The sequence below is a fragment of the Lynx rufus genome, unplaced genomic scaffold (genome assembly GCF_022079265.1).
Source record: "Lynx rufus isolate CCGP_SWC_20201006 ecotype Redwood Valley unplaced genomic scaffold, mLynRuf1.p SCAF_21, whole genome shotgun sequence".
In the NCBI taxonomy this organism is placed as follows: Eukaryota; Metazoa; Chordata; class Mammalia; order Carnivora; family Felidae; genus Lynx; species Lynx rufus.
In genome coordinates, this window is record NW_025814836.1 from 24,999,812 (window position 1) to 26,153,244 (window position 1,153,433).

The 1,153,433-nt window shown below is 47.6% G+C and overlaps 5 protein-coding genes, 1 long non-coding RNA gene and 1 other non-coding gene across 9 annotated transcripts; 6 read left to right on the plus strand and 1 right to left on the minus strand.

Moving 5' to 3' along the window:
* The first annotated feature begins 218,423 nt into the window (after positions 1–218,423).
* On the plus strand, positions 218,424–261,176 carry SH3GL3 (SH3 domain containing GRB2 like 3, endophilin A3). The gene is made up of 6 exons (XM_047086828.1): positions 218,424–218,562; positions 222,397–222,530; positions 226,137–226,295; positions 232,770–232,873; positions 234,021–234,130; positions 260,971–261,176. The coding sequence occupies exons 1-6, from the start codon at positions 218,439–218,441 to the stop codon at positions 261,174–261,176; spliced, it is 837 nt and encodes a 278-aa protein (XP_046942784.1). The 5' UTR covers positions 218,424–218,438.
* An 18,935-nt stretch (positions 261,177–280,111) lies between these two features.
* Positions 280,112–627,389, plus strand: ADAMTSL3 (ADAMTS like 3). Its single transcript, XM_047086812.1, has 29 exons — positions 280,112–280,180; positions 326,683–326,802; positions 383,518–383,645; positions 410,719–410,764; positions 420,054–420,290; positions 433,383–433,509; positions 462,398–462,472; positions 469,468–469,625; positions 488,313–488,424; positions 493,438–493,576; positions 494,665–494,715; positions 495,185–495,389; positions 500,164–500,311; positions 501,905–501,989; positions 515,712–515,998; positions 528,364–528,493; positions 542,839–543,031; positions 543,111–543,290; positions 554,657–554,810; positions 564,680–565,751; positions 571,197–571,324; positions 573,294–573,422; positions 601,512–601,694; positions 604,990–605,106; positions 611,664–611,847; positions 615,318–615,522; positions 620,743–620,843; positions 625,314–625,532; positions 627,311–627,389. The coding sequence occupies exons 1-29, from the start codon at positions 280,112–280,114 to the stop codon at positions 627,387–627,389; spliced, it is 5,061 nt and encodes a 1,686-aa protein (XP_046942768.1).
* A 4,828-nt stretch (positions 627,390–632,217) lies between these two features.
* SAXO2 (stabilizer of axonemal microtubules 2) lies at positions 632,218–649,575 on the minus strand. Its single transcript, XM_047086808.1, has 4 exons — positions 649,496–649,575; positions 646,640–646,819; positions 641,312–641,514; positions 632,218–633,161 (listed from the first exon to the last, which is right to left on the minus strand). The coding sequence occupies exons 1-4, from the start codon at positions 649,531–649,533 to the stop codon at positions 632,218–632,220; spliced, it is 1,365 nt and encodes a 454-aa protein (XP_046942764.1). The 5' UTR covers positions 649,534–649,575.
* A 147-nt stretch (positions 649,576–649,722) lies between these two features.
* On the plus strand, positions 649,723–773,409 carry EFL1 (elongation factor like GTPase 1). Its single transcript, XM_047086699.1, has 20 exons — positions 649,723–649,802; positions 650,557–650,666; positions 653,763–653,830; positions 655,375–655,459; positions 665,902–666,035; positions 667,664–667,801; positions 669,286–669,500; positions 678,423–678,546; positions 679,825–679,901; positions 680,877–681,013; positions 682,965–683,087; positions 685,040–685,139; positions 692,238–692,389; positions 692,624–692,790; positions 697,763–697,901; positions 744,121–744,252; positions 748,785–748,932; positions 757,173–758,155; positions 765,670–765,854; positions 773,105–773,409. The coding sequence occupies exons 2-20, from the start codon at positions 650,576–650,578 to the stop codon at positions 773,291–773,293; spliced, it is 3,387 nt and encodes a 1,128-aa protein (XP_046942655.1). The 5' UTR covers positions 649,723–649,802; positions 650,557–650,575; the 3' UTR covers positions 773,294–773,409.
* On the plus strand, positions 770,471–770,555 carry TRNAP-UGG (transfer RNA proline (anticodon UGG)). Its single transcript has one exon. It is a non-coding gene; the product is annotated as a tRNA-Pro (tRNA).
* Positions 773,410–789,813: 16,404 nt separating the features above from the next.
* On the plus strand, positions 789,814–817,736 carry LOC124517397 (uncharacterized). 3 transcript variants are annotated; one of them, XR_006963438.1, is made up of 4 exons: positions 789,814–789,915; positions 791,630–791,735; positions 807,985–808,314; positions 816,777–817,736. It is a non-coding gene; the product is annotated as an uncharacterized LOC124517397 (long non-coding RNA). The 3 variants fall into 3 exon arrangements; XR_006963439.1 differs by lacking the exon at positions 816,777–817,736 and adding an exon at positions 811,204–812,931; XR_006963440.1 differs by lacking the exons at positions 789,814–789,915; positions 791,630–791,735 and adding an exon at positions 795,922–796,068.
* Positions 817,737–837,368: 19,632 nt separating this feature from the next.
* On the plus strand, positions 837,369–840,265 carry MEX3B (mex-3 RNA binding family member B). The gene is given in 3 exon segments (XM_047086739.1): positions 837,369–837,957; positions 838,787–839,628; positions 839,630–840,265. Coding segments are annotated over 3 exon segments (1,734 nt in total). The 5' UTR covers positions 837,369–837,671; the 3' UTR covers positions 840,236–840,265.
* Positions 840,266–1,153,433: the final 313,168 nt, after the last annotated feature.

Sequence of the window (1,153,433 nt, forward strand, 5' to 3'; positions counted from 1 at the left end):
TTAGTGCCACAGAAGTTTTTGCAGGTCCCATGCTCCTTTGCGTTTTTCTAGAAGTCTTTAGTGTGTCTGTCTGGAAGACTAGAGGGACTGGATTGCTAAAAAAACCCCACATGCCATGATTCATTTGAACATGGAGAGCTCTCCCTGGGATTGGCGCCAAGGGTTCAACCGAAAGACTGCCAACGACTCCCTTGGGAAGCTCCCGGATCTGAAAACGAAGGATAGACCAGGAATAGCTTCAGGTTAGCTAACCTAAGTCTTTCTTGGAAGAAGACTGGAGTATAAATCAATCAGTAGGTGCAGATCACTGATCCCTCCTCTGCCGGATGGTTGAACAAAGATCTCGAGCAGACTAAGGAGTTTCTTATTCACACTGGTGAATTCTTTCTTTGTCTTGGCTCATGTTTCCACATTTCCTCCTTATCTGAAGCATCTTCGAGGTAACTTCTCGCCCAAATTTACGGTCCACAAGTGTATCTACCAATATATGGTCTCCCTAGTTAGAGCTTTCTTTGTTCACACACCATTCTAGCCCCTGGTGTTCACTTTTCTTCTTGCTGAAGTAAGTCCTTTGGTAGTCTTTTCCGTGAGGATCTGTGAACGGCGAATACTCTGAGACTTTGCAGACCTTAAAAGATTGTAGTTTGGTCTTACTTGCCAATGATAGTTTAGCTGTGTGAAGAATTTTGAATGGTGGTTTTTTTTTTTTTTTTTCCCTTTCAGCACATGGACCATGTTTTCCTACGAGAAATCTCTCGGCTTCTGAGACCGCTGAGTGAGTGAGTGACCCCTGTTGGTCTAACATTCTGTTGCAAGAATAGGTCTTGCCTCTGGCGTAGCTTTGATCTTTTTTTCCTTTTTATCCTTGGTTTTCTGCAGCTTCCTAACGATGGGTCTAGGGAGGACTTATTTTTTAGTTATCCGGTTCGGTATTCGGTATGTTTATTCTTTCGACATGAGGAAAAATTCTCGTCCAACATTTCCAACTATTATTCTACCTCATTTACTATAGGCTCTTCCTCCAGACTACCATTAGGCCTATCCTGGAACCTGCTGGAACCTCTCTCTCCATCCAACCATGATGATGGAGAGATCATTCACAAAGATCTCTCTGTTATCTATCTTTACTTTGCTGTGCTCACTTCTGTGTAAATTCCTGGTGCTACCTCTCAATTTGCTACTTTTCTTTTTGTGCCCAACACAGAGGCATGTTTTTTTACCCTAGTGATTATAGTTTTCAATTCTAAAATTTATTATAAGTTCTTTTTCATAGTCCCCTGTTCTTGTTTCATTTCTACCTATTCTGTGTCATAGCTTTTTTAAATGCTTGTATGGATTCTTCATTTACCCCTTGGAAGACCCTCAGATAGTCATTTAAAGTCATTTCCAGGCAGCTTTCTCACGGTCATGTCAGCTGGAATGAATTCACCTACTCACCGTTGACTTAAAACTTAAAACATGCAAGAGTCATGACCAGATCTAGGATCACTGTATAAAAAGTGAGATCAACATGGGACTCCCTTACCCATTAAAGAAGGCTGAAGAAAAACAAATATGGCCTTTCGGGCGGTGACGAGCTCCCCATGAGAACGTGCCCCTCGTGCAGGACCTCTTCCACACGTCCCCAGCAGAGGAGAAGAGGAAGTGGAAGGAAGGAGCGTCTAGTGCAGGGCCCCAACTCCTACTCCATGGATGTGAAGAGCCCGGGAGGCTATGAAACCACCACCGTCTTGAGACATGCACCACCAGCAGGAAGGAAGGCAGGCTTACAGAAGGATGCTCCTTCAGACGGAAGCAGCACTAAAAGCACCCTGAACCAGAGTGGGTGGGAAACCACTCCAATAAACACATTTTGGATAAAACAAATACGCTACGACTGTCACCTGGCCCCCTGGCTCTTAAAAAGCCACGTATCTCTGGAGGTGGGAGACATCCCACCTGGTATCCAGGGCCTGAGAGAAGCCACCTCATTGCTCAGGGTTTGAATCTGTGCTGTTTTGCAGTAATCGTGGGTTTTGGTTTCCTGTCTCTCATGGAGTACTTTTGAACCCGTCAACTCTGCTTACCGCTTGTAAACTAGTATTTTTGATAAATTTATAGTCCATGGAAGTATTTCTTTTCTTTTTTGAGCTTGGCTATATATTTTTATTATTATGTATGTATGTATGTATTTATAAAGCTTATTTATTTGAGAGAGAGAGCACACATGCAAGTGGAGTAAGGGCAGAGAGAGAGAGAGAGAGAGAGAGAGAATCCCAAGCAGGCTCTGCATTGTCAGCACCGAGCCCGATGTGGGGCTCCAACTCAAAAAGCATGAGATCATGACCTGAGCCGAAATCAAGAGTCAGATGTTAAACTGACTGAGCCACCCACACATTCTAAGCTTGGCTACATGTTTCTAGTATTCTGTTTTTACATTTTATCTCATCGTCACCTGCAGAGGTAGAGAGGAACTCAAAGTGCGAACCCAATTTTGACTGAGTCCTGCTTCCAAATGTATAATTTCTATTGGAAGTTCGGTACGCATTCACATCTTCAGTGTCTCTACATCTTAATAAGGCATTCTGACTTCCAGGAACAAGTTAATTAATTAATTAATTAATTACAAGTTTATTTATTTATTTTGAGAGAGAGAGAGAGAGAGAGAGAGACCAAGAGAGCACATGGGGGAGGTGCAGACAGTGGATCCCTAGCAGGCTCTGCACTGTCAGTGTGGAGCCCGATGCGAGACTCAAACCCACAAACCGTGAGATCATGACCTGAGCCAAAACCAGGAGCCGGACGCTTAACCGACTGAGCCACCCACGTGCTCCACCAGGAACAATTTTAAAGTTCACTTACGACACGCAAGTGTTCGATATGGTTCTTTCATTTTGAATTTCTATTTTTATCACCTATATTGAAAAGCAGCATAACCACATGACACGTTATCGTCCCAACCACACCCTAAATGCCTTATGGATCTCTGGACTGTAGATTTATGGCAAGGGACGTGGACGTTCTACTAAACAACTCCCAGTGTAAGCTATTTCCAGCTCACAGGTCTTGTTTATACAGATTCGGTTGGTTCTCCCAGACAGAGGTATTTATTGATGACTTTGTGCTCTGGCTCAAGGGCAGTACCGGGGCCTGGGGACAATGAAGTACACCAGACATAGGTCAGCAGGGGCCCTGGACCTCAGCGCACACTTGCCTCATTAAACATCTGTGTAATAGCCACAACAAAGCGATAGCATGGTGGGGGCGGCGGTGATGTCCCTGCTGATGACTAGGGAGAAGATCTGAGATGATGGTTACCCCCATATCCTCTCCTTTCCATCCCACAGTCACCAAAGTATCGCTGCAACCTCTCTCCTTTGCTTCTTTGTCCCCAGGGTGCGTGTGTGGGAGTACAGACACAGGTATGTGCCCCCTCACGCTTTGTAGCTGCAGGGTATAAACTTTTCAGATGGCTGTCTTAGCTCCCCATTGTCCCGCCCGGAAGGGAGGACTCCTGTGCAGGGTTTAATATTTGGTGCTAGGAGCACAAAACGGAAGGGCATTGAGAGGGAAAGGGCTCAGGGCTCCTATCAGGAGCCAAATCCAGACTCCAGGGGCCAGGACTGCATCCTGGTTCTGTGGGAGCCTCTAGGATCATGCACCTAGCAGGTGACAGCTACTCAGCCCGCCCACGTGTATTCCCACCCAGAGAGTGCCACAGAATGGGGAATGCCGGGGAGACTGTGGCTCGGAGAACTTGCTCATTCGCTCATTCTGCCGGTTTCAGGTGAGAAAAGTCAGACGCATAAAGTCATTAATACCCACCCGGACACTTGCGCTGTTACGTCCAAGACAAAGGAGGGATTTTTTCATGTTCCTCAAATCTGGGGATATGATATAAATTTTGTTTCCCATCTTGTTATATAGGAGCTCTGATAAGTGACTCTTGTCCCAATCCATACCCTTATTACAAGAATGCACTCCCATATTTTTATTTTGTTCTGTTTTATTTTATTCTATCAGAGTCCATTTTATTTAAACACAAAAAGTCAAGTGTTCATGAACGGATGAATGGGTAAACAAAATATGGTATCTCTCTCTCTCCCTATAGATATATAGATATCTCCCTTATGGATATTTATGGAACGAAATACTATTTCACCTTAAAAACGATGGAAATCCTAGGAGTGCCTGGGTGGCTTACGCAGTTAAGTGTCTGACTCTTGGTTTCAGCTCAGGTCACGATCTCTCATTTTGTGAGTTTGGGCCCCAGGTCGGGATCTGCACTGGCAGCACAGAGCCTGCGTGGGATTCTCTCTCTCCCTCTCTCTCTGCCCCTCCCCTGCTTGCACTTTCTGTGTCTCTCAAAATAAATAAATAAGGTCTTAAAAAAAAAAAAAAGGATAAAAATCCCGTCATGTGCTATCACATGGATGAATCTTGAGGACATTACACTAAGTGAAATAACCAGTATTTGAATAGTAAATACTAGAAGGCAAACACTGTATGATTCTACTTATTATATGGGGTACCTAAGAGTAGTCAAATTTCGACAAAGAAAGGGGAAGGGTGGTCGCCAGGGGGTGGGGGAGAGGGAAGAGGGGAGCTGTTGATGGATACAGAGGTTTAGTTTTACAAGATAAAAGAGTTTTGGAGATGAATGGTGGTGCCATTTGCACAAAATGGCGACTATTCTTCGCATGATTGTTATGTGGTATTTGTTGTTGTTTCAACCACACACAAAACGCAATGAGGTAATTATGACAAAGCAAGTGGGTTTTGACGGACCCCCAAAACTCTGGGGTCAGTCAGGGAGGTGTCCCCAGAAGAAGTGGCATTTAAGCCCAGACTTGAGGGATGCGAAGTTAACCGTGAAAAGGGGTGGGGGGGGGACAGGCTGAAGAAGGCTCTAGACTGTGACCAGGTGAAGCAGGCCTTATCAAATCCCGCGTGGGTTACTACCATCAACTGGCTTCCTGTTTTCAGTCTCTTTCCACGTACACGTGGATACCAGATTAATTTTCTAGAACACTACCTGGATCATGGCACCCTGCCACCTTCCTGGCTAATCCTTTCAGAATGTTTCCTTTTTGCCTGCTGCATACCGCCCCTGCCTGGCCCTGCAGGCCTTCTTCTCCTGGCCCCACCCTGACCATTCGGCCTCCCTCTTCCATCGCCAGCCCCCACGTGTGAACCCTACACCAGCCACGTCCCTCGGCCACGGTTCCGTGGACACACCTCTGCTTATGGCATTTCTCCTGCCAGGAATACCCTCCCTCCCTGCCCCCCCCCCCATGTCCTGGTCCCTTTTGTTCCTTCAAGCACCCCCTCAGCTCCCTTTCTGGATTCTGTAACATGTTATTTCAGCATTTGCTTTCTTATCTTTTAACTCTGCCCCTCCGTCCCGTGAATGAGCCTTACTCACGCGTGGGTCCCTAGTGCTGAGCGCCATGTCCTGGAGACTGACCACACTTCTCAGTGCCTAACCGTCATCCTGAGAGTGAGTCCTGACTCGGGGGCTGTGGCCCGCCCAGGGAGCTGCGGGACCCCAGGCTGCTCTGCACCAGGGGGCCACCTGCTTCCCTCGGGCCCCAAGCCCGGCTCCCGCACACTTCCATCTGCGCCTGGCATTCTGGGCATCTCCCCAGCAGGCCCTCCAGATGCTTCCCGGGGTGATCTGCCCAACAGCACGGCCCTCCCAGGCGGGCGATTCTACCCAGGGAGAAGCGAGGGCAGGAGCAAGCACAGAGGCACACTTTCGCCAAGGCCAGAGGGCACCCTCTGGGGCTGGTGTGGCGGCCAGGGGCACCGGGGGAGGCGGGGGCGGCCCTCCTGTCCTCAGAAGCCACGCCAGTGGTTCAACTAGGGAGAAATGCCACTTCCCGCAAACTGCAGATTTGCACGGTTTGCACAGTGCACCACGCGGCCAGCCGCGGCTGCGGGCGGCAGGGGAGAAGCGGGCCGGGGGAGGAGGCGCGGGGGTTGGGAAATCCACCTGGACGCCATCAGTCTTGCCAGAGTAAACAATGCTGACAGGAGTGCTTGCCGGCAGCCTGGTACAGGTTAGGGGGGGGTCACGGAAGCGGCCTGGTGACCCGCCTGCCTTAAGGTGGAGACGCTCTGGAATCTGTCACAAAGGACAGAGCTGAAAGCTAACGCCTGGTGGAATGATCCCGTTTCCTGGCATTCCGCACAACCTGGGAGTGCACACTCTCAACATGTCTTAAATGTAAATCTGAGCTGGGATCAAATACACACATTGGAAGCCAAACAGAAAGATCCACCCCCAGCGACCTCCGAGCGGGATCCATAGCCTACGTGGCACTAGCAATAAAAAAATATATATATGTATATATATATTTTAAAAGCTGTTTCTCGGGTTTTCTTGAAGCTCGAGGGTCTAGAAAGAATTGCTGGAGTTATAAGGAGAATCTACCACCTAATTATCTAGAACTCTCCAACACAACGGCAGAGCCTAACTCGATCGAGCAAAGGTCTTTTGTTAACATCCTAGAATACGGGAGGTGGAAATCCCTCTGTTCCTCTTCCTCAGAGCCGAACCCTGCAAACCCCTTCTTAGTGCAAATGTGAAAGTGACAGCAGCGACACGTTTGGGATACTCAGGGGGAGAGAAACTGTGAGCCAAGGGGTTTGGGTAGCTCATAAGGGATTCTGAATCGGAAGCACCAGCATTATCCCTCCCTTCAGCCGACAGGCACCGAGGGCCTGTTACGTGCCTCAACTGTGTCAGAGTGGGTGTGTGTGTGGGGGGCATCCAGACACTGCAAGTCACGGCCAAGGTCCTTTAGCTGAAATGACACACAAATGGTTTCTTCTGAAGAAACCCTGTAAGATGTCTGGCTAATCTGTCTTGTGACCTTGGGCAAGTCACTTTACCAGCCCGGGTCTTGTTTCTTCACCTATAAAACACAGATAGTAAAACCATGGTGCCTTCGGGGTATTCCTGGCACTAATGAAGGCTCATAAAGTGCTTTGAGATCCTTAGGATGAAAGTCTCTTCAGAACAGTAAAGCCTGATTATTACGCTTCGAACATGACATTCCCATGAAATCCCTGGTCAGGCTCGTAGCCCGCCTCTCAGTGAAGATTTAATAGCAGAGACTTGTCGTAAGTTCGTAAAGGACAGAGACCTCCATTACTGATACAAAATATGCCGCAGCGAACTAGTATATTAAGGGCTATTATCATGAATAATTAAGGCCAGGTTCTACTTACAGATTAATGAACCAAGTCTATGTTGTGATGTAGTGGGTTTTCATTGTGGCTTCCTCAACCAGCTCATGTCATGATATTTACTTATTCTCAGCGGATCGTCCAAGGTTGCACGGATTAGCAGGTTTATCCCACAATATAGGTTGGCAAAGTAAACTTCTGAAGGATACTTACGTGCCCGCTGTAAGAAATAAACCCAATTAGAGGTCTCTTAGTGCAGATGAAGAAGGTTCATTAATGATAATGAAGGGCTGACCTACCCCGGGCCCCTAAGTTTGTAATTAATCTTGTACAGACCTTGCAGCTTGACTGTATTGAAGAATATCAAAGTCATGTACGTTACTCCAGGCTAACACACACGCACGTGGAAAGGAGAACTCAGGCTCCTGCGCACTTTGGACAAGGTAATGTTACGTCTGATGACGCATTCACTTGAGAAGGTAGAGCCTTATTAATTACATCAAATAAAAGCCTTTAGATAACTCTCAGAGTTTGAATACAAAAATCCGTAATTTCTGGGGCGCCTGGGTGGCTCAGTCGCTTAAGCACCCGACTTCAGCTCAGGTCATGATCTCGCTGTTTGTGGGTTTGAACCCCGCGTCGGGCTCTGTGCTGACAGCTCGGACTGGAGCCCGCTTCGGATTCTGTGTCTCCCTCTCTCTCTGCCCCTCCCCTGCTCGCACTCTGTCTCTCTTTCAAAAAGTAAATAAATACCTTAAAAAAATCCATAATTTCTGAATTCAACAGCATTAAGGAAGGGATGTCCAGGGTAAGGGGTAGAGTGTGGATTTTAAACGACCTGGCAAAGAGGAATCATAGACAGTAATGTGAATGTACTGATTAGTGGCATGACGTAGGCTAGAACTGTCCCAAGACGAGTTAAAGCAAATATCTAAAGTATTAGTGTTTATATCACGTGCTCCTTTTCTCTGATTGCCATCTTCTCCTGTGATTTGTAAAATCATGCTGCTATTGGAATTGGCCAGCGGAAAGTAATCAGCAACATCAGTGTGCCTGTGACTGCATACAGTGAGAGAGAAAACGAGATTACTTTCTGCTGGAGATAAGGGTCACTTTTAGAATTCTGGAATGTTATTTGAGAAGGAAAGGAGCTGGGTCACAGAAGAGGATGTTACAGCAGGGGGACTCACCCGCAGCCCACCTGGATGGGCCCAACACTGAAAAACATAGTTAACGCCATTCGGAACCATTAGGTTTCTAGATAAGCAGGGTAAACTAACTTTCAAGGGAATCTGGAATTCTTTTCCTGACTCAAAGCCGAGTTTTCCAAACATGCTGGGCAGTGGTATGCCTTTGTGCCTTTGCTCAGCAAGGACCTCCACCCACTCACCTCCTCCTCTGCCGGGGAGACTCCTACTCGTCCTTCCAGATGCAGGTCTAAATACCTCTTGCTCTGCCCAAGCCTTCCTTGGTGTTTGCAGATAGAAGTATACGCGTCCCTCTTGCTGCTGTCTCAGACTCCGCTTATGCGTACGTCTTCTTCGCGCAACTATCCTATTGGAAGGACTTCAGTGCTGAATTCCCCCTCGAGGCCTGAGCCTTCAAGCACCGGGGCCACTTCTTAATCACCTTTGTTGTGGATCTAGCAACAGCAACGACAAGACAGAGTGCCTGGTGCCTAATACGAGTCCATTGATTCTAAACGCCAATGTTTACAAACCAACATGGCACGGGCTGACCCAATCAGAGTAAATTCTGGCTGTCATCAGTTGTTCGGGCTGTTCTGGAATACAGCCCTCCACAGACTGCACAGCAGACACTGGATGTTTATTAAAATAAGTTCAGGGGCACCTGGGTGGCGCAGTCGGTTAAGCGTCCGACTTCAGCCAGGTCACGATCTCACGGTCCGTGAGTTCGAGCCCCGCGTCAGGCTCTGGGCTGATGGCTCGGAGCCTGCAGCCTGTTTCGGATTCTGTGTCTCCCTCTCTCTCTGCCCCTCCCCTGTTCATGCTCTGTCTCTCTCTGTCCCAAAAATAAATAAACATTGGAAAAAAAAAATTAAAAAAAAAAAAATAAGTTCAGCTGCAGCCGGAGTTACAAAGCAGAGCTTTTACAGCACCAGGGCTGGGTGTCACCCTTCTCCCACCTGTGACGGGAGAGCAATGCCTTCTCCACGATGTCGTTATCAATCCGAGATGAGAAATCCAACGAGAAAGTGCTTCGTGCCTAATACGGGCTGACTGGTTCCGAATGGGTCTGTGCTTAAGTCGCCAAGTATTAGAAGCTCTGGAAGAGTGGCCCTAAATTCATCATTTCGAAAGAGATCGTTATCTTCCTAGTCGTGAGGGATCCTTTGGGGAGTCTGGCCTGGACCCCTTTCAGAGAAGGTCAGATTCAAGGGTCTGGGTGAGGTTGGTGGTTCTATGACCAGGAGGCCCAGCTCTAGGTGAAGCAGACCAGTCAATCTGGGGATAAGCAGTGCCTGGTGGAAAATGCCCTGGGTCAGAGCTCTCCAGCCACTCTGCTTCCCCAAGAGCGGCGGTTCTCAAATTTTGCTGCACATTAGAATCACCTGGGAAGTGTTAGAAACTGCCCTCCAGGCTGTACTCCAGGTAAATTAAATCAGAATCTCTGGGGGGGGGGGGGGTGGGACCCAAATACGGGTATTTTCCAAAGCCCGCTTGCATTATTCCAACGGGCGGCCAAGGTTGAGAACTGGAGTCCAGGGCATCATGGCCACAGAGGCCTGGCAGGTCAGGTGACAATTGTGTAAGACAATTGGGAGCAGTGAGGACCGCGGTAAACTGGAAAGCACACGTCCTATTTGCAGATTTTCCACTTTTAGAAAACAAACACGCCACTGAAGCCAACGAAACACAGCTGTGGGCCGTGAATACGGGTTTGCAAACCCCACCTGTGCTAACATTGCCTGCGAGGCCGCGGAAGGTTCTCAGAAGATGTCAAAGCCGGGCCTCAGGAAGCCATCGGCTGTGTACTTCCCAAGGATTTCCCCTACGTTCCCCTCTCTTTTTCCCCAAGCGGTGTCTCCCCAGATGCTATTGTTAATTGGCTTTTATTTATTTTACCTGCGTTTACATTTCAGGCGCCTAGAAAACGTATTTTTAAATGCCGCCGCAGCGCACGCCTGTGGAGGTTCAGTTCCGTCCTGGCAGAAAACGGATTCCCTCTGATTCCTGCTGACACAGCTCTAGCGGGTCAGCCAGTCCCGGTTCCTCTGTTTCAAGGGGAGGAAGCAGATCAGGCCGGCAGGCTGTTCCTCCAGTAGAACAGTCAGGTGTCTGCAGGACGGGGCTCCTTTTCAGGACCAGCCTGGCCACGTGGGGCATTTCTCTTCTGGAACAGAACGGGATTGGGCCACACTCGCAGGAGCGCGTTGACATTTTTATTTCAAAGCCCTCGGTCCAAGCTCCACTGTGTTCCTTTACCTTCTCCGGGTTCAGAAGTCGTTGACTAAACTGGGTGTGGCCTGGACAAGGCTGAACGAGTCCTATCACGTTTTCCTCCCAGCCCATCCCCACCCGTTATTAGTAAGTACTTCCCTTACTACGCCGAGGCCCCGACCGGGCCCTGATGGCGGCCAGCCTCGGTGGGGTGGCTGGGACGCAGCCCTTCCCAGGAGGTTCGGCCCTTCTGCACATCGGCAGGTTCCGTTCCTTCAGCAGGTCTCCGTAGACGCCACAGAGCGAACGGACCGCGCTAGCTTCCCGTGTGGAATGTCTGAATCTCCTTCCAGAACCGTCCCCGCTTTGCACGGAGTTGCCATCCCTCTGTCAGCTCTGCCGTTTAACGCCTTTCACAAATGAACTCGCTCAGGTCAAGGACTGTAAAGAAAAACAAACGTCACTTTACCGTAATGATAATTGCATAAGAATAAACCAGCACACGCGGAACAAATGAATGAACGACGGCCTCACCCTAGCCCGTATTTATTGCAGACCCGTAGCGGACAGGTTTCACGGGGAAAGAGGAAGACAGCGTGTGATTCTCTTCTCGGTGTCACTGAGCAGTTTTGAGCCTCTGCTCTGTGTCCGTCCCTCTGTTAGAACTGGGGGGACAGAGACGAACTAGGAAGCGCCTGCCCTCAGGTAGCTCCCCACAGAGTGGGGTGATCTAAGCGCACAAGCCAGCGAGCCCAGTGCTCTAACAAAGGGGTGTACAGAAGTTCCTCCAGAAGGAAGTGACTAACCCTGCCTTGGGGCACAGGGAATGTCTTGCAGAAGCTGGGACATCAGGGCTGGGTCTCAGAGGCACGCCCTTTCCCAGCATGAGCCTGACTCCAAGTTGGGGACAATGTCTGCCCTCAAGGGAAAGTCGAAGTTGGGCCCCATGCCTGGTTCCCCAGCTCCGGTGTCCCAGATGCCTTCGCAGGGGCGGACAGGGCAGACACAGCCTTTAAAGGCCAGTCCCCTCCCCCTCTCCCATCACCCATTTCCCTCACCCACCCTCCTCACCCACCACTTGGGGGACAAAGAACCCCAGTGAAGAGGGAGGGCATTGGGGGTTGATGACTCACAAATAAAATGGCAGAAAGCTGGGAATGAAAGCTGGTATGCAGTATGCCCAGGTGTGTGTGTTTGGGGGGGGCTGGTGGGAGAGACCCAGATTGGGGTCCTTTATCACTGAAATTGTTTGGAATTGCTGGTGCATGGAGATGATAAAAAATAGATAGACTTTGTGTCAACCATCCTTCAAAAACAGACAAATGAGCAGGTCTGGTTCTGTTATTGTTTTGAATTTCTCTAGAGACAACGTGCTCCCTTATTCCATGCACTCCAGGTGGACTCCTCCCATGCTCCCGGCCCCATTTGTCACGGAATAAAATAACTTCCTGAAAATTCAGAAAAAACCCTGAAAATTCCAGAGCACTGCCCACGCCTCGGGATTTCAAACAGGATCCGGCTCTTGGTGTGCCCGGCATGTCACAGCCGGCAGGAGGGACCCGGGACGTGACTTACAAGTCCTGAACCCCCTGAGGATAAGGTGTTATGAGGATCCATCATGCCAACAGCCCAATGGTTGCCCCCCCCCCATCTTGAACCCATGGGGCAACGGGATTGGGGAGCAGGGAAGGGCCTAGGGGGTCCAAGGAACGCTGCCTCTCCGGGATCCAGAGTGGGTGGATGTGAGATGATGCAAAATGTGTCTACGATTACTCTGATCCTCTCTGGAAGAGACATCAGAGCCTCGTGGGGAGGTAAAGAAACTTTCCCAAATGACAGCAGCAAGAAGTTTGTTTGGACCCAGAAGCATAAACTTACTGTTTTTTTTCAATATTAAAAAACATTTTTTAATGTTTATTTTTGAGAGAGAGAGAGAGAGAGACAGCGAGCGAGCAGGGAGAGGCAGAGAGAGAGGGAGACACAACATCCGAAGCAGGCTCCAGGCTCTCAGCTGTCAGCACGGAGCCCGATGTGGGGCTCGAACCCACCAACGGTGAGATCGAGGTCTGAGCCGAAGTCAGACGCTCACCCGACTGAGCCCCCCTCCCCCCTGGGGCCCCTGGATGTATAAAGCTATTGTTAAAAAGTCTTATAAAGACTCTACAGGCAGAATGTTTAGATTTGAACACTGTGAGCTTGGGCAAGTTACCTCATCTCTGGGTGCCTCAGGTTCTCATTCTAACATGGGGATAATAATAGTACCTAGAGCATTGGGTTGCCGGGAAGATTAAATGAGTTAATACGTGGAAAACACTTGGCTCGGAGCCTGGCAAGTAGGAAGTGTTGAACGACGGTAACCATTCTCGCTAGTGAAGGTGACCCGCTAAGGTGTTCAAGTCTGATGTCCTTACCTTCCCAGTGATCTGGGGTCTCTGACTTCTCTCCCACAGGAAATATTTAGGGAAATAAAGATTTCTCCAAGAACACAGGGTACTCTTCAAGAAGCACCGTCTCCCTGAAGTTAGCAAGTGGCCTCGAGAGCAGAGCACCTCTGGTTAGCAGAATCCTGTACTTCCGTGGTAGGAATCCGGCAGAAAGAGAGGGGCCCCTAAGGCATCTCTGCCTTGTCCTTCAGTGGACGCATGGCCCCTGGTTTCCATTTCCTGTCCATCAGAGTGTCATCGGAGAGAATGGAGTGTCCCCCTCAATTGTACGTCACATTGCTTTCAAAAGTGAAAATTGTTTCCTTATTACACGAGCACTGCAAAGCGCTTGCAGAAAAAAACAGCTTGAAAGAAAAAAATCCCCCATCTATGCTCCTCACCTAGACACCTTCTGGAACGCCAGGTGTATGACTTTTTGGATCTTCTACATCACATACACAGCGTAAAAAAAAAAAAAAAAAACCCAAAATGTTGGCTCAGTATATATATAATTTTGTAACCTGTATTTTCCATTTGAGAGTATAGCATGAGCATTTTTCCATGGCAGTAAATATTAATTCTACAACAACATTTTTTTTTTAATTTTTTTTTCAACGTTTATTTATTTTTGGGACAGAGAGAGACAGAGCATGAACGGGGGAGGGGCAGAGAGAGAGGGAGACACAGAATCGGAAACAGGCTCCAGGCTCCGAGCCATCAGCCCAGAGCCTGACGCGGGGCTCGAACTCACGGACCGCGAGATCGTGACCTGGCTGAAGTCGGACGCTTAACCGACTGCGCCACCCAGGCGCCCCAACAACAACATTTTTTAATGGCTGAAGAGCATTTCATGTAACAGTCTTTCGATACAACTCTTACTGTTTCACGCACAGCTCCTTTCTGATTTTGAAATCTTTTGTTGTTTAATGTTTATGCATTTTTTGAGAGAGAAAGAGGAACAGAGCCTGAGCAGGGGAGGGACAAAGAGAGAGGGAGACACAGAATCCGAAGCAGGCTCCAGGCTCTGAGCTGTCAGCACAGAGCCTGACGTGGGGCTCGAACTCACAAACCGTGAGATCGTGACCTGAGCCAAATTTGGACGCTTAGCCGACTGAGCCACCCAGGTGCCCCTGGTTATATTTCAAAACTGAGATCTAGACCATATAATTCACCATTTTAAAATGCAGAATTCAATTGGGTTTTAGTATCTTTACAAGGTCACGTGACTATCACCGCTGTCTAATTTCTAAACGTTTTCATCACCACCCCGCGATAGAAACCCTGTACCCATTGCTCTGCTTTCCTCCTTATCCCAACCCTCGAAAACCGTGAATCTGCTTTTTGTCTCTGTGGATTTGCCTGTCTGTGGATATTTTGTAGAAAGGAAACCATACGCTATGTGGCCTTTTGTGTCTGACTCCTTTCATTCAGCGTCATGTTCCCAAGGTTCATCTATGTGCTAGGATGAATCAGTGTTTTGTTCCTTTTTTATAGTTTTCATCGTACAGATATGCATTTTCTTTATCCATTCATCAGTTGTTGTAATTTTATAACACGTTTTCTAGTACCTCAGTGGTTCTTATAGTCCTCAGGCACTCAGCATCACCTGGGAACTTGTTCAAAATGCCAATTTTCAGGTCTCACCCAGACCCACTGGAATTATAAGCCTCTTGGGGGTGGGGCTTAGCAAACTGTTTTAGCAAGTTTTTCACGTGATCCTGACGCCTACTTGTTTGAGAACCACTAGCATACCTTATTACACTTCTTAAACACTTTCTTGGCTTTTCTGGGTGTATTAATTCCTCTGGCCAAAGTCACTAGTGTTTTGGAACATATATCCAGGTTCAACTTTCATAAGCTGTTAAAGTTCCGAAATCTTTCATCCATCTTCTTTCATTGTTAGGGTCAATAGTTACCTGATACTTAAATTCTCCTCTCCTCTGTTTCTCTTGTTTCTAAATCCAGTCTGGGGTATTAGATCCAGATTATTATATATTTTTTCGAAATGTAGATTGTCTTCAAGAAAAAGATGTTCACCTTTGTATTCGATTGTGTGTTATTTAGAAGATCGTCTGTTTTAGCTGGTGTTGGGGGCCCACTGTAATTTCTCTGTTCTTGGGCTCTTTCTTTGATACTCTGAGTTGCTATCGGGCACAAAAACTACAATTCCCAGAATGCACTGCGACCAGGGTTCTTATGTCTCCATTGCCTCACTTGTGGAGACCACATCTCAGGATAGCCAGTGTGTGTCACCCATTTGCCTGCCTTCTCTGTGTAGAGAAAGTTATACTGGGTGGGGTGGGGTGGGGCAGGCATAGTGCCCAAAAGGCAGAAGGCTAGTGGCCTGGTTTTCTGGCAATGATAAGGAAGCTACAGATATCATCCTTTCTTTTCTTCTTCTGTTGGTCTCTGTTTTGAGACCCGAAACAAGATCATTCCACGAACTAAAAACAACAGTACGTTTATAACGTTTTTGCTCTGTCCACCTTATTGTTTAGTATCAGTTTCTCCAAGATTCTGTCTGTTTCTTGAAGCAAGGGTGTCTTCGTTTTCAGCAATGAGAATTAAAAAAGATATACTTCCCTATGTTTTCATGGGCACGTTGAGAGAGATTGGTTGGATATGGCGGCCACACGCTTGTTTGAAATAGGGCAGCACATTCACCTCAGAGCCTGTGTCTCAGGTTCACTTTGGTTTAAAAAAAAAATCACATTTGGACTGAAAGGGAAAGAGATAGTACAAAATGAAAAGAAGTCTTTGGACTCCCAGAATTCTATTGGTGAGAAGCAAGCAAAATTATGCAGCTGCAAACACAGGTCACCTTTCATGGAAAAGGAAGAAAAACTCAGACGTGGAAATGAGAGCCATGAGAATCACTCCTGAGCAGATATGGGACTGAATCCTAGACAAGGAACTTCCAACATTTGCCCAGCTGGATTTTAGGACTCCTACCAGCCAGTGGCTTTGGTGTACCTCTCGGTTTCTTACCCCCTTTTGAACAGGTGCATCTATGGTGGTTACTCTGTGCCTGTCCTGTCATCATATGTTTGGGGGGGGGTGGTTTGGTGCAGATAACGTGTATCTTTAGTTCATAGTGAGGGGAAGTGTATGTAAGGAGCTGCACTCAAAGAACTCTGCCCAAGGAGCTTCAGCTGCCTCTGAACTTGATTCAGACAATGAGATTCTGGGCTTTGAGCTGATGTTCAAATGGGTGAGAATTCTGGTGGCCTTGGAAGGGGATGACGGACTTTTTACATATGGGAAGGATGTAAATAATTTGTGGTTTGGAGGGGGACTCTGATGGTTTTAAAGATATATCCACAAGAGGATATACTGTGATACTTCTCCTTCAAGAGGTGGACTTTAATTCCCCTCCCCTTGAGTGTGGGCTGGACTTAATGACTTGTTTCTGATGAACAGATATGGTAGGAAAGATGATGTGGGACTTCTGAGACTAAGTGATAAGAAACACTGAGGCTGTTCCTTCCGCTCCTTCTCACCGGCTCTGGAGGATGCCAGCCGCCATATTGTGAGGACACTCAAGCAGTCCACTGGAGAGACTCACATGGTGAAGAACTTAGGCCTCCTTCCCACAGGCATAAGTCATACTGGACGTGAATCCTACAGACTTAGGTAAGCCTTCAGGTGACGGCAGCCCCTGCCAACAGCTTGCTGCAACCTCCTGAGAGAATCTGAGTAGGACTGCCTGGCTAAATTGTTCCTCGACTTCTGACCTACAGAAGCTCAGAGATAATAAATGTCTGCTCTTTAAAACCACTAAGGTTTTTTTTTTGGGGGGGCGCGGTAATTTGTTACACAGCAATAGATAAACTAACACACTACATTGTAGCAGAACTTGAATCCTGATACCTTTTGATTCTTGACATGGAAAGAAGGATCCAGGCCAAGAGCTCTCCAGGGACAGTACATGTAGCAGAGAAAGGTACCCGTGTCATAGGCATAAAACTCAATAAATCTCTGTACAAACTGAAAACCTGTGCAATCAGCACCTAAACTCAAGAAGCGGTTTATTGTCAGCACCCTGGAGCCACATCTCATGTCCCCTTCCAGTCCTTATGCTCCCAAGGGAAGTTACTATCTTGACCTCTAACAGCAAAGACAAGGGTTGCCTGTTACTGTACCTAACATACATGAAATTATATATTTTTTTGTCTGACTCCTTTTACTCAACATCGTGTTAATGAGCTATGCCCAAATCGTTGTCTATAGTTGTGGATTGCTCATTATAATTGCCCTGTAGTATTCCATTGTGTGAAATCCTACAGTGTATTATCCATTCTGTTTGTGATGGGCATCTGGATGGTTTCCAGCCTTTGGCTATTATAAATAGTCCAACTACGAACATGTAAAGATAGGTTTTATGATGGATATGTCTAAAGATTGACAAGTAGATAGGCAGATGACTTTCCATATCTTAATCTTTGGATACGCAAAAGAGGAAACTGAAGGTTGTCATAATCGGAATCCGTGTTCCCAAAAGCTAGTTTGAATTACTTCTGAATCACAAAAGGGTTTCCATTGGGACTGTTCATTCCTGCACATTCACGCTGCCTACCGTGTGCAAAACTCTTGATAATGCTCTATGTCAATGATACCTTAATTAAAAAAAGATCTCTTGGGGGAGAGCCTGGTCCTACTCTCCAGGAGTTTTCTACGTGGCACAGATTAAGGGGATTGGGCAAGGAGCCACGTGGCTGCAGGGCAGGGCAGAACTCCGTAAAAGCCACAGAGATACTTTAATGAAGGGAGTCAGGGAGATTAAGGGGGGCTTCTTGGAGTGTGGGTCTTGGATAATAGACATAATTAGATACTCAGAGTTGGGGATGGGGTGGATGAAAGGACATTTCAGGGGGAGGAAACGGGAGGAGAAGAGTCACAGAAGTTGACATTATTTATAGATCACCCACCTCATTAAAAACGATTTGAAGAATCTCAAGGGTGGGAAACATATCTTCATTCCAGTGCCCGCCTCCCCCCTCCGCTCTCCCTCCCCCCGCTTCTCCGTCGTTAAAATGCACGCAAGCCATTTTGTTTCCTCCTGTAAAGAAACCTTAAATCAGATGCAGCTTCCTTTTGAACCAAAGCTTACTTTATCAGAGATGGGTAGGTCTGAAAGATGCCAAGTTCATCCGTTCGTCCACTGAACATCACTTGCGTGTCTGAGTCACGGTTCCCGGCCACCGGGGGTGCAGGTGGGTAAGGGATGGCTCCAGACAAAGCAATCCCCAGCCATGCAGTGGCTGTAAAATAACTAAGCAGCAAATTCCTGGCCAGGCCTTGCCACAGGGAGCTCGCTGAAATGGATGATGATATCTGCACGGTGGGGGAGACATTCTTCCCTTCACCGAACAAAAAAAAAAACAAACCCACAAAAAAACAACCCAACCCTCTTGGCTGCAGTGGCGGTCAGAGAGGCAGACTGCTGAACGGAACGAGCTTCTGGACAAGGTGTGCATGGCACAAAGATAAGGCACTGCTAGAGCCTTGCAGGGGCGTCCGCACTGTGTGTGCAGAACTCACGGCGTGTGCCATTGCCAGCGGGGGAGGGCTACCCGGAGCCATGTGAATTGTGTTCACGACGATGTGCTTCCTGCGTGAGCTCTGAGCGGCCGTGGGTGCAGAGATGCAGCCATCGCTATCGATACGGGAACAACAACCAGGAAGGGGGGACCTCCCCGTCTAATCTGTGTTGAAGACGGCACAGGACGTGGAAAAGGACACCGGGCTGACGTAAGTCCCAGACGAGGACCAAAGAAGGGGTTCAAACAGTGTGTGAGAGGCCTTTCCACACAGAGCTGAGGGCCTCAGCGTGCAGAAGCGGACGCGGACATCGGAGCCCCGATGTGGTAGGGCATCGCGTCACGGTAACACACGTACGCACACACCTGGCGATGGTTCCGGAAGCTGTGCGTGGCGCATTTTGTACGATAAGTCCAATTCTCAGTAACGTGAGGTGCCTGGATGAGACCAGCCCAAGACGCAAAAAGACCAAACACAGTATAATTCTTCATACTGTCTTTAAAGTCCTGAAAAAAAGCCTTCTCAGTATATTTCCGGACAAGGTGGACTGCACCCCAGCGACTAGAGTCCATCGCGCGGAAGGGCTGGGCCGCACGGGCTGCTCCGGCCAGACAGTGAGGGTCCCATGATTCGGGTGTTCTCCCTGGGGAATGTCTTCTAGTTCCGCCTCAAGACCGGCTCTCAAAACACTGTTGAGTCCGTGCAAAGTCGTTGTGCTGGCAATCGGCATAAACTAGACAGCGAACTTGGCCACCAAGAGGGAAAAGTCCACCCTCCTCACGTGGAAAGCACTCTATCGCCCTCCTACCTGGGGTTTTCAAAGTTATCCGCCGAGCCCCACCTCGCCCAAGCCCTGTGAGCGAGGGAGCGGTGACCCATCAGACGTGCCCTCGGCTCGGAGCGCTCTCGGAAGGAGCCTCTACTCGGGGGGCCGTTGAAGGGCCTCCTGTCATCAGCGTGGCCAAACGCCCAGGGGGGCCCTTGGGGGAGCGTGAGGGAACGCAACTCCTCACACTAGAGTTACAGAAGCTAAGGGAGGCGCTCGTTCAAGAACCCACGTTCCCAGTGGGCCTCCCCCACCCCCCACCCCTGCTCTAAGCAAAACAGCTGTGTGTTTAGGCTTTCTTATAATCGGCCTGCATGGTGCAGATGGGGAGCAGAGGGCAGAGATGCTGTGGCCTGTCCAGGTCCCGCTGACGGTCAGTGTCGTACCCAGGCAGAAACAGCCCTTGTTCTGGACTCCTTCTCCAAGATCCTTGATCCTTCCATTAGCACCTCCGCTGTCTTGCGCCCAGAGCCGCCTTCTCCTGCTTCCCCCCAAACCTAACTGAAAACCCCTCCAAGCGGTTGCCCTCAAATCTAAAAATAAAAGGAAAGCTGTGTCTGTGTTGCCGAGGCCGCTCCACCCCAGGTCAGGTCCTTGTGGCTGTGGCTGCTTCTGGCAGAGGACGACGGGTCAGGCGAATGGACACGTCCACCCGCCTAATGACAACGGCTGCTGAACTGAGATACGGGGTTCTGGAATACTCAGAAGGGCTTAATCCTCTCTCCTGCGGCCTTTTCTCCTGGTATTTCCTGAGGACAGTTTGAGTCCTGCAGCGACTTGCTTTGGGTCTGACTAAGCGTTTTCTCTGGAGAGGAGCAAGCTACAACGAGGGCCTCATTCCTGGACGGGAGCAAGGCCCAGGAGAGGCCCAGTGAGGAAGAGAGCCGGGGCTCTGGGCCTGCGGCCTGGCTGTCCCTCGCAGAGGGGAGAACGTGTGTAGCGTGTGGCTCTACATTCGCAAGGGCAGGAGCTTAGCTGCAAGATCCCCTTGGTTTTTTCTGAAACGAGAGCAAACCGCGAATTCTCCCCCAGGGCCAAAGACAAAGTTTTCCTCCGGGGGAGCACTTCTTCCTCCATCGTGGAACATCGGGTCCAGGAGGACCCCTGTGTGCGGTGACACACGGGCGGCACGAGATCCTTTGATCTGAGCCTCGACTTGGCCCTCCCGGGCACCTTTGTGGCAATTCACAAAACTGCTGTCGTTTGCGTATGCTGAGATGTTTGTTAAGCGGCAAGACCCCGAAAAGAAAAGGGCCCTTTTCACTACTCCGTGGTGACAGAGAGACCGGAACGGGGGGGGGGGGACCTTCACGGGTGGGCTGGTGACAGGGAGGGGTACAAGGGAACCTTCTGGAGAGCTGGGAAGGTCCTAAACCCTCGGCCTCCGTGGTGGCACTGGGGGGCACGTGCATGTGTGAAAATTAAAAAGTCACCACGGTGTATGCTTCAGATCTGTGCCTTTTGGTCGGTGTGAGTTATGCCTCAACGCAAAAGAGAAATGCCGTTTTCATTGCTTGGATACGCCGGTAGTTTGGGAAGGGGACTTCTATGTCCAAAAGCTAAAACATGCGTAACTTCCATATTTCAAGCCATCCCTGGGCTCCCTCCTACGATACCTTCTGTGCCCAAGCTCTTACCTCATAAAACATGACCGACTTTCAAGGGTCAAAGATGATTTTTCCCCATCTGTCATTCTTGTCCGTGGCGAATGTGGACATGTCACTTGGAATGTAGCACGGAGGCCCTGATGAAATTGGAAAAGCATGTGGAGATAAAAATCATCCTGGGATGAATCCAGACACTTCCTGCCACTCTCCAGATGTCACGGAGCTGGGAGCCACCCTCCCGGGGGGGAAGTGATTCAGCCCGCCCCGGCCAGATGTGTAGGAAGCCGCCTCGGCCCCGCGTGCTAACACTGTCCTGATTGTGCGGAGCATATGTGTTCGGTCAAGAGTGAAAAAATGCAGGCAGGGGCACACGCCAGGAGTCTTTCAAGCATGGCCCACCAGTCAGCCTACAGCGCGAGGCCCCGATCCGTCCAGTCAGCAGATGTGTGTCACCGGGACGCAGGCTGAGGCCGGTCAGACGGTAACAGAGCTCAGTGACCTCATGCACACACTCAGCCCTTCCTGAGAACCTCACGCTGCAGTTGTCATGCCGTGGGACGCGTGTCAGCTTGATTCCGAGGCTGCCTGCCACATCCACGCTCGAACGGCACCGAGTGGCAGAAACGCCCTTTCCTGCACCCAGCAGCGTGCCGGGGACTTCCACCGGCGGGCGGACGGGACCAGCACCCCCGGGTGCCCCAGCGCGGACTGCCGACTCCGGGCCACTTTGAGCCGTCTCGAATGCAGCCGCATGCAGGCTGTTTGGGGGAAAAAATGTCCCATCGCCAGGTTGTCTCTCCCTCCTGGTCTGGCCGGGGGCCCAGGCTGCCCGCGACACCCCTGCCCTGGTCCCCCGGCGAGCCTTCAGGGCTCCCACCGGCCCGGCCCGTCTACAGCCCGCCCCGAATGTGGAGTTTCTCCAAATGTTCTACACTCACTGAGAAAGCCTTTGCAAGAGCCCTGTCTGCTCTCACGAAAGAGGGTTAAACGTGCGTGCACTCTCGCACAGGCACACGTGCACACACACACACACACACACACACACATTCCTCGGGAAGAAACAGGGAACCACATACGATGTCACTCAGAGAGAGGTGGACAAAGGGCAAGGCCAGAGACACTCTGGACGAAGCCAGAAGGCCTCGTCAGGAAAGCCTCTGTGTGCCCACAACCCCTCAGTTGGCCAGCAGCGGGGGATACTGTTCCGAAACAGAAGTCACGGTATGTAGTCCTCGTGGGCGAACATGGCTGGGCAGATGTAGAAACATTTCTCAACGCTTGTTCCCACCAACTGCTTAGAAACCAGGTCTTGGAGAGATCTGCACCCGCCCCCCCACGGCTTTCACCCGCAGACCTCCCAGCCTCTGAGGAATTCACGGCCGGCACAGAAGGACTCTGTTCCCGGGGCATCCATAGTCCTCGTGGGCTGTCATTTTTGGCAAAGGCACACACCTGTTCTCTTTCCACCCAGACACCAGGAAAGCCAAAAGGACTTCAATCATCACGTCAGCTCATCCAAAAACTATTGCCTTCCTGTCCACACAAAGATCTCCCTTTACAATCATGGCTCTGGTTGCTGAAAAGCTGACCCTCAGGACGGCAAGGCCAGAGGGCCCCCCTCGTCCACAGCACACCCCCTTCCTGCAGGGAAGTGAACCCTTCTGGACTGTGCAAACCGACCTATCTGCCAGGCCCCGTTTCAGTTCCAGGCACCGAAAGCGGTTGCTGAAAAGCTGACGGAACATCACACCTGTGGGGTGGATCCCCTCCCCTCGCAGGGAGAATTCTCCGGGAAAAGCAATGGTCGTGATAATACATACCTGTGGCTCATCCCCAGTCATTTACTTGGCTTTAGAATTTGTTTTTGTGCTTACGTTGGAATATGGGTCTGCCCGAGGCTGTGGGAATTCACAGCACTTTAGATAAACTCCGCGTCCTTCCCCTTAAAGCTCTGGCTCAGGCAGAAGCAGACTGGGCCAGTCTGCTGTGCTGCCTCCCCGCTCAGAACCAGACATCACGACGACCTCCCGAGGCCATCTTTGGCTGCCACTGTGCTCCAGGAGGTGACCGACCTTCCCTGTCCCGCCACCTGCCTCTGTGCTCCCAGGTCACCGCCTCCCTCCGACATCTAGTCTCCTAAAAAGCTTCTCACGGAACGGCAGGGACTTAAGCGGGCCACCCTGGGCATTTCTGCTTATCTGCTGGACACGGTTTAGATGGCTCATTGCCTTTAGGGAAAAGGACTAGAGAGGCGAATAGTGAGCAGGAAATTATGGGGGAGAAGAATATCGTGTCCAGAATGTGAGCGTCCCGAGGGCAGGGGGTTTTTCTGTGGCCGCTTCTCCAGCACCTAAAACAGCACTAGCAACATCACGGAGAGTCAACAGACATCTGTCAAGCCAATGAGAAGGATCAAGGACTTCCCATCTCTAGAAATTCTGTGACACTGTTTTCTTTTTTTTTTTTTTAATTTTTTTTTCAACGTTTATTTATTTTTGGGACAGAGAGAGACAGAGCATGAATGGGGGAGGGGCAGAGAGAGAGGGAGACACAGAATCGGAAGCAGGCTCCAGGCTCCGAGCCATCAGCCCAGAGCCTGACGCGGGGCTCAAACTCACGGACCGCGAGATCGTGACCTGGCTGAAGTCGGACGCTTAACCGACTGCGCCACCCAGGCGCCCCATGACACTGTTTTCTTAAAAACCACGAGCAGGGGCGCCTGGGTGGCGCAGTCGGTTAAGCGTCCGACTTCAGCCAGGTCACGATCTCACGGTCCGTGAGTTCGAGCCCCGCGTCAGGCTCTGGGCTGATGGCTCGGAGCCTGGAGCCTGTTTCTGATTCTGTGTCTCCCTCTCTCTCTGCCCCTCCCCCGTTCATGCTCTGTCTCTCTCTGTCCCAAAAATAAATAAACGTTGAAAAAAAAAATTAAAAAAAAAAAAACAAAAAACAAACAAAAAAAAAAAACCACGAGCAAATGAGCCCCGGGAAAACTCCAGACAAAAATCCCCTCAAAGCATTAACTCCTGATTTTCTGGGGAAATGGTAAAGCAGGTCTACTCGGGTTTATTTGCGCCACGCAGCACACATTTCTCACCCCCAGTCACGTGCCCAGGCCGGGGCCCAGACGTGTGGGGCTGGAGCTCTAGGAAGGCCGGCAGCCCCCCTCCCCACCCCTCCCCGCCCCCGCCCCGCACCGGCCGACAGACGGGGCCTGGTGATCCCGCGCCACACGGTGTGCCGAGTGCTTCTCAGTGCTGGAGACGGGCTCTGGCAGCCAGGGAGGGAGTGACTAACTTCTCACTTTGCCCGGGGGCCTTGGGGAAGGCTGGGACTTGAAGCCTCAACAGGAGTTCACATGCCTGGCAAGGGGCAGAGAGAGAGGGAAGGAGTCCAAATTCTCATCTTGGACCATGGTTCCATCAGATTACACATTTACCAGAGTCGCTGACGAGGAGCCAAACGGACAAGCAAAGGTTGGCTCTTCTCTCCTTTTCTCTCTTCTCCGGAGAGGGATGCTAAGAATGAACAACGGTGGCCCAGAGGCAGGTGAAGGGCGAGGAAGACACGGGGAGAACGGGCCGCCTGGACAGCCAGCCCCTCGGAGTCACTGGGGCCCGGCCGTATGTGATGTTCGCCACGCAGACGGGGGTCTGAGAGCCACATGGCTTCCCCATCAGGCTGGGCCCTCGGAGGTCCCCGCCACGCCGTGCACCTGCCTGGCACCTTGCAGAGAGCCGGCCGCCGGGGGGGCTGCTGCATCGGGACGACGGACAACAGGACAGACAGGCAGTCCTGAGACAAAGGGCGCTCTCAGGAGAGTGAGTGCTGCTGAAAACCTGCTGCCCGTTAATTGCCGGGGAGTGAAGGATGCCAAGGTATCTTAATTCAAATCTTACCTCACCGTCCCAGGGACCTTTTGTTGCTGTAAGTAAGGATGGTCCTCGGTTCCAAGAAGAAAATTAAAGGCTGCTCCCGAGATGAGCACAGTCATTTGGATGAAAGAAAACACACAGTTGCATTTAGAGATCAGATCTCAACAAGACGGGGCACCACCTCCCGCCCAGGGAGGACCGGGCCACAGGAGGCAAAACTGGAACTCATGCGAGAATCCTTTGCCCCTATTACAGCACCTCTCGCCGGGGATCTTGACACACATTTCAGGCGCTAATTAGTTCTTGCGGCTATTGCCACGGGTGCATATTACACATGCCCATTTTCCTGATGGGAAAACTGACAAGGACATGGACAGGAGAGATGTTCTTGGAAGGAAACCATCCTACGTCTGCTGAACCGGGTTTGCCCAGGGAGAGCTGTGGCCTTGTCGCTCTGGCCTGGGGGCACTGTTTGCTGCGGAGCTCAGAGGCTCTGCCCTCCTGGGTCTGGTGCCACCATCTGTCCCCGAATGGGGAATAAAAATGGCAAAGGCCTATTCTGGAAGCTGAATGCTCACGGGAGTGCTGCCCGCGAAGAATAATGCCGTGGCGAAGGGCATGACCTCCGGAGCCAGCTTCCGTGGGTTTTTCTTTTTCTTCTTCTCCTCCTTTTCCTTTTTCCTAGCTTCCGTGGGTTTAAACTCAGGCTCTGGCACCTACCAGCTACGTGACGTTGCTAAGTTTCTCCAGTAAGAAACCGGGCCCAGGTTTCCTCAGCTGGAACACAGCCTTGATGGCAATAATAATTCTTTCCTCACAAGATCCATGAGCCTTCACGGAGTATTTGTGGAGGTTTTGAAACAATACCTGAGCCACAGAAAAAGTGAAGCATTGGGTTGACACATATGGAGTCACCGGCATCTTGAGCACAAGAGCCCCAGCTCCAAGCCACGGCTCATTCTAATTTAATAACAGAGAAAGGGCTTTATTAAAAAAAATTTTTTTTTCAACGTTTTTTATTTATTTTTGGGACAGAGAGAGACAGAGCATGAACGGGGGAGGGGCAGAGAGAGAGGGAGACACAGAATCAGAAACAGGCTCCAGGCTCCGAGCCATCAGCCCAGAGCCCTACGCGGGGCTCGAACTCACGGACCGCGAGATCATGACCTGGCTGAAGTCGGACGCTCAACCGACTGCGCCACCCAGGCGCCCCGAAAGGGCTTTATTTAAATATCATTCACAAAACAATTAGATTTCTCGTATTTTCATATCTCATTGGTATTCTATTAGTTACTGCCAATTTATTACTGTATTTATAATATTGGTTTGTAGTATGCTTTTTTAAATGTTTTTTGTTCACTCACTTATTCAAATACACTTAAAACTAAAAGAATTTTTTTTAATGTCTATTTACTTTTTGAGAGAGAGAGAGAGAGAGAGAGAGAGAGCGAGGGGCAGAGAGAGAGGGAGACACAGAATCCAAAGCAGGCTCCAGGCTCTGAGCTGTCGGCACAGAGCCGGACATGGGGCTCGAACTCACAGACTGCGAGATCATGACCTGAGCTGACGCTCAACCGGCTGAGCCACCCAGGCTCCCCCAAATATACTTCAAAAGCAATGTGTAATACCCCCCCTTTTATTTTATATTCATCATGATGCATCACAGGACGGTGTTGGGTATCATGTGCCTGAATTGGTAAGCCAAGTTGCAGGTAGGAAATGAAGGGATCAAGGGGCCCGCATTCTCGGTTAGAGAACCATGGCCTGGGGCTGCTGGGGGAAACACTGTGGCAGGAAGCGTGAGCATCACCCCCACTTCCCCCAGCCGCAACCCCCCAACAATGGCTATAGAGACCGCCAGGCTCTGCAGGTGTGCCCGGGGAGCGGGGAATGGAGAAACTTCTGTCTTTGAAGTGGGGGAAGGAGGCTCGGGGAAACCTCTGTCACACTGGTGGGGTGGGGGTTCGGTGCGCTCCTGGCTCACGCAGGGACCAATGGGCGCCCTGACCCAGCCTGTCACCGCGGTGCCCGGGGTGTGTAGGAGCAACGCTGGGGGCAGCTGCGTGTTGGGAGCCGTGGGTGGAGACCGGGGGCGGGACCCACCCCCCCATCTGTTGGCCCCTGATCTGGAGTTTCCATCCCAGCTGGAACATGAGATTGATTCTACATGTGCCCACGGGTCTAAGAGTTGGCCTGCTGAGGGTACGTGTGTTTGGGAGCCCGTGACCACACTGAGGGGAGCGTCGGCTCTGCATCGGGATGCTGTGAACTGGCCAGGAAGATACAGGCCCAAAACCTAAAGGGACCATCGAAGGGGGGCTGCCTGGAAGGGAGCCCTCCTCTGGGGCCTCCTGAAGGCACCACCGGCCAGCATCAAGGCCATGTAGAGTACAGTGTTGCTGGGTGGGAATTATGTCCCCCTTGCTGGGCCAAGGGAGATGACAGCTGTCTTCCACTTCTTCCTCTAGGCCCCAACGCCGGCTTTGTCGTGAAAAGCCGGAATGAGAACGAAGGAGGATGAGAGAGATCACCGGAACAGCCAGCAGACACAACCACTGGCCCCGCAGAAGGAGAGGAACTCTGGGCTGGGTATAATAATAGCCAAAGTTACACCATGTTTCCTTTGCGAGCTTGGCACTCTTCTTTGAGAGCTTTAATTGTAGCGACTCACTTACCCCTGGCAGTACTCCTTCCTGAGAGGCAGGTACCATCATCATCCCCATTTAACAGATGAGGAAACTAGGGGGCACAGAGAGGTGAAGTAACTCGCCCAAGGCGCTCAGCTCGTTAAGTGCAGAGTTGGATTCAACCCTGGCAGCTGGCTCCAGACTCCACAGTTTTTCACTGAACAACACTGAATCTTAAAAAATAAATAAGACCGTTGGGAGCAATCACAACCAAAAAAAGAGGATGAACCAAAAATAGCCAAGAAGTTATAGAACTGGAATGACATACCATCATGGCTGCTACTCCCCGACAGGAAAGGAGGGTTTGACAGAACATGCCTAATGGCGAGCTTTAGATGAATAAAACAATTCCTTGTTTACTCACCCCCGTGAGTTGAGATTCCCTGATAAACTGCCTTCCCACAGCCTTCTCTGTTCCTTCCTGCAGGCCTGTGAGGCAGGCACTGCCAGGATTCTCACTTTACAGACAGGGAGACCAAGGTTCAGAGGGGTTAAATGAGCTCCCAGGGTCACCCAGCTACAAGGTGGGTGTTTGAAACTAGTTCTCACTGGCTTTAGAACCTGAGCTCTGGGGAGCCTGGGTGGCTCAGTCGGTTGAGTGTCTGCGTGTTAATTTTGGCTCAGGTCACGATCCCACGGTCATGGAATGGAGCCCGGCGTTGGGCCCTGCACTGACCACGGAGCCTGCCTGGGATTCTCTCTCTCTCTGCCCCTCTCCCTGGCTCGTGTGCTCTCTCTCTCTCTCTCTCTCTCTCAAATTAAAACAAAACCAAACCTGGGCTTTGAACGTCTTTGGTGCTGTGGAGGATACCAACATGAAGCCAACGTGGATGGTGCCATGTTTCCGGTCTAGTTATGTGAGGGAGAAGGCACAGACAGGTGGTGAGAGTGACACGTGGGGCATCCGGTTGGGCCGAGGGAAAAGGAACTCCAAGTGGCACTTCCCCAAAGGACTCAGAAATGACAGGACTAAGGACACTGCGGGACAGTGCCAGTGATGGCTGACATTTTGAGCCCTTTACACTAGATACATATGGCTTCACGGTGACCTGAGGACAGAGGGAGTGTCCACCCCATGCTGTGCATGAAAACCCAAGGCTCAGTGGTGCACCCAAGGTCACACAGGCAGAGGCAGGGCCAGACGGAAGCCAGGCCACTGCAGTTTCCCTGACTTGACCATCCACAGGGACTGGAGGCAGAGGAGACCCTGTTATTCCCACCGTGCGGGGCGGGCGGCGCTGGACCTCTCTCTGGCCGAACCTCTTTCTGGAGCTCGTGCCTGCACGTGCAATGACCCGCTGGACATCCTCCACCCGGATGCCCCCTGCAGCTGCCTTCCGCCCACCACAACCTGACACGTCAACTCGTCTTCCTCCCAAACTATTCTTTCATTTTCCCATTTTCTCGTTGACCTGGTCAACAAATGCTCTCCTCCCCAGGCTCTGGAGGAAACAGCGAACATCTCTGTGGCCAGCAATACTTTCCGCCTGGTTGCCTTAGCCACGAACATGGAGACGTTCCTGCACACTCCACCCGCCAACCCTCCACAGCCAATTATTCACAAGTTCTTGTACTGCTCCTACGAGATGTCTCTGCAATCCATCCATACCTCCCCAGCCTCAGTCACCCTCTCCCTCCCCGGGCAATTTCCACCGGGTTATGCTGCACTTGTTTTCTTGTTTTGGTTTCTGGAGCTTTGTCACAGCACTCTTGCCCCCCCCAGGGTTTCACACATCCTGTCCCCTCTGGCAGAACACTCCTCTGACTTCTTCACCTGGCTGATAGCCGTGTGTTCGTCTGATTTCGGTTTAAACATCTCCTTCTCAGGGAGTCTTCCTGGACCCCGTGTATTGGCTGTCCAAGTACCCTGTATATTTCCTATCCTGCCGGCCATCACTCATTAATGTGTTAACTTATTCAGCACATCTTCTCTGCAAAGACCGTTGTCCTGCCCACCAGGGGATCCTTAATGATGGAATGAATGCATGAATGAATGGATCAATGAGTGGATGGATGAAGGCCCAGGCTCGTTAAGATCCATGGCAAAGTCAGGACAGAGGAAGGATCTCTGGGGGCTCCGGCAGGGAATCTGGGGGGAGGGGCAGAAATGCCAGGTGAGGATGGAGAAGTAAGCAGGAGCTGGAATAGGGTGGTCCTTGTCAAGGGTTTGAACATCATCTTGCAGACAGGAGCGTTCTGTTCACCGGAATAGATGCTCGCTCTGGAGACAGATCTGCCTTCCTCGTAGGCAACACTTCCACCAAAATTACCATCTGTGGACTCACAGGATGCCTCATCCACCGTCGTGGTATTTCACGCGGCATGGTTTCTGAACAAGAAACTCGCTTCATAGCGAATGAAGTATGGTAATGGCTCATGCTCGTGAAATTCACTGGTTTTGTCACGTCCCCCACCATCCCGAGGTGGCTGGGAGACAGTGGAAAGGCCTTTCTAAGACTCGGGTAGAGCATCAGCATGGTGGCAGTACCTTGGAGGCCGTGGGCCAGGTTCTCCAGAAGGCTAGATAGCCTCTGAATTAGTGCGCAATATATGGTGGTGTTTCTCCCCTGGCCAGGATTCACGGGTCCAGGAAGCAAGGGATGGAAATATGAAAGGCACCATTTACCCAAGCGTCACTACTATGGCCCAGACCCTTCGCAAATGAAGGGTTGAGTCTTCCCACCAGATAAAAAACCATGACCGACAGAGGTGCTTGCAAAGGCATATGCAATGGGTAGAGGAAGAAGGTGTTATATATAACTACCAGCTATGACCATGTAACCAGTGACAGAAATGAGTATTTCTTTCCTATTCTGTTATGAATAGGAGTGTGTGTGTATCATGTAACATAAGATGGATATATTGACTGTATAGGATAGTATTTAAGTATTAACAATTTTTCCCAGTCTTATTCAGATATAATTGACATAAAACATTGTGTAAGTTAAGTCTTGCTAACTTTACATCACAGTATTTACGATATAAGATATCAAGAAGAAGAGTAAACATCACTCAAAGAGTTTGTGCCCTCTTCTGGGGAAAGGGTTAGTTCTTTTTTTATGTTTATTTATTCTTGAGAGCAAGCAGGGGAGGGGCAGAGGGGGGGGGGCAGAGGAAGTGGGCTTTATGCTGATAGGAGTGAGCCTGATGTGGGGCTTGAACTCACCAACAGCAAAATAATGACCTGAAACTGACTGAGTCACCCAGGTGCCCCCAAGGGTTAGTGTGATTTTGGTTGAATGAAGGATAGTTATATTATGATAGGCATAAGTGTGACCTTGTTATTGTCTTTATTCAGAGATTATTTTTTTAATCCTTTTAAGTTTATTTATTTACTTTTGAGAGAGAGAGAGAGAGAGAGAGCGCAAAGGAGGGGCAGAGAGAGGGAGGGAGAGAAGGAGACAGAGAGAGAGAGAGATTAAGTAGGGTTTAATGAGATGTGTATGCCAAGTTGACAAGGGGTTAATTTCATGTGTCAGTTAGGCTGGGTCATGGTGCCATGGTATTTTTTCAGACATCATTCTGGATGGTTCTGTGAGGATGTTTCTGGATGAGAATAATGGTTAAATCAGTGGGCTTTGAGTAAAACGTATTTCCCTCTATGATGTGGGTGGACCTCATCCAATCAGTTGAAAGCCTCAACAAAACAAAGACTAGCCTCCCCTGAGCAAGAAGTAATTCTGCCAGCAGACGGACTTTTGGACTTGAACTATAGCAGTGGCTCTTCCTTGAGTCTCCGGCCTGCTGGCCAACCCTGCAGATTTTGGACGTGTTGGCCTCCATAATTGCGTGAGCCAATTCCCTAAAATCTCTCTCTCTCTCTCTCTCTCTCTCTCTCTCTCTCTCTCTCGCTCTCTCTCTCTCTCTATATATAAACACATACACATCTTCTGTGTCTCTGGAGAACCTTGACTTACACAGTTGTCCCTTCAGACTGTGGGACAAGCTGATCCTCTCCGCACCTACTTGACTCATCATTCTCAATCCCCCAATCTGTCCACATAAGTCCCAACAAAGTACCTTTGGGAGCCCCTTGTCCGTGGGGCCAGCTCTAGTGACCGAGTCCCTGCTGCTTCCTGCATGAACAGAAGATGTGTCCTGATGTGTAGCTCAGGTAGGCTCCTCCCTAAGAGATCACCTGGACCGTCACTGTCAGTTCTCAGATGGGGAAACTGAGGCCCAGAAGAGGAGACTTACCCAAGGTCACAAGTCAATGACATGCAAAGCTAAGTGAATTACGTGTTAGAAGCAAAACCTCCTTGCCAGGTTCTTGCTCTAGGGCAGGTGACATGAATACATCATACTGTTCATCTGTTTTATCTCAGTTTATTTATTGTTTCCTTCAGAACAGGCCCCCTACACAGAAAAGCACAGAGCTAGACAGGAGCAAGTCCAGTCCTTTGCACTCAAAAGGTGAGATTTGAAAATAGTCAAGGGATGGTTACTGATCGAAAATACTTCACTGTCTCAGCACGGTAAACACTTAGATTAACAGTGTGATAATGGGTTGTAATTCATAATGTCACAAGGTGGTTAACAAGAACTTGGAAACATAATCCATGACAAGTGCTCTTTAAATGGTTGTAAATCTAAACTGGGTTTCCTTTTGTGTTCTAATTGCAGGGGTGTTCAAAGTTAGTCACACAGCACAGTAAAGATTTAATGCCACTTGGGCTATATCACCAGAAATACATACAAAAAATTAAAAGGTTGTACTGACATTTTAATTGATGATAGTGGAAGTTTCTCTTAAATATTATTTAATAATAATATTGAACAAAGAATATTAAAAGATACGGGTGCCTGGGTGGCTCAGTCGGTTAAGTGTACGATGTCGGCTCAGGTCATGATCTTGTGATTCGTGAGTTCGGGCCCTGCATGGGGCTCTGTGCTGACAGCTCGGAGCCTGGAGCCTGCTTCGGATTCTGTGTCTCCCTCTCTTTCTACCCCACCCCTGCTTGCACTTGGTCTCTGTCTTTCAAAAAGGAATAAACATTAAGAAAACTTAAAATAAATATTAAAATAAAAATAAATAAAGATAAAATAAAAATAAATAAAAAATAAATATTAAAAAATAATAAAAAATTATTTAAGTTTCTCTTAAATATTTTCAGGCATAGCCACCTTACAGTTGAGGTCCAGGTAAGAGCCTCTCTTGAGAGTATCAGGCTCTTGTATTGAATAATTCTGGAGATTTTCTATTTTCCCTAAAATCTAACTGCGGAAATTCTACGTTTACCAGACAGGATATGCTGTGAGAACTGTATTGAATATTTGATCAAGTCAGGGTTAATGAGATAAAACGAAAACTTACCTATGTCAGGTTCCACCTTAGAATAGGACAAAAGCTGTTAAGATCTTCCAGCAGTCCTACCATTTTTATTGCTATTGAAAATGTTTTAAATTTTAGCATTTTTATTATATATCTTTCGATTAAGAGGTATCTTTGTTGAGAATTTTCATGCCTGTGGGGACTGTAGTGATGTACCCTTTTTCATTCCCAATATTGGTTATTTGTGCCTTTTCTCTTTTCTCCTTGATGAATATTGCCGAGGGTTTATCGGTTTTGTTGTTCTTTGTGCGGACTCAACTTTGGGCTCCACTGGCACTCTCAACTGTCCTTCAAATCCTTATTTTACTAATTTGTGCTCTTATCTGAATTCTTTCCATAATTTAGTTCTCCAGCTTCCCACAATAAATACTCAAATAACTGACCTCCTGCTCTCCTAATAGGTGCATGTAAAGCTATCAATTCCCTTCTGAACCTAGCATTACTGGCATCCCATGCACTGTGATGTCAGATGTGACTTATCTTTTAATTCAAAATATTTTACAATTGCTATTGCTATTTCTTCTCTGACCTATGGGTCATTTAGAAGTATACTACTTAATTTCCAAACATTTAGGGGATTAAAAAAATTTTTTTTAACATTTATTTTTGAGAGACCGAGAGAGAGCATGAGTGGGGAAGGAACAGAGAGAGAGGGAGACACAGAATCCGAAGCAGGCCCCAGCCTCTGAGCTGTCAGCACAGAGCCCCATGCGGGGCTCAAACTCACAGACTGTGAGATCAGGATGTGAACCGAAGTCGGAAGCTTAACCAAGTGAGCCACCCAGGTGCCCCATATTTGGGGGATTTTTTTAAAAGCTATATTTGTGTTACTGATGTATAGGTACTTTTACTGTGATCTTACAACAGATCCCGTATAATTTAAAAACCTTGAAATTTGTTGAGAGTTAATTTTTGACCCAACAGAATATGGTCAGTTTTGGTAAATGTTCCCAGGTATACTTAAAAAAGAGTGTGCCCTCTGCATGTAATAGGTAATGTGTACGTTGTGTTGTGTTGTGTATAACAAGATCAACTTTGTCCAGTTCTTTCCACATCATATCTTCTGTCCGCTCATCATCAGTTACTACCAGAAGCATGTTGATATCCCTTACCACGAGGCAAAGCTGGGCTGGCTTTAGGGCTGGTGAGTGCTGGTCTATCCCTGGTTCTTCCTTATTCCTAGAGCTCCAGTCCTCCAGGAGCCCCGGATGAAAGCCTGGATGCTGACCACAGCCTGTCCTCCTTAGTGGGCCCTGAACATTTGTTCCTGGCCAGCCCCGTGAGGCTGCTAAAGGTTCTGCTCACCTTCCCAGCTGCCCTGCCCTGCCCCAGCTTTCTGCTCTGCTCACAGCTCCCCGGCGGCTGCCTTCCAGGTGACAGATGCCTCATGGGGGGAAAAGTGTGCTTGCTTCTCTTCTCACCAGGATCCTGCCCCACCTCCACTCCACCCCCCACGCCACCCCCCAGCTCGGCTGCCTGCACAGCTCTTGGGTGACTCCAGAGAGGTTGTATCTTCTTAGTATTTATCTGGCTGATGTCGATGGAAGGTCGGGGGGCAACAACCACATATTGCTGGAAGGAGACCTCCTTTTTCAGAGAGTTTTTATCTTTTGGAAACAAATATGAGGATATGAGATTCAAAAGATTAAGAGGAAGCTGACCCCACGTGGGAAACAGTGCCATCTTGACATCGTTCAACTAAGAGCCTAAATCTCGGGCGTGATAACTGATAACTGATTTTTTGCTTTGGGTTCCTCCTCCCCAGTTTTATTCATTACAGAACGAATAGTAACAAAGAAAAGCAATCAATTACCCACAATCTCATGCTCCCAACACGCTGCTATTTTAATTCTTATTTTTGAGTATGTATGCTTATAATCTGTACTTGTGCATAAATTCTACCTACAGTGTCCTAACCTATATATTTTTTCACTCAACATCACTTCATAAAGATACCATAGCAGCTTATGCAATCCTAACTTTAATAGCTATGTACTCAAGCTGAGTTGCTTTAAGTGTTTTGTTTTTTTTTAATGTTTATTTATTTTTGAGAGACAGACAGAGTGTGAGCAGGGGAGGGGCAGAGAGAGAGGGAGACACGGAATCCAGGCTCTGAGCTGTCAGCACAGAACCTGATGTGGCGCTCGAACTCACGAACCATGAGATCACGACCTGAGCCGAAGTTGATGCTTAACGGACTGAGCCACCCAGGCGCCCCTCAAATGGCTTTCTTTTAAAATCCACGCTATTTTATTTACCAAGGTGTTTATTTTTTTTTTCTTCGCTTAGTTAAATCTGTCAATATGTTTCCCTGGTGATTTGATTACAGAGAAACCAAACCCTAGCTGGCCCCCTGCATTTGCTGAGGATATACTTTAGAGTCCCCCCCCTCCCCCCGACTTTACAAGAAACTCTACGGGTATTGCACTAGTCCCCTCCTAGTATAATAAGGAAGAAACAGGTGTAGGTGCACAGAGGAGACAAGGGTGGAGACAGGCTCTTGCCAGGGACAGGCTTGCCCTCCAGGCAGGAGGGCAGGGATGGTAAATATTCTTCGCACACAGCTACTCATGCTAATCCAGTTGTGATGACGATGTAACAGAGGCGTCAAGAAAGTAGCTGGGAAACAGTGGAAGAAGTTAGGGGAAAACAAGGTGAGTGTTTTGCTTTCTTACGGTCCTTCACACTGGAGGAATCAGGGCAGACTTAGCTGAGAAGGTGAGTGAAGTAGGAATGGTCAGTAGAGAAATAGAGGGGATTCTAGGCAGATAAGGAGCTCATGCCAGGACACGGAAGCCTGTGACTACATCAAGGAGTTTATGGTAAGTCCAGGAGCGGCGAGCGAGGCACACTTCACACCCAAGGCCAACGCGGGAAAGTGGTGGCCGACGCGGCCACAAGGATAGGCTGAAGCCTCTCTTACTTCTTTGCCCAACAAAATTCCTCTTCTCCAGGTGCTGACATCAGCAGGGATTGACTGCAATGAGGTTTGACGCTAAGGGCTTTTGAATTGTCATCCAGATTAATCTAATTGGTGGAGAGCATATGGAAAATGTTTTCTTGAGCAGGGCACCTCCTGTACCTATTCCAGACGACCATCCCCTCCTCTCTGGGGGAAACCATTCCTACCCTTTCCTTTGCAATTTGGACTCCGGAAAAATAAATATTTATTGCTTAAAGTTGGCACAGGGAGCCATGGACATTTTCATCCGTCGGTTAATGAGAATTTCCGAGTAACTCTTTATGAAGAGACCCGGAATTAAATGTTAACTCAGATCACTGTTTTCAAGAACTCAACCATACGCCTATCTACACCATTACACTGGATTGGGTGGTCACAGAGAAGTCCTTCGGTTACTCTTGGCAACTCTAAATCAGCATTAGGATAGCAGAACACAATTTATTTGTTTGTTCTTCAAGGAGAAAAACTGGAAAGAAAACGACACCACAGTCTTCACCCTACTGACAAACTTTTGTCATGCTTAATTCTCGCTTCTTTCCTGTTGGCATTGTACTACGTGTGTCTCCATTCTCCCTCCCTGCGTCCTGGCAGACGTCACCGGTTGATCTTGAGGACTTCCCAGCCGAGCCACAGTGTGGCCTCAGACGCTTCACAACCTTACTCCCAAACATCACAGTCGTCGGATGCTAGGTGTTTGTGACATGAAACTTAACGTGCTACCCTAGCATCGTCTCTGCTCTCTGACACAGGGAACCGGTACACTTAGAACACGAGTCTCCAGCTCTGTGACATGCATGCGTCCTACCCCGGCTCTGGCTACATTCATAATTTAATTTCCCTCTCATTCTCTGACCACAGTAAGAGTCTCCTAACATCCACGTGACAGAAACATCGACAGCAGAACAGCCAGGTTGGGAACTTCTACACCAGCAATGAATCACCCACATAGCAATCTCTTCTAAATCCCAGGAGAGTTCATTCTAAACAAGAACACGAAGAAACCAGTCTCTTTCCCAAAATATTCCTAGCAGTGAGATTCCCTGAAAAGACTTTTTTTTTTTTTTAAGTGTAAATGATGGTAAAGAGATGGCCCTGAAACAGCCCCAACTTTCTGGCACAGAAGGCTTTTCTTTATGCAGCTTCTGTCTGAACTCACACCAGACTATTTACATGACAAAAACAGTGCAGATGTGTTTATTGTAAAAACAGCCACAAAATATAAAGGAAAATGCAAAAGTCCCCACTCTCCTTTCCAATTCCCTAAGGGTAATTACTGTTCAAAGATCTTTAAGGCAGTCTTCTATGCACATATAAATATATCCCTATGTGTACTGAGAACAGTTTTTTTTATTTAAAAAATTTTTTAAAAATATTTTTTTAACATTTATTTATTTTTGATATGGAGACACAGTGCGAGCGGGGGAAGGGCAGAGAGCGAGGGAGACACAGAATCTGAAGCAGGCTCCAGGCTCCGAGCTATCAGCACAGAGCCTGATTCGGGGCTCGAAATGTGAGATCATGACCTGAGCCGAAGTCGGACGCTTAACCAACTGAGCCACCCAGGCGCCCTGAACAGTTTTTTTTTTTTCCAACAAGAATGAGAATATATCATATATTATTCTGAAATTTGCTTTATTTCCTCCACATGATCAATATGTGTGTGTATAGAAACATATTTTTCCACGTCAATACTTATATCTTCCCCACTCTTTTAATAGCTGAATAGTTTTCCATATATAGACGTACCACAATTACTGAACTACTCAGTAACGACTGGACTTTCACACTATTGCATATTGTGCTGTGAGACCAGCTTTATGTACTTGAGTGTAAATACTTTCCTACTTATGTGATCGTTTCTATAGGACAGATAACCAGAAATGACATTTCTGGATCTCAGGATACGTGGCAGATTTTATGAGAATGTGCCCTCCACTTTTACTAACACTAGGTATTATCAGTCTTTTTGATCTTTGCCAAAATAGTAATCTTTAAAGAAAAATCTTTACATTTCCCTGATCACTAGCGAGGTTAAACATTTCGCCACACATTTATTAGCCATCTGCATTTCTTCTGTTTCTACCTGTTCTATGTGCTCTGCCCATTCTTCTATGAGGTTGTCTTTTTATTGTTTTGAGTGTGCTTCACTGTGTTGAGCCCAGGGGTTCTGGGTCGCAGCTGCCTGGTGGAATCCCCTAGGACACTTCTCGATCCAGGTCCCCCTTGAGGAATATTCTTTTTTTCTTTTTAAGATTTTTTTAATGTTTATTTTTGAGACAGAGAGACAGAGTGTGAGTGGGGGAGGGGCAGAGAGAGAGGGAGACACAGAATCTGAAGCAGGCTCCAGGCTTTGGGCTGTCAGCACAGAGCCTGATGTGGGGCTCAAACTCACAAACCACGAGATCATGACCTGAGCCATAGTTAGACCTCAACCGACTGAGCCACCCAGGTGCCCCTGGAATATTCTGATTCTAATGGGTTGTGGTGAAGTCCAGGCTTCCCAGGTGAGTCTGAAATGCAGTCAGGGCTGAGAGTCACGGGCCCAAGGTGTGGCCACAGCAGTGGGTGGTTTAGGCATGGAGTTCAAGGTCACAGGAAACAAGAGGTCAAGGCACTGAGAGGCCAGAATGTTGTGTGTGGGGTTGGAAGTCTCCTCTGTTAAGGTACCACAGCACAGTACCACAGACTGGGTGACTTAAACAATTGTGGAGGCCCAGGTCTGAGATTCACACTCCCGGAGGCCAAGGTCCGAGATTCACACTCCCGGAGGCCGAAGGTCTGAGATTCACATTCCCGGAGGCCGAAGGTCCGAGATTCACACTCCCGGAGGCCAAGGTCCGAGACTCACACTCCCGGAGGCCAAGGTCCGAGATTCACACTCCCGGAGGCCAAGGTCTGAGATTCACACTCCCGGAGGCCAAGGTCCGAGATTCACACTCCCGGAGGCCAAGGTCCGAGATTCACACTCCCGGAGGCCAAAGGTCTGAGATTCACACTCCCGGAGGCCAAGGTCCGAGATTCACACTCCTGGAGGCCAAGGTCCGAGATTCACACTCCTGGAGGCCAAGGTCCGAGATTCACACTCCTGGAGGCCAAGGTCCGAGATTCACATTCCCGGAGGCCAAGGTCCGAGATTCACACTCCTGGAGGCCAAGGTCCGAGATTCACACTCCTGGAGGCCAAGGTCTGAGATTCACATTCCCGGAGGCCAAGGTCTAAGATTCACACTCCCGGAGGCCGAAGGTCCGAGATTCACACTCCCGGAGGCCAAGGTCCGAGATTCACATTCCCGGAGGCCAAGGTCTAAGATTCACACTCCTGGAGGCTGAAGGTCCGAGATTCACACTCCTGGAGGCTGAAGGTCCGAGATTCACACTTCCAGAGGCCAAGGTCCGAGATTCACACTCCTGGAGGCCAAGGTCTGAGATTCACACTCCTGGAGGCCAAGGTCCGAGATTCACACTCCTGGAGGCCAAGGTCCGAGATTCACACTCCTGGAGGCCAAAGGTCTGAGATTCACACTCCTGGAGGCCGAAGGTCCGAGATTCACACTCCTGGAGGCCAAGGTCCGAGATCACACTCCCTGAGGCCAAGGTCTGGCAGGGCTCGGCATCTGGCGAAGGGTCTCCTTCCCGTTGCAGACTGCTGCCTTCCTGTTGAGCCCACACAAGGTGGGGAGAGAGCTCTGTTTCTCTTTTCCTTCTTCCAGAAGGCAAATTTCAAGGGGGGGGGGGCTGCATCCTCACGACCTCATCTAAACCTACTCACCTCCCAAAGGCCCCGCCCCCACATACTGTCACACTGGGCTTCAGCGCACGCCTTTGGGGGGACACAGACATTCAGTCCATCGCAGGGCATGGCGGTGTCCGTTAGTGCATTACTTACGTTACTTTGAGTTTACTGTCTCTTTTTTGCGAGACTAGGTAAGTTTTCTACGTCAGTGGTCTGGTCTTTGCATCCTTATTCCCTACATCCCCTCCGTTGCAACGCGCTTCTGTTCCCACAGTCACGCTGAGACGAAGTTCAGGTGGCAGCCAGTTTGGAAGGTCTCGTTCTTCAGCGTTTACCCCGACGTTCAGATAAATAAAAATGCTGGTGAGTGGAGATTAGTGGGTAAAAACGCTCTTGTACTGTTTATTCTCAGCCACCCTCAGTAGACCTAGACGGTACCTAATTTTGAGGAGAGTTCTGGGGGGCAGAGTGACGTAGGAGCGACCAGGTTTGGACTGGAGGTAGGAACACATGCCTGCAGCCACGTGGAATCCTTACACCTGATACATGGTTTCAGTTTGATCAAAAACGCCCTCAGGGGCCCCTGGGTGGCGGAATCAGTCAAGCGTCCAACTTCAGCTCAGGTCAGGGTCTCACAGTTCGTGAGTGCGAGCCCCGCGTAGGGCTCTGCGCTGACAGCTCAGAGCCTGGAGCCTGCTTCAGATTCTGTGTCTCCTTCTCTCTCTGCCCCTCCCCCGCTCATGCTCTGTCTCTTTCTCTCTCAATAAACAGTACAAAAAAAAAAAAAAAAAACCCTCGGCTGAAGGCAAGAAGGCCAATAGCAGCGAAAATAAAAGGGAAAGTCAACAGGGAGATGTGAGATGCTTGCTACACAGGAAGTCAGGAGGGTGGTCCCAGACTGGCCCCGTCCCTAACTGCTCCCACTGGTAACAGAAGGGGCTAGCGGGATCTCCAGGGTCTCTTCCAGGCCTATGTGCCTTTGGCCTGGAAAACCACATCCGTCACAATTCTGCGTTTGGAATCCAGTTGTGCTGTGATACAGGCTATAATGAGATTTGCACGGTACCTTCTCCCCACTTTACAGGGCTTTCTCAGAATGAAATCCTTCAGTCGAGAGGAAAGAATTGGGATGATGTGGTCTAATGACATCCAATGACATCTTTCCATCTGTCCGTGGTCCTAGCAGGGGCAATGTTTGACAAGTACTGGCCGCTTGGTATGGGGCCATTTTATCCCATGGTGGTGTTGAAAGTGAAGAGGAGTGGCTTTCAAATATGAATATTAAAATGTTTATAATACGTACGTGTAGGTCTATTTTTAGAAAATTTAAAGGAAAGAGGGTTTTGTGGCACCAAAATTTTTTCCTGATTTCCTTGCCTGCCTTCCTTCTATGCACAAATACATGAGTGTCTTCTATGTGCCCGCAGGGTGACTAATCCCCCCAGGTTTCCCTGGACAGTCCCCCTGTTAGCACCACATCCCACGAACACCCTCCTTCTCAAACAAATGGGGCAGCTGTTCAGGCACTCTACAAGGCACCGGGTATCCAGCGGTAAAGGGACAAACCCGAGCAACTATAATTGTTCCTATATCCCAGCCATTATTTCAAGATAAAATCTGTATGAGGGAGAGAAATCACTTGCACCAGACCACCTACTTTCCCACGGAGAGCTCCTAAGCTCTACTTCCAGTGCAAGTCTGCAGATTACCGAAAGGTGGATCTCTTGTATTTGGCCACGGTAGCATGAAAACACCGAGATTATGAAGGAATAATTAACACAACGTGGAGTCGTCCCTGGGCACCGACACGGCCAGGTCCCACATGAACTCAACATCTATTCAAGACCGTGTTAACGACTCACGGCCAACTTGACTGCGTTCTTTCATCTTTTTCCTCAACGAACAGTTTAATAACGATACCGCTGGCCATGTCTGTACAGAGCGTTAACTTATAAGGAGTTTTATAGATAGATGTGTGATAGATACACACAGGTACCGTGCAGCTTGGAGAATTGGGCACAGTGAACACACTGGGGTGACCCTTTGAAAGCAGGTGCACCTACGTCATCTCATTCACCTGTCACAGCCACCCTGCAGGCAGGCAAGACAGATACTATTATTTCTGGTCCACGACCGAGCCACCTGAACTTGGTGCAGGGTCTCCCCGCTGGGATTTGACCCCTGGTCTCCCTGATTCTTGCTGTCAACCCATGGTCTCCATTTCCTGTGTTGGATAATATATATGCGGCAGAAAGAAAGAGGGAGAGGAAAGACGGAGAGACCTTACCAAATCACATTTCTGGGCAATGGGGCCCCAAGGGGAATAACCGCTCATTTGCTTTCGGGAAAGAGAAAATTCAGATATTCAGCACAATCGGACTTAAGATTAAGACCTCTTTCCTTAAATCTCACCAGAGTCTATAAACAATAATTTGTCCTCAAATGTTCCCAGGGTGGGACCGACACGGAACGGGCACACACGGAGCCTGTCTTCAGTGTGAAGAAGACAGTGGACACGAAAAGATTAAGGACGCACGGGGACTCCTTGGGGACGCGGAAACTCGTAGGTGACACATCACCCAAATGGCCGCGTCTCAAGAGCGGCGAGGGCAGCTCCAGCAAAGTGGGCTAGCGGGTGAGCCGGGCCTGGGAGGCATTTAGTTTGAGAAGGGGCGGGGGCGGGGGGAGTGGTTCAGGAGACGGGCCCCGGGTGGGTGAAGGCCGGGGAAGAGAAAAGCAAAGCACCTGTTGGGAAACAGTGCCTCCGTTGAGCTGGGGGGGCCGGGCCAGAGGAAGACGGTGCTTTGGTTCCTCAGCACATCCCGGCGCTTTGCCGGGACACTTGGGCCGGAGCTGTCCCTGCACACACCTCTGCTGACGCAATTTACCTTCTCCCACGGGGCTAGCTGAGGAAGCCTGTGGATTCATATACCTGGCCGTTGGAGAACGAAGGGCAGACACAGCCTGAGGTCACAGAGTGAGCTGGTAGTAACATCGCAGATTCCCAAAGGGAAGGGCAGTCGGGCTGCAGCTGCGAACCCCCCAGGGCAGGAGGCAGGCGCTAGCTTGGCCTCCAACACGCGCCCCTGAACACGCTTTTTCTGACCGGAGCAGCCAGAGGGCTCGGTACACGGGGCAGTCCTTCCGTGTGGCCTGATCCGACGTGCTTCTCAGTCAAGAATCAAACCCACAAGGGTGTGCCTCCCAGGGGACACCTACAAACGGCCAGTGCCGTGGGCAAAAGGCTTCCTTCCCCGGCTTCACGGGTCTTGAAACGGTTGCTAATTCTGGCTGCCTTTCGGAGATCACGGCCCGCCTGGACCGCACCGGAGAGCGTCGGTACAGATGTGGACGGATTTAAGTGGCCACGCGCGAAAGGGAGACAACCGTGCCCGGGCCTGCTAGGCAACGGGCGTTTTGTTTTAAAAACAGAAACCCATTTAGAAGCCAGAATTCAGCCCCGTGGCCCATGACCGAATGTCAACAGGTGGGGACCTGGTTCCCTGCCATTATCCCCGACGCCCAGAATAGGCGCTCAGCTGTGCCGTGAACTACTGACTCGTTCTGAGCAGTGGAAATGACCGAGGGCACTCTGGTCCTTTCTTGACCGCCGACGCTGAAGTTTTCGCTTCAGGTTAGAACACATCCCCTGATCCTCCTCGAACATGTTGTGGTCCACGAGCTTCTCCAGGAGAAAGTGGGTGTTTTAGGAACAGAAGCGTGTCCGCACCCAGACAGACACGCATCCCCTCGGTCTCCCCGACACGGTTCAGAGACGGGCGCCCTGTGGGGTGCCCTGCCTGCAGATTTACCTCCGATTCTCGGCTGCCCCGGCGGGGGGGTGCTGGTCGGGATTCTTGCAGGCGCTCTCTGCGGTCAGAGCCTGCCCCACAGGGTGACAAGAGCGGAGTCCCTCTGGGCTCCGTCCTGGGGCCTCCGGGACCCAGGTGCTAATTCACAGGCCCAAGATGTAAGTGCTCTGCTCTCCTATTTTACAATAGTCCCCCCAAAAAAAAAATACACTTCGCATAGTACTTTTCTCTCACGTCATCCTGCAATTGGAATCAGTGCACACAGCTCAACTCAGGAGAATTAAATGCACAGTCAGGCCCTGCCTGAAAGTCAGCCTCGTTGCTGAGCCATCGGCCCCCCGCGCAGCCTGCAGACCTTCCCGGGGCGCACGGCCGGCTGCCGGGGAGGGCTGAGGCGGGACGTGGGAACGCGGAGCCTGCTTAGAGCCTCACAATCAGAGTGTGAGCCTCTCCTCTCCCCTCCCCTCCCCTCCCCCCCACCCCCTTCCCCGTTCTCTTTGGGGCTCTCTTAAAGCAGTCATGTCTTCTACGAAAGGCAAGGCCTGTCTGGACACGAAGCAGCCACGGAAGGTCCTCCAGGCAAGGCTTCCCATAGACAATTTGGCCAAATTCATAAATTAAGTTGAAAATTTGATCCTGCTTTTGCTGCCAAGCGGGGCTAATTAATTTCTGTAGAGACTGACGAACAGGAAGCACACTATTCATATTATTTCATCAACAATTAATTCACTAAGCTCGGATTCATTAGTTTCTTGGCATTCGCCATCCTAAACAGTGTTGGAAGGTGTTTGTGGAGGGAGCCCGGCTATTTTAAGCCTCCCGGAGAACACCTGAGGCTTAGCTGCCTCCTTGCAGGTGACTTCACCCTCCCCTGGAGAGGACTCATTAAGGATTGTTTTGCAGCCCCGGGAGGCAGGCCTGGGTGGTGCTTCATTCCTCCCTGGGACGTTCTGGAACTTTGCGGCCTCCCTGGCAGGAGGAAAGTCATGCCCTGGGCCTCATAGTAATCGCTGCCTCGCTAATGAGCCTCACAAAGGCCCCAGGGTGCTCCCAAGGACAGGAAGCTGGGGGGAGTGGCACTGTGGCCCAGTCTGCTTCAGGTTGGTCTCCTCAGCCCCTTCGGCCCTCCTCAGGCTCCCTGCGTTCTAGAGCAAAAGGTCCCCAAGTCAGAGCCATCATCAGTCCATCAGGAGGCACCAGATGCAATCATGGCTGCAGCCCGGGAAGACAGAGGAAGAACAACATAAATGCTCCGTAAGAAAGTAAGCGCCACCTGGGTAGGGACCCCATCTGTTTTACACCTGTACGTCCAGCTCCTAGCCCAGGTCCTGATGTATGGTAGGTGCTCAACAAATATGAGGGACCGGAGGAAAGGGAGGGAAGTAGGAAAGGAGGAAGGACAGAAAGAAAGAAGAAAACATAATGATGAAGCCAAAAACTGAGATGACTATGAGCTACCCCCAGGCAGGAGAAATGGGGTGGAGATGACAGCCAAAGCCATGCTGTACAGTTGTATAGGCTGTGCACTGCATATTTCTAAGGGTACCACTCACACCTCTGTTAATCTAGAATTATGCAGTCTGCAACCTGCACAACTGTTCACAGCAGTCTTAGCAACATGGGGATAAAGAGAGCATTTCAGGAGCACCTGGATGGCTCAGTCAGTTAAGTGTCTGACTCTTGATTTCAGCTCAGGTCATGATCTCATGGTTCATGAGCTTAAGCCCCTCCACACTGACAGCATGGAGCCTGCTTGGGATTCTCTCTCTCTCCCTCTCTCTCTGCCCCTTCCTCACTTGCACTCTCCCTCTCTCTCTCTCTCTCAAAATAAATAAGTTAAAACGAGAGACAGAGAGAGAGCACGCACATTTCAGGCCGAGGGCACTGCGTGTGCAAAGGCCTGGAAGTAAACAAGAGAAAACAAGAGGGTTGAGCGACTAACAGAAGCTCAGATTAGCTAGAAAAAGCCTTGAGGGTGGAGATTGGATTTTCTACTTCCCTGGTCTTCCTCACGGTACCTGTCACACAGTGGCAGGTGAGGGATGGTTCCTGAATTTCAGTAAACCTCAGGGTTCCTGCCAGCACGAAGAGATCCTAAAACTCCATACTGAGGTCCAGCCCTGTGATCCTTCCCAGCACCACAAAGGGGATGCTCCCTCTACCGGGGACCTCCCGCAAGGGAGAAGAGAGGTATCTCACATCTAGGCATTGTGCTACGGCCCTAGGAGGAGAAAGAGAACTTTCGGGGTTCCCTGCCTTCCCTCTCTCCTTTGGCACAGTGACTTTTAGGGACCCACGGTCTGGGTTTATGCTGTACTATCTCAGTGTGTTAGAGCCATAAAGGGCCGTGGAAATGGTCTCGTCCAGTCCCCATTTCACTCTGCAGGAGACAGTAGCCTGGAGGGGGAAAGTCCCCAGAGCCACCCTGTTAGTTAACAAAGGAATCAGAGCTCCAACCTTGTCCTTTGGAAGTTCCCATATATCACAGCCTCAGCAAACATTCCTCCCCTCCAGCGCCCGCCTCCCCCAAACAGGCATGGCCAGCCTGAGGCGGGTAAGGTGTGGCCATCTGTCTTCATCTGCTCTAAGTCAGGAGGGGCTTGTCTTTTCTTGGGTCCTGAGTGACACCGTGAAGGCCCATCCCAGTCACGTGCCCCCTAGAGCAAGCCTCTTGACCTCAAAAAGCATATGCGAGACTGGCTGGCCGAGTGGGCCTTGTAGGAGAAAGGAAGGTGACGAGGTGTGGACAGAGTCACAGCCGGCCCCTCCCAACCCCCAGTCCCCAGGAGGCTGCACAGGACAGGCAAACCTGGCTTGGTGACCACGGGCATCCTCATTCAGGCTGGGGAGTAGCCGTAAACAGCCCTGCAGAGACACGCTTCCGTTGGCCGGCCACGGGCTTGCACACAGACAGCTGGTCAGGTTGGTTTACCCGCTGGGGCTCCACCCTTGTCAATGAGGAAGATTCTGGCTCTGCCTCTCGGAAGCAGCCGTCCACCATACCCTTGACCTCCTCTCTGCTCATGGGTTTCCTCTGGAGTCTGTGCACAGTAGAGTGGTGTGGCTGCAGCGGGCTTGGGCCCACCGGGCGGGCAAGTCCGAGCCCTTGATGGTGGCTTTGCACAGAAGCCCTGACTTGCTCAGACCCTGCATCGCTGCGGAGAAACCACTCACATTTCGCCCTCCTGGGCTCTTTTTTTTTTTTTTCCCCCGGGAGGCTTTCTCTCACCCCTGCTTCCCCATTTCCCCCGGGTGGTGCCAGAAACAGCATTTTACTGAGGCTCCGATATTTGAAACATTTTGCAAGAAATATTAAATACCGCCCTCTCTCTCCCATCTCAAGCAGGGAAGACAGGTTGCGTTGCAAAGCTGAAATACTTCAGAAAGATTTCGGGTTGAACAAGCAAAACACGGCACCCTCAGCTTTACGGGTAACACGGCCCCTCTTCACAACTGGAAAATTATGGAAGAGCCATAAAAATGGGGGGGGGGGAGGAGTCTGGATTCATGCTCGTAGCTGGGTACAGGGTGCCAAACGAGTATCAAAAAGTCTCAAGGGGTTTCTGTTAGGTTGAGAATAAGTGGTACAAAATGAAAAGTTCACCCTGTAACCAACCGAGTTTCCCGATACAGGAGCAAAACTTCGGGGGAGAAGGGGGGCAGGTCCTGGACCTCGTGAAATGTCTTCTAGTTTAAAGGGGTAAAAGGTGGAGGGAGAGGAAGACCCAGGGGGGAGCCCAGGCTCAGAAGCAGCACAAAGCTGGAGGCTTGGGGGATGGGGAGGGGTGTGTGTGGGGGGGGCGGTGAAAGGTACAGCAAATGTCCCAGGAGCGGCCCCCCCAGAGGCAAATGAGCTGCCGAGCTTGAAGAGGGAGTATAAGGCGGCCTTGCTCCGCCTCAGGCCCCCGGAGACAGGGGGTGCTGTGGAAGCTGCCAGCCCAGGCCCAGGGTTGGGGGGCCACCGAGCAGAGAGGCTCACAGTGACGGCAGGAAGGGAGGGCTGTCTATGCACGGAGCCCAGGGTCCCGGTGGAGAATCTGGTAGCAGAAACATGCAGTTTCAAGAATCCCTCCTCTCTCTCCCTCCATATACTCCGGCGGCTGGGCCCCTGTTCTAAGATCAAACAGCACACCACGTCAAATGGCAATACTGAGGCCAAGGGGACGGGAGGGAGTATTCTGGAATCACCAAACACCAGGTTTGGTTTATGTTTCGTGGGAAGAGGGGAAACAGGTCTGAAGAAAACTCTGTGCAAGGGTGAGAAATACCCAAAGCAGAGGGAGTCTACGAAGAATCTATAAAATAAGGAAGGTGATGCTACTCCTGAAATCATTATGATACTATATGTTAATTACTATGGATTTAAATAAAATACAAAAACAAGAAAGCAAAGATGATCGTAACAATAATAATTCTAGCAGCGGCAGCTAACACTTGTTACAAGTTACTAAATGCCAGATACGACATTCTAAGTGTTTTAGTCCTCAAGAAAAACCCTATGGGGGTGCCTGGTTAAGCATCCGACTTCCGCTCAGGTCATGATCTCACGGTTCAGGGGTTCGAGCCCCGCGTCGGGCTCTGTGCTGACAGCTCAGAGTCTGGAGCCTGCTTCCGATTCTGTGTCTCTCTCTTTCTGACCCTCCCCCCCACCAACTCACACTCTGTTTCTCTCTCTCTCTCAAAAATAAATATCAAAAAAAAGCCCTATGAGACTTCTTAGTGTCGCTCTCCCCATTTTATGGATGGGCAAATAGAGGCTCAGAGAGGTCAAGGAACTTGTAGGAGGTGGCGGGGAAGGACTCACTTCTGAAAAAATATTCGCGGCAAAAAAAAAATAATACATCTCACATGGCATCCGCTTTATTCTCTCTATAAAATTCAGGAATGCCTTCAAGACACAAAACCTGAATTAAGATGAAAGAAAACATAGGAAGGAAGTCGGATGACATAACAATAAAACAATGTGAATCTCAAATGTTACAGTGGAATTTGGAGCCTTAGAAGCAGGAAAGAACAGAATTTATCCCGGAGAAAATGAAAATAGAATCCATTTCATCCTCTGCTGACGGCCTGGACAGAAGGAGGGGCGAGGGGGCCAGGCTAAGGTTTAGGATCATTAGAGGCTCGGGCCCACGACTTGATTCTTTCACTGGAAACATTTACACACTTTCATCCGCCTGGAAGGATCTGGAATTGATCCTGCCCAAAGAAAGAGGGTCAAACTAGGTGACTCGGGTTGCTTTCCAGCCCTTCTAGTCCGTGAGTTTTTCTATCAAGTCGGGTAAATGGGTCCTATCAAAAGTTAGGTTTGAGGTCCAGTGATGTTTGGGGGGTGGGACTCTTTACCTTTCTTAGATTAAGTAAGAAGTCCGGTACCTTGCTCTTTCGATGGGTGCTCTGCCTGGCCTACTCTGTCTGTGGTTTGGGTGGGCCTCCCTCCCCACCTTCCCCTGGCTCCCAGGGTGGACACAAGCGTCTTCAGTTCTCTCTTTCCCGAGGGCTGCAGTACATGTCTTTTGACCCCCCCCGCAGGAGACCCTGTCTGAGAACAAAGTCAGCACACCTTGAGAACAGAACCGGGCTGAGTCAAACACAGCGTTTGGACCCTGCCTGCTTGACGGTCAGCTCACCACTGAGCCCAACTACGCCAGGACTGTCCAGTTAGCACAGGCCAACAAATCCCCTTTCTGCTCGAGCCAGCTTGAGTTGGGGTTTCTAGCACTCGTAGCTCCAAGAGTTCCAACCGGTTCCCCCGGGGCACAAGAAATCAATCCTGGAGTCTAAAGGTAACCTTACTTTTCTGAGAGCCTGCAGGGTCCGATGTAGCATTAATCCTGACGTCCGTGCGCGTGACAGCACTCCATCTGAAGATACTTTTTAAGAACGATCCACGGACGGAAAATCAATGAGCTGGACAGAAATGGCACGCACAGAAACACCACTCCACTCATGTGTGCTTTTAGTATTTCAACGGTCCCCAGGGGCGGCCTTCCTAACCAGGTTACCGACCCTCAGGGCCTCCAAGACCAAAGGAAGTAAGAGGCTGGATGAATTGAAAGTGACACGTCCCCCTTCCCCAGCACCAAGCCCACCCGGTCTGCAGAGGGGGCTGGTGGGTTTCCGAGTGGGCAGAAACAATCTCTCTCGAGCTACGCGTGGCCGTGCCCAGAGAGCGCAGAGGGACAGGGGAGACAATGTCTTCTGTTCGTGGACCCAACATTCTCCCACCCTGTCACGGTGCTCCGGCCTCACCACCTCCTTCCCCTCCAGGGTCCTTAAATTTTCCCTGCTTTTTTCTGCTTTCTCCTCCACATCCGTGTCCCTTCACAACGTCAGCCTCTACTCTAATCTCAGAGGGTAGCCTAACAACAAAGCACCTGTTGAATAAAGCCACGTAGGAATCTGTGCTTTTTTCCTTCTTTGGGGTTAAGGAGGATGAAGGAGAGCGTTTCTTCGTACATTATTTTTGAACTGAGATTTTTTTTTTTTTTCCTGCTAAAAAGCTTTTCTTTACTGAAAGGGTGCTATACTATCAACTGATCTTGATCTTCTGTTTCTTCGGAGGAGGGGAAGGGAGGTAGGCGTGCTCGGAGCCGAGCGGAGGAAGGAAATAGGGACCGGGTGCCGCCTAGAAACAGGGTCTGTGAGTTTATCTTTGTCTGGATGCTTGGGTGGCCTGTTTGGAGGAGGAAACAAGAACCATGTGGATCCTACTTCTGGAAGGGAGTCTGACCTCTGCGGCCGGAAGTCAGGTGGTGGGTTCTGGTCGTCGGTTCGAATTCTGATTTGGAATAAAAGAACGTTAATCCATTTGCCCTGCTTAGAATCTTCCCGTTTGCCACTCTCCCAAGGCCCTGGAGAACTACGAAGAGAGAAGAATGTGCAGGAGAGAAAAACAAGCCCTCTCTCTCTCCTTTAAAAAGTTTTTTTTTGGGGGCGCCTGGGTGGCGCAGTCGGTTAAGCGTCCGACTTCAGCCAGGTCACGATCTCGCGGTCCGTGGGTTCGAGCCCCACGTCGGGCTCTGGGCTGATGGCTCAGAGCCTGGAGCCTGTTTCCGATTCTGTGTCTCCCTCTCTCTCTGCCCCTCCCCCGTTCATGCTCTGTCTCTCTCTGTCCCAAAAATAAATAAACGTTGAAAAAAAAAATTTAAAAAAAAAAAAAGTTTTTTTTTTTTAATGTTTTTATTTATTTTTGAGAGAGAGAAAGAGAGAGCAATAGAGCACGAGCTGGCAGAGAGAGAGGGAGACAGAGAATGTGAAGCAGGCTCCAGGCTCTGAGCTGGCAGCACAGAGCCCAACGTGGGGCTCGAACCCACGATCCGTGAGATCACGACCTGAGCCGAAGTCAGACGCCCAACTGACTGAGCCACCCAGGCCCCCATCTCCTTTTATTTTATTTTATTTTATTTTATTTTATTTTATTTTATTTTATTTTATTTTATTTTTTATTTTTTTTAGAGAGAGGGAGAGGGGCAGAGGAAGGAAGAGAGAGAGAGAGAGAGAGAGAGAGAGAATCCCAAGCAGGTCCCGGGCTGTCAGCAGAGCCCAAGATGTGGCTGGATCTCACAACCATGAGATCATGACTTGAGCCGAAGTCAACAGCCAGACGCTCGACTGACTGAACCACCCAGGTGCCCCTCTCTTTCTCCTTTTAAATAAAGTAAATGATGCCTCATCAATTGGGGGAATATTATAGATCCATTGAAATAGTTGATAAAAATGTGAAACACGATCATGCTATAGAATTAAATCCGAAAACAGAAACAGAAGTGGGACCCAATCTTTTAGCTACAGAACAGTGCACGGCAGGGCCTGGCTTACCACCCCTCCTCCTGGGGGCCCTGCCCTCTGCCTCCACCTTCTACACCCACATTTCACTCACGCCTTCCCCCCAGGACTACCTCCCTCCCCATCATGCACAGCTGCCCTCGATGCTGCAGGCCTCGCCTTAAACATCTCTCCCGCCGGAAACCGTCTGCTATACCCAGGGCCTGAGGAGGTGCCCGAGGTCAGGTGCCTTCCCTATGTGACTTCAGGCCACCACACTGGACAAGGGTCCCCCTTTCTCTCCATCTGTGACTTCAGTCAGGGAGCACAGAATCCTTCACTGGCCTAGCCCCCAGCACCGTGCCTGGCACAGGGTCTCAGGAAGTATTTGTGGAACACAGACCGGAGGGAAACAGCCCAGAATGTGGCCAGTGGCTGCCTCCAAAGCGGGGCAACTCACACCGGTTTATGTTCCTTCTTTATCCTTGTCTGTATTCTCCAAATTTCCTACGATAAGCATGCATTACATCTGGGATCGAAAACAACAGCCGCTCTTTGATTGTAAAATATCTGGGGAGTACGTGAATAGGGGGCAGTATTGAGAGCGTTTTCTATTTTCACGGGACGGTGGGGTTTAGGTCCCATCTAGGAAAAACACACACACCCGTGAGCGAGAGTAATGGAGCCGGCGGGCTCAGTGAGGACATTCTCCCAGGGAGCTGCATACACTGGCAAGCCCCACCCTGGCAAGAACAGGGGCTTCCTCTCTGTTCCTCCAGCACCCGACTCAGGGTCTGGAACAGAGCAGGCGCTCACACACGTTTGCCGAATTCCCTGATACCAGTTTTAGGGACAAAACGAACTCAGGCGATGCAAAGAAACACACCGTGTGTTTTGTGCCGTCTTTCTGGAAGTCTGGGCTACACGACAGGGAAAGTTCCCTCTGCCACAGAAATACCAGCACGACGGGCAGGTGTGTAAATGCAATTACACTCCACTCACCTAGAAGTAAGATTTAGGGAACCTCAATCGTCCAGACGATGACTGAAAACAAAAACAAGCAAAAAAAAAAAAGAAAAAAAGAAAGAAAGAAAGAAAGAAAGAAAGAAGGAAGGAAAGAAAGAAAGAAAGAAAGAAGGAAAGAAAAAGGGTACAAGAAAAGAGGATAAAAAAAAAACAGAGAAAAAGGAAAGAAAAAATAACAAAAAAAGGTCACAAGGGCATGGTTCATGCCCTGGAAATGCCCAAGAGCTTTGCAGAGCCTCCTTCTGGGACTATGTGTGGGGACCTTGGGTTCCACTGTGAAAGCAGGAGTCCCAAGGGGTCCCAAATCGTCACACCCTGCAGATGTTGCCACAGGGGACACCGCCTTCCGCTGCAGAGGTGTGCAAGGACTGTACGGAAAGCACAGTCTTCTTCAAATCACACGGCCGAAGCAGTAAAACTGTGCTGTACAACTAACAGACCAAAACATCACAGGCTCCCAGCTCCCTGTGCCAAGGAGGGAGCTGAGGGTCGGCAGGACCGAGTGAGGTCAAGGACGGCAGGGGAGCGAGCCCTGTGTCGTAGGGTGATTCCCAGCAAACATTCTTCTCATAGTTTCTTAATTGGTTCCGAAGGTTGGTTACCCTCAGTCGTCTGAAGTTCTGACTTCTGGGCAGAGTCCCACTGCCCAACGTTGCTGGACAGAAAAAGTACTCCTTAATAGTCATGTTCTCCAACCGTTGTTGCAAAATGGGTTCAGAACAATCCCTCGCCCCCACCACACCCCCCCCCCCACACACACACGTTTTCGATGTCAGCCCATTGGGCAGACTGGGTGCTTTCTGAAGGCAGGGTCCGACACGCCTATTTCCATACAGTGTGCCCGGGGCAGTGCTTTTCCGGTTCATTCCTGGGTGAGTGAACAGATGAGTGAACAAATGAATGAACAGTGAAGTCTTAGTCGTCCATGCAGCACGCCCATGTCTCGGGGCCAATTCTTAAAATCCACAATGTAGACGCATTGGGTATGACAGGAAGTAATTAACACAAACCCTAAGCACTGAGGGGGAAGGTTGTCAACGCTCATTTCTTTAACCAACGAACAAAGTGGAAACTGCATTTTTCCCTGTAAACGGGGCGGGGGGGGGGGCATGCTGACAAGCAGAAACGCGGAAAAACCCTAACACGGTATGTAAAATCTAGTCGGGAAGAAAGAAACCACACACGGTGGGGATCGTCTGTATTTTCAACGCAAGATTTACAACCATGCAGTGTTTTGGGGTTTTTTTTGGGGGGGGGAGGGAGGAATTTTAGGCTCTTTATTACATGACCTTTATTTCATTCCTTCAGTCATTGTTCTATCTTTCCAAATAACTTTTCTCAGGTACAAAGACATCCACGGCAACCATCTGCAACACACATGCACGTGCGCGCGTGCGCACACATGCACACACACACACACACACACACACACACAGACGTAATTTTGCGTTTCTTTTGCTAACTCACCTTTCTCTCCACGTGTAACTGTTAAAACCATTCTCCTCCCTAGGTCCCTTATTTAGCACGTCCTTAAACGTCAAGCTATTATTTCTTTTAATGAGCAAAATTTGGGGATATTATCCCACTCATCTGCTCTTTTCTGAGACTACAAATTATCAGGACGCACCTCATGTCTAGACATCCACAGGTGTCATTTGAATCACTGATTTAAACTGTTTACACCCCACATGGTTTTATTTATCCTTCAACATCAGGTCTCTGTTTAATTAAAATTTTGCTTTGGTCCTCCCGGCGAATGCCGGCACCTTCTCCATCACGGTGCCCTCCTGAATTCCAGCTTTGCCTCTGTGTGTTCTAGAAGGTTCCCCGAGCTTGCTTCCCCCGAGTGCCCAGAGTCCTGAAAACCACAGGCACTTGGCCAAGGATGCCTCCCATTTACAAGCTGTTCTCCAGCTAACGCTGATCTTCCCCAGACGCTAAATCATAATCTTCATGTTTTTCGTATTTCACATTCTAGCCACAATTTCAACATCCCATCCCCGTGACATTAGGGAATGATAAATCAGCAGGCGGGACAGTTCCCCTGCACAGACTGGTACGGGCGGACCGGGCTGTGCCAACGCCCTCGCTCCCGCCAGATGTCGGCGCCCGCGGGGTTAACCCTTTCCCGGAGCTCTGCCTCGGCCAGCCAGCCAGCCCCCCGGGAGCTACCCCGGGCGGCTGTTTTTAACAACATGCGATAGCTTTTCTCTCTTTTCTTTTTAAACTTGCCTCTTTTTCTCCCCTTCCCTCCTCTCCTTGCCTTGCTAAACCTCGAGGTACTTTTAAGGCAGATAAAAATGCTCTCAAACCACAGGCAACGTAAACATAGTGTTTTCTTACACGGGTCCGTCTGTATTAACATCTGTCTGCTCCGCTCTCTCCTCTTCACCGAAGGGGAGGAGGGTGGATAAAGCGTATTTGAAGGTGGGGAAATGCCTAATGCTAATAGTTGGCTGATGGTGTTGCTTTTTAAGGAGCTTTACTCAAGTATGACTTACCGACCGTGGAATTCATCCATTTTACGGGACAATTCAATGGTGTGGGGGCATATTTATAGAAGCGTACAACCGTAACCATAATCTAACTGTAGAACATTTCTACCACCCCCCCCCAGCACAAACCCCCCATTTTCAGTACTTGCCACCCCCCTCCCTAACCTCAGGTAACAGCTAATTTACCTTCTATCTCTATGGGCATTTCGTACAAATGGAGGCATACACGAGATGCTCTTTTGTGCCTGTGTTCTCTCATTTAGCCTAATGCTTTTGAAGTTCAGCGCTAATGGCTTTTATTAGTTGGCAAAGCCGTTTGGACCGGCCAAACTGTCCCAGAAGACTACATAATCTAGTGTGTACATGCTAAAGTGTGTTCTCAGAACACATGCTGCATACATGTGTCCCATGCAACAGAGTGAGAAGCTCCCTTTTTCTGTGTAGGGTCAAGTTCTAAGGTGCTGCAGGGGAGGACGGCCAGCCAAAGGGCCGTATGCAAATAGAGAGCGTCTCAATTACCAGCTGGTATGGGTTTTGACTTAGAGAGAGAAAAATCCAAACCATTTGATTCACCTGTTGCTTAAATGACGGATCAGGGCCCAGGGACTTCTAAGATAGATCTAAGGGCCTTTAAGCTTTCTCCTTTTCATACTCTCTAGTGAGATTCTATGTTAAAGTACTTTGTATACAGCAACGATATGCTCATGGGGAGAGTCTTTTTTTTTTTTTTAATGTTAGCTAAGATCATATATCTTTGGAGCAGTGAGAAAGAGAAAGTAAAGACAGAATGAGAAGTCAAAGGCAAGCAGAAGGAAGAGGGAGGGGTGGGAGGGAGGCAGGTCTGGGGGCAAGCAAGAGAGCAACCTTGTCTGTCCCTGCCCCAGCGGCTCTCAGCAGCGAGACTTTGTAGCTTTTTGGCTGCTGTTTCAAACTTTCACCATGGAATGTTCACAGCAGGTGCCCTGACAAGGAGCCCTTCTCCTACCTGGAGCTTATGGCTCTGAGCGCTGGCTTCCAGCCACAGCTGCACATGAGAACCCCTTGGAGAGCTTTTAAAGTACACCCAGGCCCAGTCTCACCCTAAATCTGTTCAATCAAAGTCTCTGGAGGTAGGGCCTGGGCATAGGTATTTTTGAAATCTCCCCAGGTACTTCTAACTCAGGGCCAGGGCTGAGAGCCTGTAGGCTACACCGCTTACCAAACTTATACGCATACGTGTCACCTAAGGATCTTGTTAAACTGCAGATCCTGATTCAACAGGTCTGGGGTGGCTTTGAGAACATGCTCTCGGGTAATGTTGATGCTGTTGGCCCCCAGAGCACACTCTGAAAGGTGGGGAGCTAGAGAAAATCCAAGGTTTTGCATGTACAGGGCGTCCTATCATCTACTTCTGTTCCCGACCAGCAAGCAGGATCAGTATCACCTGAGAACTTGTTAGAAACGCAACTCCTTGGGCCTTACCCCAGATTCATTGAAGCAGAACTCTGGGGGCAGGACCCAGCAGCAAACCTGTTTTCATCAGCTCTCCAGGTGATTCTGATGCACGTTACGGTTTGAGAGCCACTGATCCGCTTGTATTTCCTAAACACGAAATGCCCCTATTCGTGTATCCCTTCTGGCTAGATGACTTTTCTTCCTCCCGATCCTCCCTCCACCAAACTCCTATTCATCCTTCAACACCCATCTCTTCTGGGATACTGTCTATCTAGTGCCGCACCAGTAAAGTGTTTAACGATCGGCTCTCAGAACCCGCTTTTGGAGCCTTTGTCAGTTTCAAGCTATCAGTTGAAGATTCAGAAGGCAGAACTGGGATGAGACTTGCTAGCAAGACATGGGCTCTGGCCAGCGGCCTCCAGCACACCACTCCCTCGGTCCTATTCATACTTAACCCACTGCAGTAAGTATCTGGCTGGGCCGGCTGACTTCTTGCTGGACGGTGAACTCCTTGAAGGCTGGTTCCATGCTTTTCCTCTGCCTCCCTCCGTCATCCTCAAATGGAGGGGGGGGGAATACATATAGAAAGTCCTTCATGAACCTTTCCCGAACTGAACCCAACCTCTGTTGTGACAACAGCATATACCCATCCCCCCCCCCCACACAACTGAAAATTTCAAAATGCAAATTGCTCATTGGTGGAACGCCTCGGGGGCTTTAAAGCGTCCGACTTCGGCTCAGATAGTGATCTCACGGTTCGTGGGTTTGAGCCCCGCGTCGGGGTCTGTGCTGACAGAGCAGAGCCTGCTTGGGATTCTCACTCTCACCTCTTACACTCTGCCCCTCCCCTACTTGCACTTTTCTTCTCTCTCTGTCTCTTAAAATAAATAAACTAAAAAAACTTAAAAAATTAAATAATTTTAGATTGAGCATAGTAACAGGTACCATCTATAATTTATTCCAGGATTTGGGCACATGATGTATAATTAACTATGATGGTGTTCACTAGAAGTCTCCTGAATTAGAAGCACTGCTTTGGTGTAAAAGTGTGCACAGAAGTTCGGGGCTGTGCATGGTGTCCTTATGTGGTGGAGGGACCTTGGGGCCAGGAGACATATCCCAGGCTCTGCCACTGACCTGGTCTCAGGGCTCCCCGCCCTGCTTTCCATCTGCGAAGGGAGTTGCCTCACCCGATTACTAGCTCTCAAGATCTGTCTCTAGATGTTAAATAAACAATTTAGGACTCAAATGCTTTTTACGTAGAGAAGAAAGTCTGAATTCAGAAATGTTTTCCCCATTAAAAAAAATAATAAAACTTCCTATTTTTTGGAAAGGGTTAAGTACCTAATATGCCCTCAAGCATTAAGGGCTTGGCATCTTGTCTTTCCTCCTGATGAATTGCCTGACACTTCCCTGATCCCGCAGATCTTTTCCTTAGAAAATAACATTTGGCTCCCGTCATGGCAGAAGCCTGGGCTTTGCTGATTTAATGCTATAAAGGAATGTGACAGCAAATTTAAATACTTTCCTATCTACAAAAGCATGGGGTCCTGAAACACACACGTTAGCAGAAAACACTCTGTTGGTTTGTTACGCACAATAGAGTTATCTCCAATCGCCAGTGGTTCATTTGTCACTTGCACGCCTGTCATTCTCGTCAGCAACGGCGCAACTTGAGTTCGGGGATCGTTTTCTGTATTGCTAGACCATGTTAAGACTGGACTGTAATTTCCGAGCTCAGATCTCAATGGACTGACTTTACAGCATGAACGACGAGGAAACACGTTTTCTCTTTTTACTACGGCCCTGCATCTCAAGAGTGATCACAGCACGGGTTCTGTAGAGAAAGAATTTATCGATACACTGTGTTGTGGTGTTTGAAGGCACAAGTAAGCTGTGCTGATAGAAGAGACTAGTTTCCAAAGATTCTCCGAGGAGGCTTCAATGTGTTTGGCAAGTGGGAGGCGGGAGTTTAGGGATAACTATTCCCCCTGCAACTTAAAAACATAAATTAGGATCCTTGTTCTGGAAAACAGAGAAGGAGATGTGCTGATAAGTTTGAGCTCCAATTAAATAGTGTCTTTTTCAGCTCACGCTTTGACTCTAGCTACGTCTCCCTTTTGGGAGTTAACACTGTCCCAAGACCCACCGACTTCAAGATCATTTGTCTTATCCCTTCCTCTGGGTTGACAACTCGGGTGTCCTCGTTAGGTAGAGGAGAACAGAAGATGGTTCTGAACTGAAACAAATAGTGACTTTCAGAAAAATGCCGCCGCAATGGGTTTACTCATTTCCTACTGGGGTCTCCTTAATGTGTCAAACTGAAGGTGTGACAACTGAATTATCTAGCTCACGCACGAAAACCAGGTCAGGGTTTCTGCAGTTCACTGGGATGCCACTTTCCGTTTCACATTCCAGAGGGCTTTGCTTTCTTCCCTCTCCCACCTTCCATATCCAGACCATCATTAAATCCTGGCCAGCTATTGCTTGTAATGCGTCTAGAATAGACCCTCTCATTTTTTTGTTCCTTCTCAGTGTGAGAGTGCATCATAATCGTCTAGGGAGCTTCGTAAAAATGTACGACTCCGGGACATCCCCCCAAGATTCTGATTCAGGACGTCCAAGCAAGGTCCCGAGAAGTATTTGTAACAGTGCAGACAGGTGACTTGGGGGGCCGGGGAGGGCGAGTAGTGGCAGCCAGATTCGGAGGGAAGAAGCATGTTCCAGACAGTGAGGCCAGGAGTGAGAGCCCTGGGCGGAAGGGGGGGGCAGGAAGGAGGGACAGTACGGACAGAAGGCAGGGAGTAGCCTGACGGTGACCTCCCATGCGGGGGCCTCCCAGACCATGTGAAACAGGCCTAAACAGTGATGGGGGTGGTTGGTTCCTGGGTGGCTCAGTCGCTGAAGCATCCGACTTCGGCTCAGGTCATGATCTCACGGCTCGTGGGTTCGAGCCCCGCTTCGGGCTCTGTGCCGACAGCTCGGAGCCTGGAGCCCGCTTCCGATTCTGTGTCTCTCTGCCCTTCCACCGCTCGCACACTCTCTCTCAAAAATAAATAAAAAACGTTAAAAAATTAAAAAAGAAAATAGCGATTGGGGAAGGTGAGCCAGCAGACGGTACAGGAGGAAGAGAGAAAAGTACTGTAAAAACCAGGAAATCAAAGAGAAAGTGGTTAACTATGTGACCGTCTCTCTAGCATTTCTCTGTGCCCTAAATCGAGCAGGTATATGAAAAAAAGTTTTCTGAACGGACTGGAGAGGCTTCCAGATCTCAGCAAGGTAAGAACTATGGGGAGGTTGTTGAATAGAGCACTTAGAGGGTCCCTGGGCACCCCCCCCCGCCAACCCAGGCAAGGGCAGCCTCAGTGGAAGGGGGGTGAGCGGCTCATAGGTGGTCATGGAGGAACGGAGTAGTAGGGTGTATGGACGGCAAGTGTAGACGCAGAATAAGCCTCTGAACAAGGGGAGGAGAGGGGACGGCAGCCGGGTGCGGAAGCGGAAATGAAGGCTGTTCGATTTTTCCCTGGATGGGTGACCCCGTTCCATCTGGGGTACCTGGGCTTTTGACCCCTGAGCTAACGAGAGACCTTCCCTTACAGGCCTCCCATCTTTGTCCTCACTTGCGGGCTGTTCAAATCCTATCGTCAGGACTTCCTGCGTCGAAGAAACAGTTCCTTAAATGGCCACGACCTCTGCTTTCCTGACCCACGGGACCCCTGACCTAATGTCGTCTGACCGGGATGCGTGTGTGAGGCGCCTCTTCGGCAGGGCCCTCCCCTGCCATCCCCCGAGGGGGCGGGCTCTTGTTCTCACTCCTCCAGGAGGAAGGTGGCCTGCAATGTCCCTCCTCCAAGAGGTGGTCAGGCTGGGATCCCAGCCGGGCTCTGTCTGACTCAGAGGCCTCGTCACCGCGCCGGGCCTGTCCCGGCTTCGACTGGGTGCACGTTCCACAATGACACCACCGCCGTTCCTCCAGAGTCCCAGACCTTGTTGCATTCCAGACAGTTCTCCGCGATGGAGGTGGGGTTTCTCCCCCTCCGTCTGCCTCACCCCTGCACACACCACACAGGGCCCCGGCCGAGGGGAGCTATCTACCGCTCCCCGCGCAGAAGCACACGGCCGGCCCGCACCGCCCCGCCCCTGCCTCACCCCTGCCTCGCCAGCGCAGCGTGCCCAGGCCAGCCTCGTGTGTGGTCCCACGGCGCTCACAAAGCCCCTCCCGTCTTCAAGAGAAATCGCTTCCATGTAGTACCCTTGTCAAGTTGCCTGGAGGAGGGCATCTCGCTGCGCCTGCCTCCTGCCTCGAGCTAGATGCTGGCACGTCCATCCAACATCCGAGGCGATTACACCTGCGAGGGGGGAAGTCACTTCCAGGGACACCTACCCAGGGGGGCAGAGCTCGGACTCAATTCTTGCATCTTTTTTTTTTTAATGTTTAGTTTTGAGAAAGAGAGAGAGAGAGACAGTGAGAGTGCATGCACGGTGGAGGGGCAGAGAGAGAGGGGGGCAGAGGATCCCAAGTGGATTCTGTGCTGACAGCAGGGAGCCTGATGTGGGGCTCGAACCCACAAGCCGTGAGATCATGACCTGAGCTGAAGTCAGACACTTAACGGACTGAGCCACCCAGGCACCTTCAAAATATATCCTTTTTTTTTTTTTTTTTGAGCAGAAGATATTTTTATTTTTATTTTTATTTTTTTAATTAATAATTTATTTATTTTTAAATTTACATCCAAGTTAGTTAGCATATGGTGCAACAATGATTTCAGGAGTAGATTTCTTAGTGCCCCTTCCCCATTTAGCCCATCCCCCCTCCCACACCCTCTCCAGTAACCCTCTGTTTGTTCTCTATATTTAAGAGTCTCTTAGGTTTTGTCCCCATCCTTGTTTTTATATTATTTCTGCTTCCCTTCCCTTATGTTCATCTGTTCTGTGTCTTAAAGTCCTCATATGAGTGAAGTCATATGATTTTTGTCTTTCTCTGACTAATTTCACTTAGCATAATACCCTCCAGTTCATCCACGTAGTTGCAAATGGCAAGATTTCATTCTTTTCACTTGCGGAGTAATACTCCATTGTATACACCACATTTTCTTTATCCATTCATCCATTGATGGACATTTAGGCTCTTTCCAAACCTTGGCTATTGTTGATAGTGCTGCTATAAACATTGGGGTTCATGTGCCCCTTAGAAACAGCACACCTGTATCCCTTGGATAAATACCGAGTAGTGCAACTGCTGGGTTGTAGGGTAGTTCTATTTTTAATATTTTAAGGAATCTCCATACTGTTTTTTCCAGAGTGGCTGCACCAGTTTGCATTCCCACCAGCAGTGCAAAAGGGATCCTCTTTCTCCGCATCCTCGCCAACATCTGTTGTTGCCTGAGTTGTTAATGTGAGTCATTCTGACAGGGGTAAGGTGGTATCTCATTGAGGTTTTGATTTGTATTTCCCTGATGATGAGTCATGTTGAGCATTTTTTCATGTGTCTGTTCACCATCTGGATGTCTTCTTTGGAGAAGTGTCAATTCCTGTTTTTTGCCCATTTCTTCACTGGATTATTTGTTTCTTTTGGGGTGTTGAGTTTAATAAGTTCTCTATAGATTTTGGATACTAACCCCTTATCTGATAGGTCGTTTGCAAATATCTTCTCCCATTCTGTCGGTTGCCTTTTAGTTTTGCTGATTGTTTCCTTCGCTGTGCAGCAGATTTTTATTTTGATGAGGTCCCAGTAGTTCATTTTTGCTTTTGTTTCCCTTGCTTCCGGAGACGTGTTGAGTAAGAAGTTGCTGAGGCCAAGGTCAAAGAAGTTTTTGCCTGCTTTCTCCTCAAGGGTTTTGATGGTTTCCAGTCTTACATTTAGGTCTTTCATCCATTTTGAGTTTATTTTTATGTCTGGTGTAAGAAAGTGGTCCAGGTTCATTCTTCTGCATGTCGCTGTCCAGTTTTCCCAGCACCATTTGCTGAAGAGACTGTCTTGATTCCATTGGATATTCTTTCCTGCTGTGTCAAATATTAGGTGGCCATACGTCTGTGAGTCCATTTATGGGTTCTCTATTCTGTTCCATTGATCTGAGTGTCTGTTTTTGCGTCAGTACCATACTGTCTTGATGAGGACAGCTTTGTAGTACAGCTTGAAGTCTGGGATTGTGATGCTTCCAGCTATGGTTTTCTTTTTCAAGACTGCTTTGGCTATTCAGGGTCTTTTCTGGTTCCATACAAATTTTAGGATTGTTGTTCGAGCTCTATAAAGAATGCTGGTGTTATTTTTTATAGGTATTGTATTGAGTATGTAGATTGCTTTGGGTAGTATCGACATTTTAACAATATTTGTTCTTCCTATCCAGGAGTATGGAATATTTTTCCATTTTTTTGTGTCTTCTTCAATTTCTTTCATATGCTTTCTATAGTTTTCAGTGTATAGATTTTTCACCTCTTTGGTTAGATTTATTCCTAGGTATTTTATGGTTTTTGGTGCAACTGTAAATGGGATCATTTCCTTGATTTCTCTTTCTGTTGTTTCGTTGTTGGTGTATAGGAATGCAACCGATTTCTGTGCATTGATTTTATATCCTGCAACTTTGCTGAATTCATGGATCAGTTCTAGCAGTTTCTCGGTGGAATCTTTTGGGTTTTCCATATAGAGTATCATGTCATCTGCGAAGAGTGAAAGTTTGACCTCCTCCTGGCCGATTTAGATGTCTTTTATTTCTTTGTGTTGTCTGATTGCTGAGGTGAAGACTTCCAATACTGTGTTGAATAACAGTGGCTTCAACAGTGGCTTGAATAAGGGTGGCTATCCTTGTCTTGTTCCTGACCTTAGCTTAGGGGGAAAGCTCTGTTTTTTCCCATTGAGGATGATATTAGTGTTGGGTCATTCATATATGGCTTTTATGATCTTGAGGTACGCCCCTTCTATCCCTACTTTCTTGAAGATTTTTATCAAGAAAGGATGCTGCATTTTGTCAAATGCTTTCTCTGCATCTACTAAGAGGATCATATGGTTCTTATCCTTTCTTTTACTGCTGTGATGAATCATATTGGTTGTTTTGTGGGTATTGAACCAGCCCTGCATCCCAGGTATAAATCCCACTTGGTTGTGGTAATTCTTTTAATGTATTGTTGGATCCTGTTGGTTAATATCTTGTTGAGGATTTTTACATCCATGTTCATCAGGGAAATTGGTCTTTGGCTCTCGTTGCTAGTGGGGTCTCTGTCTGGTTTTGGTATCAAGGTAATGCTGGCTTCACAGAATGAGTTTGGAAGTTTTCCTTCCATTTCTATTTTTTGGAACAGCTTCGAGAGAATAGGTGTTAACCCTTCTTTAAATGTTTGGGTAGCATTCTCCTGGAAAGCCATCTGGTCCTGGACTCTTGTTTTTTGGGAGATTTTTGATTACTAATTCCATTTCTTTACTGGTCATGGGTGAAAACATATTCTAATCGGAGATGTTACCAGGTGGCTTTCACTGCCAGATGTGAAGCCACTGATCCAAAGACCAGGAAGATTTAGCTTGAAGAGAGGACAGAGAAGAACCACTGGGGGGGGGGGTTGGGGAGCAGAAATGTTCAGGTCAACAACACTCATCTGCTGGGCCACCCTCAGCCTCACTCATTCTGGAATTCCAGCGGAGCTGCACAGTCCACAGCCTCACAAACATTCAGTGAAGGTGTGGCTTAGGGTGCCCACACCCCCTTCTCTGGAGTGGGGGGTGCCAGCGTACTTGGTCTCAGGACCTGTGGAGCCTCCAGCTGGGAGGTGTGCAGCTGCCCAGGACCACAGCCCGGACTCCAGCAACCTGGTCGGCCAGGGAGCCTCCCTTCGGCCAGAAGAGCAGATGCTGTGCAGAGCATTCAGCACCCTGGCTGCTGGAAGGGTCTGGAAGGGTCTGGAAGGGTCTGGAAGGGCTGGAGGGAATCCTCCGTCATCTCCACTCCCCTTGCCAAGATGGGGGCAGAGGAGGGACGAGCCACAGCACACCTGTGCCCAGCTGGAAGGAATTCCCAAACATTTCTCTCCCATGTGGAACCCCTCTGGATTTTCTCAAGTGGAAAGCAGAGTAAATTTATGAAAATTTATAGAGCTTTCCTAGTCTTTTGGTCAAGCAGTGAAGGGGTTCCTCAGGAGTCTCCCAGGCAGTGTGTAGTAAGATGCCCCTGGAAACAGGGCCCGAGACACCCTCTTTCTTGAGTTGTTCTGGAGTCATGGATCCTAGCCGGCCATCCAGCCCCGAGGTAGAGATCTAGACCTGAGATTCACGACACAGTACTGTGGGCTTCTGGAGCTCTGGGGACCCTCCTCGAGCATATGTAGTATGTTATACACATTCTTTTCTCTGTAACCATCACCGGAGTCTCAAGGGACCCACGGACGAAGAGGCCAAGTGCTATTTGCCTTGTGTTTTGTTTTTTATTATTATTTTTTTAACGTTTATTTATTTTTGAGACAGAGAGAGACGGAGCATGAACGGGGGAGGGTCAGAGAGAGAGGGAGACACAGAATCCGAAACAGGCTCCAGGCTCTGAGCCGTCAGCACCGAGCCCGACGCAGGGCTCGAACTCACGGACCGCGAGATCGTGACCTGAGCCGAAGTCGGCCGCCCAACCGACTGAGCCACCCAGGCGCCCATTGCCTTGTGTTTTTGAGACAGTGGTCAGTGGGGCTGTTTACAGATGGGAAAGAGAAGGCTGTCAAAAGACTTGGATTTTATTGCATTAAAAATTTTTTTTTCTAATGTTTATTTTTGAGAGAGAGAGAGAGAGAGACAGAGAGCGAGTGGTGGTGGGGGGGAGGGGTGGCAGAGACACACGCACACAGAATCTGAAGCAGGCTCCAGGCCCCGAGCTGTCAGCCCAGAGTCTCACGGGGGGCTCAAACCCATGAATCATGAGATCATGACCTGCGCCGAAGTTGGACGCTTAACCAACTGAGCCACCCAGGCGCCCCTATTTTTATTTTGAGGACCCTCCATACTCTTTTCCAGAATGGCTGCACCAGTTTGCATTCCCACCAACTGTGCAGGAGGGCTTCCCTTTCTCCTTCCTCACCAACATCTGTTGTTTCTTCAGGGTGTGCTTTGATAAGCTGATTTTATTTCTGTTCTTCCTGGTACTGGGGGGGGGGGGGAGGGGAAGTCAAAAAAATCCCCTGAGAAATCCTGCCTCCTTCATAACCAAGCTTCTTTAAAGAATTGCCTATCCTGGATTCTCTCCATTTGTTCCCTCATTCATCCCTTAAACCTCAGTGATTTGACCTCCTCTCACCTGTGTCCCGAAATCGCCCACTCCAGGTCACCAATCCCACTTTGCACCTAACTGTCCTTAAGATGCTTTCCAAGTCCTGCCCTACCTGCCTTGCTTGTAGTTCTTTCTATGGACTTAAATAATTAATCTGTATCTATCTTTCTCAAAGCATGCACTGTCTACAACACTATCAGCCATCATTCACAAACTCCCTAGAAAAAACAAAGATTCTTAACTAAATTTAACCACAAATTCTGACCCTGCTAAATGAACTTGATATCAGTATTCATCCATTCCTTAAATAATTGTTGAGGACCTATTGGGCGCCCGTCACTGTGCTGGGTCCTGATGATGTAATGCTGGCCCACCCTGTGCCAGCAAAGTAGCATTCTAGAAGCTTTCTAGAAGGAGTGAGTGACGTCTGGGTGCTCTTAGGAGAATTGCTCTGTGGTTGGGATCTCAGCTGCTCCTACTGGAACTACATCATTCATCTGGGCTGGTCTAGGCTCCCTGGAGTGTTTAGTCCTCACAAAGTTAAGACAATCAAAAAGTACTTTTCCATTACACACACACACACACACACACACACACACACACACACGCACACACACACACAGACACGAGTCAGCAACAGTTCAATAGTTGGGCTAAAGCGACCAACAAGGCATCAGTTTTCTAAAGTACTCAAGGGACCCCAAAACAGATATAGATTAGATATAGATATAGATATAGATATAGATATAGATATAGATATACATATACATATACATATAGATACACACACACACACACACACACACACACACACACACACACACACAAAGAGAAGTTTGGCCTGAACTACTTAAAGACTCAGAAAATACAGCATAGTTGCACCTCCAACTTGAGAAGTTTCCAATCCGTCAGCAAGAGAAGGCTCAACGTGTTGCCACTGTGGATGTGAATGCAGGGACAGTGGATGACTAATCAGGCAGTAACAGGATGAGAGAGGGATTTTCCTGTTGTCTTGGAATCACAGTGAAGTCAGCAGCTGAATCTCGAGAGGATCCAAGGTCTTCCAGGGAGAGTGGCCATTATCAGCAAGGCTTGCTGGGAGGTGCAAGGACCAATCCCACTTTCAGAGACTCACTTGCTCTCCCACCCCCAACAGAAAGGGCCACGAGAAGGTTTCTGGCCTCAAGGGGGTTGTAATGTATGGGCTATTCCTCCCCTTCTCCATGTGGAAGGGGGGAGAATGGAGGTACTCCCCTAAAGCCAAGTGATGGAGACTCTAAGAGAATGACCACTGAAGACCGCAGGGTCTAGGCAAAGGGGGCTGGGGTGAGGGATGGTGGTGGAGAGGGGCTTCAGTTCCTGCTGGCTGAAGCAGCAGAACCTGCAGGTGGTCTGTGGAGGAGAAGCACAGGGGTGTGGGGGGTGGGGGTGGAAGTCCCATGGGAAGAGAATCCTGGGAACATAGGCACTTCAAGAATTGTCTTTTTTGTCTTTTCAGGTCCTATCTACCCACTTTTCCAAGTCCTCAAGACCTCCAGACCCGTTTCCCAGGCTACCAACCCTCCCCAGCTGACTAGAGGCCACACTACATGACCCCTGGGGCATTTCCACTAGACCACAATGCGAGCTGTGCAAATGGCGGCCCTGCCCATTGTGCCCGCTACGATGTGCTCAGCTGCAAGTAACAATAAACCACAAATGGCTTCATCCAAAATGGCGTTTACTGTTCCTTAACAAGAAGTCTGGAGCTAAGCATACTAGCCATACTCTGTCATTCTCAACATGTTGGCTTTTTAGCCATTGCCTGTCTCCTTGGGGTTGCAAACGGGACTGCGGTGGCTCCAGATATTATATTTTGACACCAGTGGCTCAAGGTGGAAGGAGAGGGGCAGGGAGAGAAAGCTACGTCTTCTGACAGAAAAGGGCTGTGGTCCAGAGTTCCTTTCTGTCTCATTGACCAAAACAGAAGAGAATAGAATTGCTCTAAATGGTTCAGGCCAACCATGGTGCTTGCCCTGAGGTCAAGGACCCACGAGCATCCTTTTATCAGTAGTCAATAGGTTGAGTAAATTGGTTGAACAGGCAATGACCAGACCCCTGTTTCTGCCTTCAGTTGTTTTCTTCATGAAGCCGGAACACAGGCTCATTTCAGGCATTGCCTCCTTCACTCATGAATTCGACGACTGTTCATGGGATAACGTCCACATGGCGGGCTCTGTGCTAGCCAGGTCCTGGAATCATGGGTCAGTCTCTTTAATGACACACTCAGGAGTTCCCTCGGTCTCTTGGTCCTATCTTCTTCTTCTTCACCACCTCCTGACCCATGTCAATTCCAGTCGAGCCTCCTCGGTTCTCACTCCCGGCTGGAGCCTTGCTGACCGGTCCATTGAAATACTAGATGTTCAGCCTCATAACTGGATTCCTGACACATCCCAGCAGCTCTTACACCCACCCCCAAGGCGGCCATTCCAAATGTCCCCCATTGCCCACCAAACCCTACCCTACTCTTCTCATCAGATATTTTCTAGTTCCTTCCTGGGCAAGCTGAGGTCACGAATGTGTTCTTTCATCTTTACTCCCCTCGAGAGGCACACTTAGTTACTATAAGTTCACTCGGTCTCACCTGGAGCTACCCTTTCTTTTCTGGACCTTCCTTTAAACCCCAGCTCAAAGGTCACCTCCTTTTTTATGTTTATTTATTTATTTTGAGAAGAGAGAGAGGAGGAGAGGGGCAGAGAGAGAGAGAGAGAGAGAGAGAGAGAGAGAGAGAGAGAGATTGAATCCCAGGCAGGCTCTTCACCGTCAGCAGAACCTGATGCGGGGCTCGATCTCACGAATCATGAGCTCATGACCTGAGCCGAAATGAAGAGTGAGATGCTCAACCGAGCCGCCCAGGCGCCCTGGTTACTTCCTTTTCAAAACCTTAATAGGAATAATCCCATCACTAGCATTTACTGCATATCTGACCCTGGGCTGAGCATTTGGCATGAATTACCTCAATTTTATCCTCGCATGAAACTACGAGGAGGGGGGGGGCATCATGTCCATTAGGGAGACAAGAAACGGAAGCTTAGATTAAGTTATTCCAGGGTGGGGCTGGGATTCAAGCCCGGATCTGCCTGGAACTCGAAAAGTCCTGCTCCTCAGCACTGAGCGGAATCTCCTCGGGCTCACCCAGTCCCTGTCACTTGTGTCCGCCCTGCACATGCACACGCATCCTCTCCGCAAACAATCACCCCACTGATGACACCTGTCTCTCTTCTTGTCTGTTTCCCACCCTGGACTGGGAGTGGCCCCGGGGGCGCAGAGATCCTGTCTGATTCACAGTGTCCTCCCCGACACCTGCCATTCCTGTTACGCGGCAGCCACCGGTGGAGCCTCAGTCATGACCGAGGGGGCTGAGTGACGCCAGCGGAGACCTGGGCTGAATCAGGACTGGTTCCCAGCAAAAGGGGTGCTCTGCCACGAGGCGCACCTCCCTGCATCATTCACTCAGCAAATATGTGCTGGGTGTCTTCTGCGTGCCGGGCACTATTTTAGGTGCTGGAGACAGAAAAGCAGATAAAGATCCCCGCCCCTCGGCAAGCTGACAGCCCAGGGGGGTGTGGGCTCAGGCTTTCTCCAGGCACCGTGCCCAGCTTTCTACTGCCCTGTTTCTCCATTTCCCCTCAACGCTGGGACACTCACAGCGTTTACTGTCAACCTGTCGTGTATCTCCTAAGACTTCTATCTTCTAAGTTCATCACTCAGGCTAAGCGGCTGAAGGACCTTCAGTAAAAGCAAGTACCAAAGGGACAAAAGCTGGAGGCTTAAAAGAACCACCCTGCCCCGGCCGAACTGCCACCCTCCACAGGGCTCCTTCTCTAGCCGCTGTCTGTGATCGTGAGTCGTCCACTGAGCTCCCCGGGAGGGCACGGGGTGCAGCTGCTGCCTTTCCCTATGACATCAGGTCCCCTTCCACCATCCCTCTTGAGGATCAGATCACCTCCGTTCTGGAGCGCACCCATTTCCCACCCGCCCCCCCCGCTCTGGGGGTGAGAATTTGCCCTTCAGGACTGGGTGAGACGAGGGGCTGCTTGCAAACCCCCCAGACCTGGACCAGAGACGGCCCCGATGGTCATTCCACCAAGACATCCGTCCGTCTGCAGCCTGACCGTCAGGTACATTCTCGCCACGTGTCTTCAGGAGAGACCGCAGACAAGGAATCCAAGTCCCCACGGGGTAGCTGACCCCCCAAGCTCTTGGCTCTGGGTCACACCATCCAATGCACCCGGTGCACCTCCCTGGGGGTGCAGAGACGGAGGTGCACACGGCAGAGGGCTCCGTCCGTGAGCGCTGAGGTCACCCACCTCTCCATGCCGCTCGTGGCTTGACAGCCAGAGGCAGGGGGCACGGAGCTCAGAGTCTCTGCCTCTCCCAGGAGCCCCTGTTCCCGCCGAGGAGGACGACTCCAGGGCCGGGAGCCGTGGGCTCCACCAGTGATGGCGTGTCTCAGGCCGAGCCACCTCCGCCCGGAGCGTCCAACCCCGCCCTTGGCCCTGGCCCAGGAGTCCCTGCCACGGTCTGCCCGCTTCTCGCCCCGCTTTTCGCGGAAGGGACGTTCCCACGCTGGGGATGTCCTGATTGCTGATTCCAGAGTTACGGGTCCAGGGCAGGGCTGGGGGTGAGCTGAGCCACCGACATGTGCCCAGGGCCGCCCAGGTGTGACCGGACAGGCATTGGTGCTCCTCCTGTTCTACTTTTTTTTAATTTTAATTTTTGTAATGTTTATTTTATTTTTGAGGGAGAGAGAAAGAGACAGCATGAGCAGGGGAGGGGCAGAGAGCGAGGGAGACACAGAATCGGAAGCAGGCTCCAGGCTCCGAGCTGCCAGCACAGAGCCCGATGCGGGGCTCGAACCCGCGAACCGCGAGATCATGACCTGAGCCAAAGTTGGACACTTAACTGGCTGACCCACCCAGGCGCCCCAAGTTCCCCCTGTTCTAAATAGGGCAGTCCTGAGCCTAATTCTCCTGCCAGGCCACCCTTGTCACCTCCCACCTCCACCCCCTGCCTCCAACACCCCTGTAGCCCCGTCCAGGGGTCCGGAGTGAGCAGGCCCACCGAACCCAGGCTCCAGTGGAAGGAGCTGGTTTTGCAGCCACATGGCGGGGGGTGGGGGGCGGTGTCTGGGTTTCCCAAGGCACCGCAAGAGGGCCCAACCTCACAGGAGGGGACGCAGGAAGGGTTTGGATGGGCAGCGGCCTGCACGCCCGATCCAGGCTCCGGAGTCCGCAAGGACATTAAGCCTCCAGGATGCATCCTCCTGGGAAGAACCTGCAGGCGGTGGCCTCGGCACGTCCCGGGACAGGCCACTGTGCCTCTCCCAGACTAAGCCCCGGGCAGACGCTCCCCAGCCCCGTCAGCATGAGGTCACCCTGCCGGTAGGAATTTCCTGTCCCCCAAACACTGAGTGGAGACGGTCCCGCCCTCCACCCCATCCGTGGGCTCCCGGACTCACCAACCACCTCGGGCATTCATTGCCAGGCAGCGCTGGACCCTGGCCTCCGGGCCTCATCGAGGCTGGAGACAGGACAGGGTCCACCGTCCACGGCAGAAAGCAGAGCCAAGGGGGCGGGCCTGTTCCGTGGCCGGTGCTCTGTGCACCAGACAAGCCCGCTTTCCTGAGCAGCAGACCCACCGAGCCCCATCGTGATTGCACCCTCCCGGTACTTAGCACGGTGGGTGGTGTGGGATCCCGGGTCTCTGGGGAAACTGAGACCTAAGCGACAAGGTACACGATCGGGTGAATCCTAGTCAGATGACGGTGACAGAAACCTTTCCCGGCTGGGACGCGAGCCCAGGCGTGCACTTTGCCACACGCTCCGCGAACCCCGCGAACCCGCGAACCCACCCCAGTGTCCGCTGCGAGGAGGGGGGAGATGGCCTCAGAAGCAGCAGGCCGTGGTGGCTGGGCTGGGCCAGGACTCGGCGTGAGGTTCCCCGAAAGCAGGACCGAAGGCAGAAGTGGAGGGGCTGTTTGCGTGCGTGGGTGGAGACGCCGGGGGACAAGGGGGCCCAGCTCTCAAAACGTGACCAGAACAGGAGAGAGAGGCCGCTGTTCACTCTGGAAGGGGCTTGGCGTGTGAGGACACCAGGCGCCCGGGCCTCACGAGGGCCTGCTGTTTGCACTCCCGGGACGCAGAGTCCTCGGATGGGCGGGCGTCCTGTCCAGACAGGTCCCTCCGGTCACAGAATCAGTCACAGGCGCCCTCAAGTGGATTCGTAGCGGCAAGAGGAGGAGGGCGGACAGGACGGTGAGCATCTGTCACACCCTCCCCCCCTTCCGGAAATAACCTAGCGGGGCTTCCAGGCGGCCAAGAGCGGCCCGAGATGGGTCACGAGACACTGACACAGAATGACCTCTGATGGGGTGCCCACATTTGTGTCCACAGGCCGGAGAGATCGGAGAGAATCGGAATATTTAAGCAGATGGGGTTTTAGTCCTTAGAGTTCTCATTTGTCCCCCAATAGAATACCACTCGCTGCGTGTCTTCGGATTACAACTCAGTATTTGCTCGTGAAGGACATGTGGACGATACAGAGGAACCAGGAGAGGACAACAAAGGTTACTTGGAAGCGTTTCTCCACAGGTAAATACTCTTCACTTTCCGTGTTACGTAAACACACCGCGTTGTGATTCACTCTATCCCCTTAAAAGTACACTATGAGTCGCTTCTCGTGTCAACAAACGCTCTTTGACATTCTTTTCTTTTTTTTTTTCATTTTTTTTAACATTTATTTACTTTTGAGAGGAAGAGACAGAGCATGAGTGGGAGAGGGGCGGAGAGAGAAGGAGACAGAACTGGAAACAGGCTCCAGGCTCTGAGCCATCAGCCCTGAGCCTGACGCGGGGCTCGAACTCACGGACCGCGAGATCGTGACCTGGCTGAAGTCGGACGCTTAACCGACTGCGCCACCCAGGCGCCCCTCTTTGACATTATTTTCTAATGTCACTTCAGCATGCCTTTCCTATAAGCCTGACAGAAATTGTGTAACCAATTCTCCTATTGGCCACTAAGGCGGCCTACAACCATGAGCTGTACAATTAAAAGCTGTGTTGGCCAGCCAGAGAAATCTCCACACACACACACACACACACACACACACACACACACACACACCCCCTCATTCTGAGGATGAATTCCTAGGAAGATACTTGCTGGGCAGGTGGTATGCACATTTTTAAGGCTTTGATACACATTGGCGAGTTGTCTTCCAGAAAGGTTGTTTCAATTTACATTCCCACCTACAAAGCCGGAGAATGTCTATAGCTCCCCAGCCTCCCCCACAATCCCCTCCGGGCCTCCCCCCCGCACCCCACAAATGGGTATTATCCATCTTTTATAATCTTTGTCAACTTGCAAGTAGAAAGTGGTCATTTTTAGCTGTTTACCCATTTCTTTGATTTTTAGTAAGGGCAATCAGAGCATCTTTTGACTATTTTCATTTCTTCCTATGAAATTTGCCTGTTTACATAAATTATTTTATTACTGGATGCTTATTACGTCCCAGACATTGGGCATTCTCTACTTGGTGTGTTCACCTTTTCCTTACCAACCTTTAGGAGCTCTTTATAGGATATTAATATTAGGCTTTTGCTTGTCATGCTATAAAGACTTCATCCCTCTTTGTCTTTTCTTTCTCTTTTTTAAAAATCTTTATTTGTTTTTGAAAGAGAGAAAGAGAGAGACAGAGACAGAGTGGGAGCAGGGGAGGGGCAGAGAGAGAGGGAGACACAGAATTCGAAGCAGGCTCCAGGCTCCCAGCTGTCAGCCCAGAGCCCGACGCGGGGCTCGAACCCACGGACTGCGAGATCATGACCTGAGCCGAAGCCGGACGCTTAACCGACTGAGCCAGCCAGGTGCCCCAATCCTGTTTCTCTTTTAATTTGGATTTTTTGGTCTTATGTAAATCTTAAATGTTAATGTAGTCAAAACTGTCAACTTTGGTGTTACACCAAGAAGGGTTTTCTCCTTATCAACAATATAAAAAACATAATTTTCTATACTCCCTCATTTATAATTTTCTTATTTACTTTTATATTTTTAATTCCTCTTGCATTTATTTTGATGTCCGAATTAAACTGAGGAGCTAATTAACTTTACTTTTTCAAAACTTTGGCCAATTTTTCCGACTTTATTGATGGAGCACTCTTTTCTTTTCTTTTCTTTCCAAAGATTTAAGCCAGGATTAATAGTTTCTTGGTTTTTCATGTTTGTTATATTTGCATTTCTTCCTCAGTAAATGCCCACGCATAGGTCCTTGTCTGTTTTTCTCTGTGCCTTCCTCTCTTGTGGACTCAAATCCAGGACACTCATTTTGAAGACGCAACTCCTTTTTTCCTCATTGATATTGCAAATCCTTTCCCCAGTGTGAACTCAGAGAATTAATTTTCATAAAGCTTTCTGGCTTAGAGAGAGGCTTTACATTTCCTCTGCCCATATTAATCTTCTCATTGATGGCTTCTGACTTGGTTGCTGGGCTTGGGAAAGCCTTCCCCTTGCCAAGATCACATACATTGTCACCTCAAGTTTCTTTGGTTTTCCTCCTCCTTCTTACCTCACTGTCTTCTGCATTCCCCTCTGATTTATTTACAATTTGTTTGGATACATTATTATTTTTTAAATTTTTTCTAACGTTTTATTTATTTTTGAGACAGGGAGAGACAGAGCATGAACAGGGGAGGGGCAGAGAGAGAGGGAGACACAGAATCTGAAGCAGGGTCCAGGCTCTGAGCTGTCAGCACAGAGCCCGACGCGGGGCTCAAACCCATGAACCGTGAGATCGTGACCTGAACCAAAGTCGGAGGCTCAACCGACTGAGCCACCCAGGCGCCCCTATTTGGATATATTAGGCAAAAATCTAACTTTGCCTTTTCCCCAAAGAGTTACCCAATGGCCCCCAGTAGTGTTTATGGAGTAATCTTTTCCTTTCTTATTGGAACGGTCACTTTTATCACACACTAAATTCCTACAGGTACCAGGTTCTGTTCGTTGGCGATATTCTGCCTCTGCCCTGCTTTTAACTCTGAGATTTCCACCCTACAAAACCACAGTCCTGGACCGGTCCAACCTCCGTCTTCCCTGCCGAGGTCCAACCTCCTCTGGCTGCCGAGGGCTGATGGGAAGTTGCTCGATTCCACTGGTTGGTGCTGTCCCGTGTCCACAGTGTCCAGCCTCAGCTGGGCCCCAGCTCTGCCTTGCAGTCAGGCCGCCTCCCACTCCCAATCCCAGAACAGCCATTTCACACCCCCATCTCCTTCCTCCTCCACCCCATCGCCAAGATAACCTTCCCTTCTAGCTCAAGAAACAATGTAAGCCCTGTTGGATCTTTCTCAACTTCTGTACCCACCAACCTTCCCTCCTTGAGGAAAAACAATCGCCAACGTTTGCTGAGTCCTCACCGTGTTGCCAGGCACTGTTTTAGCCACTATACGTGCGGTCCGTCCTCACAACAACTTTGTGGAGCTGGTCCTCTTATCCCCAGATAACAGCAAAAGAAACCGGAAGCCAGGTTACGTAGTTTGTCCAAAGTCACACTGCTAATAATGGCGGAAAAGGGTGACTGGACTCCCGGGCAGTGCCTTGAGAGTTCAAGTTCCTGACCACTCACTCTCGTGTGTGACTCTTTTCAGTCTTGCTGTGCGTTAGCACGTGGGGAGCGCGGATTACCGCGGCTTTAATCTTTGTTCTCTGGTGTGGTAGGAAAATCATTCCCTTTTTCATTTATTCCCCAAATACTGGAGCCCCTCCTATGTGCCAGCCACGGTGCTGGGGATCCAGCAGGAGGCGAAAACAGACACAATCTCCATCCTCCCGAAGCTGATGGTCTGTTGGGGCCAACAGACATTGACCAAAGGATCGCATCGCCAACAAGCACAAAACCACATCCCAAGCAGATATCCCAAAGGACGGGAACGTGGCTCTGTGGGAGTGGCCAGTCAAGGCTTGAGCAGCGGGGGTGGGGCGCAGGGGGAGAGCCTTCCTGAGAAAACGGCCAATGAGCTAAGGACCTAAGACCGAAGGTGAGGAGGAATCAACAGGCAGGATCCAGGCGAGGGCAGGGTATGTCCCAGTGTTCCCTCCACGTTTAGTGACATGCCGGGAGAGGCCTCCAGGCAGACGCAGACACAGGACTGTCTGGGACCCCCCACCAGGCTCAGCCCACGGCTGCCCCAAGCCGTGGTCAGGAGTCATGAGTCGGATTTGCAAGGTGTGGGACGAGGAGGTGATCTCCCTGTCCAGTAGTGTCATTAGTGACTGCAGCTGTCGGCCCCGTGACTTGTACCCGTATACGATGCCACATGACCTCATCTGTCCACAGACTCTCCTGACTTCCAAAATGTTAACTGTTAAATTTTTTAAAAATGTTGGTTTAATTTTGAGAGAGAGAAAGAGAGAGAGAGAGCACACACAAGTGGGGGAGGGACAGAGACAGAGGGAGACGCAGAACCGGAAGCAGGCTCCAGGCTCCGAGCTGTCAGCCCGGAGCCCAACGCGGGGCTCGAACTCACGGACCGCGAGATCATGACCTGAGCTGAAGTTGGATGCTTAACCGACGGAGCCCCCAGGTGCCCCAAAATGCTAAGAACTCTTATCAGAGAGTCATGATGATTCTCTGTGGGGGGAGGAGGGATGTCAGGGTCTAAAGCAAACCTGGCTTTCATCCACGTTTGGGGAAGACCATCCATTCCCTTGTTGTCATGTTTTCTAGTGCAGGAACTTCTTGCCTCTAATCCTGATCCTTACTCTCTTCATAGGGATGGACCGAGTTACTGGATGAAAAAGAGGCTGACAGGGGCGCCTGGGTGGCGCAGTCGGTTAAGCGTCCGACTTCAGCCAGGTCACGATCTCGCGGTCCGTGGGTTCGAGCCCCGCGTCGGGTTCTGTGCTTACAGCTCAGAGCCTGGAGCCTGCTTTGGATTCTTTCTCTCCCTCTCTCTGTCCCTCCTCTGCTCACACTCTGTCTCTCTCTCCCTCTCCTTTAAAAATAAGCATTAATGGGGCGCCTGGGTGGCTTGGTCGGTTGAGCATCCAACTTCGGCTCGGGTGGTGATCTCACGGTCCGTGAGTTCGAGCCCCGCGTCAGGCTCTGGGCTGATGGCTCAGAGCCTGGAGCCTGTTTCCGATTCTGTGTCTCCCTCTCTCTCTGCCCCTCCCCCGTTCATGCTCTGTCTCTCTCTGTCAAAAATAAACGTTGAAAAAAAAATTAAAAAAAAAAAAAAGAGGCTGACATACGCTGGTTCACATTTGGAGGAACCAATCTTTCAAAGGCCCGTTACTCTCCTTCCCTCTACCTGGGACAGGTGCCAGGCTGCCATCCTGGGTGAGTATACGTCGATTACTGACCTGAACTTTCCCCACGTGCGCTGTCCCGACGCCTGTCCAGGGGCAACACGGAGGGGCACGTACGTAGCCAGGGCTGGTGAGCCCTTTTGGCCAGGCGTCTCAAGACGCATTTTCCAATCAGCTCGTTAATTACAAAGCTGATGGGTTAAATCTCCACCCATCTGTTTCACATGTCTTCTATTTATCAATTGGTTCCATATTTGGGAGAGGGAAAAAAAAAAAAGGAGTATTATTTATCCATCGCCCTCCCCACCCCAACCCACCTGTAGGACACATATTGAGAGTATTTTCCCCGTTTAAGGCTCTGGGGTCCTAAATCAACTTCTGTAACGAAATGCAGGTGAAGATCTCTTAGAACCCAAGGATCAATGCCCACTCCCCTTCGTCCACCCCCTGCTTGGGAGGTGATGGGGGATCTGAGATGGGAAACCCCGAGACAACAGTTCAAGCCTCCGACGTTACGTCTGAAGCTATTTTCCAGGGCACCCTCAGTCACCACCACCAGCAACACACAGGCCGTCTCCCATGATTCACGATGTTGGATCATCTGGGCCTCTATCAGCACAACTACTTGGGAGATGTTTCCTGGGGCCAAGAGACCAAACCAAAGGCGTCCCAGGGTCCCTCGAGGGAACTGGAGGTGGGGGGAGACCCTTGCCCTCGTCGCGGGTCCTGCCTCGCATCTGTCAGTAGGCGGCAGAGTTCTCACAGGTCATCTGGTCCCACGGCAGAGGGAGGGGCTGGCGCTAGGGTCAGCCGCTGTTCTGGGGACAGCGGCGGCCGGGGGAGGAGAACAAGGGGTGACCCCTGAACAGAACCTTACGTAAGGGAGTAGGCACTCAGGGGGTGCTGTGGAGAGACAAAGGGCAGTTGTCCATCATCAGAGTCACCAGGTGGAGACAGGGTCGTCGGCTAGGGGGTGGGAACGGTACAGAAACCTCGAAAGGGGCTGGTTGACATCACTGTCTCTGGGCCCCCCTTTGCCAGTCTGCATTTTGCCAGTGGGAGAGGTGGCGGGGGGGGACTGAAGAGAGGTGGAGGGCGGGCGCTGAAGACGACTGACCTGAGTCGGGGCTGCCTGTCTGGGAAAACCCGTCAACGTGGAAGTGGATTCTTGGTGATCTTTAAAGGCTTTGTGTTTGCACAGCTGGCAAGGGCGGGCCCATAGCAGCAACGGCGGCTGGCATTTTTGAGACCTTAAAAGTATGCTGAGCATCATGCTAAGCCATTACATTCCGGAACGCTTCCCCTGGGGAATAGCAGAGGGAGAGAAGGGGCGAGGCTAAGGTTTGGCTGAAAGCGCACTTTTAGGAGGAAGGTCTGGCCTCTGCCGAGGGTGCCAGGGGCAGCCCGTCACGAACTCATGAGAAACAGCCTAACAGCCACTGTCTGAGGCTGCATGGCAGCCTGGGGACTGTCTGGCAGCGAGGTGTGACCGGAGGACACCAGGTGGTGAGTGGGCGGGTAGAGGCATCCACGGAGGCCTGCCAGCCCTCTGCTCCACCATCCCGGGGGCCCCGGCATCTCCTCTACCCCGTGCCCTCCCACACGGGCCAGGGGGCTCGCTGCCACCTCCTGGCCTCAGCTTGGGGCAGCTCTCCCATCTCAGAGGAAGGGCAGCCCACCCCCACCCGTGTTTGCAAACGCAGACTTGAGAAGGAGCAGGCTCCTGAACCTCTCTGGACACCTCCCCTACCACGAGGCCGGCTGATAATCCCAGGCCTCCCACAGCCCGTGACCTCCTCTTCGCAAGAGAAACGGCAGCCCCTCTCTCCTGCCCCTGCTCTGGAGGAAACACGACCTGGTGTTTCTGGAATCCTAACAGGCACACGTAGGTCCAAGCTCAGGTTCAGGAATGGGCTCCTCCTCTCAGCCAGAGAAGATAAAAGAACCAAGACCTAGGGGGGGAAATATCCCTGTGGACGCTCACGTCTTCCCTCGGCTTTATTTATTTTAAGAATAGTTATCTCGGACCCCCAGAGTTTACAGTGTTTCAGTCGGCTGCAGGGCTCTGACGCGGAGCCTGGTGTGCAAAGCACACACACGAGGGGGGAGGCTGCCTGCAGAGGGGGGAGGTCATTTTAAGTTTTAGGGAAAAGGTAGAGCCTAAGCCTTCTGAAACCTTAATCGTCATTTACGGCTGGGATGCTGATGTGCCCGAGAAGCATCGGGGCTGCTGCTAGCAAACAAAACCAAATTTATAAGCAAACAGGGCACTGCCACGGCCGTGTCAAATACTGGGCAAATTAACGTATTGTTAAGTCTTGAATATCGCAGGCCTTAGCCAAGCCTCTCCCTCTTTTTCTCCGTCCCCCAGACTCCGTTCAGTCCCTTTACAGTATTTGAGAAGGAAGCACTCCTAAGCCCAGAGAGTCTGGGTTCTCTATTTTAGCTTCTTGAATTTAAAGTTAAGTATGTGATTTGTTTGCTCAGCAGTAGTCTTTGACGGGGATGTTTATCTTGTCTGAGAAATGTTTGGAAGTATGATATATCCTAGTCATACTCAAAAGTCAACTTGGCCTGCTTCTCTTCCAGGAAAGGAACCCCCTCTGTATAAGTTCTGTTCCAGGTTGAAACACAGAAAACCCAACTGAAAGCAGGCCAAACAATAAAGGGTTTTATTGGCTTTTATAACTGGAAGCCCAGAAGTAGTTGGGTGGGCTTCAGGGTTGGTTTGATCCAGCAGCTTAGTGAGGAACTTAAGGATGGTAATTTTTGCTATCTTTATGCTCTTGACTTCACCCTCTCTGAAAGCTTCATTCTAAAGCTGGTCTCCCTCATGATGACAGTTCCTGACTTCACAGGTGCACACCATGCCCTCCAGAAGATCAGAGAGTGTCCTTGCCTACAGTGCTCTTGGAAAGGTGAGCATTTTTGTTTTTTGGAAGTGCTTCATCTCATGGTCCAGAGAACTAAATTGGGTCACAAGCTCATGGGAGAGTGCTATGGACCGAGTAGTTCAGGCAATCATAATGACAAAGGATGTGTGACTGTCCTGGTTGGCTTAGACCAAAAAGAACTCGCTCTTGGAGCACTCATATCACACGTGCTACACCGTGGGGTGTGGGTAAGGGGTGGACGTTGCGGACATTACCACACAGTCCACCCCATTCTCCCTAGTATTGCCGCCATCTTTGGCAAGGACTTACTCAGCTTTCCGTCTCATGGGTGGAAAGCACATCACTGCTGGGACAGCTCATGCTGTGGTAGGTCAGTTGCGACATGGTCCCTTCTCGTGCAGAATATGGCTGCCTCAACCCTCTCGCATCTCTACCTTCTGGACCGTCAGAGAACAAAGCCAGCTCCCCATTTTCATCGGCCCTTCTTTCTTCTGAGCAGAGGAGCCGGGGAGATACTGATTTTTCAGGGACTAGGAGGAAAACGAGTTAACTGTCCTTCCTTCCACGCTTTTATCAGGGTTCTGCCTTAAGAAGGCAACTCTTGGGGCTGTGTCTTACACCAGCACCCGTGGCAAAGGAGGCATAGTAATGAGACCCTAAAAGAGGAGGGGGGAGATCTTGAAGATGCTTGCCTTGGGGTGATCTTGTGGGTTCCTCGAGCAGTAGCCCCGCTTCTGACATGTCTTGTCCATGTCTATGGATGGGATGCAGTTCCTCTCCCAGAGCCAGTTTGGGGAGCACAGAATGGGGTTCATTCAGAGACTACAATTACTCCTGATGGTCATGTTTCACCTGGCCTTGTGGGTGCCACACAGACAGGTCTTTGTAATATTCTCGTCACTACAATTTCAGCAATAAAATAAGTTACTTCTTGCCCTCCCCTATCGACCCACTGGCCTAAAAGCACATCTTGCCCCAGAGGCTAATACCGAAGACGGCAATGAAGCCACATGAAAATAATGACATGGGTAAACTTCTTTTCCAATCTTTGCTCCCCATTTCTTTTTCATGTCTTATTGCATAAAAGAACCTTTCTATATTAATAACGATGGTAACGACTAGACAGTAGGCTCCCTGAGAGCAGACATCACTTTTATACGGCTCTGTATGCCAGCACCAAGCACCTGGGATATACCTGAGACCGTGTGCACACAGACAATGATGAGACCAAGTATAAAAAACAGAACTGTGACTTCCATCCTGCAGCAACGTACCCAGGAAACCAATCATTCTATCTGCAGTAATTAGTCTAGGAAGCTGCTAGAAGCCAGACATGCAGGAGGCCAGACTGCTGTCTCTAGCAGCAATCCAGGAAGCTAAGCTCTTTCACAATCAGCCCCGAATGGCCAGACTTCACGAATAACTAAGAGCTTCCTTACATTTTGTCTTTGTTTCCAACTTAGGACCAACCAGAGCCAGCCAGATATGACCCCTAACCGATCACATCGGATGTCCTGCTTCTGGGGGGATGGACTCCCGTTCTACAGCGGGTTCAGAATAGACTTTTGCTTGTGTTATTTGGATTTGGTTTATTTCTACATAGTCGGTTCTCAATAATTGTTGCGTGGAGGAAGAAAAGGATTAAAGATATTGAGGAAATCTATATGGAATACAATTATCCCCAGCTTTACTGAGCTACAACTGCCACCACGTTGCGTAAGTTTAAGGTGATTTGCGACACGCACAGCTACCTAATTTTTATTCGCCAAGCACATGTAACGAAGCTGGGAAAAATCCACATTAAAAAAAAAAAGAACAAAGGAAGGAAGTAGGGAATCTGTTCTGTTTCTTTGTGTAGAGGGACTACTAGATTTTTGCCGTTTGACATAATTTTCTCCGTTAAAAACAATCAGGCTGAGAAAAGAAAAGAATTCAACATCTCACGTGACTGAACCATGAGGTTAAAACGTGGGTTCTGATCCAGTAGGTCTGGGGTGGGGCCTGAGGTCCTGCGTTGTGACAAGGTTCCGCAGGGAGCCAGTGCTGCTGGCTTATCCCGCACTCAACGTAGCCAGAGCTTCGAGGTCTGGGAGGTAACTCCAGGCGGACCGTGCCATTTCTGTCCCCAGCATCTCAAAACCAAGATGGAGAGCCTACGTCTCAGATAGAGAAACTGCACGTGACGGTCCCCGGTGGAAGTCAGTTCCTCTACAGGTTACCAAGAACACAGAAAACAATGTATATTTTGATTCCAATAAAAAAAGGAACTGATGTTCCCCGGCAGCCTTCCTGTTCAGAAACAAAAACTCCTCCTCATGCTTTGATTAAAGGTAAGGTGCTTTCTTAATCTGGACTTATTGACTGCGCAGCTGGGCAAATCCCGCTGCGGCAAATTATTGCCAAATGTTGCAGAATCTCCCTTGCCATGCTGGTTCGACGGTTTGGTTGGAATTCTGAGCTAGGGGGAGAAGGATATTTGGGAAATTTATTTTGCCTCGCTGACCGTGACAGACCCTGGGACTCGTGTGTGATGATTACCAAAACCAGTACTCACGAGCGCTTTCCCAAATTAGGACTCATTCCCCCGAGCCGACTCTTTACGACATGCGCTGAGCCCGACCCCTCCTGATTGCCCCGTTTTGTCATCTGACTTGCAGACGGGTGCCTGGTCTCCTTTGATATACTGTACATGACATCCTAACAAACCCTTCTCTCTAATCAAAGGGATCGGACATATGCCACCATCAGGAGCTGGGCGAGGGGAACACAGACCAGATGTGCTCCTATAGGTCCGACGGAATGAGTGGATTTGGTACATACACTTGGCATAGTCTTGAAATTAACCCTAGGATCTAATTTTAAAACAAAACCCCACATTTTTCCACAAGACGGAGACAACACAGCCAGCCAGCAGCTTTCAACAGCAGCAATACAGCAAAAGTCCTGGGATGACTTTTCAGGCATCCGCTTAGAAGTAAAGCATCATCTGTGAAAGTTCTTAGGCCAGACGGTCTCTAACGGGACTGTTTTAAAATATCTAACGGGAAAACACTTCCACAGTCAAACACCAATAGGCATATGTATCTACGGGTTTTAAACCAGCCTTGCAAATAAAGGTAACTATAATATTCGCTCACACGTATTGATTTTTAAAAATCTTTGAAAAAAAAATTAAAAAAAAAAAAGGGGCGCCTGGGTGGCGCAGTCGGTTAAGCGTCCGACTTCAGCCGGGTCACGATCTCGCGGTCCGTGAGTTCGAGCCCCGCGTCGGGCTCTGGGCTGATGGCTCAGAGCCTGGAGCCTGCTTCCGATTCTGTGTCTCCCTCTCTCTCTGCCCCTCCCCCGTTCATGCTCTGTCTCTCTCTGTCCCAAAAATAAATAAACGTTGAAAAAATAAATAAATAAATTAAAAAAAATCTTATTGCCGCATGGATGTCTACAATAGGATGAAAGTTAGTCTTTTCTAACAATTCTGTCAGACTGTTTTCTTTCAAAAGGGGAATGAGAGCTCAACAAGGAGGCTGTGCCAATGGATGTGGTCAAGGAGTGCCAGGATGAGAGGAGTCCCTGGGGGGGCTCAGTCGGTTGAGTGTCCGACTTCGGCTCAGATCACGATCTCACGGTTCGTGAGTTCGAGCCCCGTGTCAGGCTCTGTGCTGACAGCTCGGAGCCTGGAGCCTGCTGCGGATTCTGTGTCTCCTTCTCTTGCTGTGCCCCTCCCTGCTTGTACTCTCTCTCTCTTTATTTCTCTCTCAAAAATAAATACGCACACACACACACACACACACACACACACACACACACACACACAAAAGAAGTGCCGGGATGAGAGGCAGGTGGTGAACCAGAGGCTGGTTGAATTATCTAGAAGGGCCCTTGAAGCCAGAGATGTCTTGAGATTCTACGTCTGACATACCCACTCATTTCCTCCACTCCAACTCAAGACTGCTGCACGTGGCCAGGGAAGGGCCGTGCTGGCCCCTCGGTGTCATTTCTGGAAAGGGACAGACCAATCGAACCGCTTTCCTAGACCTTCTCTCCCTCACCCATCACTGTCACTTCTGGGAGGCAGAGCGAGAAAACAGTCTATATTCTTTGCTCACACAGATCTGAGTCCTAGCTCCCCACTTATCATCCGGCGGCCTCGAGAAGGTCGGCTACGGTTGCTCCAAGCTTCTCTAATCGTCTTGTTATTTCTGTACGTATTCAGTGCGTACTGAATGTTTACTGCATGTCAGGGTTGACTGTGCTGGGTTTGGGGAGTGTGGCAGTGAGGAAGACACCGCCCCCCGCCCCCACGCGGAGGAGATGGAAATAAGGAAGGGAACGGCAATGCGAGGGGTCGGTGACAGCACGGTCGGGGTGACAGGACGCAGGACGACAGCCAGCCTCCTCTTCTCTAAAGAGGCAGCTTCTGGTGGCAACGAAGCGTCAGTGCCAGTCGGACGAAGGATGGGGCGCGGCAGGCGGAGGGCACGTGGGGAGTCCGGGGGACGGCACACTGTCCGTCGTGGCCACGGCCCGGCGTCGGGGAGGGGATGCGGGAGGCAGGGAGACGAGGCGGAGAAACGCGGCTGGCAGAACAATCCGGAAGCAGAGCGTAGGCCTCGAGATGAGGACACGGGCTTGAGGCATCTCGTGGGGAGTGACAGGTCTTGGTTCCTCTCCTTCTCCGTCCTGCCTCGTCCACGTCCGCAGAAAGTCCCGTTTCTCTGCCTCCGCAACACACCCCAGACCCCGCTCCTCATACCCACGGCCTCCCGGTTCTGGCTGATGCGAGTCCAAACAAGCCCCAGCCCGGTTCCTTCGGCCCGGGTGACAGACCCTGCCGGTCCGAAGCAGTGCGGGGGGGGGGGGGCGGGGGCAAGGGGGTCCGCCCCCGGGGGGCAGGCAGCCTGCTACCACTGAGCTGGGCGCTGCAGGTGAGGAATCCGGACGCGGTCCCTGTTCTAGTGCACGTTACTGTCCTCTGGAGGAGGGAGGAATTAATAAGAAGCCACATAAGTAACCGTAAAGCTCCAACAGTGACAAGTGCTCTGAGGCACCTGCCAGGTACAGGTAGCATCTGGCCCAGTCAGAGCCTTTGACGGAGGATGTGTCCCTTCTAGACGGTCAGGGAGCGCTTCTCCAGGGAGGTGCCCAAGCTGGAAAGGGAAGGGGCGGTCATTCCAGGCAGGGGGACCTGGAGAGGAGGACACGGGAGCCCGGGGGGCCCAGAGCACGGCAGGGGCCGTGTGTGCGAGCCCGGGCTGGAGAGGCGCGTCGGGCTCGGGGGCCCAAAGGCGTTAGTCGTCCTCCAAGGAGCGTGTCACAGTGGCTGACGTGGTGGAGACGGCTCGACTTTTGACAGGCACACTGCTCCTGTGTGGACACCGGGTTCGGGGTCACTGGCGGGCAAAGGGGGTGCGGTGAGGAGGCTGTCGATGGGGTTTAGGGGAAGAATCACGGGGCCCTGGAGCAGAGGTGTGACGGGGGAGCTGAAGAGAGCGGATGGTGTCTTTGGGAGAAACTGAGGTAAACCCCACAGAACCTGGGGATGGAGAGAAGTGTCCACGGTGAGCCCCGGAGGTGCCTCCCAGACCCGCCATCTGATACGTGGAACCCGGTGCACCGAGCTACGGGGGGGTGGGCTGGGGAGGCCGTCCCCAGCTCTGCGGTCAAGTGTTCGGTCCACACGCATGAAGTTCTGTCACTGAAAGGAAGGAGAGAAGGGGTAATAGGGGACAGTCAGCGTTTTCCGTTGTAGGGAACCCACTAAACGAAAACACCACACTTGACTCCAGAGTGGTCCTCGAAGACCTTGTGGCCTTTCCCTGAAGAGTGGAAGAATCCGAACCCCGTGTCGGGGCCGAAGGAGGGCCACTGTGCTCCTAGAGGAGACGCCTGGGCTGGGCCTCCTGAGTCCCCTCATACCACGGCTAAACGTCTTCAGCACTTGAGCTGACCGGTGGTGGGTTTCTCGAATGAGGGTGGGAAGGGAAAGACTCCACTGGAGGAGAAAAACGGAGAGGATGAGGGGCGCCTGGGTGGCTCAGTCAGTTGAACGTCCGACTTCAGGTCAGGTCATGATCTCACGGTCTGTGAGTTCGAGCCCCGCATCGGGCTCTGTGCTGACAGCTCGGAGCCTGGAGCCTGCTTCGGATTCTGTGTCTCCCTCTCTCTCTGCCCCTTCCCCGCTCATGCTCTGTCTCTCTCTGTCTCAAAAATAAATAAAAACGTTAAAAAATAAAAATAAAAATAAAAAAAATGGAGAGGGTGGCATCTCTGATGAAACTTGCTTTGTGTTTTATGGCCGTCGTGTGCTGCTAATGCCCCGGGCAAGCTGCCGCGAGGTGGAGACAGGCCTTGCAGCGGGACAGGCAGTTCATCCAGACCGCGCCACCTCCTGGGCCTGCACGGGGACAGTATTTTATTTTATTAAAAAAATTTTTTTAACGTGGGGGAGGGGCAGAGAGTGAGGGAGACACAGAATCCAAGCAGGCTCCAGGCTCCGAGCTGTCAGCACAGAGCCCGACGCAGGGCTTGAACTCACAAACCACAAGATCGTGACCTGAGCCGAAGTCAGATGCCCAACCGACCGAGCCACCCGGGCGCTCCTGCAGAGGGACAGTCTTTACGCCACAAGAAACTATTCATTAAGCAACATTCACCATGAATACTGTTCAATGCCAGCCAAAGACACTAAACTGTGCCTTAATATTCCATGAGGACAGGTGCTCACACTAAGAAATATTTCAGGACCCCCCAAGATAAGAGCAACCTCAGGCAAGTGAACCCTCGTGACATTTAACTGCTGCATCTGGCCTGACATGCGTGCCGTCTCATACCCTGTGCCTTAGCTGTTTACGCACACGTCTTCATTTCCCGTTCTCAGCAACCTACTTGGACGAATGACATACTTGAGTAAATGAGTAAATGGCACATGAGTTGAACAGTTTTCTAGAGAGAGAACCACAGAATGCTCAGAGGTGTGGCCTGGCTGCTAAGACTGTAACATATACAACGTGCCATGGGGTTTTGGTAGAAGAAACCGAGAGAGGAGCAGTTGACCCTGAGGGAGGGAAGGCCTTTGCTGAGCTCACGTAGGGTCCCAGGCAAAGTAGCTGCTGGGCATATATTCATTTTTCTTCTCTAGGCAGAATTGAGGGGACAAACTGCCACCACATGGAAGCATTTCCACCTTGCAAAATTATTCCAAGGAAAGAAGAAATGGTTGGCCAAGAGCAAAATGCAATGTAGACTTTCAAACATTGCCAGAACCACAAAACCGGTCTGAAATTAAGAAGCGTCCCAACGATTTGAAAAAGAAAACCCATTCAGAATGGAAGTGAGGGGACAGAGATGGGACAACAGTCTTCCCACTATCCCTAGTCCAGAAGTCCACTTCCAGCAGCCACATCATGAACAACTGTCCAGTGAGCATCTCCGTGGGACTAAAATCACAAACGACGAATACAGACTCGTCACGTTCAACTGCTCTGTTTGTAGACAACACCTGAGGCTTTGAAATGGGGCGGGAGACCCAGCCATACTCATGCGAAAACAACACGCTTTTTCCAGAAGACCACAGTCAGTAATGGGAAATGCCTGCTAGCAGGAAGCTTTTAAATTACCGAGACCATTAGATGCAGTGGACATGACTTGAGCACACATACGTCTCTTGGAGTCAAAATATGAATGGATGATGGAATCTATGAAAGAAGGGATCAATGAAGCATTGCAATCTGCAAACAAAGGGAAGTGGACGGATGCCAGAGGAGACAGGTGAATGTTGGGATTACACCTCGCCCAGCTTTTTTTTTTTTTAAGTTTACTTATTTATTTTGAGAGGGAGAGATAGGGAGAGAGAGCAAGGCAGGGCAGTGAGAGAGAGGCAAAGAGAAAATCCCAAGCAGGCTCCAAGCTGTCAGCACAGAGCCCGATGCGGGGCTTGATCCCACGACTGTGAGATCATGGTTTAAGCCAAAATATGAGTTGGTGGCTTAACCAACTGAGCCACCCAGGCGCCCCATACCCAGCTTTTTTACAAAAGCCTTGAACTAGGAGTAAACAGACTGGCTGTAAAGAGTAGCAGTTATGAAACATTTGAAATCTTTTGTAAGGTTTCGGTTCAAGACAGTGTTTCTCAACCAGAGGCACTTCTGCCCCAAGGGGACGTCTGGCTCTATGTAGAGGGATTTATGGTTGTCACAACTGGGGGGCGGTGGGCTTCTGGTAGAAGCCAGGGATGCCGCTCAACATTGTACAATGGATGATTCTTCCATTCTCTGCCACAATGAATTATCCAGCCCCAAATGTCAATGATGTCAAGGCTGAGAAACCCTGGCCAAAGAGGAAAAAAAATGCATGCAAAATTTAAAAAGGGACAATAATCCATGATTCCTTGAAATAGGATGTGTATCTGACAATATGAAGTTGGACCCTACTAAGGATGAGGCAGGAAAGCTGCATTCATGCCCTAAAATTTCAGGACCAAGCAAGAGGCAAAGACTTCAAACCCCGGGCAGTCCCTGCAGTTAAATTACTTGGTTTTTTATTCCAGTCACACTTTTTGTTGCTACAAAAGTTGCTTTGGAGAATCTTGAGTACACAGTAAAGTAATAGAGACAATATGGTATTAAGAAACTATTAAAGGGGCACCTGGGTGGCTCAGTCTGTTAAGCGTCCAACTTCGGCTCAGGTCACGATCTCGCAGTTCGTGGGTTTGAGCCCCGTGTTGGGCTCTGTGCTGACAGCTCGGAGCCTGGAACCTGCTTCGGATTCTGTGTCTCCCTTTCTTTCTCTCTGCCCCTTCCCTGCTCACACTGTCTCTGTCTCTCAAAAAAAAAAAAATTAAAAAAATTAAAAAGAAAAAGAAGAAACCATAAAGAATGTTGCTTGTCAGTCATGTGGGCCACCTCAAGTCCCTTGGGTCCAGGTTCAAAGGCAGATGGGAAGTTTGGAGGGCCAGCTATTGCACGGTCCAGATTCCAGGATGGGTGGCAGGCGGGGCCACGGTGCTGGAAAGGCTCACTGTTGTGGCGCTGGGCTCAGGAGCCCCACCTGGGCATACTCTTCCACCAACAGACATCAGGGGGTCTGCTTTTACTGCGCTACCTAGCTCTTTACCGTGTCTTCTGCAGTATGTGAAAGAAACTCATCCGTGCTCACACATCACACGATAAACCAGGACTGGGAGCTACAGAGGATTTTGTCTCAACTCCTATTTCAAGTTTTTAGATGCCCATGAATGAGCTGTCTCATTTTCTTGCTTTCCTTACTCAAAAGTGACTCATCCTCACTTTCCTGTTAAGCTCAGAAGAAGTACACCACATCTTTCCAAGTCTGTTGTCACAAAGGATTCTGAACTGGGTCTCTCTTGGAGACTTGTATCAACTTTTCTCTTTTTACTAACTTCTCTTGTTCCATCTCCTTCCTTGGAGCTCATTCAATGACTGTTGATGCAGGGACATAAAGGGCCAGCCTCCTCATCTGAACTTGGAACATCTGGAAAGGGCCATCTGGGCTCTAGGGATCCCCATGGGAAGGACTGAGGCTTTTGTCAAGAGAGCATTATGGTTCATTTTCTTTCTTTGCCCAATCCTGCCTTCCTCCCCTCTCTTCCAGAGGTGTTGATAACCCTAGGAAGGTCCTGAACTCTCCACTCTGTCTCAGATTCTGCTTCCCAAAATACCCACTGGAGAAGCATATTCTGGCTCTCAGCAGGATTTCCTGTCTCCATCTAGATTTCGCAGATTTGGACAGCTTTGACCCATCAAAGATTACATCTTTTCTCTATTTTTTTCCCCATGAATTTTGAGGTACGGGAAAGGAATAAAAATACATTCATTCTTGCTGTGTAGTTCAAAAGAATACAGAATCAAAATAACTAACTCTTAAAACTTAATTTTGATACAATTTCAAACTTGAAAAGTTTGCAAAAATTGGACCAAGAACTGTATCCTTTACCCAGATTTATCAATTGCTTGTATATTGCCCCATTGTCTTCCTTATCATTCTCTGTGTGTGTGTATACATATGTGTGTGTGCCATATCTTTATGTATATTATTACTTGAACCATTTGAAAATAAATAACAGACATCAGCCTCTGTGATAAACTCAGTGTCTGTGCCCCCCCCCCCAAATTCATATGCTGAAGCCTAATCCCCACTTTGATGGCATTAGGTGGTGGGGCCTTTGGGAAGGGATGAGGTGATGAGGGTGGAACCTTCGTGAATGGGGTTAGTGCCCTTAGAAATGAGCTCCAGAGAGTTCCCTTGCCCCTTCTGTCGTGTGAGGACACAGTGGAAGGACGGCCATATATGTACTAAGAGGTCCTCCCCAGACACCAACTCTGCTGGTGCCTTTCTTGGACTTTCCAGCATCCAGAACTGTGAGAAATAAATTTCTGTTGCTTTTAAGTCGCCCACCATATAGTTTTCTACTATGGCAGCCCAAACTGATGAGGACAGCCCCCTTATCCCTGAATACTTGAGTGTGTATTTCCTGCGAACTAGGACATTCTCTTACGTAATCACAGTGTAATGATCCTAATTGGGAAGTTAACACGGATACAGTATTGTCAATCCAGGGTCCATATTCAATGTGTTCAATTGTCCCAATTATATCCGTTACAGCTATTTTTTTCTGGTCCAGAATCAATTTTTTTTTTTTTTTTGCATTTAGTTGTGAAGTTTTAGCCTTTTCAATCTGGAAGGGTTCCTCAGTCTTTGGTTTTGTTTTCGCCTTTTTTGACTTTGATGTTTTTCGAGAATACAGGTCAGTGATTTTATGGAATGCCCCCCCCATTTGAGTCTGTTCAGTGTTTCCTCATGATTAGATTTGGGTTTTTAGTTTTTGGCAGATATGGTGACAGTAGTGACTTGGGTCACTGTCTGTGTGTCATAGGAGGAGGGACAGGATGTCAGTTTGTCCCAGTGTTGGTGATGTGAATTTGCTCAGTCGGTTAAGGTGTCCACTAGGTTTCTTCTCTGCATTTAATATGCGATTTTATAATTAATTGTAATTAATATGCAATTTATGGCAGCTCCTTTGACATTATGTAAATATCCTGTTATTCATCAATTCTAGCATCCACTGGTGACTTTAAAGTTATTCCTACATTATTTTTCCCACGTGTAGGGAAGAGCGTCTATATATTTACTTACATCAGAGTGGACTAGTGGATTCTGACTTTATTCAGGGGGTTAGAATTCATTCACTGGGATGACATTGTTTCCTCATGATTATTTTATTTGATTCCCAAATGGTTTGAGATTTGGCCAGTGGCAGCCTCTTCAGGTAGGCTCAGGCTCTGTGTGCTGTAGACATGTTCCCACCATTGCTTGAACACATCTATATCTTCTAGTGGGACAAGACTTTTCAGGTTCATATCATACTTTCCCTTCCCTATCCCTGGAATCAGCCCTTTCTCCAAAAAGCCATTATCCTTTCGGGAAGAGCAGTATTTAGACATCAGATCTGGGCACTGGGTGGGTTCATTGCTACTGGTATCATGGCTTCTAGGCCCTCTCGGCTGTCAGGGCTAGGAAATACACACACATACATATTTCTATTTATATATCAATGTGTAAATTAAAAGCCATATATCGTAAACCATTCATACGATACCTCTCCATAACAACATTATTAAGATTTATTGTAGTCTTTCTTTTTCCATATTTTTAACTCCCTTCTTCAACAGTGAGAGATCTGGCTTCCATAATCCTCAAAAAATTTACTTATTTGTTCCAGCCTAGAATACACAGAAAGTGGCTTCTGAATTACTAACATACCCCACTGCGAAAAAGCGAACCCACTAACTAGAATGGAATATGTGTTTAAAGGTCTTTCACTTTGTTAGGTAAAATTTACACACAGTAAAATGCGTAGATCTTAAGTACACAGTTCGATGAGATTTGATCAGTGTGTATACCTATGGAACTCTCATTACGATCAAGACAAAAGATATTTCCACTGGCCCAGAAAGTTCCCCCATGACCCCTTTTAGTAAACCCTATGCCCCAAAGGCAATTACTGTCCTGAATTTTATCACCACAGATGAACTTTGCCTAGTCTTGAATTTCACAGAAATGTTAAAAAAAATTGTGATAAATGTGATAAGTGTTTGGCTTCTTTTACACAACTTTTTTTATTTTTGAGATTCACCCAGGAATCTCAAATTCATGTATAAATGAACTTACTTATTCATTCGTACACGTTGTGGCATGTTTCAGTCGTTACAAATAAGTTGGGATTGCTAAAAAGGAGCCCGTAGTGTGAATATATTACTCTTTGCTTATCTTTACTCCTCTTGATGGACATTGGTTGTTTTGGGCTATTACGAATAAAGTCACCATAAACATTCTTCTACAAGTCTCCTTGAGGAAAAATGTTTTCATTTTTCTTAATACCCTGCGTGTCTTACGACAGTTGTGTGCTTAACTTTGTGAGAGGTGGCCACACCATTTTCAAAGTAGTCATTTCTTTGTGTATCCCTACCGGCACTGTGGGAGAGAATTCCAGCAGCTCCACATGCTTGCCAATACTTAGTGTAAATAGTTTGCTTTAATTGTGGCCATTCTGGTGGATATAAGAGGGTGTCTCGTTATGGTCTGAACACCCACCTCCCTGATGACAGGTGATGATGAACATCTTTTCTTAGGCTTATTGGTCACCTGTAGACCTTCTTTTGTGAAATACCTGTTCAAGCGTTTTGCCCATTTTAAACAGAGTGCTTTGTCTTTCTATTATAGCTGTGTAGTTCTCCATATTGTCTAAATACAGTTTTGGGGGTTACATATGTGTATTGTGATTATATTCCTCCAGTCTGTGGTTCTCTTTCTCATTTTCTCAATGGTGTCATTTGCTAAGAAGAATATCTTGATTCTCATCTGGTTTATCAAAATCTTTTTTTTAATGTTAGTACCTTTTGTGTCCTTTATAAGAAACCTTTGCCTAGCTTGTTTTTATTCTAGAAGCTTCATACTCTTAGGTTTTTTATGTTTATATCTATAAATCCACCTCAAATTAATTTTTGTGTGTGGTATGCCTAAGAGGTCAAAGTTCGTGTTTTTTTTCCCCATGCCTGATTGTCCAGTCGTTCAACTCCATTTATTGAAGAACTTTCTTTCTCTCCACAGAATTGCCTGGGTGGCTCAGCTGAAAATCAATTGGCTTTATATGTGCAGACCTATTACTGGATTCTATTCTCTTCCATTAACTTATTTAGTTCTACGCAGATACCATATTCTCTTGATCACCAGGGCTTTATAATACATTTTGAAATCAGGTAGTGTCTTTGTTCTTCTTTTTTCAAGATTGCTCTGACCATTCTCTGGCCCTTTGCACTTCCATATATAATTTACAATTAACTCATCATTTTTCAACCAAAATCAGTGTTTCAACAAAAATCGTCCTTTGGGATTTTGACTGGAATTAATTTACAGGTTAATTTTGGGAGGGATTAAAGTCTTGACAGTAAGGTGTCTTCCGATGTTTGGACTTGGAGTGGACTTGATTTAGACGGTGACCCTTTGTATTTCTCTCTCACAAGGTATGTGCGCACGTACGCATGCATTTGTGCATAGGGCGGATGGTTCTACTCAATGGGGTTCCTTTAATCTTCTTCTACTGAGCTGAAAACGAATTCCAGCTGCTAGCACCTGTCTGCCTGGCTTGGAAGGAGGGATATTATGTATACAAGCTGATTCTGGGAAGAGTGGGCAGTAGGGATGATCGGGAGACAGGCACAGCTTCCTCTGAACTTGCAGGCATCGCAGTTTATGCGTAGCATGTAGCACTGGTGGGAAACAAATGGGTAGAAATGGGGCAAATGCTAATGTGATGGAATGCGCTCGGCGGGGGGAGAGAGAAATTGCGTACGTTCTGGCTGAAGTGACCGGTTATTTGAGGAAGTTGACGGAAACAGTAGCCGGCATAGGCAGATACACTCCCTGTAAATATATCTTCCTCAAAGGGGCTTGTATCCCATTTGAGGCAAGTCTGTCTTTGGGTCTGAAAGATAAGGAGACTTTGACTTCCCAGGGCCGGGCACCTGTGGGGATATTTCCCTGGAGCAGAGAATACCAATACTATAACATAATATAAAAATAGCTACTATTTATTGGGCACTCATTCTGTGCCAGGCCCAATACTGCCATTCTACATTTCCTTTTCACAACCCTTTGGGATGGGTACTATTAGCGGTCTATCTTACAGATGAAGAAACGAAGGATTCGAACGGTAAAGTGCACCCGGACCCCACAGTTAGCAAAACGGAGACCTGGCTCTCAGCCCCGACCTCCTGTCTCTCCGCACAGCTCAGCACTGATCTATATTATCGCTTTGAATCTCACAGTCCTGACGCCCCTGGGACCTCCTCATCCTGGGGGAAGCCCCGCTGATGTCTGACTCGCCTTCTTGGCAACTTCTCTTCTCCATAAATCTAGACCAAGGCCGGGGCGAGCTTCTCTGTCAGCTTCTGTCTCCGCCATATGCCTTAATTAGCCAGTGGATGTGGAGCACCACGGCCGTCAGGCCTGGAAATTGGACTTGGGGAATCCCTGGTGGTGTTTGGGCCACTATTACCCAGCCCGGGCTTGCTTCTGGGCTTTTAAGTGCATTAGCTGCTGGCTCGCCTGTCAAATTACCTCTCATTGGTACGGCTCACCTGATGCCGTTGGAGCACTTTCCTGGCAACGGGAGCTGCTGGTTCATCCTGAGGGATCTGGGGACCGGGCCTAGTTTTACAGACGGGGAAGCCGAGACGGGGCTGTATTGAGTGAGTGTGTTTTTGGTCTCCTTCCTACGCTTAATGTTTGCGACTGGAGTGATTTTTTTTTTTTTTCAGGTGGCTGGATCTAACGTTTCAATCTGGCAGTTTAATGAGCCTCTGAGCAAGGCTATGTTCGGAGTATCAAAGTGAAGCAGAGGGAACTGATTGATTACTGAATATGGGCCCTTGTAGACCACTCAAAAGAATACCTCGGGTTTGGGGGCTGACGGGCATTATCTCAGTTATCTGGATGCATGCGCTGGGGGTCTCAAGTTACCCAGCATACTCTAAATGGAAGCTGTTTCCCGGAGGCCGCCCAGGGGTGGTGGCACAATCAAGACAGCCCTGTGATCTTATGATGTCACCCGAGATCAATGCTACCTCTTTACTTGGTAGGAGAAGGGGCCGGAAGAAAGGGAAGGGACAATCTGTCTGTCCGTCTGTCCGTCCATCCATCCATCCTTGTAACCCTACAGTGTGCTAGCTTTGGCACCTGACAGACACCTGTGATGAGGCTGGTTGGCTGGCATCTGGAGAGAAGGGGCAACCAAGCAGAGTGCCCAGAAATGCTCCAGAAGCAACCAGCAACCGGGGCGAGGGCCTCAGTCCCCCAAAGCACTCGCAGTGACACTAAACACAGGGACAAAGCAGCGGGCCATCTGGGCTGGATCACATCTCGGAGGCGGAGCCAAGGTTGCTGGAAATGCCTCGTCCTGGTGACCCTACTCTACACCCTTATCCAGGGGAGGAGGGGAGCCTGCGGACTTCCTACCTCAAGTCTGCATTCTGGGGTATAGGAGTCAGGCTGAGCTTTTCAGTAGGGACACTAGGCCACCAGGAAAGGGAGTGCGGAACGGCCAACATCGGGGCATGAGATAAGGGCTGGTCAGTAAAACTTTCCGGATTGACCAAGTTGGAAAACTGCTGCTCTTGATTGCTATTCTGCTATCAAGAATGCCCCCCCCTTGCTAGCTGCACCCAGGTGCCCCCTCTGAAGGCACAAACCTCTACTTCAGTGAAGTTCTCAAAACTGAGGTTTGCAAAAATAATGGTGTGCGGCTGCTGTTAAAATGCTTTTATAATTAAAAAAATGTTTATTATTTTGAGAGAGAGAGAGAGTGAGAGTGCGCAAAAGTGGAGGGATAGGCAGAGAGAGAGAGGAAGGCACGGAATCCGAAGCAGGCTCCAGGCTCCGAGCTGTCAGCACAGAGTCCGACACAGGGCTCGAACTTGTGAACCGTAGTGAGATCATGACCTGAGCTGAAGTCAGACGCTCAACCGACTGAACCACTCAGGTGCCTCACGAATCTGTATTTTCAACAAGCCAAGCAGATTCAGGGGCGTATGGGGGAATCCATGGAGACATTTCTAGAAACACCACCAAATCCCACTGGCACTCAGCTCTGGCCAGGGCCAGAGGAGAAGGAGAAGCCCTCCGTGTGAAGTTTGGCTGCAACTAGTTACAAGTAAAACTTTGAAAATGAGAAACCTGTAAGAGCCAATGGTCTGGGAAGACAGCACTTTTGCACCCAATTCTGAATTGCTGGTGGAAAACAGAAGTTGAAGTTTCATGACGTTTCTCTGACTTTTTCTTCCGGGGAACACGGTTACATCACAGCAACAAGAGAAGGATAATTACAAAGAACTTGTGAATTTTGTTCCACAAACCTAGGACCCCGAGATTGGGTATCATCTGAATGAGACGTGCCCCTGTGTACGTCGAGTCTAAATTTCGCAGGAAAAGCTCTTTTCTCGGAACCCAGAGGCAGCCCCGGCAGGAGGTTTAAATCTGTGAAACTCATTTCTTGCCCCTCACTTCCTGCTCAGAACTATTGTCTGACTTTCCCACAATCTCTAGGACTCTCTGCTCATCTACAAACTAAATAAAGGAAGCAACCAAGAAATTAACAGCATGTCAACAATGAATTCAATGTGTAACCACTACCAGGAGCATGTAGGTTTTAAAAGAGGGTCCAGGCTCCTCCTTCTTCTTTTTTAAACGTGTATTCATTTTTGAGGAGGGGAAGGGACAGAGAGAGGGAGACACAGAATCTGAAGCAGCCTCCAGGCTCTGAGCTGTCAGCACAGAGCCTGATGTGGAGCTCAAACTCATGAACCGCGAGATCATGACCTGAGCCAAAGTCGGATGCTTAACCAACTGAGCCACCCAGGCGCCCAAGAGGCTCCAGCATCCTTCTAAATTTTCAGAGCCCACTGGTCAGTGTCTGCCTCATCTGTCATCCAGTGGTGACAGCTCAGGGTGACACTTTGGAAGGCAGTGACCATGGCAGGTAGCACCTATGGTTGAACGCGAGCATTGACGCCTCCTGCACCAATCATTCTACACCGTCCTCCTGGCCTCAAGTGACTGGTCGGTTGATGGAGACCTGACATACATTGGGGTGAATCAGAGCCCTTTGGTGGGGCCCCAAGCCTGCCAGTGATCATGTTTCCAGCTCCTTCGGGAAGCTGGGCTGAGAGAAGGAAGCCAACAATAGGGAGAATCATGAAGACAGAAGACGAGACAGAATCTTCCATGATCCTCTGGGCACAGAGCGACTTCAGGGCTGAATGAGTTTGCTAGGGCCACCATGACAAGGTACCACAGGCTGGGGCATCACCAGCAGGAATTATTTTCTCACAGTCCTAGAAGCTGGAAGTCCAAGATCAAGGTGTAGACAGGGTTGGTTTCTTCTGGAGCCTTCCCCTTGCTTTGTAGGCAGTCGCCTTATCCCTGTGGCTTCACGTGCACATCCTTTTGTGCATGCCTATGTCCAAATTTCCTCTTCCTCTAAGGACACGTGTCAATCAGAGTAGGGCCCAACCTAATCACTTCACTATAACTTAATTACTTCCTTAGAGACTCTACCGCCTGCGACACTCATGTTCTGAGGTCCCAGGATTTAGCACTTCAATATAAGAATTTTAGGGACACAATTTGGATCGTAACAAGGGTCCGGTGTCAAAGCGTAGCACGTTGACTCTTCCCACCTATATGTACACCCCAGCCTCTCTCTGGCACTCCAAGGGGTCAGTGGCTGCTACTAATGGTATTTTTTTTTCTTAGTATATTTCTACTTGGGTATTGTTAGTACGTAGAATTTTTTGCAAAGTTCGTCAAAGAAGGCCACTGTTTGTGACACAAATTGCAAATATTTTCCCAGTTTGTCATTGGAGCTTTGCTTTGTTCGTTGTTTATTTTTTATTCAATATAATTTGTTGTCAAATCGGTTTCCATACAACACCCAGTGCTCATCCCAACAGGTGCCCTCCTTCATGCCCATCACCCACTCTCCCCTCTCCCCCAACCCCCATCAACCCTCAGTTTGTTCTCAGTATTGAAGAGTCTCTTATGGTTTGCCTCCCTCCCTCTCTGTAACTTTTCCCCCTTCCCTTCCTCCATGGGCTTCTGTGATAAAAAGCTTCTGCACTGCAAAGGAAACAATCAACAAAACGAAAGGCAACCGACGGAATGGGAAAAGATATTTGCAAATGACGTATCGGATAAAGGGCTAGTATCCAAAATCTATAAAGAGCTCACCAAACTCCACACCCAAAAAACAAATAATTCCGTGAAGAAATGGGCAGAAGCTTTGCTCATTGTTTAAACCATACAATTAAAGAGAAATTATTGCTTCGGGTTTGAGCGAGAAAGGTAAATAAAAATAAGAAGGCAGAGAATGTCGGAAGATGGTTATAGCTGGGGTCTGGGAATACCAGACGGAGGAGGTCAGAGATGTGGCTGAAGCAAGTAAGCCTCTTGGGGCCTCAGTTTCCCTTCTTCTGGGATACATGCTTCTCCTTCCACCTTCCTATTCCCAAGCTCACCCTAGGAATAACCTTTGAAAAAAGTAGCTCTAAACTTTCCAGTGTCTGTTTGTTTCTGTCCAGGAATCTGGGGGAGGGGAACCTCAAACGAGTATATAGTTAACAACCTGTCAAATTTCTTTAGTTTTCCATCAAAACAAGTGTGGCCCAGAACACAGATCCTATCACGTCAGGAGTAGAAGAGGCAGGGTTCGAGGACCCAGACTGGAAAATCATTAGTTGCCCTCCTGCCTGCTGTCTGGGACTGTGAGATCCAAGCAAAACTGGCCAAGATGTGCTGTTCTCTGAAGCAGGCTCAGCTCGGGGAAAACTATTGATTCTGACCACAGCCATCCCTGTTTCAAAAGCTATTTCACGTTCGAAAGAAGTGATGTAGTTGATGAAAGGAGATGAAAATGTCTCTACGTGCCATGCAGTGTCCATGAAATTGTGTGCTTAAAAATAGAGCTTTCGTGACTGCTGCCTCTAAAGTTGTCCCTTGGGAGGGGACTGGACGTTTATCCCCAGAGGCTGCCTCATTTCTAAAACTCCTGCTTACGAGTGACGTCCTTCGAACGATGTCCACACCCTATGAGGGCAAAGCAGAGTTTGGGGAACAATCAGAAGGCCTTCGGGGGACAGGGAGGTCAGCGCTTCTCCTCTGTGGTGGCAGCGGTGGGCTGATGCTCAAGTTAATGCCCCTCACTTGCTGGGCCCCCCCCCCCAGCCCAGGATCTGCAGGTTCCCCTCCAGGACAAAGGAAAGAAAACAGTCAGCACAGCACATCTCCCCTCAGGGTGCTGCCTGAGCCGGGCTCCCTCCTCCACACGTGCCGCACCCCCAGGGCAGGCTGCTTCCTGCTAGGAGGCCACCTCTGTGTCCCCCCCACCCAACACCCAGCAACACCCAGACCCTCACTGAAGACAGTGGTGTGTGATTCCAGACGGAGCGTTAACACGAGGCTCTAAAGCTGATGCAGACTGTTCCTAAACTATCGATACTGAAAAAAGTACATTTCTATCAAGCATGCTTGAGGAAAGACTGACTTACTTTTCTATTCTCTCTAGAGAACACAACAGCACAAGATCGGCGTCATCCACCAGCCCAGATCACGGAGGGGATGTTTCCCAGCAGGAGGCAGTTAATCCGGAAGGTCACCAAATACCCACCAAGGAACTTCACCACCTCAGATTTGAATCTGTTCATGACAAAACTATACACCTTTTTTCAAAAATTAATAGGGGCCCCTGGGTGGCTCAGTCGGTTGAGCGTCCGACTTCGGCTCAGGTCACGATCTCGCGGTCCGTGAGTTCGAGCCCCGCGTCGGGCTCTGTGCTGATGGCTCGGAGCCTGTTTCAGATTCTGTGTCTCCCTCTCTCTCTGACCCTCCCCCATTCATGCTCTGTCTCTCTCTGTCTCAAAAATAAATTAGCATTAAAAAAAAATTAAAAAAAAAATTAATAATACACAAACGATTGCTCCTGAAGGTCGGATTTCCAAACGGGATAACATTTTGGAGAGGAGATTAAATGTGTCATGGAACGGTGTGCGAGTTGTTTTATTATCGACCGGTTTTGACTGCCAGTGAAAATATTTTCTATGGATGATCCATCCCGTCAAGAATTTGTCCACGGAGGGTGGAAGATTTATTTATTTATTTATTCAGCTTTTAATGCCTAAAACGCCAAGGATGAGAAGTATCCCAATGATCTTCTCCTTTAACCAAAAAGGATTTGATTACAAATGCATAGGGATCTGCATGAATGAATGAATCAGTGAATGAATGAATCCTGGGGGCACACGGAGGTATTTCGTGTCGGGAGTTTTCGAGGTTGGCCGATGAAAATGTTCGTGAGTTTCTTGTCTGTCTCTCCCCAAGAGAATGTGAAGATTTGGATCTGTTTTGTTCACGGTTTTATCTTCAGATGGTGCTGACATATAGTAACTACTTAGTACGTCCGTATTAAATGAAAACAAAACAACAAAACACGATCAGCGCATATTAAGAGGTATTTGAAGTGTATGAGGCCAAAAGAGGCAAGAGAGATATACAGTAGGGTTGTGCTGAGCTATTAATGGATAGCGACAATGACAATGGTGTAATTTTTCTAGATGTTGGCGTTGTGCCAGTTATCACTTCCTTGTCTCTCAGCTCCCACCCAGCGTCCCACGCACCAGAGACCCACGGTAAGTAGTGAAGAATGGCAGCGGCGAGATCTTGGAGGCAAAGAAAACCCCGAATGTGAGCTCAGCATTAGAGGCTGCCTCCCCCCCACCCCCCTCCGGGAATGTGCCTGTTCCAGAAGAGGCAGTTTGAGGAGAGAAGCCAAGCTCTTGTAGCCTCAAAGGCTAGAGGGTCATTGCCGAAACCTCCTTCCCTCACTCAGTCTGTCATCCAGTCAGGTCTCTGTTGCCCGAGGATGTCTCTGGAGTCCATTCACTTCCGGCTCGTCCCCCAGGGCCCCATGTCTCAAGAACTGCCTCCCTATCGGTGCCCCTCTGAGCTGTCATCCATGCCACGGCAACCCCACCAATGCAGCCAATGTGGTCAAGCCGCTCATCTGCTCACTGCTTTGAAAAATGTCAATTCCTCTCTATTTTCAGATTCAGACCCGGATCTTTAACAGCACCCACAAGGCCGCGTGCGGTCTCGCCTCACCTATGGCTCCAGCCTCATTTCACGTCATACTTCCTCTGACTTCAGACGTGGCCCAGCACCCTGGCTTCCTTTCAGGCCTGTGCCCTCTCCTCAGCCACAGGGCCTCTGCCCATGCTCTTACTTCTGTCTGGGAGGCTCTTCCCAATCTCTGGCCCTATCCCTGGAGGGCATCCTGAAGAGGAAAAGACGAGTATCCTCTCTTATCTAATCAGCTTCCAGGGATGGAAGAACCATCAGGACAAAGCAAAGGCTCCACCACTGACTGGTACAGGGTTATCTTGAGGGGCCTTAAAAGGGGAATACTCGGAGTGAAAGGGACCACGTGCCATAATCCGAAAGACAAGACACATTTGAAGTTGGCCTCTCCTTTTCCTGAGAGAGGTCCGGTATTTTCTCTGGAAGCCAATGGTTGTTGCTCTTACAGGGGCTCTTCCCTGCCCAGCTAACTCACCCCAACTGACTCGACTGGACCCTATCAGGCTGTACAGCGTAGAAACGGAGGAACGTTAAGGGAGAAAATGAGGTGACTTAAACACTGGTGGTCCTAGACCGTGCAGGCCAACAGTTTCCTCTAGTTGCCCTGGGAAACCAGGGGGCCACCGTTGCTGGGGGCAGGGAGGGGAGGCAAAAAAACCTCACAGGAGCGAATGGATCTTCTCCCCAAGCCTGAGAGGTGATCACGTGTGTTCCTGGGAGGGGGACACGCTAATTGGGGTCCGTGAACATTGGCATTTCCAGCATGGCCCACATGCACGTTGAGCATCCTTAACAGAAAGGTCACCTGTCTTACTTGCTCGCGCCTCTCTCAGGGAGACGACAGGAAGTACCCGAAATGGGGAAAAGCCGGGCTTGAGGGATTTCTAGGGGAGCGGGGCATTGACACAGCGCAGGGAAAGAAACGTGCCGTCTCTGAGAAAATTCACAATGGTTTCTAGATGCCAGATTTGCCGTTCCATCTAGAAAGGGGGGGGGGTCTGCACCGTGTCCCTGAGTCTACTGGGAGCGGCTGCACGTCTGAGCGAGCCCTATGAAACCAGTGCCGGCCCTCCACTCGCTCTTGGTGGGACATCACAGCCTCAGAGGCACGTGAGCCTGTACCCTCCCCACGGTCACAGCGTTGTACCGCCGCAGTCCAAGGGCAAGGGCCACGCGATCAACCACGAGGGTGACTGGCCCGCAGCACTGCAGATTTCAGTAACAGCCTCTTCCAACGGTGTTTCAACGCACATCCAGACTTTCATCTCTTCAAGTTCAGAGTCTAAGCCCAAGTTTTAGTTCACTATTTTCCACAGATCAAACTCTCTCATTGAAGCACTACCTGCCAAAGAGCCTGCACTGCCGGACTCCCCCAGATCAGGTGACACCAGATCCAAATGCTCCCACATGAACAACGCTCTAAGATTTTACTACATTGAGGGTGATGGACTCCTCAACCCGGTCCCGAGCCTTCTTTTCAGCGTTCTCTTCCTCTGATCTATTTCCTATTTTCTTTTCTTTCCTTTTATTTTTATTATAGTTTTATTCTTTTCAGGCTTTCTGTTACAGTTGACCCCTGCACAGCACAGGGGTTAGGGGTACCGAGCCTCCATGTTGTTGAAAACCTGAATATAATTTTTCGCTCCCCAAAACTTCACTAGTAATAGCTTACTGTTGACTGGAAACCCAACTGATAACATAAACAGTTGGTTAACACATATTTTGTGTGTTATACGCCTCATATACCGTCATCTTGCAGCAAAGGAGGCTAAAGAAAATGTTATTAAGAAAATCGTAAGGAGGGGCGACAGGACGGCTCAGTCGGTGAAGCATCTGACGCTTGATTTCAGCTTGGTCTTGGCCTCAAGGTCGTGAGTTCAAACCGCTCATTGGGCTCCATGCTGTGTGTGGAGCCTACTTAAAAAAGGTTGTAAGGAACAGAAAATACACATACAGCACTGTACTGTATTTATTGGGGAAAAAAAACCCCATATGAGTGAACCCGTTGTAGTTCAAACCCATGTTGTTCAAGGATCAACTGTACGTTTTCGTGGCAAGAATAGGTGAGAAGTACTCTCTTGGTGACTTCAGGGCACCATACAGGCACGCCTTGTTTTAGTGTGCTTTGCTTTTTCGGGCTTCGCAGATACCGCATTCTTTACAAATCGAAGCTCTGTGGCAACCCTGGGTCGAGCAAGTCTATTGGCGCCATTGTTTTTCAGCAGCATTTGCTCATTTTGTGTCTCTGGGTCACGTTTTGGTAATTCTCACACTACTTCAAACTTTGTCATTATTATTATATTTGTCATGGTGATCAGTCATCTCTGATGTCATGCAACGTTTTGTGTGTTCTGACTGCTCTGTCCACTAGTTGCCCCCCTGACCCGCCCCGCTCTCCCCCGTCCTCCAGTCTCCCTGATCCCTGAGACACAACAGTGTCGAAATGGGGCCAGTTGATAACCCAAAGCGGCCTCTACGTGTCCAAGGGAAAGGAAGAGTCACCCGTCTTTCACTTTAAATCAAAAGCCGGAAACGATTAAGCTCAGTGAGGAAGGCGTACTGAAAGCCGAGATAAGCCAAAACCTAGGCCTCTTGCCCCAAACAGGCGGGTCGTAAATGCAAAGGAAAAGTTCTTGGAGGACATTAAAAGTGCTACTCCAGTGAACACACACGTGGTAAGGGAAACAGCCTCTTTGCTGATGTGGAGGAAGTCTTAGAGGTCTGGACAGGAGATCAAACCAGCCACAACCTTCCCTTACGCTGAAGCCTAATCCAGAGCAAGGCCCTGACTCTCTTCACTTCCGTGAAGGCTGAGACAGGTGGGGAAGCCACAGAAGACAGGTTGGAAGCTAGCAGAGGTTTAAGGGAAGACACCGTCCCCATAATATAAAACTACAAGGCGAAGCAGCGAGTGCTGATGTAGAAGTTGCAGGAAGTTCTCCAGAAGCTCCAGCTGCGATCGTTAATGGAGGCGACTTCACTAAACAACAGGTTGTCGATGTGGATGAAACAGCCTTATCAGAAGAAGATGCCATCTAGGACCTTCAGAGCTGGAGAGAAGTCAATGTCCGGCTTCAAAGCTTCAAAGGACAGGTTGACTCCGTTGGTAGGGGCTAATGCAGCTGCTGGCTTTAAGTCGAAGCCTGTGCTCATGTGCCATTCTGAAAATGAAAACCCTAGGGCCTTTAAGAATTATGCTCAACCTACTCTGCCTGGACTCTGTCAAGGGAACAACAAAGTCTGGATGACAGCACATCTGTTTTTTTTTTTTAATTTTTTAATGTTTTATTTTTGAGGGGGGGGGGCAGAGAGAGAGAGGGAGACACAGAATCTGAAGCAGGCTCCAGGCTCTGAGCTGTCAGCACAGAGCCTGATGTGGGGCTCCAACTCACAAATGGTGAGATCACGACCAGAGCCGAGGTCAGACGCTCAACTGACTGAGCCACCCCGGCACCCTGAAAGCACATCTGTTTATGATGTGGTTTCCTGAATGTTTTAAGCCCACTGTTGAGGCCTGCTGCTCGGGAAAAAAAAGATTCCTCTCAAGGTACTACTGTTTATTGGCGATGCCTCTATCTGGTCACCCAAGAGTTCTGATGGAGATGTTTCGTGGCTGTAACACAACATCCATTCTGTAGCCCACGGATCAAGGAGTAATTTTGAATTTCAAGTCTTGTTATTGGATAAATATATTTCGTAAGGCTACAGCTCCCATAGACCGTGATTCCTCTGCTGGACCTGGGCAAGTAAAATGAAAACCTTCTGGAAAGGACTCACCATTCTGGATGCCTTTAAGGACATTTGTGATTCGTCACACGATGAAGGGATACCCATAGTTTCTATGGGCCACCTCCCCAGGCATATCCTCCGGGAGGTCTGCAAAGCATCTCCTATGTTGCAAAATCAGGTGTGATCCCAGTCCCCAGTTGACATATCCATTCCCAAACCAGGTGCCCTTTTAGAAATTGCTGCACAGGTTATCATTATCCCTTGGGCTGGGGCCACTTTTACTGCTGGTACCAAGGCAGATACATCTGGACTCAGTCTTATGGAATTCAAATGGGCGGGTCAGCGTACTGCACCATAGTTCCATGATCCTGGACACCCATGGTCTTTAGGTTGGAAGGAAGGCTGGAGCAGCTGACAACGGAAATCAGTCTTACTGGTCAGCTGCTAGGCTAGCTTCACGTTGGGGTCTCTTCAAATTCCTCTTGTCTATGCCGAAGAAATCCTCGCACCTGCTGGTGATTGGGGGAGCAGAGGGGTGGTCTAATCCTCTCCCAACCAAGAGCACACACACACCTAATTCTAAAGAATGTCCAACAAACTCTTTCTAAAAATGTCATTTAATTCTCACTAAAGCAAGATGTGTACATAATTTTAAAAGTCAAACGATACTCCATGACTTAAAGGAAAGTAAGCAGTTGTCCTGCCCCAGCTTCCGGAACCTCAGTTTCTGTTTCCCATCTCCACTGCTCACTGGAAATGCTTTAAAGTCTTTTAGCCTTCTCTTTCTTTCTCTTTAAACTTTGCTATTTCTATACAACACATTTATATTACTAATTGTGATTTGAAAAAATTTTAAGAAGTCACCTATTGACTTCTTACTTTTGAAATTCTGTTATGTTTTCGAGACAACCATACATCCCCTGTCCCCATCTTGCCAATTTACTTATAGCACAGGTTTTTTGGGTCAAGTTAATATTTTGTATTGTCATCATTATGGTTATGCAAATGTTCACAGAGACCATGCGCCATATTGTGAATTTACTTCCCTTGTTACACCATTTTTATTCATTGCCTTATTTTTTTGCTGACTTAGTTTTACAGCAATTACTTATCACTGATCCATTCCCAAGCATTCTTTTTTTAAATGTTTTTATTTATTTTTGAGAGAGAGAGAGAGAGAGCGAGCGAGCACAAGTAGGGGAGGGGCAGAGAGAGGGAGACACAGAATCGGAAGCAGGCTCCAGGCTCCGAGCTGTCAGCACAGAGCCTGACGCGGGGCTCGAACTCACGAGCCCTGAGATCATGCCCTGCGCCGAAGTCGGATGCTTCACCGACTGAGCCCCCCGGGCAGCCCCATCCCCAAGCATTCTAAAAGAACGACTGCTCTGTGTAGTCGAACATGCCTCCTAACCCATCGGCTGCATGGTTTTCCCTTTGAGCCAGCCCTTCGGGGGGCTGGCATTCGCGGGACTGAGTGGGGTGGCGGTCTCCCTGCACAGTCAGCTGACGTTCACTTCACGCTCAGCCAGCATTTCTCTGGTCCAGCCTCCCCGGAGACGAAGTCTTCTGTCTCCTGCAAAGACAGGCAGGGTCATTCCCGCAGCTGTGTGGGCTGGGCTTGGAATCCAGACGCCCAGCTCCTCTTTATTCAAGCTTCACCCCAGTTCTGCTTTCTGCCTGCGCCACGAACCCTGCTGTTCTCTCTCTGTGAGGGTGCTTGTGCCTCGGTTCCTGAAACTTCCCAGGCTTCTGTACTGGGAATCGGGGTTTTACCAGTTTTGTCTCCTCTGCCAGTAGTCAGAGTCCTGCTTTCACAGCTCGGCCAAGTCAGTGCCATTTATGCACTTTCTCCAAACTCGATTTGACGTCTCTGGTCTGTTGTCTCTTCTCATTCTCTTACTTAGTGTCCTTTGGTAAGACTTTGGGAGGAGGTGGAGATAAATGCCTTGCTCAGCCGAAAGCCTCCTTCCATTAATTCTTAACCTCATGTTCAGGTGATAGAATCAATCTGTTTGGCATCCAAAGGGGTGGTGGGGACAAATCTACTTGGTTCATCCGCACAGACCATTCAAGAGTAGCAGTTCTTGTTCCTAGCGTTTTAGAGCAACCCTACAGGCAATCACGCCTAGTTGTCTGCTCGGGATCTCTTCCACACTTGTTCTCAGTCTGCAAAAATCCAGCTCTGTGCATGAGCGGAAACAGATCCCTTTGGAACTCCTCCTGGCCACCTAGCATCCCCACCCCCCATCCCCCGTCCTTTTATCCCTCATCTCCCTAACGTGGCTGCTCTGGCCATGCATGGCCTTGGTGTACGTGGGGCCTTTGGAGTAAACGTCTCTGGTTTTCCCAGACCCGCTGCTGGAGACAGGGTGGGGGGAGCCTCAGATCCTGCTGGTGGGATGGAAAAAGGCCATTATGGTCATCTGGTCTCCAGGTGGATTATCTCAAAAATGTCAGCTACCTTGTGCTGTTGGCATATCTCCTGTATTTTATTATCCTGAAGCGTGTCTGCCTTTTCCCCAGACTTGGGTTATATTATGAACACTCTTCTCAGTTATCCTCCTTTTGGAAGGTGCAGGCTTTAGAGAGAACAGAGGACACACACAAAAAAAAAAATCCCACAAAAACATATCTTAAATTTGTACAAATAATTTTGGAAGTACTGATCAGTATTTTGTGATCCCCAATTCATTTATGTTTCTTTAGCTTTTTACTTTTGTTTTTTAAATGTTTACTTTTAATTTATTTTTTGAGAGAGAGAGAGAGAGAGAGAGAGCGAGCACACAAGGGGGGAGGGGCAGAGCAGAAAGAGAGGGAGACACAGAATCCTAAGTAGGGTCCAGGCTCTGCACTGACAGCAGCAAGTCTGATTTGGGGCTTGAACTCATGAACCGAGGTCATGACCTGAGCTGAAGTCAGACACTCAACCAACTGAGCCACCCAAGTGCCCCATTTTTTTTTTAGCTTTAAAAACAAAGTTTAGTGGAGCTTAACATACTTATGACTCTTCCTGCTTTTCATTTTAACCACTGGGCAGGCCTCACTAACTTGGCATAAATCCTCCATATGCTATAATTTACTTAATAATTCCCTATGGTGTACCAGGTTCTATAAAACTCGTATTTAAACAGTAAAGTAGAATTAAGACACTCCCCAAAGATAAATCTGATACTTTGGGTATCTAAGATTTCTGTCAATTTGTTAAATATGCACTAGGAACATGAAAGTAAAGTTGAAGAATCCTTAGAAGGAATGGTTAAGACCTAGTCACTGATATGATCGAAAGTAGAGTTAGACAAAAAGAGGAGACACAGAATATGTCCCAAATGAAGGAACAGGACAACCACAGCAAGAGACCTAAGAGAAATGGAGATAAGTAATATGCCTGATAGAGAATTCAAAGTAACGATCATAAGGATACTCACTGGACTTGAGAAAAGAGGACATCAGTGAGGTCCTTAACAAAGAGATTAAAAGGAACCTGTCAGAGATGAAGAACACAATAAATGAAATAAAAACTATGCTAGGTGGAATAAATAAGAGACTAGAGGAAGCAGAAGAACAGATTGATGACCCGGAGGACAGAGTAATGGAAATTAATCAAACTGAGTAGGTGAGAGAAAAAAGTTACGCAAAATGAGAATAGACTTAGGGAACTCAGTGACTCCATCGGGTGTAAGAACATTTAAATTATAGATATCCCAGAAGAAAAGAGAGAAAGTTTATTTGAAGAAATAATAGATGGAAAAATCCCCAAGTCCGGGGAAGGAAAGATATCCAGATTCAGAAGGCACGGCGATCCCCTTACAAAATCAACCCAAGGAGATCCACACCAACACACACAGTAATTCGAATGGCAAAAAGTAGTAATAAAGAGAATTTTAAAAGCAGCAAGAGGAAAGAAAACAGTTATAAATAAGAGAACCCCATAAGGCTATCGATGGATTTTTTAAAGTTTATTTGCTTATTTTGAGAGAGAGAAAACAAGCAGGGGAGGGGCAGAGAGGGAGAGAGAATCTCAGGCAGGCTCTGCACTGTCAGCACAGAGCCTGACGCAGGGCTTGATCCCACAAACTGTGAGATCATGACCTGAGCTGAAACCAAGAGTCGGATGCTTAACCAACTGAGCCACCCAGGCGCACCTATCAAGGGATTTTTCAGCACACACTTGGCCGACCAGAGGCAGTGGCATTCACAGTGCTGAAAGGAAAAAGACTGCAGCCAAGAATACTGTATGCGGGAAGGCTATCATTTAATATAGAAAGACAGACAAAAGAGTTTCCCAAACAAAACTTAAGAGTTCATGCCCACTAAACCAGTCCAACAAGAAATGTGAAAGGGGATTCTGAGTGGAAAGCAAAGACCATAAACAGGAGTAAGAAAAGTAGGAAACATAAAAGCCGTAAAAATCAGTCAAGGGACTCACAAAATAAAAGGTTGTAAAGTACGACACTTTATACCTCAACTGTGGGGGAAGAGAGGAGTAAAGAATGGGTTCCACCTTAAGCAACCAACAACTTAATATAGACGGTTATGTGAGTAAGATGTTGTATACAAACCTAATGGTAACCACAAATCAAAAACCAGTAACAGGGGCGCCTGGGTGGCGCAGTCGGTTAAGCGTCCGACTTCAGCCAGGTCACGATCTCGCGGTCCGGGAGTTCGAGCCCCGCGTCAGGCTCTGGGCTGATGGCTCAGAGCCTGGAGCCTGTTTCCGATTCTGTGTCTCCCTCTCTCTCTGCCCCTCCCCCGTTCATGCTCTGTCTCTCTCTGTCTTAAAAATAAATAAACGTTCGAAAAAAAAAAATTAAAAAAAAAATTAAAAAAAAAAAAAACCAGTAACAGATATGCAAAACATAAAGAGAAAGGAATCCAAGTCTATCACTAAAGAAAGCCAAATAATCATGAGAGAGCAAGAAAGGAACAGACAAGAACTACAAAAACAACCATAAAACAAGTAACAAAATGGCAATAAATATATACCTATCGATAATTACTTTCAGTGTAAATGGAGTAAACATTCCAATCAAAAGACACAGAGTGACGGAACAGATGAAAAAACAAGACCCATCTGTATGCTGCCCACAAAAGGCCCCTTTCAGACCTAAAGATACCTGCAGATCGAAAGTGAAGGAATAGAGGGCACCTGGGTGGTTCAGACGGTTAAGCATCCGACTTTGGCTCAGGTCATGACCTCATGGCTTGTGGGTTCGAGCCCTGTGTGGAGCTCTGTGCTGACAGCTCAGAGCCTGGAGCCTGCTTCGGATTCTGTGTCTCCCCCTCTTTCTGTCCCTTCCCCGCTCAGTCTCTCTCTCTCTCTCAAAAATAAATAAGAACATTTTTATTTTTTTTTTTTTAATTTTTTTTTTTCAACGTTTATTTATTTTTGGGACAGAGAGATACAGAGCATGAACGGGGGAGGGGCAGAGAGAGAGGGAGACACAGAATCGGAAACAGGCTCCAGGCTCCGAGCCATCAGCCCAGAGCCTGACGCGGGGCTCGAACTCACGGACCGCGAGATCGTGACCTGGCTGAAGTCGGACGCTTAACCGACTGCGCCACCCAGGCGCCCCTAAATAAGAACATTTTTAAAAAAAATAAAAAAAAAACAAAGTGAAGGAATGGAAAAGCATTTATCATGCAAATGAAAGTAAAAAAGACAGCCAAGGTAGCAATACTTATATTGGATAAAATAGCCTTTAAAACAAAGGCTGTAACAAGAACACAGAAAGACACTATATAATCATTAAGGGGATAATCCAACAAGATGGTAAATATTTATGTCTCCAACTGGAAAGCACACAAATACTTGAAATAGTTAATAATAAACATAAAGAAAGTGATTGATAGTATTACAATAATGGCAGTGGACTTTACCACCTACTTACATTAATGGACAGATCATCCAAACAGAAAATCGACAAGGAAAGAGTAGCTTTGAATGACATACTGGACCAGATGCATTTAACAGATATATTCAGAACATTCCATACTAAAACATCAGAATGCACATTCTTCTCAAATGCACATGGAGCATTCTCCAAAAAAATCACATATTAGGCCACAAAACAAGCCTCAACAAATTCAAAAAGATCAAAGTCATACCATGCATCTTTTCTGATTACAACACTCTGAAATTAGAAATCACACAAGGAAAAATCTGAAAAGAACACCAATACATGGCGGTTAAATACTATGCTACTAAACAATGAATGGGTCAACCAAGAAATCAAAGAGGAAATCAAAACACACATGCAGACAAATGACAATGAAAACAAAGTGGTCCAAAACCCATTTTGGGATGCAGCAAAAGCTGTTCTAAGAGGGAAGTTTACAGCAACACAGGCCTACCTTAAGAAGCAAGTAAAACCTCAAATAAACAACCTAAACTTACACCTAAAGGAGCTAGAAAAAGAACAAACAAAGCCCCAAATCAGTAGAAGGGAGGAAATAATAAAGATTAGAGCATAAATAAATGAAATAGAAAAGAAAAAAACCCCAAAAAAACAATAGAACAGATCAATGAAACCAGGAGCTGGTTCTTTGGAAAGATCAACAAAATGGATAAACCTTTAGCCAGACTCATCAAAAAAAAATCAGAAATGGAAGGGGAAAAATAACAGCCAACACCACAGAAATACAATAAGTAAATACTATGAAAAATTATATGCCAAAAAACTTGATAACCTAGAAGAAATGGATAAGTTCTTAGAAACATACAACCTCCCAAAACTGAATAAGGAAGAAATAGGAAATGTGAACACAGTGATTACCAGCAATGAAATTGAATCAGTCATCAAAAACTCCCAACACACTAAAGTCCAGGACCAGATGGCTCCAGGTGAATTCTTCCAAACATTTAAAGAAGAGTTAATATTTTTTCTTCTCAAACTATTCCAAAAAAAAGAAGAGAAAGGAAAATTTCCAAATTCATTCTGTGAGGCATGCCTTACCCTGATACCAAAACCAGATAAAGACACTACAAAAAAAGGGAACTACAGGCCAATATCTCTGATGAATATAAATGCAAGAATCCTCAATAAAATATTAGCCGGCTGAATCCAACAACACATTAAAAAAATCATTCACCATGATCAAGTGGGATTTACTCCTGGGAGGGCAAGAGTGGTTCAATATTTGCAAATCAATCCATGTGATACATTGCATCAGTAAGAGGAAGGGTAAAAACCATATGATCATTTCAATAGATGAAGAAAAAGCATTTGGCAAAGTACAACATCCATTCATGATAAAAACCCTCAACAAAGTAGGTGTAGAGGGAACATAACTCAACGTAATAAAGACCATATATGAAAAGCCTATCCTAACATCATACTCAATGGTGAAAAACTGAGAGCTTTCCCCGTAAGGTCAGGAACAAGACAAAGATGTCCACTGTCACCACTTTTACTCAACATAGTACTGAAGTCCTAGCCACAGCAATAAGAAACAAAAAAAGGAACAAAAGGCATCCAAATTGATAAGGAAGAAGTAAAACTTTCACTATTTTCAGACGACATGACACTCTGTATGGAGAACCCTGGAGACTCCATCAAAAAAGTATTAGAACTGATCATGAGTTCAGTAAGGTTGCTGAATACAAAATCATTGTACAGAAATACGTTGCATTTCTATAAACTCATAATGAAGCCATAGAAAGAAATTTAGAAAGCAATCCCAATTACAACTGCACCAAAAATAATAAAATATTATTAACCAATAAAATATTGTTAACCAAGAAGGTAAAAGACTTGTACACTGAAAACTATAAAATACTGATGAAAGACATTGAAGACACAAACTAATGGAAAGATATTCCATGCTCACGCACTGGAAGGCCACATATTGTTAAAATGTCCATACTACCCAACACAATCTACAGATTTAAATGGAATACCTATCAAAATACCAACAACATTTTTCACAGAACTAGAACAAATAATCCTAAAATTTGTATGAAACCACAAAGGACCCTGAGTAGCCAAAATAATCTTGAAAAAGAAAAACAAAGCTGGAGGTATTACGATACCAGATTTCAAGATATATTACAAAGCTGTCATAATCAAAACACTATGGTATTGGCAAAAAAAAAAAAATAGATGCACAGATCAACAGAACAGGATAGAAGGCTCAGAAACAAACCCATGATTATACGGTCAATTAGTCTTTGACAAAGCAGGAAAGAATATGCAATGGAAAAAAATACAGACTTTTCAACAAAGGGTGTTGGGCAAAATGGATAGCTACATGCGAAAGAATGAAACTGGACCACTTTCTTACACAATATACAAAAATAAACTCAGAATGGATTAAAGACCTAAATCGGAGACCTGAAACCATAAAAATCCTAGAAGAGAGCACAGGCAGTAATTTCTCTGACATTGGCCACATTTTTCTAGATAGGTCTCCTGAGGCAAGAGAAACAAACAAAAGTAAACTATTGGGACCTCATCAAAATAAAAAGCTTCTGCACAGCAAAGGAAACAGCCAACAAAACTAAAAGGCAACCTACTGAATGGGAGATGATATTTGCAAATGACATATCCAATAAAAGCTTAGCATCCAAAATATATAAAGAATTTATATAACTCAACACCCAAAGAGCAAATAATCCAAATACAAAATGGCAGAAGACATGGACAGACATTTTCCCAAAGAAGACATACAGATTTCCAACAGACACATGAAAAGATGCTCAAGTTGAGTCATCATCCGGAAAATGCAAATCAAACCTACAATAAGATATCACCTCACACCTGTCAGAATAGCTAAAATCAAAAACACAAAATACAGGGGCGCCTGGGTGGCTCAGTCGGTTGAGTGTCCGGCTTTGGCTCAGGTCACGATCTCACGGTTTGTGAGTTCGAGCCCCGTGTCAGGCTCTGTGCTGACCGCTCAGAGCCTGGAGCCTGTTTCAGATTCTGTGTCTCTCTCTCTCTCTGCTCCTCCCCCGCTCGTGCGCGCGCTCTCTCTCTCTCTCTCTCTCTCTCAAAAATAATTAAACATTAAAAAAAATTGAAAAACACAAAATACAAGTGTTGGCGAGGATGCGGAGAAAAAGGAACCCTCTTGCACTGTTAGCGGGATTACCAACTGGTGTAGCCACTCTGGAAAACAGTATGGAGATTCCTCAAAAAGTTAAAATAGAACCACGTTATGATCCAATGATTTCACTACTGGGTATTTACCTAAAGTACACAAAAGCACTAATTCAAAAGGATATATGCACCCGTATGTTCAGAGCAGCATTATTTCAACAGTCAAGATAGGGAGGCAGCCCAAGTGTCCATCAGTAGATGAACGGATAAAGAAGATGTGGTGTATACATGCAATGGAATATTACTCAGCCAAAACAAAGAATGAAATCTTGCCATTTGCAGCAACATGGATGGACCGGGCGAGTATTATGCTAAGGGAAGTCAGTCAGTCAGAGAAAGACAAATACCATGATTTCACTCATATGTGGAATTTAAGGAACACAAATGAACAAAGGGAAAAAAGAGAGAGACAGATGCATAAACAGACTCTTCACTATAGAGCACACCAGAGGGAAGGGGGTGGGGAGACGGGTGAAATAGGTGAGGGGACGAAGGCGTGCACTTGTTGTGATGAACACTTGGTGATGTATGGAACTATTGAATCACTATACTCAAATTACACTGTATGTTAACTATGCTCTAATTAAAATTTAAAAAATTAATAACAAAATTTAAATAATAAAATTTTAAAAAAATAATTAAAAAAATGCAGAGGAAGCAGAAAGCTGTCAAAAGTTACCCCAAATACCTCCCAGAGAGTGGGCAAGGGTTCCATGGACAGTTGTGCAGGTTGTGCCCTGGACAAGGTGTCCAGCTGTGGAAGCAAGCTTACACTCCCCTCCCCAGGTTAGGTAACCATGGGAATGCACAGATGCCGTCGGGGATAGAGGAAGTCCTGAGAGCAGAGGCTACTTCATCATATGTGAACCACAACAGATATACGACTATACATTTCGGGGAAATTTATCATTAGGGAATTGATGCTTTGGCTTTTGGGCTAATTGGGCTTCTGGGGGGCCCTCCAGCAGTTGGGGAACCGGATCGAGTGGTGCCTGGAGCTTCCCTGTTGGATGCTTTATCTCGCTCTTGTGGAGGACGGAAAGGCCAGGCTTGGACCTCCACCTCGCAAGGCTGCATAACAAAAGTGCCCCGTTTAGAGAGCTAAGAAGGTTCTAGGTACTCAGAAAACTCAAGTGTTTCGGTCCATTTAATTAAAGTGTTTTCAAGAGCTGAGCATCCAAACTTTCAAAAGCACTTAAAATTAGGTCCCATAAAAAAAAAAAAAAAAAAAAGGGGGCGCCTGGGTGGCGCAGTCGGTTAAGCGTCCGACTTCAGCCAGGTCACGATCTCGCGGTCCGTGAGTTCGAGCCCCGCGTCGGGCTCTGGGCTGATGGCTCAGAGCCTGGAGCCTGTTTCCCATTCTGTGTCTCCCTCTCTCTCTGGCCCTCCCCCGTTCATGCTCTGTCTCTCTCTCTGTCCCAAAAATAAATAAACGTTGAAAAAAAAAAAATTAGGTCCCATAGATGTCTGGAAGACTAGCAAATGCAAGGCAAAAAAATCAAACTGTCAAGACTATAGAAAAAGTGGCCTCACAGATCTCTGGGGAGGGTCCCGCCAATGTCCCAGAGGGGTGTGAAGGGAGTTCAAGTTATTTGCCCGAATTTAAAAGCCTTGGGAGTGAGTGGGAGTTGGGGGGGGGAGAGGGCAGGTCTGGGAGATCCTGAATTTGCTGTCTGTGGGGAGGGGCTGACCTTTCGGGAAGTTAGATGCAGAAAGGCAGAGAGGAGATGGGCTCCTTGCCCCCAGGCTCAGGGGGAAAGACGGGGGAAAACGGGGCTTCCCGGGATCGGATCGCATTCAGGTGGAGACGAGGGGGGCTGGAGGGAGCTAACACCACATGGACTCAATTTTCTATATAAAAATCAGGTGAGATCATCCAACGAGTGTCTGTGGGGGGAGGGCAACGCAGAATGGAAAACAGAGAGAAGACGGGCCGTTTTTGAAGTTTTTAGCCTTAAATGTGTTGCATGGGGGTGGCCAGGATTAGGTAATTGGTGATTTGTTTTGTTTTTAAGCAGAAGCATTGGGTCTGCCAAGGAGAGAATTCGGGGCATTTGTTCATCATCATTGACTTAAGCATTATGATTTCATTTCTGCTTTTAAAATTGCTGCTATATGTAGTCAAAACCTTTCAAAGTTATGAACTTCATGCATTTTTTTTTTTTTGCATCTAGAAAGTGCCCATATATTTTAGGAGGACAGCTTAACGTTTTCTCACAGCACACACCCTCTTACGTGCCCTGCACCGAGAATGAGAAATCCGACATCAGCAGCCCCCAGAAGCCTCATGGGTCTTTCCAGCCAGGACTGCTACTCCCAAGGGGAGCCAGCACCCCGATTTCTAACAGCATAGATCAGGTTTGCCTAAACCCAAATGAACTCTGAGGTCAACGCCTTCCTGTTCTTCAAAACCACAGGTCAGATCTTGAGTCATTCACTTACTTCTCCAACGTTGTGGGATAACAGAGTTTGGTGGGTTCTTGGCTAGTCAGAGTGGGTGTGGGTGGGCGTGTGTGTAAGGGTAGAAAGACACGCTTCTTCCAGAAGCTTGCTCCAGGCGAGCTCACATCACAGTCCGTGAGAAGGATGGGTGGCAGGTGGGTGCACAGCAGTATGCAAGGTGCAAGTCCCAAGGATGGGATAGTGCCAGTATTGACACATGCTTACTCAGACTTACTAAGACTTTTTTAAAATTCCAGCTCCGAGTTTCATAGGAGAATGAAGCCACAACTCAACACAATGAGATAAGGGTCACATTAGGGCGTAAAATAACCCAGACTCCAAATACACCATGCGATACCACGTGAATATTCCTGAGTTACCCTGCTCAGGGCAAACACCCCAAGGGGTCTGCGGCAGAGACACCCATCAGCCAGCTCCCTAGACTCTGGCTTTTCTCTCTCTCTCTCTCTCTCTAAAATTTATTGTCAGACTGGTTTCCATACAACACCCGTGCTCATCCCAACTCAGTGCCCTCCTCAATGCCCATCACCCACTTTCCCCTCTCCCCCAACCCCCATCAACCCTCAGTTTGTTCTCAGTGTTTAAGAGTCTCTCATGGTTTGCCTCCTTCCCTCTCTGTAACTTTTTTCCCCCTTCCCCTCCCCCCTGGTCTTCTGCTGAGTTTCTCAAGATCCACATATGAGTGAAAACATATGGTATCTGTCTTTCTCTGCCTGACTTATTTCACTCAGCATAATACCCTCCAGTTCCATCCACGTTGCTACAAATGGCAGGATTTCACTCTTTCTCATTGCCAAGTAGTATTCCATTGTGTATATAGACCACATCTTCTTTATCCATTCGTCAGTTGATGGGCATTTAGGATCTTTCCATAATTTGGCTATTGTTGAGAGTGCTGCTATAAACATTGGGGTACAAGTGCCTCTATGCATCAGCACTCCTGTATCCTTTGGGTAAATTCCTAGCAGTGCTATTGCTGGGTCATAGGGTAGATCTGTTGTTAATTTTGGGGGGAACCTCCACTCTGTTTTCCAGAGCGGCTGCACCAGTTTGCGTTCCCACCAACAGTGCGAGTAGACTCTGGCTTTTCTTAAGACTGTATGGGACTCTTCGTGGAAACCTGCCCACGCATTTCAAATATCAGCCCCCACAAGACAGATTCCGATTCATCTCTACTGGCTCAGCCCCCAGCATAAGGCCAGGTATACAGCAGGTGCTCAATAAATGTATGTTAAATGAATAAGCCCGAGTGATCTCAGAGCAAGGATATTCAAATACATCCAAGTCCTGATTCTCTCCAAGGCCAAAGCTTGAGAGGTGCATCAATTGCATCTTGTTGGGGGACAGTTCTCTCTCTGAGTGGGTCTCTACTCCCTGAATTGGAGACCACACCTATCTCACTTCTTTCCCCCCGGCACGTGTAGGGGCCGCCTAGGGCGTCTGCCACGGCAGGTGACTGAAGGCCACCAGTTCCAAGCTTCAGGGGTGAGGGCACATTCCACTCTTAGGGTAAAATCTGGCAAAATCAGGCTCAGCATTCTACACCTACAAGGGGATGACAAATAACATTAGCCTCTAAAGTTTACCAACAGCGTCGCCGAGCCACAAAGAAGAAAAGGGCACCCCCAAGGTCAAGGGAGAAGACACTGCTGAAACTCAGTTGTTCTCAATCCAGCCAGCTCATCAAACACAGGATCTGTTGGCCGTGCAAGTTCACGATTCACATGACAAATGTATGTAAAGAACACTGCACCCTGGCCCTACAAGACTGTCATTTACAGCCTTGCAAGTCAAAGTGTGGTCCCTGGCCCTGTAGCGCTGGCATTGCCTGGGAGTTCGTTAGAAATGCAGAATCTTGGGCTCCTGCAGACCCAGGGAATCAGCCCGCATGCTAACCAGATTCCCAGGGGACGTGCGCGCACCTTGAAGACGGAGGAGCACTGCTTTAGACAGCCAGGGAATCTCGTGTTTGACCATTCGGAGCTTCACGTTCTGCTGTTTCACTCTGAGGTTCCTACTGCCCCCTACAGACCATAATGACAATAGCAAAGGACTAACAAAAATAACAAATCAATCCAGGGATAGATGCTGTATGAACCTTTCTTTTATGATTAGAGGCACATATAGCACAAGTGGCAGATTCTTGAAATGCCACATGCTGAGTGCATGCTGTATCTGTAAACACAGCCAATCCTACGCTTACAGGGAACCACGATCTCTTAACGCAAGAGCAGCAAAAATAGGAATAGAAACCCCAATAGAAATAGGAAGTCAACCTGGGGATTGACTTTTCCCCAGAAAACGGGGGCTCACAGGAAAATAGGTGGACAAAAGTACTTTTTAATAGCCCAGAAAACATTCTTTTCTTTTTTTTTTTTTAAGTTTTATTTGTTTAATTAATCTCTATACCCAACACGGGGCTCGAACTCATGACCCTGAGATTAAGAGTCACACACCCCTCCAACCGAGCCAGCCAGGCACCCACAGATAGTCTTAAGATTGAATATCTGTGGGGGCACCTGGGTGGCTCAGTCGGTTAAGCATCTGACCTCGGCTCAGGTCATGATCTCACGGTCCGTGGGTTTGAGCCCCGTCGGGCTCTGTGCTGACAGCTCAGAGCCTGGAGCCTGTTTCAGATTCTGTGTCTCCCTCTCTCTCTTCCCCTTCCCTACTCGCACTCTTTCTCAAAAATAAATAAATGTTAAAAAAAGATTGAATGCGTCCTCTCTTTGGGTTTTCCTAGAATAAATCAGTGATCTACAATTCTATCACTATTATTGCTGAGTCTTGAGAATTGGTGGCTTTAATGTATTCATTCAGCACATTTTATAAAAGGAATGTGTTTTTTTTCCCCCTGGAGTAGAGACAGGTAGGGAACACAAGCGAGCCTGGACTGATGAGGTCTAGGGCCAGGATCCCCCTGGCCGGTGAGGGTGTCCGCACTTCTACACAGCCCGAGCAGTGACCAGGAGAGGAATCAAGCCATGAGTGATAATGATCCTGAGGAAAATGTCTCCCGTATTCAACAAAACTTCTGCAACACCTGTGAGAGCATTGCGATCAACCTCATGGTCCCCTTAAAGAGCTAGTCAGGGACAAGGTCACAACCAGATGGGAACTCCCCACCTCCAGGCTTCCTGTGCTCCCCACTCCGCGGGCCGTCCAGGCTCTGGCTGCAGAGTGTGTCCACACCGTTCCATGGAACAGCTCCCGTCACCTCGGCTACGCAGCGACACCTCACCGTGTCCTTGGCTCTCGGGGCCATCCACTTCCCACAACCCTTCCCTGACCACCACCCCAACTTCTTGCTGGTCTGCATCCTCAGTTTCCCTCCTCAGAATCATATTTGTTCCTGACACGAATGGTTATGTGTATTGAGCAGCTCCGAGAGGCTAGTGTGAAAGCAGTAATCACAGGGTTAACACGACTAATCACAGCTCTTGCCTAACAAGTGCAGCTGCAACTATTTACCCAGACCTTTTGCATTTGCCTTTTCCTTCCCCGACTCCACTCTCCTCCTTTGGGAGGAGGATTTGAGGCTTCCCCCCTCCCCCCGTGTCCTTGTCTGGCCGCCTTTAGAAGAAACACTTTCCTTGCTGCACACTCGCTATCTCAGTGACTGTCTTTTTTTTTTTTTTAAGTTTATTTATTTATTTATTTTTTGACACAGAGAGGGAGAGAACCCCAAGCAGGCCCCACATGGTCAGCGCAGAGCCCGGTGCGGGGCTCACAAACCGTGAGATCATGGCCTGAGCCAAAATCAAGAGTTGGACGCTTAACGACTGAGCCACCCAGAGGCCCTGAAACAGTTCTTGAGACTCATACAGTGAGACCCGTAAGAGATTTCTAATTCACGGAAGTCCCGGATGTGATCTGGAATCTCAAGGTAACCAAGCTGTAGCACATGTTTACATTTAATGCCATCCAGATGGGCTGCTGTGACCTGACTGGAGAGGTAGGAGTGTGCTTCCTAAAAGCTCTGAAATACAAGGAACTGGCAGGTATGGAACCGTTCACTGGCCACCATGCTCACGGCTCCCGAAGATTGACTTTGCCACTTCTCAGGAGCACCACAAGGTGGCAGGAGTAGTTTACAAAAGCCGCGGCTCCCATTCCCCGGCCCCAGGCGCAAACTGAACAATCCTTTATTAGAAGGGACAAATCAGTCCTCTGGGGCTAAGTGTGAACATGAAAATGGCATCTACGTAATTAACAAAGGCTAACTAGAAGAGCCGCATGACCCAGGATTCTAACTGAAGGTGCACAGAACCCAGAATAATGGAGTAATGTATTGGAGAGAACTGATATGCATTGATTCACTAGGTAATTATATTTGCTTTCATTGTTGAGAAGGTGCCCTTCACCCAGTTTCATTTTTGCAGAAATGAAAACACTTTGGGTTCCCCCGCTCCCCCACTCTACATTTAAAAATGAAAAGATTTCTTCGGCCTTTTCTTGACTGATCAGTTGGCTGTCCATTAGCTTTCTGTAAAACAATAAGTGAAGAAAATCTATACGTTTGTCCCCAGTTGTGATCTTGCAAGTTCAAGGCAAATTGCCATGTTCGACATGTGGGATTCATCATGTCTGCCGTTACCTCATCGACGGGCACATATCTTTCCCAGATGTGCGAAATAAAAGGCCTATGAAGTTACGAGGAGAGCAAAAACAGTATTCATGCTCTCAACATCCTGCTGCAGCCAGGTAGGTGGGGGTGGTGGTAGACTGGGGCAAGGATGCTTCTAGGTCTGGTTAATCCCAATACGTGACCTAACGAACAAACTCCGTAGAGTGGCCCAAAGCCGCTCAGTAATCCAGGATGCCTCTCTGGAAGGGTGAACGGGTGAGCGCTTTCTTTAGGGAAAAAGAGAGAGAGAGAGCAATGTGGAGATCGAGAGAGGTCATGGTTAGCCTAAGATCTGAGGATTATTTAATGTTTATTTATTTTTGAGAGAGAGAGAGAGAGAGAGAGAGAGACAAAGTGTGAGTGGGGGAGGGGCACAGAGAGGGGGAGACATAGAATCTGAAGCAGGATCCAGGCTCTGAGCTGATAGCACAGAGCCTGACGTGGGACCCGAACACATGAACTGTGAGATCGTGACCTAAGCCGAAGTCGGATGCTAAACCAACTGAGTCCCCCAGGTGCCCCTTGAGGATTATTTAAAACATCAGGATTTGAAGTCATCTCTCCAAGTTCTGCCTAGAAGTGCAGTCTGGGGCTTGCATCAGGCCATACATTTAAAAACATAAAGTTCAAGGCAAATGGAAGATAAAAATCCACACTTCTTTGTTCCCTCCCTCCCCCCCTAATTTTACAAGACTCTCCTCTCAATGACCTTGGATTAGGGAGCAGTATGTTATCAATTTGCACTTAGAACTGTTCCAGTCTTTCATGCACTAATTTTATATCTGGGAATCCATTCTAAGGAACTATCCCTAAATACAGAGAGAAATACTAATATGGAAAAAGATGTTTAACGTGGCATTTAGATGAAAAATTTGGGGGGAAAACTTTTAAACTGAGTAGTGACAGAAAATAATAAAATTTAATGATACGTCTACACAATCGGTTATTCAGCTGTCACGAAAATGCGTGAAGACTAGGCAGAATAAAAAGTTGCTCGTGTAATTAAGAGAACAAAGAAGAAAATAAGGTAGTTTGCACAGTTGTGACAGCATGTTTACATTTTGTGTCGGAAATCGACTGTAAAGGAAAAAGGTGCCAAAGTATTGAGAGTACTTGCTTCAACAGTGATTCCGAAGGTAAATTTGCCTCCCCTTTACTTTCCCGTAGTCTCCAATTTTTCTTTAGGTGTTACCATATGATGGAATATACATACTTACGGAAGCTTTTACTTTGGATTTAAAATAATTTCACAATGCGTCCATCTCAAAATTCTGTCCAAATTGTCTCCTACGCAGCTTTGCCTCCCTGACTTGGAACCAACACCTTGCAGCCCAGTCTTCAGTGGGTTGGTGTTCTGTTTCCCACGAAGGGAACTGGACCCCAGTCTCTGCTGGAGACTTCTCAGATGGCTGGGGTCGTTGCGGGAGCCAGCCTGAGTTGAAGGAGGAATGAGCAAGACACAGTCCAGGTGCCCCGGCTCATGGTCATCACGCTATGACTTTGACATAACGTTTGATTATTGATGTTGACCGAGACTGTAAGTTCAAATATTTTATAGAACAATGGTAACCACTGGTTGAGTGAAACTGGGTGTATAGTTTCTAAAAACAAAGGGGAAGAAGAAGTAAAACAGATACTAGTGATAGAAGCAACTATTTGAAGGGGGGGGGGGAAAGAAACCCGGATAACAAGCCATAAACTGACAAAACCGAGACCAAATATATCCTTTTCATAATAAATGTGAATGCTTGAAATCTTTCTAACAAAAGGCAAATACTCATTTTGGCCCGGAAGCAAAATTAAATTTTATTGTTTATAAGAACACATGCCCAGGGGCACCTGCGGCTCAGTCGGTTAAGCGGCCAACTTTGGCTCAGGTCACGATCTCGCGGTTCGTGGGTTCGAGTTCCACGTCAGGCTCTGTGCTGACAGCTCAGGGCCTGGAACTTGCTTTGGATTCTGTGTCTCCCTCTCTCTCTGCCCCTCCCCTGCTCATTCTCTCTCTCTCTCTCTGTCTTTCTCAAAAATAAATAAAAGCATTAAAAAGAGAACACATTCTTGAAACAGGCTGAAAGGTCAAAGGACCCACACTTGAAAGGTGTTAAGAGAGTAGGTCTTAAATGTTCTCACCATTAAAAAAAAAAAAAGATAATTATATGAGGTGATGGAAGTGTTTACTAATGTCATTGTGGTGATCATTTCATAATATATACACGTACCAAATAATCACATTGTATGTCTTACGTATACACAATGTCATAGATCAATTATACCTTAATAAAGCTGTTAAAAAAGAGGACAAAAAGAGGACCAGTTAAAACAGACGAAACACATATAAATAAAAAGTAACACAAAAATTGATATATGACAAAGTACAATGGAAGCAAAAAGTCATAAATGGAAAATAGGTTACTTTCTATGATAAAATTCATATACGTATACACAATGTCATAGATCAATTATACCTTAATAAAGCTGTTAAAAAAGAGGACAAAAAGAGGACCAGTTAAAACAGACGAAACACATATAAATAAAAAGTAACACAAAAATTGATATATGACAAAGTACAATGGAAGCAAAAAGTCATAAATGGAAAATAGGTTACTTTCTATGGATAAAATTCCAACCCACAAGGAAGACATAACAGTTATACACACCGACAGACTACCATAGCACTGAGAACCATTCAAAGCTCAACTCCCAAACATAAGGCACAACAGACACAATCCTAATCGGAGACTGCAGACAATGGCCCTCGGTCTTCCAGAAGTGAAGAAACCACTAATCAGGATACAGATCATTTGAACGGTAAGTCCAGAAGACCTGATTTATGGGCTACACACTGGGATACGCTATCCTGCTTCAGACAATCACTACGCCCCTCCCCCTCTGCCCCTACCCAGAGCTCTCCTGCTCCCATCCACGCACGATGGTTGTTCACCACAGGACCAGATACGAAGGTTGCAAATACTGGACTCAGAAGCGGGTCGAAGCACGAGAGAGAGAAAGGTCAGTGCATCCCAGCACAGCACTCTGTGCACCAGGGAAGGTACAGGGGGCGTGGGAAGCAAGGACCACAAGAAAAGGAACAGGAGAACACCTGTGCCACAACATGGGCCATCTATCCAGACTGCCAGAGACAGCCACGGCATCCCTCTTGTCGCTGACGCGTGAAGACCACCGAATGCCCCAAGATTCTTCAGTTTAGAGGCACCAAAGCTCTCCTACTCCCACGCAGGCAACGCCACCAAATAGCCCAAGACGTTTGTTTACGCCTCCCTAAACAGGTTGAGGAGCTGTGGCCCTTGGGTCATTGGAAGGTGACATAAAGACTAAGCCTTGAACTGGCCAGTGTGACTCCAGCTAGTATGAGTTTGAAATCTCCCCCTGAGCTAGGAGCTTCAGTGGAAGGTGTGCCCTGTTATGGATAAACAGAAAAACTATACCACAAAAACAGAATACACATTATTTCAAACTTCTATGGTACATTTATAACATATAACATTTAACGTAATAGGCTATGCAAAAAAAACCACTTTAAGATATGTTATTTGACAACTGTACGAGCCTAGAATACACAATGAATAAAAGAAATCAAACCACCTAGAAAAGATTTTAAAAATTTTTAATATTTATTTTTGAGAGAGATTTAAAAAATTCGAATATTTATGAGAGAGAGAGAGAGAGATTAAAAAAATTCTAATATTTATTTTTGAGAGAGAGGGAGGCACAGTGAGTGGGGAAGGGGCAGAGAGAGAGGGAGACACAGAATCCGAAGCAGGCTCCAGGCTCCGAGCCATCAGCACAGAGCCCGACGCGGGGCTCAAACCCACGATCCGCGGGACCGTGACCTGAGCAGAAGGTGAACACTTAACTGACAGAGCCACCCCGGTGCCCCCACCTAGAAAGGATTAAAAAAAAAAAAAAAGTCCTGAACATTTAGACCAAAGAGGACATTAAAGATGCAATCACAAGTCTATTTAGAAAACAATCAGAACTGTACCACATGATGAAAACAAGGTATGAAGCCAAAGCCATATGCAGGGAGAAAATCTGTAGCTTTGTATGTGCTGATTATCAAGACAGGAAAGAATAAAAACGAGTAAACCACATGGTCAACTGAAGAGGTGACAGGTCCCCAAAGAAAGGTTAGTGGGCGTTTGTGTTATTGTTGGTTTTTAGATCGTTGTTTCGGCTGCCTAGCCTGTGAAGCTGCTTCCCATATTAGGGAGTTCCACCATGGTGTACGTTTTGGACATCTAGAGCCGGGTATGTATATCATCGAGACTTAGCCAATCAGATGCTGCCCCCTGGAACTCTGAGTCTCCAGTGAGCGCCCAAAAGAAGCAGGGAGGAGCTTAGCCTTCCTTCTGGTAGCCACAGCCAGCATTTAGTGGCCGAGCCAGCACCTCCCAACAAACGTCCCCACTGGGCTTGCCGGGGATCTGACCACCGAGATTCCTCATTCCTGCTCATTCCCCGACCCGGTCCCCTAGGCCCCTCTAAATCTCTGGGCCACCTGATATCCTTCTCCAATAAATTCCTTTCCAGCTTACACTAATCAGGAACAGTTTCTGTTGTTAATAACCGTAACGTCCTGAGCAAAACAGAAGGAAACACTATATAAAAAAAGGAATTAATGAGAGAACAAAAATCTACGGCAATGATGAGTCAACTCAAGAACCATTTTAAGAGACCAATAAAACTGGCAAACCCTCTCATGAGCCTAAGTTACTGAAAACTTAAGATCGCAAACACTTTTACAAAGGAAAACATGTACATGAAAGATTCTGACGTTGAAACATTATGAGAATATGATGTACAGCTCTATACCTGATGAAATTAAGAGATAAATTACCAACATTAACTGGAGTAGTAAATGAATATACTATCAGCAGTGGAAGAAATGCCAAAAAGTTGTTTTAAAAAATCACTCCCTTCCCAAACGGCCAGAGTTGGATTGGGTTAAGGTAAATTCCTTCAAATCTGTGTTACTTAAACCATTCGGGGTCACGGAGAAAAAGGGCAGATGAGCATGCTCCCAGGCAGTCCTGAAGTAGCCCAGGACAAAGGGGACCCTGACTCCAGTCCCTGCCCCCAGCTGCCTTTGCCTCAGTGGGTGGAGCCTACTGTTGAGTGGGGTTCAACCCGCTGCCTAGACAGATCACCTTGCTATATTATTCTGATCCTGCTATGTTACTTGTCTGTGGCCGTAGGCCAGTGAAGCCTACGGCACTTACCTAAGTCATACTAAGTAATCCTTGGAGATGGCCACCTTTATCTCCCTCACTAAGTTCATTTTCTCCCCTATCAGAGAAAGGATGCTTCTGCTCACTCCTGTCCACACCCTCTAAGGGAAAGCGAGGAAACATTACCCACTAATCCTCACTGGCATGATGTCAGGGATAAGGGAGTCGAGAGCTAATGGCAAAGGACTTTTTCTGGAGAAGCGCAGGACGCCCACAGTGAACGCCAGGGCACAGCAGGTGTAAACCAGGAGGGTCCTGGGCACACCATGGCTCTTGGTCATCCCAGGTGGGGCCTGTTGAGGGTTCAGAGAAGAGGGACTCCTTTTTCTTAGGTGGAGCCTGCAGGGGGAAGATGTCTGTTTCATTCAGTGCTAAGCATGGCTAAGAGTGGGTTGCACGTCTTGGGAGCCCCCGGGGGTCCTTTGGAGGCAGGGCTCAGCTCAGACGCCGGCCTGTTGGGGGGCAGCTCAGGCGCAAGAACCCACAGGACGCTGCAGGCCGCGGACTGGGCCTCAGCTGTGCAAAATGACGCTCAGTAACCGACGACACAACTGGTAGGAATCACGGAGGGGGATGGGTCCCGCGTGCGCTGCACTCCCGAGGGAGGGTACGGAGCGCGCTGTTCACAGCTCCCTGGAGACAGGCGCTCTTCTGCAGTTGACAGTGGGCTTGGCGCTCCGTAGAGGCGAGCACCACATTTATTAGCAAATTACCCAAGTGTTGCCCCCGCTGTTGGCCAGAGTCATGTGGGCGGACTGCACCCAGGGCACCGCGCCCCGCCGCCCTCCTGCCGCAGGTCCGCCGTCCGGTCGCATTTCTGTCCCCCTAAGCTGACCTGGGAGCGTCCCTACCCAAATTGCGCCTGAGGGAGGCGATGTTGCCCGCGAGCAAAAGCAGGCTTCGCACCAAGTCCCAAAAGCGCGGAGAGGTGAACCCTCTCCCCGCACCCGTGGCCGCGGTACAGCCTCCACCCCGCAAGAGGCCCCGCGTGGGCCTGCCCCCCCACGCACCCGGGAGCTCCGCACGCCCAGCCCCCCAGCCCCGGGCCCCGCTTCCCGGTGGCCCGGCCCCCGGGTCTCCACGCAACAATGAGGCGTGGGCGGCCCCGGCGGCCTCATTTGCATACCGCCTCGGCTCGGCCAATGGGCTGCGCAGGGGCTTTGGAACGCCGTGTTGCCATCTGCGTGCGCGCGTGTGTGCGAGTGTGACAGCGGCGGTGGCCGTGGCCCTGGCCGTGGGAGGCGGGCCCGGCGGAGCCCAGCCGCGCGGGGACCGGCCCCGGCGCCCGCTCCCTCAGCGCGTCGCGGCCGCGCTGACCGGACGAGCCCGGAGACCGCCCCCACCCCCGGCCCCGGCCCCGGCCGGGCGCAGTCGCGATGTCGGTGGCGGGGCTGAAGAAGCAGTTCCACAAAGCCAGCCAGGTAGGGAGGCACGGGGGAGGGCGGGAGCGGGGGGAACCCGGGGCTGAGGTCCCCCGAGGCTTCGGGGCTTCTGTTGGGGGCGCGGACGTGCAGTGGGGGCCGCCTGCTCCCCCCGCCGCCGCCCCCCGCGGCCCTCCGGCTGTCACTCGGAGGGCTTCCGGGGACCGGGGGCAGCAGAGGTGGCGGGCCGAAGGGGCTCGCGCGCGGGAGAGGAGGCGTCCGGAGGCCTGCGCGCTGCGCTCTGCGCCGGCCCCCCCCCCCCACCCCCCCCGACCCGCGCTGGGCCGGGGCGCCCGGGCGCCGCCGGTCGCCTACCTGGAGGTTGGGAGTCCCCCGGGGTGCGTCCTGCAGCCTCGCTGTGGGTCCGGCGATGCTGGGCCCCGCGCGCTCCTGGAGGTGGACCCCGGCGGACCGCGCAGCGCTCCGGGGCTCCCCATGGCGGTGCCTCGCCCGCGCGCCGTCCTGGCGGCGCCCGCCCGGCTCCTGCCCCCGGAGAGCGGCGGTCTGGCGCGTAAACAAACAGCGTGAGACGCACCTCCGCGCGCAGAGCGCGGCAGACAGCGCGGCGGGGGCGTCCGGGAAAGCTTCCCGGAGGAGGAGACGCGTGGTTTGCGAATTAAGCACGAGCAGGAATTGTGGTTGGGGGTGGGTGTGGGAGGGGAGGGGGAAGGGCGCTCCGAGCCGAGGAGACAGGGAAACAAGAAAACAAGCGGTGGGGGTTGGCGGGGAGGCACGAAATTGCTGTGTGTGCGTGCGTGCGTGTATGTGTTGACAAGCACATTTGAATTCCAAGATTGCGGTCCCCTCCGGCCCCGAGAGAGCTCAGATCGTAGAACCTGTCCCCCACCTGCAGCCCTGGGTCTGTTGCTCTGTCCCTCCGTCCCCTCCAGGCCCCCAGTTTGGCAAGCACCAAGGTAGACACATTTCATTCACGACCCACATTTATGAGGAGATCTCATCCTGCTCCTCCCACAGATTGACAAGCAGCTGAAATTAGAGCGTTCTCTCCTTCTAGCCTCAGTCCCAGGCTGAGGGCACTGCTGTCCCCTCACACCCCTCCCATGAAGAAACTGGGCGATGCGCTAATTCAGGTCGGGGACACTGGGTGAACAGTGGTGCGCTGTTCAGGGGGATAAGGAGCCCTAGGGGAGGGGTCAGCTGGGTGTCTGGGGAGATGGTGTATTCCTCGCTGGCCATGGGCCCTTTGAGGGGTCTGTGTGACGTTGAGATGTCACTGGCCTGGGGGCAAGTGCATGTCCTGATCTGGGGCTCAGGGCATGAAGTCAAGATTGGAACTAGACTTTTGGGGTTGTAAGCCCTAAATGAACATGGAAACATGGAAGTACAAGAAAGTCAGTGCAGGATGAGCTAACTATAGACTCTAGGGAGCAGCCACATTTAGGGACAGTGTTTAACAGTGGCCACTCAATAAATATTTATTGAATAAAGGAAACTTTTGGGGTGGAGGAGCACAGGAAGGAAAGAGCTGGTGGAAGGCAGGAGGGAGAAGAATGTCATGGAAACCGGCGGGGGGGGGGGGCATTTAAAGGCAGGACCTTTCAACAGGTGCTGCTGTGAGCTAAGAGCTAAAGCAAGCTCTCAGCCTAGGCAGCGGGAAGGCTGGGTGCCCCTGTGGGCAGACCAGGGCCAGAGTAGTCTCAGGCTGTGCCTCCTTCACTGCCTTCCTTACCTCTGGCAAGGAACTGGCCTCCTTTTTTGAAGATTTTCATTTATTTGGTATGAACTTCATAGGAGCGCATCTCAGAGATGATGGAGACATAAGCCCTAGGATGATTCAAGTTGGTTTTGTTTTTTTTTTTTTAAGTTTATTTATTTATTTTGAAAGAGAGAGAGACGGAGGGAGGGAGGAGCAGAGAGGGAGAGAGAGAGAGCATTCCAAGCAGGCTCTGCACTGTCAGTGCAGAGCCTGATGCAGGGCTCGATCTCACCAACCGTGAGATCATGACCTGAGCCGAAATCAAGAGTCGGACGCTTAAACTGACTGAGCCGCTCAGGTGTCCCTCAAGTTGGTTTCTGACCACTAGCCAGAGTGAATGGTTGAAATCTTAGCAAGTTATTGGCATTGGAGAAATGTCATGCTAGCGATGAGGTCGTTTAGTTTCACCCCCTGTAAGCAGTCCATTAATAAAATGAGAGTGGGTCTAATTTAGGCTTTTTTTTTTTTTTTTTGGCATGAGCTGAGATCTTTTGTGCATTTATCTGAAAAGAAAGGCATCACAGATTCTCTGTGTGCTTTATAAAAACCACATTTTGTGGTCAGAGTGCCCAGTAGATACATTTTTAGCTGTTCTAGAAGTCTTTCTAAGAAATCTTGCAATGGGACAGATTTCGTGGAGAAATTACACTGGGTTTAATATAAGACGGAGCACGACATTAAAACATGCCAGACATTCATCTCAGGCAGCGTCGTAACAGCAGGTTTTAATTCGTATAGAACATTCCCAGGGCAAGGGAAAGGAGTCCCAGATGATGTCAGTGGCTTGATAATTCCCAGGGATCCAGGCCTGACTCTGCCACTGACCAGCTCTGTGACCTTGGGAACGTGACTTAACCCATCTAAACCTTCGTTTTGTCTGTACCTTGGATTAGAGGATTTGGAAGCTATGTCTCTTTTCTAAAATTGATGGCAGTTTTGTTTGCACAGCTCTGTGACTATTCCAAAACCATGCAATTGCATACTTCCAACGAGTGACGTGTATCGTATATGAATTGCATCTCAATAAATACCTCCCAGTTATGAAATTCTTAATTCACGTAAAGTATGTCAGAGAAAGATGATAAAGTGGATATTTTACAAGTAAGAGAAGAAGGACCGTGGTGAATGGAGATGATTTTACTCAACAATAGGCAAGGTAAAATAACATATAGCCTGCCGATGAACTGATCCTTCCTTCTCGGTGCCTCACCTATCTCCGGGGGAGAAAAATTCCCCTCATTTTACAGAGAATTAAGAACTGTAAACCCCAGGGATTATGCATCATTTTGGCAACACATGGAGACCAACAGGGAAGAAGGAGAAATAAATGGCAAGAGTTCAAGTCGAGTTGATCACAAAATGTAGTTAATTGTTTTCTTCGGCACTTGGGACTTAGAACCCAAGTGTCCCTAGTTCAAAATTAAATACATTTTTCCTGTTGGAAGGATTTTTTAATTTGCCCTTCTACTGGTAGGGGTATAGACTGAGTTATTAGAGAAAAAATACAAATTGCTTAGAGATGGCCTTATGGTTTCTTATTAAGCATGGTGCGTGACTAATAAAAATGCAGCTTAGAGTCCTTGCATTAGTGTTACTCCTGATTGACTTGTATCAGTTATGTTTATTTCATGGTAGTTTTCCTGACAGTGGTTATTGTTGGTGCAGGATGCTCAGGCCACACCTGTACTTCCTCTGGCCCAGACACTGTGCGAATAGCCATATTCTTTCTCTTTCTGGACTTCAGAAGACTTGTTCCTCATCCAAGGAAAGTCTAGAGAGCAGTTGTTTTTTTTAATGTTTATTTAATTTGGGGGGGAGGGGCAGAGAGAGAGGGAGACACAGAATCCGAAGCAGGCTCCAGGCTCTGAGCTGTCAGCACAGAGCCGGATGCGGGGCTTGAACTCCGGATCGTGAGATCATGACCTGAGCTGAAGTCGGACGCTCAACTGACTGAGCCACCCAGATGCCCCCTAGAGAGCAGTTTATCTTTCCTCTTTTGCTGCTTCTCTCCTCAAATTAACCTTATAGCGATGACCCTGGATGGTGGTGAATTTACTTCTTCTTGCCCTTGTGTGGTGGTGCCCTTTAACCTTTGTCCTGTGACCCAGCAGCAAGAGGGAATGTGTGGATGCAACACAGTGTTTTGGGGGTAACTCCCCCCTTTCTCTTTTAATGCATTAACCAGAAAAATGATGAGCGGTCATAAGGGGCCTAGACAGTTTTCGTTTGACAACTAACTGCACATATTGGCCATTTATGGGTAAACCCTTCAGAGAAGGATAGTCTTTGTAAATTATGAGAATCTCCAGGGAGGCAATGAATGTCTCTTGTTTCACTGTCTCATTAGAGAGAAAGATAAAAATGCACTTTACAAAATCCATAATGATTTATTTTTTTCTCTTAGATGCATCAGAAAATATATTGAGCTAAAACATTCTTGCTCCTTTCCACATAGACCGCTTGATAAATTCATCTACAAATTTTTGCAGTTTTTTTTTTTTTTAAGTCAGGGTGCTAGAATAGATGTCCAAGCCAAATTGATTTTGATTTTTTTAGACAATATAATCCAAACATTTCTTACCTCTGGTGACTTTTTTCCCTCTAAAATAAACGTAATTTAGGGGGCGCCTGGGTGGTGCAGTCGGTTAAGCGTCCGACTTCAGCCAGGTTATGATCTCGCGGTCCGTGAGTTCGAGCCCCGCGTCGGGCTCTGGGCTGATGGCTCAGAGCCTGGAGCCTGTGTCCGATTCTGTGTCTCCCTCTCTCTCTGCCCCTCGCCCGTTCATGCTTTGTCTCTCTCTGTCCCAAAAATAAATAAACGTTGAAAAAAAAATTAAAAAAAAAAAATAAAATAAACGTAATTTAGGATCTTACTTGGAATTTGGTTTAAAAAGGCACTTGCAAGCAGGGATCTATTTTGGCTGTTTTTTTCAGATTAATTTTTTAGCTTTATAAACAAATTGAATGTAAATTACATTTCTCAAAGTTAAGTGTGTGTGTTTTGGTGGCGGGGGGGATCTTGTGTATTTGGGGGAACTGTTATTGGCATATTTTATTTTTTATTTTTTTTAATGTTTTTATTTATTTTTGAGACAGAGAGAGACAGAGCATGAACAGGGGAGGGGCAGAGAGAGAGGGAGACACAGAATCCAAAGCAGTCTCCAGGCTCCGAGCTATCAGCACAGAGCCTGATGTGGGCTTGAACTCATGAACTGTGAGATCATGACCTGAGCCGAAGCTGGGTGCTCAACCGACTGAGCCACCCAGGCGCCCCTTGGCATACTTTACCCAGGAAACAAAACTGCTGGTAAATAAACACTACTCCATTTGGCTAAATAATAGACAAATGTATCCTGGAGATTCTACATCAACAAAACATGGACAGTTGGATTTTGTTTTTCAGTAGAAACCCAGGAAAGTGTTGAGTTGGGGAAAGGGTCTGGGGGAAGCACTGGGGATGGGATTAGGGAGGTTTTATTGCAATTCTAACCATTCTAGTTCTGTGAAACTTGCCTTCCCGTGCAATTCCCAGGGTATTCCCCACGTGTTTTTATCACCGCACCAGCGGCAGTGACCTTCCCGGGCCCGGTGTTGTTCCTTCCGGCTTTCTTTCTAGTCCATCAGATGGCAGCGCCTTGCCCCCTGGCCCTGGGTAAATCTTTCTCTACCGCTGACGCTCTCTTTGCCTGCGCAGAGCATTTGTCCCTGGCAGAAGCTGTTGTTGCTCCCGGCTGGATGAGATGATTTTCCTCTGGCCTCATCTTCCAGTCTCCACTGGTATTCTCATCCCCCTCTGGACCTGCCCGAGGGCCCCAGGGCTCTGGCTGGGGCACCTCTCCTTTTCCTCAGCCTCCACTCTGCCAACGTGTTTTATCCAGCCCCTCGGATGTATAGGCAATCTAGATGCCGATCACTCTGTAAATTGCATTCTCGTCCAGATGCTCCTTCTGAATACAGACTCCTGGCAAACTCACACGTCTCACCACCTACATCACCTCCCCCTCCTTGCATATTTAAAAGGCTGTCGAGCTTAAGATATCCGCACTTGAACCCTTAATTTTCTCCACCCCAACTTGTTCTGCTGGCGGTCTCTCTCTCAGTAAACCACGCCAGTGCGTGTGTGCTCAGCTGCTCAAGTAGAACAAAAGGCAAACTGAGAGTCCTCTTTGATTATTTTTTCTTTCCCCCCTTGGAAAGGAAGTTCATCCGAAAGTCCTTTCTCTTGGTTCTGTGTTCAGAATATACCTTAGTCCATTCATCTTTCTCGTATCTCCGCTGCCACTCTCCCCTCCTGGTCCTGGCCATGGCCTCCAGCCTTCCCTGCTGGAGCCTCCCGCCCAGCTCCCAGACCTTTATTCCTACCGGCTGCAATCCTACCCACCGTGGTCAGGACGCTCTTTTTAAATTGTGTCTCACACCATATCATTCTGCTTCTTGCAAATCTTTAGTCCTTCAGCGGCTTCCAGTTGCATTTAGAATAAAACCCAGACTTCCTCCTCTGGCCTGTGAAGCCACACACATCACTTGGCCTCCCGCTTCCCTCTCCTGCTGACGCTCAGACGCGCTGACCTCTCCGTTCCCTTAATGCGCTGAGGTTCTTCTGATCTTGGTGTTTCTGTGGGGTAGCTGTTTCCTCAACCTGGCATGCCTTTCCTTTTGTCTTTGCAAGGCATCTCCTTGTCACTGAGATCACAGCACAGATTACCGGGTCTGCCTCATCAGATGATTCTTCCCTGACCACCTGATTCAAATAGGTAATATACCTTTCCTATCACATCACCTGGGTTTGTTGTTTTTTTTAAAACACGCATTACAAATATTTTAATGTTTTGACAGTTGTATTCAGTATTATTGGTTTTCATTATAATCCCGTTTATTTTTAAACTTTTTATTTTGAGATGGTTACACGTTTATAAGCAGTCATGAGAAATAATGCCCCTATACCTTTACAGGTTTGTTTCCTCCCTAGGTGACATTTTGCAAAACTATAGCACAGATTATAAGCAAGCTACTTACCCTGATACAGTCAGGCTGCAGAACAGATCTGTCACTTTGAAGATGATGGCCAAACCCACTTCCCTCCTCCTCTCACTCCCCTTAATCCCTGGCAACCATTAATTTCTTCTCCTTACTTTAAATTTTGTCATTTTGGGGGTGAAATAAATGGAACCATGTGGTCTGTAACCTTTTGGGATTGGGTTTTATGTCAGCATAATTCTGAAATCTGGATTACATTAATTGACTTCTGAAAACTGAACCAACTCTGCATCCTTGGAATAAAATGCACCTGGTCATTGTGTATATTTCTTTTTCATACATAGAATACATTTAGAGGAATACAAGAATTTATTTGCTCATATTTTGTCATGGAATTTTTGGGTCTGTATTCATGAGGGATATTGGTATTTTGGTATTTTTTGGTACTGTGTATATATATATATATATATTTTTTTTTTATTTTTTTATTTTTTTTATTTTTTATTTTTTTTTTAATTAAAAGTAGGCCCTATGCCCAAGGTGGGGCTCGAACCCATGACCATGAGATCAAGAGTTGCATGCTGTACTGAGCCAGCCGGGAGCCCCTGTCTGTGTAGTTTTGTATCAGGCACTGGCTTAATAAAGTTACTGAATTGGGAAGTATTCTCTCCTGTTCTGTTGTCTAGAGGACACTGTGTAGAATTGGTGTTAATGTTTTTTTAGACTTTTGGTAGAATTTTCTAGTGAAACCATCTGGGATTAGAAATTTCTCGTTTGGGGGTTTTATTGGTTTGTGTTTTTCAAGGAGTTGGTCTGTTTTATTTAGGTTATCAGTTTTATGTGTGGAGAGTCAGTGTTCTCGTATTTTAATGTTTATTTTTGAGAGAGAGAGAGAGAGAGCATGAGCAGGGGAGGGGAAGAGAGAGAGGGAGACACAGAATCTGAAGCAGGTTCCAGTCTCGGAGGCATCAGCACAGAGCCTGACGCGGGGCCGGAACTCCGGAACCATGAGATCATGACCGGAGCCGAAGTCAGAGGTTTAACCGACCGAGCCACCTGGGTGCCCCTCTCGTATTATAATTTTGATGTCTGAAGGGTCCCTAGTAATACTAACATTGGTAGTATCCTCTCTCTTTTTCTACCAGAAGTTTGTCAGTTTTATTGATCTCTTCAAAGAACCAGGTCTTTGTTTTGTTTTCTCCATTGTTTGGCTGTTCTCCATTTCGTTGATTTTGACTTATTTCCTTCCTCTGCTTGCTTTGGCTTATTTTGTTATTTATTTTATTTTTCTGTGTTCTTGAGGGAAATCGAGTCATTGATTTTGAGATTTTTCCCTCTTTTCTAACATGCATCGGTGCTCCATATTTCCCCCTCGGCACGGCGTTAGCTATATCTCACTAGCTTTGGCATGTTGTATTTTAACTTTCATGCAATTCAGCGTACTTTAAGTTTACTTTTTATTTCTTTTGAGAGAGAGAGGTAGAGAGCAAGTGGGGGAGGGCCAGAGAGAGACGGAGAGAGAGAGAATCCCAAGGTGATAGCACAGAGCCTGACACGGGGCTTGAACTCGACGGAACCGTGAGATCATGACCTGAGCTGAAATCAAGAGCTGGATGCTTAGCTGACTGAGCCATCCAGGCGCCCCAGTTCAGTATACTTTTTGATTTCCCTTGAGACCTTCCCTTCAATCCGTTGGTTATTTAGAATCGTGCTTTTTAGTTCCTAAGTGCTTGGCATTTTCCTGTTACATTCCTGTTATTGATTCCTAGTTTGATTCCATTGTCATTAGAGAATGCACTCTGGGATTTCAACTTTTAAAAATTTTTTGAGGTTTATTTTCTGGCCCAGGATATGGTCCCTCTTAGTGTATGTTCTGTGGGCACTTGAAAATGACATGTATCTGCTCTTGTTGGGTGGAGTATTCTAAATATTGATTAGATCCCCTTGGTCAATAGTGTTGAATTCTTCTATATCCTTATTGATTTTCTTTCAAGTTCTACTAATTGTTGAGAGAAGTCTCCTTGCACCGAAGTGTAGATTTGTCTTTTTCCTCTTTCACTGCCCTCGGTTTTTGCTTTGTATAATTTGCATCTCCACTATTTGATATGTACACATTTAGGGTTGCTGTGCCTTCTGGGTGGATTTACCCTTTTAAATTGATTGTCACTATAAAATGTCCCTGTCTCTGGTAATATTCTTTGCCCTGAAGTTTCTTTTATCCGCTATTAATGTAGCCATTTCTGCTTTCTTTTGATTAATGTTTGCATCATACAAATTTTTTCCATCCTTTTACTTTCAACCTGCCTATACTGCGATATTTGAAATGTTTCTTGCAGACACCATATAATTAGGCCATGCTTTTTTTTTAAATGTTCATTTATTTTTGAGCGAGAGAGACAGAGCACCAGCAGGGGAGGGGCAGAGAGAGTGGGAGACACAGAATCTGAACCAGGGCCATGCTTTTTAATCCCGTCTTCCAGTCTGTCTTTTAATTGGTGTATTTAGACCATTTACATTTAATGTAATTATTTATATGTTAGGGCTAAAGGATACCATTTAATTGTTTTGTTTTTTTGTTTGTTCTTTTATTTCTTGCCTTTTTCCCCCCTGCCTTCCTTTGTGTTACTTGAAGATTTTTAGAATTTCATTCTGATTTATGTACAGTTGACCCTTGAATAATGCTGGGGTTAGGGGTATCCTCAGAGTTGAAAATCTGCATATAAGTTTTGACTCCCCTAAAACTCAATTACCGATAGCTTGCTGTTTACCAGAAGCCTTACCAATAACATAAGTCGATTAACGTATAATTTGTATGTTAAATGTATTATACACTGGAGTTTTACCAATAAAATAACCTAGAGAAAAAATGTTATGAAGAAAATCATGAAGAAGAGAAAATATGTTTATAGTACTGTATTTGTATTCACTGAAAAAAAATGTGTACAGGTAGGGGAGAGAGGTACACAGTGGTAGCAGGGACAGGTGCGATCCCAGGATGCTGGTCTTTCACAGCTTAGTGGCCTCAGCTAGGCAGTTGCAGCCCTGGGTGGCCCCTGGGCCGCATCATAGGGCTGGGCGTACAATACAGGAGTCCCATCTGCCTGGAGGTGTACCACTGGCTTGTGGCCGCTGGCGGCTACGGGCATGTGTGAATGTGCCAGCCTGGGGAAGGTGACATGGCTGGTGGGAGGGGTCTGCACCTGATGGGGAGGGGCTGAGGTGTGTGGCTTCCCCGGTACAGCCCTGGAGCCCAAGTGTGTGCAGAACTCTGGTGGCAGGAAGGCCAGGGAACCTTCTGGACCCAATCACCCCCTCAGCACACCAGGGGACCTGTAGCCATGCCTGGTTCTAGATCCACGGGGGAGCTGTTAATGGCCTCCACCAGGTCCCCCTACACTTAGGGCAGCAGGACCGACCTCTGCTCAGTCTCTTTGTTTAGGTCCCATGGAGAGTGGGGTGGAGAGTTCTCAGTAAACGTTCTGTGGCTTTTGCCGTCAAATCTGCATGTAAGTAGACCCCTTGCCGTTCAATCCGTGTCGTTCAAGAGTCAACTTTATAGTGTGTTTGAGTGTATCTCTTTGTATAGCGTTTTCAGTGGCTGCTCCTGGTATCATATTCTATCTACATAATTTATCAGTCTCCTGGTGTCATCATTTTACCAGTTTTAGTGAAACGTAGACTTAGCTCCCTTGATGTCCCATTATCCTCCTCCATTTGTAATATAATTGTGTTAAGTGTTTCCTCTGTGTTGACTATTTCCTGTGTATGTTTGGACGCACATCAGACAGTGTCCTGTGATTATAATTTAATTGTTGTGATGTAATGAGCATCAGTGATTGCTTTAATCGTCAATTGTAATTTAGAAAACTCAAGAGGAGGAGCCTATTCTAATTACTCATATTTTTGCTTACTATGTTCTTCCCTCCTTCTTGATGTTCTAGGGTTACTTTTATCATTTCCTTTCTGTTTCGAGAAATTCCTGTAGCCATTCTTTTAGGATAGGTCTGCTGGCAACAAATTCTCTTAGTTTTTATTCATCTGAGGATGTCTTGATTTCCCCTTCATTCCTGAAGAATATTACTCTGGTTATAGGATTCCTGGTTGACAGCTCCTTTTTGTGTCCAGCCCTGAAAATTGTGCCACTTTCTTCTGACCTCTGTGATTTTTGATGAGAAATCTATAATTTGAATGTTTTTTTCTTCTATACATTAGGTGTCATTTCTTTCTCAATGCTTTTAGAATTCTTTCTCTTGTGGTTTTTAGAAGTTTGACCATGTTGTGTCTTAGAGTGGGTTTCTTTTGCTTTATCCTGCTTGGGGTTCGGTGAGCTTCTTGAATCTGTAGGTTTATGTCTTTTGCCAAATTTGGAAGTTTTCAGCCCTTATTTCTTCTAGTATGTGTGTGTTTTGTTTGTTTTGTTTGGTTTTCAGCTCTGCCCTCTTTCCTCTCTCCTTTTGGGATTCTGATGACATGAATGTTAGATCTTTTGTGATAGCCCACCTGCCCCTGAGCTCTATTCTACCTCCCCCCACCCCCATTTATTTCCTCTCTTTTGTTCAGATTGGGTAATTTCTGTTGTTCTACCTTACAGGTCACTGATCATCTTTCCCCTCACTCTGTGGTTGAGTTGAGGGTTGAATCTTTTTATTTTAGTTATTGTGTTTTTCAGTTCTACAATTTCTGTTTTGTTCTTTATCTGTTTCTTTGCTAAAACCATTTATTTTGAGAGAGACAGAGATGGCGTGAGTGGGGGAGGGGCAGATAGAGAGGGAGAGAGAGAATCTCAAGCAGGCTCTGTGCTGCTGGCACGGAGCCCGACCTGAGGCTTGAACTCACCAAACTGCGAGACCAGGACCTGAGCTGAAATCCAGTCGGGACACTTAACTGACTGAGCCACCCAGGCGCCCCTGCTGGAACTTTCAATTTCTTTGCTGAGACTTTCCGTTTTTTCATTAGTTTCAAGCACTGTCTTAATTGCTTATTGGCTCTTTTAATACCTTTCTCACATAATTTTGATTGTTCTGTCATCTTGGTGGTGACATCTATCGATCGTCTTTTCTTACTCCGTTTGAAATCTTATTGGTTCTTGGCACAATGGTGATTTTTTACATTGAAACCTGCGCATTTTAAGTATTATTTTATGCGCCTAGGTCTTATTTAAATTGTCTGTTGCTACTGGCTTTCTTTTCCACTGCTCCAGCAGGGGAAGATGACGGCACTGCCTTGGTCCTTCCAAGTGGGGGTGGATACCCTGGTTCCCCACTCAGACTCTTTTTTTTTTTTTAATTTTTTTTTCAACGTTTTTTATTTATTTTTGGGAGAGAGACAGAGCATGAATGGGGGAGGGGCAGAGAGAGAGGGAGACACAGAATCGGAAACAGGCTCCAGGCTCCGAGCCGTCAGCCCAGAGCCCGACGCGGGGCTCGAACTCACGGACCGCGAGATCGTGACCTGGCTGAAGTCGGACGCCCAACCGACTGCGCCATCCAGACGCCCCATCCCACTCAGACTCTTGATATTCAGTGTAAGGGCTCCTCCTTCCTGTTGAGCAGGAGTTGGAGTTCTGGCTCCCCACGGGGCCTCTCACTGATACCTTCCTGGCTGGGACAGGTAGAAGGGCCTTGTGACTGCTCCCCAAGTGGCCTCAGCTAATGCCGTGAGAGTGGGTGGCCTCATTACCACTGGACGGTGGTGAAAGTCCTAACTCTCTACAGGTCTCCCAGCAGGGAGGGATGGGGCACCTCATTATAGCCTGGCAAAGGTCGAGGCTTCCCACTCACCCTATACTGGTGTGGATGTTGGCAGGGTCCTGGTTCTTTCTGTGTGTTTGGAATAGAGCTGGAATAGCACGGTTATTATCTAAACATTTTTTAAATGTTTATTTATTTATTTTTGAGAGAGAGAAAGACAGAGTGGGAGCAGGGGAGGGGCAGAGAGAGAGAGAGAGTGGGAGACACAGAATCCGAAGCAGGCTCCAGGCTCCGAGCCGTCAGCACAGAGCCCGACGCGGGGCTCGAACTCACGGACCGTCGGACGCTCAACCGACTGAGCCCCACAGCCTCCCCAAGAATCCAGATTTTGTATAAAATGTCCTACTTTTAAAATCTTGGCAATTTAAAAATTTAAAAAGCCGTGCAGGTCAAAAGGAAAATCATGTGTGTTGAATTAATTTGGTCTATTGCCAAACGGTTGGCAACTTTTCCTTAAAGGTCTTAGACCAGCGTATGTTGCTTGAAGGTTTCCTCTACAGGTCGGCTTTTTTCTTGTTTGACTAGGAGATGGGGTGATTCCTGGTTGCCCGTGCCGTTGCCGGGACTTGCTTAGGAGCTAAACGTGGTTTCTGTTAAGGCAGCTCTTGGCTTTTTGTCTGGGGATGTTCCTGGAAAGTTCGTTGGAAGGCGTACTGGATGGAGCTGAACTCAGCATTTGCCCATGTGCTGTCGCGTCAGGCTCTCCAAAGGAGCTTGGCTGGCATAGTGTGGGGACTGTGGAATGATCAGGTGCAAGGGCAGAGAGCTGTCGGGTCGTGGTACACATTTGACAGTGCTGAGTGGGCAGGGTGGCAGAAGGCAGGCTCCGCAACGAGCGGGCAGCCTCACGAGGCTGTGCAGACGCTGGCAAGAGATGAGGAGGAGCTAGTGCCTTGCTTGGAGTGACCTATTTAGGAATATTTTGAGAAGAGGATGCGAGAAAAGGTAGTTTCTAGAATGTTCTAAGGCAGATAAGCCCCCTCGTGTGGTGTCCTCGTTGAGCATTAGCGTGTCGTACGTAAAAGCCGTGTATCTCAGAACAGTGGTTCATACATGTTTTGTGACTCATAAAATTTGTTTTAAAAAAGTTAACCAGCTGGGGCACCCGGGTGGCTCGGCCGGTTGAGCGTCCGACTTCGGCTCAGGTCATGATCTCACAGCTTATGAGTTCGAGCCCCACATCCGGGCTCTGTGCTGACAGCTCGGAGCCTGGAGCCTGCTTTGCATTCTGTGTCTCCCTCTCTCTTTGCCCTGCTCAACGCTGTCTCTCTCTGTCTCTCAAAAAATAAAACGTGAAAAACAATTTAAAAAAGTTGACCAACAGCCCTGAACTTTATCCATCATTGGATCCCAACTATTCAAATTGATAACTTAGACCAAATGCTTTTTCCAAGTCTAAAACACACGATCATGTCTCATTAAGGGCTAATTTCTCAACATGATGGAATGACATCTGGGCCATGAGTGATGTTGTACAGTTAGCATAGAAGAAATTTTGGACGGTAAATAGCATATAAAATCCCATGGTTTTGGGCATAAATAACGAGGGTTTGGGCCCTTGGAAGCTCAAGAGCCAAGAATTCACTTCTTTTATTTCTCTTGCTTTTCAGCAGTGGCATCCTGTCCTGGGGACGGCGGGGGGTAGACCCAGCTTTGGGGACAGTGTGGGGAGACCCAGCTTTGCTTTGCCGGCGTAGTAGCGGGAGTGTGTGCGATTAGGAAAATAAAGGAATTTCTCTTTTCTTGCCTTTTTCCCCCTTGGTGGCCATTGTTCAATCAAGTATATTAATTGTGCCTTTCATTCAACTACATGCTACAGCATTTGGGGGCTAACCTTCCAGGGCAGAGTCTATGTTGATGTTGGTGGAAAAGCTTGGACGTGCAGAGGCCGGGTGTGTGTGTGTGTGGGGGGTCTGCCCTTGAGTAGCGGTTGTGCCAAGATGGAGGAGCTTCTGGCCCCCCAGCCTGGGAACCCTGTGAGGGGGGTGGGCCAGAGGGCAGCTAGCAGGGAGCCCCCAAAGAGGGTGGGATTTGGGGGCGGAGGGAACGGGTTTCCCCTGTTTTCTGGGAAGTGTGACTTCAGGGGAGAGTAACTTAACTCCCCTGGGGGTTTGAAGCCCTCATCCCTGGAAGGGAATAATGAGACCCTCTCTCAGAGTCTGTTTATTGAGTGATTTTTGTTTGCACGGACTCTAGGTAGGTACTCAACACACATACATAAGGTTCACAGCAACCTGTTCTAGTGGTTGCTAGTTTCACCATGTTAACCAATGAGAAAAGATGAACATCCTTTCCAGCGCGCCTGGACCTCCTTCCTCCCTGCGTCCCCACGTCTGCCCCGGGGTCTCGTCCGCCTACCAGATGAGTGAGGAGCCCAGAGAGGCGGAGGCGTGTTCTCAGACCCACAGAGCTGTCTCATCTTTGAGCAGGGGCTTGAACTCAGCACCTATGAAGGCCTCCGCGTGTGCTGCTTCTCTCCGTGTAAGGAATACGATCTCTTAAGAATGGATGAATTAATGCGCAGGCCCGATAAATGCGTTCTTCTGTGGGATAGGGAGAAAAGGTTTGCAGTATTTTTGTTTGCCGTCATAATTTTTTTGTTTATTTATTAAAAAAAACCTTTTTAATATTTGTTTTTGAGAGAGAGAGAGAGACACAGAATGTGAGCAGGTTAGGGGCAGAGAGAGAGGGAGACACAGAATCCAAAGCAGGCTCCAGGCTCTGAGCTGTCAGCACAGAGCCCGACGTGGGGCTTGAACCCATGAACCGTGAGATCATGACCTGAGCCGAAGTCAGATGCTTAACTGACTGAGCCACGCAGGTGCCCCTGCCGTCATAATTTTTAAAGTAACAGGTTAAGGGGCTCCTGGGTGGCTCAGTTGTTTGAGCATCCCACTCTTGATTTCGGCTCAGGTCACGATCTCACGGTTCATGAGATCGAGCCCCACATTGGGCTTTGTGCTGATAGTGCTGAGCCTGCTTGGGATTCTCTCTCTCTCTGTGTCTGTCTCTGTCTCTCTCAAATAACTAAGCTAAACTAAAATAATGGGTTAAGTGAAAAATTGAATCATTTATATGCATTTTATTGTCTGTGGCAAGGTTCCCAGGAGCTACGTAAGGAGCGTGTAGGGCATGTTCAGTGAGCGAGCGATACGACAGGGCGTCCGTGAACCGGCTGCTTTGGCTGATGGCCGTTGTTTCCCACTTACCTGCACATGCCTGGGAGGTGTGGTCTACGTGTGTGTTTTCCTTGCCTCTTTTCTTCTTGTTCCTTGGGTGTTCCTGGCTTCGAAGCTGGCATCCATCAACCCCCTCCACCCTACCCTGACCACACACACACACACACACACACACACAGTGATTATAGACCCGCAGAAAACGCCATCCGTCTCTTCTCCGTTACTTCCGTCTGGAACATTCCACTCCCATCTTTGTAGCCTGCATACCTTCACCTGGCCCGGCTTCCTCATACTCTTCTTGCGTCTCCAGAGCCCTTGCTTGCCTTTACGCTCCCCGAGCCCTGAGGCACGCTGCTCTGCTCCATAATGCCATGTTTATTGTGTTGAAATTATTTTGGTTACTTGTTGGGCCCCCGTTTTAGATACTGTAAACTGCTCTCACACAGAATTCTTCGGAGGTGCTGGCTGAGTGAATAAATGATTACTTATGTTGCATTCTTTTTCCACGAGTTCGAGCTCACAACTTTTCCAGAAATCTGAGGTTTCTAGATTCCCGAGAGCTGGATAACTGAGGTGTTGTACCAAACCAAAACGCCCTTGTATTGTGTTAGTTTTGTGTTGACCTCTGGCCATCTACTTTGTTTGGAGTTTTGGCTTTTATACATTAGGAGTCGGGATTGCTAAAAATCTTACCTTCGTATCCAGGAAAAACGATTTGCAGTCGACCAATCCATCATCGCATGAGTATTATTGTAATGCTCATTGAGACTGGCTTTTCTTTGCAGAGGGGCTGGGTGCTGGGCAAAGTATTTTTAGAGGCAGGATCTCACTTCATCGCTACTGTAACTCTGTCAAAAAGGTACTTTTGTTATCTCCCTTTTACACAGGAAGGAATGAAGGCTGGGCAAGTTTAAAACTTGTTCAAGGTCACACAGCTGGAAAGTGGTCCTTGCGGGCACTCAAGGTCAGGCCCGTGTGATTCCAAGACAGGACAATATTTGTCACCATCATATGAGATAAATCCATTGCTGTCCTCCACCCTCTTCCTCGTGATTTTTAATATCTGCGTAAATTCAAGCTGTTGTCGTCATCCTTCATTTGAAATAGATGCTGTCTCTTTAGACCCTGTGGGCTCAGTACAGCCCATCACCTATTTTTTTGGACAGATTGTGAACTAAGAATGATTTTTATATTTTTGTCACGGCCGAAGAAAATAAAAAGCAAGACAGTATTCTGCGACCCACGATAATTACATGCAGTCCGGACTTCAGTGCCCACAAATAAAGTTTTATTGGCACACGGCCACGCTCCTTGCATGCGTGTTGCCTGTGGCCACTTTTGCCCTCTCATGGCAGGGTGGGATAGTTGTGACTAGTGACAGCCCGCAGCAGAGAGCCTGAATTATTACTGTCTGGCCCTTTGCAGCAAAAGCTTGCCAACCTTGGCTCCGAACCGTTAAGTCTGGGGAATGTGCGTCTGCTGGTATGCATGTTTCTGAACACCTGGCCAGAGCATTAAAAACATTGTGTCCGCATCTGCAGTCGGGCTGTGCATCTGCAATGGGGCTGTGCGTTTTTTTTTTTTTTTTTTTTTTTTGGAGGCTCTCCAAGCACTTAGCAATTCCGATTCATCCCGGCGACCTGGGAAGGGGCTTCGCTCTGGAAATATATACTTACTGTGCAATTCAGGAGACTCCGGGGCCCAGAAGTCACCTGTGCTAATGCCTCCCCTGGTGTTACGCACCTCTCCCCAAAGTTTACGGCGCTGGAGAAGAATGACCACAGTATACTGGGACGGGGAAGCAGGGACCTCAACGTGTCTTCTGGTTACAGGCTGTTTGGCATTTTGTCGTGCAGCTCGTTGCGATTCCTCATACAGGGAGACCACACTTGCTCCCCTGGCCGGGCTCCCTCCACTGCCATCATTTCCTTCTTGTTTTAATTATTCCGACTTTCTTTTGCTCCTCCTTTGCTTCGTTTTGGAAGAGACCCAATTTGCTTTTCTTGCTCTCTCCTGACTTCTAGGGCTCAAAAATGATTCTCGAGAGGGATGTCATTTCCATGTTTCTCTTTCTTCTCTAGCACGACTTTGATTAAATATGTGTATTTTAATGGGTGAGCTGTGTTCTAAGGGAGTTGAACGCTGTATCTCCTCGCAGGGACCGTGGCCAGTCTTTGCCTCAGCTAACCTCAGTTGCTTTGTACAATAGCAGTGGAATGTTCTGGCTTCCGTTGCAGCAAGAGTGGATCATGTATGTTCCATAGGCTTTTCAGAAACCTCATGCAGAAATTATGTGAACCAGATGGTACCCTTTTGAGTTGCCAGACATGCATATTTTAAAGAAATATGGTGTATTTATTCTCCTTGGGAGACTTGGGGGGGGTTCTTTGGAGATGGAAGCCAGCTAAAATTGCCATAATTGAAGAATTTTTGGAGCTTGTCATCAAAACGAGGAGTGTAGTAATATCAGGAGGCCAGCACAGATTGTTAGGAAACAAATATTATTGGATTTATTTAATTTACTTCTCAGAACGAAAGCCCCGTAGACTTAGGTAAAAAAGGAGGATTAATCCATGATGTTTTTTCTTTGATAAGACTAATGATTTGCTCACTTCGAGCTCTTAGGGGGCTTTTGGGGGGGGCCCTGAGAGTAGGGGGTAGGAGGTGGGTTAGACTGTCTGGTTCCAGAGGGTAAGCGGGGAGGAAGGGCCAAGGCATTTAACTACAAGCTAATGGGGCAGGGTGAGGAGAGGTCGCTCTGAGACAAGACTTGGGAGAACTTGCAGGTTATGGAAGGGGCAGAGCTGATGGGAGGCCCGCCGGGGGTTTCCCTGTGAGCTGGCAGGAGAGGCAGATCAACCGGAGCCCCCCCTGAGCCCTGACTCTGAGCAGGGACCGCAGGGGAGGAAGCCGCATCCCTCTGCACACGGTATGAAGAGCGTAGTGGCCCAGCCAGCGAGGGAGAGCACAGCCTCCCTGGCTCTCTGCACCAGCACCTGCTGGGGAAATGTTTCCTGGTGCCTCAGTCTTCTTGCCTGTAAATCGGAGGTGATACTTGGTAGGGCGGATGTGTGTGTGAAGCTTACATTGTATCTGTTGTCATTCTAACTGGTAGGCTGTGGTGAGGCCCAGTCATTACTTATCTAAAGTGCTTTGCGTACAATACACGGTTCAATGGGAGGTGATTTTCTGATAATGATCACTGGGGCGGGGAGTTGTATAGCCTATTGGTGACGAATTTGGGTTCAGAGTCAGGGAGACCTGCTGGGCCTTCCAGCTCAGCCAGTTAGTAGCTGTCCGACCTTAGACCAGTCACTTCCCTTCCGCAAGCCTCAGTCTCCTTCTCTGTACAATGGGGTGAATAGCAGCTCCGGCCGGGAGGACTTGCTTAGAGGTGACCTAGTGACCTAGTGGACGTGGAGCGATGAGCACAGGGCTCGCACGTGATACACATGCCATGACACCAGCTGTGCGCTTTCTCTGCTGTTCTCTTGCCTGGGACAGAAAACCAAACTCCGCTCCTTCAAGCGAAGTTTGCCCAAGAGTCACCCTCGCAAGCTCCTTATCCCCCGCGAGAACCCTCTTCTGGGTTCTTGGGGAGCGGAAGACCTCCTTGGGTGACGACTCGGGGCTCTCAGCTCCTCCCAAGCCCTCCACGATGCCACATGTTTCATACTGCGTGTATTGAGTCCCGCACTCACCAGTTTATGATTTAAGGGCTAGGTGCATACTTTTGGGGTCCTTCAAAGGTGAGCACATTTGAGATCGACACTGAAGGAGCACTCCCTGTTGCTTCACTTAAATCGTAGGCAGTGTAGCCTGATGGTTAGAGAATTTGAGGGGGGGGGTGTCGGGGTAGTATATCGCTGGACTGTGTCTGTGGTTTCTCTTGGTTTGGAGGTCCCCAAAGGCAGACCTTGAGACCAACATTTCTGGAGAGGTCGTGCTTTTTTTTTTTTTTTTTTGGTTGTTGTTGGTTTTGAGGTGATCCCAGGAAAGCCAGCGGGAGAGTGGGGAGGAGAGACCACAGGGATAAATGGCTTCCAGTAGGAAGCCACCAAGTTAGTTGCCTGTGAGGGCGCCTGGGCTCGGTGCTGCTGGGGAGGGGACTCCCAGAGACGGCGTGGAAGCCACCGGAGAGGTACCCAGCCAGAGGGAGGAGGCTGGGGGCGTCGATCCCCGACCTGCCCTGGCCACCGTTGGCCGAGGGCTGCACGTGGGAGCACTGCCAGTTTGCCCGCCACGTGGGCTGATGCCGTTCACGTAGCTGGGAGAAAGCCCAACGAAAGCCAGCCGAAAAGTTGCAGGTGTTTAGGGGCGCCTGGGTGGCTTGGTCAGTGACGCGACCAACTCTTGGTTTCGGCTCAGGTCACGATCTCGCGGTTCCTGAGATCGAGCCCCGCATTGGGCTCTGTGCTGACAGCGTGGGGAGCCTGCTTGGGATTTTCTCTCTCTCCCTCTGTCTCTCTCTGCCCCTCCCCTGCTCTCATTGTCTGTATTTCTCTCAAAGTAAACATTTTTTAAAAAGTTAAAAAAATTCAGGTGCCTGCAGCAAACAGTCTGGAGCATCTAGAAGCGAGTCCTAGGACCGTGGGCAGGGCGCGCATGGCACAGCCCTCTGCCTGGGAGGCGGAATGTGCCTCTCCCAGCATCTGATCTTGGGTATGCTGTTGATTGTGCCTTGGTTTTTTCATCTGTGAAATGGGAGGCAGTAACAGTACCTCCTTCCTAGACTTGTGAAGAGAACAAATTGAATGGATATGTTCAAGGCGCTTGGTAGAATGCTTGCCATATAGTAATTGCTAATGAAATATTAGCTTGTATTATCGCGTGATTTTTCTCCAGGTTTCTCTGGGTTGTTTGTCGGTGTAATTAAATTGGCCACGTTCATTGTGATGTAAGATGAAAATCCTCTGAGGGAAAACTAATTTTTAGCTGTTTCCTTGGACATCTAAATAATTTCTCCAATTTTTGGGGCGCCTGGGTGGCTCAGTCGGTTAAGCGTCCGACTTCAGCCAGGTCACGATCTCGCGGTCCGTGAGTTCGAGCCCCGCGTCAGGCTCTGGGCTGATGGCTCGGAGCCTGGAGCCTGTTTCCGATTCTGTGTCTCCCTCTCTCTCTGCCCCTCCCCCATTCATGCTCTGTCTCTTTCTGTCCCAAAAATAAATAAACGTTGAAAAAAAAATTAAAAAAAAAATAATTTCTCCAATTTTTATTTTAACACTATTGCAACACCAATGAGAAAAATGTAAGGTAAAAAAAAAAAGCCTCTTTAATCCTATCACCCTTACGCTCCCATTTTTATCTTTCTGTTCCTCTGGAGTTTGTCAATATAAATCCACATATCTACACCATTGTAGCAATTAGGGACCCACTCCGTTTTTATCACTGATCTAATACTGAAATAACAACCATGTATTGGGCATACATTCCAGGCTTTATCTCATCAAGTTATAGCAACTCTATAAAGATGCCACCGCCCCCGTTTGACAGATGGGAAAACTGAGGCACACAGAGCTTATGCAGCTTTTTTCAAAACACACAGTTGGCATTTTGTGGGGCCCCTCATGTTGCGTGAAATAGAGCCTACATTAAAAGTGTGTATCTGGGGCACCTGGGTGGCTCAGTTGGTTAAGCATCTGACCCTTGATTTGACCTCGGGTTATGTCCCACAGTTCATGGGATTGAGCCCCACATTGGGCTCTGTGCTGGCAGCATGGAGCCTGCTTGGGATTCTTTCTCTCTCTCTCTTTCTCTCTCTCTCTCAAATAAATATTAAAATAAAAAAGAAGAGATAGTCACTAGGACATACTGCCTTTCGTGGTGCCTGTTTATTTGCTTGTTCTGTGTGGATTAAGGGAACTAAATCCTACCACAGAGAGTTGAAACACACTGAAATGACCTTTCAACAGCTGACTTTGCCCCTGACCGAGGCGACATGACACTAGGACATTAGGTGGGCATTGGATTTCCAGTAACTGGTCCGTTTTGCCCCACTCAGGTGGAGCTGTATTTTGACCACCTTTGATATAGTTCATTTGAGAAATGGCTTAATTTGTTGAGTTCCATTCAACCAGGCAAGCATATTTTCTAAGAACAGAAATCTCAGGCTGGAAAAAGAGAACAGTGCAACATTTTTCTTGAATCACACATTTGAAAGAGCACAATAGTGCATTCTGACGGCAGAACTTCATATCCTAGAGCTGTGTGCTGGAAGGTTCTGGGAGACTCAGGGGTTGATCGTTTTTTTTTTTCTGAAGTAAATAACCTCCTTCGACTCTTGCAGAGAAATCTGTGGTTTGAAATATGCGCAAGGAAAGAAAGCTGTCCTTGCCAAATCTGTCTGGCAGGAGTGTGCTCTCAGAGTTGCTGTTTTCTACCTGAGACCATCTGTCTGAGAGACAACACTTGCCCTTGGCAAGGCTCTGGGGTCTGGGGTGGGGGAACCCCCCCGGAGGGGTGCTGGGGTCGCCAGGGGGGAGCCCCCGGCGGGGCGCTGGAATCCAGGGTGCGGAGAACCCTTGGAGGGGTGCCAGAGTCCGGGGTGGGGGAGCCCCCGGGAGGGGCGCCGGGGTCGGGGTTGGGGGGAGCCCCTGGAGGGGTGCTGGGGTCTGGAGGGGGGAAGCAGTCGCTTTTCTTATTAAAAGAATAGGACAGGGGAGCCTGGGTGGCTCAGTCGGTTAAGCGTCTGACTTCAGCTCAGGTCACGATCTCGCGGTCCGTGAGTTCGAGCCCTGCATCGGGCTCTGGGCTGATGGCTCGGAGCCTGGAGCCTGCTTCCGATTCTGTGTCTCCCTCTCTCTCTGCCCCTCCCCCGTTCATGCTCTGTCTCTCTCTGTCTCAAAAATAAATAAACGTTAATAAAAAAAAAAAAAGAATAGGACATTAAAGAGGGGACAGTCATTTCCAATGTGTCAGCAAACCAAAAAGATGATTCTAGTGCATCTTGTCACTTCGTGATGTTTGAGAGGGCCTCGTTTGGCACATACCCTTGCTAACCTGGGTTCTGTTATTTCCTTCTTTAAATTTCGCCATGATGATCGATGTAAAAACACGTTACAGTGTTTGGATTTGGTATACTGATTTCATAGACGTGCTTTTCTTCTTTTACAAGTTACCTTTATAGTAAATCTTTAAGTGTTTGGTTTTTTTTAATGTTTGTTTATTTTTTTTAATGTTTATTTATTTTTGAGAGAGACAGAGAATGAGCAGGGGAGGGGCAGAGAGGAAGAGAGTGACACACAGAATCCGAAGCAGGCTCCGGGCTCCGAGCTGTCAGCACAGAGCCCGACACGGGGCTCGAACTCACGGACTGTGAGATCATGACCTGAGCCGAAGTCAGACGCCCAACCGACTGAGCCACCCAGGCGCCCCAATGTTTGTTTATTTTGAGGTGCTCCCATAGTAAATTTTTAAAGTCGGATACTGGGGTGCCTGGGGGGCTCAGTCAGTTAAGCGTCCGACTTGGGCTCAGGTCATGATCTCACAGTCAGTGGGTTCGAGCCCTGCCTCGGGCTCTGCGCTGACAGCTCAGAGCCCGGAGCCTGTTTCGGATTCTGTGTCTCCCTCTCCCTCTCTGCCCCTCCCCTGCTCATGCTCTGTCTCTCTCTCAAAAATGAATAAATGTTAAAAAAAATTTTTTTTTAAATAAATAAGTAAATAAAAAATAAAGTCGGATACTGTCAGCCCTCCAACTTTGTTCTCCTCCTTCAGTATTGTGTTGGCTCTTCGGGGTCCTTTGCCTTTCCAGAGAAAACGCTAGAATCCCTGGGTCGATATACCTCGGCCCCGTCACATACAATTAACACCATTAACACTTTGCCATCTTGGCTTCACTGCCTTTTTGTTTCCTGAGCTATTTTAACAAACATCGTAACATTTCATTCCCAAACCGTCCAGACTGCACGTCTCAGACGTTAGGGCATCTTTTCTGCTTAACTGCGCCGTGATCATACCTAACAGTGCTTCTTCGTATCATCCGACGCCCAGCCTGCATTCAGACCTCCCTTCGTGTCCCCAAACGTCTTTTCTAGCGGGCCTGAACACACGGCAGTCTAATCCAGGACCGCGTATTGTGTCCAGTCGTCGTGCCTCTTAAATCTCTCTCTTTGAAAGAGTCGGGGTGAGATTCACGTGGCACAATTCGCTGGCATTCACTACCTTCACAGGGTTGTGTTCTGTCTGGTTCCCAAGCAGTTCACTCCAAGATTCAGCTGCGTGCCCCCGAATGCCGTTACCCTCCAAGCCCTTCCTGCCCCTGGTCCCCGGTGACCGCTGATCCGCTTGCTTTCCTTATGGATTTGCCTATTCTAGATATTTCGCATAAGTGGAATTTTCCAATACGTGACCTCTTGTGTCTGCTTTTATTTGCCGTGATATTTTTGAAGCTCATGGCATGTCGCATCAGGGCTTGATTCCTTTTGATGCCTGCACAGTATTCCATGGTATGTATGTACGTTCGTTTATCCGTTTACTTATTGACGGACACTTGGGTTTTTCCACCTTGGGCCATCGTGAGTAGTGCTGCTGCGGACCCTTCTCTTTGTTAGCTTGGGCTGCTGGAACTAGATGCCATGGAGACTGGATGGTTTTCTTTTTTTTTTATAATTTTTGTTTGTTTGAGCGGGAAGGGTGGGAAGCAGGGGTGACAGGATCCGCCTTTTTAATTTTGTTTAATGTTTAGTTTTTTTGTTTTTTTTTTTAATGTTTATTTATTTTTGAGACAGAGAGAGACAGAGCACGAACGGGGGAGGGGCAGAGAGAGAGGGAGACACAGAATCGGAAGCAGGCTCCAGGCTCTGAGCCGTCAGCCCAGAGCCCGACGCGGGGCTTGAACTCACGGACCGCGAGATCGTGACCTGGGCTGAAGTCGGATGTCTAACCGACTGAGCCACCCAGGCGCCCCTAATATTTAGTTTTGAGAGAGAGAGAGAGAGAGAGAGAGCGAGAGCGCATGAACGGGGGAGTGGCAGGAAGAGAGGGAGACACGATCGGAAGCAGGCTCCAGGCTCTGAGCCGTCAGCAGAGCCCGACGTGGGGCTCAAACTCACAGACCGCCAGATCATGACCTGAGCTGAAGTCAGATGCTTAGTTGACTGAGTCACCCAGGCACCCCCTGAATGGTTTCAAGAACATTTATTTCTTCCAGTTCTAGAGGCTGGGACACCCATGGTGCCAGCAGGTCTGGTTTCTGGCGAGACCCCTTTCCTTCTTGCCGTGTCCCCACATGGTGAAGAGCCCGAGCTCTGGTTTTCCTCTTCCTCTAAGGGCACTAATCCCATGAGGAGGGCCCCACCCTCATGACCTCGGATAAACCCGATTACTTCCCCAAAGTTCCACCTCCAGATACCATCACACTGGGACTGGTGCTTCTGCATACAAATTTGGGGCGAGATGCAAACATTCAGTCTGTAGCATTCAGCTCCCTTGTGCCTTAAAAGTCGTGCCCCTTTGGTATGCAGAATCCATTCATGCCATCACAACAGCCCCAGAAGGCTTCATTGCATCGTCAACAAGTCTATAAAGTCCAAAGTCTCACGTAAATATCCTCCAAATCAGGTGTGGGTGAGACTCCAGATACGAGTTATCTTGGCGCAGAATTCCTTTCCAGCTGTGAGCCTCTGAAACCAGGTGCGTTGTGTGCTTCCAAGTTATGAAGTGACACAGAAGAGAGATTCCCAAAGGACGAGATCAGGAGGAGGGAGGGGGTGATGGGTCCCAAGCATGTCCCAAACCTAGCAAGGCAAATACCATTATATCTTAAGCCTTAAAAATAAGTCTCTTTGGTTAAGTGCTCTGTCTTTGGAAGCCACTTGGGTGCTGATCCCACCTTCAGGACCCCCAGGGTGGCCCCATCTCCCTCCATCCCTCTGTCAGTTAGAGTTGTGCCCCCAAGGCTCCGGGGACTCCCCCCACCATCCCACCCCACGTTGAAACTGAGCACCCAGCCCTCATCACTCTGAATTGCCTTTGGAATCATTCTTGGGTTGGCTTGCAGACCAGTGCATGTTCACAGCTAAAGAGCCCTATGGTCCAGTCCCGTAGGATCTAAGAAGCCCCTTCATTTTGACCTTACCCCACTTTGTTTCCAATTGGCAGTGCTCCTGCTGGGTGGCTGACTCGGTTCCTGGTTCACACCCACGCTGATCTCCTAATTAAATGGCTCTTCAGCCACACCGCTAGTGAGCTCTCAGAACGAGCTTTTTCTTTTCTCTTTTCTGTTCCTTTTCTTTTTCTGCTTCTTTTCTTTTTCTTCTCTTCTCTTTTCTTTTTTCAGTATGGATAGGCTGAGAATTGCCCAAATCTTTAGGTTCTGGTTCCTTTTTGCTTAACAATGCGTTCTTCAATCAATTTCTCTCCCCTCCCATTTTAACCATAAGCAGTCAGGAGAAACCAAGCTGCTCGTTCAATATTTTGTGTAGAAATGTCAGCCAAGAATCTGCTTTCTTCGCTTACGCGGGCTGCCTTCTACAAAACCCTGGAACGTAGTTTCAGCCCCATTTCCTACCACTTTCCGTCAAGGACCGCCTGTGCCCACTGCCCACTAACATGTTTCTTCTTTCCATCTGAGGCCTCCCCAGAGTGGCCTTTACTCTCGCTATTTCTGTCGACATTTTGTTCATGGTTATTTCTGTAGCTGTAAGAAGAAAGAACCAACCATCTTTTCTTTCTGAGCTCTTACCAGAATCGCCCGTACGCCCGCATTTCCAGTGGGCACCTCAGACTCCTTGAGCCTCGACCCGCCCAGTTCCAAACGTGCTTGCACGTCTCTAGGTATTTGTTACAGCAACACCCCACTTCTTGGTGCCACTGGCTTAGTCAGCTTGGGCCGCGTAACAAAATACCTGTCGACCCGATGGCTTAAACGTCCCTGGCTGGAAGTGCAAGACTCAGTTCCTGGTGAAAGCCCTGTACTGTTCGTCATCTTCCGTGTCTTCGGACGGAGGAGAGATAGAGCTCTGGACTCTCTGCATCATATGAGAATACCAGTCCCATCTTGGGGGGGGGGTGTCTCACCCTCATGACTTTATCTCAGTGTAATTATCTCTCCAAGGCTCCACCTCCAAATACCATCATTTGGGGATTAGTGCTTTTAGGTGTGAGTTTGGGTGCGGACAGAAACATTCAGGACACAACAGTACTCGAATGTACGATGTGTAAATGTTTGAGTACCTTTTCAGTTCTTTGGGTATACGCCTACGAGTGGAATTGCTGGGTCATTCTTAAATCTCATGATCCAGAAGAGTTCCCTTCACTTGATTTCTTTCTTTCCTCCTCCCTTCCTTCTTTCCTTCCTTCCCTCCTTCCTGCCTCCCTTCCTTTCTTCCTTCCTTCCTTCCTTCCTTCCTTCCTTCCTTCCTTCCTTCCTTCTTTCCTTCCTTCCTTCCCTCCTCCCTTCCTTCCTTCCTTCCTTCTTTCTTTCTTTCCTTCCTTCCTTCCTTCCTTCCTTCCTTCCTTCCCTCCTCCCTTCCTTCCTTCCTTCCCTCCCTCCTCCCTTCCTTCTTTCCCTCCTTCCTTCCTTCCCTCCTTCCTTCTTTCATTCATTCCTTCCCTCCTTCCTTCTTTCATTCAATCCTTCCCTCCTCCCTTCTTTCTTTCCTTCCTTCCCTCTTTCCTTCCCTCCTTCCTTCCTCCCTCCTTTCCTTCCTTCCTTCCTTCCTCCCTCCCTTCCTTCCTTCCTTCCTTCCTTCCTTCCTTCCCTCCTCCCTTCCTTCCCTCCTCCCTTCCTTCTTTCCTTCCTTCCCTCTTTCCTTCCCTCCTTCCTTCCTCCCTCCCTTCCTTCCTTCCCTCCTTCCTTCCTTCCCTCTTCCCTTCCTTCTTTCCTTCCTTCCTTCCCACCTCCCTTCCTTCCTTTCCTCCTCCCTCCCGTCCTTCTTTCCTTCCTTTCTTCCTCTCTCCTTCTTTCCTCTCTCTCTCTCTTTTACTCTCTCCAGTCTTTCCTCCTTCTTTCCTTTTTTTTTTTTTTTTTTGTTTTTCTTTTTTCCCTGTGACCTCACTTAATGGAAATGACCAGGCCAGCTGTCCCACCTTTCACCCTGGTCTAATAGTTTCCTCATGCTGCTTTTCAGCGTGCTCCTTGGGCGTCACATTTCCTGCTCTTTGACGACAGTGTTTTCATTTTCTCTGCCATCTCTGCTTTCCTCCCTCCATTCTGTTTGACAGACTTGAGCCTTCTATTTTGTCCGGGGCCCGTGTTTGGGGAGTGCGTCCTTGTTTCCTGCCGTGGACCCGGAGCAAATGCTGCAGTAAAGCTTTGTGCAAGGGGGCCTTTGCTCTCAGTCCTCGAGGGGCTATTTTTGTCCTCCTATGCTTCAGATTCTGGTCACAGGCCTCAGACTTGTGCTTGTATTACTTACCCGTGAATAGGCCCAGTGTCGGCTCGGGAACGTGACACACTGTTGGCTCACTGCACCTCCCTGTCCTCACTGACAGGCCACAGGCCGGGGTCTCCAATGGGACCGTTCTGGTCTGCGGCACGGCACGGGCAGGTCTTTCCTGGCTGACATGGTTTCTCTCACCGTCTGTTTTCTGACAAGTGATAACATGGATGTGGGCTGTGCGGGACCGGATGGGTCTTTCCTGCCGTGAAGATTTCCACCTGCTTGCAGGCGCTCCTTCCGGTGCGGAGGCCCCACGCCCGCCCAGGAACGCAGCCGGCCTGGTCACCTCCCTCCATGCTGCTCCCTCCACAAGAGCAGTAGATTCAGGATGGACGAGGGGTACGAGTTATTGACGAGACAGGGGCTCAGCCTCGTTGGAAGGTGGTTCCCAGCGGTGTTGGCCTGGGGGTGTGGCTTGGATCGAATCCCTTGGGACTTCTGTGTAGCGGGCAGCCGGCGAGGTAGGATGCTGACCCAAGTGGTGCTCTTTTTTGTGAATTAGACCTCAAGACCCTTTACTGGCACGAGGGGTGGGGCGGACACGGTCACGCTGGGCTGAATTTGTTAGAGCGGGTCTTTGCCATGGGCCACAGCGCACACAAACCTACATACAGTACCTGCGATGGAGGAGGCTGGCCCGTGTGGCCACAGTGCCACGTGCTCAGCTGCACACGGCAGCCACTTCGGGTTTGGTGGCTGGTGTGCGTGGTCAGTGACTGGATCCCCGTATTCCTTCCCATGAGTAGAAGACCTTCTGGTTTTGCCACGTGTTTTTGGATTCTTACCTTTTCCGGACCTGTTGCTACCCGGTTCTCTCCAAACTTTCATTCGTTTTCGCGAGGACATCGGTGAGCATCCTGGCACTGTTGGTCACCTGCTTCCCCTAACCCAGACGGACCGTGGCGGCTTCTTGACAGAGGTCCTGCCGAGCTCTGAGGCTGTAATGCCCTGTGGCAGGGATGAGCGGGGGGGCCCTGACCGTCCGGCGTTGTCTGTGCTGGTAGGCGGGTGCTGAGTCGGTCGCTGGTCTGTTTCGTGGCTTAGGAAGTGCTTCTTTTCCTCCCGAAACTGTTCTCCAGGCACACGTTACGTCCTGTATGACTCCCGGGAGCTGAGGCTGGCTTCTGAGCGGGTCTCCAGGAATCAGGCTCATCGGTCTACTTTCTCTGATTGTGACGATCCGTACTTATGCGTGAAGAAAATTGAAGCACACAGCAAAGCTGAAAGGAGAAGGCAAAAGACCCCCTCAGATTTCCACCATCCAGGGTCCACTGCTGTTACCTGCATTTGTCCGTCTCTGCCGCGTTCCTGGTTTCCAGGATGACTCCCGCTTCCTGTGATGGGCTGAGGCCTTTTCCTAACCGCCCCCTCCCCAAGTCAGTGCCCGCTTTCCTCTCACCCGGGCCTTAGCTGGCGTTTGATGGCCCAGGGGCAACCTCAGGTGTTGCAGTTTGCAATTCTCCCGCAGTCAGAAACACAAGGCTCCTTTAATGTGGAATGACTCTGGCGCTGGGGCACAACAGTGGTAGATGCCATTGCTGTGTGTTCTTGGGTGAGTGCCTTCACCCCTCTGGGTCTCCACCTCTCAAAATACCCTTTCCAGGCGAACTCAAGCACGGAGTTAGGCCTGTTTGAGAGAGAACAGCCTGTGGGGCACATTTATTCCCGTCGTCAGTGGAATCTGGTGGGAATTGTCTGAAGCCACGAGAGGGAGAGCTAGCCAGCTGGACAGACAGATCAAAGGGAACTGAACCGTGTCTCTGTGGCTTGGGCATTTCTTGACGGGCGGTGGGGATGGGATCACTGGGGACACGATTGTGTGGTTCACCGTCTGCTGAGATTACGGAGTCTGCTGAGACTGATGGCCTTGTGTGAGAAGCAACCTCCGGGAGAAGGACAAGGTCGGGCCTTCCGGAGGTCTCCCCGCTTGATATCTGGCCTGCCCTTCTCTGTGGGTCTAGGCTGCCTCCTGTCCACTGTGCTGTTATGTAAACACATGCCCGCTGGTGACCACTGCATGCTTCTTGTGTTGCTGTTATCTTCAGAGGACCTTCCTTAGCGGCTCCTTTGCTCTGCATATGTCCTGGGTGACTCTTTTCCTTTTTTTTTTTTAATTTTTTAAGTTTATTTATTTTGAGAGAGAAAGAGACAGTGTGAGCAGGGAAGGGGCAGAAAGAGAAAGAGAGAGAGAATCCCAAGCAGGTTCCGCACTGTCAGCGCAGAGCTAGACTAGCAGGGCTCGAACTCACGAAACCGTGAGATCGTGACCTGAGCTGAAACGAAGAGCCGTACGTTTAACCGAATGAACCACCCGGGTGTCCCCTGGGTGACTGTTAACATACTGGTCACTGGTGGACAAAGTCTAGAAGGACCCCGGCCAGTCATCAGGCTGGTTCGGTCTCCACATGGAGAGGAAGCCAAGGATATCTTTCAGGGAGTCTGTTGTGGATAACAGGTTTTTTTGTTTTTGTTTTTCCTGGTAAATGTATTGGGTAGAGAACGTAATTTATAGGTTCTGAAATATCCATAGGCATAGTGAGGAAGGGGACGGTGCTCTGGAGGCAACCAGGAAGCTAGTGGTCACTCCCTCAGCCCAGAAGTAATGTGCTGACTAACCCAGTTCTGCCTAAGGTATCTGTGTATACGAGTGCCCCTGGGTGTCTCTCTAGGGGGGCTGGCACCCAAATATCTCGGCAAACAGACCGAGCTCTCTTCAAGAGCAGTACCGGCCTCTGGAATTTGTTTGCCTTTAATTACAACTTAGCCAGGAGTTTTCATGTTAAGACGACCATCTTCCCGGGAAGGGCAGTGTCATATAATTGTGAAGGACTCTCTTGAATCAGACTGTGAACGAATGGACGACATCCCCACCGGGATAACGTGAGAACGGCTGGGCCTGCCGCCGGGTCACGAATGGATGGCCAGAGGTTGCGGGAGGTGTTGGGGAAGATGCATACCCTTCCAGAACCCATCTCGTCGGCCCAGAAGCACTGAAAGGAGAATGGACCCGCGGGCACACCTCACTTTCCCGTGCTCTGCCTCATTCTGCCGCACAGGCGTCGTGTGTCTTCCAGATCGAAGGTTTGCGGCCACCATGGCGTGAGCAAGGCTGTGGCACCTCCTCTCACTTCCTGTCTCTGTCAGTGTCTAGTAATTCTTGTAATACTTCATACCTTCCCATCGTTAGTTGTTTTGGTAATCGGTGATTAGCGATTATGACTTGCCGAAAGCTCAGGTGATGTAGTTTTTGTTTTTTGTTTTTGTTTTTGTTTTAGCAAGAAGTGTCTTTTAATTAAGTTTCGTACGTTGGTTTTTCAGATATAATGCCGTTGGGCACTTAATAAACCACAGGATCGCGTAAACATAACTTTTATCTGCGCCGGGAAACCAAAATTCGCGTTTGACCCGCTGTGTCACCGTATTGGTGATATTGCGGTGGTCTGGAATGGTTAACCCGCCCCGTCACGGGGGTGCACCTGTCCCTGCAGGCCTGTGTGGTGAACGGGGGCAGCCCTACATTAGCAGGGAGTGATGACAGAGCGAGAACTTAGTGTGCTGGGGCCCAGGCCCGCTGGAGACTGAGGAGAGCGAGAGGTGGTACCTGCCCTTGAGAGGTCGCCGTGTGGCTGTCAGGAGACAAAACCGGAAGTGGGCAATTACGGTGTGAGGGGAGTGCTGGGAGAAGATGGCAAGGGCTGTGGCGCTTGTCTAGAATGAGCCCGCTGCACCTGGGAAGGGGCTGTGTTTTGTATAGCAAGGCTTCTCTGTGACGTGACGTCATTGGACGTTCTGTAGAAGATAAGCAACACCCAGAGTGTCTACAATAAAATAAAATAAGGAAGTGTTTGATCTTTGTCCCTGGTTCCTGACACACAGCTCCTAAAACCCTTGGAATTTCCTGAGTGACAAGTGTCTTTTATACGCACTTGGTGAGCGGGGGCTGGGAACCCCCAGATAGCTTGAGGTGGGGCCGGTTGCCAGAAAGACCACAGTGTGATGACATGGTCGGGGGCCTTGAGCCCTACCTTTGACTTTGGCGGGGAGGGGGACAGAGGGGCTGGAGATGGAGTCAATCACCCATGGACCACAATTTAATCAATCATGCCTACCTGATGAAGCCTCCATAAAAACCCTGAAATGAAGATGTTTGGAGAGCTTCTAGGTTGGGGAACACATCGAGGGTGGAGTGGTCTGCCCACAGAGGGCATGGATGCTTCCGCCCCACGCATCTTTTCAATCGGGCTGTTCCTAAAGTGTATCCCTTAGAATAAACTAGTTAGTAATAGTAAAGTGCCTTCCTGAGATCTGTGAGCCATTCTAGAATTATCATACCTGAGGAAGAGACTTTGGGGAACTCCCAACTTATACGTAGCCAGCTCGGGCTGAAGCATGGGTACCCCGGTACCTGGGACTGGTGTCTGAAGTGGGGGGCTGAGCCCTCCAACCGTGGAGTCAGATGCTAACTCTAGGCCATTACTGTCAGAACTGGATGGAATTGTAGGACACTAGTTGGTGTTGGAATGTGGAGAAATGATTGGAGGAAAACCCCACACCTTTGGGGTCAGAGTGTTTTGAGTGAAAACAGATCAGTGTCTCTAATGGCTTTAAGACGTGGAGACTAGAACGCTGTTGGTCTGGAGTGACGTTGAAGGCGTTGGCCTCATCGGGGAGGTCAAGAAAAACTGTCCCACCGGAGGTCAGCATGGTTCCTAAGGTCATCAACACTTTAGTAGGTGTTTCTTGGATGAGTGACCTGGAGGCAGGTGGAAATGACGTTGGATCGTTAACCAAAGTAGAGTGAAGATCCTTCCCAGACCTCAGTGGCTGTGGATATTCCGGATCTTTCCCTTGTCGGGGTTGCATGAAGCACCGCATTGGACCAGATCATTCTCTGAGTTTAACGTTTGCATTCCTTCAAGAGCCTTAGTCTGTTTCTTTAGTGCGCACTCTGTGGCGTTGCAATCCGCCGGGCAGACTCTCCTTGTGAAATACTGTAGATAAGATTGAGAGGCTCGGACTGCCTCTGTGCTTCGGAATTTGTGGAAGCGACGGTGTAAACGGATTCACACGTCCCAGATTCAAAGTGAGAAATACGTACGGTGCTTGCACGGCTCTGGGGTGTGAATTGATCTCACAAGGAGCTTGATGTTTGAAAGGTGCTCTCAGGAGCGAGAGAATAAAGACACCTTCAGGTGAGTGCGCCAAGTCACGAGGACACCTGCTCGAAGTCCGCCCGCAAGGCATCTGGATGACGCCGGGCCTGATCTGTTCACGTTGGATTTGCCTGGCTTCCAGCACGGGGAGGTGGTTGGCCTGCTTGCGAATATGTCGAATGAACCAACCCAACCAACCAATGAAACAGGAGGCAAGCTCGTCTCAAGCGAGATGACATTTAATTGTTCGAGGACCTTCCTGGCGCGGTTGGAGGGAGGCAGCATCACCTATAGGTTTCCTCGTCAGAAGTTAGAATCAGGGTCTGATTGACCTTGTAATTATTCAGTTTACGGTAAATATGCAAGGGGACGCATGGAAACGACGCCAGTCTGGGGGTGCAATCTGCCAAATGTGGAGTGTGGAAATGATAAAGGATAGAGGACACATGTCTTCAGTAAGTGAGTAGCAAAGAGTCAGATGGGGAGGGAGATGGAGGGGAAGTCGACTTGCAGGACTTGGGCTCATGCAGCTGGTGCTGCCCCCACTCTGCACCTGGACGGCCTGGGGGCCTGCTGGCTGGGGACATGGCGACCCTCTGCCTGAGGGCTGTTCTCCAGCCTGGCAGAGCATGCCTGGCAAGCAGAGCAGAGCACCAGAGAATTAATGGCCTGGAGAGTTAACGTCCCTCAGCCTCAGCCCATGATGGACAGGGAGGTAGACAAATACCCCAGTGTCCTGTCCTTCCCCCCCTCCCGGGGTTGGGACACCCTCAGGGGCGCCCCACGCTTACTCCCGGACCTGTCCAGAGGAGCTGTGCTCCATTTGTCCCTGTGGCACACACCCTTTGTCGGCCTGCTTTCCCTCCCTGGCTCATGTCCCTATTCTCCCACCAGTTTTGCTGGTGTCCCCTCCCAAATGGACTGTTTGCAACCTAAGTCATTGCCTCGGGGCTGTTTTCCACAGGAACCAAACTAGGACAGAGGCATATCAATCCAGTGCAACCTGCAGACCTCATCTGCACCCCAAATTAAACAGACCATCTGTACAAAAGGGGAAATATGGACGCCAACCCGGATGTCAGATGATATTAAGGAATTATGGTTGAATTATTTTAGGTGTGAAAGTTATTTCTGCTGATGCTGAAAAAAGAGTACTTACCTCTTGGAGATACGGACTGAAGGATTTGCAAGTATTGGGATTTGCGCTGGAATAATCCAGTGGTGGAGGGAGGGGTACGGGGGGAGCTGGCGAAATAAAGACCATTTCGAACAGTTGTTGAAGCTGAGTGATGGCTCCGTGGCGGTTCATCACGCTGGTCTGTCTGCTTTGGTGATACGTGCAAAATTTTCCAGCATAAAATGTGAGGATGGAAGTGTGGGAACACCCTTGTGGCCCCCCCCTCCTCTGTGGCAAGTTTATGCTCTTCCAGTCTTGGCGTCATGACACAGAGGCTTTGGCTTGAGCAGGACGGGGGCTCATGAGCTCCCAGCATCTCTGTTCTAGGCCCTTCTCACACTGGCAATGCTCTTCCCCCGCTGCATTTCCGTAGCCAGAATAGAGACTGTGGCACCACTCAGACCTGCTTTATTCTGAAATCTTAAATCCCTTCCTACGAGCTTCTGCTCGAAAATCAACCTATTCCTGGGGCGCCTGGGTGGCTTAGTCGGTTGGGCGTCCGACTTTGGCCCAGGTCACGATCTCGTGGTTCATGGGTTCAAGCCCTGCCCTTGGGCTCTGTGCTGACAGCTCGGAGCCTGGAGCCTGCTTCGGATTCTGCGCCCCCCCCCCCCAACCCCTCCCCTGCTCGTACTCTGTCTCTCTCTCAAAAATAAAACAATAAAAAAACTAAAATCAACCCATCTCTCCGGTCCTGTTATGTCTACTTTCCAATCTGCAGGGCCCTCTCCCCCCGTGATGCACGCGGTCTTGACTGTTATATGCCAGAGCTGACAGGGTAGGTGGTTGGGTGTGGGTCTGGGGCCTGGGGGGGTCAGGCCAGGTTGTAGGGCTTCTCCTTTAAAGTGGCGGTCAGTAACTCCAATGGGATGTCCAGGAGGATATGATGAGTTTGACCTTGGCAGTAGTCCAGGAGAGTCATGGGGGAGGGACAGAAAAGGGGGGTGTGGCACCACGATCCTAAGAGACAGGATGGAAACCCCAGAGGTGGAGAAAGCGAGGGTTGCAGCCGGGGTATTAGCCAAGTGGCCTGGACTTTTCCAGAATGAAATAGCACAATCAGGAAACTGAAGCAGAGGTCTGATCTTGAGGACCGAGCACATGGGTCAAGTGGCGGGTCTGCTGCCCAGGGCTTGCCACAGGTAGTCTGTGCTTTGGGGAGCAAACAGAATGGTAGCACTCAGCGCCTGGACGGGTTGGTGCCAGTGCCCCGTGGGGCTCGTTTCTGATGGGCTTGGTCACTGGAGCAGGTGCGTTGAGGGTGGCCACGGAGAACACATATGGAGGCTGAAGGTCTTTTATGTTTGTCTTATTTACGGAGAGGTCTCAGCTCTGTACGTAAGTAGAAAGCAGCTCTATCTTTGTCCATCGCTGGTTTCCGCTGTGCTGAAGTGAATTCTTCTTTGCTTCTATGGAGGGACCCTGCGGATACCATGGACAGAGCCGTGGCTTTCCTGCAATGCTCAAGTTTTAAGACATTTTTCATTTCTGTAGTTGTGGCTTAGCCTGGTTAGAGGCAGGCTCCCAGCTGCTAAGGTGGACGAGGGGCCGTGGTCGGGCTTTCTGGTGCTGGGTGCAGGGGCACAGCTGGGGAGGCCGAGTTCCCAGTGTCTCCCACCTGGGATGGTGTGGGTGCAGGGTCCCTGGCCTTGCCCTGGGTGAGTGGCTTTGCCCTATTTCCTCAATTGCTGACGGCCCCCTCCTCCAGAGTGATAGCTGTGTCTTCTCCCCTTGGTCCCACCAGTGGTGTATAATCCCCCCTCTTCTCTGGTTTCATGTCCCATCACTCATCCCTGAAACTACCTGGAGAGCCCCATGGCCCCCCTTCTGCTGCTCCCTGCCTTGTGCCTTCTTGCGGAGTCAAGGGAACTCCTGGAATCTTCTCTCATACCCTCTGAGGACCACAGGGAACAGTACTCCTTCTTTGAAGGCATCTGCTGTCTTTGCACGTGGTTTTCCTGGGGTGCTCTCCTGACTGGCTTTGGGGAGTGGAAGGTGTTTCCATCAGGTTCCCACGAGAAGGGGAAGAAATAGGACAGTCAGCTAACACTTACATAGCGTAATTGATCTAATCATTGTGACAACCATACTGAGTAGGCGTTCTTACCTCCATTTGATAGACGAGAAGTCTGAGGACCAGAGTGGATATGTAATGTCCTAGGTCACCCAGCTTATGAGTCGCAGTTCTGGGACTTGAACCCAGCTTGTCTTGCTCAGCTGTTACATGTTGCTCTCACCCTGAAGGGCCCTTCTCCCCACAAGGCCGGCCGCCCCCTTCCTCTTGTGTGTCCTCTCCCTAGATTGATTTGTGGAGTGTTTGGGTGGGAGGCGGGGCAGTTGTCGGGGATGGGGCCGGGGCTGGCATTGCTTGGTGAGTGTGGTGTGGAGGCTTTGCTTGTGGCTGGAAGCTGGTTGGTAATGCTCCGAATGGGGATGTTATCAGCCTTTGATCTTCAGCTTTGACCTTAGCTGTGATTCCAGTCAATAGGAAAGTTCCACTCAGCTTGCCGTTTCTGATTTATCTCAGCAGCATGACGGCCCCTGCTCTTTTCCTGGAGCTCTTTCCCCAGAGCTGGGTACCTCATGGCTTCTCTTCCTCTCCTGCCTGCTTAACTGCCACGCGGGGCAGGCAGACCCCCCCGCTCACACCCCTGCAAACCCCTCCCTGCATCCCCTTTCGTGCTTCCTGCAACTCTTGAGCCCTGGAGTAGCCTGACATCTGTGTGCCCTCTTGCCAGGGGCTGCTAAACAGTGCCGGAGAGAATCTTGTAACCGTGCTGAGGTTCCAAACGTGTGGCTTCGACTTCAGGATGAGTCACTCATCCTTATTATGCCCCTGAATGGCTCCCTCTTCCGCTCTCCGTGGTGGCTCTTCCTGACCCCCTATAGCCCCGATACCTCTGGTCATCAGCCCTAGCCTCTCCTCCTCATCTTCACCCTCTACTGCACAACCCTTAGTCAACCCTTGCTTGACTTGGTCTCCCTCCAGCCCCTCCCAGCTCACTTCTTTCTTCATGCCAGACTTTTACAAAGTGGGTCTCCACCATTGGTTCCCCTTCCTTACCTTATTGTCACCATCAGCCCAATGCAGTCTACCTTTCCTTCCATGCTCGCTGGAGAAATGCCTCGGTTACGCTCACCACTGTCTCCCTAAGAGAACCCAGCAGTCATTTGTGTCTTTATCTTGTTTGCTTTATTGTGCACGTTGACGACTTCCTCCTTGAAACACCTTCTGCCGTGGTTCCCACTGCACCACCCTGCCGGCTAGACTCTTACAGCCCTGTCCACTACATTTTGTGGTTCCTCTTTCTCCGTCCATCTCTTTAACCTCCATGATCACTAGGAGTTGGCTCCTGGCCCTCTGTCCTCTCCCGTGGGTGATCCCGCCTACTGTCAAGGTGATCCATGTGACCTCCTTCTGATAATTCCCAAATCTGTATGCCTCCTGACATTTCTCCTGAGCTATAGACAGCCTTCCTAAACATCTCTGCCTGGGAGCCCCACGCACATCTCAAACTGTCCAAAATTGTGCTTTTTTATTCTCCCCCCACACAACCCTTTTCATCATTCCAGTTCTAGAAACCATGCAACTGTTGTTCCCCTTTGGAAGTTGATTACCCAGGTTTCAATCCTTCCTTCTCTCTTGAGTGGCTGGGTGAGCTCAGGCAAGTAATATAACCTCCTTGTGTCTTGATTTCCTCATCTACAAAATAAGCACAGTAAACATTAACCTGCCTCAGAGGATGCATGTAAAGATGAAATTAGGTAATAAAGGCAGACCTCTTGGCAAAGGTCTCAGTGTGTAGTGATGCCGTGTTTTGTTATTGTCGCCATGATTCTATTCATCATTCGACATTTGTTGATTGTCCTTATTTACTTGGCACTGTGTGGGGCACCCACTCCACACCTGCATTTCTCCATACTGTCCCCCTCCCCCGCATGCTGTAGATTTTACTTCCTAAGTATTCTAAGATCTGTTAACCCCTCTCTGTACCCATTACTGCCTCGCTGACTGTCACCTACATGGCTTATATACTTTGCTGTGTTTTCTTCTTCTCCAGACCATCTTCCTTCCCTATGCTTCCAGAAGGATCTTCTGAAAACACCAGTTATGCAATACACCACTAAAAATCCTCCAGCGGCCTCTCAGGGTAAACCTCTACCCTTCCCATTGCTTCCAGGACTTGCCCACCCTCTACCTGCATCTGCTGACCCAGCTCTGGTCATCCAGAACCACTTGCGGTTGGGTTGAGTTACCACTTTGGACCATATCCATGCTCTTCTCTCTACTGATAGATGCTTCCCTTCATCTCCCTTCATTGTCTGCCTGGTGATTGTCTTCTCTCCTTTCAGGAACTTATGGAAGCATCACCTACTGTTTTTGTCATTTTTGCCTCTGTTTTCTGCCCCCCTCCGTCACCCACTGGGGAAAGTTGGCTGCTCCATTGCCAGTGTTCTTACAGCACATCATGTGTATACATGGACACACCTGGCCTGTTGTGATCCAGGAGCTGTGACTTTCTTGTCCCCTGGTTTTTAATGTCTGAAGGTTCAGAAAGGGAGATTTATGCTGTCTGGTATTTTATCCAGTGTTTGATTCATTAATGTCATCAATGTAAAAACTGATGGTACGTTAAACTTTTAAAAACAGCTTACAAATGTTGTAAATGCATTTGTAAACCTAGTAATATTTGTGTTAAAAAGGAAAGCACTCATTTTATTTGCTCTTTGAATAATGCGCAATTTATAAATTTAACCAATTAAGCCATTCAAACAATTAACACCATTTATATGTTCCATTGGTTAATTTAATCATTTTACAGTATAGCTACAAGTTCAGTGTGTGTAACTTTCATAAGGCTTAAAACTCCGTAAAAGGTAGACGCACATACACATATAAAAATGCCTACAAACATTATTACTATTATTGTACCTTACTAATCATTATATCCAATTCAGAAGCATTCACACTAGAGATTTCTTTCTTTTAAAAAAATATTTTATTTATGTTTGAGAGAGAGAGAGAGACAGAGCACGAGCAGGGGAGGAACAGAGAGAGAGGGAGACGCAGAATCCGAAGCAGGCTCCAGGTCCTGAGCTGTCAGCACAGAGCCTGACGTGGGACTTGAACTCACAAACCATGAGATCATGGCCTGAGCCAAAGTCAGACGCCCAACCGACTGAGCCACCCAGGCACCCCTCCACCAGGGATTTCTTTATCCCAGTTGTGGCCCCCTGCATTTTGAACCCAAATGCAGTCAAGCTCCATGCTACCAGTTGGAGATTGGGGGGATCTGGCCAGAGATTGTGGGGTTTCCTTCTAGAAGGATTATCGAAGCTGGCATCTTTGCAGTGGGCGCCCCTCACTGGTGTCAAGTCAATATCAACAGTCAACAGGGCTTCCCCACCCTGTTCCTGTCAGTGGGATCTTGTCCAATTGTATATGTCAATTTTCAGCCAACGGTTACCTTTTCCTTAAATGACACATCTTCTAAATTATCAGGGACTTGCTGGGCTCTTGGATTCTTAATTTCATTTTCTAGAAGTTTTCTCAGATCTCCCCATTCTGTGCCCAGGCCCTGTTATGTCGTATAGTTGCCGTGTATTTGTTTGCACCTAAAGCCCTGAATACTGATGGGGTTTCATTTTTGTTACTCAGGTTGCAGTAACACTAGTTACAACACTGGTGATCGTTTGCTCAGGTTTATGATCAGTATCATTCTCATTGTTTATTCTGTGGTCGTTTTATTGATTCTTAATCACCGCATCTCTGGGCCCAGAGCAGTGTCTAGAGCACCTGCTAGGCTTTCAATCCACATTTGTCTAGGAATGACGTCATTCCTTGAGTCTACTCATTCCTTGAGTAGACTTGGATCTCTGTGAGGAGTGGGATTGTCTCATTGTTTCGCTGGAACCTAGTACAGACTGGGCTGCATCGTGGTAGCTCCTCATTACGTACACACACGTGAGCGAACGAGGCAGAACTTGCTGAGTGTGATTGCCGACAACATTAAAACAATAGGACAGGGGTGCCTGGGTGGCTCAGTCAGTTAAGCGTCCAACTCGGGCTCAGGTCATGATCTCATGGTTCGTGGGTTTGAGCCCCGCGTCGGGCTCTGAGCCTGCTTCGGATTCTGTGTCTCCCTCTCTCTCTGCCCCTCCCCTGCTCTCACTCTGTCTCTCTCAAAAATAAACATTAAAAATTTTTAAAAATAAATGAAACAGTCGGACAGAGTCTTATTCTTTTTGAAACACAGACCTCAAGCATCTCATGAGATTCCGTCCCTTGCTGGCTCCTTTTGACCCTCTCCTTCCGAGCACCTGACTGCTGCCTTGGCAGGCCCCCTGCAGAGCTCTCAAAGCAGGCTGGTGTTCGCAGGTGAAGCCCTGGGCCAGCGTGGCCCTTGGGCCCACAGGCTGACCTCTATCAAATGCCAAATCTCCCTCCACGTTTGGTCGTGGGTGAAATGCCACACTGCAGAACACGGGGCCTGCTTCCTGAGTGGCTGCTAATAAGGGCTGGATGGTGAAACCAAAAAGGTTGGGTCCTTGGCTTCCTGTGACGAGCCTTAACCAATGGGGCACGCTCAGAGGGAGCTGCACAAATAAATTTTCCTTTCTTTCTCCCTCCTGTGGGCTACTCTGAGGTACACCTGGGAAAGTCTCATTCCTGGGAAAGTCTCAAGCACCAGGTGGATAATACACCTGCCCAGTGGCCTGCTGCCTCTTCCCGGCTTATCTGGGAGACGCCCAGCACCATCACCTACTGCACTGCAGACCCCCTAGTATCTTCCCTGGTGACTCTCTCCCTTCTTCCTCAATCTCACAGTCCTGTGTTTGTGCCTCTCAAATAAACTTAACCCTTGCCTCAGGCTCTGCTTTCTGGAAGACACAAGCTAAGAGATACACTTTGGTAAAAGTTAATAGTCATGAATTTCAGAATATTTCCCTTTGCCTTCTCGCTGTCTCTGAAACTTAGCTCTCTGGGCGACTGGTTAATGCAGTCAATGACGAGAAAATGTTACCTTTTTTGTTGTTTTCATCTGATTTGTTTTTCGATGTTCTGAAATTGTTATATGCCGATCAGAAACAGGCAGGAGCTCTGCAGTTCTTTGAAAGCCAACAGTTTTTTACTCTGTTGTGGCACAGTTAACAATTTTATGAAGTTTGTGAAAGTAAATTGAATTATTTGAAATTGATGAATGGATAAAGAAGGTGTGTGTGTGTGTGTGTGTGTGTGTGTGTGAGTGTGTATAAATATAAATATTTGCAACGTGGATGGAGTTAGAATGTATTAGGCTAAGTGGAATAAGTCAGGCGGAGAAAGACAAATGTCAGATTTCACTCATATGTTAAGAAACACAATAGATGAACATAAGGGAAGAGAAGGAAAAATAAAATAAAAACAGAGAGGGAAGCAAACCATAGGAGACTCTTCATGATGGAGAACAAACTGAGGGTTGCCAGAGGGGAGGTGAGGGCGGATGGGATAGATGGATGATGGACATTGAGGAGGGCACCTGTTGGGATGAGCACTGGGCATCGTGTGTAAGCGATGAATCACTGGGTTCTACTCCCAAAACCAATACTACATTGTATGTTAACTAACTTGAATTTAAATAAATAAATTTAAGATAAAAAATGAAATTGTTTTCTGAAAAAAAAAAACCCTGTAGTTTTACATTCTATGAAACCTAACAGTGTAAGCAACCCAAGTTATAAAGGATATAGTTCATAACTTGAGATAAATTCTAACTTCATATTTGTAAAGTGCATCTTAAGAGTACTTTTTGACCTAATAATTGTTTTCTCCTCCTGACGTACAAATTAAAAAAATTTAATTTTGCTAATCTTGATCCCGTTGAATATTCTTGGAACAGTTAGAGGTGGTATTCAGAGTAGGACTATTGGTCACAAGGGGAAGAGACATTCAAAGGTCAGTTTACTCATTTTCTTATTTGAGTGCAAGATCTCAATTACTCATCCTGGACATGTGGGGATCTATTTTGCATTTAAGACTTAGCAGCCTCTTTCTGGACAGTTTGTAGGAGAGGAAGGAAACCCAATGACTCATTAGAAAAATAGGGGTTTTATAAATCATGTTAATTGCAGTATTTCACATGCAGACAACTCCTATAGAGACAAAATTCCTCTCTAAGAATAGTATAAATTTCTCATCTGTAGAATGAATTAACATCATCACCAGATGTGGTTAACTTTTTTTTTTTTTTTTAAATTTTTTTTTTTCAACGTTTATTTATTTTTGGGACAGAGAGAGACAGAGCATGAACGGGGGAGGGGCAGAGAGAGAGGGAGACACAGAATCGGAAACAGGCTCCAGGCTCTGAGCCATCAGCCCAGAGCGCGACGCGGGGCTCGAACTCACGGACCGCGAGATCGTGACCTGGCTGAAGTCGGACGCTTAACCGACTGCGCCACCCAGGCGCCCCTGTGGTTAACTTTTTAGATGGAGTGACAACTATGTGTCTAAGTTGTAGCTGTCTCTCCTAGAGTCTAATTTACTGTTTCAGGATGACCTTCTCCCGGGTAGGAGACATCTCTTTCACCAGTGTGCAGAAGTGGAAAACAGATCAGAATTGCAGAGCTAAGGTTGTAGAGCCTTTATAGGGCATGTGATGACCCTAGACAGGTCGTGGTGCTGCCTCAGAGGCGGTTCTGGTGCCCGGGGTGAGTGAGGTCTGTAACAGCTGCTATTATCGGGAATCTAGGTATAAACCGGTAGGGGAGAGGGTGAAGCCATGACCTCTGTGTTCAGCCACACCTGCTTCCTGAATTCAGTTGGGGTTGATTTTTCTTCTCCATACTCAGGACCGGGGCTTAACCCTTTCTGCTTTGTCTCCTGGAGCACAGGGCTCTGCACACTGGAGGTGACCTATACATGAATGAACGTGTGTGAACGACTGGCCTGAGGTTCTCTTACAGGTTGACCTGCTAATTGTCTTTCTCCTGGTATAACTCGTTCATGTTGTTTGTTCACCCGTTGAAGTCCTAAGCCAATTCGGATGAGCTCCCAATATGCATATCAGAGGCTTCTGTGACCGGAGGCTGGCAGGAACCTAACCTCTATTTCCACTAGGAGCAGTGGCCCGGTATTCACTAATTAGGGTTGGAGCTGACGTTGTAGAACATGACTGCTGAGAATAACGAGAATCCCCTGGGATTGGGCCTCAATGTCAGGGGCTGTGAGGGAGCCAAGGTTGTGTGAGATCCCACTGCTTCGATCAGTGGGCTGCGGTTAAATACACGTACTTAAAAAATGTGACCCTCTCTAACATGTGATGGGGCGCTGAGATTTTCAAACCTGTAGGTGACAACTTCATACCTCTTGATTTTTCTGTGTGCAGCATTTTGGATCTTTTAGTTTTTAAATTAATCATGTATTTCACACATATCTTGTTCATTGAAGAAAAATTATAAAACACAAGGAGAAAAGAAGAAAAAAGGCATCCGCATCTCATTACCATGCATTGATGTTAATCTTCATATTTGGTGTATATTCCGTATGATTACGTTTACATTTGTTTGTGAAAATATAAAAATAACATATACCAGTTTTAAGCCTGTTTTTTTTCTCTCACCTAACACGTTGTGACCATATTTATACCCTGATAAGTACAGATCCACATTGTAATTTTTAGTGGCTGTGTAATAGGGATGTCCTATAATTTATTGAAGCAGTTTCTTATTGTTGGATAGTAACTTTGTTTCCAATGTTTTGCTGATAATCAAAGTTGAGTGTGGTGTCAGGTGATGAATTAGGATGTTGCTATGTGTTGCAACCTCACGAGACCAGAGCCAGAACCCCCCAGCTAGGATGCTTCTGGATTCCTGAGCCTCAGAAACTTTGTGAGGTAATAACCATTTTCAGTGTTAAGTTGCTGAGTTTTGGAGTAATGTTACATAGCGATGGATAACAAATACAACTATTCTGACTTTTTATACTAATGATTTCCTGGCTTATAGTTTTACCAGCTATGTGTGTGTGTAAACAATACAGTTTAGTGTGGCATACTTTTAATTTTTATGCATGGGACATACTATATGTGTGTGTGTGTGTGTGTGTGTGTGTATAGTAATGTAATGTTTATTTAGTTTGAGAGAGAGTATGCAAGAGCAGGGGAGGGACAGAGAGGCAGAGAGAGAGGGAGACTGAGAGCGAGAGAGATTCTCAAGCAGACTCCATGCTGTCAGTGCAGAGCCCAATGCAGGGCTTGGTCTCATGAACCGTGAGATCGTGGCCTGAGCCGAAATCAAGAGTTGGTTGTTTGAGCCACCCAGGTGCCCCTCATACTATATATTTTAATTGGGTCTTCAATATTATGCATATATGTTTATCCACGTAGTTTCATTATTTTTTAAAATTATTTTATCTGCAGCCGAGAAATTCACCGTATTTAGGTATCTTTTCTCCCGTTGATGTTCATTTACATTGTTTTCCAGTTTGGTGGGCTGTTATTAACAGTGTGGCGGTGAATATTCTGGACACATTTCCCATGGCACATTTCACAGGTTTTCCTGGTGGTGCAATCGCTGGGCTGAAGGGTGTGGGTGCCTTCATCTTTTCCTCTAACTTTCCCAGATAATGCCAGATTATTCTAATGCACCCTTCCACCTTCAGGATACGAGAGTTCCCATCGTTTCGTGTCCTTGGCCACACTTGGTATTGTGAGACTTTCAGATTTTTGCCCATCATGTAGTGATGACTCATTGGGATTGCAATGCACATTTCCGTGGAAACCAAGAGGTTATAAACTCTATCGTTTATGTGGTGGCCACTTGAATTTTCTTTTTCGTGACCTGCTTGTCCAACTATTTTGTCCGTTTTAAAGTTGGCCGTCTTTTTCTCATATGCGGCAGTTCTTTATAGATACTAGATACTAGTTCCTTCTGTTGTATGTTGTGCGTATCTTTTCCTACTCCATAGCTTGCCTTTTCACTCTCTAAAGACAATGATGTCTTTTGATAAAAACATTTTTTTATTTTAATGTAGTAGGATTTTTTGTGCTCAATTTTATTAGTCTTTCCCATTATAGTTTCTGATTTTGAAATTATATTTAGAAAGGCCTTTCTGCTCAGATTACAGGATTACACAAATATTTACCTGTGTATGGTGGTTTTATTTTTGTAGTTTCATTTAAAAAATGTTTACACCATTAGTTCACCAGGAATCTTTTTGACGCTGGGTTGATGGCAATGTTGTTTTTTTTTTTTTTTTTTTTTTTTCCTCCAGGGTCATGAACATGGTTAGTGAGGTTATAGACTAATATGACCTCTTGCTACCAATCTTAAATGCTACTTGTATTGTAAAATTGCATCCTGGATGTATTGGCTTTATTTCTGAAGTTTCTGTTTTGTTTGGTGTCACTTTTGCTGACTTAGGCACTCTCTGCTTTTTAAAATTACTGTAGCTCTATGGTACATCTCTAGTAAAACCTGTTCCTATTCCTTGGTGTTGTTCTGCAGCATTCCTGACTTTTTTTTTTTTTTTTTACATACTTATTTTCAAGAAGAGTCCTAGGATCCTTTTGTCCATTTTCTCAAAATATTAACATCAGAATTATTGGGGTTGTTAATAGATGGATCTGTGGGAAAACGGACTTGTTGGGGATTTTGAATCTTCTTGCTTATGAATGTAGCATGAATCACCATTTACTTTCAAATTCTTTTATGTCCCTCGGTAGAAAATCTTGCAGGTTTTATTTCAACATGGGTCTGGCAAAGTCTTCTTCAGTATTCTAAGTATTCTTCAGTATTCTTAGTATTTTCTGCTGCTGGCATGAATAGCCCCTTTTCTTCTGAGTGTTTTCTTTTTTTAATTTTTTTTTAATGTTTATTTATTCTTGAGACAGAGAGAGACAGTGCATGAACCGGGGAGGGTCAGAGAGAGAGAGAGAAACACAGAATCCGAAGCAGGCGCCAGGCTCTGAGCTGTCAGCACAGAGCCCGACATGGGGCTTGAACTCACGGACCGTGAGATCATGACCTGAGCTGAAGTCGGACGCTTAATCGACTGGGCCACCCAGGCGCCCCTCTTATGAATGTTTGCTAATGCGTGGCTTTCCAACCCCTTCTCCCACCAAGACTGAGGGGTTCTGAGAACTGGCTGAGACGCTGGGCACCACCCCAGCTCTGCCCTTACCTGTTTGCCATAGTAGGTTTTATTTGTATAAACAATTCTGTTTAAAGCAATGTTTTCCTGACTGGTTATTGGTAATATTTTAAAATCTATTTTTGTGCATATTATTATTATTAATTTAAAGTTTATTTATTTACTTATTTTTAATTTTTTCATGTTTACTTTTTGAGAGAGAGAGCACGAGAAGGGGAGGGCCATAGAGACACAGAGACACAGAATCCGAAGCAGGCTCCAGGCTCTGAGCTGTCAGCACAGAACCCGACGTGGGGCTTGAACCCGCCACCCCTGAGATCATGACCTGAGCCGAAGGTGAATGCTTAACCGACTGAGCCACCCAGGTGCCCCACCTGTATATATATTATTTTTTAACAAATGACCTTTATTGATTTTATTTTTGTGTGTGTGTGAGACTCATCTTGGATATCTAGGTATTCATTCATTCATTCATTCATTCATTCATTTGAAGCGTATTTATTGAGTACCCACTGTATACCAGGACTGTTTTAGGTGCTCGGAATGTATCTGTGAACAAGACAGATGAGTGTATTGTGTGGTAAGTTCAAAAGCGATAAGGACTGTGGACAAAAAGAAAACGGAGGGAAGATGGATAGGAGCGTTAGAGGCAACTGTGGGGCAGTCGTATTTAAGATAGGGTGGTCAGCGTAGGTCCCATTGACAAGGTGAGGTCTGAACAAAGACTTGGAGGGAGGAAGTTGGCTGTGCAGGTATCTGCCGGAAGGGTGCCCTAGGCAGAGGGAACAGCCTGAGTGAAGGCCTTGGGGCAGGCGCGTACCCAAGGAGTTTGAGGACCAGGAATGAGAGCCGCTGGAGGAGACCGGTGATGGGAAGGAGGGTGGTCTGGGAGGATATGGGGGACTCTTCATGTGGGGCTCACTTTAAAGACTCTGATTTCACACCGAGTGGTAAGGGGAGGCTTCTGGAATATTGCAGGAACACAGTAGATTGACATTTTAAAAAGATCATTCTGGGGTATGTGGGTGGCTCAGTCGTTAAGCATCTGACTTCGGCTCAGGTCGTGATCTCACAGTTCGCAAGTTCAAGTCCTATACCAGGTGAGCATGAGCCCTGTTTCTGGTAAAACACGAGTCCCAGGTGAGCCTCAGTTCTCTCTCTCTCTCTCTCTCTCAAAAAGATCATTCTGGTTGCTCCATGAAAATAGACTTTACTGGGGCAAAGGTAGAAGCCAGGAAGCTGTTAGGAGGCTGCTGTTGCAAAGGCCCAGGATGTTCCTGTGAATCAAGCACTTGGCGAGCCTTTATAGAATGAACACTTTGATTTTTTATACGCATGGAGTATTTTAGTATGCTTTAAAAATGCCCACACATTAGGGGCGCCTGGGTGGCTCAGTCGGTTGAGCGGCCGACTTCGGCTGAGGTCGTGATCTCACGGTTTGTGAGTTCGAGCCCCGCGTCGGGCTCTGTGATGACAGCTGGGAGCCTGGAGCCTGCTTCGGATTCTGTGTCTCCCTCTCTCTCTGCCCCTCCCCCACTCGTGCTCTGTCTCTCTCTGTCTCAGAAATAAACATTAAAAAATTTTTTTTTTAAAAAAAGCCCACACAGGGGCGCCTGGGTGGCTCAGTCAGTTAAGCGTCCAACTTCAGCCAGGTCACGATCTCGCGGTCCGTCAGTTCGAGCCCCGCGTCAGGCTCTGGGCTGATGGCTCAGAGCCTGGAGCCTGCTTCCGATCGTGTCTCCCTCTCTTCCTGCCACTCCGCCGTTCATGCTCTCTCTCTCTCTCTCTCTCTCTCTCTCTCAAAACTAAATATTAGGGGCGCCTGGGTGGCGCAGTTGGTTAAGCGTCCGACTTCGGCTCAGGTCACGATCTCACAGTTCGTGGGTTCGAGCCCCGCATCGGGCTCTGTGCTGACAGCCCGGAGCCTGGAGCCTGCTTCGGATTCTGTGTCTCCCTCTCTCTCTGCCCCTCCCCCGTTCATGCTCTGTCTCTCTCTGTCCCAAAAATAAATAAACTTAAAAAAAAAAAGGCTGCTGAGGATTCAACTCAGTTAAAAAAAAAAAAATAAAAAAGCCCACACATTTAAGAAATATACATTTTTCTTTGTAAAGTTTTTATTGATTGATTCTGAGAGAGAAAGAGAGAGGGTGAGCCGGGGAGGGGCAGAGAGAGGGGGAGAGGGAATCCCAAGCAGGCTCTGTGCTGTCAGCGCAGAGCCCATCATGGGGCTCAGTCCCATGAACTGTGAGATCATGACCTGAACCGAAATCAAGAACCAGATGCTCAACTGACTGAGCCTCCCAGGTGCCCCAAGAAATACACATTTTTTTAAGGAAAGAGGTGGAACAGAAGAGTGAGGGTAGCAGGGTTGTCTGTGGAACAGGGCGTCGTGCTCGAGCCTTGTCTCGCATGGGGAAAAGTAGGGAAGGGAGCTCGACAGGCGTTGGAGGCCAGGAAGCAGGAGGCGTCCCCTGCGTGTGCTGGGATCAGAGCCCAGGGATGTTACTGGGGGGAAGTCCCTCTCCCCAGCCCCTCCTGGGGCATGCCAAGGACTTACTCTGAAGTCCGTGTTTTGCTACCAGATGATCCCTGGATATCAGCTTTAAATTAGTGTTTACTTTCTGCCATCTCACTTGTCTCGAGCAATTCACCCAGAAGCTCCGAACAGCTCGGTAATTTGTTGCTCAAGAGTGGGAGTAATGAAGAACTTTGTTTTTAAGTTAGGACGCCCTATTTCAAATCCAGTTTTGTTCGTGTGATAAAGGTTAGTTTCTGTTAAATCCAACAGGTTGGGTCCATGCTGGTGCCTGTTAAACTTAAGAACCGTATTTACGCTTTAAGAAGACGATTTAATCTTTTGGAGAAGGAAAGAGGGCCAACTTCTTTAAAGGAAATGCTGTTTTTATAATGCCTCTGAGATTACCAAGAAATATGAATAATTCAGGGGTTTAACCCTAGAATGAGTAGAAACTAGTTTTCACCGTCTTAGAGGAGCTCACCATCACTTTGGGGAGCTCACACTTTCCGCCCTCACCTCCAATTTTATTTCACACCCTTGGAAGATACTCAACCAAGAACAGCCTAGAAACATTTGGGGTGGAGTTTCTTTGCCTTGGTCCTTTTGCTGTGGGCCCACACACACTTTCTCCACCCTTCTGGGGCATGCCCCGTGCTAGGCTCGAAGTGAATGCATATGACGTATGGGTTCGCCAATTGGCCTTATGTTGAGGGAAAGACAGAAGAGAGTGTCATGGAAGGCTTAAGGATTTCTTTTCTTCTTTGGTAGTACAAAGTGCTTTTTGTTGTTAATGCATGTGCAATCAGACAGCTTCATCCACAATGCACAGCAATTCAGTAATATGGCTCTGCCTGGTGCAAAAATACCTCATTTTGTATAGAAATGCAGAATCGCTTCATGTAGATAGAATAGAAAGAATCTTTGCTTTATTCACATATGAATAAAACGTCTTTGTTCATGGGAAAGAAAAGTGCCTCTTATTGTTTAGAAGCTCTGTGAATTGTAAATTAAGCTGATGGCCCGCTATATTATATCTTTCAGGGAAAAAAATAGCTTTTCTTCATACGAGTTTGGGCCCTACTACCTAATATGGTGGCATAAAATGATTTTTGCTTTGCAGTTTGGTTATTACATAAAAAGGCCTTACGTTTGCCTCAGCTATCACCTCTCAGCGAATGGTTTTAGCAAAATTTTATAATTTGGACTCAAAAGTTATTTTTGTTTATATTCTCTGTCCCACGTAGGATTTGAAGGAGCTTGTAAGAAATTTAAAAAGTAAAATGTTAACTAGAATGATGAATCATGATCAGGGAAACTATAAATACATCGTGGTAAAGTCAAGGCTCGTGGGGGTCTGTGGGAGTCGATGTATATGTAAACACATCTGTAAAGAGGTCAACAGAGTTGCTATCGTTGATCCTCAGATTTGATGTTGAGCTTCCCATCAGCCAAAGGGAAAAGAGGGAAGCGGTCGGTTAATCCTCTCCCTGGCTCTGCAAAGGACTACTTTGCAGACAAAGTACAGACAAAAACAACCAAAAAACCCACCTTGGGTAAAATGTATTTAATCTTTGCTTTCTTAAAATTTTTTTTTTTCAACGTTTTTTATTTTTTATTTTTGGGACAGAGAGAGACAGAGCATGAACGGGGGAGGGGCAGAGAGAGAGGGAGACACAGAATCGGAAACAGGCTCCAGGCTCCGAGCCATCAGCCCAGAGCCTGACGCGGGGCTCGAACTGACGGACCGCGAGATCGTGACCTGGCTGAAGTCGGACGCTTAACCGACTGCGCCACCCAGGCGCCCCTAATCTTTGCTTTCTTAACAATTCTCTGTTTATTTAATATGAATCTAATTTCTTGCCTTCTCTGAGGTCCCCTGACTCTTGGAGTCAGAAGGCTTCTGGGAGGGGCGCCTGGGTGGCTCAGTCGGTTAAGCGTCTGACTTCGGCTGAGGTCACGATCTCATGGTTCGTGAGTTCAAGCCCCGCGTCGGGCTCTGTGCTGACAGCTCAGAGCCTGGAGCCTGTTTCAGATTCTGTGTCTCCCTCTCTCTCTGCCCCTCCCCTGTTAATGGTCTGTCTCTCTCTGTCTCAAAAATAAATAAACGTTAAAAAAAAAAAAAAAAAAAGAAGAAGGCTTCTGGGAATTTAGGTTCCAAAAAATTTACTTCCAGCAGCACACAGAGCGTGAAAGCGTGGTGCTTTTCTTGTCCCCGATGTCAGCAAAGCTGCTTCTGGTTCTGATGGAAGCTGCTTCGGTTCGGTTTTCAAAACCTGCAGATTGGAATTAGGAAGGTCTTCTGTCTCTCCGTTCCCATGAGGGCAGGCAAACTGTGGTCCTGTGCTGGCCGTCTTCTCCCTGACCTTGGCCGTCTTCTCCCTGACCTTGGCCGTCTCCTCCCTGACCTTCACGCCTCTCTCTCTCTCTCTCCCTCTCACACGCACACCCCGCAATCCTCCTGCTCCCCCGCTTCTGTCTGGCTGTCACCCTGCTCCGTTTCTCTCCCCACGAGCTCCCTCCAGACACGGTGTCCTTCTGCATGAACCCTTAGAGAATACTCATTACCTACACGAAGGAGCCACCAGCAGCATCTTTAAAAAGATTGTGTCTGGGGTGCCTGAGTGGCTCAGTCGGTTAAGCATCCGACTTTGGCTCTGGTCACGATCTCACGGTTCGTGAGTTCGAGCCCCGCGTCGGGCTCTGGGCTGACAGCTCAGAGCCTGGAGCCCGCTTCCGATTCTGTGTCTCCCTCTCTCTCTGCCCCTCCCCTGCTCACACTCTGCCTCTTTCTCTCTCAAGAGTAAATAAATGTTAAAAAAATAAATAGATAAGAACAAAAAGATTGTGTCTTTCTTCCTTCCAGAGCAATGTGAAAACAGTCCTCTTTAGAAAAACTTAGACACCACCGGGCCTTATGACACATCCACGTGCCCTTTCTCTCCAGTCAGGTCTCAATGGCCGTGTGATGAGGTAGAGTCCGCAGTACACAGAAGTTGTGCTTTTCCTGTCGTGTGTCTGTCTCTCTTCGAGGGGCGTGTTTGTGATGTCTTCCTTGGCCCGCCTCCTCCCGGTGGTCCCTTAATCCCAGCAGAGTTCAGAGGCATGCAGTTGGAGGGAACTTGGAGAAGTTGTTTAACTGAGATACGACTAGGTCAAGGTTTTGAATTTTAAACTTGTAGGGTGTGAGGCATGTGGGTGGCTCAGTCGGTTAAGCGTCCGGCTGTTGGTTTCCATGATCTCGCGGTTTTGTAAGTTCGAGCCCCATGTCAGGCTCTGCGTTGGTAGCACGGAGCCTGCTTGGGATTCTCTCTGTCCCTCTCACTCTGTCCCTCCCCCACTTGTGCTGTCTCTGTCTCTCACGAAATAAATAAACGTGAAAAACCTTACAGGGTGTTAATTACTTGGTGATGGGAAGGACATTTCTTTTTCTGAGAGAGCGATTGTGACTGTGGAATAAAGACCGTCAAGTAATACAACATGGCGTCACAGCTTTCCTGATCTACCCAAGCCCTCCATTGTTGAGCCACATCGGGTGTGTCACCTTCTGTGCCTAGACACGCGGCACCTGCATCCCGTGGTGCGTTGGCTCATGCTTTCCCTTCACTGGGAATTCCCTTCCCCCTCCTCTCAGCCTCCCCAAATGGCGCTCAGTCTCCAGGGCCTAATGGCCATCCTGCTCCCGCCCAGAGCGCTTCCCTCACCCTCTGCCCTAGACGTGACTTCCTGTCGCTGTGCTCTTTGGGGTTTGCACGTCTGTCTCTTCCAGTGTATGCTGACCCTGTGTTGATTTCTGCCTCCCACTCAACCCAGGGCACGATGAATCTTTGCCAACTGGAAGTTTTTCCACTTCATCCCCAAAGTGACCAAGAGCAGAAACGGTAAATGAGTAAGGATCAGAAGGGGTGATCGTCATCGTACGTGGATGGTTATGAGACGGACAGGAAGTACGGAGCGCTGTAGACGTGGTGGAATAGCTCTCATCCCAGAGGGGGTTTCAGTTTACTTAGGATTCGCACGTAGAGAAAATAATGTGAAACAACCCATCCCTGAGGGTTGTTTTCCGTCGTCGTTCCTTCTGTGGTGTTCGTAGGCGGCTTTGCTGAGCTCCTGGTAGTGGAGGGAGACGGTGCACTGCAGGGACCTGCTCATGAGAGGTCTGGGGACCCAGGGCGTGGGATGAAATAATGGGAAAAATGACTTTCTGTGATACAGTGAGGTGTGATCCTCCACTTTCCAGAACGATGGCTCATCTTCTTTGAATGTTGGGACCTGAAGAGACTATTTCCCTTGGAAAAGTTTTCCCACCGACATTTCAGCCCAGCAAACTCTTTTAAAAGCTAAAGTGCACGGGGGTATGTTTAGGGGCGAAGGGGGCATCACGTCTGCCTATGTGCTCAGAATGGCTTAGGGAAGAGAGAGAGGGAGGGAGACAGAGGGGCTTGGGGACTCAAAGGACATGAAGTGACATTTGGGAATTGGTGAGGGGTATTGGAGAGCTCTGTAGCACGGGGGAGCTCTCTGTAGGAGTCCCGCAGCTTCCCTGTAAGCCAGACGTTTATTTAAAAAAAAACTACTTTTAAAAATTGTTTTAGGGGCGCCTGGGTGGCGCAGTCGGTTAAGCGTCCGACTTCAGCCAGGTCACGATCTCGCGGTCTGTGAGTTCGAGCCCCACGTCAGGCTCTGGGCTGACGGCTCGGAGCCTGGAGCCTGTTTCCGATTCTGTGTCTCCCTCTCTCTCTGCCCCTCCCCCGTTCATGCTCTGTCTCTCTCTGTCCCAAAAATAAAAAAAATAAACGTTGAAAAATAAAAATTGTTTTAGTGAAGCAAAAGAGAGGGCCGCCCGGGTGGCTCTGTCGATTTTGCATCGGACTCTTGATTTGGGCTCGGGTCACGATCTCGCCGAGGTGAGATCGAGCCCCTTGTCGGGGGGCTCCATGCTGGAGGTGGAACCTGCTTGGGATTCTCTCTCTCTTCCTCGCCCTCAGCTAAATAAATAAATAAATAAATAAATAAATAAATAAATAAAAAAGCAAAAGAGAATTCTTTGAATTGTTTTCCAGTTAGAAAGAATGTGGCACTTGTAAAAATGGTGGTTGTTGTTGTTGTTTTTAATCTACGGTAGTGCATTGTAATTAAGATAGTTTTTCCAACATCACGAAGCAGTGAACTCAATTCTGACGCAGTCTACCTGCAGGCAGTGTCACACCCCACAGGTGAAGGGCTCGGGCCCACGTGACCGCCCCTCGCTCCTACTTCTGCCGCCAACTGCAAGTCCAGGCTGTCACCTGTGCTCCTGACTTACCAGCTGTACCTAGGAGGTTCCCACACCCCCTTCTTGGGCTCATGAATCTGCTAGAGCGGCTCACAGAACTCAGAGAAACTTTGTACTCACTAGATCACCAGCTCATTACGAAAGGATGTCACTCTGGAACGGCCAGATGGAAGAGATACTTGGGACAAGGTATATGGGGAGAGGAGAGGAGCTTCCGTGCTCTCTTAGAGAGCCACTGTCCCCAAATCTCCACGTGTTCATCAACCCAGAAGCTCTCCGAACCCTGTCCTCTTGCGTTACTATGGAGGCTTCATTAAGCAGGCTCGACTGATCACATCATTGGCATTTTGGCAACTGATTCTCCCCTCCCCTGGAGGTTGGGATTTGGACTAACAGTTCCAGCCGTCTGATCACTCGAGCTTTCTGGTGACCAGTCCCGTCCCAAGGCCCCCACCCTAAGTCCTTCATTGGCATAAACTCTGGTGTTGCTCTAGAGGCAGTCCTTATGAATGAATGGCCAAAGATGCTCCTATCGCTCAAGAAATTCTGAAGGTTTTCAGAGCTCTCTGCAGAAACCTGGGAGGAAGACCACACACATTTCTGCTACGTTCGTGCCTCTTGTTGTGTTTGTGCCTCTTGTGACCCTGTCTTAGGTCAGACCTCTGCTACCTGGGTGTGAGCCCCTAAAATGTCCGCGTCCTAATCCCTGGAACCTGTGAATGTTACTGTATATGGCAGGGGAATTTTGCAGACGCGATTAAATGAAATCAAAGTAATTAAATTTAATTAAATCAAATCTTGAGAGATGGGGCGATTATCCCAGATGACCTGGTCGGGGGTCTGATGTAGTCACAGGGTCGTTACAAAACACTGGAAGAACAGAGGAGAAGGTAATGTGAAGATGGAAACGAGAGGTTGGGGTGATGTGATTCAGGGGCCAGGGGCCAAGGGATGCGGTGGCTTCTAGAAGCTAGAAAAGGCGGGGAGAGGGATCGTCACCTGGAGCCCCCAGAAGGAACAAGAGGTGTGGACACCTTGATTTTCGCTCTGGGAGACACATTCAGACTTCTGACCTTTAGGACTGTGAGGAAATTCATTTGTGCTGGTTTAAGCTGCTAAATTGTGGTAATGTTTTATAGCAGCTGTAGAAAACAAGTATACTGGGTGAGGGCTTTTCTCCATGGGATCATAATTAAGCCAGGAGGACACCTAAACAGGAGCCTGAGCTTGGATAATCATCGTTAGCATTTCAAATACACTGTTCTCACACTTCACTTACTCCCTGTGCCTTAATTCGGTCCCCAGCTTTGATCACCTGTATGACACATGGAACTGGAATGAATTTCAGAGTCAACAGGCAGAGAGCCTGACATCACCACACGGAAATGATGTGGTTTATTTGGCAGGTGTTTTGCTTGAGGGGGCCTGGCTTTTGGTGGCAATTGTGGCCCCTGGGGACGACGTGGGGAGGGGGAGGTGGCAGAGCGAAAGCTGATTCCCAGGCAGGGTTTCTCAAACCCGTGTGAAGGAGGGACCCGGCTTATAAGGAATTCCTTGTGTTAAGTTTAGTTTTGTTACGAATATTGTTACTTAAAAATGTGTAAACATAAAAGTGAGTGTGAACTTACGGCTTTAAGGCAACTATGGAGTCCAAAGTTGTTTCGAATTAAATGCAAATAAAACTGCCAACCCAACTTTGCATTTATTTTATTTGCGGAGTCTAAATGGATGCTCTCGACGTGACCTCGCACACACTTGTGAGGTTCTAGCACGCTATCGTCGTTCCGGCGGGACCACGTTTAATTCTCTACAGAGATACTATGTTGGAAGAAGCGTATGCATCACGGTAATTCATTGATCCGTCAAGAGCAGTTTTCAAACCCAAATGCAAACATTAAATCGATTCCCATTTGTATACAGATCAAAACAGACTGAGGCGAACTGCCGTATTTGCTAGTGTCCACTTCGCGGGTTAAAGTCAGGAGAGTGGCAATCTTGGGGGCGGGGGGGAGATGGTTGTACCTCAAAGGGGTGCGTGGGGACCTTCTGGGTTGCTGGTGGTGTTCCGTGTCTTGACCTGGGTATTGTTTCTTTAGTAGTTTTTTTCCCCCCTATGCTATGTTTTTAGAGTATAAAACACACGCGTGCAGACCTTTGGATTATTATAAATTGAATAGTCAGAAATCAGAAATAGAACATTACAAGCACCCCCCAGAAAATGTACTCTGTACTCCTTCTATTTATAGCCTCCTCATTCCCCCTAAAAGTAGCTCCCATCCTGCCTTCAGTAGCGGTCACTGACTGCTTTTATTTATAGTTGTACAACCTAAGTGGGGACCCCCAAATACTATGGTTCCTTTTACCTAGTTTTGAACTTAAAGAAAACAAAGTTGTGGGCCGCAGGACAGCTGGCCGCTCCGAATCTGTGCCGTCTGTCTGTCCACGGTCTCTCAGGCGGTGGCGTACCCTGCGGAGGTGGGGCTGACGGGGCTCTGTGGATGGTGGGGGGAGGGGGGGTACCAAAGAGAGAGGGTCAGGAGGGGAGGAGTCGTCTTCTTCATCAGATCTTCAAATGTGTTGGTGTCCACCCAGAGAAAAAGCCACCATTTAAGACAGGCCCGCATTTCTCTTCACCTGTTAAATGTTCCGTATAAAGTTGACTTGAGAATCTGAAAGTTGAGTCATGGGGAGTGTGGGGCCCAGAATTAGCTGCCTGTCCGGCTGGCCTCTTTCTAAGGTTTTAGTTCCTTGTTACCGATACTGGTTCTTCCCTTTCCAGTCTGAAAACCAGTCTCCTTGGCAGAATAGATGGTAACCAAATGTCCAGACTTCTGCAGTGGAAAGGGAGGTTTTGTGAGTAAGACATGAAATCTGTAGCGGGAGTAAACAGACGATCGAGCGAAAGAGATCGTGTATCATAACTCACGGAGCAGGTAGGCTGTAGGAACCACGCTGAGTATTTCACGTACGAGGGGTTTCTGCTCAAATGGGGGTTGGGGGCTGAAGGAACCAGCATGGAAGCTGGAATCATCTAGAGGGTAGGAACTCAAGGAAGAGGGTACTGCCTGCAGGGGTGCGGGGCAGAAGGAAGGGGCGGTACTAAAAGCCCCATGCGGTCAGAGGAGAGGAGAGGAGAGGCTGTCCTGGGCCGTGCCCGCCTGCAGGGATGGTTTGAGCTGGGACACCAGGTGCCTGAGCTCCCGGAAGGGTGGAGGCAGGACGCAGCGACAGCACCCTTTTCTTCCCTCTGCCTTGGTTTCCGCTGTTGGAACATAACCAGAAGCCCGAGCGATGCAGATTTTGGAGTCCCGTCCCAGAGCCACCAAGCAGACGCAGAGGGTGGGGCTGGAGCGGAGACGAGGTCGTCGTCCTGCCTCAACACGAAGGCCGTAGTGCGCTTCGATTGCTGGTTCCAGAGCATGTGGCCTGGGGGTCGCTTTGGGGTGGTGGCCAGCTCTCTGGTGTGTGCGCACCAAGTAGTGGCTCCTGGCAGGGGCCGTGTCCGCACTGAGGCCGGTCTCCCGTGGTCAGCAACGGGGGCTCGGGGGCAACAGTTGCGTCTGAACATTTCCCAAAGGCAAGTTGGATTGGTTTGAGATTTTTGTGCCTTTTCCAGGTCAGAGCGACAGGTCACGACGTCCGAGGTCTTGTTCTGGGTCCTCTCCCAGCCCCCTGGGTCTGTGTGGGTCTGGAGCTGTCTGGGCACAAGGGGGCAGGGAGAACAGATGCCGGGTGGAAGGGGGGATCAGGGGTCTGGGGCATGTCGGCTTGGACATCCAGGAGCCAGCTGGGTGTGTGCATCTGGGTCTCAGGAGAGTGATTTGGGGCTGGAGCTGCTAATTTGGGTGCTTGGTGGTAAGTGAACCTTTGAGAGTGTGCAGAGGTTTCCAGGAGTGTGAGAAGAGGTGAGGGGAAAGTTGAAACCCGGCCTTGCAGGACCCCCAGCATTTTCTTTTTAAAAAAAAAAATTTTTTTTAATGTTTATTTATTTATTTATTTATTTATTTTTAAATTTTTTTTTTTAACGTTTATTTATTTTTGGGACAGAGAGAGACAGAGCATGAACGGGGGAGGGGCAGAGAGAGAGGGAGACACAGAATCGGAAACAGGCTCCAGGCTCCGAGCCATCAGCCCAGAGCCTGACGCGGGGCTCGAACTCACGGACCGCGAGATCGTGACCTGAGCCAAAGTCTGACGCTTAACTGACTGAGCCACCCAGGTGCCCCGAAAAACTATTTTTTACAGAGCTTAACTAATTACCTTTTCCCCTCAATCATAAGAGATGTTCAGCATTTTAAGAGAAGCGGATATACCCACATATGAATTTATATGACAAATAGAAGGGCGATTTTTGCACCATTAACACCCTTTCATTTTTTTTAGCAAAGGATTCTTCGATGACACTTTTAAGCCTCTAAAGTGAATTTAAAATGTGTTTTGAATGATGAAAACAAGGTTTACATGCAATTCAGGGACACATCCTGGAGAGGAAGTACAGTTGTGAAATGTTGAGCAAGGCCGCGGAAGTTTTCATAGGAAGGAAGAGAATGCAGTATTCATTTCTACCTTTCCTTTTCTCTTATCAGCATCTCAAAATAGACCGACCATACATTTTATTGTTACTGTTTCTTTGCTACTACATCAATGACAGTTCACTTGATTTTAGCCCTGTAGCCTTGGGCTAAGATGACATCATGAAAACAAATGAGTATTTATTAATTTATGTATATACTTATGTATTTATTTATAGAGCGTTTGCACGCCCAGGAGCGGGGGAGGGGCAGAGAGAGAGGGAGAGAGAAAATCTCAAGCAGGCTCCAGGCTGTCAACGCGGAGCCTGATGTGGGGCTTGATCTCATGAACCGTGAAGTCATGAGCTCAGCCAAAACCAAGGGTCCGACGCTCAACTGACCGAGCCATCCAGGCGCCCCCCCAGACAAAGGAGTATTTTAAGGTGCCCGTCCTTGGAGGAGTTTGGAAGGGCAGGGCTCATGGGAGGGTTTGCTGAGAGGTGTGGGGTGGGTGCCCAGGAGAGTGGCAGAACATGTTGGAATAGAGTTGGGAAGGAAGGTCCCGAATGGCACATGGTAGGACCCTAACTGAGGGTGCCCTGTGATGGGTGTGGACCCCAAGCCATTCCAGACAGCGCTGTTTCCTAACCCAAAGTTTGGAGTTAGGAATGAGTTCACATCCTTAGTTTTGGGGAAACTTCTACGAAATCCTGGAGATGTTCTGGCCTTCCTCACTAGGTGCAGACCCAGCCTTAATTTATGCATCTGGGATGGCCTATGTTTTGTTTTTGCCATTATTCTTCTCATCCCTCACTGGCCTCAAATCTCCAAAAACAGCTGACTGTGAAGTCCGAAAAGATTGTCTTCCCGGCTACGAGAGCCACGTGCTGGCAAAAGCAACAGCGGCCCCCAGAGATCACCAAAACCCTCCGGCAGTGAACCGGGAAGGCCAGAGTTGGTGCCCAGCAGTGTTAATGTAACCAAACAGCAGAGGTCAGAGGGCGTGACCAAGGCCATAGAAAGTGATCATACTACACAGATGATGTCTTCTCTGCTTGTTGGGAAGCTATACTTAAGTCGGCCTATTTTTTTTTTAATGTTTGTTTATTTTTGAGAGAGAGAGAGAGAGAGAGAGAGAGAGAGAGAGAGAATCCCAAGCAGGTGCTGCATTGCCCGCCCAGGGCCCAACTCACGGGGCTCAAACTCACGAACCGTTGAGATCATGAGCTGAGCCAAAGTCCGATGCTTCACTGACTGAGCCACCCACGTGCCCCAAGCCTGGCTTTTCTGAGAGTCTCGGGGAGTGAGGCAGGGGAAGGTGCCAGTGGGTCACACGCACCGGTCGGGAGCTCTGTAGGGCCTCTGTGGCCCCAGAGGCTTTCGTTTGCAAGGTGGCAGGTGAATCAGCTTTTTCTCCCCAAAGCTTCAACACATCCAAGTTCCTTCCCTACTGGCCGTTTTCTGTAAAAAAAATCTGGGTTCTGTATTCTTTGTCGTTCCGTTACGAGGGATGTCTCTTCCCATGTCCAAAGAGAAATTGTGTAGCTACGTGCCTTTCACTGGTTATTTCTGTTCAGCTGTTTTCTTTTCATAGGAGGAATTTTTCAAAAAGCTTTTTGGGATTACATCCCATATAACTCATGTATGCAGATAAAATCATAAATTACTAATTCTATGCTTTTTTCTTTTTTTTACTAAAGTTTACTAAAATGATAGGTTTGCTTTCCTTTAGTGAATAGTCATGATTTTCTCTTATTACCATCTAGCAACTCTGTGATGAGATTTTTTTTTTTTTTTTTTAATAATCTTTTTAACTTCACTGAAGGTCTCCAGGCCAGGAGACCACATGTTTTAGAGATCTTACGGTTATTTCCTTGCTATCATTCAGGGCCCGATTTCCCTGGACTTTAATTGGAGACAAGTGTCACTAATAGAAATTCAAACAATATCGTTAACGTGCCCTTGAGTGCATTTTGGGGCAGTGGTCTGTGGTCAGGAGTCAGGACAGACCTGTGTGGTATGCACTCTTCTGGTGGTGGGGACACCATGACGAATTAGGCAGGCACAGTCTTGTTTCCAGGGATCTCAGAGGCCATTGCGAGAGGCTAGCACGTCATAAACTGCTGCGTGGGGTGATAAGGGCTGCGTTAGCACTTACTGTATTTTGGTTTGGGTTTGTTTAAATCCAAGTTAGTTAACATATAGTGTAATAATAGTTTCAGGAGTAGAATTTAGTGATTCGTCACTTACATATAATGCCCAGTGGGGCGCCTGAATGGCCCAGTCGGTTAAGCGTCTGACTTCGGTTCAGGTCATGATCTCGCGGTTCGTGAGTTTGAGCCCCGCATTGGGGTCTCTGCTGACAGCTCGGAGCCTGGAACCTGCTTCGGATTCTGGGTCTCCCTCTCTCTCTGCCTCTCCCCCACTTGCGCTCTGTGTCTTTCTCTCTAAAAAATAAACATTAAAAAGTTTTTAACACCCGGTACTCCTCCTGACAGTTGCCCTCCTTAATGCCCATCCCCCAGCTAGCTCATCCCCCTACCCACCTCCCCTCCAGCAACCCTCTGTTTGTTCTGTTTGCCTCCCTCTCTGTTTTTATCTTATTTTTCCTTCCCTTCCCCTGCGTTTATCTGTTTTGTTTCTTAAATTCCACATATGAGTGAAGTCATATATTTGTCTTTCTCTGACTTATTTCACTTAGCACAATACACTCTGGTTCCATCCACATTGTTGAAATGGCAAGATCTCATTCTTTTTGATCGCCGAGTAGTATTCCATTGTGTATATACCACATTTTCTTTATCCATTCGTCACTTGTTGGACATTTGGGCTCTTTCCACAATTTGGCTATTGTTGATAGTGCTGCTATAAACATTGGGGTGCATGTGCTCCCTTCGAATCAGCATTTTTGTATCCTTTGGATAAACACCTAGTAGTGCAATTGCTGGGTCATAGGGAGCCCTTATTGTATTAAGGGGACCCACAGGAGGGGCCCCCAGCTAGGTCTCAGTGATGCAAGCTGGTTCAGTCCAAGAGCCCTGGGCCCTCAGGACCAGCCAAGAGGGTTCTTGGCTTTGCACAAGATAGAAATAAAGTGTGAGCTGAGGGGAAGTGAGGACAGGTTATTGAAGTCATAGAGAGAGTGTAGATATAGACAGGGCATCCGGGAGACTCAGAAAGACCAGAAGAAGGAGTGTCATCTTTGTGTGGGCTCTGGAGTTTTTATTGAGGACGTGGTCCTTCTCAGGCATCCACGAACAAAGATGTCCTCCGTAAGTCACTTGTGCCCTGGAACCAGGGGTCTTGGTGAGTCGGTGGTCTTGGAAAACCAAGAGTCGTCATGAAGTTCATGATGACTCTGCCCGGTCACTCCTTATATGTTACCTGTTGTGCTGGAGGACTGCAAAGAAGCTCCGTGACCTTTATGAGGAGGACATCCATATCTGTTCTGTGCGGCATGTGTGTGGCAGGGGCATAGTCCTAGCAAGAACAGAGCAGGAAAAGGAGAAACAAAAGCAGGTTTTCATGGGGTCCCTTTAGATTTCCCTGTCTTATCAGGAGGCAGGCCACACATGGCAGTGACACTTGAGCTGAGCCTTGAAGGTTCGCTGGGTGGGAAAAGGCTTGTGGATAATGGAAGCAGCACGTACAAAGGCAGGAAACAGCAGGCTACTTTGGGGCGCCAGGGTGGCTCGGTCGGTTGACTGTCCGACTTTGGCTCAGGTCGTCCTCTTGCGGTTCATGAATTTGAGCCCTGAATCAGGCTCTGCAGCTGGTGGTGTAGAGCCTGCTTGGGATTCTCTCTCTCTCTCCCTCTCTCTCTCTCTCCCTCTTCCCCTTCTTCGCTTGTGCCCTCTCTCTCGTTCTCTCTCAGACTTAAAAAGAACAGGGTGCTTCTATGTGACTCAGAGTTTAGGAATGGAGGAGTGTGGGGCGCTTATGGGCAGTGGCAGTGAATGAGAAGAGAGGTGGGTGGCGGCCAGATCACGGAGGTCATGGTATGGTGTGTTTAGGAGTATGGGTTTTCTTTTAAAGGCAACAGGGGCCACTGAATCCGTCTGGGGGGTGACATTACCTGGTTGGTGTTTTGGATATCTCACTGGCAGCCGGTGGAGGGGAAATGGAGGAGCCCGCTTAGGAGGCTGTTAGAATAGTTTGGGGGTGAGGTGATGGTGGCCTGACCGAGGATGCATTCAAGGGGATGGAGAGAAAGAAACGGAATTGGTGGCTGATTAAGCGGCAGGGTTGGGGGGAGAAAGCGTGGGACAAGTGAGAGGGAAGACAGATTGGTAGCATTTCGGCAGCTGCTCACTTTCATTTCTATGAGACACATGCGTGCACGCACACACACGCACGCTCGTTTTTCTGGGAGTCCCTTAGAGTTTCTGTAAAGTCTATGACAACTTTATCAGATTCCAGACTTTATCAACTGTGCGAATGGTGGTTCCACCAGTTGAGAAAGGGATATGGGCCAAGAAGTCAATTTGAAGAACAGAATGATGAGTCTGTTGATTTTTAAATTGTGTGTTTGAGGTGTCTTTGGAATATCCAGAGAAAATGTCTGGCAGACACTTGGGGTGTGAAAAGAATTGAAGTTTAGGAAAGAAGTTTGGGCTGGAGATACAGATTTCCAAGTCAGCAGCATATATAGGCTGATCTAGATGGGTAAATCCATGGGAATGGGTTGAAATACCTGGGGAGATCCTGTAGGGCAAGAGAGAGAGGGAAGGCCGAGGGTGTAATCACCGTCGAGTAACACAAAATCACGAAAGTACTTAAAGAGTGTCTGGGGAGTAAGGGGAGAACACTTAGGCCACGGAGGCCAAGAAAAGGGAGACTTTCCAACAAAGAACGGTCAGTAGGGTCCGAATGAAGGCAGGCCATGTAAGCGAAGCGCTGAGATTTATTTGGGGGATTTAGAAATGAGAAGATCCCTGAAGAGAACAGTTAAACTGTACCGATTAGGACAAGTTTGGCTGCAAGTAACCCCAACCACGTACAGATCTGGGTTCATTTTATTCAGATAACGCCAAGTCCAGAGGCGGGCGGCTGCTGGTGTGTGTGTTCAGCCGCTTAATGATACCACGGCTGCACTTCTTAAAGCCTTTTCCTTGTAGTCCCTACTGGCTGCTGCAGCCTCGGACACCAGGGCTCACACTCAAGGCCGGAAGAAGGAAGAGGGAGTGTCACCGCAACAGCTCACGTTTACACCAGAGTTTCCCGGAACCGCCCCCCCGCCAGCGCACGTCCGCTCGGGTCTCATTGGCCCTATCGGGTCACGTGATTAGCTGTGGTCGCGAGGGATGCTGGGAGAGCGGGGGGCCAGGACGGCACCTGCCGCCTAGCGATCCTCCTCCTGGCCTGGGCGCATTGCCACCTGGAGCGAAGCCCGGGCGCCGCGGGCACCGGCGACGGATGGAACCGAGCGGGCGGCCGGCAGCGCGGTGCTGGCCCTGGCGGGCGGGGACGGGACCGGCCCGTAGGAAGACGGGGATGATCCGCGTGAAGGCTCCCGAAGAAGCGGTTCTGAGAAGTAAGGGCTAGACTGGCAGCGTGCGGGGAATGCAGGGAAACGGTGCACGGTTCCGTGGTAGGACGCGAAAGGCGTGAGGACGGTGAACGTTGATTCCGGGGAGCGGGAGACGTTGAAGAGCCACGGTTGGTTTTCACAGCCTGGGCCGTCCGCCGTGAGATGGGGGTCGGGGGAGCCTGTCCTTTGCTTCACCTTTGTCCGGGGGCCTCAGCGGCCCAGGAAGGAGTGCACACAGGTTGCAGGTGTGGACGTGTATCCCCCTAAAGCTGTCCACCCCCAGCCTCCACGTGTTCCCCTGTGAAGGCCGCTGCTTACGCGTGGCACACGGGGTCAGCCTGGCCGAGAGATCTTGCAGGCCCCTGCGAGCATCGCAGCCCGAAGGGTGCCTGGAGCGGGGCTTCTCCCCTAGCCCGGCCGGGGCCGACCTCAGCCGGTCCATTGCCATCCGGGAGGGTGCGCCCCCGTTTTTCTCTCTGAGCCTCCTTCCCCAGAGCTGCTGGCCCCCAGGATTTGGAATGTGCGGTGGGAGAAGGGGACAGTGGGGCGGAGGAGCTTCTGGGTGTTGTGGACGATGCACATGCCTCTTGTGGGTCCTTGATGGGTGCTCAGAGCAGACTTGCTTCACTCTTGGGCCTCTCTGGTTGGTGTTTGCTTGACCCCTGCCAGGAATGAGTGCATTTTAATGCTGGTGGCACTAGCCCGCTTTTTCAAGATCCTCACAGGGAGGGTCCCTTAAAAATATATTTTTTTATGTTTGTTTATGTTTGAGAGAGATGGAGTGCGAGTGGGAGAGGCGCAGAGAGACACACACACACACACAGAATCCGAAGCAGGCTCCAGGCTCTGAGCTGTCAGCACAGAGCCTGACGTGGGGATTGAAGTCATGAACCGGGATATCATGACCGGAGCCGAAGTCGGACGCTTAACCGACGACTGAGCCACCCAGGTGCCAGGGAGGGTCCCTTTAATACCACCGGCCCCACTTCTGGCCCCAGGGTGTGCTGACCTTTGATCTGCCCTGAGTTTGGGGGTTCGGTTACTTCCCAGAACAGCAGTATCTCTTCTCTCTTCCTCATGTTGGCACAGGACAAGGGACTCTGGACCTTTTCTTCTGTCTCTGGGTTTTTAAAAAATCCATAAATTAGTTGACCTGCTAATGCAACTCGCAGGGGCTCCATGAAGACTAAGAAAAACCAACGGGGAAAAGCCACTTGACTTTATAAAAAGAAATTAATTTTTTTTCCAGGATAAAGAGTTCTAAACACGAGTATCAGAAAAAATCCTTCCCTTAGTCTTTCCTCAGTAACATTAAGTGCCAGAAAATACTATAGCTCGCAACATCTCCAAAGTATTGAGGAGGGAATAGATTGACCTCCAAATATTGTATGTAGCTTGGTGCCTAGAGGGCACTCCAGCGTTTTCTGTTGAATGAATTCCAGAATGCGAAGGTCTCTTCTTTGGGGTGGTTATAAATAAACATGTATAACTTATTGTTACTTTTGTAAACAGAAATGTGTGTGTGTGTGTGTGTGTGTGTGTGTGTGTGTGTGTGTGTGTTTAAATTAGGTAAGAGGTGGGAAAAACTATCCCTGCTGTTAACAGTGATTATACCTGGGAGTAGGGGGACTTTTGCCCCCTTAATTCTTGTACATAAGTCAGATTTCAATAATACTTGATAATGTTTTACATTTTGTATTTCTCATTATTGTTTTAATTTTACAAAATGCCATCTACATAAAAGAGCGCTATCATAGGTCAGGGCCTAGTTATGCAATTTTAAAATTCAAAACAAGGGGTTCCTACTTATTAAAAGAAACACACAGGTGTATCATTTGTGCCAGAACTCTCTTTAGACCGACATTTATTGGTGAGCGTTAGGAATAAAACATTCTCAGCATCAACTTCCTACCTCCTTTTGAAGGTGGTGAAATTTTCCTAGGATGACCCAGGTGGCTTGATAAGAATGAAATACCTTTTTTCCAGCCAGACTGTTTCATGTGGTTCAAAACGTATTATCTCATCTGATCTTTTGTAACTCCCCTCAAGAGCTATTTGATCCTGTCCTCATGAGGTCTTCGCCTACTTAGGTCAATGCAAAGGGTTCATAACAGAACAAATCAAAAGAAAGGAAAAAAGGAAAAAGAGTAACTTCCTCCCGAAGTCCCAGTGGAACTCTGGGCTCCAAAGTGGGCCTGTCTGTGGTCTGGACCCCACGCACAGGGCCCCAGAAAGAGAGCAGCCTTCTTGATTAATTACATTCCTGAAAGACTCTGCCTTAACCGTGCAGGGTCTTTTACAAAGGAAATCCTGCAAGATCGCGTTTTGCTCTGAAAGGGATCAAACACAGAATACAGGCTAGAATCCAACTTTTGAAAAGGTCAGGCTCCTAGAGCCCTGTAGCTAATGATCATTGGATTGGGTACATGTGAGCAAACTTTTAAAGAAACATAATGACATTTATGGGGAAAAAATGTCAATCTCATCCACCAGTCCTAATTGAAAATGGCCAAAGAAATATAAAAATGGATGGAAACCGGCATCAGTGCTGGAAATAGAGAAGTCCTCCATTTATATGTCTTCAGCTTGGAGGAAATTCTGCCCAACAGAATGCAGACTTTCTCGTTGGCCAAATCATAGCTGTCTCTTCTGAGAAAAAGCGAGGGTGTACAGAAAATGAGTAGAAGAGATTCTGGTACACTCTGCTCTTAGTGATAGCCTCCAATTTCTAGGTGTGGAGCTGACAGGGTCAGCCTCTGAACTTACTGGGACCATTTACTCCAGTCAGAACCCCTTTCCCTATGGTGGGTCCACAATGTAGAATCAGCTTCTGTAGGGAGCCCAAAGTCAAGCCTGGCCCGAGGACAGCAGGCCTTCCTGATAGAATGGGTGGGATGCCCAGAAGGGGGGTGGTCCTGGGCACACAGCTAAGAGGGGTCGAGCGAAACTTCTTTCCCCTTCCCATCTCTTGTTGGGTTTTGCTGTAGATTCTGGGACACATTTCCTTGACTCTGTCTTCTCAATAAGCAATTCATATTTCAGCTTTGTCTGTTCTGTGCTCACCCTTTTTTTTTGAGGGTTTTTTTTACCCCATTTTAATAGCTCCTTTTTTCATTGGAGCCTTTTCTTGTTTTATGTATACAGCAACTTCTCAAATATCTCTGTGGGTGTTAATGAGAAGTTTTAGAAGTTCCCCTCTGCACCTTGATCATCTCTGCTTCCTTTGGGTCATAAACTTTCTTCTTTGACACTTCCCCTCATGCTCCTAGTTTCCTTAAATTTCCATGATTCCTGGCCATTGGTTGATAAGAATGAGGGACACTGTCCAACACTTAGGTAGTTGGCTTAAGTTTTGTCTATTTGTATATTGGCAGACAGTGGAAGGACTGAGTGTTGGGTGGGTGTGGCAACGAGTGGGCTTCATGCTAGAGTGAGGGCCACAGGACAGCAGACAAGAAGGCTGGAGAAAAGGGTTTTACCCTGGAAATGGAGTTGTTCTATTCTTGGGCAGTACTGCCTCTCCATGTTTCCCCTGGTATCTGTTGGGATGTTTGGAAGGATGTCTTGCATCTCTCAGGTCTTTATACCCACTTTGGGGCCCAACGATTAGAGCAGTCCGCTCTCTTTAGGTTGCAGGTTCAGGACAAACACCCTAGCTGCCTGTTTTCTCAGTGGTAATATTAATGGTTCATGTTTAAGAAGACTTAACAATGTCAGATGCTTCCCGTGCATTGACCCTTATGAGATCGTTACTATTATTATTTTATCCGTATCTTGCAGATAAGGAACTGGAGACACAGAGAGCTTCCCTAAGTTGCCTGGAGTTACCTCTCTAGTTAGCAGTTTGAGCCAGGATGGTGTAACTTCAGATCCTGCCCTCGCGTATAGAGGTGGGCACAGAGATGGGGCTGGAGGGGCTCCATTGATCCTTATTGCTTTCTATAGAGTTCTTTTATTGTGTCTCTTGCTGGCCTCCCAGGGGCTCACTCTCTTCTTTTCATGTTTACGTTATTTAGAGTTGGAATTTCTCTGTACAGTAGTCCCCTTCCCTGCCCCCATCTGTCGTTTTACTTCCTGTGGTTTCAGTTACCCGTGGTTCGCCCTCCGTAATTTCAGTTACCCGCTGTTTCATTTATCCGTGGTCAGCCACGGTCCTCAAGCTGGTGATCTTCCTTCTGACATATTGTGAGCGGGTCACTAGTAGCCTGATGCTGTGTCAAGTGCCTACGTCATTCACCTCCCTTGATCTCATCATGTAGGCATTGTATCCTCTCACGTCATCACAAGAAGGGTGAGTACAGAACAGTGAGATACTTTGAGACAGAGAAACCACATTCACATAACTTTCATTACAGCTTAGTGTACCTGTTCTGTCTTATTATTAGTTGTTGTTAATCTCTTACTGTGCCTAGCTTATGAATTACATTTTACTGTAGGTATATACGTATAGGAAAAAGAGTAACATATATAGGTTTTGGTACTGTCTGTGGTTTCAGGCATCCACTGCGGGTCTTGGAATGTACCCCTTCAGAGAAGGGGAGACGACTGCATGGGCTTTGGGGCTTGGGAGCAGGTGTCTATGGCGTAAGTATTGCCCTGTTGCTTCCTAAGCTCTCTGGTCCCATCTGCTGTCTGTCTTCTGGGCATTTGTCACCATTTATGACCTACTGCTGGCACTGTTTTTGTTTCTCAGCCCTGTTATGTATGTGTCAGATGCCTCTCTCTCTTTCTGTATGTTTACAAGTTCATTTAAAGGTATTTGGTACAGGGGCGCCTGGGTGGCTCAGTCAGTTAAGCGTCCGACTTTGGATTAGGTCATGATCTCGCGGTTCGTGAGTTCGAGCCCCGCGTCAGGCTCTGCTGACAGCTCAGCCTGGAGCCTGCTTCAGATTCTGTGTCTCCCTCTCTCTCTGCCCCTCTCCTACTCATGCTCTGTCTCTGTCTCTCAAAAAGGAATAAACGTTAAAAAATAAAAATAAAAAAAAAGGTATTTGGTACAGTGGAGTGGAAGATGTATGTATTCAGTCCACGATCTTGATTCCATGTCTGATAGTTCCTTCCTGTATGTATTTTCTCTGCCTCCTTCCCCTTGGCGAGATGAATGAATTTATTATGCTGCCCTAATAATTAAATCTGAAGTAGCAGCATTTAGGGTACAGAGGACACAGTCACCATATAATAGCCCCTGGGGCTTTTTTTGTTCTTTTGAATATAGATTATTAGGTTCTGTATGGTTAAGTCATGATTTGACTGAGCAGAGACTTCCAGATGCGGATAGTCAGATGTGAATGTTATTTCTACTGGTCAGATGCAAGAGCAGGAAACAGGCCAGCATTGTTTGTTAAGCTTCCTTAGAGACAAATAAATCATGGGAAGTGTGATGGGTGCACGCATTGAGAACACCGAATGCAGGGTTCACGGGAGGGTGTGCTTCAACATTTTCTACTGAAATAAAAACACATGCAGGGAAGTGACAGGTCCTGTGGGTGCCACTTGCTCTGTTGTGACAAAGTGAGCACATTCATGTAACCAGTTCTAGACACAGAATATTACTAGCACCCCAGGGAGCCCTCTTTTATCATAACTTAAAGGTAACTGCTACACTCTTATTACCACGAATCAGCCTTTTCTGTGTTTAAATTTTATATGAATGGAATGATACAGGATGTTCCCTTTTATTTCTGAACGTTTCATAATCAGAATCACACGGAATTCACACAGAATCACACGAGAGTGTTCCATGAGAGTGTTCCGTGTTCCGTCTGAAATCTACCTATGTGTCGCACGCGGAAGGAGAACTTTCTCCTTTTTAATTGCAATACAGTATTGCATTTCTAGAAGTAGCTGTGATCTATTCACTCTACCATCATTTAGGTGGTTTTGGGTTATTGTGAGTAATACTGCTTGTATCTGAATTTTGGTTACTTATAAGGTGTTTCTTTCGGGCCTTTACCTAGGAATGGAATTACTGAGTCATAAGAGTATGGCTTTTTATATATTCAGTTATAGTAGACTACAGTAGACCATTTTCCCAAGTCGCGATACCAATGTAAACTCCCTCCAATGGCGTAGGAGTGTTCCTTCCGGTTGCCCCGTTAACCCTTGGAAAAACTTGTATTATTGTTGTTTTAAAATAATTTTAGTTACTCCGGTAACGATGAAATGTCATCTTCTTGTGGTTTAACTTGCATTTTCATGGATGATCGTGAGACGAAAATGTTTTCGTAGGCCTGTTGCCTGTTTGGATACCCGCCCCCCCCCCCCCCCTTTGTGAAGTTGCTTCCACAAGGCTTTTTTTTTTTTTTTGCCCATGCTAAAAAACAGGAGTATGCTGCCTTCCTCTTAGGGACCCATAGGAGTTCTTTTTAATATCTGAATGTGATTCTTTGTCAGGTAGATTTATGGAAAATATCTTTTTCTACTCAGTGATTTGATTTTTCACTCTCTCAGTCTTGAACGGAGTCTGATATATCCGGCTTTTCTTTATAGTTAGCGTTTGGGAATTGGTCAAGCTGTCTCCTGTCCCAAGGTAATGTTATCTTACAGAATCTTTCAAGTCTTACCTTTTGCATTTAAGGTCAACAAGGAATTGTTTTTGATATATGGTGTAAGGTAGGGGTCTTAAATTATTTTTAAGACTATCATGGGATCCTGAAATGAAAGAGTTTGAGAACTGGTGCTTTAGAGCTATAAGATCTCCTCCTAAGAAATAGCTCTAGAGGGGCACCTGGGTGGCTCAGTTGGGTAAGTGTCTGGCTCTTGATTTTGGCTCAGGTCATGATCTCATAGTTCATGAGTTTGAGCCCCGAGTTGGACTCTGTGCTGACAGTGTGGAGCCTGCTTAAGATTCTCTCTCTGTCTCTCTCTCTGTCTCTCTCTCTGTCTCTCTGCCCCCCCCCCCACTTCATGCACACGCATGGATGTTCTCATTCTCAAAAATAAATAAACATTTAAGAAAAAAATAGAAACAGCTTTAGCTACATCCCACAGTCTTAAATACATCTCTATATTTGGTATTATTCACTTATAAATATTTTCTAACCTTCAAGGTGACTTCATATTTGATTCAGTTAATTTTGACATGTTTAATTTTCAATAATTTGGGAAGTTTTTCAGGTATTGATTTCTGTGTTAATTTCACTGTGGCCAGAGATCATACTCCTAATGATTTTCGTCTTTGACATTGTTGGAGATGTGCTTCATGACTCAGCGTATGGTCTCTTTTGGCAAATGTGCCGTGTCTACTTTTGAAAACCATCATCATCGGGGCACCTGGGTGGCTCAATCTGGTGGGCATCTGACTCTTGATTTCAGCTCGGGTCATGGTCTCACAGTTCATGGGTTCGAGCCTTGTGTCAACCGCCCTCCTCCCCTCTCAAGATAAATAAATAAACTTTAAGAAAAAAAGAAAAGAAAACCACCTTTATTCTGCCCTGTTTGCTGTAGTATTCTCCATATGTAAATTAAATTGTTGAAGTCGAGTCAATCTAACTGGTGGTTTTTTTGTGTGTTTTATGGGTTGCAGAGAGATGTATAGAAAAATTAAAATATTTGGAATCATTTATTTATAGTTTTAGTTTTGTAAGGTTTTCCTTTATACATTGAAGCTATGCGATTAAATGCATACAGATTTAGGATTCTTATTTCTTAATTTTGGATTGACCTTGTATCATTTAAAAAATTTTTTTAATATTTATTATTTATTTTTGAGAGAAAGAGACAGAGCACAAGTGGGGGAGGGGCAGAGAGAGAGGGAGACACAGAATCCAAAGCAGGCTCCAGGCTCTGAGCTGTCAGCACAGAGCCCGACATGGGGCTCGAACTCATGGACCGTGAGATCATGACCTGAGCCGAAGTTGGACGTTTAACCGACTGAGCCACCCAGGCACCCCTACTTTTTATCATGTTGTAATGTCCTTCTTTATTCTAGTAATAATGTTTTTTGTCTAAAAGTATATTTTATATGTTAGTATGAATTTCTCAGTTTTTTTGTTGTAGATGTTAGTGTTTGATATAGTCCATCTCTTTATTTTCTTATTGTGTCATTATATTTAATGTGCATCTCTTATTGGCAGAAAATAGTATAGTTTAGTATTTTATGATCTTGGCTGATGCTTTTTATTTTTTACTTGAAATATTTAGTCCATATACATTTAAAGTAATTACTGACATTTTTGCATTAAATCTATTTTTTTATTTGTCCCGTTTATTCTTGCGTCTTCATTTCTCCTTTTTTAAACTTTCTTTTGAATTAATCATTTTTATTATTCCATTTTATTCTCTAGTGTCTTGCCTGTTATATATTTATGATTATTTAAAAGCAACCCTAGAGATTACAACATGCATTTTTTATGTGGTGGAGTCTTTCTTAAATTAGTACCTTAAAACTTCCAAGCAGTAAAAGACCCAGTAACAATTTATCTCTACCTCTTTAGTGGTGGCTTTTGTGTCATTGTTTTCATGTTTTAAAATTTTAGATATATTTAAAACCTCACAAGATAATTGTTTTAAGTTTTCAGTATTCATATAGATTCATCTTTCTGGTTCTCTTCATTTCTTGCCTTATTTCCTTGTTTCCATCAGGGATATTTTTCTTTTATTTGAAGAACTCCCTTGAGTGCTTCTTTTGGTGTGTGTCTGGGTCTGCCAATGAGAAATTGTCTCACTTTTGTCTGAATATTTTTATTTATTATTATTTTGTTAAGGTTTTTTTAAATGTTTATTTTTGAGAGAGAAAGACAGAGACAGAGTGTGAGCAGAGAGGGGCAGAGAGAGAGGGAGACACAGAATCCGAAGCAGGCTCCAGGCTTCGAGCTGTCGGCACACAGCCCGATGCGGGGCTCGAACTCACAAACCACAAGATCGTGATCTGAGGCATAGTCGGACGCCCAACTGACTGAGCCACCCAGGCACCCTCTTGTCTGAATGTTTTTAGAATTTTGCCTTCATTTATGAAGGGTATATTCGCCAAGAATGGCATTTTAAGTTGGCAGATGATTTCCATCAACATGAAAGGATGTGATTTCATTGTCTTGTGGCCGCGCTGTGTGACCATTGTCAGCTCACAATCTTTTTGTTGCTTTTTTGGTGCATTTTTTTTTTTTTTATTAAGTTTTCCTGTCTTTGGTCTTTGGTAAAAGACTTGTTCGGGGTATGTTTTTCTTCATATTTATCCTGCCTGAGAGTCATAGAAGAGCTTTAATTTGGAGCTTGATGTCTTTTGACAACATATATTGAGTAATTCTTGCCCATCTTCTCTTCAAATATTGCGTCTTCTCAATTATTCTGTCCTCTCATTCTGGAAATCAAAAATACCCATATGTTAGGTGTTTCCACTGTGTGTTCTATGTTTATAATATTTTTTTGGTGTTTTTAATCGTCTTTCTGTTTATGTTTCAATTTAGATACTTTCCAGTGGTTTATCTTCCAGTGCACACGTGCTCTCTTTGTCAGCATCTAATTGTTATTAAAGTTTGCTGTGGAACTCTGAACTTCAGTTATTGAATTATTCAACTACAGTTTTCATTTGTTCTCTTGAAATGTTTTGCAGTGGTATTTTACATTGTCATCTATTTTTAAACTTAGTTTAAGGGGCATCTGGCTGGCTCAGTTGGTAGAGCATGTGATGCTTGATCTTGGGGTTGTGGGCTCAAGCCCCATGTTGGGCACAGAGGTTACATCAAAAAAACATAAAGAAAATTTAGTTTCAGATTTTGTTGTTGTTGTGGAGTCACCTGGTATACCAGATGGGTTTCTTAAATTATTGTTTTAATGCCAGATACCTGTGTGCAAAGACTTGGCAGCAATTTAGGTGATGTCTCCCCCCAGGGCGGATTTAGTTTTATTCTGACAGATAACAAGGGGAAAGGCAGTCCTGAACTCCAGTTTTGTCTCTTGATCACTGTGATTCTGCAGAAATCTCTGCTTAGATGTTTAGCCTTCTAGCAGCCTCCTCACACTGGTATCTTAGCATCCTGCCTCGCATATGTGCAGCCTAGGAATTGTCAGAAACCTCTAAAGGAAGTTGCATGTAAACTGTCGTGTTCACTTCTTTATGGTCCTGGGATTTTGGCCTCTTAATGTCTTGGTTTCCTTGGTTACAGTGCACTCCAATTTTCCTCTCCCCAGCCTAGGGAGACTTCTGCAAGTTCTAGGCTGGTGCTTTCTGCTCAGCTTGTATGTTCTGTGTTGTAAGGCAGAAATTTTTCCAGAAGGAAAAAGCAGCTGTAAATGTCTGACTCTTCCCAGTGCATTTTTCTTCATCAGATCCTGACTGCCTTGTTTGCTGTCTGAAACCTTCAGAGATTAAAAAAAGAATTAATTTTGAAATAATTTAGACTCAGAAAAGTTACAAAACCAGTACAGAGAGCTCGCGTATACCCTTTTCTCATCTTCCCCTGATATTAAACTTACAAATAACAGTTCGTCATTGAGTAATGCCATATTTTCCAAGCTGATAAATTCAGAGCATGACTGCTAATTGTTTGAAAGAAAAAATAAAGGGAGCTAGAGGACAGGGTGACATTTTGGTGCAGGGCTTCTCAAAGTAGATTTCTCAGAAATCTTCTCTAAGATTTTTCCTTGTAAGAGACATCTCCCGTGACCAAACGAAGGTGGAGAATGCTACCTCTTATATGCCCCTCCCCTCCATGGAAATCCATGATGCCATTTTCATTTTAAAGTCTGTGAAAAATGTTTTGGTACAGAAATCTGCCAGTTCTGTTTATCCCAGCATTTCCAAACTAACATGACCAAGGAGCTCTTCTTTTGCTGTGCGCAGCCAGTGTTTTGTGGCCCACAAACTAGAAAGTACTGTCCTGGAGAAGTTTCTAATTTACCCTGGGGTATAAATTTGCTTTTTTACATTTTCTCCTAGGTTCTGGCTTTCTTGCTGTTTAATTTCTTGCTTCATTAAAGGGAAGAAGATGGAGAAGCCAAGGTTTCTTTGAAAACAGACATTTGCACAAGAAGGCGGCCAAGGCTGTGTTGACATTTACCACTAAAACCCCAGCGCCTCTAGCTGAAAAACCAAATGCGAAGGCTTTGTGCTTCCCAAATACACTTCTTTTACATCAGTGCTGTTGCTGTCTCTGAAAACGCCTTTTGTTTTCCGATCATCGATGAAATTGGAGGCTACCCAGAAGTAGAGGGCCAGTGAGGGTTCTCTCTGTTGCACGGAGGCACCGTGAGACAGGCCTCGTTTCCGGCATGATCTTTTTCACTGGGGCAAGACTACACGGGCCACCCTGACCTGGCCACACGACTGTATTTTAAATTTGCAGCTTCTATCTGGCGAGCCTGGGTCAGACGCGACGTTTGTGATGGGGACGCTGAATAGGTGAGGGCCGTTGGTGTTTGAAGTTGAAGAAGGTAGTCGGGAGAGTTTCGGAGTCGAATTTTGACACTCTTCCCTCGTCTGTCTAGTCTGCCCCTTCGTGTGGGCATCCCTTGTGATCCCCACATGGAATCTCCCCGTCCGCCCTCTGGTGGCTCTGCAGTGCCCTTCTCCTGTGGGCCACTGGCATGATCTTCCCGGATGAAAGGCGGACCTGTTCGTACCACTCACCTGCTTGAGCGTCTCCACGGCCTGCGTGATTGTGCGTTCGTGTTCTCCTGGGGTCAGTCTTTCGTATCAGTTACCCTTGTTGATTGCTGTTTCCCGAATGCCCTCATGTCTTGTGTCTGAGCTTATGCTGTTCTCTCTGCCAGAAATGCCACCCCTTCTCTGGTCTCCTGGGGTGCACACCATATATCCTTCTCGGCTCTGTTCTTGGCACCTTCTCGTCCATGTGCCTTGCCTCCTCTGTCTGAGTTCTAATAGCCAATTCCGCATCTGTGTTAAAGGAGGCTACTTCCCTCGTTGTGTTCTGGCCATCGGCTTCTGCTTCTCAGTGGCCCGTGAGCTCTGGCCTGGAGAGTGATCTTCGTATCTCTACCGCATGGATGTAGGCAGTGGACTGTCAGGTATCTGTTGAATTGGATTGAATGGCAGCGTGTCAGTTTGAGATGTTAAGCTGAAGTGGTTTTTTTGTTTTAATGAATTTAAAGTGATATGCTGATTTCTAAGTACTGACTTTGCTGTCTTCCCACACAGGTTTTGATGGATACGATTTTCATTGTTAAATTAAATAGTTTTTGAAATTTCTTCTAGGGCTTCCTCTTTTTTTTTTTTAATGTTTATATTTGAGACAGACAGAGAGAGAGAGCACAAGCAGGGGAGGGGCAGAGAGAGAGAGGGAGACACAGAATCCAAAGTGAGTTCCAGGCTCTGAGCTATCAGCGCAAAGCCTGATGTGGGGCTTGAACCCATGAACTGTGAGATCATGACCTGAACCGAAGTCTGACACTCAACGTACTGAGCCACCCGGGCACCCCCGATCTGTCAGTTTTCTGGTAGAGTGGTGGTGAAATCTATGATTGTGGACTTCACTGTTTTCTCTCAGTTTCTGTATTACTAGTTTTTTGAAGGTGTGCTGTTGGGTGCATCATTACTATAACAGAATTTTGGTGGAATGTCCCTTCTATTATTAGATCAATTCTCTATCCCTACTGATGTTTTGCCTTAAAGTCTTTTTTGTCTGATGCTATTGTTATCAGCTTTTTTTAAAATCAGTATTTCCCTAGTAGGTGTAATTTATCTCCTTATTTCCAGTTTTATTTTAGGTGTCTCTCTTAGAAGCTACATGTAGTTGGATTTAAAAAATCTACTCTGGGGGTGCCCGGGGGTGCCCGGCTGGCTCACTCAGAAAAGCATGTGACCCTTGATCTTGGGGTTGTGAGTTTGAGCACTACATTGGCTGTAGAGATTACTAAAAAAAAACAAAAAGAAAAAAAATTAAAAAAAAAATCCACTCTGTCAATTCATCCTTTAACATTTTCAATTTCATCATTTACGTAGATAATAATTACTGATGTATGTGGAGTTATTACTGTCTTATATTGTGGTTTCCATTTGTCATCCCTTTCGTTCTTCTCCCCCCACCCCCGCTTTGCCAACCTTTTTTTTTTTCTTGTTTTGTTTTATTTTGTTTGCCTGGATTGGAAAAACTCGATTTTCCACCAGTGTGCTAGCGTACGTGCTGTGTTGTAACATGCCTAGCATACATAACATATACGTTCATTATTGTTTTATACTTTTAGTCGTCACCATTAATTATGTAACCCAGACAATTCTTCTCTATTATTTCAGCAATGTTCAAGTTTGTCCATTTCCCACCTTCGCCTGAACACGGGAGAAACACTCTAGTGCTCAGAGTATCCACTCAACACCCTCCTTCCCATCTTGTTATTACTTAAGGTTGTAATTTTACCCTTTTTTAAACTCATATATTTGTTTTTATATATTTGTTTTAAGTAACAGTTGAGGGAGACACAAAATTCTGGATTTTTCACATTTCTAAACACCTTTGAAACTGATCTCTGGTATCTGCTGTTGCTGAAGAGAAATCTGCTGTTAATTTTCTTGTGGTTTTATTCTCCTGTGGGAGTTTTAGGATTTTTTATTCTTGAAATCTCAACATGTGAATTAATACCTTGCTTAGCACTTGAATGTACTTCCAAACTGTGGGCTCATACCTTCCCTCAGTTGTATACAAGAACACCCCCCCAAAAAAACCCCCAAAAACAGAGCTATTAACTCTTAAAATACTGAGTCCCCTATATTCTGTCCTTTTTTCTGGAGTGCCTGTCAGTTATAGCTCATCCTCTAAACCGTTTAACTGATACTTCATATTAAAAAAAAAAACAACCCTCTTTTTTCCTTTAAATATTTTTGTTCTTTCAGTATATTCCTTAGTAATATTTTCTAGTTTACTGGTTCTTTTTCCAATTGTGCCCAGTCTGGAGTTGATTCCAATTATTGGATTTTTCATTTTCATTTTTGTGGGTGTTTTATTTCCAAGGTTTCTAAATTTTAATAGCAATTAAAAAATGTCCATTTTGTGTAATTATTTGCCTTTTATTCATAGAGGTTATTCCTTCATTTATCATATTGATAATATCCTAAGCATACATATAAAGTTTCTGTCCTATTGTTTCAGAAGATTATTTTCACCAGAAGTGAATTCATGTTGCAGTCTGTGATTTTGTTGGCTTTCTTACTTGGTCTTGTATTTAGTCATGTGCCTTGGAATTTAGATTTCTGGGATTAATTTTTATTGGGGAGGATGTTTTTTCTCTTTAAAAAAAATTTAAAATTGTTTACTTATTTGAAAAAAAATTTAAAAAAAAAATTTTTTTTTTCAACGTTTTTATTTATTTTTGGGACAGAGAGAGACAGAGCATGAACGGGGGAGGGGCAGAGAGAGAGGGAGACACAGAATCGGAAACAGGCTCCAGGCTCTGAGCCATCAGCCCAGAGCCCGACGCGGGGCTCGAACTCACGGACCGCGAGATCGTGACCTGGCTGAAGTCGGACGCTTAACCGACTGCGCCACCCAGGCGCCCTGAAAGTGGGGATCTTTTTTTTTTTTTTTTAATTTTTTTTTTTCAACGTTTATTTATTTTTGGGACAGAGAGAGACAGAGCATGAACGGGGGAGGGGCAGAGAGAGAGGGAGACACAGAATCGGAAACAGGCTCCAGGCTCCGAGCCATCAGCCCAGAGCCCGACGCGGGGCTCGAACTCACGGACCGCGAGATCGTGACCTGGCTGAAGTCGGACGCTTAACCGACTGCGCCACCCAGGCGCCCCTGAAAAAAAAAAATTTTAATGTTTATTTATTTTTGAGACAGAGAGAGACAGAGCATGATCAGGGGAGGGGCAGAGAGAGAGGGGGACACAGAATCTGAAACAGGCTCCAGGCTCTGAGCTGTCATCACAGAGCCGGACGTGGGGCTGGAACTCACAGACTGTGAGATCATGACCTGAGCTGAAGTCAGACGCTTAACTGAGCCACCCAGGCGCCCCACTTATTATGTTTACTTACTTTTGAGAGAGAAAGACAGACACACACACCATATGAGCGGGGGAGGGGCAGAGAGAGAGGGAGACAGAATCCGAGGCAGGCTCCAGTCTCTGCACCATCAGCACAGAACCCAGCACAGGGCTCGAACTCACGAACCGCGAGATCAACCTGAGCTGAAGCTGGATGCTTAACTGACTGAGACACCTAGGCGCCACTTCCAAAGGGGTATTTTAAAACAGGGATCTTACACGTGGGCTTCTGCAGAGGGTTTCAGTAGCCGTTAGAAATTACAGGCAACTGAATCAATTTTTTGCTATGTAACAAACCACCTTAAACCATAACGACTTACGATGAAAAACCATTGATTCACAATTTTGTGGGTTGGTACTTTGGGCGGGGCTCACTGGGCTGTAGGGCTCACTGAGCCCAGCTGCTTACTCATATGTTGGTGGTGAGCTGCCGGGTGAGCTCAAGGCCTGGTGCTCTGAGATGAGTTACCTTGGAGGGTCATCTCTGCTCAGAGTGGGCATTCATCCTCCAACATGGTAGCTCAGGCTAATTCATGTGGGGATGGTTACAGTGGACCTCAGAGGGTAAAGTGTCTACACAGATACTTTGTAGCTATAAAGTATTTATAAGACCTGAACTCAGTACTCTCACAGTGTTGCTTGCATTCTGTTCTATTGAGCAAAGCTAGTCCCTGGGGAGAAAAATAGACTGCGTGTCCTAGTGGGAGGAGCGGCAAGGCATTGTGGCCATTTTTGCAATTTACCACGCAACAAAATGAGTGTCCCCCCCCCCCCCCGGGGTGTGGTTGTATAATTTTCATTAGATTCTCAGAATATCACCTCCAAAATTAAGAACTAATATTTTAAATTATTTCACATCCTATTTTGGCTCAGGTTGTGATCTCACGGTTTGTGAGTTTGAGTTCGAGCCCCGTGTAGGGCTCTGTGCTGACGGCTCGGAGATTCTCTGCCTCCCTCTCTCTCTGCCCCTCCCCTACTCACACTCAGTCTCTCTCTCTCTTCTCTCTCAAAAAATAAACATTAAAAAAATTAAAAAAAGAAATGATTTCACTATTTTTTAATGTTTATTTATTTTTGAGAGAGAGACAGTGTGCCAGTAAGGGAGGGGTAGAGAGAGAAGGAGACACAGGATCTGAAGCAGGCCCCAGGCTCCGAGCTATCGGCACAGAGCCCGATGTGGGGCTGGAGCTCACAAATCGTGATATCATGACCTGAGCCGAAGTCGGACGCTTAACCGACTGAGCCACCCAGGCGCCCCAAAATGATTTCACTATTGAACAAAAAGATATTTGGGGGACCTAACTGATGGATACTTCCATGTAAAGACCTTTGTGTATAGCAGTGGGATTACCAGTTGTTCCTGTTGAAGCTTATACCTTGTATGGAGGCCTTAGGACAGTCCTCTCTGACTTCTAGACAGAGCCTGAAAAACCAGAACTGTTGTCTAGTGTATCAGCCAGCTTCTGTCGAGTAACAAAGCATTCCAGTGTTTAGCGTCAGACCACCACCATTTATTCCACTCATGTTTCCACGGGTGAGCGGATTAGGCCGGGGGCTTTCTCATGTGCCTGCAGTCCCTTGCAGGTCAACCAGGGCCTCTGGTCCTGGAGAGTGACTGGTTGTCCTGATGGGGGTGTTTGGGCCACGTATCTCTCACCACCCAGCAAATCAGCCCAGGCCTGAATTCACTTGGGGGCAGCAGGGTTTCAAGAGAATGACTGAAAGCATGCAGAGTCTGCTAAGGCCTGGGCTTCCGTCTGTGGTTCAAAACAAGCATCAAGTCCGGCCCGGAATCGCTCGAGGGTAGACAGACTCCAGCTCTGGCCAGGAGGAACTACAGAGATCTAGCGACAAAGAGAGAAAGACTCGTGGCCACTCTAGTCATCTCCCCCGTCTCCTCTCAATTCTCTCACCTCACATTTAAGTTAGATTCTCTACACCTGGATTCCTCCTATTGACTAGTAATTCTGTGTTTGCAATAGTTGTGGTAATAGTAGCAGAAAGTCACTTACATTTAAAAGAACCTGCAATTTTTTTTTTATTAATTGGTGCTAACCGCCCCCCCTTACCACTGGTTTTTATGTTCATATAAGTATTTTATTTTATTTATTTTTTAATGTTTATTGTATTTTTGAGCGAGAGACAGAGCGTGAGTGGGGGAGGGCAGAGAGAGAGAGAGAGAGAGAGAGAGAGATTGGGAGACACAGAATCCGAAGCAGGCTCCAGGCTCCGAGCCGTCAGCACAGAGCCCGACGCGGGGCTCGAACCCATGAACCGTGAGATCATGACCTGAGCCGAAGTCGGACGCCCAACCGACGGAGCCACCCAGGCATCCCACACATAAATATTTTAAACATGTAAACAAATTATGTTGATGCGATTTTCTAAAGAAAACGATGTACTTGCCCCTTCCAGTCCTCTTCCGTGTTCTCTGATGCAACCCACTCTGCAGCCAGAGCTGCTTTGCTGAAGGTTTCTCTACACGGTGTTTGATCAGGGATCTTCAGGGGCTTCTCAGCCAGACCTGTTAGCTTGGCATTTGAGAATTTGTGTGATCTGGCCTCTCTCCCTTTCAGCTTTTATTTCCCCCCATTCTCCCTCGATCGCTATTCATTATAGTTAAGGCGAAGGACGCGTTTGCCCCGCGCAGTGACTCCTAAGCGTCCAGAGACCTTTTGCGGTTGTCAGCGTGTGGGTGCCTGTGCGCTACTGACGTTTAGTGGGTGGAGGCCAGGGATAATGTTCAACATCCTACAGGGCACAGGACAGCCTCCCACAACAAAGGATTATCTAGTCTAAATATCAGAGTGGCAAGGTGGCAAAACCCCATCCTACACGTTGCTGTCTCGGGGGGGTTTTCTAAGATATCTCATGCTGTAAGCAAGGCTCCTTTGGTGTTGCCTGTGGAAATGTCCCTTATCCTTAAATGGGCAGCTCAAATGCCAAGCCTTGTAGGAAACAGGTCCTGGGTGGGTCCTGGGTGTCTCCCCACCTCCCCTCCACTGCAGGCTCTCAGAATCATGTCTCTGAACCACTGAAATGTCTATTACTTGGTATGTTGACAGTCATTTGTATCCAGCACTATTTTGCTCGTATTTTTCCTCCCTTATATTGTAATCGAGTGTGTGTTTATTAACTCTTCTGCCGCGCTCTGGGTTCCCGGATGATAAGGATCTTATTTATCTGTGTTTCTGCTGGAGCACCTTCCGTGTGCTTTACATACAGTAGTTGCATAATTAATACCTGTTGCGCAGGTGAAAAATGTGTATCTTCCCATGTCCTTTGATAGGGTTACTCCTTCCAACGATTTTCTTAAAGGACTTGGTAAAAAAATAAAATGCAATGAGCTGAATGGAAGTTTTGTTGTTGTTGTTGTTGGTTTTGCTGGTAATAATTTGAGTCAGAAATTGTGGTAACAAATTATCATACAATGCAATTACTTTGTTTATTTCTGCAGCTATTTAGCGAAAAAATAAGTGGCGTTGAAGGAACGAAACTAGATGACGAATTTCTTGACATGGAGAGGGTAAGAGAGCACGCTGTTAATGTCAACTGTATTACAAACTTGATTTTCACTGTGATATGAGATGTACTGATACTGTAAAGGATATTAGAGCGGCAGCCAGGGATGTAAAGACCCGCTAAGGTGGCGATGGGATATGGGTAGTTGGTGCCCTCTAGTGGACAAAAGTCGGAATGCTCAAAAGACGGTCAATTTTGGCAAACCATTATTGCAAGGAAAAGACCGTAGTAATTGTGATGATTTTGATGATCTATCCTAGAAAATCAAAATATATTTCTGGGACGAGACCATTCAAATACATAAAGATTGATACACCCATGTGGTGTACCAGATTCTGACTCTGTTCCCATGTGTTGTAGTAGCTGTATAACAAATAACATTGATCTGGGTTCTGAGAACTGGCAGCGTGAACTTGGATAAGCTTTTTCCTCTTTTCTGACCAGTGACACAGGTGGATAATGTGTGCCCTGCTTGCCTTACATGGATTTGGGGATAATTATGCCTAAAAATTAATGAAAAATATGAAAGCACCTAGGAAATATGATGAGCTTGTCATAGAAATGATTGTAACAGTCTCCAAAGGAAGACTGTAGAGTCTGTGTCCTTTAACCTGTTTCCTGGTCAGCTGTGTGGAATAGCTCGGGTGGAGGTAGAACTGGGACCACTGATAGTTCAGCTTCCTCAGTTTCCTTCCCCTTCGTCTTGGGCCCTTTAACCGTAGCCTTGTTTTAATAATTAGACTCCCCAGATGAGAGAGGGCAGAGAGAAAGTGGAACATCTACCTTCAAGTGTAACATCAAGGATACAGGAGATTGAAGGTTGTAGAGCTATCAGCAGGTACAGGGGAAGAAGTCCAAGCCCAGGCTGTGGCTTGGGAGGTTCCTATCCTCCGGATACCTGGCCCTGGCCAGACTGTCTTCCAGGAAGCTCCTTACTTTCTGGATGAGCACTGCTAAGTTTCTAGAAGTGTTAGCACCTTGAGAGGAAAAAGCACGTTTTGTTTTGCTTTTGAAAAACATAATTTCTAAAAACTGAAAAACATGGAAATAGTTTAACATCATTGGCTACCTGAAATGACTTTTAAAAATCCCTTGGTATGTAAAGATATTATAGGTAACTTTATTACTAAGAAAATGATTCAGTTTAAATGTTAAATTTATAAACACATTTTAGCAATTTCAGTTTCAGTTGATGGACTGAGATCTCTCTTGTTTACTTCCTTTCCCTCCTAAAGCCCCAATGAATGACAGAAGAAATATAAAAGTAATATCTATTTATTTCCTTACAGCAGTGAAAAGCAGGGAAATATCTAACATGTGACCAGAAGTTTTAAGGACTTTCTGGAAGAGATGAGTTAGATGGTATCAGATCCACCTAAAACATGACATGGAAATGACAAAGGAATGGAGATATTTCTTGACAAATCCTAAGCACACAGAAGTAGAGGACGAATAGTAATGTCAAAGTAAAATTTGATGCAAAAAACACTAAGTGGAAAAGGTTATAAAAAAGTTAATAAAAAGATGCAGTCATGCAGTCTATCAGGAAATTGTAATGGTTATGAATCATTATGCACCATATAACATGGCATCTAAATACGTAAGGTAAAAGTTGTCCAAAATACATGGAAAATTGACAAAGTCCAGAGTAGAAGATTTCGCACACCTCTCATAAAATAACAAAGTTGACAATAGTAGATTGGCTCATAGATGATTAGTACAAAATATGATTAATAACTTTGTTTATAAATAGATACAGACCTCAAGTTGAGAATCTATATTGTTTTTAAGTCCATTTAGAACAATTAAAATAGTCAATCATAATTAGGCTCCAGAAAAACTAAAAAAATTACAAGGAAGGTATACTTTCCCAATTCTGGATGTTTGGAAATTGAAAAACATGTGATTATTCTTAGTTGAAAGAGGAAATGACAAGTAAAATCAAAGCTCATTTGGTCATGAGAGACCAAATTCTGTATGTTAGAACCTGCGGTATATGGCTACATCTTACGTACATTTAATAGAAAATATATGTTTGAAGGAAATGAATAAATCATTTAAGCCAGGAAGCTAGGAAAATAACAGCAAATGAAATCACTCTAGGTGGAAGGACAGAATTGTAGAGATCAATAAAATAGGAAACAATAACGACAAAACCAGGCACTATTTTGTTTTCAAAAAGCCACCTCTACCAAGTGTGACTAAGGAGCACAAACACATTACATAAGGAGTAAGAAGGAGATAATGACAGCTATGGATTCTTTTTATTTTTTTATTATTTTTTTTTTTATTTAAAAAAAAAAATTTTTTTTTTCAACGTTTATTTATTTTTGGGACAGAGAGAGACAGAGCATGAACGGTGGAGGGGCAGAGAGAGAGGGAGACACAGAATCGGAAACAGGCTCCAGGCTCTGAGCCATCAGCCCAGAGCCTGACGCGGGGCTCAAACTCACGGACCGTGAGATCGTGACCTGGCTGAAGTCGGACACTTAACCGACTGCGCCACCCAGGCGCCCCATTCTTTTTTAAAAAAATTTAAAAATAAACCAGCATTGCTAGCAGCCCTCTAGCTGAGGCTGAGGTCCGGGATAGTCCGTGGCGGAGGATTTGGGGCACCAACATTTGAAGGGAATTCCAGATTTAATCAGCCAACAGAGATGCCTTCACACCAGGTAGACATCACAAAAATAATTTTTACCTCTGCACTCCCACCTGTCTGTCACGATGGTTTGCAGAAGCCGTCATGTGGCATTTTGCCAGCTTGAACGACCCCCCCCCCCCCCCGACATTCTCAGTTATTCTGGAAGGGAAGTTTCTATTCATTCATTCATTCATTCACTCATTCACTCATTCATTCATTTTTTAAACCACATGGATTATTTTTCTAGTGTTCGTCTTGATTGCCCATGTTTGTCAAAGTGGTTAGTGGGTGGGCACATCAGGCTGTTAGTTTTTGTCCATTTGTTCCTTGGCTTTTTTTTTTTTTTTTTTTGCCCCCAAAGAGAGAAGGATCTGAAGTAGAAAGTACCCCTGCCCCAGATCTCACTGTCACCCTTCAGAGATGGCTCCTGGCTTCCTGGTACCTTTTCATGTCTGAAGAGGGTTGGATACATGGAAAGGAACGCTTAATTACTGCCGAATTTCTATAACTGTGGAAAGTTATCAATCTAAAACCTAGTTTTTCTTAAGCTTAAGCTGGACTTACGAATCTTATTTATAAATTTAGTAACTTCAACATAAAAATCACTTTCAGTTAATCTTAGTGTTAGTTTCCATTAAGTCACAGGCTTAACAGGTTAAATCCTTAAACATTTATCTCCAGTTACATAATTAAGCAAATTCCCTTAGACATTGCAAATTAGAATCACAAATGCGATGCATGGAACTCACCCCAACGTCACATCGGATTTAGAAAAGCGTTTTCCAGAGCACTTAAATTTCTCGAGACTGTAATAATACAAACGTTTGGGTGATCATATTCTCTTAAACATTTCAAAAATCTTCATAAACAATCGAACACACTGAAGAGAGTTCAGAGCTTACAAAACTCGCTACAAGGCCCGGTGCACGTACACACAGCTGGTGTGTGTGCATCAGTAATACAGGTGTGATTCGTTTCTTCATCATTTACGTGCTGTCTTTTTAAACCTTCCTGGGGCCCCAAATTTAGGCTCTCGGCTAATGGGAACAAATCCATTTTCAGGCTGGTTGAGCTCACTTGGTTGGAAGCTTCTGACCCTGACCAGATCATAGATTTTTGAATTACAAAAATGAATTTCTTGTATTATAAGTCACTCTACAACTTGCTTTCTTTCCTTGACAGTGTGCTGTGGGCATCTTCCCAGTACATATGGAGCTTCCCTTTTTTTTTTTTTTTTTTTTTTTTTTATCTTGTGACTCAAGAGAATTCCTTTATTTGGATGTCTCACAGTTTACCCAGCCAGTCTCTTATCGCTTATAATTCAAGTTGGTTTCAGTTTTTAATAGACCTAGAATGGCCTGACATCCTTTTACGTCATTGCAGTTGGCTGGTGTGTTTCCAGACGCTAGGTCCCTGGAGGTCTGCCCATTAAAAGGTTCTTGTCCCTTGATCTGTTTTGCACTCACAGTGTGTGTGAAAGTGCCCATCCCTCCATACCTGTATGACACCTAATATTGGGTCGGATTAATAAAAAAATATTTTTTTTTGTCAATCTGTTGAGTGGAAAGTATCTCCTTTTTGATTTACAGTCTTTCTGGATATTTTGTCAACTATTTGAACTTGTATTTTTCCCCGTTTGTTTTCTTGCCAGTTTATATTCTTGTCCTTTCCAATTGGGTTGTTTTATTTGCTGCTTTTTTTCTTAAATGGGAGTTTTGAGTATCATGGATGCTAAGCATGGGTCCTTCATACAGTTTCCTTTCTGTTTCATTTTGCCACTTTTGTCAAACTTGGTGTTATTACATCTATTCACTGTTCAGTCTTTAATTTTACAGGGTCAGAATTTTGGGTTTTGTGTTGTGCCTAGAAGATTCTTCCCACCCCTGTATTTCGGAATATTCTTCTGTGTAATTTAGTGCCTTTGTAGACTGTTTTTAGGTCTGTATTTGTGATCCAGTCTGTAGTATGAGGCGTGAACCTAAGTTTAATATTAATTTGCCAAATTGTAACCAAAAAAGAAAAAATTAAAAGGAACATAAGATTTGAATTAATTTTACGTGTTGATTTGGGGGAGGACTTACATCTTTGCACAGTTAAACTTTCCCGTGTAGGAACATGGCTCTTCAGATAGATGTTGTACATTTTCTCCTTATATTTATCCCTTATTGTTGTGTATTTTTATGTTGCTCTTATGAATGGGATCTCCTTCTCCTTTATATTTTCTTTCAGGCTGTGATGGTATGAAATGAAGCTATTGAAATGTGCCTGTCTAACTTGATTGTATATTCTCACATTCGGTGTTGGGCTACCCAGTAGCCAGTGTCCAGAAATGGTTTTGTGGGGGGAAAGATTCAGTCTCAACATAGAAAACCTTTGATATTAACATCTGCCCACAGGACACTTGGGTGTCGATTGTGAGTGGTAATGTTAGGGAGAATGATTCTTTCGTTGTTGGTTTACTGCCATGGTTTCTAATGTGAATTGCTATTAGGAGTCCTTATAAGCAGAGACACTCAAGTACGCCCAGCAAATAAGGAAAGTTGGGCTGAGACATGCCTGGTGTTGGCTGGAGAGGCCTTCAGGTATGTCCAGTAATCGAGTGGAGCATAGTAACTCGTCTGAGTTTTGTAAATAATACATGACCGCTCATTGTATGTTAAAAAGAAAATGAAATGAATGTTCTCCAACATCATGGGGAGGAAGAGCTGTCCCAAAATCATAGTGAGAAAAATAACTGCTTCTCCCCCAAAATGTTGAAATTCATTTGGATTAAAATCTGTTAATAGTATTATACATATTAAATTAACGCATATTACCTCTGTTTTCCTGTGAATTCGTTGTTTGTCATTTACCAACATCTTTATGTTTGTGTGTGTGTGTTGTTGTTGTTGTTTTTTTTTTTAAAGAAAATAGATGTTACCAATAAAGCTGTTGCAGAAATTCTTTCGAAAGCCACAGAGTATCTTCAGCCGAATCCAGGTAAAGTTAGAAAATGTCTCGACATAGTCTATTGTTCATTCACTGTCATAGACTAACAACCCATGTTTGCTTGGCATATGGCTGACATAACTTAGAAACAGTGTTTTCTGTGTCCAAATAATGAATTTCAGTTTTTTAAAGTCAAGCCGCCAGCGACCGAAGGTAGTTTCAGGGAGTCCTAGCTGATGAGAAACAAAGCGGATAATCCCGTGGTCTATGGTGACATCATGTGGATAGAGACTTGGTCTTAGCAGCAAGGCGCTGCTCAATAAAGACACATTTTAGGAGATGCCTCAGAGACCCACTGAATGTTTGGTATGTTTTCTTATTCAGGCATCTCCTCTTTTAGAAAAAAAATCTGTCATCCTGCTCTAAAGGTATAATTGAAATTGTAATTTCACTTTGTAGCTCAGATGCTAAAGAAATGAGGCAGGAAAAGCAGCATGAAAAGGTCCCTTGTTGCATCAGCTTCTCGACAGAAGGTTCTTAATTCCGTGGTTGTGAAGCAGCATCCCTTGATGGGTTTTTCCTGGGTTGTAAATGACAGAAACCAACAGGGGGCAGGGCACCCAAGCCTTGAATTCTGCAAATTTCCCAAACTGCCTTCCTTTTTAGGAACGTATTATTTGCAGGGAGTCGCTGTGACTCCCTTGGGCGTTAGGACTCCCCTACAGACCCAACCACCTGAAAATCTAGACAGGAACAATTTCAAAACATAAATTTTATAAAAACTGCGTCCAGGGAGGTTGGCGGGTATAGAATTCTTTGGAACTGTGTAGAGGTTTGTAATTTCAAGGGCCGCACTCCTGCCTCTCTTCTCTGGCCTCCTCAGTGTCTGAGATGAGCTATGTAAGTTCCTTTTCCCGATAAATCAGCACAGATTTAGCGAGGGCTTCCTCTTGGCAGAGGGGCTTTCCCGGTTCCTGGGACCCAGATCCCATCCTCAAAGAGCTGACGTTGGAATGGGGTAGGAGCGGGGTTGGCCAGCAAGGACAGAGGCCTCTGGCCGTTGCCAGTTTAGTGGATGTCAGCCACGTGCCTGCCACCTCCCAGTCCCCACCCTGGAACTGGGAAGGAAGAGCCACGTTTGCGTGTGGCTATTGGAGCACAGGGACCAGGAAGAAAGCTGCTTTGAAGCTGAGGCGGGCAGGATTCGAACAGGCTGGCACCAGAAGTGTCTGAAGCCTTGCTCCTCAGAGTGTGGTCCGCGAGCTAGCAGCCTCAGCCCCACCCGAGAGACTGGGGAACGCAGAGCCTTGAGCTCATCCCAAACAGACTGAACCAGACTTGGCGTTTTAACAGGATCCTCGGGTGATTTGTAGGCACCGTAAGAGTTTGAGAGGCACTGGCCTAGAACGCATGAAAGCAAGTGTGATTATTAAAGTAGAAGAAAATGAAAGCGTACCTCTTTACTTCCTGGAGTTATCACAGACGCCACAAGCTGGCACGTGATTCGCTCTGTAGCCTGGGGAATAAAAGCCCAGGTTCTTAGCTTGGTATTCAGTTCATAGTCGTATTTTCCCATAGATCTCTCCTGATTCATCCTGGTTTGGTTTTGTTTTGTTTTGTTTTGGGGGGGGGGGCACAAGTGAGCGAGGGGCAGAGAGAGGAAGAGAGAGAGAAGCGAGGTTCACTTAAAGCAGGCTCGTGCTTCCCTGATGGGGGACTTGGACTCACGAACCATGAGGTCATGACCTGAGCCGAAGTCAGATGCTTAACGACTGAGCCCCCCCCCCCCCAGGCGCCCCCCGATTCATCCTGTTTTAATTTCAGCTTAGGTCAGACTGGCCTCCTCTTTATCTGTTGGTTCTGTACCATAAACATCCCACCTTCTATACTGTTGACATGATATCTGCACTTTGTAGGCACATCTTGCTATCTGTATTCAGCATATTGTTATGGTCACACCACGCTTTATTTGCCCGGTGCATCTCGTATATTCTGTCCCGCAGCGACTAGCTCTGTGCTCCTGTAGGGCAGCCGCTGTCCTGGGTCCCTCTGGAGCCGGAGGAGTTAGCACTGTGTGTCACACAGAGCCGGGATCAGTAAACACTGATGGCCTGAGTCGGGGAAGAGAAGTTGAGAAGCAGTGGCCGCCCGTCCTTTCCCTCGGGGCAGGGGACCTGACCTGCACCGAGGAGCATCAACACAGACTCCTGTTCACTCAGCAGGAGTTCGTCTCCTCCCGTTGGCTCTGCTTCCTCAACAGGAGTGCGCCAAAGCCCTTCTTCAGGATATTGAATATAATCACTCCGAATAAATTCTTGGGACAGGGAGGGTGACAGGGGCCTTTTGGTGGTTTGAAACATCCACCTCAGCGATGCCGTCCTTGGTGTTCTCTTGGTCCCCGGGAAGGATCGCCTCCCCGGTACTGGCATCTGGCTCTGGGCGTGCGTGTTGCAGGCCCTGCTCGTGTGTCCCTGTGCAGCGGGGACACTTCTGATGTTCGGAGTCAACGGCGTGTGCGTCGTTTCCATTTTCCCTTGCTTAGCAACCCCCTCTTCCCCCCACCGCCCGGCCACTTGGAAAAAGAATCTGGAAAATCATGTGAGAGGTGAAATAGGTCACACAGTCCCTTTCAGATGCTCCAGGTGTCCCACGTTTTGCCCACCGGGGTGACCTCAGTTTTGCCGTCATTTGTTAAATGCGATGTACCTGTCACTCCGCCTTGTCATTTTAAGGAATTACAAATGACAATGTTTTTAAGCATACAGAGCTAAGCTAGGGATGCTGAACACTGTGTCGAAGATCCGAGGACAGGTGAAGACCACCGGGTACCCGCAGACGGAAGGCTTGCTGGGCGACTGTATGCTCAAGTACGGGAGGGAGCTCGGGGAAGGCTCCACCTTCGGTGAGTGTTTGCAGATCGCCTGGAGCGCTTTGTATGAGTGTGTGTGTGAGTGTGTGTGTGTGAATGAAGGGGGAGGGAAGGGGGGAGGGAAGGGGAGGGACAAAGAGAGGAGTGGGGAGGCTCCACCTTGGGTGACTGTTCGAAGATTGCCTGGGAGCTCTTTGTGTGTTGGGGGGGAGGGGGAGAGGCAAAGGGGGGAGGCTGCACCTTCGGTGACTGTTCACAGATCACCTGGGATCATTTTGCCCCGGGGGAGGGGGCAGGGAAGGGGGAGGGGCAGAGAGAGAAGGAGAGAGAGAAAGGGAAACCCAAGCAGGCTCTGTGTTGACAGCAGAGAGCCCGATGTGGGGCTTGAACCCACGACGCATGAGATCATGATCCAAGCTGAAATCAAGAGTCGGACACTCAACTGACTGAGCCACCCAAGCACCCCACAATACCTTCATGTTAACAAGCTTTATCATTATTATTTTTATATCACCCAAGTAATACACGTTCGTTGCAGAAGGCTTAGAAAATATAAGCTAGTGAAATACAAGAAAGGGAGTGCTGACATCACCCGCAATCACGTATCTGGTGATGGACCTTTTGTGTATTCTCATCCCTAGTCATGTACACCTTCACAGCCCTTTGTGTATTCTCATCCCTAGTCACATACACCTTCACAGCCCTTTGTGTATTCTCATCCCTAGTCACATACACCTTCACAAGGTTTATTCTCATCCCTAGTCACGTACACCTTCACAGCCCTTTGTGTATTCTCATCCCTAGTCACGTACACCTTCACAAGGTTTATTCTCATCCATAGTCACGTACACCTTTACAAAATTAAAATGGAGTTATGGTATCTCTACCTTTATACCCTTTTGTAACTTGCTTATTTCTATCGACTGAATCAAGATCCATGTCATAAAATGATTAATCTTCTATGATACTGTTTTTAACGGCAGTATAATAAATAACCCGTGTGTCATGGCAGACTTTGTTCAGTCAACCCTAGTTATTGGATATTTAGATACTTTTTTCTGTATGTAAAAAAATTTTACACAGCATTTATAACAACCATCTTCATAATCTTTAGGGATATCCAAGATTATGTTCGTGGATTGAAATCCATGGTAGTGAAATTGTTGGGTTGAGAATATGCGTGTTTTTTTCAGATTTTTGAACCATATTCCCAAAGGACCCTCCAGAAGGGGTGTGCCAGTTTGATACTCTCGCCAGGAGTATGTGAGAGTATGTTTCCCAGCACAGTTATTGATTGTGGGAATTACTTTTTTAGCTTACTTCTGAATCACAGGTACTTTGATACATAGCGTATAAAATTGATCTCTTAGTGCTGTGTTAACTTCACCTTTTGGATTATGTGTAAGGTAAATTTCTTTCCTGTTTGTCATCATTTTTGTGAAATGTATATTTGTATCTTTTGCCTATTTTTTCATTAATACGTTCATTTCCCCCCCTTACTGGTTGACGAGCTCTTTCAACGGTTAGGACATTTGCTCTTGGTCTGCCTTATATGTTAATGAAGTTATGCCCCATGTAGGCATTCGCCTTCTGACCTTGTGGACGGAGGCCACTGAAACGGAGGAGCTTTTGGTTTTCATATAGTGGGACTCCTAACTCTTCCTTTATGGTTTATGGCCCTGTTGCTTTGTTTAGAAAATCTTTTCCACCCACCCACCCCCACAAATCGTGTCAATGTTTATTCATACTTTTCTTTCGAAACATGTTTCCTTTTCTTCCCTTTAAGTTTCCAAGGTCCTGATTTTAACGGGCAGATACTGTGCAGTAGGGTCCTAATTTTGTTTTCTCCCAAGTAAGTAGCTGGTTGTCCTAATACTCCATTGAAAAGTTCAGCCTTTCCCCTCTGGAGAGAAATGTTTTGTTACAGACTAAATTTTTATATTTTAAGTTTGTTTCTGATCTTTTTTTTTTTTCTCCTGTTTTCTTGGTCTGTACCTTGTTTTTGCTCCAGTGTCGTATTTTAAGAATTGTAATTTAAAAGTATATTTCAATATGCTTAACTAAAATCTCCCTTGGTTATCTTACTGTAAACAATACACGGAGATGTTTCTGTCAAAGCCAAATTCGACACTCTGTGGCTTGGGCAGTGGTGGCCGAGGGTCAGAAACAGTACCCTCCGTTTCTAACCAGTTGGTCAGGAAAGAGTCCCCGGGCTAGGAAGGGATGTCTCCTCTTTACCTTGGGATGATTTAGAACCTGACAATGGAGAGCGAGTTAAGGAAACTTAGGAGGGATGAAGCTACCAGTGGAGTTGTGACCAGTGGTAATTTAGCGTAACTAAATTTCCACTTCTAGTTTTCTAGTTCATTTCTTAAAAAAAAAAAAAAAAAAAGGGAGGTGAGGTTTCATCGCTATTGCTGTGTTACAGGTGAATAAACTATGCGTGGCTGGACCAGTAGGTGTGACATCTTGAAGGTCAGAATTTGCTAGAAATGCGAATTCTTGGGCTGGCCCCTAAGGTCTTTTTCTAGCCTGGGAGTTGAGAGACCCCAAACTACATTTTCACGAGGTCGATTTGGAAAACTCCCAAACAGGAAAAATAGTTTGCTCTGGTGCCTCATGTCCCAGAGATGCCTCTTAGAGAAACGGCCTCTCGGTCTGCTCCGCTACCAGGACTCCTGCTTGCACATTACCGCGGGTCAGCGGACACTGAGATGTCAGAGTGCAGGCCAGCAACACCTGCCGGTCACAGCCCCCAAGGCCAAGCGCGGCTGGCTTGGGCCTCATCGCAAGAGCAGGCCTTGCCCATCCCGCTGAAAGGCCGTCCCATGTGACACGGCCAGGCTTTCTTTGACATCAGAAAGGGTGAGGAGCCTCGGAACCATCTGAAGGCTCTGGGGACTGACCTCAAGGTCTAGGAGCTAGAAGCTGACAAGAGGTTTTGTTCCCTTACTTCTATTGCAATCCTTATTGCCTGACACTTAGCCCTGATGAATGAATCCTTTTTAGAGTTTACAAAGAGCGATTTTGTTCTCCAGCTTCTAAGGAGCCCTAGGTGCCAGTTCACAAAACTACAGATTTCCCTGCTCTCCGAAAGTAGAGCACTGCCATTGTAAAGCCTTTTGTAAACCGAAACGGCGAAAAACAAAGAAGAAATTACCGTTAATTTATGTGAAAAATGTTTTGAGCATGACCAGACCCCCCAAAACAGGCTCTCTTACACTTTTCTGATATCTTAGGATACATCTTACTAATGCGTGCACAGAATAAAATCGAGGCAAAGCGCAGATGCTCACGGACGCAGTTCAAAGCTGCCGGGACGGGGGGCTGATGCCAATGTTCTGTACACAGTTCAGTTCTCACTCCTTGGGGTCCAGGCTGCCTCTAACGGCTCACTGCAAAACAGGGGCTGAATGTTTTCTCATTTTCGCCTTTTTTTTTCTTTTTTGGTGAACACAGAAATCCTCTTTGGATTTCTTCCAGTTAGCAAAAGCAGGTACTAGTTATTGTAGGTCTCCGGTAAACTGATGGGGTGCGACACAGACCTTCGAAAAGCAGTGGTGCCTGTCACCAGTTTGAAAAAGGAGCTTTATCCCCATCTAGTGGCCAAAAGGGTAAATGCTTCGGTCTGCCTGAGCCTCCTACCTTTATTTTGTAGCGGAGACTACAGAACGTAGGAAAATACAGAAAATAAGACGTTCAGAAAAAAAATTTTTTTTTTCTCTGAGTCAGGGTTCAGCAGTGTCAGGGTGATTCGCTTGTTTCCATGGCCCTCCACAAACGTTTGGGAAAGAATGAAGTCAATATCACCGCTAACCTCGAGGACCCTGCTGAAGACCCTTTTTTAATTTGTATTTTCTATTCAAGGTAGTGCATTAATAGAAGTCGGTGAATCCATGAAGCTCATGGCTGAGGTAAAAGACTCTCTTGACATTAACGTAAAGCAAACTTTTATTGATCCGCTTCAGTTACTACAAGACAAAGATTTGAAAGAGATTGGGGTAAGTCTTGCGGGCTCTAACTCTACCTGTTGCTACTTAAAGTGAAGTTCATATTTAAAACCATCAGAGTGTTTCTGTAGGGATTCCGTGAAAGCATCGTCTTGTGGGTGGTGAAAAAAATAACTCCTATTTACCTGGCTCACTGGGAAAGAGACCCGGGACCTCTTAGCTTTTTATTCTGTATCTTTTTTTTTTTTTTTTTTTTTACTTTTTTAGGGTTTTTATATATTTTTGAGAGAGAGAGAGAGAGAGAACATGAATGGGGAAAATGCAGAGAGGGAGAGAGACACAGAATCTGAAACAGGCTCCAGGCTCTGAGCTGTCAGCACAGAGCCCGACGTGGGGCTTGAACCCACGAGCTGTGAGATCATGACCTGAGCCGAAGTCGGACGCTTAACCGACAGAGCCACCCAGGCACCCCTGTTCTCTATCTTATTAAAGCCGGCTAGAAGCCAGGATAAAGGAGCGCATTTCCACAGCCACTTCTCACGTAACAAAATGATCCCATCACTTTGTAGTGGATTTTTGATAATGAAAATCACAACTGTGTCAGTCATATCTTTTGATACTTGACACCAGTAGTGATTATTTTGTGCTGCTTCTCAAGGAAACCAATAAACAGGAATTGACGTTTCATGTTTGGAAAACTGTTAGAAGTGGCCTTCCAGAGCGTACATGTGAGCTCTCAGGGACCTGTAGGTGATCATGTGCCTCTTGCTTAGTGGTGTTTGTGTGCATGTGCACAAACAGCGTTGAGATTCCTGCCTCACCGGACTTCTACTCTGGCGGGGCAGCCTGTGTTGACTTTACGCTGGCGGGGCAGCCAGCTGCCCTGAGGACCTGCCCCCAGGTATCTTCAAGAGTGATCTGAATGCAAGTCCAAGCCAGCTGGGAAGTCATTTGAAACTTGGCATACCCCCTTTCTTCCTTCCTTCCTTCCTTCCTTCCTTCCTTCCTTCCTTCCTTCCTTGTTAATGTTTATTTGGGGGTTGGGGGGATGAGGGGCAGAGAGAGAGGGAGAGACAGAGAATCCCAAGCAGGCTCCGTGCTGTCAGCACAGAGCCCAACACAGGGCTGGATCTCACGAACCCTGAGATCGTGACTTGAACTGAAATCGAGTCAGACGCCTTACCGAGTGAGCCACCCAGGTGCCCCGTCCGCTTTCCTCCCTCTCCTTTCTCTGGGCACGGTGCATCTCATGGGGTGGCCTCTGGACCGTCAGCGTCAGCATCACATTAGAAAGGCAGATGCTGGGGCCCTGTTCTAGGTTTCCCAAACGGAGAGTCCTGGATGCCTGGAATTCAGGAAGGTTGAATGAAAAACGAAAGCAACCATTCAGGGACTCCCAAGAACATTCTGCTGCCCCCCCCCTCCAGAATGCCCCCCTCAGCCCCTTACTCGTGGTCTCTGTCCCATCCATGTCAGGGAAAGCAGTGTCCTTCCTGACCTCCGAGGTCTGTCCTCCACCGGACACCGGAGTCTGTTGCCACATCCATTGTCCTCTCTCCTGAATCTGCATTCTCTTCCTTTCTGTCACCTCCTCTCAGTTAACATCTGGACACATCCACACAGCAGCGCTTGACTCCCGGCACCACACCCAGAGCAGGCTTCCTGAGACGCAGACTGTCGGCAGCTGCCCGCAGGGGAGGGGGACTGAAGATCCATTCCAGCCTCTCCTGCCCTCTGGGGCCCGATTCTCTGGCCTCTCCTGCCCTGTGGGGCCTGACCTCGGCCCCTTCCTACTGTTACCTTTAGCCCCCCGGGGTGTTTTGCTGTGTTCTGTCCCTCTGTTCCTGGCCTTTGTCCCCCTCCCCTCCCCTCCTGGCTAAGTCATGTCACCTCTCGGATCTCAGACGCTCTTCCCTTTGGGAAGCCCCTGCCCTCCCCTGACAAAATCAGGGGCTCCTGCGCTCCCCGCGTGATGGCACTAAGCGCCTCGGGGGTAAGGATCCTGCCTCGTCCACTTTTGTGGCCACGGTGTCCAGCATGGCATTCGTGCTTCCAAATTACTAAAGAACAGATGACTCTAGAGAAGGAGGGGTGTCCTGGGGACGGGGGGGACCAGAACAGCCTTTCCAAACGCAGAACCTTAAAACCAAATGCCCCCTTTGTTGAAAGACGTAATACGCCATTTCTTCTCGTGCTGTCGTCCTTGAGGAAAACCACAAGTCTGCCCCACAACGTAGGTCTTCCGTTTGACCTGCTTCAGAGCCGGCCGTGGACACAAACGTGGGTCGGACTTGTGTGCAAAATCCACCTGTACTTAAGTGTTGGCATTCCCCAAGCAGCAAAATAGTCTCTGAATGGCTTCCTCGTTACTCAGCTGCCATCTGATACAGAAACGCTATAAAGCTACACTTAAATCCTAGAACGATCGAGAGTTAAGAGTCTGCTACTCAGAAGCCATTCATAGTCTCGACTGTGCTGCTGCGTCTCAGACCTCAGGAGTGGGGAACCTGCCCATTTAACACACGGCTGACTTCTACCTGTAAGGGGTTTTGTGGGTTCGGTTCTTGGCCCGTCAGCAGCCGTCACCCCTGTTTTAGAGCCACACACGGAGGCACAGAGGGAGTCACAGATCTGCCCAGAGTCACGGAGCACATAGGAAAGATGCTTCTGGGTTTTTATCCCATATGCTCTCTTCCCCTCTTCATTATGGAAGTGGAACCAGTGTGTTTCATTCACTGAAGTGCTAAGTGATGTTACCTGCATACTTCGCCGGGATGGCCTGTTCTTGTGTGTACGTTTGATGTCAGATACCTGTTTTCCAAGGATTGTAGGCATAATGCCTTGCCCCATACAGCTGTCCTGCCGACAGTTTTTCTGACATGGGATCCCTCTGCTGGAATACAAACTGTGATGGGGGAACTTACTACCACACAAGGCAGCCCCTTCCGTGAATGCACACGTCTGATAGTTACGGTTGTTACATTTTGTTAGAGATTCTTTTTTTTTTCTTTTTTTCTTTTCTTTTTTTTTTTTTAAAGAAATTTCACCGTTCCAGAGGTTGTGAGTGTCTGTTTCTCAGTGTGTACAAGTTCACTGGTGGTATTTATTCAACTTGTTCTGTAATTGTTTGGGAACTTTATGGGAGACGCCTAAGTATTCTAGGGGCTACTAGAAATTTGTGCTTTTATAATCTCCTTTTTGGCAAGGACTTGACAGTTGTGCCAAAGGAAACGTGCTTGTTTTTGGCAGAGTTAATTGGCTGGAAATTATCTGGATGTTTTATTAGAGAACTGAAGTGAGGGGCCCTGTAGACAACTTTGGGAAATGGAATCTGAGTGCTGATACTGTGTCTTTATGTTCATATAGGTATTCATTCTGCCGTCCATTTATCCATGCATCCATTCACCCACCCTTTCCTCCGCCCACCTGTCCGTCCATCCATCCGTCCATCCGTCTAACCATTCCCCATGCCTTGAGGACCGTCAGTAAGGGTAGCCTCTAGTGGATGCTGGGGACACACAGACGTGTAAGATGTGTCCCTGCCCCTAGAATTTAGGTCACCCAAAAGCAGTGGCTGTGATCATGGAAATGACAAAAGTTTCTTTGCCCTGTCTTTTGAGTGTACAGTTCTCTGAAAGACTCCTTTGTCTTGTTCAGCACCACCTGAAAAAGCTGGAAGGCCGCCGCCTGGATTATGATTATAAAAAGAAGCGAGTAGGTAAGATACCAGACGAAGAAGTCAGACAAGCGGTAGAAAAGTTTGAAGAGTCAAAGGAGTTGGCTGAAAGAAGCATGTTTAATTTTTTAGAAAATGATGTAAGTATTTAAACCAACCAGGAGACTTTAATGTGAATGAAAACATTGACCATATGAGTAGGATCAACATGTTGAGAAGCTCTGGAGCCTTAGTTTACGAGAGCTTCCAGAATTTTCCATAACCATTATGTCCTGCCTCAGAAATAGCTTCAGACATTTGGCAAGTCCCAACTCAGACCTCAGATCTCAAGAGGGCCTGTTTATCCCAGGACTGTTCCGGAGACATGCTCCAGGTAGCCCCGGGGAGGGGGATGGTTTGGGGACTTGCATAGCAGACCGGCCTTTGTGTTTGAGGCCATAGCATTGTGACTTTGCAGTGGAACGCGGGGCCCGCGTCATGCGTAACGTGCGCTTTTGCTAAGACTGAGAGAAGCACGCTGTGAGGCAGGTGTGTGAGGAGGAGAGGCTCTGCGGTGCCCTGACTTGTCATCGCGAACATGCAGGCTGTAAAAGCGTGACCTGCGTTGTTCAGCTGTACCGTAGCGGTGCCTGTGGACTCGGGAATGATGAAGGTCTGGACACACATCCCTCAGAGACGCGAATACCCTGTTGTGCTGTAATTGCCACCACCAGCTTTTATTTTATTTGTTCAAGTGAAGTTAGATTCGGCGTCCCTGAGGGGCATGGCGATCCCCACCGGGGCACCACGAAGGCCGAAGGCCTCCCTTCTTTGCCTCACTGACGAGTCCTTGGGCGTTTGTCGTTACTGCCTTTTTCCACCTGCTTCTGTGTGGCGTCCCTGCCCTGACGTTGGCCTTGCTGATGCCCTGAGCCGTTTTGGCCCAGCCTTAGCTTTGGGCCCCATTTGCTGAACTTTCAAACCCATGGAGACAAGTCAGAGGATTTATTTATCTGCAAAACCATGTTCTACTTACAATAGTTTATCAAAAGGTACATCAAGGTCTTGCGCTTTTGAGTCAAGTCAGACAGGATGTATGGAGCATCTTTTTTATTTGCCGTGGTGACATGGGGGGCGGATTAGTATGTTCAGTATTAGCAAGACATTAGTCGCGGAGATAACAGTTTGAAAATCCCCGCGTCCATTAAACCTGAGTGCTGAAAAGCACCCTCTATTATGTTTCTCCTTTTAACGTTTTGTCAGGGCGCTTACATCTTACAGGAAGTGGGAAGAGGTCTACACAGTTGGCTCTTTTCCTTGTTTATTTATTTTCCCTTAAAAGTAGAACTTGCCTCTTGAGATTGTCCCCAGGCACTAGGCGATTTTGGTTTTGTCTCCGATTGCTGCATTTGATTCTTTGACGTGTTGAGAAAGTGGGTTTGAAGTGCGGCATGTCAGGTGCACGTCATCCTTACCAGGCCGTTGCCAGCGTTGCCCTTCCGGTCCTGTGCCTGTTTGTGGCGGATTTGAACTCTGAAGTTGAGTCTCGTGCATCAGGCGTGCTGCTCCCTCAGCTCAGGGCTGGGTCCACACCTCCGCCGACGGGCTGTGCTGGCTCATTTCGGGGACGGCCTTGCGCCTTCTGGCCTGTCCTTTGACAAGAGCTCCTGGAAACCAGCCGCGGAAGTGGGAGGAGACCGAACTCCTCGGCAGCTGGGGACTGTCCCGCCGCCTTGGGACTGGGCTCCTTCCCCTTCTCTGCCCTCCTGCCCGTGGCCGCCTTTAGCCGCGGCGGTGAGCCGGGTGCTCTGGTTGCTGACTCTTGCGGGAGTGGCGGTGGTAGTGCCCAAGAGGTGGCTGGTGATGGCGATGCCGACAGTGGCAAGGGGGCCATTTCTTGAGCACTCACGGTAGAGCGTATGGGGTCCTAGGGGTGGGCCCTGTGTGACAACACCCCTGCTTTTGCCTTTCCCCTTCCCAGGGTTATAGTTGAGGAAACCCGCAAGTTACTGACCGTGTGAGCCCCAGAAGGCTGCCTTCCTTCTGTTCGTGGGGCACCAGCGGGCAGACCCAGAAGGGGACCGCCCTGTCCTTTTCCGTGTCCGTGTGTCTGGGCAGTCCCTTTGATGAGACGAGGCGTGAAAAATCTTCCCCAGTTCAGCCCTTGGACCTGCCATGCTAATGCGGAGGTGGTTGTGTTTGGGGATCAACAGCGGGCGACTTGGTGGGGGAAGACGGGGAAACCGGTGCATGGAGGGAGGAGGCGTACGTACGTGGAGCTCTCGGCCCCGTCCTTGGCCCCTCTCTACAACCAGGCCAGGCCCAGCGGGTCTGCAGCCCTCAGGACCCTGACTTCCTGCTCTCTCTGGGTCATCAACCCCACGTCCAACCTTGCCACTTCACCCCTCGTACCTGTGTCTGCTCATCCCATAGGAGGTAGCGGGTTGTGCTAATAACGTCTCTGTGGTCAGATGAGTTTGGCGGACCATAGCGGAGACAAAATTCGCAGCCTTCTTTGTCACCAGACTTTTCATAGTCTTTATATGATAATGTGAAAAATTAATCTCTACAAGCTTGCTAAGGCAGGATACTCTGGGAAGTCTCTTAAACTTGTTTGGCCACAGAGCTTGTCCACAGCATCATCGTTATTGCTGTCATTTCAAGGGACGGGTGCCATGTGGAAATTCCGGACTCGCTGAAAGAAAGCTCCCAGCCAGGAGTGGACGACCTGAAATCTGGTTCCGGTCTCACTTCTGCTCAGCTGTTTGCCCCTGGAGAGTCGCTTCGACCTACAGGTATCGGGCCCGACGTGAACGAGTGCAGGCAAGACACCCTTTGGAAATATGAAGTGGGGAATAGAAGTGTAAGAGGCTGTTATGTAGGCTATCGCCGTCATTGGCTTGCTCAGACTTTCTCAGAAACTCTGAATAAAGCTCTTGCCCCATTGGAAAGGGCATCTGTTTGTGATCACACTCCTTCAGCTTCTCCGAGGAATCCAGAAAGAGTGGAGGTCTTTGAGACGACAGAGCAAGAAGTCACTTCGATGATAGCGATTCCTATCGAAGTTGGCCTCCCTTGGAAACGTGCCATTTCGGTCGTGAAAGGGGACGGCTTGTCACGTTCCAGAACAGGTGCCTTTCCCTCATTCAGGCATGCCAAGCACGCTGCAGACTCCAGAGATCTGGGCGCAGGGCATTACCTACTCATGCCCATTATCTCTCCTCGTGCTGTGGCCCTCAGAACGTGCCTCTCGGCCCACCTACCTGGCTGCTGACCAGTCCTGGCAACTGACTTCTGAAGATTCTGAGGAGGACAGTTCACAGCCCTGCTTCCATACCACCGCCCCCCCCCCCGCCCCGAGATAGAGAGCTGCCCTTATTACAGTCTGTAAGCCTTTGAGCCCTTCTTCCTTTGGGTCCAGCCCTAATCCTTTGCCCTTGGCCCACTGGCCAGCCAGTGGCTCAGAGCCCATTCAGGTTTCCACCACCCTGCCCCGCCCCGCCCGGGAACCCCTGTATTCCCAGTGCACAGTAGTATGGGGACATCTACACTCTGCCTCCATCCCCATGGCTCAGAACCCCCAGCAGCCTCATTGGCTTATAACCGGCCACTGGTTTGCAGCAAACAAGAGGGTTTTGAGGTAGAGTGCACTCACGGGCGACACCCAGTCGATGCACGGCCTCTCGCCCCTGGGAAGAGAGCGAGGAACCACGGCGCGGGGTGGAGTCAGCCGTGAAGTCCCCAGGCTCAGCCACGCGGGCACGTTCCCCACGGAGTTGGGTTCCTGTAAGTCTCAAGGCAGCGGCTCCCGTGCCCCGTGAACAGGGGACCCTGACCAGGGCTATTTCCATTGCTAGGTTTTGCTGCTTTTGAGAGGAGACTAAAGCAGCTCAGAAGTAGCAGTTTCCTCTTCCTCTTGTAGCAAATCACCGCACACGTGTGCCTTCAAACAACACAGATCTACCGCCTTCCAGACGGGAGGTCAGAAGTCCTCACGTCACGATATTGGCAGGGCTGAGTTCTGCCTGGAGGGTGTAAGGGAAGCAGCCATGTCTTTGCCTTTTCCACCCGCCAGAGTCACCTGCTTCTCCTTCAAAGCCCACCGTTTGGCATCTTCACACCTCTTACTCTCTTCCTCCGATCACCTTCTTTGACCCCCCTGCCGCCTTCTTCTAGGACCCTGTGATGACACCGGGCCCACCCAGATAATCCAGCTAATCCCCTAGTTCAAGACCCTAGTTCAAGGCCATTTTCCTGTCCACCACAAGCTCTTCCTGGTTCTGTTCTGGTTCCCCTGGTTGCTCGTGTGGCCTCCTCCTCCCTCACTGTCAGCTTACTGGGAAGTCTGGTCGAGTTTCCTGCCTCAGGTGCCTCACATGTGCCCCCATCTGGACGGCCAGGGAGTTTACTCTGAGAGTCAGCTGTCTGGAGGTTCTCCCCTGCGTGTGTCGTGCGAACCCTTCCACGGGATGAGGTCACACCTTACTCGCAAGGTGGCGCCAGCAAAGGGGTGGCACCGGTCTCAGCGGAAGCGGAATGAAGCCTCTTTTCTCATCCCAGTGACCTTCCCCGAGTCAACAGATGGAGTGGTGTGGCCCGTGGAAGAAACGCTCTACCTTCTGGACAGGCCCTCGCAGGGCCTGGCTTTATCGCTGCCATGTTTCTGCCTGTCCTGGTGTTTGATTCCAGCTGGGGACGGGAGGCAGAGGCCACCCGCAAAACACCTTTCCGCTTGTGGCCTGGAATCCTCCCTGTTCTGGCATAAAGGGGCAGATGGTCCCCTTGTGATACCGCGTGGCTTCGCTGTCAGCCTGAGACTTTGCAGCGGAGTCCCAGCTCTGCAGGAGTTGTGTTGAGCAGGTGCCGTACTGCACTGCGGTACCTCCCGGGTTCTGAGGGGCCTTGGGGTTCTCTTCCTTCCCGGAGTCAGCCAGAGAATGAATAGTTCCAAAGGCACCTCTAGATCGCCCAACCTCTTTTAGCCAGCCAGACGGGACAGCTGGTAGTCTTTCCGTCTGCACCTCCCTGCTCCCCACCCCCCTGATACGTTTCGAGGAATATTCACTTAGCTCTTCCGCTGTTCCTTTGAAAATGAGAAACGTCAAACATATTTCAAAGTGGGGATTAAAATAGAAACTAACTTTACTGAAGACGGGGAGGTGTGGCCCAGATTTGACCCAGATCGCAGCTCTCCCACCGTCGGGAGGAGAGTTCCTTCTGCCGCGAGTTCTGTGGTCGAGTTAGACTGAGGCACTGGACTTGTTTAAACGTCAAAGCCAAAGAGGTGAAACTTAAGAGATCCGTAGGATTTTGTAGGGGCCCGGCTGTCTTTGTTTTGTTTTTTGAGTTTGGGGAAATTTAAGGCCTGGCTTGTTGCTTTTCTAGCCACAGGGCGTGGTATGGTCAGCGTAACACAGCCAGATTTCCTCGTTCAGATGCTGATCACAGTGGGGCACAAGCGGAACGGATGGCTCAAGTGTGCATTTGAACCCATGTTTAAAGTGCTGGGCGCGGGTAAGGAAAGTGAACGAATAGGCAGCTGAAGCATGGTCTGGAACAACAGATGGGAGCAGCTGGGGTCTTTGAAGGTGAATGAATCCATGGCTGGTTTTATGGGGTGAGTATGTTGGGGTGAATGAGCAGGGCAGACTTTGCCCCAGAGCTACTTAGGACATGGAGGTGATACATCATTAGGCTTTGGGGAATCTTTGGAAGAGGGGGATTGATTTCGGTGTGTGTCCTTCTCTGGAGTTCATGGGACTCGTGCTGGGGTCCTCATCACCTCAACCCAGAGGTCCTGCCTCTGAGGCTGGCCAACATCAGCCTAAGGAACCCTGCTTTTGCATAGCAGCTGCTCAGACACGTTGGGGAAGCAGGGAAGCTCCCAGACCCCACAGGAGAAGTCTCTTCCTCGATTCATGCCTCCCCAGGTCTTCTGGGCTTTCTTACGTGACTTCGTTTTTTTGACATCCACTGTATTTTGGTCACTAACTTCATGAATGTCGTGATTCATGGGAACGAGAGATGCCAGAGGCTGTATGGTTCATTCCTTCTTGCTGTGTGTTTCAGGGCGATGATTTTGTGCTGATGGCAAAAAAACACAAACAAACAAACAAACAAAAAAAAAAAATCTAGGGAGCAGGCAAGCCTTTGCCCTGGTGCACACTCTGTCGCTGATTTCGCTTCTTACGTGAGAACAGTTTCATTTACTTAGTTTCTTGATTTGACTTAGCTAGAAAATGCCCGTAGAGACATTTCACTAAGAAAGCAGTTCATTTACTAAATGTTGGCCTCACTTGTAATTGGAAAAGCTTTATCTCTGTTTTCAGATCCATGAACATTAGAGCGCAAAGATCTCCTGGGAGTATCATCTAATTGGAAAAAACAAGCTTTTATCAAGTTAAATCAAGTTTTAATCACAAATAAGTTCGAACATGGTTTTCCAGAATATATAGCTTTATACCGTGACCTGGGTGATTATTATGCGGGGCTCCGAGATAAAAATGAAATGAAATGAAATGGACCAGAGCCGGGGAGGACACAGGGCTTCCCTGCAAAGCTGGCTCTCTGTTGCTGGTATCCCTTCTCTCTGAACACTACATAGGCTTTGGAATGATTTTCCACTTTCGCTGCAGGTAGAACAAGTCAGCCAGTTGGCTGTGTTTATAGAGGCGGCTTTAGACTATCACAAACAGTCCACAGAGATTCTGCAGGAGCTACAGAGCAAGCTACAGATGCGGTGAGAGCCTTTGTGTTCGTTACAAGCCCGGGCTGCAGGGTTGGACCCCATCAGAATCAATCCCTCTGTCTGTCCCTTCGTCTGCTCCTTCCCACCACACCATCCTGTTTTGAATTTTCTTTAGCTGGCTTCCATGCTTGGGTGTGGGATAGCACTGAGAGAATACGGGGCTCTGGCCAATGGGACAGAGCCGGGAAGAGCGGTCTGGCAGGCTTTCTCCCTTTTCGTGTTTCTAAAGCCCTTTCCTGTGTCCTGTGTTCAGGGCACCCAGACACAGTTGCTCACCCTACAGAACCGTCCTGGCTTCATGGCTGATTTGGGAACTTAAGCTGGGGATGGCGATGGCTCATACCTCCTTGCCAACATCTAGGGATGTGGAGAAGTGTGACACGATACTCAGAAAATATGTAAAAAGATGTGTTTTTACCTCACCAGTACAGATGTGAGGCCAAGTTCATACTACTGACTCTTAGAGGCGTTGAAAGAGTCCAAAATAACCTTCTGAATGATCAAAGAAAGACTGCTGTTTCTCTTAGCCTTTAATGATGCTGTGTTCTACACTTCTCTGAAAATTAGTAGTATCATACGTCATGTGCCCAGTGACCCTATTAATTAAAGTAATGGGTTAACAAATCTACCCTTTTTCTTGACCGGGTTTTGTAACAGAATATTGTTTTTGTATGAGATTATGATAATGGGAGAACTGGGAGGGATGTTTGCTTAAATCAGTGCCAGAATTCTAGAGGGAAGACACAAGGTGGGGTGGTCTCTGAAGCATCCAATTCGGTAGGCGGGGCGTGCGCGCAGCGCTCACGTGAGCCTGTTTGCGTAATCCTCTCTCTGTATGAGCAGAAGGAGAGAAAAGGCAGCCAACGCTGTGGAGTGTCCAGTGTAACCCTGGCGCCTGACCGATGCCTCAGAGACTCTTACGAGAGACACGCTCTTGCAGATACATAGTTGAAAAACTCCACTGGGCACCTACACCTATCACTTTGAGCTACTCACGAATCAGTGCGTAAAAACCACCCCCGTCACGACTGCCACCCGTCACCCAAGTCTGTAGGCTCCTCAAGGCAGAGCAACTGTATGTCTGGAGACTCGGGCTTCTCCCTCAGAAGTCTGACCGGTCTCAAAATGCATATTTCAGAATATCGGCCGCATCCAGCGTTCCCAGACGAGAATATAAGCCCCGGCCCATAAAGAGGAGTCCTAGTGAACTCAATGGGGTGTCCACCACCTCGTCAGCGAGGACAACAGGTAAGATGACCATTGTGTGTTGCTAAGTGTGCTCTTCAAGGAGGTGCTGCCCGAAGCTTTTGCTTACTGCTTGTTGCTGTATTTGGTGTGACCCTGTATTTGACCCTGACTTTTTTTCTTTGGCTGTTGGGTGAATCCCCTTTCCCACCCCATCAGTGCTCCTTTTCCTGCTTCCTGGTTTTGGATACTTCTGTCAAGTTTCGAAAACCAGCACCAGGAAGAATTCCATCACTTACTGCCTTCTAATACGTTAAAACCTTGGCCGTGGAACCTTCGTGCTACATTGTCCTCTGTCTTTACATTTTTAACTCTTTCAAAATATTTCCCTAGTTTTTAGAAAAGTGTGAACATTTGTTGAGCTCCTGCTATAAGCTAGGCACTGTCTTAAGTGCTGCATCATTATTTTTTAATTAGACAAATGACACATATATATTCTTGGCTGAAAGGATCCAACAGAGAAAAACAACATTCAGGTGGTGTAAGTCATGCTGGAGGTCTTTTGGTCACCCCCTCCATCCCTGTCCCTTCCCTAGATGTAGCTGCTGTTAACAATTTGGTATGAGCACTGTCCTGTTCATGTGCACGTATACGCATACACCCGCAGTATATACGCACAGTTTTAGATTATTTTCTGTTTCTCAAATACAAGATCTTACTAGGTGTATTCTTCTGCATCTTGCTTTTGTAAATGCATCGCTATCTCTTGGAGTTATTTCCATGTCATACGCATAGATCTATCTGTCCCACAATTTTTTAATGGCTTCATAGTTTTCCGTTATATGTTACCATTTCCCTATTAGTGGACGCTAAGGTTGTTTCCAGTTATTTGCTAAAAACAGTATACTTTCATCTGCCTCCATGTGCTCGTGGCAAGTCTTTCTTGGAAGTGGAATCCTGAGTTACAGAGAATGCAAATTAGAAGTGATAGTAGCTATTGCCAAATTACCTTTCAGAATGGGCACAGTACTTTTGACGTAGTAATGCCTGTTGCCCCACACCCACATCATTCGACTTCCATTTTTGCCAACCATTCATGGGTAAAAAATTGTATTCTATCTTCCTTGTCGTAAATAGGGAAGTTGAACATTTTCTTCCTCTCTGTATTTTAGTTTGCCATTTGTATTTTCTCATGTCTGAATTGTCTGTTCGTGTAATTTATTTGTTTTTTCTTTTAGGTCATTTACTTTGTCTTATTATTCATAAGAATCCCTTACATATGGGGACATTGATAGCTTTTTTTCTGTAGTTTGTTGTTGTGTATGTGTGTGTGTTTCGTTTTTTGTGTTTTGTGTTCTCGTTTTTTTAGTTTTATTTAAGCGATCTCTGTGCCCAACCTGGGCCTCAAACTCACGACCCCAAGATCAAGAGTCACATGCTATTCCTACTGGGGCCAGGTGCCCCAGAGTTGTGTTTTTAGAGTTCTTTATATATTGTAAACACAAGTCCTTTGACAAATACGTGGTTTGAAAATATTTTCTTTCACTCTGTAGCCTTTTATTCTCTTAATAGGGTTTTTGATAGATCAAAAGTTTTTAATTTTGGTGCAGTCCAATTTCTCATTTCTTCCTTTTAGGATCATGCTTTTGGTGTGAAGTCTTAAGAATCCTTTGACTAGCCCAAGATCCTAAAGATGTTCTTCTGTGCTTTTTCCCCAAAGTTTCACACTTGCACGTTTCAGTCCATGGTCCACTTTGAGTTAATTTTTGTATGACACTGAAGTTGAAGTCTCATTCGCCCATGAATTCCAAACTTCTCTGCAGCACATCTGCCCGTGGGAGCTACACGGTCTGGATTTTCTTCCAATGCTATCACTATCCTTTCAGATTTTTTTTTTCAATTAAAAAATAAAAATGATGGGACTAATATGTGTATATAGTCCTAAAAAGAAAATGGTGCTACAAGGCCTTTAATGAAAAGCAGCTGTCTCCCTTTATGCCCTCTCCCCATCTTCATTTCCTGTTCTCGGAGGAAAGCACCTTCAGCTCTTTGTTGGGTATTTAGCTCCATTGTTCTAAATAATATGCTATTAGTTCTTGATTTTTTTTGGTTTGGGATAATATCTGTGGTTTCCTGATACGGCAGATGAGCTCTTTGCTCCCTGTCCTCGGCCTCCCATACACTTCCCCGTCCCACTTCCTCCTTCCTCCTTCCAGGTTACTCATGATCACCATTTTCATTGTAGAACCATCACTTGGATCATGCAGAACTCTTACGGTGCCTCCCCTCTGCGCCTCGTTGTTGTGTTCGGTGTGGTGGCCTCTGCTGCTTGAGGGAGACGCGGGCGGGCCCGTGACATTTCTGGCTGCCCTTGGGTGACTCACTTGAGTGTGTGAATGCAGGCACACGCAGCACTCAGAGCGCTGCCTCGTGTAATAGTCACCGTGCCATCTGGATTTGAAGCTGGGCTTCCCCTTCTCAAGCTCTGGCCTGTTATAAGGGTGAAGATTGGTGTCAGGAAAGGGGTTGGAGTTGGCCTCTTCTCTCTTTTTCCGTCTACCACTTCTGTTCTTAAAGCTCCGGGGAGCGTATTTCCAGCTCTCTTACAAGTCTTTTTAAATGTCTGTCTCCCTCGGGGTACCTGGTAGCTCAGTTGGTTGAGCGTCCCAACTCTTGATTTTGGCTCAGGTCATGATCGTAAGGTCATGGGATTGAGCCCTGCGTTGGGCTCCACACTGAGCATGGAGCCTGCTTGGGATTCTCTCTCTCTCTCTCTCTCTCTCTCTCTCTCTCTCTCCTCTCTTCCTCTCTGTCTCCCTCCCTCCCTCCCCTTCCTCTGCCCCTTTCCCCTGCTCGCACTCTCTCTAAAAAGAAAAAAATCTCTCTCCCATGACTTGTTGTGAAATAAGAAAAACATAAGACATCCCCCTCCTTCAAGCTCTCCAGAAATTTCTCTAAAAACCCTTTCTCATCTCCATCTCCTGACCCATCTATAGCATAGATGAGTTTGGGGTCAAGAGTTGTGAAAACTGGTTTCCCATCTCTTCTGGTTTGGTTTGTGTGTTTGCAAGTTCTACGTGGCGGTCTCATGGGCACCCATTTTTCTTTTTTAAATAGTTCTGGAGCCTAAGATACGACTTTGATTTTCATATCCTATAACAACCATTTATAACGTCATGAGCATGAAAATAATATTCACAGCAGTATCACATAGTGTTCTATCGTTACATTTCCATTGTCATTCAGATTTCTGTTGTCTTGCTCGCTCTGGCCTCATCGTAAGTCTTGAAGTAGGGCGGTATTAATTCTCTAGCGTGGCTTCTCTTTCAAAGTGGTTGGGCTGTTCTAGTAGCATTTCCATGTGAATTTTAGCATCCGCGTTTTCATTTTTACAAAACAAAGCATGCTCAGGTTTTGAATTGGTTGAGGTTGAACCTGTACATCGATTTAGGGGGAATTTACAACTTAACAACATGAGCCTTTCCAGTCTTGAACACAGCCTGCTTTATTTTCCACTTATTTAAGTTTTCTTAATTTCTCCAGCCATGTTTTACTATTTTCAGCAGATAGGTCTGGTACATTTTTAAATCAATCTCTCAATACTTCAAAAATTTCATATGATTGTAAATAGCATTTAAATAAAATTTCAGGTTTTAACTTCTTCTTGCTAGTGTATAGGTGTACAGTTGGTTTTTATGGATTGGTGTCGTTTCCTGCCATGTTGCTAAATTCACTTATTAGTTCCAGCAGCTTTTTTGTAAACCCCGTAGTTTTTCTATAAAGATGATCACGTCACCCACAAATAAAGGCAATTTTACTGGATGTCAGGATGGCTTTTATTTGTTTTTCTTGCCTTTTTTGCACTTGCTAGAACCTCTGGTATCATGCTGACTAGGGGAGTTGGAGTGGACATGCTTGCCTTGTTCTTGATATGAGAGGAGTGGCATTCGGCATCTCCTAATTAAGTATGATGTTAGCTGTAGATTTTTCATAGATGTCTTTTTTTCAGATTGAATTCCCTTCCAGGCATAGTTTGCTGGGAGTTTTTATCAGGAATGAATTTTAGATTTTGTCAAATGCCTTTTTTGGCGTCTGTGGAGATGATAATATGTTTTTATTTTAGTTTGTTAGCATGGTGACTTCGGTTAAATTAATTAAAGCGGTCTGATATTCATGGGATAAACCCTTTGTGAGAAAGGTTGTTTTTTTTTTTTTAAGTCAACTTAATTTTAGAATAGTTATGGGTTTATAGAAAAGTTGCAGAGATAGTACACTATTCTTATATACCCGTAACTGTTTCCCTTGATGTTTTTCTCCCCTTATTATTAACACCTTACTAGTGTGGTAATCCAGTGAGACTGTATTGATGCATCATTAACTAAAGTCTGTACTTTATTCACATTTCCTTAGTTTTTACCTAATGTCCTTTTTCTGTTCCAAGATCTCCTCCAGGACACTGCATTGTATTTAGTCATCATGTCTGTAGACTCTTGACTGTGACAGTTTCTAAGACTGTCTTTGTGTTTAATGAGCTTGGCAGTTTGCGGGAGTAGTGTTCAGATATTCTGTAGAATGTTCCTCAGTTGAGATTTGTCTCGTTTTTTTTCAGGATGAGACTGGGGATTTGGATGTGGAGTCAGGGCCACACCACAGAGGCCAGGTGCCATTCTCGGGGAATATTCCATCAACACGAATTACTTATTACTATTGATGTTAATTGTAATCGATGCTGTCGTTGACCCCCTGGCCAACCCAGTGTTTCTCAGCTTTCACTGTAAAGTTACTCTTTAAATCAATGTTTCCCTGTGCAGAAGTTTTTTTTAACCACAAATTAAATTTCCTTATAGATCTCAGGCTATTGAGGGCATCTGTTTCTTCTGGAGTGAGCTCTGGTAGTTTGTGTCTTTCAGGGTATTCGTCCATTTCATCTAAGTTGCCAGATTTATTGGCATAAAGTTGTTCATATATTCCCGTATTTTCCTTGTAAGCTCTATAGAGTTTTTAGTGATCCCACTGCTCTCGTTTCTGACAGAAAATTTGTATCTTCTCTCTTTTTTTCCTTGATCAACCTGCCTATTGATGCCTCAGTTTTATTGCTGTTCTCAAAGAACCCGTTTTCTGTTGCATTGATTTCTCTCTTGCTTACTGTTTTCTTTTTTATTTATTTATTTATTTATTTATTTATTTATTTAAAAAAATTTTTTTTAAATGTTTATTTATTTTTGGGACAGAGAGAGACAGAGCATGAACGGGGGAAGGGCAAAGAGAGAGGGAGACACAGAATTGGAAAGAGGCTCCAGGCTCTGAGCCATCAGCCCAGAGCCTGACGTGGGGCTCGAACTCACGGACCGCGAGATCGCGACCTGGCTGAAGTCGGACGCTTAACCGACTGCGCCACCCAGGCGCCCCTCTTGCTTACTGTTTTCTAGCTCACTGAGTTCCACTTCGATCTTTGTTATTTCTTCTCTTTTGGATTTCATTTGCTCTTCTTCATGTAATTTCTTGAGGTAGAAGCTGAGGTCCCTGCGTCCTTTCTTCCTTCCTAATCTGTGTGTTTAGTGATGGTCTTTCCCTCGAAGTACCACCGTTAGCGGTAACCCGTAGCTCTTGGTATGTTGTCTTCATTTTCGTCCTCTTTGGAGTACTTTCTAGTTTCATGTTTGATATCATCTTTAACCCATGGTTTACTTCCCTACATTTGGAGGATTCTCCAGATACCTTTCTGTTTTAGATTTCTAATTAATTCCATTTTGGTCGATGACATAGTCCGTGTGAACTGTACCCTTTAACATTTTTTGAGACTTGCTTTATGGCCCAGAATAGAATCCATCCTGGTAAATGTTCTTGACTTGAAATGCAAGTGGATTCTATTCGTGTTGGGTAGAGTGTTCTACAAATGTCAATTAGGTCACGTTGCCTGATAACGTAGTTCAAGTCTCCTGTGTCCTTATGGATATTTTGTCTATTCTTTTCTATTAATTTTCAGGTGAGGGGTATTGGATGCCCGACCCTAGTTGTGAAGCTGTCTTTTCCTCCCGGCAATTCTAGCAAAATTACGGGAAGATCGGTTATATTCCCCTACTCGCCCTTAGTTCTCATTGACCCTTTAAATGTGATTATTCATATTGTTTTTAATGATGGGAAAAAATCGTTAATGCTTTAAATATTCTTCTCTATTGTCTCTTGAGTTTTCCTTTTTAAAATCCTATTAGATGTTGAAACTTCTGGCTCTTCCTCTTTGGCTCATCGTTTTCTTCTTGCTTTCTCTATCCGTGTTGTTTTCACTCTGTCCTCTGGGGAGATTTCACCTTTTATGTTTTGTTTCTTTGACTGTTCTGTACCCATTCATTTATTTAGCCCATCTACTGAATTTCTTTTTCCAAGTGAATTAGCTTCCTGCTGGTAACAAATTACCACACGTTGTATGGCTTGAAGTAACACACATTTATTCTCGGTCTTACAGTCTTACAGTTCTGGAGGTCAGAAGTCTTAAATCAAGGTGTCGGTGTTCCTGGCTCTGGGGGAGAATCCATTGTCTCTTCCACCTTCTAGAGGCTGTCTTGTAGCCTTGGCTTGTGGTCCCTTTTTTATGTTCAAAGCCGGCAGTTTACGATCTTCAAAACTGTCTGACTTCTGCTTCCATTGAAGATATATCTCCTTCTCTGACTCTGACCCTCCCGCCTTCCTCTTATAAGAACCCTTACGGGTGATTACGTTGTGATAAAATTGGACTCGCCCTCATAATTCAGAGTTATCTTTCTGTCTCCAGACCTGTAATCACATCCTCAAATTCCCTTCTGCCATGTCAGGAAGAAATCTACAGGTCCTGGGGGATTAGGATGTAGACATCTTATGGGCTGGGGGTGAAATGGTTATTATTCTGCTTATCACCCCAATATTCTAATTTTTTAATTTTAAGATTGAATTTTACAAGTAATTAGATTCTTCATATCCCTTTGAGAATATGAATTAAGCTTTTACAAGTCTGCATGTGATGTCTCTGTTAATTCTCATCTCTTTGTACGTTTCTTGGCGTCTGGTATCTATTTTACGAAGCTGTCTCTCATCCGGCACTGGATGTTCGTGCCTCTTTGCACAGCTTTTTACGTGGGATTTCATGTCGGTTTGCCCATAGTGCCGTGTCTGTGCCTGCTGGGTCTACTGAGTGAGGTGCACTGGTTTCGGGTTTTGTGGGTGTTTGCACCCTCAGGGCACTGCCCCGACTTTGTGTTCAGGTCCCTGCGCTCACTACTCCTTCCTGGGGGCAGATGCCTCGGCCCCCAGGTGCTTGGTACAAACCCAGAATGGGGGGGGGGACTCCCCTGGCCGCTCTTTTCCCAGAAGGCCAGCCGGTCACCCAGCTTCCAGTAGGCACGGACGCTGCTCTTTGGGCGTCTTCGGGGCCCAGTCTGGAGCATCCCTGTTTGGGAACCATTTTGAGTTTAATTTCTTCCATCCGCCACTTTCCCACTCTCAAAATATCCCTCATGTTCTTCGTCATTTTTGGTCTGCCAGTGGTGTTCAGTCTTGTCTCCGAACTTCACTTGGAAACTTAAAACATACCTACTTTGTAATTGCTGGCGATTCGGCATTAAAGCCAGGCTGCAGCCTGTACTCAGTCTGCTGTATCAGCGCAGGCCTCTCTCGGGTTGTGCGGTGCCGCACGTCCCCCTAGACGCGTCTCTCTGCTGCTTGTTGCCTAATGCCCGGCACGGCTCTAGGTGCTGAGTGGTGCAGGCCTAAAGGACCTTGAGTGACACCGTAAGAAAAGCATCCTTCTCTCACTCCTTGACACCAGTTGGTCTTCTTGTTTTGTTTTATTTTGTTAAAAAAAAAAGGACCCCAAAGTGCAGCCGGTGCTCAAGAAAACGGGGTCTTCTCACTGATGCAGCAGCCCAGGAGAACACTCTTAGGTGGGCTGTGTTCGCGTCGTCCGCGGAGCCCCCTCCCCCCCCCCCCACCGGGCTGGGCTGATGGCCTCTCCGCCAGCCTCACTGCGTGGCTTCCGCACCGTCCTGGCCGTTGCCACGCCAGCCACCAGGCAGGGGAGAAGGAACAGGCTAGACACTGCCTCTCGAGCCCGCGAGGCGGGAGTGACACACACACCTGTGGTCCCGGGAGGAGACCTGGGTCGGACGCCCGCGGGCGGTGGTGGAGCCGGGAGTGCGGTCTCTGGCTGGACAGCCACCCGGTTCCCATGGAGACATGCGGCAGACACTGGTCCCTGAGGGACGCGGGGGGACAGGCGTTGCCAGCACCCCGTCGCGTGGCCGTGGCAGAGGTCCCTTGATCAGACGCTGGTCCTGCTCTCGGGAAGGAGCAGGGGACCTCCCTTGGCCCGGGCCCTGTGGTCCCGAGATCTGTCCTCTCCGGGGTCCTTCGTATCAGTCCACACCCGCACTTCACGTCGGAAGCGGACTGAGGAGCCCGCCCCCTTGCAGAGTTGCGCTTCCTGCGCTTAGGGGTCTGCGGGGGCCCTTCAGGCTTCAAGAGATGCAGACGTGTTCAGGTTCCACCTGCTCTCTTCCTTTCACGCTTGCTGCCTCCGGAAACTCTGCCTCCGGGCCGGTGACCACCCCCGCGGCCTTGTCCTAGACGTAGCTCTTCGGGCCACCTTCTTTCCTCCTCTTCTTGTCGAGCCTTTTTCTTTTTAATTTAAATTCAAGTTATTGATTGATTGAGCACTGCAGCACCGGTTTCAGGAGCAGAACCCAGTGATTCCTCACTCCCATCCAACACCCAGTGCTCCTCCCAGCAAGCGCCCTCCTCAGCGCCCATCCCCCATCTAGCCCCTCCCCCCCCTCCCCTCCAGCAACCCCCAGTCTGGTCTCTGTATTTAAGAGTCTCTTACGGTTTGCCTCCCTCTCTGTTTTTACCTTAGTTTTCCTTCCCTTTCCCTGTGTTTATCTGTTGTGTCTCTTAAATTCCACATAGGAGTGAGATCATATGATATTTGTTAAATCAAATTTCTCTGACTTATTTTACTTAGGATAATACACTCCAGTTCCATCCACGTTGTCGCAGACGGCCAGATTTCATTCTTTTGGATTGCCGAGTAATATTTACATTGTATACATTTACCACATCTTTATCCATTCGTTTGTCAATGGACATTTGGGCTCTTTCCATACCTTGGCTATTGTTGAGAGTGCTGCTATAAACATTGGGGTGCATGTGCTCCTTCAAGCCAGCACACCTGTATCCCTTGGATAAATACCTAGTAGTGCATTTGCTGGGTCAGAGGGTAGTTGTATTTTTAATTTTTTGAGGAACCTCCACCCTGTTCTCCAGAGCGGCTGCACCAGTTTGCACGAGAGGGTTCCCGTTTCTCCACATCCTCTCCAGCCTCTATAGTCTCCTGATTTGTTCATTTTAGCCACTCTGACCTGTGTGAGGTGGTATCTGAGTGTGGTTTTGATTTGTAGTCCCCTGTTGATGAGTGATGTTGAGCATATTTTCACGTGTCTGTTAGCTCTCTGGGTGTCTTTGGAAAAGCATCTACTTATGAGCCCAGTTTTTCACTGGATTATTTGTTTTTTGGGTCTTGAGTTTGGTAAGTGCTAGCTAGATTTTGGATACTAACCCTTTATCGCACGTGTCGTTTGCAGATGTCTTCTCCCGTTCCGCCGGCTGCCCTTTAGCCTTTCTTAACCTGTGAAGGTTACCTTGAGGCTGTCTGAGTCAACAGGGGACTGGGAGTGGGGAGGCAATACTTTTAACTTAATCCTTGCCGCAGAACTGGGTCCTTCATTTGGTTTAGAGAAGTCTCAGAGTGATTTGGGATAACACCTTGCTCATCAAGCAGTTAGCTTTTCTTTTTTTTTTTTTTTTTCCAACGTTTATTTATTTTTGGGACAGAGAGAGACAGAGCATGAACGGGGGAGGGGCAGAGAGAGAGGGAGACACAGAATTGGAAACAGGCTCCAGGCTCCGAGCCATCAGCCCAGAGCCCGACGCGGGGCTCGAACTCACGGACCGCGAGATCGTGACCTGGCTGAAGTCGGACGCTTAACCGACTGCGCCACCCAGGCGCCCCAAGCAGTTAGCTTTTCTAACGCACGGCAATCCAACCTCGGCTCTTTTCTCTCCTCCCTCTTACTTTTGCTTGCAAACTGGGCAGTTCTTGTTGTCTCTCTTACAGCAATTTGTGGCAGCACCACGGAGCGGCGAACACGCACTAGCGTTCTGTTTTGTCCATCTTTTTTCTTTCGAGCTGCTGGCACGTGATATGCTCTCCGACTGGTCATAGGCCAAAGTGTCACCAAACACTTTGCCACGACCCAGCGAGGTCGTGGCTTCACGCCTGTGATACCCGCGTCTTCCTCATCGCCTCCTGCCCGCAGGGTCGGCACCACAAGTCTCGTGGTGGCAAGACCCCACTTCTGGCACCGTGTTGTGTCAGTTAGGTAGTAGTTGCTGTCGTGTGGACACTCCAGGAAGCAGGTGTTCAAAAAAGGTAGAAATTCAGACTGGGAGCCCAGGCCAGAGATTCCCCTTTCGGAAACGAGCCCCACATGGCTCACGTCTCTTCCACTCCCAGTCTGGCAGGAGCGGAGCCTGATGGCCTCACGTGGCTGCAGAGGCTGAGTTGGGGGCGGGGGGGGGTGCGGGGAGAGTCACATCCTACCTGTATTGATATTCCTGGGGAAGAAGGGAAGAGTGGGTTTCGTGGTTAGCTCGTGGCTCGTACCACGCTCACCGACCACACACTTGTTGTGGAAGAAGACGTCTGTTCTGTCTCGCTGACCTCCCTGTAGGTCCCACATGATTCATTTCTGTGAGAGTGTGGTCCCGCGTCCGTGCCCACGCGGCTTGTGGGAAGGCGCGTTAAGGTAAGCGAGGGCTGGCAGATGTCTTCCGTCGGGGGCCGAGTGGTAAATACTTTAGGCTTCGTGGGCTGTACGGGCTCTGTTGTAACCACGTGACTTGGTTACAGTGGGGAGCGGCCGTAGACAGTGTGGAAATGAATGGGCAAGGCTGTGTTCCATTAAAACATTATTTGGCCCGCAGGCTATCATCCGTCGACCCCTGGGGTGACTCACTGGGAAATCAATTTAGCGGTATCTATCAAAATTAATAAAAATGTTTATGCATTCTCAGTGGCTTCATGCCCGGACATGTGTCCTGAGGAAATAATTTAAGCAACAGCATATTCCCCGTTCTGATACACCACTGTCTAGAGAAATAAAAAGTTATAAGTGAAAATAACCTAATGGCCAGCATTCATTTATATATATTTGTCTGTAATAGGGCAACAGTACATCAGAGGGGTTGTTTTGCAGCTACTTAGACTTATTACTGTGGACATTATGTAGATGCATAAACCTGTGTATGGTCTGAAAATTGAGTGGAAAAGAGACGCAAACTTGTAAGTACCCTGCGATTGCAGTTCTGCAAATCGGTATCTGTGAAGACCAGGTTAGATGGTAGTAGGATCACGGACAACAGTTTCCTTTCTTTCCAAGATACTCTTTCAGTTGTGTTTTGATAAGAACATTCAGGGCGCCTGGATGGCGCAGTCGGTTAAGCGTCCGACTTCAGCCAGGTCACGATCTCGCGGTCCGTGAGTTCGAGCCCCGCGTCGGGCTCTGGGCTGATGGCTCGGAGCCTGGAGCCTGTTTCCGATTCTGTGTCTCCCTCTCTCTCTGCCCCTCGCCCGTTCATGCTCTGTCTGTCTCTGTCCCAAAAATAAAATAAAACGTTGAAAAAAAAATTAAAAAAAAAAAAAAAAAAGAACATTCAAATAAGAACATTTGGATAAACCTCCAGGAAGCTCAGTGCCGGGTGTGAGGAGAGGATCATGGGGACCATTAATGCGACTGCATCTGGCTCACGTGCTTCTCCTCCCCTTGGGCCACGGCAGCCCTGTACCCTCATTCGCTTGGGACAGTCCCCGTAAACTGTCCCAAGACAGTCCCATCTCCGTCACTCTAGTTCAGTTTGTTATAATGCCCCGCTTTTACTCTCGGAAGTTCTCCCGTTTGGATGACAATATATTGTTTCCCTAGTGTTTGTGGCTTTGCTTCTCTACTTCTGGTCCAGAAACACTAGATTCTGAATATGTATATTATTATAAGCCACTTCACAATTTCTGTTTGAAAAGAAGCGGGATGTAAAAAACTAAAAACTTTGAAAGTGAGTCCGACCCCAGGCTGCCCATCACCCCCCTCCCCGCCCCCTGCACCGTATTGTGTCTGAGGGAAGCCCAGTTAGCAGGAGCCAGGGGCCAGCTCCCAGGATGCCATGCTCTCATTTGCTAGGAGAGAAAAGTCAGCTCTCCTTTGGGAGGGGGTGTCCTCGCCTACCTGGAGGATGCTAACTGGACCTCTCAGACGGACAGTGTGAAAAGCACTGTACTCTGTGACAGTGAAGGTGGATTTTAACTAAAGCATCACTTAAGGCCATAAGGACGTAGCATTGGAGTGCCAGAAATATGCCAGGTATCATTATTTGATGCTTTACATACAGAACTCATTTCATGACCGTGACAACATTTCAAGGAAGTGGTAATAGTAGAAAATAAGAGAGTAACAAATAATAATATAACAACATAGCAGTTACACTTCCTGAGTACTTATTGTGGGTCAGGTAGTGTACGAAATACTTCATACACATTTCTTAGATTGTCGTTATGCACATTTTGCAGATGCGTAAGTGGAGGCTCAGAGGGGTTAAGTGAGATTTTTCTCAAGGCCACAGAGCCAGTAAGTAGCGGTGCTGGGCACTTTCCCTCACAGATATTTCACTTTATATCATTAAGAAGGAATCCAGGGCGACGTTTAAAACGTCCAAGAGCATTGGGGATGATTTATTTCCAAGATTCTTGATCGCAGGGACGCTGCAGCCAGCAGGTGGTCGCACAGGGAGTTGGTCGTATGCATCTGACCTGGAAGAAGAAAACGCGGATAGGACGGCGAGTTCCCTGGCTTTCTCTGCCAGACTGTGCATGTCAGTGCTTTCGTCCCCTCCTTCTTGGCCAGTAGCTAGGCCCCTGGGCAGATTCAGTTGTTAGAAGGGCAGTGGTCGGCCAGAGACCAGACCACAGATGTGCAAGAGATAGTCTCTGGAAGGCTCCGGGTCCAGCCGCCGGATTCTCGGGTGCTGCAGGCTCCGAGTGCCACCGTTCGACGCGTGCCTGTGCCTTCCCAGGCTGCCTCTCCGAAATCGCCCCTGGCAGGAGCCTGGGCCCCCGACTCCAGCATCGGGCTTGGGTGATGTGTGGGTGGAATCTGCGAGTGCAAGGGGGTCCTGTACTGTTTGTTTCTGGGGCACGGTTTCAAAAGAAAATGGCATTTTATAGCCTGTATCAATGGGAAATTACTTTCCATCAGGATTCTGGATGATTTGCACATAATGTTTATAAAGTGAAGGAAAAATGTCAAGCATTTCACTAACAATTTAAAGCGAAGCTCGCAGGACTCTGCCAGGAACGAATTCCAAGAACATTTTCTCCATCGTTTCTTTCTAAAGGAAAAGAGGGAGATGAAAAGGGTGCAGGTCAGTTAGGCACAATCCATCGCGGGACTGAGATGGAATCTTCGATAACATCATTTCTCGCTGCTTAAGAGAATGAATAGAATGAGCCAGGAATGGAGAAGGGGGAGGGGGATGGTGGTGGAAGTCACATGTTGAGATGATGAATTGCAGAGCCCCGCTGTCGCCCTGGCTTGGAGAAAGCACCGCCCGGCCGAGCCCGTGAGTGCAGGGTCACGACGCTTCACCGGCATGTGCTGCCCCTGGGTCCCCAAAGACACGAGGGGGCCAAGAAAAGTCTCCAGGCTGAAACGTGTGCCTGGGTTGTTCCCAGAAAACCCTGGGTTTTGCAGAAAATAGTGTAGGAGTTTGTAACCTGTGCTCAAGTATCTTCCTGGCTCATTTTTACCGGGCCCCACGTTGTCACTTAGTGCGTTACAAAGTATAGGGGCGCCTGTGTGGCCCCGTCGGTTGAGCGTCTGACTTCGGCTCAGGTCGTGATCTCGCGGTTCCCGAACTCGAGCCCCGCGTCAGGCTCTGTGCTGACAGCTCGGAGCCTGGAGCCTGCTTCGGGCTCTGCCTTCTCCCTCTTTCTCTGCCCCTCCCCAACTTGTGCGCTCTCTCTCTCTCTCTCTCTCTTTCTCTCTCTCTCAAAAAAAAAAGCATTAAAAAAAATTTAAGAACCCTCTAAGTTACAGTAATACTTGGCTGTCCTATCTGTTGGGTATACTTTCTTCAGTTTGTTGTTTTTTCTTCGAAGTTCTCTTTAACATAAAGGTAAGAACAGGGGCGCCTGGGTGGCTCGGTCGGTTTAGCGTCTGACTTTGGTTCAGGTCATGAGCTCGCGGTCCGTGAGTTCGAGCCCCCACGTCGGGCTCTGTGCTGACAGCTCGGAGCCTGGAGCCTGCTTCGGATTCTGTGTCTCCCTCTCTGTCTGCCCCTCCCCTGCTCGAGCTCTGTCTCTCTCTCTCCCTCTCTCAAAAATAAGTAAAACATAAAAAAAAAAAGACAAGGTATAGTTTACCTTTTTTATCAACTCGATTATGTGTGGAGGGTTCCCCCTCCCACTTGGGTTCTTAAAGAGGGTGCCGCTTTATATATTCACGATTTAGGGTTAATATGCTCCGGCCTGAGATGGGCTGAGATCAGTGAACAAGTGTGGGCTGCGAGTGCATGCCGTAGGCGTTTCAGAGCAAGGCAGAATAAATCTCTCAAAGGGCCTATGTGAAGACAGTCCAACTCCCTTCAGGTATAAAGGAGACTTTTATAAAGTTCTTGACGCTTCTCAGAGGGGCTCGGAAATCCTGTCTCGAGTCTGAGTCGTTCCCCCTGTTGGGGCAGAATCTCTGGGATTACGTTAGAAAATAAACATTTCTTCCAAAGTAAAGTGTGAGGCTTGAAACTCGAAGAAGACGAGCACTTTGCAAATAGAAATATATGCTTTTTTTTTTTTTAACCTAAATTTCCAAAGAGGAAATTAAAATGTCACTTAACAGCGACAGTGGTGATTGCTTCGTGGGCAGGTTGGTTTTTACTTTTTCTTCTTTCCCTCCCACAATTTCCTTGCTTGTTGCCCTCCCCACACATCCGTTTCTGTATACTATCAGCGGTGGGTCAGTCAGTGCTATTGACAGGAGAGAAATAAACAAGGAAGTGCAGGACTCCTGTATTGTAGCTCAGATCCATGAGCTGTGTGACTTTGGGTGAGTTTCTTAACATCTCTGGGCTGATTTGACCTTGTTCCTGAGTAAAATGATTGGCCATAACACCTTCCAAGTTTCTTTCCCAGCTCACTCTGTGGCTGTAGTAATTATCTTTTATGAGCACCTAACATTCTTAAAAACTTGAGAAGTGTACAGACTGAACATTTTTGTATGTTCTGTGTTTAAAAAATATTTCTTTAAAAAGATGAAATTGAACCATGATTCTTATTGTTGATCAGCAGCCATTGATTCGAGAAAGGAGAAAAGCCCTTCTCTTATTTTTCCTCCGAAGGAAGCTTTAGAGGGAAAGGCTCTCTCCCTGCAGGGAATGGTTTCCTGTAATTCTTCGAAAAAGTCTATGAAAAGAGGTTTCCAAAAGCTGTAAGATGTAACTTGTAACTTAGTTGTGGCAAGTTTAGTACTACTTGGCTGACATGGTGATACGATTCTATTATCTCAAATGCTGCATATTTAAAAATGTCGATATTTTGCAAGGTGTTTAAGCTAAATTTTAAAATGTCATTATCTAAATATTAATATAGGTACTTATATATTTTTAAATGTTTATTTATTTTGAGAGAGAGAGCTGGTGAGCAAGCTGGGGAGGGACAGAGAGAGGCAGAGAGAGAGAGAGAGAGAGAGAGAGAGAGAGAGAGAGAATCCCAAGCAGCTCTGTGCTGTGAGCACAGAGCCCGACGTGGGGCTTGATCCCATGAACCATGAGATCGTGACCTCATGACCTGAGCTGAAATCAAGAGTCAGACACCCAACTGAGCTACCTGGGCACCCTGGTACTTACACTAAAAAAAAAAAAAAAGTGTTGAAGTGGATTGTGTCCCGGGTGACACACAGGGCACCCGAATAGCACAAATCCAGGGGACAGTACCTCGGAGTCCTGTCTGACGCCCCCTGGAATTATCCAGTGGGTGTGGCCCCAGGTGCAAATTCTAATGCCAGATTATGAGGACGAGAGACGCAGGGAAAGCGTAAGAAAACAGTGCCAGGCTGGTGATAAGTGGCTGACACCGGACCTCCAGGACAGGTGCACAAAGGGGGGAGGCGAGTCTAGTCACGGGGACACCAGTGGGCAGCAGCCACTGCTTGGTGCCCGGGGCTGTGGGCCCAGAATAGCCAGCCTTTCTGATTTTTTCAAGAGAAGCCAGAAATCATATATTTCTGGCAATCTCCTGATTTAAAAAAAAAAAAAAAATTTTTTTTAACATTTACTTATTTTTGAGACAGAGAGAGCATGAACAGGGGAGGGTCAGAGGAAGAGGGAGACATAGAATCTGAAACAGGCTCCAGGCTCTGAGCTGTCAGCACAGAGCCCGACGCAGGGCTCGAACTCACGGACCGCGAGATCGTGACCTGAGCCGAAGTCGGACGCCCAACTGACTGAGCCACCCAGGCGCCCCAGTCAATCTCCTGATTTTTGAGTGTTGGCATCTAATCCACACTATGCAAAGCGAGGAGCAGAGCAAAGGAAACACATCTGCAGGCTTGGCCCCGTGCCGGCGGCCAGGAAGCCACCTGTGATTAAGGCCACCGTTTGTTTTCTGCTTTCCCTTCACTCGGAGTGGCGAAGGGGACCCACAGATGCTGGGCCTGATGGTCACAGAGGGTCACCTCCCAGGCCTGGTTGTCACAGAGGGCCACCTCCCAGGAAGCTTCCATAAGTACGGGGGCCTCAACTTTCGAAATTACATCTCGGGACAAGCAAGGCTGTGCAGGGTGGAGGGCACACACCTTACTGGTCACACCGGGGTGTTGCAGTCTTCATCAGCTGGGGAGGACTGGTATTAAGGGTAAAAGAAATCACACATGCTCATTTTTATAGACGAGAGTAGAATCATGAAGCTTGAGTTCCACTGACCAGCAGTTTCAACAAGTCACATCTCCCGTGGATGAGCACAGATGTCTTATTTCTAGAAAGACAGTTCATAGACTTCAGTAGATTTGTCTTAGCTAGCTGGGCATCTGTCACAGAACACCACAGACCAGGGGCTTAACCAACACACTTATTTCCCACAGCACTAGAGGCTTGAGGTCCGAGGTCAAGGTGCCAGCAGTTTCTGTGGCCGATGAGGGTCCGCTGCCTGGTTTGCAGACGGCTGTCTTCTTGTTGTGTCCCGACACGGTGGCTCGGTCCCATTCCTGCGGGTCCACCGTCGCGACCTAATCACCTCCCCAGAGTCCCACCTCCACTTACCACCGCACTGGGGACTAGGCTTCAGCATATGCATTTGTTGGACATTCAGTCCGTAGCATTAACCACAGATTAAAGGTGAAAGTCAGGGCCCAGAGGTGACCTAATCCAGAGCTAGAAACCAGGGATCTGAAGTCCCTGTCTAATTTATTACCAGCGGACAAAAATAGGATTTTATTTTATTTATTTATATTTTTAATGTTTATCTTATCTTTTGAGGGAGAGAGAGAGACAGAGCGTGAGTGGGCGGGGGGCAGAGAGAGAGGGAGACACAGAATCCGAAGCAGGCTCCAGGCTCCGAGCTGACAGCACAGAGCCCGACGCGGGGCTCGAACCCACGAACCGTGAGGTCGTGACCGGAGCCGAAGTCAGATGCTCAACCGACTGAGCCACCCAGGCGCCCCAAAAATAGTGTTTTAGAGATGCTAAACAAAGTAAGTTTTATGGTATTTATCACAATTCTGCTGTGTCTGGGTCAGCTAAAGAGAAAGTGTTTAGCTTCCAAGGAATTTTTCTACAAGTGCTTGAGATTTTAGACTGATTAAAAGAAAAAGAAATTAAAACTTGCACCAAATATGCTCATTCTAATTCAAAAGAGGTGGCATCTCCTGGGTTGAGTGTGGTGTCTGTCCCGGAGTGCCTGAGAACGAGTCTGAACTGGAAATAAACTTGAAAGTTTGAAACCGGTCATGCGTCCCAGCCCGTCAAGAGCTGAGCTGCCCCATCGTCCGATGGTGGGGGCACAGCCACATCTCAGGGAGGTCCTGGTGTGCAGCTGAAGCCCCCCAGAGGGGGTACAGGGTCCCCCATTCCTGCTTGGGTTAACTCCGCCCATTGACAGGAAACTCCCTCTCTGCCCCTTAGCGGCCCCACCAGTAGTGTTGGTGATACGGAAACACCTCTGAGCTTCCAGACGTAAGACCAGGAAGGCGGCAGAAGCTGAGCCCGCCCGGCTGCGATGGGTGTCCCCTGCAGTCCTCACTGTCAGATGGGCTCCGGAGCCACAGAAGTGCCCAGACCCTGGCTCTCACCCCATGCCTCTGGGTCTCGGTTTCACCCTCAAAAGGATGGGAATTAGCACCCTGACCGCACAGGCTTATTTGAAGCTTGTGTAAATCGAGGTGCTGGGCATGCGTAGGGCTGCAGAGTAAGAGCCCACGACCCAGTGGCTGTTGATGTCACCTAATGGTCCTCTGATTTCCTAGCCTACAGCAGACTGGAAGCAGCAGATTAGAGAGGCCAAGGGACAGCTTCGGGAAGGCCCACTCACGGCAGGACAGTGACGGGTCGCGGCCCGACCACAAGGGAGGCAAGAGAAAGACTAAAAAAAAAAAGCAGGAACAAAACACTCCAAAGGCACAGAAGTCTGGGGCATTTGCTAAAAGACAAAGAACCCTCCTCAGGTCAGTAGCTTCTGGTAGATGCATCGTTCGCCAGTAGGCAGCCGGTGTGCGAATCACTTCTCTCTCCCTCCCCTTTCCCCTCCAAACTATAGGAGTTGGGGGGTGGGGTCGTAGCTTGCCTTGCAGTTAGTCGGGGTGCTCTGCGGGGGGGGGGGGTTCCGGGTAACGGGATCCCCAGAGTCGGGGCCAGCAGAGGACAGAGCAGTGGGGGCCTCTGAGGGTCTGAAAACAACCCAAGTTTAAATGCGGCCCAAGATGGCGATGTTTTCGTGCCGCGGAGAGGATGCCCCCCGCCCTGCTGACCGCTCGCTCCCCGTCCCCCTCCACCGCCGTCAGCGGCAGGGGCAGAGACACGGTCCTTGACGACAGGCCGGCAGATCCTGGCACGTGAGCAGGCCCGGCTGCAGAATGCCAGGGACATCTGACGCCACGTCCACTCTGGTGGCTGATCTGCCCCCTGCGGTGGATGCCAGTGTTTGTTTTGTTTTTTAACTGGAGCCTGAGCTGCTCACTTAGAAGCAGAGGCCCAGGCGGAGGCAAGCGGGACAGAGAGTAAGTACCCGAAGGACGTCCTTTGAGCATGACTGGCAAGGCGAGGTGGGACCTGGGTGGGCCTCGGAGGACCAGGGAGGGGTTTAGGGGGGACCGCTCCCCAGAGGGCATCCCGGGGCCTCGGAGCTCCCCCGAGCGCGCCAGGCCGAGGACACGTGGGCTCACCGAGCCCAACGGATGGACCCCGCCCTCCCCGCACCCCAGCTTGGGGCTGGCTCAGAAATTAGGTGGGGATGGACCCTCCAGCTAATGACTTTCGGATCGAGGGTGGGCTCTGGACCCAGATGGAGGCGCGCCGTGTTGAACCTCTGTATGCCTTGGTTTCTCCCTCCATCCCACTGGGGGAAGTAATGGAACCAAAGTGGGCCCACTGGTACCAGCGAGGCACTCGGGATATTGCCCTGGCCCGTGGTAAACACGTGTCACCCCTGTCGCCGACTGGGGCTGAGGACCAGGGAACCACCACTGGAGTAAGATGTGCTGGGCACCTCTGCGTGAGTCGCCCTCTGCGGCAGGGACTTGGGGGCACGAAGGGCTGGCCGGGGGAAGGGCACTCCCTGGAATTTTACCGTTGTTAAAATAATAAGGGGGGGACCCAATATTGTTAGGAACTGGGCCAAATTATTGCCTAGAGGGAGGGAAACTTATTTTAGGGAGAACAGGAGCTCCCTACCTGCCGTGTGCTGCCGATAGGGTACTTACTGACCAGCCACCTTGAAGCTCTTGTGTTCCAGCCTCCTTTGTTTCTTTTTCTCCTAATGGTGTGGATCAGGACAGGAATAATAAATATTTAACAGGGATACTCCTTTTCTCTGTTAAAATAATCTTTGTTTCAGGGCTTTAACAAGGAAGACTGTGTTTTTCCCACCTCTGCTCTCATGTTACGTTAAGCCAGGTCTCAGGAGTAAGAGAAAATAAACACAGGCCACTAGGCCAGGGCGGGGGTGGGGGGAAGGCTGGACGGCGGGGGGCTGGGGGGTCATCTGCCTGCTGTGCAGCACACGCGTGCACATCGGCCGGCGAGTTACGCGAGAGCACCTCCCCGCGGGTCCGGGGCCACTGCTGCGTGCGGGACAGCCGGCAGGTGGGCGTGGTCGAGGAGCACCAGTTGCCGGACTCCAGGGGACAAAAGGCACACGTCGTCCCCGAGGATGGGACGCTGGGTACGACCCATCTTTTCTCACGCGAAGGTTTCAGCAAAGGTGCCGGCTTCCGACTGTGGGAAGTTGGGCATTCGGGCACCTTGCGGACGTTTGTGGCTGGTCCCGTTTGGGAGACCCCACTGAGGAAACGTGGTCTGTTCTGCCCGGGCCTTTGGGCTCCAGCCCTGGGGATTCTGACTCCTCTTTTGTGGAGAGGGAAAATTCATACATTAGCACTTAGGTGGGCAGAAACTTTTATTTCTCTTTAAGTGAACTGAACTTGCCTCCATTTAGACCAGTGGCGGAAACAAGTTAATCTTTTTTCCATTTCTACTGTTGGCCAAAAAAAAAAAAAAAAAAAAAAAATTAATCTTTTTTCCATCTCTTCTAATGGTGGAAAAAAACATAATCTTGCCATTTCAAGGTAACTCGGTCTCTTTCAATAGAAAGTAGACTATCCACTTATTACTTGGTCAATTTAGGACTTGAATTCACTTTAAGTCCCTGTCAGGGCTCTTGGTTTTCCTCACCGGCCCTCTTCTCCCCACGTCTCGACCCCAAGATGTGGCCCGGATGCCAGGGGAAGGTCACTGGACATCGTGGTGGCCGGCGAGGAGCCTGTCTGGGCCTGACCTGCTCGCACTGTTGAGATGACTTATCGCTACAGGCCCGGGCCTGGCTCTGTGGTCCAAGCCTCCAGCTCTGCCTTGTGGGGTCTCTGCATCCTGTGTGCCCACCCCCAGGCCGCGCCCGGTCCAGCTGCCCCCCCAGCACCTCCTTGCTTCCGGGGGACTTGAGATATGTTCGCGGGTCACAGGGAGCCAGAGGTGGCTTAATTACACCACCCCACCGTTACCACTGTTTGGCCCCCCACCCCCTGTGGGGCTAGAGCACCTGGGGGGGGGGCCGCCTTCTCCCAGAATTCCAGTGGGAAGTGGGGCCCGAGACCACCACCCCCTGCCCTGGATGGAATCTGGGGAGCATTTCAGCCTTCTTTCCCAGCCTCTTCTCTCTCCGGCCTCTAGAAAGAGCTTGTGTATCCCCTCTGGGTGGCAGGGAACAGCCCTTCCCTCTTCGCGGCTTGTAATAGGATCTCCTTGCTCTGAGTCCTTCACATCCTGGTTCCTTGGACCCCAGGAGTCAGCCTATCTGGCTGTCGGTCTCTCTCTCTGCCTCTTAAATCTCAGAAAAGCCTACCTGGCACCGGCGTGAAAGCCGTTGCCCGCTGTTTCATAGCTGAAGTGGCATTATTTTGCAGCTTAGAACTTGCCACATCGACTGCACTGTCCACGTGCGGGCTCTCCCCTTTCCATCAAGTTAGGGAGGCCACCGCCCCTTGGATTAAGGGCCCCAGACCACGGACGCGAGCCAGCATGACAAGTGCGTGGGATGATCCTCCAGAATATCGTCTGCTGCTTGTGTCAATCAGGACGGCCAGCCCAGCTCTAGCCGGAAGGTGTGGATTTACCTGGTGCCCACACTGCCGGAAGTGTGTTCGGGGCCGGGGGCGGCGTGGAGCTGGCCGGAGAGAGCCAGGTGTTCAGGCCTCACCTGAGTCAGGGAACTGGTGTCCAGGGGTCTCTCCACTCAGTGGTCTCAGCAGAGACGCCCTGTTTGGGGCTCATCTGCTGATGGAGTGTGATAGGAGTGCTGGTCGCTCTCCAGCTCTTAGAAAATCTAAGTGGGCAGCGTGGCAACGGCCCCTTGCCTAGAATAAATGAGGTGAGAAGTGAGTAATGTGTCTTTCCCCCGATGTGTTCGGTGTGTGTGCTGGGAGTGCACACGTCTACACATGCAGCTGGTGGTTGGGGTCGGCGCGTGCCTGCAGTTTAGCATTTATTTTAGTCGTTGCAGGTAGCTTGCAGAGTAAATGGGAGGAAAAAATACATACACTTAGACCCGTGGTCAGGGTGGTAGCTCATAAAATGACTTGGCAACCCTGAGTAGCGTCCTGGATCACGTAGGAGGTGACGTCCGTCGGGTAGGTCACAGGCTGGGCCCAGTCTGGAGCCCTGGCGTCTGGCCCTGGCGCTGCCATTAGCCCCGGGGCCAGGCTGTTGTCACCTCTTAGAGGCATCACTGTCTCTCCTTCACAAAGAGAAGGGTCCATGGGAGGACCACCAAAATACCTTTCTGGCGCTGACGTTTCGCGTTCAAGGAAGTGCTTCCCGAGCCTACCGTGTGGTTTGGCAGCTGCCTCCGGCTCCCTCTTTATTGCACTGGTAGAGTGCTGGAAATGCTAAGAGGACGGTAATCACCTTCATAGACCACAGTAAAGCACGTATCCATCAGTAAAGTTGACTGTGACTCAACGGCCCAAGTTGCCATAGATTTTCGGTGCCCCAGCTCACCAGCCAGGCTTTGCGTTTCCAGAGGAGAATGAAAAGTTCTGCAGGCAAAACACTCCATTTCCCAGTGCTTTGAAGTAATTGCATGTTATCCTGTTCAAATTCAAGACGATGAGCCGGGCCTCCACATTGAAATCCTCCCACCGCCATCATTATGACAAAAGTTGGGGTGGCATGGAGGTCTGTCATGGAAGGAGCCATCAGAAAGCTAGAAACATGAAGTACATTCTAGAGACCGTAGTGCAGGTGCATCCAGATGCTAAAAGGCTGGTCTACATGTAAGTCACCACATGGGAAGGAGCTTCCTATCTGGAGAGGGAGAAGAGGATCCCGTTCCCTACCATGACCGCTTTCCGTTTCCCCACCGGCTGAAACGCCATGACGCTCCCAAGCTCTGGCTGACAAAAGCAGAGGGAGGGGGGAGGGCCATTAGGCTGATGATTTGCAGCCTCCCTTGGACATTGGAATCCTTGAGAAATTTTAAGAAGCCCTGATGTCCAGGCCCCGCTGTCAGAGCTTCTGACTTAATCGGCCTGGGGTTCAGAGGGGCTGTGGGCGTCCTAACGTGCCGCCGTATCGAGAGCCGCGGTAACAGGAAGGCAGTGGGGTCCTGCTGAAGGAGGGCCGCGCCACCAGCCAGAGAAACGGGCAGCGCACGGTGAATTCGCTGCCTGGGACAGAGGGGCTTCTCATTTGGCCAGACACAGAAGTACCCAAATCTCTATTCTCTTTATGTGGACATAAAAGAGTCGGTGAGGAAGGAACACAGTCGAGGCAGAACTTGCCTCGACTCTCAGTTGAAGTTAGAGAAAGGAAACTGTTTCCTGATTATGGAAAAAAGGAAATCAAAACAGAAAGCATGAAAGAGAGTGGCAGAAGTGAGACGATCTAGGCAGATATTTCCGTCACGTGCAGGGGTCAAGCCCTTGTGAAAGGACACAGACTGTGCATCCGGTGTGGTCTTGTCCTGGGACACTGCCTCCCGCCTTTGCAGAGCTCCCTCTGCTCCTGTGACAAAAGGAAGCCGTGAGGAGTCGGCTGTCGATGGTGTGGAGTCCTCCCTGGTCTCCTTCTGGATGGCCTGCTCTGTCTTCTGGCGGTGGTCTCTGTCCACGGGGTGGTTACCATGTACACGGGGCGCGTGGTTTTCCCGGGGTGGGGCTCAGCTCCCTTCCAGCTCGTTCTTCACGGGGACAGTCACATCTGCTCTGCGTCCACCAGTGGTCCGTGAGCTTGACCCTCTGGTCAGGCGTCACCTCCCCTGGCCGGGGCAACCTCTCCGCTCCTGCTCACCCCCTTGCCTCAGCTCCTCCACAGGGAATCATGAGACTGGCTGAGGCCACGCGTCCCGTTAGAGGCTGTCGTGCCCTGGAGTGGGGCCACACACCTCTTTTGTGAACCCTCTTATGTTACTGTCACAAACTATCCAAGAAAGCATTCTATGTTCAGAAACCCATTAGCCTAGATCACTGGGGGCAAACGTTTTCAAACATTCAAGACTGAATATTTTGGAGAATAGAAAACAAGTTTCTGGCATGTTCTGATACCAAAACCTGACCAGAATGTAAAATGAGAGTAATCTCGCTTTTGAATAGAGATGCGAAAATCTTAGATAGTTAACAAACCCGGTCTCTCTGTCGGATGGAAGTTTAACACACGTGTAAGTGGTTCTTTCAGGGAACACAGATCATCGCTCATTAGAAAACCTCCTAAAACTAGTCTTAATACTTAAAAAAATATCCAGTTGCAATCAAAATGCAGTTCTTAAAAAGTAATCTCTCTGCCCAGCGTGGGGCCTGACTCATGACCCTGAGATCGAGCGCCACATGCCGTACCGACTGAGCCAGCCAGGTGCCCCCAAAGTGGGATTTTTATTGGGGGGACAACACTCAATACATTGATACTTAAGTTTGCCTGGTTGAATGATTTCATGAGAATAGGAGATTTTGAAAGATTAGAAAGTGATGAGGAATTTACCTTATTAGTAATTAACGTTTACTTGAAAGCCACAACATTTAAAATGATGCGTCGCTGCAGGTGCCTAAATCGATCAATGGGAAAAAAATAGAAAATCCTGAAATACACCCAAGTGCACGTGATAATTATATATATGGTAAAGGTAAAAGTAATATTTGAAGTCAGTAGAGGACGAAAGGATCATTTAATAAGTTGTGTTGAGATAACCCTTGAGCATTGTTAAAAGTAAATAACACCTCTATTAGCCAAAATTCAATGGAGTTAAGAGTAAACATTTTCACGTGAAAAAGTTAAATCATTGCTGGGATTAATTTAGTTGAATATGTACATACGAACGTGGAGGAGGAACCTGGGATACAAAGGTTGATGAACTTGACCTGTATGTATGCCAAAACCAAACAGACCCCCTTCCCTGCCCCACCCTCAGGACACATTCCAGAACAGATTGAAGAAAGCATGATACACTGGGAATAATGCTCCCAGCAAAATGACAAAGTATAGTAATTAGTATAGTATAGTATAGTATAGTATAGTATAGTATAAAAGGGGGCTCCTAAAACTTTTAAGACCAAAAAACAATAGACAAATAAATTGAAGAAAGGGGGAAAGAGGAAGGAAGGAGGGAGGGAAGGACAGACCTTAACTATCCAGCAATAGGAGGTTAGTTAAAGAAGTCATGTCATTGGGGCGCCTGGGTGGTTGGTTAAGCCAGTTGGTTGAGCGTCCAACTTCGGCTCAGGTCATGATCTCCTGGTTCATGGGTTTGAGTCCCGCGTCGGGCTCTGTGCTAACAGCTCAGAGCCTGGAACCTGCTTCAGATTCTGCGTCCCTGATGTCCAGGCCCCACTGTCAGAGCTTCTCTCTCTCCCCCTCCCCCATTCACGCTCTGTCTGTCTGCCTTTCAAAAATGAATAAATGCTAAAAAAATTAAAAACAAAAAAACAAAAAAAAATCGGGACACCTGGGTGGCTCAGTCGGTTGAGCATCCCAACTTCGGCTCATGTCGTCATCTCATGGTTCGTGGGTTTGAGCCCCGCGTCGGGCTCTGTGCTGACAGCTCAGAGCCTGGAGCTTGCTTGGGATCCTGTGTCTCCCTCTCTCTCTGCCCCTCCCCAGCTCACACTCTGTCTTTCTCTCTTTCTCTCAAAAATAAATAAACATTAAAAAAAAATCATGTCATACTGATATAGTTGACAACTGCTCAGCAATTAAAAGTAATCTGGAGAAAAAGTCACAATAATATGTATAGGAATGTTCTTTCATGAACATATTTATGTAAATACATATGCAAATATATTCATAAACACATCTGGAAGCTTCTCCACCAAAACGTTGAATCTCACATTGGTTATTTCTGGGTTAGTGGGTTACAGCTGACTTTCCTCGATTTTGCATATTCTCCCTCCCTCCCTCCCTCCCTCCCTCCCTCCCTCCCTCCTTTTCTTCTTCCTTTCTTACCATTGCCATGTTTTAGTTTAGAAATTAAAAAATAACCATTTGAAAACCATTATTCCGAGAACTTCCTATAATCAGCCCAGCACGTCAGGCTGGTCTGTGAAAAGTCTACCTGTTCTCTCCAGCATCACATCCTGCCTCATTCCGTGTCCCGGTCACCAGCTCCGAGAAGATGTCCCGACCACACGGGCCTTTTCTGCTTCCTTCTCTGAGCTTCTGAGCTATAAGTGACTCACCACCTCATCTTTGTCCTTCAAATGTCGCACGTGTATTGTCCGATCTTCACAAAGAAACCATAAGCTCCCTGAGGGCAGGGGTTGGGCCTTGTAGTTCTGTGTCTCCCTCGGGCTCCAGGCAGAACCAAGGAGCTGCTTCAGGAAGGTAGGCCGGGCCTGACTCCTCTGATGGGGGTACCCAGGGGAGAAGCCGTGGGCCCAGGAGGTCTGCGAGGGCGTCATCTAGTGAGGGGCAGCCGGGACAGACCCCAAGAGCGCAGCATCGGTGGGCCGGGCTGAGCCAGCCTTTTGGGGAAGAAGGCAGATGACCTGGTGTTCATGACCCCCTCCAGATCTCCACCTTCCTCCTTCTCCAAAGATCATGTGTCCCATTAACCTGTACTTTTTGTCTCCGTATGACGTGGACAGGTTCTAACGTTCCCATGGACCAGCCCTGCTGTCGTGGTCTCTATGATTTTGAGCCAGAGAACCAAGGAGAACTAGGATTTAAAGAAGGAGACATCATTACATTAACCAATCAGATAGATGAAAACTGGTATGAGGGAATGCTCCATGGGGAATCTGGATTCTTCCCCATTAATTATGTTGAAGTGATCGTGCCTTTACCTCAGTAAATGTGTAACTCAAACTTTGGACCTACTTTCATAACTGAAATGAATTCACACCAGTGTTCTCTCCGTGTGGCGTTCTGTGACATCCTTGCTCTTTGACCCACTTAATGACTTTTGTATGTGTGTTCTCTTTATAATGTATTTTGTATCAATTTAATTTGTATAAATGATTTTCTTGTCTTAGCTACATGAAAATATACTTTCCTTTTTCGCTTAGTGTTCTAAAAGTCTTCGGTTGAATAAATGTCCGTGCTTCTCGTTGCTAAGAATAAACCACACCCATTGCAGTTATGTTAATGAATTGCCTATATTCCTCAGCTGCAACGGAATGCAAAATTTGAAACTTAAGAAATGCTAAATATTTTGTTTCCTGACGTTACTGATGTCATCTGGTCTTTCCTTTCCTCCTGTTTTAGCTGACCTGTGAATAGCCCAATAAATATGACACACCATGTTGGCAAAAGGCCGTGGTTCTTCTTAATGTCGAATTGGCTTTCAAGCGTGGCGGTCCAGCTGTAAACTCCCCCTGTGCCCCGTGGCTGACCGGGGGGCGCCGGCGGGGGGGGGGGGCGGCGGTGGGCGCAGTGTGGATGCGTGCATGCTTCTTCCAGACTAAGTCCGCAGGTCTGAGAGGGGGCTTTCACTGTCCCCCTGATTCAGACACAGCACACCCTCCTTCCAGTTCAGGGATACGGGACTTTTCCATGCACTGTCAAGTTTATTTATAATAGAACCTAACACAAGCTTCTGCGGCTGCCAAATATCGGGTAGGTTTTTCAAGCAGGTCCCGTTGGAATGCTCTGGAAGGAGCAGAATGGGGAGTTGGGTTGAGTGCCAGTAACAAGATTGCATAGTTTCAGAGAACCAGCCCCTGGCCTCACCCAGGGTATGCACTCGTCACGTACTTTGATCCAGGGGCGGCCACAGCTGTCCTGGGGGAGGGGGCAGGTATCCTTTCTCCTGCAGAGAAGGAGGCTCATTGGATGGCTTGCCCAGGATCAAACAACAGTGGTGTGAGAGGCAGAGTTTGAACTCAGATTATTCACTGAACCCCACGACTCACTGAAGTGCTCACCCAAGCCTTTTGCAGAGGCCAGGTTGGTCTAAGGTGACCAAAAGCAGATTTCTCAGTCTTCTGAGTCCGTGGTACATCAGAAAATTCCCAACATCCAGGATACTTTTCCTCCTTTCTTTTCCTACCAGTCCCTCTCCCCCACACCTTCTCTAAAAACAGTTGTATCTATAGTGTCTGTAATAAAATAATGGTAACGGCTTTTATTGAGTGCTTACTATGGGCCAGGCGCTACTCTAAGCATTTAAATGAATGAAGTCACTTAATTTTCGTAACAGTCCGTTTTGCAGATAAAAGAACTGAGATGTGGCCAGGCTAGGTAATCTGTCCATAGTCACACAGTCTTTATGAAATGCCACAGCTGGGCTCCTAACCTAGGGAGTCTCCTTGCCTCTCCTGTGCTCCTCACCCCTGCCCACACCGCCTCTCCGACCGTGCATTTTCCCACATACACTCACAAAGGAGCTTTTTGTACCCCATCAACTTTTCTTTTCCAGCTGCCATATTTGAAATGTATCACACAGAAGGAGAAGTGCAGAGCCATTCTCAATGCCCGTACTGTGCTTTGGCCTCTTGTTTGGGAAATAGGAATTGCAGCTACCTGAGAGCTGTAGACTGGGGGGCTCTTGTGAGGCTCCAGTAGATGGCTCCCCTCTTCCCCTTCTGAGTTCTACAGAAGCTGGGGCGTTAGTCAAGGGGGAAAGCAGAGGAGAACCAGTATGCAATTTGCATTGTAAAGGCCGTGTCACAAGATGTAGCCGAGGACGAGAGCAAAGCACCTGCTGAGCCCCGAAGGAGTCAGACACACCTGGTCTGGGGGGAGGTGGACTGTCCTTACCTCCTCTTACGGCGACAGAGCCTTTAACACCGAGCTGGCTGCAGAGCTGGCAGCAATCGAGAATGCACGTTCCCGGGCGCCCAGGCCGCTCAGTCAGTTCAGCGTCCGACTTCGGCTCACGTCGTGATCGCGCGGTCCGTGGGTTCGAGCCCCGCGTCCGGCTCTGGGCTGACGGCTCGGAGCCTGGAGCCTGCTTCGGATTCTGTGTCTTCCTCTCTCTCTGCCCCTCCCCTGCTCATGCTCTCTCTCTCTCTCTCTCTCTCTTTCTCTCTCAAAAATAAATAAACATTAAAAAAAAAAAAAAAGAATGCACGTTCTCTGCCTGCAGGCCAGCTTCCAGGGAGACGGGGGGCTATGATACTCGTGCCCAGTTGCTAACCCGAACTCAGTCCACTTCCTCAACTAGCTAGGGCTACTTGGAGAAAATCCCTCCTCATGGAAACTGGGAGAATGGGGAAAAGGTATTGCCCTCTAACTCTGGGGAACGGAGATGGGAGCAGACCTCAAAGAAAACTCAAGTTGAGGTCCAGACACACCTATACGAAAGGGAAAAGGGAGACATGTGGAAGAAATACCCTTTATAACTTCTTTAAAAAATGAGTGTATATCCGTGCAATAAGGCAAGGAAAACAAAAAAGTGGACTAAAGATTGAAAAGGAAGAAACACAACTGTCTTTATTTGCAGAAAACAAGATTGAATATGTAGACAATTATTAAAGAAGCTATAAAAAAATCTAGAATATGTATATATACTGTGTATATATATATATATATACTGTAAATTTGTCAAGATCCTGAGATAGTATACAAAAACCAATTATGTTTCTATATACTGGAAACAATTATTAAATATCAAATTAATCATATAATAGTGAAAGGCAATGTCATTTGTAATAGCAGCAGAAAGTACAAAATACTTAGAAAATATCTGAGCGAAAGATAAGCAAGACCTTGGCCCTCAGAACTATATAGCTTTGCATATAAAAATCGAAGACCTAATAAATGGAGAGAGGTACTCAGTATTGTGAAAATGTTCTCCCCAAAGTGATCTATAAATTCAATGCGATTCTAATCAAAACCCCAACAGGCTTTTTGTTTAACTAGCTTCTAGATTCTAGAATTATATGGAAATGCAGTTAGCAAAACAGTATGGGATTAGCACAAGTTTGGGGAAGTAGGTCAATGGAACAGAACAAAACGTCTAGAAATAGGCTCTTGTAAATATATGGTCAATGTATTCTCAACAAAGGTGTTGAGATAATGCAGTGGGGAAAGGAAATCTCTTTTCAACAAAGTAAAAGAAACTTTGATCCTTACCTCACACCGTACATTAAAATCAGTTTTAAATGGGTCATAGACCTAACCATAAAAGCTAAGACCTTGAAGCTTCTACAAGAACACATAGGAAAAGGTCTTCATAACATAACCTTGAGGTAGGCATAATTTCTTAGGACACAAAAAGCACTAGCCCCAAAAGACAAAATTGATAACTTAGACTTCATTAAAATTAAACATTTCTGCTCATCTAAGGACAGCATAAAAAAATAATAAAAAGACAAACCATAGGTGAAAGGATTCACAGAATGTATCTGGAAGAAAAAAATCACAATTCATATCTCTCTACTATAGACGTATGCACAGAATATGTGAAGAATTCTCAAAATTCAATAATAAATAAGAAGCCCAAAGATTTGAAGACACACTTCACAAAACAAGCTATACAAATGCCCAATAAACACATGAAAAGATGCTCAAATCATTGGTCGTTATCAGGGACTGGTCCTTGGGTGGTACCAAAGAGGCTTGGAATTATAGCATACTATATAAGATACCTCCCAGCAAATAGGGAGCAAATTTGTAGCAAATAGGTTCTAGTGGTCATTACTGAAAAAGAAACAGTAGTTTAGAGCTGCATACCTACAGGAACATAGGCAAATGGCAGGGACTGTTGTGTCCTAAGGTTTCTAAATGTCTGCCCAAGGTGATATCATCCATAGACGTAAGAGTGGAGCCACTGAAGATATGCTGAGCGATAGAGTCATCCAGAATGTTGAAGAAACTCCCACTGAAGTCTACATCACTGGCACAACAGCAGAAACTGACTAGACATATATTTTAAATATTAAGAAAAGTAGAGGTTCTGGGTGGCTCAGTTGGTTGAGCATCAGTCAGACTCTTGGTTTTGGCTCAGGTCATGATCTCATGGTTCGTGAGTTCAAGCCCTGTGTTGGGCTCCACGCTGAAGATGGGGGGCCAGCTTGGGATTCTCAGTCTCTCTCTGCCCCTTCCCCCCACTCTCTGAAAATAAATAAACTTAAAAAAAAGTCTTTGATTAGCAAATTCCCATGAGGAAATGAATATATTGTGCCTGCGTCCTGATGCTGAACACATGAGCTGCCGGTGACTGCTGGTGGATCCGAAAATGTTACCAAGTCACCCTCACAGAAGCTGTGTTGCTCCCCTGAATACATGGTCAACATCAACGATGACAACCATGGCCAATACCCCTCCTCCCTCTCAAAATGCAGACGCACAGGCAGCCAGCTCTGCCTCTCCTGGGCTGATTTGTAGGGTCTGAGCTGGGCAGCTACTCCTGACCTTGTCCCTTCTGTGTTTTGCCAGCCACATTTCCTGAAAACCCAACATTCCCGTTAAATGTTGAATTTCACTCCGTATATCTATGCTCTAGATCCCTTTCAGTCTAGCACAGATCCCTCACAGTCTAGCACTGCTAACCAGGTGAGTTACGGCCTGCAGCACAAGCACTCACGTGATGGACCCACGATACTCTCTTGCTTCTGGGATTCTGTGGTTGTCTCAAGGAAATCAATCTAGGGAGGATCTAAGGAAAAGAGCTCATCAGACAAAGTGGTTGCCGCTGACCTGCCCTTGTAACACTCACCTATCTATAGCATGGGCAGATACAGGTGTTCTGCGCCTTAACTCAAGTACTGACCCCTAGGTGCCCGCCCATCGATAGCAGAAAGGACTTTTCCTGTAGTATGAGGAATGACAAGAGGCAAATAACCCAGGCTTCTCCTCTCTCTGATATGTTTGGTTAGGCCAACAATGTAATAACAGGGGGTTAGGTGAGGTCAAAGCCGGTGCCCAGCCATGGCCACATGCAGTGTTTTCACATCAGCCCGTGTCCCTCACACCATGTCAGGCAATGTGTTCAGATGCAATTTCAGGTGGGACAGAGAATACAGAATATAGAGATTAAGCCTTGGTGGTGACAGTGGGTAGAATAATGGTCACCAAAAGGTATGTCCTAGTCCTAACCTCCCGGAGCCTGAGAATGTGACTTTAACTTGGAAATAGGGTCTTTTACGTGCAAGAAAGGGTCTTTTAAAGTCCAGGGTTTGGGGCGGGCCTTAAGTCTAATGACTGGTGTCCCTACGAGACAGATGCAGGGAGAAGGTCACGTGGAGACAGAGGCAGAGATGTGGGGGGCACAACGGCAAGCCGAGGAAGACCCGATGCCACCAGAAGCTGGAAGAGGCAAGGAAGGATTCTCCCTTAGGGCCATCGGACACAGCGCAGAATTGCCAACACCTTGGTTTCCGACGCGTGCCCTCCGGGACAGTGAGAGGCCACCTTTGTGTTGTTTTGAGCCGCTCACTTGCGGTCATTGGGTATGGCCGCTCCGGGGAAGCTAATGTAGAGGCCTTGGAGTTCATTCAGGTGTAGTAGCATTCAAATTCCCGAGAGTCTTCCAGAAGAAACTGTGTGCTGCCCGTGACAACACTACAGCAATGGCCTCCTGAAGACAGGAAGGGGCTTTCTCTAAGCACCCCCGGGAGTGCTGGGGTTGGGGCTGGTGGCGGATCCTTCTTCTCTACTTCGGCATTTGTGTCACATACAGGCGGCTTTGCTACTTTGCTACGCTGCCCTGTCTGCACCCTCTAGTTCCTAAGTCCTGGGCCCAGAGGGCGACGGAATCAGCCGGTGACTTTGGAAAAGGGGACCGAGGGCCTGGGCAGGGGTCGCTAACCCCCTCCCTTCCTCTTCTTGGGAGCAGCGCATCAGCAGAGAGTGGACAGATGCCCAGTCACCACGGAGATGCTGTGGTCTTCCCGTGCGTTCCTCTTAATTGCTCAAGCTTTGGGCCGAGAGACGGGGGTTGCTCCCCGGTTCCTTTGAACGTGCGCCCTTGCCATAGCTCTTATTTCTGGCTTTAGGCTGGCTGATGCTTATTATCTTACCGTCCTGTCCTACTTCGGTCTACATGTATTCATTCAGTCTATATGGATGCGCTTGTAATTGTCGGCACAAAGCCACAGGAGCCGCGAGCGATGAAATTATACGAGGACGCGAGGCTGCCTTGCTCTTGGCCATCAAGGACTCCACCTCCTGGATCTCCTGGAGTCTCTCCGACTTAGGAAATGACCCTTCTCCGAGGCCCAGTGACTCGTGAGGGGCCAAAGATGGAGGGGGTTGGCGCTGGGAAGATGACCCACCTTGGTCACCTTGAACCGAATATTTCTTTAAAACCATGGTCTCTGGTTTACATAGCCAAGAGGAAGGCAGAGGAGGAGGCTGGCAGGAAGCAGCTAGGAAGGTACCACACGGGGGAGAGCCCCCCATCACACACACACACACACACACACACACACACACACACAGAGACTGTCCTTGTCATGTCGCAGGCCAGACGCGGTGAAGAATCAGTTGATGTTGAATCTCCCACGAGACACCCACGGAGAAGGCCAGCAGAGAGCATCGCTAGCCTGCCTCCTGGCGCTGGGTTGACACCAATCCGCTTCCAATCGACCGTTGGAAAGAAAACCGGATCATGTGCTTGTGCCTGAGGCTCCCTATCAGCAGGATTGCACATCCAGAAGCATGTTACACAATGTGCATCTAGCGTTCTTAAAGCTGTTCTGTCTCTCCCAAAGACCCAGTCGCCACATCAACCTTTCCTCTCATTTTCTCCTGATCTCTCAACCTCTGCCCACGGCTCTCCTTGTCTCTCCTCCTGGATCCTTTCTTCTCTGGGTCGGTCCACATAATTTATTAGTAGAAATCCTTCGGCTTTTTTCCAAGCCCAAGAGCAGTCTCACAGCTGACCGAGCAAAGAATCACTCCATCCTTGAAGGCAGAACGGGGAAAGCAATATTGCCGACCTGTATCATTTGCTTTTTTTCTTCTGTACTTGTCAAGAACAGTCTCCTTACCTTCCTGGCAGAGTCAAGGGAAGACATTCATGGCGCACGGCTCTCTTCCCGCATCACGAGGGCCATCGTTGGCAGAGTTACGGCTACTCCTGTGTCTCATCAACCCTCTGCGCCTCAGCGGTGGGGATGATTTCCTTCCCCGGTTTCCAGCACTAATGTAGAATTTTTTTATCCTATCCATTTAGTGGCTTCAGTGGGGGAATGCATGGTTTGAGGAAAAAATTTGAGCTCAAATCATCTTCTTGGATCAGAAGTCTCTGCCTGACCTGAAATTTCATGTCAATATCAGTTTTTTATTTTAAATTTTCATTTCCATTTTCTTTATTTATACTTTGCAGAACACGGGACATTGTGTTCTCAATTTTCCCGACTACACACATGAATTTAGGAATATTTGTTTCATGCAGTCTTTTGGTTTCTTTCTTGGTTTTCAAAAACAACAATAAAAATACACTGTTCCAGCACATATTTAATGAAATAGCATTTAGCAATTTCATGGGGAATGCCGAGTAAGTCTCACTCTTGCTTTGATGGTAAACCAGGGACCCAGGTTAGGGTTGAATGTCATACTTGCCTTGGTGGATTTGGGGGCTTCTGGGTGTCTTGCAGGCTGACGTTTTCAATGGAAAAGCAAGAGAACGGAGTTGAGAGAACATCCTTCAGGCCTGAGCCTCTGAACCATATGAGCGAATGATGAAGATAAAGGCAGAAGTCAAAAGTGGTTCAAGATAATTGCTTCTTGGTTTTGTGTGTGTGTGTGTGTGTGTGTGTGTGTGTGAAAAAGACGCAAAACTTGATATTTTCACTGTTAGGGGAATTATAACATATTATATGCACATTAGAGGATATTTAAAAACTCCTTTCCCCATAAACAGACATATGGACAGATGGTGGATGGGCAGATAGCTGTTTTCACGCACACTATCAACTTCCATGGCTTCAAGGGTTAACCATATGCTGACAAGTGTCAAGCCTGAGTCTCCGGCCCAGGTTGTCCTGATTCTAGACCACAGGCATTTCCGGCTCAAACTCTTCCAAGTGAAGCCATTGTCTCTGTGCTGCCTCTTCCCACCCAATATGCTCCTTCTCTTATGTTCTCTGTGTTAGTGAATGACAACTGCCACTACCCAAGGCCAGTGTCAAAAACCGGGGCGCTCGCCTTGACTCGTCCCTTCGTGGTACCCTACCTTTGAAGTCATTCGCCAAGCCTTATCAGCTCTAACAGCTCTCAAATACACCTGTTTCCTTCTGTCTCCACGACCACTTGGGCCAGGTGATGCCAACGTGAGCTCTTGCTTGGATCGTTGAACATAACAGCCAGAGCCATCACCACTAAGATCCAATCTTCTCGTGCCATTTCTGTGCCAGATGTTCTACTAAACAAGCCCTTGTGCTTAGGGTGAGTTTCAAAACCCCATAGCATGGCCTATGTGCCCTTCACAAACTCACCCCCTACCTACTCGTCTGTCTATTTAACTTGGGCCAATCCCCGATTTTCACTCTGGTCCCCAAATGTATTAGTCTGCATAGGCTGGTGAATGCTGATGTAACAAATAAGTAAAAGGCGTCAGAGGTTCAAGAGAAAAAGGTGCTTTCCTGTCCGTGTGAGATCGAGCGTAGGTCGGTTGACTCTCCAAGCCAGCCGGGATCTTTTCATTTGTGGTGCTGCCGTAACAACACACAGCATCTATGTTCACTGCCCAACTTCTCCTGCGGACAAAGCCACAGCAGCTTTCCACCGCCTCGACCAGGAAGAGATACGCCGCAACTCCAGGCTTATTTCACCGGCCTGAGCGAGTCACGTGGCCCTGCAAGAAGGCTGGGAATCGTAGCCTCCGAGAAGGAGGCGTAGGAGAAGGGATTCGGCCAACTGGCAGCGTTCCGTCCGCCACGCCAAACCTTTACAAAGCACGTGGCTGTTGAATTGGAACGTTCATCTTTGGGTCTTTGCACGTTTTCCTTTTTGTCTGGAATTCTTACTTCACACCCAAACCTTCTCATGAATAATTCCTGCCCAGAACTATTTTGGGGAGGAATGCATGGGAATGCCAGGCTAGAACCTCTTTCTCAGGATTATGAAAGCTGGAACAGTACTCTAGAAGCTGGCTTTTAGCTGGCATCCTTGAAGTGAGATATAAATTCTGTCCTTTTAAATTTGATTTTCAAATCAAATGGAAATGTTTATTTACACAGATTTTTCACATCTTCCTCTATGATATAAAGAAGTTGTGCTGGATCTGATGTGTTATCAGTCCCTTTCACAGCTGATACCACTGAGAACATACTGGGAAAGAAACAAGAGGTGAACAAGGACCCTTAAGCTAAGGATCCTTAGCTCCTTGCCACACGAGTGTCTCTGTTGTTGGCTCGCGTCATCACCTCAGACAAGGGAGAGTCTCCTGGCAGCAGGGAAGTGACAGTGTTACATCACTTACTCAAAGAAGTGCTGTCCCGATGACTTCGTCAAATTCTTTTTTGTTTAATTTTATGGTCCTATTGACACAAACACAACATGCACAGAGACTGCCTGTTCATTTTCTTTGCTGCACAGCCTGGCATCGGGACCGGGGACTCTGACGGCCGGCGGGGCTCCTCTCTCCACAGTGGCTTTGTGGTCCTCGGAGGGGACGCGAGCCATCTCTGAGGCGCAGTACGATTTGTTGCACATCAGCAGCTCTGCAGACTCCTCCGTATCGTGGACCAGGAACTTCTGGAAGCCACCGGGCAGCACGTGCTTTGTATCCTTGTCGCTCCTGTATCCGCTGTCGGGCAGCAGGACGGGGCCCTTCCGCGCACCCCGTTGTCAACGCCTCGGGGTTCCCACTGGTTGTGCCTGATTTTGATACGGTGTCTGGCTGGTGCTGGATGAACTTCTTCTTTTTAACGATCCTGGGCTTCGTTGGAGGTCTGGGGGTGGCCACGATGCCTAGCAGGAGACGGCTGTCACCTCCGCAGGCAGCACCGAGGAAGAGAGTCCTTTGTCACATTCTATTGCTACAACTCACAGGTCCTGTCCACACTCGCAGGGAGGGGATTACACAATGGTGTGCACACCAGGAACAAGGATCATTGGGGGCCCCACTGGAATGTGCCTAGATACTCTACAATGTTCCCACGATTCCTAGTCTGAAGGTGCAGGCATATCACATGTGTGACCATGATGGGAGTGGTCACATAGGGTTTGTCCTAGAGCATGTGATGCATTGAGTCATTCTTTCCTAGATCTACACCCCTCACCCCAGCCATTTATATGGTTTAAAAATGTCTATTTGGAATAGTAGATTGTTTCTCATTGGAGGAGAAGCACAGAAGGAGAGTAGCTTTTTTATTTCATTTTATCTTAATTTTTTAAAGTTCATTTATTTTAAGACAGAGAGAGTGAGAGAGAGAATCCCAAGCAGGCTCCGCACCGCCAGCACAGAGCCTGACATGGGGCTCTGTCTCCTAAACTCTGAGATCATGACCTGAGCTGAAATCGAGAGTCGGACGCTTAACCAACTGGACCACCCAGGCCCCCCTGTTTTTATTTTAAACCAGAAGATACTGTGCCTGCACTTAAACTTCAGTTCTCAGCTGAAATATCACCTCTCCTAAGAAATCTCTAACACCCCCATGACTGAATTAATTGCCATCCTACCCAATTCTTTTATAGCTCCCTGTTCTGACACCTCTGGGAACACGTATCCCACCGTATCTCATTTGCTTCCTCGGGGAAGAGGCAATGTCTTATCACACCATCGTGTTCTCAGGACCTAGCACATGCCTGACACGAAGTAGGTCGTCGGCTAATATACACTGCATTTCACTGCATTGCACTGAAGTTTTCCTTAGGTTTGAAGCTGACCCATAGTGGATGGCGGGATCTGAAGGAAACTGGTTCTTCACCCTCATCCATAGAACGTTTTGGCCTGAGTCTTGGTAAAGAAGGGAGAAAAATGCCTAATTGGCTATCAACACCATCCCAAAGTTAAGTGTGTTTTGCAAAACAATGCTTTTTGTTGTTGTTGTTGAACTTATATGTGAAAAGAGACTTTCAAGTATTTCTCGGAGGCATTTCCAACCCAAATATTGCCAGGCCGGCACAGCAAGGGGCACGTAGGAAGCCGACTAAACAGGCAAGTCTCATCTCGTGGGCCAGGTAAGTGACAGGGGATGTGGCACCAGGAAATAAAGATCTTGAGGACTTGGAAGAAAACTGTTATCACAATGTTAAACAATAGTGCGTACAGAGTTCTTTGCACTCTGTTTTGTTTGTTGTCGTTGTTGTTGTTTTTGGGGCAAGTCGATCAATGCTGGAATAAGACGTTGGTCTCCAAGAGTTGCCGGAGGTGATGTTCGAGATGTGAATTTTTCAGAAGGCTGAGAGCAAAGAGGTAAAGGAATATATATTGCTTGGTTTTGTTTTCTTTTTCATAAATTGAACCTTTTGTGAGTGAATGTCTTTCTAAAACGTTACATGTACTTCCGTACGTCCGTAAACAGAAGCTAATGAACAAATGCACTTATAAATAATCTGGACTCGTGGACACAGGACGGTGCCACGACATAGTGATTTTCTCGAGCCTTCTGAGGGGGAACAACAGGGTCCCTGACTATGGTGTCTTTTTCAGTTCTTTTGTGCCTTTTACAGTTCTTCTGTAGTGACTTTGTTCATATCTCTTTTCTTAGCAGGCTTTCTTTTCCTTTCAAATTCATAGCTCTAAGTTACTCTTGAAAACTAGAACTATGTGCAGAGAAAGAGTCAATAGTCGAGTGAGACCTAAGTGTTTGCTCGTATGCGATATGCTTAAATCTGACGTCAGGGGGATGTTCAGAGGCCTTTTCTTTTCTGGCTGTGGTTAGACCCACAGAGACTGCTACAGCGGAGTTCCAGATGGGGAAGGTGTTGCTCTATTATACAAGCAGAGTATGAAGACAATCCTGGAGAGGACAGTGGAAGGACCTGTTGTCCACAATATAATGGAGAAAGCTGGTGCTCAGAGAGGTGAAGCGATTTGCCTAGAACCCCCCAGTTTGTGGCCGATTCTGGGCCACAGTAGTGGATTTCCTGATGATAGCTCCATGTTCCCCACTCAGCCTGTGCCTCTAAGGAGAAGATAAGGGTTGTCAAGGGCGGAGTGAAATGGTTCAAAGGCACTAGCAAATCCATTCTTGCCTGGGAACCTGCGGTTTGCTCCCGTTCCACAGTGGAGTCTATCTGCACATACATGTATGTGTGTGGGTGCAGATTATCAGAGTATGAGATGCCCACAAAACCGGGTCAGGTCAGCACCTTGCTAGCCCTGGAGGCCACATGGGAACCGGCCTTAGTTTGGGGCACGGAGAAACCTGGTTTGCCGGCCCTGGGAAGGGCCCCAGCGCTGTTCCTTTGTGACACTTTGGGGCACCCTAGCCCTCCTTATCACACCCCTAGAGATTTGAAACTTTCTAGAAAAAGTCTGTCCGACATCACCCACCTGACAGAGAGATCCTGACTGGCTCAGACCTCCAGAACCGCAGCAGCCCTCATTCCTAAGCTCCTGACTTGCAATCATGGATCTGGCTTTTCTAAGAAGTCATGAAATCATGGATCTGGCAGCCGGAGGCGCTCCTTGGGGATCTCTGTGCAGGATGAGAGGAAAAACCAAGAATGAGGCTGTGCCAAGGCACACAGCGCCCCTCACCAAGTGGGACTGCCTCCTGTCCCCCTCCTCCCGAGGGCTTTTTTTTTTTTTTTGCTTATGAGGCAGAAAACTTGAACACATTTTGTAAAGCAAGTTTCTCTTCCAAAGAAGGACTCCACCCCGCCCCCCCCCCCCCGGCCCCAGGCAGAAAACTACAGCCCGTAGGTGAGCATGTTCCCCACGTGGGGCTAAGGAGACCCGAGAAACTGCGTAGAGCAGATGCTGTTGGTGCGGATGCCCCGTCAGACCCTCATCATTGGCAGGTGCGCCCATCCCTCAGTTTAAGAGAATGTGGCTGCCAAGGGCTCACACCTGACGGCTTCTCTGGAGCGCGGTCTGGTTTATGGGAGCTGCCTGGGGAGTTACAGCACCCCCCAACTCTAGGGGAGGCAAAGCCTGACTGCACGTAGATGCCACAGCTCAGTCCTGTTGCCTTAAGACAAGGCACGTCTTCGGGTGCCCGGGTGGCTCAGTCGATTAAGCGTCCGACTTCGGCTCAGGTCATGATCTCACGGTCCGTGGGTTCGAGCCCCGCGTCGGGCTCTGTGCTGACGGCTCGGAGCCTGGAGCCTGCTTCGGATCCTGCGTCTCCCTCTCTCTCTGCCCCTCCCCCGCTTGTGCTCTGTGTCTCAAAAATAAATACACATTAAAAAAAAAAGAAAAAGAAGGCAAGGCACGTCTATGGTGGAGCTCCTGCTCCAGGGCCCCTGAGGTTCAAGCAAAGGTGAGACCGTACCTGGGGCACAGGCTTGCTCTCTGCTCTTACCTCTTCCCTGTCCTGCTCTCTACTCCCTTACAGTTTTTTAAATATTTATTTTAATGTTTATGTTTGAGATGGGGGAGGGGCAGAGAGAGAGGGAGACACAAAATCTGAAGCAGGCTTCAGGCTCTGAGCTGACAGCACAGAGCCTGACACAGGGCTTGAACTTGTAAACCATGAGATCATGACCTGGGCTGAAGTCGGATGCTTAACTACTGAGCCATCCAGGTGCACCCCAGTTTTTTTTTCTGTAAGAGCACCCCCTTAGCAGTCTTGCACCCCTAACACACCATGCTCACTTAGCACTCTTGGCCTCTTGTCTCCTGCTGGCTTTGGGTGACAGCATGTCCTTTGCACCTATTGTAGGCAACTGCAATTTCCATAGGATTTGTCCCCAGAAGCTCTTCCCTCCCAGCCTCCAACAGAGTCTTTTTAAGTGTGTTTCCTGAGCCCATCTCACAAGTCCTGTAGGCAGTGAGAGCAATTCTCTCTCAAGATTGATGCCCTGAAGTGACTTCGTCTCTCTCTCTCTCTCTCTCTCTCAGGACAGAATACACACATACTCCAACAGTGGCATCGCCAGGAGTAACCTCCCAGGTCCTCCCTGCACGCCTCGTATACAAATGCTGCATTGTTGTGCTGGTCTGGTTGGGGTCAGCAGGCCAAGCTGGGAGTAGGGGCAGGAATCCCCAAAACTCTCCCGGGGAGGAAGCAGATCCTGTCACTGGTAATGGAAACCAGGAACTCTGGAATATGGATCGTCAGGTGAAAACGGAACTTGGTTTCTTAGACCTCTCAGGGTTGGTGACATTGCTCTTGGCCTTAGGTGGTGGGAGATGTCTTGGGGGAGGTGGGGTAGTCCAAGGCCTGAACCCCCAGAAATAGATTGGGTGGGCATCTGTGCCCGATGGCCTAATCCAACCGATTGACTTTCTTGGGGGGTTCATTCTCTTCTGTTCTTCCCACTCCCCATTCCTCCCCCACCTCTGTGCCTTGGGCGATGTCTTATTGAAATGTTTTGGCCAGATCTCAGGGGAGGGGAGAGTGGGTGGGCGACCGAGGGCAGGTTTGGGGTCTACACTTGGGCAGAGTGGTGAAGGAGAGTCCTAATGGGGGGTCAGGCAGGGAGTCTGGGGGCAGGACCTGCGAGGTCCAGCCAGCCCTCCCTGAATGGAGTGTACCTTCCACGGCTGCTATCCTAACGCACAGCGCCTGAGTCACAAACAGGATGGATTGCTTGATCTGTTCCTCCAGATCAAGGAGGAACTTCTCCATCAGGGTGTCGGTGATGTTTTCTCTTCTTTTCACTCCTGACCAACTGTTTCTTGAGGGGCCGGCCTGATAGGAGATGTAACCCGAGGGAGAGAGGCTCAGCCCTGGCCTCCACACCTGATGCAGGGCACTCCCCGGGGGGTGGCTCAGGAATCAAGAGTGCCTAAGGGAAAATGAGACAGGAGTCCTGCGGGGCCATTAATTCCAGGAGAGGAGCAGCTCAAGTGTTCCCAGCACACCTTCAGATCCAGAGAACTTCTCCTTGCCTTCCTGAACCGCAGGCACCAGGGGCTCAGCTCACCCCAGCTGCACGGGCATAATATCTCTTCGAATTCTCTATTTCATCTTGAATATTCATGTGATTTTTGCAACAGACTCCACGATACGTCAGGGCTGGTTTTAGAATAGAACCATGGGACATTCTAGCTGCTGAGAACATGAGGTTAAACCTGTCCACCGTGGTCTCATTTGTAAAATGGAACAAAAACCATACCTACCCCACAGGCCACGGGGATGACGGAGCTAATGCAAGTCAAGTGCCTGGTGCTCCATAAATGTCCTGAAATGTTATTCTCCTACTGATAGCCTGATAATGAGAAGTGCATACAGTGGGTCCTCATTATTTGCAGATTCCACGTTTGCGAATTCACCTACCTGCTAAGATTTATTTGGGTCCATAAATCAGTGCTTGCAGCTCCTCTCGTGGTCATGTGGCAAAGGGGTGGAACCCGTGAATCGCCTGATCCATGGGACCGGGAGGCGTCCTGCTCTGCCTTCTTGTTTCACGGTCTGTTCAGTGCCACTTTCCATATTTTTGTCTTCTTTGTTGGGGATTTCGCTGTTGAAAATGGCCCCCGAGAGCAATGCTGGAGCGCAGGCTAACTGCTAAGCACAAGCTGTGACACGCCCTGCAGAGAAAAATCCTCGTGTTACATGAGCCTCATTCAGGCAGGTGTTGTACCGCTGGTGGCCGTGGATTCAGTGTCGATGAATCAATAATACATGTTAAATAAAATGGTTTTAATGAGAACCACATATAAACTAAGGCTGTGCATTGGTTGGTTGATAGACGGGACCAGAAGCTGGCAGGAACCTAACTGTGTTTCAGGGGTTCAGTATTCGTTGTTCCCGTGGCTTTTTAAGAACAGAACTTTGTATGGCAAGTGACGAGAGCTGATGGTACATAGGTGCGTTCTTTGTGGTTCAGCCCGGCCCTCCCTGCCGCTGACTGACTGACTCTTCTCCTGCTTCCTGCCCCTCTGCCCCCTTCACACTGAATGTCCTCTGCTCACTTTTCCACGAGATTCCAGCCCTTTCACATGGGGTGGACGGTCAGGAGAGCCAAAGGAGTCACCCGTCTAAGGAAGGTAAGGAGGGGAAGCAAGGCAGGCAGGGGGTCCACCTCTCTTGGTAAAGCTCAAACACCATCTGCAACGTACCCCCTACAGACAGGCAGGCAGCAGCTTTGGGGATGGACAACAGAGGGACTTTAGAGGGAAGAGATTACCAGCCCCAAACTTGGCTTCGCAACTCACTGTGTGCAACTTTTTAATCTCCGGGGCCTCAGCTTCCCCACTGTGAAATGGGAATAACGATCCTAACCAACGCCATGGGGCCCGTGGTGGAGACCAGCCGCACAGGAGGAGCTGGGCGCAGTGGCCGGCACACACGGGGCACCCAGGGACACGATGCGGGTGGCCGTACTTAGGTGGGGGCATCAGGCCGACTTTGCAAGCAATTCCCCAGCCGCTGGCTTTCTACCGCCGAGGTCAGGCCGAAGCCGGGGACAAACGGTTCGTCTTAATCCCACAAGGAAAGTCACCCCAGTCCCCGGTCCTGACACCCCACCCCTACCCCTCGTCCGGGGCCTGGCACCCCATTACTTGGGCAGCGGCGGAGCTCTGTGCCCGAGCCCGGCTCCCACGAGGCGGCGGCCGGTACCTGGCGCGCAGGCGCCCCTACCCGGGCGCTCGCGGACCCCGCAGCCGGACGTCCGTGGGTGGGGTGAGCGAGCTCCGGGCCGCGGCACGGGGTCGGTCCCGAGGTCGGGACGTGTGGGCCGCCCGGGCCGCGGAGGCTCGCGGCGGCGGGTGGGGGGCGACGGCGGCCCTCCTCCCGGCTCCGGCCGAGGCGGGGCGCCCCGGGCTTGGCTCGCGAGGCCGCGGCCGCCTCTCCCCAGCGCGCCTGCCGGCGGCGGCGGCGGCGGCGGCGGTGGCGGCGTCGGCAATCCCGGCTCTTGGCACCACGCCTGGCGGCCGGCCCAGGGCGAGGAGTGGCTTCCAGGAAGCGGGCGGAGGAGCGTTCCAGCCGCGTCTCGCCGTCGCCGAGGCCCCGCGCGCTCCGAGCGGCCCGCGCCCGGCCCCCTCACGCGCTGCCCCCGCGCCCCGCCGCCCCCCGGCTCGCGCGCAGGGCTGTGGCCGGCCGGCCGGGCGCGCCGTGCACTTGCCGGGCGGTGCAGGTGGCGGCGCGCGCCCTCCGCCGCTGGGCCCCGGGCCAGCGCCGCGCTGCGCGCCCGGAGGGGGCGGGAGAGGCGGGGCGGCCCCCGTCCCGGCCCCATTTAACTGCGCGGCGGCGGCGGCGGCGCCGCGGGCTGGAGGCCGGCGTCGGGGAACGTCCTGGTCCCGGGCTCCGCACGAGGTGCCGCGGCCCGCCTCTCCGCCGCGCGCGCCGCCCGCGCCGCACGTCCCAGAAGCTTCTACGGCGCCAGGTGGGAGTCGCGAGCTCCGCGCGGGGGTCGAGGGGAGGCTGTCCCCGGGGGGCGGGCAGGGACACCCGGGGCAGTGGCCCCCGGGCAAGGTTGGAGGGGTTACCTCGCGGGTCCCGGGGCGGGGGGGGGGGGCGGCCCGGAGACCTCGGGCCGGCACGCTCCGTGGGGTCCTGGAGGACCCGGACAGGGACGTTCGGGGCTGCCGGCGGGCGGGGATGGGGGCGCTCCTGAGGGCGGGGGCCCCTGTCCGCGAAGGCCGGGGGGGGGGTCCTCGTGTTGGGGCTTCCCCGGCGGAAAACGGGCTGACAGCAGCCGGTGGCCTTGAGCGTCGGCGGGTCGCGAGCGCCTGGAGCGCGGGGTAGCGGGCTGGGGCGGCGCGGACGGGCGGGCGCGGGAGGAGCCTCCGCCGGGCGGCGGGCTCCGGCGGGGCGTGCGGCGGGGCGGCCGGTGCGAGCCGGCGAGGGGGGCGCGCGGTTCCCCGGGCCCGGCACTGGCCGCCTCCCTTCGGCCCAGAGTCGCCGCCTCAGGTCGGAAACAGCAGCACATTTGCGGATCGCATTAGGCCAGGCCCTTAATGCTTTCTCCAGATGGAGAGAAGCCACCGACCCGCCCCCGGACACCGGCTCCGCCAAGGCGCCCGCGAGGCGAAGTGAGAGGCGAGGCGAGTGTGACCTCGGCTTTTCCAGTCTCGGCTCGTACTGATTTCCCTGTAAATCGTCAGGGGGACTCTGCAGGCCCCCCCCACCCCCCTCGCTGCCCTCCCGGGCTCAGGGGGCCTCTGCCCGTTCGCCCTCACCTACTTTTGGCAGAGTGTGCCCGCCGGCGCTGAGGCCGTGCGCTCTGAACCTCCCTGAACTCCGCTCTCAGACCTCTCTGGCTGCAGGTCTGGGGCTTGGACGGTGGCATCTCCTGGGAGAAAAGCCTCGGAGTGTTCGAGAACAGTCACCATCGTGCTGTGTGACCTTAGGCAGGTCCCTTCCCCTCGCTGGGCTGCCTTAGTTGGCCTCAGATTCATTTTTGCCTGAAGTCGAAGAAGCTGGCAGGTGCCCTGATCCTTGGCTCCATGCTGGCTTCCTGAGTCAGAAGCCAATCGCCACACCCTGCTGTTGACACATGAGCTGGAAAGTGGCTGGTGCAGAGATGTCTCAGCTTCTGGAGGACTGGCCCTGTGGGTTGCACATGGGAGGCAGGTCCAACTGCCCTCCTGACCTTGATGTGGACGCCTCTTAAAGATAGCCCTCCGTGGCCTGTGCCTTGAAACAGACACCCCATCCTGAATCTACACAAACCTTTTCGAGACATTGTTGGCGGGGGGGGGGGGGGGTTCAGGGTCCCTCCCTCTGATGGGTCTCTTAAGTCATGGGTGCCGCCACTGGGGACAGAGCTGGTTGGAAACCAGCTTTTTGCTCTCTTGTAGGCTCAAGAGAGACTCCCAGGAGACCGGACCCGATGGCTTCGTGGGAGAGCTCCTGGTGGCCGCTGATGTGGATGGTCGTCATGCACTCTGCCCTCCTACAGGTACTGTGCAGGGGAAGAAGGATGGCAGGCTTCCCTCTGCTTGCTCACAAGCACTGTTCCAGATCACCTAAGATGTGGTACGGGCAGTGTTCATCGTATCCCAGAGAGAGTCTCATTTTCTCCCTTACCCCCGGCAAATGGCAGTCTGGTTGACCTAGCTGTAAGAATGATCCAAATCCCTTGGGTCCTCGCGGAGCCCTGAGCAGGGCTCTGAGACCGCTTGGGTGCCATGTACCAGCAATGACTTGGGGGGCTGTCGTGGACCCTGTCTTTTCAGTCTAGAATGGCTGTCTGCATGTGCCCAGTGGAGGCTGGGCTGCTGAAGGCCAGGGCACAACGAAGGGGCCGAGCCCAGTTTCTGACCTTTGCTCAGCCACGAAGTAAGTGTTCTGAGTTTACTTGTGTCGACACACATCACACTATTTTGCGGTTCTTTCTCAGGCTCCCGTCTCTCCCACTAGCCTGGGAGGGCCCAGCTCACCCCTTGCGTCCTCATTTGCCCGCAGGGCAGACTGAAGTAAAGGTAGCATTGCCGGAGAGACAGGAGGGAGTGGCGGAGACAGTGACAAAGTGGATGGCTCATGCCCCATCTAGTGAGAACAGCCGCTGCCCCACTTCAGCGGAGCCAGGTGGGAACACAGGCCCAGAATTGCCGTATCTTCTACTTTTTTAAAGAGGGCTGGATCGTTCAGACTTCCTAGGAAACCTCCCAGGTTTTAAAGCCATGAAAGCCAGACGTATATGTTTGCATCCTGGATTTCGCCTAGCAGTTTGGAGCCCATGGTCTAAAGGTGCAGACCGAGTCTTAGTGTGATGTCCCCAGGGCCACTGTTAGCCCAGTACAGCACCTCACGTGGGTTGGAACAAGGCAGTCCCTCTCTTCAGGTGTAACTTCTTGGGCATATGGCTCAGGGGCCTGTGTACCCTCCGGGTCTAGCAAAGGGCCTGGCCCTTTAGGAGGGCTTTAATGTCTTTTCAACGAGGTTGCACACTTGAATAAAGAGACACACTGTGGGACAGATTGGTCAGGCTGAGTCTCAGTTCACTTTCTCGGACACGGTGTTTGCGAAGCCTCTTTTAGCCCCAGTGCCTCACGATTGCGGTGGCTCGTGGAAGCTGGCTGTCAAGGTACGGTTTCTCCCCCGTGATCCCAGTGTCATTGATGCTGTTCCGTAATCACATTCTAATAGATACGTTTCGTTAGCACAAAAATATATATATTTTTTAAATTTTTTTAACGTTTATTTATTTTTGAGACAGAGAGAGACAGAGCATGAACGGGGGAGGGGCAGAGAGAGAGGGAGACACAGAATCGGAAACAGGCTCCAGGCTCTGAGCCATCAGCCCAGAGCCCCACGCGGGGCTCGAACTCACGGACCGCGAGATCGTGACCTGAGCTGAAGTTGGACGCTTAACCGACTGAGCCACCCAGGCGCCCCAGCACAAAAATATTTTTAGGGTGATTTTAGGGTTCCTCTAGTCAGTGAGGTGTAGGGTGGTGGCGAATGGCAGAGACTCACTTTTCGGTCCGGTCAGCAGATCTGAAACAGGCTGTGAGAGCTTCGCATATTTCTTCCTGGGCAAATGGGGCTGAGGCTTCAAGGCACAGCGTTTCGTTTTGTCTTCTCGCACCCTATAAAAAATTTAAATGTGCTTTGAGGCAGTCTGCTGACCTTTGGCCAAGGACAGCGTTTGCCCAGCTTGAATCGCTCAGTGACCTCTTTTGGATTTTTCCATATCTATGCGCCTCTGGCAGTGCTGTTTCCACGTATGGGGCGGCGGGTGCAGGAGGTCGTGGAAGGAGGATTCAGACTACAGCGCCCTCCACGCAGTCCACCGCTGGAATCCCGGCTGCACTACCTCCTGACCCGTCTACCCAGACTTCTCCGCATCTGTTTCCACATCTGTAGAGAGGGGTGTCTACCTCAGAGAACCATTTGGAGGAGTTAATCCGCTGCAAGTGGAGAGAAGGAGCAGACAAAACAAAAACAGTGTCTGGCGTGTAATAAGTGTGCAATAAACGTGAGCTCTCTGCGGGGGCTGTTGCCTGGGAACACCAGGGTTTAAGGGGTGCCTGCAGTTTCCGCTGTGGTACTGTAGGGGGCACTCAGGAGGCGTCAGCCGGAGAGAGAAGGTGCTGTACAGGCGGGGAGGAGGTGGGGCCGACCTTCTCAGGGGAGTCTCCCGGCAGGTGTGAGTGGGATTAGCCAGGGCAGTCTCGCTATGTGGGCGGTGGGAGAATGTTCTAGTGTAGGGTAGGTCAGTCCTGAGAATCTGCTTGTGGGTTGGACACTTGGCTGTCTGCCTAAGGTCAGCCTGGGTTTGATTCAAAGCTGCCCCTCTGGGATATCTTGAGAGTTTGGGTCGTGTTTGGGGGGCCTTGAGTGTTCTTCAATATCTCCCCTTTCTTTGTTTTGTTTTTGTTTTTGTTTTCTTTTTGAGAGAGAGAGATTGAGAGTGAGGGAAGGACTGGGGGAGAGGGAGAGAGAATCTTAAGCAGGGGCGCGACCCGGAGCTCCGTCTCACCTGGGTGAGATCAAGACCTGAGCAGAAATCAAGGGTCGGACACTTAAAGACTCAAGACTGAGCCGCCCGGGCACCCCTCCCCTTGCCTTGTCAGTGTGGCCGCTAGGTGGCTGGTAGGGAATTAAAAGATGCGAAGCCGAGCCACAAGGAGCAGGGGTGTGCCAACTGGTTTAATAAAAACTAGATTTCCTTTATTAAATCAGCAAAAACTTAACCTCTTATATTCACTGACCGCAAGCAGTTGTGACAGATCGCAGAGCAAATGCATGAGGTCGGCCGCCTTGTGTTTTTCTAACTTGTTCTTGAGTGTTTCTGGAGCAGCTTCCTGTTTCCCTCGCCCTTCTGGGTCAGGGGCCCCGGCCGCGTCCTGTCGCCCCAGGTCCTCTCCTTGGGGACCCCGGTCTTCCCTGAGAAGTCAGCTGCCTCCGCTCCAGTGCTCCCCTGCAGCCGCCTGCTTTGGGAAGGTCTTACACCCACTCAGGGGGTATAAACACGCTGCCAGTCGCCGGCTCCAGCCACGCTTTGGCCCATCCCCTCCATGTCCATTCCTTAGTGACGTCTTGGGCAGATTTACTTTCATTTTTTTTTCATTTAAAAAAAGTCCAGTCCGATTTCAGATTTGGATTCCCCGCTTTGGTTTCAACGTCACCTCCCTTCTGTCTCATGTAGGCTCCACACGTGGCTCCAGGCATGTGACGTGACGTCCTGCCGTGGTCTTTCTCGTCTCGCCTCAACCAGTGGCGAGGACTGGTTTGGGGATACTTCTGCTGGGTCCAGCCTTCCTGGCACTGGAAACAAGGAGGGGGGACGGGGAGAAGAGCAGGAGGCCCAGCGTGCCCATTGCTGCTGAGTTCTCCTTGCCTAGCGGGCAGCTTCGTGGGGTGGGGTCCAGGCACGCAAGGCATTGTAAACCCAGCTCCCTAGCAGAACACACGGACTCACCCCATCACCATCTCGTCCACCTGCAACAGACGTCGCATTGTGTGTCAGCCACACTTCAGTTAAAGAGAGACACCCCAGCTCCCTTTGTCGTTGCCCGCTTGATCCGTGGGGAACGCACGCTTCCTTGCCGTGCAGACGGTGGAGGCATCGGTTTCTCCACGCCGCCTCCTCTCTCTGTCCTGCCAGCCGCCTTCGGTTCTCCACTTCTTGCTCGGGGAGGCCCAGGGACGTATCAGCAGAGCCAGTCTGAGCGGATGCACATCTGGGGAGTGGAAGGCCAGTCTCGCCTTGCAGGCCCCCCCCCCCCCACTGTGCGTTCTCTGTGAATGATCTTTTTCTTCAGTGAATCTCAGTCGGGCTTAGAGAGTAGGGAGGTGATGCAGGACTTGGCCTTGCCCCTCCCTGCGAGCTCTGCGGCAGGTGTATGCCTAATGTTAGCCCCTCTCTTTAGAATGTGAGGTCCTTACCTCCCCTTTGTCACCACTTTGGCCCTTAAGACCAATGTCTTAAGGTCTTAAGGTCATTGGGAAAGGTCCCATTGAATGTCTTGACTCCAAAATTAGACACTGAGCTCTAGTTAGTGCGAGTCGTGGTGGCAGTTCTGGTCCCAGCGATTTGGGTTTCAGTGGTCCTGGTCTGAAGTTTTAAGGGTTGTTCTTTCAGGTGGTTCTTGGCAGTTCTGGTCTCACTGATCCCCTCCGGTGTTATTTCTGGTCTTTGATCCTTCTTTCTGGTTCCATCAGTTCTGGAATCGAGAGGAGTTGTGGTCTCAGAGACTCTGGATATTTTGGTGGTTCGGGTCTCAACAGCAGTTTTGTCTGGGTGGCCGTCACCTTGGTGGAGGCCTCGGCATCTATGGTTCTCATCTCGGTGTTGGCTCTGGCCATGGTGGTGGCTCTTCCCTTCTCTCACCACAGACATTACACCATAATAATTAGACCGTTTGGCCTTCACCCCGTCCCTGTTGCATCAGAAGGCAGAATCCAAGCACAGGTGCAGAAATCCCCCTTCTCCTCAGAACCTGTCCCCTGACCCGGGAGAGGAGGGCGGCAGACTCAGCCGAGGTGACAGGTGTGTCGATGTGCTCTTGACTGACTTGGGTCCTGCGTGGGCAGTGGTTGTAGAGCCACGCACACCTACGCTCACCCTTCGCAGTGGCTTCTTACGGCACCACGGAACCCCCAGTAGAACCATTTTCCATCTCTCTTACTCTCACCTGCCCGGTCCCCCACCTTCAGGACTTCCCGGCCAAGTTCTGGAGCACTTTTCTGGCCACTCCCCATCTAGAGAAGAGGTCTTAAGAGAATGACAGTGATGAGTCCATTGAGCTCCTTGCCATAGCTTGACATCCTGTGTCGAGCGGCACTGACCACTAGCGGGTAAGTTATGTGCATAAAAATTTAAGTTGTAGAAAAATAGTGGAGGTAGATAATGAAAGGAAAATCAAAGTAAAAAATCTGCCTTACCCCTACCACCCAGACAACTATCGATGTCTTCATGTGCGATCTTCCAGGCTTTGTCTATGCACAGATGTCATATAAATACATGTGTTATGTTTTGATTAGTGGGATCATGCTAAACACACTGTTAGACATCATTGTTTTCAGTCAGTATATCATGAATATTTCTCCCTGTCGGTATGTATATGTCTGCGTTTCCATTTGAAATGGCGGTGTTCATTGCACTTATGGATATACCGTAATAATTTGTTTACACACGTTGTTTCTTTGTTGGACCTTTGTGTTGTTTCCAAGATGGTTCGGTCGCCTGTGTTTGCCATCAGCTACCTGTGATGGACATCTTACGCTCACGTCTTTGCTTACTTATTTGAATATTCCTTAGAGTAATTTTTCCGTAGTTGAATGTGCTTTGCTACGCATTTGGTACACCTCGTGGCGCTTTTTCTCTTCATCCTGTTTTATTCTGGGTGGAGTTCTTCCAGCACTCTGGGTTTTATGTCACACATGTATTCCCTGAGTGACGTCCCCCTCCACAGTGATTTGGGATGCAGATTCCAAGCTGTGCTGATTGACACGACAGATCCTGAGCAGAAGGACGTAAGCTTGTCCTGGAGGCAGAGTCCGCCTTCTTACCAAGCTGCCCCCAAGGCCTGCACCTGCAGGATGGAGTCATTGGGTAGATCCCGTGAGAATCCAGTGGAAGAATGAAGGGGAGCCCTCTCCTCATTTGTCATTGTGACGCCTGATGCCTTTCTCTTTGTCTCTGTGTCCTTCCCATCTCTGGCTCTTTTTACAAGCTGCTCAGTTCCAGAGTTCTGCACATTGTCTCTTCTGTCTTCATACGCTCTCCCCAGGCATCTTCCGTCAGTCACTCCTCTGGTTTTCTCTCCAGAGCCTCCTGCCTGGAGCTTATCACCAGGGGACCCAGATCTCAGAGTGATTCAGGCTTTCAAAAGTTCTCTTCAAGTAAGATTCTGCATACAATCAAAAGATAAAAAGGTATCTTCTATTTTACATTAACTTCTAAATGTAAACGTTGGAAATAAAACACAAGTTTGGTAAGTCTCTTTTGGCTTTTCTTTTCTTTTCTTTTTTCTTTTCCTTTCCTTTCCTTTCCTTTCCTTTCCTTTCCTTTCCTTTCCTTTCGTTCCTTTTCCTGTCTTTTCTTTTTTCTTTTTCTTTTCTTCCTTTCCTTTCCTTTCATTCCTTTTCCTTTCTTTTCTTTTCTGTTTTCTTTTCTTTCCTTTTTTCCCTTTTTTTCTAAACTCAAACACTTCTCCAAAATGGAAGAGGCGCAACCTCTCGGAGAGGCTTCTGACTGTCTCTTCCGTGAACTGCACATCAATATCCATGAGCTACTAGTCAGCTCCCTAGGATATTCCCTGGGGGCCTTAAACATGATACTTCCTAAAGGGAAGTCCTCAGTGCCCTTCCCCCGCTGCCCCACCAACTGTGTCTCAGTGCTTAGATTCTCCATCATTTGGTCATTTGAGCCAGAATCCTGGGATCACCATAGATGTGTTCTTTGCTGCCCTGCCCTGTACCCATTCTGCCACCAACTTCCATTTGTTCCATCTCAAAAATGCCTCTTAAATCAGTTTCCATCCCTCTGCTTCCATTGATACCATATGTTTGAAGAGTAGGGTACGTGGTGGCACCAGGTATAAACAAAGGCAGTTTGTGGTCATACCGGACAGGGCCTTGCCGAGCAAGTTGAATAAGTCATTGATAAAGAGGGCTTTCTTTGGCGGGCAGCATGGAGTCCTGTGGGTGTTCAGGAGGTGATGGGAGGCACCATTAAGATTCCCTCGGACCACTGGTGATGCACATGAGCAGAGGGTACTCGTGAGGCAGCTGGCACCGGTCCAGGTTGGTAATGAGTCCTTCAACTCAGTTCACGAGAGTGTGTGGGTGGGAGTTAGCCATGGACAAGAGGGTGAGTATGGAAACATTTTAGAACCTGATGAGATAGATCCTGACAAGTGATCGTGTGGGATAGAGAGGGGCGGGGGAAGAATTGGAGATTTCTTCAGGTTTTGAACAAATTTTAGGGGCACATGAAAATGAAAACTTACCCTGATCTTGTGAAATGGTTGGTGATGGCTGAAGGAATAGTTTCAGGGCAAGATGTCGATTGCAGAAGGTGAGGCACTGAATAAAGGACATGTGTGATGCTCTTTGAGAGGGAAGCAGGATCTGAGCAGAGTGAGCATTTCAGTATATATGTACTCCTCAGGGAAGCATCTAGGAGAAAAGAAGGGATTAAAGATACAAGAGGAAAAAACCAATTTTATGTAATTGTTTCATAACAGAAAAGTGGGCAGCGTTCCCCCACTACGTTGCTAATGGATCTGAAAGCACCAAAGCTGACATCTTATGAAAACCACATTGCAAGGTTTATGATTGTGATTGCTCTCAGTTTATTTTTACAAAGATGCTAATTTCCATAAATAGCATGGAAGCATAAAGCAATTTCCTCTCCAAGTATTTTATGCAATTACTTTCTGGAATTTGTCAGCACTGAACAGCTCCAGCCAATGTATGCTATAAATTATTGTGGTCAAATACTCAGAAATGCATTTGTTCTCCAAGCCTTCGCTTATAAATATAATAGCCTTTTATTTTGAAAATACTTTTTAAAAAGGAAGAATACCTATTTTATTAATAAGAACTCATTTATGGTATTAAAGGACTTTAAATTCTCTTCACTCTTTTGAAATTTCCATTGTATTTTTTCCTGATTTAAAAATATAAAACATTTATTAGAAAAAATATGGAGAACACAGGGAAAGACAAAAATGCTAAAAATAACCATTAATTCTACCAATTATTAGGATTTTGTGGTATATATGTATTGCTAATATTCTTCCTGGAATATTAACATGTGTAAGCATCTTTTAAAAAGTGATTACACTGTATTTTGGTTATAACTTTTTAAATATTTAACAGTGTGAGGAATATTTCCATATGTCCTCAAATATTTTTTCTATAGTAGTATTTAATGTCTTCATAATACTGCATCATTTAGATGTCCTATATTTTATTAACTAATTCTTTACTGCTGAACCTTCAGGTTGATCGGTTTTTTTGCTATTACAAATAATGCTGCTACAAAAACTCAAGCAGAACCATCCTTGCTCACATTTATGATTATTTTCTTTGAATACATTTCTGGAAAAATGTATTCGTTGAGACATATTTGGGGGTCAAAAGCTATGTGCGGTTTTAAGACCTTAAATTTATATGATCAAATTGTCTTTCAGAAAGCTTCTATCAATGTGTGTTCTTACTTTGCAAAAGTTAGCAATATCAGACTTAATTAAGGAAATCTTAGTAATGAGAGATTCTCAAAAATACTTTTGGGCTCTCCTTATTACTGGTTTCGTGTAAGGTTTCCTTAAGACGTTAGAAATAGTATAACAGATTTTATCTTCATATTTTTGCCTATATTTTTCTACTGAGAATTTCTTGTTAATTTGTAAGTGTTCTTTATATATAAAGTATATTAACCTCCTGTCTTTCACATGTTGCAAGTAATTTTCCCATTTTGTCATTAATTTTTATCTTTATATTTTGGATACACTGACATTTATAATTTTCAAGTCGTATACTTTGCCTCTGCATCATGCTTGGAAATAACTGAGAGAAAATGTATGCACGTCTGTCTTCTTCTAGTCTTTTTTTAAACATTAGCATTTTAATTTTGGAATATATTTAGTTAATTAATCTGTCAGTGTCTTCCGTGCTAATACCATATTTTTTAACAAACTATTTTACTATAGCGTTATGGTGTGTTCAGTATCTATTAAGTCAAGACCTGTCTTCATTATTATAGTTTTGACTAATCCAGAGGTCTTTCAAAGGATTTGGTCAAGTTCCAAGCACAAAAATTCTGTTTTAAATGGGATTTGGTGTAATGGGGGAGTAACAAGGATTTTTTCCCTCAAAACTACACAAAACAGGCACACAACAAAAAGAACAAAGTTTATCTTCAGTGTAACAAGGAAATGGAACTGGCCTCTCAACACAAACCATGAAGCATTTTTTTCTGAGTTCTGTGGATTCTAGACCTGAGTGAGAGAGGATCCTGGAGGCTGACATGTGTCTCCTTGGACTGTGAGCAGGACAGAGATTTCCCCAAGGGTGACTGTCACAAATTGTGCCTATCTAATAAACTTTTGGTAAGGACAGTGGCATTGGGAGCCTTGATGGGGCTCAAAAAGAAGTGGGTATTGTCCCCAAAGAGGCCTTACTTGACATCAAAAATGGCAAGTGACCCAGAGTTGAAGGGGAAAATTCTTGACACACATTTTGTTTTGTCTAGATGTTCAAGGTGACCTTCTGCCCAGGGAGTCTGCTGAAGGGGAAAGGGAAAGGGGATGAGGTAGGGGGAGGGAGCCGCACTTCCCAGAACAAAAGGCTGTGGATTAGGGGCTCCTCCTAGACCTCACGGACCTCACAGACAGTAAAAGGAAGATACTGTTCTCGAGAAAAGGAGAGAGCTTAATTAGAGGATGAGCCAGACAGCAAAGCAGAATTGAAGCACTGGATGGCTCATCCCTCACGTCCTCCCCTCCCTCCTCCCTGTGCTGCTCTTCAGCAGTGCCGACTCCGTGAGGAAACAGGAACACAGTGGGTTAAGCAGCTGGGGATGTGCGAGATCAACAGGCGTTCTACCCAATGGAATATGAACAAACGAATACGTGATAATAGAAAACTGATGAAAGAAGATCCAACGTACGTATAGTTAATATATCTTAAAAAGAAGAAAAAGATCAACGAGTTAAAGCGTTTCTCACTTTTTTCCTGAGGTCTTTGTAAATACCGACTCCGGGCCTTTCGGCATTGGATATTACCGAAGAGAACTGTGTGGCCAATCTGATTTTTTCCCCTTGTATGCGCCTTGGTTTGTCTGCCATGATAGCTACGTGATTTCTTCTCTGTTCTGAAGTCCTGTATTTTCATCAGGACATTATGTATATAATTTTTATGTAAATAGTTTTTTTTAATCTTTTTAAGTGTGTATTGTGTGTGCAGGAAAGGCTTTTTACTGCGATCTTCAAATTTGTAATGTTTTGGGGCACCTGGGTGGCTCATTCAGTTAAGCGTCCGACTTTGGCTCAGGTCATGATCTCATGGTTCCTTTGGCGTCGACCCTGCACTGACAGCTCAGAGCCTGGAGCCTGCTTTGGATTCTTTATCTTTCTCTCTCCCTCTGCTCCTTCTTTGCACGCTCTCTCTCTCTCTCTCTCTCTCTCTCTCAAAAACAAACTTAAAAAAAGACAAATTTGTAATGTTTTTATTTTTTATTTTCACCATTCTTTTTCTAAGCTCACTTTTTCCACGATCTTAAATGTTTTCTTTAAACTTTCATATTTCCACTGAGCTTTTTAAAAGAGCGATCAGGTTGTCTATAATTTATCTGTGGCTGTTGTTCTGAGAAATTTATCTAGTGATATGTGTTCATTGACTACATTTTGCTTATGTTTCTATTTTAAAAAAATTGTATTTGTGGACCTTGTGAGGGTTTTGTTCTGATGGGGATTTTTTAGAATGGGGGTCTGCTCCATGTGTCTCTTGTCCCCCCTTGGTGAGACCAGCAGGCTAGCCAGGGGTGTTCCTCTCTTGATGATAACAGACACACACGGGAATAAGTCCGAGTGCACAACGGTCTTTCTTGTGACTTCTACTGGAGCCATTTTTGCTAACATCCCATTGGCCAAAGCAACTCACATAGTGGAAGCCATAGTCAGGGAGTGGGGAGGTACCTTGACCTGCTATGAAGCCTGGGTGAGTTATAAAGCTAAGCCCCAATCACTGGGGTGGGCAGGTAAGCTCCTCCCATAGAGATTATGTGTGTATGAATGTGTGTGTGGTAGTGGGGGGTGAGGGGTAGGAGTGAATTTTTTTTTTAATGTTTATTTTTGAGAGAGACAGAGACAGAGTGCAAGCAGGGGAGGGGCAGAGAGAGAAGGAGACACAGAATCCGAAGCAGATTCAAGGCTGTGAGCTGTCAGCACAGAGCCTGACATGAGGCTTGAACTCATGAACCATGAGATCATGACCTGAGCCAAAGTTGGACGCTCAACTGACTGAGCCACCCAGATGCTCTGTGAGTATTTTCAGTTAATCTAATCTAATCTGGTAAATCCAGGATTTTCTTTTTTTTTTTTTTCAGAGTTTGATTTTAACTCCAGGTAGTTAACATACAGTGTTAAATTAGTTTCAGGTATACAATATAGTGGTTCAATAATTCCATACATCACCCGGTGCTCTTTACGGCAGATATATTCCTTAATCCCCATCACTTATTTCCCCCACCCCCTCACCCACTTCCCCTCTGGTAACCATCAGTATGTTCTCTATAGTTAAGAATCCGTTTTGTGGCTTATCTCTCTCTCTCTTTTTTCCCTTTGCTCATTTGTTTTGTTTCTCAAATTCCACATATGAGTGAAATCATATGGTATTTGTCTTTCTCTGACTGACTTATTTTGCTTAGCCTAATACACTCTAGCTCCATCCATGTCATTGCAGATGGCAAGATGTCATTCTTTATGGCTGAATAATATTCATTTGCGTGAGTGTGTGTGTGTGTGTGTGTGTGTGTGTGTGTATCACATCTTCTTTATCCATTCATCAACTGATAGACACAAAACCAGGCTTTTCAACGGAGTGTAGATAGCTCTGGAGAGCATGCTTTAATCACCACATTTACACCATCATCATCGACTAATATCGCTGAACTGGGAAATTGTAGCAGTGTCTCACTTTGCGATGTAAAGTCAGCCAGGAAGAAGTATACTTTACATCATGACCCAATGCATGTATGTATATATGTGTTCATATTACTGGAACAAAAGTTTCAAGAAACAAGGCTTATCCTTTCTATGAAGCCTTCACGGTGACATTTGCTTTTTTACCCAGTCCATTCCACTTGATCCTATGGGGAAAAAAATGGCTGGTTAAGACCTAATAAATTAAGTTCATGACCCACTAACGGGCTGTGTTTACAGTTTGAGAAAACACCGCCCCGGTCAATAGACCCCATACTCTGTGTCCTTTTGTGTGTATTGATTGTCCCTGTCTGACATTTGGCTGGAGGGAGAGGGTTGATGAGTGAGGCATACTCCTAGCACAACTCCCAGGTCTGGTTACCCCTCACCCAGTGTAGCTCTGGTCTCCCCGGGGTGGTAGGTTCTTCTGCTGAACTATTGCCAGTGGTGTGCACACAGAAGTGTCGTTGCCAGCATGCATGTTATCAGGGCTCTTCAGAATGAGCTAGATGCTCATATTGTTTTACTCCTCTGACCTACTAACACAATGAATCATATCAGTGAGCTCCCTAATATCGAGTCATCTCTGTGCTCCTGGCATTAACTGAACTTGGCCATGATATATTGTCTTTTTAATATTCAGCTGGATTCGGTTTGCACATATTTGGTTGGAAAGTACGACATCTGTATTCATAAGTAATGTTGGTTAGTATTATATTTTTCAGGTTTTTATATCAAGATTTTTGTTCACTTCATAAAAATGGGTTAGAGCATTTTCCATCATTTTTTTTTTCTTTTCTTGATCTGTTTAAATAGCACAGAAATAACCTGTTCCTTGAAGATTTGAAAGAACTTGATAGTAAATGGGGCACAGAACCTTTTTGGGAAAGTATTCTCTGAAGGCTTTTTAAAATTTTTATATGATTATTGGAATATTCACGTTTTCTCTCTTTTTTTAATTTTTTTTTAATGTTTGTTTTTGAGAGAGAGAAAGAGGTAGAGGTAGACCGTGAGTGGGGGAGGGGCAGAGAGAGAGGGAGACACGGAATCCAAAGCAAGCTCCAGGCTCTTAGCTGTCAGCACAGAGCCTGACGTGGGGCTCGAACTCCTGAACCGTAGTGAGATCATGACCTGAGTCGAAGTCGGACGCTTAACCGACTGAGCCACCCAAGTGCCCCATCAAAAAAAATTTTTTTTAAAGATTTATTAACTTCATCACCCTTAAATCTAGAGAGAAGCAACCGCCTTGGTTTTCAGAGCCTGGAATTCTGAGGGTTGGTATAGCTTATTTAGGAGTATATTTTAAGCAATGCTATGAAACGGATTAACTATGACTTTATAATTTTATGAAAAAAAGAGGCCCATACATGTTAAAGTCCAAAAATACAGTGCCCGTCAGTTGGGGGAGGGGTGGGTAAAATTACAAGGAAACTTGCTGTTACTCAGTGGGATCTGGGAGACAGGACTCCAGATGATTCTGGAAAGGAGAAAGCAGACAGAATCTTCTGCTGGGGTGAAGGTAGGGCTTATGAAGACATCTTCTGCTTGTCTGGTTCGGCTCATTGGTTTGGATTCATGCCCGTTTGCTGGGACTGAGGGTTGGAGGTACTGATGGAAAGACGCCAGCCTGAAGGTGAAGGGCATGGCTGTCCTTCTCAAGGAAGGGTTGCCCATCTGTTAACAATAACTTGTGTTCATCCTTCGCTCGGGTTGGGAGGGAAGAGAAGAGGGGAATGTGTGTGATGGGCAGGTTGAAGCGGGTCCAATGCCCTGTGGCTGCTTAAAACAAATTCCTTTCAACGCACACTTTGCATTTAGAACACAGAGCCTCCTTTCCCCGGAGCGGTGGCCAGTGGAACACTAGCTACTAATACTCCCTCCTTCATGGTCCTCTGATGAGAGAAGACCTTCCCAGACCCTGGCCAGGCCTTTGCCTCGTGCTTCAGGACGGGCTTTGTGGCCTTGCGTCCTGGCGGAAGCCCGGTGGCTGTGAGCTGACCTCCAGGCCCTCCCTCCCATCCTTGGGAGGCCCAGCATGTGGCAGGTGTCACCATTCACGGCTTCGAGGGGCAGAGCACTTGCGCTGCAGGCTCTGTAAACCCTTTCTGGGATGCATCAGCAGCTTCCATTGTGAGAGCCAGGAGCACATTTGGTGCGGGGAGTAGGGAAGGGACGCGTGGCGTGGCAGGTGGCCATGGTCTAGCGGGCTCCGTTCAGCCCCGGTGGGAGGCCGCTGTTCACCTGGGTGGTGCCCGCTGTGTACCAGGCTGCTGACTGCCGGTGGCTGGCACGTCCTTGGCAATGTACTTGGCGACCTGGCACTTTAGCGGACAACGGGAAGAGCCCAACCCAGGCTGCGGAACGAGCGAGCCGCGGTTGATTATGTAGTGGATTGATGAAGCCAATAAATAGGCACCCGCACACATAGGGGCACACGGTGACACAGACGGTGTGCCGATGCAGGCTCCCGTCCTTCCTCAGTGGGGCATTGGTGAATCCCTTGGGAGTGACAGGCCACGTGTCTCCGTCCTTGTTGACCTCATTCTGGTTGTTTCCTGTGTCGTCCGCTGATCCGCTTTGGGGCCCACCCCAGGACACAGGTGTTTTGAGCAAGCCTTGGCTCCCAGGGTTCTCTCTTGGCTAGCCCTTGAGTGGTTTCCTGGAGAGAGTTAACGGATTTTTCCAGTCTAGGAATAGCCAAGGAAGCTTGTCCTTCCAAAGGCACGTGGCACGTAGGATGTGGGCATCTTTCTGTAACTGCCATGTGGATGTACTCACTGAGCTCAGAGCTCTGTTTTGTATTCGAAGACCGTGGGGTTAGCACATAATTCTGAGATTCAATTAACAAGTCCATTGACTGACAGTCCCTGATGAGGTCAAGAAAGAAAGAGATCTTCGTGGAAACTAACAGAAGACCAGAGCTGGCAGTAGAAGTTCACAGGGCGGCCTAATCTGTGTTCCACATTTAGAATTCAGATATCCTTCCCCGCTTTCTCTTTGATAGAATGGTCAGGATAACGAAGACGTCGTAGCTTCTCTGGTATGTTAGAATTCTCTCTGTGGGGTTTGCTGTTTGCAAGTATTTTTTCCTGGTCTGTAGCTTGATTTTTTAAAATCCTCTGACGTATGGTCTTTTGTAGACCAAAAGTTGTCAGTTTTGATGAAGTCAAGTTTATCCATTTTTTTCTTTGTTTTTTCAATTGTTTTAATGTTTGTTTATTTTTTTAGAGAGACAGAGACAGAGCACAAGTTGGGGAGGGTAAGAGAGAAAGGGAGACACAGAATCCGAAGCAGGTTCCAGGCTCTGAGCGGTCAGCACAGAGCTCGACTCAAGGCTCGAACTCATGAACTGTGAGATCATGACCTGAGCCGAAGTTAGATGCTTAACCCACTGAGCCACCCAGGTGCCCCTCATTTTGTTTTGTTTTGTATTTTTTTTTCATTTGTGAATCATGGTGTTTGTTGTCATGGCTAAGAACTCTGCCTAGCTCTAGGTCCTGAAGATTTTCTCCTATGCTTTCTTCTAAAAGTTTCATATTTTGTTATACTTTGTGTTTATCAACTTTTTTTTTTTTTTTTTTTTTTTGGGACAGAGAGAGACAGAGCATGAACGGGGGAGGGGCAGAGAGAGAGGGAGACACAGAATCGGAAACAGGCTCCAGGCTCTGAGCCATCAGCCCAGAGCCTGACATGGGGCTCGAACCTACGGACTGGGAGATCGTGATCTGGCTGAAGTCAGACGCTTAACCGACTGCACCACCCAGGCGCCCCCTTTTTTTTTTTCAACTTTTTTTTTTTTTTTTTTTGGGACAGAGAGAGACAGAGCATGAACGGGGGAGGGGCAGAGAGAGAGGGAGACACAGAATCGGAAACAGGCTCCAGGCTCTGAGCCATCAGCCCAGAGCCTGACGCGTGTTATACTTTGTGTTTAAATTCGTGATTCATTTTGAATTTTGTATAAGGTGTGAGGTTAAAGGTAAGGCTTACTCTTGCCTGTAGATGTCCAAATGCTCCAGCGTCATTTGTTGAAAAAACTATCCTTCTTCCAATGAATTACTTCTGCTCCTTTGTCTGAAATCCATTGGGAAAATACCTGTGGGGGGTTACTTCCAGACTCTACATTTTGTCCCATTGATCAATATGTCTATCCCTCCTCCAACATGACATTGTCTCTGTTCCTGTAACTATAAAGTAAGTATTAAAGTCGAGTACAATGCTCCTTTCCTACTTTATTAACTTTTTTATCAAGATTACTCAAGCTATTCTAGTACCTTTGCATTTCCATATAATTTTTGAATAAGCTTGTATATATACAAAAAGTCTTCCTAGAATTTTGATAGGAATGATGTTGAACCTGTTGATAAGTTTGAGGGAGGATAAACATCTTAACTATCTTGAGTCTTCCAATCCATGAACATGGTCTGACTTTTTATTATTTACATCAATTCTGACTTCTTTTGTAAGTGTTTTGTAAAATCCTGAACATGTCTTTTAGATTTGTACTTACACGGTTCCTATTTTTTTGAATGGTTGTAAATGGTATTGGGGTTTGCATTTCATTATCCACATGTTAATTGCAAATGCATAGGAAACAATTGGTTTTTGGGTATTGCTCTTAGAGCCTACAACCTTTCTAAACTCGTATATTGTTTCTAGGAGGTGTGTGTGTGTGTGTGTGTGTGTGTGTGTGCGTGTGTGTATTCCTTAGGATTCTGTAAATAGATGACGTGGAGTAAGGTGTAAAATTAAGGCCCGATATTATGTGCTATGTCGATATCTGGGGAAACTGGGAGGGTCTAGAATGGTCTTACTATAGGTTCTCTTCCCCACTCTGCTCCCACAGATATGGTCCCCTAGACAAGCAACCTTCCTTATCTAGAGGGCCAGGCAAGATTCCTGATTTTTTTTTAATACTTATTTTTATTTTTGAGAGAGAGATAGAGCATGAGTGGCAGAAGGGCAGAGAGAGAGGGAGACGTGGAATCTGAAGCAGGCTCCAGGCTCCGAGCTGTCAGCACAGAGCCCGATGTGGGGCTCGGACTCACAAACCGTGAGATCATGACCTGAGCTGAAGTTGGATGCTTAACCGACTGAGCCACCCAGATGCCCCTATTCCTGCTTAGATCCGAGTAGTGGATTTCAGTTCCTTGCCAGACTACAGAATTATTCAAACAAGCCAATCACATCCCCCATAAGGAACCAAGAGGTCACGTCTTGATAATACCTGCCTGCCTGCCTCTGTCCCTGCTTGTTTATTCTGTTCCCCAGTGACACCCCCATGTGCCACTGCATGGCATGATGTGTCCTCTTCTCCCCGGGCTATGAGTATGTGATTAGTAATCCGTTGTCTGTCTCATTGGTCCAGTGTCAGCTGTCAGGTGTCTGGCCATTCCTATAACCCTGGAGGAGAATCCCTCCCTCTCCACTTGGGCAAATTGGAAGTGATTAAACAGATAATCACGTCATCTCTTCCTTTCAATCTGTATGCTTCATTGAGGTTTGTTTTATGTCCCAGAATGCGGTCTCTCTTGGTGAACGTTCCATTAGACGAAAGAATGTATGTTCTGCTGTTGTTGGGTGGAGTGTTCGTTAAATATCAGTTACGTTTGGCTGGTCGACAGTATTGTTTACTTCTTCTCTATCCTTGCTCATTTCCTTGCTAGTTATTCAGTCAATTACTGAGAGAGGGTGTTGAAATCCCCATTGTGGATTTGTCTGTTTTTCCTTTCAGCTTTATCAGTTTTTGCTTCACGTGTTTTGAAGCTCTGTTGTTTGGCACATAAACATTTAAAATTCCTGTGTTTGCTTGGTGGACTATTCCTCTGGGTCCCTGGTAATTTTCTTTGCTCTGGAGTTCATCAGATATTAATGTAGTCTCTCCTTTGTAAAAATTGCTCTTAAACATAATACTAGCACAATATAAATTTTCCTTTTACTTTAGTATTCTTTCATTTTCAGCGTATCTATATATGCCATTATATCTGAAGGGAGTTTCTTATAGAGAGAATATAGTTGAGTTGTCTGTCTGTCTAGTGCATTCTACCAGTCTTTATCTGGTATACCTGTGCGTTTGGTGTATTTCGATCATTTACATTTAATGTGTTTACTGATATGTTACAATTGTATGTTATGTTAGGACTTTAGCCTGCTGTTATTTTTCTTGTTTCCTCTGTTTCTCTCTGTTTTTAAAACAAAAATTTTTTTAACATTTTATTTTTTTAAGAGACAGAGAGGGACAGAACACGAGCAGGCGAGGGTCAGAGAGAGAGGGAAACACAGAATCCAAAGAAGGCTCCAGGCTCTTAGAGCTGTCAGCACAGAGCCCGATGAGGGGCTCACACCCATGAAAGAGAGATCATGATCTGAGCCAAAGTCAGAAGCTTAACTGACTGAGCCACCCCGGTGTCCCTCTCTCTCTCTTTTTAAAAAATATTTAGTTTTGAGACAGAGAGCATGAGTGGGGGAGGGGCAGAGAGAGAGGGAGACACAGGATTCAAGTCACATGGCCACACCTGACTTCCGGGGGATGCGAATGTGGACTCCTGCCATGGACCCAAGGAGGAAACTGGGTGTCTTTAGTGAACAAAACATCTGTTCTACCGTAGTTCCCCCATTGTTTGCTTGGGTACCTTAGAAATCCATCTTCAAGATTGTCAGGAATGGATCTGGGAAGAGTCACGCAACTCCCTACCAGCCTGGCAGTAGCCGTAGTTACAGCCGACATCTGATTGGCTGGTGCCTGTGCCTTACTAGTTGTTGAATACTAAAATACTAAAAAGTTGTTAAAAACTAAAATACCGTTCTTGGTCATATAGTTTCTTTTATCACAACTTTATTCATCCAGCACCATAAAGGGCTGATTGTGGGAGCTGGGAGCACAGACTCGTTTTGGTGTGGCTTCTTGCTTTCCCAGCTACCTTTGACTTTGAGCCATGGTAAGAGACTTCCAGTTAAGTTGTTCCTGCCTCCCCTGTCTTTGTTATGGTTCCCAGCTGTCATCCCTCCACATCTCGGAGTGATGTCATCCCTCCACATCTAGATTTTGTTTACTTACTCCCGTAATGTTCCTAGCCACCACTTCCCTAAGAACGGACATTTAAAAACCTGCCCTGGGGCGCCTGGGTGGCTCACTTGGTTGAACATCCGACTCTTGATTTTCGCTCAGGTCACGATCTCACAGTTGGTGGGATTGAGCCCCGCTCAGTGCAGAGACTACATAAGATTCTCTCTCTCTCCCTCTGCCCTTATCCTGCATGCACCTACACACACTCTCTCTCTGGAAAAAAAAAAAAAAGAGATTTTCTCTCTCTCCCTCTGCCTCTCTCCCCCACTCGTGTGTGCTTTTTCTCTCTCTGTCTCTCTCTCTAAGAAAATAACAAAAATAATAAAAATAAGGATCTGCCCTTAGTGACTTTTTCTTCATCTGGTCCTGCCTGCACTTGATAAAAAAAAAAATTTCTTAGAATTTGTATCGTATGATTAGCATCATTTCAAGTCTCTTATTCAAAACTATTGGTATTCCAAAGGTCTGTTTTTCTTGGGTCGTTTGGGACAGTTTCTGGGTAGGGGAACTTGATCATGTCAGTTACCTGAATGCTGATGTTTTGACCCTCTGGCTCTTGGGGTGGGCTCAGCACTGTAGCAGTTTTCTCTGTATCGTCTCTGGCATCATGTGGGGTAGACCAGTTGTGTTTAAAAACTCAGGGATAGGAGGGGCACCTGGATAGCTCAGTCATTTGAATGTCTGACTGTTGATTTCGGTTCAGGTCGTGATCTCAGGGTCATGGGATTGAGCCTGCTTGAGATTCAGTCTGTCTCCTTGTGTCCCTCTCCCCCGCTTGCGTGCATGCGCTCGCTCTCTCTCTCTCTCTCTCTCTCTCTCTCAAAACAAACAAAACAAAACCCCCTCGGGGATAGGACAAACAGAACACCAAAGATCATGGAGCCCCCAAACCAACCTAACAAGGTCTCGGGACAGGCGAGGGTCAGAATGAAGACTAGATCCTCTTCTCTAGTTCACTTGGTGTTTTGTGCTAGACAACCTACGGCATCAGTGCCAGTGGCTCGTGGCTGAGTCACTCTACCTGGCACTCTCTAGGGCACGTTTTCCTTTGCGTCTTTTCTGTGCTTCCTCTTCCACCCATTTTACCCCTCTTCCCCCACATATGTCAGGTCTGCCGAAGGAGCCTACCGGTAGAGCTCATCCTTGCTGTTGGCACTAGGTACCGAATAGATTACTATGTGTTGGAAGGAGGAGGCATTTGATGTCTAGTTGGAGAACATTGGTGTGAAAGGGTAGGGAGATTCAGTATTTTGTTTATTGTACCAGGAAGCGTGATAGTGCTGTAGTCTAAATAATACTAATTGGGCTTTCTCTTGGCTTGGCCTGAATCATGCTGTTCTCCTTAAATTTTCCATCAGAGAGCAGATGTCATCCAATGACTTTCCTACAACTGTTTGCTTTCTTAGAAGTCGGCTATGTTTATTTCTGCAGTTACAAAAATGTGTTGTTTATAACTCGTGAAGAAATGTGAATGGATTCTGATTTGCTTCCCATCCGCTTTTCTCACTGGGTCATTGCCCGGCCCGTTGTCAGGTGGACCAAACAGGCTCCATGGTGTGGCGGTGGAGGGAGACATCCCAGGTAGGCCTTCAGAGTTGCTTCATTCATCAGAGGTTAAGGAGTAAAAGGAAGTTGACTGGGAAACACTTGGACTTAGGCCACGTAATCAGTTTCAGGTATTGGCTCAAAAAAACTGGTCATCCTTTGAGCCAAGATGAAATCAATGGGAAGAATGAAAGTAAGTAGACAGTTGCTCACACCTTCTATTTGTGGTCATTGAGGAACTGTTGAGTTGTTCCTCTGCCTTTGTATGTGGCTCACCATTTCTCCCAAATAGTTGGCTGGCCGTGTGTCCATGCCTCAGCCGAGCTGAACTCCTGTTCACACTTTCTTCTGCTCATTCTCCCCCCTCAGTCCTTTCTTCACGTGCCCCTCTGTTCTTAATTCTGGCTATCTTTCAAGATTCAAGACGATCGCAGAGTCTTTCCCAACCCTCTCGCTTCCATAAATCTCTCCTTTCTCTTGTCCTACCTTGTCACTGAATTCTTTCTATACGTGTCTTTTCCTCCCATTGGACTTCACATTTGACTTTTCTCGCTCATTCCTTGGGGTCTGTGTCTGCTTTCCCTTTGGGCCTGAAGTCTAGCCAGATCCTTGGACATTGGGAGGACTCATTTAAGGACATGCTGTCTGCTTTGGAGGAAGTTCATGTTGAGCTGGGGAGAGACAAGTAGATGACGTGAGAAGCATAGAATGGGTCCTGATGTAGCTTTCCACCTTCCTGGTGTCTGATGCAGCCATGCCCCTGGGCCCTTGCCAAGTTTGGTAGAGTGTCCCTTGTTCCTCCCAGTCTGGGGCCTTTAACACATCTGCCCCATACTTTCAAAACTTGAGCCTCCCAGGTGCCTGGGTGGCTCCATCGTTTAAGTGTCCAACTTTGGCTCAGGTCATGATCTCACGGTTTGTGAGTTCGAGCCCTGCATTGGGCTCTGTGTTCATAGTGTGGAGCCTGCTTGGGATTCTCTCTCTCTCTCTCTCTCTCTCTCTGACCTTCCTCTGCTTGCTCTTTCTCTCTCTCAAACTTAACAACAAAGCAAAACGAAAAAAATGAAACTGAACCAATCATATGGGGCAACCTTGGCCATGAGACCTCCCAAAGGCCTGGCTTAGCCTTTGACAGCCTGAGACTGTTTATTCTAACCTCTTTTATTTGTATTTTCTCATTCTGCTGTTTGGGAAAACATTTAGAGTTTCTCCCTCATATAATAGTACTTTATGTTCCTGGCTGCATGCTTTATGCTGGTACTCGGATCTTAGGGCTTCTTGGTAGATTGGAAATTCAAAGCGAAGCTTACCTGTTTATGACTTGTCAAGACCAGCATGGATTTATCTTCTGAGAATCCTTGCTTATTTCTTGTAAGTATTGTGTTGTTTTTGAGATTGATGCTTAGTTTGCTAAGATCTTTCTACTGTGTAATAATTAAGAATTAGAAAGGATTAAATAGTAATAATACAGTGTATACTCACGTACCACCTTTTAGTGTAGGAAATAAAATATTGTCAATACAAAGACTATCTCTTTTTCTTTCCCTTTTGTCCCCACAGGTAATGACTCTTTGAATTAAAAAAAATTTTTTTTAATGTTTATTTATTTTTGAAAGAGAGATACAGAGTGTGAGCAGGGGAGAGGCAGAGAGAGAGGGAGACACAGAATCCAAAGTAGGCTCCAGGCTCTGAGCTGTCAGCCCAGAGCCCGACACAGGGCTTGAATTCACCACCCGTGAGATCATGACCTGAGCCAAAGTCGGATGCTCAACCGACTGAGCCACCCAGGCTCCCCGACTCTTTTGAATTTTGAGTTTATAATTCCCTTCCTTTTCTTTATACTTTTCCTGAATAAGGATGTGGTGGTGTTTTATACTTTTTAAGCTTAATATAAATGCAAAGAGACCTTGAGTGTTCTGTAGCTTGCTTTTCTTAGCAGTCTGAGCAGTGAGATTCACCGATGTTGTGAAATGTAGCTTTAATTCATTTATTTTTGTTGCTGAACAATTCTGTACATCTTCTTTTTGGAGATTAGTTTCTCTAAGTTCTATGCCTAGGAGTGGAATTTCTGGGTGAAATGATGCATATGTCTTCAACTTTACCAGCTACTGCCAAATTATATTCTCCAAAGTCATGGCACCTGTTTATGGTCTAGCCAAAAATCCAGGAGTACCCACACCACAGTAGCTCCAGCCTGATGTGGTCAGGCTTTTTCATTTTTGTCAGTTTCTTGGTTGTTAAATGGCACCCTTTTGATGTTGTAATTCGTATTTTCTTGATTACTAGTAAAATGCTCACCTTTTCATATTTGCTGGCATTTGGGTTTCCTCTTGAGAGTTGCTTATTCATGCTTTTTGCTCATGAGTTTCCCTGGTGTTTTGGTCTCACTTATTTGTAGATTGTAGCTCTGTAATCTAGACACTAATCCTTTGTCGCTCACATGTCTTTTCTCAGTCAGTGGCCTATATTTTCACCTTTTATGGGGAACAAAGGTGTCCATGTGAATTTTAATGTAGCTTCTCCCTAGCGTTATACGTATATCCCTGGAGACTAGGGGTTTTGGTCTCTTTTGTGCGGCGATGTATCCCAAGTGCCTGGAGCAGTATATGGTCGGTGGCTGAGTTTCAGAAATATTAATTGAATAAAGGAGTGGATAAGCATTTATCCCTCTTGTCATTTATAGTTTGCCTTTTTTCTGGGTCTTTTTAGAGAAATCCCTTCTTGCCTCGACGCTGCACAGATACCCTTGCCACAGATCTATATTTTCCTCTCAGTGCTGAGCCTCGTTAATTTTTTTTTTTGCCCAAGGAAAAATTATTTTATATCCTGTACGGCTCTGTGAAGAGGAAATGAATGCGTTTTCCAGCGGGCTTTGCTGCTTATTAGCCATGAGGGTAGACAGCTCTCTTTACCTTGAGAACCTCAGTGTTGACCCCTTATTTGAGAAAGGGGGAATGATGTGAACTTGCCTTGCAGGGCTGATGTGAGGTTACCTTAGATAGACTGTGCCAAGCACCTGGTACATGCCTGGGACTCAGTAGGCCTTCAGGAATGTGGCTGGCCCTTCCTGCTCTCTCGTTCCTTCACTGAGGACAGCAAGGCCCCCAGAACATGAGACTGTCTTTCCCAGTGACTTCCCCGTGGACGTATAGAAACCCACGATGGGCTCTTTTCAGCCTCTTTTTGGCAGCTGGCCCCTTCCCCCCACCACCCTGCCCCACTCCTTCCTCCTGGTCTGGCCTCATCTTCTCAGCCTGGGTTTCTGCCCTAAGCCAAGTAGCAGACGTCTCTCTTTTACAACCTGTCACGAACCCCTGAGTAGATGCAGGCAGGCCTTCGAGCCGCAACACCGAGCTTCCCTCTAAAACACTTAAAGACACTTTTCATCAGAACAGAGCTGTTTCAAGAAAATTTTTTTTTAATGTTTATTCATTTTTTGAGAGAGAGACAGAGAGAGAGAGAGAGACAACTGGGGGTGGGGCAGAGAGAGCGGGAAACACAGAATCCGAAGTAGGCTCCATGCTCCGAGCTGTCAGCCCAGAGCCGGACGCGGGGCTCGAACCCACGAACCGTGAGATCGTGACCTGAGCCGAAGTTGGACGCCTGACCGACTGAGCCACCCAGGCGCCCCTGGGCATCGCTTCTAACAGCGGGCGTGAGCTAGGCCGAGGAAAATCGGTGTAGCCACACTGTTTGTGTCGTGTTCACATGCGGCTGCTAGGAACGGAAGGCGTGGAAGATGCTTCCTGTTCTTACGTAGCACGCACCACCACAGTGGGGATGTTCGTGCTGTTTTACGGCTCCTTGCTCAAGAGCCACGTCGAATGTAGTTGTTTGGTTTCATTTTGGCATTGGCGTGCGGGACTTTTGAGGTGCCATCTTGCAGGTAGGCCTCTCACGCTGATTTGTGTTTGATGGCCGTTCTCCTCAGAGCCAATAATTGAGGCGCGGGTGGAGACCCCTCAGCATGAAGCCTGCGATGCCAACAGGGCCTGATTATCCCTTTCTGAAGCCCCTCCAGGGGTCTCATGCTTAGTCGTGGCCCCAACGCGGCCTCTTGGTGAGTAGGGGGCGCCAGAAACAGCCCCCTGTCTTGGGTCAGTGGGCTTCCTTCTCCTCAAAACTTTCGGGGAAGTAAGGACTACTCCAGGATCCTGTCTTGTGTCGTTCAGCAGAGACGTGATGCCAGTCACAGAGGTAACCCTACACTTTCTAGTGGCCACATTAATAAGTGAAAAGAAACAAGATCGGTTTTCGCAGTATGTTTCATTTTACCCCAAATACCCAAGTGTTATTTCAACATGTAATCAATACACAACTTTTTTTTTTTTTAATTATTTTTCACGTTTATTTATTTTTGAGAGGGAGAGAGAGCATGAGCAGGGGAGGGACAGAGAGAGAGGAGACACAGAATCCGAAGCAGGCTCCAGGCTCTGAGCTGTCAGCACAGAGCCTGACACGGGGCTCGAACTCACAAGCCATGAGATCGTGACCTGAGTTGAAGTCGGACGCCCAACTGCCTGAGCCACCCAGGCGCCCCAATACACAACTTCTTAATGTATTGATTTGGGTTTGTTTCTTTTTTTTCCATCCTGAGTATTTGAAACCAGGTGTTTATTTTCCACCGACAGCCCATGTCAGTTCAGAATACACGAGTCCCCCTCTTATTCCTGGTCACATTTGCCACAGTTTCAGGTCCCTGGCCTCCGCTGCGGCCCTGAGGCAGATGATGCTCTTTCTGATGCGTCGTGAGGTCAGTAGCAGCCTCACGCTACGTCACGCGCCCGCGTCCCTCGCCTCACCTTGTCTTCTGCTCTCGCAGGCATTGTGTCTGTCACCTCGGCACAGGAAGGGTTATTAGCACAGACCAGGAGGATATTTGGAGAGAGAGATCACAGTCACATAACTTTGATTGCAGCGTATCGTGCCAGGTTCTATTTTATTATTGTTTTTTGTTGTTAATCTCGTACTGGGCCTAATTTGTACATTAAACCTCATCATAGGTATGTACGTATAGAAAACAAATAGCGGTCTCGGAGCAGATAAGGGGGGGTTGACTGTAGTCATGTTTCAGATACTCAGTTACCGTGTCACCTACTGGCTAGTGGTGTGTCGGACAGTGGCACTTCTCGGGAAGACGTGGGAATTGGCATTCCGTGCCCCGTGTCTCCTGTATCACTTCGACCGCAACTGGCTAATTTCCGGTGTCCTTTGCTCCTTGCAGGGAGATAACTGGGGTGGGGCCGGATCTTCCATGGGCTAGAGTAGGTAGAAGCCCCATTCCCCTTGCTTTTCCGCACTGATTAGCTACTTAGGACTTAAATGTGTTCCGGAAAGTTAATATTTACATGCAAGTAACTTTGAGTGTTGTTTCAGCACTCCCCAGTGTTAGTTTTTAGGTTGGGAGGTAAAGCAGGCATATAATTAGCATATTTTAAAATTGGCAAAATTTTCCCGAAATGCTCTTATGATAATTGCTTTAGAATATAAATTTATTGAGGGGAGAATTGTGTCTGTGGCTCTTACTGTCGTGTCCTCAGTGCCTCCCGCATGGCCTGGCACAGACCTGCTGCTCAAAAATACTGAAGGAATGCATCCGTGAATGTGCTAAGGTGTTTTATCTTCCCCGGTGTCCTATTTGTATTGTAGGTTTAGCTATGTTAGCTTTAAAACAAAATTTTTTTTTTAATCTTTATTTTTGAGAGAGAGACAGAGTGTGAGCAGGGGAGGAGCAGAGAGAGAGGGGGACACAGAATCTGAAACAGGCTCCAGGCCCCGAGCTGTCAGCACAGAGCCCGACGTGGGACTTGAACTCACGAACTGTGAGATCATGACCTGAGCCGAAGTTGGACGCTCAACCAACTGAGCCACCCTAGCTATGTTAGCTTTTAAACTTGGATTTGTTTTGAGATTGTATTTGGGATGCAGAATTTTTTTCTGCACATTAAAACATTTTTCTTAATGTTTATTTTTGAGAGACAGAAAGAGAGCACGAGAGGGGGGAGGGACAGAGAGAGAGGGAGACACAGAATCTGAAGCAGGCTCCAGGCTCTGAGCTGTCAGCACAGAGCCTGACGCGGGGGTTGAACCCATGAACCGTGAGATCGTGACCAGAGCTGAAGTTAGACGCTTAACCAACTGAGCCACCCAGGTCCCCCCAGTGCACATTTTTAAAGTTAGGATTGCAGTGTGTTCTTTATTTGAATTTAAACATTTGAAAGTCCAGTTTGCTATATTGTGTTTCAGACATGAACCTTTCCAGCAGTGGGTCGTATCTTAAAAAGTCTTTGCCAATCCGATAAGCATTTGGAATTTATTTTTTATTGCTGGTGACATTCGTAAGCTTAATAGCTATGTTCATTTCTTCTTTTATGGGTTTCCTATTCATGTTTTTGCCCATTTTTCTATTAAGCTATTCCTCATCTTCTTACTGATTTTTAAAAGTGATTTTAATTAATAGCTAATAGTTAATAACCTTTTCCCTGTTACTTATGTTTGAAATATTTTAATGTTTTATTTTTCACTTAGAAGTTTTTCTGAAAGGAATTTTTTTAAAGTTTTTATTTAAATCCCAGTTAGTTAACATATGGTGTAATATCAATTTCAGGTGTACAATATAGTGATTCAACACTTCAGTACATCACCGGATACTCATCACAACAAGTACCCTCCCACCTCCCCTCTGGGGACCAGCAGGGTGTTCTCTATAGTGAAGAGTCTGTTTCTTGGTTTACCTCTCTCTTTTTTTCCCCCTCTGCTTGTTTTTGTATCTTAAATTCCACCTGTGAGTAAATTCATTGGTAATTATCTTTCTCTGACTGAGTTATTTCACTTAGCATTATACTCTCTAGCTCCACCCATGCCATTGCAAATGGCAAGATTTCATTCTTTTTTGATGGCTGGGTAATATTCATTGTGTGTGGGGCTGTGTGTGTGTGTGTGTGTGTGTGTGTGTGTGTGTGTGGCTGCACCAGTTTGCATTCCCATCAACAGTGTAAGAGGGTTCCCCTTTCTCCACATCCTCACCAACACCTGTTGTTTCCTGTGTTGTGTTGTTAATTTTAAGCCATTCTGACAGGTGTGAGATGCTATCTCATTGTAGTTGTAATTTGCATTTCCCTGATGATGAGTGATGTTGCACATCTTTTCATGTGTCTGTTGGCCATCTGTAGGTCTTCTTTGGAAAAGTGTCTATTCATGTCTTCTGCCCATTTCTTAATTGGGTTACTCCTTTTTTTGGTATTCACTTTTAAATTTTACCTAAAATTTTACTTTTGACATTAATTCAATACATATTTTTAGGGTTTCTGCCTTTGGAGTTGTGTTTCTAAAGATTTTTCCCCCACACCAAGATTTTATAGGCATTAAACATATTTCATTCTGTCCAGTAGCTATACCAGAATCATTTAAGGTCATGCAATCGTATGGTGATAGCAGATCGAATTGGTTCATGCGACCCTCTCCTCTGAGGCCATTTAAGGCCATCCACCCCTCTGGCAAAGGGGTGATTCTGGGGCTGGTGGGCAGGCTGGTCTGGAAAGAGAGTCCAGGCTGTACCAGCTCCTAATGCAGACTGTGCATTAGGATACAGGCTCAGGGCTTTCTCCCGCTGGGAAGAGAAGGGGGCTCAGGGTCAGAGGCGACGTCTCCTTGTGCCCTAGGAGACCTCTGAGTGGCCAGCTGGTTCTCTGGCGCCTTCAGGGACATCGGTTGTGTGTCCTCCTTGCCCTGGCTGGCATGGCAGCCTCTTGGAGCAGACTCGAGCAGCATCACGGATGCAAGAGCACAGAGGCCCCACATTTAATTCCAAAACCATCCAGGGTCCTTAAGGAGATTCCGCGCCAGCCCCAAATGGCTTTCTTAAACTAAAAATAACTGAGGCTTTCAAAGCGAAAATGCAGTGGGTGAGTTGAAGGAAATGCCAGGGGACGAAACGCTGTGTAACACAGTGGAAAACCACCAAGTGTCAACCATGAGGGAAATGCTGAGAGCCTTGGAGAGCAGACCCCGACCGAGGATATCTGGTGTCCACACGACAGCCACAGCAGGAGAGAGAGGGAAGGATGGAGAAGAGGCCACAGTGAGGGGACTCGAGGGGAGAGCTTCCTAGAATGAGGAGAAGGCTGGAGCCTAGAGGGTTACAGTCAGGGCCGATGAGAAAAGACCCAAACGGAGACGTACCCGTATTCTGATAAAACGTTTGACTTCTAAAGATGCCGATGAGAAGCTTTCCAGAGATGCCACATTATCATATTTAAAGTGTCTAGTTTTCAACAAAAATTTGCAACCCAAGCGAACAGGAAAGCATGGCCCACGCACATGAACAGACAGCCATCAAATAGAAATGGTCTTTTTAGGAAGCCACATTCTTTGACAAATGCTTAAATCAGCTTTCATACGTACGTTCAAAAATTCCAGATGAAAGAAGTAATTTACAGTGGAAAGACATTCAGATGGCTGTTAGACCTTTCTTTCGTGATTCTTGATTCTAAAAAAAGGTGTATATATATATATATATATATATATATATGGCAAGATATGTTTGATGTGATGTATTTCATATGATATAACATATATATTTTAGGCATTATATTTTTCCACATGGAATTGATTTTGGTGCATTGATTGAAGAGGAATCTGAGTTTGCCCTTTTTCCTCCTAATTTACCTGTTGTCCTAAAGAATTTCTTGAATGAGCCACGACTTTCCCACTGATATAAGAGGCTATGTGTATTTAGTGTTAAATATAAACATGCATATACTACAGGTCTAACGTAAAACTTATTCTATTATCTATAAGTAAATACAGGTAATATATCTATAAAGCAACTTACGTAACATGAGTTTTTCCAGTTTTATTCAGAGGTGATTGACATACATCACCGTATAGGTTTAAGATGTGCAGCATAATGGTTTGACTTACATATATTGTGCAATGATTACCACTCTAGGTTCATAACATGATTTTTACTTTATTTTATTTATTTTATTATGTATTTAGTTTTTATTTAATTCTGAGAGAGAGAGAGAGGGAGAGAAGGGCACAGAGAGAGGGAGACCCAGAATCCAAAGCAGGCTCCAGGCTCCAAGCTGCCAGCACAGAGCCCGATGCGGGGCTCGAACTCGCAGACCGCGGGATCATGACCTGAGCCGAAGTTGGGCGCTTCACCAACTGAGCCGCCCAGGTGCCCCTAAGAGTCAGTCTTGATTATTTAGATTTTTTTTCTAAAATGTTTTTATGTCTCCTGATGTTTTGAACATATTGGCGTAATTTTTTCCTTGAGTTCTGAGACACGTTGTGGTTCAGTCCCCTCTCTGTTCTCATTGCCACCCCCGGTTCTCTAGCAGGTTCTCTGCCTGCTAGTCTCTCGGCCTTCTGTCTGCCCCCCTCCTGTCTCGTCTCCGTAGTCGTAGCCTCGCTTCCCTGCTCAGCGTCGGTCATGTGCTTCCGAAGGTTGAGCACTGACTTCTGGATCTGTCAGCGGACCCCCTTTGCCAGCCCACGCCTGCCTCTCCAGCTCTCCCTCGCTTCTCGTTCGTTCTGTGCCCGGCCCCTCATCCAGCCTGCCCTCTTGTCTCCAGTCTCCTGTTTTGCCCACACCGTTCGTCATGCCCGCGTTCTTCTAGAAGGCTCTGCTCCCCTCTCCTTCTCTCCATTTCCCCAATTCCTCCTTGTTCTTTACGTGGCAGCGTGGCGGCTCTGGTCTCCAGGATGCCTTCCGTGTGACCTCTGTCCTCGGCCTCGGCCTCATGCGCGTCCCTCTCGCGTGCTCCCGCGGCGTTCTGCTCCTTCTCTCCTGGGAGCCCTCCTCACGGGGCTTCAGGCAGCCTGTCCTGTCCCCACCCGGCCGTGGTGGTGCCCCGGAGGACGTGCCCTGTGCCTCGTGTGGCCTCTGATGGTAGCACGGCACCCGCAGAGAGGAGGTCCGTGGAAGGCTCACATTAAACACGCGTTTTGGGGGCTTCGTGACGACAACGCTCATGCTGTCCTACACCGTGCAGCTCCTTAACAATTTAAAGAGCACGGCCATTTGCGTGATTCCATTAAACAGTCACAGCCGTTGGGGAGGTAGGAGGTTTTCACCGCTGCTTTACACGTGAGGAAACGGAGTCTCCCTCCGACAGCACAAGTGCACCTTACGCAAGCTCTCTCCGTGGTGGGCGGGGGGGGGGGTGGGAAGACTGGACTGACGTCTGCACCATGGGCTCTTTCATCCTGAAGATGTGTCATTCCGGGTTTTTCTTTAAACACCGGGCTTCGTGAGGCTGCATCTGAGGGGCCTTTGAGTCACTGGGGGGGGGGGGGGGGTGGTCACCGTGCTGTTCTCTCCTGGGCCTGCTTTTGCTTTAAGAAAAATGCACTGACTCTTAACCATGAAAGATGCCAGAGTTTTACTTTGACTGCTGGGGATTTTTTTCTCTTTTTCTTTTCTTTTCTTTTTTGTTTTTTGTTTTTAATATATGAAATTTATTGTCAAATTCGTTTTCATACAACACCCAGTGCTCATCCCAAAAGATGCCCTCTTCAATACCCATCACCCCCCATCAGCCCTCAGTTTGTTCTCATTTTTTAAGAGTCTCTTATGCTTTGGCTCTCTCCCACTCTAACCTCTTTTTTTTTTCCTTCCCCTCCCCCATGGGTTTCTGTTAAGTTTCTCAGGATCCACATAAGAATGAACACATATGGTTATCTGTCTTTCTCCGTATGGCTTATTTCACTTAGCATCACACTCTCCGGTTCCATCCACGTTGCTACAAAGGGCCATATTTCATGCTTTCTCATTGCCACGTAGTACTCCGTTGTGTATATAAACCACCATTTCTTTATCCATTCATCACTTGATGGACATTTAGGCTCTTTCCATAATTTGGCTATTGTTGAGAGTGCTGCTATAAACATTGGGGTACAAGTGCCCCTATGCATCAGTACTCCTGTATCCCTTGGGTAAATTCCGAGCAGTGCTATTGCTGGGTCATAGGGTAGATCTATGTTTAATTTTTTGAGGAATCTCCACACTGTTTTCCAGAGTGGCTGCACCAGTTTGCGTTCCCACCAATAGTGCAAGAGAATTCCCATTTCTCTGATCCTCTCCAGCATCTATAGTCTCCTGATTTGTTCATTTTGGCCACTCTGACTGGCATGAGGTGATATCTGAGTGTGGTTTTGATTTGTGTTTCCTTGATGAGGAGCGACATTGGGCATCTTTTCATGTGCCTGTTGGCCATCTGGATGTCTTCTTTAGAGAAGTGTCCATTCATGTTTTCTGCCCATTTCTTCAGTGGATTATTTGTTTTTCGGGTGTGGAGTTTGGTGAGCTCTTTATAGATTTTGGATACTAGCCCTTTGTCCGATATGTCATTTGCAAATATCTTTTCCCATTCCGTTGGTTGCCTTTTAGTTTTGTTGATTGTTTCCTTTGCTGTGCAGAAGTTTTTTATCTTCATGAGGTCCCAATAGTTCATTTTTGCTTTTAATTCCCTTGCCTTTGGGGATGTGTCAAGTAAGAAATTGCTACAGCTAAGGTCAGAGAGGCCTTTTCCTGTTTTCTCCTCTAGGGTTTTGATGGTTTCCTGTCTCACATTCAGGTCCTTTATCCATTTTGAGTTTATTTTTGTGAATGGTGTGAGAAAGTGGTCTAGTTTCAACCTTCTGCATGTTGCTGTCCAGTTCTCCCAGCACCATTTGTTAAAGAGACTGTCTTTTTTCCATTGGATATTCTTTCCTGCTTTGTCAAAGATGAGTTGGCCATACGTTTGTGGGTCTAGTTCTGGGGTTTCTATTCTATTCCATTGGTCTGTGTGTCTGTTTTTGTGCCAATACCATGCTGTCTTGATGATTATAGTTTTGTAGTAGAGGCTAAAGTCTGGGATTGTGATGCCTCCTGCTTTGGTCTTCTTCTTCAAAATTACTTTGCCTATTCGGGGCCTTTTGTGGTTCCATATGAATTTTAGGATTGCTTGTTCTAGCTTCGAGAAGAATGCTGGTGCAATTTTGATTGGGATTGATTGCATTGAATGTGTAGCTTGTTTTGGGTAGTATTGACATTTTGACAATATTTATTCTTCCAACCCATGAGCATGGAATGTTTTTCCATTTCTTTATGTCTTCTTCAATTTCCTTCATAAGCTTTCTATAGTTTTCAGCATACAGATCTTTTACATCTTTGGTTAGGTTTATTCCTAGGTATTTCATGCTTCTTGGTGTAATTGTGAATGGGATAAGTTTCTTCATTTGTCTTTCTGTTGCTTCATTATTAGTCTATAGGAATGCACCTGATTTCTGTACATTGATTTTGTATTCTGCGGCTTTGCTGAATTCATGTATCAGTCCTAGCAGACTTTTGGTGGAGTCTATTGGATTTTCCATGTATCATATCATGTTATCTGCAAAAAGTGAAAGCTTAACTTCATCTTTGCCAATTTTGACGCCTTTGATTTCCTTTTGTTGTCTGATTGCTGATGCTAGCACTTCCAACGTTACGTTAAACAACAGTGGTGAGAGTGGACATCCCTGTCGTGTTCCTCGTCTCAGGGAAAAAGCTCTGTTTTTGCTCAGGAGACTTTTTCTAAATTCATACCAACAATACTCCTTTGATACTATAAAAAACGCAGTAACAGTAAAGAAACAAAATCACTACACCTACATCTTCTTGCCTGGTTTTCCTCCCGTCGTGGGGCATTTTGGAGCTCGCCGAGGCTGGTCCCCGTGTTTAACGATGTGGCGAGGAAGCCCTGGGGACGAGAAGGGTGTGTGGAGAACCACACGGTCTCCTGTGAAGGTGGGCGGGAGCCCGGAGCCCGGACTCCCAGCTGCAAATCCGGCTCCCTTTCTAAACTTGACCGTCTGTCACCAGTTGTAACAGGTGTTTGGTGTTTCCCAGTGTGGCTAGTGTATGAACGTGATCCTCCACGTATCCAGTACCATGAGTAAAACGAATCCTGTGTTTATTCAGGACTCAAAACTACATGCCATTTTCGTGTCAAACACATATGGAATGGTATGATGATGTTGTCAGCCCTCAAAAGAAATGTGGCAACTTACACACGTAAACCTGTATCACGACCCACATCTCACTTGGATCAAAGGCTATAGTTTGTATCTCCGTCTCTTGCTTTCTTTTGTAACGAGAGGCAATGTGTTCCTAACGCTTTCTTCTCCTGATTTATGGTTCCAGTATGGCTTTGTTACCATTGGGGTTGATGTTAGCATCTTCATTTTATAAAAGTAGCACTTTTTGTTTCCAAGAAGTCCTTGGCATTTTATGTGACAGACCCCCCCAGTTTTCACGCAGTTTATGGAAATTAGGGGGATGCCCTTTTATACACACGGACCAAAGACACCCTGCCTCTGAATCACTCTCTTCCTGTGTCTTGCTTGTTTAAGAATTCCGAAAGACAGGAGCATCCCAACAGCGAACTTGGCCGCTCTGCTGACGTGTTAGCGCTGAAAACTTCCTGTCTTGCTAAGCTCAGAAAAACAAACCGGTTTATGATGAATATAAGTGTTTTTCCGAGTATGTGCAAACAGCACATTTCTGTCTTTTCCTTCTCTTGGAAGGCTGCATTTTGGAAGGCTGCATGATTTCAGCCACACAGACGAGCTGTTTCCTGAAAGAAAGAAAGCCGTAGGGGTGAGAAAGATCTTGAATAAACACGAATATGTCCCTGGACTGTGTCAGGTTGGGCGGTGTCTCATTGCCAAATCGGGAAGAACTCGTAATGCTTTCTGCTCTTTTCTTTCCTTTTCTTTCCCTTTCTTTTCTTCCTTCCTTCCTTCCTCCCTCCCTCCCTTCCTTCCTTCCTTCCCTTTCCTTTCCCTTTTCATTCTCCCTCCTTCTTCTCTCTTTCCCTCTTCCTTCTTTCCTCCCTCCCTCCCTCCCTCCCTTCCTTCCTTCCTTCCTTCTTCCTTTCCTTTCCTTTCCTTTCCTTTCCTTTCCTTTCCTTTCGCTTTTCATTCTCCCTCCTTCTTCTCTCTTTCCCTCCCTTCCTTCCTTCCTTCCTTCCTTCCTTCCTTCCTTCCTTCTTCCTTGCCTTTCCTTTCCTTTCCCTTTTCATTCTCCCTCCTTCTCTCTCTCCCTGTTCCTTCCTTCCTTCCTTCTTTCCTTCCTTCCTTCCTTCCTTCCTTCCTTCCTTCCTTCCTTCCTTCCTCCTTTCCTTTCCTTTCCTTTCCTTTCCTTTCCTTTCCTTTCCTTTCCTTTCCTTTCCTTTCCCTTTTCATTCTCCCTCCTTCTTCTCTCTTTCCCTCTTCCTTCCTCCCTCCCTCCCTCCCTTCCTTCCTTCCTTCCTTCCTTTTTCCTTGCCTTGCCTTTCCTTTCCCTTTTCATTCTCCCTCCTTCTCTCTCTCCCTCTTCCTTCCTTCCTCCCTTTCTTTCCTTCCTTCCTTCCTTTATTTTTCTCTTCTCTTCTTAATTTTTTTCATGGCTACTGAGTTAATGCAAATTCATATGTGAGGGATACGCACAGATTTGCTGATACTCAGTCATGGGCTCTGACAGACACCAGGCCTGCTGAGTATTCCCTCATCTTCTAGGGCTGTTTTCTGCATGCTTTTACGCCGTGCTCCTGTTGTTGGGGCCTGCTGCCGGCCGGGCTGTGGCTTGCTGGAGGCAGGAGACCTGGGAACAACCAGGGAGGAGCGCCAGGGCCTGGCCTGGCTGGAGTCGGATGCCTGTGGAGGCAGAGTGGCACTTGGGGCCAGGGAGTCCAGGGTCCCACCGCCGCAGTGGGCAGGAGCAGACGAGTCCCTGCGGATCCCCGCCAGGGTCCTGGAGAATGCAGACAGTTTGAAACCTCCAAGGAAAATGGCAGGTTCCAACTTGTCAGTTCGGAAAATTAGAAAATGAAAACAAGTGATTTCTCAAGGGCACCCTGACCGACCTTGGCCTGCCCTGACCACTCCGTTTGAACCTGCGGTTCGTACTTTTCCCCCGAATCTTTTCCCGCGTGACGTGATGGACACCTTACCTGTCTCTTTTGTTCATTTTCTGCTTCCCCTGGTTAAGTCTATAAGCTCCTTGGGAAAAGGGATTCTCGTCTGTTCGCTTGACTGCTGAACTCCCTGTGTCAACAACAGCCCCGGTCCGTAGTAGGTGCTTATTAAACAAGTGTGGACCGCGCGTCTGAACCAATGCCCTGGACCCAAGAATTGCTTGGATGCGCCATGCTTGGGGATTACCCCTCTCCGCCACTTTGGTAAAATAAAATACTTGTTTGCACTTTATTCAAAAAGCAAAAATGCCTTCTCTCTGCCAGAGAGATAATCATGTGTGTGAGTGGTGAAGAGGCTGTAGGAAAATGCACCCTCCACTTTCGGATCAAAGTGCAGATCCCAGTGGCCACACTGGGCCTGAGGGTGCTGCTTCCTGAATGTCGAGGCCCCGTCACGGAGCAGGGAGGGTCGTGGACGTGGCCCAAAGTACCAGTTTGCCACGGTCGTTCCCACGTAGCACTCTCACCCCACAGTGGCTGCTCCTGGTCCTTAGAAACTGGGGGTCCCCTCCTCTGCCGACCTCTGGGGTGACTGGACCAGGGGGTGGGGTGGTGGGAGAGGGACGGCCTGGGTTAGCGAGTTCACAGTCTAGCCAGGTTTGAGATGACCATGCACCTGGTGTTGTTTTTTTTTTTGCTTAAAAAATTTTTTTTTCATGTTTTCGTTTATATTTGAGAGACAGAGACAGAGCCGAAGCAGGCTGCAGGCTCCATGCTGACAGCACAGATATGGGGCTCGAACCCACGAACCGCGAGATCATGACCTGAGCTAAAATCAAGAGTCAGACGCTCAACTGAGTGAGCCACCCAGGCGCCCCATAACATCACTGATTTTTAATGTCTTATTTATTTTTGCAAGAGAGAGAGAGAGAACGAGAACAAGCGAGGGGGAGCAGAGAGAGAGGGAGACACAGAATCCGAAGCAGGCTCCAGGCTCTGAGCTGTCAGCGCAGAGCCCGACGCGGGGCTCGAACCCACGAACCGCGAGATCATGACCTGAGCTAAAATCAAGAGTCAGACGCTCAACTGAGTGAGCCACCCAGGCGCCCCATAACATCACTGATTTTTAACGTCTTATTTATTTTTGCAAGAGAGAGAGAGAACGAGAACAAGCGAGGGGGAGCAGAGAGTGAGGGAGACACAGAATCCGAAGCAGGCTCCAGGCTCTGAGCTGTCAGCACAGAGCCCGACGCGGGGCTCGAACCCACGAACCGTGAGATCATGACCTGAGCCGGAGTCGGACGCCCAACCGACGGAGCCACCCAGGCGCCCCTAGTGTTTTTCTTTACCAGTAGAGCCCTGTTTGGGGGACACAACGTTCAGTGTTTTTCCCCTGAGGTATTTTAGGGCAGAGTTATTTCCATGCGACCTTTTGCTAATTGAACCTGATTCCAGTGGGTCAGCTTACTTCAAGGTCTTGAAAGATGAACTCTTAAATAAAATTGTTTTGGGGGTGGGCTCCGGCAGAGGAGGATCTGGATTGTGTTTATTGGCAGGGCGAGGCTTTCCTTCCTCTCCAGGCTGAGAGTCCTCGTGGAGCTCTGAAATAGCCCCTTGTGAAGGGCCAGCGTGGTATTCAGGCAGAGCGTTTTGGTCTTTCTGTGGCGCAGAGAATATTCTGGCGTCAGTCATGCAGGGCCCTGCGGGGGCGGAGGGGGTGACCTGTGTGGCTTTGATTGGGAAAGAAAGTTAATTGTCGGATGTCTTCCGTGCACAAAGCCCAGCTCTGAGCACTCAAGACGGCTGGAAGATGGGGGGAGGGAGTAGGACTCCTCTGCCAGGTTTTCTCCTTTAGGGAGCCAGAGGTGAAGTCTGTTCCAGCACGATCTTTTCACCCATGACTCTTGGTTCTGCTTTGTCGGTGCTGTTTAAGATGTGTTCACCTTTGTGTGTGTGTGTGTGTGTGTGTGTGTGTGTGTCTGTCTGTGTAGGGGGAGAGGGGAGGGAAGGAGAGAAAGAGAAAATTAGAGAGTACTTATTTAGAGGCAGGATGACTAGTGCTGTGAATGATGTTTATCAGCTCCAGATTCCAGTTTGCTAACAAGAGTCTTAACGTGATAAATTCAGGGAAAGACCTTCTGTGTTTAGCAGCTCATTCTGAATATGCACGCCCAAAGGCACCCCCCTCCCCACTCACAGCTCCAGGAGGGATCCAGGAGGGTCTGCCGTTCAGATTTCTTTGGCAAACGTGACCCAGAGTGACGCTGAAGTTTGAAACTACGTGGCATTTTACCTGAGGTGTACTGAGATACTTATCCAAATGTCCAGTCTTTCAGCCCAGTGATATTTTTTTTTTAATTTTTTTCAACGTTTTTTATTTATTTTTGGGACAGAGAGAGACAGAGCATGAACGGGGGAGGGGCAGAGAGAGAGGGAGACACAGAATCGGAAGCAGGCTCCAGGCTCCGAGCCATCAGCCCAGAGCCTGACGCGGGGCTCGAACTCCTGGACTGCGAGATCGTGACCTGGCTGAAGTCCTGACGCGGGGCTCGAACTCCTGGACCGCGAGATCGTGACCTGGCTGAAGTCGGACGCTTAACCGACTGCGCCACCCAGGCGCCCCTCAGCCCAGCGATATTAAGAGAACATATTAATTAGTGCTGGTGAGCGGGGAAGACAAATCTTTTTAAATTTTTTTTTAAGTTTTATTTATTTATTTTGAGAGAGCATGTGCATGAGCAGGGGAGGGGCAGAGAAAGAGAGGGAGAGAGAGAATCTCACACCGACTCCACGCTGTGAGCCCAGAGCCCAACGTGGGGCTTGAACTCAAGAACCATGAGATCATGACCTGAGCTGAAATCAAGAGTCTGCCACTTAACCGACTGAGCCACCCAGCCACCCTGAGAAGACAGATCTTAAATCCCTAGCATTAATTTGCTAGTAAAAACTAACAAAAAAAAAAACCCACTAAAACAAATTTTCTTTCAGCCCGCTTTTCCAATCCTGCGAAAGTAAATATTATCATATTTAATCAGGGAGCGTTGGGACACCTAAGAGTTTGAAAAGTCTTGGAATGATGACATCCTCCTTGAAAAAACAAAATGGAAGGCTTTTTGTTTTGTTTCGTTTTTAACCTTCAGGTTCAAGAAACAAAATGCACGTTGTGCTTTTTGGAATGAAACTGTAGTTGGTATGCTGAGCTTAAATAGTATTGGTTAACCTGATTTCCCCCTTCGTGGGCTTTGGAAGGTACAAACTGTAAGGTCCTGTGCCATCCAGGCCGCTCCAGAGAACATAGTCCCTGCAGACTGTCCCCGAGGTCTGGGGGTTCTGGCTGCCGCACCTGCAGGGCACTCTTCTGGACTCATCGAATGTTACCATTGAAAGGCGTGGTCCCAACCTCCCATCCAGGTAGTGAGCTCACACCCGCAGATCTTGGTTGCCACGAATAGAGATCGACTTCCTGTGCACTGATGTTCCAGACGGGAGCCTTGCCAGTTTTCTGCTACGCGCTGGTGTCTTGAGGAACCGTCCGTCCTGCATTAGTGGCTCAGGGCTTTGCTTTCGAGGGGTTCGCTTCTGTCCCAACCTTACTAAGATCTGGTGGGATCTCGGCTCTCCCGTGTACCATCTTACTTCGTGGGCTGTATCACTGTGGATGTGAAGCATCTGGCAAGGTGTTTCTTGAATCCCTAAGCGGCCAACATGGAGACATCTGAAATGAAGGGACTGTCAGCCCGGAGACAGGTAAGGGGCCCGGGCACCGGCCCTGTTCCTGCTCCGTGTGCGTTGCAGTCAGAAGGATGCACAGAGGGCGTGCTGCTGAGATTTGGGCTGACACAAAGCCACGCGACAGCGACGTGGCTGTCGGTCAATGGAGCTGGGATCCAAAGCCTCGACGGGCCGGAGTGTCTTGAGAATGTGGACGGCGGGGAACGGTGCGGTCTGGCTCTCAGACTGCGGGGTCGTGGCTTCGCAGTGGCACGTGGCTCAGAGGCTTGGTGGCCTTCATTGAGCGTGAGTCTGTAGAGGTTAGCGGCGTGGCGTTCGGAGGGAGATAGATGTTCCATGTCACATGTGTGCTCAGAACAAGCTGGGAGAGGTGCTTAAACAAAAGTCACTGCTTGACTTTGGAGGCACGTGGGGCCCCATTCTGTGCTGTAGGACGTCCTCTTCTCCTTCTGGCGCTCTCTCCTTCTGGTACGTCAGCCAGACCTTTTGCTCAGTCCTGATAGGCATTCCCCATCCTTATGGAGTACAGACTGAGGCCTGGGACACTGAAATCTGGTCCTTGACTTGCCATCACATATTCACTCCCTCCTGCCAGAGTCAGAGCCTTCAGCTGGAGGGGGACGGGGGGGGGGGGGGACACAGCTGCGTCCCCAGGTCTCAGATTCACAGTCCCTGGAGGGGCCATTTGGATTCCTCCTGACCCCGTCCCTGGTGACTCGGCAGCTGTGGACAGTGGCTGGGGGGATGATGCATTCTGGCAGCTTCTCTCCGGGCCCTGGATCTGTGCCCTGGGAAGATTGCACGCTTCCTGGCCCGGCTTCCCTCCCCCTGCCTTCCCTCTGACTCTCGCTACTTAAGGGCCTGACATCTTGGGTCACCTCGTCCCGCGAGGAGCCGCGCACCACCACCCCCCCCCCCCCGACACGTAGGAAGTCCGCTGCCTTCTGGGCGAGGATGTTGGTGCTGCAGCCGCCAGTGAACTCAGCCGGTTCTCCCGAAGGAAGGCCCACTCTTCCGCAGACTGGTTTCCCCAGAGGGAGGCAGGGAAGCCAAACAGAGGTGAACTTGCCCTTGGCAGCTGGGAGCTCATGTGCCCCTCTGCACAGAACCACCCGCCCTCCCGTGTCTGGGTTTCTTCGGGTGAAATGAGGTGAATGGCACCCATGTTGCAGGGTGCACGTGAGGACACAATGAGACCGTCTGCACAAACCCTGTCTGACAGTGATGCTCGGTAGGCCTGATTTCCTTCTTCCCCAGCCTTCTCTCCAGAGGGCCTCTAATGAATGCCTTGTTGGACGGTCGGAGACGCGGGCTGGGATCAAAGCATCTCTAAAGTTCCTCTCACTCTGTCATGCTGGCACTCCGATGCTCACTGTGTGCAGACTCTGGAGCCCAGCTCAGCATGTGCGTGTTTGGAGGGGAGGTGCAAGGGGCGGCTGGGGGAGAGGGCGGCCAGAGGGCAGTGCTGGTGGCCATACCTCATACCTCCAGGGTACCTCATACCTCCACTGGGGAGCAGTGGACCTCTTCTGACCAGTTGGGCGTCTGTGAGCTTGCTAGATTCTGACACATCCCCGTTGCCTTGGTAGGGAGGGAGCTGCTCATCATGAAAGGTATTCAAGTAGAGGCTGCAGGGCGTCTGGCAGGATTTCTGAGGTAGACAGGCTGGATTAGATCACTGAGAAGGTCGTTTCAAGTGCTGGGCGTTCATAACCCTGGGATGACACAGTACAGCTCTTCAGACGTCAGGCAGCCATGGCCGTGCCCTGTGACCTTGGTGCGGCCTCGTTGCCATCCCAGGGAAAGGACTTGGGCTGTACCAAAGCTGTAGAATCAACTCCGGAATGATTGGAAATTTCCTCAGGAGTAAGGGACTTGATAAAAGGAGTCGAGTGCAGAGTCTTTTTTTTTTTTTTTTAATTTTTTTGAATGTTTATTTTTTGAGAGAGAGACAGAGCGTGAGTGGGGGAGGGGCAGAGAGAGAGGGAGACACAGAATCCGAAGCAGGCTCCAGGCTCTAAGCTGTCAGCACAGAGCCTGACGCAGGGCTCGAACCCACGAGCTGTGAGATCACGACCTGAGCCGAAGCCGGACGCTTAACTGAGCCCCCCCAGGCGCCCCAAGTGTAGTCTTCATTGTCAGTAACAAGGACTGGGATGCGGGTGTGGGTGTGGAGAAGGATCTGCCTGGCCCGGGGACCAGTGACCCTGAGCCCCCTTGGCCCGGGGACCGGTGACCCTGAGCGTCTACAGGTGGGGCTGGGGCTGCTGAGCGAGCCGACCCTGGCCTGCGGGGCTCAGGTCGTGCGGTCCGCCAGTCTTTCCTTCCCGCTGCCCACACACCTACCGTGGGGACACGGCAGACGTGGTAGAGACCCTGTTCTCAGCCTTAGGGAACTTCCCCCAGAATGCAGCACCAACGTGGTCCTGGCAGGAGAGGCAGAAGCCTGGGCAGGAATAACACGTGGGGCAAACATACCTCGTTTTACCCAACCTGAGCTTAAGCGGAAAAAAAGAAAGCTCACGAAAGGAGCTTATGAAAGGTCTGTAGATGTTTTGAACGGTCTAGAAACACAGCGATGAATGCTCTGGCTACGGAGGACTGTCGTGGTGTTACAAAAGGAAGCTCAGAAGATTTCAGGGATGCCCGGCTCGGGACGGCCCCACCTTGCCAGCGAAGGCGGCCGGTGGGGAGAAAATGCGGGCCATGCATTCTTTCAGGTGTGGGACGGTTCCAGAGAGGCCCAGGAAACAGCAGCTCTGAAGCCAGAAAGCCTACTTGGGAAGCAGGGTGATAGAAACAGGTGCGTGATCTCAGGCCCCATTAGAAGGGTGTCTAAGGAGTAAGCCCAGGGAAGACGGAGGGTCCAAGTCAGGAGTCCGCCAGTGCGTGTGGCGTGGGGTAGACTTAATTCGCCTTTGTGACAGCCAAGCCTCTCCATGCACAGCGTGGACCCCATTCCTCCTATCTTCTCAAGGGCTTGGCACCTGCGGTGTCTCGTCTCCTCCACAGTCCCTCTTAACACTGCATGATTCCCATAACCCAACAGACGTGCTCTGGTTTCTCCCGTCTTTACCAGTTCTGCCCGTACCTGCGCGTTCCCTCTAGCCGTTGCCCAGTTCTAAGGGTCCCTTTCTGGTCTCTCCTTCCTCTTATCTTATCCACTCCTCAAACCATTTCCATGGTCCCTGCAACTTCACTGTACCTCCTCTTGTCCAGGTCAACAATGACCTCCTTCTTGCCAGACCCAGGGGACCCATCTCTGGTCTCATCTTATTCAGTCTCCCGGGGCCGTTCAAGGTAGTCGGTTGCTCTATTTGATGCTGAACCCATCCATGGTCCAATATTTGTCTTTTTTCCCCCTTTATTCCTCTCTAAATGATTACCAGTTTCAATCTCTTTGGCTGGCTCCTCCTCTACTCACGGCTAGACATTAGAATTGTGGAGGGTCCCAGACAAAGCCCTCTTGTCTCTTTTCTCCTTCAGGAGGTGTGTATATATGAAAACGTAAACAATGACTTCCAGATCTCTGGCTTCAGGCTGAGACTGCTTTTCTGAGCTCCAGACTTGCATATGACACAGCCAACCCAAGCTCTCCACTTGGATGCCACGAAGGCATCTCAGACGTCACGCGACTCAAACACAGCTATCACCTCTCTGCCCCTCTCTTCCTGCTGGGGCTGCCCATCTATGGTGGTCCTCTATGGCCTGCTGCTCAGGCCAAAACCCCAGAAATTATCTTTGATTCCTCCCTTCTTCTCACCCACCAGCGACTCTTGGAGGATCTACTTCTGACCTACCCAGCTCTCCCTTCTCCACTGGCATCATTTCGTCCGGGGAGTCATCTCTTCTCACCTGGATTAGTGCAGCCGCCTCCCAGCTGGTCTTTATGGCTCCATTGCTGCCTCCTCTAACCCCTCCTCCATGAAGCAGTCAACCTTTGAGATACTCCTGGTGGTTCTCTAACCCCTTGCCTGGGCCCACAGTGCTCTGAATGTCCTGCCTCTTCCTTCCATTCTCTCTTGTCTCCCCTTCAGCTGCTCTCTTCCTCGTCCACACGGGATCAGCCTCACTGACTCTTTTTCTGCAAACTCAACTTTATTCTCCTATCACCCTGTTTGCTTCCTTTAGAGCACGTAGAACTTTCTTCCTCTTGTTTATGGACTTGTTTACATACTAGGTGTCTCTTCCCCTTAGAAGGCAACCTCCATAAAAACAAGGACCTCCTCTTTCTTGTTCCTCAGTGTACCCAGAGCTCTTAGAATGGTTCCAGGCATATAGTAGGTGCTCAGTAAATACATGTGGAATGTATAGGTCACTAAATATAAATCACTATAGTAGGGGGCCCCTTGTATTCAGGGAGCTGTTTTCAGGTGATGCTCCCAGACATCTCCCAACGACCCCCCCCCCTTTTGGTAACTAGATCTGTGTCTTCACACATAGCTGCTCATGGGTTCTGGGCCTGGCTTCTGCTCTATGGTGCCAGGCACACATGGCAAGTCTCCTTAGGCATTTAAAATTATCATTCTATGAACACTGAAGGCAAAAGAGGCAAATCACAACTACAGCAACTAATTCTCATGGACTATTCGCCAGGCATTTTAGTAATCAGGTTACCTGAACTGTCTTAAGATGAAATCCATCATTTTATTGCAGTTATGCAAGATTTCTCCTGAGCTTTACCTAGATGTGTTTTTCTTTGGTGAGAATAATTGATCTTTGACACATATTCAGACTTCCCAGGAAACATACACAGAAGTAAGAAATTGTATCATTAAATTCACCTCCTATTTCCACATGGACTTTTTTATTTCCATCTCACTGTTTTTTTAATTAAAAAAATTAATTAAAATTTCCATCTCACTGTTTTTTTTAATTAAAAAAAATTAAAAAAAATAAAAAAATTTTAACCTTTATTTATTTTTGACAGAGACAGATTATGAGCAGGGGAGGGGCAGAGAGAGAGGGAGACACAGAATCTGAAGCAGACTCCAGGCTCCAAGCTGTCAGCACAGAGCCTGAGGCGGGGCTCAAACTTGTGAACTGTGAGATCGTGACCTGAGTCAAAGTTGGACAGTTAACCGACTGAGCCACCCAGGCACCCCTCACTTTTGTTTTTTAAGCCTGATAAAATTGAAAGATTGGAAAAGCAGGTCAGAAAGCAGAAGGTAATCAGCCATAGCTATAATCAAGCTATTTTTTTTCCTATGCTAATAAATACCGAGGAGTGAAAACGTTAGTACTGGAGAGGTTTTTGCTTTTTCTAGTATTTCATGTTGAGAGCCATAAAAGAGCACTAAGATGTGTGAGAGCCATGTTGTCTCTGTGGGGTCTGTGGTATTAGCTCCTCTTCCTTTTCCTTCCCAGGCCACTTAGAGATAATGTCCAGCAGTGATCAGAACGCTGGCTGGGCGGGTGTGATAGATGCAGTCTGTACCTCTGGCGGGGCCTGGACAGACTTCCCTGCCAGACCTTTAACACCCTGGCTTTGCTGCAGGCTGCAAGTGACCCCATAACTTTGGCAACACAGCCTTCCCCATAGAAGCTGGCATAATAGAGAAAACCTGCCCAGAACACAGTGGTGGTCTGAACACTGAGGTGACAGGCCTGTGTCAAGGGAGGCTTTGCTGCTTAACAGAACTTTTACAGGTGATTTTCCTATTTTCCTCACTTTAGACTAGAGTAATCCAGACTCAAGCAAGCCACTCTGAGGGAAAGCAAGAGGGACATGGGGACACATTGCTCTGGGAAGATTCCTGTCACCGACTTGGTGCTGCAACCCTCGTGTGAATGAAATTTAATAAGAAAATCTTGAAATGTTTCTGAACAGTCTAGGGCTAACCAAAAGAGAGAGTTATCTGTTCTATGTGCCTTCACAAAGGTATCACATACTGATTTCTCTCTCTCTCTTTTGTTTAAAGTTTATTTATTTATTTTGAGAGAGAGAGAGCTTGTGAGTGAACACACAAGAAGGGCGGGGGCGGGGGGATCCCAAGCAGACTCTGTGCCGTCAGCACAGAGTCCAACGCGAGGCTCGAGTTCACGAACTGCGAGTTCATGGCCTGAGCTGAAACCAAGAGTCAGATGCTTGACCTGGCGCCACCCTGGCGCCCCTGCTTTCTCTTCTTAAAGCGTGGTGTTCAAATGGATGTTTTGCTTTAACCAGAGTTCCTGTTTCAGTTTGAGAATGTGACCATTGGGGGAGCAGAGGTATTTGAGGGGTGCTTTTATTTCTCACTCTTCCTGTTTGCAGAGAGTGTTTTCCTCAGAGTAACACCTGTGGCCTCTTTCTTGGATTCTTAACTCCTGCCCAAGCAGGCGGAGTGAGGTCCCCTGTGGGAGACGTAGTCCTTGATCCGTGTCCTTGGATCGGATGGGGCTGCACACTGGGGGCTCCCCACCTCCTGTGTCTCTTTCATCCATTTTCAACAGTCAAGGCAGCGATCCTGGGAGACACCGTGTAGCCTCCAGCATCTTCTCGCTTGGGCTTCCCCAGGCTGGAGGTGATGACAAGTGATGGTAGCAAGTCCACTGGGTCGTTGTACCCAACCCATAGTATCTAAGAGATGACGTTCTCCCTCCTGACTCCCCTCAACCCTGACGGTGGGGGCTTATGTCTAATGCTTCAGTCGCCAGCGTATGAGCTTTTCCTTGAACCAAATGGAGTCTTCCTGCACGAGCCATGTTTATTTCATCTTGGATTTTTACATAAACATACAAAGCATTAGGAGAAAGTAAAGTCTCAAAGGAAATATGCCAAAACAATTAAACGTGGTTATTATAGGTTGAAGGGATTACGGGGCGATCTTTGTTTTCTTTTGTGTTCCTCCGTATCTTCAAAGGTTTCTTCGATGAATGTGGATTTCTTTTGTAGTAGGGAAAAAATTTGTTTCTCACTCTTTCACCAAACAAACAAAAACAGGAAGGAAGGAAGGAAGACAGGAAGGGAGGAAGGAAGCAAAAGAAAGAAAGTCCTAGAAACAATGGATTTGTGACAACAACACTTAATAACCAAGTTAACCGCAGGGCGCCTGAGCGGCTCAGTCAGTTGAGCGTCCGACTTCAGCTCAGGTCATGATCTGTCGGTCTGTGAGTTTGAACCCTGCATCGGGCTCTGTGATCACAGCTCGGAGCCTGGAATCTGCTTTAGATTCTGTGTCTCCGTCTCTCTGCTCCTTCCCTGCTCATACCTCTCTCTTTCTCTCTCTCCTTCTCTTTCTCTCAAAAGTAAATAAACATTAAAAAAATTTTTTTTAAATAATCAAGTTAACCACACGGTAGCTGAATCATTGGAGGGTTGTGGGGAGGGGGCAGGTGTCGGGGAATAAATAACCGTGTGCGCCAACTTGAGGTGAAGCTGTGTGATATCCTAGCCTACCAGTGCCTCAACACAGACACCTGGTGCGTCTCACCTTGGCCTTTACTAAGAGAGGTCACTTCCCTTTTCTTAGTACAGACTTTAGTGGGTACAATCACGGTTTTTCGGGGGTGCTCACTGGAGCCTCGTTTGTAACCAGGTGACCTTGTCTTTCAGACCGCAGCAGAGAAGTCTCCTGGAGCATATTTCCTTCCTGAGTTTGCACTTTCCCCTCAGGGAAGTTTCCTCGAAGATACGACCGGGGAGCAGTTCCTCACCTACCGCTATGATGACCAGGTAAGAACCTCACAAAAGAGCTTACCTTTGGCTTTGCCATTTGCTGACGGGCAGGAAATGGTTTCTCAAAAATAACTTCAAAATAATTATATTTTCCCCCTTGGCACAGCTAACACAATAGGCCTTTGACTCTCTGGAGGGATCCCGAGACTGCTGGCCTGCCCATGCTTGTATACAATTTCCTACGCAATGTGTGGCTCTTGCTCTGGTGGGGAGGTTGGCTTGAGTCACTTTTTCTTATTTTCATCAGAAATATACATGACGGCTTCGTTCATTTTACTCGTCACCAAATTTATTATTCAGTTCTGAAGTTGTCCAACGGCACTGTTTTCTGTTTTCTTTCTTTTTGTTTTTTTAAATATAAATTATTGTCAAATTGGTTTCCATACAGCACCCAGTGCTCATCCCAACAAGTGCCCTCCTCAATGCCCATCACCCATTTCCCCTCTCCCCCACCCCCCGTCTACCCTCAGTTTGCTCTTAGTCCTTAAGGGTCTCTTATGGTTTGCCTCTCTCCCTCTCTGTAACTTTTTTTTTTTTAACCTTCCCCTCCCCCGTGGTCTTCTGTTAAGTTTCTCAAAGAGCACTGTTTTCTGATTAGGCATTAATTTTTTCTCTCTCTCAGCTTTTACCTCCTTTCTTTTGACTGTGCCGACATTGATTTTTTTTTTTCCTTCCCAAGCCCATTTTCCAGAAGGGAACTGGGTAGGGGTGGCTGTGTGTGTGTGTGTTTCAAGGACTTCCCGACGGCTCACTGTGGAACAAGGCTGTGCCTGGCGGAGGCGTGCAAGCTGGGCACTGGGCGCCGTGATTCTCTTCCACTCGCGGCTCACGTTGTCGCCTTAACACGTTAAGGGTCATGCACGTCTTTGAGGTCACTCACACCTTGTCTGCAGCAGCGTGGGTCAACTCTGCCAGATGCAGAGGGTTCTAGCCGGTAGGGCCTGAATTCACCGGGCGGTCGGGGAGGGTTTTGGAGGATTTGGCGGCTCTTGGTACCCACAGGGCCGGGTGCAGATGCAGAATGGGGCTACACTGTGTTCTCAGGGCACACGATGGGGTGGAAGAAGACGGGCCTATGACCGAGGTGTCCTCCTCCGTGTGGTCAAAGCTGGCAAGTTCGGGCTTGAGTGCAGCAGCTGGTTCGCAGGTGGAAGGTGCTCCTCAGGAGCAGAGGCTCTGGCAGCGTGGACAGATGTGAGACGTGACAGCAGGGAGCGGTCCGGCTGTGGGCAGGCCGTTCCGATCCTCTAAGCTGCCGCTGAATGGCCTGTGCTCGGGACATTTGGCCGTGGGGCTGGGGTTGCGGTGAGCCGCACGGGGACCCACCTGTGGGCAGGGAGCTACCTGGGGGCTCAGGGGCAGGAGTGAGATAAAGACTAATTGTTTTTTTAAGTCTGTTTGTTTTGAGAGAGAGAGAGAGCAGGGGAGGGACAGAGAGAGAGAGGGAGAGAGAGAATCCCAAGCAGGCTTCGCACTGTCAGTGCAGAGCACGATGTGGGGCCTCAAACCCTCAAACCGTGAGATCATGACCTGACCTGAAACCAAGAGTTGGGTGTTTAACCGACTGAGCCCCCCGGCTGCACTGAGACCAATTTTTAATAAAAAATTTCGACATGCAATCAGGATTTTCAAGTGTCTTGAGAAATGAGTGTGTGAATAGTTACTGTGGGCAGCAGGGCTGGGCAAGGGATGATCCCGTGTTCACATAATGGGGCCCAGTTAACACTTTGGATGGGCTTTGGGGCCTGGTTGCTACGTTCTCATTAAGTTGCTTTCTGCCCTTCTCCCCGGTGGATTTTTACAGGGCCTGTAATTTATGGCTCCTTGTCATCGAAAAATCAACGGTCCAACAGGTTTTCATAGGAAAACTTCAGGGAACTAACTGAGAAGGCATTACGTGATAAAAGAGGGCATCTGGAAAACCATGAGCTATGTACTTTTTAATTAAAGAGTGGTTAATGCCCGCTCCAGGTTCTACAGACATTATCCTTAATATAATAACAGTGTACAAGCTGAAGGAAAGTAAGTTCCCTCAGCCTTTTCAAAAGGCCTAAAGAAGACTCTTTAAAAAATGTTTTTTAATGTTTATTTTTGAGAGAGACAGAGACAGAGTGAGCAGGGGAGGGGCAGAGAGAGAGGGAGACACAGAATCGGAAGCAGGCTCCAGGCTCTGAGCTGTCAGCACAGAGCCCGATGCAGGGCTCGAACCCACGAACCGTGAGATCATGACCTGAGCTGAAGTCGGACGCTCAACTCACTGAGCCACCAGGCACCCCAGGCCTAAAGAAGATCTTAAAAGTGTGTGGCGTACTGTAGAAATGTTGTCCTAAGACATGGTGTTCCAAAAAGCCCCAGCGAATAGCATATGAAAATATTCTGTATTCTCCCCACCGTGTGTTTCCCTTAAGGGAAAGGAATAAGGTCACACTAGAACCAGTCGATAACAGCACCTGCTTTCTGCTAACAAAGACCAAGCAAACAGGCTGCACAGGCCTTTGCACCAAACTCGGTGTATTTCCTGAATGAACTTCCAGAATGTTCTCAGCTAGAGACGATCCATCACCCCATGCCTTGGTTCCCTTTCCTCTTAATGCTGAGCATGCTGGCCGCATCGTACTAGGGGGAGCCTCTCGGGCAGAGGGACGAGAGAATGAGTCCAACCTCGCCCAGTGAGAGAACTCCCCTGGGTCTGCACCGTGCAGTGAAACATGAACACCAATTAAGAGCATTGCTTTGGTTTTGAATCCCTGTTGTGACACGTGACCACTTGACTTCCCTTGCGACTCTGGACCCGTTACTTCACTTCGCACGTCACACTTCCTGTGTGAAATGCAGACGTGGATGGTCTCTACCCTGTGGAAATGCATTAAGGCTGAATGGAGGTAATTCATACAGGTGTCTCTGCACAGGGCCTGCTGCATGTAAGCTCTGAATGTAGATACTGTTATTACTGATTCGCTTCGCAGAGGCCCCATTCGGAGAATCTCAGATATGCTTATGCTGCAGGAGAGGAAGAGGCATATTCTCCATTGACATCGGGGGACCTTGAGCCATACTTAAATTAACTTATTAAGGCACGGCACGATATAGGCAAGTGCACGCGTATCTGAAGGGGAGAACTTGACGAATTTTTAAATGTCTTTATACCTGTGTTGTCGCATCCAGATCAAGAAATGGAGCGTTTGCAACACCCTAGTTTCCTCCCACTGAAGAAATAACGCCGTTCTGGCTTCCGTCACGATTGTGCTTTTGCTTTTTATTTGTAATTTTACATGAATGGAGTCGTATAGCACGTACCCATACGTGTCTGGCCTGCCTCATACGGCATCATGTCGGAGAGATTTGACAAGTTGGCGGGTCCGACATAATTTAGGCTTTGACGTCCCTGTAAATTGTATTCTTTGGAACAAGTTGTCCCGTACTGGGACACCACAGTGACTTCGGTGGCATGAGGCATTGTTCCTGGCTCAGAATTTCCCCAGCTGTCCCTAAAAGGTTTTCAGAGCTGTCCCTCCCTCACCAAGCCCACATCCGGAGGGTGGTGAGGGGCAGTTGTCTGGTGTACCTGTCACCTGCCTTCCGCCCCCCGCCCCCCATCACCTGCTGGCATCGCCTGGCTAGGAACAGGTGCGGGTGGGTGCGAGTGACCGTCCAAGCTGGTGTCTGTGCTGTCACACTTGCAGATTTGTGCAGACTCCCCTTTCTGCTGGGGCAGCGGCCTGAAGCCAGAGTGACACAGAGAGCTCTGTCCTTGAGGCTGCAGCCTGCCTCTGGAAGTGATAGCATCGGGACTGGGTTCCCGAGGATTGTCCTACCCACAGAGCACTTGTTTGATAAAATGGGAAGCGGGCAGGTGGTAGATCGCTAGTTGCCGTCTTCAACCGTCCTCGTAGGGCTTTTTCGAGTATTTCATCCCGGCCTACTTTGCACAAAGACCTTTAAGGTCACCCTTCCAATGGCTCCTAGAGGAGGTGTCTGGAAAACGCATAACCCTGAGGCCAGTAAAGCACAGCTGTGATGTAGGCTGCGTCTAATGAGTCACATAAAAGGCGCACTGTGGATTATGCAGGGGCCGAGGCGGCTTCTGGTGCAGGAAAGCAGTGCCGAAGCCAACTGGGTAACCGTGTGGTTCGGGGCAGACCGGTTGGTAGTCAGGCAGCCCTCGTCTTGCTTCTGCTACGAATCAGCTTGTAATTTAACAACGGTTTTCAGCATCTTTGCCGTCAGATTTCAGCGTCAGATTCTCCCATTTGTTTTGAAAAACAAAGTGACTGTGTTGCATGATCCGCATGCCTTCCACCTTGAAATTGTTGGGTTTTTTGTCTGTTTATTTTATTTTATTTTATTTTTTTAACTACAGCTAGAATAGTCCACACTGCAGAGTGCTAATTGGATCATTCCGATTCTCAAGGTGGACCTGCCAGCAGCACAGTAAACTGTTACTTAGAGAATCATAGAATTTTACAGCTGCCGCGGACCTTGGCTCAACCCCTCGTTTTACGAGTCAAGGAAACAGAGACTCTGGATGTATAAGTGACCAACTCAAGGACACCCAGACGGGTGTTTGCAAAAACTGAGACTACTGCACTCCGATTTCAGGCTGCCCCTCTGAGATATAGCTGCCTGCTCCTTTCAAGAGAATCACCCAGAAAATGATCTCCTTTCCTCGTAATCCTGCTTCTGCTGTTAAACCTTAGTAGACCGTACTAGACCCAAGGGAATGACTTAATATCACTGAGTTGCTTCCTCAGCTCATTCTTAACTTAGCACCTTCAGGACTTAAGAATTAGCTATGCCGATGGCATTTATACACATGATTATTATCACACTAGGAACGACATTTTTCCTTCAAAATCCGGGCGGAACATGATAGCTGATGTTAAAATGGCGCTGACTTCCCATTTGGTGAGCATATCCTTGCAATGGAAGCATCCTGACATTTGGTTGCATCGGTCATACAAGGTGGTTAACCCGTGTTCGGTGAAGGGCTTGTGGTCCAGAAGGGGTAAATTCTCTAGGGTAAATTCTTTTGTCGTTGCTCATGGTGGTTTTGGAGTTGATCCCAGGGAGGACCTGTTCACAGGCAAACGGCTGAAGGCCGGTCGGTTCTAGGAAGCGGAGTCTTGAATTGTGCAGTTTGTTCTTTCTCTGTGGCTGTTGTGGTTGTCAGTCACGTCACCCATGTCTCCTTCTGGGAAGGAGGAAGGCAGCCCTCACCATCCTCGCCTGTAGTGCACTGAAACTTTAAACTTGGGGCCTCCAAAGTTTATTATGGGGACAGATTTAAAAGTCTGTTCCAGGCTAGTCTTTCTCGGTGGGAAGTCATTTCTTTTTTTTTTTTTTCAAAGTTAGCGAAACTTGGGGCACCTGGAATGCTCAGTCCTCTAAGCGTCCGGCTTCGGCTCGGGTCACGATCTCACAGTTCGTGGGTTCGAGTCCTGCGTCAGGCTCTGTGCTGACAGCTCAGAGCCTGGAGCCTGCTTCGGACTCTCTGTCTCCCTCTCTCTCTCTGCTCCTCCCCGACATGCACTTTGTCTCTCTCAAAATAAGTGGACGTCAAAAAAAAAAAAAAAAATGGAGACTCTACATTGACAAGAAAAAGTTAGCGAAACTCTTGGTCTTGCACAAAGTAGTCTTTTATTTTTGTGGGTTTTTGTTGTTGTTTTCGTTGTTGTGTGTGTGTGCGTTTAGCGTTTGTTAGGTGTAGGGAAATACGGAAGGTGTGTCTTCCCAGACCTTGTGGGTTTGCTGGAATACGCTTCCTCTTACTGGCAACCGTCGTGGGATAAAAGGAGGTTACGCACACTTAGGAATCAGCGCCCATGTTCGTTTTCCCGTGGTCCCTGCATGGTCTTCGCCTGCATACATGGTGGTGTAACGGGTGCCTTGCCACCTTTCGAGGACGAGACACACAGAGGCAGAACAAAGCTTTAGTAACTTGGACTCCAGGCAGGCAGGACAAGGCTGGGTGTTGAGTTAGTGGTGGGTTCTGACTTCCCCAAAATTAACCTAGGGTGAATTCCGATGTAAGCGGGTAGCCATGCAGAACACGCCTTGATTTCATGTTGCAGAGGTCCTTGTACACCTGTTTGTACCCATCATGCCTTCTCCTCTGTGACCTTCTCAATTAGGTTCAGTTACTACCTTCAGTTAGGTAAGGAGCCCCTAATTTGGCGTGTGTTTTGTCTCTTCACTGCCCACGTTTAAGTGGATTCAAGATTTTTTTTTAAGTTAAAAATTCTGTTTCCTACACTCTGATCTATCACTTCCCTCAGTGACCAGTTGATTTTCAAATTCTTACTGTCTCTTGCTACTTTTCCCTATGCCCTTTAGCTCTTACAATCTGACTTCGCACACCTCCCTTGCCCTGCCCCAGCCTTGCCTTCGACGGGTGTCCTTTTTAAGAATTTGAGTTATGCTCCCGAAATCAAACCCAGACTCTCACGTGACTCATTCTGTGTCTGTAAAATTGTGTACTTGTAAAATCCTAAGGCGTTATGATGCTATGGATGGGGTCACAGTTGACTCTTTCCTTTCTTGGACGCCATTGACCGCCTGTTGGTATGATTTCTCAGTTCAAAATGCCTCTCCAACTTGTGTTTTCTCTACTGTTTCCATTGCCGGGGAGGCGGAGGGCTGGGTCTGTGGCCCTGACAGGCATTTGGAATTATAGCAAGTCAGAGTGGGAAGGACATGTAGGGATTCTGTTTTTTCAGGTGAGGAGCCCCAGCCCCAGAGAGGAACAGGGTCTTACCCAAGATCACACAGCCAAGGCGGTAGCAAAGCCAAGTGCCTGTTCTTTGCCCTTAAGCTCAGTTAAGACATTTTTACATCTAATCTGTGGGAAGGAAAAGTATGAGAGAAATGTTTGAATGAATTTTTAATACTAGTAGTAATAATAATATATTAATAACGAAGTCTTCGTAGAGTCTCATTTCCAAACTTCTTTTAAAAGTCTTTTTTCTTAAACCCTTACGACAAACCTAATTTTCCTTCTCCTTAATGCAACTATTGACTTATGCATTTTTTTTTCCTAAGGAGAAGAAATCTGTTTGCTGTGAGTACGTCTTTCTCGAAGGAACTTCTTCTGAACTTTTCACGAGTATCTTGGCGATGAGCTTCCTGGTGGTTCAGCTGTTGGCAGGCCTCAAGAAATATCACTTGACATTTCCAAGTTATTTATGTAATAGTTTGTAACTTGGGAAGTGTATACCAACTTCTGAAATTTCTGGTGGAGGAAGATGGACACAGCCCTCGCACGTATAGGGTATTGTCAGCTCCTTCCCCGGTCAAAATGAACGCTCGCGTATTCTCCAGATAGGAGAGTTTCCGTGTTGTTTCTGGCCTGTGTGGATAATGTTTTAGAGCAGCACGCCATTTGAGCTTGAATAGCTCATTCCTTTGTTAGTGAGTAATCTTGGTCAAATGCAGTTATGCTCCTTAAATATTCCAAAGATTTAGCGATCTAATGAGAAAGCGAGCTCATGGTCTGTGAGGAGAAGACAAGAATGTGTTAATTGGAATAACTTGTACTCTGTTCCCAGTCGAGGCACAGAGCAAATACATGAATGTTGTGCATGCGGCGGGACATGCTGTTCTGACCGGCTCTGGCACACGTGAACGCTGAATTTCATTATCATTGAGCTTTTTGCAAATCAGCTGTTTCTCAAGCATGAAAGAATGGGGTCTGTTATTGGAGACTCGGGCTCTGGCTTTGGAACTATGCAGACGCTTTCCTCTTCTAACGCTGTCTTCCTAGACTCATTTGGAGGGGGGGTGGGTACTGTGTATTATTATTATTTTTTGTCACTTTCACCAGGTAGGTTACATGGTGGGTATGGGTGGCGTAAAGGTCAAGACAGCCCCAAATGCAGCTTCCCCTACAAGTCACGAGTGCTGAGAGACGGGTCCCGTCCTGACAATGCCCTTGCTGTCTGTGCTCAGACATCCCTTCTCCCTGAGAGCAGGCTGGTCCCTGCTCAGAGATGCTCTGTCTTCAAGCACCGTGAGACTGGGTCACTTCAGGCAACTCCGCTGCGTCACCCTCTCCGCTTGGACGAAAGTAAGTGCGCTCACCTCTCAACCTCTCATCTCTGCCGCCGAACACGAGTTCCTCTGCAGGGGATGCCGGGGCTGGTATTCTGCTGTGGCAAAGGCAGAGGTCTCGTTCGTGTCTGCCATCTTGGAAAAATGCGGGACTTGGGACAAGGAGCTGTACTGGTAGCCTTCCTGTGAGGATGGAGTGGGGGCTGGAGGGAGCCTTCTCGTTTCTTTCTTTGGTCAAGGAGAAAAACCAGAGATCGAGAGAGCCACACAAAAGAGGTGAGTTTATGTGCAGGCCGGGGGGGGGGGGGAGAGAGAGAGAGAGAGAGAGAGCGCGCGAGCCATGTCCGGCAAGAAAAGACATAGGGCTGGATGTGGAGGCAATAATGGAATTTATTCCCTATCATGAGGGATTTTAAGCATTATGTTTGGATTGGCTTATTTGGAGTTTGGAAATGTTTCCTTTTGTTGGGCCAATTCTGGCCTACATCGCAGAAGTGCAGGCATGGCTTGCAAAGAGGCTCCTGACGGACTAAGGTTCTGCGAGGCTCGGGTCATTCTGTGGACACACCGTATTTTCTTGGATCTGGATTGGGGGCGAGCCGAGGAATTCTTGAGGGCTCTTTTGGGTGGTGGGAAAATGGCTGTGCCAGGCGGATGCCTGGGGCCAGGTAGAGAAGTTTCTTGAAAGTGTCTGTTGTGTTGCTCTGTATATTGAGTTACTGTTTATAACGCTCTTCGTATGAGTTATGTAAGCTTCTGTAGGGCGGCCAACTGTCCCGGTTTTCTTGGGACCGAGATGGCCCAGGCAGACTGGACGCGTGGTCCTCCACCTTCACAGCCTGGACTTGACTGTCCCCTCTTGGGCTGCGGTTACCAAGTGGGATCTGTGGTCCCGGGGCGGGTGCTGCTGGCTGCTGTACTTGGTAGGACATTCCAAGGGCAAGTGGGGGACAAGCATGTGGCTGTTAGGGATGCCCCATGTGGATGTCCTCTGGGCACTGCCTCCCAGTGAATTTCCGGGCCTGGTTTTACCTACGAAGCTTCCCCGTGTCCTTTCTCGTGGCTCTTCTCCAATGGCAGACATTGCGCAAAGTGTCCCAGTTCTTGGACCATCGCCCTCTGCCTCTTATGCCCCGTGTCTCTCCCCTGTCATTCATGCGAGCCCTTGTTTATGTTCTAGTTCAGTCATCATGTCTTCAGGGGAGCCCCTGATGCCGTCCTTGCCTTCCCTTCCCACCCAGGTGAGACTTGGTGTGCTTGCTTGCTGGCTTCCTTCCTTTAGCATCTTAGGAATTATTTTCTTACAGCATTTCCTGCCTCCTGAGCGGACTGTGACCTTCCTGGGTGGTGGCGGGGATGGTAGGGGGGCGGGGGCTGAGGAGAGGAGAAGGCGGCTATGGTCCGAGAGGGCACTTGGGCAGTTTGAACTTCTAGTGCTCGTCTGGGTGGCTCGTTTATCCAAACAGCAAACCCCGTGGGGATGCTGCATCACAAACGGTTCCAAGAAACCCGGTCCAGGATCTGAGGTTTGGAGCACTTTCTGCTGAGCCCCACGTCCCCGGGGTCAGCAATGATAGTCCTGGACAGTGACTGATGGCCTTTAATATTGCCTCTTCCCAGAAGTGATTCCAGTCTCTTCGTCATTCTGCACACGCGCAATTGTTTTGGACAGGTTTCCACTTCTGAAAGTTAATAACGTGTGGCTGCGTACATGAATACATTCGAGTTGTGTAGAAATTAACGAACATCACATAACGTACGCCTCCCTTCCCAGGGCTGGGTCTAGCTAATGAAGTACTTTCTCCATCAGTCTTCCCTCATCCCCTTGGAGGTTCTCCCATCGATGACTCATCCTCAGCCCCCAGCACGGCGATAATTTCCTCCCTTGACTCTCCCTCTACGCTCTGAGCCCCTTAGGGGCAGGGGCTTCTGCGTCTTTTCACCATTATACTCTCAGATCTGACTCACAGCCTGGCACAGAGTGAATGCATAGCGGACATTTATTTGTTGAAGGTTCTATCCCTTGTCAGAAACCTTAAGTGGGCCCCATTTGTGCCCTCCTCTGAGAGTTCAACCCCTGAACAACATTGACGTCCTTACGTAGCTTGGCCTGGGCTACCTGGCTTCTCTTGTCCCTCATTTCTTTTTTTTTTTTCAACTTTATTTCAAGAGAGAGAGAAAGAGAATCTCAAGCAGGCTCCATGCGGTCAGCACAGAGCCTGATGCAGGGCTCGATCCCATGTGAGATCGTGACCTGAGTGGAAATCAAGAGTCAGATGCTTAACTGACTGAGCCACCCAGGCGCTCCTCCCCCATTTCTCTCATGTGCCCAGTGCTGTAACCAAACCGGACCTGCCTTCTTGAACCTTTGCCAATGCTGGGCCCTTGGCATGCCAAGCTCATCGGTGAACATCTGTGACTCCTGCAATGCCCACCATAGGTACTGTCTCCTCCGTCCGTCTCCAGGGAGGTCGTCAGCGTATAGTGTTTTTTTTTTTTCCTGCTCTTTGGTGAACAGCAGCTCATTCTTGCTTGGGACCCCAAGGCTTCATTTGGGTTTGTAATTATTTACATGGACATCTTCTTTCTTCTTCTGGATTGAGAGCAATACTGGGGCAGGCCTGTGTGACTTCTCTGTGTCTCCCGTGGACACAGAGTGAATAGAAGGTCTGTTTCCAGGGGTGACGAGACTTGACAAAATTCTGATTATACCTTTGTTTCTGAGTTTTCTTTAAGGAATAAGAGAAATTCTTCAAAAATGTTCGTTATCCTTTGTCATAACAGAGTCTATCCGGATTTCTTTCTTGTGTGTATGTGTGTTCAATCCTGTTCTACCTGAAACTGAGGAAATAATTTCTTTCTTCCAAACACTGTTAGTCCAGAGGCTTGGTTGGAGAGTCACATCATTCCCTTTTTGGACACTGGCTGTTCTGCCTCTAATTCTCCGCTCTTTCCGCATGGCAGGTCACCAAGGACAGCACTCCTAGTCTACTTAGATGATGCCTTCTCTTGATCCCTTCCCTCTGGCATTTAATGCTGACAAGCTTTTAATTCTGCCAAGTTCAAAATGGTTGAGCAGAGTTTCCTTTCTGATCAGGACAAGGCAAAGTTTTGGACTCACAATTTTTCCTGTATATTAGGTTTACGCTACAGTAAAATATACACGTATCGAATAGAGCAGTGATGTGTTAAATGTATGCATTAAATGCAACCATGCTCCATTTAAAAACCTAATCCCAAACACACTGTGCCCACGAAAAGATAAATGATGCTTTGCACTGTGGCCTTCGTGTTTGGCGTCCATGCTGGCAGCTGCAGGAAGTCTAAGGAGAGTTATTCATTCAGGGACTCATTCAGACGTTCCCTCAGCAAATATCGAGGGACTCTCTACAGCGTGCCAGACACTGTGCTGGGTGTGGGATGAATAATAATGTGAGAAAGGATTGTCTCCAGGGTACCTCATGCAATTCCAGTTGAAGACTAGAGAAGTGGGGGCTTTTTCTTTTCTGGAGAAGATTATAAGATACAGATAAGATTCTAGTTGCCCTTCAGTAAGTGACCTCCATGTACAGGCATACTGCGTGTGCGTTATAGTTACAGCTACTTTGCAAAACAATCGTCTGTGTTTGCTTCAGGAGCACATCTACTAAATTACCAATACAGAGAGTATTAGCATGGCCCCTGTAAGGTGAGATGAAATTTGTGGAGAGTTGAAAACAAAACAAAACAAACCCAAGAGCTAATATATGGGAAGAGAGAGAATAAGGTATAGAGGAGAAGGATGGGAGCTAAACTTCTTCCTATTCATCTGTCTTAGACATTTTACTCTGGAATCTGCAGAAGTTTTTACAAAATTGTAAAATGACATTAGATTTAAAAACTATAATCTCTACAAATCGAAAATAAAGAAACAAAGCTAAAGAAAAATCTGTGCTTTGAGTTGGTGGCATTAACCGCACAGAGAGAAGAATTATTCCAAGACTTTAACACATATAAGTTTGACTCTATGTGAGTATATCCAAGGACAAAGAGAACTAAAAACGATAAAACTTTCGATGGTAATCTTATTGTGGGTGGCAGCATTTGAAATGCTACCTGAGACCGCTGTGTGGGTATTGTGGGATAAAGCAAATGAACAATGCAAAAGTGATCATCCAATATATTTCTGGTATTCTTGAGAGCCCAGCTTCTTGGTGTGGGAGAAATGAGAGATGGGTGTAAAAGAGAAATGAAAACCTGATAGTCCTAAAGTTGAACTGTAAGTATCTGTGAGAACCCCTGAGGAATTTGATCTTAAACAAAAGTAACAAAATAGGATGTGTTTTCTAGCTCCATTCACTGAAAAGTCTTCGAAACAATGACCAAATGACCAGCTTACCTGCAACGGCACCCCTAGTGCCCAGATTATGGTCTCTAAATATCATTTCCCACTTGGCAGGACCTGGGACTCATGGGACAATGGCTCGGGGATGGAAATCTGCAAAATGAGACTGGAAACATTATGTAATTAACTCTGGTAATCAGGATTCCTAGAACTTCATCACAAGGACTCAGGAGCCAACTTAGCATAGGCTCTTACGAGCATAAAATGGGACAATCTGGGCATCAATAAGAATAAAAACGACATGGCGGCGCCTGGGTGGCTCAGTCAGTTGAGCGTCCGACTTCGGCTCAGGTCATGATCTCACAGCTCGTGAGTTCGAGCCCCGCGTCGGGCTCTGTGCTGACAGCTCAGAGCCTGGAGCCTGCTTCTGCTTCTGTGTCTCCCTCTCTCTCTGCCCCTAACCCACTCACATTCTGTCTCTGTCTCTGTCAAAAATAAACATTAAAAAAAAAGAATGAAAACGACAAAGGATTTAAATATATGAACTGTGTTTAATTCCCTAAATTAATAATGATAACGAAATGCATTAATCAGTGTTGGTGGGTGCAGTCGTACCACTGAGTGACCAGTGGTAAACGAGGAAAATATATCGTTACAGAAGTATTCCATCTATTAAAGAAGGGATGATAGAATGAGATGATCATTTTGCAACCGCCAAGGCACTCATGGTTCTAAGCGCAGTATATCAATACCTGCTAATGAGATCACAAAAAGAGACACCTAAACATTGTGTGTCTCTTGATGAAAAACACAATACCATCTATGAAGTACGCTTGCCCTCTGTGGTTCCTACCCCCCCACCCCCGCCGCATGTGAAAATCATGGCTCCAGATCTAACATCCAGTTACAAGGAATCCAGCGTTCAGAGAGATGTGTTAAACCAAGCCATGGTTCTGCAACCACCAATATCCAGACAGTGGGAAACCTTACAGCACAAACAGCCCAGTTTCTTCAACAAATATATTTTAAAGGAAAAAAAAACACAACAAAAAAAGAAAAGAGTAGATGGGGAACTGAAATGATCAAATGAAACTTAAAAGATACATCAAGCATTTGCAATATGTGGACCCTAGTTGGATCCCGACTTTAACTAACTAACTAACTAACTAACTAACTAACTAACTAACAGGAGTTACAATACCATTGATGATATAAGAAGATTGGAAAATTAATATTTTATTGTCAATTGCTAACTTTTAAGCTGCGAAAACAGTATCATGATCGTGTTAAAGAAGAGTATCTTTTATAGATGCCTATGAAAATATTTACTGATGCAATGACACGATGTTTTGTATTTGCTACAAAATAATGGGGGAGGGTGGGTAGTGGGTGAGTCAGGATTGGCTTTGGGTTGTTGATGGGGGGGCTGAGTGAGCGGCCCTTGGGGTTCCTTATACCATCTTCTATCTTTACACTTGAAAATGTCCAGAGTAAAAAGTAAAAAAAAATTAGCAATTACAGAACAAACAACAAGAAAATAAACGCTATGTTTATTTATGAAACCCAACGTTCCTATGAGGTGGTGTCATCGCATTATTAGTAAGGAGCCTGCAGGTCTGGAGGAGGCAATGACCTCACCAAACCCAGGTCTTGCTCAAGGGAAAACATCTTTACTTCTCACTGCCCTAGATCACATACCTAAAATTAAACAATGCAATTTAAACTGTATCAGATTCTCAAGAAAATCAATCAATTTAGCAGCAAAACATTTTATAATTAGTTGCCTCTTCTATAGGCGTTTCTTAAATGTGTGGCCCCTGACCTCTGTCACACTGAAATATGAGAGAAAATAGTTCTCTGTTTTGTCCAACATTGCAAGTATCGTAAAGTAAAGTTTAATTTTATTCGTATTCCATTGGGCCTGGTAAAAGCATCCCATGATGGTTCACACATTCTGACACGAGCACATGTTTGAGAAGCATTGATTTAGGGGTTGGTGACAAAAGGTATTGGATTGTCAGCATTTACAAAGGTTAGAATGTGTCAGTGAGCCTTACACTCTGAATAGCTATGTTAAGCACTGAAATATTTTAATGACAGAAAATATGCCCTGCTATTGGCAGTGAGACTGTGTTACCATTAGCATATTTTACACGTTGAGTCTATTTTGTGTTCTGACTTGAAGCAGCTTAATTTCCTGCCCCATTACAGGATACTGCTCTTACAACATCAAGTAAATGTCCCGAATTCAGCCCATTTTAAGACATGGATTTATAATGCCATGAACTTAGTGTAAACCTTTAGCTAAAACGTTTTAAAAGCATATTTTTTCCTCAGTGTTCAGTCTTACAATATTCTACTCATAGTTTTTAAGTTAAAAAAAAAAGACATCATTAAACTTGCCAGATTTTATCGTAGAACATTAGAATAAGAGCCTGCAAAATAAATGCAAAAAACATTTGTTCTTCCCCAGGTTCAGATGAGTATAGAAAAATATTTCTGTACAGCTTAGTTAGTGATTTTTATATTTTTATTTTTTAATCTTATAATTTATTTAAGTAAAAAAATTTTTTTAAATGTTTTTATTTTTGAGAGAGAGAGACAGAGACAGAGACAGAGTGCAAGCTGGGGAGGCGCATAGAAAGAGGGAGACACAGAATCCAAAGCAGGCTCCAGGCTCCGAGCTGTCAGCACAGAGCCTGACACGGGGCTCGAACTCACAAATTACGGGATCGTGACCTGAGCTGAAGTTGGACGTTTAACCAACTGAGCCACCCAGGCTCCCCATAATGTTGTAATTTATTTAGATGCAGCATATTTATTCTTTAATTTAGCAAAGTGGACTGGACCCGGGATTGGAGCTATTTAGCATCGCTGTAGGAGGTTGCCTTGAAGTTCAGTTTTGCCTGCCATGCGTGACCTTGTGGCTAGGCTCTACACCTGATAGGGCCAATTGTTGCCACATGCCATAGGAAATCTTACTTTAAACAACCAGAGTTCATCTGATCAGCAATATCATTAAACACCTGGCAGGCCTTACCATTCGTGAGCGTTTTGTGGTGTTGGACCCAACGGCCATGTTGTCTTATCCATATGTGCACACTGGTGATTCAGACTCACACATTCCTTAGTAAAGGATTTGGGTGAATAAGGTTCCTTGCCCCAGGGGTCTTTGAGAGATCTCCCTTCCCAACTCCTAATTCAGCCACTCGGTTATTACCCAGATCCAGATAGATCAGCCTCTCGAAGAAATACAAGCAAGGAATACCCCCGAACCTACAAAACGTTCTGCAGTTTGCGAGAAGGGGACCTCCACTTCTCTAAACGCTCCTAGATGTTGGCTTCCTGCAAAATAGGTGTACAGCCAGAAACCTAAGAAACATGGGACACTGACTTGTCTTTTTACAAGAGGTTGCCCCCGTGAAACTAGCTTAGACTCTCGGGAGGCAGGGTGGCCTGAGGTGACAAAGGCTGGAAAGGGAGAGGCATGATTTCGGGTGAAATCAAGATGCAGGAGAAACCGAGCGTTCTGGAGTCAGCAAGACATCAAAGCCGTGGAGACAAGTGTCAGTAGTCCAGTCACACAAGAAAAGGACAGGGAGATAAAATTGATGACAAGGAGACTGTAACTATGTTGTAGAGATAGCAGAGAGCCAACCGATGGACTCAAGAAAGAGGTGCGACGGAAGAGATGAAAAAATGAAGTAAAAGTCTTAAGACATCTTTGATTTACTAAGAGCTCGCGAGAAAAAGAATCCCCAGAACTCACTCACTGTGTTGATCGTGAGATGTATTGCATTGTGATTTCAAAAATCGAAGAAAAAAGAAAAAAACAACTATGAAAAGTGGCATTTTAGAATTTAGGAAACACAGAAATAGAAAAAAAAATCAGATAAGGAAATTGACACAGGCCACATTCTCTGAGCCTAATGTGAATAGACATCAGGGGAGATATTTTGAGATACAAACTGTAAACGTTTAGAAATCTTAAGATATTCTCCTAAAGCAATTATCGACCAAGGAGAAAATAAAAACTACAGTGATACACTGTGTAGGAAATAACAAAAATGAGAATATCTCAAAAGTTATAATGTCACTGGAATCTCTGGTGGAGAAGTGAATATTTTACCTCAAATACTTTCAGTAAATGTGAGCACTTAATATATTCAACAAGTGGTATTGGAACAATTGGTTAACTATTTAGAGAAAGTTAATTTAAACCTTTGCCACATGCCAAAATAAATTCCAGATGGATTGAAGAGTTAAATAAAAATTAAACCATAAAAATATAAAAAGGCCATAAAAGTAGATGTTTCTCAAATTTCTAAAAATTACAATAAGAAACTCACAATGAAGGGAAAACGAAATGTATTGATGGATTGGTCTACTTAGAAGGCTTAAAATGGGTATTTGTCGAAAAACATTCAAATGAAAAATTGAAGAAAAATGACGTGTCATGGAAGTGATGTGAAACTGCTCACTGTACAAAATAAAAGTTTTTTTCAGGTAGGCAAGAAAAATGGAAGGTGGTAGATGAATATTTTAAAGGAAAAGAATCCATTCTTCTGTTTGGAAAGCAAGTGGTTAGCAATCCCAAGGAGAGATCCAACTTATAAGCGATACGATGTAAATTCAAGCAGTGACCAAAGAGCATTTTTACCCATAACATTAAAGAAAAGAAAAAGTATGAAAACCCCGTGGTGGAGTTTGCGGGGGCAGAGATTAGGTGTCTCGTGCTACTGAAATAAATACAGGGCTTTCGATAAGCAGCTTTGCAACATGTCAAGACCCTCAAAACTATCTTTACTTTCGGATCCAGCAAATTGCCTTTCCTGGGACTTTTCTCAGGGGAATGTTCTAAGTGAAACAAAATGTTTTATGCAAAAATACATGAATATCATCGTTATTTATAACATGTGAAACTCAGAAACAGTCCAAATCTTTGTAAAGAAATGGCTGAGTAAATTATGGGATCTCTAAGATGGAATATTACAAATTTTTATTATATTTACACTTTTGAAATAACATGGGGAATGTTAATATTACATCCATAACTTAAAAGATCAGGTCATAAAATCTTACAAGTCTCCAATTTTATTCATAACATGAACAGAAAGAAAACATCAAGAGACACCTCAAAATGTTAACAGTGGTTGTCTTTGGATGGTGGAATAATTATGAATGTTTTAAATTTCCTTTTCAGTGGATTTCTCAGGTTTTCTGCAAGTGAGGATATAATACTTTGATCTGGAGCACATGATAAATACTCTTTCTAAGTGGTGATGAAGGAGCACTCCGGAGGAGTGACTAACCCCTGTGCAGGCTGGGGGCAATTTCCACAAACAGGAAGGATGGGGGAGTTGACCTCCAGGACTGAATACTTATTTAATAGTGTCTACCTTTTTCTGTTTTCCCTACTAGTTTTTCTTTGAGGAACTTCACTAAGAGATGATGACAGAGCTTAACTTCCCATTTTTTTTTATAGAGAAAACTCTGTTGTCTTGTGGAGCCCCCCCCCACCCCCCGCCCTTTTTTTTAAATTCCTTTTTCAGCACAGGTAAGTCTACAGGATTCGTGCTTGGACAATGCATGTACTCAGGTGTTCATTTTCACCTGCACAAACCCACATGCGCCCATGCCCCTCCTTCTAACGTTTGGGTGAAACCTTTTAGTAAGGTCAATATGAATATTCATCTATCAATACAACACTGGTCAAGAGTTGGTTTGAAATCATAACTTGCTTTACTCCTTAAAGTTGCTCAGATCAAATCATTTAATGGAATATTTTTGTGAGTAAAAAAGGTATTGGGGCGCCTGGGTGGCTGAGTCGGTTAAGCGCCCAACTTCAGCTCAGGTCATGATCTCACGGTTTGAGTTCAAGCCCCACGTGGGGCTCTGTGCTGACGGCTCAGAGCCTGGAGCCTGCTTCGGATTCTGTGTCTCCCACTCTCTCTCTGTCCCTCCCCCGCTTGTGCTCTGCCTCTCTCTCTCAAAAATAAATAAGCATTAAAAAAATTAAAAAAAAATTCTCTGGGAATAAATACTGTACCCCTGTGGATCTCCATTTGAAAAAGACCACCCAAGACTATGGTTTGGCTTTAATCTCTGAGGGACAGAATTGTCACAGAGCAGGGCACCTAGTGGTGTGGTTGGTACCTGACCTACAGGTCCTAGCCTTTTTCTTTAAGAGATCTATGATGTCTAAAAACCAGAGTTAAAAATCTAATGTTTAAAAATGATGTGGAACTTTGTAGAGGGTGCCGGGTTGCTTATGAGTGCTGACTGCCTGGAGGAGGGCTTGCTGACAAGGCCAAGAGCCCTGGCCACCCACGATGTGCCCAAACGATGGATTTTTCTAGGCGGGAACTCTATGCCTAAAGCCTGCAGGGTTGAATCTGAAATGACATCCAGAGCCTGCAGTGGTAAATCTCTTGAGAAGGATGGGCTGGAGAATCTTCCGTGGAGCGGGGCCCAGGTCACTCCGTGTGGCAAGGACAAAGGAAGGGGAAAAAGGCCGTCAGAAGCTGGCATGGAGACTGGGGTAAAAGAAACTGTAGCACGGTTTCACAGCAAAGGAACAACCAACCTCAGGGACTCGGAAGCTTAGCAGTTGGGAACATGTAACAACACAACAAACTTACCCATTGCTTTTATAATAGTGAGTGTTCCCAGAAATGATCCTGAGCACCAAGAAGGTGTTGAATTATTGTCATCCCTGTCTAAAGGCTGTTATGTGTCCTTTCCATTTAAAAAGAGCTAAACTAAAAATGATATTTGGGAGAGCCACCGTCTATTACCTGGAAAATAACGAATTTTCCAACTGGTGTCAGATAAATTAGTTATCACTGTATTTTATCTAACAGATGCTTCCTCTGTCAGATCAAAACATACATGAGTCAAACTGGGATTCAAAAGAACAGGTTGGGGGTGCCTGGGTGGTTCCGTCAGTTAAGCGTCCGACTTCAGCTCAGGTCATGATCTCATGGCTCATGAGTTCGAGCCCCGTGTCGGGCTCTGTGCCGACAGCTCAGAGCCTGGAGCCTGCTTCGGATTCTGTGTCTCCCTTTTTTTCTGCCTCTCCCTTGCTCACACTCTGTCTCTCTTTGTCTCTCTCTCTCTCTCAAAAATAAACGTTAAAAAAAAAAAGAACAGGTTGGGATTGATGTTATTCCTTAGAGATGGATTTTCCCAGAAAATTCTGTTCTGTTTCAATAATAATGGGCAACAATAAGAAAGGGCCATTGCTTCTACATTTATTAACGAGTTTGGGTCGCGAGAAATCTTCTCGGACTATATTAGAAGTTGTGTAAACAAAGTTCAGCTCTGTTTTACCCAGCTGATTATATTCCATAAAACCATCATTTGTATTCCACTGACATTTCATGGAATTTATTGACTTTTCCTCACTTGTACCAGATTATCTTCCCACTTCTCACGTATGGTTGGATTTTCATCAGAACATCACACATGCCTATTTCTCTCTCTTCGTGGGGAAGGGGTATGTTTCTTTAGAAACTGACAGCTTCGGAGACGGTGTTGCTCTGAATGTGATTCCCGTCAGGTGGCAGTGAGTACAGGTAATGGATATTGTCATAAATGACATTTAGTTCATTGGAACCCGCCAAAATGCGCTGGAGAAATGATGGCCCCTGGAAAGAGCACAATACCGCATTGTATTGGGAAGCACACTCTTCAGGAATTCCTGCGCTGGCATTTATTACAACCCGCCACATCATTTCCATTTTCTGCGTTTCATTAAATTGACCGTCTGGGTGTAATCACAAGAGTGAAATGGGAAACGTAATGTAAAATGTCTCCTTACACCCTCCTGAACAGAAGTGAACGGCGTCTTTCATTCAATCAAGCAAGGTGAGCGCCTCCTAGGCCCCGGCTCGCAGGGGAAAAAACGAGTTAACAAGACAGGTTCTGCGTCTTAACTGGTCCTCAGCCCAGCAGGGAACCTGAGTGGACACAGCCAGTGCTAATGTGATGCTGTGACAGGTGTTGATAGAGAGTATCACGGGGGCGAGGGGTGGAGGCGGGGACCTCTACGAACTAGGCACCCACGTGGGTGAGCAGAGACTGTGAGTCACGGCCTCTAAGCGCAATTACAGTTCTGGGGCTGGTGCGAAGTTCATTGTCTTTCGGCATTTCTGTGGGCTGCGCGCATTATACGGGTGGAATTTAATGTCGTTTTAACTCACCAGAGAAGGTTTGTGGGTCTAGAGGTTTGGAAGATAATTCGCTCGGCAAAGTGCTCCATTTTCGTGCAAACCTTTCAAACGATTGCGCCGTGCTCGCTAAGCTTTGTCTGATGGAAGCTGTCTTGCTGTTTGGAGGAAACGGCGTTGATTAAATTTACAGGGGGATGACTTTATTTAAAAATCCCCTCTAGTTTGTTGACAGCACTCATGCTTCATAAAACAGGGCGCACGGTCCTGAATTTCATATGAGTAAAAATTTATTAATTTTGGCGTCTATTTTGAATGCTTTAGATCATTTACTTGGCTTAGCGCCCAGCAAAAGCAGGAGAGTGACTCCGACATCAACCGCAAAACAGCCCAGGGACTCCTTCCCGCTGGATAGACATCTGGAATGGTACATGAGGAGTAGACATCGCAGGCGGACGCTTAATTAAAGGCTGGTATTCAGACCGGAGGAAAGTGTGGTGAGCCTCCTAGCATAAAGGGAATAATGAGTCTCTGCAACAAAAATTAAGTTTTTTTTGTATTTTATACTAATGCTCTACAGCTTGAACCAGTTTCACCGTAAAATACAAACTATGAACTCATAACGACATCAAGTCCAGATAGTAATTTTTACGGCAACAATTTACGAGGCATCTGTGTGGGTTCCTTAAAGGGGAAAAAGTCTTTGACGTGTATTTTGCAGTTTGTGTGCAAAAACAGAAAAATCCCCTCTTGGGTGTGGGATCTCTTTGGGATCTGAGTGAATACGGCAATTGTAAGGATTTTATGGAGTCATCTATTAGGCTAATCTGGATATCAGAATAACTGGTGGAGATTATTCCATAGATAATGACACAAGAATAATCATTTAAAACAATGACGTTTTGTTAATTTCTAAAAAAAAAAAAAATTCATCCTCAAGCTGTCACTAAGCTGGTATGGGCGTAACTGGGGCAGAGCTGGGAAAGTCAGGGACGGGAGTCCTAGCTCCCTGTTCCCGGAGCTGTTCATACAGGGGTCCCACGACCCCATAGCTGAAGCTGTTCAGCATCACAGCACCTGCGCACCTGTCTTGTGATAAGCTGTCTCTGCTGACTTACACCTGCCCACTCAGGTACAGGTGTAACCACTTGGGGAGGGCGGATGCTCAGGAAATAGTCCCGTGGTTTCTAGATATGGGCACCAGGCATAAAGGAATTAGAACATCTCTCCTCTAAACCGTGCAGGCACAAGTCATCGTTGGAGCTAAGAAGAAGCGGGTCTCCTTTTCAGACTCCACGGGGCATCAGGCTCAGCCCTCCCCCAAACAATTCCCATCTCACCTTGGGAATGACGCATCTTTTTTTCTGGCTCCGTCTCTGCTAGCGGGGTGGGCGAGAGGTGTCGTGCTCCATACTGCATCTCTGGTAGGAGGTCATCCATCCAGTGGGGCCTCTACTCCCACTACGGGTTTTCTGTTCGGATTATGCTGTGTTCCGAGCTCTGCTGGTAGTTATACAAGTCAGTCCATCTTTAAGACAGTGAAACTCTATCCAGTAGCCTTGTTATGCAAATGTTTCAGAGTAAGAGTTTTTGTTGTTAAAAAGTTACGTCTGGTCTGATTTTAAACAAGGCAGCCTATAAAGAGCTTGAAAATCTGATCAATACAGGGCACCTGGGTGGCTCAGCCGGTTGAGTGTGACTTCGGCTCAGGTCATGATCTCGCAGCTTGTGAGTTCAAGCCCCACATCGGGCTCTGTGCTGACATCTCAGAGCCTGGAGCCTGTTTCAGATTCTGTGTCTCCCTCTCTCTGCCTCTCCCCTGCTCGCGCTCTGTCTCTCAATAAATAAATAAATAAATAAATAAAATAATGTTAAAAATTAAAAAAAAAAAACACCAAAAACCTTTCTTTAGGACAAAAACCTCTGATAAATAAACCAGAACTGGCTGCAAAGACAAGGTGAGAGGCACACGATTGAGCCAGGAATAAGTTGCACGAAAGATGCACCCCACAGCGTCCCACATACCTGCTATAGGATGGGAGGAGGTTCTATTCTGAGCTTCCTAGCAGACGACATGGAGAGAGAAACCCAATCAATTACATAATTGACAGAGTCCATAAGATAATAAACTAACAGTGTTTCTCAGGAGCAAAACCAACCGTTGTTTATTTTAAGATGGCAAAAGCTACTGATTTTATAAGCAAGTAGCCTCTAGTCCACAAAGATCAGGATACTTGGCTTTGAAAAAATAAATTCCCGTGATAGGCTTCCTTAACCTTGCTTACCAGATTCATAGCTTCAATAATTATGTTATAGAAGCTTCTTCCATTAAGAATCTTCTAAGTGTTGATAAGAACTTTTTTGGGGAGATTTTTAATAAACTAAGATGTGTTTTTATTTATTTTTGGCATCTCAACAACCTAAAGGTAGGTTGGTTGGTTTCACTACTAAGCGGTATTTATGACACCAGCTGCTTCATAAATTTACTTCATAAATTAAATTGGGTTTGGGTTTGCCGTGACCTGCTGGTGACAAGAAGAGAAGCTTCACCTTAATGTACCTCTACACACTATAGAAAATTGAGGGAGTCTTTGCCTAGAAAGTTTTTACAAGAAAGTTAAGGAGTGACACTTTTTAAAAATTTTAGTTAACCTACAGTGCACTATTGGTTTCAGAAGTAGAATTCGTCGGTTAAATGCACCATCCTGTACTCATCACAAGTGCCCTCCTGAGTACCCATCACCCATCTAGACCATGTCCCATCCACATCCCTCCATCAACCCTCAGTTGTTTTCTCTGTCATTAAGAGTCTTTTGTGGTTTGCTTGCCTTTCTTCTCTACCGCCCCCCCTTCCCATATGTTCATCTTAAATTCCACATGTGAGTGAAATCATATTATTTGTCTTTCTCTGACCGACTTATTTCACTTAGCATAATACATTTTGGGTCCATCCATGTCATTGCAAATGGCAAGATTTCATTCTTCTTGATGGCTGAGTAATATTCCATTATATATATATATATATATATATATATTCCATTATATGTATATATACACACACACACGTTGTGTATATATACACATTATATATATATATACGTTTTGTGTATGTGTATATATATATACACACACACGCACGCATACGCGCACAGACCACATCTTCTTTATCATTCATCAATTAGTGGACATTTGGGCTCTCTCCACAGTTTGGCCGTTGTTGATACTGCTGCTATGAACATTGAGGTGCAGGGACCCCTTTGAATGTGTATTTTTATATCCTTTGGGTAAATACCTAATAGTGCGATTGCTGGATCATAGGGTAGTTCTATTTTTAGGTTTCTGAGGAACTGTCACACTGTTTTCCACAGTGGCTGTACCAGTTTGCCTTCCCACCAGCAGTGCAAGAGGGTTCCCCTTTGTCCACATCCTCACCAACACCCGTTTCTTGGGTTGTTAATTTTAGCCATGCTGACAGGTGGGAGGTGGTAGCTCATTGTCGTTTTGATTTGTATTTCCCTAATGATGAGTGATGTTGAGGATATTTTCATGTATCTGTTGGCCATCTGGATGTCTTCTTTGGAAATGTATCTGTTCATGTCTTCTGTCCATTTCTTAACTGGGTTGTTTGTTTTTTGGGTGTTGAGTTTGTTACGTTCTTGGTAGATTTGGGATGCTAACCCTTTATCATCAGATATGTCATTTGCAAATGTCTTCTCCCATTCCATAGGGTGCCTTTTTGTTTTGTTGTTTCCTTTGCTGTGCAGAAAATTTTTATCTTGATGAGGTCCCAATAGTCCATGTTTGCTTTTGTTTCCCTTACCTTCGGCGATGTGTCTAGAAGGACCTTGCTTTGGCCAAAGTCACAGAACTTACTGCCTGTGTTCTCTAGGATTTTGATGGTTTCCTGTCTCACATTTAGGTCTTTCATCCATTTTGAATTTATTTTTGTGTATGCTGTAAGAAAGTGGTCCAGGTTCATTCTTCTGCATGTTGCCACGTTAATAACAGAAAGGATAACAACCATACGATCCTGTCAGTAGATGCAGAAAAGGCATCTGACAAAATACAGCATCCATTCTTGATTAAAAACCCTCAACAAAGTAGGGATGATTGGAACATACCTCACCCTCATAAAGGTCGTAGATGAAAGACCCAAAGCTAATACCATCCTCAGTGAGGAAAAACTGAGAACCTATATGGTCAGGAATAAGACAAGAATGCCCACTCTCACTTTTACTATTTAATACAGTACTGGAAGTCTTAGCCTCAGCAACCAGACAACAAAAAGAAATAAAGGGCATACAAATCAGCAAGGAAAAGTCAAACTTTCACTATTTGCAGATGACATGATACTCTATGTAGAAGACCCAAAAGACTCCACCAAACAATTGCTAGAACTAATACATGAATTCAGCAAAGTCGCAGGATATAAAATCAACATGCGGAAATCTGTTGCGTTACTATACACTAATGATGAAGTAGCAGAAAAAGAAATCAAGGAATTGATCCCATTTACAGTTGTACCAAAAACAATAAGATACCCAGGAATAGGGGCACCTGGGTGGCTCAGTTGGTCGAGTGGCTGCCTTTGGCTCAGGTCATGATCTCACAGTTTGTGAGTTCAAGACCCACACAAGGCTCGCTGCTTTCAGTACAGAGCCCACTTTGGATCCTCTGTCCTTTACCCCTCCCCCACTTTCACTCTTTCTCGAATATAAATAAACATTAAAAAAAAGATACCTAGGAATAAACCTAACTATTTACAGAGGTAAAATATCTGTATTCTGAAAATTATAGAAGGCTTATAAAAGGTATTGAAGAAGACACAAAGAAATGGAAAAACACTCCATGCTCATGGATAGGAGGAACAAACATTATTAAAATGTCTATTCTACCCAAAGCAATCTACACATTTAATGCAATCCCTATCAAAATACCACCAGCATTCTTTGCAGAGCTAGATCAAACCATCCTAAAATGTGTACGGAACCACAAAGACCCTGGATAGCTAAAGCAATCCTGACAAAGAAAAACAAAACTAGAGACATCATGATTCCAGATTTCAAGCTATATTTCAAAGCTGGACTCATTAAGACAGTATGGTACTGGCACAAAAACATACCCATAGATCAATGGGGATAGAATAGAAAATCCAGAAATGGATCCACAACTATATGGTCAACTCATCTTCGACAAAGCAGGAAAGACTATCCGAAGGAACAAAGACAGTCTTTTTGACAAGTGTTGCTGGGCAAACAAGACATAACACTTTGGATCGAGATGGTGGCCAGTAATTTTGCATCTACTTTATTGCATATTGCAAATCTTTTGAAATGCCCTCAGAGATGTGTGAAGAACAAGAACTCAATGGCAACCCCAGAAAAGAAGAAGAAGTTGTGCCAACAAACTAGAAATTCTGGGGAATTACTAACATTAGAAGTAGGCGTTCTTATAGACCCTAGGAAACTGTAGCCTGCAAAAACACTCAAGAGAAATCCTGTGGTGGAAGGCATTCTGTGGAAGTCCTAAGGCTAGAATTAGCAGATGAAAAGGGGGTGGAAGGAGAGTGTGCTGTGGCTCTGTTTCAGCTGAGAAGTATACGGCAATAGTATTTTTTCTTACATAGCGGTAAGTGGAACACTGGGGCCGTAGGGTCAGGCTCATGGTCCAGGAAGCCAGCGACCACCAGGAGAGAGGGGACGGGGAGCCCAAATCTAGAAGATACATTATCATTGTGCTCCACAGACCACACATCCTGTCCTAGGTATAATTAACACAAAGTTGAAAAATTAGATACAACGGATAATTTTAATATAAAACCCAAATTTATAAAATAAGTAATAGAAAACATAAACTATAGAAGAAGTTGGAAAAGTGACCGGCTGTCTCTTACTTAGAAAGACACCAGGCCAAGATATTTTTCCATATAAATTCTAACAGCCATTCAAGGAAGCATGTAGTTCCTATTATTATAAACTGTCTAGAGCATAGAAAGAGCTAGAAAGCTTTCTAAAAGGCTAGTATGTTATGGATACCAAAACAGCGAAGATAATCCAGAGAAGGAAAATTATACCCTAGTCTCATGAACCAAATGCCAAAATCCTAAATAAAATATTAATTAGTGGAATCTAGAGGCTTTTTTTTTTCTTTTTAGGTTAATATATCACAACCAAGTGTGATTTTTTCCCCCTAGGGATGAAGGAATAGTTTAAAGTTCAGTCATTTTAGATGAAAAATTCAATCATTAACAGATTATAGAATTGTCTCCATATGTTGTAAATGTTCAACATAGAATACTAATACTTTTTTTTTTAGCATAATAGGACTATAAGGAACATGTCTTAGTATTATCAACCAGCATAATACCTGGTGTTAAAACATCCTATTGAAATGAGGAAGTGGATGATAGAATCATATAATAATATTAAGTATTCATTTGGGATCCCTGCCAAAGCGCTAAGAAAAGGCAAGGCAAGGGATGCCTGGGTGGCTTAGGTGGTTAAGTGCGCCCAACTCTAGCTCAGGTCATTACCTTATGGTTCGTTAGTTCAAGCCGCACATCAGACTCTCTGCTGTCAGCACAGAGCCCGCCTTAGATCCTCTGCCCCCAATCTCTCTGCCCCTCCCCGCTCTGTCAAAAAATAAAATAAACATTTGAAAAAAGGCAATAAGTAAAGACTTCAGAGAAAGAGACCGAACTATAATTATTTGAGGAAATTATGATCAATCTAAAAATTTAAGAAAACTCCGAAACTATTGGAAATGAAAGGTGAAATCAGGAGGGGGATATAAATTGAAATAAACTCAGCACATTTAATCTAACAGGTTTAAACTGGACTGTATGTTTTCCAAATACAAAATATGTTTTCCTTAAAAAAAAAAAAGCAAATTATGCAAAGTTCCAAAAAATTACCATGTATTAGTTCATAGGGAAAAGTCAGTAAGTTTTCCATATTAGAGACATACACCTCATTTCTTATCACAATGCAGTTAAAATCAGGCATGTGTAACAAAAGTAGAAATTAAAAAAAAAATTTTTTTTTCAACGTTTGTTTATTTTTGGGACAGAGAGAGACAGAGCATGAACGGGGGAGGGGCAGAGAGAGAGGGAGACACAGAATCTGAAACAGGCTCCAGGCTCCGAGCCATCAGCCCAGAGCCTGACGCGGGGCTCGAACTCACGGACCGCGAGATCGTGACCTGGCTGAAGTCGGACACTTAACCGACTGCGCCACCCAGGCGCCCCATCAAAAGTAGAAATTAAATAGATGTAGCCATTTGTAAATTGATGTAAGCCTGTCTCTTAAGCCAGCAATTATTGGATCAAAGAGGAAATAAGATCTGCGATTATAAGTTATTTGGAAAATAATGAAAATGGAAAAAAAAAAGCCTCACATTAGAACGTACATTGGGAATAACAAAGTAAAATAACAGATAAAAATAATAAAATAATCCGTGGCCACTATGATTTTTCGTAGCTTGTAACCATATATGTTTTTCCTGTCTGGAAGCTTATGAGATTAGTTCTCAATCTCTTTATTGCCAAAATTTTGCCTGGATGTGCTATTGTGAGGGTGTCTTTTCAGTGATGTTGCCTGAAATGAACCTCTTCAGTCTCTGGGTGGAGATCTGACCTCAGCTCGGAAAACATTCTTCCTATCACCATCAGCAGCACTGGTTATTTGTTATGACATTGTTCTTTGATGGCCACAAGTATTATTTCCTGTCTTGTTTTAATTTGCTGATCCTTTCCATTAGCATTCTGAAAGAAGCCTTAATATTTGCCTGTTCCTTTTGTGATTCAGATTGATGTATTTTATTTTCTGCTTGTTAGCACTTAGGTTCATCTTTAATTCTCCTGGCCTATTACGACTGTCCTTATATGTTAGCTTCATCTACATCCGCTCCCTTTGTTAAGAGTTCGTTACCTAATCATTCCCTTTTTATTTCTTCTGCCATTGTGTCTATTTGCCTTGAATTAATTAACTAAATTCAGGTTAGTTAACATATAGTGTAGTATTGGTTTCAGGAATAGAATTTAGTGATTTATCACTGACATATAACAGCTGGTGCTCATCCCAACAAGTGCCCTCCTTAATGCCCATCACCCATCTAGCGCATTCCCTCGTCTCCCTCCCTCTGTCAACTCTTAGTTTGTTCTCTATATTTAAGAGTCTCTTATGGTTTGTCTCTCTCTTCGTTTTCATCTTATTTTATTTTTCCTTCCCTTCCCCTATGTTCATCTGTTTTTTTCCCCTAAATTCCACATATAAGTGAAATCATGATATTTGTCTTTCCCTGAGTGACTTATTTCACTTAGCATAATACATTGTATTGCCATCCATGTCATTGCAAATGGCAAGATTTCATTCTTTTTGATTACCAAGTACTCTTCCATTGTGTGTGTGTGTGTGTGTGTATCACATCTTGATCCACTCATCAGTCGATGGACGTTTGAGCTCTCTCCATAAACTGGCTGTTGCTGAAAATAGAACTACCCTATGACTTAGCAGCTGCACTACTAGGTATTTATCCAGAGGATACAAAAATGCTGATTTGAAGGGGCATGTGCACCCCAATGTTTAAGCATTGCCTTGCCTTGAATTTAAATGAGAAAAAAGAGGAATCTGACATTACTTCTTTTGACTTTAACAGATGTTTTTAAAAATATGCTTTCCCTTGCCTTTTGAGTGGTATACTCTTTTGGTTTCCCTGCACAAGCATCTGTGTTTGTAATGGGTTTGACATTTATGAAATTTAATTTCTCTGCCTGCCATTGGGGGAGGGTGGGGAGACTAATAAAAGGTAGATGTGAGTTACTAGAGTCTAACATTGTGCTTTAAAATACAATAGATAGCTTATAACAGTTGTGTGAGGAGATTGAGTGAGAATATTAAAAGTACTGAATTTTAATCTAGTGTCATAATTGATGTTTATAACAATAATAGATCTAACAAGAAATGTTTCTTCAATGCAAATAATACCTAAAGAGGCAAACTTTCTTTATGTGGAAAGTTCATTTATGTAGCACGGTTAGTTCTAATCATTCTAGAAAAGCAGAGCATTGCTGCATAAGAAAGATTAAACCACATCCATGACTTAATATCTGCCAAGAACACCAAAGATATTTTTGTTCAAATTTCCGTAGTTCAGATTCCACGATTTTCTCCATTTTTGCCTTGTGTAAAGGAGAATCCTTTCCCCTTCCACTGGATATGAGAGGAAGAACTCCCCCATACTTCTCTCACGGCTGCTCAAGCAAAGGTGATCTCTGAGCATTAACTTTGAATCAGTGGTCTGTCTGCAAGACTTCAGTGCTTGAGATTTCCCACATACGCCTTTCTACAGAAGCCATTTGTAATGTCAAAACGGTATGTTTGTTTATTATATAAAGTTATTGGCATTAATAAATGAAATGGAAATACATAGAGCGGGACTTGGTTTATGCCATTGGGCAGTATGTGCTATGGACAAATGTAATTTTTATGGTAGCCTACTGTCATGGAAGGAGGGCAAGCTTTGGAGTTGGACAAACCTGGATGTGCCAGGTGCTTTACCAAATGACTTTGATATAATATCTTTTCCAGTCTCTACGATAACCCTATATCATTTGAGTATTTTTAGCTGCAAGAACATAATGCCATACCAATAGTTACTTAAGTAAGGCTGGTACGATAGGTCAGTGACACCATCAGAGATCCAGTCTGCCTTTCTGTTTTCTGTACTCAGTGTGTTGTCTCTTCCCCTTGTCACTGCAAGATGGCTATCGCAGCAGCAGGCACCACACTGAGGTCCTGGGAGGAAAGGAGGGAAGAGGAACGGAACCACTTACGTCCCATTAATCAAAAAAGCGATCTTTGCTCAGCACACCCAGGACAAATGTCTTCCTACGTATTGTTGCCTGGAACGGGGTCATGTAGCCACCCAGCAAGGGACGCTGGAGAGTGGGAACGAGACTGTCATGTTGGATTATGATTCGCCACCTGGGATTCTGTTAGCAAAAAAAGAAGGAAGGTGTGGATATTAAGGGTCAACTAGTCGTGTCTGACACAAATCCTCTATTTGCTGTACACACGGCAAAGTCCAGATTCAGATAGGATAGATGGGCGAAAATCACCAGCCTTTGGGTGATGGTAGATCAACAGGGGTCTATTTTACTGTTTAGCCCGTGCTTCTGACTATCATACGGTAAGCCAGGGCCATTTTACGCAGGACATCAGGGAATGTGCGTGATGTTCACAATATCGGTCACGCGAGGAAGCTAGCCTTGGGTGAACACAGTAACATTTCAGCTTTGAAGTAGTTTTTCATTTTGTTCAACGTGAAGCAAAATAGGAAGTTTCCTTCCCTGTCATTCTGATGGAATGATTAATTTCCGGTGATGTAAGGCAAAGATTTTTGTCATAGATTTTCCGGGGGCGGGGGGTGGGGTGGGGGCGGCGGGGAGTGGATCCAAGGACTCTGGTACTGCCTGAGAATTTCTCTCTGTTTGGACACCAAGCAAATGGCCAAAGCTAACAGAAGGGACAGGTCAGATTGGGTTTCAAAGGACGCTGCCCAGACAGCGTGGTCTAGGCGTAATTCGGAAACTGCATTATATAAGGAAGTGTCGGGTGGCCCTCTTGCTGCGAGTGCCCGGAGTCCCCCTCAGCTGAGAGCCGGTTCTGACCGTGCCCAAGGTTTCCTGCTTCCTTGGCCCCCTCCCCTTGCGTCCTGTTCCCGTTTGACTTTCCTCTCTGTTCATCTTGCACTTCCTCTGTCCTCACTTGGAGAAAGTATAGAAACCACATTTCATGACTTGGCCCCTCAAGGCGGTGGTGGTGTCCCCGCTTTGGACCGTGTCTGCCCTGGCAGAGAAGGAGAAGTGGTTTCGGTACATTTTTCCATCCCCCCCCCGCCCCGAGCTATCCCCCCGCCCCGAGCTATCCTGTCCCGGCCAGATCTGTCCACACGTGGGAGACACGGGCCGGATGCCGCGCCTCTGGCCAGCTGGGAGCGCTGGTGGCAGTGCACCTTGCTGGAAGCTGGCGTCAGCTTTGGAGTCTTGCCCAGAGGCTGGGGCTTCACGTTCCTTTTCAGGCTGGGCTCGCGTGTCGCAGCATTCGGGCCTTGGCTCTCACTGCCCGAAGCGGGTCGTTGGTGAGTTTTGGTCTACTGCGTTAAGAGTTACCGTGATCCGGTTTTGTTTCAACAAAGACAGACCCTCGTCTCCCGAACACCTATTGTCTTCCGTGAGAAGAAAACAAGAGGAACGGCTTGGCTTGGCTGTTCAAGGGTGGAGAGGCGGCTCCTCCTTCAGAGTGTGGATCATTCTAGGTGGACGAGGGCAGCTTGTGGTGGCGGAGGCAGACTCACTGGCACCAGAGAGGCGGGCTCTCAGCAGGTGTCGACTCAGTGTCATCCAGAGTCTTTCAGGCCTGGGAGAAAGGCCTCGTATGACCTTCCTTCCGTGTCGTTCCCCTTAAACATTTCTCCTGCTTCCCTTTCTCTCCTCCCCTGCTCTGCTATGGCTCAGAATACAGATGCAAAAGCACTCTCTTCAGCGCCTGCTATAAAGAACCAGGGGGCGTCGCCTGGGGGGCTCAGTCAGTTGAGCGGCTCAGTTTGGCTCAGGTCATGAGCTCACGGTTCGTGGGTTCGAGCCCCACGTCGGGCTCTGTGCTGACAGTCAGAGCCTGGAACCTGCTTCGGATTCTGTGTCTCCCCCTCTCTCTGCCTCTCCCTGCTCTCTCTCTCTCTCTCTCTCTCAAAAATAAATAAACATTAAAATAAAATAAAAAACAGAACCAGTGGGGATAGCAGTGCTCTGCTCTCAGGCACCTGTAGTCGGGGGAGAAGAACGGCCCTGGAGTTGAAATGGATTGTCCATTCAGGATTTGTTAACGTCATCGTTATCGCCACCAATGTTACCACGCATCGGTCCTTCACGGTGTACGTGGCGTGGGGCTCGTTCTTGAGGATACAAGCAGGTGCAAAGCACAGTGGATGCTTTTGACACCACAGACCTATGAGGTCCTCAGCGGTACGGGGCAGTGCCTATGAATGGGACGTAAGTGACAGGGTCTGTATGTGCTACAGGACTTGCGAAGAGCGGGGACCCGGGGTGTAGACGTTGAAAGAGAATGGAGGCTGGCATTTTACAGCAGGGAGCGTCGCCTGCCGGGTGGTCCAGGGAGTAGGCTCTGAGGAGAGCCCAGCGTGCGAGATGTTTGCTTGGGAGCGACGCCCACGGAGGAGGGGATGGGAGGGAGGGGGGGAGGAGAAGGAGGACAGGCAGGGGGAGAGGTGGAGCTGTAACGCAGCCCACCCCCCAAGGAGCTCTGCAGCGAGGGAAGCCTTTAGTGTTGCTGCAAATTGCACTGAGATGGCCAGGCCCTCGGACCTGCCCTCGGATTAGTCACCAGCTGCAGACTGCCCCTGGGCATGACCCTAGAGAGACGCCTTTCTTCCACATCTCTTCCAGAAAGGCCGATGGCTGTTTGATAGCACACTCCTGCAGCCGAGGCAGTGAGCTTCATCGCTGGGGATCCTGGGCCCCACTCACACGTCCCCATAGGCAGAGGGCACAAGCGAATGCAGGCATGGCCTGTGTGATGATCGCTGAATGGTGCTGGCTGTCCCTGCAGTAGGAACAGAGCAGGAAGTCATGCTGACGTGTCGGCAGGAGGCAGCAGGTGGAGGTCTCGTCTACCGGGCCAGAGACTTCAAGTTAATCCTGTAGATGTTAGGAATATACTGAATAGTTTGAGCAGCAGGTGAGTGTGACAGATGGGAACCTGTTTTCAAGAGGACACATCCGGCTTAGACATGTAGGATAGATACTCGTGGCAGAAGGTGAAAGGCAGAAAGGCTGTAGATTAGCCGTTCTTGAAGGTGGGCGTCGCGGTTGGTGAAGAGTCCCGCGTTGCAGGCGGAAATCGGGAGTCCTCATGCGAGCCCGCTGGCACCCAGTTCACTGTGTAGCTTGTCTCTGGGCCTCTGTTTTACCACCTGTAAAAGTGATAAGCCTGGGAGTTCCTTGGCAGCTCTGACCACTTGTGATTCTACGTTAAAGTTACCTATGACTTTGTGTGCCTTAATTGTGTTTTTGAGAAAGATGCCACCAGCTAGTTTAGTGCAAAGCCAGACTTCTGGAAGCTTTGGTTTGGATACTGAATGTTATTTGATTCCTTCACACTCATGGCCTTCCAAATACCATGATTTATTTTTCTTTAGATGTGTATTTATTTGTTTTGAGGGGGAGGGGGCAGAGAGAAGGAGAGAGGGAGAGAGAAGGAGAGAGAGAGAGAGAGAGAGAGAGAGAGTATCCCATGCAGGCTCCACGCTATCAGCTCAGAGCCCAATGCGGGGCTCCAACTCACAACCCATGAGATCATGACCTGAGCTGAAATCAAGAGTTGGATGCTTAACCAACTGAGCCATCCAAATGCCTCTCAACTCCCTCTGTTTCTGCACACATTTTCGAAGCCAGTGGATTACGGACTCAAGCTGAATCTGAATCCTGTATCTGCTGTTACAAGCCTGAGAGTTTTGTGTCTTAATCAATTATAACATATCCGGTAACTTAGCCCAACTCCACAGAAGACAGAATTAGCTTTCCTGGTCGTACAGAGATGTATGTGATGTCTTCACCTAAGCTTCTGCTTCAATAGCAATGAAAAAAAGAATTACACTGGCAATTAAAAAAATGAGCCAGTTTGAGCCCACACTTGTTGAGGATTTAGGTAAGATCTGTTTCTTTCTCTCCCTTGTGGGTTCTGTGGCATAGTTTGGTGTCATGACCAGAATCAAAAGGTCATTTAGAGAATGACAAAAATAAGACAATAAACAAAGATAAACTCACTGATCAGGACTCTGGCCCCGTTTGCCTTCAAAATGGTCCATAGAGAAAATTTTCTATATTGGAGAAATTTCAATTTCTTGGTTTGTTATCTCAAAACATGAATTTTTATCCCTACACATATATTATTGAAAGTATTAACTCTGCATGTGTTTGCCCATTAGCTAAATTACTAATTCATGCATTCCTTTAGTAAATATTTTTATTAAGAGCCTCTCGTATATCAGCATGTCAATGCTGGAGGTATCCTGGCGGATACAACTCGATCAAATACCGGATTTTATGGAGCTTGCAATCTAGTTGATGAGACAGACATTAACCAGATAATCACATGGTTTTCTTCTTTTTTTAAAAAATTTTTTAATGTTTATTTTTATTTTTGAAAGAGAGAGAGACAGAGCGTGAGTGTGGGAGGGGTAGAGAGAGAGGGAGACACAGAATCGGAAGCAGGCTCCAGGCTCTGAGCTGTCAGCAAGAGCCCAACGCGGGGCTCGAACTCACGAGCTGTGAGATCATGACCTGAGCCGAAGTCAGCCTCCCAACCGACGGAGCCACCCAGGCGCCCCCACATGATTTTCTGTATATAGTAAACTCCTCCCTTATCTATAAGGGATACATTCTAAGACTCAGCGGACACCTGAAACCAAGGATGGCGATTTATACCAAGCCCTGTCCATACTATGTTTTCTTCCTATACATATATACCTGTGATGAAGTCTAATTTATAAATTAGGCACAGTAGGAAATTAATAATAACCAATAATAGAACCATTACAACAATATACTGTAATAAAAGGTATGTGAATGCGTTCTCCCTCTCAAACTACCTTATTCTGTACTCACCCTTGTGATGCGGATGTGAAGTGGTCCAATGCCCACGTGAGGAGAGGAAGGGAGGTGAGTGACCTTGACACGGTGACGTAGCGTTAGGCTACTGCTGACCTTCCGACGCTGCATCAGAAGGAGCATGGCCTCCTTCCAGGCCACGGTTGAGCGGGGTCACTGAAACCTTGGGAAGCAAAGCTGTAGAGAAGGCGGGGAGACCAGTCGCAGGCTGAGGTCCGGTAGGATTCCTCCGAGGACACGAAATGGAGCTGAGCGCTGGGGATGAAAGCTTGGTGAACTCAGGTGATCAGTCGAGGTGGGACTGAAGCTTAGAGTCACTGATGAATGTTTACGTCAAGGTCATTAAGGTTTCTGGCATTCTGTAATCATGGGAAAAAGAAAAGAAACGCACTATGCTGATTTAACCAAGTGTTGGAAGTCATCCAGTAGTTTAGAAGCAGAGTCAGGTTTACCGTGGACTTGAAGTCATCTCCAGTGACAGGGAGACAGCCATGGTTCTGCTTGGAGCCTCATTGGCTGGTGCGGGTGAATGGTATTTGGAAGCTCCGGGTCCAGGCAGAATCAAGCACCGATGGGGCCACGCCAAACGTGAACCTGTGGGTATTTGTGATTTCTCCCAAGTAGATTTTTCCCCGACATGCTCAGGTCCTTTCTCAGGAGGTGAGGAGCCCTGCCAGGAAAATCACTGGTATGAATAGAAAAGTACACATGGAATTCTCATTCTTGGAGGCGGCATCCTTAGTAAATGCAGAGGAGAAATTGTAGAGGCGATATTGTCTCTTTGGCGTTAATTTCAGTCTTGAGTCACACAACCTGCCCCTCATTCATCGCCCAACGCTAGGTGTGAGGAATGTGCCTCTAGGGTCCAGATGGGAAGTGAGAATCGATGCGCCGAATGAGAGCCTGTCCTATAGCATTTTGGGGCAAACACCAGCTCAGAACAGATCACTCCTTGTACAGTGGATGAAAACCAACAACAGTAACGTGAGAAATGTGAAAAGAAATATTTACGTATTGTGACCTAAAACTGTATCCTAAAAGAGGTAAAAAGGAATGTTTAGAAGGTAATTTATTGCAGGAAATAAATATGGCTTAAATTACGTTTGCTTTGGCAATAGATGAAATTGAAGAAAACATCAAGTATATGAAAATAACAAAATGAGATGAAAAAGGCTTAAAAGTTCAGACAGGTATGCAAACAAATGATGAAATAGCAGGATTTTGATGGCCCGATAAAGGACAAAATTAGCGTTGTGGAAAAAACTGAATCCATGACAGAACATACAGAAATTAAAACGCTCGTTTTTGTTTATGCCTACTCTCATTTCTGTTATTTTTTTTGCTTTATTCCTTTATCATGTTCATATTTTGGGGGTACAGCCCAATTTTTGGTACATTTCTTTATTTTTGGTACTTTTCTCTCCAGACCATAGTTTGCTTGAATTCATGGTCTCTGATGATTTTGAAAGTCTTAAGTTCTGTAATTAAAAATCCCCACTGGATATTTTTAAGTTAATCACACACATGATTAAGTAAAATAAATGATTGGCTTAATATGTAAGGTTGTATCATGCATGCGTGTGTGTGTGTGTGTGTGTGTGTGTGTGTGTGTGTACATACTGACCTATACGCTTTGTTTTCCAAGAAAATTTTTGGCTTTGCTTTCAGATTTGTGACCATATTTCCAACAGTCGTTTATACCATTGATGTCTAGCAGAACTTTCTGTAATTATGGAAGTTTTCTGCATTTGCACTAACGCAGTAGCCACACGTGTGCACAGCAAGCACTTGTAATGTGGCTGGTGTGTTTCAGGTCCTATTTTGAGGTAGATAAAAATCTCACGTACATGATACAGAGCTCTACAAGTGACCATATTCCTTTGATTACTCTATGTGCAACCCACTCAAATTTATACAAGTATCTCCTCCCTTCCCCACAAATTACAGAGACTCTTTGCTCAGATATTCACTGCGACGGTTTCATAAACACCTCTTCATCCACCAAGATTCGGCCGGAGTGGCACCTTCTCAGGAAATGCTCCTGACTTCCCACGCTGAGGGTATTTGTCCTTTGAGCACTCAGTACCTGCTTGAAATCATGTGCTTTCCTTTATCTTGTTACTAGATCGGTCTTCTTTAGGGCAATGACTAAATTAGGCTTGGTGAAGTTTAAGTTTGCTAAACCTGTGGAAACTCTGGCTAACTCTCCGGAAGACTCGGTGGACCTGAACGTCAACCATTTAGCAGTGACCTAAACAAGGCCATTGTCATTTAACCAGGGAGACTCTCCTACCATTTTTAGTCAAGGATTTGTGGCTTTGCCATGAACTCGTCCAGTCTTGGGATGTGCAGAATGTTCCGGTTTCTCTCTTTACCCGCAGTGACATGCCACGCAGGGGTGGCCCAGAGCTTGCAGACTGCCAGCCAATCCCAGAAGGAGAGGCATGAGATAAAAACAACATGCTGGCTTCTTTCATTACTTACTTTTGTAGCTGTCAAATAATATTTCTTGTGGGAGTTTGTTTAAAGCCTGTGCCCCTAAAATGTGGTCTGGGTAATATTCTCGATGAGTTGTTGGCACAAAACCTCTGTTTTTCTATGTGAAATGGCTAACCATGGATGGAAGTAAATCACTGAGAAAAGTCAAAAAAGAATTTTTTAAAAACTTGGTATCATTAAACTTGAAAATCTATGCTGCTTTTTTCCTGGGAAAGAAAAGTCCACTGCGGATTGTCAAATATGAATGCTTTGAATATGGTTTGAGGTATGTTGAAATTAAGAGCTTCTTAAGGCTATTTTGTGGTTCTTAATGTAGGGCAAGAAAGTATATAAAGTAACCAGCACAAACCTACATTAAATAGGAAGAAGCATTTTACAGACGCAGGGTACGATTTTGTTCCGTGGCGGTGAGCGTAGGTAAAACCCTTTGCGCTGTCTCCAGACAGTGCCAAACGTTGACCGGTGGTGGGGGGGTACAAAACTGCCCAGTTTGAGAAGCATTGTTCTAGAACATTCGTTGCAATGTGTGGGGCTGGAAGTTAATAATCGGGAGCATCTGACTGCTGGCCTCTGTCCAGCAGCCTTGAGATGCCCTGAGGCAGTTTCCATAAATACCGCTTCCAGGAATGCCAGCCCCCAACACCGGCTTCTTGGCAAGTGTTCACCGGGGAGACCCTGAATTGCCTTGGGTTTCGAAGCCACAGCAGGGTGACTTCTTTGGATGCAGGTTGGACTTGCTCATTTATCAGAATAATTGACATGTAAAAAAAAAATGTTATGACTGCTCTTTAAAAAAAGTCCAGCAGTACAGAAAACTGCAAAGAAAGCTACAAATCACCCCTATCCCACTTTCTAGAAATAACTAGCATTTGCATTTGGCAAATAGCGTTTCTGGACATTTTCAACACATTACACAAGGAAGACTTTGCATGGGATCAAGAAATTGACATAAATCTATGAAAATGCTATCCCAGGATGTATGCCATTTTAAGTGAGAAATATTTAATTTCTGCGAATTTAGTAGATGATAAGGAAATTAAGGACTTGATAACCTCGGGATAAATGCTTCACAGGAGAATAAATCATTTCCCCAGGGATGTCCCTAGAATGAGATTATGAAAAACACAAGGAATTTGTGGCGGAATTTCAGACGATATTTACTTGACTTCCTTACGACTTTCCTCCATTCACCACCCCCCCCCCAGTTTTTGTTATATTTTTGCTCATTTCATATGTTCCGTCCTACAACCTTCATGGCTCCTGATGCTGATTCATGGTTCCATATTGATGTGGATTCGAGACTCACTGTCGTTCCTTTTGTACAACTTGTACAATCCCGTTCTTGACAATTTTGAATCCTCTCCTGGTTGACTAGACTCCTTCATCAACTTTTTAAAGAAGGGCTCCGTTTTCTGAATTTTTTGCTTTCATCATTTGAAAATGGTAGTGTTGGGGCGCCTGGGTGGCGCAGTCAGTTGAGCGTCCGACTTCAGCCAGGTTACGATCTCGCGGTCCGTGAGTTCGAGCCCCGCGTCGGGCTCTGGGCTGATGGCTCGGAGCCTGGAGCCTGTTTCCGATTCTGTGTCTCCCTCTCTCTCTCTGCCCCTCCCCCATTCATGCTCTGTCTCTCTCTGTCCCAAAAATAAATAAACGTTGAAAAAAAAAATTAAAAAAAAAAAAAGAAAATGGTAGTGTTGCTTTTCTTCTTTCTATTTCATTCTGTTTTCCATTTCATGTGGTAAAACACACGTGACATAAAAGTCACCGTCTTAACCATCTGTAGGCGTGGCGTGCGCTGGTGTTAAGTACATTCACACTGTTGTACAAACACCCCCACCGTCCATCTCCAGAGCTTTCTTCATCTCACGAAACTAAAAGTCTATACGCGTTAGACAACGATTCCCCATTCCTTCCTCCCCCCAGACCCTGCCAACCACGATTCTACTTTCTGTCGCGGTGAATTGTCTATTCTAGGTACTTCGTAAGTGGAATCATACGCTGTTTTTGTCCTTTTTTTTTTTTTTTCTGGTCTGGTGTCTTTCACTAAATATCATGATCTTCATGGTTTGTCCATGTGGTAGCATGTGCCAGAACTTCATTCATCTTTCAGGCTGAATAATATCGCGTTGTTTGGATATATCACACTTTATTTATCCGGTCATCTGTCCCTGGACATTTGGGTTGTTTCTGTCTTCTGGCTATTTTGAATAAATGCCACAGTGGACATGGGAGTACAAACATCTGTTTGAGTCCCTGCTTTCAGTTCTTTTGGGTATATACCCAGAAATAGAATTGCTGGATGACACAGGAATTGTATTTCATTTTTTGAGAAACCACCAGACTGTTTTCCACAGGAGCTGCACCATTTTACATTCCCACCAGCAAAGTACAAGGCTTCTCATTTTTCCACATCCTCTTCAAAACTTTTTTTTTGTTTTGTTTTTTTCTGGTTTTGTAAAAAAAATGAACAGTCATCCTGTGGGTCTGAGGGTGGTATCTCATTTTGGTTTTCCTTCACGATTCCCTAATGATTAGTGATGTTGAACATCTTTTCATGTGCTTACTGGCCATCTGTGTGTCTTCTCTGGAAAAGTGTCTATTCATGTCCTTTACCCAGTTTTTAATTGGGTGTTTATTTTTTGGTTGTTGAGTTCTCAATATATTCTGGATATCAGTCCCGTATATGATATATAACTTGTAAATATTTCCTCCCTTTCTATGGATTATCTTTTTACTGTTAATTGTGTCTATGGATGCATAAAAATTTTAAATTTTGATAAAGTGCCATTCTTCTTTTTTTTAACGTTTATTTATTTTTGAGACAGAGAGAGACAGAGCATGAACAGGGGAGGAGCAGAGAGAGAGGGAGACACAGAATCCGAAACAGGCTCCAGGCTCCGAGCTGTCAGCACAGAGCCCGACGTGGGGCTCGATCTCACGGACCGTGAGATCATGACCTGAGCCGAAGTCAGACGATCAACCGACCAAGCCACCCAGGCACCCCAATAAAGTGCCATTATTCTTGAATAGGTCTTGACTGAGTACGATATATTCTTGCATGGTACTATGTTTATTTATTTATTTACTTTTTAGAATTTTGTACGCATTACTTCTGTGTCTTCTGCCATTAAATGTTGCTGTGGAGGGGCACCTGCTGGGTGGCTCAGTCAGTTAAGCATCTGACTTCAGCTCAGATCATGATCTCCCAGTCTGTGAGTTGGGCTCTGTGCCGACAGCTCGGAGCCTGGAGCCTGCTTCGGATTCTGTGTCTCCCTCTCTCTCTGCCCGTTCCCCACTTGCACTTTGTTGCTCGCTCTCTTTCAAAAATAAATAAACATTAAAAATTGTTTTTTAAATGTTGCTGTGGAGAAGGCAGACTTTTCCCCTTGCAAGTGACTTGCTTTTGCTGCATGAATATCTCACAATTTCTCCCTATCTACATTCTCCAAGGAGTGCTCCCCACCCCCTTTTTCAATTAGAAAAAAAAATCTAAAGAAAAAGAAAAATGCAGAGACTAGTGTAACAGACTCACATACCCACCATCCAGAATTAATTAATACTAATGTTTTGTCATATTTGGGTCACAGTAATTTTTTTAATCAGTAGTTTACATGTATGTAGTTTAAGAAATTCATTGGGTTGGGTCCTGAGAGGCAGAGCTGAGATGATGAGGATTCGTGTCCAAGTGACTTATGGGGGATGTATTTCCAATGAAGCCCGAGAGGAAGTGGGAAAAATGAGACGGGGAGGGAAAAGGGAAGGAGCACAGCAGAGGTAGGATTTCAGGTGGAGTCCCAGCCTCTGCCTCGTCTTGCAGGGAGCTCTGGAGACCAGTCTGCCGAGTTGGTCTTATCTCAAGGCAAGGGAGCTGGGCCTGCCTCTCAATTTTGAAATATACTAGTATACAGATAACATCCCCCACCCTCTTGTTTTAGTACACAGCCCACAAGACACTCATTTTAGACCCAAGAGCACCTGCAGATTGAAAGTGAAGAGACGGAGAATTATCTGTCATGCTGATGGACGTCAAAAGAAAGCCAGCATAGCCATACTTATATCAGACAAACTAGATTTTGAAACAAAGACTGTAACAAGAGATGAACAGGGGCATTGTATCATAATTAAGGGGTATGGCCATCAAGAAGAGCTAACAATTGTAAATATTTATGCCCCCAACTTGAAAGCACCCAAATATAAATCAGTTAATCACAATCATAAGCAAACTTATTGATTATACCGTAATTGTAGGAGACTTTAATACTCCACTTACAGAAATGAACAGATCATCTAAGCAGAAAATCAACAAGGAAACAGTGGTTCTGAATGACACGTTGGACAAGATGGACTTAACAGATATGTTCAGAACATTTCATCCTAAAGCAGCAGAATACACATTCTTCTCGAGTGCACATGGAATGTTCTCCAGAATAGATTTGGAGTCACACATCAGCCCTCAACGGGTGCAAAACGATTGAGATCATACCGTGCATATTTTCAGATCACAATGCTATGAAACTTGAAATCAGCCACAGGAAAAAATTTGGAAAGCCCCCAAATACGTGGAGGTTAAAGAAAATCCCACTAAAGAATGAATGGGTTAACCCAGAAATTAAAGAAGAAGTTAAGAAATAAACGGAAGCAAATGAGAATGAAAACACGCAGTCCAAGCCCTTTGGGATGCAGCGAAGGCAGCCCTAAGAGGAAAAAAACATTGCAATTCAGGCCTATCTTAAGAAGCAAGAAAGGTCCCGAATACACAACATAACCTTACACCTAAAGGAGCTAGAAAAGGAGAAGTGCCTTCAGACTCTGTAGTGATCCTCCAGATTTCATTCTTGGAATTGATGTTTAGTGATTTTTCTCTCTTTTTTCTTCAATAGTCTTGCCAAGGAATTTTATCAATTTTATTAGTCTTTGTAACAAACAGTTTTCAGATTTGTTGATCCTCTTTCTTCTATTTTTGTTTTCTGTTTTGTAATTGCTGTTCTCATCCTTATTATTTTCCTTCTACTTTCCATGAGTTTTATTTGCTGCTATTTTCCTAATGTCTTGAAATAATTTGAGATTGTCGATTTGTTCAACTTCCTCCTTTTCAAATATCTATATTTAAAACTAAAATTTCCTATGTTGTCTTCTAGGAGTTTTACGGTTTCAGGTCTCACATTGAGGTTTTTAATCCATTTTGAGTTTATTTTTGTGTTTTGTGTAAGAAAGTGGTTCAGTTTCATTCTTTGCACCTTGCTGTCCAGTTTTCACAACACAATTTGTCAAAGACACTGCCTTTTTCCCATTAGATATTCTTTTCTCCTTTGTCAGAGATTAATTGACCATATAGTTGTAGGTTTATTCCTGGGTTCTTTCTTCTTTTCCATTAATCTGTGTCTGTTTTTGTGCTGGTACCATACTGTTCTGATTACTGTAGCTTTGTAATGTATCTTGAAATCTGGGATTGTGATACCTCCAGATTTATTTTTCTTTCTTAACATTGTTCTGGCTACTGAGGGTCTCTTGTGGCTCCATACAGATTTTAGTATTATCTTTTCTAGTTCTGTGAAAAATGTTAGATATGGTGTATACAAACACACATACACACAATGGAATATTACTCAACTGTAAAAATAATGAAATCTTACCATTTGCAAAAACATGGATAGAGCTAGAGGGTATAATGCTAAGTGAAATAAGTCAGAGAAAGAAAAATACCATATAATATCACTCGTATATGGAACTTAAGAAACAAAACAAATAGACAAAGGAAAAAAAGAGACAAGCCAAGAAACAGACTCTTAATTACGGAGAACGAACAGATGGTTACCAGAGGGGAGGTGGGTGGAGGAGTGGCTGAAATAGGCCCTGAGAAATGTGTAGAATGGTTGAAATTCCATAACATTTGTAGTTGAATTGTGTCAGTATCCTATACTGTTACTGATTTGTTATCTGTTCAGTAAATTAATAAGAGAGTTGTGTTAAAATCTCCCACCATGATTGTGGATTTTTCTTTTCTTTAAAAAAAATTTTTTTTTGAATTTATTTATTGTTGAGAGACAGAGAGACACAGCATGAGCAGGGGAGGGACAGAGAGAGAGGGAGACACAGAGTCCGAAGCAGGCTCCAGGCTGAGGGGGGGCTCGAACCCGCGAACCGTGAGATCATGACCTGATCCGAAGTCAGATGCTTAACTGACTGAGCCACCCAGGCACCCCATGGATTTTTCTATTTTGCTTTATAGTTCTGCCAGTTTTTGATTTGTGTATTTTGAAGTTATGCTATTAGGTACTTTTAGAATTTTTTTCCATCCCAGAGAATTCAAACTTCAAACATCATAAAGCATCCCTGTTTGTCTCTTCCTCTTAAAGTTTGACTCTGTCAGGGCACCTGGGTGGCTCAGTTGGTTCAACATCTGACTTCGGCTCAGGTCATGATCTTGTGGTCCTTGAGCTCAAGCCCTGCGTCGGGCTCTGTGCTGACAGCTCAGAGCCTGGAGCCTGCTTTAGATTCTCTGTTTCCCTCTCTCTCTCTCTCTCTCTCTCTCTCTCTCTGCCCCTCCCCAACTCATGCTCTGTCTCTCTCTCAAAAATAAACATTAAAAAAATAAAAATTAAAAAAAATTAAAGTTGACTCTGCTTTGTGTAATTAGACTAAATTTATTTTGTTTAGTAGTCTTGTTGGGTCTCCTTTCTCAATCTTATTTTCAATCTTTGTGGTCATTATGTTTAAAGAATGTGTCTTTTAAAAAAGAATATAAGAGGGGCACTTGCGTGGCTCAGTTGGTTAAGCTTCTGACTTCAGCTCAGGTCATGATCTTGTGGTTTGTGAGTTTGAGCCCTGCATCGGGCTCTGTGCTGACAGCTCAGAGCCTGGATCCTGCTTCAGATTCTGTGTCTCCCTCTCTCTCTGCCCCTCCCCTGTTCGTGCTCTGTCTCTCTCAAAAATATTTAAGCATTAAAAAAAATTAAGAGAATATAATTGAATTTTAAATTTCACCCTGATAATCTTTATCTTTTAATTGGTACGTTTTATTTGATTTGGATTTAAAGCAATTGTTGATATATTTGCATTTAAATCTTACATTTTGCTCTGAGCTTTTTAAATGTATTCATCTTAGCTATGTTCTTCTCTCCGTTTTGCTTTCTTTTGGATTGATTCAGTATGTGCCCTTAATGTATGTTTTCCCATCTATTAATTTGGAAGTTATCATTCTTTTCTGTTCTTTTAGTGGTAATGCTAGAGATTAAAACATGTATCCTTGAGTTACCAAAATCAATTGTTAATTTGTCCTTTTATCGTCTTCCTAGATGATATTGACTTTCAGTATATAGACTGTTACCTACCGCTCTTGTGACGCATACGCCATTGTTATCACGTAGCCTGATTACATACAAATATTTTAAGCCCCGTAAGCCATTATAATTGCTGTTTTATGTAGTTTCTCTCCATTTAGGTTTACTTACATGTTTGCCGTTCCGATTTGGATTCTTCATTTCTTTCTGCATTTCCGGGCTTCCTTTAACTCTAAAATCACCTTTTACTGTTTCCTTTAAGACTGGTCTGATACTGATGATTCTGTTTTTGTCTGAAATGCCTTTATTTCATTCACAGAGAATATTTTTTCTTTTTGGTTGCCATCAGTGGGATGTTGATCCACATTACCTAGCCCACCATGACTGTCCATCAGTCTTTTACAGTTGGCAGCATTAAGTGTTCTTTGCTGGTCAGTCTTACCGGATGTTGTGCTGGACATGCCTCATGATGGTATCTTACTAAATCTTTCTCCACGTAAAGTACATTTGTATTTAGGAGTTTGTTTTTAACAAAAAATAAAACGAAAACAAACCAAAACAAAGCCGTCATAGTATTTGGGCACTTTTATTTGTGTATCTTAATATAGTTGGAAAGGAACTGGTTATGGTTCTTTTCTAAGTTGTCCAGTAGCCATGGAAATTGCACTTATGGTGAGAAACATTACCTAGATGTTTGCATCCACAATCTAGGATTGTGCAAGGGTTGTGATGGAGAGGTGGCCCTGGGTGATTCCTGGGCTTCCTGGGGACCATGGTGTCCCATGTGTTGGTGCCAGCATAGTATCTTCCAAAATATTTGTCTGCACTCTGGGAATTTTTATTTGGGGTCTTAAAATACACTAATATTTTGGGGGCACCTGGGTGGCTCAGTCAGTTAAGCATCCGAATTCAGCTCAGGTCATGATCTCACGGCTTGTGAGTTTGAGCCCCGTGTCGGGCTCTGTGCTGACAGTTCAGAGCCTGGAGCCTGCTTCTGATCCTGTCTCCCTATCTCTCTGCTCCTCCCCTGTTCACTCTCTTTCTCCCTCAAAAATTAATAAACATTAAAAAAAGTATAAAAAATACACTAATATTTTATATACAACTACCCCAGAGACAAATCCCTTAGGTGCAAGGGGAGTTAGAGTTTAGACAACGAGCATCATGGAATAACTTCTTACATTCTGCTTCTGTGCACCTTGCTGAACTCACTGTCCAGTGAAGATGAAAAAGTGCCCTTTGTTTTTATTTTAAAGTTATTTGTATCTGTGCTTTTTACTTGTGTTTCTTACTTGTTTCTTACTTTCTTATGTGGTGTTGTTCTGCATCAAGAGTGTAAAGAATCTGACATCAGTTATAAATACACATGCCTATTGATTACCTCCAAACCGACAGTCACTTGTCACCAACAAGCTCCCCATTTGGCCTCCAGGAGCCAGGAAGATAGTGTGAATCCTCATAGGGGCTGGATGAGGTCTGTGCGAATTGGAAGTCATGGGCCCTTTAGAAATGTGGCCATATCGTGGCTATTGTAAATAATGTTGCAATGAATATGGATGAATGGATAAAGATGATATGGCATATATATTACAGTGGAATATTTTGTTAAGTTTACTTTGAGAGACGGTGAGCATGAGGAAGGGAGGGTCAGAGAGAGTGGGAGAGAGAGAGAATCAGAAGCAGGCCCCATGCTGTCAGCATGGAGCCTGATGTGAGACTTGATCTCACAAACCGTGAGATCATGACCTGAGCTGAAATCAAGAGTAGGACCCTTAACTGACTGAGCCACTCAGTCACCCATATATTACCGTGGCATATTACTCAGCTATAAAAAAGAATGAAATCGTGCCATTTGCAATGACAAGGAGGGAGCTAGTGAAATAAGTCAGTCAGCGAAAGACAGATACGTATGATTTCACTCATACATGGAATTTAAGAAACAAAGGAGCAAAGGAAAAAGAGAGCTAAGGACATACTAAGAAACAGACTCTTAACTACAGAGAACACACTGCTAGTCACCAGAGGGGAGGTGGGTGGGGAGATGGGTGAAATAGGTGATGGGGATTAAGGAGCCACTTGTAATGAGCAGAGGGTGGTGTATGGAAGGGTCGAATCATTATATTGTACACCTGAAACTATTATTACACTGTATGTTGATTATACTTGGAAAAAAAAAACCCACGCGGCCATGCTTAGTTCAAATCGTTGCCATGCTGGGATGTGGGTCCTATATTGATTTCTTCTTTTCTTTTTCTGAGAAGTCGGAAGTATAGGTTTTTATGTAAAATCTCCATGTTTTTAAACATTTGCCAATGAGTACTTTTTTTTTTTTTTTTTTGGTAAGATACTCAATTACAGTTAAATAAATCACATCGCTTCTCGGCCTTTTGGCTAAGATCAAGTGTACAGTTAAATAAATCAGATATGCAGTCAGATTCCTCCTGAGACCACCGGTTCACTCCCTTTATCTTAGCCGTCATCCAGGCACGCTTATGTTTTATGCACAAGGGCACTGAGAGTCTCCCCTCAAGGGTGGGGTTGGAAGGTGGTTGTGAGGCCTGGAGACGTGTGAGATTCACATGTACCACAAGCCACTTAGTACAGAAGCCCAAGTCACCCTGGCACCCCTTTCTCCCTGCGGCTGGGCAGCTGACGCGTCCTATTGATTCAAGCTCCCGAAAGCTTCATGTCTAAGAAAGTCGACCTTCAAAGTTCTCATCCCAAGAAAAATACATTTTGTCTCCTCTTCCCACGGTCCTCCCCCACATCCCTACCAGAGCAATTTTGCCAAAGCAACCATTTGCCGAAGTCTCTTCTCTGTTCAAAATCATTCCAGTGAGTCGGGGCACCTGGGTGGCTCGGTCGGTTAAGCATTCGACTCTTGGTTTCGGCTCAGCTCATGATCTCACGGTTTGTGAGTTCGAGCCCCTGCATCGGGCTCTGTGCTGACAGGATGGAGCCTGCTTGGGATTCTCTCTCTCCTTCTCTCTCTCTCTCTCTCTCTCTCTGCCCCTCCCTTGCTTGCATTCTTTCTCTCAAAATAAATAAAATAAATTTAAAAAAGTGTTCCAGTGAGTCAGTAAATTACTGTGCTGGAAAGCCTCCCTCTGCCCTCCATGCCTTCTCTCTGCTGCTGGCCACCATGTGCCACACCCACCCAGGAGGCAGGCCTGTGGGGACCGCATCCATGGTCTCCCTCGCCCTCTGGCTCCTGGCCAGATCTGACCGCCAGTTGGGTGAGGACTACAGGGGATTAGCAAGAGGGAGGAGAGCCGTGTATCTGTTTCCTCAGCTCCCACCCTGTGGGGTTGATGTGGGCTGTAATTTTTTTTTTTTAATTTTTTAATGTTTATTTTAGAGAAGAGAGAGGGGGAGACACAGAAGCCGAAGCGGGCTCCAGGCTCCGAGCCGTCAGCACAGAGCCCGACGCGGGGCTCGAACCCATGAACCGCGAGATCGTGACCTGAGCCGAAGTCGGACGCTTAACCGACTGAGCCACCTGGGCGCCCCTTGTGGGCTATAATTCTTAACCAAGGCCTTAGCTCCTCTCAGGCAGCCTTTGGGCCCAGCGTCCGCCCGCCCTCGCCCCATCTTTCACGCAAGGCCCAGGCAGATGACAAGAAGGGCATCGTTCACAGAGCCGGCTCCGTACCGGCCCCCGGGGCGGAGAGGGGTGCTGCAACAGCTCTGGGGTTTCCCGGTGCCCCGTCCACACCTTCGTAAGCGGTGGGTTTTTAGGATGCTCCTCGAGTGAGCCCCATCTGAAAGTGGCCTCGGTGTCCCCGCTGGGACCTGGTCCTCCCGCCTAACACAGGGGACTACACTGCTCTACTCGGGGCTGCCTCACTCTTGCGGGTCTGGACGTGCTCAGCGGGGGCTCCTTCGTCTGCACTTGGAGAAGCCTTGGCTGCCCTGATTGGGGAAGTCTTCCTAACATTTGTGGGAGACAGGAGGTCCAGCCACCTTCCAAATTAGGAGTTTGGGGCGAGGGTGTGGATGAGGAGGTGGAGCCCCACAGAACCCGGCTGACTCGGGGGAGGGGCTAGATGAGGTGAGGAGTCCCAGGACGGGGGTGGTGCGCGGCCTCCCAGGTGCTGGGGCTGGCGGGAACCGTCCAGGGAGCAAGGTGCTTCCTCAGAAGCTCTCCTGGACCGCACTGACCCCAGGCTCAGGGAAGACGGCCCGTCTGGCTCTCCGCTCGCTGGTCTCCTGCAGAGAGGGCTGCCAGACGAGGAGGGTCTTTGTACCGCTTCGGAGTTGGCCACGGGATGCAGATGTGCTTGTGTCTGGGGAACAATGAGAGTTCTGGTGTGCTTGGATCTGGAATGTGGTGTGAGCCCGAGGCGTGGAAAGGGGGCTGGAGAAAGAGGTAGAGCGGGGCGCGGAGAGCCAGGAGATAGAGGACGTGTGTCTCGAGGGATCGGTGAAGGGTTTGAAGAAGGTGGTGAAATAATCAGGGCCACGTTGTTGGAAACGGTCAACCGAACCCCAGAGGTCGTTGACTGTCGGGGTCATGAGTTGTGGATATTCAGGAGTCTCCCCGCTCCAGTCGTGGTTTCGGTCACTGGAGGTCAACCACAGCATCACCCTGAGGGAGACGATCCTCCTTCTGACCCAACGCCAGAAGGCCAGTAGCACCCCAAACTGCATCACACGCCCACATCTTTCACCTCCCTTCCTCTCCTCAGGTAGGCATTCTGTCATCTCACATCATCACAAGAAGAAACGGGGAGCGAGAACAAGAAGATATTTTGAGAGAGGCTGCATTCACATAGCTTTTATTACCGTGTATTGTTATAATCATTCTATTTCATTACGAGTTATTGTTATTCATTTCTTACTGTGCCTAACCTATAAATTAAATTTCATCATAGGTATGTATGTAGAGGGAAAATATCGTACATCGAGGGTTCAGTACTGTCTGTGGTTTGAGGCATCTCCCTGGGGTCTTAAAACGTATCCCCCATGGATAAGGGGGGACTACTGGATACATTTTTCAGTAGAGGGTCCAAAGGGCTGAAAAGGGAGAGGGGAGATACAGGGTTATGGAGCGTTTCTCAATAGTGCCTCGCACACCACTTTAGATATGTCCATATTTAATATATTCTGGTTGAATTGAATCGTTGAGTCTGTGTGACAGCTTGAGTGGCATTTTTATGTCATTTACCTAATTTATGTATTTTAAAGATTTTTGTTGTTAAAGACCTTAAGGTCACATTAACCTGAAAGAATGTATTTACTGTTAACAAAATCTGGGTCATTTGAGATCTCCTTAAACAACCTTTGTGGTCACATTGGAATGAACATTTATTTGATGTCTGGGAAGTAATATCCTAGTGGAACTTGCTTTATTTTGGGTTGTTTTTAATATGGAGCTGTTAATATAGCATTTCCAATAAGTGACCTTATATGTGAAATCTGTGTTTAATTACTAACATTTTTGCAAGACTGGTTAGAACTGTACTGTTCATTATAACTCTCAGATTTAAGGACTTGTCAGGAAAATATTTTATGATTTGATTTATGCATGGAGATCCAAGAAAGGCAAGGAGTCCTCGAGTCTTTATGAGATTGTGAACACACTTATTCCTGCAATACTCTTGGCTTTTACCAGTCCTATTATATAATGAGTAAACAATATCTCTTTTGAATTTTTCATCCAAAAATATTCCCCAGCTATAGCTTCACGTAGGAAAATATGATTTCCTAAGATATCTCTAAGCCTGATAGTTTTAACCAAACAGCACAAGGCACAGTTTACTTCTCTGGATGCGTTTTTCTATAGGTTTCCTTTTAGTGGTTCCCCCTCCACCTTAAAAAAAAAAAGAACTTTTATTGGGTGTTTTATTGCATAAACTGTACATGTTCACTGTATAAAATGGGGAAATATAGATGAGCAGAAGGAAAAAAATCGGCAAGCATTGTAATTCTATCACAGTTCCAAAATAGAGATGAAATTAAGACCACGCTTGCAATCATGTTGCAAGACAGAGGTGGAAGGGGTGCTTGGAACAGCAGAATTGGTGCATCCTTGGAAAGCGCATGTCCCTAACGGGGTAGCATTGCTTCTTCGTCAGTCTCCTCGCTCTGGGCTCCTGTGTCTGTCGCTGTTGAAGCCCGACGGCTGATCCTGCATCACCACGTCCCTCCAGGGTCTGTCACCTGCTGCCTGGCTGCCCTGTGACCCGTCCAGGCTGGTCCTCTGGGGACACCATGTTTCGAGCATCAGAAGCTTCCATCTCTGTTTGTGTGTGGGAAATTAACAAATGTGTCTGGGTCGTGAGCATGTTAAGAATGTGTCTCGCTCGTGAAATAACCTAGATACGATCAAATACGAGAAACAGAAGCACAGTTCTGCTCAAAACACAGAGGAAAAAAGAGAGTCTGCACTGAAATAGCAGGGGAGCTCTGTGGTCAGGTGGGGCCACAGCAGCAGGTCCGCCGCAGGGGAGTGCCGTGGTCAGGAGGGCCACCGCAGCGGGTGCTCTCACTGTGAGTGACGGTAAGGCGGCTGCTGGATTTATTGGGTTCCTGGTCACAAACGCAGTGGGGCATCCGTGAAGAACGTGCAGGCTTGCCAGGGTCAAACAGAAAGGGGTTCCCCCTGGGCTCCCCCCACGACACCCGACATGTGGTTCTCCAGGCCACAGTTGCTCACCTGTCAGAGGGGGCTGGTAGTACCCCCCTGGAGGGTTTGTGAGAAGGTTACAAGGACTGCAGGGAAAGCGCAGACAAGCAGTACTTTCTGGGGGTAGAAAACCTATAGATAGGGTTCAGGCAATGGCTTGTAGCGTACTCGCAACATGGGCTTTAGATAATTAGGCAAGACAGCGTATGGAGATGTGGGGGGGGAGGCTGCCTCTTTGGGGTGACCATCAGGCCAAACATGGATCTGCTCCCCAGCAGTCAGATTTTACCGTCACTGCGTCTCAGAGCTGGGGCTGACAAATGCCCCTTCTCTCGGGAGGCTCACCACCACACTCAGCGCAGGGACATGGGCCCCTCCTGATCTAGGTCCCCTGATGGCAGGTTTCTTCCCTCCCCTCCCCTTCTTCCGCCTCCTAATATTTGATCATAGCGATTGGTATTATTTCGTATTTTCACTGTAACATTAAACTGTGTTCACAGATTCCAAGGCTGATTAGTTTGGCCGCTTAGTTGGCATTATGGTCTGCTTACTGTTTAAAAAAAAAAAAAGCAGAAATATGCATTAGTGGAATTCTGTAAGATTAGGAAGCTATGGCCAGCACATTTATCGGGGACTTGGGCGGAACATGGAAGCTGCGAAGCTGAGCGAAATGGCTCAGAGACGGGTGACAGGATCAGGATTCCGACAGATCTCAACAGGCCGGTGTCCTGGGCCAAAAGCAACAAGAGGAAATTCAGCAGTGATTAATGTTAAGGCTTGCAGGAGTAAAAACGGGGGAGAGCTGGCCCTGCTGTGGCTGCTTTGAAAAAGATGTGCTTTTGCAGGATAACAGCTTACGCGTATCAAGACATTCACTTATTACGTTTATTGAGATGATGTGGGGTTCGTTATATATGTGTTATTTGATTTAAATCTTGCTGGGGTGAAGGTTATCATCTCCGTTTTATAGATGAGTTTTACGAGGGTTAAGAAACGGGTCCAAGATTGCACAGCTTTTAACCATTATGCGATACGGCCTCTTTGATGAGATCCAAGAAGCGGTGTGACTGAAGAAGGAAGGAAGGAGGGAGGTGAGGAAGGAAGAAGAAGGAAGAAAGGAAGGAAGGAATGAAGGGAGAGAAGGAAGGAAAAAGAAGGAAAGAGGAGGGGAGGAAGGAAGAAGAAGGAAGAAAGGAAGGAAGGAATGAAGGGAGGGAAGGAAGGAAAAAGAAGGAAAGAGGAGGGAAGGAAGGAAGAAGAAGGAAGAAAGGAAGGAAGGAATGAAGGGAGGGAAGGAAGGAAAAAGAAGGAAAGAGGAGGGAAGGAAGGAGGAAGGGAGGGAGGGAAGAAATGAAGGAAGAGGGGAGGGAAGGAAGGAAGGAAGGAAGGAAGGGAGGGACTCAGATTTTACTGGAAGAAAGCTGGAGAGTGGGGCAGTGCTTGGTCTGTGTTGTTTTCAGATACAGTGCTGTATTCTGGACTCTGCATTTTAAGACTGAAAATGTACAAACGTAAGTGTGTGCGGAGAAAATATCGACGGAAGAGCTGGGGTGGTTGAAGGCACGAGATGGCTTGAGAACACTTGGCGAGGGCTGTTGTGTGGAGGTGGGTGGGGCCCGCTGTCGCCTGCTCTGGGAGGCCATGGGGTCCAGGAAAGAGGTTCGGTGTTGCTGTGAGGACGAACACACGGACGTAAATGTCCAGGAAGGACCCCGGTGACCTTTGTCCTGCCACAAGAGGGCTTTTTTCCGAACGTTTGTGCTGTCTCCATGCTCCCAGCATCAGTGGGGAGCGGCGGGGTCCAGGTAGAGATAGGGATGCTCTTGCTGCTGTCTGGGTCAGAACGAGTACGTGAACAGGGAAGACTGGCTAGCCGGCTGGGCGCTGGGGTTTCAGAGCAAAATCCCAACTTCATCTTCACGGTCAAGGACAGGAGAAAAACTCAAGGACCCCTCTTGACATGTGATTTTCTGTTTTCTTAGGGGGAAAATCTCTTACCCAACCAGAGAAACCAAATGCCTGCATTTATAACATGTCTATTTTAGTTATTCTAGAATCCAGATTTTTTTTTTCTTGTAAGTAAAGGTGGAGAAGTTATGGAAACAAACCGGACTCTAACTATAAACCGAACAGATGGGATGGTGGGAATAAAAACAAATTAAAACAATATTGCAAAGAACTCTCAACTTTCATTTAAAAATATATACGATGATGTTTTTCAACTTTTCACATTCAACCTATCGGTAGATCGAGTGACAAAATGAAAAATCAATTTCAGCTGTGTGTATTTTAAACGCTTGCCTAAATGGTTTGGACTCACCAACCTAAACTTCCAGATGAATGCATTAAACTGACTGTGTTTTTTATGAATTAAAACTTTATTTTATGTTATGTTACAGACAGGACACAGCTCCATTTGGTGACGTTTAGTGTAGAAAATTGAACTGAACAGTGATCTAATTAGAACAGTAAATAGTATGGGTTTAATTAGCCCTTATTCGTGATGACAGATTTGATCAGTTGCCAGATATATATCCTTTCCTTTCACTTGACTGTTCCTGAAATATTGCCTCTAGTAGGGCTTCTTGCTGTGCTATAAATAGGTAGCTTGGCAGAAAGCCATGAAATCCACTGACTGGTGAGTCTTGGGTGGAAGTTATTGGGAACCCCTCCCCCCACCTTGCTTCATTATTTCATTTCAGTTTTGAAAGTCCTTTCTACAGATCCCCCTCTTAATTTAAAAAAAAAATTTTTCTGGTTGGATGAGGTCATGTGGCCTAAGGGCTTGAGGAAGCCTGGGCAGTGTCTCATTCAGCTGTACGCTGTGGTTTATTAGCATTAGGGTTGCCTTCATAAGTGTTCATTGACTGTGACTTAGGGCTTCCCTGTTAAATTCCCCCTGACTTGAACTTTTCTGCCTGTCAGCAGGACGTGTTCTTTGTTCGTTTGACTGCCTGCATTTAATTCAAGTTTGAAAGTGTTTGCTTTAAAAAAATTTTTTTTTGTTTTTTGTTTTTTTGTTTGCAAAATGCAGAGAAATAAAAACAAAAGAGGATAAAATCCTCCAGAGTCCTTGATCCCGGAAGTAGCCACGGCGAACATTTTAATTAACTCACTTCTTTCGCAATGCAGGTACCTGGTTACCTGTATGAAGAGTGACAGAGACTTATACTGTGCTCTGAGGATTATCTTTTACCCCCTCCATTAAAAAAAAATTTTTTTTAAAAAGGTATTTCAAAAAAAAATTGCAAGTTCAGATACAGCTAATATCTGTTATAACACTACGTGGCTTCATCAGATCTAAGGTTTTGTCATATTGGCTTCAGACCTTTTATGAGGGTGTAGGGGATAGAAGACATTCAGTCAGCATCCCTTCTGTGTCTTCCGTGAACAGCATTGGCTCCTAGCCCCACATTCTCCATTCTCAGAGGCAGGTGACTGTCTTTCTTGCAGCCCGTATACTTGTACTTTATGCATTTTGTGGGCGTGCTCACATACATGCACCTTTATCTGAAGGTGAAGAGACAGGAAAGGCCTTGTGTGTTCGCATTTTAGTGTGATTAAACCTTCCTGCCTTTTCCTTTGTGGTTTCTACTTTTGTTGACCTATCTAGGATGGTCTTGCCTACGTCAAGTCTCTACGACTGTTAATCTATAATATTTCTAGTATTTTATAGTCTGAGTGTTTTTAATAAAAATTTCTCATATATCTGGAAGTCATTTTTGGGTATTTTGTGAATGAGTCATCTATAGTTTTTGTTTTGTTTTTAAATACCTTCACATTGACGTGTGGTCCCATCCTATGTCCTTCTACTTGAGTCTGCTTCTGGACTCCCTCACCCCCCGCCCAACCCTTTTTTTAATTTAATAGATTTCAAATGCTTATTACTATGCCAGTTCTCTACTCTTAATTGAGGCAATTTCCCTCCAATTTCCCTTCTTTTACAGTTTTTGTCTTGGCTCGTATAGACATTTATTCCACTAGATGAACTTTGGAATCATTTTGGTGGGTTCCAAGAAGGTTCTCTTGGGGATTTTGATTGGAGTTGTTATACATTTATAGATTAATTTGGAGAGAATTAACATTTCACAGTACCAAGTTTATCCATTTAGGACTATGATACATTTCTCCGCTTATTCTGTGGAGCCTACCGTAGGCCCTTTAGTAAAGTTTTGTAACTTTATGTGAGCATTGCACATCATTTCTTTTCACAGCTACATTTACGTATGTCTATATATTTTTAACTTATAACTCTCCTCTTTTCTCCAGAGTATTCCAATATAAGTCAATGATGGCTATTCCAGAAGACTAATTAAACCAAAATGTATTCATAATGGGCCCTTCTCTGTTTTCTTGGATCCCCGAGGCTTTGTTTACTTTGTTTTCTTGGGATGGAGCCCTTTTCAGGAGAGAGAGTCCACGAATCCTTGTGCAGAAGCATTTCCTTGGAGCTGGTGCCCGTCTGTCTGATGGATAGGCAACTCAGAATTTCAGTGGTGAGAAAGTATTAGGTGCAAGGTGTGACCCTGCTGTGTAGGTTATAAAACATGATTTAACCTATTTAAATTTTGGAATGATAAAATTTCAACCTTAAAACTGAGCTTAGAGGGGCACCTGGGTAGCTCAGTTGGTGGAGCATCGACCCTTGATAACAGCTCAGGTCGTGATCCCACGGTCATGGGATTGAGCCCTGCATCAGGCTCTGTACTGAGTGTGGAGGCTGCTTGAGATTCTCTCTCTCTCCCTCTCTCTGTCCCTGCCCTGCTCATGCGTGCATGTGCGTGCACACTTTCTCTCTCTCTCTAAAAATAAACAAACATTAAAAAAAAAATAAAACTGAGCTTAGAAGCTGCCTGGACCAAACCTTCATAAGGTGGAAAAATACTCACATGCCACTAGTTTCCATATAAAACTATCGTGTGTGTGTGTGTTAATGTAGTCATCAAGGCAAAGCATCTTTAGGCAACTTTGGTCTCTGTGAACAGCTTAGAATAAGACTCTGGGAAAACTGGGGAAGCTTTGGAATATTTCTAGCATATTTGTCTACAGTGTATCGTGTTTTCTTTTTCACGTTCTAGACCTCAAGAAATGCTCGGGCCGAGGAAGACAAAGACACCAACTGGGATGCTTGGGGCAGCTGGAGTGACTGCTCCCGGACTTGTGGGGGAGGGGCATCATACTCTCTGCGGAGGTGTCTGACGGGGAGGTAAGTGGGGGCTGGTTGTGGGATGTCAGGGTCTTTGAAGGGTGGGGCTGGCAAGACAGCTCGGCTTCCGGCCTCGGAAGGTACTATGATGGTGATGTGACATCTGCTGTGTGTAAATATTAGTTATCCTCAAGTTACCATAGTTAAATAGTAATGGTCCCATTTTCACGAGTGTGGCCATAGTCCATCCACGTGAGACCCCCAGCTCAAAGGAGCCTGGGGCACTAGGCACTTTAAGCTTTGCAGGAGGGAAGGCCTGGTGTGTTAAGTTACTGGCCCCACATTGTCAAGATTAGGGATAATGGCTCGAGTATTTTGGGTGCCACCCTTGAGTTATTTCACTTTTAATTCATTTCTTGTTCACTTTCTCTGAGCATCCCATCCATTAAAAAGGTAAAGCGAGTTCTGTTTTCACACCGTAGGTATGCTTATATTAAATAACGTGTTAAAATATAAGATTGGCTTCTTAAAAAAAACACATTAAGTTTGTAAGAAGCCCATGGTCATCACTGCGTCTGAGACAATTTGAGGTAACCCTTCATAGGGCAGTTTAAGTCCCAGCCAAGAATTCACCTCGGCTCTCAGAGAAGACAGAGCGCCAGGTTGATGGAACCTGATGTCTTGGTCCTAGACCAAAGGAAGGCTCCAGGATTATGGCAGCCATCATCAGATTTGGGATATTGTCAGGCAGAAGGGTAACTTGACGTTCCCTGAATAGTGTCAAGGTGTAGATCAGAAATGCAGGGAGAGCATCCTGTGTCTGGCTCAAGCAGGGTTTCGTTGATGTTGCTGTTTTATGGGATATTAAAGAGTGACCACATACGTCCTGCAGTTTTCTTGAGACAGCGCACAGCGGGGCAATTGGGAGATTGTGATGTGGCCTTGGAGAAGGAGGATGCTTACTTAGTCCACTGTCGGACAGCAGGGGAAGGCTATTGGAGGCACTGTCGGTGTCACTGCCCCCAGGCTGAGTTCCCGCTCAGAGCATTGACCCTAAGTGCGTGGTTGCAGAACTGAAATCTAGGGATTAGTCTTGCACAGACAGATTGGCGTACCTACACCCCCTGTGCTGTTGACGTGGGGAGGAAACGAAGGCTCTGTTACTCTGAGTGCGTCGTGCACTGTGCCGGGATGGTAGGGTATGTGCTGTTTGGCGCGTATTGATGCCGGTGAGGTCTGCAGTAGGAGGGCCGTAGGCCTGTGGGCAGGGGTCAGGGAGGGACTTCTCATGTGTGGGATAAGATTTTTCCCACTGCCGTTCAGTCACCTGGGGGAGAAGTTTCCAGCCTAGAGTCTGATGTGTGGAAGGTAGGACTTTGGCTCCACTCTGTGGCCTCCAAATCTGGGGGTCTGAATAATTTGCATTCAGTGGTGGGGTTTGGATGGAAAGGAGTGGGGGTTATTTGTGTTTGTCCTTTTTTTAAAAATTTTTTTTAAATGTTTATTTATTTTTGAGAGAGAGAGAGCAGGGGAAGGGCAGAGAGAGTGGGAGACACAGAATCCGAAGCAGGTTCCAGGCTCCGAGCTGTCAGCACAGAGCCCGACGCAGGGCTCGAACTCATGAGCCATGAGATCATGACCTGAGCCGAAGTCAGACACTTAACCGACTGAGCCACCCAGGTGCCCCTGTCCTTTTTTTTTTTTTAAAGTATGTACTTTTATTTGTTAAAAACAATTGGAGGAATATATTAATGACCATGAATGACCACTTTAATTCTATTGTCATACAACCAAAATGCTCACATATTCATTGATTATTTTATTAATTAAAAAATAACCTTGACTTGGGAATATAATTTTGGTAATTGATCTATCTCCGTGTGTGTGGATTTGCATCTTCTCTCTCCTAACTGGGGCCAGCTGATCATTGAACGTGTCAGATAAGGAAGGGAGGTGGCCGAGTTTCTTCTGTCTTTTCTGCACCTTCCAGGAAGGGAAATTTGGGACGAGGACAGCAACAGGAGAGGAGAAGTCTGCCTTGACGGTAGCGAGCGGGCCTCGGTGCTCTCTGCTTTGGCAGGTGTTTGAAGCTGGCTGCTTCTGTTGTGAACACTTGGATGGATTTCTCTGAGACGCCGTGTCCCCTTTGCCCCCAGTCCCTTGGCCTGCCTTGGCAGCAGTTCCCTCCAGATGTGTGTTCACAACCCCGTCTTGCTAATACTGCTCCTTCTTCGGCTCTTGGACAGCTGGGCACCCTCCAGGCTTCTTCCTGTTGATGTCTAGCCTCACCCCTCGGCGGCCATCTTGGTAGGTTCCTGAGACAGCGCCATGCTGCCTGTGTCGCACGCGGCCCGCGTCTGGCTCACCAGAAACCGTCTTGCCAACTTCGCTAAATGAACTCTCGAAGCTCAGTGAGCCGGTGCGGCAACAGCTACTCTCCGTACACAGGTGCTGCGGCCAGTCTCTCTGCCCTTAAATTTCTCAGGTATGGATTAGCCACCAACCAACGGCCGGAGGTACAGATTGAACTCTGTAAGTGCTGTCCCTAACATTTCTCCCCCTTGATTTGGGGTTAGCAGATTGAAGGCCTCATCCCTTCTCTTTCTTGGTGGGGCAGAGTGAAAGGTAGGATCATTACACAGATTTCTCAACGCTTCAGAAATCTTTCCACTCTATAATCCTCCACTGATCTTTCTGCTCCAAGCACCAGACCCTTTTAAAAATTTATCTGTCTGCGTATCTATTTAAATTCCAGTTAGCTAACATACAGTTGTATTAGTTTAGAGGTACAGTATAGGGACTCAGCAATTCTGTACATTACTTAGTGCTCATCATGGTAAGTGTGTTCTTAATCGCCTTGACTTATTTCCCCCAACCCCCATCCACCTCTGGTGGTCACCTCTATAGTTAAGAGTCTGGGTTTTGGTTTGTTTCTTAAGTGGTATTTGTCTTTCTCTGACTGACTTATTTCACTTAACATCATACCCTCTAGATCCATCCCTGCTGTTCCAAATGGGAAAAATCTCATTCTTTTTGATGGATGAGTACTATTCCAGTGTGTGTGTGTGTGTGTGTGTGTGTGTGTGTGTGTGTGTGTACCAAATCTTCTTTATCTGTTCATCCCTCAATGGACACTTGGGCTGCTTCCATAATTTGGCTTTTGTTAAATACTGCAGTAAACATAGGGGTGCATATGTACCTTTTCAAATTAGTATTAGTATTTTCATTTCTTTGGGTAAATACCCAGCATGGAATTACCAGATACTATGGTAGTTCTATTTTACATTTTTTACAATTTTTTGAGGAGCCTCCACACTGTTTTCCACAGCGGCTGCACCAGTTTGCATTCCCACCAACAGTGCACAAGTGTTCCTTTTTCTCCACATTCTTGCCAACACTTGTTGTTTCCTGTGTTGTTGATTTTAGACATTCTGAAAGGTGTGAGGTGGTATCTATTGTGGTTTTGATTTGCATTTCCCTGATGATGAGCGATGTTGAACGTCTTTCCACGTGTCTGTTGGCCATCTGGATGTCTTCTATGAAGAAATGTCTGTTCGTGTCTTCTGCCCATTTTTAACTGGATTATTTGGGTTTTATTGGTGTTGTGTTGTGTAAGTTTTTATATGTTTTGGATGTTCACCCTTTAATTGATGTGTCATTTGCAAATATCTTCTGTCCAGACCCTTTTTATATCTTGACGTACGCAAGGAGTTTAACAATTGTGAAGGACACTAACACAAAGTCTGCCCTCATGGTTCTTATAGGGGAGGGATATGGAACAAAATATTCAAAGGGTGGGAGCAGCATGTGTAAAAATGCTGGAGCAGGAAATGAAAAGAGGCTTTTTTTGCTTGGAGAACAATAGAGAAAAGAGAAAACAGAACGGGCCAGTATTGAAGAAGGAGGTAGATCTGTAGGCCAGGATTCAGAATCTGGTTCTCAGACTTTTGAATTTCAGACACTTGTAAAATTTCACAAGAAGCATATTTGGAATTGATATAGGTTGTCAATTTTTTATTTCATTAAATAAGGACAAAAACAACAACGAACAAACAGAACGCAGCCATGGTCTTCCATCACAGCCTTTTCAAAAAAGAATTACAATCAGGGTCTTTTCATTTTAGCATCTAAAAGCAGGGCATACTCTTAGATTTAAAAAACCTGCCTTTAAATTGAATTCAGTCAGCTTTCTGAAAATCCACTGTTTATCTCTTATTTGTCTCACTTCACTTTGGACTAATATAAACTATCGCAGGTATTAACAGCTCAGCGATGGGCAATAGGGAAGCAGAAATTGAGAAGTAAACATAGTCATGGACTCAGAACTTGAGATTCTAAGATCCCTAAAGGAAGCAATATACAGAAAAGTGACTTTATCTGAGCCATATTTTTCATCCAGGCATTCACTGATTCTTAAGCAATGAGAGGTAGAAAAGCCAAGCAGAAGGCAGTTACAAAGAGGCTGAGAGGGTAAGCAGATTTATTGACAGTCTCATGGTCCTGGGACATAAAAATTGGGGTTCAAAGCCCTGGTAGACACCTCAGTGATAAGCTGGTATCCCTGAAGAACTGTACCCTAAAAGCAAGGGGAAAAACCAGTTCTAATTAGACTAGATGTTGCTAAGACTAAAACTTAGTCTTGAATGAGCTCAACCCCAATTTGAGTGACAAAATTTGTCACTATTCCACCTGCCTCCAAGAAGCTTTAAAAAAGACCCTAAAATACCCTGGAGATTATACGGATTTTCATAGATCATGCCCATAATGTCATAAAATGACCAGTCTTACCATGAGACAGGATCAAGATGAAAAAGAGAATAGAAACAGGTACTGGAGCTGTTGGATCTATGTGTTGAAAAACACGACAAAACAAAAACCCTGTAATAAATGTGTTTGGTACGAATAGATGACAAAATACAGGATCTTAGCAGAGAACCGGGATCCATGAGATAGCATCAAATGGAAATTTGAGAACAGAAGCATATGATAACTAAAATTGTGAACTTAACCGCAGATTAGAAATGACAGAAGAGGGAATAAAACTATGCTGGCTAAATTATAGAGGGGGGAAAACACAGAAAATAGAATAAAGGATATATGGTATAAGGTGAAAAAGTCCAAAGTATGTGTAATTGGAGTCCTAAAGGAAAAGAAATGGGCGTAGAGTACAAATACTATTTGAAGAGTTAGTAGCCGAGAATTTCCCAGAACTTCTGAAAAAAGTTACTGCTCTGTAGGGATCAAGCCACAAATTGATGCAGCCCTGAAAACCCCAAATAGAATAAATACACATAAACCCATTATAGTAGAAGAAAGTCTTAAAATAAGTCAGAGAGAAAACACACATTATCTTCAAAGGAGCAAAAATCAGGTGACTGTAAATTGTCATCAGAAGATAATGAAAGGACCTGCTTAACGTCTTGAAAGAAAATAACTATTAGAGTAGAATTCCCCATGAAGGAAAAGAGCCTTCAAGTGTGAAGGTGAAATAAGGTATTTTCAGGCAAACAAAAACTTTAGAATTCTTTGCTACTTGAACTGTGCTAAAGGGAGTTCTTCAGGTAGAAGGAAGGTGACCCCGTCTGGAGAGTGGAAACTCAGGAGGAAATGGACAATTGAGAACAGAAATATAAATGAATACAAACCATTTAAAGTAATAATAGTATGTTTTGTGGGGGTTTAAGCATATGTAGAATAAAAAAAAAACCCAGGGAAACCATACCATGAAATTTGGGAAGGGGGTAAATGGAATTAAAGTATTCTAATGTTTTTGAATTGCCTAGGAAGTCATAAAAGTGACTAACATTTGACATTTCAAAGTCACGGGTGCATCTTGTAATTTCTAGGGTTACCATTAAAAGCCTAATAAAAAATTCTATAACTACCAACCAGCTGTCATAGAAATAGAATAATGGTACAATGTTTGGTTGATTCCAAATAACTCAAGAAAGAAAACTCAGGGAGAGAAGATGGAATACAGAGCAAGTGTTACAAGTAGAAAACAAACAGCAAGGTGGTAGATGTGAACCCCTGAATATATCAGGGTTTATATTAGATGTAAAAGGACTAAGTCCAGTTAAAAGATAAAGGCTGTTAGAAGTAAAACACCAATATCATACGCTGTTTACTAGAGACAAACGTGAAGTGTAAGGACACCCAACGACTGTAAATAAAAGCACAGGAAGAAGCCATAACGTGACACTAATTAAAAGAAAATTGGTAAAGCTGTACGGGTATCAGACAAAGTAGAAACTAAGGAGAAGAAGCATTATCAAAAATAAATCTTTTGGAATAGTTAGCTCAAGCCATCTTTGTAGGGAAGTGTATAGCCCAGAATATGCATATCAGAATATACATATCAGGGTTGGCTGAAAACAATCAATGGTCTAAGTTTCCATTTAAACAGTAAGAACAAATCTGGGGTGCCTGGGTGGCTCAGTCGGTTAAGCGTCTGACTTCAGCTCAGGTCATGATCTCACGGTTCGTGGGTTCGAGCCCCGTGTCGGGCTCTGTGCTGACGGCTCGGAGCCTGGAGCCTGCTTCGGATTCTGTGTCTCCCTCTCTCTCTCTGCCCTTCCCCTTCTCGCTCTCTCTCTCTCAAAAACAAACATTAAAAAAATTTAAACAAGCAAATTTTAAAAAATAAGGATATATGTATATGCGTGCATGTGTGTTTTATTTCTGAGTCCCTCTACTCCAAATAACAGGGATCTGGATTTTTGGTCAGAATGTGATCAAGTCCCTAGTTAATTCAGTTCTGGATCTCCATGGGAAAAATGCCCTTCTGTCTGGGTAAGAATCACTGTTCTAGATGTACTGCATCTTTGGGTCAGTATCTCCATACTGAAGGATCAACAGGAAGCGTGGTTGGACGGCATTCATGGGAAGGAATATTGCCTTTCTGCTAAATGAATTTCTTTTCTATGATTTTCGTGGCTTGCTTTTATTTGGAGATAGTATTTGTGGTACCTATACTTTATGTAACCTTTCCAGAGTACCCTAGCCCGTGTAGGCACTGGGATATCACAGGGACCTCCATCTAGTGGGATCTTAGGTGTCTTTTGCTAGTTACCCCCATCCTGTTATTTGCAAGGAATTCTGGCTACATCGTCCATTTTAATTTAGTTGGTGAAGGTAGGTTCTCACTTAGCCTCACTTTTATGTACAGTGAATGGTATATTTGTGCACCCCCTTTAAATTGTTAATTTTTTTAATGTTTATTTTTGAGAGAGAGAGAGAGAGCATGAGTGGTGGAGGGAGCAGAGATAGAGGGAGACACAGAAGCTAAAGCAGGCTCTAGGCTCTGAGCTGTCAGCACAGAGCCCAATGTGGGGCTCGAACTCATGAACCATGAGACCATCATCTGAGTTGAAGTCGGATGCTTAACCGACTGAGCCACCCAGGCACCCCCACCCCCTTTAATTCAGACTTGCTTACATTATATCTTGAAGTTCCTGGTTTGTGTATAGCCTCTGTGAATTTCCACGTATAATATAGAGATGTCCACTTATTAATGTACTAAGGTGGTCATTTCACTAGGCATTTGTAAGGAAAGGAATTCAATATATGTGCTCAGATTACTATTTCTATTTAAAATCTTTCTCTTTTTTTCTTGTGTTTTTGTCTGAAATTTAACCTCTGGTAATTTGGAAATTATATATATATTATATATATATATTTTATCTATAGTATATCTATATAATATATATATAGTATATATATTTTGCTGCCGATGAAATTGAAGATGTTTGAAAGCCATATTTTAATAATTGCTTTATAGCTACCAGTGCCAATGCCAACAATAAAATAGGTTTTTTCCTGATTTCTCCCTGTACAGACGATGAATATTTTATGCTTTTCCTCTTCACTTCCACCTCTTGGGTTTTGTTGTTATTATTTGAGATTTTACATTTCAGTGTATTTGGCACCAGTATTTTGCTTTATATCTTTTCTTTTATGATCATATTTCAGACCTTTGTTGAAACTTAATTGTGTGTGCGTGCGTACATTATTTCAGTGCTCATTATCCGTCTTTGTAGTTTCTTCATTTTGAATCATCACTTTGTTGGCAGGGATGTGTTTTGAGCAGTGCTTCTGGAATTTTAATGTGCATATGAATCACCTAGGGATCTTGTTAAAATATAAACTTTGATTCAGTAGGTCTGGAGTGGGGCCCAAGAGCTTTCATTTCTAACAAATTCCCAGGCGATGTCAATGCTGCTTGTCCATAGACCACACTTCAAGCAACAGGGCTTTATAGCCTTTTTAATTTCGGGACAAAGCTGTGGGTCTTATACTTTACGAGTCCTGATGTATCTGAAAATGTCTTTTTCCTGCTTTCACACATAAACAGTGAATGGCTTATTTGGGTATAAAATACCCAAGACACAAATTTCCCTTCTCAAGGCCCAGAGTTCTTTTTCCATAATGTTTGGTGTCCGTGTTGCTGCTCATAGACCCCTCAGGCCAGCTTGGTTGTTTTTGTTGTTGTTGGTCTTTGTAGATAACCTATTTGTTCTGTTTGGCAGCCTAGAAAAGACTTAGGGTTTTTTTTTTTCCTTCATAAAGTCAAGAATTTTATAAGATTGTGTCTAGCTCTCACTCTTTTGAAATTCATTTCTCCTTGGCACATAATAGCTACTTGTGCAGATTTTCATCCTTATTTATTGGAGGAAAATTTTTCTTCTATTATATCATTCACTGTTGGTTCTTGCCCCTTTGTCCTGGCCTTCATGACCATCAGTTGTTTCTGTCTGTGTTCCACTTTTATTGCGTTCTCACCAATCACTTTTCATTGCTTTTTTCTTTAAAAAAAATTTTAATGTTTATTTTTGAGAGAGAGAGAGAAAAAGACAGAGACAGAGACAGAGACAGAGAGACAGAGCATGAGCAGGGGAAGGGCAGAGAGAGGGGGAGACACAGAATCTGAAGCAGGCTCCAGGCTCTGAGCTGTCAGCACAGAGCCCGACGTGGGGCTCAAATTCATGAACCGTGAGACCGTGACCTGAGCCAAAGTTGGTCGCTTAACTAAGCCACGCAGGTGCCCCACTTTTTTCTTTTTCTGTATATTTGAGAGCGATTTTTCAAGATCCTTGCCACTTGAATTTGTGTGTGTGTGTGTGTGTGTGTGTGTGTGTGTGTGTGTGAGAGAGAGAGAGAGAGAGGGAGAGAGAGACAGAGACAGAGACAGACAGAGACACAGAGAGAGACAGAGAGAGAGAGACAGAGATCTGTTGACTTCTAATGAAGTTTTAAAATGCTCCTGTGGCATATTTCTTACCTTACATTCTTTCCTTCACATTAAACCTGGTCCTTTTGTGTATCAGTTGCCTTAATCACTTGCATCGCATCAGGCAGACTTTTGTCTTTTTTTTAAGTATGATATCTGGCTAGTTCATACTTAGTGTTCAGGGTCATCCTCATTTAGGAAGTCTATTTTGATGCCTTGTTGTAGCTTTGATGTTTGTCTTTTGTGCCTTTTAAATTGTTGGCAAAAAGGATTCCTTTTAGGGAAGGGTCAAACACTTCCCCACTCCAACGCCTAACGTAGTATCTGACATAATATTGGGACCCAAACAGCGCTAACTGAATGGGTGGGTGAATGTGAGCTCACTATCAACTTTTTTGTTTTTTTTGGTCAATGCTCCTTCTTTCTGACTAAAGCATCTTTTTCTCCTTTTCCTGGTTGACACATAGCCGACCTTGAAAACGCCTTTGAATCCTCGTTTCTTCCGTTAAGCATTCGTTGGCAATCCCTACCCTTTCCTGGGTTATGTGCACCTCTTCTGTGCTTCCTTGGGATCTTGTGAGTGTTTTTATGAGAGTGTTTCTTCCACCGTGTTGTTTTATTTTTCTGTTCTCCACAGTCGAGACTAAACTGAAGTGGTGTGGATTGTTTCTTTCAGCCCTTTACTTTATGTTCCGTGTTACTGCTGACATATATTGGAAATCTGGTAAATTTTATTTTACAAATAAATAACTGAATTAATAAATCCCAGGGCTGATTTAGAAAAAAGCCTGTTTGACTATAGTGCAGGTCTGTGGGATGGGGAAGCGTGGTTCATTTGGTGAAGAATATTGACAGCTGTGTTGGGGAATATAGACTTTTTACAGTGAGATTTGTAAAAAAGCTTATACATGTTTATTTATTTTTTCAGAGATGTACAGGAATATAGTTTAAACAGCCAAATAGCTCATCTAGGCTTGAGGTGAAAAGCAACAATCTCCTGATCCCCTTCCTGCCATTGTTTGATTCCCCAGGGGTGGCTGATTATTTTTATATTTATTCTCAATTCCTAACGCTTCTTTTGCAACTTCTTGATTGTTCAGTTGTGGGCATTATCTCTTAGCTTCTTATTTCAGAAGATGTGGAATTTAGCAATGTTTCACATTTCTTGTTCCCGGACTGTGCATGTACGTACGTTCGCATGCACACACACACGTGCAAATACTCTCTTTTAGTTCCTCGTCTCAGTGTCATGTGCAGCTTTGGCTAGACCACTGTTCAGGGTTTAAATTATTACAACTTATGGGGACACCTGGGTGGCTCAGTCGGTTGAGCGTCTGACTTCAGCTCAGGTCATGATCTCACAGTTCATGGGTTCAAGCTCTGCAACAGGCTCAGAACTGACAGCTCAGAGCCTGGAGCCTGCTTCGGATTCTGTGTGTGTGTGTGTGTGTGTGTGTGTGTGTGTGTGTGTGTGTGTGTGTCTCTCTCTCTCTCTGTCTCTGCCCCTCCCTTGCTCACACTCTCTCTGTCTCTCAAAGAAAAAAAAAACCCAAAAAAACGCTAAATAAAATAAATTATTACAACTGTGATCTTTCTACTACTCACAGCTGAGTGATGTAAAATAGTATGACTATTTTTCCTTTCCAGAGTGTATTTTTCTTTTCTCTAGAATCCAAAATTGGCTCATTTGTTTTCTTAGTTTTGTACATTTTTATCACTAATTAAAAAAAAATAGTTATTCGGATTTTCACTCATTTTTCTAATTTTCATTCTCCTTCATCTTCTTTCTCTTGGATTTCCCTCCTGGAGAGTTCCTAACAGCTTTTTAAGCTGAGCTAGTTGCCTCTATAGCTAGGAGCTCAGGGTGTCCTGCGTTTCATCGTACTGTCATCCCGGGAACGCCATCTACCTCTCTCCTGGGTTAGATCTCCTGTTCCCCCATCACTTCTCTCTCTTTTTCTCTCTCTTTTTTCCCCCTTAACTTCCTCCTTCTTTTTAATTAGTACATTTTTCAGGAGCTCCCTGGATATTTGAAAATGTCTTTATTTTACTCTCAAAGTTGAAGGATGATTTTCGAGAAATAGGATTATATAAAAATTATTTTCCCTTAGAAACTTGAAGGCATTGCTTCTGCGTCTTCCAATATACAGTGGTGATATTGTGACATCCGAAGGCATCCTGATTTCCTGTTCTTTTTTCCTCCTCTCTGGATGTGTAGAGAAGCATCTGTCTCCTAGTTCTCTGAAATGTTATCATGCTGTATCTTGATGTGGGTCTGTTTTGGTCCGTTGTATGTACTCACCATGGATTCTTTCACTATGAAAATTTATTCCTTTCAGTCTTGAATTATTTCTTTGATGATTTCTCCTCTTCATTTTTTTCTGTTCTCTCTTGTTGAAACTCCTATTATTCAGATATTAGATTTTTTATTTTCTTCTCTTTGTTCATTTGCCCTATTTTCTGGGAAATTTACCTAAACTTATTTTCCAGCTTGACAAGTATTCTAAATGTATATGTATATGTGTGTGTATATATAAATGTGTATATATATATATATATATATACACACACACACACATACATATGTATATATATATTCTAGAATATTCTATATATTATATATAGAATATATGTTCTATATTTTATATATATACATATATATGTATACACACACACATATTCTCTCTCTGTTTTCTTTTTCTGAGATATTTTTTGTTCCTCGAGTTAAAAAGAATACAGCATTCTGTCCCTGATTTCCAGATGCAATATATTTTCTTTTATTTCTGAGTATATAAATAGACTTTTTGAGGACAAAGTTTTCTTCTCACATAGCCTTAGTTCCTTCCAAATCACAGTTTTCTATTTCATGTATGTCATTGTGGTTCATGTTAGAGACTTTTGTAAGATTTCCGGTGATCCTTATTTGTTCATATTTAAGAAAAATAATTGTGAGCTTGATTGTAGGGGGTGTGGCTAATCTATCTTATTACCTAATGATGCTCTAGGTGTTTTATTTTGGGCTGGTCTGTCTTGTCAGATAAGGATCTTTTTTAAAAATGTTTATTATTTTGAGAAAGAGAGAGAGAGATCATGAATCCCAAGCTGTTAGCACAGAGCCTGATATGGGGCTTGATCTCATGAATAATGAGATCGTGACCTGAGCCAAAACCAAGAGTTGGACCCTTAACTGGCTGAGCCACCCAGATGCCCCCAGACAGGGATCTCTTGATTCCAATAGTCTGGAAACCAGTGGAGCTGAAAACTATGGTCTTAGCACTAAATAGATGAATTTTTAAGTTTAATCCTTGTTTTCAGTATGGTTACCTTTGCCCTTAATTGAACCCAGTTATCTCTCAGTCTGGAAAACTTTTTGTTTTACTGCCTTTAGATAATAACATGCAGCATTTTGCCAAAGTAAGGAAGGAGAGCTGGGAGTCTAACTGCTCCTTGGGCAGACTTTCAACGAGTTTTACTGTTTTTGGCCCCAACTTTATCCCACTTCCAGAAATATCTGATGTGCCTTTTCTGGAGCCTTTTGTGAATTCTGCAGAGCAAATTGAATCGCTTTTAAAAATTCCCCACTGCTGTCTTTGGATTTTCTTTCTTCAGTCTGTGAAATCCAAACATATCCTTAATATGAAGGAATATGTAGCTCCATAGCTATTATGGAAATTGAATTCATAATGTAAAAACTATGTACCCCCAAACAGTCTCCAGGCCAAGATTGTTTCACTGATGAATTCTACCAAGTGTTTAAGAGGAATTTACACCAATTCCACACATTTTTTTCCAGAAAACAGAAGAGGAGAGAATACCTCCCAATTCATTTTATGAATATAGTATCACTCTGATATCAAAACCAGGTAAAGACGATACAAAAAAATAAAGCTACAGACCAATATTCCACATAAATATAGGTGTAAAAATTATTAACAAAATACTATCAAATAATATTTAGAAATGTATAAAAAGAATTATACACTATGACCAAGTGGGGTTAATTTCAGGGATGTATGGCTGGTTCAGTATTTGAAAGTCAGTCATTGTAACCAACTTAGTTATCAAGCTAATGAAGAAACATTCAAGGTGCCTAGGTGGTTCAGTCGGTTAAGCATCTGACTTTGGCTCAGGTCACAATCTCACGGTTCGTGGGTTCGAGCCCCACGTCAGGCTCTGTGCTGACAGCTCGGAGTCTGGAGCCTGCTTCAGATTCTGTTTCCCTCACTCTCTCTACCCCTCCCCTGCTCTCTCTCTCTCTTTCTCTCTCTCTCAAAAATAAATGAACGTTAAAATTTTTTTTTTAAAAAGAAGAAAAACTTCATAGAAGCATATCAGTTGATGCAGAAAAAGTATTTGATAAAAGTCAACACCAGTTCATGATAAGGAACTCTCAGAAAAATAGGAATGGAGGGGGCTTCCTCAACTTGATAAAAAAGTATCTAAAAATTATACTTAATACTGTATATTATGATTGATGGTAAAAGACTCTCTAAGATCAAGAATAAGGCAAGAGAGTCTATTTTCACCACTCTGGTTCAACCCAGTACAATAAGGGAAGAAAATAAAAGACGTATCAGTCCAAAAGAAGAAAATGAAACTGTTCTTATTTGTCTATGTAGAAAATCTCAAGGAATCTACAAAATAATTCCTAGAACTAAAGAAGTGAGTTTGTCAAGGTCAGAGGATGCCAAATAAACATACAAAAATCTATTTTATATTTCTTGTTAGTGATGAGTACATAAAAAGTGAAATGAAAAATATAATACTATTTACAATCACTCAAAAAAAAAGTTAAATGCTTAGTTGTAAATCTAACAGAATATGTACAGGACTTGTATGCTGAGCACTGCAGAGTTCTGAGGAAAGAAATCAAAGATCTAAACTAATGGAGAGTTTATGTTCATGGGTTGGAAGATTCAACATAGGAAAGATGTCAGTTCTCCCCAGATTGATTTACAGGTTTAACCTAATTTCTCTCAAAATTCTAGGAGCATTTTTTGTAGATTATTCTAAAATAATTATTCCAAAACAACATTATTCTAAAATTTATATGGGAAGGCATAGGCCCTGGAATAGCTAAAACAATTTTGGAGGAAAAAAAAAAAAAACAGAGTAGGAGGATTCAGTCCACCTGATGTAAAGTCTTATTATATAGCTACTAATTAAAGCTGTGATATTGTCAGAGGGATAAACATACAGATCAGTGAGAGAAAATATTTGCAAACCACCTATCTGACCAAAGGACTAGTAATCTAACTTAAGAAATCTTAAAAATCAATGATTAAAAAAACACACAATCCAATTATAAAATGAGCAAAGACATAAACAGATGTTTCACCAAAGAGGATGCATGTATAGCAAATAAGGACATGAAAAGATGCTTACCATCACTGTCTATTAGGGAAATGCAAATTAAAACCACAATGAGATATCATTACATACGTAGCTTGGCTAAGAAAAATAGTGACATCTTTAGATGCTGACAAGGATACAGAGAAACCATATCACTGATACATTGGTGATGGGAAAATAAAATGGTATAGTCACTGTGAAAAACAGTTTCTTTAAAAAGTAAACATACAACCCATCAGGAGTACTCCTGGGCATTTTTAGCAGAGAAGTGAATACTGTGTTCACACAAAAACTTGTACATGAATATTTATAGCAGCTTTACTCATCCAAAAAGAGGAAATAACTCAGATGCCCTTCAGTGAGTGAATAGTTAGAGTGGGGTGCTTTCATACTGTGGAATACTATGCAGCAATAAAAACAAATGAGCCAGTGATACATGCGACAACCAGAATGAATTAACACAGAAATTGCTGAGGTAAAAAAGCCATTCTCCAAATGTTGCAAACCATGTAGTATTCTTAAAATAACAACAATAACAACAACAAATAGAAACGGAGAACAGATTAGTAGTTGCCAGGTATTAAGGAGGAGGTAAACATGAGAAGAAAGAAAGTACTACAGTTATAAAAGACAACTTGAAGGATCCTTGTGGTAAAACAAATGTTCTATATTTTGACTGTATAAATGTCAGTATCCTGATTATGTTATTGTTCTATACTTTTGCAAGATGTTAACATCGAGGGAAATAAGGTCAACTGTACGTGGGATCTCTTTTCATTATTTCTTACAAATGCATGTGATTTACACTTATTTTTAAATAAAAGATTTAATTTAGTTAGAAAAAAAAACTCCTAGAAATGCCAGGTAAAATAGAATATAAATCTTTTAAAAAAATAATAAAACCGAATGAAGAGTTATTCCATGTTCATGGATAGAAAGACTTAATAATGTGAAGATGTCAGTTCCTCCCAACCTGGTCTATAGATTCAGTGCAATCCCAATCAGAATCCCAGCAAGTTATTTTGTAAGATATTGACAAACTGATTTTAAAATGTATGTGGAGAGGCAGACCCAGAATAGCCAACAAAATGTTGAAGGAGAAGGACAGTGTTGGAGGATTGACACTATCTGATGTCTAGATTTACTATAAAGCTGCCATAATCAAGACAATATGGTATTGGTGAAAGAATATTAAATAGATCAGTGGAACAGGATAGAGAGCCCAGAAATAGATCCACATACATATAGTTAAGTGATCTTTGACAAAGGAGCAAAGGCAGTACAATGGAGCAAAGATAGTCTCTTCAAAATATGGTGTGAAACGACTGGACATTTTCATACAAAAAAACCAGAATTTAGATACATATTTGCATCATTCATAAAAGTTAACTCAAAATGGATCATCATATACATAAATATAACACAGAACTATATTCTAGAAGATAGCATAGGAGAATATAAGGATGACCGTCAGTATGGCATTGACAATGACTTTAGATACACTACCATAGGCACTTCAAGTGAAATTAAAACATTCTGCTCTGCAAAAGACAATGCCAAGAGAATGCGAAGGGAAACCTCAGACTGGGAGAAAATATTTGCAAAAGACACATCTGAAAAAGAAATATACTAAGATCTGTAAAAAGATTTTCTTCAATGATAAGAAAATGGACAACCTAATTGAAAAATGGGCCAAATTCCTTAACAGGCACTGCACCAAAGAAGATATACAGATGGCAAATAAACATGGAAAAATACCACCCATCGTATGTCATCAGAGAAATGCAAATTAAGCAACAGTGAATCACCACTACACATCTATTAGGTGGCTAAAATCTGAAACACTGACAACACCACACGCTGGCGAGGATGTGGGACAACAGGAACAACACGGTGGCTGGTGGGAATGCAAAATGGTGCAGCCACCTTTGAAGGTGGTTTAGCAGTTTCTTGCAAAACTAGACATACTTTTACCACTCTAGCCAGAAGTTGTACTCCTTGGTATTTACCAAAAGAGTTGAAATCTGATAGCTACTCAAAAACCTGCACACGGATGTCTGTAGCAGCTTTATTCATAATTACCAAAATGTGGAAGCAACCAAAATGCTCTCCAGGAGAGGAATGGATAAACAAACTGTGGTCCATCCAGACAATGGAATGTCATTTATTGCTAAAAAGAAATGGGCTATTAAGCCATGGAAAGACATGTAGGAACCTTAAATGCATACTCCTAAGTGCAAGCAGCCAATCTGGAAGGCTTCATACTGTGGTTCTAACTGTATGACATTGTGGAAAAGGCTAAACTATGGAGACTGTGGTTGTCAGGTGTTGGGGGTGGGGAAGGGATGGATTGGCAAGGCACAGAGGATTTTTATGGCAGTGAAAATGTTCTCTGTGATGCCATAATGATGGATACATGTTGATATACTTATGTTCAAACCTAAACCTACTGGATAAACCTCAAGAATTAACCATAACATAACCTATGGACTTCGGGTGATTATAATGTGTCAATGTAGATTCATCAGTTGTAAAGAAGGTACCACTCTGGTTGGGATGTTGATATTCGGGAAGCTATGCTTATGTAGGGGCAGAGAGATGAGTATGGGACCTCTCTGAACCTTCCCCTCAATTTTGCTGTGAACCTAAAACTGCTTTAAAAAATAAAGCCTTCTCACCAACAGTGCTTGAAGTTTCCTTTTTCTCCACATCCTCGCCAACACTTGTTACTACTTGTGTTTTGATTTCAGCCATCCTGACAGGTGTAGAGCGATATCTCATTGTGGTTTTAATTTGCATTCCCCTCATGATTAGTCGTGTTGAGCATCTATTCAATGTGTCAGCCATCTGTGTGTCTTCTCTGGAAAAATGTCTATTCAGGTCCTCTGCCAATTTTTAATTGGATTATTTCTTTTTTTGGTATTGAGTTGTGTAAGCTCTTTGTATATTTTTGGAATAAGCCTCTTCTTGGGTATATCATTTGCAAATATGTTCTCTTATTAAATAGATACCCTTTTTGTTTTTTGTTGATGGTTTCCTTTGCAAAAGCTTTTTATTTTTTTGCGGTCCCAGGAGTTTAGTTTTGCTTTTGTTTCTCTTTCCAGAGGAGACATACCTAGAAAAATATTTCTATGGCTGATGTGGAATGCTAACTGTGCAGTTACTGTAGAAAACAGTGTGGATGTTCCTCAAAAAAATTAAAAATAGAATTACCATATGATCCAGTAATTCCATACTGGGTGATTTACCCAAAGAAAATGAAAACACTAAAAATACTCCTCTGTTTGTTTCAGCATTACTTATAATAGCTAAGATATGGAAGCCACCCAAGTGTCCGTCTATAGATGAATGGCTAAAAAAGATGCGGTACATATAAAAATAGAATAGTACTCAACCATAAAAAAGAATGAAATCTTGCCATTTTCAACAGCATGGATGGAGCAGGAGGGTATAATGCTAAGTGAAATATGTCCATCAGAGAAAGACAAATAGCATAATATTTCATTCATGTGTGGAATTTAAGAAACATAACAGACAGAGGAAAAAGACAAAAACAAAACAAAACAAAACAGACTCTTAAGTACAGAGAACAAATTGGTGGTTGCCAGAAGTGAGGAGAGTGGGGAATGGGTAAAATAGATAATGTGCTCCTCCTGGTAAGCATTGAGTAATGTATAGAATTGTTGAATCGCTCTATTGTATACCCAAAACTGATATAATGTTGTATGTCAATCATACTTGGATTTGAAAAAAACATAACATTAAAAGTTTTAATGAAAAAGTGAAGGTGAACCTACAAGAAATAAAGGAAATCAACAGAACCAAAAAAAACATAGAGGTAACTGAATGCCAGACCAGTCAGTGCATACCTGATTCTATGCCTACGTGGAAAATGGAGAGGGGGTCTGTTGGTCTCCAGAACTCAGGCTGTTGAGTTTTAATTCCTTCATTTTCACAAGAGATCAGGTCTTGAGTGTATATGAGGCACAGTGTAGGAACTCCAACCATAATATAAAGGCAGGACTTTTGAAGTCCATATGTTTACTAAAAAGATGGACTAGGACCCCCCAACCCTGCAAAAAAAAAGGGGGAGCCATATACCAGCATAGAGAATTTTAGATTCTTGTTTTAACACTGAATTAAAAAAAGTTTCCACTTTGGAACAATAGACCTGTTCTTCCAAGAGTTTGAGGTACATGTATATTGATTTACATATATCGGGTATATTGAATTAATGAATATATCCCATATTATTGTGGAAGCTTTGAGGTGAGAAATTAATGTGAAAAGTGGTCCTGTAACCCTTGATAGTATGAAGCTACTAGCAGTAGTAAAAGATATGGAGGGACAGACCACCAAGGCAGACCATATGGGATTCCTATTCCTATCAGTAGATCCCTTATTTAAGATTAGCTTGCAATCCTAAAATACATAATACAAAAGGAAACATTTGCCATGAGTAAGCACCATCAAGCACAGCATTGAGGATGTAAGAGAAAAATTACAGTTATCTAAATCCATGCAACTTTTTTAATAATTGAGAAGAAAAATTTAGCAAAGTAGAAATAGAGGTGTGCTCTTTTGGTCTATGGTAGATATCCTCCTTCCGAATAAAATGTTACTATGCTTTCTCTGATATTAGGTATAAAATAAGGATGCTTGGCTGTCATTGTTTATATTTGTTATTGTATTTGAGGTCCTAGTCAGTGTGATAAGGCAAGAAAAAGAAATACAAAGTATTGGAAATACTTATTAGTATAAGAATTAGAAAGGAAGAAATAAAGTTCTCATGATTCAGAGACTACCTGATTGTCTAAGAGAACATCTAAGAATATCTCCACATTAAAAAAATAGGACTAATAAGGGTCCCATTACTGGAAACAAGATTAATGTACACATAACAACTGTATTCTTGTACAGTAGCAAGAACCAAGAAAGCAAAATTTCAAAAAGATGCCATTTATACTACTAACAAAATATAAGGTACCTTGTAAAATATTCGGTAGATGTACAAGACCTTTTTGAAAAAGTTAAAATCTCATCTAAATAAATGGTGAGATGTAATATGTTCATAAATAGAAAGTCACATCATAAAAATGCCAACTTTCCTCCTAAAATTAATCTTTAAATTAAGTGTAATACCAATTCTAAGAATCAAATGGAGGGGCGCCTGGGTGGCTCAGTCAGTTGGGCGTCTGACTTCGGCCCAGGTCATGATCTTGTGGTTCATGGGTTCAAGCTCCGCGTCGGGCTCTGTGCTGACAACTCGAAGCCTGGAGCCTGCTTCGGATTCTGTGTCTACCTCTCTCTCTGACTCTCTTCTGTTTGCACTCTGTTTCTCAAAAATGAATAAATGTTTAAAAAATTAAAAAAAAAGAATCAAGTGGAAATGCAAAGGTAATGAAAACAGTTTTTCAAACAACAGAATGAGCAACTTGCCCCGATACTGAAATTTAAAATATTTAACTACAGTAGTAGCCGAGGCACAAATAATAGCAAAATGTAATGAAATATAGCAAAATGGAGATGCAAGAAACAAAAACATGCATATATGGAAGTTTGCTATATATTAGAGGTGGCATTAAAAATTTGTGGAGAAAGGGTGGAAATTCAATATATGGGGATCACCTATGATTATTGATATACAAAGGGAAAATATTAGAAAATGTCAATGCACATAAAAAATACATTCTAGGTTTGTTAGAGTCTACGTATGAAGAGCAAAGCTTGAAAATATTTAGAAGAAAATACCAGAGAATGTCTTTATGATCTCTGGGTAGTGAATTATTCCTTAATTAAGATGCAAAGAGTTTAAGTTACAAAGGAAAATATTGATAAATTCAAGCAAACTACACAAGCACTTCTGTATCATAAAAATGTACTATAAGCCAAAAGAAAAGCCTAGAGTAGGAGGCTCTTGACAGTGAATATAGCCAATAAGGGACTAGTGTCTGAAATATTTAAATAACTTCTACTTAACAGTAAACCGAAACCAAAGCTGTAGAAAAATGAAGAAAGGGTGTGAATGGGAAATTCTGCATCGTCAAAAACAAATGACAAAATTAACCTCATTACCAAAAAGATGCAAAAGAATACAAAGTGAGATATTTTATGTTCTTCGTATTGGGAAAAAACTTTATAAGTTTTTAAATGCCAAATATTGGGGTGCCTACGTGGCTTTAATTGATTAAGCATCTGATTCTTGAGTTTGGCTCAGGTCATGATCTCATGGTTTGTGAGTTCAAGCCCTGCATTGGACTCTGTGCTGACAGTGTGGAGCCTGCTTGGGATTCTGTCTCCCTCTCTTCTTGTCCCTCCCCTGCTTGCTCTCTCTCTCTCTCTCAAAATAAATTAAGATAAAATAAAATAAAATGCCGAATATTGACCTAGATATGTAAAAGCTAGAACCTTTTTGTGCTACAAACTGGGGTGAAAATTAGTATTCTCACTTTAAAGAGCAATTTGTCAATATCTAGTAGCAGTGAAGCTGTAAATGCCCACAACAGGGCGGTCCCACGCAGGTATATATCCCAGAGAAATACGTGCAGATATGCCTAAGGTGGTTGTGTGAGATTGCTTATTGCAGAATCTTCAAAAACTTTAGGAAAATTGATCAATAGAAAATAAAAAGAATTGATAAATTAATGGTGGTGTATTTATACATTGGGTTACTATGGAACCATAAAAACAAATAAATTAGAGTTGCATCTATCCACGTGGATATTTTCAAAAACATAGTGTCTATAAAAATTTTAAAAATCAAGCTGTGGAAGATTATGCACACTGTGATACCATTTACTTAGTTGTCTCTGCAGAGGGAAGCAGGGAAATAGGATTGAGGAGGATTGGCAGAGAGCATCCCCCGTATTTGTAATGATAGATTTCTCAAAAATAAATCCAGAGAGACGCCTGGGTGGCTCAGTCAGCTGAGCGTCTGACTCTTGATCTCAGCTCAGGTCTTGATCTCAGGGTTGTAAATTCAAGTCCCTCACTGGGCTCCACACTGGGCATGAAGCCTACTTTAAACTAAGATAGATTAGGTAGGTAGGTAGGTAGGTAGGTAGGTAGGTAGGTAGGTAGATAGATAGATGATAGATGCCTACGATAGATAGATTAGATAGATAAGATGGATGGATGATAGATACCTACTATAGATAGAGTAGATAGATAAATAAGTGACAAATAAATCTGAAGAACACTTTCAGAAATGATGAAGCTTGCTGGTGTATGTATGAGTTTGTATCATTCTTTTATTGTGGGCTTAAAACATTTCATAATAAAATACTTGTAAGAACACAAAACAGTTCAACCCTAAATATTGCTACTATGTTTTGAGTGCCCATCTCCAAAGTGGTACTTGCTTATTTTTTTTCATTTTTTTAAGGATTTTAATTTTTTTTTTTTTTAGTTTATTTATGCACAAATCTTAACCTGTATTCTGAAACTTGCTCTTAGGCCTGAGAATCTCCACATTTGTTTATTCCCTGAGCTCATCTAATTTGAAAAAAATAGGTCAGGCTAGAAAAGATCCTCATCAAATATTAAAAAAATTAAATGGGGGGCGCCTGGGTGACTCAGTTGGTTAAGCACCCAACTCTTGATTTTGGCTCAGGTCATGATCTCAGAGTTTGTGGGTTCAAGCCCCATGTCGGGCTCTGTGCTGATGGCACAGAGCCTGCTTCTCTCTCTGTCTGCCCCTCCCTCTATCTCTTAAAACAACAACAAAAACAAAGACAACAAACAAACTTTAGAAAAACATAAAAAAAATTAAATGAGAGAATTAAATATAAGATAAATGCATGGCAATATATGTCCTGTTCCAGCTTGGTTCCTGGTATGGGGCCAGGCCAATGGCACACCCACTCATTCCGTGTCTTCCATAAGAACTGGGGACAGCAACGTTATTTCTCTGCATAAAAATTAAATTTGCAGCGGATTTGTTACTAGTTCACTCATCCCTGCTCCCCGTCTTTCAGGCAGCATCAAACTAATCACTCGTGACCCACTCACATATTAAGAACTTTTACTGTCGTTTTGAAAGTACTCCGAGGTGATTGAGAAGGAAACCTCCTTCCCTTGGAAAGCTTATCAGGTCTCTTTATCCTAGAACAGCCTTAGAGAGTTGTTAAGTCTTCATGAATATTGAGCTCTGTGGTCAGTTTTTCTTGGAAAAGGAATATGGAGGTGGTTACATACAAAATCAAACAAAAAGCCATCCCAAAGCTTTTGAAAGCATTTCAGTGCCCTCTGTTGTTATCGGGGCACTTATTGAAATTCATGATTTAGGGAAGGGGATGAATGTGGCTCTTTTGCTCATTTATTTTTTGTGGATAATTTTTTTTTCAGACTTTGATTATATTTAAATACACAGTCATTTCTTTTGCACTGCAAAGCGTGCCCCAGCCAGAATGTCTGTCTTGCAGAAATTTGTAACTTGATATTCTAGTCAACTGCCAGCCATGGGGAACACAGATTTAAGTTAACTACTATTTAAAAAATTAATATATTTTTATTCTTCAGACACATGCTTCTCAGTCTTTAAGACACTAGTGTTTGAGTCAATATATCATCAAATGAATGTAATAAATTATCCTGCTATAAACTCCGGGGAAATTTTATTAATGTTTTTAATGTATCCTCATGTGGAATCAACATATGTTTTTTATATATTCATAAATTTATGGCTTCAAAAATCTCCAATTTCAGGGTGTTATGAATGTTGTAATGGATAGAAAATACATAATTGTGAAATGATGTTCTTGAATTTTCATATACTCCTGATAACCATTAGCTCTTGCATATAATAATTAGAATGAAATTAAAAACTTGGAAGCAATATTTCTGTAGCTCAGTTGCTGCAGGCCAAAGGAATTATTTCCAGAATAAGCTGGCAGGTTCCTGCTTGGGGAATTAGGACTCCAGTGTCCTTAACTTTAAAATAACTTGCATTTCATTTTATGCCTGTTTCATAAAGTGGTGATTCATTTTCATGCTAAATTGTAACCAAAGCCACATCAATAGAGACCAGTCAGCGAGTTTACTGTGAGCTAGGTAGAACATTAAAAATGTTGGCCAGATGGTTGGGTTAAAAAAAAAAAAAAAAAATATATATATATATATATATATATATATATATATATATATATATATAACTACTGAGTTAAAAAAAAATATATATATATATAAAACTACTGGGTTAAAATATATATATATATATATATATATATATATATATATATATATATATATAACTACTGATGTGTTAGGGGAATTGAGAGATAGTGTCTCTGAATCTTTATATCCACATCCTGGTACATAGTACTTCCTGGTAAGAAGTTGCTGGAGAAGGATGAATCCGGAATGGTCCTTTATATTTTGAGAATTCATGCGGTAAAATGCTCTTTCCATACCATTTTGCTGCTGTTGTGGTGGGATTTGTAGTGGAGATACACTGATGTTTCACATGTAGGTTTTCAGGCTCACCAGTTGGGGTACAAGTTCATGCCTCCTGGATGCTAGGCTTATAATCGGGACCGTGGGGTGTGGACCATGACTATATGGGCCACACAGCAGACCTGAGACACAATCATCAGCTGTTTTCACCTCATAGGCTCTTTCCTTTTAGTTTTAAACTTCTTCTAAAAGTAATTTTGTTTTTCATTTAGATGGCTGAAGTCAAGCAGTTGGGAAAAATGCATCTGGGATAATTTTTTTGAAGTCCCAAAACGCTTTTAGAGAAAACTCCATGCTTCCTAAGTTTTGACATTTTTTGTATATCAGTATTTAGATCAATTCAGATACTCTCTTAAAATGTATCTTTGCCATTTTCCTGCTCTCTGGAAATGAGAATTAAAAGCTTTTTAGGGTTCCAAGTCAGCATGGTTCAAAAGTTTTGGTTATCACTTCCCTAATCTATTAGCTGCTTTCCTCATTCGGGGCCTTTCCAAAATAAACAGAGTACTTTAAATTACCCTTTTACTTTTTCTGTAATTTATTTTCTTCTTTTTTTCCACACATAAAAAGCACAATGAAATAAGTTATGTAAGTACATGACCTTGTCCACTGGCATAGCTGTTGTCTCCCAGGAGAATGGCGTCACTTCCCCTTGACCAAGAGAGAGCCTTCTCCACCCTAATACTGTTTTCCCGCCAGCCTCCCAGTTGGTGCTTCTTGAATATTTAAAGTTTGATGTAGCCTCACTGAAGGTTTAATAAATTTCAGAGCCATATACCTATGACAAGACACACAAAAAAAGGATATAGGAAGTGTTACAAAATGCCAAGACTGTATCAGCCTTTTACAGTAACATCTGGGAAGGTGTTCTCATCCCAAAGTCATGAGAATTACATTAAAAAGGGGCAACTAATCGGATACCTTGTCTGCCTTCAGGTTCAGAAATTTAACTATCATGTAGATAATGCTTTCGGAGGCAGCTATGATGCTTTTATTTTTTTCACCCCCAGACTTCCTCCCATATGCCTTCTCACTTCCACGAGGGGTACATTCTGCAAATGCAACAGAAAGGAACATGAATATGATATGAGACATAAGTGGGGAAGGGGCAGTTTGAGAAGGATGGCAAAGGAAGGAAAAGTGAAAAGCGGGATCAAAAATCAGGAGACATAATAAAATACAAAATAATCACTACGTGAAAAGCACATGAGTCAGGGGGAGGGTGGATTTGTAAAACCTCATAAAATTGTACACCGCCCCCCCCCAAAGTGAATTTCACTGTATGTAAATTTAAAAACTACAGGGGGAAAAGGAGGCAGCATAAATAACTATGAAAGGGAATGTTTGTACTACAATATGGATATACTTAATGCCGAGTTGTAGACCTAAAAATGGTTAAGACGTAAATTTGTGTTATGTGGATTTTACCGCAGTGAAGAAAATTTAAAATTCAAAACTATAAAAAGTGTAATGTCTGCATAATGGACTTTTATGTAGTTATTAAAAGAATTTCTTCAAAGAATTAGTAGTAAAGCGGGAGGAATGTTTGCTATCTTAGATCAAAACTAATACAAAGCTGAATTAGTAGTATGCTTTCACATCTGTCCGTAAATCATGCAGAAATACTGGATGATTGGAGGCCAAAATATGGAGAGTGTAAATCTTGGTGATGGGATTTGGAAAGATCGATTATCCTCCTTTATACTTCTTGGCATGTTATTAGTGTTCACTTACTCTTTTTGTAATCAATAAAAATAGAATCGTCAGCGTGTGCCATGAGTTGTATATTGCTGAAACAGATTGTGAATCATTTCATATAGGCTCTTATTTAAGCCATACCAGCAAAAAATTAGATCCACTTGGTAAAGATTTCTCTTCTTCTAGGGCTAAATATTTTAAAACAATTGAAATAGTATCAGTTGACTTTTAACACAAGGTGATGAGTGAAGCCTGTGGTTAGCTTTCTTTGCTGCAAATCTGCCATTGAACTGACCAGGAATACCAAAGGTAAAAACACGTAATTGAAAAGTTGGGAGAGGTGCCATTAGTGGATCGGATAACTTTTAAGGAGTTAATATAAACTATAGACCAGCGAGCACTGACTGGGGAAAGTTCCTGCCACAGGGAACTTCAAACATCCAAGGAAAAATCTGCTCAGAGAATAAGTGGCAAAGTTCTAGAACCAGTGGCTGGAGGGGAGGATACAGTACGCGGTGATCCTTTCTAGAGGATTCTCAAACCTGTATGTGACTTCAGACCCTACGGTACTGGTTTCCCGAGAAAGCCCCCCCCCCCAGACCCTATTTCGTAGTATCCATTTAGTAAGGCCAGTAGTCGAAATAAGAAGTGGACGCATCGCCTCAAGCAGATTTCTCGCCGAGATCACCGTATTGATTAGAGAAGGAGGTCATGGAATGCGCAGCTGACTGAGGTTGCTTCAGTGAGTGAGGGGCATGGTGCCCAAATGCTTCTACCCGTAGTTCAAGTATGCACACACGTTCGTTTCAGTGGTCATATGGATCCCAGAGTAAAAACTGCACATAAGTAATTTCATTTACATTAATTCAGCTCAAGAATTCACTCTCTTTAAAGTGACACTTTCATGAGACTTTTTTTGCCCTCCTGATTTCTGAAAGTTATTTCTTAGAATTTAAACTTTGAATCTCTGAGGTGACACGAACGATAAAAGTTTTATCGGTATCACCTTGTATTTATTGTTCTTCCTTCCTCCCTCCCCTCCCTCCCTCCCTCCCTCCCTCCCTTCCTTCTCCATCCTTCTTTCCTTTCCTTTCCTTTCCTTTCCTTTCCTTTCCTTTCCTTTCCTTTCCTTTCTTTCCTTTTCTTTCCTTTCCTTTTCTTTCCTTTTCTCTCTTTTTCTCCCTCCCCTCCCTCCCCTCCCCTCCCCTCCCCTCCCCTCCCCTCCTCTCCCCTCCCCTCCCCTCCCCTCCCCTCCCCTCCCCTCCCCTCCCCTCCCTTCCCTTCCCTTCCCTTCCCTTCCCTTCCCTTTCCCTCCCCTCCCCTCCCCTCCCCTTCCCTTTTTTCTTTTGTGCTGCTTGCCACTTCTATGAAATCATTTCTTTGTCCCCTTTTTTCCTCTAGGAATTGCGAAGGGCAGAATATTCGATACAAGACGTGCAGCAACCATGTAAGTTCTATAACACAAATATATAATCCAATAAAATAAGTTCATGTTTTAAGTTAGAATATTATAATGTGTACTGTAAAGCTAATGGCTTCTTGGTACCCTTTGTGGAAAATTTAAGTATTTTTTAATTGACAACAGATTTTTGTATATCTCGTGCTTTCCATTTCTACTACCTTTTGAGGCCATTTCAACATTTATTTATTTTTGGGACAGAGAGAGACAGAGCATGAACGGGGGAGGGGCAGAGAGAGAGGGAGACACAGAATCGGAAACAGGCTCCAGGCTCTGAGCCATCAGCCCAGAGCCTGACGCGGGGCTCGAACTCACGGACCGTGAGATCGTGACCTGGCTGAAGTCGGACGCTTAACCGACTGCGCCACCCAGGCGCCCCTTGAGGCCATTTCAAATGTATAAACTTATTTGGCAAGTATTTAATAATTTCTGAATTCATCGAAACAATACCTAATACCTGTAAAACACCTTCAAAGTTCAAAGTGCTTTTAGGTACGGTATGTCATTGGACTTTCACACAGTCTCTGAGATGTAGGCAGATGAGGTGTGGTTATTTCTTTTTTGCAAATGAGGGGCCTGGGGCTGAGAGAAGTAAAATTATTTTCCAAGGGTCTCAAAGGAAGAGCACAGACTTGAACTGGTCTCTGCTTTCTTTCCCTGCTCCAAACCACCTGTCCTGCCCACTGCAAAATATGTTAAGAGAGCTCTATAGGTGATGCAAGAAAATCCCACATAGGGATGGGTTTAGAAACCTCACTCTTATTCTACAACGCTGAGCACTTAAAAACAAAATGCAAACATTTTGCTTTACAGATCTGAAAATGCAAAATAGATATCAGAAGGAACCAATCCTATTTCCACTTAAAACATTTCCCTTGTTAGCGATATATACCCAAATCAAAATGAAGGGAAATAAAAGGAAACTATGAGAATCTGGAAATCTAAGTGAGATTTAGATTTTCTGTAAGTCCATTTTCCTCTGTTGGTTGTGATTAATTTATTTAAAAAATTTTACTCACTGGGGCTTTGTCCCTGTCTCTCCCTTCTCTGTCCTGGGCCAGTGTGAGACAGAAGTCCTGTCTGAGTGCTTGTCTTCTGCAGACCAAAACTTTTCCTGGGGGAGCAGCCCTGGGCACACAGTGTGAGTGAGACCTTCTGATTGCAGGGCTCAGCCATGTTTGCGGTTTTTATCAGTGACCAAGCAGAAGTGTTTTTCTTTCTCTTACAGCTGGTTTCAAATTTAAGTGGGAAACATGGGCACTTATTTATTGGGCAAACTCCAATATCACTCAGGCCTTGGGCGGCCAGATTGGTGTCCATTATATCCTTGGAGAAATTTTGGGTGACAAAGCAAATAGATTTCACATGTCCTACGACCAGATAGAGGTCCAAGGAATCGGAACACACACGTGTGCATGATGCTTAATTCAATGAGCTGAGGTCCAGGTTGGGGCACCAAAGGCAGAGAGATTGACCTCGGCACAAAGGTGGGCACGTGGGTGCAAACCCAGTCTAGCATTGTCTCCTATACAAGCACGTGAATTCATTAACAACCTAAGGGTTTTATCTAAGAGGCAGTTAGGTCTACTGCCTTTTGCCTGGGTGCCTATTTTTTTAAATTGTTTTTTATATTTAGGTTTTTTTTTGAGAGAGAGAGAGAGAGAGAATCTTAAGTAGGCTCTACGCTAAGTGCAGAGGCCGATGTGGGGCTCAATCCTGCAACCCTGGGATCATGACATGATCTGAAATCAAGTGTTGGGTGCTCAACCAACTGAGCCATCTAGGCGCCCCTAGGAGAATTCATTTTAAACGCCCAGGTCAAGGTGTGGCAGTTTGAGGTTTCATTCTTGGGTCTCTACGTGCGTGCGTGTCTGTGTGTGCTCTGTGCTCTCGCGAATTCCAAGAAGGCATCTTCTTCAACACAAGTGTTACGAGGGTCTGGGAGTGTCGGTCATACAATGTGGGCACACAACATAATCTACTACAACCTACCACATCTCAGGTACAAGGGCTAGGACTTTGGTGCACTCGAGTGAAGATCCCATGCCCCTGAGGCTCCGTGGGACTTGGGGGGTCCCTGTGGTCTCTAACTGAGGGCCCCTCTGGGAGGATCCTGCAGGAACCTTTACCACCTTCTAGGCTGGGGAGAAATACATGTGTAGAAGGTGGTGACCAGCAGAGAGGAGAGCAGTGTGAATGTTGCTCCTTGTAGTTCTCAGCGTTGGAGTCCTTACAGAGATTTCATAAGAATGTGGTGTTAATCTCCATGCCCGCCATCGCAAGCTCAGAGTTTTTCCACCGAATTCCTTTTAGGCAAGGAAGGGGGGTTGTGGCAGGTCCTTCACGGCCGTGGGGTGCAGTCGTGCGTGCTCAAGTCCTCCTGCAGACCAGAGGGGGTCCGTGCAGCCCCAGCTGCTGGGGATCTCTAAGGAGTCTGTTCCTTCGCAGGAGAGATATACAGTACGTTCCTGGGAATATACATAGAAACGTCACAAGGAGGTCAAGTGCCATAAGTGAAGTAACCCCATGAACTCGGGGCACAAAGATAGTCCCATCTTTTCTGGAGTTGCTTCCTGCTTTATTATTCTTTTATGTTTATTTCTTTATTTTGAGAGAGACGGTGAGAGCACCAGTAGGGAAGAGGCAGAGAGAGGGAGAGACGGAATCCCGAGCAGGCTCCGTGCTGTCAGCGCAGAGCCCAGTGTGGGGCGCGATCCCATGAACTGTGAGATCGTGACCTGAGCCGAAACCAAGAGTTGGATGCTTGACTGCCCGAACCACTCAGGTGCCCTGCCTCCTGCTTTGTTAATTGGGGTTTAGACTCTCCCTTTTGAAATCGCCACCTCTGTGTTGCGCAGGGTGGTGCAGAGGGCAGGAGGGGGACCAGTCTATGACCTACCTCAGGAGAGAGGGAACCGGGCTCCCATCAGTGCACCCCAGCTTCTCGCTGTCATTCAGTGTCCCGGCTGAAGGCGGGCCATGCTGGCACGGCAGCCAGTGGCTTCCCGTGTCCCTGGAGATGGGGCCCGTCACCCACTTTTCTGAAGGAAGCTGCCTTTTGTGATTCCATGATGAAGCCCTCTTATGAGGGAGATTTGCCTTGTGGTTCAGAGATGTCCACACCTATAGCTCTGGGGCCTGAGAGCCTATCCCATCGGGCCGCGAGACCTCCCATTCCCACCGGAGGGACCTCACCATCTCAGTGATCAGGGAAGCCTACTCCATGGAGGATCAGAGGTCACTGCCAGTGAGCCCCAGGGACCTACTGTTCCATCCCATCCCGGAGATGGCTCGTACTTCTGTTCCTCCTTGTCTGAAGCCTCAAGCTCTCAGCCTCAGAACCACAGAGTTTGTCATCTATGTGTACAAGCTTTCTAACTGTTAGCAAAAATCACTAATAATGATGATGATAATAATAATAATAATAATAATAATAATAGATCACACTTATTAAGTACTTCCTAAGTGCAGGCATTACTCTAAGTGCCTGACCACGAACAAACCCACGATAGTCCTCATAGCATCTCTACAAAGTAGGTATTATTTTTATATCCACTCATACACAGGAGGAGATTTAGGTAACCTGCCCAAGGTCACAGAGCTGAATTAAACCCCAGGCAGTCCACCCCCAGGCTCTGGAGTGCCAGCGTTAAGCACTCTGCTACGCCAGCCTGCCTCTTGGAAAGGAGCCTGAAAGGTCTTGAGCTTTGTTAGGGGATGGGATAACACTACGGACGGTGGTTTAAGACATGGCTGCTTTTCCCGACCCACAAACACATGACTGACTGGCAGGGGCGGTTGCCAGAACGTTCCCCTTTCAGACACCGTTACAGAAGCTGCAGGAGAGACCTCCTGAAGATTCACAGTCGGCCAGGGACAGAGATCAGGGAACAGCAGAGAAAGGACGAGGAGAAGCAGCCGCTGAGGGAAGTCATGGAAATGAAGCCCTCCGTGGCATGGGCTTTCCACTTCAGTGGCCCAGGGGGTCCCCGGCACAGGGGAGGATCTGGCTTGATGCGGACGGACCCCGACAGCCGCGTTCCTGACTTGTGCCCACTTCAGTAGAAGATATCTGAGAACGACAGGCTCCAGGCGCTCGAAGATCGAATATCCTTTCGTTGTGAAGTGTGGATGCATTCGGCACACACATCAGAGGCCCTAGAAGGAGAGATTCCACTCCCCGTGTACAGGAAAAGGAGGCATGGCCAGGAAATGAGGACCACGCCCCCCTCCCTGAAAAATCAGGCTGTGGTTCTGCGGCTCTCCCTGGCTTCATTCCGTCAGGGACCATGGTGCTTTGGGCTGAGGGCCTGTAGGATTAGGAGAGCATCCCCTAATCCCAGCTACCTGCCGTCTTCAGAGATAACCCTCCCGTCGTGCTCAGCAAAGACCCTCACAGCCAGGGCCAGGCCCCTGGGGCCTCGGGAGAGAGTTTTCCTTATCAGGCGTATCCCAGAGCCAGTGGAGACTTTCCAAAGGAAGTCATATGTGTCAGCAAGGAGTTCTAATGCTTGAATTTGACTACTCATTTTTTTACCAGGGTGTATGGTACCAAAGGCAATGCTGGAAGAGGGCAAAGGGAAAATACCTTTAAAAATGAGTCTATCATAATTGGGTGAGAGTGGTTTTGCAAGCATGAGTGCATTTTTCTGTGAGCGCAGATGGGGAGAAATGGTTAACTCTGCACCGTGGGGTCCCTGTGGCTTTCTAGACAAAGCAACCTTTGATGTGACCCTCGAGAGACTCTTCATACCGTGGGTCCTATGGATGGCTAATTCCTGGCGGTTTCCCCTGAGAGGTGTTCTTTGCTTTCTATTGTCGCGGCTCCTACCCCCGTCCGTCAGCCATCACACCGGCCCTCCTAAAATGCCGTGTTTTCTGTGCCAGTCCCCTCCGTGAATCCTTATTGCTTTTAATTCCCCTCACTTGCTTTCAGGGACCTCCGGAAACTGGTTAGACTTTTCCGTATTGAGCTCGTCACTTCTACCCTCACCGGACAAGTCCGTTCCCTGTCCCTCATAGCCACTAAATGTATTTCTGCTGTTTCTCTGTCGCTTTTGTAGTTTCCCGCGTGTTGTCCCATTCACATCATGCCATCCCTTAAATCTCATCTGAAATATCATTTTTCCATGATGCGTCATTTGCTAACTGCGGCTTTTTATAATGGTCACTCGCAGTAATTTATTTCCGGGCTGGAAATTTTGGCATCAGTTATATAACAGGATCCCCAAATTTACCTCCTAGTACAGCTAGTACAGCTTGGATATGGAGACAAAGTAAAATTTTAAAATTTGCTTACAACAGAAATCGCATTTCCCCTAAGTCCCTACTCACTGGTTATGTGGGAAGAATTACCTAAATATATAATCCAAATTAAATCTTGGTTCAGTCCTATTATATAAATCATCCCCTAGGTAATGGTCTATCTCTTTCGCATAAAAATGCTGTGTGTCTTAGGTAATCTCCCTGTCTTGGCATTTCTCCCTCAGTTGTCCATGAGAATGGTTTATGTATTTTCATAGCTTTAGGAGGGAGAAGAAATCTCTGTCTTTAGGATGGTCCTTGAATGGGTGCTAGTTGTTACCCGTTTTGTCCTCCTTCCTCTCCTTCTTCCTCTTCTCCTCCTAATCTCTGTCCTCCTCCTCCTCCTTCTTCTTTTCTGTGCTTTTCAGTCTGGCTGCCTACTCCTGTTTGAGTCAAGTCTTCCCAATGTAGCATCTCTTCTTTACTTATTCCACTCAGTCAAGTTTTCATTTAACACTTGGACAACAATTTTATTGCTTTCATTGCAAAGCTGTACTTATGAATCTATAAATACAAACAATGCACCAGTGTATTTCATGCATGTGGATGCTACATCTCCAAGATTACAAGCTCTCTAAATGACAACGGTGGGTTATTGTTTTATGTTGTCCATGGCATGTAACATATGCAAAACCCATAAAGTATACTTAATAAACGTGTTGTCTTAACTGATAGGGAGAAATGCTTCTTAGGGAAATCCCTAAGAATGTTTAGCATTCAGGCTTCCTAAAGGTCAGCTAAACTACTGAAGACACAAGAATCCCTACATTGTCTTACACCAGGGCAGGGAACCCAGCTGAAGCCGACCAGACAGGCTTACTGTGGACACTGGAAGAATGCCAAGTAAAAGGAAGCATTTAATGTAAATCATCAATGTCTCCCAAGATTACCAGAAAGTGGTATCACATAATGGAATGCTTGTTACGTTGGGAATCAGTCTCGGCCGTGTCATATTCTAGCTGTGTGTCTTTGGACTAGTGACCGAAGACTTCTTAGATCACAGTTTTCTCCATTTCTAAAATGAAGGAAATGATAATTCTGACCCACCTCCGTCAAAGGGTGGTGGTAAAGAAAGAATGTCAGTGATGATCCCTGATAAACTAGAGAGCACGACGCAGATACAAGGGTGTCTTTCTTCATCAGGATCATCATTTGCCAGGAACGGAGGCCACTCTAATTAGCTCAAGAAAAATGGGATTCACTGGATGGACGTGCGGATATTTACTGGAATTTGGGGATCAGCACGCCTTGAGGGCCTGGCGCCAGGAATCAGACAGTGAGAGACCCGGGTTCTGTACTCCTGGTGAAATACCTGGTTCGTCAGCCTTCCTTCTTTCGCGTCTGGTGCATTCTTCTTTGCTGCGGGAACTGGCTGGCTTCGCTTCAGCAGGCATCTCAGGAAAGAGATGGCTAGCCCCGCCCCACAGCCTTGGGAGTCCTCAGCTCTGGCTCTTCTGTGGCCATCCCAGATTCCTGGCCTGGACCAGGTGTTTGCCTCCGATAATCAGCTGTGGCCAAGGAGGCTGGGTCCCTTGTCCGAACCTGGTCACCCTTTCAGCAAGGACTAACTGTAGGCTGGCATCTTAGGCTGTCTGTTAATTAAGCCTTGTTAATTTTGGGAAACTTCATTGGTTTATGGTGTCGAAGGCAGTCAGGAGTCAGACAGCAAGAAATTTCAGTCCCTAAAGCATGCTTGCCACACCAGTGAGCCTAATGCAAGGGAAATCATTTTCACTCTGCTCTCTGACACCCTTTGGCATGGGTTTCAAAGAGTCAGATACAGAGAAGACTGGCCATGGTTAGGGAGAAGGGAGGCCATATAATTTTATCAACTGATTATCTTCGCTGGGGCCAGCTAGAAAACACATTTCAAGAGAGAAAGGTCAACCGCGTCCAGTCTTCAGTTTGACTCTTCCGTCCGTGTGACCTGTGTTAAGGTTTAATCTTGCTGAAACAAGAAAAATGTGGATACTCTACATTCCAGGATTTTGGAATGATTCACAGCAAACTGATACAACCAAGCCCAGGGGAAGTTTATTTATTATATTTTATTTATTCCGTACCTACTTCCAAAAAGGATTTGAAGCAGATTATGAAGGCCAAAAGCATAAACACCGTAAGACACAAAAGTCAAGTAGTAAAAAGGGGAGAAATGAAAGAAGTCATATTTTAAGATCCTGCCTGATAATTTATTAATAACTGTTTGTAGAAAAAATAAAGTTAGGTTTCTACCTTACACCATCCATCAAAGGAAATTCCAGACGTAACAAAGAGTTAAATATCATTGCTAAACTAGAAAGGAACTAGAAACATGCATTTCAGTATTTATCTGTTCTTAGGCAGGGGGTGGGAAGCATTTCTGAACTCGTGAATGAGGGAAGAAGATGTAGAGGGAAATATTAATAGAACTGACTACATGAAAGAAACATAGAGTTTCTTGACTTATAAAGCACCAAAACCAAAATCAAATGGGAAAAATATTTCCAGTGTAAGATGATGGAGTTGATAACCTCATTAGGAAAGTTGATAGTTTTATCTGTTAAAAATAATAAAAAGGCAAACATTCCACTAGATAAATGAAGGCGAGAAAACAAGAAATGTTTGAAGAATGAATACAAAAGGCAAATAAACATGAAAGGTATCAGACCTAAATAATGAGAGGAAATGCAAATTCAAGCAATGAAATGCTATTGAACACGGACAATTGGAAAATGTTTAGAAAATGATAATATCCAAGCTGAGAAGAGAGACAGAGAAAAAGGGAATTTATGGATCCTGGTGATAATAAGGAGGAAAATTCCTGGAGGGCAATTTGGCCATATTTTGAAAAGCTCATGAAACACACCCTTTTTCTCAGAAATTTTATTTCCAGAAGTTTGTTTCTGGGGAATCATCAAGGATTTGTGTAAAGATTTAGGTACAAGAAACTTTGTTATTTATGTTTTTTTTTTCCATAAAAACTATTTGTCAAAAGTTTTTATAAGGGCCATTGATTACTTTTGTAACAAGAAAAAAATATATAAAGTAATGCCTTTCTGTGTCTGTTCTTTTTTAATTGGGAAATTAGTATAGGATTTATTAATTCCCATCAATTGGGAAGTTTATGCTCAGCTTTGAAGATTAAAGTAACATTTTGTCAGCCAGCATCTGGCTTTGGAAATAGCAGATGGGAGGGATTAGTAATTAAGTAAAAAGATTTCTGAGTCATCAAGCCTTGCCCAGACACTTTTTACTATTATTATGAGAGCTCCCCGGAGCATTTACTTAGAATTTCCTTGCTGTTGTTGTAGACAGAAATTGAAAAGGCTGTGTTTATCTTTCCATCGTAGATCCAGTTGAAGGCAGGCACCAGGTTCTAGAGAAGAGCAGTGACTGCCCACCCCTGCCCCCTTCCCCCCAAAAGGGAAGAAAGGCACATGAATTAAACGACAATCACAACAAGCAGAAACAAAGAAACAAACACAAATTCTCACAAAACACAAGGCTTTGGGGGGCCAGTTAAAGTAAGGGCCAAGTAATCCTTCATGCTGAAATGGTTCTTGAGGGCACGGATGATAATTAATGTTCCCTATAAAGACCTTGAGTCACCTAGAAGAATTAAAAGCGTTACGCGTCCCTTGTTTCAAGAAGAAGATGACCGTGGAACGCGTTTAAAAACTTATACCCGAGGTGGTTAAAACAGAGCAAAATTTGGCATTTAAATATGATGGGCTTTAATTATTTGGGGGAAAAATACCTGGGTGGAAGAGTGATCAGAATAAATATTGTCTTCATTATCACGGAGCTCCTAGTAGAACTCCACGGCTATAGATTCGGTCTTGAATTTGAAAGGAAAATGGAAGAGATGACGGGACTCCAAGGTGAGAGGCACATGGTGGGATCTGGGCTCGTGAGACTTCTTGGAAACTTGTTCAGCCCCTGTTGGCTTATCTCCCTGACTGATGTGCACGTGGCCTTTCTTCTCTGCTTCCAGGACTGCCCTCCTGATGCAGAAGACTTCAGAGCCCAGCAGTGCTCCGCCTACAATGACGTCCAGTATCAGGGGCGTTATTATGAATGGCTTCCACGATACAACGATCCTGCTGCCCCCTGCGCGCTCAAGTGTCACGCACGGGGACAGAACTTGGTAGTGGAGCTGGCACCCAAGGTACTGGATGGAACTCGCTGCAACACGGACTCTCTGGACATGTGTATCAGCGGTATTTGCCAGGTAAGCCACACCTGCTGCCAGGAGGGGCCACGCCCACTCTCAAGACAGAGACTCGTTTCTTTACTTTTGTTCATGCAGGTGGAATAGTGTCTTTGATAATTTTCACGCAAAAAATATTTTAGAGAGGATTACTTGCCTTTAAATTATGTGGTACTTAACTGAAAAGAGTGTAGACCTTGTCCACGTAGAATCAAAAGATTGCAATATATGACATCTTACAACTCCTCTAGGTCAGTGGTTTCTCCAACTAGAAAATGCGTCAGAATCACCCTGAAGAACTTGTTAAAACACAGGGTGCTGGGCCCCTGCCCAGAGTTTCTGAGCCAGTAGTTCTGGGCTGGAGCCTGATAATTTGCATTTCTAGTAAGTTCACAGGGAGATGCTGATGATGCTGGCCCAGGGATCCCATGTTGAGAACGTTTACCTTGGAAGGGTAACCTCGGTAGGTTCTTAGAGCCTTTTAACTCATTGTTTTCTTCAAGTTAATTTACTGTCAGGGCACCTGGATGGCTCAGTCGGTTGAGCGTCCGACTTCGGCTCAGGTCACGATCTCACGGTCCGTGAGTTCGAGCCCCACATCAGGCTCTGTGCTGACAGCTCAGAGCCTGGAGCCTGCTTCCCATTTTGTGTCTCCCTCTCTCTCTGCCCCTCCCCCGCTCATGCTCTGTCTCTCTCTCTCTCTCTCTCTCTCTCTCTCTGTCAAAAATAAATAAACATTAAAAAAAATTCTTTTAAGTTAATTTATTGTCTTGGGTCTTTGGGAGCATGATTTATCTCCTGCAAATTTAACATGAATGCATTCCAGCAGGTTTTTCAGAGTAGATTTTGCAAAGCTGTGATGCATGGAACTGACACCTATCCCCTCCTCAGCTTCCAGGCTGTTCCCTTAATCTCTGGAAAAATATTTTAAAATAATGCATGTGTAGTATTCCATCTACCCTATTATGTTTGTAACAAAAACAATATTAATAACAGCAAATGAGCAGCCTAACCACCCACCAAGTGTAGACACTACCAGCCCTCTCAGACATCACAGAGACGAACCATGATCTTGCTATTCAAAGTAGCTTCTCTTTCCTCCATCCGCTTATCTAGAAATTGGCCTCGGCAAAATGTGGAGTCATTCTTGATTCTCCTCTTCCAACACACGCATCTCCTCCATTGTCATTCTGCCTTCAATGTCTTTTTTTGAGTCTGACATCCCTGCCTGCATGACTTCTTTCTTAGTCTAAGCCTCTGTCACCTCTGACCTCAGCTATCACCGGCCTTCTCTCCTGATCTCCCAGCTTCTACCACAGTCCCCCTCAGGTCCATTATCCACACAGCGGCCCAAGTGATTGCTTTGAAAGGTAACACAGAGTTTCATTTTAAGAACTTGTCACTCACCGATTGAAATCCCTCCATGACTTATCATTGCATTGATGTTGAAATCCATGATCCTGGCTTGCCTTTTTGTTAGGGAGTACATGTATTTTCACGAGAAATGTTGGCCTGTGGTTTTCTTGTAACATCTTTGTCTGGTTTTGGCATTCATGGTAATGCTATCCACATAGAATGAAGTTAAAAAATACTCTCTCTTCTTCTATTTTCTGGAAGAGATTGTAGAGATTTGGTATAATTTCTTTCTTAAATTCTTGGTGGAATTCACCAGTAAACCCATCTGTGTCTGGTGCTTTTTGCTTTAGAAGGCTATTAATTATCGATTAAATATCTTTAATAGATAGAGACTCATTCAGATTGTCTTTTTCTCCTTGTGTGAGTTTTGGCTGATTGTGTCTTTCAAGGAATTGGTCCGTGTTATCTAGGTTAACAAACTTGTAGGCAAAGAATTGTTTATAATATTCTTTATTATCTTTTAATTTTTTTCAAGTTTAGTTTTTTATTCTGAGAGAGAAACAGAGAGAGAGCAAGTGGGGGAGGGGCAGAGAAAGGGGGAGATAGAATCCCAAGCAGGCTCTGTACTGTCAGTGCAAAGCCCGATGCGGGACTCGAACTCACAAACTGTGAGATCATGACCTGAGCTGAAATCAAGACTGGGATGCTTAACTGACTGCGCCACCCAAGCACCCCTCTTTATTATCTTTTCAATATCCATGAGATCTGTAGTGATGTCCCCTCTTACATTTCTTCCAAGAGTAATTTGTATCTTCTCTTTTTTCTTAGTTAGCCTCGTTAGAGATTTATGAATTTATTGATCTTTTTAAAAACCAACTTTTGGTTTCATTGATTTTCTTTATTGATTTCCTGTTTTCAATTTCACTGATTTCTGCCCCTAGTCTTTGTTATTTCTCTTCTTATGATTATTTTGGATTTAATTTGTTCTTCATCTAATTGCCTAAGGTGGAAGCTTAGATGACTGATTATAGATTTTTCTTTTTTTCTTATATATGCATGAAATGCTATAAATTTCCCTGTAAGCACTGCTTTTACTGCATCCCACATATTTTGGTAAATATTATTAATTTCATTTTCCTCAAAATACCTTAAAATTTCTCTTGATGTCTCCTTTGACTCATGTTGTTTAGAAGTAAGTTGTTTAATATCCAAGTATTTTGGAATTTTCCAGCTGTATTTCTGATAATTGATTTCTAGTTTAATTCCAATGTGGTCTGAGAGTAGATGGTGTATGATTCCATTTTTTTTTAAAGATTTGTTAAGGTGTGTTTTACGTTCCAGAATGTGGTCTGTCTTGGTGAATGTTCCATGTGAACTTAAGAAGAAAGTGTATCTTGTAGTTCTTAGAAATAGTCAAGAGATATCAATTATATCCAGTTCTTTTGATGATGCTGTTGAGTTCAACTGTGTTTTTACTGATTTCTCCTTGCTGGATCTGTGCATTTCGAATAGAGGGGTATTGAATTCTCCTTACTCTAGTAGTGGATTCATCTATTTTTCCTTGCCGTTCTATCAGTTTTGCCTCATTTTTTTTTTTTTTAACATTCTCTTGTTAGGCACATACACATTAAGGATTGTTAATGTCTTATTGGAGTATTGATCCTTTTATCATTACATGAATGCCCCTCTTAAACCTGATAACTTCCCTTGCTCTGAAGTCTGCTCTGTCTGAAATTAATATTCTTTTTCCTGTTTTATTTTGTTTAATGCTAGAATGCCCTATCATTTGCCATCCTTTTACTTTTAATTTATTTATGTCTTCAAAAGAGGGTTCTTGTAGACATTGGATAATTGGATCTTGTTTTTTTGATCCACTCTGACAGTCTTTGCTTTTAATTGGTACATTTAGATCCGTGATGTTTAAAGTGATTATTAATATGGTTGGATTAATATATACCATGTTTGTTCCTGTTTTCTATTTGTTACTCCTGTTCTGTATTTCTATTTTTCCTCCACTGTTTTTCTTCATTTTACAGTTTTTGTTTTAAATTTTATTTTAGAGAGAGTGTGTGTGTGAGTGGGGGAGACAGGCAGAGGGAGACAGAGAGAGAATCCAACGTGGGGCTCAGTCTCACGACTGTGAGATCATGACCTGAGCCGAAATCAAGAGTCAGACGCTCATCTGACTGAAACACCCAGGAGCCCCATGCGTTTTGCAGTTTTAAATGAGCATTTTATGATTGAATTTCCTTTCCTTATGTGATACATCAGTTATAATTCTTTTTTTAGTAGTTACCCTATAGATTGTAGTATACATTTACAACTAATCCAAATTTACTTTTGAAGAACACTCGACTTCTTCACTATAACCAAAAAATTCTGATTCCTCCCTGCATCCCTTTTATCACTGCTATCATTCATTTCACTAATGCTTAAACACATACACACACACACACACACACACACACACAAGCATACACAATTGAGCGCATTGTTGCTGTTACCATTTTGATAAACCATCGTCTTTTAGACCTATTAAGAATGAGAAAAACTAATGTTTTTATTTTACTTGTCTTTATGCATTCTCTGATGCACTTCCTTTCTTTATATAGATCCAGTATTCTGACCTATATCATTTTCATACTCTGAAGAACTAGGTCTGCCAGCAAAAAAAATTCCCTCGGTTTTTGTTTGCCCGAGGAAGTCTTTATTTCTCTTTCACTTTTGAAGGGTAATTTCCTAGGGTACAGAATTCCAGGTGGGTGTTTTTATTCTCTCAGCACTTGAAGTCTGTCCCTGCACCGTCTTCGTGCTTGCATGTTTTCTAAGGGTAAGTCAGATGTAGTTCTTATCTTTGCTCCTCTGTAGGTAAGGTGTTTTATTCCCTCTGGCTTCTTTCGAGACTTTTTCTTTATCTTTGATTTTTTTTTTTTTTTTTTTTTTGCAATTTGAATACGATACGCCTATGTGTAGCCTTCTTTTGGCATTTGTCTTTCTGGGTGTGCTTTGAGCCTCCCGGAACCATGGTTTTGTGTCTGACATTCCTTTGGGGGAAATTCTCAGTCATTATTGCTTGAAATACTTCTTCTACTCCTTTCTCTCTGCTCCTTCTGGTATTCCCACTGTGCTCATGCCACACCTTTTGTAGTTGTCCCACAGTCCTTGGATGCTCTGGTTTTTATTTTTTCAGTCTTTTTTCCTTTTGCTTTTTTATTTGGGACGCTTCTACTGACCTCTCCTCTAGCTCAGAGACTCCACTCTTCTCCCTTTTGTGCTGCTTTTCCAATTCTGCCAAAGGGGCAGAAAGCTCCTACACATGCCGTCCCTACCTGCTTCTACCTTTGCTCCTGGCTGCTCTTATTATCTTCATGCTGTCAGCTTAATATCACTTCCTTAAGAGGTCCGCAGGGATTGCTCTACCTAAATTGGTCCTCCTTTTCTATTTCGATACCGTTTAATTGCACTGATACTGTTCCATAAGGACACATTTCTTTGTGTGATCATTTGATCCTGACGTTCTTCCACACCAGAATGTAAGTCCTTTGAGGACAGGAATCACATGTATCGTGCTTTCTGCCACGCCCCACAATGCCTACGCTGTCTGGCCTCTGCTGAATGAGTGAGTCTTATCCACGTGCAAATTCAGAGGTTATTCATGTATCTCGGTCTCTCTCCTTTATTTCTCTCTCAATTTTCAATCCTGCATTTCTAGCTCAGTTTGAAGTCCATTCTTGGAGACTCCACAGATTGCTTCAATTCAGATGCCCCCTCCTCTGCTCCACGTGAACTAGTATTGTTCTTCCCAGATCTACTAGTTATCCTAACTGCTGTGCCTACTTGTTTCTGTTTCTGGCTCCACAATTCTCAACCTTGCCTTCCCGAATTCATATTTGAGTTAATGTGTTTGCTCACATGTGCTCTCTATCCTGCTACTTCTGTTAGCTATCTCACGTTTTACTGTTTTTTCCCCCTTCCCCCTTTTTACCCCTCCAGTTCACTTTTGGGCTCTTTCTCTAAATGCTAAGAGAAGCTAATCCCTCATCAGCAGAATTATGCTTTTTCACTTTCCAAGTTTTTGACAATGAGTGTGTGTTGCTTTCATAATTAAAAAGAATTGTTATTAAAAGTAATTTAGCTTGAGCCGAAGAATACTCTGGACAAGGTAACGTTTTGACATTGAGGTCTTGAAAAGTTGAGCGGTACTTATGTAAACCGAGGTGACAAAGGGAATCACAAGCAGAGTGAATAGCACTGGAGAGATATAATAATAGGAGGTGTATTTAAGGACCAGCGGCTCATTCTGTAGAGTTGAGGTGGAAAATACCTGTGCAACAATGCTAAAAGTTGAGGTTATGGGCATCGGTGGAAACCAGTCATGAACACTCTGAAAGTTACAATAGGAGTCAATGAAGAATCTTACAAGGAGTAGCTCGGTTGGGATTGTCTTTAGAAAGGTCACTCAAGTGGCCACATGGCAGATTATTTGGAGAGGGCACGGTCTGGCCAAACAACAGGAGGTCAAGTGTGGGATAACCGGAGCTTAGGGTAATCCAGAGGGAGGCTGAATGGAGAGGATACGGCAAATTGTAAAGACTAACGAAGGAATCTTTTCGGACTGGGTGTGTTACTGGATGTGGGGAATGAGAGGGAAGCTTAGCAAGATGTCTGGATTTCTGACAGGATGATGAAGTAGATGATGAGGCCATTCCTCAAGACAGAAAATATTGGGTGATATATGAATTTAGAGCTTAGGAGAGAATTCCAAATGAGAAACATAGATCTGGGAGTCTGTGGGTCACAGGGTTAAAGCTCATGTATGTCCTTGGAGTCTGAAGAAGAGAAGCAGGTTTCCAATGACGGAGTCCTGGCCGCCTCATTTTAGGAGGAAGCCTTGGAAGGGGTACACTTGATGGGGCAGAATTTCTTTGTAAGTTTTGGGTGGTTGAGTGTTTAAGAAGAAAAGTTAGCAGCGTCCAATACCTCAGAGATATCAAGAGAGATAAGGACAGAGAGATGCTTGCTTCATTTGGACCAGACAGATACATACTGGTGATCTCAGCTTGGGGGAAGGGGGGTCTCAGTGACACGGTTGGAGTCGACGCTGGTGGCAGAATGTGCTCATTTACTGTGGCCACTTACCATAGCTGAGCTTTGGTCTTTTCAGTATGAAAGAGGAGGGGGGGCGCCTGGGTAGCTCAGTCGGTTAAGCATCCGACTTCGGCTCAGGTCACGATCTCGCGGTCCGTGAGTTCAAGCCCTGCGTCGGGCTCTGGGCTGATGGCTCAGAGCCTGGAGCCTGCTTCCAATTCTGTGCCTCCCTCTCTCTCTGCCCCTCCCCTGTTCATGCTCTGTCTCTCTCTGTCTCAAAAATAAATAAACGTTAAAAAAAAAAAAAATTAAAAAAAAAAAAAAGAAAGAGGAGGTATTATTCTCGATGTAGGTCCTATTTTAAACTCGTTCCTTCACAAACACATTCCAGGAGCCCAGCCCAGAAACAGGCAGGAGGCCTTCAGTCAGCACAGGCTGCCTCTCCCTGCCTCCCGCCTCGGGCTCACTGACCAAGGCCCCCTCTTCATATTCGTTGTCTCAGATGCATAGTTTGCTCCAGTGATTTCCAAGGCTTGTAGGGGCTTGCAAGAGAAATGTGATATTCTTTTTTTTAATTTTTTTTTTCAACGTTTATTTTTATTTTTGGGACAGAGAGAGACAGAGCATGAACGGGGGAGGGGCAGAGAGAGAGGGAGACACAGAATCGGAAACAGGCTCCAGGCTCGGAGCCATCAGCCCAGAGCCCGACGCGGGGCTCGAACTCCCGGACCGTGAGATCGTGACCTGGCTGAAGTCGGACGCTCAACCGACTGCGCCACCCAGGCGCCCCAGAAATGTGATTTTCGACACCGAATTAGTTCATCTTCAAAGCGTGCTTCCCATCACGTTTTTGTGATGCTGATGGGGAAGCGGATTCCTCAGGATACCCTGGTTGCCGAAAGCTGAGTGCTCTTTGGGCAAGGCTATTTGGAAGAAAAGGATTGTATGCAGTCTCTTCAGAAGTGACTGAGACACTCTCAGGAGAATTCAGATCTTTCCCTCAACGGGATAAAGTTGACCCGCATTCCCTTTCTTGGACGATGTGGCCGTGGCCTTCAGTGATAGCTAGGACCAGAGAGAAGAAACTGTGTGTGTGATTCGTGCCGCTTGCCTGAGGATAAGCAGACTGAGCCCTGATGTTTCCTTGGCACGGACTACAAATAACCTGTGCGAGTGTGTTTACAGCGGGCTCATTTAAATGAGCACATCACTGTGCTCCTGGGAGCAACCTGTTGGGAATCTGAGCCCCACAGACAGCGGGAGACAACTACGCTCCCTGAGTGAAATTACCTTCCGTTTTGCAGGTCTGAATTTTATGGGAAACGGGACCTGGTTCCAACCAGTCTGACTTACCGTTCATGTTTATTGAATTCCCTGACAGCTGGGTGGATGAAGAAACCACTTGTAGTTACAGTGAAACTAATAGCCACGAACATTCACTGGGTTCTTTTTTTTTTAAATTTTTTTTTTTCAACGTTTATTTATTTTTGGGACAGAGAGAGACAGAGCATGAACGGGGGAGGGGCAGAGAGAGAGGGAGACACAGAATCGGAAACAGGCTCCAGGCTCTGAGCCATCAGCCCAGAGCCTGACGCGGGGCTCGAACTTATGGACCGCGAGATCGTGACCTGGCTGAAGTCGGACGCTTAACCGACTGCGCCACCCAGGCGCCCCATTCACTGGGTTCTTGATAGGCATCGTCTAAAGCACTTGGCTGTGTCAGCTCGTCACACGTATGAGGCGGGTAGTCATTAGCCCCACTTGGTTTGCGAGGAAACTGGGTGTAAGGGGGCTAAGGAACTTTCCCCAGGTTGCATAGCTAGAAATGGGGATAGCTAGACTTGGACCCATGCACCGAATTCCAGAATCTGTTTTCTTAACTGTCGCACTATACTGGTGGTATTTGTACTTTTTGTATTGCCCAAAGTATAGCTGGAGTTTGTAACTGGAAATAAGATGTGGTCTGGTAAAGGATGGCCGGCACAACAGGGGCTTATGTGCAGACAGCAGTCACGTGTAGACAGACTCAAGTATCTCCACACCTGTCCCAGACAGAAAGTAATCGGGTGGAGTCATGCTGAGCACGAGGGCTGTTGAGACCTGGAGAATTGCTCCTTGTGAAGGGGGCAGCTACGTACAAACACACCAGAGTCTGTTTGTCAACAGGAGCCAGAAATCTGGATTAAAAAAATTTTTTTTGAATGTTTTTATTTATTTTTGAGAGAGAACAAGACAGGGACAGAGAGGGAGACACAGAATCCGAAGCAGGCTCCAGGTTCGGAGCTGTCAGCAGAGCCCTACGTGGGCCTCGAACTCACGAACCGTGAGATCGTCAGACGCTTAACCAACTGAACCACCCACATACCCCTAGAAGTCTGGATTTTAGTGTGAAATGTCCAATTTGAAATAACACCTTGCTGTTAATGACCTTCCTGTGTCCATTAATGGTTAAATTGTGAAGACCTTCCTCTTTACAACACTGGCTAGGCTTTCCTGCAGTAACTAACAGCCGCCGAAGCTGAGTGTCTTACAACAATGGAAGATGACTTCTTGTTAATGCGCCCTGTCTGACACAGGGTCCACGGGGGTCTCTGCTCTTGGAACGTCCCAGTGATCAGACTGAGGGGGGCTCTATTAGAACACAGGTGTTACATAATAACTATAGTAGTAAGAAGGGGAGCATGTGACTCATTCACTGACCCTTAATGCTTCTCACAGAAGTGACACCAGCACTTAGACTCCTATTTGATTGGCCCAAGACAGTCAAGACCACACTCACCTTCTAAGGGGGTGGGAAGTACCATGGGCTGAAGGAGAAGTCCCATAGTTTAGAATATCTCTAATGACTACCGTAGCTCCATGCACTCTGGTTTTCTAGGCAGGAATCTAGAAGTTTTTCTAAGGTAGAATCCAGTTGTCGGGGGTCTCAAACAGAAGTTGACTCAAAAAGTTGGCCGTTGAAAGAGTAAATTAGACTCACCTAAAAAGATTCAGATGTGGCTTCATATGGAGGAATGCCGCTTAATTCCAATACTATCTTCTTTTAGTTGGTTAGGAAGTTGTGTGCAGAAGCTGTGAAATAATCCTTAGCTGAAGTGATGATTTATGTAGGAGAATTTCTCCGCGGAAGCGCTGCTCATATACTTTAAATATTTGTTTAAATCAGATATCTTGTGTAATTTGTCTCATTAACTGCACTGTAAGATATGAATCTTGTCTTGTTAAATTATTCCCCGTGGTGCCTGGCTCTACAAAATTTGGTTATTTAATAGATGTTAATTTATTGATATGTTTTCTCAGTTAGTGGTTTTTTTTAAATCATTACGATTAGAGTTCTTGACCTCAGGAGATGTCACCGAGGTTGAAAACACCCCAGGCAGTTTTTCAAAAGTTGCTTATTATTGGTTCGGATGAGATCTGAGAGCCCAAATTTAGTAGTCCCTTATTTTCTTCTTTTTTTTTCTTAAAATAATTTTGTTTTTAAAATTTTTGAGAGAGACAGTGAGCAGAGGAGGGGCAGAGAGAGAGCGAGATCCAGAATCCAAAGCAGGCTCCAGGCTCTGAGCTGTCAGCACAGAGCCCGTCGCGGGGCTCGAACTCACAAACCACGAGATCATGACCTGAACCGAAGTCGGACGCTTAACGGACTGAGCCACCCAGGTGCCCCAGTAGTCCCTTACTTTCAGGGGCAGTTCTGACTTATACCCCATGAATCATAAGGCAACCGGACTTTCTTTTCAGGTATTTTTTTTTTCTGTGATGTTTTCACATGCTTTTTTTTTGGCTGTAAGTTTTGGATGAACTGTCACTTGAAAGAAAATTCTAAAACGAATGTAAGTGCTCAGGGAGGTACTTGCTTGCCTAAGATCTTACAAGGCGCTAAACACTCTTCAAAACAAGCCCATCCTAGCTCCTAAACCCACACCCTTTCTGGATGACCAGATAGAGAGTGGTGGTCATTCTCATGAAATGCAGGGTGCTCAGGGACATGAATTGTGAGGACAGAGCTTGGCTCGGAAACAGTGTTTCTATAACTTCATGGTAGAATTATTCCCCTTGGAGAACGTTGCATGAACACAAGTTACTCATTGATTGAATCCCAACCACGCAAGTGCGTTTCCAAAATCAATCACCCTTAATTCGTTCCACATGTACTTGTAAATATTCATATAATTGCCTGTGTGACTCAGTTCTTTGTGGTCCGTCTGCCGGTGTAAAGATGGGGAAGGTGTGGCATGGTGTGAAGATTCTGGGATCAGTCGACCTGGTTTTCAGGCTCTTCCTGATGATGCTATTTACCAGCTGTGTGATACTGAAAGGCCAGTTGACCTCAGTAACATTCAGATGCCTTATTTGGAAAATAGGGGTAGAAGACATCACCCGAGTCATCAGGTTGCTGTCAAGATTTAATGAAATAATACGTGTACGGTGCTTGGCATGATGCCAGACATGTGGCAGGCATTCGATAAAAATCAAATATTACCATCATTCTTTCATTATTAGCTTGAGAAAATCATCTAATCAGGATGAGAGGATCTCAAAAGCCTTTGGAGTTAGCTACTCCTCAGATAATTTAATCCCCGCACCAGTTTTCCCATCCTGCCTAGCTCCCGGTTGAATACCTGTTCTTGGAGAACCCTGGCTTCTCAAACTTTCCGATATTGAACTAAACTTAGGCTTAAACCTGTAGCTTTCACCATTTGGAAACACAAAGAACAGATGTAAACCCTTGCCTCATGACAGCCCTTTGTGAATTTAAAAATATCTTTAATCATGGGCTTTTCCTTAAACTTCCTTGGAACTTTTCCTACCTCTCCCTGAAACTTTTATTTGATCTTTCTCCTTCCCTTCAGCACCGAAACTTTGGAAGGAATCATCTATAGATGTGGTTTTAACTCCCTCCAGTTTTATTTTGTCTTCAACACCTTGGATACAGTGTCTGATTCAGCAGCTCCCCATGCTGGCGGGGGGGGGGGGGGCGACATGCCCAGGAGTCAAAACGAAATGAAAATCAGAGAAATGATAGAAGGGACCCTTTTTTATTGAGCCTTTTGAAATGTTCTAATCCCTGTACTGAGAGTTTGTACATACATTTTCTCATTGTATCCTTACCAGACCCTATGTGACATATGTATTATTATTTGTATATTACTACTCATTTATTTTTTATTTTTATTTTTTTATTCTTGAGAGAGAGAGAGGGAGGGGCAGAGAGAGAGAGAGCGAGAGAGAGCAATTCCCAAGCAGGCTCCACACTCAGCACAGAGCCTGATACGGGGCTTGATCCCATGACCCTGGGGATCATGACCTGAGCCGAAATCAAAAGTCGGACGTTCAAATGACTGAGCCACCCAGACGTCCCTCTTATCTCTATGTTACCTATGTTACTCTTGAGGAAAATGGGTCTCTCGAGAGTTTGAATTGTTGGTCATCCCGCATCTTGGAAGCATTGGTGGGGCTGGGCAGGGAGCTGTCTGCCTCCAGAGCCCCTGCATAAACACCAGGTATAGAAATACAAATAAAGTTGAGTGAGTGTAAGGAGGGTAGAGATAAAATCTCTCACTACGTAATATCAGCGGGCACATACTATGTAGAAGATGTATTTGTAAAATAAAAAGAAACGTGGCATAGCCCTTTGCCTCATATACAGAAGCTCACAATCGGGTAAAGCCCCACACATGCACGCACACACAAATTGCTCACAAAAATAATAAGTCACAATTATGAGTAAGGACTAAAAGGTAGCAGTATAGGCATATGCGGTGAGACATCTCTCCCATTCATTCCTTTCTTGCATTTAAAAATGGTTTATAGGGGCGCCTGGGTGGCTCAGTCGGTTAAGCCTCTGACTTCGGCTCAGGTCACGATCTCAAGGTTTGTTGAGTTCAAGCCCAGTGTCGGGCTCTGTGCTGACAGCTCACAGCCTGGGGCCCGCTTCGGATTCTGTCTCCCCTGCTCTCTCTGCCTCTCCCATGCTCACACTCTGTCTCTGTCTCTCAAAAATAAAGAAACATTAAAATAAATAAATAAAAATGGTTTATAAAGATACGTACGTAGGTATAACGGCAGAGGAAGGACCCAAGGTGTGGGTATAAGTAACGATAAACAGAAGGAGATGTAAAGATATACAATAGAGCGATGGGTATGTATTGATGTTGAGATAGTGTGGAAATGGAGATAAGAACAAAGAAAAAAGTGTTCAGAGCAAAACGGTGGCCCAGAAGGATATAGCGGACTTCAGGATGGCAGTCGTTTTGGGGAGAAAAGGAGAGAAAAGGACCAGAGTAGGGTCAGAGGAGAGAGGGGAGGGGTGGGGAGCCGGGTACCCAGCGGAAACAGTATCTCTAGGGTTCCGGTCAGTTTATATACGTACAAGTCTATGACTCAAATTAAAAATATACATTAAAAAAAATGAGTAACAATGTGCAGGGAGGGGCCGCGTCGGTTCCCCCCCTTTCCATTAGATGGGGGGCGCGTAAGAGCCCCCCCCCCAGCCCCCCAAGCGATATCCTGCAAGGCTTTACGGCTTGCATAGTTTGCAAACTCTGTCCTCGTGGAGGAGAGCCCCCTCCTGAATCCAGGAAGGCTCCCACCGGGAGGATGCTTCTGGAAGTGTCTAGAGCTGCAGCCCCGCGTTCTCACGCTCCCGTCGCCCGCTTCTGTCCGCAGGCGGTGGGCTGCGACCGGCACCTGGGGAGCGGCGCCCGCGAGGACAGCTGCGGCGTGTGCGCCGGCAATGGCTCCACCTGCAGGCTCGTGCGGGGACAGTCCAAGGCGCACGTTTCTCCGGAGAAAAGTAGGTCTGACCCCCGCGCCGCTGCACCGCCCCTTGCTGGACACCTTTTCCTCTCGCTGAGCTGCTTCGGCGGCGGAGAGCGCTTCCGACCCGTGCTCCGCAAGTCCCATTGCTTCCGGAAGGTGTCTGTCACATTCTCGGTTCGGTGAACTTCTCTGAGACCCCCGGTTTCTTTGAATCTTTACCGAGACAGGTTTTTGTTTTTGTTTTTTTTAAGATTTGCCATTGTTTTAAGGTAAAGCACGAAGTAGTAATTTTTTTATTTGCCTCCCATGCTTGCTAACAAGGTAGAGAACACAGCCTTGTATTTCTTACCCCATCTTTCCACACCCTCTCTTTCAGTGAACCACAAAAGTCACCTGTGCGTTTTTCCGGTTGGATGTTGGTCTTTTCCGCCAGCGTTTGTTACGTCACGAGTATGAACCGCTTGCCTGTTAACTTTCAATTTTTTGGTGATACCTATTTTATTTTTATATTAAATATAATTTATTGTCACATTGGTTTCTGTACAACACCCAGTGCTCATCCCAACAGGTGCCCTCCTCCGTGCCCATCACGCACTTCCGTGACACCTATTTTAAATATTGGCTTCGGTTTGTCGTTTGGCTTTCAATATTGTTTGTGTTTTTAGGATCGATAGTTTCTAAGTTTTACGTCCTCAGAAATTTTCATCTTTTTTTTTTTTTTTAATCTCAGTGATGTCTGCCTTTTGTAATCCCACGATTTGGGAGTCAGTAAGCATTTTGGGTAAAGGGCCAGGTAGGGTTTTAGGGCTCGGCAGGGCGTATATGTTCTGTCTCAACTACTTAGCACTGCTGTTGCAGCACCGCCCCCCCCCCCCGCACCCCCAGACAAGGCCGAAGCACAGAGCATGGCTGTGTTCCGATAAAGCTTTATGTGCAGGGGTAGCAGTTCAAGCTAGACTTGCTGTAGAAGTCAGCCATGGAAACTGGGCGTAGCGGGAAGTACCCCAAGGCCCGAAGACGACCATGGCAGCAAGCGACAGTGATGGGAGAGGGCCCGAGGCCGAGTGGCCTGCCACCTGTTACTGACTGCAGGAGGTGGGGAAAGCCGGCGCCTTGAAGGAGGTGCGGCTGGTGACCCACGGGCCAGTCTGTTACATCCCTGCCCCCTTAGCGCGCATCCCGGCGGAGAAGAGGTTCCGCCAGACAAGCTGGTGCCCAAGCAAGTGAAAGCTTGGAGGGCGGAGGCCGCTCTTCTGATGCCAGAGAGACGCTAAAGCCGGACTGCTCGGCCGGTGTGCATCTAGGGACCTCAGCCCTGAACGTACTAGCAAGGACCCTTCCCAGAATACCACGCGCAAGAATTGCTGCTCGCCCTGGACAGCCCCCATCGTGGGTGCCGTTATCCTAGGTTTCCTGCGTCTTATTACGGGTCAGAAAGCAGACCCCCTGGAGGGGACCTTGTTGAAGTCTGGAGGGGTAACCCGCCCACCCCCCTCAGCGGTGACTGTTTCGGAGGCCGCAGCGATGTCCTGCTCTCAGATCCTGCTGGGTGTGTTCTTCCTGCTTTGGACCCACGTGGTGCGACAGCCATCCAGCCCAGGCCTGGGGCCACGCCCTCCACCTCCCAGAGCCTTCCTCCCAGAGCACCTGCTCACTGTTTTGTGTCTTCCCCAGCGTTTCCTAGCTTCTAGTCTCCATGAGCACCTTTATGTTGCAAAACCTTCTTTTTTTAAATTTGAGAGAGAGAGAGAGAGAGAGCGTGCACACACAAGTGGTGGAGGGGCAGAGAGAGAGGGAGGGAGAAAATCCCAAGCAGGCTCCGTGCTGTCAGCACAGAGCCCAACACGGGGCTGGATCTCATGAACCCTGAGATCACGTCCTGAACTGAAATCAAGAGTCAGATGCTCAAGCGACTGAACCACTCAGATGCCCCTCAAAATCTTCTCTTATAATTACAGTCCTTATGTCCTAGTGACATTATCCTTTGGTAAAAAGGCTTGCTTTTCAATACTTTGAATGCACATTAGACATTCATAACAAAGCAGCACACTTTGGTTTTAAAGCTTTTCTTTTTCCATTTTTAAGTAAATCTATATGTGTATAATAGATAATATAGATAATAGACATAGATATTTCTGATCAAAAAAACTAGACTTGTTATACATTCAGGAGATTAAGTGTCATCTGTCTGGTATTTAAGCAATGTCTAAACATCTAAAAGAAATATATAAGCATATATCCAAATATATAGAAAAAAATGAAAATGAAATCAAAATGGCTTATAAAAAATTAGTTAAACTCAAAACAGGGTAGGAATGGAGGGGAAGATACAAGGCATGCAGAAATTTTATTTATTTTTATTTTTACTTTAAGTTTACTTATTTATTTTGAGAGAGACAAAGAGAGAGAGAGAATCCCAAGCGGGCTCTCTACTGGCAGCACGGAGCCTGATGTGGGGCTCGAACTCATGAACCATGAGATCATGACCTGAGCCAAAATCAAGAGTTGGACACTTAACCAACTGAGCCACCCAGGTGCCCCCAAGGCATACAGAAATTAAAAAAAAAAAAAAAAAGAGGAAACACACCTTATTTACAAAAATAGGTGGCAGGCTGAATTTGACCCCCAGATTGTAATCTGTAAACCCTGCCTTAAAAGGAAAAAATCTATTCCTGTGTATTTTCTGCCAGCACCCCTATGGTTCTGTTTTCCTCACGTAAAACCTTCCATTCGTTTGAATTTATTTTGATGTAACTTATGATATAGGGATTTTACTTGTTCTCTGCAGGTGGGAGAACACCATGGAAGGGTGTAGGGTGGGGAAGATTTTCCAGGTGGGGGAAACCCAGAGTTGGTGCCATGATGCTCACGAAAAGCCTAGGCGTTCTTGAGAAACTGTTAACGTGTTGCTCAGGCCTGAGTCCTGTTCCGCACTGGACGGGATGAAGGAGGAGACAGATGGCATTCAGGAGGCAATCATAAGGGCCTTCCTTGTCGTGCTGCACACGTCACTTAGGTGGAAGTTAGGCAGGGGAGTGACGTGGTTAGATTTGTGTTTTAATAAAATAATCTTAGCAGCATGTCGAGGCTGGACTACCTGTTAGGGGAGCCTGGAGGCAAGGAGTCCATCTGGGAAGCTTTTTGTAAATGCTTCAAAACTACTTTTTGTAGATAGAGGGTGTTTGAGATAATGAGGCCTTAGTCCAAGGAAGTGTGATGGGAGACAGACCAGAGAGATCTTTAGGACGTAGAATTTGCAGAGTCCGATAATCCTTGGAATGAAGACCACAAGAGAAAAGAAGAAGCGAGGCTGATTCCAGCTCCCAGCCTGAGCGGAAGGGTGGATATGCTCGCTGTTCGCTTGGGTGAGGGATTCACGCAGAGGAGTCCCATACCGACAATAAAGCTCACCTCCTCGGATTTTCCTTCTCTTGGGAGATTTGGCCCCATGAGTATTAAATATGTCAGAATCTTTCTGGTACCTTCAAAGAGATGTTGATTGTATTTTGTTTGGGGTTAAAGGATTGATCTGAAATACTCCAGTCCAGGGGCATCTGGGTGGCTCAGTCGGTTGGGTGTCCAACTTTGGCTCAGGTCATGATCTCGTAGTTCACGGGTTCAAGCCCCACATTGGGCTCTGTACTGACAGCTCAGAGCCTGGAGCCTGCTTTGGATTCTGTGTCTCCCTTTCTCCCTGCCTGCCTCTCCCACCCCTGCCCTGCACTCATCTTCTGTGTCTCCAAAATGAATAAACGTTAAAAAAAAAAAAACTAAAAAATGAAATATGCCAGTCCATTGTTGTCTGGTAGCAAAATCCCCTTATTGGTGGTAAATAAATTAGGTAAGTCCACCCAAAGAGAGTGTATAGAATATATCCCGAGGCTAAGAATTGAATCCTGGGGAGCACCTGATGTCAAGGCGTTTAGCCAGCAAAGAACTTTAAAGGAACCTGAATGAGAGAAGATAGAAAGAATAGGTAAATGCAGGACTTCGCAAAAGCAGTATCATGGACGCCAAAGGACTGAGTATTTCCAAAAAGGAGGTGACGGTCAACCATGTTAACCGCTACTGTGATACCAACTGGAATAGGAGTCCAACATGTGCTCTTTGGCAATTCAAAGACCACCCGTGACCTTAGCAAGAGTGGTCTCAGTGAATTTCAACAGAAGCCAAAGCCTGACTGCAGTGGGTTGAGGAGTGAACAGAAGTGACCAGAGATTATATAGACAGAGGATTTACCCGGGACAAAAGGAGGGTGCACACCCGTGCCATGTCAGGAGCTGGATAACTATACAGGCAGGGAACATGGACAGGAATTAGCAGTATTCTAGAATATTGGATTTTTTTTTTTTTTTGGTACTGTTCATTAAGAGGTGAGAGTCAGCTCTGGAAGAGCAAGGGCTCTCAGAGACTTGAGAGTGTTCCCATCAAAGAAAGGAGGGGAAGGAACTTACCAAAGACAGTAAAAAGCTAGAGTGATCTCTGTGAGGGCTCCCTGAGATGGGGGACCATGAATTCGTAGAGGTTCCCACCGGTGGACGTCATGAAGGAGCTGGCTTTGAGCGGTGGTGCACCAGTGAGGAAGGCTTTCTCCTACATACCATGGAAAACCCAACTTACAAATACAGGACGGTCTGCAGTAGACAGCCAAGGTTGGAGAAGCCGTTCCACTGTGTCTTTAAGGAACCAGACTCGTCTCTGTCTCCTTCATCGTCATCATCTGCATCATCATCCTTAGAGTGTGGCTTTCGTCTCTGTCAGTGCAAAGTCACTGTTCGACATTCACACCCATCCACACCCAGACAATAAAGAAGGTAGTGCAAAAACCATTCCTCGAATGCAGTACCCTTTGTTCAGGAAGGGAAGTCCTCCCCGGGGAGGGCTGCCTCATCACCCAGAACTGTGGCCTGCACACACACTGGCTTCTACAGAGCTGGGAAACCACAGATACAGCTTTCCACCCATTCCGTTATTACTGATATTGATACAGTGCTTTCGAATGCCCGGAATTGTCCTCAAGCATGGCGTCCCACTTAGTTCCACTACCCCCCTTACGTGATAGTTTTGATATCGTCAAACCCACCTCACCGATGAAGAGACTAAGGACCAGAGATGTTAAGGACCATCTCTCATAACTAACTACGAAAGACACTGTGGGGAAGTGGCTAAGAAGTTGGGTTCTGGAGGGCCAGACAGCCTGGGTTTAAATCCTGGGTTGGTTGCTTACTACTGTGTATTTTGGTTTTCTCATTTTAAACTGGAAACAGCAATAATACTGCCTTTGTAGAGGTGCTGTCAGGATTAAGTAAATCAATCGTGCTGAGCATTCCAAATAGTGTCTGGCACCTAGAGAGTGCCCAGTGAATGCTGGCAGTGTTTTTATTAGAAATATGACTCATTTGGGTACCAAAAGATGTCACACCTCTCACGTACATTAAATGTAAATGTGAATATTTATAAACAGATGTCCAAATCAGCAGTCAGTCGGTCTGGGTGTTGTTGTTGTTGTTGTTGTTGTTGTTTTTTTTTAATTAAATTTTTTTTTACATTTATTTATTTTTGAGAAACAGTGAGACAAAGCGTGAGCGGGGGAGGGGCAGAGAGAGAAGGAGACACAGAATCTGAAGTGGGCTCCAGGCTCTGAGCAAGCAGTCAGCACAGAGCCCGATGCGGGGCTCAAACCCACGAACTGTGAGTTCATGACCTGAGCCAAAGTTGGACACTCAACCGACTGAGCCACCCAGGCGCCCCATGGGTGTTGTTTTTAAGAAAGCTGCTGATGGGGATGGAGGGGCACCTTGTCAGAAGTGTCAAGGAAGACTGAGTTGTAGGAGACAGTAGCGCTGGAGAGGAAAGATTCAGATCAGGGGGAGACCGTGAGGAGCCAGGCTGGACTGGGAGGAGTTAATCCAGGACGGCTTTTGGACTGGAAGTGGGGAAATAATAGCTCGGGTGTTGGGGGAGCACCTAGAGTTAAGCACTGGCTTTGAAGAGCCTGGAAATCTCAGCAGAAAGAGACTCCATCTTGTCAGGGTCCAAGAGTGATTAGAAATCGCGGTAATTCTAATTGAACCAGGGTAGACACTGAGTGAAATTGGGTCAAGAAACCAGTCTTTTGGAGACATGAGCCGAGGAGGCTCTGAAATGCGAAGGGATGGGATGGGGTACAGTTTCTCACTCTTGGTAAGGTAGAACAGATTCTCTCTGTCTCTCTCTCTCTCTCTCTCACATTGATTTCGGTTTGTGGATTAGGGATCCCTATGAGACTGTATTGGAAATCGTGTAGTTTTTTCTCCAGGAAAATGCACTTGTAACCCCAACGCCCAAATTTGCCATTCTGGTTTGTTTTGGGGGGGTGTCTCAGACCCCTGTGCCAGTTCAGGACATTCCGGGTCAAAAGCCCCTAAAAATCTAACCGTTTTGATTAGTTTCTACAAAGAAAGGGCAACCGGCATGTAGGGACAGATTGTCCAGCACGGCGGGTGAGGTGACGTGCTAAAGGCAGGGGCAGCCAGGATGTAACCCAGCTCTGTATGTTTGTGCCTGGGCTGCGGGGCAAGTGAGCAGATTCCTGCCTGCGTGAAAACATGCTGCTTCTCGTCCTTGACTTTCATTACAGCCCCTTCAAGTCTGTTACTGCTCTGAAACTGGCCAGCTGAAGCCGTTCTTGGCCGGGATTTTCCGTGGGCCATATGGAAGCACTTCCCTATAATCATGCTTTGTGTGAAAGAAATGTGGGGAGTGAAGCCATGTCTCTCCCCAAGTGTGCATCTCCGGGCCTGCGGAGTCCACGAAGTTCCTCCGTCCTCCCCTTGCCAAGCAATCATTCCTGTCTTCCTTGGGAGCCCCACCGAGCGGTGGGGGGAACACGGCCGTGAGACGCCATTGGCACAGCCTCACTCTGGACAGAGTGCTCAAGGTTGCTCGCACACTGTCATTTCCACCAGGCAGCGAGGCAGATTCAAGGTCTAAGCGCCCAGAGCCAAGACTTTCGCTATGAGAAAAATCCGAAATCAGTCCAGGTCCAACACATACATTTCCTGTTCCACGGGGCAAGGGGAGACGCTCAGCTAACGATGGCACAGAGAGCTTTGGAGGTTGGAACAGGGAGGCAGAGGCCACTCGGTGTCGAAAGAGAGGAAACTCCGTACACAGAGAAGCAAGCACGTCTGTTTGGAGTCTTGGTTTGGACTCAGGGGGCTCCGTTGTGTTTCTAGATTTGTCCATGATTTGGGTCTTGTCCACATAAAGGCACACGTGGCCTAAAGGGGAGTAAATAAGCTTAGCTTGTCCAGTCTGGGCTCTTTGTACGTTTTTACCTGGTGCATCTAAGCCTCTTGACACGGGGATGTCCGAGGCCGACCTGGAACGCCAGCATTTCGCTGAACTTTTGGTGTCAGGGCAATAACCGCACCCTCTTGCCAAACATCCTGTGCTTGATCCTGTTAAGCACATCCTATCTCCTGATGGAAATAGAATCCTGGACCTGGCTTCTTATTACGAGGACATTTTCCCTTTGACTGTCGCTTCCTAAAATAACCTAGAAACCGAACTCAGTCCGTAACAGGGAAGACCGCATCAGCTGTGACGTGGTCAACAGACCGTCTGCTCACATCGTCTCTTTCTGCCTCCCCATTCGTCTTTCCAGGGCAAGATGCTGACCGATAGTGTTCCTGTACCAGAGCTGTGTGTGGTTGAAGGAATATTTCAATCTAGCCCCCCACTGTTGTCATGGGATATTGCCCCCCATTTATTTATTTTGAGAGAGGCGGGGAGGGGCAGAGAAAGAGGGAGAACGAGAATCCCAAGCAGGCTCTTGCACGGTCAGTGGGGCTCGATCTCACGAACCATGAGACCGTGACCTGAGCTGAAATCAAGAGTCAGACGCTTAACCGCCTGAGCCCCCCAGGCGCCCCCTCCCCATTTAATTCAAGGAGAGATGGCATGGATTGGTAAATGGATCTTGAGACTGAACACCTGGGGCCCGAACTTCCCGCTGCTTCTGGCTCTGTCACGCATGTGTTCGTGTGTGTTCTGTGTCCTCTGCATGAGGAGAAGCAAGGGCAAAATGATACGCAGCCTCCGTTGAGAAGTGCTGTCGATTCTGCTTTTCACGGAGCGCTCAGACTGACCGTGAATCCCCCAGCCTAAAACCTCCCCATGGATTGCCTTCCCACTTAGGCTAAAATGCATACCTTTCCATGACCTTCTGAGTCTTGCACGGCTGCCTCTGTGTCATGTCACGTGTGCCCTTTGGCCCCTCATGCACGAGGCTCCAGTCTTACTGTCTGGAAGATTCTAGAGTGCCGAGTGCCCTTCCTGTCACGGGCTTTTGCACTGGCCAGTCCCTGGGCCTAGCATACACTTCCCCTGGCTCTTAACATGGTTGCCTCTTTCTCCACCTTGAGCTCAAGGGTCAGCTCCTCAAGGAGCTTCCTCTGACCAATCTACCAGTCTGCCAAGCTCTTCTCTTCTCTTTTTACTTCCTGTTTGGCCTTTATGAGGCATGTCCTAGGAGCTCAATACGTGTTGAGCTAACGAACACAGGCACTTTGCTAGAGACGATTCGGCGTTCCGTTATGGTTTCAGTGGGACTCAATAATTGTGCAACAGAACTGGCCTGGAAGCCAGAGACTGGGGAATAACCTCAGCTTGGTTGCTCACTCTCCGTGATCTTAGGCAGAACCACAGGGCCCTTGGCTTTTTCATCTGTATACTGAGAGCCTTAGCACAGATGATTTCCAAGACCTCTTCTAGCTCTGGGAGTCTATTAAGTATTTCTGTAATTTATTTCTTGTTTTAAGAAAAAGCAGATCTTGGGATGGAATGGAGATCGTAGAAATAGACCCGGGATCTTATATAAAGACATGTTCCAAAGCTTTAACGAAAAGGTTCAACAGAGGTGGCTTACGTTTATTCTTAAAGGGCCCAGGAAGTTTTCCATACGCAAGGGAAGTGAGTTGGTTTGTTGAAGTCTCCTCGAGTCTCCCGTGAACCACTGCTTGGGAACCTTTTACATGCTACCATCACGACCTGCGTGGGAGGGATTTTGTGTACGCGCTGAGCCCCTCACTGGCGTGTGAGCTCATCGAGGGCCTTTCACACCTGGCCCAGTACCTGGCACCCGATGTGTTCGCTATAAGGGTGTATTGACTGGCCTGGAACAGGATTGCATAACCCAGTTAGACCAGCTGCCCACGTGAATGGAAAGCGGAAGCAGCCTATTGGTGGCCAAGCCCTGTCACACCTGGCGTCACCCAGGAGAACTGACATCCACTAACCATGGAGTGCTCTGGGATCATTAAGAATAATAATAATTATCGGGACGGTAATAATAACAGGGGTCTCCATAGGCTGCACACTTATTTGTGGGTGCTGTGCTGAGTACTTTTATGTATGATACGGTTTATTCCTCACCATAACCCTACAGAGTAGGTACTATTTACAGCCTCCCCTTTGACAAACATGGACAGTGACCCAGGGGCTCAGTGAAATGCAATGCCTTGTTCAAAGTCTCACCCCAACAAGTCAGTGCCCCAGCGGGTCTGACTTCAGAGTCCATGTGCTCCCCAGCCTCCTGAGAGGTCTTCCCAGATGAGCAAGAAATGTGCACTGAGGTCTAGAGGGATGGGGTCGGAACACAAGTAGCACAAAAATGGAAGCAAAGGCTGCCTCAGCCAACCTGCCCATCGTCCCCCCGTCAGAGCCCGTGGCTCGTACTGCTGCATGCACATCAGGACCCTCTGGGGAACTTGGTCTGCGTTCTAGCCCTCAGGCCCTACCCTAGAGTTTTGGGGGAATAAATCTGGACAGTTCCATGTCGCCAGAGTCTCCAGGTAGTGACTCTCATCTGTGCCTCTGGTTAATGCCTCTGCTTTTCAGCCTCTGACGTCCCTGCAGTGCAGGAAAGATCATTTTCCCTCTACCCTTCCAGGTTCTTGGTTCACAGCCCCTAGTAATAAGAAGACAGAGTAACAGGAGAAAAAGAAATTTAATTACGTGCGTACATATGGGAGCCCCACAGAGACAGGAGACTCAAAGAAGTGGCCAAAGCGGGAAGCTTTTCTACCTTTTAAACAAAGGAATGATAGATTCGTGGAGCATTGACAAGACAAGGGGATTGGGCTGTGGTAGTAAATGGTGAAGTAGTTACAAGGTTTACCCATGAAGCCTCCTCAGTCCTCAGTTCCCTGTCTCTGGAGAGAAAGCTGCTTCTAACCCCCTGGTCCAGGGAGGAGACCTTTCTCACAGGAGATTTATCTTGTGCATTCAAGAGGACAGAGGAGGGGCAGAGCGTCCCTCCTGCACCTGCTACTTCGCAAGTACCTTTAAATCAAAGTAATCAGTATGCCGGGGCGCCTGGGTGGCTCAGTCAGTTGAGCGTCCGACTTCGGCTCAGGTCATGATCTCACAGCTCGTGAGTTCAAGCCCCGCGTCGGGCTCTGTGCAGACAGCTCGGAGCCTGGAGCCTGCTTCGGATTCTGTGTCTTCCTCTCTCTCTACCCCTTCCCCGCTCACGCTCTGTCTCTCTCAAAAATAAGTCAACATTAAAAAAATTTTTTAAATAATCAGTATGCCAAAGTGGCGTATTTGGGGTGACATATCCTGCATCCCGACATCCCACCAGAATCAGTAGGCAAATGACCATTTAACCCCCACCAGGCTCTTGATTTCTTAGATGCAGTATAAAGGGCAGAGGGGAAAGTTATGCCAGGTTGCCGGGCAGCATCTGGACAGGAGGTTGTTGCCTGCTGCTTATGCGTAACGTAGCCCCCACCCCCACCGCGGCATGCCGTTCAGAGTGAGTCCTGGAAGTGAGCACGGGAGGGGACACTCGCAGGCACCCTGCCTGTCACCACGCTCTTTTGAGGGAAAGGCGTCTGAGGCCAGGAAAGAAGTGCAGCTCCAGGTTGGGAGCAGATGGTTGTGCATAGACACAGGGGCTGACAGCCGAGGACGCTCAGGTGCAGGTGCAGGGATACTAGACTCCCGTGATGGAGCATGGAGTTAGCTCACGGCAGGACCAGGGATGTCATAGCAGGGCAGGTGTGGGTACGAGAGGCCGTTTGTCAGCCTGCAGCTGGTTGTTCTTGCCAAATCAAGTCTCCAGCATGTCCCTTCTCTACATTTATTTATTAATTTATTTATTTAAGTTGATTTATTTTTGAGAAAGAGACAGAGCATGAGCTGGGGAGGGGCAGGGAGAGAGGGAGACACAGAATCAGAAGCAGGCTCCAGGCTCCGAGCCATCAGCCCAGAGCCCGACGCGGGGCTCGAACTCACGGACCGCGAGATCATGACCTGAGCCGAAGTCGGATGCCCAACCGACTGAGCCACCCAGTCGCCCTTCCTCTCTACTTTTAAAAAGTGGTTGTTGATTTCTGAGTTTGACTTTCCCCTGTCTTTGCTCCTGGCACGTCTCATTCGTCCCACCTCGAGCCACAAAAGGCAGCCTGGGTGGTCGTCCAGCTGCAAGACTGGTGTCTCCACACGCTGACTTTCCGGTCATTTGCCTCCTACAGCCCTCTACTGCACACACACAGCGGCAGGTGAACTTGAATCAAACCCGACTCCCTGACTTTGCAAAGTTATCGTCCCCTGCTCTGCACAGCGTCACACGACTACCCCCTTCTAGTGTAAAAGACACCAAGCAGCAATCAGTACGTGAGAGCGTTCACAAGCACCATCATTTCTCAGTTTACAGAATGCTTTCACGGCCACTGTCTCATTCGAAAGGAAAATAGGTATGCTTTCCAATTTTTCCGTAAGGTTGTTGTTATAATTTGCCTTAGCATTGATTGGGATGCCTTTCTTCCTTTTTAAAAACACTCCTTCGTTCCTTGGGAATGGAGACTGGGGGCGGGACGTGTGTGTCAGTTTTAGCCTAAAGAAACAGCTCTAGAGGGGCACCTGGGTGGCCCAGTTGGGTAAGTGTCTGGCTCTTGATTTTGGCTCAGGTCATGATCTCACAGTGCATGGGTTCGAGCCCCACGTCGGACTCCGCACCGACAGCACAGAGCCTGCTTGGGATTCTCTGTCTCCCCCTCTCTCTGCCCCACCCCTCAAAATAAATAAATAAACATTAAAAAAAAAAAAAAGAACAGAAGGAGACATAAATGTGCAAGGTCCAGAAAAGTAACATGTGAAATACCTGACAGAAAGTTTTGTCCAGCAGAAAAGCCAACCCACCAAATTAAGAAAATAACAAAACAAAACAAAACAAAAAAACGGGGAGTGGGAGTGAGGTTGTCAAAGTGAACATAAAACTTCTTCTCTTTTCCCATATTACCGTGGAACGGATAGTTTAGGTTGGTGCAGTTCTAGTTGGACTTCACTGTGAAATAAACAATCTGCTATAAATTACGGTCCTTCTGGGCTGACCCTGATGTTTATTGATTAGTTAATATTGTGTGGACAGTTTATTTCCCGTACATCTTGCTACTTAGTGGAACTGTGATCTGTAGCAGGAAATGAGACATACAAAAAATATGATGGAACAGCTGGGGTTGAGCTCTTATGTGTGGGAGGGAAATCCGTGGAAGCAAATTTACTGGATCCTTAGGTCAGCCCCGAGATTGCAAAACAAGTGAAACCCGTGAAACAGAAAGTCTGTGCTGCACAGGCTTCTGACGAGTGAGTTTGGGTTTACACAATTATACTTTGGTCTCACGGTAGAAGAGTTAAGAGTAACTTTTGGTTCTGACCTCAGCCCTAGTGCCTTGGAAATCTGTGATCTTGGCAAAGTCATTTCAACCTGAAAAAAAAAAAAAATCCAGTTCTCTGAACTGTAGAAAAGTTAACAAAATTTTTATTGTAACTGTATTAGAATAATGGAGGTAATTTATCTCAAGTTACCTGGCATCCTGCCTGGGGACGTAGTAAGTGCTCAGCGAAGTTTGAATAACTTACCCTTACCCAGCCCCTTCTGGTGGTTAGGTTCTCTTCTAAGCCCTGCGCGTAACTTACCTCATTGAACCTCCTCAAAACTCCCTTGAAACAAGTATGCTTATTATCCTTATTTTACAGATGCCTCTGAGGCTCAGAGAAGGCAAGAAACTTGCCCCAGGTCACACAGCAGTCCCAAGTGGCAGCACTGGTATTCCAACCCAGGTCATGTGGCTCCAGCAGCTGTGACCCTGACCCCCATCCATATGGCCTTTCCCGATAGTTTGTAGAGTAAACATAATGCAGGTGCCATTTAATGCGTGACAAGAAGCAGCCCTGGGAAATGGCCCAGTGAGTAGCAGTGTGAAGGATCTTCTACTCCAAATTTAAGAGACACATATCCCGATTTCACTCATATGTGGAATTTGAGGCACACGACAGATGAACATAGGGGAAAGGAAGCAAAAATAAGGTAGAGACAGAGAGGGAGGCAAACCATAAGAGACTCTGAAAGACAGAGAACAAACTGAGGGTTGCTGGAGGGGAGGGGGGAGGGGGGGATGGGCTAAATGGGGGATGGGCGTTGAGGAGGGCACCTGTTGGGACGAGCACTGGGTGTTACAGGCAAGCGATGGATCACTGGGTTCGACCCTTGAAGCCAAGACGACACTGTACGTTAACTAACTTGAATTTAAATGTTAAACACGTTTTGGAATGGTTCAAACACGGAAAATACTCAGCCAGAACCGGTAATCTGTCACCACCACCGCCGTCCCCACCGCCACCAAATCTGAGTGCTCCCAGACGTGGACCTATTGCCATCGTATTGTAGGATGGGACAGAGAAGGAGTCTTCCCTCCGTGCGCTACGTTCTCAACCGTTGGATCCTATGCCATTAGAAGGTGTATGTTAAAGCGGCCTCCGAGTCAGATCTGATTGGTGGTCTCTTTTGCAAACTTGTGATAAGACACGTTAAGTGGTCTGTATGTAGCGTGCCCGGAAACACGAGGATCAGCCTCCTTCCTCCTGCACCATCTCCAGCTCTGGGTGGCTCCAGACTGAAGGGGAATTGACCAGGAGGATTGTGATAGACCAGACAGACAAAGCATGATTGCCGTATTTATATCAGAGCGAGCAGAATTTCAGGCAAAAAAGAAAATAACAAAGGGGAGTACTTTAGATCCATCGGTAATCAAAAATCAGTTTTCAAAATTGCAAACAAATTGCAATCAAATTGCAAAATTGCAAACAAATTGCAATCAAATGCCGTTCCGTCAAAATATATAAAGAAGAAAAAAACCCTTTAAGTGTGTGAGAAGAAATTGGAAGAAGTAACTACTATGAGAAACTTTTTTTTTTTTCAACGTTTATTTATTTTTGGGACAGAGAGAGACAGAGCATGAACGGGGGAGGGGCAGAGAGAGAGGGAGACACAGAATCGGAAACAGGCTCCAGGCTCCGAGCCATCAGCCCAGAGCCCGACGCGGGGCTCGAACTCACGGACCGCGAGATCGTGACCTGGCTGAAGTCGGACGCTTAACCGACTGCGCCACCCAGGCGCCCCTACTATGAGAAACTTTGACACACAATGTAATTATTGTTACACGAACGGGTATTTCTGGACATTGCATTTGGAGGGAATATACTGTCTTTTCAAGCAGTTATGGGCCATTTAGAAAAACTGATTGTATGCTAGACTCCAGAGAAGATTGTGAAGAACGTCTCCGTAGAACAGAAACCACCCGAAGAGACCTCGCCCTGCAGCTGTGTGCAATCATGCCTTGCTGCCTCCTGTTCTGGAAGCACAAGGGTCTTTCTCTCCAGGGCTAATTAATCTCTCCATCTGTGTTCTGGATTCTAGCCCCTCTGCTTCCTCAGAGATCTCACGCCGCCCATGATCTCCTCTCTCTCCTCTATCCCTCCCTCTCTTCCTTTCCCATCAGGGTTAAAAGAGACCCCAGATTTCTCCCACTTTAAATGCAAGTATAATTTTTTATCCGAGTATAATTAACACAAAGTGGTATATTTCAGGTGTACAATATAGCGATTCAACAATTCTGTACACTTCTCAGTGCTCATCACGACAGGTGCACTCCTGGTCCCCATACCCTAGTTCACCCACCCACCCCCGCCTCCCTCCCCTCCGGTGGCCATCAGTGTGTTCTCTGTATTTTCGAATCTGGGTTATTTGTTTGTTTTGGTCTCTTTTTCTTTTCTTTGTTCGTTTGTTTTTCTTGAATTCTTGAATTCTTACATATGAATGAGATCATATGGTATTTGTCTTTCTCTGTCTGACTTTTCATTTAGCGTGGCACTCTCCAGCTCCATCCACATGGTTGCAAATGGCAACATTTCATTCGTTTTTATGGCTGAGTAATATTCCATTGTATATATATCGCCTCTTCTTTATCCATTCATCAATCAATGGACACTTGGGCTGTTTCCATATCTTGGCTATTGTAAACAGTGCCGCAGTAAACATAGGGGTGCGTATGTCTTTTCACGTTAGTGTTTTCATTCCCTTTGGGTAAATACCCAGGAGTGGAATTAGTGAATTATATGGTAATTCTATTTTTAATGTTTGAGGAACCTCCACGCTGTTTTCCACAGTGCCTGCACCAGTTTGCATTCCCACCAACAGTTCACGAGGGTTCCTCCTTCTCCATACCCTCCCCGGTACTTGAGATTTCTTGTTTTTGATTTTCGCTGTTCTGACAGGTGCACAATCGTCTCTCACTGTGGGTTTAATTTGCATTTCCCTGAGGATGAGTGACGTCAAGCAAGTATAATTTTAACGATTGTGTGTGCATCACATATAAAAATATAGGTATTTTAAATTCTCCACATCTTTCGCTGCTACCCTAATCTTTCACCTACCTTTACTGACAGCTTTTGGAAAAACTGCTTATACTTCTGCTCTGCTCTTTCATTGTCGCTTCACTTCTCAAACCACAGCCTCTTGTGCCCGCTACTAATTGAAACTGCTTTTACAAAGCCCATTGACATTTTTTTTTCCTAGTGCCATGGAGGTACTATTGTACTGTTGGTACCTCCCTCCTCAAAGTCCTCTATCTTACTAGACTTCTCACTGCATTTCTGGTCAAAGGTAGAGCTCTGCCATTTCTGCAGGAAAGGTGAAGCCATGCTGACAAGTTTGTGACCGTGGCACAGGCCTCCCTTACTGTCATCAGGACCGGCGTCTCCCCTCTCTCTGCCCCATATCAGTGCTACGCACAGCAGGGCTCACAAGCGTGCAGAATCGGCACCCCTGGGAGGCAGCGAGATGGGCACATTCTTGAGTTCCACCCTTTGCTTCTGGGTCAGGATTTCAATGGCTGGGGCAGGAATCTGTGCTTTAACAAGTCCTCCAGGTGCTTCTGGGAGGTACAACCCTATAAAAGTATCACCGAGACTTCCTCAGATGTATCGCGCTGTCCTGGAGAGTTACAGAAATGATAGGAGATAGCCCCTTGGGAGAAGGTGTTTAACACTGGAAGTACAGGTTTCTTTTCCCGTAATTCTAGGGACGTTAAATCCTTAACACTGGATTATAGGTTGTCCCCCATCCCTAGCTGTCCCCTGTCCCGGCTGCCCTACAGTGTCCGCTTCTCTCCAAGGTTAGTACTGTGAACAACTGGGGATTCGTTGCCTTCTACGCAGCAGAACATTTGTTCCCAGGTTTGAGCTCTTCTGGCTAAAATCACATGCCACGGGTTCTGGTCTGAAAGGTTTCACTTGAGTGTGTAACAGTCAGTGGGTGGTGGTTAGAGCACGCACGCACACACATAACGAATATCTGTAGCGCCAGCCCCTAAAGAATGGAACTGCTTTGGAGTTTGTGAGGTCATAGAGGGTGACTTACCTTCCAGAGTTTCTCCTTCTGTCCCTTTTCATATTTTTAGAAAAAAAATATTCCTTAATGTTTTAACTAATTAATTAAATGATACCATAATATTAAGTAATGTTACCATGAGTTATTAATATATGTTATACATAGTCAACAATTTCCCAGCACCCCAAGAAGAATACACAAAAATATGATAACATATCGGTGTTGTGACTGATTCATGACATGCTTACTTCCTTTGCCTGGATGCTGTAAATCTTGTACAGTACACAAATAGCACATGGTATATGCAATAAAAGTTTGTTCTGAAAATGCATGTAAATTAGAAGGCTTTCCCCGAGCTGACAGAAACCTATTCGGGCACATCACTTGGGCTGAGCACTCTTGCAAAATCTTTATGAGCTTAGGCTGTTGTGTATTATGAGTCGTGTTTGTCCTGTGTGAATAACATAACACAGACCTTCATGCACGTATGCATTTGAGAGCCATACAGAACCGATCATTAAATATAATTTTTTTTACAACTGAATTTTATCACTGAGGTTTTTCCTATTAGTTCTCAAAAGTCTGCTTTATCTTTTTAAAGTGATGGCCTAGGAAGATGTGCCATGATCTATTTAACCAGACTCGTATTAATGAACATTTAGGTTTTTTTCTTGGTTTTGCTATGCTTGTTCACCTTTGTACAAGTGTATCTTTGATGATATGTTTTTATTTTTCAAAGACACTGCTAATTTTTCCTCCCATAGGATTTACCATCATCTTCACAAACAGATTAAAATTTATGAGAGCATTTCACTTTCACTAATGGGATAAGTGAAATGTATCTTGTTTTCAGTTTGCATTTCTGTGATTACCAGTGAGTTGGGCATCTTTTCATAATCTTCTGGTCATTTTAATTCTTGGGGCACCTGGGGTGGCTCAGTCGGTTAAGCGTCTGACTTCAGCTCAGGTCACAATCTCATTGGTTCGTGAGTTCGAGCCCTGACAGCTCAGAGCCTGGAGCCTGCTTCAGATTCTGTGTCTCCCTTTTTCTGTCCCTCGCCTGCTAACACTCTGTCTTTGCCTCAAAAATGAATAAACATTAAAAAAATTTTTTTTAAAGAATCGAAAGATACGGGGCACCTCCATGGTTCAGTCGGTTGAGTGTCCCGAGTCTAGGTCCTTTCTCAGGTCATGCTCTCAGGGTTGTCATTCAAGCCCCACGTTGTGTATTATTGTCTTATTATTAATAGGCATTTTCTCCTATTTCTCCTTATGTTCCTATAGATTTTGCTTCATATATTTCAGTACCATTAATCTAAAGCACATATGAAAGTCATGATAGCTGAATTATTTCCTAGATTATTATGAAGTGCTCTTCCTTTAAATATCTAATGTGTTTTTCCCTTGAGTTAAACTTTGTCTGACAATCATATCATGATTTCTGTTTTATTTTTTTATATATTTTCCAGGGTATTAAGTTTAAATCTTAGACCTTTATTCTTCTAAATTAAGACTCTCTTTAAAAAAAAAATTGTTTATTCGTTTTTGAGAGACAGAGAGACAGAGCGTGAGTGGGGTGGGGCAAAGAGAGAGGAAGACACAGAACCCTAAGCAGGCTCCAGGCTCTAAGCTGTCAGCACAGAGCCTGGTATGGGGCTCAAACTCAGAACGGCGAGATCACAACCTGAGCTGAAGTCAGGTGCTTAACCGACTGAGCCACCCAGGCGCCCCTAAATTAGGACTCTTTAAAAACGTAATCACAAAGCCATTATTATATCTAAAAATTAACACTAATCCCTTAATATCATCAAATATCCAGTCTGTGTTCACTTTTTTCAGATCATCTCATAAATATTATAGTTTGCTTGTTCAGTTTAAATATGATTTCTTTTAGTTCTTTGAGCATATTTAAAATAGCTGGTTTAAGGTTTTTGTGTAAAATTCCAACTCTGGGCTTATTTAGATACAGTTCCTATTGGTTGCTTTTTTTTTTCCTGTGTATGAGCCATACTTTCTTATTTTTTTTTTGTACGTCTTGTAACTTTTTGTTGAAAATTAGACGTCTTCAATATAATGTTGCATATCTGGAAATCAAATTCTCCCCGCCCCACGCCACCCCTAGTGTGTCACTCTTGGTGGCTACTGTTTGTTTAGTGATTTTCTCGGACCCAATTTTGTGAGGTCTGTATCCTTTGTCCCATGTAGCTACTGAAGACTGTGCTCAGTTGGTTTAGCGGTCAACTAGTGATTGGATAGAGGCTTAAAATGTCTGAAATCAACAAGTCTTTGCTGAAGGGCTCTGTGTATGTGTGGAGGCACACAGTTCAACACTCAGCCAGACATCTGACAACTCTGTTATAACCTACACTTCCTTCCTGTTGCAGAGCCTCAAGGTCAGCCAGGGGTGAGAACGTAGGGCCTTTTCAGGTCTTTTCTGAGTATACTCACAGCCCTGACGTGCACATAGCCCAGCCTGTATGTATGGCCTTCTAGATTCCCAGGAATGCGATGGAGCTTTCCAAAGCCCCTTGTGGACATCTCTATTTCTCCAGATTTCCCCTTTAAGCTTTTTGGATAGCTTATGGTTTTCTTCAGCTGTTATCTACCACCTTGGGCAGCCTCAATGTTAACAAATTGCCTCTGATTGTTTTGGACAAGCGCCCCTCAGGAAAAGGCTGTTTGCACTGGGCAGGCCGCTAGGTACATAAAATAAAGACAGCTTTGTGAGTGAGGCCCTCCAGGGAACCACTGTGCAAGTCAAGCAATGACAGTTGAGAATTGGGGCTTTGAAGGAGCTCCAACCATATTCTGCCCCTGCAGCATCTTCCGGCATCTTCTGGGCTGCTGATTTTCACAGTGATAATGCTGTTGGTCTTTAAGGTTACAACAGAGGCTGAGAATGGGGAATATGGGAACAGGCTATTGAAAATGCCACAAAATTTGTGGTTCTTATCAGGGGATTTTCTTTAATCAATTTTTCTCAGATTTAAGCTCAGGCTTTGCTCTACAAGCCTTAAGTTACTTTCCAGAATTTTGAAACGGTGAATTCTGACAGTTTTTTCCTAGTATTTTCATGAAAGAGTGGCTTTCAGAGTCCTTACTCCATCATTTTTGCTTACGTATTCAAGTTAGTCTCTATATAAGGTCTGTATGTTGCATTTGGATGTTATGTCTCTTCGTTATTTTTTAATTAGAAGTATGTTCTTCTCTCTTTTTATTCTTATGTTTAATTCATTTTTCATTATAAGCACACCCTTCTATTTTTTTCCCTTGAGATTTATTTGTTAAGGAAACTGTTTGTTTGTCTAACAGGTTTTCCCATAATCTATATTTTTCTCATTACATTTCCATGATGTGGTATATTATGTTCCTTTGCACTATACATTTCGTGTGAATAGGTAGTTAGATGTAAAGGTTTGATCATATTCCGATGTATTTGCTTGTTCTGGTAAGAATAGTTTAAAGCTGGTGTTATGCATTTCCTATCACATCATATTAGGAGGCACATGATGCATGGTTTTCTGTCTTATTGTGATGCTATAGCCATCAGTGATAATTAATGTATAAATGATAATATTATGTAAGTGCTTCATTTATCAGCTTGGATACTTCTATAAAGAAAAACTTCACCTTATAAACTATTTGGTTTCCCTGAAGTGTAATTCGTGTGGAAAGGCATGGTAAATGCATTATTCTTTTGTTTTTATTTACCATTTTTCAAAATAATGAGTTGGCTTGTAGCATCCTCAAAATGTGACCAGTGATTTTTTTCCAGTGTTAGTATGAGCTTAAGGATTTAGACATATTTCATGTGATCCGCTCCATTGCAGTTATTATTCTTATTGTTCAAATTGTCACATTTTTGCCCAGTTGGATACTCTTATGTTGACTCCCTTTCATGTAATTCTAGTTCGGTTCACATGACTCATGTCTTTGAGAGCTCCCATACTTTTGTTATTCCATAGTGTTCTAGGATTATCTAGTTCATTTTCTGACCCAGACCTGGACGGAACCATTTCTTTAAAGACGCGCTGGTTCTTTTTAGTGGGAAATGGTATTTGGAGACACCATATGGATACATGGGTGTTCATTGCTACTGAGTTGGTTAATATTTTTTGGATTTTCAGGAGACAGACTACGAATAAATACTAGGGTGTATGTATATGTATGTAATATTGTATATTAATATATTAACCTTTTAATGAGTATAATATATATTAGCTATAAAATATCATTATAGTATATAATTAAATATTAATTAAAATGCAGGAAAAAAGTTTATTTAATATCAATACTTTCTGAATTTTGGGGGAGTTATAGTGTTTTTCCCCAGTTTTATTGAAAAGTAAATGGCAAAACATCACTGTATAGGTTTGAACCATATAACATGACTTACATATTTTGTGAAATGATTACCATAGAGGTTTAGCTAACATTCATCTTCTCATATGGATACAATAAAAAGAAAAGAAATAAGAAAAGGAAAAAGAAAAAAAAAATTCTCCTTGTGATGAGAAAATTTCTCCTATATGTTCTATATCACGGTTAGCTATCGTCATCATGCTGTACATTACATCCCTAGTCTTAAATTTCTTGGAAATGGAAGCTTGTACCTTTTGATCACTTTCTTCCAATTCCCCCTTCCCTCTCCCTCTGTCTCTGGTAATCACAAGTTGGATCTCTTTGTCTATGGATTTGTTTTTTGTTTTGTTTTGTTTTTAGACTCCGCATATGAGTGGAATCATACAGTATTTTTTCTCCATCTGACTTATTTCATTTAGCATTATGCCTTCAGGGTCCACCCATATTCTTGCAGATGGTAGGATTTCCGCATTTTTTATGGCTGAATAATATTCCAGTGTGTGTATATGTGTGTGTACACATACATTTATATAGACATAGACATAGAAATAGGCATAGATTGACTTATATCTGTTCATCTATTGATTTCCATGTTTGACTTTTGTAAATAATGCTGCAGTGCTCATGCAGGTGCAGATATCTTTCTGGGTTAGTGTTTTCATTTCCTTTGGATATATTCCCACAAGTGGAGTTGCTAGATCATATAATTGTTCTAGTTTTAGTTTTTTGAGGATCCTTCATACTGTTTTCCATGGTAGGTGTTACAATTTATAATCCCACCAACAGTACAGAAGGGTTTCCTTGTATCCACATCTGTGCCAGCATTTGTTATCTCTTGTCTTTTTATTCTGGCCATTCTGACAGGCATGAGGCGATGGCTCATTGTAGTTTTAATTTGTATTTTTCTGATGGCCAGGAGTGTTGAGAATCTTTTCAAGTACCTATTGGTCTTTCATATATCTTCTTTGGAGATATGACTATTCATATCTTTTGCCCATTTTAAAATTGGGTTTTTATTTGTTTGTTTTGCTATTGAGTTGTATGAATTCATTATAAATTTTGGATATTAACCCCTTATCAGATATATGGTTTGCAAGTATATTTCCCATTCCATAGGTTGTCTTTTCACTTTGATGATGGTTTCTTTTGCTATGCAAAACCTTTTTAGTTTGATGTAGTCCCATTTGTTTATATTTTATTTTATTGCTTGTGCAATAAAAATGTTGACAAGACCCATGTCAAGGAGCATCCATTCCTATGTTTTTTTCCGGAGTTTCCTGGTTTCCCATTTAAATCTCTTACATTTAAATCTCTAATTCATTTCAGGTTAATTAAAAAAAATAATCTTTATTTTTGAGAGAGAGACAGAGATCAAGCAGGGGAGGGACAGAGAGAAAGGTGGGGAGACACAGAATCCGAAGCAGGCCCCAGGCTCTGAGCTGTCAGCACAGAGCCTGAGGCGGGGCTCGAACTCACAATCTGTGAGATCATGACTTGAACTGAAGTTGGATACTTAACCAACTGAGCCACCCAGGTGCCCCATTTCAGGTTAATTTTTGTTAATGGTGTAAGATATCGGTCCAGTTTCATTCTTTAATGTGTAAAAATCCCATTATTCCAACACGTTTATTGAAGAGACCATCTTTGCTCCGTTGAGTATCCTGGGCTCCATTGTCAAGTATTAGTTGACTGTATGTGCTTGGGTTTATTTCTGGGCTCTTAATACTTTTTGTTGGTCTGTTTGTGTTGTTGTTATTATATACCACACTGTTTTAATAAGTGTAGCCTTTTAAGTCTAGCTTTGAAATCCGAAAGTTTGATGCCTCCTGCTATGTTCTTCCTTCTCAGGATTTCTTTGGCTATTTATGGTCTTTTGTGGTTCCATGTAAATTTTAGGACTATTTTTTCTACTTGTGTAAAAAATGCTGTTGGAATCTTAAAGGGATTGTATCAAATCTATAGATGGCCTTTGGTAGTATTGACATCTTAGCAATACTAATTCTTCCAGCCCATGAACTTAAGATGCCTTTAGATGTATATGTATCTTCAGTTTCTTTCATCATGGTCTCGCAGTTTTCAGAGTAGAGATCTTTCACCTCCTTAGTTAAATTGATTCCTAAGTATTGTTTTTGATGCTATGGTAAATGAGATCAATTTCTTTACTTTTTTTCAGATTTACTTTTAGTGTATAGAAGTGCTATTGATTTTTATATGCTAATTTTGTATATTGCAACTCTACTGAATTTGTTATTAGATCAACATGTTTTTGGTCATGTCTTTGGATTTTCGAGATAGTTAACACTTGAACAGCAATGGGTTTGAACTGCATGGGTCCACTTATATGTGCATTTTTATTTTGATAAATACAGTCCAGTCCTGTAAATGTATTTCCTCTTGCTATGATTTTCTTAATATTTTCTTTTCTTGAGCTTACTTTATTGTAAGAATGTAGTGTATAATACATGTATCATACAAAATACGCATTCATCAACTGTTTATGTTTTTGGCAAGGCTTCTGGTCAAGAGTAGGCTATTAGCAGTTAAGTTTTTGAGGAAGTTATAGGCAGATTTTTGATGGCGTGAGTGATTGGTGTCCCTAATCTCTGCATTGTTCAAGGGTCTTTATATAAAATCATGTCACTTGCAAATAGAGACAATTTTACTTCTTCTTTTCCAATTGTGATACCTGTTATCTCTTCCTTGCCTTACTACTCCAGCTAGCACTTCCAGTGCTGTGTTGAATACAAGTGGTGAGAATGGGAATGTCTGTGTTGTTCCTGATCTTAGAGGAAAAGCTTTCAACCTTTCACCACTGAACATGATGCTAGCTGTGGGCTTGTCATATATTGCCTTTAATATGTTGAGATATGTTCTTTCTATCCCTAATTTGTTAAGAGTTTTTATCATGAGTGGATGTTGAATTTGTTAGATGCGTTTTCTCTGTTTCTATTGAGATGATCATATGATTCTTTTCGTTTATTCTGTTAATGTGATGTGTATCACATTGATTGTATATCGAACCATCCTTGCATCCTAGGAAAATAAATCCCATGTGATTTTGGTGAATGATCATTTTAACATGCTGCTGAATGTGGTATGCTAGTATTTTGTTGACAATTTTTTCATCTATATTCTTCAGGGATATTGACCTGTAATGGATTTTTCTTCTTGAATTTTTACTTAGACAATTTACAAATAATGGCATTAAAATTTTTTCTTTCCAATATATATATATATATTTTTTAAATTTTTTTTTCAACGTTTATTTATTTTTGGGACAGAGAGAAACAGAGCATGAACGGGGGAGGGGCAGAGAGAGAGGGAGACACAGAATGGGAAACAGGCTCCAGGCTCTGAGCCATCAGCCCAGAGCCTGACGCGGGGCTCGAACTCACAGACCGCGAGATCGTGACCTGGCTGAAGTCGGACGCTTAACCGACTGCGCCACCCAGGCGCCCCTCCAATATATATTTTTATATGTTATTTGTTTTCTAATTACATTGAGTAAGAAAGTGATCCCCAGAAGAGTATGGAAAAAAATGGTGACAATAATCCTCATTTTGTTCCTGACTACATGGAAATAATTCTAATGTTTCACCACTAAGTCTGCTCATGCTTCTGATTCTTTATTAAATTAAGGATGCTTCCTTCTATTCCTGGCTTTAGTAGGAATCTTACGATGTATGCTGAATTTCATCAGATACCTTTTTATACTCATTTAATGATCATAACATTTAACTTTTTTGATCTCTTAATATAACCAATTATATTAACAAGTTTTTATCATGTTAAATCAATGGTTTTTAGCATGTGTTCTGTTGAGTCATGATACATAATTCTTGTGATACAATCTGTAATTAATTTGCTTTGTTTCAGTTTTTATTTTTATATCTATGATCATAAATAAGATTTGGTTCATCTGTTTATTTTTGTGCTGTGTTTGGTTTGGGTATCTGAGTTATTTTAGTTATATATTACTGAGAATCTTTCCATCTTCTTTTTTTTTTAATTTTTTTTAACGTTTATTTATTATTGAGAGACAGAGAGAGACAGAGCATGAACAAGGGAGGGACAGTGAGAGGGGGAGACACAGAATCTAAAGCAGGCCCGAGGCTCTAAGCTGTCAGCATAGAGCCCGGTGCAGGACTCGAACCCACAAACCGCGAGATCATGAGCTGAGCTGAAGTCAGACGCCCAACAGACTCCACCCAGGTGCCCCTCAGTCTTCTTTTTATGTGCAACGTACCTATTTACTTAAGGTTTTCCAAAACTCATCCAGTAAAACTTTTTGGCCCTGATCCTTTTTTTCCTTTCCAGTTTCTATCTTCTTTTGTAAAAAATGTTACTAGCTTTATAATACTGTATTTGAAAAGTAACTCATCAGTACATTGCCATTATACAAAAGTCAAAAAATACAGAACTATGGTCTTCTTCAGTAATTTCTGGAACTTTCATCCCTTTCCCCAGTTAACCACTGTCAACAGTTTGGTGAAAACTCTTCCATGAATTTAAAGGATTAAATAATTAAAATCTCACTCTGTTATTTTCTGATATGCAATTGCACAGTGCTATGCATTCTCATATTATTATGTTTATACCATGTTATTCCATGTACCCATATACAACACAATGTATTATAATATACACATGTATATATTGCTATAAGTTACATATACACGGGGGTGCCCGTGGGTGGCTCAGTTGGTTGTGTCTGACTTTGGCTCAGGTCATTATCTCACAGTTTGTGGGTTTGAGCCCCACATCGGGCTCTGTGCTGACAGCTCAGAGCCTGGAACTGTTTCAGATTCTGCGTCTCCCCCTTTCTCTCTCTGCCCCTCCCCTGCTCATGCTCTGTCTCTCTCTCTCAAAAATAAATAAACATTAAAAAATTAAAAAAAATTACATATACATGAGAATGCAATACTTAAACACATGTACTTTCTAATGAGTTTGTGTCTTACACATTTTTAATGTGGTAAATTATGCATAACCTACAATTGATCATGTTAATCATTTTTTAATTTTTTTTAATGTTTACTTATTTTTGACACAGAAAGAGACAGAGCGTGAGTGGGGGAAGGGCAAAGAGAGAGGGAGACACAGAAGCAGAAGCAGGCTCCACGCTCTGAGCCATCAGCACAGAGCCTGATGCAGGGCTTGAACCCACAAACTGTGAGATCATGACCTGAGCAGAAGTTGGATGCTTAACCAACTGAGCCACCCAGGCTCCCCAGTCATGTTAATCATTTTTAAGCATATCGATCAGTGGCATTAAATACGTTCACGTTGGTGTGTAACCATTATTACCACCATCTGTCTCCAGCCTTTTTTATCTTGCAAAACTGAAAGTCTGTACCCACTAAACAAACAAGAACTCTCCATTGTCTCCTACCCCAACTCCTGACACCCACCATTCTCCTTTCTGTCTCTGTGAACTTGACTACTCATACGAATGGAATTATACAATATTTATCCTTTTGTGACTGGCTTATTTCACATAGCATAACATCTTTGTGGTTCATCCGTGTTACACAGCATGTGTCAGAATTGCCCCCTTTAAGGACGAATACTATTCCATTATATGTGTTTACCACGTGGTGTCTTTCCACTCATCTGTGGATGGACACTTGGGTTGCTTCCGCCTTTGACTATTGTAAATAATTTTGTAAACGCGGGTATGCAAGTCTCTGTCTGAATCCCTGCTTTCAGTTCTTTGGGGTTTGAACCCAGACGTGGAATTGGTGAATCGTATGGTAGTTCTGTATATAATATTTTGAGGAACTGTTCTTTCTGGTGGTAGAACCATTTTATATTCCCACCAATGGTTCATGGGTATTCCGATTTCTCCTCATCCTAAGGATTATTTTCTGGTTTTATTTTATGTTTTTTTTTATAATGGCCATCCTAATAGGTATGAAGTGGGATCTCATTGTGGTTTTGCTTTGCATTTCCCTAAAGAGTAGTGATGTTGAGCATGTTTTTATGCACTTAATGACCATGTGTATATTCTCTTTGGAGAAATGTCTGTTCCAGTCCTTTGCTCGTTTTTCATTGGGTTGGTTGTTCATTGTTGAGTTGTACAAGTTCTTCATATGTTCTGGATATTAACCCCTTATCTGATATGTGATTTGTAAATATTTTCTCCCGTTCCGTTTTTACTCTTGTTCATAGTATCCTCTGATGCACAAAAGTTTAATTGTGATATAGTCCAATTTATTTGTTTTTATTTGTTGCCTGTGCTTTTGGTGTCTTATCCAAGAAATCATTGCCCACATATATTGTTTTTTAGCTTCCCTTTCTTAGTCATCAGTATGTATGTTGGCTTTAATTCCACATCAAGTCCTATAGCTTCTTATCTTTACTTTTATCAGGTGTAGAGTATTCCTGAGTATGTGTGTATCACTGTTTGTTTCACCTCTCCCCTTAATAGTGGACATTTAAATAGTGTTCATTGTTTTGTTTTGTTTTGCACCTATGTATATTAGGGACAAACAAACAAAATCTGGAAAGAATATTTATCCAAGTGTTAGAGGTGATAATCTCTGGGCAGCAGGATTAGAAATGGTTTTATCTCCTTGCTTGTTTGCATTTTTTTCAATTTTCCGTAATAAACAGGTGTTTTTATGTAATGAAAACTTACAGACAAGTCAGCAAACATAGTAACATCCTTTGATCCAACCATTTTGTCCCAGCATTTATCAAAAAAAAAAAAAAAAGTGTTCTCTGGAAGTTACACAAAAACAGTCTGTGCTCCAAGTAATTCATATCAATGATAACAGGCTAATATCATGGAGTAACAGACTTAATGTTCAAATGGGGGACTGCTGGGGTAAAATTTTATACATGAGCCCAGATTATCATGTAGCCATGAGAATTAATTTCAGAATGTGTAACAGCATGGAAGAAAAGAACATCTCTAAAGACTGGGATAAAGACACAAGGTGATTACCTAGGCGAGGATCTTCAGACATTTTTCTGTGAAGGGCTAGATAGTAGAGAGATTAGGCCTGTGAGCCTTGCTCTCTCACTTACAACCACCCAATCCTGCCTTTGTGGGTAAAGGACATAAGTGAATGAGTGTGGCCAGGCTTAGCCCGAGGGCCCTAGTGTGTGGACCACCCCCCATCAGAGCACTTGAACGAGGCCTGGAGATGGCGGCTGAACAGGTGGTAGCATTGATTTTAAACTTTAATTTAGTCTTTTAAAAATGCATTTAAGGGGCACCTGGGGGGCTCAGTTTGTTCAGCTTCCAACTTCGGCTCAGGTCATGATCTCGTGGTTCTTGGGTCTGGGCCCTGTTTTGGGCTTTGTGCTGACGGCTCAGAGCCTGAAGCCCGTTTTGGATTCTGTGTCTCCCTCTCTCTCTCTGCCCCTCCCCTGCTTGTGTTCTTTCTCTTTCCCCCTCAAAAATAAATAAACATTAAAAGTTTTAGGGACGCCTGGGTAGCTCAGTCGGTTAAGTGTCCGACTTCAGATCAGGTCATGATCTCACAGTTCATGAGTTCAAGCCCTGCCTTGGGCTCCACACTGATGGTGCAGAGCCTGCTTGGGATATTCTCTCTCTCTCTCTCTCTCTCACTGCTCCTCCCCAACTCGCTCTTTCTCTCTCTCTCTCAAAATAAATAAATAATAACTTAAAAAACTTTTAATGCATTTAGATAAAATTATGAGTAGTATTAATATGCCTTCCACACAGTAAGTGCTTTCCAGAGATTGCTTGATAATAAGACAAAAATGTGGTTAAAGAACCCTTTGCAAATACCCCCAGTTTTCACTGACTTGCTTATGTTGTTAGGCCTTCCACGCACAAGGTTTACTGTATTTGTCTTGTGTTCTTTCCCAGGGGAAGAAAATGTGATTGCTGTTCCTTTAGGCAGTCGAAGTGTAAGAATTACACTGAAAGGACCGGCCCATCTTTGTAAGTACAATTTAATCTTGACATGTTTTTATTTCCTGATAGTTTATGTAGCCAAAACAAAAATCTTCCATTGTGGTCTCAGGTAGGTAGGCAGACGTCTCAAGGATTTTGTCAACCACTCTGAAATCGTCTCCATCACTAGGGAATGATCAATACCCTGAATTTTTCTGTTCTCCTGCCCCAGGGCATGGAAATATACCAGTCGGAATTAATCCCCTTGTGGGAGAAGAAATGGAGTTACAATGAGGATAAACTATTTTTACATGGAGATCAGAATGGGGTTCAAGAGTTTTCTAGAAATTTCAACAGTTTGGGACAAAAAGAATTTTTTTAAACACAGAACCATATCAGTGATTATGGCTGAAAAGTATAAGCTTTGTTGCTAGCACATCACAACATCGGGTCCAGGGGCTGCGAGAGTAAACACTGGTTTCCCAGAATATGGAGTTTGAAATGATAGAAGATTGCCGCTATATTGTTTCTTTGGCCAAAGTCAGATGGCATCTCCTCTGTCTTTGTCTTCTGTTTTCTTAGGACCTAAAAGAACAGGAAATACCAAAGTTTGCTTCTTTCCCAAGGTCTCCTTGTGGCCAGAGGCAGGACTTCCTCAGTCTTATTCTCAGGAGAATGGGTTTGTGCCAAGACTGGCTCCCTGGCCTTGAGGAAGCTTACTGAGTTCAGCAATCTCTTTCCTTAAAAGTACAAACCAGTATTTATAACTATTTTAAAGGTACACAAATCAAGGTCCACTGGACCCAAGTGCTACACAGTTTTTGCCATTTTTCTTCCGAGCCGCTGTCCTAGATTTTTTATTATAAAATTTTCTCTGGGCCACAAGCATATTACATCTTTGGTAGCTTTTAAATGTGTGTGTGTGTGTGTGTGTGTGTGTGTGTGTGTGTGTGTGTGTATTTTGAATTCATTCAAACCAGAAATGTTCTCTGAGAAAAGGTGATGTCAAAATGTTTAAGTAAACATGTTTAAGATCACCAGTAATATAGATTAAAATCTTGAAAAGAAAAAAACCCAAGAAATTCTGCAGTACATTATGATCTAAATCAGAGAAGCAAGAGAATGTCTTTGGGGCAGTAAGGGTGAATAATTGTTTGAAAGGTTTTTTTTTTTTTTACCCTTAACTTCATTTTATGATTTATGACCAGAAGAGTGTGACCAATATTTTTTAACTAAAATACCAAAATGTTTACAGTCATATAATGGTTACTTTATTCAAGGCTTTCTCTGCAAGGAAGCATCACAACATTCTCTCAGCTTCTTTTTAAAAAGGCTTACAGCCTAGAGCTCTTGATGAGAGTAAATCTTCATCCTTACAAATGTGAACTTGGTTTTTTGAAAACAGGTAAAAATCGTTCAGATCCAAGTTTTGAGGATCATTTGAGGGATCCCATTGTGACATGCAATTCTGGATTCAAAACTACAAAGTGCTGAGTGTTAATAGTAGCATGATTCATAATAACCATAAAGTGAAACCAGCCCAAATGTCCATCACCTGATGGATGGATAAATAAAATGTGGCGTATGTGGAACATTACTTTGCTGTAGCAGACAAGGAAGGACCGACCTGTGCTACAACGTGGATGGCCGTTGAAAACATGTGAAAGAAGGCCAGATGCTAAGGGCCACATATCATACGATTCCATTTATGTCTAATGTCCAGAATAAGCAAATCTATGGAGACAGAAAGGAGACTGATGGTTGCCTGGGGCTTGGGGGAGTCAGATTCGTGGGGAGATGGGGGCATGACTGCTCGTGGGTATAGGATTTCCTTTGGGATGACAAAAAATGTTCTAAACTTAGATCATGGTGATGTTTTCACAACTCTGTGAATGTACTGAAATCGTTAAACTACAGTTTAAATGGGCAGATTTCATGGCATGTGAATTTTATGGCGTATCAAAAAGATGTTTAAAAAATCTTCAGCAACTGGGCCCAATTTTCTCATGATGCTTAAGGCAGTTTCCCAAAATTCAGCTGCGAAAAGCAAAAGTAGGTTTGTAAGTTCCAAAACCAGAATAGGTAGATGGTAAACAGAATAAGTAAAAATGAATACTTTGAGGGAAAATATTCATTTACATGCAAATATGTTCTGGCATACTAAATATAACTTTATACTCAAAACTGGCACTGTTCCAAGAACAGGGCTCAAAAATGTTCCCATTTCTCCCAAGGTGACAGAGCTGTTGTTTGGAACATTTCTCCTTCTGAACAGTCTTGCAATTGACTCTGGAAGGGTTTCTGAAAGTTCTCGTTCTCTGCTGATGATTAGAACTGGCTTCGTTTACAAAGGATTTAGTTAGCATTTCTGAACATCTAAATATAGAAGTGGTTTTATTTTCTTGATTTATACAACTGTTTTCTTAATTTTTTACTTGAAACAAAGATACATTCCTGAAATAAAGCTTACTTTGCTGAAATAAATCATTCTTTGAAGATCTGCATTAACTACAACCTTCCAAAAGGCTACATCATTAAGAACTGAGAACACTCAGTAATGTTAATGTCAGTCTCTTTGCTGTGGAATGGAATTTAATTACAGAATGTCTGTCTTACCTACTGCCTAGAGGTGTTCAGATCCTAAATTTCCAGTCCTGTCCAAAGCCTGGCCCCAACATAGTCCCCCATTTCCCTAAAACATCAAAAATGGAAGCAATAAAAGGATTCCTGGGAAGGAGATTTTATTATAGCAAAGCTTTGGCATTAAATGTGTTTGACTAGCAGTAAATGTGAGAAGGCATGGTGCCATAAACTGAAAACCTGCATTATTGGTAAAAAGAATCATTTTTGACCATGTGTAGACATGTACAGTTGACCTTGAACAATGTGGGGGTTAAGGGCACCAACCCCTGCACAGTGGAGAATCTGCGTAAAACTTTTGGCTCCCCCCGGATTGAACCACCAACAGCCTATTGTTGAGCAGAAGCCTTACTGGCAACTTAAATAGTCAGTTAACACATATTTTATATATTATCTGTTTTATATACAGTATTCTTACAATAAGGTCAGCCAGAGAAAGAAAATGTGATTAAGAAAGTCTTAAGGAAGAGAAAACACATGGACAGTACTGGGACTGTGTTTCTTGAAAATAAATCCCTGTTATCAGTGGACCTGTGTGGTTCAAGTCCGTGTTGTTAAAGGGTCGACTCTAAAAATACAAGCGTAGATGCATAGTGACCAAAGGAAACGACTAGTGAGTCTGGTCGCATGTACTCTAAATGCAGCACTGCTCGAAACCTAAGTTTGATGTATTTCTGACTCCCATAGCTGTGTGAACGCTCAGTATGTTTAGCTAACAGGACTTTAGTGGCCTTGGAATTTAAGGAGACCTTTTGAGGATGGTTAGCAGAAGGCTAACCTCTTTTGAAAGAGAGATGCCTGGACTGGTGCTTCTCCGTGCACACCCTTCCGCTGGAAGCAGCTAGAAGCTTCCATCATCTTTGTAGATATCTCTCTGATAAACAACTGGAATGAATCAGAATATTTATTTATTATTTTTTAGATGTTTATTTATTTTGAGAGAGAGACAGTGTGAACAGGGGAAGGGCAGAGAGAGAGAGAAAGAGAGAGAGAGAGAGAGAGAGAGAATCGGAGGCAGGCTCCAGGCTCCGAGCTGTCAGCACAGAGAGAGAGAGAGAGAGAGAGAGAGAGAGAGAGAGAGAGAGAGAGAATCGGAGGCAGGCTCCAGGCTCCGAGCTGTCAGCACAGAGCCTGACGTGGGGCTGGAACTCACGAACCAGGAGATCATGACCTGAGCCCAAGTCAGGTGCCTCGCCAGCTGAGCCACGCAGGTGCCCTGGATCAAAATATTTAAAGGCACCATCATAGACTTGAGCTGTGAAGATTTGGGGAATTTGAAAGCATCTTGACTTCTGATTCTACTTTTATCTGTTGGAGACCACACATCATCTTTTTCTTCACTCTTCTCTGCAACCCCCCACCGTTTTAAGCCTGAGGAGAAAGAAGTCAGCGGTGGACAGCAGGGCTGAAGGCACACACCCTCTGCCTTTAGTGGTGGGTATGTTTAGGGGCTTCCTGGTCTCCACCCAGGACAAGCCCTCTTGCTGCAGAAACCACGGAGGGGTCCGGAAAAGCTCTATCAGCTGAAGGGCGATGTGCATTTCTTAGTAGCCACGAATCGTACATCATCACAACATAGGGCTGCAGTCAAATACAGCAGAACGCTCAAAATTAATAAACACTTAAAAATGGATTTATAAGTCAACACATCATCTGAATTGTTGCTTTCCACCGGTCTCCACCTCGCCTGTGGATTCATCACAGTGGCTCTGTTAGTCCATATTATCTGAATCACTTGTATCCATGATCTCCACTTTCATGAAATCCCTTCCCCTGTCTTTAGTCGCCCACCTTTGACTCCTACACAGTAGCGATCAGAGAACCTGCCTTCCACGTCCTACCTATGCAGCCAGCATTTGTAACCTGGAGAGCTGGGAACCTTCTGGAAAAAAATGCCATAAAAACAGTTTTTTCATTAGCATATATGTGTCATTGGAGGGAAAGAGTGGTTTGGATAATTCACCTGCCCTTGAAAAAAGGGCAAAAAGAGTGGGTTTGCTCCCTGAAGTTCTCATGCCCTTGCCACTAACAGTCCTGGACACTGTCCAAGTAATGGAATAGATTTGATAGCAAAAAACAAAAAACAAAAACCAAAAAAACACCAGGACCAGACTAACAGAAACGCTGGCCTTTGGTTTTCAAGGCTGGATGTCCGACCAGCCTTCCCCTTCCTCCCAGATTCCGGCATCTCTGCTGTGACTCCGCATTCCGATGACACTTAGGAAGCTGTGATCCTAGCAGAGGCTATCGCAGTGTTGAAGCAACCCCAGCACAGCCGTGGAAGCCGCTGAACGCTATCTGCATTTAACCTCAACTCATTTCAGGCTGAACCTCTGTCTAGAAGCTCCGTGTCTTTCAAGCCCTCTGTGTGGATGGATTTTGTCCAGTTTCGCCATGTGTTTTGATGTTGCCAGAATGCTCGCTGTTGCTCCTCCTTTACTGCAGAGGGATAATCCATGCAGTGTGGGGCCTTCTTACTATCTCTAGTGTCCCATCTTTGTTTTTCTGACAGCTCACTTTGTAACAGTTTTATATCTTCATTGGAACCAGGAAATGAATTTAATATCACGCTTTCCAAAAATCCACTGCGGTCGTAGCGATCAGGGCCAGCGTGGTTGGGGTTTTGTGTGCCTGAAAGTAGCCGGCAGTATTCTTCGACCGCTAATGACTCCTGTAGATCAAGGAGCTCTGAATTTTCCCAGAAAAGTTCCCAGCCTGCCTGTCAGGCATAATCAGGGACGTCTCCTAATGCGTGTTATGCAGTCTGTCCAGGGCTCTTGGATTCCCACAGATGCTCCAGAGAGCAGAGAGAAATCAAAGGAAAACAGCCAAACACAGCTGCGTGCAGATAGCAGCCCCCGATGCCAGACGGTTTTGTTGTGTTTTCTCAGCTTTCCTGGGGCTCGGGTTCTGTCATGTCCTTGGTTCAAGGTGGTCGAAGGGCCACTGAATATGCATGAATCAAGTATAGGTTTCAGAGCAGAAGATCTGTGATATTGTCTGTTCTGACTCCACATTTTAGAAACAAGACAGTGAAAACCCAAGGCAGAGACGGAAAGAGAGCTGGGGTCAGAAATGCATGTACCCCGGGCCCTGGCCACACATTTTAAAAAAAATTTTAGCGTTTATGCATTTTTGAGAGACAGAGACAGAGCATGAGCAGGGAAGGGACAGAGAGAGGGAGACACAGAATCTGAAACAGGCTCCAGGCTCTGAGCTGTCAGCACAGAGCCCGACGCGGGGCTCGAACTCATGGACCGCGAGATCATGACCTGAGCTGAAGTCGATGCTCTCCCGACCGAGCCACCCAGGTGCCCCTGAATTTTTTTTTTTTAACCTTAGACCAGAAAGAAATATCCTTTACAAAAAGTAGAAATGCTGTTTTGGTTCAACTGTTGACATTCTTCTGTAGGAGGTCTAAAAGCCCTTCTGTTCATATAAAAGCAAATGTGAATGAAGAGATAACATGCGGGGGAGAGATCTTTGTGGTGATGATACAGTGCTGTGTCTCCATCCCAGTGATGTGTGATAAAATGGCACAGGAATACACACGTTTTACCGATGTCGATTTCCTGGTGTTCATACTGCAATGTAGTTATTATATAAGATGTAACTGTTCCCTTGGGCAAAATGGTGCGTAGGACCTCTCTAGTATTTTTGCAACTTCCTGTGAATCTATATTTCAATATGAAAAGTTTACTTGAAAAAAGAAAAAAGCAAGTTCAAAATTCACGGTGGTTTTGTCCAAATGAAAGACTGGGCTTAAGATCTTCTCAATGGATGATCAAATGAGTAACCTATCTTTACTTTGAATAATAGCGACATCATGAAAAAAGTAGGAAGAAAGAGATGTTTTCTCTTTCCCCTTATTGCGGGAATGGCTCCAAATTGTTGCGTAGACCCAATTGGACCTCACAGCTTTGTGGACGACTAAAAAGCTTGCATATGTATCCCACCAATCTGAGTCCATGTAAGCTAAGTGTCTATGTTGATATTGGGTTGATATCATTATGGTAGGGTCCCCTCCCTAAGGAAAAAACAAAAACTCAAGGCAACCTGGTTATACGTGTATGTGACAACATCCCTCACGACCTTGTAACATGAGACCGCTTAGTCAGACTGCATGTTTGTGTGTTATCATCTATGGGAGACAAAGAAAGAGAAAATGTATAAGAACCTCTGCCTCGTGGCGTTCGGGGCTCAGTTCTTCAGGTATGAACTCAACTGAGCGGTGCTGGCACAAATAAAGTTAATTCCTGGAAAGAAAAGCCTCGCTGTCACGACTCTCGGTGCAAGAATCCTGCTACTTCCTATGTTGGTATACGTGTAGTGAAATAATTTTTGAAATAGAACGAATGCTTTCAAGATAGTTCTCTCATTTCACTTCTGTTTTTAAATTTTAGTTATCGAATCAAAAACACTTCAAGGAAGCAAAAGAGAACACAGCTTTAACAGCCCTGGAGTTTTTGTTGTAGAAAACACCACAGTTGAATTTCAGAGGGGCTCGGAGAGGCAGACCTTCAAGATCCCAGGACCTTTGATGGCTGATTTCATTTTCAAGGTACGATGCGCCTTTTCTCAAATGTCCTGCATCTGAAGCTCCTCACATCTTGAATTTTTGAAATGCTGCGTTTGTTTACCAGGAAGTCATCAGTGATTGTTTCTACACTGAGCGCGTATCATGAGTCTTTCCATCTTGGCAGCGGCTTCCTAAAAATTGTTCATCTCCCTCTAGTTTCTGCTTGGGAACCCCACCAGTTAAGGAACAAACCTCACTTATTTTAGGGGAGGGATTGTTTTTGCATTTATAGACTCTGGTTGTGTTCAGTTTCAAACCTCTAGGCGGAGTTTCGTGAAAATGGTCAACGGTTCAATGCTGCATGTCCTAATGTGTTGTGCGTGCTGTCTCCTTGCAGAGAAAATGGGGGCTCATCCCTTTCCTTCCTGGTTTGTTTCCTCAGTTGTATCTCATCACATGCGCTCATTGGGCACGTCATAGGGGTCCTTCTAAGAACTCTTCTTGTTTCTAACACTGAGCCTCTGTCCCCTCTCTGGGCAAATCAGGGTGCATCTTTCCTCAGTCAGAGGATATGAAATAGAGTGGCCAATATATTTCCAAGGTAACACAGTGTGAAAATTCTTCTGATGAAATTGAAAATACCCAAGACATGAAGAAAAGAAAGGGCATTTCTGTGGGTGGTTTTGTCCCAACCCTTTTCAGAAACTCATTCCAAACGAAAATGGAGAAAAGCAAGTAACGGCCCGGAAGGGCTTTCCCCGTGCACTCAATGCCTTCGAAAGACCTGTCCGTGTACCACATAATTATCTGTCACAGAATGTTCCTGGTTGCATACCGATGTCCTGTGCTCCAGATTCAGCCTGCAGTGTGGCCAGCCAGGCGTTGAGCTGCACAGTGTTGTTTCTTTGAGACTGAGTTGTACACGGTCAACATTTAAAAATCAAGGACTTGAACATAAAAATATCAGCTATTTTTATGCTTCTCTTTAAAATGGAAAGATGGAACTCCTAGTTGACATTTGGTCCTAGCAAGAACTGGCCGCAGCAGGTTACCAGGGGCTTTCCCATCAGGGCACACTCTGTCCGCGCCGTGGTCCCCACTGCTCCCTGTTGCGTTCCTGACTTTGAAGGCATGAGCGTCGGTTCACAGACATGTAGGTTGCCTTTCACAGACACTCCTTGCTGTTCACAGATGTGTAAGTGACTTCTGTGTCAGACCCTTAAAGCATTAAGCCCGTGTTAGTTTTGGACAATCGCATTTTTAAAAGGCTTTTGGGAAGTATGATTGTCATGTTCCTTTCCTTCTATTCTTTCTCTCGGGCGCATTGTTATGCCAAAGTTCTGTGCTGCTTTTGCCCCTGAGGGTTTTCCCATTTGATTCTCAAGTAGTTAAAGTACACCCTTGCATGCACGCGCACACACGCACACACACACTCACACACACACGCACACATCTGCACACACGTGCATGCACACACATGCATGCACACATCCACACACATGCATTCACACACGCACCCACATGCACTCACATCTGCACACACATCTGCACACACATGCATGCACACATGCACGCGCACATCCACACACACACATACACACACACATGCATTCACACATGCACACATGCACACACATAGGCACCTTTTCTTTTTTTAATCCTGTTTTCATTCCTTCTTAGACAACGTGTGTTCTTCTCAGGTCATCTTGGAGATCTCTGCATGGGAGGTCCTTGTAAAATGATGGAATGGAAAGAATAGCCACAAAGGTCACCCTTTCAAGATATTGTTTGGTTGCAGCATCAGCATGGAAAATATACTTTTTATTGTCACCATGCATAAAAAAAACACATACACATAAACCATATATTTCTACAGGTTGGTGTGTGTACATTTTTTTTTTAAGATTTGAGAGGATGTGGGGCACCTGGGTGGCTCAGTTGGTTAAGCGTCAAACTCTTGATTTTGGCTCAGGTCATGATCTCATGGTTCATGAGATCAAGCCCCACGTCAGGCTGTGTGCTGACAATGCAGAGTCAGCTTGGGTTCTCTCTGTCCCTCTTTCTCTCTGCCCTTCCGCCCCCCTCTCAAAATAAATAAACATTAAAAAAAAAGATTTGAGAGGATACTGAAAACATAAAAAAACTGAAAACATAAAAAACGATGGTTATTTTATTTTATTTTTTATATTACTGTTTTTGTCATTTATTTCTTTTTTTAAATATAAAATTTATTGTCAAATTGGTTTCCTGAGAAACGATGGTTATTTTATTTATTTTTTCAATATATGAAGTTTATTGTCAAATTGGTTTCCATACAACACCCAGTGCTTATCCCAAAAGGTGCCCTCCTCAATACCCATCACCCACCCTCCCCTCCCTCCCACCCCCCATCAACCCTCAGTTTGTCTCAGTTTTCTTTTTTTAATTTTTTTTTTTACATTTATTTATTTTTGAGAGACAGAGTGAGACAAAGTGAGCGCGGGGGAGGGGCAGAGAGAGAGGGAGACACAGGATCGGAAGCAGGCTCCAGGCTCTGAGCTGTCAGCACAGAGCCCGACGCGGGGCTCGAACCCACAGACCGTGAGATCGTGTGACCTGAGCCGAAGTTGGACGCTCAACCGACTGAGCCACCCAGGCGCCCCTTACCTCTTTTTTTTTTCCTTCCCCTCCTCCACGGGTTTCTGTTAAGTTTCTCAGGATCCACATAAGAGTGAAACCATATGGTATCAGTCATTCTCCGTATGGCTTATTTCACTTAGCATCACACTCTCCAGTTCCATCCATGTTGCTACAAAGGGCCATATTTCATTCTTTCTCATTGCCACGTAGTACTCCATTGTGTATATAAACCACAATTTCTTTATCCATTCATCAGTTGATGGACATTTAGGCTCTTTCCATACTTTGGCTATTGTTGAGAGTGCTGCTATAAACATTGGGGTACAAGTGCCCCTATACATAAGCACTCCTGTATCCCTTGGGTAAATTCCTAGCAGTGCTATTGCTGGGTCATAGGGTAGGTCTATTTTTAATTTTTTGAGGAACCTCCACACTGTTTTCCAGAGTGGCTGCACCAATTTGCATTCCCACCAACAGTGCAAGAGGGTTCCCGTTTCTCCACATCTTCTCCAGCATCTATAGTCTCTTGATTTGTTCATTTTGGCCACTCTGACTGGCGTGAGGTGATATCTGAGTGTGGTTTTGATTTGTACTTCCCTGATGAGGAGCGACGTTGAGCATCTTTTCATGTGCCTGTTGGCCATCTGGATATCTTCTTTAGAGAAGTGTCTATTCATGTTTTCTGCCCATTTCTTCACTGGGTTATTTGTTTTTCAGGTGTGGAGTTTGGTGAGCTCTTTATAGATTTTGGATACGAGCCCTTTGTCTGATATGTCATTTACAAATATCTTTTCCCATTCCGTTGGTTGCCTTTTAGTTTTGTTGGTTGTTTCCTTTGCTGTGCAGAAGCTTTTTATCTTTATAAGGTCCCAGTAGTTCATTTTTGCTTTTAATTCCCTTGCCTTTGGGGATGTGTCAAGTAAGAGATTGCTACAGCTAAGGTCAGAGAGGCCTTTTCCTGTTTTCTCCTCTAGGGTTTTGATGGTTTCCTGTCTCACATTCAGGTCCTTTATCCATTTTGAGTTTATTTTTGTGAATGGTGTGAGAAAGTGGTCTAGTTTCAACCTTCTGCATGTTGCTGTCCAGTTCTCCCAGCACCATTTGTTAAAGAGACTGTCTTTTTTCCATTGGATATTCTTTCCTGCTTTGTCAAAGATGAGTTGGCCATACGTTTGTGGGTCTAGTTCTGGGGTTTCTATTCTATTCAATTGGTCTGTGTGTCTGTTTTTGTGCCAATACCATGCTGTCTTGATGATGACAGCTTTGTAGTAGAGGCTAAAGTCTGCGATTGTGATGCCTCCTGCTTTGGTCTTCTTCTTCAAAATTACTTTGGCTATTTGGGGCCTTTTGTGGTTCCATATGCATTTTAGGATTGCTTGTTCTAGTTTCGAGAAGAATGCTGGTGCAATTTTGATTGGGATTGCATTGAATGTGTAGATAGCTTCGGGTAGTATTGACATTTTGACAACATTTATTCTTCCAATCCATGAGCACAGAATGTTTTTCCATTTCTTTGTATCTTCTTCAATTTCCTTCATAAGCTTTCTATAGTTTTCAGCATACAGATCTTTTACATCTTTGGTTAGGTTTATTCCTAGGTATTTCACGATTCTTGGTGCAGTTGTGAATGGGATCAGTTTCTTAATTTGTCTTTCTGTTGCTTCATTATTAGTGTATAAGAATGCCACTGATTTCTGTACATTGATTTTGTATCCTGTGACTTTGCTGAATTCATGTATCAGTTCTAGCAGACTTTTGGTGGAGTCTATCGGGTTTTCCATGTATAATATCATGTCATCTGCAAAAAGTGAAAGCTTGACTTCATCTTTGCCAATTTTGATGACTTTGATTTCCTTTTGTTGTCTGATTGCTGATGCTAGCACTTCCAACACTATGTTAAACAACAGCGGTGAGAGTGGACATCCCTGTTGTGTTCCTGATGTCAGGGGGAAAGCTCTCAGTTTTTCCCCATTGAGGATGATGTTAGCTGTGGGCTTTACATAAATGGCTTTTATGATCTTTAAGTATGTTCCTTCTATCCTGACTTTCTGGAGGGTTTTTATTAAGAAAGTTTGCTGAATTTTGTCAAAGGCCTTTTCTGCATCGATTGACAGGATCATATGGTTCTTATCTTTTCTTTTATTAATGTGATGTATCACATTGATTGATTTGCGAATGTTGAACCAGCCCTGCACCCGAAACGATGGTTATTTTAGAAGGGATAGGTGCTTTGGGGGGAGTGATCTTAGCTTTATTTACAGTATTCTGATACTTAAAACAATTCTTTTTAATACAACTTTTTAAAATGTTTTTATTTTTATTTTTGAGACAGAGAGAGAGAGAGAACATGAGCAGGGGAGGGGCAGAGAGAGAGGGAGACACAGAATCCGAAGCAGGCTCCAGGCCCTAAGCTGTCAGCACAGAGCCTGACGCGGGGCTCGAACCCACAGACTGCGAGATCATGACCTGAGCCGAAGTCGGATGCTCAACCGACTGAGCCACCCAGGCGCCCCTAAAACAATTCTTAACGAGAAGAACACAGTCATATATCACTTGCATAATTAAAAATTCTTTTACACCTTCTGGCCCAAATTCTGTGTTCACCCCCTAATAGAATATATTTCAGTGACATGTTGCCCCAGTCTGAATTAGTACTATTATCTGTTTTCCTCTCTGGGTTCTGGTTTTCTCAGATTTAATAAACAATTCTGGGCTTTAACTTCAACTTCTGGAAAGCTTTTGATCTCTCTTGACGGAAAGGCTTTTAAATATATATATTTTAAATATATATATATATATCCATCAAAGAAGGTGTTGCATACAACTGTCTGAGTCACACATAACTGGAGCCTGATTTTCGTGCCTGCGGCCATTTTCTTTCATAAATGTGGTGTGCGCTTGGTGGGAGAGAATTTGGCAAAATCAGACACCGTGAGGAAGCAGTATGACTCTGGTGTTGTTTTTTCCCTGACTTATAAGCTTGTCCAAATAATGTGGGTTTCTAGGAAATATACTTTTCCATCGGTTACTTTTTCTATTCTTTTTTCCCCCCTTTTTCTTTCTTCTTCTTCTTTTTTTTCTGGGAACACCGTACTTTTACCCAGCCTGTGTTGTCGCTAAGGGGGGGAGCTCTGGTTCCGCTCACATCTTCGCAGCTCATCATACCATCAGGTGTGGCTGCAGTTGGGGAAGTTGAAAGTGCGCATGAGGTCGCCAACGATGGGCGGCAATGTGTTTTGCTGTATCTCTTCCCGTTCCCATCAACCGAGAGCAGCTGGTCTAAAAATGGAACATCTGACTTCAACCGAGGCTATAGAGAGGAGACCGGCTCTGCCCGCTCAGTGCCAACAGAGTACAGTCATGGGTGCGCCCGGGGATACTGAGGCACACTCTTTCATACGGGCACAGATTAGACCTTACTTCTTGGACTTGTAATAAACAGACTGTTAGAAACCATTATATTCTGACATCACGAGTAACCTCTGAAGGCCTCGGTGGGATGTCAGATTCTTCTGTGGCTCTTGTTCAGATTGTAAAGCCTAGCAATCCACTGCACCAGTGAGACAAAAAAAAAAAAAAAAAAAAAAAAAAAGTCTTTCTCCTTTTTCAGAAGCTATATTTTCATGATTGGACCATTCTTGAAAATGACACTTTTTTTTCCTTCCCAGTGGATTTATGTATATTTGTTTTCCCGAATGACCTTTTTCTCATGGCTGACCTTCGTCACAGCGCTACTGGGTCACAGTATTTTGTGTTAGCGCCCCCTCAAGTGTTCGTATTTCGCTTTTCGAATGTGTGTATGCTGCCACCAGGTAGCAGTAGAGAGTCCTGATCAGGTACTTCATGTCTAGGCCGTGTTGATTGGAGGGTACTGTAGGCACTATCTGTTCCGGGAGAACTTTCTGAACAGTTGCTTCTGTGAGTAGATGTTTGTGAATATCAATTTCAGGAGTATGCCCATGAGAACAAAACGAAATGGTTTTGGTAAAGACCTCTCTTTCCATGGTTCACCACTTTGTGCTGGTGGCTTCCCTCTCTTTTGCAACATATCCATCTTAAGGGAGGGGGAAAAAAAAGCTCTTCTTCCTTGTGGTCTGCAACCTTCCTCTTTATTCCAGATACCTGTCATCTTTCTCCCACTCAGATATTTTGTGTGTCTGCGGGAAAAGGTTTTCTGATATCTCTTCCCACTCATTTTCAGCCAGGCAAGCCTCTGCCGTCAGTTTCCCCCAACCTCAGCTCTAGATACGTGTTATGTTCTCTCTTTACACCGTCTCTCCTTTCTTTATGGGCAGTTATGAAAGCACCTCTGCGTGATCCAAGGACGCAAAGATTTGAAACTGTCTGTCCTCCTTTATTGCAAAGAGCAGGTGTCTGCAATGTGGTGCAGACAGTGACTGAATTTGCACATTCACGGGTATTTCAGAACACAGCAAGACACAGTTGTGAGGGTCGGTGCCTGTGCTAGGTTCCCGAGGCTCTTGTGAGAGCACCTTTGTAAACTGGGTGGCTTGAAGGACAACAGATAGTCATTGACTCCCAGTTCTGAAGGCTACACGTCCAAGATCAGGGTGTGGGCAGGATTGATTGCTTCTGAGGGCTGAGGGAGAGTCTGTTTCATGCCTCCCCCAGCTGCTTGTGTCCTCGAGCATTCTCCCTTGGCCTTCTCTGTCTGGGCATGTCTGCCTGCCTCTGCACCCACATTTCCCCTTTCTCTGAGGACACCAGCCATTTTGGATTGGACCCACCCTAACGACCTCACATTCACTTTACTAGATCTGCAAAGACCCTACTTATTTCTAAATAAGATGGTATTCTGAGGTACCATGGGTTAAAACTTACACATATCTTTTTGTGGGGGAACCCAATTCAGCCCATACTAGTGCCCAACAGAAAAGAAAATTTACCTATTTTCATCATGTCCATCGATCAGAATTCCCTCTCGACCTGAGCATTTGCCGTTAACCACAGAGGCAGAGACTTGAAATCTGACCTGTTGTTTGCCATCCATCATGTGATCTGTTGAGAGAAATTTCTCGGTGAAAGCAGTTCAAATACTGTTCTAGTAGTTACCAGAATTCACAGCTAAATTATATGCATAAACTGGATACACACATTTAAGAAGGAAGGAAGGAAGGAAGGAAGGAAGAGAGGAAGAGAGGAAGAGAGGAAGAGAGGAAGAGAGGAAGAGAGGAAGAAAGGAAGAAAGGAAGAAAGAAAGAAAGAAAGAAAGAAAGAAAGAAAGAAAGAAAAAGAAAGAAAGAAAAAGAAAGCAATCAGAGTTTTGTATGAATAGCTAGTCTGTAAATTTTGGAAATTAATTTCAAGTGGCCAAGTAAGGTGGTTGATTCTGAGTTTATTTTTCTTACCATTGTTAGAAAATCATTTTCTTAATGAAACGCAAGTAATATACTTCTGCACATGTTAATAGGCACTTCTTCATTGCTGTTCTGTGTACTTGACCATGTGCCTCGTCAGCAGAGCAATCGGCCCTGGGGGTTCGAAAGTGGCGGTTGGTGACTGGGGTTTGTTAGCAGGAATGCGGAGAACGAGCATTGATGTTCAACTTTCTATTATTAAGATAGGATCTCCTTCCTGCTCTTGTCCTCCCCCTCCTTCTTCGTTTCCTCCTCCTCCTCTTCCTCCTTCAGTTCAGACTTCTGTCTTGAGAGTCAGGCTTATGGAGAGAAATAAGGCTTTTTATAAACTGATTCAGCTCCCATAACGTGTCAAGGACCAAGCTCGGGAGACTAAATCCTAGTGTTTCTTCTTCAGGGTAGGGAGGATGCCCGTTCCCCCATAAGGCTGAGCCCTGGGCTTAGTGTCCTCAGCACTCCGTGTTCGGGAGAGTGTACACTTTTGTGAGGGAGTCCGGCAGGGATGTGCAAAGAGACAGGCTGGAGGAGGTGAGGCCAGGAGACCTGTCATGATGGCGGTCACTGTCCAGAGCAGGGAAGCATCTTAACTGGGTTTCAAAGCAAAGGCAGAAAAGGAGCTTATGCTCCACTGTTCATCTAGAAGCCCCAGAGGAGAAGGCCCCGTAGGGTATTTACTTCTGTCAGCAACAACCTGGGGGGTGGGGGGAGTCCCGTTGGAACAGAATTGGCATGAGTGTGAGTTGAGCTCCCTAGAGGCTCCCTCAGCCCCCACGTGGCATGGAAGGGACCTGGGACATTCCATGTACCCTTGACTGGGCAACCTTGGAGTGGCTGACACAGTGGGGGCAAAATGACCCTGCGGCCGAGGGGTAAAGGTAGAGCTTCCGTGCCTCTTACTTTGTTCGGGAAAGACCCAGTTTGTGCCTGTGGCTGTGGCTTAATTCTCAGTGGCCCTTCCTTTCACTCTCAGAATCGTCCTGGCTCAGGCAGTAAAGCGTATGGGGTCCTAGGTAAGGGGCTCGAGGCCAGGCCAGGGACTGGGTGGGAGTGGCAGCCACACCACTGACAACCTGCTGCACAAGAAGGGCGTGGCCCAGGCAGGTCACCAGAGGAGTCCACCGTCCCGTGGCCAGGAAACAACACAGCCGAGGCCACTGGGTCTGCAGCTCCCTGCCGTCCTCCCAGTGGCCAGAGGACCCGGCGACAGGATGAGGACCTTCACACACGGATCCAAGCTGTCCCTCCTTTCCCGACTCGGGCGTCCCAAGTGGAAAAGCACCGTGGAGGCGGTCGGTCTGAAGGACAGGACAGCTGAGAGACGGGCCACTTCCCCGCCTGACATGACAGGGCGTGGCCTAAAGAGACGCAATGTTAGGTGTCAACTTCTAAGCAAATGAACCGGCTTGTAATTGCCCTGCATTCAGACTGGAAAGCTAACGTGCAGAGAAGGCCTTGTCCAGACGCTCAGGAGGGTTTTTTGTTTCTTGTGAACCTACTCAGCAGGGAAAACTTTTCTCAAGAGCTCTGCAACAGACCTGTTACCCGTCTCGTTGACAAGACTTGGGTCATGTGCTCGCTCTCAGCCTTTCCCTGGGCGTTAGTCCTTCTGGGTTCATCAAGAAGCGGATGCCCTCTTGAAACCAATATTGCACTATATGTAAAATAACTAAAATTTTTTATTAAAAATTAATATTTGCTTATTTATTATTTTTTTATTAAAAAATTTTTTTAACGTTTATTTATTTGACACAGAGAGAGACAGAGCATGAATGGGGGAGGGTCAGAGAGAGGGAGACACAGAATCTGAAACAGGCTCCAGGCCCCGATCTGTCAGCACAGAGCCTGATGCGGGGCTCGAACTCACGGACCGCGAGATCATGACCTGAGCCAAAGTCGGACGCTTAACCGACTGAGCCACCCAGGCGCCCCGATGTCTATTTATTTTTGAGAGCGAGAGAGATTGAGCAGGGGAGGAACAGAGAGAGAGAGGGAGACACAGAATCTGAAGCAGGCTCCAGGCTCCAAGCTGTCAGCCCAGCTCGAACAGGCTCCAGCTGTCAGCTGGGCTCGAACTCAGGAACTGTGAGGTCATGACCTGAGCCAAAGTCACATACTTCACGGACTGAGCCACCCAAGTGCCCCACTAACTAAAATTTAAATTAAAAAAAGAAAAGAAATGGCTTCAACACAAGTAAGTAAAAAAATAAATAAAAATTAAAAAAAATGTACCAATATTGATTCATCAATAGTAACAAATGGACCGCACCAATGCAAGATGTTAATAATAAGGAAACCGGTGTGTGTTGGGTTTATTAGAAGTGCTGTACTTTCTGCTAAGTTTTTCAGTAAATGTAAAATTGCTCAAAGAAGAAGGAGAAGGAGAAGGAGAAGAAGGAAGAAGAAGAAGAAGCCAAGACAGGACTAGATGTGCAAGACGTTTATGAGTGGGATACCCACAAGGAAGAGGCAAGATGGCACCAAGAGAGGCCAGGAGAGCTGTCCGGCGGTAGTGAAGATCTGACTTCAGAAGCAGAGGAGAGAGGGAAGGAGAGAAAGTTGGGTGGGAGCATCTTAAACTGAAGGGTGGTCCTGGGGGATTCAGCAAGGCTGCAGGGGAGGCCCTGAGCCAGAGTCCTCTATCACATGGTGCAGTGTCTCCCAGGAAATGGCCTGCTTCGGACCGTGGGGTGGGAGCAGCCCACGGGGACCTTGACCTGCCACAGGCGCTGCCGAGCCGTTACAGTCTGCAGTTGTGCGAGTGAGAGGCGCATTCTCATGGGTCCCACACCTGCTAAGGCAGCTGTGACCGCCATGGTCACATGGGACAGTCAGGCGCTAAGACACATGGGGGAGGAATGAACACTGGAACAGGCGTGAGCCTTTGGCGGATGGGAAGGGGAAGTGGATGTTGGTCAGCAATTAAATGCATCTGCTCCAGTAAGGGCGTCATCTCTTTATGGAGAACATCTGGGTCTAATGCCTTTTCTGTCTTTTTCTTCCTCTTTGTTTTCTTTTTCTTTTGGTGATAATGGTTGGGACTCAGAAAACTATTTTAGTCCCTCTTAGGCATATTGATTTATTTAGGGTTCTGTTTTTGAGCCAAGTTTGAAATGTATATTTTGCTAGAGAAATATCCAGTTCGTCCAAGTCTTCCAACTCTTCAAAGGTAATCATGCTGTGTTCCCTTATCATTAAAAAACATCTCCATTGTACCTGTAACCATGTCTCTTTCATTCCTAAACTTGTTCACTGGTTCCTTATCTAATTTTCATTTCATTCAGATCATCCAAAGATTTGTCTCTGAGACAGCCAAGAGCCAGATTTTAGTTTTCCTGATTAACTCAGAGTGTTAAAAATATTCAATTTAGGGGCGCCTGGGTGGCGCAGTCGGTTAAGTGTCCGACTTCAGCCAGGTCACGATCTCGCAGTCCGTGAGTTCGAGCCCCGCGTCAGGCTCTGGGCTGATGGCTCGGAGCCTGGAGCCTGTTTCCGATTCTGTGTCTCCCTCTCTCTCTGCCCCTCCCCCGTTCATGCTCTGTCTCTCTCTGTCCCAAAAATAAATAAACATTGAAAAATATTCAATTTATGTAAACTTTTATTTTTCTTTCTTTTATCTTTACATTAATTTATTTTGGTATTTTTAGCTTCTGGAGCTCAATTCTTAATTCATTTTATTTTCAAACTTCTTTTTTCTCTATTACATGTATTTAGGGCATTCAGTTTTCCCGTTCGGAAGCTCTTAATTTTGTTGTAGTGCAAGCTATAGATTTTTAACTTCATGATTGGACCATTTGTATTTTGGTTAGGAAATCTTTGCCTCGTTCAGGATCAAGGGTTATGAAACTATTCTTCTGTGTTTTTCTCTGGAAGCCTTATTGTTTTACTTGTCATATTAAGAGCTGTAATCCACCTAAAATTGATTTTTGCACATGTTGTGAACTATAGTCATTATCTTTTACCACATCTATCCACTGACCCAGAACCATTAGGTGAAAAGATGGTCCTTTCTCCATTTGTCTTAAATTCAAAACTATATGTGTGTGGGGGTCTGTTTCTGGAGTCTGTTGTGTTTCATTGATGTGTCTGTGAGTACCATTGTGACTTAATTACTGTAGCTTTGAAACAAGTCTTGATATTTGCTAGTGTGTGTTCTCCCACTTTGTTCTTTTAATTTTTTTTTTTTTAATGTTCATTCACTTTTTTGAGAGAGAGAGACAGAGCGTGAGCAGGGGAGAGGAAGAGAGAGAGGGAGACAGAGAAACCAAAGCAGGCTCCAAGCTCTGAGCTGTTAGCACAGAGCCTGACGTGGGGCTCGAGCTCACGAGCTGTGAGATCATGACCTGAGCTGAAGTCGGACGCTTAACCGACTGAGTCACCCAGGTGCCCCTCCCACTTTGTTCTTAAAGATGATCTTTGATCTTCTTGACTCCTTGCACTTCCATAACAATTTTTAAGTACGCCTGTCAAATTTTATAAGATTCTTTTGGATTTCAATTAGAATTGCATTGAATCTATGTGTCAATTTGGAGAAAACAGAAAACTTTCCCATCCCAATTTTTCCAATCCATAAATATGGTATTCCCATCCATTTATTTAATTCAAAATTTTTTCTCTCAATAACATTCATAATTTTCAGTGTGTAAGTCATATATTCTAAGTTATCCCCAGTTGTTTGCTATTTTGGTGTTATTATAAATGAATTTTTAAAATTTTCTATTTATTTGTACTAAAGTTATGGAAATCTAACTGATTTTTGTATATTGGCACTGTATTCTTGCTATATTAACACTTATTAATTCTAATAGTTTATAGATTCTTTTGGATTAGGTATACGCAATTCTGATACCTGTAATGATGATAATTTTGTTCTTTTCCAACCCGTGTATATTTTATTTATTTTTCTTGCTATATTGTACCACTTAGGACATTTGGTATGATATTGAGTAGATTTAGGGACAGCAACTATTTTGTCGTGCTTCTCATTCAGAGGCAAAGGGCTCTGTAATTCTTCATCATGTTTGATGTTTGCCCTGAGGTTTTGATAGTTTATCTGATGAAAGAAAATCTTTTTCTAATTTGCTTCCATTGTCACATACAAGTGTGGAATTTTTTCAAATGCATTTTCTACATCTTTTGAAGTGATCATATATTTTTTCCTTTAAGATAGTGAACTGTTGATGTTTAAATGTTAAACCCATCTTACCTTCCTGTAATAAACTTCACTTGATTATTATCATTAGTATAATTTACTAGTAGCATTTACTTATATGTATTGTTTTATTATTAATAAAAAGGATTATCCTTTCATGTATCACTGGGTATAATTTTAAATTATTGTATTTATGATTTTTTTGGTGGCTTTGTTCTGGAAGAGGTTTTCTTTCTAATACTGTATTCGTGTCAGGTCTTGGGTATTAATTTATACTGGCTTTACAAAACAAGTTTAGAAATATTTCCTCAGTTTTCATTCTTTGCAATCGTTTGTTTAAAATTGGTGTCATTTCTTCTTTAAATATTTGGAGATATTAAGCAGTAAATTTTTAGAAGTATGCATTCAGTGTCTTTAAAATATACACAACTATTCATACTTTTAGTTTCCTTTTGTGTCAGTTTTATTTCAAGGACTTTGTCTACGGGTGCACCGTATTTTATTGCACTTTGTAGATTTTCTTTTTTCTTTTTTTTCTTTTCTTTTCTTTTCTTTTCTTTTCTTTTCTTTTCTTCTTCTTTTTTTTTTTTTTTTACAAATTGCCACAAAGATTTATGACATTCCTGAGTTGAACAAGTGTAGAGGTGCAATTTTTCCAACATTTGCTCATTTTGTGTTTCTGTGTCACATTTTGGTACGTCTCACAGTATTTCAAACTTTTTTATTATTACTATATTTGTGATGGTGATTTATGATCAGCGATTACAAGCCGCTGAAAGCTCAGATGGTTGTTAGCATTTTTTAGCAAAAAAGTATTTTTAAACTAAGGTACACACATTGTTTTCTTAGATCTAATGCTACAGCACACTTAATAAGACTACAGTGTAGTGTAAACATAACTGGGAAACCAACTACTTCATTTGACTCGCTTTGCTGTGGTATTTGCTCTGCTGGTCTGGAAGAGAACCCACAATATCTCCAAAGTTCAACTAACTTTTTAAAGGTTATTGGCAGAGATCTTTTCATATTATCTTCTTACTGTTTCTTCATTGTCTCCAGGATCTCATTGTAGTGAGTCATTTTTCTCATTCCTGAGACTGATTATTTGTCCCTACTTTCTTTTTAACTTCATCAGTCACTTTGGAGGGCTATCACTTTAATTAGACTTTTCACAGAAACACCTTTTCATTTACATTATTTGCATTTTAGTGTAGTTTCCTTTCCATATGATTAATATCCAGTCTCATCTTTGTTCTCTCCATCCTTCTTCTGTCTCTGGATTTAATAAGCTGTTACCTTTTTATCTTTTCTAGTTGGATGTCAGGTCATTGATTTTCATCCTTTTTTCCCCCATAACACATGTATTTAAGGCTATGAATTTCACTCCAATCATTCCTTATATTTTATTACGCAAATGTTGATATGAAATCTTTTCCATCATCATTCAAATTGTATTGTAGTTTTCATACTGATATATTCCTTGACTTAAAGAATATTTAGAAGTATACTCTCCAAGTATGTAGGAATTTTGCAGTAATCTCATTCTTATTTTATTTTATTTTAGAGAGCATGAGCATGGACAAGGGAGAGGGCAAAGGGAGAGAGAGAAAGACAGAGAATCTTAAGAAGGCTCCATGCTCAGTGAAAAGCCTGACGTAGGGCTCAATCTCATGACCCTGAGATTATGACCTGAGCCGAAATCAAGAGTTGGACTGAGCCACCGAGGCACCCCACTCATTATTACTTTACCACTTCATTCTACTATAGTCAAAGAACATATTCTATATTATGTCAACTTTTTTGAAATCTGTTAAAACTTAATTTGTGGCTCAGAACATAGCAAATATTAGAAGATATGATGTGTGGTCTCCTGTTGTTGGGCACAGTGTCCATACATCAATGTGGTCATGTTTATTAATGGTTTTATTAAAAATTGTAACCTTACTGGTTTTTGTCTGCTCATTCTGTTAGTTACCTCAAGAGATATGGTAAAACTACCACTGTGACTGTTACCTTTATCTAATTTTTTTTTCTATTCTTGTTAATTTCAAATTATTTATCTTTGAGGCTAGGTTGTTAGGTCCGTTCACATTTAGAGTCGTTACCTCTTCTAGTGACTTGACCACCTTACCATCATGAAACTATTTTCTATTAGTGTATTGTCTTCTGGCTTCCACTTACTCTTAAGAAGCCAGCTGTCAGTCTTATTTTTGTGCCTTAGAAGGTAATGTGTCTTTCTCCCTGTCTGCTTTTCAGTGTTTGCTCTTTGGTTTTCATCAATTTTTTAAGATTGTTTACGTATTTATGTATGTATTTATTTATTTAGCAAGCACACACACAAGCTGGGGAGGGACAGAGAGAAAGGGAGAGAGAGAATCCTAAGCAGATTCCATGCTGTCAGCACAGAGCCTAATGTGGGGCTCGATCCTGTGAACCATGAGATCGTGACCTGAGCTGAAATCAAGAGTCGGACGCTCAACTGACTGAGCCTCCCGGGTGCCCCTGGTTTCCGTCAGTCTGACTGTGATGTAATTAGTGACTTTCTTCTGCTTGAGGTTTGTAGAGCTTCACAGCCATGGCTTGATATCTACCATCGGTTTTGGAAGATTCTCATTGATTACCTCTGCAGATATAGTTTCTATGCCATTCTCTGTGTTCACTTTCTCTGGGACTATACTTACACCTTCACCTGTCATGTCTACTTTCCGCTTCCTTCTTCCGTGTCTGTTTACTGATTCTCTCTTTAATTGTATGCAATCCAGGGGTCAGCAGATCCTGACCAGCAAGCAGAGTGGAGTTTTACTGGAACACAGCCACAGCCATTTGTTTACAGGTTGTCTGTGGCTGCCTTTTCCCTGTGCCAGCCAAGTCAGATCACTGTAATGGGGACTATATGGCCTGAAAACTGTGTCTGCCTTCTGATTCTTTACGAAAATATTTGCCGAGCCCCAGTCTGATCCATTGTCAAGTCTGTCCATTGCGATACTGATTTAAGTTACTGTGCCTCGTTCTTCTAGAATTGCCATTTTATTTTTGTGGTCTCTCTGTTTCTAGTGAAATTCTCTGTCTTGTCACTTAACTTCTTAAGCATTTTCACCATCCTGTCTTAGTCCAGACTTTCTAAAAAACAAGAGCCCAAGGAGGGAGCCGTGTGCTAACGCTGAGGTTTTAAGACCCTGGCACCGTATGGGGTATTGTGAAACACGACCTGAAGCCAAAGCTAGAATTTCAGGGGTTGGTAGCCGTATAACTAGGTGTTTAAGTTTCTATCTGGTGATGCCACTATTTGGATATTCTGTAATTCCGTTTATAGCGTATTCCACCTTTTCTGTTGGTTGTTAAATCTTATTTTTTGTGTGTGCCTGGCTATTTTTAAGTTTTTCTGTGTATAGTGGGTGAAAGATTATCGATACGATCTGAGACTGGATTAATTTCTGCTTCTGGAAGACAGGTTAGCAGCCAGGTACCTTCAGCCAACAAGCGATTGAAATAATTGGAACCTGGCGTTCATTCCCTTTGAGAAGTGGCCTACTTCCAGTTCATGCTTCTTACTAGGATAGAGCTTTCTGGGGCTCCCAGTTGGGCACGTGGAGCATTTACTGGTACCCCCCCTCGGCTTGGTGGGCCTCGGGCTCCAGTGTTTGTTCTCAGACTCGTGACTCTGATGACAGCTCTGCTCAGCTTCTCAGCCACTCAGTCACCACTTGCACGATGGAAAATGCCGGGAGCAGAAATGTGGTGCCAGAGGTGGTGCCAATGTCACGCTCGCCTCTCTGGGCTTCCTTTGTGTCTGGGGTCTTGTCCCTGCAAACGCTCACTGGCGTGGTCGTTCTCTGATGCCTTCAGATACATCAGAAATACATTTTAGGCGGAGCTCTCACTCTCTCTGGCAGGATTCATCAGAGACCAGCCATTCTTCCACAGCCAGAGCACAACCCTTTTGAAGTGTTTCGTGCCTCTGTGATGCTGTGCATCCTGCCCTCCCTCCCCCCACCTCTCCTCCCCCCCACCTCTCCTCCCCCCCACCTCTCCTCCCCCCCACCTCTCCTCCCCCCCACCTCTCCTCCCCCCACCTCTCCTCCCCCCATCTCTCCTCCCCCCACCTCTCCTCCCCCCCACCTCTCCTCCCCCCCACCTCTCCTTCCCCCCACCTCTCCTCCCCGACAGCATCTTGTGCTAGAGTGTTTTACCGTTTTATGATCAAATACATCCAAATATTATCTTTTAGTCAACTCTTACTTATGTTTATGAATCAGCTTTACTGACTGATTTCATCATTACTGCTTCTTGCATCTACTCCCTCCTGCTTTTATATTTGCTTTTGTTCAATACCTTTTCATAGTTTTTTCCTTTTTTTTTTTCCAGTGAGGGTCTCAAGTGGTACCGTTTCAGTCGTTCTGTGTCTGAAGATATCTGTTTCCCTGGTTCTGATAGATAATTTGATCATCGCTTGCTTATAAATTGACCATTGATCTTTGACTGTTGATTGATAGTTTAGTTACAAAATTCTAGACAAAAAGTTATCGTTGCTTGGCACTTTGAAGGTGTGATTTTGCTTTCTTGCATCCGGTATTGCCTATGAGAAATCGGATGCCAGTGTGATTCTCACTGTTTCATAGCTAATCATTTTTTTTTTCCTTTCTGACAACTTTTAAGATTTTTCTTTATCCCGGTTGTTGTACTTTTTAAAAATGTCTGCCCAGAACATTTTTAAACTGAGTACACCTGTCTTTCTCAAGGTCTAGGAAATTCTCAGCAATTATATCATCCAATATTGGCTTTTCATTATGTCCTCTATTGGGTCCCCCGCTTGAAGTCCCTATGGGCTTTGGCATTTCTGGATGGATCCTGCGTGAACTCTATTTCTTTTTCTCCTCTCCTTGCATTCTGGGAGTTTCCCTTGGTTCACTCATTTGTTCAGTCAGGAGGGCAGAAAAGAAAAAAGTAGGAGGAGAACATGCTCATTGAGGGTAATCCCTCAGCAGTATCTTCCCTCTTCCGTCCGCTGGCTCATGCACGGTGGTACCCCTTCTCTTTAGTTAGATGCTGGAACGCTCGAGTATGAACACCACATATTTGTGTACATTTGCGTTTCTCCAGTTGTGCTTTCCAGAAGACCTTTTTGGAGGGATTTGCGTAAAGATGAAAGTGTAAGAATTATTGCAACTGTAAGAACTCCAGGCATGTGGCATGGTGCAAACAAACCCAGACTGTCTCAGCCCCTGCTGTCATGGAAATTAAACTCAGATGTATCAGGTAGAAAAAAAAAAACAGAAGTTACGCGAACAAACAAAAAAAGGCCACCTACACGTTTGAGAACTCCCTTCCATGCATGGAGTTGTCTGGAAAAATGACTCTGGGGAGCCTGGTTGAAGGTCTTCTGAGCCCCCCTCTGTGGCAACCCCGAATGAAGTGTTATCACATGTTAGAATTTTTGGAAACTTCATGTGCCGGAGTTGGTTGTGAAAGAACTGAAGATCTGAGATTGCATACCTCAGTGAAGTACATTGATCTCCTTCGGAAAGCCGTGGGAAGTGTTAGACCGTTGCATGTAGATGCGTCACCATGGTTCTCTGTGTCCAGACCAGGTACACGGTGGCCAAGGACAGTGTGGCCCAATTCTTCTTCTATCAGCCGATCAGTCATCAGTGGAGACAAACCGACTTCTTCCCCTGCACTGTGACATGTGGAGGAGGTGAGGCACAGACTTCGTTCCTGAATGTTCCGAGCTCAGAGTTAGAAATGACGTACCTGTGTGTTTTTTTGAAGCTGACTGTAACATTGGTGTGGTGACGGGTGATGAGTGATCACGCGGCATCCTGCCCAGCAGCCTGGACTGCAGTGGTGTGAATGGATGTGTGTTTGCCTTTATTCTTGGAGACAGGTGCAACAGTCTAGACAGACTTCTAGCAAAAAGCTGGAGACCTGTTTATGTGTGTCCTTGCGTTTCTTGTCTTAAGTGTCTGTAAAGCATGCATTATTTTTAATTTTCCACGGAAAACCTGAAAAACAGACCAAGCAGCTTGGTGAAGGGGTCGCGTTGGTTCTAACATTTAGATTTCCACCCCGTCCTCCCTCAAGGTAGGTGCCTTAGCGTAAATTACCAAAAGGAGAAAGGGTAGCCGCTGAGTGGTAAGGGGAAACTCCTGCCTGCTGCTTGCTTAGTTCAAGGATTTCACAGATAGTGAAGGAAGGTTCTGGGCTCCACACACGTGCTACACGTATTTACAGGCTCAGGTGGCGGGAAATCGGCTGTTTAATATGGAGAAAGCGTCTGCCTGGAGGAAAGGAGGCCGCCAGAGCCTCCATTGTAAGGCTCTTTTAATAAACTGAACTTTAAAATTGAAGAATAAATGGTTCTGAGCTCATGCCAACACATGAACCGTGGTTCCTTGAATTGCTAGAGGGCCTTATGTGGATAACTTCCCCTAAAAGCACCAGGCAGCAGTGTTGGGCATTTCCATGGGGTGTTCATCTTCACATTTATTCTTGCAAACAGCCTTAAGAAAGGTCTCTTTGCGTGGCTGTATTATGTGTGAGCAAACAGAAACGTATTAGATGTGAAGGACATACCCCCGTTTGCTCAGCTGGTGAACAGCTCCCTCTGAGCCCCCAGCTGAGTGTCCCCAGTCACTTCTGCCTTTCCTCCTTTAAACTCCAGGCTTCGGGTATCAGGGACGCCTTCGGGTTCCCGGGAATCTGTATCTCAGGACTCTCTCCTCTGGGATTTAGGCTCCCTGTGAAAGCAGCAGGCAGGTGCTTTTGTGGGGAGCACTTATCCCAGACCCCAGAAGGAGCTTGTGTTGCCGAGAAGGAAAGAGAAACGGTCTAGGGGTTGAATGGGGCTCTGGAAACCAGCTAGAAAGTTAGTCTTCCCAGTTACTTCTTCCTAGACTTGGCTTGAGCAATAGACCACTAGATTGTGATTCTACAGCCGTGGTTCTCAAAGTGGGGTCCCCGGGCCAACAGCATCAGCATCACGTGGGAACTTGGTGGAAATGCAGATTCTTGGGCCCCACCCTGGACCTACTGAATGAGAAACTCTGGGAATGGGGCCCATTAATCCTTTTCAACAGTCCCCCCCAGGAAATTAGGGTACACATTCAAGTTTAAGAATCTTTGGATATCAGCTGTAGCCATATTAATCACTGCTTTTGCCATATCTGTGTTACCCCTGCACGATTCTCTACTTCAGGTTTTTTCTTTAAATGGATGTTTTAAGAAATTTAAATGGAGGCATCTGGGTGGCTCAGCTGGTTAAGTGCCCAACTTCAGCTCACGTCGTGTTCTAATGGTGTGTGGGTTCGAGCCCCGCGTTGGGCTCTGCACTGACAGTGTGGAGCCTGCTTGGGCTCTCTCTCTTTCCTCTCTCTCTCTGCCCCTCCCCCTCTTGCTCTTTCCCAAAATAAATAAAAAATAAATAAACTTTAAAAATGTTTAAATAAACATATTCACAAAAACAATTTAATTTTACCTCGAGGAGGCAAACTGATCTCCTGCCGTAAATAGAACACGATCACAAAAATAAATACGACTTAAACACAGTGCTGGAGATCATCTTTAAGTCCCTGCCAGCGCTAACATTCCCTCGGTTTTTCTCGATTCCACCGAAGGTGAAAATGTATTTTGCTGAACATTACAAGCATTGTTCTGAGGCAGAAACTCCTTCAGGGCTTTGAGTCACCGACCTTGCGTCAGTGACCGCCAGGGAAACTCCTAAAACACATTTGATCTCGTTGAAAGCTGATTGAGGGAAAACGGTGTTGGGAGTTGAGACCGTGATCTGCATAAATTCAGTGAGTCTCTCCAAACCCGGGCCTCAGACTCATTTTGGCCGAACTCGTTCTCCAAAAATGGCATGACGACATTTCCGTCAAGAGGCAGGGTGGCCACAGAGCTGAAGTTCGGGGACTTGGACTCACTTCTTGGCTTTGCCACTGCTTAGCTCTGTGCCATCTTTGAAGCTCAGTCTGCCCATCCATAAAACAGGATGATCCCCCTTGCAGCACTGTCGGGGAACAAAATGAGAGGACACAGGCCAAGGAGCCTAATAGAGTGTCTGGCAGTTAATGGGTACTCAGGAAATGCCTGTTATGTCCGATTCTAAAGAAACGTGAATTTTGTGAAAAATTCAGCATAATCTCCAGGGTTGTGGCCGCCCCCCCCCACTCCTGGCGTTCTCCGGTGGTGGGTTATGAGATACATACATGACTCAATGCTCTCAGGGTGAGTGGGACATACCCACAGATTCCCTGCCTGCATGTTTTATATCCAGAAGCAGAATCCCACCACCTTTGAGTCAAGTGGACCATGGTTCCAGAGATGACCATCTCCCATGGACCCCCAAATAAAAGCAAAGAGCGGGCAGCGGTGTGGGGGGGTTATTCTTACTCAGCAAGTGGACAAAGATCTCTTTCTTTTTAATGTCTCCCCTCTCCCACCTAATCACTCAGAGAGACATTCCCATTCAGGCACATAAGAAAAAAGAGGAGCTTTTTCACTCTGGGAGGGACATTGGGAATGGGACTCGGCTTAGTCAGTTGGTTAAATTCTTGGGAGGGAAACAGATGTGCCTCATACTCAGGTGCGGAAGGAAAGACAGCCCTGCTGGAGCCATAAATGGGAGCACCTGGCAGGGAAACTGTCCGCCAGAGACAGCAGTGGCTGTAAGAACAGAAGGGAAACTTTGGGCTGCTCTCTTGGGGTTCCCTCTACGGCCTGCCATTTTCTGCACACAGGCAGAATTTCAATACATTGGTTCATAACATAGGAAGGCAACCTGCCTTATTTCCTTCGCTTTCAGTTATCTCTGTACCTCCCTCAAATTAAATTAATTGTCTCTCCTTAAATTGTATGCTTTTTGTCTCCTAGAAGTATGTTTCCATTTAGAACAGAGGTGTTCCTTTGCTTCGAGGAGGTATAGTCTCGTTCTGTACTTGTTTTGGAGGAAATAAACACACACACATAAAACCCACAAGGAAAGCATTACCAGAGTTTAATTGCATTACTAATCAAGTCGCCATGATTTGTGTAAATGCCATTTCTGAGTTGTTGGGTCATCAGGCAGGTCAGTTCTCTGCTCCCTAAGGTACTGGGATGCTGGGCTTTTCTGGCTTGCCTGTAATCATCTACGCGGGACTCTGCAGATCAGTCTGGAGAAAGTACTGGATAGATTGCCCCTTCCATCTGATATTGTAGACTTTCTGGCAGATATTGGCACCCGAGTAGCATTTTATTGACTCCATTTGGATTTTCGTTCTTGTGGTTTCAACCTTGCTTTTCATAACGCATACCAGTCTGTCCTTCCCCACGCCGTGTACGTCCAAGCCATGGCTTGCGGAATGCTGTCTAGTGGTTTATAAAATCAGATTCCTCTCGGCAATCAGGCCCTTAAATGTATTTTTAGACCTTTAGACCAACTGGCTGAGGCTGAGAGCTTAGCTTTGAGCCTTTTTTTTTTTTCCTGAAGAGCTCATTCTGCTTTTGAAAAATTGCCTTTTTTTTTTCCTTTTAAACTTAGCATGACACTTATGTAGTGACAGGAAGCCTGGGATCAGATCTTTCAGGAAGTAGAAGCATCATTTTGAGAGTTGTTTTTTAAATCTACGGCACTCGTCCATTTGGAACGCTCACTTTCCTCAGAGACTGTGCAATTTGAAATTCACAGAATCGAGAGTGAGTTTTCATCCCTTCTGCTCTGAAGGATTTTGAGGCAGGGGGCGGTGTAGGGGATGGGCTTTGTTCCTCCCAGTATGGACAGTGCTTACTTCCCCAGTTAGAGAAGCTCGTTGGCATCCGAGGTGCCCCAGGTGCCCCCGGACAGCAAACAAGTAAAACGCAGTGTCCCCAAGCAACAGGATATTGTGCGGTGGAAGGAGGCACCGGCCGGGGCATGTGGGTGGCTCTTAACAGTGTCGTGCTGAGTGAGAAAAGTAGACAATAGAACAAGATTTAAAGTACCTATCTAGTTACAACAGGTACACACAAGCAACATCGCATAAGGCACATGCGGATTTGAGAACATGTAAACAAGAAATAGGGGTCTCTGGGGGAGTCAGGATGGGAATAGTAAAAACAGAATATGGGGAAACGGGGGGCCCATGGCACAGGGCTGTGGGGACATTCGGGAGACCGGCCAGCAAGTGACCTTCCGCCCCAAGGTCTGAGCATTCCGTAAAGGAGTCCCTTGCCACTTTCTCATTAAAAGTGCTAAGACAGGGCATCTGGGTGGTGCAGTCGGTTAAGCATCTGACTCTTGATCTCAGCTCAGGTCATGATCTCACAGTTTGTGAGTTCGAGTCCCACATCGGGCTCTGCACTGATGTTGCAGAGACTGCTTGGGATTATGTCTCTTCTTCTCTCTGACCCTCCCCCTGCTTGTGCGTGCTCGCTGTCTCTCTCTCTCTCTCTCTCTCTCTCTCTCGGCCACACATCTTCATCATCTTAGAAGAACCTGAAGATCATTAGAGCACACAAACCAACCCATTTCCCGGACTGAGCCACCCAATGTTTCTGCCTCAGTTGGACCGTGTACGGACCCGGGCACTGCTGTGTGCTAGAAGCTCCCAGCAGTTCCCCTGCATAGTCAGGGATGAGAACCACGGAGTTAAGTTTCTTCTGGGGGAGGAAGAGTCTGTGCCAAGGGATCGCTGGCGCGGGAAAACGACATGGTGAGATATTCACAGGTGCCTTTTCTTTTTCCCATTAGGCTATCAGCTCAACTCGGCCGAATGTGTGGATATCCGCTTGAAGAGGGTAGTTCCTGACCATTACTGCCATTACTACCCCGAAAATGTGAAACCCAAGCCCAAACTGAAGGAGTGCAGCATGGATCCTTGCCCTTCGAGGTCTGCGTCTTTGCCCTTAGTGTTTACTCTAAAAAGAAATCAGCCAACCGCCACCAAGACCAGTCCATCTTTGCAGAGTGACATTTGCACTGTGCGACCTTGAACACACGCAGGTGGCAGCTACCCGCGTTCGTAGCCCCGCTCAGCGGGGACGAGGCTCGCCAGCGCACACAGCCCCGCACTCTCCTGTCTGGCTGTGCGTGCATGTGCCCTGATATTCACCCCTCTGTAAGGACCCTCAGTGAGCATCTACACACACAACAGGGAAGCTCTCTCCATCCAAGTACGATGTCTTGTCCATCTGCCAGTCGTAAAAATCTTGAACTCACCGTTTTCACTTTTAAACTGGGTCACCCGTTACCCCGTGCCGACTTTCGAAGCGTTTGCATTAAGTTCAGTATAAATAATGCATTGCTCAAGCAAGTAAGAAGTTTCAATGCCAAGGCAGAAAAGCGATGCATAAACTATCCCGTTGCATAATTTAGTACCTGCTGACTTGGACTGCCTGGGGAAGTTTCCTGGCTTTCCTACAGTATCTTAAAATAACAGCCACAATATCAAGTCCTAGAATCCCCCAGACAGCTGCCAGCTGGCTGAGGCAGAAGTGTACAAATGGAAAAGGAAGCATTCTCAGTGGATTTCATTTCCTGTCACTGAACTACCCATTTCCTGGAATCCCAGGTGAACATAATTATGAATAGAGACCTTTTCAAAGGACAGCTTCTATGAAACAAAATGTCTTTCTAAAGAGTCTACTAAGATGATAAAATGTTAATATCATCAACATACCAAAATAACCTTCTTAGATGATGAAAAGTAGGTTTATCTGAATGAAGAGACACTCTTCCCTTTGATTAATTCATACCACTGGTTTCTGTAGTTCCGTGTAACTGGAGATGGCGTGTGCCACGGATGTTCCCGAAAACCAAAAAAGATGGTGGGAAGTTTTGGGGAAGGGTTCACAGCACTTGTCATGTTTCGTCTTCAGTCTGAAAGGGCTCTGTCTTTTGGGATGTCAAATCTGTATGGGTTAAATTAATATGTCGATTGATTTAGAAATGACACTGTCACCGTGATTTCATTTGTAGCGACGGATTTAAAGAGATCATGCCCTACGACCACTTCCAACCTCTCCCTCGGTGAGTTACGTGTTTCCGTTTTCCACTCTGTAATTTGCTCTAAGTAGTTTGCAAGGAACTGGAGTATCTGTAGCAACAGTCCAAAATATAAGAGGGACAGATACTAGATCCTTTACGGGGAGCTACGGGAAAACAGACTTCAACTCCATAAGGAAGATGTGTCAAAGAATCGGACGGAATACACTGCCTCAAACGGCCACGTCTCCCGTCACTGGGGATGTCCGACCATTAGAGAGGGAGCTCAGGCCTTGCAGTTGGTCAGAAATTTGAGTCCCCCTTTTATACCTGGATGACTAGTTTCTGACTTTGAGATTCTCCGGTTCTCTAGTAATATTGTCCTTTAGTATTGATGGTCTAGAGACAGCTCAAGGAATGCTTCCGGAAGTACTTTTCGCTGTCGCGTTTGCAAGCTTGAAACAGACAAGCCAATGACAAATAAATAATGTGTTTTTATTTGTTCGCTTTTGAGCTGGGAACATAACCCTTGGACTGCGTGCTCGGTGTCCTGCGGGGGCGGGATTCAGAGGCGGAGCTTCGTGTGTGTGGAGGAGTCCATGCACGGAGAGATACTACAGGTAGAGGAGTGGAAGTGCATGTACGCGCCCAAACCCAAGGTCATGCAGACCTGCAACCTGTTCGACTGCCCCAAGTGGATTGCCATGGAGTGGTCTCAGGTAAGATTCCAGACCGGACACTTTGCTTTTCATTTTTATCTTATTTTATTTTCTTAATTTATTGAGATATAGTTTGTTTTGTTTTTTTTTTTAAGCAGTCTCCCTGCCCGGCGCAGAGCCCAATGCAGGGCTTGAACTCACGACCCTGAGATCAAGACCTGAGCCGAAATCAAGGGTCTGACTCGTAACCGACTAAGCCACCCAGGCACCCTAAGGACAGGACACTTTCACTGTAACCTCAGATTTGAACGAACATTGACTAGGGGCTATCGATCCTTTTGTCACATACCCCCTAAAAGGTGCTCTCAAAATTAAATACCCCGTCACCTCTATTTAGATTGACATCTAAAAGTCTTGATTGTAAGTTTGAGTAAAAAGTATCAAAGAGTGTCATTTCTAACATGTGAATGCTGACATTTTAAAATAAAAGTGTTACAGCATTTAAACAAAAAAATGTGTTCAGCAGAATGTAAATGCCATGATGATTTCTATCTTTGCCATCTTTCCCTTAAAAAGCACACGAAGAGGTCCTTCTTGAACAGTTTGTGGATAGTTTGCATTTTTCCCCCTTGAGCTCACGTTCTGAATCCACTCTCCCCACAGAAATTTATCCCAGCATACTGTACCTTTATGCCATAGTCTTTTATTGATTACGCTATTCTACTTTTTCCCAAGAATATATGTATAGCAATTGAAATCGTTATATTTTATTTGAAATTAATTTATTTCAATTTCCTGTGGCCATAGGCTCTAAGTATTAGGAATGTTCCCCCTCCCCTGGATTGTTATTATCACAACAATATAAATATATTTCAAATTTTGGTAAACACTTATTACACATAAAAAGTAAATTTTTTAAATATAAAATTTATTGTCAAATTAGTTTCCATACCACACCCAGTGCTGATCCCAACAGGTGCCTTCCTCAATGTCCATCACCCACCCTCCCCTCCCTCCCACCCTCCATCAACCCTCAGTTTATTCTCAGTCTTTAAGAGTCTCTTATGGTTTGGCTCCCTCCCTAACTTTTTTTTTTCCTTCCCCTCCCCCATGGTCTTCTGTTAAGTTTCTCAAGATCCACATAAGAGTGAAAACATAAGGTATCTGTCCTTTTCTGTGTGACTTATTTCACTTAGCATCACACTCTCCAGTTCCATCCACGTTGCTACAAAAGGCCATATTTCATTCTTTCTCATTGCCACGTAGTATTCCATTGTGTATATAAACCACATCTTCTTTATCCATTTGTCAGTTGATGGACATTTAGGCTCTTTCCATAATTTGGCTATTGTTGAGAGTGCTGCTATAAACATTGGGGTACAAGTGCCCCTATGCATCAGCACTCCTGTATCCCTTGGGTAAATTCCTAGCAGTGCTATTGCTGGGTCATAGGGTAGGTCTATGTTTAATTTTTTGAGGAACCTCCACACTGTTTTCCAGACCGGCTGCACCAGTTTGCATTCCCACCAACAGTGCAAGAGGGTTCCCGTTTCTCCACATCCTCTCCAGCATCTATAGTCTCCTGATTTGTTCATTTTAGCCACTTTGATTGGCGTGAGGTGGTATCTGAGTGTGGTTATGATTTGTGTTTCCCTGGTGAGGAGCGACGTTGAGCATCTTTTCATGTGCCTGTTGGCCTTCTGGATGTCTTCTTTAGAGAAGTGTCTATTTATGTCTTCTGTCCATTTCTTTACTGGATTGGATTATTTGTTTTTCGGGTGTGGAGTTTGGTGAGTTCTTTATAGATTTTGGATACTAGCCCTTTGTCTGACATGTCATTTGCAAACATCTTTTCCCATTCTGTTGGTTGCCTTTTAGTTTTGTTGATTGTTTCCTTTGCAGTGCAGAAGCTTTTTATCTTTATAAGGCCCCAATAGTTCATTTTTGCTTTTAATTCCCTTGCCTTTGGGGATGTGTCAAGTAAGAAATTGCTACGGCTAAGGTCAGAGAGGTCTTTTCCTGTTTTCTCCTCTAGGGTTTTGATGGTTTCCTGTCTCTTTCAGTTGGAATCAATCCAGAAAATGAGGGTGGGTGGCTTAAAAAATTGTCCATTCCCAGAATGGGTTCAGACCTGGGTTCCGCAATAATTTTATTCTTAGTTTTTACTGCTGGTTTCTTGTTCTGTTTTGTTTTGCACGCGCACACCAGGAAAACTTGTTCACATAAGTAAACAGAACTGAGGCGGATTTTCTTACAGCAAGGCCATTCCATTCTTGAACTCCTGACGTATGTGCCAAAAGTCACGCTGTGATCTATCATCAGAAATCAACATTTTTACCTCTATAACCTGCAGAGCTCACTTTCAGCTCTTAGAAGAGTCCCATCCATATGTTTTGTGTTGGCTTTAGAGCTTTCATACCACGACCCCACATCCTCATCAATATCGTGACTTTATCGTCACTCACGGTATCAAAAGGGGGGTTGCTAACCAAATCATCTCATTTACCTTTATCAGCTCTTAATACTTTTCATTTGTTTGCAAACATCAACTACATTCTCAGTAATGAGAATTCGTTATCATTAAGGATATATTCCTCCTCCAAAGAGGAGTTCTGGAAATTGTAAATACCGACAGCATTATTAGGGTAAGTGTCCAGCTTCCCGGGGGGGGAGGGGGTGCTATGTGAGAGGAGACAATACTCCTTTGGATTGACCAGTCCTGGTGTGGTTATACCTTATCATCCATCGTACTGTTTTCTTTCTCTTTGGGCAGAGTTCTTGTTTCTTTCTTGGCCGATACGCAACAGCCTCTGACAGTCACATATATTTCAAGTTGATAAATCTTGGGGTAGGGGAATCGATTTCCCAGAAATAGGGTCTAATCTCAAACCTCACTCAGTTCATTAGAATATTTGTTCAATGGCAAGAGGAAATCAGATAGGTTTCCTGATAGCCTTTTTTTTTTAACTCCCTATTTTTAAAAACTCCAGTAGAGTTAACATAGTGTTATATTAGTTTCAGTTGTACAGTATCGTGGTTCATTGGTTCCACATCACGACGAAGTGCACTCTCATTCCCTTTTCCTTATTTCATCCATCCCCTCCCCCGACCGCCCCTCTGGTAACCGTCTGTTTGGTCTCTGATGATACCTTCCCTTTTTGGAGAAGTGAGTATGTTAAAAAAAAGGCCTTCCTGTCCTGTGAAACTTGTCTGTGACCGTGTAGGAAACATCTACAGACTTAAGAAAGAGTCCTTGAGCTCGATGTGTCAGTGGCAAAGTCATGGTTTTGGCAACGAGAGGCTCCAGGATGGATCCGCTATGCCCCTTGGGAACTGTGTGACCTTGAGCAAGGTCCTTTGGTGGTGGCCTATTTGCTCATCTGTCGAATGGGAATGAGGCTACTGACCTGAAGGTGCGTTGGGACATGAGTAAGATAACCCCCGCGGGCCGCACCTGTTCATAGTGGATGTCCTAGGACTTTCAGCCCCTCCCTCGGATGGATCCCAGAATTGGGGAGGCCTGAAGTGTATACAGTTTGGACTTTGAAGAAGAAAGGATGCAAAATACAAATATCAGGCACCTCAGTGAATTTTTACTCAGAATAAGCAAAGCAATTGCAAAATTTTAAAAAACTGACAATGACCCCCAACGTGAACTGTGAACTTTAGTTAAAACGATACAGCAGCATTGGTTCCTCCGTTGTAATAATTGTACCACACTCACACAAGATGTCAGTTATAAGGGAGACTATGGGGGTGAGTGCGGGCAAAGCAGAACTCTGGACTGTCTGCTCAGGTTTTCTCTAAACATAAAATGGTCCTAAAAAATAAAGTCTATTAATTAAAAAAACCACATACTTCTACACATATGTACTCCCCAACATATGTACATAAATTGAAATGATATCCGAGACTTTCATGACAGGAAAATACTCCCATTTGTCAGTAAGGAATCTTCCAAATCATAAATAAATAATTCAAGGAAAAAAATACAGCACAAACCATGAAAATTCAGACAAAATAGCAAAATGTTTATTTAGAAAAGTTTTTTTAATATATTTATTTTTGAGAGAGTGAGACAGCATGAGCCAGGTCGGGGGGGTGGGGTGTGGGTACAGAGAGAGGGAGACACAGAATCTGAAGCAGGCTCCAGGCTCCGAGCTGTCAGCACAGAGTCCGACGCGGGGCTCGAACCCACGAGCCATGAGACCCTGACCTGAGCCAAAGTCGGAGACTTAACCGACTGAGCCACCCAGGTGCCTTGCAAAATGTTTTTATTAATTTTAACTGCTTGATATTTCTACAGTATTTTTCCTGAGCTTTGTGGCTGAATACTCTATGATGGCCTCTTCGTGTGATCGCAGTTTTGCAAGATCGATTTCTGTAGACAGAATGGGAAGAAAATCCTTTAGTGTGACTGATCAGAATTTGATTTTTTAACTAATAGTTTAAAAAAGTTGCTTTTTCCCATGTTCTCAAGTTGTTTTGGATAATGTCATTACAAATTTAATCAAATTTGAGGAAACCTATATCAAGTCTCTTTCATATCGAACAGAAAATTTTCGGGTCATTTCAGTTTTTCTTGGGCTGTGGCCTCATCTGAAATACTTCTCAGGTTGAGAACTGGACGGAGACCTTGCAAAGGGAGGGGCCCTGAAACATAAGAATCAGGGAAAGCCAGCTTCTATCCCCTTCTTTACCTACTGTTTGTCTAATGGTCTTTTGTGTTTAATACTCACGTAGATCAGGGGCTCTCCTTGGCTTGAGTCATTAACGCCTTTGTGGATCTCCTCGTGGACAAGAATTTCACTGGCTTCTCATTTCTTCTTTGAAGTGCACGGTGACTTGTGGCCGAGGGTTACGTTACCGCGTCGTTCTGTGTATCAACCACCGTGGGCAGCACGTTGGTGGCTGCAACCCACAGCTGAAGTTACACATCAAAGAAGAATGTATCATCCCCATCCCGTGCTACAAACCGAAAGGTAAGTTTGTGTTGCATGTTAAAGTTAAATCAAGAGGTGTTTTCCAGCTCTCATTCGAATATCGCAGGATTTACATTTCAACTTAACCGTCTTAGGAAAACCGTCTTACCGACAGATGGCAGTTAGACTGTCCACCAGGTAAAGAAGCTGGACCCACTTGATAAATTGATCTCGGGGGGAAGCTGAGTGCTTATCGATTCAGTACGTTTAGAGTGGCTCCTATCTGTCTGGGCTCACACCAACATTTCTCGCTGGACACAGAATAATCTGATGGAATCCCTGCTTTGAAGAAAAAGAAGGAGGATGAGGAGAAAGAGAAAGGGGAAAAGAAAAGGAGAAGGATAAAGAGAAAGAGGAGGAGGAAATTTCCCCCAGGGTTCTCATTCTTTTTTCCCCCGCAGTATTTTGTACGTACCTTCCCCTGGAGTGTATGTCTCTTGAGGGAGGGACAACATCATCTTTATCACGTGTCCTGATGCCTGCCTACCGTGGAGTAGATGAAGACTTTCGGCTCCCAATGCAGATCTCTGGATGCTTTTTGAATTTCTTCTATTATTCCTATTTGTTCCCCAGGAATGAGCAGAAATGGGTAGCATCCACGGGCAGGAAGTCTTGGCATCATCTCTCGGATACACATTCCTTTCCATACATGGTTATTTCCATGTACTTGAGTGAGGTATTACCAACGCTTATGACAAGTATTTCCTTTCTGGAAATGGAAAAAGGATTATCCTCACTGGTTGGTCCCAAGAAGTCTTCCTTAGTCCTTTAGAAAGGATGGTACAATTCTCCTTCATTTTTCTGAGTTCATTATCCATACATAGAGCCTCATTGTCAACCGTTTCACAAATACTTATTTACTGTGTCCGCCCTTCAGAAAAGCTACGTGGTTGCCCCACGAGGTGCAAGGATGTCGTCGGTGAAGTCTTTCCTCCTGCCTTGTGCACTTGACAGTTCTTTCACAGCCACTGCCTCAGGGTCTGTGATTTCCCTGAAGCAGCCCAAAATTTCCTTTCTCATTTCATAACCTAGTGTGTTCCTTTCTTCACGTCTTACGAGGCTTAAAAGCACAGAAAGGAGCGCGCATCTTGCTCCCGCGTGATGGGCGTAATCGGCAATCAGCTCCCGTGACAACTACACCAATAAAAGTTTGAGTAAAACCTCCTCCCAGTTTTCTAAACATCTACGTTATTTGATTTTCCCCATCGATCTCTTTATTCTTGGGCAAGGGGGATTTGTGGCAAAAGAGAGCAAGCTGATACGGTTGAAGAGGTTTAATATGTAAACAACAGAGATTGGTATTGGTTTATAGAAGGTTATATATTTTTTTTATATAAAAGGCATTTTTATGCTCGCTTCGAGAACATCTTCAACTGTGCTATGGGATCATCTGGTTGCACTGGGATAATGTGTAAATGAAAACAATACACGACAGAAATGTTTGGTTCACTCCAGAAGCCGCTTCAGGTCCTGTGACAAAAGACCCCACTTTGCATTCGAAAAGCGTGACTGCTTTATCGATGAAACCTTTCGCAAATAGCGATCATGTATCCAGCTGCTTTAAGCTTGTTGTTTGTGTTCCCTTTTTCTTAGAAAAAAGCCCAGTGGAAGCTAAATTACCGTGGCTGAAACAAGCCCAGGAACTAGAAGAGCCCAGAAGAGCAACCGAAGAACCATCGTGAGTCCAGGGCCTTTTATGGGTGTAATCAGGGCATAGCCAGTTAACATGATCTATGTAATTTTTGTACTTATTGGAACACAATGATACATTTCAAATCCAAATGACCTGAATTTTCAGACTCTAGAGAGCTCGAGCTGGCTGGAAGTCTTCTTTATTTCACAATTCAGCAGTTCTACTTTGGCATTATCTGTGAGAAGCACATAAAAGAACAGTGTGTGTTAACTCAAAGCAGACCCAGTGGTCTGTTACAATTAAGAGATTGGGGGTAATTCCTAGATCTAGATTAACACGTTTGATTTGACCAAGGACCATGACAACCTTGTACAGATCAATCAGTCATTCCATGGTTAAGTCATGGCCAACCTCTATAAAACCAATTTACTTGAAATGTATCAGGGTGGCCCACGTGATTATAAGGAGAAACCCTGGAGCCGCTGTGGGAAGGAGCAGTGGAAAGAATATGGCACTCTGCATCTTGGAGCCTAGAACCGCCACTTTGAACTGTGTGACCGTAGACAAGTCTTTAATTTTTCTGCGTCTCATTCTCCTTACCTATGAAAGGAGCAGGCTGAACTCGATCTCTCCACGGTCCATTCCTACTTAAAAATCTAATGACTTCTATCCACATGTGATTTGGCAAGTCTGGGGTGGAATGGTGTCAGTGGAAATGGAGAATTAGGAGTAAACCAGAGACACCTTCCGGAAGCCGAGGGTACGGACCTAAAGAGAGCAAGGAAGCAAAGGCACCCTGAGATTTTTCATCTAGGAGTCTAGAAGAGCAGCAGGACCAATGACAGACTCGAGTAATTGGACAGGACAGCTGAGTCCCTATCACATACGTGAAGTCTGTGGCGCTGACAGCCTGTTTACCAAGGGGGCAATCCCTAGAGTGTTCTAGGAAAAGGGATCTCAATATGGCTGGTCTCCAGCTCAGAGCAAGTCTTTCTTCCTCAGCACCTTCAGCAACAGACAGAGCTCCCTGCATTGAGAGACAGCTCATCCTTCTATTGAGCCTCAGGAGTTATAGGCAAGATTTTTTTGCCCCTGTTGAGCTAAATATACCTCCTTCAAATTTCAGATTTCTGAAACAGGAAAACAACCCACAAAAACCCACATCTATGCCCCATCCCACGTGACGGGTTTTCACAAATTTGAAGAAAGCTGGATCACAAGAGTGCAGCCTTTCCTGGGCTCATCACTCTTAGCGTTTTCCAGTGGTTTTCATGTGTTGTTTTTAGATCCCTTACCAACCTCATTGCTGTTTTCAGAACACGCTCATTTATCAATGTCCTTTCCAACTGGGGACCAGCCCAGTGAGCCCCTGAGGAATGTGGATTACTTCTCTATGAGAAGGCACCATGCCTCTAGCAATGCGGGCCAAGAGAACTGGCACATCCCACGTAGGACATGCGCAGAAAGAACTTTTCCACGTGGACTACTGTCGGGCCTGGAAGTGAACCCAGTGGTTTCTTCTGAATAACCCCAGAGTAACTAACTGAAGAGAGAGGGGTTCTGGGCTCATGACTGAAGCTTGGTGATCTAGAGGAAGGGGGGGGGGTCACAAGAAGTGGGTAATGCAGGAGAAGGAGTAATGAGAAGAGGAAGGAGGGGACACAAGGAAGGACCACAGTTGTAAAGACCAAGGCAGTATAGGGTTTAAGGAGAGTTGCAGATCTCATAGAAAGCCAAGGAGAAGCTATGTGGACTGAGGAAATACTATTTAGATGGACAAGAGTCTTTTCCAGTTAATGTTAGGGTAGGATCACTGAAAGGGTAGAGAAGTAAACATTGCAGAGATTTAAGAAATGAATTCCCAGTCAGAAGGAAGTGGGTATTTGACGACTGAAGAACAAGTAAAGATTGGTAGTCAAGTTGATGGAAAGAAGCGGTTATATGTATGTTTGATTTTTAATTGTTTTTATTTGAAGCTAGGATGACCTTAAATATATTAACAAGGTAATAAGGATCGTACACAGGTCAGTTAACATGTCTGCACCTCCCAACTGTACAAGAAGGATATTGGGCTCAGCGTTACTGGAACCTTCTCCCCACTCCAATCTCCTGTGATTCTGTAAGCGAAGGAAAGAGAGAGATTTGAGACACTCAAAAGGGAGTGTGGTTGTCATGCCGGGAAGGCTATAGAGTTGTCAGACTGGGGTGACACATCCTACCAGGTTCTTCTGTCCCCAGAACACAACGAGATCATGATGGCTACTCCTTCTGTGTGTCCTCTCTTGGCTAATGGGATTGCTGTCCAGCTCCCCAAACCGCAAGCTTGGAGTCATTCTTGCCTGTCTCTCGTTCTTCCCTTATATGTCGTTAACCACCGGCTGTGCCAGTCATATCCACCAAAATCTGTCTCCATTCCAGCTCCTTCCCTCCCTTCCCTCCCACCATCCTCTCCAGGTCCTGAACTCACCCTTCCAACAGCCTCCTGATTCGCTTCCCCCTCAGTCCCTTCGAACCTACCCATTCCACAGCTCTTGGACTAGACCAGCCAAGGCACAAATCTGATTCTTTCCTTCCAATGTTGCGAATACCCCAGAGGTTCCCCATCACCCGGATATTTACACTCGTTCACAAGGCCAACCAGACTTAGCAGGGGCCATCCCCCTTCCTGGCTCCCGGCCTCATCCCTAACCACTTTCTTGCTTTGCCTTGAGTGGGACGTTCCAGCCACATGGAGCTGCTGGTCGTGCCTGGCCTTCGTGAAGCTGCCACTCACGTCCACGCTCCCCTTGTACTAATTTTCTTATTCGAGTGTAGGTGACGCGCTTTCATCAGAACCACTTGTGGTGCTATGTAATCGCAGATTTCTGGGCCCCGAGTGGCAGACGCTGGGGGGTGGGGCTTAGTCACTAGAACGTTTTCGGCTCTGCCAGATACCTTTTGGTGTGTGTGTGGTAAAACATGCATGACAAAATAGGTGAAAGGGATGAAGAGGTGCAAACTTCCAGCTATAAAATAAACAAGCCACGGGGATGAACAGGGAACAGAGTCCATCATCGTTCGTAACTTTGCGTGGTGACCGACGGTGCTGATGCCCATCGTGGGCATCGTTCCGTAACATGTAAAAATATCAGCCCGCTCTGATGCACTCCGGAAGCAGCTAGAATGTCATATGTCAGCCGCACTTCAATCTTAAAAATTACCTCTTTAACCATTTCTAAGGGTACGGTTTAGCGGCCTTAAACTACACTGATGCCGTTGTGCGACCAGCCCCACCACCCACCTCCAGAACCGCTTCATCTCCCCCAACATACACTCTGTACCCGTTAAGTGCTAACTCCCCATATCCCCCTACTGGCCCCCCCCCAGCCCCCAGCACCTCGATTCGACTTTCCGTCTCTATGAATCTGCCACCAGCGTTTTTAGCAAGCACCCCAAGTGACTAGGGAGGGAGCATCCGAGTTTGGGAACCACTAGATCAGAGAGTCCGAAGGGTCCCTTTCAAGGTCTGAAAATCCCATCCATTTTCTCCTTTTCTAAATTTTTTATTTTTATTTATTTATGTTTAATGTTTATGATTTATTGATTTATTTATTTATTTTTGAGAGAGAGAGAGAGAGAGAGAGAGAGAGAGAGAGAGCGCGCGCGAGCGCAAACAGGGGAGGGGCAGAGAGAGAGGGAGGCACAGAATGAGAAACAGGCTCCAGGCTCTGAGCTGTCAGCACAGAGCCCGACGCGGGGGCTCGAACCCACAAGCTGTGAGATCATGACCTGAGCAGAAATCAAGAGTCGGACACGCAGCCACCTGAGTCACCCAGGAACCCCCCCCCTCGCCCACCCCCCCCCCCCCCCGCCCCCGGTCTACCGCCGTTCATTTTATTGGAAGCTCCAGGAGGTCCGGGCCTCGTATTCATTCCAAGCCTGCTTATCCATCAGTCCGCCTGCCTTTGCTGGTGGTGCCCTCCTCCCCTGACTCCCTGAGCAGAGCTCATGTGCCCTTTCCTGCAGAAAGACCCCACTCGTGTCTCTCCAGCATGGAAGAATGAGCCTGCACGCACCTGTTCCCGGCCTCCTCCCCACTTCCTCTCTCTCTCTCTGTCTCTCCCTCCCTCCCTCCCTCCCTCTGTGGTCGCTATGCAATTTTCCTTTATAATTCACGCTGCTGGCAGGTTCCTGGCTGTCTGGTGCGAAGTTTATAGTTTCCTCCCTCCCACCACTTCTGACTCCGTCCATTCCCTCCATTTCCAAACAGGACCGCAGCATACCTCAGCTTCCAGTCCATCCCTTTATAACCACTGTCCTTTGTGGTTTGGGGACGCTCCCTTGTTGACAACGGAGGGGAAGGCGAACGCAGCTATATTTCAGATCCCTCGAGCAAAGCCTGCCAAACCCTCCTGGAGAAGATAAATATTTCTGCCTCTGTGGTTTCCCGTGGCCTGGGCTCTGAATTTACACAGGGAGTGGATGTTCTAAAGCTTTATTTATTTTTTTTAATAAGGAAAATAAAAATTACAGCTTATAAAGCTAAGCCAGGGGAACTACAGTTTTGACCTTCTTAGCTTTCCGCTGGGGAACGTGTTGACAGTCGATACGGTTATCCTTGTTCTCAAAGGCCTTCCCGGGAGGCCTGCGACTGTCTTTGGGGTTCGCGATGCTTCCGCAGCTGGGTCGCCCCATTCTCCCATTTTTCATAGACGGAAACCAAGGAAACAGGGCGGGTTTGGAGCGCTTTGGGTGTTTTCCTCACTGCTGTGTTCGCTTCTCCATTTGTGGAAGCTGTATCTGCTACCATCTAAGTATGTCTTCTTTGAGACATCTGGTTTTCCTGCAAGAGCAGTAACGGCTAATACTGAGGACGTCGTTTGTGCCAGGTGCCTATGTGGCGGGTTAGCTCACTTAATTCCAACAGTGTCCCCACGAAGAGGTGTAATTATTACCCTCACTTTAGCGGGGAAGAAAGCAAGGCACAGAAGAGGTTAGGGAATTGCCCAGCCCTTCAGGGCTGTTAAGTGGTAGACGGTGATTCTCTGGCACGTGATTTTAGGAAGCGCTTTAGTTTTGCCTTACGTGACCTGACTCCAAGCTGCGCGCATCCGTAGGTTGGTCCGAGGACCTGCCTTCAGGACCTACGCGAACTTGAGATGGTCTTGAGATGCACACGGGCATCAGAAGAGCCGCACGTCAAGTACGTGGGATTGTGTGCAGGCCGGCTGGCCACGCCTGGATGCTGACGTCCGGAGTGTGGGGAGGGGCCGGTGGGGGAGAGAGGCTGGTAATGGCAGCAAGGATACAGCGGGGAGCTTAAGCAGGTCTTGGAAAACTTCTCGGTTCACTAAGGAACTGGGACTTTGTTTGGAGAAAGTGGGAGGTTTTCACAAGTGAGGCCATCATGATTACACCCTATTTTATTTATTTATTTTTAAATTTTATTTAAATCCAGATTCGTTAACATATAGTGTAATAATGGTTTCAGGAATAGGATTTAGTGATTCATCGCTTACATACAACACCCAGTGCGCGTCCCAACAAGTGCCCTCCTCGATGCCCATCATCTGTCTAGCCCATCCCCCCCACCCAACACCCCTCGAGCAACCTTCAGTTTGTTTTCTGGATTTAAGAGTCACTTATGGTTTGCCTCCCTCTCTGTTTTTATCTTAGTTTTCCTTTCCTTCTATGTTCATCGGTGGTGTTTCTTAAATTCCACGCATGAGTGAAATCATATGGTATCTGTCTTTCTCTGACTGACTTATTTCGCTTAGCATAATACACTCTAGTTCCATCCATGTTGTTGCTAATGGCAAGATTGCATTCTTTTTTTAATGTTTATTTATTTAATGTTTATTTTCATTTATTTCATTTTATGTTCATTTATTTCAGTTTGTGTTCATTTATTTAATGTTTACTTATTTTGAGAGAGGGTCAGAGAGTGTGAGTGGAAGAGGGACAGAGAGACAGAATCCGAAGCAGGCTCCAGGCTCTGAGCTGTCAGCACAGAGCCTGATGTGGGGCTTGAACCCATGAACCATGAGATCATGACCTGAGCTGAAGTTGGACGCTTAACCGACTGAGCCACCCAGGTGCCCCACAAGATTTCACTCTTTTTGATGGCTGAGTAATATTCCATTTGTGTATGTATGTGTGTATATATGTGTGTGTGTGTGCACACACACCGTATCTTCCTTATCCGTTCACCATCATGATTACATTTTAGAAAGATCTTTCTGGCTGTCTGCAACTTGTTCCTAATCATTCACTATGATAAAAAAGGAACTGTGGAAAATGTCAAATTACACATCTCTGTGTAGACTGGACACATTTGTTGGGGTGGAATTTCTGGGCCAGGAGGCACATCGAAGGCATTGAATTTCTTTGGTCAAATTTCATTTCCGAAATTCAGTACTGATTTGCCATCCAAAGCAGTCCTGAAGCCCACCCTCTTTCCCACACCTCCATCAAAATGAGGAAGTTACCTTTTTTCAAAAAAAAATGCTATTTTCTAGTACAGTTGACTCTTGAACAACATGGGTTTGAACTATGTGGGTCGACTTACATGTGGATTTTTGCAGTGTGGCACTGTAAATGTATTTTTTTCCTGATGATTTTCTTTCCTTTTCTTTTTTTTTTAGAGAGAGAGAACACACGTGCGTGCACACACGTGCATGAGCAGGGAAGGGACAGAGGGAAATGGAGAGAGAATCCCAAAGCAACACATAGCCCAATGTGGGGCTTGATCCCAGACCATGGAATCATGACCTGAGCTGAAATTAAGAACCGGATGCTTAACTGACTAAAGCACTCAGGCACCCCCCCTTATGATTTTTTTAATAGCATTTCTTTCCTCTAGCTTACTTTATTATGAGAAGACAGTATATAATACATAGGACATATAAAATATGTGTAATTGACTGTTTATGTTATGGGTAAGGGTCCATTGGTTAAGTGTTTGGGGAGTGAGAAGTTGTATGTCGATTTTTGACTGTAGGCAGGGGGATGAGGAGAGGGTCAGTGTCCCTAACCCCCGAGTTGTTCAAGGGTCAGCTGTATTTTCTTTTTAATTTTTTTTAATGTTTATTTATTCTTGAGATAGAGACAGAGTATGAGTGGGGGAGGGGCAGAAAGAGAGGGAGACACAGAATCGGAAGCAGGCTCCAGGCTCTGAGCCATCAGCACAGAGCCTGACGCGGGGCTCGAACCAACGGACTGCGAGATCATGACCTGAGCCGGAGTCAGATGCTCAACCGACTGAGCCCCCCAGGCGCCTCAAGGGTCAGCTGTATTTTTAACGTTTTTGTGGTTTACCTTTAACTTTGACCCATGGAGAATTTACTCTGACGTGTGGTATGTGGTGTTGGTCTAACTTAATTCTCCCTCGAATAATTAACAAGCTGCCTGGCACCATCTAGTGAATAATCTAGTGTGCACGTTGAGGTCACAATACCTTCATTGTGTAAATGGACCACTCCATTGTCAGTGCCAGAGTACGGGAATTACTGCAACTTTTTAGAACTTTTTTCTATCAGGCTCTGCGAGGGCTGTCTCATTGTTATTCCTTTTAAACGGCTCATGACAGTCCTCAACTAACCTCCCATAAAACCTTAGAGTTGTCTTGTCTGTTTCCAGCCTCCTTCCCCCTAAATTGGATCGGAACTGTGTTCATTTGCTAAATCAATTAACGGGGGACGCACATCTTTAGTGTTGAGTCTTCCCATTCAGAGGCATGTGCTGTTCTGTCCAGTGAATCAGATCTCTGTGGTCAGAACCCCTTCAGTATTTTGTGGTTTTAATCATACCAGCCGTGTGCTTTTTTTATAGAGTTTTTATTCACAAGCTCCTGTGTTAAGCCTCAGTCTTTTTCATCTGTAAAATCAGGAAAATAACAGTACTTGTTCATAAGGTTGTTGTGAAAATTACATTAAATGATAAATGGAATATTCTTTGCACGGTGCCTGGCAATGAACGCCAGCAGCAAATGTTGGTTGAATTTTGAGAAACCTGGTAGTTTTAGGATTGATGGATAGGGACTTTGTTTTTTATTATTATTTGAGAGAGAGAGAGAGAGAGAGAGCACGCACACAAGTTGGGGGGGCAGAAGAGGGAAAGAGAGAACTTTAAGCATGCTTCACGCTCGATGTGGAGCCCAACTCAGGGCTTCATCTCAAAACCCTGGGATTATGACGTGAGCTGAAATTAGGAGTCAGGTGCTTAATTGACTGAGCCCCCCAGATGCCCCATACATAGGCACTGTTTCATTGAACTTGTATTTTTTTTCTAAAAATTTTCAATGAACTATACTGTTTTCCATAGTTATGTCATCATTAAAGAACCACTTCATCTTCTTTCCTAAAATTTGTGCCTTTTACCTTTCCTTATCTCATTTTGTTATTCCTTATACTTTTTACATTTCTGAAGAGATTGCATTTGTATCCCGTATAGATTTTGAAATTAGAGTCTTTGTATTTTAATAGGAGAGTTTAATTCAGTTAAATTTATTATGATTGCTGATAGTTCTGGCCTCCATTTTTTTCTTTTTTTCTCTTAAGGTTTATTTATTTTTGAGAAAGAGAGAGAGCACGTGCAAGAGAGAGAGCATGAGCAGGGGAGGGGCAGAGAGAGAGACAGGGAGACAAAATCTGAAGCAGGCTCCAGACTCTAAGCTGTCAGCACAGAGCCCAACGCAGGGCTCGAACCCACGAACCGTGAGATCATGACCTGAGCTGAAATCAGATGCTTAACTGACTGCGCCATCCAGGCACCCCATTCTGGCCTCCATTTTAAGTTATCTCCTTGTTTCTCATAATTTTCTAGATGATGCGTGTTTTCTGGATTCATTTTCTCCAGTAACTGGAGATCAGTCCTTTGTAATTTCATCTTTTTCTGTATTTTTTTTTTATCACCAACATCCCTTTTCTATTGACTTCTCCATCTTTAAAATGAGTAAGTTGACATAGCCGGCTTTCTTACCAACCTATTTCAAAGCTCCTGGTTTCTAAAAAGAAGTTTTTAGCCAGGTGTTTTCCTTTTCTATGGCCGCAGGAGCAATTTACCACACACCTAGTGGCTTAATAAACATTTGCTATCTCAGTTCTGTAAGTCAGGAGCCCAGTAGATTGAAGTGGTTCCTCTGCGCTGGGTCCCACGAAGCCAAAATCGAGGTGTCTCTCAGCCTGAGCACCTGTCTGGGGCCCTGGGGGAGAATGTGCTTCCAGTCCTATTCAGGTAGTTGGCAGAATTCAGTTCCATGCAGTTGTAGAATTGAAACTCCCATTTCCTTGCTGGCTGTCGGCCAGTTGTTCTCAACTTCAAGGGGTCGCCTGCACTCCTTGGCTCCTGGCCCCTTCCGTCTCCCGGCCAGCAGCAGCTGGGGTACCTCTCGTGCTCTGAATCTCTCGCGCTCTTTTCCTGCATCTCTCTGACTTCAGCCAAAGAAATTTCTGTTTTTAAGGACCCTTGATTAGATTATCCTGCTAGAATAATCTCCTTATCTCGAGGCCCATCACCTTAACCATATCTGCAGAATTCCTTTTGCCATGCAATATAACATATTCATAAATTCTAGAGACTAGGGTGTGGGCATCTTTGGGGTGGCCATTATTCTGCCTAAAACATATAAGTTTTTTTTTTTAATTTTTGTAATGTTTATTTATTTTTGAGACAGAGAGAGACAGAGCATGAATGGGGGAGGGTCAGAGAGAGAGAGAGAGACAGAATCTGAAGCAGGCTCCAGGTTCTGAGCTGTCAGCACAGAGCCTGATGCGGGGCTTGAACTCACGAACCGCGAGATCATGACCTGAGCCAAAGTCGGATGCTCAACCGACCGAGCCACCCAGGTGCCCCTAAAACTCTAAGTTTTTATGTTCATCATTTTTTGTCACTTTTTCCTGGGAGATAGTGTGCCTTTCCAAGCTGTATTATAGGCACTTTTTTTTTTTTTTAACATGTTTTATTTCTGAACACTTTGTCTGTTTGTCTTGTGTTAGAACCTCTACTTGAAGAATCCAGGCATCTTCAATATCGGATTATTTCAGTTTTCTCTCATTTTGTCTCTAAAAACTACCAGAGTGCCTGGGTGACTCAGTCAGTTGAAGGTCCAGCTTCAGCTCAGGTCATGATCTCACAGTTTGTGGGTTTGAGCCTCACGTCACGCTCTGTGCTGACAGCTCAGAGCCTGGAACTACTTTGGATTCTGGTCTCCCTCTCTCTCTGCCCCTCCCCTGCTTGCATTCTGTCTCTCTCTCTCTCTCTCTCTCTCTCTCTCTCTCTCTCAAAAAAAATTAAATAAATAAACTTAAAAATAAAAACTGCCATTTAAAAAAAATCCATTTTGAAGAGGTAGAATTTACATACAGTAAGCGGTATCTATTTAAAGTGATGAGTTTTAACAGGTGTAAACAGCCACCCAGCCCCAGCCTCAGGCAGGATACTGAACACTCCCATCACCCCCAGAAGGTCTCCTTTGCAGACTGTTCCTCCCTCCCCCTGCTCCAAGTGCTTCAAAAGCTCCCCTCAGGGCCCCTGCGGGGCTCAGTCAGTTAAGCCTCTGACTCTGCATTCCGGTTCAGGTCCTAATCTCACATTTGGTGAGTTCAAGCTCCTGTGTACTGACAGCACAGAGCTTGCTTAGAATTCTCTCTCTCTCTCTCTCTCTCTCTCTCTCTGTCTCTCCCCCCACCCCGTCCCCTCCCTGCTCATGTGCTCGCTCGCTCTCTGTCTCTCAAATAAAAAAAAAAAATCTTTGTTTCAGTAAGCAATAATGAGGCACCTGGGTGGCTCAGTCAGTTGAGCATCCAACTCGTGAGTTCAGCTCAGGTCATGATCTCATGGTTCATCAGATCGAGCCCCATGTCGGGCTCTGCACTGACAGTGTGGAACCGGCTTGGGATTTTCTCTCTCCCTTCTTCTGCCCCTCCCCTGCTTGTGCATGTACTCTCTCGTGCTGTCTCTCTCGAGATAAATAAATAAACATTTAAAAAATAAATAAGTAAACAATACTAATAATACATAAAAAATTGAAAAAAATCCACAAAGACCATCATGCTACTTTATACATAAAGATTCTGTTGCCATAGCTTCCCTCCCCCCCCCTTTCAAACCACTCACGGCTAATTTGGACAGTTCTCACATCTGGTTTTTAAGAGGACCCCTAAAAGGGTCTCTGAAAGCCAACTTGAAAGGTCCAGGACACCTTAGGAAAACACTGGATGTGACCATCACTTGCCACGTTGGGAACTGAGGTGAGCCTTTCCTCCAGCCCCATCTTCTAATGGGGCTCTGAATCACAACAGACACAGGGGTTCCCTGTGAATGAAAAGAATCTACATCTCAATTTTCAGTTTTTATCACTAAGGAGAGAGGAGGGGAAAAGAAGGTGACCATAAACGTACAGTGTGCACAGGGGTGCCTGGGTGGCTCAGTTGGTTAAGCGTCCGACTTCAGCTCAGGTCATGATCTCACGGTCTGTGAGTTCAAGACCCCGCGTTGGCTCTGTGCTGACAGCTGGGAGCCTGGAGCCTGCTTCAGATTCTGTGTCTCCCTCTCTCTCTGCCCCTCCCCCGCTCGTGCTCTGTCTCTCTGTATCTCAAAAATGAATAAACGTTAAAAAATTTTAAAAAAAAGTACAGTATGCACATGGTTAGAAAATGCAAGACTTTTAAAACTATAAACAGAAAGTGGAAGCTCCCACTCCACACTCTGGCACGCGCGATCGATCACTTCCAGAAAAGAGACATTGTACGTTGTACGTAAATCATATACAGGTATGTGTGCTGTAAATGTTTTAATTAAATAACATATACACTACATATACATATGCATGCCTTTCTGTGTGTATTTAGACAAAAGATCCCAGTATATGAGCCATCCCACACTTACTTCATTTAACTCTCTCCAAGAGGAGACTATTCCTTCTGAATTAATAACAGACACACCTCCTTCTTTTAATTGACCTCATATTATTATGTTGTATGTATATTACATTGTATCGGTGCCTCGTCTTAAATTTAATTAGGCTTTTTCTTTCCAGTTCTACCGGGGAAAACAGCAAGGAGAGAAAAGAGCATGTTCAAATATTATGCCAATACTCCTCTCTGCTGGGAGGTTGGGCGAGCCCTCTCCTGGCCTAGGGTAGGGGAGGGAGTTCACCAAAAGTTTTCAATGCAGTAAATAGAATTTGGAGGGTTTACTGTTTGCAGGGCTCTTTACGGGGCTCATGTATCCCAATGGTGTTTCCTCCTGCTGATTGGATTGTGGACAAGGTGATGAAGTCTTGTCCAGGGAGAGAAGGTTGGAGGACTCTGAGAGACCCTTACTACCCATTCTGAGATTTTGAACATGAACCCTTGGAACTATATCTTAGCCGTTTTCTAAAGTGACTTAGTACGTTATCCTATGAACAGAGATCTGCGTTCACTCAAACTCAGGAAATGATGCACGCCATATTCCCCTCTTAGGCATTTATAGTATGCATTCATGTATCGTGGTCTTTGGAAAAGTTTTGCAGTAATTAAACCTGTGGAGCACTCTTGCACCTGTGGTTTCCCCAACTTACATTCGCTGGGCTCTTCCTTGCCTGTCACTTGTGAATATCTCACAATGCAAGTGTTGCTTCGGGATGACTTAACTAAGTATGTCCCTGCTGAGTCTCTGCTTTTCAATTCAGTGCAGGAATCAGTAAACGTCTTCTGCAAAGGCCCAGATAGTGAAGATTTTAGGCTTTGTGGGCCAAATAGTCTCTGTGGCAAATCCTCAGCTCTGCCATGTAGCATAAAAGCAGTCATGAACAAGAAGTGAGCAAGTGACCATGGCCATATTCCAATAAAACTATAATTATGGATACTTTAATTCAATGTGTCATTCAGAAAATATTACCCTTCTTTTCCACCCCCAACCATTTAAAACTATAAAAGTCATTCTGTAGTCTGTAGAGAAACAGGTGGGCTGGACTTGACCTGTAGGCTATAGGTTGACAACCTCTGATTTAGTGGATAATAATTCAGAATCAGAAATAAATACTTTATTCAGCCATATTGTATCTAAGATATTTTCAAGAAGATGAAATTCAGTGTAGTGTAGTTGAGGACAGAATATGAAAGCTCCATCTACCCTGCAGAAAACATTTATTATCTTAAATATTGAGAGTTTAATAAAGTCCTACCTGTTAAAGGATAAGCCTGATAAAGAGTCATTGAATAAATATTGATGAAAATTCTCCATATTATAAAAGAACTCAGATTAGAAATTATCACTACATAATGGTTTATTTATGACCAAATTTTTGAAGAGCCTAATTTTAATGATGTTATACAAAGGTGATAGCACAGCATTTGAGTTTTAAAATGGATGCAAACTTTTGGGGCACCTGGGTGGTTCAGTCAGTTAAGTGTCTGACTCGATTTCGGCTCAGGTCATGATCTCATGATTTGTGAGTTTGAGCCCTGCGTCGGGCTCTGCACTGTCAGACTTGGGTGTCTCTCTCTCTCTCTCTCTTTCTCTCTCTCTCTCTGCCCCACCCCTGCTCTCTAAATAAATAAATAAATAAATAAGCAAACAAATAAATAAAATGGGTGCAAACGTTCACTAGATGTCCAGTGAAAAATCCTTTCTGTTGCTAATAAGATTGGACAATTTGTTCATGACCTAGTTGAGCACCAGGAAAAATAAACGGCATTTCGAATGTCCCGAATTCCCTCTGAGCGAAGTTATCTCTTCCCTTCAGGGAAGGCCTGTCGCTCCTGCGGGGCTGGTGTATAACGGGGACTCCTGGGTCTTCTGTAGGTTCATCCCGGAGCCCTGGTCGGCCTGCAGCACCACGTGCGGGCCGGGCGTCCAGGTCCGGGAGGTGAAGTGCCGTGTGCTCCTGACGTTCACGCAGACGGAGACCGAGCTGCCTGAGGAAGAGTGCGAGGGCCCCCAGCTGCCCACCGAGCGGCCCTGCCTCCTCAACCCCTGCGACGAGAGCCCTGCCTCCCGCCAGCCCGACGCCTCTCCCCAGGAGGACAGCACGATGACCTACCACTGGGAGTACGCTGGCTTCACCCCTTGCACGGCCACATGCTTGGGAGGTATGGGATTCTCTCTGGGGGGTGGGGGGGGTGGGGGTGGGGGACAGCGGCGTCTTGTGTTGCTAATAGTTTGAGAAACCACTGACTTGGCTAAGCCAAACATGCAACTTAGAAAAACCTAAAGGAGGTAAAGTCATTCGAATAACTGAAAACTATGCCTTCTCTGTCTTTATTTTCCATTGTGATTATTCCAGGAAGATAAAGGATAGTGTGGCAGTATATCCTGACCACTCCCCCCCCAAAAAAATGTTATGCTCCTTTGGCCTCAGCAAATGTATAAATGAGGTGGGGAAAGAGGCCACTGATTAATATGGAATAAGGAGGAGAAAGCAGAACTGGTAAGTCGAGGCAATCTCGCCCGTGAGTCAGTGTTACAAACTGAGGTGGCCTGGGATTGCCATTTCTGATGGGACTCTGTCAGGAGTCACCCTCATACCTGCACATTGGGCTGGAGGCCAGGGAAGAGCACACTGGTCACTCTGGTTTATGTGTGTGCACGTATGTGTGTGTAATGTGCATAGCCAGTGGGCCTGTTAGGATTAGGAAGTGCTAATATGGCCAGGTGGCCTCAATAGGGTGCAAGTTGGCACCAAGATTATTAAGCCCTCCAGGATCCAAAAGAGAGTTGATGAGCAGAGAGCAGGGGCTCAGATAGTCATTCTCCAGGGCTCTCTTTTTTGGAAGGAAAAGATAGAAATAGTTGGAAAGCTAGCTCTTCTGCCGACGTGAAGGAGACTCGTCTGATCAGGACTCCAGGACCCCTGACACCCTGACCCTGGATTCCAGCACTTGTGGCAAACCCTGGTGGCTAAATGTGCTCTGACTTCAGGGGCGCCTGGGGGACTCGGTCAGTTAAGCGTCCGACTCTTGATTTCAGCTCAGGTGATGATTTCACGGTGTGTGAGTTCCAGCCCCACGTCGGGTTCTGCACTGACAGTGCAGAGCCTGCTTGCGTTTCTCTCTCTCTCTCTCTCTCTCTCTCTCTCTCTCTCTGTCTGTCTCTCTGCCCCTCCTGCATGAGTTCTTTCTTCTCTCTCTCTCTTTCCCTCTTCAAGATAAATAGATAAACTTTAAAAAAAGTGCTCTGACTTCAGTCCCAGCCAATGGTGAGAAGAATACAGGAGCTACTGCCTTAGAAGGTGGTTAGTTCTTTTTTTTTTTTTTTTAATTTTTTTTTTAGCGTTTTATTTAATTTTGAGACAGAGAGAGACAGAGCATGAACAGGGGAGGGTCAGCGAGAGGGAGACACAGAATCCGAAACAGGCTCCAGGCTCTGAGCTGTCAGCACAGAGCCCAACGCGGGGCTCAAACTCACGGACCACGAGATCATGACCTGAGCCGAAGTCGGACGCTTAACCGACTGAGCCACCCAGGCGCCCCAGAAGGTGGTTAGTTCAAGTGCATGCTCCAGCCCTCCTGGTGCTCCTGAGCCCATTACTTGGAGCTCCCTATCAGGTATTAGAGCTCGTGATCCTGTCACTGTACCTGAGCCCCTCCCTCTTTGTCCTCCGGGCCCTTAAGTGAATTCCCAGTCCTTCCCATCCAGTCTCCATGACTTGGTGGTATTTGTCTTTGTCCTGTCCTAATTCAACCTCTAAACCCACCTATCCTGACACAGACACCTGTTCTCTGACATTGCCAGCCTGCAGTAGACCCAGAGGAAGTGGCATATGTTTTAGCCCCAGCCTTCAGCTAAGTTACTACCTTTCATATGGAGTTATGCACGTAGGATTTAGAACAGAACAGTTGGCTGCTCCCAGATTCTCTCTGCTCTCTCACTTGCTTCTCCCTGGTTTTTAGAAGCCCACCCAACTGACTAGGAGTTCAGATTTTCTTACTCACCTGGACCTCAACTGGCTGCTGTGTCTCTTGCCTCCAGGGCACATAGTCTCAGCCCCAAGTCCACTGCACACCTATGCTGCTGCTCAGAACTTAACTCCTGCTCTGAGTTCAGCACCCTGGACACCACCCTTGTTATAGCTTGGAAAGCTTCACATGAACATGCCCTTGGAGAGAATAGGAACTAGTACTTTCCTGATGAGTCTTGAGAACCCCTCCAGAGGTAGTTGCCGAGATGCAAAAATGGTCCCCCATTCAACTGCCGTTATAGATAGCTGGAACTTCCTATGACATTCCTGGAAAGTATCAGCTATCTCTACCACTTCTGAACCAGCACGTTCCTGCAGTATCACCAGGAGCTGTGTCTTTTATTATGAGAGCAGAAACAAATCCTGCTGTTGCTTGCACAGCCTCAAATCTCTTAATCTCAAAACTCTTGAACGTTGCCTTTGGTAGAATTACTATTTCATCTAGTACTCTGCTATCCTTGAGTTTAGTTTTTTTCCCTGACTGGGAAGGCCCCTCGATTTGGGGAAGCATGGCATGTTGGGTCCTCGGAACTAAGAGAGCAGTTGGAGTTGCCCAAGGAAAGATGACCAGGCGAATTCTGATTCAGTTGGCGGAGTCTGTTGGACCTCATCTTTGATAGATAGATTGATTGATTGATTGATTTTGAGGGGGGCGGGGAAGGGAGAGACAGAGAGAGAGAGAATCTCAAGCAGGCTCCATGTTATCAGCACAGAGCCCGACGCAAGGCTCAGTCTCACGAGCCGTGAGATCATGACCTGAGCCGAAATCAAGAGTCAAACGCTTAATTGACCGAGCCATCCAGGCGGCACTAGACCTCATCTTTGAAGCTTGGTACCAAGGTGTTAGAATCTGCTATTGTGCTGTCTACTGAGGTAGCTCTAGGAGGCACCTCCAGGATGGCTGAGCCTATGGGAATGCCTTTCTTTTTTTATTTGCTAATAGTTTTATTGAGATGTTAATTCACATCCCATACAATTTATGAATTTGAAGTCTTTATTCAATTTGGTGGGTTTTAGTATATTCACAAGGTTGTGCAAACATCTTCATAATCAGCATCACAGCACTTTACCCCCACAGAACCCTGTACCCTTAAGCAGGTCACTCCCCATTTTTCCTCAAACCCCCATTTTCCCTGCCAGTGGCAGCCCCTGGAAACCATTGATCTACTTTCTGTCTGTTCTGAACATTTTGTATAAGATGAATCACATAATATGGGGTCCTTCGTGACTTTTACTTAGTATAATGTTTCCAGTTGAGGTCCATCCATGTTGTAGCATGAATCAGAACCTCAGTCCTTTTTATGACTAATACTCTTCCATTGTAGGGATAAACCACATTTTGCTTATCCATTCATCAGTTAGAAATTTGGATTCTTTGCATGTCTTGGGTGTTATGAATAATCCTACTATGGTCATTCAGGTACATGTTTTTATATGGACATATTTTTTCATGTTTCTTGGGTATGTACCTTGGAGTAGTAGAATGACCTTTGAATCCTCTTAAAACATACAAATTTGGGACGCCTGGGTGGCTCAGTCAGTTGGGCATCCTACTCTTGGTTCTGGCTCAGGTTGTGATCTCATGGTCGTGGGATCGAGCCCCATGTCAGTCTCTATGCCAAGTGTGGAGCCCGCTTGGGATTTTCTCACCCCCCACTTCTTTCTCTGCTCCTCCCCTGTTCATATGCATGCATGCATGCTCTCTCTCTCTCAAAATAAATAAATAAATAAACAAGCTTAAAAAAATACAAGTTTTGCAAAACCTGGCTAATTGAGTTTATCCTTATTGGCCCTGTGGACCTTTGGGCTGACTGTGAGAAGACAGAGCACCTTGAACATGTCAGAAGTGCAGGTCACTGTGCACATAGTTGATGTGGAGTGCCCGTTTATTGTCTGGCATCCTCTTGTGAACTTGGAACACATTTTACAAGTTTTAACAGAGATCAACTTGGAAATCTTTCAATACTCAGTTAAATAGCAATTTTGCCTTGTGAGAGTGTATTATATTGTGTAATCCTAGAATAATACCATTTAAGTGAACCTTGGATACCCACTAACCCAAATTTTACAGTTAGGGAAACCGAGGCTCAGAGGCCATCATGCAGTCCCAAACAGAAAACAGTTCTCATCTTTTAGAGAGAGCTGGCCATATAATGGGTGCATATAATAGCCTTTTAACTTGGCAAAAAATAATATTTTTAACTTTTGGGGTTTAAGCTTAAATTTTGCTTTTAAATAAGTAAATTCTGTGAAACGTAAAGGGTAATGCTTTAAACCAGGATCCTCAATAAAGACAGGGAAGCTCATGCCTGCTCTGTGCTAGACTTCATGGCTCTGGGTTCTGGGCTCAAAATCGGGATATAAAATGAGTAGCACACAGTCCTTCCTTGACTTGATGGTGCACAGCTTTTGGTTATCTTGCCTTTATCGTCTTGACCGTACTAGCTACACACAGTGACACTTGCCTCTCGGTGATCCATTTTAATGTGGTTTTGGAGGCTCAGCCTCTACAAATCCACTTCTGTGTGGTTAAGAATGTCGGTTTTAACCCTCCCCCTGCACGCGAGGAGAGTGGGTCTGCCATAACTAAAGACCACAGGAAGATAGCATTTCCACAGGCACGCAGCCGTTTCTCCAGCTTCCTATTTCTGGTAGAAAAAATAATAGATGCAAATGACAGATTCCTGCAAAGATCGTATCCTGATCCTCTGTGTACTTGTATTTTCCAACTAATCTTCATATCATACGAGAAATAAAAATACATCTGTTTGTTGTAATTGCTGGTACTTAGGAATCTTTCCTAAGTCAGCTTTCATTTTGGAGTGGCAACAGAGTTCTTTTTTAGTTCCTGGAAACATGAAGAATTCAGACATTGGATTTCCAGCTTCCACAGCGTATATACGTATGCGTGCAGCATAGTATGTGTGCATGTGCGTGCGTATATACGTAGACCTCCCGGAAGATGTGCCTGCCTTTGTAACACCCCCTGGTAAGGTTTTGTAATTTCGTACGTCATCAACATTCCTCACCAGAATTTTTCTTTGTATCGTATGTTATTTGTTGCATTTAGGCCCTTTCATTTTTACTTTTGTATTTTTAAAACAATTGTTTAATGTTTATTTTTGAGAGAGAGAGACAGACAGATACAGAGACAGAGTGTGAGCAGGGGAGGGGCCGAGAAAGAGGGAGACACGGAATCCGAAGCAGGCTCCGGGCTCTGGGCTGTCAGCACAGAGCCCAATGCGGGGCTCGAACCCACGAACTGTGGGATCATGACCTGAGCCGAAGTCGGATGCTTAACCCACTGAGCCACCCAGGCGCCCTTATCTTTGTACTTTCTAACAGCACAGGCTAGGAGCAGATTCATTGACTTTGAAGCCTGACCCCACTTTGAACCCTAGCCCTGCCACTCTCTTTGGGCTGTTATAGAAGTTTGTAGAGGCTCATTTTTGTACAATGAGAAGAGCCATACCTCCTTCATGAGGATTAATGAGGGGATTGTGTCCTCATGTAACAGGATGATGTTGGAGAACTTCTTAATCACAGTGCCTGGCACACGGTATAGAATAAGTGTTAGGGGGATGATTAATTTATAATATAATAACAGCAGGGTGTTCTTTTTATAATGCCACCATTTTTTCTCTTTAAAAAATCTGATTAAATTGCTGAACCCCCTTTTATTTCTTTTTTTTTTAAGTTTATTTATTTTGAAATAGAGAACACAAGCAGGGGAGGGGCAGAGAGAGAGAATCCCAAGCAGGCTCCACACTGTCAGCACAGAGCCTGACGTGGGGCTCAAACTCACAGACTGGGAGATCGTGACCTGAGCCAAAACCAAGAGTCAGATGCTTAACCAGCTGAGCCCCCCAGGTGTGCCAAATTGCTGAGCTCCTTAATGCATCTACCGGTTTTAAGTTCATTCTTACCAATTCTCTTAAGTAAAATAACCATCTCTAATTCATGATGATTTTATTTTTCCCTTTCAAATAGTTATTTATCTTATTTGAGCTTTTTAAATCTTATTTCATTGTCTAGAATTTCTAGAACAATAATAAATAATGTGGGCAGCGCCAGCCCTGCCACCTCGCCTTTGTCCTGACAGTTAGCAGGCACCTCCCCGTTGTTTCATTTAAAAACATTCTTGGGGCGCCCGGGTGGCTCAGTCGGTTGAATGTCCAACTTTGGCTCAGGTCACGATCTCACGGTTCGTGGGTTCGAGCCCCGCGTCGGGCTCTGTGCTGACAGCTCAGAGCCTGGAGCCTGCTTCGGATTCTGTCTCCTTCTCTCTCTGCCCCTCCCCACTTGTGCTCTGTCTCTCAAAAATAAATGAATGTAAAAAAAATTAAAACAAAATTTCTACAGATATCTATTGCACGTTTCTTTGTGGTAGGCAGCTGGCTGGGTGACAGTGACTCTAACTAGTTCCTGCTTTTGGAACTCAAGTCTAGTGGGGAAAATGCACTGATCACATAATCACCCACATGTGTAAATCACAGCTGGTTATAGCAAAATAAATGCATGGTGCTAGGAAAACATATAATAGGAGGAACTTGACCTAATTAGGGAAGTAAGGGAAACCCCTCCCTAAAAACAACTACACTTGAACTTAAATATGAAAGGTGGGGAATTGCTGAAGCAAAAGAGGCCGTTGGAGGGGGTGGCCCGGAAAGAGTTCCCAGCAGAAAAAAGGCAGGTACAAAGTCCGTGGGTGGCAGGAGGGTTCATGGTCCATCCCCAGAGTGAAGAAGGCAGGTGCGGCTGGAGTAGTGAGAAAGACAGTGAGGTGATGCTAGAGAAGAAGGCAGGGGCCAGACAATGAATGCCTTGTGGGCAAAGTTGATTTGGCTCTTTATCCCAAGATCAGCGGGAGACCATTCAAAGAATTAAAGCGGGGGATGCATGATCCAATTTTTCTGTATCTCAGAAAGGTGAGTCGAGCTGTATCGTAAAGAAACAGGTTTGGGAGGGATAAGAGCAGATGTGAGGGAGGCCGTCTACAAAGCTGTTGCCTCGTCCAGGCAGGGACTTGTTCTTTAGCAGTAATGACAGCAGAGATGGAGGGCAGTGGATAACTCTGAGAAATATGTAGAAGGTGAAAGTCTGTTGGTGGAGGCGTGAGTGCAGGGGAGGTGTCAAAGCTGAGTCCCAGGGCTCTCTTCCAAGATGACACGTGCTCGGTGGAGGTCCAGCTGGGCACGAGGACATCATGAGTTCCGTTTGTGGACGCAACGACTTAACGTGCCTGCGGACTTGTGAACGGAGATGCTAAGTAGGCTTTGTGAGTGTGTGAATCTGAAGCAAAGCACAAAGATCCAGAATTGAAGTATACATTGGTGAGTCTTCCGTGTGCGGAGAGGATCGAAGCCAGGGTAGTGGCTCAGTCTCCAGGAAGAGAATGGGTGGCCATCGGTGACTCGGAGTCAATTCAGTGGAGTGTTGGACACAGAAGTCGGATTTGCAAGAATGGAGGAAAGGGTGGCAGGTGACAAAATGGAGGTGAATGGATTTTTTTGTGGCAAAATTTATGATAATACAGAGAGAGGGAAAAGGCTAGAAGGCGTCATGGATTGACGGAGAGCTGGGTGCGTGTTATTTCTTCATGACTGAGTGGCTTGGATACATTCACAAGGCAGCAACAAAGCTCTCGGATAAAAGCGAAGGGAGAGGTAATCAAATTTCCTGGGAAGGTGGAAGGGAGTGAAATCCAGCAAACTCCTAATTGAAATAGACAAGGAAAAGGCCAGGATGCTTGTGAGATGGTGGGTCTGTATGCCCGAGGGCGGGAAGTTCCTGGTTGTTTCGTGTTGTGTGTGTGTGTGTGTGTGTGTGTGTGTGTGTGTGTGTGTGTGTGTGAATGATTTGGTGAGTGAAGGGATAAATGGTTGGGGTTACGGTGTAATGTTCTTTCGTTTTCCTGCCGATTACAGTGCTAGCATTTGATTTAGGGTTTCTCATAGATATATGCAAACTGTAGATGAAATAAATAGAAATGCTATTGATGCACGGAAGTATTGTCCACATAGCATGGGGGAGTCCAAGCATGCGTTCCCATGAAAGGGAATGTGGGACTGAAAGCTGAATTGGCCCACCATGGGCTCACACTGGAGTACTCCCTGTGGACATGTGTTCCCGCCACGAAATGTTAGCGGTCCCTATTTCGTTCTCTTCAGGTCCCTTCAAGTCATGACAGGCCCCTAGCCGTACTTTCTCCTTGACATATTCGGTCACTTCCTCTCAGGCTCCAGTGACATCCAGTGATCCCCTTCCTGCGGCCACATGGTTTCAACAGTCCTTAATCTTTACCGGCGGTCTCCTCAAGTCGTTGCTAAAAGGAACCCACCTATTTGCAGTGCGTAAAACTCGGCATTTTAACACCACGGATGATACTGTTCTCCACAGTTCTCCCAGCCCAGAACGTACTCTGCTTCCTCTCCTTCTCGTTCCCTGGGACTTTAGAGTGGCATCCACTCGTTCACAGTGGCCAGTCAGCTGAGAGAGCACAAAGAAAACACGTATTAACTCTTCTTTTCAATATGGCCCTGGGCTTGTGTGTGGAATACAACACACACTCCTGGTTGCCTCACAAGGCAACACCACACGAGGGAGGTGTGTTCATTTATTTTCTTTTATAGATCCCGACATCAGGGTTACCGTCCTTTTGTAAATGTGAGTTGGAGTCTTTTGTACCTTTCAACCATCTTCAGTAGTTTATGTCATGGATATTATCCATCCAAGAAGCTTGAAAGCACTGGTTCCTGCAAGTGTCTGAATCTCATTCTTATTTTTCCCTCCCGGGGGCGGGATTGAGGGGAGAGGCATCATGGCTGGATCTTTAACATCATTTCCAGTACCCCCCCCCACACCCCCTGCTTATTGTCATATTCAAGATTTTAATTGTTAAGTAAATTCCTCAATTTAGGTTTTCTTGGGGGGAAAAAGTCATCCTTTTCATGACAATATTGAAATTATCATTGGGTGGTTCATCCGGGGGCACCTGGGTGTTTCACTTGGTTAAATGTCCGACTCTTGATTTCAGCTCAGGTCATGATCTCATGGTTCATGGGATTGAGCCCCACGTTGGGCTCTGTGTTGACTGCACAGAGCCTGCTTGTCATTCTTCCTCCCCTTCTCTCTCTCTCCCCGCCCCCTCTGTCTAAGTAAATAAATACAAACAAACATACATTAAAAAACAAAAAAGAGTTGTTCATCTGGTCTCAGGTTGCTTTAAGCCTCTCTCCTCTCTTCTTTCTGGTCAAAGATTATGTGTAATCCATTCTGTCTTTCTGACCTAGCAGTTATATAGGGACTGACTTTTGGAAAATTCTAATGGTTGGATTTGAGCGGTCAATTGGCTCCTATTCATTTATCGCTGGACTCTGTTGTGGTCAGAGAATGTTACCTGCTTCTGGCTTTTGGAACTCACTGCAGTTTGCCTTATAATCTGATGTAGGACCAGTTTTTGTTAATGTTCCATTGGTGCTTCAAAAGAGCATATTACATCTATTTCTAGGGCCCAGGGCTACTTGGTTATTAAATTAACATACTTTTCTTATTCATTTTTTCATATTTATTTTACAACTTGATGTATCAAATACTGGATAGTAATTGAAAGGTTCTGACTAGATTTCTTCATTGTTCTTGGTATTTCTTAGAGAGAGAAAGAGAAAGAAAGAGGGATAGAGAGAGAGAGAGTGAATAGATTTCTTCATTGTTCTTGGTATTTCTTAGAAAGAGGGAGAGGAAGAGAGAGAGAAAAAAAGAGGGAGAGAGAGAGAGAGAGAGAGAATGACTAGATTTCTTCATTGTTCTTGGTATTTCTTAGAGAGAGGGAGAGAGAGAGAAAGAGGGAGAGAGAGAGAGTGACTAGGTTTCTTCATTTTTCTTGGTATTTCTTAGAGAAAGAAAGAAAGAGGGCTAGAGAGAGAGTGACTAGATTTCTTCATTGTTCTTGGCATTTCTTAGAGGGAGAGGGGGAGAGAGAGAGAAAAAGAGGGATAGAGAGAGAGAGAGAATGACTAGATTTCTTCATTGTTCTTGGTATTTCTTAGAGGGGGGGAGAGAGAGAGAGAGAGAGACTAGATTTCTTCATTGTTCTTGGTATTTCTTAGAGAGAGAGAGAAAGAAAGAAGGATAGAGAGAGAGTGAGTAGATTTCTTCATTGTTCTTGGTATTTCTTCTTCTTCTTCTTCTTCTTCTTCTTCGAGAGAGAGAGAGAGAGAGAGAGGTAGAGGGAGAGAGAGAGAGAATTATGTTATTTGGCATGTTGAATCAGTCAAGACTTGTGAACAAGGAGCCCAACTCACTCTAACCTTCAACAGAAGGAAATGTGTCAGTTCATTTATTGGCTCCATTTCTCTTTTTAGAGTCCCTTTCCCCCCCTCATCATTAATTCATTTCTTGACGAAGGCTTTGAATATTATTTCTGCTCCAAAAAGACCCTCTCGTCATGACGCTGTAGAAGGTCAAGCGTGAATTGAAGGGTGTTGCTTCATGCTTCCAAAAGGATTTATTAGGAAAATTACACCATGATTTCAACACTTTGTTTTATAGCTTCTAAACACATCATGATTGTCACCCAAATTTTGCCAAGTAAAAGGTGAAGCAAACTTATATGTTTTTATGTTTACTTTTGAAGGTAAAGGTTTTATCGAGCCTCTTGAAATGAAAAGCCTTTAGGTCGAGTATGCGGGATAGAAGATACTCTTGTGGCTGCCCTTGGAAAATACATTTTTGTAGCCGTGTCCCCTTTGTATCTCAAGTTAGCCAGTATTTATTAAAAAGTAGTTCATGGGAGATCCTTGGAGGTTTAAGACTGCATCCTGCCATGGCCGGAAACATAAGATTACAACTATAGAAAGGAGAAAACATAGCAGAAAGCACTGCACATCACACATGTATATTTTATATATTCTTTTGGCCTCTTCTGCATTCTGCAAAATATTGTAAAACGGATGAATTGAGACATGGCATTTGGAAGGAGAACCACGGTCTTCAAACATAACGGAACACACATTCTTGCATGAAACTGAATACATTTGCATATTTCAAATAGTATAGTCCGTTGCTGTTGCAATTTTCATTTGATTTTTTTTTCATCAAAACTTTGATTTATATTTCGTTCCCAGTTCTGATTTTTCAGTGATTCTTTTTGTGTCAGCAGACAAAGAATAGTGGTTGGGACGCGGGCTTTGGGGTCAGACAGAGCTGGCTGGCCTCAAAGGAAAAACGTGCCTGTGGGGGCTCCTATTTGCACAGTCTCTGCCTTGACCGGTTGACTGTATTGTATTTTGGAATCCCTGGAGTACAGAGAAAGAGCACTCACGTAGGAGGTAGGAAATCTAACTTTTTTAAATGTTTATTCATTTTTGAGAGACAGAGAGACAGACTGCAAGCAGGGGAGGGGCAGAGAGAGAGGGAGACACAGAATCCGAAGCAGGCCCCAGGCTCTGAGCGGTCAGCACAGAGCCTGACGCGGGGCTCAAACCCATGGACCACGAGATCGTGACATGAGCTGAAGTCAGACGCTTAACCAGGCGCCCCTAATGAGCCACCCAGGCGCCCCTAAGATTTTTTTTAATGTTTATTTTTGAGAGAGAGAGAGAGTGAGCATGAGTGGGGAGTGGGTGAGGGGCAGAGAGAGAGGGAGACACAGAATCCAAAGCAGGTTCCAGGCTCCGAGCTGTCAGCACAGAGCCCGACGCGGGGCTCGAACTCACGAACTGTGAGATCATGGCCTGAGCCGAAGTCGGACGTTTAACTGACAGAGCCCCCCACGCACCCCTCTAATTTTTAGTTTTGAGTCTACCATTTTTTGCTGCCTTAATTTCTGTCTACGCTTCAGTTTTCCTTATTATTAAATTAATGAGATGGAGATAATGATACCATTCTTTGGACCTCCCAAGATTCCCGTGGGCCCAAACGGTGCCCGCAAAAGCACTTCATACACGCCAGAGCGCTTTCCCGATGGGAGGTATTACTGTTGTTTCTGCCAGCAATGGCAATATCACGAAGTATAGTAATAGCGAACAGGAGTTCAGACCATAATGAACGCTGGAGTAAGGATTGTACATCAAAGTTAGCACGTATGCAGTGACATAGAAAAAATGTCACTCTTTCGCGGCTGACGTGAAAATCCCTCTCCGGGAACTACTAGTGTGTGGTTTGGAGAACACTTGGGTGGTTCGGTTGGGGGGACTCGGATTGGGAACACAGGTAAGTCTGCAGGTAGACGGGGAGTCGGGATGTCCTTTCATGTTTCAAGGTGAGTATATTTGGGCGGAGAGGGTAGTGGTGCTGAGTTGAAAAGGTGACTGAGAGAATATTAAAGACTGGAAGCCTTTGAAAGATGCCCAGTCTGCATGCGCACCCTGAAATGCAGCCCACAGCCAAGCAATATACTCAAAAGGCAATGGCTAAAGAAGTCCCAAGACCCTGTTTTCCCCCCACAGTGAGTTATTCTAAGTCACTTGCATTTTTTTTCCTCTTCCCAACCTCCAGGCCATCAAGAAGCAATAGCCGTGTGCTTGCACACCCAGACCCAGCAGACAGTCAGTGACACCTTGTGTGATACGGTCCACCGCCCTCCTCCGATGAGCCAGGCTTGCAACCCGGAACCCTGCCCACCCAGGTACGTGCTGCCCTGCGCTCCTGGGACACTGTGCCGAAGGGAACACCCTCTCCTGCAGAGACCCCCACGTGTGCACAGAGGCTTGTAGGTGCACCTGAGGTAGGTCACCTAGCCTACGTTCTGTATTTGTTGAACGACTGAGTGATCTCCTACTCGTTACCTAGAATTCACCCCATGTTGGTTATTATCCTTCCCACTGACTTGCCTTAGATCGTAGGTTGTGGGGTGTGATCTTGTAAGCCCCAAAGAATAGGTGAGGTTGTCTTATTTGGTTTCCTTGGTCTGAAAGGTTGACTCTGAAAGTTAATCTTCTTCCTTGCTTAAGTCCGTAGAAGATCCTGGGGAGGTTTCTTGGAAGGGAGGGTAGATTTTCCTCATGTTGCGCTCAACCCCCAGTTTTTTCCTTCTTCTCTCCCAACCCTTTGTTGTCTTGGTCATACTTCCATGATAAGACTCAGTTGCCCAAAATATCTATATTTTAGACAATAAAATAGGGATAAGAGTAATATCTTATTCCCAGGCAGCTCCCCTCCCTCTTTGCCAGATTCTCTGAACCACCTCTTGGTACATGTCGCCCAGCTAATGAGGCACCTTTAGCCCCCAAAGTCAAGTTTGCTACGTCTAGGACCCTAAGTGACTGAAGAAGGTCATTGTGTTCCTCCGGCCATACTGGCTGGCCGAAGGACAGGTGTATTTTATGTCTATTCAGGAAATAAGTCTGATTCTGGAATTCTCTTGACCCTTCTCATATTGATCCCATGAAATGTGTTGGCTGTGATGTAAAAACTCCTGCCTTGATGGTCTGAGGGTGATGGGGTAGGGACGGAATAAGCCAGTGCACTCTAGGAATCCAGCCCTCCCCATCCTACGGGTGGGCCCTTTCCTTCTGAATCTGCGTCTCCAACCTGCACGCTCTCAGAAGGAGGGCCTGCCCCTGTGTGTGCTTCATCTTCGGTGAGGACACCCCTGCGAAGAGCCAGGCACAGTGTTTTGTACCCATTACCGTATTTCTGACTTCCGTTGTAGGCCGAGGAGATGCCAGGGACTTCCTGACTTGTGTTCCAGCCATCTTGTTGTGCTCTGCTGTGCTCCGCTGGGAAGCAGTTAGGACCTAGGCCCAGAAACAGCACAGGGAAATCTGCTTCCCCGTTCTCCCCCACCCCTGCCCACCCTGGGCTTCCCGCGTTGTAGGACCATCCAAGATTGCAGAAGAGACGTACAGGAGGGGTTTGGGGAAGGTCTGCTCTAACTCCTGCTCAGGGTGCCCGCTTCGCAAACTGTGTCCAGAGCTTTCCAAGAGCGTCGAGCACATCAAGTGGATGTGCTGTTCTGAGCGCACATCCACTTCTATGGCACTTATGCTATTTGTATAAACACTCAACATCCAAATCACCTGTCCAGGGTTCTCAGCCGTTGGAACCAGTGACTCAGACAGTCTTGGAAAAGCCAGGGTTTCTGTTTTCCTTCCCTGACACATCCCTCCCCTGAGGCTCTGTAGGTGGAAGCGGACGGCTGTCTGTCTGGGCTGGAGTAAGGGACAAGGGGAAACAGTGAGGGGAAGAAGCGAACTTTACTCTCCCGACATGTTTTCCCCTGAGGTTGGAATCAGGCGCGAGCTCCCCTTTCTCTACACCAGCCGTCTTTCTGGAAACGAAGTGATTTGGAATTTGTACCAGGTTTAAATGGTGAGTGCAGTTTGGCGAAGCACACAGCTCCACAGCCATAAACAGAGAAGGGTAAAAAGAAGAAAATATTACCCCCCAGATTTGGAGTGTGCTTTATTTCTGGTTTCAAGTCTCATTCCGTATCAACATAAGGTTGTGTCTTTTTCAACGCTCATTCCACATCAACATAAGGTTAGTCTTCACCCAGTTGTGTCTTTTCTTTCTAGGCCCAGTCATTGGCAGGTGAGGCCATGGGGACAAGTGGACAGGTGGACAGTTAAGCAGAAAATGGAAACAGGAGGGGTTTGCACAGCACAGGGGTCGGGGGCGGGGCTGACGCCACTGTTGTAAAAACCGGTTGTAAAAACAACCCAGTTCCTGATCTTGCTCTGAAAGTGAAGACAGCCCTAGTGGGTCCTTGTACAAGTTTTTTAGGGGGAAAAAATGAATATACAGAACAATCCATTCTGTCTTCATTCTACAAATGAGTCTGCCCAACCGCAGTCGCCACCTACATTTGGTTCAGTGTTAGGTAAAAAGTCGATTCCTTACGTATTAGTGTGATTTTTAAAGACTAAATCCAAATCAAACATTTCCCTCCATGTATTCTATTTATCCTAAAATTTGAGGTCCTTCTTAAAGTGGCTTCACGTTAAGTGGCCTTTTCTGGTTCCATTTCTCCTCTGGTGACACGGCCATGATTCATGCTGATTTATCTCCTCACATCTCATAAACTTGTCCTGTCCATTCCTCACTGCCCCTGCCCTCATTCAGCTGTGTTTTACGTGATCTGTTTCAGCAGTTTCTGCATAAACTCCTGCCTCTCGTGTTTCCTGCTCTGGTCCACGGGCCCGTGTATGACCTTGAAAGATCTTTCTAAGTCGTGGTGACCGTGTCAAGCCCCCAGGTGAAACCCTTCAGCACCTTTCCTCACCTGGGGATTAAAAATCCACACTCTTTACTTTGGCATATGGAGGCGTCTCCTGGGACTACCTGGGACTCGGGGGCTTAATCAGCAGGAACGTATTGTCTCAGTCCTGGAGGCTGGGGACTCTGAGGTCAAGTGCTGGCAGGGTCGACTCCTGCCGAGGCTGGGAGGGAGAACCCGGTCCAGGTCTCTCTCCTGGCTCTTGGTAGCCGCCGGCGTTCCTTGGCTCACAGATGCTGTTCTCCCTGTGTTTCCGTGTTGTCCTCCTCCTGTTTGTCTCTTTGTCCAGATGTCCCCTTTTTATTGGGACAGCCCTCATATTGGATCGGGGCCCATTCTAATGACATCATCTAAGTCGATCATTGGCAAAGACCCCCTTTCCAAATAAGGTCACATTTACAGGTACTAGGACTCAAAGCTTCGACAACTTTGAGGGGGAAGCAATCCAATCCGCTACAGCCTATAAAGTCCTTTGTGACCCTGGTTTTAGGTTTGAACCCTGTCTCCCGTCACTACCACCCTCACTGCGGGCGTGTGCACACACACGCACATGCACACACATGCAGAGGGACTTCCTCAGCAGCCATGGTGAATTTTCACCATGACCCACGCTCATGTTTGTTCATGCCTTCAGACCTTTGCACGTGCCAGGCCCACTGTCTGGAGCCCTTTTCTACCATGAAACAAGTTTATTCTCTCCCCGGGGAAGTGATCGCTTCTCACTGGTATAATGAAGTCCAATAGAATGAGAGGTGGGACCCTCATCTGAGACCCTTGTTAGAGGGGAGCTCTTAGGAGTGGAGAGAGGACCGGGGGTGGGTCAGGGGCGGCACCCCCGCTCGACCCCCTCCGGCAGTTTCAGAAGGTGCCTAGCCCTCCGGGCCGAGCTTCTCCATCTGAGTAACGATGGGAGATGCTGCACATTGTGACCCCCAAGGTCCTTTCAGTGCCAGCCTTTCACTGTAGAGGGCGCTTTCAGGTTGCGTTTTTCACTCACATCTTCAGAACTATGCCTAGACCCTTGGGTCTACTCATGAGTAGTTGGAAATGCCCGGGGCTCATTTTAGTTCTAAGAACAACAGCCTTCCCTTGACCTGCCCAGGAGGTCACGGCAGGGTTGAGCTCAGTCTGCGGTACTGCTCTTTCTTTGCTCGCTGAGCCGGAGCAGGATTTAGGAACAAGTCCGGACCTTGTTTCTTTCTTTTTTTTTTTTTTTTTTATATTTTTTTAAATTTTTTTTTTTTTTTAACGTTTATTTATTTTTGGGACAGAGAGAGACAGAGCATGAACGGGGGAGGGGCAGAGAGAGAGGAAGACACAGAATCGGAAACAGGCTCCAGGCTCTGAGCCATCAGCCCAGAGCCCGACGCGGGGCTCGAACTCACGGACCGCGAGATCGTGACCTGGCTGAAGTCGGACGCTTAACCGACTGCGCCACCCAGGCGCCCCCGGACCTTGTTTCTTAAGGCTGCTGAGGGACGCACGCTGGTGTGCCCTGTGTGCAGAGAGCCTCTGTCCCCTCTTTGCTGTGCCTCAGCAACAATGATTGCACGTTATCTTCTCCAGCCACGTCTTGCCCACAGAGCTTCCAAGCTAGGAATAATAGAGCACACGATATGTCTTGGCCTCTTTGCAAAATTAAGAGTCTGTTTTTATGTGAAGGGAAACACTCTTCCTCGCTTCAAAATTGCAAATTTAATAAACTTTTCGAGCGTTGAGAATTATGTTGGAAAAAGCCCAGCAGAGACAAAGGGTCGGTGCCAAAGTAAAGGTAAGTTTGCAAAAATGTTTTAGGTTCTAGAAACCAGTGGTGTAGGAATAACAGGAACAGGGTGTTGCGTAATATTTTCCACACAAATATTTACTGACTCCAAGGGCAATAGCAGTAAAATATCACCCCAGGGTGGAACTTACCACTGAGATTGGGTTGGATAGTCAGTGGATCTTTATTTACCCAAAGGCAAATGCATTTGATGTATTTGCCTAGACTCTCCAAGGTGGGGTGTTGTATGTTTATTTGCTCTTATGGGGTTACTCCCCCTGGTCTACGCTATAACTGCTGAGTGTCTGCTATTTATGGAGTTTGCTCTTTCCAGGAGCGAGCCAGCAGCTTGCAGAAACAGGCAAGGTTACATAATGGTCCCACTCATCTGAGGAAGGCTTTCTTCTCTGACAGCAGTCAGCACTGCTAGGGAGGGAGGTCAGAAAGCAAGAGGCAAGAGGGATGTGTTCCTCCGCCTACATGTTACCCAGTTCTTGAGCTTGAAAAAATTCTGTGTTTAGCCCATTGTCTGTTAAGAAGAAACCGCTACCCATTTCTTGAATAACAGTGGTTTCATTTCCAGTCCCTTGTGCCGCTGGTGGATTCTTCTAGCTCCATACTTTCTTGAAAGATGAATATCCAAAGTCACTGCAAATAAGTTATACATCTAAGCCGAATTATAGTGAGACAATGTCCTTTTAGTTACTTACCGATGTGGCTCAATTATCATCAAAATGTGATGTATATATCTACTGTTGGTGATTGCCCTCACCTCGAAAGCTACTGGAAATTTATATCTAAACTCACATTCTAATTAATAGGTTTCCAACAGAGATGGTGTTTTAATTTTACATTCTGTTCCAAATACAGATTGATGATCGATGCTGTATAAGAACAGGGAAATTAAAACAATATACCCAGGGGAAAGTCATGAAAAGAACTAATCTGGGCCAGGAAAGGGACGGAAGTGTGAAGTGATGAGTGGAAACAGACCTGTGGTTCTTGAGGGCTTGAGGCCCCAAAGCCATTGGGGTACGTGAGAATTCAGTGCCTATGGAGAGGAGGGACTGAATACCTTCCTTTTGATTGATTAAGAAGGAACCACCTCCACTGTTTCTTTGCAGGAAAAAGGTGCTGCCGAGCACAGCCTGAAGCCATTGTGTGAAGGCTGTGTGCTTGGGGAGACAGAGGACAGACACAATGATACAAGCCCAGATTACATGTTAGCTCAGTGGTTGGACCCCCAGCGCCCTTGCTGTGCTTTTGTGCCATGTTGTCCACGCAAGACTCGGTTCCAGACTGGAGATCCTGGAGGGCTAGATGGAGACAAGCAAAACTGTAGACAGAGAAGGGTTAGGGGTCAGAGAAAAGGATAAAGGGAGATGAGGAAAGAGAAACCTTCCTCCACGTTGAGCCTGCAAAATGAAATTCCAAAGCACATGAAGAAATCTAATGCTAATGAAGATAGTCACTGGCATCAGCAGCTGAAAGGTGAATTCACTCCAGAAGAAATCAGGATACCAGAACAATCCCAAAAAGACTTTAAGTATTACTAAGATCTTTGGTGATATAAATTGGTAAATAACATCCATGTGAAGAACTGGAAATTACAAAATAGACATAGGCAGAAATGTGGTAAGAATAGGTGAGTCTTAAAAAGAACCAATTAGAGAAATGCCTGGCTGGCTTAGTTGGTTAAGCGGCCAACCTTGGCGAGGGTCATGATCTCTCAGTATGTAAGTTCCAGCCCCACATTGGGCTCTGTGTTGACAGCTCAGAGCCTGGAGCCTGCTTCAGATTCCATGTCTCCCTTTCTCTCTGCCCCTCCCCTATTTGTGCTCACTCTCTCTCAAAAATAAATAAACATTAAAGAAGAACCAATGAGATAACCTAGAATTAACTCTTTTTTATTTATTTTGAGATATAGAGCGTGAGCAGCAGAGAGGCAGAGAGAGAGGGAGAGAGAATCCCAAGCAGACTCCATACTGTCAGCGCAGAGCCCCACATGGGGCTCAATCTCACAGTATGTCCACTTCATTATAAGCGGCTCGAGTCATATGCTTATCTCTTGGATCATGGTCAGATGTTCCACCATAGTGAGGCTTTTAGTATCTAAAAGGGCCCAGGACTAGGCAGGATCTGTTTCTTAAAAGGAACTTTGCAACATTATAAAAAGGTAAAGTTTAAGTTATATAAAGTATATCTCAATAAAGCTGTTCTTAAAAAAGGGAGAATGAAACATTTAATACTTTACTATGGTTGCATTTTCATTTTTGTTTTCTCTGGAGTTTATAATTGCCTTCATTTTTTTTGTTTTCTTAGTTCCTATGATCCTATCATCAATTTATTCTCAAAATATCTACCAGGGTTTAACTATCCTTGCAGTGCATTCAAATACATCATGTATTCTGTTACATCATTTTCTTGGGGATATCCCTCTCAGAGCACTTCCTCTTCCTGCTCCAAATTGGACTGGTTGCTCCTTCCTAAACAGTTTTTGTGTCCTTTCACTCTCATATTGAGGGTTCCTTGCATCTCTTTTACATTGGATTCTTTGTTTTCCACCCTTCATGTTCCATGCTTTCCTCTTTCTTAGGCTGTTCACTATTTTTTGTTGGAGCACATAAATCCAGGAGCTTCCCAAGAAAGCTAGGGATTAAATTTTTGCTCTTGAATATCTGGAAATGTTCTATTACACCTTAATCTTTTGCCTGGGTGTAGATTTCAAAGTTGCATATCACTTCCTCTCAAAAAAATTTTTTTTTGAGACACAGAGAGAGAGAGCAAGAGAGCACATGTGTGTGAGCAATTAGGGGAGGGGTAGAGAGAGAGGGAGAGAGAGAAGATCAAGCATTCTCCATGCCCAATACTGAGCCTGACTCGAGGCTGGATGCCAGGACTCTGAGATCATGACCTGAGCTGAAATCCAGAGTCGGACACTTAGCTGACTGAGCCCAGGTGTCCTCCAAACAATTTCTTGAAGCATTGCTCCATTCACTGAGTTCTAACATCCAGTGCTGCTTTGAGAACTGCTTTGCCACGTAGATCCCTCATCATCCCCGCAGACCTGTTTTATTACCTCTGGAAGACAGTGGAACAATGTCATATGCTTTGGCGTAGCTCATTGTTATCTTTTGTGCTGGGAAATTGGGAGGGGCTTTAAAATCCTAATACTTCTTTCCATTTTGGGAAATTTTCTCGAGTTATTCTTTTCTTCTGCTTTTTAAATGAACCTCCCATTGTATAATGTTGGACTTTCTGAACTGACCCAACTTTGCATTTCTTCTATTCCTACTTTTTGAGAGTTATCTTTACTTCTATTTCTCAATTGATTGGTTACATTTTTATTTAGTTATTTTTAATTTACACAGGTCTTTTTGGTTCTCTTTAGGTTCCTAGTATCTTTTTAAACAACATCCTGTTTTCATTTCGTGAATACAGTATCTTTTGTTTCTTGAGAATATGAATTATGAAGTTTTTATTTTATATTAGTTTTGTTTTCTTTTGTACCTTGCATTCTGTCTGTTTTCTCCTGTATGCCTATTTTGGTTTCTTTTTTCTTAGATGTTTTAATTAAATATTTTATGTTCCTTGACTATTCATTTAAGTATGATGTATTAAAAAAGGCAGATTGGAAGCCCTGTGTATATGGACAGAATTTGTTGAGTGGTAGGCTTCACTCTAGAGTGATCTAGATGGGCTGCTTCATAGGGAGACCTTCTGAATTTGATTTTTGCTCTCAAGCTAGTTAATGTTTCTTTTTTTTTTCTTTTTTTATTGAATATCTTTTATTTATTTTTTAAATTTACATCCAAGTTAGTTAGCATATAGTGCAACAATGATTTCAAGAGTAGACTCCTTAGTGCCCCTTCCCCATTTAGCCCATCCCCCCCTCACAACCCCTCCAGTAACCATCTGTTTGTTCTCCATATTTAAGAGTCTCTTATGTTTTATCCCACTCCCTGTTTTTATATTACTTTTGCTTCCCTTCCCTTATGTTCCTCTGTTTTGTATCTTAAAGTCCTCATATGAGTGAAGTCATAGGATTTTTGTCTTTCTCTGACTAATTTCACTTAGCATAATACCCACTAGTTCCATCCACGTAGTTGCAAATGGTAGGATTTCATTCTTTTTGATTGTCGAGGAATACTCCATTGTGTGTGTGTGTGTGCGTGTGTGTGTGTGTATAGTGCTGCTATAAACATTGGGGTGCATGTGTCCCTTCGAAACAGCACACCTGTATCGCATGGATAAATATCTAGTAATGCAATTTCTGGGTCATAGGGTAGTTTAATTTTTTGAGGAATCTCCATACGGTTTTCCAGAGTGGATACACCAGTTTGCATTCCCACCAGTGGTGCAAAAGAGATCCACTTTCTCTGCATCCTCACCAACCTCTGTTGTTGCCAGAGTTGTTAATGTTAGCCATTCTGACAGGTATGAGGTGGTGTCTCATTGTGATTTTGATTTGTGTTTTCATGATGATGAGTGATGTTGAGTATTTTTTCATGTGTTGGTTGGCCATCTGGATGTCTTCTTTGGAGAAGTGTCTATTCATGTCTCTTGCCCATTTCTTCACTGGATTATTTGTTTTTTGGGTGTTAAGTTCTTTATAGATTTTGGATACTAAAGCTTTATCTGATATGTCATTTGCAAGTATCTTCTCCCATTCTGTCAGTTGCCTTTTAGTTTTGCTCATTGCTTCCTTCACTGTGCAGAAGCTTTTTATTTTGATGAGGTCCCAATGGTTCATTTTTGCTTTTGTTTCCCTTGCCTCCGGAGACACGTTGAGTAAGAAGTTCCTGCAGCCAAGGTCAAAGAGGTTTTTACCTGCTTTCTCCTCGAGGATTTTGATGGCTTCCTGTCTTACATTTAGGTCTTTCATCCATTTTGAGTTTGTTTTTGTGTAGCCGGTTAATGTTTCTAGTGATGATTTCTCCAACCTTTTGTCGCGTGGGGAAAGGATACAAGTCTGGAAGTATTTTTTCTGAGCCAAGACAGAAGAACTCTAATGGTCTCACCTGGCAATACGTAGATCCTCACTTATTCCTCATTCTTAGTACAGTCCCCCACTTTTTGCTCTTTGCCAAGTCCTTAAGTAAGTCCCTCGACCTTCTGTCGGGCGTGGGAGAATAAATCGCCTTCATGCCTCAGACATGCAAAAGGATTTCAGGTTTATATAGACTTTAAGTGAATCACTTTCAGTGAATTTTCGCTTCAGCTATGCCCCAGTTTTAGACATATGTTGTGTCTGATCTTCTCATGGCTTCTTGCTTTTGGACTTTCCCACAAATACCGGCTTAGTTTTCAGAGTTCTCCAGGCTGCTAAGTTAAACATCACTTTCCATCTTCTCTCCGGCTTACAAAATGTTTCAAATGCATCTCTGATAGTCTCTTTGTCTTTGTGGTTATATGCCTTTGTTTGACACCACTTTTATCCCTTTGCTCTCTTTTTAGTGGGTACTTTGGGGAGTGTGGGTGGAAGGAAACAGAAGGAAGCATATGCAATCAGTCCGCTATTTCCTGGATCATTATTAGCCCCTAAGAATAAAAAAAAAAAAAAACCAACATAGTTACATTAAAGTTTTTTAAGACACTATAAAGATAAAGTGAGTATTATATTAAAACCAAATGTGGGAAATAGTACATGCTATACAAGTAGTGCTATTGTTATTTCTATTTCTTTAGGGGAGAATTCTGTCATCTGTTGAGTGTGTCTGCTCGCTTTCATGTCATTAATTTTTTTTCTCCTTGGACCTTTTGGTTTGCAAGCTCATATTGAATGGGAGTTACGTGTTCTTCTCTGGAGTTTTTGGCTTACCTGAATAAATACCTCTCCCCAAGAGCCTCAGATCAGAACCAGGTCTCATATTGCTTCCTTTAGGTTCTGATCCCAGGTGAGATTTTGCAGAACCCTTCCCAGATTATATGACAGTTTGGCTCAATAACCAGGCTCCAGTTATCTCCATTCTTTTATGTTATCCCAGACAGCTGATCAATTTCAACTGCACACACAGGCTGCTTTTCTTCAGCCTTCAGTTATGGGTCAGGGAGTCTTGCCCACTGTGTTTCTAGAAACGAGCCTAGCTTCAGTCACCCCCCTCACTGTGGTGCCAGGTGTTTACTTTCCCCATAGAAATTGAACTCCCAGCTGTGATGGCAAGTTTTCAATCCTGGCATCCACTAAACCTGGATAACCTTAGTCCACTTCAGCACTGTTCCCATTTGATTTATGGTCTACTGAGATGTTTATTTTGTATGGGAAATTAGCTTGAGCCTTATGTCTTTCATTAACTGTTACTGCCTTTTGTTTTTTAAAGAGAGAAGGATGCAGGTATCTTGCTCTATTCTCCTCCGCTGCCCCCACCACTACCATTTGCTTTTTTGGATGCACTTATTCAGATTAAGAAAGTTCTCAATCATGAATATTGGTGCAATTATCAACTGTTTTTCACCCTCTATTGAAACGATCACATGATTTCTCTCCTGTGTTTTGTTAATATCAAAAACACTGATGGATTTGCCAAGATGGAAGCCACTTTGCCTTCCAGGAATAATCCCAACTTGGTCATGATGTGATATTTATTTCTCATTTCATTGGTAATATTTTGTTTAGGATTTATACATCTGTGTTTATGAGTGACATTGACCTAAATGAGTCAGGAAGTTTTCCCTCTTTTTCTATTTCTGGAGAATTTATATAAGGTTGGAATATTTATGCATTAAATGTTTAGTAGAATTTCTCCAGGGAAGCTGACACTTGAGCTTACTTTTTAAGTATTTTAAATTACAAATTTAACCTAATAGATATAGAACTATTCATATTTCTCTCCATTTATGTGTTAGTTTGGTAAGTCGGTTTTTGTAGGAATATTTTCAGTCTATGTAAATTTTTTAATTTATTGACATATAGTGTTTTCCGTTACACACTTATTCTCTTTATTTTTATTTTATTTTTTTAATGTTTATTTATTTTTGAGAGAGGGAGAGAGAAAGAGACAGACAGACAGACAGACAGAGAGACAGAGGATCCAAAGCAGGCTCTGCACTGTCAGTGCCGAGCCTGATATGGGGCTCAACCTCATGAATCGTGAGGTCGTGACCTGAGCTGAAGTCAGACACTTAACTGATTGAGCCACCCACGTGCCCTGTACTCTTTATTTTTAATGCCTTTGAGATCCCCTCTTAAATTCCTTTTGTTGGTAATTATGGATTATCTTTTTGTTCTTCCGAAATCACCATGAGTTTATCAATTTTATTAGTCTTTTGAAGGGGTAACTTTTGTTTTCTGGTCCATTCGTATCTGTTCTCATGTATTTTGTACCTCTCTTCTACTTTTTTTTTGGGGGGGGGGTTAATGTACTGTTCTTTTTTTTAACTTCTTTGAAATGGATACTTAGGTTATGATTTTAAGCCTTTCTTTTTAATATATTCGTTTAAGGCTATTGATTTTCTTCTAATCATGGCTTTAGCTGCATTCCACAGGTTTTAGCACTTTGTATTTTTATTAGCAAGTATCTAAAACATACTGTCTAATTTCCATTATGATTTCTTCTTTGATCCATGAGTAATTTAGATGATTATTTCTAAGTATTGGGATTGTCTCATATGGTTCCACTGTGGTCAAAAAAACATGCTATATTAATCAGCCCAAGCTGTGATAACAAAATGTCATAGATTGGATAGATTAAGCAAAAAATTATTTTCTCACAGTTCTGGAGGTTGGAAAGTCTAAGATCAAGGTGCTGGAAAGGGCACAGTTCTGATGAGAGCGCTCTTCCTGGCTTGAAGACACCTGCCTTTTTTCTGTGTCCTCCTGTTGGAGAGAGAGAAAGAGAGAGAGAGAGAGAGAAAGAGAGAGAGAGAGAGAGAGAGAGAACTCTGGTTTCTCTTCTGATAAGGCCACTGATCCCATCATGAGGCCCCCACTCATGACCTCATCTAACTCTGATTACCTCCTAAAGTCCCAGTCTCAACTACCATCACATTAAAATTGAGGACTTCAAATAATTTGGGGGAGGGATACAACCATTCAGTCCACAGTATGTACTGTTAGTATTGTAATCCTTTGATTAACTTCTTTTACTTGGGATTTATACTTCTCTTTTATTTAGGATTTAGAATATATCGTTACATGTAAAACTCTTTCCTTTATGTATATTTGCAGATTTTGTGCTCAAGCTTTTTCCTAGCTTTGTGATGCATGAGAATATTTTAATCTTCTTTTTTACTTTGGAACTTTTAAAATAACATGGGAATTCTCCTGTTTCTTGAAAATTTGTAGAAACTCAACCACAAAATTAACAGGATCTAGTCCCAATCTTGAATAAAACTTTTTGTAATTTCCCCAAAATTTATCTATGTCATTAAGCCTTCGAAATGTGTCCCTAAATTTTCTATATTCTTATTTAAAGTTTGCCTTCTTGATATACCAGGGGCTTAGAGAAGTATTTTATAGCTTTTAAGATTTTTTATTACTTATGCTTCTATTTTCCTTATATCTAACAGCTGTACTTTATATGTATATTTATACTTTTTATTCAGTCTTCATACTTTTATGAGTATTATATCTTCATTGTGAACTTTGCCTTCATAAATGAAAGTTTTCATCTTTTTGTCCCATTGCATTTGTCTCGCATACTTTTCATTTTGTATTTTTCCTCTTATTTGCACAAGTAAAACATATTTATTATAGAAAATTAGAAATCAGAAAAACTGAAAGTCACCCTTAGATAAACACTATTTTTTCTTCGAAGAACTAACTTATTTTTTCTAACAATGAATGTTTATTTTAAGGAAAATCAGGGGAAATACTGGCAAGAATAAAGAAAATAAAAATCCTATCATTTAGACCTCATCACTGTTAACATTTTGATGTGTAATTATCCAGGCTTTTTTTCTGCATGCATTTATAAATGCATAAAACAATATGATTATACAGTATTTTTGACCTGTTTTCTAATAAACATGTATCATGAATTTATTTCAATGTCCATAACTATACTTTGTTTTTAAATGGATGCTAGCATTGTGCTGCATGAATATACAGTTACTTAGTTTACCCTTTATTGTTAAACATTTAGATCGTCTCATTCCATTTTATAAAGTTTAATTAAATTGGCTTTTTGTTGGTTTTTTTTTTTTGCTATTACCCACCACCTAGGAGCAAACATCCTTTTATGTCAATTGTAAGCATTTTAAAATTGTTTCCTTACGATATGTCTCCACTGGTTAAAAATTTGCGTTCGCTGATCATTAAATATCCCCAAATTAAGATACCTATAACATCCAATCGTTCACCCATCAGGTGGGCAGGGATGCTGTCCAGTGTGGGTGACAGAAACCACGCTCTCTCACATGCTTCTAGCGGGAGTGTGAATTGAGATTCAAGAGAATCTTCCTTGAATGCAGTTTGGAAATATGTATCAAAAGCAGCTGCCCTGGGTTTTCATTTTTACAGATGTTTCATGAGAAAACCTGATTTTTCCAAGATCTTATTGGAAAGGAATCCCATTATACGTACGTGTTGTAAATCCAATCCTAACAGAGAAGAATTTTCTTAGGGATATTCCAAATAATGAATCCAGGTGCCCTGAAAATTTCCTGAAGTGTGCTTTTAAGCATTTAAAATTTCTTCTGACACCCATATAAATCATGCTTGCCTTGGGGCTCTATTCAAAACAAAACCAAGATTTTATTATTGATATATGGTGGCATGTTAAGAACGGGGAGAGATCTGCTCCTTTTGTCCTCTGGGCTTTCCCAAGTGGGTAAAAAATCTTTAAACACTTTCCCCGCGTTTCTTGCCTGTGCATATTATATGTCTGTATTTTAACCGCCATCTGTCGGTGGGGATGCTGTGGTCTCGGGTCTGCGCGTGGAGTGTGAAATCTGGGCGCCCAGAGAAGAACTTGAACTCGTTGATGCTTGGACCGTTGCACGTGGTCTCACCGGCCACTTCAACTCCCCCGTCCCTTGTGTTTTGATACAGGTGGCACACCGGCTCCTGGGGGCCCTGCTCGGCTACCTGTGGTGTCGGAATCCAGACCCGGGAGGTGCACTGCCTCTACCCGGGGGAGTCCCCGGCCCCCCCCGAGGAATGCAGGGATGAGAAGCCCCACGCTTTACAAGCCTGCAGTCAGTTTGATTGCCCTCCTAGCTGGCACATCGAGGAATGGCAGCAGGTACAGCAGACCGGGGACCCCACGGTCCACCACGCCCGTGGCCGTTCAAGCCCCGACCCACCTCCTTCCGTCTCCTCAGTGTTCCAGGACCTGTGGCGGGGGGACTCAGAACCGAAGAGTCACCTGCCGGCAGCTGTTAACGGACGGCGGCTTCTTGAATCTCTCCGATGAGTTGTGCCAAGGACCCAAGGCGTCTTCTCACAAGTCCTGCGCCCGAACAGACTGTCCTCCACATTTAACGGTGGGAGACTGGTCGAAGGTAAGGGCTGTCCCCAACCTTACTTCCTTTTCACCCCCTTTTTTGTTTCAGCTTCTGATTATTTCCCCCACAAGATTCTGCGGCATGCGTTTGGGGGTGTGTATCCTGGGGCCTCCAGTGGGGGTAGAGAGGCCTTCTGACATCAGACTCCATCTCAACAAATAAGAAAGGGCAGTCCCTGACCCGGCTGAGCTTCCCTGGGTCCTCAATCCCGTGCCGGGCTCAAAGCCTGTTACACTCCTCTGGTCGTACCATCCCACGACGGTGCAGGAAGCAGACGTCCCCTCCATTTCTGTGGACGAGGACACAGAGGCGCATTTGGATTGAGTGACTTTCCCAAGGGTAGAGCTAGGATCCGAGGCCACGTTTGTGTGATCCGAGGTTCGTACGAGGGCGTACGTCTTTCGTGCAAGAGCGAGGGGTTTTGCTCCAGACGCACCCACGATGGATTCCCAGCTCTGTTGCCTGGAAACTGGGCGTCCTTGTTCAGCGTGCTTAAGCTGTCTGAGCCCCATTTCCCGTTATTTAAATGCAGTGGTTGCCGTGAGCTTAACATGAGAGACTAGGACAGAAGCACCTGGCAGAGTGGACCCTTCTCATCTTCCCGAGGGAGAGCGCACATGCTTCTGGCCTAGGGGGGGCTCGCAGTACCTCTGCCTGCTTGTTCTCCGGCTTTGTATGTTCCTTGTTTTAGCGGTCTAGCTCAATTAAGTGCCAGTATTCAAACACTATCTTAACTGACAAGCTACCACTCGTTGTCCTCATCTGGGCCACTGACAGTCGTCAATACGTGTTTCCCTAAACCCTCAGAAAATGCTCAAGAAACAAACCCGTCCCTCCAGGGTCTGCGGGAGGAGCCCCAAGATCCAGCGACCGTGCTCACTCTGTCCACCTCCCAGGGAGCCAGAGCCAACGAGTGGCCAATACTCTCCCCCATGAATTGCCAGGTTGTAGGTCAGAAACACGAGGGGCAGGAAAATCCAGGCCCTACGGTCAGGGTCTGGATGGACAGATGTGGCTGCTACAGGCGAGGCATCTTTCCGAGGCTAGCGACGGGGAAGGACGGGTAGGAATCTGCCCTGGGGATCTTCATCTGTAAAAGCTGGCTTGCTTGCTTTCCCCTCCTCTGTCCACAAGATACAGTGGAAGTATTCCTTTGAGACTGGGTCAGGCGGGGGGAAGTGGGCTAAGGCGTTAGACAGGAGGGTGTCTAGGGAGGCTGGTGGCCAGACAGTATTGATGGCAGTCACCCAGCTGAGCCCCAGGTGTGAAGACCTGCTGCTCCCCCTTGGAGGAGGTCAAGGGCCCAGTTACCATCTCCACGAGGTTGGGGATAGAGCTGCAGGGGGCAGAAGGGCCGGGCACTTGTGCAGAGAGCTCTCAGCACTGTGTGATGCTTCATCTCCTGGCTACACTAAGGGTGCCCAGATCCAACCACGCGGGCATCTCTTGACAAGCTGGGAGCGCCTGAGAAATGAAGAATCTTGAGCCCCCCCCTCCCACCCCCGGCCCCCAGGCCAGCCCTCAGGATCCGAATCTGCAGCTCAACAAGCTCTCCAGGTGTTGTAAAGCACATCAGAGCTTGAGAAGCATTTCCCTACCTGCCCCTCATCCTTATCAGGGTTGCGCAGCCCTTGAGTTTGTGTCCAAAGTGGGAATGGCTCTGGGTAATGGTCTCTCTGGGCAAGTGCTGTCCTAACCTGAGGGGAAAAGGCAGGAAGGGAAGGGCAGGAAGTGAGCAGAGGTCATGGAGAAAACAGGCACCGTGTTTTGGATGCAGCCAGGGAGGACCTAGAACCCCTCCCATGCTCTAAAATACGCCTTTCTGCTTCTCTCTTTTCTCCTTTTCCCTAAGAACAGACAGCCCTTGTCAGTTCCATCTTGTGTTCTAGAACAAACTCTTCTCATCGGCCTTTTAGAGTGGAGACTGGGCATGTGTCCCTCTCCTGTCCATTCTTGATGTGAGCAGTGAATTTGCTGCTCCCGGTTCTGCATCACTGAAGTAACACCGTTATTATGTCCAGTCGTGCTTGCCCGTTGGGTCCTTGCTCTTGTCCTCGCTCTCAAATCGTGGATCCAGGCCCGAGCTTCCCTCTTCTGTGAAGTCTCCCGCCCCTGAAATCGCACAGCACTTCCCAGCTCGAACTCACAATGACCCAAGGTTTTATGGCATTTCCCTGGGGAGCTACTTCCTGAGCGTGCATATGTTTTCCCGTCTGGCCTACAGTGAGTGTCCTTGCGGCCAGTGGCCATGAGACCTGTGACAGGTCCTGGGGCCCAGCAAGCTCTGAACAGGTAAATACCCTTCCCCAAGAGTCTTTGCAAAGTCAGGGGGAAACACGGAGTGCTGTTGAAGTGATGACCTTTCGAAAAGCTCAAGCCTGCTAATGAAGACAAGCACATCTTTCATCGGGAGGCTTGTCGCTGGGAGGAAAGGGAGACAGGAGAGAAGGCTACCCACGCGAGCTGGCTGGGACCTGAGGCTCGTCAGGTTCCTAGGCAACCCCTGGGCAGGGCGAGGGCAAGCTGATGGGCACCGCGAGAGATCAGCGCAGGCACAGGCAAGACCTCGTCCCGCTCCCAGCCAAAGCTGCATCTCTGGAAGTCTTCCCTGCGAGAGCGAGGGTGGGTGTGCTCACATGCCCGGGAAGGCAGAGCCGGCCTCGGGCTCTGAAACCAAAAGCCAGCATCCAGACTTGGGCCCAGTCAGGGGCACGTGTGGGGTTTCCTGCGGGGTTCAGCTCGTCTCCCGTTAGTAGACATTCCCTCTCATCTCAGACTTGCTTTGTTTTGGCAGAGAGTGATGCCAAAATCGCCACCCTCCCCGAAGGTTTCTGCCAGACCAGTCCTTGTGCCACAGGCTGGCTCACTCGGGGGCAGCCGTCCATCTTGTGGTTCTGGATAAGGCCTTTCTGCGTTGAAACTGGCCACTAACCCTGGACACAGAAAGGCTCAGGAGCCATGCCAGCATTTCCATCTCTCTCCGAGCCAGACCTCTCGGCCTGCAGCTGGAACAGCCCTCTCTCCTGACACTAGCTCTATTCATGGCTGCTGGGGCTTCGTTCGTTCGTTGGCTCGTTGGCTTTTAGATCTGAACTACGCGTCAGGCAGAAAGAAGCCTTCGACTCTTACACTGCATTCCGAGTTGTAAGAAGGGAGCGTTGACTCCTGCGTGGGGCAGTCTTCCCAGACGGCGGATTTCTGTGATCCGCGGACCCCTTGCTGAAATCCGTTCCTTGACTGAAATCCAGAAACCGTTCCTCATTGTGTACCCTCTATATCTTGATGGAGCGTTTGACCATTTTGTCTGCCTTCATCATTCTCCTTCATGATGTTTCTTGGTGTTTTTTTTTTCATTTTTCTTGTTTACCTAACTACATCTTGTCTACTGGTTTGTCTTCCTCCAAGTCTCCAAAAAGCTCAACATTTGATCAGATATTTGATGCATATCACTGCATTTTTCCTCCAGAGCTGATTCTGTGTCCTGACCTCGTCTCTGACTTCTATAAATAATTCCCTATCTCCAGGAACAGTCTCTAACCCTCTATTCAGTATGGTGTCTGCAGGTGTCCAAATAGGATGTGCCTTCATCCTGGGAAAGCAAAGAGACAGCCACTTAATTCCCAACCGCCTCCCCACCTTGCTTCTGTCTCTTGTTAGTATATCACCACCTTTCCAACACTTGTGATCGCCTCTGACTTCTTCAGCTCCTGTGTTCAGCCACCAACGTCTGCTAGCTCTTTAATTCTTGAAATATAGCCATATGCCAAGTAAAAAGGAGATCTCTTTAATGAGAACTTTCACAAAGAACAGCTCAAGATATGTCCTGGACACATGGATTTATAAATACGGCATTCTAATTTTTAATAGACTCATTAACTGTGACTCATGAGAGCAGTGGTGTGTTGGGGCCCATCCATTCCAGCTTGTGAGAACCAGCTGTCATCTCTTAACTCGTGCTCGGTTGATAGCTTGAAATCAGCCATGGTGGAAGCATTCACGCACAGAAGTCGGCACACGTTATAGTCAGTGCTGTCTCCCCAAGAACTTGTGAAGCATTTAGCAGCACACAACTGTATGAGAGGGTTACACACACACACACACACACACACACACACTTCTCATTAATGAGACACTTTTAGCTTATTGATAGTTACTTGGGATGGTAGTGATCTCAAGAAGTTCCAATGTCTGGGGGCATCTTGGTGGCTATGTTAAGCATCTGACTTCAGCTCAGGTCATGATCTCGCAGTTCGTGGGTTCGAGCCCCGTGTCGGGCTCTGTGCTGACAGCTCGGAGCCTGGAGCCTGCTTCGGATTCTGTGTCTCCCTCTCTCTCGGCCCCTCCCCTCCTTGCAGTCTCTCTTGGTCTCTCTCTCTCTTTCAAAAATAAATAAACATTAAAAAAAGTAAAAAAGAAATGAAAGAAGTTCCAATGTCTGGACTCTTTCAAAAAGTTTAAGAACCTTTTGGGCTTCTCTAAGGTGTTCTTTATTTTTATCTTCATAATTGGTGTTTGGTAAAGCTAGTTAATATCTTATCTCTAGATGGAAATCCATTCTATCAGTCCTATCCTTCAGGATTAGTTTGATCTTGATCCAAGGTGATTAATCTAAATACATTAGGTATTCCTTCTATGAATAGAAGAATATTCCAGCTTACAAGGCTTATTCTAAAATCTTCCTTTTCCTCTTTTTATTATGTAGTATTCATTATATGTTTCTTAATATTAATAATTTTGTACATCACCACTCTTCTACTTGAATAGTAATGTCTTTTTAGACTTAATATGGTAGTTTGTTCTTACATTTTGACCCACTTGAAATATACCCAGTGCATTCAAGTCCATACACTTCTCTCTGTTCTATTTATGTTAAATAATACACACACACACACACACACACACACACTCCTGAATATGCCTTATTTTCTTGACTAGGTTGTAGACGCCAGAGGGGAAGGACCGTCTCTGCATATATGTATCCCACTTGGTGCTTGGTAAATACTTGTTGACTAAAATAAAGAGATTTATAAAAGCTTCTTCTAAATTGAACATGCCTGTTCGGTTCACCAGCAGACATTGACCGCACACTGCTGTATCGATTACCCTGGGCACTGGGGACCTGGGACAATCAAGAAGGTGGTCTTCATGAGCTCACAGTTGAATGAGGCAGATACAAAAAATTGTGACTGACAAGCCAGTAAAGGGCTCACATCTACAGAACTGTGTGAAGAATGGAGGGGAAACATCTGGGTCTGCGTGGGTCCCAGGAAAGTGTTGCAGAAGATGCAGGTGTAAAACTGGGTCTTAGAGGCTGAGTGCAGGCCGGGTGGAAATGAGACAAAGGGGGTCCAGGCAGTGACAAGAGTGCACACAAAGGCACAGGTTATGAGCTTGGCGGTCTTACGTGGCTTGAGATTAGGTTGCAGCAAAGAAATGGAGGAAGGTGAGACAGGTGGAGAGGAGAGGTTGCCACCAGCCTGGGGAGGACCTCGGTGTGTGTGGTTGTCCCTGCAGTCATTGAGGGCACGGAGAAGGGTTCTGAATAGGGGAGTGAAACGCAAGGCTTTCAGGCATGTGGTTCCGGCAGCAGTGTGAACAGCTCGTTGGGGGAGAAGGAACCAGAGCCTAGGAGACCTTGTTAGATGGGTTGGAATAAAACCAATGAGAATAAGGAAGCAGTCAGGCAGAGAACAACAGTAGATAGTGTTGGGAGATGTTTCTTTAGCAGATAGAGTGGGCAGATTTGGTGACTGAACTGGTAAGATTTGAGCGGAAAAGAGGGGTGTGGTCAAGGGATAAGAGATGGCATTAAGTTTAAAGTTAATTGGGGAAGGAAAAACACATTTGGGAGATGACCCGAAAGGGAGACAAAATGAGTTTATTTTGAAACGTGTGTAGTTTGAGGGTCTGTCAAGGCACCAGTAAAGATTTGCAGCTCAAGAGAGATCTGTAGGATGGTTATAACTGGGGGAAGCATCCACGTTTAAGGGGTGGTTGAAGCCATGGACAAATGAATACTGTGACACGTCAGCATATATTGTCCATGGCAGTTCCTCTGAAAATAGTTAGAAAATAGTGAAGAAAAACCACAATGGCAGCACAGCTGTTTAATATCCCCAGATCCCTCGTGGCGAGGGGAATGAAGAGGTACAAACCTCCAGGCACGAAGAAAAGAAGTCACAGTGGTGAGAAGCACAGCACAGGGAATGGCATCAACAATGTCGTAATAACTTCGTCTGGTGACAGAGGTGACTCCACATACCGTGGTGAGCATTTCTTAATGCATGGAGAGTTGTCAAATCGCTAAGTTGGACACCTGAAATGAATATAATACCGTGTGTCAACTATACTTCAATTTAGGGGCTCCTGGGGGCTCAGTCGGTTGAGCGTCTGACCTCGGCTCAGGTCATGATCTCACAGTCCATGAGTTCGAGCCCCGCGTCGGGCTCTGTGCTGATGCCTCAGAGCCTGGAGCCTGCTTCAGATTCTGTGTCTCCCTCTCTCTCTGCCCCTCCCTTGCTCATGCTCTGTCTCTCTCTGTCTCAAAAATAAATTTTAAAAAACATTAAAAAAAACTATACTTCAATTGAAAAAACAACGCAGAAAACAGAACAATGAGAACTGATAAAGGAAAGGAAAAAAAACACAGATAGTCACGTTAACACAAGTGCTATACGTGGGTGAGGCCAAACCATACCCAATAGTGGAGACTGTGCAGGAGCTGTAAGTTTAACAGCTAGACCGACATGGAGATGATAAGAGGCACGGAAGTCAACCATACGTGACCCCTCGGGGTCTGAGACCAGTAAGTGATGGGAGAGGACTCCAGGGCCAGGCTGTGGCTGAGTGCAGGGGACATCACGCACACCTACGCGGGCCTTAAGAGGGCTGGAGAGCACGAGGGGAACACACATCCTTAAGAGTGCGAAGAAATACCCAGCGAACCTGCCGCGATTGTAATCCAAGCTGAGACAGGACACAAAGCGGAAGTGATGGATGCCCGGACCCCTGGGCGTGGAAGAGTCCAGAAGATATGAATCTCAGAACTGTGGCCACACTGTTGACTACTTCTCCTTAACACCAGAAGAGGGAATAGTAAGGACCCTGAAACACTCCCACCCCGTTACACTCTCCTAAAAGTACAGAAAAAACAGATCTCATTTAAATAGGGGTGTCAGCACACCCCATACAAAGATGCTGTAAAAGTGTCAGTAACATAGCAACATCATGGAAATGCGGCCTTGATGCAGATGAAAATATAACTTACTATTTTGAAGCGAGCTAAGAGAAATTAAGAAATACACAGGAACAGATCGGAAATAGAAAAGCCCGGAAATGAGCTGAATAAATAACCGGGGTGTGAAGGAAAAGAGCTAACGTGGTCCAGGAGAGAACCAGAAAACTTAAGGGAGGGTTCCCGAAATGGAGAGTAAACTAGGAAGAAGTGTAGTAAGAGAAGTGGTAGAAAGGAGGGAATTGAAAATAATCAAAGAGAAATAGGAAGAATCCAAGCAAAAAATATTAGATAGAAGGGAGGGGAAAAAATCCAACGTGTAAGTATTTGCTAGAGTTCCAAGAAAATAAAACCAAAACAACAGAACGAAACTATAAAGAAAATCACCATGTAACACAAATCGCGGTATTGAAAGGGCACACCACGCCCCTAGGAGAAGTGACTTAGTACCGCCAACGTCAAGACATCTTCTGCTAAAAGTGCCGGAGTTTAAAGATGAAGAAAAATGTTATTTGTATATCCAGGCGAAAAGGCCAAGTCACTTACTAGGGAAAGAAAGTCAGGTTAACATCAGACTTCTCACCAATGCCACTTCACAGGGGAAAACATTGGAACAACATGTTTAACAAACGAAGAGAAGGGAAATGTGAGGCGAGGATTCTCTAGCCTCCCAAGGTGACCTCCAAGTGTAAAGGTCACAGGTACTTACAAAGTTGTAAGAACTCAGGGTGTGTTGTTCCCATGAGCTCTTCCAAAGGAATCTACCAGATTTCTGTGTCATAAATAGTAGAAGCTTTGGCATATGGTTGCTGCTCTGTGAACTGTAACTTATTGCACTGATTCACTTTCTCTCTCTCCGAACATTCTCTAATGGCACCCTAACTTTGAACTTAGCAGACACGAGGTCACATCAGACCTCCATCCCAAAGAGGGGTTTGCAAAGGATCCTCCCATTCATGATGGGGAGGGGGAAATAATCCTGTATTTATCATTAGAAATGGCTTATGAGTGGAGACTGGCAGTGATGTTACTCACTGTTACATGAACCAAAATTTAAAAGTTGACGTTAATTTGTTATTATATGGGAGACTCCTAGATGATGATGTGACTTGGTTAAAAAAAAAAACAAACAAATCATAATGTGGCAAATGGCAGTGTTAAGTTATTTATTCAAAAGCGTACGAAAAGCTTTTCTCTGTACTGAAAATATTAATAGTTTAGGGCTTTCTGTTAAAGAGGACACTCAAGGATTTTAATTTTTTTTAATGTTTATTTATTTTTGAGACAGAGAGAGACAGAGCATGAACAGGGGAGGGGCAGAGAGAGAGGGAGACACAGAATCCGAAACAGGCTCCAGGCTCTGAGCGGTCAGCACAGAGCCCGACACGGGGCTCGAACTCAGGACTGTGAGATCATGATCTGAGCCGAAGTCGGACGCTTAACCGACCAAGCCACCCAGGTGCCCCATCAAGGATTTTAAAAGAAAATTGCATTCCCCTCCTTTGAAACTCAACATAAAACCCACAAAGAGAATGGAAGAGAGGGAACACTCCGTCTTCAGTGAACAATGAAGTGGCCACAATCCCAAACTGTAAATCATGGAACGCACCTGCCAAAGACTGTAACATCTGGCCCCAAACGAGAAGGGAGCCTGGCAGAAATCCCTCAGGCGCCGAGTGCAGTGTAGATCCCCCCCCCCACCCCGGGAGGACGCGGGAGAGCCCTCCAAGGCCCATTCAACAGTCCTTTGACTACAGAGAACAGACGAGGGCTAGACCTGGAGCTGCCCTTGTGTCCCTGCGGAACCATGGGCCAGGTGGCGCCGAAGGACACGCGGCATTGCAGGCCTCCCAACCCAGGAGGGCGGCCGGAGATGAGGTGGCATGTGGTGGCCGTGTTATCACACAGGGAGCCGGTCATCGAAGAGACGGTTCTCGGAGTCCTGCCAGCCACTCGAACGCCAAGAGCTGAACAGGCACGCGGGCAGCAGAAATGAAATTGTGGTGCCAGAGCGTCATACACAAGTGAGGTAAACTGCTCATCCCCTGCCCTTGTTGTTCCCAAACAGCTGCACTCATGACTCCAGCCTAAAACCTAGGCATCCCCATCGGGGGATGGGGGGTGAGGAATTGAAGGCGAAGGAGGAAATCAGGTCTCCGGGAAGGGAACAGAAAGCAGCGGTCACGTGAACGGTGGTAACATCTTTGGGATGTTCCAACAAGTAGAGTTCCAACAAGTAGAGTCTGTGTTCCCAAGAAAATTACAGTCATGGCGTCCGGGGTGGAAGGTGGCTTTAAAATTAGGTTTGAGCTCAAAAGGAGATGGTAAGTCAACAAAAGGAGAAGAAAAGATAACTGGAACATTCATGGGGGGAAAAACAACAGAAAAGAAAAATTAAGAAGAGCAGAAATACAAGGTTACCTTACAAGCAACAACAAATTAAAGTGAAAACCGAGATACCGTGTGCAGGCTGGAAGGACTCACGTACAGGGATAGGAGAAAGAGTACAGGTGTGAAGTTGGTTTTCAGAGGCAGTGATGGATGTGGGAGACAGAGAGGAGATCACACCCAAGCCCACTGGAATTTCTGAAAAGAGCAGAACAAATGGAACAGGAAATGAAAGAGAATGGGGCACCTGGGTGGCTCAGTCGGTGAAGCGTCAGACTCTTGATTTTGGCTCAGGTCATGATCTCATGGTTCGTGGGTTTGAGTCCCACGTCAGGCTCCACACTGACAGTGGGGAGCCTGCTTGGGGTTCTCTCTCCCTCTCTGCCCCTCCCTGTATCACACGTGCTCTCTCTCAAAAATAAACATCAAAAAAAAAAAAAAAAAGAACAGTCAGCAATGACGTCTCAGAACAGAATGTACATATCAGAAACCCTGACGTTACCTGGACAGCATCATGAATGCTACCTGGAGGTTTGGAAGGAAGAGGTGGCAGGAACGAACGGGTTTATTTCCTCATCTTTCCTAGCCAGTAGATACTCTAAGTCCAAACGTGTCATTAAAAACAATCATCGAAATATCTTGTTGGTTTCTACAATTTTTGTTTTTTTAATTTTCTTTCTGAACATTAGAGGGTTCTTTTGGGGAATTGATTGCCAGGGTGAAAAAAAAAAAAGGTCAGACATTCACCTTTTTTTTTTTTTAAGAAATTAATTTTATAAAAAAAAATGTTTTTAGGTTTACTTATTTTGAGAGAGTGTGCAAGAGGGGGAGGGGCAGAGAGAGTGGAAGAGAGAGAATCCCAAGCAGGCTCCACACTGTCAGCACAGAACCCGACTGGGGGCTCGACCCCATGAACCATGAAATCATGACCTGAGCTGAAATCAAGAGTCAGATGCTTACCTGACTGAGCCACCCAGGCGTCCCTCAACATCTCTTTTAATTCTACTTTAGTTCCCTTTTTTTCTAATACACCTAATGAAACTGCAGTACATTTTTCAATTAAAATTGCATGTACACACAGTGATTATCAAATATCAATGTTATACACACATGGATGCCCAAATATTAATGTGACTTTATGTGAAGCAGTTTGAGCGGGTTTTTAAAAAAAAAAAAAAAAAAACTTTCCTTTTGTGTTTATTTCTTGAAGTCTTGGTTGTGGGTATGTATCTTTTTTTTAAAGCACAATTATCTTACTTTATAAATAAATAGCTAAAAAATAAGTCAGATATCAATCACAATGCCAAAAAATCCTCATGACGGGAGATTACTGGCAATTAATTGCCGTCTCAAGAGGAAGGAAGGAAGAAGAGGAGGAAACTTCCCATATTATAAAAGATAAGTCAAAAAAAAAATAGTGGGGATGAAAATATGGCGTAGGGAATGCAGTCAGTGATACCATGAGAACATTGTGTGGTGATGGCAGGGGACAGCACTTGCCGTGGTGAGCACGGAGTACCGGATCGACTCGTCCAATCGCTGTGTTGTACCCCTGAAGCTCATGTGACATTGTGTGCCACGTATACCTGAGTTAAATAACAGAAATAAAAAAGAGGAGGCGTTCGCGCCCAGGAACCGGCAGCCGCACGTACAGCCCCTCTTGTTGTCCCAGTGGAGACGTGGCTGTTGGCCGCGTCGTCGGCCGACGCTCCATGTGACCGGTGCACACTTCTCCTTGCAGTGTTCCGTCAGCTGTGGCGTTGGAACCCAGCGAAGAAAGCAGGTGTGTCAGAGGCTGACCGCCAAGGGCCGGCGCGTCCCCCTCAGCGAGGTGATGTGCAGAGATCTCCCAGGGCCCCCTCTCGTAAGATCTTGCCAGATGCCCGCCTGCAGTAGTAAGTATGGAATGGCCACGCTCCGCTGGGTGTGCCCGTGCTGTTCCTCTCGTCCCGATGGCTTCCTTTCCCGTAAAGCAGCACATTTCTGATCTGTGGCTAAAGCAGACCAAGCAGAACTCAGAATTGCTGTGAGCAGCAGCTGGTGCAATGTTGGGTAGGAGATACAGTTGTAAGGCAAGCCGGCCTTAGTATGTCCACGCACCTTGACAGACGGCCTCTGTTCTGTGGCCTCGCTTGGGTTTATACTTCCTTCTTCCTTCGCTTGACCACGGTTTCTTCCACTTATGATTAATTCGTGAGTATTCCTTGTAGAAGTGAAGCCAAACTAGTCTCCGGTTTCCTTCGCCAAGGATGCATTTGGATCCATTCTAGTGAGAGTGGAACAGCTAAGTAGGTTTAGGTATTCAAGCATCTCTTCTTGTGTAGACAGTAAAACCTTGGACCGCGGTGAGTAACTTGTTCTCCGAGGGTTCCGCAAGACGAGCAAACATTTCTAATAAATGTTAACCTGATAAACGAGCGATGTCTTAACAGTACGAGTAGGACGTGATGCCGAATGTCACGTGATTTATACCTGAGCCAATGGCTCTTGAGTTTCGCTTTGATTATACAAGCGCTTTTGACGACAGGCATGTTTCTGGAATGAATTATGCTCGCAAACCAAGGTTTTACTGTAATCTGAAACCAGCAAGGAAAACATGAAACACTGCTTCAATTCTAAATGATAAGCTCAGCTTCAAGACTTAATAAGGTAGCTTCATTATATCCAAAGCTAATATGCATATGTCACATTCCTCTGTATTTTCAGTGTAGATGAGAGAATGTTTACACTTGCATCTGTGGGTTCCAGGTAGGACGATGGGTGGTAACAAGTGAGTTGGGGGCTGGCCCTACAGCAAATGAAAATAACCACCCCAGGAGAGGTGGAGTTCGGAGCTAGCGGGAAAGCCATACCAGGACTGTGCAGCTTCTGGGTCTGTTTCTTGCTTTGATTTTCACTGTGATCAATGACTCACCTGTTAAGTAATATTAATTACCTCAGGTACCCTCCTGAGCTTATGGTAAGAAAAAAAAATCAGAAATTAACTATTATGTTCATGCTGCTTAAGGGGAAAGAAAAACCTTAGATATAAAATCCAAATTTACCCACAACTTTCTGGGAGAAACTCATAAAACAAAGTTTAAAAAAAACAGTTACAACTTAAAAAAAAGAAGTGGAGGCTCTTTTTGGCTGTTAATTGAGCATTTATTGGTTGGAACTCCTCGCATGCACTAAGCCATTCAGCCCCCAGCGATTTGTGAGACACATATTATTCCCATTTAGAGATGAGGAACCCAAGACTTAGAGAACGTGTGAGGCTTGACCAAAGACCCATAGCTGCCGGTTGGACTCCTTGGCCTGTTTGACCACAGGTCTGTGTGATTCCTGAGACCACAGTCTTAGCTGCCTCTTTGTGCTGATCGATAGACAACGTTAACTTTTTCCCTTGGGAATTCCTTGAGAACAGATTTTCAAACTCTTGAGACTCCACGTTCCATCGTGTCCTGGAATTTAAGAATGCCTGTGGCCTAGGGCACAGGGTCGTCCTTCAAAGTGCTTATCGACTTGGTTTTTAGTAATTGTGGACAGTTGCGTACGGCGGTGCGCTTAGACCGCAAGCTGCCTTGCGGAGAGTGAACTTCAAGGCGTCCAGGCGCTTCCTCGAAGATCATCTCAGCATGTGGCGCGCCACGTGGTGCAGGTGAACTTAGAAACTATCACAGCGTGCAGCGCAGAGCAGGGTAAAATTACAAGTTTTAGAGAGAGCGAAAAAAGCAAGCAAAAGGACGGTGATACTTCTCTTTCCCCACCCCATTCCCTGGCTTGCCAAACGCGTGGGGCATGGAAAGCAGAGAAGGGAGGGGAACGCCCGCTCCCAGCCTCACCCCAGCGGGGCCTCGGCTTCCTCCGTGGCCTGGCTCCCGCCATCACCTTTGCACCGTGATGGGGCATCCTCTTCTTCCCGGAGCCAGGAGGTGCGCTCGGGGGCTCACGGGCCCTCCGGACCCCTGCGGTCTGGCGCCTCCCCTGCTTCCCCCTGCCCGCCCGCCACCCTGCGCTCAGCGCCAACTCTGCCCTCGACGTAGCTTCCAGGGCATCACGTGCAGCGGTTAAAGCCTCACTGCAGTATTCTTGCTCGCTCTGCACCCCCCGTCTCGATCACCTACTCCAACTCTGGCTTTACTTTTCAGGTGATATTTGTTTGGCTTTGGGTTCCCCGGTCTGAGCTACTAGGATTTGCTGAAGGAAATAGCATCACAGTCTTCATGCTCATGCTGATTTACCTGGGCATCGAGTGTTTTTCTTTTCCCCCGTGTTTCCTAAGAATTCCTTAGACATTCACCATAGAAGCTATTGTTAACTACTGCGTTTCCCATTTCTCTGTTAACTACTGCAACTCCTAATTTCCCACTTCTCTGTTGATGGCCTCGTCTTTTATTCCACTGGGAATAGCAAGGCCTATCTGCCATAATGTCCTCTGACTTTCCGCCCCCTTTACCTCATTTCTGCCCCATCTGCCCCCCAAGATTGGAAATGTGTGGTCTTCTTTGTGGGCCCGACCCCTGCATGATTGGAAGGGGCCTGAAGACGAGAAAGACCGAGTCCACCTGTGCTGTGATCTTTATTCCCTTTCAAGCCCCCACCTCTCGCTAAGCATCCTAACTGGTGCCTCCAGTTTAAGTAAAACCCATCCTCTTTGTTTATTTTTTTTAACTATTATTTTTTTTAAATTTTTTTAACGTTTATTTATTATTGAGAGACAGAGAGACACAGAGCGTGAGCAGGGGAGGGGCAGAGAGAGAGGGAGACACAGAATCCTTAGCAGGCTCCAGGCTCCGAGCTGTCAGCACAGAGCCCGCCTCGGGGCTCGAACTCACGAACTGTGAGATCATGACCTGAGCCGAAGTCGGTCGCTCGACCGCCTGAGCCACCCAGGCACCCCATTAACTATTATTTTTGAGACAGAGAGAGAGACAGACAGTGTCAGCTGGGGAGGGGCAGAGAGAAAGGGAGAGAGAGAAACCCAAGCAGGATCTGTGCTGTCGGAGCAGAGCCTGATGCGGGATTGAGGCCACGAAGCGTGATTGCAACCTGAGTCATGATCAATAGTCCAATGCTCAACCACCTGAGCCCCCCAGGCATCCCCAACCCATCCTCTTTGGATGAATGAGTTTTGTTGATCTTCATTTTGACCATGTTCATAGGCAGTTGGGTGGAGGGCGGGTGGGAGAGATGTCTTGAGCACCACACGGTCCGGTTATACCCCTGCCTGGGTCCCCCCTACATTCCCTGCCTCCCCCCACTCCAGACTTTGATCATTTCTCGAAATCTTTCTCCCGCCATATCTAGCAACTGACATTCTTCTTATTCCTGAAAGACCAACGCAAACCCTGCCTTCCCCCACGATCTTTCTCAGTGGAACCTTCTCTGGAAGGTAATACAACCCCCCGAGTTACAATCCCAGCCGTTGCCTGGCCCTGTGACATCAGGCAAGTTACCTAATCTCTGCCAGGCTCTATGTTCTCATCTGCAAAATGGGAATAGTAAATTGCATCTACCTTGTACGATTGCTCTGAGACGTAATACCTATAAAGTGCTTAGAAGCAATGCCAGACGCTGACTGAAGGCTCAAAATATTAGTTATTTTTAATGCATCCCTTTAATTCCTGTCACAGCTATGAAGACAGGACACGTTGTAACAGAGCAACTTGTGTCTTCTGTCCCAGGAGGGTGCAGGGTGCTTGTGTGGGACAGGTACACAGTAGCCCTGGACTTCTCCATCGAGGCCCCCCCCAAAGTGCTTATCATGACTTCCACCCGTAGAGATGCTTTTCACATATCTCGGACTTGGATTCTCTTCATATTGCCGTTGGAAGTCTTGTCTTCTAATTAGGGATCTGAAGGGGGGAGAAACATAACGGAAATGTAGTATTTGATTTTAGACTTTTTAAATTTTATTTCGACATTCTTTATTTTTGAGACAGAGAGAAAGCACGAGCTGGGGAGGGGCAGAAAGAGAGTGAGACAGGAACTGAAGCAGGCTCCGGCTGTCAGTGCAGAGCCCGACGCAGGGCTCGAACCCACGAACCGCGAGATCATGACCTGAGCAGAAGTCGGATGCCGGAGCCGACCGAGCCACCCAGGCGCCCTGATTTTAGACTTTTTTTTTTTTTTAATTATGGCTCCAGGTTTCTAGGGTTCCTGAGTTTTGGTGAAACAGATTCGTATTTGTTGTCAAAGTACTGAGATCAGGATGGTTGGGGCAGGGGGAGACAGCCAGGCTGACAGCGTATACACCCATCCCTTCCAAGGGCTGTCTCGAACACACTTATTTCTCTGCAGCTCAGGGTCTCTCCCTGAGACCCTCTCTCCCTCTCCCAAGGCTCTGCCTTGTTAGCTCTCCCGCCTCCCACACACACCTTGGACTCTAGCATAGAACACATGATGACAGCATTTCCTTATTCTTTATGCAGCCATTCACCAAGTGCTGCTGTGTCTCAGATGTTATGATACAAAGCGGAAGACACATTCTCTTGTGATTAAGAGCTCATGGTCCAGTGGGAGAGAAATCTGCGTAGAGAAATGAGACCAGGAAAGTGCCATGGGTGCCGTGATAGAATGCAGAAGGCCAATGCCAACCGGGGGGGTGGGGTAGGTCAGGAAAGGTTTCACGGAGGAGGCTCCCTCGGGCAGAGTTCTGAAAGATGGGCGTCCATTCTCCAGACCCACACTGGGGAGGACACAGGAGAATGTGGGAGAAGAGAGCAGTGTGGACAAAGGTAGGGGGTGTCAAATGGACTTGTATGTCCGGGGAAACCGTAAGAAATACCGTGAGATTAGAACATAGGTTCAAGGCTATGACAAAAGAGAAAGCTTGAGAATGTAGCTGTAGAGGGTGTTGGGACTCTATGCTAAGAAGTTTAGATTTTATCCAAGAAGGAGATGAGGCGGTCAGGTTTTATTTTGGTTCATTTACTCCAACAGCTATGTGGATACATTGGATAAATACAAGGGTGCAGGCTGGGAGTCTGGGGGTGGGACTCTGGCAGTTTCTAGGTGAGAGAGTGCCAGGGCGGAGCCCCACGATGCCGCAGACATCCCGCCTTAGTACCTGGGGCTGGGGGCCACGGCCCAAGGGCAGGGGAGTGCTTGTACGCATTTAATGGCCAGCTCTGGGGCAGAGGGTGGTGAGGAGGGAAGGTAGCAACCCTTTGTTACCTTTGCTGATTTCTGCCCAGCGAGGACTACCATCGTGGTTGGCTTCCGGCTGCTGATTTGATATGGTTGAATGCAGAGTTGGGGACAGGTAGCAACAAGCTCGCTGACCTGAGAGCCCGTGAGAGGTAGGGCCAGCATGCCGCTGGGCAGGGAGGCCTCACACTGACTTTCTGGTTTCTGACTTGGGGTAACTGGGGGAAAGTGATGCCATTCACTCAGGGAGCACAGGAAGAGGAGGATACTGGGATGGGATGGGAGGCAGACGTAATGAGTTCAGATTCTAATGTTTTAAACTTGAGGGCGGCTTAGTCGGTGAAGCCGACTTGGCTCAAGTCATGAACTCGCAGTCTGTGGGTTTGAGCCCCGTGTTGGTCTCTGTGCTGACAGCTTGGGGCCTGGAGCCTGCGTGGGATTCTGTGTCTCCCTTTCTCTCTGCCCCTCCCCTGCTCATGCTCTGTCTGTCTCTGTCTCTCAAAAATAAATAAACGTTAAAAAAAATTTTTTTAACTTGAGGTACCAGGAAGAGATTTCTGGGAAGCAGTGAATAGAGGTCCAGGCTAGACAGATGATAAACTAGAACTGACAAACTAGGGCTGATACACTAGGCCTCCATAAACTAGACTGATAGGCCTGATAGACTAGATGTGATAACTAGACCAGATAAACGAGACCTGATAGATAGAGTGCACAAACCAGAGCAGCTAGACTGGACAGCCCAAAGCTGCTCATTGCATCCGCAGGGTCACCCAAGGAAAAGCTTAGAGAAGGAAGAGAAAGCCACTCTCTGCACAGCAGGTGAGGCTCGTACCTGATCAGGCTGGGCCAGACTTGTAGTTCAGGGGTGTGTCCAGGGGCAGGAGGATGCAGTCGCCCAAGGCCAGACCAGTTCTTGCCCAGACGCCATGTCCGATGATGTCATGCCCCAGGCACTTCTCCAGAGGAACTCACGGGAGTCCCAACAGGAGAGCAGGTCCAGGCTGTGGAACCCGGCAGCCTGGCAGGGCCCGAACCCCGGGTCGCTCCCCAGGCACGCCTGCTCCTAATATGCTCTGTACCCAGCGTGAGCCCTTGCCACAGCAGGGTTAGGATGGGACCCGCTGGGGCCACACCACCTACCTTCCAGCAGATGGGCAGGCAGCCAGAGGGAGCAGTTGGCCCTCACGCGGCTCTCCCGCCACTTGGGCGGGTTCCTCACCGAGGCCGAATGCCGCCTACCACCTACAGGCTCCCCAGGCTGTCTTAGAAGGAGTCAGGGCCCCATCTAGTTTAAGCCTCGGGCTCAGCTGAGGGACATCTGGCCACCAGTGGACCTAAAGGTGCTTAGAACCCCGGTCCATGCTTGCTTCTAGAGCATCGGGGTACTGTGTGGGTTTATACCAGCCTCAGATCATCCCTTCAGACCACCATTCAGCTACACGGACGTGCTTCCTTTCCACGTGGCCTTCTGCGTCCCAGGAAGCGCAGGCACTTCCAAGCTATGACCTCATCCTTAGCAGCACGGCCACCCCCCAAATAGTCAGTCTCCTCACACGCCTCCGGTGCCTGAATTTAAAAACCTGACTCTAGGGGTGCCTGGGTGGCTCAGTCGGTTGAATGTCCAACTCTTGATCTAGCTCAGGCCTTAATCTCAGGGTTGGGAGCTCAAGCCCCACGTTGGGCTCCTTGCTGGGCATGGAGCCTACTTAAAAAAACGAAACAAGACAAAAACCCTGACTTTGACCCAGTTTGTGTTGTGACTTTGAAGCCATCCATGTGCACGTCCCTCTTTTCCACTGTCCACCTCCAAGGGACCAGGGACCAGGCAGGGTGTTCAAATAGGCCTTTAAAATAATTGTAAGAGCTCTGTGTAGGTAGATATACAGATATATATGCAGACATGCACACATATACATACCCGGCCTTGTGACAACAGTAGGCCACTGTTACGTATTTATACAACGTGACCAGATAAGTAAAACTAGAAGCATCTAAGGAATAAGAAAGGAAGACAAGGCTAATACATGATTATGGCTTGAACTGGACTCTCCTGTTAATGCACGAGCACAGATTTGTCTCTAAACTTGTCGCCATAACAGCGATCTTGAAAAAGTAGGCTGGTCCATGACACCATTCTACAATCATCGGACAGGACATGAACTAATCCCTCAGAGTTAAGTGCGATGATTCCTGAGGCTGAGGCCAGAGAGAAATCCTCCTACAGTCTTCTTCCACAAGGCTCTGCATGTCGTAAAGACTTTGGTAGGATTCGCGCAGAAAACATGGCTGCTGCCTCTTATCTCTCCTTCCCTCTTGACCAGCAACATCCCATCACATTGTCCTTCAATAAAAGAAGTGGGGTCAGGAACACCTTTCTCTGCTGCCTTGGTTTCACCCAGTGGTAGGCGTGGGGGCAGTGGTTCTCAAACTTTGCTGCACCTTTCAGGCACCTGGAGAGCTTAAAAAAACTCGTAGGGCCCAGGCTGTTCCCCATAGGTCAGAAGTTCTGGGGATGGGTCCCAGGGCATCGAGATTAAAAAAAATAATAATAATGGATGTTTCTAGCAGGCCGCAAAGTTTGAGAGCCCCGCAGGCAGGAGCCACCTGACCTCCCCATAATCTAACTATGACAGAGGGGACACTCTGAGAGTAGTGTGACAGCGGGACCCCACTCCAGCGCTACAGCCGCCGTCGCTTCTGGTTGGTGGCACCCTTGCTGTGCACATTGTTGAGTTTTGGACAGCATCTCTGCCTGTAATAATGGATGAGCTGTAAATGTGAATCCATACATTTTTTTTTTTTTTTTGGCCTGGTTTTGATCGCGGTTGAACAACAGTACGTTCAAAATTCTGTGCTACCAACTGAAAGAACACCTCTGTGCCTCAAGTGGCTGGGGTGAACTCGACACCCTCTGTGGAGATTGTAGCCAGTGGGGAAGGCGGGGCGCGTGGCAGGTCGTCCAGTTCCACTTAGACCCGAGCTGACGATCATCGACGGGCAGAGCCCTGGACAATTCCTGACCTGCTGATTCCATCTCTGTGGGGTTCGCATGCAAGCTCATTATGCCTGTCCCTCACCAAGGACATCCTCTGCCACAGAAATTGTGGGTCCACCCCTGTTGTTTTCCTGATCGCACTGGTCCCACCGCAGCCCAGCCAGCAGCTAGACCCTCACGGGGCTCATGAGCCACCCAGGAGGACTCCAGGAGTTATTCTGGAAAACTAGGGCCAGGCCTGAGAGGGCCATCTAAGTGGAGACCTACTCTGACTTTTCTCCTAGTGTTTCCTTGCCAGTGCCTCAGCCAGGAGGACCCCTAACCAGGATCCTTCAAGGTAATGAGGCCCCTAATCCCATGTCCTGAATCCAGCAATACCTCTGACCAGAGTCCAGTCTCTTCTATCACTCCCTGGTGCTCCCAATCCTCTGTGTGCCTGTGGACCTAAGTACATCATCAAAGAGGCCCCAGACTTCCCCCCACATCACCCCTCCCTCACTTCCAAGCCATCCCGGGGCACACTGAGGCCTTTCTGTGGGCTCTTCTTCCAAAGGAGAGACTTAAGGTGCCTCCTCTTTGGCTCACGGCCATTAACTGGAGGCCACATCCAGGAACAAGCTCGAGCCAGCCCTATGTCTCATCCCCTCTGGCACTGCCCTGCTGCTTTCTGGCCACACCTCCCATTGTCAGGTGTCAGGGCCACAGTGGTCGTATGTGAGAGTGTATTGTGTGCCCACTACTGTGCACGCATTTGGTGTGAATGCCCAACCAGACTTTCACACGCCTCTGATGAAGGCACTGGCACTAGTCACGTTTTCTGAATTGTTTCTAATGTTTATTTTTGAGAGAGGCAGAGCATGAGCAGGGGAGGGGCAGAGAGAGAGACAGGGAGACAAAATCTGAAGCAGGCTCCAGCCTCTGAGCTGTCAGCACAGAGCCCAACGCAGGGCTCGAACTCAAGAACCTTGAGATCATGACCTGAGCTGAAGTCAGACACTTAACCGGCTGAGCCCCCCAGGCCCCCTGCCCACGTTTTCTAGGCAAGAAAATTGAGGATCAGAGAGATCCAATGACTTGTCCGAGTGGCAGAGCTAAGATCCAAACTCAGTGCCCATTCTCTCTTTTCTTCTTAGACCACGTGCTTCTTCGGGTCCTGCTAGTTTAACAGACCCGCTCGGGTTGTCTGCCATTGGCCAGCCTCATAGTCACCTTAAGATCTTTCGGATGCTTTCTCTCACTTCTCCACTCTCCCTTTCTCTCCCATAGCTGAACGTGTCTCTGGCCAAGCCATATATTAACTCCCCAAAGGCTCATACCTACGGGGTGGTGATGGCCCAAAATATCAGACATCCCCTTATCAATGGAAACGTTTAACATCACAGCTCCCCAAACCAGGGCTTTGCAAAATAATTTACGTGTTTTCATGCCCTTCATCCAAACTTGTGTTCCTTGCTGCCCCAGCACTCCATGTTTGTGCAGACTGTTATTTGTGTTCTACTTGTCAGATGTTTTAAACGAGGAAAGAAAATACAACCGTTGACTCGTATCAGCCTTGGAAGATTGCTGTCAGAAAGCTTTTATTATTGAGATGTTTGTTCGTATTTTCTTTTCTTTCTTTTTTTTTCCCCCCTGCAGAAATGAAACCAGAGGTGGAGACAAAACCTGGTGAGCAGGGGCCCCAGATCCTCGGTGTCCAGAGAGTCTATATTCAGACGAGGGAGGAGAAGCGCATTAACCTGACCGTTGGGAGCAGGGCCTACTTGCTGCCCAACACGTCTGTGATTATTAAATGCCCAGTACGACGATTCCAGAAATCTCTGATCCAGTGGGAGAAGGATGGCCGTTGTCTGCAGAACTCCAAGCGGCTCGGCATCACCGAGTCAGGCTCACTAAAAATCCACAGCCTCGCGGCCCCTGACATCGGCATGTACCAGTGCATCGCGGGTCCTGTCCGAGAAACCATTGTTCTGAAGGTCATCGGTGCCGACAACAGGCTGGTGGCGCCCCCGGCCCTCGGAGGGCATGTGAGGGACCAGCCTGGGACGGACCACAACGACGCCAATAGCTTGGGCGCCACCTGGCAGAAAATGAGGCAATTGTGGGGTCACACAAATGAGCCTTATCCGGACAACGGCCAAGCTGATAACCAGCCTTTCCTGAGAGCGCTGTTGGGCCACTGTGGCACTTCTGCGGGGAACCGCCACTCCTGGGAGTTTAAGGATAAGCAGCTTGAAGCGGCCGTTAAGCAGGGAGCATACAGCATGGAGACCGCCCAGTTTGACGAACTGATAAGGAACATGAGTCAGCTCATGGAAACCGAGGAGGTCAGTGGTGACCTTGCATCCCAGGTGATCTATCAGCTGGTGGCCGAGCTCGCTAAGGCACAGCCAGGGCATCCGCCACGGAGGGGCGTCCAGGAAGGGGTGCCTCCCGCAGCTCAGCTAAGGGGGACAACAGGAAGTGTGCCCCAAGGCTCGAATGCAGGAAACTCAGGCAAGCTGACATTCCAGCCAAAGGGACCTGTCCTCCTGAGGCAAAGGCAGCCCACCTCGGTTTCATTTAATAAAACGGTAAACTCGAGGATTGGAAATACAGTATACATTACAAAAAGGACGGAGGTCATCAACATCCTGTGTGAGCCCGTCACCCCCACTCAGGCCACATATACATGGACCAAGGATGGGGCGTTGTTAAAACCCTCAGAAAAGTAAGTAAAAGAATACAGTGTTCCGTTTGTCATACCTTCTTAACGGGCATCCCAGTTTTCTTGAAAAGGTTTTCAAATTCCTTCTCCTGAGAATGTGTGTCCAACAGGATTCTTTAGGAAAGAAACTTAAAAAAAAAAAAAATGTTAGGATGTGTTTTTCACATACAGGCTGGAATTTTAAAAATTAAGCCGTACTATCCCGATCATTGTCGTGTAGGGGTGATACAAGACTGGGTAGAGTCAGACTGAAGTTCAGCACGTATAGACTCTCTCTTTGCAGAGCAACGAATGTTTAAAAATAAAATCAATATGGGGCGCCTGGTGGCACTGTGGCAACTCTTGATTTGGCTCAGGTAATGAGACCAAGGTTTCATGAGTTTGAGCCCTGCGTTGGGCTCTGTGCTCATGGCGCGGAGGAGTCTGCTTGGGATTCTCTCTCTCCGTCCCTCCCCCGCTCGTGTGCTCGCGCTCTCTCTCTTTCTCAAAATAAATAAACTCTAAAAAGGAAATAAAATCGATAGAAGGCCTCAAAAAAGTAATCACCCTTGCAGGAACCCCGCACTACGTAGGCACTGCAAAGCAGAACTCAACGGGGCCTTTCTCTACCTAGGAGACAGGGCACCTCATCGGAGTTCACAAGAGTTGGCAGGGCAGGGGTTAACGGTTGTCTGATGAGGTCACTGAGCAACAGAATCCCAAGACTAACTCTTGGCCGGTGGAACCAGGGACCTGATCTCCTCAACACTGTCACCGCTTCCAGCATCTGTGTATCACACAAAGAATCGCCTTAATAGAAGGATTGAAAATCTGAAGTAGTTTTCTGTGTCATAAAATTCGTTGCCATCGCTGCAAAAAATAAGGATCAAAGTTTCTGAGATGTTCAGAACCCAATATTAAGTCATATATTTTGTATTATGACCCCGCACGTCAGCACAGACACATCACGTTTCCTTCATTTCACGTAAAAGAGCAGGGAACGGCAGATATTGATACATTTCTGTATCCTTCACTGTCTCTAAGTCTTGCTGTTTGTACACAGGACGGGGGACATTTTGCTTTCCCTTTATTTGCATTCAGAGAGCCCAAGCTGCCTCTGGGGATTGTTGAAACAAAAAGGCAGATGTTAAATTGTTTTGCAGACCCAGAAGGTACTTTAAAAATGCAGACTTTATTTTTATCGTGTCTTTTAGTGTGTTGAGCCTAAAATGTGAAACATCAGAAAAAAATCTAGGTAAAACTCAAGTTTTTATAATAAATTATTAGGCTGTCTCTTAGAATGAAAAGGTAGAGCAAATCTAACTTCTTCATTCCCCACCCCCCCCCCGGAACTCTGGACACAAGAGCGTTAAGGAAGTTTTCGAAGTGGAATAAACTTTGCAGATCAACTAACTAGCTTAGCAGTTCACAAATCTTTTGGCCTTCGGACCCTTTTGAACCTAAAGAACTTTAAAAACTTCTCTGAGAAGCCCAGAGAGTTTCTGTTAATGTGAGTTACAGCTATCGATATTTACCATATTAGAAATTAAAACAAAGAAACATTTAAAGTGTCTGTTTATTAATCCATTTAGAAATAACCTTAAGGGGGCTCATGGGTGGTTCAGTCAGTTGAGCGTCCAACTTTGGCCCAGGTCATGATCTCATGGTTCATGAGTTTGAGCCCCACATCGGGCTCTGTGTTGTCAGCTGAGAGCCTGCTTCGGACCCTCTGTCCCCCTCTCTCTCTGCCCTGCCCCCACTCATGCTCTCTCTCAAAAATAAGTAAACATTAAAAAGTAAAATAAAAATCAGAGGAAAAAAATAAAAGAAATAACAGTAAGGAGTCCATTATGTGTTCACATAAACAATAATTTTACACAAATACAAGCAGTATTTTAAAAAAATTACTGATAACAATGGCATTGTTTCATATCTTTGCAAATCTCTAATGTCTGGTTTAATAAAACACAGCTGGAGTCTCCTAAATGCTTCTCCATTAAATCTGTTGTGATATGTTGTTTTAATTAAAGTTTATAGAGAAAATTTGGCCTCATAAAGACATGTTAGTTGGAAAAAGAAGGAAATTTTTATAGCCTTTTCAAATCATTGTGGCTATTCTTTAACACTACACTAAAACTGGACAAGGGGTAGTTTCTTAAATGTTAGTTGCCTGAGGAATCTAAAACCATATTAATGAAATTTTGTTACTGTGTTACAATGGAATAATGGCTTATCTCGCACTTAAAAAATGTTTTTACATTAATTTTTTTGAGAGAGTGAAAGTGCGAGTGGGGGAGGGGCAGAGAGAGAAGGAGACAAAATCCGAAGCAGGCTCCAGGCTCTGAGGCATCAGCACAGAGCCTGACATGGGGCTCGAACTCACACACTGTGAGATCATGACCTGAGCTGAAGTTGGACGCTCAACCAACTGAGGCACCCAGGCACCCCTTATCTTGCACTTTTAATGGATCTTTTACGTACACATGATTTTATATAATATCACACATTAGACATTCGGAAAATATTGGCTCACCAGTTTATAGAGGTCTTTCAGATGTTGACGCGTTTCCTTGTACAATGTAAAAAGTATACATTTTCTGCAGTATCACTACTCATCCCATCAGAGAAGTCTTTGAGTTTTGGGAAAATGTCAAGTTCACAGTGGAGGATACTAATTTTCCAAAATTTTAATTTTCACCTGAAAGTTCGAATTTGATCATTGCCAACAAATACTGTCAGTTGTTTTCCTTGACTTGGCCAGCTCAATTTAGTTAAATTGTTAAAAATAGCTGCCACATGCTCAAGTCTGAATAATCAGTTTGTCTGAGAGCCGTTCTTTAAGTAAAAATGGGGTTCCATGAAAAAAGTGGCTAGTTTAGCTAGGAATTGAAACACGCAGAAGTGTTTGTGTGTACTTCCCGTTTTGTATACAGAATGTTAAAAATAGACATACTTGAGGGGTGAAATTTTGTAAAATTAGTAAGTCTCTCTGCTTCCATTCAGGACATTCTTTTTTTTTAAATTTTTTTTTAGTGTTTATTTATTTTTGAGAGAGGGAGAGAGACAAAGCATGAGTGGGTGAGGGGCAGCGAAAGAGGGAGACACAGAATCCGAAGCACGCTGCAGGCTCCGAGCTGACAGCACAGAACCCAGTGCAGAGCTCGAATTCATGAACTGTTAAGATCATGACCTGACCCAAAATTGGAGGCTTAACCGACTGAGCCACCCAGGCGCCCCTCCATTCAGACATTCTTAAGGGAAACTGTCATTTTTGTTTTTGTGTTAAGTGTGTGTTGGTCAAGAGCTCAGGGACGAATGGCATACCCTGGTGCCAGGATCGTATCCACCACTGTGTTTACTAAGCAGTGAAAATGTCAACACAGCAAAAAAAAAAAAAAAAAAAAAAAGGTTCATTTTACACCTTGTAAGGAAGCAGCGGCTGAGAGAGTTGAAGGGATCGATTCACCTATGGCCACACATGTCCTTCAGGGATGCGGTAGAGCGTGGCCAGTTCAAGTAAATGTTTGTTGAGTTGATTTTAAGTAGTGTGACTTGATCACATGGAATCACCACGAGCTTCTGAGCCTGAGACTCCCGGAGGTCATTGGAAGAAAGGTTTTGACACGGTACTTCCAGCTCCAATGTATTTCTGCATACTTTAAGGATCAGCTGTTTGATATGGAAGCAATTCCATATGGCTATTAAAAGTTTTTAAGTTTTTTTTTTTAATTTTTTTTAATGTTTATTTATTTTTGAGACAGAGAGAGACAGAGCATGAATGGGGGAGGGGCAGAGTGAGAGGGAGACACAGAATCGGAAGCAGGCTCCAGGCTCCGAGCCATCAGCCCAGAGCCTGACGCGGGGCTCGAACTCACAAACCGTGAGATCGTGACCTGAGCTGAAGTCAGACGCTCAACCGACTGAGCCACCCAGGCACCCCAAAAGTTTTTAAGTTTTTAACAGAATAAACTAGTAAGATCCATTCTTACTTCCATGTTCTTCCTCAAACTTACCCGATTAATTTGCTCAACTTGCATTTAATTCCCTTTATGTAACAAAGGCTGTCACCTTCGGATATATTTTTCGGAATCTCGCTTTTCAGTTGAAGGAACTCAGAAATGGAATTATATTTTTGAGAGCTGCTCTCCAATGAGAGGAAAGAAAGCGTGTAGGCGTTTGGATGCATAGTGTGTGCCATTGTGCTGTTGTATCGTGACCGTTGATACATTCGGTCATCGGAGGCTTCTGAGAACTTGCTGTACAACTGTCACTGTGTCTGAAGATGCACAGCTGTGAATAAGATTTGGTCCCTGCTCTTGAAAAGATCACAATCTGGTGGAAAGAAATAGATATTTCATCAAATAAATATATGAACCAGAGCAGAAGGAGCCCAGAGGGGGAGGAGATAACTCTAGGAGTATTGGGGAAAGCTTTACAGGGAAAATTATATTTGATCCAGGATTCAGTGGGTAAGTTGGAGTTTGCCAGAAGGAGGGGGTGGGGAAAGGGTACCCTGAATATGGTGAACAACGTATGCAAAAGCTCGGGGTGATGAAAGATCATGGAATGTTCTGGAAACTGTTAGAGGTTCATTATGGCTGGAGCATAGGGTAAGCACCATGAAATGAGAGGAAATGGAGAAGTGGCCCAGCTCAGCTCATGAAGAAACGCAGCATTTAGCGGTCAGAACAGCCCGTATTGCTAAGATCTGGAAAGTGGGAGGGTGCGGGGGAAAAAACAGCTCATGGACTACCGATCCAGGTGATCTAGAAGCAGCTTCAAGTCATTAAGAAAAAATTAAAATAAAGCAGAACAGGCACCATTCTCCATTCCCTGAATAATCCCCTTATCGGTCAGGATACACCTGACCCATTTGGGTCCTCGTGGTATTACCTGCAGGTGTTTATGGGTACCAGTAATTGGGAAACCATATGGCGCTCACGCGGTGTAGACCTGATTCTTAACAGCATGCTCAAAGTCCAGGATAACGCGGCCTTAGCATTGCCGCTTCCCCTGACTTCTTCCTACGGCGGTAGTGAGCTAGCAATTAGAGCCAAGCAGCGTTAACCAACAGTCTGCTCCCTTCCGGGGTGCAAATCCAAGCCGAAAAATCCACACCTGCGGTTCCACGAGGAAGGATTTGGGCCCAAAATGAGGGTTTAACGTCCTGCCAACTGAGGCTTGCTAGTTCGTCTTTCTGAAAACGTGGTGGGTCAAGCATCGTGTCCTTCCTCCAAAGTCCACACTCACGCAGAGTGAGACAGGAAGACGGGCTGTCCAAGCACCATCCGGCTGCCACGCCGCTGAGTTCCATCAAGCCCACGAGGAAGCCTTTTCCACCCTCCAGTCTCACGGGCGGGATCCTTGGCAGCCCAAAGTCTGATGTCATAGTCTTTCCCTGCGACGTGCCGGGGTCCCGGGGCCGTGAGGTACATTAAATGAATGCACCCCTTCCTAACTGTTCTGCAGGATCATCTTGGATGGAATGGGGAAAATGCAGATACGGAACCCGACAAAGAAAGAACAAGGGATGTATGGATGCTCCGTAGCTGATCGTCTGGGTTCCGACGTGGAGAGGTCTTCTGTGTTATATGCAGGTAATGCCCGTTGTTCAAACCCGAGCTTGGGGTTTTCTTTCCGTTTTTAACATAAAACCGTAGAGCAGCAGTTCTCAAAGGTCAGCAGGAGCACCTGAGGGCAGGTGGTTTGTCAGAACGCAGAGTTCTAGGACCCTACCCCCATCCCTGGAGGTTCTGACGCCGTAGGTCTTGGATGGGGTCCAAGAGCTTATATTTTTCACACGGTCCCAAGTTTTACGGATGCTGCCGGCTTGTGGACCAAGTTTTGAAAACGGCTCATTTTGAGCTCGCCTTCCGAGAACTGGGAATGAATGAGAATTTAATTAGCAGTGTGGATAGTAGGGCCTTGTCATTTTTTTAAATGCCACCAGCCAGTGAAAGAGAACAATTATCCTTTGAAGATGACCGTGGACCTCCAAAGGCATAGCTCCCAAACCTTAGAAACGGTTTCGGGAAGTCGTAACCGTAAATTAGTGTCTTGTCTTCGCGGGAGGCAGACAGTGTCGTTTTAGTATGAAAATGTGCTCAATTGTAAAGGAACACTCTTAGGTGGTAAGTTGTAAGCAGGGCTTCCTTGCGGCGAGCTCCTGTTCTGGGATTAAAAATGGAAGGAGACCCGTCCTCCAGCCCTCTGCCCTATGGGCTCTGGTATCTGTGGCTCACAGGGACTGAGCGGAGGGGAGGAGCAGTAGCAGGCATTAGAATCCAGCATGCAGACCGCTAGGCATTGAGCGCGGTAGCAGGTGCACCATAGCTCCACACGGAGAAGGTCGGACCACTTGATTTTCAAAGCTCCTTGAAGCAGAAGGCCTGACTTCCTCCGCTGGCTACATTCCCAAGGCAGGGCCTTCAGACCTCGATTCTCTGCCCCACCCTCCTGGGTTGTTCTCTCCTGTGAGCATCAGCTTCTTCCCAGAAAGCGTCTGTCCCCAGGTTCTGGAATTCCTGGGAGGAATGACAGTCCCCCTTGTGGCTGACAAGTCTCCCCTTAAGCCCGTCCCAGGACGATCCAGGTTCCTGAGAGAGCACGTCCCCTGGCTCCTGAACACGTGGTGACCAAACAGTCCACTAAAATGCCATTCTTGAGGGCACCAGGCACAGGTGACAAAACAGGTGAAGCAGACACACCCTCGGCTCCAGCAGCTCACACGCTAATGGCGGAGTAGAGAAGGCACTCGTGGCGGTCGTTCTCCAGGAGAGGGACGCTCTGTCAACACCCCCCTCTGGGCTGTTGTCTTCCCTGACCCTCGCAGGCTCCTGAGAGGCGCCTGGGCAACCGGCACCTTCTTCCATCTCAACAGCCAGCACCCTGTCCTCTTGTTCCGCTCAGGCGCAAAGTGTATCTCCTGAGTGAGTTAAGGAATGAAGCCGTTAAAAGTCCATGCGTCTCAAAATTCAGGGAAGTAAAAGCCCTTGAGCAGGTTCTTGGTTCTTGGCGACCTTGTCTTTGCTTACTTTTCCATGCAAGTTTTATGCAAGTTTTTTTCTCCCAAGTTTTCCTTCCAGAGAAGGAGTCCCCTGGTCGCAAGCGCTGGTGTGTTTGACCAGCTGTGCTTCATCCTGCGCGTCGGGAAGTGTCCCTGCCCTGCCGCGCCTTCCTGGCTTCTTAGGAACTTCTGAGTTCCTTGTCTTTGAATTTGTTGGAGAGGCATTTATCCTCAATTTTGCTTATAAAACCAGAATAGCCTCATAGCATATATATGGTTGCGGCAGTGCACCTGTGGGTACCTCTTTGAGTGCCTTCATCCATCCATCCATCCCTCTGCCTGTCCATCTGTGCATTAAGCACCCCCAGGCTGTGTGTGTGTGTGTGTGTGTGTGTGTGTGTGTGTGTGTGTGCAAGTCCTAATGGGACACCATGAGGGATATAGAGAGAGCTGGATTCTGCCCCTGATCTCCAAGAGCTCAACCCAGTTTACCCAACGCCGCGCGCTTTCCCAGAGCAGAGCCTGAACCTAACACCGTTTCCCGCTCCCTTTGAATTAAGAGGCGCCTGCCATCTTGGCTATTGCGAGAAATACCAGCAGACGGGAGCACGGCCATCTCTCCGTTGTGGTTGGAGGCACCGTAGAGGCACCCCTGCAAGCAAACGTGACAATCCGCTGTCCTGTGAAAGGCAAGTGTGGGCATTTCCGTTGGGGGCTGGGGGGTGCCCATGGCCAGTCCAGTGTTGCCGGGAGGTGCCAACTGGCAATTTGGCATCTTCAACCTCAGCCTGAGTGGCTCAGAGGTCTGCTTTTCCAGGGCACCGACAGGAGATCTCTCAAGGGCGAGACCAACCAGGAGCCCGGTGTGTAAAACGGAATGCCTGTTAACCGGTTTCCAGGGAGGACTGTGCCTCCCTGGCACACTGACAGGTTCCCACTGGCAAGACCGGAACACGGGACCTACACGGGAGGCCAGCTTCTAGTCGTGGGGCTGCTGGGTGAGCGTAAGCGTCAGTGAGGGGACTTGTTGGAAATTGTCAGATGTATCCTCCAGCTAGGCAAGGCCAGGCCTGGGGGTGGGAATGTCAAGGTCCCCTGGCCGACGCTGTCTGTTGTGGACTGTCCTAATGCGAGCGTGAACCAGTCTAATGCCTCGGTGGCTCCTTGCGCTTTGTTTGAGCCGGCAGATGAGCCCTCTTTCTAACCGACTGACTCATTCGTTTCTTAATAGAAATAACACTTTCGGTCTGACCTTGCCTTGATGTCTTTTAATTCTTGCTCTTTAAATCACAGATTGTTGAGTCTTAACCCGGGCCCACGCATCCCCAAACTGAGACGAGCATTCTGTACGACACCCGTGTCCATTTGAGGGGGTCAGTGTGAATAACTTTGATCAGTTTCTCAGGGAGACCTGTGAACCCTTTACAATTAAGATCTGTTTTAAGATGACTTAGCATAAGCTTGGGCATCGGGTCACTGCCAGGACGCCCGTATTTCCCTCGTTTCCAGCTTCTTCCAGGTTCTTTCCAGGTTCTTGTCAGGTACAGCCACTCGGGATGAGTCTTACTAGGCCGCGGCCCCGATAGGCAGGGTGACCCGGGGAGTCCTTGCGCTGTCCTGGGTAACACCGTGACCGTGCGTGGAGGGGAGGGAGCCTAGGACACACCCGTCCACCTCCCTCCCTCCCTGTAATGGTCCCTTCCTTGCCATGTTTCCAGACCTGCATATTGGCTCCACAAGCAGTGGAAATTTGCTAACCCCCAAGGTATTGTTTTTCACCCCCTGGAAGTCCCTGCGGTGTTTGGCCTTACACAGACTTGAAAACTCCCTCCAGCCTCCCAACTGACTCCACCCACAAATATGTGAGTGTTCTGGCAAAGCGCGGCCACCGGTTACAGAATGGGCCGGCGCTCTCTGGCCTCGGCAAGGAGAAAAGCAGAACGGAACTTTGCAGTTGCCAAGCCGCAAACGGCTCGAGTTTCTACAGCCCTACACCTGCAGAAGGTTCTGCAAAATAGATCTGACTTCTATTAAGAGAAACCTCAACGTTTAACATTATTCCTAAATGTCTTACTTCCATAATAGTTTAAAGTCAGGCATCCGGGGGGATGAGCCGTTAAAAGTCGTCGTGGTGTATTATTTGCTGTCGTAAGTCAGGGGCTGGGTCCAGTGGCAAGTGTTTTTGCGAAGACCATTTACTCCAGGGGGGTTTTATTCTCTGGGCCAGGCACCATCGGCACGTGGGCCATCGCTGACCTGCCCCCGACCCCGCAGCCCCTCTGCCCCTCCCTGCTGCACCCGCTGGGGCAAGGGCGAGGCTCCGTGCTGGGAGCACCCCTCCACCTCCCCGCTCCCTGCTTCCCCCTTCTGGGAGCTGCCCCATTTGGTCTTTTTTACCTAGCAGCCTTCCCCTGTGGACTGGACCCCAGGGACTCCTCGGGAGTCCTTTCCTTCTCCAAATAAAACCGCCTCTTTGTGAGCTATGTGCCATTGCCAATAAACCTGAAGGGAGTTTACCGTGTTTTCTTAAGGGCAGAAGCCATACTAACTGAGCCTTTTATGGAGAGCCATCTTTTTAAAGACCGATGGGGGAGTTGGTGAAGGGTCAGAAAACTTGGGCTTTCCAGGCAGTTCCGTCACTAGTTTGTATGGGACCTTCCTACCCTCGTCTCCACGGTAGGAAATATACCATGTTAGTGGAAGGAGGGACTTTGGGCTGCGTCGCGTCTAGCCCCTCATTTTACAGATGAGGGCAGTAGCGTACTTACAGACTTGAACCCTGCTTCCCAAAATTACATTTTCCTATTGCAAACTGAGACTGCTTCCGTGAACCGGTGGCAGGTATAAATTTTCCTTTTGTTTTTCAGTCGCCCTTAAAATATTTTCCGCTAATTATGATGAGCTCACCTATTCGTACCTTTCAGACAGATTGATAGTCTTTTGTTAAATACTAGTATGTCTTATTTAATTCATGTATATAGACATCAAAAGTCCTGGTCTCTGCTCTTTCTTAGGTGATGTTTCTAATAACTGTATGAAATACTAGAACCTCAAATCTGGATGTTTAAAAGTTAGGCTTTTTTTTTTTTTAATGTTTACTTCATTTTGAGAGGGAGAGACAGAGCACGAGCAGGGGAAGGGCAGAGAGAGAGGGAGACACAGAATGCAAAGCAGGCTCCAGGCTCGGAGCTGTCAGCACAGAGCCCGACACGAGGCTCGAACCCACAGACCGTGAGATCATGACCCGAGCCGAAGTCGGACACTCAACCGACTGAGCCACCCAGGCGCCCCTAAAAGTTAACTGTTGAAATCCGGAAATCTGGATGTTTAAAAGTTAGATGTTTTAAGTTGCAAGAGTCATTCGTCTTGCTCTTAAAATTTTTCTTTTCTTCTAAAACATGGAGCAAGAATTGAAAGTGTGTCCTCTCTGCCACCTTCTGGTAAGAAAGGAAAAACTCATCTGAGAAAAATGACCCGTAAATCGTAATAGCTGGGTAGCTTTTTCTTCTAGTCTCCATGCTTAATGACACCATCCTTTATCTTATGATTTCCTGTGCATTCTGTGTTGCTTGTTTTTCTCTCTCATCAAGCGCATCAGAAGGTGCAGCTAAGCCGAGTGTCTGCTCTCACGTCTTCTTGTGTGTCAGGTTCCTTGTGACACCCCACACTGGAAGTTTTTTCTTTTTTTAAAAAAATTTTTTTAATGTTTGTTTATTTTTTTGAGAGAGACAGAGACAGAATGCAAATGGGTTAGGGGCAGAGAGAGAGGGAGACACAGAATCCGAAGCAGGCTCCAGGCTCTGAGCCGTCAGCCCAGAGCCCGACGCGGGGCTCGAACCCACGAACCGTGAGATCACGACCTGAGCCGAAGTCGGTCGCTCAACAGACTGAGCCACCCAGGCGCCCCCCCACACTGGAAATTCTACTTATGAGGGTGGCCCTCTTATCAAGGCAGAGACACAGTTAATAGAATGTATGATGCAGCTTTGTTTGTAATAATAAAGAGCAAAGGGGAGAGGGAGAGATTAAAAGTGAGAGGAAAAAAAATGTGAAAGAAACAATCTAAATCCCTCTCCGCAGGAGAAAGAGTCCGTGAAAATATATTCATCTCCTTGAATACTATACAGTAGTAAAATGAATAAATTAGAGCTACTGGTGTCAACATTGATAAATCCTTAAAACGTAATCTTTCAAGGGGCGCCTGGGTGGCTCAGTCGGTTGAGCATCTGACTTTGGCTCAGGTCAGGATCTTGTGGTTTGTGAGTTCGAGCCCCACGTGGGGTCTGTGCTGACAGCTCGGAGTATGGAGCCTGCTTTGGGTTCTGTGTCTCCCTCTCTCTCTGCCCCTCCCCTGCTCATGCTCTCTTTCTCTTTCTCTCACTCTTGAAAATAAATAAACATTTAAGAAATTTAAATTATAAAGCATAATTTTTCAAGAAGGGTACTAAAAAGACTCGAGGGGGGAGAGCATCACCTTTTCCACAAACGGGCTAAGTTCTACTGGACATCTGCTTGTGAAAAAACGTAGTGGAAATCCTACCTCAGGTCATATACAAAACATAACTCACAATGAATTGAAAACCTAAATTTAAAAGCTAACACTATGAAACCCTCAGCATAAAAACAGGCACAATTCTTTGTCACCTTGGGTTAGGCAACAATTTCTCGGGACGCAAGTACCAACCGGAACGAGTAGATAAATGGGTTTCTTCAAACTGAAAAACTTTCAAGCTGCAAAGGACATTCTCAGGAAAGCGTCGGGACATCCCACGGAACGAGTGAAAATGTCCGCAAGTCATGTATTTGGTAAGAGAGTGTCCAAAATATAAAAGGGACTCTTGTACCTCAGCAATAAAAAAGACAACCCCATGTAAAATGGACAAATGATCCGAATGGACATCTCTCCAAAAATGTGCAGATGACCGATAAGCACATAAAAAGATGCTCGTTGTCATTAGTCATCATGAAGATGTAAGTCAAAACCACAACGAGATGCCACAGTCCACGCTGTGACGGCTGTAATCAGAAAGACAGATGCCCAAAGTGTGGAGAATGTGGAGCGGTCAGATCCCTGTTGCCCCGCGGGTGGGAATTTAAAATCACGCAGCTGCTTTGGAAGTTCCCCCAAAAGTTAAACCCAGAAATTCCAGCCCTAGGGGTATATACACCCAAGACCAGTGAAAACACACATCCCCACGAAAACTCGTGCATGGGCGTTGACAGCAACAGGTAGGAGTAACTTCGATGTCTGTCAGCTAACGAATGGATCAACAACATGGAGTGTATCCATCCGATGGAATTTTCTTTGACCATAGAGAGGGATGAAGGACTGATACATGCTGAAAAACGGATGGATCTGGAGAAATTACGGTAAGTGAAAGAAGCCAGACACAGAGATCACATATTGTGTAATTACATTTCCATGAAATGTCTAGAACAGGCAAATCCTTAGAGACAGATAAGAGGCTGCCAATGACTTTCCAGAGACTGGAAAATGGGGAGTGATGACTAACAGGCACGCGTTTCTTTGGGGGGATGAGAATGTTCCGGAATGATAGGTTAGTGATGGTTGCACAGCTTTATGAGGATGCTAAAGAAATCACTGAATTGAACACGTGGAAGGGTGAATTTTATAGTCTATAAACCGTATCGCATCAAAACCGTCATCATAATACCCACACTATGATAGAACTACAAAGTTTTAAACCCTACAGCACAATCATGCTATTTATCAGCCTATGAGTATATGGCAAAAATGCACAGATATTCATGGGAAGGACATACTCTAGTGTCAGGATTTTTGGTACTCCTGGGAGAAAAGGAAAAAGTTTGGGGAAGGAAATTTAGCCCGGCTCTAGGGCCTTATTGCTTAACCAAGAACTAAAGCAAATACTAAAGCTCGTCCAATGGGAACATGCACTCATTTTGCATACTAGACCTGTGGTTATCTGTTCTACTGGTATTTTGGATTCCCCTCCCAGCCCTGCCTCTGCCGTGCTGTGAGACATCCAGGCCTGTCACCTACTCACCCTGGCCCGTGGTTTTCAGTTATAGAATAAGAGATTAGGGCATATGACCAGCGAGACCCCTTCCAGCCCTAAAATCCTATCCTGGACCCCTGGTCTTTTGCAGGAATCTGGGACAAGTGGGAGGAAAAATAGGAAGAATGCTTGAACTAAGATGCCTACCCAGGTAGGGCTTAGCACTGAGTGCCAACAAGTGTCCTCACCCAGTTTTTGGAAGACGGAGGAGGGAACCCAGTAAGGAAATCTCTCTCTGAATAGCCAAAGGGGAGATGGCAGGGAGCATGGGTGACATGGGCGAAGGGGATGAAGACGTACTCACTTCAGTTCATGGGGATGAGAAGTACAGTTAATAATACTGTGATGTGTTTATTGTCCTGAGCATTTCCTAACGTGCATAATTGTTGAACCACCAGGATGTACACCTGAAACTAACTTAATGTTATATATCAACTATATTTCAATTACAGTTTTTTTTAATGAGATTAAAAGAGGTAGATACAATGTCCCTGTCAAGGACCTCCTTGGGCTGGAGAGCACCAGCCCAAGGAAAACACGTGTACCTCTATTATGACTCAGAAGCTATGGTTGTGATGAAAAGGAAGGAACCAAATAACGTAAGAATCTGTGGCCTGGTGAAACCAGAATTTGATCGTTTGAAAAACGTCTTTCATTTACTTACAAGCTGATGTTTAGGGCAAAACAAGTTAACTGGAGGACAGTTAGTACAGAGGGTGATTTGAAGCAACTTGGATGGAAACCAGTCAGGCCTTGGTCTCCAGAGCTAAATATGGAGGGACCTTGGAAGTCTGTGAATCCAGCCCTTACGTTTTGAAACAAGACCCAGAGAGGAGAGACCTGATCAAAGTAATGAATCCAGTCCACGGAAGGGTCTCGGTGAGAACCCTAGCACTGCCTCTGAGGCTGCCGCTGCTTCTGCTCTGAACCCGTCCCCTGGTTTGTGTTTTCTGGCCTCATTATAAAAAGTGACACATGCTGGGGCACCTGGGTGGCTCAGTCGGTTAAGCATCTGACTTCAAGTCAGGTCATGATCTTGTGGTTCCCGGGTTTAAGCCCCGCGTCGGGCTCTGTGCTGACAGCTCAGAGCCTGGAGCCTGCTTTGGATTCTGTGCCTTCCTCTCTCTGCCCCACCCCTGCTCTCTCACTCTCGCTCTCTCTCTCTCTCTCTCTCTCAAAAATAGAGAAACGTTACCAAAATAAAAAAAAAGTAACACATTCTAGAATAATTAGAAAGCATAACCAAGTATTAAGAAGCAAAGAAACTCCTGTAATCTCATCACAAAGACACAACCATCGTTTTCCACTTTGTTACGTTCCCATAACCCTTTCTCATTAAGTCAAAGAATGTTCTCATGACACTGAAAGAAAATCCCAAGTATCATTTAATTGCTGCACCACTGAACGTAGCACGATTAAGCCAGTCCCTTATTTAGGGAAACTTAAGCAGCTCATCTGCTTTATGGTTATGTGCAGTGATGTGAACAACATTTTTGTACGTATAACTTTTTGTGTCGTTGAGATGAGTTTTTTATTTATCTTTTATTTTTTTTAACATTTATTTATTTGTTTTGAGAGAGAGAGACAGAGACAGAGACAGAGACAGAGCTTGAGCAGGGGAGAGGCAGAAGGAGGGAGAGGGAAAATCCCAAGCAGGCTCTGCACTATCAGCACGGAGCCTAACGCGGGGCTCGAATCCACACACCGTAAGATCATGACCTGAGCTGAAACCAAGAGTCAGACGCTCAACCCACTGAGCCACCCAGGTGCCCCAAGATTATTTTTTTTAAACAGATGAACAGGATTGGAATTACTAGGTCGCAGGGCATTCAACATTTTTATCACATCATAAAGCATGACAATTTCTGTAACTCAGAATGCATGTCACACATTGCCTTCTAGAAAGTGAAACCTGCCGGTGATGCGGGTTTAAGCCCTACATCCTTATCACCGTTAGACAGGAGAGGGTAGGGAAGAACATAGGCAGAAGTTACAGAATTAACCCCTCACAGTGTTAGGCACAAGCAGGTGGTGGGACCCTCCAGTGTGACAGGGGCGGGGGAAGGGGGTGCCGGTGGGGTGCTTGGTGCTCCGTAACATGAGTAGGGGGGAAGGATAGCTTCTCGCGTCTACGCGATCCTGGCCAATTTCAGAAGAAACCTATTACATACGTGGGAAGTGTTTTCTTAATCGTGGGATTTTTTTTTAGGGTTAAAATGCTACGGAGTATCCCTAAAGTTCCGTCGAGTCTAACAGAATTCCTAGCCTTCTTTACCAGGCTTCATAGTTTCCTTTACGGGGGAGGACCTTGGGAAAATTTTTGTGGTGCAGCCAGATTATGTGGTTAAATTCCTATATGTAGTTTCATCTCCCTGATAATTATTTTCCCCCGTCAGCCACCGGCTTATATTATATAGTGTGGAATTAAGTGGTAATGATGTAACATCTTTAAATCACAAATCCCTTTGATCCTCTCCAGAAAGAGAACCATCGCTCCAGAAAAAGACATTTACTGACCCAGTTTTGCATATAATTTTCACAATTCTTAAAAAGAAAACCTGCGGATCGTCTGCTTGCTCCTGTTTTAGGAACTGAACATTTTCTTGCTTCTTGTGGTTTTCGAGATGTACTCCCTCTTCTGTGTTATGTTGACCTCTTTTTCAAACCATGTACAACTCTTGAAATAGCTAAAGTTATTTGTAAGTGTATTTAAAACCATTTGGCCCACTCAGAAGGGCTAGCCACCCCTCGCTTTTTCCACTTCTGCCTGTGATTCAGAAGTGTTCCCAACACCCTCCTCTCTTAATGCCATATTCAATCAAACAATCAGTCATAGGTGGCGGGAAATTCCATGCATTCTTCCATCCATTCAGCAGGCATTGACTAGGCGTCTACTAAGCCCAATCTAGTTCGTTAACGTACAGACATGAATAATACCTGGTGTCTGCAGCTTTATAGACAAGGAAACTATGATACAAGAAATGCCAACAGCTAAGCGTTTATGAAGTGCATCAGACACCTACAGGAGAGAATAGTTAAAGCTTCTAAAGGATCAGAGGTTTTTACAGAACAGATGGCATTACAACCGAGCCATTTGGAACAAAAAGGAAGGCCGTTTGAATCAGAAGAAACAGCCTATGTGCAAAAGCATGGAAACACGAAAGCTTCTGGCTTATTTGCAAAACCACAGGCAGAGGCATGGGACTTAAGACAGAGGGTGTGCAGGAGAGTGGGAAGGGGAAGCTGTGGAAATGTAAGCGGGGACCCGATTGTGAAGGACGTTTAATATCAGGCTAAAACCCTTGCACTTCATTTCACTGGCAGTGGGGAGACAAACTTTGAAGCAGGGCAGTGGCGTGAGCCAATCTGTGTTTTAGAAAGAGCATTCTGCTTCCAGATGAAAAGCTAGAGGGGAAGGAAACCGCATAAAGCCATAAATTGAAATCAGTGGAATTGTATTAGGGTCCTTGATTGGATTGTTGGACCAGTGACTGAAGGTATTAAATTAAGATTCCATGGTTCTGATTTATCCAAGAGGGAGAGCAGGCGTATCTGGCATCTAGCAATGGATGTGTCATTAATTGAAGATCTGGGACATAGGTGTCCCCAGGCCAGCCCTGAAGTGTTGGCACATAGCAGTTGAGTCGAACACAGAGAGACGCTACAACGCAAAGAGCTGAGGAGTGTGTGCTGACAGACAGCCTCTCATAAGGAGCATATTGAAAATCCATCAAAACTCATCATCAAAAATAAGAATAACTTGGGGCGCCTGGATGGCTCAGTGGGTTCAGCATCCGACTCTTGATTTCAGCTCAGGTCATGATCTCATGGTTCATGAGTTTGAGCCCCACGTGGGCTCCCTGACAGTGCAGAGCCTGCTTGGGATTCTCTCTCTCCCTCTCTCTCTGTCTCTCTGCCCCTCCCCTGCTTGTGCTGTCTCTTGCAAAATGAAGTAAAAAATTTTTTCAATTAAAAAAAAAAATTGATGTGTTAAAGTGTTAAAGTCTGAACAGCTTATAAAGTGGATATTATTCTATTTGTTTTGCTAACGAGTCAATAGCCTCAGCATAGCCGCTTGCCCCCATCTATATACCTAACCAGGAGATGAGCTAGGATTTAATCCCAAGTCTGTGTGACTCCAAGGGAACTGGATGGAGAAGAATCTGGACTTGAGACAAAAGAATGATCCCAGAGTGCTAACCAGAGAGAGGGAGGTCAAAAAAAAAGGCCTGAGGGAGGAATTAGGGAGTGCCACACCTTAGGGACAAGGGTTAGAGGCTCAGGCATAGGCCACAAGCAGGGCCTGAGGTCACCTGGGGAACTGCCCCACAGTGTGAGAGCGAGGGTCCAGGGAGGGTACGCTGAGAGGCTGGCTCTTGCTGGTGGGATGCCGGCCGGCGTTGCGTCAGCACCCAGCTGAGGGAGGCCCCCACCCAGACACCCCACCATTACTGCAGCAACCGGAAAGGGATGTGGCAAATTGTGGGCTGCGTGGTAATGACTCTCCAGTCCCTCACCTAACCCTTGGTAGACCTGCCCCAGATCTCTTTGTGTTCGTATTTGGGTTATTGATTAGTGGATTGAAAAGACTCATTTGTAAAACCATTTTCTATTCTTTGAAGATCTGCTGAATCTCTATTCTGAATCCTTCTTGAGCGATGATTTTCTTCTCATCTTTCATCCACATCAGTTTCCCATGTGGAGCAAACATGAGTCTACACAATCCAGAAGGAGCGAGAAATGCTAGAAGAAGGTAGCTGAACATGCACAATGAAAAACAGAAAGGGCTATTCGAGAACCGATCAAATTTCATACTTACTGCTGAAAGCCTCGTGCTTGGGCGTATGTATGTCTGCAAATACTGAGTCATGCCATGTCTTGAAGCCGCCAGACCACAGCTCTTGTGGTCTGGTTCTGTTATCAACAACACCGTTCTCACCACCAAGTGTCTACACCCCGCTTCTGTCTTCTGGCCCTCCAATATGTTTCTGTGCCCTGAAAACGTCACCGGCATCCAGCCCCACGTTAACCTTCCCTTCTTCGCACGGTAAAAACAGACTGAGCCATAAGGCCTTTTATCACATAATTTCTCCTCCCGTGCCCGTCCGTTCCCTGTCTGCAAAAAACCTTTCTCCTGTGCCCCATCTGTAGACCAGTGGATCGGCCAGCTGTCAATTTCATGGAGCCTTGTCAGGGACCCCACTCTTACCTTTCTATCCTGCCTACCCTCTCCCCCAATACACAGTTAACTAAAGGACCTCCATGTTTTAGAGTTTTATAAATTGGACTTTCTCCATCAAAAAAAATTTTTTTAATTGGTTCTGCTAGCAGTGTGTGAGAGCCACTGGTTGGAAGGCTAGAGGAGGGCCTATGACCCATGGCAAATTTCTGCTCCCGAAATAATACACAGCTTCTCCACAATCGTATCTTATTTCAGATTTGAAATAGCTTTCACCTCATGGTTTTTTCAGTACCGTATTTCTGATACGAAGACTCATGAAGCCCATCTAAATTTTAATGTTAATAAAATTTGCAATTTGTAAAACACATGGAACTGGTGAAAGCCATCCAATGACCCGTCCATCTGCTCGCATTCCTTCGTCCCAACTGTGCCTTCCTAGAGTACAGCCCGCATGACCCGTACCGGGTGGGAACTGAAGGAGAGAAAATCATGTTGGAATTCAACCCCTAGAAATCAAAAAGCATGAGGGCTTCTTGGTATCTTCTGCAAAAGACATTTAGGACTTGGTGATGGAGGAAAAATAGTCATTGTGGAGAAAACACCATGGGACCTGAACAGAATTTCAGCATCTCTGCTAACATCCCAGCACAGGTACCCCTCTGTTTTCGCTTATCTTTTCATTTATGTCATTTATCTTTTCATTTATTCCCCCTGGTTATATACTTGATAACGCAGCAGTTATATATTCATTTTCATGACACATAATATGCTAAAATCATTTTATTATCAGGGATAGTGTCAATTTAGGTCTAGAATCACCTCCCTCCCCACCCGCCCTACCCCAGAGAGTATGATTTAATGTGTCTGTAGTATGGCCTGAGAATGGGTTTGTTTTTTCAAGTTCCCAAGGCAATTCTTTGTTTTTTAAATTTTTAAAAATGTTTATTTTTGAGAGAGAGAGAGAGAGAGAGAGAGAGAGAGCATGGGGGGGGGTGGTGGGGAGCAGAGAGAGAGAGAGGGAGATACAGAATCCAAAGCAGGCTCCAGGCTCTGAGCTGTCAGCACAGAGCCTGATGCGGGGCTTGAACTCCTGAGCTGTGAGATCATGACCTGAGCCGAAGTCGGATGCTTAACTAACTGAGCCACACAGGCGCCCCTAACTTCCCAAGGTGATTCTAATGCGCGTCCAAGGTTAAGAACCAATGCGTTAGCCAGGAAATGGGGCCAAAGAGTCTCCTGGGACTTCTCTCGACTGTTACTGCAAAATGAGAGATATCCTTTGGAAGCAGTGGGTAACAAGGAGTGAAGCAGAAGCTGGGCTACATGGCAGGACCTTGTGTCCATGCTCTGGGCTCATTCCGAAGGTGGATTCAGATGTGCCAACAGCTGAGACCTCAGTGTTCAAAGGTCCACAGAGGAGGCATCAGCTTCAGCATCAAGGAGAGCCAGAGAAGAGAGGGCCTATGATGGATCTGTAAGAATGAGCAGAAGTTTTCCAAGCGGTAAAGAAGAGTACCCAGTAGAGCTAACGATCCCCAGTGGAGAGAGGAGCCCACAGAGAATCTTAGCATCACACCCAGTGAGGCATGTTTGGAGAACAGTGAGGCCCCAGGGCGGGGGGGCTAGCTCTTGTTAGCAGTTGGGACCCATGAATTGAAAGGGCTTTCGTGCCTTTATCCTCCAAGAAGAGGACATATTGTGGAGCTGGGAAAAATGAATCTTATTCCCCACCAGTCCTAGGGAGAAAGGAGCCACTTTATAGAGAAAGTGGGGGCAGCCCAGAAAAACGAGAGAAGAGCCGGAGTCTTGAGGGAGGTGGACAGGGAGCCTTGAGGAATCAGCCCAGCCTTGAGACGTCCCCCGAGGAGCTCCCCTTATGGTTTGAATTTGGTGGTGATAGCAGCAGGACCAACTTCATGGTCATGGCGCGTGGCTTCCAAATGAGCAGTACTTTCAGTGTACCCTTTAGGGACCTTGTCCTAGCTATTTATTCATCCGCATCCGGACGTTACATTGATAGACGTTGAAACTTGCTGTTCATCAGGAAGGGCCTCCGGAATGTCCGAGGTTCGTCCCCATCTGAGCTGTAGTTCTGGAATTCTCTGTATCGAAGTGGGTAACTTACACCACTCGTGTATCTTCGGTGTGCATCCTGCACTTGATTTGCACCAGGGCTGAGTCTTTTTCTTCAAGGAACCACTGGAGGGTTTCGATCTTGAGATACTATGTGGAATAACTCTCATGGGCCTTTGCTGGCCCATAAACGAGACCCTGGAGGACAGCATCCAGGGGTCGACTGTAGCACTCATGGGATATGACTGGTAAACTTAAAGAGATCTGTCCAGTCCCAAGCAAAGCAGGGCTCCTAAGAGGCCCGGGATGTTGATACCTTCCCTCCGTGTTAGAAGGAACATATTTTAAAAGCCTCTGGGGAAAGACGCTTGAATATGGAAATGGGGACAGATGCCGTGACCCACGTTGTTTCTAATTCCTCAGATCAAGTTGCTTGGGGACCTGGTGTTGTCAATCCGTTGACATCATTTTGTTGGAGAAGAGAAAGTGCTTCGGCAGCTACTCAGGAGAGTTTTGTGATGGGTAAAAGCCATAGCCTCTCATTTGTCAGAAGTTCTGGGTATGGCATCAGTGATGGCTCGTCCTTTACATCCAAAAAGCATAGATTACATATTGCCAAAAAGAACAGAAGAGTGTGCAGTTAACTCAAAATGGGAGCATTTCTTACCATATTTACTACATTGTGAACACTGGCCCCACATTCAAGAAGAGTATATATACTATTTGTGCTGGTCGTGTTGAGGTGTTTGTCTCTGACACGGGGACGGTGAGCTCTTTCCTGTTTCCTCTATTAGTAATGTCTCCCCTTGTGGTTTGTCTATGCTGTGTTCAATTTGCCTCTTATCCTATGAATTGACAATACAACTTCTTCATAGCCCCCCAGAGGTCACTAACGGTAGTTGAAATTTCCCGTCATCACGTGTGAAAAAAATCCAGAACATTGTCTAAGAGTTGAGTAGCTTGGGGAAATCAAGAAATGAACAAAACCCTACAGGTATAATATCTGTGATACCTTGATATAAAAATCTAGCATTTTAGAGCCGTCCGAACAGGCCAAGGATTTTGTAGTGTGGAATGTTCCGTGGGCCTTTCAAGGACGAGGGATATTTGTTTTTAAACAGTGACTATTTTTAAAGACACCCAGAGGTTCAGACTTGCTGCAAACACGTGTTTTACAAACCCTCCGGAGCTGAACTTTTTTTTTACCACCACATTTGCCTTCCAAAAACGATTCCAGCATTGTGGAAACAGAACACGAAGTATCTCAGGGCTGCGTGTCTTAGGGGAATAGCCTGTCTTTGAGGTTAGGTAAATAAGTTTAAGCTATTTCTGACATTCTGTCGCTGTTTCAACAGAGCACACATTTGTTATTTTGAAAGACCGTCAAGAGCAGTGGTCAGAAGGATCTCGTCTGAGTTTCCTCCTGCCTCTTCCATTCTTTGAACGTGTTCACACGGGTAACGACGCTTCTAGGTGCTGAGTTGCAGGGGGCTGGTTTCTTTTTTATCCACCCTGGAGACCTACGTGTCTCCTTTTGCATCTCAAAACCGGCCGGGTTCTGCTTTACAATCTGAAACTGCTGGCTCAGGGAGAATATCCCTGTGTGTGCAAACCCAGTATCATACCCTTGCTGTTCTGAGGTTGCTCGTGGAGTTGTCTCTGACTCCTGTCAGTTCCAGAGGCTGGAAATTCGGGAGCCTTCTGGAACTGACTTCTGGCAGTTATGGGGGCTTACACTGGGCTGGACCCTCTGCCTCTGGCTTCTTCTTGTACTCACCTACTATGTGCACTCGCTCTCTCGCTCTCTCTCCCTCTCCCTCCCTCTCCCTCCCTCTCTCTCCCTCTCTCTGTCTCTCGCCCTCCCATCAACCAGGATACAAAACTCAGTTCCTTGACTGCTTTCTACTCATAGCAAGACCTCCATTGTTACCAAGCACTTGACAACCTTTTAAAGCAAGGCTGAGGCTTGAGAGATCATGGCAAAGGCATCCTATCCCCTTGCCCCTCTGCTCCCTGTTCTCTCTCATCCCCTCCTCTGCTTTCCCTAAGCCCTAGGATTTCTGTAGGGACTCTAAGTTCTTCTCTCTCTGTTATGTGGCCCTTGCCTACAGATGCATGCATCGAAATCTTGCAAGATGTCCTGAAGGAAGAGTATCCACCCTCTTTAGAAGACAGCTGGAGGGGCGCCGGGGTGGTTCAGTCGGTTAAGCGTCCGACTTCGGATCAGGTCACGATCTCACAGTTTGTGAGTTGGAGCTCCACGTCGGGCTCTGTGATGACAGCTTGGAGCCTGAGTCTGCTTCTAACTCTGTCTCCTTCTCTCTCTGCCCCTCCTCCGCTTAAGCTCTCTCTCTCTCTCTCAAAAGTAAATAAACATTAAAAAAAAAGGACAGCTGGAATTATATACAGAAGAAAACAATGTCTCCAGCCTGTAGTCGGTTCTATTGAATTTATTTATTTATTTTTAAGTTTATTTATTTGTTTATTTGGAGAGAGATGGAGTGCAAGCCGGGGAGGGGCAGAGAGAGGGAGAGAGAGAATCACAAGCAGGCTCTGCACTGTCAGCACGGAGCCTGAAGCAGGGTTCGAGCTCACCCAGTGTGGGGCTCAAACTCACGAACCGTGAGATCATGACCTGAACTGAAGTCAGATGCTTAACCGACTGAGCCCAACAGACGCCCCTCTTTTTTCCCTCTGTTCGTTTGTGTCTTAAATTCCACATATGAGTGAAATCATATGGTATTTGTCTTTCTCTGACTGGCATTTCACTTAGCATAATATACTCTATATCTGTCCACATCATTGCAAATGGCAAGATTTCATTCTTCTTGATCACCAAGTAATAGTCCAGTGTGTGTGTGTGTGTGTGTGTGTGTGTGTGTGTGTGTGACACCTTCTTTATCCATTCATCTATTGATGGACACTTGGACTGCTTCTGTAATTTGGCTATTGTAGATAATGCTTCTGTAAACATCGGGATGCCTGTATCCCTTTGGAATTAGTGTTTTCCTATTGTTTGGGTAAATACCCTCTACTGGAATTATTGGATCATAGGGTAGTTCTATCTTCAATTTTTTTTAGGTTTATTTATCTACTTAGAGAGAGACAGAGCACTCAAGTGAGGCAGGCTCAAAGCCTTTAGGATAAAAGCCAAATCTTCACTATGACCTGCAGTGCTGTGATCTGAGCCCCCTCCCCACCTGCCACTTCTCTGCCCTTGTCTCCTCCATGTACTTTCCTCGGTCACACCTCTGCAGCCACAGTGTTCTTTCCTGCTCCTCCAAAGTAGGAGTGTACCCTGAACTCCAGGCTGATAAAGCCTATGGGGCTGCTTCTTCGAATAGCATTCTCAAAAGCAGAAAACAAAATACTTGGTATTCTAAAGAAAGCCAGTTCTAACCAAAATCTCAAATAAATAGTAAATCAGAAGTGGCATATGATGATACAAGTGCTTTTTCCTGATGCGCTCAATTCCAAGTCTAGCATTGGATCCAATCATTGCCATGATTTCAAAGTAGTGATGGCATACGAGATATTTTGAGAGCTCTGTAACAACCGTAACGTGACACGAAAGTGTTTACCTGTGGTTTCCGTTAGCTGCGTAGTTGGAGATCCTGCCACCTTGTTTTGTTGGCTATGTTCATAGTTGCTGGAAATTCTAAATGTCAGCTAGAGTTAGTGAAAAGGCCATGGAACCTTGACTTCCATCTATGCACCCAGGTGGGGTTAAGGTACTCCATGTGAGGAACGCTGCTGCAGGGCTGAGGCACGTGCTGTTCCTTCTGCCTGAAGTTAGACCTCTACATGGCTCGTCTAGCCTGGCTGAAGGCCTTCAGTAAACCTCTTTCACGTAGAACTTTACAACACTGTTGTTTACACGTTTCTTACCATGGAGGCGTGACAAATAAGCCAATGTATCTGAAACTCTTCAGGGTCTCTCCCCATGAGAGGCTTTATAACTTGAGAAAAACTCCCTTTATTTAGACTAATTGTAGGAGACATGTCACAATTAATGGAGATTCTTGAATTGTTATGTTTTCAAACTCACGTCTCTTTCAAAAATGTGTGGTCACTTAAGAATTACTCAATAGGGGATCTTAAAGGACTCTCCTTTAATTAGTAAAATAATTAAGTTCACGTGTATGGAAGCTGGTGCGATGTTTGAAGAGGTTTTTGATATGGTTTGCCCTTTTTTAATCAAAATATTTAAGAAGATTATTTGCTTCCTGGCAAGTACAGACCTTCCCTAAATTACCAGGGATTCCAAAATAATTGTGTCTGAAGGTGTGAGGACTTACCACAGAGTCTGCATTTTACTATCTTCTCTGTTTGGAAGAGAACATTGCCATGAATAACCAAAGTCACGCAGTTGTATCTTTGAGATACAATGATTTTCTTCCAGAAGATCTACTCCCTGTTCATGTATGCTCAGCAAATATTTATATGTCTGCTTTGCCAGACACTGTCCCCACAGCTTACTGGAGAGGCCTGAGATTAATGTGGTAGTGATTCTCTATGAGAGTGCTGGCCATAGAAAGCACGTAAGAAAAATGAGTTGAGGGGCGCCTGGGTGGCTCAGTCGGTTGAGCGTCCGACTTCGGCTCAGGTCACGATCTCCCGGTTCGTGGATTCGAGCCCCTTGTCGGGCTCAGTGCTGACAGCTCAGAGCCTGGAGCCTGCTTCGGGTTCTGTGTCTCCCTCTCTCTCTGCCCCTCCCCTGCTCACGATCTGTCTCTCTCTCTCAAAAATAAAGATTAAAAATAAATTTAATAAAAAAAGAAAAATTAGTTGAATAAATATATAAAAGAAAGGGTGAGTTGATGAATGAATGAATTGATCCCGCACGTATCTCAGAGCCGAGGGGATAGTTTAGCATAGTCTCTTGCCATTACTCTTGTCCAGTTTTGAGCAGTATGGTCTAAGACCTTCAGGAAAACACAAATTTACTCCTGTGTTCTTGAGGCAGAAAAGTTGCCCTGCCTAATGTTACCATTTGAAATAAGAATGAAGCGTGTAGAAGACATCAGTCATCGACAGCACTGAGGCTGAATGTCCATTTGGGCCTGGATGAGGCCACGAGGAATTTCTGCCCAGTAGAGATCTGGGTCAGCCTCTGAGCTGACGCCGAGCGCAAATACGACGTTAGACAAGTATCAGGAAGCACACGAAGAGCGTCGGTTGTATCAAAAAAGTAAACGTTAGGGGCGCCTGGGTGGCTCAGTCAGTTAAGCGTCCGACTTCAGCTCAGGTCAAGATCTCATGGTTTGTGAGTTCGATCCCCGCGTCGGGCTCTGTGATGACAGCTTGGAGCCTAGAGCCTACTTTGGATTCTGTGTCTCTGGCTCTCTCTGCCCGTCCCCTGCTCACACTCTGTCTCTCTCTGTCTCAAAGATAAATAAACATTAAAAATTTTTAAAAAGAAGTAAATGTTAGTATAAGTGTTATGTCTCCCCCTGCCCCCCCCAAAATTCTAGAAAAGCAAGAGGAAATCAAAGAGAAATTTTAAAAAATGAAACTGTTAATTTGTTAGTTTATTTAACTGCAAGTTGTTGAGAGAGTAGATCTTAGATGTGCTTACCTCAAAAAAGAAATGGTAACTCTGTGACACGATGCAGGTGTTGGGTAATGAACGGGATGGTGGCAGTCATTTCGCAATCTACAGGTGCATCAAACCAATGTGTTGCACACCTTAAACATACACAATGTTCTGTGTCAATCATATCTCAGTAAAGCTGGGGGTAAAGCCACTAAAAGAGAGGCAGAAATAAAAATCATGCTGGAAAGAATGTTAAAAGCCAATCACAAATAAAGCCGACATTAGAAGCAGAAAATAAAATGCTCCAAATAAAATGAGGAAAATTCTGAGGCAAGCTCAGAATTTCTTGCAAAATGCAGAGAAAAAGAACAGAGAGCTAAAAACAATGATACCTAGGGCAATGGGCATGGAAAAGAAAGACTAATAATCACATGATTGGTGTTCCTGAGCAAGAGAAGGAAAAGGAGTAGACACAGAATTTAAGACTTACAAGATAGACAGACAGCTGGATGGATAGATGGATGGATAGGCAGATAGATAGGTAGATGGGTGGTTGGATGGATGGTTGGATGGAGAGAGATAGATATATGATTGATAGATACATAGATGATAGATAAATAGATAATTGACAGATTCATAGGTGATAGATGTATAGATAATTGATAGATTCATAGATGATAGATAGATAGATAGATAGATAATTGATAGGTTCAGAGATGATAGACAGATGATAGGTAGATGATAGATGATGGATAGATGAGAGAGAGAGGGGGATAGAGAGAGAAAAGGAGGAGAAGGAAGGAAGGGAGGGGAGAAAAAAAAGTTTTACTGAATGGAAGCAGTGACTATAGTTTGTAGATTAAATGCTCAGAGTGTTCCAGGCAGAACTGACGAGCAAGTAATACTATCTCTTGATCGTATCCTGGCAAATTTTTTGAAAATTTTAGATCACAGAATCCTGCAGGAATCCAAAAAGAAAAAAAGAAATAATGACAACAGATTACCTAAAAGGGAATAAAAAAATAGGCCTGCCTAGGACTTCTTCAAACTATGAAAGCCCCACGTGACAAGGGCCAGCGTGAGCAGTGTGGAGGAAATCGCATTACGGCACTCCAGTTCTGTGGCCAGCTGAGCTGTTTCTTAGTGAGGAGAAGAGAAGACGTTCCTACACGCTCCAGGATTCATAATCTGTCCTACCCACTGACCTTCCTACCTTTGTGGGAAAAATACTCCCAAAAGCCTGCCCTGTCAAGCAAGACATGAAGCTTAATTATGATCATAGAGACATTGCAATATTAAGGGAGTCATAATAAACATTGAAACAACTTAAATATAGAATTTAAGAATTTATTTTAGTGACTTAAAAATAGATTGCAAATCTATGGGGCGCCCGGGTGGCTCAGTCAGTTAAGCGTCCGACTTCAGCTCTGGTCATGATCTCGTAGTTCGTGAGTTTGAGCCCCACGCCAGGCTCTGTGCTGACAGCTCAGAGCCTGGAGCTTGCTTCGGATTCTGTCTCCGTCCCTCTCTGCCCCTCCCCCATATTGACGTTCTGTGTCCCTCTCTCTCAAATATAAATAAACATTAAAAATTTTTAAAAAATAGATGGCAAATCTCAAAAAAAATTTAAAGAAGATATATGATGAAAAATAAAAATGTAAAATGATCAGAATTTCAATCCTATGTTCTATCAGAAGAAAGAAAGGATGAAGAGGAAGGAAAACTTCACATTTTCTCATCCTAGAAGGAAAATTGGAGATCTAGGAGATATATCTGGTTTGAGTTTTTTCAACTTTTTAAAATTTGAAGGTAGGGGAGGCATTCAGCAGACATCATATGATGAAAAGTCTTGGCCCTCACCTCTGTTCCTGCTCCCTTTGCATCTGTGCCAGGGTATCAACTTGTGTTAGGTTCTTCTGTCTCTTTGCAAAGATTCTCTATGCAAGCACGAAGACTTATTTTTTCCTCTTTTTTATGTAAAAGCCTATTCAACACAGCATTCTACACCTTGCAGTTTTCAGTTGAGAACATTTTTTTAAAAAGTGTTATTGAAGTATGATTGAGACACAAAAAATTGTGTACGCCTAATATACACAATTTGATGAGGTTGGATACATGCATACACCCATTAACCATCATCCCAGTCAAGGTAATCCACATACCCGTCACCTCCAAAACTGAACTTGTATACTCCTTTTTTGTGATCAGTTGGCCATATTTGCATGGGTCTAATTCTGGGCTCTTTATTCTGTTACATTGGTCTATGTGCCTGTTAGTTTTTTAAAAAATTTTAATGTTTATTTATTTTTGAGAGAGAGAGAGGGTAAGTGAGGGAGGGACAGAAAAAGAGAGAGACAGAATCTGAAGCAGGCTCTTTGCTGCCATGCAAAGCCCAATGTGGGGCTCAAATCCACGTACTGTGAGATCATGACCTGAGCCAAAGTCAGATGCTCAACTGTCTGAGCCACCTCAGGCACCCCTATGTCCCTGTTTTTTTTTTTAATTTTTTTTAACGTTTATTTTTGAGACAGAGAGAGACAGAGCACGAACGGGGGAGGGGCAGAGAGAGAGGGAGACACAGAATCAGAAGCATGCTCCAGGCTCTGAGCCGTCAGCCCAGAGCCCGACGCGGGGCTCGAACTCACGGACCGTGAGATCGTGGCCTGAGCTGAAATCAGATGCTTAACCGACTGAGCCACCCAGGCACCCCACTATGTCCCTGTTTTTAATGCCAGTACCGTTCTGTTTTGATTGCTATAGCTTTGTGATATATTTTGAAATCAGGAAGTGTGATACCTTTAGCTTTGTTCTTTTTCTCTTAATATTGCTTTGGCTCTTTGGTGCCTTCATTGGTTCCATATGAATTTTAGGATTGTTCTATTTCTGTAAAAAAAAATGCCATTGGAATTTTGATGGGTATAGCATCGAACCTGTAGATTGCTTTGTGTAGTATGGACATTTTAAATATTAAGTCTTCCTGTCCATGAAAATGGGATGCCTTTCCATTTATTTGTATCTTCTTTACTTATTTGCATGGATGCTTTGTACTTATCTCTGTGTACATCTTCCGCCTTCTATGTTAAGTTTATTTCTAAGTTTGTATTCTCTTATAAATGAGATTACTTTCTTCATTTCCTTTTTAGATATTTCATTGTTAGTATACAGAAATGCAACTGATTTTTGTATGTTAATTTTGTACCCTTCAACCTTACTGATTTTGTTTATTTGGGGTGTGTGTGTGTATGTGTGTGTAGTCTTTAGGATTTTTTACATAAAAGATTATGTCATCTGAAAGCAGAAATAATTTTACTTTCTTCCGACCCAATGCCTTTAATTTCTTCTTCTTGCCTAAGTACTCTGAGTAGGACTCCCAGAACCATTTTGAATATAGGTTTCAAGAGTGGGCATATTTGTTTTTCTTTCTGATCTTAGAGGAAAAGCTTTCACTTTTTCATCATTGAATATGATAAGGGTGATAAGCTATGAGCTTATCATATATGGATTTTATTATGTTGAAGTAAGTTCCTGCAATATCTAACTTGTTGAGGTTTTTTACCATGAAAAGAGTGTTAGATTTTGCTGAATACTTTTTCTGCATTTATTGAGATGATTATGTGTTTTTTATCCTTCATTCTGTTCATACGATCTGTATCACATTAATTAATTTGCATGTATGTTATAAGATCCTTTTAATGTGTTATTGAATTCAGTTTGCTGGTATTTTTTTTGAAGATTTTTACATCTGTGTTCATCAGGAATGTTGGCCTGTAGTTTTCTTTTCTTGTAGTGGTTTTGTCTGCCTTTGGTATCAGAGCAATGTTGGCCTCATAAAATGAGTTTAGAAGTGTTTCTTCCTAGGGGCACCTGGGTGACTCAATTGGTTGAGTGTCCACCTTCGGCTCAGGTCGTGATCTCACAGTTTGTGAGTTTGAGCCCTGCATTGGGTTCTCTGCTGTCAGCTCAGAGCCTACTTCAGATCCTTTGTCCCCCTCTCTTTCTACCCCACTAAAAAATAAAAAATAAACATTAAAAAAGGAGTGTTTCTTCCTCTTAAATGTTTCAGAAGAATTTGGAAGGATTGTGTTAAATCTTCTTTAACGGTTTGGTATAATTCATCAGTGAAGCCATCTGGTCTTGGACTTTTGTTTGTTGGGAGGCCTCAGATTACTGATTCAGTTTCCTTATACATTATTCACACCTGTTGAAGTTGTCTGTTTCTTCATGATTCAGTCTTGGTAGTTTGTATGTTTCTATGAATGTATCATTTCCTCTAGGTTTGGTGTATAATTATTCAAATTATGAATAATTTGTGATCCTTTTGGTTTCTATGTCATCAGTTTTCATGTCTCCTTTTTCATTTTTTATCTTACTTATTTGAACCCTTTTATTATTTTTAGTAAGGATGGATAAGGGTTTGTCAGCTTACTTTCTTTTTTCAAAAACAACTCTTATTTTTGTTAATATTTTCTATTGGTTTTCTATGCCTTATTTTGCCTACTTGTGCTCCAATGCCTGTGTTTTTTAATCTTCCTTCTGCTAATGTTGGGTTTAGTTTGTTGTTCTTTTTCTAGGTCCTTGAAAGATAAAGTTAGGTTGTTTGAAATATTTCTTCTTTTTAAAAATTTTTTAATGTTTATTTATTATTGAGAGAGAGAGAGCACGCGCAAACAGGGGAGGGGTAGAAAGAGAGGGAGACAGAATCCAAAGGAGGCTCCAGGCTCTGAGCTGTCAGCGCAGAGTCCAACATGGGGCTTGAACTCAAAAACAGCGAGATCACGACCTGAGCTTAAGTCGGATGCCTAACTGACTGAGCCACCCAGGTGCCCCAGATCTTTCTTCTTTTGTAACGCAGGCATTTATTGCTATAAATTTCCTTCCTACTACTGCTTTTCTTGCATCCCACAGATTTTGTTAGGTCCTATGTTTATTTTCTTTCATATTAGGTATTTTCTAATTTCCCTTTTGATTTCTTCTTTGACAATGGTTGCTCAAGAGCATCTGGGTTAATTTCTACATGTTTGAATTTTCCAATTTTCCTTCTGGTACCAATTCCTAGTTTTTTTCCAGTGTGGTTAAAAAAGATACTTGGTGTGGTTTCAGTCTTCTTAAATTTGTTAAGACTTGTATTCTGGCCTAACATGTGATCTGTCTTGAAGAATGTTTCATGTACACTTGAGAAGAATGTATATTCTGCTATTGTTGGGTGGAATATTCTGTGTCTTTCTGATAGGTCCATTTGGTTAATAGTGTAGTTTAAGTCTACTGTTTCCTTGTTAATTTTCTGTCTGGAAATCCTATCCATTGTTGAAAGTGGGATATTGAAGTCCTCTACTATTACTGTATTGCTATCTATTTCTCTTTACAGATCTGTCAATGTTTGCCTTGTATATTTAGGTGCTCTGATATTGGATGCATAAATATTTATAGTTATTTTAGCTTCCTGATGAATTGACCCTGTTATCAATATATACTGACCTTTGTATCTTATAGCAGTTTTTGACTTAATGTTGTCTAATATAAGTACAGACACCCTGCTCTCATTTGGTTACCATTTACATGGAATATCTTTTTCCATTCCTTCACTTTCAGTCAATGTGTATCTGTAATTCTAAAGAGAGTCTCTTTCAGGCAGCATATGGTTAGAGCTTCTCTTTAAATCAATTCAGCCACTGTGCCTTTTGGTTGAAGAGTTTAATCCATTTACATTTAAAGTAATTATTGATAGGTAAGGACTTAGAATTGCCATTTTGTTCATTGTTTTTCTGTCTTATTTGTGGTTCTTTTGTCTCTCTTTTCCTCTATGTCCAACTTCCTTTATGATTTGCTGATTTATTAATACTGGCATGCTTTGCTTTCATTTTTCTTTTCTTTTTCTTTTGTGTATCTACTAAAGGTATATTTGGTGTGTGATTACTGTGAGGGGTTACATAAAATATCTAATAGTTACAATTGATTATTTTAAGGTGATAACAATGTAACTTCAATCTAATACAAAAAACTCTACACTTTTACCTCTCTGTCTTCCTACTTTATGTTACTGATGTCACACTTTACATGTTTTTACATTGAGTATTCTTTTTAAAAAAATTTTTTTTAACGTTTATTTTCGAGACAGAGAGAGACAGAGCATGAATGGGGGAGGGTCAGAGAGAGGGGGACACAGAATCTGAAACAGGCTCCAGGCTCCGAGCTGTCAGCACAGAGCCCGACGTGGGGCTCGAACCCACGGACTGCGAGATCATGACCTGAGCCGAAGTTGGCTGCTTAACCGACTGAGCCACCCAGGCGCCCCTACATTGAGTATTCTTAACAAATTTTCATATTCGAAGTCTTACTTCTTTTTGTCTTTTATTTCTTTTGCTTTTAATAATCTATTTATTTAAAATATCCCAGAGTATCACAGAATAAGTACATCTTTATTATATTCTTATGTTCACCTAATACATTCAACAGCATATAAAAATAATTATTCAGGGGCGCCTGGGTGGCTCAGTCGGTTGAGCATCTGACTTCGGCTCAGGTCACGATCTCACGGTCCGTGAGTTCGAGCCCCGCATCGGGCTCTGGGCTGATGGCTCAGAGCCTGGAGCCTACTTCCGATTCTGCGTCTCCCTCTCTCTCTGCCCCTCCCCCGTTCATGCTCTGTCTCTCTCTGTCTCAAAAATAAATAAAATGTTAAAAAAAATTTTTAAAAATAATAATTATTCACCATGATCAAGTGGGATTCATTCCTGGGCTGCAGGGCTGGTTCAATATTCACAAATCAATCAGTGTGAGACATCACATTAATAAAAGAAAAGATAAGAACCATATGATCCTGTCTATTAATACAGAAAAAGCATTTGACAAAATTCAGCATCCTTTCTTAATAAAAACCCTCGAGAAAGTCGGGATAGAAGGAACATGCTTAAACATCATAAAAGCCATTTATTAAAAGCCCACAGCTAATATCATCCTCAATGGGGAAAAACTGAGAGCTTTCCCTCTGAGATCAGGAACACGACAGGGATGTCCACTCTCACCGCTGTTGTTTAACATAGTGTTGGAAGTGCTAGCATCAGCAATCAGACAACAAAAGGAAATCAAAGTCATCAAAATTGGCAAAGATGAAGTCAAGCTTTCACTTTTTGCAGATGACATGATATTATACGTGGAAAACCCGATAGACTCCACCAAAAGTCTGCTAGAACTGGTACATGAATTCAGCATGGCCGCAGAATACAAAATCAATGTACAGAAATCAGTTGCATTCCTATACACTAATAATGAAGCAACAGAAAGACAAATTAAGAAACTGATCCCATTCACAATTGCACCAAGAAGCATAAAATACTTAGGAATAAACCTAACCAAAGATGTAAAAGATCTGTATGCTGAAAACTATAGAAAGCTTATGAAGGAAATTGAAGAAGATACAAAGAAATGGAAAAACATTCTGTGCTCATGGATTGGAAGAATAAATATTGTCAAAATGTCAATACTACCCAAAGCTATCTACACATTCAATGCAACCCCAATCAAAATTGCACCAGCATTCTTCTCGAAGCTAGAACAAGCAATCCTAAAATTCATATGGAACCACAAAAGGCCCCAAATAGCCAAAGTAATATTGAAGAAGAAGACCAAAGCGGGAGGCATAACAATCCCAGACTTTAGCCTCTACTACAAAGCTGTCATCATCAAGACAGCATGGTATTGGCACAAAAACAGACACAGAGACCAATGGAATAGAACAGAGACTCCAGAATTGGACCCACAAAAGTATGGCCAGCTAATCTTTGACAAAGCAGGAAAGAATGTCCAATGGAAAAAAGACATCTCTTTAACAAATGGTGCTGGGAGAACTGGACAGCAACATGCAGAAGAATGAAACTAGACCACTTTCTTACACCATTCTTTTTGTCTTTTAACTTTTATATTGGAGTTAAGAGTGATTTATACAGACCCATTACAGTATTAGAGTGTTCTATATTTGTGTATATATTTAGCTTTTCTGGTGAGTTTATACTTTCATATGCTTTTGTGTTTTTGTTTTGTGTCCTTTCATTTCAACTTGCAGAACTCTCCAGCATTTTTTATGAGGCAGGTCTGATGATGATGAACTCACTCGACTTTCATTTGTCTGGAAAAGTCTTTATTTTTCTTTAATTTCCAAAGGACATTTTTTGCTGGGTATATTATTGGTTGACTGTTTTTTGTTCTTTTGGTAATTTTGCATATATCAATATTTCATTACACTGATGTACTACAAGTTAGTTAATGGGTCCCTGTTGGGTACGTGACTTGTTTCCAATCTTTTGCTTTTATATAACTGCATAAATACAGCATTTTTTATGCAGGTATGTTGATAGCATTAATTCCCAGAAAGGGGGATTATGAGATTCAAGGATCAATGTGATTGTAATGTTGAAAGATCTGGTCAAATTAATGCCAACTAGTTTGTTTTTTTTTAAGTAAATTGTAACATTATTAGAACTTTAAACACAGCGTTTAGTTTCCACTTTACAAGACAAAAGGGAACAAAGAAAGGATAAGCAAAAGTCAAAGGCCCATAAAATCAGAAGGTCTAGAACAATGACAATGTAAACCTGAACATATGTGTAATCACAATAAATTGGTAATAGGGTTAATGCTGCAAAGACTCTTAGATTGGGTTTCCAAATAAAGCCTAATGATATACAATTACACGAGACATTGCTGGAATAGAATTGTACAGAAAGTTGTAAAAATTGGACAAAAGTATATTAGGTAGAAGAAAACAAAATATCCAAGAGTCATAATAGTAAAATCAGACAAGATAGGATTTAAGACCTTAAAAAAGGATAAAAAGACATCCATTTAAAAAAAAAAAAAGTAAAATCCACAGTAAAGTGGAGGCAACATGAACTGTCATGTGCTGGATAAGATAGAATACATAGCAACAAAAATGGGGAAAACATAAAAAATGTGGTAAACATAGTAGATGGGAACGCTTTTTCTGGACGTGAGCTCTCAAGGAGAAGCAGGTTAATAAGGACACATACTAAAAGAAGATAATAAAATTTCATTCTTGTAAATATTTGAACTTTACACCCTAAAAAGAAATAGCATACTTTCTTTTCAAGTATGCATAGAACATTTGCCAAAAAAAAAACCGAAATGATTGTGTGTTAGGCCATAAATGTGCCTTAGAGATTTCAAGAAACAGTTGTACAGATTACCTTTTCTTTTTTTTTTAATTTTTTTTAAATGTTTATTTTTGACAGAGAGAGAGAGAGCGCGCGCGCGCACACACACGCACACACACACACACACACACACATATGAGCAGGGGAGGGGCAGAGAGAGAAGGAGACACAGAATCCAAAGCAGGCTCCACGCTCTGAGCCATCAGCACAGAGCCTGACGCAGGGCTCGATCCCATGAACCGTGAGATCATGAGCTGAAGTTGGACGCTTAACCGACTGAGCCACCCAGGCGCCCCTCCCTAAAGATTTCATATTTTTTTTCTAAAGGAGGAGCATTTTGTTGGCTGCGTGCAGCAAACAACTTAAAGATTCACATTAGTATTTTTGTTTTCCGGAGACTCCTCTGTGTTAACCCACCTCTGGGAATGTCTCTGTCTCTACCTCCAGCTCCACCAACCCCTCTTCTCCCACCACCCCACTCACCGTCACATTTCTTTCCTTTCCTGATACAGAGCAATCCTGCCCTCTTTGGCTCCCATTGAGTCGCATCCATAAACCAGTCAGGTACACAGTAGCCCAAAGCCCTTTGCTTTAACAGGACCCCCTCCCTGCCGTGGAGGAGCCCCAGACCTAGAAATAAATAGTCATCTCTCATACTTTATGTAATTCAGCCCGTTTGCTGCCGTGCGGTCAGAATGCTAAACAGTATCTGTCCTGTGGTTCTGTGGCCCTATTCTTAAAGGAATTTGCTTTTTGTCATATTTGTTTTTATTCCAAAGGTGTCCCTCAGCCTAATATAACTTGGTTGAAGAGAGGAGGACCTCTGAGTGACAATATTTCCTTGCTTTTCAATGGATCCCTGTTGTTGCAGAACGTTTCCCTTGAAAATGAAGGAACCTATGTCTGCACAGCCACCAATGCTCTAGGAAAAGCTACGGCAGCATCTACACTCCACCTGCTGGGTAAGTGTCGGGTGCTTCTGGTTCAAGTGCTTCCTGTCATACATACAGAGCAGGGCCCGGTTTCTTCCGTCCTGGAGTCGCGGAGTAAACGGGATGGACGTTAAGTGGTTGTAACCCTGGCTTGTCTCCGCCCGCTCACACGCTGCGCACTGCATCTGGCACTGTCTTACCAGTTCTTCTCTTAGAAGGCTGTCACTTTCCTGCTGCTACTTCCGTGGCACACAGTTTTCTGCCCAGAATCCAGACCCTTCGTGTTCTGCCTGTGTATTTGCTCATCTGCTGACCCGACCCCCTTCCAGGCCAGCAGCGAGGTCTGTTCTAGTCGGTGTGGTTTCCTGCGCCATGATCCGATGGAACCCCCCACCCACACGTGGTTTCCCTGGAAGTACAGCTTCCGGGAGTGCTGCTCTCCCAGGAAGAGGTGTCCGTCACTGCCTTTCTCACTGGATAGTTGCAGGGCCAACTTCTGTCACTTACACAGGGATTCCTGTCTCCTGTGTGACTCTGATTTCATTTGACCTCTTTTGTCTGGTCTTACCGTTTGGTATCTGATTAAGTCCTAACATACGTTGCTCTCCAACTGTTTCCTCTTTTATTTACGTTTCCTCAATTAAATTGCAGGTCCTTTCATGATAGAGACCATGTCTGATATCTTATCTTTGCAGCCCTGAGGACATAATATAGTCTGGGGGCGCACAATAGGTTCTCAGTAAATACGGATCACTTGAGTCTTAAGACACCTTACCATTGGGTGCATGTTGTAATTTGGAGATGCTCATCATAACGCGCCCGTCGACACAGGATGACAATCGGGGATGATATCTGGAGTTCATTCCCTTCCCCTGCGTTCATCTCTTTTGTTTCTCAAATTCCACATGGAGTTGAATCGTGGTATTTGTCTTTCTCTGACCGACTTATTTCGCTCAGCATAATACACGTTGTTGCAAATGGCAAGATTTCATTCTTTCTGATCCCCGAGTAAGGGAAGGAAAAATAAGATACAGACAGAGGGGGAGGCAAATCATAAGAGACCTTTAAAGACAGAGAACAAACGGAGGGCTGCTGAAGAGGAGGTGGGTGGGGGATGGGCTAGATGGGGGATGGGCATTGAGGAGGGCACTTGTTGGGAGGAGCACTGGGTGTTGGATGGAAGCAAGGAGTCACTGGGTTCTTCTCCCGAAACAAATACTACACTGTATGTCATCTAATTTGAGTTTAAATAAATAAATTAAAAATATATATTTGGAGTTCAACGAATTCTTGTCACCAAAATGGGCTTTAAATTGTTGAGATCCGGGGCGCCTGGGCAGCTCCATTGGTTTAGCACCGACTCGAGCTCAGGTCATGGTCTCACGGTTCGTGGGTCCGAGCTCCGTGCCGGGCTCTGTGCTGACAGCTCAGAGCCTGGAGCCTGCTTCAGATTCTGCGTCTCCCTCTCTCTCTCTTCCCCTCCTCTGCTCACACTCTGTCCCTCAAAAATAAATAAACATTTAGGGGAGCCTGGGTGGCTCAGTCAGTGAAGCGTCCGACTTCGGCTCAGGTCACGATCTCACGGTCCGTGGGTTCAAGCCCCGCGTCAGGCTCCGTGCCGACAGCTCAGGGCCTGGAGCTTGCTTCGGATTCTGTGTCTCCCTCTCTCTCTGACCCTCCCCTGTTCATGCTCTGTCTCTCTCTCTCTCAAAAATAAATAAACAAATAAATAAATACATAAATAAATAAATAAAATAAATAAAAATAAAAAAATTTAAACTGTTGAGGTTTTAGGACTCAATAAATAATACTCCTCTCTCCTGCCAGGGTCTGGAACCAAGTGAGAGTTGCTCACAGAAGTCAGTCAGACGGACTTTAGGGATCATTCGATAATCCTGTCTGTAGCTCCAGCACCTACCACAGGTTTAGTAAGTGCTAAATACGTGTTTCACAAATGAATGGAATTGAGTCATTGGTGGACGTGGTATGAGATTACCATAGGTTCCACTGCTGAACCAAGAGGATGATGGGAAAGAACCTTCTCCATGGTTTTTCTTGTTGGCAGTTCGAGGAGTCCAGGGTCATAATAGGTGGGAGGTGCCCATGTGGGGATTGGAACCACTGTCGGGCACGAAGCACTTGGATGTTCACTCACTCCTCTGACACAGTAGCACAGGGTTGGGGCAGTCATTTTTATTTTATTTTCTTTCTTTTTTTGGGGGGGGGCGGCAGTCATTTTTAATCCTGGTACATACATGAGGAGACCCAAGAAACTCACAGAAAGTTTTCCTAAAGCCCAAATATATATCCTTCTCTTTTATTTTTTTTTTTAGATTTCCTAATATTTATTTATTTTTGAGAGGCATAGAATTCAAGCAGGGGAGGGGCAGATGGAGACAGAGAACCTGCTTCCATGTTCTGAACCGTCATCACAGAGCACGACGTGGGTCTCAAACTCATGGACCATGAGATCATGGCCTTAGCTGAAGTCGGACGCTTAACTGACTGAGCCACCCAGGCGCCCCTATAGCCTTCTCTTTGAGCATTCTTCATACTACCCCTCTTGGACTGGCTGTGCTGATCAGGAAGGCACTGGTGTACCTCCCTGTGGCCCTTCCCAAAGACCTTTGTAGTCTTCTAAGATCTTGGAATGGAAGATTCTCAACTGATGGGCTTGACCAAGCCTGTCTGATTGCTGAATGCCTTCCCCATGCTCTGAGAAGCGCCAGCCTTATCCCTCACTTCTGCTCCTCTCCACTCCTGAACCTGCATGGCTGCCTCAGCTCTGCCCTGCACACCTCTTCCCTTAGGGGTTCCTCCTGCCGAGCAGCTCATGACTTGGCTGAGGAATCGAGAACATCTTACATTGCCAATACATGGCGTCCCTCCGCCACCCTGCCCTCATGCTCGAGTTTCACTGCCTTTCAGAAAGGCCATCTCCCCCATGTGAAGTCCCCTATAAAACGTCACCCATTCTCCTGCTGCTGAGGTGTCCCTCAAGAGGAGGGGTTTTGCTGTTCTTAGATGCTTCTTCCAGTCCCTTTTGGCATTAGGGGGACTCCATTTTTTCCATCGTCTTAGGCTATAAACCCTGAAAACATGCAGACACCACGTTTTAGCACAGCTGTTCTAACTGAACACCGATAGCACCCCACACACCCCCACAGAACCCCCAGATCTGTGTGGGCCTGAGCATCCGGGACAGAACATTTCATCGGCAGGAGCTGACTTCCTAGCGGCTGTCTTCTTTAAGAACACCCAAGCTGGAGTAAGAGGTAGATAATGTTTAACTGGTAAACAAGTGCTCCTTCTTTCTCTCTTTCAGAACAAAGACGGTTGGACAGTAAACGTGGATTTCCCAAGGACCAGAAAAAGCATAGGCTCCAGGCATCTGACACAGAAACCAGCAGCAGTGACCCAACAGGAGAAGCCCTACCTTCAGGTCGGAGCTTTTGACTTCTTAAGGATTTGCCATTCAAGAGGCATGTGCGAGGAAAAGGATTTAGCTAGGATGCTCCGTATCTTGCCCTTCTCGATAAGTAAAATTATTCCTAGGCACTTGGCCGGCTTTTCCCTTGCCCTCAGGCTTCTGTAGCTCAACTCGTTCCTTCCATATCGAAACAGTTTTGAAAAAGAAATCGCTCCCGAGGAAGCCCGCGGGGCTCATGTCCCAAATGTGCATCATTATTTGTGATAAAACAGGTGTTGGTTTTCCAGTTTCTAAACGATGGCCAACTTGGTAAAATATTCACAGAGGGGAGATTTGCTAGGAATTCTGGAAATGATTCCTTCATTCTTCTCTTTTTATAAATTCTTCCCTAGACTTACTAACTTTGTTAGGCATCGGTGTTCGGTCAGGAGAACCTGATGTCAGTATTCCAAGCTTGCAAAACTCTTCAGGAGGCCAAGAGAGAGAGAGGTAGGGTTAAGAAAGTCAGAAAATCTGAAAGCACAGAAGACCAGTACTGATGATCTCAGAGTCTTGTAGCTCAAAAATGGGTAAATCACAGAAGGACACAGAGAAGCTCCTGTTATACTTCATGCTTTAGTTTCTACAGGAACAGTACTGGCTGCATCATTTCACCCTTTTAAATCTTGAACGAGTGCCTCTCCTTTGCAGAAAGTATCCCAAAGAATAACTGTGTACATAGGGATTCTAAGAATATAGTTCCCAGGCTCCCACCTTCTCGGATGCAGGAAGGGCCTGGAAGAAGAGAATAGTGCTGGGCCACCCATCAAACAGGCCAGCTCATGTTATTCATGTTATTTATGACATCATTCTCCAGGAGTATTTATATATTCTTCTCGTCTTTTAGGAATACTACTACCATTAGGAAATGCACTATTATCCATTTATGCAACATTTGTCTTAGTCTGTTTGAGCTGCTATAACAAAAACCACAGAGCGGGTGGCTTATAAGCAACAGACATCTATTTCTTACAGTTCTGGAGGCTGGGAAGTCCAAGATCAGGGCACCCGCAGATCTGATGTCTGGTGAGGACTTCCTGGTTCACAGCCATCTTTTCACTGTGTCCTCCCATGGCAGGAGGAGTGAAGAAGCTCCCTGGGGTCTTTTTTTTTTTTTCCAACGTTTATTTATTTTTGGGACAGAGAGAGACAGAGCATGAACAGGGGAGGGGCAGAGAGAGAGGGAGACACAGAATGGGAAACAGGCTCCAGGCTCTGAGCCATCAGCCCAGAGCCCGACGCGGGGCTCGAACTCACGGACCGCGAGATCGTGACCTGGCTGAAGTCGGACGCTTAACCGACTGCGCCACCCAGGCGCCCGTTTTTTTTATTTTATTTTATTTATTTTTTTTTTTATTTTTTTGGGGGGGGTCTTTTTTATAAGGGCTCTAGTCCCAATCATGGGGGCTCCTCCCTCATGACCCCATCCCCTCCCGTGGGCCCCCTCTCCTATGACCATCACATTGGATGTTAGGGTTTGTCATCTGAGTTTGGGGGAGAAACACACATTCAGTCTACAGCATTCTGCAAGTGTCTGCCCAGCGCTAGGGGAAAGAGAAGACTCTTCCCCCGGGAAGCTCTTGCCAGGCTGGGGAAAAGAGAGGACCTAGCCCCTGGGAAGCTCACAGTTTGAAGAGGGAGGCAGTCACGTGAACAGGTGTTCTGAAGCGGTGTGACAAGTGCTCTAATAGAAGGATGGCCAGGTCCACTGGCAGCACTGAGGAAGGGGCCCTAACTCTCTCTGGAGGAGACAACCAAGTCCTCACGCAGGCCTCAGGGCTTGTCCTCGGAAGAGGAAGGACAGCATTCCAGGCAGAGACACGGGAGGTGCAAAGGCAGATGGGGTTCCATGCAGAAGGGCACATGAGCCTAAGGAACTCCCTTGAATCAATTACTTTAAAAATTGGGTATCATGAGTCTGAAACCACTGGGACAGTTGAAGCCTTTGGAATATTTCAACATTGGCTTCACCAATGGCGCCTATCTCGTTTGACCACCTGCTATGGACACATACCTACACGCACATACACAAATACACATCCACGTATTCACCAACTGGAATATGCCAGCCCTTCGGTGGATCCCTACTTCAGCGTTTCAAAGAGACTCATTTATTAATTTAACGAAGACTGGTTGAGCACCTAATATATAACGTGCCCTGTCCTGGTGGTGAACAGGACAGAAGAGCTCCCCATGGAGTTGGCGCTCTAGTCAGGGAGGCGGACGACGAACAAGGAAACACACACATAAGATCAGGTCATGATCTCGCTGTTCGTGAGTTCAAGCCCCGCGTTAGGCTCTGTGCTGACAGCTCAGAGCCTGGAGCCTGCTTCGGATTCTGTGTCTCCCTCTCTCTCTGCCCCTCCCTAACTCGTGCTCTTTTCTCTCTCAAAAAATAAATAAACATAAAAAAAAACTTTAAAAAGAAAAGAAACACAAAGAAAACTCACATGATGGGGACACAGGTGGGGGGGAGAGGAAAGGGTGGATGAAACGAAGTTGGAAGGTTGCTGAGGACCAAATCATTCAGGGCTTTGAAGGTCAAGGTAAAGACTAGAATTTATTCCTGTTTTCCCAGCACCATTTGTTGAAGAGACTATCTTTTCCTCATTGTATATTCTGTCCTCCTTTGATCCTGATGTCTGTTTATGTGCCAGTACCTTACACACAAAGAATGAAACCGGACTATATATAAGTATACATATACATATACATATACATATACATATACATATACATATACATGCTGTATATGTAAACAGCATATACAAAAATAAACTCAAAATGGATTAAAGATCTAAATGTGAGACCTGAAACGATAAAAATCCTAGAAGAGAGCACAGGTAGTAATATCTCTGACATTGGTCATAAAAACATTTTCCTAGATATGTATTCTCAGAAAAGGGAAACCAAAGCAAAAATAAACAAATTGAACTACATCAAGAGAAAAAGCTTCTGCACAGGGAAGGAAACAATCACCAAAACAAAAGACAGCCTACTGAACAGGAGACATACCTGATAAGGGGTAATATGCAAAATACATGAAGAACGTAGGCAGCTCAACATCAAAATAACCTATAGTCTGCCTAAAATGGGCAGAGGACCTGAACAGACATTTTTCCAAGGAAGACATACAAATGGCCAACAGACGCATGAGAAGATGTTCAACATCACTCATTATTAGGGAAATGCAAATCAAAACCATGATGAGATATCACCTCACACCTGTCAGAACAGCTAGAATCAAAAAGACAAGAAAACAGCAAGTGTTGGCAAGGATGTGGAGAAAATGGAACCCTTGGGCACCATTGGTGTGAATATTGGTAAATTGGTGCAGCTGCTGTGGAAAACACTATGGAGGTTTCTCAAAAGCTTAAAAATAGAACTACCAGATGGCCCAGTAATTCCACTATTGGGTATTTAGCCAAAGAAAATGAAAACACTAATTTGAAAAGGTATATGCACCCCTGTGTTTATAGCAGCGTTATTTAACAATAGCCAAGATAGGGAAGCAATCCAAGTGTCCATCGGTAGATGAATGGATAAAGAAGATTTGGTGTATATATACACAATGGAGTATTAGCCATAAAAAAAAAACACAAAATCTCACCACTTGCAACAACATGGATGGAGCTAGAGGGTATAACGCTAAGGGAAATAAGTCAGAGAAAGACAAAACCATATGATCTCACTCTCATATAGAATTTAAGAAACATAAACAAAGGAAAAAAGAGATTAAAAAACCACTCTTAAATACAGAAAACTAACTGATGGTGGCCAGAGGGGAGATGAGTGAGGAGATGGGTGAAATAGGTGATGAAGATTGAGTACATTTATCTTGATGAGCACTGAATAATGTACAGAACTGTTGAATCACTAGATTGTACACCTGAAACTACTGTAACACTGTGTTAATTATACTTCAATTAAAAAAAATTCTAGAGCTTATTCCTAAAACACACGAAGCTATTGAGAAGTCTTACATGAGAGTGAATGTGATCTTTTCAAATGCTCTTGTATCCAAAATCATTAACCGTAAACCAAAAAACAATGATCAATTGGAACCTCATCAAGATTATTAAAATCTGGTCATCAAGGACACCATTAAGAATATGGATAAGTCATAGATTGGGAAGAAAGATTGGCAGCACGTATGTCTGATGAGGAATTCCTATCTAGAATATATAAAGAACTCCTACAAGATAATCATGAACCCTCCCATCCCCCAAAAGAGACAATGGGCAAAACACTTGCACAGACGGTTCACAAAAGAAGATATACAGTGGCATGGAAACACAGGGAAATGACAATTAAAACCACTACAAGGGGCGCCTGGGTGGCGCAGTCGGTTAAGCGTCCGACTTCAGCCAGGTCACGATCTCACGGTCCGTGAGTTCGAGCCCCGCGTCGGGCTCTGGGCTGATGGCTCAGAGCCTGGAGCCTGTTTCTGATGCTGTGTCTCCCTCTCTCTCTGCCCCTCCCCCGTTCATGCTCTGTATCTCTCTGTCCTAAAAATAAATAAACGTTGAAAAAAAAAAAATTTTAAAACCACTACTGGAAGAGTGAAAACAAAAACACCAACAGTGCCAGATTTTGGCAAGGATGTGAAGCTGCCGAAACTCTTATACATTGGTGGTTAGTACGTAATCTGGTACGGCCCCTCTGGAAAACCGTGTTGGTGGTTTCTGATAAAGCTAACCACACACCTACCTTTGACCCAGCAATTCCGCTCACAGATATTTATGCAAGAAACGTGAAGACATGGTCACAAAAAAATGTGGCCAAGAATGCTCATAGCAGCCTTCCCTTCATAATGACCATCACAAGGAGAATGGATAAACAAAGCATGGTATATTCAGACACTGGAATATTATTTAGCAATAAAAGAGAAGGGACTACTGATATGCACATCAATACGAGTGAATCTCAGAAATGTTATGCTAAGCAAAAGAAGCCAAATGCAAAAGACTGCATGCATGAAGTCCCAGAACAGGGACACTAATAATGAATACTGATGGAGATGAATTAGTAATTGCCTGGTGGGGGAGGGGAATTGATGAAAATAATTCAGATTAAAATAATTGATTAAAATAACCTAATTAATCATTAACACTGATTAAATTAAGAGGAAACTTTTTGGGTGATGAAGCGTGTTATGCCTTGTTTTGGATCGCAGTTACAAATGTACATACAATTGGGAAAACTCATAAAACAGCACACCTGATTTCCGAACATTTTATTGTATGTGAATTACACCTTAATGCAAAAAAAAAAAAAAACCCACAAAAACAAAAACCCACGTTTTTAAAGAAATGCACGTGTCCTGCCTTGAAGTGCCAAGGTGTGTTTGTGAAGTATGACATAGTAGAAAGAGTTAGATGTGGGGTCAGACACACGTGGAGGTCCTTCCTTCTGGTTGTTCCTTCTGGAGGAAGGACCTTGTGCAAAGTCACTTGGCTTTTTTCCCCACTTTGGCAAATAAAACCGATCTAATTCACAAGATGGCCACAAGGATAAGTGAAAAATTGATGGCCAAGTATCTAATTCCATACTCGTCACCTGGGAGGTTCTCCATAAACCCAGCTATTTTTAAAAAACTGTTTTAAATAACTGTAATCCTGGAGGCCCAACTAAAAATATGTCCTGTTCTGTTTTGCCAATGATGCCATATGCAACTTAAGACAAAAATTCGAAAATCAGCAGGAAAATCTGGAAAACAATAAGTTACAGAAATCGCTCTGCTCTGTGAGGGAGTCTGTGGACACAGCTGGTAGCCATCAATTACTTGTGATTGTGACAGGAAAATCTGGCACCTTCTGTGGTCGCACACACATCTTTCATCATCGTCTTGTACCTCATCTTTTTACCGAGCGTCCAAAGGGAAGGGAAAGGCCGTTTGGAACGAGGACTGAAATTAATAAGCCACAATTCCTGGAGGTGGTCAGCCTCAACTTTGCTAAAGGGAACTCCCATTTTTACCTTTCCAGATGTCTCCGTGACAAATTATTTATGCAGTTCCAGGAGTAAGCTGAGGTTTAGATTAAGAATTAATGGAAAAGTAAGAATGGAACGAAGTGCATTTCTAACCTTACTGCTTAATCCAAGGTCCCGCTAAATGGACTTTCATTTCTCTGCCTGATCCACTTTTGAGACACAGAACTGGTGAGAGCAACCCCTGGAGACCTCCTCCCTCCTGTCCTCTTGGCTCTGCTTGGAGAATGCCGAAGAGGCAGCCCGCTGCCCAGAACACCTCGTCCCTCTCTCTGGGATGCTTCTGGCAGGTCCAGCTGGTCTCCAATAGCCTCTCTTCCAGCCTGTGGCCCAAGGGGCCCTCGCCGGCCACCGCTCCCACCAGTTATTACAATAAGTCAGTGGAGGGAAAATGAAATGCGCTGTGTGATGGGTTTACTCTGTCTGTGCTCCTCAAAGAACCAGACCGGCAGCCCCTGCTGGTCTTCGGCCGCGTCCCCTCCAGCCTCATCATCATATCTCATTCCGGGCTGTCGTGACATGTCATTTCCTTTCTGCAGAGCCTTTTTGGGAGCTCGGTAACTGGACACATTGTTCCGCCAGCTGCGGGCACTTGGGAGCCCGAGTTCGGAGACCCCGGTGTGTGACAGCCAACGGGCAGGAAGTGAGTGAGGCCCTTTGCCATCACCTCCAGAAGCCGCTGGCTGGGTTTCAGCCCTGTAACATCCGGGACTGCCCCTCGAGGTAGGTGGCATCGCTCTTACCAGTACCAGCTTTTTGCTTGTGTTCGAAGGCTCGCTAATTTGATTTACCGCCGCGATCGCGGAGATGCGTTTAGCTGGTACTCGGTACCAGGCATTCCGCTAAGTGCTTCGTGTGGCTCATTTCGCAGGCGCCTCGTTAGCTTCCTGTTTTGTAGGCGGGAAGGTTGCCCCAAGGCCACACAGCTGCAAAGGCCAGAGTTCAAACGGAGAAGGTAATCTGTGTTCGGAGCCTTTGCCCTTGATCGCTGCTCAGGTCTGCTCCCTTGCACCCACAGTGCTACCTCGTCCTCATTGGAGCTGGTTCTGTGGGTCGAGCCTCGGAGATCGCATGGAGGTCCTGTTCAGAGTGCCCATCCTTAGATTCCACCCTGGCGGTGAAGACCACTAATGACCTTTCTGTGTAACGGATGACAGAAATCAGCAGTTTTTGAACGTCCAAAATCCAACTGCTGATCTCCAGCAAGCCCGTTCCGCCACTAGGCTTCTGGATTCAGTGACTGTGTCCCAGGCCCCCTGCTTTCTCCCACCTGCATCTGTTCTTGTCCGTTTTCACGGTTCGTGCGGGAGCTCGTGCCATCAATGCCCCTCACGTGGACTGCTCCAGGAGCCTTCTGACTCTTGCCCCCCCCCCCCAAGAGGGCTCTTCCCACTGTAAGCAGAATCGTCTTGAAAACACAAATGCACCGTGATGCTCCTTTGTTTAAAACCCGTCAAACACTTCTCGTCATTCTTAGGGCAGACGCTGAAGTCCCTAGCGCTGGGTCATGTCTGTCTTATGCATTTTTTCACCTTGTGTCTAAAACAGTCCTTTACGTGGGGCACCTGGGGGCTCAGCCGGTTAAGCCTCCGACTTCAGCTCAGGTCACGATCCTGTGGTTCATGGGTTTAAGCCCCACGTCGGGCTCTGTGCTGACAGCTGGGAGCCTGGAGCCTGCTTCGGATTCTGTGTCTCCCTCCCTCTCTCTGCCCTGTCCCTGCTCGCAGTCTGTCTGCCTCTGTCTCTGTCTCTCTCTCTCAAAAGTAAACAGACATTAACATCTTTTAAAATAGTGTCTAACACACACAGTTGCTGCCTGACTGATGGCGTGAGGCCAAGAACAGAAGCCCCTCCATGCTTGGGTCTCGGGCTGCCACTCTGTGTCACTGCTGGTCTCATCCGGCCTGGTTATCTGACCTCCACTCCAGGCCATTTTCCTGGCTCTCAGATGCGCCATTCTCCTGACTCAGAGTCTTTGCACATGCCGCTCCCGCTACCTAGAACGATGTTCCCTCTCTTTGCACTTAGACGTTTCCGTTCGTCTATTTTCAGGGAGACCGTCCCTGACCTTCCCCTCCGAGCACAGCCAGGGCCCCGTGCTGCTTGGGTCTCCTACTTCTTTATCATCTGTCTTTATCGCTCTTCCCACAGTCCGTCTCATTGTCCCACTAGACTGTCTGCCCTACAGTAAATCCACAGCTGTTTGCGGGACACTTTATCCCAGCGCTTAGCACAACATCTGCCCCATTATGCACCCTCCACAGGTATGTGTGAAGTGAATGAATGATTTCATTGAATCACATAGTCCCTAGCAGAGAACTGAGCAAAGAGCACCAAAGTCTCCAGGAAAACAAAATAATAATAATAATAATAACAGTAGCATTTATTGAGTACAACTATGTGGCAGATACTATTACCAACCTCATTTTACTGAGGAGAAAACGGAGGCGGTGCAAACGTTAGAGAGTCTGTTGCCCTTGTGCGAATGCCCACGCCGGATCCGCTGACCTGGGCCTTGGAGGAGGTGGGGGGGCAGGTCACACCGGGAGGACGTTCTCAGAGGGCCATGGCTGTTGGAGGCCCCCTGGCCGACGTGTCTCCCGGTGCCCGTCATTGGAAGGTCTCTTGGCTGAGTCATCACTCCCTCAGGAAACAGCCATCTGATGCCGCAGGAAGGCGCGGGGGCTGGGTTGTGTCACCCCTTGATTCTTACAACGTGAACAGAAATTTGTCAGCAGCCTCATTTATGAAATGTTCTCAAGCTTTTGCGCATCCCTAGAGTACACAGTCATACGCTTTCACACCTACAAGAGACAGACAGAAGTCACCCCACTCTGGGGCCCTTCACGTCGAGGGTCCTTTGTCTTTCTGTGCCGTGGATGCCTCTGGGTTGTCTGGCGAAGCCTGTGGCTCCCTTCTCAGAGCGAGGGGTTTTGTTTGTTTGTTTCTTTAAGATTTTTGAACATGTGTTTATTTTTGAGAGACAGAGCATGAGTGGGGGAAGGGTAGAGAGGAAAGGGACACAGAATCTGAAGCGGGTTCCAGGTTCCATGCTGTCAGCACAGAGCCCGATGCAGGGCTTGAACTCACGAACTATGGGATGGTAACCTGAGTCCAAGTTGGATGTTTAACCCACTGAGACACCCACGCGCCCCGAGCAAGGGTTTTAAATCTGTAAAATAGAATATATTTGATCACAGAGGAAACCAATTATGCTGAAATACAGTACTAAAATATTTAAAAATTATGATACAATAATAGGTTTGCTTCTCCATTAATACACTAAATGGTAAGATCTGGTGGTACATTAGTTTTGCAGCGGTGATGAATATACATGGTATTTTGAGATGCCTGCTACAATTGTAATGTCACGTAAAAATATCTGTGGTTTCCATCGGTAACAAAATCACGCAGGTATCGCTAAAACTACTGTATTTTGCAGCTGAAATTCTTATAGCTGAAGGAGGACTCAAATTATATCTCAGTGACAGTGAAGATCTAATTCTTTGCCCATCCAGGCCCGTGGTCCCTTGGAGAGCCACAGGGCTCAGGTTAGGAACCCGTGCTCTGCGGTAAACCAGCTAAACTTCAACATATTTAGTGACACAGCACTCCATCTCAGACACGTCCCGTTCCAAGTGTCCTGTGTCATTAAAGTGTGAACTTTAGGGTCAGATAAACCTAGAATCCATTCCCAGCTCCATTGGCATGTAGTTTTCTGTGACCACGACCAAGTTATCTACCCCTTTGGACGTTGGTTTCTTCCCTCCAAGAATAGGGATAACATGTAAATCTCTCAGAGCAAACAGCACATCGGTGCTTTGAAAATATTTTCTTCCCTTTGGTTTCAATGAATTGAAACCCACTTTTTTTTTTTTTTTTTTTTTAATTTCCACCTCATTTTGCCCTAGCTCTACTCTCTGGAGCCATACAAGTGCTCTTATATACTTGGAGACGGCCCTACCCCACCCCTGTGTTCCTCGTTTCCACCTGCTAATTCCGGTTGCTCCCCTGAATAAAAGAAAAGCTGGGAATAGAGCTGGGAGTTCTCTGTGGTGCTGTCCATCCCCCCAGAGAAGTGTATGGCCCCCAAACGGTCACAGTGTTAGCATTGGTTTTTTTTCTTTTCGAGACACTCCCTGTGGTGTCTGACATCCCTGTCCTTCGTAAGCTGCCGTAGTTTTTGTTCCCAGGTGGCTCACAGGTGCCTGGTCGGAGTGCTCTGTGTCTTGTGGGGAAGGATTCCGCAGTCGCCAAGTGACGTGCGTGCACACCAGAGCCAACGGAGCCACGCAGGTGACGTCTCCGAGGGCCTGCGCTCCCAAAGACAGGCCTCTGGGAGGAAGGCCATGCTCCAGTCACCCGTGCGGCCAGTGGGTCGTTGGACCGGGGGGCCAGGTAAAGCTGGACGAATCTAGTGTTTTCAGGGTACCGGAATCATCACTTTCCTTCTAACGCATTATTTTCGATTTGGGGGGGCGGATGGTCTGATTGATCTCTAAAACGAATGTAGGTGCCTGACCTCCAAGATTAGAGCTGGAGTGTCTGTGTCTTCTGATACAAAGGCAAATCACAGTCGGGTTCTTTGAATGCAGCTGTGCAGGAATAAGCTCCCAGGCTGACAAGCAGCCTCCAAGAAAAGGAGCAGAGGGACATTAGTAATAAGGGCACAAAAGTCTCATAACCCTCCCCCAATACCACCTGGAACAACAGTATAAATAAAAAAATATTCGGGAAAACAATTCTAAAGAAATGTGTAGGAACCTTATTAGCCTGCTACGGCTGCCGAAACAGAATACCATGCGCTGGGTGCCTTCAAGAGCAGAAGTTTGTCTTCTCACAATTCTGGACGCTGGAAATCCAAGATCGAGTTCTGTCAGAGTTGGTTTCGGTGAGACCTCTCTTTCCGGCTTAGACAGTCACCTTCTCACTGTGTCCTCATGTGACCTCTTCTCTGGAGAGAGAGAGACAGAGAGAGAGAGAAAGAGATTTCTGGGGCCTCTTCCTCTTCTTATAAAGACAATATTCCCAAGAGATTAAGGCCCCACCCTTACATCTCCATTAAACCTTTAATACCTCCCTATAGCACCTGTCACATTGGGGGTTAGAGCTTCAACATATACATTTTGAGGGGACACAGTTTGGTCCATAACATTCCGCCTTCTGGTCCCCGCCCCCAAATCCATGTCCTTGTCGCGTGCAAAGTACACCCATCCCATCCCAATATCCCTAGAAGTCTTAACCCATTCTGTCCTCAGTTCAAGTCCAGAGTCTCACTAAATGCCACATACGCCAGGCATGGGTGAGAAGTGAGTCGTCCTGAGAGAGAATCCCTCTCCTGCTATGAAGCTGTGAAAGCAGACAAGTTATGGCCTCTGAACTATGGGGGTGGGACAAGCAGGAAGGAAGGAAGGAAGGAAGGAAGGAAGGAAGGAAGGAAGGAAGGAAAGGGAGGGAGGGAGGGAAAGAAAGAAAGAGAAAGAAAAAGAAAAAAGAAAAGAAAAGAAAAGAAAAGAAAAGAAAAGAAAAGAAAAGAAAAGAAAAGAAAAAAAGGAAGGAAGGAAGGAAGGAAGAAAGAAACTGGAAAAAGAAAGGGGTGATGGGTCCCAGTCAAGACCGAAATCTATCAGGGTCAATTCCATCAGATCTTAATGCTTGAGGATAATCTTCTTTGGCTGGATGCTCACCCTCCAGACCCACCAGGACAATGGCATTGCCCCCGTGGCCCTAGACAGCAGCCTCCCCCATGTGACTCTTTGGAGTGGTCCTGCCCGTGACGCACTAGGCAGGGGCAGGCGGGCCCACAGGAATTGAGAGGGGGCCCCACCCTCTGAAAGTGAGGAGCAAACAGCCTTGACCCTGTGTGCAGTGGGACCGACAGCCTTGGTGAGCTCTGAATCCAGGTCATTCTTCCCTCTTCCTGAAGGATGAAACATGTTGGCAGCTGAATGGCTTTATCCCATCCTGTAGAATCTGTAGTTTCTAAAGCTTTCCTTAACCGGGTCCCAACTATGTTCCTTTGGTCCAAACTGGCAATGTCTCTGGTGGTGCCATCTTGTCTCTAGCCCTGGCTTCCACTGAGATGGCTGAGTGACTCCATGGCCAACCTCCTTATAAAGCGATCGCCCGGCCACACCCTTCGTGTTCTCTCCAGAACGTATTCTCTCATCCTTCGACATGTGGATAGACTGACACTTTCCGGAATCCTCCAGTTGTGGTTCCTTTTTGCCTAACGGTTCCTTCAGTTTCTGTCTGTCCACTGATGTTCCAATATCAGCGGTAAGAGGAAGCCAGGCTGCACGTTCCGCACTTTGCTTAGGAATCTCCCCAGTGAAATATCCGATTTCATCACCCACAAAGTCTAGCATCCACAAAACACTAGAACACGATTTGCCCACGGTTTTGCCACTTTAGAGTGATGTTCGCCTTTCCTCTGGTTCCTAGAGGCATGGTCCTTACTTCCCCCTAAAACCTCGCCAGAATCCCCCTTAATGTTTGTACGGTACAGCTTTGGTCTGCGAACACAATTCATTCTGGAAACACACTTGTAATCCAAAGCACTTGTATCTCAACGCGAATTTCCCCATAAGAAATAATGGAAACTCGGATGTTTTGTTCTACAACCCAAAAATATTCATATAAAAATGATTATAATCCTGTAATATAATGCAAAATAATAAGGAAAACACAAAATGTAAAGAAAAATAAGTTAACCTGCACTTACCTTTGAAAACCTTCACACTGATGTGAGGGAGACAAGAGAGGAGGGTGATTGTGTAGCACGACTTTCACGATCACTAACAGAATCAGTGCTATCTATTGGCTCAATGGAATCCTTTTCTTTTCGTGCACGTTTAACAAGGAGCCTATCCAATGACCTAGAATGAAGCAAACCATTCCTAAGCTCGCTCTTGTCGGAAAAGCAAAGGACTGTCCCGAGGTGCTTTGAAGGGACAAAAAATACACTAATGCCAGTTGTGGGCACCTTCCAATGTTCTGAAAAATCACTGATCTCTGCCAAACACCGCAACCTGAGACCGAGCATCCAAGCATGGGAGACGATCACCCACAATCCTACAGAGAGAGAGAGAGAGAGAGAGAGAGAGAGAGAGAGAAAACCACTGGGCTCAGTTGTGATCATGTGATATCCTGCGTCACGTCCTACTCATATTGCAAGCCGTCACTCGTTTATCAAATTAAAATGTATTAGAAATGTTTGCTCGTCTTGCGGAACACCCGCAGAACAAGTTACTGGCAATCCAAGGTTTCACTGTACTAATAACAACATCCCCTTCAAGGCAACCAAGTTTTTTCTAGCCCGCACCTCAAAACTCTTCCAGCCTCAACCCATCACCCAATCCCTGAGCCGCTTCCACACTTTTAAATATTTGTTACAGTAGCACCCCACATTTCAGTACCAAAATCTGTATATCTGCATTAGCCAGGGTCCTCCAGAGAAACAAACCAAGAGGGTGTGTGTGTGTGTGTGTGTGTGTGTGTGTGTCAAGAGATTTATTATAAGGAATTAACTCATGCAGTTATGGAGGTTGACAAGTCCCAAGAGCTGCAGACAGCTGCTGTTGTCATTCTAGCCCAAAGGCCAGCAGGCTAGAGACCCAGGAAGAGCCAGTGCTTCGGCTCAAGTACAGAAGCAAGAAAAAGCCGATATCCCAGTTCAAAGACAGTCTGAGTCAGGACGAGTTCTTTCTTACCTGGGGGGAGGGCCAGTCTTTGTGTTCTCTCCAGCCCTTCAACTGATTGGGTGGCTCCCACCCACGTTAGAAGGAACAATCTGCTTTCCCCTGACTACTGATTTCAATGTTCATCTCATCTAAAAACACCCTCCCAGAAGCACCCAGAATCGTGCTTGGCCAAATATCCGGGCACACCGTGGCCCAGCCAAGCTGACACATAAAATTAACCAATAAAGAAAATTATCCCATGAAGAGAAATAGAAGACACGGTTGAAAACATTGTTGAAAAGTAGGCCGAATAAAGGAACCCTCTAAACTGTAAAGGTGTCTGCTTCCTTAAATGAGCCGAAACATGTGATATAATTTCAGCTAAGACTACGGCAGAACGCTTTTGGGGAACTTAAGATAATTTTGACATTCACATGGGAGAACAAATGAGCACAGGAAATTTTGGGGAAAATCGACTCACTAGAGGTGTGGAGAGACCTTCTGAATGTGGTGTTTCAGCTGCCGCGAAGCGGTTGTAAGTGAGATAGTACAGCGTCAGTGCGGGACAGTAGCCCCAAGTCGCACAGTGTAATGGTATGACACACACAGACCCATGTTAAGCGGGTTCAGTGTTCAAAGGTAATTAATCATAGGGGAAGAATTGCTTAAAAAGCTAGTGTTAAACTACCAAAGGTTTTTTTTTTTTTAAAGAAAATTAAAGAAGATCTAAATAAATGGAAAGGCATCCCATATTTATGGATCAGAATACTTAACGTGAAGCTGAGAACACTTTCCACATTGATCAACGGATTCAACACAATCCCTGTAAAATCTCCCAGCTGGCTTCTCTGCAGATACTGACGAGCTGATCCCTAAAATTCATATGGAAATAGAAAGGACCCGGAATCGCCAAAACCATCTTGAGAAAAGAACAAGGTTGGAGGGCTCAGACTTCTTGGTTTCAAAACTTAGCACAGAACTGTAGTCATCCAGGCAGTGTGGGTAGACAGGGGATAGACCTAGAGATTGCTAGAATAGACTTTAGCTTAAGGTCGAGAGATAAATTTCTGTATCGGTGTCGGTTGGCTTCCTACAGAGGGGACGAGACCATTCAGTGGAGAAAGAATAACCTCTCTGGCAAATGGTTCCAGACAACTGGATATCCGCGCGCACAGAAGAATGAAGTTGGACCCCTAGCTTATACCGTATGCAAGAGATTAACTCCAAGTGTATCGGAGACCTAAATTCAAGAGCTGAAACTACAGAGCTCTTGGAAGAAATGTAGACACGAATCTTCATGCTTTGGGTTAGCAAGTGGATTTTTAGGTACGATACCGAAAACGATGCCAATGTAGTTGGGCTACATGAAAATTAAACACCTTTGTGCTACAAAGGGCATGACTGAGAAGGTGAACAGGAATAGAATCGGCATGAGGGCAAGGCCTTTTCAAGGATGAAACAAAGTATAAGGAAAAAGTAATATGCATTATGACATGAAAATTTAAGAATTGCACGTCAAAAAACTTTTTTTTTTCTATAACTGAACTCACCTTAACACAGAAGCCTCCACTTTTGCACAGGGCAGGAAAACCCAAACTTGCCAGTTGCCTATGCTTTTAAGCACAGTCCTATCAGGACCTAAGCCCTGTCGATTGCAGATTGGCCCTGTTCTTTTCCCTTCTCCCCAGAGATGGTCTAAGTTTCCGGGCGGGGGAGGGGGAAAGTGGAGGTGGAAGGTCCTCGGGTGTCTTCTTGGCCCTGAAGGACGGCTGCCTGGTCCTCAGAGCTGCACCCCCACCCTCCCTGACCTCCCCTGGGGACAGCTGGTTCCCGGTAGCCGACCTTCCCCTGGCAGTGCCCCTCCGCACATGACCTTGGTACCACAGCATGCCTGAGCTCACAAGATCGTCCGTGCTGCACTCTGCTTTCGTTACAGTGCCCTGCGCGTTGCCTGGGTCGCACAGCGAGGATGCCACAGCATCGTACGGCTTGTCAAGGCCACAACAGCTCTGACTCGGGCTGTGACGACAGAAGCAGGTACTGGCCCTGCCCTCGGGCGACGCGAAACCTCTCCCGCCTCGGTCAGTGGCTGTGGCCGCCTGGGAATGGAATGATGTCTCCTGTCTACTCCCTTCTCATAATTGACGATTCCTATACCACCATCCTGGGCAGTGTGCATTATATTGAAATATCAGTTATCACTTACTGTTACAGTTACAAGTCATTTGAATGTTAAACAGGTAGAGTGATACCCCAAAAAGGGGAACAAAATAGAGTAGCAGTGAGAATAGATATTTTTCCTTCCGTACACAAAGTTGGCAAAGCCTAATAACACTGAAGTTCACAGATTAAATCTTCCTCGTGTTTTCAGTGAACTACTTACTGTATTCCTCCGCTTAGAAACTATTTTGATAGTTTTGTTTTGTTGAACTATTTTGGCACAGTGGTTTAGCAGAGAATGACAGAGGCGTTTGCCTTGTTAAGGGGCTTAAACCAGAAAGGACTCTGCTTTCGTCTTAGTAGAAGTCTAAGCTGGTGGATGGCTTGGGGTAGAAGGTGTTGTTCCATGAGGTCACGCAGAGACCCAGACTCCTTCCCCCCACTGCCGTCCCAGAGAGGGGAGCCCCAGCCAGCCCAGAGTGGGGGAGAGAGCCGAAAGCATGTGAATGAGAGACTTTGGACTTCTCCCACTCTCGCGTTGTGTGATCGGGGTTACCTGGCCTCCTCGTGTGCGGGAGGGAGCGTTACCGCCCGTGTACAATTACAGTTGGGAGGTTTTGAGTAGCTGCTCTAATGTAAAGTACCTAAGAAGCCTGGATCATCGAAGATGCTCCATATATGGTTCCTTTTCCCTCCTTCCGCCCTGAGTGTTGCTGGAAAAAATGAGATGACCTTGACAGCTGACTCCCTTTCCATCTTGAGCCTTCAGTAAGGCTTGGCGACATAGTATCAGCTGTGGTTCCTATTCCCCTCAACACAACTCAGGCCAGAACTATTTTCCTCAAATGGAAAATGTTTGGAACAGCTCCCTCCTTCTCAACAGGCAACCTAGTTCTGTCTTTTGCTGAGAAGACAGAGACCACACACAGATTGATATCAATTATCCCAGATGTTTTACTTTGCATTCTCAAAGGAACACTTACAATACAGACACTTACCTGCGTGGACTGAGCTTTCTGGATGTATTTTCCTGACACTTGTTTTTTTCTCCTTATCGATACTTCTTCCCCATCTTAGTACATAAGATTCACTTTGTTCTTTCTCGTTGTTGTATTTCACATTACCTCATTCCATTGCTGATGCACATTTGATTGTCTGGGGGTTTTTTCTGTTTGTGTGTGTGTTTGTTTTTGCTATTACAAATACTGCCGTAGGCATTTTAGGACTGCAGTAGGCATATATCTTTCTGCATGAAGGGTTGTATTCTTAGAGGATAGTTTTTGGTATGGAATGGGATTGACAGGGCTGTTCATTCTGATACTAAGTTACCATCAAAATTGCCTATTCCGGGAGTATATGAGAGTTCCCCCCTTTTCATGAACATTTTAATAGGTTTTCAGTCTTTGTGAAAATTTTTGTCAATCTGATGGGTGAAAAATCACATCTTACTGTAATTTGTACTTTTCTGATTACTTTTTATATGCCTTTTGGCACTTTGTATTTTTTTCATAAACCCATCCACTTTTTTCCATCCCTCCCACGATTACCGGCAGCCAGGCCGTCCAACTGGTCACCCTCCACCTGCTGCTCCTTTCCAGCCCAGCCCCCACACTGCAGCCTGAGCAATCCTTTCCAGAACCACGTCTGATAACACCTCCACGACACTCCACCCTGCTGTGGGATTAAAGTCCCGCTAGAGGCTTCCCTTGCTCTGAGTAGGAAGGGTGGCCAAAGTATGCAACGTGGCCTAGAGAACACTGCACAGTCAACTCTTCCCTGCCCTCACCGCCTCATCCCAGACCTCACACACCCCCAAGGTTGGTGCTGCAGCCACGTTGTCTTTCCTCCAGGACACGTGCTAGATTCGCCACGCGCTCTCCAACCAATGGCAGCGAAAATAAGATGCCAAGACGTACTAGAGAGGATCAAAGGCATGGAGGGGTCTATCAGGAGGCTCGGTTGTGTGACAAAGTGGGGTTTTAGGAAAAGAGTTGTGGAGATGAACCGAAACGGTGGAAGCATTTAGAAGAAAGAATAGAAGAAAAATTCCTGGAGCTGGGGGGAGGTGAGGAGGGGTCAAGTTGCCTTTCATTTTCTCCATCATCTCTGCTTCCTCCAAGCTTGGCCGCCCTGCTGTTACATCCCGGTGCTTTTCTCTCACGCTGTTAGCTTTCCAAAGTTGAGACATTGAGGAGGACTCGTAAAAACAGGGTTGCTTTGCGATTTTTAGCACCATTTCTACTCTCCTGTTTTCTACAGGGAAGCACAGGTGTGTGTAGCACCCATGCCCAGACTGTGTCCCCCTCGCTCAGATGTCCCCCCGTCCCCATCCCCAGTCCTGTCCCCGGCTGGGAGGAGGTGGGATCTCTGTGCTGGACCAACCTTAGGTTCTTTCTCTGGGTCCTCAATCAATGCCCAGCCTCCGGAACTTCTGCTTCCGTGTTGGTCCCTTGCTCCCCGTGTCCTCCCATCTGTCATGGGCTCTGTGGCTCCTCCTGCCCGCCCCTTCCACTCCCCACCCGGGGACCTGCCTTCCATCAGAACAGAGATTGGCCCCGTCAGTTTGGGTCCTTCGGGCCCCTGAAACAACAAAAGTCAGCTCGGAATGATTTATGCAGAAAAGGTGGGAGATTTCTCATTAAGACAGGACCGCCCAGCACTTGGGCGCAACAGTTTGGTCTCCTTTTAAAACACATGTTTTTGTGCCTATTCGGTGAGTATTTGTTCTACCTTTTTTCAGTAGTAAAAGCTCATCTGTGCGTGGTATGGCTGAGCAGTGCTGGGTCTATGCCCAGTTGTCTGAAACAACTACGATTCATAACCACTGGGGCAAATAAAAGCCCTGTAATTAATAGGATAGCCTCCTCCTCTTCCCATGTAAAATCTTAAGAGTTTGAGGGGATGGTGTTGTTTAAGTAAAAACATTTTGATGGAGTCTCCCCCTCCTGGCTAATCAAAGTACTGCTTCCAACTACATGTAACATTCTCTCCCCTGGAGACGATCAGGTTATCACAATTTTCTCCATCTTCCTCCATGTCCAGTGGTGTTTCTACTCTCCTTATGGATCATGTGCCCTGGTAAGGAGCCGTTTTAAAACATTTCTTTAAACGCTTATTTACTTTTGAGAGAGATAGACAGAGCGCGAGCAGGGGAGGGGCAGAGAGAGACACAGAATCCAAAGCAGGCTCCAGGCTCCGAGCCGTCAGCACAGAGCCCGACGTGGGGCTCAAACTCCCAAACTGTGAGACCATGAGCTGAGCTGAAGTCGGGTGCTTAACAGACTGAGCCACCCAGGCACCCCTGGTAAGGAGCCTTTTATGGGAATATACAGACGTGTCTCAAGAATTCAAAGGGAGAGAACGCCGTCAGACCACAGGAAGGACCGTGACCAAGAAATGAGAAGTTCCTGGGGGTTTTCCCCCTCTGTCTCTGCCACTTGCTGTGTTTCTGCTTCATTCTTTGTCTCTTCTGAATATTTTTTTTTTCCTATTTCTCTGGCCTGTGTGGCACAACATGGCCACCATTGCTCCAGCCTTCAGGTTTATAGGTCTTATTCCAGAAACCTCCAGGCTCATGGAAGAAAGACAGTTCTTGAACCGGCTCAGCCAAGCTAGGGCTGTCTTCCAGTCACCTGCGGGGTGGGAGACATTCCCGTGTAGCGCAAAGACACCTCCCAGGAGCCCTGGCTCGGGGGGCAAGAGCGGGCCCTCTAGGGTGGCTCTGCCCTCTGGGTAAACGTCCTCAAAAACCAGAGGGTACCAACCTTCTGTTCTGTCCTAAAGGGTAAGGAGCCACAGACGGATCCCTCTCCCCAGATGGTCTTTGCTAACTCTGAGCACGAGGCCTGGTGTGGCCATATTGTAAATGGAAGAGTGAGCGCCATCTCGTAGCAGACAAGGTTGCTCGCACAGGTTCGCACTCGTGCCCGGACATACCTCCAGGGCTCAGATGAACAAAACTCAGCTTGCCAGCAAAGTGGAGGAAGCATACAGACCGTGAGCCGTGCCCCACTTCCTTGCCTAGACTGACCCGCTCTGCCTTTCTCAGGACAGTGTGTCTTTTGGGGGCGGGGGGGGGGTGTCTTAACTTGGTGTTAGAAGCGAGCGGAAACACGTGTGTGCTCACCTCTCGCTGTCACGACGGGGCCACCGCCTTGCTCATCAGCCAGCCGTGCCCAACACAAGTCGGCTTCCTGGCCAGCAGGGTCCGGATGGGCGAACCTCGAGGACACGGAAAATAACGGCACGGGAAAAGGCTTGATCTCAGCACGAAGTGACACCCTGCTTCTCCCATTTTCCATTTTTTGTTTTTTTTCCTTTTTCTTCCCCCCCCCCCCCCCCTTTCAGACCCACCTTGAAGGGGAACTGCTCGTCCGGGGCGTGTGACGCGTGCTGGCGCCCCGGCCCCTGGAGGCCCTGCACGGCGGCCTGCGGCAGGGGCTTCCAGTCCCGGAGGGTCGACTGCGTCCACACCAGGAGCTGCTGGCCCGTGGCTGAGAGACACTGCGTGCAGAAAAAGAAACCGGCTTCCTGGCGGCACTGTGTGGGGCCTGCCTGCCATAGTACGTACCCCTGTCGGGCCCGCCAGCGCCCCAGCCTTGTCCCGGCCAGACCCGGGGGCGCCTCCCTCGCCAGTGGCTGGTGGCACGGCCCACGGGCCATCCGGGGTGCAGGTGGCATCTTGGGGCACTGGGAGATTAGCCCCTTGGATGCGGGTACAGCTCGGTGTCCTTTCGGGAAGAGCCGTCGAACCAGCTGGGTGTCCACGGCCTTGGCTCCCACTGCCTCCTCCCGCCTCTGTCAGCCTCACCGCACCCCCTCCTGCCTGCGGCTCTCATCTGCTGGGACAGTGATTCTTTTTTTTTTTCAACGTTTATTTATTTTTTTGGGGGGACAGAGAGAGACAGAGCATGAACGGGGGAGGGGCAGAGAGAGAGGGAGACACAGAATCGGAAACAGGCTCCAGGCTCCGAGCCATCAGCCCAGAGCCCGACGCGGGGCTCGAACTCACAGACCGCGAGATCGTGACCTGGCTGAAGTCGGACGCTTAACCGACTGTGCCACCCAGGCGCCCCTGGGACAGCGATTCTTAAAGATTTGACCTGTTTGTACGATTATATGTTCACGTAGGCATATATTTTTATGTTATTGTATATTATAGTTGTTATATTATTTTTGCAAAACGTAATCATAAATATACGTAGCCAGGGAGCAGGCTCCTAGCTTGTATCGGTTTGCCAAGGGGTCCACACCCCTGCCGTTCCAAGCACTGAGAGGAAAGACGGAGGCCAGGAGGGCGGCGAGGCCCCGGAGAGCGGCGTGAGGCCGCGCGGCCGGCTAAGCGGGGAGCCCACTGTGCTTCTGAGCCTAGTGCAGAGTCGTGGCTCTAACCCCAGCCTCGTGGGGGCTTTCTCCGCTTTTTAAAATTTGGGTCCAGCTGACACACAGCGCTGCATTCGTTTCCGGCGCAAGAAAAATTTATTCTCAAGTTAGTTAACATAGAGTGTCGTCTCGGCTCCGGGAGTAGAACAGAGTGATTCATCTCTTACCCGTAACACCCAGTGCTCTCGTCCCAACAGGTGCCCTCCTCTACGCCCATCCCCCGTTTAGCCCATCCCCCCTCCCCCCTCCCCTCCAGCGGCCCCCACTTTGTTCTCTGTCTTTAAGAGTCTCTTATGGTTTGCCTCCCTCTCTGTCTTTATCTTATTTTTCTCAAAAGATTTTTTTAATGTGTATTTATTTTTGAGAGAGAGAGCTAGAGAGTGTAAGCGGGACAGGTGTGGAGAGAGAGGGGGAGAGAGAGAATCCCAGGCAGACTCCATGCTGTCAGCACAGAACCCTATGTGGGGCTCGCACTCACAAACCGCGAGACCATGACCTGAGCTGAAGTCGGATGCCCAACCAACTGAGCCACCCAGGCCCCCCTCAGAGGATTTTTTTTAAAACTACATCTCAGGGCTCCTGGGTGACTCGGTTGGTTAAGCATCCGACTTCAGCTCAGGTCATGGTCTCCTATGGGTTCGAACCCCGTGTCGGGCTCTGTGCTGACAGCTCGGAGCCTGGACCCTGCTTCGGATTCTGTGCGTGTGTGTCTCCCTCTCTCTCTGCCCCTCCCCCTGCTCGTGCTCTCTCTCTGTCTCTCAAAATGAATAAACGCTACAAAACCATTGAGGGGTGCCTGGGTGGCTCAGTCCCTCTCTCTATGCCCCTCCCCTACTCGTGCTGTCTGTCCCTCTCTCTCTCAAAAATAAAATAAAAACATAAAGAGAAGCCACAGCATTTAAACCACGTCGCCCACGAGCTCTGCGTTCCACGGGTATCCGGTTTTTTCTTCCCTGCAGGAGCATGTTTGCAAAGCATCTCAACTTGTGTTCGCTCGATGTCTACAAACAAAGGTGCTGCTGGACGTGTCTGGAAGGGTGAACCTGTGGAAGGGTCGTAGCACTGCTGTGAAGAAGAGACCAGAAGTGGAGAAGCTCTTCCCCCCACGTAGCTGGTTCAAAAACATGTTATTTCTTTTAAAAAAAAAAAAACCCAAAAAACACTCTAGATTCTGCATGCAAACAGGTTGATGCAAACTCACCGCTGGTGGCGTTTCGCGCTGTCGTTTTCCCCACGGCCGGTCTTTAATTCCAGCTCTTTGAAGCGATGCATCCGGGACCAACGAGCGTACCGTGGCAGGTGTGCCATGGCACGTGGGACCTCCCCGTGTCCTCCTCATCAGGAAATCGCCCAGGTCCCCAGGGCGTGGTCGCATGCTTCCTCCTGTGACGTGCAGGCTAATAGCATACGGCGTCCCGAAGTCTTGAGGGACACACGGCAACCGATGACTTCCTCTTCTCCCAAGCTTTAGGGTTTCAACAGGTTTATAAAGCGTTTACACCCTGGAAGCCCTGGCCAGTCGCCATTAAGATGGCGTGATTGGTGCTAGTGGCATTTTGATGGGTCCCGAAGCCCAGGCTGTGAACAAGAGGCAGTCGCATCGACTGATCCGAGGATCCTGGGGGCGGGGAGCCGCGTCTTGCCCTTACGCTTAGAGAACCGGTGGAAGAAACCACAGAGGAAACCTTGCTGCCAACTTCACGGCCATGGAGCTCTATCTGTGACCAAATGAGGCATCTCGGAAATCAAAGGAGAGGGGGAATTCACCTTTTCTACTGATTTTGAAGTGCAGTCAAAGCTTTCTTTTAAGAGCTGTGAATGAGACTTCTTCTGAGCACTATTCTCTTGCACACAAACAGAAATTCAAAGCCTTATTAGACCTAATTTATGCATACGATAGTATTCCTGAGGGTTCTTATTTCGGGAAGATTGTAAGAAAGTGATCTAAATATGAAACACGGTGGTTGGAAAGACTTGTTTATAGTAAAGCATTGTTTTCCTTCAGACTGATTTGTCGGTAAATCCAAAGTGAATTTGGGTGAGGCTAGAAGTTACAGTTGGGGCTAGAGGTCAGAGTTAGGATTTGGTGAGTAAGTGTAGGGTTCGTGTTAGTTTTAGGATCGGGTTAGCTGAGAATGGAAATTACGGTAGGGTGAAGGCTGGAGTTGGCTTTGGGGGTTGAGGTTGTGTTGGGTTGCGTTCGAACTGGGGCCAGTGCTGGTGTTGGTGACAGTGTCAGGCTGGAGGGTAAACCTGGAGTAAGTGTTTCTGCGGAAGTAGTCTGGGGCTAGCATGGAAGTTCGAGAGCCGATTTGGTTATGGCGCCCCTTCCCTTATATCCTGCCGATTACTGCTTTAGATGGCACACAAGCCCAAGTCAGTGGCCGTCCGTGCTTACGTGGCGACCCAGCCACCCGCACCCGTGTGCTGCCCCCAGCGCGCCGGCCACGACATCCCCCGAAGCAGGCGGCTCTGGACCTGGTCACAAAGACGTGAGCAGCGCGTTTGGTCTTTGGACGTGTCTGTGGACGAGCTCGCTGAGTCTCTCGACCACATTCTGAGCACCAGCCCTCGTGTTCTGACTTCAGCCTCACGGACACTGGTGATAAACGCTACTGTACGTGGAGGGTTTGGTGGCTGGGATGGATGGGGATGGGGAAGGGCACACACACCAGCCCGCGGGTTGTTAATCATCAATCACCCTTGATTGTTGAAGGATTTTAAATTAAAAGAAAGATCATTTGTAAAATACTCTTTGTATATATTTATTATATGACTTAAAGGTGCAATATTTTATTTTGTACAGTATGTAATAAAGACATGGGACATATATTTTTCTTATTAACAAAATTTCTTATTAAATTGCTTCACCTTTGTATTTAAAGTCGCTAATTTTCTTGTACTTTTGTTACCATTCAAACGATGTTCCTGTGTACTGTATTTTACTACTGTTTCTATAACATAAGAGTTAATGTTTCTTTCATGACCCTTAAGTGATTCAGAAATAAATTTGATTATTCAGTGGCATCCTTAGACATGTGAGTGGCTTGTTTGTATTGTTTTCTGATTTTGTCGCCTGGGTCAGCCTTCTTGTGGGTCTGGGAGCGGACCTGATGGGTTCACAGTCCTGGATCGTCTTGGGAAATGGGGGTTAGAGGATTCAGGGCGGATCACATAGAAATTCAACTCTCACTCCCTCCCCCAATCGTTTATACCGTGTGCATTATAGTGAAAACAATGTCAAGGGCAGAAAGGGTGGAAAGAAGTCCCAAATGGACAGCCTGAGACAGGTTTAGAAGTAGGTGGGGGTAGGAAAACAAGAGGGACTAATCACCTTTGATTTGGGATCATTAAGAGGGTTATAGGGACTGGCCGACCGTGTCTGCACCTAAAGGCTTTTTGGCCGCAGTTGGTGAGGAATCAAAGTCCCTCGTTTAACACTAGGACTCACTCTTAGCGTTGCCCGAGCAGTTCTTACAAACCACAAGGCCTTTCTTTCTAGTCTCTGGGTCTGTGGGCTCATTTTCCACAACAAGCATCTGCAGGGAGACCCGTGGAGATGGGATGGGGTGAGGCTGGAAATTTTCCACTGCCTCTTCTCTCCGGATTGTCCTTCTTTCTTCATTGGATTCGTCCAAGTTTGGCCTAGCGAGAACTCCTTCTAGAATGTGGCAGGCTGTTAAATATTACAGGTTTCCGGTGCTGTTACGATGGGGTTTGTGCGTGTGTCCCTGCACAGCACGTATTTCAAGGAGACCTTAAGGCGATGGCAGGTCAGGTGAGTCCGGCTTTCCACCAGCACATTTGGAACTCTCTCTTGCACAGACTCTGGAGATCACTCTGTACCTGCGTTCGTGCTGTTCCCGCTGTCCCGCTTTTCCTGACCTGGCAAGTTCCCGCTCACCATTCCAGATTCAGCTCAGCTGTCCTCTCCTTAAAGAAGCTTTCCCCGAATTCCCGGGCTAAGTGGCCCACGTGTACTCTCTTCCAATGTCTTATTCACGCCTATTATATTGGGTGTTAGATCACGGGGAGACACCATTATTCAGCTCTGTGTCCTCAGCCCAAGTCACATTGCCACGGGAAACCCCAGGGTAAGTTTACCATGGGGAGCCTTTGTCCAGGGAAGAGACCACCCCCATTAGATTACAGAGGGATTTGCATGTCCAGCATCAGAAAATGGGCCAGGATGAGAGTGCTATCATATTTTCTAATTTTTCATTTTGAGTATATAATCATGTTTTTTATTACAAAGGTAAGAATATCTAGTTATGTACAGGTTAACCTAGGTAAGAGCTCATGACAAAGGCCTCTTTTCCAGAGAAAATTTTGTGCAGAAATGACTTCATGAAAATGCATTTTATTGATGCTTTATTAATGTTGCATAAATACAGAATTCTACAGGTCATAATTTTCACTAATCAATACCAACGTACATACACACGAGCTACTTTCAAATAAACATTTTAACCAAACATTGGTGGACCTATTCTCAAGCACATAGTTTGAAAGAATTCTAAAGCTACAAAAGACTACACTTCGTGATAAATCATACTCTCCCCAATGCAATCACCCAGCAAGGAAAAAATAAAAACAGGAGTTTAATTCGTTAGGAAATTTTCAGCATTTATAAATGCAATATGTTCTGCTTCACTCACTGACATCATTCTTTCCCTCCCTTCTTAGCACTTAGCTCACGCTGGAGAAGAAGGACATAATTATGCCCCAGACCGAGCCTGCTGCTTCTTCTGAACCATGACTCCAGGCATGGCAATTAGGTACGTCATGACCCGGGGTTACCTTGAAGATTCTTCAGAGCCATCGGTCATTCCTAAAACTACTCGAACACACAGTGTTTTCCTTCCTACAAATACTGTCTTTCAAACCACGTGACTCTCCTAGTCCAAGCTCTCTATGCTCTGTAACGGGTTCTCAGGCGCTTGATTGAGGACAAGACTCAGAAAGCTTACTCCTCATAAGCTCAAAGCAAATTTGGTCATTTTCCAATCCTTGCCTCCGGCCAGAAAGTGAGTGTTGAGGAGGTAATGACCCTCGTTTGGAAAAGGAGAAAACAGGTTCAAAAGAGAGACTGAGGGACTTCGTAACAATCTCTGACACTTGTTTGGCACTTTGACTTCTGGGTTTCGATGAACCATCTGCCCTGATGCTCGAAACGATGTTTGTGAGCTGAGCAGAGCAAATGTCCTTTTACACATGGGGACACTGGGGCCCAGAGACACCCGTCACTGGCCTAGGGTGACGCAAATAGAAACTGTTGTCACTGGAACCCGAACTCAGAGCCTTGATTCCCCGCGCGCAGAGCCGTTGTTGGTCACACGGCAGCTCCTCTTACGAACTTGAACATGGTGAGGAGCGGTGCAGTCACCCCTGGCACTGCTAACCACGGTGCAGGGTGTCCACACCCTGAAGTCTGAGATGAAGACCGTCGTCCCGGATGAGGAATCCACGTGTCGTGGTCAGAGGTGTGCTGGACAGTCCCAGTGCACTTGACACATGATAACCAGGTTGTGAGTGACCATGTAATTGTCGTGATTAAAAGCATAAGTATAAAGGCTAATCGATCAGAGACAAGCAACCAAACGGTAGGTTGGGGATCAAAATAGTTCAGGTGGGAATGCCCGTTATTCAATTTTCAGAATAGCAGAGTAGAGAACAATCTTGGTGAGAGATCAATACAAAATAGATTTTAAGGTCCTCACTTCCCGTAAGTAATTTTCCAATTTTCTTGTTTAAAATTTTATAATGATTTCTTTTACCTCTCCCCTCAATTATTTTCACTACCAAAAAATTGGCTTTGCCTTTAGAAAACCAATATCCTGTTAGCTTCCTTTCAAACGTGATTTGACGATTAGGAGGCCTCCACCGTGGGTGTGATCTTGCGGAAGAAGTGATGACCTCGAGAATTTGTATTTTCAAAGACATAACCCGGAGGAGAGGGAAAGCTAGCGGGGCAGATTTCCCATTTCTTTGGCGTGTACTCTAGACAGTACATGGTTGTGTCATCGAATGGAGCAGAACTCTTCACGGGAGCGTGCACGGGTTTGCAGCTCTGTGTTGGATTCAGCTCATGTGGCACATAGTGAGACCTGAAAGTGGTCCAACCATCAAATTTTCCAGATGGGTTGGGAATCTGCTGCTGCTTCTTAATAAGTCCTTGACGACAGCTTTCCCAGGCTGGAAAATCTTCCTTTGTGGTGCTTTTTCCTTGAAAAGGAACGTTGTTATTTCTTTTCTGAGAAACTGGCCTGATGGGAACAACACGTTTGGTCTGATAGGGAACGTAGTCAAGATGGCTTGTGCTGTTTAACTGCATGGTGCCTGTGGGAGGGACATACTCTGGTGTTTTCTTGACTGCAGGTGGTGGGATTTCCCATGGTTGAAAGCTTTCGCGGAATTCGGTGCTTCCTTCAAAATGAGCATTTTGGGTCACTCTGGTGTATGGAGGTCTGCAGAGTTTTGCACATTCGCCAACAAGTCCCTGAAAGTCATACCGGTGAGTTGTGAGATCCTCAAAGGGTTGGGTGGTTGGCTTGTAAACCTCTTTTGGCCTTGAAAACTTGAATTCTAGCTGATAAGGTACATAGTCAAGGCGGTGACTTGTGTCACCATTAAAAGGGACAGTCGAACGTTTGATCACAGGGCTGGGCTTAAAGCTTTGCCGAGGCTGTATCTCCCGAGGAACATAGTCATCCTGAAATGTAGTTGAATTTCCAAATTTCACGGCGGGGGGATGATAAGTTTGCTCTGGTTTATAAAGGTCCGTTTTCTGAATGGCCCAAGCTCTGTAATCATCTTGAAAATAAAAAAGAGAGCATCTTAAAATACTGAAGAAAACAACCATCTTCTAAAAATCATGGCTCGCTTACTTCTCTCATTGCCAAACATCTTTTCATTTCCTTCATAAATCTGGACAATAATCGAGTATGAAGTTGCTCAGGTTCCCCTGGTTTGTCTCTTCTTCATGTTCACCTGTCTCTTCTATCATCCCACTTTAGTACATATAACTTTCTACTTCTAGACTTACCTGAATACGCAAAAAGGGAATGGAACATCTGAGCTGGATTGTTGATAGTTTTTGAAAGCCTGTGTTTTGGATAAAGGCAGAGTTTAGGAGATTATGGTTGTGTTTTCCAGGAACTGCTTGGGGTTTTCACTATAACTCAAGAAATGCTAAAGGAAACCATAAAAATCTAGGGATTAACATGAAAGCAAAGGCCCTGATGTGTGGGCAAAAGTGACGTGGGTATTATTCCTTGGTTTCGGAGGGACTCCTCAAAGGAGAGAGAATTTCAATTCCATTATACTTTAGGAACAGGACTCCCTGAGCAAAGATACAGACTAACTTGTACTATCCCAGAAAGTTCATTGGATTCAACTTTAACTTCTCAGAAAATGGACTTCACGTCATTCCCCAAAGATAGGGGGCCATCTAGAGGCCAGAGGCCTGAAATGAGTGCTTTCAAACGTGTCAGAAATTGTAGGTAGAATTTACAAGTGAACCTCAGAGCTAAGTCTGAGATTTAGCGTTAAATACCTAAATTCTGCTTCTTGTAGCCTACCTAGACCATGGACGGGAAACTGAAGTACTTATATTTCAACTGAGGGTTATTTAGTTTTTCTATTTCTAGATGAGGAAGGTAGTAAGATAAGAAATACTGTGGAAAATGGGGCGCCCGGGTGGCTCAGTCGGTTGAACGTCCGACTTCGGCTCAGGCCATGATCTCACAGCTCATGAGTTCAAGCCCCGCGTCGGGCTCTGTGCTGACGGCTCGGAGCCTGGAGCCTGCTTTGGACTCTGTGTCTTCCTCTCTCTGCCCCTCCCCTGCTCATGCTCTGTCTCTGTCTCTCTCTCTCAAAAATACACATTAAAAAAAAGAAATACCGTTAAAAAAAAGAAATTAAAAAAAAGAATTAAAAAAAAAGAATTGACTTTACCCAAAAAAGATGTACACTGAAGACTAATTTATAAAAGACAGAAGTCATACAAGATAACATATAAGAGTCTAGGCTACAGTCCATGCAGTGTCTATTGGAAAGGCCAAAACTCAAATGCTTTTTATGGGGATACCTCCTTTGGAGAGAAGAATTCCTCATTCACAAACAGTTCTGCCACAGTGGCCAACTTTGGGACCAAACGATCACTTCCATCTCATCAAGTACTGGTGTTTGGATGAGAGTGGATGCCTGGCCTGAGAGCAGATCATCTGTAGGCTAGTAGGGATCTACAAAACAGCCTGGCAAGAAGAGACGAGCTGGGTAAGCAATTCTTGTCCTTGTGAACCCAAATTTGAAAACATGGAGCCAGGTAAAAGCGAGAGATGAATCTACAAGGATGCCATGTAGTGGATAGAATTGGAGAGCTATGGTAAGCCGAAGACTTCAAAATCCACCTGTAGGGCAACAGAATTGATAAGTAGACAGAGGAGCCCAGGTAGTAGAGTGGCAGTCAGAGCAGATGCATGCAGAGAAGTGAAGAGGCTGTAATAGAACCCATGGGGCTCTGGCAGAGAGGCGGGGAGGGAGGGAGTAGCTCCGCCCTCAAGCTTCCTCTGTACCCGATGGCTTTCCACTACCAGGTCACGGGAAACTCTCTTTTTCTTGAGGCACCGTGAACGAATCTCTGTTGTTTGCAATGTCAAGTATAAAATTATAACACTTTTTCACAAACTAGAAGGAAATCGTAGGGTGCTATTGAAGGTCTGTAGTCCGGCCTTGCTGCCAAAATGACCGAGAAAAAGATGTTAATTTCAAAAAAAAAAAAAGAAACCAAATAGAAGAGGGTAGTTCTCCCTTGCCAAACGAGCTTCAGTTTTCAAAAGGGAAGCAAGAATTTGGAGACCGAAACACAAGACTTCACAGCACACATTACCATGGATATCGGTTGCAGATAACTGCAGAAAATTGATTTTCCTTTTATACATATGCCTATGCTCATATGCATGGGATATTGATTGTTCATTCTGGAGTATTTATTGATAATGTTCAAGCAACACCTTTAAAACGTAATATTTATTAATATAATCTATTTTTCGTGTCTTGTGACACTGATAGAAAGGACAAATGTAGTGCCGTGCATATCTAACAGTGCAGTCTGGTCCTTTGGCAACTGCGGTATTGCCCTGGTTAGATAAGGGAAATTCTGTTTCCTCTGCTCATTCTTTTGATTTCTAGCCACTTGCTCTCTTCTGATCAGCCTTACGTCCATGTGTTTGCTCACCATCGATGTTTGAATGTAGAGCTCCAATCCCCTCCTTATATAATGAGCTGTTCTAGGTTCCTCTTTGAGGACAAAAGTCCTGAGTTGCACACGCTAGTTCTTTTCCTTGGTACTTTGGAACCTGTTCCCTGTGGCATCTTATGGCACCAAGGACTTGGAAACAGCTTTTACAAAGCCAGGGAGCTCCATCCTGAGCATTTCTTTCTCAATCTGTATATCATCAAAGAAGTCCCATGGTTTGAATACTACCTGGAAGCTGATGATTTCCAGAAGTGAATCTCCATTCCAGACTTCCTTTCAAACACCAAACCCACATATACATCTTCCTACTAGATATCCCTATTTCAAGAGGTAAACTGAAACTTAGTATGCTCAAACTGAAAAAATCAATCTTGAAGTGTTAATTGAAATTTTATTTCATTTACACTTAATGTAATGAATGGTCTAGTTGAGTTTAAGTTGACTATATTGTTGTTTGCTTTTGATTTGTCCCCACATGTCCTTTGTTCCCTTACCCCTTATTTTCTGCCTTGTTTTAGATAAAGGGTATTTTTATTATTCCATTTTCTCCATTAGCACTTTAATTAAAACTTCGCGTATTTTTAAAAATTTTTTAATGTTTATTTTTTGAGAGAGAGAGAGAGAGAGAGACAGGGTGTGAGTGGGGAGGGGCAGAGAGACAGAGGGAAACACACAATCCAAAGCAGGCTCCAGGCTCTGAGCTGTCAGCACAGAGCCCGACGTGGGGCTCAGACTTACGAGCAGTGAGATGATGACCTGTGCCAAAGTCAGACCCTTAACCGATTGAGTCACCCAGGTGTCCCAAACTTCACATATTTTTAGAATGAAAATGCATTTTTTTCCTATTAGGGGATCTTTTGGACCTACTTGAACTTAAATTGATATTTTTACCCCTTCTAGAACAGTGGAAGAAACTTTCAACAGTTTAATGCCATTTAAACCCTCATGCCGTATTTTGTGCTATATTTTACTTCCATATTTATATAAAAATACATAATATAATTATTATTGTGACTTTGAGAGGTCGGTATTCCTTTATATTTACCCACATAGTTAACCTTTCTGTGTGTTTCATATCATCGTGCATTTCATGCCGCCCTCTAGAATCATTTGCCTTCCACCCGAAGACATTCCTTTACTACTTTTTGTAGTATGGGTCTGTTACTAACAGATTCTTTGAGTTTTTTGTTGTTGTTGTTTTCCAAAAACATTTTTATTTTGCCATATTTTTTGAAAGATATTTTCATTAGATGTGAAAATCTGGGATTCATTGGGTTTAAAGTTCTTGGTTCTTTTTTTCCTTTCAACACTTTAAAGATGTCATCCCATTATCTTCTGGATTCCATAGCTTCAGATGAAAAGTTAGGTATGTTTCTGATTTTTCTTTTTGTGAATAATGTGTAGTTTTGCTACTTTTGAGAATTCATCTTCACTTCATTTTCAGAAGTTTGATGATAATTGCCGAGCTGTGGTATTCTTTGTATTTATCTATTTGGGGATTTGTTGAGCTCCTTGAATCTGTGGCTTGGTTCTTTCATCAGTTTTGGAAATTTCTTGACCATCTCTCCAAATATATTCTGGTTCTTCTTAGGTCTCATATTTTACCAAGTGCTAGATGTCACGTATAAGAAAGCCATAGACATTGAAATCAATGTTATTTTCAACAGGAGAAAGCTTGCTTTTTTCGGTGTTAGGCCGATCGTCTTGATCCAATCAGGAACTGAGCTAGGTTGGTGCTCAGAGGCACTTTTAGTTAGACATGGTCTTCCTTTAGATACAAGTGTGTCAAGGACAAGAACTGTGGTGTGTTTGTGGTAGAGCCCTCATTCTGTGGGACTTTGTTTCCTAAGCACCTACTCCCAAGTACAACTGTGGGATACTTCTGTGGGATTCTTTCTGCCCGAGTCTCCTAGCCCACCATGCCCCCGAAACACTCTGCACACACTCCACAAGGAAAACCAGCCATACGTCTGGAGGACTTATAGACTCCAGCTTGTCATATCAAGCCCACATATCAGGCGCTCCACTGGATTCCCTTCTCCCAGCAGAGTCTTTCTGCTTATGCCAAGCCCAGTCTTCAGCCTTGGCCTGGATTTGACCAGTGGTCCAAGGGATGTAAACAGCTATCTTAGTTCACCTAGGAAGGCATCCACCATCTCTGGAATTTTAGTTCTTTCCTTCCACAGCTGTCTAATGCCATTTAAAAAAGGTTTTTTTCCAGTTAAAAAATTTATACATAGGGGGGCCTGGGTGGCTCAATTGTTTGAGTCTGACTTCAGCTCAGGTATGATCTTATGACTTGTGAGTTCGAGCCCCATGTTGGGCTCTGTGCTGACAGCTCAGAGCTTGGAGTCTGCTTCAGATTCTGTCTCCGTCTCTCTCTGCCCCTCCCCTGCTTGCGCTCCGTCTCTCTCTCTCTCAAAAATAAACATTACAAATAATAGTAACAGGGGCACCTGGGTGGCTCAGTCGGTTAAGTGTCCAACTTCGGCTCAGGTCATGATCTCAAGATTTGTGGGTTCAAGCCCTGCGTCGGGCTCTGTGCTGACAGCTCAGAGCCTGGAGCCTGCTTTGGACTCTGTGTCTCCCTCGCTCTCTGCCCCTCCCCTGCTTGCACTCTGTCTCTGTCTCTCTCAAGAATAAACAAACATTTATAAATAAATAAATAAATAAATAAATAAATAAATAAATAAATAAATAGTTTATACATATCTTTAGCTGTTGCAGTGGAAATGATGCGGTCTGCCATTTACTATAGCCTACCTGGAAACAGAACTCACCCACTTTTAGTAGCTATGATAAAAATGTTAAGCACCTCAGTCTGTAATCAAGGCTTCACAATCTGATCTCCATCTCCATTTCTAGAATTAGACCCCAATCTCACATCTCCTCCTCTGATGTTTACCCAACAACCATTGTATTTTTCTGGCTTTCTGCGTTTTTGCTCATTTCACCCTAGTTTTTGTGATGTCCTTCCCTTTCCTGTAGACCAGTACTTACTAGTCTCTGATACATTCCTGGGCTGGCCTGAAGTGTGATGTTGCTCAGTCTAAACTTTTGAAGCATGAGTTGTTCCATCAATTTTCTAGTGAATTATCCTCCTCCCTAGTAATAACACATACATTTTTTTAAGTTTATTTATTTTGAGGGGGTGGGGGGAGAGACAGAGAGAATCCCAAGCAGGCTTTGTGCTGTCAACACAGAGCCCAACACCGGGCTTGAAGTCACGAACCATGAGATCATGACCTGAGACAAGTTCAAGAGTCAGACACTCAGCCAAATGAGCTGCCCCAGCACCCCAATAACACATATTATTTATTTCTACTAAAGCTATTTAATTTTTTATGCTACTATTGCTTTTTTTCCTCAACCATAAAGTTTCTACTTGTCAACAACTATGTTTGATTCGGATCTCTGTATTCCCTACAGTGGCTAGCACAGAGCAGAGAAATCCTGAAAACATTTATCAAATCAAACACTGGCCTATTTTCATCATCTATGTTTTAATATGAATGACCTTCTAAAGTGAGGCTTCTGGGGGCAGATGCATTTCTGAGAGTAGCCTGTCTCATAGAACTACATCTCCAGAACTAGATGTTACCCTTCTCGCCACCACCCTACAGGCTTTTTTCTTCCTTTCTCTTTATCGTATCCCACTTCTGTCTTTCCTCTGTTGTCTGATTCTCGATGAATAGCGAGAGGGTCTCTTATTGTGATTTCTTGTCAGCTACACGCCTGTCCTTAAACAGGTGTCTATAAAATCCTGCAATACAATCATCACACAGAATGATGAATTCTGCCTCGGCCCTTAATATTTATGGTCTCATGCTCCCAAGCCTGGAAATACAAAAATAACCTCTCCTCACTAGGAAAGATCAGAAGTGAGAAAACCAGAGGGACCCCAGGAATCCTCAACATTGGTTTATGGGGGTGAAAGTATGGAAATCTACAGGAAACCCAGGTAATGAGAAGCTAGAACCAGTGTGTGTGTGAGTGTGTGTGTGTGTGTGTGTGTGTGTGTGTATTATGTGTAATAGTCACAACCTCAGGGAATATCAATATTAGTGATATTTTTCCATCGATCTTGTAGGAAAAAGAAAAGAAAATCTTACCATGGTTGTTAAAAGACCCAGTCATTTTCATCAAGTACCTTCTACATCACCTTGTTATGCAGCACATGACCTCCTCTGCATACCAGTAAATTCAGATCTGCAATCGCTAGATGCTATATTGTATTATAACAATATACTTATTCACCATACACATTGTCTTAAAACTTCGTTTTAATGTTTGAATAGCATCTTACGTGATCGCAGCTTAAAAGACAGAAAGCACGTTGCCCCCGACCTCCCTACACGTAGATCCTAGAGTACTGATAACAGGCACTTACCTACGCATCGAACTGGTGAGGGGGATATTTGAAGAACACATAGACCTTCAGCTATTGCCCATTTAAACTATAAACCGTTGCTTTCATTGTGGGTGACATCACTGTTACAAAGGGGTTTTATCTGAGGACATACCATTCAGCTATATCACGTAACTAACGAAAAGGATATCAGCTTAAAAACGCAATTACGTTATCAAGAAAAAATATGGAAAGAATGTGTACTAACAAGATAGGCTTTAAAAAGAAAGACCCCGTTCCCCAAAAGCAATAGAGTATTTTAAAATCAACTTGGTTTTTGGAAAGAAACTAGCCATACACTGTCCAGCCTCTTACTCTTCTAAGTCAGCGGCCCACAGAGAGAAGGTGTCATCGCACTTTGTCCCCGCTAGAAGCCTTAGAGGAGTAAGTTCCCTAAGCGGTGCACCACCATTGTCCCCGGATGGATAAGCCGATTTTGTTCTGAGTTCAGTATCGGGAGGCCTCTGTGGCCAGATCTAAGCCTGTTCTTCACCCTAGCCCTTGCCACTCGAAAGGGAATATTTGGTTCTGCGTCTGGTCTTTTGCTTTCAGTGGGCTCAGAACTTAAGTGGTGAAGGGCGTCGCTCTTTACTTGACCTTCTCAAAGACTCCAGTCCGCTCGGTAGAGTTTCAGCTCATTCTGGAATTGCAGGAAAGGAACGGTGCCGAGTAACCGTGGCCCAATGCGACAAGGATGATACAGCAGCCTTTGCTTTTACGCTTGACCCTTGAACAGCACAGGGGTTAGGGGCACTGACCCCCCTGCACAGTCAAAACTCTGCACATAACGTTGACTCCCAGAACTACTAATGGCCTACTGTTGGCCGGAAACCAGTAGGTAACCACAGTTAACGATAGTTAAGGTTCCTATACATCCACAGTCAATGTATATTTTGTATGTTACATGTATTCTGTGTTATGCTCTTACAACGAAGTATAAGCCGGAGAAAAAATGTGATTCAAAGAATCATAAGGAAGGGATAATACATTTGCAGGGCTGGGCTGGACTGTATTTATGGAGAAGAATCCACACATACGGGGACCTGGCTCAACTGTATGTGTTTTTAGACAGAGAACATGAATTAAGTGGCTACATTTGGAAAGAAACCCAGGTCTTTTTACTCTCAATGAGGCAAATGGTCTTTCTTCACTATACAGTACTGCTTTGACCAAAGCCAAAAAAGGTTCTCCTGAGTCGTGGGAGCTAAGTTTGGCCACACACCAAATTATGATTTGACGTTGGATAGAAGCGAGTTTAGGTTTTTTGGCTCCTTCATTTTTGAAATGCCAAGTTACCTTTATAGGTTGGGACAGTGTCCAACTTTCCTTGTTTAGCTTGTTGTCTCTCCAAAGGCCGGACGATGGCCACAGGCTGCACTTTGTAAGAATTGAAATCCTGTTTGTACGTAGTGCCAAGATCAATCTCCCCCTGTTTTGGTTTATATTCTTCTGGTACCTGGCGAGGCTGTTTGACTATTTCGTAAGGACGATAATCCGATCTGAAACATATAAATTTGAAACATAGCCTCACAGTTTCTTAATTAGAAATAATCATTATCTCAACGCAGTATTGAAATTTTCAAGGTTTTTTTTTTCATTTGAAAAGTCTAAGAAGATATTAAAATGGTGGCAGTTGATAAACTACTTGAGAGAAATAATTCCTTTATGTCCTATCCAGTGACTAAATACGTTAAGAAAAAATATGTCAAAAATCCTGGTTTTCAAAACATCATTACAATGGATCTTCAGTTGACTGGATCTTACATAAGTAAATTCTTTAAGTAACAGAATTTTTTTCTAACCTAGAAGGAAATTTTCGGATTTCATGAATCTAAAATCTATCCCCTGGGTCCACTTTGTCCAAATCCTTATTTGTCCTACTTGAAGACTAAGCCATTTGGGCATGCTTTCTTCTTACTGAGATCATAAGATCTTCCTGCTTTCTATTGAATCATCAGTTACGTGGATAATTAACACCTGAACTCTGGACTTCAGCCTTAAACCGCATTCATAGTATGGATGTGATTCTGCCTCATCTCTGGACCTCCCAGAAGCCCTTGCCACAGATGGGAGCTGTGTGGCGATGCGGCCACCCTGGGCATCACGTAACCTCATGGGGCAGAAGGAGGGCTGCAGACACTTGGGTTGGCTGGTGGGGTGCGGAAGGGAGGTGACAGACCCAGCGTGATCAGACTCCCTAGGTCCGAATCCCGGCTCTGTCGTTCATGAGATGCGTGACCTTGGACGACTCAGTTAACCCGCCTGTGCCCCAGTTTCCTGACATATAAAATGGGCCGATCTTGCCATGTACCTCACAGGGTTATTTCAGAACTGGCACATGTACAGGCGTGCACGCACATATATTTACGAGAGCTTGGTGCCCAGTGAGGGCAATACGTTAGCCACTACTATTTATTATTACTACAAGTCTTCAAAATTGCTTTCTTCTCTTCTGGACTCTCCTGTGTCACTCATTTTAGTTGTTTAAACCATCGTGTACTAATCACTACTTTCTGTGTGTGTCCATAAGCAACACTGAACACTTGTTCCCTATTTAGCGAAAGGCATCCCGGCGACTTGAGCTGCACAGTCGGAAAGCCAGGACTCACCGTCAGGCCTCAGCAATCCTATCAGCGCGGCCTCCGAATCTCTCGCAGACCCCACCGTTTCCTCCTCCGTGGCGCTACCAGAACGGCCCAAGCTTTCCTAATCCCTGTTCAAACCTATTAGCTTCTCTCCAGTCTGGTCTCACGTTGCACCCAAAGGAATCCTCTCACTTGTAAGTTTGATCAGGTCATTCCCACCGGTATCTCCCTCACCCCCTCCAAATGCAAACAGGTGGGTGGACAAGAGAAGAAACTTTCAGCGGCTTCGTGTGGCTCCAAGGACACGGCAAAAACCGCCGGGGGCCTCCTCCGCTAGCCTCAGCACCTGCTTCCTCCTGCAGGGGGAGGCGGCCTTCTCCGGGAATTGCCTTCTCTCCCCTCCCCTCCCCTCCCCTGCCTGCCATCTTTGCCGGGAATGCACTTCCTTACCTACTTAATTCAGTCAGTTGCTTCACACCTGTCGGGATTTAGCTCCCTCTTCTCTTCTCCCTGACAAAGTCAAACCTTTTATTCTGGCTCTCAAGTCACCTTGTGCCTGTCCTTCACGCACGTGATCACTGCTGCGATTTTGTACTTCTTCCCAGTGATGTGTTGCTACCTTCGCTGGACTGCAGAGTCTGTGAGCACAGAGATCATGGCCGGAACCCCATGCTCACCGCTGTGTGCCGGGGGCTCAGCGTAGGGCCCGACACCTAACAAATGCTTAGTAAATATTATTTAGTGGATAAGTGGTAGAAATCACATACCTCTTACTCTCAAGACATCTGAGTTGTTCTTTGCTCTTCCCAAATGCCAGCTAGAGGGGAACGGGCTAAAATGCAATCAGGCAGTGGAGGAATCGGGGAGATGACAGAGAGAAAGCGTAGAAGTCTTAGTTCCTCTAGGTGGATTCGCTAAGTGTTAGAAAGTATACCTCCAAACCCAAAGCAGCGGTCTATGGAGACGTGGTAGTGGGTAAACGCACTCTCGGCCATCAGATTGGCCCCATACGACGTGTCTACAGTCATTCTTCGGGGCGGGCTTCCTAGCTACCCTGGCAGACATCTAGCTGTCCCGCAGCTGTGACGTCGTATAAAGCATCGAAAATCTTAGAGACAAGTCTAGACATCTGCTCGTCACAGTCCCATCCTGTGTTACAGAGAAGTACAGAATGACCCTTTATTGTTCGTACCGGCCCGTCGGCTGTTGCTGCTTAGTGGACAGTCAACATGAGGGAGCTGAGGAAGGGTTCTGAACCCCTCGCCTGCAGCCCTCGGAAGTGCTGCTATTCCCAGTCAAGATACCAAGAAAGGATCCAGTGTTTTGCTAAGTGTACAGACGGTGATTTAAAAAACGGAAATTGTAGTTGCCTGGGCGTCTTTGGAACTTTTGGGAGCTGGGACATTTTCTTTTTCTTTCTTTTGTCTTTCTGGTTGGTTGGTTGGTTGGTTGTTGTGTTTTGTTTCGTTTTTTACCATTAAGGGATGCTTGATCAAGTCAACTGACAAAACCAGAATTATGAAACAATTGCCTTTTTAAAGGAAGGTATGGCACGGGGCGCCTGGGTGGCTCAGTCAGCGAAGTGTCTGACTCTTGGTTTCGGCTCAGGTCATAACCTCACAGTTCCCGGGTTCGAGCTCCATGTCAGGTGCTACACTGATGGGGGTGGAGCCTGATTGGGATTCTCCCTCCCTCTCTCTCTCTCTCTCTCTCTCTCTCTCTCTCTCTCTCTCCCTGCCCTTCCCCCCACTCCTGCTCTCTCTCTCTTTCAAAATAAATAAAAACTGAAAGATATGGCTTGTCATTCTTTCCCAATTTTAACATTTAGAACTAGTTAAATGCGAAACCTTTATTCAACAAATATGCATATTGTGACATTTATTTCAGATCTCCGTTATGAATCATTAAGGCATCAAGGAAGAATGTTAAGGTGAAGAAAAAAATGAGCAACATTCCCATTTGCTCTCTCTCAATTGTTCTATTTCTTCACCTCATTTTCAATAGTTATAGCTTGTTTATTTACCCGAGTTTTTGTTTCTTGACTGCTATCCTCACAAGGCTGTAAGCAACACAGGGGCCAGGTCCCTCATGGCCCACGTCACACTCAGGGACGCTGTAGTACTTGACCCACTGCACTGAATCTGTGGCAACAGACTGAGCAGCAGTGCTGGTTAAAGATGCAGATTCCTGGGACCTGTGGTTTCAGGTGGAACGCTGGAATCTGCAATTTTAACCCTTCGGGATGATTCTAAAGCACACCGTATCTGAGGACTATGGAAGATCTTCAAATCTGTGGACAAGCCACACGTCTGCAGAAGTCGAGTGCAATCACCAAAGCAGTGCTACCTCAAGGGCGGCCCGAAATGTTAGAGGGACGAGTACTGGCCTGAGAGTTCGAAGGTTTCCACCTTGGCTTATGCAAGGAGAATGGGCTCTAAAATGAGAAGAAAACGGGTAATACTGCAGATTAAAGTGGTTACGGAGCATTTTTAAAACCCCAAGTTATAGAAATCTGACGTGTGTGTTTCCTGACACCAGAAACTTCTATTTATTGATTTTTATACTTAACACCTAAGATTGTGCCTTGACTATGGTGTGCACGTTAACAGAATAAAGACAAGAATTAACTCACTGACAAAGGTACAAAACAAAACAAAACAAAAAAAGCTAAGTCTGGGGCGTCTCAGTGACTCAGTCGGTTGAGCGTCCGATTCTGGATTTCGGCTCAGGTCAGAATCTCACAGTTTGTGGGATCGAGCCCCACAGGGGGCTCTGTGCTGACAGCATGGAGCCTACTTGGGATTCTCTCTCTCTCTCCCTCCCCCACTCCTGCACTTTCTCTCTGTGAAAAATAAATTAACTTAAAAAAAACAAAAACAAAAACAAAACCAACTAAGTCCCAATGGAAAGTTCAGGGTCAGGAAGACTTCTTTTTGTCTATCCAACACTGAATAAACATGGGAGTGTCTACTCTGTGCCAGCAGGCCTCCCACTAGGTTCCTGGAAATAGAACGCGAAGATGAGAATAGACAGTTCCTGCCTGTGTGGGCCTCTGAAATGGAGTTAATGATAAATAACTAAGATGCTTTGAGGCCTTACATAGGGGACTTTTACCCAGCCTGCAAATTGGGTACAGTGTCAGAGTGATAACTAGGTTGAGACGTACAGGCTAAATGGGCATTAACTGGGGTAAAAGGGAGGGAAATTTCCAGGCAAGTGAAATAATATACTGGAAGGCTCTGTGGCAAGGGAGACCTGAGATTTTTCAAGAAATGAAAAATGTCTTGTGGGATGTGACATTAAAAGAGCACGGTGAAAATAAATTAGAGAAGCAAGTAAAGACCAAACCATAAAGGGATTTTGGTGGCTATTAAATAAAATGGGAAAGCGTAAGTATTTTAAGCAAGGAGGTGATAGAATTGGAACTGCATTTTATTTAAAAAATTTTTTTTATGTTTATTTTTGAGAGAGAGAGAGAGAGAGAGTGACAGAGTGTGAGTGGGGGAAGGGCAGAGAGGGAGACATAGGATCCGAAGCAGGTTCCAGGCTCCGAGCTGTCAGCACAGAGCCCGACGCGGGGCTCGAACCCATGGACTGCGGGATCACGACCTGAGCCGAAGTTGGACGCTTAACCGACTGAGCCACCCCGGGCCCCTAGAACTGGATTTTAAAGAGGTCATGTCTGCAGGGTAAAGTATAGGAAGCAGATCAGAGATGTAAACACTAGAAGAGATACAGAAAATACAGGAAGCTACTGCATTCCTCTAGTTGGGAGACAGTGGAAAGCAGCAGATGTTAGAAGAGATTTTAAGTGGTTAAAACAATAAAACTTTTTGTTGCCCTTTTTCCTTCTCACTGTTTGCCATTCTAACCTAACGCTCGTTTTTCTGTGTTTCTCAAGTTGCGACTCAACTGGTTCCTTGCTTCTTGGGTTGGTTCAACTTCAATCAACTTAATAGTTCAATTTAAAGAATAAAACAACTTTATTAAGCCCAGAAGAGTTGGAGAAAAGTAGAGCAAATAGTTTCTGAATATTTACTTAAATGTCGTTATTCCTTCCATTTTACCACGGCATGCTCGAAATTCTTGCTTGGGCTTCAGACTCTGAGGTGGAGGAACATTGCCATATGTAGGATATTTTTCCAAATATTCAGTTGTGGGGCAGGATGTGCCAGAATTTTCATAAATCCTTGTGGTTCCGTGTGGACAATGATGCCTCCTGTGCAAACATAAATAAACTGAAAGATTATTTTGGCTTTCAAAAATATTTTATATAACTGCATCTTAATCAGAGAACTTCGATAAACACACAATCTCTAAATTTAAAAGAAGCTTTACTAATACACACGAACACACAAAAAACCTGTTTATTCTGCAATGGTGTTTACAAAAATAATGAATAAATTATGGTATATCCTTCATGGTGGAAAAAATTATGGTATTTCCTCTGACAATGATTTAGAGTGTCTTTTTTATTTTACTTTGTTAATGTTTACTTATTTTCGAGAGACAGAGCACGAGCAGGAGAGGAGCAGAGAGAGAGGGAGACGCTATATCTGAAGCAGGCTCTGGGCTCGGAGCTGTCAGTGGAGAGCCGGACGCGGGGCTTGAACTCACCAACGGTGAGATCGTGACCTGAAGTGAAGTCAGACGCTTAACTGACCGAGCCACCCAGGTGCCCCTGGAGTGTCTTCTTATACTAAGAAGCTGAAAAGCTAACATTTCCCAGGCTCTTGGCAGGCAGGCCCCATGTACAATTTGGCTTTCAACTGTGGGGTGTGCTCAGCTGATGCTGTCAGAGAGCACTACCCAGGGAGAGAGGCTTGCAGGGTTGTGGTAGAGGCACAGAGAGGCTGGAGGAGGCAGGCGTCAGGCAGCCTTCTGGTTTGCAAGGTGGCTTCCTGTCTGGCAGCTTCAGCAGGAAAGGGTGGTTCGGCAGGAAGGAGTGGTTCTGAAGCCTGCCGCTCTGTTGCTGTTTCCTGGGTATTGGCAGGGGCAGTGGCTCCCTTGGCAGCCCAGTTCTGAGGTGAGAGTTTTTGGGAATTTTTCCTGAAAAGCTTATTTTGAAAACTGTTTCTTCCGTTCTTCCAACAATTCTGTGAGCTGCATATACTCCTTAATAAATTCTTTTATGCCTCGACTAGGCAAGAGTAGATTATATTGTCCATGACTAATAACCCTGACCAATATATCATATAAGCTAATAGCAGGTAGTTGTTAAAGAGAATAGGGTTGATCTTAAGGCGTGGCCGTTGCCAGATGCGGAGACTGTAAACAGTGAAAAAGTGGGTTGCGGAACAGTATGTATAATACACTCTATTTCTCTTTCCTTCTAAAGAATGCAAAAACAAGTCTTAAAGAACATTTATTATTTCTAGGACTAGGATGATGAGGGATTTTCCACTATATTCTAGATTTTTTGCCTTGCATGTTCATACAATGCCTCATGTATATTCATTTCATAATCAGAAAAAAAAAAGATAAAGTTCTTAACAAAACAAACATAAAAATCCAAGCAAACAAAAAGGAAAAATCAGCTCCTCGGGTCTCATATCATTTGGGGCTCCGGGCTATGTGTGAGGACTACTAATCCAAGCCCAGGTAAGGTTGAAGAAAACGCATACACTCTGTAGATGAGTCAGAACCGGCGAGGATATCTAGACTCCGTGAACCCCCGGGGAAGAACATAAGAGAGATCAGCTGTTTTGCATGGAGGTTGCTGGACAGCAGGAAGGATTGCAGTGTGCGGAAGGGTGGAGAGGTGGTGTCATGGGCTATTCAAAATTCAAAGTCAGAGGAGTGGAGAGATTCGAGATTACTGGCTGACAGTGGAGGCTTCGGGAAAGTCCTAAAGTGATTTAGGACCACAGATGGTCTCTTGGAACAATCAGGGACGGGGAACACAGGTCATGCATAGAGGTTCTGATACAGGTGCACTGAGTTACAAGAATCAAGTCCAAGCTCTGGAGTTTCTCATTATTCTTAGTTTTATTTCTCATGCAAGGCATACATTCACATTGTAACAAAACAAGCTGAAAAGCTTATAAAGGAAACCGGAAAAGCCCGTTCTCCCAACGTTTCCAGTCTCTAGAAACTACTTTCTGACGATCATCTCTGCTTTTTAGTTTTTCTGGAGGCTACATCTGCGTTTTCATTTTTTCTTTTCTTTCTTTTTTTTTTTTAATGAGCTTTTAACATCTTGATTTATCCGCTTAGATTTACTAACTTTCAAATCCCAACACAGAAAGATTTAATTTATACCGCTCCACTCACTTCCTGTTACATGGTCACTCATGGATTCCGTGGAATCCACATGCTCATAATGTTTCTTTAGCAAACAGTGATCGAATCCGTGGGGCCAACAGTGACTCCGCGGAAGAAGACTGTGTTTACAGGCGATGGGAGGTTGTCACGCAGGGACCCACAGACCAATTCTGGGTTTCAGGGTGGAGACTGCTCCCATCTCGGTCGGTCAGATCCCCAAGGGGCACTGCTTGGAGGGGAATGGGGCTACAGCCAGGCTTGGATGGAAAGCTGGAGATGGAAGAAAGCGTGGCGCGGGCTGAGAGTTAATGGACTTGCAGATCGTCCTATTCCTATTCCTTCCTTCTCCCTAAGATTTTGGGGGCATGCACTCTCCCAGCGGGATCTGATCGCACCCCTTAGCAGGCTCTGGACCCGCCGCTCCCGCGCAAGCGTCCTCCGCCCAGCCGGCCGGCGTTCAGTGTGCACCTGGCCAGGGAGTCTAAGAGCAGAACTGTTTCACCCGGGAGCCGGCTGGTGCGGACCCGGGGAGTGCGGTCGCCGCTTCCACGTCCCATCATCTCCGGGGGGCGGCCACCAAGGGGCTCCGGCCACCCGCGCCCCGCCCGCCGCCACGCTGCGCGTTCCTTACCCGCAGGTGCAGATCTGACACAGACACCAGCTCCTCATGCTCGCGGCTGGCCGCTGCCGCCCGGCCGGCAGCTCCGCACCTGCAGCTACGGCCCCGCCGCGGCGCCCGCGGTCGTCAGGGCAACCGCGGGGCCTGGGAGACCGACGCGGAGCCGGCTTCCGGCGCGCGCGGGTCAGAGGTCGTGCGCCCGGGAGCCCCGCCCCTAGCGTGCGCGCGCGTCCGGGACCGCAGGGCGGTCGTCGCCGGAGACGCGCGTGGTGTGGCGGGGCCGGTGGCCGAGCGGGACTGAGCCGGGCGGCCGCAGCTGGTGAGTGCGGGCCTGCGTTGGCTGCCGGCGTCCTCCTCGGCCTGCGGGGGCTCGGGGGTCCGGGGCTAGCGTGGCTGGGAGCGGCCGCCTCCCGCAGCCTTGGGCGCTCCCCCCCTCCGCCCACGCCGGGGCCGCCGCCTCCCCGAGCCCGCGGACCCGCGATCCTGGAGACCACGAACGCGGGGCCCCAGGGAGGCGAAGGGAAAGTGGACGGGGTGGGGGGTGGGGGCTTTTTCTTTTGAGAGCAAGGAGAGACTCCAGCGCACCTGTGGGGCCAGCGAGCGTGCGACCCGAAACTTTGTTCGGGCTGGGTAGGCGGTCACACAGTCGGTGCTTTGGTGTCGGGTGAACGCGAGCGGGGGTGCTGGGACGAGGGGCTCGGAGAAGGACCGAGGAGCGGAAGGGACCGGTGTCCGCGTCTCCCCTCCCTCCCGCAGGCGCGCATTCCCCGCGTAGGGTCTGCCTCTGGGCAGTTCACCGCTGTCACCGCCCCGACGAGCTGCGTGACTCCTCGCGGCGGTCCAGTCCCGGAAGGGTGAGCCACCTCCGTCCCACAGGCGTGCTGTGGCCTTCGCTCAGAGGCTCGGAGTGGACTTGGATCTGGCCGGGCGAATCCCTTCAACAGGCGTTCACCTGGCGCCTGGGTTAAGGGACCTGGGAACTCTTGTCAGTTCCCAACATTACGGGGGGGGGGGGGGTGTGAGGCTTTGGTGTTTAGCCCATGTGCCATTTGCAACACATCCCTAATTTTTAGTCCCAGGAAAGAAAGGACCATGGTGCTCAACAGCCTGGATAAGATGGTCCAGCTGCAGAAAAACACAGCTAACATCAGGAATATCTGCATTCTGGCTCACGTCGACCATGGTAAGACTCCTTTCCGAGCGGCCTATTTTCGGTCATTAGGGGCGTGTGTCTGCACATGTGTCAGAGCGGGGAGGGGACGCTGTGGGCTGTTGAGCCTGACGCTTGCGGAGAAGCGAAAGAAAAAGTATTCCTTTGGAAGGTTGATGTCCGCGGCGCCGGCCGTAAAAGCGTTTGAAATGAACACGGCGAACTAGTGATTAGCATTCTTTGGTGGGGTGTATTTCATTGTGTGTGTGTGTGTGTTTTCTTTTTAACGTTTATTTATTTTTGAGACAGAGAGAGAGAGAGCATGAACGGGGGAGTGGCAGGAAGAGAGGGAGACACAGAATCTGAAACAGGCTCCAGGCTCTGAGCTGTCGGCACAGAGCCCGACGCGGGGCTCGAACTCACGAACTGTGAGATCGTGACCTGAGCCGAAGTCGGACGCTTAACCGACTGCGCCACCCAGGCGCCCCTAATATTTAGTTTTGAGAGAGAGAGAGAGAGAGAGAGAGAGAGCATGAACGGGGGAGTGGCAGGAAGAGAGGGAGACACAGAATCTGAAACAGGCTCCAGGCTCTGAGCCGTCAGCACAGAGCCCGACGCCGGGCTTGAACTCATGGACCGCGAGATCGTGACCTGAGCCGAAGTTGGACGCTTAACCGACTGAGCCACCCAGGCAGGCGCCCCTCATTGTGTGTTTTTTTTAAACAAGACCTTGAGGTTTTGTTGTTGTTGTTGTTGAAATAAGCGTTTTTTGTTTTTTTGGTTTTTTTTTCTTGAAATGGCTTTGTAATCTAAAAAAGTCTAGTCTGGACACTGTCTCAGAGCCTGTGTGATGTGATTCTGCTTGACTCGTCGGGTGTTTCTTGAATGTCTGCTAGATTCGGGGGGTTTTGCTGCCTGTGTGGGAAGAGCAGAAACTTGTGACTGGGGCAGCAGTGGAGGCCTGGAGGAGATCTGGGGGTCGAAGCAGCACGAGGTGAGGGGCAGAGGTTGGACCCCGCAGGTCCGGACAGCTGGAGGGCTGGGAGGGCAGGGATGGGTTAAGAGGTTTCACAACGTAGTTGGTGTTAAAGGTGACCCTCGCAGGGGGACTCAAGATGGCAGGTGGGGACGCACGTTCCAAGTGGGGACGGCGTCAGTAGGCGAGAAGGGGACGCGTGTGACCGAAGCGCAGGACGCGGGCAGCGCAGAGGTAGCTAGGGGATGATGGTGCGCTGCTGACAGATCCCGTCCTTGCACCACTGCGTTGCTTCCTGCTAAGCGTGCTCTCCCTTTTGCACCCCTTCCTCCTGCAGTAGCCGCAGTGGGTGTGGTGGTGAGGGGGTGAGAGGGGAACGTGACGAAGCCGCCTGGGCCGTAGCTCACAGAGCGCTTCGTGCCGCCTAGGACTGGGATCCGGGTGAGCGCCACCCCGCCCTGGAGTGAGACAGCCCGGGGTTGGAACTGCCTTTGAAGTCACCTCGCCCTTGGGAGAGTCAGCACGCAGCGTCTAGACCGGGAAGACTGTGCCTGCCTTATGGGGCGGAGGGGGTCACCTGGGACGCTGGCGAGGAACCCTTGGCAGGTGCGCGCCCTGTCGTGAGTCTGGTGGTTAACGTTTGCCGTTGGGTAGCAGGGAGCCACCGGGAGAGCAGAATAAAGCAGGGGTGTTGTAATCAACACCGTGGGAAGATTGGTCCGGCGGGAGCGTTCAGTGTGGATGGAAGGCAGAGAGGTCCGTTAGGTGGCTGTCGCTTGTGGGCAGAACAGCCGCAGCGGAGTAGCCCGGGAGCTGAAAGGGCTGGTGGGGTCGCTTCGTGGGTGACGCCCGCCCACGGGTTTGTGTAGTTATGCTGCCCCCATTGCGAGGACCTGAGCTTTGACCGAAGTGTGGGTGTGTGTCCACGTCTGTGTATTTGCTTTGTGAATTAAAGCACGTGGCAGGTCAGTGGTGTGTGGTCCAGGGATACAGCCAAAGTGCTGAAACTCGGTGCTTTCTCAGCACCTGACGTCCTCGGGGAAATCTGCCTGCCAGACCTAGAGTGGTACCCGCTGGACGGCGGGGGAGTGACACCCCAGGCCTGTGCGAACACACAGTATTTACGCGCCACACGGAGAACGCGGCACGTGTGTTCTTCGGTGCTCCTGCTGACTGCTTTCTGGTTTGTATGGGTACCCATTCCGTGGCTTTGCTAAAATTCTTAGAGTGTACCAGGGACTTGGTTGTCCTAAAGAAAAGACCCTCCGTTTGTCACTTCAGCTCAGCATTCTTTAAACAGTTATCTGTTTGTAGCACTTCAGACTGTGTAGTCTTTGTAAAATCTCGCGTGAAACTCAGTGTGTGCTCGAGTCCAGACTTTACCCGGGAGGAGACCCTGGGGTGTGCGTCCGGATCTGGGTGGCCTCGGTCGTAGCTGCGCTGTGGCCGATGTCGTCCGCAGGCTTGCCCTCCGCGGGAGGCGAGGGTGAGCTTCCTGGATTGCTTTGCTCATAAGTGTTTCCCGAAGACGGTTTAACTGGCAAGTGCCAGCTCGGGCCATCCTTGGGGACATGTGGCAGGTTATATTGTTGTCCCTTGGTGACGTCGTATGCCGTGTACCGTCCAGAGACGGACGTGAGTCTTCTGCCGTCGTGTTGTTCTGGCCACCGAGAGCTTCAGTTTGTGGCATGGCCGTTAGGGCTGTCATACGATGAATGTAGCGATACTCGATCGAGTTCTCGTAGGACAGAGTTTAGGAGCCACGTGGATGCTGCGCGTCACACATTCTCTCTTGTCGCTGGCATGGTAGCTCATCTCGTCACTGAAGAGTCTGCATTTTACTCTGTCGGTTATGCTTCGGTTAAAAAAAAGTTGCTCGATGACTTTTCGGGGGAGGGTGATGAGATCCACGGGTTGGAGCTACAGATTGCCAGCCCTCTGGAGCGTTAGGGTCTGTGTCCTTCCAGGTGACACTCCCGTGCAGACAAACTCTTTGAAATGCTTATTATGTCTTAACTTCACTCAGTACAGGTAACTGGGAAATCTTGGCTTAACCAGTTCTTAAGGTCAGAAATTAAATCTGTAGATAGGATACATCATCCTTCCTCTTTAGGAAAAGAAATAGATTTGAATTACTATTGTTATTTTAACAGGAAAAACTACTCTGGCCGACTGTCTTATATCTAGCAATGGGATCATCTCCAGCCGCTTGGCAGGCAAGGTAAGTAGCTGCATTCGATGAAGTCTTGTTGCCTTTCAGTAGGGAGCAGCTGTCCGAGGTGTGATGTATTCGTAGACATCCAGAAGAGTGCAAAGCCCAGTTTATGTGTCTGAGAAGCTGCTCGTCTATTTAGCAAGATAATATACGTGTTGAGAAAGGTATTTTATGTTGCTGTATAGTAATATGTCCTAAATGCAGAAACGAGTTTTTGTAACAAGTCCGGTGACGGCTGGCCCAGCTGTAGAAGCTCTCACAGAGCGTGAGGTTCTGTGGAGGACGAGTGTGTGGTTTGGGGAGATGCCGGCAGGTGGGGGAGCACAGTGGACAAAGGGGATCGGGGCTGATTTGGGTGCTGTCCTCGATTCGGGGGGAGCATTTGCCTGGAGGCCCCGGGAGAGGAACAGTCCTGGTGGAGAGAATGCCAGATTCCGGAAGAACTTGAAGGCAGCTGGAGTCTGAGGGTCATGATGAAAATAGTGTCTTAGGAAATGAAATTAAAGAGATCTTTGTTTCTAGCTGCGAGTGTAAGTTACTCGCAGTAGAAAAACAGAGCAGTTCCTTCCCCCAATGAGTTGAGGATATGATCAGTGGAGTTGATCACAGAGCTGGCATTTCCGATCTGTAGGGAAGAGACGAGCCTCTCCACGCATTGTCCTCGGACAGTTGGTTATCTGCGTGGAAGATAAATAAAATTGGACTTGTCCTTAACACCGCACACAGAAATTAGCATGTAATTGAAACAGTCGTATGTGAGAAGCAAAATTATAAAACTTGGGAAAAGAATATAGGAGAGTACTTCTGTGACCTCAAGAGAAGGTTTCGTCAGTGAGACGAAGAAGTACGTCCCGTTATGTAGGTTTGATCAACTCAAGTACATCGCAACTAAGAACATCTGTTCATCAGGAAATACCATAAAAAGAGTGAGAAGACAAGCCTGGTAAGTGGGAGAAAATAGTAATAACACATAATTGACAGAGGTCTAATATTCAGGGACTGTAAAGAACTTATATCCGGAACAGAACAAATCTGTAATATAACCATTAAAAAGATGGACAAAAATCTTGAACAGGAAACTCCCAGAAGAGGAGTGCCACATGGCCAGTGTGGCAAACTGGGATACTCAACCCCACTGACAGTCGGAGAGATGTAAATTAAAAAAATAATCATTTATCATCGTTTATCAGTATTTGTTTATCATTGATATGGAAAAAGGAGTGAAGGCTCCTGATGCTTCTAGAGATCTTCGGTTTCAGTGTTTGCCCAGACTTTGTCAGACAGCCTAGGAGCAGGGAGAGAACGACCGGCCCCCGCGTGCTACATGCCGGGGAGGGCGTGCGGAACCGGCATGCGTGCGGAACGTGCTGTCTCTCGTGGCGTCCGCTCTCTTCCCTTGGCAGCTCACCTTCCTCACCCCCTCCCCACGTTAACAAACTACGAAGGGCTTTTAGTTTAAAAATGATGTGTTTAAAGCAAAAGTCCAGCTCAGACCGTCTTAGTGTCAACATTTCACTGGGAAGTAAGGATGCGTATGTTGCATTTTACAGTTAAGGTACATGGACAGCAGAGAGGACGAACAGGTTCGAGGGATCACTATGAAGTCGAGTGCCATTTCCCTACATTATGCCAAAGGTAAATCAATCTGTGTTTTTATTTTTAAATTTTTTTTTATAATGATTTTATTTATTTTTGAGACAGAGACAGACAGAGCATGAACGGGGGAGGGTCAGAGAGAGGGAGACACAGAATCTGAAGCAGGCTCCAGGCTCTGAGCTGTCAGCACAGAGCCTGATGCGGGGCTCGAACTCACGGACCGCGCGAGATCACGACCTGAGCCGAAGTCGGCCGCTTAACCGACTGAGCCACCCAGGCGCCCCAATCAATCTGTGTTTTAAAGAAAAATAGTTTGTTTCTTCAGTGTCCTCCTTTCTGTTTCCGGATTAAGTGTACGCTTCCGTTTCCCTGCTTTGTACTCCGCGAATTTCCTTCTGGCGTCTGATGATCTGATGCCAGAGTCAGGCTGTCCAGACTTGGACGCAGATGGGGACCTCTGACCGGCCTGAGGGTGAAGAGCTGGCAGTTCACACCTGCCCACGTCCCCCCAGGTGATCGTACGGATTTCTCCACCAGGAGGGTCGCAAGGCCTTAGCCTTCCATTCCTGGCTGGATCCTCCTTCTTCTGTCCTGTGGCCTCAGTACTGGCTTTAGAATCTTACTCACTTGGGTTGCCATGTTCGTTACAGTTTGCTCTCCCCTAAATCGGGATGTCGTTTTGACAGTAACACTTGCAGAACTGATGTGACAGGAGTAGTCATACAAGTATATGACATATATGTGAATACTCACCAAAAAGCCTGTGTTAGTAAAAATAATGCCGACAACCTTCGTGTCTGCCTTTGGAAAATGGCCAAGTAAACTGATACATCCGTGCTGTGAAACGCACGCAGATGTTCAAACCACTGTTTGATCTGTATGTTATCGTGTAGAAAAAATGTGTTGACAAAAGCAAGTTGCAGAGTAAATATGTGCAAGATGGGAGTGTGTTTTGGGAATAAAATACCAAGTGTGCAGATAAAGATGTCTGGAAGGCAACGTACCGAAGCCTTAACGCCAGTATCCGCGTTATGTGAAACTTAGTTTTCAAAACATTTACTTTTGTATCGTTTGGAAATTTTACACAAAATGTGTATTTTTTTAATTAGAAGAAAATAATAAAGTTCTGTTTCATTTCCCTAATGGATCTGTGGTTCGTCTTCCGCAGTGTTCTATGCCTGACACTGACTCCCAGGAATATTCTGGGAGGTGTGACTGTATTGCCTTTGACGCCAGTCTTTAAAATATTTTTGTGTTAAACCAGCCTTGAAGCTCTTGGGTATTCTTGGTGAATTCCACGTGTTTAATATTTAAAGTAATGCCTTCTGTTTTTAAAACTACTTCTCACGTTTTAAAAGGTATGTCCTCATTCTGTGAGCCAGCCAATGGGGCAGCGCTCCGTTTATTTGCCACCTCCCCTTATTTTTATAGACCTCACGAGCTTTGCAGCCTGCCTTTTTCCACACTCAGACCGTTAGTCTCTCTTTGTTGGATGATTCCTCTAGGGTCAGCTTCTGGATTCTGTCTCCAGGTCCTCCACCCCCTTTTGCAAGCATCACGGTTTACTTTCTATCGATACCACTCGCCCATTCCAGTGCACTGGTCTCTCTGGTTTAGCGCGGGAGGAGACCGGCTCTAGGGCCCTGGAGGTTGAATGGTCTGCCCTCCGTTTTGTGCAGCTCTGACCTTTGGCGCCTCACTCCCAGACTGTTTTAGATGCGCTCCCTTGACTACACAGAACCGAGGCTTAAGCCCGCATGTGCTGCGGAGGGTTGGCTTATTGAAAGAATGTGTGTGCTATGACATTGGAGAAATGTTCCTGAAAACTGAAAACCAGGAGTGTTCATTGGAGTGACAGCTCATAGAAACTGAAGGCAGATGTTGATTCTGGATCCCAGACGGCCCCAGGTACCGTTGGGACAAGTTAAGGATCTTCCCTCTGCAGCCCCACCGTTAGGTACCCTTGGGTTTTGTTCTCCGTCTTTGTCTCTGTTACCCTTTGAGTCTTTTCTCTATCACAGCTTTTCCCTCCTCTCAGTGTCCCCGTCTGCAGAAACTCCCCTCAGCCTGAACTCTGTTTTTTCATCCTGTTTCCGTTGCTTACTGCTGCTTTCTCTTGTGTGTCCGATCGCACATTCTCAGGAGCAAGATGTGGCCGGGCTTATCTGTTCTGCCAGGCCCGGGCAGAGGTGGCACCTGTGGATGGGCCGCCCGCGGGTCGGACGGCCGCCTCCTAGTCTGACTAGTGCCGATGGGAGTGCGGAGTCGTAAGGTGTCAGCTGTGTCTCTCTGGGAGCGTGACTGCCTGGCAGGGGCTCTGGCGTAGACATTTGTCACACCTGACGGCTGGTGCGCAGTCTCCTCTCCACATGTACAAAGAGTGGGGCACGTGCCCTCAGACACCTCAGACACGAGATACGCTCCTATCTGCGTCTCAGTCCTGATTCTCTGCAAGAGGGTGTTCCTGCCGCGAACGTGGGGCCATCCGAGGGGGACCTCCTCCCGGAGGAGGGAAACCTGATGGTGAAGAAACTCCACGGGTGGTTTTTGTTTCCTGTGTCTGCCCCTTCCTGCCCCCTCCAAATAGCCTCTTAATTAACGTTTAGCACAGAGATTCTTTTCTAAGTGCTTTCTGGTTCTGACACTTGATCTAACCAGCTTTCCAAAATTTTTTCAAATCCTTATTTGGATCGAAAGAGTATTTTTCTAGTTTAAAGTAAATAAATAGGCTTACAGAACCCAGGCATGTATTAGAAATGCTGTTGAAAACCCAAGCATGTTCTGAGAAGGTGATACAGCTTCACCTTCTATATCATCCTCCCGGGACCCAATTCTTGCTTGAGAAGAAGATGGAGCCTCCTGTCTTTACCTTTGTCACCAAAGTTTGCTTCAAGGGTCGGGACCGTGTTGTTAACCCTTGTTATTTTCCTGTTTTGTACCTCCCTCTGTGTCCTTCCCACAGGGATATCGTACATTTACCTGGTCAAGAGTTAGGACATACTCCTGGCAACGTACTTTCTATAAAAAAAAAATTCTAAGGGGATGTAATTCCTTTGAATCGTTTAGCCTAGAGTTCAGATAAAGATGGGAGAGATGTCTTTAAGTGGGTCAGATAATTTGAAATTCATGGACTGTTCTTTGAAGAGTCTCAAGGCATTTTTGCTTTCATTTCTGTTCTATAGCCATTCTTTATACCGGTTCATAACTATTGCTGTCCTGGAACTTCTGAAATGAAGTGTTCATTCTAATTCATCTTTTTAAAAATTCTAAATAAATTGGGGTGCCTGGGTGGCTCAGTTGGTTAAGCCTCCGACCATTGATCTGTGCTCAGGTCATGATCTCATAGTTTGTGGGATCGAGCCCCGAGTGGGGCTTTGTGCTGACGGTGCAGAGCCTGCTTGGGATCCTCTCTCTGTCCCTCTGTCTCTGCCCCTCCTCCATGCTCTCTCTTGCTCGCTCTCTCAGAATGATAAACTTTAAAAAGAAAATTCTAAATAAACTTACACGTTTCACATTTGTGTGTATTATAGAAAATTCTATACATCATGAAACACCCGAATGAAATAATCACTCCCGTTTTACCATGTTATGTTTTCAAATTTTACGTCTAATCCAGCCGTAATCGTGTGTGTGTGCATGTGTGCATATATGCACATGCAGGCTGTGAGGTCTCTAACTAAATTTCCCCCCCAAATAATGAACTACTTACTACAGGACCAGTCAGATACGATTATCACCGTATTACTGGTTCTTGATGTGGTGTTGGTGCGGACACCTCTACGTGAGCAAGGCCATCCGGGTAGGCCCATTAAGGGCTAGAGAGTGAATTGTACCCACCCGTGAATTACCCCGTAACCTCCAGGCGGGGACGGATGCCATTCAGCCGCAGCAACTGATGCTCTGTGGGAATCTTTTTCAAGAAAAGGTGGCATTGAGATTTTGGTAAAATCTTCCAATTTTTAAACTACTGGCAACTTAAAATTCTTTTAAACACCACGTAGAACAAATTGTAGCGGACTTTAATTCTTAGGCTTTCTGTTTGTAATGTGAGGCATACGCTAGCTAACAACCTGGTTCGGTGGGACTTTCCGGATCCAGCCAGGAGGCAGCCACGTGTGGCTCGGAGGCCAAGAATAGGCAGGGCGTTGTGCGGGCTCACCTGCTCTTAATCTCCAGAGACCAGGCCAGGGGAGGGGACTCGTGCCACCCACATTCACATGAGGCCAGCATGCACCAGAAGGTTCTTCTCACTCAGACGCAGTAGCTTCCCTTTCCTTCCGGAAATGTGAACATTAACCCACGGTCCCGATGCTTGTCCTAGTTGTGGGACTGAGGCTGGGAGGGACGGGCTCCGTTGTCCCTTGTTTGACTGCAGGTCAAACATTTTCCTCTTAAGATAACGCTTTTCTTTGTGAAGCATTCCGTTGGTGGCAGGCGTAAGAAAATGGGATCCTGGGCCGGGAGCCTCAGATACGGGATTTTGTGTGATTGTCACAGTGGCTCTGGAGACGCGTACTACCCTCATTTTACATGCGTACCGAGTGGAGTTCGTGGAGTTTCAGGAACTTTCCCGGGGAGAGAGTGGCTAGCATGGGGCAGTGGTCCTGGGAACCACGTGCTTACACCCCAGCTCGCTCAGCTGGGCCCGGGTCTGGAGGAGGCGGGTCAGTGCAGACCGTGGCCGGCGGCTCCCGAGGCCGGCGGCTCCCGTCCACGAGGGATCGCGGGGGCTACGTACAGATGTCTGGGGCCAGCGTCAACCACGTGCCCGCTGCGCTCGGTCACTGCCCTCGATGGAGGCCTCTCCAGCGTCTCTTCCGCACGTTTCTGTGGCTTTACCGCCCTCCGTCAGCCTCCCTCCGCTCCTCTCCTTCCCGAAACTTACACTCTGCAGACGTTCCAAGGGAAACCGGCATCCCTGCCTCCTTGCCGTCTTGTCGTTGCCATTCTCTCTGCCGCCTCCAGGCTGTTTTCCCAGGACACTGCTCTGCCTGTCCTTCTTTCTGGTGAACGCTGCTCCTTCCTCCCGCATCTGTCTCTGGGGTGAGACGCGGGGTTGCCATTCTCTTCGTTCCCTGGTCCTAGTTCAAAGCTTAATTCTTCCAGCCTTGTTTTAACACCCCATCTCTTTTGAGACTGCATCCCGTCTTTCTTGTCCTAGTCGGCTCCTGATGACGGTGCCTGCTTGTTAGTGACTTTGGGGCCTGGCTCATAATGTCCCTTTTTACCCAAATCTGCCAAGTTCACCTTCACCGCGCCCGACAGTGGCGTCTCCGGCAGCGTGGGCTCCTGCTTCTCCACCCGCTCGCTGTCGGGGCTCCTTTCTGGATTGGAGCCTTGCCTGGAACCGCCCATGGCGACGTTTCAGGATCGAAGGCTCCCTTGCCCCCCGTCCTGATTCTCTCCCGCTCTCACCTGTGGGGTCAAGCACCCATTCTCTGACTTGATGATGTTCACGAGTGCCCTTCGTTCACTCCCGGCCTCTGACAGCCCGGATTCGTCATTCTGCCGGCAGTCTCTCCGAGGTCCTCGGTGTCTTTGCTCCCTCGGCCTTCGGTCTTATTTCTCCTGGCAAAACTCTGATCCTTGGCACAGCCAGCTCTACACCTTTTCCTCCCATCCCGGCTGGGGTCCCGGCCGGTCCGCGGGGCTGTGGCACTTCCCTCTCTCCTCTGCCGGGTCTCGTGCGTTCTCTCCAGCGGGCCATTTGAACCTCCTTCTGGGCCCCCGCCCACCTCCCTTCCCCTCCCTCAACCTCAGCTGGCATCCTTACCTGCTGGGTCCCCCAAATGGAAAAGATTCAGCTGCTTGCCAGCTGAAATTTGCCACACCTCAAAACGTAATGGTAGTAGTTTGGTTTTTTTTTTTTTAATGATTGTTTATTTTTGAGAGAGAGAGAGACAGACAGACAGACACAGAATCCGAAGCAGGCTCCAGGCTCTGAGCTATCAGCACGGAACCTGACGTGGGGCTTGAACCCACAGACCATGAGATCATGACCTGAGCCGTAGTTGGACGCTCAACCGACTGAGCCACCCAGGCGCCCCAAAATGTAACGGTATTAGTATCTTTGCTGACTCTTCTCCTGTTACCACGAAAGGGCCGTGCTCTGGACTTGTGTCCTATGGAATGTCTTCTCTCCTGTAACTTCATCCTCTCTGCTTCTAAGGATGCTCAAGGCTGCCTCATCTTTAGAAAGATGACGTTCATACACCCTTCTAGCCCCATGTCCCCTGTGCTGTCCTGGTCAAAGGTGTGCTGCTTTCACTCAACTTCTTGACCCTGGGACCCGCACCTTATTCATGGCACATACGACCAGTAAGATTGAGTAAGAGGCCATGGTCCCTGACCTTCCCTCCAGGGTGAAGTAAACAGATTCCAAGCAAGTTGCCAAGTTTGGAACCCTCACGTAGGTTCCGAGAAACGAACGTCGACCTTTTTCTTATGCAAGGCTTCTTTATCCTGGTTCCTACTCATACATCCTTTTGAGCGAAAATGCCGGTCATGGACGAATCAAGACGGCATGGACGTGTCGTTCCTAGATTTACTCCCCACGCAGCAGGGTTTCAAAAGCGGAGAAGCTCTCCGTGATGTCAGTTCAGGATGTGGCCACGGGCTGAGCTGCGGTGTCGGTGGGCACACGCAGAGCCCAGGGCCGGTGAGGTAAAGCGTAGCCAGGGGAGGCCCACGTGTGGTCTGACCTGTTTCGTGCTGGGAGGAGTCTGGGGAGGACTTCGGGATGGGCCGTGCGGCGAGAAGCCTCGTTTGTTGGCCATTCAGGGTTGCATGTGGATCACTGTTTCCTCCCTCCTCCCTAAACCACCTCACGTTTGACATTTTTGCCGGTGGGGTCAACCACCCATGACCTCTTCCTGTAACAGCCTTCTCATGAGCACACGCTGAGTTCTCCTGCTGGGACCCGTTCCCTGTGTCAGCAGATGGGAGAGAAAATGCATCGCGTGGTTCCGTGAAATAAGCCATCTCGGTTGATCTTACGTGATTTTATACATTAATTTAAGATATAAAAAGGGACGACTGTGGGATCTCCTGTGGAAGCCTGTGGCTGCCGTATAGTTGGGGTAAATTCACGTCCGTGAGTGTTCCGTGTCCTAGGCGATGTCCTCAGAAACACGGTCTCATGGCCCCGGTTCTGCCTGTATTCCCGACACTTCTGTTGTGGGAAGTGGCATTCTCCCGGTGTGCTGGGGCATAAAGACGCCTGTGTGATGCGCACATCATCGTGCACGAGAGGAGTGTGTCTCTTCCTTCGTTTGAAGCACGTTTTCTCTCCTCAGCTTTCCGTGTGTGCGTTGGCGAACATGTCCAGTGTTTTGGGGATTGAATGTGACCTTACGGGAAGTTTCCCTCTTCGCAGGGATCTTTGGCAGGTGCTCGTGACAGATGTGCACCTTCAAATGAAACGATGACCCGTGGTGCTTTAAAACTGGAGGACTCACGGGCAAGGGAGACATTATTTTCCCATAACTCCCTAATGGCAGAAATTTTGTGGAAGGTGCCTCCCATGATTAACTTCAGGTCTTCCAACTTTTTCTTTTCCCCAGTTGCCTGGAACATAAAAAAAAAAAAAAAAAAAAGGATTGGTGCTCTGCTGATTAGACCAGTGCCTGAAATGAAGGAGCATATTTTGGAAGGCCTGGGATGGATGGTTTAATGCTTTAGCAGGAGTCCGTCCTGTGCACAGCTTCAGGAGTGAGGGACAAATCAGAAAGATCATTTAGGGGGTGCCTGGGTGGCTCAGTCGGGCATCTGACTTCAGCTCAGGTCATGATACCACATTCCATGAGGTCGAGCCCCACGTCGGGCTCTGTGCTGACAGCTCGGAGCCTGGGGCCTGCTTCGGATTCCGTGTCTCCCTCTCTCTGCCCCTTTTCTGCTCAGGGAAACAAGCCAGGGAGGCACAGTGTGGCTGAAGACAGCAGACCAGTTGTGCTTACTGGCTTTCTTCCCCCTCTGAGGGACATTGGATTTCTTTTCCCTACTTTTGACGTTGAGTTTGAAGGTATTTGGAAAGAGTTAAGATGAAAATAGTTGTTGCGAGTTAGAGACCGGCCCTGTGCTGAGCTTGGCACTCGTCAGCCATGTGACTGAGAAGGGCGCTGGTCTTCCCCCATCAGACACACTGGGGAGGTCGGACAGGCTTCTGTGTTACAGGGCTTCTCGAGCCTTTACTAGGGTGTATGTGCGTGGTGAGCCTCTTCCTCACCCCTCCACCCCGCCACTGCATTTCCCAAAGGGTTTTGATCACGCGCTCTTTTTCCCACGTATGCAAGTGAAAACACTTGGTGTATCCCTAGCTTTCTGTTGCTTTCTAGATCTGGACTTGCTGTCCCTGAGTGAGTTTCAGGGGGTCTGGATTTAGATGCCTCATTAGAGGAGTATAGACAGACAGATGGCTAGATAGATAGGTATGTTTGTTTTTTCTGGGTGTTACCTCGAAGTTCTGTAACCCCAGTAAAAGGCAAGAGCCCGAGGAAGGAAGCCCGAGGTTTCTCTGGGAGTGCATTTTTAAATTCTGTAAAGAACCTGACAGCAGACACGGTCTCTGCAAGTTCTGGATCCGGTCCGGGTATTCCCGGGCGTCAAGGTGCTTACGGTTGTCCCACACTGGAGTCTGGAGTTCATCCAAATGAACGAGCCAGGGTTCCCCAGCTGCACAACATAAAGGAGTCAAGACCTCCGTGTCAGACAGACCTGGGCGTGTTTCCGGCCAGCTACTCAGTGACCTTGGGTACCTCTCCTCCCTTCGGGGGCGTGCTTATCTAGGAAATGAAGGGTTAGGCTAGGACAATGCAGAGAGATTCTAGGCGTCTCACGGCTTCTGTTTCACGTGACGGGAGCTGATAGGACCCTGGACTCCCTTGCCGCTGCTCATTTTCCTCTGGCTTATTCTGTAGAGGGCATGGGCTTATCCCAGAGGGTGCTGTGAGTCCTGACAGTAAGGCCCCACTGAGGCCCGGGGGCCACTGCCCCAGGGCCCGGGGTCTTTGACAGCTTTGGTCTTCTTTGGAGCTGTCCAGGTCCTCTGTCTGCTTGGAGCCCTCCCCCGTGGGGGCAGCGGAGCCAGAAATCCGTGTAAAGCAATTTGCACGAGAAGACCGGGAACACGTTGCGGGTGGGGATGTGGAAGAAGCAACCTGCTGCTAATTGATGCCGGTCTCTCCCACTGAGCCCCAGTGCACCTTGGAGTCCTTAACCCGGTGCTCAGAAGTCCAGACCGGTGGAGTCTGGGCAGGAGAGATGACCTTGGTGCCGTCCTGAGTGGGGTGGTTAAAGCATGTGTTTGGAGTCTGCCAGGCTTAACTGCCCCACGACCATTTGAAACTCTTTGATCTCAGGCGGTTTACCTTGGATTGCATTCTACCTAGAAGTCCTTGAGAAGGACGCTTAGCTCTTCTGTGCCCGAGTTTCCCGCTCTGTGAAATCGGGCTCGTGGCAGCGACAACCTCAAAGGGCGGTGGGCTGGTAAACGCAGGACAGTGTGTGTAGAATGCTTGGGGCGGAGCCAGGCCCTGAGAGTCCAAGGACATGGGCCCTGGCTGTGCCCCTTGTGGTGGTGGTCACTCTTAGCCCCGTCCCCTGGGGCGCAAGGCACGTCGTCAGGGTGTTCCAGCTGGATGGGGGGGAAACGGGTCTAAATGGCCTTCCAGGTGTAAGTCCGGCCCTTGGGTTCCAGAGTGGTTCTGGAGCCCGTGGTTTCTTTAATTGTGATCTGGCGTGACATGTCTGTGCCCTGGGGTGACTCATCGTCCTGGCCTGTCTGGAACTGACTTAGGGGTGTTAATGGGATGACTTGGGGTTTGATAGAACAGGGACTTTCAGGGCTTGGGACAAATCGCATGGTCATCACCCTCCTAAAAGCTGAATGGTCTTCTTCCTTGTGAGGCTTCAAGGGGGTGATCCACGTGTGCACGCGGCACGTAGCGCACCACTCGACGCGTAGTGACTCCCCGGATTTGCGTGTCTAAGTCTCAGGTTCACACCCTGCTCTCTGCGAGCTTGTAGGGAAGCAGTGGCCACGTGCTTTGTGTCTTTTTGAGTCGGCATTTCCTGTTTGGGCCCCTCTTGACCAGCTTTTACACCCAGGCGTTGTTTTCTGCCGGTCTCCACTTCCAACCTGTAGAGCGAATGTGGTAATGTTCACCTCACGGGGCCCTGCTGAGGGTTCGGTAACGTGGGATTGCGCGTCCTGAGGCACGTCTAGCACAGTGCCTGGCTCACAGAAGCCCTTAGTAAGTGGCCCCTTCTAGAAGAACGAAGTCCGGTAACGTTAGGGAGAGATGCCCCTTGGGGTCGGAGGTCCGTCGGTGGGAACCCCCACGTCGGGGCGACATTGGTGGGTCGACCTGTTTGGCTTCTTTAGCTCTATTGTGTCTCCCGGCCCCTTTCTCATTGTGAATGCCTGGGAGGGAGCGCTGTGTGCCCGCACGACGGAAAATGGGCGTTTTCTGGCTCCGTTGTAGGTGGTGAGGACTACCTGATTAACCTCATAGACTCTCCAGGACACGTGGACTTCTCCTCCGAGGTGTCCACGGCCGTGCGCGTGTGTGACGGCTGCATCATCGTGGTCGATGCTGTGGAAGGAGTCTGCCCACAGGTAGGAGGTCCTGATGTGGGAATCTGTCACTGGGTGAGGAGGGCGGGGACGGGGGGAGGGACTCCGCACGGACGGCTCTGTGCCATTCTGGACATTCTGCTGACGGAAAGTTGGCTGTACGTTTCCTTCGAGAACGTTCTGTGGTGGAGTCAGTCACCCACATCTTGAAGGGATCATAGTGACGATGACCGTCCCTTTCAGTACTTGGCACTGTCTACGATGCCCTCTCAGAGAGGATCCGGCCAAGTCTGGGGGTGTTGAACTTGAGGAGGATTCTCATGAGAGGTCGTCGATGGCAAGAGGCCAATCCAGCTGTCCCCCGGCGTGAGATTCTCTTCTGTGGGCTTCTTGGGCTGTGGTTCCACCCCCGCCACCTCCCCCCCTGCCCCCCTTCCTCTCCCCCCGCCTCAGTGGGAAAGGAGGGGGTGTGTGGTGGGACACCGGGCCTTTACGGTAGCTCTCCAGGCTCGGTTCTTATAAGGCCTTGTTTGGAGGCCTTACGTTTTATCTTATAAAACTCCGTCACCTTTGTATCCTACTTCTTAACATACCTTCGTACGTTTTACTATTAAAAAAATTTTGGGGCGCCTGGGTGGCTCAGTCGGTTGAGCGTCCGACTTCGGCTGAGGTCACGATCTCGTGGTCTGTGAGTTCAAGCCCTCGTTGGGCCCTGTGCTGACGGCTCAGAGCCTGGAGCCTGCTTCGGATTCTGTGTCTCCCTCTCTCTCTGCCCCTCCCCTGCTCATGCTCTGTCTCTGTCTGTCACAAAAATAAATAAAACATTAAAAAAAATTAAAAATGTTTTTTAAGTTTATTATTTTTGAGACAGTGTGCAAGCAGGGGAGGGGCGGAGAGAGGGAGACACAGAATCCAAGGAGGCTCCAGGCTCTGAGCTGTCAGCACAGAGCCCAACACGGGGCTCGAACTCACAGACCGTTAGATCGTGACCTGAGCCCAAGTCAGACGCTTAACCAACTGAGCCATCCAGGCACCCCAATATTTTTAAAAAAGGATAATAAAAGGTTTAAATTACTCAGATGGAGGAGATTTGATAATTGCAAGAAGTTGTGCCGTAATTGTCCTGTTGCTTCCCCTCCGAGCCCTGAGGGCTCAGGTCCCCCGACTTGCGAGACAGAGCCTTCATCTCTGTCCTGAAAGGATAGTGGTGTTAATGCACCTGACTTCAGAATAGCAGAGCAGCGGTTTGCTCTGAGAGGGGATTGTGGGCAGGGAGGTGTGCGTGGGCCTTCTGGGGGAAGGCGCTGTTTTTGGGGGCCTGTGTGTTGGCAACATGAGCATTTGTTTTCTAGTTGTTCAGAAAAGTGTGTGTGTGTGTGTGTGTGTGTGTATAATTCCACCAAACTCTGCTATTTTCTGCACAACTTACCCTTCTTAAATAACTTGTCAGTTCCGCAAAGGCAAAGACCGTTTCTTGTCTGTAGCTCTTTCCCTCTGTGTCACGGACACAGAGTCTGTGCTACTTGCTTAGTGAGCGCACCTGTGTGAACGGTGTTGTCTGAGTTGTGATAAAGGAGTATGCAAATGAGCTGATTGTTAATCAGGGTCTTTTAAGGTGCTTTAATTATTTCGAATCGTGAGTTTCACATTTTCTTTTCTGTTTTCACCAGACACAAGCTGTTCTGCGACAAGCCTGGCTTGAGAACATCCGTCCGGTTTTAGTGATTAATAAGATAGATCGCCTGATAGTGGAGCTGAAATTCACCCCCCAGGAGGCCTATTCTCACCTCAAGAATATTCTAGAACAGGTATTTCATCCTTCCCTTCCATACTTTAAAACTCGGGGCTCGAAGAAGAGTTGTAAGGAAGTTGGTAAGTTGAGAGTAACGCGTTGCCACAGAACTTCACTTTTACGCAGCGTTTCCACCTGAAATCCCCATGTGTTGGAGTCCTCGTGCTGCAACAGGGGACACGGGACACGCCTCCCCTCAGGAGCCCCTCCGTCTCCTGGAGGCATCCTCGGGTACAAAGCGTGGATGATAGGATTAGTGCTGTCCTTTAAAATCTTGTAGTTTGGTTCCAAACTGAAGCAGTATTAGGAGGCTTTTCTTTTTTTTTGTCTGTTTTTTTAGCATCTATTCTTCGATAACACTTTACCCAGTCATTCATTTATTTCCCCAGCCGACATTTACATAGCTGCGTGTTGAAGAGTGAATTCTGGGATGTCCTTTGTGTGATAGGGGTGCGAATGTGACTACAGGTCAGAATCCCTATTTTCGAAGATCTCAGAGCGGTGGGGAGATTTTAAGGAGAACTTTGGAGACCATGCGAAGCCCCAGGCGTGGTTTTGAGGGCCACCACACCCAGACTGGGTCAGGAGCGGGGAGAGTTAGGCAGAGTGGCAGCAGAAGCTTCAAGATGGAAAAAGGTGGGGATATGGCCGGGGCGTTTAGGAAAGAGGGGATGAGATGTGCAAGGTCGTAAACGCCAGAAAGAGCACGATACGCTGCAAATGGCTGGTCCTACCTGGAGAATGAGGTCACGTGCGGCAGAGGCAGGAGGTGGGAGTCGGAAGGAATCTGGGGCTTAGATTATGGCGACCCTCGTGTGCCAGGCGTGAGGCTTTGAACTTTGTTCAAGACGGTGGGGCACCCCTGAGGAGGCCAACTGAGAATATTTCTTGGCCGGAGGGAGGGGACGATCAGAGTAGAGCGGCGCAGAAGAGGGGATCAGCGGATCCGGTGCCCCGTAGAGGCAGACCGGCGTGGCCCCGGGCCAGTGGCGTTTGCAGCCATGAACGGGCTGGCAGGTTGGAATAGGGGTAGCTTGCAGGATTTCTGAATAAAATGTTCCATTTTCTCTCTGCGGTAGGAATGAGGTGGTGACTTGGGAGGGAAAGAGTCGAGGACTGGTGGCCGGGAAGGGGGCCTGACGAGAGTGGAGAAAAGTCCAGGTGTGAGAACTGGCGGGGGAGCGGGGGCTCAGCCTCCGAACTAGCCTGTGAACTCACTAGGGACCGTGAGTCCCTAGTGACGCCAGGCCAGGCGCTAGAGACAGGCCGCAGATACCGCCCCCTCGTGTCCACGTGACATTCCCAGTCACAGAGGTGACCTTTCCGAAGCTTCCGGTTTAGTCTCGCTGGGTTCCGAAGGAGAGGGCTGTAAGTTAGTCACTGTTGTGCGCCTCACCTCCGCCCGTGGGTGCTTCCCGGGAGCCCAGCGTGACTGCTGATCCTCGACCGCGCGTCTCCTACGCCTCCGAGTGACGTTCCGCCTTTCACCGTCTCTCCTAGATTAACGCGCTCACGGGAGCTCTTTTTACTTCGAAAGTCCTAGAAGAGAGAGCAGAGAGAGAGACTGAGTCCCAAGTGAATCCAGGTTCTGAGCGAGGAGAGCAAGTGTATGACTGGAGCGCTGGCTTGGAGGACACGGACGATTCTCACCTGTACTTCTCTCCGGATCAGGGCGGTGTGGTGTTTGCAAGTGCGGTAGACGGCTGGGGCTTCGGGTAAGTGTCCGAGCCTCCCGAGCTCCCCTCGGGGACTGTGTGCAAGGCTGGTCTTCTCCGTGGAGCTTCTTGTTTGGCCACGATCACCGGCGCGTATGTAGTTGCAAGAAAGGCTAGAGCCCTCCTGTACCCAGGACCCAGTACCCGCCGTCCCGCCCCCGCCCAGCGCTGATGTTGACGTCGATACAGCGCGTCACCGCAAAGACCCCCTCACGTACCCACAGCCGCTTCCTCGCACCCCCGGCCCCACCTTCCCCCTCGCAGTCGCCAGATGTCTTCCATCTTTATAAGGTGTCGTTTCAAGGATGTCATAGAACCGAAATCAGACACTCTGCCGCCTTCTCTGGATTGGCTTTGTCACTCGGTGTAATTCTCCAGACGTAACTAGGTTGTTGCACGTGTCGGCAGTCGGTTCCTTTTTATTGCTTAGTAGCGTTCCCCGGTGTGGACCTACCACGGTTTAACTGTTCACACATTGGAGGACACCTGGCTCTTTTCCCGTTTGGGGCCGTTCTGCGGGAAGCTGCCACAAGCGTGCCCGAACGCCCGGGTAGGTGTTTCGGGGACACGAGTTCTCCTTTCCCTGGGGTGAACGCGCGGGAGTGCTTTTGCTAGGTCGTGTGGCAGCCGTGTGTTGTGTGCTTAGCGTCGAGCCGTTTTCCCGAGGGGGCGAACCATTTCGCGTCCCCGCCGGCAGCGTCTGAGTGACTGGCCTGGGTTCTCCACGCGTCACCATCGTTTGGCGTGGTCACTTTTTTTTTTTTTTTTTTTCCAGCCATCCTGACGGGTGTGTATTGGAACGTGACCACGGTCTTCATCGTGTTTTCCTGACCGCCGGTCTGGTGGCACATCGTTCCGTGTGCCGATGTGTCGCCGATTTGTCACCCGGGTATCTGTGGGAGAGATGTCTCTTCGTGGCCTTTGCTCGTTTTCTTCTCTGTTTTCTTTCTTTTTTAATTGCGGTGTAAATGACATACAACGTCATATTAGTTGAATGCGTCTCTATTTGTATATACTGTGAAATGTAAGTCTCGATAAGTGTAGTTAACTGTACATAGTTACAGAACAGGATTGTTGTCTTGCGATCGGACTTTTAAGGTTTACTCTCTCAGGAGCTTTAAAATCTGCAGTGCAGGGGGCGCCTGGGCGGCTCAGTCGGTTAAGCATCTGACTTTGGCTCAGGTGATGATCTCACGGTTCGTGATTTCAAGCCCCACATTGGGCTCTGTGCTGACAGCAAGGAGCCTTCTTGGGATTCATTCTTTCTCTCTATCTCTCTCTCTCCCTCCCTCCCTCCCTCTCCCTCCCCCCACCCTTGCTCTCTCTCTCTCTCTCTCCTTCTCTCTCCCTCCCTCTCTCCCCCCCTTCTTGCTTGCTCGCTCTCTCTCTCTCAAAATAAATTAACATTAAAAGTCAAGTCTGAGAACTCTGCATGGCCCCTAGATCCTGAAGATTTTCTCTCAGTTTTTTCTAAAAGTTTTATGGTTTTACTTTCTGCATTTAAGTCTGTGATCCATTCTGAGTTAATTTTCTGTGTAAGATGTGAGACTAGGGTCCAAGTTCTTTGTTTCTGGCTATGGATGTCTGAGTACTCCAGCACCCTTATGCCTCCTCCATTGGATTGTTTTTGTACCTTTGTCAAAATCGGTTGGACATACTTGTGTGGCTGTTTCTGAGTGTTCCGTTTCATTGATGTATGTGTCTGTCTTTCCACCAGTAGCACCTAATCTCGATTACTGTAAGTACCTAGTTAAGTCTCGAAATTGGGTAGGTTGTGTCTGCTCACATTCCGCTTTTTGGAAGTGGTTTCTGCTGTTTGAGGATCTGTGCCTTTCCATATGCATTTTATAATAATCTTTGCCTGTATCTGCAAAAAACTTTTGTTAGGATTTAAATTGAAAATGCACGGGGAAACCTCTATATCAATTTGAGGAGAAGTGACATCTTTACAACGTTGTCTCTTCTAATGCAGGAACACTCATTTTGTTTTTAGATTTTCTTTGATTTCTTTCGTTAGCATTTTGTACTTTTCATCGTATGAGGCTTGTACATGTTGTATTGGTTCTGCACCTAAGTTTTCATTGTTTTTGAGCGATTATAAATGGTATTAGGTGTTTAATTTTGGTGTTCACCTATTCATCCCTACTTTTTGGAAATACAGTTAATTGATTTTTGTATGCTAATCTTGTATACCGTGACCTTGCTAAACTCACATACTGGAGTTTTCCCTAGGTTCCTTGGGACTTTCTACAAGACAGTCACCTCGTCTGCAAATAGGGACTGCTTTATTTCCTCCTTTACCGTGCTGCTTTCTTCTTTCCTTGCCTCACTGTGTTGGCAAGAGCTTCCAGGACTGTTGGAAGAGTGGGGAGACTAGACATCCTTGCCTTGTTCTGATCTTAGCGGGAACGCGCTCAGTCTTTCACCATTTCGTAGGTTATTTTTAAATGTTCTTTAGAAAAATTTTGTTTTTAAAAAAGGGGGGTGCGCCTGGGTGGCTCTGTCAGTTAAGCGTTCGGCTTCGGCTCCCATCTTGATCTCACGGTTCATGGGTTCAAGACCCCCCGTTGGGCTCTGTGCTGACAGCTCAGAGCCTGGAGCCTGTTTCAGATTCTGCGTCTCCCTCTCTCTCTGCCCCTCCCCTGCTCATGCTCTGTCTCTGTCTCTCTCAAAAATAAATAAATGCTGATTTTTTTTTTTTTAATCTCATGTCTTTGCCTCTTCCTCTAAAGAGGAAAATTCTAGGGGTGCCTGGGTGGCTCAGTCGGTAAGTATCCGACTTTGGCTCAGTTCGTGATCTCACGGTTTGTGAGTTCAAGCCCCCTGTAGGGCTCTGTGCTGACAGCTCGGAGCCTGGAGCCCGCTTCGGATTCTGTGTCTCCCTCTCTCTCTGCCCCTTCCCTGCTCGTTCTCTCTCTGTCTCTCAAAAATAAATAAAAGTCAGAAAAAAAATTGAAACGTTCTTTATCAAGTTGAGGAAGTTCCCCTGTATTCCTTTTTTCTCAGTCATCTTTACGGATGTGTGTCAAATTTTGTCAAGTGCTTTGTAGCAATTAATATAATCTTACGATTTTTCTTCTTTAACTTGTTAATATAGTGGATTACATTGGTTTTTGAATATTGAACCAGTTCTGCATCTCCTTGTGGGTTTTAAGTACAAATGATTTTTTTGGAACTCTATTCTTTGAATATATTTTAAAATTCCTAAGGTACAAAAATGTGTACATGGGAGATCGTGAAAAGTCTCCCACCCTGTCCCTTAGGATTTCATTTCATTTCCCCACAAGAAATTAGTGCGCTGACAGTTTCTGGTATATCCTCTGGAGGTTATTTATGAGCAGATACATTCAGTGTAACGCGTATTCCACATGAACTCTGCAGTAGCAGGAGTTCGTGTGGAAAGAAGCCAACTCTGTTGAGAACGTGCACTTGCTCGATGTTGACTGAGTAATTTTGCTTAAGTTATTTCATTGAATTCTTAGGATGATCCTTTTCAATAGACGTTACGATTTATTACCTATGACTAAAAGACATCCAGCAATCGTTCGACCTCACTCGGCCACTAAGTGGAAGAACCGATTGGTACCGAAGTTTATGCTCTCTTACTTCCGTGGGCTCAGTCCTTCTGAAGGCCCCTTCTGGATAGGTACACACGGGAGCCATGGCATAGTGACGTCAGTTTTAGACTGTGGGAGGCAATAGGTAATGTTTCTTAACCGCAACCATTACTGACTCGTGGAACCCAAAAATCCAAACATTAAAGAATTACTACTTGGAGAGAAATGTCTGCGCTGGAGTCAACAGCTGTGGGACCGCAGCGAGGTTCACTCTAGTCGTGGGCTCCGTCTTGCATGTACTGCAGGATGACGGAAGCAGACGCAGTGCGCCAGGTGAGAACAGAGCCCATCGCCCAACGTGTCGGTTTGGAAATGGGAGGGAAGAAGGGATCAGAAATGGACCAGAGCGCATGGCTTGGGAAGAGCCCAGCCGACGTTGGCTGTTCTGTCCTCCTTTTCATAGGAACTTGCCCTCCGCTCCCTTTTGACAGAACAGATTTTGCCGTGACAGTGAAATCAGGTCTAATACCATGATTTTTCCTGGTTGGTTTGCCAGCGGTTGTAGATACCATAGTCCGCTCGGTGCCTGTAAAGGTCATAAGAAAATTCAGAGAATGGATACAACAGACCCGCTGAGAATGTGCACTTTTCACACACGGTTGAGGACCTGGTAGCATCGTCACTTTGGGCCTCAGCTTCCTCTTCTGAAACAAGAATATTGGGCTCAGATGATTTCTGAAAACTTTTTGAGCTAAAAAGTACAGTGATTGATTGGGTCACATAACCAGTCAGACCTGTTAGTTTCCTGATTCCTAAGCGTTTTGCTGGTGAGCCACAGGGTGGGGGGCTCGTCCTTTCCTTGGGGTGATTTCCATAAATAGTGTTAATGTTTTATGCAAATTTTAGTCTGAATCTCAGAAACTGGCGGAAGCCTACTGTGGAAGGAGAAGGGGTGGAGAGAGGCTCCTGCGGATGGAGGGGGGTGGCTGCTGTGTCCCTCACGACCTTGGACATTTTCACGTGCTCTCCGTCAGTGAGCGGGTCGCCCTGTGTTAGGCTGGGTCACCTGCAGACGTCTGTCCGTGCCCGCCGTCGGCAAGCGGATGTGTCGATTTATAGGAAGCTGGTGGTGGAATGAAGGCACTCGAGGTGCTTTCCTGTGGACATTCCTGCCGCGTGCCAGCGACTAGGGGAGGCGGGCCACCTGGTGTGTCACTGGAGGCGGGGACTGAGCACGTTTCAGAATGGGGAGGTTGACTCTGCAGACTGTCAGGGGCGGGCCAGGATCAAGTGTGACTAGAAGCCGAGACTGGGCGAGCGGCCTCAGCCTGTCCCGAGACAGATGTGGATCCGGAAGAACACTCTGTGCGGACACAGAGACACTATGGCCGGCATGGGCCGGAATCGGGCTCCGGTTTTAGACAAGTAGAACTGAGACCCCAACCCTGTAAAACAGGGACAGGAGAGAAGGGCCAGTAAGACATCCTCCCTAAAGCGGTTTTGTCTGTCCTTGGACACCGGTGTCTTCAGATCCTGCAGCTGAGATCAACCCGCGGGGCGGCTTGATGCACAAGGGCGTGTGACCCGGTAGTTAGCTCACCTTTGGCCATGCTGCCGTGCAGGGGGACGGGCGGGAGATGGGGAGGTCCCGGCAGGCCCCCAGGTCTCTCCCGGAGCTTCGTCTGGAGGTGCTCGGTGGAGGAAGTGAATTAAAATAGAGTCCAAGAATGGAGAAATTGTCATCATTTAAAAATGACGACTATCTAATGACACATGAATAAAAGCACGAAGCACTAATGGGAGAAGTGGTGACGTTAAGCAGATCTGATGGTAACTACGGGATGAAAAAGAATGGGAAGGATGAGAACCAGGATTTCGAAGGATTTCTGTGCCTGTGTGTGTAAAGGAACGTGGCCTAGGAAAGGAGTTGAGGAGGACCGGAGTCTTCCTGTGCTGTACTTGATTCTGGTAGAGGTCTGAGGGTGTGGAAGCTCTAAGTTTACCACTTTTCAAGTGAAAAGCAGGACACGTCTCTGACACAGGGTTGGACAAGATAAAGAAGATACAGAAGTCTGGGTACCACAAATCAACGTTTTAAAAGAATCCCAGAAGCACGAACAGAAATCACACTAGCGATCCCCCTGGTCACAACAGTTAGGACACTAAATGCATGAAATCCCCCACCGAGGAGAGCTTTTGAAAAGAAGGAAATTCCAGGGGTGCCTGGGTGGCTGAGTCCCTGAAGAGGCCAAGTCTTGATTTTGGCTCCGGTCGTGATGTTACAGCCCTGAGATCGAGCCTCACATCAAACTCCACACTGAGCGTGGAGCCTGCTTGAATCTCCCTCCCCCTCTCTCCCCCTCTCTCCCCCACTCTCCCCTCTCTGTCCCTCCCCTCTCTCCCTCCCCTCTCCCCTCTTTCCCTCCCCTCTCCCTCTCTCTCCCTCCCCTCTCCCCCTCTCTCCCTCCCCTCTCCCTCTCCCTCCCCTCTCCCTCTCCCTCCCCTCTCCCTCTCTCTCCCTCCCCTCTCCCCTCTTCCTGTCTCTCCCTCCCCTCTCCCCCTCTCTCCCTCCCCTCTCCCCCTCTCTCCCTCCCCTCTCCCTCTCCCTCCCTCCCCTCTCCCCCTCTCTCCCTCCCCTCTCCCCTCTTCCTGTCTCTCCCTCCCCTCTCCCCCTCTCTCCCTCCCCTCTCCCCCTCTCTCCCTCCCCTCTCCCCCTCTCTCCCTCCCCTCTCCCCCTCTCTCCCTCCCCTCTCCCCCCTCCCCTCTCCCCCTCTCTCCCTCCCCTCTCCCCCTCTCTCCCTCCCCTCTCCCCCTCTCTCCCTCCCCTCTCCCCCTCTCTCCCTCCCCTCTCCCTCTCTCTCCCTCCCCTCTCCCCTCTCCTGTCTCTCCCTCCCCTCTCCCCCTCTCTCCCTCCCCTCTCCCCCTCTCTCCCTCCCCTCTCCCCTCCCTCCCTCTCCTCTCTCCCCTCTCCCCTGTCTCCCCTCTCCCCCCTCTTTCTCTGTCTCCACCCCCACTCAAAAAATAATAAAAAATAAGTAAGCAAAGGAGATTCCATTAAAAAAAAAATCCAAAGGTTTGCTACACAAAATAGATAAATAGCATAGTTGACACAGGATAAATACCAAAGCTTTGGCTCAATATGTCAATCAAACGTGAGCAGAAAGAAAGTTCAGCAGTTTTGATGAACAACGCAGAATTTATAACAAATGTATCGTGGCATAAGGATCCTTTTTATGTGGATAATGGACAGTTTTCAGTAGTGAAGAGGTTCATTCTCTGTCAGTGATCACAACAACAGAGTGCATGAGACGAAAACAAGTGAAGTAGAAATGTGTATGGCTTCGGGAAGATTTTATATCACAGACTGTTAACAGGTCCAGAGAAACATAAACCATGTGAATCGTATAATAACTAAAGTCAGAATTTAAGTGTCTGTGAAGAATATACAAAAATCGGTCCTGTATCAGGCAAGAGAAAAACAAAACAAAACAACGCAGTTTTGAAAATACTGAAAGTTCACCGTGTTAGTCACACGGTCATTACCTTCAGTTTTAACCATGTGAGAATAGACCCAGGTTGCCAGTATGGTGATCACAGGGTGCGCTTTATCCATTGAGGCCCTGACAGGCATCACCATCACCGTAAAGGTTAGGGCTCTCGGGTGGAGTCGGGTTGGAGGTTGTGCTGGGACCTCAGCGGTCTCCCTCCTGGGGGTTCCGGAACGGGGCTGCATGTCTGCGTGGAGGTTTGCACCGTACCCGGCAGGGTCAGGTATTGATGAGCAGAAAGCCACAGGGAGGTAGGGTCTGCCGACCTGTGTCTGGAAGGGGGGTTCTGTGCCTTGCTCTAAGCGTGCTTAACCACAGGAAGCCGGGGAGGGGGTCCCTGGAGCGGCAGCAGGACAGAGTCTGTTTCTGTTTGGAGGCTTGGGAACTGCGTGCATTCGGCCCCTGGCCTCATATGTGGAGTAGCCCCTACTACTGCGAGAGAGACCACTGCTGCTCCTTCCAGCCTTCCACGGCGGGAAAGCTGTCGGTCTGTGCCGTGAGGCACGAATTTATGGAGAGGAGGGTTCCCTCCTTCAAAAACAAAAAAAATGGTAATAGTGTGGCAATGATAATAATGGAGCGTATGTCTAGAGCGTGGGCAGTTTGTAGATATAATAAATGTAAATAAAATGACAATAGAAACTAAAGTTTTGGAAAATTTTTTAAAAACTTCAGCCGAACAAATAGCTGTTGGATCAAACGGGAAATGAAGTTTCTAATCGCCAATTGCTTTGAGGTCGTGGCCCGTCGAGGCCAACTCCGGAGCGTCAGCGGCCTGTAACCGTAGAGCTTGAAGTTTGATTCCCAGCTGGGTATTTTCTCTCCCTTCGCCCCCAGGGAGGGGGGACACTGGGTGTTTATCTTCAGATTCTGTAGCACGTGCTTTTGCTTCTAAGCTGCAGCCTGACCCTCGTCACACTGTCGACTCCGACCCTGATTAGTAACTTCCTCCCCTCTGTCCACCTCCTGCTCGTCCCAGGCCTCCGCTGTCGCCGGAGAGTGTCAGCTAACAGGACAAGGTTGCGGTTAACCCCTGGTTCTGGCACGACCGCGGCTGCTGGCGGATGCGGAAAGATTTGTCCGGAGTGTGTTGCCTTTGGACTCCTTGTGCGGCGGGAGAACGGCAGGCATCTTCCAAGATGCTGGTACTTTGAGAGTTGGACTCACAGCTCATGCTCAATAGGCTGCTCCCCGCAGAGAAGAGATTTTTTCCCTAGGTCTTCCGTCCGGATGGCACAGACCTTATATACGGTGCCCCTAATTGTCTGGTTATTGCTCTCACTTGGCCGGGGAGCGAAGCTGGTGCCAGCTGGTTCCGCCGCGGGCCCAGGAGAGTTGAGTACTTGTGCATGTGTTTAACCCAGGATGCCAAAAAGCCTTTTCTGGCTGGCTCTGGCGGTTTCCCTTTGTGAGCAACAGGCAACCCAGAGCAGGGAGGGGCTGAGACAGAGCTTAACGCTGGCGTAGCTGCAGGGGGCAGCCGGGGCCCTGTCTCCTCGGCCCCTGTGCCTCTGGCCTGCTTTCACACGTGCGGACGTAAGACGGGGAGCGGCTGCACGCCTTCTGATTCCTGCGAACGCAGAGCGAGTGCCCGGGGGCGTGGGCAGCCGCGTCGGGTGGTACCTGCGTGGTATCTCGGTGCCGCCGCCTTTCCCGTAAAACGCGGGGGTGCCGGTACCAGCTTGTCGGACGGTGGAAACGACTGCGTCCGCGGTGCGTTTAGAGTCGGCTGAACCTGCTTCGGAAACGCTCCAGTGTCAGCTGCGCTCGGACTTGATTATTGTTATCAGTGACAAGAACACTTGATTTCCTTCCAGGATCGAGCACTTTGCCAGAATCTACAGTCAGAAAATTGGCATCAGGAAAGAAGTCCTTATGAAAACCCTGTGGGGAGATTATTATATAAATATGAAGGCCAAGAAGATTATGAAGGTTGATCAGGTGATGTGGCACGTGTCCCTTGCGTTCTCGCCCTGTTCAGACTTGTGCGGTAACACCTTTACTGTCCTTGGTTCACGTGGGTCAGTCCACAAGGGGCTTTTTCCTGTACACATTTGGTTAAAGCTCATGTGTCTCATTTCCAAGTGTTGTTCTTTAAATACCGGGTGTTTAAAGAGACACGCTCTCGGAGCCTGCTGTACCCCGAGGCTCTGCTGAGGCCTCTCTCCCGCCGAGCGCTGGTCACCGCGTGTGCTGACGGGGAGAGGTGGCTACTGCCCAGCCCTTCCTTCTGTAGGCAGAGGGGATGCCGAGTCACGGAGCCTCGAAGGATACTTCCTTACGGCCGGGTTGTTGTTTTAATGTAAAATTCAGGATTTTATAAATTCATTCTCACGGAAGAGCACGTATATTCCTTTTAGAAAATGCTTGTGACTATAAAGCCACAAGAAAAAGAAAAAAACAGAAGCCAACACTGCTAATGCTGTGGTTTTAATTTTGTGCGTTCTCATAGGATAGAGACATACATCCCTCAGTTGATTCTGTTATTTACATAACGGAGCTGGTGGTTTGCTTCACATCATACTGTGAACATCTCCCCTTGCCATTAAAAGCTTTTCATAAACAGTATATTTTAAAAAGGAGCCGGCGTGGCGAGGTGGGTCGAGAGTCCGAGTCTGTGGCTGAGTCTCGGCTCTGTGGCCTCTGTCTCTGTTCTTTCCTCTGTGAAATGGGGACAGTAGTTCTTACCTCCTCGAGCAAGGGGGCGTCCGTTTATGTTCCGTCTCCTGTGTGTGTGAGGGCATCCTTCTCCTGGTGCTCGTGCCATTATTTTGCATAGACTTTGGTAAGAGAAACGGTAGGGCTTCTTGTTTTTCTGTTACCCTCTTCCTTGAAGTTTAGCGTTTTCCATGTTTAAGAACATTGTTCGGATGAAGTTCGTGGAAGGACCTGCACACGCGGAGTGAATTTTCAGCTCCTGGTGTGGGCATCGTGTGCCCCCTGATGGCAGTGGGGGGAGGCGGCGGTCCCAGCGACTTGACCCCCAGCTGGTCTCGTCGTTTGTCGAGTCTCTTGTTCCCAGAGGAAGAGAACAGTGGTTGTTACTGACTGCAGATTATTGGCTGTTTAGTGCATATTTATAACTGCTTTCTGCCACTTTACTGCTAAGTAAACATCTTCTAGTAGAAACGAGACATGTTAATACAACACGTCGAGAATGAATATGTAGGCTGCCTGTTGAATATTGGGAAACTTAAGTACGTGTGTTCTTTTTTACAGGCGAAAGGAAAGAAACCTTTATTTGTACAGTTGATCCTGGAGAATATATGGAGTTTGTATGATGCGGTCTTGAAAAGGTAAGACTGCTATAGTGCTGGGTCTTTGGGCGCTGGGATTTGCCTCCCTTCCAGCGTGATGGGTGTCTCTTCACAGAGGTGGGCTGGACGGAGCAAGGGAATGGACCCTTCACAGATGGGCTGGTCCCGGGGTCCAAGGTGGAAGGGCATGTGGTGCAGGTAAAGGTGGTGGGAGGGACTGAGGAGCAGTCTGTGCTTCTGGAGGGCTGAGACGAGGATATAGACGAGATGGGTGGAGGGAAACACTGGACCTTTGTTTGTATAAACCCAGTTTGAGATGAAATCGTATTTGTAGTGGAAAGGGTATTTGACATCTAGGATCATTCACAGGGAACTTGGGAACCAACTTGCCTGATACAAGTAGAAAGAAGGTTTGCTTTAGTAAATTTCCATTCAGAGTTATCTGGAGTTGGAACAGTGACTTCCAGCACTCGTACATAAAACTGCCTCTCCAATCACCATAGCTCGCTAAGGGGATTGGGCTCGTGCTTCAAGGGGCTCTGAAGAAGGGGTCATTGGAAGGAACGGAGTAGAGATTGAGCCGTCCTCCATTGTGGCTGGAGCCCCTTCCGGGTGTGTCTAGTTTCTTGTAGGAGGAGTACGTTGGGAGGAAGCATGTCTAGTTCTTTTTTTTATTAAAAAAAAAAAATTTTTTTTTAATGTTCATTTTTGAGAGAGACAGAGCACGAGCCGGGGAGGGGCAGAGAGAGAGGGAGACACAGAATCCAAAACAGGCTTCAGGCTCCGAGCTGTCCGCACAGAGCCCGACGCGGGGCTCGAACTCACAAACTGTGAGATCATGACCTGAGCCGAAGTCGGACGCTCAACCGACTGAGCCACCCAGGCGCCCCGGAAGTGTGTCTCGTTCTTGTGGAAGGAGTGTGTCTGGAGGAAGTGTGTCAGAATGTGGCATTCCTTTTCCTCTGTGCCCCTTGGTGTCTCTCTGTGACCTCCCTGTTTGTACGTTTCCTACAGGGACAAAGAAAAAATTGATAGGATCGTGACTTCTTTAGGATTGAAGATTGGAGCCCGGGAGGCACGACATTCTGATCCTAAAGTTCAGATCAATGCCATTTGCAGCCAGTGGCTGCCCATTTCCCATGCTGTGCTTGGTATCCTTTGTCCTGATGGTTTTTTTTTTTTTTTTTAATTTTTTTTCAACGTTTTTATTTATTTATTTTTTTTGGGACAGAGAGAGAGCATGAACGGGTGAGGGGCAGAGAGAGAGGGAGACACAGAATCGAAACAGGCTCCAGGCTCCGAGCCATCAGCCCAGAGCCTGACGCGGGGCTCGAACTCACGGACTGCGAGATCATGACCTGGCTGAAGTTGGACGCTTAACCGACTGCGCCACCCAGGCGCCCCTGTCCTGATGGTTTTTAATGAAGTGATAGTTTTGACAAAACAGGAAAAACATGTGACTGGCAAACAGGAAATCCTTTGGAAGTAACACATGTCAATCCAGAGTAAGTCTTCTGTGGGGCGCCTGGGAGGCTCAGTCGGTTGAGTGTCCGACTTCGGCTCAGGTCATGATTTTGCAGTTTGTGAGTTTGAGCCCGGCGTCGGGCTCTGTGCTGACGGCTCAGAGCCTGGAGCCTGCTTTGGATTGTGTGTGTGTGTGTGTGTGTGTGTGTGTGTGTGTGTGTGTGTGTGTCTCTGTCTCTCTCTGCCCCTCCCCCACTCACGCTCGCTCTCTCTCTCTCTCTTTCTCTGCCCCTCCTCCACTCACGCTCTCTCTCTCCTTTGGAAATAAATAAACATTAAAAAAAATCTAAGTCTTCTGTGGTTATTTCGTATTCCACCATGAAACTGTATTTAATGCTTTTAAAAATGAATATTCTGATGCTAATTTGTATTCTTACTAATACCAACTCAAATGAATGTTCTTTCAGGAAGATGTGTCTTTTTGTTTAGTAGACTGTGACAACAAAAAATTTTATTTTACTAACATTTATGTGTAACTAGATAGTTTAGATGTGTATGTCAGATCAGTGTTTCATTTTAGTGCTATATTTTCTTAGCATATTGGTATTCCTTGTTATATTACTGATTCGAGGAAGACTTGATTTGAGATACATTTGAGTAATTAAAACAATTTTTTTTACATTCATTTATTTTTGAGAGAGAGAGAGACAGAGCATAAGTGGGGGAGGGGCAGAGAGAGAGGGAGACACAGAATCCAAAGAGGCTCCAGGCTCCGAGCTGTCAGCACAGAGCCTGACGCGGGGTTTGAACCCATGAACCGTGAGATCACGACCTGAGCCGAAGTCAGAGGCTTAAACTGACTGAGCCACCCAGGTGTCCCAACTAAAGTAATTTTATAGGTAAACTATCTTCTTTTCATTGATCTGCGTGTCCCAAGCAGCCCCCAGTGGGCTGTGGTACAGTGTCCCGGGCGTGGGCCAGCAGTGGCACCTCAGCCCGGAGCTGCGATGGACCCACACCTGCAGTGACACTGGCTCAGGGAGGGGACTTTCTCGTGTCATAGCCGGTGGCTGATGTTGTTTCATGAAAGTTTGTAGAGACTGAAACCACGTGAAAAAATTTTAGGACAAGCTACTGAGCTCTCCTCACTTGTTCCGTGGGCTGTCAGTGTATTAGGATGTCTGTCTTCAGAGTCCTTCCTGGGACGGGGTGCCTGGTGGCTCAGCCGGTTAAGCGCCCGACTTCGGCTCAGGTCATGATCTCGCAGTTCGTGGGTTCGAGCCCCGCATCGGGCCGTGTGCTGACAGCTCAGAGCCTGGAACCTGCTTTGGATTCTGTGTCTCCCAATCTCTCTCTGCCCCCCCCCCCCCCACTGGTGCTCTGTATCTCTCTTTCTCTCAAAAATATACATTAAAAAAAAATTAAAAAAAAAAAAAAAAAGAATCCTCCCCGGGCTTGAGAGAGTCCACGAACTCCCTGAACTTGTGTCTGTATTTTGAGACGTGACGCGCAATGTCTGACAGCTCGGGCGTCTTGTGTGTGGCTGTCCACTGCTACCTCAGGAGTCGGCGTGTGCTGTGAGTCTGTGCCTGGGTGGAGGGCACTTGTTCACGACAAGTCCTTAACCTCCAACTTCAGCGATGGTGTGTCAGAAACTTCCTAGCCCCCTGGACATTACGGCCGAGCGGGTGGAGAAGCTGATGTGCACGGGATCACAGACGTTTGACTCTCTTCCCCCAGAAACCCAGGCCCTGAAAGCAGGTGAGCCGAAGGTGGACGCGGCAGGGGCTTGGTTGAGCGTCCCAAGCCCAGGCTGCTCTAGAACAGTTAGCCCGGTGGCCGATTCCACGGACGGTTCCACAAAAGGCCCTGTTGCCAGTTTTCTTTTCCTGCGGAAGTCGGAGTTTTGCCACGGCCGTTTTGTCCTCGCTGGGCTGGGAGAGCGGAGGCTCTGAGACGCCTCCCTTCTGCCCCGGTCTCGTCTCCCGGTCCCTGGACGAACAACGGTGTGTCCCTGAGCTGCTCTGCCGCCACCATGGCTGGGTCCCTGGGGGCCGCGGAAGGGGTTCCAGGGCCGGGCCTCTCTTTGGCCCCCGCAAGAGGGGACCCGCCGGTCCCAGGCTCCGTCAGGCTCCATGACAGGCAGCTGCAGGGACTCGCGGCCTCCGCTTTCCCTCCGGTTAGATGTGCAGCCTCCAGCCCAGAACCACTCCGCTGCTGTTCTCGGGGCCACTCTTGAGTGTCCTCGTTAAATCCTCTGACCGGATCCGTCACGAGTGTCTGACGGCGTAGATCACTCCTCCCCCCAGGAGACGCCGTCTTCTCGTGACTTCGGGCTTCCCCCTGCTTGTGCTTTTCTCCCTGTCTCCCTGGCCGCCCATCCTTCGCGTCTTTCCCGGCTCCTCGCCCTGCCTTTTCCGGGGTGGGACGCCCCAAGCAAGGCTCTGCCTTCAGACCCCATGTGTTCCCTCCCTGCATCCGGTCCCCTGGCGACCTCCTCCTCTACCTCAGGGCTGTCCGCGACAGCACACTCACCGTTGCCACCCACCTGTGCTGCTGCAGCGCGCGTCTGCCCCCCCCCCCCCCCGCACCTCCCACGCGGGGCTTCCTCCCGCCGCCCGAAGCCTGCCTCCCCGAGTTCCGCCCCACGAGGTCCCTTCATTCGCCCGCCCGCTCCCACACCTGGCCGTCATCCGGGCTGTGTGTGATTCCGCACCCTGCGTGGCCTTGCTCCGCAGTCCGTCCAGAGCGGGGCATTCGGCATTTCTGCGTCTGCCTCCCTGGGCCGCGCGGTGATCTCTCACCTGCTTGAGAGGACAGCTTTTCGCTGGGGTCCCTGCTTCTGCCTTGGGTTCCCTTCGGTGTTGTCCCGGCGCGGCCTGGGCGATCCTGGTGCGGCGGGGGGCCAGACCCGCCACCCTGCTGCTCCTCCCAGCTGTGCCCTGGTGCCCTAGGCGACACGCCTGGTGTGTGTTCACTTCTGACTTCCTGTGGCTTTGTTCTTGCTTGAAGTTTACTGTCGGCTGCTTTCACTGACGTGCACATTATTTTGGTGTGGGGTGATTTCCTTTCTTTTTTTTTTTCCTTTAAATTAATCAGGGCACCAGGGTGACTCAGTTAAGTATCCCAGATGACACTTCATTATGGCTCAGGTCATGATCTCATGGTTTGTGGGTTTGACCCCACATTGGGTTCTGTGCTGACAGTGTGGAGCCTGCTTGGTGTTCTCTCTCTCTCTCTCTCTCTCTCTCTCTCCCTCCCTCCCTCCCTCCCGCTTGTGCACCCCCCCCCGCTCATGCACCCTCTCTCAAAATAAATATAAGCATTAAAAAAATTAATCAGTGGTTTTATACCTCTAAGAGGTAAAGAAAGGTGTCAATACGTTGATAGGAAATTGTGTTAGGTTGTATAGATTTAGGGGAAATTAACATTGTTATACTACTGAGTATTTCTAAGGGTTTTGTTACTGCCATGAAGATAGTCCCTTCCGTTTTCTAACTTGTGTAAGTTGTGTGTATTTTATTAATGAGCTACCTTGTTGACTTTTGACACGTGGGAACATTCCTCAGTGTTCCCCCTTGCTCACTGGGTCTAGGGAAGAATTTGTGAGGCTTATGGTATGGGGCGGGGGGGGGGGGTGGTGCTTTGCTGGCTTCAGCTCTGTGTAGGGTTGACGGGAAAAAGAGTGACATTTTCACTCCCTGTTTGTGTAGCTTTCCTGAAATGTGGGAGTGAAGACACTGCTCCCGTTATCATCTTTGTTTCCAAAATGTTTGCCGTTGATGCCAAGGCTTTGCCGCAGAACAAGCCCAGGTAAGGATGGGGGGGCGGGGCGGAGGGCTGGTCACGTTCCCAGGGTGGCACAGAGGGGGTGTGGGCGGAGCACGCCCCTGCTTTTCCTCCCCAGCCCCGGACTGCTGGTGAGCCTCCCCTGTGGAAACATACGGTGTGCACCCTGCGAGGTGAAATCAGCTCCGGGACAGTTGGTGTGCATTGATGTGAAGTCTGAAGGAGAATATAGTAACAGTCGTAGCCACAGGTAATTTTTAGGGAGCATGCGGCAAGTTCTCCAAGCCTGGCTGGCGACCTCAGGGGAGATTTATAAGCGCGTGAGCATCTCTGCTGATCTGCGTGGAGGTGGGGCGTTGGCGCCTCCGGAGATGGATGATTTCGCACGGTCCCCGAGTCTTGGAGAATCTGTTCTACAGCATCCGGGTTTTTCCTTCCCGGCCCCGCTCCCTCCCCCTGTAGTTCAGATCCTGGTCCGTTCTTGGGGGGATTACTGGCGCCTCCCGGCCGGCTCCCCTGCCCCGGGCTCCATCGTGTGATGTCGGGGTCCGGAACGAAAACTTGACATGGGTGCCTGGAGCCCCTCTTGTGTAGTACCCGCATCTCCTCTGGGCATTCTTTGTAGGCATTTTTCCAGTAACCCGAGAGAAGTACCATAAACATGACGTCTTAAGAACGTCCAGTACACCGGGGAGCATCTTAAGTCTGGTTCTTGTGTGTTATAAATAACGACGCTCCCCTCACTGACTGCACCCACCGAGCTCTCACACTACTCGCGCCCCACCGCTGACGGGCCGTGCGGACCTGACAGCAGTTCTCCAGTGGGAGGAGTGAGTGTTTCTCTTGTACCTGCAAGAGAAGCCAGGCGCCTTAAGAAGACCGAGTTCCACGCTCAAGGTCACAGAGCTGGAAGGAGGCCACAACAGTGTCTGAGTCCAGGTGTGTCCGCTTTAAAGGCGACAGCCTTTCACTCCCTGGGTGGAGTCTGGCCTGACTCATCCACTGTGGCTTTTCTTTCTTTTCTTTTCAAGCACTTACATTTAAAAAAAAAAAAATTTGTTTTCATGTTTATTTATACGTGAGAGAGAGAGAAAGCATGCGAGCAGGGTAGGGGCAGAGAGGGAGAAACAGACAGAATCCGAAGCAGGCTCCGGGCTCCGAGCTGTCAGCACAGAGCCCTACATGGGGCTTAAGCACACGAACCGAGAGATCATGACCCGAGCCGAAGTCGGACCCTCGACCGACTGAGCCACGCAGGTGCCCCTCAAGCACTTACATTTGAGCGTGTTCTTCGTTTAACTTTGAAAATGCTGCTGTAGTCAAATATTGAGCCAAAAGCAGCGGCGAGTAGTGAGCTGTGACTCTCCCCCCTCCGCGCGCTGTCTGCACGAGACCCCGGCAGTGAGTGCTGTCCCCTGGCCCCGTGGGAGGTCAGGCAGGGGCCGCCCCAGGATGGTGCCCCTCAGCCTCGCTTCGGGATTTGCGTCACAGGCCACCGGCTCTGCCTGGTGCGTGTCTTCAGCCTCGTCTGCTTCCTTCCAGCAAAGAGTTTGTCAGGAGAGAAAAAGCCATTCTGAGGACAGTTGACCTTAAATTCAGTGATCAGGTGACCCTTTTCCTGTGGACTACGGTAAATTGGCATGACTTCATTTGTCACACATGTGGCGTGTCTGTGCTTGACGGCGGCCTGGGTGAGAGGCCAGGACGGTGGTTCAGTTGTCACGAGCAGACGCTGGCTTTGAGAGCCGCACAGCGTGTCAGCCAGCTGCGCATCCCCACACGAGAAGGCGTCCTCGCGGAGCAGAAACTGCATGGTCCTTGCGGTCTAAAACCATGGTAACGTCTCCTGGCTCCGGTCTTGGTTCTTGGTCCCCTTCGCCATGGAATGTTACCCTCCGGCTGTCCTCATAACCTTTGCAGTGAGAACTTCTAGAATCTTCTCTCGAGCCGTCTTCCTTCCGTTGCAGCTTTCACATCCGTCTAGCGCGGATCCATGCCCCACGGCCCCGGCACCGCACCACGCGCCCCGCACATACTGAGCCGCTCTGGGCTCCCTCTTCTGAGTCCTTGCCTGCATTCCAGGTCCTCCGCAGTCGGGCCGCACACCCCCGCGCCTTCTGTCCAGCCGGCCCCACGTTTGTTCTTTGGCAGAGCTGGCTCTCTCATACCGTCACGTCACTCTTCTGAGATACCTGGGAGAGGATGCGTGTCTTTACCTCTCCTTCCCGCCAGCGCCCTTCCTCCTCCCCCGGAAAGATGTCCCTGGGAGACCGAAGTCCCCAGCTCCACCTTCCTTAGTTGCTGTTCTCCTTTGTCCTGCAAGTCTGTCTCTGTAGCAGAGAGCACTTTGCTCTGCCGAAGTTTGAGAAACCTGTGTAAACTTCGTCTGTCATCTGATTCTTACCAGGGTGGTGCTTCAGGGCCCGTTTCTTATAATTCTTCCCAGTGGCGTTGGGTTTGACCTCCAAAACATCATAGTAAGTGGTTTCTTCCACCATTTTGTGCAGCCGGTGAGCAGGCCCAGGCCAGAGTGGGGAGCGGGAAGGAGCGCGTTGCTGGGCACAGTCCTCGGCTTCTCCCTGAGTGTTCTGGAAAGTTCCGCCTAGTGTGGCTTTTCACCCTTCACTCCTAAATCTAAGCCGGCAGCCATCCAGCTTCCCTGCCCTTTTCCCTTTTAGATTCTGGGCCTTTGTTTTTGCTGTTCCCAGCCATAGTCTATCACAAGTTCTTACTAACACGTACATGGTCTACATGTGTGCTCAGGAACACTTTACTGGGAATTTTTTGTGCTGTTCTTCTCCCCCTGAATGTCTGCATCTGTTGCTTTTGCCTCCTTCTTGAGAAGCAGCTCTTTCTGTAACAAGATGCTGTCTTCAAACAGAAGTCACTCTTTTCTTTTTTTAAAAAAAAATATTCATTTTTTGAGAGAGACAGAGGGCAGGTGGGGCAGAGAGAGAGGGAGACACAGAATCTGAAACAGGTTCTAGGCTCTGAACTGTCAGCACAGAGCCCAATGCGGGGCTTGAACTGTGAGATCATGACCTGAGCCGAAGTCGGATGCTTAACCAACTGAGCCACCCAGGTGCCCCCAGAAGCCACTCTTCTGGGTTTGTCGCTTCACATCCCCTCAGCTGCATCTGTCCCAGCTGCGGCGGCCTTCCAGCCTGTTCTCGGACACCCCAGCCCCCTCTTGACCAGGGTCACAGAGGCCAGAGCAGGAGCATTCTGCTTGGAATCTGGAGGGTGGATGGATTTGTGTTTCTGCCTCTTCCCTTCCCCGCCCCCCCACCAGTTCACCTGCCCAACCTTTGGGTCAACGTGCTCACCTCTGCTCTCTTCCATCTCATGTTAGTAACTGCTGTCCCTTCAGGAAGAGTCAGCCACAGTTAGTCAACTACAGCCTGAATAACTCATCGCCCACGGCTGTTCCTTGGCTGGTAGAACTCAGCTTTCTTGCGTATAAATTCCTCTTTGTTCTCAACAAACGCTGGATACGCAGTGGGTGCTGGGTGTAGTCCTTGCTGATTTCTGTCTGGCTCTCTGCTGTTGCCCTGCACGCCGGCCCCGGCCCACGGCAGTGCCGGGCACGGAGCAGGTGTTCCCTGGACGGGCGGATACGTGTGCAGATGGGAGCAAGCGTCCATACGTTTGGCGCTAACTTGATAAATATAAATGCTAATGCTCCCCGACCGTGTCGTGAATTGAGGTAGAATGAGGATGTAACTTACGTGAATGGATGTTTCTTTTGACCTAAAGCTAACATCATCTGCTTAATGTAATGATGATTTTATCCTCTTTAATTCCTTCTGAAGGGGAGACATCCTGGGGATAAGGAACACAGGGTTTGGAGTCCGAGCTGGATTTGAATTTCGGCTCCTCCCTCTATTTTCTGTGTGACTTTGGGTCAGGTTAAATTTGCTGAGCCTCTGCTGTATCAGCTGTAAACTGGAGATGATGGTGTCTGTTTCATTTAGTTGTTGTAATAAATATGTACTATCGTACATGTAGGGGGATTAAGATGACGTCGAGATTCTGGTGATAAGCCCATTGAAACAGACTGTGTCTCTTCACCTGCAAACAGGTGTCTCATATTTTTTTCCTCCCTGTTCTAACGATAATGTTATATTTTGCATTTCTTTTTTAACTCAGATACTCTTGTAAGAGGTTTTAGCAAAAGTCTAGAAACACAGTAAGTCATCCTGGGGCTGACTGAAGAAACAGCTGGAGGGTTTGGCTTGCAGCGGAGCAGGGGGAGAGGGGCCCGAGTGCAGGCCACCGAAAGGAAAGGGGGAGCGGATTTGTTGGATGTCGCTCCGGAGCGCAGGACTGCAGCCGTGGCTAGAAGTTGTAAGGAAGGAGAGTCCATCCTGTACTTGAACAGGCTTCTAACACGTGGAGCTCCCGGGAAAGAGAGGCTGGTCTCTTGCAGGGGAAGCAAGCCTCCAGCACCAGTTCTGGCTGCCTCGTGACCCCTGATCACGCCGCTCTCGGCCGCTCGTGTTTTTGTGACCTGTGACACAGCCCCACAGGGACATGGGTCTGACTGCAAGGGGACAGCTCCTAGAACCAGACTCATCCATTTTGAGGGGTAGGTGCAAAGGGAGGTAGGACTTGTGCCCAATCCTGGTGGGAGACCTTGTCTAGCAGGTGGGAAGCTTTCTACACAGCAGTGGACAGTGATGTAAGCGGTTCCCTCCCCGACTGGCCCGCAGCGGGGATGTAGGCAGTCCCTATCCAGCCTGGCCCACATGAAGTAAGAAGGAGGAAGAGGTTTTAGGCCCCTGGTATAGGAGCTCCGAGAGTATGTGGCCATGTGGAATGCACGTGAACGGTGCACTTTCAGAACGGATATCTGAACGGGTTCCAGAGCTTAGGGGAGCGGAGGGGAGAGTGGCATGGCAGTGTGGGGAAGAGACCACCTGTCAGGTGTCAGGACAGCGGTCAGGGAGAAAAGCAGAAATCATGGGGAGGAACAGCAGGAGGGAAGCGCAGAGGGACAGGACCACACACAGGAGGGAGGCGCAGAGGGACAGGACCACACACAGGAGGGAGGCGTAGAGGGACAGGACCACGCACAGGAGGGAGGCGCAGAGGGACAGGACCACGCACAGGAGGGAGGCGCAGAGGGACAGGACCACGCACAGGAGGGAGGCGCAGAGGGACAGGACCACGCACAGAAGGGAGGCGCAGAGGGACAGGACCACGCACAGGAGGGAGGCGCAGAGGGACAGGACCGCACGCAGGAGGGAGGCGCAGAGGGACAGGACCGCACGCAGGAGGGAGGCGCAGAGGGACAGGACCGCACGCAGGAGGGAGGCGCAGAGGGACAGGACCGCACACAGGAGGGAGGCGCAGAGGGACAGGACCGCACGCAGGAGGCCAGCTTCCAGAGCTGGAGTGTCCAGTTAGGACCAGAGCACCGGCCGGAGTGTCTGGACGCTTAGTCCCAGAGTCCGGGGCTAAGACACTGTAGTCCCGCCGGCCTCAGGGAGGCGGTTGGTCTTGCCTTGTGCCGGGGCTGAGGGTGCAGGCGGGTCTGCGCAGGCCCACGCGCGGGTGAGGAGCCTCGTTCTGGGAATCCGTGCACCCGCTTGCTTCTGCCTTCCAAACTGAAGCTCCCCAACGGTGCGCGTTTTTATTCAACTTAGCGCTCCCTTTTCTAAGACCCTCTCTGTGGCCTGATCGACATGAGGGTAACTCTTTAGGAAAACAGCTCATTCCCCTTCCCCCAACCAAGACTAACCCCCAACAGACAGACAGCCACACACCGCCTTTTCTGTGCCGGTACTTGGGTCTAACGCAACGGCTGATAATCACAATTTGACCTTTTAGTCCAGCTGAATTTCCAGCGTTCAGCCTGACCTTAAACCCTTCCTCTTGGACCCAGGTTCTTTGTGAACATGTATTCTTTTTTTATATATATTAAATATAATTTATTGTCAAATTGGTTTCCATACAGCACCCAGTGCTCATCCCAACAAGTGCCCTCTCCCTGCCCATCACCCACTTTCCCCTCTCCCCCACCCCCTGTCTACCCTTAGTATGTTCTCAGTCCTTAGGGGTCTCTTAGGGTTTGCTTCCCTCCCTCTCTGTAACTTTTTTTCCCCCCTCCCCTCCCCCCTGGTCTTCTGTTGAGTTTCTCAAAATCTACATATGAATGAAAACATATATATCAGTCTTTCTCTGCCTGACTTATTTCACTCAGCAGAATACCCTCCAGTTCCGTCCACATTGCTACAAATGGCAGGATTTCATTCTTTCTCATTGCCAAGTAGTATTCCATTGTATATGTAAACCACATCTTTATCCATTCGTCAGTTGATGGACATTTTGGCTCTTTCCATAATTTGGCTATTGTTGAAAGTGCTGCTCTAAACACTGGGGTACAAGTGCCCTTGTGCATCAGCACTCCTGTATCCCTTGGGTAAATTCCTAGCAGTGCTATTTCTCGGTCACAGGGTAGATCTATTTTTAATTTTTTGAGGAACCTCCACACTCGTGAACATATATTCTTAGGCATTTGTGGGGAAAACCTCAATTTTTAAAAAAAAATATTTATTTTTGAGAGAGAGAGTGCATGAGTTGGGGAGGGGCAGAGAGAGAGGGAGACAGAGGATTCAAAGCAGGCACTGCACCAATAGCATAGAACCCGATGTGGGGCTTGAACTCACGAACCGCGAGATCATGACCGGAGCCAAAGTCAGAAGCTCAACCGACTGAGCCGCCCAGGCGCCCCCACACCTCCATTTTTTACCAAGGCCTTATGCTTGCTTCTCAGCAGGGGTGTTCTGAGCCTAGGTATCTCACTCGTTTCCGCCCTGTCCTCGTTGTTTGCCTCATAGAAGAAGGTGGGCATCAGGGTCAGGCTCCGTGCCGTGGCGTGTGGCCGTGTGTGGGGCCGTGGACTCTTGCGTGTCTGTTCGTAAGCTCAGAGTAGCTCATGCGGCATTGTAGAGAAGACATCGCTACTGCGGGGGGAGAGCTCGCAGAGACCGTGCCTGGAAGGGGCTTGGGACCCGTCACCGTCTTATCCGGCCCCACTGACCGTTGCCCTTTCCCTGCGCGAGCAGACCCAGAGGTGCTGATGTTGCCAGGTGTTAACCTGTCTGTGACCTCCTGTAGACCTCTCACGCAAGAAGAAATTGCGCAGCGGCGTGAGCGTGCAAGACAGAGGCATGCAGAGAAGCTCGCAGCGACGCAGGGGCCGGCGTCCGTGGAGCCCCCGGAAGACGGCGGTGCCCCGGAAACAAGTCCAAAGGGAGAAGAGACAAAAGGTACAGCTGTCCCTAATAGGTTTGGTGCGAAATAGTTGTTTTAACTTAGGACGCTCATCCCCTGACTCTGGAGCTTGGCTTTAACTGTAGCTTTAATCAGTGTTCTGTCATTCTTGGTGCTTCTTTCCTGAAACTGGGCCAGATCTCTTGTATTCACCGTCTGCTCTGTGTTTTTAGGCATCTCCTGGACGGGGGAAGCACTCGTGGCACTCATTGTCCTCTCGTTTTTGCCAGGTGATGAGCACCAGGTGGAGGGTAAGACCCTTAAACCTCAGCCCGAAGAAGGAAGCAACCACGAGTCTTTCGTTGCTTTTGCTCGAGTGTTCAGTGGTGTGGCTCGAAGAGGAAAGAAAATGTTTGTCTTGGGACCCAAATACAGCCCCGTTGAGTTTTTGCGGCGGGTAAGAATTAGAAATAAAATGTCACTGTAAATGTGTTTTGTTTTAAGTTTATTTATTTTGAGAGAGAGAGTGTGTGAGCAGGAGGGGCAGAGAGAGAGGGAGTGTGAGGAGCCCCACGCGAGGCTCGGACTCACGAACCGTGAGATGGGGACCTGAGATGAAATCAAGAGTCAGGCACTTAACCAACTGAGCCACCCTCGCGCCCTCAAGACGTTAGTATATTGTTTCACGGTTCTTAAATGTTTCCGTATCGGTTGAGATTACCTGATTGGTAGGTTTATTTTGTCTCTAGAAAGGCACGTTCGGGTGAATCCATATATCCCCTCTTAGTATTGCTTTGGTAACATTTGGTAAATCTGTCTCAGTGGCATGTGGAAAACTGAACCAGTATGTGAACTCAGTTTTCAGGCCTTATTTAACTGTGAGGCTTTCCAAGGCCAGAGGAAAGGGCTGGTTAAGAACAGCCGTCATGCGGGGGCCACGGCAGCGGCAGGACTTGATGAAATACGGAGATCCAAAAACGAGGGCGCTCAGGCCAAGGGGAGGGGCGGTGAGCAGGTGACAGGCCGCGGTCACGGTCACGGCACGGCAGGTGGAGCCCAGAAATTGATCAGGAAGGTCTGTAAGCAGGTGAACAGCCAGCATCCGGTTACGTACACCTGGGCCAAAGGGCAGAAAACCCCACAGGCTTGAGCGACCTCAGGTCACTTTTGGACGTAAGCAGAGCGTAGGCGTCGTAGTTAAATCGTGAAGGTCGCAGGATGATGAGGATGCCAGAGGCGCAGGCGGTGAGTCAGGATCAGCACGAAGCCGCGAGAGCTTGTAAGAGTCGCTGCCTCACGAGCAGAAGAGCGCACGGTCCTCTCCTTGCGGGGAGAGCAGGGAAGCTGCGGACTCGGCCGCGGCAGAGACAGAGGGGCAGGGGGAGGGTCTGCCGTCAACTTGCCTCGCCTAGAGTGCTCTGTTCCGTCAGTTTCAGCTGTTTGACCCTTGGCGATGACTCTGCCGAGCGGCCCTCGGCGGGCTGTGGCACGTCGTGCTTTGGCGAGAGGGAGCGCGGCAGCGGGCGTGGGGGCGGGGGCTCGTGTGCTCACAAACCCGTTTACGCTCGTTGACACGCTGCTTTAGACGTAGTTGATGGTTTGTTACTCACCAGTAAGGCCCGGGTGGTGGCCCGTCTTCTTCCTTCTTTGTTCTCTGTACCGTCAAGGTGAGGAAGAAACTGTTGTTACTTGGCGTGGCACGGAGTTAGTGGGCTTTACGAAGTCCACGGGCCCTCCAGTTTATCTTCTCTGTGGAGCGCAGCTCTGCTCTCGAGGGGCTGGCGGCTGAAATCCACTCGTCCTGTGCCACCACCCGAGGGGCAGTGACGGAACGAGTTGACCGCACGGAGGACTCCGAACTCCGGTAGCCGGAGCCCCGGAAGGTCTCCTTCCCACCTGCTTTTCTAAACTGTCACGGGTATCGCACATCCAGAGATAGACCTCACGTGGACTTGGGGTCCTGTCCGCCGGGTAGCCTGCCTGTTACAGACTACCGCGGATGGAGCAAATCCACGGTCTCCGTGTTTCTGTGGAGCGGGAGTCCACGCCGGAGTGTAGACCAGACTGTGTTCTCCGGAGGCTCAACCGGGAAGCGGTCTGCCCCGGGGGGGGCTCGGGTTGCTGGCCGAGTCGCATCCCGGTACCTGGAGGGCTGAGGGCTCCACGTTCTTTCTGGCCTAGAAGCCGCCTGCGGTTTCCCGTCATTTGGCCTGTCCCGGCTTGGCGGTGCCCCTTCCAGCTGGCGAGGAGAGTCTAGGCTGAATTTATCAGCAAGACGGTCTCGTGTGATGTTACGCAAGCATGAGAGTGACGTCCGCCACCTTTGCCGAACGCCGTTGGTGAGGAGCAAGCCACCGGCCCCAGTCACGCCCAGGGGAGGGGGTTGCGTGAAGGCGTGAACACCAGGCGGCAGGAGTTATGGGGAGACCACCGTCAGTCTGTCTGCTACTCTTTTGCCTTTTTTTTTTTTTTTTTTGTGGTTTTACTACCTGTATATGCACTGAGAAAAATCTCTTCTTTTTGAACTTTGTATAGATGGAACCTTACTGTCGGTATTCTTCTACAGCTCAGTTTTTTTTTACCTAACATTGTGAGGTTGATCTAAGTCGACACCTGTTCCTGTACTTCGTTCATTGTTCATTGCCGCATAGTATTCCGTTGTGTAGACAAACGTTTTATGTTTCCATTTTCCAGTTACTGTGTATTTGGGCTGCATTCATTTTTGGCTCATCTAAACAATGCTACCTGGAATATTTTTGTACAGATTTCCTTAGGCACATTTGCGAGAAGTTCTCGGTAATACACCCTTAGAGGAATCCTCTGGGTAACAGGATCTGTACATCTCCAGCTACCTGGTTAATTCCAGATCGTCCTCCAGAGGAGGACGTCCCGTGTGTCACCAGCTCCATTTCCACACCGTCCCCAAAATGTACTGTTGTCAGGGTCTTAATTTTTGCCAGTCAGATGTAGATGACCTGGTCCATTCAAGTGGTTTTAATTCACATTTTCTTCATTACCCTTTTAATATGTTTATTGGTCATTCGTGCCTTTTCCTGTGGAGATATCTTTAGGTCATTTGCATATTTTTCACTCGTGCTGGATATATTTTTAATACTGGTTTTTAGATGTTCTTTGTAGAAGCTGAATGCTAATTTCTTGTCAGTCCTAAGTTTTGCAGATTTCTTCTCCAGCTCAGTACTTGTTACATGTTCTGTTAGTACATTTTAATGTAAAGAAGTTCTTAGTTTTAACGTGGTGGAATTTACCAGTCTTTTCCATTATGAGTTTTGGTTTTTGTATCTTGTTTAAGAAAATTAAAATTATGACCACACGGAAGCCCAGATTTTTGCCTGTGTTTCCTTCTAAGGTTTAATGTTTTGCCTTTCACATTTAAATGTTTGGCTCAGTATTTATATATTCTATGAGGAAGGGATCCAGTTTTGTTTTTGTCCCCATACAAACACCAGTTGTCCTAATACGATTCATGAATGTCCATCTCGACCCACCACTCTGCCATCTGTCCTAAGTCGTGTTTCGTTTGCGCCTTGGTCTGTTTCTGGACGAACAGACTTGATTTTTTCTGTTTGTGTGTCACCGTGTCTGTTGAGTGCTGACTTCACTTCTAAATGTTTTGATATATCAAAGGCTGTGCCCTCTACCGTGTCTGTCTTTGTGAGTGCCTTGCTTATTGCTAACTCTTTACTCTTCCATATAAAGTTGATGGTCGGCTTGACAGGTTCCATGAAAAGCTCCTTTGAGAGACCGATTGCTTTAAATCAGTACGTGTGTTTGGTACGAGTCAACAGTTTGTAATATAGAATCTATCTGTGAATCTATCAGGCATACCTACCTGTTTATTTAGGTTATTTTAAATGTTTTTCATTAAAGTTTTACAATTTTATCCATAAAGATACTTAATCACTTTGTTAGATTTCTTCCCAGCTATCTTATATTTTGTTGCCGTTCTAAAAGTTACTGTTTAAAAAAATGTATTTTTTCTCTTGCCGACGTAGGGACAGCTAACTTTCGTATAATGATCTTATGTCTAGCCACCTTGCTCACAGTGTCTTACTAATTATCATTTATCTGTAGCTGGTTCTAACTGGATGATTATATTATCTATAGATAATTTTTTGTCTTCCAATTTAATCCTTTTTAAAATTTCTTTCCAATTTGTCTTTAGAGCTATCCTGCAGACCTGTCATTGAATCAGAACATGTACGTTTAAACGTAGCATGCGCCCGAAAGGCCCACATTTTCATGGGGTCTCCAAGTTCACCCTAACGCAATAGCTTCTCCCTCCTCTGAGTGTCTGTGAATTTACTTGCCTGTAGTGCTTTTTTGTCACTCACTCTGTTTGTGATGTTAGTTATCTTTGTATATGCTGTAACTTAACATTTTTTCTTTTCATAGACAGCAGTAGCACGGTGCCTTGGGCCTGTGGGTACCAAAGGTTAGTTGGTTGATTTAAAGGCCTTTAGGGTACTTGCATTTATATGGAGGTCGCTGAATGATACTGTCTTGAATACTGAATAATTCTTGACGAAACTTAAGATCAAATATGATATGAGGTGAGCACATAAATCTGTTATCCCTGCAGCATATCCCTGCGGTAACTTGCTCTGTCTTCTCATCAGTGTCCCCGGTATTCACGGCCTTCCAGACTAACAGCATAGCATGTAATAGCCATGTTTGGCCATTTTCGTGGCGTTTTATCCCTGGCTGCTGTCCTGCTTGGTCATTTCCTTGTGTAACTCAGTACCAGCACCTGCTCTTGCTGAGTGCTTGCAGGGCATTATGATGAGATTAAAACAATTAAAACAATTTTTTTAATGTTTATTTTATTTTTGAGAGACAGAGAGAGACAGAGCACGAGCCAGGGAGGGGCAGAGAGTGAGGGAGACACAGAACCCGAAGCAGGCTCCAGGCTCTGAGCCGTCCGCACAGAGCCCGATGCGGGGCTCGAACTCACAGACCACGAGACCGTGACTTGAGCCGAAGTCGGACGCTCAACCGACTGAGCCACCCAGGTGCCCTTAGATTAAAACAATTTTAAGTGATAAAAAGTGTGGAAGTAATAGCACAGTGGTACCAGGACTGGTGTGTGGCACGGTTCCCGTAAATACTGGCCAGGGGCTGTGGGGATTTTTGGTTTTTGGCTAATATGGCGGTACTAGGTCACAGAATTTATATTACTTAGTCGTAAAACTGATGACTGTGTCCCTTTCTTGACAGTTTTTAAATACTTGAGAAATTTAGATTTTTTTCATAAAGCGTGGCGTACTTTCTATCACTTCAGATTTCCGGGCTTCAGGTTGACGTGACGTGACCGCACCATCTCCCCTGTGGATCAACGTAACCTTATCGACACGAACTACGTTTCTATTTGACATCTCCTAACTTCTCTCCAATCGTTTCTCTTTGGCCAGGTGCCGTCAGGCTTCTCCACCCCACTGGACGACCTCCCCCCGGTCCCCCACATGGCGTGCTGCACTCTGGAAAACCTGTATCTCCTGATGGGGAGGGAGCTGGAAGGCCTAGTGGAGGTGCCTCCAGGAAACGTGCTAGGTAAGGCGGCGCTGCGGGCCCGTCGCGAGCCTCGTCTACGCTCCATTCTGAGAGGTCGCCCTGCCCTACCTGCCGCACAGACTTGTGAAATTTTGAAGGAAATGGCTTTGATCTCTTTTTCACTTTGGTTATTTTTTTCTGGCGACCTGAGCCTTTAAGTTTGTGCGTTTGAGCAGTTAGCATGTGGATCCGTAACTTGCTGTGGGTTCTGGAAGTTCTGTTTTTAAAAGTACTGCCTGAGTAATTGGTGAATGCCCTGTTTTAAGCTGGGGCTCCGTTTGGTTGGGAGCAAGAAGGGGGATTTCTGCTCACTTAAAAGTCAGTCTGGATGAGTGAGACACTTCTGGTTCTCAGTTATTGGAAACTATTCTGATGTAAAGTTCTATTTAACTCATTTCCTCTGTTCCAGTATTTTTTATCCATTAAATGTTGCTTTACTAATAGTAGTTATCAGGGCAGCTGGGTGGCTCAGTCAGTTAAGCATCTGACTCTTGATTATGGCTTGGGTCGCGATCTCACGGTTTGTGAGATCAAGCCCCGTGTCAGGCTCTATGCTGACAGCACGGAGCCTGCTTGGGATTCTCTTTCTGCCCTTCCCCCACTCATGTGTGCGCTCTCTCTCTCTCTCTCTCTCCCTCTCTGTCTCTGCCCTTCCCATGCACACGTGCACACGTGCTCAGTCTCTCTCAAAAATAAATTAACTTAAAAAAAAAAAACTAATAGCGTTTATCCGTTGATATCCATAAATACTGTTTGTCAACCCTGCAGTGTTTCTTACATACTTGGCTTCTGCTTCTGTGGGCAGAATTCACGTTTTGAGGCCCTTAGTGAACCCTGAAGTCTCGGATTGAGGGATTTTCCTCGGAGCATCACGGGACCTGAGTGTGTGAAATGCTCTATGTCATGTACTGCTGCTTTCTGAGCCCGTAGGGTGCTTGTCGGCCATAAAGCTGTGTACTGGGTGATTGCTCGGCTGGGAATTCTCTTTATGTTTTAGAGAGATGGTCTAGACTGCGGGTCCACAACAGCTAATGATTGATCTGGATTTTGTGAACTTGAGACCAAGAAACTTGCCTGAGCATTTTGCCACTCCTTCACAGAGACCCATTCTTCTCTTTATGCTTGAATTCTTTTCTTGTGGAGGGGCATGAAATTAGTGGAATTCCTAGCTTCTCATCAAGTGTTCCCCATTCTCTTCCAACCCTTTGGAAAATGCCAGCGGACCTTGACGGTTGGTATGTTTGTGAGCTGCCGTAGCCAGCAAAGTACCGTATTAGGAAGGACATGGGAAGAAGAATGAATAATACTCTGTCTATGTTTATTTTTTATTTTTTATTTTTTTCAACGTTTTTGTTTATTTTTGGGACAGAGAGAGACAGAGCATGAACGGGGGAGGGGCAGAGAGAGAGGGAGACACAGAATCGGAAACAGGCTCCAGGCTCCGAGCCATCAGCCCAGAGCCCGACGCGGGGCTCGAACTCACGGACCGCGAGATCGTGACCTGGCTGAAGTCGGACGCTTAACCGACTGCGCCACCCAGGCGCCCCTCTGTCTTTGTTTATAAGCCTTCCTTGGGATGGCCGTGTTGCTCAAATTCAGCCCATTTTGTTTCTTCAGTGAAAGGTAAGGCGGAAGATCTTGGACCTAACGCTCAAGGGCAAGAGAAGGTATTTGAGAGTGAATGGTATTTGCCATGTCTCCTCCCGTTAAGGCCCGGCATTTGTAGTCTTTGCCTGGTCGAGGTTGGGAACTTGACAGGCAGTCGTTCTCTCTTCTGGATTTCCATCTGCCGTTCCGGACTGAGGTTCTGCAGCTGATAAGGAGGGACGCCATCTCTCTCTCATCTGCTTCTCCAGGCAGCCCTCCCCTGCCATCTGCCGCAGGAGACCTACTGTGAGCTAGAACTTTCTTCCTCTTGGAGAAGAGACATGTGCCTCCTTCCCTTTTCCTGATATTTCAGAATAATTGCGAGGTGATGGTGAAGGTGCGTAAACATTTGCTCACCAGATTTAGCCATCTGGACATAACACAGACGGACGCACCACTTTGGGTCAAAACGCGTGGAGGGGGAAGCCGGATTAATTTTGCCGAAGAGCTAAGCTTGTGTGTAGCTGCAGGTAACCGAAACCCAAACGCATGCTTGTGACGAATTTCACTCACCAGGAAGCCTGAGCACAGACAGCCCGGGGCCGGAGTGACGGCTCTCCTGTGTCCTCAGCGAGCCAGGTGCCTTCTGTGGGCCTGTTTGCAATCCTAGATTGTGCCCCCAGGGAACCAAGGTGGCTCTAGCATCTCCAGGAATCACAGCCACGGTCCTGGCAGGAAGAGGGCACTAGGGCCGAAGGCCTTCTCACAGCGCTGTTGTCATTTGGGAAGAGATGCCCGCCTAGCGACTTCTCTGTAGTCTCATTTTTTGTGGCTTTTGTCACGTGGCCGCCCCTAGCCGCAGTAGGAGCAAGTTGCTGAGTATCTTACTCTGACAGCCTCCGCAGTTAAGACAAGGAGTTTGGCTTCTGAGTGGCTTTTGACCAGCCGGTCCACACGGTCGCCCGCTTTGCTCCCACGCTTGTCTAGCGCTGCCTGCGGCCCCTCTGTCAGGATTCTGTTTCTTTGCATTCAGGAGGGCCGTGCACCAGAAGGGTTATGAATGTGGCATTGAAGGAGCTGGAATCCAGCCAGCCACTCTGACTTGCCTTTTGAATGGAAACTAAAATAATTGTTTTCCTTTTATTAATCCAAATCTGACTGAGCCCCGTGCAGGACTAGAAAACACGAGGATACAAAAATTCTGGTCATGGTTTTGCTGGTTATTAGCCTTAGTTATATGGCCGCAGGCCAGTTGTATGACCTTTCTGGACTTGAGTTTCCCCAAATGATTTAGACCAGAGCAGTGATTGCTAACGTTTCGTGCGGTAAAAATAGACTAGCCACTTTAAATTTGTTTTAAGAAGACTATTTGTGGGTTCCCAGGACTTTTATTATATTTCTCGCATACTGTTACACTTACCATACATTCTAAACGTTAAGGACAGAATATTAAATAGCATTGTATGGCGTACTTTCTTTGGTCTAGCTATAAAATATACACAGAATTACATTTTGTTTGTAAAATACGCACAACGTTGAAGTTGAAAATGGCCAATTATTATGGTAGGTTGACATTTCCGTAAGGCTGGGATGAGGTAAAAATTCTTAGTACGGACGGACGTATGTCATGAAAATCTAGAGTGGGTTATATCAGTTTTCCACTGATGAAAAAAAAGTCCAAACTACATTCTCTCTCAGGGCCCGGCTTTAACTTTTCAGGCTTGTGTTTCTTAGAGAAGAACCTTCAGATCATTAGGAATTAGGGTATCTCCCTCCCTGGTGCTCCTTTGGAAGAATACTGGTTACTTGGTTGGGTCGATAACCCATTTAAGTGGCCCCATCGGAACCTCTTGAACCTGGTTACCAGCCTTGGAGTCAGAGTGACCCTTTTAGGCAAAAGCCACTTGCTAATTGGTTACAAAACTGGAGCCCTTGTCATAGGAGCAGCAGTTTCATCAGCCACGTGTTTAATAAGGAACTTTCCAGAGCTGGGAGGAGGTTCAGGGAGGAACAGAGGAGCAGGCCCGGGGCTGTGGCGGGTTGAGTGGGGAGAAGCCCTCGGCCAGGAACGGATAGGACAGCCCAGGGGAATGGGAGCTGGGCTGCCAGCCCCGAGGCTCCTGGGCCGGGTCTGCTGAGCACATGGCGGGGGATCAGCACCGGTGGGTTTGCTGTGTTTGCTGGTTGTGTTTTTCTTTCATTTTTTTAAAAAATATTTATTCATCTTTGGGAGACAGAGAGAGAGCATGAACAGGGAAGGGGTAGGTAGAGAGAGGGAGACACAGAATCCGACGCAGGCTCCAGGCTCCGAGCTGTCAGCACAGAGCCCGACTCGGGGCTCGAACTCACGAACCGTGAGATCATGACCTGGGCTGAAGTCAGACGCTCAACCGGCTGAGCCACCCGGGCACCCCTGTTGGTTGGCTGTTTAACTTAAAACAGGTTTGTCTTCTTGGGAGATTTCAAGTTAAAAAAAAAATAAGATGGGCGGCTGGATTTGGTGGAAGTAACGTACACGTTCCGGTTACCTGTTGCTGCATCGTGAAGCGGCCAAAGCCTGAGAGCTTAAGACAAAGTCGGCCGTTATTTTTTCACAGATCTGCAGTTTGGGCATGGCTTAGCGGACAGCTTGTCTCTCTTTGCCAAGGTGTCCGTGGGGCTGCCCCTGGCCTGGGCGCGAGCGTCCCTCACTGTCCGGGGGGCTGGTGCGGGCTGGCTGGGACCTTGGCTGGGGCGTGGGACTGGGCCTGAACGCGTAGCCTCCCCCAGGGCTCCTGGCCTCCTCACAGCGTGGTGCTGGGCTCTGCAGAAGCTGTATCGGCGTTCGTGACCTAGCCTCACTGGCTTTGACCTCACTCCACACTGGAAGCGAGTCACCACGACTGGCCCATCTTCAGAGAGAGGAGACTGACTGGCAGACATGTCATAGAATTTGTGAACATGTTTTAAAGTGATCGCACCACGAACCGCAGATAACTCCTTGTTGTCTTTCATATTTTAGCAGGCCCATGACAGGGCGCATATCGCAAATTAAGATGTGGCGATGTTTATAGCGATCGGGGCAGGCCTATAAATTGCGTCTATTTTGCTCTTGTTAACTTAGAGAAAAGGTTGTAATTCCTACTTAATAAGAAAGTAACAGAGAATGATATGCCTTATGTCCATATGCTTTTCATCAGAAATGATACTGAGTAGGATTTATCAAATGCAGATGAAAATTTTTGTTGGAGAAGGAAATGAAAACTCATATGGCATTTTTGCACAATTCAGGGTATATAGTCAAAGTCCAAAGGAAAGTTCCTTTATTGGCACTTGAAAAATGCAGATTTCACATTTGAACTCGGCTATAACTCACTTGGAGAACTTGCATTGACTGATAAGTGTGGAATAGATTTTGTGGTCTGGAAATAGTTGATTTAGAGTCTCAAATGATTTAATTCCAACCTGATGTCTAAAAAACTCAGATAGATGGGACCGCAGAGACCTCCCCATGTTTAACACACAATGGCCTTTTGTTCAGTCCCCTACCAAGAAAGTCTCTGAAAATAAATGTTTGCTACAGGCTCCTATTAAAATGTGAGGGGAAATTGAATTAGGATTCCAAATCTTTAGCCTTTTCTTCTACGCTTTCAGATCTCTTCCATATGGCTAAATCTTTAAAATTTCAAGGCCATATTCTAAGAGGAAATGTGGTATTCCTCCTGTCACAACAGGGGGAAAAGAATATTAATTAGCTTTTTTTTCTGAACTGACTTTAGTTCTTCATGGTTCGTCGCTGGGTGATAGGAAGTCAGTGAAAAGTGAAAGCTGAACGAAGGGTGTGCGTGTCTGTCCGTCTGCCTCTGAGTCTGTCCGTCTTCAGTCAAGTGGAGCACTTGAGGAGCCAGATCCTTCCAAGGGCACTACACGCAGATTTGATGTTGTTATTTCAAAGGAAATCTCAACAGTCTGTGACCCTTAAGTCTTTGTGGTATTTTTTGTAATACGTTAAATTCACTTACTAGTGAATTTCTCTTAAATACACCTTATTATCAACATTGCTTCACTTGGAAAGAATCTGTTTTAATCAGTAAATGACCAGAGCCTTACTTAGTATTAAAAGTTTCAGCTGGTTTTCCTAATTTTCCTTTTACAGATGATAGCGATTTTATTGTTTCCTTATCATGTGTCTTGTTTCTTATTTTTATGTCTGCCTGTAAAAATATGATAGGTAATAATGACCGCTGCTGTACTCTGATATTCTGTCTGGTTCTTCCCTAACTTTAATGAAAGTACCCATTTTAGTCTCAGGTTTTGCTGGTACCCGTTGATTCATGTCTCTTATTTACCATGCCACCAAGTATGCTTTTTTTTTTTCCAACCGAGAATAGATACTACATCTTATGGGTGTGTTCTCAGCAGCTTTTCTAGTCGCTGTAATTGATGTCGTGGATCATATTTAATTATTTCCTGATTATTCTTCATTGTGCTTGCATTCCTGGGGAAAAAAAAAAAAAGAAAAGCAGCCCCTGATCATTGCACGTTCTTGTCACACACCGTTCTGTTCGGCTAACTAGCATTTCGTCCAGATTTTTCTTGGATGGTAAGTAAGTTTGGCTCTTATTTTCTTGGTATTTCCAAAACAGGAAACTTCATCTCTTACCCCCTCTAGAGCTGCTCCATGTGATGGCAGTCAGTAGCCTTATGTGCTTTTTAAAATTTAAATAGGTTGGGATCAAGTAACATTAAAGGTTCCCTCCATCAGATGCACTAGAAACCACGCGTCCCTCCTGGCTACCGAACCGGATGTTGCTGTTCTAGGGAAATGTCTGTAGAAGGTGAGAATTATCTTTCCTTTGAAGGTTTGGAAGTAGTTCACATGTAAAATCATCTGGACTAGGTACCTAAAATGTTTGATTCTTTGAGTCTGGTCTGTTTTCTCTCTCCTGACCCGTTCTGTGTGTGCGTTCTTTGTTTCTTTATTATGTGAGTTTGTCTTTGTATTTTGATGTTTGAGCTCATATGTGAATTCTAAGGGTTACGTTTTAAGTTCTCTGTAGAGGTCGTTTTCAGTATCGTGTAGGCCAAAATACACTAGGTCCATTTGAAACATGCAGATAATGAATGAGAATTCTCTGCTAGGAGAGGGATAACCACCAGGCTCTTTATATCCACATATGAACGTTTGTTTCTGAAAATTGTGGTAACAAACATAATGTAACATTTATCATCTTAACCACTTTTACGTGTGCAGTTGAATCGTGTATTTTTGATATAAAATTAATCACGCTTTCTGTTTAAAACCTGTACGTATTTCTTTCAGAGATGATCTTCTCTCATATTCATAGCTTTTTGTGTCAGTATGTTTGCTGTAACTCCCAGGACAGGGATGCACGGGGGTGCAGTAGTGGTGTCTCATTCCTGACGGTGTAGGAGTCCTCAGGTACATTATGCTGTGTTTCCACGGGATTTCACCTGCAGAGTCTTTATAAATGATACAGTGACTGCCATCACTGGTTCTGTTTACTAGAGTAACTTTTTAAATGTGGGGGCGCCCAGATGGCTGCTCTGTTTGGTGGCTGCCTTCAGCTCGGTCATGACCTCACGGTTAGTGAGTTTGAGCCCCGCATCAGGCTCCCTGCTATCAGTGCAGAGCCTACTTTGGATTCTGTCCACCCCCCCCCCCCGCCGCCCCTCTGCGCGCTCACGCTCTCTCTCTCTCAAAAATAATCATTGAGGGGCGCCTGGGTGGCGCAGTCGGTTAAGCGTCCGACTTCAGCCAGGTCACGATCTCGCGGTCCGTGAGTTCGAGCCCCGCGTCAGGCTCTGGGCGGATGGCTCGGAGCCTGGAGCCTGTTTCGATTCTGTGTCTCCCTCTCTCTCTGTCCCTCCCCCGTTCATGCTCTGTCTCTCTCTGTCCCAAAAATAAATAAAAACGTTGGAAAAAAAAAAAATTTAAAATAAATAAATAAAAAAAAAAAAAATCATTGAAAGATTTTTTTTAATGTACATAGATGTTGACATTTATCAAATGGTCTTTTCTACACCTTTCAGGTGATGTTTTCTCTTTCTTGAGCCACTTACGCCATGAATCACAGTAGTAACACATTTCTTACTATCAAATGAGTCACATATTCCTGGAATAAGCTATTTGTTGAATGCATTTCAATACGTTAATAAAGCAATGAATTCAATTTGTCGCTGCTTTTTTTCTGTGTAACGTGTTTATGTTTGTAAGTTGGGCTGACCCGTATTTTTTTATTTATTTATTTATTTTTAATCTTTACTTTTGAGAGAGAGAGAGAGAGACAAGAGTGTGAACAGGGGAGGGGCAGAGAGAGAGGGAGACACAGAATCTGAAGCAGGCTCCAGGCTCCGAGCAGTCAGCACAGAGCCCGACGCAGGGCTCGAGCTCACGAACCGTGAGATATGACCTGAGCTGAAGTCGGATGCTCAACCGACTGAGCCCCCCCAGGCACCCCTGGCTGACCTGTATTCTTATATATATATATATATATATATATATATATATATATATATGTGTGTGTGTGTGTATATATACACACACACACACACACACACATACACAATATGTGTGTGTATATATATACATATATATATATACACACACACACACACATATTTTATATATATATATTTATTTATTTATTTTAAGTTTATGGAATTTACATAAGAGCATCATACGAGCTGCATGAGGCAAATTACAAATGAGGGATAGTTTTCACTGCGTTTTATTTTATGGAATAGTTTAAATGGCACAAGGATTTTCTGGTCCTCAAACAGTTTTGACAGTAACACCCGTGAAACCACCTACACCTGGTTGGTCATCAGTGTACAGATTTGATAATTTTATCAGTTGTTATTCTCCCTTTCAGGTTCTTTTTACCGTTCCTTGTGCTGGCTTTTGTACTTCATGCTCTCGTATTATTTCAGATTGATTATTTAGTTCATTTGCATGGATACTGGCATTAATATTGATTATAATGATGACATCCCGAGTTAGCATCTGTTAGTGCTTACCACGTGCCAGAGCGTCCTGTGTCTTCAGGGCTGAGTATCTGATTTCCTCAGGGCCAAGGGCAGTAGATACATTTTATGGTGGGGAAAACTGAAGTTCACAAAGGTCACGTAATAATGTACATAGAAAGCTGGGATTTTTGTCTGCCTCCGTATCTGTAGTTATCTAACCTTCTTTGTTTCTATATTGATTTTTGTTTCCCTTTTCTTTGATCAGTCTTATTGGGTTGTTTGTTATATTGTATTTTTACTTCTATTCTTAATTCCTCATCTATTATAGGTTTATTTTTATTTTTTAAGTTTATTTATTTTTGAGAGAGAGACAGAGAGCGAGCAGGGAAGGGACAGAGAGAGGGGGAGAGAGAATCCCAAGCAGGCTCTGCACTGTGAGCACAGAGCTCAATGTGGGGCTCAAACTCACAAACCCGTGAGATCATGACCTGAGTTGAAACCAATAGTCGGACACTTAACCAACCGCCTGAGCCACCCAGGTGCATCTGTTTTTTTTTTTTCCTCAAATGTTTTTATTTTTGAGAGAGAGAGCAGGGGAGGGGCAGAGAGAGAGGGAGACAGGGGATCTGAAGCGGGCTCTGCGCTGACAGCAGAGAGCCCGACCCGGGGCTCAAACTCACCAACCGTGAGATCATGACCTGAGCCTAAGTTGGACGCTTAACCCGCTGAATCACCCAGGCGCCCCTGTTACAGTTTTTAATACATTAATGTAGCACCTTTATGAAGCCTTACCTCCTATTTATCACTAATTCTCTCGTTTTATTACTATTTTTGAGAAGATTTGGTTCATGTTTTTCCTCCTCTTCAAATGAATGTGTTCATGGCCTGAATCTTAGTATAAACTTGGCTAGATTTCTTCAGTTTTATACATTGTTCTCTTTATCACTGCATTTGTCTGTGTGCCTCCCGGCCGGTGGCCATAGCTGCACTTTACAAATGGAACCAGCTGTGGGTCCCTTCTGCTCCGAAAGCACCGGGCTGTGTGGTGGCTGGAATCCCCTTGTCTGTGACCTCAGGTGAATTGTTGGCATATGGTTTGGCAAAATGCTTGTTCCCCGGGTTAAGGGGTGTCCGCTGATCCTTTTTTCATGGACCGAAGCAATTGGCTGTAACTGTGTAACTTCTTTCAAATACATAGGTTATCACAGGTTTATAACCTAAGGATTGTCTGTCAATAAGGTCATTGCCTTTCTAGACATTATTTGAGAGCAAAGGATTCTTTGATGGAAATTTTCTTCCCCCCCATCTCGAAATAGTACATTCTTCTTTTACTCTTAGGTGGCACCTACAAGGTGGAGAGCAGATCTGACCTCTTTTCTTGGTATTTTCCACGCGTGACGGAATGGGGAAATGACGTGACTTTTGTAAATGGTTTAACGAAGGTTGGGAAGATGTCCTTGTTGATTGGTGTAATAGTCTTCTCGTTGACAAGGTGACATTTGATTTTTTTCCCAGCGGACAGACAATGGGCCAGTTGCCAGAAGGCTCAAAAAACACGCTCTCGTGCCCCTCGGTTGACTGCGTGACTCCAAGATGCGGCGAGCCCGCTGGCAGGCAGGCGTGTATATCAGAGAAGCTTTCACGTCGGCTCCAAACGAGGAGACGTGGACAGGCGCGTACTGTTTAGGAGAGCAAAGACAAACAAACAAACAAACCAAAATGGCAACAGCGTAAATGTCCGTGGACGGAAGGGTGAGGAAGTAAAATGCGGTACGGTCACGAGGAAACAAATACCATCCCAAGTGAGAGTGAATGACACTGGGCACCGGCTGGAGTCAGTCTCACGGATACGGTGGATTTGAAAAGCAAGTTGCCGAGCATTTATGTGGAGGTTAAAAACCTGTAAATAGCAACAGATACATGCATAATAAATGATACACGGAAAGGCAAACCGCAAATTCAAGGCAGTAGCTCCCTGGAGAGAGGGTTTGGTTGAGGAAGGGGGCGCACAAAGACGGGAAATGTCCTTGTTCTTCCCGTGACTCGTAGGCTTGTGTTGCCTGTTCTGATTCGCCTTCTGAGTTTTTCATGCCTTGAGTGTCATCGGCTTTTCTTTTTTAAGTTAGGAAGGAAGGCAGTGTTAATATCTTTACTTGACATCATTGGTGCCGCCTTGGAGAATTTGTCCCCGCGGGTTGAGCTGAGAGGTGGCCTGGAGTTGGGATGCTTCCGGTTACGCTGCAGCCGAGCGGCGTTTACTTTGTAGTCTCAGGCGAGGTGCTTACCCGCTCTGATCCTGCGTCCTACCTTGCAGATGACGATAACGGAAGGCTGTGGGGTGGCGACCCTTCTTTTGTGTCTAAAAATAGCAAACGGCAAAATGTTAAGCAAGGAGCTTATTACTGTTGATTTCCATGGGAAATGTCGTTAGTTGACTGCCAGAAGTCACACATGTAAAGACCATAAATCATAAGTGAAGCCCTTAAATATGAAGATTAAAGAACACTTTTCCAGTTGAATGTGGCATCTGTTTGAATGCACTTCCTTCTCTCTAAGGAAAGATGTCCAGGTAGGCTGTCATAAGCATTTTGATGCCTCTCTCGTTCTGGGGAAGCCCACCTGAAGAATGTTCCAGCGGTCCGTGTAGAAATCAGAGGCTCTGGCTGTTTCTGAAACAATTTCTTGGCTCCCACTCTTCTTCCTAGGTATTCAGTTACAAAGAATCAGAACTTCTGTCAGCTTCTTCAGGAGAAAACACAGGCTAGCACAGATGACAGGAAGCAAGACGAAGGCACTATCCTTGCGACTCCTGAATTGTCCACATTGCCTTCGGCCCCCCGCTCCAAACTTGGCATCAGAGCCGGACTCCAGAAGTAGGCTTCTGGGAGAAGGAGGAGTGGCTGACGGGCAGAAGGCTGTGGCTTGCACCTTGAGGGAGGTGGAGACTTTTCTACCGAGAGTGCAAGCTTGAACACAGGGTGTGGAAGGAACAGATTCTTCCGTGAGCGACCAGGCCACGTGTCCAGACAGCAAGGCCTTGAGCTGTTGAGGGTGGATTCAGAGTTAAGGTGTGAAATTTTTTTTTTTTTTGCAAGACGTTATTAACTATAAACATGGGCATATATTCTTCTAAAGTACTATTCTGAAAAAACAGGGATTCACAACACAGATATAAAGCACACCACAGGATTGCAGTATAGTTTGTTTCCTGAAAAGGAAGTGTATTAGGTTTTTAAGCTGTTAATTGCAAGGGAAATCCTTAGTCAGATGTCTGTAATTAGCAGCAGGAGCTGCGAGTACACGGGTTCTGCCTGGAATAAAATAGACTGTGGCCTGCTTCCAGTTTTGTAGCTGGGGAGGAGAGTCACCGCACCTTCAGCAGGGAGTGAAGTCCCTCCGTCCTGTGTAGGTGGGCACTCAGCTAATTCCATCCTGACATTTCACACAAGCTGATGTGGGGAGGGAGTCCCTTAAGGGGAAGACATCTCTTTAGAATAGTGGACACATTTTCTTTTCAGTGTAAATATTCTGGAACTTCGTAGCTGAGAGCGAAATCCTTTTCTTGGTCCTAATATTCCTCATTAAAGGGTATTGGGGTAGTAACATTTCGTTTCAACGTGATAGGATTTTTCAGGACCCTGGAGCCACGTTGTCACTTGGGAATCCTTTGTCCCTCCTGCAGTGCGCTGAGTCGAGCTGCATTTTGCTCCCCTCGGTGCGACCAGGCGTTCTGGGAGGCTCACAGGTGCATCCTAGGCTGGAAAGCACCGGATGTTAGAGAAACAGAGACGTTCTGAGCGTCCGCTCTTTTTTCTGCCTCGGTCCAGTCGAGAGGAGAGCACCGTTCTGCGCTTTGTGAGGCCGCTGTTGGCCCCGGGAGCCATTTGAAGCCCCTTTCCTGTCTCCCGAGCTGAGGGTGCCCCCCCCCCACTCCAGCCCCAGGCAGGCAGAACCCAGGAGCTCGTTGTCCAGAGAGCTGCTCTGTCCCCAGTTTGCGCGCTGTTCTCAGAGCTGTGGCCGATGGAGACCCAAGGCCCACTGGTACTTTCCTGTTCTCTTCCCTTTTTAGTCCTCGTGGTCTCCTCCAGATACTTTGTTCTCTTTCTTACTCTGCTCTTATGTTACATAAACCCCATGTGCTCATTTAAGTTCTTCTGGGCACGGACTGGCTTACCCGTAAACTCCTCAGCCTTACTTGTGTTCCCAGAGGCAAGGCTCTTGGGTCAGCACTTTTATCGTTCAGTTTCCTCCGATGCTGTGATCTGTTATCGGGCTCTGTTTGCGGTTCTGATATATTGTCAGTCTGTAGTGTTTGGTTTTCGTGGTTTCAGTAGTTTGTTTTTTAATCTCATTTTATCACTATTTATTCCAGTGGGTTTTTGGCTATCCTTGGACATTTATTTATTCTTCCTTGTGAACTTCAGATCATTTTATTACATTCCAGTACGTTAAGTATTTATAGTATGATGTTTTATTTACAGAGGTAAATCACGATCACCTTTCTTTTACTGTAAATAAAGCTCAGTAATATAGAAGACCTAGGCAGTGTGATGTCCGTAAACATGCATCCGTACGTACACGTGCTCCCGTGAAAGGAAATAATGTTGTGTGAATCTGTAAGTACATTCGGGGAGAATTGGCATCTGTATCCCGTGGAGCCGTTTCTCATGACGGGAAGCTCAGGAGGGGGGCGTGACTCACACCCGGCACGACATTGTACCAGCCTCCTCACTTGATTACCACATCACGGAAACAATGAAAATTGTACCGGTGCTGATGTCTTCGGGGAAAAAGCCCTTTCCATTTTTATACAGGGTCTGAGCCGTGGGCCCCAGGCCTGCCTGTGTGCCCCCGAGCCAGCCGGCAGCTGCCACAATGACTTCTTCTGCCGCAGGGTCTTACCTGAAACGGCTTCCTGGATACTGGGGAGGTGCAGGGTCTCTTATTTTTAACTTCTGGAGAGAGCAGCTTCTCTCTTGGTGGCATAAATTAATTCTGGCAGGCCTGGGTGACCTGTAATCCAGTTCTGGTTTTGAAAGTTTGGATTTGGATTGGACCAAGCATTTGGATGAGATCTTTCTCTGAGCTGACAGATTTTCCGTACTTTTTCCCTTTCTTCGGACATTTGAGATTTGAGGGTGGGGGGATTTGGGGAAAGGAGGAGCGGACATCAGTGTCTCTGATAAGCCTCTCTCAGGATCCAAAGTCTCTTAAAAGAAAAATGAGATCTAATTTTTTTTTAGCAGGTAGTGAACTGTTGTTTGCTTTAAAAAGACAAACTTTTGTTTGCTTAGTTTTATAGACGAATTACTATCTTACATTCATGTATTTTGTGTGTATTATGTATTTGGCTCTGTGCTAGGTTGGGTTTTTCATGCTGGGTGCTTAAATTTAGTCTTCCCAATTATTTACAGATCTTTCACAGATTTGATCCCAAACCAGCCAGTAAGGCAACCTGTCTGTTACGTGAGAAACAACCCTGGTTGGCCGATGGAGACCTCCGGCCAGTCGGCCACTTTGGTGGAAGTCAGGTTGTGTCCGTATGAAGTCAGGTTGTGTCGGGTGATGTCTCATGGCCTTTCCTTCTCTCTTGGTTGGCTTTCCAAGAACCCTCCTACACCTGCCTGGGTTCTCCGACGTCTCTTAGTGGCTCTGCTGTTCTCAGCAGCCTCCCTGCCCTCCTCTCTCTCTGCATTGCTCTAGGTGACATTCAGAAAGCCAGGGGTCCAGAGGCCATTTGGCAGTCAGGATAGGAATTTCCCCCCCTAGAGACACTTCTCACCACCAGGAGCTTTAGAAGAGCCGTCGTCACCCTGGTTGGATGCATGGGGACCAGGCTGCACGTGGCTGTGCCCAGGAGAGGTCCAGGATGGCTCTCTAGGACTTGAGCCATCTCAGAAGCTCTGGCACTTTCTCTGATCCTTATTCACACCAGCCTTCATTTCTGGGCAGGGGCTGCGTGGGGCACGTGTGCTCTCAGAAGCCATCCGTCCCCCTGGGATGGTGGACGTGGTTCCAGCTCTTAGCCGGGGCTGCAGCTACTCCGAGATGAGCACAAGGGGGCGGCCTTTTCCATCGCTTCTCCGTGTATCAGAGAGAGGAACAAAGGCAGGCGACTGTGAACGCCTGCAGGAGCCCTGCCCTGCCCAAGCCGCGTGTGAAACTTGGAACCGTGAACCGTGTGTACGAAGAGTGCTGAGCTGTCTGGTGAGGGGACTGAAGCTCGTTAACCCAGCCGGGGTTCTGGCGTGGCTGCTGTGAACCACACCCTCTTGCCCAGCCCAGGGCCCTGCACGTGGCACGAGGGCACTTTGGATAACTGCAGGTTTACAGGTGTCTGTCACCAAAGCAGGAAACTCAGTCGTGGTTTCCGCTTGGTGTTTGAGCCTGAAGAACAATTTTATAGCTGCCATTTAAATTTATTTTGGTCCTTTCTCCTTCTCTCCCTTCCTTCCTGCCCTCCTGCCCTCCTTCCCTCCTGCCCTCCTTCCCTCCTGCCCTCCTTCCCTCCTTCCCTCCTTCCCTCCTCCCCTCCTTCCCTCCTTCCCTCCTTCCCTCCTCCTGGCCCTCCCACCTCTGTTCCAGGCACTAAAGCCATCGTTTTAGCTGTATGTTTTTTCCCTTCGGTTTTCTCTTCATCTTAGAAACTGAGTTGTGACTCCTTGCATTGTTTCTACTTGGAAAAAGCATTACTATGAAAATATATGCTGGTTCGTAGGCAATGAAGCAGAATATAAAACCTCACTAATATCCTGATCTCCCATGCAATTAGAAGCACATTGTCACCGGTTTTGTTTTATGTTCCCCAGATGACTGTTTGTTAATTTACAGCAGTTCGGTCACATTTCAAAGGATTCGGGTCTGTTGGTTCAAGCGCAGATTTGAAGCAAGAGTTGCTGTTCCTTCAGCGTCGTGTGGGAATCCGTCTTACCATTTGAGTCTGGAAAGGCTGCAGGAAATCAGATATGCTTTGAAAATCAAAGGCAAAGCCCCGTCCCCTTGGGGGCGGGAATGCAATAGGGGCATGTTTTCCTTTAGGTTTCTACAGAAGCAGCAATTAGTAGATATATTGTGTAATAATTGTTTTTCTTCAAAGCCACAAGCCTTCAATTTTTCCAAAATGACCATTGTCATTTCATTTTCTCAGCAGTCCACATTTGCATATCTTTTGTTGACTGAGGAGGGAAGCCACATTTGTAAGTGCTGTTGAAGGACACATCAGGCCACCTGACCAGCACTCACTGAGCACCTAGTGCATGCTGGGTGTTAAGTGAGTCACCTCCGTGTGTGTAGGTTTGTTCCCAGCAGCCTCACCGGACACTTGAGGGGCACATTTGCCATCTTTGTTTGCCCCTGGGAAGTCGGAGACCGGGGAGGTTTCAGTCACAAAAGAGGACTGTCCTGGCCGCCCCTTTTGAGCTGGATTTCGTTTCCTGCACAGTGAGTTGTGTGGCCGAGATTATGTTAAATACTTCTGCCCCTGGCCCTCCTTGCTTCGTCCGATCTTCTGATCTTTGAAATGCTGTTATGCTGTGATTTGGGACCTCGGGCCTGCAGAGTCCTTGAATTTCATCCTTCCCATAGTGCAGTCCTTGCTTCCTGTAAAAAGGGAACCTAAGACTCGGAGAGACACCGTCTTTTCTCAACTTGGTTGATGAGTGTGGAAGGTGGAACCCAGGTCTTTCCTTGATAAGGGAGAAAACCGTGGGAAGGACCGGAGGAGGAATCACTGGGCTGCTCCCCAAAGGGAGAAGACAGAAGCGGACCACTGAGAAATTGTCAGTTTTCCCTGGTTTAGAAAGAGGCATGGGGCACCGGGGTGGCTCAGTCGGTTAAGCGTCCGACTTCAGCTCAGGTCATGATCTCACAGTCCGTGAGTTCGAGCCCCACGTCGGGCTCTGTGCCGACAGCTCAGAGCCTGGAGCCCGCTTCGGATTCTGTCTCCCTCTCTCTCCGCCCCTGCCCTGCTCATGCTCTGTCTCTCTCTGTCTCAAAAATAAATAAAAACATTAAAAAAAAAGAAAAGAAAGAGGCGCTGTGTACAGAGGTGAGGTAGTGAGACTCCCGTCCCCGAGGAGATGTCTTTTCCAGTGGCCCATGTACTTCTTCACTGCTGATACCACACCCCAGCGGCCTTGACTTGTCCTGTGTGTGGACCTCACAGAGCCTGCGCCCTCCACTGCGCCACGCTCCCCCCTCCACCCCCAGCCCCAGCCCTGGTGCCGTGGCTCTCACCACTCTTGAATACATCAGGGTTTTTAAGAGTTTATTTTTATTGAGATGTAAGTATAACACTGTCCGAAGTTCATGTGTGCATTGTGTTCATCTGCGTCATTTGGATCCCACGGTACGATTCCCCTGTGGCGTTAGCTTCTGCCCGTATCACGTCACATGGTCGTTTCTTTTCTGCGGCGGGAACACATCAGATCTGGTCTCAGGACTTCTTTATCTGCTGGTTGCAAGTCTGTCCCTCAAAACAACATCTCCCCTACTTCCCCCGCCCCCCGGCCTCTGCTGGGCACCATTTTACTCTCTGTTTCTGAGTGAGGCTTTTTCAGATTCCGCAGGTAAGAGACATCATACGGTATTTGTCTTCCCCTGTCTGACTTGCCTCACTTAGCTTGGTGCCCTCAAGGTCCACCATCCACATTACGGTGAATGGCAGGATTTCCGTCCCTCTTAGAGCTGAATAACATTCCATTATTATTCCGTTATAATATGACACACGCCACGACTTCTTTGTCCATCCCCCTGTTGAGGGACACGTAGGATGTTTCCGTACCTTAGCTGCTGTGAATAAGGGGGTGCAGATATCCTGTTCTCGTTTCTTCTGGATCTATACCCAGAAGTGGGATTGGCGAATCGCGTGGTAGCTGTGTTCGTGTGTTTTGAGACTCTCCGTATTGTCCCATGGCGGCCGCCCGTTCGCATCACCACCAGCGGCGTCTGCGTCGGATTTTCCTACGTGCGTGTTTCGGCCCGTGCCGTCTCTTCTCCCCTGGGTTCTCTTCTCCTTTGCTGCTGATGAACTCAGACGCACATGCCAGCCCACAGGCCACTTCTCTGAAGCGTTCTCCCGCCGCTCCTGTGCACACGTCTGACTCCTTCCTTTGAATTCCTGTGTCTCTTTTAATACGTCGGTCGTAGAGCAGTAATTGCATGCCATGGTTCATGTTTTCAGTTGGTGTCTCTGAGCTCCTGGGGCAAGGATCCCCCCACCCTGGGGCCTGCTCCCCGTGGGGGTGCGTGACCCGGCCGGTGCGGTTGACCAGACAGCCGCAGACTGGCCCTCCGCGTGCCCTTCTGAGCGCAGGGACGGGATGGAATTTTGAGCCAGAGGACGAGGGTCTGTGGAAAGCCTGGGAGATGTCATGACAGTTATTCGTTAGTTCGCTGGCGTTTCCCTCCTGAGCACGAATGGGAAGACCGAGGCCCTCCACATCAGAAAGGGCAGGTGGGGCCCTGCTGACTAGACGCTCGGGTTCCAGCCCGTGACCCCTGGCCACACCCTCTGCTCCACTTCCTGGTCGCTTCTCGGGTTCAGTGTGTTCACCAGAAGGTGGTTTGTCCCGAGAGTTGACGTCGCAGGACGTGCGGTCAGGCAGGCTGGGTGTGGCACACGTGCGACGGTGTCTCTCCTGCGCGGAAATACTCCTCTGCCCAGATGTGAGATGCCTGGAGGCTGTTCGCGGCCTGAAGTCTCATAGCTGTGAGACTACAAGTCGTGTAACGGAGGTCGGACCCACATCTTTCTGAATAGTTTCACTTTTTGAGTAACTTCTTTGGATTTGTTTGTGCCATAGAAGTCTAATGTGTTCATAGTTACTTATAGTAAACTTGGAAAACAGTTCCCCTCACGAGGTTAGACAAGTTTACAACTGGAACCAGGTGTGTTAACCTGCTTTGTGTTAAAATACAAAATTGTCTTTAAAGACAAAAGCCCGGTGTTTCCAAAACTCAAGTTATGACCAAATTTAAATGTATGAAGAAAATTTTTGTTTAATGTTTATTTTTGAAAGAGAGTGTGAGGGGGAGGGGCAGGGAGAAGCTCCAGGCTCTGAGCTGTCAGCACAGAGCCCGACACGGGGCTCAAACCCACAAACAGCGAGACATGACCCGAGCCAGAGTCAGACATTTAACCTACTGAACCACCCAGGCGCTGTCCCCCCCCTCCCCCGCCTTTTTAAAATGTTTTTTAATGTTTTACATTTATTTTTAAATGTAACAAGTTTGTAGTTATGTTCTTTGCAAACAGCACAGAGTATTTTTGTGTGTGTGAATCCTTGCTTGTTTGCCATTTTCTTCAGTATGCCCACTGGCCTTCAGACCCTGAAAACAGGACCGTGGTGGGGAGGGGTATGGGCGGGAGGGGTGAGCCCCAGAGCCCATGACTGCATCTCCGTTCCGTGGGAAAGTGGGCCGTTTATCTTCATACCAAGGGAGACACCCCAGCCTGGCCTGTGTGGGTTGTTTGCTTTATGCCTGTTGTCTTAGAGACGTCGTTGTGGCCCCTTTCCCTCCTGAAAATCCTACTTTGGATGATGGATTGTGTGGTCCACTCCAGTTATGATTGAAATATTTGTGCTTGATTATTTTATTTTATGCTTTGATCTTAATGGGTTTTTTTTCCTTCATTTTTTTTTTAATTTTTTTTTTCAACGTTTATTTATTTTTTGGGGGACAGAGAGAGACAGAGCATGAACAGGGGAGGGGCAGAGAGGGAGGGAGACACAGAATCGGAAACAGGCTCCAGTCTCTGAGCCATCAGCCCAGAGCCTGACGCGGGGCTCGAACTCACGGACTGCGAGATCGTGACCTGGCTGAAGTCGGACGCCTAACCGACTGCGCCACCCAGGCGCCCCTCCTTCATTTTTTTATACTGTACTTTTGCGTACTGTTGGATTCCTTAATGTTTTAGAAGGCATGTCCTATTTTTAATTGTATGAATTGTTGTCTTTGATTTTTCAAATCATTGTTTGAGGTTAAGAGTCAACACTGAAATGCTCTCCTCTGTATCCCACCGATTTAAGGCTGAGACTGTAAATTCCTTCAGGATGGTACCTGACTCCTCTTTGTGATTGACGGGGCCTAGGAATGTGCTTTGAACTAGGTAAGAGCTCACCCAGTGTGTCTGGAATGAATCCTGGGAAGCGGTTTGGGCATGTGGAGTGAAGGGTGAAGTCCAGTGGGTCTGAGAGCGGAGGGACGTCCCGCCGATGGAGGAGCCAGGTTGAGCTGGGGCTGAGGAGTCCGCGAGCCCCAAGGCACCACTGACCGAACCCGGTTTCGGAAGAGATGCCGTTTATCTTGTTCTGTTCGCCGGGGCCCCCCAAGAAGTTCCCCGTGAACTCTTTTTCAGTCGGACTTGTTTCTCAGAGGTTCCACTGGTGCTAAATAGAAAGACGAAGGAGTTTTCCCTTGCCCAAGCAGAGAGCAGAAGCTCGATGTGGCCAGCGGGACTGTCCGCGAGGACACAGACCACCGTGAGGACGAGGAGTGTGGGGGGACGGTCACTGCAGAGCCTCGCAAGGAGACCACGGAAGAGGCCAGAGATTCCTCTGCACATATTCCGCCGATTGAGCCATGGGTACTTGTTAGGAAAAGCCTCGGCTTCCTAATTTGAAAGCAAGGTGTATGTAGTAACCCTTACTCAGGTTTGAGCCAGAGGAGGGAAGGATGCCCTTTCTCAGAACTTAATTTGTAAAATACGGCTTGTACTTTAATGGGCATTTTATAACACCAGAAAAAGATGAGTCCTTTTAAAGGCTTTGCCAAATTTTACTCTAGCCAAGTGCCTTCAAGTTTAGGCAGGATACAGACAAACCTAACTGTTTTTACCTGTAATACTATAGACTGTCACGAATAAAAACCTTTGACAATGAGAAAGGACAGTAATCTTTGACTTTGTGTGGAGTGTAACGGTCGCTTATCTGCAAAGCTACAAGGGGATATAACTGAGTGTACAAAGGGATGGGTGTGGATAAATTGGGTACAAACATTCTGTAAGTCCCAAGTTATTAGGTAGCTGTTTACAACATGATTGACGCTCAGCAGGTGTAAATATCGTTGAATATTGTTTTCCTCCAGCAAGTGTGTGTATTTGCTCATTGAGTTCACTGTTTCATTTTCAGGATCCAGTAGTCACAAACCAGAGCATAATCCTCGTGTGTTTTCATTTTTTTTCAGTGTGTGTGTGTGTGTGTGCGCGCACACACACGCGGGTGTGCTTAAGATTTGAGTCGTTTTCTATACCTGCCTATTCTTTGTTGGCAGATGTCACTGGTAGGCTTTCGTTTTGATTTCACTCGTTTGGATTTCAGAGGTAGCACGCGCTGATAGTTAATATCTGGACAAATACTGAGATGTCACAAAAGTAACAGTCTCGTCTCTGCCACCAATTCTTTGTTGTTACCACCAGTAACACATTGGTGTGTGTTCTTCCGTGGGTGTTCCCCATACAGTAATACACTCCCTCTCTCTCTCTCTCTCTCTCTCTCTCACTCTCTCTCTCTCTCACTCTCTGTCTCTTTCCTCTGTTCTCCGGAACTGGTACTCAATATATCATTATTCCGGTGCGGTTCAGCAGACCCGCCTCGCACCCTCGCTCCCCGGGTTGGGAGGGATGTTGCGCGACAGGTGAAAGGTGTGTATAACCTGTCCTGTGCATGTATCACGTTCTTCTGACACGGCTTCAGGTTCATTACTGCCATCAATTTCTTTATCGATTCACACGAGGACTTTGCACCTTACCGAGCGGTGGAACCCACACGCGAGATGTTTGTTAGAACGCCCCGTCAGGCCTAGAGCAGTAAGGTCTGACCACGAGGGCTGCTGGGCATCATTTATGAATAATTCTAGCTTCTGTAATTCATAAAGGACAAACTGGTACATCCACTTGTGTTTTAATTATTTTAGTAGGTTCCGGACGTTTCCACACCTGGTCTTAGTGCATTTGTTACTTGCAGACCCAGTGTGCCGGGCCTTCTCTGCCCCAGCAGTTGTTTAAAAAAAAAAAAAAAAATCCCATTAGCTGTGTCTTTAGCAGTTCTTTACTTCCGTATTTGTGGCTGGCTCTTGGCTGCATATTCCTGAGTGGATGAGCGTAACTCTATAAATGTCATTCGACCAACACGTGTGTGTTCGAGTCTGAGATTTCTCATGGTTGGTATTCCGTGTCCATTTTCCTGGTGATGATTTTATCACCAACCAATTAGCTACAGCCAGAGATTGCCACTTTGCCACAAATACAGAGCTCTTTGTCAGAAAGACCACCCACAGCTCCTGAAGACCGACTTTCACACTGGATCACACAGTTTGCAAAAAGTATTCCAAGGGAGTGAGCATGATGGGTTCGAGTGCAAGCCTGGGGCGCTTGACCAAAACCCCTGTTTGTGCCCGGTCACATATGGACGGGGTGTGATCGTATGAAGGTGCCTGGCCTGAGGCGCCCCCGGTGCGATGCCGAGCCAGACCTGGAGTAGAGTCTCACTGCTGTGTGTCCAAGGTTGAAGGGCAGCGTCCAACTGAATGATTTCAGTTTGGGATTTCACGTCCAAATCCATTTCTAATATGATCGCCTTATGTTTTTATAGCATTATACGCTTTTCAGAATGCTTTTATCTGTCGTATTTGATCTGTCCGGTCTGCTCTTAGCTTCTATATTTCAAAGGCCAGTAATGGTTCGGTTGGAAGTAATACCTATTAGCAGGGTGACTTGGAAAACTTTGAAATCATTTCCAGGTGCGTTCCACAGGCTGCGTTTGAACGATGAAACCGTAAACTTGCTTTCCTGTGAAAGAAAACTTTGCTGCTTTAAGTGATCTTTGAAATTAGCAGCCTCCCAGGTTTCCGTCTTCTTGTTGTTCTCCTCCGTCTTTATAAGGAACGGATCCAGTGGACGTGGAGAATGGGTAGCTTGTGCGGGGAAGCTGAGGATGTGACCGAGGGGAAACACGGGGCCAAGAAAACTGTCCATTTTCCCTCAATACCTACGGTGCTGGAAATGCATTGTAAATAATTTTCATTATAGGAAATCCCTCTCACTTCTGGTTTTTGTTTTTTTGATCACCGTAGGGATACAGACTACGATGGAGAAAACCCAAGGAGAATCAGAAAATAAAACAATAGCTGGGCAGTATGTTTATCGGGGACTTTGTTCAGATTTTACCTGTGACCCAACGTCCCTTTTTATTTTTATTTATTTATTTATTTATTTTAATGTTTATTTATTTTTGAGAGAGACAGAGCATGAGCAGGGGAGGGGCAGAGAGAGAGGGAGACACAGAATCCGAAGCAGGCTCCAGGCTCCCAGCTGTCGGCACAGAGCCCGACGTGGGGCTCGAACTCGTGGACTATGAGATCATGACCTGAGCCGAAGTCGGAGGCTTAACCGGCTGAGCCACCCAGGCGCCCCACCAACGTCCCTTTTTAAAGCGTTCCACAGACTTTAAAGTTAGGGTGTGTGCCCGCACACACACCCCTGATGTTACTCAGGACGCGAACGAGTATCATTCGGCACAACAGTAGGATGCCTGTGCTCGCCAGCCCCGTCCGTACGTACAGACGATTGCCTCACCGAGCTGGCACGGTGAGTCTCAGGCCTTCCCTCTTCTCCTGAGGACTCAGGAGTCCCACGGAAACCGAGTCCTCTGGCGCAGACGATCCCCCTCCGGAGCGGACACGGAAGAGTCGGTGGACCTGTGGAGAGACGGAACGTTCCACGGAAGAGACCGGTTTGACCAGCGAAAGCAATGGGACCATCTGAAAGGGACTCCTTGTAAGAAACCGGGGAGAACCTAGGAAAATAAACGATCGTCCCGAGGTGAGACTAGCAGGGTGAGGCGCTGGTGTAAACCAGAGCAGATACTGAAGAAAAACAAATGAACTGAGGACAGAAAAATAACTGATAGGGCTGTGGGGTTTTCAAACAGAGCAGTGGAGGGGCCGCTCCAAGACCGAGGAGGCCTGAGTCAGCGCACGAGGAGAAGGCCCTGCAGAAATGCCGAGTGAAGAGCTGGGACGTGGGGAACAGACGCCGCGGACTCGATGCACAGCCGTGTGTACCAACGTGCGTTCGCTGTCACACCAGAAAGAAATCCTGGAAGAAGAGTTTCCGGGGACAGAGCACGGAAGGGAGAGACACAGTGGAGGCTGGGGCGGGAGCGCACGAGAAGAGACCCCAGGGAAATCTCGAGAATTTCAAGAATAAAAAATATATAGGGGCCCCTGGGTGGCTCAGTCGGTTGAGCGTCCGACTTTGGCTCAGGTCATGATCTCACGGTTCGTGGGTTCGAGCCCCGCGTCGGGCTCTGTGCTGACACCTCGGAGCCTGGAACCTGCTTCCGATTCTGTGTCTCCCTCTCCTTCTGCCCGTCTCCTGCTCGCACTCTCTCTCTGTCTCAAAAATAAATAAAAACATTAAAAAATTTTTTTCTTAATTAAAAAAAAAAAGAATCGGGGAATTTGGTGGAAGAAAAACTAGTATTTAGAACGATGACAAGACTTACTCAGGGGCGCCTGGGGCGCTCAGTCGGTTGAGCGTCCGACTTCAGCTCAGGTCATGATCTTGCAGTCTGTGGGTTTGAGCCCCGCATTGGGCTCTGGGCTGACGGCTCGGAGCCTGGAGCCTGCTTCTGAGTCTGTGTCTCCCTCTCTCTCTGCCCCTCCCCTGCTCATGCTCTGTCTCTCTCTGTCTCAAAAATAAATAAAAACATTTTAAAAAATTAAAAAAATATATATATATGTATATATTCCAGAACATCCACATAGTTTAAAGCAGGGATACCCACGAGAAAAAGAAAAAATTAGGTCAGCATCAGGCTTCTCTTCTGGTCCCCAGAATTCAGAGGGGGGGACACCGTGATTCGTGAATTCTCTGTCCTCCCGGGTCCATCTCAGTCCCTTGTTAGAACATGAGCTTAATTCAGTAGGTGTATATCCTCCCTTTCTGTGTGTGAATTAGATGTAAAAACTGGATTCTTGACTTCAAGCAAAATCCCAAGTCTGCAGAATAGAAACCGCAGAGGCTGTTATATCATAAAATAAACTAAAAACAAAAGTCAGTAATAAAGTCTTAATTCAAAATTATTCTCGCCAGTTAGATCTTAAAATACCACCTCTTAAGTCACTTTTAGAGCAAAGTGGAGATTAAGTTTGCATCTACAGGGTGTAGTCATCCGTTGATTTGAAGCACTTGAATTTCATGGTAACCAAACGGTGTTAGTGGAAGTTTCGCCCATTTTACAGTCATTTTTTTCACCACTAGAAGTAGAAAGTGAAAGTGGGACTTTGACCGTGTATCCCGGCCGTGGCTCCCCTGCTCACTGGTAGGTGCTCCCCCGCAGGAAACTACTGCAGAGACAGCCGTGTTCGGTACCCCCACCAGCTTCCTCTGTAAGGTGGTGTGTGACAGAGAGCATCTGTGAGATGGCGCTAAAAACAGATCAAAAACAGCTTACGCAAGAAAGTTCAACGAAATATCCAAGGGGTGCGGTGATCGGGAAGCTCAGGGTTCAGGGGAACGGTGAACAATTCAGCTCCGGAAAGTAGCTGACGGCCCTGCAGGCCGAGGTCCCAGTGGGGAGGAGCTCAGCCGAGGACCTGTGTGAGCCCCCGAATTACTGGGACCGGTCCCACAGCGCCGCAGGGGAGAGCAGCGTGAGCCCCCGCCGTCAGAGAGAGAGGACCCGATGAGCCCCCGCCGTCGGAGAGGACCCGGTGAGCCCCCGCCGTCGGAGAGGACCCGGTGAGCCCCCGCCGTCGGAGAGGACCCGGTGAGCCCCCGCCGTCGGAGAGGACCCGGTGAGCCCCCGCCGTCGGAGAGGACGCGGTGAGCCCCCGCCGTCGGAGAGGACCCGGTGAGCCCCCGCCGTCGGAGAGGACCCGGTGAGCCCCCGCCGTCGGAGAGGACCCGGTGAGCCCTCGCCGTCAGAGAGGACGCAAGCCCCGGGAATGCTGTTCCTGCAGGGACGGGAGCAGAGCCACGTCATGTCAACAGCCCCCTCCAGCAAGCCGCAGTGGCAGCTCGGGTCTGGAAGAGCTGTCCTGGACCCTGCAGGGCAGGGAAGAGGGCACTGCGGGGCTCACAAGAGCCAGGTGTTCAGTTCTCGGGAATTTTGCTAACCAGTTATTAAACTCAGCCGTGATTATAAAGTAAATTATATAATTTGTAAGTAAGCGAAATTCTCAAAACTAAAGGTAAATAGTATTCGAAAAAGGATCCAGAAATAAGCTTCTGGTGCTTCTGGCAAGAAACAGTGAGGCCAGAACATCTAACGTTCAGAAATGGTTCCGTTCAGCCCAATCCAGTGTTCGACTGCTCAAGCAGCCATTTCCGTTTATTTTTTATGTAAAGAGAGTATATTCTATGCTGGGCCTTACCAGAGAGGCAGACAACACGGCAAGTACTTTGGAATATTTTTGTGTTATGTTAATGGCCTTTCCCCCTAGTGCCCGGCGCCTGGCATTTTATGGATATTTTTTTTATTATTATTTTTTTTAATGTTTATTTATTTTTGAGACAGAGAGAGACAAAGCATGAACGGGGGAAGGTCAGAGAGAGGGAGGCACAGAATCCGAAACAGGCTCCAGGCTCCGAGCTGTCGGCACAGAGCCCGACGCAGGGCTTGAACTCACGGACCGCGAGATCATGACCTGGGCCGAAGTCGGACGCTTAACCAACTGAGCCACCCAGGCACCCCAATTTATGGATATTATTTAAAGGTAAAAAGGAGAGTACCTACTTGGATTTTGAAATCGACATAAGTAAGATTCTACATATCAAACCCTACAGATGTGGTTCTGAAACTCTGAGTATAAAAAACTACCTTCTGCTTTTATTTATATGCAAAAAATATCAGTAACTGATTCCACTGAAGAAAGGAGAGAAAGAACCAGTACCTGTATATACATAAATAGGAAAATGGGAAGATATCAATATATTAGAGCTGATAAATAGCACATAAGTTTGAAAAGATCAGTGTGAGGATGCATTTCTCATTGAGGAGAGGGGGAACATGCGTTAGGAATGGGTGGGAATAGAGCGATACACTTACAGAGACCTAAATTGTGAGAGAATACTGTATCCTTTTCTAGGCTGAGAGTAGTGGGACATTTAGAGCCCTGTACGTGTCAATACCAAATGGTACGGAGTTTTCATTTAAATTTGCATTTATTTTCTTATTAATGAGATGGAGCGCTCCATATCTGTTGCCCCTTGTGTTACCTTTTTTGAATTGTTTCTTTGTGTCTTTGGCTACGTTTTTAAACTGGGCTGTATTCATTTTCTCATTTCTTTTTATACGTGGAGGCTACTAATCTTTGTTCTGAGACACACTTTCCGTAGTTTTTGTGTACTTTTTGGTTTGCCTTTTAACTTTCATTTTGCCATGGAGGAATTTTTAAAACGTCTAGGCAAAGGTGAGATTTTTCTTTTCTTTTTTTTCTCCTTAATTTCTCTTAGGAATTTAGAAGTTGAAATTTGTTTGCTGGTGTTATCTAGCTTTCTGTACTTTATTTTTTTCTTTCCTTTTAAGAAGACACACACTGTGGGGCGCCTGGGTGGCTCAGTCATTTGGGCGTCCGACTTCGGCTCAGGTCATGATCTTGCGGTTTGTGAGTTTGAGCCCCGCATCGGGCTCTGTGCTGACAGCTCAGAGCCTGAAGCCTGCTTCAGATTCTTTGTCTCCTCCTCTCTCTGCCCCTCCCATGCTCATGTTCTGTCTCTCTCTGTCTCTCAATAATAAATAAACATTAAAAAATAAAAATAAAAATAAAAAAAGAAGAAGACACACACTGTAACAAATTAATAAAGCAGTGGTGTGTCGAGAAGAGTGCTGGTCTCCCCCGCTCTCTGGTGAACATCCCCATTGGCTAGCGTTTGGCGTGGGGTTTGTAGGAGCAAGAATGAGTTCATGTCTCACTCCCTCATCCACCTGGCTTTTACCTTGGCCCGCCGTGTGAGGTGGTGTAATTTTAACTTGGAGTCTTTAGTTTTGAAACTAGTGGCCTGACGTCCTGACCGGGTGGAGGGAGGGAGGCCAGAGACAGGCACTGGCCACTCCCGGGGGGTCACACGTCCTCTGCGCGGCCGGCCGCACGTGTCCCGGGAGTCCCTGTGCGGGCCGCCCTGAGTGTCGTCCTGCCAGGACCTGAAGACAGGTGTCTTGTCCTTCCCTGCGGCACCTGCTTGTGTCAGCACAGTCCGGGGAGTCGGGTCTCCTGACTCTGTAGCCGCTTGGCGGGCTTCTCATCCACCTGACTCTGCCTTGTTCTTGTCCCAGGGCCTCACGTGAAAAAACCGCATTTCCCTGTTTTCATGATACATGTATTTTGGCGGTGGATCATTTCACCTCGTTTCATCCAAAAATCCTTTATCTTTCCACCCCCGAGGAATTGGGGAGTCTGGAATTTTCATCCTCTCCCTTACAATCCACCTAGCTTCCATTTTCTTCTAGAAGGTGGCGGGGGGGGGGGGTGGCAGGGGGATTCCCCGAACAACAGGAGGGGCACACGGGGCTGGAGGAGGTGCTGGGGGGGGTGTGCACCACCCCACGTCCGTTGCTGTCCGCCCCACGTGGGAACACGGGCGTGGTTTGTGGCCGGGGGGCCTGCCGGCGGGTCTGGCTGGGCCCCGATTTGAGGTGCGGTGCCTCCGACGGGAGGAGGTTGCCGGCACTCAGGAAGTCTACTGGCCCGGAGGTGGGTGCGAGCTCAGCGCTTCCCACGCCAGCCTCATCATCGCAGGCGCTCGTCTGGCCCGGTGTTTGATAACTTGGTTGAAACTAATGCCCCTCCGTCGCTCTGTGAGGTTCCCGGGAGTGTTGCAGTCCTGGCTGGAACTTTCCGGAGCCCTGCTCCTGTGGGTCCCGGGACCTGGGGTGGCCGCGCAGCAGCTGGCCTTTGCAGGGCAGGCGTTTATAACGACCCTTTGCTAACGGTGTCGAAGGCGAAGTCTCAAGATTCAAAAGGATTATTAAGCACTGGTGATGATGACAGTGGGGACCCCGAGTCCCTGTTCTTGGCCTCCGTTCTGGCCTCGTTCACGTGTCCCGTCACCTCGGAGCCCTGCAGCGCCACAGCCCCACGGAAAGTAGCCGGGACCCGGGGCGGGACCGCAGGGCCGCCTACCCCCGAAAGGTGAGCCCCTCGTTAATAACGTGTCCTCCGGGGCTCCTGACGTGACCTGACGTTCTCCCTCTGGGCGGGTGTCCCGGTGCTGTGCACTTTTTAGGGAACCCTGTGCTCGGTTTTGTTTCAGCCTTGGCTTCAGTCACTGCCTCAGAAGTGGGGCTAGCTGCCAGCTGACCCTGGCCACAAACAGAGAACAAGGGGCCTATTGTAAACCAGTGATCATACTCGCGAGGCTAAGAGATGCAGTGCCTCCGAGCCACAGAGTACGTTTTCCTGGACCGTCCTTGGAGCGTTGTTATTGCTGCGTTTCTTCCAGCTCCTGCTATCAGATTTAGGGAGGGCGGGTGCGGCTTTGCCACACCCGTTCTCCTCAGCTGGCCTCTGGGGCCGTCCGTGGGGCGGGGGAGAGGGGACCGGACCCGGGGGCAGTGACCGCTAACAGCGAGGGGCCCCCGGGGGTGGGGGGATGACCCCGCAGCGTAATGAGATCAGCTGACTGAAGGAGCCATGAGAGCGGCTTCCAAAGAAAGCAACCTCATGGCCACCTCGACTCTTACCGCCACCCCCGCTGCCTGGACAGGTGGGCGGACCCCCGGGCGTGGGCAGCACCTGCAGTTAGGAAGGAAACCAAGCTTGTGTTAAGGGCAAAATCATTACAAAATGTGATTATCAGCCTTTCTTTCTCCCCACATTTGAGAAATCGATGCTCCTGGCTCCTTAGTATTCAGCCCGAGGGCGTGTGCGGTAGAATGCCCAGGACAGGTCCTCAGCTCAGCCGTTGCCCCCACAGACCCGGGCCTCCCATGGGCCATCACCGCCAGCCCTCTTTCCTGCTGTGGGACCCCTCCCTCCTGCGGACCTCATCATTGCCTCTGTGTCCAGTGCCTTTGGAAAGATGCCCTCGGGGCGCCTGGGCGGCTCAGTCGGTTGAGCGTCCGACTTCGGCTCAGGTCATGATCTCACGGGTCATGATCTCACGGTTTGTGGGTTCGAGCCCCGCGTCGGGCTCTGTGCTGTCAGCACGGAGCCTGCTTGGGATTCTCCCTCCCTCCCTCCCTCCCTCTCTCTCCCCCTCTCTCTGTCTCTCTTTCTCAAAATGAGTAAATAAACGTAAAGAAAAATGCCCCGTGCCGGAGGGGCTCGGCCCGGACATACCGGGGAACCCGGCCTCCCTCCCACTTGCTTGTCTGCAAGCTCACTTCACCCCACGTTCTGGCTCCTTGTCCTTTGTCCCCGTAAAATGTGACTTCCCAGCGGCTGGCCGTCCCCTCCTCCCTCTGGACGCACTCAGTTTGTCTCACCTTTCTTAATGGAATGATGCGTCACCTGCGGGTGGCCATCGTGGGGACCCGTGACTTGGTGAGCCGGCACCGTGCTTCGCCGAAGAAAACCTGAGGGGGAGGGAGCAGCTTCCTCAGACTCCGGCTCACAGCGGCCCCGCGGGCGGCACCAGCCGGACACCTCTGTCACGCAGCTAACTGCGAGGCCTGTACCCGGAGGAGGGAGCTGGAAGTTTCTAGGGGGTTTCCGTGGAAACGGAAGTGTTGGGGAAGACATGGTAGCGAAAGGCTTGTGTTCTTCCAGCAAGTGAGAGCGGAGGCAGTGGTGTCCCTCGGAAGAAGGTGACAGAATCCAGCACAGGCCAGCCAGCAGGGGCCTGACGGGAGGCGACGTACGAACGCCCCCCGTAGATGTTCGCGATGAAGGAGTGAGTCCCCACACACGCTCACAGAGCCAGAGGCCCCTCATCAGGGAGGTGAGCTGCTGTGACCTGTCATCTCAGATGACAGAGGCTTTAAAAACTGTTTTCCTGGGGCGCCTGGGTGGCTCGGTCGGTTAAGCGTCCGACTTCAGCTCAGGTCATGATCTCACAGTTCGTGGGTTTGAGCCCCACATCAGGCCCTGTGCTGACAGCTCAGAGCCTGGAACCTGCTTCGGATTCTGTGTCTCCCCCTCTCTCTGCCCCTCCCCTATTCATGATGTCTCTTTCTCTCTCTCTCTCAAAAATAAATAAACATAAAAAAAATTTTTTTTTAAATAATAAAAATTGTTTTCCTGGACTTGTGTGCAAAATGCAGAAGTACAGATTAAGTCAGGTCTCACTAGTCACCTGGTCACTTTATCGCAGTCCGTTAAATCCGGGACCGAATCCCGTGCTGAGTCTCTGTAGAGTGGGCTGTTTGTGAGCGGAACGGAAACCTGCCGATGGAATCGTAAGACCCTGGGTGTCAAGAGCTGCCTGAAGTTGGGATATCATTTTGTGCATTCCGTATTCTTTGGGAAGGGCCGACTGTAGGAATCTTGTTGTTTTTATGTTTACTCTTTTGAGAGAGAGAGTGGGGGTGGTAAAGGAGAGAGAGAGAGAGAGAGAGAGAGAGAGATCTTAAGCAGGCTACACGTGCCATGCAGAGCCCGACATGGGGCTCGATCTCATGATCCTGGGATCACGACTTGAGCCAAAATGAAGAGTCGGACGCTCAACCGACGGAGCCCCCCAGGCACCCCTCGTTGATGTCCTCGACAGTCCGGTGTGCCCGTGTACCGTGTGTATCTTCTTCGTGCATACACCCGCGTGTTGCAGGCAAATCTCCCCGAGTCTCGTGATTCATGCTGTTCTACTCTAGTCCGTTGTTTTTTTTTTAAATTTTTTTTTTTTTTCAACGTTTATTTATTTTTGGGACAGAGAGAGACAGAGCATGAACGGGGGAGGGGCAGAGAGAGAGGGAGACACAGAATCAGAAACAGGCTCCAGGCTCCGAGCCGTCAGCCCAGAGCCCGACGCGGGGCTCGAACTCACGGATCGCGAGATCGTGACCTGGCTGAAGTCGGACGCTTAACCGACTGCGCCACCCAGGCGCCCCTCTAGTCCGTTGTTTTATCAGCATATATGCTTGGATGTTTTATTAGTGCTGTATCCTAGAATCTGTTCTCACCTTCCGATTTACTATATTCTTTTCACGGCTCAATAAACTTTATGAATGGACCTCAAGTTTTTTAAACCATTCCCTTTCTGATGGGTAATGGATCATGGCTTTTCCTGTTCCAGAGAATGCCGTACTGACCATCACTGCATTTGTGTTGTGTTGTTGTTGTTGTTGTTGTTTGTTTGTTTGTTTGTTTTGCCAGTTTAATCAGTTACCTCTTCATTTTAATCAACATTTAACACAAATGCTCATTCGTTTATTTAGCAGATATCTGCTGAGGGCCTGCTGGGTGCCAGGCGTGGCCCTTCTGGTGTGTGTCCGGGTGGAGAGGCAGTGAGGCTATAGTTGGGGGGGGGGCGGGGGGGGAGATGGGAGCCGGGAATAGCGGTCCCAGCACAACCAAGTGGTGTTCGATGCGCCTGAGCTGGTGGTGTTGCCTGTGGAGGGTGTGAGCTGTTGGGGGAGACGGGGCTGGTGTTCTGTCCCAGTTTCTATCCCTGATCAGGCTTCAGTTGTCAAGGCCCTTCTCCCCTCCAAGGTTTCAGCTGATGTTCGTGTTAAAGCATCTTCTGTGTATGAAGCTGTTTGCAGATAGGGCCTTTGTCCAGCCCTCTGCTCCCTAAGGACGGTCCTGGGTGTAGACACCGGCGTCTCTGGGCGTGACCGCTTCACCCCCTCCGCCCCGCGTACCGCGTTCCCGACCCTGTGTGCTCCCGGTCGTGCGGGAGGGTGGGTGGCCCCCTGCCTCGTCCTCTCCACCATCTCCCTCCTTTCTTCTCATGCTCTACCAGAGTGGTCATTTTTACTCTTCCTTCGGTGGAGGAAACTACAGGAGCAAGGTTTTCAGTGATTCTGGAAAGGAGCAGAGATGTTATGACTATTTATTGTCCTTGGAAAAATAGAGCTCATCTATCCGAATACATTGCAGAACGAGGGCACAGAGGGAAAAGCCATGGCCTGGGTCGGGAACCTTGGGCTGTCACCAGGACTGTACCTCGGGATCGGCCTTTCCCCACTGTACCCCTCAGATTCCTCGTCTGTAAAACGGATGCGCTCTGAGAACTTGCTGGAGTTGACAGTTTATGTTAAGTCAAGGGCATTGCTACTTTATAAGCAAACTATGAAAGTCTGCAGAACTTTCAGGAAGGCCCTGATACCTAAAGCGGTGACGGTTTTGCCGACGAGACGCCTTTACCGGCCGAACTGGTGATATTGGATCTGGAAACCTGGCCGCTCCCCGATCCCCTGCTGCCCTCCTTTCTGCCACCTGAGCTGCATATCGTGAGCCCTTTTCTTCGTGTAGGATAGTAACTCGGGCAGTAAACTGCCAGGGTCAGCCTCAGCACGGACCGTGTTGACTTCTGGGGTTCGGATGTGTTCGGACGTGGGTCATTTCCAAGTGGCTGGTAGAACGGGCCCTTGAGGACGACTGAGGTGCTTCCTGGAAGGAAACCCTCCTGAGGAATAGGAAAGTACACACAACAGAGAATCTAGGAACGAAGCCTTAGTCTCTGGAGGGAGGAACCCTTTGGCCCAGGCCCGTTGCTCCCGTGACCACAACCTTTGGAACGTAAGGGTACGAGCTGCAAGAGTTGACCTCTGTGAGACGTTCGGTCGCGGGTGGCGTCTCAAAGCACCTAACAGAGCAGAGCACCCAGAGAGCCCCGCACAGTCTTGGCACTTTCACAGCGCCAGTGCCTGAGTGTCTGTGGCAAGTGTGAGCTCTCGGGCCCTTGAGGAACAGCCCCGGAGAGGCGGGCGGACAGGTCCCAAAGGAGGCCCTGTCGCGACTGGTGCCAGGGAGCCGGCGGGAACTGGTTGTGGCTAATCTGGCCTCCCTGGCAGGCCTGGCTGGGAAGCCCTGAGAGAATGGTTTGCCCGGGTCCGTCCTCTGACGCCTCCTTCGTAGACGCTGCATCAGCACTTTGGCTCTGTGGAGTTCTTTGGCTTGCGACAGGTTTCACTAGGGACAGGGCCTGGTGGTACGTGCGGAAGGGTACTTGTGGCCGTCTGAGGAGACGCACCAAGCGCTCCGGTAGAGCAAAGGTTTTCCTGACATCCCTTTGTAGGGGTCTCCTGTTTGGGGCCAGTTAGAAGTGACAGTCTCACCTCCCAGCATATTTCTGGGGTCTTTGTGAAGAGGCTCCCAAGGCCACCGTGGACCGTATTACGGAAATAACCGACTCGAAACGACTGTCACGTTATTTTGCCGACCTACTTTTCACGGCGCTCTTTCTCTTTTCCTTAGAACTGGCGTGCGCTCCCCATGATGTAAGTGGGATCATTTTACTCTAACGGTGGTTACATTTCAGCACTGCTAGTTGGTAAGGGCGGAAGCAGGCGCTCAGAAATTCTTTGTGTGAAGCGTTGGATGTTTTCTGTAGATAAAGGCAGCGGCGGAGAATTATGTGATGTTTGCTAGAATTGTTTTGTTTCCCTGAAAAATGAAGGAGACCAAAAACCAAAGAATAGTTTTCAAAACCATTTGGAGCATCTTCCAGTGCGGGTTTAAAAGGACCCGCCTCTGAACAAACCGCAGAGTGGCAGGAACCAGAGGACAGACAGATGCCCGCAGCCAGGAGGGGACAGGCTGCACTGTTTGCGGTCAGGGCGCGATTTGTCACGGACAGACAGTGTTCAGAAGAGTCCACGTAAGATCGCTGCTGTGGAAGACACATTTCATCAGTCACCAGACCACGTGGTGGGAAGACACAAGGAGACCAGCCCCGTGCTCTTTCCTTTGCTGCCAATTCCGCCTTGAAGGCTCGGAAACGGTTTGCCTTTATTACCTGCAGGTAACGGCGCCTCTGAAAGACTCGGGAGCACTTGAGGTGGCCACGTAGCCGTGTAATTTGTGTCGGGTAACGTTTTTAAGTACGTCTCGTTTGATGCGTAGCAGGCGTATGCCAGCCTTAAACCACAGGTTGGCAGATTTTCCCACACTGAACACGTGCCAGTGTCCCCAGCCTCTGGATTTGGAAACACAGCATAACTGGCATCCCTCCATTTCTTGCCCCCCCTCTGCTCCCCCCCCCTCCCCAAGGGTGGCCCCCACCCTGGCTTCTGATGTCACGGATCTGCTGTACCTGTCCTCAAGCTTGATATAAGCCGAATCACGGAGAGTGTACTCGGGGGTCAGGCTTCTCTCGTTCAGCGTCCCGGCTGTGAGACTCCCCCGCGTCACTGCGTGGTCGTGACCTGTTCATTCTCTTCGCCGTCCCGTGTGTCCACCACCGCTTCTCCGCTCTTCCGGTGGGGGACGCGGAGTTTGTTGCCAGTGTTTGGCTATTATGAATGTTGTTGCCTTGAGGATTCCCGTGCACGTCTTGTCCTGCGTATTTGAACACAGGAAACGTGTGCTGGAAGAGGAGCTGCTGTGTCGTAGGGTAGGCGTTTGTGCAGCCTTAGTGAGCGGACCGATTCGCGCCTCCCCAGGAGTTTGCTAAAAATTCCGGCTGCTCCGTATCTCGGCCAACGTTTATTTTTGTTTTTCTTTTATTTGAGCCTTTCTGGTGTGTATGGAGTAGTATCTTGTATTGGTTTCCCTGATGACCCGCGAAATTCAGCTCCTTTTCATTTATTTATTGACCGTTGATTTTTGCCCATCTATGAAATGCCTGTTAAGTGTTTACCCACTCTTTCTAAAATTCTCTGACTTCTTTTACATTGATTTGTAGGCATACTTTATATATTCTGCATTCAAGTCCCTGGTTGGATGTATTTATTGGAGATATTTTCTCTGACTCAGAGAGTTACCTTCTGCTCTCTAACGGTGTCTTTTGATGAACCACAGCTCTTAATTTTAATATAGTGTAATATTTATTAATTTTTCATGACCAGTGCTTTTTCTGTCCTGTTTTAAGAAATCTGCTTACTCCAGGGCGCCTGGGTGGCGCAGTCGGTTAAGCGTCCGACTTCAGCCAGGTCACGATCTCGCGGTCCGTGAGTTCGAGCCCCGCATCAGGCTCTGGGCTGATGGCTCAGAGCCTGGAGCCTGTTTCCGATTCTGTGTCTCCCTCTCTCTCTGCCCCTCCCCTGTTCATGCTCTGTCTCTCTCTGTCCCAAAAATAAATAAACGTTAAAAAAAAAAAAAAATTAAAAAAAAAAAAATTAAAAAAAAAAAAAAAAGAAAGAAATCTGCTTACTCCAAAGTCATGAAGACTGTGGCATTCTTCTGTAAGCATTTCAGTTTTATTTGTGGTATTTAGATTTGTGATCCTCTTGAAATTGGCCTTTGTGAGATGGTGTGGGTGGGACTCAGATTTTCTGTGGAAACAGTGGCAACTCCTCTCTACTGGACCCTCCGCGCACGTGCTGCCCCCTGTGCTGTAAGTCCGATTACACGGCTTACGTTCATTTGATCCTGTTGATGGCAGCTCTTTAAAAACAAAAACAAAAGCGAAAAATCCTCAGAAGTTCTTGTAGCTTGTGTCTAACAACTTTTTATGGTAAAAATGATGTTTTTTATTTAAAAATGGCCACACGTAATTTCAAGCCTAATACCATTACAGTTTTCATTTTTACTTATCTTTCTCTTGATTTAATATCTTGATTTGCATATCATCTTTTCTTCGTAGAATTTTATATTCTGCTTTATCTGTGTCTAAGTAAGTAGGTCTTCGGAAGTTCGGTTTGTAGCAGCCGTGTGGTATCTTATCGACAGGGACAGTGTGTTAGCCTGCTGCCTGGAGTTTAGGGCACTCTTACTTAGAGCGATGACAGCTGTCCCCGTAGACGTCTTACTGAGCTGTCATTGCACAAGGGGGCCGCAGTTGAGAATCAACGGACCGTCTTGGGCCCCATCCTTACTTTCGCTTCTTCTAAAGCTGAGTCTCCACTACTCCAGCCTCTGTTCCAGATACCTTGGTCCTTTTTAAGGGGTCGATACAGTACTAACCTATTGCTTTCATTTATTATAAAACTAAAACCCGTGACTACTACAACGTAAGCCTCGCTGATATTTAAAGTGATATATTCTTACCTCATTCATCCGTGATCAGTCCCTAGTAACAACTCCTTTGAGAGCCGTAGGAGCTGGCCAGGGTACTGGCTTGGATTAAAATGACCTGCGTTTGCTTCAAATCTAGTTAACATTCTGATACTGTTTCTTTCTCCTCTTCCGAATTACATTTCATCCGTAGGCTCTGGTATGAAGCGAGTTGTATCTATGCGCTGGTAACTGTGCCTCATCAGGATGCTACTACGGACCAGTAGTCTCAAACAGCTCAAGCTCCAAGGCTCAGGGTTTGGAATAAACTACCAGCAGTCATGTGGCCGACTTTTCCAAATGCTCCCAGGGCGCTCACGGTAACAAAGTGTGAGAAACTTGAACGTGGGGTCTCGGGCTTCGTTTCCTTCTCCTCCGTGGTGCTCAGCACCGACCTCTAAACCTAAGCAGTCAGTAGATCTTTGATGACCTCGATCTAAGAAGCACAGGAATTATATGGAACCTTCCTTCAGCAACTGTTTTGAGCTCTACTCTTAAATAAACCCCAGTATATTAGGTTGTAAGGTTCCATAGGCCCGTCCAGATTCTGTAATTGCTTCATTGACTTTGAAGAAAATACTAACCATTAATAGGCCATCATTACATATGGTAGAGGACACAGGGGTCCTGTCAGGCGACGTGGGCCCACATCTAGTGCCAGGATGGCCTGTGAGGGGACCTTCCGTGGAACTGAGAGTGAACGGGGCCTTCAGTCTGAGGCTGGCAGAGCCCTCACTCTCAGAACCTCGGTCAACCTCAAGAAACATTCCAGCTCCCTATCAGATAGGAATCCAAGAGTCCCTCTGCGGACACGAGGCACCAGAGAAATCCAAGTGTGGCAGTCCAGAGGTGAGGGCACAGTTCCAGCTTCTAGGGCCTAAATGGACCAATGCAGGTATAATACACGTGCAGGATAATGCCAGCGTTCATTGCTGTGTGGCCATTCCAGCAGTGCAAGCGTCCAAGGCACAGAAGGAACCGAAAGGCTTGAAAATGCTCCCGTTTGCCTATACTGACGGCATAATCAAGTCAGCCCCTTGCAGTCGCCGTGGACGTGAGCCTGCAGATGTGGCTCACATGCAGGTGGATGGCACCGATGGCGCAGGGGCCGTGAGCGGCTGTCACAGTAAAGTGGCGAACAGCTCATTTGCAGAGCAGGCTTCCTGGAAATTCAGTGTATGTGAAATTGTGAAGAAAGTACTTCATCATTAAAACGGAGTTAGGTTTCAGCTCGGATCCTCGTAAATAGTCTCGTCCAGCAGAGTGCGCAGAAGCCGCATGACCCGGGAGACTTCTCTACATGTTGCAAGTCCCTGGTCCCTGGCCCTGCCCGCCGAATGCCAGCGGCACGCCCCAGCTAGACACGCCCCCTCTGGTGACCGGATTGCCTAGATTTGTAGCACTGCTTGCGGGATGCTGTCAGTACATCCCTGCCCGTGGTCAACACCGTTCGGGACACGTGACTGGAAATCACACCGGCGGGTTGCACTGGCTGAGCGTGCACAGTTGTTCTCCTGCGTGCTCGTGACAATCGTGCCATCTCCAGGGCAGGACATCTTTGCCAGTCCGTGGCTTTTTCAGACAAACACCAATTCTGTTGGTGCGAAAAACTATCTCATTGTTTTGATTTCCGTTTACATGGTTAATTTTTTAGGTTAAGGTTCTTTTTTATATGTTTTCTGACTACTTAGGGCTTCCTTTCCTTTCAGTGTCTTTTCTTAGAACTGCCCATGTTCTTCACTTGTGTTGCTCAGTGGGTTGCCTGTTTGTCTCATTGATCTGTACCAGCTCTTTATATATGATGCTTGCTAATCCTTTGTCTGCTTTAAACATTGAGAACATCTGTTTTGTAACTTTTTTTTTTCCAGGTAGGCTTCATGCCCAGCAACAGGGCTCGAACTCACAATCCTGTGATCAACAGTCAAGTGCTTACCTGACTGAGCCACTCAGGTGGCCCCTGTCGCTTTTAATCTTGTGCATATTTGTGATACAGTTTCTATCACATAGTAGGAAGAAGTTACCGGCCTTTAGTGTAGCATCCTGTGACTTGTGCTTTCAACTTGTATGTTTCACGTTTAGGGCTTTGATCCACGTGAAATTTATTTTTCTTTTTTTTTTTTTTTTTTTTTAAATTTTTTTTTTCAACGTTTTTATTTATTTTTGGGACAGAGAGAGACAGAGCATGAATTGGGGAGGGGCAGAGAGAGAGGGAGACACAGAATCGGAAACAGGCTCCAGGCTCTGAGCCATCTGCCCAGAGCCTGACGCGGGGCTCGAACTCACGGACCGCGAGATCGTGACCTGGCTGAAGTCGGACGCTTAACCAACTGCGCCACCCAGGCGCCCCTGAAATTTATTTTTCTACGTGGCGTGTGGCAGACGGACATGTATTATTTTTCCACTTCATCAGCTGGTCGTTGCAGTGGCGTTCGCCCAGTAGTCCCTCCCTTCCCCCATCGTTGTCCCTTGCTCATGTCCGGGTTCCCACAGAGGCGTTTCTGGGCTCTCCATTCATTGTCACTGGTGTGGAGTCAGACACCCAGCACGGCTGTGCTGTCTGCACACTTGTTACTTTCTCAAGGAAGGAGGTAGGAACCGACCCTTGTGAATTTGTCGTTAACCCCACCCACAGTGCATGGCTCGGGGCGCCCTGCTCTGGTTTCACGGCACATTCAGGTTGTCCTTCCCTTTCCTTCTCTGATCACTTCAGTCAGAATCTGCCGTGCACTGGCGATGAAGGTGCCATTTCACAAAGAAATGAGTCCTCTTCCTCTTCCTGCTCTTAATTGGAAATATTTCGAGTTGAAAAGTAAGAGAAATCCAGTCATAACTTCCTGGTTGTAGAAAGCCATATCTCTTCCCTTTCTTTCTTTTTTTTTTAACCTTAAGACAAATTTCCAGCATTGTTTTAAACTGTACAAGGCATTTTATGCTTCTTCTGTGGCAACCTTTGTTTCCCCATTTAATTAAATCATTTGAGTGGGAATGCATATCTTGGAGCATCACATAAAACTGTGTATACTGTGTAAATTTAGGTCAGTGGGACAGGATACAAAGCTCATGCATGGATCTAATTACGAATACGAATTTATGCTTTAAAGGAAGTTATTACAGCCTTCTTTACAATTGACTAGTTAATAGTGTGTATATAAAATTTAATAACAATTCATATCATACACCAGGAAAAACCCTAAACTGATTAACAACTTCTAATAAAAGAGCAGTACAGCCGTGCCCGTGGTAACCACGGCTGCCCACGCTTGCATTGACTGCGTGCTGACTCTGTGCCTGGGACTCAGACACTCTCCTTCTCAGGCTCACATGTCCCCGTACCCGCACGTGCTGCGTGTGTGTGGTGTGCGTGTGGAAACTAAGACTTGGGAGAACTTAGGTGGCTGGAATAAGGCTTGAGCCAGAGGTAAACTTCCGTGCCTCCGATTCGGGATCCGACGTAACAGGACCGCGTGCTGACCGGACGCAAGAACCAGTGGCAGGTGCAGGGTCCCAGAGAAGTGGAAATAACAGGGGGACACGTCTCTGCAGTCGTGCTTGCCCCACCAGGGCCGCTGCGGGTCGTGACCGGTCCCTCACCGGCCTCCGCTGGTGCCCTTCTCCCACCCCCATGCCAGCCTCTGTGTCTTCCGGGAACAGACCTCGTGTTTACTAGGTACGACGTTTATCGCGGCGTATGGTCACACGGGTCCTCCTGTGTCCCCCTCCGGAGTCTCAGCTCTGAGGACAGCACTGTGCTCGTGTTGACTCGTTCATTGAAGGCACTTGATGAAGTGTCTGTGGGTGCCCCCGCCCTCAAACTGGAATCAGTGAAGAACCAACAGAAGGTTGAAGAAATATTTGTCAGTCCTTTGAAAGCACAGCTTTGTAAGCTTTCAAGCCTAGACACCAAACAGGAAAGGCTCAGAAAAGGTACTAGAGAGGAAAAGTAGACGCAGAATAAAAGGAGCAGCTCTAGTCCGGAGGAAGGACTGTGAGTTAAAGTGTGTAGGACATAAAGAACGAACACGGCAATGGGAACAGTGAGCCCGAGAGAAGGGCTAACAAGTGCTCTGAACAGTAATCACAGTGTCGTCGTCCATGGCCGAGATGGGGATCCTCGCCTCGCCTCCCCCCGCTTCCCCCACGTCCCCTCCTCCTGGCTCCGAAGTGGCCACCAGGGCTCGCAGCTCTGCCTCAGTTCTCGCCCTTGCGCGGCCGTCCCCGGGAAGTCCACGGCACGGTGACCACGTCCCCTGATGCTCTGTCTCTGTTACGTCCAGCCTCACGCACGTTTGGCCCCCCCGCTGTGCCGTTACCCCGTGCGGCGGGTGGTCCAAAGCCCCTGGGCCCCCAAGCTCTTCTCATCTATTTCTGCTCCACTAGGAAACGTTATTTTATTATTTTTAAATTAATTTATTAAGTGCTACCTCCTTTCCCCCAGGCTGGCCTCTGGAGACCCTTCGGTTTACTTGCTTTGAGGTGGGACCTGGGGCAGCACCAAGTGCCCGGGTCGGTTTCCAGGCCCGAGATGGAATCTCTTCCACTATTTCGATCCTAGACCTCCCGGCCGTGGGAGTTCCCTGAGCCCACGGGAGTGGGGGCGATCTGACTCCCTGAGGAGTCTTTCTTGGGGCATAAATCGAGACTGCACAGTGTCACCTTTACCTGGTGCAGGACACTGCAGGACAGGTTCCTCCCTGTTCCCTAATACAGACAAAGACAGCAAGCCTACACATCTCAAAAAATATGTATTACTTTGTCTCCTTACTGTAGTCTCTCCCGAGAAAGGGCCCCAGGTCTTAGTACAACCTGCCTGAGAACTAGTATTAACTGATGATGAGCTCCATCTGTCCCTCTGAGAAGGAAACCGTTCCGACCCGGTGGTGTCACTGCTGGAAGGCTCTTCCCCAGGGCCTCCTCTGACACCGGGAAGCTAAGGGGCGTTGATCTGACGGACTGGTTGAGCACACCGCAGAAACTCGGCCGGTCCCCCGGAAACCTTCGCCAGGCAATATTGGTCTACTTTGGAGCTGTTTATTAGCCAAACAAGCCTGGAAAAGGCCTAGATCATATTTTATATTTATGTTTTACACTCATGTACCTACCTGCCTACCTGCGTCCGTGACAAGTTACGAAGCGCGTGGATCCCCTGGGATACCCTCCGTAGTTGAGTCCAAGGGGGGCAGAATCTGAGTTTGCGGTAAGATACAGAATAAGAACCGAAAACTTTAGGTCGAGGATATGGGCTGCTTTGGTAATCCAGAGGCAGAAGGACCTAGATTTGAAGGTGGTCTTCCAAAACCAGTGGTTCTCTAGATTTGCACCACCCTCGGAACCCGTCCTTTAAAAGCAAATGTTTTTATCCAGGTGATCCTTGAACAACACACGTGTGAACCGCGTGGGTCCGCCTGTACGTGGATTTTTTTCAGTCAGTGAAGTCCAGTACTGTCAATATATTTTCTTTTCCTCATGATTTTCTCAGTAGCATTTTATTTCTCTAGCTTACTGTACTGTACGAATGCAGTATGGAATACGTGTGACACACAGAACCCATGTAAATCAGCTATGTTATCGGGAAGGCTTCCAGTTAACAGCAGGAGTTAACAGTTAGGAGTTAAGCTTTGGGGGAATCAAAGTGAATTTTCATCTGCACGGGGTCAGTGCCCCTGAACCCCGTGTTCAAGCATCAGCGGCTCTTGTCTGAATCCTCATGTCCCTTCTGAGGTCGTGTTCACTGCTCACACAGGCCTGAGGCTCCGTGGGCGTACGTGGTGTGTAACTTGTGTCCACTGTGAAGATTTAAAGGGATCTGTTAACTCAGGTGTATTAAACAGATTAAGAGGAACCAGTTGATGGTTCTTGAGAAGTAATATTAAAGTTGGCTTGGAACGTTGGCAGTTAGGGACCATACTCCAGCTAGAGCACTAACATTTTGCCACGTTGTTATTGTTCTCTTGTATTCAGATACTAATTTTTAAAGCAGCGTAGAAAGCGCACTTTCAGAATCCAGATGTCCCTGAAGATAGTAATGCTGTCCTCCGTCCAGACAGCAACGGGCCGTCCGCAGGAAGCAGTGTTAGAATTAAGTGACGGTTTCACCGTCTTCCTGCTGCCAGTGTGAGCTCATTGTGGAGCCATTCAGCCTGTGCACTGGGAGCTGGTCGGAATAGAAGAACGTCGTCCACAGGGGGCCGGTCCATCTCTCAGGCCCCACGGAGTATCTCCGGTGTCAGATCGTAAAAGAGGACACGTAAACGATGCTCCTCAATATTGTTTCTGGAATACTGTTTAAAGGGAAGCCTTAGAGAGAGCCTGGGAAAAAGCTGGGGCTCGACAGCATTTGTAACATGCTGATTTTCTGAGTAAGAAGAATTTGAAGGGAGTGGCACGCAGCCTGGCACGGGCCTGGGGCGCGGTGCAGGAGGGCCGCGTGTTCCCCGCTCCGCAGCCAGCGGCCACACGCTCGCGCATCTGAGTGCACTTGTACAGGGAGGAATTAGGACCAGAGAGGACTTGGATCGTTGATGTTCAGCCACACAGCAGTTACCGGTGTTGGCACAGAACTGAGCTAGAATTTTGGGTGTTTAGTGCATTGCTTTTACCCCGTATTCCTGTTTTCTCAGCCTATTTTCTCTCTTTTGCTTACATCACGTGCCCTTTTTTGATAAACATTAAAAAAAAAAAAAAAAAAGCTTGTACTCTCTCCAGTCCTTCAACCAAATCAATGCCATGCTAATTTCTGATTTTGTTTTTCTGAACTGTCACTTCTGTCCCAGAAATTCTGAGAGGATTCTCTTGAGTGAACATGTCCCTTACCGATCCCCCCCCCGCCACCACACACACACACACACACACACACCCCGCCAGTCCATAAAATGCTTTAGCAAATGTGCTTTCTGTGAAGGAGCTGTTCCCCCATGATTGTCATTGTGACTAAAGCAACCAGAGTAGAAGTTAGCAGATAAAAAGTTACGGACATTATAGCAATAAGTTATGTGTGCCTGTGGAAGGGGTGGGGGGGCGGGGAGGGAGAAATCTAGCGAAGTGAAAACAGTGACAGTCTTACGATGGCATGACTCTGGGTACGCTTGTCTTTTTTCAGAATTATACTTGATATCATTTTATAACAGAAAGGCTTTTAAAAATTGTGTTTTGCATGAGTATCCAGTCATATGCTTACTAATTATCTGATAGTATTTCAGGAAATTCTCAAAGTGATTTTTTTTTAAATCATTTCTTTGTGATTCACCCAAGTAACCTTAATGGTCCCTTTCCTGGATTTCGAGATTATATATGTGTTTTTTAATGTTTTATTTATTTTTGAGACAGGGAGAGACAGAGCATGAACGGGGGAGGGTCAGAGAGAGGGAGACACAGAATCCGAAACAGGCTCCAGGCTCTGAGGGTCAGCACAGAGCCCGACGCGGGGCTCGAACTTACGGACCGTGAGATCATGACCTGAGCCGAAGTCAGACGCTTAACTGAGCCACCCAGGCACCCCGAGATTATATTTTAAAACAAGTAATAATGGTGCCATGTACAGGTGGTGGATTTTTGACTGTCTTTAGAGCATTGCTTTTTCTATAAATTCTTTTTTTTAAGTGTTTATTTTTGAGAGAGAGAGAGGGAGGGAGGGAGAGAGAGAGAGAGAGAGAGAATGAGCGGGGTAGGGGCAGAGAGAGGGGAAGACACAGAATCCAAAGCAGGCTCCAGGCTCCTGAGCTGTCAGCACAGAGCTGACATAAACTGTGAGATCGTGACCTGAGCCGAAGTCAGATGCTTAATTGACTGAACCACCCAGACGCCCCTATAGAAATTATATAATTATAATCCTATTCACAAATCTGGACATACCTAAGTAGCAAGAGTAGATTTGGTAATTTGAATAGCAAAATGTCGAGCAGAAGTTCAATGTTCACAGTGTGCTGACCACGTGCAGCCTGCATCCTCGTGATGCACAGGAAGGAGCGGGATCTGCCTTTTCGGTGAAGGCACGTGCTGTGCGTGCAGGAAGGACACGTGCACTGGTCAGAGGTCAAAAGCAGGATGGGTGAGGTTTGGAGGGAATATTTACTTCGGGGTGGGGGAGTCTCCCAACCCCTGGCCCCATGGGAGATGATGTTATTTCTAGTAGACTTGGTGGGAACTCGGCCAGACCCACATCTGTGGGTCTTACCAGTGGGGGAGGGCAGCAAAGCTGTGGCCGGTGTAGACCTTTCTCTGTGCTGGGCCAAGAAGCACAGTAATGAGAAATGGATACCTTGACTGAATAAATGCACGGGATGCACAGGGACCAGACCTAGTACCTTGGAAACGTCAGTCTGGAGAGGGTCCCCTGCACACGAAAGGTCTAGAAATCATGTCATGAGCTGAACAGTTAGAGGAGCTAGTGATGTTTAGCGTGAGGCAGAAAAGGCTTCAGAGGGTCTGACAAATGCCGTCAAAGTCCCAGGGGTGCCTGGTGAAAGTGGAAGCAGGTCTTGTGTGCACCCTGGGCACTGTCCTAACACATCTGGAGGTTGGAGATCGGGGGTAGAGGGGTTGGAGCTCTCCCTTGAGGCGGGGAGGGAGTGGGTGAGTTCTGGATGCTTTCAGCAGGGCGGGGGACGTCGCCCAGGCTTCCCCACCATGTGCTCACACTACGAGACCTCTCAGCTGCCTTTAGGTTGTGTGCTGGAACCTTCTGTGTCAGTTCGCCTCCACCAGGCTGAGCGTCCGGTCGTGCGGCGTCCCGTCCTCCGGTGCCTACCTGACGTCCGTGTGTCGGCCCAAGGAGCAGTGCCGTTTCCTGTCCTCAGTGGTTTCTGAGCCCAGCATAAAGTGCTGGTCAGGGGTCCCTGCCCCCGTCTCCTGTGCCACCTTCCCCTTGAGCGACAGCCTCCCCTCCCGTGCCCTCCTCAATCTTTAACCCCAAAGCACGGAAACGGCCCTTGTGCGTGTCACTTAATTCATTCCAAAGTGTTGTCTGCTCTTCCTCTGGACGTGAGGCTCCATGCGCCCCCTTTAACCCTCCCGTGGGGCGTTCTCCCCCATCTGCTCGAAGACAGATACCCCCTGGGCAGTCTTATGCAGCCACCCCTGGGAGCCTGCGGTGGGACGGGGACAGGAGAAGGGGCAGGTGGGGGGAACCGATGTCCTCTTCTAAAACTGGGGTACTGTGAAGGGTGGTTTGGGTCAGGAACGCCACAGCAAACTCAAACTTGAAGTCTCTAAACGCCCTTGACCCCTGTGTAAGTATTTGGGAAAAGAGGATTCCAGTAGAGACCCCTCTTCGTCAAATCAACGTATTTTGAAAACCAGGAGTTACGAGAAATAATTAGTATTTTCAGACACACGTATCTGGACATGATCGCTTCTGGGGTCAGAGTAGGTACGTGTTAGCCCAGTTTGCAGTGACCGCACGAGCTGCGCATCTGGAAAACAGGAACCAGCAGACGCCAGTGTTCCTCACGGCAACCAGATAGCATCCAGAGGTGCAAAACCTCCGTGAGGCTCTGCCTCGTTCCCTGCGACATTTCGGAGTGTTTCCCTCTGTGACCTACGTTCTGGGTCGGTGTTCTTATTTTTCTAACGTAAATTCAGAATTTATCATCCTTCGTTGACCGCGTGCGTCTTTTCCTCCCTGCAGGCATAGGAGGCCTTCAGGACTTCGTGCTGAAGTCGGCGACACTGTGTAGCTCGCCGTCCTGCCCACCATTCGTTCCGCTCAACTTCGAAGCCACGCCTATCGTGAGGGTCGCCGTGGAGCCCAAGCACCCAAGTAAGAGGACCTCGTTTTTAAAAGCCCGTGACGTCCTTCCTGCTTTCGAAATGCGTGTATTTCACGCTTGATTCCCCATGATTTGTGTCAACAGTGCTGTGGATTTTCATTCCGGGTGTGTAACAGAAGAGAGCTTCCCAGGCCGGAGGCGCTCGCAGACCAGCTGCTTTTCCAAGGGGGTCGAACCTCCGTCCTGGGAGCACGGTGTATTTAGGCTCCTTTGCCTTCCGGGGAAACCGTGTCCTTTGTGGCAGAGATGAGGTCATCTCCTTCCCCCCATGACCCTGGCACAGGCTCAGCAGAGCTCATGTTTTATGTGATAGGTTAGGATCTTAGACTCTTACCCCAAACTTTTTGGTTCCAAATCCATCATACTCTCTTGGCTCTAGGTTCGCTAGATTATCTGGACGCCGGGCGTGTCCTGTCTCTTTGGAAAGCACTTCCTGCCCCACCCAGTATGCCAGACCGTGTCTTTACTAGTGTTTAGTCTTTGGTTTGTGCCATTTGCCTGACCAGGCCTCAGTAACTCTTGTGTTTTGCTTCCCGTGACATCGCTAAGCCCGCATTCCCTGTGACTTTGGTGTTCCCAGGGCGTAGTGGTCGTCGGGGGAGAATCTCCAGAGTGTGCTCTAAGGGGAGCGGAGGGCAGGTGTCGTAACATGGTGGTTCTCTGCGGACATCTGTGGCGCCCTCATTGCCCTTGCCCGTCTACACCCCATCTCGCCCCAGAGCCAGGGCCTCCCGCAGGCTTGTCTCTGGCTCAAGTTCTAAGAGACATCCTCAGCATCGAGGGTCCCTGGGAGCCTAGAGCAGACACTCGGAGGACGGCATCTCTGACCTGTGGGCTCAGTCCCGGTAAGCAGCCATCTTGGTTGGGCCCCAGAGACAGCCCTCTTCCCGGCCGTCACCGTAGACCGCCAGTGCTGGTTCGCTGCACGGACTGACCCTGTTCTTGATGAGGCCTGCTTCCTCTCCAGGGGCTCGTCCAGGCCCTGGCCCCTCACGGTTGGCTCTTCTCTTGTGCCGGCGTGGCTCCAGCCGTCGCCGGCTGCCTCCAGCCCTGAGAAGTACGCACAGTACGAGAAAGTTCCGTTTTACTGCAGTTGTGACACTTGAGTCTGGCAACTGCGGTTTCTTCTTCGGCATTTCTAGTATTTCTGGCTTCTTCTCTGTTCCATTTAGACCTAAATTTTTAAACCCGAGATCAAAGAAATAATTGCTAATCGAAACCATAATGTTTTTGTAGAAATTTCTCATTTTTGGAGTGTGCCTGTCGGCCGCGTGCCGCCCTGGGCTGGAATCCCCGCTGGGGAGCGGCCGGGCCGGAGGGGCCCAGCCGGCTTCCTTCCCGCCCCGCGGCCGACTGTCCGGTCTCCTGCCCGTCGGCGAGGCCGTGCGGTGACGGGAGACGCGGGAGGGTCGCACCGAGGCCCGTTTTCCTCGCGTGCTCCGTCGCGAGTTCCTCAGCCGTGTGGGAAACAAACCAGCGTGGGCGCCTGGGCGGCTCAGTCGGTTAAGCAACGACTTGGGCTCTGGTCATGATCTGGTTCACGGGTTCAAGCCCCACGTCGGGCTCTGTGCTGGCAGCTCGGAGCTCGGAGCCTGCGTTGGATTCTGTGTCTCCCTCTCTCTCTGCCCCTCCCCCACTGGCCCTCTGTCTCTCTCTCTCTCTCTCTCTCTCAAATGTAAGTAAACATTGAAAAAAATTTAAAGAAAAACAAACTGACACGGTTAGAAGGGACAACGGTTTTCTTAATAATTTTAGGAAGTGTGGCTCCTTTCCCACCCGAGTGTGCAGCTTGTGCCGGACTCACGTGCACGTGCCTGGCCAGGTGGCCACAGCGCCAGCGCCCGGTGTCGGAGTTGCCCCCTCGTTCCGTCCGGCACCTCCGTGTGCGCGGGGGACGTCTGGGGTGCTTCTCGGAACCCTGTCCTCGTTCCCGCCAGCCCCCGTGAGCCCTGGGGGGCGGTTACTGTGCGGCCCCTCCCCCCGCGGGTCCCGTGTCAGCAGACTGCGGGCAGAGCGCCCTCCTGTGGCCGGATTTCCTGGCCCCGCCCCCGTGAGCGCACCCTGTGCCCCGGCCCCGCCCCCGTGAGCGCACCCTGTGCCCCTCGCCCTCTTCACCCCCTCGCGCAGCGGCCCCGGCCGGCTCGCCTGCAGCACCACCCCCACCCCCACCCCCCACCCCCCCCCCCCCCCCCGCTCACCTTGCCGTGTGAACACACGCCTTTCCACTTGGCTCTCATTTCCGAGACCGGGGTCACAGTACCATGGTGGCCACCCCTCTGTTCTGTGTCCCCGGGACAGAGAAGCGGAGGTGTCCCAAAGCCAGGATTGCTTCCCTCATCATAGATCCTTGCCACACACTAAGGATTTCACGTTGATTGGTTTATTTAATCCCCTCAGTAGCCTTATGCAGTTTTTTATCCTCATCTTCTCAGAGGTAAACTGAGGCTTAGAGAAGATAATGCTTGCCCAAGGCCTGCAGTTAGCGGTCGGTGTCCCACAGCGTACCGCCAGTCCAGGACACCGAGTGCCTCCTGTGGCCCGGCCTGGGGAGTCACACAGCACTGGGCTTGCTCTGCCGTCCACACGCCCCACCCCCACCCCGGCCAGACCACCAGGAGGGCGCTGCCCCAGGGGGTGTGCATGCCAGGAGGGAGGTCGTCCGGCCCTCCCTGGTGGAGGTGGCTGCCGTTGTAACACTTCATTGTGTTTGCAAGTTTTCTCCTAAGGGTCGGTGGTGCAGCCGTCCAAGGTGTGCATGTAGTGTCCCTTGACCAGTGGCTCTTCCCCTGGGAAGGGCACCTGACAGACCGTGTGGCCCAAATGGGACAGGTGCATCGTGGGCCGCCTTTGCTCGGTCACCGTGTCCACGTAAAACCCCCATTTAGCAGTTGATACACAAAGGTTTTGTTGAAACCCAGATAGTGAATATTTTTCATGATCTCACTTTTTTTAGATTAATTAAAAGATGTTGACTTTTTTTCATCTTTAATAGATCATTTGGAAGATTTTTAAACAGGTTAGGAAAATCAGCGTCCAGATTTTAAGAGGTTTAACAGATGCCGTTTCTGGCGACAAAATGACTATCATCGTAAATAAACATTTTCAAACATCCGATTTCAAAATGTCTCCACATTCCAAATTTTGTTTGGAAAAACTTTCTTCTTTGCTCGTTGTTCGGCTCTCACCTTTACCATGGAGAGAGAGATTTTAACGGTGTGTGCCTTTTTTGTTATTTTTAAGGAATTTGTAATTGAGCCAATGGGGAGCTGGCAAAAAGCTTTTTCATTTATTATTTTTATTGTTCTCTCTGTGCCATATGTTATTCATGTTATCAGTGGTCTTTTTGCAGGAATCTTTTCAAACCAGGTGAAGTTAGTTAACACGGATAATCTCTGTAAACCCGCTTAATTGGGCAGAGGAGAACCACAGGATGCCGAAAAGGAACAGAAAAGACGGCCTGTCAACCCACGCTCAGTGGGGTCCCACTCTGTCTTCCCTCCGGGTCCACGCACCCACGTGTGGCTCGTCACTGCCTGACGCGTGCGGGTGCTGGCACCCTCCCGCAGGCTTCAAACCAGTGACTTTGACACAAGCTCTTGGCTTCTCTACCCGCCTCCTCCTCTTTAAAACAAGAAAGGTACTCATCCCGGCCACACAGTTAATGAACTCATACCTGTGAAGTACTTGTTGGCACGTGGTTAGCTAATATGAAGTGTTACCACTAGAAAAGTTTTATTTCAAAACTAAGTAGACGTGGAAAAGTAAATCGATACGGAACAGACATACTAAACACCACTGATGGTAGAAAGTTCCCGTGGTTTTGTTTGTCTGGCCTTTCGAAAACCGGGCATGGAGGGGTTGCCGAGCCCCTCCTTCAAACGGAGAAGCGAAGCAGTGACGGGAGACTTCCTCTGCCTCAAATGACAGTTGCCGCTGACTACACGGGATGGGGTGGAAAGGCAGTTAGACCAAGACAGGCGTCAGAATCCCATCCGTGCCCACAGCTCCGGTGGGCGGTCAGGACACGCGGTCAGGGGCAGAGGCACGGGCAGGAAGGGGGTGTAGAAGGCGCCCGGGGCTCGCTGGGCACAGAGGGCAGCTCTGTTCTAAAACCCAGGGTCCTGTCGAGCGTGTCTCCGTAATCGTCTCTTGACTTGAACACCACGTGAGGTGTTTCTCTGTTGGTGATTGTAACTCTTCTCTGGGGAAGAGTTCTGTTGCACATGTAGGTGTATAATACGTGCGTTTGTAATAGCACGTAGGTGGATGCACACGCACAGCAGTGGGCGTTTGTGTTTGCCGAGGATTTGGATAGCTCAGCTTTGCGGGTCCTGATGGTAACAGGTGTCTTGTGCGAGCTGTCTGCACTGATAAGTCACCAGGAGACCGTGTCCTTCACCTTGCCGCGTTATCTGCAAGAAAAGTAAACGGGTACTTTTCCCTTCAGTAGCCACGGGCATCGTCTTGCAGTTCGATGAGTCCTTAGTCCGTATTGAACCAGTGTTTCGTTCTGTTCGCCTAGGTGAGATGCCTCAGCTCGTCCGGGGAATGAAGCTGCTAAACCAGGCCGATCCCTGTGTCCAGATCTTAATTCAGGAAACGGGGGAGCACGTTTTGGTCACAGCGGGAGAAGTCCACCTTCAGCGGTGCCTGGATGACTTGAGAGAAAGGTGAGGCGGTGACGGTCGTGGAGCGGTGGCGGCCCCCAACTCGGGGCGGGGGGAGGGGGGGGGGCCGGTGTGCCCCGAACCAGTTGAACACAGACAAAAATGAAGTGCCCTCCATTCAAACATGAACTGCTATGGTGTCGCTGGACCGTAGATTTCATTTTTAATAACTGACAGCATCTACTTCTGCACTTGAGTAAGTTTACATTTTTAAGCTCGAGTCATAAAGTATTTTCACACGTAGGTCTTTTCCTTTACGCGTATACACACGCAGCACGTCACAGCAGCCAGAACCTAGTCCTGCGCTGTGAGCTTCGGCTGGGACGGGCCAGACTTCTGTCCTCGTTGATGGAGCGCCCGCGGGGGACGCCTGCAGGGCATCCCGCCGTGTCTCCACACTGGTGACGGTGCCGTCATAAGACACGCGTCTCAGGTCACTTTGTGTAAATGCTCCGTAGCTAATGTATGTTTGGCGGAGCAGTCAGGAAGATACAGCGGGGGGGAGAGGCACCGTTGGCTCCCCGCGCACAGGTGACCTCCGGGGCGCCGGGGCTCCACCCCGGCCTGCTCCGTGCGCCGCGGCCCGTGTCCGCTGCCACCTGCTTGGGCGGCTCTGGTGTTTGGTCGACGTGAACTCCTGGAGGTGGTGTTCCCGCCCCGAAAGTGACTGCCAGCCTCTGCGCTCAGCACGGTTTGTCTCGTTTAATCCTTATGACGGTACGGCGCCGGGCCGCGGTACTCATGGCATCACCACAGTACTCCCGCCACCCCCCCCACCCCCCGCCGCAGTACCCCTTCCCTTACCACAGTACTCCCGCCCCCCTCCCCCGCCACGGTACTCATTCCATCACCGCAGTACTCCCCCCCCCCCCCCCCCCGCCACGGTACTCCTTCCCTTACCACAGTACTCCCGCCCCCGCCACAGTACCTCTGCTACTGCCGATGATAGAATGGGGCGAGAACAGGTGCGGGTGCGCCTGCGGCACCATCCCCGGGGACCTTGCGGAAGCTCCTGATGGAAAGGGGGCGCGTTCTCAGCTTCGTTTCTCGGCTTAAAATGGCGTTGTGGCTTTTTCCTCCCTTAAGTGTTATTGTAGCCATAATTAGCACAAAACTGGAAGGCACGCCTTCCCTCTCTTCAGTGTTTGTTACCGTTTTTTTTATAATTTCTGAAGAATATAACATTGGCTAGAGAATAATGCTAATTGGATAAATTTTAAGGTATGTTTTAAAATAATTCTCAAGAAGGCTTTTTAAAAAACCATTGAAATGTCATGTTAGTTTTTGGGGTCTTTGAACTGAATTATTTTCTCTTTTTTAATACTCTGCTACCAATTAAAATCCATGTTAAATAACCGTATGGGGCGCCTGGGCGGCTCAGTCGTTGAGCGTCCGACTTCGGCTCAGGTCACGATCTCCCGGTTCGTGGGTTCGAGCCCCGCGTCGGGCTCGGTGCTGGCAGCTCAGAGCCTGGAGCCTGCTTCGGATTCTGTGTCTCCCTCTCTCTGCTTCTCTCTCTCTCTCAAATATAAATAAACATTTAAAAAAATGTTTTTAAGTAACCTTACATTTCTCAGGCCATTAACTCTTCTTTTAAAAAATGTCTTTAGGCACTTGGAGTTATATTTCAAATGTTTTCCCGTAAACCTAAAATGGATTCTAATTAATGATTACTTTTTTGTTTCGTTTTGAGTCTTTTCATTTTTACCTCCTGGTGTTCATTATGTGTACTTTTTAATCTCACGAGGAAAACCTAGTTTATAATAAGAGAATTAGTTTCTTAGAAATATGCCCTTAACATAGCGTTAAAATATTTTAATAAATCCGTTTATTTTGCAGCTACTCTGTGTAAACCTTTTCAGAAAATATCCTCATCCAAATACCTGACAACAATTTACGCTTACATTGAATGAGGCTAACAAAACCCAAAACATATCTGCTTTTCGAAATACATATACTGCTTTGATACAATACTTTCTAAACTCTGAAGTGTTTATCTGCTTTTCCTAAAAATTCCAGTTTCTGAAAGTGATGACACCTTCCCCTCCCTTTGCGTGTGGCCCCGGTGTGACAGATAAATCCCGTCGAGCTGCGGCTTCTTGTCGTCTGTCGCTCCTCAGAGCGGAAACCTGGGCCCGAGTGGAAGGAGTCTTCTCTTGCACTTGTGTGCTTAGTTAGCAGGGGAGTTGCTAGACCAGGGGTAGGAGAGGACGACAGACAGATGGCTGCATCGGGACCCAGGCAGGCAGCATTTCATGTCACGCGCGACATGGGGACCCCGAGGGAGCTGCCTCAGCAGGTGTTGACAGAGGCCATTGCCTCCTCATGGCTCCCCAACAGCATGTCGGAGTTCAGGGCACCTTAGGGAATTGGGGGCTAGGTCCCTCATCCTGGGCTAAGAAGCCTAAGAACATTATGAGCAGTTTTATACCAATAATTTTGTTTGTTTGTTCACCTATTTATTTTGAGAGAGGGGATGTGAGCAGGGGAGAGGCAGAAAGGGAGAGCGAGAATCCCAGGCAGGCTCTGTGCTGACAGATGCAGGGCTCGATCTCACGAACCGTGAGATGATGACCTGAGCCGAAACCAAGAGTCGGACGCTTGACCGACTGAGCCACCCAGGCGGCCCCCACTAAATTTTAAAGGAAATGGGCAAATTCCTGGAAAAATCTGACCCATAAAAAAGTAGAAAGCCTGATAGTCATAACTATCAAAAGAATTCAGAGTTGGAATAACATTAAAAGTATCAATCAATGTGTATTTATTTACCAGATTAACAGAAGAAAAATCATCTCAGTGGACAAAGGAAAAACATTTAATAAAATTCAGCATTCACACATGCCCAGAGCTCTCAGCAAACCAGGAATAGAAGGAATGTGCTTAAAACTGATGAAAAATATCCTCAGAGTAACTAGGGCACACATGTACTTACTGTCTTTGGGGGTCAGAACTGAAACAAGGGTACCCCCTGTAACAAGGTCTGTTTCAGATCGTATTGTCGGTCTTGGGCAGCGTTGTGAAGAATAAAACGTCAAGGATACGGGACTCGAAAAGGGACAGCTGCCACTGCCACCGTCTGCACACGGCATGACGGAGCGCCAGTAATCCAGAAGACGCGGGGAAGTGTTAGGATTAGTAAGTAAACCCAGCAAGGTTGCTCTAGTCAAGATTAACATGCAGAATTGATTGCATTTCTATATACTGTTAATAAACAGAAAAAGAAAATTATCTTAAGGTTACCATTTACAGTAACAAAAATGTCAAATGCCTGGGAATAAAACGGACTCAAATTCCAGGCTGTCTGCAAAAACTGTAACACACAAAAGAAGGTGTCTGCCACCTTTATGGCTTAAAAAAATTGTGTTATGATGATGTCAGCTTTTCCCAAACTGATCATACATTCAGAGCAGCCCCAGTCACAACCCCATTCACCGCATGTGTTTGCAGAACTTGACGAGTTGTTTCTAAAATTTGTGTGGAAATGCAAAGGGCCAGTAAGGACCAAAACCCTTTACGCAAGTAGGACAAGGAAATCGAAACTTATTTGAAAACTGCAGAAGTTGACTTTGTGCCGTTGACACAAGGATAGACGGACGGACGGGAGGACTAGGGCAGTGAGCGTGGAAGGGGCAGGGCGGAACAGTGGGGGCGCCCGCCTCTCCGCAGACGGTGCTGGCAGCTTGGACCTCTGTCTGGGAAAACCTCTGCCTCATCCTGAACTCAGAAACCTATTCCGGGTCTGTTGTGGGTTGAAGTGTAAAAGGCAAAGTCATAAAGTACCTGGAAGATAACACAGAGTATCTTCGAGACCTCGGGATAGGGAAAAGCTTCTTAAATAAGACGTTAAAAACACAGATGACAGAGTAAAGTTTGATGGTCAGAAGACACGATGAAGTGTAAGAAGGCAAACCGTAGGGTTAGAGAACACATTTGTAATATGCACAGTAAACACGGGACTTCAAGCCCCAGTATATAAAGAATTCCTTCCGGTAGATGAGAGAGGCAGCAACCCCTAGACGGTGGAACAAAGGCTTGAACAGGTGCTTCACATCCCCAAAGTCTAAAGACCAAGAAACATATGAAAAGATATTCAGCTCCCTATTAATTACTGGAAGGAAGTTAAAACCAAAGTGGGATACGTCTGCATACCCACCAGAGGGGTTGAAATTTTTAGGTGGCCGTATCAGATGGCGCCAGAGATGGGCAGTAGGAATCCCCCTCCGTAACTGGGGACACTGGGAGTTGGTATGACTTTGGAATACACTTTGGTATTACCTTCGGAGGGAGGAGGTGGGTGCTTGTTACGGCTTCTGGTCTGAGCCTGGCAAGTGTGCATTATGAACGTTCGTGGCAACAAACATTTAAAATGTTTTTTTTTTACATTTATTTATTTTTGATAGAGACAGAGCACAAGTGGGGGAGGGTCAGAGAGAGAAGGAGACACAGAATCCGAAGCAGGCTCCAGGCTCCGAGCAGTCAGCACAGAGCCCGATGCGGGGCTCGAACTCACGGACCGCGAGATCGTGACCTGAGCCGAAGTCGGCCACTCAACCGACTGAGCCACTCAGGCGCCCCAACAAACGTTCTCATAGTCCCCAAACTGGAGACAACTCCCAACAGTGCAGTGGACAAATAAATCATGATACCTTCTTACCGTGAAATTGTGTATAGTAACCTCAGTGAACAAGCTATTCGAACATGGATGGATATGTCACAGCATAATACTAAGCCAGAGAACCCAACTGGAAAAAAAAAAAAAAAGATTTGATCCTGTTTATATATACATATACAGTATTAAAAGCGCGCCAGACTGAACTATAGCGGGTAGGGGTTACATGCGGGTTACATGTTCAGGCGGTAAGAATTTTAAAGAAGGGACTAGAGTAAAACCCGGGATAGTGGTTCTATTCTTGGGGTTGGGGGAAGGCACGAGGGTCCTTGGGCTGCTAACGTTCTGTCTCTCGACTTGAGTGGTAGTTTCCGTGGGTGTTTACTTTGTGGTCACTGACAGATCTGTACATTATTGTTTTGTCACCTGTTCCATAGGACTATAAAATTTTACAATTGTACCTACGTTAGGAGTATACATAAAACTCTAGCGTCTTTTAGCTCTCGTAGGACAGAACCTACCTTCTAATACATGAGCTCCCTTTTCGACTTTGACACACATCTTCAGAAATACATTACGTGCAGGAGCGGGAGACAGGGGACACCCTGTCGTGTCCGGGCCAGAGAAACCGTCACGGTTCTTAGCAACCAGATCTCTGGAGCTCAGAGATGGCAACATCTCCAGGTGGTGGTGATCAGAGACGGCAGGAAGTTGCGGGCGGTCAGAGCCTACTGTGTTCCCATGGAGGCAGGGGCCGGCTCCGCGTTGCCCAGATTTGGAGGGCCTTTGGCCCCGAGGTGCTCTGCAGGTGGGACAGGATGTGCACCCCCCTTTCGTGGCGCGGAGTGGTTCTCAGCAATCTCAGAGGTGATTACTGCAAGGGGCTTCTTGGGACCCCCGGAAACCGAGGGCCTGATGAGACTCCCAGCCCTTCCTACGTTACAGTACGAGGAAAAAATGTGTTTGCTGTCAGAGTTGCGGTAGCTGTCGCAGTTCAGTTCTAAGAATAAGACCATATTTTCTCTAAATAATGATAATGTTAAAAATATCGTCCTGTGTCAGAGATTTCTACGTGCTTTCATTTTTTTTTTTTTTTTTTTTTTTTTTTATTTTTGGGACAGAGAGAGACAGAGCATGAACGGGGGAGGGGCAGAGAGAGAGGGAGACACAGAATCGGAAACAGGCTCCAGGCTCTGAGCCATCAGCCCAGAGCCTGACGCGGGGCTCGAACTCACGGACCGTGAGATCGTGACCTGGCTGAAGTCGGACACTAAACCGACTGCGCCACCCAGGCGCCCCTCATTTTTTTTTTTAAGTGAGGAATGGGTATTCAATTTAATTGAATGCGAATTTAGCATTTTTACAGATGGTTCCTTAGATTGGTTACTCTATTTGACGTTTTCAATATGCTGTATTATTTTAACAGATCTCCTAATACAAATAAATTTTTATGCCCTATGATAAAAGCTACTTCGTGTTATGGTGAAGTATTCCTTTAATGTGCTGTTTACTTTGTCACTACAGCATTAACTGGGAAGAGCATGGGTTCTGGGGTCAGACCTAGCTTTGCCACCGACTAGCTCTGTGACTTAGAGTGACTTGTCTTTCTTACCTGGTTTTCTCCTCTAGACAAGGAGGATACTAATATACCTACTAAAGATAAACTACCTGTAAAACAGCACACTGTGTCATATGGGATGAGTGATTAGTGAAAAGAAACAGTGCACATACATCCTTTTTTTCCCTTGTTATTTCAGATCTTATATCTGAATTCTTAGGTGAGATTGAACTGCGGGTTTGTGTATGCTGTCTTTGTCAGGTTCGAAGAGGAAAATATATTTTATTTCATTTCTTTAATACATGAAAATGTGTAGGGCATATTCTGGTTTACATAGGAAGCACCAAATACGTGTTGATGCGAATTTAGCTACCGTTTTTATGAGTAGGCACAGCATCTTGAATAAAGTGGTACTTTTTTCTATTAAGTTCTGTGTTTTAATTCCAGCGTAGTTAGCACACAACGTTACGCTAGTTTCAGGTGTACCATGTAGCGATTCAGCTTCACGTTTGTTACTCAGTGCGCTCATCATGACAGGTGCACTCTTAATCCCCATCACACATTTCACAAAGATATTTCAGTACGATGTCAGGAAGACATCCATCCCGTATCTTCCGTAACGATGAGAGCATTGAAATGAGCTAATCCTTGATAGTGAACATGCTCACTGGCACAACCAAAACCTTTCTCGGGAATAATTTTTTTCACATTGTTATTTTCCTCCACACATTCTGCTCCATTCAGGTTTCCTATCCTAAAATCAATTAGATTTGGTTGTACCTATTTTGGTAACATACTGTTTTTAGAAAACCATCCATCTATTGAGTTTTAAAATTTAATCAAAAAGAATAAAATCAAATAAACCAGATACCTGCCCCAGATCCCCAGAATGTTCTACAGAAACCAGAAACAAATCTAGAATCAAATGCGACCATTTCAGAAACTCTTAGTATTTAGTTGCCTTACTGCGTAACATTTCCCAGAGAAAAGCATTGGTCCACGATCCCAAGATTTCATATGACATGTATGTGTGAACAGACATACTTGCACATGCGTTTATGCACACATCCATCCACACTGCCAGTGGCAGGTAGAGACCAGCCCAGAGCCTTAGTGTTACCTGGGAATGAAGTAGACACAAAGTAAATAAAGATTGGGTGGTTTCATTGTTTTCCGAATCAATCCACGCCAATTTCCAGAATCTGCCCACTGTGAACTTATAGCTCATTTGGAAGATAATGCGGCATGAAACTGAACTTGATAGCATGTGGAGAAAGGGCTTTCTGAACTTGGTACTGGACCGAGGTGCAAGACTCTGTGGCCAATACAGTCGTCCCTGGCCACACATGGCCATTTAAAATTAAAGCTAAGTGAAATTAAAACTTCGGTTCCTCAGTCACACAGCCACGTATCGAATGCTCCGTGGCTACGTGTGGCTATTTAAATGTAATTTAATTAAATAAAAAGAAAACTTCATTTCCCCGGTTATAGTAGCCACATTTCAGCTGTCCAGTCATCACAGTGCAGGTACGGAACATTTCCATCGCTGCAGAAAGTTCTTGTTCAAAGTGTCTCTCTAGACAAACTCCTGGGTCACGCCAGCCTGGCTATGAGCATTTATCAAAGCCAGATCCATTGTCAGGATTTGACTAGGTGTCCTCAAGTTCTGTGATTCCTTGTTTAGAGTTGTACTCATCGAGCTTTTCTTCTCCCGGTTTTTAAATTGGCAAATCATATTGTAAAGAATTCATATGTCAAATCTTACGAAACTATTTATTTTCCGCTCAAAACCATATTATCTAAATAGATGGTTGATTTGTTTTGAGAGCGAACAAAGCGGTGAAATTCTAACGTATGCAAAGAACTCCCTGAAGGTCTGTTCCCGTTGGAGGTGGTCCTTTTAATCCGAAATGAAAGTGGTGTTTGAATTTTGATAGAATGTAAAGGACCGATCTTTCCTGGTAAAATAATTTTCATGTTTCTGTGCTTCTTCAGAATCCTCATTGTGTCACAGTTCTGCATGGAAGTTTTGATGCCATTTTTATCATAACCTTGTTATTTCTCTTGAATTTGTAGGTTTGCGAAGATTCAGATCAGCGTGTCTGAACCGATTATTCCATTCAGGGAAACAATTACAAAACCGCCAAAAGTCGACATGGTCAATGAAGAAATAGGCAAACAACAAAAAGTTGCAGTTATCCACCAAACGAAAGAAGATCAGAGCAAAATCCCGGAAGGAATCCAAGTTGACTCTGATGGGCTCATCACCCTAACGACCCCCAACAAGCTCGCCGTGCTCAGTGTTCGAGCCATGCCCCTTCCAGAAGAAGTCACACGGATCCTGGAAGAAAATAGTGATCTGATTCGTTCTATGGAGCAGTTGACATCCTCTTTGAATGAGGGCAGAAATACTCAGACGATCCACCAGAAGACCCAAGAGAAAATTTGTGAATTCAAAGGAAAACTAGAGCAGCACCTAACAGGGAGAAAATGGAGGAACGTCGTTGACCAAATCTGGTCATTTGGGCCAAGAAAATGCGGGCCCAACATACTCGTAAATAGAAGCGAAGACTTCCAGAACTCAGTATGGACAGGCTCGGGCGTCAAAGCCTCCAAAGAGGCCAGTAGATACCGAGATTTGGGCAACAGCATCGTGAGTGGTTTCCAGCTAGCAACCCTCTCTGGCCCCATGTGTGAGGAGCCTCTCATGGGCGTCTGTTTCATTCTGGAAAAATGGGACCTAAGTAAATGTGAAGAACAAGGGGCAAGTGACAAACATAATCAAGAGCGAAGGGACGTGGTACAGGAGGCACAGGCGGAAGGTGAAGCCTGTCCCGGCAGAGGCGAAAAGGGGGGGCCGCAAGATGGCGGCTCTGAGCCCTCGGAGCAGAAGACATCCCAGAGAGGAGAGTCTTCGCTCACTGACTGCTACGGACCCTTCTCCGGACAGCTCATTGCCACCATGAAAGAAGCTTGTCGCTATGCCCTGCAGGTGAAGCCTCAGCGTCTGATGGCAGCCATGTACACGTGTGACATCATGGCCACCGGTGACGTTCTTGGTAAGGAAAAGAGGGTGAGGACCGAGAGGTCTCTGAGGTCAGAAAGCTCAGACCCACTTAATTTTTGTTTTTGCAGAAGCTGCATCGTCATCCGGGTCACTAAAGCACTAAGGGCTCTGAAAGCCTTAAATAGTGAAATGGCGATGGGGGAGGAAACGTGATTACCAAAGATCTTTTCGTTTGCAGCAGACAGGCTCCTTCCTGTCCCGACGGTCTCAGGCGTAAGGTTTGACGTGCAGCGGTGTTCCCGAGTGAGTGGCCCTGTCGGTCCAGGTAGGCAGAGTCTCTCTGGAAACCATCAGAGAGTGAGGTGACATTCGTGCACACCTAAGGCAAAAGGCCGTCTGGAAGTGCTGGGTCCTTTCGGGAGAAGAAGAGCCTCGGGGGCTTTGTTCACCACTGACCATTCCGTCAGATCCTCCTCCCGATTTTTCTGTCTCTGGAACGTCTCTGGGATCCCTGGAGACACACGGCCCTGGCATTTAGTAGCTGCTTTGACTTTTGACTATTACTTCACGGAGACTTTGTTCACCTGTAAAAAGGAAGATAACCGACCAGAGGCTGTGAAGATTAACCCGAGAGCACAAGTCCGTGCTTTAGAGGGGTGCCTGGCCTGCGGCAGCTCTCCCATGACAGAGGCGGTCCTAGAACCGTCTTCAGGGGCCAGGACGGCGCTGGGGAGCTTGTAGGTTCCCTCTGAGGCCCTTTGAGTCAGTGTGTGCTTAGTTTACATTCTTTTTAGTAAGGTTCTTCTGCTGATCGGCTCCTAAAAACAGGCATCTAACTCGTCAGGGTGTTTTTCCTCTAAAGAAATTTGGGCTTGCATCCACAGTAGGGTTCCTACAAGACGGGCCAAGCATCTAAAGCAGCGTTTCGGAAGCAGCGGGGTTGGCCCCGCAGGACCGCCCGCCTGGAGCCCGTGTGTGCCGCGCACACGTGCACGGTGTCTGCAGGGTGACAGGGAGCACGTGATGTGTCTCGGCCCCGCTTGGGCCAGCGTATCGTTACGAGCTCATGGGATCCGTGCGTCGGTGGAGGAACACCAGTCGAGGCCATTCCCGGACGTTATTCTTTGTTCTCACCAAGAGCTTTCTTGATTTGCGGAGGCGGAGGCGGAGGTGGAATTGGGGAACCGTGCAGGAGACGTGGCTGCTCCGGTTACCCCGGCCCTGCCACGAACCACCGCCACCTGAATGCTTGCCTCGACGGGCAGCTCACAGCCTGTCCCCTGAGGAAGCATCGTCTTCCCTCTGTGGTCGCCTGCTGGTCTGCGGCCACGTGCACCGCCACGCGCCCCCTGCGCGAGCACTTCATGCGCCCGAGGAGCACGTGAGTTTTCTGCTCTGTGTCCCTGAGAAAACTCTCCGGAGCCTTCCGCTGATTTTTCACGGTGGGATTTTTGGTGCCCTTTCACCGTTCCAGGGGGCTGTGCTTCGGGGCACCCCTCACTTGCTCCGCACCCGCCAGAGAGCAGCCGTTCGTGCCGACCGGCGTGGGCGCCACACGGCCCCCGGCGCGGTAGCGATCTTTCAGTGGGATGTAGCCACCGCCCCCTGTCGTGAACCCCTGGGAAGCCAGCGTGAGCCTCGTTCCCGTTTCAAGATAAGTCACGTCTTCCCACCCGTTCCCCAGAAAGCAAAATCCGAAGTTTGGCAACTGACCAGACCGTAACGATGACAGTGTGTTCACGATTTCCGTGAACACCGCACGCATCCGGACAGTGCAGTTTTCCTCGGGCTTTTCACACACCCAGCAGTACAGGGAGGATTCTGGCAAGTGCCGGCACCACAGCTGTAACACACTGATTGTGTTTTCACGTGTCTGCTCTCGTGAGAACTGAAACTCAGTAAGGGGTGAACTGAGTGGGTGGGTGGAGTGAGTCTCCTTCGTGTCTGTAGGTTCCCCCGACGGTCACCTTGCCAACCGTATAGAAGAAGTAAGCTGAGGTTGGTGAGGTTTTGTGTCAGAAAGTCCGTGCGTCTCCAGACGCGAGTAACTCCTACTCGCAGAAATACGTACAAAGCTCTATGATGTTTTCTTCAAACACTGCGGGGAATTGGCATATGGCTTCCTAGTCTGCAGTTTATAGAATCAGTGTTTTTATCCCCCCAGAAGTTCATTTGTTCCTTACCTTTCGCCTGTACTTCAGCACACCTCCCGTCATCGATAATTTCTCAAAAAAGACAAGTTCTTTAGGGCTGTGAGATGTGACCCTGGCCCCGGAGACGGAACCCGTTCAAGAAGGCCAGCTGCCTGCTTGTCAGATTCCCGGGGGTCCTGGGCCCCGGTGCGCTCTCTGCCACGATTGTTCGCCCGGCCCGTTTGTCCCCTGTTCTCCCCAGCGAAGAGAAGGCAGGAGACGTGGATACCAGGACGCCCTGCTTTCCGGCGCTTCTCTGTTGACGCCACGCTCATTTCTCCACGCTGTGGGCACGTCTCAGCCTTATTTCGAAACTAACACAGCAGACCGCACTTGGTGTCGTTCATTGGCCCTTTTATTTGGTGGGCTTAGCTGGCTCTGGTTTTAACAGCCCTCCTTCGTCCGTCGTGCGCACCTTCCTACAATAGGCCAGGGGGGCGCAGCAACCTGCCCGCCTTGACCCGACACATTTATTTTGGAGCCACTGTTGTATTTTGGGGTGGGGAGGATCTCTCCTCCTTTTTCTGTCATTGGGATCATTCATGGTTGGTATTTCTCTCTCATTACTCCTGCAAGGAATTTTATCTTAGGACTTGCTATCCCAAAACTTGTTCTCCTTCTCCTCCTTCGTGCATTTGAAATGACCCACCTGGAAGCGTAGGGTCCACGCACATCTGTGCCTATCCCTCCGCCTTCCGGACTCCTGGGGTGATAATAGGAATGCACAGTTCCTCCCCAGGTTGCCGTCTCTCCTACATTATCTGTTTGGAGTGGCATCTGTCCGTTGCTTTCTGGCCAGGCAGATTTTCCCACCTAACACCTGAAGCCAGAATCCGTGTTGGCGTTCATCCACTGAAATTCCAGGCAGACCGTCACGTCTTCCCTGTCGAGCCCATGCTCTGTGCCCGCTTTCCCGTTTCCATTAGGAGTCCACAGGACCCTGCACGTGACCAGGCAGCCCCAGGCCTGTCTTCCTCCTGGCCCTGTCCACCTGGCCGTCAGACTGCGTCCCGGCACTTGGTAGGAGGAGACGTACCTTGATCATCCGCAGGGTTACTTGCCCCTTCTCTCTCAGGAGCAGAGTTAGTCTTTGTCTGGCCGCCTCCAGGTTACTGTCCACTGTGCTGTAGGTCCTTCTGGCCCCTCCGAGGCAGCGCCCTTTGCGTGGACTGCTTAGTCCCGTGCTCTCTGTCCCAGGCGCTCTGGCTGGCGTGATACATTTATCCCCAACCAGCTGGCTGCCACCTTACAGAGACCCCGTGTTTCGATTTGGTCTGGAGTCATTTCTTCCAGAGTCAGTGGGAGGCCCTGCTGCTCAGAGTTGAGGGTCTTCTCTTAAGCCCATTTTGGGTTGCTTCAAGGGGTCCTTTGGTAACGATAGCTACTTTCTTGTACCCAGGGTCAGTATAGCCTCCTGCTCGCTTTCTGCGCTTTTCTTTTTCTTCCTAAATCACCGCCTTCATCCGGAACAAGAAACGAGGAGACCTTGGTGACCCTAAGCCTTTGCTTCCTGCCCAGATACTCAGACATCTCCCAGACTTTGTTGACGGATGCTTTAATTCTCTAAGAATTAGCACAACTTGAGAGACAAATTCATGTCTTTCTTATTAAGCAAAATGAGTGTTCTCAGTCTCTCTTGAAAACTGAGTTCTTTCTACACAAGGTGTTAAAGCGAGACATCGTCTATAGGTGGTCAGAGTAGGGCGTTCTGTAGAAGGACAGAGGCCTGTCCTATATCCCTTCATCGGGGGAAATGGGCCTCTTCACTTACAAACTCTACTTCCTCAAAGGCCCGGTTCTGTTCTCATTTTTCACCCATGAAAAGTGCCCTTCACTTAGCGGACGTTAGAATTGGTTTGTGTTTTTGTCACGTTCATATTTCTTCTTCTGACCTGGTAGCTTCTTTCATTCTTGGCTCCTCACTGTTTTTATCTGGTGGTGACATCACACGTTCCTGCTGGTGTTGGAGTTTCCGCCTTCTGTTTTCACCTGTAGGGTACACGCTCAGGTTGCGAGAACATACGTGCCTTGAGGTGTCAGGGACAGTCTTAGTAAGTGCCACTGTTGGCTTTTAAAAGCCTCCTCTGTTCCAGACTTGGGGTCCCTTTTCCATTTCATCAGCCTTTCCTAATTCACTTCGACAAAACATACTGACGTGTGTACGTGCCCATACCGTGTCGAAGCACGATCCCTGCTCGGAGAGAGGCGCTAGGCGACAAAGCCTCATTATGTGAAACAGCACGGCTGAATTTAGTGAATAAATGTGGTCTTCCAGCGAAATTTTATGAGAAATTGGGATTAGCAGAATTCGAAACAGGGTAGACTTTTCTAAAGTGATAGTTCTTTGAAACGGGCTTTGATGGGTGGAATAATTTTGAGTTGAGCAGCTGAGTGTGAAATTGGCCTTCTTTGTACCACGGCACTGCAGACTGCCACGGAGCTTGGAGGGAACCCGCTCCGACTCGGTTTTATGGGCACTTCTGTTCCGCATTACCATGCCAACGCTGGCTGGTTGGGTGGTTGAAGCCAACAGTAGTAACACTTTGCGTTAACCCACACGGACCTGTGTCTTGTTACATTTGGGTCCTCACCCGGTCACCCTGATGCTGCCAAAGTATTTATTAGCCTTCCGGCCTCCTGTCAACTTCGGATCCGGTCATCATGCCTTCCGGACCCTTACGTTGCTGGTGACCGTCGTGAGGACACGCAGCCGCAGTCAGAACACGGACGCCCGCCTCAGGACATCTTGCCAGGGTGGGCATAACTTGTTGCCGTGCGTTTCCTGTAAACTCGTGGCTGGATTCATCTGCACAAGAGCGGCCGGCCCCACTCTGTCCACAGTACACTGTAGCTCACGTTTGGTCAAAGCCCATCTGTATCCTGTCAACCACACGTGCCTGATTTAGCAGTCTGGTCGCTCTGTAACAAAAGGAAGAGAGGTTAGCGTGACCTGGTTTATAAGAAGTGCCCACCAATTTCTTTGTGTGTTTTAATTGAAGCTACACCACAAGGGCCACCAACGATAACAGAAACCACAACATAAAAGAAGAATCTTCCTCCTTGAAAATCAACCTGTCATTTTCCACTCTTTTACAGTCTTTGTCTGTAATAGTATGTTTCGCATAGCTGTAACCTTATGGCGGAAGCAGTTTAATGTTTTGCTTTTTGCATTTATTACTTCTTTTAAAAGAGTGCTTCCATTTGGCCACTTAGTATTCACAATTTTCATTTTAATCTATGCATAATATCCTATCAACTTGTTATGCTATAATTTACTTCCCATCATCCCCAGATTGGAAATCCGCATTGTTTCCTGTTTGTTAACCGTAAGAGAAAACATTGCTGTGAACAGCTGCTCCCGTTCCTCAATTTTGGAAAAACGAAACAAAACATACCTTTAATTGCCGAGCTCCCAGCTCTAAGGATTGTAGAGTCTCCAGACCAATCTTGCTGCCCATCAGAGAAGAAAATATACAGACGGGAATATGTAGTGCCATGAAAGAGATTAGGTTCAATGGAGCCCACATGGCTAAGAGACCGTTTTGATCTTAGGGTACCACAGGAGACTCGGACCAGATGGTTCCAGATGGGCTCTAACTCCGTGGAGTTGGCTGAGATGCACCGTAGATTGGAGAACTGTGCCCACAGCGTGTGCCGTGGCAGTGAGTGCCCTACCCCGGCTTAGGGCAGAGGGTCCGCCCCGCATGCCGTGGAGTCTGCAGTCCCCATGGAGGGTCCGCCCCGCATGCCGTGGAGTCTGCGGTCCCCGTGGAGGGTCCGCCCAGTGTGCCGTGGGGTCTGCGGTCTCAGTGGAGGGTCTGCAGCTGTGGGATCTGCGGGCCCCAGAGCTTGAAGTAAGGGGTTGCTGCCGGGTCACAAAAGGCCTTGAATTTGGGTCCAGACGTTTATCTGTTTATCTGGTAGTCCAAGTCCCGCCCTGATCAAAACTTCGCATCGATTAGACTTTTTGTTGCCATCTTTTTCCCAGTGGATGCTTGTGTCTTGGTGCCTTCGCGCAGCAGGTGCACCGTGACTTTTTGTCGAGTGCAAGGACAGGTGACTGACCAATAGTGGAGCAGGTGCCCCGGTGGAGGGGAGGCCATGTGCTCAGAGGCCGCAGGGTCACGGGTCCTCCTGGATGTGGCTACCGTAATTTCCCTGCTGGAACAGTGGCCAGTTTGGAGGGTGTCCGAATGCATCCAAGCATCGGACACAGCTGTTGTGAAAGCCAAGTGCGTTTGGAAGGGTCTCTTTATAGCGGTTTTCCTTTGCTCAGTGATCCATCCCTAGGCCTCAGTTTGGGGATTTCGTTTTAGTGGAATTAAAACCGAATGGCCGAGAATTACACGATGAATGACATTCGGTCTCAGTTGCAGTAACTGGTCGGAGGCCCCTGGCCTGACCCACGCAGGAAGGGAGGGGCTGCGGGCCTCCATGGTGGGGGCTTACGCCTGGAGGAGACGGGCCGTCTTTCTTGCGCTCTTCTCCTCGGCCAGCCAGGCAGCCGAGACTCCTTTTTCCAAGTGGCAGGTGAGCGGAGGCCTCAGGGGACGTGCCTGCCGGCCCCACAGGTTCCTCACAACCGTGTGTGGTTTTCAGTTGTCTGTTCTTAGCAGAGTTGGACCCCCTCATGGCTAAAAGGATTCTTGGAGCACCGGAGGGACCCTTCCAGAAGCCGGCCTCTGTAGCGGGGAGACCTCTCCCTCCCGAGTGGGAGGCGGCATCGGGCCTGACTGCGAAAATGTAGTTAGCCAAGAGAATGTGCGGGCGTTCTTGTGATCTGGGTAGACCTTGTCATCAGACGGGAAAGATGCCACACACGGTTTCCAGGGGAAAAGAAATACTTACGCCACTTACGTGTTAACCAGTTTTTAAAAACGTGACCAGACATCTCTGCGTGTTGTTTTCATTTCTAATATAAAAATGTTACTGTGTCTGTTCCTTGCTTACTGGGCCCAAATAGCCTCACGCTGTTCTCATCAAATCAATAATGTCTCATAATTACGAGTATTTCAGTGTGTACAAAGCCCAGGCACACTCGTCTCCTTGGGTTTCACACCCGGAGACTGACCGTCATGGGGGATGTTGCATCAAAAGGTCCTTTTCAAAGCCGCCCGTTTCTCAGGCTGTGTGAGGGGTCTGCCCTTCAGGCAGTGCGGTTTGGGGTGGTTTCGCCTTTCGTCTCCGATTTTTTTTTTTGTCGCGTTACTTTTAAACACTTAAGAAAAAAGTTTTCATGCTTGTGTAAACCAGAATCCTCGGGAGCGCCGTTTCTCACGGGTGGACTGTTACAGGGAGCGTGAGCGGGCGCGTGTCTGTGTGGCTCGGGACGTGTCACCGGTCAGTGAACTTAAGAGCCGTGTTGCTTTCGCAGGTCGGGTCTACGCGGTCTTGTCCAAGAGAGAAGGTCGAGTGCTTCAAGAAGAAATGAAAGAAGGGACGGACATGTTCATCATCAAGGCGGTGCTGCCCGTCGCCGAGAGCTTCGGCTTTGCTGACGAGATCAGGAAGAGGACGAGCGGCCTGGCCAGCCCGCAGCTGGTGTTCAGCCACTGGGAGGTAACAGCCCAGCCCCGTCCCACCTCCTCAGGCGCCGGCGTGCTCCCTGCAGATGACCCCGAGGGTGGCAGCCACCGCCGGGCCTCCGTGGGGCCTCCGCTCAGTCCCTCGCCCGGGAGAAGGCACGGGGCTGTTGTCCTCCAGATGGAAGGGTCCTGAGGTTACGTGGGGCCTGTGACGCACACATAACACACACTCATTCTTCACTTTTGTTTGACGCAAAAGTTAAGACGCAGAGCGTTCGATCCTGCGTTTCCCTCTGAAGATAGCGGTTAGAATTTTAAGGGAAAAATCAGACGTGTTGAAAGTGAAGCTCTCAGGAACTTTTCTTCCAGGGGGGAAATACTTCGGGCGTTTAGAGGGGAACGGTCGTGTTGGCAAGGAGCAGCTCTAAGCTCCCGTGCGTTCTGTGGCCCTCAGTCCCCGCCGCGGACTCTGCGGGTTTCTGCGACTTCCGTGCGCTGTGGGGTGAAAGGGTCCATCACAACCCCTCGTTGTCGGTGTCGGTAAAGGTGGGCAAAGAGCAAACCTTACCCGCACTTAAAACTGCAAACGTGGGTCCGCATTGCTGGGGGAGAGGAAAAGATGGTGAAGACATCGTTTTTTCACTTTGGGGGTTGGGCGGGGAGGGTACTCACACGGAGTAGGGAGGTCAGACCAGCCTCCCTGAGCAGGTCCTGGAAGGAGAGCTAGCTGAGCACTGAGGAGGAGGGCGCCGCGGGACAGGCGGGCGAAGGAGAGCGGAAAAGTCTGGTCACCTTCCAGACCCCGTCTCGGGTCAGGAGGAGGGTTTTTAAGCTACGGGATGTAAGAAGAAGGGCTGTTTTAGGAAACGAGCGTTTGTTGTCACTTTGTAGGGAACAGAAAGCACGGCCCATGGCTCCCTCTCCCGGGGAGGCCCGTGCCTAGTGGGACCAGCGCTGGCTGTGCGGCCGCAGGTTCGGGTTGCAGAGACCCCCTCTGCCGCGTGCTTGGGCAGGCCGGGGGGACCCCCGAGTGCGTCCCGCCCCTGGGATGGCGTGCTGACCGTGCAGCCTGGTGCCCGACCGCGGGAGGCTCCCGGTGGTGTGGACGCGCTTGGGGCTCTCTCCTCTAGCCCTGCCGAATCACGACTGTTTACGCCGGTGCCAGGTCGTCCCTTTTCTCACTTTCTGTAGCCAGACGGGCCCCTTTCTCCAGAGCAGGATTTAAAGAAACCGTTGAAGTGCGGGTAAGAAAGGGGAATGTGGTAAGTGAGGGAGAACTTCCTTTTTAAAGTGAATTTTGTAGTCAAGGAAATCAGCACTTCAGAAAGCCGGACTTTGACGGCAAATCTAGTTTTAATCGGGCGGTTCCTGTCACCTAAACGGACACCAGGGAAGTGGCTGTCCAGAACTGGCAGTTGTGTCTGCTTTTCCTAAAAACAAAACAAACAAAAAAAAAAAAAACGCACATCCGTAATGCTCGAAAGAACCATGGTTAATGTTCTGGTGTAGTCTCCTTTTTTTTCTTTTTTTTTTTAATCAGTACAGTCTTCACCTTAACAGGGATTTACTATGAAATTTTTCTTCATTTTGTCTCTTTGTCTAGAAACTAAATGAAGTTTTGGTGGTTTTATCGGTTTATATCAAAATAGGTATCATTCATTCCATGTTTCACCATGTAGAAAACAGGAGGTCCAAAACATTTATTTTTTTTTTATTTTATTTTTTTTAACGTTTATATATTTTTGAGACAGAGACAGAGCATGAATGGGGGAGGGTCAGAGAGAGAGGGAGACACAGAATCTGAAACAGGCTCCAGGCTCTGAGCGGTCAGCACAGAGCCCGACGCGGGGCTCGAACTCACGGACCGCGAGATCATGACCCGAGCCGAAGTTGGACGTTTAACCGACTGAGCCACCCAGGCGCCCCCCAATACATTTATTTGTTAATTTCTGAACTTAAGTGGGTAGTAATTTCCCACTTACCCAAACTTGGACCTTTTCAGCTTTGTTTTTGGCACTCGATTATTACAGAGGAATAAACACCAGTGAGGGATACAAAGAACGGATTTGTTCAAGCAGCTTCTGAAGAACTACGTCTGTAGTGAGTCTATTAGGGATGATCTTACTGGAACGGTCTCCAGAGTCCTCCCCCGTGTGTTTTAGGGACCAGGCGTGATTACAGGGCAGTGCAGCTGACATTTAGAACCGAAGGGGGGTTTATCCCACTTAGAGCAGTGACCTCGAGAGGGCAAAGCACTGTCTTCATCGGTGCTGCCGTTCCGAGAACCTCCCCAGAACTTGGAGCTCACCCGTCCGAACATCTTGCCGATGACAAGGTGTCCGTCTCAGGAAGGTGGCCTTGATCCCACCAGTGACAAGGCCGGGTTCTGGCATGTTTGACGAGAACAGACAGAGTGCAAGTTCGTGATCCCGGGGGGTCCCGTGTGCGGACAGATCCAAAGCAGGGATTCAGAGCTGTCGTAGGGGCATGATGATTGGAGGAACTGGGTTTCTGAATTCACATATCCTGTTTGCTAAAAATAAGTGATCATTTCACAGTCGGCCTTATCCCTGAAAGTGGTTTTATAAAGCACATTTTTAAAACTCTACGAAGTTGTCATTGTTTCCTAATTGGCAAGTAAGCAGGTAAGACTGTTCTGTGAAAACCTTCTCAGAGTAGATTGTCTTCTTGTGGGGCGGGGGCCTGGGCGGAGGGGACTCCCTGGTTGGGGGGGGGGGGGGCGGGGGCTCGCTTGCAGGGGCTCACCGGTGGGGGCGGTGGGGACTCACTGGTGGGGGTGGCAGGGGCGGTGGGGGCTCATGCTGGGCTGGCGGAAGGCGGGGGCGGGGGCCCAGGCTGCTCCAACTCCTTTGTCAGCACGTGGCTTCTGCTGAGGGTCCAGAGTGGCTGCTCTCCCTCGCACCACACGTCCGCATCCCAGGCGGGAAGAGCAGGGAGGGGGAGAATGGGAAGAGGAGGGCGCGTGCCCTCCCTGCAGGGACGTGAATGTCCCAGTGCCCACAGCCAGTCGCGCGGCCACATGTCACAGCACCCACCTAACCAGGAGGTTGGGAAATGGAGCCTGACGCATCAGGAGTCAGCAGACGATGGCCCGTCACCTGTTCCGGTGAACGAAGTTTCCCGGAACACGGTCGTACGCATTCTTAGACATGATTTCTGTAGGTCCTGTCCGGAGACCGTGTGGCCTGCACTCTGGTTGTTTACAGAAAGAGTGTGCCTCCCCTCATCCCGAGCCTGAAATACCTGTTAGCAAAGAAAACAGGAGAAGAGATACTTAGGAACAGCAGGTTCTTACCAAATAGGCAATTTTTGTTAATGTGAAAACCACGATGACTTTTCCATCTGCTTTTTCTCTCACTCACAAAAGAAAGGCCAGAAATCTTACGTACTTAATAGTAGTTGTTTTGTTTTGTTTTTAAATACTAGTTTCTGTCTTAGTTGGTTATTAAAAGTCAGTCTCTTGGTAAATTTAGAGACGAGTGCGGTCGAGAAGAGCCCGCTCCAGTTTTGTACCACCGTCTGCCGGCCCCTGCCACCTGTCCTAGTCCCCACTCCCGACAGCTTCAAATCTGTGAAAGTCTTGAAAACGACGTTATAATTAAATGTCATTGATGTGATCGTTTTTGGCTGTCTCCGTCCTCCCCCCTGGTTGGGTTTAGAAATAACGCAGTCGTTGAGCTCTGGCTTCTCGCTCCAAGCCACTTTCTTCCATTTGTGTTCTATCACACCATATAATTTACAATCAAGAGCTTTTGAGAGAAAGTGCTTCAAAAAATAGAGAAAATAAAATTACAGGCATTTTCCATGAGGAAACCTTTGAAGTCAGCAATCTCATAATTTCTGTGTTTTACCCCTTCTGTGAAAAGGGAAGAAAAGGAGCTAATAACAGGCACAGAGAGAAAAATATTCCCACCCAGTGGAGTTCTACACGCATGTCAGCACAACCTCAAGCCTGGCTGCTTGATGCCGAGACCACGCGGGGGGCGGGCTGGAGTTCACCCGGGGTGAGGAGGCCGCGGCTCTGAGCACAGTAGCGCTGAAGAAGTTCATTCCGGACGCGGTGTCTCCCACCCACCAGCCACGGTCCTCGCGAGAGCTGGGCACAGACCTGAGACGGGGCTCCCCACGCGCTTCCCTTCTGGGCTGTTGTCCCCTTTCCTCCTCCTCTTCCTCTTTCTGTTTTTGTTTTTAATGCCCAGGACAGCAGCTGGCACTTGGGAGCCTTCCTTCCCGTGCGCTAGAAAATGCCGTCCCCTCCAGGCTGTGGGGTTGCAAAACAACATTCTCGCTGTGGGCAGATGAATTCTGGGTGAACCAGTTAGAAAATAGCACCTTTTCTTCCAAACTGATGCGAGCTCTGCCCTGTGGCCTCGAGGGCGCCGTTCTGTAGCGCACGGCCCGGTGTGGGCACCCGAGCCCCCCGGCGAGGGGCGGTCTGGAGCGGGACTCCTCCAGAGGACCCCAGGACGGAGGTGAGTGCCCTGGAGTCTGTGCGGAGGGCCACACAGAATGGGACCTTTTGAAACTCCTGGTCTTACCGGTTTTGAAACAAGGACCGGTCTGAGTCTGGTGTCTCTCAACTAGCATAGTTCACTTGCTGCTCTATATAAAACGCGTCACTTTAGGGGCGCCTGGGTGGCCCAGTCGGTTGAGCGTCCGACTTGGGCTCGGGTCGTGATCTCACGGTCCGTGGGTTCGAGCCCCGCGTCAGGCTCTGTGCTGACAGCTGGGAGCCTGGAGCCTGCTTCGGATTCTGTGTCTCCCTCTCTCTCTGCCCCTCCCCCACTAACACTCTCTCTCTCTCTCTCTCTCTCTCTCTCTCTCCCTCTCTCTCTCTCTCTCAAAAATACATAAACATTTATAAAAACGGCGTCAACTTTGTAAACAGGATTAACAGTCTCTTCACCGCTACTCCCCAGACCTGCTGAGAACATGCAGCTTCTTTATATGCTCTGATGGGCTTATGTGATGTGAGGGGAGGACACCAGTAACCAGCTTAAAACTAGTCTCCCGCAGCGTAGACGGTCTGTGGACGACTGCCCGGGGGACGTTCCGCTTCCCGGCTGTCTCCCCAAGGAGAGGGCTTCTGTGGCCGCGTGGTGCGAGGGAGAAGGGGGTCTTCACCAGGAAGCGCCACTGGGGCCGGCGTGGGGCACCGGCTCACCAGACGCTTTTTTCCGTGTTTGGGAGAAGTCGCCCTCGTGCGCGAGGTGGAGCCTCATCGTGGTTTTGATGTGCGTCTCCCTCGTGACTAATGACCGACGTCTCTTCGTGGCCTGCGGGCCGTTCGCACATCTTCTTTGGAGAAAGATCCCTTCGAGTCCTCCGCCCGTCTTTCCACTGGGCTGCTCGTCTTCTCTGCTGGGTTGTAGGAGTTCTTTATCCTGGACGTCGAGTCTGTTAATTTACGGGGTCTTCTCAGCGGTTCGCTATTTAACCTGCCCGCCGAGGTTCTTTCTTTTTCATCCTTCCGTCTGAATTTATTTCTGGGATTTCTAGCTCTTACTTTTTTACAGCTGCCTCATGTTTTACGGATGCAGTGCCCCCACACGCCCCTTTTTTCTTGGAGAATTTTTAAGTGAACTCTGTAACTCTCGGTCACTCCGTCACCTCTCTTACTTGGTTACGAATGCTCCCTCTGTTGAGTCCGGTTACTGTTGATTGGGGTGGGGGCTCCTGTCGTGCCCCGTGCGAAGCCGTCTTCAGTCGGGTCTTCTCCCCCGCGTCACCCTGGGGCATCTCCGAGTCGCCTGTCCCTCCCAAGCGCCACAGCTACGCAGCTGCTCAGCTCGGCGCCTTCACCAGGGCGGATGGCGCAGGACCGCGGACACGGGCCCAGCACGATCCGTCGCGCCCTCTGTCCCCCAGTGGTAGCCACGGCCCAGGGCACACGTGGTTCTTCCAGCTCCAGACAGAGGGCCTGGGCTGTGTGGCTGGGGCCCGTCCTGAGCGGGCAGCGGACCTGGCCTGGCGCCCTGTGGGACGCGGACAGGGGTTTTACCCCCGTTTACTACTGTGGGCTCCCCTCCTCCTCCTCCCGGTTCACAGACCAGACCCTTCCATTTCTGGTGCTGAAGAGCAACTACTTCCTTTTCCGCCATTTCTAGATTTTAAATTGAAAAGCGTTAGGATTTGAGGCCACTTAGTAAATACCATCCCTTTCTTTCCCGAATTGAGAAATGAGAGAAAACGACAAACCGGATAAGGTGTGTGAAGGCCAGACTCTCACCTTCATTACCCGTCAGGCTGACCTTGGAGAGTGTGGTCTCGACCGTGGAGGGTACGGAGCCCCTGCAGCCACGTTCCAGAATGAGACCAGCCAGGCCGCGGGGCTCCTGCCGCAGGGCCGGGTCAGGGCGGCTTCCGTAAGTGACGCGGAGGGACGGGGCGGACTGTGCACTTCTAGTGGAGAGGGGAAGAAGACCCTTGTCCCCCGGTCCTCTCTCTTCTCACACTTACCTGTCACATCCTGGGAGAACCCTTGGCGAGGAGGCAGAGACAGGCCACGAGTGTGCGGCTCGTGGAACCTTCTCTGCCTGCAGGAAACTGTCCGCCCCCTCTGTCCTGGACCTCAGGGAAGTCTGTGTCCAGCGTGGCCATCGCTTGTGGGCCTCGTGACCCGGCAGCTGCTCATCCCAGAGGGGCTGGGCACCCCCACGTCACTACTTACAGACCAGCCCCGCCCCCCGCCGCCCCCCTCCCCGGGGCCCAGGCTCTGCCCTCTCCCTCCCGTCAAGAGGAGGCTCCCCTGGACGTGTCCCCCTCACCGTGAGGGCGCCAGCAGGCGGGGGCGCAGACCAAAGAGGGAGGGCAGTGCTGACTGCCGCTCGTCCCGACAGAACATGGGCCAAGCGGCCCGGCTCACCGGTCATACCACGGAGTTTGGGAGCAAAAGCTCGGGTGACCAGAAGTGGGCTTACGGGCGTTGGTCTTTGCTGGGGATGAAGGCAAAGTGAATGAAAAGACCCCACTGATACCCAGATGCATCCGAGCGAGAGGGGGAGCTTTTCCGTCACGTTATTCAAAGTTAAGAGTCGCCCTTGTTCCTCGGGGTGACGTCGTGCACCTTACGGGTTTGTTGAAGCTGCTTCCCTCTGTTCACGCGTCCTGTGATCCCTCACGACTGTTCCTTGCCCTTCCCAGCAATTGGCTGTTCGTGGCTTAACTTTGGTTCTTCGGCCTCACGCTAGGAATCTGGCAAGGCTGTTTGAAATCCAAGTATGCTTGCCTGACCTGGCACGTTCTGTCCCCTTCTCTCGCCAGGTCATCCCCAGCGACCCCTTCTGGGTACCAACCACCGAGGAGGAGTACTTACACTTCGGGGAGAAGGCGGATTCTGAGAACCAGGCCCGGAAGTACATGGACGCCGTGCGTAAGCGGAAGGGTCTTTACGTGGAGGAGAAGGTGGTGGCGCACGCGGAGAAGCAGAGAACCCTCAGCAAAAATAAGTAACCCCGCCCCCGGCAGGGCCTGCTCTTTCGAACGGAGGCGTCACCCCAGGCCAGATGCTGGGAAATCCTCTCTGAGCTCACCGTCAATAAAGTTGATGCTTATTAGTATTTTAAAGAGGTGCGAGAGAACGTGTTTCCCAAGTGGTTTTGTTGACCCACTCTGGTGCGAGGCGAGAAGTTCCCGGCGTCCCGTGCCCGGGGGAGTTCGCCCCGGCGTGGTCCTAACTGATTCCCAAGTCGGGCCGCGTCCTCGAGAGACCACTTGCAGTCCGACCCGGTCGTAGCTGACCCTTGCCCTGCTGGTCTGTGCGGCCACGCTGTCCCGTCCGATTGGCACTGGCCTCAAACCTGCTTTCGCACTCCCTCATAAATCACATCGCTCGTGTTCAGATAGGTGTTGGTGAGAGTTAGGCCGTAGGCCTGTTCTTTAGAAAAATAACTTCTGTAACTTCCTCGGTGGTTTCCTGTTAATCTTCAGGGACGTTAGCTGACGTGATGAGATTATTTCCTTTATTGCCAACACTCTTAAACCTCCTCGGTTGCGCCCTTCGGGGAGATCTCCTGGAAGGAGCCAATGCGATTCGGCCAAAAATAGATTTTGTAACTTTTGAGGCTGCACTAATAGTTTTTATAGCCACTTAAACGAAGGATTCTCTTTCAAAACACGTATGACGATCAGATCAGACTTTGTTTTTGAGAGGCTTTCAATGGGCTTTCTTCCCACACACTAGGTCAATAAACGAGGTCCTCATACTAGTTATGGAAACATTATCTCTGTTCGTTCGAGCCACGGTCTAGCTGGTCGACTCTAACTGACCCCGACTTTGGCGAGAGTGTGGCTACATAAGTCACCGTCAGTTTAAGCTTACCAGGTACAGATACTTGAGTTAACTCGGGAGAGTTATTCCGGGCATCGGTTTATCTTGTAAAACTTTGATAGGGAGGAAAAGCTGGCGCGTCGATTGGCAGCCTTCGTAAACAGCACCCTTCCGAGCGCCTGCACGTGCCGTAAGAAGTACTCTGGGACTCTGCCCCTTCCCGGCACTCGCTCATTTCGCAAGGAGGCGCAGCCCCAGACTTGGAGCTCTCTCCGCAGTCCCATGGGGCCCTGCCAGATGCGCCAGCATGGGGGAGGTGACGCGGCACCGTCCCCACGTTGAGGGAGACGGTCACGAGTGGTCAAGTGACCTCGGAGAAGCCGGCCGGGGGGTGCGGCCAGCCCTCCATGTGAGTCGTCCACCCCACGTGCACGCCGTGGTGCCCCCCACCCCCCCACTCAGGAACCACGTCCCTGTGCGGCAGGTGTGGGTACGGAGACCGTGTCTTTGCTCGCTCGTGCCCCGGGGCCGTGCCCAAAGCCTAGCCTCACTGGCAGCGGGAGTGTTCCTGTTCTCACCCAGGCGGGGTGTTTGTAGTCAGTTACGGGCAGGCCTCGGGCAGCGGGGGGCCACCACCCCAGGACCCTCGCTCCTGGAGGACTTGGCATTGATGTCTGGGGACAGCCGTCCTGCTCTGGGGACGGGCACCGGACAACATGGCTGTAATGCCTTTTCCCCATGACCCTGGAGCACGGGCGGGCCAGGGGCTGGGGCGGGGAGAGGGGCAGAGGGACGAGCTGCTTGGGTCAGTGTCCATAGACGTGAGGGGAGATACCCAAGTCCTGTTGTGATCCCTAGGACACCACACACACACACGCACACACACACGTGTATACAACAGTACGTGCAAGTGTGTGCGTGCCAGGTCATAGCTAAGTTCACAGCCCACAGCCCAGGGTCCCGTTTCTCATCCAGTTAACATCTCTTAGTAAGCCCTGTTCCAGGCGCATCACAGAAAGTTCCCAAGGAGTATTGCCTGATCTGTGTTAGGACCGTCGACAGGAGCTGGGTCCTCACTATGGCAGAGGGAAGGACTTGGGGCATCTTTATATCTATATTTATATTCTGTGTCTCCAGCCCAGTAGGCAAAGCTACTAACAGTAATGGTGTCCAAGTTTCAGAAATATATAATGGCTCCGTTTCTGGCTGGTAAGTTTAGAAAATAATTGATTTCAGAAATTAGGCCAGCCTGTGCACCTGGCACGGAGAGTCGGGCACTGGGTAGGGAATGCCCCTTCTCTCCTGTCTGACAACGACCAAAGAAGGCTTGGGGCCTTAGGCAGCTTGTCACAGAGCAGGAGCCCTCCAGGTGAGTATGTTATTAAATCTGCAAATTAGAAGGTGTTCATTGTGAAACAGTCAAACCCTTTCTTTCCTTTTTTTTTTTTTAATTTTTTTAATGTTTATTTATTATCAAGAGACAGAGAGAGAGCATGAGCACGGGAGGGGCAGAGAAAGAGAGAGGCATAGAATCCAAAGCAGGCTCCAGGCTCTGAGCTGTCAGCACAGAGCCCAATGCAGGGCTCGAACTCACGAACTGCGAGATCATGGCCTGAGCCGAAGTCAGACGCTTAACCGACTGAGCCACCCAGGCGTCCCTCAAACCCTTTCTTTTTAAGGCAGAGAGCATTTTAAGCTTTCTAGGATAGAAAAGAAATTGATAAAAGTAACAATAAAAGCCAAGAATTTCTAAAAACAAGATTATGAATGTCGACCAAAACACAGGAACCAGACCGCAGAGGTGCTAACACTTTCCTTTGATCCTGCCGGTGGTCACAGAGCCTGCAGCACAGAGAGCGTCTCCTAGTGGCCTGGGAATGAGAAGAGGGAAGAGACCACCCTGCGGTGTATCTGCCCTCTGGTTATGAGCAGAGCCCCGTGCAGCAGGCTCTAGACAGAGGCAGAGCGGTTCCGACCAGACAAAACGAGCAGGAAGGGAGTGAGGGGGCCGAACAAGTAAGGGTTCCCAGAAGGGCTGGAGTGAAGGGTCCAGGCCTTTCCCAACTTGGGCAGTCGTGGCCCAGGGCTGGAAGGCCAGAGGCTTGAGTAGCGGGATGGGGTTTCTTCCAATGCACATCCCCTTCCTCTGGGCCCGGGTTGATAAGGACATCCCAGAGGGCCAGGCAACTCTCTCTATCCCACACCTTGGTCCCTCCCCCGGCAGGGCTAGAGCGTTCGGTTTGGGGGTTACTTCATTACCCTCTTTGTTGATTTTGCACGTCCCTCCCGCGTCTTGGGTCTGGCTGAGCGTATCTTCTACCTTATAGTAGATAGAGAAACCCTTAAGACTTCAAAAAAATAATAACAAAAAATAGAGGTACAGAGGGGAAAAAATCCTTTTCTCGGTGATTAGTCGTAGAAAATTTATAGGCTGAGTTTCTGATGTAATAAAATCCTAACGATCACTTTTTTTAATCACTGAGCCTTTCCACGTGCGTACGCCGTTATTTTAGGCTCGGGAAAGTAAGGGTCATTGGACAGAACACTGATGGACGGAGGAAGGAGGCATTTGCCTGTGAGACCCAGTAGGAGCCAAGGAAGGGAGGGGCAAGCTGTAGGATCTGGGGCACCGATAAATGGGCCGTTAAAGGAAGAAGGCTGGATCACACTGGACAGCCTTGTTTGAACATCAGATTTAGATGTTTCTTTTTTATTTGTCCGAACTCTGAAAAAGTGACCTTATAAGAGGTCTAGTTTTGAATGTTTACTTCTCTTCTTTTTTTTTTTTTTTTAAGTACATCTGGAAAATTCAGAGCTTGTGGACTCCTTCTGCTATCAGATGAGATCATTGGACATACACACTTTTCATCTCATATGCTCCCTTTTCCAAAGACATTTTCTCTCACTAACACAACTTCGCTTCTAGGGGCGCCCGGGTGTCCAACTCTTGGTTTCCGCTTGGGTCGTGATTTCCCGCTTTGTGGGTTCGGGCCCCGGGTCGGGATTCTCTCTCTCCCTCTCTCTCCGCCCCATCCCCTGCTTGCTCTCTCTCTGTCTCTCTCGAGGGTAAATAAATAAACTTGGAAAAAATTGTTTAGGAAACTTCCCTTTTGAGAATGTCACTTGGAGGTGAAGTCATTTGGCCGCTTCACGGCGGCCTCGGAGTGTTTTTAAAATTGCCCCCCCACCAGATAAGCAGCATTTCTTAGCTCCCAGATGCGTAGCACTGAGCGTTTGGAAAGGGTTGGATCCAGATGGAAAAAGCGGTGCTTACCGGTCACATGGTTCTCCGAAGGAGGCAGAAGCCCCCGAGGTCTGAGACCACCCGCAGCCTCCTCTCTCCGAGAGCTGCTTCCCTTCCCCGGACAGGGCTGGCGTTTCTCAGGTGATGTGCACGGAGCCTTCCTCGCGGACCCGGCGTCTGCCCTGCCCGAAGGGAGCCCTGCGCCCACCGCCTGGTGGCCCGGGTCACACCGCGGCTTCCCCCTCGGGACCGCTGGCTCGGGGGGGGAGGGGGGGGGGCGTGTCTCACCCGGGCCCGGGGTCAGATCCACGCTCTGCGTGGCGTGACCTCCTCGTCCTCTTCACCACTGCCCCCCCCCCCCGGCCCCTGCCGGCCGCCACTATGTTCCCTGAGCCTCGCTCCCGCCAGAGCCGTCGAGCTGGATTTTGTTTCTTTCTTCTCTCTCTCCCTCTTGGTGTTGTCGGAGGGGCCTCGGGGCAGCGGGCCTTTACGTCCCGGGCTTTGTGGCGTCTTGAGCAAGTCAGCCCCTTGGCAACCCGCCTCCCACACAGACAGGTGCCCCCCGGCGTCCCCAGGCTTGGGGATGGATTCAAGCGGCCGTCACTAGCGCACTCGAGATTATTACCTCCTTCTGTGACTCAACCAACCGTGTCTGCTGCCTTCCTTTCACGGTATGTTTCCCTCCCAGAAGGTTGTTCAGAATCCCCTACAGATGGGGGCGGGGGGGGCGGGGATGGCCAGCCCCTGGCAGCTGCGGGCCGGCCCGGACAAGCAGCTTTGAGCAGTGGTCTCTCCCCAGCTTGGCCGTGCGTGCTAGAATGTACGGTGGTCATACGTGCACCCTGGGCATCTTTCTAGAAACCTCTCCCACGGAAGCATCACACAAGCGCGCAGAGGTATCCGCACGGGGCCGTGTGGAACGGCCCCCACTGGGAAGGCTCCGAACGTCCATCCGGAAAGAGCTGCTGGCTCCGCGGCTGGTTGAGGGCCGGAAGCTCCTGAAGGGTACGAAATCCCAGGATGCTATACTTGGCCTGAATCCGTTTTTACCACGTACTTAAAACGTGCGTGTACGTCGTTATCACGCGCTCCGTAAAAACCCGGAGACCTGGCTACGGACCTGTGAAATTTCTTACCGCCCGGGGCGTAATTAACAGAGCGGTTTCCTTTCTACATTGTTTTTCTGTAAAGTTTTCCTTTGCAAATCCAGCGTGTAGTACTTTGATGATCAGAAAAAGGCGATTCCCTGGGATGGAAAAGCTAACAAAGGGGTCCCACACCGCCGCCTGGTTGCCGAGGGCCCGAGGGGCTCTGCGTCCGCAGTGAGGTGGGCGGTGGTGGGTGGGGACGTGCTTGGTGCCGCGCTGAGAGCCTCGCGGGCCGAGTCGAATGCACCAGACAGGCCAGCACGATGCCGGCCCTGACTTCGGGAGGGCCGGCGGATGCCCGGTCGCCCCACAGACAGGGCAGCCCCCGCATCTGCGCCCCCCACACCCCCCATACAGCGTCTTCGGAGGGGAAGGGCGCGGGATGCTCCTGTCCCAGGAGTGGGCATGTTCTGAACCACGTGGCTACACCCACGGGTCAGAGATCCAGGCACACTGATGATGGGTCTCAGGAACTTGAATAGGCAATCGGGGTCAAGAGCCAGCTGGGAGAGGAAGAGGAGGGGAAAGAGAAGACCCCCGAGGGGCACCTGGGGGGCTCAGCTGAGAGTTTTTGAGAGAGAGAAAGAGAGAGAGAGAATCCCAAGCAGGCTCCGTAACCGGATGAGCCACCCACCCAGGTGCCCCAAGCATCTGACTCTCGATTTCAGCTCAGGTCATGATCTCAGAGTTTGTGGGGTCGAGCCCCACATTGGGCTCTGCACCGACAGTGTGGAGCCTGCTTGGGATTCTCTCTCTGCCTCCCTCTCCCCCCATCTCATGCTCTGTCTCCTTCTCTCAAAATACATACATAAACATTTAAAAGAAAAAAAGACAGAGGTGCCCGTGAGAGGCCTTGGAGGTGGCAGGGTGGTGAGTCACCAGAAGCCCTGTGCTCGGCTCCTGGGGCCGGGACCTCGGGCCGCTCAGACCCTAACCACACGTCCCCTCTGCCTCCCTGCGCGGTCCTGAGGCCTGGTCCCCTGGGGACCTCGGGACAGTCGCCCAGCTGATAACCTGTCTGGCTTCCCCGGCGAAGCCCTCCTCCGTAGGGAAACCCGAGGGGGGTCTGCTCCCCCCTAAAATGGGTGCACATGGAGTCCACCCACCCCTGGAGCCCCCAGAGTCCCTTCTGGCCAGAGTGCATTCTCCGCGAGAAACCCAGTGTGGAAGTTCCAGTGTAAAAACAATCCAAGTGCAGCCGCCCCGTTGGGAGCAGGGGGGAGGGGGGAGGGGAGCCTCAGACCTGGCCCCAGGTGCAGGTGGCAGCTCCCTGAGGCCCCATGGGAATTATGGGAATTCCCGGGGGTCTATAGAGCGCATCTGAACACCCACAGCTGTGGGTCCCGCTCCCGAGACGTGCCCGGCGTCCCCCTTTGCACGCCCACCCCTTCCCTGGGGCCCCAGAATCGCACATTCGTGCACCGTGGCCACGTCCACTGCCACCGGTTGTAGGGCACGGCGCCCAGATCAGGGGCCGCCGGCTGGTCACCAAGCTCTCAACATCTGCAAGCCCCAGGGGAATTTGGGCGATCAGGTGCACACGTCCCAGGGGTCAGTGGTTCTCAGAGAATTCGCCGCAGACCAGCAGCACCAACCTGACCCGAGAGCCGGTCGGAAATGCCAATTGTCAGGCCCACCCGACACCTACTGAATCAGAAGGAGGGGGTGGTAACCCCCTTCATCTTCCCGGCAGTCCTCACTTCACACGCCGGGGGGCCTGAGAACCGCCATCCCAGGCAGTGGTGGGAGAACAGCTCTGAGTTCACCTGCTCTGGAGATTTGTCTCCGTGGGAGGAAGCAAAGCAGAGCCCCCGCCCGGAACACACCTTGGTCTCAACACACAGGGCTCCAGAGGACACGGCTTCCTTTCATACGTTGGGCGCCCCACCTCGGAGATGCTCCCAGGGAACTTCAGGGACAAAATCGGGGGCCCCTTTCCAAGGGGCAAAAGTCACTGCAGCAGACAGATTGCCCTGCATCTGTTTCTCCACACTGGTTTGGCTGGCAAAGCTCCCCTTGAACATAAATGGTACCTTTTCTGAGTCTTACAGGCTCTGGAAACTCACACACACACACACACACACACACACGCTGATTACTAATTCTTTCATCGACTGGAGCGACCCCTGGTCACCTTCCCTCTGGGTTTTTACATTATTTATGTGCAAGAAATACAGGTCTCAGGGCACAGACGCCCTCACACAGTTCTTGGCTCTGGACAGGGTCACTTAGCATCACAGGGATTCCTTCTGAGATGGGTGCTGGTCTCATACATCACATGCTTACACTGCCCATGACCATTCAGCATTTTTCTAACAACACCAGTCGTCATGATAACACTCTTTCGGAGCCCCCACCGTGTGCCAGGCTCCACCCCAGCAAGTTGTGTGATTACCCCCGGTAAACATCACCGTGATTCCCCGATAGCCCCTTCTGATAGATGAGAAAACCGAGCAGATTGGTTAGAGACCTTTTGCTCAACCATCACACAGCTGTTGGCACACGGTCCATTAAGTTGGGGATCAGAGGGATGTTTCCTCCGTTCTGCTGTTCTGTCAAGGAAGGCGCTGCGAGCTTCTCAGGTGCCTGATGCTAACTGTTGTCAAGCGGATTCTGCTCTCCTAGTGTCTCAAGTCACGGATGCGATGGGGAGCGGGGGCGGGGGGTGGGGACAGGTGTGGCATGAGTGGTCCAGGGCAGGGGGCCTCGGACACCCCCTTTCCTTGCGGGTCATGACTCGAGGGCCACCACGTTTCACCAAAGAGGAAAACGGTCCCAACCTGCCTGTAACTTCCAACTTCTCACTGTCAACTGAAAAGTACACTCCCGCTTTGAGTCGAGGACAGGCCAGCATTATTGACTATTTCACTACTGCTTTTCCTCCATTTATCTCCAGCTGTGTGGTTGCACTTTTCAAACTGGAGTGAGAAATAGTAACTCCTGCGCAAACCCTGGGTCTCCCATTCGGCCGTCTCGAATCTTGCACGTACCTGTGGTGGAGGCAGCTAGATCAAGGGGCTGAGGAGGTGAAGACCGGATTGAGTGGGACCAAAAATTACACTACCACCCGTGGCACAAACAGGTTGACTCGGAGAGCCCCGGCTGCCCTAGCCCTCGGCAAATCAGAGAACTCGTTACAATAATAGCAGAGGCCGTGCGCTGAGCCCTTAGGTGCTGGGCGCCGTGCCCAGCAATTTACAATTAATCCTCCAGAAGCGTTAATAATTTACTCTGTACCAGGCATTCGCACGCCTCCTGACACTTGTCTAAGGCCCCTACTCATCTTACAGATGAGGAAACGAGATGCGGGGAGATGAAGCCAGCCGCCCAAGGCCCCGCAGCCAGCAGGGGGCGGCGCTGAGATTTGAACCGGGCACCAGACCCCAAGCTTGCAAACGCCAGGCGAGCCCGCCGCCTGATGGGACAAAGTACGTACTGGTTATATTTCCCATTTACAGACGCCGCCCGAAGCATCGGCGGAGCGTGGGGCTAATCCCCGAGCGGCTGTGCTCGCCCGGCACCGCACGGGCGTCTGCGTGCGGTTTCCCTGGGGGGTCAGGAGGGCCGGAAAACGCACAGAAGCACAGCTAGCCGGGCGCCTTCCGCCAGACCAGGAAGACAAGGCTGCGGAGAAACAGGACACTTTGTCCTCCTTCATCAGAAACACATTGCTTCCAGGAAACCCACCCAATCTGGTTTCGGCAGAAGGACGCGCTATACGCGCCCTGGGATCTGCCCCGGTGGCCACGGAGGGACCGGTGCCCGTTTCCACCGTGAGAGGCCAGCTGGGTGTGTGCTGAAGGGGACTGAGCTCCAAGGAGTCGCCTCTAAAGGACTCCAGGCCGTGGGCTGTGGGCGGAGAGGGAGAGGGAGGGGGTCCAGTGAGAGTAAAGGATCAGGAGGAGATCCCTTCAACAAAGAAACATTTTCTGAGCTCCAGCCCCGGGCCGGGTGCCTGGCAGCGAAACAGAACGTCCCTGGTGGGGGAGGAAGACGGTCCAGCCATCGAGGGTAAGTGCCTTTGAGGAAAAGACTTCAGGCCCAAGGCCCTGACCTACTGGGGGTCAGAAAAGCCTCTGCTGAGACTGGGGCCCTTGGGCATGTCCAGGCCGGGACGGGTGAGCCCTCTGCTCTGCAGGCCACCAGGGGCCTCTACCTGCTCCCCCAGCAGAGTGACCCGAGCTGCTTGCACTTGACCTCCTCAGAGTTTCCCCTGGTGGCTCCAGCCTCGTCCTTTCATTGCCTCCCCTCCTCCTTCTCCTCGTCCTCCTCCTTCTTCTTCCTCTTCTTCCTCTTCTTAAGTTTATTTTGAGAGAGAGAGAGAGAGAGAGAGAGAGAGAAAGAATCCCGAGCAGGCTCCGCTCTGTCAGCACAGAACCTGACGCAGGGCTCGAACTCATGAGCCCTGAGATCATGACGTGAGCCCAAATCAAAAGAGGGAGGCTTCACCAACTGAACCCCCCAGGTGCCCCACCACGCCTTCTTCTTACAGGTGGGCTGTCCGCCCCCCCCCACCCCGCTCCCCCTGGTCCCTTAGTCACCACCCTGGGGGGGGGTGGTGAACAGGAAGGAGGAGGGGGAGATCCCACTGGGCCCCTCGAGGGCGCCTGCGGGCACCGGGCACCACACCCGCGCTGCCGGGAGGAAACGGCCCCGTCAGGCATCTCCGCGACGGTGTCCCTTCCCGCGGCCCGTGAGGCCAGGGTCTGGCGCAGCCTCCCCGGCACGATGGCGGGACACCGCGGGACACGGGAGGGACCTGGCCGCTGGGCGTCTCTCTCTGCACCCGCGGGCAGGCGCTCTCGCAGGCACTGCCGAAATGCCTGGTTTGAGGTTCTCCCCAAGCTTGAAACTCTTAGCGGGTGTACATGGTTCTGGAACTTGCCCGACTTTTCAAACCAGTGTCTTGTGGGAGGACCTAGCACAGGACTGCACGGAGGATGATGGGGCCCAGTGCGTGGAGACGCTGCTGTCGTCTGGCAGGTGGAGGCTGGGCATCAGGGGGCAGGCCCCACAACAGTGAAGTGTGCGGACCCCAGTGGGGTCCTGAGGTCCACGGTCCTATTTGTCCCAAGACAAGGCAACGTGAAGACCACAACATTCCCATCGAGATAAACAGACAGTCACGCGTGTGCCCCAGGCGTCCCCCTGAGCACTTTGGTGACGCGTGCCTCTTGCATTGTGGCCAAGAGTCCAGGACGGATTTCGCCGCCCAAGTGGACAGCTTTTCCAGGGCCACCTCGGGGCTGCCTCCTGAGACCCGCCGGGGACAGCGCCCAGCGTCCTGAGCGGTGGCAGAATTTCCCGGCAGGCTTGGCAATGTTGAGAGAAGGCAAATACTTTCCCTGCGGCTCATCGTCTGCTCCGCCGAAGCGCGTGGCCTCGCCCCCTCGTGGGGCTGCCTCGGGCTTCTGGAACGTACGGGGAGCCCGCGCCCGCAGGGCTATTCATTCCTGGACGCGCGCGCCGTCCAGGGCGAGGCAGCTGTGGACAGGACCGAGGGTGCCCGGCGCGAACGGGAGGCGGCCGGCGCTCCCCACGCTCCCCGCGCTCCCCCGGCTAAACACATGGTCTGAATGAGGCCGTTCGAGATGGTTTTCAAACCACGCCGCTCCGTGCGCAGACTCCGATTGGATCCTGGACCCAGGAGACCAAGCGCAGGACACGTGCTGGAGACGCCGGGGGAAGCCTGGGCACAGCCGGCGTAGAAGGGGATGAAGAAGTCGGCGCTCGTCTTGTGTGCTGTGGTGACAGGGTTTTGGCTCCAGCAGGGCCGTGGCCTTGTTTCCTAGACGTGCAAATCGCAGTGTCTGACTCGAGATCGGCGTGGCCAACTGTGGTGTATCCTCTCCGCAGTGTATTGTCCTGCCCTTCCTCGTCTGCTGAACATTTGCATGATGAAAACTAAAGAACCAGACCAAGGTCCCGTGAAAAAGGAAAAGAAAATGCTCCCGCGACGTTGAGGTCAAGGAAAAGCAAGTGTGATGTGGGGAGAGGTCCAGGTCCTTCAGGGAGGGCAGCGCCCGCTCCCCCGACCGTCGGGGCTGGACGCGGCTTCCTTCCTGCCTCGGACTCTTCTCCTGAACGTGGAGACCCTGTTGCCGCAGAGACAAACTCCGGCGGGTCCTCCCTCCATCCTCTCGTTGGGCAGTTGGTTCGTTTATCCAGTCATTCAAGTACGCTGGTTTGCTGCTGTCTGTGCCGGGTGCTGGGCGTGCGGTGACGGTGGAAACAGTCCCTTCCTCTCTGGAGCTCCTAATCTGTGGGGGAGGCAGGTGTCAGTCCGAAAGCTGCCAGGATGAGTGTAAAATGACAAGCAAACCAAATGACAAGTGCTATAAAGGAGAGTATGGAAGAGGGGCGGGTGGCCGAGCCAGGAAGACCCAACAAACCGAGTTTGAAGGGAAGAGAGGGGATGTGCAAAGGCCCTGTGGCTCGGCTGGAGGCAACATGGCCGCCGTGAGGGAGGACGGGGGGTACCCGAGAATCGGAGAGGACGGTAGCGGCACAGGTGGGGATGCTTCTGTCTCCCAGGTTTGGCGATTAACTTCAAGTTTGTCTTCTGTTTTGGTCGCCGACTTGCCCCTACCCCAACTCTCCGTGGTTCTGCACGGCTTCTGAGCGTCAGACACACCCTCCACCTGGCCCCTACTAAGATGTGCGCTCTGTGGCCTCTGTGGTGGGGTCCCCTCGCCCCTTACCAGGCCAGGTTGCTGGGTCTCAACCCGAGGTTCTCATCCGCTGGCACTGTGGTCGTCTGTAGGCTGGGGGAGAGCCGGGCAGCCCCACCTCAGGCCTCGTCTCTACCTAACCCCACCGCCCTGCGTTTTCACTCGGCCTGACTGTTCCACGTAAACGTGACAGGTTCCCCGCGAGGGACACTGTCCCCAGAGCTGCACCCCCAAAGGCAGAGCGCGCCAGCCTCAGCCCATTTCAACACCGACCCTGCCACACCCTGGGGTTGGGCTGGAGCCGGGAAGCCATGGCTTCTCCTCTGTCTCCCTTCCTTCCCGGGCCTATCGAGTGTCCTCTTCCTGTCTGGAAGTTTCCTGGCACACCATCTCCTCGTCCCTGCCCGGGTCCCACACCCCATGACTACTAGGGGTATCTTCCCCACGTTCAGAACACATTCTGTGGACCTCAATCTACAGGTTTGGCTCTAGATATTTCCACAAATAAGAGAGTATTGGTTTGGGGCACCTGGGTGGCTCAGTCGGTTGAACGTCAGACTTCGGCTCAGGTCATGATCTTGCGGTTTGTGGGTTCGAGCCCCGCGTCGGGCTCTGTGCTGACAGCTCGGAGCCTGGAGCCTGCTTCGGATTGTGTGTCTCTCCATCTCTCGGCCCCTCCCCTGCTCATGCTCTGTGTCTCTCAATAATAAATAAACGTTAAAAAATTAAAAAAAAAAAAAGAGAGAGTATTGGTTTAAGGTCCCCCAAGCCACATCTTCTTAATAGCAGCACATTCAGTGAGTAGCACTGGTTAGGATCAGGCCCCCTCTGGAAGGTTCCTTCTGGACTCCATAGAGCTACTTCCTTTTTGACCTTAGAGCCATCCTGGGCTCGTCCTCACCTAGATGTCTGCCTCTGGAGTCTTCAGTCTGGTGGCACCAGCTCCTGACTCGTGACGGAGCCCGGAAGGGTCTCGCAGAGCCTCTGTGTGCCCGTTGGGTGTTCCTGCTCGGGCGGGCAGGCATGCCGACCCATCCCAGGCCGGGCCCTGGATCCTGGCTCTCTGCCCCCCTCTGGTGGTGCCCTGCCATATTGCCCTGCCTGCCCTGGCTTGGCCCTTGCGGGGGGGGGGGGGGGGGGGGGGGCACCAGCGGCCAGCCCCAGCCATTTGGCCCCATGGGAGAGGCGTGAGAGCGGTTAAGACCCCATCAAGGTGGCCCTCGTCATATGAAACGATGTTTCCCCCGCTAACTTGTTGCCAGGATAAAAATCAGGGAAGGGTAAAAGCCAAATTACTCACGGAGTCCCTGGCACCTGCCAGGCCTTTAGTGAACACGTGCGTGTGTTCCGCAGGAGGGCAACGAGGCCGGTGCTGGTGTGGACAGAGCCGAGCCGGGAAATGAGCGTTCCAGGGGCTTGTCTGAGTCAGAACGTGCGTGAGAGGCAGAGCCGGGATACAGGACCACGGCCCGGAGCAAAGAGATGACAGGGAGGGCGCGGACTTTTCCTGCTCTTCGTCCCGAAGGAGGCAGGACGGCAGAATGTCACAGGCTTCCTTCCGACGGGGCGGCCTCCTCCAGCTCGCCCCTCCCTCCACCTGCCGCACGCGCAGAAATCCGCATCCGTCCAGGCCCGGCCGCGCCAGGCCGGCGAGCTTGGCCAGCGAACAGTCACGGCTGTGCTTCCCTGTGTGGGTCCCACGTCCCGAGTCATACCATCCCAGGGCTTCAGTGGGACGCCACCTTGTCCCGCATCCAAGTGTTTTGACTTTTTACCATCTGTTTGCTAGTGAGAACTGGACTTAATGAGAGAGATCTGGACTTCAGTACTGACTCTGCCTTTTACCAGCTACGGGAGCCCGGGACGCTTCACCCGACCTCCGAGCACTTCGGTTCGACATCTGTGCAAATGGAAATCACGAGCGTGTCGCTCACGTGCTGTTGTGGGGATTAAATGAGATAAAATATACCAAGGGCTTAGCACAGCTCCGGGCACATAGTAAGGGCCCGGTAAACGGTAGAAGGTAGTGTTAGAATAAAGACCACTTCTCTCTCTCTCTCTCTGGAGCTTCAGTTGTGTTTTTGTTTTGTTTTGTTTTGTTTTTCTGGTCATATTTGCAAGAATTGCATAGATTTGAACCCATAACCATTCCTTTTTCTTAAGTTATTTATTTATTTTGAGAGAGACAGGGTGCACACACAAGCAGGGGAGAGGCACAGAGAGGAGAGAGAATCCCAAGCATGTTCTACGCAGTCAACACAGAGCCCAACGTGGGGCTCAGTCTCATGAAGTGTGAGATCATGACCTGAGCTGAAATCAAAGGGTTGGAGGCTTCACCGACTGAGCCACCCAGGTTCCCTGAATCCAAAATCACTTGTAATGTAAATATGTTTTGCAATCAACTTTCTCCCTTTACATTTAGTTTGGTTAGATTTCGCTTCTAAAAGATTAACATCTCTGCTGTTAATTCTGTTCGTGTTTTCTTTGATTACTTGAAACCTGAGAAAATTCAGGGCACCTGGGTGGCTCAGTCAGTTGAGCGTCCAACTCTGGATTTTGGCTCAGGTCACGATCCCAGGGTCCTGGAATCCAGCCCCGGTTCGGGCTCCAGGCTGAGCACGGAGTCTGCTTAAGATTCTCTCTCTCCCTCTCCCGTTTGCATTCTCTTTCTCTGAAATTAAAATTAAATAAAGCCTGAGAAAATTCTCATTCCTCCACATGTCTGATACATCACTCTTTTCTTAAATAAGTTTATTTATTTTGAGAGAGAGAGACAGAAAGAGCTGGGGAGGGACAGAGAGAGAGGGGACAGAGAATCTGAAGCAGGCTCCGAGCTGTCAGCACAGAGCCTGATGCTGGGCTCAAACTCACGAACTGTGAGATCATGACCTGAGCTGAAGTCGGATGCTTAACCGACTGAGCCACCCAGGCACCCCCATCCCTCTTTTATACTCCTTGTCGTGATAAAGCGATATATAAGTGAGCAGTGAGTGGAGCTGGGAAATACATGAGCTGGTTTCCCCAGACGTATCATGGGGGCCTCCCCTGCCAAGGAGGTGACGGAGATTGATAATGGAGAGGAGGCCCTGGGGCAGGTTTCCAGCTCAGCACTGGAGACATTTGGGGGCCAGATGACTCTTTGTTGTGGTGGGGGGGAGCATCTATCCTATTCATGGTAGGATGAAGATACTCACCATCCTGGCCTCTGCCCACTAGATACCAGTAGGTCCCTCAGTTGCGCCAAGCAAAAATGTCTCCAGACATCGTCAGATGTTCCCTGGGCGGCAAAATCACCCTGGGTGGGACCCGGCCAGGCTGACCGTTGCCCTGAGGCCTCAGTCTTAATGTGGCAGTGCCTCAGGGCACCCAGGTTATCACAACCATAAAATCAGCTGGATGCAGCCGTTGACGGAGCAGAAGGCCTGCTGTGGGCACAGGTGAGTGACGGGGCCGCGGTCCGACTGAGGGAGGATCTCATCGAACATTGCTCGTTAGAAAGTAAATATTGATCTTTTGGGGCAAACTGCTTTCAGGAATTTTTCCCGGTGGGCAGTGTGTTCAGGTGATGCCGATCCTGAAGACGGCTGCCTCGGGAGGTCTAGAAACACAGTGAACCAGGCAGAGGCAGGCCTGGCTGGGGTGGGATGTGGTCTCTGAAGACGGGCTCCCCCCTCCGCCCCTGCCGGCCGCCTGCTTGCTCTCCCCTCCCACTACATGTGGTTTCAGCCATGTCCTGTTGTCCGACACTCTCCACTCTACCTCCAACGGTGACCATTAAACAGACTCGTCCTTTGGAGAATGAGCTCCCTGCCTCCGCTCCCTCCAGCTTAGGCCACGCTCTCCGGATGCCCGGGGCCTCGGGACCATAGCCCATTCCCACGGCTGCTGGTCCCACGCTGGACCTCGGAAGAAAGGTGGAAAGTCACAGTTCAGTGTTGGAGATTCTTGAACCGGTCCCAGCCCCAGGGTTCCTGACTCAGTGAGTCTGGGGTGGGGTCAGGGGATTTGCGTTCCTAACGACTCCCCAGACACTCCACTTTCTTTGATAACCACTACCTGAGCAACGCGAAGAACACGACGAAACTGGGGACAGCCGGGTGATGCGCCAAGCTAGGCGGAAGATCTGGCCCAGGAGGCCCAGTCCGTCTCTGGCCTGAGGGCGCTGCACGGCCCCAGGGGCAGCTTCTGGCGTCAGGATTCCCATGTGCCGGCGCAGGGGTGCAAGCACCTGCCTTCCAGGCCGGGAGAGCCCAGGGCCCGCGTCCTGACCTGCAGGACGCGGCACTTCAGTGCCACATCTGGGAAAATCCGGGACATACCACCCCGCAGGCGGCTGCCAAGGGGTGGGGCTCCACGATGCCCTGCCCATTTGGTGGGCGTGTCGATCCCACAACCCCGCCCCTCCCTGCCCCTCCAATCACAGCTCTGGAGCCTTGGGCCAGCCTCTCAGGGAGGGGCCGGAAGAGGAGGGTGCAGCGACACAGCAGCCAATGGGAAGCCAAGAGGTAGGGATGCTCGGTCAAACTCCTCCAATCACCTGCGGCGTAAGCTCGGGGTTTCACCCCCGATTGCAAAGCCGCGAACCTGGGCATCCTCCTCGGTCGCACCCGGACGTGGATGCAGGGCCGGGCTGTTGGGTGTCAGAGTGATTAGTACTGGACCCTGGGGTCGGAGAGCTCAGCGTCCGGGTCCTGAGGCGGCCGCTTGCGAGCTGGATGGGCTTGGGGCACGTGACCTCCCTGGTAGGTAAAAGGCGGTCGTACCCCGGGTCCGCGGCGTGGCGTCGGGGGCACGCGGAGCCGCAAGCGCAGGCCCAGCGCGCTGTCGGGGCTCTTCCCTCCCCTCGCGCTCACCGAGGGCCACCTCCGCCTGTGTCGACGACGCGGAGCGTGCTGTGCCCCCAGATTCCCAGGTTGAAACCTACTTCCCGGTGGGGTGGTTCCGAGGTGGCGCCCAGGGAGGACATGGGGTCACATGGGTGGAGCCTGCGGGACTGGGGTTAGTGCCCTTCTAATAGAGACCCTAGAGAGCCCGGGGAGGGGGGCAGGGTCCCACGTGGGGGCACAGCCAGAGGGGCGGCGAGCGGGACTCAGCAGACACCTTATCCCGGACCTCCCGGCTTCCAGAACCCGGAGGTGCCAGCTGTCACTCGCGGAACCCCGAGGTGTAGACTGTCACCTGAGCCCCCTGCCTGTGGTGTTCTGTCCCAGCAGCCGCGGTGGACTTAACACAACCTCCCCCCGGCCATTGCACCTTCAGCCCAATGCCACAAAACCCCGGGTCACTCCTGAAGAGACGGTGGCCCCGATGGCCCCGGGGACTGATGTGGGACTGCCTTCCAGGAGCTCGGACATGGAGGTCGCCAGGACGTCCTCTCGTAGACTTCCTGGAGGTGGTTTGTGATGAGGGTCCTGAACCAGAAACAGATATTGGGGAAGGAGGGGTCAAGTTTCGAAAGGTGTCCCCAGATCTTCCCTGGGGCCCTTGGAAGGTGGTCGAGGAGAACCTGCCACCTCCCCTCCCAGCTCCCTCTCCCCATTACCCCTGCTCTTTCCAGCTCTCACGTCCCCAGGCTACGCAGGAGCCCGGTGCTTGTCTCTGTCCCTCAGGTCAGCACCCACCGAAGAAGGCTGTCTCTGAACCCAGCTCTGGATGGGCCTTTGGGTCCCTCGCCCCTCCCCCTCTTTCAGGTCTCTTCCTTTTCTCTCTGCCCCTTTTCCACCTCGGTTCGGCTCCCTCAGTTTCCCCTCTTCAAGATCCGGTCGGGTTTTGTTAGGAGAGGAGCTGGGGAACCACAAGATGGGGGACCTGGGATGGCCCACAGCTGGAGGGGACGCTGGGCCAGGGATGGGAACTGTGTCATTAGGCTGTAGGGTTAAGACGTTTTTCCTTTCTATGCTTTCTGACCAACTTTTTTTTTATTATTTTTATGATTTGTCATTGTTGAGATGGGACAAAAGTCACGTTCAGTCTACGTCACATGTCGGTGGTGTTGAGAGGCAAGCCATCCCAGCAAGAGGGGATCCCTCGTTCCCTCTTCCCAAATTTCTTCTCCTTTGCTCTTCACCGTGCCCTGCAGTCTCTGTTCCACTGTCCTGTCCGTGCGTCCCGGGAATAAAAGGAATGACCAGTAAAACCCCGGCTGGCGGGGGGCGGGGCAGTAGTGTTTCCGTGTGTGTTGTCGGGCAGGGAGGGTGACAGTAGCTCCCAGATCCTGGACAGGAAATACCGCAAGCTTTCGTCCCTTCCGGGCACTGGGTGCATCCTGCTGCCCACAGGGGTGACGAGGGACACGGACCCAGCGGAGCACTGCCCAGGCACAGATGCCACTCCTAGGAAGTAAGTGTCCTTCGTGCCAGGCCGGCCGGGCTGAGGCCTCTTCCGGATGCTTGAAATGGGACATCAGTGGTGTCCTGGGAATCTAAGGATTGAAGCTGGACTCTGTTACCGTTGCAGCCCCACAGCGGACGAGATGTTCACTGACCTCACGGCCACGGCGGACACGCAGAGGCTGTGTGAGAGCTTCTGGACGCACGGAGTGGCGGGCAGAATGGGAGACCAGGTGAGCAGGGCCCCGTACTTGTTGGTGAGGAAGGACACCAAAGGCAGGGGTGCGTTTTGAGGAGGACGTTGTTGCTGATGCCCCTGTAAGGCGGGCAGAGGGGAAAGTGGGGCCGCTGGCGGCTCCTGGGGGTTCATCTGAGAAACTGGGGCGGCCTGGGCCGGTGTCCAGCCGTGGTCTGGGCAGAAGGCTCGTCTCTTGACTCTTTAGCGTGTCTGTGACCAGAAGAGAGCTTCTCTGTTGCCTCTCTTCTACATCAAAATACAGGATTGTGGCTAGGTAATTAGAAACTTGGGGTTTCTTTCCCCTGCTGGACCGCAGGACCAAATTACTCCCATTCTTAGTGTGGGCCGCTGCTGGGCCATTTTCCCGAGTTCTGAAATGTTACATATTTGTCCTTGTGATGGTACCGTTTGTGGTGGTGAATGTGCAGTTATCCAGGAAGGTCTCGCATTGTTTTCTTTTGCTTTCCATCGCAGTTCATCCCAGTACCTACCGGAAGGCCCACGGGGTCAAAGTGTCCCCAGCTGACCCGGCACCCCCACCCCCACCCCCACCCCAAGCTGGGTCCTCCTCTGGCCTTTCCCACCTCGCTGCAGGCTACCACCCTCCACCCAAGTGATCCCTCCGTCCTCACTCGCTTCCTCACCCATGCAGCGTACCCACCACGTCTTGTCTGCTCTGTTCCTGAGTATTTCCCCAAACCACTCAGTTTTCCCGCCTTCTTTTCAGGTCACGCTTCGGTCACACCCCCTTAGTCCTGGTGCCCACAACCTGCGGTGACCTCTGAGCTCCAGCTCCTTAGACGTACCCTCATCTCTTCCCCTCTGTCCCCCCAGCCCCCCGGCCCTCTGTCCGTGGCCTGCTTGCCTCCTCTGAAGCTTCCGGTCCCGTGAGCGCACGGCTGGGATGGAGAAGGTCCTCAGGGGCGCGGGTCGTGGAGATGGGGTTCCGAGTCCATGGGCAGTCCTGGATGAAGATGGGAAACCGTCCCTGCCCGCCCCAGTTGGAGGGGAGGGATTGAGGGTGGGTGTGCGGACCAGCTGCTCCCGGGCACGGGGGTCACTGAGCTGCTCCCTCGGTGTCCACAGCCCTGCCTGGATTTGCCCAGGCTCCTCGGTACCTCGTCCCAAAGACGGTCACACGTGGGGATTCGTGAGAGTCGGTCGGAGATGCTTTTGGAACTTCTGAGGTTCAGCTCCTGCACGTGGTTACCGGTCAGCAGAGGCCGACAGAGCTTAGTGGGGTCTGCAGCTCGTGCTTGAGGGGTCCCCCAAGAAAACACAAATTTTCACATCCACGGTGCAGAGCCGTGGGGGACCCCGCAAGCCTAGTTGCCTTAGCTTCCGGGTCAGTCAGCCTTTCTGGTCCGAGGCTACAGCTGAGGACAGTGACAGCAGGGCCACGGGACCCCCGCGGTCAGGGCGGTGCTGAGGTCGCGACAGGCCACAGTTGCGCCAGGACCTCCGACTCGGGTCGGGCAGGCTCGGGGCGCCGTCTAGGCTTTGTGTGTGTCATTAGCTGCGCGGCCGTGGAAGATCGTTTCAACTCGGCACCTCGGGTTCCTCTTCTGAAATTAAGTGGGGTCACTGTTCTAAAAGGTTCCCCATTCCCCTTCCAGAAACGCATTCTTACAGCTGAATTCAAATGACTCCAGCCCGTTTTGCGCCGGTGAGGAAAGAACCAAGTGCTTGTAGTGATGATGATAAAAAAAATCTGGGGGCCCCTGGGTGGCTCAGTTGAGCATCCGATTTTGGCTCAGGTCATGATCTCACAGTTTGTGGGTTCAAGCCCCGCATCGGGCTCTGTGCTGACAGGAGCCTGCTTTGGATTTTGTGTTTCCTCGCTCTCTCTCTCTCTCTGCCCCTCTCCTGCTCGCGCGCGCTCTCTCTCTCTCTCCTTCAAATATAAACATTAAAAAAAACTTTTTTAAATTTTTTTTTAAATCTGTAGCTTAACTATCCCAGGCATGAAAAGCATGGTGTAACCCTCACTCCCGCCCCACTTGGGAAAAGAGCACTTCGTCGTGGGCTGGGGACTCCCTCTGCTTATCTCAGGAGAGTTCCCTGGCCACCGCACTAGCCCTGAGGGCGAGGGCTGCCTCCCCCCACCCCCCCAGTCTCTCTCAGACCCAGCCGGACTGGAGTCCAGCCTCGTTCTTTTGCCTGCAAATAACCAGGTTCCCAGCGCCAGTTATCGAAGAGACTGTCTGTTCCCCCCGAATATTCTTGGCTCCCTTGACAGGCATCAGGTGGCCACTCAGGCACGAGTTTCTTTCCGGGCCCCCCATCTTGTCCCCTGGTCCAGGTGTCTGTTTCTGTGCCAGGTTCTTACCATTTCGATTACCAGAGCTTTGTAATATATTTTGAAATCAGGAAGTGTGATGCTTGGTACCTTCTCAAGACTGCTTGTGACGCTTCAGGGTCTTCTGTGGTTCCATAGAGGTTTTGGGATTGTTTGTTCTATTTGTGTGGAAAATGCCATTGGAATTTAAAAACAAAATTTTTTTTTAATGTTTATTTATGTTTGAGAGAGACAGAGACAGAGTGTGAGCGGGACGGGGGCAGAGAGAGAGGGAGACAGAATCCAGAGCAGGCTCCAGGCCCTGAGCAAGCCGTCAGCACAGAGCCCGGCGCGGGGCTCGAACTCACAAACCGCGAGATCATGACCTGAGCTGAAGTTGGAGGCTCGACCGACTGAGCCACCCAGGCGCCCCTGGAATTTTGATCAAGATGCATCAGGTCTATAGGTGACAGCGGGTAGGATGGACATTCTAACAATATTAACTCTTCCAGTCCGTGTAGACTGGCTATCTTTCCATTTGTGTCTTTGTCAGTTTTTTTCATCACTGTCTTACGGAGGTCAGTGTAGAGATCTCTAACTTTTGTTTTTAAAGTTTAATTATTTATTTTGATAGAGACAGAGACAGCGCAATGAGGGAGGGGCGGGGGGGGGGGAGAGAGAGAATCCCAAGCAGGCTCCACCCTATCAGCGCAGAGCCCGACTCAGAGCCTGAACCCATGAAACCGTGAGATCACGACCTGGACCGAAACGAAGAGTCTGACGCTCAGCCGACTGAGGCACCCAGGGGCCCCGAGATCTCTCACTTTTTGGTTAAATTTGTTCCTAAGGATGTTATCGTTTTTGGTGCTATCGTAAATGGCATTGGTTTCTTTATTTCTTTTTCGGGTAGTTCACTGTTGGTGGGTAGAAACACAGCTGATTGTTGTGTGTGGATGTCGTGCCCTCGCGGCTTCTCCGCATTTATCCGTCCTGACGGTTACTCGGTAGAGTCTTCAGGATTTTCCTCACGTAAGATCACGTCATCGGCAAACAGATGACTTTCCTTCTTCCTCTCTGATCTCCGATGCGTCCTTTCTCTACCCACTTTGTTGAGAGTTTTTATCCTGAAAGGACGTTCAGTCTCGCCAAATGCTGTTTCTGCTTCAACTGAGATGATTGTGTGATCTTTATCTTTCGTTCTGTTAACATGGTGTCCTATATCACTCACAGAAATTAACTTGAACTGGATTAAGGGGTTAAATGTAGGACTCGAAAGTGTACAACTCCTGGAAGAAGACATAGGAAGAAAGCTCCTTGACCCTGGTCTTGGCCAGGATGGTTTGGAAAGGGCACAGAAAGCACGTGAAACAAAAGCAAAACCAAGTAAGTGCTGCTTCGTGAGACTAGAAAGTTTCTACACAGCAAAGGAAACCATCAACGAAACGAAAGGGCAGCCTACCAAACAGGACACAGTGTGTGCAAACCATCTATCTGATCAGAGGTTGATTTCCAGAATAGATGAGGAACTCCTACAGCTCCATCGCGGAAAGATAAAAATCGGACTTCAAGATGGGCAAAGGATCTGAACAGACCTTTTCCCAAAGAAAGTATGCAAATGATCACCAAAAGCCTGAAAAGGTGCTCGACAACACCAGTCAGAGAAATGCAAATCGAAACCACAATGGGGTGTCACCCCGTGCCCCTTAGGAAGGTAGAATCCAAACAAGAGACAGCAAGTGGCGGCGAGGACGCGAGGACGCGAGGACGCGGAGAAAGGGGAGCCTTCTGGCTGTGGGTGGGAACGCGAACCGGGGCAGCCGCCCTAGAGCACAGGATGCAGGTGCCTCAAGAAGTTAAAAACAGAACTGCCCTCATGACCCAGCAGCCACACTTCTGGGTATTTGCTTGAAGAAAATGAAATCACTAATTGCAGAGGATATGTGCACCCCCATGTCCGTTGCAGCTCTGTTTACAGTAGCTGAGCTATGGAGACAAGATAGGGAAGGACCCTAAAGGCGCACCCAGGAGCGGATGGGCGAAGGAACGCGAGGTATGTTACCTATTATTGTGTGTCATCAAGGAGGAGATCCTGCCATTTGTCGACGTGGATGGACTTCGAGGGCATTGAGTTTCCGGGAATAAGGCAGACAAAGACAAATCCCGTAGGATTGAATGTGTGTGTGGAAGCTAGAGGTGCTGAACTCCCCGAAGCAGGGAGTGGACTCATCATTGGTCACTGCTGGGGGCGGGGGGCAGATAAGAAGACGTGGGTCAAAGGGTACCGGCTTCCAGTGTCAGATGAGTAAGTTCCGGGGAGCTGACGCACAGCATGGTGACGGGGGCGAACACTACTGTGTTGTGCGCTCGAAAGTGGCTAAGAGGGGCGCCTGGGTGGCTCAGTCGGTTAAGTGGCCGACTTCGGCTCAGGTCACGATCTCGCGGTCCGTGAGTTCGAGCCCCGCGTCGGGCTCTGGGCTGATGGCTCAGAGCCTGGAGCCTGTTTCCGATTCTGTGTCTCCCTCTCTCTCTGCCCCTCCCCCATTCATGCTCTGTCTCTCTCTGTCCCAAAAATAAAAATAAACGTTGAAAAAAAAAATAAAAAAAAAAAGAAAGTGGCTAAGAGAGTAGATTTGAAATGTTCTCGCCACCACAACAGAATGGAGATCATTTGAGGTGAGGGATGTGCTAACTACCCCTTTTGTGGCAAAGATTTTATAATACGTGTGTATTATCGAGTCCTCATATCGCACGCCTTCAACTCATACGGCATTATGTGTCAGTTATATCTCAGTGGAGCTGGGGAAAGACAGACGTGGGGTCGGGGGCCGAGAGGAAAGAAAGAGAAGAGGAACACGAGGAGAGTCCCCTTTTCCATCCCGGGTTCATATGTGACCCACAAAGTCAAGTGTTGATGTAAGCAGAGTGGGTCTTGACCCCCTCCCTGTGTGCTTCTTTCTTTCTGGGGCCCCTGCCCTCGGTCCCAGAGGCTTAACATTAACCCCCCATGACCGCCTGGGCCTCCCTGACCACACACGGTGGCCCTTGTCCCTGTCGCATCCCACACGCGCCCTCCCCGGCCCTCAGTCCCTGTGACGGCAGCTGAGGGCTTGCAGCAGAGAAAGCCGGTTGAAGTAGGGGTTTCATTCTCGGGCACCTTATCCCCGGGATGCAAGTAGCACTTCTGGACCCATCTACATGGGTTCCTACTTGTGGGAATATCGGACAGAATAAGGAAACGAATGTGAAACTGGGCTGAGTGGACGAAGATCGTTTCTGGAAAGGAGGGTCAGGTGCCCCCCTAGAGACGGACTTGTATCCATGGCGCCTCCCCTCTACCCCTCAGATCCTCTCGTTCTCTGAATATTCCAGGCCTCTCCCCAGATGGAGGGGGGCGGCAGGGTCTGGGTGGGGAGGAGGGGGGCAGAGGCTGTTCACAGGTGCGGTTCGTCTGCAGGCTGGACGCCCCCTCGTGAGATGCGGGTCTCGGGGACGGAGGCAGAAGGGCCGTTGGGGAGGGTGAACGGGCCCGAGAGCCCAGAGCCTTGCTGCCTGGAGGTGACCTCAAAAGCTCTACTGACTTAGAGCCATGGTGTGAGCTGTTAGAAGTTGCTTTTAGGGGGGCACCTGGGTGGCTCAGTCGGTTGAGCGTCTGACTCCTGATTTCGGCTCAGGTCATGGTCCCGGGGTCATGAGTTCAAGCCCCATGTTGGACTCTGTGCTGACCGTTGAGTCTGCTTAGGATTCTCTCTCTGCTCCTCTGCCCCTCCCCTGCTTGCTCTCTCTCTCTCTCTCTCTCTCTCTCTCTCTCTCTCTCTAAAAAAAAAAAAAAAAAAAAAAAAGAAACTTTTAAGAAGGATCCACTTGCTGGGGAGGATCAGGTCTGACTGCCCAGCTCAGGGAAGGGAGAGTCAAAGCTCTGAGGGTGGTTGTCCCAGGAAAGCAGACGTGGCCAGGGAACACCGGTGCCTTCCAGGGAGACACTGGTGTTTGGAGGGTGGGGAAGAACATTAGGATTCTCGTAATACTGGCAATGGTCTGAGGACTAAGGCTGTCCTCGGCAGGGACGGGCGCAGGCCGACAGGGCGGGGGACGGGGGAACCACGTAGCCAACAGCTCAAGGGACCCTACGGCACACTCTGCTTGTCACTCACACGTTCCGTCTTGGGTCTGTGTTCATACGGGCACACCCGTGTGTGAATGTTTCCTTCGGGTAATTTCTGAAAAGTGGGGTTAGAGTATCAAAGGGTATGTGCGTTACTGACCTTGGCAAGACCCTGGAAGCATGCTGGAATGAGAAACCGCATTTGATGAGAGTGGGGAGAAGCAGGCATTCCCTGTCGCTGGTGGGATTGGAAGATGCCCCCTTTCTGGAAAGGAACGTAGCAGTCCGGCAGGCTTTGACATCTAGCACGATCCGCGTGCCTGTCCGGTGTTTCCGTTTGGAGTCCGTCCCAAGGAAGTAAAGTAAAGGTGGGCAAAGATGTTTTTGCTAGGCTCTGGGCAGCACTGTATGTGGTGGTGAGAAATGAGCGAAACCCCCCCCCCCAAGTTGTGGTGTCAGGGGACTGGTGGAGTAACACAGGACACGTCTGGGCACTGGAGTGCCCTTCCTTCAACGGCGTGCTGTTCAGGTGTGTTTACGGACGTCGGTGGTCTCCACCCAGCGCGTGCGAGTCGAGGCTCCTGGGGCTGAGATGTGCCCGCCGCCCTCAGCTCTGGGCCCCCGTTTCCTTTCTGAGTCAAGGTCAGTGGTGGGGCTCCACGGGGCCCCTGCGGCCCCTCCCCGGGCCGGATCGGCCTCCACGAGGGCTGATTGATGGCTGGGCGGGGTACCCGTCTGCTGGGCTCCCTTTCCCTGGGTTTTGGGGAAATAGGGACACTTTCCCCTAGCCGTTCCCAGCACTAACACGCAGTGTCCACTCTTCCATCCATGTGGACATCTGGGTCCTGGGGGAGGAGAGACCCGAGGCTCCGGGCTCAGAGCGGTGTGTGGGAAGGGATGCGGGGGCTCCTGGCAGCGTGGGCACTGGCTTCCACGGGCACTTCTGCGCCCCCACCCCCTCGCCGGGACTGATGGACACTCAGCGGTCAGAATTTTATCCCTATGTTCTTATCTCCTCTGTACTTTTTCTAACCTCAGGATTGGGGTCGTCTCTAACCCTCCCCCCCCTTTTTTTTTTTGCTTCTGAGAACGTCTCGATGTTTTCCCTTGAAATCTAAGGAAATCGGTGGTGCCCAGTGCCCACACTCCACAGCATTGGAGGAATTCTAGGACCCGTGGAGCTTCAGGGGCGTGTGGGGGCGTGAGACCGGGACGTCCAGCGGGACCGGGCCTGTGGGCTGTGGCTTCAGTGCCCGCACATCCCTCCCACTGAGGGAGCGAGGGCTGGGCTGGGCGGTGACCAGGCACGCCTCGGTTGGCCGGGACTCGCTAATCCGCGTGCGGAACGTCTTTCCCAGCAGCGCCCGGTAGTAGACCGGACGGCAAGGTGCGATTCCTCTTGTTCTAGGACAACTGATTGCGAAGACAGGTGGTATAATGTGTTTGATAATTTGAATTAAAGTAATAGCAATAATACTAATAGCCATGACCGTTTGTTGAGAAACATAACATACTGTATGTTACCTGTCAGACACCATATATTATGCGTTCTGTGCTACATACACGTTAACATCGTTACACCTTACGTGTTACTTATTATTTAGAATATATCGTAGCCAGACACTAGCAATTGTATCCCTCCTGCCTGAGCTTTCCTCATTGCTAACTCAAATCCAAATGTGAGTGGTTGGGTTTTGGGGGGCGGTGACGGTGGCCGGCAAAACCCTAGCCGTCAATTTCTGATGATCCGTTAGGGTTTTGTGTTTTCGGGATGGGGAAGGCAGGGAAGTGGCCTGAACCCTGGGCCTGGGAAGAGTAATGAGGCGGAGTTATTGGGCTGGTGGGGACTCTCTGGGTCGGGGGCTGGGAGGGGCACTGTGCGTGCAGGTTGGTGGACCCTCCGGGTGTGGGGCTGGGACGGCCGCTGTGCGTGCAGGTGACGGTCTGGACAGGGGCTGTAAGTGGCCTTGCTGAGAACCGCGAGGAGCAGGGGACAGGGGGCCAGTGCTCACCAGCAGCCAACGTGGGAGCCCAGGGCCCCTCCTTGCTTGGGAGTTGGAAGTTGGGGCACTTCTTGAAGGGTTATTGTAGGGTTCGCTTTGACTGTCGGTTCGGTTTCCCTGAGGGCCAGGTGAGATATGCGATGACAGAATTAGGGTTCAGGAGAGACCTCAGTGGGCCTGGCTGCTGACAGCCGTGTGGCTCCCAGAACCAGGTCCCGGCCAGGTGTCCCGTGCAGCCATGAGAGGGAGCCGGAGAGTGTCCCACTGGAGAGGAGACGGGGCCTGAGCGTCAGGGCGACCCAGATACTGGCCCATGGGGCGTGTCCAGGGCTGGCGAGACCACACCTGGATTTGTCCTTGGCTCCGAGCGCCCCAGATGCCCCCTTTCTCAGCCCCCCGGGGACCCTCTCCCCTAAGCCCTGCCCTCTTTCCTTCCCTCCCCACCCGGGTGGCCCTGAGCCTCCCCAGCCTCCGTGTCCTGCCTCCAGCCCCTGGAGCCCAGCCGGGAGGCTCCACGACCCCCTCCTCCCCAGAGCCCCCTGCCGGCCTTCACCCCACCGCCAGATGAGTCTCCCTCCGTGGGAGCATCGGTGGATGTGTGGCCCTGCGTCTCCCACCCCCGCCGGCTCTCCGTGAAAGCCTGGCCTGTGCGGGCCGTTCTGAGCCAGGCAGGGAGGTGCGGGCGGGGCGGAGACCGCACGTAGGGCTGTGGCTGCCTCCCCTGCGTGCCACTCCCGGCCCACCAGCACGCACACGCTCCGTGGACCTGCGCGCTGATTTCCAGGCCCGAGTACCCGCCGGGAAGGAGACAGACAGCTGTTTTCCGAGGGTGCTCATGAGCGGCTGCTGTGCTCGTGGTCACCCAGGAGACACGACTGTCCGCAGCAGGGCCCACGCACCCCCGGATGGAGGGCACGGCGTGGCCCCGTGGGCTGGCGTGCTCTTTCGGGCCGGCTGTCCTGTGGGAGGAACCAGCTGTGCTGAGGGCCTGGGCCGCGCAGCCCCTGTGTCGAGAACTCGAGTGTCCGCGAGCTCCGGGCACCTGTCTTCCCCGGGGGGGGGGGGGGGGGCCCTGGGCGCGCTTCCTCGGACCTGGTGCACCTGGTCCCCGCTGGTCGCAGGGACCCGGTCACCTCTGCGAGCCTCTCCTGGCCCCTGGCATCCCCTAGGACATGCAGGCTCCCACGCCTGTTCCACGCAGACCCTCCAGGAAGGACGCGTGGAAGTCTCCACGCTCCCCAGACGCCCGAGACCCCGAGGGGGCCTCCCTCCCCACAGTCAGCTGCCCACGCCGACCGAAGCTCCGTCTCCCGCTCTGTGCCCCGCAGGTGCTCCCCAGGCACACACGTAGCCTGGTTTGTCTGCCAGTGGCGCGGCCCAGGACGTCCCGGGCCATCACGTATCAGCAGAGCTTCTTCGGGGAGCTGTGGGCCACCCAGCGGTTCCTGCAGGGGGCCCCACGCGGACAACTTACGGCCCACCCTGTGACGTTCCCGTTGGCCAACCTGCCAGGAGGGCTGTCCCCGGCCCTTCGGCCCTTCGGCCCACGCAGCCCTCAGCCTCGGCCACTTTGCTGATTCGCTTCCCTCTCTCTCCCAGCCACCCCTTCGCAACTCCGCTCCTGCGTATCTGCAGCCGTAGAAGTGGCTGGAGAACAGAGGGTCTTTACAGGACCGGCTGCCTCTTCCTCAGAAGGCTGCTGGGGTTATAAAAGGCAAAGAAATCGTCTTCCTTTACAGAGTCAAGTTTAACGAGCCAGGAATTCCCCATCTCGCAGGTTGACGTTGTACGCGAGGGACACCGACACGGTGTGCACGTGGGTTGCTGCGTGGGCTCCTTTCCTGGACTCCCCCCGGGAGTTTGCTCACTTCCCCACAAGCCTCGGAGCGTGAGGGTGCCTCATTGCCCCCAGCGGGGTCCCCCCCACCTTGTGTGCTGACCATGCCCTCCCTCAGGCCAACCCTTCATGGAAGCACTAAGGATTCTCTCTTCTTTGTTTTTTTTTTTTTTTTTTAAATGTTTATTTTTAAGAGAGAGAGAGAGAGACATATCGTGAGCTGGGGAGGGTCAGAGAGAGAGGGAGACACAGAATCTGAAACAGGCTCCAGGCTCTGAGCTGTCAGCACAGAGCCCGACGCGGGGCTCGAACCCACGAACTGTGAGATCGTGACCTGAGCCGAAGTCGGACACTTAACTGACTGACCCCCCAGGCGCCCCAAGAATGCTCTTTTGTCCTCCTCCTCCACCTTCCTTGTTAAATTAATGGACTGTATTTTTTTTTAACGGAATGGTTTTATATTTACAGAAGTGAGTGAACAGAACGGAGAGCTCCCGGGCACTCCCCTGCTGCCCCACAGACCGTCCCTTCTGATCATCACCGGCTTGCCTCACCATCGCGGTACATGTGTTAGAATTCGTGGAACAATTCTGGCACGTTATTGTTGACTAAAGTCCAAGTTCACGGGCAGGATTTCCCCTAGCGTCTCTTCTCTGCTCCAGAACCCCATCCAGGACACCACATTACAGTCCTTAGTCCTCGGGTCTCCTCAGGCTCCTCCTGGTGGTGACAGTTCCCGGATTCTCCTTGTTTTTGGTGAGCTCGGCGGGTCCACTCTTTTGCAGCACATGCCCCTCTGTCGGAATCTACCGGACGCATTATGCACCATCAGACCAGGGCTCTGGGCTCTGCGAGGAAGGTCACGGGCACCGTCGCACTGTCTTCAGATGCCATCGGCGTTAGTGGCACACGGGCTGCCAACCCTGGCCGGGCCACCTGGCCGAGGAGAGCTGTCAGGCTGCCCTGGGAGGTCGCTCCTCCTGCCCCTCCGCCCGCCGTGGCGTTTGAGGGGGGAGCACACAGCCGCCATCAGGGGCCTGAGGCCGAGGGTCCTGTCCACCTGCCTGAGGGCAGGGAAGGCACACGAAGCGTTTGCAGTCCTTCCGCGTTCGACAGTTGTCTCTTCTCTCATGTATTGCTTTATCCCATCACTTACTTATAGCAGGATGGACTCAGCGGTATTTATTTTACGCCCCGGCGTCTAATCCGATACTGCTTCACTGACTTTGTTGCTCGGGTTGTTGGCGCTCCGGCTACGGGGGCTCTCTCAGTCGGTCTCCCGGCCCTTTGACGATCCCGCGTCCGCGCCCTGCGTGTTTCCTCACTTTCCTCGTGAGGCGAGCTGCTCCCTTCGCTTTTTTTCATCCCTGGCCCTGTTCTCAGCTCTCTGTTTTCACAGCGAAACGTGCCTCAGCTGCCCGGGGCCCAGAGCAGGTCCAGCCCTCTCCCGTGGCCGCCCGGTGGCTCTGAGCAGGAGTCACCCACTCCTCCTCGTCACTGCACAGGGACTTGGCCAGGCGGAGTCGGCAGAGGACCGGAGTCTGAGCCTTCCCCTGCGGGGTGCGGCCGCTTCCTTGCAGGTGGGGGGGAGGGGGGTGCCTCCTTAGCCCCCACCTGGAACAGCCCCCCGCACTACGCTGCCCCCCGGGGGAACGCGGCCGTGGCCCCTCGGCCCGTCCCCACCGGGACACCGCCCGGCCTCCGGCTCGGCTTGGGCTGTCGGCAGTGCCCCTCCCCACCAGGTAACAGAAACACGTCCTTGGGGGTATCTCCCCAGCAGCCAGCCGTGGGGGCAGCTCTGAGCTCCGCTCCCCGCCCCCCACCATGGAAAATTGTCCGCTGCGGCCAGGGGGAGGTGTGACCCGCGTTGAGTCGAGGTTACTCACCACAGGATGGCTTTGGGGGGGGGGGGGGTTCAGTGACATTCAGCAATGGGAAAAGACACAAGCCTCAACTGCTCTATTTTTATGCGAGGGCGTGCATATTTATATATCGGCCTCATCTTTAAATGTTCCAGTTTGGGCTATGGTTTTTTGAAAAAGTACTATTTTTTTTTCCTTTTTATAGAAGCAGAGTTCACTTTGAATTGTGGCAGGTTTTTTTGTTTGTTTGTCTTTCAAAGAGAAGTCCGCGTTTGAACTGCACGACAACCACACGAACAGGATTTCAAGAAATCCTACGGGACCCCACCAGAAAGGGAACGGAGGGGTTGTCTGCTGTGTTGCTCACGGCTAAACGTCATTGTCACTGGGGCCTGTGGTCCCGACCACAAACATGTGACCGAGGACACGGATGGGGAGGCTGAGCTGAGTCAGATCTTCCGCTCGCCTTAGCGCTGGCTCTGCAGAGGGCAGCGTGGGCCCCACTCCCGGGCCTGACTCCCCGGGGTCTGAGTCCCGGGGCCGGGGAGTGTGGGCCGCGCGTCGCTGAGCCCACCAGGAGGGTGGGCGTTAAACGCTTCCGCGGCCCCAGTCGGGGGCCAGACCCTCGCTCGCGTTGAGCTCGGGAGGGAGGATGAACTCGGGTCTTTGGATGCTGGGGCGAAGTCCACGTTCCGCGGACCAGCTCCCTGACGTCCGGGCCCCACGTCCCGCGCTCACACTCGCCACGGGATGGGCCCGCGGTCGCCCTACCAAGTGCCCACGGTTGCGGTGTGGCTCCGCGTGCCGGGCACCGTGTCAGGTACGCCGCGGGTTTGTGTGACCCCGCTGGAGCCTCGTCCCCGCGTCCCCGTGTCCCCGCGAGCAGGTGACATCGCGCTCCTCCGTCCACAGACCACCGAGCAGGGGCTCGGGGAGGTCGGTGAGCCGTGGGGCTGGGGTCAGAGCCTTCACCTGCCCCCCCCGTAACCACGGGTCCCGGCGCAGGAACCAGAAGACCTGGAGCGCGGTTCCGTGTCTGCCCCTAACTGGCCGGCTCGGCGGGAGCAAAGCCACTGGCCACGTGTGACCCCCGATGCCCTGCGGGTCACAGGGAGCCGACTGCCCCTGCCCCGTGCCCGTCAGGCTGCTCTGAAAACACACGTGTGTGCACGTGACGTGTCCCCGCTGCCAGTGGTGACGGGCCTCCGTCAAAATGTCCCCTCTGGAGGCACGTCCTGCTCTCCAGGGGACGCTCCCACGTACCGTCCCCGGGGCAGGCCTGCGGGCGCAGCAGGAGAGGCGGCACCTGCCGTGGGCGCCGCCGGGCCCTCGTGCCCCGGAGCTGGTCGGGGGAGGTTCCGTGGCTCATCCTCCGGACCTCACCCGCAGTCAGACTCTGAACTTGCCCTCCTCCCAGCGGGACGAGACTGGGATGAGCCCACCCAGTCCCGGAAGTAGGCTGTCCTCCTGTCCCACCCTCCCCGGCAGGAGTTCGTATCTCCGGCAGCCTGTGTCCCCGCCACGGGGCCAGTGCCCACTGTGCCCTTGCCAAGCCACCCTCCACCCGGCCACGTAGACCCCTGCCCGTCCCCGTCTGTGGCCCACCCCCTTGCAGGGCAGCCCCATCACCCTGGCTGCCGCCTTCCCCAGCCTCACCTCGCACCTGCCCCCGCCAGCCTCGCTCAGGGGCTCGGGGGGTGGGGGGGCTCAGGGGGCCCCCACCAGCCTCGCTCAGGGGCTCAGGGAGGGCTCAGGGGGCCCCCGCCAGCCTCGCTCCCTGCTCTGCCTACCCTGACCCTCCCCTGGAGCTCTGCTCCGGCGATGCTCTTCCAGAAAAACCTCTGTTCCCATCACCCCTACTAGGGGCTTCTCCTGGAGCTCCCCCTCCGCCCCCCTTGGACTTTGTACTTCTCCCCTCCATGAGGGCAGGGACTTGAATGGACAGGTCCTTGTGCCTGGTTAACGCCGGCAGAAGGGATGTTCTCGGCTGGGTGGGTGACCGTGGGGCCGGGCACGCGGTGGCTGGGCCTCTGGTTGGACCCTGCTCGTGCTCCCCGAGGCCGTGTGGGGTGCTCCACCCCCTCTCGGGGCCACCCGCGCCCTGACCCTCCCGCCCGTCACCGAGCCTGCAGGCTGGCCCTACACAGCAGCGCGAGCACAGGCAGGGCCCGCGAGCAGCAGAGGTGAAAGGTGCCAGCGTGGGTGCCCGCTGGCCCCGCGGGTCGGGCTCGGGGAGGAGTCTGAGCGGCTCTCCTCCTTTCCTGGCGGACTCGGGGTAAATCCCCATCGCTGGCCGGCATACAGATAGAAGAAACCAGCTGAAAATCCACCCGCTCCCCTGACGCAGAAAACCATCGGACTTTACCACATTCACTTGAGCGAAGAAAACGTCAGATTTGCTCAGAACAGGATAGAAAAGGGCGTCCCCTCCCGTGTGTGCAGTTGCAGCCACGTAATGCGTGACCTCCTGTCTCGGGGCAGATTCCTCCCTTAACACAGGTGCCACGGAGGAAGAGCCACGGCCGTGGTACCCGCAGCCTGGATTCTCCTGGGACAGGCCTGAGGGGGACGGGCGAGGACAGACGGGACAACGCCTCCTGCGCCTCCTGCCCGAGACACTCCGTGGGCACTTGCTGTGAGCGGTAACCTCTCTCGTGTCTTGCCACGGACCTGTGAGGAATATAAATGCTGGTGGATGGGAGCAGGGCCCAAGCGGACTTCGTGGACAGAAATGTAATTCTTATGGAATGCAAACCAACAAACAAACTCAGCAAAATTCTCCGCAGTCTAGAATCTTCTGGGAAAGTGTTGCCCTAAATTACGGAGTCTGTTCATCGAGATGAAAGTCTGTGTCTCAGGACATAATTATTATTTTAACCATTTTGGAAGGAAATGATTCTCCCTGAAGGCTGAGCTCCTTGAAGGCAGAGTTGTGTCTGACTCCCCACATCAGCCGTGGGGCCCGGCTGTCAGGATTGTCTTGCTGACACCTCTTTCTCGTTTTCTTCCTTTCTCCCAGAACCTCCGCGCTGTTGGGGGCTTTCCTGGGACCCTTCCTTTCCCCCTTCTCCTTGCACATTGAAACAGTCAGTGAGATATGAGCAAGATTAGGTAAACCTTCCATGAGAGCTGTTTCAAAGAGTTCAATTCAGATGGGAAGTATGCCTCCCTGTCCCCAACACTTCCCTTTCCTCCTCCCTGCTGACTGGAATTTAGATGTGATGACTGGAATTGCAGCAGCCATCTTGTGATCACGAGGTGACTTTGAGGCTGGAAGCCACGTGCTAAGAATGGTGAACAAGAAAGATAGAAGGTTACCGATGAGATCAAGAGCCACCCCAGTGTTGGACTCCCTACCTCCAGGTTTCCTGGTATGTTGAAGAAACTGCCCCCCCGCCCCCGCCCTGCCAGGCTTGGTTCAACCGCTTTTGTTTGGGGTCCCTGCAACTAGTGGCCAAAGCAATGGCTAACTAATGTGCTCGCAAAGAGCCTGACGCAGAGGAGGGACTTGGTAGACCGGATGGGCCCACGGTATGGTCTTGTAATGAGCCCTCAAGACCTTGAGGGATGCAAGGCTATTTGTCTTGTAACCTGATGGCCCAGATTCCGCACTGACTCCTCGTTCACGATCTTTCCCGTCGGGACTTTCCGGCGTGTTGGGTGCCACTTTCCAGCCTGTGCTGTTGGCACATTCCTCCGTCCGCTTCTAGTTTGTTCCTTCTGATCTGCTGTGAGTTTAGAAACCCTCCCTCTGATTGTGTTCGAGCTGCACGTTGAGTAAGAGCGCAGGGGCTCTGGGTGAGGTGGACCGAGAGGCTGGCCTTTGAATATGGGTGAGGAAAATGCCCCTGTGGGTGAACTGTGTTTCGTTTGGGCTGCTCAGAAGCCTTTGTAGTCATTTCCCCCCTTGGCCACATTTCAGGCCCGCCAGTTTGCTGCAGAGGTGGCTCTAGAAGGGTGTGAATTCTGAGTGCTGCAGCCCAAGCTTCTGAGAGCCCGTGCACGGGGAGGGCGGGGTCAGCGTCGTGAACAAATAAATACTCAGTGAGGCTTCGAGCTCCCGTCAGCCGGGCCGACTTTGGAACTAGATCGAAGTTCTAACGAGATAGGTGACTTAAGTCACTGGTGGTTTTCAGGCCTTTCTTCTTTGTGTGCTTTGCAGGGTCCTGCTGAATTATCGCTAACAACAGTTCCAGGGCAGAGACGGATCTAGAAAGAGGCCATGACACGGACAGGAGGCGTGGACACAGGAGAGTTAAGGGTGGATGAAGCAGAGACACGAAGACCAGCGTGGACATTTCCTAATTGGTCCCAAGTGTGCTTCCACTGACCCCTCCCATTCAGCCCCGAGGGCTCCAGTGAGGAGACCCGTGCAGACAGGGCCCTCCTACACAGGCGGGGCCGAAGGAGTCCCAGGCCCACGCTAAGGAGGCCCGTGTGCTTGCGGGAGGAAGCCGAAGATGCCTGGGCACTTCTTACGGGGTGGAGACAGGTAGTGACCCGTGCCGGGCGGGTCACGAGGCGTGTGCTTGGCATAGCGCGAGCGCCCGCGTCCTCTGCACGTTTCAGTAATGCTGGGGTTCTAGACGCCGATGCCGATAGGGGTCCGTGTGCGGCGTCAGAAGGGGGAAGCAGGGCCCCAAGAATGATACGGGCCAGAGACACAGGGAGACTCCTGCTCAGCACGTGGGACGTGTGCGTGTGCATGCACACGTGTGTGCACGTGGATGGGTGTGTGTGCATGTGCGTACATGTGAGTGTGTGTGTGTGCTGGAACACAGTCGGTGACATGGACCCGGGCCGGGAAAGGGATCAGACGCGGTTCCTAAGTAGGACAATCAGATCTCTCAGGGTGGGGGTCTTGGGGCCTAAAACTTCAGACTTTGGCCCACTCGCCACTCACTGCAGGCCAGCAGCGGGAGGTACCAGAGCGTGGCCTCACCTGCTGTGGCTCTTGCCTGCACATGTGTCCCTTTGGTTGGGGGCCCTGTGGAGAAGGAGTGGAGCAGGTGTTTAATTAGATTTTACTTCCATCTAATTATAGGCCAATGTCTTCTTGGTAATCGTTTCATTCAAAAATTAAGACAAATTAAAAAAAATTTTTAATGTTTATTTTTGAGAGAGAGAGAGAGAGCGCGCCTGTGCGCGCGCACAAGTGGGGGAGGGGCAGAGAGAGAGGGAGACACAGAATCCGAAGCAGGCTCCAGGCTCCGAGCTGTCAGCACAGAGCCTGACGCGGGGCTCGAACTCACAAACTGAACTGCGAGATCATGACCTGGGCCGACAGACACTCAACCGACTGAGCCACCCAGGAGCCCCTTAAAATTAAAACAGATTTTTAATGTTTGTTTATTTTTGAGAGAGAGAGAGAAAGACAGAGCACGAGTGGAAGAAGGGCAGAGAGAGAGAGGGAGACACAGAATCGGAAGCAGGCTCCAGGCTCCGAGCTGTCAGCACACAGCCTGACGCGGGGCTCGAACTCACAAACTGAACTGTGAGATCATGACCTGGGCCGACGGACACTCAACCGACTGAGCCACCCAGGCGCCCCATCATTCAAAAATGTTTAAATTACAGAGGTTTTCATGTGTGATGCAAACCTTTTAAGCAATCCAGAAGCCAGTGCAGTAAACAGTGAAAATCTCCTGTTTCTCCTCTACTCCCCTTCCCGGTGCAGAGTGAACCCTTATGTGGAGTCAGACCTACACTTCCAGACCTTTCCCTGGGCAAACACACACACACACGCACACACACGGACGCAGTGAGATGATCCTGTATGTATCCTAACCTACAACTGAAGAAACCTCAGTCTATCGTGGTTATCTTTCCGCGTTGATACATGTATATTTAATTCATTCCTTTCTTACCCGCTCTGTCCTGGTCCATTGTGTGGACCGTTGGTAATTTGTCGAGTCACCCCTTATCAGGAGGCATTAGATGGTCTCCGGTGTTCTGCTGTTAGAGACAAATTAACGAGGGCATGAGCAGTGAGGTGAGCGACCGGCGCTTCGTAGGACACGGTCCTGGAGGAGGGTCACCGGATCAGAGGGTGTCCCGGCCACGGCCGGTCGACAGGCACCGTCGCAGTTCCCTCCCCACAGCGTCTGTGCCCTTGTTCCAACGAGCAAGCGTAATGAGTAGCAAGCCCGAGCGCGAGCCCCACGCTGAATGCCCGTCCCCTCTCCTTCCCCACGCCCCTTGTTGGCCGACAGTTTGACCTTCGCCGTCACCACCAGCAGCAGCCAGCCCCCGTGTCGACACGTCTGAGGACTGCAGGCTCCGTGTCCCAAGGGAGTCTGCCCCACGTGGCCTGCCCCTCGTGTTCCTCCGGACGCCGTCCTTGACGTGCCCGCAGACCCCGCTGCCCCCCACCCCTGCTTCCACCGCGGCACCCCCCGCCCCCGAAGCCGTTCGTTGGGGTCTTTACCCGTTTTTCCCAGGAAGTCGGGGACGGAGTGCCGGCCCCCCGAGCGTGGCGCACGCTGTCGAACGATCCGACGATGACTTCCGGGTGCTTCTCGGTCCACATTGGTGTTTGTTTTCCGGGCGCCCCCAGCCCACCCTGAGGCTGGTGGGTGTTCGGGCCAGGCCGGTTGATCGGCTCAGTCGTTCTCAGGAACGTGAGCCAGGACGGGCAGCCCAGCGGCACGCGGGGGCGAGAGGTGGCCGTGGGGGCTGGGCAGGGGTCAGCTAGTGTCGTGGGCGCAGACGAAAGTCAAAACCGTGTGGGTTCTTTGGGGTGCGAGGAGAAGAGTTCACAGGGAGCGACCTGACAGGAAAGGTCAGACGTCAGGGGGCTCCTGGCATAGTCAGGGGGACTTCCCGGAGGAAGGGGACTCGGGCGTCAGGCGGGTGCAGGTTTGAGTCCCGGCTCTGCCACTTATGAGCTGCGCGCCCCTGAGCCTGGTATTTAATAAGCAGTGCCCCCCCCCACCCCGCGCTCCCGGTATGGCGCACTGGGCGCTGAGAAAAGAGTGGGAATGTGTCTTTTCTCTGCTCAGCACCCTTCAAACAATTAGCCGTGTAAAGAGAATTGCTTATCTACTCTGTCCTCTAGAAGGGACCCTAAAAGACTTGCAGAGATGCATCGGTACTCCTGAAACTCCTTCTCCAGACCCAACATGCCCGGCGCCCGTCTCCCGGTCCTCCGACCCCGTCTCCCGGTGGTCCCCGGAGGGCGGCCCTGGGGTCCAGTGTTGTGCGGGTGCAGCTGACGAGCCCAGGCACAGAGGGCCCTGTCAGCCACTCCTACTCACCCCTCGTCGTCAGTGAGCGTTGACAGTCTTGCTTTTAATATTCTGGTCGTGCCGGTTGCCTTATAGTGAGCTCGTGGAGGTCAGAAACTCTTTCGTACTCACTCTGACAACGTTTTTGCTCCTAGAGGAATCCTTTGCTGCCACGTCCCATCTTGATTGGGTGAGAGCCTCCTGGTCGTCGTCTCAGCTTGGTGGTGTATCTTGGGTCCTCATTCCTCTGTCCGGAGACGCCTCCTCGAAGGTGGTGGCTGCAGCCGAGACGATGGTTCCTCACCGTCTTTGCCCCCTTCCTCAGGACGGGAGGCCCCCCCCGGGCCCCCCCAGCGTGCCCCCCCCCCACACCTACTGTGTGCTCTTCCCGATGCCTAAGCAGAGTGAGATGCTCTCAGGAGGTGGCCGTTCCTCTTTACTTGTCCAGCCTGAGACTGTGGCCCTTCTTGGCTTCCGCGGTATCTGCTCTCGAGCGGAGTTGCAAGATCTTTCTCCACGTGAAATCTTCCACTCGCAGAAGCTACCGTCCGGAAGGCCATGGGCCGCCTGGAATGTTTACTGAGAGCCAGTCATTGCCCCAAGGGTGGCCCGAGCACACACGCAACCACGGCTTGTCGTTTCCAAAGTGGAAGCCGGGGAGTCGGGCAGCGTCAGGGCACAGCCCTCCCCGGCTCAGGGGGTGGAGGCGGAGAGATCTCTCAGTCTCTCTGACTGCGGAGCGGAGCTCAGCCTCAAGTCCCTGGGACAGAAACGCAGCGCACTCGCAAAGGTCTGAGCAAACGCGGCCCAACAAAGAGCGTTCCGGAGTCGGCAGGAAACGCGTTTGCTCCAGGAGCACCCGTCCTCCGGGCAGGCGTTTGTGGTTCTCACACGCTGCTCGCTGACCGTTCGCTTTTGGCCCCTTCCCAGCCCTTCGTAAATAAAGACGATTTATCGCGTGAGACGCAGGACTTTCCCTTCATAAATCGCAAGAACGGAGTAACGGGAACGACGAGAGGCCGATTGTCTGGGAGAGGCATGGAGTCACCTAACAGCACGGCCGCGAGCCGTAAAGGGAGGAGTTGGCATCAGAACCGTCTGAGGGCACTCTCTGGGGTGATGGAAACGTCCTGTGATGTATGCTGTCCGGTGTGGTGGCCGTCGAGCACCTGAGAGGCGGCCAGCGCGACACAGGCCCTGAGTTTTTGACTGCGTGGACTGTTGGTGAATCTTACGTGGCCGCACGTGGCCAGACGGCGTGGCTCCGAGCCACGGGGCCGCAGTGTCGCTCCCTCAGCTGTTACTCAGGGGAAGTTCTCTGAGCAGCCTCTACCTGCCCCATGGGAGCTGACCGCGTGCGCCTGGTGCGGGTCACAGGCCACGGCCCCGCTGTGCAGAGAGGTTAAAGTGTCTGGGGGCCAAAGGACGAGGAAAGAGACGGGCTGGTGAACGTGGAAGGTACCAGAACGCCGGTGCACGCACAGCAGGACCCTGAGGGTGTCTGAGGGGCGCTAGGAGGGCTGCACAGAAGCGTGATGTGTAACCTCGTGTTTGGGAAGGGCTCCTGGAGTCCTGGGCCTGGTGCTCGCGGTCCAAAGGGACCCGGAAGCTGCGGCTGTAGCCCGCCCCCCTTTGACCCGCTTTGTGACTTTTCATCAACGTCTGCAAACCATACAAACACTTTTGTCTGTTTTGGTGTCGTCCACGAGCCCATTAACCCAATACCGACAGGAGGTGCGCTTTTCCCGCCGATGAGCCCCCACGCGCCCAGTGTCTCCTGGTCAGCAAGAAGGCCCAGGGGGCAAAGTGGTGTCACTGGGAACGCAGATGGGGTCTCCAAAGCAGGGTGTGAGTGGGTGGGCTTCAACAGAGAACAGATGCGGGGCGGCACACGGCGTCGGTTCCCTCCACACGGCGCGTCCAGGGCAGGCGCATCCGTGGAGGTTTCAGGGGTTGGGAGTGGGGCTGGGGGGAGAGCAAGAGGCAGAGAGGAGGGTCCGAATGGGGTAGAAGGAACCGTGTAGGCAGGTTTTCTGCACTGATTATCCCTCTGACTGTCCTCACCTCTAGAACAGGGACCCTACACGTGCCTACTTCGGAGGGTCGCAGGGAGGAATAAATGAGAAAATGCAGAGTGTTTTATCACAGTGCCTGGCATACAGTCAGGGCTCGATGCAGGGTGGTTTTATTATTATTCTCGCAGGTGCTGAGGGAAATGCAGCGTAAAACAGTGTTGGCGGATCGCTCCACGCCTGCCGAATAGACACCTGGGACCCCTGCTGCCCAGCACACGCGCAGATCGTAACCCACCGTGCTTTGCGGGGAGAGCAGCGTGGCAGCGCAGAAGGGCCAGAGCCAGCAAACACGGTGACGAGCTCCGAGCCAGGACTCCCGAGGACGCCCAGGGTCCCAAGTGAGATGGGGCCTCGCCCGCCAGGTGCTTCCGTAGTTTAGAGTCAGAAGCAGGCTTACCAGCCGTCAGATGAGACGTGTTCCGCCCTCCCTCCTGACAGACTTGCGCAGCACTTAGAAGGCCAGGCTCGGGTGTGAAGTTCTCAGACTCTGGCCCCCAGGCCCGTCCTGTCCCCGGCTCCTGGGTCACCTGGCATCGGGAGCGACCTCGTGTGGCTGCGTGTGGGCAGCCCGGCTCCCACGTGCGGACTCGGTCCGCTGACCCAGGGCGCCTCGGCCACCCCTCACGTCCACGTCTGTGCCCACTGCTGGTGAGAACGGACCTCAGGAGGAGAGATCCAGAACGCACATCTGGAGATGAGCTGGGGGCCGCTGGGGCAGGGGCTCCTGGGAGGGTCCCAGGTCCCTGGAAGGAGGGCTGTGGACTTGAAGTGGGCAGGCTCCTTTGGGGACTCGTCATCACGTGGGGAGGGACGCGGCCAGAAGGGGCCGGGGGAACCGTCTTGCCTGATCTGAGTGTGGCTTTGCTTTGATCATTTCCTTAGAACGTCTCTGAGGAAGATAAAGGGGGAGAGTTCGGCAGGATTGAAGAACCCCGGGCACTGCCGTATATCTGACATTGGGGAAAACACACAAACAAAAACAACCCGGTGCCCGAAAGGAGGACGGGTTAAGACAGACATGGGGAAGCTGTTCAGGGAGATCGCCCACTACCGGTGCCACTGGGGAGTACCCACACGGCAACATGGGGTGATGTACGTGCAGGTGTAAGACAGCTGTGGGAACATCTGTGTACCCCAGGGGAGGCCTGGGAGCCGGTCTGCAGACGTGACGACAGCTGCCCACAGGAGGGTCTAGGAGATTTCTTCCCCGGGCTGTCGGCTGTGGCTGGGGAGAGGCAAGGACTTCGGGGTCTGGCAGGTGGGGCCCCGTGGGCAGGAGCCAGCCGGGTGCGGGGTTCGGTGGCTGGTTGTTGGGTCCTGCGGGTGGATGTGGGTTTCGGCGGCTGGTTGCGGGGTCCTGCGGCCGGTTGGGGGGTCCGGCGGCTGGTTGCGGGGGTCCGGCGGCTGGTTGTTGGGTCCTACGGCTGGATGTGGGTTTCGGCTGGTTGCGGGGTCCTGCGGCCGGGTGCGGGGTTCGGTGGCTGGTTGCGGGGTCCGGCGGCTGGTTGCGGGGGTCCGGCAGGCTGGATGCGGGGACCGGCAGGCCGGAGCGGCTGGTTGCGTCGCTGGTTTTGCGCACTCTGCTCACGGCTGCCGGGATGCACAGACAAGCGTCTGTTGGCAGCCACTCGGGAGCCGAGGAAGCACTTCAGGCCTTCGGCCCGCTCGGCGCAGGGGGAGGCGTCGTGAGTCCCCCGGGGACCCCGTTCGGCCCCGCGCCTCCCCCGGATGCCGGCCGCGCCACCAGCCGTGCCTTCGAGCCTGCCGTGGAGGCTCACGCTGCTCTCTGCCGCACTTACTGAGCGCTTACCGCGCGCCGGTCCGAACGTGCCCGTGTCAGAGCCCCGACCGCCGTGGTGAGAGCGAGCCTGGGCACCGCAGGCCGGCGGGGAGCGGCGGCCCCACGTCGCACACGTGGGAGGGAGAAGCGGGACTTGGAACTGCAGGTTCCAGCTGTGCGCATTCACCCGGAAACCAAAAGGCAGACGCCCCAGCGCCCCTTCGTCTGGAGGCCGGAGGCGGTCGGGGCTCACCCCCCGCGCCGCGTCTCCGCGGACCTCAGACGGGTCAGGCGGTTAAACGCGAAACCCACCGGGCGCCTGGGCGGCTCAGTCGGTTGAGCGTCTGACTTCAGCTCGGGTCACGATCTCAGTTTGTGGGATCGAGCCCCGCGTCTGGCTCTGTGCTGACAGCTTTGCACCCTCTCTCTCCCTGTCTCTCTGCCCCCCTCAGAATAAACACTAAATGCGAAACCTACCAAGCAAACCATGGACCAAGTAGAAGAAAAAGCAAAGGCCTGCCCGCTCTTGGGCGGGGCCTCTTCCTGGAACCCCGTCTTCTGCACACCTTCCCCTGTCAGTGTCCCGGGACACCAAGGCTGCCGGCCAGCCTCCCAGGCCAGCTCCCTGTGCCCGGCCTCTGCATGATGGAGCCCTGGGGCCTCAGTTTCTCACTTCTTCTCTTTCGTACTTTCTTCCTATGTGGTCCTCGGGGCTCTGGCCCTTGTCATTATTACTGCTGCCAACGCCTCCCCCCAATGCCTGTGACTCCAGCCCTGACCGCCAGCCTGCAGACACTTAACTATTCTCCGTGGAGAGACAGGAGGAGTGACAGAGGAAAGGAGGATAAGGTGTGTGTGTGAGTCCGTGTGCCTGTGCAGCTCCTGTGTTTGAAAATAACTCAAAGTTGGGGCGCCTGGGTGGCTCAGTTGGTTGAACTTCTGACTTCGGCTCAGGTCGTGATCTCATGGTTCATGGGTTCGAGCCCCGCGTCAGGCTCTGTGCTGACAGCTCAGAGCCTGGAGCCTGCTTCAGATTCTGGGTCTCCTTCTCTCTCTGCCCCTCCCCTGCTCTCTCTCTCTCTCTCTCTCTCTCTCTCAAAAATAAACAAACATTAAAAAATTTTTAAAATTAAAAAAGAAAAAGAAAATTCTCAGAGGAGAAAATGTGATTAGTAATCAAACACAGGAAGACGTTCAGTCTCAGCCAGAATCAAGGCAGCGGGAAACAAGACGAGGAGATACAGAGTCACCTACAAGGTGGGCAGAGACCCCGGAGGGCGAGGGAGGGGAGGCCAAGTGCAGCGGGCGGCTTGGCTTCCCAGCTGGAAGCCGTGTGCAGCCTTTGGCCCAGAAATACACCTGTGACACGCTCGACAGAAATCCTACTGTCCACCCAAAAGCAGGTTTTCTAGAAATCACCCAGTTTAGAAGCAGGCTAAATTAATCCCTGATAAATTGGTTAGAATTTGGAATTTCCCTGATGACGGTAACAGCCACTCAGGCACTTGCTATGTGGCTCCTCCTGCAGGTTGGGGCCCCGTCCCTGGGAAATCCTGGTGCGGTCGGGCTGCGGTGGTGCCCAGGAATCTGTATTTCAGAAAGATGCTTCAGGCGATTCCTATCTTCAGGCCACTTCGGAAAATACAGAGGAAATAAAGTGATGTCATTAAAACTGACGTTTACCCAGGGGCGCCTGGGCGGCTCAGTCGGTTAAGCGTCTGACTTTGGCTCAGGTCATGATCTCATGGTTCGTGAGTTCAAGCCCCTCTGTGCTGACACCTCAGAGCCTGGAGCCTGCTTCAGATTCTGGGTCTCCCTCTCTCTCTGCCCCTCCCCTGCTTATGCTCTGTCTCTCTCTGTTTCTCTGTCAAAGGTAAACAAACATTAAAGAAAAATTGAAATAAACCGAAGAGGATGTAATTAGACTGAGAAATACTTGTGACATAAGCACAAAGAATGACAAGTGTGCAAAGTATTTGTCTGTTGGACGAGTACGCATCGAACACCTACTATGTGCTAGGAGGGGAGGAGACAGAACGAAACCAACACCGTCCATCTTCATGGAGCTTTGAGTCTGACGGGGAGATGAACAGTGAAAGTAAGGAAAAAAGAAACTGAGAGGTTCTGCTCTCATCTAACTGTGGTGCGATCTAGCCGTCACACGCGTGTCTCCCTGGCTCGGCCGGGAGCTCCCGGAGAGCCGCTCAGCTCCTCTCTGTGTCTCCATCGCCTGGCCAGTGCTTACTGCTCTGAGGTTTTGGAGGAAAGAGTGTGTCCCATGGAGCGGGCAGAAGGGTAAGAACAACCGGGCAGGAGCAGAATGTCCAAAGCAATTGCCGAATTCTGCAGCGCGGGGCAGAGGACAGTTCTCTTACGGGGCCCTCCAGGCACCTGCAGACCAAGGTGGGCAGGCCCAGCAGCCCTAGTCTGGAGAGACCACGCGGGGCCCCAGAAGCCGGTGTCCTGCGTGAGAGGTACAGCACCTGCCCACATCCAGGACCAGTACAGATCTAGGACCAGCCCAGCCGCCCGCAGGGGTAGAGGGCCGCGAGCGGTGGCCTCCCGTTCAGGAAGTGCCTCAAATTTAGACCTGGGGTTATCTCTCAACGAGGTTATAAATACGGACACGGAGAGACACCAGTGGGATTGGAGAAAAAAAAGCTTAATGTTTTCGTGCCTGTGTATCATGACCAGACTATATTGCTTCCCACGTATTGTGACACTTTTGTAAATAAATCCTGTCGTTGTCTGGGAGTTACTGTGATCCAATTGCACTGTCGTTGATTGATGCAAAACGTTTAACGTAGATGTTCTTTTCTTGTATCAAAAAACATACTGGAGTCCTCAAACACGAGTCCGGTTTAAGTCTCTCTTGATTCTGATTGCACGTTCCAGGGCAAGAAGGCTGCCCGGGGCCCTCAAAACTCTGAAGAAGAGGGGCTCATGCTTATTTCCTTCAGGTCAGCTTTGTGTAGGTCGTCTCTGGTGTTAATTTGGCCCTTGTCGACTTCCCAAATTATTAAGGGTGCTATTAAGAAGAGAAGTTGCTGAGTGGGGAGAACCTTGGGGTCACGCCCCCAGTGTCCCCCCAGGGACCGTGCCTGAGGGGTCAGATTACAGGATGTCGAAGAGCTGGGATGTAGGGGGAGTGCCAGCCCTTGAGTGATCTCAGCCTTCCGACTGTTTCCTCACCCCGGCCCTTTCCACTGGAGATTCCGGAAGGGAGGTTTATGGGCCTGGGGTGGGTGGTCGAGGTCCTGAGACCTGCTGGTCCTGCTGGGGGAGGGCGGTGGGGACTGGCTGGACGCTCTCGGTGCCCCCCCCCCCCCACACACACACACATGTGCAACAGGGAAGATGCCCCGGTCGTCTGTAGCGGCCTGGGCAGCCGGGCGTTCCGCTTTGCAGAAAGTCGCCCAGTCCCCACGCCGGCCCGTCTCCCTGTTGACGTGTTTCCAAGTGCTCTTTCCGTTTGTTGGGTCCCCGGGGCCTTCACGTTACGTCCGGTTTCCTTCCAGACTCTCGTTCCCACCAGGAACGTACTCCTGTAATCCTGAAGCACGAGTCGAACAGAGTGGCAGACGCCCGTATTCTCAGAGCAGAGCCCCAAGTGGAGACCGTTGTTCACCGTAGTGCTTCCAGAAACCAGGAAGAACTTCGGGAGGGTCTCGTGGGGGCACGCTGTGCCCGGCCGGGGGCGGTCCTGTGAATAGGAACTTCAGTGCAAGTGCGTCTCCAGCTGCTGGGACGGCCGAATCCCCGCTGGCGGTGAGACACCCACCTTTCCCGGACATGCTGAGTCCCCGCAGCCCGGTGGCCCCGTGCCTCAGCAAACAGCCACCGGGCCTACAGCACTCTACACAGTGCTATAGACACTCTAGTCAAACCAAAATACCGACACTCGGTGGAAGCCAGTGCACGGGTTGGCCCTGCAAACTTAGTTCTAGTCGCCTGTGTGTTAACTTCGGCCGGGATCTGCCCGTTGGCCTGGCCCTGCCCTAGCCCCCCCACAGCCGCGGTCCCCCTCGAAGGGAGAGGGTCTCTAGGGCCAAGGAACACAACGCCTGAGCCCTGCGCGCCCTCTCCCGCATTTTAGGCCACGTTCTGGGTGCCCGTGATGCAGGAAGTCTCTGTCCGAGTGCCTGAGGCCGGTCGTGAGGACTTGCCCAGGCTCTTCTCCTGAGTCCGTCCTCCTGAGGGCAGAGCCTGAGTGGTGAAGAAGGGGCAGTGTCGGGATGGGGGGGGGGGGGCAGCGGAGCTCGGATGCGTGGGGGCCGAGATGCTCACCGCTTGTGTGAGGCGTCTCTCCGGGCAGGATGGAGCCGGACAGGAAGGGAAGGGAGGTGGGTCCGCGCCGGCGGCTGGCCCTCCCGCGCCCTCAGGGAGAATTGCAAGCTGCGGACGATCCTGCACTCGGACCTGGCCTTCTAGGTCGAAAACGAAGATCGCGTCTGTCGCCGCGGAAGCATGGAAGCACGGGACACGCCGTCTTTAATGGCTGGTACCTTGTGAACGTTTGGACACGTGACGTGGAGCCCCCCTTGCACGCTCGCTCTGGGCTGCGAAGTTCGGGCTCGGTCCCCAAGGCCTGGGGCTCCTGCCAGCAACCAAGCCCCGGGCCTCACGCGCTCTCCTGGCTTTCCAGCCCTTGCATCCTGCGAGTGTTGGCTGACGGGGCCGAAACCCACCAAGAACGATGAAAGTCGTTTCTTTCCATTGGGTTGCAGGTTCGATCCCTCTGGCTGCAGAAGGGACAAACTGGCTGCAGCCAAGAAACTGGCTTAGCGGAAGAAAGGCTCTCGGGGTCCACTTGCTTCACGTGTGTTCGGATTGAGCTGCTCAAACCGCGGCGTCCGTCGATTGTCCATCCTGTTCTCGGCTCTGCTTTTCGTCTGTGCTGCCTTCATTTTGGGGCAACCACGACGGCCATGGGCGGCTCCAGCGGAAAGAGAAAACCCCTTTCCTGACACGTCCACCGAATGTCCTGGCTGGGCCTCTCCTTGGCCCCCTGTGGGTCGCATGCTCACCCCCTGAGCCCGAGTCACAGGGACCCAGTGTCCAGGCAGGTGGGCGGAGTGGAGTGCCGCAGCCTGAGCTGAGCCGTGCGGACAGTGTGGGGCGAGGGGGGCTTCCAGAAGGCGAAGGGGATTCTGAAGCTGGAAAGAGGAGCCGTCGATGATGCCGGGCAGGCGAGAACAGGAGATTCGTCCGGCGATGCCTGCCACTTGGGCCGGGAGGACACAGGGGGGCAGGGACGTGTGCCTGTTTATGCAGGACAGAGCCGGGCAGGGAAGTGACACAGTGGGGGTGCGTGGCCGCGGGGCCGGGGGTCAGGAGCCCCGCACTTTGCTACGGCTGACGGGCGGGACTCGAGCTGGACAAAGCAGATGGTCGCTACAAGAAACTTCGCGACTCAGAGACTCTGGGAGCCCCCGTTAGGTATTTGGGCTGGGGAGCCAGGCGGACATAAGCAGAGGAAGGTGGTTTGTGAGAGAAACAAGCAGAGACGTGCAGCGAACGCCGGGGACCAGCAGCCCCAGGGAGACAAGAGTTGAGCGGTCCCTCTTTCCTCCTGCCACCCGGCGGTCCAGCCCCCCGCGGACAAGACTGCACTGCCCGCGCTTGGCCAAGATTCAGGGTCCTTCCGGCAGGTTCCCCTGTGGGGGAGGGGCTGCGAGGGTGTGGGTGTGTTTTAAAGCGGATCAAGTCCTTTGCTGCTCCACACACACCACACACACACGACAACAAACAGAACAAACACACAAAGGCAGGGAAAGAAGCAAGTCTTCCCTCCTGACTCCACTGAAGAACACAGTCAGGTGTTTCCCAAGAACGTGTTGGTTTTTATCCTCGTTTTCCACAGACCTCAGGAGGAAGGGGCACCAGCAAGGCCTGGCCGTGTTCAAGGTCTGGGACAAGAGGCGGGGAAGGGGGGGACGCAGAGCATCAGGTGGGGGGTTTGGGGACCCTCAGGCCGCCGCTGTGGGAGCTGCGCCCTCCCCTGCACGATCTGCGTGCTCCCGAGGTTTCTGTCAAACCCACGGTCATACGCTGAAATCAGAGTTCCAGCTCTGAAATCTGAAGTTAGATTTCCTACCCTCTGCTGATAAGTCCTCTTGGAAGCCCTTTGTGAAGCGAAGCACGACCCCTTCCTTGGCGTTTGTATAAGATTTTTTTAAGTTTTTTTTTTTTTTTTTTAATTTATCTTGAGACGGAGGGAGGGGCAGAGAGAGGGGGAGCAAGAATCCCAAGCAGGCTCCACGCTCTCAGCGCACAGCCCCGTGCAGGCGTCGATCCCACGAACCCTGAGATCACGACCTGAGCCGAGACCAAGAGTCGGGCGCTCCACCGACTGAGCCCCCCCGGCGCCCCAAGATACTATTTTTTAAACCAGAAAAAAACGGAGACGTTATTTTTCCTAAAAAGGCAAAGTTAACAGGCCAGGTCCTCTGGAGGCGTCAGACGTCTGCTCCGCGCCGTTTTCCGTGTCGTTGCCGTCGGAGCCACGTTGAGGCCACGCTATGGAGCCCGTGGTTCGTGTCACTTAGCAGATCTGTTCCCTGGAAGACCGGGAGCCGGCACTTACTTTTTGAAGGTAAAGTGTGTCTTAAAAGCTCCAGGGGGCTGTGCTATTTAAAGGCACAGGGGGTGAGTGGAGCTCTAACGAGGGGCCCCACTCGGGGCTTTGGCACAAGCGGCTCCCTCTGGGGGCCTTCCCCGGGGCTCGCGGGGAACAAAGACCCTCTGATGGAGAGGTTCTTAACCAGAGTCACCTGGGGAGCTGTGGGCCCTGCCCCCCCACCCCTGCTCCAAAAGCAGCATGGGAGAGGTGAGGGGGTGGCCCTGAAGCTGAAAAAGCTCCTGGTGATTCTGCTGCAGCTTCTGGCTCAGAACCACCCCCCCCCCAGCCCCCCGCTCCCCGACATGGGGTCTTATTTCAAAGCTTGGGGTTTTACATTCAGCCAAATCCAGCGCTTTCAAAGCGGGCCACCCTGGGGGAGTTGCTTCCCTGCCCCGCCCCTTGGTGAGCAGGGGAGCTGGGACTTTGCAGGGGTGGGGGGGCTTCTCCTGCTGCTAACAGGTTAGAGGAGGGAAGGCGGAAGGGGGTGCTGCGTGGGGTCCCTTGACCTGGCACCCAGCTAACCAGCCTTTGACTTAATTTGTCAGGCCAGGTAACAAAGCTCTCACCGAGGGAGAGTTTCTTCACTGAAAAGAGAAGAAGAGAGACTTGAGAAACAGTACTCCCGGCATCATCCGCGCCGAGCGTTACTCATTTCACGGTCGGGAAACGCGTCTGGGTATTTTGGGCTACGAGGAGGGAGGGGTGGGCCGGGCTGGGCGTGGGGGTTCAGCCTGCCCTGTTCTGGCCTCAGCGGCCGGCCTGCCCCTGCCGGCGCGCCAGTGGCGGGAGGTGCTGTGTCCTGCGCGGTTGTTCGCGGCCATCGCACCTGCAAATCGCTCGCGTCCTTGCCTCCCTGCCACCTGCCAGCCTCACCCCCTCCTGGCCCAGCGCTCCGCGGGCTCCGAGGCCGGCGCGGTGAAGTCTCACCTAGTCTCCCGGTCGCCCGTGCTCTGCACGTGCGGTTTCCTCTGCGCGGAAGATGGACAGGAGCCTCTCCTTCCCTCCCTTCCCTGCAGCCCCGGACTCCCTCCAGTCAGCGGATCAGTCACCCTCCCATTCTTAGTCCAGTGCCTCGTCTGAAGACCGCTCTGGCCCCACTTGGAAGACAGCCTCCACCTCGGGGGATCCCTGGGGGCCCTCGCCTGCCATCATAGCAATCCAGGGGATCGCGTCAGAATTGCCTGCTGCCGCGTCTTTGCGCCCGCAGGGTGCTGGTGGGGGCCTACTGAGTTCTTCCGCGCACCGGGCACCGTGCCAGTGCTGGACAGACGTCCTCAGCCTTCGCCGGTACCCCGTTGTACAGCTCGAGAAACTGGGGCTCAGAGCTCGGTAACCGGCTCTCGTCTCGTAAAGAGAACCCAGGATCATCCTGCCTCCCGGTCTGAGCCCACAGCGGCAGAGTAAGCCAGAGTGGGGCAGAGATGAGCTTCTGTGTTTGTAACTTCAACGGCCAGCCTAGGGGACGGGCTCCGGGCGACTTGCTAAAAGAAGGAATCGGGCTGCGGGCGTGGCCTCGGCAGAGTCTACCCCGCACGTCATGCCCCGAGGCCTTAGTCACCTGCCGGCTCCCTTCCTAGGACACCTGGGACGCGGGCCTACGCAGGACTTGGAAGGTTTTCACCAGGGTAACGGAAACCTGAAAGGTTAAGGCAAACCGAGGTGGGCTGCCTAGAGCACTGTCAGCTGTGTGTGTGTGTGTGTGTGTGTGTTTGAAAACTGACTCCAAAAGCTGAGGATTTTAAAATAAATAGGACTCTACTCCGTCTCTCTGAGCCCTGCTTCTTTTGGATTCCTTCCTCTTTTTGAACTTAAAAGGTGCAGGGGGCGCCTGGGTGGCTCAGTCGGTTGAACGTCCGACTTGGGCTCAGGTCATGATCTCGCGGTCCGTGGGTTCGAGCCCTGCATCAGGCTCTGGGCTGACAGCTCCGAGCCTGGAGCTGCTTCGGATTGTGTCTCCCTCTCTCTCTCTGCCCCTCCCCTGCTTGTGCTCTCTCTCTCTTTCAAAAAAAATTAAACATTAAAAAAATAGTAGTGAGGGTGTCTGGGTGGCTCAGTTGATTAAACATCTGACTTTTGCTCAGGTCATGATTTTATGGTTTGTGAGTTTGAGCCCCGCGTCAGGCTCTGGGCCGACGGCTCGGAGCCTGGAGCCTGCTTCGGATTCTGTGTCTCCCTCTCTCTCTCTGCCCCTCCCTGCTTGTGCTCTCTCAAAAATGAAGAAACGTTAAAAAAAAAAATTTTTTTTTAAAAGGTGCTGACCCTGACAACATTGGAATAGGACAGCTGACGTGACGAGAGTGTCATCTGCGTGGGTCACCGCGGTGGGGTCTGCGGGACAGGAACCCTGTTCTCAGCAGGTGCATGACGACGGGTTTAGGGCAGGAGGGCCCCGGCCAGCTCGCGGGCTCTCGAGGTGTCAGAAACTAAGCGTGTGTGACGTGTATACACATAACACCCGCGCGGAGGGCGGGAGGGGAGACGGCGGTGAGGCCGAGCGGGTAGTGTTCCCCACAGACGAGTCTGGGTAAAGAATGCACGTGCGTTCCTTGTACTCTTCTTGTGTTTGCGCTTGCCTGGAAGTCTGAAAGTTAAAACAAAAAAGAGACAGCTGCTGACCTTGGAGCAAAGGGACGCCCAGGGAAGAGGGAGTCGTGCCTGTCTTGTGTGTGAAGTGCGGAGCGCAGGGGCCGGGGATCCCGCCGACTGAGCTGCTGCGTGGCCGGCTCCCCTTCCCGGGGGTCGGGGGTCGTGCGTCTCGAGTCCGCTCAGCGCTCAGCAGGCCCGGCTCCGCGGGAGGCGGCCTCGGTGCTCGCGCGGCACTCGAGTCGCTTCCTCTGCTGTCCCCACGTGCACGCTGCGCGGCCGTGGCCCCGTGATCCCCGTTCTCCGCGTTCGTTCTCCACGGGTGGCGACGGGCGCGGACAGGAAGTGGTGTCTGAGGACACGGGAGGGGTGCAGCCGGGAGCCTCGGGGGAGCCTGCGGCTTAGCGGGGCTGGGGGGGGGGGGGCGCAGGGAGGTGGAAAGAGCCACAAAGAACACGGCCGCGGGGGGCGTGGCTGGAGAGGTGGCTTCTGGGTGGGGCCTCGTGGGACGAGCAAAAGGATGCAGAGAAAACCGTTTTTAAGAGGCGGGCGTCGGGGCGGAGGTCCGGAGAGCGGCGCTGGCTGGCGGAAAACGGCAGGCGCTGAGGTGGGGACAGCCGGGCACTGTCCCGGGCGCCGTGTCCGCCCGTTTAGAGCAACGGCCTTTCCCTCCCTCGTTCTAGAAACGAGTACACGGAGCCTATGCGGGAGGCTGCGCACATTAGCGTGGCAGGCAAGCCCACCGGCTTGAAAAGTGCTTCGTGACGGTAGCTGTAGATGATAATGCGACAGGAGGAGGGGGAGAGGGAGGAGGAGGGGGAGAGGGAGGAGGAAGAAGAGAGGGAGGAGAGGGAGGAGGGAGAGGAGAGGGAAGAGAGGGAGGAGGAAGAAGAGAGGGAGGAGAGGGAGGAGGAGAGGGAGGAGGGAGAGGAGAGGGAAGAGAGGGAGGAGGAAGAAGAGAGGGAGGAGGGAGAGGTGAGGGAGGAGGGAGAGGAGAGGGAAGAGAGGGAGGAGGAAGAAGAGAGGGAAGAGGAGGAGGAGAGGTGAGGGAGGAGGGAGAGGAGAGGGAAGAGAGGGAGGAGGAGAGGGAGGAAGGAGAGGTGAGGGAAGAGGGAGAGGAGGGGGGGAGGAGGACAGGGAGGAGCAGGAGAGGTCGTGGCAGTCGTGGCTGTGGCGCTGGTGGTCCCGGTGGAGGTGGTGGGTTGAGTCCTGGAACACTCCCGAAGCGGCACGGGTAGCTGGGTTTCTCTCCCACTCTGCCTTAGCCTTGACCAAGCCGGTCATGTCCTTAGTACTCAGTCCCTGCTCAGGCTCATAGGAGAAAAGGTGCTTTGGAGACGAGATCGTCTCCCTTCCTCAGACACGTCCTCATTCTTTTCTGAGCTCTGATTCTGGTGATGTTTTCCCAAATTCTGCCAACCACCCCCCCCCACCACCACCACCACCTGCAGAAAGAAAAAAAAAAAAAACCCACAAACTTCTACTTGTCTTGTGGTTTGTAGGCAATTTAGAGGAAAATCATCCCAGGGCAGGATGGAGAGGAGAGACCCGGACACAGGACTCCTTGGGGGTCAGCTCATTCACGGTACCCAGGCCGGTCCCTAGTGCCCTCGAGAGACCAACAGAAGCAGAAGACACTCCAGCCAGGGGCAAGAACCCCGTCCCAGGGCGAGCCTCTTCCCGCAGGTGCTTTCCTGGCACACCTGCACCAGACCTGAGAAAGGAAAGTGCAGGAAGGGCTGTGTGTGTGTGTGTGTGTGTGTGTGTGTAGAACCAGTGTTAAAAATAACATTTCCTCTGCAGGAGATAAAAATTAAAAAAAATTTTTTTAATGTTTATTTTTGAGAGAGAGAGAGACAGCGCATGAGCAGGGGAGGTGCAGAGAGAGAGAGGGAGACACGGAATCCGAAACAGGCTCCAGGCTCTGAGCCGTCAGCACAGAGCCCGACGCGTGGCTCGAACCCACGAACCGTGAGATCGTGACCTGAGCCGAAGTCGGAGGCTTAACCAAATGAGACGCCCAGACATTAAAAAAAATAATAATAATAATAAAAATAAAGCTGGAATGTTCAGTCTGGGGCGAGGGAGGAGGAGAGGGGAAGATACTCTGCTTTTCCCTCTTGGGGAATATTTGCCTAATTGACCCTTAAGTATGGTAAGGATAGAGTGGTTCCTTTCCCAAGGAAAATTTCACAGGGATTTATTTATTCCTCACCGGAAACCATGAAAACCGTGAGTGAAACGCTCCGAGATCCACAGGCGATCAGAAATCCACGCTGCTGGTGTTCACGGCACAAGTGGATCTTCCTTCGGTGATTCTGTCCCCCGGTGCAAAGCCACTTAGAGATGACCCGTGTCTGGGTCTCCTGTGCCTCAGTCCACGTGGAGGACGTTAACAGTCCCACAAAAGGAAGGAGCTGCAGCCTACCCCCCTCCTGCTTTCCACTTGTTTTGAAGTGACCGCTGCCCGCGCCACACCTCAAGGGCTCGCCCACTAGGAACCATCTAGAGTAGGGGACTTGAAAGAACAGCGGCGAAACTCCAGGCGTTATTCATCCCCCGCTTCCATTTTGTGGTGCAGGGACATCAGGAGGGAACACGAAGGGCTTGGAGACCCCTCGTCCAGCCAACCTTCTGCGTTTCCGTAAGAATCTGGCCGGGGGGTCTCTAGTAAACCTCCCCCCCCCCCCCCAGTTGGACGGTTGGCTTTGTAACGCCACGGGCATGTTCGCCTCGGAAAGTTTTGGTAACGTTTTACTGCCGCCATAAAGTAGCAGAGTTGATTTAATGAGCTTCTATGCTCGTAGGAAGCGTCCCCGATTCTGGTTAGCCGTATGAGATGCATCCATTTTGAAGGTTTGTGAAAACATGTAAGGCCCCTGGCCTTAAGAGAAAACCAGATTTACATTCCTCCCTGTCTCAGCAGGAAACCTTAAATCAAAGGCAACCCGCAAATCAACACATGCTTATCTGTCAGTGTACTTGTCCCAGTTTGTAATTAGACATGTATTTGTGTGGATCGATGCTGGTCTCCTCATTACGCTGCAGACTGCCTGGGAGCATCTGGCCCTGTTACCCTTGGACCCCTGGGCCCAGGCAGCGCCTGGCACAGGGGCGTCTGAGTGTCCGGAAGGAAAGGAGGGAAGGAAGAGAGGAAGGCAGGCAGGGGGAGGAAGGAGAAGGGGAGGAAGCCGGGAGAGAGGCAGCGAGGGAGCCGGTCACGGATGGAAGGATTCCTTACAGCCATCCTCTCCGGCGCGCGAGGCTCACTTGTTTTTCCCCCCAGATATAAAATGGAAAGAATAAAGTACTATTTTCAATTGCTACTGTATAACTCAAATAGTTATACGTATGTATTTTAAGTAGTCTTATTATATATATATATATATTTTTTTTTTAAGTGGTTTTAGGTGTCGGACAAGACAGGCCCCACGCTTTCGAGGGTCCCCACTCTTGCTGCCTGCCCTCTGGCTGTGTCTCTCCCCACGATAGGCCGCAGCAGGACCTCCATGCCCAGAAGGCCCCACCCCCTTCTCAGGGTCTGGGGGCCTCTCCCCGGACAGTTCCTTCCATCTTCCACCAGAAATGTGCCCAAGGTGTGTCAAAGGGTGTGGCTGTTGGCAGGGACAGAGCGTGGACGGAGCCGGGGCTCCACACGTGCTCGAGACCCCCTTGTGGTGCGGGACGGGAGGCACGGATCACGGCCAAGGCCAGCTCTCCCTGTGTGGCCAAGGACTGGGGCAGAACCGCACAGAGGCTGGGGGCTCTGAATTCTAACCTGGCCTTCCAGATCATTATGAAGGTCTATTTGTCTAGGTAGGAGTTTACAACATATTATGTACAGCAGGTGATACCTTGACTCATAACTTTTAAATATGTAGCAATATGGTATGGGAGCAAATGTTCGCGTGTGTGTATAGTTCTAAAATTTTGCTGGTATCACATCATGATTAAGTGGGAGAAAAGCTTTTTTTAATGTTTATTTTTGAGGGGGGGGGAGGGGAAGGGGCAGAGAGAGAGGGAGACCCAGAATCCGAAGCAGGCTCCGGGCTCTGAGCTGTCAGCACAGAGCCCGACGCGGGGCTCGGACTCACAGACCTCAATCAAGATCATGACCTGAACTAAAGTCAGATGGTTAACTGACTGAGCCACCCGGGTGCCCCAGAAGAAATATTTTTTAAGTTCCATTTTTCCATTGGGTTATTGTGTATTTGTTTTGTTTTTGTTTTTAATATTTGGTATTGTATGATTTCCTTATATAGTTTGGATATTAATCTCTCATCAGGCATGTGGTTTGCAAACATCTCCTCTCATGCCGCCTTCTCGTTCTGTTGGTGGTCCCCTTTGCGGTGCAGAAGCCTTTAGTTTGATGTAGTCCCGCTTGTTTGTTGCTGCTTTCGTTGACTCTGCTTTTGGTGTCCTATCCGTGCCTTCGTTGCCAAGACCAGATGAAAAAAAAAAAGGGGGGCTAATGACTCGAATAGACATTTCTCCAAAGACGATACACAGATGGCCAGCAGACACGTGAAAAGATGCTCGACGTGACTCATCGCCAGGGAGATGCAAATCAAAGCCACCATGAGATACCCGCTCATGCCCGTGAGGACGGCTCTTCTAAAACAAACAAAGCAAAACAGAAGAAAGTTCTGGCAATTCTATGGCGAGAAAATGTGGAATACACGTAAATTAGAGCATCGGTCAGGCATAAGAAAGGAAGGAAATCCGTCTGTGACGACGTGGCTGAATGTGGAGGACGCTGCACTAAGTGAAATGAGTCCATCACAGAGGAGGGGATACCGCGTGGTTCCCCCTGTCACAGAGGAGGGGATACCACGTGGTTCCCCCCGGAGGAGCCTGCCAGGGTCAGACTCAGAAGCAGAGAGCGAAACGGAGGTTACCGGGGTCCGGGAGGAGGAGAAAATGGGGAGATGTTCAACGGGTACAAGTTCTTCCAGTTATGCAAGATGAACCCGTTCTAGATTTCTGCCGTGCCCCACGGCACCTGTGGGGAACAACACGGTGTCGTGCGCTCAGAAACTTCAGGGGCTGGATCTCATGCTGTTCTTACCACAGACAAAAGGGACAGCAGGAAACTTCTGGGGGTGACGGATACATCCATCGTCAGGACCGCGGGGACAGTGTCACAGGTGCGTGGACACGTGCAAAGCCGTCAAATCGTACACGGCACACGTGTCCCGGTTTCTGTGTCTCCGTTATTTCTCAACAAAGGGGTTTTTAAAAAAGCAAGAGAGCTCGCGCTTGGACGGCTGGGTGTGCCTGCCGCTGGCCAGCTCGGGCTCAGTTTCCTCTGGGCGAAAGTATAAATAAGTTAGTCCCCATTTCACTGGATTATTGAGATTATTGAATGACAGCACCAGCATCATCCTAGTATGTAATAAGTGCTCAAAAATATCACAACTTATTCTGCCTTATTTTACTTCGTGCATGAAAACATCTTCTCAGCTCGTCAGTTATGTACTTTGAGGCCACAGATGAAGTCCTCTGCGTAGCAAGAGTTGCGGGTCCCTCCTTTGCAAGTTGCTTGCACCACGGTCTGTCCTCCGCGGCTGTTGTCGTGATGTGACACAAACGCCTGTCGGTCGGCTCGTCAACGTGCTGTTCCCTTGCAGATGCCCCACCCTGGGCCACCCCGCTGTGTTCCCCGTCCCCCAGCCCGGTGCCCGTGGGACAGACACGCCGGTATCCGCCGCAGCCTCATACCGTCTCGCACCGGCTTCTGGACGTCCTCTCCTCGGAACGGATGACACACTCTTGTCCATCCGCGGTCGTAAGAGGGGCTAACGTCTGGTGTCGTGACAGCTGCTCCTAGCCCCCTTTGGTTCTTCTGTGATCTTTCAGATGAACTTCTGAAAGATTCCGTGCCCCCCACCTCCCAAAACAGTTGTCTTTTGACTACTGTATAAACTTCTAATTATAGGGGCGCCTGGGTGGCTCAGTCGGTTGAGCGTCCGACTTCGGCTCAGGTCGTGACCTTGCGGTTTATGAGCTCGAGCTCCGCGTCGGGCTCTGTGCTGACAGCTGGGAGCCTGGAGCCCGCTTCGGATTCTGTGTCTTCCTCTCTCTCTGCTCCTCCCCCCGCTCATGCTCTATCTCTCTCTGTCAAAAATAAATAAACACTTAAAAATTTTTTTTTAAAAAATTAATTCTAATGATAAATTAATCCTTAAAGAATTAGCCTAATTAGAACATCTTCCCATCCGTCGTTTGTCTCCAGTCCTCATTCACTCACATAACATCTGCATTGTACATTTTACCACATCTGAGCACCAACCGTAATGTTATTCACCTAACAGTTTTGCTCAGACTGACTTCCTTTCAAAACATACATACCAACTTCCGCTTCTCCTTGCCTTGATATCACTGAATTCCAAGGTTTCATATACTAAATATGATTTTGTAATGCAATTAAGATGAACGTATAATACTTAAAACAGACCCATCTGTGTGCCCCCCAAGGTCACCACTGGCCCGTCTCACACCGGCCAGTCCCGCCCCGGAGACCATGGCCAGGCCCTCGGCAAGGTCAAGTTCTCCCTGAGAACCCTTCCCCATCTCTTTGCAGCGGGCCGAGCAGCCTCCTTGTCTCTCTTCCTACTGACCTGTTGGTATTTGTTTTATTTGGTTGTTACATACTTTTTGTATGCTTTGTCGTGTTTGGTTTTACGCTTTCCACCTAACGATGCTTCTTAACATTTTCCTGCTGGAGACCCCATCTTCTTTCTTTTCTTCGGAGTCGTGGAATTTACATCACGGCCTCTGTGTTCCTTCTTCTGTTAGGTTGGTGCTCACGCCTCCCGAAAGGCATTCTCGCATTTGTATTTCTTTGCTTGTTAGAGTCCATGAATCTCCGTATCCTCGTGTACACGTTTTACTACAATGACAGCTGTGGAATTTAAATAAAGCTGTAGATTTGTTTTATCAGCATAACAAAAACGATTCTATTATTAGCTAAAATTTTAATAGCTCTGTTGACATAATTTTTATCTTTTGAACTGAAATGCGTAGGGAAGAAATCATTTTAGCACAAAGTTAAGCTGGCTAGTCATTCAGAGTTAGTTGTGAGACGGTCACAGCTGCATTTCAATTGATTGGCATCTCGACTTGTCATGGTGATGCTGAAAAGGCAAAAATTCTTCAGGTTATAAAGGTATTTCTTTCTTTTTTTTTTTTTTTTTAAGTAATGAGAACAGAGAAGGTGTGGTCATACAAAATGTTGAAAAAGATTAGAGCTTTAAATCCTTTTTTGCTCTGTGTTCTGTCACTTTAGAAGAGGACGAACATGGAACCCTCGTCCCTCAAGTGCGTCGCCATCCCACTGGCGAGAAAGGCGGATAGCCCGCCTTTGTTGCCTCAGTAAGGACTAATATTCCTATGTTATAGATGAGAAAACCAAAGCTAAGAGACTAGCTGACCAGTCGGAGGTCAACAAACTGAGGAAAACTCAAAACGTCACCCCTGATCCGGTGCACCTGTCTACGCAGCCAGTGCGTGCAGCCGTTGTAGACGTCCCTGATTAAGTGGTCCTCGCGTTTCTGGGAGGTGGCCCGCCCCATCTGCAGGCAGCTCCCAGCTCAAGGCGGCTCCTGTCCTCTGCTGGTATCTGCCTTCCAGAAGCATCTACCCTGTCTCCCCCACCCCCCACTGTACTTTCACAGAAGAAGCCTCCCATTGAGAAAAGTTCCTAAGTATCGGAGAACTATCAGTCCCTCCACGTTCACGGCTTTCCCACTTTTGATCTTTCCAACTCCATTTACTGAGCACTCAGGATCGTGACCCGCTTCAACTTTTATTTAATTTGGTGTTATTGTTTTCTATCTGTCATCCTCAATTCTGACGAATAAATACTTTTAGCCCCAAGACTTTCCTCTGTTGCCAGAGGCCTGGCATTTGGTTGGTTCGTTGGTTGGAGCTGGGGGTCTGGGGTCGCTGGATTCCAATCCTAGTTCCCAGAATGGGACCTTTCTGGAACAGAAACGGCCATCGCAGCTTATCAGTACACCGTGAGAACTGACACTGCCCGGGTGTTCAGCATGGTGACTGACTCGTGCCATATGTCAGCACGTGGTGTTTGTTTTGTTTTATTTCCATGGCACGGAAGTCCTGCTAGGAGCTTCGTGCGGGGCTGGGACCACGGAGCTGTGGCTGCCTCACCACCTCCCCCACACAGGGTCCGGCAGCTCCCGGGGCCTTCACCTCGGGGCCCCGTTTAGTTCAGGGAAAGCGGGCTGGGAGCGAGGGGGCTGAGACCGCCTTCCTGCAGATGCCTCGCAGGACGGCCCCCACCTGGACTTGGGAGGCAGCCGTCCTGTTCCTCGTAGGTTTGACAACAGCAAATGTGACTGAGCCTACCCCACGCCGGCCCAGGACACGCAGAGGGGTGAGCTAGGGGCAGCCTCGATTTCCTTGAGTTACTTGAGAAAGAATGAGCACTTCATGTGGGAAGTGAGGGCTCCGGGTCCCCAGTCCAGACCCACACTGTCAACGAGCCAGTGAGTCTGGGCCAGCCGCTTCCCGTTCCTCCGCTCCCTGCCACATAGAAGTTTGGGACCACACACTTGCTGGCATCCTGAGGTTCTAACCACCTGCTAGAATTCATCAGTTCATAGAAAGGGGTTCCACCTGAGAGTCTGGGGTCAAGTGGAGGATTCCACAGGTCCATTTCATCCCTGCTCAGGAAGAAGAAAGGGCACCTCCTTCCCGAAGGTCGGCGGGCCTCCGGGCTCCCGGAGTTCCTGTGTATCTTCAAGGTTTTAAAATTACCACCTCTGGTTCCTATTCCTCTCTGACATTGCAGAATGGTTATTACTGATGATTAACCAAATGAACGTTTAAATTTTAGAAGTCAAGCCACTTTTAAAGGCCCATTTTATACAATTTATGACACTTTCTCCCTCTCTACCCTCATAATTCCGAAAGCTTTTATAAGTATAAATGTGTGCTAGGATTCGCTTTAGGTTTTTCCCTTCTACTTACAGCAGGTACAGGTGCTTTTGGTTTTATTAAGCCTTTTAGCGCTGTTTAACTTTTAAACTAAGCATGTATCGCTTTTAAAAACTAATCCAATAAAGACGCTCAGAACTTGAGACATGAAAATAAAACGTGATCCCGCTATTTAAAGAACCATCATGAAAATGCCGACGTATTGCTTCCCGGCCTGTTCGTCTGCCTCTCCTGATGCTTCCTGCGGGTTTAGTGACATACGCGCCTCTTATCTCTTTCTGTTCGTCCAACCCAAGGACAGCATTTCCCATATTATCAAAACATTCTTCAAAAACGTTGTGTCCATGTTACATACATGTTAACAACAGGACATCAAAAACCAAAATGCTTTCAGGTGCCCTCACCCACGTGGGCAGTACAGTCCCGTGAGGGATGCAAGGCTGGAAGTGTTTCCCACCTCCAGTTGAGGATCCACAGCTCAGAGGTGGGACGGAACTTGGGTGGTTCCGCTCACAGACTCGGGTACCATCTATCAGCTGTGTGACCTGCAGCCCAACAGCGAATCTGAGATTTATTGAGTCCAAAGGTCACGTCACCATAGGGGTCCTGCTTAAGGAAAAGAATAAAGACCTCACTCTTGAAAACTTTACTAAAACGTGATCCTGTGAATAAATTGCTTTCACCCCTCCCATGGCCATGCAAAGGCCCCGTGCACACGAAGAGCCCAGAGCTCAGGCTTCACTTGCTTCAAGATAAATAAATCTGCCTCCGCCTGGGCAAGAGACTTAACCTACCTTCATCTGCAAAATGGGGACAACAGAAGTGACTTTACCTTTTCTTAATTTGGGACAACTGAAATTCTCGATTACATTACCAGACCACACTCTGCACTCTGCAAGCTCCTTTCTTTTGCTAATAATAAAACAACAAAACAAAACAAAACCAAACCATGGCCACCTCGGAAGTTCTTGGGGAAAGCGTCCTGTATCGGGAAAAGTAATTAAGCTCTGGGGTCCTAAAGGAGCCTGGGAAAGTCTAGCCAAAAACTAGGGAGGTGGGTCTATTTAAAAACAGAACTGGACTTTGCAAGTTTTATCCTGTCTTGGCTTATTAAATCCACTAATTGAGAATTAAATTTTCCAGATTGTTACTTTTATAACAGCACTCGAGTGTCAGAAAATCCCCTGACCGGTCAGCACTGGATACAGGCAGAGAAGATACGAAGTGACTGTGGGTTAAGCACCACCCCACCCCAAACTAAGTACGTTTGCTTAGTGCTTTGTAATTTACAGCGAGTTACCTTTCACCGTCATTATCCATCGGCTCAAACAACCCCCTGAGGCAGGTGGGACGCTGGATGCTAGCCTCTTCTCAGAGACCAGCGTGCTGAAGCTGAGCTCGGCTGGGGGGTCGGGTCTGTCAAACATCACCGCTCCCGCTACCACAGTCATCACCCTCCCAGACTCTCAGGAGGCCCTTCGATTTTGTGGGCGTCTTCAGAAAACCACCCGATCTTTGCATAGGTGTTCCTGAAGCACTCTGGTCTACGGAGGGCGGCCCGGGCTGCATGGAATGCCAGTGGGCACCTGACCACAGGCAGCCCTCCATGAATTCGTCGGGTCGGAGTTTGAGCTTATGCTCCAAGTGGGCTCAGATGTGTGATTTCATTGAACACCTGCAGTTACGGCCGGGTGCAGATCTGCTGGGGGAGAAGGACACCTGTCAGTTCCACAAAGTGTCACACACACCGTCCTGGGAATGACCCGAGGACCCCAGGGACTCTCAACAACATGGGTTTCTGATTTAACCTACCTGAAATCTTAACACTGCAGGTAGGAGGGCAGGATGTGTGCAGGCCTGTCCCCCAGCAGGAGCAACCCTGGGTGGGGGAGCCCCCATTTACCCGTGTGCGGGCCTCACTAGCAGTGGACGCTGAGGAACCACTTTACTTTCATGGTGTTGTTTGAAAAAGGAAACCCCACTTGGCCCACTCGGGAGGTTATTAAATTCCTGGAAACGGAGCTGAGAGGCCAGCAAAAAAGCCTGTGGTGTTGGCAACATGTAAACGCGGAGGCCCTGGGAGTCCTTTCCCTGTCTGCCCTGGCCTTTATAGGCCCTGAGCAAGGCCATTCCCGGCCAGGACCCTCTCCACGGAGAACCTCCTTCCTCCGGGCACCCCCTCCTCATCCACAGATGAGTGGGACGGGAGCCCACAAACCAGGTTGAAAAAGACAAGAATTCACTAGAGTACTAGGCGGCGGCTCTCCAGAGGACTTGCCACCGCCTCTGCCCCATCTCTCTCCCTCTCTCTGTCTCACGCACACCCCAGACTCAGGGAAGCTGACACAAACATCCTGACGAAATAACCACCCCGAGCGCCTTCTAAGCCTCATTTCCCCGAGGAAATAATCAGCACCTCGTCTCCAAGACAGCTCCAGGTGAGCAAGACGGAAACACCTTCCCGTGCTCAAAAGTAAAGGCGTTTGCGGCACTGCCCACTGATTCCCGAGCGCGCTCGCATCTACTGTCACAGTCAATTCTCCGAACCCACGAGGTGGCCGGGGCGGGTACGACCTGCCCCCTCCTTTCACGCATGGCACACCGGGGCCCGGGCGCTCGCGCTCCGCCCGGGCTCACGCAGGGAGAGAACACCCGGGAGCCTCCGCCTGTGCGCCCCGAGCTCGCCCCGCGGCACCGGCAGGCCCCCCGCGTGGGCCCGTCCGCGGTGGCGGCCACATGGCCGCATTGTCCCGCGCGCGCGTCCCGCCGAGCCGCGCGGACGCCGGCGCTCTCCGCCAACCGCAGCCCCCGGCCGCCCTGCCGAACCGCAGCCCCCGGCCGGCCGGGCGCGGGGACGCGGCGAGCCCGGGGGCGCCGGGCACAACGAAGAGGGGCGCGCGCGGGGCCCGAGGGGGCGTCGGCGCCCGTGGCTGCGCAGGGGGCGGACCGGGCGGCGGCCGGCGGGCAGGCGGTGAGCCCCGGCCCGGCCCCCAAAGCCTTCTTTCTTCCCTCGCGCTCGGAGGCGGCCGCGGGAGCTCCGGAAGGGGGCGCAGCTCGCCGTCCCCCTCCGGCCGGTCCGGGCGCGCCCTCCCTCCGCCGCCAACTCCACCCCGAGAAGCGCACAAAGAACGGCGGGGCGGCGGGCGCACACCTCCCGTCGGGGCGGGGCCGCGGGAGGGGCCGGCGCACGCTGCGCCGCGCCCGCCTTAAAGGGCCCGCCCGCTCCTCGCGCGCACCGCGCATGCCCGGCCGCGGGGCGGGGAGGGACCCGAGAGCGGCGCGCGCGCGCCCGCGCCGCCCGCCGGAGCCATGGCCGGCGTCCCCGCGGTGGCGGCGCGGCGCTCGTGCACGCGTCAGCGCCCGCGGGGGCTCGGCCGGCGCGCGGGGCGTGTGCAGGACCCCCGCCCCGCGCCTTCCGGAGGTCGCCGGCCGCAGGGCGGGCCAGGCCCGCGCTGCGGCGGGGTTCCGGCTCTCCGATCCGCAGTTTCGGGGCCACTTGGACGGAGTGCTGCCCGGGGGGACCGAACTGCGGGCGCGCGCGCGAGGAGCGATGCGGGCGGGCCTATGCCTTTGTGTCTCCTGCGCTCCCGCGCAGGTGGGCAACCCGCGCCAGGAGCCACTTTGCCAGTGCGCACCGGGACCCCGAGTCCCGCTTTCCGTGTCCGAGGACTCGGGCCGCCCTTTGGGGCGGACAATAGACCCTTCTCCCAGTGGCACCGTGGGCTCTAGGGGTGGCTTATTTGGGGACGCTAACGGGACTTTCGCAGGACCGCTCGCTCAGAGCCGGGCCGCTGGCAGCAGAGTTGGGCGCGTTTTCCTTTCTCAATCGCGCGAGGGAGGAGATCTGGGGACAGACTGTCCTCGGCCGATAGGTACGCGCGAGTGTCCCGAGCCTGCCGGTCCCGCATTAGACAACAAAGAGAGGCGTTAGCGGCGGCGGGGGAGGGGCGCGGCCGGGAGGAGGACGGGGCGGGCTGCGGCGAGCGCGGGGGTGGGGGGCGCTCGCTCTCCGCTCGCCCTGACCGCGGCCTCCGCCCGCCCCCGGCCCGGCGCGCGCCAATCGCCTCCCCCAGCGATAGTGTCAGTAGCATTGTAGTGTCAGCTCCCGCCGGTGACGTTGCGCCTCCCTCGTCCCCCTCCGGAGCCGTCTGGCTGCAGAGGCTCAGTCAAGAGGCGGGGAGGAGAGGAGGAAAAAGCGCTGAGTGAGGGCGGGCGGGCGGGCGGGAGGGAGGGAGTGGAGGAGCCGGGGAGGGGCTCCTTAAAGAAACGCTGCTGTCGCTCGCCTGCTCGCTCCTCGCTCGGCATTGTGGCCAGCCAGCCGGGCACTCGGGGGGTACGCGCGGCCGCCGCTCGAGCTTTGCCCCCACCCCACCCGCCGGCAGATCTGGGGTGGGGACCCAGGCGGGGGCTCCTGCAGCCACTGCCCGGCGCGGACCGCACCGAGCGCCCCACTCCTCCCGGCGCCGAGAAAGGAGCAACGGAGCCCTCTGCAGCCGGCCGGCCTCCCCGCCCCTGACCACTCGCTTCCCGGCTGCCTTTGTGGCCGCAGCTTCTCGCCGCCGAGCCGAGGGCCGGCGGGGGCGCGGCGCGCACGGCCGAGCGATGCCCAGCTCCCTGTTTGCAGAGCTGGAGCGCAACGGCAGCGGCGGCGGAGGGGGAGGCGGCGGCGGCGGCGGTGGCGGCGGCGGCGGCGGCGGCGGCGGGGGAGAGACCCTGGATGACCAAAGAGCCCTGCAGCTCGCGCTCGATCAGCTCTCCCTGCTGGGGCTGGACAGTGACGAGGGCGCCTCTCTGTACGACAGTGAGCCGCGCAAGAAGAGCGTGAACATGACCGAGTGCGTGCCGGTGCCCAGTTCCGAGCACGTCGCCGAGATCGTGGGGCGGCAAGGTGGGTCCGGCAGGGATGGGGAGCTGGGGGTGGGGTGGGGGTGGGGGAGAGGGTCTCGGGCCACCGCCCCGCGGGGAGGGCGCGGGAGGGCTCGGGATCCGCGGCGCCCGCGAGCCTTGACGAGAGAGGAAGAGCCGCGCGAGGGGCCGGCGCCCCAGACAAAGAAAGTGCAGGCAGGCTGTCTCCCGGAGCCGCGCCGCTGCCACGGCGGGATGCACTTCATCCTGCTAAAACCACTGCCTTCTCCCCTAGCGCCCCCCACCCAACCCACCCCGGGAAATAGGATTTAAATATAAGATGCTTGGGGGAGGGGGCCTTTGATGGGTCCTTTGGGAGGGGGAGGAGGAGGAGTGAGCATCGGATGGGAGGAGGATTCTGGATTTCTGCAAAGCGGAATGGAGCCCAGAGGAGGAACAATGGGTCCCGGGACTGCCCCCCCCCTCCCATCAGTCCCCCAGCTCTGGTGGTGGGGGGGGGGGGAGCGGATCGCGGCTCCGGCCCTCTTCCCCGGACCCCTTCGCCTCGTCTTCAGGGCATCTCCCCAGCTGACTTTTTCTGGGATTCTCGGGTTCGCTCGGGACGACTGCAGTCACCGGGGGAGGGCTGGGCAGCCAATGGGCTGTTCCTCGAGCGCCGCGCGGGTGGAACCCGCTTCCCAGCCGGTGGCGGGGCCCGGGGTCAGTGAGGGAGCCGCCCCCTTTCCGCCCAAAGCGTGTCCTGCTGTCCCGCAGCCCTGGGCGCGGGCGGTCCCAGGTCTCCGCGGTTACCCCGGGATAATGGGCGTGTCTGTCTCTCTCTCCCACTCCCTCCCCTGCACCCCGGCTCCCAGGTTGTAAAATCAAAGCGCTGCGGGCGAAGACCAATACTTACATCAAGACCCCGGTTCGCGGGGAGGAGCCTGTCTTTGTTGTGACGGGCAGGAAGGAGGATGTGGCCATGGCTCGGAGGGAGATCATCTCTGCCGCGGAGCACTTCTCCATGATCCGCGCCTCGCGGAATAAGAACACGGCGCTCAACGGCGCAGTGCCCGGGCCGCCCAACCTGCCTGGACAGACCACCATCCAGGTGCGGGTGCCCTATCGCGTGGTGGGGCTCGTGGTGGGGCCCAAGGGCGCCACGATCAAGCGCATCCAGCAGCAGACGCACACGTACATCGTGACGCCCAGCCGAGACAAGGAGCCGGTGTTCGAGGTGACCGGCATGCCTGAGAACGTGGACCGCGCTCGCGAGGAGATCGAGGCGCACATCGCCCTGCGCACGGGCGGTATCATTGAGCTCACGGATGAGAACGACTTCCACGCCAACGGCACGGATGTGGGCTTTGATCTGCATCACGGGTCCGGCGGGTCCGGCCCGGGCAGCCTCTGGAGCAAGCCCACCCCCAGCATCACGCCCACCCCCGGCCGCAAGCCCTTCTCTAGCTACCGCAACGACAGCTCCAGCTCGCTCGGCAGCGCCTCCACAGACTCTTACTTCGGCGGGGGGACCGGCGGCAGCACGGCCGCCACCCCGCGCCTAGCGGACTACAGCCCCCCCAGCCCCGCGCTCAGCTTCGCCCACAACGGGAACAACAACAACGGCAACGGATACACCTACGCGGCGGGGGAAGCTCCCGTGCCTTCCCCCGACGGCTGTCCCGAGCTACCGCCCACCTTCGACCCGGCCCCCGCCCCCCCCGCCTGGGGCGCCCCTGCTCTGGGCTCAGTTCGAGCGGTCCCCGGGGGGCGGACCTGCGGCGCCCGTCTCCTCTTCCTGCTCTTCCTCCGCGTCTTCTTCCGCTTCGTCCTCCTCGGTGGTCTTTCCCGGGGGCGGCGCCAGCGCGCCCTCCAATGCCAACCTGGGGCTGCTGGTGCACCGCCGGCTGCACCCGGGCACCAGCTGCCCGCGCCTGTCCCCGCCCTTGCACATGGCGCCGGGGACGGGCGAGCACCACCTGGCGCGCCGGGTGCGCAGCGACCCGGGCGGAGGGGGCCTGACCTACGCCGCCTATGCCAACGGGCTGGGGGCGCAGCTGCCGGGCCTGCAGCCGTCGGACACCTCGGGCTCGTCGTCGTCGTCCAGCTCCTCCTCCAGCTCCTCCTCCTCGTCGTCGGGGCTGCGGCGGAAGGGCAGCCGCGACTGCTCCGTGTGCTTCGAGAGCGAGGTGATCGCCGCGCTCGTGCCCTGCGGCCACAACCTCTTCTGCATGGAGTGCGCCAACCGCATCTGCGAGAAGAGCGAGCCCGAGTGCCCGGTCTGCCACACCGCGGTCACTCAGGCCATCCGCATCTTCTCCTGAAGGCGGCGCGCGCCTGCGCGCACCCCGCGGGGAGGGGGGGGGAGAAGGGGGACCCCCCTCCCCTCCCCTCCCCTCCCCTCCCCTCCCCTCCCCTCCCCTCCCCTCCGGCCTCGCTCCCCCACCCCCCACCCTGCCCGCGCCCACCCGCCGCCTTGGTGCCCCACCTTCCCCTCCCCGCCCTGCTCTCACTCTGAGGTCCAGAGGAGCTTGGAAAGCTGTAGTATCCGCTCATTTTTAAAATGTAATTTTTAAACAAAGGAACTTGCCAGGATATCTGCGTCAAGAGTACTGTGGCCTGGGAAGCCTCTGATCTGAACCACCTGAAATGCATGCTCTACAAATAATAGGAACGGCGACATTCTAGTCATGATAGTTTTTACACTGTACTTAATAGGAAGCTTCCAGAAGAAGAAAACCCCACAAGTTTTCCATTTTTCTTAAAGTAGGAGAAAAAAAAAAAAGAACAATAATTATTATGATTAAGATGGTAATAATAGTGCTTATGGGATGTGTGGACTGTTTTACGTGTGTTCCCCTCTGTGGCTGGGTTCCTCCGATGCTTATTCTAGAACACAGTGGATCCTTTTTGAATGTTGTGGAAGGGCCAGGAGTTCCTGTGAATCCAGGATACTGCAGCTTTATAAAAGTTAAACTGTAACATATCTCTTATATATTAAAAACGTTTAAAAGTTTTAAAGAGAAATTGCATTAATACAGATTGAAGTATTTTATTCTTTTTTGACTTGAAAAATTATATTTCATATTGCAAAGATGTTTACAAGTATTTTAATTTAAGTTCAGTGAACTTTTTTGTAGCTGGGTTAAATCTTTTTATTTTAGTATGGCCTTATGGCAAAGAACACTGTATTATTTTAATAACCACACAATTGTGACGAAATTACAAAACCATAAAATGTGTAATGTTTTGAACAGTATTCTGTTGGGATGGAGATTTTATAGGTTCAGACAAATCTTCTAGATTTGCTTCACCCAGCATATTTTCTATTCAGTGATATAAAGCATATTTTATTCTATATTATTACAAAAAAAAAAAACGGAAACGTATAAACACGTCAAAAGGAACTGTGGATGCTTTCTAACATTTGTATAAATAGAATTCCGTGCAAGCTACGAAAATTCTGTTGGGCCACTATAGTTTTAGTATTCCTATTTTAATACATTTGTTTACCACTTGTTTATGTATATGTAGGTGACGTTACTTGAGCTTAAATGTACTTTACTGAGCAAAGTTTAAAAAGCAAAGTATATTTTATTTTATGATAAAGGGCCTTTAACCTCATGGTCAAATACTAATATTATATTTGCTGAGACAAGATTTGAAATTGTATCAAGAGTTTTATTTTTCTGACATTTAAAGTTCTACATAATAAAGGTAAGACTTAAGTAATGGTGCTACTTTGTTTTTTAAGTATTTCTATATAAATAAAATATTGAAGAAAATCTATCTTGTGTGGCGGCTTGGTGTTGTTTTGTTTTTGTTTTTGTTTTTGTTTGGTTGTTTGTTTCTAAGCCCCTTGGAGCCCACCTGTGTAAATCACTTTTAAGTGGCTGGTGAAAATGTATTCATTCCAGGCATATGATGTCAGTATTTTGTCAATAGAATGGGCTTTCAAAACAGGCCAGAGTTGTGACGAGCTGAACGTATAGACTGTGGGTAACTTTATTTTATTTTAATTTTTTTTTGTAATTGCACGCTTCTACTGAATCAGGGCTCACTTCCCCATTAGACATAGCGGGCACGGTGCCTAGGGCCCACGACACTTTTCAGGGGCCCAGCAAAAAATGTTTGATTGCTTTCAAAATCAGAAGAGAGAAAACCCAAAAGCGATGAAATTCTTCAAAGGAAACGTTTGAATTTTCAGGTCCACGAGAACCTATTAAATTTTCCCGAAACACGAAGGAAATAAAATGTTAAAAGTACTTAAAGTTACATCAAAGATACACTTTAATGTTGATATTATTATGCAGGAAGGAGCCCAGGACACAAGAGTGCTTGGAGCCTGGCAAAGCTATAATCCCGCCCTGCCTGGCCCCTTCCGGGGACAGGGAGCCTAAGGGCTGTGTTTGCTGTTGGAAGGTTCCGTGGAGGGTCGCTTACTTGGGGGCAGCTGCGCAATGACGGTTTCTGCTTGCAGAGGACCCCGCTGAATGACGGTTTCTGCTTGCAGAGGACCCCGCTGGATTTGAGGACTGGTCTTAAGAGGCTTCTGCTGGAAAGACAAACTAATTGGTGTTGGCAGGCTGAGGGGGTTAACTGTTTGTTGTTGTTTGAGAGAAGTTTTGTTGTTTGTTTTTAGCAGACTTATACCTGCTGCCTGGCTGTGGGCTTTGTCAAATGATGGGGCCGCCGTGTTTCACTTGACCTGAGCTCTGTCTTCTGGAGAGTATTCAGACGCGACCAGACCGTGCCCCTGAATTCCCAGCAAACTTTCCAGCGGATCCGCTGCCCCCGGAGAACCGTGTCTGCCCAGACTGTGGCAGGCTTCTCTTTTCATCTGTGCGGATGGGTAACATTCAGCAGGTGAGTCCAGACCGTGGGCTACAATATATATTCAGTGGGGGTTCCTCTTTTCCCTTTGTATTCATTTCTATCTGTCCAGAAATTTAGCAACGGCCTTGTCCATCGTCGCTCCTGATTTGCTTGGTTCAAATGCTGCCGTGTAAAGGCAGGAGGCTGGAATTTGGGGTGGGAAGGGAAAAAGGAGTGGCCCGGCTTGGGAAATTTCTGGCATCATCTCCAGCCTCTGGAACGTTCCCAGATGGTGTTTACCCCCTGGCCGAGGCCTGGCGAGGAGCAGTGTTACAGTGTTTCCCACCTTTCCTGTTAACTGTTCAGAAATGCCTAGAACAGAACCAAGGTTCCTTTTACACTTACCTCTTCGGCCATGTAACTGCTTTTCTGCTCCAGCAGAGTGATTACAGAGAGGACAAGGAAAAAACAAAAGCCTTGACGGGATTTCTCGTGGGCTCTTCCTCACACGTGGAGATTTTCTTGGGGTCCATATGCTGCTTTGGAAAATAAAAAAAGATCAGGTCTTGAGGCTGCTGACATACGCTTTGAGTGGCCCACATACCTTTGTGGGGAGAGGTTCCCTTGGTTGACATGGAGTTTGGGGATGTATTATTAATAAGTGTTGGTTTCTCGGGAGAAAGAGCTTTCTCTCTTTTAACCCATTGGTTTCCCCTGCGGGGCAGGCCCTGGTCACCGGCACAGGGCGTGGAAAAGGCTAGTGGGATCAGACTGGCGTTAGCTTTTGATCCGAGGCAAGCCTTCTGTCCCATTCCCCAGATCCCCCAGATGACGACCCTGAAGGTGGCCGCGGGCTGCGCAGGTGACCGTCCTCCAGCTGGAGAGGCGAGAGAGGCTATATTGGTGCCCCCTCTGAAATCTCTCTGGTCTCTGAAATTCCAGCTGGCAGCAGCTTTCCCACGCTATTTCTTTATCTACTGCTCAGCAGGGGTGGGTTTTGCACACACACCCCCCCCCATTTAGGCAGTCTCTGGGGACATTTTTGAGTGTGACAATTGGGGCTAGTGCTCCTGGCATCTAGTGGGCAGTGGTCAGGGATGCCGTGAAATGTCCCACGAGGCACAGCAAGGAATCACGCAGCTCAGGGTTTCAGAAACCCTGGTAGAGACAAAGCAAATGTATCTTTCCTGCTGTTTATTCACCGCCTTGAAATTGGCGATACTGTCCTGGTGTTTGAATGCATCTGGGATTCTCCGCTAGCCAGGGTCGCTCTTGCGGTGTCAGGAATGTGGTGGGGGAGCACTGGGCGTCAACGCGAAGGAACTCGTCTTACCCGCCAGAGTGGTAGATTGCACCCAATTAATAATAGTAACGCTCACACGGGATGTTCAAAAGCCCTGTTACCTCCATTCTCTCCTGTGGATCTTACCACAGCGCGGAGGAGGCGCCATTGACATTTTGCAGTGCCTATTTGCGGTAAAATGCAAATACTCGAAATGCAGTCTGCACAAACACAATCCTGGGTTTTCTCACCCGGGCTCACGCTCTTCCTGCCTCGTCAGGCTGAAGTCATTTTATGGAGAATTCTGGGAACGGATCTGTTGTCAGCAGCCTTTCCCCTTTCCCTGCAGCTTGGGTCCCGAGTCGCCTCTCGGGAAAAGCTTTATCTTCGGTGAATTTCAGACACGAGGTAAGCCAGACCTCGCATCTCGAAAGCCTTATCTTTCCAAGAAATGTGAACAAGTTTGCCCCCTCTCAACGGGGTTCTGAGCCCGCTGGGCCACACAGCGCTGGACGTAGTCGTCTGTAAAGCTTTCGGGGGACAAGGTAACTCGGGAAGAGGTGGATGGCTGGGGGTCACTGTCACCTTCAGAAGGTCATTTCCTCGCCCGCTAGGGAGCAAGGGCCCTTCAGGTGCTGAATGTTGCCTACCTTTGCCTGCCTCCCTCCCCTGATCCGGTCACAACCTGCCCCTGCCCCGTTACTAAGGGCTCGTCCCCCACTGTTAAGGCCCTCCTGCTTTCCAGAAGGGAGGAAGTGGAAGGGGGGGGGTAGTTAAGCACCCCTTACAGGATTGTGACAGTCTACTGAGCCCTCACTCTGAACTCCGCTCGGCGCTCACCCAGCCCAGGGGGATGTATGTGAGTAAACCCATTTCAGAGATAAGGAGACTGAGTCGTCGAGCAGTTCAATGACCTACCTAGGGCCAATAAGCCCCGGACTAGGATTCCACCCTGGATTCATCTGAGTCCAAAGCCCCTATCTATACGGCTACAAAAAAATGGCTTTTCCAGGACAGCCCTCATCCATCACATAATAGTCAAGCATGGGAATGATGGTTTTTTCTTTCTTTCTTTCTTTCTTTCTTTCTTTCTTTCTTTCTTTCTTTCTTCTTTCTTTCTTTCATGTTTATTCATTTTTGAGAAAGAGAGAAACAGAGTGCGAGCAGGCGAGGGGCAGAGAGAGAGAGGGAGACACAGAATCGGAAGCAGGCTCCAGGTTCTGAGCTGTCAGCCCTAAGTCCGACGTGGGGCTTGAACTCACGAGCCGCGGGATCATGACCTGAGCCGAAGTCGGACGCTCAACCGACTGAGTCCCCCAGGTGCCCCCAGGTGGCATTTTTATGGAGTTTTTTGTTTGTTTTAGACAGGATATTCTGCACTCATTTTATCCTCATCAAAGACATATTTTTCAGTGTTCCTGTGATGAACGTATTACAGAATTGGCTTCATGTCCACTGTTCGGCTGGTCACAAAACAGCCAGGAAATAACAAGGCTTCGGGAAACATGGCACAGAAACGTCCCTGTGCTCACGAGGGGCTGATCGTGTTCTTGGTCCTCCTCGGCAAGTCTGTGTCTGGCCTGGTGTCATGGCAGCAGCTGGGCCCTTTCCCCACTTCTCAAATCGATAAAAGCACTGATCATCAAGAAAGAACCATCATTCCCACGGGGCGCTGGGGGGCTCCATCGGTCAACCTCCGACTTCGGCTCAGGTCACGATTTCGCGGTTCGTGAGTTCGAGCCTCGCGTCGGGCTCTGTGCCGGCAGCTCGGGGCCTGGAGCCTGCTTGGGATTCTGGGCCCCCCTCTTTCTCTGCCCCTCCCCTGCTCGCCCTCTGTTTCTCTCTCCCTCTCAAAAATAAACATTAAAAAAAAGTTTAACAAAAAATGTCCCCTGAACTAACTTAGTGACAGAAAGTTGCCCGAACCCTGACTGAAGAGTAAAACGTAAGCAGTTGTTTGCCTCCAGAACGTGAAGCTCTTTGTTTGCTCCCTCCCATTGGCCCCCTTTCCTAGGGCATTTGTTAGGCCTGTGGGGTCTGGGCATGGCCAGAAAATGCTGTGAGGGGTACTGCCCACCCCGTGAGCCCGTGGGGCCCCTTCCATCAGGAATACCCGTCTTCACAGGAGGGTGGGCGGGACAAATGGCAGGTCTGTGACTCAGTTTGCTCGTCCGTGGAAAGAGAGATGGCTCTCCCTTCCTTCCGGAAGTGTCAGACGTGCTCAGGCCTCCTTTTGGGCTTAAGGACACCTTGTACCCCCCTCCACGGCAGCACTCGCCGTGCTTTTCACGGTTGTTACCTTGTCTTTTCTGGCCCCAGGTCTGAGAACGTCTTGTCCTTTCAACTCTGAGCCCCCAACGCCTAATACAGAGCCCACAAGGGTACTCAGCACGCACATTTAGAAAATCAGTGAACAAGTCTCTTTTCCTCGCAATAACCTGCATGCCCATCGCGGGGGGACCTGTTTATTAAGTTCCATAACCTGCACACAGTGGAATTCTACGCGTCATAGCAAACAGAGGTCCCGCTGGTGTCTGTACAGGCGAAACGCAGAAGACAGGCTTTTCGCACCAGCCAAGTGCTGGAGGCGTAGAACAGTTTCAGAGGCTGATACGATGGGCGGCCTTGGAGCGGGTTCATCCCGCCTCCTGGTGGTCAGGCCCAGGGAGGCCCCTCCCCCTGAGGGGGGCTTGCACGTGGTGACTTGCTTCCAATGAACAGGACGCGCACACGGGACGGGATGTTGCTTCTGAAGTGAGGTCATAAAAAGGCTGTGGCTTCTGTGTCCGTCCGACCAGCTGTGTGAGAGGCCCCGGGGGCCAGAGACGGGGCAGGGGGGTCTCTGGCTGCGAGGAACTGAGGGGCTCAGCCCAGTGGCCCGTAAGGATTGCGACCTGCCGACAAGGAGAATGAGCGGACACGCCCTAGGCTGGATCTTCGGATGAGACCGCAGCCCCGGCCGGCGTGTCGACTGCAACCTTGCGGAGACCTGGGCAGAGACGCCCAGCTGCCGAGTGTCTAAGTTTTAGGGCGACTTGTTAGGCAGAAATAGAAGATGATACAGACGTGCAATTAACTGTTGAAGACAGGTCGTCCCTGGAGAATGATGGAGAAAGTTACTAGCTGGGTCACTGGGGAAAATTGCTGAGCTTTCTCTGTGCCTCAGTTTTATCACCTACGAAATGGGGACGATAATGGGGATATCAGTATTATCCTGATTTTACAGCCCAAGAAACGGAGCTTAAGTGCCTTGCCCGACAGGGAGTCACTGGTGAAGGGGGGACTAGAGATGTCTGGAAACCGAGATCCTTCTAACTGCGCCCGGAGCGGACACGCGGAAAACACCTGCTTTTACGGAACAGCCAGAAATGACTCCAATGCATCATGAGGACATTTAATATATTGCTTACTGAAAATTTCTAACCCTCCCACCTATGGATTTAGAGTCCAGTAAAACCCATCTCTCAGTAAGACCACGGTGGCCGTGGCTTAACATTCCTTCAGTAATAACTCAGGAGGCCCTTCAACAACAGTGCACTGTGAGAACGCTATACCCCTGAGAAGCTCTCAGGACTCTGATAGGTGGGGTTACTTCTCACAGCCACACGGGCGGTACGGGGCGCCCCCCGGGTGGGCTCACTCATTCACCCACGTTTCCTGCTTTGTAGATTGCTTTGTCCCCTGAGATGCCCCCACGAGAGGAACCTGGAAAAGTTGCATGAGATGAGACTTCCTGGATCTACCCTCGGAAATCAACACCTGAGGGGGAGCCTGGGAATCTACAGTTTAACAAACTCCCTACATCCCTCAGTAGAGGGTGGTTAGTTCAAGATGTACATGCATACCTTAGGCAACCCTGCAGGATCCTGTGAAAAGGAAGGCAGCCCTCCTGGTTTGTACGGATGTTAAACCAGGATGAATGATTAAGGGAAAAACTTCAGAGGTACTATCGCACCTATAGTATAAATAAAAAAAAAACCCCACGTATGAATGAATGGATAGAGCTGGATTCACAGAGCCAAAGGTCCCGGGATTCTGCGGCGAAGCCTCGCGTGGGCCGCCGGGCTGGGTGGGCTCCAGGGCCCCTTCCGGAGACGGGTCCAGCTGAACTGGGCAGTGGAAGGTAACCCTGCAAAAGCGGCTGAGACGTGGGTCGCGGAGGGCCCGGAAGGCTTGGTTGAGAGCTCCGGGGTGCGTGTTGCAGGCATCCCGGGGACGCAGATTCCATGTTGTGTTTTCGTAGCCGGGAGCCGCCTGGCCTGGGCCGGCGCCAGGACGGGCTGGGGGCCCTGGTCCTGGAGGCAGATGGCTCAGGGTGAAAGCAGGCAGAGCATCTGGGACAATGAGAGGAGAGGAGGAGAGGGTTGAAAGGACCCCGCCAAGGCGTTAGACCGTCATGTGACATCTCTGACGTGGGACGTTTTGGAGCCACCACAATGGCAGTGTCACATGATTCCCCCTCCTAGAATTGACAGTGTGGTGGCAGAGGGGATTCCTGGGGAGGGAGGACGGGCAGGGGGATGTGGGGACTTGACATCTCCATGGCTCGGTCACCGTTATTTAAAAGTAGAGGAGCAAAGCTGTTTGAGGGGTGACTGGATGGCGGGTCATAGGGTTTGGGAGCAAAAGCCTTTGCTTTCTGCTTCATGAACACATCTTGTGTTTTTGCAGATTTGTGCCTTTGCCTGGACCATTCGTTCCCTCTGCCTAGGAAATGCGTTATTTTAAACTTTTTTTAAAAAATGGTTATTTATTTTTGAGAGAGAGAGTGAGCAGGGGAGGGACAGAGAGAGAGAGAGAGAGAGAGAGAGAGAGAGAGAATCCTAAACAGGATCCAGGCTCCTTGCTGTCAGCACAGAGCCCCATGTGGGACTTGAACGCACGAACCGTGAGATCATGACCTGAGCTGAAGTTGGCTGCTGAACCGACTGGGCCACGAAATGCATTATGGGAAAAAACAAAGATCCCAGTGGAAGTCTGGTGAGGCAGAGGAAAGGAAGGTCTACCCGAGTAGGTTTATGAAGTCAGTGAGCAGGGAGAGAGGTTCTCAAGGAGTTCAAAGGTGGAGAGAGGCATTCTCGTTGGACGTGGTTGGGAATGGGCCTCGGAACAGAGCAGCTCCCTAAGGAACACGCTGTTTTAGGAACACGACCGCGCTGGTCATGGCCAGGACTGGAAAGAGAGATCAGGGGCCCAGGACTGAGGCGGGGAGGGTCCCAGGCCAGGGAGACCGCAGCTACGTCAGGAGGGCAGGGGAAAGAGACGAAGGGCTTCAGGGCTTAGCAGAATCTCGTGCAAGAAGGAGCATCAATGTGGTCTGGTTCCAACGGTACGTCCGCGGATGCTGACGTCGTCTCCTCCACCCGCCATGTCTTTGACGAGTTCTGGGGCCGAGGAAGGGCATCCCTCTTGTGCCTTTGGGCAGGTCCACGTGGGACAAAGCTGGTCCTTGCCTGGAGCCAACAGCCAAAACGTCACCCGGCAGCTTTCGCTTTACGGATCGAGTCAGATTTCTCTCCTGCCTGACAACCTGCCCGTCAGGGGTGAAGATACTGACCACGACAGCCCAGGTCTTCTCACTTCCATGATACCCCTCTCGAGGGCTCTGGCTTTGTGCTTTGGGCACGCTCACCCTTAGCTCCAGTGACTCAGAGCAGGGGCACCCGCTCTCCATCCATTCTCTTTCTCGCCGGCCCAGTTGCACCACTGGCCCGTTTCCAAGTCAGTGCCGTCGCAGACCGTGACTCTTGCTGGGGGCGCGTGGCCAGGTTTGGGGAGGACTGGACACCCCCCCCCCACCTTGGAGAGGCTCTGTCCTGGGGTCTGGCCATGGGCCAGCTGGCGAGGTGGTCAGGAGGGCCCACGTCCGGGGTCCGAACACCTCAGGCCCTGTTGGGGATGAGTAGGGCAGAGGCTGGAAACCACAAATAGACTGCAAGTCCAGAAGAGGCTGTTGAACGCATTTTTTGGAAACCACTCTACTGAGGTCTGATGGACATAAAATGCAGTACATATTTAATGTACGGATTTATAGACATTTTTATATGCACATTTAATGTGTTTCCTTCAACGAGTTTGGGGATAAGTATATGCCTGTGAAACCGTCACCACCATTAAGACCATAAACAGACCCATCACCTCCCAAAGTTTCCTCCTGCCTCTATTATTATTATTATTATTGGTGAGAACATGATAGAAAATCTAACCTCTTACAGAATTGAAGTATACAATATAGTAGTGTTAGCTATAGACTCCGTGCTGTATAGCAGATCTCCAGAACTTACTTACCTTGAATAAGTGAATTTCTCTACCACTTGACCGTCCCCTACCCATCTCTCCTTCCCCCTACTTTTTTTTAAATGTTTTCTTATTTATTTATTTATTTATTTATTTTTCAGAGGAAGAGAGAGAGAGGAGAGAGAGATCCCCCTATTCTTTTTTTAAAAACGTTTACTTATTTGTTTGTTTGCTTGTTAATTTATTTTTTAGGGAAAGAGAGAGGAGAGAGAGAGAGAGAGAGAGAATGAGCAGGGGAGGGACGGAGAGAGAGAGAGGGAGATACAGAATCCCAAGTAAGCTCTGCACTGTCAGCACAGAGCCCAAGGTGGGGCTCGAACTCATGAACCACAAGATCAGGACTTGAGCCAAAGTCGGACACTTCACTGAGCCACCCAGGTGACCCCCTCCCGTCCCCCTAATTCCTATTCTACTCTCTGCTTCTAGAAGTCTGACTGTTTCAGATTGCACATATAAGTGAGGCCGTGCGGTATTTGTCCATCTGTGTCCGGCTTATTTCACTCAGCACGATGTCCCCCAGGCCCATCCATTTCGTTGCCAATGACAGGATTTCCTTCTTTTATGAGGCTGGGTGATATTCCATTGCATACACCTGCACATTTTCTTTATCCTTCCACGCGAGGATGGACACTCAGGTCGTTTCCACGTCTTGATTGTTGTGAACAATGCGGCAGGGAGCCCGGGGGTGTGGGTGTTGGACACTTCTCGAATTTTCTCATGGAGTCTCCTTCACTTCGTACAGAGACCACCTCAGGTGGGTGTGCAGATTTCCCTCCGCCGTCCTGGCCTCCTCCCTCTTCCTTCTCTGCCACGATCCTCTTGACATTCCCTACAGAGTCGCCCTCCCACAAGGGTTTCCACCCCATCCTAGAGGAGGGATGCGAAGTCCTCACAGTTCTTGTTCTTTTCTCAATGACTTTTACTTACTTATTCGTTCCTTTTATTTTAATTCCAGTTAATTCACAGACAGCGATTCGACACATCGTGCGTCACCTGGTGCTGATCACAACGGGTGCCCTCCTTAGTCCCCGCCCCCTATTTCACCCATCCCCCCACCCCCTTTCCCTCTGGTAGCCAGAAATGTGTTCTCTAGTCAAGAGTCTGTTTCTTGGTTTGTGTCTCTCTCTGTTTTTTTTTTCCCTTTGCTCATTTGTTTCTTAAATTCCACATATGAGTGAAATCGTATGGTATTTGTCTTTCTCTGGTTTATTTCACTTAGCATTGTACTCTGTAGCTCCGTCTATGTCATCGCAAATGTCAAGATTTCATTCTTTTTGATGGCTTTGTAATATTCCATTAGAGACCTACATCTATATCTATATCTATGGATATAGATATAGATGATACACATATAGAAACAGATATAGATATACCTACAGATATAGATATACCACATCATCAGTCAGTGGACCCTAGAGCTGCTTCTATAGTTTGACTATTATAGATGGTGATGCTGTGAACGTTAGGGTGCATGTATCCCTTCGAGTTAGTGTTTTTGTATACTTCGGGTAAATACCCAGTAGTGCGATTACTGGATCATAGGGTAGTTCTATTTTTAACTTTTTGAGGACCCTCCACACTGCTTTCCGGAGCGGCTGCACCAGTTTGCATTCCCAGCAGCAGTGCAAGAGGGTTCCCCTTTCTCCACGTCCCCACTGACATCTGTTGTTTCCCGTGTCGTTGGTTTTAGCCATGCTGACATGGGTGAGGTTGTATGGTTCATCGCGGTTTTGATTTGTATTTCCCCGATGACGAGCGATGTTGAGCATCTTTTCGTGTGTCTGTTGGCCATCTGGATGTCTTCTGTGGAGAAGTGTCTCTTCCTGTCTTCTGCCCATTTTTAAATGAGATTGTTTGCGTTTGGGGTGTTGAGTTTTGTAAGTTCTTTATATATTTTGGATTCCAGTCCTTGGTCGGATACGTCATTGGCAAATATCTTCTCCCATTCGGTAGGTCATCTTTTAGATCTGTTGGTTGTTTCCTCCACGGTGCAGAAGCCTGAAGTTCTTGCAGCTCTAATACCCCCTACTGGTGGGAGGCACACTTGTGCGGCACTCTAGGAGAGCGTGTCTGAGTCTACAGAGAGCAGCGTGGACAAGACAGCCAAACCTTCTAACACTGTCTCAGAGCATAATGTCTAGGTGTTATTTTACTAACATGTCCCCCTGTTTAACAAAACGACTGTGTGAAAATATGCACAGCACCAAACTTACCATTTTAACCATTTTTTACCGTACGAGGCAGTGGCATTAAGTACATTCACAGTGTTGTGCGACCATCCCCACCATCATCACCAGAACTTTGTCACTTGCCCACATGGAAACTCCGTATTACTTCCCTCCCCCGCTCCTGGTGACCACTCTCCTACTTTCTGTCTCTATGAACCGGGCTATTCGAAGTCATGTCCCTCTTTTTTTTTTTTTTTATACATTTTTGTCCATCACAGAATTTTTTCCCACCAGGGGAGGGTAGATAGGAAAAAAAGCCAGTCCAGGAAAAAGAAGGCTTTGTGCCTGTGCCCAGTAATATTCTGACTGATAATCAAACCTTCTGAGGCTCACCTCCCGGGCTCTCGCGGGAGCTCAAGGAAAAACCCCAGGGAATGGCTGAGTGCGTTGTGGGTGAACTTCAAATAAGGAAAGAGCTGCTCTTCAAGAGGAAGACGGGGACGTGGTTTGTACACAACTTGAAACAATGTGCTTTAGGTTCATCTTGATTATGTACATTATAAAGCCCCTTTCCAAGGGGCAAATTATGCATTTGGAAGCAAAGCTAAGACAGCCAGACAGTCTTATAAACAGGTGAGTGTCCAGAATGAGACTCAAAGTGCTTGCATTTTTCATTCAAAGTTGCGTGCGCACCCGCGCGTGTGTGTGTAGCTTGAAAATGTTTCCTAGCTTTCTTCTGAGTGTGGCGTTTGCATAATTGTTCCAACCAATGAGTATACAATTAGATTATCTGAAAATCTCCATTGTCGATTTATACATATACTGATCCTAATGAGTGACAGGCAAACATTCTGTTTGTGTGTTTTCTGAGGGTTCACTTGCTTCACTTTTTTTTTTTGAAATTAAGTTTAGAAATTCCACATTTCAGGTTAAACATTTGCCACCTATTCTAAAATCACTACAGAGAATCAGAGTGTTTTTTCTTTTAATTTTTAATGGTTATTTATTGATGAAAGAGAGAGAGAGACAGAGCACAAGCAGGGGAGGGGCAGAGAGGGAGACACAGAATGGGAAGCAGGTTCCAGGCTCCCAGCTGTCAGCACAGAGCCTGACGCGGGGCTCCAGCTCACGGACCGTGAGATCACGACTTGAGCCAAGGTCGGACGCTTAACTGACTGAGTCACGCAGGTGCCCCAGAGTGCTTTTTTTTTTTTTTAATACAAATCTTGTGTTTCTGAGCATTGATTTACGCCGTCAAAGGCTGGAGATTTTTAAGAAGCGTGGAACTGTAGCTTCTGAAAATTGGCCTGAAAGTTTTCTGACGACAGCTAAGCTGTGGGAGCCGGGGGAAAAATAATAGTGACACTTTAGAAGAGAATTCGAAGATGAGAAGGAAGATTAAATGCCAAAGCGTAGGAGACACAAATAATCGGCAAACAATAATTACGAGGAAGAGCAAAACTAGGTAGCCCTGAAATACAAGACGTTGGGAACAAGAGGCAGACACGTTGAACGCATTCCCCAAACGCTGCACGATGGATAGGCTTGGTGTAGACCCTGAAGTGTGTCAGGGTAAGGACCACTCACAAGGTAACGTGTAAGTGGGTTTATCCACCAAAGCACAGTAAGCCATGCTGTGCATCTATTGGGAGCACATTTGACCCCCAGACTCAGGAAATGTGATAACCGAGAACAAAAAAGCATTGCTAACTGCATCTAAATGACGGCAAAGAATAAATAAACACATGACTATTTTATTAGTAACTATTAGGACTTGCTAAACAGCCTATGTTATACTGGATCTGGCTGGGGTTAATTAAATATCAAAGACCGACAGTTGTTACCAGGAAGCTTTTAAGATCCATGCATTATGAGTAGCAGTATTTTAGATCTTCTCTTGTAGGAGCTTGTACATCAGTGTGTTATTGTCATAAAAGTTTAATTTCAAGAGCTCAGTCTTCATTAATACACAGCTGGGATGGCGTGCCAGTCGGATTCCAAACCCCGCTCCGAAGCCAAGATCAAAATGAATGAAAACCTCCAATCCATATTTCCCTTTTAGGGAGAAAAACCACCTTAAATTTCCCTCAAAAATTTATGAGAAGTTGGGGACGGAGTAAATGCTGGGAGGCATGGGATTTCGGATTTACTGCCACAACACCTTGCCCTCTGCTTGGTAAGGCCGGGCCCTGCCAGCTAGCTCACTACAAGAGTGGGTAGGCCAGGAGTGCGAGTTCTCGGTAGAACTCGGCCACATATTGAATTTGGAAACCAGAACGAAGTCCCTTCCAGGGCAACCCAATTAATCCTTCCTTAATGGTTGGAATTGCATCCAAACCAACCTCCAAAGGTAATCAGTCAAACTTAGGAGCTTCTTGAAATAGAGAAGTCTGCAGGGTTTTGGCGCACGGGATGGGAAGGATGAAGAAACACATCCCCCTGGGCCGCTTATCAAATCAGGTTCTGATAGCTTCACGGCCACGGGCAGTCCGCTCAACCACAGGCAGGTTGAGCCGTTAAGAACGGGATGCCCCCAGGGGCCTGTGTGGCTCAGTCGGTTAAGCGTCCGACCCTTCGTTCAGACTCAGATCAGGATCTCATGGTTTCGTGAGTTCGAGCCGCGCATTGGGCTACATGCCGGCAACATGAAGCCTGCTTAGGATTCTCTCTCTCTCCCTATCTCTCCTCCCCTCCCAACTCTCGCTCTCAAATAAGTAAATAAACTAAAAAAAAAAAAAGGGGGATGCCCCCACGTGAGAGGAAGGAAGCAAGCCCCTGCCTCCTGCTAAGGCCTCTGAGAATCTCCCTGGTTGTCCCGAGGTTCTCGATGGCTCTTTAAGTTTGAATACAATGTAGTGGCTACGTGTGCAGCTCACTGAACAGCCACCCGGACCAGGGAGAGTTTTCCAAATGCTCGATCATATCAGATGACTGTGGAGGTCACCTGTGGGGTGATGCGGGGGAGGGGCGGAGCCGGAGGCTGTCTGGCCGCGTCCTCGGGGACACGTCCAGTTTCGAATAACACAAAACCCTCCTGTATCCCCTTGCCCGGGTGGACAAAGGACCTCAGGCTGAGGGGCTTACGTAACAGGAACGTGCCGTCTCCCGATTCTGGAGGCGAGAAGTCAGGTCCGGTTCCTTCTGACGGCTGGGAGGGAGGACCCGTTCCGGGCCTCTGTCCTCGCAGATGGACGGCTGTCTTCTCCCGCGGCTCTTGCCATCGTCTTCCCTCTCCGTGTGTCTCTGCACTCAACTTTCCCCCTTTTATAAGGACACCAGTCATACTGGACTAGGGCCCACCCTGATGACCTCATTTTAACTTGACCTCTGTAAAGACCCTGTCTCGGAATAAGGTCACATTCTGAGATACTGGGAGTTAGGACCACAATACATGTTGTTTCAGGGGACGGAGTTCAGCCTCTAAGACTCCCATAGCGGCTGTAGCAGAGTTCGGATTTACGTATGGATGGCCCCGGAGTAGGCAGGTCCGGGCTGGTCTGGGGGCTCAGAGACATAACCAGGGGCTACAGCTATTTCCACCAAGTTATGTGGTTCGTGCCTCAAGGTCCCGAGCTGGCTTCTCAACCCCCCAGGCTGCTTTTCTGTAATCCTTGCGTGAAGAGAGGGGCGAGGCCCAGGGGAAGGGCCGAGGGGACCACAAAGAGGCACTTTCCCACTGAGCCTTTGCCTTTTCACTCAGGGACCACCTCTCGCTGGCCAGACCCATCCGCGTGGTGGGGAAACCAAACTTTATTAGCTGTGCTTGGTGTCATCTTGAACAAAAGATAAAAGACGAAGGGGGGGGTGGTAAATGTTGCAAAAATAGCAGAACTATTTCAACAGCTGAGCCCGGGGGGTGCCTGGGTGGCTCAGTAGGTCACACGTCCGACTCTTGATCGATCTCAGGTCGAGATCTACAGTCGTGAGATCAAGCCCCGTGTTGGGCTCCACATTGAGCGTGGATCCTAGTTGGGACCCTCTCTCTGGCCCTCTCCCACTCAGGGTCCCTCTCTTTCTCTCTCTCTGCCCCCCCCAATAAATAAATAAACATTAAAAAAAATAGATCCGTCTGAGCTGAGTAAGGACTGGTCTGTGACGGGAAATGGGACCCTGAAGCCCAGAGAGAGGATGAGTAGCCGACCCTTTGAGGACGGAAGGGTTCAAAATAGTCACCTTGCCACTGCGTCCTGTTGGTCTCCTCAAGGAAGAGGGTCCGTCCCTACGCTTAGTGCTGAGCTCTGTTGACGCGGGTTGGACATTCAGAGGTGGCCACGACGAGACCGGCCATGGTCAGTGGGAGTCCAGGCAGATGGGCCCATGAAGATCCTCCGCCGCTCCATTCCATCACCCACTGTGCCAGTTTTGAGGTGGCCGATGACGAAGGCTGGCTAGAGCCAACTGGCCCAGTCGTTTTGTCTAGCTGGTTGCTGGCCACCTCTTCCACGGTGGACGCTCTCTGGTGGGCACTCCTGGGCGATAAAAAATCACCACGTATTTCGCCCATTTCCATGTTCATCTACTACGCGCCTCTCTGCCAAGACTTCTCGGGCTCCAACCTTCCAACCCTCCTCCTTTTGGGCCCTGTGGTGGCAAGACGGACCGCTGGCCCCTGCTCAGGAGTTTGGATGTTTTCCTCTTGGCCACTGCCCCCTCTACCTTGCCTTTCAGGACCACCCCTGCATGTGGCTCTCATGTGGCAGCTGTCCATTTTCAGCTTGTGTCCCGACACCAAGCTGACCCAGCAGTGAACCAAGCTTAGACCTTTTCTCCCCCTTCAGTTGGTCATATGGGTTCCCTATGAGCTGAAAAAATTGTGGTGGGGGGCTTGGGCACCTGGGCTCCCCACTCATGCACCTGTCTCGCGCCCTTTGGTCCTGTCAGACGCAGTCTTGGGTCGGTCATTTTCGACTACCATTGAACTACTGCTGAGCGCATCTGATTTTATGACTTGGAGAACCCAGCTCGTAACGGACAGCTATGGACACATGTTCACCAGATGTTCCATAATCAAGCACTCTTTCTCTACCAGGGTCCAATTATACATGGTGAGCTTTTCTTGAAAGTCCAGTACCCCAGAGACCCGCTTGTGATTTTTCCAACGGGCCTTTGCAATGAACCCCACGCTGCACCTTCTGCTACCCCAGACACGTCCAACATCATACGGTCTGCCAGATTGGCCCGCGTGGCAGGACTGCCCAAAGCTGTTTTCTGCTCTGAGTTGCACTTGACGCGGTGACCTTCTGCGTCAACCAGTACGTGGACCAGAGCAGTGTCCCTAGATGTGGCACCCCAACAGGTCTACCTTCCTTCTTTAGGTGGCTAATATAAGATGTAGCAATCTGTCTTTTACTTTGGAGGTAAAATCCCAGTATTTCCTTGGCATCTTGACTCTGAAAAATTTATCAAAAGAGCAGGTACCTGAATCTTTATAGGATTTGTCTCCCACCCTGGGATTGCAAGTATCTTACTAAGGCTCCAGAGTACTCACCCGTTTTGTTCATCCTTTTTGATCCGTTTTGATCATCCGTTTGTCTGATCAGCATGGTGTCATCAATGTAATGGACCACGGTGGTGTTCCATGGGACTCCCAGGTTCTTCAGATCTCTTAAGACTACATGGCAATAGAGAGCAGGAGAGTTAACATGGCCCCGAGGCAAACTGTAAATTAATACTGTTGTCTGATCCTTGGGAATGCAAACTGTTTTGGATGTTTGTTTCTGGTTGGAATAGAAAATAATGAATTTGCCAAATCAATGACAGCATACCTTGGACCCAAAGCTTTATTAATTTGTTCTAGCAATAATGCCTCAATCTGCAGGGCAGATGCAACCAAGGTTAGTACTTCATTGAGCTTGTGGGAGTCTATAGTTGTTCCCTAGGATCTATCTAGGTTTTGGAAGGTCCGTGCTGGTGAATTAAACCTAGATATGATAAGGTCTCCAACCCTGTTGCCCTGAGATCTCTGGAATTGTCCCTGGATCCAATACTGTTTTTGATGAACTGCTAAGGGAACAATTTCAGAGGGTTCTACTTGACCCTCTTCACCATGACAGCACTTGCTCTACAGGCTAGGGACTCAGGGTTGGGGGATGCCAGGCAGAAAGGTGGTTCCTTGAAGATGTTCATATCTTAATCCCCAGAATTTAGGATGATGTTACCTTACAAGGCAAAAGGGACTTTGCAGATGTGACTGAGTTCAGACCCCTGAGGAGGGGAGATTACCCTAGACTCTCTGGGTGGACCCAATATAATCATAAGGGTCTTTATGAGGAAAGTAGGAGGCAGGAGAGTTAGAGAAGGAGGGGCGGTGACCGAGGGGAGGCTGGAGGGATGCACCTTCTGGCTTTGAGGATGAGGAAGGAGTCGTAGGCCAAGGAATGTGGGTGGTTTCTGGGAGCTAAAAAGGGCAAGGGAATGGATTCTTTTCCAGAGACTTCAGAAGCAACACAGCACTGCCGACATCTTGATTTTGGCCCAGCGAGACCTATTTTGGACAGCTGACCTCCAGAACATAATGCATTTTTGTCATTTTAAGCTATTTTTCTGGTGGCAATTTGTTACAGCAGCAATAGGAGACTAATACAGGTGACTCACACTGACAAGTATATTGGTCCCAACTGTGATCTCCGGGACTGGGAAAATGACCACCACATGTGTCCACTGTTCAGCAGACCAGCTTTCAGGTGGACTTCAGCCAGAGTTCCACTGGTTTCGTGGTCCCTGTGAGCCCATACCATAACAGTGAGGTCCTGATGAAGCTTCCGGCGTCCAAGTATCAGTGACAACTCAAATCCTGTGTCCACCACCACTTGCAAGGTGTGGGCATTCCCCTCTGGCCAGTGAACGGTGACTGGAGTATTGCTCATAGGTCTTTGGGGGAGGACTGAAGGGATCATTACAATACATACTAGCCGTGGTGTGCAAGGTCCCTTCTCCAGTCCTTGGGTTCTGGGTCTGAAAGTCGGTTCCGGTCTCGGAACTGGAAGAAGGATCATGACTTTTTTATTTGGGTGATCTCTGGCGACCTCTTACTCTTTCGTTCTTGCCTTCTGTTGATTGTAGACGTCTGGCAGGCCCATCATTGGCTGCTGATATGTTCTGCTCCTCGGGGCGCGATGCCCTGTGAGCCAGCTCCACAGCTCCCTGTGGGTCAAGGCCCCTTTGGCCTTGCGGATTGCCGTAACCGTGGCATATCCTGGGAGGCACTACCACCTGGCCTCTGTTCTTTTGGGCCTCCATCATACAAATCTCCTTTAACGAGACCAGCTCTGTGAGCGCCTCACCTGTGGTCAGCTCGGGCCATGGAGAAGAGCCACCAGCGATCGTTTCCTGTTGGTGCCTCTGCCGTCAACTTATTCCCGGTGACCTCGGTGAATCGTGGGCCCACCGGGCCTTCCGATGGAACCCACTCCTCGGGTGGGCCTTTCTCCTTGTATACTCTGTCTCCTCCAGCACACCCACCGCCCTGAGCATTCTGTCTCCCTTCCTCTACTGTTCACCAAAGCAACTCAGGCATATCCCCGTCGTTCAGCATGCTAAACATGGGCCATCTCGTTCTGTGGGCTTCTAGCAGCCACCGTAACATCTAGAAAGCGCCCCCCACTGAGACATTTTCTGAGATTACCACCCGCGAAATCGTTACCAGTTAGGCAGCCACCTGGAGCTAGTCCTGCGTCCACACGTCCCTGGAGATGGGGTCCTCTGTGCCAGCCTGGGCGTGCATCCTCCAGCCCCAAGACCCCATCTTCTTGTCTGCCTCCTTGGGTCACTCCCAGTAGTCACTGTGTCAGTTTGGACCCTCTAAGAAGCGGACAGTAAGACGGAATTAGACGGGCGAGATATTTACTGAGGGAAAGTCCTGTGAAGGATGAAGGAGAGAGGGAGCAGGCTCAGTGGGCAGCCTGGGGACCCCAGTGCTGACTTGACCCCGGCAGAGGTGGGGGAAGAAGGAAGGAGACTGCTGGAGAGTGGTGTGGCGAAGATTTCCTATCAGAGGGGTCTCGCGTCGGGCGGGAATAACAAGGCTGTAGCACCTCCGCGACACTGGCCCGGGACAGCCCGGGCCTCGGCAGGAATGTTGCAATAGATCCCCAGAATGTGGTAGCTGGAGGCGATCAGCTACCTTTACTGCTCGTGCCAAGTAGCCTCTGGAAGGGACATGCGCGTGCCCGTCTCCCAGGACTGCACATCAGTAAGCGTTTGGACAGAGACTGTCCCAGGGAGGGCCCTGGGCAGGGGCTGGGCCCCCAGGACGATGGGGCAGAGCCGCATGGACTAGAAGTGGGTTAGTGAGGAGGTGTTCTGCGAGGGCCTTTTCAGGTCTCTTACGAGCGTGTGGTCAAGCAACAGCAGGCTGCGTAGCTTCTAACCGTTAGTCTATACCTGTGATGCTGATGCGAGAGTAAGTAAACGAGTGCAGCGATGAATTTCACCACGAGTCTAAGACAGAATAAACACAGGCCAGTTCCTCAGTGGCCCGTGCACGGGGACCAGCTCTACGCCAAAAAAGGCCCAGACGGGCCCACCGTGTGACACGACTCTCCCCCAATTTACGCTGGTTAAGTACTTTCGCACCTGTATTCTCATTATAAACTTTCACTGTGGAGAAAGGGGGGGAGGAGAAAAATCGGGGACTAAGGAGTGTGGCTTGGGCAGGCGCGATCAGAGACGAGCTCTTAAAGAGCTGGTTGCTGGCTGGCTGCAAAGCGGCAGAGAGGGGAGAGAAGGCGGGAAGGGCTGGGCGCCCGGGGTGAAGGAAGCCACAGGATCGACTGAACTGCCTGGGGTCTGTCGCAGGAGCCTCTTCTCGGGGGTGTACCGTGACGGGGATTCTGTGGCCCAAAGGAGACTCCTCAGATGGTGATGGGCCACGAAGAATCAGAAACCAGAGGGAAGAGGGTTTTATGGGCCCCTAGCGTCTCCCATTCCAGGAGGGAAAGAGAACCCCGTGGTGGCTGGTGCCTGGGGAGGCGGAGACCGAGTGTCTTGGAGAAAAAGCCTGGGGTGAACAAGCGGGGCAAAGGAGCTGAGAGTCAGGGCGTGTTTGGGGGTGGGCAAGATGGCGGCATGGGAGCCCCATAGGAAGAAGTTCTTAGGGGCTGAGGGATCTGACCTCAATGTGAGCACCCAAGGAACCCAGCAGTTCATGGGGATGGGGGGGCAAGGGGGTGGGGCTCCTCAGACACAACCCGGAGGGGCCCTGCTGCTGGGGGCCAGGGTCCTAACCCTGCTGCAGGGACCCAGCAGGGTTGGGCCCAACAATGCGCTTTTGGGGCCCTCGCGCCCTGCTCCCCCTGTCTCCACCTTTCTGGCTTTCCCATCGGTCCCGCACTCGGGGATCAAGAAACTTGCAAGGAAGAGATTCATAGCTCCTCTTATTTAAAGTTTTGCTTTGCAGAAGTCAAGAGTGTGGAATTGCTCGTGCCACACGCACGTCTTCCGGGCCCCTCACCCCGCTCCCCTGTGCTGCCCTCTGTCTTCCTCCACCCCCTCCTCTGCCTTTCTGTCCACCGGCTGGTCACAGCTCCTCTTTCGCCATTGTCTTTCCCTTCCGGCTTATTTCCTTTCCCCTTCCTTCCCCTCCCGATGGATCCCCCCACTTCCTGCGGCCACCCACCCTCCTGACACACCCACACTCACGTACAAGGCCATCACGCTCACACACGCACACTTTCCTGACCTCTTCTTCCCTTTGGGCTCCCTGGGCCCTGCGTTTGGCTGAGGAATTGGCTTCTGACTTCCAAGTTTTCAGATGTCGATTATCTGACTTCGCTCTAGAGGTTAATCTGGATTCAAGGATTTCGAGCGGAGAGGCAAAGGTGTAGAGAAAGGCAATTTGATTACTTTCAAGTCTGTAGATAACCAGCTGCGTCGCCAAGGGGAGAGGAGAGCACCTCTCTATCGGGAAATCTTGTAAAAGCCTTCACGGAGAGATAAGGTTCATTTTCGTTCCTTAAATACATTTGCTGATGTAAAATGCCTTACCTTTAAAGAGGCCAATATTTCCTCTACTTGAAGTACATAGTACTAAAGAAAATCACATGTTCCTCCGTGGAGATATAACTGTATTATGGAGGTTTGGTAAAGACGTTTTTTCTAAGCTGCTCGGGACTTCTTCACCCAGCAGTCCGCAAATGTTTGAAAAACGAAATGCCCCCAGCAAGTTCCATAATACAACTGGAGAGACTAAAAAAAAAAAAACCAAAAAACAAAAAACACAAATTGAATTGACAGGTGCCCTCCAAATACAAAACACACAACATATGCCACAATGTGTATAAATGAGTTATCTTTTTCTTTAAGGTGAATGCAAATTTTTTCCTTAGGTATTACTATTCTGAGTCTGTCTGAAATTACACACTTGACTGGATAATCAACCCCAAGCACTTGAGACTGAGAACTTGAAATCAGGAAGGGTAAGGGGAGAGGTTGATAGGGTCTCGAAGACTGCTGGGCTGGAGAGAACCTTATGGATCCCTTGACATCGAAGTCCTTAGGGCGAGGACACCCAAAGTGGCCACTACTGACATCTCGGGACAGGCCGTCTTTGTTGAGGAGGCCGCCTGGGCGCTGTGGGATGTTTAGTGGCATTCCCACCCACGACAAGCCAGTAGCATCGCCCCACCCTATGCGACAACCGAGACTGTCTCCAGACATTGCCAAATGTTCCTTGGTGGTGTGTGCGTGCGTGTGTGTGTGCGTGTGTGTAAAAATTGCTCCTGGGTGAGAATTCCTTAGGTTACAGACAAGGCCGGGATCCAGAAACCTCACGATTTCCATCAGCGGGAGGGGAAAGATACTCTTGGCCGGACCCTTCAAACAAAGAATCCCACCAGGTCCAGGGAAGGCCAGTGGGGGGCTGGGGAGGGGGTCTCCCTCCAGGTCAACAAGCCGAACCCGTGGGGGCATTGGAGAAGTCGATAGAAAACCCTAAGGGAGAAAGCCACTGAATGGGAAACAGAGACCGTGTTTTTTCCTTACGCAGACCCCCTCTCCCCATCCAAGTCTTCGAGCTTGCCTCGCAGAGAAGGATTTGTTCTCCGCTGGGCAAAATTAACACGAGACCCCAGGCGGTTCCAATGGGAGCCTTGAAGATGAGACAGAAGCTGAAATGGCAGAGCTTGTCCCTGAGGTGGCGGAGGAGGAAAGGCCCCGGGCAGTGACCCCGGCTGGAGTAGCCGGCGACGGCTGGCTTCTGTGGCTTGGCCTGCTGCCACGAGGGAAGAGAAGGCAAAGAAAGAAACATGTCCGGTCCCGCAAAAGCAGTTGGGTTGGACAGACGGCAGCTGCACAGGCTGGAAAAACAGCTGGACAGGAGGCAGGGAACAGGGGGCATGCAAGGAAGAGGAGGAAACCCTGCCCCTAAGATGAGACTAAGGGTCCTCAGCCTTGGGAGAGACATCGGCGAGGCGGGACCTTTCGTCCTCTCTTCTGAGGCTTCTCATTGGAGGCATTTGGACCCGCTGCCCGTCCCCCACTCCCGGTCGCCCAGCAGGACTGGCCCCAGTGGCAGGTGCTCTGCCGGAGGCTCAGAATAGCTGACCTTAGAGCGACACCCGTGCCCAGGAGAAGAGAGGTGGGAGAGGGGCCTGATCTGGAAAACAGGGCCCCGCACCTGCTGTGAACCTCACTATGACGTGGGAGAGGAGACGTTTCCGAGGCTGGTGGGACAGCTTCCAGGCACAATGGCAGGGTGTCCGTCCTCGGGTGTGACACCGACCTTTGACCCAGGTCTCTGCAGGGTGGGGAACCAGAACTGCCACCAGGCTGTGTAGACACTTGCGGGGCGGGAGATACGAGTTCACCTCCCCTTCCCTCCTGGCAACCCCTCAGCAGGGAGCAGAACGTGCCTCCTGAGATCCGTGCCAAGGGTTGAGGAGGGCCCGTGATTCATGAAGAAACTTGAACGAGCAGAATCCAAGGCCATTTGGTTAGATGTCCTCCACCCATACCTCCGGGAGAGAAAATCCACTAAAATGTCGATCTCTGACTCGTGCCCAGCGCACTGTTTCCGCAAAGGGATTATGCTGGAACGGACCAAGACACTCCCGGTAGGGAAATCCCCTGGGATGAGGTCTGGGACGAGAGACCATGAGTCATCTTGGCCCCACGGTCCAGCAAGGGAGCTGGCAGAGTGAAGGCATCAGCATATGTTTCTAGACGGGGCTGGTGAACGAGCTGATTAACTGCAGGGTGAACGGCTCTTTGCACACGGGAGCCCTGCCGGCCTCCATCCGGGTTCGCTTGCTGGCTTCTGGGCGCTGCAGATGCCAGATATGGGGCAGCAGGGACCGGGCAGGGGGCTGACTGCAGGGATCCTCGACGAGGCCAAGGTGAGCCCCAGAGGGAAGGAGCTTGAAGAGCAGATCCAGAGACACATGAATGGCTCGGCCTGTCACCCAAAAAACCCAGGGACAGCAGGCAAAGGAGGAACCTCCTCCTATCACATCCTCAGTCCCTGGGCTGCCCCGCAGGGAACCCCAAGGAGCTTCGGGGACCGAAGGGTCTGGGTCCAGGCACCAAGGGGATCGTATCTGCGGCCGCCCTTTTCATTTGGGGTGACTTGATCAGTTCCGAGGTGTGGTGTCTGGAACGAAACACACGGTGCCCCGAAGAAATGGGAGAGAGGGGTTGGTTGGGCCCCGGGGCAAGGGGACATGTGGAGCTTAAAGGAAGGGGTAGGGACGCGCATCCCCTTCAGCGGGCTGCAGCCCAGCAGGTGGTAACGGACGCCCAGGTCACGGCTGTCAGGTGCACCGGGGACCCCCGTGGCTCTCCTCGTCGGCGACCCTGGCCTGGGGAACGCAGTCTCAGGTGGCCTGGGGAAACCACCGGGGAGGCACTGGTTTCTGAGGAGCCCGGGAGGAGGGAGCAGAAGGAAACCGCCGAGCGGTCGTCCGCCTGCTGGCGACTTCGAACCCGTTGTCGCGCTGAAGGTCAAGCAGGAGAGCCCCGAGGCCCAGAAGTACGGGGGAGGGGGGTGGGGAGCCTGGCGCTTCCGGGGCGGGCAGAGGGTGCCCTGGAAACTGAGGCTGTTCAGCCAGAGTACCTTCCTCTGGGCGGACAGCTGGCCTCCGTCAAAGCGACGGCCTCTGTGACTCACAAACACATGTTCGTCACCAATACTATGATCGTACAAGGTGCAGCAATAGAAGCATTACATATACACTACTTATATATATACTTATAATATTATACTTGTAATATTATAATATATAATATATAATATAATATATATGTGTGTGTATATATATACATATATCATACAGTTGTTATAATAATCTCTGTTATTCTGCAGAGATGGGGGAGTTGATTTGCTCCAACGCCCAGGGGGACGTCACCTAATACAAGATGAAAGGGAAGGTGTACGTTTCACCCTATTCACCTCTGACTCTCTGCTCCTCTGAGAACCGCCCCCCCCCCCACTTCCATTCACGAACGGACCCCAGCTCTCCCCGGTAACCCTCACGGGGTTTGGAAGGTCGTCGGTCAGGGCCTCGGGAGATCTGGCTGCGGCCCCGGTCCTGGCCCGTGTCCCAGGCGATGTGACTTTCAGTTAATTTTCAACCCAGTTTACTCATCCTTTTCCCACCGGGGTATTAATAGATGACCCGCTTGTTTCACTAGGTAAGCGGCGAAACCAAAGGAGAGAAGATGCGTCAGGTCGTTTTCGGACTCTGAGAGCGCCGTGCGATTCTTCTGTTTTTGTCGTGGTTTGGCACGAGGACTTTCTAGATGCAGCAACACCACTCTGTGTTGGGCCATGAAGAAAATGGCCTAATCCCCTTCAGGGTTATTTTTTCCCATCCATCACAGAAGGATAGATAACCTCTCTCACACACGCTAGTGGTTACGGATTCAGCGAAGTAACATGCGCCGGGTGCCCGGCAGAGGGCGTGGCCCATAGTAGCTGCTCAGTTAAATGCCAGTTTTGGAATGATCGGTCTTGTTCTGTTCTGTGCAGGACGTTTATTGGCACCTGCTACGTGGATGATGATGTATAGGACACTGTCCCTGTGTCAAGGGATACTTGGAAGCGGAAACAGGGAGCTGAGTGTCCAGGCCCCTCCCCACATACCCGTTCCTCCGTCTTTCCCTGTGCTCCGACCCGGACTGGGGAGTGACTTTTGCTGCAGCCTCCCCTCGGCCAGCTTCGTCTGCGGATGCCCCTCTCCACGTGTGTACTTCTCCCCTCGCTTCTATTTCCCTTTCCCTTTCCCCAAGCTGCCACCCTGAGCACACTACCTTCCCCTTTGCTCCCACCCTGCCTCGACACGGACTCTCTCATCCTGGATTTGTCCTCTTCTTTCCTTCCGGTCCGTGCTCCCTCCTGCCGCCCCAGAAAGGCGCTCCCTGCTCCCTACCTGCTGTTTTGGACGATGGGACCAGCCTCCGGCTTCTCCCGTGCTGCCCCCGTCTGTCTGCCTTGATGGAGGAGATCCTTCCGAAACCCAGCAGGTGAATGCATCACTTTTCACACATCCACGGAGCGGTGGCCTTGCGGTTCATTGAGAGGGGAAACAGCTTTTTTATGACTAATTTTGTAAGAGCCCTAACAAAAATATTATCTCTAGTGCTTAAATATAAATCCTGGGGTGCCTGGGTGGCTCAGTCGGTTAACCATCTGACTTCAGCTCAGGTCATGATCTCACGGTTCGTGGGTTCGAGCCCCACATCAGGCTCTGTGCTGACGGCTCAGGCCCGGAGGCCGCTTCGGATTCTGTGGCTCCTTCTCTCTCTGCCCCTCCCCTGCTCACGGTCTGTCTGTCTCTGTCTCTCAAAAACGAATAAACGTTAAAAAATTTTAAAAACAAATCCTGCTGTACGACGCTGTCCCTTACCAACTACGTACGTGCTTTTTGCTCGGCTGTGATTTACTTAGAAAAATCTTAGAGCCATCAAGAGAAGTAAAATCCCATTTTGATCGTCCCGTAGGCAATTATTTCCAAATTCCGTTACACATACCAGATCAAGGCATCAACTAGCCAGCATTTACGCAAAGAGGAAGGTGAACAGTACAGAGGCCTCGTCCCCAACAGCTCACAGTCTGTTTTGTAAATCTGGCTCCAATCACATTTAATTACCAGAGCCTCTCAATGCCACACTTGAGTCTGCGTAGAGAAAATAACGAAGTTTTATCCCGTTTATTTTGTAATTCAGGGAGGACGGATCGTAACGCGATTCTCCGTTCCTTACTCTGCCGTAAAGCAGCAATTAACTTCCAATTTCCCTTCTTTCTCTTTTTAATCTCTCAGCGCATTCTAATTCTGGGTGAAACGGCAGTTTTATCACATGTCTATAAAAATATGCATATACATATTCTCCATATTACCAGACCTCCATTCTATTCGGATCGAAAATCCAAGAGGGTGCACGAATGAGGGGAAGTCTGCCTCGGAGAAGAGGGCACCCGCAGGCCACGCTCTGGGGGGGCTTGCGCCCGGGCCAGTCCAGAGGGGTCCAGACAGGAGGGGGGCACTGACGTCTCGCCTGCGGCTGCCCTTCAGAGAAGCGGGGCGCTGAAGGACACAAGCTAACAACCTGGTTTGGAAAGCAGGACGGGCGCCGTAGACACCCCTGGACGGGACGTGAGACCACCCGATTGCAGTCAGCCTGTTGCCCTCTGCACTGTGGGTCTCCAGGTCTGGGGCATTAGTGGCCCAGGGGACAGGCCTTCCTCGCTCTGCTGGGTGGGACCTACTGTTTTGTGACTCTCATTTCCTCCGACCGATCAGCTGCTTGAACTCCTGAAGGCACCGGTCCATCGAAAGGACGGGGGTGTTCAGGGCGCCTGGCGGGTTGAGCCGGTGGAGCGAGTGATTATTGATCTCGGGGTTGTGGGTTCGGGCCTCAGGCTGGGTGAAGAGATCGCTTAAAAACAAAATCTTAAAAAAGAAAAAGAACAGGAGTTCTATTGTCATAGGTCACCTGGGATCACGGATGAGGATCTTGTTGAAATTTTATTTCATTTTAAGTCACCTGCTTTTCTTTCTCTGGACTGTAGGAGTCTTAGAGTCACTGCTTCATTCTAATGATCTGACACCTCTCAGACACATGTCTGGGTGTGGGTCATTTCTCCAGCATCCAGCACTTTCTGGGGTCTTTTCATATTTAAAAAAAATTTTTTTTAATGCTTATTTTTGAGAGAGACAGAGATAGAGTGCGAGTGGGTTAGGGGCAGAGAGAGGGAGACACAGAATCGGAAGCAGCCTCCAGGCTCCGAGCCGCCAGCACAGAGCCCGACACGGGGCTCGAACCCACGAACCGCGAGGTCGTGACCTGAGCCGAGGTCGGACCCTTCACTGACTGAGCCATCCAGGCGCCCCATGTGGGGCCTTTTACTTTGAAGGCCAGCGTTTCCCTTAAGCTGGGGAAATTTTCTCTCATTTTTGAATAGGATTCTCCCCGTGCTAATACATCTTTCCGGAGCTTACATTTCGATCGTCTCTGACCTTCTAGATTTGGTGCGTACATCTAGGAGAGTTTCTTACTTGTCTCTTCCCACCCTTCCATCTTAAAAACTTAAACACGTTTTGGCGGTCGGATATTTTATACTCTCAATCGTGCTCTCATTTGTCCACTGTCGTTCTCTGTCAATTCCATTTCGAGGAGGAGGCAGTGGCTGAAACAGGTGCGCTTGTCCGTAAGGAAGGAAAAGGCCGAGACCCCGGGGGTGGCTGCGTGGTTCCACCCGAAGGCCATCCCGGGTCTCGCGGGGGTCAGGTGAAGGACGGCGGGGGTCAGGTGAAGGACGGCGGGGGTCGGGTGAAGGACGGTTTCAGCTGCCGAATCTCCTTCAAGGAGGGGCTCAGATCGAGACTTTGTCTCAGAACTTAGAGCTCAAACAGAAAGAAAGTATCGGAGGTGGCAGTTCCACAGGCAGCCGGGCTGAGAGAGCTGGTCACCAGAAGAGACGGGAGCAAGAAGAAAGTAGGCCAAACGGGACAGCCTTGCGGAGGCGGAGACATGAGGTAGCCGGTTCTTAAGGACGACTCTCACAGACGCCTCCACGAGCAGAGAAAACCATAGACACTGGGCTTCGTAGCAGTCTCCATCCATTGGCACTGAAGACATGTCAATACACCGTCTTCCTCATCGACCCAGGTGGCACCGACAGTGGGGGGCTCAGGAGAAGGGGCATAGGAAAAAGACAGAACAGCTGACCTCCGAGACCAGGACGGGTCTGGAGAAGGGAGGGGAGCCGGGACCTCACCTGCGGGTTGACGTCAAAGGAGGGTAAGTGTAGACATGTTGTGAGTTTGGAGAGGGGCGGGATTCCAATGGGCAATGGGAGGCTGGCTGGACGAAGGCTCCGGAAAGGCAGTCTTGTCTCTGGTGGGGGGAAGGTGGTGGTGGAGGGACTGGGACCAGGGTGAGGGATCAGAGCCGACAGAGGGCATGGGGGAATTTGAAGGGATGTAAGCAATGGGTAAAATACCTTTAACCAGGTGTTTCCATGTTGCCCTTTCTTCCAAGAAATCCACACATGGAATTATTCGCAGCCACGGAGAAGAGAAGACCTGCAAAATAGTGGAGAGTCTCTTATTCAGAAACAAACAACGCTCAAGGCAATCAGGGTCTGAGGCAACAGGTTCTGCTTTCGAGATCTTACGGATTATCTTCTCGAGCTATAGCCAATGCTCTGGGAAGGGGACAAAGAGACTATGTTCTAGATGTGGGAATGTTCCAGAACAGGAATTGATAGGAAACTACCTTGGGTGTTTCTCTCTGAGAAGACATTACAGTGATTTGAGGGGTTAATGGGAAAAGAATGTGAGCCGGTTTGGATGAGAGAGAAGAGAGGCTTGGATGAGAGAGAAGAGAGCTGAAGAAGGATGCAGGGCGTATAAGCCTCCTATCGCTGCTGTAACAAATTGCAGAAACTCAGGGGCGGAAAACAACCAAAAAATTATTATCTTACCGTTGTGGAGGTTAGAAGTTGGAAAACAGGTCTTCTGGGCAAAAGTCAAGATGTTGGCAGGACTCCACTCCTTTCGAAGACTATGGAGAGTGTTTTCCTTGCCTCTAACCTTGTAGAGATTGTTTGTATTCTTTGACTCATGCTTCCCTTCATCACTTTGACCTATGTTTCTGCCATCATATCTCCTTCCCTTGCTCTGACCCTTCTGCCTTCCTCTTATAAGGACCCTTGTGATTACCTTGGGTCCACCAGATAATCCAGAATCATCTCCCCATCTCAAGATACTTAACTTAATCACATCTGCAAACGTCTCTTTTGCCATGTAAAGGATCATATGTACATGTTCCCAGGATTAGAATGTGGACGTGCTCAAGGCAGACGGGGTGTTATTCTATCTACCACACAGGGTCAAGGTAGGAATTTTGAAAAAGAATGGGAGAGACAAGCAGGCTTATTTACTAAAGGGAAAGTGCCGGGAGAGAGAGGGAGAGAGTTCAGATCCAGGGCAGGGAGGTAAAGAAGGATGAAAAATGTTTTCCAAGGAGGTGGAGGGGGTGATGTCAAAGGCACGGGTGTGGGCAATACTCGTGAACAGGAAGAACGAAATGGAGTAACGATGAGCGATGGGTACGGAAATAATGTGATTGGTGGTTGGGTGGAAGGAGGCAATTTTCTTGATGGAATTGGAGATGAGGTTCTCAGAGGGGGCGGGGCAGAGTTAAGGATGAAGGTTGAGGCTGGAGAACTCATGAGTAGTACGTAGGGGGATCAAGCACTCCGAGCGCCTCGCAGAGGAACATGAGATGGTGATTCCCAATTGTCTCCACCTCGATTCATGGTCATCCATTGTCTGTACTGCAGAGGAACCCAGAGGTTGGGAGCCCAAACTGAATCCAGTCTGCTGTGGATAGAAGAGGAGTCTGATGGGTCAGAGCATAGGAAACTCTGCCTGTTCCTTGCTCCTGGAGAAGCTGGATGCGGATATCTCCCCTTGCTGATTCAGTCTTTCTAGACCTGGGAACCAGCATAGGAATGCTGGCTCTAGGAGGGGGTACCTCCCTAGTGCGTGCTTGAACTCTCTTCATGGCTCTCATAGGGCTCTCTGACTGCCTCTGAGATTTGAACTTGGAAGATGGGGACCCAGCAGCGGTTCAAGCGGGAAAGCCATGAGACCAGAAGACCCAAGACAGAAGACTACTCGGGCGTCAGGAATTTGGGGGCTGAGTCGGCTTACAGGGCAGAGAGGGCATCTCAGGCCACTGCTGTAGCATAAAGTGGCCTGGGGGTACCAGGGTCAGTGACCTCCTTCTTCTGCCTGAGAGTTAAGGTGACTCAGGAAAGCGCCATAGCTACACCCACGAAGGGATAGATAGGGGTTCTAGAATTGAACGTTTGTCCACCTGATGGCATTTTCTGTTTTGTTTTGTTTGTGGGGGGAGAGGCAGATGAGAGTTATAGACTCTCCTGTGGCAGGAGAGAGGAGGAAGGAAAGGGAAGGCCTCCAGAAGAGTCCATGCAGGCTCCGGTATACAAAAGAGCCTGGAATTGTGAGGGTGGACAAGGGTTGTCTTGGGAACTCTGGTGGGGGCATTGGGCCAAGTCCTATAATGTATATTTTTTCCGGTAAGGCTGGACCATTCATTTATGTGCTCTACTTTTCAATCGTGGAATAAGGAGTAGGGTACAAGAGTGTCTATTTTCCAGCAGGGGCGGTTCCAGAAAGAACTTTGGTAGGAGCACATCTGTTACAATTATTCTTGCTATATGACATCTACCATACGGCCTCGCCCATATGCTTACGGCATCGCTGAAGATTTATTAAGTGCGGCACAATTATTTTTGGTAATTGAGTGTTTCAGGAACCGTACGTTGTCATTTTAAAGGGGCCAAAAGTTTGACATGCTGAAGCATCTGTCTTTCAAGACATCTGGAGTTGGGACAGCAGGCAGGGGAGAACAGGCACTTACGATTGGACGTTAAGAGAATAATCACAGTGTTTCGAACAAAACAAAACAAAACTTCCACGAGGTATTCTCTGTTTGGTTTTCCTCGTCCCCCTCCCCCCCTCGCTCCCCACCTTCGGATGCTTGCTCACCACCAGAGATCTCCCCTCTTTGCTGTCAACTTTAAACAGACACGGCTCCCAGATTATCTCTGGCCAGATTATTTTAACAACCTATGAGGGGCCAGCGGATGAAGGTGTGGTGGATAGCCAGGGGCATTCAGAGCCGGAAGATTTGCATTCATGTTCCAGATCTTTTTCTCCTGCTCTGGGGACTTGGATAATCTATAATCTAAGACACGTTTTCTTCCTCTGTGCACCGCAGGTCATAATTACACTCTCTTCCGGAAGCAGTGCACGTTATAGCCCTTAGCGAACTGTACAGGGCTGTGTGCATGCCTGTGATGGGTTTTCCAGGGATGTCTCTAAAACTTCTTGAGCTGCGCACATTCACAGTCTCTGTAAATATTCTCTTGGGTTGAAACGTCTCTTTCAAGCTACAAGGAGGGCGTCCCAAATCCTGAGCCTCTAAGCTTCAATACGATGGTCTTCATTAAGGGAGCGACCCTTGTTGTGCACGTATAAGTACATAAAAACCTTTCAAATGCTAAATTAGCAGGAAACTAAAACTCTTCAGAAGCCCAAAGACAAGAATATGTGGGAAGTAAGAGCGATCAGGGCAAGGGCGCCTGGGTGGCTCAGTCGGTTGAGCATCGGACTTCAGCTCAGGTCATGATCTCGCACTCTGTGGTTCGAGCCCCGCGTCAGGCTCTGTGCTGACAGTTTGGAGCCCGGAGCCCGCTTCGGATTCTGTGTCTCCCTCTCTCTCTGCCCCTCCCCTGCTCACACACTCTCTCTCTCTCTCCCTCAAAAATAAACATTAAAAAAAAACTCACACACTCTCTCTCTCTCTCCCTCAAAAATAAACATTAAAAAAAAATAGAGAGATCGGGGCAAAACACACATTAACCGGTTAACTAAAATGACACTTGGTTTAAATAAAGACAAGATGAAACCAAAATACCGGTCACAAACTGAGTTAGTCCGGATGGGATTAACCGGAGTTAAAATACACCTCGTTCTCTCAAGAGGCGGGATATTGATTAACGTAAGATTTTACTAAGTTACAGGCAACTTAACTACAGTTGTAGTTATTTACTAAATTACAGGCAATTTTACTAAGTTACAGGCAACTCTCTGCAACTTGTAGAGAAACCACAGCCAGGTAGGAATTGAGCACAGAGCTTTCAAAGTAGTAAAGACAAGACAAAAGAAAAAAAGAACTCGAGTATTCTACAACGTGCCAAGAAAGGAATCATGATAACAAATAAACAAAAACAGTGAGGAAACAGGAAAAGTAAAAAGCACACAAGATCAAAAGGTAGAAATAAGTCTTCATCTATCATTAGTTTTATTATATGTGGAAGACATAAACCATCCAGTTACATGATAAATGCTGTCCCCCAGGATTTAGAAAAACAGACCAGCCATATTTTGCTTAAAAGACACAGCGAAACTAAAACGTACAGCTGAAAAGTAACAGAATGGAAAAAGATACGGCAGGGAAACACGAACCATGTATCAGTGCAGCAATATTGGACAGACCACACACGGGTGTAACCGTATCAGACGAAATAAGACTTTCAGGTAAAAAACATTGTGAGAGACACGCAAGATCAATACATCATGATAAAATAGGTCAAGTCACCAGCAAGATGTCACAACTCTGCTCTCGCTCGCCCGTAACGACGTAACCTTAAAACATGTAAAACAAAACTTGACAGAATTGCATGGAGAGGTAAACAGACTCTCCATCACAGTGGGAGGTTTTAGCGCACTTCTCCAGGTTTTTGTTTTATTTTTTTTCACGTTTTATCTAGTTTTGAGAGAGAAAGATAGAGCATGGGGGGGGGGGTGCTGGCAGAGAGCGAGGGAGACACAGAATCCGAAGCAGGCTTCAAGTTCTGAGCTGTCAGCCCAGAGCCCAACGCGGGGCTCGAACCCACAAAGCGAGAGATCGCGACCTGAGCCGAAGTCGGACGCTCAACTGACTGAGCCGCCCAGGTGCCCCTGCACTTCTCCAGATTTAAAATTCAGGGGGGATGTGGAAGAGTCAAACGACACGACTGGTCTAACTTGTGCGTGTAAGACCCTGTACCCAACACCTGCACAATACATAGCTTCCTCCAACACAAACGAGGTATTTATGAGACCTGATCCCACTCGGGAGCAGAGTGGCTCAGTGCAGCTTCGCGCAGTGACGGAGGTCTGACGTTGAGACCACGGTGCAACTCAAATATGGGGACTGCGACAAGGAAACCGAATTTGAAATTTCATTCAATTTTAATGAATTTATATTTAAATAGCCATTGTGGCTAGTGGTTACTGTATTGGACAGTGTAATACTGGGTCATAAGTCTTAGCACATTTTTAAGGATTGGTACCATAAGATCATATTCCCTGACAATAACAAAAAGTTAGTGCCACAATCAGTATTGAAAGATAACTAAAAAATCTTATCCATTTGGAAATTAGAACCACTTCTAAACAGGGGTGCCTGGGTGGCTCAATCGGTTAAGCGTCCCACTTTGGCTCAGATCGGGACCTCACGGTTAGTGAGTTCGAGCTCCGCGTGGGGGTCTATGCTGACAGCTCAGAGCCTGGAACCTGCTTCGGATTCTGTGTCTCCCTCTCTCTGTCCCTTCCCTTCTCACACTCGGTCTCTCTCTCTCTCTCTCTCTCAAAAATAAATAAACATTTAAAAAATTAAAGAAAACCCACTTCTAAATAATTCAGAGGTCAAAGAGGACATCATAATGGAAAACCGAACGTATTTGGGGTTGGACAGTAACAAAAATATGGAAGATGTGAACTTGTGTCACAGCTAAATTTGGTAGAGGGAAACGTAATGTCTTGAATACTTATACAAGAAAAGAAGGCCCAAGTCATGACCCAAGTAATTCTAAGTAGATTAACAAAATATAAACAAAATAACCCCCAAACCCAAAGGAAATATTAAAGGTAAGATAAACATTATTTCAATAGAAGAGGAAGGGACAATCCAGAGGATAAACAGAATTTATTGTTTGAAAAGATTAATAATATTGATAAACCATTGGCAATATTTATCAAGCAAATAAAGCTCAGATAAACGATACTAGCAAGAAAAAGGCGACCTAGCTGCATGAATGGCAGAGATTAACATGTGATGAGGTACCGTGACAAATAACTTTACGCCCCATTTTTTAAAACTTAGGAATAAATGGACAAATTCCTAGAAAAACATAACTTATCAAAGTTGACTCGAGAAAAATGGAAGGCATTGATTGTTCTGTAACTATTAAAGAAAGGAATCTGTGCTTAAAAGCTTTCCCCAAAAGAAATACTGAAGTCTAGAGTCTTTATAGGCGGGTTCTAACAAACAATGAAAGGATATACAGTTTTAGACTCACACAAAATATTCCACAAAATGGAGAAAAAAAGGAATTTCCTCCCACTGACTTAATAAGGCGAGTATAACCTCGCTGGTGAAACAAGACAAGGAGAGTAAGAAAAGAGAAAACTTCTGGCCGGTTTCGGTCATGAACCGACGAACAGAAAATTAGCAAGCTGGGTCCAGCAACGTGTAGAAGCGACAATACGTCGTGACCAGTGTGTCGCCGTATCTCAGGAACGTTAAGAATAGTTTAACACTAGAAAATCTGTTTGTGCCCCTTCCATCCTCATTGATTAAGCAGAAAAGCACATGCTCGTGTCAACAGATGCAGGAAAAACGTGCAAAGAATCACTCATTTATGGTAAACGTTTAACAAATTCGGAATGAAAGGAAACTTCTTTCAGCCTGTTAAAGATTATCCACAAAATACCTACTGCAAAGGTGAGTAAGATAAAATTCCTACCCTCAAACGGCTCACGATCCGGGTTGGAGGGGCACAGAAACAGTGAAAGCTATGAACCATGTAATTATTTTTTGAGTCCTCATAACAGGAAAGTAAGAGGCACATCAATGAAATCAGCCTGTACGTTTTAATTTCTTTTGATGTAATCATATTGGTCAAACATTCCCTTTTCTGTGACTTAACGGTGTAATCCTCCTGTGCTCACGGTACCATTTTGTCGTCTCGTAATTATATCCTGTAGGAAAAGTTTTAAATGTTTTGCTAAAATCAAACCATATCATGGGTATGCCACTCAGCTGGCCTAGATGATATTTGGACTCCAATTTAAAAAACATTCTGGGGACATTTTGACATGGCTTTAAAACCGTAAGTTTTTTTTTTTTTTTATCATTACGTATCATGCGTACATATGACTTAGCTGCAGCCATGGTTTTAACCATCCCTGTGCTTCAAGGAGACTGGAGGCTTATGAACAGTACAGACACGCAGTGAAGGTCAAGAATGGGTTGGGGGGATGTGTAGGATTGAATAGGGTAAGATGTCTGACTTTACTGAGCAATAAACAGCTTGGCAGCTGAATGTTCTTTTGTCTAAAGGTCAATTGATAAGTACAAAACTCTGATTTTCGGAGCCTCATTGCATTCTGGGGTACAACATCCCCTGAAAACTGGGTGAGGCTTAGGGATGAGGGGATGGTCTCGAATACGCTACTTGATAATAACATGCTTCAAGTTTTGAGGATGACTTTTAAAAATTATATGTTTATATTCAATCATTTTATTGTAATTTCAAAAATATCAGTCCCCAGTTGATTTAGTGGGTGGGGGGGTGGAGAGAAAGGTCTTTCACCCCAGATAGTTTGAGAGACCCGGAAACAGACTCCATTAAAATCAAGAAATGCTACTCAGAAAAAGGCACTGTAAAGACTAAAAGACAAACTACACAGTGGAAGAAAATGCTGGCAACGCATGTAACTGACAAAGACCTAGTATCTAAAACGTATAAAGAACTCATTCAAATCAATTAGGAAAATGGGCACAATCTTGATGAGGCACTTCATATAAAAAGAAAGCCTAATGTCCAATAAACATATTAAAAGGCCTCCACCTCATTAGTCATCAGAGAAAGGAAAATTAAAACCACAATGAAAACCACATACACAGTCAACAGATTGGCAGAGACTTGAAAGCTTCACGAGCCTAAATGTTGGTGGGGAGGCTGTGCATTACAAGAACTCTCAAGTATTTATTGCTCCTGAGAGTGTAAATTAGTTAAAACTACTCTGGAAAACTTCTTGGCAGCATCCCTAACAATCTCCTGACAACAATACGTGCCACACGACCCGGCAGTTCCTAAGGACCCAACAGACACGCGTTGCGTTATGTGAAAGCACGACGTGTACAGATCGTGAAAAGAACCCAGATGTCCATCAGCAGGAGATGGGACACCTGAATTGCGGGATAGCCACACAACGGAATACTCTCTGGTAGTGGTTCTCAAAACACGGACCATGCATCGGCCGCAGAACCACCTGGGTACTTGTTAGCGTTGCAAAATTCTTGGGTCTCGCTTCAGAGCTAGCCGGCCAGAAACTCTGGAGGTGGGGCTGAGTGCTTGTTTTAACAAGCCTTTCTGATGACTCGGATACACGTTAAAGATGGAGAACCACTGGTCTACAGCAAGAAAAATGAATAACTTACAACGTGGGGCAGCAACCTGAATGAGTTGCACAAACATGAACTGTTTTCCTAGGTTTTTCATGGTTACCCTCAGGGGTCAGCAGGCCATTTCAGTGGGTAGACTCTTCTATAAATTCAGAATGGTTTCCCTGTGCCCGTGATGGTTCTCATCCAGACAGTTGGCCCCAACGTGGGGCCAAAGTCTCATGATGGAGAGGGGTAGGTATAGACATAGAGGTCACTGAAGGGGTCTGGAGCTGAAGAAGGGTGCCCTTTGGGCCCAAGGCAACGTTCCACCGCTGACGTGAAGTTCATGGTCAAGCCGGGAGCTGAGGTTGCCAGAAACTTTGCTGGAGTTCTGTGCTGGGACCTCCCGGGCCTGGCTGTGGTTGGAGAAAACAATTCTGCCGATGAACATCGCCAAGGGTCTGAATGGAGGAGGCGTCTGGAGACCAGATATCCCTAGACTAAGAGAGTGGAGGAGGCAGAGGCTCTGGGGAATGTTCTTGGCTCACCCCTGGCTCCGCATCTCTGGCCCTTGGTCATTACTATCGTTGCTGCTGCCCAGACAACTTGGAGCCACACCTGTTGGAGAGGTTCCCCAACTCTGGTTACCATTTCCTGCTGTGGACGGTGTGTTCGGATGTTGCCTCTTTGGGGGCCACGTGAATTCCTGAGATTCTTGCACCCTTCACTCCTACCCTGTTTTCTCCAGATGGTCCTTAAAGTTTAACAATTCCTTTTAAGGATCACGAGGCAGATGTAAAAGTCAAATGTTCCAAGGTGTCAAGACAATCTCATCAGAGCATTATGTACTTGTGTGGCTCCTGGCCAAAGGGAAGCTCATGACAAACATATGGTTCTTTGAACTTACCCATCCCTACGGGTGGTGATACACTCTATACACGACTGACTCCCAAATTGACGTCCCTTGCCTGGTCCTCGTGTCTAACCTCCAGATGATGCCAACTGTTCATGTGACATTTTCCCTTTAACCTAAGCAGACTCTCTCTCCATCCACTTTTCACCGTCTCCACTTGGCAAAGCCGCTCCTGCCCTGGCTCGTCACTCACTCAAGACCCAGGGCCCGGTACCTCCCTGGCTCCTCAACTTCCCTCATCGGCCACATCCAATCTACTGGCACATTCTTTTGGTTCTGCCTTTGAAATATGTAGTTTATCCAACAGTGACTTGTATTCTCTCTACTTCTTCTGCCCAAGAACAGACCACCACCACCCCTCTCCTACATTTCTGCGCACGTGTTTTCACGGGTCTCTTTTATCTATTCTTGTCCCCTTCAACCCACTCTGCGAATAGCATCCAGCATGATTTTTTAAAATATGTAACCCAGACAACTTAAATCCCTTAGTTAAATCCACGCTATTGTTTCCCATTGCACTTGAATAAGATCCATATTTCTTGACATACCTAGCTCTCTTGACATACCTCTGGCTCCTTTTCTCCCAGTTAGTGGTGCCTTAGCCACGTTGGCCCTCTCGTTCTTCCTCCTGCTGGATGCAATCATCCCTAACTCATGGCCGTTACCTTCACTTTTGCTTCCTTCTGGAATGTTCCCCCCACTTCCCAGGTGGTCACGTAGTTCTCGCCTCATCATTTGTGCCTCTGCTCGTAGACATCTTTGGCTGTTTTATCTGTAATATAACTGCTTGTCTCAGTCCTCTTATTACACGTTATTTTCCTCATAGCATTTACTATCCAAAATTTAATCATTATATTATTGAGTGCTTAGTTGAAAGATGATAGGGCCGGCAAGAATATAAAGCAAGGGAAGAAACACATGGAACAAAGCAATTGGCTTCAACCGAATATGCCCAAGCACCAACTGTGAGCCAGGCACGATAGCAGGCGACAGAGTTAGAAATACGAATTAGATGGGACCTGACCCTCATGAATCTCAGGGTTTAGGGTGACCAGAGGCATGTTCAAGAAAGCTTGGGAGCACAATGAGTCATGGGCGTCGGGAGCATGTATGGAGGACAATACAGAGAGTTTCAGTGTTTGACGCGTAATTAGGTTTGGGGAGGAGGGACGTGGGAATCGACTCGGGTTCTGAGCCTGGAAAGCTCAGTGAGAGTAGTAAAACCAGCAGTTTATGATCAGAGTGGAAAAGGTTGTCTCCGACAATCCCTGATACCTTCGGGAACCCCCTGGCTGGAATCCACGGTGGTCACAAGCCAACTGTGGTTGTGCTGAGGATGTAGCTGATGTTAAGGAAGCAGCGGCAGGGGAGGTAGTCAGTCAGAGGGTTTGTGGTTAGGATGGCTCTGAAAAGAGAAGCAGACTGGCTCCTAGGAGGGCCTAGATCCCTGGGCGGTCCTTTTTGGATCCAAGCCCTCTTGGGCTCTTTTCTGTAGTGACCTCCTAGGACATAGAAATCTGTCTCTTTCTCCAGAGTCCCAAAGCTGGAGCTCCGAGTTGACTCACTAGAATACATTATGACCTATAGTCTTGAGTTTTGGCCACACTACTTTTCAAGCTATCGTTTGTTTTATTTCGCTGAATGCTTGCGCTTTCTATCTATGAGATCCTGGAAGCCAACGAGTTTTGTACACGCAGGCTTCCGATCTTGGGAAAAGGCTGAACTCACTTGGTACGGGGCGTGCACACACATCTTGGCTCCATCCAAACCCTGGAAAGTTGGTTTCTGAGGCCGTTGTCTACAGCTGCCTCATTGTGTAGATGCTGTGGGCATAAGATGCACGTTCTAACTCCTAGTCCTCAGCCTCACCTTTCATGCGGAGTTTCTAGCAAAAATAGGCCAATTGGAGTGGTGACTGCTGTACGTAACTCAGGCTCACATTATGGGTCTTTCTGCAAATAGGGTTTTGCCCTAAACCCATCGGCCATCACTGGGGACGATCTGAGTCAAAAGTTCATTTCCGTGATGTGTAACTGGGAAACTTTCCATCTTAAGCAAGATGGTGTTTGTAGTGTCTCAGAAATATTTGACAATAATAGGTTCTTCAGTTAAGCAGAAAATCTAAGAGAGACGCTCAGCAAACACTTTTATTCCATCCGTGTTGGCCAATTATGACCTGGTTTCCTAGAGAAGAACTATGTTTACTGCCTGCTGAAGAGGGTGCACGACTCAGCTTTTGAATATTAACTTACTAAACAAAGTGTTAAAACTGCTTTGCATTCTCAAGTTCTCATTTTCATTCCGATCCCCGAAGCCTGCATGTTAGCTTAACCCCAGATTATTCTGGATTTTTGCTGCCAGGGATGTGTAACATTTGGTTTCTTTTCTTTACTTACCCACCGGTAATGAGTGGTTGATGGTCTGGAGGAGAGGTCAGCCAGCTTCAATGAAGAGATAACGCTGTTCATGGGGCACGCTGTATAATCTTCCTGAGCACATATACGTATTCTAGAGAACAAATTACTGAACAAAGGCACCGTTGGAAAAGTAGCTTGAAAACGTGAGGTCGGTTGATTGGTATTTACACAAGGGGTATAAAACACAGGGAGCAGTGACTACCTACTTAGTTATTTTCAGAAGTGTTGCCACCGTGCTTTGCTGGAGGGTGACCGCCCCTTTTCAGAGGGATGATTGGCCCGAAGACGTCGGGTAGACGAAGGAGGAAGCAGCAACGCGAGGTGCCATGTCATACCGTCGTTCCCTGACATTCTCCCCACCCATCAGTAGATGTTGAAGAAGTCCTTGGAAAAGGGCTTTTGTAGTCCACTAAGTGTGGGAAATGCTGTGTACTTTGTCTCCCGTCCGGAAATTCACAGGGTAAATAAGAGAGCATTATCAGGACTCCGGGAAAATCTTCAACCAAGAAAACCGACTTTGTTTCAGGGGACCTTAGAAAGCATTTTGGGGGGAAGGGCCCATATTGATGTCGTATGATCGAGGTCTGAGTTCATTAAATGAGAGTCCAGGCGTTATGGGTTTTCCCCACGATTCAGGGCTCTGAGGTACAGGGCCCCCGTCGCCGGACAGGGGAGGCTGACACCGAGTTTCAGATGGGTGTTAGGAATTATTATTTTTTAAGTTTGTTTATTTATTTTTGTGGGGGGGGAGGGCAGAGAGAAAGGGAGATGCAGAATCCCAAGCAGGCTCTGCACTGTCAGCACAGAGCCCGACACGGGGCTCAGACCCATGAACCATGAGATCATGACCTGAGTCAAAATCAAGAGTTGGATGCTTAACCGACTGAGCCACCCAGGTGCTCAGATGGGTGACTGTCAGTCAGAACTGAGTGGAGGGACCAGAGACCCACAGTCAGGGCCAGAGGATGGGGACGGGGGGACAAGTGGCCCTCACACATGTCCCTCTAGTGTCTAATCACCTCTCCAGTAGGACAGTTCATCAGACGCCAGCCTTACTCTACCCCTGCTGCTTCCCGTCCCTGCTTGCCTGGCAGTGAGAAAAACAGAAAAAGAGAGAATGACGTTGTGGTAAAGATTGCCACGTGACATGCCACGACTGTTTATTCTTCTATACGGAGTGTGCCAGCATGAGATACGAAGACGCTGAGTTGGTACATCAGGCGAAGATGTTTTGGTTAAAATCAAATTACGGTTAAATTAGCAATCCTGCCTCCGAGAACACATTTCAAGGGAACAAACCTAAACAGGAAGAAAAACGTGCAATGAGATACTCCTCTATTAGCAAAAATACCAGGTACCTAAAGTTTCAATGATAGGGGAATAATTAAATAATCATGGTATACCGATCTGATGGAATGTTATTTAGCTGTTAAAATAATAATTATAGAAATTTTACGGGGCGCCTGGGTGGCTCAGTCAGTTAAGCGTCTGACTTCGGCTCAGGTCGTGATCTCACAGTTCGTGGGTTCGAGGCCCGCGTCGGGCTCTGTGCTGACAGCTCAGAGCCTGGAGCCTGCTTCGGATTCTGCGTCTCCCTCTCTCTCTGCCCCTCCTCTGCTCATGCTCTGTCTCTCTCTGTCTCAAAAATAAATAAAACACATTAAAAAAATTAAAAAAATAATTATAGAAATTTTATAATAACGTGGAAATACTCTATTAAGGGATATGAATTTACACATCAAATATAATTCAGGCTATCTAACACAAGCAGGAAATCTGTGCAGAGAAGTAAACATTAAAGCAACCATATCAACACGAACACGGTTGTTACTTGGGTGTTGGGCGAAAGACAGCTTTTTTCTACTTTTGCGTATTTTAAAAAATTCTCTAAAATGAAACTGAATTACCTTTAAAATGAGACATGCCTAACAAACTTCAAACCCATAGAGTTTAAGCTATCACTCAGAGGATTTGGCTAAATCAGTTACCCCAAATCCAATTTACTTGTTTGGAGAGATTACGTATAAAATACTCTATATATTTTCATCGTCTGGATTTAGACACAGGTGTGATTTTAAGGCACATGTACATTTAATAGCAGATTAAGATATTCCCAGAGCTACTTTTGCAGCTTCATCAAGGATCTTACGTACCTAAGGCGCGTACTTACCCACCGTATTGACCGCAGCTAACCGCGTGAACAATCCATTTTGGCAATAGTCATGGATCTCAGGGCAGAAATTTTACGGTGACGAGTAGACCCGCCTCCTGGAAGCTACCACTCGGGCCTTTGCATTTAACATTAAAAATACTGAATCCCTTGAAAACCTCTCCCTTCCTTGCCCTCCTCAGAACTCAATCAAACCGAAGCGAGGTTCACGACGCAGGCGACGCTCTTGAAGTTGGCGATCCCAAAGCTTCAGTTCTGGAGTGCAGCCTCCAGGATGAGACGTCATCAGGGAAAAATAATTCAAAACGAATCTGATTCTTCACTCCGCCACGCATTAAAGGGATCAGAGTTGTGAGCCCCGGTTTTGTCTTCACCTTCGGTCCCCTGTTCTCTTAGGCTCCACGCTCTGGATTCTCTTCTCGAGTCTCTGAAAGTTCTCTGGTGCCGTCAGGTCTGTTGCTCCTCTGCCTCTCCTTCCGAGTCTGATCAGATGGACACGGGAACGCACACACGTGAGCACCCATGCGTCCACAGCCCTCCGTGGAAAGCAGGGAAGGGGACGAAGTTCAAGGAACAAAGCAGACGGTAGCTGGTGTGGAGGGCGGACAGCTGTCTTCGTAGGGTCCACGCTGGCGTTGTCCGTGTGCACCCCCTTTCCACCCGCACGCACCCAGCCGGCCGCAGGTCCTGCTGAGCATGTACATCTTTGGGCCACCTGCCTCCTCGTCCGCTTACCCTGGCCCCATTCTCACTCCCTCCCGCCTTCGAGGTTTCTACGGGCCCCTGACATGATTCCTACTCTTCTGGTTTAGCCTTCATTCACTGGGCATTCTCCCAATTGACCTTCTTGGAGTCCGTGGCACTCCCGTGCCCCCAAGTCATCCGCACTTGGGTCTCACGGTAAAGCCCGGCACCTCACAATGACATTCAACTTCTTCCGGGACCTGGTCTGACCCATGTTTCACCCTTCGACTCTCTTCAGACAACTTCCTGAGTATGTCTTTCCTCTCTGTTTCCCACCTGAGCTCCAACCGACACCCACCCTGTGTCTCCACCTGGGCACGCCAGTCCCCACCTGATTTAAAGTCTTTCTTACTCTTCAAGCTCAGTTCACAATATTACTTTGTCCATGAAGCCCCCCCGTCCTTCCAGCCAGAGGGACCTTTGTCCTTCCCGTAACCTGATAGCCCTGTTGCCTTCACTTTTACCTTAAAAAAAAAAATGTTTACCTATTTATTTTGAGACAGAGCACACATGAGCAGGAGAGGAGCAGAGAGAGAGGAAGAGGGAATCCCAAGCAGGCTCTGAACTGGCAGCCCAGAGCCCGACCCAAGGCTCGAACTCATGAACTGTGAGATCAGGACCTGAGTGGAATTCAAGGGTCGGATGCTTAACCGACTGAGCCACCCAGGCGCCCCCTCCGTTGCACTTCTTTTTATCTTGGTTTAGTGATTTGCACCTTTATTTCATCGCCTTGGAGAAAGGATATTTTGTTCGTCTTGCTATCCCCATAGAGCTCAGAACGCTGTCCTGCACACAGCGGGCACTCGCTTCTTCATTTTTGCAAAATTAAATCCAAAGAGCTGAGAAGCCTTTCTGTTTACGAGAAATACTCATGCTCTGGGTATTTGCCCTCAACGATAATCTCGCCCGTTTTGGTCAGCAAAAGGGTACATTTCAATGCAAGCTTCTTAATTTAAAAGCGAGTGTTTTGAGAGCAAAAAGAGTAAAGCTCGGGTAACATGGTACGATAAAGCATCGCATGTTCAGCGAGTCTGGTTTTTACATTCTGTTCTCATTTATCTGCTCTCTAAGAGGGGATGACGAGAGACTGAGACCAGTTTCTCTGCATCTAAATGCCTGACAAATGATCAATTCAGAATTAAGCTACAGCTCTCTGGGATCCGTCCATGTGGTTAAGTCTCTCTGGGAACCTCTAAAATTCAGACATTTACTACGGCCCGTGGACTGTTGTTTATTATTATACAAATATTGAAACAATCGCTGTGTGTGTGTGTATATATATATCTCTCTAATTACGCGGTAATTATACATCCTAGTGGAAAAGCATCCTTCTTATTCTTCATCTTTAGTAATCTTGCAGTAGAACTATTTGCGATATAACTTAACGAAGTAAAAATAGAGTTTAATTTTTAAAGTCCGTTCGACAAAAACTGAACATTATTTTTATCCATTGTGGTGTTGGGAAAACTTTACTTGGTAACAGATTAGCAGGTGCATCCTGCATGTCTGGCCTATGTTGGTCTTGAGTATGTTTTTAGTATGTGATCCGGGACTGTGGTACCAGACTTCAGAGAACAATACATAATTCATCACCGTCGTCATTCTCACAGAGCAGTATTTATGAAGCTTTTCCTTGGGCTTGGGGCCATCTTGGCTGTTTCAGAATTTTGGTGAGCAGATTGAGTGATAATTTTAGGCTTCTAAAATCAGTCTGTGTCCCCTCCGTCACATGATGCCATGAGCAGCTGGTGTTGCCTTGGCAACTTTACAGAATAAAAGTGCTGCTTTTGGTAAAACTTCGAGTCACGTGACCTAGCTCTGTCGCTGGGGAAGACGACACAAAATTATTACTTACTTCTCCACCAAAACAAACCCAGATTCGCAGAGGAGAAAAACAAATCCAGAACTCAAAGTCCCGTGTGAATTAATTACCCGCCTTGCCGACATCTGAAAGCCAAGTTTCCTTGACTTTGTAATTTCAGCATGCTCTGCCCCTTGTGATACTTTGAGGCTCGTCTGTTCCTTTCCCAATCCTCCCTGTGCCGCAGGAAGGTGATCCGTTTCTCGGGAATTAGCATGGCCAAGAGAACAGTGACAGACCACATCGATCCAGAGGGTTCTGGCACCTAACCTTTAGTGCGGTCTCGCACCAGTCCCTGGCTGTGTTGAGTTCAAGCACCGCTATCACTTTGCTGTAGGATTTGGAGACAGAAGATTCATCTCCTGGGTAGGTCCCTCCTTTTGGGGCCTACTGCCAAAAAATCATGGCATCACTCGGTGAACAGACAAATCAGTCATCCACGAAATACAAACAGCCAACAGTAATCATTTAGATGTCCGCTTTGCATAGCTCTTTAAAGCGATAAAAGGACTTTATGTTTCATTTTTTAGAAGTCCCAGCTTTTAAGAGAATCTGGGAAAGTAGAAAATATATAAAGAAACAGAGTAAAAATTACATAATTCTGGCATTCAGAGGACATCCCTGTTAACATTTTAGAAATTTTCCCCCCTTCCATTTTAAAAGATGTTTCCTCATAAACAAATTATAACATATATTTCAATACAAACACACACACACACATACACACACACAACGTTATTGTTCCTCATTCACATAGAAACCATTCCCCCATGGCGCCCGTGCACGGATATACCTATTTATTTCCCCAGTCATCAAATGTGAATAATTTAACGTGGCTTAAACTTACCTTTTAATGACTCTTGTTTTTTTATTTCATCATTTCCATGTTGTTTGGCTTTTCTAATATTGTGCTATTCTATGTGATATGGCAAAAAAAAAATCTTTGCGCTTAATATAGAGCATCAAATGTGAGACTACGATATCAAAATTTGTGTAAAAAGTCTTCAGCCTGTATACATGTTGAAAATTTACTTTCCCAGAAAAGTTGTATCCTTCACTCCTTCATCAGTAATGGATCAAAATGCCAGTTTTTGCAACACATCCTTCACAGCACTGAATCACGTCAGATTTTTTTTTTTTAAAAGTAATTAACACCTAGCGTCTGAATCTTGGTTTTGAAGTCAGTTCTCCAGCTAAAGGAACCAAGGATTGGAGAAGTGACTGATTTTAGGTCTGGCACAGGAAATACGGAAGATGAGCCCCGAGCATCGTGAAGTGACAGAGAGTAAGGAAGTCCTCGGAAAAGAAAGTGATGGAGAACGCCCAAGGGTGGCGGGAACCATTGAAGAGCTCCCGATGGCCAACGTTGGAACGATCTGAACAACTAAATGCATGAGAGTAGAATTTGGATTATAAGCCCAAGTATAAAATAAATATCCACAAGTCCATACTGATATAAATAACGACTGAATAAATAAATAAATGGAGGAGAGTAGACAGATCTCCCACGCAGAAGAATTCCAAACAAGTCATGTGGAAACTCTGCCCTCAGGAGGGGGAGCCTGACTCCCCACTCCTTCAATGTGACTGCTGGGGTGACTGGACACAGGAAAAAGGTGGGGGAAACTGACAAGCATGCCTCGGCCAGGTGACCCCGGTTAGCGTGGGAAGTCCTGCCGACAGGATGTCACGACTTGGAGTGATGCGGAGTCACGGGCACTTCTCGTCTGCGCTCTCCGTCAACGAGGAAAACCAGTCTACTTGTGAGAGTAACAGATCGAGGGGTAGTCTACCAAATAGCTGACTAGCATTCCCCAAAACCGTCAAAGTCATCACAAGCAAGGAAGATCTGAGAAACAGTTAACACCCAACAGGAGCCCAAGGAAATACACCAATTACATGAAATGTGGTGATTGTCATTCTCTTGCCTGATCCCTTTTCTTTGGAGAGTTAACAAATTCAGACTCTTGGATGGTATTTTACTTTATTTTATTATTTCATTTCATTTTATTTTATTATTTTATTTTATTTTTTATTAAAAAATTTTAATGTTCATTTATTTATTTTGGAGAGAGAGAGATAGCGAGCGAGCAGGGGAGGGGCAGCGAGAGGGAGACAGAACCCCAAGCAGGCTCCATGCCATCAGCACAGAGCCCAATGCAGGGCTTGAACCCACGAACCATGAGACCATGACCTAAGCCGAAACTAAGAGTTGGACGCTCAACTGACTGAGCCGCCCGGGCGCCCCTATTATTATTATTTTAAAACAAATCTGGGATTACAATTGATGTTGGATGCTTTTTTCAAAGGCTGAAAAACAGGTAATAAATTTGTCCCCCTCCCCAAAGCAATGGCAAAGCCATGCATCACACTGACATTTTCAATTAAGTTGAACTTATTTTGGTGTGAGACTTCAGGTACGGTAATGACTGAATTTTCACCCAAGATTATTTATTATGCAATTTACTCTTTCTTCACTGATTTGAAACACTATTATTTCTCATGTCGTCAATTTCTGCGCATGTTTGGGTCCGTTCCGGAGAACTTCTTCCTGTCCCGTACCTCAACTTAATTCTCTCCATTCCGTCTGTCACCTTGGCTGGACAAGCCGTCACTGTTTTCTTCCTGTGTCATTTCAGTAACCCAACTATCCCCTGTGCCCGCACTGCTTTTTCCCCACCATCTGGTTTTTGCAAGCAACTAGCCTGATGCTTCAAGAACATGCATCTCATCATGCTATCTCGTATTGCAAATCCGTCCTTTTCACCCGTATAAAATATAATCCTTACCAAATTACCTTACTGCGCTAACATTACCCCTTACCAAAATAAAATCCAAACTCCTTCCCATGGCCTGATGTCTCTTGGTGACCTAACCTCCGTGGTCAGCTCTCCACCCCTCACCTCTGGCCGGCTGTCACACAAACTCCCCTGAACCCCCTGAACCAATGCTTTCCCTGTTTCAGAGCTCTTGTGCACACTGTTCCCTTTAGGGGGACCCTCTCAGGACGCTTTCCCCACAACTGGCTTCTCCTTCTAAATCTCACCTGTAACTTTATCTCCTTCTAGTTCCTTGACGATCTTTCCTGGCAGGATGGTCCCTGTGTGGTCAGCACCCCTCCTTTTATCCCGTGGATTTCCTCGGCAGGGCTCCTGCAATACAGCCCCACCCTCGGTGTCAAAATATGTCACCCCACGTACCCACGTTAGCGCGAAGGTTATTTTGAGCTGAAGGCGACTGAGAAGAAGCAGACACAAGAAAAGTTCTGTGTCCCCTCCTTGCCTCAAAGCGGGGTGTGAATTTGCAAAGGTGTCTCCCTTCCTGCAGCGGGAAGAGCAGGGCTCCCCAGGACTCTGGACACTTATCAGCCCAGAGCATGGAGAAGAGTCCACATAACAAACCTCACTAACGCAACCCTCACCTTCCATTAGTGTCCCCCATATGTTTACCTTCCCACAGCGGGCCGCCTCTAAAAGCCTAGACCCCTTTCCCTGGTCTTGCCCCTTCTCTGCAAATTTATTGTTCTTTGTTAAAATGACACGTAAACCCCAAGTTGTAACCACCCCTCGGAGTTGCTCCGCACGGAGTGGGCCCGCGTGTCTGCACGATGCGCGTGTTGTGTTTTTTTCTCTCGTCCGTTTGTCTGTTTTCAGTCTAAGCTGCAGAGCCACAGCCTGCGGAACTAAGACAGGTGGAGGAAAAAGAGATCAGTGTTTTTTGGCCTCCACTCTCTCTTTCCTGCTTGCCCCAGATTTGCTGGATGCCCCCCTCCCTGCCCATGAGGGCAGGGACCTTGTGTCCTGTTCACCACCGTATCCTAGCACTTGGCACATCGCCCACGCTACAGGCTTCGGATCACATAAATACGAAATGAATTGGCCAACGGGCACATCTTAGTACTAGTAACATATTTTAGATTGTTGTACCTTTTTTCCCCCCTAGTGGTTTTAATACATTTCTTCCTCCAGAAGAATGTGTGGATTTTTTTTGTTGTCAAGGTAAAAATTCTGATATTTAGTTGTATTTCTAGATTAATTTGGTGATAACCAACATATTTATAATATCAAGCCCTCCCATGCAGAGATACATCTGTCCATTTTTGAGATGTTCTTTTTAAGTCATCCAATAAAACGTATAGCTTTCTTTCTACAGGATCTTAGGTTTTTTTTCTAAGTGTTTTATATTTTTAACTTCAAAAATCAGAATCTTTTGTTTTCGTACATTTTATAATTATTATAAATTATACTTCATAAGTGAATTTATAAGTACTTCTTACTGGTATATAGGAAGTTATTGGACTTTTTTCATAATTAGCCTCTCTATTAAACTCTAGTGTGTTGTAGGAATTTTTCCGTTTATTTTCCAGGCATACTAATCTACCAGCTTAAGACAATAAATACAATTTTTCTTTTTCTAGATTTAATTTCTCCTTTCATTTTTTATCGTGGCATAATATGCGTAACATAAAATTTGCCATTTAAACCACGCTTAAGTGTATAATTCAGTGACGTTAAGTACATTCACGGGATCATGCAACCACCACTGCTCTACGTTTCCAGAACTTTCTTGTCATCCCAAACAGAAATGCTATGCCCACTAAACAGTAAGTCCCAATTTCTCCTTCCCACCAACAGCTGGTCACCTCTATATTCTCTCGTGTCCCCGTGCCTTTGCCCTCTCTGGGTACGCCACACAGGCGGAATCACAATTATTGGCCATTTTTGTCCGGTTTGCTTTATTTTGCATGATGTCGTCAAGGTTCACCCGTGTCGTAGCGTGTATGAGAATCTCATCCCTTTCTATGGCTGTGTCTGTACAGACGACGTCTTGCTTAGCTCTTCATCGGTTGATACACCCTTGGGTTGTTCGTACCTTTTGGACTTTGTGAGCAATTGGTGTATGGTATATTGTGATTCTCGTGTATGTGTCTAGAGGTGGAACTGCTGGGTCATATAACAAGTATATTTACTTTTTATATGCTTTTCTTGGCTTGAATAGGCAAAATCTCTTTGGGGGGATAATGCATGTACTTGCCTTGGCCTTCACTTTTCCAGAGTTTTGCCATAAATTGTGATATTTTTTCTTGCATTACTGTGGGCATTTAAAAATGTCAATAAACCTTGTTCCTTTCCTTAATTTACTAGCAATACGTATACATGTACATATATATATATGTATATATTAATGTTTATTTTTGAGAGAGAGACAGAGTGTGAGCTGGGGAGGGGCAGAGAGAGAGGGGGGAACACAGGATCCGAAGCAGGCTCCAGGCTCTGAGCTGTCAGCACAGAGCCCGACGTGGGCCTCGAACTCACTGATCATGAGATCATGACCTGAGCCAAAGTCGGACGCCCAACCGACTGAGCCACCCAGGAGCCCCTCAAATTTGCCCTTTTAAAAAATTAATTTTTAATCTCATGGAAGCTTTATATACAAATATGGCCCATATAACTTCTTCTGTCTGAAATTTATTGAACTTATTTTTCTGCCAATTATATGATCAATTTTATGGTTCATGAATTTTAGATAAGATATAGTCTAAGTATCAAATTCTCTTGTTCTTTTGCATATTAATTTAAAAATTTAATATTAATTTAAAAATTAAATTTAATACTAATTTAAAAATTAATTTTAAAACTGTATTCCTATTTCTATATTCTTATTCAGTTTCTACCTTCCTGATCTGTCATGGCCTGACAATTATTTTCCTATCATTTTCATTGGTATTCATTTTTCCTTTTACATTATACCTTCTATACATACACGGGTGCGAGGTTATTCAACACATAAAAATTCCTTGTGGTTACTTTTCTTTTCTTTCTTTTTCATTATGGTTACTTTTTCATTGTATATTATGTTTTTCGTAAGGAAAAAGAACCATCTTTGTGGTCTATAATGTCTTTTTAAAAATTTCCTTGAACTTTATTTTGTAAACTAAACTGATTGGCTTTCTTTTTGCTTGATACTTTTACTTTTTTCTACCACGTTTTAGGAATGCCTTTTATAAACAGCACTTCTAACTTCCCATTATGGAATCACTCCCATTTCAGAAGAGAGTTTGGCTTAGTTTCAAACATCATCATAATTGATAATATCTGGCCCTCCCTTTTTTTGTGTGCTGTTTTAAAGCTTTTCTTTTCCTTCCTTATAAATGGCTTTATTATTTTTATGTGTCATATCATTTGAAAAAAATATTTATTGTTCTATGGATATCTATATTTATATCTATAATTTAGGTTTCTGTTACTAATTAAGATTAAATTTTTTAAAACTTTCCAGGCACCTGAGTGGCTCAGTTGGTTAAGCATCTGATTCTGGGTTTCAGCTCAGGTCGTGAGCCCGTGGCTTCGTGGGTTCAAGCCCTGCATCGGGCTCTGTGCTGGTAGCTCGGATCCCACTTGATATTCTCTCTTTCTCTCCTCTCTCTCCGCCCCATCCCCACTTGCACTGTTTTGCTCAAACAAATAAACTTAAAAAAACCAACAACAAAACCTTTCCACTTATATTTCACCAATTATCAAATTCAAGAAGGAAGTAATCTCTGGTTTCGGAAATAGAAATTTAACAACTGTATCTCTGCTTTTTTATCTGAAGTTCTAGATCTTGATCGATATTATTACTTTTTTTACCTTTTATATCCTATGTCCTCTGCAAAAAATAATCTTCTTTATTTGCCTTCCATTTTATCATCAGATTTATGACAAGTGCTTAGTCTTATCTCCGTTGAAGTGGCTTTAGGTTTCACCACCATTTCATCCAGGGCACGGTTTTCCCATTCCTTCCCTCTTAATGCTGCTCCTCTCTTAGGAAGTTGGAAAATGCCTTTCAGATTGCCTTCAGGGGCGGTGTATTTTGGGGTCCTTAAACATCTCATATGGCTTTCTGTTACCCTGAAATCCGACCAATACAATGCTTGGGTCACATCGTTTTCCCCTTAAATGTCTGTAGCTATTAATCCATTGTTTTTTGGCAGCTGAAGTGGCCGAGACGACTGAAGCCAGTTTGACTTTGTTTCTTTTTTTAGGCACCCTTTTCTCTCTCTGTATGCACACTGGCCTGGTTTTCTTCACTTCTGACATTGGAGCTGTATCCGCAGGGTGGGGGTTCTTTCGCTTGACTTTTGTCTGAGATGTGGTGTCATATACTCGACAAGTCATTGTATTTGGTGCGCACGCAAGAAGACTTGCCTGCCTTTCTCAGTCGGGTCAAGTGCGTCCCTGTGACTTATCTCACTTAAGGACTCATGTCCTTTCCAGGTAGAAGTTGTGAGACCAACTCATGGTTTGCCAGGCCCCCCTTTCCCTCTGTCACGATGACCAGAATTGTCCCAACCAGCCTCTGTGTCATCATAAACCTACGGTGTGATTTTGGAGGCTTCTGTTCCCATGGCACGACCCAAATGATTCTGGGTCACAGAAAGTGAACCTTCAGTCAGGCACACACACACATCTTCCTCATCTAAGGCAGTTCCCAAACTTACTGGTCTCAGATTTAACAGTTTTTGAGGACCATCTCCTGCAAATTTGTGTTTGTGTGGGATACATTTACCAATGATTTGCCATATTACAAATGAAAAAATGTAGAATTAGACATATTTTTCTTAATTAATCTAAAATATAATTATTAACTCATTAAATCTTAGCATAAACAGCACATTTTTTTATGAAGACGATATTTTCCAGAACAAAATACAATTCAATGAGTGGCATGGCTTTATATTTTTGCAAGTCTCTTTACAAGGGGCTAACCAAAAAATAGGCAAATTCTTAGACCTGCTTCTTCATCCACTTTGCTCCATTATGTTTTTTCTTATTAAAAAAATTTTTTTTAACGTCTATTTATTTTTGAGAGACAGAGAGAGTCAGAGCACAAGTAGGGGAGAGATAGAATCCGAAGCAGGCTCCAGGCTCCGAGCTGTCAGCACAGAGCCCGACGCGGGGCTCAAACCCACAAACCGTGAGATCATGACCTGAGCTGAAGCCGGACGCCTAACCGACCGAGCCCCCCAAGTGCCCTTGCATTATGATATTTTGATTAAAGTAGATGAAGAAAATCCAGCAACACATGGTTATGTATTAAATATCACAGGGGTGGCTAGGTGGCTCCGTCGGTTAAGCGCCTACTTGATTTTGGCTCAGGTCATGATCTCACGGTTTGTGAGTCTGAGCCCTGCGTCGGGCTCTGCTCTGACACCTCAGAGCCTGCTTGGGATTCTCTCTCTCCCTCTCTCTCTGCCCCTCCCCTGCTTGCACTCTGTCTCTCTCTCAGAAAAATAAATAATAAATAAATAAGCATTAAAAATATTTTTGAAAATCACATCAGTTCACTCGTCAGCCACTATCTCATCAGAAAAGCCTCGATGTGTTGGAAAACTGTCAGACTCATGGTGGCAAATCTTAAAAATTATAAGATTTTTAAATCTTAAAACATTTTAATTTCCTTTGAAAAGTCCAAATTTTACCGTTAGCAACAGATGCTGTCGGTTGTCCTTGAAGTGACATGTTAGCTTTGCTCATTTTTGAGAAAAAGCCTGCCACGTGTCTGCCCCTGAGTAACTGTAGGGTATCAGTCACTCATTCGGTAAAAATGCTATTTCATGAAAAGAAGTGGCTATTTCATGAAAAGAATTGCCAGCAATTCTCTTGGAACAGTCATTGTACTTCTCTGGGTGGAACAGGGCTTCCTGCTTATCTACGAGGGTATACCAAATTATTCCCAAAGTTAGCAGCTTAACACAAACACAGACATTTATCATCTCACACGGTTGCCGTGGGTCAGGAAACTGGGACAAGCTGCGCTCAGTGATTCTGGCTCAGGGTCTCTCAGGAAGTCACATTCGAGATGTTGGCTGGGGCTGCATCATCTGAAGGCCTGACTGGGGCTGGAAGATCCACTTCCAAGATGGCGCACTCACATGCCTGGCACGTTCATGCTGGTTATTGGCAGTAGACTTCAATTCCTTTCCATGAGGACCTCTCCAGAGGGCTTCTTGAGTAGCTTCATAACATGACAGCTGCCTCCCCAGAGGGAGGCATCTAGGACACAAGAAGGAAGGCACGATATCTTCATGACTTAGCCTCAGAAGTTATACACCGTTATTTCTTCAATATTCTTTTGGTTACATAGGTTGCCCCTATTCAATGTGGGAGACTACACGAGAGTGGGACCGTGAGAGATGCATACCACTGGGATGTCTTGGGGGCCCAGTACCATAGTGTAACGCTCCAAATATGAAAAGGCCAAGATTTCATAATGTCAGTACTTGTACTGTTACAGCAAGGACATTGTTCAACAAAACTGGCAGTTTAATTTTATTTTTTATTTTTTTTTTAAGTTTATTTATTTTGAGAGAGAGAGGGAGAGTGAGTGGGGGAGGACCAGAGAGAGTGGGAGAGAGAGAATCCCAAGCAGGCTCCACGCTGTCAGCACAGAGCCCAATGCAGGGCTTGAAGTCATGAACTGTGATATCAGGACTTGAGCCGAAATCAAGTTGGACACTTAACCAACAGAGCCACCCTGGCACCCCCAAAACCAGCATTTTTAAAAACCAACTACATGGGGGTAGAGAATACGATGGCTAGTAATACAGTTTTGTGCCAAGGCTTTGACTTGAGCTTAGGGGCTAGAGTCTTACCCACTCTTGATTTTGTGCTGCAAGTAACAGCTCTGTGGAAATGGGCATATAACATCACTGTACTGTTATGAAAATAGTTTCGAGTTTGTGGATTCTCCGAAAGTATCCTGGGACCCCCGAAGGTTTGCAGACCACATTTCAAGAATGACCGACCAACGAGAACCTGTCCTTTACTATATTTTAGGTAATTATTCTCTTATTTAGGGGGGTACGTTATTCAGGAATCTCAATCACGTATACATTGGAGCGTTGTTCCGTTATCTTCGACGCATCATTTTATCTTTTATCCTGTTAGACTCTTCATCCCTTTCTTTTACATCTGTGAATAATTCTCTAGTTTTTTTCCCACTTTACGGATTCAATTTTCTGCACCATCCATTTTTGGGGTTTATTCTCTCCACTGAGGATAAAAATCCTCAGTTCTTATGGTTTTTTTTCCCCTTTATTTCACCTCTTCCCCCCTTTCTTTGCTTGTTTCAATTCTCTGTTGAGACACAGTGATCTCTATGCTCTGATATGCTGAACTAGTAGAGGATAGGAAACACAACAGCCACGTGTGGATTTCTCTGGTTTTCCCGTGGAAGGACCCCTCGTGGGGACTCCTCCACACCAGACTGGGCGGTGGTGGTGTTCATGTTCTAGTGGCCACCACGAAAACGCTCCCCGAGCACTGCCTAATTGTGGGTTTGGTATAGACCCTGTCTCTTTGAGTCAGACAATGGGAGAAGTAAGACATCACCGCTGCGGTGATATGGGCCACCTGATTAGATGCATTAGAAGAATCCTGGGCTTCCTGTGCGGCGAGATGGTATTTTTCTCAGTTCAACCCCCTCTGCCTCGAGGTCATCGGAGACCTCTCTCACGCTCCAGCCTGGGCGTGTTTGTTAGACCTTGGTTTTGGGCGTTGAGGAATCGTACGTGTTTCTTTATCGAGGTTATAGTGTGGAGGAGAGCTCCTATAAACAGGTGTAAAAGTTCGTTTTTAAAAATGTTTTGCTCCTCAAAGAACTTGAAAGATTATTGAGATCATTTGGAATTACAAAAGCGATGTAACAGTTACAACATATTTTAAAATGGATGATTCAGAGGCTGCAGCAGTCAAAAGCCCACCGCCTGGTCTGTTCCGGCTCTCCGGAACATTTCATTTCTTTTGTTTTCTTTGATATCAGTTTTTAAAACTTCGTTGTAAATGTAACTTAAGGATACAACCCCTGCCCCACATTGTCATTTAGGCTCTGTGCTGGGCACTTTAAAGTTTTAAGTCCCTTGAACACTTTATAATAAAAAGGTCCGCAGAACGCTGGCAGAAGATGCATTCAAATATTAATTGCAGATCTTTCTGAGCAAAAGGATTAAATTTAATTTTCTATGTTATGTGTTTGGTTGTTTCCAGAAATTTCACAAAGTTAGCGGGCTACTTGTTTTATTTTTAATGACACAAGGAATACAGAAAGTCATGTTGGCTGCAAAAAAAAAAAAAATTCAAACAATAGAGAAGAAATCAATTGCCGAAATTTCAATTATTTTTCCAATCTCTTTGTCCTTGGCAACCATTATCAATTGGGTATGAACCCTCTCGATCCTTTTCTGGTGCAGTCATGCTCTTTATTTTTAATGTTTATTTATTTTTAGAGAAAGAGAGCAGGGGGAGGGATGGAGAGAGAGGGAGAGAGAGAGAATCCCAAGCAGGCTCCATATTGTCAGTGCAGAGCCCAACACGGGGCTTGAACTTGCAAACTCTGAGATCGTGACCTGAGCCAAAATCAAGAGTCAGACGCTCAACCCACTGAGCCACCCAGGTGTACTCTTCATTCACATTCTTAAATGAATAAATGTGTGTTTTGAATAAACTAAATCTCACTGTACGCATGTTTCTGCAGCTTGATTTTTTCCTTTGTTGATATGTCTTGGAAAGCTTTCCATGTGAGTATATGTAGATCTAGATCATTCTTTTTAAATTTGTACTGTACTTCTTAATATGGATACAACATAATTTGGCTGATTATCTCCGTATAGATTTTTTTCTGTTTTTGTACAAACAATGGTGCAAACAGACATCTTCATATATGAATTACTTTGCATGGACACAAATATTTTTCTAAGACAAGTAACTAGACTAGGAACAATGGGTCAAAAGACATGCGCATTTCAACAGATGTAAATTGTACAGTCTTGGATTTGGGTGTCAAGAATGCACCTCTAAGCTCTCGTTTCAGCCCTTGGCAGAAAACCTAATGCCCCCAAGTGTGATAGCATGCATAATGAAAGTGATGGAGGAATACAGAGCCCTTTCTGCAATGGTTATGTCGTCTACACCTGCTGACGGATGGAGGCAGCAGCTTCGGATGGATTTGCTGTTTTCTTTCAGCCCCGGTGCCCCAGAACTCTGCTAAGGCCCTGACCCGTAATTGCCCCCCGATAAAGGAGGGGTGGTGACGGTCTTCTTGGACACACACACACATGGGGTTTAGAAGTACTTCCTTTCCTTCCCTTCCCTTCCCTTCCCTTCCCTTCCCTTTTCTTTTTCCTTTTCTTTTTTCTTTCCTTTTCTTTCTTTCTTTCTTTCTTTCTTTCTTCCTCTTTCTCTTCCTCTTCCTTCTTCTTTTTCTTCCACATTTCTTCCAGGTAGATCAAAACTCTGGAGGGCAGGAAGGCCGGACAGATTGACAGAGAACCAGAAGGCTCTGGCTTCATAGTTACAGTTTTTGTCCACGTAACATGTGATAGAAAACATGGAACAGATCATCATGACTTTTGATGTTCGATATCACGGGCTTACACATTAAAATCAATGCTTGGTATAGAGTGTTGCCTATTCTTTTCCTTCTGTTTTTAAATGAGTAATAGAGCGGTTGATAAATGTCATTGTAGTTTCTAGTAATGAAGATTGACACCCTTATTTTTAAAGAGACCTGCCTCGTCCATAAGGTCCTCCACTCCGAACTGACACAGATACAGCCCAGAGGATCTTCACCCCTTTGTTCTTTTCACTCTTTCTGTTCTTTCCAGGTGTCCTTGAGTCGAATCAAATGAAGTCAGCGGATCTTTGCAGGTTTATATTGGGTGACCTCTTCACCTTGAATGCTCCCCTGTCCATCTTTTTGTGGATAGCATTTTGTCGATCTCTCTTGGTCGCTGGTGATTACACTCTTCCCTATGGTAAGTTATTAACTTCTTATTATTTTAACAGATACAGTGTCTGCACATAGTACAAACAACAAAAAGCATAAAAGTGTAGAATGAAAAGTTGAATGCCTTCCCGTCTCTATCAGTATCTGTATGTATGTGTGTATGTATGAATGTATGTATGTATGTATCTATTATCTATCTATCTATTATCTATCTATCTATCTATCTATCTATCATCTCTCCATCCATCCATCCATTCACCTATCTATCTACCTATCATCTCTCTATATATCTGTTTTTTACACATGGCACATACTATCCTTCACTTTGCTTTTTCCTTTATTTTATATTTGTGTATATATATATATATATATACATTTTACATATATTCTGAAAATTATGTAGAAATGGCTTCTTCTTCTTCTTTTTTTTTTAAATAGCAGCTTTGTTGAGAAATAACTCACTTACCATAAAGTTCACCCTTTTCACGTGTTCACCCCATTGGCTTCATGTCTAGCCACCAAGTTGTGTGACTACCAACACACTGTAATTCCAGAACATTTTCATCACCCCAAAAAGACTCCCTATTCCCTCCAGCTGTGGCTCCCTACTCCTTCCCCCTCTCGGGCCCCAGCAGTGACGATTACCCTCTCTCTCTTTGGATTTGCCTCTTCTGGCTATTTCATAGAAAGGAAATCCTTTGGGGCACCTGGGTGGCGCAGTCGGTTAAGCGTCCGACTTCAGCCAGGTCACGAAGCGTCCGACTTCAGCCAGGTCACGATCTCGCGGTCCGTGAGTTCGAGCCCCGCGTCAGGCTCTGGGCTGATGGCTCAGAGCCTGGAGCCTGTTTCCGATTCTGTGTCTCCCTCTCTCTCTGCCCCTCCCCCGTTCATGCTCTGTCTCTCTCTGTCCCAAAAATAAATAAAAAACGTTGAAAAAAAAATTAAAAAAAAAAAAAAGAAAGGAAATCCCACCCAATGTGGGTTTTTGCATCGAGTTCCCGTCACTTACCATAATGTTTTCAGGGTTTATCCATGTTGTGCCTATCAGTCCTTCCTTTCTTTTTATGTCTGGACTCGGCACATTTTGTCAGTTCCTCAGGTGATTGGAATTTGAGTAATCTCCACTTTGTTGGCTGTTAGGAATAATGCCACCATTAACCTTTCTGTACAAGTTTCAGCAGGACATATGATTTTGTTTCTCTTGGATGTATACCTAGGGGTAGAACTACTAGGTCAAATGATAACTCTATATTTAACTTTTTGAGGAGCTGCCAACCTCTTTTTCAAAGTGGCAGCACCATTTTACATTCCCATCAGCAATGTCGGAGGGTTTCGATTTCTCCACATCCTTGCCAACAGTTGTTATTGTCAATCTTTTCGATTCAAGCCATCCCAGTGGGCATGAAGTGGCATCTCATTGTGGCTTTGATTTGCATTTCCCCAATGACTAATGGCACAGAGCATCTTTTCGTGTGTCATCTGTAGATCTTCTTTGAAGAAACGTCTATTCAAATGTTAAATCATCTGCCTATTTAAAAATGCGGGTTGTCTTCTTATTGTTCAGTTGTAACAGTGCCCTACACATTCTTGATACAAGTCCCTGAACGGATATTTACAAACATTTTCAAATACTTTCTCCCATTCTGTGGATTACCTTTTCACTTTCTTGATGTTGTCTTGTGAAGCACAATTTTTTTTTCACTTAGATGAAGTCAAATTTATCTATTTTTCTTCTGTGTCTTGTGTTTTTGGTGTCATATCTAAGAAACCATTGCATAACCCAAGGTCACAAAGGTTTACCTATGCTTTTTTTTTATCTCAGAGTGTTTATTGTTTTCACGCTTAGATTTAGGTCTGACCCATTTTCAGTTTTTTTTGTACATGGTGTGAGGTAGGGGTCCAACTTAATTTATTTGCATGGTCACAGCACCATTTGCTGAAAAGATTATTCTTTCCCCATTGAATTGTTTTGACACCCCTTCCAAAAATCACTTGATCATAAAACTGATCAGTGGTGGGTGATTTCTGGACTGCTGATTTTATTTCACTGATATTTATTTCTATCTTTAGGGTAGTATCACACTGTTGATTATAATAAGTTTTGAAATCAGGAACTGTGAGTCCTTGAATCTTGTTCTTTTTCTTTTCTTTCTTTCTTTCTTTCTTTCTTTCTTTCTTTCTTTTCAAGATTGGTTTGGCTATTCTGGGTCCCTAACATTTCCATATCAATTTTTTAGGGTCAGCTTGTCAATTTTTGCAAAAAGGGCAGCTGGAATTGTGAAGGTGCTTTGTTCTTTTTAACGATTTTGCAGATGCTCCCTTGTTTGGCTCTTTTTCTTTGCATAAGTATATTTTACCAAATCATTACTAAAATCGCAGACAGAAGACTTTGACTTGTTTTGTCATAATATTATATGTTAATTTCTGTTTTTAATGCTGTTTGAGGGGCGCCTGGGTGGTGCAGTCGGTTAAGCGTCCGACTTCAGCCAGGTCACGATCTCGCGGTCCGTGAGTTCGAGCCCCGCGTCGGGCTCTGGGCTGATGGCTCGGAGCCTGGAGTCTGTTTCCGATTCTGTGTCTCCCTCTCTCTCTGCCCCTCCCCCGTTCATGCTCTGTCTCTCTCTGTCCCAAAAATAAATAAACGTTGAAAAAAATTAAAAAAAAATGCTGTTTGAAAAACTATTTTCCCATATAACCTCTGTGGGCAAATTATCTATAGTTATTATTTTTGTTCTATGTTTGTATTTTTTCCTCAGAATTTGGAAGTTTTATACTTGTGTTCTCTAGTTGTTACTTTCCAATGCTAATCTCCAATTTTCAATTTTTATGAGCAATATTGAAATCAGTATATTTCTTCTTATTTTTTCCATCCTCTTCCCCATCTAGTTTTATTGGATGATGGTATTTTATTTTTATAGCTTTATATAGACTTATAACTCTAGTAGCATTATTTCTTGACTTTCCAGCTTATAACTGATGAGGAAATTAGTATATTCTGTAACCTCCTTTCTTTTGTCCTTCTCCAGATCTCATGGCTTTCTTGTCTTTTATATTGTCAGGGCGTGTACCATTTACATATGTTTATGGAGCCACAATCTCTATATTTTCTTTAGTTGTAGTCGAACATTTAAATGGATTAAATGTCCAACACCTGCTATTTCAATGTGGTTCCTCCATTTGTCACTTGACTCTTCTAGTAGTTTCCTCAGGAAGGCCTCATGGGAAATACACTCATCTATAGCTTTTACGTGTGAATGACAGTTTGGTTGGGTTTCACCTTCTTGCCCCACATTTCATTCCTTGACCGCTTTGTAGGCATTATTTTATTATGGTTCTTCATAGGTTGAGTATCGCTGTAGGGAAATCTGAGGACACCTGATTTGTCCTCTCTCCCTAATAGGTGACTCAGTCTTTTTATCAGGCTGGCAAGATGGTGATTTGTCTATAAAATCAACTGATTTTACTAGAATTGTGTGTTGATGTTCATTTTGTACCACTTGACTCCTGCCTGCCTTTATCCAGGCTAGGAAATAATACATCTTTCCAATAGTAGTTGATTCAAGGCTTCTTCTGTTTATATCTTTAAATATGCTTTTCATGTGGTTCCTTATTTACGTCTTCCGCTTCTGTGGCAATTTTAACCATATCATATGTGCTTTGTCAGTTTTTCAGTTAAGATTAAAATATTGTTTCAACTTTTTGATTGTTTTCATCTCTCAGAATGAATGTTTTCCTCGCTGGTGTGCTTTCCATGCATCACTGAGTCTCCAGCAGTTTCTACCGTTTCCACTATAATCTTCAGTTGGATAATCGTTTCCTTTTCTGTTTTACTTCTTTCCTGAGTTCTACCGATTACCGTCTTATCTTCTTACACGGTTTTTTGTGTGGCTTTTCTAGTTCTCTGTTCCTGCTTTGTGATCTTGTTTGATAGTTCTGATTGTTCCAAGTTTTGAAAATTCATGACAATATGTTGGGCCACAATTTTCACCTGCTTACAGCACCATTTTTTTCAAGTGAGCATTTTTTTGGGTCATTTATCTTCCTACTTTCTTTACTCATTTTTTGGTGGCATCTTTGCATAAATTTAAAAAAAAATTCCTGCTCAGTTTTGAATATGATGAGTTTTTTCCTGAACCAGCTATTTTCAGAAAATTTTAGTGGGGGAGGATCCAGGACGGTTTCAGGCTGGCAGGGACTGTCCCTAGTTCCTCATTTCTCGGGCTTGTACATGTGAATGAGTTCTTTTAGGATTCAAAGTTTTACCTGGTCAACCGAGCTTGGCAGAAATAGGCTGCTTCTAATGCAGATTATTTTTCCTTCACTCTTCTTCAACAATGAACGGCTTCCTGCAAATACGTTGCGCACGCGTGTGTGTGTTGTGTGTGCACGTGTGTATGTGTGATTACCATTTTATTCTTGCCTCCTTAGCTTCGCTTCTGCTCTAAATCCAGAGAGGTGCCTAGGACTGGGCCTTGCACTGGACTCATCCTTTCAGCCAAGAGCATCTAGGTCATGCCATTTATTTTGGAGGATTCTGTTTTGATGGCTCTTTTCTGAGACCTGCAGTTTTTGATTTCCTCCTGTAACTCTGGCCTTTGACTTGACGTTTATGTTTTCTTTACTGTCCTGACTGATTTCAAACAGATCGAAGGGGCAGAACTATCCTTATCTTGCCATTTAAAAACTGAATGTCCACGGTACTCATTTACGTCAATATCTTCTCCCTCCTATTAACTGCTGAAGGGCAGGGGCCATGTTTAGTGCATTCCTAATCTTCTGCTTTGTACATAGCAACCATAGTCATGTTTGCTTTATAATGATATAAATATAGAATCCATATGGAGTTAAGTCAGTCACGTGTGTATTACTTGACTCCCCCAGTGTTACTTGGGAGGATCACCAATCATCTTAAGACAAGTAAACCTCTGCTGTACCTTACCTGTATTGGGTTACGTTGAGCTACTCACGGAGAAAGAGCTTCGTTGCAAATCAGCTCTTGAAGTTTGGAACTCATACACGAAGCTTTCTGTCTCCCAGGATCCGCATGTATTTTTATTTCTCAAGTGGCAGGTACTAGGACATTCTGTTGAACCTTGGGGCTAGCTGGCTCGGGAGATGACCTATCTCACAACTGACCCATACTCACAAGCCACTCAAGTACATTTCAAGGGTGCCACGTACTCCATATTGTGCAGTTGACCACCCCCAATATTCTGTCTTCAATTTGTTGAAAATCTGTCCCGTCTGGTAGGATACAAAAGGCACAGACAGATGGAAAATTTATTTCAGGTATATAGATGAATACTGGAAACAAGACGCCAGTACAGTTGGAAAGCAATGAAATAAAGAGTTGTTGGGAGCATCTGCTGGGCAGAGAGGGCCTCCCTGGGGACCGAGCTCAAATGAGAGCATGCATTTCATCACTCGGTTTTTAGCCGGGTAGTTCCAGAATATATGGTGCTCAGTAAATGTTTATTGAAGTAATGACCGAGTGCCATCAAGTAGATCGAGTTGTCTGGAGTGACTTTTTCAGTGACCAGACTTACAGGGTGCTCATGTACAACTCAGAAGGCACATTTTCACGTCGGAAAACTCAGGCACAGGAAAAACATTTCAACTCACGCTTCTGTGAAATTATGAAGATGAACTTATAGCACTTAGACTATTTCAGCTGAAGGGACTTTGGAGGACTTACATCTTGACCAAGTGTATAGCCGGGAAACTGAGTCCAGAGAAGGGAAGGGACTTGCCCGGCTTATGCTTAGAAACCCGCTCCCCAGCCTGTAAACCTGCCTGAGCCTTAACCAAAATGTGACGACCACTGGCATCTTTTTTCCTCCCCCTTGGATAAAATCCCTTGTTTACTTCCTGCATGTGAACACTTAAATAGGTTTGAAACACGACCCTTTTTGAGTTAACCCTTATATAAAGAGGATTGCGTTTATTTAAATCTCCGATGTTTCTTCTTCTCAGCCATATTCACCCACCCCCTGACAAAGGAACACTGTATCTACCATTCATAAGCATTGCTTCCCTCCTACATTTAAAATACCAAATCTAAAATAAACCTAAAAGTCTTGGTTGAGAGTTTATGGAACTCACACATCTGAAGTTCAGCATCACTGTGAAACTTACAGGTTCTTCCCTCACCGGCTGGAAATTCACTTGGACGGACATACTCCAGGTCTGCCTCTCTTACCTGGGGCATTTGGGCATTTAGCATTTATAACTTCATCTTTATTCACATTGGCCAAGCTTTTCAGCGTCCTACCATTGCGGTCATTAACAGCAAGGTGGATGTGTTTATTTACACTTGGACAGGAAACGTCCTAAAGTTTCCTGGTGGTCTGGGTCTCACTCCAACACCTCCACTATACTCACCTTAATTAGACTTCACAGATCTGAAGCTTTCTTTTCTTCCCTTTCAGGGGTATTTCTGGAAAACGCACCAATAGAATTAAGTCATTATAAAAAGAAGACGAAACTCAATTTGTTGTGCTTATAGGTTACTGACTTTTTTTTTCCCAAGGAAAATGTGTTTTGATGATACGCTGCAGCCCTGAACTACAGTGCAGAAAATGACTTTACTCGGCCGCATTCATGGTAAGGAGAAATTAATAATTCCAATAATGAAATAAACATGACTTCTTCAATGTTCGTTTAAAGTCTACAGAGCAGCAAATAAATGACCATGGTGAATGAAAGGAGTAGAACACTTAAATTGTTATTTTATTTACATACTTAAATGTTTTTCACGTTCACTTATTTATTTTGAGAGAGAGGGAGGTAGAGAGAGAGAAAGAGGGAGGGGGAAAGAGAGCAAGAGCAGGGGAGGGACAGAGAGTGAGAGAGAACCAAGCAGGCTCTGCGCTGTCAGCACAGAGCCCAGTGCGGGGCTCAATCTCACGAACCCTGAGATTATGACCTGAGCCGAGGTCAAGAGTCAGACGTTTAACATACTGAGTCACCCAGGCGCCCCTTAAATTGTTATTTCAAACTGCAGTGAAACACTAGTACCTGGGCTGGAAACAATGCTCAATGAAAATTAAAGGTCATTCTTAGTTCTTATGTGAATTTTCTAATTTTAGGCCTCTCTTTTGCATCCCGTGTGAGGTCCTTCTCCATGTGAAGCCCTCAAATACTATAACTGAGGTAACCTGAGAGTCATTAATAAGCCAGGAAGGGTCCTGGAAGATGAAGGCAGCACCATGTATCTCTGGTTCATTTTTTTTTAATAGCAGTTGGAGACACTAAAAAAGCAAGGAGATTTCTCCAGGGTCACATGGCTAATGTGTGACAGAGCTGTGACTGGAAACACGTTTCCAGACGTCGGGTTCGCGCCCTCTGCACTGTCGCCCGCTGTGATCAGAACTCTGCTTTCCTCTCCAGTTTTATTCATTGCTCTCATGAATCTGGCAGCTGGCCTCTTTTTAGGTTTATAGGAATCACTTGACTTCTGGTACCGAACACCCACGCAGCACGCTGAAGACATGGCGGGGTGTGCAAAGCAGAAGAAAAAAGATCATATTTTATTTTATTTTTTATAGGGAAAACAGATCATATTGTAGATAAATGTGAAGCACAAAAAGCAGGAGAAAGTATGTTGGGCTTCTGATTATCCTTTTCATTTAGCCATCCATCTGTCCATCCATCCATGTATCTGTCCGTCTGTCCATCCATCTGTCCATCCATCTGACCATCCATCCATCATCCATCTGTCTGTCCATGTGTCCATTGTCTGTCCATACATCTATCCATCCTTCTATCCATCCATTCATCACCTATCTATCCATCCACCCACCCATCCATCCATCCATCCATCCACCTATCTGTCCATCCATCGATCCATCTATCTATCCATCCATCCATCCATCCAACCACCCAACAGACATCAATGAGTGTCAGTTATTTGTCAGGATTTGTGCTGGTCAAAGGAGGAAGCAACAGCGAACAAAACAGGTATGACTGGTGTCTTCAAGGAACTTGCTGACCGTCGAGAGATCCAGACACCAGTCAAAGTGTGAATCAGATGCCCGAGTGAGATCAGTGCCAGGAAGAGAACCCACAGGTCCGGGGCAGGGAGTTTTCTCCAAAACAATGCATTTGGTAAGAGGTCTGCAGAATGGGTTGATGTTAACGAGGTAGGGCGAGGGGGGTAAAGAACATTCTAGGCAGAGAGAAGAGCCTGGGGAAAGAAGGAAGAAGCAGGATGCTTTGTCAGGAGGAACTAACAGAACAACAGGACTGCAGCCATCAGAACAAGAAGGGAAGGCCCGTGGGTGGTACCGCGCCACATACCTGAGGGCTGCGGTGCGGGCTCCCAGGAGTGTGATGGGCGCTCAGTAGGAATCCGGTCTTTATTCTCAGTGCAGTGGGAAGACAGGAAAGGTCTAGGTGATGGGAGTTTGAAAGTGTCCTTTTGGCAGCAGCGTGGGGGATGTGTCGGAAATGAGCGGGACGTGATAGAGGAGGACGGACAGGCCGTGGCGGGCATGTCAGCGAGAAGTAATGGCAGGTGGAAAGAGAGAGGTGGCCACGGAGACAGAGAGTGGAGAAAACGGACATCTATTTAGAAGCAGAAATGTCCAGAGCTGGATGGTGAACTGGTCAGGGCGTTATCAGGGGGGGTGGTGGTGGTGGTGACATTTCCCTGGTTTCTGGTGTCACAATTATGTACACTTATTAACAGCTTCAACACTTATTAACAGTGAAATAATTTAACTTGTTAGTTCCTTAGTTTCTTTATTTGTAAAATACAGCTAATCATGTACCGACCTTTAGAATTCTTGTGTCAAGTGAGAGATTTACCTACGTCATTTTTAATATGGGCAGATGGCATGGAAAACAGAGTGTATGTTTGCTCTCATCCTTTTCCCTCTTATTTTATAAATGTTTATTTATTTATTTTGAGACAGAGAGGAGGGAGAGGGCGTGAGTGGGGGAGGGGCAGAGAGAGAGGGAGACACAGAATCCCAAGCAGGCTCCAGGCTCAGCACCGAGCCCAACGTGGGGCTCGATCCCGCCACCCTGAGACCATGACCTGAGCCGAAATCAAGAGTTGGACACTTAATTGACTGAGCCACCCCGGTGCCCCATCATTCTTATTATTTTTGATGTTTACTGAGAGCAGGAACATTTGAAGGGGAGATAACATGTCCAGCTGGGGACATACCGAATCTGAACGATCCTTGAGATATGCGAGTGGGAATTCAAAGTGTTACAGTCAGAAAGGCTCTTCTGAGCTCTGAGGAGAGCGCCGACATTTGGATGGGAGCAGGGCCTTGTGCACTGATCCAGTCCCCCGGGGAGGGCCACAGGGTAGTAAGTGGGGAGCCCGGTAGTGAGTCCCGGAGGAAAAATAAAGTGTAGAGTCATGGAAGCCTGCCCAGAGGGAGGGAAGGTGCGGTCAGGGCACCAGGACAGGTACTGAAGGCAGCGGGGCATCATGGGAGCCAAGGGGTGGACACAAGGAGTATCACCAGTCCTGAAGGCCGCTGGGGTCCTCTTAGCTGAGGACCCGCTATCAGTGGGGTTTGTGGACACCAGTGTTGGAATGACGGGCCCACAGACCAGTGTAGGGGGTTTGGGAGGGAAGCACAGAGGAGGAAATGTTGCGAAGGAGAAGACAGATGGCTCATCCGACCCCTCCCCGAGCGATGGTCCCTGGTCCCTGGCTCGGTCCCTCCCGATGACTTCAAATAACCATGCACTCTTACAAGTGACATTCTCTTATTGTCTGATGAGTAGTCATATTTTCCGGTCTGGGAGTATAAGACACTTGAAATGACAGTAACCAAAGAGGCCAACTGGGTCTGGACCCACGTGGGTTTGCGGGGAGCCCGCTGCTTCCTGACAAGTGTAGGGGAACCTCGCCCCTTCTGACCTTTTAGGCTGCGCGATCCGCCTTCCGAGACATTCCTGAGATTGGTCGTGGGGGCCCCAACGACAAGAAGGAACATTTGTCTCATGGGCGCGTGGCACAAACACATCGCTTAACGAACATTTGCCTGGATCTTGTGTTCTTAGAACTATGGGATCCGGGATGGGGGTCCCACTGAAGCCAGTGTGTTTTGTATCTATAACCTCGCTATAACTGGGGCCCCCTGTGTTCCTATCTTTGTATAGAGTCAACTAAAAGAATTAAAAGTCCCTTGGAGGGGCGCCTGGGTGGCGCAGTCGGTTAAGCGTCCGACTTCAGCCAGGTCACGATCTCGCAGTCCAGGAGTTCGAGCCCCGCGTCAGGCTCTGGGCTGATGGCTCAGAGCCTGGAGCCTGTTTCCGATTCTGTGTCTCCCTCTCTCTCTGCCCCTCTCCTGTTCATGCTCTGTCTCTCTCTGTCTCAAAAATAAATAAACGTTGAAAAAAAATTTTTTTAAATAAAAGTCCCTTGGAATAACAGCATGGAAAACACTGCCAGTTTTCAATTAGTCTCTTGAAAAAGGTCCGAGGGCAGGACGGGAGGTGGGAGCGGGCAATGCTGCTAATGACAGCAACACTTCTTAAAATCCCTCCCACCGTGTCCGCGTCTCCCTCCTGAGGGGCCCCCACAGAGCCTGCAACCGCTCCCGTCAACCACTCCCTGGACGGTGCCCCATTCGGCACAGACATGCTTGCTACTCATGAGCCCGCCCCCCTTGGCTGCCAGGACCCCCCTCCTTATCTTATCATCCATTTGAACTGCTTTCCTCTCAATAATCAGCACTTCTCGCCTCACTCCCTAAGTTCTGATAAATGGAAGATTTATCTTTGGTTATCTCTGCAAAGATCTAGGAGATCTTTAACCTATTGCCTCGAAGAGTAGAACTCCTATGCTGCCCTCAGCAGCCTTGGGAATATATATGAGAGCCTCCCATTTATAGGGAAGAGTATTTGGGGTAAAGAAGGAGTAAAAGAACAAAGATTTTAATCCTGAGCTGTTGCTTCCGTTTGGGGGCCAGGAGCACAAAGCTGGATTCGGACTCGTGGGTCTTGATGGATTGTTTGCAAGGCTGCTTGCTTGCAGGGACTGCAGGGAAAGAGGAAGGGCGTCTCATGACTGGGCCTAATTGGTACCAGCAGCTGGGATTCTGCACCAAGTACAGTGACTTCTGCCCCGCAGCTAACTTGGCTCTTTTCGCAGGACACTCGGCCAGGCTGGCTACATCCCCCGAAGTGCCTCCAGACGCGGACGAGGACTGGGGAGGCCCTGCTCCGTGTCCCAGGTGGCCTGGCTTGCTGGGACAGCCCTGAGGTTCTTTGCCCCTTTCTGTCTCCGGTGGGAGGTTCTAGAGGCACATCTGGGCAGAGGTCATTCATGGAAGCACTTTTTTTCTCTCTCTCTCTCCCTGACTAATTAGGGACCTAAATTCCCCAGTCCCCCTCTGCTTTCCAGGAAAGGCTTGGCTCAAACCATACCTGATTATTTGGCCAAAATTATTATGCAGCAAGCACCTTTCCAAGTACTTTACAAATACTAACGTATTCAATTCGTATTAACAAGCCTGCAAGGTAGGTATGGGTAGGACCCACATTTTGCGGGAGGGCGAAACTGAGGCATAGAGAGGCTAAGTGGTCAGCCTGAGATCACTCAGCCGGTAAACGAGAGAGCCAGCTTCCAGACCTCTCTTTCCATGTGTATTCTGTTGGTCACCACCTGTCACTGCCTGTCAGAGGAAAGCTTTCTCGACCCTCAGATGAGGCGTGAATGAGAGGCATGAAGGAGGCTCATATGTCAGGTGTAATCATAGGACCTGTCTCCCGGGACGAAGTGAGAATCATCAGTATAAACACTCTGCACACTCCTGGGCATATTCTCATTGCTCCATGGCCATTGTTATTATTACTGATTTAGAAACCTGGGGTCCGGGGCGTCTGGGTGGCTCCGTCGGTTAAACGTCCGACTTTGGCTCAGGCCATGATCTTGCAGTCTGCGAGTTCGAGCCCCCTGTCGGGCTCCGTGCCGACAGCTCGGAGCCTGGAGCCTGCTTCGGATTCTGTGTCTCCCTCTCTCTGCCCCTCCCCTGCTTGCTCTCTGTCTCTCTCTCTCCCTCTCTCAAAAATAAATAAACATTAAAAAAAAAAAAGGAAAAAAGAAACCTGGGGCCCACAGGGGCAAAGTGACTCATTCAAGGTCATGGGAATAGTTGGTGACCACCTGGGATAAAGCACTGTTTCCCCGGAGAGCCTGTCTCACAGTCACTCCCTCCATCACTTCCCTCAGGATGTTTAAGTAAAGTCATTCAGCAAAATGCCACCAGATCTCTGAGCCTGCCTGTCCGGTCGCAGGAATGAATTGCAGCGGGCCCCGTGATTATCGCGGTCACCGACGGCAACACGCGGTCTGGTTCGCGTGCACACAGCCTGCGAGGCGCGGGCACGCCCGCCTTCTTATTTAATATGTAAAGAATTTTCTGGGACTTAATGCCGCCAGAATGTCAGAAGAGTTAATGGCAGATGTGGTTGTGGAAAACGTTCTGTATTTTTAGACAACCTTTAATTAAAACACTTTGTATGTCTCAGGGACCAAATCATATGCTGCCACTTGAAGGCTGTCAGAAGGGGAAAAAGTATACAAAGCTTCTAAAAGCAGCTTTGCTTATTTTTATCTGTGATGGAGTGAGGGAGCCTTTGCAGGGACAAAGCTATCTCTTGCCGCGAAATTACATGAATGTAATACACAGGGCCCGTAGGCGAACCTTCGAACCTCGGGCACATTGTGCTTCATTCGCTACACGTTGTGCTTCATTTGCTACAGTCCTCGGGGTCAGACTGAGGGCAGTGAGCTCCACTTTGGACCCTCAAAGGCTCCCGACCCCGCAGGACCGTCCCAATAAGCGGATGCAATCGCTTATTGGCCTCGAGCACCCAGACGCCAGGTGATTTGCAAGCCTGAGCTGGAGCACAAGGCAGATTTGCAGGAGTCGCCCGCGGTCACGAACACAGACGTGCGGCCCAAGGAGTGGGCGTCTGGAGGCGGCGAAACGTTTGGAAGCAAGCGCCTTAGAATGTGAAGCTAGCGTCTTGGGGGCCAAGCAATGAGCGCTGCAAACTTTGCCCTGTGGCTCCACTCCTGAACCCCACCCGCTCGGGGGTGGCTTGGATGCACGCGAATTCTTGGATAAGCCCGCTTCCCGAGGTGGCCGTCTGATTCCCAGGCCCCCTCCCTCGGGGTGTGGGCTGGACGCGGGGCTCCTCCCCAAGGGGATTAAGAGGAAAGGGCGTGCGACAGAATCGAGGTGGCTGTCTCCGGTCACTGGGGTCCGGGGCCACTTTGCACGCAGCGATAGGCAGCCAGCGTGCGTCCCCGACGCCCGGCCTGCCTTCACTTTGACGCGGCCTGTCGCCCCGAGCCCCGCACCTTCCTCATCGTCTCCCGGCCAGCACAGCCACGTCCCCGGCCTCACCCACACTCCAGCAAATGAAACTGCAGCCTGGGGCGGTGGCGGGGTGGGGTCAGAAACCTGAGGGCCTTCCTTTCCCACAGACTTCGGCCATAGTAACTTTTTTGGTAGACGGCAGGTTTGAAATGTGTTTTAGGGATTTTCACAGTGTAGCCCGGGGGTGGGGGTGGGGGCGTCAGGCCTCCTGCTTTTCCTGTGGTGTCGGTAGGGTAGGCAGGGTGTGAGCTCAGTGCGTGGAGGGAGCTCTGAGAATCGTCGTCCTCCCGATCGGTGGCTTTTCTGGGCAGTTTGTCCCTGCCTTAATGGCACCAAGTGGCCATTCTCCACCCTGGACTACAAAATGAGCAGCCTTCCCCCAGGGGAGGGGGAGGGGTGGCCAGGAACGTCCTGAAGATGTTTAAGCCAGAATCCTAAAGTATCTGGTGTCCTCTTCCCCGGTGTTTAGGGTGCAGGGAGGGGGAGATGAGACACAGACTTTGCACCGTGACTGTTTCTTGCCATTGTCCCCCCCCACACACCCCCCCAGAGCTGGCTGGTGCCGGGTTGTCAGAGGGCCGCACCAAGGGGAGGACTTTCCATGGCTTCGCGGGACGCGACTGGGCACACGTTCCTTGGGAAAGTCCTGTTCCCAAGACAAAGTACGGTCACACTTGATAGCGAAGAGAAGCCATTTAAAAAGAGCACATAAAGGACATGGGGAAGTCTTTGACAAGACGCCAATGATCCCCACATCAAGTAGCAAAGGCTCCCAGACTCCTAGTTTTTTTTGCAGAGGATTTGCATCAGGAAAAACAGAGCCAGCTGAACTGAACTGGGTGCGGGCTTTGAAGCCAACTGAGTTTATCGTCGATTTCTTCCTCGACGTGAATGGCAGGATAACAGGCGGCGACTGGCTTGGAGCCATCACTCCTGGCGTTTTATAGATGCAGGTAGAGTTAGAAAAAAATGAACAGATTGATCTGCAGTGAAGAAGGGGTGTCAGAAGTAGGAATCTGAAATACGATCGTAGAGACATAACTTGAGAAAGCTACAGTGAGAGGATCAAAGGGTTTTTTTTTTTTTCCGATTTATATATTTAGTTTATTGGATTTGGCCTCAAAAACGGGTTTCTCTTTTTCAGTTTTCAGCTCAGTTCTCAAGGCAGAGTGGAGTTCATTTCGTGGGCTAATTCAGGGAGCATCGTAGGACGCGCCGGGCAAGCCACACGAAGACGATTCTGGAATTCATGAAGCGGGAAGAGAACCAAGTCTCCAGGGGAGCGTCGCACGTCTGGTGGGGCAGGTGCCAGGAGAGGGTGAGGCTGTGACAGTCCGGAGCACGGAGAGCATTCCCGGTATGTGTGCGTGAGGGCTGGGGCTGGAGTTTCCCCAAGGCGGAGGGGCCGAATATCGCTTCATGTGGGAGTTGGTACTGTAATTCAAGACGTGGTCATGGGACCTTTGTCCTCATGCCAGCCTAGAACTCAGGGAGCCCCAGTATACACGGAGCGCGGGCGCCTGGCCCTGCCCTCAAGGTTACGACGGGGTGTGTCTGCGGAGGGAATGACAGCTGCTTAAGGACTGGCTTTCTAGGTCGAGGAGGGTGGCTGGACGTTGCTTCTTTTTCCTCTAAACCAGCGGGTCCCCAGAGAGAACACAGACTCACAGAGTGGGGCTGGGAACGTAGGACGAGCTTAATGCCACCCCCGTCTTCCCCGGCCCTGGTGGGGAAGAAAGAGGGGGCTCCTGGTGGTGTCCCCCAGTCCAGGGGACCCCCAGGAAACCAGCTCTTTCTCATCAAACCAGGGAACGGGGAATACTCTTGTCACTGGATCTTGGTGGGCGTCAGACAAGTAGCAGTCACCGAACGAGCCTCCGAGCCTCCGCTTTTACAGAATAAATGGGTGCTGTCCTTGCTGTATTGAGAAGGGCCAGGTGCTGTGGTGCTGGGTGGCCCAGCCACAGGGGGGCACCTGTTCTTTGTGGATACCTAACTGAACCCAATTTACAGTTTACGTATTTCTATTTCAAATAAAGCTTTGAGGACTAAATTTGAAGTAATACATCGAAATCATCCAGCTTTATACTGAAGATCTCTGGATACCAGTGACTAAGGTGAGCTGACGAGAAAGAAAGGCTTCTTATAGGTGGCCCTCCCCTGGGGGGGGCACAAGGGCCCGGGCGGGGGGGACCCTCCGGGGATGTGTTACCAAGACCCAAGGCGATCTTGTGGAAGGAAGAGCCGGAAGAGAAAGACAGAGGTGTGGGGAGCGGGGTGAGGCGGACGACGGGCCTTTGGCAATTTGGCTGAAGTTTGGGCTGGGCTGAGAACGTGGTAAGAAAGACGGGGACCCGGGAAAGCTACTGGGCGGCTGCAGAGCGTTTGAGACCCCGGCAAAGGCGTCTGGATGTCATTCCCGAGGCCTTTGGGGACGGGCGTGGAATGAGGGTAGTTCCAGAACAGCAAGCAGGGCAGGGAAGCTGGAGGCAGCCGGCCACGGGCGTCCCACCCGTGCGCGACGTAAGAACGACGAGTCGCCAAGGCGGGGACTGTTCGTTTGGGGGAAAAGTGAGTCAAAGGGAGACTCCCGAGTCCCTGGCCTGGGCGACCAGAAGTTGGGTGTGTGTCATGCATGGAAACAAGGATATTGCAAGAAAAGCAGATTTGGGGGCAGCAGAGGGTTCCGCTTGGCATGCGGGGAGTCTGAGACACTGGCGAGGCATCGGGGTGACGGTGCTTGGCAGGTCAGGCGCAAGTCAGGACCAGGGAGGGGAAGGCCTGGGAATGTGAATTCAGGAGGCATCTGTGTAAAGCGGTAGATGGAGGTCAGTGACTGGCTGGCCTGGCGACCACCTGAGCCAAGGAGCGTCATCGGCGATCTGAGGCGCCCTGCCAGGCCCTGTGCGCTGACTCAGCTCTGAGACAGACCCGATTATCCTCGTCGGGAGGCCCGGGGCTGCGCTGGCCCTGAAGATCAGGTCTGTACGACTCCAGGAACCCTCATGTTCCACATCCAGCCTTCTACAAACTAGAAATCATTTTATTTTTAAAAAATGTTTACTTATTTATTTTGAGAGAGAGAGCACGAGCGAGAGAGGGGCAGAGAAGAGAGAGAGAGAGAGAGAGAGAGACAGAGAATCCCAAGCAGGCTCCACACTGTCAACGCAGCTCCCGACACGGGGCTCGATCCCACCAACCGTGAGGTCATGATCGGAGCCGAAATCAAGAGTCGAACACTTAACCGGCTGAGCCGCCCGCACGCCCCTAGAAATAATTTTAAAACCAAAGTATAGGAAGGGCAAAGGAAAACCAAAATAGTGGGCATGTGGCTAGCGGCATTCATTAAATCACCCGAATCTCAATTTTCTCTTATGAAAATGGTAACAGATGAGAGGCCGTGAATGAGCCATGTAACAGGTAGCCGTGCTCAGCAAATGTCTGTATTCTCTCTCCTTTTTCACCTTTTCTGCTAGCGGCGGGGGAGGGGGGGCGGTCAGGGTCCAAGTATTTATCCCTTATTCCAAGGGCACCCACCCTTCGGGCCCTTTGTGAGTTAGTGGGAGGTGATAGGTATGAAGGAGCAGAATTCTGTGTTATTGGGGTGGTAGGCAGAATAATGAGGCCCCCCCCCGAGAGGCCAGTGTCCTAATCCCCAGGGTCTGTGACTGTGATGAGGTAAGTGGCAAAGGGGAGTTAAGGTTGCAGGCGGAAGTAAGCTGACCTTCGTGGAATCCGACGACCTTACGACAGGGAGATTATCCTGTGTCATCCGGGTGGGCCCAAAGCAGTCACGGGAGTCCACGGAAAGGAAGTGCAAGGAGAGACCCAGAGGGATGGCCGTGCGAGGAGGACGCAGCCCGGCATTGCTGGAAGAAGGAGGGAGAGTAAGGAACGTCCCTAGAAGCTGGGAAAGGGAAGCAAACCGATTCTCCCCTGGAGCCTGCAGGAGGGGCACGGCCTCGCCAAGTTCACGTGAGCCCGGCGAGACCCAGTTTGGACTTCTGACCTGCAAAAAGGAACGCGTTTGCAGGGGAACACATCTGCATTGCTATAAATGCAGCATCGAAGGTAATTTGCTATATAGCAGTGCTAGGAAACTCTAACAAACGGCATGCTGGAAGGGACCATGCGAACGGACCTGCCCGGAGCGGCCGACGCGCCCCGTGTGGACGCGCAGGAAGGGATAACCGCGTTGGGCGAGGCCGTGCTTACCTGGTCTGCCCTCCCCGGCTGTGCCTGTCAGTGCGGTGGTGTTCTGATGGTTCCGAGGATCTTCCTGACCACTGACCCCCGAAGGCAGAGCGCGGGTGAAGCCCTCCCCCAGAATAACTGCGCACAGCACCTGCAGGGGTAAGCTAGGTGTGCCGGTCCTCGCGGAGTCTCCTTTCCCCACGGGTGGGTCTGGAGCTCAGAGCTTTCTTAGGGACTGGCCGGCAGGTGCCGCGGCCTCACCCAGAGCCCTCTGTTTCTCATCTCTCGGAAGCAGCCTTGTTCCGCTTCAGTCTCTCACCCCTTCCACACGCTCCCCCACCTTCCCGTGGGCCACCCACCCTGTTTCTGAACGGTGCGCCCTGGTCCCTCGGCTTCTAGACTCGGCTTTCGGGCTTTTTGCCTGCAGAAGTTCCAACTTTATCTCACGTACAAAATCTTTACTAGCTATATATATATATATGTATATTTTATACATATATGTTTTATAAACGTAGCTCTTCAGTTTCTGATATGCTACTTCTAGTTCTGTGCACGCCTGAAATTTTGAGGACGTGGGGATGCTTTTCTCTCTCTGCAAAATACTGGCCCCGAGTGGCCCGGGAGAGGCCCCTCCCCCTGACCTGTGTACCCCTCTGCCAGAGGCAGCAGCAGGGACCAAGGGACTCGCGAGCTTAAGACCTGCCTAAACCCTCGTCCGGGCCCGGGACCAACCTCCCGAGTTGTCCGCATGAGCCGTCCGAGCTGGCTCCGTCCACTGGGCTTCCGCCGTGTGGCTGATAGCTCGGTAACCAGTACGAGCATCCTACAAAAGGACCTGCTTCGGCTTCTGCAGAACATTGACTTCTAAGGCCTCTTCCGGTTCGAAATGCCTCATTTCTTGGACAGCCATCCCGCCCCCCGCCTTCTAACGGAGAGGATGACGCTGGACCGTAACGCCAAGGTGAGGAAGGGGCTTTAGACCTTCCGAGGCCTTGGACGCAGCACCTGCCTCCTCGGGGGTCAAGCTCGCTCCTGAGAATTGTTTCGACTGTCCCGTTGTGAAAAGTCAGTGCTTCCCAGGGGCGCCTGGGTGGCGCAGTCGGTTAAGCGTCCGACTTCAGCCAGGTCACGATCTCGCGGTCCGTGAGTTCGAGCCCCGCGTCGGGCTCTGGGCTGATGGCTCAGAGCCTGGAGCCTGTTTCCGATTCTGTGTCTCCCTCTCTCTCTGCCCCTCCCCCGTTCATGCTCTGTCTCTCTCTGTCCCAAAAATAAATAAATGTTGAAAAAAAAATAAAAAAAAAAAAGTCAGTGCTTCCCCATCGCCAGATCCCCAGCAATGAAATTTTCCCCAACAAAACCATAACACCTCCTGCTCCCCCAAAGCCCAAATGGTTTTATTTAAAAAAAAAAAGACATAAAGAGCAGAAGGAAGTGAAGAAATTTAATCAGATGTCAGAGGAATGAAGACTTTTCATTATATACGGTTTTAATAACAAACATGATATGTTAGAATATCAGTTTTTAAGGTGTCGAGCCAAAAGCCCTGAAGAGTTTTCCATTTGCTTGCCTGTCTTAAAAAAAAAAAAAAAAAGTTATTGTGTTTGTATCAGTATTACATGGTTTTGGTTTAAATTGATGTTCATTCTAAAGATGCTGCATTTTGGGGCGCCCGGGTGGCTCAGTCAGTTAAGCGCCCGACTTCAGCTCAGGTCACGATCTCACGGTCCGTGGGTTCGAGCCCCGCGTCGGGCTCTGTGCTGATGGCTCGGAGCCTGGAGCCTGCTTCGGACTCTGTGTCTCCCTCTCTCTCTGCTCTCTCCTGCTCACACTCTCGCCCTCTCTCAGAAATAAATAAGGGTTAAAAAAAGTTAAGATGCTGTATTCTTCCTCCAGCCCTTTCACTCGTGGCCCTGTATCCACGTGCTTCTTGGATGTACAGGTGCCTGCCCGCTGGCGTTGGTGATGCGAATCTGGGCTGCAATTCTGCGTGGCGGCTAAGGTCAGTTTATTGCCCCTCAGGAATAGAGTCCCTTCCCTTCCTTTCCTGTTCAGCATGAAAGCCACCCTCCCTGCGCTGCTGGGCTGGGGACAGGGGTCCGGGACATTTCTGGCTCTCTTATCCCACGGTGGTAGCCTCTCATCATCGAGGCGCCACGTGCGGTGGGCAGGGGCTCCGGCAGACTCCTCATGGTGGGCGACCCTTCGCATTCGTTTCTGCCCCTTGGCCTCTGGCCCAGAGGCGGTGAAATAAATAGTTCAGCTTCCCCGCAAGAGCAGGTGGCCAGTGAGGCTGGCTCACCTCCCTGGATCCTTGTTCTCTTCTCAGTTTGGGGCTGTTACTTGTCGGGTGAATCCTGGGGAAGCGTTTGGAGGGGGGCTGGGGCATTATTCGAAGCAGAAAGAAGGAAGGATATTCCACGTAATAATGGCTGTTGTGGGTGGAACTGCGTCTCCCCAAACGTGTCACAGTCCTACCCCACGGTACCTGGGAACGTGACCCGGTTTGGAAAGAGGGTCTTTGCAGATCATCAGGTAAAAAGGGTAAGTTAAGGTCGTCAGGGTGGGTCCTGATCCGATATGGCCACACCCTTGTAATAAGGGGCAATGTGGGCACAGAGGGGCACATGGGTAGAGGAGGAGCATGTGACACAAGCTTACTACCCACAAGCCGAGGGATGGCTGGGAGAGAGGAACAGAACAGCTTCCGCCGTGCCGTTCCTGCGGACCCCTTGGTCTTGGACTTCTGGTCTCCGGAAAGGAGAAAGACGGTCAGTGTCATGTGTTTGAGCCACCCAGTTCGTCGCGCTCTGCGCTGGCAGCCCCAGGACACTTGTACGATCTTGAGATTGAGATGCAAAGGGTCAGGAGAAATATTCTAAGCAAATAAGGAGGAAAAACACCTGGTCAAGGGAGGCCTCTCGGGCCAAGCTTGGGAGGTGGGAGTGAGTCCAAAGCAGGACAGCCCAAGGAGCTTTGAGATGGGACTGATAGGAGCTGGGAAGGGGAGACTGAAGACCAGGGCCCTTATGTGGAGGCTAAGTTTTGGCCCTGCAGGAGGAAAGGACGAGGGCCTGAACTAAGGCAGGGGTGGTGGGGTAAGCGGGTGCAAACATAATCTAGAGAAGAATAGGAAGGTGGTTACCAGGTATCTGGCTTGGGATTTTGCAGGAAGCGTGGCACCATTCAGAAAAAAAAGGGGGGGGACAAGCTTTAGGGGAACAGGGCTGATGCTGAGTTCTGCGTGCACATGTTGAATTCCAGGTGCCTTTGGACATTGGAAAGAAATAGTCACAGTTAGAGGTCTGGAATTCAGGGACAGATCTGGGTTGGAAATAGAGTCATCACTCGAAGGGGGTAATTAAAGTCAGGAATGTGCCTCTGTCAACCGAAGAAAGTAGGGTGGAAACAGACGAGAGCCGAGGATGTGATCCAGGGAAAGAACAAAACTTAGGTGATGGATAGAGGAAAGGGAGCCAAGCGGAGGACCCCAAGGAGGGGCCAGCAGGGAGGAAGAAGGAGGCCAGGAGAGGACCCTGGATGGAAACGTAGGAGAGAGCGCTGGCCCACGGGAGCAAATGCAACGGAAAAGCCCAACAGGCACAAGACCCAAAGTACGGTCGGGTTGGGCAACTCGGAGGTTGCTGGTGGCTGGAAGGAGGGCGTCTTCGGAATGGAGTGTAGGACACGACCAGGTCTGGGGTGGTTGGGGGACAGCGTGGGAAAGGAGAACACGGAGCCATCTTATGGAGACTGCCCATCAAGGAACTTGGCCACGAAGGAAGGGAAGGAAGTCAGATGGTAGCTGGAAGGGGCACCGGAGGAAGCCCACCCATAGAAGGAGAAGGTGAGGTCAGTGCCCAGGGAGAGGCAGAATCCCAAAGTGTGGAGAAAGTGCGGTTGCCACCCTCCAACTGGTCCACCTCACTGGTGTGAGTGCAAACGTTTCCTCCACCAGCCCTGTATCATCAGCCTTATTTGGTCACACAAGGTTAGATCTCTGTCATAGGAAGTTTGTAGACAGGGTCAGTGAAAGGCACCTTGGTGAGTGGGTTTTGTGGAATGAGGGCTGACCCTGCAAAACAAAGATTTTCAAGTTTGAAGCTGAGCTTTAAAAAAGTCGTCTTGCCACGAATTATTCAAATACCGAACCGTGTGTTTCAGAATTTGATAGCATTAAACCTTGCAGAGAGGGGGCTATTTTGTCTTAACCTTCCGCCGGCCCCTGCATTTTAGTTTCCAACAGAAGAGGGAACCAAGCCTGTGCCGAAGGCCTGAAATTTGCTACGTGCCATACTAAGGGCATTGACATGGGTTGTGTCATCTGATCGTCAAACTATGTTTGCAATAGAGATAGCTTCATCCCATTTTTTGTTTTTCACATGAGGAAGTGCTAATGACTTGAGGGAGCTTGGATTCAAACTCAGCTCAGTCTCCATCCATTCCCCACCACCACCCCCTCAGCCTTGTTCAGCGGCTTGGAAGCCAAGACCCATGCAAGGTGTCTAAGAAAGGACACATCAGCAATGCAAAAGTGACTTCCCTTGAAATAGAGGAGGTTCCTGGCAATTTTGTGTTTGAGGAGCAAACTATGTGGCTCCCATTGCAAATCCTGCAGAAATTCAGATGTAGGAGAGATCTCCGTGGGCTACTCTAGTCAAAATGACTTCCTGAGAAAAATGAAGCTGGAACTTGGCTTTGGAGGAGGACAGAGAGTTTGGGAAGGCAATAGGCCACTTTATATCAAAGAACAGTATATGCAAATTCAAAGATGGGGGTTAGTAAAAGGTTTCTACAAGATGCTTAGGACACTGACTGGACATCAGTGAAGGTTAAACCATGACGTGGGTTTGGTCTGTTAAGGCAATCAAGCTTAGCTAGCCCCAATATGGTAGACAAGTGGGTGCTCATGCAAAATTTGAGCAGGGGGTACTTTCATTCCTTCCTTCCCTCCATCCAACCATTCATCCACCCACCCACCCACCCACCCACCCATGCATTCATCCACCCATCCGTCCACTCACCCATTCATCTGTCCAACCCATAAGCACTCAAATAAGGATTGCTTATGAGCCTGTCTATTTGGAAGGTAGAGATAAAAACACACGTGGCTGAAGTTCTCAGAAGAACATGAGCAAGGCAACTGGAAGGGCAAGGTTCTACAGAGAAAGGAAACAATTTCTTATTCGTCTGTTGAACTTCACCATTCACCCTTTATGGTCTATCTCCTCCCGCAGCTGATTCGTCAATGAGAATTACTTTGGAAGACGTCCCATGTCCTTAGCTGGGCTATGAACTCAGAGAAGGCAGAAAATGGATCTTGTTCATCTTGTAAATGCGAACAACTTGCAAATCCCTATGTCCGATAACTAAACTTTGAAGATCTGTTATGCGTCAAGAATGATGCCACTTGCCGGGGGCACATAGTTTTTTATGGAACGGAATTGATATAAAGAGAGGGAGCTCGATGTCTTGAAGCTCCATGCCTACTGTAGCATGCATAGCTTTATGGGTCACTGTTGGGCAAGGGAGAGAGAAACCTTCTAGGCTTGGAGCGGGCACTGAGGAGGCCCAGCAGCCCTGGGGAGCTAGATGATACTCGGAAGGGTGTGTTGACTGTTCGGGGTGGGCGTGGGCAGCAGCAGCAAGACTAAAATGGGGAGAGGAGCCCCCGGGCCACACTGGGAGGCACCAACACCCAGGTCTGTTGGGTGCATGCACCGTTTCGCCTTCTTACCGCGCTGCAGTCCCTTCCTCTGTGGATGTGTCCTGCACACGGCCCTTTGCATGCGGGGAACCCGCTGGGGTGGGTTGCGTCAGTCCCGGCAAGGCTGCGATCCCTTGATTGCTTGCAACGCTCTCTTGGTTTCGAAAGCACCAGCGAACGGTATTCCCTAAGACGCCTGGTCTCTGAATTTATTCTTAGCTCGCACACCAATAAATTCTTGCTTAATGACTGAAAAATAGCAGCAACAACTCTGCAGAGATAGAGGAAGTAAGACAGGACAGAAGAGCATCTCTCTGGGGCATCTTTCTCATGGTGCAATGCCTTACCTCCATTATTTTATTCATTGTAGGTTAGCTATTGAAATAGTAATGGAGGGGCGCCTGGGTGGCGCAGTCGGTTAAGCGTCCGACTTCAGCCAGGTCACGATCTCGCGGTCCGTGAGTTCGAGCCCCGCGTCAGGCTCTGGGCTGATGGCTCAGAGCCTGGAGCCTGTTTCCGATTCTGTGTCTCCCTCTCTCTCTGCCCCTCCCCCGTTCATGCTCTGTCTCTCTCTGTCCCAAAAATAAATAAAAAAAAAAAAAAAAAAGAAATAGTAATGGAAAGAACCAGATTTCCCAGTCACTAGCCGTCTGTCGCAGTCGTAAATTCTGAAATCAACATCATGGGATTGAAATCTGCTGGGATGGATCTAACCTGTCACAATTCAGAAACACTTCAAGAAATTAATGTGACCCAGAATATTACGTTTTGTATTTGCATGAGCCAACGTGATTTTATTTTATTTTATTTTATTTTATTTTATTTTATTTTATTTTATCTTATTATATTATTTTATTATTTTATTTTATTTTGTTATTTTATTTTATTTTGTTATTTTATTTTATTTTGTTATTTTATTATTTTATTTTATTATTTTATTTTATTTTACTATTTTATTTTATTATTTTACTTTATTTTATTATTTTACTTTATTATTTTATTTTATTATTTTATTTTATTATTTTATTTTATTTTACTATTTTATTTTATTATTTTACTTTATTTTATTATTTTACTTTATTATTTTATTTTATTATTTTATTTTACTTTATTATTTTATTTGGAAAAATAGGCATGTTGAATGGGAGCGTGCATGTCTCTCTACTTGAATGCCAGACCAGTTTCATGTATTATTCTTAAATGTTGCTAATCCTGTAGATATTTCACATCAGCAGATTACATAAATGCACCTCTGCTGAATGACTATATTAACTCAGGTTTCATTATAAAGCCCCTTTATCTGACAATTGCACCTGTCACAGAGTGTCCTCAATTTGCTTAATTGAAAATATTTTTCTGAGGTCATTTGTTTTTCTTTCTAGGGTTAAAGGTTCTGCACAATTTTCCTTTTTACTCACATCTGCAGAGGTTCTCAGAATGCCTGAGAATGAACACTACATGCTCTGTTTTAGAGTCTTAGGTGATTTTCCCCATGGGGCGTATACATTTACTTCTTAAGGTCTTGTAATTCACTTGAAAATGTACATTTACTCACACTAATAAAATTTTCTTCCAGCTATATATTTTCCTGCATTACATCATCTCATTAAGCACTAGAATCCCTCAAGCCTGGATTTCCCCCAAAGATTGTGAGAAATTTGTGACTGGCTCCATGAAATGAGCTCTTATTCTGTGATGGTCTAAAAATAGTTGTACCAAACTGCAAAAACATATTGCAAGTGACTCAGACTAATGCTTTTCTTCTGTGTTCAGGAGCTATTAGGTGATGGGATGGGAAGAAACCTGAGATCATCTGGGCAAGACTTTTAGTTTGCAGATAAGAAAACAGAGTTTCTGAGACGTAAAGTGATTTGCTCATGGTCCTTGAGCCCTGGAATACTCGTCTCTGGATTCCCTACTGTGAAGAGAAAATGTCCAATTTGCATGCTTGGAAAATAGGAGAGTGGGACATCTGGAATCCTACAGACTTGGATTAAAATCTCAACTTGAGGGGCACATGGGTGGCTCAGTCAGTTGAGCGCCTGCTTCTTGATTTCGGCTCAGGTCCTGATCTCACGATCTGTGGATTTGAGCCCCACGTCTGGCTCTGTGCTGAAAGCTTAGAGCCTGGAGTCTGCTTCAGATTCTGTGTCTCCCCCTGTCTCTGGCCCTCGCCTGCTCATGTTCTCTCTCTCAAAAATAAACCTTGAAAAAAAATTTTTAAGAATCTAAAATCTTAACTTGATTATTTGGGATCTTTGTTGGCCTTGGGAAATCTCAGTATGTCTCAGTTTACTCATTTCTAAAATGGGTGTAATAGTAGCAGACTCCTCATTGTCATTGCCATGACAAGTAAGTGACGTATATCCATGCAAAGAGACCGACACAATGTCTGGCAGGTAGTAACTGTCCAACAACTGATAGGTAAAATTCCTATTATTTTTATGAGTATAGAATAAAGGTTGACTATTTATACTGATAGAATGAAGTGATATGAAAAAAGTGATTGATTTCCATAAATAATCGCTTGAGGGAGAGAATACTGGGTGTGTGGGGGAGACTGAACAACTTCTTGCTGTCATCCTGCTGTTCTGAATTGACGGTAGACGCTCGGAAGTTGAGTCCCGTCCAAAATATCTGCTCCTGCAATTAGGGGAAGGTGCCACTAGGTGGCAGTGGTTTCTCAGTCATGGTTCTGTGATTTTGGTCACCAAATGGATGATTACAGGAGATTTTTTTTTTAAGTTTATTAATTTATTTTGGGTTGGGGGGGAGGAAGAGCAGAGAGGGGGAGATAGAATCCCAAGCAGGCTCTGCACTGCCAGCCTAGAGCCCATAGCATGGCTCGAACTCATGAAGTGTGAAATCACGACCTGAGCCGAAATCTGAACCAAAATCAAGAGTCGGTCGCCCAAGCAACTGAGCCACCCAGGTGTCTCAAGGAGAGATCATTTGAACATTTTCCTATCTGTATCCATTTGGAAGTAGACCTCCGGATCACCACCACATATCAAAATAGTGTAATCGACAGGACATTGAAGTCAGATATACTCAGGTTTGAAATCATGGACATCATTTGACCACTTCCTGGATCAATTTGGGCAAGCCCTTGTGTAACCAGTACCCAGATCAAGAAATAGAACATTACCAGCAGCCCAGGTGCCTTCTTTGTGACTTCATCAAGATACTTTACCCCTTGGGGTGCTTGGGTGTCTCAGTCGGTTGAGCGTCCGACTTCGGCTCAGGTCATGATCTCACAGCTCGTGAGTTCAAGCCCTGAGTCGGGCTCTGTGCCGACAGCTCAGAGCCTGGAGCCTGCTTCGGATTCTGTGTCTCCCTCTCTCTGCCCCTAACCCACTCGCATTCTGTCTCTGTCTCTCTCAAAAATAAATGAACATTAAAAAAAATTTAAAAAAGATATTTTACCCCTCAAGGTAAACACCATTCTGACTTCTCTCATCATACATTAGTTCTGCTTGTGTTTGAGCTTATTATAAATGGAATCCTATAGTATACTCTCTTGTGTTCCTGTTCAAGACTGTTATCTGGGGTGGACTGTTTTCTCTGTTTTAAAATTGATATATAAGTGTTCTTTATATATGCTGGGTAAAAACCCTCTTCTCCCACTCATTGGCTTGACTGTCACTCTTTAACAGTGTCTTTTGATAAATAGAAATTCTTAATTTAATGAAGTTCAATTAATCATTCTTTCTCTTTTTTTTGTGTGTGTGGGAGGAGTGGGGTGTGTTTTTAAAGAAAGATTAGCCTACCACAAAGTCCTACAGACTGTATGTTCTTCCATGTTACTGTCTAGAAGCTTTACTGTTTTACCTGTTACATTTGGGTCTATGATCCCTGTGGAATTGATATTTGTGTAGGGTTAAGAATTCAGATATTGTTATTTTTCTGGATATTGTATTGATTGACCCAGCACCATTTATTGAAAAAAAAAAAAAAAAAAAGACAACCATCCTTTCTTCAGTGTGCTCCAAGATTGTCTTTGTCATAACTCATGTGAACTTGTATATGTATTTCTGGACTCTCAATTTAGTTCCATTAGTTGTTTTTTTGTTTGTTTGTTTTGTTTTTGTTTTTGGTTGTTTGTTTAGCTTCGTGTCAGCACAACAGTCTTAATTATTGGAGCTTTATAATAAGTGATCCTGTCTGCAAGCGTAAATCACTTAAACTTGTTTTTGAATGTTGGTGACCCTTTCATAGGTTCATGTCAATTTTAAAATCCGCTCATCAGCTTCTATATGAAGATCTGCAAGATGAACGGATGCCTTCAGTTAGTTAGGTCTTCCTGAAATTCCTCTCAGTAACATTTTATTGTTTTCTGTACAAAGGGCTTTCACTTCTTATCTGTACATTATTTGGATGTTACATCATGTGTGCATAGTGATAATTATTTCCAAATGTTCCTCAATACTTTGAACTTCCGTTCAGTTTGTCTTGCTTTATTCACTTCTGTTAGTTAACTAGGATCTCCAGTATAATGTTGGATATAGTGGTGGTGGTGGTGGCATCTCTGTCACTCTCAAACTTAGGCACGTGCATTTTCGTATTTCACCACTAATTAGGTTTACAGTAGGGGCACCTGCGTGGCTTAGTCTGTTGAACATTCGACTTTGGTTCAGGTCGTGATCTCATGGTTTGTGAGTTCGAGCCCCGCATCACGCTCTCTGCTGTCAGCACAGAGCCCACTTTGGCTCCTTTGTCCCCACCCCCTCTCCCTCTGCCCCTCCCCTGCTCACACACTCTCTCTCTCTCTTAAATATAAACATTAAAAAAATTATGTTTACCGTATATTTATTTTGGAAGTTCCTCTTATCATGTTCAAGAAGTTCCCTTTTATTCCCAATTTGTTAAAGTTTTTTTTTTTTTTAATAGTGAATGGATGATTCGTTTCCCAAATGTGTCTTTTGCATTTATTGGAGAAAAAGGGTTTCCTCCATATTTATGTTCATCTGATGGTTAAGTTTTAAATGTTAAACCAAGTTGCATTGTGAAATAAATCCGACTTGGTTGACCCTGATTAATTTTCTAACATATTACTGGATTTGATTTCCTACTATTTTGTTTTTGATTTTCTTGATTTATGTTCATGAGGGGGATTGGGCTAGACTTTTCTTTTTGTATATACTTTTTAAGGTTTTGGAATCAAAGATTTGCTGGATTGAGAATAAAAGAGATGGAAAGTATTCTCGCTTTTTCTTATTCTCTGGAAAAGTTTGTGTAAAATAGAAATTCTTTTAAAAATATTTGGAAGAATTCACTGTTGCAGCTGAGACTGGAGCTTTCTTTGTGGGAGGGTTTTATTTTATTTTTTTTTATTTTTAAAAAAAAAATTTTTTTTTTCAACATTTATTTATTTTTGGGACAGAGAGAGACAGAGCATGAACGGGGGAGGGGCAGAGAGAGAGGGAGACACAGAATCGGAAACAGGCTCCAGGCTCTGAGCCATCAGCCCAGAGCCCGACACGGGGCTCGAACTCACGGACCGCGAGATCGTGACCTGGCTGAAGTCGGACGCTTAACCGACTGCGCCACCCAGGCGCCCCATGTGGGAGGGTTTTAAATTATGGATTCAACTTCTTCCATAGATACGGGAATGTTCTAATTTTCCATTTCTTCTTAGTGCCAGCTTCGATAAGTTGTATTTTTTCCAAGAATCTAAAGCTTTTCATTGATATCCATGGTTTTCCACAAGTAGCATCCTTTATATCATCAAGGCCAATTGGCGATGTAACAGTTAAAAAAAAAACAACCAACATACACCACAACTATCTTTATGATTTTTCTCCAAGTTGTTGCCCGCCCTCTGCTGAATCTCCAGGTTTTTATGTTGTCCCTTCTCGATTTGAGTTAACTCATGACGTCACATTTTCTTGAACTGAATCATGTCACTAAAGTTAATCAGATTCTATTCAATGTCTGCAGGGAGTTTGCAACGTTCAACACCGCAACTGTAGTCCCACACGTGTGTTGGCTGGTCGTGCTGGCCTTACTACGCTCTGAAGATTTGACAACTTTTTACCACCTCCAGTTGTGTTACTTGGGCGCGTAGTACGACTAATGAACAGACTCAGTTGAAGCAAAGACAGTATGAATAGTTGCAACCAAATTTGGGCGTGTACTTCGAAACTACGGCGTGTCTGAAAATGATTTCATGATGTCATCAACCCCAAGTTCAGGGCTGTTTAACAGTTAAAAAATATAACCTGTTGGGATGAGCACTGGGTGTTGTATGGAAACCAATTTGACAATAAGTTTCTTGTTTAATTAAAAAAAAGTTAAAAAATGTATACAACAGAAGAAATATAACAGTTTTTTAAAACATACTTGTGCTTATCAGTCTTTTTAATTTTCTCTCAGCAGAGCTTCGTTTTCTCTTATATTTAAAGGAGCTTTTATCCATTAGAAGAATGGAAAAATATAGGCCTCTGATTTTATGTTTTCCCAAGTGGTTGTCATAGAGTCTATCACAAAACGCTGAACTACGGATGCCACTGTTCCACGTGTATAAGATATTTGTCTCCTTAAATTTGTTTTCCACTTATTATTTTAATGGGGGTCTAGTTGCCCAAGGTATATGGAAAAGGAAAGAGCTGTTCATTCACATTTCCATACCGCCAGGAAGTTTCCGAATGGTCATTTCTTCTGACCGAGAGTTCCCATCACGATCTTACTCACTTCCATATGCCCCCGGAGCCTAGAATTGAGTCTAACTCATGCTGCCACTGAAACTTTCTCTCATGTTCCCTATGGTTCATTGGAAACTCCTGTGGGGCAGGCGAGTAGGAATTGTTACCATCCACAACCACACAAGCTAGAAAATGGTCAAGCGAGGCCATGACTAGAACCAAGCCTCCTGACCACGTATCTCCTGCCATCTCCCACGAAGCCATCCTTGGTGGCCACGTCACTAGTCTGGGTTGGTCATTTCTTGTTCCTTTCTTCTCACAACACCTGCGCAATAAAGCCTATGCTCTGTGGACAATTAATTCGGCAAACTTTTAGCAGGTAACTGAGGGCATGGAAAGAGGGGTTATTTGTATAGTTGGGCCAAGTTCAGTGATTTTCCAGAAGGCCAAGTTTCCTGTGCCATCCTTCATAAAACATTTGGAGTGCAGTTGGTGAATCAGGCCCTGTGATCAGCGCTGGGGACACCGAGAGCGATTACACACGCAGTTCCTGTGGTCCTATAGGAAGTTTTTACTTATCAGATCACTTACCTCATTTTCTGTGAATCGACCCAATTTCCCACCAGCGATGCTCTGGAGGGAACGGTCAAAAATTGCACAGTGCTCTTGCTTTCAGAGTGACTATGGTCTCGACCGATCATGCCGTTTGTGCCCCCAAATAAAAGCCCACCGTGATTTCGTTGGTCACGAGGCCATCTGCTGAGTGGGGCAGATGATCCATAACCTGGTGTTGACTTCCAAAGCTGGCTTCTCTGAGCCATTTGGGCATTTGCTTCCTTTAAGGCCAATGACTTGGGAAACTGATGGAGCGGAACAGCTAAGGTCATGTCTGAGGTAAGAGACCTCGGGGTGAACATGACCCCCGATCCCTGACTTAGTTGGGATTCTTTGTTTGGAGATAACGGAAAAACCAACTCAAACTGGCTTCAACGACAACAACCCATGGTTCTTGGTTCACCAGCAAAAGATTTCAAAGGTAGGGTGATTTGAGGATGGGATTAATTCAGTCCCTTAAGTTTCTCAAGGGCCCGGCCCCTTTTCTTGTTTCTGCCCAGCTTTTTGTTGTGTCACGTTTGACTTTGGGGTGACTTCTTCACGTTTAGCAACGTTGCGCTCACTGTCCCAGGCTTGATATGGGTGACCGTAATGCTGAGGAGAAAAGCATCTCTTTCCTGGAATTTTTCAGCGAACTCGTCTCACATCTCACTGGGTCTGCTAAGTTTAGGCCAGTGGCTGAGGCTGGGGAAAGCCAGATGCTGGTTAATTTAGGCCACTTCCCTGAATTAACCCCGTGGCACATGGTATGACTCTGGATTAGACGAATCAGTATCCACCCAGGGCACTGAGGATGGGGTCAGCTTTCCTCAGAGTACAAGGGCTTTGTAAAGATGCCAAGAGCGTAGCCAGAATTGGGAGCTGTTAGGGTGCAGCAGAGGTGAGTGGATCCTGGGTAGGCCTCTGGCAATGACGCGCACCAAACAGATTAGAGTCCAGTGGGGAGATAAAATAAATGACCCGTAATCACTGCTGTGAGGAACACTCCAGAAATTAGTAGACCCCTTTTTACCTGTGTAAAAAATGTTTATTTATTTTTGAGAGAGAAAGATCGTGAGCGGGGGAAGGGCAGAGAGAGAGGGAGACACAGAATCCGAAGCGGGCTCCAGGCCCCGAGCTGTCGGCCCAGAGCCCGACGCGGGGCTCGAACTCACGGACCGCGAGATCGTGACCAGAGCCGAAGTCGGACGCTCAACCGACTGAGCCACCCGGGTGCCGTGACATCGCAGAAATCAGTAAACTCTCCGATTTTTTAAATTCTGTTGCGTTTCTGTTTCTGTTTGCAATGGACACGTGTCCATCCCTTGGTCGTGTCACCACCTCGTGTCTTGTACCCACGTGCACGTGTCCACATTCTGTGCGTAAACACACAGGTATGCACGTACATACGCACCCGTCCTCTCCGTCTGGTTCCTACCAAAGGGACACATTTCACTCCCAGCACCAGCAATCGTGCTGAGTGACTTCAGGGAAGATGGCAGGCTGGGGCCGTGGCCTGACGTACTTGAGTTACCGTGTGGGTTTGTGGGTTTTGACAGTTTGAAACTGGACACTCTTCACTTACCCTCCCCCGCCTGCCCTCTGACATAATGGTCGAAATACAGAAGGGGATTCAGATTTCCACCAAAGTTGGAAACCAGAAATATCATTTAATGGCTTACTGGGAGCCAGGAGAAAACGTCTGCCTGGCAGCACTGAGAGGAAGCCCCAAGGAACAGAGTAAGGCCACATAGGGGAAAAGAGGTCATGGGAAATTCTTGGTCCATCGTGGCCCCTCTCCCTCTGCAGCTCCCTACTGGGCTACTATCCTAATGTGTGAACGGGGAAATGTGAATTCGGCGCAGAGTGGAGACAGAAGTCTCTGTTCTCCGTTCGGTGTCTTTGACCAGGAAAGAAGGATGTGTCACTTCAGACGAGAAGCTGGCCAGGCGGCCCCTTCCTTAGGCTGGGTAAATTGCAGATCACGGGAGAGTTTGGCCGGGCGTGGGCAGTGATGTGAAGTTCCACATCGGGCAGAGAGGTGGGGAGTGGGGGGACCAAAGCAAAAACCACCCGCACTTTTTATGAACAAGTATCAAGCCCGAGATCTCTCCCTGATCAAAGGGTTGAACGAGGAAGAGAGGGAACACGGGACTCGAGAGGCCGAGGAACAGGGCACTTCGGAAAAAAATTTATTATGGGAAAGACCAGAAACCTTGTAGGAAATATCTGACTTGAGCTCAATAAACTTCAGGAAGCCAAGGATGAGACGAGAGCACAATAAGCTTTCATGAAAAGGGAGATCGTTGTGATAAGGAAAGCTTTTAAGAACACCAACATTTAATTACTTTTTAAAACGTGGTTGATAACAGATCTGGATGCAAAAACCAACAACAAAAAAATGCAGAGAATAGTACATTCCTTTTCAATTTATGTGGTTCCCAGGGCTGAGCCCACATCCTGCACCCCTCCTGCCTCTGGACAGATGTGAAATTTGTTTTTTTTTTTTAAATGTCTATTTAGCCTTTCTTAGCGAGAAAGAAAATTATAAATTAAGTTCTTTCTTCACTGTTTTGGCTCTTCAAAGAGACCTACCGTCAATGAATGCCAAATGTGCTATTAAGACTTCTCCAAATGTTAATAGATCTTCTTTGAAAATTGTTGGCCTGTGTTGCCGATTAAATGTGGAGCTCAAGCTTGGTGAAGTTACAGGTGTGCACAGGGGTTGGGGTCACAGCTTGAGGACGTTTAGAAGGACCCTCACGAACAGCATAAATGATTTTTGCATTAAAAATGAAACCGCTGAATCCAAACCGACAGTGGAAGTGCTAAAGAAGCAAGCTGACACGGCAGAAAATTTAATGGGAAATGCAGAGCCGTGTTTTTCGAACTGAACACGTTATAGGCCCACGGGAGCGTCCCAGAGGCCGGCGTAAAGGGGTGAACGGGTTCGAGGGATCGGGGCCCAGGGCCCCGGAGGCTCCCGCCAACCAGAGCAGCGAATTTGGGTCCTCTTTTTCCTTTACAATAATTCTGTATAATGTGGGCCCTTGAGGTTCTGTCTGAAATTGTTTTCCATGGCTAGAACCATTTGGAAAGGGATGAATCAAATCGAGGAAAGCTCTCAGAATCTGGAAAAGAGGTACAAGGAAATACAGACGGCAGCAAAGGGGACACAGAGCACAAAGTTGAGCGGGAGCCGTGGGTGAGTAAGGGGACACCCGCGGGTGGAACCCACGGGAGAACCCAGCCCGAGGAAGGGAAAGCGGCGATAAGGAACACGAGGAAGAAGACGTCTGAGGCTGAGTAAGCAGGTGTCAGGGACAATTAAAAAGAAGAAAGACGCGGAAAAATCAGCACATCACCTGTTGTGGTGGCTTCCCATATTCCTACAGTCACCTAGGTAGGGAGTAAGGACACAAACAGAAGTTTATTTTATGTGTATTCAGGCTTGTAGACTTCTCTCAATTAGCGTTTTGAAAGAAAAATATGTTGGCCTCCGAATTTTGTGTTAGCGAAAGTTTTCACAGATGAAGGCCATCCACAAGACCTTACGCGTTCTCTTTTTGGGGGGGGGGGCAGGGGAGGGAGACTGGAAGGTGCCATAAGGCGAAGTGAGTCTATGGTCTCTTTGAGGAATATTGCTACACAAAGCAGTTATGGTGGCCAAGAAATGAATCAAAAGGAGTAAAAGTGGGGTTGTGTCTGTACGAAAGCAGGGGCTTGGAGAATGAAGTTAGTTGGGTGGGGTCGTGTTCGCTTTACATACGCTTTGCAAACTCCGTGCATGAAGACAGAACGAATACAAAATAAAAGCTGTAACTTAACTGTAACGTGTTTCCGAAAATCCCGAATATAATTTAACAAAACCGGGAAGAAGGGAGGCGAGACTGACGAAGAACAAAAGCGTGAACTAGATGTGAGATCTCACACAGGAGTCGGACAGAGAGATTTTATTTTTGGTTTCGATCATTAGAGAAATATATTTTCCAGATGATTTTATAAGACTCCAGGGTAATCACTAGCGTTTTAAAAATGTTTTAAAATTTAAAAAAAAGTTTTAAAAATGACCGATTTTCATTTCACCACAGAAGACCAAATAAATGAAACAGGATGTGAAACTATAAGAAACCACACACACACACACACAACAATTAAAATTCTCTCAGACCCCAAAAGCATGACATCAATAAAATCAAACATATTATCCATGATGGTACACATAAGTACCTTGAGATATTCAAGCAGAAAATTAATCTTCACTTGGGATGAAAAAAAATTAGCCAACAAAATCTTATTATATGTTATTCGTAAAAGACCATCTAAGAAAGGAAAGAAGTAAAAAAAAGAAAACGGCAAGATTAAAACAAAAATCTTGAGCTAACAGGTACAGGTAGATAAAAAAGCAGAAATCTTGAATAAAAGACTCCTGTTTTCGTACGATATAATTAAGAATTAAAAGGGGGCACCTGGGTGGCTCAGTCGGTTAAGCGTCCGACTTCAGCTCAGGTCATGATCTCACAGTTAGTGAGTTCGAGTTTCTTCTGTTTCTTTCGGAGGTGTAGGAGACTGCTAAAGTCTTTCTCCTCTTCTAGGCTTTCTGCTTTTTCTTCTTGGGTAACTTCTAGAAAGATACCTTGTCATGTGGCTCAATTACATGTTGCTCATTACAAGTATATTCTGATCCTAACGTCCAGAGGACGCCCTGTTCGTTCTGTCAGAATAAAATGATTCCCATCAATTTTAATGCTTTTATACTTTTAATTTTTTTTTATTTTTTAAAAATGTTTATTTATATTTTGAGAGAGAGAGAGAGAGAGAGAAAGCACGAGCAGGGGAGGGGCAGAGAGAGGGGGAGACACAGAATCGGAAGCAGGATCCAGGCTCTGAGCCGTCAGCCCAGAGCCCGACGCGGGGCTCGAACCCACGAACCGTGAGATCATGACCGGAGTCGAGTGGGCCTCTAAACCCACTGAGCCCCCCGCAGGCGCCCTTCTCTATGTATTTTACATATGAATCCTGTATCATTTAGTTCATTTGACTAAATGAAATGGGTCATTTAATTTACGGCATTTTTTTGGTAGCTTTGCTGTGTTTTTGATTAACGGAAGTTCTTACTTTAAAAATATTTTGTTCAAGGAAATTTCAGTCGCAGACAAAAATAGAAGTCCTTAATTTTGATGTAGCTGAATGGTAAATATTTTACGTCTCCCTTTGTGAGTTTTATGTTTGAAGAAACCCTTCTTTATCCCCAAGTCACAAAGATATTTGTGTATGTTGTCTTCTAAAAGTTTTATCATTTTCCTCCTGTAATCACCCGGAATTGTCTTTAGTGCACTCAGAGTTGATTTTTTTTAGCCTACTTGGAGTTGAGTTTCCCATAGGTGTGGATCTATCTCTAGACTCTCTAGCATTTTCTATTTATTTCCTTGACTCTTCTGACTGGCTCCCTACTGTTTTCATTACTCGGGTTAATGATATGTGTTGATACAAGGCCTGTGGGCTTGGGCTTCTTCTTCACTAGCGTTCTGCCTCTTCTTCGACCTTTAACTTTTCCACGTAAGGTTTTTATTTTTAATTTTTGAAACATTTATTCATTTTTGAGAGACACAGTGTGAGTGGGAGAGGGGCAGAGCCGGAGAGGGAGACACAGAATCCGAAGCTGGCTCCAGGCTCCGAGCTGTCAGCACAGAGCTCGACACAATGCGGGGCTCAAACCCACCGACTGCATGATCATGACCCGAGCCAAAGTCGGATGCCCTACCGACTGAGCCACCCAGGCTCCCTTCCATATGAGTTTTAAAATCAGCGCTCTCTCTCTCTCTCTCTCTCTCTATATATATATATATATATATCTGCCTGGGTTTTGGTTGTGGATTGCATTGACTCTATAGATAATTTGGGGGAGAACTGATATTTAAAACACTGCCTTCCCGGGGCGCCTGGGTGGCTCAGTCGGTTAAGCGTCCGACTTCAGCTCAGGTCACGATCTCACGGTCCGTGAGTTCGAGCCCCGCGTCGGGCTCTGTGCTGACAGCTGAGAGCCTGGAGCCTGTTTCCGACTCTGTGTCTCCCTCTCTCTCTCTGACCCTCCCCTGTTCATGCTCTGTCTCTCTCTGTCTCAAAAATAAATAAACGTTAAAAAAAAGAAAAAATTAAAAAAAAAAAAACACTGCCTTCCTATCCAAGAATATGGTGTATTTCTCCAATGATTAAGCTTTAGACAAAAATCTTCCATTAAAGCCCTCAAACTTACCCCATCAAGGGCTTGCTCATTTTTTGCTAGAATTGTTCCTATGTTCTTATAGTGTTAGCTGCTATTGTAAGGGACATCTTTTTGCTTTTAACCTTACTATATCTTTAGTGTTAGATGTCTCCCACGAAGAGCCAGAGAGTTGGGTGTTTTTAATCAGTAATCTTTGTCCCTCTCCTTACATTCCTGGTTGTCTTGAATGGTGTATTGGTCACCCTCCTTGCAATGTCATCGGTGGGGTTCCCTGAGGCTTAGCATAGATGTTCACTCCGCCAGAGGCGTTCATTCACCTGTAAAGCACGGAGGGCGTCAGGGAGGTTAATCTCTTAATCACCTATCGTTTTGTTTACCGTGAGTGATGCTTTTAGTTTCGAAGTCAATTTTGTCAATCTCCTTTTGGTCAACGTTTTCTTCGTTTGTCTTTTTCTCGTCTTTTTTTCCCCCCAAACTTTCAGGGTCCTCATGTTTAAGACCTACATCTCCTGAGCAAAAGCAGCTGATTTTTTTTTTTTTTATCTTTCCTTCCTGAATTTAGTCCATTTATACTGTTTGTGATTATTGACATGTGTGTATTCAATTGTATCAGTCCCTTTATTATATATTTACTGTGTGTATGTCTCTGTTTTTTTCCCCGTTCCTTCCTTCCCTTCTACTAGTTAGGAAGTTATAACCTCTTTGTCCCTTAGCCAAGAGGTGATCCGTTCATAATACAAGTCAGAACACATCATTCCTGTGCTCAAACCTGTCAATGGCTTCCCTTTCTCTCAGAACAAAAGCTAAAGTTCTTTTGAAAGCTTATAAGGCCTCTATAATCTGGCCTCTCACTCTTCTCTGACCACTGTCTTTCTTGCCCTGTTTGTCCCAGATACCCTGGCTTCCTTGATTTTTTTTTTTTTGAACACCCATGACATACTCCCTTGTGCAGGACCTTTGCACCTGCTGTCCCCTCTATCCGAGCCTTCTTCTCTCAGGCATCCTTGTGGCTCACTGCTTATAATATCAGATCTCTCGTCATTTTCCACCTTACCATTGAGGCCTTTCCTGATCACTCTACATAGGACAACAACCCCACACACTCCCAATGCTCCTCCTAGGCATTTGTCACCCTCTGTTACATGATATAAATTCTTTCCTTTCCTTTCCTTTCTTCCTTCCTTCCTTCCTTCCTTCCTTCCTTCCTTCCTTTTTTTCTTTCTTTCTTTCTCTTTCTTTCTTCCTTCTTTCTTTCTTTCTTTCTTTCTTTCTTTCTCTTCCTTTCTTCTTTCTTTCTCTCTTTCTCTCTTTCTTTCTTTTCTTTCTCTTTCTCTTCCTTTCTTCTTTCTTTCTCTCTTTCTTTCCTTCTTTCTTTCTTTCTCTTCCTCTTCCTTTCTTCTTTCTTTCTCTATGTGTGTCTTACCCAATAGAATGCAAGATCTGTGAGTGCAGGCTTTTTGCTCATGTGGTTCACCGCTGTATTTCCAGTGTCTGCAGCCTTGTTTTGCAAGGGGTAGGAGTTTAGTATTTGTAGAATGAATGGATTAATCCCATTTGGAAAGTGTGCAGTCATTCAGATTTTGTCTCTCTCCCCTTGCTTGTCCCCTAAATGATTTGGGCCTTCAGTGAGGGTGTTACAAACATCTGTGTGAGTACAGAACCTTGTGCTGACTTCTGTGTCCTGACTGCTCCCCGTTGGGTGTCTGGCCCTGTCCTCCACCTGGATCACTGCACAGTGTCCACTCAGAAGTGCTGGGCCTGTGGAACTCTGAAAATTTGCGTGAGCACCCAATGCTGAAGACCGGTCTGGGCCATTTTCCTTTGATCCTGATGCCCGTCTTCTGTAGTCTCTGTTCTGGATCTCTCTGGAACCTTCTCTGAGGCACGTGGAACTTGCAGATCGCCATCACGGTTGGGAAATTAGAGGCCTTGATGGCTGCCTTGCTTAGGACTGTCTCCCCATTCTGTGCACGTCAGGTCTAAACGTGGGGCTGTCTGTCTGTCTGGCTAAACGTGGGGCTTTTCCTAGCTCTGCAGCCTTCCCCAGGCTATGTTCCCGGAAGAGGACCCCCAGGCCCCGGGAGCTTGAATTCCTCCAACCCCATCTGAAGACTTTGTCCCTCTACCTCCAGGTTTCATCCTTGGGGAAGTTGGTGAGTTCTTCGGCATCCTTGATTCGCCCTTTGGCCCATCCCTCTGCTTCCCACATTCCGCAGGCAGAAGGGGTAGAATTCCCCCCTTGGAGATTTCTCCCACTTCATATCCGAGTTCCGTGGTTTATGGTAAAGCGCTACAGGCTGCAAGTTGGCTGGGCTTGCCTCTGCTAAGTAAATAAGTATTTGGAGTTAAGGCTCTTTATCTCTCCTGCTTCATGTATTTAAAGCCTGGCTTTTGAGACCATTGTCTTGCTGTAGGATCAAAAACTGTTTTAGCTTTTTTTTTCTCTTGGCCTTCCTTCTTGTGACAGGGTCCGTAAATACAAATTGACACAAACATGCATGAGCAGAAAATGAACGGAGGACCTAAGAACTTCTGGTGTAAACTCAATTATGTGCAATACAAGTATCTGATACCTACCTACTCAGACTGATGCTTTAAATCAATGAATGAGGTTTAAATGACACGATGACCTCAACACAATTATCATGGGCCTTGACATGTGTCAAGGTGTGCTTTGTAGGTATGGCTGTTATCTCAATGTTTCTAAAGCCTCCCCAAGTGATGTCCTCATTTGGAAGGTGAGATCTTGCCTTCACCCCTCACGAGACACTTAACTGCACATTGGTTGGCGTCCCTTCTGAACTCTTGGCTGGTGTTACCTCTAACCTGAATTTAACTCCAAGTTCCTTGAGAGCGGATGCCGTGACTCACGTCTTCGTGTCTGCTGGTGCATAGTAGGTCCATTCATCCCACATTGTTTGTCTATCCTGAGCCAGGATCAGGCTGCGTGCTGGGAACGAGGAGTGAAATACTCATCAGCTCCTGCCAGATGGAGACAAGTAAGTGTACCCAAGAGTTATGGCTGCTATGATCCAATGCCAAGGCGGCCAGGAAACACTCCACGGAAAAGTGACTGTAAAACTGTGTTTCAAAAGACGGGTAGTGTTTGCCAGGTGGACCAAGCACGGCAGGACTTCCCAGGAGGGGGAGCTGTGTGGACAAAACACCGAGGCACGAGATAAAAAAAGCCAAACTCAGGGAACCACAAGCACTTCAGCGCGCTGAGCGTGTGGCTGAAGCCTTGAAAGATGGCAAGAGTGTTCAGGAAGCTGACAGGGGCTAGCTCAGGGACCCGGGCAGGGGAGACGCATGGTCAGATTTGCTTTTCAGAAAGACTCCCTTAGCTTGGAGGTGGATGATGGGTTGGAAGGATCCGAGACGGGAGAAGGGAGATCACTTAAAAGACTATGAAACAAAGATGAGCAAAAGGGAAAATAGAAGAATGTAGAATCCATGGCGCATGATTGATTCCCTGGGAAATGCTTGTTTTGACGGAATGATGGCCGCAATAATGATAATAATAATAGAGCACCTAATATGGGTTGGGGATTCTGATCATCTTTACATACGACAGTTTAACAGTTAATCCTTCCGACTATTCTCTTAGATCAGGACTCTTATGATCTTCATCTTACTGAGGGCACAGAGAAGACAAATAGATTTCTCATCGGCACCCAGCTAGTGAGTGGCAGAGCTGGGATTCAAACCAAGGCAACCTGCTTCCAAGAGCCAGTTCTAGCTCCTTAACAATATATTCCACAGAGAATGAACCTTGGCAAAATGGAGGCGGGGGTGGGGGGGGGGTTGGGGAAAGACTTTCAAGTGTTAATACTTCTCAGTAATGAAATCCAGCATAAGACGAAACGTAGAAGGAGAAAATGACATTGTGGGAGGGTATCGAATTAGGTTCATAAGCTCTGTGAGTTTGGCCAACACCATTTTATTTTATCGGGGTGAAATAACGTAACAGAAATTTTACCATCTTGCTCACTTTTAAATGCGCAGTTCAGTGGAATTAAGTACATTCAGATTGTTTTGCAACCAAAATGGAACTCGACACCCATTAAACACAAGCTCCCCACTCCTTCTCCCCCCCCCCCACCCCCCGCACAGTCCTTGGAAATCACCATCCTACTTCCTGTCTGTATGCATTTGACGGTTCTATGTACTTCAGATATGTGGAATCATACAGTAGTTGGTTTTCTTGTGACTGGCTTACTCACTTAGCGTAATGTCCTCAAGGTTCATCCACGGTGTAGCATGTGGCAGCATTTCCTTCCTTTTTTAAGGTTGAAAACATTCCATTGTACGTACGTACCATATTTTGTTTACCCATTCGTCTGTTGGTGGAAACTGGATCGCGTCCACCATTTGGCTATTGTGAAGAACGCTGCTAGGAACGTGGGTGTGCAAAAAACTCTTCGAGACCCTGCTTTCAACTCTTTTGGGTGTATATGCAGAAGTGCAGTTGCTGCTTCGTATGGTAATTCTATTTTTAACTTTTTGAGGTTTCAGTTTTCCCCCGTGATTTCTTCTCTGACCCATTTGTTGTTTAAGAGCGTGTTGTTTAATTTCCACAAATTTGTGAGTTCTCCGGTTGTCCTTCTGTTATTGATTTCCAGCTTCGCCTTATTGTGGTTGGAGAAAATACTTTGGATAGTGTTTACCTTTTTACTCGTATTGAGACTTATTTTGTGGCTTAACATAAGCTCTATCCCGGAGAATGTCCTGTGTGCACTTGAGAGGAATGTGTGTGTCACTCGTGGGCAGAGTGCTGTGCACATGTCCGTCAGATCGTGTCGGTTTACAGTGTTGTGTAAGTCCTCTGTTTCCTTACTTATCGTCTGTCTGGCTGTTCTGTCCATTATTGTGAGTGGGGATTGAAATCTCCAGTGGTTACTGGAAAACTATTTTTGCCTTCAAATCTGTCCATTTTCTTGTTCAAATATTTTGGTGGTCTGTTACTAGGGGCATAAATAACTGTTGTATTGTCTCAATGTATTGAAACTTTTATTAATATATAATGGCTTTCATTGCTTCTTGTTACCTTTTTTGTGATTTAAAGTCTATTACGTCTGATATTAGTATAGCTATTTCTGCTTTCTTTAGGTTACTATGTGCATGGAATATTTTTCCCCCATCCTTTCAGTTTCAACCTCTTTGTGTCTTTGGACCTAAAATGAGTCTCTTAGAGACAACATATTGTTGGATCATTTTTTCTTTCTTTTTTTTTTTTTTTATTATTCATTCTTTCAGTCTCAGCCTTTTGATTGGAGACTTTAACCCATTACATTTAAAGTAATTACTGATAAGAAGAGACTTTTGTCGGGGCGCCTGGGTGGCGCAGTCGGTTAAGCGTCCGACTTCAGCCAGGTCACGATCTCGCGGTCCGTGAGTTCGAGCCCCGCGTCGGGCTCTGGGCTGACAGCTGAGAGCCTGGAGCCTGTTTCCGACTCTGTGTCTCCCTCTCTCTCTCTGACCCTCCCCCATTCATGCTCTGTCTCTCTCTGCCCCAAAAATAAAATAAACGTTGAAAAAAAAATTAAAAAAAAAAAAAGAAGAGACTTTTGTCATTTTGCTATTTGTTTTCTATATGCCTTATCACTTTTTTTAAAACAACAATACTAGTTTTCATAATGGCCCACGTATTTACCTCTACTAAAATCTTTATCTCTTTGTATAGCTTCAAGTTACTGTCTAGTATCCTTTCATTTCACCCTGCTGAACTTCCTTTCTTGCAGAGCAGACACAGAGGAGACACAGAATCCGAAGCAGGTTCCAAGCTCCGAGCTGTCAGCACAGAGCTCGACGCGGGGCCCCAACCTGCAAACTGTACGATCGTGACCTGAGCCGAAGTCGGACGCTCAAACAACTGAGCCACCCAGGCTCTCCAACTCCTTTACTTTGGAAGGAAAGTTTTGCCAGATATAAGATTCTTGGTTGACAGTTTTTTTTTTTTTCTATTAGCACTTTGGAAACATTGGCCCACTGCCTTTTACCTCAAAAATTTCTGATTGGGAAATCTGCACATAATCTTGATTGTATATTCATATATTTAATGAAACTTAGAAGGTTTTTGGCTATTTTCAAATAATCTCTCTGCCCATTTTTCTCTCATTTCCTTCTGGGACTCCTGCAATGCGTATGTTGGCCCATTTGAAGGCATCCCACAGGACTCCTAGGTTCTGTTTACTTTTCTCCAATCCTGTTTCCTTCTGGTCCTCAGACTCAATAATTTCAATTGTTCTGTTTTAAGTTCACTGGTTCTTTCTTCTTCCTGCTCAGCTCTGCCTTTGAATCCCTGTAGTGAATTTTTCTTAAAAAAATTTTTTTTGACATTTACTTATTTTTGAGAGACAGAGAGAGATAGGGCACAAGCAGGGGAGGAACAGAGAGAGAGTGGGAGACACAGAATCTGAAGCAGGCTCCAGGCTCTGAGCTGTCTGCACAGAGCCTGACGCAGGGCTTGAACTCATGGACTGAGAGATCATGACCTGTGCTGAAGTCAGCTGCTGAACCAACTGAGCCACCCAGGTACCCCCCCTAGTGAATTTTTCATTTCAGTTCTTGTACCTTTCTGCGCTAGACTTTCTAGACATTCTCTTTTCATTTCTTTGTAGATTTTCGATCTCTATCAATATTTCCATTTTGTTCATACATCATTTTCTTGATTTTCTCCACATTTTCCTGTAGCTCTTTAAGACGGTTGTTTTAAATCTTTGCTTGGCGAATCATCTGGTGTTTCTCTGAAACGGTTTCTTATGGTTTATTTTTTTTCTTTGAATGTTTTTTTTTTTTTTTGTATGCCTTCTGGCATACCTTTTTGTATGCCTTTTGTTGTTGTTGAAAACTTGGCATTTGAATCTAATAATGTGGTAACTCTGGGAGTCCAATAGATACTTCCTCTGCCTCAGAGTTTTCTTTTCTTTTCTTTTCTTTTCTTTTCTTTTCTTTTCTTTTCTTTTTTTCTTTTTTTGGTCTTTTTTGTTTGTTTTTTGATTGTTGTGGGTTCTGTGGTAAGGATCCGCCTATGTGTAAACCTCAGGTCTTCCTGGGTCTTTCTAGCCTAAACATTTCCCTGGCCATGCGAGGTGATATAATTCCCTCTGTATATGCAGTTGCTTTTGAACGACCTGCTCTTTGATGCCTAGTTCCTTAAAGGACAATGGGGGAGAAAGGACGGTAGCCTTTTAAATCTTCTGGAAGTCACTTTGGCTGGAGGGGAAGGGGCTTGCACAATGATTAGGGTGGGGGGAGTGTAAAAATGGCCACCCGCTTCTGTGTCCGCACCTCCATGACCAGAAGCAGCATTCAGCGATCAGAACATAGACACCTGATTTTTGGAGGACTGGTCCTTTTGTCCACCCAAGTGCTCCAGAAACAGGTGCACAGCCGTGTGCCCTGGGGTGGGGTGGGGGCGATGGGTAAGTGCTGAGGAACTGAGAGCTGAAACTGGCAGAAATCACCCACATATTACCGTCCAAACCTTCTTCCGGGAGTCGCAAGACATCAGTAAATTCCAGAGTTCCAAAATCATTCAGACAGATTCGGCCAGTGCAGTTGGCTAGGTGAGGAGACACATTCCCGGTGCTTCCTTCTCTGCTGTCTTCTTAGTCTCCAGGAAGCCTGCACTTTTGTCCGTCACTCTTGGACGTCACGTGGAGGAAAATGACGAAGGCACTAGAAGAGGCTTAGGCTCGTGCAGCCTAGAAGAGGATGTTTGAAGGGTTGTTATTATTTTTCAGCTCATCCTGTCGACACGTTGGTGTTTCGCGCTGACTTACTTGAAGTTTTGCGTGATTGCTTTGTGATGTTGGGAAAATTTTGATTTGTTACCATAAGAACAGACTGAGATGAAACACATGCGTGATCTCAATGAATACTGCAAAAGTCCTCTTGTTTTTTCTAACTCATATTCTTTCCAACAGAATATATATATATATGTATATATATATAACAGGTTTCTGAATGCATATTTTCCTCCGTCTTCTTCACAGTCATCGTGTTCAAAACCTAATTCTGAATTCTTAAAAAATGCAGTGAGCCAATTACCTCAGATTACTTATTTTTTTTTTTTTAAAGGAGTTGCTTCCTCCCTTGGAAGGGAGAGTTAGCCAAACCTCTGTGCATGGTTCTGCTTTCCGCCATGGAAGGTGTTATACGGGTTATTTGGTTCCTGGGCAGATCCTGCTGGGGTGTTTGTGCTTTGAGCTCAGCCAACTCGGCTCGTGAGTGGTAGAGAGAAGGTTTTGCGACTCAAGGCACCTTTAAAAGCTTCACACCTTGCAAAATCTAATTACTATTTAGAGTGAATGGTGGTGTTAAATATAGTTGTTCCTCTATAAAAGGTCTAGAAGCATCCCTTAATTGGAATTGAATGCAGGCTCCAAAAAATGCATCTTGATTAGAGGGGGGACAGAAAAGCAAATGAGACTAGTTTTTTTTGTTGTTTTAGTCTGTTGATATACGTTTATATCTGTATGCATAGCTGCACATGTAGATACACACACATCTCTAGACGTATTGTTTATGAAAGTCGGAGAAGGGATGTTTCTAATGATGATGCAATTGGCTGCCTTCTTGCAATTGCTAATCAGAGAGAAGATAGTAACACAGCCTCAGACGTTGTATTTCGCTCTGCTGTGGATGTTTGGGTCTCTAAACCCAAACGGGAACGCGACTCGGGCTCCGTGGAGTTGGAAGGGAGCTTCGAGTGACGAAGGTCCCGTGCTCCCTTCTGTGAAGGATGTTGCACTGAACCACGTATATGCACTACCTCCCGGGGCAATCCTCTCCCCTCCCCGCCTCTCTTTGCAGGTTGGATGCTGTCTCCAAGAAAGATAGCTGCAGTTGGAGTGTGTGTTGCTGGATGGATGGCTTTTCTTGGGATGAATGTCTTCCCAGTGATGTCATCTAATTTTAGACTGCTGCAGATGGAAATGAGGCACCAGACTCACACTCAGGAAGCAGATGTCACAGAATCTGCTTACTCACACTCTGAAACAAAGCTCAGAGCACCACGGAGAGGGATTTTGCGGGGACAAGGAAGGTTCAGAAAGGTGCAAAGGGCACAAAGCCCCACCCGGAGGGAGTGTGGAGCCGGCAGAACCGACCTGGGGCAGCCTTCGCCAGTCCAAGTAACGCTGGGAGCACCTGGGAAAGTGTCAGTACATTCCTGTTCAAATCCCACAGCGACACGGATTCAGTTAGCCTGTCAATAGCAAATATCGTTTGAGCATTCATATTGCTAGGTGTAGGTAAAAAAAAAAAACAAAACAAGAGAGAGAATTGGCTGTGGAAAGGAAGAATTTTACTTAATTTCAATGACTTTGTTAAGTTTAAATACGAAAAAGACCGATCTGGAGACTGCGCTGGGTGATTCTGATGCATAGGAGCATCATTACAATTTTTCTGGGAAATATTTTTGTTAAGAAATGGCGTCCTCGCTCACCTTGATGTGAGAACCACCCATAGTTTGTCACTAGTTTTCAAAGTGTGTGTCAGTGGTTTTTTTTCCCCCTATCCTATCCCTCCCGGGGCTCTTTCTCCTTCTCCCTTTTCCTGTCCCCACAGAATCATGACCCCCCCCCCGAGACTCTGTGTTTCCTCCCAAACGTTACTGTTCTTCAAAACACTGTAAGTGTTAAAGAAAATAAAAAAGAAAAGTAATCATCCACCATGCTTAGTTTCCCATTTTTCTTTCTCTGGAAGGCATGTTTAAAAAAATTTTTTTAAATGTTTTATTTAGTTTTGGGACAGAGAGAGACAGAGTATGAGCAGGGGAGGGGCAGAGAGAGGGGGAGACACAGAATCCGAAGCAGGTTCCAGGCTCTGAGCCGTCAGCACAGAGCTCGACCCTCGGTCCCTGTAGCCTGTCCTGACCACAGACTCCCCCAGGTCACAACTCAGAGTGACGGGAAGTGTCTCCACGTGGGGAACAGTGGTGTGCCATTCCTGCTGTGAGCAGCTCCCCTTCTCGGTCCACTCCCCTCCCCCCAGACCCCCACACCCTCACATCTCCATCCTGCTGCCCTATTTCCCTGCTGCCCTGTTAACAGGTCCCCTGGAAGTCAGATGACTGGCAACGAGGTCTCAAACCTAACCGAACCCAACTCATCCAGAACTGAGCCGTTGGCTTTATTCCAAGCTTCCTCTTCTGTTGTTTCCCGTCTCGCTGCAGGACCCACCCCCTTTGCAGTTACATAAGCTCAAAACCTACCAGTAATTCTTGTGTCCCTCACCTCTGAGTTCATGACGATCCTGGCCATGAGCTGTGACCTTCACTCCCACACTGTCTCTCCAATGAACCCACTTCTCTCCATTTCCATCATTAGCCTGGTCATCACCCTGCGCCTGGACCACTGTGTATAAGCCTTTGTAATTGGTCTGCAGTTCAACTCCCATCCACTCTCCAGCCTGAAGCAGAAAGATCTTTCTGAAAATAAACCCCAGGTACGTCACCATCTTGACCGTAACCCTTTGGTGGTCATCCAGTTCTCCTGGAGTAAGGTCGAAATTCCACACCGTGGCCTTTGAGGTTTAAGTCCCCTGTGTGTCTGGAGATGAGGCCAAACTTGAATTTTGATGGGAACTGGTCTCGTCCCCTCTGACACCAGGTAGTGATTTATCTGCACTGTGTTTGCACCCTGCATGGGGTGCCTCAGCTCTTGTCTTGTGCCGTGCCCCCCATTCTCTGGTTGCACTTCCCCCTTCTTCCGGTATGTAAAGTAAATGATAACTTTGTTAGCTGAGTCGTTTCTGTATGTCGGTTTAGTTTTTCCTGTGGCTAAATTAGTCTTACATGTTACGGCTTATGGATCTCTTCGCCATCTGGAGAAGGCGTTCTCCAACTTAAGATGACATAAGTATTCTTGTACGTTTTCTTTTCTAGCTTTGATTTTTGCCCTTGACTTATGACTCCATCTTTGGTCTTATGTATGGTGTGAGGTAAGGTTGAATTCGTGTGTTTTCCCATTTGGAATCGACGATTTCACCTGCCATGTCTAACCCCCTCACTCTCCGGGAAGGGTCGTAAACTACGTTCCTATATTGTCGCATCTCTGGAGGCACCATTGTGTTCTGCTAATCTCCTTGGTTTTTGCTGCTGACACAAAAAGAAAAGACACCCATGACTAGAACTTCACAATGTGTTTCAAATTCTGATAGAATGACCTCTGCCAAATGGTTCTTACTTTCAAGACTTCCATCATTATTTGTGTGTATTTTTTCTTCACTATGGATTTTAGGTTTCTATGGACTTTCATAGAATTGTCAAATAACCCCAATTCCATGATAAGTCTTGGTGGTGACTTTTATTGGGATTGAATTGAACTCATGGGTTAATTTAGGAGATACATTACCATCTTATTATTGCTGATTCTTCCCACTTAAGAACAATGAAGTATTCTTTTGTTTCTTCAAAGTATTGTGGTTTTCATCAGAGTCTTGGTGTGGTTCTCAGTCAGTGTTAATTCCTAAGTACTTAGATTTTTGTCGCTTTGGGGGAGGCAATCTCTATTATGTTCTCTATTTGATGATTGCCTGCATATGGGACAGATAGGGAATTGTGTTATTTCTTTATCGTGCGTCTGACGTATTATCGAACACTCTTTCTGATGTAACGGCTAAGTGGCTGGCTGTGGAGTACACAGTCCTGTCATATGAAAACAATGACTTTTTTTCCTCTTCTTTTCCAATACTCGTGTCTTTTAATATCTTATTTCTTGTTTTGTTTTATTGTACTGGAGGTTGGAGAGAGCAGTAACTAATAGTGTGTGCAAGAAAAGAAAGTATGTGGGCTAGTTTGATGGATGAAAAGCTGACCTAGGGAGGGATGAACAGGGGAAGGGAGGAAAACAAAGGACTGGCACAGCTTGGAAGCTCATTCCCTGGCTTCCCTTGCAGGAAAGGGAGAAGAGGACCGTGGTACTCCAGTTCTGGGAAAATGAACAGGAAGAGTGTGACGCCCGAATGCAAAGGGAGGAGAACTTCATTCAGATGTTGGGAGAGGAAAGAATGAGTTCGATTCTAGGCGGGTGGAGTTGATGGCCCACGGGACCTTCGAGTGGAGAGTCCACGAGGCATCTGGGTATTTAGGGATCAGCATGGATCTTTATTTCAGATGAACAGCTGCTCCCACTGAAACCATCTGGGTTTGCCCCCCCCCCCCCGGCCTCAGGTCTGGGTTGGCGTCAGACGGGGCGTCAGATCAGGTGGGGCGCGGGAGCTGTGCAGGGAACGTCTTGGCCATCGGGAGGGGGTCACGCAGGCTCACTTGGAGCTGGGGATTTTCAGCGAGTGAGGGCAGGTGTGCACGCCAGCCCGACCCCAGCCGCGTCAGCCCCTGGGATAATCTCAGGATTTAGGTTCCGGATAGGAGCTGGTCAGTGAGCTGGTGATGCACATGCATTTGTATTTCTTATTTCCAAACATCCACGATGTTATTAAACTGCATTTGTAAAAAAAGCTGGGTGATTTTTTTCAAGTCTAGGAAGGGTTGGTGAGTGCCGATGGTGGGGCAGGAGAAGGAGTGTTTAAGTCCCCTGTGTGTCTGGAGATGAGGCCAAACTTGAATTTTGATGGGAACTGGTCTCGTCCCCTCTGACACCAGGTAGTGATTTATCTGCACTGTGTTTGGACCTCGGGCCGTCCTTATCTCTGATGTGGCTGTTGCAGATCAAAGAGGGAGGCGGTGGACAGCCGTGTCACCACCCCACCGTCACCTGCACGGGGACCTTCGCGCTGACTTCCAGGGTGCCGGGCTGGGGTCCTGCACATCATTACCCAGCTTAATGAGGACAGATGGGTTTTTGTATAATCAGCCTTGCTGTGCTGCAAGTCGGATTGGGTCGCCAGGCGGACTATTTCGGTAATGAATTCTTACAAATATAGCAACCAATTCTGACTTAGAAAAAAAAGGAGCGCCGGGGTGCTAGTGGGTAATAGGGAGGCCCTGCGTTATTTTACAGGAGGTTTTCCAGAGGGCTCAAGACCGGCAGCCTAGGGTTTCCGTCCCCTTACTAACAGGTAACAAGGGACGACGTGGGGCCTCGCCCTTCCCTCTTCTCACCGCCTCGTCTTCCTCAGTCTTTCTCGGCGTCCCAGGCTGCCCGGTGGTTACAACACAGCCACCCCAGGTACTTCCGCGGGCTCCTTGAGCAAAACGGGCGGTACCCAAGCGTGGGGCAATTGAGAAGAGGGGCTGGATGCAGGACCGGGCTGGGGAGAGATGGGCCTGGCAGAGGGCGGCGACGGCTGGGGGGGCGTGGCCAGAGCGCCAGCCGGCAGGTGCACCCGTCCATGCTCCGGCATCTGAGGACCCACCAATTGTAGGCGGCTTTTGTTTGTTTGTTTGTTTGCCTTATTTTGTTTTGTGTTGTTAAGAAATGAGGCCAGGGATATCAAGAGAAGCTACCAATTTGCCAAAGGAGGTGTTCAACCTTCCCTATGCTTTTCCTGGTTGCCAGCAAAACCACCCCTTCCCAGCTGTTTCCTTTTTCTATGAATTTGCCTCATTCAAAATAAAAGGAGGCATCTCCCCGCACAAACCCCATCTCCTCACTGCATTTATCAAGTTTACGATGGACTTGTTGTTGTTGTTGTTTTTTTCTTTCTACCCAGCAATCTGTATGTGCCCGCATGTGAAGAAAAGTGGAATGCAGCCGCTGTCATTTTTTTTAAAAAGCTTGTGGGTGTGAATATTCATAAGAGTATTATTGATAATGGCTCCAGATGGAAATAATTCAAATGTGTAGCAACCGGAGTATCACTCAGCACTAAAAAGGAATGTGCTACAGATACCCACTCGGAGGGGGTGAGTCTCGAAAACATGCTCAGCGAGAACAGCCGGACACAAAAGGCCTCCTGCTGAAGGATTCCGTGTATACGAAACCTTCACACCAGCCACATCCGCAGAGACGGAGGTAGATCAGTGGGGCCGCGGGGAGGGAGCGTGCAGGGCGACCGCTGGGGTGCGGGGTTTTCGTTTGGGCGCCGGGATGAAGGCATTCTGAAATTGCAGTCTGGCCTGAACAATCCCGCGAGAACAGTGTGCTTTAAACGGGTGAATCGTATGACACGCGAATTATATCTCAATAAAACTCCTATACGTGCGTATGGTGACACGTTGGTATGTGTATAACGGTTTTTCCTAATAAGATATACAAGAAATTGTAAACGGGTGACCGGTGGCCAAAAGGAGTAGGAGGGGAACACTCGTACTTCCCGTTTGATATCTGTCCATAATGTGAAAGTGTTGTTGTAAATAATTTTTCACACGTTTGTTTATTTTTGAGAGAGACAGAGCGTGAGCGAGGGAGGGGCAGAGAGAGAGGGAGACACAGGATCCGAAGCAGGCTCCAGGCTCTGAGCTGTCAGCACAGAGCTGGACGCGGGGCTCGAACCCATGAACGGTGAGATCATGACCTGAACCAAAGTTGGACCCTTAACTGACTGAGACACCCAGGCACCCCTTAAAGTGTTTTCTTTTTAATTTGAGAGAGAGAGAGAGAGAGAAAGAGAGAGAGAAGCAGGGGAGGGGGGCAGAGGGGGAGAATCCCAAGCAGGCTTCACACTCAATGTGGAGCCTGACACAGGACTCGATCCCACGACCCTGAGATCAATGACCTGAAATGCTGTTCTGTGGAGACATAATGCTGGAGCTGCGGCAGCCACTTTACGACCATGAGGCCATCCAATACGGACTCCCTGAAGACGGCAGAATGGAAAGACAAAAAGGACTCGGGTTCTTGAGGGAATCTTTAAGCTGCTGAGCCAACCCTGAGCCCATTAATTTCCAGATTCTTGTTCATTATAGGCCACACTGATGAGCGCTTACTACGTTTACTGTATGTTGGATATGATGTTATATCAGATGAAATCAAGAGTCTGAACTCGCAACTGACTGAGCCATCCAGGCGCCCCCCCCCCCCAGTGTTACAGTGTTTAAACCACTCACTATATTACTTTTATTTATAAATAAAAACTCACAAATATCTACACTGCTTCTCTTAGCATGTTGCATAATAAATTTTAGGACTCAACTTTTCCTAAATGTTAGTTTGTTTTCCTTCATGAGATCGCAACATGCATAAGGACAGGACTGTGCATACATCTTGTAGAATGTCCTCAAGGTCAAAAGTGGTAGAGAGTGGGCACGTGATAAATGCGTGCTGCCTTTCAAAATATGTTCCCTTGACCCAGAAATTTTTTTGAAAATGAAAGAAGAGATTGCCCACAGGAAAAGATTGGGATTTTTATCATTTCCCAGAACTAACGTTTACTGAGTATATACTATGGCCATGCATTGTGCAAAAGCGTGCTGTATCATCTGATATAACATCATATCCAACACACAGTAAACGTAGTAAGCGCTCATCAGTGTGGCCTATAATGAACAAGAATCTGGAAATTAATGGGCTCAGGGTTGGCTCAGCAGCTTAAAGATTCCCTCAAGAACCCGAGTCCTTTTTGTCTTTCCATTCTGCCGTCTTCAGGGAGTCCGTATTGGATGGCCTCATGGTCGTAAAGTGGCTGCCGCAGCTCCAGCATTATGTCTCCACAGAACAGCATTCCAAGCGGGAAAGAAGAGGAAGACGGGACACGGAAACAGACCTCTCCTTTGAGAAGTTCTCATCATTGATTAAGGATGAACATCTTTCCTAGGAGGCCCCACCAGACTTTCTCTTTATAGAATTGTGTCTTGTGTCCTTCCCCAGACCGAAGCAGTTTCTGGCAAAAAGGGATGTGACTGACTTTGACCAATTACGATCCATATTGTGGGGTGGGGCACAAAACTGATGTCCTGTTGCGGGGGTCCAGGGGGAGGACCACCGGTCTCCGCCACAAATGAGGTAAGGTAGGGTACTGTTACTGTCCCCGTTTTACAGGGGGATAAAACTCTAGCAAGAGGGTAATTTCTCCATGGTCACACACACACACACACACACACACACACATCTCTCCAAGCAGCCAGGATTCCAACAGCTGACTTTTGAGCTCTTCTGGGTGGAGCCCAGAAATCTATGTTTCAGAGCTGACACCTGCTAAAGTTTGAGAACCACGGACCTGTTCCAGCCCCTTCGCTTTAGAGCCTGATCCAGTTTCTTCAGCTACTAAGGGGCAGACGCGGAGTTGTAGGTGGGCCTGAATTCTGAGACCAACAGAAGGAGAGGAGCCACCGCCGGGGGGGCCCGTGTCCTCAGCCAGGCTTCCAGCCGAGGGCGACAGGCAGGGAGTCCGGCCGTCGTGGAGGGTTCCGGAAGCTGTGCGGGCTGTGTGGGCTGCAGCTGTGAGCAGGGCGCTGGCCCAGCTCCCTCCTCCCGCCCTGGGCTACAGTGGCTCTTTCCGGCCACCTCGGGAAGCCTCCTGTCTCTCTCCCGCTTTGCCAAAGCTCCGCGGGCCGCGAGGAAGTTGGCTTTGGCCTGGCGGCCTGGGGGACTGCATCGGGGAGGAGAGAGGAGGAGCCCCCAGCCGCCAGCATCTGGCCGGCTGCTGTCCCTCAGCTGGAATGCCAGCCCGAGCGTCCCTGGGGGCTGGTCCCTGGGGTGTCACGGTGCCGGGCTGTGCCGGAGGGAAATCGCTACGACGGCCTGCGCCTGCGGGGGCCCCCCCACCTGGTGCCAGCAGTTACTGATCAGAGCGGGTTGTCACAGGATGATGGGCGGTCACAGCCGGAGGGGACTGGAGAGGCCACAGGGCCCAGTGGCGGCTGGACCAGCACCCGTTTCCACACAGATAGAAACTGAGGACAGACGGTGCGTGGGATCCCAGCCTGCGGGGCAGGGCCACGGCCCCGAGCCCGGGATCTCGGACTCCCAGAGATCAGACACGGGACCACACGGGTGTGGTCCAGACATGGGAGCCCCTCGGGGACGGGACACGGCTGTGCCGGCCGTGGGGCTGCTAGTCTGTCCCGAGATGCCGTGGGGAAGCCTTGTCCGGTCACAGTGGAGAATCTGTGACATTTGGGGGAGAGGGGGGCCTCCTCCCAAAGGCTGGAGAGGTTTGAGCCAAGACCCCGGGGGTCGCCCCAGGTCACGGAGCCAGGAGGCCTGAGGTCAGCTGGGGTCAGCGTTCTGTATAAAGAGACTTCGGGAATGGAGTGAGGGCTTCTTACAGACATGCCCTTGGCAGAGGTCAAACGCGAACCTTTCAAAGACTGGCTGGAGAGTCTTGGGGGAAGACTGATGGAGGGGCAGCCCCAGGGACGGCCCGGCGCCCTCGGCCCATGAGGAAGTTGTCAGAGGAACCGAGGGGTTGTCCCTGGGGGGTGTGTGTGGTGCTTAGGGGGTGCCAGGCCAGGAGAGGGGAACGAGGCAGAGCCGTGGGGACCAGGGTCCTCCAGAAACGCTCCCCAGCTGCTCCCCAGAGGAGACCAGACCTGTACCTGGGTCTAGACTTCACCCAACACCACGAGTCTTCAGGTTTTCTCCAGACTCACCAGTGCCTGGCCCCCAGCTGCCGTTCCGGGCTTTCCATGGCCCCGGACGGACACACCGCGGACCAGGGCTCGGCCGCACGGGACACGCCACGCCCGGCCCTGTTTAGCGGATTCTTCCAGTTCTCAAAGCACACGGACCTTCGCCCGCTGCCATGGACTTTATGTAGCTGCACGTTTGGGGGTTCGTTTCAGACCGAAGACTTCCTCCCGCCCCCCACCCCATTGAGCTCAGCTCACCGAGCCCAGCCTGCCTGCTCGGCTTTCGCCAGGCGTCCGATCCAGCCTGCCGTGTGGCTGGGCTCTCGGCAAACCCTGCGTCAGTCAGTCCTACCGCGATAGACCTTCACGTAGCCATTTAAACTACCCCAGCGAGTGCTTTCCTTACAGACTTTGTGGGACACCTGTGTCTACGTTTCCTGGGTTGCTTCTTATGAATTAGAAGAGGGTTGGTGTCCACCCCCCACCCCCGGCACGGGCTCTGGAGTCAGGCAGCCTTCAGCTTTGGAGAAAATAATGCCCGCTGGTGACTTCGGGCGAGAGAACTTAACCTCTCTGAGCCTCATTTCCATCATTTGTAAATGCCGCCGCGATAGAGGTCATGCATATAAAATGCTTCGCACGGCGCCTCGCACACAGCAAGCACACGGAGGGCACGGGTGTCGGCGGAAGCCTCGCCTTGAACGGAGCTTGGAAAAGCAGGGTTAAGGGCTCGCGCTGGGCAGGGGGTGAAGGGAGAAATAAAAAGTTGGGTAACTTTCGAACACGAGATTGCTACCTTTGTCTAAGAAGAAATGAGACATACAGCTGTAAACTTACGTAAAACCCCAACGCCTGGCACCTGGGAGGCGAGTCTAGTGGGGACGGTGGCCCCCTGAAAACCACTCCATCTCGCCACAGCTCCTGGGGGGGGCAGGGGCACCTCAGCCAGCAGGGCGGCCTCTTGAGGATGCCCCCCTGGCCCGTCACGGGGGTCCCGAGACGTTCCCCGAGCACCCTGGCTCCGACCCAGCCGCACGCTCGCCCTGAGCTGAGCCACTTCTTGGGTCTCTTCTCGCTCACGTGTGTCACCTGCTCTGGAGCCCATGGCCGCTGGCTGGAGGGTCTCAGGGGTGAGGGGGGGGTGTGAGGCTGGGGGTCCTTGCAGAAGGCCGTGGGTCCTGGCAAGGCTCCCAGAACGGGGAGGGCCGGCGTGGGATGGTTACATCACCCGCTAGTGGTTACCTGAGGCTGCCTCTTCTTTGGGTGAAGCAAGAAAGAATTTGCATGAAGTAGTTGTGTGCATTGTGTGCATGAGTGTGCACATGCGTGTGTATTTGTGTGTGCAGTGTGTGCACGTGTGGGCATGTGTGAGAAAAGGACAGAACGATCACTGAACCTAATGGGGCCTCACCAGTGTCATTCTCCTTGAACGCCCTAAATCTTAGAAACGCCGCCCTTCCGCGGGAGCCCCCCACTCGCCCAAACTTGACTCTGCCTCCCCTGCAAAGTCCTCCCTGGAGCTGCCTCAAGGCCCTGGCCGTGACAGGCTAAGATTAATGACACTGCTAATGATAAGCCATCGGTGAGCTCTTATTGTTAAGTAGGCAGCGTGCACGCGTGCTTGACCTCTGCAACAGCCCTGAAAAGCAGGCAGTGATTTGAACTTGACAGGTTCGGAAACAGAGGCACTGGGAGCTGAGGTGGCTCGCCCAAGATCACCCTGGGACTTTGGGTGGTGCTGCAAACCCGCCTGTCCCGGGCCCCCGCGGCAGCGGACCTCCCCAGCACCAGCACGGACGTCCTCTGTCCTGCGCCCACGTCCTTCAGAAGACGGTCCACACTCCACTCTGGCGCAGTGATGCAATACGTGGGGACCGTGTTCCCAGCTCCCATCTGACCTTCCGGCAGCCCGTCCCTCCCCGCTCTTTCTTTGTCCCTTTCTCTCGCTGGGTCGCTCCTTAATTCTGATCTTCCGGCGTTGACCCCTGCTTCTCGAATGGGGCTTTTCCAAGGCCTCGGGCTCGCTCGGTGTGTTCGACACGGGTTGAGCTCGCGCTATTGAAGAAAGCCCCGACTGTGACGATGGGCAAGCATGCCACTTCCCTTTTGCTGCCCGGGTCACGCGTTTTATTTTATTTTTATAATAACCCTCTGCCTCTTGTCCGCACGGTGCACTAATTGCCTGTTCTCCTAGGAAGAATGCCAGCTACGCTTTGCCGAAACCAAGCAAAATCATGCAGTAATGATCTGCTAATTTCCTCCAAACCATTATTTATTTATTTGCCTACTTTTCTCTTTATGATGGTGAAGAGACTGGGGGGGGGGGGAAGAAGAGGGAGAGTTTAATTCTCCCAGAGACAATCGCGTTCTCCCAGAGAGACCCTACAAATTCCCACAGGACGTCGTGTCTAACTTTTCATCCCTCCCCTGTTTCGAAACTAGATCCCTCTTTCAGGACGTTGGTACCCAGCTTGGGGTCAGAGCAGGGACCGGCCTGTTCTAGGAGGAGCCTGCGGAGGCAGGGGGGCTTGGGGCCGCCTTCCCCGCCAGGCAGGGGGAGGCACAGTGCCTAGGACACACAAGAGGCCCTCGGAAATGTCCTAATTTCATTTGAACTTAGAATAAAGGCAACGAACATACTCGAAGCTAGATTATATTCGTCTTTATGTCAACGCAGTTGTAAAATATAATTAAAAAAATTTTTTAATGTTTATTTATTTTTGAGAGAGCGGGGTGAGGAGGGGCAGAGAGAGAGAGAGACACGGAATCCGAAGGAGGGTCCAGGCTCCGAGCCATCAGCACAGAGCCCGACGCGGGGCTGGAACCCACGAACCGTGAGATCGTGACCTGAGCCGCAGCTGGACGTTCAACCGACTGAGCCTCCCAGGCGCCCATATAATGTAATTTTGAATCTCATTTTCTGGCGGACGGGGGCCATGGGAGTCGTAATTCGGCCCCACGTTCTCTGGTCGCCAGAGATGGTAGGCTCACTCTCTTCTCCCTGCCTCCTTCCCCCTCTCTCACCCTCTCCTTGCTCATTTCTCGCCGGCCTTCTCGGGATCTGTGTTTCACCCCCAAACAGCAGGTGCCGACCTTCCCGAGGAGACAGACTGCTGATGAGACAGCAGCGCTGACCTGCACAGGGTCTGGGGTGATGCTACTTGTGTGGCCCTGGACCCTCCCCCGCCCTGACCCTGGATCACCTTGCGGTCACCCCACTGCTGACAACCACCGAATGACAGAAGAGAAACGGACGCGAAAATCAAGTACAGTGAGTTTCCAAAACATTTTTCAGCGGCAGAACATTACAAAGTATGACACGACAGCATTTACAGGATCTCACACACACACACACACACACACACACACACACACACTGTGTCAACCACGCAGGAGCTGCCCAAGTGAAGGGACGACCCCCACCTCAGCACCCCCGGGGGCCCCTGGAAGTCTGGGCACGTGTAGGGCCTCCTGTCGCCGCCCCGGCCCAACACGGCCCACCCGGCCCGCACCTCTTCATGTCGGGGGAGACGGGGGTCCCCGGAAGGCTGACTGACGTCTTGCCCAAAGCCCCCGGGCTTGTTAGTGGCTGAGGCCTCGTGAGCCCCGGGTGCCCTTCCGACCTTCCTGTTCCTGGACCACACGCCAGGGACCTTTCCTTTCGTTTGGCCGTAAGGACCCTTCGATGCCCCTTTAGGAAACACGGGTTAACAGGGAGAGGAATGTGGGGGCACGGGAAACGCCAGAAGTCCAAAACCACACTCCTGGAAACTCGTCTCCATCACAGGACACTGTGAAACAGGCCTCACTTACGGGGTACACGCCAGGAGCCACGCCCCAGTCCTTCCATATGCTTTGCTTCCTCCGTAGGGAGAGGTGAGCCCTCCTCTGTCCCCTGCAGATATGACCCCTCCTCTGTCTCCTCCAGGTCCCCCGGCCTGACAGGAGCCTGCCCTTCGGTCCTCAGGAAGCCCATCCTCAATACTAACTGACGAATAGAAGGGCCGATCGTGCCTTTAAAGTCCTGCAAGAATGTTTTCAGTCATAATTCACAGGACTTGGGCTCCGCTCCCAGCAGAGCCAGCAGGCGGCCTAGCCGAGGCAGGAAGGGGGGAGGGCGGTGTGGAGGGACGGCAGCTTCTTTCCAAACCTTTGTCCTGCAGACACGACTCCGCTACAAACATTGCAGGACCTAAACCACAGGACAGGAGCCGTGCAAAGGCACCGCGGCCTTACGCACCGTGCCTTTGCACGTCTGTATGTGTGTGTGTTTGCCATACCCTCACCTTGTAAACTTTGCCTTTATAGAAGTGGGGACACATTTACACACTTTTGCGTCACCTGCTTTGCAACTTTCCCACCGTTTATTCGAAACTGTTTCTTGGGGCGCCTGGGTGGCTCGGTCGGCGAAGCGACCAACTTCGGCTCAGGTCACGATCTCCCGGTTTGTGGGATGGAGCCCCGCGTCGGGCTCTGTGCCGACAGCTCGGAGCCTGGAGGCTGCTTCGGATTCTGTGTCTCCCTCTCTCTCTGCCCCTCCCCTACTCCCCTGTCTCTCTGAAAAATAAATAGACGTTAGTTTTTTTTAACGTAACATTTTCCTATTGTGAAAGCTTCTCTATCAGCGTTCTAATTCCCGCATGGTGGTCTTGCACCGGATACGCTGTAGTGAACGGAACAGCCTCACATTGTAAATTGTTAGTTTCTTCCCAGCAGCTTTGCTGCCCTGGAGGTGCGGAGTGGTTTGCAAAAGGAGAATCTGGCGTTTCACCTTGGTAGGAGAACATGAAGGGAGGAGGGTTCTTTGTGTCTCTTCTCCCCCGTCTTTGCGCTCCCTTCTTTTTAAAAGGAAGCCAAAGCCTGAGCTGCTTTGTGGCAGGGGCGTGAAGGCACTTTTGTTTGGATAAGTTTCAGTTGATGGAGAGGATTATGCAAAGTGGCTTTGTCTGGGGAGGAGTTTGGGGTTATGAATGGTGGAGGGGGGCGGCAGGGTACGTGTGTGCGCGCGCGGGCTGGGCACCGGGAATGCCTGCGGAGGGCGGGCGGTGGGCAGGGATCGCCAGCCAGGCATGGGAGGAGGCAGGGCGCATGGCCAGAGGAGGCCTGGCGGGCTGGGGAAAAGAAACCTTCCATATCCACCAAGACTGGACGCCGTGGGAGATTCCTGATTCCTTTGACTGGAGACCCTGGGAGGAGAGGGGTCTCCCCAGACAGCCAAGACTCCTTTCCTGACACGGTTGGGGGGCGATGCTGCTACATCCGTTTTGATCGAAACGTTCTAAAGTCATACGGTTATTTCTTGCACACCCGAATCCGCACAGTAAGGAATTTACTCCGTGACTAAAGTTTCAGTGCCCGTCTTTGCACCGGTCTGCAATTATCCCCGAGAGACTCAAACCTAAACGTGGAAGAACTGAGTTAAAAAGGATATGCAGTTTTTTAAAAATGTTTTTATTTTATTTTTGAGGCAGAGAGAGAGAGAGAGAGACAGGGCGCGAGCAGGAAAGGGGCAGACAGAGAGGGAGACACGGAATCCGAAGCAGGCTCCAGGCTGCAAGCCATCAGCACAGAGCCCGACGCGGGGCTCGAACTCATAAGCAGTAAGATTTCCACACAGCATCTTCTGGGCCCTGTCAGTGATCGAATCCCAAAGCCTTTGGCCGTGAAGCGAGCTTCCTCAGTGGCTCGATTTTCCATAAGCAACTCCCTGAAGCCCTTTCCCGACTGGGGTCCCGTGAGGCAATAAAGCCATACAGAAAATGATGCCAGGGATAATTCCCACTCTCCCAAGGTTGGTACGTAGCTACAACTGTTCTAGATTCCTGGGGAACAAGTTAATTTGGTGCTTACAAGGGATGTCTTGGAGCTTCAGGGCTTAATTCTGCCCTGGGGTGGGGGGGAGCCCAGTTGGGAGAAGCTGCTGGAATCTTGCCTGCCATGGCTCCTAGTTGCACCTTCTGGAAGACTCTTCCTTGAAGGTCCCGGAGGCTGGCGTGGAGACGATCACCTTCTTTGGGACCTTCTCCTGCCCTTTGTCCTAGAAGCACACGTTTTACGGTGAACAGTCAAAAGTCTTTTTTTTTTTTTTTTTTTAATTTTTTTCATTTTCGACCCTGGGATCATGACCCGAGCCGAAATCAAGAGTTGGACACTCAACCGACTGAGCCACCCAGGAGCCACGCTTTTTCTTTCTGAGTTTCTTTAGCAATTTATAATTCCCTTTAAAACTTGGAAGACTTCTGGGGCGCCTGGGTGGCTCAGTCGGTTAAGCGTCCGACTTCAACTCAGGTCACGATCTCACGGTCCGAGAGTTCGAGCCCGGCGTCGGGCTCTGGGCTGACGGCTCAGAGCCTGGAGCCTGCTTCCGATTCTGTGTCTCCCTCTCTCTCTGCCCCTCCCCCATTCATGCTCCGTCTCTCTCTGTCTCAAAAATAAATAAACGCTAAAAAAAAATAAAAATAAAAAAATAAAACTTGGAAGACTTCCGATTTCTCTTCTTTTCATTGAATGCTGTGTGTCAGCAACTCTCTCTCTCTCCCCTCAATTTCCATCCTGGTTTCCTTGCTCCCCTCATGCAACGATTCCGGCAGACACGGTGGAAAGCCACGCTTGAGGAGGACACGCCCTCAAGGCAGCAGTGCCTGGGGCCACTCGGGTCCCCTGAGCCGTCTCACTGGGTTTTTGCCACTCAGAGCCTCTTGTGCTACTCGGGGTCTAGAAGGATTTGGCTTTTGCAAATACCTTCCCTCCCTCCCTCCCTTCTTCTCTCTCTCTCTCTTCCAGCTGATAGAAACTGGCTTTCAGGCCATTTGAACTGAAACAGACAGGGCGTTCTAGCCCTCACCTTTAGTGTGTGACCTGGACAAGCCATCTCTTCTCCCACAGCCTCAGTTTCTCCGTTTGTCAAATGAGAGTTGACAGCAGACGTTCTGTAATATTCCCCACCAACCCTCCAACAGGGAAGGGCACTATGATTCTAGGAATAGGATCTCTTGTCTTTCTCTTTTCCTCTCCTCTCGATCCTAGAAGGACGCCTAGCATTCTGAGAAAGAGTTAGGAATGGTGGAAGCGATGAAGGCTGGATTCTGCCATGGCTGCAGCCTCCTGCTCTCCGGGGTATACACGGGAGGGGGGCTGGACACATACCGCACTCCGATCTGGAAGAACAGCTGTAAATCCTTGCCCCAGATTCTGAGCCGAGCGTGGATATGAAAGTCAGACCAGCTCCCGGCCCGCGCAAGCTGTCGTGTATCAGCCTGTAAAGCAAGTTGCGTCTCGTGTTTATTTTACCACACCTTCAGGGGCAGGTAATCCCGTGTGTAAAAATGAGATGTGTTAGGGGCGCCTGGGTGGCTCAGTCGGTTGAGCGTCCAACTTCGGCTCAGGTCACGATCTCACGGTTTGTGGGTTCGAGCCCCACATCGGGCTCTGTGCTGACAGTTCGGAGCCTGGAGCCTGCTTCGGATTCTGTGTCTCCCTCTCTCTCTCTGCCCCTCCCCCGTTCATGCTCTGTCTCTCTCTGTCTCAGAAATAAATAAACATAAAAAAAAAAAGAGATGTGTTACCCACCCAGAAATTTGCTCCATTGCTTGAAGAGTGAGTGATTGTGTACCTGTCTTACCTCTAATACCAAAGGGTCAACCCCCTGAGAGCAGAGAGTATAATTTTCACCCTCCCCGGGACCTGCGATGGGGGGACAGCCTGGGGACGTCACTGTTAAGGACGAAGCCTGGTTGGGTCGGCCTGTGGTTTTCCCTGGCTTCTCTTTATTCAGTCTGCACGTCCTTGACTCTCTCCAACTCTTTCCCAACGACACACCTCGTGGGAGATGTCTAATGTGGGAACAACCTAGGGGTCTGAAGATCACAAGTATGATGGCCCAGGCATGGAACTGAGGAGAGCATGCTTAAGAGGCCATGATATTGCGACCTCCCTGTGATACCCGGACAAGAGTAGCATCACGGTACGTGAGTCTGAGTGGAAGGAACGATGACTTTCTGTACGAGGTGAGAAGATGATGACAAGGTGCCGGCTGGGAAGATGCCAGAAAGTTGGGCCATTTATAGATAAACACTAGCTCTCGCCTTCTTTGCTGCTGGAAGGTCAATCAAGGATCCTCACGTAGGCCTCCGCCACTGTTGAGTATCTTATGAAGGCATCTTCACAGACAAAACAACTTCTGGTGCTTCCAGGGTCACCTAGGTCTAAGTTTGGGTCTTGGCTGCGCCTTTGCTGATGAGTGTGAACCTGGACAAGTCACGTTGTCTTTCTGAATCTCTGTTTCCTCACCTGCAAAGTGGAGATAGGAGGACTGTTGTAGGAAGTAAAATGTATTTAAAGTACTTAGCTTAGGGGCGCCTGGGTGGTTCGGTCGGTCGGTTGAGCGTCTGACTTCGGCTCAGGTCATGATCTCACAGTTCATGGGTTAGAGGTCTGCGTCGGGCTCTGTGCCGACAGCTCGGAGCCCGGAGTCTGCTTCGGATTCTGTCTCCCTCTCTCTCTGCCCTTTTCCTGCTCGTGCCCTCTCTCTCTCTCAAAAATAAAAAAAAACATTAAAAAAATAAAGTACTTAGCTCAATATCTGGAACAATGGAAGGTCAGGTATTAAGGTTCCTCTTAAGAACACGAGAAAACATGAATGTCCAGGGTTTTTAGACAGTAAGAAATCCCTATGGGAGTACAACGCTTTCCAGCTTACAATATGCTCTCACTTTCATGGGCTCTGCTGATCCCCATGAAAGCCTTCTAATTAGGGCTGGCGTGAATTTAAGGAGTTTGGGTGGCTTACCTGGCATTATTCACCAAGTAAGAATGCGTCAGGAACCAGAACCAGAACCAGATTTTCTGACGACTTCCCTGTCCTGATCAGTCCCTGGAAGTCATGATGTCCAGATTGTACGTGTAATTTAATTTCAGCCTGTTTTTCAGCCTCAGATTTGAAAAATGTTCTACTTCTCGAGATGATGACAGAAGCCTGTAAAAGCCAGCTGGCCAAATTATAAAATTACATTTGTGTTTCATCACTAATAGTTATCAAATTTTTTTGGTTATTTATTCCATAGGAGCTGTGCATATAATTTATTCCATCTGGTTGACCACCAGATGCTTCCGTAGTGAGAATTTTGAGAATTTGTCCACGTTCCCCCCTACATGCCTTCGATCAGAGGTAGAGAAACTCCATACTTAGTTCAATCTCATTTGGTTATAGACAAGTTTTCAAAACCAATGTTCTACCTCTCATGCTCCGGTTCAATTATCCTCAGGAAACATAATCATATCTGCATCTGAAAGAAACTTCCCTGGCCTGAGAAGGGACAAGCATCCAAATTGATGGTATTGGAGGGATACGGAAGGTCATCTATCTTAGTTGTCTGTTCTACGCTTGGTGGCCCGGGCCCAGAGAGGGGATGACCGTTCCAGAACTCCTGACTCCCATTTCTGTGTTATTTCCACCACAACGAGCTCTCGACTCCTCTGAGGTCTTCAGCCAGAGATGGAAACTTGGGAGAGATGCTTAAGAGTTGGGGGCAGATCGGGAAGACAGTAGACAGGAAGGTTGAGAAGGCTGTTCCCAGCTGAAAGGTTGACCCCAGGAGCCAGGGAAGACGTTCTGAGGGTTATTTGGAATAATGGCTCGCCAAAGTCCTGGGCACCAGCAGAGGAATGTGGAAGGGAAGTTACCATTTTTTTCTTCCTTTTAATGGTTCATGGAGAGCTTAAGAAAACAAAACCAAAATGTTCCTTTTTCATCCATCTCAGGACGTCAGGTTCTCTGGTGCAAGGATGTTGGGTTCTTGGTCCAGCTCGGCATATGGCACATCTCAAGAACTCAGGAATGCTTGTGGCCTGAATATAGTCTCTTCGCAGGCAGGACTCACCATGGGCTCTGAGGTTCCTCCAAAGGGAATGACAGTCATATTAATGTGATTAGATAAGTTGAAACGCTTACACAGCCGCATGCATTTGTTTGGCTGACTCATAGCCTAGGGCTTCTATGTTAATTGTTTGTATCCCCTGGAATAAAAGCCCCAGCCAAGATGGTTCAAGACATTTCTGGGGGTGCCTGGGTGGCTCAGTCGGTTGAGCGTCCGACTTGGGCTCAGGTCATGATCTCACGGTTCGTGAGTTCGAGCCCCAGGTCAGGCTCTGTGCTGACGGCTCAGAGCCTGGAGCCTGCTTCGGATTCTGTGTCTCCCTCTCTCTGTCCCTCCCCTGCTCACGCTCTGTCTCTCTCTTCTCTCAAAAAATAAATAAACGTTGAAATATTTACAAAAAATGGTCACAGAGTCTCCAGAAGGAAAATGCAAGGGTCACAGGCCTGTGGTTCCCAGTCTCCTTCCCCTGGAGGCTGTGTGTGGACCACTCTGTGTCACATTGGCTGAGAAATGGTGGCTTGAAGGCTGAACTGTTTAGTAAAGGAAGGGAGATGCGGACGTGCATTTCAGTTCGTAGAGATCAGTGGTCATGATGAAACCCACACGAAAGAATCGCAGTCTGTAGAAATATTAACAAAAGCTTCCGGGCACAAATTACACCCTAGGCAATAATCTAGTAGAGACTTTTAAATTGAAGCCTATCATTGTTACAAGAGCACAGTTCCTGTGCACAGAATCAGATATGGTGGGATATTCCCAATTAATGTGGGGACAAAAGAATATAGCCTGGGTGCATGGAATTGAAGTAAAGTGCCAAATAAGTAACATTTCATACCAATAATTGATATAAGAACTAAAACATTAAATATATGGTTTAAAGCATCAAGGTGACATGCGATCATTTTCAGGCGTTTCGTTAAAACTGGTTTTAACTTTGACTCTGTCTTTCAAAGTTTTCACTTTTTTTTTTCAACGTTTATTTATTTTTGAGACAGAGAGAGACAAAGCATGAACGGGGGAGGGTCAGAGAGAGAGGGAGACAGAATCTGAAACAGGCTCCAGGTTCTGAGTGGTCAGCACAGAGTCCGATTTGGGGCTCGAACTCACGGACCGCGAGATCATGACCCGAGCCAAAGTCGGACACTTAACCGACTGAGCCACCCAGGCGCCCCTAAAGTTTTCGCTTTAAATGGTAATAACGAAACGCTACGATGCGTCGGACCAAAGGCTGAACCGTGGTCGGCGACTCATATACCGTAGCAATGGCCAAGTCGTAAGGAGTTAACACGGAAGTGTAACCAATTTCAGATTTTCTTCTTCCGCTGCTATGACATAAAATGCTCGCCGGAACCGTTTTCCGCTACTGTGTTGTTGCCAGAGAAGTGCTTCGGCCCACGCATTTCAGAGCCACACGCCGTCGACTCCTTCTGTGATGCCTACCATGTCTTCACGGGTAGACTCTAGAACTCTCTGGTCTGTTCATCCGGATCGGAGGTGTGAGCCACGTTTTGTTTGTTGTGTGTTTAGTGGAACAAGTGCTTCTGTTGTCCGGTCAGAAATCTTACCTAGCAGCAGTGGTTCCGGGTGGGCGTGCGGGGTGGACAGGGAGACCGTGGGGGCGGGCTTACACGTGGGTCTGTGCCTTTGCTCTTGGACTCGTGAGCTCCGGGTCTCGGGCAGGAGACCTCGCTCTCTGAGTTCCCACCTTCCTCCTTCCTCTACCGCGGTGCGGTCTTACGGAGATCCCTTGGCGGCTTTGACGCTCACTTTCCCCACCTGTAAAAGGGGTGAATGTTCGTGCTCTGCTCCCTGAGCTGTCGCAGGGGCAGAAGACACGGCACCCGGAAAACTCACAGTGCCCACCCGCTTTCCTCCGTCCCCAGGGGGTGGGCCCGGCTCCCTCTTCTCTTCATTTCTAGGCTCACTGACTAGTAACCGCATTGGGGTTTCCCCTTTCCCAGGACTGGCCCACTCGCCGGAGACTTCTGCTGGGGTACTGGACACCTGTGGGCTTGAGCGGCCCCCTCTTTGGCCATCTCTGTTCCAGTCTTTCCCAGCCATCTTGGGGCTGCAAGAGCGGGAGTCTTGGGGAACAGGTGGGGAGTGGGGCCGCACAAGGCTGAGGAGGCGCCCTCTCCTGGGCATTTGAACCCTGAAGGAGGACCCTTGGAGCCTCTTCATTCACAGGAGTGTCCCTTCCGCTACATTCCCGTCAAGGCTTCCGGCTCTGCGGCGCTTCTCTGACTTGCACTTGAAGTGACGTAGCCAGAATCAGGCCTCCAGCTCCTCTGCTCGTAGCATTACCGTCCAGGGGAGACAAGCGTCTGACCGGCTGGCCTTCCCCTCCTCCCCCCGACAGGACCACCGACGCCGGACCACCAGAGGGAGGCAGGAAGGCCCCTGGCCCCTCAAATCCAGCAGCGGCCATTTTCCCTTCCAGAAGTCTCTCTCCGCCTACCCGTCTTTCTAGTTTTCTTTTACTTTCTGCAGAGAAACGCTTGCCCGTTTCCCTCCTTTATGAACCTCTCCCTCTGCAGCACCTCTCTGCCCTCCCTCTCGGATTACAAGCACCGTGTCTTGGAAGTACATATTTCTCGGGGCGCCTGGGTGGCTCGGTCAGCTAAGCATCAGCTCTTGGTTTCTGCTCAGGTCATGATCTCACTGTCCCCGAGTTCGAGCCCCGTACCGAGCTCCGTGCTGACAGTGCGGGGCCTGCTAGGGGTCCTCTCTCTCCCTCTCTCTCTGTCCCCCCCCCCCACGTGCTCTCTCTCAAGGTAAATAAATAAAACTTAAAAAAAAAAGAAATGCATATTTCTTGACATAAAACTTTTGAAGGCACATTAACACAGAACCTAATGAAGCTAGGTTCTCCATGAAACATCTTCACTGTGTTCTTTATTATTGTCAGACATTTTTTTTTCCTCGAATGAGCAGCCTTCTTGCTCTGAGCCCCAGCTCCTCTGCTCCTGGAATGGAGCGTCACACCATGAAACCTCAGCCTGGAACCATGGGCCGTCTTCTGTTCTGAGAAGCCTTCGGCTGTATTCTCACTGGTCGCCCAGCCTCCACGCTTTGGTCCACCAGGGGTTACGAAGAGCACCTTTTTGTTTGTTTGTTTTGTTTGAGTGACGTGCCATCGTGTGTGTCTCTCACAGTGGGAAGTTTCTGGCCCCTGCCTCCGCCATCCCTCCTTCTCCAGCCACGTTGGCTTGTGACCTCATTCCCCGCGAAAGGATTCCGTCGAAGGCACGTTCGTCTGTTTGAGTGCGTGTGATCGAAGTCACTTTGGAAAAAGGAGGTTCGTTACGGCGTCCGCTCTCGTGGGAAACACACAGCATATTATGGCAATTTCAAAAAACCTTTTTATGTTTCCCCTGAAATATTAGCCCGTTACAGTTTGCTTAAAATCGGTAATTCAAATACCGGTGTGCAAGTGAAAGAATTCCAATCTTCACGGTCTTTTCCTACAGAGACCATGTATCGATACTCATCCATCACCACTCAGTCTCGAGGGGGTAATTTGTTTGCTTATTATTATCCCCATAAAGGATTAGGGGCCACCTGTGCGCACTCACAGCAAGCACCAGAGGAAGGGGCCAAAGATGCGTGAAACAAGGTCACTCTGGTGCGCCGAGTAGAGCAGTCAGCCATAAACACGTTTTGCTAGAGGTTTCTAGAAGACTCTAGATTGTTCCGAACCAATCACAAACTCCGTTTTCCCTCTGCTTCCTCTGCTCAGGATGCTATGGAGCTGAAACGTTTCCCCAGTGGCCCGTGTGCCAGGAAGGGCTACATGTCCCGCTCCGGCCAGGGAGACGTCTTCGGCCGGGACTTCCCATTTCTTTGCTGATGTGTGTTCATAACCAGTGGAAGCATTTTGATCATGCTTTAAAGTCTCTGTCAGAGACTCCTGACATCTCTCCCGTGTCAGTGTCGGCATCTATCGATTGTCTGCTTGTTTGTGTTTTTGTCAATTCACGTTGAGATATTCCCGGGTGATGGTGTGACGAATGACTTGTGATTAAATCCTGGGCATTTTTGCCTAACGATGTAAGGCATTGGATTGTATTTAATTCTACTTCAGTGGTTTTTTTTCTCTTGACACTACTGTAGCAGGGGAGGGGGCCTCTTTGTTACAGTCAGGTGAATGTTGGGACTCACGTCCCCCCCACCTGTGATGACACCCCCATGGTTGTAGAGGGCTCCTTTTTACTGCTGGCTGAAGATGTCCATTCTGGGTCCTCTGACGCCGTGGGGTGGGAGCGCATGACCAGCCAGCAGTGATGAAGGTTGTGTCTTTTCACTTGGCCTTCTCTGACACCATCTGGGGTGTGTGCGTGTGCGAGTGTGTGTGTGTTGGGGTGCCTTGTGACAACCTTGGGGGGGTGTCACAGATTTTTCTACGGTATTGGCTGGAGTAGACGGGTTACTGTCTCAAAGATTTCTGTTCTTCTAAGCTGCTGCTTTCCCGAACCTTTGTCAAGAGAGAAAAGGCTTTCTTATCTGTGCCTTTTGGAGTCTCCTGGTTGCCAACCTCTTTGGTTCCAAATCTAGAATACATAAGGCTAACAGAAAACCCAGGGCACTTACCACTGTTTTCTTGATCTTTGATCTTTGACCATTGATCTTTGACTCTTGAGGTCTCTAGCTGGTCTGTCCTCTTCTGTCCGTGTTTCAGGGTCCTCTTATATTTGTTTTAGATATAATGGCTGGGGTTTTTCGTTGTACTTAGCAGGAGACAGAGGGAGAAGTGCATCTACGTCCTGGAAGCAAAAGTCCACAGATTGTATTCTGAGGCCACAAGGTGGGCTTCTTTCTCAAGGGGAGAGTTCAGGTGGGAGGAACCTTGGCTTTTGCCCTCTGCACTTCCGTGAAACTGACGCCGATGTTGGAGAGGGTCACAACCGTCCTGTGGCCCTGAGTGTGAAAGGCAGGTGGTCACAGGTGGTACAGCTGGAACACACAGGGGTCTGAGTGGCCATCTCCCGGGTAGCTTGCCAATTCTTGTTCCAAGAAAAAAGCAAATCCCTGTGTGCTTCTCATCGATCACAACCTAATTTAATTCCATCAGATACAAAGCTCATTTGTTACAGGAGTTGGTGAACCAGTAAGTAGTAATTATCCTGGGGACCTGTACGGTCTCTCTACTCTTCTCCCCTTACCACAAGTACCCGCAATTTGTCCCTGGGCTCAACACCGTAGGGACACGTTTGAGTTTTGCCAAAATATGCACCCTTTGGTACATTTCCCTTCCTTACTTTGTTTCAGTCCATAGGATAAGTCATTATAGATGATCTGAAAATAAAAATAATACTTTCTATTACTTTCAAAAAGAGAGTGTGGTCGGGGCGCCTGGGTGGCGCAGTCGGTTAAGCGTCCGACTTCAGCCAGGTCACGATCTCGCGGTCCGTGAGTTCGAGCCCCGCGTCGGGCTCTGGGCTGATGGCTCAGAACCTGGAGCCTGTTTCCGATTCTGTGTCTCCCTCTCTCTCTGCCCCTCCCCCGTTCACGCTCTGTCTCTCTCTGTCCCAAAAATAAATAAACGTTGAAAAAAAAAATTAAAAAAAAAAAAAGAGAGTGTGGGCAAAATGGGTGAAGGGGGTCAGAAGGTGCAAACCTTGCAGTTATTAACTAAACAAGTCAAGAGGATGTAATGTAACGTCATGTCGCATGGTGACTACAGTTAATGCTGTATTGCATGTTTGTTAACAGAGTAGATCTTAAAAGGTCTCATCACGGGGAAAAGTTGCGACCATGTATGGTGATGGGTGTTAATGAGATCACTGGGATGATCATTTTGCAACATATACAAATATTGAATCATTATATTATACAGCTGAAACTAATATAATGCTATCTGTCAATTATACCTCAATTTAGAATTACTGAAAGATAGGATATATTTCAAAAAAAAAAATGAGCAGGGGGGCCTGGGTGGCTCAGTCAGTTGAGCATCTGGCTCCTGATTTCGGCTCAGGTCATGACCTTGCAGTTGTGGGATCGAGCTAAGCATGGAACTTGCTTGGGATTCTCTTTCTCCTTCTCTCTGCTGCTCTCCCACTCACTCGTGTGTGTGTGTGTGTGTGTGTGTGTGTGTGCGTGCGCTCTCTAAATAAATAAACTTTAAAGTATGGGGAAGTGTAAAAAATGTCACTTTGGATTCAATATTCAATATTATGAGTAAAAATACTTTTATAGGTTATAAAAAGCTTTATATATAAATATTATGTATATAGAAACATAATATAAATTAATATAAATGTAATATAAATAACATGTATTCATATAAACATAATATATTTATATTATTTACTTAATGCAAAACATTTGTATTTTAATATATTTATATTATTTATTTAATATAAACATTATAATATAAATATATTATGTTTCTATAAATATATAGATATCTGTCTATATATATATTTACATCTATATCTAGATTTATATCTATATAAATATATAGATATAAATATATTTCTATAAATATAATTTCTAGGTTATAAAATACACATATGTATGTGTGTCTCTATCATATCTATAACTATCTCTATCTCTATCTCTATCATTTCTCTCTCTCTCTCTCTCTCTCTCTATATATATATATATGTATAGTTAAAAAGAAACAATAGATCTCAAATGAAGTCACTTGTGCAAAACCTCACATCATCAAACCAAGACTTACTACCTAACTGCAGTTTCCACCCTCCCCAGGAATGTAATCTTAACCAGTCTGGAATTTCCTGGTCAGCACCTGCGAGGAAATCCACCCGATAGACCCTTTTGTCTCCCAAAGGAAGATGACCTTGTCCAAAAGAATCCCTCTTTTCTTTGTTTATGACTTCCACGTCCCACCCTCTCTCTGTCTTCAAATACCTCCCATTTTCTTCCGGCTCATCCTTTCTCCCAGCTACATGGCACGCCACACAATTCACCAATTGCTGAATAAAGCCAGTCGGATCTTCAGATGTACTCAGCTCTATTTTTGTGACTTCAGTATACATATTTTATTATATATATATTTTATGTCATTTTATTATCATATATATATATATATATATATATATATATAATCTCATTGTCTCCTCGCCGCAGCCCTATGAGGTGGTCACTGATACTTTCCCCACTTCATAGGTGAGAAAACTCTGATCCCCGCAAGGAGAGCAATTTGCCCCACGTCTGACAGCTCACGGGGAGGCAGGTGCTGTCTCACACTCCAGTCCTGACCACGAGGTGCACTGTTTCTAAGTATCACCCTTTGCAATATTTGAGGAGAGGTGTTCTGACAGACAAGGGAGAATCTGAAGTGTAAAAATACAGTCAGAGCCTCGAAAAGATGCTTGATAAATCAGTACCGAGCTGTAATCGAGAGCGGGGTTGGCAAACCTTTTCTGTGAAGGGCCAGGCAGTGAGCGTCCTAGGCTCTGCGGGCCATACGGTCTCTGTTGCGTATTTGTCTGTTTTTATTCGTTCATGTTTTTAACCAACCGTTGAAGAAAGGTAAAAATCGTCTTTAGCTCACGGGCCATGTGGATGGATTTGGCTGGGGGCTGTCGGCTAGGCCACTGAGTGATCACAGACAGCACAGCCTGTCCATCCTGGCTTCGCGCAGTAAGAGTTTCCCCGGGTGGGATGGCCCGTGGGACTTCGCTCCATTGGAAAACAGTCCTTCCCGTCTCTTCTCTGCATGGAGGAGGTCAGGGGTCTAATGTGGGGCGCATGAATAAGTGTTGAGCAGGCCCCTGAGCGTGGGGCTTTGGCCAACTCACTCCACTTTTGCACCGACCACCTGTTGGCGAAACACAATCTCGTCGTATATTATCCTAACACGCAGACTAATGATTTCCGGCCATTCTTCACGAGGGCACGTAGCTCCCCCCCACCCCCCGCCGCAGATAGGCCCCTTAGGTCGTTACTAGATGTGAGCACTGGGCAATCTCTAGGAATGCTTTCCCATCTGGCGGTGGAGGAAGGAGGCATGGCGTGGGGTTCGCTTGTGCGGTGGCCCGAGTTCTGCACTTACTGACTGGGTAACTGGTGGTTCCTTGGATTCTCTTGTCTGCAGTCAGCTCACCTGCAAAAATGAGAATGTGGAGCTGGGTCATCTCTAGGCTCTCCCCCACAGCGACGCTAGCCTGATGCTGGTGGCCACAGGGAAAATGGCGTCCTGTACAACCTCCGAGTTGTTCAGAATTCATTAACTGGGCACGGCACTCTATCTCCTCAGGACTAGGGACTCCACAAAGTGGCTGGATGTCTTCATTTATAACTTTGTTTTTGTTTTGTTTTTGTTTTTTTTACTTTAGGACAAAAACATAGAAAACAGTGGTTCTGTGCTCTTGGGATCACGTTTGGAAATGCAGCGTGGAGAATTAAGAAAATATTCAGACAACTCCATTTTAGTTTTCTTTCCATTTTTCTGGATAATTCTTGTTAGCCGCAGTTACCATTATTTTCCATTTCCTTTGCGATGGAGAAGGGAATGTGAACTTTATGCCCAAATATGAATCTTTCATTAAACGAAGTCAAACTTGGGGTATTTCTTCCCATTTCTGATGGCCAATAAGAGACGTTATCAGCATCACTGGGAAATGTAAGGGGAACCTTTTTGGGAAATAATTGAGCAACATTATTGAATATTGAGTCTTAAAAATGTTCCTACCTTTTGACCCTGTAAGTCCCCATCTATTAATCTATTTTAAGGACGTAGTAGTTAATGCTGACAAATTTACGCACAGATATACACATTATAGCATCGGTTACATAGATGTTGGGAAAATCTTTAACAGAGAGGAAACGGCTAAAGCATTAGGATACTTCTCCTCAGCGAACATTATGGTACAAAGACGTGCAAAGCCACTGATATGCTTTTAATGCGACAAGTGGCGATGAGCTGACGACAAAAACTGAGCGCACCTGTTTGGGTACAAGAGGAAACGTCCTACCGCTTGGTATGCATTCGGTGATATGCTACGTGCTTTCTAATTATTCCGTTAAATACAGCCACCCGGAAGGGGGTACCATTATACCCATTTTCCAGCTGAAGAAACTGAAGCTTAGAAACGCTGAGTAACTTGTTAAGTTCACAGAGACAGGAAGAGGCAGAATGTGGATCTGAACTCCAGTCGCTCTCGGATTCCAAAGCTTTGGTTATGTGACCTCTTACGAGCTACTTTCAAATGTCATGAAAATTAACGACCGCCACATCGAAGGGGCTGTGCGTGAGCTCCTCCAGCTGTGCTGAAATGCCCCTGACTTTCAAGGCTGGTTGAACGGCTCAGGGATTGTGGGGTCCTCGTGGCGCAATCCCAGGGCCCCCGGTCCACTCGATGGGGAGAGAGCTTCCCCCGGCCCTTCTGCGAAGAGCAACGGCGTCCCGCCCCCAGGAAGAGATGGGGTGGCTGACTCCGTGACCACAGTGGGAACACATTGCTAGTCTTTGGACAGCTCTTGGCCTTGAAGGGTCACGGGGGAAGGGAGCAGTTCCAGCTTTAACGCTTACACCAGAGCGCCTTGCCGTGCCCCTTTGCTCCTTTCTTCTTTTCCTTAACATGTGCATGTGGATGTAATAAAAGTGTGCCGGGTCGCTTGGCTCTCGGAGAAGAGGAAGAGCGTGATGGTGTAATTGAACTGTTACTGCCTGCCTCTCCGACGCGCATTAGCTGAGTAAAACACACAGTCAATAAAACACAACAAAACAATAAAACTGAGCCCTTCGGTGCTCTCTTATGGGGTGTTACGCAACCCAGAAACCTCTGGCCATAAAGCGGAGAATGAGGCAAACTTTACACTTTCGAGAACAAAGACGCTCAGGCACTAGGTTGCAAACGGCTCGCCCGGCCCGAGCCCTGTTCTCTGAGCACCTGGAAGCAGTTAGCTTTGAAAGCCTCGCAGACTGTGGCTGCTTCAAGTTCACAGGCCCTCCGTGAGCCCTTGTTAGGAGCACGGATGGGAATGTGCTTTTCATTAGGGAAGCCATTGATCCTACCAACAAAGATACGTTTCTTTTCGATGATAAGTTTATTAGCCCTGGGCAGAGAGATGGCTTGCCAGCCTTCCTCTTTGGGGATGCTGCTGGGGGGGGGGGGGGGGCACTCAGAGCATGGGACCATAGGTGCCAATGCCTCCAGGCTCTGGTTGAAGAGAGCGGTGGTCTCTTTTGGCCGGTGGAAGATTGCGGACCACATCTCAACACTTCCCAGGTCTGGTTAAGACCAAAAGAAAAGCGGAAGCTTCTATGGTCGGTAACTTGCTGGGACTTGCTGAAAAGTAGGCCAGTGCAATTTGTCTATTTTGGGTTTCAGAAACATTTGTTCTCCCCGCAAGAGGTATTTTAAATACCTTCAGGACTGCGATTGCAGCCGCAAACAATTCCTTAATTTTTTTTTTTTTTTTTTTTTTTTTGCCTAATTTTAAAGCATGTGTTGAAGATGACGCTGACGACGGATAGTAGGCTGGGCTCGGAGCCTGGGTGGCACCCGTCAGCAGAGTTCAGACGCGCCCCTGTTGGTGCGGGGGCTGTGGGGTACGCCTGCCAGGAGCTGATGTGTGTGAGGCCCTGAGGGGCCCCCGGCGCAGAACGCACCCTCAAAGGAGGAGAATCAGACTTAAAGAAAGAGAAAAGTCTTGGCCAAGCAACAAAACCTGAGTCATCGGCAAGGAAGGGCCATTCTGAGTCAAGCTTGCTGCATTTTTACTTAGACCTGCCCCCCAGCCTCTACTGAATTCACTCAATGGGGTGCTGGGTAGCACGTGGGGCACAGGGCTGGTTCAGGCCAAGCCCCACAAGACACCGGAGTGCAGCACGGTCCGGGGGAGAGAGCATGCGTCTTCTTGGGCGCCTGTGTATCTGGATACGCTCAGCAGGTAGCACATGGCGACATATGGGATGTTCCGTAAATACACGTGATAAACTTCCAGGGTTCCCCCCAAATCAATTGGGCGTGTTTGGGTGTGTGGATGTATGTCTGATGTTTGTGGGGGTGGGGTGGGTAGACCCCCATGGCTACTATCCCCCATCAGCGGGGGAGGCTGGGAAGAGGGAAGAACTTTTTTTTTTCCTCTAACATTAGTCTCATTTAGAATTGTAGGCACTTGGAAAAGAGACATGTGGGTATTTCACAAAGGGGTGAAAATAACGTAAGCGTGGATAGATAAATAGGCTGTGGTAGTTGTCGAGCCTGTTTATCCCATGGCTCGGCACGCAGGCACCTGATGTAGCCACAGTCCCCAAATGGTGTTAAAGGAATAGCTTCTCGACGTTCCTGTGCCGCAGGAGCGTGTGCAGAATGTCTCCGTCACGTAAGAAGGACCAAAGTATTTGAGCTATTTCATCATACAGAGAGATGTTGGTCACCTACAGACTTCCATTTCACACACACGCGAGTCGTGAATTATGCCCCCCCACATGGTACCTGATCAGGTAGGGGGAGTTGTCACTTTGGAGTAATTTCTCCTGATGTTTTCCCTGGTCTACTCTGAAAGGAGACACAGTTGGTCTTCTCGTACAGGTCGGCGAAGTGTTTCTGGAGGTCCTTTCCCCGTAGGGCTTGCAGAGACAGTCTGTTACTACATCAACAAACTGTTTGGTAGAAATGGTCCTGTCGCACATGCAGGCGAGGGCGGTGCAGCCTGCCAGCCAGTTTATTTATTCTCAAGATTCTGAACTCCTGAGTCCCAGTCTGCATTGTATGTCTTGTAAGCCTCCCCTGGTTCAGTCCTAAGTGCATTGTTGCACACGGGAAAATCTTAGTTTTACCTCTAAACATTTTCCATCCACCCATCCACCCATCATCCATCCATCCATCTATCCATCCATCCATCCACCCATCCATATGTGTTTTCTACCTTCCTTCAATAACTGATGAGCTGCCATCAACTGGTAGTTTAGGATTATATTCCTGTCTTTACTACCCAGCCCCCACCCCAGCATTATTGAGATAGAATTGACATATAACATTAAGCTTGAGGTATACAGTGTGATGATTTGATGCACATATTTTGTAAAATGGTGACCACAATAAGGCTAGTAACACTTCCATCACCTACCTTAATTACCCTTTTTTTAAAAAATGATAAGAACATTTAAGATCTACTCTCTCAGCAACTTTTGAGGATATTAATACAGGGTTGGTGATGACAGTCGCCATGCTGTACTCTACTCTTTTTTTCCTACCCAAAAGGAGAATCCAAGTTTGTGGAATACAACTGAGGATGTCGTCTGAGTGAGCTTTATGAAGCAAAATGAAGTGATCACGCAAATTCTGCTTTCTTGAACTTGGAGAGTGAGTTACACATGTTCTATCTCCCCCTGTCCCTCCTGGCTTCCCACACTGAGGCATTATGGACAAAGCTCTGAATGGTAGAAGGACTGTCTATAGTCATACCCCATGGTAGTTTACAGGGACAAACGTTGAAAAATATAACTCCAAAGTAAGTGTAGGAGATGTCTTTGTATCTACTGAGAGCAGGTAGTGAGAATCAAAGCTCGGGATATATTAATGGAGGCCTCTGGAGCTGCAAGGTATTCATCTGTGTGACATCTAGTGGGTACTCCACATGTGCTAGAAGCCTGGGGGCCACAGCTCAGTAGGAGAGTATGAGCCCTTCTGAACCCCTGACCCATATTGTTTCTTTTAGTCCTCGTGAGTCAACATGCTATTATCATTCCACTTTTCAGAGAGAACCCAAAGCTTAGAGAGGTTAAGCAATTTGACCAAAATTACACAGGAAATTGGAGAGTGGAGGTTCAATCCCATGCTTGTAGATATTAAAATGGCCAAACCCTCAGAGAACTATGAAGCTTTAGATGCCAAAAGGTCCTTTTCAACCTGTGGAAAACTCCTGTCTGTGTAAGCCTGGTCTTGTACAAAAGCGGTTCCAAAGGGGAGACTGTTGATCTAGGGTCGATGTGGCCGGGCACAGCCCAGCCTGGGTCCACGGCCCGTGGAACGGGGTCAGTCCTCGTCCAGGCGTGTGTGGTAGATTTCTGGCTTCCTTAGACTCGAGCAAAGTGGCCCCATCCTGTTAGGATAATGGAGGTTTTGCCTACTAAGTGGAGCCTGTGCTCCGTGCGTCCTGGGGAATTCAGCATCCCCGGCATGAATTGTGCACTTGGCAGCTGCCTCTATTTAGACACCAATCAGCTTTCATCTTTTGGACCGGTCTGCCCCCTTTCTACAGATTTCTCAGCAAGCTACAGATCTTCTTTGTATCACTCAGCAGGCGGACATTTATTTAATTCTGTATTATTCTTTGTTTAATAGCTGCCTTCTCTGCCGAATTTCTTGAAGGCAAAGATCACATTTTTTACTCTATTTATTTATTTTTTTTTCATTTGCATCCAAGTTACTTAGCAGCTAGTGCAATAATGATTTCAGGACTAGAATCCAAGGATTCATCCCCTACGTATGACACCCAGTGCGCATTCCAAGTGTCCTCCTCAATGCCCTTTGCCCATTTAGCCCAGCCCTCCACCCAGAACCCCTCCAGCAATCCTCAGTTTGTTCTCTATGTTTGAGTCTCATGTTTTGTCCCCCTCCCTGTTTTCATATTACTTTTGCTTCCCTTCCCTTATGTTCATCTGTTTTGTATCTTAAATTCCACACATGAGCGAAGCCATATGATACTTGTCTTTCTCTGACTGGCTGATTTCGCTTAGCACAATACCCTCCAGTTCCATCCACGTAGTTGCAAATGGCGAGATTTCATTCTTTTTTATTGCTGAGTAATACTCCATGGTGTATATATACCACCTCTTCTTTATCCGTTCATCCGTCAATGGACCTTTGGGCTCTTTCCATATTTTGGCTATTGTCGATAGTGCTGCTATCAACACGGGGGTGCATGTGTCCCCTTGAAACAGCACACCTGTATCCCGTGGATGAATGCCTAGTAGTGCAATTGCTGGGTCTTAGGGTAGTTCTACTTTTAATTTTTTGCCAAACCTCATGTTGTTTTCCAAAGTGGCTGCACCAGTTTGCTTTCCCACCAACAATGCAAGAGGGTTCCCCTTTCTCCACATCCTCGCCAACATCTGTTGTTGCCCGGGTTGTTAATTTTAGCCATTCTGACTGGTGTGAGGTAGTGTCTCATTGTGGCTTTGATTTGTATTTCCCTGATGATGAGTGAAGTTGAGCATCTTTTCATGGGTCAGTTGGCCATCTGGATGGCTTCTTTGGAAAAGTGTCTACTCATGTCTTTTGCCCATTTCTTTACTGGATTATTTGTTCTTTGGGTACCGAGTTTGAGAAGTTCTTTATAGATTTTGGATACTAACCCTTTATCTGATATGTCATTTGCAAATATCTTCTCCCATTCTGTCGGTTGCCTTTGCTTTTGCTGTTTGTTTCCTTCACTGTGCAGAAGCTTTTTATGTTGATGAGGTCCCAATAGTTCATTTTTGCTTTTGTTTCCCTTGCCTCCGGAGACATGTGGAGTAAGACGTTGCTGTGGCATAGATCAAAGAGGTTTTTGCCTGCTTTCTCCTCTAAGATTTAATGGCTTCCTGTTTTATGTTTAGGTCTTTCATCCATTTTGAGTTTATTTTTGTGTGTGGCGTAAGAAAGGTTCATTCTTCTGCATGTCGCCGTCCAGTTTTCCCAACACCGTTTGCTGAAGAGCCTGTCTATTCCATCGGATATTCTTTCCTGCTTTGTCAAAGATGAGTTGGCCATACGTTTGCGGGCCCATTTCTGGGTTGTCTATTCTGTTCCACTGATCGAAGTGTCTGTTTTTGTGCCAGTACCATACTGTCTTGATGATTACGAGATAATACATCTTGAAGTCACATTTTTTATATTACTGGCTAATCAGGGTGGTAGGCACAGATACCAGTGAATAAAGGCCAACATGGTCCTCAACTCTGATGGAATTTACAGGATAGTGGAAAACATAAATATTAATCAAATAATCACACCAGGAATATAAAATTTTAGCTGTGACAAGGGAGCTGCGGGGGTTTCTTCTAGCTCTATGGTGGACGAGATACTCTGAAAGCCTCTATCGTCACATTACAGTTAAATGGCCAGGAGTTACAGCAAACATAACTTTAAAGATTGCTAAGCCAGAAATAAAACGAAGGAACGCTGCCAAGGGCAATGCAAATTTGGAAAGCTGTGTTGCTCAAAAAAATTTTTTTCTACTTAGTTAATTGATCAAATCTTGTTGTGGTAAATTTCTTTGATTTTTCTCCACTTGTTTGAAAGGTATACTCTTCAAAATGATGTTGGGGGTTCCGATCCATTTCTGCTTCATATGTTTTGAGGCTTTTTTACTTGGTGCATGTAAATTGTGAAATCCTTCTGGTGGGCTGGCTCTTTTCTCATTATGAAATGCTCCCTCTTTATTTCTAATCATGCTTTCTGCCTTAAAGTCTACTTGGTCTGATATTTTTTTTTAATTTTTTTTTTAACGCTTATTTATTTTTGAGACAGAGAGAGACAGAGCATGAACGGGGGAGGGTCAGAGAGAGAGGGAGACACAGAACCGGAAGCAGGCTCCAGGCTCTGAGCCGTCAGCCCAGAGCGCGACGTGGGGCTCGAACTCACGGACCGCGAGATCGTGACCTGAGCCGAAGTCGGCCGCTTAACCGACTGAGCCACCCAGGCGCCCCTACTTGGTCTGATATTAATATAGCTATGAGAGCATCTCGTGGGTTAGTATTTGCATGACATATCTTTTTATATCTTTTACTTTTAACCTTCTGTATCTGTATTTTAAAGCCTCTTATAAGCAGCACATAAGTGGGTTTAAAAAAAAACTAGTCTGGAAATATTTGTCTTTTAAAAAAATAGATTTTATTTTTTAGAGCAGTTTTAGGTTCACAGCAAAATTGAGCGGAAAGTACAGAGATTTTTCCGGGTACCCCCTGCTCCTGCCCGCCACAGCCTTCCCCCTGATCAACATCCCCCACCACAGGGCACGTTTGTTACAAATGATGAACATACATGGACACATCATTATCGCCCAAGTCCATGGCTTACACTAGGGTTCACTCGCAGTGTTGTGCATTCTGTGGCTTTGGACAAATGTATAATGACATGTGTCCACTATTACAGTATCACAGGGAGCAGTTTTCCCTAAAAACCCTCTGTGCTCCCCTACTCATTCTCCACTCCCCTCAACCCCCCGCCAAACACTGACTCCTGTAAAGCCAGCCGGTGGGGGTGGGGCGGGAAGCCAACAATAAAAATACATAGCCAGATGAAAAAATAATAGTAAAGATAAAAAAAAATGATCAAGCCACAGAAAGACATGCATGAACCTTAAACGGACGTTATTCAGCGAAAGAAGCCAGTCTGAAAAGGCTCCACGTGTGTGTTTCCAATTACGTAACATCTAGAAAAGGCAAAAAGAAACCAGTAATAAAGGTCAGTACACAAGACAGCTGCAAAAATCAGGAAACTTACATTACAGGAAATAGCCATTCGTACGATCTAATCATCAGACTCCGTATGGTTCCATCAATTATCCCAATTAGGTCCCTTATAAGAAAACGTTCCAGTCCAGAATGATCCTTATGTTTCGTAACGTTTGCCACAGCTCTTTAGATTTCTGTCGAGCGGTTCCTCCGTCTCTCTCGACAAATTTGCATTCACTTCAAGTTTCCTCATTAGACTCAGGTTGTGCATTTTTGATAAGGTTGTGGTAATAGCGATGCTGTGCTCATTTCACCGCATCCTATCAGGCGGTACCCCATTTGAACCTGTCCGTTTACGGATTATGCTTACTTGAGTCGCTTAATGAAGGCGGCGTCTGCTGCAACTGTAGACCAGACGGAAAAGTTAGTCTTTTCCTCTCCGTGATGCCTAAGTGTCTTGAGGGGTGGTCCTCGGCAGCCACGTTTCATTCCTTCACAAACTCAGTTCGTTCCGTGACTCATTTATATCCGTGTGGGCTCACGGTTTCCTGTTTTATTTCAAAACTTTTATTTTCTTCGTTACTCTCATTGCTTATTTTGACGGCGAAATGCTGTCCTTTTGGGGCAGTGGGAGCCCCTGCAAGCGGACTTCTGTGTCCCTTTGCCATGTCCCCATTATTCTGTGAGCACTGCCTTATCGTCCAGCATTAAGGACATGCTGCGGGCTCCTGGTATGTTTCCTGCCTCCGTCATGAAATCTGTCGTTTCTCCAAGGAGCCTTTGCTATTGGGGTTTCTGCTAGGGGATAGATAGATACAGATACAGATGCAGATGGAGATCTCCATAAACATTTCCACTTATACTTATTTCTCTGCCTATTTACGTACAGTGAAAAGCACGAGTTCACACCGGTACCTTCAATCCCAACCCCACACAGCATGACAGGATTTATTCTAGTTTCGTTCTTTTTCCGTCTTATTTACTTGCTTCTTTATTTATGCAAAGTACACTTGACACCCAGTGTTGCCCGTCACAGGTTCTCTCCTTTCGTACTTACGGATTCCTTTCCTGCTGTGAGCAACAGGGCTCCCATCACCCTCGACACATTGACTTGTTTGAGGATTGGCTCTGCGTGCAACTGACCATCCCCATCATCACCCGTTCCCTGCCGGGCTCTTCCCTTTGCTTCTGGCCCTCGTGTGCTGGCCTCTCCACGCTGGGAGCTCCTTGCCCTGCTTGTGTTCCGCTGTGGACGTTCTCCTTGCGCCTTCGATGCGGTTGTGTCTTGTTTTGAAGGCTGATGTTGAGAAGGGGGTTTAGGTTCTGTTTGCTCTCGTTTGTGTTGTTCGCACTCTCCTGTGCGGTGAATGGTCTTGGCGTACGTCTTCTGCCGTCCGTGGCCCCGGGTCCCCGGCCCCCGGCCTCCGGGCTCCTGGTGTGATGCCATCTCATTCTGGCTCCGAGGCTCCGGCTCAGTTGTATCACCACGGACACCACAGCCCCAGACATACAGCCCGAGGTGTCTGCCCCCATTCATTGTGCCCAGACCCCCGCAGCCCCACCACTTCCCATGAAACGACAGCTTTTGGAGAAAAGTCACTTTTCTCCATTTTTTCCACTCTCCTGTGCAGTGCGGTGGGAAGCCCTTACCTTCACACAATCCCTTGACTCTCTCTTATCTCATTAAAAAAAAAATATTTTAGAGAGTTGCGGGGGGGGGGGGCTGGGGGCAAGATAACTTTTTTTTTAATTTAAATGTTTATTTATTTTGGGGGGAGAGAGAGGCGGGGAGAGGGTCCCAAGCAGGCTCTGAGCTGTCAGCACAGAGCCCGATGTGGGGCTCAAGCCCATGAGCCATGAGATCGTGACCTGAGCCAAAATCAAGAGTGGGATACCCAACTGACTGAGCCACCCAGGAGCCCCTGTTATATCATTCCTTACGGAAACTTCTTATTCCTGTCACCCCCGCCGTGGGCTGAGCTCCCAGACACCTCCCTCTTCCTTTGGATTCCAAACTGAGCAGTTCCTGTGACCCAGTTCATGACTTTGGGGTTCTGTTTGCAGAGTTGTGTTTCCCTTTGACCTGCGTGGCGTCGTCTGGCTCACCTATTTCTCTGCTTTATCTCCACGAGGTGTTTGGAGTAGAGCGAGCATGTTGAGGTACTTCTCCAGCACTAGTCACTGTTAGCCTGGCCCTGAGTCCTTATGTTGGTTGCTATTCATACTTGACCTTCCATTGATTTAAAAAATGTATCCCTGCTCCACCCTTAAAGAATAATCATTTCTGGGAAACGAGCCAACCATTTGGACGGTGACAGCGGTCTGCGTCACGGGATTACCACGGAGGTTCAAGTCGCCAGAGGGAGGCTAGCTTTTAAATTCTCTCCGCGGCAAGCCTGCAGGGCAGAGCGAAATGTGCAGATGGGGCTTACGGGGCCTCAGCTGTGGGAAGAAAAAAATGAGTATCGAAATTGGACCTGTGTCTCCCGTTGTCTTGGAGGAGAAGTTGGGAACCGTGGCTTGTCTGAGAAAGTGGTGATAATCAGACCTCGCCTTGTTCTGGCCTTCCTCATCTTCCCTTTCATTCCTCTTCACTTCCAAATTTATTGTGTTTTGAAACCCGTGGGCTGGGGGATTGCTTTTCAGAAATATGCATTCCTCCCATGGCCGCCCCGTCTCCGTGTATGAAATGTGCTTCCCCACCCTTTCATGTTGGGTGTGGCCGTCACTTTCCCGGGCCAGTGGGCATTGCTGTGCCAAAATCTTAAAATGTACTTCTGCAGTTGGTCTTGCTTCTTGGTATGTCTCTTTCCCTATGAAGAGAACATGCCTGGGCTAGCCCATTGGTGCAGGGGGATGGGGACATGTGGAGAAGAACAGCACCAGCCCAACACCCAAGCAGAGCCCAGTCCATGTGAGTAATCCCCAGCTGATCTGCACCTGTGTGAAGGGCCTCCCCAAGCCCGGGAGAGCCACCCAGCCCAGACCAGCTGACATCAGTTGACTTTTGGTCGGTCTGTGTGTGTGTGTGTGCGTGTGTGTGTGTCTGAGTTACATAAATGCGTGCTTTCCTATGCTGCTGAGTTTTTTCGTTGTTTCTTACACAAAAAATAACTGCAATATTTAAGGCAGATGAAGGGTAGCACATAAGCCACCCCACAATATGCCACTTTGGCAGAAGGATTCTTTTGAGCTGAAGGTAACTGAGAAGAAGCAGACACAAGAAAAGCTCCCTGTCCTTTTCCTGTTTTCCTCGAAGCAAAGCTGTCGCTCTTCCCCTCTCACTCAGGGGAGATAAAAGCTCATCACTGGAGACAACTTCAGACCTTGTCAACCTGGAGATGGGATCCACGTAACAAATTTCACCCAGCAGCCTTTATCTCCATACTCGGAAGCCTAAAACTGCTTTCCTTTGTCCTGTTGTTGCTCCACAAATTTAAAGTTCTTGGTTGAAGATGTTTTGCAAGCCAGAGTTCTAAGCTGCTGCTTTGAGTTACTTCTTTGTCTTTGGGTGTCTCCCATGTACACGTGAGGCATACATGTCAACAGACTTCTGTTTCCTTTTCTCTTGTTAATATTTTATTACAGGGGTCGCAGCCAAGAACTCAGATGGGTAGGGAGGAAATTATTTTTCCTTTCCTACACAAATGACACACTTTCCATTACCTGCCAGAACATGGCATCCCATTTTGGGTCCCCAGTCTTTCCCTTGTCTTATCTTAGTTCTCATCAGCACTATTTTCTCTCAGTATCTTTTTCTGTTTTCTATTCAGGACCCCTGCCTTGCATCTCTGTGTCTAATTAGAACAGGGGTCTTGCCTTGTCTCCTTCAATTTTCCTCCTCTGGATTAAGGCTGTGCCCAACCCTAAGCCCACTGGCTGAAACCTTGTCTGTTGATATTAGATTTTGCATTAACTGGAACATCTTTTGGGATACCTTGCTTTTGGGCTCCACCCATCTGTCATCATCGAATTTTTCTTCCCGTGCCACTGCATGCCAAACCCTTTCTAAACAGCTTCCTGGACCTTTATTTTATTGGCTTTTTGCTTGCCATGCTTTTAAACACTGTGAGTTTTTTTTTTTTTTAAACGAAGTGTCACAGTAATGCTTGGAATGTGTAGAAAACAATCAGAATCGTGCATGGGATTACTGCTGTTAATATCATGATGTATTTTATCCCAGTGCCACGGTGGGTCTAGACCTTGGCCGTGCCTCTGCTTTTCTTCTCCGTTCCGTTGTGAGTACTTGGCCAAGATGCATCCCATCGTGAGTCGTATCTCCAGAATGACATAATGTGGATTTACGGCAGTGGATTGGGTGAGGTGGGTGGGCAGGAGCTCTAGAGGGAAAAGAAGAGCCATCACTTCTCAGAGATGAGGCAGAGAAGCAAGAGGAATGAGACTGAGCTATGTGGCCGTCCAGACCTGTGCCAGTAACGCGGCACATCTCTTTGCTGGGGTTTGTGTGAGTGGATTCTCGTCCATTGGTCTCTCAACCCGGAAGCCAGGATGTGTGGTCTTGGACCAACCCACACCTTGCTGTTCTTGGGCCCCCTTTTCATGTGGATGCTGTCCACTCCCCTCCGTTCGCGTGGTGTTCCTACAGCAGGAGACATTGCCAGCCTCCTTGGATATCAGTTACCCCTGCCTCCCTGACAGCACCCTCCGGTGCCCTGCCTGGACTTGGCTTTTCCTGGTTGGCTTATCCACTACATCTTACAGACCGTCTCTTGTCTGTGAATTGCTCCTGTTTGAGGCTGTGTAAAAAGCACTGAGTCGGTTCTTCTAACGGTGGCCATCAGGGGTCACCTTCTTTCCAAGTCCTGTGGGCATCTCCTGTACCTCTCTGCATGTTGTCTACACAACCACCAAATCTGATTTTTGCATTCACTTCCTTTCAGGGCTGTCTAACGGCCACTGGCCGGGTATTCGACTTGGCCAACACCGGGACGGAATGTGTGGCTATACGCAGGTAGTGATAAATGCCGTCCTCTCAATGGAAAATGTGAATTGGTGATGGGTCACCCAACGCTTGTTGCTTACTTTAAATTGAAACATTCTACTGAACTCACCCTAACTGCAGAATTCTTATAAATAAACAACCCTTCTTGGATTTTATGACTGTGGGCTCACGGCCAAGTGCAAACATCCCTAGTCTGCGGCATGAAGATCCAGTGAAATAGAACAGGAAAGGTAGCCGGGAGAGAGGGATAGGGAGAAGGGGGAGGGAGCGATGTGATAGAGGTCCTGTCTTGAAAGGCCTGTGGTTGATTTTGCAAAGTGCTGGACATCCAGAGGTGGGGTGGGGGGCAGGGGGGGTGCTCTGTTAAGCAGCTTGCCAACCGTGGCAGAAGCTGTTGTGAGAGGGAGGTCCCTGCCCGGCACAGCTGGTGTTGGATGCTGTCACTCACCCCTCTCTCGCTGCCACTTTTGAAGAATAGTGACTTTATTTCTATTTTGAATATCAATGTGTGAAGTCAACTGTCCTCCAATCTATACCCACTGCTGGGACAGTTCCAGGGTTTTGGATTAAATACCCCAGCGCAAATCTCTTTAAACCTTTCCTAAATAAGAAATTATGCGAGGCTCTCTCCTGAAAGATTCCGGCTCCCAGGGAATTAAAACCTTCAGCTCTGTTTGCTCTGTGGAGAACAAAGTGGCTGGGGGAAGCCTTCTCCTAATTGGCTGATGTCCTTCCGTCCCGCTGAGAAGCTGCAGGCATGGCCTTACACCCTTTCTGTGGCTGCTGGCTTCCACACTGGGCTCAGGGGTTATTTTTTTTTTTTTCTGTTCGCATTATTCATCTGGAGGGCTGCACCAAAATTATCACAAAATGAAAGCTTCACTCCAAGCAAAGTCAAATAGAATTATCGGACCCTTTGCTGCATTGCCTTCTGACAATTGTCCCTTGCCTGGCAGCGTTAAGTGTGTTTTTATTTGTTGGATTTCCCCTCTCTTTTTGATTTGTTATGCATTTTCTCTCCCAGACCCAGTAAAGGTGAAATCATCTATGTTGGTGCCGGTACGGTTTGGGCTCGATATTAGAGATCGGATTTGCTCAGGCCTATGTCAAAGCACGAAATCACTGCAGAATGACTAGGAGACATTTAGGGAAACATCACCGCGTGCGTGACACCTCACTGTGTCTCCAGGTGAGGGTAAATACGTGTTTAAAACTCTGGTAAGAACTCTCCCAGCTTCCCGCAGTCATTGCTTACAGTTTTCGAAGAGACTTGCCTTTTTACAGACCCCTGCAGAGACAGAAATTTCTGTCTTCTACCCCCGGCCCGTGGAGATGTTTTGACCCAGGGGATTGAAATGGCCAGAGTGTCATTTTTGAAATGCATCTTTGCTGACATGGGAGGGAGGGCTGCGGGGTGAGACAGTGAGCCAAGGAGCTGTGTGAGAATAGGGGTTCGGAAGGGGGTCTGGGTCCGGGGGCCACGTCTCTGAGGGGAAACGGCCTGGGCTTCCAGGTAGGGGAGGGAGCGTGAGGGGTCACGGGTCAAGGTCAGTCCTGGTTTCCCTGCCCTAAAGGAAATAGAGAATGGGGAGGCAGGTGCATCAGACATCATCGTGGTGGAACAGACAACACACACACTGACCGGCGAGAGAAGACAAGACAGGGAGGCTGTTTGGATGGTGTAGACAGAGACCCGGAGACCAAGAGCTGCCCTGGGGCTACATCAGCGGAGAAGTTACTGGAATCCAGGGAAGGTCTGCCTGAGGGCTTCCTGGCAGGGGCTGTGACCCTCCGTGGGGCTGTGACTCTCCATAGGGGGACACAGACAGCCCAGGAGGCCACAGCAGGAGGCCCCTGAGGAAACAATACCTTTCCCTCTCTGCTCTCTGGGGCTTTCTGCCAGGGCCTGCACTGGCCCAGCCCGGCTAGAAGCCAGAGGCTTGGGGCACAGGGCAGGGGGCCGGGGGAAGAGTCGCAGGGGGGTCTGGGTGGGCAGGCGCGGACTTCGTTGAGGTCTGCTTGGACCAGGACGGCCTCGCGGTGCCTGTCCCTGGGCTGGTCGAAGGCTCTGAAGGAGAGCCTGAGTCGGATTCACAGCTGGGAAAACATCAGCCAAAGCGCCCAGGGAGAACTTTGCACGGGGCCTGGCACAGGGGGGCCGCTCAGGATATGGTCGCTGCTGCCGGGAGCGTGACCGATGGACACTGCCCAGAGAGGGGACGTCCGGGGTCAGAGCAGCCAGTGTGACACCTGCAGGGGGTGGAGGAGAGGAAGGGGGCAGAGAGGGGAGGCAGGGGAGTAGTGAGGGGAGGGCAGGGGTCAGGTTGAGGGAAGGCGTTGTTTCCCGGGGCGTGACCCAGTGTATTCATGAGGACACTGAGGGCGTCAGTAGAGAGTCAGCCAAAGATACAGGCAAGAGGGAAGCAGGGTGCTGGTGGAGGGAGGGCTGAAAGGAGGAGGAAGGGGGAGGAGGGGGAGGGGAGAGGGGAGGAGGAATAGAAGGGGAAGAAGAGGAGGGAAGGAGGAGGAGAAAGGGAGGGGGAGGAGAGAGGGAGGAGGAGAAAGGGGGAGGAGAGGAAGGGGAGGGAGGAGAGGAGGAGGGGAGAAGGAAGGAGAGGAAGAGGGGGAGAGGGAGGGAGGAGAAGGGAGGAGAGGAGGGGGAGGGGAAGAAAGAGAAGAGGAGGGGGAGGGGGAGGGGAGGGAAGAGGGGGAAGGGAAGGAGGAAAGGAGGAGGAGGGAGGGAGGAGAGCGAGGGGAGGAAGGCGAGGAGGAGGGGGAGGAGGAGACATGGGGTGAGGGCACAGGGGAGGCTCACTGTTTTGTGACCCAAATGAAGATGGGAATAGGTGTTGCCCCAAAGGGGGAGGGGGAAGCAATTCAGGAGTTCTTATTAGACAGTCCCTTTTCCTGTCTAATACAGGGGGAGGGGGGGATGGGAAGACGCACCCTATTATTGTGCCCATTTTCCAGTGGGGACACTGAGGTGGGAAAGGGATTTACGGAATACCGGCAGAGGGGTGAGAGGAAACTCACGGTTCTGCTGGAGCAGAGAAGACGAGAAAGCGGTCCCTCTGCCAGCCGCCCCCTCTGCCCCCCAGCAGGTGCCACATCCCCACTGTGCCCGGGGAGGCACCCGGATCATTCCAGAAGCGCGCTCTAGGCAGTCACCGGCTGGTGGGGACTGGTGCCCCGAACTCCGGCCTGCCCCCGGGAGGAGGAGGTCCCCGAGGGACTGCAGGCAGCAGGTGGCTTAGGGGTGCGTGGGGCAGGCGTGGAGGGGGAGGGCGTTCGTCGTGCGCACCTCACCTTCCTCCTCTCTGGCTCGACCTGTCCCGTCCCTTCTCCTTCCCTCCTTGGATCACTGAGCGTGGTTCTCCTGTCGCCTCTCACGAGGCCGTTGAGGGCTCACTCAGACCCCTCAGTCGTCTTCAACTCCAAACACTTACCAAGACTTTTCCCCCGGGTGGGCGCTGGTGGGGGGGGGAGGCTGCTGTCTTCCTAAGGGAAACGCTGGAGCCCGACGTTACTTTGACACCCTCCCCGCCCCCACTTAAGGACACCTGTTTCTTCCTGTTCATTGGGCGCGTGGGGATTGGACAGGTGACCTCTCGGGTCCTGGCCTTGCATCTGGGACCTGGACTCCCCCGTGTTGAACTGACAAGTCAGGCCCCCCCGGGCACGTTGGCAAAGGGTCTAGGCCAAGGCCAGACTTCTAGCAGCGGGGGTCTGTCTCCTTTCTGGGACCTGCGTGTTGTGTGCACCCCCTGACGACAGCTGCTCAGTCTCCAGAATTCGCTCCAGCGTGGCAAAGGGGGGCACGGGCTTGCACGTGACCTGCGCATCTTCAAGCCGAGTTTACCCCTCTCGCTTCTGCCGTCGATTTTCATTCTTCCCTGTGCGCCAACCTTCTCAACGGGGAGCCCGAGAGGCCCGCGGACGGCACATCAAGGTTTTTGTAACCCACGCCGGGCCACGGCTTGGGACGTGTTCCCTCAGTGTGTTCCAACGATGGCAGGCGAGACGATTCTAGGCTGTATGTGGATGTGTGCTCTTTATTTTCATATTTACTTTCCATTTAAGAGAAAGGATACCAGTATGCATGCATGGCAGGAGGATGGTAAAGTTTCTTTTTCTTTATTTTTTTAATGTTTATTTATTTTTGAGAGAGAGAGAGACAGAGCGTGAGTGGGGAGGGGCAGAGAGAGAGGGAGACACGGAATCCGAAGCAGGCTCCAGGCTCCGAGCGGTCAGCACGGAGCCCGACGCGGGGCTCGAACTCACGAACCGCGAGATCACGACCTGAGCTGACGTCAGACGCTTAACCAACTGGGCCACACTGACTTTCCTGGTCAGGGGTTTTCCTCAGTGGTTCCCCAAGGACAACAGCTGTGGAAAGAATAAAAGCTCAGAGTTGGACGTAGAAGGAGCAGTTCCCTTCCCCGCACCAAATACGGACGTGACCTGGACAAGCCGTGTAGCTTCTCCGGAGGTCAGCTCCCTCTCTGAAGAGTCAAGCTGACTGGGGGTCCGTGATCCCTGAGGCTCCCTGTCCCTGTCGGACCTCCGTCCGACTCGACATCCTTCCAGGCGCAACTGCTGTTCCGGGTCTGGGCAGACACAACCCGGAGGGGCGACACGCTGGCTCCCATTTCCCTGCTCGAGGTGCCGTGCGCGGGGAAGTCTTCCCGAGGAGGTGCCTTGCAGACTCTGGGGCTAGGTTGGGGCTATCGAAGACGACGAGATCGTTGGGGAGTAGAGAGCCGCGGTATTTATTTTTTTTAACGTCATTGGAGTCCCCTTTGGTGCCGGAGATCTCGAACTTTCCCTTTTCCCATAGTAACAGGTGCGTGGCTGGGCACGTGGCTGCCTCGGCGACGGCCACACTCCCCCAGAGCCCCTCACGCCCAGGGGAGGCCTCTTTGCTCCGGTCCTCTCCCAAGGCATGTGAGCCGAAGCGCTGTCGCACTTCTGGAAGGAGGGGCTAGGACAGCCGGAGCCTTGGGCCAGCTGGATCCCGGACGGGTCTACGCACCTTGGGCCAGGTGGGTGTGGAAAACACGCCTGCGAGGCGTGGCCGCTGGAGCAGGGGTGTCGGAAGTGCTCACCGGCGGCCACGAGGGAGAGAGAACATAACTTTACTGTTCCCTACACCCACGGATTTAGGGGGGTGGTCACCTTACTCCAGCACCTTGCTCCCTCATACCCAATACCCTCTCTCGACGCCACGCAAATGTTGTGCTTTTCAGTTAGGCGCAGCTCTTCCGTGTCGTAGTTTTTAAATGTAAAAATACTTTCAAGAGCTGCTTGAGAGTCCCAGCGAAATCAAACAGAAAGTGCAGGGATCTCCCACATCCACCCCTCCCCTGCCCCTCCAGAGGGGCGCTTCTGTCACAACTGACGAATCTCCGTTGGCACATCGTTACCACCCAAAGTCCGCACCTTACGCCGAGGGGGGCTCACTCTTGCTGTTGAACGTTCTCGGAGTTTGGACGGGTCCACAGCGAAGCGTGTCCAGGACCGTAGTGTCATACGGAATAGTTTCCCTGCTGAAGTCTGCTGTGCTCTGTTCATGCCTCTCTCTCTCTCTCTCTCTCTCTCTGCCCCTTTTCACCGGAGATTTGTCTTTCCCGGAATGTCACGCAGGTGGAATCGTGCAGTGTGTACGTAGCCTTTTCAGACTGGCCCCTTCCGGTTATAATATGCATTTAAGTTTCTTTCTGCGGCTCGAGACCCATTTCTTTCTTTTTTTTTTTTTTTTTTTTTTGGTGCTGAATAATATTCCGTGGTCCGGATGGCCGCAGCGTCTTTTATTTTTTTTTTTTAAATTTTTTTTTTTCACCGTTTATTTATTTTTGGGACAGAGAGAGACAGAGCATGAACGGGGGAGGGGCAGAGAGAGAGGGAGACACAGAATCGGAAACAGGCTCCAGGCTCCGAGCCATCAGCCCAGAGCCCGACGCGGGGCTCGAACTCACGGACCGCGAGATCGTGACCTGGCTGAAGTCGGACGCTTAACCGACTGCGCCACCCAGGCGCCCCTTCAGCGTCTTTTATTTAGCGGCTCACCTACGGAAGGCCATCTTGCCGGCCCCCAAGTTTGGGCGATTATGAATAAAGCTGCTAGAAGCACCCATGTGCACGTTTTTGTGTGAACCCAAGTTTTCAGCTCCTTTGGGTCAAGACCCAGGAGCGTGACTGTCGATCATCTGGCAAGGGAATGTTCAGTTTTATAAAAAAACAACAAAAACAAAAACAACAACAACCCTGTCCTCACTGGCACGGGGCGTGGCACCCTTCTCTTCGCACCTAGCAATTTCCACCTCAGTCTCTACCTCTTATCACAACCTCTTGCTGCAAGGTTATTGAAGGCAGAGTCCGCGAATGGTCCGCATTCTCATGGTCAGGAACACGCAGAGGTTGTCTGTAAACAGTGAAATGAGAGTAGGGATATGCACGTTGTCGGAAGGAATGGGCTAGCCCGTCATTCAGCCTGCGTGGGGCCTGGGGGTGCGAACCCCGGAGGCTGAGTCGGGAGCATCGCGTTTCTAGCTGAAGGTCCCGGCTCTGCCGATTTCATGCAGGGCAATGCCTGCTGGAAACTTCGCCTTCCTACATTTAAAATGAAGACATCATGTTAACAGGTATCCCAGGTCCTGTCGGCCTCCGGCTCTCTGTGGTTTGAGGCTCCCACTGCCTGGAGCCCTCCACCTCCTCCCGGCCACTTAGCCGTGAGGGTAGGAGTTACTCTCCCTTCTGGGTTCGGCCTAGAGATCCCGGCCTCCACAGAACCTTCCTGCCTTTCCTCACTTCCCCTGGAAGATTGATGCCTCTTCTGAGGTCCTGTGTGAACTGCTTGCATTATCTCCCCTGTCCCTGTCTGGCCCAAAGTAGCAGCTTACTAAATATTTTTATCATGAATAATCAATGAGTGAATGAAGGAATAAATGGGTCAAGAATTTCCTTTTTTCTCTACTTAATAAAAACATTCTTCCCACACTACGTATTTATTTTCTTAGTCTCTTGGACTTGAGCTGTATTTTCTTTATACTATTGTGGGGTAATTTGCATAGGCGCGGATAAAAATACAATATATGCAAAGCCGGGGTAAGTTCCTATTTTTTGGGCCGCATCTGTGTTTCCAACATCTAGAGGGCAAGTTTAGCCTTACCGCAGAGTTATCACAACACGCCATGTGCCTCTAGGCAGTTGACGAGGAAGATAATACAAACTAATAATCATTAAAATTATCCAAAGACTATTTAGACTTATTCCTGAGTCCATGCTTCAGAGATTCGCTTAAAAGGCAGGAAATGAGAACTCAGCTGATATCTCAAATCCTTTCCTAAGAGAATTAACTCCCTAGACTCTCCATCAAGCCACTAGACTCAGGCTTCTGCGTGCATGCAGATTTCACCGCTGTGTAGACAGGTCGAGTTGCCGAGATGGAAACGGTAGAGAGGAGACACGTTTGAGCCCAAATCCACGTAACTGGGACGGTGTCGCGTTGGGAAACGCTTGTCGTCTGCTTTAAAAACTGGGGATGTGTGCCTAGTTGCGTTTGCGAAGGTCACGTCCAAGAAGTAAACGCTAGGTTGTCTTTAGAAGCCGTTAGTGTCAAGCTGGGTAGGTGTAGGTTGACCCTTCCCAAGGGGTTACAGCTGAGAGATGCACCCAGTATTGTGCCCTTGACAAAATACTTGACGGGAAGAGAGAAGAACCTGATTTCAACACCGCGCTTGTCTTCCTGGAAAGTAAGGTCGCATGGACTTATGGCCCCGTTAGCATCTACTCGCCCCTTCCTTTCTTTTTCCCGTTTTTGATGGGGCCAGAGGCAGGGTGTGCTCCAAAGGTAATGAGGGTGGCAAAGAGACATCTCGAAAAGGTTTTCAAGTCAAAAGGAGGCTGATAAAGGAGCCCGATAAAGGTCTACGCGGGTGATGTCGACCGCGGGCACTTTGCCTTCTTCCCGGGGGGCATCGGGTAATGTCTGAAGGCACCTCATCGTGCTACTGGCATCTGCTGGGTGCGGGACAGGAATGGGGCGAAGCAGCCCACAGGGCTCGGGGCAGACCCCACAACAAAGAATTATCTGGCCCCCGACAGCAGTAATGCTCCTCTGCTGAGAAGTCTGGTCTGCTGTGGCAGAAAAACAAAACCAAAGCCTCCAGCATCTCCTTGGCACGTCTGTTCTGGAGCACAGGCTTGCCGGTGGGTGGGTTCAGGCAGTCCGCAGGTGGAGTGAGACCCCAGCAAAGAGGCAGCCAGGAGGGAGTGACCCAGTCGTGGTCTGGGGCTGTTGGCCCTGCCCTGATGCTGGTCCCCGTGTTGGTGATCAACTCTGTAGCGTGCAACGTCCTGAGGACCCTGGTTAGTACCGGAAGGCTTACTGTCTGTCGGAAAGGTTGGATTCAGTGGGTACCACATGGAAGAATGTTGCAGGAAGAATCGTGACTTTGGAATCCGATACGATTGGATTTGCATCCCACGTTCCCACTAGCTGTGTGACCTAGAGTCTGCCCCCCTCCCAGTCCCCCATCCCCCAAATAAACATTGCCTATTTCATCATCTCTAAGACTTTCCCCCCACCCCACGTTTCAGAATTTCTGACATTGGGATGTCTCTTAAAACTGAAGGCATCTCGTAGCTTAATGGGAAGTGATTTTTTTTTTACACCTTAAACTGAGATAGAAAATAATGATACTTACTTCCAGCTGTAGTGTCTTACATTCTATGAAGTGTGGCTGTGCTAACGCTCAGCCGTGGGCAGCCCCCAATCAGAAGCTTAGCCAACCCAGGCTTTCCACCCCAGAGGAGGCAGAGTGGAGACCGCCTCTGCTCACGTCTCTTTAGAAAAATTACTTCATTTCTGGGGCGCCTGGGGGGCTCAGTCGGTTGAGCGTCCGACTCTTGATTTCAGCCCAGGTCCTGATCTCAAGGTTCTTGGGGTCGCGCCCTGCACTGGGTGTCAGTGTGGAACCTGCATGGGATTCTCTCTCTCTCTCTCTCTCTCTCTCTCTCTGCCCCTCCCCTGCTCGCTGTCTCTCTCTCTCTCTCTCTCTCAAAATAAATAAATAAACATTTAAATGAATACATAAATAATTTAAAAACGAATTACCTCGTCCCTCCCATTCATCCTGGGGAAGGAAATGGCGCCCCATTTGGGTGTCCTACTCAATTCTCCATACATTCTGGCCCCAGTCCTCTGAAGTGCGGGTGCACACGGGTGCTCGCATGTCTCTACAGCAGGACAACTTGGCACGCCACCTCCAAGGAGACAGCCAGGCTCCCGGACACCATTGCCGTCAGTCGAGCCTGGCTCAGGGCACGGGCTGTGCGGAAGCCGTCCGGGCAAAAGGCTTTCCGCCCCTATCTGGTTTGCAGCCGGGCAGGACGGCCTCGGCCAACAAATGCGGCCACGGCCAGCGCTGTGCACACGCCCCCGACAGGTGTTGCCCCCGGAAGACTGTTCTCTAGTTTAGCGCCCGAGACGGTCAAGGACGGAGTGAATGCTGGTTGCTGGGAGTTGAAAATTAATACGGAAATGATTAAATGGTGTGTTTTCCTCTAAATTTTGATTCCATTTCTGGACAGACAGAGCCACGGAAGTTAATAATAGCTACGCTCTACTGTTAAAATAGAGCTGTTGACAATGATCGTGAACGGGACACCGGAGGACCTGCCCTCCTCTGCCGTGTGGTTCTTCTCCGGTGACCACAGTGCACCCGGTGGTGGCTCCCGCACTGGGCAGCCCACGCCTGCACAGCCAGAAATAGCTCCTCTTGAGATGAATCGCTGACTAATTTTGTCTCTGTCCCCAGCAGGGCACGGGAATGGCATGTCTAAGGTTGGCGGGATCTGATCAGCGCTGGAGACAAGGCTCACCCCTGCAGGAGAAGGAACCCAGCGTGGTGGGGCTGGAGGGGACAGAGGAGGGAGTCGGTCTCGCCCTAAGCCCGACTCTGTCAGCCCCCGGGAGACCTCGGGTGGTTTCTTTAACGACCCCAAGTTTCCGCAACTGTACCCCGGGGGGACACCTACCTTTCTCCCCACCGCCAGCCTCGTGAGAATCGGATAAGAGAAGATGAATAAAAGTATTTAATACAGATGAAAGTATCTAAGAAAACCCAGACATGGCCTCTCCTCCACGTGGCATGCTAGAAATTCTACTTGTCATTGGTTCTCGCTTATAAAGATCTAGATTTTTTTCCCCACGTGGCCCTTCTGTCTCTTTCGGTCCACATCACACGTCAAGTCCGCCTTCCACAAAGCAACAACAAGTCCGTGATCCGCCTTCCACAGAGCAACAAAAGTGTGACCGAATTGTCCAGACCGGTGTCGGGAGAGTTCGGCAGATCTCGCGGCGTGGGTGTGGCGTTTGTGACTTTTTCCAGAGGGCGGCCTGTGGGAGCTCCCGTGTGTTTGCAGCCCGCTCTCAGCGGACACTCCTATCTACAAACAAATACCCTTGACCTCAGAAGAACTCTAAGAGGGCTGTTGCATTTTCTCTGCTGGGAGCCTCATGTGTGGAGGGCTTGGTGCGACCGGGGGAAAATCAGGGCTTAGGGTTCACGGGCCCTTATTCATTAGGCAGCCTGGATGGGAGCTCGGGAGGAAGGGGTGGGGTAGGAGAGGGGGATGGAAGACGGAGGGCTGGCTGGGGGCTCAAGCTGGGGACTGACAGCAGAATTGCCCCGTGGCCCTTCCAAATGAGATAGCCCGATGCTATTTCCAAATAGGAGAATCTAATGAGAAAGTGATTTTTTTTTTCCTGCCTGCCTATAATGTCATTTCCTTAAAAATAATTTCAGGGGGTCAGCTTTCTGGATTTATAGCCTTGATAGCATTATTAAAGTCTGAGGATGATGGTTGTTGCCCTGGAGGACGTCACTATGTGCCCCTAGGCCTCAGGTTCCCCACCTACAAAATGTCAGACTCAGGCAGGCGTGTGTTCAGTGTCGCCCCGGTTCCAAAAACTGGGTAATCTTGCTGCTTCTTTTGCTTTTCTCTCTACCTTTTCTGTTAGCAGCGGACTCATTCTCACGGGACAACCAGGCTCTATTTGTCTTTGCTGTTTTTCACAGCATCGCCACCATAGAAATCTCACCCCCAGTGAATGCTCTCAGTTTTCATTTTCCTTCTTCTCTTGGGATACTGGTTTCTGTTATTCTCCTATGGAAATGGTTTTAACGCACTCGTTTATTCACTCAACAAACATGCGAGCGTCTACTGCGTGCAAGGCACTGGGCTCCTTGCTGTGAAGGTTACAGATAAACCAGAGAGGGCTCTGTCTTAAGGAGCCTACCCCCCCCCCCGGTAGTGGAGGGAAGACAGGTGTGTTCACACAGAGCACGAAAGGGCAAGGGAGAGGTGTTCAGGAAAGGCGAGGATGATGGGATGCACGAGTCCAGAAGGAGAGGGAGCGCAGGGTCACATTGGAGGATGTGATGAGTACGTATCACCTTTCTACTGCCTTCCGCCGGTGTCTCCAAAGTGTGTTTGTTAGACCTTTCATCCTGTGGGATAGTCCTCGAGAAAAGGGTCCCGTTGTCAAACATGGTTGACCGAGGTTGTGTTCTATTACCTCCCGGGTAGATTCATAATGATTATTAGAGTAAAAAGTATCAGTACTATTAATATTAATTGATTAATTATACAAATCATTACTGTCAGTTAAGCAATAATACTTATAAATGTTCATTATTAGTGATTACATAATAACTAATAATATATAACTAATAATTGATTAGTAGTTATGTAATAATAAATAAATATAATTGATTATTAGTTATATAATGATTGATTAATAATATTCTTTTTTCAGTCGCAAATCTTTGTTTATTTACTTATATTTTTATATTAAATATAACTTATTGTCAAATTGGTTTCCATACCACACCCAGTGCTCATCCCAGCAGGTGCCCTCCTCCCTGCCCATCACCCACTTTCCCCTCTCCCCCACCCCCTGTCTACCCCTAGTATGTTCTCAGTCCTTAGGGGTCTCTTAGGGTTTGCCTCCCTCCCTCTCTGTGACTTTGTTTCCCCCCTTCCCCTCCCCCCTTGTCTTCTGTTAAGTTTCTCAGGATCCACATAGGAGTGAAAACATATGATACCCGTTCTTCTCTGCCTGACTTATTTCACTCAGCACAATACCCGCCAGTTCCATCCACGTTGCTGCAAATGGCAGGATTTCATTCTTTCTCATCGCCACGTAGTATTCCATTGTGGATAGAAACCACATCTTCTTTATCCATTCGTCGGTTGATGGACATTTAGGCTCTTTCCATAATTTGGCTATTGTTGAAAGTGCTGCTAGAAACATTGGGGTACGAGTGCCCCTGTGCATCAGCACTCCTGTATCCCTTGGGTAAATTCCTAGCAGTGCTATTGCTGGGTCATAGGGTAGATCTAGTTTTAATTTGGGGGGGGAGGAACCTCCACACTGTTTTCCAGAGCGGCTGCACCAGTTTGCATTCCCACCAGCAGTGCAAGATTAATAGTATTATTCAGAGCAAAGGCCCTGAAAAGACTTACAATAAAGGGGCCTGCTAAGCTGTAAGCCCCACCCACATCTCCTTGTCACATGTTGGCGAAATACTTATTAACGTCTTCTAGAAACAAGGACTACGAGAAATGCTACGGGGGTGGATAAAGCCTGAGCCTCAGGGTCACCAAGCCTGGGTGTACCTCCCAGCCTTCTTAAGGCTCCTCCCTGGAGATTCCGCTTCCCTTCTGTCTCCCCCTTGACCGGAATGTTCGTCCTATTAAACTCCGAGCAAGTATGGTAACGAGTCCTTACTCACCAGCAGTATGCTCTTAGGCGACTTGCTTCACTTTTTTTGTGCCTCAGTTTGGTCCTCAGTAAAGCAGGCAAAATAACAGTGGCTTCGTTGCAGGGCTGTAACCAGGCGCGAGAGAATAAATATTTGCAAAGCGCTTAGAACAATGTCTGGCAATAGTAGATGCTCCCCAAATACTTGTAAAATGAAAGAAACGGGGTCCTGCATCCAGTGGTGAAGCAAACCTCTCACCTGGACTTTGGGCCCGACCAGGTCTTCTACGCACATTTCTGAATCTGGGGCCCCACAGGGACACGCACTGTGGTGCTCCAGATGGGTGCGTCTGGCACGGAGTCTCTTTCGAAACTGCCTATTTACAGCCTCCGTCAGCACGGCGTTGGTGCAGGGAGGACGTCAGAGAAGGGACACGCTTGGAGCTCGTGTAGACCAATCTTCCCGATTTACCGAACCCAGAAAGGGGAGGAATTTGCCCCAGGTTCGATCGCTCGTGTCTGCAGAGCCAAGGAAGTAAGAGAAGGGGCCTCCGACTGGAGTCATTTCCAACACACGGCTCTTGGTGCTTTGACAAGAGTGTGACACGAGTCTGCCTCGGGACTCTGGCAGGATCTGAGGTCGAAGCCTCCCAGGCGGGCTCTCCGGAGCCCCCGTCCACAAAGGTGAACAGGACCCCAAGCCAGGCCAGTCAGGAGCTCCACCTGATTAAGCCTGACCCCCCTGACTAAGCCCGTTCATGGCGCCCGTTCGTGGGCCTGGGGGACCTCAGCGGTATGCACGGTCGAGGGAATGATCTGGCGAGGCTGGTCCAGAGCTCCGACATTTGTTCAGACAAGGCACCTCACACACACTAATTTAGTTACAACCCCGGGAGGAAAGGGAGGAGGGAGAGGAACGGGCAGGCTAAGTGGGGGAGGGAACTTTGCCCGTCCTTCTCTTCAATGAGCTCCTCCTCTGAGCACGTGGGATGAGAAATGCGACTCGTCTGCCCTCTCTGCCCATCTAATCTCTGGGGGCTGGGACTTTGAGCGTCTCAGCTCTCTGGGTGTGATTCTGGTGTTTGAAGATGTGTACTTTTTGGACAACGCGGACCAAAATACCAGCTAACGGTTACAACCGGGTCCCCGCTGGGGAGACTCCAGCCTGTTCCAACCCTAAGAAAACAAGTTGTACGTGTTAGATCTGTCCAGCCGAGACGGGCCGGGCGAACGTTGACGCTACGTGGTTTTTGCCTTTTGTGGTGACTCTGAAATCGAGTGAGCTGGGATCCCCCTATGCTGGCGGGGATTCTGGAGTTTGACAGCCTTGGAAGCTGGTTACGGAGCAGATGGGCACCCACTTCAGGGAAGGTCCTGGCATTCCGTCTGAGAATAAGGCCCCAGCCGGCTTATCTGTCCCTCCGGCCTCCTGGGTCCTTCGTCTCCCTTCTGGGAGAGCATGCGGTCCCTGGACCCCTTTCTCATAGCTGCCGAGCCGGGTGCATGGATGACCCCAAAACCTGTGGCTCGGACTCCTACACTCTTTTGGAAGACCTCCGTCATCACGCTCCTGGTCACAACGGGTAACACCTGTCAATATCCACTGCTTGTTTGACGGGCATTTCTCCTTCAACCCTGTGGGCCGGGCTGGGCGGGTGGGATCGGCTCATTGATCTTGGGAAGCAGCCGGAGCTTCGCTGAGCAAAGGGCAGGGAGGTCTGAGCTCGGAGCCTGACCCTCTGATCCCACATCCTGGAACCCTCCCCAGACCCTCACTGCTCCTGGGGGGAAATTCTCTCCCGGGGCTGTCAGGTAGTGGCAGAAAGCCCACGCCCGGGCTGACCTCCAGAAGGCAGCTCTCCTGCAGAAGTTACAGTAAAAACGAGTCAGGCCCAGAGACACACACAGCTCCGAGGACTCACAAGGAAGGCGGACAGCTGGCCGTCAGCGGAGACTGGAAGCCACGCCTCCTCTCGCCCTCCTTCTGGCATCACTCGCTGGTGGGATTTGGCTAAGTCACCTCCCATCTCTGGACCTCAGTTTCTTCCGGGCCCCAGTGTCCACGACTCGAGGGACCCGTTTGTGAAAGAGCCCACATGGCAGGCGGCCCTTTGTCTCTGTCCTTGGCTCTTTTCCACTCTTGTCTCTCACTTCTGAGAATAAACACCCATCCACATTCCTGAGACGTATTCGATTTTCTCATTTCTTTGCCTCTTTCCCTGACTCTCTTTCCCTCTTTTCTGTCCGTAGGGCCCTTCAGTCCGATCACAGTTATCTACTCCTGAAAATAATTACCAAGTTTATGTAACCTCCTAGTAAGCAACTCCTAATTTATGTGGGGAGTCTGCCGTAGCCCTCTTCTGGAAATTACAGGGTGCTGTGGAATCATACTGAAAACACTGCATTAGCTGAGAAAACGGATTGCCCCGAAAACGAATTGGAGTGGCTAATGCAGAAGTGTATGTTTAAATGTGAGGCCTCCGAGCAAAGAGCCCTGCTCAGTGTTAAGTGCAAGGTGAACCACTCTTTGTAGGGAGGCCCCTGGCCCCCGCCCCCCGGGAGCTGCCTCTTGGGTCCTATTTGGGCCTGAGGCCGAAGGGATGCTTTTCTGACCAGCCAATGCCTGATAATGAGACTCTGAGATTTTCGCTCCCCCAGAAAAGCCAAGAGGAAAGCCCAGTTTGTTCTAAACTCCCTCGGGTCCTCCCTTTCTTCGAAGCCGTGTCAGGAAACCTGGATCCCTCCTCCCGGTCCGGTCTGGCCGCATGAAAACTAACAGCACAGAGAAGGGCTGACCTCACAGCTTGCCTGTCACGCTTCCAAATATCTCAGGAAAACTGGAGGAAAGGACCCTGAAGTCTTCAGTGCAGCGTTTTCTGTGAACTGCCCGGAAGACGCACTCCCGCTCCTGGCGATGCTCACGAGGGTGAGCGCGGTGTTGACCTTGCCCTTTGCGGGCTCTCGCCTCGGCAGGGGGTAGCCTTCCTGCAGATGCCCGGATGGAGCAAAGGGCCTAGGGCCCGCAGACGGCCTCCTCTGCTCGGAGAGGCCTGCGACGCGCCGCGGGCAGGGTGAGGACGCACCGTGCAGTGGGGGCCGGCAGCGTTCGAGCCACAGAGGGACAAGCACAGGGTGGTTCTCTGCCCCTGGTTCTGGGGGCGGGGGACGGGGGTGGCCGGTGCAGGCTGAGAGCAGAAGAGAGAGCACCGCCTCGTGGAAGGATCCGGAACAAGCACCGCTTACAGAAAGGAGGTTTGCAGAGTGGCTTTGTGTCCTCATAGGGCGGGGGGCGGCGCTGTGGTCGTGTGGACGGGGGGAGGGGGGCGGGAGGTAGAGCCGTGTCACGTCTGGGTCCACGTGGGGGCAGCCTAGAAAGGGCGTGGAGCCCGAACCCAGGGGAGCAGGTGGCCCTCCTGGGCTTGCAGAGGACTGCTTGAGATTTCCCGCAAGCCTCTCGCTGTGAAGTTCTGTAACAATTTCTCCCGTGTTTTGAGGAAAGAGGAGCCCCCCTTGCATCTGGGCTGTACCCACCTCTGCTATGGTCCTGCTAAACTGGCAGGAGAGGATTGCTGACCAGCGCTAAGGTCTCGGCAGGGGGGTGACCCCCGCTTACCGGCGTCTTTCCCCCCAAGCCACCCTTTCCGCCTCCCGCCTGAGGATGCGCCCTCCGCTGATTGCTGCCTTTCTCGGTGGCGGCTCCCCGGGGTTGGGCCCCCGGACCACGCGTGTCCTGCGTTCCCACCCGGCCACCTTGCCTGTTTGCACAGAGCGCAGCGCGTCCTGCCCTGGGTGCTGGGGGTCCAAACAGAAAAAAAAGGCATGTCCTTGCCCTCCGGGAGCTCACGGTCCTTTGAGAAGGCTGGACACCAAAGTCAATCATTACAAGAAGGCACCCTGAGCTCTGAAAGAGACTTTTGCACAAGGTGCTGTCACAGGGGAACGAGAGGCACTTCTTCTGTGTGGGGGAGAATTGGCACGTCTTCGCTTCCCTGCTGCTCGAAGGAGAAGGGTCCCTGGAGCTCATGTGCATTTGGCTCCGATGGAGGGCCACGCTTCTGTCACGTCCCCAGTGACAGAATGCTCTGTTCGCAGTGGTTGCTTCCCGCCTGCTTGGGGCCGATGCGGATGAAGTGTCTCGCGGCGTGAACGAGTGACCTGTAGACAAGTCGGCAGTGACAGAGCCTCTAACTAGCTGGCGATCCCGGGGCCCGTTTCCTCCCTCTTCGCCTCCTTCCTGTTTTCTATAACAGATGCGAGATGGAGGCCTGGGGCAGGAGTGGCTCGTGCACGGTCCCCTGCTGCAGGCAGGGACCAGGGCCGGGCCTCCTGACGCCCAGGTCCCCGCGAGCAGTGAGCCAGCCTGGAGGAAAGAAGTTCGCCACCCCAGACGCGCTGTGACTTACCTGCGCTCGCAGAGTCCTGGGGAAATGGCCCGCCGGCTGCAGAACATCAAGTTGAGACCCTGGACACTGAAAATTGAAACTTGAGCTAAGAAGCAAGGAAATGGAGAAAAAGGAAAAAAAAAAAAAGAAAGGAAAAGGATAACAGAAAGAAAAAAGATCAAAATGTGTTTCGTGTCTTAGGGGCTTTAATGACGAGTCTAGGAATGCTTATTCTTAGAGACTGGTAAGGAATCCTTTGAGAAGGGAAAAGATATTGGACAGATGGCACTCTCCAAGGAGAGTTGGAGAGTGGAAAAAACAGGGCTTCCGGAACTGTGATGTGGAATCCCCGGATCTCCTGTCTCGTGCGGGCTTTCTCTGCGAAATACTGGTGACGAGGTGGCTTAATGGATCGGCACTCTTTGCCTTTCGTCTTTGCTGCAAGATGGCAGTCGGTGTAGGGAGTGGATTAGGGGGGTCACTCAGAGCCCTTGGTCTTGTCTCTGCCCTCGTGACTTGCACGGAACAGCCTTTCACGGGATGCAGGTACTTAGATCCAAATGTACACGTCCTACCCAAGAGGATGTCATCATCGTGAATGCCTCCCGTAAATGAACCATTTTCAGCCTGGAAGGGATCATTTTATTCGATCACTTCAGATGAGGAGACCGACCGGCCCAGAGGGGAAAAGTGATTTTTCCCAAGTCTTGTAGCTAAATAGACTTAGAACGGGGGGCTAGTTCTCCTAACATCACCCGTGACCTTACTTGGAAATCTCCGACTCTTTTCTCATGGAGGTTTTATTTTTCAGAGGAGCCGAGGTATTTTATGAAAGTGAGACTCTGTGCCTTGGGCTTATGAGCCTTTGTGCCCACCTAAACCTTACATGAATCCTCAACATGTCTTTAAGGGGCTACCGCATGACCGATTCAGAAATCGAACTCCCCGATCTCCTACTGTTGCACGTTGAAAATTTTCCACCCTTCCCCATTACAATAACTCTTGTGACAATCCTTTTGGTCCATTTCTAGGATGACGCCTTTTGCATAATTAACTCAGAAGCCAAAGTATCAATTGAATCCTAAGTCTTTGGGTACGTATTAACAAATTTATCTCTGCAAAAATCAGCCCAGATTATACTTTCCTCTTTAGGGGAAGATGACACGATGACTGTGCAGGTGAGTGGAGTCACATGAAGTGAAGCAGTCCTGCTGGAAAGACATCAAGGTCATGGTTTGGCCTTAGCCCTCAACGCCCTGAAATCCACGGTGAGTTCCCACCGCGCCCCTAAATGAGTATACTGCAGGCTAAGATAGTATGTGTATTATAGCCAAATTAAAAAAAAAAAATCTGTCCTTACCAACTGCTGATATAAAGGACGTAGACTCTTCTGGACTGCTGGGGGAAGCGTAAAACCCCGGAAAGCCATACAGCGGTTTCAGAAGACAGGCTTCAACTCTAGAGCGTCAGCATTGCTAATGTATATTGGGGATAAATGATATTGTTGAAAGTTTCACCAGCTGTGTAACGATAGAGCTCATCATTCCCTCTTTCGTGTGTGTGTGTGTGTGTGTGTGTGCCCTGCATGGGGACACTTGGTGTGTGTGTGTGTGTGTGTGCCCTGCATGGGGACACTTGGATTTTGTTCTTGCTTTCATTTGGCTTTTGAGTTTGATCTAGTGTATTCATTGTGCCGTTATTTCCTTCTTTTCAGTAACGAAGGCACTTAAGGCTATTGGCATTGTGATTGCAATCTTAGCCGTGTCACTGGCTTTGATATGCTCTGTGTCTCTATGTCACTGCTGATGTTTTTTTTTCCTTTTTCCCTAAACAACATGTAATTGCAGTGTAGGTTTCTCTCAGGAATGGTTTTTAAATTTCCAAGGGGTTGCTTTCCAAATATTAATTGCTAATTTTGCTGCACTATGGGGAGAGAACGAATGCTGTAGAGTTTTTTACTTTGGGGAATTTATTGTAGTTTTCATTGTGCCCAAGAAGGTAATTTTTTTTTTTTTTTTGTGAACGTTCCACATTGATTTGAAAGGGATGAATAGGGCACAAGTTATAAAGTTTATTATTCTCTGTGTATAATACTTTAAGTTTTACTGTTTAATTTCTTTCTTTCTTGTGTTTTTATTCTCCGTTAAAAAGAAGTCTAGTTAGGGGCGCCTGGTTGAGCGTCTGACTTCAGCTCAGGTCATGATCCCACGGTTCATGGGTTCGAGCCCCGCGTCGGGCTCTGTGCTGACAGCTCAGTGCCTAGGGCCTGCTTCCGATTCTGTGTCGCCTTCTCTCTCTCGGCCCCTCCCCTGCTCACTCTCTCTCTCTCTCAAAAATAAATAAACATTAAAAAACAGAAGTATATTTAGATTTCCCTTTGTGATTTTAGCTTTGCCAACTTCTCTCCATACTTTTGAGTTTTTAAGTTCCATATGCTTTAGGCTGTGACACTTGGTATAAAGTTTCAAGATAATTGTATATTAATTCTGCAAGATATCTTTCTTCAGCACAAAATAACCTGCTTTATCCGGTTAGAAGTTTTTGCCGGGAATTGTCATTTGTGCATGTTGTGACTCCCTTGTCTTTTGCTTGCTCTCTTGGCATTATCTCGTGCCCTCCATTCTTTTAGGAAGATACGCATTTTACATCTATTTGTGTGTTTATTTGAAATTCAATTTAAATGAATAGTCAACAGACGCACAGGTCAAAACACTCACGAGGCACAAAATTATACAACGAAAACTCTTTCTGTCCCCCTGGATCCTCCAATATCTCCTCTAGAGATAGTCCTTCCTACTAGTTTATTTTATATTTGACTACATAGTTGGAGACGGTCTCTCATATTTTCATATAGTGCCTTCTTTATAAACACTGCCCAGTGCTCCCCTGGGAGGCTGTATCGTGACTTAGTCATCGATCACCAGTCTGATGGACATGGAAGTTTCTTTTTTTTCCTTAAAAAAAATTTTTTTAATGTTTATTTATTTTTGAGGAAAAAAGAGAAAGCTGGAACGTGAGCAGGGGAGGAGCACTGCCAAGCTGGGTAACGCGGACACGGTAGGACGTAGACGTCTCCGGGGGACCCTGGTTCTGCCTGCCAGACTTCATATTCAACACACTCTGTTTCCGAAAGTGCTGTGGGAGGTCGGCTTATGTTAGAAACGTTTTCACCCCCAAAGCCCTTCAAAATCTGGTCCGTAAGAACGGTTAGATGCATTTACCTGGAAGATTGTCTTTCGGGCGAATGGTGGTGTTGAAAATAAGGCAGCAAAGTGCCCTGACCCTGAAATTAAAAATCTCAGCTGTGCTCCCCGCCGCTCTGCTGGGATGGGGGGGGCCCGTGCCTGGCGGGGGGTGTGGGGAGGAGGTCGCGGCTTCCTGGTGGCCTTGGGCGAGCTACCTCATCTTCCTGTGTCTCGGTAGGTCACTTCTGCGTAAAGTCAAGGGTTGACGCAGGCGAAACGAGCCCACTCTACGCGCTGGGATTCTGTAACTTAATGTGCAGCCACCTTTCCTTCCCACACCCCCTTTGACTGCAAAGGCCAAACTATTAGCCTTCTGCAAAATAATCAACTGTTGAAATTATCTAATAACTATACTCCATCAGAGCAGAAGAAGTTTCATCGAAGCTTTTAGTTTTTATTTTAAAACTGTATTTATTTATTTTGGAGAGAGAGAGAGAGCGCACAAGGGGCAGAGAGAGAGGGAAAGAGAAAATCCCAAACAGGTGAGCCTCGAGCCCACGAAACGTGAGATCATGACCTGAGCCAAAATCAAGAGTCAGATGTTTGACTGACTGACCCACCCAGGTGCCCCCATATTTATTATTCTAAATTAGTCTACACTAACCTAAAAGTTTTGTTTCTATTAAGAATCTCAATGATCTGACGGTCACATATCAATTGGAAGGTATACAGTTTTGGGTGTATAAAGAAACATGTCTTTTTTTTTTAATGCTTATTTATTTACTTTCGGGAGAGAGAGCATGCGAGCAGGTGGAGGTGAGCAGAGAGAGAGGGAGAGAGAATCCCAAGCAGGCTCTGTGCTGTCAGTGCAGAGTTCGATAAGGGGCTTGAATTCACGAACCGTGAGATCCTGACCTGGGCCGAAATCAAGGGTCGGACGCTTAACTGACTGAGCCACCCAGGTGCCCCTCATCAAAGCTTTTTTAAAAAATTGCTCAACCCCGTCCCAATTCATTGCAAAGTGCAACTGTAGGAGCACAAAAGAGTCATATCACCAAGAGGGCCCCTACTCCCCCATTACGCACAGGGGGCACCAGCTCGGGCTGCCTCTGTTTTCTTCCTTGCCGATGGAATCTGGTTTCACCTCTAAGTTGACTTTGTAAGCCATTCTCTCAGGTCACACAGCGCTGCCTTCTTCTGGTTTAAACCTGGACGCTTTTTCATGACTACTCTTATGCTACGGAATAGTGATTTATAACTGGCAGGTTGTAACAATTACCGGAATCGGAAATGCCATTAGCCACACCTGTTCTTTTGGCCGAATCAAAGACCATTTGAGAGACTCCGTGTGGACCGGGTTTCTCACTTGGCGCAAACTGTTGTTATGATACATGGATGTGTTCACTGCATCTTCTGCTTGCCTCTGACTGTAGCAATTTACTGACTTGCTGGGGTTTGGTAGGGTGACGAGCGTGCAGGGCAGAAGGCGGGGTCCCTTGACCACGATCGTAGGAGAACATCCACACTTGCCGCGTTTCACGTTCTGGAAATGGCTGGATCAAACTCATTTCAAAATAATTGAACGTGAATTCGCAAGACATAACCTACCTAATGAAAAACAAAGAAGAAAAAAGCCCACCGCAGAAGGCAATTTGCACGCGAGGCATGACGATTGTGTACTTTTGATTTTTATCTTTTCATCGGGGTAGGGGTGTGGGGGAGAGAATATCCGGTCTGCCTCCCGTGCTACTAAATATGCAGGAAAAAAATCGTGGAGAGGGAGGGCCTGAACCAATCTTTGCACAGCCGTGCTGTTGTCTCGGTCGGGGTCTTTTCCTTCTGTTTGGCTGATCTGCAGAGTTCACACTGCCTGTGTCCTCTCCTGCAGTGGTCTCAGACTTTGGTGCACACAGAGCCCCCGGGAGAGCTGTTACAACCCAGACGCCTCGGTTAATCACGAGAGGAGGTCATAGACAGGAAGTCTGGACCCAGGCCCTAGAATCCCCACCTTTAACAGGTTCCCCAGAAATGCTTTTGCGGATGGTCTGTGGACACCACAGCGCTGAGTAAATATTTAATGAATAAATTCAGGAATAAGGTATCGACCTCGCGGTCTTTGCAATTTCTATAGCCTTCTCTGTTTGCTGTTCGTTCTTTGGAGGTGCTTTCTTTTTGGGCTGTTGTTCTCTTGAAAGAGGCAGGAACTTCCTGGTTGGAAGTGAATTTGAAGGAGCCAGGAGACATTCTCCAAAAGTGGAACAGGAGGCCCAGTGTATTTTGATATTTTCTGAGCCCCTGGAAGCCATGAACTCAGTGCTGCATGACCGTAGGGGAACCGTGGTGAGGAAGAGTCCCTGTCCGACAGACTCACTGTGTTGGAGAGCTTAGACTAGGCCACACGTGTGACACGCAAGTCTACCTCTCTCCAGGGGTCAGCAAACCCTCAGCCAGAGGCTGCTGACATTCTCCTGGGAACTTTCCACTTCCTCACTCTTATTATCTCTGGGAAGCTTGGACCTTGTCCCTCAAAGTTACCCAGCGTCCTGGGGAAGGTCCAGAAGACAAAACGTCTGCGTTCTGTTCCGGGTTTGCTGCGAGCTACCCCTATGACCTCTGGCTAGCCCATTCCCCCTTTTTGGGCCTTGGTTTTCTTACTTGTGTAGTGATGCCCCTCCGGTTCTAATAGCCATGATCGCGACTCACAATCAAGACTCTACGGGTAGCCAAGGGTTCTGGGCCGGGTGGGCTCTGATTGCAAACAAACCAAAAATAAGTAAAGCGAAGCAAAACAGGAAGCGAGTGGCCAGGAGCAGGGCAGGCAGAGGGGAGGACTGGTCAACCGCGGAACCACCCCCCCACCCGCCCCTACTTACTGTGGCAAGGAGGGCCTGGACGATGGCCTCGATGCTGGTCAGCTGCTGTGGCCTGGTCCATCGGAAGGCCTGTTGTTTCTCGAGTAGCTTGACTCAACTCAAACGATTAACTGTCTTCCCCTATGCTCGTATCATACGGGGAGATCCTTTGAAATATGAAAACGATCCCATTATTCATCAAACTTCCACCCGCTAGCTTTAGCATATGTTGATGGCTTTTGATGGAACCCACTGTTACGTAAGATTTGCCAAAGGATGCTTTTCTAGAATATAACTCTTAAGAGTTTAGTCTTTTAGATGAACTTAGAACAATTTTATTAAATATTTACTAAGAAAAACACAAAACACAAAACACAAAAAACCCTTATTGGGTGTATGAGTCAGCTTAGGCCACCATAACAGAATACCACGGACTGGCTGGCTTAAACACGGGTATTTATTTTCTCATGGTTCTGGGAGCTGGAAGTCCAAGATCAAGTCCAAAATGGTTGGTTTGGTGAGGACCCTCTTTCTGGCTTGCAGACAGGGGAGAGAGAGAGAAAGGGAGGATGAGAGAGAGAGAGAGAGAGAGAGAAGGAGAGAGAATCTCTCTTCCTTGTTAAGGCTTCAACATAATGAATTTTTGGAGGAAACAATTTAGAGCATAGCATTGGGGTTATAACTGGAATTTTATCACCTGTATCAACTGATCTAGGGAAGTTAATATCTTTGCAATATGGAAACTTCACATCCAGGGGCCTGGGATATGTCTTAATTTTTCAAGTGTTACTGTATGTTATTAAATAAAAATCTGAGGTTTTCTTCACTTGTGCACAGCATACGTATTGTTCTGTTTATTTCTAAGCATTTATATTTTTTCTTGCTTTTCCAAGGGGAATCTATGTTTCACTGTGTTTTCTAACTAAAATTTTCTGGAGTAGAAAAAGCTTTGTTGGAGGTATTATTTGTTTCATATTTGCCTACGTGTTTCCAGTTGGTTATCCTGAATTTCCTAGAAAATTATTATTTCTTTAAATTTTCAAATAATAATAATTTGGTCAGCTCCCTTCCAGTATTTATATGTGTTTTTTTCATTTTTTTTTCTCATGTTATGTAGCAATTAGAGCTTTCGGATCGATACTGAATAGCTGTGATGATCGAGACAATTTAGATGTGGTCCCAGGGCTGATGATAAATTCTGAATCTCACTATCGGTGAGTATAACAGGGAGGAAGCACATCACTCGTGGAGAGACAGACCTGGGAGCCAAACTACCTCTGTTCCAGTCCCAGCACATTTACCGATTAGCTGGGTGAACTCGGGCAAGTCACTTAACCTCTCTGTTCTTGGTTCCAGCACCTGTAAGTTGGGGACGATAATGGTAGGCTCTTCATGGAACTGTCAGAAAATCAAATGCATTTGTATATGTACTTGAATAGAGACTGGCAGGTCATAGATTCTATCTAAGCACTTGCCACTATGCGTAAATAAGATGTCTGCTAGCTTGAAATAGTTTTAAAAAATCATTTTAACACAATATCACATTTTTCCTAGTTGACTAAGAGCTTTTTCAGGAGTGGATGCTTGATATTATCAAATGTCCTTTTTTCCCCTCCCTTTGATGTGATGATAAACTGTAGAAATAGATTTCTTTTTTTTTTTTTTTAAATTTTTTTTTTCAACGTTTATTTATTTTTGGGACAGAGAGAGACACAGCATGAACGGGGGAGGGGCAGAGAGAGAGGGAGACACAGAATCGGAAACAGGCTCCAGGCTCTGAGCCATCAGCCCAGAGCCTGACGCGGGGCTCGAACTCACGGACCGCGAGATCGTGACCTGGCTGAAGTCGGACGCTTAACCGACTGCGCCACCCAGGCGCCCCTGTAGAAATAGATTTCTTAATATTGAACTATTTTTGAATGTGATGGGATCATTCTACTTCGACATGGTGTGCAAGTCTGCTCAAAAAATCATTTTATGGGGCGCCTGGGTGGCTCAGTTGTTTGCACGTCTGACTCTTGATTTCGGCTCAGGTCATGATCTCCTAGTTCGTGGGTTTGAGCCCTGCGTCAGGGTCTGTGCTGACAGTGTGGCGCCTCCTTGAGATTCTCTCTCTCTCTCTCTGCCCTCCTCTGCTCCCTCTTTCTTTATCTCTCAAAATAAACAAACGAACATTAAAAAAAACTTTACAAATTTTACACTCGTATTCTTAAGTGAGATTGACCTAGCTTCCACGTGTGTGTGACGTAGTGGGTAAAGTTATTTGGTTTTTTGGTTTTTTGAAGCAAAATTATCTCTGCACCGCAGAACAAAAATTATGTTTTTGTATTGCCCACCTAAATTTTCTCTCAAATTTCCTTTTGCCCTTGCCCTTCTGGGACTCAGTCCATTCGTGGCTACGGCTTTAAAAGCCTGCAGCCTCAGGAAAGGGATAATACAGTAAAAGATAGAAAATGAAAGCGGCCCTGTTAGGCTGGAGGGTCCAAGCAAGAGTTTTGAAAGCATATGTAAAGAGCTAAGCTTCCAAGATAAATCGACTCTGAACTGGGGGGGGGGGGGGGGAGGAGGGGGAGAAAATGGTAAAGTTAGTTTCAGTAAGTGTTGAGAAGAAAACATGTCCTTTGTCTTCCGCCCCGGGACCCCAGGCAGGCAGGGAGGGGAGACTGAGAACCCAGGTAATGAGGGGTGCTGGCCGGAGAGAGAGACCCCAGCTCTGGTCGCCAGGGAGGGCGCATAACAGTAGGAGCCCAGCCCAGGTGCTGGTGGTACATAAGGTGCTTCTTGCAATTAGAAAAAGGGTCATTTCAGAGTGGGGACCATGACTTCTTTCATACCAACGCTATTTTTAAAAGTATTTTTAAATTCCCAAGTGTTTGGATTTCTCGGGATACGCCTTTGTTCTCAACTTCTTTGTACAAAGGGGTATTTCAAAAATTGCCACCAAAAACTGCCATGGGTAATTATTGTTTTTTGCAGTCGTTGAGTCTGTGCTCTGACACGAAATCGATTTTTGCGAATACGCTAGAAATATTTGCGAAGAATGTGTAATCTGTGTGGGAATGCCAGAGTTTAAACATTTGTGGCTATTGGAGAAGCTCATTGGTTTTATTACCAGAATGTTCTCTATCATCACCTAAGTCTGATCAACTTGACCTTCAAATATGAGAGATTTGGATTAAACTCCTGCACCGTGGTTGTCATTCTGTAAGCTTATTCCTCTATTTCTAGTAGGTTAGCTTTATCTATTTTCATGATAATTAGAGCATCAAATGTTTTCATTGTTACACATTCATTGTGGTTTCCATCGATCATTATGAAATGTTCTTTGTTTAGGATTTTTCTTAGTTTGATCTAATATTGCTTTCCTTTTTAAATTTTTCCCTGGTATCTATTCACTAATCCTTTTATTTTTATCCAATGTATGTTATTTTAGATAAGATTGTCTTTTCCAAACAGCAGTGTTGAACTTTATTATTTGACTCAATATTAGAGACGTTGACTTTAAAAAAAAAATTTTTTTTTACATTTATTTTTGAGAGAGAGAGAGAGAAAGAGAGCGCACACAAGCAGGGGAGGGGCAGAGAGAGAAGGAGACACAGAATCCGAAGCAGGCTCCAGGCTCTGAGCTGTCAGCACGCAGCCGAATGCAGGGCTTGAACTCACAAACCACGAGATCATGACCTGCGCCCAAGTTGGACACTCCACCGACTGAGCCACCAGGCACGCCGAGACGTTGACTTTTTAATTGCACTCAGTGTGTTCCTGTTTACTTTGGTCATAGACGTGCTTGATTTTAATTATTTTGCATTTTTTTATTTTTGTTTCCTTCATTTCTTTATTATGCTTTTCCCTACCTCTTGCACTGGCATTTTGTTCAAATGTTATTAATCTTTTTTCTTTCTAGATTTCAGAAAATATACAATCGTTTGTACTCTAGTTGCTTTAAGATAAAAAATATATTGAACTGATATCTTTCTATCAAAAACAAGAAGAATAAGAATCTCTCCACTGGGGAGAAATTTATCATTCCTTCACTTCATCTTTGCCCTTTATGTAACTACTTTATTTTGATAATATGTTTTGTGTGTGCGTATGTGAGAGAGAATACCTAGGACTTTAATTAGTAAGTTAAATAATAAAGTAAATTAAATAATATAAATCAAATCAATATTGATATTTAAATGATGAACCCTTTTTCTGAAGATGTTTTTTGACATTTGCACTAAATTTGATGGTCACATTAACAATTATTTAGATGTCACCACAAGTGTTCCTAACACCGTTGGTGGTGAATGATAGTGTCTCCATTTTGGTATTCTTTATTTTGGTACTTTTTTTTTTGCCAGTTGGGCTACTTACTCAAGAATTAGTTTTTCTTCAAGAAGTTACATGGATGTTACTTGCATATTTTAGGTTTCTTCCCTTATTTCACATTTTATAACATCAAAAGAACGTTTGGGCCAATATTTTGCTATAACAAGTTTAGAAAAGTAGGCAGTTAAATGCTTGTTTTCAAATCAACTTTATTGAACTTGAAGCATGTCTATATCTCTTGGGTTCTGGGGCCTCTGTGTTTTTTTTTTTTTTTAAGTTTATTTTGAGAGACAGAGCAGAGGAGGGGGAGAGAGAGAGGGAGAGAGAGAATCTCAGTAGGCTCTGACAGAGCCTGATGTGGGGCTTGAGCTCACGGGCCATGAGATCATGACTTGAGCTGAAACCAAGAGTCAGACACTTAACCAACAGAGCCGCCCAGGCACCCCTGGAGCCTCTGTTTTTAACACGCCAATCTGAGGTATGGAATTCTGATGTAGTTAATAGACTAAATAGCAAAGATGATGTTTTTTTAAATTTTTATATTTTATTTTATATTTTAGAGAGAGAGAGAGAGAGAGAGCAAGTGGAAGCAGGGGAGGGGGCAGAGAGACAGAGACAGAATCCGAAGCAGGCTCTAGGCTCCAAGCTGTCACCACAGAGCCCGATGTGGGGCTTGAACTTACAAGCAGTGAGATCAGTACCTGAGCCGAAGTCAGATGCTTAACTAACTGAGCCACTCAGGCGCCCCTCAAAGGTGATATTTTTAAAGAGTAATTCTAGGAAGTATCTACAGTTTTATGGCACTACGTCAGGTCCCAAACACATAATGCTTTGCTGTTCCCTGAGTAAGTAATGATGATAAACATCCATGCACAGTACCCTTCATGACTATTGGACAACTCCTAACCTTGAATTACTCATTAATTGGTGTCCCTATTTAAGTCCCGTGCACATGTGACAAGGGAATGGGATTGATATTAATTGGGCACTTGATTCTTCAGGTACTGTGCTTAGTCCTTCAAATACCTTGTCCTAGTTTGTTCTAATCAGACTTCTAAGAGCTAGGTTGCATCACTACAATCTTCCATTTGGGAAAACCTGAGAGTGGGTTCCTGTTGTGTGGTGTAATCCCAAACTGGTTAGGTGGCATTCATGCCTAAGTTTGCCAGAACCTGGTACTTGTCTGTGCACCGTGCTGTACTACCTTAGAAATGATACGTGGCTGACCCGGTACAGCTCACATGTCCTGTGCAAGGGCGAGGATGTTTGAGTTTTTCTGGTGATTGAACCCATTGTGATAGGATGTCAGCTTTCTTTTATTGTTGCTTCCCTTCCAGGCTATTTTCAAATCTAACTAATCGATCTTCACCAAAGGGTCGCTTCCAATGATCAACTGATTGAGAAGTCACAGCCTTTACCAACAAAACCCTGGGAGGCAAAAGTTTCTTTTTCTAGACTCTACCTTTTGCTTCAGCCATAGCGTCACCTACAGAATCAATTAATCAACAAACAGAATTAAAATAATACTAACCTTTTTAAACATAGTGTTTACATAATCTCACGTATACCGAAGAGCTTTTGACGATGGTCTCGCCATTCTATTTATGCAGAACACTACACTTTGCGAAGCTCATCCATTTTCATGTTCCTCAATTAAAGTAACCTTTGCTGAGAACCTACCAGGTGCTGGGTATGGTGATAGGTCTTGGGGAATCAAAGGTCAAGAAGATAAAGTCACAGTTCTTGAAAACTCATTGTCTAGTAGCAAGGTGTTATACAAAGAGATGTATCATCATATAATGTAGGAATTGCTATAGCAAAGATGTAAATAAAGTGAGTGGTGACTATAAGTCAATGACAGAGAGCAGTGAGGTGAAGTAGATAGACTTTTGAGTTTAACATGCCACGATCCAAAAATTCTGTCCACAGCTGAATTTGTGAGTACAGACAAAAGAAAGATGTCAGATTTGCGAGCTCTTAAAAAAATATACTGCCCCCATATTCTTCCTCAAAATCTTTACTTAAAGACATATACCAGGCAATTGTGAAATAAATCAAAACAAAGAACTCAAGCATGGAGAAGTCATGGCGTAAAGGGAACAGAATATCATGCTACGGTAAGTATACTGAAAGAAAACTGAAATATAAGCACTTGTCAAGTTTTGAAACTTTTTTCTACATTGACACATGGGGAAAAATCAGTGAAAAATATGGCCTAGGAAACTATAATCAAGCACAAAAACAAAAAAATATAGACAGCAGAAGGAAGGCCACCTATATCTGCTATAAAGCAAAATATAATTGGGTTGGATACATTAAAGACAAGATAAATCAATAAAGAGTGCAATTCAATTATATGCTGTTTCTGGGAGACACATCTAAACCAAAGTACTTTAAATCGAAAAATAAAAAAGTGAGGGACTTACATTAAAAATTGAATCAATGTATGTGAGGTAAACGTAGCATTCCACTGCTATATGAAAAGTGTGGTATGACCATCGCTAAGTAGAGTTGACTTCAGAAATGCAAGGATGGTTCAATTGTAGGAAATACAGCCATAAAATTAATGTGTTAGTAGACTAGAGGAGAAAAACTATGATCATTATAATACCCTGAAGCACCACTGATAAAATTTGGTAACAATTCAAACACAAGTATTTTGCATTGACTAGAAGTTGAAAGGTCTCATGCTTCACATGGAAACACAAGGAGAGACTTCCATAAAAGTGAGGAAAAGTAAGGGGCGAAAGCATAGATTGGAGAGCTGTACAGACACAGGCCTACGTCTCAATTCCAGTACTTCCTACCCGGGTGGATCTCCATTCCTTCAAGTCTCATGTTCTTGTTCCGTCTGGAAAATGATTGTAGAATAACAATAGTCATGATGATGAGATACTGCCTATCCCAACAGGAGCTTGCTGTGTGAGAAATGGAGCGAGTGTCTTGTAGCCAATCAGTCTCTACAACAACCCTGCGGTGTGGATGTCCTGGTGTCCCCATTGTGCTGATGGAGAAACTGAGGATAGGAGGCCAACTATCTTCTCCTACTACCTCTTAATGTTATGTTGAAGGATTGATAAAATAAGGTATGTGTTTTAGCCAGTCCCGGCTGCTACAACAAAAACACCATAGACTGGGGCTCCTGGGTGGCTCAGTCGGTTAAGCGTAACACTTCGGCTCAGGTCATGATCTCGTGGTTCGTGGGTTCAAGCCCCACGTTGGGCTCTGTGCTGACAGCTCGGAGCCTGGAGCCTGTTTCAGATTCAGTGTCTCCCTCCCTGTCTACCCTTCCCGTGCTCGTACTCTGTATTTCTTTTTTCAAAAATAAACATGAAAAAAAAAATAAAAAAAACAAAACACCATGGATTGAGTGGCTCACACAAAAAACATTTATTCCTCTCAGTTCTGGAGGTTGGAAAGTCCAAGTGAAGGTGCCAGCACACCAGGTGTCTGGTAAGAGTCCATTTCCTGGTTCGTAGCCAGCCTTCTTCTCACTGGGTCCTCACGGGTGGAAGGGGTGAGGGAGCTCCCTGGGGGTCTCTCTTATCAGACCACTAATCCTCGTTAACTCGGGCTCTACCCTCATGGCCTAGTCAGTCACCTCCCACAAGTCCCGCCTCCCAATTCTATCACATGGGAGTTAGGATTTCAACATAGGATTTTTGGGGAAAGCAAACGTTCAGTCCAGAACAGCATGCAAACTGCTTTGCAGAGTGTAGTGCATACTAATCATGGTAACACTTCTTTTTTTTTTTTTTTTTAACGCTTATTTATTTTTGGGACAGAGAGAGACAGAGCATGAACGGGGGAGGGGCAGAGAGAGAGGGAGACACAGAATCGGAAACAGGCTCCAGGCTCCGAGCCATCAGCCCAGAGCCTGACGCGGGGCTCGAACTCACGGACTGCGAGATCGTGACCTGGCTGAAGTCGGACGCTTAACCGACTGCGCCACCCAGGCGCCCCATTCATGGTAACACTTCTTAAATGCTAGCGAAAAATACCACTATCGACACTGTTTTTCAATATTACTATGGATATATTTGCTGGGGAAGTACAAATGGAAGAAAGGACAGATATTGAAGATGGAGAGGCAAAATTATTATTTGTAGATGATGCTTTCTATCTCTGGGAAGACCCAAGTAAATAACTTGAAAAAGTATCCAAAATAAAAGAGTTAGTAAGAGGGCTGATTTTAAAATAAAAATACTGTTGATACCTTTCCTGTCTACTGGAAATAACTAGTTTAAATATATAAAGGAGAAATTCTCATTTGAAATGGCAAGAGTAAAAAAAAAATATACTGAAGAGTAAATTAAATAAGAAATAAGTTGCATTTATTTAAAGAAAAGTACGAACCTTTAATGAAGGACATAAAAGAATTCTTCTTTAATTGGAGGGAATATTTGCTAAGCACTTGGGAAGGCTATACACTGTAAATATGCCCATAATCCCCAGATAAATCTATAAATTTGTGTTACCCACGGAAATCTCAAAGGTAAATTCTGGGAATATGGTTGCATGATTACAAAGTTCGTCTGACAAAATAAACCGGTAAGAAGACAAAAAATATTGTGAAAAGGGATTAATGATGGAGAGCGTTCTCTACAAGTATGAACATGGATTTTATTTTATGTTTTAAAGGTTATTTATTTTGAGAGAGAGCGAAAAAGGGAGAAGGGGAGGGCAAGAGAATAAGGGAGAGAGAGAATCCCTAGTAGGCTCTGTGCTGTCAGTGCAAAGCTCAGTGAAGAGCTTGAACTCACGAATTGTGAGATCCTGACTTGAGCCGAAATCAGGAGTTAGGCCCTCAACGGACTGAGCCACCCTGGTGCCTTGAACATGTATTTTAAAGTGATGGTAATTTGGGAGGTGGGTGAAGTAGGTGATGGGGATTGAGGAGTGAGCTTGTTGTGATGAGCACTGGGTGATGTATGTGGGTGATAATCACCAGGTTCTTCACCTGAAATGATTCCACTCTCTGTTAACTAACTGGAATTTAAATAAAAACTTGGAAAGGAAAACAAATGACAATAATTTGACAATACGGTTCTTTCAAAAGAGTGTGTGAACAAAGAGATGAGGAAGAGTTTAAAAAATCCAGAAATCAATTCCATTGGTCTATGTGTCTTTTTGTGCCAATGCCATGCTGTCTTGATGATGACAGCTTTGTAGTAGAGGCTAAAGTCTGGGATTGTGATGCCTCCTGCTTTGGTCTTCTTCTTCCAAATTACTTTGGCTATTCGGGGTCTTTGGTGGTTCCATACAAATTTTAGGATTGCTTGTTCTAGCTTCGAGAAGAATGCTGGTGCAATTTTGATTGGGATTGCATTGAGCACAGAATGTTTTTCCATTTCTTTATATCTTCTTCAATTACCTTCATAAGCTTTCTATAGTTTTCAGCATACAGATCTTTTGTATCTTTGGTTAGATTTATTCCTAGGTATTTTACGCTTCTTGGTGCAATTGTGAATGGGATCAGTTTCTTTATTTGTCTTTCTGTTGCTTCATTATTAGTGTATAAGAATGCAACTGATTTCTGTACATTGATTTTGTATTCTGTGACTTTGCTGAATTCATGTATCAGTTCTAGAAGACTTTTGGTGGAGTCTATCAGGTTTTCCATGTATAATATAATGTCATCTGCAAAAAGTGAAAGCTTGACTTCATCTTTGCCAATTAAGTGGCTAAAATGAACAAATCAGGAGACTATAGATGCTGGCGAGCATGTGGAGAAACGGGAACCCTCTTGCACTGTTGGTGGGAATGCAAACTGGTGCAGCCACTCTGGAAAACAGGGTGGAGGTTCCCCCCCAAATTAAAAATAGACCTACCCTATGACCCAGCAATAGCACTGCTAGGAATTTACCCAAGGGATAGAGGAGTGCTGATGCATAGGGGCACTCGTACCCCAGTGTTTCTAGCAGCACTTTCAACAATAGCCAAATTATGGGAAGAGCCTAAATGTCCATCAACTGACGAATGGATAAAGAAGATGTAGTTTATATACACAATGGAATACTACGTGGCAATGAGAAAGAATGAAATATGGCCCTTTGTAGCAACGTGGATGGAACTGGAGAGTGTGATGCTAAGTGAAATAAGCCAGACGAGAAGGACAGATACCGTATGTTTTCACTCTTATGCGGATCCTGAGAAACTTAACAGAAGACCATGGGGGAGGGGAAGGAAAAAAAAAGGTTAGAGAGGGAGGGAGCCAAAACATAAGAGACTGTTAAAAACTGAGAACAATCTGAGGGTCGGTGGGGGGTGGGAGGGAGGGTGGGTGGGTGATGGGCATTGAGGAGGGCACCTGTTGGGATGAGCACTGGGAGTTGTATGAAAACTAATTTGACAATAAATTTCATCTTAAAAAAATTATTATCAGTCGCCTGTAAAGTCGGAGATTTAATACAAAATAAGTTAAAAATCTGTGCCAGCTATATTGTAACAAAAGAAATAAAGTTAAAGTAGAACATTAAAAAATATATAAATAAATAAAAAAATCCAGAAATCGATCCAAATATATCTGAAAGACTTTACTGTATGATACAGGTGGTAACTTCAAATCTTGGTGGAAAACGGGACCGTCGGGTAAAGAGTACAAAAACAGAAGACTCGCCAAACAGAAATAAGTGGAAGTAAATTGTGTTAGCCTTCTCCGGAGAAACAGTACAGCTGTCAGCATGGTGATTTTGTAGTGTACAGAGGTTTGGGATGTTTAAATAAACGTTTTTTCTTTTTATGTTTTATTTTTGAGAGCAAGAGAGACAGAGCGTGAGTGGGGGTGGGGCAGAGAGAGAGAGGGAGACACAGAATCCGAAACAGGCTCCAGGCTCCGAGCTGTCAGCACAGAGCCCGACGTGGGGCTCGAACTCACGAACCGTGAGATCACGACCTGAGCCCAAGTCGGACGCTCAACCGACTGAGCCACCCAGGCGCCCCTATAAAAGTTTGATATAGTCAGTTTCTCAGGTATCTTTTGGCCCATAGCAAAAACCACCCTAAATAACGGCATGAAATAAACACCATTTAATGGAGCCCGTGGATTCTGGGTGCTCAGGATTTGCACGGCTCTGTGTCAACAGTGGAGGCACCTGCCACCTTCTCCGTGGCTGCGACACAACCGTCGAAGCTCACACATCCCAGCGAGCCGGGAAACCAGCCCGCTTCATCTTGGCGATGCTTTCACGGGAGGGGAGGACAGACCATCCGGTGCTCAGTTATGGAACCAGGGACAGGTGCACGTCCGTGGTCACACCGTGGAGGGCAGCCGGGCAGAGACCTCGGGGTCTGAATAAGTGGGTCAGGGGGGCTCCCTGTGCCACCCCTCTGCCACCGGACGGTTCTGCCGGCTTTTGGAGGTGAAGAACAGAGCTGGGGAAGGTACAGCAACGATTGGGAAGACGGTCAGGACGGCTGTTGGTCTCACCAAGCTGGTCTCCACCACCAAGAGTGGTGACATGAACCAGATGGGATCTGGTTCTTCGCGGTCAGACGCTCAGGCCCTCGGCTGCCCCTTAGGTGACACGCAGAGGACACAGAGGCTCCGTAGGAAAGCAGCTTCCCCCAGAGGATGCATTTCCATAGACTCCTCTTCCTTCTGGGTGAAGTCTGGGGTACGGGGGGGGTGAGTTTGGGGGACACCCTCCACGGAAAGCCTGATCTGCTCGATGCCACTCGTGATGGACACTGGCTGGTTCCCAGAACGCGGTGGCGGCGGCTGACTCTCCGGACCGCTCTGCGTTGGTCTGGCTGTCCAGACCATTGATGAGCCGCCCTGTGGCCACTCGGGACAGGCCGAGTTCCTTCTCACGCCGACGGGGCAGACGAGACAAACCTTCAGATGACTCTAGTGGGGCCCGTTCCTCCCGCGTCACCGGGAACTGGAAGCCGGACTCTCACTGCGCACAGGTGCCCGCTTTTCCTGCGGGCAAGGCGGTTTTGGTCTGGCTTTACCGCTGAGCTCCGCCAGCAGGAGACAGCACAGCCCCCCAAGAGCATCTGTGCAACCCCCCCGTCCGTGTCTTCGATGCTCCTGTCACCGAAGCCCGTTCACCTTCTGAGCTGCGGAGTTTGGGACAAGAACAACACAAAACCGAATGACGAGTGCGCTGCCTGGGCACTGTCTGTGCGGCTCCCCGATCCGTCACTCGGAGGACACAGATCAAGGAACAGAGAAGTCGTCGACTCTTAGCCTCGCTCCCTTCCACGGAGGCTCCCTCCTGCGCCCGATCAAGACAGGGAGGCAGGCAGGCGCCACGTGGAAATCTAACTGGGGCCAAGTGGCGACGTCCTGACACCATATCTATCTTCTGACCTGTTCCAGAAGTTTCTTTAACAACCGTGAATCCTCCCACGGGGTCATTAGGACAGCCTGAGAAGAGCCCATGTGTCCTACACCTTACAGGGACACAGGGACCTGGGCTTCCTTGATCTGGTCGCCTCGGGTTGGTGACCTGATGGCTTTGCGCCTCTGTTTCCTAATCCAGAAAATGGGTTGCAGATGGCATTTTCCAGAGCCCTCCTTTCCCCCGAGGTCCCGCAGCTGCTGGGGGAGGCTGAGGGCATGAGCTCCACTGAATGTCCCCCCATCCCATTTCCTTGATCCCCCCCATCTCCCTTACCCCTGCTCACTTCATCAGATCAGCCCGATTTTTCCCAGTTTTACATATTGAAATGTCGCCATGATCTGACCTCCATCCACAGCCTTCCCCACCCTTTGGGATCTAGTTTTGAAATGGGGTCGGGTCCCTTCACTTTGCCACCCAGTGGAAACCCAAACTTTCCTCCCTATTTCTGTTCAGTCCAAGAGAGGCTGATGTTACCGTCAGCCGTGATACAAAAAAGCCCCCTGGGCTTCTACAACAATTTCCCATCTACGAGACATCCCTGAGCTTAATAGACTTTTCTGGAGGATTGTTGCAGGGAGGGGGTGCGTCCTGCCATGCAAAATCCTCTGTCATCTTGTGGCTCCCTGCCCCTGACCCCGGTCCCTTCCAAGGGACTTCCAAGTTCTCTCCCTTCTGTTGTGTAGAACGGTCTTGTCTGCCTCCCAAGCTTGGAGCCAGGCCTTGGAGAGTCTCACCCTCTACTCTGGGCATCAACGAAAGCTTCCCAAGAACCACCGCTCCCTCCCTGAGGAAGAGCCTGCCGTGATTATTGAGGTTGTCACATTTTCACTTTTTTCTTGCATTTACTTTGTCGAAAGGGTTTCGTGGCTAAGCCGAGTTTGAAAACCACTGCACATCACTGTGTTTGGACTGAGCCTGCTATGAACTTAGATACTGCATCATGAATACTCCTGGCAGATAAATCGGTGCTTTCATCCAATTAAAGTATTTGCCAGCGCTGATATTTTTTAAAATGTAAAATATCTCAACCGTGCAAAACTATGAGCCGGTGTTTTTTGAACTGCAGGTAACATTTTTTTTTTTTTCGAGAGAGAGAACAAACAGAATGAAAGAGAGTGGAAAATAGGAGAGCGTTATCAACTTAATAAATATAAACATTTCTTCATAAACATTTGGTTCCAGATCTCTGCGTGTGCATGTACGTGTGTGTATGTGGGTGTGGGTGTGTCACAATGGAAGATAATCTTTTTCTCACTGTGGGTCACGGTCACAAAGTTTGGCCATCACCGGATAGACAGGGCTGTGACGAACACCAGACTACTCCCGGCTCAGTTCCATGTCACTCGGTTCTAGGACGTACACTGTGTCACTGTAGGGTTTTTTGCTGCCGGTCTGTTTGTTGTTAAATCAAAACATTACAGTTGGAATTGGAGCTGAGCCCTCCCCTCCCCCCGACGTTCCCCTCCTTGATTCCGTTCCTTTCCTTCTGCTCCGTGGACACTTCATAATGGAGCCGATCTTGTCCATGCGTGTTTTTATGCTCTTACTACATATTAAACATATGGAATTGTTTCGTGCATTTTATGCCAGTACTCATAGCGGTTTTTAAAAAATATATCATTCTGAATCTTTTTCTTTTCTCTCAACACGGTAATTTGCAGATATCCCTTGGTGATACGCGTGGTTCCAGTTCAGTTACGTTCATGGTTGTATAAATAGACTGAAGGTTATTTGCTCATTTTATGCTTAAGGGACATTTCATTTAGTATTATGAAAAATATTGCAGTGAACATTCTTGTGTATCTACTTGTCCACATGTGACAAAAAACGGTGATGAAACGATTTTATAAGCCAGAGAAGGTGATTTGAGTATAAAGCCAAGCCATAGTCATATAGACAGTGTCAACATCTCCAAATCAATAAAGTTGGGTCCTTTCCTCATACCTTAAAAAAAAATCAATTATAGGGTGAATTAGAGACCTAACTGTGTAAAAAAGAGCTAAAAATAAATGCAGAAAAATATTTTTGATATTGGAGTGGAAAGGATTTCTTAAATAAGCTAAAGGAAAGTAAAAACAATAAAGGAAAAGATTGAAACTTTCTACCATACTAACACTTCATATTTCTCTTTATTAGAAGGTACTAGGGGGCGCCCGGGGGGCTCAGTCAGTTGAGCATCTGACTTCGGCTCAGGTCATGATCTCACGTTCATGAGTTTGAGTCCCGCGTTGGGCTCTGTGCTGACCCACTCAGAGCCTGGAGGCTGCTTCAGATTCCGTGTCTCCCTCTCTCTCTCTGCCCCTCTCCAGTTTGTGCTGTCTCTCTCTCTCAAAAAATAAATTAATTAAAAAAAATAAGGTACTAATATAAAAGTTAAAATACAATCCACAACTTTGGAGAAGGTGTTTGTAATGTACAGAAGCTAATCTACAAAGAATGGTAATATTTTTTAAAAAAAACCATGACACCCAAAAAAACGTCCTTGTCTGCCTAGCCAAAAGGCCCACGTTTAAGGATCGTTTTCTTGCTTATCTCTTATTTCCTGGATGACCAAATCTGCTTTTACACATTGGCTGATGTCGTTGTCTTTTTGCAAAAAGGTCTGGCCCTGCCTACATTTCCCTCCCGAAATTTAGCTAATCTTTCAGGCCGAGATTAACCGTGGCTCTTGCAGAGTTACATACGTGACTTTGAAGACTTGCCTTCAAAGCAGTTTATTTAATTTTTTTCTTTTGAAATATACCAGTCAGCTTTTTAATGAACTCACGCTTGTGTCAAAGGTTGAACATACAGTTGGAGAACAATATAACCCTATAGCTTGTCATGGGCTAAATTGTATCCTCCAAAAACTCATATCTACTCTGAACCTCCAAAGGTGATCTTATGTACAAACAGGGTCTCTACAGATATTATTAGTTAAAGATTGAGATGAGGTCATACTGGGTGACAGTGGGCTCTGAATCTCAGGACTCGTGTCCTTACAGGAAGAGAGGGCACATGGCACACAGAGCGGGCAGTGTGAAGGTGGAGGGAGAGTGGAGAGTGATGTAGCTGCATTAGCCAAAGATACTAGTGATTTCCAGGATCAAGGATGGGATCTTCCTTAGAGACACTGAAGAGAACATGGTCCGCTGATACTTTGATATTGGAATTCTAGACCCCAGAATAGGAGGGAACAAATTTCCATTGTGTTGATCCATTCAATTTGTGGTAATTTGTAATTACACGAGGAATATGTTGCAAACTAATACAAAGCCAGCATGTAAGTTTATATACCGGTCTGGCCAATACACTGCCAAGTTTCTGCCATAGAGTGACCTGAAGCACATTTTTATTTCGTGTATTACCTTGACCTGTGCCAATATGCCTTGACTGAAACCAAGCCAGCCATGTTGGCTATGGTGATCATGCCAGGGACCGGTGTGTAACTAAAGGCAACAGGTAAGCACGAGGAGGGTCAACCTTTGAGGTGAATGGACACCAACTTTGTCCAATAGAGGCACTCTGTATGAGAGAACAGCAGTCTGATGCAATCTGATCTTATATCTTTGGAAAGCCTAGATATAAGCGAAGCCCAAAAAGGTTGGTCAGTTAAACTTTGGTCATTATCCTAATAGTGCTGCTTTGCCTTGTCAGGTCTTTGTGATATCGGAGTATGTCTCAAGCCCAGACACACTGGAGCAGAGAATGTCTGTGCAGCGACAAGGTGGCTCCCCGTGTGAGTCCACATGTTCGTGGGCCCACATCATAATACTTCATCATTGGTTCTGGTTCAAGATGGCAGCGTAGTTAGATTCTGAAGTCACCTCCGCCATGGAACACCAAATTGCACCTGTTGGTAGAACATTTCCTCCCGAAGAAGAACTGAGGGGGGACTGACGGCTACTGGACAACCAAAGACAGAGAGAATGGCAAGAGAACAGTAAAAGAGGCAGAGATGCGAAGGGAACTCCCACCTTTGACCCTACCAATGAAAGTGCGGATGGTATTGAGGGACTAGGGAGAGGTCCCTCTGTCCTTGGACACAGAAAAAACCTACAGCTAGCATATAGAAGAGACACTAGAACTTTGCCAAGCAGTAGAGGAGGCACGGAATGCTCTCCAAGTTAGAGAGACTGGAGCCTGAAAGGGTTTACGTTCTCATCTCACCTCGGAAACCTGGGCTGGAGCAGGGTCCGGACACCATGATGCGTGGGTCTAGTCACCTCAGTGAGCTCACGACTCCAGCGGGCCCAGGGTCCTGAAGCCCACATCCACCCTGGTTGCGCTGGGGCACAGAAAAAATGTTGTGGTTTGAAAGGGCCAAGGAACTTTTGGAACATTCTCTTCCCCTCCACCTTAAAAGCCCAGACCCAAGCAGGGTCTGGCTCATGGTGATCTTGCAACCTCAGTGAGCCTAGGGTTCACAAGCCCAGACCTGCCGCCCTGTGGTGCTGGCACACAGACAATAAGCTGAGGTTTTGTTTTTTTGATGTTTACTGATTTATCGTGTTTTATTTACTTTAAAAGATTTGCCCTTGTTTTTATTTTTTTCTTTTTAGTTTTCATCTTTTGTTTCTTGTTCTCTCTCTTTTCCGTTTCTTCTTCTCATCTTCTTTCCTTCTCTTTTTCCTTCCTTATTCTCTTTTTTCTTTTCTCTTTTTTTTTCTTTTATTATCATTTTCTTTTACTATTTCTGTAAAAAGCTGTGGTTTAAAAGAGAAACTGGCATATGCAGCCACAGGACCGGTCGGCCAGCAACAGTCACCAAGCAGAGAGAGTCTACGTGGGGGACACCGTATACAAGACCACTCTTTCAGCTTTGGGAGAAGTAGCCATGTCACCTAATCCACAGAAACAAACACAGAAGTCAAGCAAAATGGGGAGGTAGAGGAATATGGTCCACAAGAGAGAAGAAACAACATCAGAAAAAGGACTAAATGACACAGAGAAAAGCAAAATGCCTGATAAAGAATTGAAAATAGTGATCGTCAAGGTGTTCAGTTGGCGGGAGAAAGACTGGAAGAACTTGGTGAGACCTTCAATAAAGAGACAGAAAATATTAAAGACAATCAATCAGAGCTGCAGAACACAATAACTGAAATATAAAACACCTCAGAGGGAATCAACGGTGGATTAGAAGAGGCAGAAGAATGTATTAGTGATCTGGAAGACGGCATAATGGAAAACACACAAGCTGAACAGCAAAAGGAGAAAATAATTTTTTTTAAAGTGAGGATGGATTAAGAAATCTCTTGGACAACACCAAGCGAACAAACATTAGCATTACAGGGGTCCCAGAAGAAGAGAAAGAAAGGTGTAGAAAACTTACTTGAAGAAATAATAACTGAAAACTTCCCTAACCAAGGGAGGGAAATAGACATCTAAGTCCAAGAAGCACAGAGAGTTCCAAACAAGAGGAACCCAAGGAGGTCCACATCATGGCACATAATAATTAAAATGTCAAGGGTTAAAGATAATGAGAGAATCCTAAAAGCAGCAAAGGAAAACAAAAGTTACGTACAAGGGAAAACTGATAAGGCTATCGGCTGGCTGATTTTTCAGCAGAAACCTTGCAGGCCAGAGGGAATGACATGATATGTTCAAAGAGCTGAAAGGAAAAAAAGAAAAAGCAAAAAACCTACAACCAAGAATACTTTACCAGGCAACGTTATCATTCAAATTTGAAGGAGAGATGGTTTCCCAAACAAAAGATAAAGGAGTTTATCACCCCTAAACCGACCGTATAAGAAATGTTAAAATCCTAAAAGTGCGCACAGGCAGTAATTTCTCTGACATCAGCCATAGCAACATTTCTCTAGATACGTCTCCTCTGGCAAGGGAAACAAAAGCAAAAATAAACTATTGGGACAAGATCAAAATAAAAAATTCCTGCATCCACAAAACAAAAAGACAACCTACTGAATGGAAGAAGATATTTGCAAATGGCAAATCCAATAAGGGGTCAATATCCAAAATATATAAAGAACTCACACAGGCCAAAACAGAAAAAACAAGTAATCCAATTAAAATGTGCAAAGGACCCGAATAGACATTTCTCCAAAGAAGACATCCAGATGGCCAACAGACACATGAAAAGATGCTCAACATCACTCATCATCAGGGACATGCAAATCAAAACCACAATGAGATATCACCTCACACCTGTCAGAATGATAAAACAAAAACCACAAGAAACAACAAGTGTTGTCAGGATGTGGAGAGACAGGAACCCTCGTGCACTGTTGGTGGGAATGCGAACTGATGCAGCCACTGTGGAAAACAGCGTGGAGGTTCCTCAAAGAGTTAAAAATAGAACTACCATATGATCCAGCTATCGCGCTACTGGGTATTTACCCAAAGAATACAAAAGCACTAATATGAAGGGATACACGCACCCCTATGTTTAAAGCAGCATTATTTACAATAGCCGAGACATGGAAGCAATCCAAGGGTCCATCGATCGATGAGTGCATAAAGACAAAGTGGCATACGTGAAATATCACTCAGTCACGAAAAAGAACGAGTTCTTGCCCTGTGTGACAGCACGGACAGCTGTAGGGGGCATTACACCTAGTGAAATCAGTCCGATTGAGAAAGACAGATACCATATGATTCCACTCATAAATGGAATCTAAAAAAAAAAAAGAATCGGGGCACCTGGGTGGCTCAGTTGGTTGGGCATCCGACTTCGGTTCAGGTCATGATCTCGTGGTCCGTGAGTTTGAGCCCCGCGTCGGGCTCTGTGCTGACAGCTCAGAGCCTGGAGCCTGTTTCAGATCCTGTGTCTCCCTCTCTCTCTGACCTTCCCCCATTCATGCTCTGTCTCTCTCTGTTTCAAAAATGAATAAACGTTAAAAAATTAAAAAAATAAAATAAAAAAATAAAAAAAAGAATAAACAAAAAACACAATCAGAGCCATAAATACAGAGAACAAACTGACGACTCCCAGAGGACAGGGTGGTAGGAAGGTTGGGCAAAGTGGGCGAAGGGGCGAGGAAGACACAGGCCTCCAGTTACGGGATGGATAAGTCACGGGAATAAAAAGCGAGCATCAGGAATACAGCCATTGTAATAACGCTGTTAACGGAACAGATAGAGCTATACCTGCGGCCAACACTCCATAATGTGTGAACTTGTCAAGTCACCAAGCTGTATACCTGCAACTGATATAACATTGTGTGTCCTCTGCACTCAAATAAAATAATAATAATGCTCTATAATTGGTAGACACGTTTTCTCAACTGTCTTTCAGTTTCCAAGAAATATCAAAAATGACTTTAGAGCAGTATCTGAACAGTTTATCATTAAAGGCCATGTTACGGTACATTCACCTCCTCTGAACAGCATCGTATGGTTCTCTGAGGCAATGTTAGCCTCTCCCTCCAGTTTCTCTGCCGCAGGACGAAGCATATTGTATAGATCATTTGTGTTCACATGTCTGTCGCCCCAAAAGACTGTGAGTCCCTGCAGGGCACCATGAGACACTCCTCTGTCTCTGGGCTCTGTGCTCTGTGTATGTATATCACGCCGACTCTGTTGGATTGGAAAAAGCAACTATCTTGCTCCCCCCGTAATGAATGGGAAGCTTGAGGAAAGAGATTTTGTTTGGTTTGTTTTTCATACACATCGTAGGTGATCATTTTACTCATGTGTGGCATTTAAGAAACAAGGTAAATGAACAAAAGAAAAGAAAAAGAGAGAGACAAACCCCAAAAGGACTCTTATAGGGGATGCACTGATGGTCACCAGAGGGGAGGATGGTGGGGGATGGGGGAAATAGATGAAGGGGAAGGGATCACGAGTACACTTCTCATGATGAGCACTGAGAAATGTGCAGAGATGGGAATCACTATACTGCACACCTGAAACTAAGATAACATTGTGTGTTGACGACACTGGATTAAAAAGAAAAGTTCTAGCAGAGCTGAGCGGCAATATGAGACTTCGCCGATAGGTGTCGCTGTGCTCTCAAAAGTCACCATTAGGGTAAGTACCGAGTTTCCACATTTAATCTTCCCCAAAACTGCATCTTGTAGGCGAGGAAACAGAAGCCCAGAGAAGTCATGTTGCCTGATCATGCTCCCTCAGCCACCAGTTTGGGAAGCAGTATTCAAAGTGAGGTTTATCTCCTTCCCGTGTGGGCTAAGTCAGCAGGCTGTTCTCTGGCCTGGAAATTCTTAATTTCCAGACATCAAGTGACATGAGCACGTGTAAATCACCAGCATAATCTACTAAATCAGTTATCTAGATTTAAAAAAAATTTAATGTTTTGCTTGTTTTTGAGAGAGCACGAGAGAGAGAGGGAGACACAGAATCCGAAGCAGGCTCCAGGCTCCGAGCTGTCGGCACAGAGCCCGACGTGGGGCTCGAACTCGCGGACCGCGAGGTCATGACCTGAGTCAAAGTCGGATGCTTAACCAACGGAGCCGCCCAGGTGCCTCGTTAGTTACCCAAATTTTAGATTCCTTTCTTAGTTTTGCCAGATCAGTGATTGGGTCACAAGTAGGGTCAGTTTGCCCCCAGGTTATATGTGACAATACGTGGAAAATGTTTTTGGCTGTCATCCCTGGAGAGTGGGGTGTCATTTGGCATCCAGCCGGTAGAGGCCAGGGAGCCTGCTCAACACCGTACATTGCCCAGGACAGCCCGCACGGCAAAGAATTATCCAGGCCAGGTGGTCAGTATTCCTGAGGCTGAGAAACCCTGCTTTGCAAGGATAGCTTTAATGCGTTGGTAACCTGTATTTTCCTTTTCCAATTCAGAGGATGGGTATAACGGCCTCTGTGTTGCCGACGAAGACAGAGCACAGAGGTGGTGATTTGCTGACGACAGAACCGAGTCTGGGACAGAGCCTCATTGGAAGGCTGACACCTGCTTCTCCGCTTTGCCACCTCGGGTCTCAGAGTGCGGCTTTTCTGGGACACAGATCTTTGCTGATGAGTCCCAAATCCAAATTACAGGATTTCGGGAGGAGAGTGGGTGGTCAGTGATTCAGGGAAGAGCGGTCCGTGGCGAGGACGCCTCATTTTTCTCCGGATATGAGCTCTACGCTTACTAAACCGCAGAGTTAAGGCCGAGAGAGGCTGCAGGGACCATTCAGCCCCCCGCACAACAGGACGAGCTCAGAGTTACCCAGTGACGGGTCCTGGTGGAGCGAGGTCTCCCGCCGTTAGCTCGGGGCTCTCTATCCTATGCTGTCGTTCTAAACTGATGGCCGAGAGAGATTGTGCCGTTTCGGGCAAATCTCTGGTTCTCCTTCTGTGAGCCAGGGCAATGGAGAATAATCGGGCTCAAAGTTGCCAGGATTCAGGTGTCAAGGATTTCAGGCACTCCGTCGGGGTGGGATGGTGTCTGGACCTGCGACCCACTTAAAAATGGAAGCCAGCGTTTCCGCAGAAATCTGGAGGCTTCCTCTCGGCATCAGAAGCCGACAGACTGGGGAGGTCCTGATCCCAGCAGAGTGGCGCACGGGGGCCTTAACGGAGCTGAACTCCACGGCAGCTGAAGTGTGAGTCCAGCTTGTGATCCCAGCGACATCCCGTCTTACGGGGAGGCTGAGAGGCAGCCGACCCCACGAGGCTCTGGATTTGGCCGAGATTCATGACCCAAATGGAAGCGCCAGCAGGGTGGACAGATGAGAGCCCAGCTGCCCGTGGGAAGCATGTCGTGGAGACAGACGCCGCAGGGCGACAGGCACGGGCTCCTTCAAAATCGGGCAGCGTGGCCAGCGGTCAATTCTCAAAAACCCAGTTAGTCCCAAGTCCACCCGTCGGACAACCAACGCATCCGACGTAGCCCGTGCATCAACTGTAGGCGTGCCCTTTAAGAGCTCTCACGTGACTGTTTTTTTTTTTTTCAACGTTTACTTATTTTTGGGACAGAGAGACAGAGCATGAACGGGGAAGGGGCAGAGAGAGAGGGAGACACAGAATCGGAAACAGGCTCCAGGCTCTGAGCCATCAGCCCAGAGCCCGACGCGGGGCTCGAACTCACGGACCGCGAGATCGTGACCTGGGCTGAAGTCGGATGTCTAACCGACTGAGCCACCCAGGCGCCCCATCACGTGACTGTTTTAATGGCTCTGGCAGAAATGTCCCTTTGGGGGTAGTGGTTCCATGATAAGATTTTCGCATTCTGAACTGATCTAAAGTCGCTCCCCAGTCCCTCCCGCCCTGAGAAACTAGCAAACGAATTCTCAAGTTCTAAAAGTCTGGCCAAAGAGAAGTCACTAGAAGTGAACATTTCCCATATAAATTTTTCTGTCACTCAGACTTCTGTATTGTCAATGCGATAGGATTTTCTTTGTTACTCCTGATTGCTCTCCGGTAGGTTTGACTGCAGTTTTCTTTTTCTTTTTAAAGTGTTTTAATGTTTTATTTATTTTTGAGACAGAGACACAGAGAGAGAGAGAGGACAAGTGGGAGAGGGGCAGAGAGAGGGAGACCCAGAATCGGAAGCAGGCTCCAGGCTCCGAGCTGTCGGCACAGAGCCCGACGCGGGGCTCGAACCCACGCACCGTGAGATCATGACCTGAGCTGAAGTCGGATGCTCAGCTGACTGAGCCATCCGGGCACCCCTGAATGCATTTTTCTATTTCTTTAAAGCTTCACAGTATAAGTATCATTTTGCCAATCCCTCAAATCAGCCTTGTATGTATTCCTAGCAGTGAAATTTTTAAGGATGAGCTAAATGAAAAAAAAAAAAGTGTTAAAGAAATCAGAATGAACTGCAAACATGTTGCTAAATATTTGCATTTTCATTTCTAATAAGGAAAGACTTGGACGTGTTGACTTGTTAATGGTTTGCAGGAAAATTAGACAATACTCAGATCGGGGTGGGGGAAAGAACGCAAATTCTTAGGGAAAAGACTGTCACAGGCCGCACGTTTGTACCTCAAATTCCGCATCTGTTCACAAGTGTGACAAGAGAAAGAAGGATTAAAAAACATCCTAAAAACGCTGAAAGATTTGTACAAACAACAAGAAGGAGACATTAGCCAGGATTTCAGATCGCCTCTAAGAGTATCGACTGGAAAGTTCTCACACAAAATGCTGCAGGTGGGGGTTCTGCTCGTGAACTATCGACTGGTTAGAAAATTGTATTTCGTTATCGGGAATAAAGAACGAGCACGTCAAGAGCATCGCTGAGAAACCGGGGAATGTGGTCAGCGTACCCCAGGCGACGAGTGAGTGATGTGCATGTGGGCACAGTACCTCCTGGTGGGCTGGTTCCCAGCTCAGCGTGCGCAGGGACCCTGCAGTTGTGGGGACAGACAGAAGCTGTGTGTCCAGGGGCCTCTGATTACTCTGCATCGAGGGAGAGTGATGTCATCTGCTGTGAGACAAGGCAGTCAGCTGGCCTGGGGTTCCTGGGGTCGGGAAAGATCCAGAAGGATGGCTGTGAGGCCTGAGTCCAGCAGCCCCCCGGGGATCTGTGGTGACGCGGTTCAGGGGGTACCAGCATCCGTGCAGATCTGTGAGCGCCCAACTGTGCCAGCCCTGTCCCCCGGGCCACTTGGTCACCTCCTTGCCCTCGCTGTCCGGAAGGCATCCCGGGCTCGCGGCAGTTGTGTGTAGGGTCGCGTCCCCCATCACTCCTGCCTCCCCGCTGAGCGTGACTGCTTTTCACTGGGCTGACCATGTCTGGTAGTGCCTGTCCGTCTGTCCTCGCTGGATCGCTCGCTGTGCACATCGGGCCCGGTGTTCCCCGCTCACCGCTGCCCTCCCGGTGCCCAGAGCGGTGCCGGGCACTGAGAGCGTGAGCGAGAAATGTGTATGGAGCGAATGAGCGGGTGGATGAGCCAGGGACGTAGAAGGACCTCCGCGATAAAGCCCTGGTGTCTCTGTCACCTGCTCCTGTTGTCTTCTCCTGGGTCCTGTCCTCCAGCCAACCCCTCTTCCCTGGAAGAACTCTCTTTCTAACCTGCCTTGTAGTTTTAAAAATGTGCCGCTCCCCCTGCTTTGCCCACGCTGCGGACCCCTGCTCACCACTTGGCTCATCCCTGGAGACTTCTCTGTGTCCCCAGGAGCAGCTGACCGTGCGGCTGCCTCATTACTTGGGAGGTCTCTCCACAGCGCTTGTGTGGATCGCCCTGGAGCGTAAGTATCTGTGCATACAGCTCCGTCCGCACCAGGCTATGTGCTGTCTGACATCGGGGTTGTTCCCTGATCACCTTGATGTCCCCAGCACCCGCCACCGGGCCCGATACAGCCTTGCTGACTGTGGCTCTGTGACTGGAGACTTGTTGCGTTTGTGAGTTGAGACCCCGAGACGCAGCTATGCAGGACACGACCCACCCGTATCGGGCCAGGCCCAGGCACGACAGATGGCTCAGGGGACGGAAGCTCGTGGTCCCCGGGGCACCTGGAGAACATGGAGTCCTTGACCCTGGTTGCTTATCCTCCCCAGAGAGAGTGAGGGAGGGCGCGGAGGGCGGCAGTGCCCTGAGCCCCATGCTGCACAGTCCCCGATTCTCCGCCAGGTGAGGGCAGGAAAGCGAACCGGACCGAAGACGGACAACAAGCATGTCAGACTCACCCCCCCTCGTACGACCTGCCCGTTGAGGGAACCGGCCGTGAAACCATCCGGTTAACCCTCCGATGGACGGCAGCAGAGGGAGACTAAAGGCAAATGAGAAAAAGAAAAGGTTTCTGTCACAGCTTCGGTAACTTAGTAAATGACCAGATTTCTAAATACAGAACTGGAAAAACATCATCCCATGTGCTCCCTCGGCTTTTGTCGCTTCTCGTTTTGAAAATTCAGATTCCGTGACTTTCTGGATCTACAGCCTCTATAATTCTCTTCTTGGACACCATCATCCGAAAGCAGATGCAGCTCGGGGAAATGCATGGAAATAATTACAGAAAAATGTCTCCAAGAGGCACTGACCAAACAATAAATGACAAGATGCCTTTGGGTATAAATCTAGAAAGGGCACATGTGAATTATAAATGACACCACCGTTTCTTCTCTCTCTCTCTCTCTTTTTTTTTCCGACTACAGTTTGGGCTGCTTGACGCTTTGGGAGTTTAGGCGGCCATCTCTGTAATTTTCATCAGATTGAACACACGTTGAAATAGAACCAACATTGTTAGCACAGCTTGGGAGCCGCTCTCTATTTTTTCCCACTCGAATACCAGCCTCACCAGAGAGAGTTTCCATTTTAGATATGTTCACTCCCTGAGCAAAAATCCCATGGAAAATGATTCTTGGGAGGACATGCAAATGTGCCAGTGACCTACATACGGAGCCTATAAGCCCATCGGATCGCTTCTGCCACTTGAAACTTGGGGGAAAATGGAAAAATGGAATCGCATTTTGTACGGTGTGCTCCAAAAAGCACTAAGATTTTTCCAGGGCTGGTTTCTAAAAGATTGTTCTTTGTCTTTGTGACTTTGCCGAACAACACACTTAGACTGGATGTGGTTATCTGTAGACTAATGAAGGTGTGACGTTATTGTTTCTGGCGTTTTCATTTAGCACCAGGAGCCGCTCACAACTTATGGCGTTGGGAGCTTTCAAATCACCGAGGTGGTGGGATTTCATAGCTGGTGTAGACAACGCGTGTGCACAATTTGCCCTGGCTACTTTCCTTAGGCTGGGCAGACGGCTCAGTCCCCCTGAATGTTTCCAGAGCTTCTTCCGGATTGATAAAGCTGATTCGTCTGTGGGAATTGGGGGATGTGGCATTTGCTGCCAGGAGGTCTGTGTTGGGTTGAGACACAGTGGAGTGGGGCTCATTTCTCTCCGGCGACGTTGGGGGCTTGCCGTTTTTGGCTGGTTTGCCCCTGTGCACTTGGACACCGCCCCACAAAAAGATAGGACAATTGGATACGGCCCCTGGACTGCATTTCTTGGGAAATACAGCGTGAGTGGGTTTGATGTTTGCCACGAGAGCCAAGGAGACCCAAAAGATGTGGACGAGCCCAAGGCACATGGAGGCCGACACAAAGTCCCAACAATGGAAGTTTTGTGCCATGAAGGGAACCAAGGCTTTGAGGAGTAATTGGAGATACGTTTTGGGAACCGGAAGAGCAAGGATGAACAAGGAGTGATTACAGGACTCAGGACACTTTTAGGCTCAAATGCTAAAAACTACTTCCAACTGGCTTGGAAATTAAAAAAAAAATTAAAAAGCAATCGGCTGGTCGTGGTGGGTCAACTGGGAAATCTATGGGAGGTATAGGGCAGATGAACGAAAACAAAGACGGGGACACAGAGTAATTTTCTACCCTCCGTGTGTCTGCTTTGAGCGGGCCCTCATTTTCACCTGTCTTTCTCCATGGGGCCGAGAAAATGCCCCTCGACAGCCTTGCGTCTACAATCCTGAGAATTCTAGATCCGCAGGTCAAGAGAACAAAAGTCGCCAGTTGTCTCCCATTTGCGAAGGTCTTGGATTGGCTCTTTCTGGGCCACGTTGTCAAGGGGGTAGAGTGCGTGATACGTCTACTCTTGGTCACACGCCACCTCTGCGGGCCGGGGAGGACAGGCTGGAGCACTTGGCCAGCAGCTCTGCCGGGATTCTTGGAAGGTAGGGAGGAAATTCCCCACGTGGAAAGTGTTCTGTGATCAGCGTCTGGGAACGGGAGCCCGCCGGACAAATAGTAAAGCTGTCATTCCAAACCACCCATTTTGTCCCTTCCTTTCTCACCGGTTGCCTTGCGGCTGAGGTCGCTGATCTACTCCACCATGGCGGCAGGGGGGTGGGTAATTGTAGAGGCGGGTGCGGAAGTCATGGCGGCCACTTCACCGAAGACGAAGCAGACCCAGAACGTGACGTTTCTGAGGCTATTAAGTCGGTAAGTCACAGAGCTAGAACTAGAACCCCCAAGAATTTGGAAGCAGTAGGTAATAGACGAGGCTGTCGGAGGTTGTCCTAGTGAGGCCTCCCAGCGGCCAGGTCTGATTCCTCTTCCTCCATGTCTCTCATAGGTTGGGAGTGGCAGGAATTTTGTGAGGATCGTGGCCCTGATTGGTCTGAACTGCCTCTAGTCCGACCAGAAGCAATGCCTGGATGTAGGTACCTGGGGGCCCCCAGAGGAGAGCGTTGGCTCCGTGAATTCCCCGGCACCGAGAGCTCACGCAAAGGACACCAGAACGCGGGCTGGAAAGACCCCATCTGTGGGTGCTGGGCCAGCGTCTCACTGGCTCAGGGACTGGGAAGGGCCACGCGTCCACACTGAAGACAGACGGGATCAGATGATGAGGTACCGAGAGTCCAGCAGCATCGAGATAGGACCAGCGGGAAAAGGGGAAGGACACGGGGTCACAGAGTCTCACTTATCCGGCCTGCGCTTTTCTTGGAAGCGGTGCCACGCAGAAGCTGGCACCCTGGGTCCTTCCCGCTTGGATCCCAAGTGACTTGCTCGTGGGCCCCTGAGGAAGACAGTGACTGGGATCTTCACGCCTCGAGGGCCAGGCTAGAGCGGCTACACTGGCTTTCCAGGCCCCACAGAAACCCCCCCCCCCCTTTCCCAAGGCTGTGTTCCAAAGACCGAAATTGCCAGTTAATAGATTCAGCTATTTCAAACTCCCGTGACTGCTGTGGGCACGGACCCTGTTCTCCCATTTCCTCTTGGAAGCTTTGTACTTCTGGAACCTAACTTCTCTGCCTCCTTCCCACATTGTTTTCCGGCAACCACATTTCATTGTCCTTAATTAACCCGGAGGCATGACTGCTGAGTCCACAGATTAGAGAAGCCGTCGTTTCTGAAATGAAATTTCACTTTTTTTCCCCCTTCTAGGAAAGGTTGGGGCAGCCGAGAACATATAGGTCATGTTTCCAATTATAAAACGCCAGTGATGCCGTTTTTTTTTTTCTCCCGCACTCCCAAAAATAGAAACGGGGAAGGCCGACTGAGCCCACTGTGTGAAGTCAGCTGTCCCCGGCATGGCCACTGCACCCGCCGGTTGCTCACCACCCACTGGTGTGGCTCGCGCGACAGGAGGCGACGGGGCCGGGCCGAGGATTTTCCCCAGCTGCGTCGCTAGGTGGCGCTATCAATAAGGAAGGACCAAAGGCGCTCCTTGCCGGCTCACCTGCCGAAAGGGAAGAATTAAGCACTTAACGTGCACTGCGACCATTGGGGTCTTAGCCCGGGACACAGAGCGCGATTCGGCACGTTGCTCCAAACCGCTGCATTCCTGCAGAGTCAATGCTGGGGGGCGGGAAGGTGACGGTGGGTGTTCTATCCTGGGGACACGGGGGGACAGAGCAATGTTTTATTTGTAGGAGTTTGAGCTCAACATGGTATGGCTTTGGCTTCTATGGGAACAGAGGAGGGTGTAGGGTTAAGAGCGAAGAAGGCTGTGGGGTAAGAACAGAGGAGGGCGTGGGGCTGGGAACGGCGGGCGGGGGGATATAAGGTCGGGAAGGGAGAGAGGGGCTTGACGGAGAGGGGGAGGGGATTTCTTGCTGAGGAATGTAGCAAGAGAGACCCAGAGATGATGGAAGCCTCGGGTGAGGGACAGGATCTGTAGGTTACGGGGCTGATGTGACCCGGCAGGGGCCCCGCTGACACCCTGACACGGGGGATGGAACGTGGCCTGTGGGAGGCGTCTGGCAGGACCCTCTCGTGGATGGGGGCCCCGCGAGCTGCCCGCTCCCTAACAACACCTGCGGGGTTCCCCGAGCCCCGAGATTCACCTACCGCCCAAGATCGACGTTCGACCTCACCGAAAGAGTGGCCGCCAGTTTCTGCTGGAGAGGACGGGTCCGTGGATTGTGGGCCAGGGGAATGGCGGGAAGTCCTGTCCGGCGTGCTTACCTCCGCTGCCTGCCCGGCTCTCGCCGCAGCCCGTGCCGCCCGTGTCCCCCCTGGCTCCGCAGCGTCTTTCAGCCACCGAGGAACAGGGACAAGGGGCTCACCCTCCCGGGAGCAGCCCCCAGCTCCTGTGTGACCGCCTCCCCAGATCCCCTCCCAAAGAGGGGTAACGCCGAGGCCTGTGTGGTTTCCCAGTTCTCCCGCAGGGTTAGGCTTTACACGCCCTCTGTGGTCAGCGGCCTCCCTGCATAACCCTCTGTCGCTTCCTTCCCTTCCTTGGCTCCCTTCCCGACCCCCCCCCCCCCCACCGGTGTCGGCCGGGATCCTCCCTCCCTCTGCTTGCACGCTAACCTTTTTTTTTTTTTTTTGGCCCAGGAGAGCCCAAAGTGACATATCGTTGCACGAGCCCCTGTTCTGCCTGCTGAAAAATGCAGCCCACCGGCTAAGCCGGGGCAGCCGATTTTGCCAGAAGCAGCATCATCGGCACCATCTGGTAACTCACCAGAAATGCAGATCCTCGGGCCAACAGCAGACCAAGCGGTCAGAAACCCTGAGGACGGTGTTGGCAATCCACGGTTCAACAGACCCTCCCGGGGCTCTGATTCGGGCTCAGCTGGTCTGACAATGACCTCTCTAGAGAAGCCCGGTGTTCAGGGTCTTTGAATGCTCCTTGTCTCTTTGGCCGCCCTCCTCTGGAGGTGTCTTGGCTCCCCCACGTCACTGAGGACGGGTCCCGGGTCCCAGGTCGGATCAACCCACCGGTCGACAAGTCCAGCGGCAAACGCCGCTTGGTCCTCGGCCGGCGATCGAACTCTCAGCTGAGTTTCCAGCCCTTGCGGAACTCATGCCCTTGATCTGAGTGCAGCTACTGGAGGCAGCCCCCCGACAGGGAGGATGATGTGGCAATGGGGCTCCCCTGTGCACAGAGCATCCGTGTGGCTTCTGTAAGACGTCGTTACGAGGAGCCGGGTCAAGGTGGTGGGGCCGTGGAGGAGGGCGCCACCTGGTTTCCCAGGCGCGTACCAATGGCTCACCCCGCCTCTGGCTCTGGAGCGGGTGCCGATGCGCCACAGGCTGTGAAGAGAAGCTGTGAACACCCCCGGGCCTTCGCAAGATCACGCCACAATCTCCGGGAGTCCGTGCCAACTTGTATCGATTTTGGTACTTTGGTCCGATTCTTTGCTAGCTTTTTCTGTTGAGTGACCTTGGTGCTTTCCTCAACAGACGTGAGGTCCTTCGAGATGCCACCTCCCTGATTTATGATGGCTTCTGGTGCCTCCAGTATGAATGATCTATCCGTTCGGTCCTACCTCCCTTCCACTCCCTCCTCCCTTATATCCTAGGTATTTAGGCAACATCCACTCTCCAGGACGTGAGCCAATGCCATCAGCGCTGTGGAACTGATCTTGGGGCCTATGACAGATGGCGCTGGGCTTGGCAGGCAGCATTTTTTTTTTTTTTTTTTCAGGAAACAGTCAGGGTCCCGTGTGTTCTTCAGTCCTGAGGCAGGGGAGGGGAAGAGAGTGAGGTGGGTAGCCAAATGGCTTTCTCATTCTGGAGGGAGTCTTGACACCGTGCTCTCTCCGCCAGATTCTCACTTTCAGCCCAGCTGCTCCTGCCCACTCTTTGTCCCTCTCCTCCTGCAGCCCAAGGACCGTGCAGAGCCAGCTAGATAGGGTGGGACACCGGGTGTGAGGGAAGACGTGGAGACCAAGAATGAGAGGTGACAAGCAAACCATGGGTCTCTTCAATTACTTAAATGACGGGACTTTGCCCGTGTCCAGGGGCCAAGGTTCTGCCGCAGCAGAGGCGGGAGGCACCGTCACCGCCTGGCTCCATCTGGAAAGTGCCGGAAGACCAGTGCCAAGGAACCCGGGTACGGGAAACCGATGGTTCTGCCATCTCCCCCACTGATGAGTCCCCGGATGGTTGGCGGGAAGGACTCGTACCTGTACTCGGCAACCACCAAGCTTCACCTCCATGCCTGTGGTTCCATGAGCCCACGTACCTTCCGAGACCCTCGTGTGCCGCGTCCTCAGAGGCCTCCATTCGCTCGCCTTCGGGAACTGTCCTTCATCAGCACCTGCTCTTGAAACATGAGCTCTAGAACGGAGCTGGATTCTGATGCCGATGGGGCAGGAGATATGGTCCCATAGCTCTAGTGGCCATGTCACAATCTCGGCTCCGATCTGTTAGTTTAAGCTCACGTGAGTTTCCTTAGTTTTAGCCTTCTCAATTGCAAGGAAAAATTGTGGTCAGAATATAAAGAAGATGTGAGAGATAGAGATAGAGATAGAGATAGAGATAGATAGATATCTCTATCTGTATCTATCTATCTATCTGTCTGTCTATCTGATGGAATATTACTCAGTCATCAAAAACAATGAAGTCTTGCCACGTGCAACAATGTGGATGGAACTAGGATGTATTACGCTAAATGAACTAAGTCAGTCAGAGAAAGACAAACACCATCTGATTTCACTTATGTGTGGGATTTAAGAAACAAAACAGATGAACATAAGGGAAGGGGAAAAAGAGAGGGAAGCAGACTACAAGAAACTCGTAGCGATAGAGAAGGAGAGGGTTCAAGGAGAGAGGTGGGTGGGGATGGGCGTTGAGGCGGGCACCTGTCGGGAGGCGCACGGGGCGTTGTATGTAAGTGGTGAACCGCTGAATTCTCCTCCTGAAGCCAATATTACAGGATACGTTAACTAGAATTCAAATACACGCTTGAAAAAAACACAACTCTCTGCCATGTCCCCTTGGAAATCGTTCTGACTGAGGCACGGATGACCCCTCCCCCCTTGCTTTCACTGTTTTGTTTACTTCTAATTGCAAATGTGTTTTTCCACGTCAGAACTTCCCCTTGCCACTAGACCCTGGGAATCAGGCTGTACCCCCAGTGCCCAGGACAGTGCTTGGCAGGTAGGAAAACCTCCTTTTTGTATGCATAGGATTCTTTCTGGGCGCTCTATTTTATTCCACAAATGTATGTTCCATTTTTAATGGAAGTCCTGTTCTGTTCGGGTTATTATAGCTTTGTAGTATACCTTGAAATCTACGATTGTGATATCTCCAGTTTTGTTCTTTTTTCTGAAGATTTTCTGGCTATTGGGGGTCTTTTGTGGTTCCATACCAACTTTAGGATTGTTTCTTCTATTTCTATAAAAAATGCCACTGGGATTTTGATGGGTGTTTCATGAAACCCGTCAATCGTTTTGGGTAGTGCGAACACTTTAACAATAATTAATTCTTCTAGCACGCGAGCGTGGCATCTCTCTCCATCGACACGTGTTTTCTTTCACTCCTGTCACCCGTGTCTTACAGTTTTCAGCACAGAGGTCTTTCGCCTCCTTGGTTAAATTTGTTCCTAAGTAGCCCATCCTCTTTTTGATGCAACTGTAAATGATGCTGTTTCTATAATTTCTGTGTCTGACAACTTGTCGTTAATGTGTAGAAATGCAAGTGATGTTTATACTGATTGTGTGCCCTGTAACGTTACTTGATCTGTTTATTAGTTCTAACAGTTGTGTTCCTCTGTTTTTAATGCCTAGGAAGACACGTTCTTACCCCTTTCCAGCTATGTGAGCTTCATTGACTACTCACTCCTGCTTTGACCTTTCAGGTTTTACACACTCTTTCGGGTGATTGTTCTCCAGGACAATCAACCTTCCCGTCTTCACTCACCATAGGTTCCACAGATATCTACTATAAGGATGGGATCTTGTTTGGGGCGCCTGGGTGGCTCAGTTGGTTGAGCGTCTGACTTCGGCTCAGGTCATGATCTCGCGGTTCGTGAGTTCAAACCCCGCGTCGGGCTCTGTGCTGATGGCTCAGAGCCTGGAGCCTGCTTCGGATTCTGTGTCTCCCCCTCTCTCTGCCCCTTCTCTACTTGTGCTCTGTCTCTCTCTCTCTCTCAAAAAAAAAAATAAATAAATGTAAAAAAAAATGTAAAAAGAAAGGATCTTGTTTGACTTACTTGTGCCTTGATGGCTGCTCGGTGTGCTTTCTTCCATTCCCAGCCGCCAAGCTTTGCCCCACAATGGGGCCTCCAGTCCCTCCTCGCCCACCCTTAGTCTGGGTCTCAGGCTCCTTCTGGCGGCACAAAACCCTGCCAGTGTGTTCTGTGGCCAAAGCATTGCATCGGGATAGTTGCCTGCTCGTCAAGGATACGTGGGAGTGTGGCAGAGAAGCTTCTAAGACCCTTTCGAGTCCCAAATTCTAGGATTCTGTCGTTCATGCCTTATGTTTCAGTTAAATGCAAGTTCCCCACGCCAAAATAGAAATTGACCTGTGGCTTTTAACACCAGGGCCTCTGTGACTCTTTATATAACGATGTGATAGATTTGCAGCCAAAATGATGCCCTTGCTTTGCTAATAAAGCAGCCGGTTGGAGTTCAGAAAGAGGAAATCTCAGTCGTATTATTAGACCTGGACAAGTATCCTTTCTGACAACCTGCACTGTCCCATCAAGGCCTCTGTCGTTTCTTAGGGTTTTTTTTGGGGGGGGGGTTGTTTGTTTTAAACTAACGTCTTCCCCTCGCGTCACCTCTGAGTAAATCAGTCAAAACATTGAAGGGCTGGGGAGGCTGGGTGGGGGGTCCTGAAAATGATAATAAGGAAAGTGGCATAAAATTATTCTTATAAATAAGAAATCAGTAATTATTAGAACGCAGACATTTATGCTAAATGGATGGCAAAGTACTGGAATATGTTATAAAGTGTCTGCTTTAATATCTATATCCTGGTGGTTGCTAGGTTACACGGGTACTTTTAATAACAGTAAAGGGAGCTAGAAATACTCGTGGATTCTTTCCCCATTGAAATTATTACTGGCAAGAAAAGGGACATATTGCTGGCTAGTGCAGTGGGATATTATAAGCTCTCTGTTGCTCATTAAAATGCATATGAGTTGTTCATATTATTACTGGTTCGGTTTAGAGTTTTCCTTCAAAACAGTGAAACCTTGGGATAACGTTACTTGCATTGAGGGATCTGGGTGGTGGATGCCTCCGTATCCCGGAAACGTAACTCTATCCAATTCCATTCAATAGTACTCCATTCCATTCGATCCAAAAGACCTTTACTGAGCACCTAGTACGTGCGGAGCACTGTGTTTGGACAGTCGGGGTGTGCAGGTGAATGAAAGCGTGTACGTTTCCTTTTCGTTCCTTGTGTATCAACTGCAGAGCCGGGATTTGCCCGTGGCCCTGAGTGGAGGGGAAGCCCGCTCTGGGAAAGCTGCATGAAGCAGTTAATTTAAATAAAATGCCGCGATGGCTCTAATTGGGTCTGGATAAATCTCTTGGGAGCACAAACTGATTAATTTTAACTCGGAAAATAGGAAAAGGAAAAAGCTCTAAACACTTCAAAGCAGTGGTGATATTTGAGCTGGGATTTGAGAGAAAACAAGGGATTTTGAGACGGGAAAGGCCGGAGGAGCTTGTGCTGCAAAGAGGAGGGTCAGCTTCGTGGGAAACGTGGACACTCGTTCTGGATCGCGAACACCACCGAGCCCGCGCTCAGGGCTGGACAGTCACCGAAGGCTGTGCCTGAATCAAGTCAATGCGCATAACAACCGTCCGAGGTAGACCCTGTGACAGGTCCGTTTTAGGAATGTGGGAATACTGACCAGAGACGGTCAGTAACTGCACAAGGTGGCACAGCCACTATAGGTCAGGAAGCCGGGCTTCTGACACAGGCAAACCGAATTTGGAGCCTGAACCCTCATCCATATTCCACTCCTCCCCAGTGTGCGTAGCCCCGGGGGGCCAACACCTCGGCGAGATGGGGGTCGGGGGGGACAGAGGGTGCTGGGCGGGTTAGACGACATCCCGTAGGGTAGGTTAGATTGTGCTGGGCTTTCAAGGACATGTTTAAAGTGTTTGTACCTTTTCCTTAATATGATGGGCAGCTGATGAAGACTTCCAACAGGGATAGGACCAGATTTTAGGAAGATAATTCCACTGGGCGTATGGGGACCGGATGGGCCTGGACGTTACAACTGGACATTAAAGCAAATTCATTAAGAGACTATTGCAAAGGTCCAGATGAGAAAATAAGCTGAATAAATACATTTCCAGCACCTAAGACACGATCTGTAGAAACTCGGGTCCTTCCCAAATTTTATTTTATTTTATTTTATTTTATTTTATTTTATTTTATTTTATTTTATTTTATTAATTTAACTTAATTTTATTTTAGTTTATTTTATTAAAAAATGTTTGTTTATTTTGAGACAGAGAGAGAGAGAGAGAGAGAGCTCTCATATAAGTGGATGAGGGGCAGAGAGAGAGGGGGAGAGAGAATCCCAAGCAGGTTCCGCACCATCGGCGCAGAGCCCGATGTGGGGCTCAAACTCACGAGCTATGAGATCATGACCTGAGCCGAGACCGAAAGGTAGACGGCTAACCGACTGAGCCTGCCAGGCACCCCCACCCCACCCCACCCCGAAATAAAATACTAACCACTGATGTTTCATGAGCATGAGCCTTGCTAATCCCATGGTTTAGCTCTGGCCACCATCCAAAACCTGAGCCTTCCCGCTTCCTCCCTTGACTCTTCCCTGCAGAACCTTCCGGTCCTATCTGCTGTACCCTTTGGCACTCCCGTCTCTGTGGGGACGTTTTCTATGAAAATTACAGCTTCCTCAGCAGATGTTCTCTCCCTCTTCGCCCTCAGCGGCGACCGGAGCCACCCTAAGAATATTACTTGCTCAGCCGCGGTGCCCCATGTGGAGCATCTGTTCTTCTGTCCACGTCCTGAGTAGCAGACCCGTGTCCACCCTCCCTTCTGGCTCAGTGACACGCATACCAGCCCCGTCTCCACTCCAGGGCCCCCAACCCTCCGGCCTTCTAACCTGTCACCTCTCCCTGCCTCCTGTCATCGTCTCTGTGGCCCGCCATCGCGTGCGCATCTCTGTTACAGGGAAACCACCAACCAGGGGCGGCCGGTGCCTCCAGGTGACCCTAGAGGGACCACCCAGCACATACAGCCGGTGTCTCATCCCGTTCACCTGCTTGCACGTGTGGTTCACACCCTGTCTTCATTTTCTTATTTTCCACTTTCCCACTTATTTCGGGGTCTCCCGAAATGCGTCCTCTGCTCCCACCACAAGCCGGAGCAATCACGACCGAGGCCATCGCCATCATCATTGCTGTTAAAGCCACTGGCAACTCCCAACCCTCTCGGAGGCACGTGGCACATATATGGGTTGCCCCCTACCTTAACAGTTCTGTCTTTCTTTGGGCGTGACACCACCGAGGGGTGGTGGAGAGAGGGGGACTCTGGTGTAACTTTTCCACTAAAGTTCAGAGGGAAGCGTGTGTATGTAACTGCCGTGCTTGCTTGCGGGACACAGTCCTGCTGTGATTTATTCTATAACTTTCCCTTCAGCCTGTGAAGTCTACCTGCTACCCTACATGCTTTGTAGGAGGAGAAATTGAGATCCAATTTCCCTCTGTCCTTCCTTCCTCCCCTCCTTCCTTCTTTCCCTCCTTCCTTCTTCCCTTCCTCCATCCCTTCCTTCCTTCCTCCCTCCCTTCCTTCCTTCCTCCTTTCCTTCCTTCCTTCCTTCCTCCCTTCCTTCCTTCCTTCCTTCCTCCTTTCTGTCCCTTCTTTCCTTTCCTTCCTCTTTCCTTCCTTCCTTCCTTCCTTCCTCCTTTCCATCCCTTCCTTCCTCCCTTCCTTCCTTCCTTCCTTCCTCCTTTCCATCCCTCCCTCCCTTCCTTCCTTCCTTCCTTCCTTCCTTCCTCCTTTCCTTCCTTCCTTCCTTCTCTCCTTCCTTCCTTCCTTCCTTCCTTCCTTCCTTCCTTCCTTCCCTCCTTCCCTCCTTCCTTCCTTCCTTCCTTCCTTCCTTCCTTCCTTCCTCCTTTCCATCCCTTCCTTCCTCCTTTCTTTCATTCCTTCCTTCTTTCTTTCCTCTTTTTCCTTCCTTCCTTCCTTCCTTCCTTCCTTCCTCCCTCCCTCCCTCCTTTCCATCCTTTCCTTCCTCCTTTCCTTCCTTCCTTCCCTCATTTCTTCCTTTCCTCCTTCCTTCCTTCCCTCCTTCCTTCCTTCCTCCCTTCCTTCCTTCCTTCCTTCCTCCCTCCTTTCCATCCCTTCCTTCCTCCTTTCCTTCCTTCCTTCCCTCATTTCTTCTTTTCCTCTTTCCTTCCTTCCCTCCTTTCTTCCTTTCCTCCTTCCTTCCTTCCTCCCTTCCTTCCTTCCTCCCTTCCTTCCTTCCTTCCTTCCTTCCTTCCTCCCTCCTTTCCATCCCTTCCTTCCTCCTTTCCATCCCTTCCTTCCTTCCTCCTTTCTTTCCTTCCTTCCTTCCTTTCTTCCTCCTTTCCTTCCTTCCTTCCTTCCTCCTTTCCATCTCTTCCTTCCTCCCTTCCTTCCTTCCTTCCTTCCTCCTTTTCCTTCCTTCCTTCCTTCCTTCCTTCCTTCCTTCCTTCTCTGTTCCATCCCTTTCTTCCCCCCTTCCTTCCTTCCTTCCTTCCTTCCTTCCTTCCTCCCTCCCTCCTTTCCATTCCTTCCTTCCTTCCTTCCTTCCTTCCTTCCTTCCTTCTTTCCATCCCTTCCTTCCTCCCTTCCTTCCTTCCTTCCTTCCTTCCTCCTTTCCCTTCCTTCCTTTCCTCCTTCCTTCCTTCCTTCCTTCTTTCCATCCCTTCCTTCCTCCCTTCCTTCCTTCCTTCCTTCCTTCCTTCCTTCCTCCTTTCCCTTCCTTCCTTCCCTCCTTCCTTCCTTTCCTCCTTCCCTCCCTCCCTTCCTCTCTTCTATTCTTCCTTTCATTTCTTCATTTCATTGTTTCTTTCCTTTTAGGAATTGTTCAGATATTTATCTTTCCCTCGTTTAGCCCTCACCTTGAATGAAATCCATGAGCTTTGTTTGTGTTGGCGTTGGGGGTCGAGGCTGCTTGCTTCGGGGTAATTAACCGTTGATCTTAGAGTCACACGCAGTTTCTGAGTGTTGGACACAACCAGAATATTCCTCAACCCATGAGCAAAAAGCCTTGGTTCTTTGCAAGGGAGCCGAGCCTGTCGTGGGGGTGGAGGGAGTCCCGGTGACTGGTTAGGTGGCCTCTCTGGACCCAAGCCGTGGCTCTGCAGCCCGCACACTTCATGGATTTCTTCCGACCTTTACACTGCCTCGGTTTCCAAGGTGGACCTGGGGGGCATTCTTGTACCAAAATCCCTCCTCGTCTCTCAAATCCTTTCTGTTACATCCAAATTCCCATTTCTCACGATAACTTCTCCGCAGCAACCCTCCACTCTCATCAGTCTGAGGTTTCTGCCTGCCAGACAGTGACTCGCCAAACGGGGCGCCTCCCCTCAGGCCACCAGACTGCCCGCAGGCAGAACCCCCCTCGGTCAGCGAGAGCACCTGTCGTCTGTGACCAGCCTTGCCCAGCTAGCCTGCTCAGACGTCGGCGAGTGCAGACCAAATCCCATTGCGCCGAGTGAGCTCAGGTGAATAGTTTTGCACGTCACGCTTACTGGTTTTTTGGGTTCATCGGCAGGAGACTCTAAAGAAGGAAGAGTGGGAAACAGATAATAGTACAAAAAGTGAATAGAGCCATTTTCAACCCCACCTTCTGAACATAACGGCCGTGGCACCTGGTGGCTTCTCACCGAGTCTGTTTTCTGTGCCTGCGTGGCGAGCCCCATGTCCAGCAGCATGGCAAACCCCAAAGATCCTTGTAGACCAAATGTTGTGACTGGATGCTTTTTTCCAAAGTTTACGTTTCTAGAAGTGGAGCCGGGGGACCAAACGATACAATTTTCTCAAGTCTTGATATGCGTTGCCCAAAAGCCAGCGTGGAAATGACCGTTTCCCACATCTTTCCCAGCACTGAGTAATACAGTTTTGTTTGTTTTTTAAATATTTACTTATTTTGGGGGCGCCTGGGCGGCTCAGTCAGGGAAGCGTCCAACGTCGGCCGGGTCGTGATCTCACGGTTCACAAGTTCGAGCCCAACGTCGGGCTCTGTGCTGTGTCGGGCTCAGATTCTGTGTCTCCCTCTCTCTCTGCCCCTCCCCTGCTCACGCTCTGTCTCTCTGTCTCAAAAAATGAATAAACACTAAAAAATTTTTTTAATATTTACTTATTTTTTGAGAGAGAGAGAGAGAGAGAGAGAGACAAAGCATGAGCGGGGGAGGGGCAGAGAGAGAGGGAGCCACAGAATCCGAAGCAGGCTCCAAGCTCCGAGCCGTCGGCACAGAGCCCAGTGCAGGGCTTGAACCCGTGAACCACGAGATCATGACCTGAGCCGAAGCTGGACGCTTAACCGACGGAGCCTCCCCAGTAATACGGTTTATTAATAAATTCTAATTTGATGGCTTAAAATGGTTTATTGTTATTTCACTTTGCATGTACTTGCATACTGGCAAAATGAGACCCTTAAAGATACTTTGGGCTATTTTGTTTTATTACTTCAGGAGTTGTCAATGTGTGTCCCTTGCCAATCTTTTAACCATAGCTTAGTTCCCCATTCCTGTGTGTCACTTAGGCCCTCCTCAAATGTCACCCCTTAGGAAAGCCCTTGGGTGACTCCTCCACTCAACCTTGTGGCTCCTGTGAACCCGCTTGACTGGCTTTCATGACACTCATCAGCTGTCTCCCCACAGGGCAGGGCTCCGTGTGCTATGTCCCCCCTGAGTGTCCAGTGCGCTCCAAAGTGTCCACCATAGTGGGCCTTCAACACGGTCAGTCATATGAGGGAGTGAGACTGTGCACCTGCCTGTGTGCACTGTCCTCAACTGTCCCCGTTCTTTCCGTGCTCTTCCGGCAAAGAGAAGGTCGTTTTTCCCACTCTCTTTGGCGTGAACAGCAACCTTCAGCCTCCTAGACTCATGACTTCTAGAAGGCACCGTTACAACCTCTCAGTGGTATTTATGTGTAACTGTTTCACTTCTAAAAATTTTTTTAATGTTTCTTTATTTTTGAGAGAGAGAGAGAGAGAGACAGAGCATGAGTGGGGGAGGGGCAGAGAGAGAGGGAGGCACAGAATCGGAAGCAGGTTCCAGGCTCTGAGCCATCACCAGAGCCCGACGAGGGGCTCGAACCCACGAACCGTGAGATCGTGACCCGAGCCGAAGTCAGACGCTCAACCAACAGAGCCACCCAGGCTCCCCTGCTTTCTTTTATTGTGATAAAATACACATAAATTAATCGACTACTTAAAGCATTTTAGACAGGTTTTTTTTAGTTTATTTATTTATTTATTTGAGAGAGAGAGAGAGAGAGAGAGAGAACAAGCAAGTGAGGAAGGGGCAGAGAGAGAGGGAGAGAGAGAATCCCAAGCAGACTCTGCACTGACACGACAGAGCCTGACTCGGGGTTCAATCTCACGACCCTGAGATCACGGGCTGAGCTGAAATCGAGAGTCCGATGCTTAACCGACTGAGCCAGCCCGGCGCCCCAACCATGTAAATCATTTTAAGCATTTGGTACAGTCATGCTGTGGTGCAGCCATCACCGCCACCTGGTCCCAGTACGCGTCACCCCAGAGGGAACCCCGGCCCGTATGCAGTCACCCCACCCCGTGCCCCTGCTCTCTGCCCCCCGCACCCACAGACCTACTAGACTGTTTTCATTGCCCCTTGACTTTGGGTACAAAGAGAAAAAAAAATGTCATGAAATCACCTCCATCCAGTTTCTCCGGGTCTGTTGTCAACTGCTCAGCCTTCCAACTTTTTGAATGATTCCCGACAAGCCTGGAATATGAATTCGGGGGATTTCTCAGGATTTCAGCAGAGGCGTAGCCCGAGGCTGCAGACTGGCCCGGGATAGCCGGGCCCTGCTCTCTCTCTCTCCTAAAATCCCATTTTTTCTGTCGGACACCTTGCCACTCTTCCCCACAGGGCGTGGGCCAGAGGAGCAGTGAGGGGGTCCCCGATGGATTCCCGAAAAGCCGGGGCCGCCTCTGAAGGAACTCTCAGAGCCAGGCCCCTTGGGGTCATGTTCACCTGAGGGTCTACTGAGGTCCGCCCTGGTCTAGATCTGGGGGACCTGCCTAGTGCTGGGGGATATGTTCCATCCCAACCCCTGGAACTGACGGATATCAACTCACACGGCCAAAGGTGGGATTAAATGAAAGATGTTGAGAGGAGTGCTTATCCTGGATTATCTGGGGGGGAGGGGGCCCGGAAGATAATCCCAAGGATCCTTATGCAGCGCCCTGCCTCTCAAGACAGCCAGAGGGCTGCAGGGACAGACACACAGGAGAAGACGAGACGGCAAGAGGGGGGAGGATGTGCCCATGAACCAGGGGATGCCAGGGGCCACCAGAAGCTGGACGATGGACAGATTCTGCCCTAGAGCCTGCAGAGGGAGAGAGAGGCTAACACTCGGATCTCACACTGCCCCCCGCCCCAGGATTGTGAGACAATAATACACTTTGGTTGTTGCAAGCCAGGCAGTCCGGGTAATCTGCTAAGAAGCTCTACAGAGGGTGACGGAGGCGGGTTACCACGGCCTTTCCGGCAGCCACAGAGCGGGTCCCATGGCCACTTTTGTTGATGGCCACCACTGCTGAAACAAATGGCCCCAAGTGTAGTGGCTTACAGCAACGCCAACTTTTCTTAACAGTTCTGGAGGTCAGGCTCGGCATGAGCGGCACGGGGCTAAAATCAAAGAGTCAGCAGGGCCGGGTACCTTCTGGAGGCTGCCTGTCTCTAGAGGCACGGCCACACGTCACTCCCGCCCTGTGCTGTGTCATCACATCTCTCTCGGCCTCTGACTCTCCTGTGTCCCTCTTATAAGGACTCTTGTGTTTCCATCATGTGCCCACGCAGATAATCCTTATTAAGATCCCTGATTTACCTTCCGTGTAAGGTAACTTATTCACGGGTCCTGAGGATCAGGGTGTGGGCACCTTTGGGGCACCGTCACTTGGCCTTGCTCTGAGATCCTGGGGGACAACACTTGAGCTGCCCTTTTGCTGATACAAACATTCCTAGCTCCTAGGTATTAGAGTTCCGTTGCAGAAAGTAGAACGTACCCGAGCTGGTTTAAGCAGAAGGAAGTAAACCTCAAGGCAGCACACGGCTTGCCAGATACTGGAAGGACTTCGGGAACAGACTGGAGACTGAGCGTCCAGAGCGGGCTCCTAGGGCCACACCGTGGCATGGAGGTCCTTCCTGCTCATTGAAAGCCACCGCGAGCCGTCCTTCCCCGGGACCTGGTGGTCACCATCCACAAGAGCCTCCCTGGTCCTCCTGCCCGCTCACCCCTCTGTGTCACTCCTCCTTGACCCGGTCTTCAGGTCAGCTCTTGCCCTAGTGTCTATCTAGGTGGGGCATACATGTGGAACCCTGGCCGCGAGGGCAGACGGGGACTCCTTTCAGCTTTCCAGCCCCTGCGGTCTGGGAAGACACATGGAAGGCAGTTGGAGCCAGCTTAGTAAAACATCTGCCACCGAGTCCCCCAAGACTCCGCAGTGTTGGATATTCAGGGTCCCCTCATATCTCCCAGTCAATGCAATAGCTGTCAGCCTTCTGGAACTTTCTGGGCTTTAGAACCATTGCCCATGGACTTTGGAAATGTCTGGAAAGCTGGGCTCAGGCTGCCAACTTTCCCAGAAAGAAGACCAACCCCACCCCCAGGCCCAGACACCTGTCCCTCCCCAACCCGCTCCCCCCACTGCCCATTGTTTCATGGCTTTGTTGTTACGTGTGTGCATTTAAGACGCCAAGTTCCTGAAAGCAAGAATCATACACTCTCATTTTGATTCCTTCCTTCCCTCGGCTGCCCTTTATGAACTGGACGTAAATTCTAACCGAGCTGGAGGGTCACCGTCCCCCAGAAAAAGCCCTGCCGGGTCTGTCCCTTATTCTCCCTTCCAGCTCTGCATCCTTCGGGGCTCCGCACAGACTCTCTGTTCTCTTGGAAACAGTCCCTTCACTCTGGCCAAGAGCTGTATTTCCACAGCCCGTGAACATTCTCTGTGGCTGTTGACAGCGTGTGATGCTTTCACTTTCCTACCTGAGATGACTCCCACCCCAGCTCTCCCTGCTGTGGGTCCTGTGGGGCAGGGACGGCTCCCGTCCGTCTTTGCGATGCTCGGGAGACCAGCACAGGGCCAGTTCAGAAACTCCCGTAAGTGTTTCCTGAGTCAGTCCCTTTCTCCGTTTAGAAATTAGGGGAGGGATATGATAACAGATCAAGTGACAGGAATGTCTGGAGAGCCTACCATGAATGAAAAAAAGATGTCTACCAGGAGGCCAGAGATGGCTTATGAAAGGTGACAACTTGGCCATGTTAGGTACTTTTTCTGCTTATGCAGTGTTGGCATGACTCCTGGGCCATATGCCTGGAAGGCTTGCATGGGTGGAGTGGTGGCCAGGACGCGTCTGGCCTGGGGACGAGTCTGCCTTCCAGGCGTCTCTCTCCAGATGGGGCACAGCGGCTAACTGATGTCTCTGTTCCTTTCTTTCTTTCTTTTTTAAAATATAATTTATTGTCAAGGTAGCTAACATACAGTGCATAGAGTGTGCTCTTGGCTTCAGGAGTGGATACCCGTGATTCATCACTGACATACAACACCCAGGGCTCATCCCGACAAGTGCCCTCCCCAATGCCCATCACCCACTTTCCCTGCGCCCCCGCCGTCAACCCTCAGTTTGTTCTCTGTGTTTAAGAGTCTCTTTGGGTTTGCCTCCCTCTACAACCCAGCGATAGCACGGCTAGGAATTTACCCAAGGGATACAGGAGTGCTGATGCATAGGGCATGTGCACCCCAATGTTTCTAGCAGCACTTTCAACAATAGCCAAATGGTGGAAAGAGCCTAAATGTCCATCAACTGACGAATGGATAAAGATGTGGTTTACATATACAATGGAATACTACTTGGCAATGAGAAAGAATGAAATCCTGCCATTTGCAGCAACGTGGATGGAACTGGGGGGTATTAGGCTGAGTGAAATAAGTCAGGCAGAGAAAGACAGATATCATATGTTCTCATTCATATGTGGAATTCGAGAAACTTAACAGAAGACCATGGGCAAAGGGAAGGGGAAAAAGAGTCCCTTTCTTACTCCAGTTGGGAAATTAGGGCTCAGATAATTAACTTCTGGTGCTTCTTAGACCCGTCAGACGAGGGGTCGTGTGAGCAGACTGAGTTTGCTTTTCCTGGTCTGGCATGTTCAGAAAACCTCTATTGCTGGCCAACTTGGCAGGTGCTCTGGAACAGAAGCGCTGGCTGCTAAGTGACAAATAGAACCTTCTATGGGTATGGTGTTGCCAATTGGCTCTCTTCCTGGCAGGTCCTCCCAGGGAGCATGTCTGTCCTCTGGGGCGAGATCTGGGGAGGGCTCCGGTGGCGAGAATGCCCCTAGGGCAGAACGGAAAGGATCGAGACTGTTCTCTATGTGACATTTCCTATTCCTCTTGTCACCTTTCCTGGAGTCCTCTAGGGTTAGAGGCTAGAACGGACGTATCCAGTCCAGTGGGACATGGGAAGTGGTTACACTGGGAAGGATGCCCCATGTCATTCACATGACCCACTCTGAGCATGCTAGGGGAGACCTGAGCCAGCTGTCCACGCTTTCTTTGTTGTCACCATTGCTGGTACCCAGCATGACCCACAGGTGACTGCTACCTCCCACTGTGGGGTCATTAGGACTCTAAACAGGTGAGTCACCCCTGTCCACCTTGAATAGTCAAAGGGACTGACTGGTGTACTGGAAACTCAGTCCTGGCCTCCGTGCAAGGCAGAATAATGGTCCCCAAAGTTGTCCACACCCTAATCCCTGGAACCTGTGAATATGTTACCTTTTACTGGATGGAGCATTTTGCATGCCTGGGAGAGCCCAGGTCACAAAGGAAGTAGGAGAGGTTGAGAGGTGACCACAGAAGCAGAGGCCAGAGTGACGTGCATCATGGTGCAGGCAATGGACTCAGCCTCTAGAAGCTGGAAAAGGCAAGAAAGCAGATTGTCCCCTTGATCTTCTAAAAGGAATGCAGTCCTGATAACACTTTGATTTTGGGCCAGCGAGAGCCATGTGAGAATTCTGATGTCCAGAACTACAAGGTGATAAATTGTGTTGATTTAAGCCACCGAGTTTGTGGTAATTTGTTACAGCAGCGATAGGAAACTAATATGGCCACGTTGGGGGTCGCTGCCCTCTGCCAGCAGGGCAGCTGAGGGTCGCCCGCCTCAGGCTGGCAGCCGTCCCGTGTTTATCTAATCTTGAGGGCTGAAGAACAAGGGAGTGGTGGTGACACGATGGGCTCTCCTGTTGCCACCTGATGTTCTGAAGGAGGAGGCGCTGGGCTTTGAAAACCCCAGGGCACAGGGAAGACATCCATTTGTGGCAACACCCTGCCACCCAATATGGCGGAGAGATTCTACCCCAAGTCGGTGTCCCCCCTGCCGTGTGCCCTGCCACGAGCCGCCCAGACTCTTCCTTTGTTCTCTGCTCCCACCTGCCCCCTGGGAACGTCTCTTGGTTACAGTGCTTTCCTCAGCTGCGTCCGCCCCGCTCCCGTCCGTGGAGCTTCAGCTTCGGGTGACTCAGATGCAGATCTGGTTCCACACCCGCCACGGTGGCTCCTGAAGGACAGGGGAAGAGCCTGCTGTGGTGTGCCCTCCAGGGCCACACTTGGACCATCACTCCCATGCACGGTGGCTTTGCGACCCTCCTTCTTGCCACTCACGTTCACGTCCACATCTTTGCGTAATGTCATGTCACGTTCCAGGGTCAACTTCTCTTCGCTCTCATACCAGTCCCTGAACACCGTCATTCTTGCTCTCTTGTGGGGCAATTCCATGGGCATTCTGCATGATAACCCCTGCAGCCCGTGTCTTCCGAGGCTAGTTCTCTTATATCCCGTTCCTCCAGCCTTAGTAGAGTCCAGAAAACTGCCCGTCTTCTTTACAGCTAAGCCACCATCCGATTTCCCCTGCCACTTTCTTTTTTTTAATTTTTTTTTCAACATTTATTTATTTTTGGGACAGAGAGAGACAGAGCATGAACGGGGGAGGGGCAGAGAGAGAGGGAGACACAGAATTGGAAACAGACTCCAGGCTCCGAGCCATCAGCCCAGAGCCCGACGCGGGGCTCGAACTCCCGGACCGCGAGATCGTGACCCGGCTGAAGTCGGACGCTTAACCGACTGCGCCACCCAGGCGCCCCTCCCCTGCCACTTTCTATGCCTGCCCCAGGATTAGCTATGGACTGGATATATCAAGCCAGCCCAGTCCAAAGCAAAACCACATCACTCGTTTTAACAGAGAAAGTCTTATACGAAGAATTGCTCATTAGTTACTAAAGAACCAAAAAGGCAAGAATAAAATACACAGGCCATTTAAATTTTTTTTTCATGTTTACTCATTTATTTTGAGAGAGAGAGCGAGCATGTGAGCACATGACTGGGGAAGGGGCAGAGGAGAGGGAGAGAGAATCCCAACAGGGTCCACGCTGTTAGCACACAGCCGGATGCAGGGCTGTATTCCACACCCCCGGATCATGACCGGAGCCCAAACCAAGAGTCAGACGCTCACCCAGGAGCCCCCAAGATACGCAGATCTTAAGAAGTGGCAACTAGCATCCTTCAGGCTAGGGGGACCGAGGAAAGAAGTGGTCGTTGTCTCTGAGTTAAAGCAGATTTCTGTAAAGGGGGCACTGCTCGACTGAGGCCAGAGTCTCTGAACTTGGAGGAGGGTCTGGGATGCTGGGGCCCAGACTTCGGGGGAGGGGACCCTGGCCAGTTGGTGCTGGCATCACTGAGTCTGCTTCTGCAAGCAAGGGCTGGACCAATCGCCCGGTGGGTTCAGTTGCTTCTCCCAGAACACGCCGTGGCCACCGGGGAGGAACCGGAATTACTACATACTTTCTCCGAGGATTGTCGGATTTAGCAAATAAAAATGCGGAACGCCCAGTTACACTTCAATCGGAGATCATCTCCACTTTTATTTTCTTTTCTGTCCTGGAAAAAAAAAAAAAAATATATATATATATATATATATATATATATGTGTGACTTTTTCTTGTTCTCTGTCACAGAATGAGTAACATTCTGTAAACAAACATGAACAGACAGGCACCTTAACTTACGCGGCTGATTTCACAGCTCTTGGCGGGTCTCTGGCTTTTCCAACAGCTACGCGAGGTCCCCTGGGATGCTGTTGGAGGAAAGTCAAGAAGTGCTGGGTCACTTGCCTCGGTGGCTCCATTAATCCCCTTCCCCTCCAGGGTCCCTCCTTCAGTACCTTTGTGTTCAAGGGTCTGCTCACCTGACATCCATCCACCCGCTTTGACCATCTTACGTTTCATTTCAACGCCAGCCCCATCCCTACTCTTCCGAAAGGAAAACACACTCCCGCCCAAACAGATAAGCTTGTTTTATTGAGAAGTGCATGCTTAGGGGATTACAGTCATCCCTTCATAACAGCTGAATGTGAGTAAGCCCTCGAATGGCCAGATACTTCTCCCGGAGATCTTATCGATGTACTTTTCGTTTTCCAAAATGGAAGCAGCTTCTCTGTTTCTGGTTTTATGTGCGTCCTGTAGAAAGTTCAAGAAAAAAAATATATACAGATTAAATTACAGCCATGGCCACAGAGCACCCCAGCGAAAGTCACAATTTAAAGTTGGGAATACATAAAAAAGAGGTTAGAGTGGGAGAGAGCCAAAGCATAAGAGACTCTTAAAAACTGAGAACAAACTGAAGGTTGAAGGGGGGTGGGAGGGAGGGGGGGATGGGTGATGGGTATTGAGGAGGGCACCTTTTGGGATGAGCACTGGGTGTTGTATGGAAACCAATTTGACAATAAATTTCATATATTGAAAGAAAAAAGATTTAAAAGAAAATAAAGTTGGGAATACCGTTTTCCAGATATTTCACCAAGCACATTTACATAGCACCCCGCACATTCCTTCTGTTGTGATTTTATTTAAAAAAAAATAGCGTATTACTCATGTTAGCTAAGTTTTACTGCAGCAATAAATTAACTCTGGATTCTCAGTGGCTTAATAAAACAAAGATTTATTCCTCATGCTTTTCCAACGCAGATTGGCAGCGGCTCTGCTCTGCTCAGCCATTCTCGGAGCCAAGCTACCGGAGACTCTTGTCTTGTGACCACACTGTCTGGACCGCGTGGCCTTCTCGGCTGCTGCGGGAGGGGGTAAAGGGACTGGACAGTCAGGCATTGGCGTTTTCCTGCCTCGGCCCAGAAATGAAACAGGTCACTCCTGTACGTGTTTTGTTGGCCAGAACTAGTCCTATGATTCCACTTAACTTCAATGAAACTGAAAAGTATGACTTTCCACACGCCCAGAAGAGGAGGAAGGCCACATACTGGTGAATGCTGGCGATGTCCCCCACTCATGGGTTCGTACTATACGTATTAATTTATAATCTACTGTTTTCAGCCAACGGTTTGTCACGGGCGTCTTTCCACGGGTCCTTGTCATTGTTAGTGACTGCACAGTATGTTATGGTGAGATTACATCAGCTCTTATTGCCATGACCCCGTATTAATGGTTGACTATTAGGTTGGTTTTAATTTTTCCCTAGTAAAAACAATGTTGGAAGGAGCATTCTTCTACAGTCTGTGTGCATTTGCTGGGTTCTGTTGCCAGGCTGAACTCTCCAAAATGAAAGTTCCTGGTCAAGAAATATGCAATTTTAAGATGATTTGCTACATCTTGACCAAGAGTTTTTCAGAAAAGATGCATCCATTAAGTCCTGAGAATAATGATCAAAGTGCTGATGTCCCCAGATTGTTTCCAGGGCTAGAGAGTAAAATTCTCTGCTAATACAATCAACCAAAATGGTATTTGATTTGAAATATGCTATTTCTTTGCTGCGAATGAGAACAACATTGTTTTCATGCATTTGTTAGGGCTTCGCGTAACTTCTTCGGTGAATTACCCCATTACCCTCTTAATCTTGTGAGTCTCTTTTTCCTTATTAATTATTGGGAGCTCTTTACGTATTCGTTAGATTATCAACCTTTGAGAAAATACATTACGAATATTTTCTCAACATTTTATTTTTGTCTTGTAACTTTTTTTTTTTAATTTTTTTTTCAACGTTTATTTATTTTTGGGACAGAGAGAGACAGAGCATGAACGGGGGAGGGGCAGAGAGAGAGGGAGACACAGAATCGGAAACAGGCTCCAGGCTCCGAGCCATCAGCCCAGAGCCTGACGCGGGGCTCGAACTCACGGACCGCGAGATCGTGACCTGGCTGAAGTCGGACGCTTAACCGACTGCGCCACCCAGGCGCCCCTTTGTCTTGTAACTTTTTATGGGATTTAAAACTTATAAACACTTATTACACAATCTTTCCCTCCATCCCCCCGATTTGAAATGCTTCTCATCTGTACACTGGAGGTTTGCATATATTCTGGACCAAGGGTGTGTTTTCTGTTGCCAGCCTCACACTGTTGCTTTCTATTATAATGCGGTTTAAAATCGACCAGGGAACATTCCTCTTTCTTACTCTTCCTTTTCAAAAACGTCTTGACTATTCTAGTGCATTTACTCTTTCAGATCAATGGTTCTTAAAATTTCTGGTTTCAAGACTCCTTTGCATTTTTGAGCCTTCGTGAAGACTTCAAGGAAGTTTTGCTTTATGTGTGTTCTACCTACTGATATTCCCCTATTAGAAATTAATACTGAGAACTATTTGAAATATTTCGTTACCAAATCATTGAAAAATAAACGCCATGTAACTATTACATGTTAACACGAATGATTCATTTTCTATAAAAAAAAGGGCTCCATTTTCCAAAATGAATTATTGAAAAGGAGAGAGGTATTGTTTTACATTTTTGCAAGCCTCAATCAGTCTCTGTCTCTCTCTCTCTCTCTCTCTCTCTCTTTTCCCTCTTTGGTGGTATAGCCCTCGTTACACAGTGGGGTCAGGGGGAAAGGGTACAGGACTCATGTGATCCACTTGGGTACCTCCTGGTGCTACCTTGACCAGTTGTGACTGTGGACAAATACGGGCAGCCACCCCGTCTGAGAAGTGTGATTATCGAGGGCTCAGACTTCTCAGGAGCAGGGGGTTGGGTCACCGCACTAGACAAGTCATGGAGACCAACGGAGGTGATATCTGAGGGCAGAGTCTCCCAAGAAGTGAGAGAACAAGTGTTAGGGCCTCGATCCCACGACCCTGGGATCATGACCTGAGCCGAAATCAAGAGTCGGATGCTCAACGGCGCCACCCAGGCGCCCCTAGAATTTGTGTGTTTGTTTTTTTAAATCAAATTCTAAAAGTTAATTCTGCTGTAAATTTGGATGGAATGGACTTAACTGGGCAGAGAATTAATTACTGACCGAGGCTTTATATCTTAAATTTCTTTTATGTCCTTTAGCAAATTTTTATAATGTTTTCTATGACATGTTCTCACGTTTTGTTAAGTGTATTACCAGGTATTTTATATTTTTGTTCTGTCTCAAGACTCTTCTCTCACTTTTTCAAATAAATTCTCTTTAGGTGAGCTTATCCATTGCCACAGCCTCAGTTAAAAAAATATATATATATATTTATATATGTATATGTATATTTATATTTATGTATATATAAAAAATATCTATATATCTATATATCTATATATATATATATATTTGGATGATTCCAAAACCTGTGTCTCTCTATGCCTGATCATTTCCTGAGCTTCTCACACATATATCCGACCCTCTGTTTAATTTTTTTCTCATAATAAAGAATTCTAATATTACAGGAAAGAGCACATTCATCTCAGGTAAAGCAGAAGACTGACTCTGGCAAAATCCATTGGTTTTCATGAGAATGTGATTTCCACTAAGTGGTCCCCAACACGTTCTGCACCGCCTACAGGATAAAGCCAAGCTCTTTGCTGTGACCCTTGAGACCCCTTCACCTACCAGCCCCTCCCCGGCTCCTCTCCTGGACAGCCAGAGCCCAAGACATGTCAAACTTCCAGACCACGCCAGCCCGTCCTCCATGTTTTTTCTCCTCAGCTCAAATGCTGTCCAATCTTCAAATCTTTCTCAGCAACCCCCAAGCTCCAGGCAGAGTTGGTTGTCATTGTTTCTGAGGTACAGGGTCCCTTGGTACGCACCTGTCAGAACAAGTATCTCACTGCGTTGCACTCAGTTTATGTGTCTGTCCATTTTTCTAGACTGCAAGCTCTTTGGGGCCATGCTCATTCTTGTGATTCTCTCACTAACCCTGGTATCTGGCACACAGTGGACCCCAACTGTTGAATTGATCACTGAGTGAATGAATGAATGAATCAATCAATGAAACAGCATTTGCGTGCTGAACTTTCAAACTGAACCTATAGAGTGATGGGAAATATCACACACATGAATGGGAAAAAAATGGCCTCAGGCGTCCAGGTTTCATCGAACATCTCATGCAGTTTGACTTGGACTGATTACAACTTTGGAGAACGCAGAGCCAAGGTGAGCTTTAGAAAACCACGGGCTGTAACTAAGGCAGCGGATGACCTCTCTTGGGTGGGTGGGTGGCAAGCGAGCGTCCCTGTCCTCAGCCTGCTGTGCCCCAAAAAGTGCCATCAGAGCAGCCCAGGGATGGCGTTAGCCTTTTCAAACTTTCAAGAAGGCAGCTCCCAGCGATCAGATTTTAATAGGCGATGAATCCTGGATGGTGTTTGTGCCGCACTGAGTGTGTTGCAGTAAGGAGCTCTATAGGATCCTATAGGATCAGACCGGCTGCTTGTGTTATGTTCCGATTGGAAACCCAGTCACAGGGAGGCCTTAACGTGGCTCCCCATCCCAGGAAAGACCTTCCCTTTCCCCAGGGCCATGCTCACCACGATCCTGTCCAGCTGCCTCTGCCGGGAACGTATGGCCCAGGATTTCCCCCTTCGCCTCCTGCCCCTTGACTCCTTCTGTGCTCTGGTGCTGACCCGCAATCTTTCCTGGAGTTGTATCATATCAAGGTCAACCTCGGCTCTCCCTTGGTCAGAAGCTCCGGGCTTTTCTGCGTCCGAACTCTGGCAGCGAAGCACCACCCAGTGGGGGTTACGTTTTCAGGGGCTGGGAGGTGGCTTCAGTGGGGAAGCCCCATGGAGCCCACAGAAAAGTAAGCACGCAGAGCAGGGGGAGGAGAGGTAGACAACAGGGGCCGTATGGGAGCAGGAGGTGCATCCGGTAAGGAGGCCAGGAACATGTGGAGTCTGGACGTTCTGGGACTGTGTTCAGAGACGGAATTTGGAAAGGGACACATTTTAGAATGCATGTTCAGGGGTTGAGCTTAGGAACCCAACAAATAAAAATTAAATCGAGGGGCACCTGGGTGGCTCAGTCAGTTGGGCGTCCGACTTCGGCTCTGGTCACGATCTCACGGCTCATGGGTTCGAGCCCCACGTCGGGCTCTGTGCCGACAGCTCAGAGCCCGGAGCCTGCTTCGGATTCTGGGTCTCCCTCTCTCTCTGTGTTCTTCCCCTGCTCACACTCTGTCTCTCAAAAGTAAATAAAGATGAAAAAAAAACTTAAAAAAAATCAAATCGAATCTGGACAAGACACGTGGGATAACCTTAGGTAGGGAACAGGCCACAGAGTCGCTGGGATTTTAGGGCCCAAATTCCCGAGGTACACCTCTTTGCTCTCTCCCTCTGTCCCTTCCTTCTTTCCTTGTTTGCACAGCGACTGAGGCCCGCTGTGTGCCACACGCTGGTCTGTGCAAGACGGGCCATGCAGCTCAGCACTAGTCCTGCCACCCAGGCCTGTCAAAGTGCCTGCATTTTATGTCTGTGAAGTTCCCAGACTCTCTGAGGTTGGACATTTTTGTCAGTGCCTTGGGAAAGGAAACACTTAAGGCTCGCCAACTTCTTCACGGGGTATCTGTGCAGAGCCTGAAGGTTACTGCTGTTATAGGCAATATGGCGACCGTGGAGATGTCCCGCTTGATACTCTGTTAGTGTTTTATGACTGCTATAGCAAATTAACACAAACTTGGCAGCTTAACGCCACACAAACTTATTATCTTACGGTTCTGAGTATCAGAAGACTAAAAAAGGTATACAGGGCTGGGTTCTTTCTGGAGGCTGTGGAAATGGAGAGAATCTATTTCCTTGTTTTTCCCAGTTTCTAGAAGCCACCTGCTTTCTTTGGCTCATGGCCCCTTCTTTCATTCCAAAGGCAGCAGCATCATAGCATCCTAATCTCTCTCTCTCTCTCTCTCTGACCTCTGCTTGCATCATCACATCCTCTCCGGCTCTGACCCTCCTGCCTCCCTCTCTTAAGGACCCTTGTGATTACCCAGGACCCACTTGGACAATCCGAGATAATGTCCCCATCTCGAGATCCTTAACTGAGATTTGCAAAGTCTCTTTCAGCATGGAGGAAAGCATATTCCCTGGGGATTAGGGCGTGTACGGCTGTGGGGGCAGACGGGAGAGCATTATTCCCCCCTCCAAGACAGGACCTGGCTGGGCGGAGACTTTGTTGGACCTGTATCACTGGCTCAGACTTTCCTGGCCCAGCCCCGCTTCTCTTATAGGGAGACTGTCCTGTGAAGGTGTCACTCCACCTCCCCATTAATGTCTGCTTTCTGGAAGACTGGAAACGTCACAGCTCACACAGCGTGGACGGCCCTGATGTATGAATAAGCCAACGGAAGCCCACATAGCACGCTCACATTGAAGTTTATCCTTTAATATTGGGTCATTGACGTTGGATGGGGCTGATGTGGTTCCTCTGCGTCCCTTCGCAGGTGAATCCTGGGGCAGAGGAGGAAAGAATGGGGTAGGGCAACCTTCACACCATCTTTGGGGTGCAAAAAAAAGGATACCATAAGAACAGAAGATCTCCACCCTTGCCTTAGTCATTATTTTTCATCTGTAAAACTACTCAGAGGCAGGAGCCCTTACGCAGACTGTGGTTCGCAAACTATGTCTACATCCATTACTCCCTAGTTCCCCTACTCAGCCCCGTACTCTCATCCCCACTTGACTGACAAGGAAAGTGACAAGTGCACGAGTCCCAGAATTAGCGAGGGTGGAGGCAGGGGCGGGGGGCAGGCAGGCATGCCCTCACGTGGGTCTCCGAGAGCCTGGAGAGCAGTGAGGAGAGGTCTGATCACGTACATTTCATGGAGGAGAAGCATGAGGCTCAGAGATGCTGAGGGAGCTGTCCCGGGCGCCACGGCTGAGATGCCACGCCAAGGCTAGTGTCCCTGCTGATATGTGGTGCTGTCACTTAGACAGCGATGCTGCTAATTATGCACTAATAGCTAGTAATTAATTAGGGAGAATCAGAGCGGGGGCCTGAGAGTTTGGAGAAAAATGGGAATCAGTAAAGAGTAGACCCAGTGCCTTCACTGACTTCGTTTCATGTTTATTTCCCGTTCACGTGCCACTCAGCGTGTCTCATATATTTTTAATGAGAACATTCTACTAATGCCAATGGGATTGACTTTTGAGTGAGCATTAGGAGCATAAGACACGGTTGCCGTGTGTCATCGACTAAGACCAATTATCCAACCACGTCTCCTCTGACCTTGACACTGGCCAACAAAAAAGAAACAGGACCCTAGCGTGTTTGAGGAACCCATGTCCCGGAACGGAATGTTCCTTCCGAGTGGCCTCGCGTGAAGAGTGGGCCACAGAGCCAGCCCGTGTCTGGATGGAGCGAGGAGTCGGAGGGGCTGCTTGGCCCCACACACTCCTCCCCTCTCCCCTCTGGGCTCAGCATCCTGCAAGGCTCACGGGGCACGCACAGAGCCTCTGAACGGACTCCAGCTCCGGTGATCTTTGTTCCTCAGTCTCCTTACCTGTATACTGGGTGTAATTCTCATACTTAATTCGTACGCTTCCAGTGACGATTGAGTGAGTTAGTAAATGGGAAATGCTTAGAGCACTCCCTGGCATGTAATACGAGCTATTGAAGAGCCGGCTAATAGTATTGTGATTGCTGCTGCTGTCTGTGTCACAAGTAGAAGAAGGAAAACATTATCAGGTCTCCATCTAGAAGGAAAACATTATCAGATCCAGCAGAAGCATCGTACGGATGCCACACGTGGTGCCTGAGGTGTGTGAGGAAGGCGTCTACTCAGATAATCTTCCATGACGGGAGCTTATGATGAGGTGTAGAACATCTTCTTCACCAGAATTCTTTGGACCGCCCTCTGTTTGTCCAGAAGCATCAGCGATAACCTCCATCGTGAAGGGTGCCACCCGGTGGGTGCTGGTCTGTTGCCAACCGCCCTCTGTGTTTGCTGGTTCTTTTACCTCTGGGGCATTTGCACCTGTGTGGCGTTGAGCAAAGCTGAGTTGTTGTGGGTGATAAACGCCCGTGGAACTTGAGGCTCCACAGACAAGAGAAAGATGGCAGTAAGGAGGTGTCACACAGGGGGGTGAGGGGGGTGGCGAGGTGTCGGAAGGAACAAAAGAGCAAGGATAAAACATACAGGTAGTGGGGAGCCCAAGGAAGGCTTTGGACAGAATGCTTTCATGTCTAACGTGGGATTCGGAGTGGTTTGAAGTAGAATTTGGGACATAACCCCCCTCCTCTGTCCTTTCCGTGAAGCCACTGATACTAAAATTCATTTAGGGAAAATGCTTGCTTTTAATAGTAATCAATAGTAATCAAAGAGATGCAGGTGAAAGTAATGATCAATAATATGATCCCATGAAGGACGTAAAAGCAATGGCACGGTCGTGACGAAATAATGACTCCGACACTGCTTGTCCCAAAGTCACGGGGGCACCCCTTCGGGTAATCAGCCATCTATATCAAAGTCATATACACACGTACGTCCTTGAACTCGATTCTATTTCTGGGGTTTCGTCCCAAGGAAATCATTTAGACGAAAAAAAATTCTGAATTCTGGAAGATCTTGAATGTTAATTGCAGAATTAACTTTAATAGGGAAAAAAGAAAAAGACTAGATCTTAGGAAAACAGTTAAGTAAGGAATTTTATAACCGCTCTATGGAAGCTTAGGTGGTCATTAAAATGGTAATTTTTAAAGCAAAGGGGAAAATGCTCATGATAGGACATTAACTACGGAAAAGGCGGACACATCGTTGTATTTATACCTTAATAAGCATGCAAGCTATGTTTGGGCATAACAAGGATTAGACGGGAATACAGACAAATGAAGCCAGTTGATGTGTGGAGGGGTGGCATTGTGTGCCTGGGGGTCACGTTTTTCAGATCCTTTATTCTGGTTCAAGTTTACAGAGCCTGTGTCCCCCGTCTCCAGCAAGGGGCTGGCGTAGCACACAGGGCTCGGGCTCTGGTGGGGCTCGAGAGCCAGGGTGAGGGCTGAGATCAGGCAAACATTCGTGGGACGGGATTAAGACGCTCCTTGGCCTCTGTAGCTGGGCCAGCGTGGTTGCAAGGTTGGGGGGGGGGGTGGTCAACCCTGCACCATCAGCTTTGAGAATCCAGACAAGGTGAAATACACATGACAATACTCTCAGAGGCAAAGACACGGTTGGGGCCTTTTAGAGGACACCCATCTAATGGGAAGGGCCTGAGCGGGACACAAATCAGGGAGGACTCCATGGTGCTCAGGTCTGAGTTTCCCCAGGTGGGGAAGGGTGGGGGGTGACCCCCTGCCTGGTGGAATTATGGAGGTAAAAGTCGGGTTCCCTTGGCTGCTCTCTGCGTTGTGTCTTTCCCAGGTGAATGGATCCTAGAGTTACCCATGGCGTTGCCACAAGCCCGGAGTCCCTCTACAATAGCTCCAGGTTACCGGGGAGACGGCCAGAGGTTCAAGTGGATGGTGCACTCTCCATGCAAAGGGCGGGACAGCTGACATAAAACTAGGTGGGCTCTTCTGGGACAGACACCTGGGGTCAAAGGCCACTAGGCTGAAGACTTGTAATTCCGAGGAAGAATGTCTGGGGAAGGGAGCAAAAGGGTACTCCAGAAGCAATGGGATGCCGGTGAGGTTATCTCCTCAGAGTCCTATTCAAATGTCCGGAGAGCGGTAGCTGCCATACCTCCCAAAGAGCTTCGCTCTTTCCTCTCCGTTTCTTCTTCTTTTTTTAATGCTTATTTATTTTTGAGACAGAGCGGGCATGAGTGGGGGAGGGGCAGGGAGAGAGGGGCACAGAGGATCCGAAGCGGGCTCTGCGCTGACAGCAGAGAGCCCGATGTGGGGCTCGAACTCACGGACCACTGGATCACGACCTGAGCCGAAGTCGGACGCTCAACTGAGCGCCACCCAGGCGCCCCTTTCCTCCCCTCTTCTTTCACCTCTTGGGAGGACAAAGCTTGCCCTTTAGGCCACTGGCAGTCAATCAGGGGTGATTTTACCCCTAAGGGATATTTGGAAACGTCTGGAAGCGTTTTTGTGTCACGACTGAAAGGGGTGCTACGGGCATCTGGGTTAGGCGGTTGCTGAACATCTTACAACGCCCAGGACAGGACCCCACGGCAGCCCAGAATGTGGGTAGTGCCCAGGATGAGAAGCTCTGTTCTACACCCATCCTACTTACTGGGGTGCCCACCACTGGCCACCAGTGGCCAAGCTGGTGCCGATGATGGTGGTGGTGGTGGTGGTGGTGAGGCTGGTGTCATCCCAGACTTTTAACGCACATGTAGTTTGCATACATTTAATTCATCAGATCCTTCCAACCCAACAAGGTGGGCACAGAGGTTATCATTCCTATTCCGGAGGTGAGACCGGGTAGGTGGACAGAGGGCGATACTTTGTCCGAGGTCGCACGGAGAGCGTCAGCATCAAGCAGAACTGGTTTCGAAACCTTGGTGTCTCGTGCCTTCTAATTGTATCCTTTTTCCACTGCACTGGTTGGATTCTGTGAATATAAAAAGAAGGAAAGCCTCACCACCGCTCTGAAAGCCTGAATTTGTCCCAGGCTTTACACATTAGTGCTGGAGCCAGGATTCCTCATTCCCAGACTATTATAAACAAACACACCTACAAGACACACAGAGACTTTTAGGGACTGGCGGGGTGTGTGGTCCTCCTATGACTGACACCATGGTGAAGCTGGGGATTTGGCTGCTTATCTACGTCTCCCGTGTTATCTTAGGTCAGTTAGAAAGCTACATGCCAAGAGCGACACCCGCTAACTTCTCTTTTTCTTGTAGTAGATGCTCCATAGTAACTATTGGTAACTACAAGTTTTATCGACTTTTTCCTCAGAGCTAAGTATGAATTAAGTGTAAGCTTCCTTGGTATTTTCTTTATCCCCACCCGCCTCCCCCCCACTCCCCAGCGTCCTAAAAAAGACTCGACTGAGTCCTGGGCATTTGCATGGAATTGATATCCACAAGTTTTCACGACGCCTCACACCCCCAGTTGTGTTTTTCCTGAAAAACACCAAGCAGGATGCCCCCAGCCCTCCTTGCACAGGTGCAACGCCCTCCCTTCCTTAAAGAGTGTCACCGACAAAGGTTGGAAACCCAACTGCTTAATAACTGGCTGAAATATAAAGTTGGCATTATAAAATTGGCAGAGCTAGAATCATCAAGAATGGCTTCCAAATAGCTGGCCCAGATGGCCAAGTTAAACCATCCAGCGTTTTAGAGCCAGAGCATAGAGGAGTCTGAGCAGGACACGGTGGTGGGAACAGGCGAAGGCTGGCTCAGTGATTCTGGGGGAGCCGTGGTGCTCGGGGTGTGGAATACTCCTCTGAGGATTGTCTTACAGTGTCTTTTTAAGAAATTGATACAGGGGAGCTTGGGTGGCTCAGCCGGTTGAACGTCCAACTCTTGGTTTCAACTCGGGTCGTGATCCTGGGGTCATGAGATAGAGCCCCATGTTGCGCTCTGTGCTGACCGTGTGGAGCCTGCTTAGGATTCTCTCTCTCTCTCTCTCTCTCTCTCTCTCTCTCCCTCGCCCTCGCCCTCTCCCTCTCTCACCCTCTCCCTTCCCCTCTCCTGCACACACGCATGGACACATGCTCTCTCTCTCTCTCTCTCTCTCCATCTCTCAAAAATTTTAAAAATTGATCTATAACTGACATATGACATTAAGTGAGCTTAAGATATACAAAATGATGGTGCAACGTGATTGCCACTGTAATTAGGCTCCACATTCTTGCCAACACGTGTTATCTTTTGTCTTCTTGACGATAGGCATTGTACCAGGTGTGAGGTGACGTCTCATGGTGGTTTTGATTTGCATTTCCCTGATGTTCATGATAATGATCATCTTTCGGTGAGCCCGTTGGCCATTTGTACATCTTCTTCTTCGGAGAAATGTCTGTTCAGTCCCTTTGTCCATTTTGTTTAACGGAATTGTTTGTGTTTTTGTTACTAAGTTGTATGAGGTCTTTATATATTTTGGATATTCACTCTTTTTTAAAGATTTTTTTAAAAATGTTTATTTATTTTTGAGAGAGAGAAAGAGACAGAGCACAAACGGAGGAGGGGCAGAGAGAGAGAGGGAAACACAGAATCCAAAAGAGGCTCCAGGCTCTGAGCCGTCAGCACAGAGCCCGATGCGGGGCTCGAACTCCCAGATTGCAAGATCATGACCTGAGCTGAAGTCGGGTGCTCAACCGACTGAGCCACCCAGACACCCCTAATGTTTATTTATTTTTGAGAGAGAGAGAGAGAGCGCGCACAGGAGGGGCAGAGAGAGAGGGAGACACAGAATGTGAAGCAGGCTCCAGGCTCTGAGCCGTCAGCACAGAGCCCGACGTGGGGCTCAAACGCATGACCCATGAAATCAGGACCTGGGCTGAAGTTGGACGCTTAACAGACTAAGCCACCCAGTCGCCCCTGGATATTTACCCTTTAAGCACAAGTGACAAAAGCAAAAATCAGCAAGCGAAACTCCATCAAGCATAAAGAAACAATCAACAAAATGAAAAGGCAGCATACAGAAGGAGAGAAAATATTTGCAAACCATAGATCTGTGTTGTAGTGTCTTGAATCAGGGTTTGGTTATTCTGTAACAGCTATTTTAATAGGATCATTCTTCACCCTGAAGACATTAAAATGCTACTTTTTTTTCTTTTTTTTTTAATCACCACTAGCGCGTACTAGGATCTCAGGAGCTAGAGGTGGGGCTGGGATGGGACGAAGGGTGGGTTACCCTATGTGTCGGGAACACCTAGTGGAGAAAAGGCTGCCGGGGGCCCTCCTCTTGACATTTTCCTTCTTCTTGGCTTTGCTCTGTCAGCAGCACTCAACCCACCTGCGCTAGAAGCTTCTGCACCTCGCATCTCAAAATGTTACCCCCCTTCTGCCCATAGCGGGATTGACTCTCCTGATTCTGGGTCTACTGAGGAAAGACCCAAGAAGGTAGACCCTAATTAGCTGCAGGAGAGGGCCACCCAGCCTCTAGGTCATCAGCTGTGGCCAAGGCGGTGGGTGCGATGGTAGGTTGTCCCTTCCAGACTAAAAATAACAACACAGCACTTCCTCCGGGGCTGATAATGTTCCAGACGTTTACTCGTATGAGCTTTTACTCATGACACCGGGACATCATCCGTGACCGAGGTACTCTTCTGATCATCCTTATCCTAGGGAGGCACAACAAAGGCACAGAAAGGTTGAGTGGCACGTCCAAGGTCACATAGCCAGTGAGGTGCAAAGTTGGGATTAGCATCCAGGCAATTGACCAAAAATGACCCAAAGTTGTGCTTTGAACCACTAGTCCGTAGCTGGTCTTACCGCATGTTGGAGGGGCGAGGGACAGAGCCTGCCCCGAAGGGGGTAGATATCATGAGAAGAAAGGAAACGTAGGTGGGCAGCCTGGAACTTTACATCTCTCAGTGTGACTGGGCATCACACGAGGGTGGTACCTGCTTTGTGTGGTTGTGAGATGATCGTGGTCAAGGACGACGTGAGAAAACGCACAGGACAGGCAGGCAGAGTACCCGGCGGCCGGGACAACCTTGTAAGTATAGCGGTTGCGGCTTCTGCACCATCCGTACTGGTCCTAATGTCCTTCTCTCTTGGTGTTTGAAAACCCCGAGCATCCGTGCTAAGAAGAAGCAGAGAGGCGACTGTGTCCAGGCTCAGGTCGGGGAAGCCGTGTCTGGAGGTGGCAGCCAGAACGCGGGAGCAGAGCCCCCCTCGCCGAGGAGGAGATCACCTGCCGGAGGAACATTCGAGCTTTCCGGCAAGGCCACAGCCCCCCCACGTGGAGACTGACTTCTGAGCACGCCAACCTTGGGGACGCCGCGTTTTGTCTTTTGAGGAGGCTGAGACCCCTTAGAAGGTCATCAGGGGGCTTTGCGTGGCCCCACAGCTTGGCCGGGTGCCGGCCCCGGACTGAAGCAGGTCCCGGGGTAGTGGGACGTGATCGAGGTGCTTAAATGGGAGAGAGTGAAAGCCTGGGGGCAGGGCACACCTCCCTTCGGAGGAGGAGGGAAGTTGGAACCAGCCTGGAGTCGGCAAGCCTTCCAGAAGGGGCAGACTGCTGCCCAGACTCCCACAGCCACCCCCCTGCAGCCGCCCTCAGCCCTGCCCAGCACCACCGTCGTCTCTGAGCACACTGCGCCCCACAAGGAGGCTCTGGCCGCTGCATGCCAGAGGGATGAAAGGTAGTTTCGATGCAGTTGAGGAAAGGAAGTGGGGAGAGGAGTCGAATATTCCTGCCAGAATTCTCCATAAGATCAAATTTCTGCTTTGCTTTTCTTTCCTTTTCTTTTCTTTTCCTTTCCTTTCCTTTCCTTTCCTTTCCTTTCCTTTCCTTTCCTTTCTTTTCTTTTCTTCTTTTCTTTTTTCTTTCCTTTCCTTTCTTTTCTTTTCTTTTCTTTTTTCTTTTCCTTTCTTTTCCTTTCCTTTCCTTTCTTTTCTTCTTTTCTTTTCTTTTTTCTTGTCTTTCTTTTCTCTTCTCTTCTCTTCTCTTCTCTTCTCTTCTCTTTTCCTCTCCTCTTCTCTCCTCTCCTCTCCTCTTCCTTCCCTTCCGTTCCCTTCCATTCCCTTCCCTTCCCTTCCCTCTCTTCCCCTCTCCTCTCCTCTCCCCTCCCCTCCCCTCTCCTCCCTTCCCCTCTCCTCTCCCCTTCTCTCCTTTTCTTTTTTACTTAACAGAGTTGGACTCGCTCCACGGAAACAAGTCATGAAATGGCCACGCTCACTGCTGTTGAGAAGCAGGGGCTGCACTTCAACTTTGACGGGAGGTTAACAGAACTTATTCCCGTTGATGGTTCCTCTCCGTAGATCAAAACACAAAAACACAAGCCGCAGCCTCTTCTGACATTTGCCTGTTTCGAGCTTTGCCTAGACTCAGATCTCCATTCCCTCAGGCGACTTCAGGTGGGAGCTAAAAAGATATTAGGGAGAACTCGCTCTTTTTATTTCTAAACGTCTCTTGAGTGATTGGAAAAGAGTGCTCCCTTGGTTCACATGTTCAGAACCGCCAGCTGGAGGCTCGTGGTTACTGGGGAGGAAACTGGGGAGCTGTGGGTCGATCATCCACCCCTTGATTTCGTTAAACTCCGCCTCCCTTCTCTCATCTCAAGCTTAAGGGCACTGACCTCCACCGCCAGGTTTGGGTAAGAAACAGTGAGGTCCTACCCACTGGAAAACAACGCTTTGATTTGTGATAGGCTTTTCTTGATCTGACTGGGGGGCTTATAAACATCGATTAAGCAGCTACCGTGTGCCAGGGCAAGTGGAGATGAATCCGATTCAGTCCCGGCCCTCCGGGAACCCACATTCCCGGGGACAAACAGCTAGCTGGTTGATGACAGTGCTGCTTTATAAACGCCTCACACTCGTGGGACGTACGCAGCAGGGAGCACTAATTCTGACCTGGAGCTCCGAGGAGCTGTCTTGAAGGACGAGTACGAGTTCCAAGATCAAAGGGATGGAGAAGTGGCTTGTGACGGACGGAGAGAGCAGAAGGTGAGGGACCATTGGGGGAACACACAGCGGCTTCGGGTGGTGGAGTGAGGAGAGTGGTGGAGGGCGTAGACAGGATGGCCAGGCAGCCGATGAGCTCACAGCATTAGGAAGGGGGAGCCGGAGATGGGTCCTGGCAGTCTTGAAAGTCATGCCAAGGAGTTAGGCTCCATTTCATAAGAACAGAGACCCATCAAGGCGTTTGGGAAGCACGTGACCATTTGTCAGCAGGAAGACTTCTCAGAATCTACGGTCCAGATGATGAGTCCGGAGACCTTCAAACTGGCGGCTGAACTGAGACTAGAGACGAGGGGTCAGATGCTACAAATATTTTGAAGACCCTTTGGGAGAAAAGCAAGATTAAAATAAAAATCTGAGTTTCACAATTAGGTTCACCGCTTCCTGGCTGATTGATATTGGCCAAGACACTCTCTGTGATTCGATGTTCATGACCTCTAAACTATGGAGAGTAATCATAATGTCCCCTCCATAGACTGAGGATTGTATGGAGGCCATGAGAAAGCACCCCAGAGACTATCACCTTAGCCAAGGGCCTCAGCTGCTGGGCTCTGATGTCATTGCTGGTTGGTGCCCAGCCTTGCCTTGCTTGGGCTCTCCCCGGGGGCCACAGGTGAGCCTGTTCATGGGCAACGGCAGCCCCGGACAGCCGACTGTGACTTGTAGACTCTCTAATGGCCTTGCTGAGTCTCCCTTGGATTGGCTGGTGCCTAGGACATTTCCAGGCACCCTGCTACCTCTCCCTTCCAGGCGGATCAGGCTCGCACGGTGGTCCCCAGCCTTCCCCGCTTTCCCTCATAGGTGGCTTAACGTAATCCACGAATATTTAATATTTGATCCCATTCTGACACCTGTCTCTCAGAGGACGCGGACCGAGATAGTGATCGGTAAATTCTAAAAGTCTGTTTCAATTCTGTGTCTCCCTCTCTCTCTGCCCCTCCCCTGTTCACGCTCTGTCTCTCTCTGTCCCAAAGATGGATGGACGTTGAAAAAAAATATTTAAAAGTCTATGCAGAGCAGCCCAGATAACCACAGACGGACGAGTGCACGGCTCCGATGTCGTGCGTCTACAGAACGGAATTATCGTTCATTCGTAAAAAAGACATGACGTACTGATACATGCTACGACGTGGATTGACCTGAAGGAACGAGAAGTCTTACGCTAAGTGGCAGACGTCAGCCACGCGTTACCCCGTCACATTGACGCGAGACATTCAGAGCAGGCAAACTCATAGAAACACAAAGAAGGCGAGCGGTTTCCAGGGGCCGGCAAGGTTGGGAGGAAGGTGGAGGGACCCCATAATGAGTGTGCAGTTTATTTGGGGGACTGGGGGTTTATTGAAGTTCATCTTGGCTCTGGAAGCAGGGGTGGTGATGGGGCCACATGGTAAGTGTCCCCAATACCACTGATTCGTGTCCTTTAAGACGGTTCAAGTGGCGACTTTCATGTTATGCGTATGCTTTCACAATTCAAAAGCCCTCCGTGCGGGGATTAGGGACATCGTTATTACAAAAGTTGTTCTTCTCCATTGGCTTTCCCCATCTCCCAGCCTCTGGATTCTCTCTCCTGGCTTCCTCTCCCCACCCTCCGCTGGAACTCTAAGTTTCCCAACCCCCTGGCTACTCCCACACCGGTCTGACAGAAGTGGTCTTGTCTGTTGCCTCCGACAATCCCTCCTCCCTTCTCTCCGGGGTGTCTGAGGGCACCCTTTCACTCGGTCCCTACTCCCTGTAAACCTCGTTGGTCTCCATCCGTTCTCAAGAAATGGTGACAGCTCCCAAAAGCACGACTCACCCTCACGTGTTCACTCCAGTCCCAGCCTCCTTCCCAGAGCAGAGCCCACTCAGAATCTTCGGGGCTCCTGCCCATCCATCCCAGGGAGTGTCACCCCCCTACACGCACTGGGTTTCGCTTGTGACTCGTCCCTCTCTCTTTCAGTGCCCAAATGGACTCCGCCCAAGTCCTGTCAAAGCGATCATTTTCATGCCGTTTCAAGTCCCCGCCCTACAACCCGTCTAACCTGGACCACACAGCAGCCTCTCGCTGGTCTTTCTTTAGTCCTTCCTTTCCTCCTCTTTCCAAAGCATCCTCTTTGTCGCTGTTCACGTGATATTCTTAGAGGGAACTGTGACCGCATCGCTGCCCAGCGTAGAGCCCTTCAGGGTCTCCGTGCGCCTCTTTCGTAACGTGACTGTGGGGTCACTGGGCTGGTCCTCCCCCTCCCGCATGGCTCTCCTTGCAGACGGCCCTGCTCTTCCTTGCGAAGGGTGGAGAGACCCCGGGTCCCCAAGCCGCAGAGTGGAAGGAGCCAAGGGAGGCAGCCTCCCGTCCCCCCGCAAACATTCTTGGAGGCACCCCCCCGGGGCCTGCTGAAATGAAAACGTCCCTCCTTCTTGCCTGCTGGAGAGGGGAATAGGCCGAGGGGCCTGCCCCTGGAGCAGCGAGTGGGGCCAAGGATGGTGGCCTGGATCCTGGCAGGGTGGCCGGCCCACTCGCCCTCCCCTCAGCCCCCACCCACCTGACCTAGCTCATTGGCTGCGGTAACAGAACATCACAGACTGGCTGTGGTAGAGACGGCCTCACACCGGGAGCTGGAAGCCGGTGGTCCAGGTGGGGACACGGCTGCTTTCTTCTGGGGGCCGCGAGAAAGACTGTGCTGAGCCCCTCTTGCCTCCTGCACTTCGGGGGCCATCTTTTGGCAGTGTTGCCCCGTGGTCGTGCTGGCGTTCCTCAGCTAGTGGGCACATCGCCCCGATCTCCGCTTTTGTTGTCACATGTCCTTCCCCCTGGTGCCCGTCCCCATCCAAATTTCCACATTCCGGTCACACTGCCTCAAGAGTCCAACCAGCTCCAGGATGAGCCCATCTTAACTAACTGCTTCTGTAATGACCTTGTTTCCAAATAAGGACACGAGTCAGCCCGTCTCACCGCACAGAGACAGGCAGGCCAAAGGCTCCCCTGACTGGTGCCTGCAAAGAGGCGGCAACATCTTTAAAACTGGGCCCGGGCCGTCCCCCGCGCCTGCCCATCCAAAGCGACTCGAGCCCAAGACGAGAAATGAGAAAGAGACCACGTCTGACCACATCCCAACCCCCTATCCCGCCTTCATTGCCTTTCACCCCCTCAAATCTCGTTCGCGTCCCCGACCCCAATCGCCAACGGGAACCCTTGCTGTTCTTCAACTTACTGTGGGCCTCGTTACGGGGCCGATGTATATTCTCATCGGACACTGAGAAACTGACCTCAAAGCCCTTTTTATGGACGTTGATGTTTCATTATTCGAGTCTGGTTCTCAAGAGTAGCTTAGAAGAGACTGCGGGGACCAGAGGTTTAGTGAAGGGTTAATTAAGATAGCCAATGAAAGGACACCCGGGTGGCTCAGCCAGTTAGGTGTCCCACCCTTGATTTCGGCTCCAGTCGAGATCTTACGGTTTCCTGAGTTCAAGCCCCTGCACCGGGCTTTGCGCTCACAGTGCGCAGGGCCCGCTTGGGATGCTCTCTCCCTCTCTCTGCCCTTCCCCTGCTCCCGCTTTCTCTCTCTCTCTCAAAATAAATACATAAACTTAATTCTAAAAATTTAAAAAATAGCAAACCGCATTTGGAGCAGCCGCACTGAAAGTCAGTCGACTGAAGACACAGAACAAATTCTCCTTTCCGGCCTGCCTGCCTCTCTTTTTTCCCCGTCTTCAGGGTGTGCAGGAGACTTCCGCCGTCCCCATCTGCCACACGGGCCTTCTTCTCGGCCTGGACGCCGTGACCCTCTTTGTTGAGGGGCTGTGCTCTGCGCTTGGGACACGTCGCAGCATCCCCGCTCTCTTTCCAAGAGATGCCAGTCGTGTCCAGACGCTGCCCAATGCTCCCCGATGGGCAAAATCACCCCCGGTTGAGAACCACTGTCTTAAACTTACAAAGGCACGTGGTAACTCTGAGATGCTGTGTGGTATGTGGGAATATTTCATTTATCACTTCTAGTGGCTGAGCGGTTCGTTCTCCTCCCCCGCTGATAGGTGGGGAAATAGGGCGGGTGGTCCAATGCCCTGCCTTGGGTCACGCCGCACATCTGTCACCAACGACGCTGTGATCACCCCAAGCTTCTCGTCTAAATGGTGTCAATGGCTCTGTCCTAAAGGAGAGGGTGTTGTCCCCACATCACCACCAGAGGTTGTCTCTGCGGGTCCCCCTTGCTCACTGCTGGCCTCGCGAGAGCCTGGGTCCCCCCAGCCGCTGCCAGCAAGGACCTCGCATCCTTGCATACGCAGCCCCGGTAGGACTCTGGGGCGAGCTCCCGTGCTCGGCAAGGAGACATGCACGTCCCTCCCGGTGAGTGTTTACGTCAGGTCACGTTCTCCCTGCAGGGCCCCGCACAGCTACCGAGGACTGGATCCCCGTGTTCAAATGCCGGGAAACGCAGCGTGTGAATGAGATGCCCCTCCCCCCACGCCTGCCGTGGCCACCAGCGCTGATCTCATTCCGCCTGTCAATCGAGGGAGCCTTCGTTAATCTCATTAAATGAAGCCAGTGCCCCCCCCCACCACCTCCATCAGGGAACGGTTTTAATGGCCCAACAAAGGGTTCAGCCCCGTGCACCGTGGACTTGAGATAATGTCCCGTGTGGGGTTAACCGAACTCTCCTGCCGGCAGTGCTGAAGCCATCTGCCCATTTATTGACAGCCTTGTCAGCAAAAATCTGGAGTCTGAGGCTTGGCGGGCGGCCAGTCCGCCTTCCACTGTCTCTCCAGTGTCTCGGTAACAGATGCTGTGCCTCATGCCTGGGGCTGCTGTTGGCAAATCACTGCTGCTTATGTTATTTATCAGGGGGTGGAGGGAGGGCAGGAAGGGATACGTGTTTTCCAGGAAGGACTTGGCGTTTCTTTCCAGGTTCTCTTTTTGCAGATGAAAAAAAAAAATCATTTGACACTGACTTTTGGAAAGGTGAAATAATTGGCTTATGGTTCAACCCCAAAAAGAAAGAGAGAAAGAAGAAAGAGAGAAAGAAAGAAAGAAAGAAAGAGAAAGAAGGAAAGAAAGAAGGAAAGAAGGAAAGAAGGAAAGAAAGAAAGAAGGAAAGAAAGGAAGGAAGGAAGGAAGGAAGGAAGGAAGGAAGGAAGGAAGAAACGAACTTATTCCAAACCCTGGAACGCTTCAAGGTGCCAAATTACAAGTTGTCCACGTTACGTGGGCTTGAACACAAGCCACACAGTCCGTTCCCCTTAGAAGCTGCTTTCTGGTTATACGGTTACAAAAAAACCGACTGACTTAGGAGGATTTTTCACCAATAATGGCTGGGTCATCATGAGTTCTTAGCCCCCCATCAATAGAAATCGATCAGGGTGCCGTTGTGGAATGAATTGAGAGTCAAGTATGACTCAGGGAAGAGGCGATTGGTACGTCCTCGTTAGAAGACGTTTTCCTGGTGGTACCTTTCCCTTTAAAGGAGGAAACGAGGGGACTGGACTAGGAAATGATTGATTGCAGGAGCTCCCGGGTAGCACAGTCGGTGAAGCATCTGACTCTCGATCTCGGCTCAGGTCACGGTCTCGCGGTTCGTGGGTTCGAGGCCCGCATCGGGCTCAGTGTTGATGGCGCGGAAGCTGCTTGGGACCCCGTCTCTCCTTCTCTCTGCCCCTCGCCTGCTTGTGCTCTCTCGCTCTCTCTCTCCAAATAAAGAAATAAACTTAAAAAATTAAAAAAAAAAAAAAAAAAAGAAATGATTGATTGCAGCTTCTCTGTGGAGCTTTGCACACACGTCCCGAGCAGGCATTCCCAGCCGGACGCCCCTCTTTGGAGAGTCTTATACAAGCAGTTGTCAGAGGAATTTTTCCCTTTACGTGCGAGACCCTCGACCGCTGGTTCACGTGGGCTCTGTTTGCTCCCTCGGCCATAACAAAGGGAGACTTGGATCAGGAGAGAAAAATAGCGCACCGGCACCCAGGAAAGAGAACCACTGCCCTGGGGAGGTGGGGGGTGGGGGACGGGTGGCTTGGTGGGGCCCTTCTGCAGCTCCCTGAGCCGCACGGAAGGTGTTTCTCTGTCGGTTAGTCCTCGCTGCTGTGCACATTGAAAAGGCCAAGCTCCTGACTATAGGAATCGGAGAACTTGGCAGTGGATGGGCCCAGGAGAGGACCCCTCTTCCAGCACAGGGGACTGAGCGTATCTGAGGCCATTAGGACTCGGGTGGCCCTTGGGAGGCCCCAGAAGCCTCACACACTCCTGGATACCTGTAGGCACGCGGCAGGAGCGTGCAAACCGCTGTCTCGTGTCTGGTGCCCCCTCTGCGTCTCTGACGCAAATTTCAGTGCCTTCCGACGAGCTGGTCTCCGGCATAAATAAGGCGACGAGAGCCTGATGCGAATGAGTGCCGAGTGCATAGGGCCGTAAGCCCCAAACCAGCTGGAGAACGCACGATTTACGTTTTCGGCTCTAGCTCCAAGGCCATAGTACCACTAATCACGTTTGGCGTTCCTAGTGGCTTTGCGGTTGAAACGTCGGTTCCAAATGCGTCTTCTGGGCCACCGGAAGGCTGTCTTCCTTGCCGGTGTCGGGGCCGGACTGTGCAGTCAGGTCAGGGCAGTGGCGTGGTTATCTGCTGGCGGGAACGCACGGGGGGCAGTGGGATGAGACCCGGCGCTGGGCCAGCACGGGTGACCCTGGGAGGGCCGGGTCCCGGGAGCCGACGAACTTCCGAGTCCGAGATGGCTTGCGTCACAGCTGGGGACACCCGTTTGCGTGACAGATGAGACCTGCGCTCTGGGCCGGAAGGGCTCCAAGACGCGTTGTGCTTCGTGTGCAACCAAAGGGGGGCCTCTAGGGCTCGGCTGAGGGCAAGGCCACGGGGACTGCCCAAGGGCCGACATTGACCGTGAGGGCACTGGCAGCACTGGGGGCGTTTCCATAGAGCAGAGCTGCGACCAGCCCTGGGTCGTGCAGGGTGCATGAGGCCCAGGGGTGCCAAGTGCGTGATTTCTGCCCTAAACGTATGCGAATAAAACTACCAACAAACCCCTTTTGGGGCTGGTGGGGGTCATGGAGCTGTGCCTGGGGGCTGTGCTCCGGGGACTCCTTCTCAAGGGTTCCGGGCTCCTCTGGGGGTTGCGTTTTGGTTTGTGCTCTTGGGGGCTAGCTGAGGTCTTTCGGGACAGCTACCACCAGAGGGAAGCTAAATTGTGAATAATTTAGGCCCAGCCTTGCAGGGTTTAGTGTCTGAGCTAAGTGTACCCGTTTTCTATGCTGTGCAGCAAATTGCCATAAACTTCGAGGCTTAAAACAAGGCACATCTGTTGTTACACGGCCTGTGGATCTGCAGCTTGGCACAGGTCAGCCGAGTCCACAGCTCAGGGTCTCAGCAGAACTGGGACAGGGCTGCAGGCTCATTCGAGGCTCAGGCCCTCTTGGAAGCTCCCGCGGGTCGTTGGCAAAATTGATTTCTTTGTGGTTGTAGAGTTGAAGGCCTCAGCTCCTTTGAGAAAGTTCTCTGCCATGTGGCTCTGTCTGCAACACAGTAGTGTTTCTTCAAGGCCAATAAGAGGATCTCTCTTGCTTTGAATCTCCGATTTCATTTAGGACTCACCTGATTAGGTCAGGCCCACCCATGGTAGTCTCCCTCTTAATGAACTCACAATCAACTAATTAGAGACCTTACTTACATGTGAGAAATTCCTTTGCCTTTGCCCCTTGTATAGCATAGCCTAACCACGCCCCCCCCACCAAAAAAAAAAGTGCAATCCATCATGGTAATAGTCCCACCCACACTCAGGGGAGAGGATGTCACGTCCACCAGGGGACGGGATGAAAGTCATGTACACCAGGGGGCGGGAATCTGGGGGATCGTGTCAGAATTCTGCCTACCGCAGTCGGAAAAACTCCTCTTCTCCCTGACTTTTAATCATCCGTTAACTTAGACTTACGCTAGATGACTTTTTTACGTCAGCTTTTTAGATCTAAAACGTGAGCGTGATCTCGAAGGGCAGACTGGACGCTGAAGCCGCTATATTTTCCACTGGCAGGGCCGCAGAGACAAACCGGGGTTCCCACGTTAATTCTGAAACAAACAATCCTGTTTCACTCAACGGTCGATGTTTTGCTCAGTTCTTGGGCGGGGGGAATTTAAGGCCCGCCGAAGGTGCACAAATACCCAGGCGGTAGAGGCATCCTCCTGGTCTGTGTGGATCTAGGTCACTGAGACTCGGTTTTTCGTCACGAACAGAGATTCAGCTAGATCATAAACCTGATTGCTTCCGGGTCGGGGTCGGTTTAATGACCGTGAACGCCTCTCGTGAGAACGTTGGATCGCATCCTGAAACCCGAGGCCGCCTTCCCGTGTGTCTCAGGCTGTCTTCCTCCTGGAAGAAAGAGCAGAGGCTGCGGACCCGGGAGGCTCGCCCGTCCTGGCCCTGCGTCTTGCGGTCCGCGCTCTCCCCACCCTGTCCATCTCCCTGGTTGCCCAGAAGGAGACTCGCAAGAGCGTGAAGAGGAAGGAGCACAGCATCGTCGGCATCCTCAGGAAGATGTTCTCCCAGGCCACGGGCTCAACAATCCACCTGTCGGCGGCCCGATTTCTGTACGAAAAGCTCGGGACTCGTTTCTGAAGAGCCAAGCAAGTCTGGGACTTCTGCTGTCTGCTGTCCCACATCAGAAGAGGGGGGACAGCCTTGCCGAAAGTCTTCTGCTAGAAGAGTGCCGACCTTTCAATCCTTCTGCTGCTTCGCTCATGTTTATTTGTTTTTGAGAGAGACGGAGACAGAGCGTGAACAGGGGAGGGGCAGAGAGAGAGAGGGAGGCACAGAATCCGAAGCGGGCTCCGGGCTCCGAGCTGTCGGCACAGAGCCCGACGCGGGGCTCGAACTCACCGACCGTGAGACCGTGACCCGAGCCGAAGTCGGAAGCCCAACCGACTGGGCCACCCAGGCACCTGTCAATCCTTCGATTTCTGAAAGAAAAGGCTCAAGATTCAGGAAAGTCCGTCGCCCTAAAATCTGCAGGCTGCTGTGAAGAACTTCCGTAGTAGAAAGAAACACTGGGGAATCTTCTAGAAGGGTTTGCTAACTGCATAAGGCAAAACACCCTTTTGGGAATTAAAAAAAACAAAAACAAAAACAGACAATTGGCTGTTCTTTGCCTCTGCTGTATCTGTCTGTGTCTCCTCCCGAATTTGTTGGGAGTGACGTGCAGTTTCGGTAAGACAGCAACTGGATGGGCCCTTTCACGTGAATCAGGAAAACGTTACAGACGAAAACAAACAAACCTGGAAACACGAAAACAGAAACATCGACAACACATACAATAACAAGACCCTGTCTTTCCTCCCAAACTCTCCTCCCATCTTCTGTCCTGACGGGGCCTTAGACCCAGCCCAGTGACTGGGGCTGACAGCGAATCTTTGCCAACGTGCTTTCGACATCCATGAAGTCAGAGGATATGAATTAGTGGCCTGAGTCTTCTCCAGGCGCAAGTGAATTAACGGTGTCGTTGCATTCTGTATAATTATAAGCTTTGCCTGAGTCTCCACATTTTAAGTATATAAAGATATACTTACTCAGTCTGATGCACTATCACGTAACGGTGAGGAGCTCTCTGCTGATGGACGGAGCGCCGGGCAAGTCAGCGACACTGTGCTCTGTGCGGTCAGATGCCGCGTGCGGTATGACCAGGCTCCTGCCTGAACGAGTCCCGACCTCATTTTCAATATCTGAAAATAAAATAAAATAAAATAAAATAAAATAAAATAAAATAAAATAAAATAAAAAGGGACTTGTGGGGCGCCTGGGGTGGCTCAGTCGGTTAAGCGTCCGACTTCGGCTCGGGTCACGATCTCACGGTTCGTGGGTTCGAGCCCCGCGTCGGGCTCTGTGCTGACAGCTCGGAGCCTGGAGCCTGCTTTGGGCCCTGTGTCTCCCCCTCTCTCTGCCTCTCCCCTGCTTGCACTCTGTTTCTCTATCTCAAAAATAAATGCATATTTATTTATTTTTTTAACCTTTTTTTAATGTTTGTTTACTTTTGAGAGAGAGAGACACACACAGAGCACTAGCAGGGGAGGGGCAGAGAGAGAGGGAGACCCAGAATTCGAAGCAGGCTCCAGGCTCCGAGCTGTCAGCACAGAGCCCAACTCGGGGCTCGAACCCACGAACTATGAGATCATGACTTGAGCAGATCCAGAGTTGGAAGCTTAACTGACTGAGCCTCCCAGACACCCCTAGATTTCCTTTTCTAAATGCTTCTTCCGGGGCACCTGGGTGGCTCAGTCGGTGAAGCGTGTGACTTTGGCTTAGTTTACGATCTCACGGTTCATGAGATCAAGCCCTGTGTGGGGTTCTGTGCTGATGGCTCGGAGCCTGGACCCCGCTTCGGATTCTGTGTCTCCCTCTCTCTCTGCCCCTCCCTGGCTTGTGCTCTCTCTCTCTCTCTCTCGAAAATAAATAAACATTAAAAAATATTTTAATGCTTCTTCCAGCTCTGATGTCTCACAAGTCCATATATTGTCATCTCGTCCACAAGGGCTTTTCTACAGATTTGGAGACCAGAGCCAGAGCTTGGAGGCAGCTCAGGGCCGGTCACACGCACAGTGTGCAGTGAAGTCTGACCCGAGTGGGCGAGCCCGCAGCCCGGCCACCAGGTGCCATGGCTCAGTCCTGGCACGGACCCCCGGCCCCTTGTTCCCTCCCAGACGGGCAGTCAGCCTTGCCAACAGACCTTTGCCGGCTACACGGCAGGCTGTGCACTTTTCTGACCATTATTCTCTCTTCAAAGGTTAACCTTTCTGCGTCCTATTTAATCAGGGTCCTAAAAGATGAGCTGCAATCATATCTAGTAAATAAATCGAGGCCAAAGTTTTAAAGGTAATGCCAGGTAAGACGTTCACTTCCCCGGATTTACAGTGTTTTAGTCCAAAGAAATGAATAATGGCGGTGTCCCAGACACCATGGGAAGCCTGTTTTTATTCCTGTACCAATTTAAAGCACTGGTCCTGGTGGGTCACCTCCGCGCCCCCCATTCCATCCTCCTCCTACCCCAGCCCCTGCGAGGCCATTCGTCTCCGGGACGTGCTCCACAGACAGCTGGTTCCACAAGTTACTGCCTAAAAATACTCCCGCTCCGTGGCCAATAACTTCCTCTCAAATGACCCCCGTTTCCTCATCAGAGACAAGAGTAGATTGGATTAGATGAGTGTTTTTCTTCCTTCCCTACTTCCTTCCCTATCTCACTTTAGCGTATTCTTTTTTTTGGCATGTTCTTAAATTATTATAATTATAAGACATTTTGAATATATAAATATGCACAAAGAATTATTTAACGATCTTTTACATCCACCAGTCAGATCGAACAGATGTTAATTTATTTCTTCATATTTGCTCTGGGTCTTTTTATGTAAGTCACGAACCAGTTCTGAAAATGTTAAAAAAATATGAGAAAATGACCCTTTTAAAACCAAGGAATTATGGTAAGTTAAGGAGGAAAGTAAATATTATGTTAATAAATAATTATGAAAATTAGAACACTGCGTATGAAAATCAGTGGAAGTGTGTCGAATCTATAATCGGCAAAAAATAATAATAATTTTAAATGCCTTCATCATTTACCAAGCAAAGACAATGCACTGTAGAAAAGAAAAGAATAGTCAAAGAGCCACAAGGAGAGACAACAAAGGAATTAATACAGATAAACCCGGAAATGAACAAATCAGGAACAGGATAATACACATCCTAAGAAGAGATTATATACAATGAATGAACTGACCCAGAGTATTAAAACATGTGGGCATCTGCCCAGGTATGAAGCAAACCAAACTGTGACACCAATTCCTACCAAAGATAACAACCAGAAGGCTGGTGGGAAGGTGGTGAGCATGGTGGCCTTCCAAAGCAAACAACCCAAAGACACCTGTTGCAAAGCAAATTCGTAATGTTTAGATATGGTCAATACAGCCCTATCGGACTCAAGAATGTGTGAAAAGAGTACCGCGACCAAGAAGGGATCCATCCATAAATGGAAGCCGAATAGTTAGGGAATATATCACTAAATGTGTAATAATAGATGATGTAAGAAAAACAATTGTCTCGGGGTGCCTGCGGGGGCTCGGTCAATGGGGCACCTGGCTCTTGATTTCAGCTCAGGTCACGATCCCGGGGTCCTGGGATCAAGCCCTGTGTCGGGCTCTGCACTGAGCATGGGGCCCGCTTACGATTCTCTCTCCCTCTGCCCCTACCCCACTTGCACTCATGGTCTCTCTCTCTCTCTCAAATAAAAATAAATTAAAAAAAAAAAAGAAAAGAAAAACAATCGTCTCAATATATTCCCAAAATGTACTGACCATCACATGGATGAACTAGGGTGACAGCATGCTAAGTGAAATGAGCCGATCAAAAAGGACAAATATCGCATGATTCCACTTAAATGGGGTCCCAAGAGCGTCAAATTCAGAAACAGGAGGCAGAAGGGTGGTTGCAGGGTTGAGGAGAGGAGGGAATGTCTGCTGTTCAATGGGGACAGAGTTTCAGTTTTGCAAGATGGGAAGGGTTCTGGAGAAGGGCTCCGCAAATGTGTGGGTGTGCTCGACGTGACCGAACCGTCCATTTCAAAATAGTTAAGACGATAAACTTTTATATCTTGTGTATTTTACTACAATTACACGAACGGAAGCATAAGTCAGAATGTCCGTCTTTCTGCAAAATTACAAAAAGGATCTAACGTCAAGTTCTGACCCCAATCTACATACACTTAATTTGCTTGTCCTAAAAATCCTTAAAAAAATGTTATTAAAGTAGTGGTTCATTTTACGTCTGATGGAAATCAGAAAAATCAGAAATCAGGAAAAATCAGAGATCAGAAACAAATGCTGATACTTATTTAATAGAATTGTTCAATTTGCAAATGATAGCAGAGTTCTTTGTTTGTCTGATATTTTTAATGACAGCACCGAATTATTAGTTTTTGTTAAAGAATGTGATATCTGTTATGTCTGCTTCTTACGCGTGTGGTTTCTTTTGTGATCAAAATGAAATCTTTAAGCACCCCCTAGATCCTGCGTTAGAATGCGTGCTGTCGGTTTTAAAAACGTAGATTTTCATCTGTGTTTCCTTAATCCTACTCTAGCAATTGTCGAGCTTAAATTCTTCCTACCTCTTTTTTTTTTGTTTGCTTGTTTGTTTCTGTGCACTTGCTGTCATAAACCAAGATTGGTGCATTTAAGTAATTCACTATAATTACATTTTTTCTTCTTCTCCTAACAGTTTTTCAATTTTCAAACCAGTTCCTGTTGTCAAAATGCTCCACACTCTTGTTTCTTCAGTGTGCATGATCATGTGTTCACCAACAGGAAGGGACTCTCTCTGTAGGTTGGCAGAGATGGGACCAGGAGTCCAGCATCTCTGGGGACGCTGAGTAGCGCTGGGAGTGCTGTGATCTGGGGAGCCACCAGTCATTGGAACTGGGCCTCTGGCTTCCCTGGGGTCCAGGGACACTCAGTTTAGCAGGCAGTAGCACTGGTGAGAAGACTCAATATGACCACACCATACACCTGGCGTGGAGGTGACGGTAAGCGGACATCACAGAAATGGGAAGCTTGGAGACAAAGGTCCTCCCTCAGCCAGAGCCCATCTGCGTGTCTGGGGAGGCAGCATCAGACGTGCCGACAAAAGGCCAGTGAAGTTTGGGGTCACTCCATAAGCATCTTCTACATGATTTCTGAACAAAGAGTGGTCAGGGATACATCCTTCCTTTTCCTCATTCAAGAGAAACAAACAGTTAAAACACAGGGTTTCGATGTGAAAAGAATCTATACCATCCAGTTCGAGATGGTGATCGAACTCATCTTTAATTCCTTGCCCTCTTGTTTTCCCCAACATCATCAAACTATAAGGGAGAAAAAAAAAGTCTACGTAAATGTTGGAAAATAGGAAGGAGAGCCACGGCAACTGTAGAGACAGACTGAGGATCTCCTCGAAGGGTACATCCTCCCCTCTAAGAAATTCCAGTCAGACTATGGTTCAATGGACGTGAATTGGACAATGTCCCATCAGAACTACCAAAAAAAATCTCTTCAAAATGAAGAGAGGCAAGGGCTTGAGGTTGTAGCCATGGAAAAGTCAACTGAGTCCGGGTCAATGCCATGAGTGTCCCTAGGGAGTGGACTGGTTTGGGCAAACAGAGCTGCTGAGCACGACGCTCCATTCTGGAATCCGAGCAGTGAGGATGGTGTGCAAAACGAAGGGAGGGCAAGGTCACGGTGAAGACGGGGCTATGCTATCACTCATTTCAGGCTTTCACTCCGAACACATGGAGAACTGCCCCAGCAGTCCGGTCTCTGCTATGCAGTCCTAATAGGTCCCATATGAGCTCCTCTGTTGAGATGTTGCCTCCTTCAGATAAGTAAGACTCGCTCCCTAAGGTGTTGTGTTTCTATTTTTGAGGGCATTTGTGATTTGGGGAACAGATTTATTCTTCCTTGACCCCAGATATCCTTTCCATGTTTATTCATTTGTTTTCTTCAGTTTCAATCTCCTGATCTTCGTTGAGAGCCAAGTGGCTTTTTATTTCTATGGAAAGAAATGATCTTTTCTACTCGTGGAAACATTAGTCACCACGCGTCCTCATTTAAAAACTTTCTTTTCTTGAGAAGGTGCCAATACCAAGGGTGCACACTCACTCGTTTCTCCAGGGATCACTACCAGGATTGTTTTCTGGAGCCATTGTTTCTTTAAATTGAATCTTCATACTTAGCAGCCTGTGATTTTAAGGAAAATTAAGGCCTAATGGATGGCTCACGGTATCATTCTGCATTTCCAGAGATTCCATTTACAATAGTATCAATTGCACTGAGATGAATGGGTTTCTCCCTTCCATGGAAACTGGGAAAAGCAGAGCCGAGTTGACTTTCAGATACATACTAATAGCGATTGCTGAAACGCAAAGGTCAAGAAACAATGCTCAAATACTTGTCTTTACTAAAACACTTAAATTATGGAGCACTTGAAAATCTACTTCCATTTTTTTAAGTGAGCACATTAATCTTCTAAGCAATGAAAGAAGCACTCATGAATGGAGGGAGTGAGAAGAATTTAGATCTGACGCCATCGTTCCTTTGGAACCAGATTAAGGAGTAGAGCAGTCAGAGGGTTGGTAGGGCCCTTTTCTAGGAAAGGGTACCAAGAGCCCGGCGTGGCCCCAGTTACTGATGGGTTTATGTTCACGTCTGTAATCGTCTCCCCTTGAGTGCAGGAGGCGGGGGCTGTGATTTGCCTCAGACCAATAGACTACCGCTTGGTACGAAACTGTCAGCAGCCTCAAGGATGTGCAAGAGTCCCGTGGCCAATGGCCAGCAAGCAAACAGGGGCCTCAGTCCTACAGCCAGGAGATGAATTCTGCCAACAACCTGAGGGATCTTCGAAGCGGCCCTTTCCCCAGTCCAGCTCTGGGGGGACCCCGGTCCCGGCTGACACTTGGCTTTACCACCTGGAGTAGAGTTCAACGACACCGTGCCTGGATTCCTAACCGACAGAAAACTGTGACAGCACAAATGCACGGTGCTCTAAGCCTCTGAGTTTGCAGCGATTTGCCAGGCGGTCATGGAGAAAGAATACAACCACGAACACGCGACACAGGTGGGGACAGTTGTATGTGCCCGGAGTCCATGCAAACGAGAGCAGCAAGTGTGGTGGGAAGAAAGAACGTCATGAGTGACTTGGGTTAAGAAGCAAGTTAATTTATTGTCTTATAAGGTGGGTTGGCCTGAAGTCAGAAGTAAATTACTCAGAACGATCAACAGCTTGTTTGCTGCCTGCCGCCCACAGATTTCTCTACCCTTGTCCTGCAGTGCTCAGACCCTACACGGACGGACGGAAGACAAAGTTTAAAGTACCCTATTCCTGCAAGGTGACAAAATGCTATCCCCAGGCACCCACATGGTTTGGTCTGGCTAAATCCATTATTAAGGTTGCAAGATGCACTCACAGACACTCCTGAATCTGGCAACCAAAGACTCAAGAGAGTTTACCTGGGTCACACTAAGATCCCATCTCCCAAAGGGCCGGGGTGAGTCGGGGGAAAGCTTGATTCTCTGAAGGAGGGCTTCGGTGGGTTTTCTGAGATCCTGTCTCTGGGAGCCTCCTGTCTCACGCTGTTTCTGAAACAGGGGGCTTTCCCCAAGCACTAACTGAGGCGTCTGAGAAGGAGCTACATGGTGGTTTCATTGCCTCCAGAACCCAGAAGAGGTTTAATTGTAAGGTGCTGGTCTTCCTGGAGGCACAGAGTCTCTTTCCCCAAGTAGCCCCGACTCATGCGCTCCCAGCGACCACCTCCTCTGAGCCTGTCCACAACATTTCTTCCTCACTGACCTGAAACTCTTTTTATATTCACTCGTATTGTTTTATTTCACATTGCAATAGTTCCCATATTTTGGGCAACACAATTCAATCAATACAGACGTAAGTGTAAAAGCTCCCGTTCATATCCTACAGTCTCAGTGAATCCCACTACTGTATCCAGAGATGACCATTATTAAAGTGTGTGTGTGTGTGTGTGTGTGTGTATACATGCTCAAGGAGAGGTTTTATGTATAAAATGGGGACCATTGTTTATACACACTGTTCCGTCACCTCCTCATCGCTCAGTGAAACGTCGTAGATGTCCCAATGCCCACTCATATGACTCCGCCTCATTATATTTCGTATCTGTAGAGTATTCCGCTCTAAGAATACATCAATATTTGTATCCCAATTTCTTTATTTTTGGACATTCAGCTTTTTTGTTTGTTTCCCCCCAATCCAGAAACGGGGGAATCTTTATACATCTTTATACACATATGCAAATATCTTCGAGGCTAGTTTCCTTAGTCAAACTGTTGGATCCCTAGGACACGTGTGTTTTACCTTTTGTTTTTTTTTATTTTTTTTTAATGTTTATTTATTTTTGAGACAGAGCATGAGCAGGGAAGGGGCAGAGAGAGAGGGAGACACAGAATATGAAGCAGGCTCCAGGCTCTTAGCAGTCAGCACAGAGCCCGATGCAGGGCTCGAACTCACGAACTCTGAGATCATGACCTGAGCTGAAGTCGGACGCTCAACCGACTGAGCCACCCAGGCGCCCCTGTGTTTTACCTTTTGAGAGACAGCCGCTAAGTTCTCTTCACGAAGACGGGACCAACATACACGCACTCATTAGAGTATGAAGGTACCCATTCCTCACACGCTTGTCTCTACTGGATGCCACCAATGTTTTAAAATTTGCCAGCATGGGGCGCCTGGGTGGCGCAGTCGGTTAAGCGTCCGACTTCAGCCAGGTCACGATCTCGCGGTCCGTGAGTTCGAGCCCCGCGTCAGGCTCTGGGCTGATGGCTCGGAGCCTGGAGCCTGTTTCCGATTCTGTGTCTCCCTCTCTCTCTGCCCCTCCCCCGCTCATGCTCTGTCTCTCTCTGTCCCAAAAATAAATAAACGTTGGAAAAAAAAATTAAAAAAAAAAAATTTGCCAGCATGGGTGAAAAACGAAATCAGCAACTTGGCCTTTCCTTTTTAAGTTTCCCAGAGGGACGATGGACTTTCTGTCCCTCTCCTCTCCTGCTCCAAAGAGAACAGGTCTGATATAACTCTCATGTGTAAATTTACGTTTAAATTTTATTACTAGACTTCCTCATTTCGAATCATTCTTGTATTCTGGGGTGCTACACTTTGCAGTATTTTTAATTTGCTGCTGGATTTGGTTCGATAGCATTTTATTTAGAATATTTACCGTTGTAAACGAAGCCTTTACAACCTTCCTTTTTTAGTTATTCTTGTCTGGTTTGTTATAAAGGTTTTGCTAGACTAGTAAAACTAAATTGGGAGAGTTTTCCATTCTTTTATCTACTGTGGGACCTTATCTGCATAGCAATTGTTTTGTATCCTAGAAAGTTTTGTTGAACTTGATGGTCAAACTTACTGATCTATGTGGCTTTAAGATCGAGAATTTAAAATGGAGACAAAGACTGTATCCCACAATTATGGATAAAAACAGTTAGAAATATTTGAGCCCCACCCACTATCATGTACAATCTATCAACAAGACTACATATAGTATCTTTCTAGTTTCTATCGGTGGAAGGAATAGAGAAGAAACTATAAAATCCACCACGAGGGAAAAAAACAGAAAGGCTCGAAGAGAAGTAGCTGGCCACAACACTCGTTGGATGGCGTTGACCTCTTTGAATCATGAAGATAACACAGAAGCTCTGCTCCACTGGGTTGTCATGCAACTCGACTTCTCGGCTTGATTTAGAGTTTTTAAGCATGCCTCACTTGGTCATGAAAAGCTTCTCTTCCCAGAGGGCTCACAGACCAAGGGATCGTTTTACTTTGCAAATATGCAAAGGGTTTTTAGCACGGGGTCTGGTTCATGGTAGGCATTCAATAAAAGTTGGTTTCCTTGTCCCAGACCCATTAAAAACCTCTGCTTCGTTTAAATGTATACGCTTCTGTTCTCTTAGAAGGAAAGGTAGCAGGTAGGGGTGTTATTTAGCTTAGTAGCTGGAAAATGAATGCCAGCTGTGTGAACTTCAGATGCAATCAGAATTCCAGGGTCTCAACGAAATCTGGATGTGAAAAAAAAAAAATAAAATAAAGTGATTTTGTGAAGGCGCAGCAAATCCAGTTGGCCAAACCTCATCCTTGGAAAACGTTTGGGTTTTCAATCCGCTTCCGTATATATCAGAGACTCCTTTGCATATGATTTGGCAATTTCCAGTCCCAAGATGTGTGGAGGTAGACGAGCATGACTAACCCCGGGCTTTCAAAAGTAATTAATGGGTCCACCTTCCACTGGTAGAAATTCCCGCTTTGGCACCTAGATCAGAACAATTCTTACTATATCGCACATAAAACAAAACCATTCTTTCTTACTTTCATAGATCATTCCGTACATTCTTCCCGTGTTTTGGCACAAATCACTGGCTCTAATATAAGGCATGCCTTGTACTTCATTTTAATTCAGTAACCCGGAGAGCCGTGGCTTGAAGGATGCCTGGGCTGAAATCAGCACGTACAGAGTGGGGCTCCAACATGCCAAACAGCTGTTGGATGTGAACATATTTCAGATGGCTTTAATGCAGCTGAATGTTTGAGATCACACGGAAACAGACACTCTGTGATCAGAATCCCTACGTAACAGCTACAGATAGCTGTAGACAAACATGTCTCTGAGCTCTCCCTTGGAAATGATACATATATGGCCGACCTCTCTAGTTGTCTATCCTATTTCCACCCTCCCATTTTTCCTTACTAGTAGGAGGCCAATTTTGTGATACATCCAGCTAAGACACTAATTTTTCCAATTTATGGTGAAGTTAGGGATGGCTGTATGATAGAATTCTGGATAATGAGATATACGCAGAAGTTAGCTAAGCATTTCTGGTAAATGTTTTAGTCTTCTTTTTCTTTTCATTTTTTTTTTCTTCCCTCCATTGCATTTTACTTTCCTGCCTGGAACGCAGTATTGAGGCCGGAGTTGGAGGAACCCTCTTTTGACCATGAGGCAACACACATTAAAATAAAAGCAGGTCCAAGGGGCTCCTGGGTGGCTCAGTTAGTTAAGTATCCGACTCTTCCAAAAATTTTTTTTTGATTTTATTTATTTTTGATAGAGAGAGACAGAGCACAAGTGGGGAGGGGCAGAGAGAGAAGGAGACACAGAATCCGAAGCAGGCTCCAGGCTCCGAGCTGTCAGCACAGAGCCCGACGAAGGGCTCGAACCCACGGGCCATGAGATCATGACCTGAGCCGAAGTCAGATGCTCAACCGACTGAGCCACCCAGGCGCCCCTGAGCATCTGACTTTTGATCTTGGCTCAGGTTACCATCTCACAATTTTGAGATCAAGCCTCACATCAGGCTCTGCACTGACCTCAAGGAGCCTGCTTGGGATTCTCTCTCTCCCTCTCCCTCTGCCCCTCCCCTGCTCATTCTCTCTTGCTCTCTCTCTCTCTCTCTCTGTCTGTCTCTCAAAATAAATAAATAAATAAATAAATGGAGAAAAGCACATCTTAAAGATGGTGGGAGTGAACAGAGAGATGGCTCCTGTGACATTGCCAAATAGGACCACTTATCATGTGAGAAAACTAAACCCTATAACTAGAGTTATACTTATTATTATTTACAGTTGAACACAACCCAGATTGAAATCACATAGACGTTATTTTTTCTTTTTCTAAGTTTTAATGATTATTTCCTCATTTTACCTCTTTCTTATGGAGAAGTTGGATTCATATGAAGAGTGTACGTCCATAAGAAACCTCAGACACTCGTATTTCCCTCACACTGAGTTTATAATTTCTTCCAGAGGTAGCGATCTCCATCCGTGTAAGCATGATTATTTGGACAAAAGGACACAGGTTTTTATAACCAGTGGAGAGGCAGGATCGAGGTGATGCCCAGGTCTTTTGCTGTAGACTTCTGTAAAAAGTTATACTGTGCACACACACACATACACACACACACACGCCTTTTGCAGGGACTAGGAGTTCCCAGAGACATGGGGCCATCACCTCTTATGGTTCAACAGCTTTCTTCTCCTAGAAGGGGATCCCATAGGTTCAGGAATGTCCAGAATTACTGATGGTATATTTGGTGTATTTTCAGAATCGACAGTACGGCCAACCATCCAGTACAGAAGGATTCTAGTAGAATTTGTGTGTGGTTCGTGCACAGATGAGAAGTTCATACAGTCTGGCTGTCATCGTGCCATACATCGTACCGTACGATCATACATCAAGTTCACGCAATCATGCCACACCCTTGACTTTCCTGAGGCTTCAGCTTCCTGCTGCCTCTCTGTGAGGGGAGAATGTCCTGCCCAGGGACAGGGTGATTATCAGGGTCCTCACTCCTATTCTTTCTTTACTTGCCTTTGTACTTGAGCCCTTTATGGTCTGTCGATACCTCTAGTGATACTGAGTGTGTGCGGACGAGGAGGAAAGGACGTAATCCACAGAGTCAGACTTGCCACTCGGTCCTGGAGTTGAGTAAGAAATTGCAGGGAGCATTGCCACTAGATAGCTCTGATTCATGGTCCTCCCCACCCTCCCATCTCACCCATTTCCATGGAAAATTAAAAATTGTTTACAGAAACAAATTAAAGGGACAGGAGGAATGTTGACAACATTCGTCATCTATGTGTCTTAACCATGTGGCTTTAATAGAACTACTGTGACAAAAACTCCCAAATAGTTTACCGTAGAAAAAAACCTGCACCAACTAAAAACAGTATTGTTTTGATTAGCTGTGTTAAAATATTTAGAGAAAGTAAAAGATGTTTGGAACCCGTAGAATTTCTGGACGGCCGGTGCAGAAGGTCACGTTGTGGAGGGACACAGCCATGTGTCTCCATCAGGGGCGAGCCTCCTGGAGGATGAGAAATGAGGCATGGGGGCCAAGGGTCACTGGGATCAAGCCTGCAAAGTCATTTGCAAGGAGGACTGTGGAAAGACGATACAGGAGAGTTCTAGAAGGGAGAAAGTTGTCCCAGATATAAAATGATTGAGAATAGCCCCAGTGAGAGCCATCAAGACGGGCAAAAGCCTACAGGTTGGCAGGTGGGGTGAGTAGGGGCCGGACCAGTGATGCCCTCGCTCAGCCAACTGACTGCTCTGCCTGCAAGAAGGGGTAGCTGACTGTGCAAGTCCAGTGCTCAGGGAGGCAGAAAAAGGGCTCAACGAACAGATTTTGTGGCTCGATAAGTGAGACAGACCTGGCTGGAGACACAAACTGAACCAGCATGTGAGGCCAAGTAGAAGGAAAGGAATAGGGTAAGATGAACCCGGGAGTTGGCAGCCTTCTGTGAAGTCCACAGAGGGCCGTGAGCCTCTATCACAACTACTCAGCTTGGCCGTTGTGGCACAAGACAGCCAATAAGTAAGGTTGGATTAGAACCCAGCCTCGCCCGTTTGTCGAATATTGTCTGGGGCCCCCCAATCTAAATTTCACAGTTTTCACATGTCACAAGATAATTTTCTGTCCTCCCCTCACCCGCTTTCCCCAACCATTGAAAAGTTGTAAAAGCTATTCTTAGCTTGTGGGATGTGCAAAACCAGGCAGTGGGCGGGGGCCATGTTTTGCCACTTCCCGTGTTAAACAAATAAAAGCCCAAGGGTGGGGACTGGGCGGGGGGGGGGGGGAGAATATGAAGGGAGCAGGAGATGGTGAAAAGGGGTAGAAGTAAATGTATGAGGTAAGAACATCAGATTTAATTTTTTTTTAACGTTTATTTAGTTTTGAGAGAGAGACAGAGCGTGAGCAGGGGAGGGGCAGAGAGAGAGGGAGACACGGAATCCAAAGCAGGCTCCAGGCTCTGAGCTGTAGCACAGAGCCCGACACAGGGCTCGAACTCACGAACTGTGATCATGACCTGAGCTGAAGTCGGATGCTCAACCGACAGAGCCACCCACGTGCCCCCCAATTTATTTCTATTTTAAAAGAAGGAGCTATTAAGCAAAAATAAAGGCATTTGTTGTTGCCTTTCCTTCCTCTCTTGGGTTTTTGACATCTGGGAGCAGGTTATGTCGTCCCCGTACCTGCTGCTGGCTTCTGGGACTCCTGTTTAGTAGCCCTGCTCCTTAGAATGTTTTTTTTAAGTTTTAGAATATTATCTCTGAAATCCACACCTTCATTCGGTGACAGATCTATGAGGAGCGTGATTTTATTTGGAATATTTGTTCTTTCTTTCCTCCCTTTTTTTTTTTTTTTGAGCCACAGACTGTTAAACTGAGGGCTTCCCCACAAAATCTGCCGCAGCCAACCTTCCAGGAGCATCTTTTACGACGTCCCTCCATGGGAATTTGTGCTTAGTTGGAATAGGCACAGAGATCATTTAATTTGATTGAAAATGATTCCAACTGCCGAGTAACTAATTTGGAAGCTTTTTGAAGCCGGACAGCCCATCAGGCCACCTCTGTTCCCTTTCCCTGCGTTCCCTCTGGACGACACTTGGGGCATAAGACAGGCTCACAGAGCGTTTGCTGATTGAGCGAATGAACCGGCGAACGAGTGGTTGCCATGGTCATGTCAGTCAGTGGGAGATCAATAGACATTGCGGAACAGAAGATGTTCACCGCAGCTGTGCTACAGGTGTCGATGCTTCTAGAATTATGGGAAAGTCGCTGGAGAGTGTATTTCCTGGTTAGTGGGCTCTGATTTCTTTCCTTCAAATCAGGGGCTCTGAATTCTGTCAATTTGGATGGGGTATCATTTGCCTATGACTACACAGCTGTGGTTATTGTTGGAGCCAGTTCTTGGCCATGATTTGCTTTGTGAAGTGTTTGCTCTGAAATGCGGCTGGACAGGAACCAGAATCCAAGACATTTCAGTGGTTATGGGACATGCTGGAGGATGTTGTGGAGATCGAGGGCCATTTGGGGATGTGGTAAAAGGTCATTAAGAATGAAGAGCTATGATAACCGAGGAAATATGGTGCCTTATTCAATTTTAACCCAAGATTAGGCGAAGAGAAAAGCATGGGAGAACCGCCCTTTGGCCCGACTCGGTGAAGCAACAGTAACCATAACTCCCTTCTTCTGGTCTCTTGGTTTGTGTTGTTGTGTAAACAGCTTCACTGGTATGGGACCAATGGGAATCTTCCTTCTGGTTCTTGCCTTCAAACGAAACGAAACGAAACGAAACAGCTAAAAGCAAAGGTAGTGTGCAATTCTGTCATAGACGAATGGGGGCACAATTTAGGGCAACAGGATTAAATGTGGGCACATAAAAGTCAAGTATTTCAGGTGGAAAGGGCAATGGCGAAGGCGCCAAGGTCACACTGTCCGAGGAAATGGCCATGCGTCCCCATCTGGATGACGCATGTCTGGGTGACACAACGTTTACCTTGTGATCCTGGCCTAAGCATAGTGCCCCTCCCCTTGGTGGGGTAGCCCGGGATCCAGATTCTGGGTCAGGTGGGACAAGTTTCCGCGTGGGGCTTCCGCGGCCTCGGCCTTCCCCGGCTTCAGCGTGTCGGGGTCCGGGCAGGCCAACACTCTTCTCTCTTCAGTCATCATGGGGACAAATAATAATTGCACATATGGTCCCTGAAATCTGTTTCCCTTTCAAAGTGCTCACTGTCTGGCTGGAACAATGTTGGGATTTTGCAGACTGGCACTCGGGCAACTGCTTGCTCATGCTCAAGTGTCAGAGCATTGAAGATCAGCCCATAATCCTTCCTTGGCCCGCGACTTCCGGAGTTATTACAAACAGTAATTGCAGGACAGGATTGCAGGCCGCTCACGTGGCCGCAACGTTTTCTTGACAAGCTCCTACAGAACGTCAGGAGGAACATTGAGTTTGCATTTTTATGGGCAGCGTAAAGAATACTTTGTAAATATCTTAAAACTGAAAAAAAGAAAACAAAAAGCCCCACTAACCCCAACTGAAAACACACACACACACTGCACATCAAGTCTAAGAAAGCTCGTTTCTGCTAGTCACAAACATCAGGTATCTAGTGATCAAGCAATTTCCTGGCAAGAAATACTGTCAGACAAGTCTGGAAGGGTTTTACAAATGTTGACTAGCTCGTGAACCGCAGCCCATACCAAGCTTTTACAGAATGTTAGGTGCAGAGCAATTTCACATGCTCTCTGGGACTGCTTTGTTCTGCAATAAAACCTGGGAACAAAACAGCCGTAGAGTAATTTGAGTCTAAATAGAAAATGGAACCATATGTGGGACACGTTGCTGGAAAGAAACTGAACATTTGATAAATGTTAATAATGATTCAGAGGATATTTAGCTTCTCTCTTGGTTGACCTAGAATACGGTGAGATGACCCATGTGTTGGGCACACAACCAAATACAACAGAATGGCTGTGGCAAGAGACTGGATTTGGGAGATCTAGTAATTAGGGAGCGTCATCGGTAAGTTGTAGCTGTCCCGCACTGACTAATGCGGGGTGGACAGTTGTAAGTCTACCGCATTTACTAATACAGAGCGGACGACCAGACCGGGGAGAGATTTTCGCGTATCCGCCCTAAGGTATTACCTAAGCTACCGACTTGCAATAACTTATGGCTGCATTTCCTGGAATCACTGAATCAGAACCGAGAGGTCCCGAGAGGTCACCTAGTCTCGATTCCCTCCAGGGAAGAGCTCCTCTTTGAAAAGCAGCAGCGTTTTCGGCTCTCGGCGTTTGCTTAAGTGTTTCTAGGGGCAGGAGGCTCATCACTGACAGAGTTCTTGTGTTGGATACTTCTCCTTGTAATAACTTTTTTTTTTTTTATTTTGAGCCTCCCTGTAATTTCTACCATTTGCCTTGCTCACCTTCTGAAGCCTCACAAAGCAAGTCAAATCCCTAATCCCCATGCCAGCCCCGTAGATCCTTAAAGGCAGCTCTCAGGCCAATTCTGGGTCTTCCAATTGGTAAAAGGGAAACCCTGAGCCAGATGGCTAAGGGAAGTCCAAGCACCAGTAATCACAGTGCCTGTGACCTACGACCTTGCAGCCCTTGGGTAAAGCTCCAGGGCAACAATGGTGGTACCAGAAACCAGTGACGATTTGTCTCTTCCAATGTTTACACCTCTTGCTTCGTTGTGTGATTGCATTGGATGACCCATCGGTCCACCTGTGATTCCGTATCCAGACAGTACGTACATTTTCCTTTGCCCCCCATAGTTCTATCACCCCCATCTTGGTCTAGGCCACTGTATCAGTTTCCTGGATGCGGAAACAAGGTACCATCCGGGTGCGAGGGGGCTCAAACAACAAACATTTAGTGTCTCATCGTTCTGGAGGCGGAAAGTCCCAGACCAAGGTGTCTGCAGGGGTTCCCTCTGAGGGCCGTGAGGGAAGGATTGCTCCAGGCGTCCCTCCTAGGCTTGTGCCTGGCCGTCCTCTCCCTGCTCCTTGTCTTTCCTGTTCATGGGGAATGTCCAAATTTCCTCTTCTTACAGGGGACACTGGTCACATTGAATGAGAGCCCCCCTTAATGACCTCATTTTCACTTAATGGCATTTCCAGCACTGTGTCTCCAAATAGAGTGGTGTTCTGAGGTCCTGGGGGTTAGGGCTTCGACCTCTGAGTTTGGGGGGGGCGACACGATCCAGCCTATGCCAGCCACCATCATCCCTCATCCGGGTGGCTCGCAACTGTGTCTAAACTGGAGTCACGGTGTCCTCCATCCCGTTTCCGACGAGTAGCGAGAGGGACGCTCCTAAACCGGGAAGAGTGTCCTGTCGTTCCCCAACTTAGTCCTTCAACCGCTGTCAGTGCAATTAGCATCCCAACTCCCATGAGACATACGGGCCACCGATGACCCGGTGCCTTCCTATGGTGACCAATTCCGTGGGATATCTCCTTGTCCGCGGTGCTTCGGCTGCCTTAATCTTTGAATAGTGAAACCCCTTCTGTCCTCTGGGCATTTTCCTCTGCCCGGAACATTTGCTGCCCTCTCCCCGCTCCAGAACCTTCTACCTCTTAGCTCTTAGCTTAAGTATCTCTTAATAGAGACTTTCTGGCCCCACCTCGCTGGAGAAAAGTGCCCCTTTGCTCTAGCTCACAACCTTTGGAATAACTTGCAGTTAGTTTCAATTAACTGTTTCGTTTTTTGCTACTCGAGGGCAGAATCTGAGATTCACTGATTATCGTATTTCTTCTACCTAAAACAATACCAGGCGTAGAGTAGGCACTCAAATAGCATTGCAGACGTTGGTAGGGTCTCTAACACGATGTTAAACAGCGATGATACCACCAGCCCCATCTTGTTCCTGACTCCAAGAGGCATACTTTTAATTTCCCAGCATTTATTCGTATATTAAACACACTATTTATCTCAGGTTTCTGATCGAGATCTCTAACAGACACTCTGGCTCCCTAACTAACATATTTATTTTCAACAGAAGGAGGATTTTGTTTGGGGACCCACACAGCTCCACGTGGCCATATCTTCTCGGTCACCGGCGATTGGTCTGAGAACGAGCCTGTGACGACATTCTGGCTAAGGAGACCACAAGGGCTCCTGGAGGAGCTTCTACAAAAGGTTCCCGTTGTACACGCAGCCAGAAAATATAGTGCTTCTTCTAGGGAAAATTGCTATTTTTACAGAGTAATGGTATAACTGGAGAATGCCAGTAGTGTGAGGATGTCAGAGCAGAACTAGGGAGAGAAACTGTATTCTGGATGATTCTGAGCTACATACTAACTACCCTGGGGGCATCTTACCTCAAGACTTCTTATGGTTTAGGCCGTTGGTCTGGGGATTGCTGATATGTATAACTAAGACTATTTTCTGCAATACTGCTTAGTTTCTTGTATGTCTAGTTTACTAAGATGATTTTTTTTTTAAATCAGTGCTTTCTTTTTTTGTCGCATCAGGAATAACCTCAGATAGTTTTCTTTGTCCTCTTTTGAGGCAGAGGTGGGACTTTTCTAATCGGTTAATATGGTAAATATCTTCAGCATATTCCCTAAGGTTGAAACACCTGTGCCTTCCGGGGATACACGGAGCTTGGTTGTGAAGGAGTATTCACTTTACTACTGGACTGGACTCAATTAATCATTACGCATTTTTTGTGGTGTGTGCATCTATTTTCAAAAGTGACACACCTATAGTTCTATTATTTGCTTCTGTCGTCGTCCATTTTCCATAGTTGGTTATGCCGATTTCCCATGATGAATTGGGAAGGTTTTCAATCTCCCTATGCTCTGGAGCTGTTTCTTAAAAATGGAATTTTCTTTTTCCTAAAGACTCAGTAAATTTTTTTTCTGTAAAACAATCTGAGTAGACCTTTTAGTAGCTTTTCAGAAGTAGATATTCTAGTAGCTTTGCAATTTTTTTGTATGCCTTTGAGTCTATTTAAGTTTTTCCCTTCTTCCTGAGTTGATTTTGGTAATTAATCTGTTCCTGGGAATTAATTCACTTTACCTATATTTTCAGATGTATTTCATAAGAGTGAACATAATATTCTCATATAGTATTTAGATAACCCTTGTACTTGTAGACATATAATTGTCTCTATTCTTCAGGTTGCACACTTGTTCTTTCTCTAGCTTTAAAAAATGATATTTACCAGAATTGGTCCATTTAACCTCTTTTAAAAACTGATTTTTATTGATCACGTCTATTGGGATTTTTGTTTGTTTGTATCACATTGATATCCAAGTATATCTATCTCAATTCTTTCTTCTTTCTTTCTTTCTTTCTTTCTTTCTTTCTTTTTCTTTCTTTCTTTCTTTTTTTCTTTTGTTTTCTTTCTTTCTTTCTTTCTTTCTTTTTTTCTTTTGTTTTCTTTCTTTCTTTCTTTCTTTCTTTCTTTCTTTCTTTCTTTTCCTTCCTTCCTTCCTTCCTTCCTTCTTCCCTACCTTTCCTCCCCTCCCCTTCACTCCCCTCCCAACCCCGAATGGTGTTATGTCTCAGGGTTTCGTCTGCAGACCTCTTTCCTTTATCTTCCTGAACTCTTTAGGCAATCTCATCCAAAGAGTCCAAATGAACAACGGTTCTGGGTATGGGAACCAGATGTAACGTGCTTAGAACCTCACCCAACTCTGTCGCTTAGTAGCCTTGAAGCATGGGAAACTTAAGTTTCTTTGTGCCTCAAATTTCTGAGATATTGAAATATTTTTATTGCATTAATTGTTTATTTAACTTATTTGTCTGCCTCTGAGAGCCATTGTGAATGTGGATTTGAGTTAATACATTAAAAAAATAAACCCATGGAACAATGGAATACAGTTAAGTGCTCTACAAATATTAGTTATTATTATCAGTATTCAGCTCCGTGCTTTCCCATCATGAATAAGCTGACCAGCTTCCCCTGTTCCCCACCCCCCTCCAGTGAGTGGCACCACCACTCACTCAGGTGGAAACAACTTGACTTTTACTTCTCTCGTCCACTGACGTCTCTCCAGCACCTTGGAAGTCTCTGGGAGCATGGCAGGTGCTCAGTAAATACGAGCATGTAACAACCTGCGAACGTGATTTTGTCTACAACCCACTAATCTAGTGCGATTATTCCCCAAAAGTGTAATACTTCAGTTTTATTAGTAGAGTCATAGACACAGGAGATGGTAAAGGAAAGGTAACCAATAACGGAACAGGAAACACGGCAGACATTCCGATTCAAAAGGTAAAAGTAACAGAACCAATACTTTTCTGATCAAACCCACAAATATAAGTAAAAGAAAAAATACACTTATGCAAAATGTGTAACAAACATAAAGGAAGACGGAAGGAGTGCAGCTGAATAGCTCACCAATTGCAATAAGTTGGAGCGGACTGAATTCTTTTATGAAAATAAATATAGACTGATTTTTTATTTTATTTATTTTTTATTTATTTTGAGCAAGAGAGAGATCAGGGGAGGGGCAGAGAGAGAGGGAGAGAGAATCCCAAGCAGGCTCTGCACTGTCAGCACAGAGTCTGACTCGGGGCTCGAACTCAGGAACCACGAGATTATGACCTGAGCCGAAATCAAGAGTCAGGTGCTCAACCGACTGAGCCACCCAGGTGCCCCTGAAGTTACTAGTCTTGATCCCCCTTCCCAAAGAAAGCCGGTACACAGTATAGCACCAAATAATATAGCAGATAAAAAAGTGAAAACTCTTTCAAATGCAAAGAAAGCTTCATCAAAATATAATTAGAGACAAACATTTTGACATCTCTCAGGTGTGGATGGATCTGTTAGACAAAAAGAAGTAACAATATCAGGCCACCTGGGTGGTTCAGTCAGGTGAGCGTCTGACTTCAGCTCAGGTCATGATCTCACGGTTTGTGGGTTCAAGCCCCCCGTTGGGCTCTGTGCTGACGGCTCAGAGCCTGGAGCCTGCTTCAGATTCTATGTCTCCCTCTCTCTCTGCCCCTCCCCTGCTCATTCTCTGTCTCTCTCTGTCTCAAAAATAAACATTAAAAAAAAATATATATATATATATATATGATTCAATTATTGCAAGACAAACAAACTCCCTCAAACAAAAAACTGTATGTGTCTTTGTGTATATAAATAGAATTATGTGTATATACAGAAATGTATATATTCAAACGAATAGATAAGCTTTAAGTCTTATTATAGTAAAGTAAGTATATATAGGATTAAATATATGTTCGAACTGGTATCCAGGCATATGTAAACATATAATTAAATATACACTTGTGTATGTGCACAGAGAACTAAGTGTATGTATGGCTATATATAGAGAAATAGGATGATGTTAATTTATAAAGGAGTGATAATACATGATCAGGTTACGGGTATCATTGGGTAGATATATACATGTGTGTGTGGATTAGGATTGGGACAGAATGCAAATTGGGGAAGAGCTGCGGTTAGGGCTGTGATTTTGGTTGTAGGTGGGAAAAGAGTTAAAGCTGTGTGCCTGTATGAGGTTGGGGACCAGGGCATGGGCAGGATTAAGGGCATAAACCTGGATCCAAGTTTGGATCTGGGCGGGATTATGATCTATTTTCTACACAATTATATGATTTTATAGATGTATCTTCAATGGATTATGAATATAGATTTTCTGACTGTATAGGATTAATAATTGAATTTTTTATCTGTGCCAGGATAGGATTTTGATTCCACATCTGTTTAAGATCATGCTTAAGTATTTATGTAACTGTGTAAACCTATATGTGTGCAGGGATGTATATATTTACATATATGTATAAATAAATACATATATAAAGATATATGTGTCTCTTGCATCATTAAATTATGAAGATTCATCTCTATTTTTAATATCTAGTAGTTTATAAATATATCTGTCTAGAAATTCCTAGGTGGACTTGGGTAAATATACATCTATCTGTACAGGAATATATAGACATATACACATGAGTCTACTCCTGTAACGGGTTATGTAAATATATCTGTATCTTCATAAGGGATTAGGCAAATGTATTGTTTACAACATGGGATTACGTGCAATGGCCATTTTGTTAAGATTATGCAAATATATCCATTTTTTTTACATGACGTTCCAAATCTTTCTTTCTCTGAGTCTGTTTCAGATTATATAATGGATTATGTATCTATGCCAAATTATGTAGCTTGACCTATAGAACAGTAATACATTTAGTGTTCTGTAAATGTACGGGTATCTGTTTAGTATTACAAAAATGATGCTCTATCGGTGCCTCTATCTGTTTAGAGTACATAATGAAATATATCTGGACAAGATTATGTGTGTCAATTCTTATCTCTAACTCGGTAGTTTAGCATATAGTGTCGCAGTAAGTCTCAGTACATACTATCTCAGTATGGGATTAGTTAATGTATTAGCTTCTGTCCCTTAATGGGATCATGAAAGTATCTGGGTCACTATGGATAAAGGATTATGTAAATAGAGCTCTCGTGTGTTTATATAAATCTATCTATCTATCTATCTATCTATCTATCTATCATCTATCTATATCTCATAGATATCTGATATATCTATAAGATTCATTGTAAACACATATATTTGACACTATATGGGATTATATACATGTGTCTGGATATTAGCCATGTTCAAAATTATGCAAATGTATCTGTATGTATACCTGTGCGGGATTGTGTAAATTAATTTATGTATATATTTGTATTTGTGTATATATATAATGTATCTGTTATTTCTAAGAATGTGCAACCATCAGTATCTGCATACCCCCCCCAAGTGTCATATGTCAATTTCTGTTTCTATTTCTAACTCTTTAAGGATAAGGCATAGGTTTCTACAATCAATGTTTATGAAAATAAATCTATACTTTTATTTACAAAGTATTTTTAAGTATGTCTTCCTAGAAGTATATAAAAGGGTTTTAATCTAAATCTCTATAAAACTAAGTAACTGTTTCTTGAGCGATTTTACATTAAATAATTTTATTTTATTTATTTTTTCATTGAAGTATAATTAACATACAATATCATATTAATTTCAGGTGGACGGCACATTGATTTAACAGTTCTATGCACTACTCAGCAGTCAACATGAAAAATGGAGTCACCACCTGTCAGCAAACAGCATCACAAAATTATCGACTATATTCCCTATGCTGTACTTTTCATCTCTGTGATTTATTAATTTTGTAACTGGGAGTTTGTATCTCTTCACCCTCTACTTTAAATAATTTTACATCGTTACGGTCAAGGTGAGGACACACACTAATACACATCAATGTAAATATATCTGTATCTATATCTGAACACAAAACTTTATATTTAGGACATCACTTAAATCTTCGTTATTGTCAACATGTGACAAATACAAAACTATATAAGTATATAAGTAACAGACATATATTGTGAAATGTAGTAATTACAGGGATATCTGTGAAATCACAGCACGGAATACGAAATTAGATATTACTAGAACCACGTGCACCTGCTATATCCCTTCTTGCCTGTGCCTCTCCTCCAGAGCTGACCACAATTGTAACAATTTCTTTGCTTTTTAGAGCAGTGTCCCGCATATATACACATCCCCAAGCGATATATTGTTTATTTTTTTTAAGTTACCTATCTTTGTGGTTTTCTGTGGTTTGTTTTATTTTTTCACCAAAAATTATACTCTAAAATGTCCCCGTGTGGTTATCCACACCTGTAATTGATTCAATTCACTGCTATATAGTTTATCATATAAGTCAATGAAAATCTAATGTGCTGACTGCAGATACACACGTCAGCATCACCCGAGAGCTTGTTAGAAACACAGACTCTCAGTCCCCATCCCAGAGCCAGCTTCCAGTTCAAACAAGATTCCCAGGGGACGTGGGCTGGTTTGTTTATTTGTTTGTTTATGATTTATTTATTTGTTTGTTTCGTATCATTCATAGGATTCTCTGTTCTGGTTAGGCATTCAAGTATTGTACTTGGCAAATATAGTTTTCCGCTTTGTTAGGTATTTTGGACTCTAATTATGATGACGTCTTAATATTAGTGCAGTTGAACTTATGAACTATTTTGAGGGTTAATGCTTTGGTTTCTTGTTTAAATCGATCTTGTAGGGGCGCCTGTGGCTCAGTCGATTGAGTGTCCGACTCGATTCAGGCTCAGGTCACTATTCCAGGGTCCTGGAATCAAGCCCCATGTCAGGTTCTGCACGGAGTACGGAGCCTGCTTGAGATTCTTTCTCTCTCTCTATCTCTCCCTCTCTCTCTCTCTCTCTCTGCCCCTTCCCCCCACTCACACGCTCTCTCAAATAAAATTAAATAAAATAGATCTTCTGTTTCCTAAGATCATAAGAATATTCACTTATGTCTTTTTTTTTAATTTTTAAAAAATGCTTATTCATTTTTGAGAGACAGAGCGGAAGCAGAGGAGGGGCTGAGGGAGAGGGAGACACAGAATCCGAAACAGGCTTCAGGCTCCGAGCTGTCAGCACAGAGCCTGACGCGGGGCTGGAACTCACGAACCGTGAGGTCATGACCTGAGCCAAAGTTGGCACTTAACTGACTGAGCCACCCAGGTGCCCCTCACTTATGTCTTCTTTTAAGAGTGTTGTACATTAAAAAAAATTTTTTTTAAATGTTTATTTATTTTTGAGACAGAGAGAGACAGGACATGAGCGGAGGAGGGGAAGAGAGAGAGGGGGAAACACAGAATCCGAAGCAGGCTCCAGGCTCTGAGCTGTCAGCACAGAGCCCGACGCGGGGCTCGAACTCACGGCCCGACCTGAGCAGAAGCCGGATGCTCAACCGACTGAGCCACCCAGGCGCCCCAAGAGTGTTGTACATTTTAGACTTAAATCCAATGGGAATTGCTTTTTGTGCTGCATGAGATAAGATTGTTTTAGAACCGTTGATTGACTATTTGATCATTTCCTTGGCTATCTGCAGTGTACCTCAGATATGTTTGCGTGGCTTTGTTTCTGATTTTACTATTATGTTCAGTGGTCAATTTCTCTGTATTTGTGTCCACATCACCTGAGCGTAGCTTTATTTTTATCCAAAATGGCAATTTCCCGCACCCCACATTATTATTAGTCTCTTTATTCAGGGACTATTCCTGAGACTGAATACTTTTTAAAATCATCTTGACAAGCTCCTGAAAGAATGCTGTTGACGTTCAGATAGTAATCGTGTCAAATCCACAGACTAATTTGGGGAGAATCAACATTTTTTTTTTGATATTGGAACTTTGGGTCCCTGGGGATGCAATAAGAACATGGTCATCGTTAATGTCTTCCAGTAGAATTTAGTAACTACTTTCATACAAGTCTTGCACAGCTCTTGTAAAATTTATTCCTCGGGGATATATATGCACACGTTGCTATTACAAATGACATTTAACGATTGCATTCTTAAAACTGTTGTGATCTATAGAATCTGCAGTGAAGTTTTGAATATTGATCTCATTTTGCATATTGACCTTAGAAACGTTCTTTTATCAGTTCTCACAGTTTATCGCCAATTATTTGAGATTTTACAGGTAGACGGTCATAATTTGTAAATAATGACAGTTTTGTTTCTCACTTCCCAAATCTTTCCTTACACTGAATTTAAAAACTATCTATCGGGGCATCCGGGTGGCTCAGTCAGTTGAACGTCGTCTGACTCGGGCTCAGGTCATGATCTCACGGTTTGTGAGTTCGAGCCCCGTGTCGGGCTCTGTGCTGACCTGCTCGGAGCCTGGAGCCTGCTTGGGATTCTGTGTCTCCCTCTCTCTCTGCCCCTCCCCCACTCGTGCTCTCTCTCTCTCTCTCTCTCTCTCTCTCTCTCTGTCAAAAATAAATAAATATTAAAAAAAAGATTAAAAAATACTATCTGTGTGTGTGAATATGCATATGGGATGTACAGTATTTGTGGGTATATTTCTTTGTCGTAACTAGGACACACGGTAAACCTTTGAAAAGATAATGGGCATCATCATCCCATTCCTATTTGAAGGAGATTACTAACATTGTATTTACTTATTTTTTAAAATTGATTTATTTACTTTTGAGAGAGACAGAGAGCACGAGTCGGGATGGGCACCAACTCAGCCATCTGGGCGCCCCTCCCCCCGTTTTGAAAGGCGATACCTGGGGGCGCCTGGGTGGCGCAGTCGGTTAAGCGTCCGACTTCAGCCAGGTCACGATCTCGAGGTCCGTGAGTTCGAGCCCCGCGTCAGGCTCTGGGCTGACGGCTCAGAGCCTGGAACCTACTTCCGATTCTGTGTCTCCCTCTCTCTCTGCCCCTCCCCCGTTCATGCTCTGTCTCTCTCTGTCCCAAAAATAAATAAAAACGTTGGAAAAAAAATTAAAAAAAAAAAAAGAAAGGCGATACCTAACATTTTAGCAGAAATCCTTTAACTGGTGTCAAATATCCTTTCTGTTCTAGCGTACTAAGGATTCTTTAGATCACGCTTGGATGTTGACTTTGGCAAATGTTTTCGGTCTCCATCAAGGTAATCATATTTTTCCCCTTATGTCATCTGATTCTCTGATTAATGACACTTAATTTATGTTTTATTTCTTATGAAAATGTCCAAATATGTACGAGAGCAGTGTGGCATAAATGAGCCCCCATGCGTCCATCATCAATTTTATCATATAGGTCAATAACAATTTATTGGTTCTATAAACAAAAGGCCTCCTCTAACCACTATTCATATTTTGTCTCAATTGTTTCAAATGTTCCTTCACTTACACCTATTATCTGATTATGTTTCGACAGAAGTCATGCCGTTTCACCCAGAAATATCTCAGAATACATTTTTGTTCTGCCTCATTCCTCTGTTTATTCTATAAAAATATTTCTTTCTTCTCTTTACATCGCTGTCTTGTGGAAACCGTGTCAGGGATTTGGCTGATGTCTCTTCTGTATCGTCAGCTAGTTTGTTTCTCCTTCGTATGTCCTGTAAATGGACAGTTAAGATAGAAGTTTCTAGATTCAGGTTGAGTTTTGCCAAGAATACTTGCACCTCCTGTCTTGTCCTGTTGCCTCGCTCGAGGTCCAGCTAAGGATGATCCATGGGGCTCAGATGCTTTCAGCCTCATATTTCTGGGACGAACCTCCTATCAACTTTCACCTAGTAGTTTTAGCGTCTATTGATGATGGTTGCCAAGATATATTAAGATATATCACGAATATATCATTCATTAGGATTTGCGTGATGGTAATTTTCTAATTGGGTCATTTCTTCTGCATTTACATGTATAGATTTTTTTCCAGTGTGAAATGACTTAAATTCCTGAAATAACCCCAACTCTTTCATTGTATCTTTTAATGTGTTGTTGAACTCCGTTTACTGGCATTGTGTTTAGAATCTTTGTGTTTTCCTTGTTGTATAAACTTGACATGATATTTCTTTCTAATGATATTCTTTTTTGCAGGGTATCAGTATTACGCTGGCTTCATAGATGGAACTGGAAGGATTCTCTCCATCAGTTCTATAGAATAGTTTATAGGCAACTGGAATAATCTTTCCTAAAGATGTTGGGACTTGTTTGGACAGTGTGGCTCTGGTGTTCTCTCAGTGGTAAGTTAGCTATCAGTTCTGTCTCTGCAGTGCATTAGGAATGATCAGTCTTTCCATTTCCTTTTGGTTTCACGTTTTGTAAGTTAATTAAAAAAAAATCTTTTTTATCCAAGTTTCAAACTTACTTGCGTGAGTTTCTTTTACCTTTTGAATGTAACTTTTTTAAAATTCCTAATAGTGTTTATTTGTGTTTTCTTTCTCTCTGTTTTCTTGGTCATAGTTACCAGAATTATGTCCATGTCATTAGATTTTTCAATAAACCAACTTAAATTTTTTTTAATGTTTATTTACTTTCGAGAGAGAGAGAGAGAGAGAGAGAGACAGAGCGAGAATGGAGGAGGGGCAGAGAGAGAGGGAGACACAGAATCCGAAGCGGGCTCCAGGCTCTGAGCCGTCAGCACAGAGCCCGACGCGGGGCTCAACTATGAACTGCGAGGTCATGACCTGAGCCAAAGTCAGACGCCTGGCTGAGCCACCCAGGTGCCCGTTAATGAGCCAACTTTTGACTTTGATGATCCTTTATATTTTATTTACTTTCTTTCCATTTATTCAGTTGTTTTCCCCCCTAATTTCATGATTTCATGCTTTGTTAATTTTCGCCCTTTCTTCTTTTTAAGAATTAACATTTTAGGTCATACGTTTGCCTGAAAACACAGCTGTTACTCTATTCCACATATTTGATAGGTAGTATTCTGTCATTCAGTTCTTGGCATTTTCAAGCTTTTTCATTTTTATTTCTTCTTTGACCCAAGAGTACTTAGGGTGTATCTTAAATTTCCTAGTAGATTTATTTCTTTATTTGATACTGACTTCTACAATGCATTATATCCAAGGGTGTGATCTGTATGACACAAGTTTTTGGTATTTTGTGGGAACGTGTTTTACAACCCAACCTGTGGTCAACTTTTGCGAACGTCCTCAGTGCCTGACAAAAATGTATTGTTTCTCTTTCTTTCATATCTTCTCTACATGTATATTTCTACTGACTCTACGAGTAACTGAGAGGTGTGTTTAAATATATCACTAAAATGAAGAGTTTGCCAAATTCTCCCAGTAGTTTTGTTAATCTTTGCCTTCTGTTTCTAAGGCCACATTATGAGGTTCATACATGTTAAGGACTGTTGTGTCTTCTTGCAAATTAAAACTTTTATCACCATTTAGATACCTTCTCTATCCCCAGTAATGCCTTTTGTCTTAAAAGTCTATTTCGTCTTGTCAACATCTGTTTTACATGCAACTGACACAACTGTCTTTTGGTTTATTATTGTCTGCTTTACCATTTTTAATCCTTTTACTTTCAATGTTTCTCTATTTTTTAGGTGTATTATTTATAAGCAGCTCATGGCGGAATTTTATTTAATTTGATGGAATCTGACAGTCTTTGCCTTTTAAATTTAAGGTGAGCCTAATCTATTACATTTATCATTGTTATTGATATACTGATACATTTGTACATTTTCTACCACCTTGTTATTTCTATATCTCGTATTTCCATTTTATTATGTTTCCCCTTTTTCTTGACTTTGTTTTTGATGTGGTTGAGACTTTATTTCTAATTCTTCTTCCTGGAATAGATATTACATATTTTACTTGTATTTTTAATAGTTATCCTTAAGAACATATGATGAGTAATTAATAAAGTTTAAAGTTAATTTATTTAAAACATTCACAATCTGAGGATATTACAACACTTTAATTATTATCATTCCTGTATCCATCAGCCTAGGCTGTCATTCTGTGATAACAAGAAATTTCAAAGTCTCTGTTTTATAATTTCCAAAGTTTACTTCTTTCTCAAATGACATATCTGTCATGATGTGTCTGGGGACTGTCCTATGTCTTGTTTACACACTTCTACTCAGACTGATGGAACAATTTCTACCGGGGATCCTGGGTTTGTCTGATTGTTTAATCCTCATACTGTTAATGCATTTTTTTCACAGAAAGGAATGCTGTATACATGATGTTGAGTCTTTCTTTTTTCTTTTTTAATGTTTATTTATTTTTGAGAGAAAGAGAGAGAGAGAGAGAGAGAGAGAACACATAGGGGAGAGGAGAAGAGAGAGGGAGACACAGAATCCGAAGCAAGCTCTAGGCTCTGAGCTGTCAGCACAGAGCCCGATGAGGGGCTCAAACTCATGAACTGTGAGATCCTGACCCGAGCTGAAGTCGGACTTAACCGACTGAGCCACCGAGGCGCCCCGATGTTGAGTCTTTCCCCAAGTTACTACATGTGCTCATTGCCACTGGATGAGGCTAAATATTAGTTGGTCTTTATTGTTCAAAACTCTGGAGATGAGGAACGGTTGTATCTTCATTTTTCAATCCAGGAATCTCTAGACATCAGTCCCTTTAATCTCTTTAAACTCGCAATCTTTGTGTGAGTTCATCAAATACAGCCAATAACAACCAGGGCTTGCTGCTAGCATTCTGTTTCCCAATCTCTTTGCCTCAAGTCATCAGCTCATTTGGCATATTATCTCCTTCCCAAGTTATCATAGAAACAAATTGACCAGATGTTTCACCACTGTGTGATGCGGGTTACTATCTCTTCAGCCTCGATATATCACTCGCCACTCTCTGGCCCTGAAGCCAAAGCCGTATATCTTATGTTCAGTCGTACTGGTAGCAATCTGTTTCTGCTGCCAGTATCTAAGTCACCTTAGGCTAAGATACGCTGTCGTGTGAAATTGGACAATTGTATGTGCTACTTACGGGTTTGCAAATTAGCACAGGATAGAGACTATAGAGATAAGAGGAGGACATTAAGACTCTATAAAAAGTTAAGTTTCTATATCATTCTAAAAAGCAATTCTGCTACTCGGAATCTATCCTGTAAGAAATATTTGAACGTACGTACAAAGATTCACAAACAAGTATGTTTATTTTAGCATTGTTTACAAGAGTGAAAAACTGGAAACCGCTTACATGACTATCCATAGGGGAATGTTAAATAGATTACAATGCAGTTGTACTATGGAATACTTCGACAGCCATTAATTAGAACGAGGTTTCCCTATAAGTTGTACCATAGCATCATCTCTAAAACAAGTGTTCAGTGGAAATACATAAAGGAGCGGAAACATATAAACCTGTAATGTAACTCCGTTTATATGGAAATAAATATAATTAAAACAAGAACAAACCAAAACATTCTGTATTTGTAGATGCGCATATAAGGTGGAATAGAATCTGGAACCGCATGCACCAAAATGTTACCGCAAAAAGGTTTACCTCTGAAGAGAAACATGAGAAGGGAAGGTGGAGGGTGATGAGAGGGGATTTTAGCATTTTATCTCAGATATGGCTCCATTGTTTCAATTTTTATAAAGATAGATTATTGTAGGGGCTCCTGGGTGGCTCAGTCGGTTAAGCGTCCGACTTCGGCTCAGGTCATGATCTCATGGTCTGTGGGTTCAAGCCCCGCGTCGGGCTCTGTGCTGACAGCTCAGAGCCTGCTTCAAATTCTGTGTCTCCCTCTCTCTCTGCTTCTCCCCCGCTCCCACCCTGTCTCTCTTTCAAAAATAAATAAACATTAAAAAAAATTTTAATAGATTATTATATTACTTTTGTAAGTTAATTATTGGATAAATAACATAATTTTAACTAAAGGGCATGGCAGACATTTAAAGGCAATGAGGTGAGGAAGAATGATGGGTGATGGGAACAGTATTCATGATCATTGTCACCAAATACTGAAGTGTTTCTCAAGGTGAAAAAGTTCTACATTTATTTTGGGCGCTCCCCAGAGAGCAGAAGGCTGGCAAATTTAAACGCCAGCTCATCTCCCAAAGCGGTCTACACCTGGGGCAGACTACTTGTGGGATATAATGGAAGTCCTGGCCTCAGGGATTTTGAGGAGTAAATCCAAGCCCTAACGAGCTTCGAGTAAAAGACATTTAAGCTAGATGGGTTTTCATCTAGAAGTTTCTTGGCCAGCCCTAATTTCAATTGTGATTGCCCCTAGAAACCATCCAGGCATCCCAAAATGGGTCGTTTTTGAGTTGAGCGTTGGCTCCCCCAGGGGATCATGGGAACACATAGGTCCTGACTACAGGTGCACTCCGTATGAGTAAATCTACTCTTGGCACCAAATTCCCCAAGAGCTCCTTTAACAGGAAAACCTCAGTTGCACCCCCAACATGCCACCTTCTGCAAGAGTAGAGTTACCCCTCCGCCTCTCCAACCGAGTTTCAGCCCAGGTGCTTCCTGTTCTGGTTCCCGGGAAAATCATGAGAAACCACGGAGTATTCAGTTTAAAATGCTTTCAGGCCTTCTTTCTAGAAGCAAGCACACAAGATCTGTCCTACCTCCACCCACATTTTGTTGGCCAACGTAATATCTCACGGAGATGTTTCCTAATGGCATGGGTTTGACCAAGAAGATAAGACAACTGTCGGAATTTTCAAGTCAAAGAAGACCTTAAAAAGTGTGGATCGTTGCCTCCTCGTTTTCCCAACTGGTGTGCCACGCACAGGGGACCCAGAGTGTTTCTCGGCCGTGCTGGACACTCGCATCTCACGTGTCCCCTTCTCGCAGAAGTCAGATGCTTCGGAAATGAGTGTCAGGGGTGAACCAGAGGAGCGCAGATTCATGGGCTGTGGCTCATGAATCGAAACATCCGCTCGCGTCCTGTTTACTGAGATGTGGGGAAAACGGGCAGGGACGTCCATACGGCGTGCTGACCTGGATGTCACAGCATGGGACCCAGCTCACGTGCTACCAGATGTGTCTCTTTTGAGGGTGGCGATGAACAGATGTCGATGTCGATGCAGCTACAGATCCATTTTCTCATAAGAGTCTCGCCTGGAGAGAACCACCCTTTCTTTGTGTGTTTAAGGATCTCTGCACACTTTAAAAGTGCGTCGAAACACCCTCGTCCTGTTCATTAGCGCCCGTCCAGGGTAACGTTCAGTTCAGCCATGCAGCCTCCCTGCACTTGACTTTATTTTTGTAGAGACAGCTCACGCCTCCCTGCGTCAGCCATAATCCTTCTCAGATGTTGGGGTGAAGTCTGTCCAAGAGAGCTGATCATCTATCATAATAGATTTAAACACTTGTCTTCCATTATCCCATTTAGAGAGACAAGTTTATGTTTTTATAAATATCTAGTGTCTCACTTGCCACAGAGGATCAAGTTCCCTTTACCATACTGCAGAGAGAATTAAAATTATTGAAAGACACCACATCACGTTTGGTAATAGCACCTGACTCTAGAAACTACCTTGATGAACGGTCTTCACTCTTGTTTTGGAAACGGAGACCTAATTTCTCCCCTGCACAGTAAGAAAGATCTGTGGTTTTAAACACATATGCCTATTTGCTTCAATAAAAGATATAAATTTACCCAAATGTATGCAACACAATAATGATAAATTCAAATAGTTTTAAGATCCTAAAAATAAAGTTATCCCACCAGGAAATGACACAGGAACGTATCTGTCTACGATCGCCGTGCCCTCTTTGAACTGCATTGGGTTTTTTCAAATGGCATAAATTTCCACTTCAGTTTAGAAGAAGCTTGGCTTTGCAGGAGTTGGTTTTGTTTTTTTTTTTTTTTTAATGTAAAGCAGGTTGTGATTTTTTGAAATCAATATTTCATTTATGATTCATGTTTTGCAAAAGTGGGTAGTGTAGTGCCTTAATGGATGGAAAAGGATCGTGGCGCGGAGGTCAGAAAGCAATTACTGCCATTAATAATACACGTTCTGCGAGGTAATTGACAGACAGAGGGGAGGGGCGTCTTCAGAATATTCCTGCAGGAGTTTGGTGCATGGGATGGATACAAAAATAGCAGCTGACTTTAAGAACGAACAGCGTATGTCGGAGAAGCACACGCTTTCGTGTGAACGTTATCTCTGCCTTCAGCAGATAGTTTTTCTACGCATACAGTAGTCGGTTAATTACAGAACTGCAAATGATTAGAACAATCAGGAAAAATAAAATGCGCTGGAAGTCCTAATCGCAGGAGGCCCCGGGCGTGACACGCCTTGGCTAGATGACTCATCATCTGCATTTTCCTAGTTTCCTGCTCACAATTCAGGCACTTGATTATTTACCTTTTTGACAAGGCCCCAGAGCCCAACTTTGAGAAACGTCTCCTGAATAGACAGGATGAGTTTCGAGAGGTTCGTTCCTAAATGTGCACGGCACCTCCACACAGGCCAGCGTTCCGTCCTCGGGTCAACCCTGGAAGGAAGCGCGGTAGCTGGGGTCGTGCTCATTTCACAGGTAAGGCAACTGAGGCATGGCCTGGTGCTACGATTGCCACAAGACCTCAGAACTCCGTGGTTGGCTTGGGCCATAGGGTTTTCGGACTCCAAACCCTTTTTCTCTCTCTCTATTCTTGGATGTAGCAACATGGGTTGGGGGTGCGGAGTGAGAGAGAAAGACGTCCTGTCACCAGTATGGTGCCTTTTACCTTAAAGCTGCATTTATTTTAATGATTTTCTTTTCAGGGGCGTGTGCTCGAGCCACCGAAGCCTGGTCTCAACGTTCAGGGACATGCGGGCATTGAAACTGGCCACGACCGAGGTGTTCACACTGTGGGGACTGGCAAAGGCTACACATCAGGGCTTTTGTCTACAGACCGTAGCTATCAAACATTTACCTGCAAAGCACTATTTTAAATGTATTTTTCATCTTCAGACCAGTTATCGCTGTGCCCTTGAACGTCTACATCTTTCCTAAAGTGGAGGCTGAAAGTTGAGTTGCTGTTTTGAGTTAGTCAAGCTCTTGACTGAGCTACGTGTAGAGCAAGGGACCCAGAGAAGCACCTTCTTTTCCGATCTGCTCTACTGAAAGCAATGATTTCCAAACACCTCCTCGGGCTTCTCCCCCAAGCATGAAAAATATTTACGTATACAACACACACCCCACGCGCATGTGTGTACGTATATGTATGTAAATATATATATATATATGCATGTACTGTATATTATTATGTATATACACATTGAGGTTGTGCGTGTATACAATTGTATATGTAAGTATGTGTTTATATATGTTTGTAAATTACACGCGTTACTTTACTAATAGATGTCAAATTATATGTCAATTATACGTCAAAGAAATTTTTACAGGATGACGGAAAGATTTATTTTTAAATCTGTACATTATTTTTAACTCTTAAAATTATTTTGCACTTACACAACTTAACCTCGCTCCGTATCTTTGGCTAACGCTGAGTGGATCAGGTTCAATGCCACTCACCAATTATACACAGTACTTGGTTGAATGTGGTCAGAACATTTCCCTCTTTCCTCATGGGAATCAGGTGCTTTTGCAAACTCTTCACACGAGTGTGTGGTGTTTGCATAGTTTTAACAGATGGGTTCAAAACCCATTGAAGCTATTTAGTGTTTAAACAGTAAATTCCACTTCTGTGTTTTTAGAGCTTGCGGATTTGGATGTTGTTATCGGTAACACTCTCAGACCATATTTAGGAACAGAACTACATAACGGTGGGAATTATTCCAAACGTCATACGCGTATCAGAGTGCACTCTCCATTATGAGGGTTTCTTCCGAAAAGCAGTTACCTTCTCGATCACTGTCAAAACCATTTCCACTTTGAAGGAGCAGATTGCACATCTATAATACCTACTGAAAGAGGTTCTGAGAGTCATTTGTCATCACAGAAAGTGTTAGAAAATTCGCAATATCCATCTTCTTAAAAGTAAAAATTTGCAAGCATCTTTAATTTTGAAAACTTTCCGAGTATATTCCAAGCAGGGCAATCAAAGAACCTCTCTGAGGTTACAGAATATATGGGGTAGACATAGACATACATATATAAGCTTTTGCATATATACATAATTATATCCATAAACATTTTCTTATAGAACATCCTCTGATCACAATGTACGTATATATAAAATAATATGTATGCAATATTGGCACGTATGATACTTTATATGGACACATATGCGTATTTCTATATACACACATACTTATGAAATCATCTGTGTGTCCACTAAACACGACTCTAAACATACTTACAATCTTACCATAATCAGAATTATATACGTAACTGCATCATACGCAAAATCTTGAACATGATTTTATGACTCTAAGTATTCGTAACACTCGATATATCCCTATAGATACACGTAATCCTTTACATAATGTTCTACTTACGCACATGCGTTTACATCACTCCGTGTAAAATCCAGTCCTACAAGTAACCTTATACTGACTCTGTGTGTCTACATGTGTGCACAGGCACCACTTGAGATTATGATCCCCGAGCTCGTTTGGCAGGGACACATGTAAAGTGCACGTAGGAAGCCGGCCGGCCAGCACAGCCCCTCCCCACGGTGGACCTCCTGTCTCACGTTCAGGGTTCTTCACGTACAGGACAGGTTAGCATGTGGCCAGCTGCGAATGCCAGGATCTGTGCTTAAACAGTAGTCTAGCTTAGCTTTTTAATTCCCCTAAATTAAAAAGCAAGTCGAGGGAGACACAGAATCGGAAGCAGGCTCCAGGCTCTGAGCCGTCAGCACAGAGCCCGAAGAGGGGCTGGAACTCATGGACCGCGAGATCATGACCTGAGCCGAAGTCGGATGCTTAACCGACTGAGCCACCCAGGCGTCCCCACTCCTGACGTTTTAAATAAGAGCTCGATACTTTCAGCTCAAAGAACCCACCGTCAAGGGGGAAAATGGGCATGATCAGGCAGTTTGAATCACGGTGGACAGGGATGGCCAAATGACGGAACCTGGAAGGTTTACCGAAACTGCAGTAGCTATCCTTACTGACGGCCCCTTGCTATGTTCAGATTTTCACAAAAGGCCCGCCAGGCCGGTGTCATCTTCCAGATGTCACTGGCGAGGGAAGTGAGGCATGGGGTAAGTTAAATGATTTATCTACGGACCACACACCCATCAAGTACCAGTTCACATCGAGGTCTCCGGCAAGCCTTATTACAAACCATACAATGTTGCAAATGGCTTTTGTCTACCACGGGAATTGAGTGGATTATTAAATGATGCTGGGTTTTCGCCTTAGAATATAACATACTCATGAAAAAGATGTTTCCAACAAACGTCAAACACTCAGGTTATCGCGCTCGGCGAGATAAAACAGAATAAAATGTACAGGGGGATTCATCGCAATGTCTACACCCGTATTTGTATCTCTAGGTCTAATCTATGACCTGGAAACATACTATGGTGACAACCGAGCGATTTCTTTGTCTTAGTTTTGATCGACTCTATAGTAAATATATAATCTGAGAAAACGAAATACATTCTAGTTAATAAAACAAGATTGTGGGCTTAGAGTCAGCAAGGTCAAGGTTGCAGCACTGACGCACGGATTCAAACGGACTGGCATTCCTCTCTTCCTCTGTCACTGCCCTTCCTTAGGGACTCGGTCTTCTGGTACAGAGCAAGGGTCTCTAATACACGCTGGTTTGTCCTCTGTGTTCCTTTAGCAGGATGCTTAGTAGGGCACTGAGTTGCTCAGGGCCCTCTCATGACCCACAGATGTCCCCTTACAGAGTGGGAAACACCCAACGACCCATTAGTCCGCCATCCACTTAAAACAACAAACTAAGGGGGTAAGAATCAAAATGCCCAAACCCAGAAACTGAACTCGTGGACCCTCTTTTTACTCAGGTGTAAATAACATAAGGCCGTGGGCCAGATTGCCTAGAGCAGCTTGTAGTTCTCAATCTTTGGGGGGTCCTGAATATACTGAAGAATCATTCAGAAATTATCCCTTTCCCATACATGCCCAATTTTGCGAATGATGTCTGAGGATTCACAGGTGCCCTGGGGGGGCTCCGGGTTGCAAAGCGGGAAGAGGCGGGATGAGAGGTGAGGGGTTGCAGGGAGAGCGATGTGCCCCTTACTCGGAGGAAGAAGGGGAGTACCCAGTGACCAAGGATCACGCCTGCCATGGTCATCAAGGTGTCAGTCCCTCCAGCCTCGACACGTCCTGTGCCATAGACTCGGGGCTCATTCTTCCTGGGACAGGCGTGATGCACATCTGTCTGCACCTGCTCTGCACCCCACTTCGAACAAAACCCACAGATCATTCTGGAAGCGGCGTTGCTCTCTGAAAGTCAAACGCACGCAAGTATTCCTAGGAACCCCACGCAGATACACACGGGTCATCCAATCTGAGTTCCAAAGACGTAAAAGCCCTGACCTAAACCCGGGTCTCGTCTCTCAGTGGGATCTTCAGGCACAAACACCCGCATCCCCTGCCCCCACCGTCATCATCACACACGCTTCCGGCACGAGCTCTGGCTCAGCGCACGCTCACGCCCCCTGTAGCAGAGCAGTTCAGGGCAGGGCCTGGCAGGTTCCTCCTGGGAAGGGCCAGCGAGTAAACACTGCAGGCTGTGTGGACCATGCACAGCCTCTAGCATGGGTTACTCTTTGTTTTTGTTTGTTTGCACAAGCCCTTGAAAATTCACAAAACACTCTTTGCACGCAGACTGTGCAAAAGCAGCCCTGTGGTTAAGAGGGAAAACTCGGAAGTTCTACCGGTGTGGGTTCAAACTCTGACTGGCAGGCCCAGCTTTATCTTGGGATGCTTGTTCCAAGGCCCCGGGTCCCAGGACAGTGGGGGTGGGGGTCACCAGAGCACTTTCCCTGAGCTGTGCTGGGGAGTCAGGACCTAGTGCAAAGGAAACACTCCAGAGAGCAATGGTCCCGGCGCCCCAACCGCGGCCCCAGCTCTTACCAACAGGTTCGACGGGGAGGGTCGGGTGGCGATGCTTTTCCCCAAGTTACCCAGGGCCCCTCATTTCCCCGGGAGGCCACTGCCAAGGTCATCCAGCTGGGATTTTCCTGTGGCACAATTTGCACGAGGAAGGGTAAAGACTGAGCACTCAGAACTATTAAAATAGTTCCTATATGCAAAGTGGGATAAAAATAGCTTTTACCTTACAGGGTTGGTTTGCCAAGGAATATGCGTTTGTTGGTTAGAATGTTTAGCTCTGCGTTTCTAGGGGAAACACCTGATTACAAGGACTAATTTACAGGCGAGTTTGTCGCAGAAACTTTCTCTGGGTGATACCCCTGATGTAATACATTCTACGCGTGTTCGGTTGACACGTGTTTCTCCCATTTCCACCTTAGGGTCTACACCCCCAAGCCAAGACTCCGCTGTATGTTAACCAACTTGAAAATAAATTAATGAAAGAAAAAAGTAAATGATTTTAAAAGTACACTCCAGGGGCGCCTGGGTGGCTCAGTCGGTTAAACGTCCGACTTGGGCTCAGGTCATGGCTCAGGTCATGATCTCGTGGTTCACGGGTTCAAGCCCCGCGTCGGGCTCTGTGCTGATGGCTCGGAGCCCGGAGCCTGCTTCGGATTCTGTGTCTCCCCTCCTCTCTGCCCCTCCCCTGCTCACGCTCTGTCCGTCTCTCTCAAAGATAAATAAAAAACATTAAAAATAAAAATAAAAGTACACCCCAGCCTCACTAGGGAAAACTGAAAAAACCCACAGGGAAGAAAATATGCAGTCCCGCCGCGTGAGGGGGGGCACAGTCAGCACGTCACCACACACCCTTCCGGACGTTTTTCTACACGCACAGGGGTTGTTCACGAAGCACCGATCCTTCAGCGAGTCTTGTTTTGCGGGTGGAACGTACGTTGGCATCCCTCATCCCTGAGCAGGTGTAGAAGGAACAGAAATGTGTGAAGTCAGAATTCAGGGGAACACGCGTGGACCACTGACACCTTGTGGAGAAACGGGAAACGCGACGTTGCCATTTGTTGATGGGGCTCCAAGGGTGTGAGGCAGAGAAAGGCACAGAGTGGCCCAGGGACCCCCGCTGCACACGGGCCCCTCTGCTCGCCTCCTGGTGCCCCTTTTACAGTAAGGAAGTCACAGTGAGAAGAGGCAGGTACCGATGAACAGCGTGTCCCAGGACGGGTGTTGGGCAGACAACAGAAGTAGAGGGAAAGCGTCAGAATTGTACAAACAACCCTTCGTACAAATCTAGAAAACCCAGATCCTGCACCTGTGGGAACTTGGGCCAATTCTGATTTTATATTTCCTGGGAAAATTGTCTATCTCAACTCCGCCTTCAAATTTGTCATGGAGTTTTTCATAGGATCCCGTGACACCTTTCAAACACTTACTCTACCCGGGTGTCGATTTGTTCGTTTGGCTTTTAATGTTAGTTGTGCCTCGTCTTTCCTGATCCTATTTGCCCAAGGTTTATCTGTCGTCTTAGTCATTTCGAAGAACAAGCTTCGGGTTTTTGCCGATCAGATCATTTCTGGGAGAAGGAAATCTTTTCCGTTATTTCCAGCTTTTATCTTCCTATTTTTTTCTGAGTTTCTTTGGGTTTTATTTTCTTGCACCGCATCTCCTTGCCCGGTAATGAGATTTTGGATTGCTTCTCCGCCTTGCCCGCGCATTGCCTGGAGGCAGCAAAGCACACAGGGTTAACGCGAGAAATAATAACGATGGATGAGAGAGGGGCCCAGCCCCAGGTAGCCCAGGGGAGGCTTCTCAGAGAAAGAAGGAGGAGGACGTCAGAGGGACCGGGGAACATCTTGTCCTGGAAGGAGCCACTGAGGGCAGGACTGGCCCTGAGATCCCAGGTTTGAGCAGAGGTGTTCACAAGCGAGCTAGATCGTCGTAGCCCACGGTTAGACCACGAAGAGGGGAACGTTTGTGGCTTCTGTGCTAAGACTTCCCTGCCTCCGTGCTCTCCAGGGGAGTCTTAGTATCGATTATTTTAATTCTTCTGTCCACTGGTAATGCTTCTGTATTACAGGTGGAATTGCATTTCCAAGAGCTCCAGATATGAGACCGAGAGATCAAGTTAGTAATTCTGAGCACCAAGAGATTTATCCTCAGTCAGTCCAACCAGCCTGTTTTCCCTGGTTTAGTCCCAGTTAATCTGCTTTTAAAATGCTCATTTCTGGGGTGCCGGGGGGGCTCAGTCGGTAGAGCACCTGACTTCGGCTCAGGTCGTGATCTCACGGTTTGTGAGTTTGAGCCCCGCGTCGGGCTCTGTGCTGACAGCTCAGAGCCTGGCGCCTGCTTCGGATTCTGTCTCTCCCTCTCTCTCTGCCCCTCCCTGATCACGCTCTGTCTCTCTCTCAAAAATAAAATAAAACATTAAAAATTAAAAATAAATAAATAAAATGCCCCTTTCTACTCTCTCTCCAAGAAGCACCATGAGCCTTTCTCCATGTTCTTAGTTTAAGAATTTGAGGCTCTGTCCCCCCGAGAAAGGCACTCGAGAGAGCGCAAATGCAAGATCTCAAAGGCAATTTACCTTTTCAAATAGGAAAGAAACATTGGCATCGAAACAGGCAAATGGCCCCACTCCCCGCTAAGGGAATCGCCCCCCTGACTTCGGGCTCCTCGTTCCCAGTGGACCGTGCGTCTGTTGTCACCGTGCGGCACCGGGCCGTTCCCCTCGGGTCCCCCGCACGACCCCCGGAAGAGCCTTCGTCAGTTCTGCTACCTCCTTCTGCCATCAGCCTTTTTGCTCAGTGGCCTGCTTTTCGCATCAGCGTGTTTTTATAGCACACAGTGGTTTCCTCAGTTACACAACAGACCCAGTGCCAATAAACCCTCTTCTAGGTAACGTAAAGCATATTTGAGCGCAAGAATGATTACATTTTCATAAGCTAAAAATAAGCCCTTGTTTTTAATTTTCCATGAGCACGCGGCCCCTCGGCCCCAGAAGCCACCTCCTACCTGGCGAGCCCTTTTTGCTAAAGTCATCGTCAGCACGCGGCTGGGAAGGTGGAATTCAGATTTTCATTATGAAACACATGCGGAAAAGCCCATATGCAAATCTGTCTTTAATCCCACCATATCCCTGCCTGTTCAGAGCGCTTTAAAGAGCGAGACTATCTCAAATATACTTCGACCTGGAAGCAAATCCCACCAGAGCCAATCTACGTGGAAAGAATATCTTTATTTTGTGGAATGCAGACAACAGGTAGCATTACCATCTCCTCGTGGCCGCATTATGGAGTCAGTAATATTATACCCGCGAAAGGATGCCAACCATGTGTCCGTTTTGCCCAGATGCTGCAAGCTGACTGTGCAGCATCGGTTTTGCTTATCGGAGGAAGTTTCGTTTCTTCCGTGTGCTTTTGACTGTGAAGATGTCCTGTCCCAGCCACAAACTGCTGATCAACTCTAGAGGGGCGTTTGTAAGCCATCAACAGCTACGTTTGACTTACTGTTGTCAGACACAACATTTTTCCTCTCAAGATGAGAATTTGGGGGTCTTCCTTATGTCTGTCGAGGGCTGGGATATAGCTGTGGGGTAGAACCCCACCTAAGAAGGCCTCTCTTTCAAATGATATGATTGCAAAAGCTTAGAAAAGGTGTCTTTAAAAAATGACCCAAGAGGACCAGTGGGTTAAGAGTGAGGGCGCTCGAGGGGCACCTGGGTGGCTCAGTCGGTTGAGTGTCCAAGTTGGTCATGATCGCACGGTTCGTGGGTTTGAGCCCCGTGTCGGGCTCTGTGCTGACAGCTCGGAGCCTGGAGCCTGTTTCGGATTCTGTGTCTCCCTGTCTCTCTGACCCTCCCCCGTTCATGCTCTGTCTCTCTCTGTCTCAAAAATAAATATATGTTAAAAAAAAAAAGAAATGCAAGCTCTTACTGTCACCGTCCACAAATGTCCTCTGTGCATTCTGCTAATCCCAAAGATCTGACGATCTACACCATCACTTAACAGGTCACTGGCTCAGACAAAGACTCCACCCCCAGTCTCTAATAGAGGCAAAAGGAGCCACATCACAAAGCGCATTCGGTATGCCTGGTGTTGTTGCCAGAACCTTAAAATGTGGTAGCTAATGGAACCCTTTGAACCTTCTTCGAGGGTAGGTGTTACCTTAACTTTTCATTTGAGTGATGTGGAGTGTCTTGCTTAAGGTAGTATTTATATCTGTGTATGAGAAAGGTCGTTGGAGCTGAGTGACCATGGAATTACAGATCCTTGGTCCTCGAACTACGGTTCACGACCATCAGAGAAATCACTGGCCCATCGACGAGAGCTAGTTTCTAGTTCTTCCTGTCTGTAAATACCGCAGGGAACGTTTTTAGCTCAACGTATTTCCTTCTACGTCAGTGTATTTCAAATGATGGAAAATTGGATGTGTTCTTTGGAACAATTAGTATTTTGGAAGCTCGGGACACTATACTCTCACCCTAATTCTACCGTAACTTTGCTCAGACCACACTCTTCATCCAGACCCGTCTACGTGCTGACCCATCCAGGGCTGCTGCCTTCCGGTGGGTGTGCAGCCGGGCTGCGTGCGAAGGCGTGACTACTAACACAGGTAGACTGGGTGCACACCTGCAAATTATTGGCAGCAAGAGCCCGGGTTCTCAGTCCTGAATGATTTTTTTAAAATGTTTATTTATTTTTGAGACAGAGAGAGACAGAGCATGAATGGGGGAGGGTCACAGAGAGAGAGGGAGACCCAGAATCCGAAACAGGCTCCAGGCTCCGAGCTGTCAGCACAGAGCCCGACGCGGGGCTTGAACTCACGGACCGCGAGATGATGACCTGAGCCGAAGTCGGCCGCTTAACCGACTGAGCCCCCCAGGCGCCCCCTCAGTCCTGAATGAAATAAGGGTGCGGTTCATTCACATTCACTGCTGGCTGTACTGTCTGTTGTCCGGTCTGTTAAAACTTCCCCGATTCGTCAGTAAGAAAGGTCTCACGTAAACACACACACACACACACACACACGCACACACACACTTGTATTTTTGGAAACTTGCAATAAAAATTCCACGGAGGGTTTTTTTTTCCCCTTGCCATTTTAATTGTTGCTATTTTATTTAAGTTTCATTAGAGTTTCCAGAAAAACAATTTTGTTTTAATTTTCCCCAAACAGGGGTTGTATGAAAAACATGCTTTCAGTTACCAGCCATCCCCTAAGTTTTGTCCCTACTTCTTTATCCTTCCCAAGTCTTTAAAAAAATAATGTAAGAAGGGGCACCTGGGTGGCTCAGTGGGTTAAGCGGCCGACTTCAGCTCAGGTCATGATCTCGCGGTCCGTGAGTTCGAGCCCCGCGTCGGGCTCTGGGCTGACGGCTCAGAGCCTGGAGCCTGTTTCAGGTTCTGTGTCTCCCTCTCTCTCTGACCCTCCCCCGTTCATGCTCTGTCTCTCTCTGTCTCAAAAATAAATAAACGTTTAAAAAAAATTAAAAAAATAGAAGAAATGCATGTTTATTGCAGGAAACAAAAAGGTAAGCATTGATAATGGGATAAAACACCACAACACTATTACCAGTTTAGAAATAAACTGGGTGGCTCAGTTGGCTGAGTGTCCAACTTTGGCTCAGGTTATGATCTCACAGTTTGTGAGTTCGAACCCCACATCGGGCTCACTGCTGTCAGCATGGAGCCTGCTTCGGATCCTCTGTCCTCTCTCTCTTCCCCTCCCCCGCTCAAACTATCTCAAAAATAAGAATAAACATTTTTTTTCAACGTTTATTTATTTTTGGGACAGAGAGAGACAGAGCATGAACGGGGGAGGGGCAGAGAGAGAGGGAGACACAGAGTCGGAAACAGGCTCCAGGCTCCGAGCCATCAGCCCAGAGCCCGACGCGGGGCTCGAACTCCCGGACCGCGAGATCGTGACCTGGCTGAAGTCGGACGCTTAACCGACTGCACCACCCAGGCGCCCCAGAATAAACATTTTTTTAAAAAAGAAAGAAGCAGTTAAAATCATACCATGTAAATATCAAATGTATTTAACATAATTTTTTATCATTGATCAATATATATTTTGGATATATATTGACCCACAAAAATATTTTCACAACAGTTATATGTCTACCCATGAAACAGATTTTTACAAGTTTATCACACACTTGATACTTGTAAATACTTGGCGAACTAGTGTAAAAATGAATAAAATTAGGATGATCCTGTAGATTCCAGATTGTAACCCAGTATTTTTACTTAAAAGTATCTTTGGCATCTATCCATGTTAATAATTTTTACCCACAACATTTTTATAATGACTGAATAGAATCTATACTATACGAACGGAACCCTTTTGGAAATAAAAATAGCAGCACAATTAAACCGAAACATATGCCAAAGCTAAAGTCATTGAAAAATTTAGAGCATTTACCATAGTCATTATAAAATAAAAAAGGAATTGGAATAATTGAAATTGGTACTTAGTACAAAAAGTCAGAGAATGCATAATTAAATAAACACATGGGGAAAGAAGCAAGGAATTAATAGCAACATAGATTTTAATGAACTGGAAAATTGATTTCGAGTGTATCCGTTCGAGAGCCGTCTCTTTGGGGAAAAATACAAGAACAAATCCATCCCGCCCTGAAATGAATAGAAGAATTAGAAGAATACAACCTTTCTGAATTCTCAGTTCTAATAAAAATTTAGGAAGGAAACACACGCGTACAACGTCACTAAATAGCCATTAACTGTAGATGCCGATGGCATTCTAAAATATTAAGAGACAACCACATGAACATAAATCCGAATGAATTGGATGGTTTGCAAAGGACGCGATCTTCAGGGAGATGACCGTGTCCTAAAGTTGATTGATAAGGAAGAACAGGAGTTCAGACCAATAACCTCGAAAATTTGAAAAGCTCATCATAGATGCAATTCTTTCCTAAAAAGAAAGCTTGAGACTCCGATAGCTTCACAAGCGCAGTATTTCAAATGCCCGCAAAACAAACGATTTCTCTGCTCTCTGAACTCCCGCAGAGAGCAGCGAAGCAGATGACCACGATCGCGTTGCGCAGTTGACATTGCCGTTGTAGAGAGATTTGAAAAAGAACCCTCAAGAAAACCACAGATCAGGTTAACTTATGAGTGTAAACACATGAACCACAGGTAAAAATGTTATTTGAACCCACTGATAATGCGTGCTGTGTGGTCTATGTTGTGATGACGACGGAGGAAAAGAATATTGACTGTACTTCGCTGGGAGATTTTCGTTCTCCTTCACTGAGGTTTGGTCAAAAACAATGTCAAAGGCAGATTTTGGTTCCTATGGTGATGGAACAGCTTTTCTGGACAACAGTCCTTCTGACAGATAACAGTGATAAACTCTGGACAAAATCTCTTCTAGAAAAGTTATTTGTAGACACTGGATAATGACAAAAAGTGGCCAGAAACTGACATGGCCAGAACTCTTGAAATAATTGAACGCCCCTCAGTGGCTTAAGGGCATCATTAGATGGATCTCTCAACTATTTAGAGGTAAAGCGTCAAAATGTTTCCCTTAACGAATTAGTCAGAAAAGAAGAAGCTAATGATGATGAACTATTTAACCATCACCATGACTAACTGCTGACTCATGATTCGAGAAAGGATAATACGTAGATACATATGCCTACAGATATGGTAGTAAATACAGGTAGTCAGAAAAAAGGACAAAGCCAATAGGGCAAAATGTAAACTTTTGGTGAATAATTAATATAAAAGGTGTGCAAGAATTCTTTGCACTATTTTTTGCAAGTTCTTGGAAGTTTAAAATTACATCGAAACGCAACACAAAGTTATAAAACACTCCACGTTCAGGAATTACAGCAATTAATAATAGGATCCTCAGGTCCATACAAACTCTTAAGCCATTACTAGAAGCATCTCATCTCTGAACCGGTAAACTCTGGAAAACAGAAGTGTTGAAATCAAGTTAAATATATAACTTGCCAAACGATCCAGGAATTCTTCTCTTAGATATTTTCCCAAGAGGAATGAAAACATATGTTCACAGAAAGACTTGTACAGAAATATGCCTACCAACTATATTCCTAGGAGTGGAAGAAAAAAAACAAAAACAAAAACTGAAAACAACCCAAATGTCTACCCACAGAAGAATGGATAAACACACAGTCCGCTCGTACAATGGAATACTACTCGCTAATAAAGAAGAATGAACCACTGACGTGTAGAGCAGTGTGCTTGAATCTCAAAATCTGTGTTTTGCAGAGAAGCTGAGCACGAAAGAGGACATACTGTATGATCCCAGGAAAGGACACGGAGAACTTTCTGGGCGGAGGGACAAGCTCTACGTCTTGATTTGAGTGGTGGTCGCATGGATACACACAGCTCATGGAATTCTATAACTAAGGTCTCTGCAGCTCGACGGAAATTTTTCCTCCGTCTTCATACATACTCTGGAAATCTAGCACATTCCATATTCAGGGAATCCAGCAAGTAAGGAGGTGGGCATCCTCCAGTCAGGACATATTCTTAAGATATTACTGGAGTGTCTAGTGTCTGAATTTTTGGACTTCTGTCAGGACTTCAAAGCAATTCTAATTTCGAAGAGTGAGGGTGGTCCCCAGAGCGTTAACAGGAAAGAAAAAGGCACAAGAATAGTGATTGGGCATGATTCCTGGAAAACAGAGAATCAATTGGAAAACTGCTAACAGTGACAATTTACAAAACCAGCTACAAAATGAAGTTTTGAAAAAAAAGCAATATCTTTCCCATTGAGCATAAGCTATTAAAACATTAGGGGAAAATATTTTAGTAACACCAAAAATACAAAAAATCTGACAGTAAATTTAAGGAAACACATAGAATATATATATTTTAAAAGCCCTCCTAACCTATACTCAGAGGCGCAAAAAAATAATGGAGAAACATGTAATGTTTCTGGATGAAAAAACTCATTGCAAAAACATCAATTCCCTCTACACCAACAAAAGAAATATCCTCCCTGATGTGCACTCCTGGTGGTTTTTCTTTGACCTTGACACAGTTATTATCTATAATAAAAAAGCTTCGAGGCTGTCACTAGAATATACAGGCCAATACAAGAAAATAGAAATCCCAGAAACAGAAACAATTCTAACTATGTATTTAGATTTAGAATATAATGATTCTGATATTCCAAAAATTGGCGAAAGGATAGAAATTATCCCGTCTATGTTGCTGAAACAGCAGGACAGCTATTCGTGAAGAAAATAGGGGCACTTGTACCCCAATGTTTATAGCAGCACTTTCAACGATAGCCAAATTATGGAAAGAGCTTAAATGTCCATCAACTGACGAATGGATAAAGAAGATGTGGTTTATATACACAATGGAATACTACTTGGCAACGAGAAAGAATGAAATTTGGCCATTTGTAGCAACATGGATGGAACTGGAGGGTATTATGCTGAGTGAAATAAGTCAGGCAGAGAAAGACAGATACCATATGTTTTCACTCATATGTGGATCTTGAGAAACTCAGCAGAAGACCATGGGGGAGGGAAGGGAAAAAAAAAGTTAGAGGGAGGGAGGCAAGCCATAAGAGACTCTTAAAGACTGAGAATAAACTGAGGGTTGATGGGGGGGTGTGGGAGAGGGGAAAATGGGTGATGGGCATGGCGGAGGGCACCTGCTGGGATGAGCACTGGGTGTTGTATGGAAACCAATCTGACAATAAATTTCATGTTTAAAAAAAAAAAACTAAAAAAAAAAGAAAATACTAATTTGAGACTCCTCCACGCTACTTTACCGCAAAGTAAATTTCAGATCGCTAAAAATAAATGACAAAACTATGAAAACTTCAAAACGGTAGGCGAATATTTGTGTAGTTGTAGTTTAGGAAAACTACAATATCAAAAACAGAAATTGTGTTTTCTGCCATAACCCCCCAATTGATAGATGGAAATAATACAAAAATTATATTTTCGTGGACCTAAAACTACAATTAAATAAAAGATAAATAGATATGGGGAGTTTTTGCAACATATGTAATCAGAGAAAAGTATGGTAATGGTCTCAATATATAAAGAGCTTTTCCAAATCAATGAAAAAATATATATACAACGAGAACATGGTTTCTCAACCTCAGCACTATTGACACTTTGGGCCAGATAATTCTTTTTTTTTTCGGGCCCCCCACTGTTGCCCTGGGACCCCACAGTCCTCTCCAAGGAGAGCAGCTACAAGCCACCGCCCCCAGCAGGTACGGCCCCAAGGCTCCATGGAGGGGACCCACATCCATGCCACTTGGGCCATCATGCCCCATAGTTTCAGCCTTTCTGGTGAGAAGCTCTCTAGGCTTTCTTCCCCCTCTTCTTCTCCAGAGTCCAGAGACACGTGGGCTGGAAGGTGAGGTCAGTGACAAGGTCCTGTTTCTCACAGTCGCCTCTCCCCTGTGCACCGGCTCGGGCGCGTCACGTCCGACTTCCTCTTCCTCGGGGTGTGTCCCTCCCGGAGGGTCCTCAGGAGACCCTGCCCACTTAGCTCCCCTGACAAGCTAAGCAATGTCTGGACTTGCCTGGATTTTTCCCAGACGGAAAACTGACAGGGGAGAGATAGACGGAAAAGTTCACAGGAGGGCTCCTTGTCGAAATGGCGCATTCCAGGGCTGGGCTGGGAGAGGCCGCGAGGAGCCTGAAGCATCTTGCTGGCCTGACGGTGAAGGTGTTGGGAACAGGAGTCAGTTTGAAGGGGGTCCCACTGGCCGAGCCTGACACGGTAAAAGGACCCCCAAATCAAGAGTGATATATACAATCCACAGGCTACGACAACACTCAACAGTTTATACTGATATATATCAGGAAATAATACGTAGACTAAAAAACTAAATAAATGTATGAAAAAGGAAAGCTCTCGCTCCCTCTCTCTCTCTATTACAGTGGATTTGCAACTAATAAATATAGAAGGGATGATGGATGGAATCTGACAGATGAGACCACGAATGGGTTTTTTTTCTTGCAGTTTATCAGTATTTTGGTTTTTTTTTTTTTTTTTTAAGGCAGGCTTCACTACCAGCGTGGAACCCAGAGATGGGCTCGAACTCACGACCCTGAGGTCCAGACCTGAGCTGAGATGAAGCGACCTGAGATCACGACCCTGAGATCAAGACCAGACGCTCAACCGACTGAGCCACCCAGGCGCCCCATTTTTTTTTTTTTAACAATGAATAATTGCATAATAAAAATGCGAAAAGTCTCTGGTAAACCTCTCAGGAAGATACGCTCTTTTTCTATGCCTTGTGGGTGACGTTTATCTCCTACTGGTACGTTGGTGCATTTTTGGAAGGCCCCACTTTATATATATATGTTTCCTGTTTACCTGTTTGAGAACGAGGGCAGCCTCCCCCCCCCCCCCCCGCCGGCCCCAGCAGGGCTACTCTGCACAAAGGGGGTGACGGGGAGGTCCTGTCTGCCTGCTGGGCTGGGATGGATGGTGTGGGCTGGCGACCGCCCCCAGGACACCGCTTTCTGGTGCGCCCACGGGTGAGTCCCAGCTGGCCGTGTTCCTCAAAACGGTCTGGGTGGCTCCCCTTGTGGTTTATCCGATGACTCTCAGAACTCTCTCTAACCTTCGGGGCAGAGCCCGGTGCTACAAGCAGCCTGGCCAGTCCGGCCAGACAGCACGGAGGTGGGAGGAGGTTCAAGTCCAGAGCAGGCGGGTGGGAAACGTCACCTCTCCAAGTGTCCTCCGCGGGATTGCTTAAACCTGCGGGGCGTGAGGTCACCTTCCTCGTCTGCTTTCCTAGTTTTCTGCTCCAAAGACATGGCTTGGCCGAGCCGGCTTCCTGCCACCTGGGGGTACGAGAAAGTCCAATATCTGTAGGAAACCCCCCTCCCAGGATTGAGAAGCGTGGCCGGGGGACATGCGCTGTCCCCCACCGTCTTTGTTTCGTGGGGGGCCTCTGGTTCTAGAAGAAGCCACCAACAAATGCTGTCCTTCCCACTGACCACGGGGCTGTCCCCCACGTGGCACTGGAACCACCCTCCCGTGGAACCCCGCCTCCTCCTGGTCCGGAGCGGCTGGTAGAGGACTGTCCCCAGTCCTTCCCCGCTGCGTGGCTCTTTGGGGAAGAAGGGCCCTGAGTGGGCGCCCAGCAAATTCCTTCGGAAGAGCGCCCCCTGGGGGTCACCTGGGGGCTCAGTCGGTTAAGCCTCGGACTCTTGATCTCGGCTCAGGTCGTGATCGCGCACTTTGTGGGTTCAAGCCCCCCATCGGGCTCTGTGCTGACAGCCCGCTTGGGATTCTCTCTCTCTCCTCTCTCTGCCCCTCCCCTGCTCACGCTCTCTGTCTCTCTCCCTCTCTCAAAATAAATAAGCTTAAAAAAAAAATTTAAAAAGAGAAGGATGCCACCAGCACCCTAGAGGGTAACAGCCCCTCAAGGTCAGGTCGTGCAGGGGGCACCCCTCTGGGTTCTCAACTCCGCTCCAGCCTTCCTCTCCATTTCAAGCGTCCTCTGATCAATTCCATGGGGGCCTTTTCTGGAAGGGTGGGGTCGCAAGGGGGGGTGAACACAGAGAGGAGCTCGCCTTCAGGGGACGGCGGAGAGGCTAGTCCTTAGGGAGAGGAAGTGACCCTGAGGGCAAGAGCTCTGGGCGTCGGGAGCTCCGAGGAAAAGGGTGACGCAGGTCATACTCCACCTTCTGCCACCGAGACCGCCCTCTTGTACTGCCTGCAACATTACGGGGACAAACAAAAATCCGAAAGTAGATGAAGAGGCTGAAGATGTCAAAAGGTTGCAGGTACCAAGAAGAAACCTCATTTCTTTCTTTCTTTCTTTCTTTAATTTTTTTTAAGTCTATTTATTTTTGAGAGAGAGACAGAGACAGAGCACGAGCCGGGGAGGGGCAGAGAGGGAGGTGGGGAGACACAGAATCCGAACCAGGCTCCAGGCCGTCAACCCAGAGCCCGCCGCGGGGCTTGAACCCGCCAACTGTGAGATCAAGACCTGAGCCGAAGTCAGACGCTTAACCGACTGGGCCACCCAGGCGCCCCAAGAAACCTCCCTTCTAAAGTCAAACGGGTCCACCGATCCTGCAGCCCGAGAGCACAGTCCGTCTCACGTTACAGAAAACCGCAATCACTTGTTTCCAGTCCTGTATTCGTGCTAGACTCCCACCTGCCTCTGGGTCAACTGCGGCTGCCACCCTGTGGCCACGGGGACGTGCTTGAGTCACCGGGGGAGTTGGCGGAGAGGGCGCCGCCATCCAGGCAGGCCAAAGGACAGACCAAAGAGGTGAGAGAGAAAGACCACGTCCAGACGGAGGGCCACCGAGTGGTGCGGGCTGGTTACCAGCAGGTGCATTTTGATGGAGCTGTGACAGATGATTCTGGAGAGGCAGGCGGAGGCCAGAACGTGACGGGCCTGCGGGTTTGCCCTGCCCAGGATAGGAAGTAACAGAAGGGTTCGGAGGAGAAGAAGAACAAAGAGAGGCCACCCTGGGGGTGGCAGGGGTGTGCTGGACCTGCCCGAGGTTCCCGAGCAAAGATAGCAGAACCCAAAGTGAAACTCAGCTCGCTGCACCTCACGCGCTCGTCTTCCTCCCGTGCCTTGAACTGTGCGTAGGCATGTGTGTGCGTGGGTGTGCACGGGTGTGTGAGCGTGTGTGCGTGCCCGCAGGGGCGTGCGCGGGCGCGTGGGTGCCCATGTGCGTGTTGACAGAGAAGGGGAAAGGCCGGCAAAGGTGGGACACAGGCTGTGCTCCTTAATTAATTCAACGAGCATTTGCCGCTGGGTCGAGCCAATTTAGAGGTGATACGAAAGGGGCAAAAGTGCTCAAAAGTCTGGGAAAGAGAATCCGTCTCTGGTGTATTGGTTTTGATTATTCCTCAGCTACATAAACATCCAAAGAGATGACCTCATGTATTCCACAGGCATGACCAAAGATTATGGCACAGATGTTCTGAAATAAACACTGTTAGTGCGACCACAGAACTTTGCAGCCTTGTAACGGCCCCAAGAAGAGCTTTGTCCTTTTTCTTCTTTTTTTTTAATGTTTTATATAAACCACAAGTTAAAGCTACATCAGAAGGGAAACAGAAACCTTTCTTCATTTGCTCTGTTCTTGGTCTCGTGGTTTATAGACGGAGGGTCTCTGCACGCCCGCCCCTACTCCGGAAGGTGGAAGGAGCATTTCTCCTGTTGACGGGATTCTGCTGAGAATTGAATTTTCTGCCATATTCGTTACTCCTGCCTAGATGTTCCACGGTTCTGCTTTTTACAGTCAGGTTGCCATTGGTACGGGTTATAGCTACGCTAAAAGGAGCATCTATGTCCCCACAGCCTATAAACTGTATATTTTTGACTCTGAGATTTTTCCTGGACTTCACCGAGGATGAAGATTATGTCCTGTTTTTCCAAAACCTCCCACGGCGCCCAGTTCATGCCATGGCACTTAGTAGGTGCTTTATTCTCAGCCACGTCTCTTGCCGAACAAGATGCCCGAGGTGCTGGCCGCAGAAATGAGTGGACAGGACAGAATTTGCCAAGGCAGACAAGACCCCAGTCTGGACTTGTGTCGTACTGTCATTCAGGTTGGTGAGCACTCAGCATAAAATTTAAAATTGTTTTAAATGTTCGTTTATTTTTGAGAGAGAGAGTACGTGCGCAGGGAAGGGGCAGAGAGAGAGGGAGACACAGAATCGGAAGCAGGCTCCAGGCTCCGAGCTGTCGGCACAGAGCCCGACGCGGGCCTCGAACCCACAAACTGTGAGATCATGACTTGAGCCGAAGTCAGACGCTTAACCAACTGAGCCACCCAGGAGCCCCTAATTTATTTTAGTTTTTAAGTAATCTCTTCACCCAACGTGGGGCTTGAACTCACGACCCCGAGATCAAGAGTTTCACATTCCACCGACTGAGCCAGCCAGGCGCCCCAAATTTAAATTATATATATAAACAGCAACAAGAAATGTTTTATCTGAGAACAAATTCATACCTCCAGCAGCTAAGAATGCAGTTTGTACCATAACCTACTGGGATAAGCTGAGATCTGCACGGTCTTCTCAGAGTGGAGACCTTAGTTACGTAAACAACTTTATTCACCCAAGGAAAATGTTCTCCACAGTATTTAATATAATTCACATAATTTGTAGGGAGCTAGAGTTACAAAATGTTTTCTTAGTGTAGACTATTATACTATGCAATGGTGGGATTTTGGACGATTATATTTTTCCCAGAACTGGCTCCAGGGAAAATAGTTTTATTACCTGATTTTAGACTAAGGTATTTCTGCAGAACATTTTAATATAGCTATTTTTCAATAGGTGCATAAAATTGTATTCATTTATATAGTAATAAAGAGCACACAAAGACCGTAAAAATAGAAGTGCAGATTCTAAATAGTTTACTGTTAAAATAAAGCAGATGTAACTTCACGTCTTTGAGCATGGGCATCACAGAGTAGACTTCAGCTTGTGGGCAGAGCAGGAAAATATCCCGACATAGAAACAATAGCTTCGTGCGCGTATAAATTTTATCTTAATACTGTCCACGTTCACGGGCAAGTCCGTTTGTTTATTTATTGTACAAACATATATGTGACAACCAAAATGATCCGGACATGTGGCTCAGAGATAAAGTGCAGTCCTTACCTTTGAGTAAGTCATGTGGGAACAGAGGAGGAGAAATGAGCATTTATACAGTACCTGCAATTTAAGTCTCCTCCTCAGAAAGGCACGATCCACACTGTTCCAAAGGCGAAGCAGGTGTAGCTCAGAGATGTTAAATCACTTGTGCAAGGAAACATTTACCAGGCAATGCATCTAGATAAAAATCCATCACTGAAAACATAACTCATCAAAAGTTGGAATGCAAAGAAAAAAAAAAAGGCTACATGCATTAATGAGAAAGAAACGAGACACTTACTAAAAAGTACACGCTTCCCTCCATTCTCTCCCTTTCCTTCCCCAACTACCTCGCTTCCACCCTGGGTTTTAGGACGGGATGTTTTTCTAGGTGAACTCTTTTTCCCACTTAAGAAACAGAGATTCCATTTCCAGGAACGGTAGCATGGTTTCTATTGGATGAAACCTCTACAGGGAACAGCTGTAACCTCTGGACAGAATTAAAAAAAAAATTTTTTTTAACGTTTATTTATTATTGAGAGACAGAGAGACACAGAGCGTGAGCAGGGGAGGGGCAGAGAGAGGGGGAGACCCAGAATCTGAAGCAGGCGCCAGGCTCCCAGCTGTCAGCACAGAGCCCGACGCGGGGCTCGAACCCACGAACTGCGAGATCATGACCTGAGCCGGAGTCGGTCGCTTAACCGACTGAGCCACCCAGGTGCCCCTGGGCAGAATTTTTTAAAACAACTTCTCGAAGGTACAGGGAGAAGCTGTGGGAGAGTGGCTGCTTGGAGTTGTGGGTGTTTTCCATTTTTACTGCTCTTTGCCTCTGGGCAGACTTTGTCAGAATCATGTGAGGCTGTTAAGACTTGGATAGAAACTCGGAGTCTTAGAATAGAAAACCTCATTTTACTGGCTGGAATGGAAGAACCAGGGTGTGAGCGCCACAGATCAGAGTTGTCCTAACAAAGAAAGAACTGGAAAAGAGGAGTCACAATTTTTTTTTTTTTTTGTATAAACCTTTAAACTACATGAAAGAGATATTTTAACTGCCTCTCACCAGGAAAGAAAGAGTTTGGAATTTGTGTCCAGACAAAATAAATGCCTGCCAAAACAAAGCATGATAAAATAAAATAAAATAAAATAAAATAAAATAAAATAAAATAAAATAAGATAAAATAAAATAAGATAAATAAAATAGAACAATTAAAAGCTCTTTACAGGAGTATAACAGAATATGCAGTCTTAAAATACGTCATCGTAATGTTCAGTAAACTATACAAGATTACTAGACACGCAGAGAAAAGGGAAAATGTGACCCATATGGGCAAGAAAGGGCAATCGCCAGAGACTAAACCTGAGATGAGCCAGATGTTGGATATCAGATAAGAATTTCAAAGTAGCTATTGTAAGTCTTCTCAAGGATGTAAAGGGAAAAATGCTTAGAATGAATCCGCAAATAGGAAGTCACTGCAAATAACGAGAAACTGTCAAAATAGGGTAAAGAGAATCCAGAACTTGTCGCATTCAAAAATAAAACTTCTCAGCCTTTCCACAACCTAGGATGGGCATGAGGTAGTTTGGGGAGGAAAGGGCGAGAATGGGGAGAATAATGCCATTTTTGGAAAAATGCCTCAGTTTCTTCATCATTCGTAAGCATAGGTTTTCGGAGTTCGGTGTCTGATGATTTATATGTTGTCAGTCATGGATTTTTATCTGTCTTCTCCACCTGATCCTGTTTTTTCTAACAAAAGTCTCTCAGAGTAGGGAATGATGTGTGTAGCTATAAGACCCTTTGCCGTAAAAAAATTTTTTTTAAATTTTTTTAATGTTTATTTTTGAGAGAGAGACAGAGACGGAGCAGGGGACGGGCAGCGAGAGAGGGAGACACAGAATCCGAAGCAGGCTCCAGGCTCCCAGCTGTCAGCACAGAGCCCGACACGGGGCTGGAACCCACGAACCACGAGATCATGACCTGAGCTGAAGTCAGGCACTTAACTGCCTGAGCCACCCAGGCGCCCTATGCTGTGGCGAATTTCAGGTAAATTCTTCGTCGGCCATTTTATCTAGACAAAAGGGCTTCCGAGAGGCTCCTGGGCTACCACCTGGTTAATCCTACTGCCAATAGCGCCAAAAACATTGATCACTTGGACTAAACGCGACAGAGATGCTCACAAGGGCAGAAAGCAGACCACGAAAGCTACTCAGCCACAAAAATAGGCCTTTTCATGGAAAAAGAAGGAGGAACCAAATATTTCTGGAAAAGAGCAAAAAGGCCCAGGGAAATACCTCCCAGGGAAGATGACTGAGTCTAACAGAGAAACTGGACCACGAACCCAGCTGCATCTCCGAAAGGCGAAGCGTCAGGGATGGCACGAGCCCCCCTGTTTTTCCCCGTTCGAATAGCACGTGTCCCCTGCACTTTTCCCGTCCCTGCCTCGTCCCTGAATACTGAGGTTTTGGGTGAGCAGAGAATGTACATGTTTCGCTCGGTCTTTTACATTAAGATGAGTTCCGTCACGGAACCTTAGCTCCACCTGATTGAATGAGACGCCACCGGCCTGGATTTCAGGTCGCAGCCTGATGCCTTACTAGGATTAGACTTTCCAGGTCCTAGGAGGTGAGTATAATTTGTACGTGGGGGCAACATGAATCATTAGGGAAGAATGCAGCCAACTGATACTTGGGAGGTCTCAAGTGCCCCTCACTTCATGGTATTCACTCTTCGGTAGACCGACATGGACAGTAGGCCTGGCCAATAGGACGTTAGCACGCCTGCTGCCAGCAGGAACACGGAAGAAATATGCTTGCACGTTGGGATCTCCTCTTGGGATACTTTCCATTGGAAGCCAACCGCCATGCTGTGAGGAAGCACAAGCTGGTCAGGTGGGGAAGCTGCTGGAGGAGAGGAAGAAATCCCACGTCATCCCCAGATGAGGTGCCAAGACTTGTGCCAAGACATCCTTGCAGATGCAACACGGAACGGATATGAACCGTAACTTCCACCTCTACCCACCCTGAAGAATTATGAGCCCACAAAGTATCGTCGCTATTTTAAGCCATTTGTGTCAGAGTAGCTTTTAGGCAGCTATACATAAAAAAAAAAATCCTAATGAGATATTTGTGAGTTGAATTTAACAGTACTTTAAAAAGGACTAACCCATCACGGGTAAGGCAGAGTGATCCGGCAATAGACCAGTTACCGAATAAGTAAGCAACAACAACGAGTAACTCTAGATACAATGAATAACACGAACAGTGTAAATTAGAAAAAAAAAAAAATTTAATCTCAATAGGTAATTAGTTTTTAGAAGAAATTCAATTCTTAATTAAAAAAATATTAGGATAACAGACACTCCCGATCCACAGATTTTCTTTGCCGGGACAGTAACGAACCCCTCAGTTGCCGTGTTAAGTCCTCAAAGCTCATAGCTACGATTTATCCAGGAAACCACACTCTGCAGAACAGGAATTGCGTTATCTTGGCCTCAGGTGGCCTACAGCCAATGACTGCCTGACAGAAGACTACAAAAGATAGACCCCCTTGCCTTGGGGGCGGGCTGACCCTGTGGAACATTCCATGATCAGATTAAAGCTAGACTCCAGTTGGCACGGCATCTCTGTTAAACCACACGTGCTGCCTTACTCTACTTCCCTCCCCCAATTTTCTTGAGATCACTTTCTCAGCAGATTGCCTGAACCCAAGTCCCTAGCTCCAGCAGTATTTCCGGCCTCGAGTGCCATGAAGGATATAGTAATTATGTCTTTGGAACTGAGCAGTCAACGTTGGACACCATTGATGTTCTAAGAGAACAAATGGCAAGTATGGCATAACCAACCACCAACTCAAAGCAAAGTGTGGAGAGCCTCTTTGGGCCTCTTCAGCGGCACGCAAAGCCATCTCTTCTCCCACAGCTGAGGTGAAGGTGGGGACCAAACTGAGAAAGGAGATGTTGTTGTAAGAGGAGAGAAACTTCAGAGAACATTGCCTAACAGAATGAAGCCTCAGTTGGCACAGGTCCCTCCGAAGACAACGCTTACCTTCCTCGGGATCTTTGGCCTCCAGACCAACACTTAACTTAGGGTCGTTTCCAGCAAAAGTCCACTGAGATAGTAATGGCAGGTCTGACGTATAAATTCAGACCACATAACTCCAGGACCCATGTTCTTACCCATTTTACTGTTCTGCCTCAAACGGTCTTCTTGCAAAGCATCAATAATCACTTAGAACTACGTGTTTCCATATTGCAGCCTCTAGCCAGATGTGGCTATTTAGATTTACATCAATTAAAATGAAATAAAATGCAAAAATTCAGGGCCTCAAAGACTCTAACTCCGTCCCAAGAGTTCAGTGGCCACATAGGGCTGGTGGCAGTCATATTGGTCAATGCAAATAGAGAGCATCTCCATTATCACAGAAAGTTCTACCAGAGAGCACTGAGTTAGAACATATAATGGCCAAAAATAAAATCACGCTCAAGTATATTCGCAATGATGTGTAACATACTTGCCAAAAAACTTAAAAGGAAACTCAACTACGAGGTCCATAAGAAGGAAAACAGTCAAAGCTTTATTATGTGATGTAACAGAAGAATAACCAAGAAGTCTCTACTGCTCTCAGTTCCTTTATGCATTTAACATTATTGTAAGTAACATCAGAATAGGATTTTATTTTTCATCATACTGTGACAACTTGATTCTAAAATTACTCTGGAGAAAATATTGAAAATGAATAAAGAATGAATATTTTCATTTCTGAATATCTGTCCGCTGTAGGAGTTTCTTGGAGCTGCTGACCACAGACGTTGTGTCTTTTTTTTTTATTATTTTTTTTAACGTTTATTTATTTTTGAGACAGAGAAAGACAGAGCATGAACGGGGGAGGGTCAGAGAGAGAGAGGGAGACACAGAATCTGAAACAGGCTCCAGGCTGTCAGCACAGAGCCCAACGTGGGGCCCGAACCCATGAACCGTGAGATCATGACCTGAGCCGAAGTCGGACGCTTAACTGACTGAGCCACCCAGGCGCCACTGTCTTTAAACAAAGGAAATTTATTCCTTCGCCGTTCTGGAGACTAAAAGTCTGAAATCCAGGAGGGCTGTGCTGTCTGCAGGGAAGGGCGCTCAGAACCGGCCTCTGGCCTTCTTCGGCTCTCCCTTCACTTGAGAACAGAGAAAAGTGCCCTTTATTTCCCAGGTCGCTTCTGTTTTCTTAGGATTGAAAAAAAGAATTATAAATCCCCATGATGCATAAGATCTCTTGACTCCGCAAAAATATAAAGTACCTATGTATACATATGTATGTATGTATAAAATATGTAATATATATAATTTTTCCAATCAGGAAAATTTTCTTTTTGTCTGACCTATTTTCCTTGCTCTATTTTGTCATATCGGAGCTCAGAGCCAGTGTTGTAAAGGATCCTTACAGAGATTTGGTTCTATTCTGATGACCTGTGGTCAATTTCCAGCAGGTTAAAAACTTTCTTGCGTAACCGACATTTAGAGAACCAGTAAGCTTCCTCCAAAACACTTTAAAAATATTCACACAAAAAGATGGTTTGTGTATATGTTTGTACCTTACTTTACTTGGATGATATCTATTTCATGCTGGGTCTCCTTAATATTTGTGCCTTGTCATATTTGTTAAGAGCTGTATTTATGTGTAGTAAAGAACAGTGGGTGTGGTAGCATGTGCCCCCTGCAAAACCATGGCTGAGTCATGGCAAGACCTCCTGGCTTTCTACTAGAAACTTCTTTCCCACTCTTGTCACACACCCTGTTCTCCATACCCTGCCCACACTTCCCTCCCGTACCTCATTCATAAGAAACTTTAAATCATAACAAGTCATGGACCCGGAACAGATCTGAGATCACTGTTGTATTTTCATTGTTTCATGGAAATAAATACAAATAATAAATGGTTTCAATTATGTTACTAACACGTAAAAAATGACAATAGTAAGACCGCTTACAGTTCTGTGAAAGTCAAAGTTGCCTTAGTTGAGTCTCAATAATCTAGAATACTGAGTTTATCCACACATATGCACACAACCAAGAGATCCTTTAAATACAGTAAAACCTTGGTTTGCGAGCATCATTCCAGAAACATGCTTGTGATCCAAAGCAGTTGTATATCGAAGCGAGTTTCCCCACAAGAAACAGTGGAAACTCAGATGATTCATCCCACAATCCAAAAATACTCAAATAAATGATTACAATACTGTACTATAATACAAAATAATAAAGCAAATATAAGATATAAAGAAAAATAAACAAATTAACCAGCACTTACCTTCGAAAACCTTCGTGGCTGGTGTGAGGGAGACGAGAGAGAGAGGAGGGTCACTGTGGAGGACGACTTTCACCGTCACTAACGGCTGTTGACTACAGTACAGTATTACTAAACTCTTGTCATAGACCATATCGAATATAACTGGCAATAAGGCAGCAGAGGAAAGGGTCTGTATCAGCAGGCAGCCTGACCTGCCATGAGCAAAGCGTTCCTAAGCTCACTCTTGGATGCAAAAGCAAAGGACTGTCCACAGGTGCTTTGAAGTGACAAAAAATACACGAGTGCCAGTTGCGGGCACCTTCCAGCGTGCTGAAAAATCACAGATTTCTGCCAAACGCCACGACCTGAGACCGAGCATCCGAGCATGGGACACAATCACCCACAATCCCACAGTGAGAGAGAGAGAGAGGGAAGAACCATTCGCTCCGTTGTGATCATGTGACATTCGGCATCACGTCCTACTCGTATTGCAAGACATCGCTCGTTTATCAAGTTAAAATGTATTAGCAATGTTTGCTCGTCTTGCGGAACACTCACAGAACAAGTTACTCACAATCCAAGGTTTTACTGTGTATCTTGGGGAACCACGGATTTAACAGTAGACTCCCTTCTGGCACATTTCCGGGGAGTGGAGTTCTACTCAGTGATAAGAGGCTAAGTTCTAAGTATATTTAATACGCTTCTTTGAATTCGGTTTGGAGAGCCCTCCTGTCACAACCAACCATGACGGTAGGGAAATAAAACACATGCAGTGATTCCCAAAGACATGAAATCTTCTGGGTTTGGTTTCTCGGGCTTCCACGACCCCTCTTCATTGTCCCTGAGTCACCCGAACCACGGTGTGTGCAGTGGCGACAGGGGAACCAGAACCATGCCACGAGAAGAATTCCAGCAACAACACCCATCCCTGAACCTGTATCCTCATTTCCCGTTCTGTCCCAGGATGCATTGCAGGTGACTTTAAACAGCAGGCGCGTAATCGCTTTGTATGGATCGATATTCTTGATAAGTGCTTCTGCTACTTATGAAGTTCGGATTTTAAGCATGATGACACATGAACCCTGCAAAGGTGTCATGTGCTCGTTTTAGAAAGGCATCTCTATGACTCCCATTCCAAACATGACCATTAGCGTCCCCGGGCCCTGGTGTCCCTTGGCATACACAATTGGAAAGACAAAGAAGAAAGGAAACTCCCCACTCTCGTGGTCACTGCCTCACTATTCACAGTGGCCAAGATACAGAAACAACTTAAGTGTTTGTCATCAGAGGCGTGGAAAAAGAAAATGGGGCATCTCTACACAATGGGATATCATTCAGCCTCAAAAAAAAAGAAGGAAATCCTGATATTTATGACCACGTGGGTGAACCTGGAGGACATTATTTTTTTTTAATGTTTATTCATTTTGAGAGAGTGGGGGAGGGGCAGAGAGCGAAGGAGAGAGGGAATCTGAGTCTCACGAACTCGTGAGATCACGACCTGAACCAAAATCAACAGTAGGACACTTAACCAGCTGAGCCACTCAGGGTCCCCTAGACAAAATTAAAAAAAAAAAAAAAATTTTTTTTAATATCCATCTATTTTTGAGAGAGAGAAACAGAGACAGAGAGACAGAGCACGAGTGGCGGAGGGCCAGAGACAGAGAGGGAGACACAGAATCCCAAGCAGGCCCCAGGCTCTGAGCTGTCAGCACACAGCCCGACGCGGGGCTCGAACTCACGAACCACGAGATCGTGACCTGAGCCGAAGTCGGACGCTCAACCGACTGAGCCGCCCAGGCGCCCAGCAAAATTTTTAGAGTCGGTTCATGCCCCGTGCAAGGCTTGAACTCACAACCCTGAGATCAAGAGCTGAGATCAAGAGTCGGATGCCCACCCGCTGAGACACTCAGGCCCCCAAGAGAGTGGATCTTGTGTTCTCACCACGCACAGTCCTAAGGAAGGTGACTGTATGACCGAATGGATGTGTTCATTTCCCAAGCGTCTGTGTATCGAACCATCACGTTGTGCACCTCAGATATAAGTAATTCTTATTATCAATCGTATTTCAATAAAGCTGGGGGAGGGTAGAGAGGGCTTGGGGTACCTAAAAGAAGGAAAAAAGAAAGCAAGAAAGGGGAGCTCTTTCACGGAACAGTGGTGGAAAGAGGAAAGCCTGGAAGAGTAATCTCACTATCAAAAAGAGTGAGTCGTTACCGGGTGGTTCATCGGGACTATTTCGAGCCAGGAAAGCATTGCGTGGACGTCAACGGACACTTTGAAATCAGTCACCTGGCCATAAGGATCAGGTGAGGACAGTCACACGTGGGACGAGTGGTGATTTTCTCGGTACACCTGTGGTCATTCAGGAAGACGAGTGATAGAATGAAAACATTTTTTACAACTCGGGAAGGCTTTAAACATGTCTCATGTAATTCCCTCATTGTAATCTAAAGTGCACTTCGGCCCAGAAGGGGTTTATTTATTTGCTTATTTATTTTTGGCAAAATGACTTAGAGCCTATGAACGCCTTTTTGTCTTTAAAATGTATATTTTTGGGGGCGCCTGGGTGGCTCAGTCGGTTGAGCGTCCGACTTTGGCTCAGGTCACGTTCTCGCGGTTCGTGGGTTCGGGCCCCGCGGCGGGCTCTGCGCTGACAGCTCGGAGCCTGGAGCCTGCTTCCGGTTCTGTGTCGCCCTCTCTCTCTCTGCCCCTCCCGCACTCGTGCTCTGTCTCTCTGTCTCTGTTTCTCTCTCTCAAAAATAAATGGATATTAAAAAAAAATTATTTATTTATTTTTTAAAATAAATATAATTTTATAAAATAAATATTTTTAAAATAAATATTTTATAATTGTATAAAATAAAAATTATTTATTTATTTATTTTTAAATTAAAAAAATTTTTTCTCTCTCTGACCCTCTCCCACTCGTGCTCTGTGTCTCTCTCTCCCAAAAGTAAATAAACACTAAAAAAAACCTTTAAAAAACATATATACTCTTGACAAAATATCTGCCAACAGAGTTCATTACAGAATCATGAAGCAGACGTCAGGAAATGAACATTCGAAGCAAAAACTCCGCTTCATTTGGGAGAAAGGGGCAATGGCTTGCAAAAGACTTGCCATCTTTTCTGGTTCCCAGATATGAAGACCAAAGAAACATGGTTGTGAAGTCTCAGTTCTCACCTCCTTTTGACCTGGCCTTTTTCTTCCCCCGACTGGCAAAGAAGTCACACCAGTTGTGCAAAAAAAAAAAACCCACAAAAAACCCTGCCATTATTATCTGTGACTTTTTAAAACTTCAGACATGCCTTTTCACATCCAGAGTGACTTAATGGAGCCTAACCACCAATTAATGGCTTTAAAACCAGCGGGGATCCTGTTCTGCCCCATCACCTAAGATGAATTATTGATAGACGCTTTCAGCCCTGTGTCCTGTCGGATATTTCAAAGTCAACGTCAGCCTCTGCATTTTCTCATTCATTCATGACCGAGGTCAAGATTTGTGTGGCGGTGCTCTCCCAGAAGAAAAAAAGGGAAGAGGAGGAAGGAGAAAAATCCAGCTCCCCGCCAAGGATGGACCCGGACACAATTGTCCTCTGTGTCGACCAGATCTCCGTAAGATACTCGCGGCCTCCAGGCGCGTTAGTGGGATCAGCGCCATGGTTCCCTCAAAGCAGGTGGAAACCCGCACATCTTGAAGGGAAGGACACTGACTAAGTGAACTTGTAATTACGACAACAGCTTTCCACCGAGGCTCCCCTTTGCTTACATTGGAGTCTTGGAACAAAATCCTGCGAGGTGAGCGGGGCAGGTATTATCGCTCCCGACACCGAGAAGGGAAAAACCTGAAACCCTGACTGTGATTCTCCCTTCTCCTGCTTCTCCTCCGCCTCCGTCTTTATTAAATGTGTGTAACGGTCGCGCAATTGTTGTAAGTCTGCTTGACGATAGGCGACTCAAAAAAGGGGACTTTTAATGACCCAGATTTAATGTCACTCTGCTTCCTCTGAATCAGCCACTTCTTAGCAAAATAATTAGCGCATTATTACAGTTCCTTTTAAATGTTTTAAACCGACTGGTGGCTTCATGATAAGAACACGATAAAATATAATGGGTAAATATGTGATAGATAATAGCCCTTAGTAAACTTCCAAATAAAAGGGACATGGGCTCACGAAAATATTTTATACACACGGTTAGAAACTTTGAAACATCTCTCACGAAAGCAATCTCCTGAAGAGAAACACGAATTAATCACTGCTAACTACCCGTATGTGTATATGCCCCCTGCATATGTGTTATTATAGTGTTTCATTTTGCTGTTTAAAATTAATTGCGCCCATAATATAGTTTCTGAAATGCCACATACTCTTTGTAATTACAATTTTAAGGAGTAAATATCATTCCATTTAGGTCGTTTCCCAACATCAATTACTCATTTCCTTATTATCGGCCACTAAGGTTCTCGCCGGTTTTTCTCCGTGACAAGTAATGCAAAAGAGACTCTTTTCACACGCACGAAACATTCGTTTATTCGAAGTATTTCCCTTAACACCTACCGGGAGTCACGTGGCAGGATCAAAGACTCGTCTACTTTCCTGGGTTTGCCTGTGTTTTCTGCAAGGGTCCTTCCCCGTCCAGGGCGGTAACACCAGTAGAGTGTGTGAGGCCACACCACCTCAGTAGAACTAACATCACTCGTCGTCACGCTTATCTTTTGAAACAACACATACCACACCGTGTGTAGGATTCTTAATCGGCATCAAAAATGAAGACATACCATCTAACCGTTTATAGAACATGAAGACGCAGTTTAGGGAGGCAAAATAGGAAGTCCAGAAACAGACAAAAGATAGAACGGATTTTATTTCATATGGAGGAACCTCAAGGGGAAAAATTTGCTCATTCAGGAGGGAAGGCAATGGGAGTTATTTTATAAATTCAGAATAATAAGTATTTTAAAGGTACGATTTTGAACAGAGAAGCCATAAGGTAAATCTAAGTACCTACAGATACAAAATCTCTGCCCGGTGAAAAACCACTAGAGGCAAAATGAAAAGGTAGGTAAAAATAGGAGGGAAATTTATTGCAAATGATGTTACACACACAAGCTCCCCACTGATTTCCCCAACGCATGACTAGCTCATTCAAATGCACAACTAATGAACCAAAATCTCAATTAAAAGATGGACAATGGATATAAAAAGACTGTCTGCCAAAAATAAATAGAATTGAAAAGGGATATAAGAAAACTCTCTGTCCTATCTTTAAATTTTTTTTTTCTGTACCTCTAGAACTGTTCTAAAAAATAAAGTTTATTTTTGAAAAGTTATTTAAGAAGGGCCAAACTTGCAGCCAGTGTAAGCTGGCCTCCATATTAGAATCTTTACGGCCAGTGTCCTGGTCAAATATGAGGTATGGATTTATACCTATAGATACATCAAAATCCATATCTATATTTGTAGCCCTTTGGCTCTGTTTCTCTGAAGAGCCCTGATTAATGTAGATTAAGTCCAGATGGAGATGTCCATTATCACCAATTCTATTTGACATTGAATTTGAGGGACTAGTTAGTACCGAAAAAGAAAAAGAAGAAGAAAATTAAATAGGGATAAGAATTGGAAAGAAAGCTATGAAACTGTCGTTCTCAACCAGAAGAGTCTACGGTACAAAAGCAGAGCTCTGCGACCAGGTGTTGTGGGCTTGGATCCCACCTTCCTCATCCTCCAGCTGTGTGGCTCTGGGAAAGTCACTTAACCAGCCTGGGCCACATTTCTTCATGTGTGAAAGGAAACAATAACTCAGTGCTTGAGAGGGTTATTGAAATGATTCCAGAAGGTCATACATGTAAAGCATGGTCTAAGTTTGTGATAAATGTCTTGGGTTTTTTAATGTTTACTTTTATAAATTTATTTTTCAGACAGAGAGAGAGAGAACATGCCAGCAGGGGAGGGGCAGAGAGAGGGAGACAGAGGATCCAAAGCGGGTTCTCTGCTGTCAGCACACAGTCCAATGCGGGGCTCGAACTCACGAACCAACAGATCATGACCTGAGCCGAAGTCGGACAGTTAACCGACGGAGCCACGCCGGTGCCCCTCGAGAAATATTTTTTATTATCCAGTATTATAGCTTTAAATACTGACCCTCTATTTTTGTTGTTTAAATACGGATCCTCTGTTTCCTCTGTTAATTTGATTTCATCTCCTTTTCGTTTTACTTTCCGAGACTACAATTTTTGGGCCAAGCACGGCACTCCTCTCGTTTCCTGTGTAGTCGGAAATTGTTAACATAGCTTTTCAGTGACTGATAGGCTCCCAGGGGCGGTCACTTGCTCTGCTATACATTTCTTAACTGACCTTTTTAACGTTTTCGGAGAGTCTCTCATTTTTCTAGAGAGAAAAGGAAAGCCTCACATAGTTGAAGACTCCGACGACAAAAAATTCGCAGAAATATTCCTCTTGGCTTACGATCAACCTACTGAGTGTAGATAGTTTATTGACTCAAACAAGGTCTGGTAAATAACATTTGACTCTTCTCTTTATCTGACTTTGAAAAAATAACTCACGAATCGTAATTTCAAGGAGTAGCAACAATTCTTTTTTTTAAATTTTATTTTTTATTTTTTACAATTTATATCCAAATTAGTTAGCATATAGTGCAACAATGATTTCAGGAGTAGATTCCTTAGTGCCCCTTCCCCATTTAGCCCATCCCCCCGCCTGCAACCCCTCCCGTAACCCTCTGTTTGTTCTCCATATTTATGAGTCTCTTCTGTTTTGTCCCCCTCCCTGTTTTTATATTATTTTTGTTTCCCTTCCCTTATGTTCATCTGTTCTGTCTTAAAGTCCTCATATGAGTGAAGTCATACGATATTTGTTTTTCTCTGACTAATTTCGCTTAGCACAATACCCTCCAGTTCCATCCACGTGGTTGCCAATAGCAAGATTTCATTCTTTTTGATTGCCGAGTAATACTCCATGGTATATATATATATATACCACATCTTCTTTATCCGTTCATCTCTCGATGGACATTTGGGCTCTTTCCATCCTTTGGCTATTGTGGATAGCGCTCTTGTAAACACCGGGGGGCATGTGTCCCTTCGAAAGAGCACACCTGTATCCCTTGGACGAATGCCGAGTAGTGCGATTGCTGGGTCGTAGGGTAGTTCCATTTTTAGTTTTTTGAGGAACCTCCATAGTGTTTTCCAGACAACAATTCTTATAGTAGGAAAATAGGAAAGACTTCATCAGGGAGTAAGTACACTGTGGACTGTCGGGCAAGTCCCGTGGCAGCAGATCCCACGGGATTGCTGAGCAATCCATCACGTAGAACCACCACGCAGACCCCGGGCTGCCCACAGACCCTCTATCCTCAGACTGTTGAGGGTTGTTTATATCTAAGAGGGCTACGCAGGCAGCATGTGGCTTCACGTCTCTGACTGAGTGACAGGGTCCGCCAGCCGGGAGTCAGGATTTTCACCAAGTGTCTCACTCAGTAAGTGCCCCCCTACCTCAGGGACAGTGGAGCCCAGGGTCCGGCATCTGGACCCCAGATAGCTCAGAGACAACCCTTTATCAAAGGACCCACCAGCAAAGTCCAGGGGGCTGTGTGATAGACACTTAAATCAATATTATTTATTCTTCAAATTCGTTAGAGGGTTTTGTGTGTGTGAGTGAGTGTTTGTTTCTGTTGTGTTTTCTCCCCCCAGACTCAGCACTAGAGACTTCTTTTTACGCCCACGAAACAGCCAGAGAGAGTAGAACTTGGGCCACACCTAGCCTGGAACAAAAGGTCGTCCTCCCAGCGGGCTGGTGGTTAGAAGGGTCCCTGAGAGCCAAGCCGGGGGTCAGAGTGGGGGCACCTCACAGGACACAGGACAAGCGCAGAGCAGAGGGCCGCTCTCGCTGGTGGTGCTGGCTCTCGGAGGGGCCTGCCCTGGGGCCGAGCTTGCCAGCGGGAGGGAGCAGAAAGCCACCATCCGTGGTGTAGATGTTGAGGAGCCCGTGGCAGACACAGGAGAGACCCCCGTGTGCCAAATCGGAGAGCTCAGCGGGGGCTGCTTTGAGTCAGGAGCGCTGAGTCGGGGAACCGAGGCCAGAGAAACAGGCGATGTCCCCGTGCACGGTGACCCCCGGGGGGGGACTAGATGCATGGACACCACGCAGGAGCTTGAACCGACCAGACGAAGAGAGCGGTTGCCGTCCAGAGAAATAGTCCCGAGCCCCCAACAGATGCGTTAATGTTCTCTTGAGAGAAAACAGCAGCTGTTTTCTAAGCTGAAAAAGATCGCTTAGAAGACGCAGTGGTTGAGATAAAGGACAGAAGGGACAGAGTCAGAGACCAAGCTAACAAAGTGCGTGTTTAAGCCAAATATAGTCCCCGGAATGCAAGGGAAAGGGACAGGGGCATAGAAGAAGTCCTGTAAAGGGCACATTCAGAAGTCTCAAGATCCACCTGATACGATTTCCTGAAAGAAACCCGGGAGGCCTGCGGGGGGGAAAAATATTCAAAGAGATAACGACAGACAGAATTTAATCTCCAGGAAAGCTTCTGATGATTCTCAGCCCTCTGCCTTTCGATTAATCAGCCTGAGGACCCAAAGCGGAAAACTGATTTGCAAGGAGCCCAAAGCCCCCCCGTCTCGGGTTACCGACCTGTGGGCGCCGACGCTCGGCAGCAGAAGGATCTTCCGGGAAGCACCTGCTCACCTGCGGGGCCGGCACGGAGCAGGGGAAGGAGGGCAGAGGCCGCGGGCAGAATGCTAAATCGCCATCTGCTCGGGCATCTATTCGCCACGCAAATGCTTCTTTAGTACCCACGGTGCGCCAGGCTCTGCGTTTGGCCGGGCAAACAGTGGGAAGTTGGGTCAATTCTTTGCTCTCGCGGGGTTCACTTTCTAGCAGGACAGACCGGCAGTGAACAAAGGGATGTGATGTCATTTCAAGCAGTGAAGCCCGCCTTGCGGAGAAACCAAGAGGAGTCAGGGGCTGGGGGCGCGAACTGGGAGGCTCTGTGAGTCTCGGCGTCCGGAAAACCTCCCCAGGACAAACTCGACCACAGGCCTGAGGCATGTGAACGGTTGTGCCGGTAAAGGTCTGGGGAGGGGGGGTTGTTGGAGCAAAAAAGGACAGTAATGCCGCGTGGCGATGGGGTGAGAGCCCCCTTCACGTGTCTGAGGAACGGTTAGGGGCTCCCGGCCTCAGTTTCTTCATCTGTAAAGATGTGGATGATACGGGCACCTAACTCTTAAGGCTTCCTGAGGATTAAAAATTAAAAGGCGTGATCCACGCAAAGCCAATGGCCCAGGGCCTGGCACGTAAACGTTTTCTAATAAACACGGACTTGTATCTTCGTGATCTCTGGGAGCCTTGCCTTGAATAGTTTGTAAATTAGCTCTGAGCCACAAAATACTCCTTTATGCTTAATTTCTCCAAGGCTGCCTTGTTAAGAATATGCAAATCATCCCATTAATAGGCTGTCCTCCCTCCAGGGAGCTGGTCTTCAAACAGTTCCTTGCTTTTGACCGACAGCTGCACCTGCCCCTCTGGGCTCGAGGGTTTGGGCTCCCTGGGGTGTGGCCTCGGCACCCACCTGATGTGGGGCGAGACGAGCCGGCTCTCCCCGACGTCGGCGCTGCTCGCACAAGCTCCTTTCCTTTCTGGAGACTCCGGTCTGGGCAGTACGAGACCCAGACCCCGGTCATCACTCTTCAACTCTCCGGACTTCCTTGGATTTCTGCGATTGCCAAGTAAACCACCAAGGTGGGTGGCGGCCTCGATGAACGGCTGGAAAACGACAAGAGCACCGAAGTGCTTTGTAGTGAAGTATCGACCCCGCCGGGGCAACTGCGTGGGGACGTCTCCGTGCCAATAGCCACAGAGCGCGTCGGTTCCTGAGTCGGGCCGCTCGGCACCATGTCACTGACTTTCCAGACTCATTCGCCCCCCAGACCACACCACTTACAAGGCGCCCCGTTCCGTGCTGTGCCCTGGAGGGGTGGAAGGGGGAGCTTTTCCCTCCTACCTTCGTGTTTCCAGGAGGGAACGTGGCCTCCCAGAATGGAGAGCTTTAAGATAACATCTACCATTTTCTTTTTACCAAGTTCGTGCCCTTCCAGTGGTGACAACAGAAAGTGTGTGTGTGTGTGTGTGTGTGTGTGCGCGCGGTGTGACGGTTCTTCAGGCCTCTTTCCTATCTCAGCCTGTCTGCAGGACACTGCCATTCCCATGACGGTCACTGACCCAGCAGCGGTGGCCAGGAGGCAGGAAGCCAGGAGCTGTGGGGGGGTGTCCTCAGTCTCCATCACCCGGCAAATGCAGGAACCGGCACCCAGCCCTGATGTCACCCAGTCCTGGCTGTCCCTCCACTGCCAAAGAGCCTTGAAATAACCACACAAAAGTACCTGGTGGGCGATGTCACCACCTCCAGGATATGGAAGAGAAAACCGGGGCTCCGAGCTGCGACCTAACGTGTTCACGGTCCCCGAGTTAGTGGGACGAATGCCCTGGTCTTGTCTGGCCCCAAAGCTTACACCCTGCATCCTTCCAAAGCTCGGGTTCCTGGCCTCTCGGAGGGGAGCCGTGGGGCCCAGGAGACCTTGGTTACGGGGCACTTTTGTCCTACCATCTGCAAGTCATTTCTTCTCCTTGGGGTCTAATGTCAAATCTGGGGTTTGTCACTTCCTAGCTCCACGCATTCCCAGCTGGGAGGCCGGAGGCGAATTGTCTGAGCCTCAGTTTGCTGAGCATGAAACGGGAACAACTGAAGGTCCCAGGCTGTTAAGATTGCTGTGAGCACGCGACAGAGGGCTCAGTAAGCAGTTCCCAGTAAACCCCGGCTGTCGCGAGGGGCGGGGGGACACAGCAGCAGGAACAGTGGCGTTTGCCCTGGGTGCCCTCCGGGTGCCCTGTCGTGGCTAAGACAGAACAGTGTCCCCAGGGAAAGATCCTTCCGGAACGGCAGTCCTCCAGGTCTATGGTTCATCCAGCCTGAAAGCAGCATTTCTTCTGCAATTAAATTTAGGGCACGGCTTCCATTCTGTTTCTCATTTCAGGGTTTGATGCTCCGGAACCCTGCAGAGCCGCTCACCCGCGGCCCTCGCGGTGCCGAGCAGGGGCCACAGCCTGTTTTGGGGCGCTCTTGTCAAGGGGACCAACACCCTCCATCAGGCAGGAGGGCTCTCGAGCTCCCTGGACACACATCCAAGCTCGGAGGCCTGGCCGCCTCTGCCCTGTCCTTCGTCCCCAGGGCAGCCCGCAGGGTCCCCGGCCGGTGGCGTCCTGAGCACAGACCCAGGGACTCGCCAGACTTGGTGCTGAGGGGAGGCCCTCAGGGCGTCTGCAGGGCGACCCTGTCCGAGTCGATGGCCTGATGCTCTCGGCCTGAGTCGGTGTCTGTGACAGCCAGTAATGACAGGGCCTCTGCCAGCCTCCGAAGGGAGCTCCAGAGATTCGAGGGGAGGAGACACTCACCTCTCCGAGGGCAGCCGGGGGCAGACACACGGTGCGTCACGCCCGGGGCCCTGGAACCGGCAGGTCACTGGAGAGAGAGGACTGTCCCCCCGGGGCCCCGATGCCTGGCTCGTCGTAAGAGGAAGTCAGACATCTGACCTAATAGAGCCACGTGGCCCCCACTCGTGTCTCATCACAGAAAACACCAGAATCAAAGCCAAGAGTAGGAAGGAACGGAAACTGAGCGAACGTTGAGTCCCCCCCTCCCCCTCCCCCTCCCCATCTCACAGGGGGGGAAACAGGCTCTGTGCTGCTCAGTCCCATGCCCTTGGCGATACAGCAGCCGTCTGCAGTGCCGACCCCGAGGCCCCACTCTCCAAACCCACCCAGTGTCCTTCCAGCAGAGGGAAGAATGCCCATCAGGACTCACTTCCCACGGAGGGGGCCGACCCCACGGAGGGTTCCCCCAGCATCGCACGTCCGAACACCTAACTTCTTCTTCCAGTCCTTGAGATGCTAGTTTGGGGATTGCACGGAAATGTTGCAAAGGGGGCCTGCGTTTGTTTGTCTGCTTCCTGGAAACAGAAGCCTCAGAAAAACAGAATCAAAATGACAGAACCATGAAACGCCTGTCACCGAACCATAAAACTTTGGGGCAGCCGGTTGTGCCAAAGGCAGCGAGGCTGGGCCCCCGGAAACCTGAGCTCCTGGCCGGGCCTGCGTAGACTCCGGCCAGTTCCTACCCTTCTCCTGTCCAGCCACACCTGTCGCTCAGGCGTGGTCCGTGCATGACCCGGTGTGCCTGAGCCCAAGGGAACGTGGGAAAGCGTGTGCAGGCGTGTGCGTGCGTGTGCATGTGTGTGTGTGTGTCGGGGGTCCCTGGGAATCCCGTGGCGGGTGCCATCTTTCCATAGCAAGCTGAGAGCTGGGGTTCGATTCTTTCGCTTCTGCGGGCACTGGAAACCGGCATTTCGAACTGGGCGGCAGCCCTTCAGGAATGATCTGTGTCAAATGGATGAGACCAAAGACGGGCGTCAGGAAAAGGTGTTTCGAAGGTTGGTGTGGGGCCGCCGTAAAGGTTTGAGCGAGGACAGTGGTGTCCAGACCCTGAAGAGAGACCGGGAGACTGCAGCTAAGGAGCAGTTTGCCTGCGGACGAGGGGAGAGGAGAGGGCCAGCGATCGCGCTGGTGCTGGGGTCCCGGGAGGCGGGACGCACCTGAAGCTCGGGACCAGGGAGCCCCAGAGCGTCCCTTCGGAGCTCGATGGGTGCATTCCAGGATTCATCCGCGTCTTCCTTTCCCTCCAGACTATGACTTTTTTCTTCTATTTTAGAGAGAGAGAGATGGAAAGAGAGCAAGCGAGCAGGGGAGACGGGGAGAAGGACCTAGAGAGGGGCAGAGAGAATCCCAAGCAGGCTGCACGCTCAACATGGAGCCCATCACGGCCTTAAGCCCAAGACCCTGGGATTGTGACCTGAGCTGAAATCAAGAGTCCAGGCTTCACAACTGAGCCACCCAGGTGCCCCCAGACTATGAGCTTTTGGAGGTAGGCACGGAGCCATCTTGTTTTTGTCTCACCCAAACCAAAGTGCCACGTAGTCAGTGTTCGAACAAGAAAGTGTCAGATGGATGAGTCACGAAGAGCTCAGGTCTCCATATTGTATTTGAAATGGAGGCAGCGTGTCTCCACAGGGAGGGGTCCGGCAGGCAGGCGGGGACTCGGCAACCATCAGCGGAGAGATCAGCGTGCGCATAAAATAGACATTATATCTGGACTTGATTTCCTGTACGCAGATTTCCTGAGACGACACACCATGTGGGGAGACAAGGGAGTGAAGGCTATAACCTGCGTCATGAAAGAGGTAAAACGGATGCACGGGGAGGAAAAACAGAGCAAGCGTGCAACTAAGTGGAAAGAAAATCAGGAGCAGGTGCCTCTCGTTGCTTGAAGGAGAGCGCGGGGCGGGGGGGTGTACCCCCGGCGAGGGGTGATTAGCAACTTTTCCGGGGCACCGGGGCAGCTCCAATTCTTGATTTCAGCTCAGGTCATGACCCCGGCGTCGTGGGACTGAGACCTTCCTCGGGCTCTCCAACGACAGCACGGAGCCTGCTTGCGATTCTTTCTGTCCCTCAGCCCTTGGTGCGCGCACGCTCTCTCGCTCTCTCGCTCTCTCTCTCTCTCTCTCTCTCAAATAAAAAGAAAAAACTTGAGATTTATCAGTTTATCAACTTTTAAAATAAATGTTTGGCATTGCCATTGGTTTCTCTTATGAGTCTTCAACATTGTGTTCTGGACTCCTAAAAAATGTCATTATTCTCTGCTTTCAAAGCTGAATGGCTTTTTAAACGGGTCGATTGTCTCATCACCCTTGGTCTTCCCTAGAAGGAAAGTGTTCTCGCCATAAGGAGCACGTGAAAGGGAAATGCAGAACTGATGAAAAAGGGTGAGGCAGAAAGCCATCGAGGCGCCTTTGCAGCAAAGCCCCCCATGTGCCTTCTCCGCACTTACCAAAGTTTTAAGGGCACGCTTACAACTTTTCCGCTCACCTTTTGGTAACTGCAGCATTGTCCTATGGCCCACTGGGA

Coding starts and splice junctions, on each gene's coding strand:
- EFL1 (XM_047086699.1), top strand. CDS start 650,576: ATGGTGCTCAACAGCCTGGATAAGATGGTCCAGCTGCAGAAAAACACA. Junction 679,902..680,876: donor TATGATGCGGTCTTGAAAAG/GTAAGACTGCTA, acceptor CGTTTCCTACAG/GGACAAAGAAAAAATTGATA. Junction 692,390..692,623: donor AAAGGGAGAAGAGACAAAAG/GTACAGCTGTCC, acceptor CGTTTTTGCCAG/GTGATGAGCACCAGGTGGAG.
- SH3GL3 (XM_047086828.1), top strand. CDS start 218,439: ATGCTGAACACTGTGTCGAAGATCCGAGGACAGGTGAAGACCACCGGG. Junction 232,874..234,020: donor CAGAGCAAGCTACAGATGCG/GTGAGAGCCTTT, acceptor TGCATATTTCAG/AATATCGGCCGCATCCAGCG. Junction 234,131..260,970: donor CTCGTCAGCGAGGACAACAG/GTAAGATGACCA, acceptor TGACGTGGACAG/GTTCTAACGTTCCCATGGAC.
- ADAMTSL3 (XM_047086812.1), top strand. CDS start 280,112: ATGGCTTCGTGGGAGAGCTCCTGGTGGCCGCTGATGTGGATGGTCGTC. Junction 462,473..469,467: donor GAAAGGACCGGCCCATCTTT/GTAAGTACAATT, acceptor TTTAAATTTTAG/TTATCGAATCAAAAACACTT. Junction 515,999..528,363: donor CACGGCCACATGCTTGGGAG/GTATGGGATTCT, acceptor CCCAACCTCCAG/GCCATCAAGAAGCAATAGCC.
- SAXO2 (XM_047086808.1), bottom strand. CDS start 649,533: ATGAGGAGCTGGTGTCTGTGTCAGATCTGCACCTGCGG. Junction 646,820..649,495: donor TGTCAGATCTGCACCTGCGG/GTAAGGAACGCG, acceptor ATGTTTGCACAG/GAGGCATCATTGTCCACACG. Junction 633,162..641,311: donor CACTGTCCCAACCTATAAAG/GTAACTTGGCAT, acceptor TTTATTTTCAAG/ATGATTACAGAGCTTGGGCC.